The sequence below is a fragment of the Ranitomeya variabilis genome, chromosome 1 (assembly GCF_051348905.1).
Source record: "Ranitomeya variabilis isolate aRanVar5 chromosome 1, aRanVar5.hap1, whole genome shotgun sequence".
Lineage (NCBI taxonomy): Eukaryota > Metazoa > Chordata > Amphibia > Anura > Dendrobatidae > Ranitomeya > Ranitomeya variabilis.
The window spans coordinates 211,527,315-212,680,747 of record NC_135232.1 but is presented as its reverse complement, the minus strand read 5'-3'; the positions used below and the strand labels follow the sequence as shown (position 1 = coordinate 212,680,747).

The 1,153,433-nt window shown below is 44.5% G+C and overlaps 1 protein-coding gene across 2 annotated transcripts; it reads left to right on the top strand.

Moving 5' to 3' along the window:
* The first annotated feature begins 305,532 nt into the window (after nt 1–305,532).
* On the top strand, nt 305,533–1,105,090 carry WSCD2 (WSC domain containing 2). 2 transcript variants are annotated; one of them, XM_077292392.1, is made up of 11 exons: nt 305,533–306,060; nt 474,619–474,705; nt 480,772–480,813; nt 611,991–612,946; nt 796,135–796,249; nt 828,328–828,512; nt 879,980–880,101; nt 952,913–953,087; nt 968,930–969,094; nt 989,902–990,102; nt 1,103,186–1,105,090. In XM_077292392.1, exons 4-11 carry the CDS (start codon nt 612,565–612,567, stop codon nt 1,103,536–1,103,538), a joined length of 1,698 nt encoding a protein of 565 aa, XP_077148507.1. In that variant the 5' UTR covers nt 305,533–306,060; nt 474,619–474,705; nt 480,772–480,813; nt 611,991–612,564; the 3' UTR covers nt 1,103,539–1,105,090. The 2 variants fall into 2 exon arrangements, with proteins under 2 accessions (XP_077148507.1, XP_077148500.1); XM_077292385.1 differs by lacking the exon at nt 480,772–480,813 and having other exon boundaries at nt 305,535–306,060.
* Nucleotides 1,105,091–1,153,433: the final 48,343 nt, after the last annotated feature.

Below are 1,153,433 nucleotides of genomic sequence, written 5' to 3'. Positions count from 1 at the left end.
AAAAAACACTTAATGAGAGCCAGAAGGTTGAAGCTCAGCTTTATTCAGTTGAGGGCAACACCAGGCAGGGGCAGACACCGTTAGTAGGCCGGAACCAGCAATGTGTTTAAAAACAGCAGTTAATCAGAGCCGGAAGGTAGAAGCTCAGCTTTATTCAGTTGAGGGCAACACCAGGGAGGGGCAGAAGCCGTTAGTAGGCCCTAACCACCATTTTGTTTTTTAAAAAACACTTAATGAGAGCCAGAAGGTTGAAGCTCAGCTTTATTCAGTTGAGGGCAACACCAGGCAGGGGCAGACACCGTTAGTAGGCCGGAACCACCATTTTGTTTTTTAAAAAACACTTAATGAGAGCCAGAAGGTTGAAGCTCAGCTTTATTCAGTTGAGGGCAACACCAGGCAGGGGCAGACACCGTTAGTAGGCCGGAACCAGCAATGTGTTTAAAAACAGCAGTTAATCAGAGCCGGAAGGTAGAAGCTCAGCTTTATTCAGTTGAGGGCAACACCAGGGAGGGGCAGAAGCCGTTAGTAGGCCCTAACCACCATTTTGTTTTTTAAAAAACACTTAATGAGAGCCAGAAGGTTGAAGCTCAGCTTTATTCAGTTGAGGGCAACACCAGGCAGGGGCAGACACCGTTAGTAGGCCGGAACCACCATTTTGTTTTTTAAAAAACACTTAATGAGAGCCAGAAGGTAGAAGCTCAGCTTTATTCAGTTGAGGACAACTTGAATTAGGGACTGCATACAGACTTAGCAGGCTGTCCCCTGTGTGGACCATGCATCCAATACATTAACCCATTGAGCCACAAAGGACACGTAACCTTCCGTGGCCATGCCTACAGGTCCATGTGTCTGTTGTCAGGTGTACCTTTGTCAGTGTAGGCCTATTGGAAGGAGGGACCGCAGACAGGCTTCGAAGGCCTAACACAATAAAATGGGCTGGCTGTAGGCACTTTAAAATTATTCCAGGGGTACACGGGCAGCAGTGGTCTGGTCAGTGGAGGCCTAGTGGAAGGAGGGACCGCAGACAGGCTTCGAAGGCCTAACACAATAAAATGGGCTGGCTGTAGGCACTTTAAAATTGGTTCCAGGGGTACACGGGCAGCAGTGGTCTGGTCAGTGGAGGCCTAGTGGAAGGAGGGACCGCAGACAGGCTTTGAAGGCCTAAAATAACAAACAATAGGCTCATGGCAGTTTTACAGCGGTTACATGGATACACGGGCAGGCAGCTTGGTGGTGAGTGGAGGAGTATTTAAAGTAGGGACCGCAGACAGGCTATCAAAGGCCTAAAATAACAAACAATAGGCTCATGGCAGTTTTACAGCGGTTACATGGATACACAGGCAGCTTGGTGGTGAGTGGAGGAGTATTTAAAGTAGGGACCGCAGACAGGCTATCAAAGGCCTAAAATAACAAACAATAGGCTCATGGCAGTTTTACAGCGGTTACATGGATACACGGGCAGGCAGCTTGGTGGTGAGTGGAGGAGTATTTAAAGTAGGGACCGCAGACAGGCTATCAAAGGCCTAAAATAACAAACAATAGGCTCATGGCAGTTTTACAGCGGTTACATGGATACACAGGCAGCTTGGTGGTGAGTGGAGGAGTATTTAAAGTAGGGACCGCAGACAGGCTATCAAAGGCCTAAAATAACAAACAATAGGCTCATGGCAGTTTTACAGCGGTTACATGGATACACGGGCAGGCAGCTGGTGATGAGTGGAGGAGTATTTAAAGTAGGGACCGCAGACAGGCTATCAAAGGCCTAAAATAACAAACAATAGGCTCATGGCAGTTTTACAGCGGTTACATGGATACACGGGCAGGCAGCTGGTGATGAGTGGAGGAGTATTTAAAGTAGGGACCGCAGACAGGCTATCAAAGGCCTAAAATAACAAACAATAGGCTCATGGCAGTTTTACAGCGGTTACATGGATACACGGGCAGGCAGCTGGTGATGAGTGGAGGAGTATTTAAAGTAGGGACCGCAGACAGGCTATCAAAGGCCTAAAATAACAAACAATAGGCTCATGGCAGTTTTACAGCGGTTACATGGATACACGGGCAGGCAGCTGGTGATGAGTGGAGGAGTATTTAAAGTAGGGACCGCAGACAGGCTATCAAAGGCCTAAAATAACAAACAATAGGCTCATGGCAGTTTTACAGCGGTTACATGGATACACGGGCAGGCAGCTGGTGATGAGTGGAGGAGTATCTAAAGTAGGGACCGCAGACAGGCTATCAAAGGCCTAAAATAACAAACAATAGGCTCATGGCAGTTTTACAGCGGTTACATGGATACACGGGCAGGCAGCTGGTGATGAGTGGAGGAGTATTTAAAGTAGGGACCGCAGACAGGCTATCAAAGGCCTAAAATAACAAACAATAGGCTCATGGCAGTTTTACAGCGGTTACATGGATACACGGGCAGGCAGCTGGTGATGAGTGGAGGAGTATTTAAAGTAGGGACCGCAGACAGGCTATCAAAGGCCTAAAATAACAAACAATAGGCTCATGGCAGTTTTACAGCGGTTACATGGATACACGGGCAGGCAGCTGGTGATGAGTGGAGGAGTATTTAAAGTAGGGACCGCAGACAGGCTATCAAAGGCCTAAAATAACAAACAATAGGCTCATGGCAGTTTTACAGCGGTTACATGGATACACGGGCAGGCAGCTGGTGATGAGTGGAGGAGTATTTAAAGTAGGGACCGCAGACAGGCTATCAAAGGCCTAAAATAACAAACAATAGGCTCATGGCAGTTTTACAGCGGTTACATGGATACACGGGCAGGCAGCTTGGTGGTGAGTGGAGGAGTATTTAAAGTAGGGACCGCAGACAGGCTATCAAAGGCCTAAAATAACAAACAATAGGCTCATGGCAGTTTTACAGCGGTTACATGGATACACAGGCAGCTTGGTGGTGAGTGGAGGAGTATTTAAAGTAGGGACCGCAGACAGGCTATCAAAGGCCTAAAATAACAAACAATAGGCTCATGGCAGTTTTACAGCGGTTACATGGATACACGGGCAGGCAGCTGGTGATGAGTGGATGAGTATTTAAAGTAGGGACCGCAGACAGGCTATCAAAGGCCTAAAATAACAAACAATAGGCTCATGGCAGTTTTACAGCGGTTACATGGATACACAGGCAGCTTGGTGGTGAGTGGAGGAGTAGTGCAAGGAGTGTCTGTCCCAGTACTCCCAAAATATAAATAGATGTTAATGTCTCGCAAAACAACCAAAACAAAAAAAAAGGTGGCATACTTAGGTACAGGGGTGGGCTCATCTACTGAGTTTCTGACATAGTAATTTGGCAGTAACTATTTAATGGTGCCAATATAGGACACAGACACAGACTACTTTAAGTTGCATCATAGATGTCTACAAATTTGTATTGTCAGTGCCAGACATTGAATGATGTCAGCGAATAGACTAAAGATTGGTGGAGCTGTGTGACATAATTTTGCACGTGGTAGAGCACATTTTGAGCTGGGGTAGGGGGGAACTCTCTTGAGGCCGGCGGGACCGCCCCAGGGCCCCTCATGTTACAACGGTGTGTCTGACGTTGGGTGCGCACCGCCACCGCCAGAGACACTACATTGTACTATGAGGGACCCAGTAGCAATGCCGTCAACCAAAAGCGAGCACACCCACCTCTTCAGACAAACAGCAGTCTCACGGGTGCTTGCGCCAAGTCGCGATACCACGGCCCCGTGTGGGGAGTTTTGCCATTTAGGGAGGTGTAAACATGTCGTATGCTGTACAATCAGCTGCAGCAAATTAGACATTAGAAAAGTAATTCACAGGCAAGAGCTTTTCATAGGAAAGCTAGGTGTCGGCCGGGCAAGGTGGGGCAAAAGATTTCGAAATCCAGTTGTGGTTCATTTTAATGAATGTTAGATCGTCAACATTTTGGGTAGCCAGACGAGTCCTTTTTTCGGTTAATATTGAACCTGCAGCACTGAATACTCTTTCTGATAGGACACTTGCTGCCGGGCAAGCAAGCTCCTGCAATGCATATTCTGCCAATTCTGGCCAGGTGTCTAATTTGGAGGCCCAGTAATCAAATGGGAATGACGGTTGAGGGAGAACATCGATAAGGGATGAAAAATAGTTAGTAACCATACTGGACAAATGTTGTCTCCTGTCACTTTCAATTGATGCAGCAGTACCTGTCCTGTCTGCGGTCATAGCAAAATCACTCCACAACCTGGTCAGAAAACCCCTCTGTCCAACGCCACTTCTGATGTGTGCACCCCTAACACTCCTAGTCTGCTGCCCCCTGGAGCTCGTGTGAGAACGATCACGTGCGCTGTGTGCTGGGAATGCCTGAAGCAAACGGTCAACAAGAGTTGATTGTTTGGTTGCTAATATTAGTTCCAAGTTCTCATGTGGCATAATATTTTGCAATTTGCCTTTATAGCGTGGATCAAGGAGGCAGGCCAACCAGTAATCGTCATCGTTCATCATTTTCGTAATGCGTGTGTCCCTTTTTAGGATACGTAAGGCATAATCCGCCATGTGGGCCAAAGTTCCAGTTGTCAAATCTCCGGTTGTGATTGGTTGAGGGGCAGTTGCAGGCAAATCTACGTCACTTGTGTCCCTCAAAAAACCAGAACCCGGCCGTGACACGCAACCAATTTCCTGTGCCCCCGGGAAAGGTTCGGCATTAAAAATATACTCATCCCCATCATCCTCCTCGTCCTCCACCTCCTCTTCGCCCGCTACCTCGTCCTGTACACTGCCCTGACCAGACAATGGCTGACTGTCATCAAGGCTTTCCTCTTCCTCTGGTGCAGACGCCTGCTCCTTTATGTGCGTCAAACTTTGCATCAGCAGACGCATTAGGGGGATGCTCATGCTTATTACCTCGGGGTTATCCTTGACGCTGATCTCTCCTTCAAACCACATATCCAAGCCCTTTCCACTTCCTGCCGACTTCAACTCAAAAATATTGCACGAATCCGTTCATTCCTCAACCAAGAATCTGCAAAAACCCTAGTCCATGCCCTCATCATCTCTCGTCTTGACTACTGCAACCTCCTGCTCTGTGGCCTCCCCTCAAACACTCTCGCACCCCTCCAATCTATTCTAAACTCTGCTGCCCGACTAATCCACCTGTCCCCCCGCTATTCTCCGGCCTCTCCCCTCTGTCAATCCCTTCACTGGCTCCCCATTGCCCAGAGACTCCAGTACAAAACCCTAACCATGACGTACAAAGCCATCCACAACCTGTCTCCTCCTTACATCTGTGACCTCATCTCCCGGTACTTTCCTACACGCAACCTCCGATCCTCACAAGATCTCCTTCTCTACTCCCCTCTTATCTCCTCTTCCCACAATCGTATACAAGATTTCTCTCGCGTATCACCCCTACTCTGGAACCCTCTACCACAACACATCAGACTCTCGCCCACCATCGAAACCTTCAAAAAGAATCTGAAGACCCACCTCTTCCGACAAGCCTACAACCTGCAGTAACCACCGATCGACCAAACCGCTGCATGACCAGCTCTATCCTCGCCTACTGTATCCTCACCCATCCCTTGTAGATTGTGAGCCCTCGCGGGCAGGGTCCTCACTCCTCCTGTACCAGTTATGACTTGTATTGTTCAAGATTATTGTACTTGTTTTTATTATGTATACCCCTCCTCACTTGTAAAGCGCCATGGAATAAATGGCGCTATAACAATAAATAATAATAATAATAATATTACGGCGTTGTCTGCACTAACCAGCCATGTGCATTCCTCAAAACACTGAAGGACTTGACACATGTCTTGTATCTTAGACCACTGCACACCTGACAACTCCATGTCTGCCATCCTACTGCCTGCCCGTGTATCCTCCCACAAATAAATAACAGCACGCCTCTGTTCGCACAGTCTCTGAAGCATGTGCAGTGTTGAGTTCCACCTTGTTGCAACGTCTATGATGAGGCGATGCTGGGGAAGGTTCAAAGACCGCTGATAGGTCTGCATACGGCTGGCGTGTACAGGCGAACGTCGGATATGTGAGCAAAGTGCACGCACTTTGAGGAGCAGGTCGGAGAACCCAGGATAAGTTTTCAATAAGCACTGCACCACCAGGTTTAAGGTGTGAGCCAGGCAAGGAATGTGTTTCAGTTGGGAAAGGGAGATGGCAGCCATGAAATTCCTTCTGTTATCACTCACTACCTTGCCTGCCTCAAGATCTACTGTGCCCAGCCACGACTGCGTTTCTTGTTGCAAGAACTCGGACAGAACTTCCACGGTGTGTCTGTTGTCGCCCAAACACTTCATAGCCAATACAGCCTGCTGACGCTTGGCAGTAGCTGGCCCATAATGGGACAACTGGTGTGCAACAGTGTCATCTGCCGATGGAGTGGTTGGCAGACTGCGTTCTGTGGAAGAGCTGTAGCTTCTGCAGGAGGACGAGGAGGAGGAGGAGGAGGGGGTGCGAACGCCTACAGCCAACTGTTTCCTAGACCGTGGGCTAGGCACAACTGTCCCTAAATTGATGTCGCCTGTGGACCCTGCATCCACCACATTCACCCAGTGTGCCGTGATGGACACATAACGTCCCTGGCCATGCCTACTGGTCCATGCATCTGTAGTCAGGTGCACCTTTGTACTCACAGATTGCCTGAGTGCATGGACGATGCGCTGTTTAACATGCTGGTGCAGGGCTGGGATGGCTTTTCTGGAAAAAAAGTGTCGACTGGGTAGCTCGTATCGTGGTTCAGCGTACTCCATCAGGGCTTTGAAAGCTTCGCTTTCAACTAACCGGTAGGGCATCATCTCTAACGAGATTAGTCTAGCTATGTGGGCGTTAAAACCCTGTGTACGCGGATGCGAGGATAAGTACTTCCTTTTTCTAACCAGAGTCTCATGTAGGGTGAGCTGGACTGGAGAGCTGGAGATCGTGGAACTTTCGGGTGTGCGGTGTACATGGCAGACTCAGAGACGGTTGGAGACGGTATTGTTTCCGCCGGTGCCCTAGATGCAATATTTCCTCCTACAAAACTGGTGGTTCCCTGACCCTGACTGCTTTTGGCTGGCAAAGAAACCTGCACAGATACTGCCGGTGGTGCGGAAAATGGTGGCCTTACAGTGACGGAAGGGATGTTGCGTTGCTGACTAGCTTCATTGGCCGAGGGTGCTACAACCTTAAGGGACGTTTGGTAGTTAGTCCAGGCTTGAAAATGCATGGTGGTTAAGTGTCTATGCATGCAACTAGTATTTAGACTTTTCAGATTCTGACCTCTGCTTAAGCTAGTTGAACATTTTTGACAGATGACTTTGCGCTGATCAGTTGGATGTTTGTTGTGAATTTGGATTCTGGGCTCCCCCGGTGGCCGCTTGTGGAATTGGACTTGTCATCCTCTTTCCTGTTTCACCTGATTCCATCAGTAGTGGGTGTCGCTATTTAAGCTCATTTCTCTGGTGGTTTCTTGCCGGTCAACAATGTTATCTGATGCCTCTCAGTGCTTGTTCTTGCTTCTAGACAACTACTGATAAGTTGGACTTTTGTCCATGTTTTGTTTGCCTATTTGTTCCAGTTCGCAGCTGAAGTTTTGTTACTGTGTCTGGAAAGCTCTCGTCGATCAGGGATTGCTACTCTGGCGTTATGAGTTAATGCCAGAGTTTAAGGTAATCTCTGGATGGTGTTTTGTTAGTATTTTTCTGCTGACCATGAAAGTATACTATCTGTCTTCTGCTATCTAGTAAGCGGACCTCAAATTTGCTAAGACTATTTTCCTGCTGCGTTTGTTGTTTCATCTGAACTCACCGTCATTATATGTGGGGGGCTACTGTCTTCTTTGGAATATTTCTCTAGAGGTGAGCCAGGTCTTATATTTCCCTCTGCTAGCTATTTAGGTCTTAGGCCAGAGCTGGGCATCTAGCGATAAATAGGAAATGCTACCTGGCTATTTCTAGTTGCGCGGCAGGCTTAGTTCATGGTCAGTATAGTTCCATCTTCCGAGAGCTTGTCCCTCTATAGGCTTGCTATGATCTCTGCCTGCAGAGATCATGACAGTTTGACCGGCCAATAAAGTGTTAAAGACCCAGGTTGAGAAAGGAGAGTTATAAGAAGTCTGCTGGAATTTTTTTTTTTTTTTTTTTTTTTTCCTCCAGTCTGCCTTGCTGCAGTCTTTTTTCTCTCTCTCCTCCTAATCTCTGTATGCTCTGTGTGCACCTGACAATAATGGATCTCCAGAGTGTAACTGCGGGTTTGAATAATCTCATCACGAAAGTACAAAATTTACAAGATTTTGTGGTACATGCTCCGGTATCTGAGCCGAGAATTCCTTTGCCGGAGTTCTTCACAGGGAATAGAGATAGCTTCCAGAATTTCCGAAATAATTGTAAGCTTTATTTGTCCCTGAAGTCTCGTTCAGCTGGAGACCCTGCTCAGCAGGTTAGGATTGTGATTTCCTTGCTCAGGGGTGACCCTCAAGATTGGGCCTTCTCATTGCCAGCAGGGGATCCTGCGTTACGCGATGTGGATGCGTTTTTTCTGGCCTTGGGCTTGCTTTATGAGGAACCTCATTTGGAACTTCAGGCAGAAAAAACTTTGATGGCACTATCTCAGGGGCAAGACGAAGCTGAAGTTTTCTGCCAAAAATTCCGTAAATGGTCTGTGCTTACTCAGTGGAATGAGTGCGCCTTGGCGGCAACTTTCAGAGAAGGTCTCTCTGATGCCGTTAAGGATGTTATGGTGGGGTTCCCTTTGCCTGCAGGTCTGAATGAGTCCATGACAATGGCTATTCAGATTGATAGGCGTCTGCGGGAGCGCAAACCGATGCACCATCTGGCGGTGTCTATGGAAAAGACGCCAGAAAGTATGCAGTGTGATAGAATTCTGTCCAGGAGCGAGCGACAGAATTTTAGACGGAAGAATGGATTGTGTTTCTATTGTGGGGATTCTACTCATGTTATATCGGCATGCTCTAGGCGTACAAAGAAGCTTGATAAGTCTGTTTCCATTGGCACTATTCAGTCTAAGTTTATTTTGTCTGTAACCCTGATTTGCTCTTTGTCATCCATTGCCACGGACGCCTATGTTGACTCTGGCGCCGCTCTGAGTCTTATGGATTGGTCCTTTGCCAATCGTTGTGGTTTTGATTTAGAGCCTTTGGAGACTCTTATTCCTCTGAAGGGGATTGACTCCACCCCATTGGCTAATAATAAACCACAATACTGGACACAAGTAACCATGCGTATCAATCCGGATCACCAGGAGATTATTCGTTTCCTGGTGCTGTATAATTTACATGACGATTTGGTACTGGGATTGCCATGGTTGCAGTCTCACAACCCAGTCTTGGACTGGAGAGCTATGTCTGTGTTGAGCTGGGGATGTAAGGGTATTCATGGGGACGTACCTTTGGTTTCTATTTCGTCGTCCATTCCCTCTGAAGTCCCTGAGTTCCTCTCTGATTATCAAGACGTCTTTGACGAACCCAAGCTTGGGTCGTTACCTCCGCACCGTGAGTGCGATTGTGCCATAGATTTGATACCGGGTTGTAAATATCCAAAGGGTCGTTTGTTTAATTTGTCTGTGCCGGAACATGCTGCTATGCGGGAATATATAAAGGAGTCTTTGGAAAAGGGACTTATTCGTCCATCTTCTTCTCCCTTGGGAGCTGGGTTTTTCTTTGTCTCAAAAAAAGACGGCTCTTTGAGACCATGTATTGATTATCGGCTTCTGAATAAGATCACTGTTAAGTATCAATACCCATTGCCATTGCTTACTGATTTGTTTGCTCGTATAGAGGGTGCTAAGTGGTTCTCTAAAATTGATCTTCGTGGGGCGTATAATTTGGTGCGGATCAGGCAGGGGGATGAGTGGAAGACCGCATTTAATACGCCCGAGGGCCACTTTGAGTATTTGGTCATGCCTTTTGGTCTTTCTAATGCCCCTTCAGTTTTCCAGTCTTTTATGCATGATATTTTCCGCGATTTTCTGGATAAATTTATGATAATATATCTGGATGATATTCTGATTTTTTCTGATGACTGGGACTCTCATGTCCAGCAGGTCAGGAGAGTTTTTCAGGTTCTGCGGTCTAATTCTTTATGTGTGAAGGGGTCTAAGTGCGTTTTTGGGGTCCAGAAAATTTCCTTTTTGGGGTATATTTTTTCTCCCTCTTCCATTGAGATGGATCCCGTCAAGGTGCAAGCTATTTGTGACTGGACTCAGCCCTCCTCTCTTAAGGGTCTTCAGAGATTTTTGGGCTTTGCCAACTTTTACCGCCGATTTATTGCTGGTTTTTCGGATGTCGTTAAACCACTGACTGATTTGACCAGACAAGGCGCTGATGTTGCTAATTGGTCCCCTCATGCTGTAGAGGCCTTTCAGGAGCTTAAGCGCCGTTTTGCCTCTGCCCCTGTGTTGCGTCAGCCTGATGTGAATCTGCCTTTTCAGGTTGAGGTTGACGCTTCGGAGATCGGAGCTGGGGCAGTGTTGTCGCAGAAAGGTTCCGACTGCTCCGTCATTAGGCCTTGTGCCTTCTTTTCTCGCAAATTTTCGCCCGCAGAGCGGAATTATGATGTTGGGAATCGGGAGCTTTTGGCCATGAAGTGGGCGTTTGAGGAGTGGCGCCATTGGCTCGAGGGGGCTAGGCATCAGGTGGTGGTATTGACTGACCACAAAAATTTGATTTATCTTGAGACTGCCAGACGCCTGAATCCTAGACAGGCGCGCTGGTCTTTATTTTTTTCTCGCTTTAATTTTGTGGTGTCATACCTACCGGGTTCTAAGAATGTTAAGGCAGATGCCCTTTCTAGGAGTTTTGACCCGGACTCTCCTGGTAATTCTGAACCCACAGGTATCCTTAGGGAGGGAGTAATTTTGTCGGCCGTTTCTCCTGATCTGCGGCGGTCCTTGCAAGAGTTTCAGGCGGATAGACCGGATCGTTGTCCGCCTGATAGACTGTTTGTTCCGGATGATTGGACCAGCAGAGTCATCTCTGAGGTACATTCTTCTGCATTGGCAGGTCATCCCGGAATTTTTGGTACCAGGGATTTGGTGGCAAGATCCTTCTGGTGGCCTTCTCTGTCACGAGATGTGCGAGTCTTTGTGCAGTCATGTGACGTTTGTGCTCGGGCCAAGTCTTGTAGTTCTCGGGCTAGCGGACTGCTGTTGCCCTTGCCTATTCCTAAGAGGCCTTGGACACACATCTCGATGGATTTTATTTCAGATCTGCCTGTTTCCCAGAAGATGTCTGTCATCTGGGTGGTCTGTGACCGTTTCTCTAAAATGGTCCATTTGGTTCCTCTGCCCAAGTTGCCTTCTTCTTCTGAGTTGGTTCCTCTGTTTTTTCAGAATGTTGTCCGATTGCACGGTATTCCTGAGAATATTGTTTCTGACAGAGGTACCCAATTTGTGTCTAGATTTTGGCGGGCATTCTGTGCTAGGATGGGCATAGATTTGTCTTTTTCATCTGCTTTTCACCCTCAGACTAATGGCCAGACCGAGCGGACTAATCAGACCCTTGAGACATATCTGAGGTGTTTTGTCTCTGCTGACCAGGATGATTGGGTTGCTTTTTTGCCATTGGCAGAGTTCGCCCTCAATAATCGGGCCAGTTCTTCCACCTTGGTGTCCCCGTTTTTCTGTAATTCGGGGTTTCACCCTCGATTTTCCTCCGGTCAGGTGGAATCCTCGGATTGTCCTGGAGTGGATGCGGTGGTGGAGAGATTGCATCACATCTGGGGGCAGGTTATGGACAATTTGAAGTTGTCCCAGGAGAAGACTCAGCGTTTTGCCAACCGTCATCGTCGTGTTGGTTCTCGGCTTTGTGTTGGAGATTTAGTGTGGTTGTCTTCTCGTTTTGTCCCTATGAGGGTCTCTTCTCCTAAGTTTAAACCTCGGTTCATCGGCCCTTATAGAATATTGGAGATTCTTAATCCTGTTTCTTTCCGTTTGGACCTCCCTGCGTCCTTTTCCATTCATAACGTTTTTCATCGGTCGTTATTGCGCAGGTATGAGGTACCTGTTGTACCTTCTGTTGAGCCTCCTGCTCCGGTGTTGGTTGAGGGTGAGTTGGAGTACGTTGTGGAGAAAATTTTGGACTCTCGTGTTTCCAGACGGAAACTCCAGTATCTGGTCAACTGGAAGGGTTACGGCCAGGAGGATAATTCTTGGGTCAATGCATCTGATGTTCATGCTTCTGATCTTGTTCGTGCCTTCCATAGGGCTCATCCTGGTCGCCCTGGTGGATCTGGTGAGGGTTCGGTGCCCCCTCCTTGAGGGGGGGGTACTGTTGTGAATTTGGATTCTGGGCTCCCCCGGTGGCCGCTTGTGGAATTGGACTTGTCATCCTCTTTCCTGTTTCACCTGATTCCATCAGTAGTGGGTGTCGCTATTTAAGCTCATTTCTCTGGTGGTTTCTTGCCGGTCAACAATGTTATCTGATGCCTCTCAGTGCTTGTTCTTGCTTCTAGACAACTACTGATAAGTTGGACTTTTGTCCATGTTTTGTTTGCCTATTTGTTCCAGTTCGCAGCTGAAGTTTTGTTACTGTGTCTGGAAAGCTCTCGTCGATCAGGGATTGCTACTCTGGCGTTATGAGTTAATGCCAGAGTTTAAGGTAATCTCTGGATGGTGTTTTGTTAGTATTTTTCTGCTGACCATGAAAGTATACTATCTGTCTTCTGCTATCTAGTAAGCGGACCTCAAATTTGCTAAGACTATTTTCCTGCTGCGTTTGTTGTTTCATCTGAACTCACCGTCATTATATGTGGGGGGCTACTGTCTTCTTTGGAATATTTCTCTAGAGGTGAGCCAGGTCTTATATTTCCCTCTGCTAGCTATTTAGGTCTTAGGCCAGAGCTGGGCATCTAGCGATAAATAGGAAATGCTACCTGGCTATTTCTAGTTGCGCGGCAGGCTTAGTTCATGGTCAGTATAGTTCCATCTTCCGAGAGCTTGTCCCTCTATAGGCTTGCTATGATCTCTGCCTGCAGAGATCATGACAGTTGTTGTTTAAAAAAATGCCAGACTGCACTCTTCCTAGACTCGGATCCCTTTTCAGGGATTGCAGACTGAGCTTTAACCGGATGGCCACGCTGTCCTCCAACAGGTTTTGGCTTTGACACGCGTTTTGGGCCAGATACGGGCCCGGCAGATGGAACCTGTTGCGATGTTGATGCCTGCTGCGGCCCCTCCTCCACCTCCGCTTCTGAACTACTGCCGCCTGCACCCTGTTCCCCCAATGGCTGCCAATCAGGGTCAATAACTGGGTCATCTATTACCTCCTCTTCGAGCTCGTGTGCAACTTCGTCTGTGTCACTGTGTCGGTCGGTGGTATAGCGTTCGTGGCGGGGCAACATAGTCTCATCAGGGTCTGATTGTGGATCTGTACCCTGAGAGGGCAATGTGGTGGTCTGAGTCAAAGGAGCAGCATAGTACTCTGGCTGTGGCTGTGCATCAGTGCACTCCATGTCAGAATCTACTTGTAATGGGCATGGCCTGTTAAATGTTTCACTTTCTAAGCCAGGGACGGTATGTGTAAAGAGCTCCATGGAGTGACCCGTTGTGTCGCCTGCTGCATCCTTCTCTCTTGTTGTAGTTTTTGCTGAGGAGGACAAGGAAGCGACTTGTCCCTGACCGTGAACATCCACAAGCGACGCGCTGCTTTTACATTTACCAGTTTCGGAAGAGGAGGCAAAAGAGCTAGAGGCTGAGTCTGCAATGTAAGCCAAAACTTGCTGTTGCTGCTCCGCCTTTAAAAGCGGTTTTCCTACTCCCAGAAAAGAGAGCGTTCGAGGCCTTGTGTAGCCTGACGACGAAATTGGCTCCACAGCTCCAGACTTAGGTGGAATATTTTTATTCCCACGACCACCTGATGCTCCACTACCACTACCATCATTACCAGCTGACAATGAACGCCCACGACGACCTCTTGCACCAGACTTCCTCATTGTTTTAAAATCTTAACCAAAGTAACTTTATTTGTTGCTGTCAAACAACTTACACGGTGAGCTATAACTTCAGTATGATTTCAATATCCCTTAACAGGTTGGTGAGACCACAAGGAAAATCAGGCACAATGTTACACACTCTGTTTTCTGTGGCCCAAAATCACAGAGATGACACACACGCAGGACTGTCACTCAAGCACTAATGTCAATATTAATCTCCCACCTAATTTATTTTTTTTTTTTTCTCAGGGAGACTTTAGAAACCAAATAATATTAAAAAAAAAACAAAAAAAAAAAAGGCTTTCTATGGCCCACAATTAGAGAGAGAGAGGTGGCACACCCAGGAGTCAAGACTGGCACACAAGCTGAAAGGGCAATATTACTCTCCCACTGTTTTTTTATGTATTTTTTGTTTTTTAAGGGAGACTTTAGAAACCAAATAATATAAAAAAAAAAACAAAAAAAAAAAGGCTTTCTATGGCCCACAATTAGAGAGAGAGAGGTGGCACACCCAGGAGTCAAGACTGGCACACAAGCTGAAAGGGCAATATTACTCTCCCACTGTTTTTTTATGTATTTTTTGTTTTTTAAGGGAGACTTTAGAAACCCAATAATATTTAAAAAAACAAAAAAAAAAAAGGCTTTCTATGGCCCACAATTAGAGAGAGAGAGGTGGCACACCCAGGAGTCAAGACTGGCGCACAAGCTGAAAGGGCAATATTACTCTCCCACTGTTTTTTTAAGTTTTTTTTTTTTTATTTTCAGGGAGACTTTAGAAACCAAATAATATTAAAAAAACCAAAAAAATAAATAGCCTTTCTATGGCCCACTGAATGAGAGAGAGAGGTGGCACACCCAGGAGTCAAGACTGGCACACAAGCTGAAAGGGCAATATTACTCTCCCACTGTTTTTTTATGTATTTTTTGTTTTTTAAGGGAGACTTTAGAAACCAAATAATATTAAAAAAAAAACAAAACAAAAAAGGCTTTCTATGGCCCACAATTAGAGAGAGAGAGGTGGCACACCCAGGAGTCAAGACTGGCGCACAAGCTGAATGGGCAATATTACTCTCCCACTGTTTTTTTAAGGTTTTTTTTTTTTTCAGGGAGACTTTAGAAACCAAATAATATTAAAAAAAACAAAAAAATAAATAGCCTTTCTATGGCCCACAATTAGAGAGAGAGAGGTGGCACACCCAGGAGTCAAGACTGGCACACAAGCTGAAAGGGCAATATTACTCTCCCACTGTTTTTTTATGTATTTTTTGTTTTTTAAGGGAGACTTTAGAAACCCAATAATATTTAAAAAAACAAAAAAAAAAAGGCTTTCTATGGCCCACAATTAGAGAGAGAGAGGTGGCACACCCAGGAGTCAAGACTGGCGCACAAGCTGAAAGGGCAATATTACTCTCCCACTGTTTTTTTAAGTTTTTTTTTTTTTTATTTTCAGGGAGACTTTAGAAACCAAATAATATTAAAAAAAACAAAAAAATAAATAGCCTTTCTATGGCCCACTGAATGAGAGAGAGAGGTGGCACACCCAGGAGTCAAGACTGGCACACAAGCTGAAAGGGCAATATTACTCTCCCACTGTTTTTTTATGTATTTTTTGTTTTTTAAGGGAGACTTTAGAAACCAAATAATATTTAAAAAAAAACAAAAAAAAAAAGGCTTTCTATGGCCCACAATTAGAGAGAGAGAGGTGGCACACCCAGGAGTCAAGACTGGCGCACAAGCTGAAAGGGCAATATTACTCTCCCACTGTTTTTTTAAGTTTTTTTTTTATTATTTTCAGGGAGACTTTAGAAACCAAATAATATTGAAAAAAACAAAAAAAAAAAAAGGCTTTCTATGGCCCACTGAATGAGAGAGAGAGGTGGCACACCCAGGAGTCAAGACTGGCACACAAGCTGAAAGGGCAATATTACTCTCCCACTGTTTTTTTATTTTTTTTTATTTTTTTCAGGGAGACTTTAGAAACCAAATAATAAGAAAAAAAATAAATAAATAAATAGGCTTTCTATAGCCCACTGAATAAGAGATAGCACACACAGCAGTGGCACACAAGCCCTGACTGAGGCCAATATTTTTCTACCACTGATTGATGTAGTGTTTTTGTGTTGAGGTAGAATTTAGAACACAAATCACGGAAAAAATAAATAGGCTTTCTATGGCCCACTCAGTGAGAGATGGCACACACAGGGATGGCACTGTAGCAGAAATGCCAATCTTAATCTCCCACAAAAAAAAAAAAAAAAAACAGGGACTGTCCTACAATTACTATCTCCCTGCAGTAATCTAAGCCAGGTATGGCAGGCAGCAATAGGAGTGGACTGATGCACAAATTAAATAAAAAGTGTGGACAAACAAAAAAGATAGCTGTGCAGAAAGGAACAAGAGGATATGTGCTTTGAAAAAAGCAGTTGGTTTCCACAGTGGCGTACACACAGCAATACAGCTATCACGGAGCCTTCTAGGGCAGCCCAATGAGCTACAGCGCTGAGGAAAAAAAAAAAAATAGCTTCCACTGTTCCTGCACACCGAAGGTGGTGTTGGACAGTGGAAATCGCTACAGCACAAGCGGTTTGGTGGTTAGTGGACCCTGCCTAACGCTCTCCCTGCTTCTGACGAAGCGGCAGCAACCTCTCCCTAAGCTCAGATCAGCAGCAGTAAGATGGCGGTCGGCGGGAACGCCCCTTTATAGCCCCTGTGACGCCGCAGACAGCAAGCCAATCACTGCAATGCCCTTCTCTAAGATGGTGGGGACCAGGATCTATGTCATCACGCTGCCCACACTCTGCGTTCACCTTCATTGGCTGAGAAATGGCGCTTTTCGCGTCATTGAAACGCGACTTTGGCGCGAAAGTCGCGTACCGCATGGCCGACAAGCACAGGGGTCGGATCGGGTTTCATGAGACGCCGACTTAGCCAAAAGTCGGCGACTTTTGAAAATGATCGACCCGTTTCGCTCAACCCTAGTTGTCACACACAGAAAGCGTGTGTCTCTAACAGCTATGGATGAAGTAGAGCTCCGCCTGTGACTAGTAACCTGTTAAATACTACTGTCAATCTCTGTCAGTGATGTTAACACTGGGCATAAGGGTGTGTCATTTTATGCACCCGCTCCATGAGATGATAGTGGGGTACATTTGGGTTGTAATGACAGACTGTGGCTGGGCTTCAAAGGAGACTGTGATTTTCACTCTATACAGCGCTACTATAGTATTGATGCATAGTGCACTGTCAATCGGATAATCGCAGGTCCTAGTCCCCTAAGAGGGCTAACAAATACACAAAACAAAATTAAAAAAATATGAATAAAAAACACATTTTTAATCACTTTTCCTTTACCCGATTAAAAATAAAAATGTTTAAAAAATTAAAAATATACATTTATTATCAATGAGTCAATAAAACTCCAGTCTATTAAAATATATAATAAATTAGCCCAATCAGTAAATACCGCAATCAGAAAAAAAAATTTAATGCTAAAATTGCATCTTTCTGGTCACCTCAACAACGCAATAAAATGCGGTAAAGTCACATGAACATGTTAAGCATTTGGTGAGTTTTTTATTTTTACCTCACTGTTTGTTCCACTCTTGGTTTTAGCTTACAGTCAGATGAAAAGTATAATAGAAACATGTGCACCACTTCTGCATTTTGACTTACAAATATTGTGGAAAAAAACTTGCCAAATACTCAATGTGTGCACATTGCCTAAGAAGCGATCAAAATGTCATATCTATCTTGAACGTGGTATCAATAAAACAATGTCTCTTCCTCCAAAAATGAGGTTCTCACACAGCTCCATCAGTTAAAAAGTGAAAATATTACTGACTCTGAAAATTATGACAAATGCCCCTAATTTTTATAAAAAAATCTCCTTTTTTCTTCATTACTAAAATATAAAAAAAAAAAACTGGACCAGTTTTGGTATTGCCGCAGTTGTACTGACAAGGAGAATCATTTTGCCAGGCAAATTATATTGCACAATGTACACCTTAATTTTTTATTTTTTTTACAGTTTAACAGCACTTGGATTTTTTTTTTTGTAAAATGAATAGTGCCATTCAAAAGCAGAAATCGACCCACAGAAAAACAAGCCCTCACATGGGGCAGAAAAATAACAAAGTTATAGCTCTTGGAAAAAGGCCATTTTTGTTTTATTTCAGTGCTGGAGTGGTGCTGCTAATGCAACTTCCCTGAGCCTAGTCCTATGCTTACCAATAGATATGAGCGAACTTGTTCAGAAAATGTTCGCCAATCTCAAATTCGGCATGAACATTGCACATTCAGATTCCCCAAGATTTTCCTCAAATTCAGCAATATTAGGCCAACGTTTGGTAAATGATCGAGTTTCCACTTATGCTTTAATTAAGACTTTGGCTAGGTTGGCTAGGATAGTGGTGCTGTATGATGAGTAGTGGGCAGGGCCGGCGTCAGCACCCGGCATACTCGGGCAAGTGCCGGGGCCCTGAGCAGGCAGGGGACACTGGCGCGCTATAGTGCCAGCCCCAGCGAGTGGACCCCCCGCCTGCTCCGGGCCCCGGCACATGCGATACTTACCTCTCCCGGTTCCAGTGCTGCAGCGTCTTCCTTCCTCTGACTGTGACGTTCAGGTCAGAGGGCGCGATGACGTCACCAGTGCGCGCCCTCTGCCTGAGCAGTTGCAGCAGAGAGAGCAGGAAGATGCCGACGCTGAGGAGTCCAGAGCAGAGCAGCGTCAAGCAACGAGAGGTGAGTATTTCACTTTTTTTTTTCATATATTTGGAGCAATATATGGGGACCATCAGATGGGGCCCATATATGGAGCATTATAAGGAAGTGGAAAAGGGCGACTCATGGTGAGGAGTGGGAGAACAGATTATGATGATGAGGTTACAGATCCCACTTAATATGAATCCAGAAGTATGCATCTGCTTAGCTCAGCAGAGGAAAACGAGGAGGTTACATTGCTGCTTGCTGCACAGACATGGAGTGATGCAACCACAACAAGCTTTGCATCCTCAGCAACAACTCTGGCTGTGGCCAGCAGCAGTTGTAGGTCTGCAGTTTGCAGGGGTGGCAAAGGATGCCTAGCCGGGGCTTTTTGTGAGACCACATAGCATGACCCAATTCACACTATCTGCCAACTTTTTAAAAAAACGACTCAGTAGAGGCAAACATTTCAATAATTTTACTACTAAATGCATGAACCAGCACATGCATTATCAACATGAGTTAGATTGGGAATCTCACTGAAATGCGTCCTAGCGGGCCTCGCCAACAACCGGCTTTCTCATCAACTGAATCTGTTGCTTCTTCCTCCTCAGTTGCTGTGGCAAGTGTTCTGACACAGGTCTTAGGCCATGGAACCTCCATTTGTTTACCCCCTACAGTTGGGGTGAGAGAGAGCCTGTCAGCTGTTATGGAAGTGGAGATGCCTGCTGTTTTTGTTTCACCGAGCACACCACATCTTTCTCAATTAACCATAACATCTCTGCCTGCACCTGACTCACAGCCCAGCAGTTTGTCCTGTTTCCGTACTCTGCCCTTTCTCAGCACAGCAGCCAGCCCTGGTTCTCGCAGTTGAGGTTACATAAAAAGAATGTTCCTTCCTACACGTGCCAAAGCTAGGAGCTTAAACTCCACCATCTTCAATCTGTTGGCCACAGAAATGCTGCCTTTCCACCTAGTGGATACAGACAGTTTCAGAAAACTGATGGCCCTCACAGTCCCCCAGTACCAGTTGCCCAGTCGCATTTACTTCTCTAAGAAAGCTGTGCCTGCATTACACCAGCATATCGCTATGTCTGCAAGGGTGTATTTCACCACTGACACCTGGATAAGCAAACAAGTCCAAGGGCATTACAGCTCACTGACTGGGTACTGGGTGACTCTGGTGGCTGTGGGAGCAGGAAGGCACGGGGCTGCTTCACAAGTCTTGGAATCCTCAAGGCTTGCAGGACAAACCTCTGTATCCAGCACTTCCTCTTCTGCTTTTGCCTCCTTCCCCTCATATAGGGCCTCCACCTGCACCCTCATCCTCTCCCTTAACCTTTACCTCTGTACTGTGCAGCCAGGGCTCACCGCACTCAGGAAGTGTTTAAATTATTATGTCTTGGAGATCCCTGCCACAGAGCTCAAGAGTTATGGACAGCTATCCTGGCAGAGTTAGAGCAATGGCTGTCTTCGCTGAACCTGTAGCCAGGGAATGCCATGCGTGATAACGGTGCAAACCTGGTGGCAGCCCTATGCCAGGGCAGCCTCACACATAGGCCTTGCATGGCTCATATTCTCAACCTGGTGGTACAGCAATTCCTCCACCACTATCCCAGCTTGGATGTGTTACTCCGATTGTACCCCATGGTTCATCGACTTGCATCACTAGAGAGATCTTTCTCCCTACCGGTTACATAGTTACTTAGGTTGAAAAAAGACCTAGGTCCATCAAGTGAAGCCTTTCTCCACTAATTTTATATTTTGTCACTAATTTAACTATAACGCACAATGATATGTGTATTGATGAAATAATCCATCCCTTTTTTAAAAGCTGTTATAGAGTCTTTCATTACTACATTTTGTGGTAGGGATTCCACTGTCTGACTGCTCTAACTGTAAAGAACCCTTTAATATTTAGCTTCTGGAATCGCCTTTCTTTCACCTGTTTTATAAATGCCCCCTGATCCAGTTGATATGTAATGTGAGGACACAATGGAACTACACTTTGCACATGTTGCAGCGACTGTGGCAGCAGCGGCGAGCCCTAGTGCAGTATGTTATTTTGCGTAGCCTGGGCCAACAGAGTACAGACATCAGCATCTCCATTCTAGTCATTTACATGCTGGAGCACACTTGAATAGTCTGCAGGTGGAGGTGGTGGTCCCTGAGGAAGAGGAGGAAGCAGAGGAGGATGCAGAAGGGCTACCAATATCTCAAGGGGGGCTCATGGTACCAAACTGTTAGTGATGGTGCAGAAGCCACAGAAGCAATTTCTGTGAGTCATTTCACAGGTTTTTTTTTTAAAACCATCTCATGCAACTGCCGAACAGAGTACAAGTCTGACAAATAGAGAACGACTGGAGAGGATGGTGCAGGAGTATCTCGAGCTCAATATAAATGCCATCGGGGAGGTTGGACCCTTTTGCATTTTGGTCTTCAAAAATTGAAGAGTGACCTGAGCTCACCAGTCATGGCCTTGGAGGTTTTGTCATGCCCGGCAAACAGCGTTCTCTCAAAACGTGTCTTCAGCGCTGTTGGTGGTGTTGTGATGGATAAGCATTTCCGGCTGTGGCCTGAAAGTGTAGACCACCTATATTTTATCAAGATGAACAAGTCATGGATTTTCAATGACTTTTTAACCCAAGTCGCACACTGGGCAGACTAGGCGATGGTGTAGTTTTCAGTGTGCTGCATTGTTCTTGCTTTATTGCGGTCTGTGACACCTTTTATTGCTTCTGTGACTGCTGATCAGAAGTTGTGTCCACTGCAGTTGCTTTTACAATTTGCCTCTTTTTTAACCCCTTCATGACCTTGCCGTTTTTTGCAATTCTGACCAGTGTCCCTTTATGAGGTAATAACTCAGGAACGCTTCAACGGATCCTAGCGATTCTGAGATTGTTTTTTCGTGACATATTGGGCTTCATGTTAGTGGTAAATTTAGGTCGATAATTTCTGAGTTTATTTGTGAAAAAAACGGAAATTTGGCAAAAATTTTGAAAATTTCGCAATTTTCACATTTTGAATTTTTATTCTGTTAAACCAGAGAGTTATGTGACACAAAATAGTTAATAAATAACATTTCCCACATGTCTACTTTACATCAGCACAATTTTGGAAACAAATTTTTTTTTGCTAGGAAGTTATAAGGGTTAAAATTTGACCAGTGATTTCTCATTTTTACAACAAAATTTACAAAACCATTTTTTTTAGGGACCACCTCACATTTGAAGTCAGTTTGAGGGTTCTATATGGCTGAAAATACCCAAAAGTGACACCATTCTAAAAACTGCACCCCTCAAGGTGCTCAAAACCACATTCAAGAAGTTTATTAACCCTTCAGGTGTTTCACAGCAGCAGAAGCAACATGGAAGTAAAAAATGAACATTTAACTTTTTAGTCACAAAAATGATCTTTTAGCAACAATTTTTTATTTTCCCAAGGGTAAAAGGAGAAACTGGACCACGAACGTTGTTGTCCAATTTGTCCTGAGTACGCTGATACCTCATATGTGGGGGTAAACCACTGTTTGGGCGCACGGCAGGGCTTGGAAGGGAAGGAGCGCCATTTGACTTTTTGAATGAAAAATTGGCTCCAATCTTTAGCGGACACCATGTCGCATTTGGAGAGCCCCCGTGTGCCTAAACATTGGAGCTCCCCCACAAGTGACCCCATTTTGGAAACTAGACCCCCCAAGGAACTTATCTAGAAGCATAGTGAGCACTTTAAACCCCCAGGTGCTTCACAAATTGATCCGTAAAAATGAAAAAGTACTTTTTTTTCACAAAAAAATTATTTTAGCCTCAATTTTTTCATTTTCACATGGGCAACAGGATAAAATGGATCCTAAATTTTGTTGGGCAATTTCTCCTGAGTATGCCGATACCTCATATGTGGGGGTAAACCACTGTTTGGGTGCACGGCAAGGCTCGGAAGGGGAGGCGTGCCATTTGACTTTTTGAATGGAAAATTAGCTCCAATCGTTAGCGGACACCATGTCGCGTTTGGAGAGCCCCTGTGTGCCTAAACATTGGAGCTCCCCTACAATTGACCCCATTTTGGAAACTAGACCCCCCAAGGAACTTATCTAGATGCATAGTGAGCACTTATAACCCCCAGGTGCTTCACAGAAGTTTATAACGCAGAGCCGTGAAAATAAAAAAATAATTTTTCTTTCCTCAAAAATGATTTTTAGCCCAGAATTTTTTATTTTCCCAAGGGTAATAGGAGAAATTGGACCCCAAATGTTGTTGTCCAGTTTGTCCTGAGTACGATGATACCCCATATGTGGGGGTAAACCACTGTTTGGGCGCACGGCAGGGCTCGGAAGGGAAGGCACGCCATTTGGCTTTTTGAATGGAAAATTAGCTCCAATCATTAGCGGACACCATGTCGCGTTTGGAGAGCCCCTGTGTGCCTAAACATTGGAGCTCCCGCACAAGTGACCCCATTTTGGAAACTAGACCTCCCAAGGAACTAATCTAGATGTGTGGTGAGCACTTTGAACCCCCAAGTGCTTCACAGAAGTTTATAACGGAGAGCCATGAAAATAAAAAATAATTTTTCTTTTCTCAAAAATGATTTTTTAGCCCACAATTTTTTATTTTCCCAAAAGTAACAGGAGAAATTGGACCCCAAAAGTTGTTGTCCAGTTTCTCCTGAGTACGCTGATACCCCATATGTGGGGGTAAACCACTGTTTGGGCACATGCCGGGGCTCGGAAGGGAAGTAGTGACGTTTTGGAATGCAGACTTTGATGGAATGGTCTGCGGGCATCATGTTACGTTTGCAGAGCCCCTGATATGCCTAAACAGTAGAAACCCCCCACAAGTGACCCCATTTTGGAAACTAGACCCCCCAAGGAACTTATCTAGATGTGTGGTGAGCACGTTCAACCCCCAAGTGCTTCACAGAAGTTTACAACGCAGAGCCGTGAAAATAAAAAATCATTTTTCTTTCCTCAAAAAAGATGTTTTAGCAAGCAATTTTTTATTTTCACAAGGGTAACAGGAGAATTTGGACCCCAATATTTGTTGCCCAGTTTGTTGTGAGTATGCTGATACCCCATATGTGGGGGTAAACCACTGTTTGGGCACACGTCAGGGCTCGGAAGGGAAGTAGTGACATTTGAAATGCAGACTTTGATGGAATGGTCTGCGGGCGTCACATTGCATTTGCAGAGCCCCTGATGTGCCTAAACAGTAGAAACACCCCACAAGTGACCCCATTTTGGAAACTAGACCCCCGAAGGAACTTATCTAGATGTGTGGTGAGCACTTTCAACCCCCAAGTGCTTCACAGAAGTTTATAACGAAGAGCCGTGAAAATAAAAAATAATTGTTCTTTCCTCAAAAATTATGTTTTAGCAAGTAATTTTTTATTTTTGCAAGGGTAACAGGAGAAATTGGACCCCAACAGTTGTTGCCCAGTTTGTCCTGAGTACGCTGGTACCCCAAATGTGGGGGTAAACCACTGTTTGGGCGCACGTCGGGGCTTGGAAGGGCGGGAGCACCATTTGACTTTTTGAACGCAAGATTGGCTGGAATCAATGGTGGCGCCATGTTGCGTTTGGAGACCCCTGATGTGCCTAAACAGTGGAAACCCCTCAATTCTAACTTCAACACTAACCCCAACACACCCCTAATCCTAATCCCAACTGTAGCCATAACCCTAATCACAACCCTAACCCCAACACACCCCTAACCACAACCCTAACCGCAACACAACCGTAACCCTAATTCCAACCCTAATCCTAACCCTAATCCCAACCGTAACCCTAATCCCAACCCTAACCACAACTGTAACCCCAACACACCCCTAACCCTATCCGTAACCCTAACCACAAGCCTAATCTTAACCCTATTTCAAACCCTAGCCCTAATTCCAACCCTAACTCTAATTCCAACCCTAACCCTAAGGCTATGTGCCCACGTTGCGGATTCGTGTGAGATTTTTCCGCACGATTTTTGAAAAATCTGCAGGTAAAAGGCACTGCGTTTTGCCTGCGGATTTACAGCAGATTTCCAGTGTTTTTTTGTGCGGATTTCACCTGCGGATTCCTATTGAGGAACAGGTGTAAAACGCTGCGGAATCCGCACAAAGAATTGACATGCTGCGGAAAATACAATGCAGCGTTTCTGCACGGAATTTTCCGCACCATGGGCACAGCGGATTTGGTTTTCCTTAGGTGTACATGGTACTGTAAACCTGATGGAAAACTGCTTCGAATTCGCAGCGGCCAATCCGCTGCGGATCCGCGGCCAATCCGCTGCCGATCCGCTGCAGATCCGCGGCCAATCCGCTGCGGATACGCTGCCGATCCGCTGCGGATCCGCGGCCGATCTGCTGCGGATCCGCGGCCGATCCGCTGCGGATCCGCGGCCGATCCGCTGCCGATCCGCGGCCGATCCGCTGCGGATCCGCTGCGGATCCGCGGCCGATCCGCGGCCGATCCGCGGCCGATCCGCTGCGGATCCGCTGCGGATCCGCGGCCGATCCGCTGCGGATCCGCGGCCGATCCGCGGCCGATCCGCGGCCGATCCGCTGCCGATCCGCTGCGGATCCGCTGCGGATCCGCGACCGATCCGCTGCGGATCCGCGGCCGATCCGCTGCGGATCCGCGGCCGATCCGCTCTGTGTGCACATGCCATAACCCTACCCCTAACCCTAACCCTACCCGTAACCCTAACCCTACCCCTAACCCTACCCCTAGTTCTAACCCTAGTTCTAACCCTAACCCTAGTGGAAAAAGAAAAAAAATATATTTTCTTTATTTTATTATTGTCCCTACCTATGGGGGTGATAAAGGGGGGGGGTTTATTTATTATTTTTTTATTTTGATCGCTGTGGTAGAACCTACCACAGCGATCAAAATGTACTTGTAACGAATCTGCCAGCCGGCAGATTCTTTGGGCGCACTGAGCATGCGCCCGCCATCTTGGAAGATGGCGGCGCCCAGGGAGAAGACGGACCGACTTCAGGAGGATCGGTAAGTATGAGGGGATGGTGGTGGGGTGGATCGGAGCACAGGGGGGGGGGATCGGAGGACGGGGGGAGCGGACAGGAGCACGGGGGAGCGAACAGGGGGATGGAGGGGGGTACCGGACAGAACGGAGGACTGGGGAGGAGATCGGGGGCGGTGGGGGGGGCCAGAACATGATTTCCAGCCATGGCAGATGCTATTGCAGCATCGGCCATGGCTGGATTGCAATATTTCACCATTTTCATAGGTGAAATATTGCAAATTGCTCTGATTGGCTGTTGCACTTTCAACAGCCAATCAGAGCGATCGTAGCCACGTGGGGGCAAAGCCACCCCCCCTAGGCTGAAGTACAACTCCCCCTCTCCCTGCAGATCGGGTAAAATAGGAATGAACCCTTTCACCCGATCTGCAGGGATGCGATCATTCCATGACGCCACATAGGCGTCATGGGTCGGGAAGGGGTTTTAAAGCACCTAATATTCATCCTCCTTTAGCTTGCTCTTGAGCTGCGACAAGCCAAATTTTTGTTAAATGGAGACTTTTATTCAGATCTCCGTATTGAGTGTTGCCTGTAGTGGCAAGGGTCTCTGAGCACCATTACACCATTTCTACTCTGGGGAAATTGATGAAACTTTAGTGGTGTGTGCAAATAATCTTTTGAAATGTGGAGACTCCAAGGAGGGTGTGTGTAGCGGAAGGGGGCTCAGAGCACAAAGTCTACACCTGTCACTCATTCAACTCTTTCTAATCAATTTGTAAGCTAGAAATGCCTTTCTCAGACCTTGTCCTATGCATCCATTATGCACAAGTATACTATTTGTACTATGAGTCAATTGATGCCACTTTTTCTGGTGTCTGCAACTAATTTGAGTTGTTTTGGCAGCTATTGGGCTCTCCTGAAGGTGTGGTTTATGTGTTTGGTTTTGGCTTCCATTGAATTCAATGGGGTTTGGTTAAGTTCAGAAAACATCGGTAAGTTCATCTCTACTTACCAGCAGCTATTTTCAGCTCTACCTGGCATTGCTCCGCTCCAGCACCGTCATTTTGCAACTGCAACTTCTGACTGACCAAAAGGCAGAGGTACCGGTTGAAAGCTCTCAATGTTGGTCTGAAATCCTCACTCTCACCTCATTCTGGCCCTCATAGACTTACTTTGAGTTGTGACTTCCGAATCGCTCCTGCAAGCACCTCCCCTTATGTTGATTGTCAGCTTTTGCTTTGCAGCGCTGTCTCAATTGAATCCTATGCCCTGCATACACAGACACTGGAGGAGCAGAGAGCACACACTGTACAGGAGCATTCTCATCCCACTCCTCTCTGCAGCTGGTGCTCATTGCACACAGCACTTAGTAGTGGGTGGCCAAAGTTGACAACACTGGGGGATGAGAACCCTCCTGCACTTTCTCTACAGGAGCTGTGCACACATGCACAGTGTCAGTGCAGGTGCATGGTCATCCCCCTCACTTGTCAGCATCAAGCCCCTTCTACTACATGATCCTGTGTCCCCACCGTCTCACACTGGGAGGAGCATTATCGTTCCTGCAGTGTGTAAGCACTAGTCTGCTGTGAGAAAATTTACCAGGGTTCAAAGCTGATGAACCCCAGTGACTTCACAGGTGAGCTGGCTGGTGGGGATACCGGTTGCATCACTGACATGACTGCTATCCAAATCATCTGGATCATCGTGGGACATCATGGATTAACTTTACACCGGCCAGGTGGGATATGGTTGTTTATCATTTTTCTTCTTTTTCAGGGGACATGGGCATCGGTGCATTAGGCGTAAGGTGAGTATAACTGTGCTTTTTTATTTTTATTTCAAATAAAGGAGTCAGCAATATAATATGATGCTAGTCACTACTCACGGACAGGCTGTGAGGCAGTAGAGTCAGACGTTCCAGGGAAAAAAAATAAGTTGGATCCAAAATGGCCAACTTCAAAATGGTCACCATGGTCACCACCCATCTCGGAAAGGTTTCCTCCTCCCATATACTAATGTTTCACAAACAGGAAGTGATATCACCAACCATTCCCATTTTATTTAACCCCTTCCTGACCTTTGATGCCACGTAGGCTTCATGACAGTCGGTGCCAATCCGACCTGTGATGCCTATGTGGCGTCATGGAATGATCGCGTCCCTGCAGATCGGGTGAAAGGGTTAACTCCAATTTCACCCGATCTGCAGGGACAGGGGGAGTGGTACTTCAGCCCAGGGGGGGTGGCTTCACCCCCCCGTGGCTACGATCGCTCTGATTGGCTGTTGAAAGTGAAACTGCCAATCAGAGCGATTTGTAATATTTCACCTATGAAAATGGTGAAATATTACAATCCAGCCATGGCCGATGCTGCAATATCATCGGCCATGGCTGGAAAACCTAATCTGCCCCCCCCCACCGCCACCGATCGCCTCCCCAGTCCTCCTTTCTGCCCCGTACTGTGGTCCGCTCCACTCCGTCCTCCTGTCCACTACCCCGTCCTCCTGTCTGCTCCCCCGTGCTTCGATCCACCCCCCCGTGCTCCGATCCCCCCCATGCTCCGATCTCCCCCCCTCATACTTACCGAGCCTTGCGGTGTCCGTCCGTCTTCTTCATGGGCGCCGCCATCTTCCAAAATGGCTGGTGCATGCGCAGTGCACCCGCCAAATCTGCCGGCCGGCAGATTCGTTCCAAGTACATTTTGATCACTGATAAAACCTATGACAGTGATCAAAATAAAAAAAATAGTAAATGAACCCCCCTTTATCACCCCCATAGGTAGGGACAATAATAAAAATAAAGAAAATATATATTTTTTTTCTTCCACCACTAGGGTTAGGGTTAGGGTTAGAATTAGGGTTAGAACTAGAGTAAGGGTTAGATTAGACTATGTGCACACATGGTGTGGATTTGGCTGTGGATCCGCAGCGGATTGGCCGCTGCGGATTCGTAGCAGTTTTCCATCAGGTTTACAGTACCATGTAAACCTACTGAAAACCAAATCCTCTGTGACCATGGTGCGTAAAATGCGAAAACGCTGTGTTGTATTTTCCGCAGCATGTCAATTCTTTGTGCAGATTCCGTTTTACACCTGCTCCTCAATAGGAATCCGTAGGTGAAATCCGCACAAAAAACACTGGAAATCCGCAGTAAATGCGCAGGTAAAACGCAGTGCCTTTTATCTGCGGATTTTTCAAAAATCTCACTCGAATCCGCAGTGTGGGCACATAGCCTTAGGGTTAGGGTTGGAATTAGAGTTAGGGTTGGAATTAGGGCTAGGGTTGGAAATAGGGTTAAGATTAGGCTTGTGGTTAGGGTTATGGTTAGGGTTAGGGGTGTGTTGGGGTTAGGGTTGTGGTTAGGGTTGGGATTAGGGTTGGGATTAGGGTTAGGGGTGTGTTGGGTTAGGGTTGTGGTTAGGGGTGTGTTGGGATTAGGGTTATATCTAGAGTTGGGATTAGGGTTTGGGGTGTGTTGGGGTTAGTGTTGGAGTTAGAATTGAGGGGTTTCCACTGTTTAGGCACATCAGGGGTCTCCAAACGCAACATGGCGCCACCATTGATTCCAGCAAATCTTGCGTTCAAAAAGTCAAATGGTGCTCCCTCCCTGCCGAGCCCCGACGTGCACCCAAACAGTGGTTTACCCCCACATATGGGGTACCAGCATACTCAGAACAAACTGGGCAACAATTATTGGGGTCCAATTTCTCCTGTTACCCTTGTGAAAATAAAAAATTGCTTGCTAAAACATAATTTTAGAGGAATAAAAAATTATTTTTTATTTTCACGGCTCTGCGTTATAAACTTCTGTGAAGCACTTGGGGGTTCAAAGTGCGCACCACACATCTAGATAAGTTCCTTGGGGGGGGTCTAGTTTCCAAAATGGGGTCACTTGTGGGGGTTTCTACTCTTTAGGCACATCAGGGGCTCTGCAAATGCAACGTGACACCCGCAGACCATTCCATCAAAATATGCATTTCAAAACGTCACTGCTTCCCTTCCGAGCCCCGACATGTGCCCAAACAGTGGTTTACCCCCACATATGGGGTACCAGTATACTCAGGACAAACTGGATAACAAATATTGGGGTCCGATTTCTCCTGTTACTCTTGCAAAAATAAAAAATTGCTTGCTAAAACATAATTTTTGAGGAATGAAAAATTATTTTTTTATTTTCACGGCTCTGCATTGTAAACTTCTATGAAGCACTTGGGGGTTCTAAGTGCTCACTACACATCTAGATAAGTTCCTTGGGGGTCTAGTTTCCAAAATGGGGTCACTTGTGGGGGGTTTCTACTGTTTAGGCACATCAGGGGCTCTGCAAATGGAATGTGAAGCCCGCAGACTGCTCCATCAAAGTCTGCATTTCAAAACGTCACTACTTCCCTTCCGAGCCCTGACTTGTGCCCAAACAGTGGTTTACCCCGACTTATGGGGTATCAGTGTACTCAGAAAAACTGGGCAACAACTTTTGGCATCCAATTTCTCCTGTTACCCTTGGGAAAATAAAAAATTGTGGGCTAAAAAATCATTTTTGAGAAAAGAAAAATTATTTTTTATTTTCATGGCTCTGCGTTATAAACTTCTGTGAAGCACTTGGGGGTTCAAAGTGCTCACCACACATCTAGACAAGTTCCCTTGGGGGTCTAGTTTCCAAAATGGGGTCACTTGTGGGGAGTTTTTACTGTTTAGGCACATCAGGGGCTGTGCAAACGCAACGTGACGCCCGCAGAGCATTCCATCAAAGTCTGCATTTCAAAACATCACTACTTCCCTTCCGAACCCCGACGTGTGCCCAAACAGTGGTTTATCCCCACATTTGGGGTATCAGCGTACTCAGGAGAAACTGGACAACAACTTTTGGCATCCAATTTCTCCTGTTACCCTTGGGAAAATAAAAAATTGTGGGCTAAAAAATCATTTTTAAGAAAAGAAAAATTATTTTTTATTTTCATGGCTCTGTGTTATAAACTTCTGTGAAGCACTTGGGGGTTCAAAGTGCTCACCACACATCTAGATTAGTTCCTTGGGAGGTCTAGTTTCCAAAATGGGGTCACTTGTGGGGGAGCTCCAATGTTTAGGCACACAGGGGCTCTACAAACGCAACTTGGTGTCCGCTAATGATTGGGGCTAATTTTCCATTCAAAAAGCCAAATGGCGTGCCCTCCCTTCCGAGCCCTGCCGTGTGCCCAAACAGTGGTTTACCCCCACATATGAGGTATCATCGTACTCAGGACAAACTGTACAACAACACTTGTGGTCTAATTTCTCCTGATACCCTTGGGAAAATAAAAAATTCCGGGCTAAAAATCATTTTTGAGGAAAGAAAAATTATTTTTTATTTTCACGGCTCTGCGTTATAAACTTCTGTGAAGCACCTGGGGGTTTAAAGTGCTCACTATGCATCTAGATAAGTTCCTTGGGGGGTCTAGTTTCCAAAATGGGGTCACTTGTAGGGGAGCTCCAATGTTTAGGGACACAGGGGCTCTCCAAATTCGACATGGTGTCCGCTAACGATTGGAGCTAATTTTCCATTGAAAAAGTCAAATGGCGCGCCTTCCCTTCCGAGCCTTGCCGTGCACCCAAACAGTGGTTTACCCCCACATATAAGGTATCAGTGTACTCAGGAGAAATTGCCCAACAAATTTTAGGATCCATTTTATCCTGTTGCCCATGAGAAAATGAAAAAATTGAGGCTAAAAAAAATTTTGTGTGAAAAAAAGTACTTTTTCATTTTTACGGATCAATTTGTGAAGCATCTGAGGGTTTAAAGTGCTCACTATGCTTCTAGATAAGTTCCATGGGGGATCTAGTTTCCAAAATGGGGTCACTTGTGGGGGAGCTCCAATGTTTAGGCACACAGGGACTTTCCAAACGCGACATGGTGTCCGCTAACGGAGATAATTTTTCATTCAAAAAGTCAAATGGCGCTCCTTCCCTTCCGAGCCTTACCATGTGCCCAAACAGTGGTTTACCCCCACATGTGAGGTATCGGTGTACTCAGGAGAAATTGCCCAACAAATTTTAGGATCCATTTTATCCTGTTGTTCATGTGAAAATGAAAAAATGTAAGCTAAAAGAATTTTTTTGTGAAAAAAAGTACTTTTTCATTTTTACGGATCAATTTGTGAAGCACCTGGGGGTTTAAAGTGCTCACTATGCTTCTAGATAAGTTCCTTGGGGGGTCTAGTTTCCAAAATGGGGTCAGTTGTGGGGGAGCTCCAATGTTTAGGCACACGGGGGCTCTCCAAACGCAACATGGTGTCCGCTAAAGATTGGAGCCAATTTTTCATTCAAAAAGTCAAATGGCGCTCCTTCCCTTCCGAGCCCTGCCGTGTGCCCAAACAGTAGTTTATACCCACATATGAGGTATCACCGTACTCAGGACAAATTGAACAACAACTTTCGTGGTCCAGTTTCTCCTTTTACCCTTGGGAAAATAAAAAAATTGTTGCTAAAAGATCATTTTTGTGACTAAAAAGTTAAATGTTCATTTTTTCCTTCCATGTTACTTCTGCTGCTGTGAAACACCTGAAGGGTTAATAAACTTCTTGAATGTGGTTTTGAGCAACTTGAGGGATACAGTTTTTAGAATGGTGTCACTTTTGGGTATTTTCAGCCATATAGAACCCTCAAACTGACTTCAAATGTGAGGTGGTCCCTAAAAAAAATGGTTTTGTAAATTTTGTTGTAAAAATGAGAAATCACTGGTCAAATTTTAACCCTTATAAATTCCTAGCAAAAAAAAAATTTTGTTTCAAAAATTGTGCTGATGTAAAATAGACATGTGGGAAATGTTATTTTTTAAATATTTTGTGTCACATAACTCTGGTTTAACAGAATAAAAATTAAAAATGTGAAAATTGCAAAATTTTCAAAATGTTCGCCAAATTTCCGTTTTTTTCACAAATAAACTCAGAAATTATCAACCTAAATTTACCACTAACATGAAGCCCAATATGTCACGAAAAAAACAATCTCAGAACCGCTAGGATCCGTTGAAGCGTTCCTGAGTTATTACCTCATAAAGGGACACTGGTCAGAATTGCAAAAAACGGCCAGGTCATTAAGGTCAAAATAGGCTGGGTCATGAAGGGGTTAAGTGTATCATAAATGGCCCACCCTGTACTTCATGTAATTTTCCACTAAAACGTTTTAACGTAAAACAAAATAAATAAAATCGACTGTCGTGTTTCCTGGCTGCAATCTGGGGGATACTGTGGATAACTTTAGGGGCCAAGTCCTTTAATTGAAAGGATAATTGGCTTAATTTTAGTTTGGAGGCAGACATGAGGAGGTGGTATAGACTTGCGCACAAACTACATTCAAAGATGCACCAAATTTATTATCTGGCTTACGTTACCTAATAAATTTGTCACAGACTCCAATGCAAATGTTTCAGAAGCCAATCTTAAGGAGTATCCCTCATTGATATGACGGTCATATACTGTAGGTCAAGTATGGAATAAAATTGGGGGATTTATTTTTATTTCTGCTTTTTTTTCCTTTTTATTTGAAACTTCATTATTCTTTCATCTCTGGCGAAGCCTTCCTGTCTCTGTATATCTGTTTCGGCATGTAGGTAGCTAAATGAATCTATGTTGTCAGGGTTAATCAATGTAAGCAAAACACGTGATGAGATATTTGTGTAGTTTTTTGTTACTTGATCCAGCAGGAAACAAGAAATGAAAATTGTAGGTTTCCAAAATAAGATTTGAAGAAACAGTTATTATATTTCATGCAGTGCTATCTGTATTATCCTCACTGTACGAGATAAGACATATAACAGTTATTATTAGACTCTCGGCTAAGTGTTCCACTGCTAATGCTTTCCACTGGGACATAAGGTAAGGGGTGACCATCATTTTGCTGGTTACTTGCACGCTCCTGCTGTGCTAGGCAACAGTAAAATGTAAGACTTAAGAGCTTTGGAGCATGACTATGAAACTGAACAAGGAAAAAGTCAAGACAGATAACCACCTGAGACTATAATGAAACAAAGGTGATCAATTTCTCCAGCAGTGCATACTTCGAGGGCCGATGAAGCAGGAAGGCCATTTATGTTAACAAAAAGAACAAAAGCAAAAGAAAATGAAAATGTTACATTAACCGCATTAACATTAACTAGTTGGTCTGAATAATAAAAATGCTGCATTTAATATAGCATTTCCCTCTGAATTGGGGTATTGAAGAGTTGGAAGATTGGACAGTCATATAAATACTGGAGTCTTAAAAAGGGAAGAAGACAGTAAAATAGCTAATTAACCCTAGAACGCGTACCTGGGGCCTCGCAGGCCTGCTAGGTTACTTGTTTTCTATTATCTGTAAAACTACATTAGTTAGAATTTTGAAACTCAAGGTAATCCTCAGGTATATAGTTGTTAGTAATATCCAGTTGTTCATATATTTTTATGTTATAGGCATCTCGTATAGCAACGCTTTTTTTGTGACTACCCCAGATTCACGTACCTGGGGCCTTTGAGGCCTGCTTTGGTTTACATGTACTCCTCAGTCTTTTTGTCTGTACTGTTGTTGGGGAAGAACTTATGACTCAGTCTTTATGACTATTGGTCGATGGCTGTTGCTGGGAAGAGTGTGGATTCTGCCTGACATGGTAATGTGATCCTGGAAGGGAGTTTCCCCTCACAAAGTAACGTGATTATGATGTCAGTACAGGTCCTTTAGTCCTAAATCCTAGTTGCTGGAGAGACTTTGGAGGAAGAAGTCAGCTTTCTTTGGTCTGTAACAAAGAACCTTTCTGAGCTCCAAAACCAGAGGCTTCTACTGCACTTACAAGAAAGTGATCTGTTGAAGGTAAGAGTAGGGGGGCTGTACTTTACCCTAAGCACACAAACACTAACAAAGTCTTAGCACACACAGTGTATAGTGCACAAGCCTGATTGTAATCTTTATTTTTTACTTTTCATTTTAGTTTACTCACATCTAAGATTACAATGGCACAGTCTACATCAAGGGGATTGACTGTCCAAGAAATTGAGGCGATTATTTTCAATAGTGATGAAGACAGTGACATTTCTTTGTCGGATGAAGAGTATATTCCACCAGCTAATGTATTAACTTCATCGTCCAGCGATTCCTCAGATGATGAAGAAGTAATGGATCCAGCAGAATGTGCAAGTAGAACATCTAAAACAAATGTTTTTTGGAACAGTACTGCTGTGGCTCATGCACGCACCCCATCACATAACATTATTAGAGTTCCTCAAGGAGCTGTCGGAATTTCCCAATTCATGTCCAAAAAAGATGTTTTCAGTAAATTTGTTTCAGATGATATTGCAGTTACATTTTTGTTGTTTTATGTACATAATTTGTTTTTGGAATTATACACATCTTAGGCTATGTTCCAATTAGCGCTGGGGTTCACGAGAATGTGATCCATAATGGATCTGACCTCCTGGTAACTCCAGCTAAGGCTGATGGAATGCCGGGATTCCACCAGCCTTAGCTGAGGTCACCAGGAGGTCAGATCCATTACGGATCCCCTCCTGGTGGACCCCAGCGCTAGTGTGGGAATGCATCCTTACTTTGCAAATTTAAAATAAACTTTGAAAAGTATTTTTATTTGAGTTATTCCATGTTATTTGCACACAGGCCTAAAAGGCCCCAGGTACGTGAATATGGGGTAGTCACAAAAAAAGCGTTGCTATACGAGATGCCTATAACATAAAAATATACGAACAACTGGAAATTACTAACAACTATATAGCTGAGGAATACCTAGAGTTTCAAAATTGTAACTAAAGTAGTTTTACAGAAAATAATAAAAAAGTAACCTGACAGGCCTGCGAGGCCCCAGGTACGCATTCTACCAGCCTTAGCCGGGGTCACCAGGAGGTCAGATCAATTACGAAATCCCGTCCAGGCGGACCCCAGAGCTAGTGGGAATGCATGCTTACTTTCAAATAACTTTTAAAAAAAAATTTTTTTGAGTTATTCCATGTTATTTGAAAACAGGCCTCAAAGGCCCCAGGTACGTAATAGTGTAGATTTCTATGGTCACGCATTCTAGGGTTAAAACCTTGTTAGTGCAAGACTTGACTTCCCATTAGAGAATCTGCTGACTTGGTATCGGAGATTGCGGTGCATCGGTTAGCAAGAAACAAGGACACATTCAGATACTGCAGTAAGCACTGCTGCTTGCGGGAAGGATGATGTGCTTCATTACTTGACAGGAGCAGAAATGATTAGGGACTCTTAACATGTTCGCATCCATTCTAGCTATACAATGTGCACACAATTATTAAGCAATTTGTATTTTTAATGACTAATTTTATTATCTAGAAACAACTACAGTACTGTCTGTCAATCCAAAAGATTAATAAATCTGAATATTTAAAGGAAGTAAAAGTGAGGTTCTCTTTTTTAGGAGAATATCTAGGTGTGCATAATTATTGGCATGCAGAATTAAATGACTAAACTAATTGAAAAATGTACATTTTTCCATCACAATTGTTTATTTTCATTTGATAAAATGAGAATAATAACAGAACAAGTCAAAGTGTACAAAAATACATTTTTGACATTTCAAAAATAAATATCAGTGACCGATATAGCCGCTCTTCTTTTCGAGAACAGTCATAAGCTCCATCCATGGAGTCTGTCAGTTTTTTAACCTGTTGATGATAAACTTTTTTGGTCAGAGAGGTAGATTGTTTTTCTTCTCCACAAATCTCCCATTTAAGAAGCGCCAACATACATGCACATAAAACAGATTGCACTTCCTCCAGATGTATGCAGTTTGTCAGAAGGAGGGGAGAGGGAAGCCAGCGCTGATTGGCTGCAGCGATCGTGTGAACAACCCCTTTAAGTGCTCCATGTGTGTCAAAGCACTTCTCAAGCCTCTGAATCCTCAACTCTACTGCCCATTCAGCCCCACTTCTCTATGCTTGACTAGCAGCCAACCTGCTGAGTAGTTCAGTGCTTTGACACATCCAGAGCACTTATTCCTCACTTGCATATCCATTTTAAAAATTTTTATTATTATTACAATCAGGGAAGAATAAATTATGTCACCCACACCTTTACTGATGCAGAGAGCAACATGACCATATGGACAGTTTGGTGTGGATCAATCACTCTGACAGATTAACTTTAATCACAGTTTTTTAAACATCCACTATAATTCTGGTGTTCTCCATACAAATGTATATATGAGTGTGTTTCTGACCTTATGGATATGAATAACCATGACATCACAATTTAAAGGGAACCTGACAACTGATACTGCAGCCATAGTTAAGGCCGGTTGCACACGTCAGTTCCTCCGGTACGTGTGGTGACAGTTTTTTCATGTACCGGAGACACTGACACACGTAGACCCATTCAAATGAATGGGTCTATGCAGAAGTCAGCGTGTTTTCAAGGACCGTGTGTGCGTGTGCAAATCACGCTGACATGTCCGTTTTTGTGCAGCTGTTCGGATCACACAGACCCATACAAGCCACTGGGTCAATGTAAACATGTATCGCACACGGATACTGTACGTGTGCCGTCCGTGTGCTTTTTTTTAAAGTCATAGGGTTAAAATTGAAACAAATTGTTTCAATACACAGATACACGGACAGCACATGTATGCCACACGGATGGTGCACACGGATAGCACACGGATGCCACATGGATGTGACAAACGGACACACGGACACGGATATCCCCGGTACCGTTTTTTCCGGTAATGGAAATATCAGGACGTGGGAAACCGGCCTTACTCTGAAATGCTGCAATGTTTCAGAGAAAACAAACTTTTGCAAGCCAGGTGAAGACAATGTGTCTCTGATGGTTACTCCAAGCAGCAGATCCCTGTACTTTTCCCTGCTTTCCTTTCATTGTTTGACTGGTCTCATAGTGAATGCTGTCAGTCTTTTGGTGCGGGACAGGAGAAGCTGCAAGGGACATGCCTCTCTAACTAGATGTCCTATTCACTTGTTCGCCATATGACGTTGAGTCTTTGTACACTAGTATAAAACACACTGATGGGTTGGAGGCCGTCGAGGTTTTCCTGAGTATGAGTAATGTGGGCTCCCCAATGTGCACCCTGATCCTGGAGCTACTACAATTTGTATTGACACATAATTTCTTCACGTTTAAAGATCAATATTATTTACAGAACCGCGGCACTGCCATGGGCGCGGCGTGTGCGCCCTCGTATGCTAACCTCTTTCTCGGGTTTTGGGAGAGGGAGGTTTTCGGTGAGGGCGCATGCGCTGCTTCCCATGTGCAGTGCTGGTATCGGTATATCGACGACGTGTTGTTAATCTGGCAGGGCCCTGAGCGTGGCCTCTTGGACTTCATCCGTGGACTAAATCAGAACAACCGTAACATCTGCCTTACGCACAGGGTAGCTGTAGACAATATAGATTTTCTAGATATTAAGATCTGTGGATGTGAGGATGGGGAGATACAGACTGACGTATTCAGAAAAGAAACATCAGTCAATGCCTTGTTACACTCCACCTCAGCACATACAAGATCCACAATACGTGCCATACCGATAGGCCAGTTTCTGAGAATTAAACGGATTTGCTCCACGGATGGAGTCTTTGAGTGCCAGGCTCGGGACCTCTCCGGCCACTTCCGGGATCGGGGGTACAGTGGGAGGGCCATTAAAAGGGGATATCTCCGTGCCAGGAGTACTCCTAGAGATCAGTTACTCTGCGGACCTCCCGTGTCCGTCCCTAATAAGAGGGATCAACCCTTGAGATTTATTTCTACATTTAATAACAAATGGGACGACATTAGGGAGGTCCTGCAGAGGCACTGGTCAGTGTTAAAAACGGAACCCACCTTAAATAAAATTCTGCCTGACCGTCCCCTCATGACGGCAAGAAGGGGTAGGAGTATTAAAGACCAACTGGTGAGGAGCCATTACAGCCCAATTCCCCCGATAATTTTTGGAGCAGGACCACCGAGGTGGGGCTGTTATCCATGTGGCTCCTGCAAAGCATGTAGGAATATTGTGCGGGCCACTACCTTTTCGGCGGCGGGTGGAGGTAGGGAGTACCGGATTACCAGCTACATTTCATGTAGCACCACCTATGTAGTATATTACACTACCTGTACATGTAATCTGATCTATGTGGGCCTCACCTCCCGTGAACTCCGTGTCAGGGTCCGGGAGCATGTCAGGGACATTGTGGCAGCCAGGGGTGCTGCTGATATCTCGGAACTGAAAACGATACCGAGGCACTTCAGGGCACATCACGACTGCAATCCAGGTGCACTTACAGTGCGAGGCATCGATAGGGTCCATTCTGGCATCAGGGGTGGTGACCTCAAAAGAACACTGGCACAAATCGAGTGTCGGTGGATAGTGTCGTTGGGGACAATGGCCCCAAATGGCCTTAATGAGAAATTGTCCTTTGTTCCATTTTTATAAGGCGTGTTTTACAGCAACCCTCTTTCTCTATATGTGTTTTTTATCTCAGTGTATGTTGTATTGATTTTGTTGTTTTTCTTTTCAGTGGTTTTTTATTGTTTATTTATTTTTTCTGATGTATCTACATCTACACTACTGTGCTCGGATGCATCAGCTCAAGTGATGTCTAAGGACTAAGTGATTATGCATGGGAGGAAACAACAGTGACATTTGGAGCAGTGATTATATGGAGATCCTTACATCGTGCCTGTTATATAGGAATAATCAGACTCCATCTCAACTGCCGTTATGTATTTATGTCATCTCCCATGTATTCTTATGTATATTCTTTTGATCTACTAGCATGGCATTACATGAGCAGGTTAGGTAGTTCATATCCTTGTTATGCACCGCGCACGGCTTACCGTCCGGTTTCAGGTCCATAGTGTATGTTACCTGCTTTCTTCTATTTGCCAGAACATTTTCCCTTATCCATAATGGCCACTGCGATGGTACGCATGCAAGGTAGGCTCTCAGGCAGACCGTGCCTCCTAAGGCATCAACAAACAGCGACGCCCAGACTTCTGATCTCACGGGAGGTTTTCCCCCTCTCTGTGCGTCGCTGTGATGGCCGGAAGAGGCGCGTGAATGGCGTGAGGACCCCCCCACATGCGCCGTGTATGTCGCCTGGCAATCAGCTGTGTAAGCAGCTTGGACCTATATAACCCCGGCATTACTAGTATCCACACAGCCCCCCGAGGAAGCACAACATGCAAAACGCGCGTCGGGGCTCTTTGCTGGATACTGACTGCACGGGAACGCACACATGGGTAAGCCCAATAGATGGCATGTCATTTAGGCGCCTCTTTAGTCACTTTGCACTTTATGGGCATTGCTGCAGTATGAAGGGATACAAATTAGGGATAGGGGTAGGCATTTTATGAGCCACTGGCTGCTATACTTTAGACATCTATGCCTCTTTTCTGTCCCTCCCCCATAAGTACTCAGTATTATGCCTTGCTGCTTTGGAGACATGTATTGTCTGGGCTGCTGATTGTTTAAATCCCTACTATTTAATGTGTATGTTCTCATGCGGTTGGTTTTGCTTTGTAGTCATTCACCCTGTTTCTATCATCCTTTTAAAATAATGTATCAGTAACTTTTGTATGTGATTTACTTAAATAAAAAAATTTCACTTGTTTATTCAATAAGTGTTATGAATATTTATGGGGCATCAGGCTCTTGGTAGTTGATAGGATTCTTTTATAATAATAGTAATAATTTTTCTATGGATAGCTCCAGCATATTTTGCAACACTTTACATTACAGAGCGCACTTGTGCATGTAATTAAGATGTAACAGACTAAACACATAATTCAACAGATCCCAAGAGGAATGAGGGTCCTGCTCGCAAGCTTACAATCTATGAGGAAACAGGGGAGACACAAAAGTTGAATGGCAAAAAGTGCTTATCATGTATGGTCCAGCCTTCAATATAATAAATAGGGTATTCAAATAACGCAGCATGAGTCGGTCACCAGTCGGTATGTGTATGAGTACAGATATAAAGTGCTATTAAGTGCATGGAGTGTGTGTGAAAAGATGCTACGAGGAGCCAGATTTGGAACAAAATTTTGGAAGGACAAAACTGGAATAGTTACATAAGTGAGATGAGACGAATGGACAGTCTAAGGTTATCCGTGTCCATGTGTCTGTGTGCTCATGTGGCACATCCTTGTGGCACACGTGTGGCAGCCATGTGCCACCCATGTGCAGCATCAGGACCACATGGACGACCGCCAGGAAGCAGCGCTGCAGTAAGCACTGTCCCCTGCTTGTGGTGCTGAATCTGGCTGTCATCCGTTCTCCCCTGCTCATCTGGCAATTAGCATGAGCCGGGGAGAATGAAAAAAAGAAAACCCGACGTGGGTGCCCCCTATGTTTTACAACCAACCTGACAAAACTGACAGGTGCGGGCTGCTATTGTCAGGCTGATAAGGGGCCATGGCTATGGGCCCCCAAGCCTAAAAACAGGAGCTTGCAGCTGCCCAGAAAAGGTGCATCTATTAGATGCACCAATTCTGGAGCTTTGCCCGGTTCTTCCCACTGCCCTGTAGCATTGGCATATGGGGTAATGAGGGGTTAATGTCACCTTCCTATTGTAAGGTGACATTAAGCTGGCTTAGTAATGGAGAGGTGTCAATAAGACATCTATCCATTACTAATCACACAGTTGTTAAAGGGTTAATAAAACACACATAGTAAGAAAAAGTATTTTAATGAAATAAAACAATCCACACAGTTTTTCCATCTTTATTCTTCTGCCATTCCAAGTGAAGCCCTAGATCCCCTGGAAAAAAGTCAAAATAAAAAACCAACAATATACCCATACCTGTCAGCAGTACAGTCAAGTCCCACGCAGTAATCCATATCTGAGGGCATTTACATTTTACAACCGAGAGCGCTGCTAATGCAACCGCTCCCGACTGTAAACAACTGGGGAATTAATGAAATGCAGGGAACGGAGCTTCAGTGACTAGCGGGGATGTCACCGAAGCTGCGCCCCCTGGCGGCATGAACTCAAATGAACTCTTCAGAGTGGGAAAATTAGCTGGCAGTATTATATGCATATAGCATATTATAAATAGTATACACATAAAAACAATATATCATTAAAAAAACATATACATCAGGATAAGCAAGAAACGTTACATTGATTATTGCCAGTCACATAGTGTAAACACTATACCTTAACAAATGTATGTAGAAAGAGACTATTCAGAGAACATTAGTTATATTGTAGGATGAGATACTGCCTATTGTTCAGACCTAATGGGAACCTTGAGCACAATTTAAAGATCCAGAACGACTCTCGGTTTAACAATTTGCGTTGGAAATTACCACCCCGTGCTGATTTTTTTACCTTTTCCATACCCAAAAAATTGAAATGTTTTGTATCCCGGTGTGACAAGTCATGAAATGTTTAGAAACAGAAGAGACATTTAATGCCTCCTGGTTCACAGCATCAGATAAATGTCTCCTTATGCATTTTTTCCATGGACCTATGGTACAGCCTACATATTGAATACTGCAAGCCAAGCACTCTATTAAATAAATAACACCTGGGTTATTGCAATTGATTAAACCCTTAATTGAAAAACGTTTTTTCGTCACTGCCAAGGCAAAAGTTTTACTTTTGATTGCATGCCTGCAAGAAACACACTATGTGTGGGATTGCTCATATCTGTGCTTTTTAATATTATGATAAATAAACGTCAAGTTTTAAGAATCATATCTCCTGTGGTCGCTGGATACAACTTTTCTTGCATATTATATTTCTATACTGCTGGAACCAGGGTGGCTCCATGCGCCGATGACCAGCCAAGGAACCTGGACATAAGTGGGTGAGCTGAACATTTTTCTTTTTATATACTTTAGAGGTGAGGCTCAACAGGGAGTGTGTTTTCATTGGTAGATTTGGAATCATTAATTGCTTGCATGCCATTAACACAATACCAGGGGAGAAAAAAGCAATATTCATCCCTGACATCCTATATTTTAAATGTCAATCCCAAGGACAGTCATGGGAAGTAATATTGCTTAAATCTCATTGGTTTCAATTAAGGTGTGCAGCATTTGGCGGATACCCCAATAGAAGCTAAACAGGTTGATGGTTTTTATATCCGTCATGCAACAACTACAGTTTGCAACAAATCTGATGTTAGTTCTGATGCCATATTCCTGTATGGAAAATGGTTCTAGTGACGCATTCCCACACATTATGATATTCACTACAGCCCTCTAATATACATAGAATCATAGAATCATAGAATGATAGAGTTGGAAGGTTCCTCCTGGGTCATCTGGTCCAACCTTCTGCTCAAAGCAGGATTCACTAAATCATCCCAGACAGATGTCTGTCCAGCCTCTGTTTGAAGACTTCCATGGCAGGAGAACTCACCACCTCTCGTGGCAGCCTGTTCCACTCATTGATCACCCTAACAAAAAGTTTTTCTAATATCTAATCTGTGTCTACTCCCATTCAGTTTCATCCCATTGCTTCTAGTCTTTCCTTGTGCAAATGAGAATATAGATGATCCTTCTACAATGTGACAGCCCTTGAGATATTTGTAGACAGCTATTAAGTCTCCTCTCAGTCTTCTTTTCTGCAAGCTAAAGATTCCCAAATCCTGCAACAATTCCTCATGGGACTTGGTTTGCAGACCGGTCACCATTCTGGTCACTCTTCTCTGAACTTGCTCCAGTTTGTTGATGTCTTTTTTAAAATGTGGTGCCCAAAACTGGACTTGGTATTCCAGGTGAGGTCTAACCAAAGAGGAGTAGAGGGAAATAATGACTTTGCGTGATCTAAACTGTATGCTTCTGGTAATACATCCCAGAACTGCATTTGCCTATTTTAGCTGCTGCATCACACTGTTGACTCATGTTTAGTTTATGATCTATTAGTATACCCAAGTCTTTTTCACATGTGCTGTTGCTTAGCCCTAGCCTCCCATCCTGTAAATGCTTCTTTCATTTTTATTGCCCAGATGTAGTACTGTGCATTTTTACTTGTTCATTCTGTTAGTTGCTGCCCACGGCTCCAGTTTATTTATATATTTTTGAATCCTCTCTCTCTCTTCTCTAGTATTAGCTATCCCTCCTAGCTTTGTGTCATCAGCAAATTTAATTAGTGTACCCTCAATTTCTTCATCTAAATCATTGATAAAGATGTTGAACAATACAGGGCCCAGGACAGAACCCTGTGGTACCCCACTTGAGACATTCTTCCAACTGGATGTGTAGCCATTTACGACTCTTTGGGTCCGATCACTAAGCCAGTAATAAATCCTCCTAACAGTTGCCTTGTCCATTCTATACATACCTATCAATGCCACACTTAGAATAAAGTCGTCATCTGTTTGGGAACCTGTGAGTCCTCTCTTTGACTAAAAATCTACATCTCTGAGGAGGGGTAGGGTCGTGTCTTGATTATAAATGCTTGAAGCCAAGAGGCTGAGTGCTCAGTCAGAAGGTTAATGAATACAAATATAAAAAAACTGACCATCACATCCAAACATAGACTAAATGTGAAAAAATGCTAACCTAGAGTCACCAATTCATGTACAATGAAATAAATAAGGCAGCACTCTGTAGCTCCCAAACTTTCAAACATGAAATATGAATATTGAATTGCATTATTGCACTAGAAATATGAAAAATTGAGAAAGTTTAGGGCCTAAATTGGCCAATTCATGTGTACCTAGTAGCCAGTAGGCATTTCTCTTTTACCGGTTTTTCATACAGTATAGTGTCTCCCACAGCTCCTTATACAGTATGATCACCACAGCCCCCCAATATAAGGTCCCTAACAGCAACCAATACAATGTGATAACTTACTCGTTATGTGCCCACAGCCCCTCTTGTAACGTCCCCACAGCCAGTCCCTCTTATCTCCTCATAGCCAATGCTTTATGCCCCCATAGCCAGTTCATCATGTCCCCATACCTATCCCCTCTTGGAATGTCCCCATAGGCCGTAGGTATAATAGCCTCCTTTCAAATAGATTTTTAAAAAAGTGCAGCTCAGTCTCCTTTTTCATCTAATCTTAAAGATGTGAATACAGTTAAGTGAGGGGAAGGAGCAATGGCCGGGGCACAGGTAGAGAGAGAGGGGAGTGGTGACACTGCTCCCCTGTGTGCCCACACCCCAGCACTAAATTTGCTGAATGCCTGCAGCTGAAGGAGGAGGATGAGCAGCCTCAGCAATTCAGCAATGTCAGGTTTTTTTCTCCAAAATGCACCCCACTCAGATAGGCAGGAGGTAGCACCTTTGGCAGGTGCCTACTCCTCCACCTGGCCATGAATATGGCATTGTTCACTATCTATTAAAAGATGAATGTGGCACCCCAGGAGCTCAGGTACCACAGTGGTATTGCCTTCCTTTCAGGGAGGGTAATGCCATGCCTGGAGGCAGGAGTAATCCATTTGGCAGGTAACCTTACATGAAACACATTCTGACTCCAAACCAGAAGGGGGAGCTCTACACCTGACTTGAGGGGAGCTGCTCTTTCTGGTCAGGAGGAGGAGTCAGTTGCTAGGCAGTTGCTAGGCAGTGACAGTTGACAGTTGGCAGCAGACAGTGATGGAGTACAGAAGGACTTAGGAGCTAGAGAAAGGCTGTGACTGGGCCTCTCTAAGCTGAGCGCAGAGACCGAGCACCGGGAGTCCGAGGTCGTGAGGAACTACAGGTCCCACGACAGACCCAGAAGGCAGGAAACTAAGAGGGACTTGCCCACATAATACCTGAGGTACAGCAGCAATCAGAGTCCGGAGTCACCATGGACAGAGACCCTAATGAGATGGCTCAAGTTGCCTACCGTGCAGGTACTGTCCCTGGACAGGGGAAGAAAGAGGACCTTGTTAGACAACTAAAGGTAGCAAGGGACTGCAGAACAGCGCATATTGGAAGGCTCCCAAACTTGTCTTCAGGCAGCCTGGACTCCTTCTATACGTGTTGCTGGTACCCTGGACTGAGGCTGCTTAACACCAGTAAACCAGGTAAACCCGCAAGCCTCTGTCCTCCATTTATTTGTCAAATTTAAAAAAACTGACCATCACATCCAAATATAGATTAAGTGTGAACAGGTGCTGAACCTAGAGTCACCAACTCGTATACAGTCAAATAAATAAAGCAGCACACTGCGGCCCTAAAGCATGCAAACATGAAACATGAAAATTGAACTGCATTACTGCACTAGAAATATGAAAAATGAGAGCGTTTAGCGCATAAATTGGCCAATTCATGTGTACCTGGTAGCCACATTAGGGCATCTCTCGCATACCAGGAGTTAGGGCTAGCGGAACGCACCGAGTAAATATAGATGTTATTATTGGTGCGTTCGCAGCCCGGGGTCCACCGTGCAGGATGAACCTGCTGCTACCAAATGACGGCACTATATGGCGGTTTAAGCGAATTCTGTTACTTCACAGAGTCGCACGGAAACAAGACGCTGTGCCCTGTTAACCCCACAGGAGTACACAGCTAACTGCCGAGCTGAAGGCAGTCTGTGGACACGCACACATACAATCTCCTCACCAGAGAAGCCGGTATTCTAGGGGCTTATTTCAGCTGGGGCCCTAGATCCACACACACAATCTCCTCACCGGAGGTGCCGGCATTCTAGGGGCTTATTTCAGCCGACTCCCTGAACACACATAAATGTGACCACACTGGCGCATGCACAAAACTGATTCAATACTAGCGCATGGCCGTGCAGTCATGAGAACCTTAAATAGCTGTAGCAAGAACAGGACCTTCCTAGAACGACCAATGAGAGGCTGCTACAGAGCCTGAGCACCTTCAGGACCTTCCTGGAGGACCAATGGATTTAGCTGCAGTATCTGAACATGTGACCCTCGATCTCCACTGAGAGATCTTACCCTGGGCATGCTCAGAACGAGAAAAGCAGGACTTAGTCCCAGAAGTGTCTGCTCGCCACTGCCCAGTACTGGCTTTAATGGCAGAAGCTGGAAAAGAAGCAGTAACCCTTTGGACAGAGTCAGACTGAGCAAGACGCTGGAACTGACGTCTCTGCTGAGCAGGCTCCACTGCGGCTGGAGAAGGATGGGAGACCGCAGCAGAGATGGCTCGAGATTCCCCCTGTGCAGAGGCGGGATCTCGACCCCCAACACCAGGTCCTAAACTTTCCTTTCCTCACTGAGAATAATGGGTACCTGTGAAACCTCTTCTTAGACTAAATTTCTCTCTCTCTGTGGAGGGGTAATGGACCTGCTGCAATTAAAACACCTGTGGCTAAGAGGCAGAGTGCTCAGTCAGAAGGCTAATGAATACAAATTTAAAAAAACTGGCCGTCACATCCAAACATAGACTAAGTGTGAACAGGTGCTGAACCTAGAGTCACCAACTCGTATACAGTCAAATAAATAAGGCAGCACACTGCGGCGCTAAAGCATGGAAACATAAAACATGAAAATTGAAAATTGAACTGCATACAAGTTGGTGATATTTGTTGAAATTTAGTCTAAGAAGAGGTTTCACGGGTACCCATTCAGATGAAGACGTTTATTCTCAGTGAGGAAAGGAAAATTTAGTACCTGGTATATGAGAGATGCCCTAATGTTAGCATTCACCATCCCTGCCAAATAGACCGAGAGCCCTGGGGACCCCACTTCACCTGTGGGAAGCAACACCACCTCTGCTGCAACATCGCCCCCAGAGAACCCCTTTAAGCAGCGTCGGTCACCTCCGACCGAGAACCACAGGTGGCGTCACAAACTTTCCTTATTACCAGAACCCCTTTAAAGACCGTCCCTTTTACTTGGGTGCCCAGGAACACGGACCGGGTCGCTACCACTGTTACCACCCCTTTAACCCCTTCCCGACCTTTGACGCATACGCTGCGTCATGAAAGTCTGTGCCTTCCCGACCTATGACGCAGCGTATGCGTCATGGAGGGATCGCGTCCCTGCAGATCGGGTGAAAGGGTTAACTCCCATTTTACCCGATCTGCAGAGACAGGGGGAGGGGTGCTTCAGCCCAGGGGGGGTGGCTTCACCCCCCCGTGGCTACGATCGCTCTGATTGGCTGTTGAAAGTGAAACTGCCAATCAGAGCGATTTGTAATATTTCACCTAAAAAACAGGTGAAATATTACAATCCAGCCATGGCCGATGCTGCAATATCATCGGCCATGGCTGGAAAACCTGAAGTGACCACCCCCCACCCCACCGATCGCCCCCCCAGTGCTCCGGTGCGTGGTCCGGTCCCCTCCGTCCTGTGCTCCGCTGCCCCGTGCTCCTGCCCGCTCCCCCGTCCTGCTGTCCGCTCCCCCCGTCCTCCGATCACCCCCCCTGTGCTCAGATCCACCCCCCCACCACCCCTTCATACTTACCGATCCTCCCGGTGTCCGGCCGTCTCCTCGCTGGGCGCCGCCATCTTCCAAAATGGCGGGCGCATGCTCAGTACGCCCGCCGGCCGGCAGATTCCTTACAGGTACATTTTGATCGCTGTGGTAGGTTCTACCACAGCGATCAAAATAAAAAAAATAATAAATAAACCCCCCCCCTTTATCACCCCCATAGATAGGGACAATAATAAAATAAAGAAAATATATATATATTTTTTTTCCACTAGGGTTAGGGTTAGAACTAGGGTTAGGGTTAGAACTAGGGTTAGGGTTACGGGTAGGGTTAGGGTTATGGCATGTGCGGATTTGGCAGCGGATCCGCAGCGGATCGGCCGCGGATCCGCAGCGGATCGGCCGCGGATCCGCAGCGGATCGGCCGCGGATCCGCAGCGGATCGGCCGCGGATCGGCAGCGGATCGGCCGCGGATCCGCAGCGGATCGGCCGCGGATCCGCAGCGGATTGGCCGCGGATCCGCAGCGGATTGGCCGCTGCGAATTCGTAGCAGTTTTCCATCAGGTTTACAGTACCGTGTACACCTATGGAAAACCAAATCCGCTGTGCCCATAATGCGGAAAATTCCGTGCAGAAACGCTGCGTTGTATTTTCCACAGCATGTCAATTCTTTGTGCGGATTCCGCAGCGTTTTACACCTGTTCCTCAATAGGAATCCGCAGGTGAAATCCGCACAAAAAAACACTGGAAATCTGCTGTAAATCCGCAGGTAAAACGCAGTGCCTTTTACTTGCAGATTTTTCAAAAGTCGTGCGGAAAAATCTCACACGAATCCGCTACGTGGGCACATACCCTTAGGGTTAGGGTTGGAATTAGGGCTAGGGTTGGAATTAGGGTTACGGGTGTGTTGGGGTTAGGGTTGTGGTTAGGGGTGTGTTGGGGTTAGGGTTGGGATTAGGGTTATGGCTACAGTTGGGATTAGGGTTAGGGGTGTGTTGGGGTTAGTGTTGAAGTTAGAAATGAGGGGTTTCCACTGTTTAGGCACATCAGGGGTCTCCAAACGCAACATGGCGCCACCATTGATTCCAGCCAATCTTGCATTCAAAAAGTCAAATGGTGCTCCCTCCCTTCCAAGCCCCGACGTGTGCCCAAACAGTGGTTTACCCCCACATTTGGGGTACCAGCGTACTCAGGACAAACTGGGCAACGACTGTTGGGGTCCAATTTCTCCTGTTACCCTTGCAAAAATAAAAAATTACTTGCTAAGACATAATTTTTGAGGAAGGAAGAATGATTTTTTATTTTCACGGCTCTGCGTTGTAAACTTCTGTGAAGCACTTGGGGGTTGAACGTGCTCACCACACATCTAGATAAGTTCCTTGGGGGGTCTAGTTTCCAAAATGGGGTCACTTGTGGGGTGTTTCTACTGTTTAGGCACATCAGGGGCTCTGCAAATGCAACGTGACGCCCGCAGACCATTCCATCAAAGTCTGCATTTCAAATGTCACTACTTCCCTTCCGAGCCCTGACGTGCGCCCAAACAGTGGTTTACCCCCACATATGGGGTATCACTGTACTCACAACAAACTGGGCAACAAACATTGGGGCCCAATTTCTCCTGTTACCCTTGTGAAAATAAAAAATTGCTTGCTAAAACATCTTTTTTGAGGAAAGAAAAATGATTTTTTATTTTCACGGCTCTGCGTTGTAAACTTCTGTGAAGCACTTGGGGGTTGAATGTGCTCATCACACATCTAGATAAGTTCCTTGGGGGGTCTAGTTTCCAAAATGGGGTCACTTGTGGGGGGTTTCTACTGTTTAGGCATATCAGGGGCTCTGCAAACGTAACATGATGCCCGCAGACCATTCCATCAAAGTCTGCATTCCAAAACGTCACTACTTCCCTTCCGAGCCCCGGCATGTGCCCAAACAGTGGTTTACCCCCACATATGGGGTATCAGCGTACTCAGGAGAAACTGGACAACAACTTTTGGGGTCCAATTTCTCCTGTTACTCTTGCAAAAATAAAAAATTCTGGGCTAAAAAAATATTTTTGAGGAAAGGAAACACGTTTATTATTTTCACGGCTCTGCGTTATAAACTTCTGTGAAGCACTTGGGGGTTCAAAGTGCTCACCACACATCTAGATAAGTTCCCTTGGGGGTCTAGTTTCCAAAATGGAGTCACTTGTGGGAGTTCCTACTGTTTAGGCACATCAGGGGCTCTGCAAACGCAACCTGACGCCCGCAGAGCATTCCATCAAAGTCTGCATTTCAAAACGTCACTACTTCCCTTCCGAACCCCGACGTGTGCCAAAACAATGGTTTACCCCCACATATGGGGTATCAGCGTACTCACAACAAACTGGGCAACAAATATTGGGGTCCAAATTCTCCTGTTACCCTTGTGAAAATAAAAAATTGCTTGCTAAAACATCTTTTTTGAGGAAAGAAAAATGATTTTTTATTTTCACGGCTCTGCGTTGTAAACTTCTGTGAAGCACTTGGGGATTGAAAGTGCTCACCACACATCTAGATTAGTTCCTTGGGGGGTCTAGTTTTCAAAATGGTGTCACTTGTGGGGGGTTTCTACTGTTTAGGCATATCAGGGGCTCTGCAAACGTAACATGATGCCCGCAGACCATTCCATCAAAGTCTGCATTCCAAAACGTCACTACTTCCCTTCCGAGCCCCGGCATGTGCCCAAACAGTGGTTTACCCCCACATATGGGGTATCAGCGTACTCAGGAGAAACTGGACAACAACTTTTGGGGTCCAATTTCTCCTGTTACCCTTGGGAAAATAAAAAATTGTGGGCTAAAAAATCATTTTTGAGAAAAGAAAAATTATTTTATATTTTCATGGCTCTGCGTTATAAACTTCTGTGAAGCACTTGGGGGTTCAAAGTGCTCACCACACATCTAGATTAGTTCCTTTGGAGGTCTAGTTTCCAAAATGGGGTCACTTGTGCTGGAGCTCCAATGTTTAGGCACACAGGGGCTCTCCAAACGCGACATGGTGTCCGCTAATGATTGGAGCTAATTTTCCATTCAAAAAGCCAAATGGCATGCCTTCCCTTCCGAGCCCTGCCGTGCGCCCAAACAGTGGTTTACCCCCACATATGGGGTATCATCGTACTCAGGACAAACTGTACAACAACATTTGGGGTCCAATTTCTCCTATTATCCTTGGGAAAATAAAAAATTCTGGGCTAAAAATAATTTTTGAGGAAAGAAAAATTATTTTTTTATTTTCACGGCTCTGCGTTATAAACTTCTGTGAAGCACCTTGGGGTTGTAAGTGCTCACTATGCATCTAGATAAGTTCCTTGGGGGGTCTAGTTTCCAAAATGGGGTCACTTGTAGGGGAGCTCCAATGTTTAGGCACACAGGGGCTCTCCAAACGCGACATGGTGTCCGCTAACGATTGGAGCTAATTTTCCATTCAAAAAGTCAAATGGCACGCCTCCCCTTCCGAGCCTTGCCGTGCACCCAAACAGTGGTTTACCCCCACATATGAGGTATCGGCATACTCAGGAGAAATTGCCCAACAAATTTTAGGATCCATTTTATCCTGTTGCCCATGTGAAAATGAAAGAATTGGGGCTAAAAGAAATTTTGTGTGAAAAAAAAGTACTTTTTCATTTTTGCGGATCAATTTGTGAAGCACCTGGGGGTTTAAAGTGCTCACTATGCCTCTAGATGAGTTCCTTGGGGGGTCTAGTTTCCAAAATGGGGTCACTTGTGGAGGAGCTCCAATGTTTAGGCACACAGGGGCTTTCCAAACGTGACATGGTGTCCGCTAACGATGGAGATAATTTTTCATTCAAAAAGTCAAATGGCGCTCCTTCCCTTCCGAGCCTTACCATGTGCCCAAACAGTGGTTTACCCCCACATGTGAGGTATTGGTGTACTCAGGAGAAATTGCCCAACAAAATTTAGGATCCATTTTATCCTGTTGCCCATGTGAAAATGAAAAAACTGAGGCTAAAATAATTTTTTTGTGAAAAAAAAGTACTTTTTCATTTTTACGGATCAATTTGTGAAGCACCTGGGGGTTTAAAGTGCTCACTATGCTTCTAGATAAGTTCCTTGGGGGGTCTAGTTTCCAAAATGGGGTCACTTGTGGGGGAGCTCCAATGTTTAGGCACACGGGGGCTCTCCAAACGTGACATGGTGTCCGCTAAAGATTGGAGCCAATTTTTCATTCAAAAAGTCAAATGGCGCTCCTTCCCTTCCGAGCCCTGCCGTGCGCCCAAACAGTGGTTTACCCCCACATATGAGGTATCAGCGTACTCAGGACAAATTGGACAACAACGTCCGTGGTCCAGTTTCTCCTGTTACCGCTGGGAAAATAAAAAAATTGTTGCTAAAAGATCATTTTTGTGACTAAAAAGTTAAATGTTCATTTTTTACTTCCATGTTGCTTCTGCTGCTGTGAAACACCTGAAGGGTTAATAAACTTCTTGAATGTGGTTTTGAGCACCTTGAGGGGTGCAGTTTTTAGAATGGTGTCACTTTTGGGTATTTTCAGCCATATAGAACCCTCAAAATGACTTCAAATGTGAGGTGGTCCCTAAAAAAAATGGTTTTGTAAATTTTGTTGTAAAAATGAGAAATCACTGGTCAAATTTTAACCCTTATAACTTCCTAGCAAAAAAAAAAATTGTTTCCAAAATTGTGCTGATGTAAAGTAGACATGTGGGAAACATTATTTATTAACTATTTTGTGTCACATAACTCTCTGGTTTAACAGAATAAAAATTCAAAATGTGAAAATTGCGAAATTTTCAAATTTTTTGCCAAATTTCCATTTTTTTTCACAAATAAACTCAAAAATTATCGACCTAAATTTACCACTAACATGAAGCCCAATATGTCACGAAAAAACAATCTCAGAATCGCTAGGATCCGTTGAAGCGTTCCGGAGTTATTACCTCATAAAGGGACACTGGTCAGAATTGCAAAAAACGGCAAGGTCATTAAGGCCAAAATAGGCTGGGTCATGAAGGGGTTAATTGTGACCGGACCCAGTACCGAGTACCCCACTGCCCTATCGGGCAACTCATGAGCTGAAGGAGTGATATAAATTAATATACATAACTGTATTCCGTTCTGTAGATTTTCAAAACTGATTGGATGCCCTGGACTGCTCTGTTCCCAATTTTCAATTAATCAAGGTCTATGGAAAGGGAGATTAAGTTTCTCTATTTCTGATTACTGCTCCAACCACTAGTCAGACATCAAACAATGCAAAATGTAAATCAAACTGAGTCCTGCCAAAGTAAACTCATTAGCTTTCCACTTCTGTTGTCTTTCCTTTCCAATTTTCATAATATCTTAACAAGACTCTGAGGACAAGAGGTTACAGCAGTATGAGATAGTAGATAATGTAGATCCATCTAAACTGTGAAATTATTTCAGCCAAATAAATGTAGTGTCTGGCTATTAAAGAAATATACTTTTGTAATCTTTTTGCATGTCAAAATCACACATTCGCCTATTTTAGAAGACAGCACATGGTTGATGCAATATGGACGACATCCATGTTCTAACCATTACAGTATCATTCATTGACATGGGAGAGTTAGGTCCCTGAGTTGGAACAAACTTTGCGTATCTCCACTAGTGATGATCGTATAGTGAAATATCCGGATTAGGGAAAATTGGCACAAATAATTTCTAATATCCCTGTATTCGTACTGAATAACAAATGTAATGCAAATCAATGGGAAAGCCGAATATTTTTCTGCTGGACCCAATAAACAGGTCTGGGGGCATGGGAAAAAAGCTGAAATTCATGAGAAAGAGCTAAAACTAAATGGGAACAGCATAGAGAAGATGCCTGCATGCCTTTCTGACTCACATATGGTATCTGGGAATAATGTTGACAGACTATTGCGCCAGTTTTACGCATTTTTAAAAAGACCTACCAAACAAATTTTTTTTTAAAGGGGAAAATGCTAAGAAACATTATTTCCTTCATAGTTACATGTATATAATGCAAAATAAAAATAATATATATATTATATATATATATATATATATATATATACATATATACACCTCCCCTTTTGCATATGTTCACGTGGAGCATTTTGGCTTTATTTTTAACATTAACATTTGTGAGGGCTCTCACTCCTACATTTGGGAGGACCGTCCCTCATGACAAGTTGTTAGCAAGTTAGAGGAATACATATTCCCGATCCCTTTATAGAAAACATTTGCCAACAAAGGATATATAACAAAATATTAAGACGAACTTTTGTTAATGACCAAATACTTATTTTCCACCATAATTTGCTAAATAAATCTTGCCAAATCAGACAAGGTGATTTTCTGGATATGTTTTCTCATTTTGACTCTCATAGTTGTGGTCTAACTATGATGTCATTTACAGGCCTCTCTCATCTTGTTAAGTGGGAGAACTTGCACAATTGGTGGCTGACTTAATACCTTTTTTCCCCACTGTAATACAGGAGTTGGGGGATCTGTATGAACAATGTAAGTAAATTGGATTCTAGCAGACACCAAAAGCATTAGAATTCAATTCCGAGTACACTGTATGCAAGCGAGGGCCTGTATTGTGGTCAGGCCTGAAACCCATTTCAGGAACACGTACAAGCCTCATTTTACTTGGAATCAGCATCCTCAAGGGAAAGAGACAGGAGTGCCATTGACCAATCTGCACAAGCCTAAGCATTTTCTATTTGTTTAATAAGTAGCGTATCTTTATCTAGCAGATGTGCGACTGGCGCAAAGACTGCAGAGATTCACAAACTTGATTATTTATCTCCAATTGGGAGTTGCTGTTGCAGTGTGAAATAAAGCTAATATCTTTAAAAAAAAACTTGCCACACATTACTAGATATATTGAATTTGTACATAACACGTCTGTGAGAGTTCTAGTCAAAAAAAAAGCCAGGAAGTTTTTTTGTCAGAAGCATAAAACATTCAATATTAGAGAGTGTGACATTAAGGAATGTGGATGTGGTGGTGCAGACAAGGCAGGATCGTGAGGAGGAGGAGTAAAGTGATGCCCAAACATTTGAGCACCCACGGCCAGGAGAAAGCCATGTTGGGGAAGGTCAATTCATGTCTGAAGAGGTGGAAGATAATCATGACGCACAGTTGCCGTGAGGTCAGCCTAAAATCGCAACTCAGAAGGAGGATCAATTTGAGGAATTGGAAGATGACTGTCATGGGGGTACTGGGTAGACTAAGGCTGGTTACCCGGGCCCCTGCGATATCCCTCAGACTAGGGAAAACCCTGTCTGTCCCTGTCCCAGAATTTACACTAATGGTGTGCTTGTCTGGGCCACCAGGCCTGACCCTGACTCCTGTTTCAGCCCTATGCTGAAACCTCCAGCTGCCACCCAGTGATTAGACCACACACCAACCTCAACAGAAAGCACGGTCAGGGAAAACTAAAAACGCACCATGCCGCAGACACACAGGAAAACACTATAACGTGCACAGGGCAAAACAAATACAAATATAGGAAGGAGAAATATGACAAAGGATAATACACCACCAGATACGATATTTCTACTCCAAGATCACCACTCCAGACAGGAATCACTAGGCACGAGGCACAAGCTATAATCGGCGATGCCGAAAGTCCAGCAGAACTATTTAAAGGCAGTGGGCGTGACCCAGCCTCCAACCCGAGTACCAGCTAAATTAACCCCGTACAACCTAGATAAATTCTAGTAGTCGCTACTGAGCGTATAGTAGATGAATGTGGAATTATTGCTGTCTGTCGGATGCCCTAGTGTGAATAGCGTCTGACATGACAGTACCCCGCCTTCTACGAGAGACCCCAGGGCCCTCACGACTTATAGGACCCGGCTTGTCCAGATGGCGGCGGTGAAACATACTGACCAGCCGGCCCGCATGAATGTCCGAGGCAGGCTACCGGGTTAATGATGGCGGCGACCCTAAATGGACCAATAAACCTTGGACCTAATTTCAGGGATGGTATTGTGAGTTTTATGTTTTTTGTGGACAACCACACCCAGTCACCCACACTCAGGTCCGGACCTGGCACCCGTCTACTGTCAGCCACACCTTTGTACCTAGCACCCACATTCAGCAAGCGCTGTTTCACTCTCCTCCAGACAGATGACAGTTGTGCTCCTAACTGGTCCTCCTCCGGGACGCCAGCAGAGCCCCCCTGACGCAGAGTACAAAATTGAGGATGATGCCTGTAAACACAAAAGAATGGGGACTCCCCAGACGATTCCTGGTGGTGATTATTTATGGCAAACTCCGCCAAAGGAAGGAACGTCGACCACTCCTCCTGATTGTCAGAATCAAAGCAGCGTAAGTATTGCTCCAAATTCTGGTTCATACGCTCGGTCTGACCATTTGACTGAGGATGACACGCAGAAGAATGCGATAACTTGATCCCCAGCCATGAGCAAAATGCTTTCCAAAATTTTGCCACAAACTGAGTACCTCTATCAGACACGATGTCAGACGGAACCCCGTGAAGTCTGACCACCTCCTGCACAAATACCTGAGCCAGAGTCTTCGCATTAGGCAACAAAGGCAAGGACACAAAGTGCAACATCTTTGAGAACCGATCAACAACCACCAAGATGGCCATGTTCCCAGCTGAGGAGGGCAGGTCTGTAATAAAATCCATGGAGATCTCCATCCATGGCCTACTTGGTACCCCTAGAGGATGTAATGTGCCAGCAGGACAGGAGCGAGGCGTCTTATCCCTAGCACACGTGGTACATGCTGATACGTACGAGACCACGTCCTGTCAGATTTTGGGCCACCAAAACCGACGCAACACCAACTCCAAGGTACCCCTAACCCCTGGATGGCCAGCCAGAACAGTATCATGATGCTCACCCAACACCTTTAGGCAAAGATGGAGAGGTACAAACGATTTGTTAATAAGAAGCTCTGGTGGTACCTCCTCCTGAGCCTCAGCAATCTCAGCCTCAACCTCCGTCGTGAGAGCCGAGACCACTACACCCTTTTGGAGGATGGGTACTGGATCTTCCCGAGGTTCTCCCCCCGGAAAACACCTGGATAAAGCATCTGCCTTAGTGTTCTTAGACCCCGGTCGGTAAGTAACAAAAAAGTTGAATTGCGTGAAAAACAACGCCCAGCGAGCCTGCCTGAGGGACAGACGCTTGGCTGACTCTAAATAAAGCAGATTTTTATGGTCAGTGATAACTGTAACCTGGTGGACCGACCCCTCCAAGAAGTTTTGCCATTCCTCAAAAGCCAACTTGATAGCCAACAACTCTCTGTTGCCGATATCGTAGTTACGTTTGGCGGGCGACAGCTTCTTGGAAAAGTAGGCGCACGGATGCAACTCGCCCAAGGATGAGCCTTGTGACAGCACCGCCCCCACTCCAACCTCAGACGCATCCATGGTAAATGGTTTTGATACGTCCGGTTGCACCAGAATGGGGGCCGAAGCAAAACTGTTCTTCAGAAATTCGAATGCGCGCACAGCAGCCTCAGACCAGGCGGAGAAATTGGTACCCTTTTTCGTCATGTCAGTAAGAGGTTTAGCAATGGTAGAAAAATCTTTGATAAACTTTCTATGATAGTTAGAAAACCCAAGGAACCGCTGAAGCACTTTTAGGTTATCAGGCTGTTCCCAAAGCAGCACCTCTTACACCTTAGCGGCGTCCATTTTAAACCCTGAAGCAGACACAATATAACCAAGAAAGGCAACTCCTGAACCGAAAATACACATTTCTCAAGTTTTGCATAGAGCTTATTCTCTCTGAGTAGCTGTAACACCTGCCTCACATGCTCTAAATGAGTATCACGGTCGCATGAATAAATGAGAATGTCATCTAGGTACACAATAACGAATTTCCCCAGGACATGTGAGAACACATCATTTATGAAATGTTGAAATACTGCAGGTGCGTTTGTCAATCCAAATGGCATCACCAAATTTTCAAAATGACCCTCAGGAGTATTAAAAGCCGTCTTCCACTCATCACCTTGACGGACTCTTATGAGGTTGTACGCCCCCCCGAGGTCAAGCTTGGAGAACAACTTAGCACCAGCCACCTGGTTGAACAAGTCAGGTATCAGTGGCATAGGGTATGGATCACGAACCGTAATCTGGTTTAACTCCCTGAAATCCAGACACAGGCGTAGTCCGCCATCTTTCTTCTTAACGAAGAAGAACCCCGCTGCCACAGGCGAGGACGAAGGCCTGATGTGCCCTTTGCTCAAACTCTCAGCAATGTAGTCTTTTAAAGCTTGCCTCTCAGGACCAGAGATGTTAACCCCTTTACCCCCAAGGGTGGTTTGCACGTTAATGACCAGGCCAATTTTCACAATTCTGACCACTGTCTTTTATGAGGTTATAACTCTGGAACGCTTCAACGGATCCTGATGATTCTGACAATGTTTTCTTGGGACATATTGTACTTCATGATAGTGGTAAAATTTCTTTGATATTACCTGTGTTTATTTGTGAAAAAAATGGAAATTTGGCAAAAATTTTGAAAATTTTGCAATTTTCCAAATTTGAATTTTTATGCAATTAAATCACAGAGATATGTCACACAGAATACTTAATATGTAACATTTCCACATGTCTACTTTACATCAGCACAATTTTGGAACCAACATTTTTTTTTGTTAGGGAGTTATAAGGGTTAAAAGTTGACCAGCAATTTCTCATTTTTACAACACCATTTTTTTTTAGGGACCACATCTCATTTGAAGTCATTTTGAGGGGTCTATATGATAGAAAATAACCAAGTGTGACACCATTCTAAAAACTGCACCCATCAAGGTTCTCAAAACCACATTCAAGAAGTTTATTAACTTGTCAGGTGTTTCACAGGAATTTTTGGAATGTTTAAATAAAAATAAACATTTAACTTTTTTTCACAAAAAATTTACTTCAGCTCCAATTTGTTTTATTTTACCAAGGGTAACAGGAGAAATTGGACCCCAAAAGTTGTTGTACAATTTGTTCTGAGTACGCCGATACCCCATATGTGGGGGTAAACCACTGTTTGGGCGCATGGCAGAGCTCGGAAGCGAAGGAGCGCCATTTGACTTTTCAATGCAAAATTGACTGGAATTGAGGTGGGTCGCCATGTTGCGTTTGGAGAGCCCCTGATGTGCCTAAACATTGAACCCCCCCACAAGTGACACCATTTTGGAAAGAAGACCCCCTAAGGAACTTATCTAGATTTGTGGTGAGCACTTTGACCCATTAAGTGATTCACAGAAGTTTATAATGCAGAGCCGTTAAAAATAAAAAATCATATTTTTTCCCAAAAATGATTTTTTTGCCCCAAATTTTTTATTTTTCCAAGGGTAAGAGAAGAAATTGGACACCAAAAGTTGTTGTAAAATTTGTCCTGAGTATGCCGATACCACATATGTTGGGGTAAACCACTGTTTGGGCGCATGGGAGAGCTCAGAAGAGAAGGAGTGCCGTTTGACTTTTCAATGCAAAATTGACAGGAATTGAGATGGGACGCCATGTTGCGTTTGGAGAGCCACTGATGTGCCTAAACATTGAAACCCCCCACAAGTGACACCATTTTGGAAAGTAGACCCCCTAAGGAACTCATCTAGATGTGTTGTGAGAGCTTTGAACCCCCAAGTGTTTCACTACAGTTTATAACGCAGAGCCGTGAAAATAAAAAATCTTTTTTTTCCACAAAAATTATTTTTTAGCCCCCAGTTTTGTATTTTCCCAAGGGTAACAGAAGAAATTGGACCTCAAAAGCTGTTGTCCAATTTGTCCTAAGTACGCTGATACCCCATATGTTGGGGTGGAACAACCGATTGAGCACATGGCAGAGCTCGGAAGGGAAGGAGCGTCATTTGGAATGCAGACTTAGATGGATTGGTCTGCAGGCGTCACATTGCGTTTGCAGAGCCCCTAAACAGTAGAAACCCCCCACAAGTGACCTCATATTGGAAACTAGACCCCCCAAGGAACTTCTATAGATATGTTGTGAGAACTTTGAACCCCCAAGTGTTTCACTACAGTTTATAACGCAGAGCTGTGAAAATAAAAAATCTTTTTTTCCACAAAAATTATTTTTTAGCCCCCAGTTTTGTATTTTCCCAAGGGTAACAGAAGAAATTGGACCTCAAAAGCTGTTGTCCAATGTGTCCTGAGTACATTGATACCCCATATGTTGGGGTAAACCCCTGTTTGGGTGCACGGGAGAGCTCTGAATGGAAGGAACACTGTTTTACTTTTTCAAAGCAGAATTGGCAGGAATTGAGATCGGATGCCATGTCGCATTTGGAGAGCCCCTGATGTGCCTAAACAGTGGAAACCCCCCAATTATAACTGAATCCCTAATCCAAACACATCCCTAACCCTAATCCCAACGGTAGCCCTAACCACACCCCTAACCCAGAAACACCCCTAACCCTAATCCCAACCCTATTCCCAACCGTAAATGTAATCCAAACCCTAACTTTAGCCCCAACCCTAACCCTAACCCTGACCCTAGCCCTAACCCTAGCCCTAACCCTAACCCTAGCCTTAACCCTAGCCCTAACTCTAACCCTAACCCTAGCCCTAACCCTTACCCTAACCCTAGCCCTAACCCTAACCCTAACCCTAGCCCTAACCCTAGCCCTAACCCTAGCCCTAACCCTAACCCTAATGGGTAAATGGAAATAAATACTTTTTTTAATTTTTTAATTTTTCGCTAACTAAGGGGGTGATGAAGGGGGAGTTGATTTACTTTTATAGCGGGTTTTTTAGCGGATTTTTATGATTGCCAGCCGTCACACACTGAAAGACGCTTTTTATTGCAAAAAATATTTTTTGCATTTCCACATTTTGAGAGCTATAATTTTTCCATATTTTGGTCCACAGAGTCATGTGAGGTCTTGTTTTTTGCTGGACGAGTTGACGTTTTTATTGGTAACATTTTCGGGCACGTGACTTTTTTTATCGCTTTTTATTCTGATTTTTGTGAGGCAGAATGACCAAAAACCAGCTATTCATGAATTTCTTTCGGGGGAGGCGATTATACCGTTCCATGTTTGGTAAAATTGATAAAGCAGTTTTATTCTTCGGGTCAGTATGAATACAGTGATACCTCATTTATATCTTGTTTTATGTTTTGGCGCTTTTATACGATAAAAACTATTTTATAGAAAAAGTAATTATTTTTGCATCACTTTATTCTGAGGACTATAACTTTTTTATTTTTTCTTTGATGATGCTGTATGGCAGCTCGTTTTTGTGGGACAAGATGACGTTTTCAGCGGTACCATGGTTATTTATATCCATCTTTTTGATCGTGTGTTATTCCACTTTTTGTTTGGCGGTATGATAATAAAGCGTTGTTTTTTGCCTCGTTTTTTTTTTTTTTGCGGTGTTCACTGAAGGGGTTAATTAGTGGGACAGTTTTATAGGTCAGGTCGTTACGGACGCAGCGATACTAAATATGTGTACTTTTATTGTTTTTTTTTATTTAGATAAAGAAATGTATTTATAGGAACAATATTTTTTTTTACACTATAACATTGCCTCAGGGGAAGGCATCATGTTATAGTGTAAGATCGATGATCTGACACTTTGCTGTGCACTGTGTCAGATCGGCGATTTGACATGCACAGCTCCTGGAGGCTTCCCGGCGCCTGCTCTGAGCAGGTGCTGTGAAGCCACCTCCCTGCAGGACCCGGATGCTGTGGCCATCTTGGATCCGGGCCTGCTGCAGGGAGGAGGAGGTAAGAGACCCTCGGAGCAATGCGATCACATCGCGTTGCTCCGGGGGTCTCAGGGAAGCACACAGGGAGCCCCCTCCCTGCACGATGCTTCCCTGTACCGCCGGTACACTGTGATCATGTTTGATCGCAGTGTGCCGGGGGTTAATGTGCCGGGGGTGGTCTGTGACTGCTCCTGGCACATAGTGCCAGATGTCAGCTGAGATAGTCAGCTGACACCTGGCTGCTATCAGCCGCACTCCCCCCGTGAGCGCGGCCGATCGCGCTGGATGTACTATCCCGTCGGTGGTCATACGGGCCCACCCCACCTCGACGGGATAGTACGTCCAATGTCAGAAAGGGGTTAAACATCCTTGCTTTCGGCAATTTGGCCCCTGGTTTAAACCTAATAGTACAGTCATAGGGGTGATGTGGTGGCAATTCTGAGCAACCCTTCTCTGAGAACACATCCGCGAAATCCAGCAGTGACTCAGGAATGCTAGGAGTCACAGCGGACACACATGTGGCCAGGCAATTCTCCTGGCAGAATCCGCTCCACTGGATTATGTCCTGAGTTTTCCAGTCAATCACCGGGTTGTGCACAGATAACCATGGAAAACCCAAAACCATTTGTGCAGGAAGATTACTGAGTACCCTACATGTAACCTGCTCGAAATGTAGGACCCCAATATGGAGTTTCACCTTAGCCACAAACTCAGTATTATCCCCCTGTGGGAGAGGGGCAGAATTGATGGTGACAACCTGGATAGGATGAGGCAGTTTTTCGACCGTGAACCCGGCCGTGCGCTCAAACTCCTCATCAATGAGATTAGTGGCCGAACCACTATCCACAAAAACAGTGATTGGCAGCTCTCTGCCAGTGACCATAACTTTGGCAGGAAGTATACATTGAGAGACCACAATGGAAGATATGCATAAGCTCAGATTAGCCTCTTCCACACCCTCTGAGCTTAGTAGTTTTCCGCCGTTGCGCTTTTCTTAAATAACAGAGGACAAGCATTTACATAATGCCCATTTTTACCACAGCAAAAACAGGCTCCCTGCTTCCTGAGCGAGGGGGCTCGATGATGTGACACCCCTGCGATTTGCATAGGCTTTCGTGGGCTCACCTGCAGCAACCTCACGTGCACCTACGTCCTCCCCCATAGGCGGCGTCTCTTGCACCCCCTGACGCAAACGGCGATCAATGCGGACAACAAGACTCATAGCAGACTCTAGAGAAGCAGGAGTCTCATACATCAGGAGGGCTTGTTTAACCCTTCTCGAAACCCCATGAACAAACTGACTCCACAGCGCGGGGTCATTACATTGTGTGTCCAACGCCCAGCGGCGAAATTCAGAACTGTAATCCTCCGCCATTCGCTCCCCTTGGTGGAGAGCGCAAATTTTAGATTCTGCTAGAGCCATTCTGTCAGGATCATCATAAATGAGCCCAAGAGCAGAAAAAAAACTCTCCACTGAGTTAAATGTAGCTGAATCAGATGGTAAAGAAAATGCCCAAGCTTGGGGGTCTCCGTTCAGTAAGGACAATACCAGGCCCACACGCTGAGCCTCATTACCTGAGGAATCGGGCGCAAACGAAAAAATAATTTGCAAGCTTCATGAAAAACAACAAATTTACTGCGCTCCCCAGCAAACCTCTCAGGTAAAAGGATCTTTGGCTCTGCAACTCTACCTGCAGTTTCAGCTTGCACATTAGATACTACTAGACCCTGTTGCTGAACCGCCCCCTTCAACTCAGTGACCTGTAAGGACAGCGCCTCCAACTGGTGGGTTATGGAAGTCATGGGATCCATGGAATACAAAATTTTGGGGCCGATTATAATGTCACGGGGGTACTGGGTAAACTAAGGCTGGTTACCCGGGCCCCTGCGATATCCCTCAGACTAGGGAAAACCCTGTCTGTCTCTCTCCAAGAATTTACACTAATGGTGTGCTTGTCTGGGCCACCAGGCCTGACCCTGACTCCTGTTTCAGCCCTATGCTGAAACCTCCAGCCACCACCCAGTGATTAGACCACACACCAACCTCAACAGAAAGCACAGACAGGGAAAACTAAAAATGCACCACGCCGCAGACACACAGGAAAACACTATAAAGTGCACAGGGCAAAACAAATACAAATATAGGAAGGAGAAATATGTGAAAGGATAATACACCACCAGATACGATATTTCTACTCCAAGATTACCACTCCAGACCGGAATCACTAGGCACGAGGCACAAGCTATAATCGGCGACGCCCAAAGTCCAGCAGAACTATTTAAAGGCAGTGGGCGTGACCCAGCCTCCAACCCGAGTACCAGCTAAATTAACCCCGTACAACCTAGATAAAATCTAGTAGGTGCCACTGAGCGTATAGTGGACGAATGCGGAATTACCGCTGTCTGTCGGACGCCCTAGTGAGAATAGCGTCTGACATGACAATGACGTGGTCGATGATAAGAATACTGATCCAACCTGGCACAATTGCAGGCCTAGCGAGCACAGCAGTGCAGACAAGGATTGGTATGTAGCAAAAAAACAGGCAAGAAGAGGTAGTGGATTGACCACAGGGAGAACTCGGTCAACTGTTCCACAGAGCCCCCTGCACTCGGCCAGATAACAGCCCAAGGGTGCATTGTTCCTCTGTATGGCAGTTTTATTTTGAAATTCCTTCAGACAAAACAACTGTAATTTGCATCATCTGCAAAAGCAAGCTAAGAAGATGCAAGAACTCTGCCAACCTGAACACCACCAGCATGCAAAAGCACATGGCAGCCAAGCACCCCAAAAGGTGGGTGGAACGCCTGGGTACCAATTCTTTGTCTCATGGTGAAACCACTGCCCCTTACCCTGTGTTATGGCCTTCCCAATCTGCTGTCCATGAAGCAAGCACTGATGCCTCCTGTCTACAACCTGTAGTTGCACAGACACAACAGTCAGCAACCAGGTACAGTTCATTGTTCGAGCACAGTGTTCACTTGTCCTTGCCCCAGACGTCTAACAGAAAGCATAAATATCGACCTACCCACCCACAGGCCAAAACGATAAAAACACCCACATAGCCAGATTGGTAGCCCTGGAAATAGTGTTGTTTCAATTTTTGGAAAGTCTTCCTGCTGCATCCCATGGTACTCGATTAACATCCAACACTATTTTTCCCTGTGTGCCGTCAACGCATTACATAAGCACGTTACACAATGTCAGCCATGCTCTGGCTAACGCAGTCACAGGAAAGGTCTATTTTACCACAGACACTTGAACAAGTTCTTGTGGATAGAGATGCTATTGAAACGGCCCCCAGGACCATGGGGTACTTGGTACCGGGTCTGATACTTAAAGGGGCTGAGGATGGTGGGTGGTGCAGTAAAAAACGGAGGACGCTGGTTTGCAGTCTCTTTACCTGGTATACTGAAGGCTTCAGGCAACCGCAGTCAAGGGCACCAGATCAAAGGTACAGGCAGGGTCTGGTCGGCTTGGAAGCGAGTTCAGAGTCCCCTTTACCAGGTGGAGTTAAAAGCCTTCCTACTAGCGTGGTGGTGTAGTCCCTTGCTGCCTGTGGCTTCTGTCAAGGTCTTCACAGTTCTCTCTGTCCTCTTCTAGGTGGGACACAAACCCATATGACAGGTGGCTCGAGCCTTTTTATAGGGTTTGTATCACGACCTGGGCTCTATGTGCCACTGTGTCTACTGGGTATTAGGGTGGACAGGTTACGTGTAGTCCAGCTGTCCTGACGGTTTCTGTTGTAAGTCTTGGAGTCCCTCACAACCTCGGTCTTCCAGCTACTGGGATCTGTGCTCTACAGGGAGGTAGCCCAATCGCAGCTGTCCTCCCCAGGTGTCACTCTCCTGTGCTTCACTCTCCTGCACGTTCACTACAAATCTGTTCATCTTTCTGTTATTTCTGTCCAGAGCTGCAGCTCTTTCTCATGGCTGCGCGGCCCCTCAGTCCTTTATCTCTCTTTCTGCCGGGAGCTGCAGACTTCCACGTCTGCTCAGCTATACTCTTTTCTTACCAGCTCCGCCTAAGCTGATGTTCCCTGACAAGCTCCTCTCTGGAATTCCCTGACAGGAACTAACTCTCTCAATAAATCACAGTCTCTGAGGGGCACAAGACCAACTTCAATGGGTCGGTCCATCCTGTTCGTGACGCCAACAATGAAACTCCCGCCAGGGTACTTAAAGGGGGATGGCCCGGTGGCGGTGACCCAGTCTGTGGCCCTGGGCACCCAAGTTATAGGGAATGTCCTTAAAGGGATTTGAATAAAGTTTGTGCTCGTGACACGTCCTGTGGTATTCTGTCAGTGGGGACTGACGCTCTTAAAGGGGTCCTCTGGGATGATGTTATGACAGCTGAGATGGTATAACTTCCCACAGGTGAAGTTTGGTCCCCAGGGCTCCCGGTGTATAGGTGAAGATGGTGGGCGGTGCGGTAAGAAACAGCATGTTTGCAGTCTCTTTACCTGGTTTACTGAAGGCTTCAGGCAACTGCAGTCCAGGGCACCAGAAGAGCAGGGGTCCTAGAACTGAACTTTGAAGGACACCAACAGGGGGCAAGATTAGGAGGTGATGTGGGTGTTGGAGACACTGAATATCCTGCATGTTAGGTATGAGGAGATCCAAGATAGAGCCCAAGTCTGTGATGCCAAAAGATGAGAGAGTTTGTAGTATGAGGGAATGGTCCAGTGTGTCACAGGCAGATGACAGGTCCTCCAGGACAAAGACAAAGTGTCGCTTGGATGGCCATTGGTGACTTTAGTTAGGGCAGATTTAGTGGAATAGTGCTATTGAAAGCCAGACTGTAAGCAGTCAAAGAGGGAGCTGGAGGAGAGGTGGGAAGACAGTTCAAAATGGATGTGCTGTTCCAGCATTTTTGAGGCATAGTGAAAAAGTGATTTGGTGGCAATAGCTATACATAAAGGATGGGTCAAGAGGGTATTTTGGAGGATGGGTGTGATCGAGGTATGTTTGAAGCATGATGGGAAGACAACAGTTTTTTTGGCAGGTTAAATAAGTGGGTCAGGGTTGGGATGAAGACTGTGGTAAGGTTTAGAATGAGGTGGGATGGGATTGGGTCAAGCTCACAGGTGCTGAGATGTGATTTTATGCAAAAGTTTGGCCTTATGTTGTCAATATTCTGCTTGATGAAAGAGACCAAGTCTTCAGCTGAGATGAGTGGAGAGTGAAGAGAAGCTGGGGAAGGAGAAGAGAATTGAAAGTACTGAATAGCTGTTTAGGGTTGGGAGACAGGGATGAGTGGGTAGGTTTGTTTTGCTGCAGTGAGTAATAGCATAGCATTTTGACAAATTCTGTTACTGGAGGGGCTACTTGACTCTCTTTCCTTGGTAGCCGCACAATGGTACGCCTTGTAGATGAGGGCCAGAAAGAGCATGTGCTCCAGTGGATGGTTAGCTCTAATTCAAGTGACCTATCCTCCTCTTCCTCCACCTTAACATAACATACAGTACAGTCTTTAAAAGTGGCACTCCAATTACTCTTGTCTCACCCTACGTCACAACTCTCCAACTGCCCAACTGAATGTGGGGAACCACAGATGAGCCAGTCTTCAGAGCTGTTTGCACATTCTATTCCATGGATATCAGAAGTCTGCTCCAATGTTTCATAGATTCAAGAGGAGGAAAGCATCTGCACCGATGGGCAAATTTTTTAAAATTTTATCTGAGGCCGAACTAAGCAGGGTCTGAGCAGAGTAGAAGCCAGACCCTTGCCACCAGAAGTTAACCCCTGGGGGTGGAGAGGATCCTGATGAGACTCAGATACCTGAGGCACACACAAACTACTGTACCGTGCTGTCAGGGCCTGCATTGCGACTTCCCGCACGGACACTGTGCCATGACAAGCACTGCATCCTCAGCTGCAATTCTGGCTGGGGCAAGCAGCAGTTGCAGGTCTGTAGTTCGCAGGGGTGCTAAGGATTGGCTAGCCTTGCTTTTTTTTGTATACCAAAAAGGATGACCCAACTCACATTATCTGACAACTTTGTATAAAATGACAACATTCCAATAATTTGACTATTATATGTACAAACGGTCACATACACGATCAACATGTATCAGTCTGGGAACCTCACTCCCCTAAAATGCAGAGTAGAGGGCCTAACCAACCACCAGCGGCCCCATCAACCACATCTGCTGCTACTTTCTCTTCTGTCACTGTGGCAAGTGCTCTAGTGCAGGTCTCAGTCCACAGAACTTCCACTTGTTTGGCCACTACAGTCGAGGTGAGTGAGAGCCCATCAGCTATTACAGAAGTAGACATGCCTGTAGTTTTTGATTGATCTTAGACACCGAGCACATCACATCTTTCTCAATCAACCATAACATCCCCACCTGTACCTCATTCACAATACAGCAATTTGTCATGTGCACCCTACTCCACCCCATGTCAGCACAGCAGCAAGCCCTTTTCCTGTCATGACGTAAAATATTGTTTCCTCCTACACATGGCAAAGCTAAGAGCTTGAACTTCTCCATCTTCAATCTACTAATGATAATGTTTATTTACAGGTGCATCTCACAAAATTAGAATATCATCAAAAAGTTAATTTATTTCAGTTCTTCAATACAAAAAGTGAAACTTATATATTATGTAGAGTCATCACAAATAGAGTGATCTATTTCAAGTGTTTATTTCTGTTAATGTTGATGTTTATGGCTTACAGCCAATGAAAATCAAAAAGTCATTATCTCAGTAACCTTAAAATACTTTATAACACCAGTTTGAAAAAATGATTTTAAAATCCAACATGTTGGCCTACTTAAATGTATGTTCAGTAAATGCACTTAATACTTGGTCGGGGATCCTTTTGCATCAGTTACTGCATCAATGCCATGTGGCATGGAGGCAATCAGCCTGTGGCACTGCTGAGGTGTTATGGAAGCCCAGGTTGCTTTGATAGCAGCCTTCAGCTCGTCTGCATTGTTGAGTCTATTGTTTCTCATTTTCCTCTTGACAGTACCCCATAGATTCTCTATGGGGCTAAGGTCAGGCGAGTTTGCTGGCCAAACAAGCACAGTAATAATGTTGTTTTTAAAACAGGTATTGGTACTTTTCACAGTGTGGACAGGTGCCAAGTCCTGGCGGAGAATGAAATTTCCATCTCCAAAAAGCTTATGGGTAGAGGGAAGAATGAAGTGCTCCAAAATTTCCGGGCAGACGGCTGCGCTAACATTAGTCTTGATAAAACACAGTGGACCTACACTAGCAGATGACATGGCTCCCCAAACTATCACTGGTTGTGGAAACTTCACACTAGACGCCAAGCAGCTTGGATTGTGTGCCTACCCACTCTTCCTCCAGACTCTGGGACATTGATTTCTAAATGAAATGCTAAAATTACTTTCATTTGAAAACAACCCCTTGGACTACTGACCAATAGTCCAGTTCTTTTTCTCCTTGGCCCAGGTAAGATGTTTCTGGCATTGTCTATTGGTCATGAGTATCTTGACACAAGGAATGCAACACTTATAGCCCATGTCCTGGATACATCTGTGTGTGGTGGCTCTTGAAGCAATGACAGTAGTCCACTCCTTGTGAATCTCCCACAAATTCTTGAATGGCTTTTTCTTAACAATCATTTCAAGGCTGCGGTTATCTCGGTTGCTTGTGCACTTTTTTCTACCACATATTTTCCTTCCACTTAACTTTCCATTAATATGCTTGTAGCACTCTGAACAGTCAGCTTCTTTAACAATGACCTTTTGTGGCTTACCGTCCTTGCGGAGTGTGTTAATAACTGCCTTCTGGACATCTGTCAAGCCAGCAGTCTTCCCCATGATTGTGGAACCTACTGAAACAGATTAAGTGACCTTTTAAAATGCTTAGGAAGCCTTTGCAGATGTTTTTTGTTAATTATCTAATTTACTGAAATAATGACTTTTGGGTTTTCATTGGCTGTAAGCCATAATCATCAACATTAACAGATGTAAACACTTCAAATTGATCACTTTGTTTGTAATGACTCTTTATAATATATGATATTCACTTTTTGTAGTGAAGAACTGAAATAAATTAACTTTTTGATGATATTATTTTGTGAGAAGCACTTATATGTTGACCATTTAATCTTTTGGCGACAGCCACCCTACATGAACTGAGCCCGTTTTATGTACAGTGCCTTGTGAAAGTATTCGGCCCCTTTGAACTTTTCAACCTTTTTCCACATATCATGCTTCAAACATAAAGATACCAAGTGTAAATTTTTGATGAAGAATCAACAACAAGTGGAACACAATTTTGAAGTTGAACAAAATTTATTGGTTATTTTAAATTGTTGTGGAAATTCAAAAACTGAAAAGTGGGGTGTGCAATCTTATTCGGCCCATTTAACTTAATACTTTGTTGTGCCACCTTTGCTGCGATTACAGCTGCAAGTCGCTTGGGGTATGTTTCTATCAGTTTTGTACATCGAGACAATGAAATTCTTGCCCATTCATCCTTGCCAAACAGCTCGAGCTCAGTGAGGTTTGATGGAGATCGTTTGTGAACAGCAGTTTTCAGCTCTTTCCACAGATTCTCGATTGGAGGTCTGGACTTTTTGAGCCCATTAGAACCCTGTGAAATCTGATTGCGGGATGCCCACGGGTCGGCATTGCAGCCAGGAGCCTTATGAAAGTCTCTTTGTCTACCATAATATTTTTTCTGTGAAGCCTAGTCTGTGTCTGAGCATCATAGGATACTAGTAATGTTACAATAGACGTCAATACAACAGTATTACAGCATATTGTATAGGCAATCAAATGATTTAAAATTCAAGTTCTTTTTAGGGGACATTTAAAAAGTGCAAAAAACGTAAAAAAAATAAATATATAAAATAACAATAGAAACCATCTCCCTCTCCATATAAAGCGTGGACATGTTGTTTTGGCGCCATTTTGTCAGTGTTGCAGTGCAGAAAGGCAGCTCCTAGCACGACCACTGGATAATGAGAAATTTATTTTGGCGATTGATGGTCAGTCAGCTAGTTCAGATACATAGGGTCCTGTGTGGCTGTGTAATCAACTTTCCAACAGATCAATCGTTTTTGCCAATTGTATGGTCCAGAGACACCAGGGCACATTTCAGCATATAAGGCTAGGTTCGCATTACATTTTTGGCATCCATTAGAAGGACTACGTTACACCGCGGCATAACACGGTGTAACATAGTCCGTTAACGCCGCCACTTAGTCCAATGTTGGACGCATCGCTAGTGCATGCTAGTGATGTGCCGTCACTGAGTGACGGACCCTGGGACGCGGGCTGCAGCATTTCCGGGTCCGTCACTGCTAGCGCAGAGAGAGCATCTGCTAGCTCTATCTGCGCTAGCATGATGACATATCGGCACTTGCGTTAACAGCAGCCCGTTAACGCATGTGTTGAACGGGCTGCTGTTAATGCAATGTGAACCTGGCGTAACTCTTGTGCTGCTAATATCGTGCTTGAGCCAGGAGTCCATATTTGAGAATCTAAATTGTTTGTGCTAATAGCATGCTCCAGAAAGCTAGCTACATTTCAGTAAATAAATCCTTTGTGCTAATTGTGTGGTCGAGCCAGCAGGCCACATTTCACCATGCAACAGAGCCTAGGACCAGGATTTCGTCCAGCATTTCTAGCTTAACCATTTAACCCCTGGGTCATTTTCCGTTTTTGCGTTTTCATTTTTTGCTCCCCTACTTCCCAGAGCCATAACTTTTTTTTTGGTCATGCGAGGGCTTGATTTTTGCTGGACAAGTTGTACTTTTGAATGACACCATCGGTTTTAACATATCGTGTACTGGAACATGGGGGAAAAAAATCCAAGTGCCAAGAAATTGCAAAAAAAAAGAGCAATTTCACAGGGTTTTTTTTTTTACCATGTTCACTAAATGCTAAATCTGACCTGCCATTGTGATTCTCCATTTTATTATGAGTTCACAGACATGTATAGGGTCTTTTTAATTTGAGTGGTGAAAAAAAAAATCAAAAAACTGTAGGGTCTCCATTTTTTGTGATCTGTACCTGGGTGATAGCTTATTTTTTACGCACTGAGCTGATGTTTTAATTGCTACAATTTTGGGATAGATGTGATGTTTTAATTGCCCGTTATTGCATTTGATTGCAATGTAGCGGATACCAAAAAAAATGTAATTCTGGCGTTTTTGAATTTTTTTCTCGTTATGAAGCTTATCGATCGGGTTAATTTTTTTTTAAATTGATCGCTTGAATATGAATGCGGTGATTCCAAATATGTGTATATTTTTTTTTGTTTGTATTATTTTGAATGGGGCGAAAGGGGGGTGATTTGAATTTTTTTTTTTTTAAATAATACTTTAATACATTTTTTACTTTTTTCATGCTTTAATGGTCACCATGGGAGAATAGAAGCTGCAGTACTTTGATCGCCTCTGCCACACACAGGCAATGACTAGATCATCGTGTGATCAGATCATCATGTGTGTAGCAGAAATGCTCATTTCTTTTTGGAAGTGCATTGAACAGCAAGGTAGATTGCTGCTGAGGGGAAAGAGAAAAAAAATCTTCAGCTTAGGGCTGTCCCACACGTCCAGATAATTCCGGTACCGGAATAAATCGGTACCGGAGTTATCCGTGTCCGTGTGCCTGGGAACTCACGGAGGCCATACGTGCGGCACACGTGTGCCGCCCGTATGGCGAGTGGGTACCACACGGAGCGTGTGGTACCCACTCTGCATGGTGCTGAAGCTGCGATTCATATCTTCCCTGCAGCAGCGTTTGCTGCAGAGAAAATATGAAGAATAGTGTTTAAAATAAAGATCCATGTGTCCGCCGCCCCCCCACCCCCTGTGCGCCCCCCCGCTGGTCAGAAAATACTTACCCGCTCCCTCGCTGCTTCCTGGTCTGGCCGCGGCTTCTCCTGCATGTGGTCACGTGGGGCCGATCATTTACAGTCATGAATATGTGGCTCCACCTCCCATAGGGGCGGAGCCGACTATTCATGATTGTAAATGATCGGCCCCACGTGACCGCATACAGTAGGAGGCGCGGCCAGACCAGGAAGGAGCGAGGGAGCGGGTAAGTATTTTCTGAACAGCGGGGGGGGGGGGCGCACAGGGGGTGGGGGGGCGGCGGACACATGGATCTTTATTTTTAACACTATTCTTCATATTTTCTCTACAGCAAACGCTGCTGCAGGGAAGATATGAATACCGGCTTCAGCACCATGTGGGGGGGACAGCGCTTACTGTAGCGCTGTCTCCTGCACGCACACGGACCCCAGACGGAGAATGTCCGTGTGAGGTCCGTGTTTTACGCGGACCCATTGACTCTATTGGGTCCGTGTAAAACGTGCGCTCCCACGAACACTGACATGTCTCCGTGTTTGGCACACGGAGACACGGTCCGCAAAAAATCAATGACATCTGAACAGATGCATTGATTTTTATGGGTCTACGTGTGTCAGTGTCTCCGGTACGTGAGGAAACTGTCACCTCACGTACCGGAATCACTGACGTGTGAAACCGGCCTCAGTGAGTGTGAACGAGCTGAGTGTGACCTGAGCGTAAGTGTGAACGGCGGTAAGGGCTTGTTTCCACTTGTGAGAAACACGTCCGTGTCTCGCATGTGGAAACCAAGCTCTGGTGCCAGGACTCCAGAGTGGAGCATACGGCCGCATAGGAACACATGGAGCCGCACACTCCACTCCAAAGTGCCGGCACCAGAGCTTGGTTTCCACATGCGAGACATGGACGTGTTTCTCGCAAGTGGAAACAAGCCCTTAATGTGTGACTTGAGATTCAGTGACTTTGGATTCAGGGAGTTTCCAAGGGAGGAATTGCAGTCTGTATTTAATTAATACTTTGCATTTATTTTTTATTTAACGTTTCTGTCTGGTGCAATCCCCATTAGGAAATGTGCTCCACTATTGTTAATGCCATGCAGTGTACATCTTGCCACATGTATGCAATCCCTGAGCAGCCGGTCGAGGGTGCATACTGCTGTGTGAGATGTGAGCGCACGTTGTGCATTTGGATACCCAGATTCTGAATCTAAATGTGCAGCTGGCAACACTGAGATCCATAGACAATATAGAGAGGAGTCTTCTGCTCACTGAGCAGATGCTCAATGGGATAGATGAGGGGGGGGATGGTAGGAGGGAGCTGCAGGACAGTGAAGCAGCAAGTTGGGTGACAGTTAGAAGGCCGGGTAGAGGGAAGAGTGCCAGGGAGGCTAGTCCTGATCTGGCACACCCCAATAAGTTTGCTAAGTTGGCAGATGAGGGGGGTGTCAGTGCAGGGGTAGCACTGCTGCAGCCAGGCATGTCCTCTGAAAGCCGGAGGAGTGACTGCTCCAGTAAGGAGGGAAATAGGAGAGCAGGGCAGGCCAGACAGGTGCTGGTAATGGGGGAAACAATTATTAGGGGAACAGATAGGGCAATCTGTCACAAAGACAGGGATTGTCGTATATGGTTTGCTGCCTACCTGGCACTCGAGTCCGACACATCGCTGATCGGGTGGGCAGATTACTGGGAGGGGCTGGTGAGGACCCAGCGGTCATGGTGCACATTGGCACAAATGACAAAGATAGAGGTAGGTGGAAGGTCCTTAAAAACGATTTCAGGGAATTAGGCTGCAAGCTGAAAGCAAGGACCTCCAACGTGGTATTTTCCAAAATACTGCCTGTACCACGTGCCACGCCAGAGAGGCAACGGGAGATTAGGGAGGTTAATAAGTGGCTCAAGAATTGGTGTAGGAAGGAGGGGTTTGGGTTCCTGCAGAACTGGGCCGACTTCTCAGTTGGCTACAGGTTCTACGCTAGGGACGGGCTGCACCTCAATGGGGAAGGTGCAGCTGTGCTGGGGAGAAAATGACTAGAAGGTTGGAGGAGTGTTTAAACTAGGGATTGGGGGGGGAGGGTATTCATTTTATAGGAGGGGAAGATAGTGTAGATAGAGACCTGGGCACAAATAAAGAAGTTGGTGGTGGTGGTGGCATGGGGGGTGGGGTTAGAACAGTTAATAATTTAAGAAAGAATAGAGGTACAGAGAGATACATAAAGTGTATATATACTAATGCCAGAAGCTTTGCCAACAAAATGGACGAATTAGAAATAATGGTGTTGGAGCATAATTATGACATGGTGGAGATATCTGAAACCTGGCTAGATGAGAACCATGACTGGGCTGTTAACCTGCAGGGTTATAGTCTGTTCAGAAATGACCGAACGGATAAGCGAGGGGGAGGGGTGTGTCTGTATGTAAAATCATCCTTAAAACCCATCCTGCGTGATAATATAGGTGAATCTAATGAAAATGTAGAGTCCCTGTGGGTGGAAATAAGGGGAGGGGGAAAAATAATAAATTACTGATAGGGGTTTGTTATAAATCTCCAAAAATAATGGAAGCAATGGAGAATATCCTCGTAAAGCAAATAGATGAAGCTGCGACTCAAGGAGAAGTCATTATTATGGGGGAATTCAACTACCCTGAAATAGACTGGGGAACAGAAACCTGCAGTTCCAGCAAAGGTAATCAGTTTTTGACAACTATGAGAGACAATTACCTTTCACAACTGGTTCAGGACCCAACAAGAAGGGGAGCACTGCTAGACCTAATATTAACCAACAGGCCAGACCGTGTATCAAATATAAGGGTTGAGGGTCACTTGGGGAATAGTGATCACAAAATAATAAGTTTTCATGTATCCTTTAAAAAGATGTGTAGTACAGAGGTTACAAGGACACTAAACTTCAGGAGGGCAAATTTCCAACAGATGAGAGATGATCTTAGTGCTATTAACTGGGACGATATCCTGAGACATAAAAATACACAAAGAAAATGGGAGACGTTTATTAGCATCCTGGATAGGAACTGTACACAGTATATTCTGTATGGGAATAAACATACTAGAAATAGGAGGAAACCAATATGGCTAAATAGAGCTGTAAGGGGTGCAATAAGTGACAAAAAGAAAGCATTTAGAGAATTAAAGGAAGTAGGTAGTGATAAGGCATTAAATAAATACAGAAAATTAAATACATTCTGTATAAAGCAAATCAAGGCAGCTAAGATTGAGACAGAGAGACTCATTGCCAGGCAGAGTAAAAATAATCCCAGAATATTCTTTAACTACGTAAATAGTAAGAGACTAAAAAAGTGATGGCCCTCTTAAAAATAGTCTGGGTGAAATGGTGGATGAGGATGAGGATGAGGAAAAAGCCAATATGCTAAATGACTTATTTTAATCAGTATTTACACAAGAAAATCCCATGGCAGACAATATGATCAGTGATAACAAAAATTCCCCATTAAGTGTCACCTGCTTAACCCAGCAGGAAGTACGTTGGTGTCTAAAAATCACTAAAATTGACAAATCTCTGGGCCCGGATGGGATACACCCCCGAGTACTGCATGAATTAAGTACAGTCATTGATAGACCATTATTTTTAATCTTTAAAGAGTCCATAATAACAGGGTCTGTACCACCGGACTGGCGTATAGCAAATGTGGTGCCAATATTCAAAAAGGGGACAAAAACTGAACTCGGAAATTATAGGCCAGTAAGCTTAATCTCTACTGTGGGTAAAATGCTGGAGGGCATTCTAAGGGATGCTATGCTGGAGTATCTGAAGAGGAGTAACCTCATGACCCAATACCAACATGGGTTTACTAGGGACCGTTCCTGTCAGACTAATCTGATCAATTTCTATGAAGAGGTAAGTTCCGGACTGGACCAAGGGAACCCAGTGGACATAGTGTATATGGACTTTTCAAAAGCTTTTGATACGGTGCCACACAAAAGGTTGATACATAAAATTAGAATAATGGGGATAGGGGAAAATATGTGTAAGTGGATTGAGAGCTGGCTCATGGATAGGAAACAAAGGGTGGTTATTAATGGAGCACACTCAGACTGGATCGCGGTTAGCAGTGGGGTACCACAAGGGTCAGTATTGGGCCCTCTTCTTTTTAACATATTTATTAATGATCTTGTAGGGGGCACACAGAGCAGAATTTCAATATTTGCAGATGACACTAAACTCTGAAGGGTAATCAATACAGAGGAGGACAATTTTATATTACAGGATGATTTATGTAAACTAGAAGCTTGGGCTGATAAATGGCAAATGAGCTTTAATGGGGATAAATGTAAGGTCATGCACTTGGGTAGAAGTAATAAGATGTATAACTATGTGCTTAATTCTAAAACTCTGGGCAAAACCGTCAATGAAAAAGACCTGGGTGTATGGGTGGATGACAAACTCATATTCAGCGGCCAGTGTCAGGCAGCTGCTACAAAGGCAAATAAAATAATGGGATGCATTAAAAGAGGCATAGATGCTCATGAGGAGAACATAATTTTACCTCTATACAAGTCACTAGTTTTACCACAGTTAGAATACTGTGCACAGTTCTGGTCTCCGGTGAACAAGAAAGACATAGCTGAACTGGAGCGGGTGCAGAGAAGAGCGACCAAGGTTATTAGAGGACTGGGGGTTCTGCAATACCAAGATAGGTTATTACACTTGGGGCTATTTAGTTATAAATATATGGGGGACAGTACAAAGACCTTTCTGATGATGTTTTTAATCATAGATCTGAGACAGGGACGAGTGGCAATCCTCTACGTTTGGAGGAAAGAAGGTTTAAGCATAATAACAGACGCGGATTCTTTACTGTAAGAGCAGTGAGACTATGGAACTCTCTGCCGTATGAGTGATTCATTAATTAAATTTAAGAGGGGACTGGATGCCTTTCTTGAAAAGTGTAATGTTACAGGGTATATATACTAGATTACTTGTTAGGGTGTTGATCCAGGGAACTAGTCTGATTGCCGTATGTGGAGTCGGGAAGGAATTTTTTTCCCCAGTGTGGAGCTTACTCTTTGCCACATGGGGTGTTTTTGCCTTCCTCTTGATCAACATGTTAGGGCATGTTAGGTTAGGCTATGGGTTGAACTAGATGGACTTAAAGTCTTCTTTCAACCTTAATAACTATGTTACTATATTACTATATATTTGCTATGAGCACCAACTGCAAGGCGGTGATCATAGCAATCTGGCAATGACAACCACAAAGGTCTGCTGCAGATCTCTGGTTGTCATGCCAACCCATCGGTGACCAGTAGTGATGAGCGAGTATACTCGTTGTTCGGGTGGTCTCCGAGTATTTGTGACTGCACGGAGATTTAGTTTTTGTTGACACAGCTGCATGATTTACAGCTACCAGCCAGCCTGAGTACTTGTGGGGGTTGCCTGGTTGCTAGGGAATCCCCACATGTAATCAAGCTGTCTAGTAGCTGTAAATTATGCAGCTGCAGCAAGGAAAAATAAAATTCCGAGCAGTCACAAATATTCTGAGACCACCCGAGCGTGCTCGGGAAAACCCAAGCAGCGAGTTTATTAGCTCATCACTAGTGACCAGCAATCATGCGATGGTGCCATCGATGGGTGGGATTAGTAACGCGCTTCCTGTAAGTTCAAATTAAATGCCGCTGTCAGAACCTGACAGCAGCATTTAACTAGTTAATAGCCATGGGTGAATTGCAATTCCACCCTCAGCTGTTGCTGGCAAATGTCGGTTGTATACATCAGCTGTCATGTGCCTGCAAAGGTGCGAGCTCAGCACCAGAGCCCGCACCAAACAGGGGGAATCCAACATGTGCGTACTTATACACCACAGGTTGGAAAGGGGGTAAACATTGATCAGTAAAAGGTGGATGAGTGACAGATTCAGGCAACAGAAAAAGGAGACCCAACTTGGAGTCTAAACATTTCCAAAAATTAGGGTCAGACACCACAAAAGTGATGTCAATTTAATGTATTTATTTATTTTACTCATTTATATAAGCGCCATTAATTACACAGCACTACACAGACATTATCCATTTACCCAGAGTATAAATGGTATAATGGGAATCTGACACCCCTTCCACTAGAGGCAGAAAACCAGATGGAGACCCAACTTGGAGTCTCCATATTTCATAAAATTGTTAGCAACATCAGCAGCAGTTGCAACTGCAAACACAGAAGTCACACCAAAGTTGTCACACACTGCAATAAGGCGAGATCAATCCAGCACGCTAAAAATGACACCATCGCCTAGTAAGCCTCGTCTGCCACTGGGGTGTAAAAGTCATTGATGATTCATGACTTGTTCATCTTGTTAAAAGTTAGGTGGTCTACACTTTCAGGGGATATCCGGATGCGCTTATCTGTCAGGACACCACCAGCAGCGCTGAAGACACGTTCTGAGAGAATGCTGCCTGCCAGGCATGACAAAACCTCCAAGGCATGACAGGCGTGCTCAGGCCACTCTTCCATTTTTGAAGACCAAAATGCAAAAGTGTCCAGCCCTCTCTGATGGCATTGATATTCAGCTTGAGAGACTCCTGCACCATCTTCCCCAGTCGTTCACTACGTGTCAGACATGTACTTTGATCAGCTGGTGCAAGAGCTGGTCTAAAAAACTGTGAAATGACTCACAGAAATAGCTTTTTTTTAATTTCTTTTACTCATTTATACAGCACCACAATAACACAGCGTAGCGCTTCACAGACATTTTTGGCATTGTCCCCTTTGGGGCTCACAATCTAAACTTCCCATCAGTATGTCTTTTGAGTGTCCGTAGAAACCGGAGTACCTGCCGGAAAACCACAAGAGAAGAAAATACAAGCTCCTTGTTGATGTTGTCCTTGGTGGGGTTTGAACCCAGGACCTCAGTGCTGCAAGGTAGCAGTGCTAACCACTAAGATCCCATGCTCCCTCTGCCACTTACAACTGCTGCTTCTAATGTTTTTGCATTGATTACTCAACATTCCCGGGGTTGGAAGTCTATAACTGTGATTCACACTGTGTGCCTCACTGCAGTCTTGGGAAAAAACACTCTTAAGATTGTCTCCTACTGTGTTTCGATACTCCAGCATATGCGTGTCTCTTTCGATGAGGTGAAGCATCTGGTAACATTTACAGCAATCCAGTGACAACCCAGTAGTAAGCAATATTTCTAATCCTAACAATAAGGCCAACAATCATGTTGCAGCTAGTGTAGCAAGAAGACGTTCATATGTCGGGAAACTGCTGGAACACCAGGTTGAGGTTGCCCCAGGGATGATCCGCCACCAAGTTCGCACCGTTATCACACATGGCCTTCCCTGACTCCAGGTTTAATTGAGACTCAGCCTGTGTAGCTGTTTACAACTCTTGAGCTGTGTGACTGCGCTATTCAAGGCATATTCATTTTAACACTACCTGATTGCAGGTTTCCTTGGCTGTGTAGTGTGGAGGTGGGTGATATTCTCTCTGCATTATTGGAAAGTGTGTCTCTTTGAGAGAGGTTGAGGGCACAGATGGGTCCTTACATTAGGCAGAGGAGGGAGAAGCAGTGGAGGAAGGGTTACATACAGAGGTTTGTCCCACAAGCCTGAGGGATTCCAAGATTTGCTGTCTAGTGACACCTTTGTGTTTATGGTTTTAGTTCTCCCTCCTCTGTTGTGTAGTGGTTTAGTTTTCCATCCGCAAGCACCCTGCAAGATTTGGGGATTCCAAGCGTTGTGGAGCAGCCCCTTCCCCCACAGCTACCAGAGTCACCCAGTGCTCAGTCAGCGAGATGCAACGCCTCTGTCCATGCTTGCTCGTTCAGGTGTCCGTGTTGAAATGCACCCTATCAGACATAGATTTTTCAAGGAATCAGTGAAGTTTTCAGCAACATGCTGGTGTAGCACAAGTACATCTTTCTTAGAGAAGCAATGGCAACTTAGAAACTGGTACTGAAGGACTGGGATGGCCATCAGCTTTCGGAAACCATCTGTATACAGCAGGAAGAAAGGCTGCATTTCCGTGGCCAACAGATTTGATTAGCCAATTTGTCAAGGATTTCACCCAATTTATCACAGAGATCACAGGCCGTGAGTCACGCAGAACTGTTATGATCTGGTGGCTTAGGAGCAGCATCAGACGTGCTCTGGAGGAGGTGGTACCTGTACTGACCGCAGACCCTGAACTTAACACCGCAACTAGCAGTAGCCGTGGGATGTACCTACCAGTCCTAGACACCTCGACACAGCCGGAGAACTAATTACCACTATAGATAGAAACGGGAAACTATCTTGCCTCAGAGAAAATCCCCAAAGGATAGACAGCCCCCCACATATATTGACTGTGAGAGAAGAGGGAAAAAACATACGCAGACTGAAAACAGAAGTTAGCAAAGGAGGCCAATCTAGCTAAGTAGAAAGAATAGGACAGAGTACTATGCGGTCAGTATTAAAAAACACTAGAAAAATCCACCACAGATAATACAAAAATCTCCACACCTAACTAAAGGCATGGAGGGAAAATCTGCTTCTTCAGAGCTTCCAGCTTGACTGAATAAATCCACACTGACAAAGCTGGACAAGAAAAACATAGAAATGCACTGAACAATAAAGTCCACAGTATGTGGATTGCAAAAACCAAGCCAGGACTTATCTTTGATGATTTGAACTGATAAGCAGGAGAATCCAGGAAGAGATGTGAATCCACCCAGGAACAATGGACAACTGGCACTAACCAAAGGATCTGGCCAGACTAAATAGCCCAGTCAGAATTGGTAATAAGTGGAAGCACCTGATGACTGCTGAAATCCAAAGGAGCAGCAGTACCACTTATAACCACCGGAGGTAGCCCAAGAGCAGAACTCATAACATTACCACTTATAACCACCGGAGGGAGCCCAAGAGCAGAATTCACAACACAGAACCACCTGATGTGATCTTTAGAGCTCAAAATCTCTGTTACCCCCTATTGTGCAGACAATTACATGATTGGCTGTTTCCAATAATTAGATATCGGAAAACTAGCAGTGAGCATATGGCATATACACCTCCGGATTACAATGCATGGAATATGTGTAACTCCACAATAACTCCACATTAGTCGTTGCCACTGACAATCTTCTTTTCAGGTCCACACCAGCAGGCTCTTCCAACCTCTCTCCCTCAGAGTAGCGGTCATTTACTGTCCCCCAGGCTCACCGACCCACTTCCTTGACCACTTTTCTGTCTGGCTTCTGGGCTTTATTTCATCATAACTGCCAATCCTTATCCTGGGAGACTTCAAGATCCCCATAAATGGACCCACCTCTGCATCTGACTCCCAGCTTCTATATCTAACCATTTCTCTTCGCCTCTCCCAGATTTCAACCTCTAAGACACACAAAGATGGAAACATCCTTGATCTTGTCTTTGTCCGGCTCTGTTCAATCTCCTACCTAGATAGCTCACCTACTACCCTTTCTACCCCCAAAAAATTAAAAATTAGGACTAACCACAACTTACACATTTTTAGGCACTTGCATCTGTTTAGGGCAGTCTATCAGATTCCCTAATCAAAGTCCTTTTTATATATAGCCCAATTTTCTATTTCTCTGAACATAATTTGCCATCAAACTCCAACACTCCCAAAAGCACTACAAATTTTGGCTGGTGACTAGCTCATGCAGCCTTTGCTCCCCCCCCCCCCCCCCCCCAATTTCCTCAAGACATCTGGACTATCATTTAAAATAAACATTTGTACCGTGCGTAACCACTACCTTAGTGTATACTGTAAGCTCTTACAAGCAGGGTCATCATTATTTTTGCTTTAATTATTGGATTATTGTTAACTTTGTTACTTATGACTGTTTTATATGAACTGCTGAATTGTAAAGTGCTGGAGAATATGTTTGCACTATTAATCAATAAAGGTTATTATCATTAGTAGATTGAAGATGGTGAAGTTCAAGCTCTTAGTTTTGTCATGTGTAGGAGGAAACAGAGGCGTAGCTAGGGTTTCAGCTTAGGGGGGGCAAAAATCTGAGTGGGCCCCTAACCAGGTAATCCTGACTACAGCTACGTGGCACACGCTAATTGTGCGTATAGGGGAACATCACCAGATGACCGCGCTGTGATTGAAAATAAATCTATATACAAAAACGAATACTGATATTACTATAAGGAGACCACATAGTGGTAGATACCAGTCCTGCAGACCATATAAGAGATCGTAGTACAGTTATAGATGATGACTTACAGCTGACATTCTTTCTGATGGAATCGTTCACTTTTCTCATCTTTTCCATTTGGCCCAGACCAACATGACAACTTCTCCAGCCAGGACTCGTCTGCAGAAATTACAACAATGACACAACTGATTTCTCACATTTCCAGCCCCGTCCCCATCTATTCCCAAACTGAGCAAACTCCTCATCCTGCTGATACCCCAATATTCAGCTGCTGCTGCCATAAGCGTCCTACAGCACATGCTGTGTGTACAATAACAGCTCCTCTTACCGCCCCACCTAATACTCCTCCACTGTGCCCCTTACATAGTAATAATGACTTCTTTGTGCTCTCTAGCTAATAAAATTCACCCCTAGAAAACATTTTGCCCCTAGAAAGTAATAATACCACATATGTAATTTTGATGTTCACAATACTCTGAGTGCCCCTATAACAATAATGCTCAAGTGCCCACTTAACTTTTAATGATGCCCCCTAAGTAGCCCCTATGTACAGCACGACTATGCACAGTATGGTGGGCCCACGGCTTCCCTGTACACAGTATAATGCCCCCACAGCTCCCCTATACACAATTTGATGATCCCACAGCTCCCCAAACACAGTATGATGAGCCCACAGCTCCCCTATAAACAGTCGTATGCTGACAGAGCTTCACTATAGAAAGTATAATGCCCCCAGAGCTCCCCTATATACAGTATAATGGGCCAACAGCTCCCTTATGCACAGTATAATGCCTTCATAGCTCCCCAATACACAGCATGGTGGGCCCACAGCTTCCATGTATACAGTATGATGTCCCCCACAGTTCCCCTGTACACAGCATAATGAGCTAACCGCTCCCTTATACACAGTATAATGCCCCCACAGCTCCCCTATACACAGTATGGTAGGCTCACAGCTACTTTATGCACAGTATGATGGGCCCACAGCTCCTGTACATACAGTATGATGTCTACCAGAGTTCCCCTATACATAGAATGATGTTCCCACTGCTCCTCCAAAACACAGTATAATAGCTAATATTGTTCTGACACCGTGCGTCGCCTGCACTGAGAGTCACACTGCCAGGAGGATATTAACTTTATTCCTCACTGCAGCCTCGTGTGCGGCACCAGCATGGTTTCAGTCACCGCTCTGTGTATAGAGAGCAGCAGCTGTAACTGCACCTCTTACCCTCACTGACAGCCAGCTCAGCAGCCTCTACACCCAGTAGCAGTGCACTGGTGCCCCTATAAATAATAATGCTTCCTAAGTGCCCACTTAACATTTAATAATGTCCCCTCATGTACAGTAATAATGGCCTCAGCATCACTGATATCAGCAGGCGGTCAAGTGAAGACTTTTACGGCTTCTCTCAATTATCTTCTATTATCTTCTATTGAAAGAAGCCAAACCTCTGTAGTCGACACAAGCACATAGCAACCATGGGGTCGCATGACCACCTGATAACGCCAGTGATATTGGGGGCTCATGCAGCAGCTCCCTGTTATGATTTAGCAGTCTGCTTATTAAATTATTAAAGCACCACTCTATCAGGGTTTTTTTTTCACTGCTGGAGTGGTGCTTAAAGCCCAAGTCACCTGCCCCAGTCATATACTCATCCTCTGCCGTATTCACCGCTTTTTGGCACAACTCCAGTCCCGTGGCTCCATTTTGTGAGTGTAGCTTCTGATTGGCTATGTCACAAGTGCTGAATGTAAGTCTATGAGGGCCAGAACGAGGCAAGAAAGAGGTCAGAATGAGGATCTTAGAGACTCAAATTGATTAGTGACCTCCATATGCTCGCCAGAGGTAGCCTGACTGCCATTAGGTACCGAGATGAGATCCTCAGACCCCTTGTGAGACCATATGCTGGTGCAGTTGGCCCTGGGTTCCTCCTAATGCAGGACAATGCCAGACCTCATGTAGCTGGAGTGTGTCAGCAGTTCCTGCAAGATAAATATAAAATATGTATACTGGCGCCTAATCACCTGAAAGGGTAGAATAGGATGCTGCGGGAGCTGCGAGTGGTTGCAACAGGCTCTGCGCCAATCCTGTTAAGAAAAACAACCAAGTAGTAAAAGATAATAGAAACCACTGCGCTTCCCAAAAAAGCAACAGAACAAAACTTGACTTACTTGATAAGAGATTAGTTATTGGATATGGGAGCCGAGGTTCCCTTAGGAGCGGAGTAGAACCTAATTATGATATATAGCTGAAAAAAAATGTAGCACAGTCAGTGGGGTATTAATAGATTAGTGCAAAATATAATAGTAGAGGGTATTATATGCACATTTACTTACTTATAAGAGGCTTTTGTATGCTGTACTGAAAAAAGTGTTCCTTATGTAGGGACCGCTGATTCTCCTTCCTTAAAGAATGTTTCAAAGGAGAAATACTGTGTAACGTATTAAGAAGTATAAACGTACACTTTTAACCAATTATTGATATTGACTCACTGCTTATATGGGGGCCTGGTGGCTGCACCGGTGGTGCTAGCTAGCCGCAGTGTAGTTAAGTCAGTACTAGTATAAAGAAGGATAGAATGATATTAGAAGCAATCCATCATAACATGCATAAGCTGTCCTGGAACCTGTGACACTAGCGATAGGCAAAGGGATAAAGTTTTCCTTTCACTCACCCGATGCTGCTAGGGTCAATGCTTCTGAGTGTGATCGCGCTGGTTAGGTCCGGCAATAGGTGATGCAGGGGGATACCATTTTAAAATTAACCCCCCCCCCTCCCCCCCCCTTATAACCCCATCACACAGAGTAACGGAGTCATACAGGGGAATTGTGTGATTGGAGTTTGTTATTATTCCCAGCTATATATCATAGTATATATATTTTAGAATATTTTTCACAGCGTTTGTACTAGTTACCTATATGATTAATGCTGGGACTACCAAATAATAATTTTTAACCCCATCTAGCCTTGCTAATACCCTTAGGCTCTAATAAATATTGGGGATGGCTAGATGTGAAGTTTGGTTTCTCTTTTATTTCATTTTCTTTTATCTTCTTCTATCGTATATTTTTTAATGTCTACCATATATATTATTTTAAATTTATATTTATATACACTTTTATAGACCATTTGTTTGTTCTTCTTTTTTAATAATAATAATAAAAAGAATATATTTTTAACGTTTGTACTATCTCCCTCCAAGCATAATAAATCTTCCAAGTATAAACCAATTAAGGTTCCCATTCATCTATGTAAATACCCAATGGTATTTGTAGGAGTATTTAATGTGTATGACTGTATAGAGCTTAGGGTCCCCCTCTTACTACTCTATCGCATGGTGATCAATAAACGGCATTTTTTAATGTACTATCCGGCATTTCAGTTCAAACTCCAGGGCTAATTGACAATCAGGGATCACTCAATGCAGCCAATTAACTTGTATTAAGGTGCCTTTTACCAATCAAAGGGGCCCCAGGGGAGCTCATTCAGCATTCAGGCAACTATTTAAGGATGGATACCTACAGTGGAGACATAGCCCTGACGAAGAGGGAAGTTCACCCTCGAAACGCGTAGGAAGCTTGTCTCCACCACGCTCCCGTCCTTATTCTGTGTGACGTCACTACAGCTCCGCCCCCTAGTCACCGCCGCGTCCTCAGCGTTGCTTCTGGCCGGGGCACGCGAGGCGCTGGTGATCTCCCGCGCTCCTGCGCTCGCGCTAGAACGCGCATCTGCAAACAAACCCTGGTATCCCCCTGCATCACCTATTGCCGGACCTAACCAGCGCGATCACACTCAGAAGCATTGACCCTAGCAGCATCGGGTGAGTGAAAGGAAAACTTTATCCCTTTGCCTATCGCTAGTGTCACAGGTTCCAGGACAGCTTATGCATGTTATGATGGATTGCTTCTAATATCATTCTATCCTTCTTTATACTAGTACTGACTTAACTACACTGCGGCTAGCTAGCACCACCGGTGCAGCCACCAGGCCCCCATATAAGCAGTGAGTCAATATCAATAATTGGTTAAAAGTGTACGTTTATACTTCTTAATACGTTACACAGTATTTCTCCTTTGAAACATTCTTTAAGGAAGGAGAATCAGCGGTCCCTACATAAGGAACACTTTTTTCAGTACAGCATACAAAAGCCTCTTATAAGTAAGTAAATGTGCATATAATACCCTCTACTATTATATTTTGCACTAATCTATTAATACCCCACTGACTGTGCTACATTTTTTTTCAGCTATGTATCATAATTAGGTTCTACTCCGCTCCTAAGGGAACCTCGGCTCCCATATCCAATAACTAATCTCTTATCAAGTAAGTCAAGTTTTGTTCTGTTGCTTTTTTGGGAAGCGCAGTGGTTTCTATTATCTTTTACTACTTAGTTCCTGCAAGATGAAGGCATTGAAGCTATGGACTGGCCCGCCCATTCCCCAAACCTGAATCCGATTGAACACATCTATTCACCTATGTCACGTTGCACAACAGACTGTCCAGGAGTTGGCAGATACTTTAGTCCGGGTCTGGGAAAAAATCCCTCAGGAGACCATTCGCCGCCTCATCAGGAGCATGCCCAGGCATTGTAGGGAGGTCCTACAGGCACGTGGAGGTCACACACACTACTGAGCATCATTTCCTTGTCTTGTACTGAAGTTGGATCAGCTTGTAACTTCAGTTTCCGCTTTGATTTTGAGCATCATTCCAACGCAGATTACTTTTTCTACTGCCTACAGCAGTCAATATAATAAAATCAGACAGATCATTCTTAAATATCTTCCTGTAGTTAATCAAGACAAATCCTTGTGTACAATTCTTCAAAATGGATGCAGAGTAGTGGCTAGGAGAGGTTGCACACTGGGAAATATTCTATCTCCCAGTATGGTGCGCCAGAAAAAAACTCCCACATCATGGTTATCAATAAAAGGATTTTTCAAATGTTCTGGAAATAGATGTAATGTCTGTCAATTTGCAGATAACAAAAGAACTACTTTTTCCTCAAATCACAATGTCACTTATAATATAAAATCATTTATTAATTGTGATTCAGACCACGTTGTATACTGCATAAAATGTACGGCTTGTAATATATGCTATATAGGCTACACTACAAGGAAAATAAAAAAAAGAATTTCAGAACATATAGCGAATATAAATAATAATAATTCAGGTTATTCTGGGGCTACGAAACATTTCATTTCTGCACATAATGGAGACCTATCAGATTTTTCATTCTTTGGCATTGAAAGGGTTAGTCAGTCACCTAGAGGTGGGGATTGGAAAAAACAATTGGCACTGAGGGAAGCCTTTTGGATTCTGACTTTAGACACCAAACATCCACATGGTATGAATCACAGGAATTATCTTTTTTATATATATTGAACTGACAGATAGACTTTGCGGCAATTTAAAGTATATATCCATGCAATTTCAATATGTTTGCGATATGTCATATGTGTTTAGCTGCAGCTTTCCTCAATGTAATTGATTGCCATGTCTGTGATTGGTTCCTTGTTATATATAAACCTGTTCATCTGTATGGTATTAGTTCCTATGACTATGGGCGCCGTGGTGCACCAGAAACGCGTCAGGCAGAGAGGGCCTCTCTCTCTCTCTTCTTTTAATCCCTTTTAAAATGTTCTAATAAATTTTGGATATTTTACTTACACTGGATGGATGTGCTGGATATTCCCTTCCTTTCTTTCTTCATTCCAACTCCAGACCTCCGGTGGGATATTAGTTGTTATTTATGTTGATCATTTTTAGGTTCTATTGTTCTATTGTTCTCAACACATTCCTCTATGTAAAGAATAAAGATTTACAACTGGAATATTTCATTCAGTGATATCTAGGATGTGGGATTTTAGTGTTCCCTTTATTTTTTTGAGCAGTGTATAATAATTTATCACTGACTGGGTAGATCAGGGAAATGCTGTAGATATAGTATCTCTTGACTTCAGCAAAGCATTTGACAAAGTATCTCACACCATCCTTATTCTGTTAGGTGGATTCATAACTGGCTTAGTGATCAGACCCAAAGAGTGGTCGTAAATGGCTGCACATCCAGTTGGAAGAATGTCTCAAGTGGGGTATCACAGGGTTCTGTCCTGGGCCCTGTATTGTTCAACATCTTTATCAATGATTTAGATTAAGAAATTGAGGGTACACTAATTAAACTTGCTGATGACACAAAGCTAGGAGGGATAGCTAATACTAGAGAAGAGAGAGAGAGGATTCAAAAAGATATAAATAAACTGGAGTAAAAATGTAAAGTACTACATCTGGGCAAAAAAAATGAAAGAAGCATTTACAGAATGGGAGGCATAGGGCTAAGAAACAGCACATGTGAAAAAGACTTGGGTATACTAATAGATAGTGTTGAGCGATACCTTCCGATATCGGAAAGTATCGGTATCGGAAAGTATCGGCCGATACCGTCAAAGTATCAGATCTAATCCGATACCGATACCCGATCACAATGCAAGTCAATGGGACGAAAATATCGGAATTAAAATAAACCCTTTATACACTTGTAGGTTCATTGTACATGAAGGAAAACAACTAAGAATAATGTAGGATGTATTGGGGGACGTGGCGGAGATATTAAAGGCACAGAGGTTTAGCCCAATGTAATAGAATAGCAGGATTTTGCGTTTTTTTTTATGACGTTCGGCGTTAGAAAGAATTTGACTATGTTAATTTTTTTTTTAATGTCAGATATTGATGTTTCACTGCTTCCACGCCCTTCACCTTTTTTTTTACTTCTCCCACGCTTTCTTCTTAATTATCCTCATCATCAGCTTCTTTGACATCAACTTCTTCACCTTATTCATCTTCTTCTTCATCTTCTACCTATTATTTTTTGGGTTACATTGTTCATATTGTTTTTAGTTTACTATTATCTTCATCATATTCTACTTCTTCATCATATTCTTATTTGTGACAGGCATTCCCGTAGTTGTTATCTATAAAAGTTTGAAGATTACACCTTCCGTTCTGCCTGTCACAAAACAGTTACATTTGTCCGCGTTCAGTTTGGCCTGCAGCATCAGGCTTTATCCAGGGGCACCACGAGGAGGAACGGACTCACCCCCATACACTGCTTAGTCTTCTTCTGCTTATAATTTACATAATATTTTTTGCTCTGATATTTTGTGTTATGCTTAATGTCCTTCTGCTCTTTGTTCTGCAGCCTCTTGTTCTTCTGCTTCTCGGTCTTCCAGGTCGTCGTCGTCTCCAGGGTCGTCGTCTCCGGGGTCGTCGTCATCGGGGTGGTCTCCGGGGTCGTCGTCATCGGGGTGGTCTTCAGGGTCATCGTCTCCAGGGTCGTCGTCATCACGGTGGTTGTCGTCTCTGGTGTCGTCGTCATCTTAGGGGTGGTCTTCCGGGTCATCGTGTTTAGTCTCTTGAACTTGGAAATGTAGCAGAAGGTACAAGAAGGCTGAGAAAATGCCGAGAACCAGCTGATGGAACTGGAACTCGGATGGCTACCCGAAGGTCCAAGAGCCAATGGAACGACCGAGGACCAGCTGACGTTACTGGAACCCGGTTACTAAGCAGGAGGTACCTGTGCTGAAAGCACTACCAAGGACCACCTGACGTTGGTGGAACTCAGATACCCAGAGGGAGGCACCTAAGCCAAAGGCTCTGCCCGGAACCAGCTGACGGTACTGGAACCAGGATGGGGAGCAGAAGGTACAAGAGCAAAAGACACTGCCGAGAACCAGCTGACGGTGCTGGAACCCGGATGGGTAGCCGAAGGTCCAAGAGCCAATGGAACTACCGAGGACCAGCTGACGTTACTGGAACCCGGTTACTAAGCAGGAGGTACCCGTGCCTGAAAGCACTACCAAGGACCACCTGACGTTGGTGGAACTCGGATACCAAAGGGAGGCACCTAAGCCAAAGGCTCTGCCCGGAACCAGCTGACGGTACTGGAACCAGGATGGGGAGCAGAAGGTCCAAGAGCAAGTGTCTGCGTGGCTTTTGCAGGACACGTTGCCGGCTGCACAGCAGGGGAACAGCTGGCGGTGCTGGACCCCACTGACACATTGGCGAGGTGTTTGGCTCTGTGCAGCCAGCACTTCCGGACAGCAACTAGCGGTGTTGGAGCCCGGGCTCTGCAGGGGGAGCAGAGTGTAGGCCGAAGCCTACTTGAACCAATTTCAAAGGTAACCTTTAACCCCCCCTCAGGGGTTAGAAAGTAGAAGAGCCACAGCTTATGCAGCAGTAGTGCTGCACAAGTCAAAGGTTGCTCTTTTAATTTCGCTCCTTGCACACGCTGAATGAAACACGTATAACATTTAGCCCTTTATACAGTCAAACTGTGTTGGAGGCGCGAGTTCCCTTTGTAATGAGACGCAGCACAGATGTCAAGAATCCCACCTTGGTGCTGGGTGCAGCCTCCTGAGCGTTGTTATTTGCTGTACAGGAGTCTGCGCTGTCGTGTTATCCCCTGGCCTAGCGCTGTTAGCGCTGCCCATCTTCTGACCTCATTTAATGTTGGCTGGTGCGGTTCGCGATGCCCATGAATCACAGCCCCGCAGTGTATTGACATAGTTAAAACACTGCGGGGCTGGGATTCATGGCCTGGCGCAGTACATATGTTCGCCTCTCGCTTGGGTTCTTACACCTGCTTCAGACTATGTGGCGTCAGCTGATCCCTTATCGCATGCCACGGCCATGAAGCCGCACAGTCTGAAGAAGGCGGAAGGAGATGAGGGACAGGCGAACTGATGCACTGCTCATGCCCATCAAACACACCCTCGCAGTCCCAATAAATAAGACACCGAGGGGCGTTGTGTGGGTCAGGGCGGCCGCAGAGGCGCAGGCAGCCAAACAATGATGCCAGAAGACGGGCAGCGCTACCAAGGGGGTTGCAGCGTGTCATTACAAAGGAAAGTCACACCACCGGGACGGTTAAATGGTCACACAGAGGACACATTGCAGACGTGTTTTCAGTTCCACATGTGCGAGGAGAATACGTTTCTGAGCCACCTTGCACACATGCAGCATTACCGCTGTACAAGGTGGCTGGATAACGTAAAAACGCCTGGGGGAGGGGGGACAGGTTCCCTTCAATTTCAGTTCTTGTGTCTGCGTGGCTTTTGCAGGACACGTTGCCGGCTGCACAGCAGGGGAACAGCTGGCGGTGCTGGACCCCACTGACACATTGGCTGGTGTTTTTCTCTGTGCAGCTAGCACATCTGGGCCCCAACTGGCGGTTTGTTAGAGCCCAGGGTCAGCAGGAGGAGGAGGAGCAGGAGCAGGGGGAGGGGAGTGTAGGCCGAAGCCTGCACTGGCGGCAGCTTTGGGTCTGTTGTGTCTGCGTGGCGGTCGCAGGACACGATGCCGGCTGCACAGCAGGGGAACAGCTGGCGGTGCTGAACCCCACTGACACATTGGCGAGGTGTTTTTCTCTGTGCAGCTAGCAGTACCGGGCCCCAACTGGCGGTGTTGGAGCCCAGGGCTCTGCAGGGGGAGCAGAGTGTAGGCCGAAGCCTAATTGAACCAATTTCAAAGGTAACCTTTAACCCCCCCTCAGGGGTTACAAAGTAGAAGAGCCACAGCTTATGCAGCAGTAGTGCTGCACAAGTCAAAGGTTGCTCTTTTAATTTCGCTCCTTGCACACGCTGAATGAAACACGTATAACATTTAGCCCTTTAAACAGTCAAACTGTGTTGGAGGCGCGAGTTCCCTTTGTAATGAGACGCAGCACAGATGTCAAGAATCCCACCTTGGTGCTGGGTGCAGCCTCCTGAGCGTTGTTATTTGCTGTACAGGAGTCTGCGCTGTCGTGTTATCCCCTGGCCTAGCGCTGTTAGCGCTGCCCATCTTCTGACCTCATTTAATGTTGGCTGGTGCGGTTCGCGATGCCCATGAATCACAGCCCCGCAGTGTATTGACATAGTTAAAACACTGCGGGGCTGGGATTCATGGCCTGGCGCAGTACATATGTTCGCCTCTCGCTTGGGTTCTTACACCTGCTTCAGACTATGTGGCGTCAGCTGATCCCTTATCGCATGCCACGGCCATGAAGCCGCACAGTCTGAAGAAGGCGGAAGGAGATGAGGGACAGGCGAACTGATGCACTGCTCATGCCCATCAAACACACCCTCGCAGTCCCAATAAATAAGACACCGAGGGGCGTTGTGTGGGTCAGGGCGGCCGCAGAGGCGCAGGCAGCCAAACAATGATGCCAGAAGACGGGCAGCGCTACCAAGGGGGTTGCAGCGTGTCATTACAAAGGAAAGTCACACCACCGGGACGGTTAAATGGTCACACAGAGGACACATTGCAGACGTGTTTTCAGTTCCACATGTGCGAGGAGAATACGTTTCTGAGCCACCTTGCACACATGCAGCATTACCGCTGTACAAGGTGGCTGGATAACGTAAAAACGCCTGGGGGAGGGGGGACAGGTTCCCTTCAATTTCAGTTCTTGTGTCTGCGTGGCTTTTGCAGGACACGTTGCCGGCTGCACAGCAGGGGAACAGCTGGCGGTGCTGGACCCCACTGACACATTGGCTGGTGTTTTTCTCTGTGCAGCTAGCACATCTGGGCCCCAACTGGCGGTTTGTTAGAGCCCAGGGTCAGCAGGAGGAGGAGGAGCAGGAGCAGGGGGAGGGGAGTGTAGGCCGAAGCCTGCACTGGCGGCAGCTTTGGGTCTGTTGTGTCTGCGTGGCGGTCGCAGGACACGATGCCGGCTGCACAGCAGGGGAACAGCTGGTGGTGCTGAACCCCACTGACACATTGGCGAGGTGTTTTTCTCTGTGCAGCTAGCAGTACCGGGCCCCAACTGGCGGTGTTGGAGCCCAGGGCTCTGCAGGGGGAGCAGAGTGTAGGCCGAAGCCTAATTGAACCAATTTCAAAGGTAACCTTTAACCCCCCCTCAGGGGTTACAAAGTAGAAGAGCCACAGCTTATGCAGCAGTAGTGCTGCACAAGTCAAAGGTTGCTCTTTTAATTTCGCTCCTTGCACACGCTGAATGAAACACGTATAACATTTAGCCCTTTAAACAGTCAAACTGTGTTGGAGGCGCGAGTTCCCTTTGTAATGAGACGCAGCACAGATGTCAAGAATCCCACCTTGGTGCTGGGTGCAGCCTCCTGAGCGTTGTTATTTGCTGTACAGGAGTCTGCGCTGTCGTGTTATCCCCTGGCCTAGCGCTGTTAGCGCTGCCCATCTTCTGACCTCATTTAATGTTGGCTGGTGCGGTTCGCGATGCCCATGAATCACAGCCCCGCAGTGTATTGACATAGTTAAAACACTGCGGGGCTGGGATTCATGGCCTGGCGCAGTACATATGTTCGCCTCTCGCTTGGGTTCTTACACCTGCTTCAGACTATGTGGCGTCAGCTGATCCCTTATCGCATGCCACGGCCATGAAGCCGCACAGTCTGAAGAAGGCGGAAGGAGATGAGGGACAGGCGAACTGATGCACTGCTCATGCCCATCAAACACACCCTCGCAGTCCCAATAAATAAGACACCGAGGGGCGTTGTGTGGGTCAGGGCGGCCGCAGAGGCGCAGGCAGCCAAACAATGATGCCAGAAGACGGGCAGCGCTACCAAGGGGGTTGCAGCGTGTCATTACAAAGGAAAGTCACACCACCGGGACGGTTAAATGGTCACACAGAGGACACATTGCAGACGTGTTTTCAGTTCCACATGTGCGAGGAGAATACGTTTCTGAGCCACCTTGCACACATGCAGCATTACCGCTGTACAAGGTGGCTGGATAACGTAAAAACGCCTGGGGGAGGGGGGACAGGTTCCCTTCAATTTCAGTTCTTGTGTCTGCGTGGCTTTTGCAGGACACGTTGCCGGCTGCACAGCAGGGGAACAGCTGGCGGTGCTGGACCCCACTGACACATTGGCTGGTGTTTTTCTCTGTGCAGCTAGCACATCTGGGCCCCAACTGGCGGTTTGTTAGAGCCCAGGGTCAGCAGGAGGAGGAGGAGCAGGAGCAGGGGGAGGGGAGTGTAGGCCGAAGCCTGCACTGGCGGCAGCTTTGGGTCTGTTGTGTCTGCGTGGCGGTCGCAGGACACGATGCCGGCTGCACAGCAGGGGAACAGCTGGCGGTTCTGAACCCCACTGACACATTGGCGAGGTGTTTTTCTCTGTGCAGCTAGCAGTACCGGGCCCCAACTGGCGGTGTTGGAGCCCAGGGCTCTGCAGGGGGAGCAGAGTGTAGGCCGAAGCCTAATTGAACCAATTTCAAAGGTAACCTTTAACCCCCCCTCAGGGGTTACAAAGTAGAAGAGCCACAGCTTATGCAGCAGTAGTGCTGCACAAGTCAAAGGTTGCTCTTTTAATTTCGCTCCTTGCACACGCTGAATGAAACACGTATAACATTTAGCCCTTTAAACAGTCAAACTGTGTTGGAGGCGCGAGTTCCCTTTGTAATGAGACGCAGCACAGATGTCAAGAATCCCACCTTGGTGCTGGGTGCAGCCTCCTGAGCGTTGTTATTTGCTGTACAGGAGTCTGCGCTGTCGTGTTATCCCCTGGCCTAGCGCTGTTAGCGCTGCCCATCTTCTGACCTCATTTAATGTTGGCTGGTGCGGTTCGCGATGCCCATGAATCACAGCCCCGCAGTGTATTGACATAGTTAAAACACTGCGGGTCTGGGATTCATGGCCTGGCGCAGTACATATGTTCGCCTCTCGCTTGCGTTCTTACACCTGCTTCAGACTATGTGGCGTCAGCTGATCCCTTATCGCATGCCACGGCCATGAAGCCGCACAGTCTGAAGAAGGCGGAAGGAGATGAGGGACAGGCGAACTGATGCACTGCTCATGCCCATCAAACACACCCTCGCAGTCCCAATAAATAAGACACCGAGGGGCGTTGTGTGGGTCAGGGCGGCCGCAGAGGCGCAGGCAGCCAAACAATGATGCCAGAAGACGGGCAGCGCTACCAAGGGGGTTGCAGCGTGTCATTACAAAGGAAAGTCACACCACCGGGACGGTTAAATGGTCACACAGAGGACACATTGCAGACGTGTTTTCAGTTCCACATGTGCGAGGAGAATACGTTTCTGAGCCACCTTGCACACATGCAGCATTACCGCTGTACAAGGTGGCTGGATAACGTAAAAACGCCTGGGGGAGGGGGGACAGGTTCCCTTCAATTTCAGTTCTTGTGTCTGCGTGGCTTTTGCAGGACACGTTGCCGGCTGCACAGCAGGGGAACAGCTGGCGGTGCTGGACCCCACTGACACATTGGCTGGTGTTTTTCTCTGTGCAGCTAGCACATCTGGGCCCCAACTGGCGGTTTGTTAGAGCCCAGGGTCAGCAGGAGGAGGAGGAGCAGGAGCAGGGGGAGGGGAGTGTAGGCCGAAGCCTGCACTGGCGGCAGCTTTGGGTCTGTTGTGTCTGCGTGGCGGTCGCAGGACACGATGCCGGCTGCACAGCAGGGGAACAGCTGGCGGTGCTGAACCCCACTGACACATTGGCGAGGTGTTTTTCTCTGTGCAGCTAGCAGTACTGGGCCCCAACTGGCGGTGTTGGAGCCCAGGGCTCTGCAGGGGGAGCAGAGTGTAGGCCGAAGCCTAATTGAACCAATTTCAAAGGTAACCTTTAACCCCCCCTCAGGGGTTACAAAGTAGAAGAGCCACAGCTTATGCAGCAGTAGTGCTGCACAAGTCAAAGGTTGCTCTTTTAATTTCGCTCCTTGCACACGCTGAATGAAACACGTATAACATTTAGCCCTTTAAACAGTCAAACTGTGTTGGAGGCGCGAGTTCCCTTTGTAATGAGACGCAGCACAGATGTCAAGAATCCCACCTTGGTGCTGGGTGCAGCCTCCTGAGCGTTGTTATTTGCTGTACAGGAGTCTGCGCTGTCGTGTTATCCCCTGGCCTAGCGCTGTTAGCGCTGCCCATCTTCTGACCTCATTTAATGTTGGCTGGTGCGGTTCGCGATGCCCATGAATCACAGCCCCGCAGTGTATTGACATAGTTAAAACACTGCGGGGCTGGGATTCATGGCCTGGCGCAGTACATATGTTCGCCTCTCGCTTGGGTTCTTACACCTGCTTCAGACTATGTGGCGTCAGCTGATCCCTTATCGCATGCCACGGCCATGAAGCCGCACAGTCTGAAGAAGGCGGAAGGAGATGAGGGACAGGCGAACTGATGCACTGCTCATGCCCATCAAACACACCCTCGCAGTCCCAATAAATAAGACACCGAGGGGCGTTGTGTGGGTCAGGGCGGCCGCAGAGGCGCAGGCAGCCAAACAATGATGCCAGAAGACGGGCAGCGCTACCAAGGGGGTTGCAGCGTGTCATTACAAAGGAAAGTCACACCACCGGGACGGTTAAATGGTCACACAGAGGACACATTGCAGACGTGTTTTCAGTTCCACATGTGCGAGGAGAATACGTTTCTGAGCCACCTTGCACACATGCAGCATTACCGCTGTACAAGGTGGCTGGATAACGTAAAAACGCCTGGGGGAGGGGGGACAGGTTCCCTTCAATTTCAGTTCTTGTGTCTGCGTGGCTTTTGCAGGACACGTTGCCGGCTGCACAGCAGGGGAACAGCTGGCGGTGCTGGACCCCACTGACACATTGGCTGGTGTTTTTCTCTGTGCAGCTAGCACATCTGGGCCCCAACTGGCGGTTTGTTAGAGCCCAGGGTCAGCAGGAGGAGGAGGAGCAGGAGCAGGGGGAGGGGAGTGTAGGCCGAAGCCTGCACTGGCGGCAGCTTTGGGTCTGTTGTGTCTGCGTGGCGGTCGCAGGACACGATGCCGGCTGCACAGCAGGGGAACAGCTGGCGGTGCTGAACCCCACTGACACATTGGCTGGTGTTTTTCTCTGTGCAGCTAGCAGTACCGGGCCCCAACTGGCGGTGTTAGAGCCCAGGGTCAGCAGGATTAGCAGGGGGAGCGGAGTGTAGGCCGAAGCCTGCACTCGAGCAAGTTGAAAGGAAACCTTTAAACCCCCCCCCCCCCCAGGCGTTTGTAGCTGAAAGAGCCATTGTGTACAGCACTAATGCTGGAAAAGGTAAACTTAGCTCTTTTAATTATGGTCCTTGCACATGCGGAACCTAACAGTTATGAAATGTGTCCCCTCACAGCGTTAAACCGTCCGGTAGGTGGAACTTTCCTTTGTCGTGTGACGCAGCACAGCCATCATTTTTACCCCCTTGGCGCCGTGCGCCGCCTCCTCAGCGTTGTTTGAATCTGTCCCGGAGCCTGCGCTGTTAGGTTAGCCCTTGGCCATGCACACATTTTGCGCTGCCCGTCTTCTGACATCATTTGGTGTCAGGCTGGCTGCGCCTGTGCGGGTGCGCTGGCCGAGATCCCGCCTCGCAGTGTCGTCTAATGTAATCCCACCGCGGGCCTGTGATCCGTGCCCGTGCGCAGTGCATATCCTCGCCTCTCACTCCCCTCCCTACGGCTTTTTCAGACTGTGCGGTGTCACGGCCGTGGCATGCTATTAGGGACCAGCTGACATCGCACAGTCTGAAGAAGCCGTAGGGAGGGGAGTGAGAGGCGAGGATATGCACTGCGCACGGGCACGGATCACAGGCCCGCGGTGGGATTACATTAGACGACACTGCGAGGCGGGATCTCGGCCAGCGCACCCGCACAGGCGCAGCCAGCCTGACACCAAATGATGTCAGAAGACGGGCAGCGCAAAATGTGTGCATGGCCAAGGGCTAACCTAACAGCGCAGGCTCCGGGACAGATTCAAACAACGCTGAGGAGGCGGCGCACGGCGCCAAGGGGGTAAAAATGATGGCTGTGCTGCGTCACACGACAAAGGAAAGTTCCACCTACCGGACGGTTTAACGCTGTGATGGGACACATTTCATAACTGTTAGGTTCCGCATGTGCAAGGAGCACCACGAAAAGAGGCACTTTTTCCCTTTGCATCATTACTGCTGCACAAGGTGGCTCCTTCAGTAACAAACGCCTGGGGGGGGGGGGGGGACAGGTTCCCTTAAAGTAAACTTGTTGTGACTGCGTGGCGGTCGCAGTACACGTTGCCGTATACACAGCAGGGGAACAGCTGGCGGTGCTGAACCCCACTAACACATTGGCGAGTTGTTTGGCTCTGTGCGTACAGCACTTCTGGACGGCAACTGGCGGTGTTGGAGCCCAGGGACAGGTGGAGGAGGAGGAGGTTGGAGGAGGTTGGAGGAGGTAGGAGGGATTGCCACACACACAGCAGGGGAACAGCTGACGTTACTGAACCCCAATAACAGAGGAGGGACTGTTGACTGTGCGTACAGCACTTCTGGACGGCAACTGGCGGTGTTGGAGCCCAGGGACAGGTGGAGGAGGAGGAGGTTGGAGGAGGTAGGAGGGATTGCCACACACACAGCAGGGGAACAGCTGACGTTACTGAACCCCAATAACAGAGGAGGGACTGTTGACTGTGCGTACAGCACTTCTGGACGGCAACTGGCGGTGTTGGAGCCCAGGGACAGGTGGAGGAGGAGGAGGTTGGAGGAGGTAGGAGGGATTGCCACACACACAGCAGGGGAACAGCTGATGTTACTGAACCCCAATAACAGAGGAGCGACTGTTGACTGTGCGTACAGCACTTCTGGACGGCAACTGGCGGTGTTGGAGCCCAGGGACAGGTGGAGGAGGAGGAGGTAGGAGGGATTGCCACACACACAGCAGGGGAACAGCTGACGTTACTGAACCCCAATAACAGAGGAGGGACTGTTGACTGTGCGTACAGCACTTCTGGACGGCAACTGGCGGTGTTGGAGCCCAGGGACAGGTGGAGGAGGAGGAGGTTGGAGGAGGTAGGAGGGATTGCCACACACACAGCAGGGGAACAGCTGACGTTACTGAACCCCAATAACAGAGGAGGGACTGTTGACTGTGCGTACAGCACTTCTGGACGGCAACTGGCGGTGTTGGAGCCCAGGGACAGGTGGAGGAGGAGGAGGAGGAGGTTGGAGGAGGTTGGAGGAGGTAGGAGGGATTGCCACACACACAGCAGGGGAACAGCTGACGTTACTGAACCCCAATAACAGAGGAGGGACTGTTGACTGTGCGTACAGCACTTCTGGACGGCAACTGGCGGTGTTGGAGCCCAGGGACAGGTGGAGGAGGAGGAGGTTGGAGGAGGTTGGAGGAGGTAGGAGGGATTGCCACACACACAGCAGGGGAACAGCTGACGTTACTGAACCCCAATAACAGAGGAGGGACTGTTGACTGTGCGTACAGCACTTCTGGACGGCAACTGGCGGTGTTGGAGCCCAGGGACAGGTGGAGGAGGAGGAGGAGGTTGGAGGAGGTTGGAGGAGGTAGGAGGGATTGCCACACACACAGCAGGGGAACAGCTGACGTTACTGAACCCCAATAACAGAGGAGGGACTGTTGACTGTGCGTACAGCACTTCTGGACGGCAACTGGCGGTGTTGGAGCCCAGGGACAGGTGGAGGAGGAGGAGGAGGTTGGAGGAGGTTGGAGGAGGTAGGAGGGATTGCCACACACACAGCAGGGGAACAGCTGACGTTACTGAACCCCAATAACAGAGGAGGGACTGTTGACTGTGCGTACAGCACTTCTGGACGGCAACTGGCGGTGTTGGAGCCCAGGGACAGGTGGAGGAGGAGGAGGTTGGAGGAGGTAGGAGGGATTGCCACACACACAGCAGGGGAACAGCTGACGTTACTGAACCCCAATAACAGAGGAGGGACTGTTGACTGTGCGTACAGCACTTCTGGACGGCAACTGGCGGTGTTGGAGCCCAGGGACAGGTGGAAAAGCAGAGGAACACAATGTAGGCCGAAGCCTGAGAAAGTCGAAAGGGAACCTTTAACCCCCCCCCAAGGCGTTTGTAGCTGAAAGAGCCAGCTTGTGCAGCACAAAAGATGCAAAAGGAAAAGGTGGCTCTTTTCATCATGCTCCTTGCACACGCAGAACTAAACACTTATAAAATGTGTCCCCTGAAACCGTGAAACCGTCCCGGAGGTGGGACTTTCCTTCGTAATATGACGCAGCACAACCGTCATTCCTACCCCCCCGGCGCCGCGCCCCGGCTCCTCAGCGTTGTTTGATTCCGTCCCGGAGCCTGCGCTGTTATGTTATCCCGTGGCCAGGCACACTTAGCGCTGCCCATCTTCTGACATCATTTGGTGTCAGGCTGGCTGCGCCTGTGCGGCCGCGCTGGCAGAGAGCCCGCCTCGCAGTGTCTTCTGATTTAATCCCACTGGGGGCCTGGGATCCATGGACATGCGCAGTGCATATCCTCGCCTCTCACTCCCCTCCCTACGGCTTCTTAAGACTGTGCGGTGTCACGGCCGTGGCATGCTATTAGGGACCAGCTGACACCGAACAGTCTGAAGAAGCCATAGGGAAATGAGTGAGAGGTGGAGGTTCAGATATGCACTGCGCATGTCCATGGATCCCAGGCCCCCAGTGGGATTAAATCAGAAGACACTGCGAGGCGGGCTCTCTGCCAGCGCGGCCGCACAGGCGCAGCCATCCTGACACCAAATGATGCCAGAAGACGGGCAGCGCTAAGTGTGCCTGGCCACGGGATAACATAACAGCGCAGGCTCCGGGACGGAATAAAACAACGCTGAGGAGCCGGTGCGCGGCGCCGGGGGGGTAGGAATGACGGCTGTGCTGCGTCACATTACGAAGGAAAGTCCCACCTCCGGGACGGTTTTACGGTTGCAGGGGACACATTTTATAAGTGTTAAGTTCTGCGTGTGCAAGGAGCTAAACAAAAATAGCTACCTTTTCCTTGTGCAGCATTACTGCTGCACAAGGTGGCTCTTTCAGTAACAAACGCCTTGGGGGGGGGGGACAGATTCCCTTACATTTCAGTTGTTGTGTCAGCGTGGCGGTCGCATGACACATTGCCGGCTACACAGCTGGGGATCAGCTGACGTTACTGAAACCCAATAACACTGGGTCGTATGTTTTGACTGTGCAGACGGCACTTCTGAGCCTCAACTGGCGGTGTTGGAGCCCAGGAATTAAAGTTCAGGTGGTAGAAAGATGAACACAACAGGAGACCTGGATAACGTATACAGTGACCTAATTATTTAATCAGGAGGAGGAGTGGCAAATTCCTGCGAGATCCAGGCCTTGTTCATTTTCAGGAAAGTAAGCCGGTCAACGTTATCGGAGGATAGTCGCATGTGACGGTCAGTTAGTACACCACCTGCAGCACTAAAGACACGTTCCGATAATACACTGGCCGCAGGGCAAGACAGCACCTCCAATGCATACTGGCTTAGCTCTGGCCATGTATCCAGCTTTGAGACCCAAAACTTGAAAGGGGAAGAGCCGTCTGGGAGTACAGCAAGAGGGCAAGACATGTAGTCTGTCACCATCTGACGGAACCGTTGCCTCCTGCTGACTGGAGCCGTCTGTGATGGTGTAGACTTTTGTGGGGGGCACAGAAAACTGTGCCACAGTTGGGCCATACTGGTCTTGCCTTGGGCAGAGGCACTGCTTCTGCTCCCTCTTTGTGCAGAGCCTCCACCACTGCCTGGACGCACTGAGCTGCTTTGGAATGCACTAGCAGCACTTCTCTCAGTTGGAATGGAGAAGATGATGGAATTGACCAGTGTGTCTTGGTACTCCCGCATTTTTCGCTCACGGTTCAACGGTGTGATGAGGCTTTCTACGTTGTCCCGGTAGCGAGGATCGAGGAGGGTGAACACCCAATAATCAGACATGTTGAGAATGTGGGCGATGCGGCGGTCGTTTCTCAGGCACTGCAGCATGTAATCCACCATGTGCTGCAGACTGCCAACTGCCCAAGAAACGCTGTCCCCTGCTGGAGGCGTGATCTCTGCCCGCTCGTCATCACCCCACCCTCGCTGTACACACTGAGTACTGGACAATTCGGTAACTCCCTCCTCTGGACGGACGTCTTCCTCCTCCATTGACTCCTCCTCATCCTCCTCACAAACTGTCCCCTGCCTAAGCGTTTGTGAGGAACCACGTGGCGCTGACTGTCCAGAAGATGATGGAAATGGTGAATCCTCATCCTCCACCTCTTCCACAACATCATCCCTTAGCGCTTGCAGTGATTTTTCAAGCAGGCAGATAAGGGGGACAGTCATGCTGACTAGTGCATCATCTGCACTCACCATCCGCGTGGAATAATCAAAGGGACGCAAAACCTGGCAGACGTCATTCATAGTGGCCCACTCTGTGGTTGTGAAGTCTGTACGGCGCTGAGTGCGACTTCTTTGCGCCTGAAGCAGCTGGTACTCCATTACAGCTTGCTGCTGCTCACACAACCGCTCCAACATATGTAACGTGGAATTCCACCTGGTAGGTAGGTCACATATGATGCGATGTTCCGGCAGGCGGTGTCGGCGCTGCAGAGCCGCAATGCGCGCTTTTGCCGTGCTGGAACGCCGCAAGTGAGCACACTCTAGGCGGACCTTGTGCAGCAGTGCATCAAGATCCGGATAGTCCCTCAAAAAGCTCTGCACGACCAAATTGAGCACATGTGCCAGACATGGGATGTGAGTGAGGTTGCCGAGGCCCAGAGCTGCCACCAGATTTCGGCCATTATCACACACTACCATGCCTGGCTGGAGATTCGCTGGCACAAACCACACATCGCTCTCCTGCTTGATGGCATTCCAGAGCTCCTGCGCTGTGTGGCTACGATTCCCCAAAAAAATTAATTTCAACACGGCCTGTTGACGTTTGGCCACGGCTGTGCTCATGTCGGTCGTAACAGGTACACGTTCATCACGGGTCCATGTGGAGGTGGACTGTGACGGCTCCTGCAGCGATGATTCTGAGGAACTGGTGTAAGAGGAGGAGTCAATGCGTACAGAATGGATTCCTGCAATCCTTGGAGTGGGCAGGACACGTCCTGCGCCACTCGCACGGTCTGTACCCGGCTCAATGACATTAACCCAATGGGCAGTGAGGGAAAGGTATCGCCCCTGTCCATGTTGACTGGTCCACGCATCGGTGGTGAGGTGGACCTTGCTACTGATGGCGTTCAGTAGCGCGTGTTTTATGTGTCCCTCCACATGCTTGTGCAGGGCAGGGACGGCTTGCCTGCTGAAGTAAAAGCGGCTGGGCACATTGTACTGTGGGACTGCCAATGACATCAAGTCACGGAAGCTGTCAGTCTCCACCAGCCTGAATGACAGCATTTCCAGTGACAGAAGTTTGGCAATGCCTGCAGTCAGAGCCTGTGCTCGTGGGTGGTTTGACGAGAAAGGCCGCCTTTTCTCCCATGCCTGTACTACCGATGGCTGTAGACTGGGCTGGGAGTGTGTGGATGACTGGGAAAGTGGTGCTGCGGGTGGAATTACAGCGGGTCTCTGGACAACAGGGCCAGAGGTTCTTCCACAGCGATCCTGGGAGGAAGCCGAACCAGCTGCGTGTGAGCTAGAGGAAGAGGCAACACGAGCTGAAGAGGTGGTAGCTGCCGCTGTTGGTTGGCCTACCTCTTCAGTGTGTTTTTCTAACAACGCCGGGTGCCTGGTGCGCACATGTTTCCACATGTTGGAGGTATTGAGGCTGCTGACATTTCGACCTCTTTTGACTTTGTGATGACACACGTTGCATCTGACATAGCAAATGTCATCTGCAACTGTGTCAAAAAAGGACCAGGCACTGCAAGTCTTGGGAGCGCCCTTTTTGGCTTTTGGAAGAGACATGCTCCTAACGGGTGCCAAAGCGGAGGCTGCAGGATCCGCAGTCTTCCCCCTCCCTCTCCCTCTTTGGGCCGTACGGGGAATCTCTTCCTCAGAGCTGCTCCCACCACCTTCCTGTCCCTCACGCCAAGATGGGTCGAGGACCTCATCATCTACACTACCCTCTGCCCCCAACTGCTCCTCCTGGGTAGTCTCAGCAGCAGAGCACGCACCAGTAAGTGGCACCTGAGTGTCATCATCAGCTGATGCGGCCTGCGATGTGGTGACCGGAGCCACTGGCCCACCCGCCTCTTCAGAGGAAGACAGAAAAAGCTGTTGGGCATCACTGCACCCTGCCTCTTCTTCCATTTCTCCAATGCTGCTTGGCTGGCCCCCTGTTTCCAAGCCAAGAGATTCAGAGAACAGTAGAGACGGCTCCTGTCCTGGGCTCTCTGTCTGCCTGGGCAATTTGGCAGGTGGTGAAGAGACAGATGGCTGCTCTCCAGTGCTCTGTGTCTGAGAGGATGTGGCACTAATGGAAGTTGATGCATTAGCTGCCATCCATCCGACAACGGCTTCAATTTGGTCTTCACGCAGCAGTGGTGTACGGCGCTCTGACACAAAGCTGCGCATGAACGACTGTTGCCTGGTGAAAGTGGGTGCTGATGAGTCACCGGTGCCCGCAGCAGGCACAGAATCCCCACGTCCCCTCCCTGCTCCGCGCCCACGCCCACGTGCCTTACTCACTGCCTTCTTCATCTTGGTTGACTGATAAAGATAAGCAGAAAAGTACTAACGGATTTGTGTGCTTATTCCTGAGCAACTCCTCCTAACAGGTATAAGAAACACTAATTTTCTAAAGTGTGGACTAGACTTTAATATGAGCTAATGTGGCCTACACAAATGTAAAGTGGTGTAACTGGTGTGTTTGGTGAACTTTATTATTCATTTCTTTTTTGGGGGCTGAACTGACAACAGATAGAGCTGCAGTCACACAGAGACCGTGCAGACAGACGTAAACGGCGCTGCAAGGCCCAAAAACCCTCCTCTACTTTATCCTATGTAGTGTTTTTCCACAAATTAGCTGGAGACGGGTGGAAAGACACTAATAGGATTTTTTTAAATTAATTAGCAGCAGACTACACTACTTGAAAAAAAATTAAAATTGATTTGGCGGTATGACGCAGTGAACAACCCTGAGCTGGAGACAACCAGGCTACGGCTGCTCACAGACTACAGGGCGAGCTGCAGTCACACGGAGACCGTGCAGACAGCCGTAAACGGCGCTGCAAGGCCCAAAAACCCTCCTCTACTTTATCCTATGTAGTGTTTTTCCACAAATTAGCTGGAGACGGGTGGAAAGACACTAATAGGATTTTTTTAAATTAATTAGCAGCAGACTACACTACTTGAAAAAAAATAAAAATTGATTTGGCGGTATGACGCAGTGAACAACCCTGAGCTGCAGACAACCAGGCTACGGCTGCTCACAGACTACAGGGCGAGCTGCAGTCACACGGAGACCGTGCAGACAGCCGTAAACGGCGCTGCAAGGCCCAAAAACCCTCCTCTACTTTATCCTATGTAGTGTTTTTCCACAAATTAGCTGGAGACGGGTGGAAAGACACTATTTTTTGAATAAATTAGCAGCAGACTACACTACTTGAAAAAAAAAAAAAAAAAAAAGAACAGTATGAGGCAATGAACCACCCTCCCTGAACTGAATACAACCAGCTATGGATGGCCTATGTGGCTGCACTCAGACTAGAGAGTGGGCTGCACTCACACACACACACACACACACACACAGACCTTGCAGATCGCTGTGAAAACAGCGCTACAAGGCAAAAGCAAGGTGAATAGTAGGTGAACACAGCGGTTGCTAAATTAGCCTTTGGAAAGCACAAAGAAGCAAATCGCTATCTCTAAACTGTCCCTCAGTCAGCAAACAGCGTCCTGTCACTAACTGAATTCACAGCAGAGTGATCGGAAAATGGCGCCAGCGACTTTTAAACTGCATCATGACATCATTTCAGCAGCCAATCACAGCCTTGCCAGTAGTTTCATGCCCTCCATGCTAAACAGGATGTGCCCACACTTGGAATCATTCTCATTGGCTGAATTTCTGAATTTTGAATCTTGGAACTTCCGATTCCGGTATCCGCTACGCGGCAAGTATCGGAATACCGGTATCGGAATTCCGATACCGCAAGTATCGGCCGATACCCGATACTTGCGGTATCGGAATGCTCAACACTACTAATAGATCATAAACTGAACATGAGTCAACAGTGTGATGCAGCAGCAAAAAAAGCAAATGCAATTCTGGGATGTATTAACAGAAGCATACAGTCTAGATCACGCAAAGTCATTATTGCCCTCTACTCCTCTTTGGTCAGACCTCACTTGGAATACTGTGTCCAGTTTTTGGCACCACATTTTAAAAAAGACATCAATAAACTGGAGCAAGTTCAGAGTAGAGCGACAAGAATGGTGACTGGTCTGCAAACCATGTCCTATGAAGGAAGGATGCAGGATTTGGGAATGTTTAGCTTGCAAAAAAGAAGACTGATAGGAGACATAATAGTTGTCTACAAATATCTCAAAGGCTGTCACATTGTAGAAGGATCATCTTTATTCTCATTTGTACAAGGAAAGACTAGAAGTAATGGGATGAATCTGAATGGGAGGAGACACAGATTAGATATTAGAAAAAACTTTTTGACAGCTAGGGTGATCAACGAGTGGAACAGGCTGCCACGAGAGGTGTTGAGTTCTCCTTCCATGGAAGTTTTCAAACAGAGGCTGGACAGACTGTCTGGGATGATTTAGTGAATCGTGCTTTGAGCAGGGGGCTTGACCAGATGATCCAGGAGGTCCCTTCCAACTCTATCATTCTATGATTCTATGATTGTAATTTAAAAAAATGGCATGGCGTCCCACTTATTTTTAATAACCAGATGAAGGAAAGCAGAATGATGTGAGCTGGTGTTTTTATTCTGGGAAGGGGCCAATATCCATGCATCTTCCCAGCCTATTAATATCAGTTCAAAGCTGTCTTCATAGCCTTTATTGGCTATTAAAAAGGGGGGCAGGAAAAATTGTGACTTCGGGTCCCCCCATTTTTAATAACCAGCAAAGGCTAAACAGACAGCTGTGGGCAGATCTTAATAGGCTTGGATGGGGCAATGGACATTTACCCCCTCCCAGAGTGACAAAACCAGCCCCCAGCGACTCTTGAAATGGCACATCCTTTTCTCAAGCTGCGAGAGGTGTCATCAGTAAGGTTGCCACAGTTCACAGCTTGCAGCTCACACAGAGGTTACCATGGCTACCAAAAATAATGGAAGCAATGGAGAATATCCTCGTAAAGCAAATAGATGAAGCTGCGACTCAAGGAGAAGTCATTATTATGGGGGACTTCAACTACCCTGAAATAGATTGGGAAACAGAAACCTGCAGTTCCAGCAAAGGTAATCGGTTTTTGACAACTATGAGAGACAATTACCTTTCACAACTGGTTCAGGACCGAACAAGAAGGGGGGCACTGCTAGACCTAATATTAACCAACAGGCCAGACCGCATATCAAATATAAGGGTTGAGGGTCACTTGGGGAATAGTGATCACAAAATAATAAGTTTTCGTGTATCCTTTAATAAGATGTGTAGTAGAGGGGTGACAAGGACACTAAACTTCAGGAAAGAAGCAGGGCACGTCCGAGGGTGAGTATATTCCTATTAGGTATATACTCACCCTCGGACGCGCCCTGTTGTGAACTCTGTTTCCCAGGCTCCCTCCTGTGGTCATGAGTGGTACTGTGTGAGTTCTCTCTTTGGGCTCCTCCTGGTGGCTCTTTTTGTTATTTTTCAGGTTTCTGGCAGGATCAGCTGTCTCGTCATCTGCTAGTTAGGTTTCCTATTTAATCCACCTGGTCCTTCATTCCTTGCCTGTTGCCGTTGTATTCAGTGCTATTCTGATTGCTCCTGTCTACATCCGTTATCAGTCTCTCCAAGAGAAGCTAAGTTCTGTTTGCTTATTTTTGCTCATCTGTGTTCAAGATGTTTTCTAGTATATGATGAGTTTTTGTCCAGCTTGCTAATATGTGATTTCCCTGCTTGCTGGTGCTCTGGGGTGCTGAGTTGCTCCCCCCACATCGTTAGTTGGTGTGGGGGTTCTCGCATTCTCTGCGTGGATATTTTTGCATAGGGTTTTTTACTGACCGCACAGATCCCTTGCTATTTTCTGCTATCCAGCGTTAGCGGGCCTCATTTGCTTAACCTGTTTCATCTCTGCGTTTGTCTTTTCCTCTTAACTCATCGTTATTATTTGTGGGGGGCATCTATATCTCTGGGGGATTTCTCTGAGGCAAGTGAGGTCTTTACTTTCTCTTTAGGGGTAGTCAGTTTCTCAAGCCGTGAAGAGACGTCTAGGATTTCAGGAAACGTTCCACGGCTGCCTATAGTGTGTGCGGTTAGGATCAGGTTTGCGGTTAGTCCAGTTACCACATCCCCAGAGCTCGTCCTATTATTTTCTACTTAGCTGGTTAGATTTGTGATCCTAAGCCACTAGGATCATAACAGCGCCCTGCTTCTTTCCGGCAGCCTTCCTTCCTAAGAATGAGCGCGTGAAGGACCTTAGATGACGTCGCGGCTTGTCCATGTGACCGCTCGTGACCAATCACAAGCCGCGACGTCACCGCAGGTCATTCACGCGCTCATTCTTAGGAAGGAAGCCTGCCAGTTAGTACCAGGGCGCGTCCGAGGGTGAGTATATCAATATTTTTTATTTTGATGCTTTATTTAACACTTAAATATGGATTCCGATACCGATTCCCGATATCGCAAACATATCGGAACTCGGTATCGGAATTCCGGTACCAGATTCAGAAGATCGCCGACCTCATGGCCGACCCCACACAGGGGTCGGGTCGGGTTTCATGAAACCCGACTTTGCCAAAAGTCGGCGACTTCTGAAAATGGCCGACCCGATTCGCTCAAACCTACCCCCGAGTACTGCAGGAATTAAGTACAGTCATTGATAGACCATTATTTTTAATCTTTAAAGTCTCCATAATAACAGGGTCTGTACCACAGGACTGGCGTATAGCAAATGTGGTGCCAATATTCAAAAAGGGGACAAAAACTGAACTCGGTAATTATAGGCCAGTAAGCTTAACCTCTACTGTGGGTAAAATCCTGGAGGGCTTTCTAAGGGATGCTATACTGGAGTATCTGAAGAGGAATAACCTCATGACCCAGTATCAGCACGGGTTTACTAGGGACCGTTCATGTCAGACTAATTTGATCAGCTTCTATGAAGAGGTAAGTTCTGGACTGGACCAAGGGAGCCCAGTGGATATAGTGTATATAGACTTTTCAAAAGCTTTTGATACGGTGCCACACAAAAGGTTGTTACATAAAATGAGAATAATGGGGATAGGGGAAAATATGTGTAAGTGGATTGAGAGCTGGCTCAGGGATAGGAAACAAAGGGTGGTTATTAATGGAGCACACTCGGACTGGGTCGCGGTTAGCAATGGGATACCACAGGGGTCAGTATTGGGCCCTCTTCTTTTTAACATATTTACTAACCCCTTCATGACCCAGCCTATTTTGGCCTTAATGACCTTGCCGTTTTTTGCAATTCTGACCAGTGTCCCTTTATGGGGTAATAATTCAGGAACGCTTCAACGGATCCTAGCGATTCTGAGATTGTTTTTTCGTGACATATTGGGCTTCATGTTAGTGGTAAATTTAGGTCGATAATTTCTGAATTTATTTGTGAAAAAAACGGAAATTTGGCGAAAATTTTGAAAATTTTGCAATTTTCACATTTTGAATTTTTATTCTGTTAAACCAGAGAGTTATGTGACACAAAATAGTTAATAAATAACATTTCCCACATGTCTACTTTACATCAGCACAATTTTGGAAACAATTTATTTTTTTGCAAGGAAGTTATAAGGGTTAAAATTTGACCAGTGATTTCTAATTTTTACAACAAAATTTACAAAACCATTTTTTTAGGGACCACCTCACATTTGAAGTCATTTTGAGGGTTCTATATGGCTGAAAATACCCAAAAGTGACACCATTCTAAAAACTGCACCCCTCAAGGTGCTCAAAACCACATTCAAGAAGTTTATTAAGCCTTCAGGTGTTTCACAGCAGCAGAAGCAACATGGAAGTAAAAAATGAACATTTAACTTTTTAGTCACAAAAATGATCTTTTAGCAACAATTTTTTTATTTTCCCAAGGGTAAAAGTAGAAACTGGACCAGGGAAGTTGTTGTCCAATTTGTCGTGAGTACGCTGATACCTCATATGTGGGGGTAAACCACTGTTTGGGCGCACGGCAGGGCTCGGAAGGGAAGGAGCGCCATTTGACTTTTTGAATGAAAAATTGGCTCCAATCTTTAGCGGACATCATGTCGTGTTTGGAGAGCCCCCGTGTGCCTAAACATTGGAGCTCCCCCACAAGTGACCCCATTTTGGAAACTAGACCCCCCAAGGAACTTATCTAGAAGCATAGTGAGCACTTTAAACCCCCAGGTGCTTCATAAATTGATCCGTAAAAATGAAAAAGTACTTTTTTTTCACAAAAAAATTATTTTAGCCTCAATTTTTTCATTTTCACATGGGCAACAGGATAAAATGGATCCTAAATTTTGTTGGGCAATTTCTCCTGAGTACACCGATACATCACATGTGGGGGTAAACCACTGTTTGGGCACATGGTAAGGCTCGGAAGGGAAGGAGCGCCATTTGACTTTTTGAATGAAAAATTATCTCCATATTTGGCGGACACCATGTCACGTTTGGAGAGCCCCTGTGTGCCTAAACATTGGAGCTCCTCCACAAGTGACCCCATTTTGGAAACTAAACCCCCCAAGGAACTTATCTAGAGGCATAGTGAGCACTTTAAACCCTCAGGTGCTTCACAAATTGATCCGCAAAAATGAAAAAGTACTTTTTTTTCACACAAAATTTCTTTTAGCCTCATTTCTTTCATTTTCACATGGGCAACAGGATAAAATGGATCCTAAAATTTGTTGGGCAATTTCTCCTGAGTATGCCAATGCCTCATATGTGGGGGTAAACCACTGTTTGGGTGCACGGCAAGGCTCGGAAGGGAAGGAGCGCCATTTGACTTTTTGAATGGAAAATTAGCTCCAATCGTTAGCGGACACCATGTCGCGTTTGGAGAGCCCCTGTGTGCCTAAACATTGGAGCTCCCCCACAAGTGACCCCATTTTGGAAACTAGACCTCCCAAGGAACTAATCTAGATGTGTGGTGAGCACTTTGAACCCCCAAGTGCTTCACAGAAGTTTATACCGCAGAGCCGTGAAAATAAAAAATAATTTTTCTTTCCTCAAAAATGATTTTTAGCCCAGAATTTTTTATTTTCCCAAGGGTAACAGGAGAAATTGGACCCCAAATGTTGTTGTCCAGTTTGTCCTGAGTATGATGATACCCAATATGTGGGGATAAACCACTGTTTGTGTGCACGGCAGGGCTCGGAAGGGAAGGCACCCCATTTGGCTTTTTGAATGGAAGATTAGCTCCAATCATTAACGGACACCATGTCGCGTTTGGAGAGCCCCTGTGTGCCTAAACATTGGAGCTCCCCCACAAGTGACCCCATTTTGGAAACTAGACCTCCCAAGGAACTAATCTAGATGTGTGGTGAGCACTTTGAACCCCCAAGTGCTTCACAGAAGTTTATAACGCAGAGCCATGAAAATAAAAAATAATTTTTCTTTTCTCAAAAATGATTTTTTAGCCCACAATTTTTTTATTTTCCCAAGGGTAACAGGAGAAATTGGACCCCAAAAGTTGTTGTCCAGTTTCTCCGGAGTACACTGATACCCCATATGTGGGGGTAAACCACTGTTTGGGCACAAGTCGGGGCTCGGAAGTGAGGTAGTGACGTTTTGAAATGCAGGCTTTTAATGGAGTGGTCTGCGTGCGTCACATTCCATTTGCAGAGCCCCTGATGTGCCTAAACAGTAGAAACCCCCCACAAGTGACCCCATTTTGGAAACTAGACCCCCCAAGAAACTTATCTAGATATGTGGTGAACACTTTGAACCCCCAAGTGCTTCACAGAAGTTTACAACGCAGAGCCGTGAAAATAAAAAATCATTTTTCTTTCCTTAAAAATGATGTTTTAGCAAGCAATTTTTTATTTTCACAAGGGTAACAGGAGAAATTGGACCCCAGTAGTTGTTGCCCAGTTTGTCCTGAGTACACTGATACCCCATATGTGGGGGTAAACCACTGTTTGGGCACAAGTCGGTGCTCGGAAGGGAGGTAGTGACGTTTTGAAATGCAGGCTTTGATGGAGTGTTCTGCGTGCGTCACATTCCATTTGCAGAGCCCCTGATGTGCCGAAACAGTAGAAACCCCCCACAAGTGACCCCATTTTGGAAACTAGACCCCCCAAGAAACTTATCTAGATATGTGGTGAGCACTTTGAACCCCCAAGTGATTCACAGAAGTTTACAACGCAGAGCCATGAAAATAAAAAATAATTTTTCTTTCCTTAAAAATGATGTTTTAGCAAGCAATTTTTTATTTTCACAGGGGTAACAGGAGAAATTGGACCCCAATAGTTGTTGCCGAGTTTGTCCTGAGTACACTGATACCCCATATGTGGGGGTAAACCACTGTTTGGGCACAAGTCGGTGCTCGGAAGGGAGGTAGTGACGTTTTGAAATGCAGGCTTTGATGGAGTGGTCTGCGTTCGTCACATTCCATTTGCAGAGCCCCCAAGGAACTTATCTAGATGTATAATGAGCACTTTGAACCCCCAAGTGCTTCACAGACGTTTATAACGCAGAGGCTATTTATATACTAAAAAGACATGCCCTTTACATGGTGGATTTTAGAAAAGGTCTGTACTAGACATTCAAAAAATATACTTTACCGGAGTTTCTAATTGTCATACTACAGTAAAAGGGATTTTATTACCTAGATTTCCGTTAACTAATTGAAACTTGATAGTGATATTTCACTCTGCTCTGGCTAATCAGTCATAAAACTGAAAACCCGCTTATTTTACCAAAATTCCTAATTAGATATTTGAAAAGGTGATCATAAGAAGTTAAGAATTCGCCATGTGTCATTTGAGCCTGTTCAGTATTTTTTGGGGCAAAATTACAATTATACATAATAAACATGGAGAAGGGGAAGACACTAGGTACAAAGGACCTCTGTGGGGAAATTATGACTGGGCCCCATTTTTAAAGAGGGTTTCTATTTTCATTTCCGCTACCTCTCTGGTCTACAGTGACATGTAAAAGTTTTGGCATCCCTGGTCAAAATGACTGTTATTGTGAACAGAAAAGCAAGTTGAAGATGAAATGATCTCTAAAAGGCCTAAACTTAAAGATGACACATTACCTTTGTGTTTTAGGCAAACTAAATTATACATTTTAAAAATTACAAAAAGGAAAATGGGTCGATGCAAAAGTTTAAGCACCTTTGCAGATTTGTGTGCTCAGATAACTTTGACCAAAGTTTTAGACATTAGCCTGTTAGGGTTATGGCTTGTTCACTATCACTGTTACACAAGGCCAGGTAATGCAAGTTTCCCAGCTTTATAAAAACCCAGCCTCCTCTAACCTTGTGCCAAAAAAAAGCAGCCATGGGTTCTTCTAAGCAGCTACCTAGCATTCTGAAAATGAAAATGTTGGAGGCCTGCAAAGAAGGAGAAGGCTGTAAGAAAATAATAAATCGGTTTCAAGTTCCCTTTCTTCAGTTGAAAGAAATGGCAGTTAATAGGAACAAAATAAAGGTCAAGATAAAGCCTGGAAGACGAGGCAAAATTTTAGAGCAAACTGATCATAGGACTGCTAGAGGCAAATCAGATCTCCAGCTTGACCACAAAAGATCTTCAGAAAGATTTAGCAGACTGTGGAGTTGTAGTACATTGTTTTACTGTTCAGAGACCCTTGCACAAATATGACTTTCATGGAAGAGCCATCAGAAGAATACCTCTCCTGCGTCCTAACCATACAATTCAGCATCTAAAATATGCAAAAGAACATGTAAACACGCATGATGCATTTTGGAAACAAGTCTTGTGAACTAATGAGGTTAAAAATAAAACTATTTCTACATTGATCAAGAGTTGTGTGTGGAGAAAAAAGGGCACATAATTTCAGGGAAAGAACATCTCACCAACCATTAAGGATGGGGGTGGATCAATCATGCTTTGGGGTTGTGTTGCAGCCAATGGCAAGGGGAACATTTCACGGGTAGAACACCATATGTAAAAAAGCTAAAGTTGAAAAGAGGATAACTTCTACAAATGGATAATGATGATCCTAAAAACACACATCAAAATCCACAATAGATTACCTCAAAAGGCACAAGCTGAAGGTTCTACAATAGCCTTTAGAGTCCCAGAGTCTAAACTTCATTGAAAATCGCTGGCTAGATCTCAAAATATCAGTGCAAGCAAGATGACCCAGGATTCTTCTACAAAAGAATTTTCCAAGGAAGAATGGAGGAAAAGCCCTCAAACAAGAATTGAAAAACTCTTGAGTGGCTACAAAAAGCATTTACAAGCTGTGATACTGTAAGATAACAAGCAGGAACTCAGCATGCAGTGACAGATGGGAGGCAGAGCAAGGGTTAACAGGTTTATTTACAGGGGAATATTCCAAGCAGGGAGGAAAAGAGTTAAACAGTATTAAAGGCACAGTACAATACAATGGTTCAAATATTAGCAACTGTATAAGGAAGTCAATACTGCAGCTCCTGCTGCGAACTCAATGGTGCCAGCAACGGCCGATGCAGTGTCCTCTTTACTGAGGTCAAGCAGACAATAATACCCCATCTTCTGGTGACAGTGGTCGGTCTCCGGTACCATCCACTGCCGCTAGTCCATATACTGTAGATGCCTCCAAGGTTACGTGCCACGGTACTGTCTAAGCCCTACATGTCTCCTATACTACTCTCCTGACAGTCTAATTCAAACAGGCCCAAAGTGGCTGACGGTAATTCGGGTCACAGTCTTGTACGAGCCCAGTGTGGTTTGGTAGGTGTTTAATGGCCCAGTCAGGGTGCGCAGGTCTATACTGTCCCCGGTCACTCTTATGGGGCACAGGTGTAGTACTCATGGACACAGAGGTCGGACTCACACTGCACATTTCTTTCTCTCTGGTCCCCGCTGTTGGTGGCAGGCGATGGCAGGCACTGGTTTGCATGCTGCTGGTGCTCTCAGGGCAGGGCACTTCTCTCTCTGGCAGCTGCTCAACTCTACTTGGTGTGCACGGCTCAGCTCTGTGTACTCAGCTCGGCTCGGTTCTCCTCTGCTCTGCACGGCTCTGCAGCGGTCCCTCTCTCCAAATTTCTGCTGGGCACGCTGGGCTTTGCAGGCGATGAGGCCCTGTCTATGTGGCCTTCTACAGTGCCAATACTCTCTGAGGGCAAGGGAGACCGAGCACGCCACTCACTGCTCTGCACTGCTCTGGCCTGCAACTCTCCTCTTGCGCGCGCTTTCTCTTCTCTAGCTGCCTGCCCTTTTCTGGCTCTCCCCACCTCTCTGGGTCTGCAGGAAGGTCCCTCCCACTCAGGCTTCCCTCAGGCTACAGGAGAAGGTCCGCCTCCTCAAAACTGTCCCCCGGGAACAGAGGATGCAGCCTTTCTAGTTCCGGACCCGGCATGCAGGTACCCATGGTCTGGTCTATCTCCCTACAATACTTTCAAAAGGGGGTGCTACAAGTTACTAACCATACATGGTGCTCAAACATTTGTATTGGCCCATTTTTCTTTTTGTAATCTTTAAACTGTAAAAGCTGAAAAAAAAAATGTTTTGACTAAAATACAAAGGAAATGTGTCATCTATAACTTTAGGCCTTTCAAAGATCATTTCATTTTCAACTTACTTAATTGTTCACAATAACAGTAATTTTCACAAGGGGTGTCCAAGCTTGTACATGTCACTGTATGTTTACAAATTGCAGTGGTGACACAGTGACTATAACTCACGTGAGTACTGACCACTTTAGCCAATCGCTTGGTTCACCAGCTTGTGCTGTTTACTTCAGTGAGATTGCTGAGCTTATTGAATTGCTGCAGCATTGAACACAACAGATGAACCAAGCGGCAGGACAAATAATTCTGATTATATTTTTTTTTTCACTTGCACATGCCTGGTGGGTGGTGGCATTTCAAAAATAAAATGGAAGATCTTTTAACAGAATACAATTCAGACAAAATACTTCTAATTGTACTTCAGTAACCATAAAAACATTTAGCTATGGCTGGTTTCACACTTGCGTTGGGCAGAGCTGTGGAGGGCTGAGTAGTTCCTCCGTTAAGCCCCGCCCACTGCCGCACCTCTTCCATTCAGCTCCGCCTACGTCGGCATGCGTCCTGCGTACCTATCCTTAGCATTGAGTATGCCTGCGCATGCATCGTTTTGACGTTGCACCAAACTGCGCCGAACGCAACATGTTTCATTTTGTTGCGGTCGGTGTAGCGTCAAAACAACGCATGCGGAGGCATCTGCATACATTAGAATGGCCTGCACACCCAATGTTAAATATAACTGCGCAGAAAGCATGCCGACATAGGTGGAGCTGAATGGAAGAGGTGCAGCAGCCCTCTGAAGCTCTGCAAAATGCAAGTGTGAAGTGAAACCAGCCTAATAGAACTATCAAAGACTTGTGAAAAGCCAAAATTTGTGGCAGAATGTACTATTCATTTGCACCAAGTTTGAAATGATGATGACCAATTAACTATGGCTTGAAGAACAGACATACTGTTATTGGCAGAAATAAGCAAGCAATAAAATGCTCTGATGCTCATTACTCGAACTGAGCAATTTCTAATGCTCGAGTGCTCAATTTGAGTGACGAGTATAATGGGAGTCAATGGGGAATATAAGCATTTTTTCATCAGACCCTACAAAAAGTTTTGGGGCAGTGAAAATGTTGCAATGGATTTGAAAAAAAAAAGTGCTAAATAGAAGGAAAACAGCATGGAGAAAACGCCTGGAAGCATCTCAGACTCCCAGATCACTGCTGTGAGCAATGGTGTCACACTTTTACTCCACTTTAAGGACTCACAATAAAAATATTCATAATCAACAAGAAGTTGGAGTTTACAGGAAAAAAGTTAAGAAACATTTTTTCCTGTATAATGACATGTATATAAGGCTAAAAAACATTTTTTAAATGTATAATTTAAAAGTAAACCAAAATTGAATTTATAAAAAAACTGGAACTTTCAATGTACTCAATAAGGAATCAAGAAGTGCTAAAAATTAGGGACTCAGATACATCCTGTATTAGAGATAAAATAATGCCTCATACACATTCGGTTCATACTGTCATTTAGTAATCCTAGACTGATAAAGGCTATGCACTAAATGCAAATTCTGCCCAAAATTAAAAGCAGGGTCATCCATAGACCCTTGAAGGCACCAACTGTACTGCCTCAATCAAATATTGTGAACAAAGTTTAGTTGTGGTACTCCTACACTCATAGATGTTCTGCACACAGTGCAAAGCATGCCAATAATTAAGAGCAGGGTCATCCATACACCACTAAAGGCACCAACAAGTGCCTCATAAAAAAAGAAAGTGTAGTTTTGGTACATCTACATCAGTATTTACCAAACTCCAGTCCTCCCGTACCCCAACAGGTCAGGATTTCCTTAGTATTGCACAGGTGATGGAAGTATCAGGAGTTCTCTCACTTGTGCAGCACTATGGAAATCCTGAAAACATGACCTGTTGGGTTCCGTGAGGACAGGAGTTTGGGAAATACTGATCTACACTAATAAAAGGCTTTCCACAAAGTGTAAAGCAAGGAAAAATAATTATAAGCAGGGTCATACATAGACCCTAGAAGGTAACAACTGACTGGACTCATTCAAATATTGAACAATAACATCACTTTATGTGCTGTTGTCATCTGGTGGTGTGGAAAGTCAGGTCTAATCCAGGCTACGTTCATTGTTAGCAGAGGGAGTCTGTTAGCACTTTCTGTTGACAGGCGAAAGTGCCTGTCTGTTATGAACCCCCAGTGGAAATAAAAACCAGCTCAGACAAGAGGGCAGCACATCACCTCCAAGGCATAGAGGGAGAGCTCATGCCAAATGTCCAGCTTTGAGACCCAATATTAGGGAGCACGCTGGTTTTGTCAGCCAGGTATTGCTTGACAATCTTTAAAAACGTTCCCTACTTTTTAAAAATACCTGGCTAGCAGGGTCTGGATGCCTGGACAGTGTTATGAAATTGTCCCTGGCCTTTAACAGTGTACCACAGCCTCTACTCCTTGGTTGGACAAGGAAGCTTGCCCCCTGTCACAAGCATAATGTCATGGAAATTTTTTCAACATATTTTCCACAATGGCCTTCCAGTATAGCATCATTTTAGAAGACCTCTCCACCTAAAGAAGATATGCAAAGTTCTCCTTGTAGTATGGGTCTAGAGGGGTGAACAAATAGTACTTTTTGTGGCCAAGATGAGTGTAATGCGAGGGTCATGAGAAAGGCCAAGGTCCCTACAGTCAGCACATCCCTGTCTCTACCATGACAACTACTCTACATCTCCTCCTCCTCATTCCCCTTCTCAGTATATTCATGTAAGAGACACAGACGAAACTTGTGTGGGTACAAGCCTCTGTTGCCCTAGCAACCAGCTCATGTCACTATTCCTCTTCATCAACCTCCACCTCCTCATTGTTACCCAAACTGTGCTGAGCAGATGAGATGAGGCATGCAAAGCTTCATGTTTAACATATTTTTCAGGCTATAAGATGCACTGGACCATAAGACGCACCTAGGTTTTAGAGGAGAAAATTAGGAAAAAAATTGAAGTAAAAAATGTGGCCAATTCTGTACTTAATATTCCCTTTCCTGGTGCATATGTTCCGCTCATCCCCATCCTGGTATGCATGGCACCTTTCATCACAATTCTAGCATGCATGGCCTCCTCATCCATATCCTGGTATGCATGGCGCCCTTATCCCTATCCTGGTGTGCATGGCCCCCTCATCCCCATCCTGGTAGGCATGTCCCACTCATCCCTATCTTTCTAGGAATTGTCCCACTCATCCCTATCCTGGTAGGAATGGTCCCCCTCATCCCTATCTTGGTATGTATGGCCCCATCCGTATCCTAGTATGCATGTCCCCATAAGAAAAACAATAAAAAAATTATTTAAAAAAAAGCATTACACTTACTTTCCTCCGCTCCCTCGCAGCATCTTCTTACAGTGCCAGCAGCAGCTTTATGCTTGTAAGTAGCGCATGGCAGGGACATCATGCACTGATTTCAAGCCAAAGGACAGCTGCCAGAAAACTCACTGCTCTGCACGCCGGGACTATGTGTGTGGAGGGCAGTAAGTATTCAATGCTCGCTCTTTAGTAGCTAGTACACTGTCAGACGCCAGCTTCCTGCAGCTGCCAGGAGGTCACGTGTGCTGCTGCTAAAGGGAATAAATATTCACCACATTCCATGCCCATGGGAGTGGAGAGCAGTGAATATTCATTACTTTAGTAGAGGCATACGTGACCGCCTGGCAGCTGCAGTAAGCCGGCGGCTGACACGGTTCTCGCTACTAAGAAGCGACCAATGAATACTCACCAAGTAGTAAAATATCCAGCACCAAGAGGTTGCACTCCAATAAGCTTTATTCAAAAATTTTCATTTAACCCTTTTCTGACCTCGGACGGGATAGTACGTCCGAGGTCAGAAGCCCCGCTTTGATAGGGCTCCGGCAGTGAGCCTGCATCAAATCCGGGACATGTCAGCTGTTTTGAACAGCTGACATGTGCCCGTAATAGGCGCGGGCAGAATCGCGATCTGCCCGTGCCTATTAACTAGTTAAATGCTGCTGTCAAATGCAGACAGCGGCATTTAACTACCGCATCCGGCCGGGCGGCCAGAAATTATGGCATCGCCGACCCCCGTCACATGATCGGAGGTCGGCGATGCTTCAGAATACTAACCATAGAGGTTCTTGAGATCTCTCTGGTTACTGATCCCCGGTAGCTGTGAGCGCCACCCTGTAGTCGGCGCTCACAGCACACCTGATTTTCTGCTACATAGCAGCGAACAGCAGATCGCTGCTATGTAGCAGAGGCGATGGCGCTGTGCCTGCTTCTAGCCTCCCATGGAGGCTATTGAACCATGGCAAAAGTAAAAAAAAAAGTTAAAAAAAATGTGAAAAAAAAATAAAAAAAATATAAAAGTTTAAATCACCCCCCTTTCGCCCCAATCAAAATAAATCAATAAAAAAAATCAAACCTACACATATTTGGTATTGCCGCATTCAGAATCGCCCGATCTATCAATAAAAAAAGCATTAACCTGATCGCTAAACGGCATAGCGAGAAAAAAATTTGAAACGCCAGAATTACGTTTTTTTGGTCGCCGAGACATTGCATTAAAATGCAATAACGGGTGATCAAAAGAACATATCTGCACCAAAATGCTATCATTAAAAACGTCAGCTCGGCACACAAAAAATAAGCCCTCAACCGACCCCAGATCATGGAAAATGGAGACGCTATGAGTATCGGAAAATGGCACAATTTTTTTTTTTTTTAGCAAAGTTTGGAATTTTTTTTCACCACTTAGGTAAAAAATAACCTAGTCATGTTAGGTGTCTATGAACTCGTAGTGATCTGGAGAATCATAATGGCTGGTTAGTTTTAGCATTTGGTCAACCTAGCAAAAAAGCCAAACGAAAAACCAGTGTGGGATTGCACTTTTTTTGCAATTTCATCACACTTGGAATTTTTTTTCCTGTTTTCTGTTACACGGCATGATAAAACCAATGATGTCGTTCAAAAGTACAATTCGTCCCGCAAAAAATAAGCCCTAACATGGCCAAATTGACGGAAATATACAAAAGTTATGGCTCTGGGAAGGAGGGGAGTGAAAAACGAACACGGAAAAACGGAAAATCCCAAGGTCACGAAGGGGTTAAAAGCATTGACAACTGACAATAGAAAAAAATGGCACAAATAGCAGGGGTCCCAGACACCGGTTTACTCGTTTCAGGGCCAAATATGCCGCTTAGTCATAATCTAGTGTTACACCTGTGAGTCAGGGTTTTATAACAATATTAAAAAAAAAACGCCCACATCATATGGTTCAGTTTTTTCACACCCACAAAATTAAAACTCTTTTACCAGTACAAAAATACAAACTTAAAGACCAACAATATGATGCTGTCATTAAACACAGTCAAAAGTTCAGTGAACAATATTAATAAAACAATATTATATCTGTGCGCTTATTTAAACCGGTGGGATGGGTGGTCTCCATCATCAGGATCCAATGGGTTTCTCGGCTAAGAAGTTTTTGTCACCAAGCTCCGCCCTTTCTGGGCTTACTGACCCTTTCCATTACAAAAAACTGGAAACTGGAAACCGCTCAGATCACCACCGGTGGTGATTTAAGCAGTTTCCATTTTTCCAGATGACAGCATCATATTGCTGGTTTTAAGTTTGTATTTTTGTACTGATGAAAGAGTTTTAATGTTGTGGATGTGAAAAAAAACTGAACCATGTGATGTGGGCGAGGTTTTTTTTTGTATCCTTATAAAATCCTGACTCACTGGTGTAACACTAGGTTATGACTAAAGGCCCCGTCTCACACAGCGACGCTGCAGCGATACAGACAACGATGCTGATCGCTGCAGCGTCGCTGTTTTGTCGCTGTGTGGTCGCTGGGGAGCTGTCACACAGACAGCTCTCTCCAGCGACCAACGATCAGGGGAACAACTTCGGCATCGTTGAAACTGTCTTCAACGATGCCGAAGTCCCCCTGCAGCACCCGGGTAACCAGGGTAAACATCGGGTTACTAAGCGCAGGGCCGCGCTTAGTAACCCGATGTTTACCCTGGTTACCAAAAAAAACAAACAGTACATACTCGCCATCTGATGTCCGTCAGGTCCTTTGCCGTCTGCTTCCTGCTCTGACTGAGTGCCGCCGTACAGTGAGAGCAGAGCACAGCAGTGACGTCACTGCTGTGCTCTCACTTTACGGCGGCAGACGCCAAGGGACCTGACGGACATCAGATGGTGAGTATGTAGTGTTTGTTTTTTTTTACATTTACGCTGGTAACCAGGGTGTAAACATTGGGTTACTAAGCGCGGCCCTGCGCTTAGTAACCCGATGTTTACCCTGGTTACCAGTGAAGACATCGCTGGATCGGTGTCACACACACCGATTCAGCGATGTCAGCGGGACCTCAACGACCAAAAAAAGGTCCAGGCCATTCCGACATGACCAGTGATCTCGCAGCAGGGGCCTGATCGCTGGTACGTGTCACACATAGCGAGATCGCTACTGAGATCGCTGTTGCGTCACAAAACTTGTGACTCAGCAGCGATCTCACTATGTGAGACGGGGCCTTAAGGGGCATATTTGGCCCTGAAATGCGTAAACCGGTGTCTGGGACCCCTGCTATTTATGCCAATTTTTTTATTTGTCGGTTGTCAATGCTTTTATATGAAGATTTTGGAATAAAGCTTATTGGAGTGCAACCTCTTGGTGCTGTATTAGTTACTACTTGTTGGATTTTCCTGGGATGGCAACCATGCACAGAGTGGACAAGTGAGCTGAAAAAATACTTTTTTATCTACTTAATTACTCACTGCCCTCCATGCACATAGTCCCGGCGTGCAGAGCAGTGAATATTTCAGCAGCTGTCCTTCGGCTTGTAATCATTGCATGTCGTACCTACCATGCGTTGCTTACAAGCATAAAGCAGCTGCTGGTTCTGGAACAAGATGCTGCAAGGGAGCGTAAGGATAATGGTTTGTTTTTATTAATGTTTTTCTGATGGGCCATGCATACCAGGATGGTGATGGGGGCCAATCATACCAGTAAAATGATGCGGCCATGCATACCACGATGCTATGAAAGAGAAATGAATATCCATTGCTCTCCATGTCAATTATCACACACGTCTTGCATTGCTGTAGTTTAAGCGGCGAGTGCCTCAGATCCGTCTTGTCTGTTATTTCTTTCAATAATTCTGCCACGGTGTGTGGTTTGTCTTCTAGACAAAATTAGCTTCAGCAGATCCTGTTGCCACTTCACTGACGCAGTGCTTCAGAGCTTCCGGCTGATGTGGACAACATGATCTGAGATAGCACATCAGAGATGAAGGATGAGGACGAGCAGGAGGGGTGCAGGGACTGGTGTAGGAGGTGGAGGAAACCCTGATAGAATTAGAGCCAACAATCCTTGGCATCGGTAGCACATTTCCCGTGCCAGGGTAGGTATCGGCGACAGCCTCCACAATGTTCACCCAGTGTGCAGTCAGAGAAATGTAGTGTCCCTGGCCGCAAGCATTTCTACAATTATTGATCATTAAGTGGACAATCCCAATAACCATGTTGGTAAGGACAAGGGTGATATTCCTAGACTCGTGCTGGTACAAGGCGGAGACGCCACAATGGGAGAAATAGGGGTGGCTGGGGACTGAGTACCAAGGGACCAAATTTGTGACCTGTAGCAGGAAAAAAATTTTTTATCAGAAACCAACAAAATCTTACACAAACCAAGTTCTAGAGTATATGTGACATAGTGAATTTTTAAACCATGCAGGGCATATTTTCTAATTATCGAACTAACAAAATTTCACACAAAGCAGGTTCCACAGTATATATGACAATCATCAATTTGCAGAACAAAAACATTTCGTGAACTGTGCCAGGCAGATTTTTAAAATTTTAACCCTCTGTACTTTTACACAATGCAAGTTTAACTGTTTGGATGACTAATTGAATCCAGAAAAAGTTTTGGAACGTAAATATTTTGAAAGTGTACTTCACGTACTCCTGCACTCATCATTTCTTTGCAGAAAGTACAAAGCCAGAAAGAAAAAAAATTATAAAAGGAGGGCAGTACAGTAAACCTTTTCAGGTGTCCGCATCTTCTTCTTCTACCTCGGGACCATTGTGGGGCTGCCTTCAGCTGCTTCCTGGAGCCTGTTTCCCAGATACTTGGGCTCTAAGTGACCCAGCTTTGAGTAGTGCCAGAGCCCCCAACATATAGAAATAGCAACAGCTTCCTGTGTCACCATGCTCTTGTATAAGAAGCTGGGAACCTCACAGTACGATCTCTCGGGGGTGGTAGTCCCTTCTCAAGCCGTGTTGAGGAGTCTCTCCCAGGCTCGTTTCATTCCTCAAGAAGTGTTAATCCTGCTCCCTTTCTTCTGGGACCAAACCACCACATACCAGCCATGCTTACACTTGATTTAGATGAACATGATGGTCCAGCAGTCAACTCTTGCAGCCTTTGAGGCAAGGGTTTCATCTCTACTGCCTGTTGGTTGAATGAGATGCGATGATGGGTCCCAAACTCTTTGATGGACCCCCCTTCTCCACTGCCGTTCATATGTAACAACCTACCTTTGGGATGACAACTGTTGGTACCTTGCAGCTAGCGGACCCACTAGCACTTCTCCTGCCCTGGCTTGCCTCCTTGTCTATTCCGACCAGCCTAGTCCCCACAACTCGCTGACTAGTTGCTGGTTGTAGGCTTTCCTGTCTGCAGTCCGCAGGAACCCCAGCGGTGAAGGATGCGGCCAGGTTTTGGTTCTTGGTAGTTCTTGGAAAGTAGCTAGTTCCATAGCACAAGCTACTGCCACCTTCACTGTCACGCCAGCTTGGTCTGTATCCAGTCACTCCCTCGGGAGTCTCACGTGATTTCACCATCTAAGCACGTTGCAGTATATGGATTCTAATTCAATTCCCAAAAAGTGTTATAAACCACAGAAATGTACCTGTATATATATATACACTGTGTGCAAAATTATTATGCAAATTGTATTTTGATCACATGATACTTTTTATACATGTTGTCCTACTCCAAGCTGTTCAGGCTTGAGAGCCAACTACCAATTAAGTAAATCAGGTGATGTGCATCTCTGTAATGAGGAGGCGTGTTGTCTAATGACATCAAAACCCTATGTAAGGTGTGCTTAATTATTAGGTAACTTCCTTTCCTTTGGCAAAATGGGAGAAGAGAGATTTGACGGGCTCTGAAAAGTCCAAAATTGTGATATGTCTTGCAGAGTGATGCAGCAGTCTTGAAATTGCCAAATTTTTGAAGCGTGATCACTGAACAATCAAGCGTTTCATGGCAAATAGCCAACAGGGTCGGCAGAAGCATGTTGGGCAAAAAAGGCGCAAAATAACTGCCCATGAATTGAGGAAAATCAAGCGTGAAGATGCCAAAATGCCATTTGCCACCAGTTTTGCCATATTTCAGGGCTGCAACGTTACTGGAGTAACAAAAAGCACAAGACATGCGATACTCAGGGACATGTCCAAGGTAAGGAAGGCTGAAAAACGACCACCTTTGAACAAGAAACATAAGAAAAAACGTCAAGACTGGGCTAAGAAATATCTTAAGACTGACTTTTCAAAGGTTTTATGGACTGATAAAATGAGAGTGAGTCTTGATGGGCCAGATGGATGGGCCAGAGGCTGGATCAGTAAAGGGCAGAGAGCTCCACTCCGACTCAGACGCCAGCAAGGTGGAGGTGGGGTACTGGTATGGGCTGGTATCATCAAAGATGAACATGTGGGACCTTTTCAGGTTGAGGATGGAGTGAAGCTCAACTCACAGACCTACTGCCAGTTTCTGGAAGACAACTTCTTCAAGCAGTGATACAGAAAGAAGCCGGTTTCCATCACATGCCTCCAACTACTCCACAGTGTGGCTGGCCAGTAAAGGTCTCAAAGAAGAAAAAATAATGACATGGCCCCCTTGTTCACCTGATCTGAACCCCTTAGAGAACCTGTGGTCACTCATAAAATGTGAGATCTACAGATCAAACAACAGATCAAGCAACTGACAGAATCTATGGATGGAAGGCTGTTGAGTGTCATCATAAAGAATGGTGGCTATATTGGTCACTTATTTTTTGGGGTTTTGTTTTTGCATGTCAGAAATGTTTATTTCTAAATTTTGTGCAGTCATATTTGTTTACCTGGTGAAAATAAACAAGTGAGATGGGAATATATTTGGTTTTTATTAAGTTTCCTAATAATTTTGCACAGTAATAGTTACCTGCACAAACAGATATCCTCCTAAGATAGCCAAATCTAAAAAAAACCCACTCCAACTTCCAAAAATATCAAGCTTTGATATTTATGAGTCTTTTGGGTTGATTGAGAACATAGCTGTTGATCAATAATAAAAATAATCCTCTAAAATACAACTTGCCTAATAATTCTGCACACAGTGTATATTATTATTATTATTATTTATTATTATAGCGCCATTTATTCCATGGCGCTTACATAATAAAAACAAGTACAATAATCTTGAACAATACAAGTCACAACTGGAACAGGAGGAGAGAGGACCCTGCCCGCGAGGGCTCACAATCTACAAGGGATGGTTGAGGATACAGTAGGTGAGGATAGAGCTGGTCGTGCAGCGGTTTGGTCGATTGGTGGTTACTGCAGGTTGTAGGCTTGTCGGAAGAGGTGGGTCTTAAGGTTCTTTTTGAAGGTTTTGATGGTAGGCGAGAGTCTGATATGTTGTGGTAGAGAGTTCCAGAGTAGGGGGGATGCACGAGAGAAATCTTGTATGCGATTGTGTGAAGAGGAGATAAGAGGGGAGTAGAGAAGGAGGTCTTGTGAGGATCGGAGGTTGCGTGCAGGAAAGTACCGGGAGACGAGGTCACAGATGTATGGAGGAGACAGGGTGTGGATGGCTTTGTATGTCATGGTTAGGCTTTTGTACTGGAGTCTCTGGGTAATGGGGAGCCAGTGAAGGGATTGACAGAGGGGAGAGGCCGGGGAATAGCGGGGGGACAGGTGGATTAGTCGGGCAGCAGAGTTTAGAATAGATTGGAGGGGTGCGAGAGTGTTAGAGGGGAGGCCACAGAGCACGAGGTTACAGTAGTCGAGGCGGGAGATGATGAGGGCATGGACTAGGGTTTTTGCAGATTCTTGGTTTAGGAATGTACGGATCCGTGAAATATTTTTGAGTTGGAGGCGGCAGGAAGTGGAAAGGGTTTGGATATGTGGTTTGAAGGAGAGATCAGTGTCAAGGATTACCCCAAGACAGCGGGCTTGTGGGACTGGGGAGAGTGGGCAGCCGTTTACTGTAATGGATAGGTTCGTTGGGGAGGTCGCGTGAGATGGGGAAAGACGATGAATTCTGTTTTGTCCATGTTAAGTTTTAGAAATCTAGCAGAGAAGAAGGATGAAATAGCGGATAGACATTGAGGGATTCTGGCTAGAAGGGTGGTGATATCTGGTCCAGAGATGTAGATCTGTGTGTCATCAACATAGAGGTGATACTGAAAGCCGTGAGATTCTATGAGCTGTCCCAGGCCAAAGGTGTAAATGGAGAAGTGCAGGGGCCCTAGAACTGAACCTTGCGGGTTGTGAGTTGTGAGTTTTTACCTGAAGCGACCTGACTGCGAGTGCAAATGCACTGGGATAGATGGAAACTCCCCTAGCCTGTTGCCTGCAATGCTTTGAACAACTGTAAGTGTTATTTCTCATGTTATTTCCTGTTTTTTTATAATTACCTTGTACATATTTGCAATTGTCTCATTTGTAACATCTTTGTAAAATATTTTGATAAAGCACTGCCTAACCTTTCTGGAGTATAATATTTAATACTAGTTCGTTCTTTATGCTCTAAAAATGTACCCTGTCTCTTGAAGGGAAATTACGCTACTGTTTGGGGTTAGCTTCGAACCCGTTTAATCGGAGCTGGTGGCAGTGACCGTGTGCAGGCTTTTGGGTGTTGTTTCAGCGACTGCGGCTTGATAATTATTGTTCCTGCCTGAGTGGGAGTAGTTATCGCGTCGCTGCAGCGCGCCCAATAGCCAGTACATAGCAGGCAGCGTTTCTGGCGACTAATCACCCTAGGTGCAGTACCTAATCTGACCTGGCAGAAAGGGGGGCGCCAGAGAGCTGCAAGGTTTAAGTGGAACTGTAAGCGGGATATACACAAATCCCTGCAGTTCATGGTATATTGAAGAGCAGTGGGATACCTAAAATAAGCCCCTGCTGTAAACTAAGAGGTCAATAGCCTCGTGTGTGTTTTTTCATCACATTGTGGCAGTGGAGGGATAACTAGGATAAGCCCCCTGCACATGTGATAGCCATCTGTTGGTCTAAAGTCACCCCAATCCGTGACCTAATGGTGGCAGTGGTCAGGAATCCCTGTGGATTTTGTGACAAACTGCTGGCCGCGGCTAAGGGATCTTGACAGTCACGGTGTGAATCGTGACAATTCATTGACACACATATATATATTTATATTTAATACAGAGCTAGATAGCATAATAGCCGGTAATTCAATTGCCGGCTTTTGCTATCTCCTTATTAAACCCGACAGGATATGAGACATGGTTTACATACAGTAAACCATTTCATATCTGTTATATTTTTACATATTCCTCACAAATAATGTTAGTAGTGTGTGTGCAAAATTTGGGAGCTCTAGGTGTTAAAATAAAGGGTTAAATCATGGAAAAATTGTCGTGGGCTCCAGCGCAATTTTCTCCTCCAGAGTGGTAAAGCCAGTGACTGAGGGCAGATATTAATAGCCTAGAGAGGGACCATGGTTATTGCCCCCCTGGCTAAAAACATCTTCCATCAGCCACCCCAGAAAAGGTACATCCATAAGATGCGCCTATTCTGGCATATAGCCACTCTCTTCCCACTCCTGAGTAGCGGTGGGATATGGGGTAATAAGGTCTTAATGTCACCATGCTAATGTAAGGTCACATTAAGCCTGGTTAATAATGGAGAGATGTCAATAAGACACCTATCCATTATTAATCCAATAGTAGTAAAGGGTTAAAAACACACACACACACACATTATGAATAAAGTATTTTAATGAAATAAGCACATGGGGTTTTAATATCTTTATTGTACGCTCAATCCAAGTGACGACCGTTGTTCTTCTGAAAAAAAAGGAAATATAAAAAACAACAGTATCCAATATCTGTCCACCGTACAGTCATGTCCCACGATGTAAATCTATCTGAAGGGGTTAAATAAATTTACAACCAGGAGCCTGCTAATGCAGCCAACCCTGGCTGTAAAAACTTGGGAATGAATGGAATGCAGCTTCGTTGGCTGGCGGCGCTGCGCCTCCTGGTGGCATAAACTCATATGAACTCTAGGGTGAGAAAATATTAATAAAAATACCCACGCTAGTGTTCATATGAGTTTATGCCACCAGGTGGCGCAGCTCCGCAAGTCAACGAAGCTGCATTCCATTCATTTCCCAGTTTTTTATAGCCAGGGGCGGCTGCATTAGCAGGCTCCTGGTTGTAAATTTATTTAACCCTGTCAGATGGGTTTACATCGTGGGACATGACTGTGCAGGTATGGGATATTGTTGTTTTTTTATTTTTCCTTTTTTTCAGAAGAACAAGGGTCGTCAGTTGGATTGAGCGTAAAAAATAAACATATTAAAACCCCATGTATTTGTTTATTTCATTAAAATACTTTATTCATAATATATTAGGGCTAGCAGAACGCACCGAGTATGGGAAAGAAACAACAAGGTGCATTTGCAGCCCGGGGTCCACCGTGCAGAGATATCTGCTGCAAAGTAATTGGCGGCACTATTTGGCGGTATAAGCGAACTCTGTTAACTTCACAGAATCGCAAAGATATGAAAATGCTGTGCCCTTTTAACCTCAAAGAGGATCACAGCTATCTAACTGAGCAAAGCAAAGAGTGGTCATGCAGTCAGCATAGCACACAAACAACTCCTCACAGGAGGTACCGGCATTCTAGGGGCTTGTTTCAGCCGGGAACTGAATTGAAGCATACAAAACTCCTCACCGGAGGTGCTGGTATTCTAGGGGCTTATTTCAGCCAACCCTGACCACATGCAAACAAGACCACCAAGTAGCAAAGCTCATAACATAGGTTGATACTAGCGCATGGCCGTGTGGCCATGTAAACCTTTTATAGCTACAGGAGACAAGGACCTTCCTAGTGGTCCAATGGGAGCTGCTACAGGGCCTGAGCATGTGACCCCTGACCTCCAATGAGAGATCCTCCCGTGGGCATGCTCAGTGTGTGCAAAGCAGGACTTAGTCCCAGAAAAGCCTGCTCGCCGCTGACCAGTGCAGGCTACAAAAGCAGAGCCTGGAAAGGCAGCAGTAACTCTATGCACAGTATCAGACTGAGTGAGATGCTGGGACCAACTTCTCCACTGAGCAGGCTCCACTGTGGCTGATGTAGAATGAGAGACCGCAGCAGACATGGCTCAAGATTCCCCCTTGTGCAGCGGCGGGAACTTGACTCCTAACATAATGTGTGTGGTTTTTTAACCCTTTTTTAATATTGGATTAATAATGGATAGGTGTCTTATTGACATCTTTCCATTATTAACCAGGCTTAATGTCACCTTACATTACCAAGGTGACATTAATCCCTTATTACCCCATATCCCACCAATATTCAGGAGTGGGAAGAGAGTGGCTAAGTCACAGAATAGGTGCATATTACAGATGTGCCTTTTCTGAGGTGGCTGTGGGCAGAAGTTTTTAGCCAGGGGGGGGGGCAATTACTAGGCTATAAATATCTGCCCTCAGTCACTGGCTTTACCACTCTGGGGGAGAAAATTGTGCAGGAGCCCACGCCAGTTTTTTCCATGATTTAACCCTTTATCTTAACACCTAGAGCTCCCAAATTTTGCACACACACACTAGTAACATCATTAGTGAGGAATATGTAAAAATATAATGGATATGAAATGGTTTACTGTATGTAAACTGTTGTGAATTAGACTTTTTTGGCTCCCTCTTGTGGTCACTAGTGATATGACTCTGGGATTGTCTTTCTTCAGTTTTGGCACCCACCTGGGTCGTTAGTCCAGGGGTGTTGCTATATAAACTTCTTGAATTCTCAGTCTGGTGCCTGGCATCGTTGTAATCAGTTCCTTTCTGTTTGCTCCTGTCTGCTGGTCCTGGATCTTGCAAAATTAAGCTAAGTCCTGCTTCTTTGTTTTTTGGTTTTTTTGCATTGCTCTTATTTTTTTGTCCAGCTTGTGCTAAATGTGATTCCTGATTTTGCTGGAAGCTCTAGGGGGCTGGTATTCTCCCCCCGGGCCGTTAGACGGTTCGGGGGTTCTTGAATATCCAGCGTGGGAATTTTGATAGGGTTTTTGCTGACCGTATAAGTCATCTTACTATATTCTGCTATTAGTCAGTGGGCCTCTCTTTGCTAAATATCTAGTTCATTCTTACGTTTGTCTTTTCTCCTTACCTCACCGTTATTATTTGTTGGGGGCTTGTATCCAACTTTTGGGGTCTTTTCTCTGGAGGCAAGAAAGGTCTATCTTTTCCCTTCTAGGGTTAGTTAGTTCTCCGGCTGGCGCGTGACGTCTAGAACCAACGTAGGCACGTTCCCCGGCTGCTGCTATTTGTGGTGCTAGGGTTAGATATACGGTCAGCCCAGTTACCACTGCTCTATGAGCTGGTTTTTTGTGTTTGCAGACTTGGTAATTACTTCTGAGACCCTCTGCCATTGGGGTCATAACAGTATGCCAGGCCGAAGTTGAATGTTTAATGCATTGCAGAAGTGGGATAATAAGAAAGGAAATTCTGAGTTTTTTTTTTTTTTTTTCCTCTCTTTCTTTCTCCCCTTTACCTCTGAGTGGCTTGAGCTTGCTGCAGACATGAATGTCCAGACCTTGATTACAAGTGTAGATCAGCTTGCTGTTCGTGTGCAGGGCATACAAGATTTTGTTACCAGTAGTCCAATGTCTGAACCTAAAATACCTATTCCTGAACTGTTCACTGGAGACCGATTTAAGTTTAGGAATTTCAGGAATAATTGTAAATTGTTTCTATCTCTGAGACCCCGTTCATCTGGAGACTCAGCTCAGCAAGTTAAAATTGTTATCTCTTTCTTACGGGGCGACCCTCAGGATTGGGCCTTCTCGCTAGCGCCAGGAGATCCGGCATTGGCAAATATTGATGCGTTTTTTCTGGCGCTCGGATTGCTTTACGAGGAACCCAATCTTGAAATTCAGGCAGAAAAAGCCTTGCTGGCTATTTCTCAGGGCCAGGATGAAGCTGAAGTGTATTGCCAAAAATTTCGGAAATGGTCCGTGCTTACTCAGTGGAATGAGTGTGCTCTGGCCGCAAATTTCAGAAATGGCCTTTCTGAAGCCATTAAGAATGTGATGGTGGGTTTCCCCATTCCTACAAGTCTGAATGATTCAATGGCGCTGGCTATTCAAAACGTGTTCCATAGGTCTTTGTTGCAGCGGTACGTTGTACCTGTGGTTCCTTCTGTTGAGCCTCCTGCTCCGGTGTTGGTTGAGGGCGAGTTGGAGTACGTAGTGGAGAAGATCTTGGATTCTCGTCTCTCCAGGCGGAGGCTTCAGTATCTGGTCAAGTGGAAGGGCTATGGTCAGGAGGATAATTCCTGGGTGGTTGCCTCTGATGTGCATGCGGCCGATTTAGTTCGTGCCTTTCACGCTGCTCATCCTGATCGCCCTGGTGGTCTTGGTGAGGGTTCGGTGACCCCTCCTTAAAGGGGGGGTACTGTTGTGAATTAGACTTTTTTGGCTCCCTCTTCCCCTCTTGGTGCGGGATTCTTTTTTGTGGCCAAGAAGGACGGATCTTTGAGACCTTGCATTGACTATCGGCTTCTGAATAAAATCACTGTTAAATTTCAGTATCCTTTGCCTCTGTTGTCGGACTTGTTTGCCCGGATTAAAGGTGCCAAGTGGTTCACCAAGATAGATCTTCGTGGTGCGTACAACCTTGTGCGCATTAAGCAAGGAGATGAATAGAAAACTGCATTTAATACGCCCGAAGGTCATTTTGAGTACTTAGTGATGCCTTTTGGCCTCTCTAATGCTCCTTCAGTGTTTCAGTCCTTTATGCATGATATTTTCCGGAAGTATCTGGATAAATTTATGATTGTTTATCTGGATGATATTCTGGTTTTTTCTGATGATTGGGACTCGCATGTAGAGCAGGTCAGGATGGTGTTTCAGGTTTTGCGTGAGAATGCTTTGTTTGTTAAGGGCTCAAAGTGTCTCTTTGGAGTACAGAAGGTTCCCTTTTTGGGTTTTATTTTTTCCCCTTCTGCGGTGGAGATGGACCCAGTCAAGGTCCGAGCTATTCATGATTGGACTCAACCCACGTCAGTTAAGAGTCTTCAGAAGTTCTTGGGTTTTGCTAACTTCTACCGTCGTTTTATCGCTAATTTTTCTAGCATTGTTAAACCTTTGACGGATATGACCAAGAAAGGTTCTGATGTTGCTAACTGGGCTCCTGCAGCCGTGGAGGCTTTCCAGGAGTTGAAGCGCCGGTTTACTTCGGCGCCTGTTTTGTGCCAGCCTGATGTCTCACTTCCCATTCAGGTTGAAGTGGATGCTTCTGAGATTGGGGCAGGGGCCGTTTTGTCGCAGAGAGGCCCTGGTTGCTCTGTAATGAGACCATGTGCTTTTTTCTCTAGGAAGTTTTCGCCTGCTGAGCGGAATTATGATGTTGGCAATCGGGAGTTGTTGGCCATGAAGTGGGCATTTGAGGAGTGGCGTCATTGGCTCGAGGGTGCTAAGCATCGTGTGGTGGTCTTGACTGATCACAAAAATCTGATGTATCTCGAGTCTGCTAAACGCCTGAATCCTAGACAGGCCCGTTGGTCATTGTTTTTCTCCCGTTTTGACTTTGTGGTCTCGTATTTACCAGGTTCAAAGAATGTGAAGGCTGATGCTCTTTCAAGGAGCTTTGTGCCGGACTCTCCTGGAGTCGCAGAACCAGTTGGTATTCTTAAAGAGGGAGTTATCTTGTCAGCCATTTCTCCGGATTTGCGATGTGTGTTGCAGAGATTTCAGGCTGGTAGACCTGACTCTTGTCCACCTGACAGACTGTTTGTTCCTGATAAGTGGACCAGCAGAGTCATTTCCGAGGTTCATTCCTCGGTGTTGGCAGGGCATCCGGGAATTTTTGGCACCAGAGATTTGGTGGCTAGGTCCTTTTGGTGGCCTTCCTTGTCACGGGATGTGCGGTCATTTGTGCAGTCCTGTGGGACTTGTGCTCGAGCTAAGCCTTGCTGTTCTCGTGCCAGCGGGTTGCTCTTGCCCTTGCCTGTCCCGAAGAGGCCTTGGACACACATTTCCATGGATTTCATTTCAGATCTTCCGGTGTCTCAGGGCATGTCTGTCATCTGGGTGGTATGTGATCGCTTTTCCAAGATGGTCCATTTGGTATCTTTGCCTAAGCTGCCTTCCTCTTCCGATCTGGTTCCTTTGTTCTTTCAGAATGTGGTTCGTTTACACGGCATTCCTGAGAATATTGTGTCTGACAGAGGATCCCAGTTTGTTTCCAGGTTCTGGCGATCCTTTTGTGCAAAGATGGGCATTGATTTGTCGTTTTCGTCTGCCTTTCATCCTCAGTCTAATGGACAAACGGAGCGAACTAATCAGACTCTGGAGGCTTATTTGAGGTGTTTTGTTTCTGCAGATCAGGATGATTGGGTGACCTTCTTGCCTTTGGCTGAGTTTGCCCTTAATAATCGGGCTAGTTCCGCTACTTTGGTTTCGCCATTTTTTTGCAACTCTGGTTTCCATCCTCGTTTTTCCTCGGGACATGTGGAGCCTTCTGACTGTCCTGGGGTGGATTCTGTGGTGGATAGGTGTCACGATATGGTATGAAATATCATAAGTTAGTTTTCCTGCTAGCATGCAGGGGCTAAACCCCCCTTCTCTCTGGTTCTCTTTCTTTCCCTGTGTTTCTAGCTGTCTGTGTAGAAGAGCTTGCCTTGTGGGGGAGTTTTATTGACGAAAGGTATTTACGACGGGCATAGCTGCAAGAGAAATTTGTGTTAGCAGGAACTGTTAGAGAAACTTCTAGAATGCATGGGATTTCTTTGTTCTGTTTTTGGAAGATATTATGCAAACCGTTTAAGTTACGAACACCAAAATATATCGTCATAATCACACTCGGAGGATCTACGCATCACTCTAAATACGGGCGTCTAACTCCATCTGGTGAAGAAGTAGGGATTTCTCTGTAAATATGTATCCCAGACAGGGCATATTTGATCTCATCGGAATGCCCACGATACTATGAGATGAACGATGGGTATGGTGCGATTATTTTATGTTCTGTAGCGAAGATACGGGCATCAGATATATTTAATGCCCAGTTAGTGAAACCGAAGAGGTAGGAGGAGTTGGAAAACCAAGCCCTTTCTGTGAGGTCACAGACTGTAGGTTTTAAGTGCTGGCAGGCATCCAAGAGAGGGGAGTTGTGAGTTTTTACCTGAAGCGACCAGACTGCGAGTGCCCAATGCACTGGGATAGATGGAAAGCTCCTAGCCTGTTGCCTGCAATGCAATGATCTAAGAACATGTGAGTTATCTTTTCTTCCTTTAATCCTTTTATTTTTATAATTACCTTGTACATATTTGCAATTGTCTCATTTGTAACATCTTTGTAAAATATTTTATAAACACTGCCTAAAATCATTTATGGGGTATCCTATTTAATACTAGTTCGTTCTTCCTGCCCTAAACCGTACCCTGTCTCTGAAGGGAATTACGCTACTGTTTTTTGGGGTTTGCTCCAGACCCGTTCAATTGGAGCTGGTGGCAGCGACCGTGTGCCGGCTTTTGGGGGGTCACTGTAGCGACTGCGGCTTGATAATTATTGTTCCTGCCTGAGTGGGAGTAGTTATCGCATCGCTGCAGTGTTCCCAATAGCCAGTACATAGCAGGCAGCGTTTCTGGCGACTAATTACCCCAGGTGCAGTACCTAATCTGACCTGAGAGTAAGGGGGGCGCCAGAGAGCTGCAAGTGTTAAGTGGAACTGTAAGCGGGATAGACACAAATCCCTGCAGTTCATGGTATATTGAAGAGCAGTGGGATACCTAGAATAAGCCCCTGCTGTAAACTAAGAGGTCAATAGCCTCGTGTGTGTTTTTTTCATCACATTGTGGCAGTGGAGGGATAACTAGGATAAGCCCCTGCACATGTGATAGCCGTCTGTTGGTTTAAAGTCACCCCAATCCGTGACTTATTGTGGGCAGCGGCTAAGGGATCTTGACAGTCACGGTGTGAATCGTGACATATTGGTGGCAAGGCGGTGGGATATTAGAGCATTAGTGATTTGGTTTGAGCAATCATTCCTCTCACTAAAAACTTGCAGAAAGTTCTTGCGAGAACTCTGCGCAAATAAGTTTGGAGAACGAACTCAGTGTTTATTAGTTGTGAGACAATTGTGTACTGGTAATTATCCCTTCCCTTTCTTTTCGTTTTTCTATTCTATCTTTTATTTGGCAACCATGGCTGCGAAAGGAGAAGCCTGGTACACCCAGCAGAAGAAAGACACTCTTGCTGGGATATGCATGTACCATGGCCTGAAACCCCAGGACAAGTCCAAGGCTCAAATGGTCGCTGAACTGGTGCAATTTGAAGCAGACCAAGCCAGGCCACAGAGCCCAGAGGCCGCAGAAGCCGGCACAAGCGAGCATGGTGCTGCAGCAGAGGTCCAACCGCAGAATATGGGCCCTACTGGCAACCAGGGGGGTGCAGACCACCTCCTGCAGCTGGCTCTGCAACAATGCTCCGCAGATGACCTGGACCGACGTCTGCAGCTGATCCAGCAATACCAGGAGCAGGCCGAGGCCCGAGCCGAGCGAGAGGCCCAGCGAGCCGAGCGAGAGGCCCAAGCGCAGCGGGAGCACCAGCTGCAGATGGCCCAACTGCAAATGCAGGGGTCGTCCCAGTCCAGCCGTGAGCCCAGCAGCGCTCAGATACCGAAGCCCCGGCCTGACCACTTCCCTGTTATGGAAAAGGATGGGGACTTGGACACTTTTCTGCGGGCCTTTGAGAAAGCCTGCAGACAGTACCAGCTGCCTACACAAGAATGGGCACGGTACCTGACACCAGGGCTGAGAGGAAAAGCTCTGGAGGCGTTTGCTGCACTCCCTCAAGAACAAGATGGTGACTATGAGGCCATCAAGCAGGCTCTGATAGCCAAGTACCAGCTTACACCCGAGGTGTACCGTAAAAAGTTTCGGACCCTCCAACGTGGCCCACACGACAGTTACAGTGATGTGGTGCATGGACTGGGGACCCACTTTGACCAGTGGACCCAAGGACTGTCAGTGACCACCTTTGTACAGCTGCGAGACCTGATGATCAAAGACCAGTTCTTCCGTCTTTGCCCAACTGAGGTGCGACAGTTCGTGATGGACAGAGAACCCAACGATGTGACGAAAGCAGCGCAGATTGCCGATGCCTATGAGGCCAACCGTAGATCGGAAGTGCGAAAGCCAGTCACCTCCAGCTGGAGAGGGGGTAAGCCTGCAGCCAACGCCAGTACCCCTGCCAGCCAACACACCAGAGGTCCTGTCCCCGTGGCCAACAGCACCAGACCTACCACCGAACTTCGCCAGTGTTACCACTGCAGGCAGACTGGACACCTCAGTCACCGATGTCCAGCCAAGCAGAATAACCCCTCATCTCAGGCCCCAGGGCCTAATGCAGCAGTTCTTTTGGTGGGTGGTGTGGCTGGGAGGGGGTGTGACAACGTACAGCCTGTCACTGTGGGAGGTCGTGTTGCTACAGGCCTCAAGGACACCGGGGCTGAACGAACCCTCATCCGACCTGAACTGGCGGCCCCTGAAGAAATCATTCCGGGGAAAACCCTAACGGTCACTGGGATTGGGGGCATCAGCTGTCCCTTACCGATGGCCCGGGTTTTTATTGATTGGGGTGCTGGGAGCGGGGTGAAGGAAGTGGGGCTGTCTGATAATTTGCCCACTGATGTTTTGTTGGGGACTGATTTGGGGAGGTTGGTTGCATACTTCGTGGATGACCCTCCTCCCCAATCTACTAATGAGGGTAAAGTTAACCCTGGGGATGATGATGATGATGATGATGATGGGAAATTGCATGTGTTACCTGACCATGCTTTATCTTGTAGTGATGCATCTGCTAACCATTTTTTCCCTAGGATTGATGGTGAAAATGTTGTACCTGTGCCAACTGTATCTGATAATGATGTTTCTGTAAAAGTTGATGTGTCCATAGGTACAGGAGTGCTCAGCCACGTTGCTCTGCGGAGTGAGACGGCTGAGGAACCCCTAGCAGGGGCAAGTGTCGGTGCTACAAGAAATGGGGAGATACATGGGAACCGTGAGACAGGTGACGCCATGAAATTGACCAGTGCCACCGAGGAAGGTAACTGGCCCATAAGTAGCAATGCTCCTGAGGTAACGGGGGTGGATGGGGAGGTAGAGCCCATAGCAGCGTCGGCTGTTGGGTCTGTAGAAATCCCCGGGGAGACAGCCTACGTAGCTGCTGTCACCCGCAGTCAGAGTGCCCGGAACGCAGATACCTGTCTGCCTTCCGGACCCTCCTCAGTCATCAGTGTGACTGAACCAGAGGTGGACCCAGTGCAGGTCCCAGAGGGCTCCCGTGGGGAAGGGACCCTGACGTCACTTCTGGCTTCCCCTAGCCAGGAGTTTCAGGCCGCTCTGCACACAGATGCGAGCCTAGAGAGTTTGAGACAACTCGCCGAGACGCGCTTCTCCGAGACTGATAAGGAGAAGGTGTTCTGGGAAGGAGGAAGGTTGTACCGGGAGACAGTACCCGGAGAATCACAAAAGGAGTGGTTGAGGGAAAGACAGCTGGTTGTCCCGCAGCAATTCCGGGGTGAGTTGTTGCGGATTGCCCATGAGATCCCGCTAGCTGGACACTTGGGGATCAGCAAAACTAAGGCCCGGCTGTCTCAACACTTCTATTGGCCTAAGATGGGGACAGATGTGTCAAACTACTGCCGCTCCTGTGTCACCTGTCAAAGAGTGGGGAAGGTGGGGCCTGCTCTTAAGGCTCCCCTGATCCCTTTGCCAGTGATAGAGGAGCCTTTCCAGAGGATTGCGGTGGACATTGTGGGCCTGCTGGCCGTCACCAGCAGCTCTGGAAAGCAATATATTCTTACTGTGGTAGACTACGCTACCCGGTACCCAGAGGCAGTAGCTCTGTCGTCAATTAGGGCAGATAAGGTGGCGGATGCCCTGTTGGCCATCTTTTCACGTGTAGGATTTCCCAGGGAAATGCTTACTGATCGAGGGACCCAATTTATGTCTCACCTAATGGAGGCTCTCTGTAAGAAAATGCAGGTGAAGCACCTGGTATCGAGTGCGTATCACCCACAGACCAATGGCTTGTGTGAACGCTTCAATGGTACCCTCAAACAGATGCTACGCATGCTGGTTGAGACACAAGGGCGCGACTGGGAGCGGTACCTCCCACACCTGCTATTTGCTTACCGAGAGGTTCCGCAGGCCTCGACGGGGTTCTCCCCCTTCGAGCTCCTGTACGGCAGGCGAGTCCGGGGACCCCTTGGGTTGGTAAGAGAATCCTGGGAAGAGGAGCCGAACCCTTCTGAAGTGTCCATAGTGGAGTATGTCATGCGCTTCCGTGACAAGATGCAGACCTTGACGCAGTTGGTGCATGACAACATGACGCAGGCTCAGGCTGATCAGAAGCACTGGTACGACCAGAACGCCCGGGAGCGGACCTACCACGTGGGTCAAAAGGTGTGGGTGCTGGTTCCTGTACCAACGGATAAGCTTCAGGCAGCCTGGGAGGGCCCGTACGTCGTCCACCAACAGCTCAACCCGGTCACCTATGTGGTCACGCTTGACCACACTCGGGGTAGGCGAAAGGCCTTTCACGTCAACATGATGAAGGCTCATCACGAACGCGAACCTTTCGTCCTACCGGTCTGCAGCGCACCCGAAGAAGGGGAGGAAGACACCCTCCTGGACATGCTGGCCCAAGCCAAGGCCCATGGGTCCATTGAGGACGTGGAGGTAAGCGCCTTGCTAGATGAACCACAGCGGTTGCAGTTGCAAACCACACTGGAACCCTTCCGGGTCGTGTTCTCCAACCGGCCTGGAAGGACTGAGTTAGCGGTCCACGAGGTGGACACGGGGAATCACGCCCCACTACGGCGAACACCCTATCGAATCTCTGACCAGGTGCAGCAGATTATGCGCCAGGAGATCGATGAGATGTTACAGCTGGGGGTGATTCGACGGTCAAAGAGCGCGTGGGCCTCACCTGTAGTTCTCGTGCCAAAGAAGGACCGGACCACCCGGTTCTGCGTGGACTACAGGGGGCTCAACGCCATTACAGCCTCTGACGCGCACCCAATGCCGCGCATCGAGGAGCTGCTTGAGAAGTTAGCTGGCGCAGAATACCTGACAATAATGGATCTGAGTCGCGGATACTGGCAGATTCCCCTGAGCCCCGAGGCGCAGGAGAAGTCCGCCTTTATCACACCCGTTGGACTGTACGAGTCCACGGTCATGCCCTTCGGCATGAAGAATGCCCCTGCCACTTTTCAGCGGATGGTCAATCTCCTGCTTCAGGGACTGGAGAAGTACGCCGTGGCGTACTTAGATGACATTGCCATCTTCAGTCCCTCCTGGGATGAACACCTGCAGCATCTCGAGGAGGTGCTCGGGCGAATTCACCGAGCAGGACTGACTATCAAGCCGGGAAAGTGCCAGATGGGCATGAGGGAGGTTCACTACCTGGGGCACCGGGTAGGTGGAAACACCCTGAAACCGGAGCCTGACAAAGTGGGCGTGATCGTGAACTGGCCCACTCCCAGGAACAAGAAACAGGTGATGTCCTTCCTGGGCACTGCAGGGTACTATAGGCGCTTCGTGCAGCACTATAGTAGCCTGGCAAAACCTTTGACGGACCTCACCAGGAAGAAGCTACCCCACATCGTCAACTGGACAGATGGCTGTGAGGGGGCCTTCCAGGCGTTGAAAACAGCACTGTGCAACGCCCCTGTGTTGAAAGCAGTCGACAGCAGTCGACCGTTCTTGGTACAGACCGACGCCAGCGAGTTTGGCCTTGGTGCTGTGCTCAGCCAGGTTGACTCGGAGGACCAAGAGCACCCCGTGTTGTACCTGAGCCGGAAACTTTTGCCGAGGGAAGTGGCCTACTCCACCATCGAGAAGGAGTGCCTGGCCATAGTCTGGGCTCTGCAGCGCTTGCAGCCCTACTTGTACGGTCGCACCTTCACGGTGGTGACCGACCACAACCCTCTGCGCTGGCTAAGCACCATGTGTGGAACCAATGGCAGGTTGCTACGCTGGAGCCTTGCCCTTCAGCAATTTGACTTCACCATTAAGCACAGAGCGGGCAAAGAGCATGGTAATGCAGATGGACTTTCCCGTCAGGGTGAACCCACGGACGTGCGCATGGAGGCATACCGAGAGGTCCTGCCGCCGTAGCGCACGCTAAAAGGGGGAGGTGTCACGATATGGTATGAAATATCATAAGTTAGTTTTCCTGCTAGCATGCGGGGGCTAAACCCCCCTTCTCTCTGGTTCTCTTTCTTTCCCTGTGTTTCTAGCTGTCTGTGTAGAAGAGCTTGCCTTGTGGGGGAGTTTTATTGACGAAAGGTATTTACGACGGGCATAGCTGCAAGAGAAATTTGTGTTAGCAGGAACTGTTAGAGAAACTTCTAGAATGCATGGGATTTCTTTGTTCTGTTTTTGGAAGATATTATGCAAACCGTTTAAGTTACGAACACCAAAATATATCGTCATAATCACACTCGGAGGATCTACGCATCACTCTAAATACGGGCGTCTAACTCCATCTGGTGAAGAAGTAGGGATTTCTCTGTAAATATGTATCCCAGACAGGGCATATTTGATCTCATCGGAATGCCCACGATACTATGAGATGAACGATGGGTATGGTGCGATTATTTTATGTTCTGTAGCGAAGATACGGGCATCAGATATATTTAATGCCCAGTTAGTGAAACCGAAGAGGTAGGAGGAGTTGGAAAACCAAGCCCTTTCTGTGAGGTCACAGACTGTAGGTTTTAAGTGCTGGCAGGCATCCAAGAGAGGGGAGTTGTGAGTTTTTACCTGAAGCGACCAGACTGCGAGTGCCCAATGCACTGGGATAGATGGAAAGCTCCTAGCCTGTTGCCTGCAATGCAATGATCTAAGAACATGTGAGTTATCTTTTCTTCCTTTAATCCTTTTATTTTTATAATTACCTTGTACATATTTGCAATTGTCTCATTTGTAACATCTTTGTAAAATATTTTATAAACACTGCCTAAAATCATTTATGGGGTATCCTATTTAATACTAGTTCGTTCTTCCTGCCCTAAACCGTACCCTGTCTCTGAAGGGAATTACGCTACTGTTTTTTGGGGTTTGCTCCAGACCCGTTCAATTGGAGCTGGTGGCAGCGACCGTGTGCCGGCTTTTGGGGGGTCACTGTAGCGACTGCGGCTTGATAATTATTGTTCCTGCCTGAGTGGGAGTAGTTATCGCATCGCTGCAGTGTTCCCAATAGCCAGTACATAGCAGGCAGCGTTTCTGGCGACTAATTACCCCAGGTGCAGTACCTAATCTGACCTGAGAGTAAGGGGGGCGCCAGAGAGCTGCAAGTGTTAAGTGGAACTGTAAGCGGGATAGACACAAATCCCTGCAGTTCATGGTATATTGAAGAGCAGTGGGATACCTAGAATAAGCCCCTGCTGTAAACTAAGAGGTCAATAGCCTCGTGTGTGTTTTTTTCATCACATTGTGGCAGTGGAGGGATAACTAGGATAAGCCCCTGCACATGTGATAGCCGTCTGTTGGTTTAAAGTCACCCCAATCCGTGACTTATTGTGGGCAGCGGCTAAGGGATCTTGACAGTCACGGTGTGAATCGTGACAATAGGTTGCAGCAGATTTGGAATCATGTGGTGGACAACTTAAAGTTGTCACAGGAGAAGGCTCAGCGTTTTGCCAACCGCCGCCGCGGTGTGGGTCCCTGACTTCGTGTTGGGGATTTGGTATGGCTGTCTTCTCGATTTGTTCCTATGAAGGTCTCCTCTCTTAAATTTAAGCCTCACTACATCGGTCCTTACAAGATATTGGAAATCCTTAATCCTGTGTCCTTTCGCTTGGATCTTCCGGTGTCGTTTGCCATTCACAACGTGTTCCATAGGTCTTTGTTGCGGCGGTACGTTGTACCTGTGGTTCCTTCTGTTGAGCCTCCTGCTCCGGTGTTGGTTGAGGGCGAGTTGGAGTACGTAGTGGAGAAGATCTTGGATTCTCATCTCTCCAGGTGGAGGCTTCAGTATCTGGTCAAGTGGAAGGGCTATGGTCAGGAGGATAATTCCTGGGTGGTTGCCTCTGATGTGCATGCGGCCGATTTAGTTTGTGCCTTTCACGCTGCTCATCCTGATCGCCCTGGTGGTCTTGGTGAGGGTTCGGTGACCCCTCCTTAAAGGGGGGATACTGTTGTGAATTAGACTTTTTTGGCTCCCTCTTGTGGTCACTAGTGATATGACTCTGGGATTGTCTTTCTTCAGTTTTGGCACCCACCTGGGTCGTTAGTCCAGGGGTGTTGCTATATAAACTTCTTGAATTCTCAGTCTGGTGCCTGGCATCGTTGTAATCAGTTCCTTTATGTTTGCTCCTGTCTGCTGGTCCTGGATCTTGCAAAATTAAGCTAAGTCCTGCTTCTTTGTTTTTTGGTTTTTTTGCATTGCTCTTATTTTTTTGTCCAGCTTGTACTAAATGTGATTCCTGATTTTGCTGGAAGCTCTAGGGGGCTGGTATTCTCCTCCCGGGCCGTTAGACGGTTCGGGGGTTCTTGAATATCCAGCGTGGGAATTTTGATAGGGTTATTGCTGACCGTATAAGTCATCTTACTATATTCTGCTATTAGTCAGTGGGCCTCTCTTTGCTAAATATCTAGTTCATTCTTACGTTTGTCTTTTCTCCTTACCTCACCGTTATTATTTGTTGGGGGCTTGTATCCAACTTTTGGGGTCTTTTTTCTGGAGGCAAGAAAGGTCTATCTTTTCCCTTCTAGGGTTAGTTAGTTCTCCGGCTGGCGCGAGACATCTAGAACCAACGTAGGCACGTTCCCCGGCTGCTGCTATTTGTGGTGCTAGGTTTAGATATACGGTCAGCCCAGTTACCACTGCCCTATGAGCTGTTTTTTTGTGTTTGCAGACTTGGTAATTACTTCTGAGACCCTCTGCCATTGGGGTCATAACAGTAAACCATGTCTCATAGTCAGGTTTGGTAAGGAGTTAGCAAAAGCCGGCAATTGAATTACCGGCTATTATGCTATCTAGCTCTGTATGAAATATGTATATAGACTGTATATATGTTTTCACAAATATTTGATAATATATTTTTATGTGTGTCTCACTGAAATATATATAAACATACTGTATATATATATATATAGAGAGAGACTGTATATATGTTTTCACAAATATTTGAGCCCATGTGTTAGGGGTCGATTTCCCGCCTCTGCACAGGAGGAATCTGGAACCATCTCTGCTGCGGCCTCCCATTCTTCTCCAGCCACAGTGGAGCCTTCTCAGTGGAGACATTGGTCCCAGCGTCTGGCTCAGCCTGATACTGTGTGGATGGTTACCGCTGCCTTTCCAGGCCCAGCCATTGTAGCCAGTACTGGTCAGTGGTGCGCAGATGTCTCTGTGACTAAGTCCTGCTTTTCCCCTTCTGAGCATGCCCGGGGTAAGACCTCTCATTGGAGGTCGGGGTCACATGCTCAGGTACTCTGGCAGCTCCCATTGGTCCTCTAGGAAAGTCCTGAAGTTGCTCAGGTACTGTAGCAGCTTCCATTGGTCCTATAGGAAGGTCCTGAAGTTGCTGCAGCTATAAAAGGTTCGCATGGCCGCACGGCCATGCACTAGTATCAGCTTATGTTATGAGCTGTAGCTACTCAGTGGTCTTGTCTGCTTGTGGTCAGGGTCCGGCTGAAATAAGCCACTAGAATACCGACACTTCCGGTGAGGAGTTTGTATGGTGAATTCAGGGCTGGCGTAAAGCCATTAGAATTCCGGCTCCACCAGAGAGGAGGTGTTTGTGTGCTTGCTATTCCCTGACCACTGATTGCTTTTGCTCTGTTACGCAGCTGTGTTCCCCTGTGACGCTAACAGGGCACAGCGTTTTCCCTTTTGTTCGACTCTGTGAAGTAACAGAGTTCGCTTCTACCGCCATTTTGTGCCACCATTTGCTAGCAGCAGGTTGGTCTCCTGCACGGTGGACCTCAGGCTGTGAACGCACCAATAATAATATCTAAATATACTCGGTGCGTTCCGCCAGCCCTAACATAGTACCAGCGCCAGGGTCTGGCTAGCAATAGCGGACACACAGCAATCCATGTGGTACATCCAGCAGCTGGAGGGTAGGTTGGCAGCTCTCGAGCACACAACCTCAGCTGTGGATGTAACCGCAGTTGCTGTTAAGGCTGCTAGCATGGCTGCAGCAACCTTGTCCACTGCCACCCCTGTTCAGACTCTGTCTCGCCTCCCGCTGCCAGAAAAAATTTCTGGTGATAGTAAATCTTGTAGTGGTTTTGTGAGCCAGTGCTCTATACATCTTGAGCTTCTGGACGCATGTTTCCCCACAGAGTGGGCTAAGGTGGGATTTATTGTGTCTCTCCTGTCGGACAGGGCATTTGAGTGGGCTTCGCCGCTGTGGGAGCATGGCAATCATGTGGTGTAGAGTGCCCATTGTTCCATCCTGAGCACTCAGAAACAGGTCTTTTTAGGACCTCGTGTCACCCATGATACAGCACTCCAACTGATGGCATTGACTCAGGGCTCGTCCTTGGTCAGCCATTTTGCCGTCCACTTTCGCAACCTAGCATCTGAGCTGGAGTGGTCAGATAAAGCCCTGATTCCGATATTTTGGAGGGGGTTGGCTGACCACGTGAAGGATGCTCTGGCCACTAGGGAGATTCCCACCACACTGGAGGAGTTAATAGCTGTGCCCACTCGTATTGACCTCCGTTTTCACGAGCGGAGGTTAGAGCGAGCCCAGTGTAGGCAAAGGTTTCGGCTGGCTTCCACCTTCACCTAACCTTTGGAATCTCCAGTCCAGGCCCGTGAGCCACATAAGGTCATGGTAGTGTCATGAGCGGGATCCAAGTCCCGGACCGCTCGTGCACTCCAGGTTTGTAATGTTTGCCAGCAGTCAGGACATCTTGGCACCAGGTGTCCCCAGCGGTCGAGGAAACATCAGCGTCTAGTGGTAGTAGGTGGAGGTACACTAGACACGGCGACGTTTGTCTCCAAATTGTTCTTTAAGGGATCAATTACGATAGGCTCATTTACCCACTCGGTAGAGCTCTGCGTGGATTCTGGGGCGGAGGGCAATTTTATGTCTTCTGCCTTCGCCCAACGTCACGCAATTCCCCTGGTAATGTTAGCTCAACCAGTAACCGTACGAGTGGTAAATGGGTCGACACTGCCCTCACAGATAGCACACCAGACCATCCCGTTTTCTCTGTCCATGTCGCCATCTCATCAGGAAATTATATCTCTGCTCGTCATTCCTGAGGGAATTGATGAGGTCCTGTTAGGGATACCTTGGCTACGGTACCACTCTCCTCATATTGAGTGGTCCACAGGCAGAATTTTGGAACGGGGTGAATCTTGTGGGGGTAGATGTCAGAGGGAATGTGTTCAGGTTGCTACTACTGAGGTACCCACAGATCTATCCTCTCTCCCTAAGCAATATTGGCCCTATGCGGACGTGTTCTCCAAAAGAGCTACGGAGACCCTTCCGCTTCACTGCCCCTATGACTCTCCTATTGATCTCTTGCCTGGTGCTGAGCCTCCCCAGGGTCGAGCCTATCCTTTTTCTCTCCCGGAGACAGAGGCAATGTCACAGTACATCCAGAATAATCTGGCAAGAGGATTCATTAGGAAGTCAGTGTCACCTGCAGGGGCTGGGCTCTTCTTCGTGCAGAAGAAGAATGCGGAATTACATCCATGCATATATTACTGGGGTCTTAACGCCATCACCGTTAAGAATAAGTATCCTCTGCCCCTGATATCTGAGCTCTTTGATAGGCTTCGGGGAGCAAAGGTATTTACAAAATTAGATCTGCGGGGTGCTTACAACCTGATTCGCATCCGTGAGGGGGACGAATGGAAGATGGCTTTTAACATCAGGGATGGGCAATATGAATATCTGGTGATGCCCTTTGGGCTCTGTAATTCCCCAGCTGTTTTCCAAGACTTTGTGAATGGCATCTTCCGGGATATGCTCTCCACCTCGGTCGTAGTCTATCTGGATGATATTCTCATCTACTCTCCAAATATTAACTCCCACCGGAGAGATGTTTGTAGAGTCTTCAACCTCTTACAGGCAAATTCCCTCTACACAAAGTTGGAGAAATGTGTGTTTGATCAGGAGTCCTTACCTTTCCTGGGCTATATCATCTCCGCCCAGGGATTGGCTATGGATCCTGTCAAACTACAGGCTGTGATGGACTGGCAGGAACCCCACTCTCTTAAAGCGGTGCAGTGCTTTTATGGGGTTCATTAATTACTATCGCCAGTTCATTCCACACTTCTCAACTTTGGTAGCTCCCTTGGTTGCCCTCACCAAGAAGGGAGCAAATCCCAAATTGTGGTCTGAGGAGGTCTCCAAGGCCTTTCACTCCATTAAGTCACACTTCGCTAGTGCTCCCATCCTACATCACCTCAATGTAGAAAAGCCATTTATGATGGAGGTGGATGCCTCATTCGTTGGTGCTGGAGCAGTCCTTTTCCAAAAGGATGCTCAAGATCGGAAGCATCCTTGCTTCTTCTTTTCCAAGACCTTCTCACCAGCAGAGAGGAATTATTCCATCGGGGACAGGGAGTTGCTAGCCATGAAGTTGGCCTTCTCAGAGTGGGGACATCTCTTGGGGCTCGTTTTCCCTTCCAAGTCTTCACAGACCACAAGAATTTGGTGTACTTGCAGACAGGCCAGCGGTTAAATTCTCGCCAGGCCAGATGGTCCTTGTTCTTCTCTCGGTTTCATTTCACCCTCCATTTTCTTTCTGGGGAGAAGAACATTCGTGCTGACGCTCTCTCTTGCTCTGTTGTATCATCTGAGGAGGAGGAAAAGGAGCCTCGGCATATTGTCCCCACCAAGAGCCTGAGAACTGTGGCCCCAGTTTCGCTAGAGTCTGTGCCCCTGGGCAAGACTTTTGTACCATCCAGTCTGCATACATAGGTTCTCTCTTGGGCTCACTCATCCAGGGTGGGTGGACATTTTGGTTCCAAAAGCTACTGGCGAGGACATACTGGTGGCCGCATATGGCTCGTGACGTCGCAGACTATGTTCAGGCGTGTGTCTCTTGCACCAAGAACAAGTCTCTTTGGCAATGGCCAGCTGGGTTGCTTTACCCCCTGCCGGTGGTGGACAGGCCCTGGGAGATGGTCAGGATGGATTTTGTGGTGGGCTTACCCAAGTCTCGTAGCTGCACCATTATCTGGGTGATCACCGACCATTTTTCCAAAATGGTGCACTTGGTGCCTCTTCCGTGGCTACCTTCTGCACTGGCTCTGGCAGCATTGTTCATCAAGCATATCTTTTGCCTACAAGGTATGCCGGACAAAACAGTCAGTGATCGGGGTCCCCAGTTTGCGTCTCGATTCTGGAGAGAGCTTTGTCGTCTACTCAGTGTTGAGTTGAATCTCTCCTCGGCATATCATCCCAAGACGAATGGGTTGGTTGAGAGGGCCAACCAGACCCTGGTAACATATTTATGACATTATGTTTCTGCCAGGCAGGATGACTGGGCATCCTTGCTACCGTGGGCGGAGTTTGCGCTTAACAACGCCTTGCGCAGGCGTGTACTACGGAGGACACAGGATGAACTTCAATCCAATATTGCGGCCAGCATGCAGCCAGCGGGTAAGGAAAGGGTGAATCAAGCACCCGAAAACCCCGCCCATATGACCGCAAACCTGTCCCGCCAAATTCAGGTGACAGGTTCCCTTTATCCCCGTGGTCTACCGTCTGGCCCTTCCTCCATGCCTAGGTATCATCGACACCTTTCATGTGTCCCTCTTGAAGCCCGTATACATGTCTGGGTTCTCAGAGTCATCTGCCGGGACATCGGAATAATCTACGGATGATTACAAAGTGAACGCTATTTTGGGGTGTAAGGTGGTATGTGGCAAAAATTTTATTTGGTGGACTGAAAGGGTTATGGCCCAGAGGACAGGTCCTGGGAGCCTGCTGAACACATTTAAGCTCCGCAGCTCATTGCTGCTTTTGAGTGTAGCAAGGCCCAAGGGGGGAGCCAAGTTAGGTGTCGAGTTCCCACCTCTGCACAGTAGGAATCTCGAACCATCTCCGCTGCGGTCTCCCATTCTTCTTCAGCCGCAGTGGAGCCTGCCCAGTGGAGATGTCGGTCCCAGCATCTGGCTCAGCCTGATACTATGCAGATGGTTACTGCTGTCTTTCCAGGCTCTGCCATTGTAGCCAGTACTGGCCAGCGGCGAGCAGACGTCTCTGGGACTAAGTCCTGCTTTTCCCCTTCTGAGCATGCCTGGGGTAAGACCTCTAATTGAAGGCCGGGAGTCACATGCTCAGGTACTCTGACTGCTCCCATTGGTCCTCTAGGAAGGTCCTGAAGTTGCTCAGGTACTGTAGCAGCTTCCATTGGTCCTATAGGAAGGTCCTGAAGTTGCTGCAGCTATAAAAGGTTCGCATGGCTGCACGGCCATGCGCTAGTATCAGCTTATTTTATGAGCTTTAGCTACTCAGTGGTCTTGTCTGCTTGTGGTCAGGGTCCGGCTGAAATAAGCCACTAGAATACCGACACCTCCGGTGAGGAGTTTGTATGGTGAATTCAGGGCTGGCGTAAAGCCATTAGAATTCCGGCTCCACCAGAGAGGAGGTGATTGTGTTCTTGCTACTCCCTGACCACTGATTGCTTTTGCTCTATTAGGCAGCTGTGTTCCCCTGTGACGCTATCAGGGCACAGCGTTTTCCCTTTTGTTCGACTCTGTGAAGTAACAGAGTTCACTTCTACCGCCATATTGTGCCACCATTTGCTAGCAGCAGGTTGGTCTCCTACACGTGGACCCCGGGCTGTGAACGCACCAATAATGATATCTGAATATACTCGTTGTGTCCCGCCAGCCCTAACACCCTGGATCCATTCTGTCTATTTTGCAAGCCAGCGAGAAAATCTCTCATATGGATGCCATACGGATGACACATGGATAATTTTTGGAGAAAAAATCGCATCCTCACATTGAATACGGATCACTGTTCAGGAACTTTTCTGCGTATTTCGGCAGTAAAAAATGGACCATATTTTGATATGTTAGGTGTGACGCCGGCCTAACTTTGCATTATATTCACCACTGTGAAAAAATTATCCAGACTGCGGTATGAGCCTGAGCAAGCTTCTGATTTGCAGACAGATCCTGGGTGTGGTTGATTCCTGTGCAGACATGCATTTCCATAGATTGAGCAGGAGGGCAGAGACACTGACCGATGATAAGGGAAGCACATTTGCGGGGGACCTCTAAGGGTATGTGTCCACGTTCAGGTTTGCTTCAGGCTTTGGTCAGGATTTTATGCAAGTAAAATCCTGACCAAAACTGCACCTGAGGTCACTGGCAGGTCACCTGCGGTGTGCCTGCGTGTTTTGCTCATTGTAGCAACATGCTGCGTTCTTAAAAAACGCACCGCATGTGCGTTTTCGCGGGAAAAACGCATGCGTTTTTTCCTGCACAGTGGAGACGGGATTTCATGAAATCCCCTCCACTATGCTGTAACATCTGGACGCTGCGTTTTTGACGCTGTGGAAAAACGCAGCGTCAAAAATGCAGCAGTTCCTGAACGTGGACACATACCCTTACTCTCTCAAGCCTCCACATACAGGATCTGTCTGCAAATCAGAAGCTTGTTAAAGCCTGTACTGCAATCTGGATAATTTATTCACAGTGGTGAATACACTGTTACGTTATTTCTATTATTTGTATATATACAATAGATTAAATAATTTTATAGGTGTGGGACTTTAGTATTAAATAAGCCACTTTTTTAACTTTTGGATTGTATTCAAAAAGTTACACCAGCGACATCGGAAGGTAAGGTATTTGCAGGTCCAGTCACCCACTAGCTCATGTTTTCCCTGTTTTTTTTTTTGGCATGCTAGATTTGCCTGTTGTGCATGCTGATAAAACTTTAGTGTTGGGAAAAAAAAAACCTGATACCTGCGTTTTTTGGTGTGTGTTTTTTTTCAGCATTTTTTCACCACCCATGAATTTCAATAGTTGAAAAAATGCTGAAAGAAATGTAAAATATACAACATGATCTGCTGTAGGAGATCAGTACTATTCAGCTGTGTGATAATACTTCTAGATAGCTCCTTAAGGGCTGTCCCACACGTCCAGATAATTCCGGTACCGGAATAAATCGGTACCGGAGTTATCCGTGTCCGTGTGCCTGGGAACTCACGGAGGCCATACGTGCGGCACACGTGTGCCGCCCGTATGGCGAGTGGGTACCACACGGAGCGTGTGGTACCCACTCTGCATGGTGCTGAAGCTGCGATTCATATCCTCTCTGCAGTAGCGTTTGCTGCAGAGAAAATATGAAGAATAGTGTTAAAAATAAAGATTTAGGTGTCCGCCGCCCCCCCACCCCCTGTGCGCCCCCCCACCCCCTGTGCGCCCCCCCGCTGGTCAGAAAATACTTACCCGCCTCCCTCGCTGCTTCCTGGTCTGGCCGCGGCTTCTCCTGCATGCGGTCACGTGGGCCCGATCATTTACAGTCATGAATATGTGGCTCCACCTCCCATAGGGGCGGAGCCGACTATTCATGATTGTAAATGATCGGCCCCACGTGACCGCATACAGTAGGAGGCGCGGCCAGACCAGGAAGGAGCGAGTAAGTATTTTCTGACCAGCGGGGGGGCGCACAGGGGGTGAGGGGGCGGCGGACACATGGATCTTTATTTTTAACACTATTCTTCATATTTTCTCTATAGCAAACGCTGCTACAGGGAAGATATGAATACCGGCTTCAGCACCATGTGGGGGGGACAGCGCTTACTGTAGCGCTGTCTCCTGCACGCACACGGACCCCAGACGGAGAATGTCTGAACAGATGCATTGATTTTTATGGGTCTACGTGTGTCAGTGTCTCCGGTACGTGAGGAAACTGTCACCTCACGTACCGGAGCCACTGACGTGTGAAACCGGCCTAAATCGTCTCTTTGTTCAGGACACTCCTAGAAGGACCCACAGACTTTATTCTCAGCATCCATGATTGTGAACCCAGCTGGAGAACTCATTGTACCAAGAGCAGTGAAAACAAAAAATATCTATTCCAAACACATGATGTAATAAATGTCTTCATTGTGGGATGAGTGTGTTGAAAGCTCCTATTTTTCATTCTAGTTTTACAACCCAATTATTCCAGAGTAAAATAAATAAATGATAATGTTGCCTTTTATCGTAAATTAATTAAATTAGCATAACTTGAGTATGCACCTTGTGTTTTGACATATAAAAATTCTACTAATGGAAATTCAGGAAGAAAATTAGAAAAAATGTGCACAACAGAATTTATTTCATCAGATACAATTTTTTTTTCTACTGGATAAAGAGTTCAAGTTTAATGTTTTTTTTTTCACTTCTCTTTTTCTTCTCAAAGAATCACCTTACTGTTCATAGCTGATTCTCTTCTACCTCTGCCCAGGTGTCTTCATGTCTCCCTGCTTTCTCTGTTGGGATAGGCATATGAATAATGTAGCCAATCAATACCATATCCATCACCAAGGCATCCAGTGATTTTTTGCAGAGGTAATAAGTCTGTATGACTGGAACAGGATGCACACGTTGGTCACCACTTTGTGTGGCCACATATCCATCCCATTAGAAAGAAGAAGCATAGAGAATGTTTGGGCACCCTAGCAGTGAAAGAAGGAGAAAAGTATGGTAAGTATAGCTTGAAAAATTTCAGGGAAAACTTCTTTAAGTCAAGCCCTTTGTCAAGTAGGAGGCAGATTCATCATTAGTTGATATGTATAGCTATATAGCATTAGTAGATAAATAAGTCTGCATTTGTTGCCCCTATACTAAAGGGAAGCAGTCACGTGAAAAAACATTATTAACCTGCAGATATGGGGTTAATCTTCAGGTTAATAGCCTTCTGAAACTGCCCGGCACTGACACCGAGAGCATCACTGCTGGGAGGAAATGAACATTTTGCTCTTGATGCCAGCACCAGGCAGCTTCAGAACGCTATTAATCTGCAGATTAACCCCATATCTTAGGTTAACAGTCGTTTTTCATGTGATAGGTTGCCTTTAAGGGTTGTTCACATTATCATTACAGAGCCTTAGTACATGGCTATATTATGGCTCAGTTTAGTGTGGAGTTTTAGTGTGGCATCAATTTATGTACATGGTGCCTTACAGGGATCCTCATAGATGTTTGGTGAAGTTATCAAATACAGTACAAAATATGGATTTATCCATTCCTAGTACTTAACTTTAAGATATATAAATTCATATAAAAGAAAAATTTCCCATTTAATGGTAATTGGTATGACATTGTAATGCTATTTCCCCTTCCACAAGAGATGCCAAAGTATTTGCATGTGTAAGCTGCCCAAGCGAGGTAGTAGTTGGCGAGTTTTGGTCCCCACTCGCTCTGGTATCCTATGAACAAGGTGTGTACCAGTCCTTATGTGCAGCTGTGTATGTGGTGCTCCCCACTTACTTCTGGCCTTCAGGTCTCTTCTGACTCCAGTAATCCTTCTTCTGGAACCAGAACAGCAATTAATCCAGGGGACACAAGGTTTATAAAAAACAAACGTTTACTTTGTGAATGGCAGTATGTACAGTATTTACAGGCAGATGCAAAGGATAGGGCCCAACGGGTTGTCATATCTCCCACAGGAACAGTACACAACTTCAGCCCTGGTTCTCAGTATAGGTGGCATGTCCCTCTTGCAGGCTTTCCTAGGGAATCTTCCTCACTTCTAGCAGTATATCCAGATTGCAGTACCTTCAACTCCAAGTAGTCTGAGTCTATCTTTTCCACAAGCTGAGTGTGCCTCTGGCCCCTGACAGCCATCTTGAGGTTGCCACAGGCCATTTAGACAGAATCACATGGAAGGGTATTTGTGGAAATCCACTGTCCCGAGTATTGGGCTCATGCTGTCCCTGGCAGCCTGCTAGTATATTCTCTGCTGTCCACATACTGCCTGTCACTTCCTGGACCTGCTACCAACTTTCATTTTCCCCTCCCAAACTGGGCTGGCCAATACAGTTAACCCTGTCACAGCTAACTGCAGCCCCAGTGGGTATCATGCCTCAATCACATATATGGGCATCAAATACATTTAACCCTTGAGCGTCAGCTCCCACCACCATTACACATGCCTTACCATTATGGTGGGTATTCCACTGAGAAGTGGATTTAAAAAAAGTAGATGGCTTAATTTACACCCAAATAAATTTACACTTTCCATATGGGGCTTTGTCATGGCTGCGTCCAATTGATTTAAAGCACATAGTTGGATTACGGGTTGGTGCCTGAGCTCTATATTTAAAACCAAATATTCAATTGAAATACAGAACCATTTACATGGAATATGAGATCCCAGTTTAACATCCTTCATAAACCTTTTAAGTGGGAAAGTTCATCATGCGTCATAGGTGATAGTAGATGAAATAGGCAATTAGATACACCCATGAGGCTTAAAGGGTTTTTCCAGTACTGGATAAGAGCAGTTTAATCAATTCAGGGCCATGTATAAAATTAAAAATAGTTTATATTCACCTCCTTCAGCAGCACCATTGCAGCAGTGCTGCTGTTTCCTGCGATGACATGATGTGTACCAGTTGCAGCCAATGATCGTCTCCTTGTCAGCTTCAGCCTTTAGGGTAGGTTTCCACGGTCAGGAATCGATGCGGATTGGATGCTGCGTACAGTCACAGCGTCCAATCCACAGAGGTCAGAAGTTACAGCATAGTGGAGGGGATTTTATGAAATCCATCTCTACTATGTGTTCAAAGATGCAGGTGGCAGACCTGCGCATACGCACATGCGGCGCATCTTTATAGACCACAGCATGTCTATTTATCTCAGTCTCTCCCCAAGATAAATTACACAGTCTATTTATAGGATGCGGTGATTCCACATGGTTCAATGAACACATGCGGAATCACTGCGCGTACAAAAGCCGCAGCGCTTTGGGCCGGAGCTGCGTCCAGAGCGCTACATATACAGAACGTGGAAACATACCCTTACTCATTCATTAGGGAGGACGTCTGCCCTGACAGAATATTGATGGACTGTATCGCCAGAACAGCACTGCTGGAGGAGGTGAGTATACATTGTTTTTATTCTATATAGTATCCTGAATTGATTAAACTGGGGTTGTACTGGACAACCCTTGTAAACAAGGCACAAAAATGTGGATATATAAAAAATCGATCTTTCAAATATGACTCATTTTCTGTGAAAATACAAAAGGAGAATTTTTAGCAATAAAGGGAAGCTCCATTTTAAAAAGAGTGGTGCACTGTCTTTATATTCCTAAAATCTGTTTCTGCAACAATTTAAAACTTGGTGAATGTCGTTATGTTGCATTCTTGGCATAAGAAGAGCAGCCCTTGCATAGGCTTGTGTTACTGTCATCCATCAGGAGTTAGCAGCAGTCGCTGAAAGATAAGTCAGCAGTGAGATTATTCACCAGACTCAGGGAAAAATAAATGGTTTATTTTCGTCGTACTCTTTACTCACTCTTTCCTAATAATGGTAGAATTTCATCTTGATAAAAATATTGTAAATAAGCTCCTTTAGGACGATTGCTAGATAAGTTCTGTTTTTTTTCTATAACACAGTTTGGAGGGGATTCTGGTTTTGACATTTAGAAAGCAGAGGTCGTCTTCAAAATTTATTTTTACAAAAATCCGATTAATATTCCACAAGAGATAGGCAAACATGTGATTTGATACCTGCCAAGATTCATACTCCTGTGTCCTGAATTCTGAGGCTCTAAAAGCTTGGCAATGGAGATTAGTAATCAGTAGCAGACTAGGTGCCTGGACAAACTGCTTGACACCCCCTTATAGAAAGCTGACACTATCAAACAATGTTGTATCAAGAAGTGTGAATGATGTATCTTTATTTCGCTATTAAAAAGAATTTACAGCATGAAACAATATTTCCTGACTTTGGAGAAATGTGAAGGCTGAAACTGATCAGATGTCGCTGACTGGCTGCAGTTATCAGGAGTGGTGCAGTGGAACAGCGTGGTTTGGGAGGTGAATTTATATATATACTGTATATATATATTTTTTTATTTTTAACAGCCCCTATAGGCCAATTTTTAATATTAAAATGCACTACACAACACAACCTTTTAAAAAAATATATGCATAATGCACTAAAGTAAAAATTATGCTCACCGTAACAATCTCTCACTCTTTAAACACTGCCCTGGACCCCTGCTGGTCACCATACTTTCTCCTCGAGTTGGACAGGCAGATAATTTTCTAGGGGTATCAGACCCCATGTACAGTGGGGGAAATAAGTATTTGATCCCCTGCTGATGTTGTAAGTTTGCCCACTGACAACAACATGAACAGTCTATAATTTTAAGGGTAGGTTAATTTTAACATTGAGAGAAAGAATATCAAAAATAAAATCCAGAAAATCACATTGTATGAATTATATAAATTTATTTGCATTTTGCAGTGAGAAATAAGTGTTTGATCCCCTACCAACCATTAAGAGGTCTGGCTCTTACAGACCAGTATGACGCTCCTAATCAACTCATTACCTGCATTAAAGACAGATATATTACACTGTCACCTTTATAAAAGACGCCTGTCCACAGACCCAATCAGTCAGACTCTATCATCTACAACATGTTCAAAACCAAAGAGCTTTCTAAGGATGTCAGGGACAAGACCATAGACCTGCACAAAGCTGGAATGGGCTACAAAACCATAAGTAAGACACTGGGTGAGAAAGAGACAACTGTTGGTGCAATAGTAAGAAAATAGAAGAAATACAAAATCACTATTGATCAACATCGATCTGGGCCACTATGCAAAAACTCACCTCGTGGGGTATCCTTGATCATGAGAAAGGTGAGAGATCAGCCTAAAACTACATGGGGGGACTTGTTAATGATCTCAAGGCAGCTGGGACCACAGTCACCAAGAAAACCATTGGTAACACATTATGCCATAAAGGTTTAAAATCCTGCAGTGCCCGCAAGGTCCTTTTCCTCAAGAACGCACATGTGCAAGCCAGTCTGAAGTTTTCCAATGAACACCTGGATGATTCTGTGAGTGATAGGGAGAAGGTGCTGTGGACAGATGAGACAAAAATTGGAGTCTTTGGCATTAACTCAACTCGCCACATTTGGAGGAAGAGAAATGCTGCCTATGACCCAAAGAACACCATCCCCACTGTCAAGCATGGAGGTTGAAATATTATGTTTAGGGGGTGTTTCTCTGCTAAGGCCACAGGACTACTTCACCGCATCAATGGGAGAATAAATGGATCCTTGTACCGTAAAATCTTGAGTGACAACCTCCTTCCCTCCCCAGGTTGTTAAAAATGGGTCGTGGCTGGGTCTTCCAGCAAGACTATGACCCAAAATTTACAGCCAAGGCAACAAAGGAGTGGCACAAAAAGAAGCACATTAAGGTCATGGGGTAGCCTAGCCAGGCTCCAGACCTTAATCCCATAGAAAACGAATGCAGGGAACTGAAACTCAAAGTTGCGCAAACCTCATCATCAACTACAAAAAACGTCTGACTGCTGTGCTTTCCAACAAGGGTTATGCCGCCAAGCATTAAGCCTTGTCTGCCAGAAGGATCAAATACTTATTTCTCACTGCAAAATGCAAGTAATTTTATATAATTTATACAATGTGATTTTCGGGTTTTTATTTTTGATATTCTATCTCTCAATGTTAAAATTAACCTACCCTTAAAATTATAGACTGTGTTCATGTCTTTATCAGTGAGAAAACTTACAAAATCAGCAAGTGGCTCAAATACTTATTTCCCCCACTTTATATTGTCTGCTGAAAAAAAAGCTTTAAGCTTTGAAATGTATTGTTATTTCAGACAATAAGATTTATTTAATATCTCTGAACTTTATGTGCAATTGCAAAGCTTCAGCCTGACATTTTTCTCTTCATAGCCTTCTACTCTCAACAGATAGTGCTCCTATTGGCTGGAATACTGCGTAGGGACATCTGGGCCTACCAAGGGCTGCAATACTCACAGCAGGAATTTACTGGGGTCCTCTCCTCTTCTTTCACATAAAATAATGTACATAAGTTGAATAAACATGCTCTAATACTTGGTGTACTTTCTGAATGCCAAATGGTGCCCAACGGTAACATATGCTTTAGTGACCTTGCACACAATGTTATGTTGTACTTAATATGTCATTAGTAAAATATTCCTTGGTAACTGCTATACCTGAGACATTATTAAAAAAATTTTAAAGTGAAAGGCTAGAAATGAGCATTTCGATCTGCGGGAGATTAAGTTCTAGTTGAATTTCCTGACATTCACAGCTTTATGTGAATTTAAATGCTTTGAGATTAATTTGCAAAAAAATAGCTTTCAGAGAGCCGACCAACGACATTTTGCAAATTTTAAACCTTGTGCAGTTGTAGTCAGCACCTGGACCATCACAGATTAGCTGTAAGGGGGTGTGCAGGTGGCTTGTTTGAGCCCTGCATTTCTGTGCATGCCTACCTAATGAAACTGAGTATGTTTTGTGTTTGCTGTGTGCCCTGTAGTTTATGATAGTTGACACTGTGTAATATGATAATGGCTGACACTGTTCTGATATCTGTGTTTTAGGGACAGGAATAGGGACAGTCAGTGGCAGTGGTAGGTCAGCACTGGTAAGAGTTATGGCAGTGTAGTTGAGGGTTAGTGTTAAGCGGGGCACTGTAGAGTAGGAGATTAGATTGTGTTGAGAACTGGTTTCAGTCAGAGTAGTAACAGTTGAGAAAGGGGGCAAAGCCAGTGTAGTGGCAGAGAGAGTGCCTTTCTGAGGTAATTTTCAGGTAGTGAGAGGAGCTAGAGCAGTGTGAGAGGAATTGTTCTAGAAGGAGTGGTAGTAGTTGTGTGGTGAGTTACAGTTGATAGAGACAGAAGAAGTACTGAGGGAAGCAGTTCTGGAGATTTTAGATCTTACAGCACGTGAAAAGTGAGGGAGTCTGGAAGGGTCGGTGGCTTGCCGGTGGGTTACCTCCCATGACGTCCAGGACTTACGGTCCAAACAGGAATTGCTGGGGCAACCAGATTTTTTGCCCAGGATGGGGAAAGTAAAAGGGGAGCACCTAGTATCAGAAAGCTGGAAGCCCAGGGGACTGCGGGTCTGGAAGCCACGGTGCTAGAAGATAAGCTGAAGGAAAAGACCAGGGAAAGTGCAGGAGGAGAAGTTCTTATGTCTTTTGAAGATTGTTGTATTAAGTCTGCTATGTTGATGCACAAATTGAGTGAAGTTTTATTGAAAATGAATCGGGACTTTGATAACATTTGTGTGTCTCTGCGACTGATTGGATCCCTGTATGCTGTGAAGGATTCTGACTCACAGGTGGGTGAACTACTTGGCACACACAGTACGCCACAAAATGGTCATAATAATTCTGTAGCGGAGCGTCGGGGTGTGATAAGGAAGCAGCAGCATTCCTCGGTACGGCTACCACCCTGGCCCGTTACATAGCTGTGGAGCACAATTTGTATAGCAGAGTCATTTTCCATCTCTAGAGTCATTGGGAAAATCTCTCTATTCTGTAGAGTGTAAGCTATTATGGTCAGTGGAGTCCTCTCATGCTCTCTTTCTTGTAGAGTGTAAGCTTTATGGTCAGCAAGGTCCTCCGACGGACCCTGGACCTTAGCGGTGCAACCGGCAGCCTCCGTTCCTAAGAATGCAGTGAGTGAAGGACCTTCGATGACGTCGCGGTCACGTGAGCGGTCACATGAGCGGTCACGCGACCAATCACGAGACCGCGACGTCATCGCAGGTCCTGTACACTCACTGCATTCTTAGGAACGTAGGCTGCCGGTTTCACCGCTAAGGTCCAGGGTCCGTCGGACGGGTGAGTATATCCATATTTTTTATTTTTATTCTTTATTTTTTACATGAATATGGATCCCAGGGCCTGAAGGAGAGTCTCCTCTCCTCCAGACCCTGGGAACCATACACTGGGAACTTCCGATTCCGATTTCCGATATCACAAAAATATCGGAACTCGGTTTCGGAATTCCAATACAGCAAATATCGGCCGATACCCGATACTTGCGGTATCGGAATGCTCAACACTAGTGGCCGCGATTTGAGCATTGAAACCAAGCACCTGTCCATGCTCAATGAGTGCCGAGCATATCCAAGTATCACCGAGCACATTCGCTCATCACTAGTTTTCAGGGATTTAGAGATGTTTGACAAGTTCCTTTTAAAGAGGTTAAGATATCATTAAAACACAATATACAGTGTGCGGTAGCGCTTTCACATCATAGACATGTTTTTTTTTTGTTAGAGCAAAAATCGTTCTGCCGCAGGAAGGTGGAATCGGCTGCGGATTCTCCGTACAGTGGGCACAACGGAGGAACGAAGCATTATATTTAACTATGGTAATGAATGGCTCTCCATGTAGTGCATAAATGGACTCACTCTAAGGCCGGAGTCACACTACAGTGAGATATGGCTGAGTCTCGCATGTTAAAAACAAGCTCTGGCAATGGCACTCCGGAGCGGAGCGTGCAGCTCCATGTATTGCTGTCCGGCTACACGCTCCGGTCTGGAGTGCTGGTGCCAGAGCTTGGTTTTAACCTGCGAGACTGGGCCATATCTCGCTGTGTGTGATCCCAGCCTAACAGAGCCAAAGCAACTGCCCATTCGCAGCTCTTCACTTGAGCCCAGAAGAAGGTTCCGCATAACAGAACTTCCTCCCTCAGTGATGCCCATTTTCCATCATGAAAAGGGTTCATTCGGATTAGAAAATATGTTTTTTCAGTTTGTTACTGTGATTTTATGCTAATATAGCAGGTAATAGAAAAGAAAGTGAGATCCTAATTTACCTTCCTAGTGTTTGTCTATTTAGTTCTTTTGTTGTACCTTTTATATGATGACATACATTGCTGCACGAAAAGTGTTTTTTTTTTTATAAAACATCTAACATTTTGTCACTTTTTAAGTAAAAAAATACTATATTTTAAATTTGATAGCGGAATAACCATGTGTTCTGTACTTCTGCATATCCTTAACCCACAGATACTGTACACCTGTGAATTTCACTTTAATGGGGATTTGTCATCAGATTTTACAAAACAAACTGCATATATTATTAAATAGATTTCTTAGACCTGACATACTTAAGGTACCTTCACACTAAACAACTTTCCAACGAGAACAACAACGATCCGTGATGTTGCAGCATCCTGGATAGTGATCTCGTTGTGTTTGACACGCAGCAGCGATCTGGATCCCGCTGTGATATCGCTGGTCGGAGCTAGAAGTCCAAAACTTTATTTGGTCATCAGATCGGCGTATATCGTCGTGTTTGACAGCAAAAGCAACGATGCCTGCAATGTTTCTTCATGGAGCGAACTGGAGCGAACAACCAGCGAGAACCATAAGTACGTCACTGGATCGCTCCTGCATCGTTCTGCTGTTGCCGGTGTCTGGCGTCTCCTAGCGACCTAAACAGCGACGCTGCAGCGATCGGCTCGTTGTCTATATCGCTGCAGCGTCGCTTAATGTGACGGTACCTTTACTTTGTAAATCCAAGTCTCTCTGAAGTTAAAATGAGTATTTAAGGTGTCTGGCTAAAGAGTATCGGATACCCCCGGTCTACTGCTGTTGAGTGAAACAGTTGTCATGTGGCAGTAGATTTGTTCCAGTGGGCCAGAACTACTTTGGACACTTTGAGTTAAGAGATGCATGATATTGCATGTGCTTAGGCTACTTTCACACATCAGTTTTTTGCTGTCAGGAAGGATCCATTGAATTTTGCAAAAAACGGATCCGTTGCAAAATGTGAAAAAGAGAGAGAAAGAGAGACTCCAGAATGGAAAATGCAGCAACAGGGCATGCTCAGTGAGAAAAAAAAACGGATTCGGTAGCCGGATTCATCCATTTTGCCTCCCGTTTCATCCGTTTATCGCCAGAACCATCGCTGAAGCAGTCAGTCTTGGCAGGAACAAGCAGCGTGCAGCACAGAGAGAGAAGTGCTCCAGCCCTTGAGCACTGGGGCTGCGACGGCCCATGTCCGGTTGCTCCCGCCATGACCAGTGGGGATTGCAGAGAGAGAAGTGCAGTGTGCCCAGTAACTGTAAGTGAGCGAGGTGCCATGCGCTTAATGACCATGAGTACAGTGCACGTGCCACAAAGAGAGAACCGGTTACTGGACTGACGTTTGTGGCCCATCTTACCAGCATATACCTTCCTGCCCACGGGGGGCCCTGTTTGTGCTGCGGCCTTGTTTGCTCCAGCCACATATGTTCATGGACTAGTGGCTCAGCAGAAGGTATCAGAGACCGACCACTGCCGCCAGAAGACGGAGCGCCATTACCAGCTGAATCTCCTTGGACAAACACTGCACCAGCGGTTGACGGTGTTACCAACCCCCAAGTGGTACCTGCATTCTGAAGAACTCTTGACACGATAAGTGCATCACAGAACTACTGTGACTTTGTTTATTTACCCTGCATATTCTCTGCAATTGGACTGCTATTCCCCTGTTTAACCCTTCATCTCCATGTGAGGAGTTAACCCCCTGTTAAATTAAAACTGTTAAATTTGTTAACCCTTTCTCTGCCTTCTGTTTGTCACTGCATCCTGCAACCTGCTTATACACTGACAGGAGGTATCATCCTGCAGTGTATCACTGCGCCGTCATCAGAGTTAACCGGAGATCGTGCTGTCACTTGCGGCACCTCTGCGTGAAAAACTCTCACACAGCGGTAGAGCCGTAAGTGAGAGTACGAACTCTGGTGAACTCTCAGTGTATCACCGGAGGCCGTGTAGAGCAGTCACATCTCCCGATGTGTCTGTTCTACACTTGAGATCGTTGTAGGACAGTCGGTAAATGGACTATGTCGGACAGGGAGTATTTGTGTTTACTTATTATTTTTGTTGCAAGAGATCGAGGGATTCAGGGATTAGGCGATGCAGTAAGTACGGTTTAATTAAGATTCATTAAAGGAATCTGTGTGACTATTTCAAATAAAGGACTTTTTTCTGGCCTTGTTTTTATTTACCATGTAACTATGGGGTTATTAATTTTTACAGACTCCTCTCCATTACTAACCTGTGGGCTTGATGTCACCTGACAATACAAAGGTGACATCAACCCCACAAATATGAAAAATAGATGATGTATCCAGCAGGAACAATAGATAAAATTCCAATTTTCATTTGTCCATGTTAAAAAAGGGTTATTCTTACGGTAAACCACATGAAAAATATATCATGATTAAGACGTTTGTCGAAACGCGTTGGTAAAACGCTAATATATGTGCACAATGCTGTGATTAACTTATATTTTTCATGTGGTTTACCATAAGAATAATCCTTTTTTAACATGGACAAATAAAAATTGGAATTGTATCTATTGGTTCTGCTGGATACATTATCTATTTTTCCTGTTTGAACTGGTTGCTCAACCCTTTTCCGTGCAGGAACACATGAAGAAAAGCCTATACTCAGGTGAGCTGACTATTCTTTTATCTATTTTGTATTCCACAAACATGAACCTTATTTTTGGGGGTAAACTATCCGAGTTGTCTAAGTCAAGAATAAACAGGTGGATCTGGTTGCTTAATTCCCTACTTCAATCATTAAGCTAGATATTACTCTTGTGAATAAAAAACATAATGCCTGGTGTGCTAAAGAATTACAATGAGCCACCCCTTAATGTGCTGCAAATGACATAGGTGTAAGTGGTGTTAGCGCTTACCCTAATTGCGGTTAATGTCCGTCCATGTCACAAGATCCACGGAGTTTCGTCCGGCTGTGCGGTAGTGGATATGCTGAGGGTTGGATATAGGTTGCTTCTTGCTAGCAGTAGGAAGCAGGGAGCACCTCAGCTGTGCAACACCAGAAGAGCCTTAGCCGAAGGTGTCCTTGCATACAGCTGAAAAAATGGCTGCCAGTACCTAATTGCGTGTGCTCAGATGTGACGTCACAAAGCTATGGAGCGGCATTATGGCCAAAAAGGGTAACCAACGCGTTTCGAAGGTGGAACAACCTTCTTCATCAGGGTTAATGCCCGAAATCTGGTCTTCTCTATATATACTTCATGGCAGTGCTTGTGTCCCCGCCCCTGAATCGCTCTGCTCTGCCCTGGCCTTAATTCTATATATGTTTGTATGTTTTGGAGTAAAACCGGCCCTCGGATATGCCGGGCTCACAGGTGCCAACTTCCTGGGATATATGATTCCCGTTACAAGGACAAATGTTTACCGTTAATAGTTCTATCAAAAAATACATATATGCATGTATGCTCCATATCAGAAAGCAATCTATCTATCAAAAACGAAACTTTATAAAATTTTACGTAGTTAAGAATTGTATGCTTTAAAAGAACGGACATATACTGTCATTAAGATAGTCCCATACGTAAGATTACTGCATAAAAAGAAGCCAAAGACTCCTTTAAGAGGGATATCTAAAAATCTTACATACAAGGGGCCCTCCATAAAAACCTATGGGTCGTAAAATGTAAAAAAGAAAATAAAGAGAAACAAATGAGAAAATTATGACAAAAATTGAAAAATTTTAAAAAAAAATTTCTAGAACTTTTCTAAACTAATTTCTTAAAAAAATTCTGTGGTCATATACTACAAATATAGATGTAGTGGATTCACCATAATAATAATAATAATAATAATAATAATAATTTTATTTATATAGCGCCAACATATTCCGCAGCGCTTTACAACTTATAGAGGGGACTTATACAGACAACAGACATTACAGCATAACAGAAATCACAGTTCAAAACAGATACCAGGAGGAATGAGGGCCCTGCTCGCAAGCTTACAATCTATGAGGAAAAGGGGAGACACAAGAGGTGGAATGAATTAAAAAGCATGTAGTTCTAGTTTGTGGCTTGTAACCTTGGGGTTTATACAGTCCAAAAGGAGTATCCACTGTGATTCAATTTTGGACATTTGTTTTAAGAAGCCCCCCCCCACCCTTGGATTTGGTTGGACCTTCTGAATGCCACAGAAAAATATGCCTTTAATTGTTCTATCATGCCTCTCCTTAAAATGGTGCGATAAAGGATGTCCCATATATCCTTTTTGGATGTTGGCTAAATGTTCTTTGATCTGTACCATAAGTCTCCTCTTAGTCCGACCCATGTATATTTTCTTGCATGGGCATTGGATAAGATAAATGTCTCCTGTAGAGAAACAGGAGTGTTATGATCCCTAGTGGCTGAGGATCACAAATAGATCAGCAAGTGATCAAACTAAGGACGAGCTCTAGGGAGATGGTAACTGGACTGATCGCAAATCTGAACCTATCCAACACAACTAGAGGTAGCCGGGGAACGTGCCTAAAAAAATCCTAGATGTCTCGAGCCAGCCTGAGGAACTAGCTACCCCTAAAGAGAAAGAAAGACCTCATTTGCCTCCAGAGAAATAATCCCCAAAGATATAGAAGCCCCCAACAAATATTAACGGTGAAGTAAGAAGAAGGCACATACATAGGGATGAAATCAGATTCAGCAAAAGAGGCCCACTAGTACTAGAAAGCAGAAAATAGAGCAGGGGTCTATGTGATCAATAAAAACCCTTACAAAATATCCATCCTGAGATTTCAAGAACCCACACACCAACTCACGGTGTGTGGGGAGAAACTCAGCCCACTAGAGCAACCAGCAAGCGAGGGAATTACATTTTAGCAAGCTGGAACAGAAAACATGATAAACACTGCTGATCAAAAAATGAGCAAACAAAACTTAGCTTATCCTGGATGGACTGGAAGCAAGGTAGTCAGAAGGAATCTGAGTAGCACTGATTACATCGACAGCCGGCAACAAGTGGAAGTAAAACAGAGCTATATAGGAACCTCCCAGAGGATAACGAACCAGCTGATAGCCAGAGACCAGCAGGATAACAGACAAAGCCACCAGGGGGAGCCCAAAGCAAAAGTCACACCATACCACCAGTGACCACAAGAGGGAGCCTGAACACAGAGTTCACAACAGTACCCCCCCCTTGAGGAGGGGTCACCGAACCCTCATGAAAACCACCAGGGCGATCAGGATGAGCCACATGGAAGGCACGAACCAAATCGGCCGCATGAACATCAGAGGCGACAACCCAAGAATTATCCTCCTGACCATAGCCCTTCCATTTAACCAAATACTGGAGCCTCCGTCTAGAAATACGAGAATCCAAGATCTTCTCCACCACGTATTCCAATTCTCCCTCAACCAGCACCGGGGCAGGAGGCTCAACTGGAGGAACCACAGGCACCACATACCTCCGCAACAACGAGCGATGGAACACATTATGAATAGCAAATGATGCTGGGAGGTCCAGACGAAATGACACAGGGCCAAGGACTTCCAGAATCTTATAAGGACCGATAAACCAAGGCTTGAACTTAGGAGAGGAGACCTTCATAGGAACGAAGCGAGAAGACAACCACACCAAGTCCCCAACGCGAAGTCAGGGACCCACACAGCGACGGCGGTTGGCAAAGAGCTGAGCCTTCTCTTGAGATAGCTTCAAATTGTCCACCACATGATTCCAAATCTGATACAACCTATCAACCACAACATCCACTCCAGGACAGTCAGAAGGCTCCACCTGACCCGAGGAAAAACGAGGATGAAACCCCGAATTACAAAAGAAAGGAGAAACCAAAGTAGCAGAACTAGCCCGATTATTAAGGGCAAACTCGGCCAACGGCAAAAAAGTAACCCAGTCATCCTGATCAGCAGAAACAAAACATCTTAAATAGGTCTCCAAGGTCTGATTAGTTCGCTCGGTTTGGCCATTCGTCTGAGGATGGAAGGCCGACGAAAAAGACAAATCAATGCCCAATTTAGCACAAAAGGTCCGCCAAAATCTAGACACAAACTGGGATCTTCTGTCAGAAACAATGTTCTCAGGAATCCCGTGCAAACGAACCACATTTTGGAAAAACAGTGGAACCAACTCGGAGGAGGAAGGCAACTTAGGCAAGGGCACCAAATGGACCATCTTAGAAAAACGATCACACACCACCCAGATGACAGACATTCTCTGAGAGACAGGGAGATCTGAAATAAAATCCATGGAAATGTGCGTCCAAGGCCTCTTCGGGACAGGCAAAGGTAACAGCAAACCACTGGCTCGAGAACAGCAAGGCTTAGCCCGAGCACAAATTCCACAAGACTGCACAAAGGAACGCACATCCCGCGACAAGGAAGGCCACCAAAAAGACCTGGCCACCAAGTCTCTGGTACCAAATATTCCAGGATGGCCCGTCAACACCGAAGAATGAACCTCAGAGATTACTCTGTTGGTCCATCTATCTGGGACAAACAGTCTTTCCGGTGGACAGCGATCAGGTCTATCCGCCTGAAACTCTTGCAGCACACGTCGCAGATCTGGGGAGATGGCAGACAAAATCACCCCTTCTCTAAGAATACCAGCCGGCTCTGAATCTCCAGGAGAGTCAGGCACAAAACTCCTAGAAAGAGCATCAGCCTTCACATTCTTCGAACCGGGCAGGTACGAAACCACGAAATCAAAACGAGAGAAAAACAATGACCAATGAGCCTGTCTGGGATTCAGCCGCTTGGCCGACTCGAGATAAATCAAATTCTTGTGATCAGTCAAGACCACCACACGATGCTTAGCTCCCTCGAGCCAATGTCGCCATTCCTCAAATGCCCACTTCATAGCCAACAACTCCCGATTACCGACATCATAATTCCGCTCGGCAGGCGAAAACTTTCTTGAAAAGAAAGCACATGGCTTCATCACAGAGTCATCGGAGCTTCTCTGCGACAAAACAGCCCCTGCTCCAATCTTGGAAGCATCAACCTCCACCTGGAAGGGAAGTGAGACATCTGGCTGACATAAGACCGGAGCCGAAGAAAACCGGCGCTTCAGCTCCCGAAAGGCCTCCACAGCCGCAGAGGACCAATTAGTCACATCAGAACCTTTCTTGGTCAAATCCGTCAAAGGCTTAACAACACCAGAAAAATTAGCTATGAAGCGACGGTAAAAATTAGCAAAACCCAAGAACTTCTGAAGACTCTTAACCGATGTAGGCTGCGTCCAGTCATGAATAGCCTGAACCTTGACTGGGTCCATCTCAATAGTAGAAGGAGAAAAAATGAAACCCAAAAAAGAAATCTTCTGGACTCCAAAAAGACATTTAGAGCCCTTCACAAATAAAGCATTGTCACGCAGGACCTGAAAGACCATCCTGACCTGCTTAACATGAGACTCCCAATCATCCGAAAAAAACAGAATATCATCCAGATACACAATCATAAACTTATCAAGATATTCACGGAAGATGTCGTGCATAAAGGACTGAAAGACTGAAGGAGCATTAGAAAGTCCAAAAGGCATCACCAGGTATTTAAAATGGCTTTCAGGCGTATTAAATGCAGTTTTCCATTCATCACCCTGTTTATACGCACAAGGTTATACGCACCACGAAGATCTATCTTGGTGAACCAACTAGACCCCCTAATGCGAGCAAACAAATCAGTTAACAATGGCAAAGGATACTGAAATTTGACCGTGATTTTATTCAAAAGGTGATAATCAATACAAGGTCTCAGGGAACCATCCTTCTTAGCCACAAAAAAGAATCCCGCACCAAGAGGGGAAGAGGACAGGCGAATATGTCCCTTCTCCAAAGACTCCTTTATATAACTCCGCCTGGCAGCATGCTCCAGCACAGATAAATTGAAAAGTCGTCCCTTAGGAAACTTACTACCAGGAATCAAATTTATAGCACAATCACAGTCCCTATGAGGAGGTAGAGAATTGAGTTTGGGCTCCTCAAATACATCCTGGTAGTCTGACAAAAACGTAGGGACTTCAGAAGGAGTGGACGAAGCAATTGACAACACAGGAGCGTCACCATGAATTCCCTGACAACCCCAACTTGACACAGACATAGCTTTCCAATCCAGGACTGGATTATGAGTCTGCAACCATGGTAGACCCAACACGACAACATCATGCAAATTATGCAATACAAGAAAGCGAATCACCTCCTGATGAACAGGAGTCATGCACATGGTCACTTGTGTCCAGTACTGAGGTCTATTCGTAGCCAATGGCGTAGAGTCAATTCCCCTTAGTGGAATAGGGAATTTTAAAGGCTCCAAATCAAAACCACAGTGCCTGGCAAATGACCAATCCATCAGACTCAGGGCAGCACCTGAATCTACAAAGGCATTAACCGGGTAAGATGACAGGGAACAAATCAGGGTAACAGACAAAATGAACTTAGGCTGTAAAGTACCAATGGTGACAGATTTATCAACCTTTTTTTTGCCCTTAGAGCATGCTGAGATAACATGAGCTGAGTCACCACAGTAAAAGCACAACCCATTTTGCCGTCTATAACTTTGCCGTTCACTTCTGGTCAGAATTCTGTCACATTGCATAGATTCAGGTGTCTGTTCAGAAGACACCGCCAAATGGTGCACAGGTTTGCGCTCCCACAACCGCCGATCAATCTGAATGGCCAGAGTCATTGACTCATTCAGACCTGCAGGCGTAGGGAACCCCACCATGACATTCTTAATGGCTTCAGAAAGACCTTCTCTGAAATTTGCAGCCAGGGCACACTCATTCCACTGAGTAAGCACCGACCATTTCCGAAATTTCTGGCAGTACACCTCTGCTTCATCTTGCCCCTGCGAGAGGGCCAATAACGCTTTTTCAGCCTGGTTCTCAAGATTAGGTTCCTCATAGAGCAATCCAAGGGCCAGAAAAAACGCATCCACACTGAGCAATGCAGGATCCCCTGGCGCCAATGCGAAGGCCCAATCTTGAGGGTCACCACGCAAAAAGGAAATAATAATCTTAACTTGCTGAACGGCATCACCAGAGGAACGAGGTTTCAAAGAAAGAAACAACTTACAATTGTTCTTAAAATTCAGGAACCTAGATCTATCTCCAGAAAACAACTCCGGAATAGGTATCCTAGGCTCAGACATAGGACTGTGAACAACAAAATCCTGAATACTTTGAACTCTAGCAGCAAGATGATCCAGACTGGAAGCCAAGCTCTGGACATCCATGTCAGCAGCTGAACTCAGAGCCACACCAAGATTAAGAGGAGGAGAGAAGCTAGCACAGCAGCTAGACACACGGCAACAACAAGAAAAAAAAAAATTCTCAAGGCTTCTTTTCTCCTGCTTCTGCCATGCAATTAACACTTTGCGGGCCGGCTGTACTGTTATGATCCCTAGTGGCTGAGGATCACAAATAGATCAGCAAGTGATTAAACTAAGGACGAGCTCTAGGGAGATGGTAACTGGACTGATCGCAAATCTGAACCTATCCAACACAACTAGAGGTAGCCGGTGAACGTGCCTAAAAAATTCCTAGACGTCTCGAGCCAGCCTGAGGAACTAGCTACCCCTAAAGAGAAAGAAAGACCTCGCTTGCCTCCAGAGAAATAATCCCCAAAGATATAGAAGCCCCCAACAAATATTAACGGTGAAGTAAGAAGAAGGCACATACATAGGGATGAAATCAGATTCAGCAAAAGAGGCCCACTAGTACTAGAAAGCAGAAAATAGAGCAGGGGTCTATGCGATCAATAAAAACCCTTACAAAATATCCATCCTGAGATTTCAAGAACCCACACACCAACTCACGGTGTGTGGGGAGAAACTCAGCCCACTAGAGCAACCAGCAAGCGAGGGAATTACATTTTAGCAAGCTGGAACAGAAAACATGATAAACACTGCTGATCAAAAAATGAGCAAACAAAACTTAGCTTATCCTGGATGGACTGGGAGCAAGGTAGTCAGAAGGAATCTGAGTAGCACTGATTACATGGACAGCCGGCAACAAGTGGAAGTAAAACAGAGCTATTTAGGAACCTCCCAGAGGATAACGAACCAGCTGATAGCCAGAGACCAGCAGGATAATAGACAAAGCCACCAGGGGGAGCCCAAAGCAAAAGTCACACCATACCACCAGTGACCACAAGAGGGAGCCTGAACACAGAGTTCACAACACAGGAGATCTTATCCCTAATGGCGAATTGCTTCGTGTCACTGGAGTCTTTGAACATTAATTGGCAAGTTTTCTTGAATGATGTATTTGTACAGCAGAAGCATTCCCCACATGGTGTGAATCCCATATTCGAACAGGAAGGTGCTCTGGGGGTGGATTTTGGGCTATTAATGGCCAATTTGGTTGTGGGAGCTAAAAGATTACCCAGTGTTTGGGGCTTTCTGAAAACAAACTTGGGGTGAAAAGGTAAATGTTCCCCTATCAGTTTATCCCTTTGTAGGGTTGCCCAGTGCCTGTGGATAATAACCTGAAATTGCCTGTAGCCTGCATGAAATTTTGTTATAATTGGTAATTGGTTGATTTGTTCCAGGATATTTGGGGTCTTAATGGACATTTACTTTTGTCCTATGTACTAGGGCACTTCTTGGCACCCCCCTCACTTCACTTTTGGCTTGTTCCAGCATTGGTTGTGCATATCCTTTTTCGAGAAATTGCTGTGCTAAGTATTCAGATTAATTCTCAAAATCATTCATGTTAGTACAATTGTGTTGGATTCTAGTGAATTGGCTTTTCGGAATGTTGATGAGCCACACAGGTAAATGGCAACTTGTTATATGAATACACTACCATTCAAAAGTTTAGGGTCACCCAGCCAATTTTGTGTTTTCCATGAAAACTCATACTTTTATTAATCAAATGAGTTGGCAAATCAATTGAAAATCTAGTCCAGACATTGACAAGGTTCTAAAAAAAGATTTTTATTTGAAATAATAATTTTCTCCTTCAAACTTTGCTTTTGTCAAAGAATGCTCCCTTTGCAGCAATTACAGCATTACAGACCTTTGGCATTCTAGCAGTTAATTTGCTGAGGTAATCTGGAGAAATTTCACCCCATGCTTCTAGAAGCCCGTCCCGCAAGTTGGCTTGACTTGATGGGCACTTTTTGCGTACCATATGGTCAAGCTTCTCCCACAACAGCTCAATGGGGTTGAGATCTGGTGACTGCACTAGCCACTCCATTACAGATAGAATGCCAGTTGCCTGTTTCTTCCCTTAATATTTCTTGCATAATTTGGAGGTGTGCTTTGGGTGATTGTCCTGTTGTAGAATGAAATTGGCTCCAATCAAGAGCTGTCCACAGTGTATGGCGTGGCATCTCAAATGGAGTGATAGCCTTCTTTATTCAAAATCCCTTGTACCTTGTACAAATCTCCCACTTTACCAGCACCAAAGCAACCCCAGACCATCACATTACCTCTACCATGCTTGACAGATGGTGTCAGACACTCTTCCAGCATCTTTTCAGTTGTTCTGCATCTCACAAATGTCCTTCTGTGTGATGTAAACACTAGGGTTGAGCGAAACGGGTCGTGCATTTTCATAAGTCGCCGACTTTTGGCAAAGTCGGCGTCTCATGAAACCCGACCCGATCCCTGTGTGGGGTCGGCCATGCGGTACGCGATCTTGGCAGGAAAGTCGCGTTTCGTATGACGCGTTTAGCGCCATTTTTTTCAGCCAATGAATGAGCGCGGGCAGAGTGATGACATAGGTCTTAGGGGAGTGAACGCCTATCGTCATGTTATCGCCTGTGCGCAGTAGGGATTTGGAATGTGCAATACAAAATTTTCTGTGCTGGGAGAGAGAGGGAGAGAGAGAGAGAGAGAGAGAGAGAGAGAGAGAGAAAAATTTACATTCCTTCATTGGGTTTCGTGTTTCGGCCGAAACCCGACTTTTCACGGTGGTCGGCCGATTTCACTCGACTCGACTTTTAAGACAGTCGGGTTTCACAAAACCCGACTCGACCCTAAAAAACTAAAGGTCGCTCAACCCTAGTAAACACCTCAAATTTGGATTTGTCTGTCCATAACACTTTTCTCCAATCTTCCTCTGTCCAATGTCTGTTCTTTGGCCCATATTAATCTTTTCCTTTTAGTAGCCAGTTTCAGATATGGCTTTTTCTTTGCCACTCTGCTCTGAAGGCCAGCATCCCGGAGTCACCTTTTCACTGTAGATGTTGACGCTGGCGTTTTGCGTGTACTATTTAATGAAGCTGCCAGTTGAGGACCTGTGATGCATAGATTTCTCAAACTACAGATTATAATGTACTTGTCTTGTTGCTCAGTTGTGCAGCGGAGCCTCCCACTTCTCTTTCTACTCTGGTTAGAGCCTGTTTGTGCTCTAACCTGAAGGGAGTAGTACACACCGTTGTAGGAAATCTTCAGTTTCTTGGCAATTTCTCGCATGGAATAGCCTTCATTTCTAAGAACAAGAATAGACTGTCGAGTTTCACATGAAAGTTCTTGTTTTCTGGCCATTTTCTGAGTTTATTGGAACCAACAAATGTAATGCTTCAGATTCTCAACTAGCTCAAAGGAAGGTCATGTTTATAGGTTTTCTAATCAGCCAAACTGTTTTCAGCTGTGCTAACATACTTGCAAAAGGGTTTTCAATGGTATTCTAACCATCCATTAGTCTTCTTACACAGTTAGCAAATACAAAGTACCATAAGAACACTGGAGTGATGGTTGTTGGAAATGGGCCTCTATACACCTATGAACATACTGCATTACAAACCAGATGTTTGCAGCTAAAATAGTCATTTACCACATTAATAATGTATAGAGTATATTTCTGAATCATTTAATGTTAGCTTCATTGGAAACAAATGTGCTTTTCTTTCAAAAATAAGGACATTTCTAAGTGACCCTAAACTTTTGACCCTAAATGGTAGTGTATAACTGTTGTTCCACTTCTTTGTGATAGCACTTCATGTGCAACTGGCCCCTCTCCACATAAATGTTGACATCCCAAAAAATTATGTTATTGGCACTGATGGTAGGTGTAAATTCAAAGCCAAATTCATTGATGTTTAGGCCACAAATGAATACATCCAATTCAATTTGTGAACCTTCCCAGATGAACACTATGTCATCAACAAACCGTCACCATAAAACTAGGCCTGTGAGTAAATGCCTGTTTTTATAAATATGGGACTCCTCCAACTTGTTCACATATACAGTAGGTTAGCAAAACTGGGGCAAAGCGTGTCCCCATCGCAGTTCCCCATGTCTTCAGAAATAATTTTCCCTCGTTCATAAAATAGTTGTGTTGTGTAATGAATGTAATACATTCCTGGATAAACTGGATTTGGTTATCAGCGTACACTCCCAGCTTATGGAGGAAATAACCTGCCGCCTGGCATCCTTTTTCTTCATTGATGACAGTGTATAGGGACTTGATGTCCAAAGTGACCAGAAAGTAGTTGGAATTCCAGTCTATTGTTTCGAGGACTTGTAGGACATGGCCTGTATCCTTAAGGTATGCTGGTAGTAGGGGCATACACTTTTGTAAATGGGTATCCATGTACTGGGATAGGTTGTCCGTGAGCCTATTGATGCCGATCAATCAACACTTACCATCAGTACCAATAACATCAATTTTTTGGATCTCAACATTTATGTGGAGAGGGTCCAGTTGCACATGAAGTGCTATCACAAAAAAGTGGACTCCAACAGTTATATTCATATAACAAGTGGCTCATCAACATTCCGATAGCCCAATTCACTAGAATCTGACGCAATTGTACTAACCATGAATGATTTTGAGAATGAATCTGAATACTTAACACAGCAATTTCTCGAAAAAGGATATGCACAACCAATGCTGGAACAAGCCAAAAGTGAAGTAAGTTCGGTACCAAGAAGTGCCGTAGTACAAAGAACAAAAGTAAATGTCCATAAGACCCCAAATATCCTGGAACACATCATCCGATTACCAACTATAGCACATTTTCATGCAGGCTACAGGCAATTTCAGGGTATTATGCGCAGGCACTGGGCAACTCTGCAAAGAGATAAACTGATAGGGGAACATTTACCATTTCACCCCAAGTTTGTGTTTAGAAAGGCCCAAACACTTGGTAATCTTTTAGTTCCCACAACAAAATTGGCCCTTAATAGGCCAAAATAAACCCCCAGAGCACATTTCTGTTAAAATATGGGATTCACACCATGTGGAGGATGCTTCTGCTGTACAAATGCATCATTCAAGAAAACTCGCCAATTAATGTTCAAAGACTCCAGTGAGACAAAGACTCCAGTGAGACACCATTAGAGATAAGATCTCCTGTTTCTCTACAGGAGTCATTTATCTTATCCAATGTCTATGCAAGAAAATATACAATACAGACCAAAAGTTTGGACACACCTACTCATTTAAAGATTTTTCTGTATTGTCATGACTATGACAAATGCACATTCACACTGAAGGCATCAAAACTATGAATTAACACATGTGGAATTATATACTTAGCAAAAAAGTGTGAAACAACTGAAATTATGTCTTATATTCTAGGTTCTTCAAAGTAGCCACATTTTGCTTTGATAACTGCTTTGCACACTCTTGGCATTCTCTTGATGAGCTTCAAGAGGTAGTCACCGGAAATGGTTTTCTCTTTACAGTGTGTGCCCTGTCAGGTTTAATAAGTGGGATTTCTTGCCTTATATATGGTGTTGGGACCATCAGTTGCGTTGAGCAGAAGTCTGGTGGATACACAGCTGATAGTCCTACTGAATACACTGTTAGAATTTGTATTATGGCAAGAAAAAAGCAGCTAAGTAAAGAAAAACGAGTGGCCATCATTACTTTAAGAAATGAAGGTCAGTCAGTCCGAAAAATTGGGCAAAATTTGAGAGTGTCCCCAAGTGCAGTGGCAAAAACCATCAAGCGCTAGAAAGAAACTGGCTCACATGAGGACCACCCCAGGAAAGGAAGACCAAGAGTCACCTCTGCTTCTGAGGATAAGTTTATCCGAGTCACCAACCTCAGAAATCGCAGGTTAACAGCAGCTCAGATTAGAGACTAGGTCAATGCCACACAGAGTTCTAGCAGCAGACACATCTCTGCAACAACTGTTAAGAGGAGACTTTGTGCAGCAGGCCTTCATAGTAAAATAGCTGCTAGGAAACCACTGCTAAGGACAGGCAAGAAGCAGAAGAGACTTGTTTGGGCTAAAGAACACAAGGAATGGATATTGGATGAGTGGAAATCTGTGCTTTGGTCTGATGAGTCCAAATTTGAGATCTTTGGTTCCAACCACCGTGTCTTTGTGCGACGCAGAAAAGGTGAACGGATGGACTCTACATGCCTGGTTCCCACCATAAAGCATGGAGGAGGAGATGTGATGGTGTGGGGGTGCTTTGCTGGTGACACTGTTGGGGATTTATTCAAAATTGAAGGCATACTGAACCAGCATGGCTACCACAGCATCTTGCAGCGGCATGCTATTCCATCCGGTTTGCGTTTAGTTGGACCATTATTTATTTTTCAACAGGACAATGACCCCAAACACACCTCCAGGCTGTATAAGGGCTATTTGACCAAGAAGGAGAGTGATGAGGTGCTACGCCAGATGATCTGTCCACCCCAATCACCAGACCTGAACCCAATCGACATGGTTTGGGGTGAGCTGGACAGCAGAGTGAAGGCAAAAGGGCCAACAAGTGCTAAGCATCTCTGGGAACTCCTTCAAGATTGTTGGAAGACCATTCCTGGTGACCTCTTGAAGCTCATCAAGAGACTGCCAAGAGTGTGCAAAGCAGTCATCAAGGCAAAAGGTGGCTACTTTGAAGAACCTAGAATATAAGACATATTTTCAGTTGTTTCACACTTTTTTGTTAAGTATATGATTCCACATGTTTTAATTCATAGTTTTGATGCCTTCAGTGTGAATGTACAATTTTCATAGTAATGAAAATACAGAAAAATCTTTAAATGAGAACGTGTGTCCAAACTTTTGGTCTGTACCGTACGTGGGTGGGACTAAGAGGAGACTTAGGATAAGGATCAAAGAACATTTAACCAACATCTGAAAAGAATATATGGGACATCCTTTATCATGCCATTTTAAGGAGAATCATGATAGAACAATTAAAGTCATATTTTTCTGTGGCATTTTGAAGGTCCAACCAAACCCAAGGGGGGAGGACCTTCTTGAAACAAATGTCCAAAATTGAATCACAGTGGATATTCCTTTTGGACTGTCTAACCCCCAAGGGTTTAAACCACGAACTAGAATGCTTTTTAATTCAATGTGGTGAATCCACTACATCTATATTTGTAGTATATGACCACAGAATGTTGTTAAAGAAATTATTTTAGAAAAATTATAGAAAAATTTTTTTCTATTTTTTTTCTATTTTTCTCATTTGTTTCTCTTTATTTTCTTTTTTGCATTTTACGACCCATAGTTTTTATGAGGGCCCCTTGTATGTAAGATTTTTAGATATCCCTCGTAGGGAGTCTTTTTATCAAATAATCCTATGTATGGGACTATCTTAATGACAGTATATGTGTTAGGGCTAACGGAACGCATAGTATAGGTGGGTAGCAACAAGGTGCGTTCGCAACCCGGGGTCCACCGTGCAGAGATATCTGCTGCAAAGTAATGGCGGACAAACTCTGAGCTCACACGTGGGTTAAGCTTCACCCCGTGTGAACTGAAAGTGATCTCTGTTGCCGCACAGAGTCGTGCTGTACACAAAAACTATTGCCTTAACTAGGGTTGTGCTTGCAAGCAAGGCAATGGCTAATTGCCCCCACTGACTCTAACTGCCTGCCTGAGTGTACAGTCCCAGCGTTACAGTCCCACACCACATATATATAAAAAGTGGTAAAGAATCCACTGACATAAGCCAAATACATTTGATACTAGTGCATGGCCGTGCAGCCATGCAAACCTTTTATAGTTGCAGCTCTTTCAGGACCTTCCTGGAGGACCAATAGGAGCTGCTACAGGGCCTGAGCATGTGACCCCCGACCTCCAATGAGAGGTCCTCCCGTGGGCATGCTCAGTGTGTGTAAAGCAGGACTTAGTCCCAGAAAAGCCTGCTCGCCGGTGACCAGTGCTGGCTACAAAGAGAGAGCCTGGAAAGGCAGCAGTAACTCTTCGCACAGTATCAGGCTGAGCCAGATGCTGGGACCGAAGTCTCCGCTGAGCAGGCACCACTGCGGCTGGTGTAGAATTGGAGACCGCAACAGACGTGGTTTGAGATTCCCCCTGTGCACCCGCGGGAACTCGACACCTAACAATATGTCCTCTCTTTTAAAGCATATATTTTTTAACTATATAATATTTAATAAAGTTTGTTTTTTAATAGATAGATTGCTTTCTGATATGCAGCAAACATGTATATGTGTATTTTTTTATAAAACTATTAACAGTAAACATTTGTCCTTGGAACGGGAATCATATATCCCAAAAATTGGCACCAACTATGAGCCCGGCATATCCAAGGGCCATTTTTTGCTGCACCAAAGCATACAAACATACATAGAATTAAGGCCAAGGCAGAGCAAAACGATTCAGGGGCGGGGACACAAGCACTGCCATGAAGTGTATATAGAGGAGACCAGATTACAGGCATTAACCCTGATGAAGAAGGTTTTTTCACCTTCAAAATGCATTGGTTACCCCTTTTTGGTCCTAATGCCACTCCATAACTTTGTGACGTCATATCCGAGCACAAGCGAGCAGGTACTGACAGACATTTTTTCAGCTGTATCCAAGGATGCCTCTGGGGTTGCACAGCTGAAGTGCTCCCCGCTTCCTACTGCTAGCAAGAAGCAACCTATATCCAGCCCTCTGCATATCCAATACCACACAGCCAGACGAAACTCCATGGATCTTGGGACACTGACGGACATTCATCGCAATTAGGGTAAGCGCTAACACCGCATACACCTATGTCATTTGCAGAACATTAAGGGGTGGCTTTAATCATTGTAATTCTTTAGCACACCAGGCATTATGTTTTTTATTCACAAGAGTAATATCTAGCTTAATGATTGAAGTAGGGAATTAAGCAACCAGATCCACCTGTTTATTCTTGACTTAGACACCTCGGATAGTTTACACCCAAGCACAGCATCATATACTGTGGTATTTAATCTTCACTTGTTTGCAGGATTGGCACATATTCTGTTTAGATTCCAGCAGCTGGGGTCTGTCCCTTCTCCACAAACTCCTTTCCCGTGTTAGTCAACTCACCTAGTGGTGAGTGCCAGTGTGATTTAGTATCTGCTATGAACCCCACTTGCCACTTGTCACCACCAGGGGTCGGTATTGGGGCCTGTTCTCTTCAACATATTCATTAATGATCTGGTAGAAGGTTTACTCAGTAAAATATTGATATTTGCAGATTATACAAAACTATGTAAAGCAGTTAATACAAGAGAAGATAGTATTCTGCTACAGATGGATCTGGATAAGTTGGAAACTTGGGCTGAAAGGTGGCAGATGAGGTTTAACAATGATAAATGTAAGGTTATACACATGGGAAGAAGGAATCAATATCACCATTACACACTGAACGGGAAACCACTGGGTAAATCTGACAGCGAGAAGGACTTGGGGATCCTAGTTAATGATAAACTTACCTGGAGCAGCCAGTGCCAGGCAGCAGCTGCCAAGGGAAACAGGATCATGGGGTGCATTAAAAGAGGTCTGGATACACATGATGAGAGCATTATACTGCCTCTGTACAAATCCCTAGTTAGACCGCACATTGAGTACTGTGTCCAGTTTTGGGCACCGGTGCTCAGGAAGGATATAATGGAACTAGAGAGAGTAAAAAAGGAGGGCAACAAAATTAATAAAGGGGATGGGAGAACTACAATACCCAGATAGATTAGCAAAATTAGGATTATTTAGTCTAGAAAAAAGACGACTGAGGGGCGATCTAATAACCATGTATAAGTATATAAGGGGACAATACAAATATCTCGCTGAGGATCTGTTTATACCAAGGAAGGTGACGGGCACAAGGGGGCATTCTTTGCGTCTGGAGGAGAGAAGGTTTTTCCACCAACATAGAAGAGGATTCTTTACTGTTAGGGCAGTGAGAATCTAGAATTGCTTGCCTGAGGAGGTGGTGATGGCGAACTCAGTCGAGGGGTTCAAGAGAGGCCTGGATGTCTTCCTGGAGCAGAACAATATTGTATCATACAATTATTAGGTTCTGTAGAAGGACGTAGATCTGGGGATTTATTATGATGGAATATAGGCTGAACTGGATGGACAAATGTCTTTTTTCAGCCTTACTAACTATGTTACTATGTTACTATGTTACCACTATATGGCAAGTGTGAAGAGCAAGGCTAAGTGCCAGAATTGGCGCATCTATAAGATGTGTCATTTCTGGGGCAGCTGAGAGCTGATGATTTTAGCCTGCGGGGTTGCCAACATACATAGCCCCTTCCCAGGCTATTAATATCAGCACGTAGCTGTCTGCCTAGTCTTTGCTGGTTCGATTTTATAGGGGGACCCAATGTCAAATTTTTCTGGGGATCCCCTCTAAACTAGCCATTAAAGGCTAAGCTAACATCTGTGAGCTGATTTTAATAGCCTGGGAACCTTTATGGCTATTGGCTCCCTCCCACAATATTAACATCAGCCCTCAGCTGTCAGCTTTCCCTCCGCTGGTTAACAAAATTATGCGGGAGCCCACGCAATTATGTTTTTGAGTATGTTCCCACGGTCAGTAACCAGCAGTGCTTGGGAAGCAGCACATGTCCACTAAAGCACTTCTGGATTTTGAATGCAGGTGATTCCGCATGTGTTCATTGAACCATGCGGACTCACCGTGCTCAATACATTGTACAGAGATGTTTATCTTGTGGAGACTGAGTGTCTCCGCAAGATAAATTGACATGCTGTGGTCTGGAAAGACGGACCGCATGTCTGTCTCCACAGGGAAGCTGCGGGTGCCGGTGCACGCATAGTGGAGATGGGATTTCTTCAAATCCGATCCACTATGCTGTAATATCTGTCCGCTGTGGGTTGGACGCTGTGGATGAACGCAGCGTCCAACCCGCAGCATTTACTGACAGTGGGGACATACCCTTATAAAGTTGTTTTTTTAAATTAAACAGATATTGTGCTTCATGCAGATTTTGTGTGTCTTTATTTAACTCTATATTTACCATTTTATTAATTAGGGTATCTGGCTGACACCTCTTCATTACCAAACCTCAGGCTTGGAAATATATATATATATGTATATATATATATATATATATATATATATATATATATATATATATATATATATATATATATATACATATATAAATACATGTATATATACTGTATATATATTATATTCACTTATGTTTGTTCACTTGTATTTGTGTAAACATATTTGAACATGGTATGTAATGATATTTTGGCCTTCAATGGAGAATGTAAAAGAAGAGGTAGGACTAGGAAATGACATCACAATTCTTTTTTTGTTTGTTAAATAATATATCTTTATTTAGCTTACAAAAATGCATACAAATCCGCATGAATAATCCGCTTGAAAATCCACATCAAATCCACACAAAAAAACGCATAAAAAATGCATCAAATCCGCGTGGATTTTCCACTGCATTTGCTGCAAAAAGAGGAAAAATTTGTGCAGATATTTACAACAAATCTGCAACGTGCGCAGATATGGTAAAAGATACGGCACCAGAGATGACTAGCAGTGGCTCTCTCCAATAGAAAGCACAGGAGTGTTTGGCATTGAGACCAATTCTGTGTATATGAGAATCCGGCAAAAAAGCTGCCAGACAAATAAAAGACCAAAGGATTGTTTTATCGACTGGTATTTAAAGTGTAAGCAGTCTAAGGGATCTGTTTAATAGTGTATGCACTCTACATTGCGAAATCTAATGACAAATCCACTTTAAATATAAGGCAACAAACAAAATGGCTAGTTAACTGTAAAGCCCCCTTATAATGGCTTGGCCAGCAGTCATATCGGCGTTCTCTCCCATACACGAGTGCTTACTCTGTCGTGTGCTTTATGAGTGAGCAACTGTCAAATATGGTGGCAGCTTATTTTGGGGAAACAAAAGGATCAGCAGTCAGAAAGTGGATATGCTGGATTCTTATCTACCCAACAATCATCTGCTTGGGGTCCTATACACAATAGATTATCAGTCGAAAACATTGATATCATATATTTTTATGCCCCAATACATTGGCCTATGAGTTAATAGTAAACAAGCAGCTGTACGTACCCTGTCCTAACAGCAGACAATTTTGATAGACATCCCTGGGGGCCCTTGAATGACCTCAAAGCTACCTGACAATAAATGGTGTTGGCACTGACCATATCACTTGGATTACATTTCACATGATAGACGTAAAGTCCTTCATTTGTTTCTACCTTTTATATACAAAAAATTAATTAATAAACGTCTGAGGTTCTTGTGGCCATGTAAAATAATGCGGCTACAGCATGTCAAGATTTACAAATCGAAAGTCTAGTGCCCCACTTCTTCAAGCGTTTAACAGTGTTCTGGTGTAAAACTACTTGAAATATCACAACATTTTTGTACATCTCATAAGTGTACAAAAATGTTCCGGTTTTTGGCATTTTTACAACTGTCCCATCCATACTCTCCAACTTTTTGGAAAGTGAGGAGGGCTTAGCACAAAAGGGGGCATGCCGTAAAAAATGTATCCAACTGGAATACATTTTTTGTGGCACCACACTGCAGCTGAAAGATGCACTAAATTGATTAGGAGGTACAGTCCTGCTCACCATTATTGGCACCCCTTCATTTTTTTTCTTAGACTGTACGATATCTTCAGAAATAAACGGAAATGTACCGAAGTTATATCCTCAGGATTTTGTAATTAGTGGTCCAAAGTAATACCACAGTAAAACATTGTTTTTCAATGAAGAAACAGAATATACAGCATGTGCAGCAATAAAGGCACCCCTAATTAATACTTGGATGCACACCCTTTGGCAATGGTAAGAGCCTCTAAACATTTCTTGTAGTCAACTATAAGCTTCTTGCACTTCTCAGCTGGTATTTTCTCCCACTCTTCTTTTGCAGTTTGTTCAAGATCTTGAATGTTTGCAGGGTTCTTTTTCCTAATGGCAGATTTCAGCTGACCCCAAAGATTTTCAATGGGATTGAGGTCACAACTGATGGCTGTCAATTTTAAAAAAGTCCATTTTTTTCTTTTTCAACCATTCCAGTGTACATTTGGATGTGTGTTTTGCGTTACTGTCTTGATGGAGGACCCATGATATTTGACTAAAATCAAGTAGTTTTCTTATACTGGGTAGCACATTTTGCTCTAAAATCTTTGATAATTCTCTGATTTTATGATTCCTGTGATATTGTCAAGGCCTCCAGTACCAAACGCAGCAAAGCAACCCCACAGCATTATGGATCCTCCACCATGCCTAACTGTTGGTAGGGTGTTCTTTTGCATCTAAGCTTCATTGCATCCTGTGTAAACAAACTGTTGCTTTGCATTGCCAAAAAGATCTATTTTTGTTTCATCTTTCCAATGAACATTTTCCCAGCCAGATTGTGGTTTGTCAAGGTACTCTTTGGTAAAGATCAGTCATTCCTTTTTATGTATTTTCTTCAGCTATGGTTTCTTCCTTGGCCTTTGCCCATAAAGCTCTGCTTGGTTTAGTGCGCGGTATATAGTACTTGTTGAAACACTGTTCCAGATTAGAATTCAAGTCTTTGGATGTTTGAAGTAGAGATTTTTCCACCATTTGCACCAACCTTTGAAGACATCTTTTCTCAATTTTCCTCTTTTCCCCATGTCCAGGGAGGTTCATGATGGTTATGTCACGGGGAGACTAGGTGAGAGAGAGCTAATAATCCGGGCCCCTGCAGTTTCCCTCAGACTAGGGAAATCCTGACTGACCCTCTACCTGGAGTTTACACTGATGGTGTGCATGTCCAGGCTTCGAACCTCACCCTGTCTCCTGTTTTAACCCTAGGCTGATACCTCCGCACTCCACCCAGTGAAGAGGTAATATTCCAATACCCACAGTTAGCACAGACAAGGATAAAGGAAAATATACACCACGCCGCAGTCACTCAGGAATACACTATAAATGTGCAGGGCAAAATAAATACAAATATAGGAAGGAGTAAATAAGACAGAGGAAAATACACCACCAGCAACGAATCTCCAACAACCAGCTCTCCACTCCAGACCGAGATAACAACGCACAAGACAGAAGCTATAATCGGCGACGCCCAATGATCAGGAGAACTATTTAAAGGCAATGGGAATGGCCCAGCTTCCAATCCGAGGATTAGGTAAATTAACCCCGGAACAGCTAGATAAAATCTAGCAGACACCAATGAGCAAATAGTGGTCAAAAGCGGAATTACCGCTGTCTGTTGGACGACCTGGTCTGAACAGCATCCGACATGACAGTGCCCCGCCTTCTACGAGGGACCCCAGGGCCCTCACGGCTTATAGGACCCGGCTTGTCTGGATGGCGACGATGAAAAAACCTAACCAGCCGATCCGAATGAATGTCCGAGGCTGGTACCCAGGACCTTTCCTCAGGCCCATAACCACGCCAGTGTACCAAGTACTGTAAAGTGCGACGCACTACACGAGAGTCAACCACCTTGGAGACTTCAAACTCCAAATTACCATCCACCAAGACTTGAGGTGGCATAGGAGCCGCATCCACAGATCCCACCACCTTCTTTAGAAGAGACCTGTGGAACATGTTGTGCATTTTATACACCGTAGGGAGCTCCAATCGGTACGCTACTGGGTTAATGACGGCGGTGACTGTTGTGAATTTACTTTTTGGCTCCCTCTAGTGGCTACTAGGGATTTGACTCTGGGTATGTCTGTCATTCCTTTTATGCTCACCTGGGTCGTTAGGTCAGGGGTGTTGCTATATAAGCTCCCTGGACCTTCAGTTCAATGCCTGGCAACATTGATATCAGAGCTAATCTGTAGTGCTCTTGTCCACTGATCCTGGTTCCTGCTTCATTAAGCTAAGTCTGTTTTTTTGCTTTTTGCAATTTGTTTTTGTTTGCTATTTTTGTCCAGCTTGTATATAATCTGTATCCTGACCTTGCTGGAAGCTCTAGGGCAGCTGGTGTTCTCCCCCGGGCCGTTAGACGGTTCGGGGGTTCTTGAATCTCCAGCGTGGATTTTTTGATAGGGTTTTTGTTGACCATATAAGTTATCTTACTATATTCTGCTATTAGTAAGTGGGCCTTTCTGTGCTAAACCTAGTTCATCTCTGTGTTTGTCATTTCCTCTTACCTCACCGTTATTATTTGTGGGGGGCTCGTATCCTACTTTTGGGGTCCTTTCTCTGGAGGCAAGATAGGTCTTTGTTTTCCTCTTCTAGGGGTAGTTAGCTCTCCGGCTGGCACGAGACATCTAGCGACCAACGTAGGCATGTTCCCCGGCTACTTCTAGGGTTGGCGTTAGGAGTAGATATATGGTCAACCCAGTTACCACTGCCCCTATGAGCTGGATTTTTGTACTTCGCAGACTTGCTGATATCTCTGAGACCCTCGCCATTGGGGTCATAACAGTTTGCCAGGCCAGTATTAAATGTTAAATGCATTGCAGAAGTGGGATTATAAGAAAGAAAGCTCTGAGTTTTTTTTCTCTCTCTCATTTTTTTTTTCTTTTCCCCTTTACCTCTGAGTGGCTTGTGATTGCTGCAGACATGAATGTCCAGACTTTGATTACAAGTGTGGACCAGCTTGCTGCTCGTGTGCAGGGCATACAAGATTACGTTACCAGAAATCCTATGTTAGAACCTAAGATACCGATTCCTGAACTGTTTTCCGGAGATCGATTTAAGTTTAGAAATTTCAGGAATAATTGTAAATTGTTTTTGTCCCTGAGACCCTGTTCCTCTGGAGACTCCGCTCAGCAAGTGAAAATTGTTATTTCTTTTTTACGGGGCGACCCTCAGGATTGGGCTTTCTCGCTGGCGCCAGGAGATCCGGCATTGGCTGATATTGATGCGTTTTTTCTGGCGCTCGGTTTGCTTTATGAGGAGCCCAATCTTGAGATTCAGGCAGAAAAAGCCTTGCTGGCTATGTCTCAGGGCCAGGACGAGGCTGAGGTGTATTGCCAAAAATTTCGGAAATGGTCCGTGCTGACCCAGTGGAACGAGTGTGCATTGGCTGCAAATTTTAGAAATGGCCTTTCTGAAGCCATTAAGAATGTGATGGTGGGTTTTCCCATTCCCACAGGTCTGAATGATTCCATGGCCCTGGCAATTCAAATTGACCGGCGGTTGCGGGAGCGCAAAACCGCAAATTCCCTCATGGTGTTATCTGAACAGGCACCTGATTTAATGCAATGTGATAGAATCCTGACTAGAAATGAGCGGAAAATTCATAGACGCCAGAATGGCTTGTGTTACTACTGTGGTGATTCTGCACATGTTATCTCAGCATGCTCTAAGCGTCTTACTAAGGTTGTTAGTCCTGTCGCTATTGGTAATTTGCAACCTAAGTTCATTCTATCTGTAACTTTGATTTGCTCACTGTCATCGTATCCTGTCATGGCGTTTGTAGATTCAGGTGCTGCCCTGAGTCTTATGGATCTGTCATTTGCCAAGCGCTGCGGTTTTGTTCTTGAGCCATTAGAAAATCCTATCCCTCTTAGGGGTATTAACGCTACGCCATTGGCAGAAAATAAACCGCAGTTTTGGACACAGGTTACCATGTGCATGACTCCTGAACATCGGGAGGTGATACGTTTTCTTGTTCTGCATAAAATGCATGATTTGGTTGTTTTGGGTTTGCCATGGTTACAGACCCATAATCCAGTCTTGGACTGGAAGGCAATGTCAGTGTCAAGTTGGGGCTGTCATGGAATTCATGGAGATTCCCTGCCCGTGTCTATTGCTACTTCTACGCCTTCGGAAGTTCCGGCGTATTTGTCTGATTATCAGGATGTCTTCAGCGAGTCTAGGTCAAGTGCATTGCCTCCTCATAGGGAATGTGACTGTGCAATAGATTTGATTCCAGGCAGTAAGTTTCCTAAGGGAAGACTGTTTAATCTGTCGGTACCTGAACATACCGCGATGCGTTCATATATCAAGGAGTCTCTGGAGAAGGGGCATATCCGTCCTTCTTCTTCCCCTCTTGGTGCGGGATTCTTTTTTGTGGCTAAAAAAGACGGATCTTTGAGGCCTTGTATTGACTATCGGCTTTTAAATAAGATCACTGTCAAATTTCAGTATCCTTTGCCGTTGTTGTCAGACTTGTTTGCCCGGATTAAAGGTGCCAAGTGGTTCACCAAGATAGACCTTCGCGGTGCGTACAACCTTGTGCGCATTAAGCAAGGAGATGAATGGAAAACCGCATTCAATACGCCCGAAGGTCATTTTGAGTACTTGGTGATGCCATTTGGGCTCTCTAATGCACCTTCAGTTTTTCAGTCCTTTATGCATGACATTTTCCAGAAGTATCTGGATAAATTTTTGATCGTTTATCTGGATGATATTCTGGTTTTTTCTGATGATTGGGACTCGCATGTGGAGCAGGTCAGGATGGTTTTCAAGATTTTGCGTGAAAATTCTTTGTTTGTTAAAGGCTCAAAGTGTCTCTTTGGTGTACAGAAGGTTCCCTTTTTAGGGTTCATTTTTTCCCCTTCTGCTGTGGAGATGGACCCAGTCAAGGTTCGAGCTATTCATGATTGGACTCAACCCTCGTCAGTTAAGAGTCTTCAGAAGTTCTTGGGTTTTGCTAACTTCTACCGTCGTTTTATCGCTAATTTTTCTAGCGTTGTTAAACCGTTGACGGATATGACCAAGAAAGGCTCTGATGTGGCTAACTGGGCTCCTGCTGCCGTGGAGGCTTTCCAGGAGTTGAAGCGCCGGTTTACTTCAGCGCCTGTTTTGTGCCAGCCTGATGTCTCACTTCCCTTTCAGGTTGAAGTGGATGCTTCGGAGATTGGGGCAGGGGCCGTTTTGTCGCAGAGAAGCCCTGGTTGTGCTACTATGAGACCTTGTGCCTTTTTCTCTAGGAAGTTTTCGCCGGCTGAGCGAAATTATGATGTGGGCAATCGGGAGTTGTTGGCCATGAAGTGGGCATTTTAGGAGTGGCGTCATTGGCTCGAGGGTGCTAAGCATCGTGTGGTGGTCTTGACTGATCACAAAAATCTGATGTACCTCGAGTCTGCTAAACGCCTGAATCCTAGACAGGCCCGCTGGTCATTGTTTTTCTCCCGTTTTGACTTTGTGGTTTCATATTTACCAGGTTCTAAGAATGTGAAGGCCGATGCTCTGTCTAGGAGCTTTGTGCCTGATGCTCCTGGAGTCGCTGAACCTGTGGGTATTCTTAAGGAAGGAGTTATCCTGTCAGCTATTTCTCCAGATCTGCGACGTGTGTTGCAGAGATTTTAGGCTGGTAGGCCTGACTCTTGTCCACCTGACAGATTGTTTGTGCCTGTTAAATGGACCAGCAGAGTCATTTCCGAGGTTCATTCCTCTGTGTTAGCAGGGCACCCGGGAATTTTTGGCACTAGAGATCTGGTGGCCAGGTCCTTTTGGTGGCCTTCCTTGTCAAGAGATGTGCGGTCATTTGTGCAGTCCTGTGGTACTTGTGCTCGAGCTAAGCCTTGCTGTTCTCGTGCCAGCGGGTTGCTCTTGCCCTTGCCTGTCCCGAAGAGACCTTGGACACACATCTCTATGGATTTCATTTCGGATCTTCCGGTGTCTCAGGGCATGTCTGTCATCTGGGTGATATGTGATCGTTTCTCCAAGATGGTCCATCTGGTTCCTTTGCCCAAACTGCCTTCCTCTTCTGATCTGGTTCCTGTATTCTTCCAGAACGTGGTTCGTTTGCACGGCATTCCTGAGAATATTGTGTCGGACAGAGGATCCCAGTTTGTTTCCAGGTTCTGGCGATCCTTTTGTGGTAGGATGGGCATAGATTTGTCGTTTTCGTCCGCTTTTCATCCACAGTCAAACGGAACGAACTAATCAGACTCTGGAGGCGTATTTGAGGTGTTTTGTCTCTTCTGATCAGGATGATTGGGTGACCTTCTTGCCGTTGGCTGAATTTGCCCTTAATAATCGGGCTAGTTCTGCCACCTTGGTTTCGCCATTTTTCTGCAACTCTGGTTTCCACCCTCGTTTTTCCTCGGGACATGTGGAGCCTTCTGACTGTCCTGGGGTGGATTCTGTGGTGGATAGGTTGCAGCGGATATGGAATCATGTGGTTGACAACTTGAAGTTGTCACAGGAGAAGGCTCAGCGTTTTGCCAACCGCCGCCGCGGTGTGGGTCCCCGACTTCGCGTTGGGGATTTGGTATGGCTGTCTTCTTGATTCGTTCCTATGAAGGTCTCCTCTCCCAAATTTAAGCCTCGATTTATTGGTCCTTACAAGATATTGGAGATCCTTAATCCTGTATCTTTTCGCCTGGATCTTCCGGTGTCGTTTGCCATTCACAACGTATTTCATAGGTCCTTGTTGCGGCGGTACGTTGTGCCTGTGGTTCCTTCTGCTGAGCCTCCTGCTCCGGTGTTGGTTGAGGGCGAGTTGGAGTACGTGGTGGAGAAGATCTTGGACTCTCGTCTCTCCAGGCGGAGGCTTCAGTACCTGGTCAAGTGGAAGGGCTATGGTCAGGAGGATAATTCCTGGCTGGTCGCCTCTGATGTGCATGCGGCCGATTTAGTTCGTGCCTTTCACGCCGCTCATCCTGATCGCCCTGGTGGTCTTGGTGAGGGTTCGGTGACCCCTCACTAAGGGGGGGGTACTGTTGTGAATTTACTTTTTGGCTCCCTCTAGTGGCTACTAGGGATTTGACTCTGGGTATGTCTGTCATTCCTTTTATGCTCACCTGGGTCGTTAGGGTAGGGGTGTTGCTATATAAGCTCCCTGGACCTTCAGTTCAATGCCTGGCAACGTTGATATCAGAGCTAATCTGTAGTGCTCTTGTCCACTGATCCTGGTTCCTGCTTCATTAAGCTAAGTCTGTTTTTTTGCTTTTTGCAATTTGTTTTTGTTTGCTATTTTTGTCCAGCTTGTATATAATCTGTATCCTGACCTTGCTGGAAGCTCTAGGGCGGCTGGTGTTCTCCCCCCGGGCCGTTAGACGGTTCGGGGGTTCTTGAATCTCCAGCGTGGATTTTTTGATATCGTTTTTGTTGACCATATAAGTTATCTTACTATATTCTGCTATTAGTAAGTGGGCCTCTCTGTGCTAAACCTAGTTCATCTCTGTGTTTGTCATTTCCTCTTACCTCACCGTTATTATTTGTGGGGGGCTCGTATCCTACTTTTGGGGTCCTTTCTCTGGAGGCAAGAGAGGTCTTTGTTTTCCTCTTCTAGGGGTAGTTAGCTCTCCGGCTGGCGCGAGACATCTAGCGACCAACGTAGGCATGTTCCCCGGCTACTTCTAGGGTTGGCGTTAGGAGTAGATATATGGTCAACCCAGTTACCACTGCCCTATGAGCTGGATTTTTGTACTTCGCAGACTTGCTGATATCTCTGAGACCCTCGCCATTGGGGTCATAACAGGTGACCCTAAATGGACCAATAAACCATGGACCCAATTTAAGGGACGGTATTTTGAGTCTTATGTTTTTGAGGATAACCACACCCAGTCATCCACACTCAGGTCCGGACCTGGCACACGCCTACTGTCAGCCACACGTTTGTACCTAGCACCAACACTCAACAGGCGCTGTTTAACTCTCCTCCAGACTGATGACAATTGTGTTCCTAACTGGTCCTCCTCCGGAATGCCGGAAGAGCCCCTCTGACTCAAGGTACAAAATTGAGGATGTAGCCCGTAAACACAAAAAAACGGAGACTCTCCAGACGACTCCTGGCGGTGATTATTGATAGCAAACTCAGCCAAAGGAAGAAAGGTAGACCACTCCTCCTGGTTATCAGAGACAAAGCAGCGTAAGTACTGTTCCAAATTTTGGTTCATACGCTCAGTCTGACCATTTGACTGAGGATGAAACGCCGAAGAATGAGATAACTTGATCCCCAGCCGTGAGCAAAATGCTCTCCAAAATTTTGCCACAAACTGAGACCCCCTATCAGACACGATGTCAGACGGAACCCCATGAAGTCTGACCACCTCCTGCACAAATACCTGAGCCAGAGTCTTAGCGTTAGGCAACGAAGGCAAAGACACAAAGTGCGACATTTTAGAAAACCGAACAACAATCACCAAGATGACCGTGTTCCCAGCTGATGAGGGCAAATCAGTGATGAAATCCATGGAGATTTCCGTTAAAGGTTTACTAGGTACCTCAAGAGGAAGTAGTGTGCCAACAGGACGGGAGCGAGGCGTCTTAGCCCTAGCGCACGTGGTACAAGCTGACACGTATGAGACCACGTCCTGTCGGATCTTGGGCCACCAAAACCGACGTGACACCAACTCCAAGGTACCTCTAACCCCTGGGTGGCCAGCCAGGACAGGATCATGATGCTCCGCCAAAACATTTAGGCGGAGATGAAGCGGTACAAAAGATTTGTTGATGGGAAGCTCAGATGGTACCTCCTCCTGAGCCTCGGCATTCTCAGCCTCAACCTCGGTAGTGAAAGCCGAAACCACAACACCCTTTTGGAGGATGGGTACTGGATCCTCCCAAGGTTCTCCCCCCGGAAAACACCTGGACAGAGCATCCGCCTTAGTGTTTTTCGACCCCGGTCTGTAAGTGACCACAAAACTGAACCGCGTGAAAAACAATGCCCAGCGAGCCTGCCTGGGGGACAGACGCTTGGCTGACTCCAAATACAGCAGATTCTTATGATCGGTAATAACAGTTACCTGATGTACCGACCCCTCCAAGAAGTGTCGCCATTCCTCAAAAGCCAACTTAATTGCCAACAACTCCCTGTTGCCGATATCGTAGTTACGTTCGGCGGACGACAGTTTCTTGGAGAAATAGGCGCACGGACATAAACCACTCAAAGATGAGCCTTGAGATAGTACCGCCCCCACACCAACATTAGACGCATCGACTTCCACAACAAAGGGTTTAGATACGTCTGGCTGCACAAGAATGGGGGCTGAAACAAAACTGTTCTTAAGAAATTCAAATGCGCGCACAGCAGCCTCAGGCCAAAATGAGAAATTGGTACCCTTTTTAGTCATGTCAGTTAGCGGTTTAGCAATGATGGAAAAATCCTTGATAAATTTCCTATAGTAGTTAGAAAACCAAAGGAACCGCAGAAGTGCTTTCAGGTTATCAGGACGTTCCCAATGCAGCACCGCCTGCACCTTAGCGGCGTCCATTTTAAACCCAGAAGCTGACACAATATAACCCAAGAAAGGCAACTCTTGAACAGAAAATACACATTTCTCAAGTTTAGCATACAGCTTATTCTCTCTGAGAAGCTGTAACACCTGCCTGACATGATCTAAATGAGCATCACGGTCGCAAGACTATATGAGAATGTCATCTAGGTACACGATAACGAATTTCCCCAAAACATGCGAGAACACATCATTGATGAAATGTTGGAACACTGCAGGTGCGTTAGTCAACCCAAACGGCATCACCAAATTTTCAAAATGACCCTCAGGGGTATTAAAAGCCGTCTTCCACTCATCACCTTGACGGACTCTTATGAGGTTGTACGCCCCCCTGAGGTCAAGCTTGGTAAACCACTTAGCACCTGCCACCTGGTTGATCAAATCTGGTATCAGTGGCATAGGGTATGGATCACGAACCGTAATCTGGTTCAACTCCCTGAAATCCAAACACAGGCGTAATCCGCCATCTTTCTTCTTCACGAAGAAGAACCCTGCTGCCACCGGCGAGGATGACGGCCTGATTTGCCCTTTGCTCAAGCTTTCAGCAATGTAATCTTTTAACGCTTGTCTCTCCGGACCGGAGATGTTAAACATCCTTGCTTTAGGCAATTTGGCCCCTGGTTTAAACCTGATAGAACAGTCATAGGGACGATGTGGCGGCAACTCTGAACAACCCTTCTCAGAGAACACATCCACAAAATCCAGAAGTGACTCCGGAACGCTTGAAGTCACCGCAGCCACACATGTGGCCAGGCAATTCTCCTGGCAGAACTCACTCCACCGAATTATGTCCTGAGTTTTCCAGTCAATTACCGGGTGCATAGACAACCAAGGAAAACCCAAAACCACCTGAGCAGGAAGATTCCTGAGCACCTTACATGTAACCCGCTCGGAATGTAGAACTCCTATGTGGAGTTTCACTTTAGCCACAAATTCAGTAATCTCCCCCTGAGAGAGAGGAGCAGCATTGATGGTGACCACACGGATAGGATGAGACAGTTTTTCAATCCTAAAACCTGCTGTGCACGCAAACTTCTCATCAATGAGATTTGTGGCTGAACCACTATCCACAAAAACAGTAATTGGCAGCTCACTGCCAGCAATAAAAACCTTAGCAGGGAGCATGCATTGAGAAACCACCATGGAGGATATACATAAGCTCAGATTGGTCTCCTCCACACCCTCTGAGCTTAGAAGTTTTCCGCCGTTGCGTTTTTCTTAGACAGCAGAGGACAGATGTTAATAAAATGACCAGTTTTACCACAGTAAAAACAGGATCCCTGCTTCCTGAGCTCAGGGGCTTGACGCTTGACATGTGACACCCCTGCGATTTGCATAGGCTCCGTGGGCTCACCTGCAGCAACTTCACGTGAACCTAAACCCTCTCCCATAGGCGGTGTCTCATGCTCCCCCTGACGCAAACGGCGATCAATGCGGACAACCAGACTCATAGCGGAATCTAGAGAAACTGGAGTCTCGTACATCAGAAGGGCTTTTTTAACCCTTCCAGAAATCCCATGTATAAACTGACTCCGCAATGCTGGATCATTCCATTGTGTATCGATCGCCCAGCGACGAAATTCAGAACAGTAATCCTCTGCCACTCGCTCCCCCTGGCGAATAGTGCATATCTTAGATTCTGCTAGAGCCATTCTGTCAGGTTCATCGTAGATTTTCCCAAGAGAGGAAAAAAACTCTCCACAGAGTCAAATGCAACAGAATCAGATGGCAAAGAAAACGCCCATGCTTGGGGATCCCCGCTTAACAATGACAACACCAGGCCCACACGCTTAGCCTCATTACCCGAGGAGATCGGGCGCATACGGAAATATAGTTTGCAAGCTTCACAAAAAGAAACAAATTTACTGCGTTCCCCAGTAAATCTTTCAGGCAAAGGAAATTTAGGCTCAGCAACTCTTCCTGTCGCTCCAGCCTGCACATTAGATACTGCTAGTCCCTGTTGCTGCACTGCCCCCCTCAACTCAGTGACCTGTAGGGACAGCGCCCTCAACTGGCAGGTTATGGAAGTCATGGGATCCATGACAAAACACAAAAAGAAAAAAAAAAACCTTTTTTTTTTTTTTTTTTTTCTTGGGCCGATTATAATGTCACGGGGAGACTAGGTGAGCGAAAGCTAATAACCCGGGCCCCTGCAGTTTCCCTCAGACTAGGGAAATCCTGACTGACCCTCTATCTGGAGTTTACACTGATGGTGTGCATGTCAAGGCCTCGAACCTCACCCTGTCTCCTGTTTTAACCCTAGGCTGATACCTCCGCCCTCCACCCAGTGAAGAGGTAATATTCCAATACCCACAGTTAGCACAGACAAGGATAAAGGAAAATATACACCACGCCGCAGTCACTCAGGAATACACTATAAATGTGCAGGACAAAATAAATACAAATATAGGAAGGAGTAAATAAGACAGAGGAAAATACACCACCAGCAACGAATCTCCAACAACCAGCTCTCCACTCCAGACCGAGATAACAACGCACAAGACAGAAGCTATAATCGGCAACGCCCAATGATCAGGAGAACTATTTAAAGGCAATGGGAATGGCCCAGCTTCCAATCCGAGGATTAGGTAAATTAACCCTGGAACAGCTAGATAAAATCTAGCAGACACCAATGAGCAAATAGTGCTCAAAAGCGGAATTACCGCTGTCTGTTGGACGACCTGGTCTGAACAGCGTCCGACATGACAGGTAACATGCTTACAAACTTCTTAATAACTTTGCTTACTTTTGAAACTGTGATAACAAACTCTTTTGAGATGGCCTTATACCCTTTGGAAGTATTGTGTTTGTTAATAATAGCAGTTCTGATGTCCTCAGACAGCTCCTTTTGTCTTCACCATTGTGACAAAGGAATAGAGCCTACCATGTGGATTTTTAAAATGCTGAAGTCATCATTCATTGGCTAATTCATGTCACATGGGCACCGCCAATTAATCACAGCTGATGTTCATTTGTGATTTACCACAGGCAAGTCAAAATGTGTTTCCATACTAATTTAATGTAAAGGGTGCCAATACCAATGTCACAGCAAGCTTTAGGTTTTTCTCTTTTTCCCTCCAACTGTTTTTCTTTTACATTATTGTTTATAATTTGCTCTTTTGTATTTAACATGAGTGCACTATACAAAAAAACTGTTTCACTTTATTTTTTCAGGAGATATTTCACATTATGTACTTAGACTTCATGGATGCCAATAACAATGAACAGGACTGTACATAATTCCTCACCAAGACTGTTTTGCAAAACACCAGGCTTGATTAACCCCTTAACGACCGCCGATACGCCTTTTAACGGCGGCCGCTAAGGGTACTTAAACCACAGCGCCGTTAATTAACGGCGCTGTGGAAAAAGTGAATAGCGCCCCCCAGAGTCGGATTTTCTCTGGGGTCTCGGTTGCCGAGGGTAGCTGAGACCCCAGAGAACATGATTCGGGGGTTTTTTACCGACCCCCGAGTTGCGATCGCCGGTAATTAACCGTTTACCGGCGGTCGCAACAAAAAAAAACAAAACGCGATGTGCCGTTTAATTTCTCTGTCCTCCGATGTGATCGCACATTGGAGGACAGAGAAATAGGGTCCCCGATGGCCCCCAATAGCCCCCCGATACTTACCTACCTCCCCCGGTGCTCCTCGTGGGTCCCCATGGGCGCCGCCATCTTTTTTCCGGGAAAAAATGGCGGGCGCACGCGCAGTACGCCCGCTGCCCGGCACCCGGAAGATCTTTGGGGTCTCGGCTGCCGGGGGTAGCCGAGACCCCAAAGAACATGATCGGGGTCGGTTTGCACCGACCCCTGTTTTGCGATCGCCGGTAATTAACAGTTTACCGGCGACCGCAAAAAAAAAAAAAAAAAAAAAAAGCGATCTGTAATTCTCTGTCCTCTGATGTGATCACACATCAGAGGACAGAGAAATAGGGGGATTCGGGTACCCTAACATACTCATCCGGTGTCCCTGGGTCCTCTTCTGTCTTCTCCTGCCAGCCGGCTTTTTCCTTATGGCGGGCGCATGCGCAGTGCGCCCGCCATCTGCTGCCATCTGCCGGCCGGCAGGAGAAGACGAGTTGGGGCTAAAATTAGGGTTAGGGTTAGGGTTAGAGTTAGGGTTAGGGTTAGAGTTAGGGTTAGGGTTAGGGTTAGGGCTAGGGTTAGGGTTGGGGCTAAATTTATGGTTAGGGTTAGGGCTAGGGTTAGGGTTAGGCTACTTTCACACTAGCGTTTTTTGGCTTCCATCGCAATGCGTCGGAGAAAAAACGCATCCTGCAAAAGTGCTTGCAGGATGCGTTTTTTCTCCATTGGCTTGCATTAGCGACGCATTGCGATGGATTGCCACATGTCGCATCCGTCGTGCTTTGGCGGACCGTCGGCACAAAAAAAGCTACATGTAACTTTTTTGTGCGACGTGTCCGCCATTTCCGACCGCGCATGCGCGGCCGGAACTCTGCCCCCGCCTCCCCTCACAATGGGGCAGCGGATGCGTTGAAAAAACAGCATCCGCTGCACCCGTTGTGCGGCGCTTACAACGCTAGCATCGGTACGTCGGCCCGGCACACTGCGATGGGCCGAGTACGACGCTAGTGTGAAAGTAGCCTTAGGCTTCTATCACACTTGCGTCGGTACGGGGCGGTCGCAATGCGTCGGCCCGACGTACCGACGCACGTTGTGAAAATTGTGCACAATGTGGGCAGCGGATGCAGTTTTTCAACGCATCCGCTGCCCAGTCTATGTCCTGGGGAGGAGGGGGCAGAGTTACGGCCACGCATGCACGGAAATGGCGGACGCGACGTACAAAAAAAAGGTTACATTGAACTTTTTTTGTGATGACGGGGCTAAAGTTATGGTTAGGGTTGGGATTAGGGTTTGGATTAGGGTTGGGATTAGGGTTACGTTTGGGATTAGGGTTAGGGGTGTGTTGGATTTAGGGTTTTGATTAGGGTTATGGTTGAGATTAGGGCTGTTTTGGGGTTAGGGTTGTGATTATCGTTAGGGTTGTGATTAGGATTATGGATCGGGTTAAGATTAGGGTTAGGGGTGTGTTGGAGTTAGGGTTGGAGTTATAATTTGGGGGTTTCCACTGTTTAGGTACATCAGGGGGGTCTCCAAACACGACAGCCAATTTTGCGCTAAAAAAGTCAAATGGTGCTCCCTCCCTTCTGAGCTCTGCCGTGCGCCCAAACAGTGGTTTACCCCCACATATGGGGCATCAGCGTACTCGGGATAAATTGGACAACAACTTTTGGGGTCCAATTTCTCCTGTTACCCTTGTGAAAATAAAAACTTGGGGGCTAAAAATCTTTTTTGTGGGAAAAAAAATATTTTTTTATTTTCACTACTCTGCATTATAAACTTCTGTGAAGCACTTGAGCAATCAAAGTTCTCACCACATATCTAGATAAGTTCCTTAGGGGGTCTAGTTTCCAAAATTTGGTCACTTGTGGGGGGTTTCTACTGTTTAGGTACATCAGGGGCTCTGCAAACGCAACATAACACCCACAGACAATTCTATCAAAGTCTGAATTCCAAAATGGCGCTCCTTCTCTTCCGAGCTCTGCCGTGCGCCCAAGCAGTGGTTTACCCCCACATATGGGGTACCAGCATACTCAGGACAAATTGGACAACAACTTTTGGGGTCCAATTTCTCTTGTTACCCTTGTGAAAATAAAAACTTGGGGGCTAAAAAATCTTTATTGTTAAAAAAAATATATTTTTTATTTTCACAACTCTGCATTATAAACTTCTGTGATGCACTTGGGCATTCAAAGTTCTCACTACACATCTAGATAAGTTCCATGGGGGGTCTAGTTTCCAAAATGGGGTCACTTTTGGGGGGTTTCTACTGTTTAGGCACATCAGGGGCTCTCCAAACGCGACATGGCGTCCGATCTCAATTCCAGTCAATTTTGCATTGAAAAGTCAAATGGCGCTCCTTTGCTTCCGAGCTCAGCCATGCACCCAAACAGTGGTTTACCCCCACATACGGGGTGTCGGCGTACTCAAGACAAATTGTACAACAACTTCTGGTGTCCATTTTCTCCTGTTACCCTTGGTAAAATAAAAATTTGGAGGCAAAAAGATCATTTTTGTAGAAAAAATGCGATTTTTTTATTTTCACGGCTCTACGTTATAAACTTCTGTGAAGCACCTGGGGGTTTAAAGTGCTCACCACACATCTAGATAAGTTCCTTAAGGGGTCTAGTTTCCAAAATGGTGTCATTTGTGGGGGGTCTCCACTGTTTAGGCACATCAGCGGCTCTCCAAACGTGACATGGCGTCCGATCTCAATTCCAGCCAATTCTACATTGAAAAAGTAAAACGACACTCCTTCTCTTCCAAGCTCTGTGGTGCGCCCAAACAGTGGTTTACCCCCACATATGGGGTATTGACGTACTCAGGAGACATTGCACAACAACTTTTGTGGTCTAATTTCTCCTGTTACCCTTGTGAAAACAAAAATTTGGGGGCAAAAAGATCATTTTTGTAGAAAAAATGTGATTTTTTATTTTCACGGCTTTACGTTATAAACTTCTGTGAAGCACTTGGGGGTTCAAAGTGCTCACCGAATATCTAGATAAGTTCCTTAAGGGGTCTAGTTTCCAAAATGGTATCACTTGTGGGGGGTTTCCACTGTTTAGGCACATCAGGGGCTCTCCAAATGCGACATGGCATCCGATCTCAATTCCAGCCAATTCTGCATTGAAAAAGTCAAACGGTGCTCCTTCACTTCCAAGCTCTGCGGTGCGCCCAAACAGTGGTTTACCCCCACATATGGGGTATTGACGTACTCAGGCGAAATTGCACAACAACTTTTGTGGTCTAATTTCTCCTGTTACCCTTGTGAAAATAAGAATTTGTGGGCGAAAAAATCATTTTTGTGAAAACGAATGCGATTTTTTATTTTCACGGCTCTACGTTATAAACTTCTGTGAAGCACTTGGGGGTTCAAAGTGCTCACCACACATCTAGATAAGTTCCTTAAGGGGTCTAGTTTCCAAAATGGTATCATTTGTGGGGGGTTTCCACTGTTTAGGCACATTAGGGGCTCCCGAAACGCGACATGGCGTCTGATCTCAATTCCAGCCAATTCTGCATTGAAACAGTCAAACGGTGCTCCTTCACTTCCAAGCTCTGCGGTGCGCCCAAACAGTGGTTTACCTCCACATATGGGGTATCGGCGTACTCAGGAAAAATTGCACAACAAAATTTGTGGTTAAATTTCTGTTTTTACACTTGTGAAAATTTAAAAAAATGGTTCTGAAGTAAAATGTTTGCAAAAAAAAGTTAAATGTTCATTTTTTTCTTCCACATTGTTTCAGTTCCTGTGAAGTACGTAAAGGGTTAATAAACTTCTTGAATGTGGTTTTGAGCAGCTTGAGGGGTGCAGTTTTTAGAATGGTGTCACACTTGGTTATTTTCTATCATATAGACCCCTCAAAATGACTTCAAATGAGATGTGGTCCCTAAAAAAAAATGGTGTTGTAAAAATGAGAAATTGCTGGTCAACTTTTAACCCTTATAACTCCCTAACAAAAAAAAAATTGTTTCCAAAATTGAGCTAATGTAAATTAGACATGTGGGAAATGTTATTTATTAACTATTTTTTGTGACATATCTCTCTGATTTAAGGGCATAAAAATACAAAGTTTGAAAATTGCAAAATTTTAAAAATTTTCGCCATATTTCCATTTTTTTCATAAATAATCGCAAGTAATATCGAAGAAATGTTACAACTAACTTGAAGTACAATATGTCACGAAAAAACAATCTCAGAATCAGTGGGATCCGATAAAGCGTTCCAGAGTTATAACCTCTTAAAGTGACACTGGTCAGAATTGTAAAAATTGGCTCGGTCATTAAGTACCAAATTGGCTCTGTCACTAAGGGGTTAATGGAAAAAAAATCTGTGTTTATTTATCAAAATCTGGTCAAGATCTTTGACCAGTATGGGAATAAATGTATCTAACGCAAAGAAAAAAAATATTTGGGTTAGTACATTTAAATATGGACTCAGAACATAGAAAATTGCATTCAGTCAATGATTCCTCAATATTTATTACTTTATTACTGGTTTAATAATTCTCTCCCGTAATGACAGCGGTAGGCTAGCAATCCAGAGAAGCTGGCTAATATATTTTTTATTGGTTTATTTATACCTACTGTCAAATAAACATTGTAAAATGTAAGCTTTGCAAATATTATTTGCTACTGCTTAGGTTTAATTACTTTTAACAGTTTACACAAAGCTAATGATATGAACAGGGAAACATGAAGTTCACATGAAGTTAATGGAATTAACTTTGGTCTTGTCTAAGATGTTAGGAAGACCTTTCACAAAATTCTAAAATATATATTCATGCACATAGTAGCAGCAATGCTGATTGAAATTTTTTTTTGCATTTATGTTCTCCACTCTGCTGTGTAGATACAGAACATCAAAATTACTGGCAACAGATATGCTATTGTTCTTATCATTCGGTAGAGGATTTTCTTTTGTTCAGCTTTTTGGGAGTATACTTTCAACCCTGCAGTTTAATCATAAAATGGTAACGTCATAAGGAAGAAAAAGTAGACACCAAGAGTTCTAACCAAAATTAAATGCCCACAGAACTGTGCCAACATAATCATTCAAGATTTTATCTATGTATGACCACTTGCTGCACATCCAAGAAAATTGGTCTGATTATGACAGACTGATCAGACTCTGATAAAAGTTTGATCGGGAGTAAGATCCGATTACACCCACTCAACTCTGGCCACTCACCAGACAGATAACCTTGAAAAAGACCTTATCTGTCAAAATTTGAAAGTGTCCCCAAGTGCAGTGGCAAAAACCATCAAGCGCTAGAAAGAAACTGGCTCACATGAGGACCACCCCAAGAAAGGAAGACCAAGAGTCACCTCTGCTTGTGAGGATAAGTTTATCCGAGTTACCAACCTCAGAAATCGCAGGTTAACAGCAGCTCAGATTAGAGACTAGGTCAATGCCACACAGAGTTCTAGCAGCAGACACATCTCTACAACAACTGTTAAGAGGAGACTTTGTGCAGCAGGCCTTCATGGTAAAATAGCTGCTAGGAAACCACTGCTAAGGACAGGCAAGAAGCAGAAGAGACTTGTTTGGGCTAAAGAACACAAGGAATGGATATTGGATGAGTGGAAATCTGTGCTTTGGTCTGATGAGTCCAAATTTGAGATCTTTGGTTCCAACCACCGTGTCTTTGTGCGACGCTGAAAAGGTGAACGGATGGACTCTACATGCCTGGTTCCCACCATAAAGCACGGAGGAGGAGATGTGATGGTGTGGGGGTGCTTTGCTGGTGACACTGTTGGGGATTTATTAAAAATTGAAGGCATACTCAACCAGCATGGCTACCACAGCATCTTGCAGCGGCATGCTATTTCATCCGGTTTGCGTTTAGTTGGACCATCATTTATTTTTCAACAGGACAATGACCCCAAACACACCTCCAGGCTGTATAAGAGCTATTTGACCAAGGAAGAGAGTGATGGGGTGCTACGCCAGATGATCTGGCCTCCACAATCACCAGACCTGAACCCAATCGACATGGTTTGGGGTGATCTGGACTGCAGAGTGAAGGCAAAAGGGCCAACAAGTGCTAAGCATCTCTGGGAACTCCTTCAAGATTGTTGGAAGACCATTCCTGGTGACTACCTCTTGAAGCTCATCAAGAGACTGCCAAGAGTGTGCAAAGCAGTCATCAAAGCAAAAGGTGGCTACTTTGAAGAACCTAGAATATAAGACATATTTTCAGTTGTTTCACTCTTTTTTGTTAAGTATATGATTCCACATGTGTTAATTCATATTTTTGATGCCTTCAGTGTGAATGTACAATTTTCATAGTCATGAAAACACAGAAAAATCTTTAAATGAGAACGTGTGTCCAAACTTTTGGTCTGTACCGTACGTGGGTGAGACTAAGAGGAAACTTATGGTATGGATCAAAGAACATTTAACCATCATCTGAAAAGGATATATGGGACATCCTTTATCATGCCATTTTAAGGAGAATCATGATACAACAATTAAAGTCGTATTTTTCTGTGGCATTTTGAAGGTCCAACCAAACCCAAGGGTGGAGGACCTTCTTGAAACAAATGTCCAAAATTGAATCACAGTGGATATTCCTTTTGGACTGTCTAACCCCCAAGGGTTTAAACCACGATCTAGAACTGCATGCTTTTTAATTTAATATGGTGAATCCACTACATCTATATTTGTAGTATATGACCACAGAATGTTGTTAAAGAAATTATTTTAGAAAAATTATAGAAAAATTTTTTTCTATTTTTTTTATATTTTTCTCATTTGTTTCTCTTTATTTTCTTTTTTGCATTTTACGACCCATAGGTTTTTATGAGGGCCCCTTGTATGTAAGATTTTTAGATATCCCTCGTAGGGAGTCTTTTTATCAAATAATCCTATGTATGGGACTATCTTAATGACAGTATATGTGTTAGGGATAGCGGAACGCACCGAGTATGGGTGGGAAGCAACAAGGTGCGTTCGCAACCCGGGGTCTACCGTGCAGAGATATTTGCTGCAAAGTAATGGCGGATAAATTCTGAGCTCACACGTGGGTTAAGCTTCACCCCATGTGAACTGAAAGCGATCTCTGTTGCCGCACAGAGTCGTGCTGTACACAAAAACTATTGCCCTAACTAGGGTTGTGCCACGTACCACCTTGCACCCCAAGATAGAGTTCACCTCGTACTCATCCGTGAACAAGCCCGATGTCCCGGCAGATGACTCAGAAAACCGTGACATATAGACGGGCTTTAAGAGGGATACATGGAAAGTGTCGGTGATACCTAGGTGCGGAAGAATAGCCAAACAGTAGACCACAGGGTTAACCTGTTCCAGAACTTTGAAAGGGCCTATGTAGCGAGGCACAAACTTATTGGACTCAACTCGCAGCCTGATGTTACGGGAGGAGAGCCACACTAAGTCGCCAGGAACAAAGGTTGGAGCGGGGCGCCGGTATGCATCGGCAGAAACCCTCATTCTCTCCTTGGAGGCCCAGATGGCATCCTATGTGCGGTCCCAAATGTCACATGCCTCCTCCGCCCAGTCTGCCACCCTAGAATCGATGGATGACATGGACATGGGCACAGGGACACGTGGATGCTGGCCGTACTTAAGGAGAAATGGAGTCTGCCCGGTGGAGTCGGCTGCGGCATTGTTCAAAGCAAACTCTGCCCAAGGTAGCAAAGATGCCCAATCATCCTACCTAGCAGAGACAAAATGTCGCAAATATGTCACCAGAATCTGGTTGGCCCTCTCTACCAACCCATTCGTCTCAGGATGATATGCAGAAGAGAGATTCAGTTCTATGCTGAGAAAACGACAGAGCTCTCTCCAAAACCGAGACGCGAACTGGGGACCCCGGTCACTGACAATTGTGTCAGGCATGCCATGTAGACGGAAAATATGTTTTATGAACAATGCCGCTAAGGCCCGTGCAGAAGGTAACCGTTGAAGTGGCACCAAGTGTACCATTTTAGAGAAATGATCGGTGACTACCCAGATAACAGTGCAGCTATGAGACTTGGGTAAGCCCACTACGAAGTCCATCCCGACCATCTCCCAAGGCCTGTCTGCCACTAGCAGGGGGTAAAGTAGCCCAGCAGGCCATTGCCGAGGAGACCGGTTATTGGCCCAGGAGACACACGCCCGAATATAGTCCCCGACATCACAGACCATATGCGGCCACCAGTATGTCCTCGCCAAAAGCTCAGATGTCCTCTTCATCCCAAAATGTCCACCCACCCTGGACAAGTGAGCCCAAGAGAGAACCTCCAGTCACAAATTAGATGGAACAAAAGTCTTGCCTGGGGGCACAGACTCTAGCGAAACTGGAGCCACAGTTCTCAGGCTCTCAGAAGGGACAATAAGCTGAGGCTCTTCCTCCTCCTCAGATGACAGTGGGAGAGAGCGTCGGCACGAATGTTCTTCTCCCCGGAGAGAAAATGGAGGGTAAAAGGAACCAGGAGAAGAACAGGGACCATCTGGCATGGTGAGAATTCAGCTGCTGGGCTGTCTGTAAGTACACCAAATTTTTGTGGTCAGTAAAAACTTGGAAGGGAAAACGAGCCCCCTCCAGGAGGTGTCTCCATTCTGAGAAAGCCAACATCATAGCTAGCAACTCCCTGTCCCCAATGGAATAATTCCTCTCCGCAGGTGAAAACGTCTTGGAAAAGAAGAAGCAAGGATGCTTCCGACCTTGAGCATCCTTTTGGAAGAGGACTGCTCCAGCACCAACTGATGAGGCACCCACCTCCATTATAAACAGCTTATCTACATCGGGGCAATGTAGAATGGGAGCGCTAGTGAAGTGTGACTTAATACAGAGAAAGGCCTTGGAGACCTCCGACCACAATTTGGGATTTGTTCTTTTCTTGGAGAGGGCAACCAAGGGAGCTACCAAAATTGAGAAGTGGGGAATGAACTGGTGATAGTAATTAATGAACCCCATAAAGCGCTGCACTGCTTTAAGAGAATGGGGTTCCTGCCAGTCCATCACAGCCTGTAGCTTGGCAGGACCAATAGCCAATCCCTGGGCAGAGATGACAAAACCAAGGAAAGGCAAGGACTCCTGCTCAAACACACACTTCTCTAACTTGGCGTAGAGGGAGTTTGCCCGTAAGAGGTCGGAGACTTTGCAAACATCTCTCTGGTGGGAGTCAATATCTGGAGAGTAGATGAGAATATCATCCAGATAGACTACGACCGAGGTGGTGAGCATATCCCGGAAGATGTCATTCACAAAGTCTTGGAAAACGGCTGGGGCATTACAGAGCCCGAAGGGCATCACCAGATATTCATAGTGCCCATCCCTGGTGTTAAAAGCCGTCTTCCATTCGTCCCCCTCATGGATGCGAATCAGGTTGTAAGCACCCCGCAGATTTAATTTAGCAAATACTCTTGCTTCCCGTAGCCTATCAAAGAGCTCAGATATCAGGGGTAGTGGGTACTTATTCTTAACGGTGATGGCGTTAAGACCCCTGTAGTCTATGCATGGACGTAGTTCCCCACTCTTCTTCTGCACGAAGAAGAACCCAGCCCCTGCAGGTGACACTGACTTCCTACTGAATCCTCTTGCCAGATTCTCTCGGATGTACTGGGACATTGCCTCCATCTTCGGAAGAGATAACGCAAAGACTCGACCCCGGGGAGGCTCAGCACCAGGCAAGAGGTCAATAGGACAGTCATAGGGATGGTGAGGCGGAAGGGTCTCTGCAGCCCTTTTGGAGAACATGTCGGCATAGGGCCAATAATGCTTGGGGAGAGAGGAGAGATCTGCGGGTACCTCAGTTGTAGCAACCTGAACGCACTCCCTCTGACATCTACCCTCACAGGATTTACTCCATCCCAGAATTCTCCCAGAGGACCACTCTATATGAGGAGAGTGGTAGCGTAGCCATGGTATCCCCAACAGGACCTCATCAATTCCCTCGGGAATGACTAATAGGGAAATAATCTCCTGATGAGATGGAGACATGGAAATAGTAAATGGAATGGTTTGGTGAGTAATCTGTGAGGGTAGTGTCGACCCATTTATTACTCAAAAGGTCACTAGTTTGGTGAGCATCACCAGGGGTATTGCGTGTCGATGGGCGAAAGCAGATGACATAAAATTGCCCTCCGTCCCAGAGTCCACGCAATGCTTTACCATAAGAGTGGATGGGCCTATGGTAATTGTCCCCTTGAAGGACAATTTGGAGGAAAACATCGCCTTGTCTAGTGTACCTCCTCCAACTGCTACTAGACGCTGACGTTTTCCCAACTGCAGAGAACACCTGGAGGCAAGGTGTCCTGACAGCCGGCAAACATGACAGACCTTAAGTGCACGAGCAGTCCAAGACTTAGACCCCACTCGTGACACCTCTATGGCCTCATGTGACTCGGACACCTGGACTGGAGATTCCTGAGGTTTAGCAAAGGTGGGAGCCAGCCGAAACCTCTGCCTACACTGGGCTCACTCCAACCTTTGCTGGTTAAAACGAAGGTCGATGCGAGTTGATACAGCTATGAACTCCTCCAGTGTGGTGGGAATCTCCCTAGTGGCCAAAGCGACCTTCACATGGTCAGCCAGCCCCCTCCAAAATACTGGGATGAGGGCTTTATCCGGCCACTCCAGCTCAGACGCCAAAGTCCAGAAGTGGACGGCAAAATGGCTGACCATGGACTTACCCTGAGTCAATGCCAGCAGTTGGAGTGCCGTATCATGGGTGACTTGAGGTCCTAAAAAGACCTGTTTCAGAGTGCTCAAAAACCGAGGAGCACTCTGCACCACATGATCATCGCGCTCCCACAGTGGCATAGCCCACTCCAACGCCCTGTCCGACAGAAGAGAAATAATGAATCCCACCTTTGCCCGCTCTGTGGAAAAACGTGCAGCCAGGAGCTCGAGTTGAAAACTGCACTGGCTCACGAAACCCTTACTTACTGTCACCACAGTATTTCTCTGGCAGCGGGAGGTGGGATAAGGTCGGAACAGGGGTGGCAGTGATTAAAGTTGCTGCAGCCACGCTAGCAGCCTGAACAGCTATTGCGGTAACATCCACCACTGAGGTTGCACGCTCGAGAGCCGCCAACCTGCCCTCCAGCAGCTGGATGTACCCCTGCAATCGCTGTTCATCTGCCTTACTTAGCCAGACCCTGGCGCTAGTATACTGTTAGGGCTAGCGGAACACACCGAGTATAGGTAGGAAGCAACAAGGTGCGTTCACAGCCCGGGGTCCACCGTGCAGAGATATCTGCTGCAAAGTAATGGCAGATAAACTCTGAGCTCACACGTGGGTTAAGCTTCACCCCGTGTGAACTGAAAGCGATCTCTGTTGCCACACAGAGTCGTGCTGTACACAAAAACTATTGCCTTAACTAGGGTTGTGCTTGCAAGCAAGGCAACGGCTAATTGCCCCCACTGACGCTAACTGCCTGCCTGAGTGTACAGTCCCAGCATTACAGTCTCACACCACATATATATAAAAAGTGGTAAAGAATCCACTGACATAAGCCAAATACATTTGATACTAGTGCATGGCTGTGCAGCCATGCAAACCTTTTTTAGTTGCAGCTCTTTCAGGACCTTCCTGGAGAACCAATAGGAGCTGCTACAGGGCCTGAGTGTGTGACCCCCGACCTCCAATGAGAGGTCCTCCCATGGGCATGCTCAGTGTGTGTAAAGCAGGCCTTAAGGCCCCGTCTCACTAAGCGATTTACCAACGATCACGACCAGCGATACGACCTGGCCGTGATCGTTGGTAAGTCGCTGTGTGGTCGCTGGGGAGCTGTCACACAGACCGCTCTCCCCAGCGACCAACGATCAGGGGAACGACTTCGGCATCGTTGAAACTGTCTTCAACGATGCCGAAGTCCCCCTGCAGCACCCGGGTAACCAGGGTAAACATCGGGTTACTAAGCGCAGGGCCGCGCTTAGTAACCCGATGTTTACCCTGGTTACCAAAAAAAACAAACAGTACATACTCGCCTTTCGGTGTCCAGGTCCCTTGCCGTCTGCTTCCTGCTCTGACTGAGCCGCCGTACACTGAGAGCAGAGCGCAGCGGTGACGTCACTGCTGTGCTCTCACTTCTCACTGTACGGCCGGCAGTCAGTGAGAGCAGGAAGCAGACGGCAAGGGACCTGGACACCGAAAGGCGAGTATGTACTGTTTGTTTTTTTTGGTAACCAGGGTAAACATCGGGTTACTAAGCGCGGCCCTGCGCTTAGTAACCCGATGTTTACCCTGGTTACCAGTGAAGACATCGCTGGATCGGTGTCACACACACCGATTCAGCAATGTCAGCGGGGCCTCAACGACCAAAAAAAGGTCCAGGCCATTCCGACACGACCAGCGATCTCGCAGCAGGGGCCTGATCGCTGGTACGTGTCACACATAGCGAGATCGCTATGGAGGTCGCTGTTGCGTCACAAAACTTGTGACTCAGCAGCGATCTCGCTAGCGATCTCGCTATGTGAGACGGGGCCTATAGTCCCAGAAAAGACTGCTCACCGGTAGTGTTGAGCGATACCGTCCGATACTTGAAAGTATCGGTATCGGAAAGTATCGGCCGATACCGGCAAAATATCGGATCCAATCCGATACCGATACCCGATACCAATACAAGTCAATGGGACTCAGGTATCGGACGGTATTCCTGATGGTTCCCAGGGTCTGAAGGAGAGGAAACTCTCCTTCAGGCCCTGGGAACCATATAAATGTGTAAAAGAAAGAATTAAAATAAAAAATATCGCTATACTCACCTGTCCGACGCAGCCGGGACTTCAGCGAGGGAACCGGCAGCGTTGTTTGTTTAAAAATCGCGCTATTACTTGGTTACGTGAATTCCCGGCTTGTGATTGGTCAGGTCGGCCATGTTGCCGGGACGCGGACCAATCACAGCAAGCCGTGACGAAATTACGTCACGGCTTGCTGTGATTGGTCCGCGTCCCGGCAATATGGCCGCCCTGACCAATCACAAGCCGGGACGTCACGGGAGGCTGGACACGCGCTCATTTTGAAATGGGCGCGTGTCCAGCCTCCCGTGACGTCACGGCTTGTGATTGGTTGCGCCGCGATCAACCAATCACAAGCCGGGAGGCTGGACGCGCTCATTTTGAAATGGGCGCGTGTCCAGCCTCCCGTGACGTCACGGCTTGTGATTGGTTGCGCCGCGATCAACCAATCACAAGCCGGGAGGCTGGACGCGCTCATTTTGAAATGGGCGCGTGTCCAGCCTCCCGGCTTGTGATTGGTTGACCGAGACGCAACCAATCACAAGCCGTGACGTCACGGGAGGCTGGACACGCGCCCTTTTTAAAATGAGCGCGTTTCCAGCCTCCCGTGACGTCACGGCTTGTGATTGGTTAATGGCGGCCATGTTGCCGGGACGCGGACCAATCACAGCAAGCCGTGACGTATTTTCGTCACGGCTTGCTGTGATTGGTCCGCGGCCCGGCAACATGGCCGCCCTGACCAATCACAAGCCGGGACTTCGCGTAACCATGTAAAAGCGGGAATTTTAAACAAACAACGCTGCCGGTTCCTGCGCTGAGGTCCCGGCTGCGTCGGACAGGTGAGTATAGCGATATTTTTTATTTTAATTCTCTATTTTACACATTTTAACATTAATGTTGTTCCGATACCCGATACCCGATACCACAAGAGTATCGGAATCCCGGTATCGGAATTCCGATACAGCAAGTATCGGCCGATACCCGATACTTGCAGCATCGGAATGCTCAACACTACTCACCGGTGACCAGTGCTGGCTACAAAGAGAGAGCCTGGAAAGGCAGCAGTAACCCTTCACACAGTATCAGGCTGAGCCAGACGCTGGGACCGATGTCTCCGCTGAGCAGGCACCACTGCGGCTGGTGTAGAATTGGAGACCGCAACAGACATGGTTTGAGATTCCCCCTGTACACCGGCAGGAACTCGACACCTAACAATATGTCCTCTCTTTTAAAGCATATATTTTTTAACTATGTAATACTTAATAAAGTTTGTTTTTTAATAGATTGCTTTCTGATATGCAGCAAACATGTATATGTGTATTTTTTGATAAAACTATTAACGGTAAACATTTGTCCTTGGAACGGGAATCATATATCCCAAAAATTGGCGCGAACTATGAGCCCGGCATATCCAAGGGCCATTTTTTGCTGCACCAAAACATACAAACATACATAGAATTAAGGCCAAGACAGAGCAAAGCGATTCAGGGGCGGGGACACAAGCACTGCCATGAAGTGTATATAGAGGAGACCAGATTACAGGCATTAACCCTGATGAAGAAGGTTTTTTCACCTTCGAAACGGGTTGATTACCCCTTTTTGGTCCTAACGCCACTCCATAACTTTGTGACGTCATATCCGAGCACAAGCGAGCAGGTACTGGCAGCCATTTTTACAGCTGTATCCAAGGATGCCTTTGGCTGGTGCTCCTCTGGGGTTGCACAGCTGAAGTGCTCCCCGCTTCCTACTGCTAGCAAGAAGCAACCTATATTCAACCCTCTGAATATCCATTACCACACAGCGAGACGAAACTCCATGGATCTTGGGACACTGACGGACATTCACCGCAATTAGGGTAAGCGCTAACACCGCATACACCTATGTCATTTGCAGAACATTAAGGGGTGGCTTTAATCATTGTAATTATTTAGCACACCAGGCATTATGTTTTTTATTCACAAGAGTAATATTTAGCTTAACGATTGAAGTAGGGAATTAAGCAACCAGATCCACCTGTTTATTCTTGACTTAGACACGTCGGATAGTTTACACCCAAGCACAGCATCATATACTGTGGTATTTAATCTTCACTTGTTTGCAGGATTGGCACATATTCTGTTTAGATTCCAGCATCTGGGGTCTGTCCCTTCTCCACAAACTCCTTTCCCGTGTTAGTCAACTCACCTAGTGGTGAGTGCTGGTGTGATTTAGTATATGCTATGAACCCCACTTGCCACTTGTCACCACTATATGGCAAGTGTGAAGAGCGAGGCTAAGTGCCAGAATTGGCGCATCTATAAGATGTGTCATTTCTGGGGCAGCTGAGAGCTGATGTTTTTAGCCTGCAGGGTTGCCAATATACATGGCCCCTTCCAGGCTATTAATATCAGCCCGCAGCTGTCTGCCTAGTCTTTGCTGGTTCAATTTTATATGGGGACCCAATGTCAACATTTCTGGGGATCCACTCTAAACTAGCCATTGAAGGCTAAGCTAACATCTGTGAGCTGATTTTAATAGCCTGGGAACCTTTATGGCTATTGGCTCCCTCCCACAATATTAACATCAGGGTGGATGAACGCAGCGTCCAACCCGCAGCATTTACTGACAGTGGGGACATACCCTCATAAAGTTTTTTTACAATTAAACAGATATTGTGTTTCATGCAGATTTTGTGTCTCTTTATTTAACTCTTTATTTACCATCTTATTAATTAGGGTATCTGGCTGACACCTGTTCATTACCAAACCTCAGGCTTGGAAATATATATATATATATATATATATATATACATTCACTTATGTTTGTTCACTTGTATTTGTGTAAACATATTTGAACATGGTATGTAATGATATTTTGGCCTTCAATGGAGAATGTAAAAGAAGAGGTAGGACTAGGAAATGACATCACAATTCTTTTTTTGTTTGTTAAATAATATATCTTTATTTAGCTTACAAAAATGCATACAAATCCGCATGAATAATCCGCTTGAAAATCCACAACAAATCTAAAAAAAAAAAAACGCATAAAAAATGCATCAAATCCGTGTGGATTTTCAACTGCGTTTGCTGCAAAAAGAGGAAGAATCTGTGCAGATATTTACAACAAATCTGCAACGTGCGCAGATATGGTAAAAGATACGGCACCAGAGATGACTAGCAGTGGCTCTCTCCAATAGAAAGCACAGGAGTGTTTGGCATTGAGACCAATTCTGTGTATATGAGAATCCGGCAAAAAAGCTGCCAGACAAATTATAGACCAAAGGATTGTTTTATCGACTGGTATTTAAAGTGTAAGCAGTCTAAGGGATCTGTTTAATAGTGTATGCACTCTACATTGCGAAATCTAATGACAAATCCACTTTAAATATAAGGCAACAAACAAAATGGCTGGTTAACTGTAAAGCCCTCTTATAATGGCTTGGCCAGCAGTCATATCGGCCTTCTCTCCCATACACGAGTGCTTACTCTGTCGAGTGCTTTATGAGTGAGCAACTGTCAAATATGGTGGCAGCTTATTTTGGGGAAACAAAAGGATCAGCAGTCAGAAAGTGGATATGCTGGATTCTTATCTACCCAACAATCATCTGCTTGGGGTCCTATACACATTAGATTATCAGTCGAAAACATTGATATCATATATTTTTATGCCCCAATACATTGGCCTATGAGTTAATAGTAAACAAGCAGCTGTACGTACCCTGTCCTAACAGCAGACAATTTTGATAGACATCCCTGGGGGCCCTTGAATGACCTCAAAGCTACCTGACATTAAATGGTGTTGGCACTGACCATATCACTTGGATTACATTTGACATGATAGATGTAAAGTTCTTCATTTGTTTTATATACAAAAAATTAATTTTATAAACTTCTGAGGTTCTTGTGGCCATGTAAAATAATGCGGCTACAGCCTGTCAAGATTTACAAATCGAAAGTCTAGTGCCCCACTTCTTCAAGCGTTTAACAGTGTTCTGGTGTAAAACTACTTGAAATATCACAACATTTTTGTACATCTCATAAGTGTACAAAAATGTTGCTGCTTTTGGCATTTTTACAACTGTCCCATCCATACTCTCCAACTTTTTGGAAATTGAGGAGGGCTTAGCACAAAAGGGGGCATGCCGTAAAAAATGTATCCAACTGGAGTGCATTTTTTGTGGCACCACACTGCAGCTGAAAGATGCACTAAATTGATTAGGAGGTACAGTCCTGCTCACCATTATTGGCACCCCTTCATTTTTTTTCATAGACTGTACAATATCTTCAGAAATAAACGGAAATGTACCGAAGTTATATCATCAGGATTTTGTAATTAGTGGTCCAAAGTAATACCACAGTAAAACATTGTTTTCCAATGTAGAAACAGAATATACAGCATGTGCAGCAATAAAGGCACCCCTAATTAATACTTGGATGCACACCCTTTGGCAATGATAAGAGCCTCTAAACATTTCTTGTAGCCAACTATAAGCTTCTTGCACTTCTCAGCTGGTATTTTCTCCCACTCTTCTTTTGCAGTTTGTTCAAGATCTTGAATGCTTGCAGGGTTCTTTTTCCTAAAGGCAGATTTCAGCTCACCCCAAAGATTTTCAATGGGATTGAGGTCACAACTGATGGCTGTCAATTTTAAAACAGTCCATTTTTTTCTTTTTCAACCATTCCAGTGTACATTTGGATGTGTGCTTTGCGTTACTGTCTTGCTGTAGGACCCATGATATTTGACTAAAATCAAGTTTTCTTATACTGGGTAGCACATTTTGCTCTAAAATCTTTGATAATTCTCTGATTTTATGATTCCTGTGATATTGTCAAGGCCTCCAGTACCAAACGCAGCAAAGCAACCCCACAGCATTATGGATCCTCCACCATGCTTAACTCTTGGTAGGGTGTTCTTTTCCATCTAAGCTTCATTGCATCCTGTGTAAACAAACTGTTGCTTTGCATTGCCAAAAAGCTCTATTTTTGTTTCATCTTTCCAAGGAACATTTTCCCAGCCAGATTGTGGTTTGGTAAAGATCAGTCATTCCTTTTTATGTATTTTCTTCAGCTATGGTTTCTTCCTTGGCCTTTGCCCATAAAGCTCTGCTTGGTTTAGTGCGCGGCATATGGTACTTGTTGAAACACTGTTCCAGATTAGAATTCAAGTCTTTGGATGTTTGAAGTAGAGATTTTTCCACCATTTGCACTAACCTTTGAAGACATCTTTTGTCAATTTTCCTCTTTCCCCCATGTCCAGGGAGTTTCATGATGGTTACATGCTTACAAACTTCTTAATAACTGCTTACTTTTGAAACTGTGATAACAAACTCTTTTGAGATGGCCTTATACCCTTTGGAAGTATTGTGTTTGTTAATAATAGCAGTTCTGATGTCCTCAGACAGCTCCTTTTGTCTTCACCATTGTGACAAAGGAATAGAGCCTACCATGTGGATTTTTAAAATGCTGAAGTCATCATTCATTGGCTAACTCATGTCACATGGGCACCGCCAATTAATCACAGCTGATGTTCATTTGTGATTTACCACAGGCAAGTCAAAATGTGTTTCCATACTAATTTAATGTAAAGGGTGCCAATACCAATGTCACAGCAAGCTTTAGGTTTTTCTCTTTTTCCCTCCAACTGTTTTTCTTTTACATTATTGTTTATAATTTGCTCTTTTGTATTTAACATGAGTGCACTATACAAAAAAAAACTGTTTCACTTTATTTTTTCAGGAGATATTTCACATTATGTACTTAGACTTCATGGATGCCAATAACAATGAGCAGGACTGTACATAATTCCTTACCAAGACTGTTTTGCAAAACACCAGGCTTGATTAATGGAAAATAAATCTGTGTTTATTTATCAAAATCTGGTCAAGATCTTTGACCAGTATGGAAATAAATGTATCTAATGCAAAGAAAAAAAATATTTAGGTTAGTACATTTAAATATGGACTCAGAACATAGAAAATTGCATTCAGTCAATGATTCCTCAATATTTATTACTTTATTACTGGTTTAATAATTCTCTCCCGTAATGACAGCGGTAGGCTAGCAATCCAGAGAAGCTGGCTAATATATTTTCTATTGGTTTATTTATACCTACTGTCAAATAAACATTGTAAAATGTAAGCTTTGCAAATATTATTTGCTAATGCTTAGGTTTAATTACTTTTAACAGTTTACACAAAGCTAATGATATGAACAGGGAAACATGAAGTTTACATGAATGTAATGGAATTAACTTTGGTCTTGTCTAAGATGTTAGGAAGACCTTTCACAAAATTATAAAATATATATTCATGCACATAGTAGCAGCAATGCTGATTACATTTTTTTTTTGCATTTAAGTTCTCCACTCTGTTGTGTAGATACCGAACATCAAAATTACTGGCAACAGATATGCTATTGTTCTTATCATTCGGTAGAGGATTTTCTTTCGTTCAGCTTTTTGGGAGTATACTTTCAACCCTGCAGTTTAATCATAAAATGGTAACGTCATAAGGAAGAAAAAGTAGACACCAAGAGTTCTAACCAAAATTAAATGCCCACAGAACTGTGCCAGCGTAATCATTCAAGATTTTATCTATGTATGACCACTTGCTGCACATCCAAGAAAATTGGTCTGATTATGACAGACTGATTAGACTGATAAAAGTTTGATCGGGAGTAAGATCCGATTACACCCACTCAACTCTGACCACTCACCAGACGGATAACCTTGAAAAAGACCTTATCTGTCAAAATTTCAGCTTTGTGCCTGTACTCTTTGTCGAAACAGGAGTAATAAAGCATCATTTAATGCAAAAAATGATCCTGAATAAACAATTGTGCCAAAGTCAAACCTTTAATTATATGACTTTGGTCATTTCTTCTGAGCACAGCACATACATTAGCAGACAGCACAAGCTTTTTTTACTGTTTATACAATTACTTCATATTCACCACCCCTACATAATCTCCCCATGTTCAGTAATAATGTCATCAAATGATACCCCACAAAAAAGTAGGGTCTCGCACACATTCGTATGTTGATGTTTGATGCATTGTTCAATGTGTAATTAATGCCCCTCTATGTACTTGTGTTGAGAAAGCTAAACTAACACCAAAGATGAAAGCACATAGAGAGTTAAAGGGATATCTATCAGCAGGTTTTCGACATATAATCTGAGAGCACTATGATGTGGGAGCGGAGACCATGATTACAGTAATGTTTCACATACTAAGCTGTGTTTTGCTGTTTTAATAGAATCAGTCTTCTATCAGCAGGAGATCATCAATAGAGGACTAGGAGTGTGGTGCTTCTTGGTCCAACCATGCCTCCACCACTGATAAACAGCTTTCTGTCAATATAAAGTGCACACAGAAAGTTGCCAATCAGTGATGTGAGTGGAGTTAGACAGAGCTCAGTATTCTGAGCTCTGCTAGATGTCCAGCAGTAAAGACTGCTGGAATTAAGTTCTCGGTTTCTACATCATGCTGCTGTTAGATTACATAACAAAAGCCTGCTGACAGATTCTCTTTAATAGTTAGCCAGGTCCTGTAACTATTAGGGGTTTTCAGGAAGCAAAATAAGTTGCTAGAAGTTCCTGGAGTTAGTGTGTAGTGTATCAGAGAGAGGGAGAGGAGAGTTTTCACCATAGAGTGTAACATTAACAGACCGTCATACGGGTGTGTTTTGTGAGGAGATTCAGACACTAAGGTTATGGGATTAATGAGCCCTGGTTTGCTATATTATCGAGCATTACGTGAACTGTAAGTGTGGTCTGTATAAAGGACATTACAACACACCCACAAGGACTCCCTTCCGTGGTGCCTAGGTTTACTAGATTGTCTAAAGGTACCTTCACACTAAGCGACTTTGCAGCGAGAATGACGACGATCCGTGACGTTGCAGCGTCCTGGATAGCGATCTCGTTGTGTTTGACATGCATCAGCGATCTGGATCCCGCTGTGATATCGCTGGTCGGAGCTAGAAGTCCAGAACTTTATTTCGTCACTGATCACCCTGTTGTGAATTAGACTTTTTGGCTCACTCTTGTGGTTACTTGTGATATGACTCTGGGATTGTCTTTCCTCAGTTTGGCACCCACCTGGCTCGTTAGTCCAGGGGTGTTGCTATATAAACTTCCTGGATCCTTAGTCCAGTGCCTGGCATCGTTGTAATCAGATCCTTTCTGTTTGCTCCTGTCTGCTGGTCCGGTTCGTGCAAAATTAAGCTAAGTCCTGCTTCTTTGTTTTTTGGTTATTTGCTTTGCTCTTATTTTTGTCCAGCTTGTACTAAATGTGATTCCTGACCTTGCTGGAAGCTCTAGGGGGCTGGTGTTCTCCCCCCGGGCCGTTAGACGGTTCGGGGGTTCTTGAATATCCAGCGTGGATATTTTGATAGGGTTTTTGCTGACCATATAAGTCATCTTACTATATTCTGCTATTAGCTAGTGGGCCTCTCTTTGCTAAATACCTAGCTCATTCTTACGTTTGTCTTTTCCTCTTACCTCACCGTTATTATTTGTTGGGGGCTTGTATCCAACTTTTGGGGTCTTTTCTCTGGAGGCAAGAAAGGTCTTTCTTTTCCCTTCTAGGGTTAGTTAGTTCTCCGGCTGGCGCGAGACGTCTAGAACCAACGTATATCAAATTTTATTTGTACACACAAAAAATACACACACAATTTAAAAACATCTAAAAAGTTACTCTGCAAGATAGAGAACTCCAATCTTCCATACTATAATATATATGTAAACTGGCCATGAATTATCGTTTACACCAAATACAAAAATACAAATGCTGCATATACTGATAGCTAAGGAAAATTCACAAATGAACAGAACCCTTTTAGGGAGGCGCTGTTTTGGATTTAGAAGTGAACCACTCTATGTGAATACATATTGGGTAAAGAAAGCCTGAATGAATTGAAAGAAAGCCTTCTAAATGTGCTCGCACCCTGTCAATGATGGATATGGTCAGGATACATGGTGATCTGAATATATTGCTCAGATCAACCGATAATTTACCCAAAGAGATGCTCATACATAAATCAAATCACCTGACAGATACAGCACACCATTGGCACAAATAGACGATCAGCAATGGCTGAATACTTTACCCTAACCGGTCCACTACAGTCACCCCCTGGTCCTTTTAGCAGCGGTGCAGCCAGTGTATGGAAGAGCACAAGACCCACGCGTTCCGACACGCACACAGTGTCTTTCTCAAGGTGAGTGCATTTCATGTATGCAATAGTGGCTATTTAAACTATCTAGATTTGCTTTACCTGAGCGGCAGGTGTGAGAGCACATTGTATTGTTGTAGCGTCCATGCTGGCGGCCGCGGCCCGGAAATACGTCATTGGGGATCATGCTATTTGTGCCAATGGTGTGCTGTATCTGTCAGGTGATTTGATTTATGTATGAGCATCTCTTTGGGTAAATTATCGGTTGATCTGAGCAATATATTCAGATCACCATGTATCCTGACCATATCCATCATTGACAGGGTGCGAGCACATTTAGAAGGCTTTCTTTCAATTCATTCAGGCTTTCTTTACCCAATATGTATTCACATAGAGTGGTTCACTTCTAAATCCAAAACAGCGCCTCCCTAAAAGGGTTCTGTTCATTTGTGAATTTTCCTTAGCTATCAGTATATGCAGCATTTGTATTTTTGTATTTGGTGTAAACGATAATTCATGGCCAGTTTACATATATATTATAGTATGGAAGATTGGAGTTCTCTATCTTGCAGAGTAACTTTTTAGATGTTTTTAAATTGTGTGTGTATTTTTTGTGTGTACAAATAAAATTTGATATATTTTGAAAAGAATCAATTTGTGGAGTTCCAACCTTTTGTTCTGCATGTACTTTTTTCTTATCTTATAAATAGTATATATATTACATGCATGGTAGTGAACCCAGAATATTCAATAGTATTTGTGGATGGTGCCCACTTAAAGCTTTTTCCTTAGTCTAGAACCAACGTAGGCACGTTCCCCGGCTGCTGCTACTTGTGGTGCTAGGATTAGATATATGGTCAGCTCAGTTACCACTGCCCTATGAGCTGGTTTTTAGAGTTTGCAGACTTAGTAATTATTTCTGAGACCCTCTGCCATTGGGGTCATAACATCACCCGCTGTCATCACTGGATCGGCGTGTGTGAAGCCGATCCAGCGATGTGTTCACTTGTATCCAGGGTAAATATCGGGTTACTAAGCGCAGGGCCACGCTTAGTAACTAGTGTTGAGCGATACTTTCCGATATCGGAAAGTATCGGTATCGGAAAGTATCGGCCGATACCGTCAAAATATCGGATCCAATCCGATACCGATACCCGATCCCAATGCAAGTCAATGGGACGAAAATATCGGAATTAAAATAAACCCTTTATACACTTGTAGGTTCATTCTACATGAAGGAAAACAACTAAGAATAATGTAGGATGTATTGGGGGACGTGGCGGAGACATTAAAGGCACAGAGGTTTAGCCCAATGTAATAGAATAGCAGGATTTTTTTTTTTTTGGATGACGTTCGGCGCTAGAAAGAATTTGACTATGTTAATTTTTTTTTTTTTTTATGCCACATATTGATGTTTCACTACTTCAACGCCCTTCACCTTCTTTTTTTCTTCTCCCACGCTTTCTTCTTCATTATCCTCATCATCAGCTTCTTTGACATCAACTTCTTCACCTTATTCATCTTCTTCTTCATCTTCTACCTATTATTTTTTGGGTTACATTGTTCATATTCTTTTTATTTTACTATTATCTTCATCATATTCTACTTCTTCATCATATTCTTATTTGTGACAGGCATTCCTGTAGTTGTTATCTATAAAAGTTTGAAGATTACACCTTCCGTTCTGCCTGTCACAAAACAGTTACATTTGTCCGCGTTCAGTTTGGCCTGCAGCATCAGGCTTTATCCAGGGGCACCACGAGGAGGAACGGACTCACCCCCATACACTGCTTAGTCTTCTTCTGCTTATAATTTAGATAATATTTTTTGCTCTGATATTTAGTGTTATGCTTAATGTTCTTCTGCTCTTTGTTCTGCAGCCTCTTGTTCTTCTGCTTCTCGGTCTTCCAGGTCGTCGTCGTCTCCAGGGTCGTCGTCTCCAGGGTCTTCGTCTCCCGGGTCGTCGTCATCGGGGTGGTCTTCAGGGTCGTCGTCTCCGGGGTCGTCGTCATCACGGTGGTCTTCAGGGTCATCATCTCCAGGGTCGTCGTCATCACGGTGGTTGTCGTCTCTGGTGTCGTCGTCATCTTAGGGGTGTTCTTCCGGGTCATCGTGTTTAGTCTCTTGAACTTGGAAATGTAGCAGAAGGTACAAGAAGGCTGAGAAAATGCCGAGAACCAGCTGATGGAACTGGAACTCGGATGGCTACCCAAAGGTCCAAGAGCCAATGGAACTACCGAGGACCAGCTGACGTTACTGGAACCCGGTTACTAAGCAGGAGGTACCCGTGCCTGAAAGCACTACCAAGGACCACCTGACGTTGGTGGAACTCGGATACCCAGAGGGAGGCACCTAAGCCAAAGGCTCTGCCCGGAACCAGCTGACGGTACTGGAACCAGGATGGGGAGCAGAAGGTACAAGAGCAAAAGACAGTGCCGAGAACCAGCTGACGGTGCTGGAACCCGGATGGGTAGCCGAAGGTCCAAGAGCCAATGGAACTACCGAGGACCAGCTGACGTTACTGGAACCCGGTTACTAAGCAGGAGGTACCCGTGCCTGAAAGCACTACCAAGGACCACCTGACGTTGGTGGAACTCGGATACCCAGAGGGAGGCACCTAAGCCAAAGGCTCTGCCCGGAACCAGCTGACGGTACTGGAACCAGGATGGGGAGCAGAAGGTACAAGAGCAAGTGTCTGCGTGGCTTTTGCAGGACACGATGCCGGCTGCACAGCAGGGGAACAGCTGGCGGTGCTGAACCCCACTGACACATTGGCGAGGTGTTTTTCTCTGTGCAGCTAGCAGTACCGGGCCCCAACTGGCGGTGTTGGAGCCCGGGGTCAGCAGGAGGAGGAGAGGGAGCAGAGTGTAGGCCGAAGCCTGCACTGGCGGCAGCTTTGGGTCTGTTGTGCCTGCGTGGCTGTTGCAGGACACGTTGCCGGCTGCACAGCAGGGGAACAGCTGGCGGTGCTGAACCCCACTGACACATTGGCGAGGTGTTTTTCTCTGTGCAGCTAGCAGTACCGGGCCCCAACTGGCGGTGTTGGAGCCCGGGCTCTGCAGGGGGAGCAGAGTGTAGGCCGAAGCCTAATCGAACCAATTTCAAAGGTAACCTTTAACCCCCCCTCAGGGGTTACAAAGTAGAAGAGCCACAGCTTATGCAGCAGTAGTGGTGCACAAGTCAAAGGTTGCTCTTTTAATTTGGCTCCTTGCACACGCTGAATGGAACACGTATAACATTTAGCCCTTTATACAGTCAAACTGTGTTGGAGGCGCGAGTTCCCTTTGTAATGAGACGCAGCACAGATGTCAAGAATCCCACCTTGGTGCTGGGTGCAGCCTCCTGAGCGTTGTTATTTGCTGTACAGGAGTCTGCGCTGTCGTGTTATCCCCTGGCCTAGCGCTGTTAGCGCTGCCCATCTTCTGACCTCATTTAATGTTGGCTGGTGCGGTTCGCGATGCCCATGAATCACAGCCCCGCAGTGTATTGACATAGTTAAAACACTGCGGGGCTGGGATTCATGGCCTGGCGCAGTACATATGTTCGCCTCTCGCTTGGGTTCTTACACCTGCTTCAGACTATGTGGCGTCAGCTGATCCCTTATCGCATGCCACGGCCATGAAGCCGCACAGTCTGAAGAAGGCAGAAGGAGATGAGGGACAGGCGAACTGATGCACTGCTCATGCCCATCAAACACACCCACGCAGTCCCAAGAAATAAGACACCGAGGGGCGTTGTGTGGGTCAGGGCGGCCGCAGAGGCGCAGGCAGCCAAACAATGATGCCAGAAGACGGGCAGCGCTACCAAGGGGGTTGCAGCGTGTCATTACAAAGGAAAGTCACACCACCGGGACGGTTAAATGGTCACACAGAGGACACATTTTAGACGTGTTTTCCGTTCCACATGTGCGAGGAGAATACGTTTATGAGCCACCTTGCACACATGCAGCATTACCGCTGTACAAGGTGGCCTTAAAAACGTACAAACGCCTGGGGGAGGGGGGACAGGTTCCCTTCAATTTCAGTTCTGGTGTCTGCGTGGCTTTTGCAGGACACGATGCCGGCTGCACAGCAGGGGAACAGCTGGCGGTGCTGAACCCCACTGACACATTGGCGAGGTGTTTTTCTCTGTGCAGCTAGCAGTACCGGGCCCCAACTGGCGGTGTTGGAGCCCGGGGTCAGCAGGAGGAGGAGAGGGAACAGAGTGTAGGCCGAAGCCTGCACTGGCGGCAGCTTTGGGTCTGTTGTGCCTGCGTGGCTGTTGCAGGACACGTTGCCGGCTGCACAGCAGGGGAACAGCTGGCGGTGCTGAACCCCACTGACACATTGGCGAGGTGTTTTTCTCTGTGCAGCTAGCACATCTGGGCCCCAACTGGCGGTGTTAGAGCCCAGGGTCAGCAGGAGGAGCAGGGGGAGCGGAGTGTAGGCCGAAGCCTGCACTGGAGCAAGTTGAAAGGAAACCTTTAACCCCCCCCCCAGGCGTTTGTAGCTGGAAGAGCCATCGTGTACAGCACTAATGCTGGAAAAGGTAAACTTAGCTCTTTTAATTATGGTCCTTGCAGATGCTGAACCTAACACTTATGAAATGTGTCCCCTCACAGCGTTCAACCGTCCGGTAGGTGGAACTTTCCTTTGTCATGTGACGCAGCACAGCCGTCATTTTTACCCCCTTGTCGCCGTGCGCCGCCTCCTCAGCGTTGTTTGAATCTGTCCCGGAGCCTGCGCTGTTAGGTTACCCCTTGACCATGCACACATTTTGCGCTGCCCGTCTTCTGACATCATTTGCTGTCAGGCTGGCTGCGCCTGTGCGGGTGCGCTGTCCGAGATTCAGCCTCGCGGTGTCGTCTAATGTAATCCCACCGCGGGCCTGGGATCCGTGTCCATGCGCAGTGCATATCCTCGCCTCTCACTCCCCTCCCTACGGCTTCTTAAGACTGTGCGGTGTCACGGCCGTGGCATGCTATTAGGGATCAGCTGACACCGAACAGTCTTTAGAAGCCGTAGGGAGGGGAGTGAGAGGCGAGGATATGCACTGCGCATGGACACGGATCCCAGGCCCGCGGTGGGATTACATTAGACGACACCGCGAGGCTGAATCTCGGACAGCGCACCCGCACAGGCGCAGCCAGCCTGACAGCAAATGATGTCAGAAGACGGGCAGCGCAAAATGTGTGCATGGCCAAGGGGTAACCTAACAGCGCAGGCTCCGGGACAGATTCAAACAACGCTGAGGAGGCGGCGCACGGCGACAAGGGGGTAAAAATGACGGCTGTGCTGCGTCACATGACAAAGGAAAGTTCCACCTACCGGACGGTTGAACGCTGTGAGGGGACACATTTCATAAGTGTTAGGTTCAGCATCTGCAAGGAGCACCACGAAAAGAGGCACTTTTTCCCTTTGCATCATTACTGCTGCACAAGGTGGCTCCTTCAGTAACAAACGCCTGGGGGGGGGGGGACAGGTTCCCTTAAATTTAACTTGTTGTGCCTGCGTGGCGGTCACAGTACACGTTGCCGTATACACAGCAGGGGAACAGCTGGCGGTGCTGAACCCCACTAACACATTGGCGAGGTGTTTGGCTCTGTGCGTACAGCACTTCTGGACGGCAACTGGCGGTGTTGGAGCCCAGGGACAGGTGGAGGAGGAGGAGGTTGGAGGAGGTAGGAGGGATTGCCACACACACAGCAGGGGAACAGCTGACGTTACTGAACTCCAATAACAGAGGAGGGACTGTTGACTGTGCGTACAGCACTTCTGGACGGCAACTGGCGGTGTTGGAGCCCAGGGACAGGTGGAGGAGGAGGAGGTTGGAGGAGGTAGGAGGGATTGCCACACACACAGCAGGGGAACAGCTGACGTTACTGAACCCCAATAACAGAGGAGGGACTGTTGACTGTGCGTACAGCACTTCTGGACGGCAACTGGCGGTGTTGGAGCCCAGGGGCAGGTGGAGGAGGAGGAGGTTGGAGGAGGTAGGAGGGATTGCCACACACACAGCAGGGGAACAGCTGACGTTACTGAACCCCAATAACAGAGGAGGGACTGTTGACTGTGCGTACAGCACTTCTGGACGGCAACTGGCGGTGTTGGAGCCCAGGGACAGGTGGAGGAGGAGGAGGTTGGAGGAGGTAGGAGGGATTGCCACACACACAGCAGGGGAACAGCTGACGTTACTGAACCCCAATAACAGAGGAGGGACTGTTGACTGTGCGTACAGCACTTCTGGACGGCAACTGGCGGTGTTGGAGCCCAGGGGCAGGTGGAGGAGGAGGAGGTTGGAGGAGGTAGGAGGGATTGCCACACACACAGCAGGGGAACAGCTGACGTTACTGAACCCCAATAACAGAGGAGGGACTGTTGACTGTGCGTACAGCACTTCTGGACGGCAACTGGCGGTGTTGGAGCCCAGGGGCAGGTGGAGGAGGAGGAGGTTGGAGGAGGTAGGAGGGATTGCCACACACACAGCAGGGGAACAGCTGACGTTACTGAACCCCAATAACAGAGGAGGGACTGTTGACTGTGCGTACAGCACTTCTGGACGGCAACTGGCGGTGTTGGAGCCCAGGGACAGGTGGAGGAGGAGGAGGTTGGAGGAGGTAGGAGGGATTGCCACACACACAGCAGGGGAACAGCTGACGTTACTGAACCCCAATAACAGAGGAGGGACTGTTGACTGTGCGTACAGCACTTCTGGACGGCAACTGGCGGTGTTGGAGCCCAGGGGCAGGTGGAGGAGGAGGAGGTTGGAGGAGGTAGGAGGGATTGCCACACACACAGCAGGGGAACAGCTGACGTTACTGAACCCCAATAACAGAGGAGGGACTGTTGACTGTGCGTACAGCACTTCTGGACGGCAACTGGCGGTGTTGGAGCCCAGGGGCAGGTGGAGGAGGAGGAGGTTGGAAGAGGTAGGAGGGATTGCCACACACACAGCAGGGGAACAGCTGACGTTACTGAACCCCAATAACAGAGGAGGGACTGTTGACTGTGCGTACAGCACTTCTGGACGGCAACTGGCGGTGTTGGAGCCCAGGGGCAGGTGGAGGAGGAGGAGGTTGGAGGAGGTAGGAGGGATTGCCACACACACAGCAGGGGAACAGCTGACGTTACTGAACCCCAATAACAGAGGAGGGACTGTTGACTGTGCGTACAGCACTTCTGGATGGCAACTGGCGGTGTTGGAGCCCAGGGGCAGGTGGAGGAGGAGGAGGTTGGAGGAGGTAGGAGGGATTGCCACACACACAGCAGGGGAACAGCTGACGTTACTGAACCCCAATAACAGAGGAGGGACTGTTGACTGTGCGTACAGCACTTCTGGACGGCAACTGGCGGTGTTGGAGCCCAGGGACAGGTGGAGGAGGAGGAGGTTGGAGGAGGTAGGAGGGATTGCCACACACACAGCAGGGGAACAGCTGACGTTACTGAACCCCAATAACAGAGGAGGGACTGTTGACTGTGCGTACAGCACTTCTGGACGGCAACTGGCGGTGTTGGAGCCCAGGGACAGGTGGAGGAGGAGGAGGTTGGAGGAGGTAGGAGGGATTGCCACACACACAGCAGGGGAACAGCTGACGTTACTGAACCCCAATAACAGAGGAGGGACTGTTGACTGTGCGTACAGCACTTCTGGACGGCAACTGGCGGTGTTGAAGCCCAGGGGCAGGTGGAGGAGGAGGAGGTTGGAGGAGGTAGGAGGGATTGCCACACACACAGCAGGGGAACAGCTGACGTTACTGAACCCCAATAACAGAGGAGGGACTGTTGACTGTGCGTACAGCACTTCTGGACGGCAACTGGCGGTGTTGGAGCCCAGGGACAGGTGGAGGAGGAGGAGGTTGGAGGAGGTAGGAGGGATTGCCACACACACAGCAGGGGAACAGCTGACGTTACTGAACCCCAATAACAGAGGAGGGACTGTTGACTGTGCGTACAGCACTTCTGGACGGCAACTGGCGGTGTTGGAGCCCAGGGACAGGTGGAAAAGCAGAGGAACACAATGTAGGCCGAAGCCTGAGAAAGTCGAAAGGGAACCTTTAACCCCCCCCCAAGGCGTTTGTAGCTGAAAGAGCCAGCTTGTGCAGCACAAAAGATGCAAAAGGAAAAGGTGGCTCTTTTCATCATGCTCCTTGCAAACACAGAACTAAACACTTATAAAATGTGTCCCCTGCAACCGTAAAACCGTCCCGGAGGTGGGACTTTCCTTCGTAATGTGACGCAGCACAGCCGTCATTCCTACCCCCCCGGCGCCGCGCACCGGCTCCTCAGCGTTGTTTTATTCCGTCCCGGAGCCTGCGCTGTTATGTTATCCCGTGGCCAGGCACACTTAGCGTTGCCCGTCTTCTGGCATCATTTGGTGTCAGGATGGCTGCGCCTGTGCGGCCGCGCTGGCAGAGAGCCCGCCTCGCAGTGTCTTCTGATTTAATCCCACTGGGGGCCTGGGATCCATGGACATGCGCAGTGCATATCCTCGCCTCTCACTCCCCTCCCTACGGCTTCTTAAGACTGTGCGGTGTCACGGCCGTGGCATGCTATTAGGGACCAGCTGACACCGAACAGTCTGAAGAAGCCATAGGGAAATGAGTGAGAGGTGGAGGTTCAGATATGCACTGCGCATGTCCATGGATCCCAGGCCCCCAGTGGGATTAAATCAGAAGACACTGCGAGGCGGGCTCTCTGCCAGCACGGCCGCACAGGCGCAGCCATCCTGACACCAAATGATGCCAGAAGACGGGCAGCGCTAAGTGTGCCTGGCCACGGGATAACATAACAGCGCAGGCTCCGGGACGGAATAAAACAACGCTGAGGAGCCGGTGCGCGGCGCCGGGGGGGTAGGAATGACGGCTGTGCTGCGTCACATTATGAAGGAAAGTCCCACCTCCGGGACGGTTTTACGGTATCAGTGGACACATTTTATAAGTGTTAAGTTCTGCGTGTGCAAGGAGCTAAACAAAAATAGCTACCTTTTCCTTGTGCAGCATTACTGCTGCACAAGGTGGCTCTTTCAGTAACAAACGCCTTGGGGGGGGGGACAGATTCCCTTACATTTCAGTTGTTGTGTCAGCGTGGCGGTCGCATGACACATTGCCGGCTACACAGCTGGGGATCAGCTGGCGTTACTGAAACCCAATAACACTGGGTCGTATGTTTTGACTGTGCAGACGGCACTTCTGAGCCTCAACTGGCGGTGTTGGAGCACAGGAATTTAAGTTCAGGTGGTAGAAAGATGAACACAACAGGAGACCTGGATAACGTATACAGTGACCTAATTATTTAATCAGGAGGAGGAGTGGCAAATTCCTGCGAGATCCAGGCCTTGTTCATTTTCAGGAAAGTAAGCCGGTCAACGTTATCGGAGGATAGTCGCATGCGACGGTCAGTTAGTACACCACCTGCAGCACTAAAGACACGTTCCGATAATACACTGGCCGCAGGGCAAGACAGCACCTCCAATGCATACTGGCTTAGCTCTGGCCATGTATCCAGCTTTGAGACCCAAAACTTGAAAGGGGAAGAGCCGTCTGGGAGTACAGCAAGAGGGCAAGACATGTAGTCTGTCACCATCTGACGGAACCGTTGCCTCCTGCTGACTGGAGCCGTCTGTGATGGTGTAGACTTTTGTGGGGGGCACAGAAAACTGTGCCACAGTTGGGCCATACTGGTCTTGCCTTGGGCAGAGGCACTGCTTCTGCTCCCTCTTTGTGCAGAGCCTCCTCCACTGCCTGGACGCACTGAGCTGCTTTGTAATGCACTAGCAGCACTTCTCTCAGTTGGAATGGAGAAGATGATGGAATTGACCAGTGTGTCTTGGTACTCCCGCATTTTTCGCTCCCGGTTCAACGGTGTGATGATGCTTTCTACGTTGTCACGGTAGCGAGGATCGAGGAGGGTGAACACCCAATAATCAGACATGTTGAGAATGTGGGCGATGCGGCGGTCGTTTCTCAGGCACTGCAGCATGTAATCCACCATGTGCTGCAGACTGCCAACTGCCCAAGAAACGCTGTCCCCTGCTGGAGGCGTGATTTCTGCCTGCTCGTCATCACCCCACCCTCGCTGTACACACTGAGTACTGGACAATTCGGTAACTCCCTCCTCTGGACGGACGTCTTCCTCCTCCATTGACTCCTCCTCATCCTCCTCACAAACTGTCCCCTGCCTACGCGTTTGTGAGGAACCACGTGGCGCTGACTGTCCAGAAGATGATGGAAATGGTGAATCCTCATCCTCCACCTCTTCCACAACATCATCCCTTAGCGCTTGCAGTGATTTTTCAAGCAGGCAGATAAGGGGGACAGTCATGCTGACTAGTGCATCATCTGCACTCGCCATCCGCGTGGAATAATCAAAGGGACGCAAAACCTGGCAGACGTCATTCATAGTGGCCCACTCTGTGGTTGTGAAGTCTGTACGGCGCTGACTGCGACTTTTTTGCGCCTGAAGCAGCTGGTACTCCATTACAGCTTGCTGCTGCTCACACAACCGCTCCAACATATGTAACGTGGAATTCCACCTGGTAGGTAGGTCACATATGATGCGATGTTCCGGCAGGCGGTGTCGGCGCTGCAGAGCCGCAATGCGCGCTTTTGCCGTGCTGGAACGCCGCAAGTGAGCACACTCTAGGCGGACCTTGTGCAGCAGTGCATCAAGATCCGGATAGTCCCTCAAAAAGCTCTGCACGACCAAATTGAGCACATGTGCCAGACATGGGATGTGAGTGAGGTTGCCGAGGCCCAGAGCTGCCACCAGATTTCGGCCATTATCACACACTACCATGCCTGGCTGGAGATTCGCTGGCACAAACCACACATCGCTCTCCTGCTTGATGGCATTCCAGAGCTCCTGCGCTGTGTGGCTACGATTCCCCAAAAAAATTAATTTCAAGACGGCCTGTTGACGTTTGGCCACGGCTGTGCTCATGTCGGTCGTAACAGGTACACGTTCATCACGGGTCCATGTGGAGGTGGACTGTGACGGCTCCTGCAGCGACGATTCTGAGGAACTGGTGTAAGAGGAGGAGTCAATGCGTACAGAATGGATTCCTGCAATCCTTGGAGTGGGCAGGACACGTCCTGCGCCACTCGCACGGTCTGTACCTGGCTCAACGACATTAACCCAATGGGCAGTGAGGGAAAGGTATCGCCCCTGTCCATGTTGACTGGTCCACGCATCGGTGGTGAGGTGGACCTTGCTACTGACGGCGTTCAGAAGTGCGTGTTTTATGTGTCCCTCCACATGCTTGTGCAGGGCAGGGACGGCTTGCCTGCTGAAGTAAAAGCGGCTGGGCACATTGTACTGTGGGACTGCCAATGACATCAAGTCACGGAAGCTGTCAGTCTCCACCAGCCTGAATGACAGCATTTCCAGTGACAGCAGTTTGGCAATGCCTGCAGTCAGAGCCTGTGCTCGTGGGTGGTTTGACGAGAAAGGCCGCCTTTTCTCCCATGCCTGTACTACCGATGGCTGTAGACTGGGCTGGGAGTGTGTGGATGACTGGGAAAGTGGTGCTGCGGGTGGAATTACAGCGGGTCTCTGGACAACAGGGCCAGAGGTTCTTCCACGGCGATCCTGGGAGGAAGCCGAACCAGCTGCGTGTGAGCTAGAGGAAGAGGCAACACGAGCTGAAGAGGTGGTAGCTGCCGCTGTTGGTTGGCCTACCTCTTCAGTGTGTTTTTCTAACTCCGCCGGGTGCCTGTTGCGCACATGTTTCCACATGTTGGAGGTATTGAGGTTGCTGACATTTCGACCTCTTTTGACTTTTTGATGACACACGTTGCATCTGACATAGCAAATGTCATCTGCAACTGTGTCAAAAAAGGACCAGGCACTGCAAGTCTTGGGAGCGCCCTTTTTGGCTTTTGGAAGAGACATGCTCCTAACGGGTGCCAAAGCGGAGGCTGCAGGATCCGCAGTCTTCCCCCTCCCTCTCCCTCTTTGGGCCGTACGGGGAATCTCTTCCTCAGAGCTGCTCCCACCACCTTCCTGTCCCTCACGCCAAGATGGGTCGAGGACCTCATCATCTACACTACCCTCTGCCCCCAACTGCTCCTCCTGGGTAGTCTCAGCAGCAGAGCACGCACCAGTAAGTGGCACCTGAGTGTCATCATCAGCTGATGCGGCCTGCGATGTGGTGACCGGAGCCACTGGCCCACCCGCCTCTTCAGAGGAAGACAGAAAAAGCTGTTGGGCATCACTGCACCCTGCCTCTTCTTCCATTTCTCCAATGCTGCTTGGCTGGCCCCCTGTTTCCAAGCCAAGAGATTCAGAGAACAGAAGTAGAGACGGCTCCTGTCCTGGGCTCTCTGTCTGCCTGGGCAATTTGGCAGGTGGTGAAGAGACAGATGGCTGCTCTCCAGTGCTCTGTGTCTGAGAGGATGTGGCACTAATGGAAGTTGATGCATTAGCTGCCATCCATCCGACAACAGCTTCAATTTGGTCTTGACGCAGCAGCGGTGTACGGCGCTCTGACACAAAGCTGCGCATGAACGACTGTTGCCTGGTGAAAGTGGGTGCTGATGAGTCACCGGTGCCCGCAGCAGGCACAGAATCCCCACGTCCCCTCCCTGCTCCGCGCCCACGCCCACGCCCACGTGCCTTACTCACTGCCTTCTTCATCTTGGTTGACTGATAAAGATAAGCAGAAAAGTACTAACGGATTTGTGTGCTTATTCCTGAGCAACTCCTCCTAACAGGTATAAGAAACACTAATTTTCTAAAGTGTGGACTAGACTTTAATATGAGCTAATGTGGCCTACAGAAATGTAAAGTGGTGTAACTGGTGTGTTTGGTGAACTTTATTATTTATTTCTTTTTTGGGGGCTGAACTGACAACAGATAGAGCTGCAGTCACACAGAGACCGTGCAGACAGACGTAAACGGCGCTGCAAGGCCCAAAAACCCTCCTCTACTTTATCCTATGTAGTGTTTTTCCACAAATTAGCTGGAGACGGGTGGAAAGACACTAATAGGATTTTTTTAAATTAATTAGCAGCAGACTACACTACTTGAAAAAAAATTAAAATTGATTTGGCGGTATGACGCAGTGAACAACCCTGAGCTGGAGACAACCAGGCTACGGCTGCTCACAGACTACAGGGCGAGCTGCAGTCACACGGAGACCGTGCAGACAGCCGTAAACGGCGCTGCAAGGCCCAAAAACCCTCCTCTACTTTATCCTATGTAGTGTTTTTCCACAAATTAGCTGGAGACGGGTGGAAAGACACTAATAGGATTTTTTTAAATTAATTAGCAGCAGACTACACTACTTGAAAAAAAATTAAAATTGATTTGGCGGTATGACGCAGTGAACAACCCTGAGCTGGAGACAACCAGGCTACGGCTGCTCACAGACTACAGGGCGAGCTGCAGTCACACGGAGACCATGCAGACAGCCGTAAACGGCGCTGCAAGGCCCAAAAACCCTCCTCTACTTTATCCTATGTAGTGTTTTTCCACAAATTAGCTGGAGACGGGTGGAAAGACACTAATAGGATTTTTTTAAATTAATTAGTAGCAGACTACACTACTTGAAAAAAAATTAAAATTGATTTGGCGGTATGACGCAGTGAACAACCCTGAGCTGGAGACAACCAGGCTACGGCTGCTCACAGACTACAGGGCGAGCTGCAGTCACACGGAGACCGTGCAGACAGCCGTAAACGGCGCTGCAAGGCCCAAAAACCCTCCTCTACTTTATCCTATGTAGTGTTTTTCCACAAATTAGCTGGAGACGGGTGGAAAGACACTAATAGGATTTTTTTAAATTAATTAGCAGCAGACTACACTACTTGAAAAAAAATTAAAATTGATTTGGCGGTATGACGCAGTGAACAACCCTGAGCTGGAGACAACCAGGCTACGGCTGCTCACAGACTACAGGGCGAGCTGCAGTCACACGGAGACCGTGCAGACAGCCGTAAACGGTGCTGCAAGGCCCAAAAACCCTCCTCTACTTTATCCTATGTAGTGTTTTTCCACAAATTAGCTGGAGACGGGTGGAAAGACACTAATAGGATTTTTTTGAATAAATTAGCAGCAGACTACACTACTTGAAAAAAAAAAAAAAAAAAAGAACAGTATGAGGCAATGAACCACCCTCCCTGAACTGAATACAACCAGCTATGGATGGCCTATGTGGCTGCACTCAGACTAGAGAGTGGGCTGCACTCACACACACACACACAGACCTTGCAGATCGCTGTGAAAACAGCGCTACAAGGCAAAAGCAAGGTGAATAGTAGGTGAACACAGCGGTTGCTAAATTAGCCTTTGGAAAGCACAAAGAAGCAAATCGCTATCTCTAAACTGTCCCTCAGTCAGCAAACAGCGTCCTGTCACTAACTGAATTCACAGCAGAGTGATCGCAAAATGGCGCCAGCGACTTTTAAACTGCATCATGACATCATTTCAGCAGCCAATCACAGCCTTGCCAGTAGTTTCATGCCCTCCATGCTAAACAGGATGTGCCCACACTTGGAATCATTCTCATTGGCTGAATTTCGGAATTTTGAATCTGGGAACTTCCGATTCCGGTATCCGATACGCGGCAAGTATCGGAATCCCGGTATCGGAATTCCGATACCGCAAGTATCGGCCGATACCCGATACTTGCGGTATCGGAATGCTCAACACTATTAGTAACCCAATATTTACCCTGGTTACCATTGTAAAAGTAAAAAAAAAAACAGTACATACTCACATTCTGATGTCTGTCACGTCCCCCGGCGTCCACAGTGTTATGCGCTGCTGCTCAGAGCTTCCTGCACTAACTGTGTCAGCGCCGGCCGTAAAGCTGGCCTCAGGTCTTATAACCTAAACATGACAGTCTCATAAGCATATATATGGCTGTTGAGTTTAGGTTGGGAGACCCACAGCTAGTTAGTGCATTATAGTCCGAACATGGAGGGTGTTTCATGTATGGCTGATTTGGCCCTAAAGGTCTCTATGCAATTGCATATTTGTCATTTCCTCTACTAATACTACTCCAATGTGTATTTCCCTTTTGCTCATTTTGAGATAGAGAGCTCTATGAAAATTTTTAGCACATCACTTCTGTATGAAATTGAGCTTATTAATAACAGACCCACTTTACTTTATAAATGTAGTCAGTTCCACACTTGCAAGTTGCAAACTGCAAATCTGAGTTAAATTAAAATCTTCAGAACAATAAAATCAAAGATTTCTTAGCCAATGTTTCCCTGAAACTACCTTAGCGTTCACACAGTTCATGGGTTGATTTATGTTGCACACACTGATTCAAACCATTGTTGCTGCTATCTTCTCTAGATTACATTCCTCATGGATATTTGTCGAAACAATCTGTTCTTTTTGTAAGAACAAAAATAAAATGCTAGTGTTAAATTCCCATTCTAGATTTTACAATAAACTCAAATTGGTTTCATGTAGGGTTTTTTTGGTAATTGTACTCAAGAGAAACATACATTGAGAACTGCAACTAAGTTTTAGAGGTAATATTGCAGAGCAGTATAAGATTTTAGAGCTGGTGGATCAGGCACATGGGCACATTTATAGATTCTGGCATGGACATCGTACAGAAGAATTGTGGGGAAATAAAATAATAAAATGGCTGTTGTGTTTCAGAAGCCCATAGACTTTACAGTTGTCATGAATTACATTGTGTTAAACAGTGTTACGTTGGCATCCATAGTGAATATGGGTTTAGAATTACTTTCTTCTGACTCTCCCATATCCAATGTCATTTTCAAAGGTTGACCAGCAAACTGTCATTGAAAAAGATTTTATGTTTGTTGCTAGTCACATTTACACATTTACAAAATCTAGTTTGACTATAGTATTTAACTGTATAAAGTTCTCCATACGTGTTAGATTTTGGTCAGCCAAAGCTGCCAATTGTTTTGGGACAGGGGGGCTGTTATGATCCTTAGTGGCTGAGGATCACAGAACTGACGAGCTAAGTAACTGAACATAGAACGAGCTCTAGGGAGGTGGTAACTGGACTGACCGCAATCCTGATTCTAACCAAACACACTAAAGGTAGCCGGTGAACGTGCCTGAATTCCTAGATGTCACGACGCAGCCTGAGAAACTAGCTACCCCTAGAGATAGAAAGTAAGACCTCACTTGCCTCAGAGAAATAACCCCAAAGATATAGAAAGCCCCCAACAAATAATAACGGTGAGGTAAGGGGAAAATACAAACGAAGAAATGAAAACAGATTCAGCAAATGAGGCCCGCTAGTACTAGATAGCGGAAGACAGATAGGAAACTGTGCGGTCAGTAGAAAACCCTATACAAAATATCCACGCTGAGAATTCAAGAACCCCCACACCAACTAACGGTGTGGGGGGAGAAACTCAGCCCTCTAGAGCTACCAGCAAGCAAGGAAATCACACATTAGCAAGCTGGACAAGAACAGATAATAAACCAAGAAACATATTGAACACTGATGATCAAAAAATGAACAAACAGAAACTTAGCTTCTCTTGGAGAGACTGATAACGAAGGTAGTCAGCAGAGATCAAAATAGCACTGAATACATCGACAGCAGGCAACAACTGAAAGTCCAGGTGAGCTAAATAGGAAACCAACCAGCAGATAACAAGACAGCTGATCCCAGCCACAGACCTGCAGAATGACAAGAAGAGCCACCAGAGGGAGCCCAAAGATAGCACTCACACAGTACCACTTGTGACCACAAGAGGGAGCCCAAAAACAGAGTTCACAACAGTACCCCCCCCTTGAGGAGGGGTCACCGAACCCTCATCAAAACCCCCAGGGCGATCAGGATGAGCAACATGGAAGGCATGAACCAAAATCGGCCGCATGAACATCAGAGGCGACAACCCAGGAATTATCCTCCTGACCATAGCCCTTCCACTTAACCAAATACTGAAGCCTCCGTCTAGAAATACGAGAATCCAAGATCTTCTCCACTACGTACTCCAATTCTCCCTCAACCAGAACCGGAGCAGGGGGCTCAACAGAAGGAACCACAGGCACCACATACCTCCGCAACAAAGACCTATGGAACACATTATGAATGGCAAACGACGCTGGGAGGTCCAAACGAAATGACACAGGGTTAAGGATTTCCAAAATCTTATAAGGACCGATGAAGCGAGGCTTGAACTTAGGAGAGGAGACCTTCATAGGAACATACCGAGAAGACAGCCATACCAAATCCCCAACACGAAGTCGGGGACCCACACCGCGACGGCGGTTGGCAAAGCGCTGAGCCTTCTCCTGTGACAACTTCAAATTGTCCACCACATGGTTCCAAATCTGCTGCAACCTATCCACCACAGAATCCACCCCAGGACAGTCAGACGGCTCCACCTTACCCGAGGAAAAACGAGGATGAAAGCCAGAATTACAAAAAAAAGGCGAAACCAAAGTAGCAGAACTAGCCCGATTATTAAGGGCAAACTCGGCCAATGGCAAAAAAGTAACCCAATCATCCTGATCAGCAGAAACAAAACATCTTAAATAAGTTTCCAAGGTCTGATTAGTTCGCTCGGTTTGGCCATTCGTCTGAGGATGGAAGGCAGACGAAAAAGACAAATCAATGCCCATCTTAGCACAAAAGATCCGCCAAAATCTGGACACAAACTGGGATCCTCTGTCAGACACAATATTTTCAGGGATGCCGTGCAAGCGAACCACATTCTGAAAAAATAGAGGAACCAAATCGGAGGAGGAAGGCAACTTAGGCAAGGGCACCAAATGGACCATTTTAGAAAAACGATCACACACCACCCAGATGACAGACATTCTCTGAGAGACTGGAAGATCCGAAATAAAATCCATGGAAATGTGAGTCCAAGGCCTCTTCGGGACAGGCAAAGGCAAAAGCAAACCGCTGGCACGAGAACAGCAAGGCTTAGCCCGAGCACAAATCCCACAGGACTGCACAAAGGAATGCACATCCCGCGACAAGGAAGGCCACCAGAAGGATCTAGCCACCAAATCTCTGGTACCAAAAATCCCAGGATGACCTGCCAACACCGAAGAATGAACCTCGGAAATAACTCTGCTGGTCCATCTATCTGGGACAAACAGTCTCTTTGGTGGACAACGGTCAGGTCTATCCGCCTGAAATTCCTGCAGCACTCGTCGCAAATCTGGGGAAATGGCAGACAAAATCACTCCCTCTCTGAGGATACCAGCCGGCTCTGAAACTCCCGGAGAGTCAGGCACAAAACTCCTAGAAAGAGCATCAGCCTTCACGTTCTTCGAACCAGGCAGGTACGAGACCACGAAATCGAAACGGGAGAAAAACAACGACCAACGAGCCTGTCTAGGATTCAGCCGCTTGGCAGACTCGAGATAGATCAGATTTTTGTGATCAGTCAAGACCACCACACGATGCTTAGCTCCCTCGAGCCAATGTCGCCACTCCTCAAATGCCCACTTCATAGCCAACAACTCCCGATTACCAACATCATAATTCCGCTCGGCAGGCGAAAACTTTCTTGAAAAGAAGGCACAAGGCTTCATCACAGAGCAATCAGAGCTTCTCTGTGACAAAACAGCCCCTGCTCCAATCTCAGAAGCATCAACCTCGACCTCAAAAGGAAGAGAGATATCAGGCTGACATAAAACTGGAGCCGAAGAAAACCGGCGCTTCAGCTCCTGAAAGGCTTCCACGGCCGCAGAAGACCAATTAGTCACATCAGAACCCTTCTTGGTCAAATCCGTCAAGGGTTTAACCATGCCAGAAAAATTAGCAATGAAGCGACGGTAAAAATTAGCAAAACCCAAGAACTTCTGAAGACTCTTAACAGATGTAGGCCGAGTCCAGTCATGAATAGCCTGGACCTTGACTGGGTCCATCTCAATAGTAGAAGGAGAAAAAATAAAACCCAAAAAGGAAACCTTCTGTACTCCGAAGAGACATTTTGAGCCCTTCACAAATAAGGCATTAGCACGCAGGACCTGAAATACCATCCTGACCTGCTTCACATGGGACTCCCAATCCTCAGAAAAGACCAAAATGTCATCCAGATACACAATCATAAATTTATCCAGATATTCTCGGAAGATATCATGCATGAAGGACTGAAACACAGAAGGAGCATTAGAGAGTCCAAAAGGCATCACCAAGTACTCAAAATGGCCTTTGGGCGTATTAAATGCTGTTTTCCATTCACCCCCCTGCTTAATACGCTCAAGGTTATACGCACCACGAAGATCTATCTTGGTGAACCAACTGGACCCCTTAATCCGAGCAAACAGATCAGACAATAATGGCAAAGGATACTGAAATTTGACCTTGATTTTATTTAGAAGACGATAATCTATACAAGGTCTCAGAGAACCATCCTTCTTGGCCACAAAAAAGAATCCTGCACCAAGAGGGGATGAGGACGGCCGAATATGTCCCTTCTCCAAAGACTCCTTTATATAACTCCGCATAGCGGCATGTTCTGGTACAGACAAATTAAAAAGTCGTCCCTTAGGGAACTTACTACCAGGAATCAAATTTATAGCACAATCACAATCCCTATGAGGAGGCAGGGCACCAGATCTGGGCTCATCAAATACATCCTGGTAGTCCGGCAAAAACTCAGGGACCTCAGAAGGAGTGGAAGAAGCAATTGACTCCAAAGGAGCATCGCCATGAATCCCCTGGCAACCCCAACTTGACACAGACATAGCTTTCCAATCCAGAACTGGATTATGGGCCTGCAACCATGGCAGACCCAAAACGACAACATCATGCAAATTATGCAGCACAAGAAAGCGAATCACCTCCTGATGTACAGGAGTCATGCACATGGTCACTTGAGTCCAATACTGAGGCTTATTCTCAGCCAATGGTGTAGCATCAATTCCCCTCAGTGGAATAGGGAATTTTAAAGGCTTCAGGACTAGTGTTGAGCGATACCTTCCGATATCGGAAAGTATCGGTATCGGAAAGTATCGGCCGATACCGTCAAAGTATCGGATCTAATCGGATACCGATACCCGATCCCAATGCAAGTCAATGGGACGAAAATATCAGAATTAAAATAAACCCTTTATAAACTTGTAGGTTCATTCTACATGAAGGAAAACAACTAAGAATAATGTAGGATGTATTGGGGGAGGTGGCGGAGACATTAAAGGCACAGAGGTTTAGCCCAATCAAATAGAATAGCAGGATTTTTATTTTTTTTATGACGTTCGGCGTTAGAAAGATTTTGACTGTTATTTTTTTTTATTTTATTTTGTCAGATATTGATGTTTCACTACTTCCACGCCCTTCACCTTCTTTTTTACTTCTCCCACACTTTCTTCTTCATTATCCTCATCATCAGCTTCTTTGACATCAACTTCTTCACCTTATTCATCTTCTTCTTCATCTTCTACCTATTATTTTTTTTGTTACATTGTTCATATTCTTTTTATTTTACTATTATCTTCTTCATATTCTACTTCTTCATCATATTCTTATTTGTGACAGGCATTCCCGTAGTTGTTATCAATAAAAGTTTGAAGATTACACCTTCCGTTCTGCCTGTCACAAAACAGTTACATTTGTCCGCGTTCAGTTTGGCGTGCAGCATCAGGCTTTATCCAGGGGCACCACGAGGAGGAACGGACTCACCCCCATACACTGCTTAGTCTTCTTCTGCTTATAATTTAGATAATATCTTTTGCTCTGATATTTAGTCTTATGCTTAATGTTCTTCTGCTCTTTGTTCTGCAGCCTCTTGTTCTTCTGCTTCTCGGTCTTCCAGGTCGTCGTCGTCTCCAGGGTCGTCGTCTCCGGGGTCGTCGTCATTGGAGTGGTCTTCAGGGTCATCGTCTCCAGGGTCGTCGTCATCACGGTGGTTGTCGTCTCCGGGGTCGTCGTCATCGGGGTGGTCTTCAGGGTCATCGTCTCCAGGGTCGTCGTCATCACGGTGGTTGTCGTCTCTGGTGTCGTCGTCATCTTAGGGGTGGTCTTCCGGGTCATCGTGTTTAGTCTCTTGAACTTGGAAATGTAGCAGAAGGTACAAGAAGGCTGAGAAAATGCCGAGAAACAGCTGATGGAACTGGAACTCGGATGGCTACCCGAAGGTCCAAGAGCCAATGGGAACTACCGAGGACCAGCTGACGTTACTGGAACCCGGTTACTAAGCAGGAGGTACCCGTGCCTGAAAGCACTACCAAGGACCACCTGACGTTGGTGGAACTCGGATACCCAGAGGGAGGCACCTAAGCCAAAGGCTCTGCCCGGAACCAGCTGACGGTACTGGAACCAGGATGGGGAGCAGAAGGTACAAGAGCAAAAGACACTGCCGAGAACCAGCTGACGGTGCTGGAACCCGGATGGGTAGCCGAAGGTCCAAGAGCCAATGGAACGACCGAGGACCAGCTGACGTTACTGGAACCCGGTTACTAAGCAGGAGGTACCCGTGCCTGAAAGCACTACCAAGGACCACCTGACGTTGGTGGAACTCGGATACCCAGAGGGAGGCACCTAAGCCAAAGGCTCTGCCCAGAACCAGCTGACGGTGCTGGAACCAGGATGGGGACCTATTCAAGCTTGTCTTCCTAGAGCCCCAACTAGCAGTGTTGGAGCAAAGGGTCAGCAGGAGGAGGAGAGGGAGCAGAGTGTAGGCCGAAGCCTGCACTGGCGGCAGCTTTGGGTCTGTTGTGTCTGCGTGGCAGTTGCAGGACACGTTGCCGGCTACACAGCAGGGGAACAGCTGGCGGTGCTGAACCACACTGACACATTGGTGAGGTGTTTGGCTCTGTGCAGCCAGCACATCTGGGCCCCAACTGGCGGTGTTAGAGCCCAGGGTCAGCAGGAGGAGGAGAGGGAGCGGAGTGTAGGCCGAAGCCTAATTGAACCAATTTCAAAGGTAACCTTAAACCCCCCCTCAGGTGTTCCAAACTAGAAGAGCCACAGCTTATGCAGCAGTAGTGCTGCACAAGTCAAAGGTTGCTCTTTTAATTTTTCTCCTTGCACACGCTGAATGAAACACGTATAACATTTAGCCCTTTATACAGTCAAACTGTGTTGGAGGCGCGAGTTCCCTTCGTAATGAGACGCAGCACAGATGTCAAGAATCCCACCTTGGTGCTGGGTGCAGCCTCCTGAGCGTTGTTATTTGCTGTACAGGAGTCTGCGCTGTCGTGTTATCCCCTGGCCTAGCGCTGTTAGCGCTGCCCATCTTCTGACATAATTTAATGTCGGCCGGTGCGGTTCGCGATGACCATGAATCCCAGCCCCGCAGTGTCTTAACATTGTTAAAACACTGCGGGGCTGGGATTCATGGCCTGGCGCAGCACATATGTTCGCCTCTCACACTCGGGTCCTTACACCCGCTTCAGACTGTGCGGCGTCAGCTGATCCCTTATCGCATGCCACGGCCATGAAGCCGCACAGTCTGAAGAAGGCGGAAGGAGATGAGGGACAGGCGAACTGATGCACTGCTCATGCCCATCAATCACACCCTCGCAGTCCCAATAAATAAGACACCGAGGGGCGTTGTGTGGGTCAGGGCGGCCGCAGAGGCACAGGCAGCCAAACAATGATGCCAGAAGACGGGCAGCGCTACCAAGGGGGTTGCAGCGTGTCATTACAAAGGAAAGTCACACCTCCGGGACGGTTAAATGGTCACACAGAGGACACATTTTAGACGTGTTTTCAGTTCCACATGTGCGAGGAGAATACGTTTATGAGCCACCTTGCACACATGCAGCATTACCGCTGTACAAGGTGGCTGTAAAATGTACAAACGCCTGGGGGAGGGGGGACAGGTTCCCTTCAATTTCAGTTCTTGTGTCTGCGTGGCTTTTGCAGGACACGATGCCGGCTACACAGCAGGGGAACAGCTGGCGGTGCTGAACCCCACTGACACATTGGCTGGTGTTTTTCTTTGTGCAGCTAGCAGTACCGGGCCCCAACTGGCGGTGTTAGAGCCCAGGGTCAGCAGGAGGAGGAGATGGAGCAGAGTGTAGGCCGAAGCCTGCACTGGCGGCAGCTTTGGGTCTGTTGTGCCTGCGTGGCAGTTGCAGGACACGTTGCCGGCTGCACAGCAGGGGAACAGCTGGCGGTGCTGAACCCCACTGACACATTGGCTGGTGTTTGGCTCTGTCCAGCTAGCAGTACCGGGCCCCAACTGGCGGTGTTGGAGCCCGGGCTCTGCAGGGGGAGCAGAGTGTAGGCCGAAGCCTAATTGAACCAATTTCAAAGGTAACCTTTAACCCCCCCTCAGGGGTTACAAAGTAGAAGAGCCACAGCTTATGCAGCAGTAGTGCTGCACAAGTCAAAGGTTGCTCTTTTAATTTTTCTCCTTGCACACGCTGAATGAAACACGTATAACATTTAGCCCTTTATACAGTCAAACTGTGTTGGAGGCGCGAGTTCCCTTCGTAATGAGACGCAGCACAGATGTCAAGAATCCCACCTTGGTGCTGGGTGCAGCCTCCTGAGTGTTGTTATTTGCTGTACAGGAGTCTGCGCTGTCGTGTTATCCCCTGGCCTAGCGCTGTTAGCGCTGCCCATCTTCTGACATCATTTAATGTCGGCCGGTGCGGTTCGCGATGACCATGAATCCCAGCCTCGCAGTGTCTTAACATTGTTAAAACACTGCGGGGCTGGGATTCATGGCCTGGCGCAGCACATATGTTCGCCTCTCACACTCGGGTCCTTACACCCGCTTCAGACTGTGCGGCGTCAGCTGATCCCTTATCGCATGCCACGGCCATGAAGCCGCACAGTCTGAAGAAGGCGGAAGGAGATGAGGGACAGGCGAACTGATGCACTGCTCATGCCCATCAATCACACCCTCGCAGTCCCAATAAATAAGACACCGAGGGGCGTTGTGTGGGTCAGGGCGGCCGCAGAGGCGCAGGCAGCCAAACAATGATGCCAGAAGACGGGCAGCGCTACCAAGGGGGTTGCAGCGTGTCATTACAAAGGAAAGTCACACCTCCGGGACGGTTAAATGGTCACACAGAGGACACATTTTAGACGTGTTTTCAGTTCCACATGTGCGAGGAGAATACGTTTATGAGCCACCTTGCACACATGCAGCATTACCGCTGTACAAGGTGGCTGTAAAACGTACAAACGCCTGGGGGAGGGGGGACAGGTTCCCTTCAATTTCAGTTCTTGTGTCTGCGTGGCTTTTGCAGGACACGATGCCGGCTACACAGCAGGGGAACAGCTGGCGGTGCTGAACCCCACTGACACATTGGCTGGTGTTTTTCTCTGTGCAGCTAGCAGTACCGGGCCCCAACTGGCGGTGTTAGAGCCCAGGGTCAGCAGGAGGAGGAGATGGAGCAGAGTGTAGGCCGAAGCCTGCACTGGCGGCAGCTTTGGGTCTGTTGTGCCTGCGTGGCAGTTGCAGGACACGTTGCCGGCTGCACAGCAGGGGAACAGCTGGCGGTGCTGAACCCCACTGACACATTGGCTGGTGTTTGGCTCTGTGCAGCTAGCAGTACCGGGCCCCAACTGGCGGTGTTGGAGCCCGGGCTCTGCAGGGGGAGCAGAGTGTAGGCCGAAGCCTAATTGAACCAATTTCAAAGGTAACCTTTAACCCCCCCTCAGGGGTTACAAAGTAGAAGAGCCACAGCTTATGCAGCAGTAATGCTGCACAAGTCAAAGGTTGCTCTTTTAATTTTGCTCCTTGCACACGCTGAAAGGAACACGTATAACATTTAGGCCCTTACACAGTCAAACTGATTTTGAGGCGTGAGTTCCCTTCGTAAAGAGACGCAGTACAGCTGGCAAAAATGCCACCTTGGTGCTTTGCACGGCCTCCTGAGCATCGTTATTTGTTGCACAGGAGTCTGCGCTTTTGTGTTATCCCTTGGCCTTGCGCTGTTAGCGCTGCCCATCCTCTGACATCATGTTATGTCGGCCGTTGCGGTTTGCGATGACCATGAATCCCAGCCCCCCAGTGTCTTAACATTGTTAAAACACTACGGGGCTGGGATTCATGGCCTGGCGCAGTACATATGTTCGCCTCTCGCTTGGGTTCTTACACCCGCTTCAGACTATGCGGCGTCAGCTGATCCCTTATCACATGCCACGGCCATGAAGACGCACAGTCCGAAGAAGGTGGAAGGAGATGAGGGACAGGTGAAGAAATGCACCGTTCATGCCCATCAATCACACCCTCGCAGTCCCAATAAATAAGACACCGAGGGGCGTTGTGTGGGGCAAGGCGGCCGCAGAGGTGCAGGCAGCCAAACAATGATGCCAGAAGACGGGCAGCGCTACCAAGGAGCTTGTTGCGTGTCAATACAAAGGAAAATCACACCTGAGGGACGTTTTAATGGTCGCAGAGGACTCATTTTTAGACGTGTTCACTTCAACATGGGCAAGGAGAATAAGTTTCTGAGCCACCTTGCACACATGCAGCATTACTGTCGTACAAGGTGGCTGTAAAACGTAAAAACGCCTGGTGGAGGGGGGACAGGTTTCCTTCAATTTCAGTTCTTGTGTCTGCGTGGCTGTTGCAGGACACGTTGCCGGCTACACAGCAGGGGAACAGCTGGCGGTGCTGAACCCCACTGACACATTGGCTGGTGTTTGGCTCTGTGCAGCTAGCACATCTGGGCCCCAACTGGCGGTGTTAGAGCCCAGGGTCAGCAGGAGGAGGAGAGGGAGCAGAGTGTAGGCCGAAGCCTGCACTGGAGCAAGTTGAAAGGGAAACTTTAACCCCCCCCCAGGCGTTTGTAGCTGAAAGAGCCATCGTGTACAGCACTAATGCTGGAAAAGGTAAACTTAGCTCTTTTAATTATGGTCCTTGCACATGCTGAACCTAACACTTATGAAAAGTGTCCCCTCCTACCGTGATACCGTCCGGTAGGTGGAACTTTCCTTTGTGATGTGACGCAGCACAGCCGTCATTCTTACCCCCTTGGCGCCGTGCGCTGCCTCTTCAGCGTTGTTTAAATCAGTCCCGGAGCCTGCACTGTTAGGTTAGCCCTTGGCCATGCACACATTTTGCGCTGCCCGTCTTCTGACATCATTTGGTGTCAGGCTGGCTGTGCCTGTGCGGCCGCGCTGGCCGAGATCCCGCCTCGTACTGTCTTCTGATTTAATCCCACTGGGGGCCTGAGATCCGTGGCCATGCGCAGTGCATATCCTCGCCTCTCACTCCCCTCCCTACGGCTTCTTCAGACTGTGCGGTGTCACGGCCGTGGCATGCTATTAGGGACCAGCTGACACCGCACAGTTTGAAGAAGCCGTAGGTAGATGAGTGAGAGGTGGAGGTTCAGATATGCACTGCGCATGTCCATGTATCTCAGGCCCCCAGTGGGATTAAATCAGAAGACAGTACGAGGCGGGATCTCGGCCAGCGCGGCCGCACAGGCGCAGCCAGCCTGACACCAAATGATGTCAGAAGACGGGCAGCGCAAAATGTGTGCATGGCCAAGGGCTAACCTAACAGCGCAGGCTCCGGGACTGATTCAAACAACGCTGAGGAGGCGGCGCACGGCGCAAAGGGGGTAAGAATGACGGCTGTGCTGCGTCACATCACAAAGGAAAGTTCCACCAACCGGACGGTATCACGGTAGGAGGGGACACTTTTCATAAGTGTTAGGTTCAGCATGTGCAAGGAGCACCATGAAAAGAGGCACTTTTTCCCTTTGCATCATTACTGCTGCACAAGGTGGCTCCTTCAGTAACAAACGCCTGGGGGGGGGGACAGGTTCCCTTAAATTTAACTTGTTGTGCCTGCGTGGCGGTCGCAGTACACGTTGCCGTATACACAGCAGGGGAACAGCTGGCGGTGCTGAACCCCACTAACACATTGGCGAGGTGTTTGGCTCTGTGCGGACAGCACTTCTGGACGGCAACTAGCGGTGTTGGAGCCCAGGGACAGGTGGAGGAGGAGGAGGTGGAGGAGGTAGGAGGAGGTAGGAGGGATTGCCACACACACAGCAGGGGAACAGCTGATGTTACTGTACCCCAATAACAGAGGAGGGACTGTTGGGACTGTGCGGACAGCACTTCTGGACGGCAACTAGCGGTGTTGGAGCCCAGGGACAGGTGGAGGAGGAGGAGGTGGAGGAGGTAGGAGGAGGTAGGAGGGATTGCCACACACACAGCAGGGGAACAGCTGACGTTACTGAACCCCAATAACAGAGGAGGGACTGTTGACTGTGCGTACAGCACTACTGGACGGCAACTAGCGGTGTTGGAGCCCAGGGACAGGAGGGGGAGGTGGAGGTGGAGGAGATAGGAGGGATTGCCACACACACAGCAGGGGAACAGCTGACGTTACTGAACCCCAATAACAGAGGAGGGACTGTTGACTGTGCATACAGCACTACTGGACGGCAACTAGCGGTGTTGGAGCCCAGGGACAGGAGGGGGAGGTGGAGGTGGAGGAGATAGGAGGGATTGCCACAGACACAGCAGGGGAACAGCTGACGTTACTGAACCCCAATAACAGAGGAGGGACTGTTGACTGTGCGTACAGCACTACTGGACGGCAACTAGCGGTGTTGGAGCCAAGGAACAGGAGAGGGAGGTGGAGGTGGAGGAGGTAGGAGGGATTGCCACACACACAGCAGGGGAACAGCTGACGTTACTGAACCCCAATAACAGAGGAGGGACTGTTGACTGTGCGTACAGCACTACTGGACGGCAACTAGCGGTGTTGGAGCCCAGGGACAGGAGGGGGAGGTGGAGGTGGAGGAGATAGGAGGGATTGCCACACACACAGCAGGGGAACAGCTGACGTTACTGAACCCCAATAACAGAGGAGGGACTGTTGACTGTGCGTACAGCACTACCAGGCAACAACTAGCGGTGTTGGAGCCCAGGGACAGGAGGGGGAGGTGGAGATGGAGGAGATAGGAGGGATTGCCACACACACAGCAGGGGAACAGCTGACGTTACTGAACCCCAATAACAGAGGAGGGACTGTTGACTGTGAGTACAGCACTACTGGACGGCAACTAGCGGTGTTGGAGACAAGGGACAGGAGGGGGAGGTGGAGGTGGAGGAGATAGGAGGGATTGCCACACACACAGCAGGGGAACAGCTGACGTTACTGAACCCCAATAACAGAGGAGGGACTGTTGACTGTGCGTACAGCACTACTGGACGGCAACTAGCGGTGTTGGAGCCCAGGGACAGGAGGGGGAGGGGGAGGTGGAGGAGGTAGGAGGGATTGCCACACACACAGCAGGGGAACAGCTGACGTTACTGAACCCCAATAACAGAGGAGGGACTGTTGACTGTGCGTACAGCACTACTGGACGGCAACTAGCGGTGTTGGAGCCCAGGGACAGGAGGGGGAGGTGGAGGTGGAGGAGATAGGAGGGATTGCCACACACACAGCAGGGGAACAGCTGACGTTACTGAACCCCAATAACAGAGGAGGGACTGTTGACTGTGCGTACAGCACTACCAGGCAACAACTAGCGGTGTTGGAGCCCAGGGACAGGAGGGGGAGGTGGAGGTGGAGGAGATAGGAGGGATTGCCACACACACAGCAGGGGAACAGCTGACGTTACTGAACCCCAATAACAGAGGAGGGACTGTTGACTGTGCGTACAGCACTACTGGACGGCAACTAGCGGTGTTGGAGCCCAGGGACAGGAGGGGGAGGTGGAGGTGGAGGAGGTAGGAGGGATTGCCACACACACAGCAGGGGAACAGCTGACGTTACTGAACCCCAATAACAGAGGAGGGACTGTTGACTGTGCGTACAGCACTACTGGACGGCAACTAGCGGTGTTGGAGCCCAGGGACAGGAGGGGGAGGTGGAGGTGGAGGAGATAGGAGGGATTGCCACACACACAGCAGGGGAACAGCTGATGTTACTGAACCCCAATAACAGAGGAGGGACTGTTGACTGTGCGTACAGCACTACCAGGCAACAACTAGCGGTGTTGGAGCCCAGGGACAGGAGGGGGAGGTGGAGGTGGAGGAGATAGGAGGGATTGCCACACACACAGCAGGGGAACAGCTGACGTTACTGAACCCCAATAACAGAGGAGGGACTGTTGAATGTGCGTACAGCACTACTGGACGGCAACTAGCGGTGTTGGAGCCCAGGGACAGGAGGGGGAGGTGGAGGTGGAGGAGATAGGAGGGATTGCCACACACACAGCAGGGGAACAGCTGACGTTACTGAACCCCAATAACAGAGGAGGGACTGTTGACTGTGCGTACAGCACTACTGGACGGCAACTAGCGGTGTTGGAGCCTAGGGACAGGAGGGGGAGGTGGAGGTGGAGGAGATAGGAGGGATTGCCACACACACAGCAGGGGAACAGCTGACGTTACTGAACCCCAATAACAGAGGAGGGACTGTTGACTGTGCGTACAGCACTACCAGGCAACAACTAGCGGTGTTGGAGCCCAGGGACAGGAGGGGGAGGTGGAGGAGATAGGAGGGATTGCCACACACACAGCAGGGGAACAGCTGACGTTACTGAACCCCAATTACAGAGGAGGGACTGTTGACTGTGCGTACAGCACTACTGGACGGCAACTAGCGGTGTTGGAGCCCAGGGACAGGAGGGGGAGGTGGAGGTGGAGGAGATAGGAGGGATTGCCACACACACAGCAGGGGAACAGCTGACATTACTGAACCCCAATAACAGAGGAGGGACTGTTGACTGTGCGTACAGCACTACTGGACGGCAACTAGCGGTGTTGGAGCCCAGGGACAGGAGGGGGAGGTGGAGGTGGAGGAGGTAGGAGGGATTGCCACACACACAGCAGGGGAACAGCTGACGTTACTGAACCCCAATAACAGAGGAGGGACTGTTGACTGTGCGTACAGCACTACTGGACGGCAACTAGCGGTGTTGGAGCCCAGGGACAGGAGGGGGAGGGGGAGGTGGAGGAGATAGGAGGGATTGCCACACACACAGCAGGGGAACAGCTGACGTTACTGAACCCCAATAACAGAGGAGGGACTGTTGACTGTGCGTACAGCACTACCAGGCAACAACTAGCGGTGTTGGAGCCCAGGGACAGGAGGAGAAGCAGAGGAACACAATGTAGGCCGAAGCCTGATTGGAGAAAGTCGAAAGGGAACCTTTAACCCCTACCCAAGGCGTTTGTAGCTGAAAGAGCCAGCTTGTGCAGCAAAAAAGATGCAAAAGGAAAAGGTGGCTCTTTTCATGATGCTCCTTGCAAACACAGAACTAAACACTTATAAAATGTGTCCCCTGATACCGTGTGACCGTCCCGGAGGTGGGACTTTCCTTCGTAATATGACGCAGCACAGCCGTCATTCCTACCTCCTTGGCGCCATTACCCGGCTCCTCAGCGTTGTTTGATTCCGTCCCGGAGCCTGCGCTGTTATGTTATCCTTTGGCCAGGCACACTTAGCGCTGCCCATCTTCTGACATCATTTGGTGTCAGGCTGGCTGCGCCTGTGCGGCCGCGCTGGCCGAGAGCCCGCCTCGCAGTGTCGTCTAATGTAATCCCACCGCGGGCCTGGGATCCGTGGCCATGCGCAGTGCATATCCTCGTCTCTCACTCCCCTCCCTACGGCTTCTTAAGACTGTGCGGTGTCACGGCCGTGGCATGCTATTAGGGACCACCTGACACCGCACAGTCTGAAGAAGCCGTAGGGAGATGAGTGAGAGGTGGAGGTTCAGATATGCACTGCGCATGTCCATGGATCTCAGGCCCCCAGTGGGATTAAATCAGAAGACACTGCGAGGCGGGCTCTCGGCCAGCGCGGCTGCACAGGCGCAGCCATCCTGACACCAAATGATGTCAGAAGACGGGCAGCGCTAAGTGTGCCTGGCCAAGGGATAACATAACAGCGCAGGCTCCGGGACGGAATCAAACAACGCTGAGGAGCCGGGGCACGGCGCCAAGGGGGTAGGAATGACGGCTGTGCTGCGTCATATTACGAAGGAAAGTCCCACCTCCGGGACGGTTTTACGGTATCAGTGGACACATTTTATAAGTGTTAAGTTCTGCGTGTGCAAGGAGCTAAACAAAAATAGCTACCTTTTCCTTGTGCAGCATTACTGCTGTACAAGGTGGCTCTTTCAGTAACAAACGCCTTGGGGGGGGGGACAGGTTCCCTTACATTTCAGTTGTTGTGTCAGCGTGGCGGTCGCAGGGCACATTGCCGGCTACACAGCTGGGGATCAGCTGACGTTACTGAAACCCAATAACACTGGGTCGTATGTTTTGCCTGTGCAGACGGCACTTCTGAGCCTCAACTGGCGGTGTTGGAGCCCAGGAATTTAAGTTCAGGTGGTAGAAAGATGAACACAACAGGAGACCTGGATACTGTAGACAGTCACCTAATTATTTAATCAGGAAGAGGAGTGGCAAATTCCTGCGAGATCCAGGCCTTGTTCATTTTCAGGAAAGTAAGCCGGTCAACGTTATCGGAGGATAGTCTCATGCGATGGTCAGTTAGTACACCACCTGCAGCACTAAAGACACGTTCCGATAATACACTGGCTGCAGGGCAAGACAGCACCTCCAATGCATACTGGCTTAGCACTGGCCATGTATCCAGCTTTGAGACCCAAAACTTGAAAGGGGAAGAGCCGTCTGGGAGTACAGCAAGAGGGCAAGACATGTAGTCTGTCACCATCTGACGGAACCATTGCCTCCTGCTGACTGGAGCCGTCTGTGATGGTGTAGACTTTTGTGGCGGGCACAGAAAACTGTGCCACAGTTGGGCCATACTGGTCTTGCCTTGGGCAGAGGCACTGCTTCTGCTCCCTCTTTGTGCAGAGCCTCCACCACTGCCTGGACGCACTGAGCTGCTTTGGAATGCACTAGCAGCACTTCTCTCAGTTGGAATGGAGAAGATGATGGAATTCACCAGTGTGTCTTGGTACTCCCGCATTTTTCGCTCCCGGTTCAACGGTGTGATGAGGCTTTCTACGTTGTCCCGGTAGCGAGGATCGAGGAGGGTGAACACCCAATAATCAGACATGTTGAGAATGTGGGCGATGCGGCGGTCGTTTCTCAGGCACTGCAGCATGTAATCCACCATGTGCTGCAGACTGCCAACTGCCCAAGAAACGCTGTCCCCTGCTGGAGGCGTGATCTCTGCCCGCTCGTCATCACCCCACCCTCGCTGTACACACTGAGTACTGGACAATTGTGTAACTCCCTCCTCTGGACGGATGTCTTCCTCCTCCACTGACTCCTCCTCATCCTCCTCACAAACTGTCCCCTGCCTACGCGTTTGTGAGGAACCACGTGGCGCTGACTGTCCAGAAGATGATGGAAATGCTGAATCCTCATCCTCCACCTCTTCCACAACATCATCCCTTAGCGCTTGCAGTGATTTTTCAAGCAGGCAGATAAGGGGGACAGTCATGCTGACTAGTGCATCATCTGCACTCGCCATCCGCGTGGAATAATCAAAGGGATGCAAAACCTGGCAGACGTCATTCATAGTGGCCCACTCTGTGGTTGTGAAGTCTGTACGGCGCTGACTGCGACTTCTTTGCGCCTGAAGCAGCTGGTACTCCATTACAGCTTGCTGCTGCTCACACAACCACTCCAACATATGTAACGTGGAATTCCACCGGGTAGGTAGGTCACATATGATGCGATGTTCCGGCAGGCGGTGTCGGCGCTGCAGAGCCGCAATGCGCGCTTTTGCCGTGCTGGAACGCCGCAAGTGAGCACACTCTAGGCGGACCTTGTGCAGCAGTGCATCAAGATCCGGATAGTCCCTCAGAAAACTCTGCATGACCAAATTGAGCACATGTGCCAGACATGGGATGTGAGTGAGGTTGCCGAGGCCCAGAGCTGCCACCAGATTTCGGCCATTATCACACACTACCATGCCTGGATGGAGATTCGCTGGCACAAACCACACATCGCTCTCCTGCTTGATGGCATTCCAGAGCTCCTGCGCTGTGTGGCTTCGATTCCCCAAATAAATTAATTTCAAGACGGCCTGTTGACGTTTGGCCACGGCTGTGCTCATGTCGGTCGTAACAGGTACACGTTCATCACAGGTCCATGTGGAGGTGGACTGTGACGGCTCCTGCAGCGATGAATCTGAGGAACTGGTGTAGGAGGAGGAGTCAATGCGTACAGAATGGATTCCTGCAATCCTTGGAGTGGGCAGGACACGTCCTGCGCCACTCGCACGGTCTGTACCCGGCTCAACGACATTAACCCAATGGGCAGTGAGGGAAAGGTATCGCCCCTGTCCATGTTGACTGGTCCACGCATCGGTGGTGAGGTGGACCTTGCTACTGACGGCGTTCAGTAGCACGTGTTTTATGTGTCCCTCCACATGCTTGTGCAGGGCAGGGACGGCTTGCCTGCTGAAGTAAAAGCGGCTGGGCACATTGTACTGTGGGACTGCCAATGACATCAAGTCACGGAAGCTGTCAGTCTCCACCAGCCTGAATGACAGCATTTCCAGTGACAGCAGTTTGGCAATGCCTGCAGTCAGAGCCTGTGCTCGTGGGTGGTTTGACGAGAAAGGCCGCCTTTTCTCCCATGCCTGTACTACCGATGGCTGTAGACTGGGCTGGGAGTGTGTGGATGACTGGGAAAGTGGTGCTGCGGGTGGAATTACAGCGGGTCTCTGGACAACAGGGCCAGAGGTTCTTCCACGGCGATCCTGGGAGGAAGCCGAACCAGCTGCGTGTGAGCTGGAGGAAGAGGCAACACGAGCTGAAGAGGTGGTAGCTGCCGCTGTTGGTTGGCCTAGCTCTTCAGTGTGTTTTTCTAACTCCGCCGGGTGCCTGGTGCGCACATGTTTCCACATGTTGGAGGTATTGAGGTTGCTGACATTTCGACCTCTTTTGACTTTGTGATGACACACCTTGCATTTGACATAGCAAATGTCAGCTGCAACTGTGTCAAAAAAGGACCAGGCACTGCAAGTCTTGGGAGCGCCCTTTTTGGCTTTTGGAAGAGACATGCTCCTAATGGCTGCCAAAGCGGAGGCTGCAGGATCCGCAGTCTTCCCCCTCCCTCTCCCTCTTTGGGCCGTACGGGGAATCTCTTCCTCAGAGCTGCTCCCACCACCTTCCTGTCCCTCACGCCAAGATGGGTCAAGGACCTCATCATCTACACTACCCTCTGCCCCCAACTGCTCCTCCTGGGTAGTCTCAGCAGCAGAGCACGCACCAGTAAGTGGCACCTGAGTGTCATCATCAGCTGATGCGGCCTGCGATGTGGTGACCGGAGCCACTGGCCCACCCGCCTCTTCAGAGGAAGAGAGAAAAAGCTGTTGGGCATCACTGCACCCTGCCTCTTCTTCCATTTCTCCAATGCTGCTTGGCTGGCCCCCTGTTTCCAAGCCCAGAGATTCAGAGAACAGAAGTAGAGACGGCTCCTGTCCTGGGCTCTCTGTCTGCCTGGGCAATTTGGCAGGTGGTGAAGAGATAGATGGCTGCTCTCCAGTGCTCTGTGTCTGAGAGGATGTGGCACTAATTGAAGTTGATGCATTAGCTGCCATCCATCCGACAACGGCTTCAATTTGTTCTTCATGCAGCAGCGGTGTACGGCGCTCTGCCACAAAGCTGCGCATGAATGACTGTTCCCTGGTGAAAGTGGGTGCTGATGAGTCACCGGTGCCCGCAGCAGGCACAGAATCCCCATGTCCCCTCCCTGCTCCGCGCCCACGCCCACGCCCACGTGCCTTACTCACTGCCTTCTTCATCTTGGTTGACTGATAAAGATAAGCAGAAAAGTACTAACGGCTTTGTGTGCTTATTCCTGAACAACTCCTCCTAACAGGTATAAGAAACACTAATTTTCTAAAGTGTGGACTAGACTTTAATATGAGCTAATGTGGCCTACACAAATGTAAAGTGGTGTCACTGGTGTGTTTGGTGAACTTTATTATTTATTTATTTTTTGGGGGCTGAACTGACAACAGATAGAGCTGCAGTCACACGGAGACCGTGCAGACAGCCGTAAACGGCGCTGCAAGGCCCAAAAACCCTCCTCTACGTTATCCTATGTAGTGTTTTTCCACAAGTTAGCTGGAGACGGGTGGAAAGACACTAATAGGAATTTTTTGAAAAAATGTGCAGCAGCCTGCACTACTTAAAACAAAATGAAAATTGATTTTGCGGTATGACGCAGTGAAGAACCCTGAGCTGGAGACAACCAGGCTATGGCTGCTCACAGACTACAGGGCGAGCTGCAGTCACACGGAGACCGTGCAGACAGCCGTAAACGGCGCTGCAAGGCCCAAAAACGTTCCTCTACGTTATCCTATGTAGTGTTTTTCCACAAATTAGCTGGAGACGGGTGGAAAGACACTAATAGGAATTTTTTGAAAAAATGTGCAGCAGCCTGCACTACTTAAAACAAAATGAAAATTGATTTTGCGGTATGACGCAGTGAACAACCCTGAGCTGGAGACAACCAGGCTATGGCTGCTCACAGACTACAGGGCGAGCTGCAGTCACACGGAGACCGTGCAGACAGCCGTAAACGGCGCTGCAAGGCCCAAAAACCCTCCTCTACGTTATCCTATGTAGTGTTTTTCCACAAATTAGCTGGAGACGGGTGGAAAGACACTAATAGGATTTTTTGTTAAAAATTAGCAGCAGACTACACTACTTGGAAAAAAAAAAAAAAAAGAACAGTATGAGGCAATGAACCACCCTCCCTGAACTGAATACAACCAGCTATGGATGGCCTATGTGGCTGCACTCAGACTAGAGAGTGGGCTGCACTCACACACACACACACAGAGACCTTGCAGATCGCTGTGAAAACAGCGCTACAAGGCAAAAGCAAGGTGAATAGTAGGTGAACACAGCGGTTGCTAAATTAGCCTTTGGAAAGCACAAAGAAGCAAATCGCTATCTCTAAACTGGCCCTCAGTCAGCAAACAGTGTCCTGTCACTAACTGAATTCACAGCAGAGTGATCGCAAAATGGCGCCAGCGACTTTTAAACTGCATCATGACATCATTTCAGCAGCCAATCACAGCCATGCCAGCAGTTTCATGCCCTCCATGCTGAACAGGATGTGCCCACACTTGAAATCATTCTCATTGGCTGAATTTGTGCATTTTGAATCTGGGAACTTCCGATTCCGGTATCCGATACGCGGCAAGTATCGGAATCCCGGTATCGGAATTCCGATACCGCAAGTATCGGCCGATACCCGATACTTGCGGTATCGGAATGCTCAACACTATTCAGGACCAAACCACAGCGCCTGGCAAACAACAAATCCATCAGATTCAGGGCAGCACCTGAATCCACAAAAGCCATAACCGAGTAGGATGACAAAGAACAAATTAAAGTAACAGACAAATTGAATTTAGGCTGTATAGTACCAACGGTGACAGATTTAGCGATTTTTTTAAAGCGCTTAGAGCATGCTGAGATAACATGAGTAGAATCACCACAGTAAAAGCACAACCCATTTTGACGTCTATGACTTTGCTGCTCAATTCTGGTCAGAATTCTGTCACATTGCATAGACTCAGGTCTCTGTTCAGAAAACACCGCCAGATGGTGCGCAGATTTGCGCTCCCGCAAACGCCGATCAATCTGAATGGCCAAAGCCATTGAGTCATTCAGACTTGCAGGCGTGGGGAACCCCACCATAACATTCTTAATGGCTTCAGAAAGACCTTCTCTGAAATTTGCAGCCAGGGCACACTCAATCCATTGAGTAAGCACTGACCATTTCCTAAATTTTTGACAATACACCTCTGCTTCATCCTGTCCCTGAGATAGGGCCAGCAAAGCCTTTTCTGTCTGGTTCTCAAGATTAGGTTCCTCATAAAGCAGTCCAAGCGCCAGAAAAAACGCATCCACATTCAGCAATGCAGGATCTCCTGGCGCCAGGGAGAAAGCCCAATCTTGAGGGTCGCCACGTAACAAGGAGATAACAATTTTAACTTGCTGAGCGGAATCACCAGAGGAACGAGGTCTCAAGGAAAGAAATAATTTACAATTATTCTTAAAATTCAGAAACCTTGATCTATCTCCAGAAAACAACTCAGAAATAGGTATTTTTGTCTCTGACATAGGACTGTGAACAACAAAATCCTGAATGCTTTGCACCCTTGCAGCAAGATGATCCACACTAGAAGTCAGACTCTGAATATCCATGTCTGCAGCTGAACTCAAAGCCACCCAGAGATTAAGGGGATGAGAGAAGCTGGACAGACTGCAGCAAAGGGAAAAAAAAAAAAATTGCACTCAGGACTTCTCTTATCCCACTTCTGCGATGCATTAAACACTCTTTGGCCTGCTGTACTGTTATGATCCTTAGTGGCTGAGGATCACAGAACTGACGAGCTAAGTAACTGAACATAGAACGAGCTCTAGGGAGGTGGTAACTGGACTGACCGCAATCCTGATTCTAACCAAACACACTAAAGGTAGCCGGTGAACGTGCCTGAATTCCTAGACGTCACGACGCAGCCTGAGAAACTAGCTACCCCTAGAGATAGAAAGTAAGACCTCACTTGCCTCAGAGAAATAACCCCAAAGATATAGAAAGCCCCCAACAAATAATAACGGTGAGGTAAGGGGAAAATACAAACGAAGAAATGAAAACAGATTCAGCAAATGAGGCCCGCTAGTACTAGATAGCGGAAGACAGATAGGAAACTGTGCGGTCAGTAGAAAACCCTATACAAAATATCCACGCTGAGAATTCAAGAACCCCCACACCAACTAACGGTGTGGGGGGAGAAATTCAGCCCTCTAGAGCTACCAGCAAGCAAGGAAATCACATATTAGCAAGCTGGACAAGAACAGATAATAAACCAAGAAACATATTGAACACTGATGATCAAAAAATGAACAAACAGAAACTTAGCTTCTCTTGGAGAGACTGATAATGAAGGTAGTCAGGAGAGATCAAAATAGCACTGAATACATCGACAGCAGGCAACAACTGAAAGTCCAGGTGAGCTAAATAGGAAACCAACCAGCAGATAACGAGACAGCTGATCCCAGCCACAGACCTGCAGAATGACAAAAAGAGCCACCAGAGGGAGCCCAAAGATAGCACTCACACAGTACCAAAAGAGGGAGCCCAAAAACAGAGTTCACAACAGGGGGCCTACTGACTAATGATTCATACGATGCTTGGGAAGTGAAGGGACAAACATTTTAAATTTACGTGACTGATCTTTTTTTATTTTCAGGGGGAATAATCTGTCACATTACGACATCTGTTTTTGACTTTCTCACTTTGTAACCTTATTGAAACCATATGAATGCTTGGCTGAGCTGATCATTCATTAATATAGAGGTGTCATTAGAGATAGTGTTTAATGAAATTAACCTTCTTATATGTATCGACAATAGAAATTAGCAAATATTCCAATGTTCAGTTCGGACTACGATAGCCAAATTTGCAATATTCGCTGAAAAGAGGGCGGCAAAAAAAACCACATACACAACACCTTCAAATGGGCCCAAAAGCTGCCAAAACATATCAAATGAGGGACAGACACCAGGAAGGTGGCCTCAATTCACCCACAGTACAAATTGTAGCATGGCACAGCAGCAATCAGCCATGCATGAAATATTGGGGTCTGGGCCAGCATTTACAGCTCTGAATTGAACTTCAAATTAAGATGAGGAGGGTGAGAGATCGGTGTAGGTGTGCTCTGCTGGGAGCCCTGATACCACATGCAACAGCTCAACCTGCTTTCATGCTCAGCCACACTCAGGTGGCACAAATATCAGTTTCGTAAACTACTATTGTCAGAAAAATCTAAGGATAGTAATACGGGTAGTTGACGGTCTCGGATGCCTACTGCTACAAGCAATATGCATGAAGGAGACCCAACCAAGAGTCTACATATTTCCAAAAATTATTGGCAGACATCACCAAAGTGGCACCAAATTCACAAAAGTAGAAACAGTATAATAGGGACCGACACCTCTTATGGTAGGCTCAAGCTGCCTACCATACAGGTACCTGTCCCAGGACAGGGGAAAGAACTGAAACAACTAGGACCTTGTTTGCAGCACTTAATGGCAGCAGGGACCTCAGACACAGCAAGCTCAGAGTAGAAGGCCCCCAACCTGACTTGCCAAGGGGATTCCACTTGTCTCTGGACTGCCTGGACTCCTAATGTACCTGTTGCCGGTGCCCTGGACTGTGGCCTACCATCTGCAGTAAACCAGGTAAAGACTTACAACTTGTCTCCTCCATTTATTCATCAGCACATATCATCATCTTGGCCACACACCATAGGACCCCTGGGGACCCCGCTTCGCCTGTGGGAAGTGTAACACTCATGCTGCCGCAGCATCCCCCAGGGGACCCCTTCAATGCAGCACAGGTCGAACACCACAGGTTGCGTCACAACAGACTTTGAACATTTTCCCCTTTAAAGACCATTCCCCTTTAATGTTGAGCCACTGGGCCACGGACCGGGTCGCAGCCACCGTGACATCCCCTTTAATAGTCCACCGGACCTGGTACCAAGTACCCCACTGCCCTGGCTGGGCAACTCAACCTTGGTGTCATGAACAGGATTTCATGCCCTGGCATCGCCAGGAACTGTGTGCCAGAGACTGTGACAGTTTACCGCCAAAAAACCTCCATTGCAGCGCCACGTGGAGCACGAGGGGGAGAAGACCTACCTTCGTGGGCGGAGCCAGCCAAAAAGAGCGCGAAGCAGGAGAAATGGGTGCCGCGCTGCCTGGAACGCCGGAAGTGAAGACGCCGTACAGAGGAGCCAGAAGTGAAGATGCTGCAAAGTGCCGAGCGAAGCACTGGAGGAACCACTGCAGACTCTGGAGAGGAGATCCGGCCTCTACCAGGTTAGCGAGGGGAAGAGCCATGTCTCACACGGGAGGAGGATTGGTGGCGGTCACAGCCACAGGCCCCATAGTACCCTCAGGTCCAGCAGCGGATGCACCTGCAGGCCCAGTGATGCCCCCAGGCCCCGCTGTGAATGCAGCCACAGGCCCTGTACAGCTACCATGCCCCACAGAGTCCGCAGCTCCAGCAAGCCAGCCGGACACTGCCATGGCTACAGTGCCCATCATGCCCCTCTCCATGCCGTATATACCTGGAGCAGCATGGCTCCACAGTATTCCGGAGATGACTTTAAAGAAAGCTGATGGCCATCGCAGTCCCCCAGTAACAGTTGCCCAGTCGCCATTACTTTTCTAAGAAAACTGTATCTGCGCTAGATCAGCATGCCGCAGACAACATCACCCCTTCCTTGACTAAATTTATGTTTGCCAGGGTGCGTTTCACCACAAACTCTTGGATGAGTAAGCATGGCCAAGAGCATTATATCTCGCTGACTGGGCACTGGGTGGCTGTGGGGATAGGCGTGGAAGGTGCTGCTCCACAAACTTCTATATTTCACGCTTTCTCCACTGCTTCTGCCTCCTCTACCAACTCTAGAGCCTCCACCTGCACCCTCAACCTCTGCCTTAAAGGGCACCTATCACCCCGTTTTTTCCATATGAGATAAAAATACTGTTAAATAGGGCCTGAGCTGTGCATTACAACAGTGTATTTTGTGGACCCCGATTCCCCACCTATGCTGCCAAAATACGTTACCAAAGTAGCCGTTTTCGCCTGTCAATCAGGCTGGTCTGGTCAGATGGGCGTGGTTTCTTCCCCCAGATCTTGCTTAGTTTTCCGTTGGTGGCATAGTGGTTTGCGCATGCCCAAGGTCCCGAATCCACTGCACAGGGGAGTGAAAAGAGCGCGATGTGCGTTATTTCCCTGTTGATCAGTGGGGGCGGCCATCTTCCTTTGGCCGCGCGTGCACAGATGGAGTGCTCTGCTGCCCGCGGCTTCAGGAAAATGGCCGCGGGATGCCGCGCGTGCGCAGATGGAGATCGCGGCGGCCATTTTCCTGAAGCAGAATTCACATCTCGGCTTCAGGAAAATGGCCCGCCGCGATCTCCATCTGCGCTCGCGTGGCATCCCGCGGCCATTTTCCTGAAGCCGCGGGCAGCAGAGCGCTCCATCTGCGCACGCGCGGCCAAAGGAAGATGGCCGCCCCCACCGATCACCAGGGAAATAGAACACATCGCGCTGTTTTCACTCCCCTGTGCAGTGGATTCGGGACCTTGGGCATGCGCAAACCACTACGCCACCAACGGAAAACTAAGCAAGATCTGGGGGAAGACACCACGCCCTTTTGACCAGACCAGCCTGATTGACAGGCGAAAACAGCTACTTTGGTGACGTATTTTGGCAGCATAGGTGGGGAATCGGGGTCCACAAAATAAACTGTTGTAATGCACAGCTCAGGCCCTATTTAACTATTTAACAGTATTTTTATCTCATACGGAAAAAACGGGGTGACAGGTGCCCTTTAAATGAGATACATGCTCCAACAGTGTAGAGCGAATACCTACCACCTTTCGTACTGTGCAGCCAGGGGTCACCGCATCCATGCAGTGTTAAAAATTGATATAGCATTTTAGCAATCTTGTCTCCTGAGATCTTGGGATGAGATCTCTGTGCCAAGATTTGAATTTGAGCATGCGCCGCCCCTGGCAGCCATTTTCCAGGAGGCCCCTGCATCGCAGCAATGGATCTGCAGGGAGCGTCCGGGCTTTCAGAAAATGCCAGCAGAGCCCCGCCACACCACAAAGCACCACCCCTGCACCACAGAGCACCACCGCTGTACCAGGCTGAGAAGAGAGGCTGCATCACCCTGCAGCGTTGGACTGAGACCAGCGCCACAGTATTTTGTAAGTATATTCTGACTATAAGATGCACCCCCCATTTTCCCCAAAAAATTTTTGGGAAAAAAGTGAGTCTTATAGTCCAAAAACTATGGTAACTATTGCTATAACTCAGTACCTCACTTTTTTTGCATTTACACCAATAGGAAAGTTCATATATTCATTAACTGGAGTGTGCAGATGCATGGTGTGTGTGTGTTTGTGTGTGTGTATGTGTATGTGTTTTGAGGCAAATTGATGACAAATCAAAGAGACAGATAATATGAATGGTAGCAAAAGAGCACAGAAAAACTTCTAAACAGATTAAAGGTGATCTTCAAGCTCAAGGAACATCAGTGTCAGATTGCACCATCCGTCATTGTATGAGCCAAAGTGGACTTCATGGAAGACCACCAAGGAGGACACCATTGCTGAAAAATAATCATAATAAAGTGAGACTGGAATTTGCCAAACTACATGTTGACAAGCCACAAAGCCTCTTGAAGAATTTCCTATGGACAGATGAGACAAAAATGGAACTTTTTGGCAAGGTAAATAAGCTCTATGTTCACAGACAGAAAAAAGAAGCATATCAAAAAAAGAACACTGTCCTTACTGTGAAACATGGAGGAGGCTCTGTTATATTCTGGGTCTGCTTTGCTTCAGCTGGCACAGGGTGTCTTGAATCTGTGCAGGGTTCAATGAAATCTCAAGACTAGCAAGGGATTCTAGAGAGAAATGTGCTGCCCATTGTCAGAAAGCTTGGTCTCAGTCGCAGGTTTTGCAACAGTATAACGACCCAAAACACACAGCTAAAAACACCCAAGAATGGCTAAGAGGAAAAAATTGGACTATTCTGAAGCGGCGTTCTATGAGCCCTGACCTAAATCCTATTGGGCATCTTTGGAAAGAGCCGAAACATGCCATCTGGAAAAGGCAACTTTTAAAAGCGAGACAACTGGAGCAGTTTGCTCTTGAGGAGTGAGCCAAAATACCTATCGAGGGGTGTAGAAGTCTCATTGACAGTTACAGGAATCGTTTCATTGCAGTGATTACCTCAAAAGGTTGTGCAGAAAAATATTAAGTTAAGGGTACCATCATTTCTGCCCAGGCATATTTCATGAGTTTTATTTATTTATTTTTAATTCTGTGGAAGCATGGTTGAAAAGCAATGTCTGACTTTCATTTGTCTATTTTCATAGATCTTTTATTTATTATTACTTTTGTCAGATTCAAGTTATTTCTGTGACCATTGTTGGTTTTTCTGTCATTAAACAAGGGGTACCAACAATTTTGACCACGTGTGTATATCCCCCAGGATCTTTTAGACCCGCTGGAGTGCCTTGTATTTAGTGAGTTACAAGGCAAAGTAAAAGTAGGTGTGGACCGGGTAAAGCTATTTGACCAATGAAATGTTCAGGAAAACCCCGTAAGGGCTATTATTTTTGAAGCAGACTACAGGTTGGTAGTAGTGCGGTCCGCTCTCTCCAAGCCGGGTCTTGCAAGTGGCCCATAGCCACAGATTCCAGTTAAAATCTTGCAGTGTAGAGTTTGGGTGCATCATTGTTTGTTTGCAAGTAGCAGAGCAGGTGGCTCTGCAGCGTCCAGCCAGTGTGAGTTAACACAGAGCCAAGAGCAGTGAATGCCTGGCACCCCGCAGCATGATACGGTGGTGAAGTCACCCTCGGCAACCGGTGTCACGTACGAACTGTTGTGAGGCCCCGGCTGCGATCCAGAATATACCATGTGCTGTGCACTGTGTGAGTTGTTTTGGATATTAAACATGTCTGCTGTGAACTTTCCTTTGGTCCCTGCCTATCTGTCACACTGCACCAACCCCGCTGTATTACAGTATATGTATATATATATATATATATATATATATATATATATACACTCACCGGCCACTTTATTAGGTACACCATGCTAGTAACGGGTTGGACCCCCTTTTGCCTTCAGAACTGCCTCAATTCTTCGTGGCATAGATTCAACAAGGTGCTGGAAGCATTCCTCAGAGATTTTGGTCCATATTGACATGATGGCATCACACAGTTGCCGCAGATTTGTCGGCTGCACATCCCAAAGATGCTCCATACAAGGCAGGATGGATCCATGCTTTCATGTTGTTTACGCCAAATTCTGACCCTACCATCCGAATGTCGCAGCAGAAATCGAGACTCATCAGACCAAGCAACGTTTTTCCAATCTTCTACTGTCCAATTTCGATGAGCTTGTACAAATTGTAGCCTCAGTTTCCTGTTCTTAGCTGAAAGGAGTGGTACCCGGTGTGGTCTTCTGCTGCTGTAGCCCATCTGCCTCAAAGTTCGACGCACTGTGCGTTCAGAGATGCTCTTAGGCCTACCTTGGTTGTAACGGGTGGCGATTTGAGTCACTGTTGCCTTTCTATCAGCTCCAACCAGTCTGCCCATTCTCCTCTGACCTCTGGCATCAACAAGGCATTTCCGCCCACAGAACTGCCGCTCACTGGATTTTTTTTCTTTTTCGGACCATTCTCTGTAAACCCTAGAGATGATTGTGCGTGAAAATCCCAGTAGATCAGCAGTTTCTGAAATACTCAGACCAGCCCTTCTGGCACCAACAACCATGCCACGTTCAAAGGCACTCAAATCACCTTTCTTCCCCATACTGATGCTCGGTTTGAACTGCAGGAGATTGTCTTGACCATGTCTACATGCCTAAATGCACTGAGTTGCCGCCATGTGATTGGCTGATTAGAAATTAAGTGTTAACAAGAAGTTGGACAGGTGTACCTAATAAAGTGGCCAGTGAGTGTATATATATATATATATATATATATATATATATATATATATATATACATACTGTATATATATACAGTACAGACCAAAAGTTTGGACACACCTTCTCATTTAAAGATTTTTTTGTATTTTCATGACTATGAAAATTGTAAATTCACACTGAAGGCATCAAAACTATGAATTAACACACATGGAATTATATACTTAACAAAAAAGTGTGAAACAACTGAAAATATGTCTTATATTCTAGTTTCTTCAAAGTAGCCACCTTTTACTATCATGACTGCTTTGCACACTCTTGGAATTCTCTTGATGAGCTTCAAGAGATAGTCACCGGAAATGGTTTTCACTTCACAGGTGTGCCCTGTCAGGTTTAATAAGTAGGATTTCTTGCCTTATAAATGGGGTTGGGGCCATCAGTTGTGTTGTGCAGAAGTCTGGTGTATACACAGCTGATAGTCCTACTGAATAGACTGTTAGAATTTGTATTATGGCAAGAAAAAAGCAGCTAAGTAAAGAAAAACGAGTGGTCATCATTACTTTAAGAAATGAAGGTCAGTCAGTCCGAAAAATTGGGCAAACTTTGAAAGTGTCCCCAAGTCCCCAAAAACCATCAAGCGCTACAAAGAAACTGGCTCACATGAGGACTGCCCCAGGAAAGGAAGACCAAGAGTCACCTCTGCTTCTGAGGATAAGTTTATCTGAGTCACCAGCCTCAGAAATCGCAGGTTAACAGCAGCTCAGATTAGAGACCAGGTCAATGCCACAGAGTTCTAGCAGCAGACAAATCTCTACAACAACTGTTAAGAGGAGACTTTGTGCAGCAGGCCTACATGGTAAAATAGCTGCTAGGAAACCACTGCTAATGACTGGCAACAAGCAGAAGAGACTTGTTTGTGCTAAAGAACACAAGGAATGAACATCAGACCAGTGAAAATCTGTGCTTTGGCCTGATGAGTCCAAATTTGAGATCTTTGGTTCCAACCATTGTGTCTTTGTGCGACGCAGAAAAGGTGAACGGATGGACTCTACATGCCTGGTTCGCACCGTGAAGCATGAAGGAGGAGGTGTGATGGTGTGGGGGTGCTTTGCTGGTGACACTGTTGGGGATTTTGTTGTGAAATTGGATTCTGGGCTCCCCCGGTGGCCACTTGTGGAATTGTACTTGTGTGCATCATCCCCTCTGTTCACCTGCTCCTATCAGGATGTGGGAGTCGCTATATAACCTTGCTCCTCTGTCAGTTTCATGCCGGTCAACAATGTAATCAGAAGCCTTCTGTGCATGTTCCTGCTACTAGACAACTCCTAGCTAAGTTGGACTTTTGTCCTTGTGTGTTTTTGCATTTTGTTCCTGTTCACAGCTGCTGTTTCGTTACTGTGTCTGGAAAGCTCTTGTGAGCGGAAATTGCCACTCTGGTGTTATGAGTTAATGCTAGAGTCTTAAAGTAATTTCTGGATGGTGTTTTGATAGGGTTTTCTGCTGACCATGAAAGTGCCCTTTCTGTCTTCATGCTATCTAGTAAGCGGACCTCGATTTTGCTAAACCTATTTTCATACTACGTTTGTCATTTCATCTAAAATCACCGCCAATATATGTGGGGGCCTCTGTCTGCCTTTTGGGAAAATTTCTCTAGAGGTGAGCCAGGACTGTCTTTTCCTCTGCTAGGATTAGGTAGTTCTCCGGCTGGCGCTGGGCATCTAGGGATAAAAAACGTAGGCATGCTACCCGGCCACTTCTAGTTGTGCGGCAGGTTTAGTTCATGGTCAGTATAGTTTCCATCTTCCAAGAGCTAGTTCTCATATATGCTGGGCTATGTTCTCTCGCCATTGAGAATCATGACAGTTTGACCGGCCATAAAAAGGGTTAAATTTCTGGCTGAGAAAGGAGAGAAAAAAGAAGTCTGCTACAATTTTTTTTTTTTTTTTTCCTCTAGTTCTGAGTGTGCTCTTAATTGAATCACTTGCTAGTTTGCCTATGCTGCAGCCTTCCTCTCTTTCTCTCCTTCTAATCCTTGAATGGCTCTGTGTTCACCTGTTTCAAATGGATCTTCAGAGTGTAGCTACAGGTTTGAATAATCTCGCCACAAAGGTACAAAATTTGCAAGATTTTGTTGTTCATGCACCTATGTCTGAGCCTAGAATTCCTTTGCCTGAATTCTTCTCGGGGAATAGATCTCACTTTCAAAATTTTAAAAATAATTGCAAATTGTTTTTGTCCCTGAAGTCTCGCTCTGCCGGAGACCCTGCACAGCAGGTCAGGATTGTAATTTCCTTGCTCCGGGGCGACCCTCAGGACTGGGCTTTTGCATTGGCACCAGGGGATCCTGCGTTGCTCAATGTGGATGCGTTTTTTCTGGCCTTGGGGTTGCTTTATGAGGAACCTCATTTAGAGCTTCAGGCGGAAAAGGCCTTGATGTCCTTGTCTCAGGGGCAAGATGAAGCTGAAATATACTGCCAAAAATTCCGCAAATGGTCTGTGCTTACTCAGTGGAATGAGTGCGCCCTGGCGGCGATTTTCAGAGAAGGTCTCTCTGATGCCATTAAGGATGTTATGGTGGGGTTCCCTGTGCCTGCGAGTCTGAATGAGTCCATGACGATGGCTATTCAGATCGATAGGCGTCTGCGGGAGCGCAAACCTGTGCACCATTTGGCGGTGTCTACTGAGAAAACGCCAGAAAATATGCAATGTGATAGAATTCTGTCCAGAAGCGAGCGGCAGAATTTTAGACGAAAAAATGGGTTGTGCTTCTATTGTGGTGATTCAACTCATGTTATATCAGCATGCTTTAAGCGTACTAAGAAGCCTGACAAGTCTGTTTCAATTAGCACTTTACAGTCTAAGTTTATTCTATCTGTGACCCTGATTTGTTCTTTGTCATCTATTACCGCGGACGCCTATGTCGACTCTGGCGCTGCTTTGAGTCTTATGGATTGGTCCTTTGCCAAACGCTGTGGGTATGATTTGGAGCCATTGGAGGCTCCGATACCTCTGAAAGGGATTGACTACACCCCATTGGCTAGTAATAAACCACAATACTGGACACAAGTGACTATGCGGGTTAATCCGGATCACCAGGAGGTTATTCGCTTTCTGGTGCTGTATAATCTACATGATGTTTTGGTGCTGGGATTGCCATGGCTGCAATCTCATAACCCAGTCCTCGACTGGAGAGCTATGTCTGTGTTAAGCTGGGGATGTAAAGGAACTCATGGGGACGTACCTTTGGTTTCCATTTCATCATCTATTCCCTCTGAGATTCCTGAATTCTTGTCTGACTTTCGTGACGTTTTTGAAGAACCCAAGGTTGGTTCACTACCTCCGCACCGGGAGTGCGATTGTGCCATAGATTTGATCCCGGGTAGTAAATACCCTAAGGGTCGTTTATTTAATCTGTCTGTGCCTGAACACGCGGCTATGCGAGAATATATAAAGGAGTCCTTGGAAAAGGGACATATTCGTCCTTCGTCATCTCCCTTAGGAGCCGGTTTTTTCTTTGTGTCTAAGAAAGACGGCTCTTTGAGGCCGTGTATTGATTATCGACTTTTGAATAAAATCACGGTTAAATATCAATATCCGTTACCACTGCTTACTGATTTGTTTGCTCGTATAAAGGGGGCCAAGTGGTTCTCTAAGATTGATCTCCGTGGGGCGTATAATTTGGTGCGAATCAAGCAGGGGGATGAGTGGAAAACCGCATTTAATACGCCCGAGGGCCATTTTGAGTATTTGGTGATGCCTTTTGGTCTTTCAAATGCCCCTTCAGTCTTCCAGTCCTTTATGCATGACATTTTCCGCGATTATTTGGATAAATTTATGATTGTGTATCTGGATGATATTCTGATTTTTTCGGATGACTGGGACTCTCATGTCCAGCAGGTCAGGAGGGTTTTTCAGGTTTTGCGGTCTAATTCCTTGTGTGTGAAGGGTTCTAAGTGTGTTTTTGGGGTTCAAAAGATTTCCTTCTTGGGATACATTTTTTCCCCCTCTTCCATCGAGATGGATCCTGTCAAGGTTCAGGCTATTGGTGATTGGACGCAACCCTCTTCTCTTAAGAGTCTTCAGAAATTTTTGGGCTTTGCTAACTTTTATCGTCGATTTATTGCTGGTTTTTCTGATGTTGTAAAACCATTGACTGATTTGACTAAGAAGGGTGCTGATGTTGCTGATTGGTCCCCTGATGCTGTGGAGGCCTTTCGGGAGCTCAAGCACCGCTTTTCTTCCGCCCCAGTGTTGCGTCAGCCTGATGTTGCTCTTCCTTTTCAGGTTGAGGTCGACGCTTCTGAAATCGGAGCTGGGGCGGTGTTGTCGCAGAGAAGTTCCGACTGCTCCGTGATGAGACCTTGTGCCTTTTTTTCCCGTAAATTTTCGCCCGCCGAGCGGAATTATGATATTGGGAATCGGGAGCTTTTGGCCATGAAGTGGGCTTTTGAGGAGTGGCGTCACTGGCTTGAGGGGGCCAGACATCAGGTGGTGGTATTGACTGACCACAAAAATTTAATTTACCTTGAGTCTGCCAGGCGCCTGAATCCTAGACAGGCGCGCTGGTCGTTGTTTTTCTCTCGGTTTAATTTTGTGGTGTCTTACCTACCGGGTTCTAAGAATGTTAAGGCGGATGCCCTTTCTAGGAGTTTTGAGCCTGACTCCCCTGGTGATTCTGAGCCCACGGGTATCCTTAAAGATGGAGTGATATTGTCTGCCGTTTCTCCAGACCTGCGGCGGGCCTTGCAGGAGTTTCAGGCGGATAGACCTGATCGTTGCCCACCTGGTAGACTGTTTGTTCCTGATGATTGGACCAGTAGAGTCATCTCTGAGGTTCATTCTTCTGCGTTGGCAGGTCATCCTGGAATCTTTGGTACCAGGGATTTGGTGGCAAGGTCCTTCTGGTGGCCTTCCCTGTCACGAGATGTGCGAGGCTTTGTGCAGTCTTGTGACGTTTGTGCTCGGGCCAAGCCTTGTTGTTCTCGGGCTAGTGGATTGTTGTTACCCTTGCCTATCCCGAAGAGGCCTTGGACGCACATCTCGATGGATTTTATTTCGGATCTGCCTGTTTCTCAGAAGATGTCTGTCATCTGGGTGGTGTGTGACCGTTTCTCTAAGATGGTCCATCTGGTTCCCTTGCCTAAGTTGCCTTCTTCTTCCGAGTTGGTTCCTCTGTTTTTTCAAAATGTTGTTCGTTTGCATGGTATTCCGGAGAATATCGTTTCTGACAGAGGGACCCAATTCGTGTCTAGATTTTGGCGGGCATTCTGTGCTAGGATGGGCATAGATTTGTCTTTTTCGTCTGCTTTCCATCCTCAGACTAATGGCCAGACCGAGCGGACTAATCAGACCTTGGAGACATATTTGAGGTGTTTTGTGTCTGCGGATCAGGATGATTGGGTTGCTTTTTTGCCTTTGGCGGAGTTCGCCCTCAATAATCGGGCCAGCTCTGCCACCTTGGTGTCCCCGTTTTTCTGTAATTCGGGGTTTCATCCTCGATTTTCCTCCGGTCAAGTGGAATCTTCGGATTGTCCTGGAGTGGATGCTGTGGTGGAGAGGTTGCATCAGATTTGGGGGCAGGTGGTGGACAATTTGAAGTTGTCCCAGGAAAAGACTCAGCTTTTTGCCAACCGCCGTCGTCGTGTTGGTCCTCGGCTTTGTGTTGGGGACTTGGTGTGGTTGTCTTCTCGTTTTGTCCCTATGAGGGTTTCTTCTCCTAAGTTTAAGCCTCGGTTCATCGGCCCGTACAAGATATTGGAGATTCTTAACCCTGTGTCCTTCCGTTTGGACCTCCCTGCATCCTTTTCGATTCATAATGTTTTTCATCGGTCATTGTTGCGCAGGTATGAGGTACCGGCTGTGCCTTCCGTTGAGCCTCCTGCTCCGGTGTTGGTTGAGGGTGAGTTGGAGTACGTTGTGGAAAAGATCTTAGACTCTCGTGTTTCCAGACGGAAACTCCAGTATCTGGTCAAATGGAAGGGATACGGTCAGGAGGATAATTCTTGGGTCACTGCCTCTGATGTTCATGCCTCCGATCTTGTCCGTGCCTTTCATAGGGCTCATCCTGATCGCCCTGGTGGTTCTGGTGAGGGTTCGGTGCCCCCTCCTTGAGGGGGGGGTACTGTTGTGAAATTGGATTCTGGGCTCCCCCGGTGGCCACTTGTGGAATTGTACTTGTGTGCATCATCCCCTCTGTTCACCTGCTCCTATCAGGATGTGGGAGTCGCTATATAACCTTGCTCCTCTGTCAGTTTCATGCCGGTCAACAATGTAATCAGAAGCCTTCTGTGCATGTTCCTGCTACTAGACAACTCCTAGCTAAGTTGGACTTTTGTCCTTGTGTGTTTTTGCATTTTGTTCCTGTTCACAGCTGCTGTTTTGTTACTGTGTCTGGAAAGCTCTTGTGAGCGGAAATTGCCACTCTGGTGTTATGAGTTAATGCTAGAGTCTTAAAGTAATTTCTGGATGGTGTTTTGATAGGGTTTTCTGCTGACCATGAAAGTGCCCTTTCTGTCTTCATGCTATCTAGTAAGCGGACCTCGATTTTGCTAAACCTATTTTCATACTACGTTTGTCATTTCATCTAAAATCACCGCCAATATATGTGGGGGCCTCTGTCTGCCTTTTGGGAAAATTTCTCTAGAGGTGAGCCAGGACTGTCTTTTCCTCTGCTAGGATTAGGTAGTTCTCCGGCTGGCGCTGGGCATCTAGGGATAAAAAACGTAGGCATGCTACCCGGCCACTTCTAGTTGTGCGGCAGGTTTAGTTCATGGTCAGTATAGTTTCCATCTTCCAAGAGCTAGTTCTCATATATGCTGGGCTATGTTCTCTCGCCATTGAGAATCATGACAGGATTTATTCAAAATTGAAGACATACTGAACCAGCATGGCTACCACAGCATCTTGCAGCGACATGCTATTCCCTCCGGTTTGCGTTTAGTTGGACCATCATTTATTTTTCAACAGGACAATGACCTCAAACAAACCTCCAGGTTGTGTAAGGGCTATTTGACCAAGAAGGAGAGTGATGGGGTGCTACGCCAGATAACCTGGCCTCCACAGTCACCAGACCTGAACCCAATCGAGATGGTTTGGGGTGAGCTGGACCATAGAGTGAAGGAAAAAGGGCCAACAAGTGCTATGCATCTTTGGGAACTCCTTCAAGATTGTTGGAAGACCATTTCCAGTGACTACCTCTTGAGGCTCATCAAGAGAATGCCAAGAGTGTCCAAAGCATATATATATATATATACACTCACCGGCCACTTTATTAGGTACACCATGCTAGTAACGGGTTGGACCCCCTTTTGCCTTCAGAACTGCCTCAATTCTTCGTGGCATAGATTCAACAAGGTGCTGGAAGCATTCCTCAGAGATTTTGGTCCATATTGACATGATGGCATCACACAGTTGCCGCAGATTTGTCGGCTGCACATCCCAAAGATGCTCCATACAAGGCAGGATGGATCCATGCTTTCATGCTGTTTACGCCAAATTCTGACCCTACCATCCGAATGTCGCAGCAGAAATCGAGACTCATCAGACCAAGCAACGTTTTTCCAATCTTCTACTGTCCAATTTCGATGAGCTTGTACAAATTGTAGCCTCAGTTTCCTGTTCTTAGCTGAAAGGAGTGGTACCCGGTGTGGTCTTCTGCTGCTGTAGCCCATCTGCCTCAAAGTTCGACGCACTGTGCGTTCAGAGATGCTCTTAGGCCTACCTTGGTTGTAACGGGTGGCGATTTGAGTCACTGTTGCCTTTCTATCAGCTCGAACCAGTCTGCCCATTCTCCTCTGACCTCTGGCATCAACAAGGCATTTCCACCCACAGAACTGCCGCTCACTGGATTTTTTTTCTTTTTCGGACCATTCTCTGTAAACCCTAGAGATGGTTGTGCGTGAAAATCCCAGTAGATCAGCAGTTTCTGAAATACTCAGACCAGCCCTTCTGGCACCAACAACCATGCCATGTTCAAAGGCACTCAAATCACCTTTCTTCCCCATACTGATGCTCGGTTTGAACTGCAGGAGATTGTCTTGACCATGTCTACATGCCTAAATGCACTGAGCTGCCGCCATGTGATTGGCTGATTAGAAATTAAGTGTTAACAAGAAGTTGGACAGGTGTACCTAATAAAGTGGCCAGTGAGTGTATATTACATGTTTGCATAGTTGTCACAGTGCATTTGTGCACTTATGTGTTAATTTAATACTTAAGGTATGGGGGACCTCTTTTATTTCATTATAGTTTGCATTGGGGGGGGTGGCCCTGTTCCAAGCTGTGCATACATTCATCATACCCAAAAATGTTTGTATATGTGCTAAGCCTAGTTCCTATCTCTTCCTAATTTAATTTGAGGCCTTGCTGAGCACATTGAGAATTAGGATCAATCCAAATTTTATTAATTATGGCATGTTTTGAAGTCTTTTACCCTTTTTGATTAAAAATTCTAATTAACCCCATCACCCTAATGTCTGTTTTCCAGTAGCGTAGCTACCGGGAGGGCAGCGGGGGCTGTCGCCCCAGGCCCGGTGCTAAGAGGGGGCTCACCCGGAGCTATGCTGCTGTAACTATATCAGTTACATTCTGCTGCAGAGCAGGGAGAATCGATCTCCCTGCTCTGCTGTCGACCACTATGGGGCCCCTGAGCAGGCAGGGGGGCCCAGTGCCAGCAGTTGGCCCCCCGCCCCTCACCGCAAGGTCAGCTGTTTTGGCAATTAGCCGATACAGATGACCGCAATGATGAGGGAAGCAGTGCTATGCTATTTCTCCCATCATCCCCCTATCACCATCTGATGTCACCGACGCCGACATTGACAGTGGGTGCAATGACATCACCACCCGGTGCCCGCTGTCAGGAAATGAGCGGGAGCTCGGAGCACCGCTGGAACAAGGAGTAAGAGAGGGGAGTATTTATTTATTGTTTCTTTTATGGGGGCTGCCTTATACTGCAGGGCCTGCCTAGGGGGTGTGCTGCCTTATACTACAGAGTCTGCCTATGGGATGCTGTCTTATACTACAGAGTCAACCTATGGGGGTACTGCCTTATACTACAGGATCTGCCTATGGGGTGCTGCCTTATACTACAGGGTCTGCCTATGGGGTGCTGCCTTATACTACAGGGTCTGCCTATGGGGGTGCTTCCTTGTACTACAGGGTCTGCCTATGGGGGTGATGCATTATACTACAGGATCTTCCTATGGGGTGCTGCCTTATACTACAGGATCTGCCTATGAGGGTGCTGCCTTACAGTACAGGATCTGCCTATGGGGGTGATGCCTTATACTACAGGGTCTGCCTATGGGGTAATGTCTTATACTACAGGGTGCTGTCTTATACTACAGGGTCTGCATGTACTACAGGGTCTACCTATGGGGTGCTGCCTTATACTACAGGGTCTGCCTATGGGGGTGCTTCCTTATACTACAGGGTCTGCCTATGGGGGTGATGCATTATACTACAGGATCTTCCTATGGGGTGCTGCCTTATACTACAGGATCTGCCTATGAGGGTGCTGCCTTACAGTACAGGATTTGCCTATGGGGGTGATGCCTTATACTACAGGGTCTGCCTATGGGGTAATGTCTTATACTACAGGGTGCTGTCTTATACTACAGGGTCTGCATGTGGGGGTGCTGCCTTATACTACAGGGTCTACCTATGGGGTGCTGCCTTCCACTACAGGGTCTGCCTATGGGGTGCTGCCTTATACTACAGTGTCTGCCTATGGGGAGCTATCTTATACTACAGGGTGCTGTCTTATACTACAGGGTCTGCGTATGAGGGTGCTACCTTATAGTACAGGATCTGCCTATGGGGGTGATGCCTTATACTACAGGGTCTGCCTATGGGGTAATGTCTTATACTACAGGGTGCTGTCTTATACTACAGGGTCTGCATGTGGGGGTGCTGCCTTATACTGCAGGGTTTGCCTATGGGGTGCTGCCTTATACTACAGGGTCTGCCTATGGGGGTGCTGCCTTATACTACAGGGTCTGCCTATGGGGGTGCTGCCTTATACTACAGGGTCTGCCTCTGGGGTGCTATCTTATACTACAGGGTGCTGTCTTATACTACAAGGTCTGCCATTGGGGGTGCTGCCTTATACTACAGGGTCTGCCTATGGGGGTGATGCATTATACTACAGGATCTTCCTATGGGGTGCTGCCTTATACTACAGGATCTGCCTATGTGGGTGCTGCCTTATAGTACAAGATCTGCCTATGGGGGTGATGCCTTATACTACAGGGTCTGCCTATGGGGTAATGTCTTATACTGCAGGGTGCTGTCTTATAATACAGGGTCTGCATGTGGGGATGCTGCCTTATTCTACAGGGTCAGCCTATGGGGTGCTGCCTTATACTACAGGATCTGCCTATGGGGGTACTGCCTTATAGTACAGGATCTGCCTATGGGGGTGATGTCTTATACTACAGGGTCTGCCTATGGGGTAATGTCTTATACTACAGGGTGCTGTCTTATACTGCAGGGTCTGCATGTGGGGGTGCTGCCTTATACTACAGGGTCTGCCTATGGGGTGCTGCTTTATACTACAGAGTCTGTCTATGGGGTGCTATCTTATACTACAGGGTGCTGTGTTATACTAGTGTCTGCCTATGGGGGTGCTGTCTTATACTACAGGATCTGCCTATGAGGTTGATGCCTTATACTACAGGGTATGCCTATGGGGTAATGTCTTATACTACAGGGTGCTGTCTTATACTACAGGGTCTGCATGTGGGGGTGCTGCCTTATACTACAGGGTCTGCCTATGGGGCACTGCCTTATACTACAGGGTCTGCCTGTGGGTGCTATTTTATATCACAGGGTGCTGTCTTTTACTACAGTGTCTGCCTATGGGGGTGCTGCCTTATAGAACAGGATCTGCCTATGAGGGTGATGACTTATACTACAGTGTCAGCCTATGGGGTAATGTCTTACACTACAGGGTGCTGTCTTATACTACAGTGTCTGCATGTGGGGGTGCTGCCTCATACTACAGGGTCTGCCTATTGGGTGCTGCCTTATACTACAGGGTCTGCCTATGGGGTTCTGCCTAATACTACAGGGTCTGCCTGTGGGGTGCTGCCTTATACTACAGGGTCTGCCTATTGGGTGCTATCTTATAATACAGGGTGCTGTCTTATACTACAGGGTCTGCCTATGGGGGTGCTGACTTATAGTACAGGATCTGCCTATGAGGGTGATGCCTTATACTACAGGGTCTGCCTATGGGGTAATGTCTTATACTACATGGTGCTGTCTTATACTACCAGGTCTGCATGTGGGGGTGCTGCCTTATACTACAGGGTCTGCCTATGGATTGCTGCCTTATACTACAGGGTCTGCCTATGGGGTGCTGCCTTATACTACAGGGACTGCCTATGGGGTTGATGCATTATACTACAGGATCTTCCTATAGGTTGCTGCCTTACACTACAGGATCTGCATATGGGGGTGCTACCTTATACTACAGGATCTGCCTATGTGGTGATGCCTTATACTACAGGGTCTGCCTATGGGGTAATGTCTTATACTACAGGGTGCTGTCTTATACTGCAGTGTCTGCATGTGGGGGTGCTGCCTTATACTACAGGGTCTGCCTATGGGGTGCTGCCTTATACTACAGGGTCTGCCTATGGGGTGCTGCCTTATACTACAGGGTCTGCCTATGGGGTGATATCTTATACTATAGGGTGCTGTCTTATACTACAGGGTCTACCTATGGGGATGATGCCTTATTCTACAGGGTCTGCCTATGGGGTAATGTCTTATACTAGAGGGTGCTGTCTTATACTACAGGGTCTGCATGTGGGGTGCTGCCTTATACTACAGGATCTGCCTATGGGGTGCTGCCTTATACTACAGGGTCTGCCTATGGGGTGTGTTGTGTATCCGCTTTTTGGGCTCCCCTGGTGGTTGCTGGTGGTACTGGTGACTTGTTTGCACTTTGCTGCTTCTGTTCACCTGCTTCCATCAGTGTTTGGGAGTTTCCTATTTAGCCTTGCTCTCCAGTCATTTCCTTGCCGGTCATCATTGTAACCAGAGCCTTCGGTTGCATGTTCCTGCTACTAGTCTGCTGATCAGCTAAGTGGACTTTGTCCTTTTGTTTTGTACCTTTTGTCCAGTTTGCAGTTTTTGTAATTCTCTGTAGCTGGAAGCTCTTGCGGGCTGAAATTGCCACTCCTGTGTCATGAGTTGACACAGGAGTCTTAAAGTAATTTCAGGATGGTTTTTGAAAGGGTTTTCAGTTGACCGTGAAGTCCTCTTTTGTATCCTTCTGCTATCTAGTAAGTGGACCTCTCTTTGCTAAATCTACTTTCATACTGTGTATGTCTTTTCCTCTTAATTCACCGTTATTACATGTGGGGGGCTGCTATCATCTTTTGGGGTATTTCCCTAGAGGTAAGCCAGGTCTGTTTCTTCCTCTACCAGGCGTAGTTAGTCCTCCGGCTGGCGCGTGGCATATAGGAAGCCGTAGGTATGCTCCCTGGCTACTGTTAGTTGTGTGGTAGATTTAGCTCACGGTCAACTCGAGTTTCCATCACCCGAGAGCTCGTTCGTTATTTATGTGTTTTTTACGTTCCCTTGCCATTGGGAACCATGACAGTATGACCGGCCTACAAAGTGTTAATTGTTTGGGCTGAAGCAGGAGAAAAAGAAGTGTTGAAGGGAAATTTTTTTTTTTTTCTTCCCCTCAGAGTTTTGCTGCCTAGCCCTTAATTGCTGTCTAGCTGCTTCTTACCTCCTCTTAACCCTTGAATGGCTCTGACCTTAGCTGTTTAACATGGATGTCCAGAGTTTGGCTGCAGGTTTAAATAATCTTGCTACGAAGGTTCAAAATTTACAAGATTTTGTTATACATGCTCCTATTTCTGAACCTAAAATCCCTACACCAGAGGTGTTTTCCGGAGATAGATCTCGGTTTTTGAATTTCAAATATAATTGTAAATTATTCCTTTCTCTCAGACCTCACTCCTCAGGAGATCCTGTCCAGCAGGTTAAGATTGTAATCTCTTTGCTGCGAGGTGACCCTCAAAATTGGGCATTTTCATTGGCACCAGGGGATCCTGCGTTGCTCAATGTGGATGCGTTTTTCCTGGCTTTAGGGTTGCTTTATGAGGAACCTAATTTGGAGATTCAAGCTGAACAAGCTTTGATAGCCCTATCTCAAGGGCAAGATGAAGCGGAGATATACTGCCAAAAATTTCGTAGGTGGTCTGTGCTTACTCAGTGGAATGAGTGCGCCTTAGCGGCAAATTTCAGAGAGGGCCTTTCTGATGCCGTTAAAGATGTTATGGTCGGGTTCCCTGCGCCTACAGGTCTGAATGAGTCCATGACAATGGCAATTCAGATTGATCGGCGTTTGCGGGAGCGCAAACCCGTGCACCATTTGGCGGTATCTTCTGAAGAGACGCCAGAGAAAATGCAATGTGACAGAGTTATGTCCAGAAGCGAGCGGCAGAATTATAGGCGTAAAAATGGGTTATGCTTCTATTGTGGTGATTCTGCTCATGTTATATCGGCATGCTCTAAGCGTACTAGGAAGGTTGACAAGTCCATTTCAATTGGCACTTTACAGTCCAAATTTATTTTGTCTGTAACCTTGATTTGTTCATTATCAGTTATTACCGTGGATGCCTATGTGGACTCGGGCGCCGCTCTGAGTCTTATGGACTGGTCCTTTGCCAGGCGCTGTGGGTTTGATTTAGAGCCTCTGGAAGTCCCTATACCTCTGAAGGGTATTGATTCTACACCTTTGGCTTGTAATAAACCACAGTTCTGGACGCAAGTGACTATGCGTATGACTCCAGACCATCAGGAGGTGATTCGCTTCCTTGTGTTGTACAATTTACATGATGTTTTGGTGCTTGGATTACCATGGTTACAGTCTCATAACCCAGTCCTTGACTGGAAGGCTATGTCTGTGTTAAGCTGGGGATGTCGGGGGGCTCATGGGGACACTCCTATGGTGTCCATTTCGTCATCTATTCCATCTGAGATTCCGGCATTTTTGTCTGATTATCGTGATATTTTTGAAGAGCCTAAGATTGGTTCACTCCCTCCTCACAGGGATTGTGATTGCGCCATAGATCTGATTCCTGGCAGTAAATTTCCAAAGGGTCGTTTGTTTAACCTATCTGTACCTGAACATGCTGCTATGCGCGAGTATATTAAGGAGTCCCTGGAAAAGGGACATATTCGTCCTTCTTCATCACCTTTAGGAGCCGGTTTTTTCTTTGTCTCTAAAAAGGATGGCTCTCTGAGGCCTTGTATTGATTATCGTCTCCTGAATAAAATTACAGTCAAATATCAGTATCCGTTGCCTTTGCTGACTGATTTGTTTGCTCACATAAGGGGGGCTAAGTGGTTCTCTAAGATTGATCTTCGTGGGGCGTATAATTTGGTGCGAATTAAGCAGGGGGATGAGTGGAAAACCGCATTTAATACGCCTGAGGGCCATTTTGAGTATTTGGTAATGCCTTTCGGCCTTTCTAATGCACCTTCTGTCTTTCAGTCCTTAATGCATGATATTTTCCGGGAATATTTGGATAAATTTATGATTGTGTACTTGGATGATATTTTGAATTTTTCTGATGACTGGGAGTCTCATGTTCAGCAGGTCAGGAGGGTTTTTCAGGTTTTGCGGGAGAATTCTTTGTGTGTAAAGGGTTCAAAGTGTGTTTTTGGGGTTCAAAAAATTTCATTTTTGGGGTATATTTTTTCCCCTTCTTCTATTGAGATGGACCCTGTCAAGGTTCGGGCTATTTACGACTGGACGCAGCCTACTTCTCTGAAGAGTCTCCAGAAATTCTTGGGCTTTGCTAATTTTTATCGTCGATTTATAGCTGGTTTTTCTGGCGTTGCTAAACCTCTGACGGATTTGACTAAAAAGGGTGCTGATGTTGCCAATTGGTCCCCTGCTGCCGTGGAGGCCTTTCGGGAGCTTAAGCGCCGCTTTTTGTCTGCCCCTGTGTTGCGCCAGCCTGATGTTTCTCTTCCCTTTCAGGTTGAGGTTGATGCTTCCGAGATCGGAGCGGGGGCGGTTTTGTCGCAGAAAAGTTCCGACTGCTCAGTGATGAGACCTTGTGCGTTCTTTTCGCGAAAATTATCGGCCGCCGAGCGAAACTATGATGTTGGTAATCGGGAGCTTTTGGCCATGAAGTGGGCATTTGAGGAGTGGCGTCATTGGCTTGAGGGTGCCAGACATCAGGTGGTAGTTTTGACTGATCACAAGAATTTAATTTATTTGGAGTCTGCCAGGCGCCTGAATCCTAGACAGGCACGTTGGTCGTTGTTCTTTTCCCGGTTTAATTTTGTGGTCTCGTACTTACCGGGTTCTAGGAATGTGAAGGCAGATGCTCTTTCTAGGAGTTTTGAGCCTGACTCTCCTGGGAATTCTGAAACTGCTGGTGTCCTTAAGGATGGAGTCGTTTTGTCTGCTGTCTCTCCAGATTTGCGACGTGCTTTGCAAGAATTTCAGGCGGATAGACCTGATCGTTGTCCGTCTGGTAGACTGTTTGTTCCTGACGAGTGGACCACTAGAGTCATCTCGGAAGTTCATTCTTCTACTCTGGCAGGTCATCCGGGAATTTTTGGCACCATAGATTTGGTGGCTAGATCCTTCTGGTGGCCTTCCCTGTCTCGAGATGTGCGTGTTTTTGTGCAGTCTTGCGATGTGTGTGCTCGGGCCAAGCCTTGTTGTTCTAGGGCTAGTGGGTTGTTGTTGCCCTTGCCTATTCCGAAGAGGCCTTGGACGCACATCTCTATGGACTTTATCTCGGATCTCCCTGTTTCTCAGAAGATGTCTGTCATATGGGTGGTGTGTGACCGTTTTTCTAAAATGGTTCATTTGGTACCATTGCCTAAGTTGCCTTCCTCATCTGAGTTGGTCCCTCTGTTTTTTCAAAATGTGGTTCGCTTGCATGGTATTCCGGAAAACATCGTTTCTGACAGGGGTACCCAGTTCGTGTCTAGATTTTGGCGGGCAGTCTGTGCCAGGTTGGGCATTGATTTGTCCTTTTCGTCTGCATTCCATCCTCAGACCAATGGCCAGACGGAGCGAACTAATCAAACTTTGGAGACTTATTTGAGGTGTTTTGTGTCTGCGGATCAGGATGATTGGGTTGCCTTTCTGCCGTTGGCGGAGTTTGCTCTTAATAATCGGGCTAGTTCTGCCACTTTGGTTTCTCCTTTCTTTTGCAATTCAGGGTTTCATCCGCGTTTTTCATCTGGTCAGGTTGAATCTTCGGATTGTCCTGGAGTGGATGCGGTGGTGGATCGGTTGCATCGGATTTGGGGACAAGTGGTGGATAATTTGGAATTGTCCCAGGAGAGGACTCAGCAGTTTGCTAACCGTCGTCGTCGTGTTGGTCCCCACCTTCGCGTTGGGGACTTGGTGTGGTTGTCTTCCCGTTTTGTCCCTATGAGGGTTTCTTCTCCCAAATTTAAGCCTCGGTTCATCGGTCCTTATAGGATTTTGGAGATTCTTAACCCTGTTTCCTTTCGTTTGGACCTCCCGGCATCTTTCGCTATCCATAATGTGTTCCATCGGTCGTTGTTGCGGAGATATGAGGTACCGGTGGTTCCTTCTACTGAACCTCCTGCTCCTGTGCTGGTGGAGGGTGAATTGGAGTACGTCATGGAGAAGATCTTGGACTCCCGTATTTCCAGACAGAGACTTCAATATCTGGTTAAATGGAAGGGCTATGGTCAGGAAGATAATTCTTGGGTAACTGCCTCTGATGTTCATGCCTCGGATTTGGTTCGTGCCTTTCATAGGGCTCATCCAGATCGCCCTGGCGGTTCTTGTGAGGGTTCGGTGCCCCCTCCTTAAGGGGAGGGTACTGTTGTGTATCCGCTTTTTGGGCTCCCCTGGTGGTTGCTGGTGGTACTGGTGACTTCTTTGCACTTTGCTTCTTCTGTTCACCTGCTTCCATCAGTGTTTGGGAGTTTCCTATTTAGCCTTGCTCTCCAGTCATTTCCTTGCCGGTCATCATTGTAACCAGAGCCTTCGGTTGCATGTTCCTGCTACTAGTCTGCTGATCAGCTAAGTGGACTTTGTCCTTTTGTTTTGTACCTTTTGTCCAGTTTGCAGTTTTTGTAATTCTCTGTAGCTGGAAGCTCTTGCGGGCTGAAATTGCCACTCCTGTGTCATGAGTTGACACAGGAGTCTTAAAGTAATTTCAGGATGGTTTTTGAAAGGGTTTTCAGTTGACCGTGAAGTCCTCTTTTGTATCCTTCTGTTATCTAGTAAGTGGACCTCTCTTTGCTAAATCTACTTTCATACTGTGTATGTCTTTTCCTCTTAATTCACCGTTATTACATGTGGGGGGCTGCTATCATCTTTTGGGGTATTTCCCTAGAGGTAAGCCAGGTCTGTTTCTTCCTCTACCAGGCGTAGTTAGTCCTCCGGCTGGCGCGTGGCATATAGGAAGCCGTAGGTATGCTCCCTGGCTACTGTTAGTTGTGTGGTAGATTTAGCTCACGGTCAACTCGAGTTTCCATCACCCGAGAGCTCGTTCGTTACTTATGTGTTTTTTACGTTCCCTTGCCATTGGGAACCATGACAGGGGTGCTATCTTATGCTACAGGGTGCTGTCTTATACTACAGCGTCTGCCTATGGGGGTGCTGCCTTATAGTACCAGGTCTGCCTATGGGGGTGCTACCTTATAGTACAGGATCTTCCTATGGGGTGATGCCTTATACTACAGGGTCTGCCTATGGGGTAATGTCTTATACTACAGGGTGCTGTCTTATACTGCAGTGTCTGCATGTGGGGGTGCTGCCTTAAACTACAGGGTCTGCCTATGGGGTGCTGGCTTATACTACAGGGTCTGCCTATGGGGTGATATCTTATACTACAGGGTGCTGTCTTATACTACAGGGTCTACCTTTGGGGGTGCTGCCTTATACTTCAGGATCTGCCTATGGGGGTGATGCCTTATTCTACAGGGTCTGCCTATGGGGTAATGTCTTATACTAGAGGGTGCTGTCTTATACTACAGGGTCTGCATGTGGGGTGCTGCCTTATACTACAGGATCTGCCTATGGGGTGCTGCCTTATACTACAGGGTCTGCCTATGGGGTGCTATCTTATACAACAGGGTGCTGTCTTATACTACAGGGTCTGTATGGGGGTGCTGCCTTATAGTACCAGATCTGCCTATGGGGGTGATGCCTTATACTACAGGGTCTGCCTATGGGGTAATGGATTATACTACAAGGTGCTGTCTTATACTACAGAGTCTGCATGTTGTGGTGCTGCCTTATACTACAGGGTCTGCCTATGGGGTGCTATCTTATACTACTGGGTGCTGTCTTTTACTACAGGGTCTGCCTTTGGGCATGCTGTCTTATAGTACCGGATCTGCCTATGGGGGTGATGCCTTATACTACAGGGTCTGCCTATGTGGTAATTTATTATACTACAGGGTGCTGTCTTATACTACAGGGTCTGCCTATGGGGTGCTGCCTTATACTACAGGGTCTGCCTATGGGGGTGCTGCCTTATACTACAGGGTCTGCCTATGGGATGCTATTTTATACTAAAGGGTGCTGTCTTATACTACAGGGTCTGCCTATGGGTTGCTGCCTTATAGTACAGGATCTGCCTATGGGGGTGATGCCTTATACTACAGGGTCTGCCTATGGGGTAATGTCTTATACTACAGGGTGCTGTCTTATACTACAGGGTCTACCTATGGGGGTGCTGCCTTATACTACAGGATCTGCCTATGGGGGTGATGCCTTATTCTACAGGGTCTGCCTATGGGGTAATGTCTTATACTAGAGGGTGCTGTCTTATACTACAGGGTCTGCATGTGAGGTGCTGCCTTATACTAAAGCATCTGCCTATGGGGTGCTGCCTTATACTACAGGGTCTGCCTACGGGGTGCTATCTTATACTACAGGGTGCTGTGTTATCTTACAGGGTCTGCCAATAGGGGTGCTGCCTTATACTACAGGATCTGCCTATGGGGGTGATGTCTTATACTACAGGTCTGCCTATGAGGTGCTGCCATATACTACAGGGTCTGCCCATTGGGTGCTGGCTTACACTACAGTGTCTGCCTATGGGGGCGCTGCCTTATACTACAGGGTCTGCCTATGGCGTGCTATCTTATACTACAGGGTGCTGTCTTATACTACAGGGTGTGCCTATGGGTTGCTGCCTTATAGTACAAGATCTGCCTATGGGCGTGATGCCTTATACTACAGGGTCTGCCTATGGGTTGCTGGCTTATACTACAGAGTCTGCCTATGGGGGCGCTGCCTTATACTACAGGGTCTGCCTATGGGGTGCTATCTTATACTACAGGGTGCTGTCTTATACTACAGGGTCTGCCTATGGGTTGCTGCCTTATAGTAAAGGATCTGCCTTTGAGGGTGATGCCTTATACTACAGGGTCTGCCTATTGAGTAATGTCTTATACTACAGGGTGCTGTCTTATACTATAGGGTCTGCATGTGGGGGTGCTGCCTTCTACTACAGGGTCTGCCTATGGGGTGCTGCCTTATACTGCAGGGTCTGCCTATGGGGTGCTGCCCTATACTACAGGGTCTGCCTACGGGGTGCTATCTTATACTACAGAGTGCTGTCTTATCTTACAGGGTCTGCCAATAGGGGTGCTGCCTTATACTACAGGATCTGCCTATGGGGATGATGCCTTATACTACAGGGTCTGCCTATGGGGTAAATTCTTATACTACAGGGTGCTGTCTTATACTACAGGGTCTGCCTATGGGAGTGCTGCCTTATAATACAGGGTCTGCCTATGGGGTGCTGTCTTTTACTACAGGGTGCTGTCTTATACTACAGGGTCTGTCTTTGGGGGTGCTGCCTTATACTACATGGTCTGCATATGGGGTGCTGCCTTATACTACAGGGTCTGCCTATGGGGGTTCTGCCTTATACTACAGGGTCTGCCTATGGGGTGCTGTTTTATACTACAGTGTCTGCCTATGGGGTGCTGTCTTATACTACAGGGTATGCCTATATGGGTGCTGTCTTGTGCTACAGAGTCTGCCTATGGGTGCTGCCTTGTGCTTCAGAGTCTGCCTATGGGGGTGCATTATACAATACAGAGTAGGCCTTTGGGGAGTGCATTATACTATATTTAGGACGATCTGGTGCATTATACAAAATGGACGCCATCTAGTGGGCCATCGTACAGCATGGGTTTAACAGTGAAAGGGCCATCATACAGTGTTGGAGCCATTAAACAGTTTGGGGGCTACTAAGGGGTCAGTATACTGTGTGGGTGGTACTATACAGTGAGGGGGCATTATACTCTGTATAAGAGAGCATCATTCTCTGTATAGGGGAGCTGTATAGGGGGAAAGACTCTGGACTTTATTAAATGTAAAGTGGGCACTTATTGTTATAGGGGAACTCAGGTTACTGTGACTGTCAAAGGGGCACACAGAGCACTATTACTTTCTAGGAAGCAAAATGTGGGCACTGTTTTTTAGGACACTTGCACCCTGCATTACTATATTATAGAGGGATGCTTTAGAATTTAGAGGGCACAGAGAACCACACAGCAGGTGCAGTAATAGGGACACATACGGCAGCAGCAGCTCAGTATTTGGGGTATCAGCAGGATGAGGAGTTTGTGCAGGTTTAGGACAGATGTGACGGAGGCTGGAATGAGAAGTGAAATGTGTCTTTTGTTGTATTCTCTGCAGTCGAATCATTGCTGGAAGAAGTTGTCATTTGGGTTTTGACCAGATAGAAAAGACGGGTAAAGTGAACAATTCCATCTGAAAGAACGTCAGCGGTAAGTCACTATCTGTAGCTGTGCTGTGATCTCTTATATGTTCTGTAGGGCTGGTATTTACCACTGACCATATGGTGGTAATATCTATGTTGGTCTTGAAATAGAGATTATCTTCAGTAATAGGTCTGTCATCTGCTGAGGTTATTCTCCACTCTTAGGGTGCGTCACCGAGTTGTAATCAAGGTTACCTGGTTAGGGGCCCACTCAGAAGTTTTGCCCCCCTGAACCAAACCCTTATCTACGCCTTTGGGTTTTCATCTTCCTGACCACATCAAATTTTACAATTCTGAAGTGCACTTTATGGGTAAATAACTCTGGAACACTTCAATATATCCCAGTGACACAAGGTACTTTATGTTAGTGGTAAAATTAGGTCAATTTGGGTGAAAATTGTGAACATTTTTCAATATTTATATCCTTAAACCGAATCTGTCACCACAACTCTATTGCAATCACATTGTGCTGATTGGAGCAGAGAGGGAGCTCCCTGTCTCTGCAATTTGATCTATGTCGCTATTGACAGTGGCATCATAGGGGTTAAAGGCCCACATTTAGTGATGGGTGAACACTTGGATGTTCATGTCCAGTTTGGTTCGGGTTCCAGAACCCGGATTCAGATGAATGGGGGGTCCAAACATCCGTTGTTTGCCACTCTGTCATCTGCATGATAGCACGGAAATCATTGCCTTTGACCGGTGGTAAAATCATTAGAGTCGGTCAAAGAGCTGGTTTCCATGCTGTCCATTCACAGTGTGAGCTAACAGCTGTGACCAGGGCTAAAAAGCTTACCGTCGGTCACCAAGGCATCGACTCATGTGAGTACTACTCCCATCAGCCTACGCCTGCTGTCACTGAAAACAGTGAGAGCAGGTGCCGCTGATGGGAGTATTCATCAGCTGGCACCTGCACTATAAATTTAAAAAAATGATGTGCGGTCTGTTTTACTTTTGATAACCAGCATGGCAAATCTGACAGTTGAGGGCTTCAACCCTCACTTGTCTTCCTTATCATGGCTGGTTATTAAGAATAGAGGTGTCCCCATGCCGTTTTTTTTAATTATTTTAATAAATAATTTTAAAAAATGGCATGGGGTCCCCCAATTTTTGGCAGCCAGCCAGGCTAAAGCAGAGAGCTGGGGCTTGTGTTCTCAAGCTGACAGGTTAGTAATGGATAAGCGTCTATAAGACGTCTATCCATTACTAACCCCATAGTCACATTGTAAATGAAAAACACCCAGAATAAAGTCCTCTATTTGAAATAAAAATCCACACCCTGTTTTACAAATTTATTTAAAAAACAATGTTATACTCCACTTACACCCAATGCATTGAAGCCCTTGTTTCCTGTAAAAAAAAAACCAGAAAATAATAAAAAACAAAAATACTCACCATGCCCATGTCCTCTGTAAAAAAAAAAAAAAGAAAAATCATAAACAACCATATCCCTCACCTGTCTGATGTGAAGATGTTCCACGTGGTAATCCACATCTGTGATATGTCGTTAAATAATAATAATAATTATTTATTTATATAGCGCCAACATATTCCACAGCGCTTTACAGTTTAACAGTTTCAAACACAACAGTCATAAGTAACAACGTTAACAATAATAATAATAATATTTTTTTAATTTATATAGCGCCAACATAATCCGCAGCACTTTACATCATACAATATAATAATATAATAATTAAAGCAAAATAAGATGACCCTGCTCGTGAGAGCTTACAATCTACAATAAGGTGGGGAGATACAAAGTACAGGTATGTATTTACAATGATGTATTTACAATGATGGTCCAGCCATCTTCAGGGGATGGGGGAAAGATGGAAGTAGTGAATGGGCTACACACACAAACCTAAAATGACTTTGATTTGGGAACGTGATAGCCTGCTCTGCACAAATGTGTTTTGAGGGAGCGCCTAAAACTATGCAAATTGTGGATGGCCCTAATATCTTGGGGTAGAGCACTCCAGAGGATTGGTGCAGCACGGGAGAAGTCTTGGAGTCAGGAGTGGGAGGTCTGGATTAGTACAGAGGTTAGTCAAAAGTCATTTGCAGAGCGCAGTGGTCGGTTAGGCTGATAGACAAAAATGAGGGAGGAGATGTAAGGGGGTGCTGCACTGTGAAGAGCTTTGTGGGTGAGAACAAATACTTTGAATTGGATTCTATAATGAATGGGCAGCCAGTGTAATGACTGGCGAAGAGCGGACACATCTTAATGCCGATTAGCTAGATGGACGACCCTGGCTGCTGCATTAACCTCTTCACAACATGCGCCATGCTAGTACTGCGCATGTTGTGTCTCCCCCTTTGATGTGGGCTCCGGCGGTGAGCCCACATCAAAGTCGCGACATGTCAACTGTTTTGTACAGCTGACATGTGCGCGCAATAGTGGCGGGTGAAATCGCCATTCACCCGCCGCTATTAACCTGTTAAATGCCGCTGTCAAACGCTGACAGTGGCATTTAATTACCGCTTCCTGCCGCGCGGCCGGAAATGAGCGCATCGCCGACCCCGTCACATGATCGGGGTCGGCGATGCATCAGGATGGTAACCATAGAGGACCTTGAGACCGCTATGGTTACTGATGCAGGCCTGCTGTGAGCACCACCCTGTGGTCGGCGCTCATAGCAAGCCTGCATTTCAGCTACATAGCAGTGATCTGATGATCGCTGCTATGTAGCTGAGCCAATCGAGGGGTGCCAACTTCTAGCCTCCCATGGAGGCTATTGAAGCATGGCAAAAGCAAAAAAAAAATGTTTTTAAAAATATGAAAAAAATAAAAAAAATATAAAAGTTTAAATCACCCCCATTTCGCCCCATCCAAAATAAAACAATAAAAAAAAATCAAACCTACACATATTTGGTATCACCCGATCTATCAATAAAAAAAGCATTAACCTGATCGCTAAACGGCGTAGCGAGAAAAATATTTGAAATGCCAGAATTGCGTTTTTTTGGTCGCCGCAACATTGCATTAAAATTCAATAACGGGCGATCAACAGAACGTATCTGCACAAACGTGGTATTATTAAAAACATCAGCTCAGCACACAAAAAATAAGCCCTCACCCGACCCCAGATCACAAAAAATGGAGACGCTAAGGGTATTTTTTTCTTTAGCAAAGTTTTGAATTTTTCTCACCCCTTAGATAAAAGATAACCTAGACATGTTAGGTGTCTTTGAAGTTGAAATGACCTGGAGAATCATAATATCAGGTCAGTTTTAGCATTAAGTGAAGCTAGCAAAAAAGCCAAACAAAAAACAAGTGTGGGATGGCACTTTTTTTGCAATTTCACCGCACTTGGAATTTTTTTCCTGTTTTCTAGTACAAGAAAAGGTAAAACCAATGGTTTTGTTCAAAAGTACAACTTGTCCCACAAAAAATAAGCACTCACATGACCATATTGATGGAAAAATAAAAAAGTTATGGCTCTGGGAAGGAGGGGAGCGAAAAACGAAATCACAAAAACGAAAAAGGACCGCGGTGGGAAGGGGTTAAGGATAGACTGGAGAGGGTCAAATTGAGTAAGGGGAGGCCAAATAATAGAGCATTGCAGTAGTCCAGGCGGGAGTGAATCATTGTGACAGTGAGGGTTTTTGCTGTTTCCATGGTGAGAAAAGGGCGAATTCTAGAAATGTTCTTTAGGTGTAAGCGGCAAGAGCGGGAAAGAGATTGTATATAGGATGTGAAGGAGAGATCAGAGTCAAACATAACACCCAGACAGCACGCCTGCTGCTGGGGTGTTATTATGGTGCCACCCACGGAGAGGGAAATGTCAGATTTAGGGAGGTTGGTAGACGGCGGGAGCAGAAGTTCAGTTTTGGAGAGGTTGAGTTTCAGATAGAGCATACAACATGGATGGTGCAGGATGAGGCTGTGTTTCCACACTTGACTGTGAGCCAGGACGATGAACTGCGGTGATCTCATCTAATAGTTGCACCTTTTTCTGGGGCAGCTGCAAGCTACTTTTAGGTTGGGGAGCCCAATATCCCTGGTCCCTTAGGAGCCTTAGAATACCTGACCACAAGTGTCTGATTTGGCTAGGCTGGTTGTCAAAATGTTTTAAAATAATAAAAAAACAGCATGTGGACCCTTCTATTCTTGATAACCAGCCATGATAAAGCTGACAGCTGGGGGTTGCAGCTTGCAGCTGTCAGCTTTGCCATGTATGGCGGTTTACAGGAACGCACCTCCTGCAGCACCATACATCTAAGGTGGATGTCAGGAATGTTAAAAGCACCACTTAAACAACTTTTTTTTTAATTTCAATGCTGGATTGGTATCACTATTATAAGTTCCCTGCCCCTAGTAATATACTTACCAGCCACCATCTTCATCTGTTCTCTGCACCGCTCCAGTTGGTCTCCAGCAGTTTGTGACCTGCCGGATTGCTCCATTGTTTGCTGATTGAACCGGTGGTCACTTCTCAATGTAAGTTTATAAGAACCAGAACAAGGCCAGAAGAAGGTTCTCATAGACTTAGATTCAGAGCTTGTGACTGTTACCTCTGACTCCCTGTCAGTTAAGAGCTGCGGTGGCAAGATGGTGGCCAGAGTAGCGCAAAGAAATGCAGTGGATGGTAAGTATATTACTAATAAAATAAATGAAAAAGCTGGAGTGGTGCTATAAGTATCTCATGTCTTTTACATATATAGCAATAGGGGAATTTATGTATTCATTAATTGCACTGTATTGACACATAGGGTATGTATACAGCTCAGGCAAAAATTAAGAGACCACTGCAAAATGTTCAGTTTTTTTCTGATATTACTCTTTCTAGGTATATTTTTGAGTAAAATGTAAATTGTTATTTTATTCTATAAACTTCTGACAACATGTCTCCGAATTTCCAAGCAATATATTTTGTATTTTTTTTTCTGGCAAAGAAAAATGGTCAAAATTAAAAAAAAAACACCTCAGTGCTTTCAGACCTCAAATAATGCAAAGAAAACAAGTTCATAATCATTTAGAAATACTAATGTTTTAAATCAGGAAGAGTTCAGAAATCAATATTTTGTGAAAAAAAACATGATTTTTAATCACAGCTTTCATGTGTATTGGCATGCTTTCCACCAGTCTTTCACACTGCTTCTAGCACAAAAATTTAAGAAGTTCTTCTTTGTTTGATGGCTTGTGACTATCCATCATCCTCTTGATTACATTCCAGAGGTTTTCAATGGGGTTCTGGTCTGGAGATTGGGCTGCCCATGACAGGGTTTTGATGTGGTGGTCTCTTAATTTTTGCCAGAGCTGTATATGTTTGTATGTTGGCCACAGCATATTTGTGTACCTTTATATTTAATGCTAAAGGTGTGAAAGTTTTTTTTTGTGTGTAGAAACATCATAGTTTGTGGGGCAATATTAAAGTATAGGTGCTGGGGGGGGGCATAATACTGTGTGGGAGCTTGTGGGGGCCATCATCCTGTATTTGGATCAAATACTGTGTAGTGTAATCATACTCTTCGGAGGTTTTGGGATGAATAATACTGTCTGGTGGATTGAAGGGGCCACCATATAGTGTGGGGGGATATCATATTGTGTGACAGGCTGTGGGGACCATCATACTTTTTAAAAGGCTGTGGGAACCATTATACTGTGTGGGGCCATCATTATGTGTGACATCATATTTTGCAAAAGCTGTGTGGGTGCATCATACTGTGTGGTGAGATGTGGGAGCAATCATACTGTGTGAAGGATATTATACTGTGTGGGGTGCTTTAAGTGGCAACATACTGTGTGGCTCATCATACTGTGTGGTGACTGGGGGGCCATCATACTTTGGGGAGAACATTCTGTGTGGGGGGATCATTCTGGGTTAGGGGGTCACTAAAAACCTTATAATGTTTGTGGGAAAACTGTGGGGGAATTATACTGTGGTGCAGGAGTCATGGGGAGGCTAATAAAGTATGTGGTGGAACTGGGTATCATAATATGTTGCAGAATGCTGTGTGAAAATCATACTGGTTTGGCACACTGTGGAGGGATCATGCTGTGTTGGGAGCACTCTTGCAACATCATACAGTGTTAGGGGCACTCTGGGGTCATCAAATTTTGCTGGGAGAACTGTTTAGTCATTATACTGTGCATGTGGGGGGTACTGTGGTGGAATTGTATAGTGTGTTGAATGCATTTTTGGGGGTATGATACTCTATGGGGGTTAAAAAAGGGCTATTGTTCTGGGTTCAAACACTATGGGTAGTGGCGTACCTCCACTGGTGGCAGGCAATGTGCCAGGCCCCTACCCCACACACTGACTGACATGGCACTGGATGCTGATTCTGTTGAAAAAAATGATGGAGGAGGGAGTGTCAGCTGACCTCACTAGTCCATCATTCTCCTTCTGCATCTGATGTCTCAATGCAGCAGGCGTGATGACATCGCTACAACGCATTAGCTGTGCCAAGCTGTACAGAGATACAGAAGACACACTGAAAAGACCAGAGCAGAGAGGACTTGTCAGTTGTCATTCCTCAGTTTGGGGATTCAACCTGCTGACCTGTTGCTGCATGATCATTTTCCTTGTCTGCTGAGCTATGGGTATTTTCTTTCCTGCCCAAATGCTGATGGTTCCAATTGTCTTTGTTCCCCCTTCTTGGTTTCCTCCTCTAGAGGTTTTTTCCATTTTCTTATTTTTGTCTGACCTACCAAATTCTGGGTGGGGTTTTATATGTTCACCCTTCACTGTTGGCTATAACTCTAGGTGGATTGCAGTTTTGGAGCCCTTGAGTTAAGGGGTTTACCTTGCATGGTAAACACCAGTTGAATTCCTGCAGTAATTCTGTTTGTTTTCCTTCCCAGTTCTTCTTCCTTTCACCTCTTTAGGTTTCTGGGATTTTATACTTCTTTTGTTTACTTTCGGCTCTTCTCTCTCTACTCTATATGAACATGTTTTAATTTTCTCACCTTAGGTTTTCGTATCTTTCTGCATACTTTCCTCTCCACTTTATGGCAGTTTGTTGCAGCCTCCCCTCTGGTTCCTCAGGAGGTATGAGAAACCCATTGATGGCCTCTTAGGGAGCAAGGTCCAAGATGGTATTTTCGAGTAGTGTGTCTAGGGTCTTTCTAGTCTGTATGTGTAAAAGCTGGCCGGCATGCCCTATTATGATGAATATTTTGGAAAGAGGGTGATAGGGGACCAATTAGGACTTCTCCTATGGATTCCCATAATTTTCCTGAATCTGAAGTCCAGTCACATGATCATATTTCTTATCAAGTGTTCCTAAGTCAGGAATTGCATGATACAATACTCTGGGGGAATATTAATGGCTGTTTGACCTCATGCATGGTCCACAATGGTTCTAAGCTACTTTTATCTACTATATAATTGTCTAAGGGTCACTTCCGTCTGTCCTTCTGTCTGTAACGGTTATTCGTTCGCTGATTGGTCTCGCCAGCTGCCTGTCATGGCTGCCACAACCAATCAGCGACGCGCACAGTCCGGAAGAAAATGGCCGCTCCTTACTCCCCGCACTCACTGCCCGGCGCCCGCATACTCCCCTCCGCTCACCGCTCACACAGGGTTAATGCCGGCGGTAACGGACCGCGTTATGTCGCGGGTAACGCACTCCGTTACCACTGCTATTAACCCTGTGTGACCAAGTTTTTTACTATTGACGCAGCCTATGCAGCGCCAATAGTAAAAACATCTAATGTTAAATATAATTTAAAAAAACGATTATATACTCACCTATGCCGCCTTTCTCGCTCCTCGTGATGCAACCGCCACGTTCCAGTGGCACAGATGGTCTGGCAGAAGGACCTGCCATGATGTCATGGACATGTGACCGCGACGTCATCACAAGTCCTGCGCGCCTGCGCGGAAAGGACCTGCCGTGACGTCACGGTCATGTGACCGCTACACGGTCATGTGACCGCGACGTCATGACAGGTCCTGCACGAAAAGGACCTGCCGTGACGTCACGGTCATGTGACCCATGTGACCACGTCACGGTCACATGACCGCGACGTCATCACACCCTGGGACCGGAAGATGCACCCCACACAGGCAAGAGCTACAACGCGCCTGCGGAAGGTGAGTATATGTTTTTTTTTTTTTTTTTAACCTGTGTCATACGTGGATGGGCAATATGCTACATAGCGGGCAATATACTACCTGTGTCATACGTGGCTGGGCAATATACTACATAGCTGGGCAATATACTACATGGGCTGTGCAATATACTACGTGGCTCTGTGCTGTATACTACGTCACTGGGCAATATACTACGTCACTGGGCAATATACTATGTCACTGGGCAATATACTACGTCACTGGGCAATATGCTACCTAACTGGGCAATATGCTATGTGCCTTTGCTTTATACTACGTCACTGGGCAATATACAATGTAACTGGGCAATATACAATGTAACTAGGCAATATACTACGTGGCTGGGCAATATACTATGTCGCTGGGCAATATACAATGTCACTGGGCAATATACTACGTCACTGGGCAATATACTACGTCACTGGGCAATATACTACGTCACTGGGCAATATACTACGTGGCTGTGCAATATACTATGTCACTGGGCAATATACTACGTCACTGGGCAATATACTATGTGGCTGGCCAATATACTACGTGGCTGGGCAATATACTACGTAGCTGAGCAATATACTACGTGGCTGGGCAATATACTACGTGGCTGGGCAATATACTACGTCGCTGGGCAATATAATACGTCACTGGGCAATATACTATGTGGCTGGCCAATATACTACGTGGCTGGGCAATATACTACGTAGCTGGGCAATATACTACGTGGCTGGGCAATATACTACGTGGCTGGGCAATATACTACGTCGCTGGGCAATATACTACATCACTGGGCAATATACTACATCACTGGGCAATATACTACGTGGCTGTGCAATATACTATGTCACTGGGCAATATACTACGTCACTGGGCAATATACTATGTGGCTGGCCAATATACTACGTGGCTGGGCAATATACTACGTAGCTGGGCAATATACTACATGGCTGGGCAATATACTACGTGGACATACATATTCTAGAATACCCGATGCGTTAGAATCGGGCAACCATCTAGTAGTACATAATTGGGTGGTCACCTAATTGGCTATGGGGTATACAGGTTCTTCTCACAAAATTAGAATATCATCAAAAAGTTAATTTACTTCAGTTCTTCAATACAAAAAGTGAAACTCATATATTATATAGAGTCATTATAAACAGAGTGATCTATTTCAAGTGTTTATTTCTGTTAATGTTGATGATCATCGCTTACAGCCAATGAAAACCCAAAAGTCATTATCTGAGTAAATTAGAGTAGTTAAGAAAAAAACACCTGTTTCAGTAGGCTCCACAATCAAGACTGCTGACTTGATAGATGTCCAGAAGGCAGTCATTGACACTCTCCTCAAGGAGGGAAAGCCACAAAAGGTCATTGCTAAAGAAGCTGGCTGTTCACAGAATTCTGTATCCAAGCATATTAATGGAAAGTAGAGTGGAAGGAAAAAGTGTGGTAGAAAAAGGTGCACAAGCAACCGGGATAACCGCAGCCTTGAAAGGATTGTTAAGAAAAGGCCATTCATAAATTTGGGGGAGATTCACAAGGAGTGGACCGCTGCTGGAGTCATTGCTTTAAGAGCCACACCACACACACTCACTCTGTTTGTAATGGCTCTGTATAATATATGAGTTTCACATGTTGTATTGAAGAACTAAAATTCACGTTTTCATGATATTCTAATTTTGTGAGAAGCACCTGTATATACAGGTGTTTTATCACCCTCCCCCATATAGGGCTTTTACCAAAACATGCATTGCAGGGGTTGCTAATCCAGCAGTAGAGGACATAATGGGTCATGTCTTAGGCTTTATTACCACTCTGTCACACATAATTTCACTGCTCTATATTAACCCCTTCCCGACATTTGACGTACTATCCCGTCGAGGTGGGGTGGGCCCGTATGACCGCCGACGGGATAGTACGTCATCACCGATCAGCGGCGCTCACGGGGGGAGCGCGGCCGATCGCGGCCGGGTGTCAGCTGCATATCGCAGCTGACATCCGGCACTATGTGCCAGGAGCGGTCACGGACCGCCCCCGGCACATTAACCCCCGGCACACCGCGATCAAACATGATCGCAGTGTACCGGCGGTATAGGGAAGCATCGCGCAGGGAGGGGGCTCCCTGCGGGCTTCCCTGAGACCCCCGGAGCAACGCGATGTGATCGCGTTGCTCTGAGGGTCTCCTACCTCCCTCCTCGCCGCAGGTCCCGGATCCAAGATGGCCGCGGCATCCGGGTCCTGCAGGGAAGGAGGTGGCTTACCGAGTGTCTGCTCAGAGCAGACGCTTGGTAAGCCTGCAGCCCTGCACAGCAGATCGTCGATCTGGCAGAGTGCTGTGCACACTGCCAGATCAATGATCTGTGATGTCCCCCCCTGGGACAAAGTAAAAAAGTAAAAAAAAAAATTTTCCACATGTGTAAAAAAAAAAAAAAAAAAATTCCTAAATAAATAATAAAAAAAAAATATATATTATTCCCATAAATACATTTCTTTATCTAAATAAAAAAAACAAAACAATAAAAGTACACATATTTAGTATTGCCGCGTCCGTAACGACCCAACCTATAAAACTGCCCCACTAGTTAACCCCTTCAGTAAACACCGTAAGAAAAAAAAAAAAAAAACGAGGCAAAAAACAACGCTTTATTACCATACCGCCGAACAAAAAGTGGAATAACACGCGATCAAAAAGACTGATATAAATATCCATGGTACCGCTGAAAACGTCATCTTGTCCCGCAAAAAACAAGCCGCCATACAGCATCATCAGCAAAAAAATAAAAAAGTTATAGTCCTGAGAATAAAGCGATACCAAAATAATTATTTTTTCTATATTTTAGTTTTTATCGTATAAAAGCGCCAAAACATAAAAAAATGATATAAATGAGATATCGCTGTAATCGTACTGACCCGAAGAATAAAACTGCTTTATCAATTTTACCAAACGCGGAACGGTATAAACGCCTCCCCCAAAAGAAATTCATGAATAGCTGGTTTTTGGTCATTCTGCCTCACAAAAATCGGAATAAAAAGCGATCAAAAACGGTCACGTGTCCGAAAATGTTACCAATAAAAACGTCAACTCGTCCTGCAAAAAACAAGACCTCACATGACTCTGTGGAGCAAAATGTGGAAAAATTATAGGTCTCAAAATGTGGAGACGCAAAAACTTTTTTGCTATAAAAAGCGTCGCTGGTTTCACACTTGCGTTTTTGTCTGCATGCGTTTTTTGCACAAAAAAACGCATGCGTTTTTTCCCTATATTTAACATTGAAAACTCATGCGGTTTTTTTGTACGCGTTTGGTCGCGTTTTCAAACGCATGCGTTTTTTTTCTGCATGCGTTCATTTTCAGAAATACAACCTGCAGTATTTTCTTGCGTTTTTAAGCACATGCGTTTGTTTGCGTTAAAAACGCATGCATTTTTTCGAAAAAAAAACAGAAAACACACTGAAAAGCCACCCACCACCATCAAGGTGATAAAGAGATCCAAACCCTAACCCTAACTCTACCCCTAACCTCACCCCTAACCGTTTAATGAACATTTTCTGACAGTCATAGTGCCACGTATTTCAGTGCCACGTATTTCAGTGCCACGTATTTCAGTGCCACGTATTTCAGTGCCACGTGTTTCAGTGCCACGTATTTCAGTGCCACGTATCACATATTTCAGTGCCACGTATCACGTATTTCAGTGCCACGTATCACGTATTTCAGTGCCACATATTTTAGTACCACGTATTTCAGTTGCACGTATTTCAGTGCCACGTATTTCAGTGCCACGTATTTCAGTGCCACGTATTTCAGTGCCACGTATCACGTATTTCAGTGCCACGTGTTTCAGTGCCACGTATTTAAGTGCCACGTATCACGTATTTCAGTGCCACGTATTTCAGTGCCACGTGTTGTGAATTTGGATTCTGGGCTCCCCCGGTGGCCGCTTGTGGAATTGGACTTGTCATCCTCTTTCCTGTTTCACCTGATTCCATCAGTAGTGGGTGTCGCTATTTAAGCTCATTTCTCTGGTGGTTTCTTGCCGGTCAACAATGTTATCTGATGCCTCTCAGTGCTTGTTCCTGCTTCTAGACAACTACTGATAAGTTGGACTTTTGTCCATGTTTTGTTTTGCCTATTTGTTCCAGTTCGCAGCTGAAGTTTTGTTACTGTGTCTGGAAAGCTCTCGTCGATCAGGGATTGCTACTCTGGCGTTATGAGTTAATGCCAGAGTTTAAGGTAATCTCTGGATGGTGTTTTGTTAGTATTTTTCTGCTGACCATGAAAGTATACTATCTGTCTTCTGCTATCTAGTAAGCGGACCTCAAATTTGCTAAGACTATTTTCCTGCTGCGTTTGTTGTTTCATCTGAACTCACCGTCATTATATGTGGGGGGCTACTGTCTTCTTTGGAATATTTCTCTAGAGGTGAGCCAGGTCTTATATTTCCCTCTGCTAGCTATTTAGGTCTTAGGCCAGAGCTGGGCATCTAGCTATAAATAGGAAATGCTACCTGGCTATTTCTAGTTGCGCGGCAGGCTTAGTTCATGGTCAGTATAGTTCCATCTTCCGAGAGCTTGTCCCTCTATAGGCTTGCTTTGATCTCTGCCTGCAGAGATCATGACAGTTTGACCGGCCACGTTAAAGTGTTAAAGACCCAGGTTGAGAAAGGAGAGTTATAAGAAGTCTGCTGGAATTTTTTTTTTTTTTTTTTCCTCCAGTCTGCCTTGCTGCAGTCTTTTTTCTCTCTCTCCTCCTAATCTCTGTATGCTCTGTGTGCACCTGACAATAATGGATCTCCAGAGTGTAACTGCGGGTTTGAATAATCTCATCACGAAAGTACAAAATTTACAAGATTTTGTAGTACATGCTCCGGTATCTGAGCCGAGAATTCCTTTGCCGGAGTTCTTCACAGGGAATAGAGCTAGCTTCCAGAATTTCCGAAATAATTGTAAGCTTTATTTGTCCCTGAAGTCTCGTTCAGCTGGAGACCCTGCTCAGCAGGTTAGGATTGTGATTTCCTTGCTCAGGGGTGACCCTCAAGATTGGGCCTTCTCATTGCCAGCAGGGGATCCTGCGTTACGCGATGTGGATGCGTTTTTTCTGGCCTTGGGCTTGCTTTATGAGGAACCTCATTTGGAACTTCAGGCAGAAAAAACTTTGATGGCACTATCTCAGGGGCAAGACGAAGCTGAAGTTTTCTGCCAAAAATTCCGAAAATGGTCTGTGCTTACTCAGTGGAATGAGTGCGCCTTGGCGGCAACTTTCAGAGAAGGTCTCTCTGATGCCGTTAAGGATGTTATGGTGGGGTTCCCTTTGCCTGCAGGTCTGAATGAGTCCATGACAATGGCTATTCAGATTGATAGGCGTCTGCGGGAGCGCAAACCGATGCACCATCTGGCGGTGTCTATGGAAAAGACGCCAGAAAGTATGCAGTGTGATAGAATTCTGTCCAGGAGTGAGCGACAGAATTTTAGACGGAAGAATGGATTGTGTTTCTATTGTGGGGATTCTACTCATGTTATATCGGCATGCTCTAGGCGTACAAAGAAGCTTGATAAGTCTGTTTCCATTGGCACCATTCAGTCTAAGTTTATTTTGTCTGTAACCCTGATTTGCTCTTTGTCATCCATTGCCACGGACGCCTATGTTGACTCTGGCGCCGCTCTGAGTCTTATGGATTGGTCCTTTGCCAATCGTTGTGGTTTTGATTTAGAGCCTTTGGAGACTCTTATTCCTCTGAAGGGGATTGACTCCACCCCATTGGCTAATAATAAACCACAATACTGGACACAAGTAACCATGCGTATCAATCCGGATCACCAGGAGATTATTCGTTTCCTGGTGCTGTATAATTTACATGACGATTTGGTACTGGGATTGCCATGGTTGCAGTCTCACAATCCAGTCTTGGACTGGAGAGCTATGTCTGTGTTGAGCTGGGGATGTAAGGGTATTCATGGGGATGTACCTTTGGTTTCTATTTCGTCGTCCATTCCCTCTGAAGTCCCTGAGTTCCTCTCTGATTATCAAGACGTCTTTGACGAACCCAAGCTTGGGTCGTTACCTCCGCACCGTGAGTGCGATTGTGCCATAGATTTGATACCGGGTTGTAAATATCCAAAGGGTCGTTTGTTTAATTTGTCTGTGCCGGAACATGCTGCTATGCGGGAATATATAAAGGAGTCTTTGGAAAAGGGACATATTCGTCCATCTTCTTCTCCCTTGGGAGCTGGGTTTTTCTTTGTCTCAAAAAAAGACGGCTCTTTGAGACCATGTATTGATTATCGGCTTCTGAATAAGATCACTGTTAAGTATCAATACCCATTGCCATTGCTTACTGATTTGTTTGCTCGTATAGAGGGTGCTAAGTGGTTCTCTAAAATTGATCTTCGTGGGGCGTATAATTTGGTGCGGATCAGGCAGGGGGATGAGTGGAAGACCGCATTTAATACGCCCGAGGGCCACTTTGAGTATTTGGTCATGCCTTTTGGTCTTTCTAATGCCCCTTCAGTTTTCCAGTCTTTTATGCATGATATTTTCCGCGATTTTCTGGATAAATTTATGATAATATATCTGGATGATATTCTGATTTTTTCTGATGACTGGGACTCTCACGTCCAGCAGGTCAGGAGAGTTTTTCAGGTTCTGCGGTCTAATTCTTTATGTGTGAAGGGGTCTAAGTGCGTTTTTGGGGTCCAGAAAATTTCCTTTTTGGGGTATATTTTTTCTCCCTCTTCCATTGAGATGGATCCCGTCAAGGTGCAAGCTATTTGTGACTGGACTCAGCCCTCCTCTCTTAAGGGTCTTCAGAGATTTTTGGGCTTTGCCAACTTTTACCGCCGATTTATTGCTGGTTTTTCGGATGTCGTTAAACCACTGACTGATTTGACCAGACAAGGCGCTGATGTTGCTAATTGGTCCCCTCATGCTGTAGAGGCCTTTCAGGAGCTTAAGCGCCGTTTTGCCTCTGCCCCTGTGTTGCGTCAGCCTGATGTGAATCTGCCTTTTCAGGTTGAGGTTGACGCTTCGGAGATCGGAGCTGGGGCAGTGTTGTCGCAGAAAGGTTCCGACTGCTCCGTCATTAGGCCTTGTGCCTTCTTTTCTCGCAAATTTTCGCCCGCAGAGCGGAATTATGATGTTGGGAATCGGGAGCTTTTGGCCATGAAGTGGGCGTTTGAGGAGTGGCGCCATTGGCTCGAGGGGGCTAGGCATCAGGTGGTGGTATTGACTGACCACAAAAATTTGATTTATCTTGAGACTGCCAGACGCCTGAATCCTAGACAGGCGCGCTGGTCTTTATTTTTTTCTCGCTTTAATTTTGTGGTGTCATACCTACCGGGTTCTAAGAATGTTAAGGCAGATGCCCTTTCTAGGAGTTTTGACCCGGACTCTCCTGGTAATTCTGAACCCACAGGTATCCTTAGGGAGGGAGTAATTTTGTCGGCCGTTTCTCCTGATCTGCGGCGGTCCTTGCAAGAGTTTCAGGCGGATAGACCGGATCGTTGTCCGCCTGATAGACTGTTTGTTCCGGATGATTGGACCAGCAGAGTCATCTCTGAGGTACATTCTTCTGCATTGGCAGGTCATCCCGGAATTTTTGGTACCAGGGATTTGGTGGCAAGATCCTTCTGGTGGCCTTCTCTGTCACGAGATGTGCGAGTCTTTGTGCAGTCATGTGACGTTTGTGCTCGGGCCAAGTCTTGTAGTTCTCGGGCTAGCGGACTGCTGTTGCCCTTGCCTATTCCTAAGAGGCCTTGGACACACATCTCGATGGATTTTATTTCAGATCTGCCTGTTTCCCAGAAGATGTCTGTCATCTGGGTGGTCTGTGACCGTTTCTCTAAAATGGTCCATTTGGTTCCTCTGCCCAAGTTGCCTTCTTCTTCTGAGTTGGTTCCTCTGTTTTTTCAGAATGTTGTCCGATTGCACGGTATTCCTGAGAATATTGTTTCTGACAGAGGTACCCAATTTGTGTCTAGATTTTGGCGGGCATTCTGTGCTAGGATGGGCATAGATTTGTCTTTTTCATCTGCTTTTCACCCTCAGACTAATGGCCAGACCGAGCGGACTAATCAGACCCTTGAGACATATCTGAGGTGTTTTGTCTCTGCTGACCAGGATGATTGGGTTGCTTTTTTGCCATTGGCAGAGTTCGCCCTCAATAATCGGGCCAGTTCTTCCACCTTGGTGTCCCCGTTTTTCTGTAATTCGGGGTTTCACCCTCGATTTTCCTCCGGTCAGGTGGAATCCTCGGATTGTCCTGGAGTGGATGCGGTGGTGGAGAGATTGCATCACATCTGGGGGCAGGTTATGGACAATTTGAAGTTGTCACAGGAGAAGACTCAGCGTTTTGCCAACCGTCATCGTCGTGTTGGTTCTCGGCTTTGTGTTGGAGATTTAGTGTGGTTGTCTTCTCGTTTTGTCCCTATGAGGGTCTCTTCTCCTAAGTTTAAACCTCGGTTCATCGGCCCTTATAGAATATTGGAGATTCTTAATCCTGTTTCTTTCCGTTTGGACCTCCCTGCGTCCTTTTCCATTCATAACGTTTTTCATCGGTCGTTATTGCGCAGGTATGAGGTACCTGTTGTACCTTCTCTTGAGCCTCCTGCTCCGGTGTTGGTTGAGGGTGAGTTGGAGTACGTTGTGGAGAAAATTTTGGACTCTCGTGTTTCCAGACGGAAACTCCAGTATCTGGTCAACTGGAAGGGTTACGGCCAGGAGGATAATTCTTGGGTCAATGCATCTGATGTTCATGCTTCTGATCTTGTTCGTGCCTTCCATAGGGCTCATCCTGGTCGCCCTGGTGGATCTGGTGAGGGTTCGGTGCCCCCTCCTTGAGGGGGGGGTACTGTTGTGAATTTGGATTCTGGGCTCCCCCGGTGGCCGCTTGTGGAATTGGACTTGTCATCCTCTTTCCTGTTTCACCTGATTCCATCAGTAGTGGGTGTCGCTATTTAAGCTCATTTCTCTGGTGGTTTCTTGCCGGTCAACAATGTTATCTGATGCCTCTCAGTGCTTGTTCCTGCTTCTAGACAACTACTGATAAGTTGGACTTTTGTCCATGTTTTGTTTTGCCTATTTGTTCCAGTTCGCAGCTGAAGTTTTGTTACTGTGTCTGGAAAGCTCTCGTCGATCAGGGATTGCTACTCTGGCGTTATGAGTTAATGCCAGAGTTTAAGGTAATCTCTGGATGGTGTTTTGTTAGTATTTTTCTGCTGACCATGAAAGTATACTATCTGTCTTCTGCTATCTAGTAAGCGGACCTCAAATTTGCTAAGACTATTTTCCTGCTGCGTTTGTTGTTTCATCTGAACTCACCGTCATTATATGTGGGGGGCTACTGTCTTCTTTGGAATATTTCTCTAGAGGTGAGCCAGGTCTTATATTTCCCTCTGCTAGCTATTTAGGTCTTAGGCCAGAGCTGGGCATCTAGCTATAAATAGGAAATGCTACCTGGCTATTTCTAGTTGCGCGGCAGGCTTAGTTCATGGTCAGTATAGTTCCATCTTCCGAGAGCTTGTCCCTCTATAGGCTTGCTTTGATCTCTGCCTGCAGAGATCATGACAGCCACGTATTTCAGTGCCACGTATTTCAGTGCCACGTATTTCAGTGCCACGTATCACGTATTTCAGTGCCACGTATTTCAGTGCCACGTATTTCAGTGCCACGTATTTCAGTGCCACGTATTTCAGTGCCACGTATTTCAGTGCCACGTATCACATATTTCAGTGCCACGTATTTCAGTGCCACGTATTTCAGTGCCACGTATTTCAGTGCCACGTATCACGTATTTCAGTGCCACGTGTTTCAGTGCCACGTATTTAAGTGCCACGTATCACGTATTTCAGTGCCACGTATTTCAGTGCCACGTATTTCAGTGCCACGTATTTCAGTGCCACGTATTTCAGTGCCACGTATTTCAGTCACGTTTAGGGTTAGGGTTAGGGGTAGGGTTAGGGCTAGGGTTGGAGGTAAAGTTAGGGTTGGGGCTAAAGTTAGGGTTGGGGCTAAAGTTAGGGTTAGGGTTTGGATTACATTTACGTTTGGATTAGGGTTGGGATTAGAATTATGGGTGTGTCAGGGCTAGGGGTGTGGTTAGGGTTACCGTTGGGATTAGGGTTAGGGGTGTGTTTGGGTTAGGGTTTCAGGTAGAATTGGGGAGTTTCCACTGTCCAGGCACATCAGGGGCTCTCCAAGCGCGACATGGCGTCCAATCTCAATTCCAGCCAATTCTGCGTTGAAAAAGTAAAACAGTGCTCCTTCCCTTCCGAGCTCTCCCGTGCGCCCAAAAAGGGGTTTACCCCAACATATGTGTTATCAGCGTACTCGGGACAAATTGAACAACAACTTCTGTGGTCCAAGTTCTCTTGTTATCCTTAGGAAAATAAAAATTTGGGGGGCTAAAAATCATTTTTGTGGGAAAAAAAAGATGTTTTATTTTCACGGCTCTGCGTTATAAACTGTAGTGAAACACTTGGGGGTTCAAAGTTCTCACAACACATCTAGATAAGTTCCTTGGGAGGTCTAGTTTCCAATATGGGGTCACTTGTGGGGGGTTTGTACTGTTTGGGTACATCAGGGGCTCTGCAAATGCAACGTGACGCCTGCAGACCAATCCATTTAAGGCTGCATTCCAAATGGCGCTCCTTCCCTTCCGAGCTCTGTCATGCACCCAAACAGAGGTTCCCCCCCACATATGGGGTATCAGCGTACTCAGGACAAATTGGACAACAACTTTTGGGGTCTAATTTATCCTGTTACCCTTGTGAAAATACAAAACTGGGGGCTAAAAAATCATTTTTGTGAAAAAAAAAAAGAATTTTTATTTTCACGGCTTTGCGCTATAAACTTTAGTGAAACACTTGGGGGTTCAAAGTTCTCAAAACACATCTAGATAACTTCCTTGGGAGGTCTAGTTTCCAATATGGGGTCACTTGTGGGGGGTTTGTACTGTTTGGGTACATTAGGGGCTCTGCAAATGCAACGTGGCGGCTGCTGACCAATCCATTTAAGTCTGCATTCCAAATGGCGCTCCTTCCCTTCCGAGCTCTGTCATGCGCCCAAACAGTGGTTCCCCCCCACATATGGGGTATCAGCGTACTCAGGACAAATTGGAAAACAAATTTTGGGGTCCAATTTATTCTGTTACCCTTGTAAAAATACAAAGCTGGGTGCTAAAAAATCATTTTTGAGAAAAAAAATAAAAATTATTTTCACGGCTCTGCGTTATAATCTGTAGTGAAACACTTGGGGGTTCAAAGCTCTCAAAACACATCTAGATAAGTTCCTTAGGGGGTCTACTTTCCAAAATAGTGTCACTTGTAGGGAGTTTCAATGTTTAGGCACATCAGGGGCTCTCCAAACGCAACATGGCGTCCCATCTCAATTCCAGTCAATTTTGCATTGAAAAGTCAAATGGCGCTCCTTCCCTTCCAAGCTCTGCCATGCGCCCAAACAATGGTTTACACCCACATATGGGGTATCATCGTACTCAGGACAAATTGCACAACATTTTTTGGGGTCCAATTTCTTCTTTTACCCTTGGGAAAATAAAAAATTGGGGGCAAAAAGATCATTTTTGTGAAAAAATATGATTTTTTATTTTTACGGCTCTGCATCATAAACTTCTGTGAAGCACTTGGTGGGTCAAAGTGCTCACCACACATCTAGATAAGTTCCTTAGGGGGTCTACTTTCCAAAATGGTGTCACTTGTAGGGAGTTTCAATGTTTAGGCACATCAGGGGCTCTCCAAACGCAACATGGCGTCCCATCTCAATTCCAGTCAATTTTGCATTGAAAAGTCAAATGGCGCTCCTTCCCTTCCAAGCTCTGCCATGCGCCCAAACAATGGTTTACACCCACATATGGGGTATCATCGTACTCAGGACAAATTGCACAACATTTTTTGGGGTCCAATTTCTTCTCTTACCCTTGGGAAAATAAAAAATTGGGGGCAAAAAGATCATTTTTGTGAAAAAATATGATTTTTTATTTTTACGGCTCTGCATTATAAACTTCTGTGAAGCACTTGGTGGGTCAAAGTGCTCACCACACATCTAGATAAGTTCCTTAGGGGGTCTACTTTCCAAAATGGTGTCACTTGTAGGGAGTTTCAATGTTTAGGCACATCAGGGGCTCTCCAAACGCAACATGGCGTCCCATCTCAATTCCAGTCAATTTTGCATTGAAAAGTCAAATGGCGCTCCTTCCCTTCCAAGCTCTGCCATGCGCCCAAACAATGGTTTACACCCACATATGGGGTATCATCGTACTCAGGACAAATTGCACAACATTTTTTGGGGTCCAATTTCTTCTCTTACCCTTGGGAAAATAAAAAATTGGGGGCAAAAAGATCATTTTTGTGAAAAAATATGATTTTTTATTTTTACGGCTCTGCATTATAAACTTCTGTGAAGCACTTGGTGGGTCAAAGTGCTCACCACACATCTAGATAAGTTCCTTAGGGGGTCTACTTTCCAAAATGGTGTCACTTGTAGGGAGTTTCAATGTTTAGGCACATCAGGGGCTCTCCAAACGCAACATGGCGTCCCATCTCAATTCCAGTCAATTTTGCATTGAAAAGTCAAATGGCGCTCCTTCCCTTCCAAGCTCTGCCATGCGCCCAAACAATGGTTTACACCCACATATGGGGTATCAGCGTACTCAGGACAAATTGCACAACATTTTTGGGGGTCCAATTTCTTCTCTTACCCTTGGGAAAATAAAAAATTGGGGGCAAAAAGATCATTTTTGTGAAAAAATATGATTTTTTATTTTTACGGCTCTGCATTATAAACTTCTGTGAAGCACTTGGTGGGTCAAAGTGCTCACCACACATCTAGATAAGTTCCTTAGGGGGTCTACTTTCCAAAATGGTGTCACTTGTAGGGAGTTTCAATGTTTAGGCACATCAGGGGCTCTCCAAACGCAACATGGCGTCCCATCTCAATTCCAGTCAATTTTGCATTGAAAAGTCAAATGGCGCTCCTTCCCTTCCAAGCTCTGCCATGCGCCCAAACAATGGTTTACACCCACATATGGGGTATCAGCGTACTCAGGACAAATTGTACAACAACTTTGGGGGTCCATTTTCTCCTGTTACCCTTGGTAAAATAAAACAAATTGGAGCTGAAATAAATTGTGTGTGAAAAAAAGTTAAATGCTCATTTTTATTTAAACATTCAAAAAATTCCTGTGAAACACCTGAAGGGTTAATAAACTTCTTGAATGTGGTTTTGAGCACCTTGAGGGGTGCAGTTTTTAGAATGGTGTCACACTTGAGTATTTTCTATCATATAGACCCCTCAAAATGACTTCAAATGAGATGTGGTCCCTAAAAAAAAATGGTGTTGTAAAAATGAGAAATTGCTGGTCAACTTTTAACCCTTATAACTCCGTCACAAAAAAAAATTTTGGTTCCAAAATTGTACTGATGTAAAGTAGACATGTGGGAAATGTTACTTATTAAGTATTTTGCGTGACATATGTCTGTGATTTAAGGGCATAAAAATTCAAAGTTGGAAAATTGCGAAATTTTCAAAATTTTCGCCAAATATTCGTTTTTTTCACAAATAAATGCAAGTTATATCGAATAAATTTTACCACTAACATGAAGTACAATATGTCACGAGAAAACAATGTCAGAATCGCCAAGATCCGTCAAAGCGTTCCAGAGTTATAGCCTCATAAAGGGACAGTGGTCAGAATTGTAAAAATTGGCTCGGTCATTAACGTGCAAACCACCCTTGGGGGTGAAGGGGTTAATATGCATGCATTAGGTTGGCAGTGGTTCTACTTTGGCATTTCATCTATTTGGTTATTTTGCTGTCTATCTGGTTTGTCTTGGTTAATTATTATATTGACCTGCAGTCAGCATTTTTGTCCGAAATTCCATAGTGTGTCCTATGCTTTACATATTTTTGTTTTAATAGTGCACTATTGTAATCAGGATATTATGTCTTCTCTTGCCTTGTGTGTCTCTTGTGACACTATGAGAGATTGTGATTACATTCTACATTGACTACAGAAACTACCTTGAAATCTCTTAATACAATTTTTTTTTATATTTTGTGATATGTATATTTGCATTTTTTCTTTTTTTTGTGATATGTATTTGTATGTTAAGGTCTGATGTCCAATTGGAACAATACCATGTCTAGTAGTAATTATTTACTATACGTATAAACATACTGTAAATGTTATTTACAAGTAAAATATAAAATTAAGACACATTAAGAAAACAGACAAAATCCTCCTGCAAACAAAACAAATGGGATTGGCTGTTGCGGTGATAGGGACTTAGTGTGTGCTTGCATTAGTGTCTCATATGAAGCGCGGAGGTGCAGTAGTCAATAGTTATAGCACTTGGAGCTCGGCACCAAATTCCATCAGCGGCAGAACCTATTGGAGGCAGTTGCACAGCCAAGATCTGCCAACAACTTAATGGATCTGTAACTGCAGTAATTTTGTAAGATTTTTTTTTTTATTCAGGTCCAAAGCGGGAGACTAACACAAGCAAAAAATGTAATATAAACCGAGCTAATGCGTAAAAAATTCTGGTTAAAAAATCGATCACATTTTCATGATTGTTTTCTTTTATTTACATGTTGTGCAATGTACATCAGAGTATGTGTTTTTGCAGCATATTATCTGTAGCCAGCATTTAAACAGTTACTGTTGGAACGATAATGTGCAATATATGCAGAGAAAGAAGCGGAGGCACTGATTCCACACTCACCAGCACCAATGGCAGTTAATGAGTTAAGCAGTAGGCAGTGCTGTGGGCCTTTGAATATAGTGCAGCTGAGTGGAGCTGCAGCAAGGAGAGATCTGGATAGAGATGTTAACTAAGGGAGATCAGAGAGTCTTACAGTCCTGCTAGAGCACATCACTGGCTACTATATTTAGAGTCTGGGACAGACCTCCAGCCTCTGCTTCCTGGGGGCTGCCAGGAGAGGTGGGATCCCCTTTTCAGCACTGCAAGGATGGACAGCTATTTTCTGGAAGCCAAACCTGGGGATTTCTAGGAGAGGTTTCTGCAGACTTGCTGCTTTCACATCCTCTGTGACTCGAGCTAAGACTTTCTCTGAAGCACAAACTGCTGAAGCTGCTGTATATTCCTGCTCTCACCCAGAACAAGACATGAAGAAGCCAGGCTGTGGGCAGCTTATACCATTCACCTCTAATATCATGCAGCAGTTGACAGGCTAAAGGTCGGGGATGCCTCTGGAGAAGGGAGCTGAGCTAGAAACTGCTAGCTGAGTAGTAAGGAGCCTGTTTGGAGGAGAAGTGCAGCAAAACCTGGCAGGTAAGGAGCACAGATAACCTTACTATGCATGCTTTCCTAATTAACCCTGGTTAATGATTCATTAACATACAATAGACATTACTTAGCTGAGAACCTGATGTTCACATGAGGAGGCTAAGCATAAAAATACAAGAGAAGTCCTCTGCCTGGGCAAACTTTACAACCCCTCTGATATATAGCTGGGTAATTCTTTATAGAGGGATATCTTGGAAATCCTTGTTCTTGTAGGTATAGATGTCAGTGGAGAATTCCTGAATATATGCTCATGTCTGTTGTTTCCCAGGTGTGCGGTTCGTAGCAAATTTGGGAAGATTTGATCAACTCTGGTCTATTATGTGCAGAAGGGTAAAATGCTTCTCCATTCTGAGAGATAAAGCTATGTTTTATTAATACCCAGTGGCTCTGTAGAGGGACAGCATGGACGTCACACCAAACCTGTGTTCTTCAGGTTTATAACTTCCATTACACATAATACGGGGCTTATATCACATAGACCCAGAGAAGTGGAACTGGTTATTCCATTATTCATGCTGGAAAGGTCATTGCACAAATACAGCAGCAATTTGGTAAATTCTTGTCTAGCGGTTTGACGTCAGTTACAGTAGGGAATGAAATGAAAACCAATGGAAATGGTTTTAGATTGAGGCAGGCAAGTTTCAGGCTAGTTAGCTTCATGGCAAGTACAGCAGTGTCACAGAGTGAGGCAGATGGGTGAACGACAGGTGAGCAGGGCAAGGACTGCGACCAGCGAAATCCTTACAGCCAAGAGTTTGTCTTGTACACTCCAGCACACATCAATGTGCAGATTGCTGCTTAATGCACCACTGCTTTTCATAAATCTGTTCTCTCGGCTTCTAGCTGATCCTTGCAGAAAAATGGAGTTTAAGCAAGACTAGTTTTATGTATTCCTGCAGCCTGACAATTTCCCAAACCTACTGCATCCAGCAATCTGATTTACTTTGCCCACATATGAAAGGAGTGATGAGCCAAAGGGCAGCATTTCATCAGACTATTACATAGCATACAGTGCTCTTATTGTGAAATAGTTTATAACATTTCATAAATATTTCATTCATCGAATACAAGCGTTTCCCCATTACTTTACATTAATGTGACTTTATTCGCAGCCCTCTACGCTGCTAAATATAGTTTCATTAATATATAACTGAGGTCTAGATATAAGGTTCTAATTTAGAAACTGCAATTGGTCAAGTCATAGTGACTCTGTGCCAACAACTTGACACTGTGTTGCCTTCTGGTATAAAAGTCTTCCTCCTTGGATTATTCATTGAAAAACACAGTGCACTACCTACATACAGAAGATGGTTTTGAAGAGTTATTTTTTTTCTCTTTTTTTTCGTAAGTGGCCATAATGGCTACAGTGTTGTGTATTGCAAACTTTGCCTCATTCAAATCAAAGCGTTTTCTAAGTGCATATCCCCTGCAAAAGTTAAGTAGGAGTACAAGTGGCAATGAAAGGGTGGCATTGCCAAATTCCACAAATTTTAGCTGTAGCAGTGGTCAGAAACTAAGTGGATTATTGGCATAATATGACAAGGATTACATGTGATATACCATAATATGACGGGATTTAGCTTGTGGTGCATGCTCATCAATAATGCCTGTCAATTGCAGAGTTTGCCTCCCTAATTACATAGGAAGGTAAGTCTATGATAAGTCTAGTCCTTATCTGCTGCTATATAAAACTATCTATCTGTCTATCTATCTATCTATCTATCTATCTATCTATCTATCTATCTATCTCATAACTATCTATCATCGATCTGTGTTTGATTATTTCATTTGACCAGAAACAAGAATTTGCTAAAAACAAAAACTTCTAGTTATCAATAATTATTTCAACAGTTTTCAATCAAACTCTCAAAATTCTTCCACTAAAGGGTTACTTTACCAACATTTTTGATATTTCTTTCATGAAATAATGAACTGAATGGATGAGAACAATACCATCACATATCAAACCCAAATCGTTAAAAGAGTGTGGTAACTGACAGCTGTCACAATGTCTTATTGATAGAGCTTTTGTCTTCAGTCATTACCATTCATCATTATTTTATCCCATGAGGATACAACAGAGGATCCTACACAATATAGAAGCTATAACTAGATATTTCTGCCTAGTTTCAATCTGAACTGACTCTAAAAGCAGCATGTTGACTCAGCGGGTGGATGTACAGAAAGGTGTTAGTGCATATTAATTATTGAATAGACTGACCAATAGCTCTTCACACACGTAGAGATGTCACACATGCCTGGCACTGTGGCTGAGGAGCTGTACATGGGTTGTCAGAAATGCAGATTTTTGGATAGAATCACAACAAATATTTCATTCTACCATCAAAGTCAAGCCACCAGCTACTGGCTCATTTGTTATCATTGGCAGTTGAGGCATGCTAACATGTTATAATATGAATCCAAAGAAATTGCTAGCTTTGATTGTGAGACACCTTTTGTGAAATGCATTGATTGGAAAGTACTTGGAGAAAACCGCCATTGTGTATAACTTCTTTTAGAACTGCAGATTAGCGACTGTTTGTTTTTTTTGTCCTTGATTTTCTGAGACCTTCTCATTTTAAAGATTAGTTCATCAGCTTTTAGTTTCCTACAGTAATGCTAATGTGCACTACCTTTTCCTTCACCTAATCTATTTTTTGTTCAAAATCCTGAAGTTTTTTATTTTAACGTAAATTCTTTACTAATTAGGGTAGAAATCATATACAACACAAAGTAAGAAAATCTGCAACAGAACTATGATTTTTGCAGACAGTGAGCAAGAAGCCAATTCTTCAGGTATGGCTTAAAAGGAATCTCTCTCCAGGTTCTTGGTACCTCATCTGAGAGCAGCATAACGTAGGAAAAGAGACCCCAAATTCAACAATGTATCACTTAGTTTACTGGGTACAACAGATTTGACCCACTCAGAGTTCTTAGATGGAGAATGCAGCAGAGCTGAGAAAGCTAACCCCGCCCACACCAGTCTCTCTCTGTACACTGTCTATTGACAGTGAGCTTCTTATCATAGGAGGGGGTGGAGTCTGATGCCTTGGCATAGGTCATGTAGTCACAGCAATTATAATGTCCTTGTGATAAAACTTTCCTTCATTTTCATGAATTCAGCTTTTTTATCCCTACCCCAGATATCATTTAAAAACAAAGAATGGCCAAGTCAAAGTTTAAACTTGGATTGTAATAAAAACTCCTGTCTGCACGTAAATATAATATTTCACTCCTAGGTTCAATATGACTTAGAGGTTGCCAATACTTATTTTTATTTTAAAAGTATGCCATGGTGGTCTTATAATAAAAGAAACATGACTTCACCCACCATACCCCTTTCAATCTACTACCCATGTCGGTTCTAGTCTTCAGGGACCATTGGCTGCAGCTATGAAGTTCTACCTGAACTGGAAGAGTGCTAGCAGACTGTCTCTGCTGATTCAGATGTATAGTCACAGTGGAAGCCAGTTAATGAACACAGTAATAAATATTAAAACGGGGAAAGGCCTTTAAATTTTAGAAAATTGAGATACTATCCTGTATTTCTGTATTTTACCATTTTGATTTTAGAATAGATTTTAGAAGGCTCATTCATTATTCATGCTCTGGACACTTGTCGGTTGCGCTGTATACTGAGATGTTTCATTTATTGTTTTTTATTACTTGCTTGCAGGTTAAACTGAGGGCAGTTTAAAAGTTGAAATTTTTTTTTTGGATTACATTATTTTCTGCAATTTATGTTTAAGAGTGAAAAAGTCAAACTCCTAGTTCTTTAGATGTAATATATGTACTTTTGCTACATATAAATATTTATATCACTAAAGTGGGGCTATTCACTTCTCTGTTTTAAGAAAAGGTTGTCAAAAATGGAAAACAAAAATGACTAGTATATACAATCTGTACAGATCTATATATGAGTACGTCCTATGCAAAGCTGGCATCAGCACCCACATACCCAGGCAAGTGCCGGGGCCCTGAGCAGGTGGGGGCGCCCACTTGGGCTCGATGCCTCTGTCGGTGCCCGTGAATGGCCCCCACTATCCTGCTCAGGGCCCCAGTACTTTCAATACTTACCTCTCCCCGCCCCAATGCCAATAGTGTGCTCCCTCTGCCTGAACAGCCACAGAGCAGAGAGCCGGAAGATGCAGATGCTGAGGAGTCTGGAGCAGAGTACTGGCCTGCGAGGAGAGGTGAGCTTTGTTTTTTTTTGTTTGGAGCAATATATGGGGCCAATTATATATGGGACATTATATGGGGTCCATTAACTATTGAGCATTATATGGGGCCCATCATACACTGGAGCATCATATGGGGCCCTTTTATATATGGAGTATATGGGGCCCATCATACCCTCTGCCATCATAAGGGGCCCAATATATATGGATCATTATATGGGGACCATCATACACTGTAGCATCATATATGGGGCCCATCATATACTGATGCAACATATGGGGCCCATTATATATGGACCATTATATGGGGCCCATTATATATGGAGCATCTTATAGGGCCCTATATATGGAGCATTATATTGGTCCCATTATATATGAAGCATTTTATGGGGCCCATTCTGTTTGGAGAAATATATGGGGCCCATCATATACTGGAACATTATATGGAGCTCATTCTATTTTTAGCATTATATGGGGCCCATCATCTACTGTATGGAACATTATATGGGGCACATTTTGTATGAAGCATTATATGGGGCCCATTATTATACTGTATGGAGCAATATATTTGGCTCATTAAACTGTATGGAGCAATATGTGTGGCTCATTATTCTGTATAGAGCATTATATGGGATCCACTATTCTGTATGGAGCACTATGTGGTGCCAAAAATACTGTATGTAGCAATATATGGGCTCATAATACTGTATGGAGGACTATACTGGCTGATTTCTGAGCTATTGTAGAATTTACAATAGATATCGCTCATTTAATGTAAAAAGTAAATGAAATATTTGGCGTTGTATTATACCTATAATTCTGTGCCATATATGTGTATCATAAATTGTAGTGCGTGTTAAAGGGGCCCACTGAGACTGTTTTGTCCGGGGCCCATGAAAACCTGGAGCCAGCCCTGGTCCTATGTACTGATGGCACTGAATAAAAACATACCATTGAAGATGAAATATTTCAGCTAAAGCAGCCTCTAAATTTAGCCCCACTGCAGCCAATCACAGGCCTTATGGATCATTTGCTTTATAAGCTAGCATCATAGTTTAGACCAGAGATTAGCTGCAATAGTCATCTGCTGCTGCCAGTGCACCTCATTCCACAGGAACATATACATTTCCAGCAGGGAAGTCCAAAGCATACTCACTAGGGTAGTAGGGGATTTCACGGTTGGTATTTTGTTATTTGGTTTATTACATATTTTGTACTAGTTTTATTTATAAAACACTTTGATTACCCTTGTAAAACCAAACTTTCAAACTTGAGGTTTCTGTATAAAGAAGAGATAAACTCATTATAGAGTTTTGAAAAACATACTGTCACAACTCTGTTGTCGGGTGTCTGGGGACTAGGGGCTCCGTCCCTGTCCCTAACGCTAAGGGGCACCGTAGCTTGTCCTGTTCCCCAGGTTACTTTTGATGGTGAAGATGCCGGGGCCACGTACCTTGCCTTAGCTCCAGAATATGCCCTCAGTCGGTACCTTTCCGCCACCCAGGCAAGAGGGGAGTAGTAGTGTACCGTAATACACCAACCAGACTAACAAGGTAATATGAACAGGGGTAATGAAAAATGACAAACATACAAATATACAGACATAAACAACAAAGGTAAACAATGGGAAGTGGAGGATGGGATTAAACCAAAGTTTTAGAAGAAAGGGAATTATCACACTCAAAACCTAGCAATAGTTACAGATACCTACCAAATGCCTTTCTACAGTAACCACCAACAACAACCTCCAGCCATGCAACAAAAGCTAACTCTGACACTGAGTGCTAGCCAGGACTTAGTTTATATAGGAGATGGGAGTGGCTAACAGTGCACAGCTGAGAACCTTAGCTCCAAGAGCTTTGAACCGAGCAGATTAACCCTGCACTGGAAGGTGAAGTGCTTCTAATCCATGCAGGAGTAGAAGAAATCAGATGCTGCGGTCTTCCGGCTCCTGTCCGTCGCTATAAACCCGTGACACATACCTTTCTAATCTTCTGCGACATATTAAAAAAGCGCAAACAAAAAAAATGAGTAAGATTTGCTGAGGTTTCAAACGTGTCAACTGGTGTAACGTTTCACTTGAGACTTGTAGTTTTTTCAGACGTAATACATGCAATGATGTGCACTTCATGGAGCTTTTAATGGAAATTTAGTTAGACTTTTCAATATGTGCTGTGCTGGTTATTATTTTGGGGGGTAATCTTAGTAATTCAAAAAGAACATCACTGGTAGGGCAATTAATTGCATGGTCATTTTCCAGATAGTCATAGTAAACAGACTAAGTGATACATTTTAATCAGGAAGTCTTCCTTAAGTGAATCAAGAACATGGAGAGGACCTTATGGATTATTGATGAAACTGAACATTCACATCCCATGCAGGATTGTATGACTTTTTAATGCATGATCTTTCTGGCCAGAATTATCTAAATTGTCTGTTCCCTTATGCTAACACGCCCCATTGAAGATAAAATAAAAATAAAATAAATTAAATATACACGTATTTGGTATCACCGTATTCATCATCACCCGATCCATCAATATAAAAAAAGAATTAACTGATTCTCTAAAAGGTGTAACGAGAAAAAAAATCAAAACACCAGAATTACGTTTTTTTGGTCACCAAAACATTGCAATAAAATACAATAATGGGCGATCAAAACATTGTATCTCCACCAACATTATATCAATAAAAATGTCAGATTGGTGCGCAAAAAAAAGGCCTCACCCAGCCCCAGATCATAAAAAATGAAGATGCTATAGGCCATTTATTTAAACAAATTTTGCATTTTTTTTTCCACCACTTAAATGAAAAAGAACCTATACATATTTGGTATTTATGATCTCATAATGACGTGGAAAATCATAGTGACAGGTCAGTTTTGCATTTAGTGAACATAGTAAAAAAAAAAAAACTGTGGAAATTTTTTTTGCTAATTGAACGCACAGTTTTTTTCCCCATTTTCCAGCACACGATATGTTAAAACTAATAGTGTTGTTCACAACTCAACTGCAAAAACAAGCCTTCACATGGCCATATTGACAGAAAAATAAAAAAAAACATGGTTCTGGGAAGAAGGGGAGTAAAAAAGGAAAAAACAGAAAATGGCCCAGAGGTTAAGGGATTAATATCAGTCTTATTTTTCAACCTCTAAACGCATCAAAACGATGCAAGGGGACGCATGCGCATACAACGCATGTCCCTGTTAAATATAGGTAGGCAAGACGCATGCAAATCTTAAGGAAAGAAGTGCGCAGGCCTACGCTGCACACAGAAGCGCTAGGGTAAAACCGGCCTAACAGCAACGCTTGGAGCTGAGTTCCGATCATGAATTATTAACTGTTAAGCTGTTAACTATTCATATGCTGCTGCCAATCTCTGACCGTGACATTTAACTTAAAAGCGTGATCCCATTGATCCATGAACACAGAACAGTAGAACTGAACGTTGTCTCATAATAAACACGTTGGCAGCTCTCACAGCTCTGCTGTATTGAAACCCTGTCTGCCCTATCAGTTTTACGAGTAGTCACACAAAGCTCTGCGGTGAGATCAGTAGAGCAGAGTGCGTCCACTGCATATCACACTGGTAACTCCCCCATTTTATGTAAAACAAGCTCTCTAGGCAGATTTTCATGCAGATGTATGTCCGGTCCATAGTAATGAACATCTCATTTACATATAATAACAACATGGATCTCTCTGTAATAAGACATCATATTGCAGATTGATCAATGTATCATTTTATTCAGCTTTCATTGACCTACATCTCCATATAGATGTCTTAGGAGGGTTGATCCTACTGACAGATTCTCTTTGAGGACTAATGTGTTCATAGAGTCAGGACAGGAGCATTCATTCCCAAGACATTGTCAAAGGGGGAATAGGTGTGAAAGGAACTCTGTCAGCCCAAACTGGCAATATAAACTAAGCAAATATCCTTACAGGCTATAACTGTCAGGGTGTCAGTTTTTACCATGTGTGTTTCAATTCTAATTTTTCACTAATGGAAAAAAAATGGATACCATCTCTTATACATTTAGAATATTAATAGCGGACAGTGCATGGTCTGCACACTGAGGCCATCAGTGTTCTTTCTGTGATTTATACAGACTCATACACTTGTATGGGTAATTATGATCCATCGCTTGGATAAAAAATGAGACATCTCTGATTTTTTCTTTTTTTTTTTGTCAACCAATCAGTCATCAAAAACACACCGCACAGACCACCCCATAGACCATAATGGGTACATTGCTTACAGAGATGTAACTGAGGCTTTCATGTACTAGTCATTGTCTCCATTCTGAAGAAATTGAAGTTTAATTGAGTACACTTATTGCATTTCTCGGTCAACCCTTGGTGTGGCCAAAGGGCTGAGTGCACCATTCCGCCAACTAGTTTTTTATGTCCTTTTCTTCTCTGTTGATAGGCAAGCCAGAGCTGTCAACCTGCAGAAAAAATTCAGTTGGCATATTTGATTAAACTTCAGTTTATTCAGAGTGGACACCTCTAAAAACTCTAATGGTATGATTTTTTTCTTATAGAGGCTATATATCTAGGGACAGATTGGTTATCTAGCAACTCTTGCAAATGCGAAATGGGCCAGTATGCAAAACCTTTAACAATATTCATTTACTTTAGATGCAGTCACTGTTAACAACTCTAATGGAGCAGAGAGCTATTGGCTCCCTACTCTACTATTTACTCAGGCAGGCCGCAGAATGCTTCCAGACTGCAAAAGATGCTTTAGTTAGACTGCTCTATGTACTTCCCACCATTCTCACAGCTTCTACGACAATAGGTTTATCAGAGATTATCGCTGCTGGTTATCGCATAGAAAGGTTTCTAGCCTACACATTTAAAGAGGAGATTTGGATCCATTCCTCGCAAACAACTCTGCATCAGGATAGTCTGCTGGACTGAGCAGCCTACTCTGTCTGTCCTACTGCTGCTGTGCCAGGAGAGAATACTAGGTAAAACCAGTAATGGTCAGCCAGTGGCCTCTCTCAGTGTTCAGCAGAGCTTTCTGTGTGGTACACAACCTATACAATTATACAGATACTTTGAGATACCAATATACTGTGGCCAAATAATACCTTCACTCAACGATTGCCCATCATTACAACAGTGACTCAATAATGCAACCACACTGTAAATTAATAAAAACCACAATACAACAACCAAAATTACAAGTATACAGTGATCATATAATGGTCAAAAACTGTTTTCTGCATTTCTGCAAACAAGTCATTAGAGTTAATTTCTATCCATTGACTGACATTAGACATTTTCTTTGATAAGCGTTCATGTTTGCAGTAAATCATATCCGCCTTGACCTCTATGACGTCTAACAGTCAGTGCTCCCTTTGTTCCCACCCCCACCCCAATTACAACCACGGTGTTCCCCTTGTTGAGCAGGGCAGCCCAGGGTATAGGCCTCTTAGTTCACATGCCCAGCTGTGTCAGTTGCAAGTCCAAGGAAAACACCATGACATCACTCAAGTGCAGACCGCAATCTGTTTGGGTGGGTCAGGAGGCTTTTTGCATATTATTCCTGATGCAGATCCTGTTAAAAGGGATACAAGGTGTTGTTTTATCCATAAACCATTAATTATTCTTCCTGTATTCAGTACTGTAGAAGTCACATTATAATCTCTTTAATGCCGTTTATTTGGAATCTCTCTAAAGTTTGAAGATGGGAAATATACATACCATTATTTTCTTTTGTTCAACCTAAAGATGCTTTTGAAAAAAGCCCACATACCAAAAATGAATTTTTTGTCATGCATTATTTTGTGCACTATTTATGATTAGTTTACTCATTTTTATATCTGCACTTAACAGAGAATGTGTCATCAGCCAAAACAAGGGTCTGTGCAAATTGATATTCAGGACCAGAACCAACAGCCATTTCTTACATTCCGACATCGGAGACTCTTCTTTTGATTAGCCGACCTGATACAAGTCTGAATTGCAGCCTGATGCACATGTGACCTTGCACTAGAACAGCTAATCAAAAGAAGAACTGTGGAAGCCGGGAGGTAGGAGGCGGTGTTCAGGTTTACCATCCAACGGCCACAGATCACTGATGCGGTCAATGAACTGGGTACTGCAAATTGATTTTCATCATTTGTTGTAGGAGACCTATCCACACAAAGGGAGAACACACAAACCCAAAACATGTGCTATCCTTGGTTGGACGCAAGACTACACTGCTAACCATAGTGTGGCCGTGCTGCATTGGAGCACAAGACACAATATCACTTTGGCTCAGAATGTTCCTCTGGGAATTTTTATACCTATACCTTCATTTGTTTTTTAAAGCAGATCAGAATCCGGATATACATTTAGGAAGAGATGTGTCCCTATTCCACTTCCTATCTTAAACAATTCTCCCGCTAGCTATCGAGATGAAAATATATTAAACTGTGTATCACAGGCATGTTCACAGGACAATATATCATTACCAACATCTCATTTTCGTAAAGCCATTAGAATATAAATATTCTTGTTCTACATCAGCAACAATGAGGAAATGTATCTATGGAAAACATCTTTCTGCAGACAATTTGTGGCAGGAACAGATATATCACACATTGTGGAGAAAAATCAATTCAAGAAATGAAAATCTGCACGGTGGAAATAGAAAGGCAGAATATGTACAGATAATTTGAGCTGTCCACACAGAGAATATATTCAGCAAGTAAAAATACAGCTGGAAGACAGCAGACAGCATATGGTCATGTATTCTGAAACCAATCTGAAAGCTCAATAATATTCCATTGGTGAAGAAAGTTATAGAATAGCGCTCAAAAACATAAGAATATAATCAGTATTTTAGGTTTGAAGAGATATATAAACCCAGCATGAATATCACCGCCATTCTACAGATAAAAAAGAATGCAATTGATTTTGAATAACTTGAATGTGTCTTTTCCTCTGAACACAAAATATCTTCATATTTCAACATTTTTTTCCTGTGTTTGCCAAGGGAAATAATTTTTAATTAAAAAATAAGATATGTAAGTTTGAAGTTTTTATATAGTACAGTTTAAAGGGAGTCTATCAGCACAAAATGACTGTTCAAACCAAGTACAGTCACTCAGTGACCCCTGACATGGTGATTAGTTCAGTAAATCTACCCACCTATTTATTTTTCATCCTGCTTAACAATGGAGTTAAGGGGTTGGGGAGGTATAGATGAAAAACATGTAGGTGGGAAGGTGCACTAAATTTTTTGTCCATGCATCGGTTCTTGGTTTGAACATTTATTTTCAGCTGACAAACTCTTGTTATTAACATGGTGTGCTTGTACTGTAGTTTGTTGTCTCTTTATTCCAGGAATGTTAGTGCTAGGCAAGGCTACTGTACCACATGACCAGAAGGGCAGGTCATGTGAAATGGGAAAAATCGGGAGAGATAAAAAAATGAATCTGTAAAACTGAATGGCATTATAAAGGAAGTCCTACCAAAATGATCCTCTGAGGTTGTCAAAGATATCCAACAACTCATTTGTGACATCTCTGGTCTTGGTTCACTCTTCATTTCATGATGTTCAATATCTTACAAAAATGTAATAGAATCATCTGAGCAGTACCAAAGGAGTTTTCATAATGCCAATTCATTTAGAAAATTATTGTTGGTCTTATAGTAGACTTAATGAATGTGATCTCCTGTATTGCCTATTAAATACTGGAAAATCATTTTGTCTAGCTTTTCATTTGTTTGTTATGCAACGTATTAAAAATATTTTTTGTAGAGATCCAAATTACACTGTTTTGAGTCATCAATATAACATTACATACCTTTTATTTAATGTAGTGGCTTCAAGAGGATATTTTGTAACTAATTTAATATTGTAGAGATATTCTTCCATTGAAATATTGTTTAATTTTTAGAGTAAACACCCTCAAGAGTTAAAAACTGCACTAAAACTGGCTAATGCTGGAGCTCCTCATGACAAAATACCACTGTATTCAAACCATATTATAACACACATGAAGCCTGAGTGTTTGGTCCAGCCAACATGTTTTGGACTGCCTTCGTTTCTACTCATGGTTTCCATGCATGACCGGGACTCTACCATCAAAAGTGGTGTGATGACAATTTTTGTTTTGTTTGTTCCATAAGTTTATCCTATTTTTAGACTGTTTTGTTTGCTTTTTCTAAAATTAGACAGGATTTGTAAATCGTACACATGGGTGGGCATTATCAATGGGCCATAGCTATGTTTAGAGATGAGCAAACTCAAAGTTAAAAGAAGTCCATTGCAATGTTTGGAGTTCTGAGGACAGAGAGAGAAATTTTCCAGCTGAAATGTTCTGGTCCTCATGGTTTTCAATTGGGTTCAGGTTGTGGTTCAAGTTCGGGTAAAGTAATTAATTTTAACAGAACCGAACATTTTAGAAAAAGTGTGGGTAGGGTATCAGAACTCCATGGGTCTGCTCATCCCTAGTTATGTGTTTTTGTAGATTTCCTGTGCGTTTTATGACAAAAGGGCCTGGCTATACTGAAGGGCATGAGCTAGAATGCAACATCAAAATTGTGGAGCACAAAATAAGCAAACTAATAGCTGGTATAAACTTGGCAGTCTAAAGATACACCAGATTTATCGAACAGCAAGAACCCTGCCTTAGAATTAGGTAATACTGATAAATTTACCTCAATGTTTTGTTGGAAAAATAACCTGAAAAAATGAAATGCATCACATCATACCACCACATAGAATTTCAAGCACGCTGAATGGTCAGTAGACAACTTTTTATATCATTTTTTGGATGACTTACTTGGCTTCAATAATATGGGACCAAATCTTTTAATCTTTTTGTTTGTTGCTTACTGTCACAATTCAAGCTGTGCCTCTTCCGGGTAAGCCTCATCCATTCTGTCTAGGTCATGCCCCATTGTTGAAATGTGTCTAAAACACTCAATAAATGTGATGCAAGCAATGTGAGCCATGTAGCTTGTAGAGCAGAATGTTATTTCTGTTGGCTCTTCTGTAGTGAACAGAAAATTAATGTGCAGAGAACTGGCTATGGGGAGAGTTACTGAGCTTAGGGTGACTGAGCATCGGTGACAAGCATTAATGACAAGCTAATAAGCTGCATGTGTACATTGCTATTCACTTTGAGCATGAGGTGGAACCATAATGTATAAGAAAATGTCATAACTCTTCTTTACAACTATTTTATAATTTATAAAGTGGATATGATATATAATGGTGAGTCAGCCCCTTTAAATGAAAACTATCAGCAGGATTTCACCCTCATGAACTGTATGTGCATGTAGTTTTTTCAATGACAAGTCCTGCAATACCTTTACATGGCCAGTCCATTTTTCCTTTACTGAGAAATCAGAGTTTGAATTCATATGTAAATGAGGATCAAGAGCTATTTGTAGATCTGAAGCTGCTGTCACTCATGCTCTATTACCTGCCCAGTGCTACCTCCTCTTGCTTGACTGACTTTTCCTTTGTCTGAAGTCACACATCATAGAAGCTGTCAGTTAAGCAGGTGGAGGTGGCACTGGTCCAGGAATAGAGCTGGAGTGAAAGAGGCTCTAGATCTTCATTAGCTCTTAAGCATCATTTGCATATAATTTCAAATGCTGATTTCTCAGTAAAAGAGGAATGAACTGGCCATGCAAATGTATTGCTGAACTTGGGTTTGAAAGAAATATGTTGTGGAGATCGTATTCTTTCAGGTGCGGCAGGAGGAAAACAGGAGGCGTATTTCTTCAAAAACTCTATGCGGGTTTATTTGCTTCATAAACCCCTTAGCAACAACAAAAGGTAAACAGCCTTTAGAGCCAGCAAAACAACACAACACAAAATGTCATTAGCAGGGCTCTGCTCTCTCAGGCCTGTGGGCACACAGACTGGGCAATGTCCAGCATGCAGGCTCGCTCTGGAGCCACACACGCAGGAGGGCATTTCCCTCCCAGACACAGACCATGTGCCAAACAACGGCCTTCATTATGTAGGCTGTAACCACACCCACAGGTAAGGTATGTGGGTAGCCAGACCCGCCCATCTCTGTTAGGACTGGCGGAACGCACCAAATAATAATATTAGAGAATATGAGGTGCTTTTGCAGTCCAGGGTCCACCGTGCAGAGATGACACCTGCAGCTGAGTAATGGCGGATGAACGCTTGCTCACACGTTCATTTTACCTCACCCAGTGTGAATGGAAGCGAACTCTGTTGCTTCACAGAGTCGCCGTAAATACGTTGCACCCTGTTAGCAGTCACAGGGTGCAGCTGAAAGATAGTAGTGGGATCCCTATGAATCACCCTTACTAAACTGGTGATTGGACTCGCTCAGACCCTCGGTGGCTTTTGAGCTTGCGCCTGAGGATGCCCTGAGTCAGATGTCGAGTCCAAGCGGGAATTCCTGCCATAATCTGATCAGCTGTCAGGAAAGCGCACTGATTGCGCACGGTGCCGTAAAGTCGGGCACTGCAAATAGATACTGAAATGTGTGCTTAGTGTGCAGATAGCACTGTTGGGAACTAGGTAGCTTCCACCATTCACAAGCAGTCATCATCACTAGGAATGGGAATGATTAATGAGCTTTCATCCATCGACAGACATTCATCTACACACACACGTTATCGTTTATACTAGCGCATGGCCGTGTGGCCATGCAAACCTTTTATACCTGTAGCTCTCAAGGACCTTCCTAATGGTCCAATAGGAGCTGCTACAGGACCTGAGCATGTGACCCCTGACCTCCAATGGGAGGTCATCCTGTGGGCATGCTCAGTATGGGAAAAGCAGGACTTAGTCCCTGAAACACCTGCTCGCTGCTGATCAGCACTGGCTACAAAGGCAGAGCCTGGAACGGCAGCAATAACCAAGCACACAGTATCAGCTTGGGCCAGATGCAGGGACCGATGTCTCCACTGAGCAGGCTCCACTGCGGCTGGAGGAGAATGGGAGACCGCAGCGGACATGGTTTGAGATTCCCCCTGTGCAGCGGTGGAAACTCAACTCCTAACAATCTCTCATAGCTATCCGTGACCCAGACCCAGGTACACCAAACAACATCTTAGTGCCTACGTGCACTAGAGAAAAATATTCCGGGTTATATCACAGGGAGCAGCCATTCTTGTGACACATACCTCCCATTGATTACGCAGTCATTAGCCTCCTTACATACCACCCCTCTGCCTAAAGCCATGGGGCTTGGCACCTTCTCTTACCCAACCAGAGACCTTTCTCAGTTGCCTTTGGAAATAAACCCATCTGTCAAAATTGGGCCCTATCACTGAGCCCTTTTGGAGTAGTATGCTATCCGAATTCGTCAGCTCCTCTGATGGGGCTGCCCCTTTGTCAGACCACCCCCATCTCCAGTGGTCAGTACGGTGTTGTGATTTCCTAGGCCACATACCTTCTGTCTGGTCTGACTCTCTGTCACCACATCTGCTATAGGGTCTCCCGCCTAGACCACTCAGCACTGACCTAACAGGGGAGTCACTTCTTCTAACTCTTCCATCCTTCAGGGAACCCCTTCGTCTCTACAGACCTCAAGTTGAAAGTGGCCGCCATCTTTGCATTTCTTGCAGCTGTTTATTGATCGACCGCCTGTCCAGTCTTAGCTGTTCTACATCTCTTAAGTACTCCACACAATATTCAAGGAGTACTCGGATGTTTTTAAGGCTCTTCACTGATCCGACAATGAAGAATGGAACCATCCCATCTTCACCAGCTACCTGGGCTTCCTCATCAACCAGAATCCTCACACTCGCCACACCAGACTTATCTAAGAGCTCCAGCATTGCTTTTCCAAGTCTCCCAATGATCTTTCTCACCAGATTCCTGGGCACTTGAACAATGTCCTGCACCAGTTCCAAACGACCTTGAGCTTTCTTTGCATGCACCAGACATTGAGCGGCTTCCTCATTCCCCAACAAGATCCTCCATTTTGCGCGAAGACTGTAGGTGCATGTCACTCAGGATAGCCACCCACTTCATCATGACTTCCCTAATCGACAGTATCACTTAACTGCTTAGACTCGGTGCCCAGTTCACACTACACGCTTCCACCGCCTTTCTAAATGCCTCATGCACAGCCTCACTGGCACAAGCTTCCCGCACATCCTTGGGTACCTTTACCACGCACTGGAAGAGTGAAGTTTCACATCCTTGGATATAGCATTTGATCTCATCCTGAGAGTCAGAGCATTTTTTTAATATGTCAACCTCCCTTGTGAGGCCATCTGCGTGGCACTTCCCCTGCTGGAGATCTTCCTCCCTGGAGGCCACTTCTTTGGTCAGTCTCTCCAGCTCACTCTCCTTCATTGCGATCAGATCAAGAGAGCACAACAGTTCTGTAGAGCAGGAAACTCGGTTTTTCAGCCATCCATGTATTTCTGGAGCTGGACCTTAGCCTACTGCTTAGCCTCCTGCTCAATCTTGAACTCCTGGAGAATTTTATCCCACACCTCTGCCAAGCAGAGCCACTCGTCCTCTCTCCGGAGAAGCTCCTGCTGATGCTTTTCATGGGCCTCTTTGATTCATGCGTTCTTCTCCTCCAAGTCTGCGGACAGTTCCCGGAGGGCTTGTTCACTTTGCTCTTTAGACACTTTCATTCAGCCTGTAAATCTGCCATTTTTTTCTTCTCATGAGAAATCTCTTTGGCGAGGTCCTGGCACTCCTGCGCTTTGTTACAGCAGGTTATTTCCAGCTGAGACACGTGTTCTGCATCCTTCTGCCAAGCAGAATGCAGCTTTTCCTCGGTGGAGGGGATGGTATGAAGCAGCTTCTTCTCCTGCGCTTCCTTCTCTCAAAGCTGAGCCTTTGCTGTCGAGAGCTCAGACTCCAGGTGACACACCTGATCCAGCTACGCGGAGTTGGCAGCTCCTATTCTCAATACCTTCAACCTCTCGTTTGCTAGTTGTTGACAGACCTCATCATACTCTTTCTTCAATCTTTGGACGTGCGTTTCCAGCTGTCAGAAACTGTTGGCTCGCTCTTTCCATGAGCACATTCTCTTTATCAGTTTGTTGATTTGATCCTCTCATTGTCTGGTGGCAGCAGTCGATTCAAACAGCTTCTCCTACAGGCTATCCATTTTTTTTCTCAGAGATGTTTTCCAACTGCGATTTTAGCTGTTGGATCCCTACCACCACCCTGGGTCAATTTTGTTTTCCCCACGTCATCGACTACCTCTGTACTGGGGTTTGTCAGTGGTAAAGTGACCTCCTTATCAAGGAAATTAACCTTGTTTGCCAATGATCCTGTCTCTTCTTCCTACCTCTTAGAGGTTGTAGCCTGTCTTGCCTTTCTGCCACCGCCGTGTCCCCGGTGACGAGAGAAAGACTTGCCATCTGTACCCATTTCTGTACCCAGGTCCACCTTACCACATTCTTTTTCCCTTATGTCACAGTCTGAAGGGGAGTCACCACTACTCTCCCTGTCACCCTGGAACAACAAGTCCCCACTTAAACAGGTGTTGGTCCCCTTTCCTGGAGCTACCCCATTTTTAACAGTCACCCTGTTGGTCACCTCTACTAAGTCTTCGAGTTGGTCAGACCCACACTTTTCCCCGGTCACCCCTAACTCTGGTACATCGACCTTAGTGGGTGCTACTTCCACATTATTACCTCTCCTACACATTACCTCTACAGACACATCTCCATTTATCCACCAGTCCCACAGTACTTCCAAATCCCGACATATTACTATAGGACACCGCAAGTCCAGGACTACACCGACCTCGTGGTACGTGGAAACCTCAGTCACGACAATTTAAAGGGAGGCTATCAGAAGTCCTTTACTGTCCTCACATTTGCCACTTTTGCCTTTGTCCCAGGTGACATAGAGCATTCAGGAGAGGCTCTTAGTAAGGACACTCCACTAACCGGGTCTATCAGTCCCATCACACATTCCCATCCAGCCAGATGGGATACAGTCATGACGCCTCATTGGCCGAGCCATCCACACTATAAAGTGGACCTGCGTAGCATGAATCTCGCTGTTCCAGGGCTACAGTCCAATGGCACAACTGTCGCCCCTTCTTCCTTGGGACCCTCCACCTCTCTGCATGGCTCTGCACGTCTCTACATGGCTCTGCAAGGCTCCACTCTGCAGATTTCATGAACCTGCCGATCCATAGAAAGCCGCCCGGATTTCGTGGACCTGCCCATCCAAAGCAAGCCACCTGGAGTTCGTGGACCCACCAATCCACAGCAAGCCGCCCAGAGTTCGTGGACCCGCTGATCCACAGCAAACAGCTGCTGCTGTCCTCCTATCCTCCTAGTTACCTCCTGGACCAATGCCTGCAGTCTAGCACCAAATGTAGAGATCGTACTCACTCAGGTGTGGTAGGAGGACGATAGGAGGCGTATTTCTTCAAAAAGTCCATGTGGGTGTATTTGCTTCATAAACCCCTAAGCAACAATAAAAGGTAAACTGCCTTTAGAGTTGGCAAAACAACACAAAATGTCCTCAGCAGGGCTCTGCTCCCTCTGACCTGTGGGTACACAGGCTGGACAATGTCCATCTTGCAGGCTCGCTCTGGAGCAACAGACACAGGAGGACTTTTCCCTCCGCAGACACAGACCATGTGCCAAACAGCCTCCATTTTGTAGGCCATAACCACACCCACAGGTGAGGTATATGGGTATCCAGACCCGCCCATCTCTCATAGCTACCTGCAATCCAGACCCATGTGCACTAGACAACGTCCTAGTGCTTACATGTACTAGAGAAAAATATTCAAGGTTACATCACAGGGAGCAGCCATCCCTGTGACACATACCTCCCATTGATTATGCGGCCATTAGCCTCCCTACAACATGCACATATATATATTTTTTATTGATGAGGGGACCAGGTAAGTCCTGCCAACAGATTTAATTTAATAAACTTCATGGTTAACACTTGCTTACAGACATTGCTAGGGCCTTGCACACTCAAACACCCAGAAATGATCAAAACAATGAACTGAAAGACATACAGTATGGACGACATGAAAAGTCTTCTGTGAATGTTAAAGTGTATGTGCTCACGATCAGTAAGCGCTGCGCGTCCAACCATGGAGACGAACATATGGCACGTCTCTCCAGACCGCAGCATGTCCATTTATCTTGCAGAGATGCAAGCCTCTGCAAGATAAATCTCACCCATACAATGTATTGGACGCAGTGATTCAGCACAGTTCAATGAACACATGCGGATTCACCTGAGTTCAATAGCCAGCAGCTCTTTGGACACAGTGGACATGTGTTGCGTCCAAAGCACTGCCAATTCCTGATCGTGTGTACATACCCTAAAGAATGAGTAGGAAATTATATAATGATCTAGCCATTATCAAAATCTACTTGGATCTGGAGTTTGTCTCACTCCGTTTCACAGTCGATCCTAGTTTTCAGATATAAAACTTCTGAATTTCATCAGCAAAATGACATGTTAATTATGGCTTAGATGAAAAAGTCACAATAAGCAAATTGCCATCAGTTGTTAGTCAGTTGAGATATTTCCTTCAATTGTTAAAGAAGTACTCACATCAAAGTTTTCATCCTCTTAATATATTGCATTTATCATATTATATAGCACTGTGAACTTACTGTTAGTTCTTGACATTATGCTCAATACTGCTATGGAAGTCTTATGTGGACTGATATAGATCTTACCTTATGGTAGCTCTTTACATCTGTACAGAGTGTCCTTCGCGCAGTCAGCAGGTATACTTTGCTATTTATGTTACATCTCCATGGAAATATTTTTCCAGATCTTTGCCATGAGCTATGTCGAGATTGTGTTGACGAATACACTTGTACTTGGACCCCATGGGTTTTTATTGAGCAATATATTCTGCGAAATCTGATGTACATACAGAGAAGAATGTTTATAATTTATGTTCTTCTGTGCTAATGTATTGTTGTCAATAATGCTTACATTTCGGTGAATAAAGGAAAATGCAACAATTTTTTCATATTTGACTTATGACATATCTGCCCTCTGCTATTTTGAAAAAGCCTTGTGATAGCTGAAGGGAGGAGTACTTGTTCTTATGAAAAAAAATATACTTATATTGCAACATATTTTAGAGACATTACTTGTATTTTCAGCCTAATGTTCCCAACCTTTTCGGCATATGATGTAGAAAACAATAAAATGAAAAGTAGAGCGGAGCTGGTAAGAGTAACAGCAATACATAAACAGCCTAGAGGAATGTTATGATGAAGAGCTCCTTTACGGTGTGATCCATTTCCATTCCTGCATATGGTATGCTATGCCTGTGTAGAATGCCATTTACAACCATTACCTGGGCACAGGACGAGGGATAGAATAGCACAAATGTAAGCACACACTGAGTAATTCTCTCTTGATTGACAGTTCTGTTAAGGTTCTCCTTATTACAGGGCTATTCTTAAGGGGTCACAAGTGACAGAAATGCACTCCAAAATGCTTTGGTTTCCTATTATTTGATTGAAGGTAATAATTATGAAGCTAGGAAGCAGTTGGCTGGCCAGATGAAGAAACGTTTGTATTTTTCAATAATGTGTACTTAGAATAAAAAAAGGCAATGGTAATTCCTCATAGCTTATAGTACTATGTTTGTACTAATGATTGGAAGTGTTTTTTTTTGTTGTTTTAGAAGGAAAATACAGTGCTTCACATATACATTACACATCTACTAATTATTTTTTAGCTTAATGATGCTACTTTATAACATATAAGGACCACAATGCTAAATATTGCATACCATTAGAATCTTTTGTTGCCTTCATTTAACCGTGGTAACACAAAGGCACCTTATAACCTGTTAATTCAAATAATCCATGCTAAATGAATTGCTAACATCTTTTTTTCAGTTGAGAACTTTGTCAGAAATTAGGAAAAAGTTCTCTAAAGCTGATTTATACGGCAACATGCATACAGGATACCTATATACACCTAAACATTTATCCAAAAAAGGAAAATTGTCTCTTCAGAGAGGAAGAGGACTAGAACTCTAGTGCCACCTATTGGAAGTAGCAATCCTAACAGTCAGTGTCGACCCTTTAACGAGCCTTGTCACATGACTTAGGATAAAAGCCAAACCAGACGCCAGACTCCTCTGGCTCAGCCAAACCAGATCTCCACTTTGCACTGACGAGGGGCAGTACCCCGAAACACGGTGTCTGCAAATTGATATTCTGGTTTGGCTGTTATCCTAAGTCTTGTGACAAGGCTCGTTAAAGGGTCGACATTGTAGGATTGCTACTTCCAATAGGTTGCACTAGATTTCTAGTGCTCCTCCTCTCTGAAGAGACAATTTGCCTATTTCCCAGAGGAGCATTGTGGCTTTAAGTCTCCTCATCTTGACATGCTTAACATGTCACTCTCCACAAGGAGAAACAATACTTCTTGGATCCAAAAAAAGGAGAAATTCATAAAACATAGCAATATGAATACACTGTGAAGAAGTGCTTTGAACAAAGACTATATATAAAAATATTTTTATTTGGCATACAGAATGTTAAAAACATATATGAATACATTGTAAAAACAGTGAGAAACCACAGAAAAAAAACAATTGGTGAGTATACCTGGGTAATAGTATATACAAAATGGTAAAGATGTATATAGGGTAATAGCAAGAGTGACCAATCAAAAAATGTAGAAGCACAGGATGAATACACACTTAGTACGTAAAAAACTTTTTATTTCAAACAGTAGAAAAAATGGTGTGCACTCACCTTCCCGATAAAAAGTTCCTTTATTGAGACCTTAGCAGTTCAGACAGGGAGAACGTGTAGTGAAATAGGATGACAGCTGTTTCGCACGAGCAGCACTTCCACAGATCCTGATAGCCAAAGGAAGTGGGAGGGCCGGTTTATATAGAGTAATTCAAAACCTCCCACCACCTGGCTTCATGGGTATAATTAATACCATCTTCAGAAGGTGAATAAAGACATACAAATAAACATCATTAAAAACATGAGAAAAACAAGAAAAAAGAGAAACAAAATACATCTGAAACATAGAAGGGAGATTCACAAAAAAACGGACATATCAATTTTTTCATTTAGACCCATTGGTTTGTACGCATTATCCATATTGCTTCTCTCCTCAAAAGCAATCTATTTAGATTGCCACCATATTTGGGTAAAGTCACTCTTTCCAGACCTATAAAGCGGAGTATCCTTGCAGTACCCTCATGGCATTGTCTTACATGGTTTATAAGCCGAGAGACTCCTCTACCTGTACGGATTGAATTGAAGTGCTCTCTGACTCGTATAAAAAGGGGACGGATAGTTTTACCTATATAGTAAAAGCTGCATGGGCATATCAGCGCATAGACCAAGTATGTAGTCCTGCATGAAATAAAATCCCGCACCTGATGATCAATGGCACCCAGTTTAATGGTGTTATCTGTTGTATGAAATATGCAAAAATTGCAATGGCCGCATTTATGGTTTCCTTTCGGTATACCTGCTTCCAGCCAATTTGTGCGATCATTCTGAAAACGGTTGTGTACTATCAGATCTTTAATATTTTTACTGCGGCGACTGGTGAAAAGGTCTCAATAAAGGAACTTTTTATCGGGAAGGTGAGTGCACACCATTTTTTCTACTGTTTGAACTTTGCATGTCACTACAGGTGTTGCACCCTATATCCCGCATTTTTGGAAGCATATAAGCACTAGCATGAGTGGATGGTAATAGAGACAGAGGTACAACAGGGTCAGCACAGCAGCGGTGCGGATTTTTTTTTTTCTCTTTCTTTGAACTTTGTTTGCAACTTTTTTTATTTGTCTACATAAAATGCATATATTTCAATTGTTCAACTGCAGAAAAAATCAAGTATAAGTCCACAGGCATGCTGAGAACTTAAAAATGCAAGTACATTCTTGTGTGTCCAAATAAAGTGCATATAGATCAGTTGTACAGCAGCAGAAAAAAATAAATGGTACTGTAAGTCCACATAAGTGCTAAGAAATTGCATCTACAGTATACATACACTTGTCAAAAATATGCATATAGTGTATGGTCACAACTGTGAATTTAACTCAGTTTACTAAACTGGATGAGTACATGTTATTCAGCACCTTAAATTATGCTTAAGCGTAGCTATGAATGCATTAAAGAATCGCTCTCAATAAAGTTTGTATCCTCATAATATATTAACAGTCATCATATTATGTATCACCATGTACTTACAATTGCTAATTTTGTCCTTTGACCCTAATTCTTTTTTCTCTGCTGTATGTACAAACAGGAAGACTCTTGTCCCTGCATTTATCATTCCCCTCTTCAACTCCTGACCAAGCTGCTCCCTCTGCCACCATGTCAAGGACTTTTGCAGTGACTCATGACTCATGCAGTGAAAATGTACCTCCTGTTTATACATAGAACTTAGAAGGCTTCAGCTATTCAGTTTTTAATCATGCAATGTCATAGACCTAATGGAAAACAAAAGAATTATCTGGGTAGAAAGGCATAATGAGCAATTGTAAGTATATAGTGCCATATAATATGATGACTGCAATATGTTAAGAGGATACCAATTTTAATGAGACATGTTGTGTGCATGGTAGGAAAGAAAGGGCATCAATGTGTGAAGTATATCTTAAGTGATTTTTTATTACACTTTGTAACTAGTCACCCAATATACAGTGGGGCAAAAAAGTATTTAGTCAGTCAGCAATAGTGCAAGTTCCACCACTTAAAAAGATGAGAGGCGTCTGTAATTTACATCATAGGTAGACCTCAACTATGGGAGACAAACTGAGAAAAAAAAATCCAGAAAATCACATTTTCGTTTTTTTTATCATTTTATTTGCATATTATGGTGGAAAATAAGTATTTGGTCAGAAACAAAATTTCATCTCAATACTTTGTAATATATCCTTTGTTGGCAATGACAGAGGTCAAACGTTTTCTGTAAGTCTTCACAAGGTTGCCACACACTGTTGTTGGTATGTTGGCCCATTCCTCCATGCAGATCTCCTCTAGAGCAGTGATGTTTTGGGCTTTTCGCTTGGCAACACGGACTTTCAACTCCCTCCAAAGGTTTTCTATAGGGTTGAGATCTGGAGACTGGCTAGGCCACTCCAGGACCTTGAAATGCTTCTTACGAAGCCACTCCTTCATTGCCCTGGCGGTGTGCTTTGGATCATTGTCATGTTGAAAGACCCAGCCACGTTTCAACTTCAATGCCCTTGCTGATGGAAGGAGGTTTGCACTCAAAATCTCACGATACATGGCCCCATTCATTCTTTCATGTACCCGGATCAGTCATCCTGGCCCCTTTGCAGAGAAACAGCCCCAAAGCATGATGTTTCCACCACCATGCTTTACAGTAGGTATGGTGTTGGATGGATGCAATTCAGTATTCTTTTTCCTCCAAACACGACAAGTTGTGTTTCTACCAAACAGTTCCAGTTTGGTTTCATCAGACCATAGGACATTCTCCCAAAACTCCTCTGGATCATCCAAATGCTCTCTAGCAAACTTCAGACGGGCCCGGACATGTACTGGCTTAAGCAGTGGGACATGCCTGGCACTGCAGGATCTGAGTCCATGGTGGCGTAGTGTGTTACTTATGGTAGGCCTTGTTACATTGGTCCCAGCTCTCTGCAGTTCATTCACTAGGTCCCCCCGCTTGGTTCTGGGATTTTTGCTCACTGTTCTTGTGATCATTCTGACCCCACGGGGTAGCATTTTGCGTGGAGCCCCAGATCGAGGGAGATTATCAGTGGTCTAGAATGTCTTCCATTTTCTAATTATTGCTCCCACTGTTGATTTCTTCACTCCAAGCTGGTTGGCTATTGCAGATTCAGTCTTCCCAGCCTGGTGCAGGGCTACAATTTTGTTTCTGGTGTCCTTTGACAGCTCTTTGGTCTTCACCATAGTGGAGTTTGGAGTCAGACTGTTTGAGGGTGTGCACAGGTGTCTTTTTATACTGATAACAAGTTTAAACAGGTGCCATTACTACAGGTAATGAGTGGAGGAAAGAGGAGACTCTTAAAGAAGAAGTTACAGGTCTGTGAGAGCCAGAAATCTTGATTGTTTTTTTCTGACCAAATACTTATTTTCCACCATAATATGCAAATAAAATGATAAAAAAACAGAAAATGTGATTTTCTGGATTTTTTTTTTCTCAGTTTGTCTTCCATAGTTGAGATCTATATATGATGTAAATTACAGACGCCTCTCATCTTTTTAAGTGGTGGAACTTGCACTATTGCTGACTGACTAAATACTTTTTTTGCCCCACTGTATGTAATTTGGCTTGTATTAATATTTTTTAGTTGTTCCTTTTATCTAAAACTTTATGGTGTCATTTGGGTTGAGTTATCTCTTGGTGACCCCTTGGAACTAGATGCTTTCATGTCCTCTAAAGAAGGGGGTCACCATTTAAGTCACCACTCATTCCTATACGATGAAACCGCAGGGACTTTACCACAAGTTCCCTACTGGGTTAAGTGAGTATCTGAGTGTGGATGGGTTGGGGGATGACAGAAAATGATTATACAGCTTCTGTCACATTTATAATGAAGGGTTTTATTATTCATGAGAACATAGAGGTAGACATAACCGCAGTGTCCTCCCATTAGCCAGAGATGGTACAGCTCTAGCTGCCTATGTGGGCCTTTACTGATGCATCATGACATTTATCGTATAATAACATGCAGAGGGAACGTTAAAAATATATAAAATAAGTGCATATTATAATAGACAACATGGGAAAGGTGTATTGACATAAAACATTCTGGAATACACTGGCATGTAAAACTTTAGGTACTCCTGGTCAAAATTACTCTTATAGCAAACAGTTTAGCAAGTTGAAAAGTAAATTATCTCTGCAAGGCGTAAAGTTAAAGATGACACGTTTCCTTTTTATTTTAGCCAAAAAAATATATATCTTTTCATCTTTTACATTTTAAAAATTGCAAAAAGGAAAATGGACCGATGTAAAAGTTTGGGCACCCTACATGGTTAGTACCTAGTAGCACCCCCTTTTGAAAGTATTACAGCTTTCTGCAGCCAGCCAAGAATTTTTTAGTTATTGTTTGAGGGATTTTCTTCCATTCTTCCTTGAAAAATTCTTCCAGTTCTGTGAAATTCCTGAATCGTCTTGCATGCACAAATATTTTGAGGTCTTGCCATGGATTTTCAATGATGTTCAGATCAGGGGACTGTGAGGGCCAATGTAAAACCTTCAGCTTGTGCATTTTGAGGTAGTCTATTGTGGATTTTGATCTGTTTTAAGGATCATTATTCATTTGTAGAAGCTATCTTCTTTTCAACTCCAGATTTTTTTTACAGATGGTGTTATGTTTGCATCAAGAATTTGTTGAAATTTCATTGAATCAATTCTTCCCTCTACCAGGGAAATGTACCCCATGCCATTGGTTGTAACACAAAGCATTATTGATCCACCCCGTACTTAACCGGAGACATATCCATACTTTCCTGTGACCTGAGTCTAATTGACCTGGGAGATATGGATACGTCCCAGCGATTTTACATGCAATCACCACCAGGTGTCTGCTGATTCTGACAGCTGACATGAGGCACTAAGTGCCAAGAGCGGTCTCGCACCGCTCCTGGCACTTTAACCCCTTAAATGCTGTGATCGAACGTGATCTTGGTATTTTGGGAGCAGGCAGAGGTAAGAAAGCCCCTCTGCGTTTGGTCCAGAGACCCCATGACATCATTGTTGCCATGGTGACCCGACATCCGGGTCACCAGAGCTAGGAAAGTTGCTGATCATGCACAGTGCATGATCAGCAACTTTATCTGTCAGTGCAAAGCTAATCAAAGAAAAAAAAAGGGTTGTTTTTCCAGCATCCGGTGAAATTAGTTCTTTCTTTATTTTAAATCCATTAAAACTTGCAAAAAATACAATGGTTGCATAGACAAGGCGGGGGAGCAAGACGCATTTCAAACGCCCACTTGCATTCTTTATCACAGCTTAGATGCATAATAAAAAAAAATTACTAAAATACTATACTGTAGATGTGCCAATGAAAACAGGTGGAACAAGTCCATGACAATTATATCAATGAATACATTCATTAAGCAACAGGTGTATGAAAACAGTCAATAGTGATACATCAGCCTGCATAAAATTAACCCCTTCATGACCCAGCCTATTTTGACCTTAATGACCTGGCCATTTTTTGCAATTCTGACCAGTGTCCCTTTATGAGGTAATAACTCAGGAATGCTTCAACGGATCTTAGCGGTTCTGAGATTTTTTTTGTGACATATTGGGCTTTACGATAGTGGTAAATATAGGTCGATAATTTTTGAATTTATTTGTGAAAAAAATGGAAATTTGGCTAAAATTTTGAAAATTTCTCAATTTTCAACTTTAGAATTTTTATTCTGTTAAGAGAGAGTAATGTGACACAAAATAGTTAATAAATAACATTACCCACATGTCTACTTTACATCAGCACAATTTTGGAACCCCAATTTTTTTTTTGCTAGGAAATATAAGGGTTAAAATTTGACCAGCGATTTCTCATTTTTACAACGAAATTTACAAAACCATTTTTTTTAGGGACCAACTCACATTTGAAGTCAGTTTGAGGGGTCTATATGGCTGAAAATACCCAAAAGTTACACCATTCTAAAAACTGCACCCCTCCAGTGCTCAAAACCACATTCAAGAAGTTTATTAACCCTTCAGGTGCTTCACAGCAGCAGAAGCAACATGGAAGGAAAAAATGAACATTTAACTTTTTAGTCACAAAAATGATTTTTTAGCAACAATTTTTTTATTTTCCCAAGGGTAAAAAGAGAAACTGGACCACAAAAGTTATTGTACAATTTATCCTGAGTACGCCGATACCCTATATATGGGGGAACCACTGTTTGGGCACACGACAGGGCTCAGAAGGGAAGGAGCGCCATTTGACTTTTTCAATGAAAAATTGACTCCAATCTTTATCTGACACCATGTCGCGTTTGGAGAGCCCCTGTGTGCCTAAACATTGGAGCTTCCCCACACATGACCCCATTTTGGAAACTAGACCCTCCAAGGAACTTATCTAGATGCATAGTGAGCACTTTGAACCCCCAGGTGCTTCACAAATTGATCCGTAAAAATTTCTTTTAGCCTCAATTTGTTCATTTCCACATGGGCAACAGGATAAAATGGATCCTAAAATGTGTTGGGAAATTTCTCCTGAGTACAATGATACCTCACATGTGGGGGTAAACCACTGTTTGTGCACACGGCAGGGCTCGGAAGGGAAGGAGCGTCATTTGACTTTTGAATGAAAAATTAGCTACAATCGTTAGCGGACACCATGTCATGTTTGGAGAGCCCCTGTGTGCCTAAACATTGGAGCTCCCCCACATGCGACCCCATTTTGGAAACTAGACCCCCAAGGAACTTATCTAGATGCATAGTGAGCACTTTGAACCCCCAGGTGCTTCACAAATTGATCTGTAAAAATGAAAAAGTACTTTTTTTTTACAAAAAAATTATTTTAGCCTCAATTTGTTCATTTCCACATGAGCAACAGGATAAATTGGATCCTAAAATTTATTGGGCAATTTCTCCTGAGTACACTGATACCTCACATGTGGGGGTAAACCACTGTTTGGGCACATGGCAGGGCTCGGAAGGGAAGGAGCGCCATTTGACTTTTTGAATGAAAAATTAGCTCCAATCGATAGCGGACACCATGAAGAGTTTGGAGAGCCCCTGTGTGCCTAAACATTAGAGCTCCCCCACATGTGACCCCATTTTGGAAACTAGATCTCCTGTGGAACTAATCTAGATGTGTGGTGACCACTTTAAGCCCCCCAAGTGCTTCACAGAAGTTTATAACGCAGAGCCGTGAAAATAAAAAAATAATTTTTCTTTCCTCAAAAATTATTTTTTAGCCCGCAATTTTTTTTCCCACAAGAGTAACAGAAGAAATTGGACCCCAAACGTTGTTGTGCAGTTTGTCCTGAGTACGCTGATACCCCATATGTGGGGGGAACCACTGTTTGGGCACACGTCGGGGCTCGGAAGGGAAGTAGTGACATTTTGGAATACAGACTTTGATGGAATGGTCTGCGGGCATCATGTTACGTTTGCAGAGCCCTTGATGTGCTTAAACAGTAAAAAAAACACAAGTGACCTTATTTTGGAAACTAGACCCCCCCAAGGAACTTATATAGATATGTGGTGAGCACTTTGAACCCCCAAGTGCTTCACAGAAGTTTACAATGCAGAGCCGTGAAAATAATAAATAATTTTTCTTTCCTCAAAAATGATGTTTTAGCAAGCAATTTTTTATTTTTGCAAGGGTAACAGGAGAAATTGGACCCCAATAGTTGTTGCCCACTTTGTCCTGAGTATGCTGGTGCCCCATATGTGGGGGTAAACCACTGTTTGGGCACACGTCGGGGCTCGGAAGGGAAGTAGTGACGTTTTAAAATGCAGACTTTGATGGAATGGTCTGCAGGCATCAAGTTGCATTTGCAAAGCCCCTGATGTGCTTAAACAGTAGAAACCCCCCACAAGTGACCCCATTTTGGAAACTAGACCCCCCAAGGAACTTATCTAGATATGTGGTGAGCACTTTGAACCCCCAAGTGCTTCACAGAAGTTTACAACGCAGAGCCGTGAAAATAAAAACTCATTTTTCTTTCCTCAAATATGTTTTAGCAAGCAATTTTTTATTTTCGCAAAGGTAACAGGAGAAATTGGACCCCAATAGTTGTTGCCCAGTTTGTTCTGAGTATGCTGGTACCCCATATGTGGGGGTAAACCACATCAGGGCTTGGAAGGGAGGGAGCATCATTTGACTTTTTGAACGCAAGATTGGCTGGAATCAATGGTGGCGCCATGTTGCGTTTGGAGACCCCTGATGTGCCTAAACAGTGGAAACCCCTCAATTCTAATACTAACCCCAACACACTCCTTACCCTAATCCCAACTCTAGCCATAACCCTAATCACAACCCTAACCCCAAGACACCCCTAACCACAACCCTAACCCCAACACACCCTTAACCCTAATCCCAACCCTAACCCAACCCTAACCACAACCCTAACCCCAGCACACCCTAACCATAACCCTAACCACAAGCCTAATCTTAACCCTATTTCCAACCGTAGCCCTAATTCCAACCCTAACTCTAATTCCAACCTTAACCCTAAGGCTATGTGCCCATGTTGCGGATTCATGTGAGATTTCTCCGCACCATTTTTGAAAAATCCACAGGGAAAAGGCACTGCGTTTTACCTGCGGATTCACCGTTGATTTCCAGTGTTTTTTGTGCAAATTTCACCTGTGGATTCCTATTGAGGAACAGGTGTAAAACGCTGCGGAATCCGCACAAAGAATTTACATGCTTCGGAAAATACAACGCAGCGTTTCCGCGTGGTATTTTTTGCACCATGGGCACAGCAGATTTGGTTTTCCATATGTTTACATGGTACTGTAAACCTGATGGAAAACTGCTACGAATCCGCAGCGACCAATCCGCTGCGGATCCGCAGCCATATCTGCACCGTGTGCACATAGCCTAATTCTAAGGGTATGTGCACACGCTGCGGAAAATGCTGTGAATCCGCAGCTGTGGGTCCGTAGCAGTTTCCATGAGTTTACAGTTCAATGTAAACCTATGGGAAACAAAAAACACTGTGCACATGCTGCGGAAAAAACTGCGCAGAAATGCAGCGGTTTACATTCCACAGCATGTCACTTCTATCTGCGGATTCCGCAGCGGTTTTACAGCTGCTCCTATAGAAAACTGCAGTTATAAAACCGCAGTGAAATCCGCAGAAAAAACGCAGAAAAACTGTGATAAATCCGCAGCGGTTTTGCACTGCGGATTTATCAAATCCACTGCGGAAAAATCTGCAGAGGACAAGAATACGTGTGCACATAGCCTTACCCTAACCCTAACCCTAATTCTAACCCTAGCCCTAGCCCTAACCCTAGCCCTAACCCCAGCCCTAACCCTAACCCTAGTTCTAACCCTAACCCTAGTTCTAACCCTAACCCTAGTTCTAACCCTAACCCTAGTGGAAAAATAAAAGTATATATATTTTCTTTATTTTATTATTGTCCCTACCTATGGGGTGTGATAAAGGGGGGGGGGGTTCATTTACTATTTTTTATTTTGATCACTGTGATAGGTTTTATCACAGTGATTAAAATGTATATGGAACGAATCTGCCAGCCGGCAGATTTGGCAGGCGTACTGCGCATGCGCCCGCCATTTTGGAAGATGGCGGTGCCCATGGAACAGACGGATGGACACCGGGAGGCTCGGTAAGTATGAGGAGTGGGGGATCGGAGCACAGAGGGGGTATCAGAGCATGGGGGGGTGGGATCGGAGCACGGGGGAGCGGACAGGAGGACGGGGAGCGGACAGGAGGACAGAGGGGAGCGGACCACAGAACGGAGGACTGGGGAGGAGATCGGTGGTGGGGGGCAGATTAGGGTTTCCAGCCATTGCCGATGATATTGCAGCATCGGCCATGGCTGGATTGTAATATTTCACCACTTTTCATAGGTGAAATATTACAAATTGCTCTGATTGGCTGTTGCTCTTTCAACAGCAAATCAGAGCGATTGTAGCCACGTGGGGGCAAAGCCACCCCCCTGGGCTAAAGTACCACTCCCCCTGTCACTGCAGATTGGGTGAAATTGGAGTTAACCATTTCACCAGATCTGCAGGGACGCGATCCCTCCATGACGCCACATAGGCGTCACAGGTCGGATTGGCACCGACTTTCATGGCGCCTACGTGGCGTCACAGGTCGGGAAGGGGTTAAAGATGATATAGAAAATGTTCAGCACAGCCTAAAAGAGGAGGTGCATAGATATAGGTTACCAAACCTTAATTCGTGGAATAGTTACAACTAGCACACTCCAATGTGATGCAAAAAGAGGGCTGTTTAATATACATACAGTAGTCACAAACATTTCGGTCTGCAATGGACCTTCATCAGAGTGCTAAATATAGCGTGAATGGTATATATAGTAGAACCCCGGTAGGAATTAATTGATTGGCATCAAAATGTAAGGTCCATTGCAGACCGAAACGTTTGTGACTACTGTATGTATATTAAACACACCCCTTTTTGCATCACATTGGAGTGTGCTAGTTGTAACTATTCCATGCATAAAATTAAAGTCCCATAGTGGAGTGGAACAAAATAAAAAAAGTTTTAAAAAGTTAGAAAAAAGTAAAACAAATTGTAAAAACATAAAAAAAAATAAAATAAAAATAATAATAATAATAATAATAATAATAATAATAAATATATAAATATATTGTACCCATGAATTAATATTTGGTATTTTTATGAAAAAAACAAACAAAAAAACACAATAGAAGTACACATTTGGTGTCAACACATCTGGAACGACCCCTCGTATGAAACTGTTCCAATTGTTAACCCCTTTAGTGAACACCATAAAAAAAATAAAAACAAGGCAAAAGACAATGCTTTCTCATCATTATACGAAACAAAAAGTGGAATAAAACGAGACCAAAAAGACGAATATAAATAATTTTGCTACTGATGAAAACGTGATCTTGTTCTGCAAAAAACAAGCCATCACACAGCTCCATAAGCGGAGACAAAAAAAGTTATAGCTCTCAGATTAAAGCAATGCAGAGATAATTATTTTTTCTATAAAATAGTATTTGTGTAAAAGCGCCGAATATTTTTACAAAATTTAACTGTGTTATTGCTGCAATCCTACTGGCCTGAAGAATAAAACTGCCTTATCAATTTTACCACCAGCAGAACGCTGTAAAAAAAAAATTCCTGAATTGCTGTTTTTTGTTCATTGTGTCTCACAAAAAATCAAAAAAGGAAGCGATCAAAAAAAAAATCATGTGTCTGAAAATAGTATTAATAAAAATGTCAACTCGTTCTGCAAATAACAAGCCTTCATATAACTCTGTCAGCCAAAATATAAATAATTATAGCTCTCAATAGATGGGGATGCAAAAACTAGTTTTTGTAAAACAAAGCATCTTTTAGTGTGTGACAGCAGCCAAAGATAAAAACTCAATATAAATCTGGTATCCCTGTAATCGCATCGACCCAGAGAATAAAGTTGCCTAATCACACCACACAAGGAACAGTGTAAAAAATAAATGAAACCAATTCTTCACCTGTTTTGTTCATTCTGCCTCAAAAGATTGCAGTAAGGCTCGGCGCGAATTTATCCTGTGCTCTGCGCTGAGCACTTACACCATGGTGATTCAGAAGGATCCCCCGGCAGAAGATTCCTTATAATGAGGCAGATGGAGGCACTGTGGATACCTTAGGACTTGAGATCTGGTGTTGTCCCTCTTTTTAGGATTGCATAAAAGTGCAGTCAGCCACAGTTTTGTGCACTTCTGAAAAGAAGGACACCACTGAACAAAGGCCAGACGGAGTCCAGTGTAACTGTTAGGGGTCGAGTTCCCACCTCTGCACAGGGGGAATCTCGGGCCATCTCCACTGCGGTCTCCCATTCTTCTCCTGCCACAGTGGAGCCTGCTCAGCGGAGACGTCAGTCCCAGCGTCTCGCTCAGTCTGACGCTGTACAAAGAGTTACTGCTGCTTTTCCTGCTTCTGCCATTGGAGTCAGTGCTGGGCAGCGGCGAGCAGATGCTTCTGGGACTAAGTCCTGCTTTTCTCATTCTGAGCATGCCCAGAGTAAGATCTCTCAGTGGAGAACAAGGGTCACATGATCAGATACTGCAGCTAAGGCCATTGGTCCTTCAGGAAGGTCCTGTACGTGCTCACGCTCTGTGGCAGCCTCTCAGTGGTCCTTCTAGGAAGGTCCTGTACGTGCTGCAACTATTTAAGGCTTGCATGACCGCACGGCCATGCGCTAGTATTGTTCTATGTTATGTGCTTTGCGCCAGTGTGGTCATGCGCATTTGTGTTCAGGGACCCGGCTGAAATAAGCCCCTAGAATGCTGGCACCTCCGGCGAGGAGATTTTGTGTGAATGTATTCAGGGACCTGGCTGAAATAAGCCCCTAGAATGCTGGCACCTCCGGCAAGGAGTTTGCGTGCATGCATGACCACTGACTGCTCTCAGTTGGGTAGTTAGCCTGTGCCACTGTGAAGTCAAACAGGGCGCAGTGGTTTCAGTTCACGGCTACTCTGTGAAGTAACAGAGTTAGCTCATACCGCCATATAGTTCCGCCGTTTGCTAGCAGCAGGTTTTCCTGCACGGTGAACCCCGGGCTGCGAACGCATCAATTATAATAAAACCTATATTTACTCAATGCGTTCCGCTAGCCCTAACAGTAACTCTGCTGCTTCATTATAGTGATTGGATCCCTCTGGGGTTTCATGTGTTGCGCCACTTGGAGATTTAGATGGAAAAACCAAAGTAAGTGCTCAGCTTTGAGCTCCGGATAAATGATATCCCAAACATATGTAAAATGTTCAAAGTAAGAGCTTCAAATCAATCCACAAAAAAGTAAGCCTTACTCAGGTCTGTCATCTGTTAATGCAAAACTATTTGAAAATGGAAGCAATACCAATAAAACTTAACATTTAATTCATTTAGATAAAACACTCAATAACATTCACGATCTAAAACTTATATGGCTACTGAAAGTTACAGGGTGCACAATCTCCCTACCAAAAACTCTATCTGTGCCCTACCTGGCAGCAGAGGTTGGCACCCTATTCAACCTGCGCAGTGGCGCCCCTGCTCCACGTAGTCTGATCCCAACTGACCCTAATGGGCCCTATAGTGTAGAAGATAGATACTTAACCATCCAGCAGACCATACATAACAGACAGACATAAAAAACTGTCACTAAAAAAAGTGCTTAACAACAAATATTGCACTTTACCAGGCCTAAACAGAAGGGGAAAAAAATGATGATGATAATATACAGGCTAGTGCGTTAGTGTGTTTAGTAGGTCAGACACACTAAAAAAATGCGAATGCACTATTACTCAAGACCTCTAATAGGTAAGCCTGTACCCCTATCTATAACCTATCTCTTCCCTACCTGTCTGCGGAGGTAGGCACCCTAGATTCCTGCGCAATTGGCGCCCCCGCTCTAGTCGACTGTCCCAAACTCTCCCTAGTAAAGGCAGGCGGTAGTGGAAGAAAAACAGCAATAAAGTGCAAAAATAGTGCAACAAAGTGAAAATCCACCAAAATAAAGTGACATAATTAAACTGATATTATTCTGTTCATATATACAAGTATGTTATATTCTCGACGCGTTTCCCCTGTATAGGTTCATCAGGAGACATACTTTTATATAGAGAAGCTCATTTGTAAGAACAAAATACACTTATCTGGCTGTAACAAGGGAAATGATACGGGCCGTGCCCTCTATTGCAGTGGAGAAACAATGTCCATCCTGTCCCTGCCGGACTAAATCAGTCTCAGGAGACTGATTTAGTCCGGCAGGGACAGGATGGACATTGTTTCTCCACTGCAATAGAGGGCACGGCCCGTATCATTTCCCTTGTTACAGCCAGATAAGTGTATTTTGTTCTTACAAATGAGCTTCTCTATATAAAAGTATGTCTCCTGATGAACCTATACAGGGGAAACGCGTCGAGAATATAACATGCTTGTATATATGAACAGAATAATATCAGTTTAATTATGTCACTTTATTTTGGTGGATTTTCACTTTGTTGCACTATTTTTGCACTTTATTGCTGTTTTTCTTCCACTACCGCCTGCCTTTACTAGGGAGAGTTTGGGACAGTCGACTAGAGCGGGGGCGCCAATTGCGCAGGAATCTAGGGTGCCTACCTCCGCAGACAGGTAGGGAAGAGATAGGTTATAGATAGGGGTACAGGCTTACCTATTAGAGGTCTTGAGTAATAGTGCATTCGCATTTTTTTAGTGTGTCTGACCTACTAAACACACTAACGCACTAGCCTGTATATTATCATCATCATTTTTTTCCCCTTCTGTTTAGGCCTGGTAAAGTGCAATATTTGTTGTTAAGCACTTTTTTTAGTGACAGTTTTTTATGTCTGTCTGTTATGTATGGTCTGCTGGATGGTTAAGTATCTATCTTCTACACTATAGGGCCCATTAGGGTCAGTTGGGATCAGACTACGTGGAGCAGGGGCGCCACTGCGCAGGTTGAATAGGGTGCCAACCTCTGCTGCCAGGTAGGGCACAGATAGAGTTTTTGGTAGGGAGATTGTGCACCCTGTAACTTTCAGTAGCCATATAAGTTTTAGATCGTGAATGTTATTGAGTGTTTTATCTAAATGAATTAAATGTTAAGTTTTATTGGTATTGCTTCCATTTTCAAATAGTGTCTGTGTTTCGGTGAGAAAATAATTGAAGTAGGACGCTTTCTATAAGATTGATTCTGTGAAAAAAACTGTCATCTGTTAATGGAAATACAGGGGGCTTCCACTTTACTGGTAGTACAAAGGCTCTGGAAAAGCAAAATGGCTCCTTGCCCCTCAAAAGAAATTCAGCAAATTTTGTGCTCTCAAATCCAAATGCCCCACTCCCTTCTGAGCCTCACAGTGTTGGCAGTGTTCAAAAGCGATGAAAGCCCTCCTACCTTATGGGTGCATGTCTCCAGAAGCATGAGCTGGGCATAATGTACTGGTCTTTAGAACGTACTGGTCACTACAGCGTATTGGTCACTACAACGGCAGTTGGCAAATTTCACTCAGCAACATTCATTGCTGCTTGTTTCTGTAAAACACCCATGGACTCAAAATCATCACTATACCTGTAGATAAATTCCCAAAGGAGTATAATTTCCAAAATTTTACCTCTTGTTTTTCTAGCAATTAGGGACTCTGTGTATGGAGTCCACAAACTATTCTAGGAAAATCTGCGCTTCAGGAGGCAAATAGATAATCATCCCTCCTGAGTGTCTCCTATGGCCAAGCAGTGCTGTACAGCCACATATCAGGTATTGCCACATTCAGTAGAAATTTTAGGACAAATTATGGTGCCATTTTTACCCACTTGTGTGAAAATGTAAAATCTGGGGCTAAAACTAAATTGTTGTGGAAAAAAATGTAGTTATTTTTTCTTCAATGCCCAATGGTATAAATTCTGTGACACACCTGTTGTGTCGATATGATCACCGCACCCCTAGATAAATTCGTTGAGAGGTGTAGTTTGTAAAATGGGGTCACTTATGGGAGGTTCTGCTGAACTGGCACCTCGGGGGATATTCTAGTGAGTCATGGCACCCACAAACCATAATAGTAAATTATGCACTATAGTATGGCACTCCTTCCCTTGTGAACTTTGCACTGTGCCTGAAAAATATTTCCCAATTTTACGTAGGGTATTGGCGCACTCAGGAAAAAATGGACTTCAGTTTGTTGTAAAATGTCCTATTAGTCCATAGAAAATTGAAAACTTGGGGCTAAAACAACATTTTAGTGGTAAAAATGTGATTTATTCTTTCTTCACCGCTCAATAGTATAAAATTCTGTGAGGCACATGTGGTGTCAATATGATCACTGCACCCCTAGATTAGTTCATTGGAGAGTGTAGTTTGTAAAATGAGTTCACATATTGGGGGTTTCTGTTGTTCTGGTACCTCAAGGGCTCTGTCAATGTGACAGGCACCCTCAATCCATTTCAGCAAAATCTGTACTCCAATATTGCACTTCTTCCTTTCTGAGCTTTGCACTGTGCCTCAAAAGTAGTATTCCTTCACATATGGGGTATTAAAGTACTCAGGAGAAATTTCACAACAAATTGTATGGTATAATTTCTCCTGTTACATTTGTGAAAATATAAAAATGGAGCTAAAATAACTTTTATGGGGAAAATATGATTATTTTATTTTCACAGCTCATTGTTATAAACTTCTGTGAAGCGCCTGGGGGTTCAAGGTGCTCACAACACATCTAAATATATTCCTTGATGGGTCTAGTTTCCAAAACGATGTCTCTTGTTGGAGATTTTCATTGTTTAGGCACATCAGGGGCTCTCCAAATGCGACATGGTGTCCGCTAATTGTTACAGCAAATTTTGTATTCAAAAAGTTAAATGAGTCTCCTTCCCTTTAGAGCTCTGCCCACATATTGTGTATTGGCATACTCAGGAGAAATTGCACAACACATTTTCTGGTTCATTTTTCCTGTAACCCTTGTAAAAATTAAAACAAAATTGGGTCTAAAATCAATTTTTTGTGAAAAAGTTAAATGTTCTTATTTTTCCACATTCCAAAAATTCTTATGAAGCACCTAAAGGGTTAATAAACTTCTTGAATGTGGTTTTGAGGACCATGAGTGGTACAGTTTTTAGAATGGTGTCACTTTTGGGTACTTTCTGTCATATAGACCGCTCAAAGTCACTTCAAATATGACGTAATTCCTAAAAAATAGTGATTTTGCAAATTTTGTTGGAAAAATTAGAAATTGCTGGTCAAATTTTAACCCTTATAACGTTCTAACAAAAACAAATTTTGTTTCAAAAATTGTGCTGATGTAAAGTAGACATATGGGAAATGTCATTTATTCACTATTTTGTTTGACACATCTTTCTGATTTAAGGGTATAAAAAATAAAAGTTTGAAAATTGCTAAATTTTCAAAATGTTTGCCAAATTTCATTTTTTTCACAAAAACAAGTACAAAATATAATGAAAAAGCAATCTCTGAATCGGTGGGATCTGTTGCAAAAGTGACAGTGGCCATAATTGTAATAATTGGCCTGGTCATTAACGTGCAAACCACCTTGGGTGCAAAGGGATTAATGGTTGTCGAGATGTTCTTTTCTTGAAACTTTGTGCCTTTTTTTTCCTCCACACATACCTTTGATCATTGTGGCCAAAGAGTTCTATTTAAACTCATTGGTACATAGGGATTGTTTACAAAACACATCAGGCTTGTTTAGATGTTCTTTTGCATACTTTTGTCTCCAAATTTTATAGTGGGGACGCAGGAGTGGTTTTCTTCTCATGACTCTTCCATTATGGCCATATTTGTGCAGGTGCCTCTGAACAGTAGCACAATGTATCACAACTCCAGAGTCTGCTAATTATTTCTGAAGGTCTTTTGCATTCAAGCGGGAGGTTCTGATTTACTTGTCTAGCAATCCTACTAGCAGCTCTCACAAAATTTTTACTTGTTCTTTCAGACCTTATCTTGACTTCCACTGCTCCTGTTAACTGCCATTTCTTAATTACATTTAGAAATGAGGATAGGGCAACTTGAAAATGCTTTGCAATCTTCTTGTAGCCTTCTCATGCTTTGTAGGCCTCCACCATTTTCATTTTCTGACTGCTAGGCAGCTGCTTAGGAGAACCCATGGCTGCTGTTTTTGGTACAAGATTAGAGGAAGCTGTTTTTTTTTATAAAGCTGGGAAATTTGCATCACCTGGCCTTTCCTAACGATGATTATGAACCCTAACAGGCTAATTAAGGTCTGGAAGCTTGCTCAAAGTTATCTGAGCACACAAATCTCCAAGGGTGCCAAAACCTTTGTATTAGTCATTTATCTTTTTGTAATTTTTAAATGGAAAAAAAAATGACTATATTTTCTTGGGGTCAAGAAATACAAAGGAAATGTGTCATTTTTAACTTTGGGGCTTTTAGAGATCATTTTATCTTCATCTTGCTTAACTGTTCACAATAACAGTCATTTTGACCAGGGGTGCTCAAACGTTTACATGCCACTGTATGTCTTTAGTAGCAGTTTTCACGTAAAAATAATAACAGGAATATATTATATTTTGGAAACAATTTGGTGGAAGAAGATTGTTAGCACCATTTTATGGAAACTCTACTGAGAGGGAAGCTATGGACACTTCAATGTGATGTGATTAGTGAACTATTATCAATACTGCGTTTGGGTTTGATAATTGTACAGTTCTGAACAGCTCTTTTGTCCAGAATCTGGCATGTAGAAAGCTTAGCTTTACACCTAAAATATTTATTGAAGATAAAAAATGCATAACATTCATAAATAACAAAATATGTTTTCAAGGCTTCTAGAAAATAATAGGAAAAGGTCTTTGCCCTGATACAGTCAAGGCCGAAATTGTTGACACCCTTGAAATTGTTCCAGAAAATGAAGTATTTCTCAAAGAAAATTATTGCAATTACACATGTTCTGCACATTTATTTCCTTTATGTGTATTGGAACAACACAAAAAAGCTGAAAAAATGAAAAACTTGGACAGAATTTCACACAAAACCCCTTAAATGGCCAGACAAAATTGTTAGCACCCTCAACTTAATGTGTGGTTGCACACCCTTTGCAATAATTGACTAGAATCAATTGCTTTCTATAATCATCAACAAGCTTCTTACACCTCTCAAAAGGAATTTTGGACCTCTCTTCTTTTGTAAACTGCTCCAGGTCTCTCATATTTGAAGGATGCCTTCTCCCAACAGTAATTTTAAGATCTCTCTACAGGTGTTCAATAGGATTTAGATCTGGACTCATTTCTTGTCACTTCAGAACTGTCCAGTGCTTTGTTTTCATGCTTTTCTGGGTGCTTCTTGAAGTATATTTGAAGTCATTGTCCTTCAGGAAGATCCCATGACCTAGAACACAAGCCAAGCTTTCTGACACTGAACACCACATTGCAACCCAAAATCCTTTGGTAATCTTCAGATTCCATGACGCCTTGCACATAGTCAAGCAACCCCAAAACATCTTTGAACCTCCATATTTGACTGTAGGTACTGTGTTCTTTGTAAGCCTCATTACACTTAAAGTAAACAGAATGATGTATTTTATCAAAAAGCTCTATATTGCTCTCATGTGTCCACAAGACACTTTCCCAGAAGGATTTGGCTTACTCCCAATCATTTTGGCAAACTGCAGTCTAGCTTTTTTATGTCTCTGTGTCAGCAGTGGGGTCCTCCTGGTTCTCCTGTCACAGCTTTTCATTTCATTCAAATGTTGGTGTATAATTCTCACTGACAATGATGCACCCTCAGCCTGCAGGCCAGCTTGAATTTCTTTGCAACCTGATTGGGGCTACTTATTTACCATCTGGACTCTCCTGCGTTGCAACCATTCATCAATTTTTTCTCTGCAGTCCACATCCATGGAGATTATCTACAGTGCCATGGGTTGTAAACATCTTAGATTATCTTGCGCACTGTGGACAAAAGAACATCAAGATCTCTGGAGATGGACTTGTAACCTTGAGATTGTTGATAGTTTTAAACAATTTTGGTTCTCAAGTTCTCAGACAGTTCTCTTTCTGTTCTCCATGCTAAGTGTGGCACATACAGACACCTAATACAAAGATTGAGTCAATTTCTACTCTGTGATTTTCACATTGCCCACACCTGTTATTTGCCACAGGTGAGGTTGTACGAGCATCACATTATTGAAACAAAGTTGATTACCCACAATTTTGGGACGGTGCCAACAATTTTGTCCAGCCCATTTTTGGGTTTTAGTGTGAAATTATGTCCATTTTACCTCTTTTTTTTGTGTTATTCTAATACAAACAAAATAAATGTGTATAACAATACACATGTAATTGAAATAATTTGGGGAGAAAATGCTTCATTTTCTGGAACAATTTTAAGGGTGCCAACTAGTGATGGGCGAGTAGCATTGTTGATTGGGTCTGCCCGAGCATGCTCGAGTGATCTCCGAGTATTTTGGCATGCTCAGAGATTTAGTTTTCGTCGTCTCAGGTGCATGATTTGTGACTTGTAGACAGGCTGAATACATGTGGGAATTCCCTAACAAACAGGCATTCCACACATGTATTCAAGCTGTCTAGCAGTCGCAAATCATGCAGCTGAGGTGACAAAAACTAAATCTCTGAGCACGCCAAAACAGTCGAAGACCACCAGAGCATGCTCGGGGAGACCCGAGCAATGAGTATACTGGCTCATTGCTAGTGCCAACACTTTTGGCCATGACTGTATGTGGAAATGTAGTTACCTGTAGGTTCCTATACAGACTCTAAATTTTTAAATCTTTATAGCGTATTGACCAAACTGTTTTATTTTACAAACATACAGGAGATATAAAAAGTCTACACACCACTGTGAAAATTAAAGGTTGTTGTCATGTAAAAAAATAATACCTTTAAAATAATTTCAGAACTTTTTTCTTTATTGTCACTCATAATTAGTGTTGAGCGATACCTTCCGATATGCAAAGGTATCGGTATCGGATTGGATCGGCCGATATCCAAAAAATATCGGATATCGCCGATACCGATACCCGATACCAATGCATATCAATGGGAAACAAAATATCGGAATGGTTCCCTGGGTCTGAAGGAGAGGAAACTCTCCTTCAGGCCCTGGGATCCATATTCATGTATAAAATAAAGAATAAAAATAAAAAATATTGATATACTCACCCCTCTGGCGGCCCCTGCTCTTAGCGGTGCCTCCGTTCCTAAGCTCTCTTCCTAACTGCTCATGTGACCGCTCACGCGACCAATCACAAGCCGCGACGTCATCGCAGGTCCTAAACTCGGCATTCTTAGGAACGGAGGCACCGCTAAGAGCAGGGGCCGCCGGAGGGGTGAGTATATCAATATTTTTTATTTTTATTCTTTATTTTATACATGAAGATGGATCCTAGGGCCTGAAGGAGAGTCTCCTCTCCTCCAGACCCTGGGAACCATACGCACCGCACACTTCCGATTCCGATTTCCGATACCGCAAAAATATCGGAACTCGGTATCGGAATTCCGATACAGCAAATATCGGCCGATACCCGATATTTGCAGTATCGGAATGCTCAACACTACTCATAATCTATACAACTCCATTGAAAAATCAACTGGAATCTTTTTGGCTGGCAAAAAAAATAAAAAACTAATATGTATAATATAAGGAATATGCACACCTTTAAACAAATACTTTCTTGAAATGTCCATTGAATTTATCAGCATTCAGTCTTTTTGAATAGAAGTCAATCAGTGTGTCACATCTACAGTATAATCGGCAATCTTTTCCTACTCTTTCTTGCACTAGCATTCCACATCTGTCAGATTATAAGGGCATCTCCTGTGTGCAGCTCTCTCTTCAGTTCATTCTACAGATTTACAATTGGATTCAGGTGTGGACTCTGACTGGTTCATTCCAAAACTCTCATCTTCTTCTGGCAAAGCCATTTTTTTGTTGATATTGAAGTATTCCTAGGGTCGTTGTCTACTGAAAGTTGTAATTCTTCATATCCAACTTTTTAGCAGAGGCCTGAAAGTTTTCATGCAAAAGTAACAGTTCATAATTCTCTCCACCCAGACTATGGTCCCAGTTTCAGCTGCCGAAAATCAAGCCTAGAGCTTAATGCTGACCATCATGCTTCACTGTGGGTATGGTGTTCATTTAGTGATCATTTTCTTTGCAAGGAAAAGTTTCTTTCTTGACACCCTACCCCTCCAGCTAGACATATGAAGAATATGGGTGATTGTTATCAGATGCACTACACAACCAGTACCTGAGAAATTCCTGCAGTTGCTTTAACGATGTCATATACCTCTTGCCAGCCTCCCACACTAATCTTCTTCTTGTCTTTTCATCAATGTTTGATTAAAGTCCAGTTCTAGGTAATATCACTGTTGTGCCAAAATAAAGCCACTTCTTGATGACTATCTTTACAGTGTTACATTGTATATGAATTGCCTTGGACATTTTTGTACCCTTTTTCTAAGCTTACAGACCATTGATTTTGCTGTAAAATGCAGCTAAAAACTCAGTAAAATCCTACGAGAACTAAACTTTTTATAAGGCAAACAGAATCACTTTAAAATATGGCAGCTGTGTGCTGACTACTATTTAACATGAGTTTAAATGTGATTAGCTAATTATGAACACAGCCATATCTTCAATTATAAGAGTGTCATGATTTCAACTCTCAATGTGTCAGGGATGCAGTTACTAACAGCTTAGTTATCCATTCTGATGCAGGGCCATGCTAAAGCTGTCAGTACTTTGACATACATCTTGGTCATCCAGTCTGGTGCAGGTGCATGCTAAGCAGTGTTTTCATTGATGGCTTGGCTGGCCAACCAGAGCCTGGGAGGTTGTAGGCTACCTTGAGGTGTTCCTTGTCTCAGGTGATTGCTGTCATGATTTCTTAAGGGATTCATGACAGCTCTGGGTCTGCTGAAATTTGAATGTTGTTTTTTTTCTGTTTGTCCAGCAAGTGTTAATGTCTCAGGCTCTCAGTTTCTTTTAGGCTGGCAAGCTGATGTAGGTAACCACTCTCACCTCACATGTACCATCAGCTGATTGTTGGTTACAGAGTTTTCTTCTATGCTGACCAGCTAGGTGTGTGTAGCTTGCCTGTGACTGTGGTATTGCCGCTGTTGGAGTTCTGTTATCCTGGTGCCGTTTACTCTGTTGCTTTGGAGCATAGCAGCAAATTCTGAGCTGAGTGTTATCCTTTTTGTCTGTCCCTTGTTCATCTCATTCCCTGTGGAATATCATCTGCAGTGGTGAGGCTAGCATCCTTGCATGCCAGTGCACTAGCCGGGGTTAGTAGAGGTGACAGGGACTAGGCACATGACAGTGGTGGGGATAAGGACCCGCATAGAGCTTTAGCAAAGCTTAGACACTGGTACAGGTTGGTGTCAGGAGGTGTCCCATCCCCCGGTGAGGGCCTTCCTCTCCTGTTTTCCATCCCATTGTACTTACATGCTGTATCATTCGCCCGAGCATGACAATTGCCCAGCTTCTTAGCTACTTATACGACAACATTATTTTAGTGTTATTTTTTTTTCTCCTTCAAATAGATTTCAGTTTGTTTCTCAATTGATTTGTACAGATTATGGGTGACAGTATAGGTGGATAAAGTTTTTAAATTATTCTTCTTGGTCTGATTTTCTTACATTACAAAATTCTGGAATTCAGGGGTATTTAGACTTTTCATATCCACTGTATGTATTGTATAGGTAGGCAACATAACTAACATACAAATACGCAACTTGATAAACAAACTCGGATATACAGCCTGTGACAAACCGTATAAGAAAAAATTCATGTGATCATTGGAACAATAGTTTAAAAATACTATGGTCAATAAAGAAACAAAAAGTTGTCTCCATTGGTATGTTCTACTGTTTTCACACACACACACACACACACACACACACACACACACACACACACACACATATACAGTGCCTTGCGAAAGTATTCGAAACTTTTCGACCTTTTCCCACATATCATGCTTCAAACATAAAGATACCAAATGTAAATTTTTGGTGAAGATTCAACAATAAGTGGAACCCTATTGTGAAGTTGAATGAAATTTATTGGCTATTTTAAATTTTTGTGGAAATTCAAAAACTGAAAAGTGGGGCGTGCAATATTATTCGGCCCCTTTAACTTAATACATTGTTGCGCCACCTTTTGCTGTGATTACAGCTGCAAGTTACTTGGGGTAAGTCTCTATAAGTTTTGTACATCAAGAGCCTGAAATTCTTGCCCATTCTTCCTTGGCAAACAGCTCGAGCTCAGTGAGGTTTGATGGAGATCGTTTGTGAACAGCAGTTTTCAGCTCTTTCCACAGATTCTCGATTGGATTGAGATCTGGACTTTGACTTGGCCATGCTAACACCTGGATACATTTATTTGTGAACCATTCCATTGTAGATTTTGCTTTATGTTTGGGATCAGTGTCTTGTTGGAAGACAAATCTCCATCCCAGTCTCAGGTCTTTTGCAGACTCCAACAGGTTTTCTTCAAGAATGGTCCTGTATTTGGCTCCATCCATCTTCCCATCCATTTTAACCATCTTCCCTGTCCCTGCTGAAGAAAAGCAGACCCAAACCATGATGCTGCCACCACCATGTTTGACAGTGGGGATGGTGTGTTCAGGGTGATGAGATGTGTAGCCTTTACGCCAAACATATCGTTTGGCATTGTTGCCAAAAAGTTTGACTTTGGTTTCATCTGACCAGAGCACCTTCTTCCACATGTTTGGTGTGTCTCCCAGGTGGCTTGTTGCAAACTTTAAACTACACTTTTTATGGATATCTTTGAGAAATGGCTTTCTTCTTGACACTCTTCCATCCATAAAGGCCAGATTTGTGCAGTGTACGACTGATTGTTGTCCTATGGACAAACTGTCCCTCCTCAGCTGTAGATCTCTGCAGTTCATCCAGAGTGATCATAAGCCAGTTGGCTGCATCTCTGCTCAGTCTTCTCCTTGTTTGAGATGAAAGTTTAGAGGGACGGCCGGGTCTTGGTAGATTTGCAGTGGTATGAAACTCCTTCCATTTCAATATGATCGCTTGCACAATGCTCCTTGGGATGTTTAAAGTTTTGGAAATCATTTTGTATCCAAATCCATCTTTAAACTGCTCCACAACAGTATCATGGACCTGCCTGTTGTGTTCCTTGGTCTTCATGATGCTCTCTGTGCTTCAAACAGAACCCTGAGACTATCACAGAGCAGATGCATTTATACGGAGACTTGATTACACACAGTTGGATTATATTTATCATCATTAGGCATTTAGGACAACATTGGATCATTCAGAGATCCAAAATAAACGTCTGGAGTGAGTTTGCTGCACTGAAAGTAAAGGGGCCGAATAATATTGCACGCCCCACTTTTCAGTTTTTGATTTTCCACAAAAAATTTTTGTCAGAAAAAAAATACAAAATGTATTGCTTGGAAATTTGGAGACATGTCAGAAGTTTATAGAATAGAAGAACAATTTACATTTTACTCAAAAATATACCTATAAAGAGAAAAATCAGACAAACTAAATATTTTGCAGTGGTCCCTTAATTTTTGGCAAAGCTATATATATATATATATATATATATATATATATATATATATATACTGCTCAAAAAATATAGGGAACACTAAAATCCCACATCCTAGATATCACTGCATGAAATGTTCCAGTTGAAAATCTTTATTCATTACATAGTGGAATGTGCTGAGAACTATAAAGCCTAAAAATGATCAACGTAAATTACAACTAATTTCCCACGGAGTCTGGAGTTTGAATGATTCTCAAAATCAAAGTGGAAACTGAAGTTACAGGCTGATCCAACTTCAGTGGAAATGCCTCAAGACAAGGAAGTGATGCTCAGTAGTTTGTGTGGCCTCCACGTGCCTGTATGATCTACCTACAATGCCTAACCATGCTCCTAACGTGGCAGCAGATGGTCTCCTGAGGGATCTCCTCACAGACCTGGACTAAAGCGTCGGCCAACTCCTGGACAGTCTGTGGTGCAATTTGACATTGGTGGACAGTGCGAGACATGATGTCCCAGATGTGTTCAATCGGATTCAGGTCTGGGGAACGAGCGGGCCAGTCCATAGCTTCAAGACCTTCATCTTGCAGGAACTGCTGACACACTCCAGCCACATGAGGTTTGGCATTGTCCTGCATTAGGAGGAACCCAGGACCAACCGCACCAGCATATGGTCTCACAAGGGGTCTGAGTATCTCATTTCGGTACCAAATGGCAGTCAGGCTACCTCTGGTGAGCACATGGAGGGCTGTGCGGCCCTCTAAAGAAATGTCACCCCACACAATTACTGACACACTGCCAAACCAGTCATGCTGAAGGATGTTGCAGGCAGCAGATCGCTCTCCAAGGCATCTCCAGACTCACTCACGTCTGTCACATGTGCTTAGTGTGAAACTTCTTTCATCTGTGATGAGCACAGGGCACCAGTGGCAAATTTGCCAATCCTGGTATTCTGTGGCAAATGCCAAGCATCCTTCACGATGTTGGGCTGTGAGCACAACCCCCATCTGTGGACGTCGGGTACTCATTGTTGTGAATTTACCTTTTGGCTCCCTCTAGTGGCTACTAGTGATTTGACTCTGGGTATGTCATTCATCCCTTGTATGCTCACCTGGGTCGTTAGGTCAGGGGTGTTGCTATATAAGCTCCCTGGACCTTCAGTTCAATGCCTGGCAACGTTGATATCAGAGCTAATCTGTAGTGCTCTTGTCTACTGATCCTGGTTCCTGCTTGATTAAGCTAAGTCTGCTTTCTTGCTTTTTGCTATTTGTTTTTGTTTGCATTTTTGTCCAGCTTGTATATAATCTGTTTCCTGACCTTGCTGGAAGCTCTAGGGTGGCTGGTGTTCTCCCCCCGGGCCGTTAGACGGTTCGGGGGTTCTTGAATCTCCAGCGTGGATTTTTGATAGGGTTTTATTGACCATATAAGTTATCTTACTACATTCTGCTATTAGTAAGTGGGCCTCTCTTTGCTAAACCTAGTTCATCTCTGTGTTTGTCATTTCCTCTTACCTCACCGTTATTATTTGTGGGGGGCTTGTATCCTACTTTTGGGGTCTTTTCTCTGGAGGCAAGAGAGGTCTTTGTTTTCCTCTTCTAGGGGTAGTTAGCTCTCCAGCTGGCGCGAGACTTCTAGCGACCAACGTAGGCATGTTCCCCGGCTACTTCTAGTGTTGGCGTTAGGAGTAGATATATGGTCAACCCAGTTACCACTGCCCTATGAGCTGGATTTTTGTGCTTCGCAGAGTTGCTGATATCTCTGAGACTCTCGCCATTGGGGTCATAACACTCATACCATCCTCATGGAGTCAGTTTCTAACCGTTTGAGCAGACACATGCACATTTGTATTTGTGGCCTGCTGGAGGTCATTTTGCAGGGCTCTGGCAGTGCTCCTCCTGTTCCTCGTTGCACAAAGGCTGAGGTAGCAGTCCTGCTGCTGGGTTGCCCTCCTATGGCCTCCTCAACATCTACTGGTGTGCTGGCCTGTCTCCTGGTAGCGTCTCCAGTCTCTGAACACTAAGCTGACAGACACAGCAAACCTTCTTGCCACAGCTCGCATTGATGTAACATCCTGAGTGAGCTGCACTACCTGAGCCACTTGTGTGGATTGTAGAGTCCGTCTCATGCTACCACGAGTGTGTAAGCACAAACAACATTCAAAAGTGACCAAAACATCAGCCAGAAAGCATTGGTACTGAGATGTGGTCTGTGGTCCCCACCTGCAGAACCACTCCTTTATTGAGTGTGTCTTGATAATTGCCAATAATTTCCATCTGTTGTCTATTCCATTTGCACAACAGCATGTGAAATTGATTGTCAAACAGTATTGCTTCCTAAGTGGACAGATTACTTGGAATTATATTCTGTTTAAGTGTTCCCTTTATTTTTGGAGCAGTGTATATACTGTATATATAGTGTATAGGCAGTAATATTTTATTGCTTTTTCACAAGGTATATATATGCCTTATATATTTATACTTTATATATATATATATATATATGTATATATATATATATATATATATATATATATATATATATAGTGAAAAAGCAATAAAATATTACTGCATCAATAATTCCAATAGTTTTGTTCTATTAATTGGCTATTTACATAGTTCATCTCCCCATCAAAACAGATCCTTGCACTAACACAGTAGAACTAGTGTGATATTTTAAACCATGCCTGTCTTTTCATCCAAAACCTGAGTAAAAGCAAGGTCCTACCATTCCTATCCCCCAAAACTGTCATAGCTGTTTGCGTTCTGACCCAATGTCAGACACAGATCACCAGTGAGGCCAAATCAGGTGGTTATGCCCGTCATTTTACAAGCGCGCTTGGAGACAAAAAGACACCTCACACATATACTGTGAACAAGTCACTTTTATCTGATATAATGCAGGAAGAGGCAATATTTTATACCATTTACAACAAATGCATTTCAATGTAAGTCATGTAGTCCCCACCATCACCCAGGGTCATACTTTATTTACCATAACCCAGAACATGTTGTTGCTGACTATTAAGAACATACATTGATAAGAAGTATAGTCTCCTTGAAAGGAGACCATCAGACTACTGCGTCAACAGATTCTAGTAATTCTAGCAATTAAAGGCAAGAGGCACTTAAAGGCAACCTATTAACCCTTCTATATCAATTTCCCCCTTTTGTAAATGGTATAACCTTTGCTACAGAGTCAGCTGATGTCCACAAAGGAGCTACTGTCTCATGCGTCTAGTACCCACAAGGGGGCTTTCTACCTGCTTTGCCCATCCACCCTCAGTGTGGACACTCACCTCCCCCATCAGCAGTGGCTATACGGGGCCTATGATATACTACAGAAGGTTCAGCCTTAGGTAATACATATATTAGCGCTTTTACGGCTACATAAAACAATAAGCAAAGCAACAAGATTTGCATACAAGTCTGAAAAATACCAAAAATAATCCATCCCGCTAGGCCGCTAAGCCAATTGGCTGGATTTAAAAAGGAGTCTCTATATTGTATTAGTCTTATTAAGAACCTTAAGGAACCAAGAAAATCTGAGTCCAAGTCTCATTGTGTATGCTATGTGGTGGTAATACCTTCCTTGGCTCCAGGGGTAAAGGCTAAGTACAGCATAGTCCTTGCAGATACTGGGCTGTGTATACAGATCCAACAGTCCAGCAGTTTCTGTCCTTCCATGTCTTTTATAAGAAAAGCAAGATGTTGAATAAGTTGCTGTCCTTGTCAACTTTTAAAAGTGTATCCAGTGTCTCTGTAAGTTGCAAACATCCTACCACTGCCAGCAAGGTGATTAGGAGAACCGTCATTCTACTGGTGAAAAGATCTTTTTGCAGTGACTGGCATGGATCCAGATGGGCTTTCCCTCAAGTTTCCCTGAGGTGAATATGGTCAGCTGGACTTTAAAATAGGCCGTCAAACCGTGGGTCTAGGCTCCTTCTCACGTGTCTGTGTATGATCACCCAATCACCTGGATCCATGCCAGTCACTGCAAAAAGATCTTTTGTGCAGATACTGTACCAGTCTCATGTGTCAAAGAAGACCTGATTCTTATGCCCATGTAATTTGAAATTCACTGTTTTTAAGTTGGCAGTTACTGTTTATCAGCATTCTGCCTGCATTAATAGTGCAGGAACTTTCTTTTACTTTCAAGTTTGCATTGTGCCTGCCATTATCTAATGACTTTTTTGCACAGAACTGAAAGCCCATGTCTCTGCTATGTCTGTATAGAATTTGACAGACAGGAGAGTAGAAGCAGTGAGACATCTTAAGGAATCTGAAATGAAATGAAAAGGTAAAAACTAGAGAAGATGGTTGAATGCAAGCCCCAGATGTATGTGTGTGCTGCTGCTTCCTCAGCAGTATAATATCCATCTAGCTTACAATTCTTAAACGGTAACACCTATGAGGTACTCTATAAATTTGAAACAGTCAATTATGGTTACAAACTGGGAGGGGAAAAGTGCTCCAATTAGAGATCACGGTTGTTATGTGTCTGTATGGTTGTGAGTTCTCAATAAAGAATACATTATTGAAGAGAGACAGAAGAGTCTGGGAATATAAACTGATGATGACCTTGTAATAATTATAGGGGATAACTCAGGAGATTCTTTGCGTGGAACAAGACAACTACAGGACACAGTTTTATAAGTGGTAAAGTCTATATTATCACATGGTGATTCAAACAGGTGCAGAGAGAAACTCAAGTCCACAACACTTGGTGTAAATATTAAACGCAGCTTAGCAGTCTATAGGAAACTTCAGAGGAAAATGCAATCAAGCAGAAAGTCTATGAAGCACAGTTATTCTTGAGGATACTTGACACGAATAAATCCTTGTTTTAGTCCAAACACAGATAAATAAGCTTATAAGGCAGTTCCAATAATATCTTAGCTCAACCAAGGAGGCCTGGTTAATAGTCTCAGGTTTTTGCAGAGCAGCAAATGCTTACAGGTCCAGCAAATGCAGATGGAAGTAAACACGAGCAGCAGATGAAGGAGGATTACTGGAAACTGGTGTATGCAGCAGGAACTCAGAGCAGAGTAGCAGGATCACCACACAGGTTCAAAGGAGCAGGTATATAGCCAGGGAGTAATCAGAGGTCAGGAGCTGGATGCAAGGCAGAATACTCTAGCACAGACTGAAGGCTGGGGTGGAGTTTTATAGCAGGAAGACACAGTGCACATGAGACCAAAGACACCATCTTGGAAAAGGGCAGTAATGCACAAAAGGTAAAAAAAATTTCAGAGTCCTGACAGACCTTTGACAGTCTCACTGCAGGAATGAATGTCGCATGGATTTATGTCTTTTTACATCAACTAAGGAACTTGCCCCTCAGACCATGTGGGGTCATCACAACAGAACCAGACCCCAATCAGAGGACAATAAAACATTCCTTATCTAAGAATTGGCCCAATATTTATGAACATAACTGTTTATCACTCATGGTAATTCTGCTTCATGTCACCTGTCTTATCCATGTTTGTTTTGGTTTTTTTCTGTGCTGTGTTGTGCATAAATATGTGATTCTTCAGAATTTCTTTTAGTCTTTGCCTGATGAAGAGACCTGTGTAGTCTCGAAAGCTTGCAATTTGCTACCATCTGTTCAGTTAGCCATTAAAATGTATCAACCACTGAGGACTCTCAATTCTAAATATTTTTCTATCTACTGGCTAACATGGTACCAAGATATATACACTCACCGGCCACTTTATTAGGTACACCATGCTAGTAACGGGTTGGACCCCCTTTTGCCTTCAGAACTGCCTCAATTCTTCGTGGCATAGATTCAACAAGGTGCTGGAAGCATTCCTCAGAGATTTTGGTCCATATTGACATGATGGCATCACACAGTTGCCGCAGATTTGTCGGCTGCACATCCCAAAGATGCTCCATACAAGGCAGGATGGATCCATGCTTTCATGTTGTTTACGCCAAATTCTGACCCTACTATCCGAATGTCGCAGCAGAAATCGAGACTCATCAGACCAAGCAACGTTTTTCCAATCTTCTACTGTCCAATTTCGATGAGCTTGTACAAATTGTAGCCTCAGTTTCCTGTTCTTAGCTGAAAGGAGTGGTACCCGGTGTGGTCTTCTGCTGCTGTAGCCCATCTGCCTCAAAGTTCGACGCACTGTGTGTTCAGAGATGCTCTTAGGCCTACCTTGGTTGTAACGGGTGGCGATTTGAGTCACTGTTGCCTTTCTATCAGCTCGAACCAGTCTGCCCATTCTCCTCTGACCTCTGGCATCAACAAGGCATTTCCGCCCACAGAACTGCCGCTCACTGGATTTTTTTTCTCTTTCGGACCATTCTCTGTAAACCCTAGAGATGGTTGTGCGTGAAAATCCCAGTAGATCAGCAGTTTCTGAAATACTCAGACCAGCCCTTCTGGCACCAACAACCATGCCACGTTCAAAGGCACTCAAATCACCTTTCTTCCCCATACTGATGCTCGGTTTGAACTGCAGGAGATTGTCTTGACCATGTCTACATGCCTAAATGCACTGAGTTGCCGCCATGTGATTGGCTGATTAGAAATTAAGTGTTAACAAGAAGTTGGACAGGTGTACCTAATAAAGTGGCCGGTGAGTGTATCTTTCCTGTATACATTTTTGAAGAGAAGATTGATTCGTGTAGGATCAGGATTTTGTTGAATTTTCTAAAATTCGCAGTTTCACGCAAATTCAAATATTTTGAGATTTAATTTGCAGTTCGGAAAAAAATCTATAGACATTACCTGGTTCTATTTCCCACACTGGAGAAGCATCATAAAGAGGAAAAACATCAATTTGGATGGCTACACAGTCATCCTCATAATGCCCTGCAGCTATGATAACTTAGGGATTACCTTGTACGATGATGTTCAGAACCTCACAGATCAGCAATTCCCAGTGGAGAGTTGTTTATATGGGAGAGTCTTTTTCCATCACCATTTTCACTCGGTAAGTCTCTCTTCTGTATTGTGTCAACTCTTTCAGTCAGCAGGGTCCTTTCTCTCATGTAAAGTGTAAGCTCTTCTGACCAGTAGGGTCCTCTCTCTGTCTCCACTGTAAAGTCTAAGCTCTTATGGTCAACAAGATCCTCAATTTCCCATCCATGAAGTTTAAGCTCTTATGACATGCGAGGTGCTCTCTACCTCTCCTCTCCACCACATGTATTTTATGAGCCGTGACAAGCTTTCCAGTATTGAAATTGGGCAGACCTATTCACCGCATTTCAAATTTACATCTATTAAATGGTATAGCAATGGCAAATATTTAATCCTTTATTAAACATTGGCATGGATTTATATAACTGTTAACTGAGACTGATTTGTTGGTGACAGCCTCTCCGCCCCATTTTGTTAAATGACATTAAATTCACACTTGTTTTACTCTCTGTGGAAGATTAGCCACTTAACGGTTGGCAAAATGGAAACAATGCAGTCAGAGACATCACAGAAGATGGGTCCTCTTGGGCTTCTCCTGTATTTCATTGTTCTGTAAGACAAATGGCAATCTCACATCCAGGCACAAAATGCAAATTAACACCTGCTTGGCTAAACTCTAACCAGACATCTGCTTCCCTGACTGTACAGGTGGCCTTTACCAAGCACCCCAAAAAAGATTCTATCTTACCTCACGTAAATAGTATCAACTTGAGACTAGCAGCCTTTGAACAGAAGCCTTATGTCTGTTGAGACAATTTTCTTACAATATAAGTGCAGTGATGAATCAGCTAAACACCTAGACTGACTGAGGATTACAGATAAAACCAAGGCAGGAAGGGAATGACAGGCCGGCTACCCAAACCTGTCTATAATTCCATAAAAAGCCAGGCCTGAAAATAGGAATTACTGAAGCCCTTAGCAAACTATAGCTAGAGTTATCCAGCTTTCCCACATTCGGAATACCTCACACATCTTTTCCTGGATGACATATCCACTTTCTGAAGATTAGTAAACATATAAGAGGAATCTTAGGGAAATGTACTATTCCTCAAATATTTGTCCAGTCGTTATCTCAAATCTCAAAATCTTAGTCCAGGTACTGAAATGTTTTAGTTTTCTGCTGTAATCTAGCAATGTTAACCTTTTCACAACATGTGACTTACATGTACGTTATATCATATCCCTGCCTTTGATGTAGGCTCTAACACTGAGCCCGCATCTATCCTGGCAAATGATGGCTGATTTAATCAGCCATCAAGTGCCTTTAACAGCCATCACTGGAGCAGAGCTCCGCCCACTGCTGTTAACCTATGAAATCCTACTGTCAATCTCTGACCACTGCATTTAACATGCTCCATCAGGGGATATGTCTTTCCATACTCCCATTGGCATGCCTGTGATGTCATTGCGAGACGCTGATGGGTTGTCATTACAGCCAGGGGTCTGCTGATGATCCCCGTGCCTGTCATTATGATCCTCCTGTGAAAGTCAGCCCGTGGCTGTGTTCATTGGAATTTATGATTTTCACTATTTTAATAAACAAAAATACATCACTATACAGTGGGTCCAGTGTTGTGAAATTGGTTTTTGGGCTCCCCCGGTGGCCACTGGTGGAATTGAACTGGTGTGCATCATCCTCTCTGTTCACCTGTTTCCATCAGGATGTGGGAGTCGCTATTTAGCCTTGCTCCTCTGTCACTTCCATGCCGGTCAACATTGTAATCAGAAGCCTTTCTGTGCATGTTCCTGCTGCTAGACAACTCCCAGCTAAGTTGGACTTTAGTCCTTGTTTGTTTTTGCATTTTGTTCCAGTTCACAGCTGTAGTTTCGTTTCTGTGTCTGGAAAGCTCTTGTGATCTGAAATTGCCACTCTGATGTTATGAGTTAATACTAGAGTCTTAAAGTAATTTCAGGATGGTGTTTTGATAGGGTTTTCAGCTGACCATGAAAGTGTCCTTTCTGTCTTCCTGCTATCTAGTAAGCGGACCTCAATTTTGCTAAACCTATTTTCATACTACGTTTGTCATTTCATCTAAAATCACCGCCAATATTTGTGGGGGCCTCTGTCTGCCTTTCGGGGAAATTTCTCTAGAGGTGAGCCAGGACTATATTTTCCTCTGCCAGGATTAGTTAGTCCTCCGGCCGGCGCTGGGCGTCTAGGGATATAACGCAGGCTACGCTACCCGGCTACTGTTAGTTGTGCGGCAGGTTTAGTTCATGGTCAGTTTAGTTTCCATCCTTCCAAGAGCTAGTTCTTATGTTTGCTGGGCTATGTTCTCTTGCCATTGAGAACCATAACAGTTTGACCGGCCAAAAAGGGTTAAATTAATTGACAGAGAAAGGAGAGAAAAGAGAAGTCTGCTGAAGTTTTTTTTTTTTTTTTTTTCCTTCAGTTCTGAGTGTGCTTGTAATTGAATCTCTTGCAAGTCTGCCTATATTGCAGCCTTTCTCTCTCTCTCTCCTTCTAATCCTGGAATGGCTCTGTGTTCACCTGTTTAAAATGGATATTCAGAGTTTAGCTGCAGGTTTGAATAATCTCACCACGAAAGTTCAAAATTTACAAGATTTTGTTGTTCATGTTCCTATATCTGAACCTAGAATTCCTTTGCCTGAATTTTTCTCGGGGAATAGATCTTGCTTTCAAAATTTCAAAAATAATTGCAAGTTGTTTTTGTCCCTGAAATCTCGCTCTGCTGGAGATCCTGCTCAGCAGGTCAGGATTGTGATTTCCTTGCTCCGGGGCGACCCTCAGGATTGGGCTTTTGCATTGGCTCCAGGGGATCCTGCGTTGCTCAATGTGGATGCGTTTTTTCTGGCCTTGGGGTTGCTTTATGAGGAACCTCAGTTAGAACTTCAGGCGGAAAAGGCCTTGATGTCCCTATCTCAGGGGCAAGACGAAGCTGAAATATACTGCCAGAAATTCCGTAAATGGGCTGTGCTTACTCAGTGGAATGAGTGCGCCCTGGCGGCGAATTTCAGAGAGGGTCTCTCTGATGCCATTAAGGATGTTATGGTGGGGTTCCCTGTGCCTGCGGGTCTGAATGAGTCCATGACAATGGCTATCCAGATCGATAGGCGTCTGCGGGAGCGCAAACCTGTGCACCATTTGGCGGTGTCTACTGAGAAGACGCCAGAGAATATGCAATGTGATAGAATTCTGTCCAGAAGTGAACGGCAGAATTTTAGACGAAAAAATGGGTTGTGCTTCTATTGCGGTGATTCAACTCATGTTATATCAGCATGCTCTAAGCGTACTAAGAAGCTTGATAAGTCTGTTTCAATTGGCACTTTACAGTCTAAGTTTATTCTATCTGTGACCCTGATTTGTTCTTTATCATCTATTACCGCGGATGCCTATGTCGACTCTGGCGCCGCTTTGAGTCTTATGGATTGGTCCTTTGCCAAACGCTGTGGGTATGATTTGGAGCCTCTTGAAACTCCTATACCCCTGAAGGGGATTGACTCCACCCCATTGGCTAGCAATAAACCACAATACTGGACACAAGTAACTATGCGGATTAATCCGGATCACCAGGAGATTATTCGCTTTCTTGTGCTGTATAACCTACATGATGTGTTGGTGCTTGGATTGCCATGGCTGCAATCTCATAACCCAGTCCTTGACTGGAAAGCTATGTCTGTGTTAAGCTGGGGATGTAAGGGGACGCATGGGGACGTACCTGTGGTTTCCATTTCATCATCTATTCCCTCTGAGATTCCTGAATTCTTGACTGAATATCGTGACGTTTTTGAAGAACCTAAGCTTGGTTCATTACCTCCGCACCGGGAGTGTGATTGTGCCATAGATTTGATTCCGGGTAGTAAATACCCTAAGGGTCGTTTATTTAATCTGTCTGTGCCTGAACATGCGGCTATGCGAGAATATATAAAGGAGTCCTTGGAAAAGGGACATATTCGTCCTTCGTCATCTCCCTTAGGAGCCGGTTTTTTCTTTGTGGCTAAGAAAGATGGCTCTTTGAGGCCGTGCATTGATTATCGGCTTTTGAATAAAATCACGGTTAAATATCAATATCCGTTGCCACTGCTGACTGCTTTGTTTGCTCGCATAAAGGGGGCCAAGTGGTTCTCTAAGATAGATCTCCGTGGGGCGTATAATTTGGTGCGAATTAAGCAGGGGGATGAGTGGAAAACCGCATTTAATACGCCCGAGGGCCACTTTGAGTATTTGGTGATGCCTTTTGGTCTTTCAAATGCCCCTTCAGTCTTTCAGTCCTTTATGCATGACATTTTCCGTGATTATTTGGATAAATTTATGATTGTGTATCTGGATGATATTTTGATTTTTTCGGATGACTGGGACTCTCATGTCCAGCAGGTCAGGAGGGTTTTTCAGGTTTTGCGGTCTAATTCCTTGTGTGTGAAGGGTTCTAAGTGCGTTTTTGGGGTTCAAAAGATTTCCTTTTTGGGATATATTTTTTCCCCCTCTTCCATCGAGATGGATCCTGTCAAGGTTCAGGCTATTTGTGATTGGACGCAACCCTCTTCTCTTAAGAGTCTTCAGAAATTTTTGGGCTTTGCTAACTTTTATCGTCGATTTATTGCTGGTTTTTCTGATGTTGTTAAACCATTGACTGATTTGACTAAGAAGGGTGCTGATGTTGCTGATTGGTCCCCTGCTGCTGTGGAGGCCTTTCGGGAGCTTAAGCGCCGCTTTTCTTCCGCCCCTGTGTTGCGTCAGCCTGATGTTGCTCTTCCTTTTCAGGTTGAGGTCGACGCTTCTGAAATCGGAGCTGGGGCGGTTTTGTCGCAGAGAAGTTCCGATTGCTCCGTGATGAGACCTTGTGCTTTTTTCTCGCGTAAATTTTCGCCCGCCGAGCGGAATTATGATGTTGGGAATCGGGAGCTTTTGGCCATGAAGTGGGCTTTTGAGGAGTGGCGTCATTGGCTTGAGGGGGCTAGACATCAGGTGGTGGTATTGACTGACCACAAAAATCTAATTTATCTTGAGTCCGCCAGACGCCTGAATCCTAGACAGGCGCGCTGGTCGTTGTTTTTCTCTCGGTTTAATTTTGTGGTGTCCTACCTGCCGGGTTCTAAGAATGTTAAGGCGGATGCCCTTTCTAGGAGTTTTGAGCCTGACTCCCCTGGTAATTCTGAACCTACAGGTATCCTTAAGGATGGAGTGATATTGTCTGCCGTTTCTCCAGACCTGCGGCGGGCCTTGCAGGAGTTTCAGGCGGATAGACCTGATCGTTGCCCACCTGGTAGACTGTTTGTTCCTGATGATTGGACCAGTAAAGTCATTTCTGAGGTTCATTCTTCTGCGTTGGCAGGTCATCCTGGAATCTTTGGTACCAGGGATTTGGTGGCAAGGTCCTTCTGGTGGCCTTCCCTGTCTCGAGATGTGCGAGGCTTCGTGCAGTCTTGTGACGTTTGTGCTCGGGCCAAGCCTTGTTGTTCTCGGGCTAGTGGATTGTTGTTGCCCTTGCCTATCCCGAAGAGGCCCTGGACGCACATCTCGATGGATTTTATTTCAGATCTTCCTGTTTCTCAGAAGATGTCTGTCATCTGGGTGGTGTGTGATCGTTTCTCTAAGATGGTCCATTTGGTTCCCCTGCCTAAGTTGCCTTCTTCTTCCGAGTTGGTTCCTCTGTTTTTTCAAAATGTGGTCCGTTTGCATGGTATTCCGGAGAATATCGTTTCTGACAGAGGGACCCAATTCGTGTCTAGATTTTGGCGAGCATTCTGTGCTAGGATGGGCATAGATTTGTCTTTCTCGTCTGCTTTCCATCCTCAGACTAATGGCCAGACCGAGCGGACGAATCAGACCTTGGAGACATATTTGAGGTGTTTTGTGTCTGCAGATCAGGATGATTGGGTTGCTTTTTTGCCTTTAGCGGAGTTTGCCCTCAATAATCGGGCCAGCTCTGCCACCTTGGTGTCTCCCTTTTTCTGTAATTCGGGGTTTCATCCTCGATTTTCTTCTGGTCAGGTGGAATCTTCGGATTGTCCTGGAGTGGATGCTGTGGTGGAGAGGTTGCATCAGATTTGGGGGCAGGTAGTGGACAATTTGAAGTTGTCCCAGGAGAAGACTCAGCTTTTTGCCAACCGCCGGCGTCGGGTTGGTCCTCGGCTTTGTGTTGGGGACTTGGTGTGGTTGTCTTCTCGTTTTGTCCCTATGAGGGTTTCTTCTCCCAAGTTTAAGCCTCGGTTCATCGGCCCGTACAAGATATTGGAGATTCTTAACCCTGTGTCCTTCCGTTTGGACCTCCCTGCATCTTTTTCTATTCATAATGTTTTTCATCGGTCATTATTGCGCAGGTATGAGGTACCGGTTGTGCCTTCCGTTGAGCCTCCTGCTCCGGTGTTGGTTGAGGGCGAGTTGGAGTACGTTGTGGAAAAAATCTTGGACTCCCGTGTTTCCAGACGGAAACTCCAGTATCTGGTCAAATGGAAGGGATACGGTCAGGAGGATAATTCTTGGGTGACTGCCTCTGATGTTCATGCCTCTGATTTGGTCCGTGCCTTTCATAGGGCTCATCCTGATCGCCCTGGTGGTTCTGGTGAGGGTTCGGTGCCCCCTCCTTGAGGGGGGGGTACTGTTGTGAAATTGGTTTTTGGGCTCCCCCGGTGGCCACTGGTGGAATTGAACTGGTGTGCATCATCCTCTCTGTTCACCTGTTTCCATCAGGATGTGGGAGTCGCTATTTAGCCTTGCTCCTCTGTCACTTCCATGCCGGTCAACATTGTAATCAGAAGCCTTTCTGTGCATGTTCCTGCTGCTAGACAACTCCCAGCTAAGTTGGACTTTAGTCCTTGTTTGTTTTTGCATTTTGTTCCAGTTCACAGCTGTAGTTTCGTTTCTGTATCTGGAAAGCTCTTGTGATCTGAAATTGCCACTCTGATGTTATGAGTTAATACTAGAGTCTTAAAGTAATTTCAGGATGGTGTTTTGATAGGGTTTTCAGCTGACCATGAAAGTGTCCTTTCTGTCTTCCTGCTATCTAGTAAGCGGACCTCAATTTTGCTAAACCTATTTTCATACTACGTTTGTCATTTCATCTAAAATCACCGCCAATATTTGTGGGGGCCTCTGCCTGCCTTTCGGGGAAATTTCTCTAGAGGTGAGCCAGGACTATATTTTCCTCTGCCAGGATTAGTTAGTCCTCCGGCCGGCGCTGGGCGTCTAGGGATATAACGCAGGCTACGCTACCCGGCTACTGTTAGTTGTGCGGCAGGTTTAGTTCATGGTCAGTTTAGTTTCTGTCATGATCTCTGCAGGCAGAGATCATAGCAAGCCTATAGAGGGACAAGCTCTCGGAAGATGGAACTATACTGACCATGAACTAAGCCTGCCGCGCAACTAGAAATAGCCAGGTAGCATTTCCTATTTATAGCTAGATGCCCAGCTCTGGCCTAAGACCTAAATAGCTAGCAGAGGGAAATATAAGACCTGGCTCACCTCTAGAGAAATATTCCAAAGAAGACAGTAGCCCCCCACATATAATGACGGTGAGTTCAGATGAAACAACAAACGCAGCAGGAAAATAGTCTTAGCAAATTTGAGGTCCGCTTACTAGATAGCAGAAGACAGATAGTATACTTTCATGGTCAGCAGAAAAATACTAACAAAACACCATCCAGAGATTACCTTAAACTCTGGCATTAACTCATAACGCCAGAGTAGCAATCCCTGATCGACGAGAGCTTTCCAGACACAGTAACAAAACTTCAGCTGCGAACTGGAACAAATAGGCAAAACAAAACATGGACAAAAGTCCAACTTATCAGTAGTTGTCTAGAAGCAGGAACAAGCACTGAGAGGCATCAGATAACATTGTTGACCGGCAAGAAACCACCAGAGAAATGAGCTTAAATAGCGACACCCACTACTGATGGAATCAGGTGAAACAGGAAAGAGGATGACAAGTCCAATTCCACAAGCGGCCACCGGGGGAGCCCAGAATCCAAATTCACAACAGTACCCCCCCCTCAAGGAGGGGGCACCGAACCCTCACCAGATCCACCAGGGCGACCAGGATGAGCCCTATGGAAGGCACGAACAAGATCAGAAGCATGAACATCAGATGCATTGACCCAAGAATTATCCTCCTGGCCGTAACCCTTCCAGTTGACCAGATACTGGAGTTTCCGTCTGGAAACACGAGAGTCCAAAATTTTCTCCACAACGTACTCCAACTCACCCTCAACCAACACCGGAGCAGGAGGCTCAAGAGAAGGTACAACAGGTACCTCATACCTGCGCAATAACGACCGATGAAAAACGTTATGAATGGAAAAGGACGCAGGGAGGTCCAAACGGAAAGAAACAGGATTAAGAATCTCCAATATTCTATAAGGGCCGATGAACCGAGGTTTAAACTTAGGAGAAGAGACCCTCATAGGGACAAAACGAGAAGACAACCACACTAAATCTCCAACACAAAGCCGAGAACCAACACGACGATGACGGTTGGCAAAACGCTGAGTCTTCTCCTGTGACAACTTCAAATTGTCCATAACCTGCCCCCAGATGTGATGCAATCTCTCCACCACCGCATCCACTCCAGGACAATCCGAGGATTCCACCTGACCGGAGGAAAATCGAGGGTGAAACCCCGAATTACAGAAAAACGGGGACACCAAGGTGGAAGAACTGGCCCGATTATTGAGGGCGAACTCTGCCAATGGCAAAAAAGCAACCCAATCATCCTGGTCAGCAGAGACAAAACACCTCAGATATGTCTCAAGGGTCTGATTAGTCCGCTCGGTCTGGCCATTAGTCTGAGGGTGAAAAGCAGATGAAAAAGACAAATCTATGCCCATCCTAGCACAGAATGCCCGCCAAAATCTAGACACAAATTGGGTACCTCTGTCAGAAACAATATTCTCAGGAATACCGTGCAATCGGACAACATTCTGAAAAAACAGAGGAACCAACTCAGAAGAAGAAGGCAACTTGGGCAGAGGAACCAAATGGACCATTTTAGAGAAACGGTCACAGACCACCCAGATGACAGACATCTTCTGGGAAACAGGCAGATCTGAAATAAAATCCATCGAGATGTGTGTCCAAGGCCTCTTAGGAATAGGCAAGGGCAACAGCAGTCCGCTAGCCCGAGAACTACAAGACTTGGCCCGAGCACAAACGTCACATGACTGCACAAAGACTCGCACATCTCGTGACAGAGAAGGCCACCAGAAGGATCTTGCCACCAAATCCCTGGTACCAAAAATTCCGGGATGACCTGCCAATGCAGAAGAATGTACCTCAGAGATGACTCTGCTGGTCCAATCATCCGGAACAAACAGTCTATCAGGCGGACAACGATCCGGTCTATCCGCCTGAAACTCTTGCAAGGACCGCCGCAGATCAGGAGAAACGGCCGACAAAATTACTCCCTCCCTAAGGATACCTGTGGGTTCAGAATTACCAGGAGAGTCCGGGTCAAAACTCCTAGAAAGGGCATCTGCCTTAACATTCTTAGAACCCGGTAGGTATGACACCACAAAATTAAAGCGAGAAAAAAATAAAGACCAGCGCGCCTGTCTAGGATTCAGGCGTCTGGCAGTCTCAAGATAAATCAAATTTTTGTGGTCAGTCAATACCACCACCTGATGCCTAGCCCCCTCGAGCCAATGGCGCCACTCCTCAAACGCCCACTTCATGGCCAAAAGCTCCCGATTCCCAACATCATAATTCCGCTCTGCGGGCGAAAATTTGCGAGAAAAGAAGGCACAAGGCCTAATGACGGAGCAGTCGGAACCTTTCTGCGACAACACTGCCCCAGCTCCGATCTCCGAAGCGTCAACCTCAACCTGAAAAGGCAGATTCACATCAGGCTGACGCAACACAGGGGCAGAGGCAAAACGGCGCTTAAGCTCCTGAAAGGCCTCTACAGCATGAGGGGACCAATTAGCAACATCAGCGCCTTGTCTGGTCAAATCAGTCAGTGGTTTAACGACATCCGAAAAACCAGCAATAAATCGGCGGTAAAAGTTGGCAAAGCCCAAAAATCTCTGAAGACCCTTAAGAGAGGAGGGCTGAGTCCAGTCACAAATAGCTTGCACCTTGACGGGATCCATCTCAATGGAAGAGGGAGAAAAAATATACCCCAAAAAGGAAATTTTCTGGACCCCAAAAACGCACTTAGACCCCTTCACACATAAAGAATTAGACCGCAGAACCTGAAAAACTCTCCTGACCTGCTGGACATGAGAGTCCCAGTCATCAGAAAAAATCAGAATATCATCCAGATATATTATCATAAATTTATCCAGAAAATCGCGGAAAATATCATGCATAAAAGACTGGAAAACTGAAGGGGCATTAGAAAGACCAAAAGGCATGACCAAATACTCAAAGTGGCCCTCGGGCGTATTAAATGCGGTCTTCCACTCATCCCCCTGCCTGATCCGCACCAAATTATACGCCCCACGAAGATCAATTTTAGAGAACCACTTAGCACCCTCTATACGAGCAAACAAATCAGTAAGCAATGGCAATGGGTATTGATACTTAACAGTGATCTTATTCAGAAGCCGATAATCAATACATGGTCTCAAAGAGCCGTCTTTTTTTGAGACAAAGAAAAACCCAGCTCCCAAGGGAGAAGAAGATGGACGAATATGTCCCTTTTCCAAAGACTCCTTTATATATTCCCGCATAGCAGCATGTTCCGGCACAGACAAATTAAACAAACGACCCTTTGGATATTTACAACCCGGTATCAAATCTATGGCACAATCGCACTCACGGTGCGGAGGTAACGACCCAAGCTTGGGTTCGTCAAAGACGTCTTGATAATCAGAGAGGAACTCAGGGACTTCAGAGGGAATGGACGACGAAATAGAAACCAAAGGTACGTCCCCATGAATACCCTTACATCCCCAGCTCAACACAGACATAGCTCTCCAGTCCAAGACTGGGTTGTGAGACTGCAACCATGGCAATCCCAGTACCAAATCGTCATGTAAATTATACAGCACCAGGAAACGAATAATCTCCTGGTGATCCGGATTGATACGCATGGTTACTTGTGTCCAGTATTGTGGTTTATTATTAGCCAATGGGGTGGAGTCAATCCCCTTCAGAGGAATAAGAGTCTCCAAAGGCTCTAAATCAAAACCACAACGATTGGCAAAGGACCAATCCATAAGACTCAGAGCGGCGCCAGAGTCAACATAGGCGTCCGTGGCAATGGATGACAAAGAGCAAATCAGGGTTACAGACAAAATAAACTTAGACTGAATGGTGCCAATGGAAACAGACTTATCAAGCTTCTTTGTACGCCTAGAGCATGCCGATATAACATGAGTAGAATCCCCACAATAGAAACACAATCCATTCTTCCGTCTAAAATTCTGTCGCTCACTCCTGGACAGAATTCTATCACACTGCATACTTTCTGGCGTCTTCTCCATAGACACCGCCAGATGGTGCATCGGTTTGCGCTCCCGCAGACGCCTATCAATCTGAATAGCCATTGTCATGGACTCATTCAGACCTGCAGGCAAAGGGAACCCCACCATAACATCCTTAACGGCATCAGAGAGACCTTCTCTGAAAGTTGCCGCCAAGGCGCACTCATTCCACTGAGTAAGCACAGACCATTTACGGAATTTTTGGCAGAAAACTTCAGCTTCGTCTTGCCCCTGAGATAGTGCCATCAAAGTTTTTTCTGCCTGAAGTTCCAAATGAGGTTCCTCATAAAGCAAGCCCAAGGCCAGAAAAAACGCATCCACATCGCGTAACGCAGGATCCCCTGCTGGCAATGAGAAGGCCCAATCTTGAGGGTCACCCCTGAGCAAGGAAATCACAATCCTAACCTGCTGAGCAGGGTCTCCAGCTGAACGAGACTTCAGGGACAAATAAAGCTTACAATTATTTCGGAAATTCTGGAAGCTAGCTCTATTCCCTGTGAAGAACTCCGGCAAAGGAATTCTCGGCTCAGATACCGGAGCATGTACTACAAAATCTTGTAAATTTTGTACTTTCGTGATGAGATTATTCAAACCCGCAGTTACACTCTGGAGATCCATTATTGTCAGGTGCACACAGAGCATACAGAGATTAGGAGGAGAGAGAGAAAAAAGACTGCAGCAAGGCAGACTGGAGGAAAAAAAAAAAAAAAAAAAAAAAAAAAAAATCCCAGCAGACTTCTTATAACTCTCCTTTCTCAACCTGGGTCTTTAACACTTTAGTGGCCGGTCAAACTGTCATGATCTCTGCAGGCAGAGATCATAGCAAGCCTATAGAGGGACAAGCTCTCGGAAGATGGAACTATACTGACCATGAACTAAGCCTGCCGCGCAACTAGAAATAGCCAGGTAGCATTTCCTATTTATAGCTAGATGCCCAGCTCTGGCCTAAGACCTAAATAGCTAGCAGAGGGAAATATAAGACCTGGCTCACCTCTAGAGAAATATTCCAAAGAAGACAGTAGCCCCCCACATATAATGACGGTGAGTTCAGATGAAACAACAAACGCAGCAGGAAAATAGTCTTAGCAAATTTGAGGTCCGCTTACTAGATAGCAGAAGACAGATAGTATACTTTCATGGTCAGCAGAAAAATACTAACAAAACACCATCCAGAGATTACCTTAAACTCTGGCATTAACTCATAACGCCAGAGTAGCAATCCCTGATCGACGAGAGCTTTCCAGACACAGTAACAAAACTTCAGCTGCGAACTGGAACAAATAGGCAAAACAAAACATGGACAAAAGTCCAACTTATCAGTAGTTGTCTAGAAGCAGGAACAAGCACTGAGAGGCATCAGATAACATTGTTGACCGGCAAGAAACCACCAGAGAAATGAGCTTAAATAGCGACACCCACTACTGATGGAATCAGGTGAAACAGGAAAGAGGATGACAAGTCCAATTCCACAAGCGGCCACCGGGGGAGCCCAGAATCCAAATTCACAACAAGTTTCCATCCTTCCAAGAGCTAGTTCTTATGTTTGCTGGGCTATGTTCTCTTGCCATTGAGAACCATAACAGTCCAGGCAACCTAGCTATCCAATTGAACAAATTGAACAAATGCTATTGCCCCAGGTGTATTTCAAGGTCATATATGCAAAGCTGTTATAGGTTATTCTCAATAAACGCTGGGAAAACCAATAGAGTTATTGCTAGCTCCAATCTCTGTCACGGATACACATAAAGATCAGTACTGGTGGACATGTACACACCTTCCTAGCTTTCACTTACCAAACTAGAAGATTCAACATGATTATCCTCTGTGATTCCTAAGGTATGTGAATTACCGTATTTTTCTGACCATAAGACGCACTTTTTTTCCTCCAAATTTGGGAGGAAAGTGTGGGTGCGTCTTATGGTAGGGATGTAGCATGTGGGGAGGGGGGCAGCAGCGAGTGGGATCGCAATGTTATCCCACTTCAGGAGGCAGAAAACTGTCCCCATTGCCGGGAATTAGCTGCTGGGGAAACCATGTGGTCCCGATGATTAAGTGCAGTGAATATTCATTAGCTACTCCCCGCCCACCTATCAGCTGAGCTGTGAGCCTGGAGCAGCAAATGAATACTGCACTTAAGCAGGGACATACATGGTTTCCTCAGCGCTGATTCCTGCAGCAGCTGGGGAGATCCCTGTGTCCGGGGGAGGTGGAGGCAGCAGCAGCAGGGTCCGGGGGAGAGGAGATTGCTGCCTACCTTCCTGGGCTGGAGCTGAGTGCTGTGCAGTGTGCACAAGGAGGACCTGTGATGATGTCAGAAGTGGGCGGGCTGGAGCATCACATGGCAGCACAGAGCTCTCCCTCTTGACATCATCACAGGTCCAACACTAGAATCTGCTGGCTTTCATTACCTGTGCTGTGGAAAGGCAACAAGAGGGAGGGCTCTGTGTGTGCAGCCATGGGATGCTTTTACCTCACTACAAGCTGGCTGCCACAATTAAGAGGTTAGTCTTTCCAAAACACAATAAAGCACTCTGCCACTCCTTTAGTGAACTATAACTCCCAGCATGTCATAGGATCTGCAGGACATGCTGGAAGTTATAGTTCTCCCATGGGATTTTAAAGCAGCACTCCAGTGTTATTTTGCAGTGCTGGAGTGGTGCTTTCAATATAAGCCCTGTGCCCCCATTCTTATACTCACCCTCCAGCATATTTATATAGTACTTCACAGACACCACACTGGTCCCGCAGCTTCCAACATAATAACATACTATTATATATAATAACACCACATATAATAGTATGTTATTAAATATTTTACCACATTTTTTTGCTTCAAATATTTTTTTCCCTATTTTCCACCTCTAAAACCTGGGTGCGCCTTATAGTCCGGTGCGTCTTATAGTCCAAAAAATACGGTAAGTTAGTGTGCACTTTGAATGGAACCTATTGTCAAGGGCCTTTGGGCCGATCTTTATGTGTATCCATGGCAGAGATTGGAGCTAGCAATAACTATTGGTTTTCCTAGCGACTATTGAGAATAACCTATAACAGCTTTGCATATATGACCTTGAATTACACCTAGGGGCAATAGCATTTGTTCAATTGGATAGCCAGGTCCGCCTGGACCCACTTTATAGTGCTGTATTTTTGTTTATTATTATTGTTTTGATTTTACTGATGGAAATTGGCACAGTGTCTGTCTAATACCAGCAGCTTTTTCCTCTTCTTTTGAGTGTAGCACCAGTGTGTGTTTTTGTGTTATTGTATTTATAATTGATTTTCACTATATATAGCATCGCAAATGCATTGCTATGTACAGCACAAGCAACCAGACGATCACAAATTTAAGTCACTTAAAGAGATTAGCAAATATAGGTAAAAAGTGATTTTTTTTAAATATGAAAAAAATAAAAAAAAACTCAAATCACTCCTCGTTTTCCCCATTAAGAATGAAATAAGTAAAAAATGTTTTAAAATTCACATTTGCTAGCTCTGAGTTCATAAAAGTCCAATCTATCAAAATAAGTAAATTAATCCAATCAGTAAATGGTATAACGAGAAAAATATAAAAATGCTAAAAACATTGCATCTACCTCAAAATTCAAACAGCTCAGGTTGAAAAAAATAATTACACAAGTCCATATCCCGAAAAATGAAAACATTACGGGTCTTGGAAAATGGAAACACAAGCACACATTTTGTTTTTTAATACATTTCCAATTTTTTTTCTCCACTTAACACTCGCTTATAATTTTTCTTTTCTTTTATTTGCATACTCATACTGACTTGGAGAATCATAATGTCAGGTCTGTTTTACTGTAAAGTGAACATGTAAAATAAAAAAAAAATTATGGAATTGCACTTTTTTTGCAATTTCAATGCACGTGAATTTTTTTTCTTATTTTCCAGTACACTAACGTGGTAGAATGAATGATGTAATTCAAAAGTACAACGCATCCCGCAAAAAAAGCAAGCCCCTCATACTGAAAATCACCATGTCAGGAAGGGGTTAAACTCAAACAGGCTGTAATTGGTTTACTTCATCTTATCCAGTGCAACATCCACATTCCACTGTAACAGTTTTAATCAGCAAATGCAATACTATAATTTAGAATTTTTGGATGATGTCACTGTGCTGTATAATTGGGAATGACGCTGTTAACTCTACACGTTGTTCTCCAGTCAGTTGTGTTTTCCAAGTCATCTTGACATTTTTATCCCAAACAAGAAAAATTCAGAATGAGTCTAATTGTTTGAATGAATCACTTTTATTGCATTGATTATATTTTATAAAGACTGGCCACACTACCAACATTAATTATTTTTACATCAAATGTACTAGAAACAGAAATCATCCTGGACACAACTGTAAATATACACATGGCTTGTAACTGGATGACCAAAGACAGTTACCATAGGCTTCAAAATGGCTGGCAATGAATGCTAGCAGCTAGAGATCAGCAGATGGATCAATGGAGGTTCAAGTTTGAGTCAAATTTCCTAAAATACTCGGTTTCATGCAAATTAGAATATTTTGAGATTTAATTCACGGTTTTATGTCATTTTATGTTGCTGCACAGGCTTCCCTAAAATACCCTGCAGCTATGACATCTTATCTAGTCATACCTTGTACAGTGGTGGTCAGTACCTGGACCATCAGAAATCAGTGGTTCCCAGTGGCACAGTTTGTACAGAAGGTTCATTTTCCATCTTCAGAGTCACTGGATAAGTGTTTCTCTCCTTTAAAGGGACTCTGTCACCCCCTCCAGCCATTAGAAACTAAAAGAGCCACCTTGTGCAGCAGTAATGCTGCATTCTGACAAGGTTTTCTTTTAGTTATTGGTGCAGTCAAAGCAGAAATAAAGCATTTTATAATTTCGCAAAAATACCTGTCTTTAGTCCTGGAGGCAGGTTTTAACCCCCCTGCTGCAAACGCCACCCTGCCGTCACTCAAGGCTTCTTCGGTGCCGGGCGCCACACCTCCGAGCTGTTTTCAAATCAAATCTGGTGCCTGCGCTGTTTTGTTCTGCCTGGGGCAGGCGCAGTGAGCGCTGCCCGTCTGATCTCAGATGCAGTCTCGCAGACTGCGCCTGTGCGGCCACCCAGCTTGTGAATCCCAGCCCCGCAGTGTGTTATGCATTATGCAGAGTGCGGGGCTGGGATTCCTGGGCATGCGCATTGCGTGTGTCAGCCACTCACCCAGGTCCCCCGCCTTACAGCGTGTGTATCTTCAGCTAATCGATCACCCTTGCAATCGCCGGGAACGAACCTTGCAAATTCCTGCTAGCTGGTGTGTGTGTTTTGTCTGGGTGTGTTTGTTAGGTGTATGGCTAAGGCACTGAATGGGGGTGATCTTTTGAAAATGCGGAGGGGGCGGCGCCCAGTGCCAAAGAAGCCTTGAGTGACGGCAGTGTGGCGTGTGCAGCAGGGGAGTAAAGACCTGCCTCCAGGACTAAAGACAGGTATTTTTGCGAAATTATAAAATGCTTTATTTCTGCTTTGACTGCACCAATAACTAAAAAAGCCACCTTGTCAGACCATTACAAAAGCATCTCTAAAGTACAATTGCAGCATGCAAATTTTTACATAGGTAACAAGAAGTTTTTAAGATCATGCATAAGTATTTTATTCTATTTTGGAAAATATTATTTTCTTCATAAAAGTGCTCATTTTCAAATTTGCATTGATGGGTAACAGGTGTATATCATAACTGCACCGCCATAATCTTTTTCCCTCTGTCCTTTGCTCTGCCAGTTGAACAAATAGCTACAAATCTTTTACAAATTGTAACCCAAGAAACAAAAACATTGTTTAAAAAGTTTGGCACTTTGTGATATTATAGCTAAAAATGTAGTAAATTATGTCTGATTCATGGGGAGTGAAGTATATAGCTCATTTATGTTTGTCGAGATGACATATTTTGATCCATTACAAAAACTATAATGTCCATGACAACTTTTTCAATTATGAGTTATGGGTATATTTTAAGAATGGATGACAACATTACTTGGTAAAAACATTTAAGAAACTACCCACAGAGTTACAGTTATCGAGAAAGATTGATGGAACTGTCTGCAGTAAAACTACAGATTTAGATTTTTCATATGCTCTAGGCATCAGATAGTAAAGAAAAGATGTTCATCAATGAAGTACAATACAACAAAGATTATGCATCATTCAGACATTACTACATTGGAAAGGACAAAATGTCGAACATAAAAGGAAGGCGAAAAATGATCATTACAGAAAGAATATCTATTACAGGAGAAAAATCCATATTCTACCAGAGCTAATGAAAGGAGGACTTTTAAGCGGATTTACTAATATGTCTGCTCAATACTAAGAAGAAAGCATTGATCGAACAGTATTTCATATTGTTACCTATTGTATATCATTAACTTAGTTTGGCTACTTTCACACTAGCGTCGTGCACTGCACGTCGCTATGCGTTGTTTTGTAGAAAAACGCATCCTGCAAAAGTGCTTTCAGGATGCGTTTTTTCTCCATAGACTTGCATTAGCGATGCAGTGCAATGCATTGCCACACGTCGCAACCGTCGTGCGACGGTTGCATCGTGTTTCGTCGGACCGTCGCCACCAAAAATGTTGCATGTAACGTTTTTTGGTGCATCGTGTCCGCCATTTCCGACCGCGCATGCGCGGCCGGAACTCCGCCCCCTCCTCCCCGCACCTCACAATGGGGCAGCGAATGCGTTGAAAAACAGCATCCGCTGCCCCCGTTGTGTGGCGCTTTCACTGCTTGCATCGGTACGTCGCAACTACGCAATTTGTCGTGTGTCGTACGACGCTAGTGTGAAAGTAGCCTTTGTCTTAGTGCTTTGGTCAGTATTGAATATGTATATTCTAATAGTGATAAAATATCGCCTGCAAGGATTTTATTTCTATAGAATCACTTTTCATGCAGGCCCCAGTTTCTTATAGAAATCAAATGGTCCAACTTCTTACATGATGAAAAATTAACTGGTTTGACTCCCTAAGGCTATGTGCACATGTTGCAGATTTACCTGCGGATTTTTCTGCACTGAAAACTGCAGCTCTTGGCAGAAAACGCAGGTGCGGTTTTTGGTGCGTTTTTGGTGCATTTTTTGGTGCGGTTTTCAGTGCGGTTTTTAATGCGTTTTTCCCTGCAGTTTGTGTTTTTGACACAAATAAAGCTTACAACTTCAGTGGGAAAAAAAAATGATGTCATTTCCTTGTCCAACCCCTTCTTCCATCCTCCATTTTGGGAAAAACACACCATAATGAGCAGACATATTTTGAACCGTGACAGCGCTCCGCAGAGCCTTTCTGGCTCTCAAATTAGGGGGACCCCCAAAAAAATGATGTAGGGTCCCCCTATATTTTTAGGCCAGAAAGGCTAGGCAGACAGCTGTGGTCTAATATTTGTGGCCTGGGAAGGGGTTAAAATACCCATGGCTGTTCCCAGGCTAGGAATATTAGCCCACAGCTGTCTGCATAGCCTTTCTGGCTCTCAAATATAGGGGGACCCCCAAAAAAATGACGTAGAGTCCCCCTATATTTTTAGGCCAGAAAGGCTAAGCAGACAGCTGTGAGCCAATATTTGTGGCCTGGGAAGGGTTTAAAATACTCATGGCTGTTCCCAGACTAGGAATATTAGCCCACAGCTGTCTGTGTAGCCTTTCTGGCTCTCAAATATAGGGGACCCCCCAAAAAAATGACGTAGGGTCCCCCTATATTTTTAGGCCCAAAAGGCTAGGCAGACAGCTGTGGGCCAATATTTGTGGTCTGGGAAGGGGTTAAAATACCCATGGCTGTTCCCAGGCTAGGAATATTAGCCCACAGCTAATAGGGTCCCCCTATATTTTTAGGCCAGAAAGGCAAGGCAGACAGCTGTGGGCTTATATTCATAGCCTAGAAAAAGAGCCATGGATATTGCCCCCCCCCCCCCGGCTACAAATATAAGCCCGCAGCCGCCCCAGAAAAGGTGCATCTAAAAGATGTGCCAATTCCAGCACTTAGCCGCTCTCTTCCCACTCCCATGTAGCGGTGGGATATGGGGTAATAAGGGGTTAATGCCACCTTGCTATTGTAAGGTGGCATTAAGCCCGGTTAATAATGGAGAGGTGTCAATAAGACGCCTATCCATTATTAATCCTAGTAAAGTTTACAAAAAAAAACAGACAGTAGAAAAAATTATTTTAATGAAATAATGACACACACTTTTTGACAATTCCTTTATTCTACGCTCAATCCTCCTGAAAACCCTCATCCTGCAAAAAAAATAAAAAAACAAACCAAATTCATACTCCCTGTTCCTGTCCGCAGAAATCCAACGAGTGTCCCATGACGATCTGCCATGGAGAACAGACACATCCGGAGAGGTGTCTGCTCTCCACAGCTGCAGCAACACACTGACAGGAGCTCCGGCTCCTGTCGGTGTGTAACTGCGCATGCGCAAGAGTTTACCAGCGTTTATTGACCCCGGTACTCTCGCTTTACGGCACTACTGCGTGGGAAAGTTCACACGCAGCTCTAGGGTCGTAAATAGTGTTGAGCGATACCGTCCGATACTTGAAAGTATCGGTATCGGAAAGTATCGGCCGATACCGGCAAAGTATCGGATCCAATCTGATACCGATAGCAATACAAGTCAATGGGACTCAAGTATCGGACGGTATTCCTGATGGTTCCCAGGGTCTGAAGGAGAGGAAACTCTCCTTCAGGCCCTGGGAACCATATTAATGTGTAAAAGAAAGAATTAAAATAAAAAATATTGCTATACTCACCTCTCCGACGCAGCCTGGACCTCACCGAGGGAACCGGCAGCGTTGTTTGCTTAAAATTCGCGCTTTTCCTTCCTTACGTGAAGTCCCGGCTTGTGATTGGTCGCGTGCCGCCCATGTGGCCACGACGCGACCAATCACAGCAAGCCGTGACGTAATTTTAGGTCCTTCAGGATTTTAAAATTACGTTCTGGCTTGTGATTGGTCGCGTCGCGGCCACATGGGCGACGCGACCAATCACAAGCCGGGACGTCACGGGAGGCAGGACACGCGCGCAAAAATGCGCGCGTGTCCTGCCTCCCGTGACGTCCCGGCTTGTGATTGGTCGCGTCGCCCATGTGGCCGCGACGCGACCAATCACAAGCCAGAACGTAATTTTAAAATCCTGAAGGACCTAAAATTACGTCACGGCTTGACGTGACGCAAGCCGTGACGTAATTTTAGGTCCTTCAGGATTTTAAAATTACGTTCTGGCTTGTGATTGGTCGCGTCGCGGTCACATGGGCAACGCGACCAATCACAAGCCGTGACGTCACTGGAGGCTGGACACGCGCGCATTTTAAAATTACGTCACGGCTTGCTGTGATTGGTCGCGTCACGGCCACATGGGCGGCACGCGACCAATCACAAGCCGGGACTTCACGTAAGGAAGGAAAAGCGCAAATTTTAAGCAAACAACGCTGCCGGTTCCCTCGCTGAGGTCCAGGCTGCGTCGGAGAGGTGAGTATAGCAATATTTTTTTATTTTAATTCTCTCTTTTACACATTTTTACATTAATGTTGTTTCGATACCGATACCCGATACCACAAAAGTATCGGATCTCGGTATCGGAATTCCGATACCCGCAAGTATCGGCCGATACCCGATACTTGCGGTATCGGAATGCTCAACACTAGTCATAAATTAAGATGCCGGAGCCGCTGAACTCCGGTAAAGTACGTGATACACTGCTAGGAGCTTCGCTCCTATGGGAGTAGTAATCCCATACGGCGACTTAGCACAATTGAGTGGCACTATCGTCGCATGGGGACACATGCACACAGACAGACGCACACAGACAGACTTCACACACATAAACAGACACACAGACAGACACACACACATACATACCAGATCGATCAGACGCCCGACATCAATCCCCATACGACGATATGCCTCCATGACGATGGTCACTTCCGACTTGTACACGACCACACTCCACCCACGTACTTCCTCCCACCTGACATCACTTCCTGCTGCTGCGGTTTCTGACACCCAACCCGCAGCAAACCTGCAGATAGTTTTTCATCTGCGGGTTTTACTGCGGGTTTGACCCTCACAATGGAGGTCTATGGGTGCAGAACTGCTGCAGTTCCGCACAAAGACTTGACATGCTGCTAAAAAAACAACGCTACATTTCTGCGCTGATTTTCCCGCAGCATGTGCACAGTGGTTTGCGGTTTCCATAGGTTTACATGTTACTGTAAACGCAATGGAAACTGCAGCGGACCCGCAGCATCAAAATCGTGGTGGTTCCGCGGTAAAAACCGCAACGTGTGAACATGGCCTAATACCTTTCACTACTTTGTAATGTAGAATCTTTGTTATGGAGCACAAATTGCAATATATGACAGTTGATAACTATTATACAAACACACTACATCTTAAAAGTCAAAGTATATGTCCTTAGAATTTTTTATATAACAGTCAGGGCGCATAATCAGTTCCCGAATTATGAACATCTGACTTACACACTACCAGTACTGACAAACGTAAGATGTAAAAACAACAAAAATAATACCTAATCGCTCACCTCTCCATCCGCACTGCTTCTCGCTGCCTGCCATCTGGTCATCTTCTTTCTGCCATCATGCGCTGCTTCTCTGAACTGTTCACTATAGGCCATAACATCTGGCTGCTTCCAGGCTTTGGAGGTCACTGTCATAGTGTTCTGACATACTCTGCAAACTGACCTCTAGTGGAAGTGAGCAGTGGGGGTGCAGAAGTGAACAATGAACTATTTTTTTTCTTTTTAACATTTTCCATTCCTTTATGTTTCAGCGAAATTGCGGCCAGCTGTCCACCAGTTTGCTGAATATGCATGGAGTGAATTGCAAAATATTCTGTATTTTGGAGAATTCAGATTTTTGTAAGGTCTGAGAAGAATTTAATTTCACTGAAGCAAATTTGCCCATCTCTAGTGTTAACCATTCCCTATGCCATTTAAAACAAAAAAAAGGCTGAAAGTACACTTAACCCCTTCATCACACATGCCTGTTTTCACCTTCATTACCGTGCCAAATTTTAAAATTCTGACCAGTGTCACTCTCTGAACTCCTGCCTAGCAGCTCTTGTGCACTAGGCGGCAGCATTTTCCTCTGAGGTATTCAGCTTGATAAACAGTTCCTTGCTAACCCAGATACTAGTTCCTGTGTTGTTCCTGATGGTCTCCACCCTGAGTTCCTGATTGGCTACACCCTGCCATCTCATATTTGAACACCGTACTTAAACCTGGCATTGCACTTCCTTCCTTGCAAGATTATTCTATTATGAACTGACCTGAGTTGGAGTAGTGGCATTGCAACCACTAGTAGCAGCATCATCAGACTGTGTAGTCAGGAATCAGTCAGACGTTGGTAAACGGGAACGGCAGTATAGCTTGAAGGATAAGCATGTTATGTAGTCAGGAAGCAGAATAATCTCGCACACAAGATGGAGTCTGTTGCAGCCACCCTGAGGCAAGAAGTTGCTGAACTTCAAAATTTTGGTGCCACATTCCAAGAAAAGCTTTCTAAACACAGGTGTTGGATCAGCCCAAAAAAAATTATTGAGTTGCAGAGGCAACTTCTGGATTTGGACAACTCAGGCCCGGAATAAAACGCACGCATGGCGCTGCCGGTAAAGTTCTGTGGTGATCGTCATCATTATTGTGGATTCCTTACTGAATGTCATATCTATTTCCAGATGCAACCTTCTCCTTTTACCAGTGACAGGAAAAAGGTTCTTTTTATCAATAATCTACTGACTGATGAGAATCTTGCATGGGCCTCACCTTATGTGGAAAAGAATTGTGACCTCCTTAATGATTTAGTTTCCTTCATCACAGCTATGGTCAACTGTTTAATGATCCAAATCGTTGTGCTACAACTGAAAACAAGTTGCATAACCTACGTCAAGGGCGGCACTCTGTAGCTGAATATGCCTAAGAATTCTGCTGCTGGGTGGCAGATACCACAAGAAATTTAGCTGCCCAGAGGAGTCAAATTCGATGAGTATTATCAGCGATCATAGAAGATGAACTTGCAAGGGTCGAAACCCTGATAATTTAGAGGACTTCATTGAATTGTGTAGCTGAATTGATGAGTTAAGGTACCTTCACACTAAACGATATCGCTAGCGATCCGTGACGTTGCAGCGTCCTGGCTAGCGATATCGTTTAGTTTGACACGCAGCAGCGATCAGGATCCTGCTGTGATATCGCTGGTCGTTGAACAAAGTTCAGAACTTTATTTGGTCGTCAGACCGGCGTGTATCGTCGTGTTTGACACCAAAAGCAACGATACCAGTGATGTTTTACACTGGTAACCAGGGTAAACATCGGGTTACTAAGCGCAGGGCCGCGCTTAGTAACCTGATGTTTACCCTGGTTACCAGTGTAAAATGTAAAAAAAACAAACTACATACTCACCTTCGCGTCCCCCGGCGTCCGCTTCCCACACTGACTGAGCGCCGTAAAGTGAAAGTGAAAGTACAGCACAGCGGTGACATCACCGCTCTGCTGTTAGGGCCGGCGCTCAGTCAGTGCAGGAACCGGACGCCGGGGGACGCGAATGTAAGTATGTACTGTTTGTTTTTTTTACATTTTACGCTGGTAACCAGGGTAAACATCGGGTTACTAAGCGCGGCCCTGCGCTTAGTAACCCGATGTTTACCCTGGTTACCCGGGGACCTCGGCATCGTCGGTCGCTGGAGAGCAGTCTGTGTGACAGCTCTCCAGTGATCAAACAGCGACGCTGCAGCGATCGGCATCGTTGTCGCTATCGCTGCAGCGTCGCTTAATGTGAAGGTACCTTTACTCACTGAACAAAGAAAGTAAACACAGGGAGTATTTGGAAAAAAAACCTACTCCTTAAGTCAATCAGCATTAAAAAACAAAAATAATTTAAACGTGTGCCTGTACCTATGCAAATTGATGTAAACCAAAAACCTCTCTCTGCAGTAGAGGAGAAGTGACATACAGAGCATTTATGCCTCTATTGTGGGGGCTCTGGACATTTTGCCATTACAGGGCTCTGTAGGTTTGGATTTCTTTTTCCCTTAATAATTAAGGTCTTAATTTAAATACTGCATCAGTTTTTGCATCACCATATTTTGAGAGCTATAAGGGCTTTTTTTGTTGAACAAGTTGACGTTTTTATTGGTACCATTTTTTATCTCCTTTCTAGTCCAAACTTTGGGAGGCCGAATGAACAAAAAACGTCAATTTAGGAATTGCTTTTTGGGATTTTTCCACGTGTAGTAAAATTGATAATGCAGTTTATGTTTTGGTGCTTTTACACAATAAAAGCTTTTCTTGAAAAAATAATTATTTTTAATTGTTTTTTTCTGAGAGCTATAACTTTTTTATTTTTTCACTGATGGAGTTGTATCACGGCTTGTGGCTTTTTTATTACGGAACAAATTGACGATTTCATCAATACCATTTTTTTACCATTTTTTATAGCGATTTTTTACTATTTTTGTTCGATGGTATGATGAAAAAGCACAGTTTTTTTCCTAATTTTTTATTTATTTTTTTACGGTTTTGACTGAAGGGGCTAACTAGTGAGACAGTTTCATAGGTGCGGTCATTCTGGATACGACGATACCAAATATGAGTCCTTTTTGATCTTTTTTTCAAAAGTATTTTTTCCATTTATTTCAACCTTTAGTTTTTTTACTTTGCCCCTCTATGGGACTTTGACAGTTCTGATTGTATATAAGTTATAGCAATGCAGGAGATTTGCTATGTTTTATAACCTGTCAGTGTTGCACTGACACAAGTTAGTTAATAGAACCTGGTATTCTGGATGTCATCATGACAACAATCAGCCCCTCGTGATTAAGTCATGAGGGCACAGACCACAGGGCAGAGGGAGCTCTCTCCCACTGCCTTCTTTCTAAATGCTTCGATCAATATCAATCTAATTATTTTGGAGTGTTAAACTGCTGGGAGCGGTGCGGGCAACATTCCTGTCAGTGAGTGCCAGGTGTAAATTGTCATGTCAGCTGAACACCCGGTGGTGATCACATTTTCACAGCCCCTGTGTGCGCAAAGTCACCTGGACCTATCCCTGTGCCCAAGGGCGATAAGTACTTACCAACCTGGATGTATGGATGCGTCCAAGGTCGTAAAGTGGTTAAAAATGTATCTGTTCCAGTTTGTATATAAATTCAACTTAAGCAGAAATCTACAGAGTCAATCTTCATGCTAACCCAGAGACTGTGCAACTGTAAGGGATATAGAGATAGTAGTTACACAAGTGCAGTTGTGAACCTCAATAGTACTTCTGCTACATAAAAAACTATATTATAAATGACATATGGTAGAAAGGAGCAGACCTGTTACAGATTTTGCATTGGGGCCCTGGAACTTAATTAGACCACTGATAGTAGTTCACTTGTGGTCAATCTACTGTTCATAGATTGACATGTGGCATCGTCAGATCCAGAAAAGTCTGCTCTATCAAGATCTAAAAATAATTAACCTAATTGATGAACACCGTAAATAGAAAATAATAATAATTCTTCTTAGAGCAATAAATGCTGTAAGAATCAATCGAAATGTCATATTGATCCAAAAATGGTATAAATAAAAACATTGTCTTTCACCGCAAAAAAAGTAAGACCTTACACAGCTCTATTGACCCAAAAATGAAAGCATTACGGTCTTGGAAAATGGCGACTCAACCAGCAATTTTTTTTAAAATTTCTGTTTTTCTTTCATCACTAAAATAGTGGAAAAACTGAGCAAGTTTGGTATCACCGTAATTATACTGATCAAGAGAATCACATTCCCAGGTCATTTTTTTACCACGTCATGTACGCTGTAAAAACCATTCCCAAAAAACAATGTCAGAATTGTGTTTTTAAACACCGCATTTGGAAATGTTGTCCCATTTTTCAGTATATTGTGGCAAAATGAATGGTGTCTTTTAAAAGTACAAATCATGCTACAAAAAGGAAGCCCTCATGTGTCTACGTGGACAGAAAAATAAAAAGGCTATGGCTCTTCGAATAAGGAGAATAACCAGTGAAAATGCAAAAATGAAAATTGACCATGTCGGGAAGGGGTTAAGAGATTGAATCCTCTAGAAGCTATAACTACCTGCGATTATTATGAACCTTTTTGGGGAAGTATCCTCATAGTTGACAATTCTGATTTTCTAGTCGACAGCAGCAGCAGCAGCAGCAGCCAGACAATAGAAGGTAGCGATTTGTAGACTTAACTAAATTGAACATTTTTAGATGAAATCTAAACACTGCTGGACTATATACTTGGTTTGGATGTGGGTTCTCCAGTAAGTCATGCATTTTCTTCTGGAAATGTTTTTCCAGGGCAGAAAAGTTTAAATACAGTATAATCTAACCTACGAGAGTATGAATAATTACATGAATTAATCATTTGCTTTTATGGTGATCAGTATAATTTTTATCTGTAGAATCCAAGCCACATTTTTTATTGTCTTTACGTCAGATTCAGGCTTTATTTGTTGTTTGAATTTGTTCCAGATCATAAGTCATCACTTGTATTGATTTCAGCATTGCAGCTTCATAAATTATCGCTCGTGTTGATAGTTCGCCTTGTGCAGCTTCCAGAAATGTGCAGAGATGTTGCTTTAGCATATAGTCCTTTTTTCATTACAATTTAGGGTTACGTTTCTTATAAGATTCCATTTCTGTGAGTTTAGAAGTTTAATGAGTCCATATATGCATTGTCTTTAATAAGTTAATTTTACTTTATAATTCCCTAAACTATTCCTAAGCCATTTCTGCAGTGCGTCATGGTGACATTAGTCTGCTGAAAGTGGCTTTTGCCATTAGGAAGTCTATTGCCAAGAAGGATTTTCCCACAAAATTGTTTAGGAACAGAACGAATGGTAGAAATACAATTGATGGTCACACAGGGACCCTATTTTCATAGCAGCAAGCAGCTTTTGTCACAAACACAAAGGGCCATCAAAACTTCACTCCAGAATTCTGTTATAAAAGCTTTGAAAGTTGCAAAATTAGCTGCAACTCGGTCTTGCACCTACATTTTGCCATTTTTGACTTCTTCATGCCAGTTTATTCCAGCTCTACTGAAATGGTAATAGCTTGGATAGGCCTGGGATGTAGAGTGAGCATGATGCTTGTCTGAATCATGAAGTACAGTGGCATTGCCTACACCAGAAATCTCACTCCTGTACCTGACTGGAGTGAAATTTCTGGTGTAACCCACATAGATGCATGCCACTTTTCAGACGCTTGACAAAGAGGCTTGCACCTCTTCATGAATTAGTAGCATCTGACTCAAGCATGCCACATTATCAAGACCAGCAAGAGCAAAACCAGTCTTGATGCACTGGGCTGAAAGAGCGGAACATTTACTGCTCTTGTTTAAGGGCCATTTTCTGTGTCTGTGTCCACCACTGAATAATACTGTAGTATGTAGTAAATTTACATCCACAAGATTGCAAGGAGTCAAGGTGTCCTAATTGAACATTGTCTTGCGCATCCCACTGCCTCTTACAGTTTGCCTTTTTATATTTTGCACCCTGGTGGTATCCAGTATGTTCCTCAGATAGACAACACATGCATATTGTCATCTACATAAAGTAAAACACAAATTGATTCATTGGACCTGACCAACTTTTTCCATTGTTCTACAATTCAATTTGAATACTCATGTGCACATTGTATTTTACTTGTATTTTATCTACAGTACTATGAGAGATAAAGGGTGTAGGGTCCCAATTAGTATATAAACTCCTGTGCACTCATTTCTGAATGCAATGATCCTTTTATTTTTAGCAAGGTCCAGGCAGCACAGATTATTCCGGAAAAACTTTTTTTTTCAGTCTTACAGACCATCATCCATGGGGCATACAGTACAGAAAACAATAAAAAAATAAAACGTTTGCACTAAAGATGAACAAATCAACTCCATGTATATTGAATTAGTGCAAAACTTTGGCAAATTTACTGAACCTAGCAAATGTGAACAATTTTGTAATTTATTTTGTGAGAGTTGCCTAAAATAGCTGCCAACATCTTGCACATTGCAGAATATTACATTAACCATAGAAGGCTCACATGACCTTGAGAGCAGCCTTCCAGCTATTACATCACAGCCAGTGTCAGTCAGGGCCAAGGTCACGGATACAAATGACGTTCTGTATTCTCAAAGCAGTGACTGAACTCATGCCGGTGCCGCCCCCATGACTGAAAAGAGAACGCTGGGGAGAATAAAGTTAATTTTCTCCATGCAGCATTCAGCTATGTGTAGGCATCAGGCAGGTTAGTAACACTATTAACCTGCAGATTAACACAATATCTGCAAGATAATAGCGTTTTTTCTAGTGACAGTTTCCCTATAAGTGCCAGTGACCCATTTGGCAGTTACTTTTGGTACTTTGGCACCAGCCACTACATACTGGAAACATTCTCTCAGGTTCTTCCATTTGTTCATTTTTGCTGCTTCCAAAACATCAACTTCAAAAACTGAACTGTCACTTGCTGCCTTTTACAGCTTACACCTTAGACAGGTGCCATATATGCCATCAACACAAGAAAATAATACAAAGTTAAATTAAAGGCTAGAGTTATTCACTTAACCTGATTTTAACCCCTTTCTGCAAGCTGACGGAATAGTACGTCAGCTGGCAGATCCCCTGCTTTGAGGTGGGCTCCGGCGGTGTGCCCACGTCAAAGCCGCGACATGTCAGCTGTTTTGTACAGCTGATATGTGTGCACAATGAGCGCGAGCGGAATCGCGATCTGCCCGCGCCCATTATCTAGTTAAATGCCGCCGTCAAGCGCTGACAGCAGCATTTAACTAGCGCTCCCGGCAGCACGGCAGGAAGTGCTCGCACCGCTGACCCCGTCACATGATCGGGGGTCATCGGTGTATTGCCATAACAACCAGAGGTCTCCGTGAGACCTATATGGATGTTGATGGCCGATTGCTTTGAGTGCCACCCTGTGGTCGGCGTTCAAAGTACACCTGCATTTCTGCTACATAGAGGTGATCTGTACTTCACCGCTATGTAGCAGAGGCGATCGAGTTATGCATGCTTCTAGCTTCTAAAATTTTTTTTTAAAAAAGTGTTTAAAAATATAAAAAATATATAAAAGTTCAAATCACCCCCCTTTCGCCCCAATCAAAATAAAACAATTTAAAAAAAATCAAACATACACATATTTGGTATCGATGCCTTCAGAATTGCCCGATCTATCAATAAAAACAAAGGATTAACCTGACTGCTAAATGGCATAGCGAGAAAAAAAATCAAAACGCCAAAACTACGTTTTTTTGGTCGCCGTGACATTGCATTAATATGCAATAACGGGCGATCAAAAGAACGTATCTACACAAAAATTGAATCATTAAAAGGGCCAGCTTGGCACGCAAAAAATTAAGCCCTCACCCGACCCCAGATCACGAAAATTGGAGACGCTACGTGTATCGGAAAATCACGCAATTTTTTTTTTTTTTTAGAAAATTTTGGAATTTTTTTTCACCACTTAGATAAAAAATAACCTAGACATGTTATGTGTCTATGAACTTGTAATGACCTGGAGAATCATGTTTATAGGCTAGTTTTAGCATTTCGTGAACCTAGCAAAAAAGCCAAACAAAAAACAAGTGTGAGATTGCACTTTTTTTGCAATTTCATCACACTTGGAATTTTTTTCCTGTTTTCTGTTACACGGCATGGTAAAACCAATGGTATCATTAAAAAGTACATCTCGTCCCGCAAAAAATAAGCCCTCACATGGCCATATTGATGGATACATAAAAAAGTTATGGCTCTGGGAAGGAGGGGAGCGAAAGACGAAAATGAAAAAAACGGAAAAAGCTCCGGGGGGTGAAGGGGTTAATGTTATGGCTGCTTGGTGAATATATAGGACAAGTTCCATCATGCACATTAAGCTTGTGGCTCCTGGGACAAATAACTTTAGAACAGCTCGGGGTATGCCTTAGGTAGAGAGCATGGTCATGTCCTAATTATAAGGTTACCGTATTTTCCGGCATATAAGACGACTTTTTAACCCCTAAAAATTGTCCCAAAAGTCGGGGGTCGTCTTATACGCCAAGTACGGCATGTGCAGGGAGCGATCCTGGATGTTCCCAGGGTCTGAAGGAGAGGAAACTCTCCTTCAGGCCCTGGGATCCATATTCATGTAAAAAATAAAGAATAAAAATAAAAAATATGTATATACTCACCCCTCCAAGAAGCCTGGCTGTCACCGCTGCAAGCGTCTGCCTCCGTTCCTAAGAATTGCAGAGCATGAAGGACCTTCAATGACGTCACGGTCAGGTGACCGGTCACATGAGCGGTCACGGACCAATCACAGGACTGCGACGTCATTGAGGGTCCTTCATGCTCTGCAATTCTTAGGAACGGAGGCAGACGCTTGCAGCAGTGACAGCCAGGCTTCTCGGAGGGGTGAGTATATCCATATTTTTTATTTTTATTCTTTATTTTTAACATGAATATGGATCCCAGGGCCTGAAGGAGAGTCTCCTCTCCTTCAGACCCTGGGAACCACACGCCGTATAAGGTGACTGGGTGTATAAGATGACCCCCGTCTTATACAGCGGGCATATCCCAAATTCCATATTTTATATGGAAAAGTTGGGGGTTGTCTTATACGCCCAGTCGTCTTATACACCAGAAAATACGGTATATAAAAAAATGAAAAATTATGGTTTTATTGGATTCTTGGTATGCAGATGGTCAATGTTTAGATCAGAATAATTAAAAATACAGAGAAGGAAATCTACAAAACATTTGGCTTTTGTCTTGACAAAATCAGTTTTCTAATTTCTATCAATAATCTTCTGCTTTAGTTTTTGCCTTGGGCAGCCATCACAGCTTGCCTCATTACACGGAGCCTAAATATTCCACTTACATTCAGAGAACAGAGGAAATAGTATCAATTTGTACATTACTCAAATGTCTAACCAGTTTACAACCGGGAATTCATTTATTACAAAGTTAATTGAATTGTAATTGTGCCGCTAACCCACCTTAACTTGCCATCTATACTTTACTATGTGGAATGATAAATTTTCCTGGTGCTACTACCTTGAGACAGAAGTGATCTTTCTTTGCCTCTCATGGCATGCAAATAAGCCAGTTTGGTATGCCAGGGAAGTAAGTGCCCTTAGCACATCTACTTTCCTATACTTGATTTACCGTCTTAATCACATCCTTCTACATCTCCAAATCAATGTCTCCATATATTTTTGTCACAGTAGTATCTATCTACTTGCAGCTGTTCCTTATTTGCCACATCAGTCTTTGTATCTGTTCTACAAATTAAACTATGCCTCTCTAATTGAATTATTTATATGCTTAGCTTCGTGCAGCGGCTCGTATATATGATCATACATCATGCCGACATTTGTGTACACCGAGAGAAAAAAATATGTCACAGTAATTTTCACATATATGACAAATATACATTGATGTTTTTTGTAAAAAAAAAGTTTCTGTATATTTATTTAAAAGGAAACAGAAAAATCAGAGCAGAATACATCACTATAACATTCTATATATGATCCCTTGTCTGAAAAAAGGGAACTACGGTAATACCCATATGGACACTCCTAAATGGTATGCAAACAGAAACACCTGGAGTAAAAAGGTCCACGAAAAGGAAGTACTAAAAAGGTATTGAATTTTATTAAATAACATAAAGGCATAGATTAGGTAATATTATATCATAACAACAATTGATGTTACAGCGAGGGATTAGCAACAAAAGAGAATGTGGGTCCTAGAGAACCAATATATGTAACAAGGTGGGTATCGCATATATTTATATTTATTTAAAAGACCTACAAATACATGTATGTGAGCATTTCATTAAAACTATTCTGATAATCTTCTAACTACATAGTTATTCCCAAATATAATTGATCATGTAATCTCTGAGTCTAGGAAGTTAGCAGGCGCTGCTACATCATAGGAGAACCAGTCAGCTTTCGTATGTAGCCAAGAGTCTACATTTCTTATATACCAGCCCCAGTTACAGAGAAAATCTGAATTTAAAAAAAGTAATGCACCGGCCAAAGGTCTTTCATTAAATGCTCTTCAAATGTCAATATGTGAAATAAAAAAACAACCAAAAATAGCAAGAAAAGAAAAAGGAATAAGACCCGCTTCCAATCCAAATGGCTGTTACAAGCTCCACCTTCATCAGAAAAAACATATGATATATAAAAATAATTCTTCAAGAAAGGAGAACAATTTTTAAAATGTATTTGTGTTTTTTGTGGTCCTATAAAATTGGCAAAATAATAATTATTTTAAAAAAATACAGAATTGCAATGTCAAAAAAATGAAGCTTAATGTTTCACTAAAAGTAAATGCAAAAATTATTTGAATGTCCAAAGGAGAAAAAATGTTGCAGCGCTTTAAACTGCATCTGCAAAAAATGTGCCTGGTCATGAAGAGGGGGTAAATGGACTTGTTAAAAATAGGCTAAAGAAACAAAACAAAAACGAAACATTCAATATTAGACTATATAGAGGGTGCCCAGGTTTGGAAAAAAATGACAATTTTTTTTTCCAGAAACAGTGATACATTTATGTCATTTGAGCTCCTCTTTAATGGAATGTACCTATGGTCATTGATATCAAACAATATTCTTAGCATATTATGAGCTAATTGGTCTAATGCAAATACATTGGTGCTCTACATTTTGGCCACGAGATTCGACTCACCTTGTATTCATTTGATACAAAGCGAACGTGCCTTTATTATTCTCTTCATTCTTACCAAACCCCAATGCATAATAAACATAGGGCCTAAAAAAGTGAAAATAAAATCTCTCCTATCCCTTTGCCACATCTCGTTATCCTCTGCGCAGCTCCCTGTGACCTCTTGTCTACTTCTCCATAGCTTGTGACTGCATCTTTCTTCATCTTCATTCTGCACTGAAGCTTTTTAGCACGAAGTAGCCCTTTGACATCACAAGACATGTCATGATGTTACAAAAGGTGATTTCAGAGACAAAATCTATGTTGGATACCCAGCATAGAGTGAAAATGGAGGAAGGGGATGTTTCTTGCCATGGAAAAGTTAAGAAAGGGTAGAATGAGCTGCTCAGAAGGCCTGACATGGCACTGTGAGGTGTGTATTCCATTTTTATGTTTTGCACCCCTTCCTGGCCATCTTCAAATCAGAAATATTAGGGTTGACCGTCCATCATTTTGCTGAATTCGCAAAAAGCCAATCACAGAAAACTTAAATTCAGAGGAGTCAACATTTTTTGCAAAATTCAAAGCAAATTACAAATTTTCTAATTTCTATTTATGTTTAAAGCTTGGCAAAATGATAATTTTGGAATATAAATGTTAGCTTAGCTATATTTTTCTTTATGGTAAATATAAAAAAAAATTTATGGCTGCAAAAAATCCATAAATGTTAATATATCACTTATAAAATATTAATGCATTACGTCTTGTGTCCTGTAAATATATTGCTCTTGTTTTCCTCTCCGCTATTAAAATAGATTACCTTGGTCTCTCAATGAAATTCGCAGCCCACAAAGTGTGACAGATTGTATGTTATATGCCAGTTTTGAATACAGATATTCAACCTTGGTCAGTCACTATTGTTCAAGGACCACAACTGAACGTCTTTCAATATGTCATTTAAATTATGCTCTTGACACATCATCCTCTTAAGACGTTTAGTTTACAGGCTCAAAATTCTATTTTTAAAACTCAAATGTGGAGGAATCAGCTAGAAATGTGTGAAATCGGCTCTTGGATTTCCTCTGCGTCTTCTAAAACACAAGCTCCCCAGGGGAATTCTTCATCTTGCAGTCTTGATTCAATTTGTAATGCATACTCATGTCACAAGTATATATTCCTAGCTGGACTGAAGTCTCCTTCTGGGGGATTATGAGGCACTGTTTTATGAGATTTAGTGCAGATGGATAGTGCAGGTAATGGAGGACATTGTAGTTTAATATACATTTACAGTGGAAGCCATTTGGGCAGATATATTCTCAATGTCAAGACCAAGGTCCATTTCGCTCTGATAACTTGCAGAAATCTTCATAGCTATGCATAATTCAAAGTGAACAATATTCGCTGCATTTTGTAGAGAAATGAAAGATTCCCCTAGAATAAATTATTCTTGATGTTAATGTAAAAACATGAAGATTAGTGATTTAAATTACAATATGACAGTGTTTTGAAATGTTGCCAAAAAGCTTATTTGAAGAAATAAAACCGTAACCAATGTTTGTCCACTATCTTATCCCTTACAGATATTGACATTCAACTTTTATTATGTCTGCCATTATACATGTGACGACAGGAAGTGCGGACATATTGGTTATAATCTTTTAATTAGTTCTTTAGAAGATACCGATCAACCGTCAATTTGTCTGCCAATAGCAAAGTGATATCAGTGACATTAATTGCTGAGGTGCTAAGAAGGGCAATCAATATGGCTGCATTTCCTGCTGCAGTTCACATCACAAAATTTTCCGCCATAGCAAATCCTTACATCTTGATAAATAAAATATATATATATATTTATAAAGTTTGTCTATTGCTCTAAATTTGTATTAATATTGGACAAATGTTACATTTTGCATGTAAAGTTGGGATGGGCAATTTAACCCCTTCATGAACAGAGCTTTTTTCGGTTTTTGTTTTTCGCTCCCCTCCTTCCCAGGGCCATAACTTTTTTATTTTTCCGTCAATATGGCCATGTGAGGGCTTATTTTTTGCAAGACAAGTTGTACTTTTGAATAACACCTTTGGTTTTACCATGTTGTGTACTAGAAAACGGGAAAAAAATTCCAAGTGCGGTGAAATTGCAAACAAAACTGCAATCCCACACTTGTTTTTTGTTTGGCTTTTTTGCTAGGTTCACTAAATGTTAAAACTGACCCGCAATTATGATTCTCCAGGTTATTACGAGTTCATATACACCAAACACGTCTAGGTTATTTTTTATCTAAGTGGAGAAAAAAAAATTCCAAACTTTGCTTAAAAAAATAAATAAAAAATTGCGCAATTTTCCAATACCTGTAGTGTCTCCATTTTTCGTGATCTGGGGTCAGGTGAGGGCTTATTTTTTGTGTGCTGAGCTGATGTTTTTAGTGATACCATTTTGGTGCAGATACGTTCTTTTGATCGCCCGTTATTGCATTTTAATGCAATGTTGCGACAACCAAAAAAACTGTAATTCTGGCATTTTGACTTTATCGGTACGCAGTTTAGTGATCAGGTTAATCTTTTTTATTCATAGATTGGGCAATTCTGAACCGGGCGATATCAAATATGTGTTGGTTTGATTTTTTTATTGCTTTATTTTGAATGGGGCAAAAGGGAGGTGATTTAAACTTTGCTTTAATAGTCTTTATAGGAGACTAGAAGCTGTCACAACCAGATCGGCTCCGTTAAATAGAGGCAATGTTCAGATCGCCTCTATGTAGCTGAAATGCTGAGCTGCCATGAGTGCCGAGTCGACCACTAGGTGGTGCTCATAGCAATCCAGCAAAGACAACCATAGAGGTTTCAAGGAGACCTCTGGTGGTCTTGCCAATGCACCGATGACCCCCGATCATGTGACCTGTCACCAATGCGCGTATTTCCGACCCGATGGCCGGAAACGTGATTTAGATGCCGCTGTCAGAGTTTGACAGTGGCATTTAACTAGTTAATAGCCGTGGGCGGATTGCGGGCACAAAACAGTTGACATGTCCCGGCTTTGAGGTGGGCTCACCGACAGAGCCCACATCAAAGCGGGGGATACTGACATTGGCATATTAGCATTTCTGATGTCAGTAAGGGGTTAAAGAGAGATATCTTTATGAAGCAGCCCCACAGTAAAGCATGAACATTTTTGCTTTAAACTTCACATCAAGTGATCAGTTTAATTTGAGATTCTGGAAAAACCGGCACTTTGAGGTGTAAATCCAAAAATGGAAGTCATAAATTTTCACTAAAGATGAGCAGATCAATTTGTGGAGGATCGAGATTGAGTCGAATTACCTGAAATTTGTGGTTTCAGGCAAATTAAAACATTTTGAGATTTGATTTGCCGTTTGCAAAAAATAAACTTGCCTGCCACCGTTTCCCACACCAAACATCACAGATCCGGTAAATGTCATTTGGAATTGCCATGTGGATTTCCCCATAATGCCCTGCAGCTCTGACATCTTACAGATTATCATACCTTGTACAGTGGTGGTCAGTACCTCACAGATCAGACATTCCCAGTGGAACAGTGTATATGGCAAAGACATTTTCTATCTCCAGAGTCACTGGGGAAATCTTTATTTTCTGTAGAATGTAACCTCTTATGGTCAGTAGAGTCCTCTCTCACCTGTAGAGTGTTAACTCCTGTGGCCAGCAGGGATATAGTTCTCTCTGTCTTGCCTTTAAAATGTAAGCTCTTGTAATGAGCAGGGTCCTCTTTACAAGCATGTAGAGTGTAAACTTTTATAAACGGCAGGGTCCTCTCTTTGACGGCTATAGCGCATGTAGAGTGTAAACTCTTATGGACAGCGGGTCATCTCTTTCGCGCCCATAGAGCATGCAGAATGTAAACTCTTATGGACGGTGGGGTCCTCTCTTTCACACCTGTAGAACATGTAGAGTGTAAACTCTTATAATGAGCAGGATTATCTTTTTCTCACCTGTAAAGCATGTAGAGTGTAAACTCTTATGGATGGCAGGATCCTCTCTTTCGTGCCTGTAGAGCATGTAGAGTGTAAAATCTTATGGTCAGCGCGATCCTCTCTCTCTGTCTTTCTCTGTTTTTCACCTGCAAAGTGTAAGCTCTTGTGGTCAGCATGGTCCCATCTTTCTCGTCTGCAAAGTGCAAGTTAGTATGGACAGCGAAGTTCTCTCTTTCTCGCCCCTGCCTAATGTGTATTTTTCAAGCAATTGCAAGCTTTCCATTATTGAAACTCTTGCTAATTTATTTGCCACAAATCTAGTGTTAGGGTTAGAGGAACTCACTGAGTAAATATAGATGTTTATTATTATTGATGCATTTGCAGCCCGGGGTCCACCGTGCAGGGGAACCTGCTGCTAGTAAATGGTGGCACTATTTGGTGGTGTAGACTAGCTCTGTTACTTCACAGAGTAGCCAGGAAAGGAAAGCACTGTGCCCTGTTAGACTTCACAGGAGCACAGGCTAACTGCCCAACAGAGAGCCATCAGTGGTCATGCATGCACACAATCTCCTCACTGGAGGTGCCGGTATTCTAGGGGCTTCTTTCAGCCGGGTCCCTGAATACAATCTCACATGACCACACTGGCGCAAAGCTCATAACTCAGAAAGATACTAGCACATAGCCGTGCGGACATGTGCACCTTTTATAGCTGCAGCAACTACAGGACCTTCCAAAAAAGGACCAATGGGAAGCTGCCACAGAACTTGAGCAACTTCAGGACCTTCCTAGAGTACCAATGGGAATAGCTGCAGTGCCTGAGCATGTGACCCTTGATCTCCAATGAGAGATCGTACCCTGGGCATGCTCAGAAGGGGAAAAGTAGGACTTAGTCCCAAAGACTTCTGCTTGCTGCTGACCAGTACTGGCTATAATGGCAGAAGCTGGAAAGGCAGCAGTAACCCTTCACACAGTGTCAGACTGAGCATGACGCTGAGACCGACACCTCCGCTGAGCAGGGACTTAGTTCATAAGAGGTTGAAGACTCTGCAAACATCTCTCCGGTGGGAGTCAATATCTGGAGAGTAGGTGAGAATATCATCCAGATAGACTACGACTAGTGTTGAGTAGGGTTGAGCGAAACGGGTCGATCATTTTCAAAAGTCGCCGACTTTTGGCTAAGTCGGCGTCTCATGAAACCCGATCCGACCCCTGTGCTTGTCGGCCATGCGGTACGCGACTTTCGCGCCAAAGTCGCGTTTCAATGACGCGAAAAGCGCCATTTCTCAGCCAATGAAGGTGAACGCAGAGTGTGGGCAGCGTGATGACATAGATCCTGGTCCCCACCATCTTAGAGAAGGGCATTGCAGTGATTGGCTTGCTGTCTGCGGCGTCACAGGGGCTATAAAGGGGCGTTCCCGCCGACCGCCATCTTACTGCTGCTGATCTGAGCTTAGGGACAGGTTGCTGCCGCTTCATCAGAAGCAGGGAGAGCGTTAGGCAGGGTCCACTAACCACCAAACCGCTTGTGCTGCAGCGATTTCCACTGTCCAACACCACCTTCGGTGTGCAGGAACAGTGGAAGCTATTTTTTTTTTTTTTTCCCCTCAGCGCTGTAGCTCATTGGGCTGCCCTAGAAGGCTCCGTGATAGCTGTATTGCTGTGTGTACGCCACTGTGGAAACCAACTGCTTTTTTCAAAGCACATATCCTCTTGTTCCTTCCTTTCTGCACAGCTATCTTTTTTGTTTGTCCACACTTTTTATTTAATTTGTGCATCAGTCCACTCCTATTGCTGCCTGCCATACCTGGCTTACATTACTGCAGGGAGATAGTAATTGTAGGACAGTTTTTTTTTTTTTTTGTTTTTTTTTTGTGGGAGATTAAGATTGGCATTTCTGCTACAGTGCCATCCCTGTGTGTGCCATCTCTCACTGAGTGGGCCATAGAAAGCCTATTTATTTTTTCCGTGATTTGTGTTCTAAAATCTACCTCAACACAGAAACACTACATCAATCAGTGGGAGAAAAATATTGGCCTCAGTCAGGGCTTGTGTGCCACTGCTGTGTGTGCGCTATCTCTCATTCAGTGGGCTATAGCAAGCCTATATTTTTTTTTTTTTTTTTTAATATTATTTGGTTTCAAAAGTCTCCCTGAAAAAAAAAAAAAACCTAAAAAAACAGTGGGAGAGTAATATTGCCCTTTCAGCTTGTGTGCCAGTCTTGACTCCTGGGTGTGCCACCTCTCTCCCTCTCATTCAGTGGGCCATAGAAAGCCTATTTATTTTTTTTTTTAAATATTATTGGGTTTCTAAAGTCTCCCTGAAAAAACAAAAAATACATAAAAAAACAGTGGGAGAGTAATATTGCCCTTTCAGCTTGTGTGCCAGTCTTGACTCCTGGGTGTGCCACCTCTCTCCCTTTCATTCAGTGGGCCATAGAAAGCCTATTTTTTTTTTTTTTAATATTATTTGGTTTCTAATTCTCCCTGAAAAAAAAAAAAAAACCTAAAAAAACAGTGGGAGAGTAATATTGCCCTTTCAGCTTGTGTGCCAGTCTTGACTCCTGGGTGTGCCACCTCTCTCCCTCTCATTCAGTGGGCCATAGAAAGCCTATTTATTTTTTTTTTAAAATATTATTGGGTTTCTAAAGTCTCCCTGAAAAAAACAAAAAATACATAAAAAAACAGTGGGAGAGTAATATTGCCCTTTCAGCTTGTGTGCCAGTCTTGACTCCTGGGTGTGCCACCTCTCTCCCTTTCATTCAGTGGGCCATAGAAAGCCTATTTATTTTTTTTTTTAAATATTATTGGGTTTCTAAAGTCTCCCTGAAAAAACAAAAAAAACCTAAAAAAACAGTGGGAGAGTAATATTGCCCTTTCAGCTTGTGTGCCAGTCTTGACTCCTGGGTGTGCCACCTCTCTCCCTCTCATTCAGTGGGCCATAGAAAGCCTATTTATTTTTTTTTTTAAATATTATTGGGTTTCTAAAGTCTCCCTGAAAAAACAAAAAATACATAAAAAAACAGTGGGAGAGTAATATTGCCCTTTCAGCTTGTGTGCCAGTCTTGACTCCTGGGTGTGCCACCTCTCTCCCTTTCATTCAGTGGGCCATAGAAAGCCTATTTTTTTTTTTTTAATATTATTTGGTTTCTAATTCTCCCTGAAAAAAAAAAAAAAACCTAAAAAAACAGTGGGAGAGTAATATTGCCCTTTCAGCTTGTGTGCCAGTCTTGACTCCTGGGTGTGCCACCTCTCTCCCTCTCATTCAGTGGGCCATAGAAAGCCTATTTATTTTTTTTTTAAAATATTATTGGGTTTCTAAAGTCTCCCTGAAAAAAAAAAAAAAACCTAAAAAAACAGTGGGAGAGTAATATTGCCCTTTCAGCTTGTGTGCCAGTCTTGACTCCTGGGTGTGCCACCTCTCTCCCTCTCATTCAGTGGGCCATAGAAAGCCTATTTATTTTTTTTTTAAAATATTATTGGGTTTCTAAAGTCTCCCTGAAAAAAACAAAAAATACATAAAAAAACAGTGGGAGAGTAATATTGCCCTTTCAGCTTGTGTGCCAGTCTTGACTCCTGGGTGTGCCACCTCTCTCCCTTTCATTCAGTGGGCCATAGAAAGCCTATTTATTTTTTTTTTTAAATATTATTGGGTTTCTAAAGTCTCCCTGAAAAAACAAAAAAAACCTAAAAAAACAGTGGGAGAGTAATATTGCCCTTTCAGCTTGTGTGCCAGTCTTGACTCCTGGGTGTGCCACCTCTCTCCCTCTCATTCAGTGGGCCATAGAAAGCCTATTTATTTTTTTTTTTAAATATTATTGGGTTTCTAAAGTCTCCCTGAAAAAAACAAAAAATACATAAAAAAACAGTGGGAGAGTAATATTGCCCTTTCAGCTTGTGTGCCAGTCTTGACTCCTGGGTGTGCCACCTCTCTCCCTCTCATTCAGTGGGCCATAGAAAGCCTTTTTTTTTTTTGGTTTTTTTAATATTATTTGGTTTCTAAAGTCTCCCTGAAAAAAACAAAAAAAACATAAAAAACAGTGGGAGAGTAATATTGCCCTTTCAGCTTGTGCGCCAGTCTTGACTCCTGGTTGTGCCACCTCTCTCTCTCTAATTGTGGGCCATAGAAAGCCTTTTTTTTTTTTTAAAATATTATTGGGTTTCTAAAGTCTCCCTGAAAAAACAAAAAATACATAAAAAAACAGTGGGAGAGTAATATTGCCCTTTCAGCTTGTGTGCCAGTCTTGACTCCTGGGTGTGCCACCTCTCTCCCTCTCATTCAGTGGGCCATAGAAAGCCTTTTTTTTTTTTGGTTTTTTTAATATTATTTGGTTTCTAAAGTCTCCCTGAAAAAAACAAAAAAAACATAAAAAACAGTGGGAGAGTAATATTGCCCTTTCAGCTTGTGCGCCAGTCTTGACTCCTGGTTGTGCCACCTCTCTCTCTCTAATTGTGGGCCATAGAAAGCCTTTTTTTTTTTTTTTTTAATATTATTTGGTTTCTAAAGTCTCCCTGAGAAAAAAAAATAAATAAATTAGGTGGGAGATTAATATTGACATTAGTGCTTGAGTGACAGTCCTGCGTGTGTGTCATCTCTGTGATTTTGTGCCACAGAAAACAGAGTGTGTAACATTGTGCCTGATTTTCCTTGTGGTCTCACCAACCTGTTAAGGGATATTGAAATCATACTGAAGTTATAGCTCACCGTGTAAGTTGTTTGATAGCAACAAATAAAGTTACTTTGGTTAAGATTTTAAAACAATGAGGAAGTCTGGTGCAAGAGGTCGTCGTGGGCGTTCATTGTCAGCTGGTAATGATGGTAGTGGTAGTGGAGCATCAGGTGGTCGTGGGGATAAAAATATTCCACCTAAGTCTGGAGCTGTGGAGCCAGTTTCGTCGTCAGGCTACACAAGGCCTCGAACGCTCTCTTTTCTGGGAGTAGGAAAACCGCTTTTAAAGGCGGAGCAGCAACAGCAAGTTTTGGCTTACATTGCAGACTCAGCCTCTAGCTCTTTTGCCTCCTCTTCCGAAACTGGTAAATGTAAAAGCAGCGCGTCGCTTGTGGATGTTCACGGTCAGGGACAAGTCGCTTCCTTGTCCTCCTCAGCAAAAACTACAACAAGAGAGAAGGATGCAGCAGGCGACACAACGGGTCACTCCATGGAGCTCTTTACACATACCGTCCCTGGCTTAGAAAGTGAAACATTTAACAGGCCATGCCCATTACAAGTATATTCTGACATGGAGTGCACTGATGCACAGCCACAGCCAGAGTACTATGCTGCTCCTTTGACTCAGACCACCACATTGCCCTCTCAGGGTACAGATCCACAATCAGACCCTGATGAGACTATGTTGCCCCGCCACGAACGCTATACCACCGACCGACACAGTGACACAGACGAAGTTGCACACGAGCTCGAAGAGGAGGTAATAGATGACCCAGTTATTGACCCCGATTGGCAGCCATTGGGGGAACAGGGTGCAGGCGGCAGTAGTTCAGAAGCGGAGGTGGAGGAGGGGCCGCAGCAGGCATCAACATCGCAACAGGTTCCATCTGCCGGGCCCGTATCTGGACCAAAACGCGTGTCAAAGCCAAAACCTGTTGGAGCACAGCGTTGCCATCCGGTTAAAGCTCAGTCTGCAATCCCTGAAAAGGGATCAGAGTCTAGGAAGAGTGCAGTCTGGCATTTTTTTAAACAACATCCAACTGATCAGCGCAAAGTCATCTGTCAAAAATGTTCAACTAGCTTAAGCAGAGGTCAGAATCTGAAAAGTCTAAATACTAGTTGCATGCATAGACACTTAACCACCATGCATTCTCAAGCCTGGACTAACTACCAAACGTCCCTCAAGGTTGTAGCACCCTCGGCCAATGAAGCTAGTCAGCAACGCAACATCCCTTCCGTCACTGTAAGGCCACCATTTTCCGCACCACCGGCAGTATCTGTGCAGGTTTCTTTGCCAGCCAAAAGCAGTCAGGGTCAGGGAATCACCAGTTTTGTAGGAGGAAATATTGCATGTAGGGCACCGGCGGAAACAATACCGTCTCCAACCGTCTCTCAGTCTGCCATGTCCACCGGCACACCCGAAAGTTCCACGATCTACAGCTCTCCAGTCCAGCTCACCCTACATGAGACTCTGGTTAGAAAAAGGAAGTACTTATCCTCGCATCCGCGTACACAGGGTTTTAACGCCCACATAGCTAGACTAATCTCGTTAGAGATGATGCCCTACCGGTTAGTTGAAAGCGAAGCTTTCAAAGCCCTGATGGAGTACGCTGAACCACGATACGAGCTACCCAGTCGACACTTTTTTTCCAGAAAAGCCATCCCAGCCCTGCACCAGCATGTTAAACAGCGCATCGTCCATGCACTCAGGCAATCTGTGAGTACAAAGGTGCACCTGACTACAGATGCATGGACCAGTAGGCATGGCCAGGGACGTTATGTGTCCATCACGGCACACTGGGTGAATGTGGTGGATGCAGGGTCCACAGGCGACATCAATTTAGGGACAGTTGTGCCTAGCCCACGGTCTAGGAAACAGTTGGCTGTAGGCGTTCGCACCCCCTCCTCCTCCTCCTCGTCCTCCTGCAGAAGCTACAGCTCTTCCACAGAACGCAGTCGGCCAACCACTCCATCGGCAGATGACACTGTTGCACACCAGTTGTCCCATTATGGGCCAGCTACTGCCAAGCGTCAGCAGGCTGTATTGGCTATGAAGTGTTTGGGCGACAACAGACACACCGCGGAAGTTCTGTCCGAGTTCTTGCAACAAGAAACGCAGTCGTGGCTGGGCACAGTAGATCTTGAGGCAGGCAAGGTAGTGAGTGATAACGGAAGGAATTTCATGGCTGCCATCTCCCTTTCCCAACTGAAACACATTCCTTGCCTGGCTCACACCTTAAACCTGGTGGTGCAGTGCTTATTGAAAACTTATCCTGGGTTCTCCGACCTGCTCCTCAAAGTGCGTGCACTTTGCTCACATATCCGACGTTCGCCTGTACACGCCAGCCGTATGCAGACCTATCAGCGGTCTTTGAACCTTCCCCAGCATCGCCTAATCATAGACGTTGCAACAAGGTGGAACTCAACACTGCACATGCTTCAGAGACTGTGCGAACAGAGGCGTGCTGTTATTTATTTGTGGGAGGATACACGGGCAGGCAGTAGGATGGCAGACATGGAGTTGTCAGGTGTGCAGTGGTCGAAGATACAAGACATGTGTCAAGTCCTTCAGTGTTTTGAGGAATGCACACGGCTGGTTAGTGCAGACAACGCCGTAATAAGCATGAGCATCCCCCTAATGCGTCTGCTGATGCAAAGTTTGACGCACATAAAGGAGCAGGCGTCTGCACCAGAGGAAGAGGGAAGCCTTGATGACAGTCAGCCATTGTCTGGTCAGGGCAGTGTACAGGACGAGGTAGCGGGCGAAGAGGAGGTGGAGGACGAGGAGGATGATGGGGATGAGTATATTTTTAATGCGGAAACTTTCACGGGGGCACAGGAAATTGGTTGCGTGTCACGGCCGGGTTCTGGTTTTTTGAGGGACACAAGTGACGTAGATTTGCCTGCAACTGCCCCTCAACCAATCACAACCGGAGATTTGACAAGTGGAACTTTGGCCCACATGGCGGATTATGCCTTACGTATCCTACAAAGGGACACACGCATTACGAAAATGATGAACGATGACGATTACTGGTTGGCCTGCCTCCTTGATCCACGCTATAAAGGCAAATTGCAAAATATTATGCCACATGAGAACTTGGAACTAATATTAGCAACCAAACAATCAACTCTTGTTGACCGTTTGCTTCAGGCATTCCCAGCACACAGCGCACGTGATCGTTCTCACACGAGCTCCAGGGGGCAGCAGACTAGGAGTGTTAGGGGTGCACACATCAGAAGTGGCGTTGGACAGAGGGGTTTTCTGACCAGGTTGTGGAGTGATTTTGCTATGACCGCAGACAGGACAGGTACTGCTGCATCAATTGAAAGTGACAGGAGACAACATTTGTCCAGTATGGTTACTAACTATTTTTCATCCCTTATCGATGTTCTCCCTCAACCGTCATTCCCATTTGATTACTGGGCCTCCAAATTAGACACCTGGCCAGAATTGGCAGAACATGCATTGCAGGAGCTTGCTTGCCCGGCAGCAAGTGTCCTATCAGAAAGAGTATTCAGTGCTGCAGGGTCAATATTAACCGAAAAAAGGACTCGTCTGGCTACCCAAAATGTTGACGATCTAACATTCATTAAAATGAACCACAACTGGATTTCAAAATCTTTTGCCCCACCTTGCCCGGCCGACACCTAGCTTTCCTATGAAAAGCTCTTGCCTGTGAATTACTTTTCTAATGTCTAATTTGCTGCTGCAGATTGTACAGCATACGACATGTTTACACCTCCCTAAATGGCCAAACTCCCCACACGGGGCCGTGGTATCGCGACTTGGCGCAAGCACCCGTGAGACTGCTGTTTGTCTGAAGAGGTGGGTGTGCTCGCTTTTGGTTGACGGCATTGCTACTGGGTCCCTCATAGTACAATGTAGTGTCTCTGGCGGTGGTGGTGCGCACCCAACGTCAGACACACCGTTGTAACATGAGTGGCCCTGGGGCGGTCCCGCCGGCCTCAAGAGAGTTCCCCCCTACCCCAGCTCAAACTGGGCTCTACTACGTGCAAAATTATGTCGCACAGCTCCACCAATCTTTAGTCTATTCGCTGACATCATTCAATGTCTGGCACTGACAATACAAATTTGTAGACATCTATGATGCAACTTAAAGTAGTCTGTGTCTGTGTCCTATATTGGCACCATTAAATAGTTACTGCCAAATTACTATGTCAGAAACACAGCAGATGAGCCCACCCCTGTACCTAAGTATGCCATCTTTTTTTTTGTTTTGGTTGTTTTGCGAGACATTAACATCTATTTATATTTTGGGAGTACTGGGACAGACACTCCTTGCACTACTCCTCCACTCAGCACCAAGCTGCCTGCCCGTGTATCCATGTAACCGCTGTAAAACTGCCATGAGCCTATTGTTTGTTATTTTAGGCCTTTGATAGCCTGTCTGCGGTCCCTACTCCTCCACTGACCACCAAGCTGCCTGCCCGTGTATCCATGTAACCGCTGTAAAACTGCCATGAGCCTATTGTTTGTTATTTTAGGCCTTTGAAGCCTTTCTGCGCTCCCTCCTTCCACTAGTCCTCCACTGACCAGACCACTGCTGCCCGTGTACCCCTGGAACCAATTTTAAAGTGCCTACAGCCAGCCCATTTTATTGTGTTAGGCCTTCGAAGCCTGTCTGCGGTCCATACTTCCACTAGGCCTCCACTGACCAGACCACTGCTGCCCGTGTACCCCTGGAACCAATTTTAAAGTGCCTACAGCCAGCCCATTTTATTGTGTTAGGCCTTCGAAGCCTGTCTGCGGTCCATACTTCCACTAGTCCTCCACTGACCAGACCACTGCTGCCCGTGTACCCCTGGAACCAATTTTAAAGTGCCTACAGCCAGCCCATTTTATTGTGTTAGGCCTTCGAAGCCTGTCTGCGGTCCATACTTCCACTAGGCCTCCACTGACCAGACCACTGCTGCCCGTGTACCCCTGGAACCAATTTTAAAGTGCCTACAGCCAGCCCATTTTATTGTGTTAGGCCTTCGAAGCCTGTCTGCGGTCCATACTTCCACTAGGCCTCCACTGACCAGACCACTGCTGCCCGTGTACCCCTGGAACCAATTTTAAAGTGCCTACAGCCAGCCCATTTTATTGTGTTAGGCCTTCGAAGCCTGTCTGCGGTCCATACTTTAAATACTCCTCCACTCACCACCAAGCTGCCTGCCCGTGTATCCATGTAACCGCTGTAAAACTGCCATGAGCCTATTGTTTGTTATGTTAGGCCTTTGATAGCCTGTCTGCGGTCCTTACTTTAAATACTCCTCCACTCACCACCTAGCTGCCTGTGTATCCATGTAACCGATGTAAAACTGCCATGACTGCCTACTGTTTGTTATTTTAGGCCTTTGATAGCCTGTCTGCGGCCCCTACTTGCAATACTCCTCCACTGACCACAATGCTGCCTGGAGTGCCTGCCTGTGTATCCATGTAACCGATGTAAAACTGCCATGACTGCCTACTGTTTGTTATTTTAGGCCTTTGATAGCCTGTCTGCGGCCCCTACTTGCAATACTCCTCCACTGAGCACAATGCTGCCTGGAGTGCCTGCCTGTGTATCCATGTAACCGATGTAAAACTGCCATGACTGCCTACTGTTTGTTATTTTAGGCCTTTGATAGCCTGTCTGCAGCCCCTACTTGCAATACTCCTCCACTGACCACACCAATGCTGCCCGTGTACCCCTGGAACCTATTTAAAAGTTCATAGAGCCTAGTTATATATTTTATTTACTATTAATAAGGCCATGATGGACTACGCTGTACCACGCTACAAGCTAACCAGTCGACACTTCTTTTGCGAGAAAAGCCATCCCAACCCTCCACCAGCATGTGGAAGACCGCATTGTCCATGCACTCTGGCAATCTGTGAGTACAAAGGTGCACCTGACAACAGACGCATGGACCTGTAGGCATGGCCACGGAAGATTACGTGTCCATTACGGCGCAATGGGTTAATGTGGTGGATGCATGGTCCACAGGGGACAGCCTACTAAGTCTGTCTGCAGTCCCTAATTCAAATTGTCCTCCACTGTCTAAATCGGAACTTCCACCTTCTGGCTTTCGGCCTATAGTATCAGAAATTAAACTGCATTTGGCCTTCAACTTTGGTTAGGGCCTACTAACGGCTTCTGCCCCTCCCTGGTGTTGTCCTCAACTAAATAAAGCTGAGCTTCAACCTTCCGGCTCTCATTATGTGGTTTTAAAAAAAAAAATGGTGGTTAGGGCCTACTAACGGCTTCTGCCCCTCCCTGGTGTTGTCCTCAACTAAATAAAGCTGAGCTTCAACCTTCCGGCTCTCATTAAGTGGTTTTTAAAAAAAAATGGTGGTTAGGGCCTACTAACGGCTTCTGCCCCTCCCTGGTGTTGTCCTCAACTAAATAAAGCTGAGCTTCAACCTTCCGGCTCTCATTAAGTGGTTTTAAAAAAAAAAAAAATGGTGGTTAGGGCCTACTAACGGCTTCTGCCCCTCCCTGGTGTTGTCCTCAACTAAATAAAGCTGAGCTTCAACCTTCCGGCTCTCATTATGTGGTTTAAAAAAAAAAAATGGTGGTTAGGGCCTACTAACGGCTTCTGCCCCTCCCTGGTGTTGTCCTCAACTAAATAAAGCTGAGCTTCAACCTTCCGGCTCTCATTAAGTGGTTTTAAAAAAAAAATGGTGGTTAGGGCCTACTAACGGCTTCTGCCCCTCCCTGGTGTTGTCCTCAACTAAATAAAGCTGAGCTTCAACCTTCCGGCTCTCATTAAGTGGTTTTAAAAAAAAAATGGTGGTTAGGGCCTACTAACGGCTTCTGCCCCTCCCTGGTGTTGTCCTCAACTAAATAAAGCTGAGCTTCAACCTTCCGGCTCTCATTAAGTGGTTTTAAAAAAAAAAAAAATGGTGGTTAGGGCCTACTAACGGCTTCTGCCCCTCCCTGGTGTTGTCCTCAACTAAATAAAGCTGAGCTTCAACCTTCCGGCTCTCATTAAGTGGTTTTAAAAAAAAAATGGTGGTTAGGGCCTACTAACGGCTTCTGCCCCTCCCTGGTGTTGTCCTCAACTAAATAAAGCTGAGCTTCAACCTTCCGGCTCTCATTATGTGGTTTTAAAAAAAAAAATGGTGGTTAGGGCCTACTAACGGCTTCTGCCCCTCCCTGGTGTTGTCCTCAACTAAATAAAGCTGAGCTTCAACCTTCCGGCTCTCATTAAGTGGTTTTAAAAAAAAAAAAAATGGTGGTTAGGGCCTACTAACGGCTTCTGCCCCTCCCTGGTGTTGTCCTCAACTAAATAAAGCTGAGCTTCAACCTTCCGGCTCTCATTAAGTGGTTTTAAAAAAAAAATGGTGGTTAGGGCCTACTAACGGCTTCTGCCCCTCCCTGGTGTTGTCCTCAACTAAATAAAGCTGAGCTTCAACCTTCCGGCTCTCATTATGTGGTTTTAAAAAAAAAAATGGTGGTTAGGGCCTACTAACGGCTTCTGCCCCTCCCTGGTGTTGCCCTCAACTAAATAAAGCTGAGCTTCAACCTTCTGCTCCAAATTACCATTTTAAAAAATGCAATAGGCTTTTCCGGCCTACTAAAGGTGTCTGCCCCTCCCTGGTGTTGTCCTCAACTGAACAAAGCTGAGCTTCCACATTCTGGCTTTCGCCCTATACTATCAGATATTAAACTGCATTTGGCCTACTAGTGTGGTTAGGCCCTTGAAACAGTGTCTGCTGCTCTTGGGTTTGCTACTCCACTGAACAAAGCAATGCCGCCTGTTTAGTCCTGTTACCAATTTTGAACTGCATGTAGCCTACTTTATTCTTTGGCCCTATATCTGTTTCCTCCTCATCCTGCCCATTGCCCAGCCACTGCTAAATGAGTCTGCTGGTACATTGACCTAGACCACTACATTCCCCTTGTACTCTACACAGCCAGAATCTGTCCCTGCTGAAAGTAAGGTTCCCCTTCCCGCATGTTATACCACCTTACACAGGGACAAAGAGGAAGGTGCAGATGAAAGTGCAGGTTCCTTCATCAGGTGGGGGGGCATACTCGTTGGCGACGTCACTGGCACAGGGCCCCTCAGAGTACGCAAAAGTGTCGCTGCTGGTGGGAGGCGCCCCCGCCATGCAAACACACCGCCGTACTTTGAGGAGCCCTGTGCCAGTGGCAATGCGAACGAGTGGGCCCCCCCTGCTTGCTCAGGATCACAGCACTTGCAACTTTTAAATACTTACCTTTCCCTGCAACACCGCCGTGACGTAGTCCGCATTTCCTGGGCCCACGAAAAACTTGAGCCAGCCCTACTCCCCCCACAACTTTCCCCCAATTCCCTATGCCCAACTATTATTATACAGTTAATTAAGATTGGCAAGCTTCAGAAACAAGAATGGATGTTTTTGGCATTAAAATGGGCACTGTAGGTGTTTTCCTGGCCTCCACTCACTGCCGACTATGCTTCCCCATTGACTTGCATTGGGTTTCGTGTTTCGGTCGATCCCCGACTTTTAGCGATAATCGGCCGACTGCACTCGACTCGACTCTGGACAAAATCGGGTTTCCCAAAACCCTACTCGATCTTAAAAAAATGAAAGTCGCTCAACCCTAGTGTTGAGCATTCCGATACCACAAGTATCGGGTATCGGCCGATACTTGCGGTATCGGAATTCTGATACCGAGATCCGATACTTTTGTGGTATCGGGAATCGGAATCGGAAGTTCCCAGTGTATGGTTCCCAGGGTCTGAAGGAGAGGAAACTCTCCCTCAGGCCCTGGGATCCATATCCATGTAAAAAATAAAGAATTAAAATAAAAAATATTGATATACTCACCTCTCCGGAGGCCCCTGGACATCACCGCTGGTAACCGGCAGCCTGCTTTGCTTAAAATGAGCGCGTTCAGCACCTTCCATGACGTCACAGCTTCTGATTGGTCGCGTGCCGCTTATGTGACCGCCATGCGACCAATCACAAGCCGTGACGTAATTCTCAGGTCCTAAATTCCTAGAATTCGGAATTTAGGACCTGAGAATGACGTCACGGCTTGTGATTGGTCGCGTGGCGGTCACATGAGCGGCACGCAACCAATCAGAAGCCGTGACGTCATGGAAGGCCCTAAACGCGCTCATTTTAAGCAAAGAAGGCTGCCGGTTACCAGCGGTGATGTCCAGGGGCCTCCGGAGAGGTGAGTATATCAATATTTTTTATTTTAATTCTTTATTTTACACAGTAATATGGATCCCAGGGCCTGAAGGAGAGTTCCCTCTCCTTCAGACCCTGGGAACCATCAGGATACCTTCCGATACTTGGTGTCCCATTGACTTGTATTGGTATCGGGTATCGGTATCGGCGATATCCGATACTTTTCGGGTATCGGCCGATACTATCCGATACCGATACTTTCAAGTATCGGACGGTATCGCTCAACACTAACTACGACCGAGGTGGAGAGCATATCCCGGAAAATATCATTTACAAAGTCTTGGAAAATGGCTGGGGCATTACAGAGCCCAAAGGGCATCACTAGATATTCATATTGCCCATCCCTGGTGTTAAAAGCCATCTTCCATTAGTCCCCCTCATGGATGTGAATCAGGTTGTAAGCACCCCGCAGATCTAGTTTAGTAAACACCTTTGCTCCCTGAAGCCTATCAAAAAGCTCAGATATCAGGGGCAGAGGATATTTATTCTTAACGGTGATGGCGTTAAGACCCCTATAGTCTATGCATGGACGTAGTTCTCCACTCTTCTTCTGCACGAAGAAGAACCCAGCCCCTGCAGGTGACACTGACTTTCTAATGAATCCTCTTGCCAGATTTTCCTGGATGTACTGAGACATTGCCTCCATCTCTGGGAGAGATAACGGATAGACTTGACCCAGGGAGGCTCAGCACCAGGCAAGAGGTCAATAGGACAGTCATAGGGGCGGTGAGGCGGAAGGGTCTCCGCAGCCTTTTTGGAGAACACGTCAGCATGAGGCCAATACTGCTTGGGCAGAGAGGAAAGATCTGCAGGTACCTCTGTTATAGCAACCTGAGCGCTTTCCCTCTGATATCTACCCCCACAAGATTCACCCCATCCCAAAATTCTGCCTGTGGATTACTCGATATGAGGAGAGTGGTACCGTAGCCAAGGCATCCCTAACAGGACCTCATCAATTCCTTCAGGAATTACGAGCAGAGATATAATCTCCTGATGAGATGGCGACAAGGACAGAGTGAAAGGGATGGTCTGGTGTGTAATCTGTGAGGGCAGTGTCGACCCATTCACCACTCGTACAGTTACTGGTTGAGCTAGCATTACCAGGGGTATTGCATGTCGTTGGGCGAAGGCAGAAGACATAAAATTGCCCTCCGCCCCAGAATCCACACAGAGCTCTACCGAGTGAGTGAATGAGCCTATTGTAATTGTCCCCTTAAAGGACAATTTGGAGGCAAACGTCGCCATGTCTAGTGTACCTCCACCTACTACCGCTAGACGCTGATGTTTCCTCAACCGCTGTGAACATCTGGTGGCAAGATGTCCTGACTGCTGGCAAACAGAGTGCCTGAGCGGTCTGGGACTTAGATCCCGCTCGTGACACTTCCTTGGCCTCATGTGACTCAGGAACCAGGACCGGAGATTCCAAAGGTTTGGCGAAGGTGGGAGCCACCCGAAACCTCTGCCTACACTGGGCCCGCTCTAACCTCCGCTCGTGAAAACGGAGGTCAATATGGGAAGACACAGCTATTACCTCCTCCAGTGTGGCGGGAAGTTCCCTTGTGGCCAGAGCGTCCTTCACGTGGTCAGCCAGCCCCCTCCAAAATATAGGGATAAGGGCTTTATCCGACCACTCCAGCTCAAATGCTAGGGTGCGGAAGTAGATGGCAAAATGGCTGACCAAGGACGAGCCCTGAGTCAATGCCAACAGTTGGAGTGCCGTATCATGGGTGACTCGAGGCCCTAAAAAGACCTGTTTCAGAGTGCCCAAGAACACCGGAGCACTTTGCACCACATGATCGCCACGCTCCCACAGCGGCATAGCCCAATCCAACGCCCTGTCCGACAGGAGAGACACAATAAATCCCACCCTTGCCCGCTCTGTGGGGAAACGTGCAGCCAGAAGCTCAAGATGTATAGAGCACTGGCTCATGAAACCCTTACAAGATTTACTATCTCCAGAAAATTTCTCTGGCAGCGGTAGGCAAGATAGAGTTGGAGCAGGGGTGGCAGTGGGCAAGGTAGCTGCAGCCACGCTAGCAGCCTGAACAGCAACTGCGGTAACATCCACAGCTGAGGTTGAGCGCTCGAAAGCTGCCAACCTACCCTCCAGCTGCTGAATGTACCTCAAGGATTGCTGTTTATCTGCCATTTACTAGCCAGACCCTGGCGCTAGTATTCTGTTAGGGCTAGCGGAACTCACCAAGTAAATAGTAAATAGATGTTTATTATTATTGATGCGTTTGCAGCCTGGGGTTCACCGTGCATGGGAACCTGCTACTAGTAAATGGTGGCACTATTTAGCGGTATAGACTAGCTCTGTTACTTCACAGAGTAGCCATGAAAGGAAAGCACTGTGCCCTGTTAGACTTCACAGGAGCGCAGGCTAACTGCCCAACAGAGAGCCGTCAGTGGCCATGCATGCACATAATCTCCTCACCGGAGGTGCCGGTATTCTAAGGGCTGGTTTCAGCCAGGTCCCTGAATACACTCAAACACACAATCTCCTCACCGGAGGTGCCGGTATTCTAGGGGCTTATTTCAGCCAAAGCTCATAACTCAGAAAGATACTAGCGCATGGCCATGCGGACTTGCGCACCTTTTATAGCTGCAGCAACTACAGGACCTTCCAAAAAAGGACCAATGGGAAGCTGCCACAGAACTTGAGCAACTTCAGGACCTTCCTAGAGTACCAATGGGAATAGCTGCAATACCTGAGCATGTGACCCTTGATCTCCAATGAGAGATCGTACCCTGGGCATGCTCAGAAGGGGAAAAGTAGGACTTAGTCCCAAAGACGTCTGCTCGCTGCTGACCAGTACTGGCTATAATGGCAGAAGCTGGAAAGGCAGCAGTAACCCTTCACACAGTGTCAGACTGAGCATGACGCTGGGACCGACGCCTCCACTGAGCAGGCTCCACTGCGGCAGGAGAAGAATGGGAGACTGCAGCGGAGATGGCTCAAGATTCCCCCTGTGCAGAGGCAGGAACTCGACCCCTAACATCTAGTTTTTTAGAAAAATTTGATGGTCAGCACATTCAAATTTCGAAACATTCACTGGTCTCTAATTTTCTTCCAAATTTGACAGAATCATAAAAATATGGCTTAATAGAATGAGAAAAAAAAGAACCACAGTAATTAAATGTTTCTAAAGGTCCATTATAAAATAATCGGCATCTTAACAAATTTTTTACAGGACATTGAGTTAGAGACTACAAAGTGTGATGAATAGTCATTGAAAGTGTTCTTTTTAGATGTTTCTTTTATATAATTTTGGCTAAAGGTATAATATTAATTTCTTGGTGTCTGCAATCTAAAAGCTGTTAGAGGGTCCCTCAATAAAATCACATTATTTATATTTCCAGGTCACCACCTGACAGCACCATGGAGGACGTCCTTCTTATCCATAGTGGGACAGGAAACCACGAGAGTTTAACAGGACCCTCCCCCTTCCACCCTTCAGTGTTTTTCCTGTCCCACTGTGGATGGGAACGACGAGAGTTCCGTCTGTCCCGTGCAGAGAGTGAGGATCGGGGGGGCTCGGCCTCTTCCTTCCCACTATCCGGTCTCTGCGTTGCTGACACCCGAGTAATAGGGTCCCTCAGCAGCACCAGTGCAGCGCTGCTCCTGGTGGAAGGGTCGCTACCCCCTGGGGGGGGCTCTCGACCTGGGATGAAGCCCCTGATGTACCTGCATATTCGTCCTGCAAGGATGCTCCCTTCGCAGATGGATCCGATGGGGGCAGGCATCTTGGAACGCTAGAAACGCCGGGCGGAGACTCACTTCCGGTTCACCGCTGCTGTGCGCGTCACTTCCGGGTCGCGGCCAGTAGCATGGGGCGGCATCCGGGACAGGGACCAACAGATCAGGAGAAAGCAAGATATGTGGGGTCTATGGGGTGTGCCCAGTGCCGATTGCAGCAGCTGCAGCGGCGGCAGTATGGAGGAAACAAAATCTGACACACTGCAGGACACCCAGACACATGTGAGTCCCCGCTTAGAGGTATGCTCCCACAGCCCCAATAAAGATACCATCAGCGATCTTTGTTATGTATTCTAGGGGCTTCCCTCATCAGGGGGTAAAAAAACGGCAGGACTAAGAAGTGCCCTATATGTGCAGTTAAACTTAAGGACTCTTGGCAAAAATCGCTCTGCGAGTCTTGCACTAATCGTATTGTGGGAGAGGAACAGGCCTCCCTAATGACCAGCATGAGAGCTATCGTTAGAAAAGAAGTGCAGGCTTCAATTTCTAACCTATCATTTCCCCAACCTATCCAGTCTGACTCCCAGGATCCTCCCAGGTCCAGGAAAGGGCAGAGAGAGTCGGACCTGTCATCTGAGGACAGCTCCTTTAAATCTGATATGGAAGAGGATTTCAGTAGAAACCCTCCTCAAAAAGAAAAAAAAAAGAAAAAAAAATCTCTTTTCGTCTAATGATATAGAAGAACTTCTGGGAGCAGTTAGATAGACCATGCAGGTTGAGGAGCCCTCAACCACTAAATCAATTCAGGATGGGATGTTTGGGGGACTGCGGTCGCAGACATCACAGATCTTTCCTGTAAATGCCACATCCGCTCAATGATTTTAGAGGAGTGGGAGAAAGCAGAGAAGAGGATTTCCATTCCTAAGATCGACATCCCACTCGCTAAGGTGTCTGAGAGAACTGCCATACCATTTGAGGACTCCTCAAGCTTAAAGGAACCTATGGACAAAGGCGGATGGACTCCTTAAGAGGGCATGGAAAAGTTCTGCTGCAGCGATCCGCACAAATATAGCGGCAACATCTGTGGCAAGGGCAATGCATTTATGGGTTGATGACTTAAAAGATCAGTTGTCGGCCCGAACCGCTAGAGAGTCTATCTTAAAAGCGGTCCCTCTACTCAAACTAGCAACCGGATTTCTTGCAGATGCTACTGCAGAATCGGTTAGATTCACTGCTAGGGGCCAATCTTTATCAAACGCAGCCCGAAGGGCTATATGGTTAAAAAGCTGGTCTGGGGACGTTCATTCGAAAAATAAATTATTTCTATTCCCTTTTTGGGGGGCAGGGTCTTCGGTCCCATATTAGATGATATTCTGGAGAAGGCCTCTGATGAAAAGAAGGGGGTTCCAGAGGAAAAGCAAAAAAAAAAAAACTCCAGCCCTTTCGCAGACCCTTTTATGGTCAGAGATCAGACTATAGGGGCAAGGGGAAACAGGGCAGATGGAGCTACCCGAAAGGGGGAGAAAATAGGAACCGTAATAGAGAGTCGGATCCCTCAGGCTCTAGATCAGAGTTTTGGAGAAAATGACGCCACCAGGATAAGGGGGCGGTTCCTGAACTACCTGGGCGAATGGGAAAAAATTACCGCAAGTCCTTGGGTTCTCCAGATTATCTCCCAGGGGTACAGGATAGAATTCAACTCCCTTCGCCCAGAAAGATACTTGGACTCCAACACCCGTCTCTCTTCAACCTCTCCAATGTGGTCAGACATACTCGATCTCCTCCGAATGGAGGCAATATCTCCAGTCCCTCCACACCAGATAGGGAAGGGCCATTATTCAGGTCTCTTCTCTATAATGAAACCTTCAGGAGAGTCCCGAACCATTATAAATCTCAAACCCCTAAACAGGTGGCTGCAGTACAAAAGTTCAAGATGGAGTTTATTCGTTCCACAATTCCCCTATTGGGAAAAGACGTGGTAATGTGTACTTTGGACTTAAAAAGTGCATATTACCACGTACCAATTTTTCCAGATCATCAAAAGTATCTGAGATTTGCGGTAGAGAAAGGGTCAATCTTCCATTACCAATTTCATTGCCTTCCATTTGGACTGGCATCGGCACCCAGAGTGTTCACAAAGCTCATCATAGAGATCGTGTCTTACCTAAGGAAACGAGACGTCACAATAATACCCTATCTGGACGACTTCCTGTTAGTGGCAGACTCAGTGGGGCAGCTCAAAATCGATTGTCGGTTGGTGATCTCCACACTGCAGAAATTAGGTTGGGTGTTGAACTGCCTAAGTCACACCTAACTCCAAAATCAAAGATACAGTTTCTAGGTGTCATACTAGATTCAAAGGTCAGAAAGTCAATTCTTCCGGACAAGAGGCGATCCGACCTGATAGGAAGTATTCGTTAGTTTTCAAGAGGTCGAGTATCATTCAGGGATGCAATGAAGATCCTGGGTTCAATGACGGCCTGCATCCCATGTGTCAGCTGGAGCCAATTTCATTCCAGGCAGTTACAAAGAGCGGTTCTCACAGCATGGGACAAAAGACGATCTTCGCTGGACAAGGAATTCCGCCTATCCCATCGGGTCAGACAATCCCTACACTGGTGGACGGTGCCAGGGAATCTCCAGGTCGGTGTCCCATGGATCCAGGCTCCAGCAGTCACGGTAACCACAGACGCAAGCCAACAGGGTTGGGGCGGCCACATCCTCGGAAGATACTACCAGGGACCATGGAGTTTGGAAGACAGCAACAATTCCTCAAATTACAGGGAGCTGCTTGCAGTATGGAAAGTCTTGTGTTCAGCCCGAATTCTATTGGAAAACAAGCATCTAAAGATCCTATCGGACAGCACGACGGCTGTGGCATTTTTTCACCATCAAGGAGGACCAAGACATCCGAAACTACAGTGTCTGGCAAATTGAGTTTTCGCATGCTCAAGAAACCAGGCTGCGGATTTTCTGAGCAGAGAGAAGCTATCACCCACAGAGTGGGGGCTGAACAGCAAGGTCTTCAACGACTTATGTCAACACTGGGGAACCCCGACGGTGGACCTATTTGCGACCAGACGAAACGCAAAGGTCGGAACATTTTTTTCTCTGAACCCTCAGGAGGATCCGGCCGGGATAGATGCCCTCTCTGTCATGGAGCAGCGGTCTGTTATATGCATTCCCCCCTCTAGCATTGATACCAAGAGTCCTCAGAAAGATATGCGAGGACAGAGCTCGAGTTATTCTGGTGGTCCCTTTCTGGCCCAAGAGGAGCTGGTTCCCTCTGCTGAAGAAGCTGTCAGTAGACAATCCTTACCATCTTCCAGAAAGGAAGGACTTGCTCTCCCAAGGTCCAATTCTTCATCAAAACCCAGCAAATCTGCAAATAACAGCTTGGATCCTGAACGGCAGATCCTGAAGGCAAGAGGCCTATCGGAAGGGATCATTTCCATCCTACAAGCAAGTAGAAAGCCGGTGACTTCGGCAATCTATCTTAAAATTTGGAAAAAGTTCTGCAGTTTTTTGTGGAGACACAGCAATCGATGTTGATCACCCTAACATACCTAGAATCCTTGAATTCTTGCAGCAGGGATTCAAGAAGGGGCTTAAACCAAGTACCTTGAGGGTCCAAATAGCAGCCCTCAGCGTATTTTATGATTCTTCATTTACTGCCTACCCTTGGATTGCTCGGTTTTCTAGGGCAGTTCTGAGGCTGAGACCCCTAATCAGAAAAACTGTCCCACCTTGGGACCTTAACCTAGTCCTTAACGAATTATGTAAGGAGCCGTTTGATATAGGGAAGGATATAAACATTACTAATCTCTCCCTTAAAACAGTTTTTTGTTAGCGGCCATTACGTCAGCCAAAAGATTTGGGGAACTTCAGGCCCTGTCCATCCAAAACCCTTATCTGCAAGTATTTGATGATAGGTTGGTCCTGAGACTTGATCCAAGTTTTCTTCCTAAAGTGGTCTTGGTTTTAAACATAAATCAGGAAGTGGTACTCCCATCATTCTGCCAATTCCCTAGAAACCAGAAAGAATTGTTCTTCCATAGCTTAGTCGTCAGGGAGACGGTTCTTAAATACTTAGACATGACTAGTGCCTGGAGACAAGATAATAATCTCTTTGTCCTTTATGGGGGTCCTAATAAGGGGAAGAAAGCGTCAAAATCCACCTTTGCGTGGTGGATTAGATCCACTAATAGCCTAGCCTATCAGGCGCAGGGAAAGGATCCCCCAAATAGCCTTAAAGCCCATTCGTCTACGGCTATGGCCGCCTCATGGGCAGAAAAAGGGGGGCCTTGGTAGATCAAATTTGCAGGGCTGCATCTTGGTCTAATATTAGCACCTTTTCTAAGCATTATAAATTAGATGTAGTCTCTTCTCAGCTAGCATTCGGCAGGAAGGTGCTTCAGGCGGTAGTCCCACCCTAGGACCAAAAATCTCCTTTGGTACTTCTCCATGGTGCTGTCAGGTGGTGACCTGGAAAACGGTAATTAGTCTTACCGATAATTGTATTTCCAGGAATCCATCCTGACAGCACGGTTAGTTCCCTCCCTAGTTTGAAGATATAATATACTTATGTGAAGTAACATTTGTATTAAAATTGTTATGTTCAAAATAAAATTCTCTTTTTTGCATCCATCCAGATGTGTTACTTTGGAAAATCACTGAAGGGTGGAAGGGGGAGGGTCCTTTTAAACTCTCGTGGTTTCCTGTACCACTATGGATAAGAAAGACGTCCTCCATGGTGCTGTCAGGATGGATTCCTGGAAATACAATTATCGGTAAGACTAATTACCGTTTTTTGGTTTCTTCATTTGTGGCAAAGGGATTTTTGTGTCGACACAGTCTCCAGAGCCTAAATGCTACTGCAAACTCTGCACCCCTGTTATCTACTCAGTTGATCTTAAAGAGAACCTGTCACCCCCCAGGGCGTTTCTAAGTAAAGGTACCTTCACACTAAGCGACGCTGCAGCGATATCGACAACGATGCCGATCGCTGCAGCATCGCTGTGTGGTCGCTGGAGAGCTGTCACACAGACAGCTCTCCAGCGACCAACGATGCCGAGGTCCCCGGGTAACCAGGGTAAACATCGGGTTACTAAGCGCAGGGCCGCGCTTAGTAACCCGATGTTTACCCTGGTTACCATTGTAAAAGTAAAAAAAAACAAACAGTACATACTCACCTTCTGCTGTCTGTCACACGTCCCTTTCCATCTGCTTCCTGCACTGACTGTGATTGCCGGCCATAAAGTACAGCACAGCGGTGATGTCACTGCTGTGCTCTGCTTTCACTTTACGGCCGGCGCTCACAGTCAGTGCGGGAAGCAGACGGCAAGGGACGTGTGACAGACAGCAGAAGGTGAGTATGTACTGTTTGTTTTTTTTTTACTTTTACAATGGTAACCAGGGTAAACATCGGGTTACTAATCGCGGCCCTGCGCTTAGTAACCCGATATTTACCCTGGTTACCACGGTAAAACATCGCTGGCATCGTTGCTTTAGCTGTCAAACACGACGATACACGCCGATCTGACGACCAAATAAAGTTCTGAACTTTCAGCAATGACCAGCGATATCACAGCAGGATCCTGATCGCTGCTGCCTGTCAAACACAAAGATATCGCTATCCAGGACGCTGCAACGTCACGGATCGCTAGCGATATCGTTTAGTGTGAAGGTACCTTAAAAGAGCCACCTTCAGCAGCACTAAGGCTGCATTCTGTGAAGGTGGCTCTTATGTTTAGCAGCCCTAGGAATGCAGAAATAATCACTTTTATAAATTTGGCGCCATACCTCTATTGAGTCAGGGAGGTATGATTTCTTCCTGACTCAATTGCCTCGCAGCCGTCCATCATCCCACCGGGCGCCTCCTCCTCTCTGTCGTGATGTCACTGGCGCCTTCGTGTAGCCGAGGCCCCAGATCCCGCCCTGCAGTGTGTTATGATGTATTCACACTGCGGGGCAGGGAATCTGGCACCTGTGCAGTGGAGCGGGTCACCGTGCTCCATTGAAGATAGTGCCAAAGTCTCGCGATGTGAATTTTTTTTTTTTCGTTGTTTTGTTTTTCCCTCCCCCTTTTTACAAGAGCTATAACTTTATTTTTTACATAGACCATTCCATATGAGAACTTGATTTTTTTGCAAGACAAGTTGTAGTTTTGAAGCATCTCATCCATTTTGCCATAAAATGTACTGAAAAAAATTCCAAGTGCGGTAAAATCACAAAACACTCTCCCTGCTCTGCAAATTCAACATTATTCTTTGGATTTTGTTTTTACAGCATTCACTGGGTAGTAAAAATGACCTGTTAATATGATTCTCCAGGTGTTCCAAATCCCATACCATTTTCATTTTTGGTCAGTGGACCTGTGTGATGGCTCATTTTGCTCCCTGAGCATAAGTATCTGTTGATTCCACTTGGTATAGATGTAATGTTTTTCTAGCTTCTTCTTGCAGTTTTTGGCTGAGTTATGGCAATCAAAATATAGCTAGTGTTTTTAATTTTTTTCCCCTTTGCAGTGTTTACTCACATTAATGATATTTTTTGACACATACGACGATATAGCACATTTGTTTTTTTATATTTTTTTAATGTTTATTTTTTTATTGTGGAAAATGACGACAATTCCATCCTGTTGGCGATACTATGTACTGCAATAACAGTGTTGTAGTATATAGTAAAAGTCACAGTCTTCTATGAACGCCAGCTGTCGTTGCAGCCGATCATGTCATTCAGCAAACCCCACTTGCTCCATAAACCCACTCCCAATAAATGCCATATGTCACGGCCACTCCTTCCGCTCATTCTTACCTGCTGCGGCGCGCTCCTCCTGCAGGTGCGTGTCCTCTCCTTCATTCTCTGCTCTCTGGTTCTCGTCGGGTGCGCGTGCGCACCGCCCACTCCAGCACTTCCTCTTTCTGATTTGCAGGCGCTCTGTATCTCCTCTCTGTGATCCTGGAGGACCGTGACCCGGAAGTCCTCCAGCACTCCATGTATATAATGTGATTCCTTCCTCTGCTCCTTGCCTGTCTGTCATTTGTGCTTCTGTGACTCAGAGGTCCACCATTGTCTTTGCACTGCCTGTTCTGAGTCTCCGCTCTGTCCAGCCAGTTCAGCTTCTCTGCCTTTCCCAGGCTTCCTTGTCTCCTCGTCCAGTCCAGTCCTCCCAGTGTCCTCTCCGTACTCTGTAGTCTGATGTCTCTGTCCTGTCCTGCTTCCTTTGTGTCTTCCCCTTCACAGTTCTCCTTTTGGTCTCGCCGGTTACCAGCTCTTACCTAACTGTACTTCATCTTGCCTCACTCTGTCCGTCCTGCGCCTAACTTCTTTATCTTGTACTTCCTACTACCTGTCTCCGGGTTCCAGCTTCTGCGGCAATAGTCTCCCTTGGGTCTGCCCCTAACGCTCCCTGTATAGGGGGTGGTCTACCTGGTCAGCTCACCCGTGGGAGGTTCGTTGTCGTGGATCTGCGGGTCCACCCCAGGTATTCCAATAGGACTGCACTCGGATGACATCTGAGTGCAGTCTGATTCTCACAGTACAGACAGGCCATGGACCCCACTGGTACCCCGACTCCTACCCAGAAGGAATTATTATTCCTCCGGGAGAATCAGTCCAGGATTATGTTCTTTTTGAAGTCCATGGAGTCCCGACTCTCGTCCCTGCAGGCCTCCGACCCTGGGAGCGCCTCTCTGTTAGCAAGTGTCCAACAGGAGCTGGCCCAACAGCGTGACACTCAAGCTCATATTCTTAATTTTATGGCTTCTGTGGATGATCGCCTTCATGCCCTCCAATCTTCCGCTCCCATTCCCTCTCAGGCTTCAGCTCCTCATCCGTCTCCCCGTCTTGCTAAACCTCCTCGCTATAGTGGGGATCCTAAATTGTGCAGAGGGTTTTTAAACCAATGCCAGATTAATTTTGAGTTACTTCCCATGCAGTATCCCACTGACTGTTCTAAAGTGGTATTTGTAATCTCTCATTTAGAGGGCGAGGCTTTGGTGTGGGTTAATCCCCTTTGGGAGTGGGATGATCCCCTTGTTTCCCAACTCTCCACCTTTGTTGAAACATTTCGTAAAGTATTTGATGAACCGGGTCGTTTGGCCTCTACCACCGAGTCTCTGTTTAACCTTCATCAAGGTACGCTTTCGGTGGGTCAATACGCCATCCGGTTTCGCACCCTTTCATCCGAATTAGGATGGAATAATGAGGCTTTAGTGGGAGCCTTCTGGCGGGGGCTTTCTTCTCGAATCAAGGATGAGTTGGCGGGTCATGATACTCCGACGTCTTTGGAGGATCTTATCGCTTTGGCAACCCGCATTGATTTACGTTTCCAGGAACGTTCTCGAGAATCTGCTAGAGAGAGGAGATTTCCTCGACTTCCTCCGGTTACTCCTAATTTTTCCCCTTCTCGGTCTGAGTCGACTCCTTCCCCGGAACCCATGCAGGTGGACCATCTTAAACCTGTGGAGCAGTGTCGGAAAGAGAGGCTTGCTCAAGGTCTCTGTTTCTATTGTGGTAGTGCGTCTCATCTCTTGCATTCCTGTCCTTTGAGGCCGGGAAACGCCTCCACCTAGAGCAGGTAAGAGAGGTCTCCCTAGGTATCCCTGAACCCTCTCAACCCCTCACTCTTTCTGTTCTTTTACATCTGGGAAATAAACATTTCTCTGACTCTGCTTATATAGATTCCGGGGCAGCCGGGAACTTTATTCAACTCGAGGCAGTTAGGAGATTGCGGATTCCGGTCAGATCCCTGGAGACTCCTCAACAGATTGTGTCAGTCGATGGCCAACCTCTGCGGGAGTCCGTTACATTGGTTACTGAAGAATTGGAACTCCAAATTGGAATCCTGCATCGTGAGAAGATTGTCTTCTATGTTCTGCCTTCTTTATCCCATACGTTTCTTCTTGGACTTCCTTGGTTAAGGACTCACGAGCCTTGTATTGACTGGCGGTCTGGCGAAATCCTGCGTTGGGGACTCTTCTGCCAGAGTAACTGTTTGCTTCCCGTGTTGCCAAGAGAATCTTCTCATCCTATCTTGGCGTCTTCCAATTTACCCTCTGCATATTTGTCTTTCCTGGATGTCTTCGATAAGAAAGAGGCTGAGACCTTACCTCCGCATCGACCCTACGACTGCCCAATTGATTTAGTTCCGGGCTCTACTCCTCGAGGTCGATTCTACCCGTTGTCTCCAGCTGAGACTCAAGCCATGACTGAATACATCCTGGAGAATTTAACCAAAGGTTTTATTCGCAAATCCTCCTCCCCTGCAGGTGCGGGTTTTTTCTTCATTAAGAAGAAGGATGGGACTCTTCGTCCTTGTATAGACTACCGTGGCCTCAACAATCTCACAATCAAGAACAAGCACCCGCTACCACTCATACCTGAGTTGTTTGATCGCCTGAGAGGAGCCCGAATTTTCACAAAATTGGATCTTCGTGGAGCTTACAACTTAATCCGTATTCGTTCAGGAGACGAATGGAAAACTGCTTTCAACACCCGGGATGGTCACTATGAGTATTTGGTCATGCCTTCCGGCTTGTGTAACGCTCCAGCAGTATTCCAGGAGTTTGTGAATTATGTTTTCCGAGATCTACTTTACTCCTGTGTGGTGGTGTACTTAGACGACATTCTGGTGTTCTCCGCTGTTCTTGCTTCTCACAGAAGAGATGTCCGTCAAGTGCTCTCCCGTCTTAGAGAGAATCGTCTTTACGCCAAACTCGAGAAATGTGTTTTTGAGCAGTGTTCGCTACCGTTTCTTGGCTATATTATTTCTGACTCTGGCTTGCAAATGGACCTGGAGAAAGTGTCTGCTGTGCTTGACTGGCCACGCCCCCAAGGAGTGAAAGCAATTCAACGTTTTCTTGGGTTCACCAATTACTACCGTCAGTTTATTCCACATTTCTCCACTCTGGTTGCCTCAATTTCTGCTTTGACGCGCAAGGGATCCAATACCCACATCTGGTCTTCTGAAGCTGAAGATGCTTTTTGGTCTCTGAAACATGCATTTGCCTCGGCTCCTGTACTCCGTCAGCCTGAGATCAACAAACCCTTTATTCTTGAGGTAGACACTTCTGCCATTGGAGCTGGTGCAGTACTCTGCCAGAGATCTTCTTCTGGACGACTGGCTACTTGTGGTTTCTTTTCCAAAATCTTCTTCACCTCGGAGAGGAACTATGCCATTGGTGACAAGGAACTATTGGCCATAAAATTGGCGCTGGAGGAATGGCGTTATCTCTTAGAGGGAGCTGTTCACCCTTTCAAGATCTTTACAGACCACAAGAACCTGGAATATATCCGCTCTGTGCAAATATTGATTCCCCGACAAGCCAGATGGTCGTTATTCTTTGCCCGTTATGACTTTGAACTACATTTCCGTCCTGGCGACAAGAACTTTAAGGCTGATGCTTTGTCCAGGTCATTTCTTGCTTCCGATGTTGTAGAGGAACCAGCACACATCGTGGACCCCAGCAAAATTATTCTTGTGGCTCCGGTCAGCTTGTCTTCCTTACCACCAGGTAAAACCCTTGTCCGGGTGAGCGAGAGGTCTCGAGTCCTACGTTGGGGTCATGCCTCAAGACTGGCAGGCCATGTCGGGTACAAGAAAACGCTCGCTCTCATCTCACGCCATTATTGGTGGCCATCCCTTCTTTCGGATGTTCGAAGTTTTGTCGCTTCATGTCTGTCTTGTGCTAGGAACAAGGTTCCCAGACATCTGCCTTCCGGTCTCCTACATCCTCTTCCAGTTCCTTCAGCTCCATGGCAGCATATCGCTATGGACTTTATTACTGATCTGCCTAAGTCCTCTGGTCGTACAGTCATTTTTGTTGTTGTGGATCGATTCTCCAAGATGGCTCACTTCATCCCTTTGCCTGGATTGCCCTCCTCTCCAGAATTAGCGAGAATCTTCATTCCTCATATCTTCCAGATTCATGGCTTTCCGTTGCACATAGTCTCTTATAGAGGAGTACAGTTCACTTCTCATTTCTGGTGGGCTCTATGTAAACTAATGAATGTTACCCTGGATTTTTCTACAGCTTATCATCCTCAGACCAACGGACAAGCAGAGCTTACAAACCAAATACTGATGACTTATCTCCACCATTTTTCCAACGCTCATCAAGATAACTGGTCTGATTTGCTTCAGTGGGCTGAGTTCACTTACAATAACCACATCAATGAGTCTTCTTCCAAGTCTCCATTCTTCATCGTCTATGGGCAACATCCTGGTATCCCTCTGCCGGTACTCCCTGTCTTGGGTGTACCAGTGGCTGATCTTCTGTCTGAGGAGTTCTCCAAGGTCTGGCAGGAGACCAAAATCACCCTGGAACAGGCTCAGGCCAGGATTAAGAGACATGCTGATAAACGACGTCTGGATTCTCCTGTATATCGGTCAGGCGATAAAGTGTGGTTGTCCTCTAGGTTTATTCGTCTTAAGATTTCCTCGTATAAATTGGGTCCACGGTACATAGGTCCTTTCGAGGTTGTGTCTCGTATCAATGACGTTACCTACAAATTGAAATTGCCCACCTCACTTCGCATCCCCAACTCTTTTCATGTCTCCCTTCTAAAACCTGTAGTTTTAAATCAGTTCCATGTTTCTCCTGCTCAAACTCCTTTATCTGTCTCTGACCCAGATGTCTTTGAGGTTAAGGACATTCTTGCCATGAAAAAGTCTCGAGGTAAAACTCTTTTTTTGGTTGATTGGAAGGGTTTTGGTCCCAAAGAGAGGTCTTGGGAGCCCCGTGAGAACATACAAGCTCCTCAGATTTTATCCAGGTTTCTGTCTGGTCTTAGAAAGGAGGGGAGTAAGGGGAGGTGTACTGTCACGGCCAATCCTTCCGCTCCTCCTGCAGGCGCGCGTCCTATCCTTCATTCTCTGCTCTCTGGTTCTCGTCAGGTGCGCGTGCGCACCGCCCACTCCAGCACTTCCTCTTTCTGATTTGCAGGCGCTCTGTATCTCCTCTCTGTGATCCTGGAGGACCGTGACCCGGAAGTCCTCCAGCACTCCATGTATATAATGTGATTCCTTCCTCTACTCCTTGCCTGTCTGTCATTTGTGCTTCTGTGACTCAGGTCCACAATTGTCTTTGCACTGCCTGTTCTGAGTCTCCGCTCTGTCCAGCCAGTTCAGCTTCTCTGCCTTTCCCAGGCTTCCTTGTCTCCTCGTCCAGTCCAGTCCTCCCAGTGTCCTCTCCGTACTCTGTAGTCTGGTGTCTCTGTCCTGTCCTGCTTCCTTTGTGTCTTCCCCTTCGCAGTTCTCCTTTTGGTCTCGCCGGTTCCCAGCTCTTACCTAACTGTACTTCATCTTGCCTCACTCTGTCCGTCCTGCGCCTAGCTTCTTTATCTTCCTACTACCTGTCTCCGGGTTCCAGCTTATGCGGCAATAGTCTCCCTTGGGTCTACCCCTAATGCTCCCTGTATAGGGGGTGGTCTACCTGGTCAGCTCACCCTTGGGAGGTTCGTTGTCGTGGATCTGCGGGTCCACCCCAGGTATTCCAATAGGACTGCACTCAGATGACATCTGAGTGCAGTCTGATTCTCACACCATATATGGACTCATCACCAAAGGGGCTATCTCATTTATATTTCTGATACAGTATCTAACAAAATTTGCTTTTAAATAGTATAAGACATCTTTCATACATGATTAAAAACAAATTATTAATCAGCAAAGTTCTTTAAAATGCCATTAAAGATTATTGTTTTTTGCCATTTCAACAGAAAATAACACCAGTACAGTAGCAAAACTTTTTTTTTCTATAATTAACATTTAATATGCCCTTATCAAGAACTAACATCAAAGGATCCTGATTCCTGACATATCTAGTTTCTTGCTTACTGATTTGGCTTTCTGAGTTTGTTTCTATTTCCAGTTCTAATTGATTTGGCATGGTAAGAAATCTTCAGAACTACACAAACCAATATATTGCAAGTTTAACATGAATTACCATTTTTTTTACAAACAAATTCATGATTATTATAAAGATAAAACTAAAAGTAAAACTATTGTACAGTTCCTTTAATATGTTAAAAAAATCAATTTACAAAATGTCCTTTGGACATGCTACATGATAGCAATATTTGGGAATTCAAAATCTCATTATAAACCAATTAATAAATGGAAGCCTCTTGCACAACCTTGAAAAAAATGCATCTAAAATGCATTGGCCCTCTACAAGCACATTAATATACCGTGGCATGTAAAAGGGGGCCATATACAATGAGGAAAAAAAGTATTTAGTCAGCCACCAATTGTGCAAGTTCTCCCACTTAAAAAGATGAGAGAGGCCTTTAATCGACATCATAGGTAGACCACAAACTATGAGAGTCAAAATGAGGAAACAAATCCTGAAAATCATCTGGTCTGATTTGGCAAGATTTATTTTGCAAATTATGCTGGAAAATAAGTATTTGGTCATTAACAAAAGTTCATCTCAATATTTTGTTATATATCCTTTGTTGGCAATGACAGAGGTCAAACGTTTCTGTAAGTCTTCACAAGGTTGCCACACACTGTTGGTGTTATGTTGGCCCATTCCTCCATGCAAATCTCCTCTAGAGCAGTGATGTTTTGGGCCTGTCGCTGGTCAACATGGACTTTCAACTCCCTCCAAAGTTTTTCTATGGGGTTGAGATCTGGAGACTGGCTAGGCCGCTCCAGGACCTTCATATGCTTCTTATGAAACCACTCCTTCATTGCCCTGGCGGTGTACTTGGGATCATTATCATGCTGAAAGACCCATCCACGTTTCATCTTCAATGCCCTTGTTGATGGAAGGAGGTTTGCACTCAAAATCTCACGATACATGGCCCCATTCATTCTTTCTTGTACACAGATCAATCATCCAGGTCCATTTGCAGAGAAACAGCCCCAAAGCATGATGTTGCCACCCCCATGCTTCACAGTAGGTATGGTTTTCTTTGGATGTAACTCAGCATTCTGTCTCCTGCAAACACAAGTTGTTTCTACCGAACAGTTCTACTTGGATTTAATCAGACCATATGCCATTCTCCCAATACTCTTCAAGATAATTCAAATGTTCTCAGACAGGCCCGGACATGCACTGGCTTAAGCAGGGGGACATGTCTGGCACTACAGGATCTGACTCCCTGGTGGCATAGTGTGTTACTGATGGTAGCCTATGTTACTTTGGTCCCAGCTCTATGCAGGTCATTCACTAGGTCCCCCCGTGTGGTTCTGGGATTTTTGCTCATCGTTCTTGTGATCATTTTGACTCCAATGGGGTGAGATCTTGCGTGGAGCCCCAGATCGAGGGAGATTATCAGTGGTCTTGTATGTCTTCCACTTTCTTATTATTACTCCTACAGTTAAGTAATTCACACCAAGCTTGTCTATTTTGATTCAGTATTCCCAGCCTGGTGCAGCACCACAATTTTGTTTCTGGTGGCCTTCGACAGCTCTTTGGTCTTTACCATATTGGAGTTTGGAGTGTGACTATTTGAGGTTGTGGACAGGTCTCTTTTTTATACTGCTAACAAGTTCAAACAGGTGCCATTACTCTAGGTAATGAGTGGAGGACAGAGGAGCCTCTTAAAGAAGAAGTTACAGGTCTGTGAGAGCCAGAAATCTTGCATGTTTTAGGTGACCAAATACTTATTTTCCACTATCATTTGCAAAATAAATCTTGCCAAATCAGACAAGGTGATTTTCTGGATTTGTTTTCTCATTTTGACTCTCATAGTTGTGGTCTACCTATGATGTCAATTACAGGTCTCTCTCATCTTTTTATGTGGGAGAACTTGCACAATTGGTGGCTGACTAATACGTTTTTCCCCACTGTATAGCAGGATGGTGATAAAGGGGCCATGTTTACCAGGATGGGGATGAGGGGGCATGTATACCAGGATGGGGATGAGGGGGCCATGTATACCAGGATGGGGATGAGGGGGCCATGTATACCAGGATGGTGATGAGAGGGCCATGTTTACCAGGATGGTGATGAGGGGGCCATGTTTACCAGGGTGGGGATGAAGGGACCATGTATACCAGGATGGTGATGAGGAGGCCATGTATACCAGGATGGTGATGAGGGTGTCATGTATACCAGGATGGTGATGAGGGGGCCATGTATACCAGGATGGTGATGAGGGGGCCATGTATACCAGGATGGTGATGAGGGGGCCATGTAATACAGGATGGGGATAAGGGGGCCATGTATACCAGGATGGTATGGACGAAGCATTTCCGTGCGAAACGCGCGTCGGGTGTGGTAGGTCCCCGGGTTCATACTCTTGGTAACTATACCCAGACATTGCATTATATCTATTTGTGTCAAATATACATTTATTATATGACTCTTTTCATGTTATTTATCTCAGCCTAGGTTGTTATGTTTTAGAGTGGCTTATGTTACATCTTCTGTACCAGTGCACATTGGCACAATACAGCGGTACTCATTGCATACTAGCACCTTATTGTATTTAACTGCACGTTCTACATGTAGCTCCTATATGATATAAGTATACCACCTGAGGTTGTACATTGTGTTTGTACTTTATATTTGCACTGGTCTGTTATGCCCTAGAGTGGCTCATATGATATTCTCTGTACCGGTACACATTGGCACAATATAGAGGTACTTATTGCACTATTGCACATTAGCACTTTATAGTACTATACTCTACATGTATATAACTACACGTTTTACATGTAGCTCCTATATGATATATGTATATCACCTGAGGCTGTACATTATGTTTGTACTCTATTGATGTTATACTTGCACTGAGGTTAGACCCATGTGTGACCCACCGTTTCTGTACTGGTGGTCACTACCATGTTTTTATTTATGTGTATGTTTGTCTTCAATAAATATTAATATATTTTTCAATTATACTGTGCATAGCCAAAAAAGCTGCCGATCAGAGGTGGGGGTTGGGGTTATACAGAGGTCATAAATATAGCAGACTACTAGGTTTACTAGTCCTATTGTGATAATCTCCTCATGATTGAGAGTTTGTCAATACTACAGCATGTAGCAAAGTAAATGATGCATTTTTGGAGTTAAGGTCTTTGTCTTTACTTCATACTGCTCTCAAATTAGGTTGCCAAAAGCTAGCGATAGATTCTCTTTTAAAGTAGCAGTCAATTTTTTTAAATACATGTCTTTTTGTCTTCTACCACAGTTACAGATGATGACTGGCCAAAGCACATTACACATTATGAAGGCGAATACAGCTCAGACTCCCAGTGCATGTATGCTTAGGTAATGTTTTCTTAGTTATCTAGTAGAATATAATGAGAAGGGTAATCTCATTCTTCTCATAGGAAGTAGATATGGTACTAAAGGTACCGTCACACTCAGCGACGCCGCAGCGATATAGACAACGAGCCGATCGCTGCAGCGTCGCTGTTTAGGTCGCTGTAGAGATGTCAAACACAGCAGCTCCACAACGATGCAGGAGCGATCCTGTGATGTAACGGTGACTCACTTATCGTTCTCACAGGTCGTTAGCTCCATGTAAAACATTGGTGACATCATTGCTTTAGCTGTCAAACATGACGATACACGCCGACCTGACGACCAAAGTTCTGGACTTCTAGCTCTGACCAGCGATATCACAGCGGGATCCAGATCGCTGCTGCGTGTCAAACTCAACGAGATCGCTATCCAGGACGCTGCAACGTCACGGATTGTTGTCGTTCTCATTGTAAAGTTGCTGAGTGTGAAGGTACCTTTACTCTAGCTGTGCATGTGCTGCTGTACTGATGTATGATGAAACTGATAGCAAAGGATAGAGAAATAAAAGGCGAGTTGAAATATGGGACTCAAGAGGTAGGCTGAGTACAAAGGTACGGTATGCTTCATGGATGGAAGTGCGCCATGTGTAAGTGAAATGCAGAGTGTGATAAACAATTAGGTGCCCGATGTGTGGATAAAAAAATATTGCAACTGTTCTTTTCATCAGACTTTATAAACCAAAGATATTCAGAAGAGATTTCAACCCTTGAATTTTATAGCTGTTTGGATCCCTAAATCACGAGAACTCAGTATGGTGGAGATTCGGCTATTAACTCCGAATATGTTATAAAAAATGCAATACTCCAACTTTCTGTTTCTTATCCAATTTTGCATAGCTATTAGCATGTCCCTTTCAATGTTCCGCTGGTGGTACTGCCCAAGAGGCTGCGTACGGTGTATACAGTGTGTGTGTGTGTGTGTGGTGCGTACGGCATATGCAGTGTGTGTTTTTGTGTGTGTGGTGCATACAGTGTATACAGTGTGTGTGTGTGTGTGTGTGTGTGTGTGTGTGTGTGTGGTGCGACGTGTTCCACTGGTGGTACCACGCAAGAGGCTGGTACCAACAGCAGTTTCCATATTGAGACACCCATCACTTGGGTGTCCCAATATGGAGGTCGGTGAACTTCCACCGCTTGGAATTCTGGGATCCAGACACATCTGGATGGAACAGGATGTGAAGACATTACAAGGTAAGTATATGTATATCTTAATGGTAATCACTAAGCATATCGCAGATAATTTTGGTGCTTACATTTGGACCACAAAACCATATTGGTATGAGTGAATCCTGACTTAAATTAACAAGATTTTAAAGGTTGCTATGCTAGAAGTTTTAATTTATTTTTTATCACATATACTGTTCTTATTGATCCAACCACTTCAGGATTTTTTTTTTCAATCATCCAACTACTAATGTCCTTTGCCCACTTTATTTTGTATTCTTTGTCGGTTTTAAAGAGGATTTTTTTGTTACAGCATCGCCTTGTAAGGCTAGCATACAAGCCATATTACTTTTACAGTTGATACTGGTATTTGGCATTTCTTACAATGCAGACTATTGTTCTTATCCTCTCGTGACTAGGCTTTTCACATACACTTACTGTATATTCTGGTAAATACAATTTGCCCTCTTCTTTCAGACAATTGTAGACACTAATATACAAAATCTTAAGTTTCTTACCAATCTGATACATGGTACTCGTAATTGCCTATTTTCACACAAGAACAATAAACTAATGTATTACTTGAGAAATTGATTTAATTTTTCCCACTTTGTAAAAACTGAATTAAACTTTAGAAGTGATAGTACTATATGAATTGTTTTTAAAGATAGTTTTTAAAGTGTGTTTTCACAGCTTAAAAGGTAGAAATTATTACTTAAACATGATTAGTTAAGGATAAGTTAAGAGAGTGTTTGCCATTAGGACCAGGGCCGTTTTTGCCACTAGGCACTTGAGGGCATGTGCCTAGGGTGGTAGAATGTGGGGGGCGGCACCTGAGCAAGGCAAGATTTTTTTTATAGTCCGGGTCCGTACTATACAGTATGGAGCAATTGTTTGGCCATTATACAGTATTGAGCATCATGTGTGGCCATTATACAGTATGGAGCATCATGTGTGGCCATTATACAGTACAGAGCACTGTGTGGCCATTATACTGTATGGAGTATCATGTGTGGTCATTATACAGTATAGAGCACTGTGTGGCCATTATACAGTATTCAGCATCATGTGTGGCCATTATACAGTATTGAGCACTGTGTGGTATATGTATATGTGTATACTGTGCCCCCCTGTGCAGTGTATGTGTGATACATATACATGTCCCCGCCCTGTAATAACATTCCCCGCCTTGTAATAACGTCCCCCGTCTTGTAAAAACGTCCCCATCTTGTAATAAAGTCCCCTGTCCTGTATTAATGTTTCCAGTCCAGCAATAACGTCGTAACATACCTTGTCCTGTAGAAATGGTCTCCTGTCTTGTAAGCAGGATCACAGGAGGCAGAGTCCCTTCCTCTGGAAGTCTGCTGTGGCAGAATGCAGCGGACCCTGAATGGGAGGAGGAGGTGTCCCAGCGGTGCAATGCTGGGTGCTGGCGGTGAGCTAAGTGGAGTGTATTTCTTTCCTGGCGGCCATATTTCTGAAGCTGTGGGCCACCGAAGGAGATTGGGATCTTGGTCCAGATGCGATCTCAGTCTGCGCATGCGCCGTATATGGCGGCCGTCTTCCTGAAGCCCTCCGCAGGGAAAACAATGCACTTACGCCATAGCCTGGAGCCCTCATTATCATAGGAATAGGTCAGTTAATTGTTTTTCTAAATCTTTATAGTGTAGTTTTAGGTCAGGGAGGGATGGTTAGGGATGAGCTAGCAAGGTGCAGGGACAGGTAGTGATGGACACTTGCGGACACATTCAGCACTTGCGGTTTTGCACTTGTGGTGAGACAAAAATCCACTGCTAGCAGCGTTTTTTTTCCGCTGCTGCAAGTACCACATTTGCCAGATTGTGGCAAAACCGCAAGTGCTGCACATGTCTGCAAGTCCGATAGGGAATGAATGAGGCTGAACGCAGTGTTGGCGTAAGTGATCCGTTACGCGGCAGATGCGGAAAAACTGCCGGATCTGCCGTGAATGGCAAAAATCACTGATGTGTAAGTAGTCTAAATCACTGCCGACAGTGTTTGCATTAATAATACTCACCAATGGGGGAGGCAGCACGAAAAGTGCCTAGGGCAGTATAAACTCTAAATATGGTATGTGAGTAATAAATTCTAATTAGGATTATTTTAGATTATTAATTTAAGGGCTCCTTCCCTGTCCCTAATTCTAGGGGCGACCTACCTCACCCTGTTCCCTGGGTTACTTCTGATGGTGAAGTTGCCAGGGCCCAGATTGCTAGCCAAAGCCCAGATTAAATATGAGATGGTAGTGGCTTCTAATCACTGCAGGAGAAGGAGAAATCAGATGCTGCAGTCTTCTGGCTCCTCTCTGTCGCAGTAAAAATGTGATGATAATTTTCAGCTTGAAAAAAAAAATGTGATGTTGCTCCTACTGACATAATTCACAATACTACTGGAAAGTAAAGGTGCATTTACACTGAAAGATTATCATGAACGACCATTTGTTGGATTGCTTGTTTCACATACTCATGAAGTGTAAACATGCTGCTGATCAATGAATGAAGAAGCAAAATGCTTGGGTGCACAAAAGATCATCATTCTCAACATTGGTGTAAACAGGATTTATGCTGCCGAGAATAATAGTGGCCTATGTGCAGTTAGAGATCTATTAAAGATCATTCAGTGCACACTGATAAGTATCTGAACAGACTAATAAACAATGACCAATTGTAAAATATTTATCAATTGAAAGTTGTTTAGGCTACTTTCACACTAGCATCGGATGACGCACGACGAATTGCATCGTTGCGACGTACCGACGCTAGCAGTGAATGCGCCGCACAACGGGGGCAGCGGATGCTGTTTTTCAACGCATCCGCTGCCCCATTGTGAGGTGCGGGGAGGCAGGGGCAGAGTTCCGGCCGCACATGCGCGGTCGGAAAAGATGGGAACGACGCACCAAAAAACGTTACAAGCAACGTTTTTTGGTGGCGACGGTCCGACGCAACACGACGCAACCGTCGCACGACGGTTGCGACATGTGGCAATGCGTCGCACTGCATCGCTAATGCAAGTCAATGGAGAAAAAACGCATCCTGCAAGCACTTTTGCAGGATGCATTTTTTCTGCAAAACGATGCGTAGCGACATGCAGTGCACGACGCTAGTGTGAAAGTAGCCTTAGTGCTGCAAATCAGCTAATGTATGCGCACCTTTAGTTCAAGTAAGGCATGCCATCCCTCAGTTTATTAAATTATTTGCTGGGAAATCTCTTGTCTACTAAATCAAGTCCCCCCAATCATCATCGGTACTAAATGTATTTTGGACAAACATTACTCATAACCTAATATTCATAACCCAGAAAATAAATATATGGTAAAAACAACTATAATCTATAGTGACCTGCAAAGCAGCGTGATTGTTGGTTTAAGTGTAAAAATCATTCTGTAAAAGTTTAAGATAAATAATAAAATATCTCATACTTTGTACACAGGGTCAGACTGTCCAACAAGGGAGGAGGAGAGTCTCCTGGTGGGCTCCAGTGGAGGAGTGGCCCCTAGATTAGAAGTAATTGGCACAATACACTTGATTTACTATGTACTCATAAAGGCAACATCTCATCATTTATTTAACAAAGAACTCAGTTTAGTATTAGGTAAATTTGTGAATGAGGAACTAGCAATATTTGCATGTAGTTATACAGTGGGACCCTAGTGTCAATGTTATTAGTTGGCCCTTGCAACTCAATCATACTCTGGTTGTACCGTGTTTCCCCAAAACAAAAAATAAGACAGGGTCTTATAATATTTTTTGCTTCAAAAGATGGGTTAAAGCTTATTTTCAGAGGATGTCTTATTTTATTCCACGAGTAACAATTCACATTTATTATTGAACAAAAAAATCAACATTTATTCAAATATGTCATCACACACACACACTGTACATGTGTATATACACACACTGCACATACATAGTTACATAGTTATTAAGGTTGAAGGAAGACTTAAAGTCCATCTAGTTCAACCCATAGCCTAATCTAACATGCCCTAACATGTTGATCCAGAGGAGGGCAAAAAAAACCCATGTGGCAAAGAGTAAGCTCCACATTGGGGAAAAAAATTCCTTCCCGACTCCACACACGGCAATCAGACTAGTTCCCTGGATCAACGCCCTATCAAGGAATCTAGTGTATATACCCTGTAACATTATACTTTTCCAGAAAGGCATCCAGTCCCCTCCTAAATTTAAGTAATGAATCACTCATTACAACATCATACGGCAGAGAGTTCCATAGTCTCACTGCTCTTACAGTAAAGAACCCGCGTCTGTTATTATGCTTAAACCTTCTTTCCTCCAGTCGTAGTGGATGCCCCCTTGTCCCTGTCTCAGGTCTATGATTAAAAAGATCATCAGAAAGGTCTTTGTACTGTCCCCTCATATATTTATACATTAAAATAAGATCACCCCTTAGTATTCGTTTTTCCAAACTAAATAGCCCCAAGTGTAATAACCTATCTTGATATTGCAGACCCCCAGTCCTCTAATAACCTTGGTCGCTCTTCTCTGCACCCGCTCTAGTTCAGCTATGTCTTTCTTATACACCGGAGACCAGAACTGTGCACAGTATTCTAAGGTGGTCGAACTAGTGACTTGTATAGAGGTAAAATTATGTTCTCCTCATGAGCATCTATGCCTCTTTTAATGCATCCCATTATTTTATTTGCCTTTGTAGCAGCTGCCTGACACTGGCCACTGAATATGAGTTTGTCATCCACCCATACACCCAGGTCTTTTTCATTGATGGTTTTGCCCAGAATTTTAGAATTAAGCACATAGTTATACATCTTATTACTTCTACCCAAGTGCATGACCTTACATTTATCCCCATTAAAGCTCATTTGCCATTTATCAGCCCAAGCTTCTAGTTTACATAAATCATCCTGTAATATAAAATTGTCCTCCCCTGTATTGATTACCCTGCAGAGTTTAGTGTCATCTGCAAATATTGAAAATCTGCTCTGAATGCCCCCTACAAGGTCATTAATAAATATGTTAAAAAGAAGAGGGCCTAATACTGACCCCTGTGGTACCCCACTGCTAACCGCGACCCAGTCCGAGTGTGCTCCATTAATAACCACCCTTTGTTTCCTATCCCTGAGCCAGCTCTAAACCCACTTACACATATTTTCCCCTATCCCCATTATTCTCATTTTATGTATCAACCTTTTGTGTGGCACCATATCAAAAGCTTTTGAAAAGTCCATATACACTACATCTACTGGGTTCCCTTGGTCCAGTCCAGAACTTGCCTCTTCATAGAAGCTGATCAAATTAGTCTGACATAGCAGCTTGTCTCCTTTTCTGTTCCCCTAGACTCCTCCAATTAAAAGACCTTTGGTGACCAAATGACCATATAGTCACCAAAGCTTTTAGCAGCCTTAACATTGGAATAAAATCGCTTGGGGCCTCTAAGACAGTAGGGGCCCTGGGAATATGCCCAGTGTGCTCCCCTTACCCTCTAACACCAGCTCTGCTTGCCATCCTGTCTCCTCTTTAGTTCCTCTAGATTCCTCCAGTTAAAGGAACTCTGGTGACAAAATGACCGGTCACATGACCGTGATGTCACTAAAGGTCCTACAGCGGCACTAATTTTGGAATAAGAGTGCTAGAAGTGCCCCTAAGAGAGTAAAGGCCTTGAGAAATTGCCCAGTCCCCCCCCTCCCCATGCTAGGTCTGACTTTAGCTAGGGCTTATTTTTAAAGTAGGACTTATATTTTAAGCATGCTTACAAAACCCTATGAACTTATAGCAGGGCTTATTTTCAGGGTAGTTCTTTTTTGGGGGGAAACACGGTACATATTTACTATTGTTTCTTCATTTATATTACAAGACAATAGGGATATTATTACCCTAAGCTGACCATTTTATCAGTATATAAAAAAGAGGCCACCATTTGTTAGCTCATTCATATGTTTGAGAGTTTACAAAAGACAGGATTACTCTGTTGAGTTGAATTAGATCTATATTTGACAATTACCTTACCTCTGCTGATTACAATCTTTTAAAACTTTCAAATGTCAAACCTCCCTGTTCCTAACATTTATGATTTATTAATGTCTGGAAATGGCCTTATGATTCCAATAAATGTTTTGCGAGGACAAGTGCATCTATATAACAATAAAATTGTTTAGACAGAAACTCACTATTATTAGACTCATTTATTGAACCCTATATATTCAAGCATTACCATCATATTCACAATTGTCAAAATGCATTGCTGAATATGGCTTCTTCCTAAAGATTTATTCACTGGTTAATGATTTTATTTTAATTTATGCACACTGGGGAAAGGCTATGGAACCTTGAAATGAAATACTAATTCTAAATCTTCAACTCTGGAAAGAGATTAAAATACACTACGTCTCTTTGTTGTGGTATTTCATGAAGCAATTATCCCAATCAGTTTCTATGAAAAATAGAATCAGCATTTGACCTTCACTAGGTAAGAGGCCAGGACTGAATCCTGAATTTCAAACATTTCAATTACACACTGTTTCTAAGGGATGCTTTGCACCCTCTGGTTTATTGTATGAGGTCAAGAGGTTTCACCATAGCAGGACCCGGTTACCTTAGTTAGCACATCTATAGCTTACAGTCATGGCATTTTGGGTTTCCTTGGCGGTTCATAATGCTCATCCAAGAAACTATTGACATTTGTTCTGGAGCTCATTTCTCTGGCCATTGACATAATGAGATTGAAGACATTTCATGCATGAATTGTTTGCTGAATAGATGAAAACGATGGATGGTGTAGATGCAAACAGAACTGTCTAGCAATGTGCTGCTCCTCAAGTAGCTCAAGATTTGAAAAAGAATGACCCATTGCAGTCTATCTTTGTGGTTCTGTATTTTACATTTTATGTAACGATGATAAAGTCAGCTTCTTTCATGTAAAAATAAAATGCCTCTGTTTATATATCAAATGTCTGACTGAAACGACTCCGATTATATCCCACAACAGGCCACTAATCAATAAATCTCAATAGCAACATAGAAAGAATGTGAAACCTCATTGTGCTTAAGTTGTATTTACACTGTAAGATAATCGTAAATGAGCATTTCACAATTATCATGCCGCGTAAACAGGTTGCCGATCACCCGGTGTAAAAGCAAAAAACTTGTTCATTGGGTGAAATGATTTTGTATGCAGCACAAAAGATCATTGTTCTCAGTGGTGCATTGTCCTGTGATAAACAGCACTCTTATGTAGAGAGCTATAGCAGTCTACGTGTACTGATTGACCTAGTATAGATCGCTCAGTGCACACCGTCAAATTTGGTCTGCCTGTGTAAAAAGGCATTCAAAAGATCGCAGAGCAGGTTTACTAATTCAAGGTCTTATCGTGCCACTGGTTGGTCTGTGTAAATAGATCCTTAGTTATGCTCTAACACATAAACAACTTATTATCTAAGATTTACTTTACATTCGATGAATGCTAGTTGTTCAATTGTGTAAATTATATATATATATCAATTATAAATTTAGCAAGCCTAAATATCCTCTACTTTCTGTATTGCTGATCGACCTATAATGTTATATTGTGTTAACTATGGACTTAGGTAATTACATTATTTTCACACAAAGACTTATTATCTGAAGGATATTCCTTTAAAGAGAACCTGTCACCCCCTCAGGTGTTTGTAACTAAAAGAGCCACCTTGTGCAGCACCAATGCTGCATTCTGACAAGGTGGCTCTTTTAGTTATGCTCCCTGCACACGCTGAAATAAATGCTTATAAAATGTGCCCCCTCATACCGCGAAATTGTCCCAGGTCTTTCCCCCCTAATCAGACGCAGCACAGCCGTCACTCCGGGCCTGTGCGCGCCGGGCGCCGCCTCCTCTTGCTTCATTAGCGTCCCTGGCGCCTGCGCTGTAAGTTCAAAGGGCAGCGCAACTGCGCATGCCCGGAAAAAAATACTTACAGCGCAGGTGCCGGGAACGCTAATGAAGCAAGAGGAGGCGGCGCCCGGCACGCACAGGCCTGGAGTGACGGCTGTGCTGCGTCTGACTAGGGGGGAAAAACCCGCCCCGGGACGATTTCACGGTATGAGGGGGCACATTTTATAAGTGTTTATTTCAGCATGTGCAGGGAGCATAACTAAAAGAGCCACCTTGTCAGAATGCAGCATTAGTGCTGCACAAGGTGGCTCTTTTAGTTACAAACACCTGAGGGGGTGACAGGTTCCCTTTAAACCTCCAATACACATCATACCAGCATAGCCCATATAACCTCAATAGAGAGTGGAATAAGATGCTGCCAAACAACTCTGCCAGTTGCTTAACTCTATTGAAAACAAATTATTGGACATGTTAATGTCCAGCTTGCATGACATTTCTGTATTCTGGTATACAGATTTAGTAAAGGTTATCTTGACTAAGGTAACATACCACTGCTTTATCACAGCACAAAAAAGTGTAATTTGTGCACAATGTTAAAGGGAACCGGTCAGGTCCCCCGTGCCCCCAGGACCACCAGCATTTGCATATATGTAAACACCCTGCCTAACAGTCCTTTCATTACATTACATAAAAAGTTGATGGGTCATTATTGTCCCCAGACTAGTCGGTCCACTTAGATGTTATCACACCCTATGGTCATGATAACATAATTTACAAGCACCGGTGTCATCACAAGCATTATACTTACCTTGCGCACATGCTCGGCATCTTCCCCTCTCATCATTGATCATCTGAAGCTGAGAGGCGCACTACGCATGATTGGAAGCGTAGAAGACTGCACTGCTGTTGTATGTGTCCCTATTACTGCACCTACTGTGTGCCCTCTAATTTTCCTCCTACTGGAGCTTTGGATCTCGCTTTCCTTGCACTCATTAAGTATAATATCAACATAAGTGCCCCAAAACACTTTAAGATAACACCACAGTGTATTCCTCCACAGTACCCTCCACATGCACAGCATGATGAACCTAGAAAAAAACTAATGTAGTTTCCGGCACAACCAACTGGATAAAAACTGTAAGTTTATTAAATCAAGTTAAGAGTCCATAAAAGTTAAAAACCTCAACACCCATACTATCAGCGTGAATAGCTCCAACTTTTCCCCTCTCCCCTACCTCTTTCTATGATGAACCTACTGTACCTCACCCCTCTACTCCCTACTCCCCCAGAAAAGTATGGTGACCCCAACACAGTTTATCTTGGCTGGTTATCAAAGATAGAAGGGCCCCCATGTCTTCTTTTGTATTATTATTTATTAATAATTTTAAAAAAATGTCGTGGGGTTCCATCTATTTTGGATAACTAGACAAAATAATGCAGACAGCTGGGGGCTGGCATTCTCAGGCTGGGAAGGTCCATGGGTATTTGGCACACCCCAGCCTAAAGATAGCAGCCAGCAGCCACTCTAGAAAAGGTGCATCCATTAGATGCGGCAGTCCTTGCGCTTTGCCTGGCTCTTCCCGCTTGCCCTTGTGCATTGGCATGCAGGGTAATATTTTTTGAGCTAATGTCAGCTGTGTAGTTTCTGTTGACATCAAGCCCAAAGGTTAGTAATGGAGAGGCATCTATCAGACACCACCATTACTAACCCCTTAGGCAAAAGTAATAAACACACACAGAGGAAAGTTCTCTAATTGTACAAAACACTCCCAGACTATCTTTTAAAAACATCCCATGTCAATCCCCAACTCTGCTACATCCAGGTGCAGTGCTGAGCTCTGACATCAGTAATGTGACCCCTCAGCATGACAGCTGGAACACACTAGCTGTAGTATGTTAATCCATGTGCTGAAAAGAGCGCTGATGTCAATAAGGTTATCACAGTTCATAACCGAAATTTATCACGCTATGAGTGGCAACATCATTAAGGTTACTGCAGTTCATTGGCTGTGAACTGAGACAACCTTTCTGACATCATTGCTCGCAGCATGAGAAATTTCTCACTCTGCAAGTGGTGACGTCAGTAAGGTTGTTGCAGTTCATTGGCTGTGAAATAGATGGCAGGAACCATCAGTGTCTAATGCCACCCACTGCCATAATCAAGTCTGGTTTCTGTCCTCTGATTCTGATATGAACAGAACACATGATCTGTACATTCAGGCAGGATAAAACCTGAGAGCTAACTGAAAATCAGTAACTACCAAGCAATTTTTTTCAACATAAATTCAACATAAATTATATTGAGGTATGTAAATTGTGAACTTAGATTCATAGATCAATCTTGCATATTGCAATTAGCACAAATAATACTGAATTAATATTAGTGATCAGTAGTGCTTTGTATGTAGATATAAGGTAGTATTCTACAAACCACTAAAATGGCGGATTAATAGGATATTAATGAATGCCTTTGTCTATGCAAAGTAATCAATGCAGACTATTTTGTGCTCTGACACTGGTGCCATAGCAAAGGAATAAGCGGAGAATAGGAGCGCTATTTTAATGTTGTGTTTAAGCTATCAGATTCAGAATAATGGGTTGGTTGTGTGTCAAAAAACGAAACTCTCTATCTGCTTGATTACTACCCTGCCATCTCTTACCCACACAGTGTAGTATTCTCTGTAAAATCAAGCAATTATGCTTGATGCAAAATTATACTGCATATTGACAGAATAACCACGTGGAAAGATAATTCCAGATATAGAGCTTGTTCAAACTGTTTTTACGGCCATTATGAATATTATTTTTATAGACAAAATATCCTAAAACTAATCTTGTATTGTCTTTTTTTACAATATTTTAATACATATGTGACAAACAATATCACATGGCTAATATTTATGTATTAGGTGTCAGTATCAGGTAATGAGAGTAAACAGTGATGGTGTTTTCTATATTAAAGGGAAGCTTGCATTTCCAGAAATGCTATTAACCTTCAGATATAGGGATTGCATCAGTACAGTGGCGGTATCAGTCAGTTCCGGGTGAGATTATAGCCATGGATCACTGTACTGTACTGTACTGAGCTGTGACAGAAGCCGGATCCCTATGACGAAAATCTTGAGGCTGCCGGGAGGAATAAAGTTAAATTCCTGCCAGTAGCCGGGCTATAATTGCGACAGCCGCACAGCTTTAGAATACTTTCTAAGCATACAGATCACTTGATTTAAAGCTACTCATTGCACTTTAACGTAACCTTGGCCACTGTATTCTGGAACCTAGTGTACTTTTTGTATTTCATATTTTAGTACATGATTTAATAAAGTTTGATATTCTTTGGATTATACTCTGGTTGTGGTGGTCCAATTTTCTCCTCCACGTTTTGTGTCACTTCATTTTCTCCTTGTAGCCCCTGCTCCAGTAGGTTGGCAACATAGGATTTAAATGCTATTTATCTACAGAATAACCCTGCAGGTAAAAAGCTATTTTCTGAAAATGTCAGTTTAAAAAAAACAAACACCTAAATCGAATGAGCTTATGTAGAATGTGGCGTAAGATCAGAGTCAATAATTAAGGGAAGTTCATTAACAAACAGAGGCTATTTCTTTCAGGTCATCAGAAATAAAAAGTTGAAGGCTATCAATCATTTCATTAAGGGGGTTGTCCACTACTCAGACAACCTCTTCTGACTCTCAATGTTTCCTCCGTGTAAAATAACACCTACACTCACTTCTGGTGCCTGTGCCACTATAGCAGTGTCAGCACTGGCTCTCCAGGGGATCGCGTCACATTATGTCACACGATCCCTGAGACCAATCAGCATCGCTTCACTCTCCTCGCCTATGGACAACCTACCGGTATTTAAATATTTATTTTTCTCTTCTAGAATTAAGTATTGTGTTTAAAAAGCAACATCATCCAACTTTGTACATGGCAGTACAGATTGTATGAAGAGACACGCTAAAATTCAGCACAAGTTTGGCATCTATTTTACATAGCAGGAGAGTTCTCTAAGGGCTTCCTCCTACTAGAGATGAGCCAATCTATTTGAGGAAAATTAACTTTGCCTGGTATGTTACAAAAATTCTAACTCTCTAGAATTAGATTATTTTTGTTTCGCTTTGCAAATTGAGCAATATGGTGGCCAGGTGAATGCCATTTTGCTGAAATTGAACAAAGAGAAAAATGTTTAAAAAAATGATGTCATAATGCATGTTGTGACTATACAGCATGGATAATGACATAGAACCAAGACAAGCCATCAGATGTCACAAAGTCACAGTGCAGAGTGAAGATTGCTGAAGAAGCTGTGTTGCTATGCTAGTGAAACAGGTTAGTATCATAAAAAATGTTTATTTTTCACCCCATGTATTCTATGATGTGGGCTCTGGAGAGCGAACCCAGTGTATAATAAGGAATATTGATTTGTATTGAAAACTTAATAGCAAAATGAATTTTGCCGCAAAATTTGAGTGATCTGCTGAATCTGCTTACCATTATATTAATGTTATTTTAAGCTTCCTTGTAGAATAACAAGTAAAGAAATAGTGTGGTGAGATAAACAGTACTTTACAGAAAGTCTGTGAAATTAAGTACAGCCTTCTTTAAATGGTTTTCCATCTTTAACCACTTCAAGGCCTTGCAGTTTTCATTTTTATTGCATTAGTTTTTTGCCCTCTTTCTTCCCAGAGCCATAACTTTCTTATTTTTCCATCAATATAGCTGCATAATGGCTTGTTTTTTTATGGGATGAGTTGTTCTTTTGATTTGCATCATTGATTTTACCATATAGCATGATGGAAGATGTTAAAGTTCCAAGTGCAGTGAAATTGCAAAAAAAGTGCAATTCCACAATTGTTTTTTGTGTTTTTTATTTACCATGTTCACTAAATGCTAAAAGTGAGGAGCCCCACTCTCGATGAGAGGAAAATGCTTTATCTTGGGGGGAGGTTGGGGGGGTGGGAGTTTAAAAGGTGGGAGAGAGGGGTTAGACAGCTCAGGTTAAGGAGTAGGATTTTCTTGATGACTGTTCTGCATCATGATGGGGGACCGTATTAAAATACTGAGTTGGAATGTTTGAGGCCTGGCGGACAAAACTAGACGAGCGGCGGTGCTAAAATATGCATGAGACCAGAGGGCCTCACTGATATGTCTGCTGGAGACACACTTGGTTCATGAGAGGGTGGACGTCTTACATAGGCGGTGGCTGCAAAAAATGTATCACTCCACCTTCTCTACATACTCAAGGGGGGTATCGGTATTGGTCCCAGCAGGGGTGCGCTATGAAGAGCTGAAGGTGTATGCTGTTGTGAATGGACAGTATGTGGTAGTGAAATGCTGAATGCTTGGTATTTTGATGTGTGTGGTGGCTATGTACATTCCTCCCCCTTATTCGAGTAAAAAACTTAAGAGAAGTGTTGGTATTGATTGGACAGGGAGATCTGATGCCGCTTTTAATTATTGGAGACCTTAACAATATATGTGATGATTTCTGGGATAAAAACAAAAATACACAAAACAGGTTGGAAAGCTATATTACGCCGTCCGGAACATGTATTCGGGAGATCGATATGATTGATTTGTGGAGAGTGTGACACGTGGGGGAGAGGGGATACTCTTGCTATTCACTGGCTCATGATACTTTATCCACAATAGATATGGCACTCAGAAACAATATGTTTGATTCTATGGTGGGAGAAGTGAGATACTTGCCACGGGTGATGTCCGATCATAATCGGTGGAGTTATGGCCAATGGGGACACAAGCACGCCATAGGGGAGAGTGGAAATTTCACCCTAACCGGCTGAATAGTGTGAGTTTGGAGTGAATACAGCGGGACGTGGAGGATTTTTTTTAGATTAACAAGGGCAGCTCGGACATACCCACTATATGGGAAGAGATTAAGGCATATTTGAGAGGCTTGCTGTTCAGGGACATCAGTAGGTGTAAGTGGCGATCAAAACAGGTGGAGAAGGCCGCAAGGAAAAGGCTGAGAATTGCTGATGAGATAGCCACACTGGGTACCCTTGAGGCTGGGAAATAGTTAAGAGAAGCCCAGAATAATATGGATAAAATTCTTTTGGAAAGGGCAGGGAGGAAGAGAGAGTTCCAATGACTAGCCTTTTACCAGGAGGGGGAGTGTTATGATCCGGTGGTAGGATCACCAAACTGACCTGATAGGTAAACCTGAATAGTTGCACAAGCTCCGGGGATGTGGGAACTATACCGACCGCAATCCTGATCCTATCCACACACACTAAAGGCAGCTGTGGAGCGTTACCTAAAAACCTAGACGCCTCTTCACAGCCTGAGAAACTGGCTACCCCTAGAGAGAAAGCAAAGCCTCACTTGCCTCAGAGAAATAACCCCCAAAGTTTAGACAGCCCCCCACAAATAATAACGGTGAGTTAAGGGGAAAATACAAACGTAGGAATGAAAAACAGGTTTAAGCAAATGAGGCCTGCTAACACTAAATAGACAGAAAATAGCAAGGGATCTGTGCGGTCAGTACAAAAACTATCAAAAACTATCCACGCAGAAAGTACAAGAACCCCCACACCGACTCACGATGTGAGGGGCGCACTCTGCACCCCAGAGCTACCAGTAAGCGAAAAATCACATATAAGCAAGCTGGACTGAACAAATCATATTGTCATGATCTCTGCAGGCAGAGATCATAGCAAGCCTATAGAGGGACAAGCTCTCGGAAGATGGAACTATACTGACCATGAACTAAGCCTGCCGCGCAACTAGAAATAGCCAGGTAGCATTTCCTATTAATCGCTAGATGCCCAGCTCTGGCCTAAGACCTAAATAGCTAGCAGAGGGAAATATAAGACCTGGCTCACCTCTAGAGAAATATTCCAAAGAAGACAGTAGCCCCCCACATATAATGACGGTGAGTTCAGATGAAACAACAAACGCAGCAGGAAAATAGTCTTAGCAAATTTGAGGTCCGCTTACTAGATAGCAGAAGACAGATAGTATACTTTCATGGTCAGCAGAAAAATACTAACAAAACACCATCCAGAGATTACCTTAAACTCTGGCATTAACTCATAACGCCAGAGTAGCAATCCCTGATCGACGAGAGCTTTCCAGACACAGTAACAAAACTTCAGCTGCGAACTGGAACAAATAGGCAAAACAAAACATGGACAAAAGTCCAACTTATCAGTAGTTGTCTAGAAGCAGGAACAAGCACTGAGAGGCATCAGATAACATTGTTGACCGGCAAGAAACCACCAGAGAAATGAGCTTAAATAGCGACACCCACTACTGATGGAATCAGGTGAAACAGGAAAGAGGATGACAAGTCCAATTCCACAAGCGGCCACCGGGGGAGCCCAGAATCCAAATTCACAACAGTACCCCCCCCTCAAGGAGGGGGCACCGAACCCTCACCAGATCCACCAGGGCGACCAGGATGAGCCCTATGGAAGGCACGAACAAGATCAGAAGCATGAACATCAGATGCATTGACCCAAGAATTATCCTCCTGGCCGTAACCCTTCCAGTTGACCAGATACTGGAGTTTCCGTCTGGAAACACGAGAGTCCAAAATTTTCTCCACAACGTACTCCAACTCACCCTCAACCAACACCGGAGCAGGAGGCTCAACAGAAGGTACAACAGGTACCTCATACCTGCGCAATAACGACCGATGAAAAACGTTATGAATGGAAAAGGACGCAGGGAGGTCCAAACGGAAAGAAACAGGATTAAGAATCTCCAATATTCTATAAGGGCCGATGAACCGAGGTTTAAACTTAGGAGAAGAGACCCTCATAGGGACAAAACGAGAAGACAGCCACACTAAATCTCCAACACAAAGCCGAGAACCAACACGACGATGACGGTTGGCAAAACGCTGAGTCTTCTCCTGTGACAACTTCAAATTGTCCATAACCTGCCCCCAGATGTGATGCAATCTCTCCACCACCGCATCCACTCCAGGACAATCCGAGGATTCCACCTGACCGGAGGAAAATCGAGGGTGAAACCCCGAATTACAGAAAAACGGGGACACCAAGGTGGAAGAACTGGCCCGATTATTGAGGGCGAACTCTGCCAATGGCAAAAAAGCAACCCAATCATCCTGGTCAGCAGAGACAAAACACCTCAGATATGTCTCAAGGGTCTGATTAGTCCGCTCGGTCTGGCCATTAGTCTGAGGGTGAAAAGCAGATGAAAAAGACAAATCTATGCCCATCCTAGCACAGAATGCCCGCCAAAATCTAGACACAAATTGGGTACCTCTGTCAGAAACAATATTCTCAGGAATACCGTGCAATCGGACAACATTCCGAAAAAACAGAGGAACCAACTCAGAAGAAGAAGGCAACTTGGGCAGAGGAACCAAATGGACCATTTTAGAGAAACGGTCACAGACCACCCAGATGACAGACATCTTCTGGGAAACAGGCAGATCTGAAATAAAATCCATCGAGATGTGTGTCCAAGGCCTCTTAGGAATAGGCAAGGGCAACAGCAGTCCGCTAGCCCGAGAACTACAAGACTTGGCCCGAGCACAAACGTTACATGACTGCACAAAGACTCGCACATCTCGTGACAGAGAAGGCCACCAGAAGGATCTTGCCACCAAATCCCTGGTACCAAAAATTCCGGGATGACCTGCCAATGCAGAAGAATGTACCTCAGAGATGACTCTGTTGGTCCAATCATCCGGAACAAACAGTCTATCAGGCGGACAACGATCCGGTCTATCCGCCTGAAACTCTTGCAAGGAACGCCGCAGATCAGGAGAAACGGCCGACAAAATTACTCCCTCCCTAAGGATACCTGTGGGTTCAGAATTACCAGGAGAGTCCGGGTCAAAACTCCTAGAAAGGGCATCTGCCTTAACATTCTTAGAACCCGGTAGGTATGACACCACAAAATTAAAGCGAGAAAAAAATAAAGACCAGCGCGCCTGTCTAGGATTCAGGCGTCTGGCAGTCTCAAGATAAATCAAATTTTTGTGGTCAGTCAATACCACCACCTGATGCCTAGCCCCCTCGAGCCAATGGCGCCACTCCTCAAACGCCCACTTCATGGCCAAAAGCTCCCGATTCCCAACATCATAATTCCGCTCTGCGGGCGAAAATTTGCGAGAAAAGAAGGCACAAGGCCTAATGACGGAGCAGTCAGAACCTTTCTGCGACAACACTGCCCCAGCTCCGATCTCCGAAGCGTCAACCTCAACCTGAAAAGGCAGATTCACATCAGGCTGACGCAACACAGGGGCAGAGGCAAAACGGCGCTTAAGCTCCTGAAAGGCCTCTACAGCATGAGGGGACCAATTAGCAACATCAGCGCCTTGTCTGGTCAAATCAGTCAGTGGTTTAACGACATCCGAAAAACCAGCAATAAATCGGCGGTAAAAGTTGGCAAAGCCCAAAAATCTCTGAAGACCCTTAAGAGAGGAGGGCTGAGTCCAGTCACAAATAGCTTGCACCTTGACGGGATCCATCTCAATGGAAGAGGGAGAAAAAATATACCCCAAAAAGGAAATTTTCTGGACCCCAAAAACGCACTTAGACCCCTTCACACATAAAGAATTAGACCGCAGAACCTGAAAAACTCTCCTGACCTGCTGGACATGAGAGTCCCAGTCATCAGAAAAAATCAGAATATCATCCAGATATATTATCATAAATTTATCCAGAAAATCGCGGAAAATATCATGCATAAAAGACTGGAAAACTGAAGGGGCATTAGAAAGACCAAAAGGCATGACCAAATACTCAAAGTGGCCCTCGGGCGTATTAAATGCGGTCTTCCACTCATCCCCCTGCCTGATCCGCACCAAATTATACGCCCCACGAAGATCAATTTTAGAGAACCACTTAGCACCCTCTATACGAGCAAACAAATCAGTAAGCAATGGCAATGGGTATTGATACTTAACAGTGATCTTATTCAGAAGCCGATAATCAATACATGGTCTCAAAGAGCCGTCTTTTTTTGAGACAAAGAAAAACCCAGCTCCCAAGGGAGAAGAAGATGGACGAATATGTCCCTTTTCCAAAGACTCCTTTATATATTCCCGCATAGCAGCATGTTCCGGCACAGACAAATTAAACAAACGACCCTTTGGATATTTACAACCCGGTATCAAATCTATGGCACAATCGCACTCACGGTGCGGAGGTAACGACCCAAGCTTGGGTTCGTCAAAGACGTCTTGATAATCAGAGAGGAACTCAGGGACTTCAGAGGGAATGGACGACGAAATAGAAACCAAAGGTACGTCCCCATGAATACCCTTACATCCCCAGCTCAACACAGACATAGCTCTCCAGTCCAAGACTGGGTTGTGAGACTGCAACCATGGCAATCCCAGTACCAAATCGTCATGTAAATTATACAGCACCAGGAAACGAATAATCTCCTGGTGATCCGGATTGATACGCATGGTTACTTGTGTCCAGTATTGTGGTTTATTATTAGCCAATGGGGTGGAGTCAATCCCCTTCAGAGGAATAAGAGTCTCCAAAGGCTCTAAATCAAAACCACAACGATTGGCAAAGGACCAATCCATAAGACTCAGAGCGGCGCCAGAGTCAACATAGGCGTCCGTGGCAATGGATGACAAAGAGCAAATCAGGGTTACAGACAAAATAAACTTAGACTGAATGGTGCCAATGGAAACAGACTTATCAAGCTTCTTTGTACGCCTAGAGCATGCCGATATAACATGAGTAGAATCCCCACAATAGAAACACAATCCATTCTTCCGTCTAAAATTCTGTCGCTCGCTCCTGGACAGAATTCTATCACACTGCATACTTTCTGGCGTCTTTTCCATAGACACCGCCAGATGGTGCATCGGTTTGCGCTCCCGCAGACGCCTATCAATCTGAATAGCCATTGTCATGGACTCATTCAGACCTGCAGGCAAAGGGAACCCCACCATAACATCCTTAACGGCATCAGAGAGACCTTCTCTGAAAATTGCCGCCAAGGCGCACTCATTCCACTGAGTAAGCACAGACCATTTACGGAATTTTTGGCAGAAAACTTCAGCTTCGTCTTGCCCCTGAGATAGTGCCATCAAAGTTTTTTCTGCCTGAAGTTCCAAATGAGGTTCCTCATAAAGCAAGCCCAAGGCCAGAAAAAACGCATCCACATCGCGTAACGCAGGATCCCCTGCTGGCAATGAGAAGGCCCAATCTTGAGGGTCACCCCTGAGCAAGGAAATCACAATCCTAACCTGCTGAGCAGGGTCTCCAGCTGAACGAGACTTCAGGGACAAATAAAGCTTACAATTATTTCGGAAATTCTGGAAGCTAGCTCTATTCCCTGTGAAGAACTCCGGCAAAGGAATTCTCGGCTCAGATACCGGAGCATGTACTACAAAATCTTGTAAATTTTGTACTTTCGTGATGAGATTATTCAAACCCGCAGTTACACTCTGGAGATCCATTATTGTCAGGTGCACACAGAGCATACAGAGATTAGGAGGAGAGAGAGAAAAAAGACTGCAGCAAGGCAGACTGGAGGAAAAAAAAAAAAAAAAAAAAAAATTCCAGCAGACTTCTTATAACTCTCCTTTCTCAACCTGGGTCTTTAACACTTTATTGGCCGGTCAAACTGTCATGATCTTTGCAGGCAGAGATCATAGCAAGCCTATAGAGGGACAAGCTCTCGGAAGATGGAACTATACTGACCATGAACTAAGCCTGCCGCGCAACTAGAAATAGCCAGGTAGCATTTCCTATTAATCGCTAGATGCCCAGCTCTGGCCTAAGACCTAAATAGCTAGCAGAGGGAAATATAAGACCTGGCTCACCTCTAGAGAAATATTCCAAAGAAGACAGTAGCCCCCCACATATAATGACGGTGAGTTCAGATGAAACAACAAACGCAGCAGGAAAATAGTCTTAGCAAATTTGAGGTCCGCTTACTAGATAGCAGAAGACAGATAGTATACTTTCATGGTCAGCAGAAAAATACTAACAAAACACCATCCAGAGATTACCTTAAACTCTGGCATTAACTCATAACGCCAGAGTAGCAATCCCTGATCGACGAGAGCTTTCCAGACACAGTAACAAAACTTCAGCTGCGAACTGGAACAAATAGGCAAAACAAAACATGGACAAAAGTCCAACTTATCAGTAGTTGTCTAGAAGCAGGAACAAGCACTGAGAGGCATCAGATAACATTGTTGACCGGCAAGAAACCACCAGAGAAATGAGCTTAAATAGCGACACCCACTACTGATGGAATCAGGTGAAACAGGAAAGAGGATGACAAGTCCAATTCCACAAGCGGCCACCGGGGGAGCCCAGAATCCAAATTCACAACATCATATACTGAGAAACATTTTCAAGGAAACAATGAGCAAAAAGAACTAGCAAGACTTAGCTTCTCAGAAAGAGACAGGTCACCAGGGAAATCCAGGAGAGGTCAGAACCAGTACTGAATACAACGACAGCAGGCAACAAGTAAAGGTCCAGGTGGAGTTAAATAGGAACCTGCATAGCAGGAAATGAGGCAGCTGAGCCCAGCTCCAGACCTGCAGTATCGCTAAAGGCCACCAGAGGGAGCCCAGACGGAATTCACAACAGTACCCCCCCTTGAGGAGGGGTCACCGAACCCTCACCAGAGCCCCCAGGCTGATCAGGACGAGCCGAATGAAAGGCACGAACCAAATCGGCCGCATGGACATCAGAGGCGACAACCCAGGAATTATCCTCCTGACCATAGCCCTTCCATTTAACTAAGTACTGAAGCCTTCGTCTCGAAACACGAGAATCCAAGATCTTCTCCACCACATACTCCAATTCTCCCTCGACCAAGACCGGAGCAGGAGGATCAACAGAAGGAACCACAGGCACCACATATCTCCGCAGCAATGACCTATGGAACACATTGTGAATGGCAAATGATGCTGGGAGGTCCAAACGAAATGACAAAGGGTTGAGGATTTCCAAAATCTTATAAGAACCGATGAAACGAGGCTTGAACTTAGGAGAGGAAACCTTCATCGGAACATAACGAGAAGACAACCATACCAAATCCCCCACACGAAGTCGGGGACCCACACAGCGACGGCGGTTAGCAAAGCGCTGAGCCTTCTCTTGTGACAACGTCAAATTGTCCACCACGTGGTTCCAAATCTGCTGCAACCTATCCACCACAGAATCCAACCCAGGACAGTCAGAAGGCTCAACCTGACCTGAGGAAAAACGAGGATGAAAACCAGAATTGCAAAAAAAAGGCGAAACCAAAGTAGCAGAACTAGCCCGATTATTGAGGGCGAACTCAGCCAATGGCAAAAAAGTCACCCAATCATCCTGATCAGCAGAAACAAAACATCTCAGATAAGTCTCCAAGGTCTGATTAGTACGTTCGGTTTGGCCATTCGTCTGAGGATGGAAGGCCGATGAAAAAGATAATTCAATGCCCATCTTAGCACAAAAGGACCGCCAAAATCTGGACACAAACTGGGATCCTCTGTCAGACACAATATTCTCAGGAATACCATGCAAACAAACCACATTCTGAAAAAACAGTGGAACCAAATCGGAGGAGGAAGGCAGCTTAGGCAAGGGCACCAAATGGACCATTTTAGAAAAACGATCACAAACCACCCAGATAACAGACATTTTCTGAAAGACTGGAAGATATGAAATAAAATCCATGGAAATATGCGTCCAGGGCCTCTTTGGGACAGGCAAAGGCAAAAGCAAACCACTGGCACGAGAACAGCAAGGCTTGGCCCGAGCACAAATCCCACAGGACTGCACAAAGGAACGCACATCCCGCGACAAGGAAGGCCACCAAAAGGACCTAGCCACCAAATCCCTGGTACCAAAAATCCTAGGGTGACCCGCCAACACCGAAGAATGAACCTCGGAAATGACTCTACTGGTCCATCTATCCGGGACAAACAGTCTCTCCGGTGGACAACGATCAGGTCTATTGGCCTGAAATTCCTGCAGTACCAGTCTAAATCAGAGGAGATGGCAGACAAAATCACCCCTTCTCTGAGGACACCAGCCAGTTCAGAAACTCCCGGAGAGTCAGGCACAAAGCTCCTAGAAAGAGCATCAGCCTTCACGTTCTTCAAACCCGGAAGTTATGAAACCACGAAATCGAAACGTGAGAAAAACAGCGACCATCGAGCCTGTCTAGGATTTAGCCGTTTAGCAGATTCGAGATAAGTCAAATTCTTGTGATCCGTCAAGACCACCACACGATGTTTGGCTCCCTCAAGCCAATGTCGCCACTCCTCAAATGCCCACTTCATTGCCAACAACTCCCGATTACCAACATCATAATTCCACTCGGCAGGCGAAAACTTTCTTGAAAAGAAAGCACATGGCCTCATCACAGAGCCATCGGAGCTTCTCTGTGACAAGACAGCCCCTGCTCCAATCTCAGAAGCATCAACCTCGACCTGGAAGGGCAGAGAGACATCCGGCTGACGCAAGACAGGAGCCGAAGAGAACCGACGTTTGAGCTCCTGAAAGGCCTCCACGGCCACAGGAGACCAATTCGTCACATCAGAACCCTTCTTGGTCAAATCCGTCAAAGGCTTAACCACACTGGAAAAATTAGTGATGAAGCGACGGTAAAAATTAGCAAAACCCAAGAACTTCTGAAGACTTTTTACCGATGTAGGTTGAGTCCAGTCATGAATAGCCTGGACCTTGACTGGATCCATCTCAATGGTAGAAGGAGAAAAAATAAAGCCCAAAAAGGAAACCTTCTGGACTCCGAAGAGACATTTAGAGCCCTTCACAAACAAGGCATTGGCTCGCAGGACCTGAAATACCATCCTGACCTGCTTCACATGAGATTCCCAATCATCAGAAAAGACCAAAATATCATCCAGGTACACAATCATAAACCTATCCAGATACTCTCGGAAGATGTCGTGCATGAAGGACTGGAACACAGAAGGGGCATTAGAAAGCCCAAAAGGCATCACCAAGTACTCAAAATGGCCTTCGGGCGTATTAAATGCTGTTTTCCATTCATCGCCCTGCTTTATACGCACAAGATTATACGCTCCACGAAGATCTATCTTGGTGAACCAGCTTGACCCCCTAATCCGAGCAAACAGATCGGACAACAGTGGCAAAGGATACTGAAATTTGACCGTGATGTTATTTAGAAGGCGATAATCTATACAGGGTCTCAGAGAACCATCCTTCTTGGCCACAAAAAAGAACCCCGCACCCAAAGGGGACAAGGACGGGCAAATATGCCCCTTCTCCAAAGACTCCTTGATATAACTCCACATAGCGGCATGTTCTGGTACAGACAAATTAAAAAGTCGTCCCTTAGGGAACTTACTGCCAGGAATCAAATTTATGGCGCAATCACAATCCCTATGAGGAGGTAGGGCACTGGACTTGGGCTCATCAAATACATCCTGGTAGTCCGACAAAAATTCAGGGACTTCAGAAGGAGTAGAAGAAGCAATTGACACCAAAGGAGCATCGCCATGAATCCCCTGGCAACCCCAACTTGACACAGACATTGCTTTCCAATCCAGGACTGGATTATGAGCCTGCAGCCATGGCAGACCTAACACGACAACATCATGCAAATTATGTAACACAAGAAAGCGAATCACCTCCTGATGTGCAGGAGTCATGCACATGGTCATTTGAGCCCAGTACTGAGGTTTATTCTTGGCCAATGGCGTGGCAGCAATTCCCTTTAGTGTAATAGGGAATTGCAAAGGCTCCAAGATAAAACCACAGCGCCTGGCAAAGGACAAATCCATCAAATTCAGGGCGGCACCTGAATCCACAAAAGCCATAACTGAATAGGATGACAGAGAGCAAATTAAAGTAACAGACAAAATGAATTTAGGTCGTACAGTACCAATGGTGACAGACTTAGCGAAGTTTTTTGTGCGCTTAGAACAATCTGAGATAACATGAGGAGAATCACCACAGTAAAAGCACAACCCATTCTGACGTCTGTGATTTTGCCGTTCAATTCTGGTCAGAATCCTGTCACATTGCATAGACTCAGGCTTCTGCTCAGAATATACCGCCAGATGGTGCACTGGTTTGCGCTCCCGCAAACGCCGATCAATCTGAATGGCCAAAGACATTGACTTATTCAGACCCGCAGGCGTGGGGAACCCCACCATAACATCCTTAATGGCTTCAGAAAGACCCTTTCTGAAAATCGCTGCCAGGGCACACTCATTCCATTGAGTGAGCACAGACCATTTCCTAAACTTCTGACAGTAAACCTCTGCTTCATCCTGACCCTGGGAGAGAGCCAGCAAAACCTTTTCTGCTTGGTCTACCAGATTAGGTTCCTCATAAAGCACTCCAAGCGCCAGAAAAAACGCATCCACATTTTGCAATGCAGGATCTCCTGGCGCCAGAGAGAATGCCCAATCTTGAGGTTCACCACACAACAAAGAAATAATAATTTTAACTTGTTGAACCGGATCACCAGAGGAACGAGGTCTCAGAGAAAGGAATAATTTACAATTATTTTTAAAGTTCAAAAACGTAGATCTGTCTCCGGAGAACAGCTCAGGAATAGGTATCTTAGGCTCTGACATAGGAATGTGAACTACATAATCCTGAATGCCTTGTACTCTAGCAGTGAGATGATCCACACTAGAAGACAGACTCTGAAGGTCCATAGCTGCAGCTGAATTCTGAAACACCCAGAGATTAAGGGGAGGAGAGAGGCTAGACACACTGCAGAGAAAAAAAAAATGAGCTCAGGATTTCTCTTATCCCTCTTTTGTGATGCATTAACTCTTTACAGGCCTGCTGTACAGTTATGATCCGGTGGTAGGATCACCAAACTGACCTGATAGGTAAACCTGAATAGTTGGACAAGCTCCGGGGATGTGGGAACTATACCGACCACAATCCTGATCCTATCCACACACACTAAAGGCAGCCGTGGAGCGTTACCTAAAAACCTAGACGCCTCTTCACAGCCTGAGAAACTAGCTACCCCTAGAGAGAAAGCAAAGCCTCACTTGCCTCAGAGAAATAACCCCCAAAGTTTAGACAGCCCCCCCACAAATAATAACGGTGAGTTAAGGGGAAAATACAAACATAGGAATGAAAAACAGGTTTAAGCAAATGAGGCCCGCTAACACTAAATAGACAGAAAATAGCAAGGGATCTGTGCGGTCGGTACAAAAACTATCAAAAACTATCCACGCAGAAAGTACAAGAACCCCCACACCGACTCACGATGTGAGGGGCGCACTCTGCACCCCAGAGCTACCAGCAAGCGAAAAATCACATATAAGCAAGCTGGACTGAACAAATCATATACTGAGAAACATTTTCAAGGAAACAATGAGCAAAAAGAACTAGCAAGACTTAGCTTCTCAGAAAGAGACAGGTCACCAGGGAAATCCAGGAGAGGTCAGAACCAGTACTGAATACAACGACAGCAGGCAACAAGTAAAGGTCCAGGTGGAGTTAAATAGGAACCTGCATAGCAGGAAATGAGGCAGCTGAGCCCAGCTCCAGACCCGCAGTATCGCTAAAGGCCACCAGAGGGAGCCCAGATGGAATTCACAACAGGGGAGGTAGTGGGGCATATGCTCTCACTGGTGGCGTCGGCCCAGAGGGTACACCATTCGTACATTCACTAAAGCCTGTTAACGGTATAAAAGTGTCGGAGACCTCTGAGATCTTTAGGGTCTTTACAGACTTCTATGCGGATCTGTACTCCTCTGGTGTGGACCCATCGGGACTGACAACGTGGCATTTCTGGAAGGTATTGTCTTACTTTGACTGAGTGAGGAGGATAGAGAAAGTTTGGAGGGACCTATCATGATAAAGAACTAAGCCGTGCTTTAAGAGCCATGGCAAGAGGTAAGGCCCCAGGAGCAGATGGATTGCCAGCTGAAATTTATAAGGAGATGGAGGAGGTGTTGCTACCCAGATTACGAGTAGTTTTGGAGGAGGCTGGGAATGGGGGATTCTTCCAGCCTCCATGAGGGAGGCCATAATAGTTGTAATCCTGAAGGAAGATAAAGATCTACGACTGCCTAAATCATATTGCCTGATTTCTTTGCTCAGAACGGATGTTAAACTTCTGGCTGGGGTGTTGGTGGCCCGATTTTCGGGTGTTATTTCTAAGTAGATTCATCCAGATCAGTCTGGCTTTATGCCCGACAGGTCCACGGCAGTCAATCGTAGAGGGCTTTTTTTTTTAATTTACAATTGAGGGTTGATAACGGTGGGCATAGAGTTTATTGCTTCTTTAGATGCCCATAAGGCATTCCATAGTGTGGAATGGGGATAATTGTGGCAGGTATTGCAATGCTTTGGCCCACAATTTGTGTCCTGGGTTCAGCTATTGTACGCGCAACCATCAGCTAGGGTGAGAGTGAATGGGGAGCTTTCTCATACAATAAGGCTACATAGAGGGACGAGACAGGGGTGTCCGTTCTCCCCTCTTTTGTTTGCTTTAGCCGTGGAGCTGCTGGATCCGGATCGATAAATATGGATCGATAGAGGAAAAGATAGCGCTTTATGCAGATGATATACTGCTGTTCTTTAGTGATCCACATGATTCATTGAGTAATGCAATTCGGCTCATCGAGGGATTTGGTGCTTTGTTGGGGCCTAAAATAAATTGGAATAAGTCAACTCTGTTTATGATGGATAATGCAGGGGGTGAGATGGGATATTCTATGGAAGGGGGTAGACTTAAAGTAGCAGATCAATTCAAATATTTGGGGATACTAATCTGTTTGCCGATCACGAATTACTTGCATACAAATCTTACACCGTTGCTGGGAACTCTTAAGGCAAAGGTAGGGGCTTGGTCTAAAGGTACCTTCACACTAAACAACTTTCCAACGAGAACGACAACGATCCGTGACGTTGCAGCATCCTGGATAGCGATCTCGTTGTGTTTGCCACGCAGCAGCGATCTGGATCCCGCTGTGATATCGCTGGTCGGAGCTAGAAGTCCAGAACTTTATTTGGTCGTCAGATCGGCGTGTATCGTCGTGTTTGACAGCAAAAGCAATGATGCCTGCAATGTTTCTTCATGAAGCGAACTGGAGCGAACAACCAGCGAGAACGATAAGTACGTCACTGGATCACTCCTGCATCGTTCTGCTGTTGCCGGTGTCTGACGTCTCCTAGCGACCTAAACAGCGACGCTGCAGCGATCGGCTCGTTGTCTATATCGCTGCAGTGTTGCTTAATGTGACGGTACCTTAAGTTGCATTTTTCTGTTGTAGGCCGAATTAATCTCATTAAGATGATTCTGATGCCTAAAATACTGTATGTTCTCCATAACTCACCTATCTGGATACCACGTGTAAAATTCTAACTGATTAACTCTTTATTTAGAGGCCTGGTGTGGGGGAGGCAAAACCCGCGATTTAGATTGGAGAAGCTTCAACACCCTAAGGACACAGGAGGCTTGGCTTTACCTAACCCTGAAATATATTTCTTGGTGGCCCAATGTCAGCATTTAAAGGGCTGGGAACATGAGTCATCTTCCAATGTAGCACAACTTTTGATTGAAAGGGTGGTGAAGAGAAATCCAGCGGTACAGTGTCTGGAAGATGGATCCCTAGGGATACTGGGGAAGAAATACCCAACATTATTTCTGATATATAAAGTATGGGGGAGAGTTAAGCAAATTTGCGGGGTTACTTGTCTGACCAGGTTTTCTCCTCTGTGGTTTAATAATAATCTACCAGAGTTTTTGGCGATGGGACATATACCAGAATGGCAAGCCAGGGTATGCCTGTCAGATTTTAGAGCGACGGGAGTTGAAATCCTTTTCCCAGCTACAATCAGGATATGGTCTTAGGATATCTGAGGGGTTCCAATATGCACAAGTACGGCATGCGTTTGTGGCCCAGAATGAGGGGGATTGTTTCCAAATTTAAAACGACTTAGTATTAGACCAGAGGTGTCAAACTGCATTCCTCGAGGGCCGCCAACAGGTCATGTTTTCAGGATTTCCTTGTATTGCACAGGTGATAATTTAATCACCTGCACAGAATGATTCCAGCACCTTGTGGAATGCTAAGGAAATCCTGAAAACATGACCTGTTGGCGGCCCTCGAGGAATGCAGTTTGACACCTCTGTATTAGACTACATCTGTGGAGTGGGGACAATGAGGGGAACTATTTCATCTCTATATAAGGATCTACTTCACACTCACCTATTGGGATATCTGATTGGCGCAACGGCTAAATGGGAAAGAGAGCTGAGTCTTTTAGAGGATGAAACGTGGGAATCTGTATTAGAATAGATACCGAAACTATCACTGAATGAGCCATATAGACTTTCCCAGCTTTATATTGTACACAGAGTGTATAGATCCCCGGATGTCCTGTATAGAGCTGGGCTGAGATCTGACTCAGAATGCCCTAGATGTAGGAATGATAGAGCTGAAATGTTTCATATGTTATGGTCTTGTCCGAGATTGACTGCTTTTTGGTTGGTGGTTGTAAGCCGGTTGTAAGCTGGATAGAAGGGGCATACTGATGTGTAATTCCAAGAGAACCTTTGGTGTGCGTGCTGGGGCATGTGGAAGAGATAGCTGTGAATAACAAGCTGAAAATAGCAATCGCCAGACTACTATACATGGCTCGGAAGGTCATAGCCAGAAATTGGATCAAAGAGGAACCTCCCTTGAGGGTAGAATATCTTAAATATGTGAAGCAGGTCACTACCCTGGAAAAGGGTGTATATCAGAAAAGAGGGAAGATGGCCCTGTTCGAAAAATTGTGGACGCCTTGGTTGGAACTAGGCTAGGGGAGGCTAAGAGAAGTTAGGCCTGAGGAGGGTTCGCCTATATATTTACAGTGTATTCATTTACAAATAAAAGTTATTGTATATGGTTAATGTATATAATACCACAGGATATGTTAAGAGGAAAGCGTGAGGCTGGGTTAAAAGTGGGGAGAATGGAAATTTATGTCTTAATGTGAAATGTTTTATTGGACTCTTATATTTAATAAAAAACATTTGAGTAAAAAAAAAAATGCTAAAAGTGACCAGGTAATATGATTCCTCAGGTCAATATGAGTATGCAAGCACCAAACATATATATGTTGTTTTTATTTAAGTGATGAAAAAAAAATCTGAAATGTGTAAGGAAAAAAAAATTGCTTTTGTCGCCATTTTCCAAAATCCGTAGAGTCTCCATTCTGGGGCTGAATGAGGGCTTCTTTTTTGCAAAGGAAATGAAAAAATGATCCAAAAAAATTAACTTTTATTCCATAGTTATCTGCAGATCATGAGGAAGACTAACGTCGATACGTGTTGATCTGTTCCAGTGGTGTATAGTGCCTGACATAATGTTTCTGCAATTCTTTTAATAACTATGGAATAAAAGTTATTTTTTAGCCCACACACGCCTAACGCTGGATCCTTTTTACCTTTCCTTTGGATTTTATGGCTGCTCTACCATATCCATGTGAGGCATTGGTTGGCATCAGGGAGTCAGAACACAGGCTATGGTTAGCTGACTACACCCTTTTTCTACTTTTTTTTTGCATTTTGAGAAGACTTTTTTATTGATACAATTTTGGGTTAGATATGATGTTTTCATTTCCCGTTATGGCATTTTAGTGGAATGTTGTGGAGGCTGGGGGTGGGGCAACGTTTGTAACTTGGAACCACTGCCTAGCAGTCCCTTTGAACTTCGTTACATGGCTCCCCACCACATCTCCACATATCCCGTGATCTTTCAAGCACCCTCACCCAGGATCCACTCACCCCGGCACCCTTTGAAGTCATCCTTATGCTCTACATTTCTACATACAGATTGCAACTGCCTTCTACCTTCGGCGCAAGGCTCCAGCAGGACTCACAAAATTTGCACAGACCTTGGACATACTCACCTATACCACGTGCATCAATTGCTGCTTCAGCTGCTTCACGCTAGGATCCATACTAAAAAAACTCATCTTTCATTTCTGTGCCGATCGCTACAACTGCTTCCTGCTCTCCCACTCTCTAGTAATCAAACAGAATCGCTGCATGGGCATTACCATTACCACATGCTGATCTGAAGCTACCATAAGAGGAAGTTGCATTTATGAAACACATCCTATCTCTCACCATTCGGCAGCAGTACATGTAATACCTTTGCATATTACTTGTGACACAGCACAATACTGTTACACCTCTCTGCACCCTATCAGATACCAGGTATCTTGTAAGATTATAACCCCCTCCTACTGTAGAACTGTTACATGATCAATACTACTGCCACACGTTGATCTGTTATACGGGAGCCATTGTATTGACAATTCTTTGGCTCTAAGCACCGTTTGGTCTCAATATACATTTTTACAGTGTTAGGGTACCGTCACACAGTACCATTTTGATCGCTACGACGGTACGATTCGTGACGTTCTAGCGATATCGTTACGATATCGCAGTGTCTGACACGCAGCAGCGATCAGGGATCCTGCTGAGAATCGTACGTCGTAGCAGATCGTATGGAACTTTCTTTCGTCGCTTGATCACCCGCTGACATCGCTGGATCGTTGTGTGTGACAGCGATCCAGCGATGTGTTCGCTTGTAACCAGGGTAAACATCGGGTAACTAAGCGCAGGGCCGCGCTTAGTAACCCGATGTTTACCGTGGTTACCAGCGTAAACGTAAAAAAAACAAACAGTACATGCTCACCTGCGGGTCCCCCAGCGTCTGCTTCCTGACACTGACTGAGCTCCGGCCCTAACAGCACAGCGGTGACGTCACCGCTGTGCTTTCACTTTCACTTTAGGGCCGGGCTCAGTCAGTGTCAGGAAGCAGACGCTGGGGGACCCGCAGGTGAGCATGTACTGTTTGTTTTTTTTACGTTTACGCTGGTAACCACGGTAAACATCGGGTTACTAAGCGCGGCCCTGCGCTTAGTTACCCGATGTTTACCCTGGTTACGTGGACTTCGGCATCGCTCCAGCGCCGTGATTGCAACGTGTGACCGCAGTCTACGACGCTGGAGCGATAATCATACGATCGCTGCGATAGTCTATAAAAGCTTTAGGCCTCATTTCTTTTATCACTATCTCTCTTAAATAGCAAAAAGGGATAAAAGATACATGATATTATTTTCCTATACAAAGATTATATTTATTGAGTATTATATAGGTGTTCTTATCACTTTTCCAGACACCTGTTCCCTGGTGTTTTTCTGTTGCTGGTACTGTGCTTTCTTAGATTTCTTCCATAAACTACAAGACAGGTCTTTGTACTGCTGTCATTGTAATGATCAGTAGAACAAATTGTACTCAAGTTCTTCAGTTACACTAAAGCCAAGAAGAATGTGTGATACCTTCTGTCAAAGTTCAGCCTCTTTACAAGTATATTAAACAGGGAAAGCGGGAAAGTGACAATAAGTTTAATGGCTAATTTAGGCAAAATAGCTTATTTTCTAAACCTAAAGTATTCAAAAGCTGATTTAAGACTTCAAACTATTAATTTCTAATGTACATTTTGTTTGCTGGGACAGTAATTGAACATTTTCTGATGTGGGTCAAATACATCATAATGTATTATGCATGAGCAGATGCACATTATGACTCAGCTAATGCTTGGCATACTCACATTGTTGCAGCGGGCATGGTATCCCACCAAAATGCACCTGCTCCTTTTAAAATTTGCTTACATGTGTAGTACCACCAAATTTAGAATTTAGTTTGATTTAAAATTCAGCTCAAAATCCCTTCCACTATGTTGCTGACTGATCTATGGACTGATTTAATACATATGAAAGTAGTTTAACTCAAACAACTTAATTTATAGTGCATCACATAAAAAATATATATTTTGAGAGGTAGACATCCTCCATGAGGCCAATGAAATGTGTTCTATGGCCTAAAATAACTCCATAATTATGAATGCAAATTATGTCACTATCACTCTGGGGAATCTTTTAGGCTAGCAATTTCTAATCCTAGCTCACTCACTGTTAGTACATTGAAATTTGACTGAATATACAATTATTGTATGTTAACTGATTGCAAGCTGCTTTAATAATTATTCAGAATATTCAGAACTGGCAGAATGAGTATCAAGGTCAAAATTAATAGGATAGCTGACTATATAGCTTCCTATGGGCAGGAGGCTGAACAATCTGGCCCGAGTCTTGCTCTGCCACTCTTATATTGAGGTCTGCTAACATAAAGAGAGGTTTAAGGGAAAGCTCGCACAGGACATTTTTGCTGCTTTTTTATGCTAATTTTCAGCTGCTTTTTCAGTACCAGCAAAGCTTATGAGATTTCAAAAATCTCATGCACTCACCTTGATTTTTTGTCAATCAGGATTTTGTGCTTTGCAGCATTTTATTGACATAGAGCATGTCACTTCTTTCAGCATTTTTCAGCATTTTTACAGCTTTCTTCACCCATTGACTGGAATGGATGGTGAAAAAACACTGCAAATAGGCTGGTTTTACTTTTTTTTGCAGTATATTTGCTGCAGAGAAGTCAAGGACAGCAAGATGTGACATCACAGATAGTTCTGCTACATGTAGGTGGCAGGCTACATAATGCGTCCATACAGCCTGTCATCCAGCAGAGCAGACCCAAACCCCATTCACTTGAATGGAGGCCTGACAATACAGTGTTTAACACACTGTCTTATGCATAACAGCGTGGCAAACAGCGCTTTTGAAACCATCCCGCCAGTCCGAGAGCCATGCTTCACACGCTGTCAAAAGACAGCATGAGCACTCAGCTGTGATTGGAGGTATACAGTTTACCTCCAATCACTGGTGTCAGCTGATGGGACTACAGCTCCCATCATCTGACACCTGCTGCCGCTAAAAACAGTAAGGGAAGGAGTGGATGATGGGAGTATTTATTAGACGCTCCTGCGCTATAAATAAATAATAATTTAAAAAAAAAATCTGCTTGGATTCCACCCTATTTTTGATAAAAAGCCAGGCAAAACTCACAGCTGGGGGCTGCAACCCTGGTTATCACGATTATAAAGAATAGAGAGGTCTCCAAGCTGTTTTTTTAATTATTTAAATAAATAATTTTAAAAAAACATCATGGCGTCCCTACCCCCATTTTTGATAACCAGCCTTGCTAAAGCATACAGCTGGTGGCTGGTATTCTCAGGCTGGTAAGGGGCCATGGACATAGGCCCCCCCAGCCTAAAAACAGCAGCCCTCAGCTGCCCAGAAAAGGCACATCTATTAGATGCGCCAATTCTGGAACTTTGCCCGGCTCTTCCCACTTGCCCTGTAGCAGTGGCAAGAGGAGTTCATATTTGTGGAGTAGATGTCACCTTTGTATTGTCAGGTGACATCAAGCCCATGGCTTAGTAATGATGAGGCATCTATAAGACACCTATCCATTACTAATCCTACAGTTGTATTGTAAATAAAGACTCAGCCAGAATAAAGTCTTTCCTTAGAAATTAAACAAAACACACTTTTCCATTTTTATTTATTGATGCCTCTCCATTACTAACCTCGGGGCTTGATGTCACCTGACAATACAAATATGACATCAACCCCCCACACTATCACCCCACTTGCCACCACTACAGGGCAAGTGGAAAGAGCAAGGCTAAGTGCCAGAATTGGCACATCTTATAGATGCACCTTTTTTGGGGTGGCTGAGAGCTGATGTTTTGAGCCTGGGGAGGCCAGTATCCAGGGCCCCTTCATAGGCTATTAGTATCAGCCCACAGTTAGCCCACAGCCCACAGCATAGTTTTTGCTGGTTATTAATTACAGGGTGACCCTACATATTTTTTGTTAGGTCCCCTGTTTAAATAGCCAGTAAAGGCTAAGTATACAGCTGTGAGCTGATATTAATAGCCTGGGAAGCTCCGTGGGTATTACCCCCTTTCCAGGCTATGAATATCGCCCCCCAGCCGTCGGCTTTCCCTCTGCTCGTTACGAAAATTACATCGGAGCCCACACCATTTTTTTTAGAAAAATAATCTTTTAGTAATTAAATACATGTACAGTAAGCTGCACACACACTGTACTAATTGTATTTGTCACAGACATCTGTATCAACCTATTTTATTTGTATTTACTGTATGTAATCTATCTCTTCTATCCTGTAGGCTCCTGCTGTGATTTTGCGCTATGCAGCTGCTGAATTGCTGGCTTTTCTTCTTTCTATGTAATATACAGCTCTGGCAAAAATTAAGAGACCTCTGCACAGTTTTTATAAAAATCAGCTTCTCTAAATGTCTGACAGCCATTCCATTCTAGTGTCAGTTGAATTCCAACCAGAGTACACCTCATTCTACTTAATGTGCTTCTGATTAGGTGATCACCTGAACCAAATCTTATTTAACAAAGGAAAGTATAAAAAAAAACTGCTGTGGTGTTCACAATCCTCTTGCAATAGGACAAGTTGGATGGCAAATCAAGTGCTATTAATATCCCAAAAGTAATAGGAATGAAAAAAATAACTTAACCATGCCAAAGGAGTTGAAAAGAAAAGTCTCGAGTGAAGAAAAGAAGGGCTCAATTCTGGCTTTACTAGCAGAGGGACATAGTGAACGTCATGTTGCATCCATCCTTAAAATGTCTAAGATGGCACTCCATTACAACAAGGTCAAGCAGCAGACATTGGGGACAACAAAGCTACAGACCCTGCAGAGGGCGAACACGACTCTCCACTGACCAGGATGACCGTCATCTCATTCGAATGTCAATCAGCAACCACAGGATTACATCAATTGACCTTCAAAAGGCATGGCAAATGGGAGCTGGGGTGAAGAGCACAACAAGGCTCCTAGAGGCAGGGCTCAAGTCATGTAAAGCTAAAAAAAAGACTTTCATCAGTGAGAAGCAAAGGAGAGCCAGGCTGAAGTTTGCCAAAGACCATAAGGATTGGACGATAGAGGATTGGAGTAAGGTAATCTTCTCTGATGAGTCTAATTTTCAGCTTTTCCCAACACCTGGTCCTCTCTAATGGTCAGATGGAGACCTGGAGAGGCATACAAGCCACAGTGTCTTGAACCCACTGTGAAATTTGGTGGAGAATCGGTGACGATCTTGGGATGCTTCAGCAAGGCTGGAATTGGGCAGGTTAATCTTTACAAAGGATGTATAAATCAAGTTGCATACAAGGTTATCCTGGAAAAACAGTTGATTCCTTCTGCTCAGGCAATGTTCCCCAACTCTGAGGACTGTTTTTTTTTCCAGCAGGACAATGCATCATGCCACACAGCTAGGTCAATGAAGATGTGTTGATGAAGGACCACCACATTAAATCCCTGTCATGGCAGCCCAATCTCCAGACCTGAACCCCATTGAAAACCTATGGAATGTAATCAAGAGGAAGATGGATAGTCACAAGCCTTCAAACAAAGAAGAACTGCTTACATTTTGCTCAAAAATATACTTATAAAGAGAAATATCAGACAAACTGAAAATTTTGCAGTGGTCTCCTAATTATTGCCAGAGCTGTATATACATTTATATATGTGTGTCACTGTCATCTATATATCTATGTATTCTATGTATATATATATATTCTATATTTTCTATTCTAAACTGTCAGTGTTATTTTACTGTACGCGGCACATGAATTACCGGCTTTTCAAAGGATCTAGAGGTATGGTTCTACAAGAAGTAGTTTTTTTTTCCTCTGGCGGCACTCAACTTTATTAGCATGCACAAAGAAACACAAGATAGCACCAAAACCGTAACAAAAATGCACTAAAGCATACGTTTTTGCCACAGCTTCTTTCCTGCCAAGAAATCAGATTTTGATGCAGAAAAAAATGCAGCAAAAACACCCAGTGTGAACTTACCCTAATACTACAAATAGGACTGTCCTGATTGGGTACGCTTTGTCACGGTGGGATGACTTTTAGTGCTTGTGCACACGTTTCAGATTTGGTGCATTTTTGGTGCATTTTTGCCATGTAGATTTGCTAGCAAAACCTGAAACAATCCTGATGCCAGCAAAGAAAATGAGAAACCTGTAGTGTCGTGCACACATTGAGTATTTTTGACATGCACATTTGGTGCAGAAAAAATTCTGCTGCATGTCAATTCTCTGTGTTTTTGCCAGCGTTTTTCACCATTGACCTCACTCAAATCAGTCAAAAAATGCATAAAAAATGTGTGTCTTTGCAGCTGTGTTTTTCCTGTCAAGAGATGCAGAAATGGTGCAGAAAATTCTGCATCCATTTACTCAACGTGTGCATATAGCCTTATGCTTTCAAGATCAAAATAGTGTCAAATAAGTACCCAATGTTATTTACATGTATCATTACTATTTACTTAATACAGGGTGTTAAATTTTTCTTTTTTTAATACAGTACATACCGTATATACTCGAGTATAAGCCGAGATTTTCAGCCCAAATTTTTGGGCTGAAAGTGCCCCTCTCGGCTTATACTCGAGTCACGGTCGGCGGGTGAGGGGAAGAGGGCGCTGAGGCATACTTACCTGCTTCCGGGGCTCCTGGCGCTGTCCCTGCAGTCCCACGGTCTCCGGGTGCCGCAGCTCTTCCCCTGTTCAGCGGTCACGTGGGACTGCTCATTAGAGAAATGAATATGGACTCCACTCCCATAGGGGTGGAGCCGCATATTCATTTCTCTAATGAGCGGTAACGGTGACCGCTGATAGAGGAAGAGGCTGCGGCACCGAAGACCAGCTGTCCGGGGGAAGGAGCGGGACGCCGGGAGCAGGTAAGTATTACATATTCACCTGTCTGCGTTCCACACGCCGGGCGCCGCTCCATCTTCCCGGCGTCTCTCCGCACTGACTGTGCAGGTCAGAGGGCGCGATAACGCATATAGTGTGCGCGCCGCCCTCTGCCTGATCAGTCAGTGCAGAGAGACGCCGGGACGGGACGCTGAGGAGCTTCAAGCAAGAGAGGTGAGTATGTCATTTTTTTTTTATTGCAGCAGCAGCAATGGCACAGCTTTCTATGGTACATCTATGGGGCAATGATGAACGGTGCAGAGCACTATATGGCACAGCTATGGGGAAATAATGAACGGTGCAGAGCACTATATGGCACAGTTATGGGGCAATAATGAACGGTGCAGAGCACTATATGGCACAGCTATGGGGCAATAATGAACGGTGCAGAGCACTATATGGCACAGCTATGGGGCAATAATGAACGGTGCAGAGCACTATATGGCACAGCTATGGGGCAATAATGAACGGTGCAGAGCACTATATGGCACAGCTTTCTATGGTACAGCTATGGGGCAATAATGATCGGTGCAGAGCACTATATGGCACAGCATTCTATGGTACAGCCATGGGGCAATAATGAACGGTGCAGAGCACTATATGGCACAGCTTTCTATGGTACAGCTATGGGGCAATAATGAACGGTGCAGAGCACTATATGGCACAGCTATGGGGCAATAATGAACGGTGCAGAGCACTATATGGCACAGCTTTCTATGGTACAGCTATGGGGCAATAATGAACGGTGCAGAGCACTATATGGCACAGCTTTCTATGGTACAGCTATGGGGCAATAATAAATGGTGCAGAGCACTATATGGCACAGCTATGGGGCCATAATGAACGGTATGGAGCATCTATTTTTATTTTTGAAATTCACCGGTAGCTGCTGCATTTTCCACCCTAGGCTTATACTCGAGTCAATAAGTTTTCCCAGTTTTTTGTGGCAAAATTAGGGGGGTCGGCTTATACTCGGGTCGGCTTATACTCGAGTATATACGGTATATATATTAATAATCCATCAAGTTGCAATGGTCTCAATGTATTTAACTTACAACAGCCTTTCCTGGATCACTATAACCTGATGGCTGTATGATCCAACCTATAACTAGTAAAATAACAATAAATCAGTACATCTTGTTGGGGGCAAAAAGAGGACTACAGCTCCTTGTGAAGCAATATAGTTCTACATGTATATCATGTAACTCCAATAAAAAACTGTACACAGTGCACCCACCGCCATCACCTCCCATTTATAATGCCAGTTTCTTCTTACATTGCAGACATGATTTTTGGCAGGGCCGTAAGGTTACTCAATATTTTGATATTTTGCTACTGTTTAGTTCAGTACCCTGGCCTTATATCTAAAATGCAATAGCGCATACCTTAGTTGCCCCATTCCAAGCTACACCCATACCTTGGACCTTTTTCAAGAACACAGCCTGAGACCAACTTTTATTTCTGCACCCCTTCAATGTCACTGATATTTCTGTTTATTTGTATTACACTATTATCTTATTGTTCCATGTTTACTGTTCTCTATATATTATAAATCATAAAAGGTTGCCCATAAATAGAAACATCTCTATAAAAGGGAATACTATACCACTAAAAAAGATTATATTTCACGGTTTTGGTGATCAAAATAAGATTAATCCCAAACAGAGTGGTAATTTAATGTAAAATAGTTTTTTTATTATGAACAAAAGATTAAAATTACATGCAATAAGAAAAAGGTGCTAGATCCAATTTGTAGAGGGACTGAAATGCCATAGGAAACTCCAACCAATTGGCCATGCATAAGGTAAACACCTATCAAAAGGTATGACAATGATTCACACGCAAAGGCTCTTAGTGCAAGTTGGACAGCATGGGGAATGTCAACAAATTGCTCCTAACCATTAAACTAAGTTCAAGCTACAATAGTATGCTCCATTATAGTAAGGGAAACAAGGCATAAACATAAGACCCCTAAGATCGGGACGCCTCCCGAAGAAGCATTGCGAAACGCGCGTCAGGGCAGAGGGACACCAAGGATCTCCACTCAGCTGACGCTAGGTAATGTTATACCATTTCATTGCGGCATAATATTCACATTCACTTCATATGATCTTAGGGGTCTTATGTTCATGTCTTGTTTCCCTTGTGTGCGTATATATTTTGCATATTTCATTACGGGTTACAGCAATTAATCAAGCTGGTTTCTAAAGTATTTATGAAAAGGCTTCATAACTGTGCTTCCCATCAGATGTCCCGACCAATGCATTTTAGGTTGAATAACAATAGACAAGAGTTGTGGGTTTTTTAACCAGTTTCAATTGTTCTTTATGATACTCCAAAAGCTGAGCTGTCTGCAGTTTTATATTGCATGTTCCGGTAATCCATGCGTGGATGCTTATAGAAAAATCTTTTGGACAGAAGGTCTTTAAAAGGACAGAACTTTCTACTACTCTCTTCTAAAGTTAATTTCCTCTAATTACATTTTTTTCTAACTAAAAATTATGTTTTACAAATACTTGATCCATCCATGCTTGTGTAGATATTCGTTCTCTGCATACATCTTAATCAGCTGTAAATGCTGTAAATTGAAATTCTTAGTATAGATTATGGTCTTCTGTCTAAGATAAACCACATCCAGTTCCATTTACTTTGCATTAACCACATGACAAATGGTGATTGAAAGCTTCTCAATTGTGCTACTTAATAAGGGCAGAGTAGTTTGAAGATAAGATTCCAATATGATTTATTATTATTAGCAGTTCAGGTGCTAAAGTCACACAGTCTGTTCCTGTTACAGAGAAGAATGAAATATGTAACTTAACCATTAGCACAAGAATAATTAAGGGAGTAATACATCAATGAAACATGTTCCATGTATATAATTAAATTTAGATACATAGATGCATAGATAGGTAGACTATGCAATGTTCTTTAAAGAGGACCTTATAAAAACCCATATGGTCCCCTGAGTGTGAATCTCTTTTCCATTTTGTTCTGTATCTCTCCATTGCAGAGATATTCACAGTTGTTGCTTTTCCAGGGCAGTATGTGAAATCTCTACTTGTAATTAAACTGGGAATCTTCAAACTTCACAGCCTTCTTTATGGGGGAGTGGGATAAGCTTTTAGTCCTACCTCCTAGGCGCTACTCTTCACAGCTTGGAAACATCTGAGACCAGTAGATCTTCTCTTGAACTGTGATTGGCAGCATATGGAAGGGTGCCATGAAAGCGCACACTCCCATGGAAGACTCTAAAGAAATGCCCAGATGGCCTGCAAGCAGAAATTTTACATAGTATGCTCCAAAAGCAACATATGTGATTATCTGTGCAATGGAGTGATGTAAGGCAAAACGGAAAAGAGCGACAGGGATATTTAGAAGGTATGTGACTCAATTTTTTGGGGGGAGCAAACGACAGGTCCTCTTTAAGGCCGGCCTCACACTAGCGAGTTTCACGGACGTATGAGCGCATAAACTACATCTGTAAAATACGCATTACACACGGCCCAATGATTCTCTATGGCCCAGCTCCTATCTGCCGTATATTACGCATCAGTAATATACGGTCTTGTACGGCCGTAGAAAATCGCAGCATGCTGCGTTTGTCACCGTATTGCGCAAAAAAAATCACCAATGAAAGTCTATGTGGGCGAGAAAAATACGGATTACACACAGACCAGCAGTGTGACTTGCGAGAAATACGCAGCGGTGTTAGTGAAAAGCCGGTAATTCAATTGCTGGCTTTTCATTTCTCCTTCCCAAACCCGACATGATATGAGACATGGTATACATACAGTAAACCATCTCATATCCCTTTTTTTTTTGCATATTCCACACTACTAATGTTAGTAGTGTGTATGTGCAAAATTTGGGCGCTGTAGCCGCTAAAATAAAGGGTTAAATGGCGGAAAAAATTGCCGTGGGCTCCCGCGCAATTTTCTCCGCCAGAGTGGTAAAGCCAGTGACTGAGGGCAGATATTAATAGCCTAGAGAGGGTCCATGGTTATTGGCCCCCCCTGGCTACAAACATCTGCCCCCAGCCACCCCAGAAAAGGCACATCTGGAAGATGCGCCTATTCTGGCACTTGGCCACTCTCTAGGTAGTCCATTGTGGATTTTGATGTGTTTAGGATCATTATCCATTTGTATAAGCCATCCTCTTTTCAACTATAGCTTTTTTACAGATGGTGTTATGTTTGCATCAAGAAATTGTTGAAATTTCATTGAATCCATTCGTCCCTCTATCTGTGAAATGTTCTCCTTACCATTGGCTGCAACACAACCCCAAAACATGATTGATCCACCCCCATGCTTAATGGTTGGCGAGATGTTCTTTTCATGAAATTCTGAGCCCTTTTTTTCCCACACATGCCTTTGATCATTGTGGACAAACAGTTCATTTTTAGCCTCATCAGTCCACAGGACTTGTTTCCAAAATGCATCAGGCTTATTTAGATGTTCTTTTGCTTACTTCTGATGCTTAATTTTATGGTGAGGATGCCTGAGAGGTTATCTTATGATGACTCTACCATAAAGGCCATATTTGTTCGGGCTTCTCTGAACAGTAGAACAATGTACCATAACTTCAGAGTATGCTAAATCTTTCTGAATATCTTTTGCAATCAAGCGGGGGTTCTGATTTGCCTCTCTACCAATCCTACAAGCAACTGTCACTGAAATTTTGTTTTGTCTTCCAGACCTTATCTTGATTATCTGGACCTCCAGTATTCCTCTTAACTGCCATTTCATAATTGCATTTCAAAATGAGGAAAACGAAACTTAAAAAGGGTTTGCTATGTTTTTATAGCTTTCTCCTCGCTTGTGGACCTCCACCATTTTCATTTTCAGAGCGCTAGTCAGCTGCTTAGAAGAACCCATGACTGCTGTTTTTTGGCACAAGGTTAGAAGAGGCTGGGTTTTTATAAAGCTGGGAAATTTGCCTCACCTGACCTTTCCTAACTATGATAGTGAACAAGCTATAACCCTAACAGGCTAATTAAGACATGAAAGCTTAGGGTACCGTCACACAGTGAAATTTCCATCGCTGCGACGGCACGATTCGTGACGTCGCAGCGTCGTATGAATATCGCTCCAGCGTCGTAGACTGCGGTCACACTTTGCAATCACGGCGCTGGAGCGATGCCGAAGTCCCCGGGTAACCAGGGTAAACATCGGGTTACTAAGCGCAGAGCCGCGCTTAGTAACCCGATGTTTACCCTGGTTACCAGCGTTAACGTAAAAAAAACAAACAGTACATACTTACATTCCGGTGTCTGTCCCCGGCGTTCTGCTTCTCTCCACTGTGTAAGCGCCATAGCCGGAAAGCAGAGCGGTGACGTCACCGCGTCACCGCTGTGCTCGCTTACCGGCCGGCAGGCGCTCACACAGTGGAGAGAAGCTGAGACGCCGGAGGACTGACACCGGAATGTAAGTATGTACTGTTTGTTTTTTTTACGTTTACGCTTGTAACCAGGGTAAACATCGGGTTACTAAGCGCGGCCCTGCGCTTAGTTACCCGATAATTACCCTGGTTACAAGTGAACACATCGCTGGATCGCTGTCACACACAACGATCCAGCGATGACAGCGGGAGCGACAAAAGAAAGTTCCAAACGATCTGCTACGACGTACGATTCTCAGCGTGGTGTCTGATCGCTGCTGCGTGTCAGACACTGCGATATCGTAACGATATCGCTAGGACGTCACGAATCGTACCGTCGTAGCGATGGAAATTTCAGTGTGTGACGGTACCCTTAGTCAAAGTTATCTGAGTACATAAATCTCCAAGGGAGCCAAACCTTTAGCAAAGGCACATTTTCCTTTTTGTAATTGTTAAAATGAAAAAAATGGCAATATATCTTTTTTGCCTAAAACACAAAGAAAATGTGTCATTTTTAACTTCAGGCTTTATAGGTATCATTTCATCTTTAACTTGCTTAACTGCTCACAATAATTTTGTCCAAACTTTTACATGCCACTGTATACAATTGTTGGCGCTTTACAATTTTTCCCCATGCCAGATAAATATACATGACAATTGTATGATTTCTGTGAAACACAATAATTAGTGATTATCAGCTGGTGCAATTGAAATTAGTCATAGTTTGCCAAATGTGTAACCTCACCGTAACTATATATTTAGTGTAGCACAGCCAAGTTGTAGTGATATATGTTGTGAATAATTTGATGAGGAAGAGAACTATCAGTCATAAATTCACAACATTCGTCAATAATGTAGTCTGGCTTTATCTTAGGAACTGTCTAAAGGGATGACACTTTCGATTAACGAAGGTCAATTTCTAATTATTATAACTTGCCAAAATTTTTTTTTAACAGGATTTCATAGATGGGTGCACGAATAGAAAATTAATGAAATCCAAGTGGAAATATCGATACAGTGAGTAAAGCAGTTGATCCTAAAAGGTAATTATGTTTTTATTCTTTTATACTAGAACCTACATTAGCACATATCTAAGTATAGTGATTTAGATGCCATACCGTCTTTAATATTTATGTGTCAATTAGAATGCAATCCATTCAATACAGATTCTCTGTTACACAACCTGTTTCAAGTTACTTGTGCTTCATCTTAGAAGTGACAGATGGCTGCATCATTCAATCAAATGACTAGTTTAATCTTACTCTGTCTTGACCTCTCAGAGTGACTGGAAAGTCATGACACTGAAGGTAGCAATGTATTTTTTGCTCGTTTTAGGTTGATTTTGCTATGTTTAATGATTAGTTAAGGATTTAAGCCCCTTTACCATTACATGACTGTCGGACGAACAAAGCTATGGCTGAACATTCGTCCGACAACCATCATGGCCATCTCCCCCCCACACAGTAGCACTCATATCCGTGTGCTCCTGTGCTTTCTACGTGAAAGTCATCTCCAGACATCTCTGATGGCAGCTTATCTATGGATGAGCTAAGCAATTAGCAATCCAAAATCAAACATGCCCAATTGACATCTTCCTCAACAATCAGTTGGTCGGCGGCAACAAACACAGTAGATTGTTGTTTAACCGATTGATATCTGTGGGTTCAACAGACAATAGTCTAATGAGTATAATGGGCTTTAGTTATGTGTCACCTGATGTTAGAAAATGTACAGGTTGCTAGTGATTGTTCTTTATGAATATTGTTAGAAATGTTTACCAAAGACAATGTGATTCTTTCCGAATCTAAATTTACATAATACTGTATGTAGTAACATCAAGCATATTTAAATTTCCCCATGATTCAGTATAATAAACCCATACTTTTACATTCATTTTCATAAAACTTCATGCATATATCATAACAGGATCAGACACCACAAAATGAGGTGAGGAGTATATCACTCTGACCATTATTAATAAAACATTTATAGCATAGCTAATTCTCAGGCACAGACATGTGGGTCTGATTAAATCCTGCACATTTATTAAGAAAAATGGAGTGCTGCCTTCTTTTTTGAACTTTATAGCTAATTCTCAGGGAAAAAAATCAGCTAGATGACACAATTCAATGACATTATACGAAATTGATGGTTAGGGTACGGACAGCTGTAGTAGAAGGTCAATACTAGTCTGTTCTAGTGTGGTATATAGAAGAGCAGAGAATAATAGAGTATAATCAAGCAGGTCAAATGGTCATTTATTTTCTAATACAGTGCCATCAAATTCCACAGAGCTTTACAGACATTACCAGCACAGTTCCCATTGGGGCTCACAATCTAAATTTCTTATCAATATGTCTTTAGAGTATGGAAGGAAACAGGAGTACCAGGAGGAAACCCAGATAAACATGGGGAGAACATGCAAACTCTTTGTGAATGTTGTCCTTGCTTGGATTTTAACTCAGGACCTCAGTGCTTCAAAGAAACAGTGCTAACCACTGAGCCACTGGGCTTCCCATGTACCAGAGTATGCAGTAATAATATATAAGAATAAAGAAAGTGGCACTCACCATTTTGATGAAAATTAAATTCTTTTATTCCATATTTCAGGACATGGACAGGGTATGCAGGGAGTTCCGGGGTGGTGCAGGGAGGAAAATGTGGACAACGTCCGTTTCGCGTTGTTCTGAAAAGAGGCAAAAAGACCAAACACATAGATTGGTGTGCACACCTGATTCAATAATATAAATAGATAGTAAAAAATGTATGACTTTATTGGAACACTGTAACATACAAAACCACAAACAACATTTGCATTGTTCTAACGTTTCTACGGGTCCAGGTGAGTAATTAATACAAGTAACACCCTTTTATTGGGGATGCAAATACATGTGAAGTGATCCTGTGATATGCAGTATAATATAAATACACATATATTATTAAAAGAAAAAACAATTACAGAGAATCACAAATAAAAAGAGAAGAATATTCTATAGAAGCACAGAAAAATTCAGTCAAACCTAGCGGTCTTTGTGCATTTGTCTTTAGGATCCATTTTGCTTCATGTCTTAGTGAAAGCCTATTGTTACCACCTTGGTGTGGAGCATTAACCACTTCAAGACCTATAAATATTAGGGATTCAGGATTAGAGATGTGCTTTTCTTCACATGTTTAACCTCAAGGAACCTTTGCCAGGAATTATAGAACGATAATGTTCCTGGAGTCATCGTCTTTAATGGACTGATTGTCTTCCCTATATAATAAAAAAGGACATGGTCAAAATATGATGTACACTACAAATTTTATTTTGCCAGAAATGAAATCAGTGACGTAATGAGAGATCAATCCTATGTGTAATGGGTTCATAGTAGCCTGCAAATGACAGCTAGGGCAATTATCACATTTATTATTTCCAATAGGAATATGCTTTTTTTAACCAGTTATCAGGTGTGGACAGTGTAACCTATTGTGGACCAAAATATCTCTCAAATTTTGACACCTCTTATTTTAAAAAATAGGCTTTAATAAACCCATGTCATGTAGGGCTTTATCTTTATATCTTTATAGTACCAGGATAATGAGCTGGTAAGCCGATCAGTCAATTAAAGATGAGATTCTGGGAACATTATTGTTCTATTCGTTATGGCAAAGGTTCCTTGAGGTTATTTAAACATATGCAGAAAAGCACAACTCTAATCCTAAATATTTACAGGTCTTGAAGTAGTTAATGTTCCACCCCAAGGTGGTAACCACAACAGACATGAAGCAAAATGGATTCTAAAGACAAATGCACAAGGACCACTAGGTTTAAATGATAGATTGGATTTTTCTGTGTTTCTGTGTGCAGAATATTTTCCTCTGTTTATTTGTGATTTTCTGTAATTGTTTTTTCTTTTAATAATATATGTGTATTTATATTATACTACATATCACATGAACACTTCACATCTATCTGCATCCCCTATAAAAGGGTGTTTCCTGTGTTAATTACTCACCTGGACCCATAGAAGTGTTAGAAAAGCGCAAAACGGCCATCGTCAACATCTTCCTCCCTGCACCCCTGAACTCCCTGAATACCCTGTCCATATCCTGAAATATGGAATAAAAGGACTTAATTTTCATTTAAATGGTGAGTGCCACTTTCTTTGTTCTTCTGCCCGCAGTGCATGTGATTGTTTATAGCTGAGCACTACACCTATCCATAAGCATGCTTTAGTTTTCAGATCTGGCTGCTTTACTAACGCAAAGCACTGAAAACACTGGTGCTGTTTTACCTTTTTACTTCAATAATATATCAGACTTTTTCCTGGCCGTTTTTACTGCCCCAATAGATTTCTATGGGCCGCAAAATCGGCCATCAAAAATTCCACGGTGTACCGTGTTCCGTATGGCCGTGAGGGCCGTATTTGCAGCCGTGAAAAAAGATCGAGCCTGCTCGATCCTTTTTCACGGCGTACGGACACGGCCCACATTGAAAATCAATGGGTTCCGCAAAAACAACGGAAGTGCACCGTGACTTAAGTTTTTTCTTTATTCTTTAAGGCTACTTTTATACTTGCCGAGTTTTTTGCGGTCTGTTATTGCGACAGACCGCCTTTTTTGCAGTGATATGGCCCGCAAAAAAGCCCGCAATAATGGGCCGCAAAAAAACATGGCAAGTGTAAATGTAGCCTTAAAAAGTAATCGTCGTTTTAATTTTTATTTCATGAATCAATAAAACACATGAAAAAGGCAACTTTGTAATATATCTTATTTGAGAAATAAGACTTTGTCACTACTGAGATAGACGATTGCAGTTGCTACGGATACACTTCTACGTAGACAGTAGGAGGGAGGAGCTAGAGGCAGAGCTCCTCCCTCCTCTTCCTTCTATCTAGAAGAATCTTATCTGTAGCAGTCGCCATTTCCTGTCTCAGTAATGGGGAAAGTCTGTCTGCCACATATGCACACCACAGATTCAGCTACGAATCAAGGGACGGTAAATTGATTTATGTATTAAATTGATCTTAGAAATGCAAAAAATCTGGTAGATGGAATTAGGTGACGTTACACAGTATATGATAGATAAGATAGCTTTGCCAGAAGTCATGTGAATAGTTTATTAACGTTCAGTAGATATGTCCTATTATCCAGAAGAACAAAAAGTGTTAACATTTGCATCATTTGTAACACCACAAGTACAAATCCCATTTACAAATAAAAATATATTGTTAGATTTCTACAGGCCTAGGCAAAACTAATTTCGGAAATACCAATTTTCTCCTGTAACTAATCACAATTATTGCCCTGAACAGTAGTTTTGTTAATTAAATATTGACCTTTTAGGTTAATTGTTGGCAGCTTCTCTAATGAAGATGCTGGGACTTCCTGGCAATGTCTTTTTTTTTGCCAGAAATATTATAGGTAAAATAAAAAGTATGATATTGTAGGAGAAAATTGTTAGATGGGAAAGTCTTAAAAAGAGATTGTTCTGGATTCATTTAAAGCAGCTAAATCACCATGGTTACCAGAAAGTGTGTTAGGCAGTAAGCACTCGGTTAAAACTCAATATATGCTCCTAATGACACTGTTTACTGTTCACAGACACGCTCAGGTATTGTAAAAGATTTCAGGATATATACTGTGACCCATTAGTTAACCTCCCAGGCTTCTTCATTAGTAATGAGTCCTATTTGTCTTAGTTATTACCGTTTTTTATCATCTAAAATCAACTGGGAACTCCTTTTTGTAGTTTTTATAGCATAAAATGAAAGTTATTTGGTTAGCTTTTTTGCAAGGATTATATTTGAAAATAAATTAATCTAACAGGAGAAAATGTAGTAAAATTAAAGATTAAATTAAATATAACATAAATATAGCTCAAATCACGCCATTCTGGTGGTCCCCACCTGACTTTGTTGATTTTCCTGAAGACAATACTTGATAAACAGCCACACAATTGCTGCAACCAATCAATGGCATCTGAGGCCTTGTGATGTACTGTACATTCCAAAATCACTGCTGAGGCTAGTGACTAGCTGCAGTGGTCACATTAATTTATTTATTTTACTCACTTTTATAGCACCATTAATACTATTGTGCTTTACAGAAATTATAACTTTCTCCATTGGGGCTCACAATCTAGATTCCCTACCACTTTGCCTTTGGAGTGTGGGAGGAAACCAGAGAACCCAGAGAAAGCCCACACAAACATGAGAACACACAAACTCCTTGCAGATGCTGCCCTTGGTGGGATTTCAACCCAGGACCCCAGTGCTGAAAGGCTGCAGTGCTAACCGCTGAGCCACCATGTTAAATTATGGCATGTCTTCACTTAAAGAAAATCATCAAATACTAGCAGGTACTGTTTTGCGGCGAGATTTTCTTTGCTGTCCCTTAGCACCCGGTTGCTGTACCTCTGAGTGTGTTTAAGCGATCTGGGGGTTTGTTGATGACCCCTATTCAGTCCACAAGTGGTTTGGATTATGAGGACCTTGAAAACATGCTAGAAGTCAGGGACACCAAAGTCCGATGTGAAAAAATAAAAACATCTTTACTGGAAATCCTTCAGTTGAACTTTAACATTCAATAACAGGCACAATGCTTTGAGAAGGATTCTAGTACATCATACAGAGGCCGCCTTCTTATACATAGCAGACATAGCATTTAGATGGCACAACTGATATTATGGAGAAGTGACAGAATACTTCTAACTCTGCCCTTCACTTCTTTTATCCTCCACTACCAGGTGTACATTCGTGTTCCCTCCTGGTCAGAATAGAAAGTCGAGATCTTCCACACAGTGCCCTTTGTAACCTACCTTCAGTTCTATTATGTTTTGGCTGTACTTGCTCTAGCTGGAAAGAAACCTTTTATTCTTCCTTCAATCTCTGCACACCAGCCATATAGAAATCAGTAGACTTTTCTATCTTTACAATCTGTCTCTCTGCAACTGCTCCTCACTAACAGGAACACAAGTCCTAACACGCCCATTGAACTCCTCCCACCATGGGTTGGTCCCTAATAGTTAACGCTGTCTACAGGCTAACTAAAAGTTGCAACACAGAATATATAAAACCACACCTAAACCAGGTGAATACATTACATTCATACAAATTTTTTTTTTTCAGGAGTGCCGACAGCTCTTCCTCTCCTTTACACTACCACCTAAGGTACCACTTAACCTACTAATTTAATGTTATCAAATCTCAAACAACCAATACTGGGAACGCAGATGCTCCTGTTTCTGCTTATACTCATGACAATTTAGTGGAGGCATTATGGTTTTGCCATATGCCTTGTGATCAACTTAGAGTTGCACTGCACAGGCATGTATTTTTGTAGTTAAATACTCAGTTATGTATCATCCAGGTGGAAATGTTGATGAATTGAGACAAGCATAATACTATTTCTAAAGACAACATAGCAAATGGAGTCGCCTGATACAGGTCTCTATAGCAAGAGTGTATTAATAAATTGTATAACATTTAGCAACTGTATTCTTATACTTGTGTTATTTTTTAAAATGAACTTGTCAGTAACACTATTCTTGCAAAATTTGAGTTAGTGCAGGATAGAGCGGATTAGCTGTGGACCCTTCATAATGCTATTGGGGTCTGATTTTTCAGAATCTAATATATAATTGCCTAGAATACTACTTCCTGCAATTTGTGCCAACTTCCGTGGCTTTGTCCGGAGCTAATGTCCGGAGGTATTGTCCGGAGCTATTGTCCGGAGCTATTGTCCGGAGCTAATGTCCGGAGCTATTGTCCGGAGCTAATGTCCGGAGCTAATGTCCGGAGATAAGTGACGTCACCAGTGTCCTACACCCAGGCAGAGCACAGTGGCCCCAGGCAGAGCACAGGGGCCCCAGGCAGAACATGGGGCCCCAGGCAGAGCACAGGGGCCCCAGGCAGCATATGGGGCCCCAGGCAGAGCACAGGGGCCCCAGGCAGCATATGGGGCCCCAGGCAGAACACAGTGGCCCCAGGCAGAGCACACACCAAATCGGAGGCCGAGGGGCCCCGCCAACCAAATCGGAGGCCGAGGAGCCCCGCCCACCGAATCGAAGGCCGAGCGGCCCCGCCCACCAAAGCGGAGGCCGAGGGGCCCGGCCCCGCCCACCAAAGCGGAGGCCGAGGGGCCCCGACCACCACATCGGAGGCCGAGGGGCCCCGCCCACCAAATCGGAGGCCAAGGGTCCCCGCCCACCAAATCAGATGCCGAGGGTCCCCGCCCACCAAATCGGAGGCCGAGGGTCCCCGCCCACCAAATCGGAGGCCGAGGGTCCCCGCCCACCAAATCGGAGGCCGAGGAGCCCCGCCCACCAAATCGGAGGCCAAGGGTCCCCGCCCACCAAATCGGAGGCCGAGGGTCACCGCCCACCAAATCGGAGGCCGAGAGTCCCCGCCCACCAAATCGGAGGCCGAGGGGCCCCGCCAACCAAATCGGAGGCCGAGGGGCTTCGCCAACCAAATCGGAGGCCGAGGAGCCCCGCCCACCAAATCGAAGGCCGAGCGGCCCCGCCCACCAAAGCGGAGGCCGAGGGGCCCGGCCCCGCCCACCAAAGCGGAGGCCGAGGGGCCCCGCCCACCACATCAGAGGCCGAGGGGCCCCGCCCACCAAATCGGAGGCCGAGGGTCCCCGCCCACCAAATCGGAGGCCGAGGGTCCCCGCCCACCAAATCGGAGGCCGAGGGTCCCCGCCCACCAAATCGGAGGCCGAGGGTCCCCGCCCACCAAATCGGAGGCCGAGGGTCCCCGCCCACCAAATCGGAGGCCGAGGGTCCCCGCCCACCAAATCGGAGGCCGAGGGGCCCCTCCAACCAAATCGGAGGCCGAGGGTCCCCGCCCACCAAATCGGAGGCCGAGGGGCCCCGCCCACCAAATCGGAGGCCAAGGGTCCCCGCCCACCAAATCGGATGCCGAGGGTCCCCGCCCACCAAATCGGAGGCCGAGGGTCCCCGCCCACCAAATTGGAGGCCGAGAGTCCCCGCCCACCAAATCGGAGGCCGAGGAGCCCCGCCCACCAAATCGGAGGCCAAGGGTCCCCGCCCACCAAATCGGAGGCCGAGGGTCACCGCCCACCAAATCGGAGGCCGAGAGTCCCCGCCCACCAAATCGGAGGCCGAGGGGCCCCGCCAACCAAATCGGAGGCCGAGGGGCTTCGCCAACCAAATCGGAGGCCGAGGAGCCCCGCCCACCAAATCGAAGGCCGAGCGGCCCCGCCCACCAAAGCGGAGGCCGAGGGGCCCGGCCCCACCCACCAAAGCGGAGGCCGAGGGGCCCCGCCCACCACATCAGAGGCCGAGGGGCCCCGCCCACCAAATCGGAGGCCGAGGGTCCCCGCCCACCAAATCGGAGGCCGAGGGTCCCCGCCCACCAAATCGGAGGCCGAAGGTCCCCGCCCACCAAATCGGAGGCCGAGGGTCCCCGCCCACCAAATCGGAGGCCGAGGGTCCCCGCCCACCAAATCGGAGGCCGAGGGGCCCCCCAACCAAATCGGAGGCCGAGGGGCCCCGCCCACCAAATCGGAGGCCGAGGGTCCCCGCCCACCAAATCGGAGGCCGAGGGGCCCCGCCAACCAAATCGGAGGCCGAGGGGCCCCACCCACCAAATCGGAGGCCGAGGGTCCCCGCCCACCAAATCGAAGGCCGAGAGTCCCCGCCCACCAAATCGGAGGATAAGGGGCCCCACCAACCAAATCGGAGGCCGAGGGGCCCCGCCAAACAAATCGAAGGCCGAGCGGCCCCGCCCACCAAAGCGGAGGCCGAGGGGCCCGGCCCCACCCACCAAAGCGGAGGCCGAGGGGCCCCGACCACCACATCGGAGGCCGAGGGTCCCCGCCCACCAAATCGGAGGCCGAGGGTCCCCGCCCACCAAATCGGAGGCCGAGGGGCCCCGCCCACCAAATCGGAGGCCGACGGGCCCCGCCCACCAAATTGGAGGCCGAGGGACCCTGCCCACCAAATCGGAGGCCGAGGGTCCCCACCCACCAAATCGGAGGCCGAGGGTCCCCGCCCACCAAATCGGAGGCCGAGGGTCCCCGCCCACCAAATCGGAGGCCGAGGGTCCCCGCCCACCAAATCGGAGGCCGAGGGTCCCCGCCCACCAAATCGGAGGCCGAGGGTCCCCGCCCACCAAATCGGAGGCCGAGGGTCCCCGCCCACCAAATCGGAGGCCAGGGGTCCCCGCCCACCAAATCGGAGGCCGAGGGGCCACGCCCACCACATCGGAGGCCGATGGGCCCCGCCCACCAAATCGGAGACCGAGGGTCCCCGCCAACCAAATCGGAGGCCGAGGGTCCACACCAACCAAATCGGAGGCCGAGGGTCCCCGCCCACCAAATCGGAGGCCGAGGGTCCCCGCCCACCACATCGGAGGCCGATGGGCCCCGCCCACCAAATCGGAGACCGAGGGTCCCCGCCCACCAAATCGGAGGCCGAGGGTCCACACCAACCAAATCGGAGGCCGAGGGGCCCCGCCCACCAAATCGGAGGCCGAGGGTCCCCGCCCACCAAATCGGAGGCCGAGGGTCCCCGCCCACCAAATCGGAGGCCGAGGGTCCCCGCCCACGAAATCGGAGGCCGAGGGTCCACACCAACCAAATCGGAGGCCGAGGGGCCCCGCCCACCAAATCGAAGGCCGAGGGTCCCTGCCCACCAAATCGGAGGCCGAGGGTCCCCGCCCACCAAATCGGAAGCCGAGAGTCCCCGCCCACCAAATCGGAGGCCGAGGGGCCCCGCCAACCAAATCGGAGGCCGAGGGGCCCCGCCAACCAAATCGGAGGCCGAGGAACCCCGCCCACCAAATCGAAGGCCGAGCGGCCCCGCCCACCAAGGCGGAGGCCGAGGGGCCCGGCCCCGCCCACCAAAGCGGAGGCCGAGGGGCCCCGCCCACCAAATCGGAGGCCGAGGGGCCCCGCCCACCAAATCGGAGGCCGAGGGGCCCCGCCCACCAAATCGGAGGCCGAGGGTCCCCGCCCACCAAATCGGAGGCCGAGGGTCCCCGCCCACCAAATTGGAGGCCGAGGGTCCCCGCCCACCAAATCGGAGGCCGAGGGTCCCCGCCCACCAAATCGGAGGCCGAGGGTCCCCGCCCACCAAATCGGAGGTCGAGGGTCCCCGCCCACCAAATCGGAGGCCGAGGGTCCCCGCCCACCAAATCGGAGGCCGGTCCCCGGCCACCAAATCGGAGGCCGAGGGTCCCCACCCACCAAATCGGAGGACGAGGGGCCCCACCAACCAAATCGGAGTCCGAGGAGCCCCGCCCACCAAAAGTAAGAGCGCCCCCAAAAGTAAGTGCGCCCCCGGGTGCAAAAGTAAGTGCGCCCCCGGGTGCAAAAGTAAGTGCGCCCCCGGGTGCAAAAGTAAGTGCGCCCCCGGGTGCAAAAGTAAGTGCGCCCCCGGGTGCAAAAGTAAGTGCGCCCCCGGGTGCAAAAGTAAGTGCGCCCCCGGGTGCAAAAGTAAGCGCGCCCCCGGCCCCGGGTGCAAAAGTAAGCGCGCCCCCCAGTCCCGTGTGTGAAAAGTGCTGCTGTAAAGCTGGTAGCGCTGTTCAAGCACCATGTATTTCCTTCAGGAAATGCCCATCTAATATATAATTGCCTAGAATACTACTTCCTGCAATTTGTGCCAACTTCCGTGGCTTTGTCCGGAGCTAATGTCCGGAGCTAATGTCCGGAGCTAATGTCTGGAGATAAGTGACGTCACCAGTGTCCTACACCCAGGCAGAGCACAGGGGCCCCAGGCAGCATATGGGGCCCCAGGCAGAGCACAGTGGCCCCAGGCAGAGCACAGGGGCCCCAGGCAGCATATGGGGCCCCAGGCAGAGCACAGTGGTCCCAGGCAGAGCACAGGGGCCCCAGGCAGCCTATGGGGCCCCAGGCAGAGCACAGGGGCCCCAGGCAGCATATGGGGCCCCAGGCAGAGCACAGTGGCCCCAGGCAGAGCACAGGGGCCCCAGGCAGCATATGGGGCCCCAGGCAGAGCACAGGGGCCCTAGGCAGCATATGGGGCCCCAGGCAGAGCACAGTGGCCCCAGGCAGAGCACAGGGGCCCCAGGCAGAACACGGGGCCCCAGGCAGAGCACAGGGGCCCCAGGCAGAGCACAGGGGCCCCAGGCAGCATATGGGGCCCCAGGCAGAGCACAGGGGCCTCAGGCAGAGCACAGGGGCCCCAGGCAGCATATGGGGCCCCAGGCAGAGCACAGGGGCCCCAGGCAGCATATGGGGCCCCAGGCAGAGCACAGTGGCCCCAGGCAGAGCACAGGGGCCCCAGGCAGAACATGGGGCCCCAGGCAGAGCACAGGGGCCCCAGGCAGCATATGGGGCCCCAGGCAGAGCACAGGGGCCCCAGGCAGCATATGGGGCCCCAGGCAGAGCACAGTGGCCCCAGGCAGCATATGGGGCCCCAGGCAGAGCACAGTGGCCCCAGGCAGAGCACAGGGGCCCCAGGCAGCATATGGGGCCCCAGGCAGAGCACAGTGGTCCCAGGCAGAGCACAGGGGCCCAAGGCAGAACATCGGGCCCCAGGCAGAGCACAGTGGCCCCAGGCAGAGCACAGGTGCCCCAGGCAGAACATGGGGCCCCAGGCAGAGCACAGGGGACCCAGGCAGAACATGGGGCCCCAGGCAGAGCACAGGGGCCCCAGGCAGAGCACAGGGGCTCCAGGCAGCATATGGGGCCCCAGGCACAGCACAGGGGCCCCAGGCAGCATATGGGGCCCCAGGCAGAGCACAGTGGCCCCAGGCAGAGCACAGGGGCCCCAGGCAGAGCACAGGGGCCCCAGGCAGCATATGGGGCCCCAGGCAGAGCACAGGGGCCCCAGGCAGCATATGGGGTCCCAGGCAGAGCACAGTGGCCCCAGGCAGAGCACAGGGGCCCCAGGCAGCATATGGGGCCCCAGGCAGAGCACAGTGGCCCCAGGCAGAACATGGGGCCCCAGGCAGAGCACAGGGGCCCCAGGCAGAGCACAGGGGCCCCAGGCAGCATATGGGGCCCCAGGCAGAGCACAGTGGTCCCAAGTAGAGCACATGGGCCCCAGGCAGCCTATGGGGCCCCAGGCAGAGCACAGGGGCCCCAGGCAGCATATGGGGCCCCAGGCAGAGCACAGGGGCCCCAGGCAGCATATGGGGCCCCAGGCAGAGCACAGTGGCCCCAGGCAGAGCACAGGGGCCCCAGGCAGAACATGGGGCCCCAGGCAGAGCACATGGGCCCCAGGCAGAGCACAGGGGCCCCAGGCAGCATATGGGGCCCCAGGCAGAGCACAGGGGCCCCAGGCAGAGCACAGCGATATTTTGGACCACTGTGCGGTGTTTCAGACCCCCTGTGTGATGTCTGGGGCCCTGTTCTTAAGTATATTAAAGATTAAAGTAACGTATATTAAAGTATATTATAGATCAAATTTGACACGTTTATGAGCACCATTGAGTGATATACTCAAGAATGACATAATTTTTCAACATTTTATGGTTTCAAACTGTAAACACTCAGAGTTTTTTTTTACTTCAACCAGAAAACCTTAACGGTTCATAAAAAACTTGACTGTTCAGGATATGATAAAAGTCATAGTATTCTGAATCTTTAACTTATAAAGATACCTTTACATGGGGTGATTATTGGTTCCAGAGAGGCTTTCGGCCGATAATCGTACACATGGCTGGTGACAGGACAATACAATATAAACGTTCAAAGGTAAACACTGGTAACATTAAAATCTAATATATAATTGCCTAGAATACTACTTCCGGCAATTTGTGCCAACTTCCGTGGCTTTGTCCGGAGATAAGTGACGTCACCAGCGTCCTACACCCGCTCAGGGTGGACAAAGATATATGCCTTCGTGGTGCGCGGCACTTTTCTGATTGGTTGCCGCCTGCCGCGAGCGACCAATCAGAAATGTGCCGTACTGTCAAGAATTGTCAAGAGCTGGTGAGTGCAGCCATTTTTTGTTCTTTCTTACTATTATTTATTAATTGTATTATTCTTACATTTGAATAAATAAAGTATATATGGATTCTAGACTCCCGATTCTTTAGAATCGGGCTGCCATCTAGTTATATATAAACAGCATAGAAAAATTCTATAAAAACATAACTTATAATTTCTCTCTAATAAAACACTAGGGGACATGTTGTGAATTCTGTTGTGGGTTCTGCTCTTAGGCTCCCTCCGGTGGTTATAAGTGGTAGTGCTGCTGTTTGTCCTTCACAACAGTCATCAGCTGCTTCCACTTTGGACGGGGCTATTTAGTCTGGCTCCTTCCTTTATTGAGTGCCAGTTGTCCATTGTTTTCTAGGGATCCACATCTCTGCTTGGTTTCTCCTTCTGGATTGTCGAAATCATCAAAGATAAGTCCTGGCTCTGTTTTGCAGTCCACATGCGGTGGACTCAATAGTTCTGTGAATTGCTATGTTTTTTCTTTTCCAGCTTTGTCTGTGTTAAGATTTACTCAGCCAAGTTGGAAGCTCTGGAGTCACAGAGTTACCCTCCATGCCGTTTGTTAGGTGTGGAGATTTTTGTATTCGCTGTGGTGGATTTTGTAGTATTTTTTTATACTGACCGCACAGTACTCTTTCCTGTCTTTTCTTTCTAGGTAGCGTGGCCTCCTTTGCTAAATTCTGTTTTCAGTCTGCGTTTGTAATTTCCCTCTCCTCTCACAGTCAATATTTGTGGGGGGCTGCCTTTCCTTTGGGAATTTTCTCTGAGGCAAGATAGTATTCCTGTTTCTTTCTTTAGGTGTAATTAGTCCTCCGGCCGTGACGAGGTGTCTAGGGAGTGACAGGAACATCCCACGGCTACTTCTAGTTGATGTGTTAAGTTCAGGGTCTGCGGTCAGTATAGAGGCCACCTACTCCAGAGCTCGTCCATGCTGCTCCTAGGCCACCAGTTCATAACAGGGACAGTTGACAACCAACAATAGTGAGTACACTTACATCAACTACAAAATGACCATAGTTAATGGTGCCTTAAATACATGTAAGACAAACTAAATGGTGGTCTCCAATTCTTTGAAGGTTCCAGGGGTAGCTGGATCCAGTGTTTAACCTTAGTCTACCCTGTCATGCGCCATGTATTTACTCCCACCCTAACAAAGGTACTACTCAAGTATGGCTATAATAGTCACCCCAAAAAAAGAATCCCTCCCAATGTGTTTCTTTCTCAGTAGTGAGATGTCATCTGGGGAGTGTAAGGCTGCCGTCACACTAGCAGTATTTGGTCAGTATTTTGCATCAGTATTTGTAAGCCAAAACCAGGAGTGGAACAATTAGAGGTAAAGTATAATAGAAACATATGCACAACTTCTGCATTTATCACCCACTCCTGGTTTTGGCTTACAAATACTGATGTAAAATACTGACCAAATACTGCTAGTGTGACGGCAGCCTTACTTGTATAAGAGAAGAAAAAAGAAAAATGTATTATTACAACATGAATTGCCTCTATTCAAATAAAATGCAGAGTGACCGAAAAATATATTCAAATCAATAAAGGAGTATCCTACAGTGGTAGGTGTCTCCTAGAAAGTGCATAGTGCTTAGCTTCATTTTCAGAAAAAACTCTCCCCATTTTGCAACCATTTATTCCCACACTTTGAGTTTGATCACTGAGCCAGTTATGAATCCACCTAACTGTAGCCTTTTCAATCCCATATTTGGTCATTTTTTCAATAATAATAGTGTGATATATCAAATATTTTGCTGAAGTCAAGATATACTGTATCTACCACATTTCCCTTATCCACCATGTCAGTGATTCCATCATAGAAGGATATTAGATTAGTCTGGCATTTTTTTGATTGGTCACCCTAAGATGACAGTATACTGAAGGAGTCAACAGACTAAATAGATGATGTAATGGACTGGCTACTAACAATGCAATAATAAAGATGCAATGTTTCTATAAGCCTGCATGAAAAGTGTCATTAGTGATTATAACATCCTCTGGATCATCAAAATTAGAGCAAGTCAGCAAATTTAAGAGTCTATGAACCTATTTGGCTGTAGAACATTGTGACATATACTTGAGTTCAGCAATGTCTTGTTATATTATTATGAAATATAAACCCTGCAGCCAATCATTAGCAACAGATCACATGTGCCATAACAATGTCAAGTGAGCCCCATTTGATCCGGAGCCACATCGCTGGGATGACGCCAGTGTGGGAGGTGAGTATATGTTATTTTTATTTCACAAGGAGAGTGTTTGATTTAAAAAGTGAATGTCTAAACAGAATAAGAAACCAAACGGTGCTTGAAAACCAATCACAGTGTGAGACAATTGCAAAAATTCTCACCATGAATACATTAATGTGTAAATGAGCACTACAATGGTGCCGCTGGGGAGATAGAGTAAATTGCGGCAACAATTTTCTTGTATTATCAGCAAAGAAATAGTGTCACCTCAGTTGAGCGCTGTAGGAGCATATAGTTGCCTAATTCCAGCAGTACATAAATATATGAATGGCCACAAGGAGAATGTTTGTTAATAAAATCGTATAGTCAAAAAAATCTGTGGCATTAGTGGGATCCTTTTATGGCTAAAAATGGATAGAAATGTTACCCCCACCGCTTGAGTGTCATATAGATATACACCATCTATGTGCCGCTACGTTTTCGTAACTAACGTAGTGATATAGCAATGATTTGTTACCTTATTTGTTGACTTGATAGTGGATTACTGGCTGCCTCAGAAAGCTGAGTTGCAGTTACTATTAGAAAAGCTGGGTACAATGACTATTGGGAGAGGTACTGCGTGATCACCACCAGGAGAGCTGGTGCCATGACTTTGCCACCAGGAAAGCTGGGTATGGCAATGGCAATCCGATCCTGTGACTGGTGGTACAGTCTGGATGGTGCACATGGAAGGAATGCACGTGGCACAGGTAAGCATGTCTCGTGTGTCAGCGCTTGGGCACAGGCCGCCGGACATGGAGGTGACAGGTGACAGAGGTCGGCAGAGTTACGCACTGAAGACAGAGAGCAGGCGTGGTTAATAAGAGGGAATGTCCGAACACCTAGGGGTATGTGTTGTGAACTCTGTTTTCGGGCTCCCTCTTGTGGTCACTGGTGGTATGGTGTGACTTTTGCTTTGGGCTCCCCCTGGTGGCTTTGTTTGTTATCCTGCTGTCTCTGGCTATCAGCTGGTTCGTTATCCTCTGGGAGGTTCCTATATAGCTCTGTTTTACTTCCACTTGTGGCCGGCTGTCGATGTAATCAGTGCTACTCAGATTCCTTCTGACTACCTTGCTCCCAGTCCATCCAGGATAAGCTAAGTTTTGTTTGCTCATTTTTTGATCAGCAGTGTTTATCATGTTTTCTGTTCCAGCTTGCTAAAATGTAATTTCCTCGCTTGCTGGTTGCTCTAGTGGGCTGAGTTTCTCCCCACACACCGTTAGTTGGTGTGTGGGTTCTTGAAATCTCAGGATGGATATTTTGTAAGGGTTTTTTATTGATCGCATAGACCCCTGCTCTATTTTCTGCTTTCTAGTACTAGTGGGCCTCTTTTGCTGAATCTGATTTCATCCCTATGTATGTGCCTTCTTCTTACTTCACCGTTAATATTTGTTGGGGGCTTCTATATCTTTGGGGATTATTTCTCTGGAGGCAAGCGAGGTCTTTCTTTCTCTTTAGGGGTAGCTAGTTCCTCAGGCTGGCTCGAGATGTCTAAGAATTTTTTAGGCACGTTCACCGGCTACCTCTAGTTGTTTTGGATAGGTTCAGATTTGTGATCAGTCCAGTTACCATCTCCCTAGAGCTCGTCCTTAGTTTAATCAGCTTTCTGATCTATTTGTGATCCTCCGCCACTTGGGATCATAACAGTACAGCCGGCCAGTAAATTGTTAATTGCATGGCAGAAGCAGGAGAAAAGAAGCCTTGAGACATTTTTTTTTTTTGTTGCCGTGTGTCTAGCTGCTGTTGCTGCTTCTCTCCTCCTCTTAATCTTGGTGTGGCTCTGAGTTCAGCTGCTGACATGGATGTCCAGAGCTTGGCTTCCAGTCTGGATCATCTTGCTGCTAGGGTTCAAAGTATTCAGGATTTTGTTGTTCACAGTCCTATGTCAGAGCCTAGAATACCTATTCCGGAGTTGTTTTCTGGAGATAGATCTAGGTTCCTGAATTTTAGGAACAATTGTAAGTTGTTTCTTTCTTTGAAACCTCGTTCCTCTGGTGATGCCGTTCAGCAAGTTAAGATTATCATTTCCTTTTTGCGTGGTAACCCCCAAGATTGCGCCTTCGCATTGGCGCCAGGGGATCCTGCATTGCTTAGTGTAGATGCATTTTTTCTAGCCCTTGGATTGCTCTATGAGGAACCTAATCTTGAGAACCAGGCTGAAAGAACGTTATTGGCCCTCTCGCAGGGGCAAGATGAAGCAGAGGTGTACTGCCAGAAATTTCGGAAATGGTCGGTGCTTACTCAGTGGAATGAGTGAGCCCTGGCTGCAAATTTCAGAGAAGGTCTTTCTGAAGCCATTAAGAATGTCATGGTGGGGTTCCCTACGCCTGCAGGTCTGAATGAGTCAATGACTCTGGCCATTCAGATTGATCGGCGTTTGCGGGAGCGCAAACCTGTGCACCATTTGGCGGTGTCTTCTGAACAGACACCTGAATCTATGCAATGTGACAGAATTCTGACCAGAAGTGAACGGCAAAATTATAGACGGCAAAATGGGTTGTGCTTTTACTGTGGTGACTCAGCTCATGTTATCTCAGCATGCTCTAAGCGCAAAAAAAAGGTTGATGAATCTGTCACCATTGGTACTTTACAGCCTACGTTCATTTTGTCTGTTACCCTGATTTGTTCCCTGTCATCTTACCCAGTTAATGCTTTTGTAGATTCAGGTGCCGCCCTGAGTCTGATGGATTGGTCATTTGCCAGGCGCTGTGGTTTTGATTTGGAGCCTTTAAAATTCCCTATTCCACTAAGGGGAATTGATTCTACACCATTGGCTACGAATAGACCTCAGTACTGGACACAAGTGACCATGTGCATGACTCCTGTTCATCGGGAGGTGATTCACTTTCTTGTACTGCATAATTTGCATGATGTCGTCGTGTTGGGTCTACCATGGTTGCAGACTCATAATCCAGTCCTGGATTGGAAAGCTATGTCGGTGTCAAGTTGGGGTTGTCAGGGAATTCATGGTGACGCTCCTGTGGTGTCAATTGCTTCGTCCACTCCTTCTGAAGTCCCTACGTTTTTGTCTGACTACCAGGATGTATTTGAGGAGCCCAAACTCAATTCTCTACCTCCTCATAGGGACTGTGATTGTGCTATAAATTTGATTCCTGGTAGTAAGTTTCCTAAGGGACGACTTTTCAATTTATCTGTGCCGGAGCATGCTGCCATGCGGAGTTATATAAAGGAGTCTTTAGAGAAGGGACATATTCGCCTGTCCTCATCCCCTCTTGGTGCAGGATTCTTTTTTGTGGCTAAAAAGGATGGTTCCCTGAGACCCTGTATTGATTATCACCTTTTGAATAAAATCACGGTCAAATTTCAGTATCCTTTGCCATTGTTAACTGATTTGTTTGCTCGCATTAGGGGGTCTAGTTGGTTCACCAAGCTAGATCTTCGTGGTGCGTATAACTTTGTGCGTATAAAACAGGGTGATGAATGGAAAACTGCATTTAATACGCCTGAAGGCCATTTTGAGTACTTGGTGATGCCTTTTGGACTTTCCAATGCTCCTTCAGTCTTTCAGTCCTTTATGTATGACATCTTCCGTGAATATCTGGATAAGTTTATGATTGTGTATCTGGATGATATTCTGTTTTTTTCGGATGATTGGGAGTCTCACGTTAAGCAGGTCAGGATGGTCTTTCAGGTCCTACGTGACAATGCTTTATTTGTGAATGGCTCAAAATATATTTTTGGAGTCCAGAAGATTTCTTTTTTGGGTTTCATTTTTTCTCCTTCTACTATTGAGATGGACCCAGTCAAGGTTCAGGCTATTCATGACTGGACGCAGCCTACATCTGTTAAGAGTCTTAAGAAGTTCTTGGGTTTTGCTAATTTTTACCGTCGCTTCATAGCTAATTTTTCTGGCGTTGTTAAGCCTTTGACGGATTTGACCAAGAAGGGTTCTGATGTGACTAATTGGTCTTCTGCGGCTGTGGAGGCCTTTCGGGAGCTGAAGCGTCGGTTTTCTTCGGCTCCGGTCTTATGTCAGCCAGATGTCTCACTTCCCTTCCAGGTGGAGGTTGATGCTTCCGAGATTGGAGCGGGGGCTGTTTTGTCGCAGAGAAGCCCTGATGGCTCTGTGATGAAGCCATGTGCTTTCTTTTCAAGAAAGTTTTCGCCTGCCGAGCGGAATTATGATGTCGGTAATCGGGAGCTGTTGGCTATGAAGTGGGCATTTGAGGAGTGGCGACATTGGCTCGAGGGAGCTAAACATCGTGTGGTGGTCTTGACTGACCACAAGAATTTGATTTATCTCGAGTCGGCCAAGCGGCTGAATCCCAGACAGGTTCATTGGTCGTTGTTTTTCTCTCGTTTTGATTTCATGGTCTCGTACCTGCCGGGTTCGAAGAATGTGAAAGCTGATGCTCTTTCTAGGAGTTTTGTGCCTGACTCTCCTGGAGATTCAGAGCCGGCTGGTATCCTTAGAGAAGGGGTGATTTTGCCTGCCATCTCCCCAGATTTGCGACGTGTGCTGCAAGAGTTTCAGGCGGATAGACCTGACCGCTGTCCACCGGAGAGACTGTTTGTCCCGGATAGATGGACCAACAGAGTAATCTCCGAGGTTCATTCTTCGGTGTTGGTGGGCCATCCTGGAATATTTGGTACCAGAAACTTGGTGGCCAGGTCTTTTTGGTGGCCTTCCTTGTCACGGGATGTGCGTTCCTTTGTGCAGTCTTGTGGAATTTGTGCTCGGGCGAAGCCTTGCTGTTCTCGTGCCAGTGGTTTGCTGTTACCTTTGCCTGTCCCGAAGAGGCCTTGGACGCACATTTCCATGGATTTTATTTCAGATCTCCCTGTCTCTCAGAGAATGTCTGTCATCTGGGTGGTGTGTGATCGTTTTTCTAAGATGGTCCATTTGGTGCCCTTGCCTAAGTTGCCTTCCTCCTCCGAGTTGGTTCCACTGTTTTTTCAAAATGTGGTTCGTTTGCACGGGATTCCTGAGAGCATTGTTTCTGACAGAGGATCCCAGTTTGTGTCTAGATTTTGGCGGACCTTTTGTGCTAAGTTGGGCATTGAATTGTCTTTTTCGTTGGCCTTCCATCCTCAGACGAATGGCCAAACCGAGCGAACTAATCAGACCTTGGAGACTTATTTAAGATGTTTTGTTTCTGCTGACCAGGACGACTGGGTTACTTTTTTACCGTTGGCCGAGTTTGCCCTTAATAATCGGGCTAGTTCTGCTACTTTGGTTTCTCCTTTTTTTTGTAATTCGGGGTTTCATCCTCGTTTTTCCTCGGGTCAGGTGGAGCCTTCTGACTGTCCTGGAGTGGATGTTGTGGTGGATAGGTTGCATCAGATTTGGAATCATGTGGTGGACAATTTGAAGTTGTCACAAGAGAAGGCTCAGCTCTTTGCCAACCGCCGTCGCTGTGTGAGTCCCCGACTTCGCGTTGGGGACTTGGTGTGGTTGTCTTCTCGCTTCGTTCCTATGAAGGTCTCCTCTCCTAAGTTCAAGCCTCGGTTTATCGGTCCTTATAAGATTCTGGAAGTCCTTGGCCCTGTGTCATTCCGTCTGGACCTCCCGGCATCATTTGCTATTCATAATGTGTTCCATCGCTCGTTGTTGCGGAGGTATGTGGTACCTGTGGTTCCTCCGGTTGAGCCTCCTGCCCCGGTGCTGGTTGAGGGAGAATTGGAATACGTGGTGGAGAAGATCTTGGATTCTCGTGTTTCTAGACGGAGGCTCCAGTATTTGGTCAAGTGGAAGGGCTATGGTCAGGAGGATAATTCTTGGGTTGTCGCCTCTGATGTTCATGCGGCCGATTTGGTTCGTGCCTTCCATGTGGCTCATCCTGATCGCCCTGGGGGTTTTCATGAGGGTTCGGTGACCCCTCCTTAAGGGGGGGTACTGTTGTGAACTCTGTTTTCGGGCTCCCTCTTGTGGTCACTGGTGGTATGGTGTGACTTTTGCTTTGGGCTCCCCCTGGTGGCTTTGTTTGTTATCCTGCTGGTCTCTGGCTATCAGCTGGTTCGTTATCCTCTGGGAGGTTCCTATATAGCTCTGTTTTACTTCCACTTGTGGCCGGCTGTCGATGTAATCAGTGCTACTCAGATTCCTTCTGACTACCTTGCTCCCAGTCCATCCAGGATAAGCTAAGTTTTGTTTGCTCATTTTTTGATCAGCAGTGTTTATCATGTTTTCTGTTCCAGCTTGCTAAAATGTAATTCCCTTGCTTGCTGGTTGCTCTAGTGGGCTGAGTTTCTCCCCACACACCGTTAGTTGGTGTGTGGGTTCTTGAAATCTCAGGATGGATATTTTGTAAGGGTTTTTTATTGATCGCATAGACCCCTGCTCTATTTTCTGCTTTCTAGTACTAGTGGGCCTCTTTTTGCTGAATCTGATTTCATCCCTATGTATGTGCCTTCTTCTTACTTCACCGTTAATATTTGTTGGGGGCTTCTATATCTTTGGGGATTATTTCTCTGGAGGCAAGCGAGGTCTTTCTTTCTCTTTAGGGGTAGCTAGTTCCTCAGGCTGGCTCGAGACGTCTAAGAATTTTTTAGGCACGTTCACCGGCTACCTCTAGTTGTTTTGGATAGGTTGAGATTTGCGATCAGTCCAGTTACCATCTCCCTAGAGCTCGTCCTTAGTTTAATCAGCTTGCTGATCTATTTGTGATCCTCCGCCACTTGGGATCATAACAGGTATGCTGCAATAGTTGTAGAGATGGGAGACACTTGCCACTAACCTGCTTCTATCTGTCCGTGATGACAAGCATGATATAAAGAGTTCAGAGATGCTGCACAGGGCTGTGATGGGCAGTGATAGTGAGAATGGGAAAAATCCAACGCTTCTCCAGCCAGAGGCAAGCGTAGAAAAGGTCCATGCCAATAAACCTAAGCGGTAATGTCTCTTCTAGTTTGGGTAGCGACGTCATTCCAGTACCAGTGGTCGGGTCTATGAGAGGGATAGTAGGGTCCTAATCCTAAGTGTTTTGGGAGCTTAACAGCCTCCTTCATCAGGGAGAGTGCAACTCTACTAAGGTGAACCCTTAAATACCGCACCCCCACAAAAGAAAATTTTAAAGGCACAATAATTTAAACATAGAAAATAAAATGCTGTTGAATGTAAATACAAAAAAATGAAATACTAAACATGAAAATCATAGATTTTCTTATGTTTTGTTAGAATCACTTTGTGAATTATTCCCGTTTCACTAAGTAAATTTCTTGCTTCTGCATTAGATTGTTGTTATAGCTTCTCTTGTGTTGCAGCCACTGTATGTGTTACTTTTGACAGCTGATAGAGCAGATTTGCAAATCAAGAAGTCGCATAATACATTTCCAGCTGGGAAATGTACTTAATTGCTTTAAGAGCTAATGCTTAAGTCTGATTCATCACAGTTTCTCATTGTTAGATTGTGTTATATGTTGGAGACTGTTTAGCAGCAGGAGACAAAGTTGAAAGGTCCCATTGATATGTTTACAACCGCAAATAGCACATCTGATGGAGCTAAAAGATATCATTTCATTCAACTTGGAGTCTGGACATTCTGTTCTAATGCTTTATTAGGAGTAGAAAAGTGCCGTTCAGCTAAGCTGAGCTGAAATTTTCTTTGCAAACATTTGGTAGCTGGGAGCAATATGGGAAACAAATGATCTATTTGAGGCTACGTTGAGGCATATTAATGAAGGATGTATGCAAATACTCTGTAATGGACCTAACATGCATTAAGTTCATAGTAAAGAAGAATGGTCTCCAGATGGCAGAATGATAGTAATTCAAGTCACTTCTATATAAAGTATGTCACATTTGCAAAGGAAAAAAGCACAAACAAGTAAGTTCACTAGTTTAATTTTGCCCTTGACAAAGATATGTTAAAGGAGCAGCTTCCTATCATCCAGAATAAACCCATATAGGAGTAGATATGGCTCTCTAGTGTTCTACAAATTATAGATAAAACTGAGAATAAGGAAATTAAGACCAACATTTTTACAAATTGTTTTCAGATAAAGATTGAAGTAAACCTTAATTATTTAGAAAATGCACAACACAAAACAAGGGAGAGCTAAGGGCAGAAAAGGAAGTCTACCAGGAGTAAGGTGCAAGATGCAAAATATTTTATAGAGTGTTTTCTAGTACGAAAAAAAGGTTTAATACAGTTGTGCTCAAAAGTTTACATACCCCGGCAGAATTTTTGCTTTCTTGGCTTTTTTTTCAGAGAATATGGGATTCAAGAAGTATCGTTTCTCCTTGTGGAGAGTGACATGTTAAGCATGTAGAGGTGAGGAAACTTAAAGCCGCAATGCTCCTCTGGGAAATATGCAAATTGTCTCTTCAGAGAGGAAGAGGACTAGAACTCTAGTGCCACCTATTGGAAGTAGCAATCCTAACAGTCAATGTCGACCCTTTAACAAGCCTTGTCACACATGTCACTCTCCGCAAGGAGAAACGATACTTTTTGGATCCCGGTCTGACACCTCTCAATCAGCCAAACCAGATCTCCAATTTGCACTGACGAGGGGCAGTACCCTGAAACATAGTGTCTGCAAATTGAGATTCTTGTTTGGCTGTGATCCTAAGTCATGTGACAAGGCTCGTTAAAGGGTCAACATTGACTGTTAGGATTGCTACTTCCAATAGGTGGCACTACAGTTCTGGTCCTCTTCCTCTCTAAAGAGACAGTTTTCAGAGAATATAAATGATAACACCAAAACTTTTTCTCCACTCATGATTAGTGCTTGAGTGAAGCCATTTATTGTCAAACTACTGTGTTTTCTCTATCTAAAAATCATAATGACTATCCAAAGCATTCAAATGACCCTGATCACAATTCACATACCCCATTTCTTAATACCGTGTATTGCCCCCTCTAACATCAATGATAGCTTGAAGTCTTCTTGGTAGTTGTGGATGAGGTTCTTTATTTTCTCAGATGGTAAAGCTGCCCACTGTTCTTGGCAAAAAACCTCCAGTTCCTGTAAATTCCTGGACTGTCTAGCATGAACTGCGTGCTTGAGATCTTCTCAGAGTGGATCAATGATATTGAGGTCAGGAGACTGAGATGACCACTCTACAACCTTTGCTTTGTTCTGCTGTAGCCAATGGCAGGTCGACTTGGCCTTGTGTTTGGATCGTTGTCATGTTAGAATGTCCAAATACGTGCCATGCACAGCTTCTGGGCAGATGATTGCAAATTTGCCTCCAGTATTTGCTGATAATGTGCTGCATTCATCTTTGCTTTAAGTTTGACCAAGTTTTCTGTGCCTTTGTAGCTCATACATCCCCAAAACATCAGCAATCCACCAGTGTGCATTACAATAGGAATGGTGTACCTTTCATTATAGGCCTTGTTGACTTCTCTCCAATTGTAACATTTATGGTTGTGGACAAAAATTTCAATTTTGGTCTCATCACTCCAAATTACCTTGTTCCAGAACTTTTGAGGCTTGTCTCTGTGCTGTTTTGTGTATTGTAGGAAAGATACTTTGTGGCACTTGCATAGTAATGGCTTTCTTCTGGTGACTCGACCATGCGGTCCATTTTTCTTGAAGTGCTGTTGTGAATTCCGTTCTTGAACTCCCTCCTGTGGTCATGAATGATACTTCGGCGAGTTCTGTCTGTGGACTCCCTCTGGTGGCTGTGAGTGGAGCTGCTGGTTCTGAGGTCGCTTCCTCAGCTGCCCTCGTTTGCGGCTAGGCTGGCTTCTCTATTTAACTCCACTCAGATCATTACTCCATGCCAGCTGTCAATGTACTAGCACTGGTTCAGATCTCTCTCTGATCTTTCTGATGACCTGTTTACTCCAGCAGAAGCTAAGTCCCTGCTAGTTCATTTGTTGTTCATTTTGCACTGAATATATTTCTTAGTACTTGCTAAGTTCTTGTCCAGCTTGCTAACATGATATTGCCTTGATAGCTGGAAGCTCTGGGTTGCAGAGTGGCACCTCCGCACCGTGAGTCGGTGCGGGGGTCTTTTTGCACACTCTGCGTGGCTTTTTGTAGTTTTTTGTGCTGACCGCATAGATTCCTTTCCTATCCTCAGTCTATCTAGTAAGTCTGGCCTCCTTTGCTGAAACCTGTTTCATCCCTGTGTTTGTGATTTTCCTCTTAACTCACAGTTAATATATGTGGGGGGCTGCCTTTACCTTTGGGGAATTTTCTCTGAGGCAAGGTAAGGCTTTTTTTCCTATCTTTAGGGGTAGTTAGCTCTTAGGCTGTGAAGAGGCGTCTAGGGAGAGTTAGGTACGCTCCACAGCTATTTCTAGTGTGTGTGTTATGGTATTAGGATTTGCGGTCAGCAGAGTTCCCACTTCCCAGAGCTCGTCCTGTCTTCTAGTTTAACCATCAGGTCATTCCAGGTGCACCTAACCACCAGGTCCATAACATTAAAGCTGGCCCGCAAAGTGTTAATGCATCTCAATAGAGGGATAAGAGAAGTTCTGAGACCATTTTTTTTTCTCTGCAGTGTGTTTTGTCTTTCTTTTCCCCTTAACCTCTGGGTGGTTCAGGACTCAGGTGTAGATATGGACATTCAAGGTCTGTCCTCTTGTGTTGATCACCTCACTGCGAGGGTACAAAGCATTCAAGATTATGTAGTTCAGAATCCTGTGTTAGAGCCTAGAATTCCAATTCCTGATTTGTTTTTTAGAGATAGATCTAAATTTCTGAATTTCAAAAATAATTGTAAACTGTTTCTTGCTTTGAAACCCCGCTCCTCTGGTGATCCCATTCAGCAAGTAAAAATCATTATTTCTTTGTTACGTGGTGACCCACAAGACTGGGCATTCTCCCTTGCGCCAGGAGATCCTGCATTACTTAATGTAGATGCGTTTTTTCTGGCGCTTGGATTGCTTTATGACGAACCTAACTCTGTGGATCAGGCAGAGAAAATCTTGCTGGCTTTGTGTCAAGGTCAGGATGAAGCGGAGGTATATTGCCAGAAGTTTAGAAAGTGGTCTGTGCTTACTCAATGGAATGAGTGTGCCCTTGCAGCAATTTTCAGAAAAGGTCTTTCTGAAGCCCTTAAGGATGTTATGGTTATGGTTTCCCACGCCTGCTGGTCTGAATGAATCAATGTCCTTGGCCATTCAGATCGATCGGCGCTTGCGTGAACGCAAGGTTGTGCGCCATTTGGCGGTGTCCTCTGAGCAGAGGCCTGAGCCTATGCAATGTGATAGGACTTTGACCAGAGCTGAACGGCAAGAACACAGACGTCAGAATGGGCTGTGTTTTTACTGTGGTGACCCCACTCATGCTATCTCTGATTGTCCTAAGCGCACTAAGCGGTCCGCTAGGTCCGTCACCATTGGTACTGTACAGCCAAAATTTCTTTTGTCCGTTACTCTGATTTGCTCTTTGTCGTCCTACTCTGTTATGGCATTTGTGGACTCAGGCGCTGCCCTGAATTTGATGGACTTAGAGTTTGCCAGGCGCTGTGGTTTTTTCTTGGAGCCCTTGCAGTATCCTATTCCATTAAGGGGAATTGATGCTACGCCTTTGGCCAAGAATAAGCCTCAGTACTGGACTCAGTTGACCATGTGCATGGCTCCTGCACATCAGGAAGATGTTCGCTTTTTGGTGTTGCATAATTTGCATGATGTGGTCGTGTTGGGTTTGCCATGGCTACAGGTCCATAATCCAGTATTGGATTGGAAATCAATGTCTGTGTCCAGTTGGGGTTGTCAAGGGGTAAATGGTTACGTTCCTTTGTTGTCAATTTCTCCTTCTACTCCTTCTGAAGTCCCTGAGTTTTTGTCGGATTACCGAGATGTATTCGATGAGCCCAAATCCAGTGCCCTACCTCCTCATAGGGATTGTGATTGTGCTATTAATTTGATTCCTGGTAGTAAATTTCCTAAGGGACGACTTTTCAATTTATCTGTGCCGGAACACGCCGCTATGCGGAGTTATATAAAGGAGTCCTTGGAGAAAGGGCATATTCGCCCGTCGTCGTCACCGTTGGGAGCAGGGTTCTTTTTTGTGGCCAAGAAGGATGGTTCTCTGAGACCTTGTATAGATTACCGCCTTCTCAATAAAATCACGGTCAAATTTCAGTATCCTTTGCCTCTACTGTCTGATTTGTTTGCTCGGATTAAGGGGGCTAGTTGGTTCACCAAGATAGATCTTCGAGGGGCGTATAATCTGGTGCGTATTAAACAGGGCGATGAATGGAAAACAGCATTTAATACGCGCGAGGGCCATTTTGAGTACCTGGTGATGCCATTCGGGCTTTTTAATGCTCCATCTGTGTTTCAGTCCTTTATGCATGACATCTTCCGAAAGTATTTGGATAGATTCATTATTGTATATTTGGATGATATTTTGGTCTTTTCGGATGATTGGGAGTCTCATGTGAAGCAGGTCAGAATGGTGTTCCAGGTTCTTCGTGCTAATTCTTTGTTTGTGAAGGGGTCTAAATGTCTCTTCGGAGTTCAGAAGGTTTCCTTTTTGGGTTTCATTTTTTCCCCTTCTACTATCGAGATGGATCCTGTTAAAGTTCAGGCCATTTATGATTGGACTCAGCCTACATCTGTGAAGAGCCTTCAGAAATTCTTGGGCTTTGCTAATTTTTACCGTCGCTTCATCGCTAATTTTTCTAGCGTGGTTAAACCTTTGACGGATTTGACCAAGAAAGGTGCTGATGTGGTGAATTGGTCCTCTGCGGCCGTTGAGGCTTTTCGGGAGTTGAAACGTCGTTTCTCTTCGGCCCCTGTGTTGTGTCAGCCAGATGTTTCGCTCCCTTTTCAGGTCGAGGTTGATGCTTCTGAGATGGGAGCAGGGGCTGTTTTGTCTCAAAGATGTTCTGATGGCTCTGTGATGAAGCCATGTGCTTTGTTTTCTAGAAAGTTCTCGCCTGCTGAGCGTAATTATGATGTTGGCAATCGGGAGTTGTTGGCTATGAAGTGGGCGTTCGAGGAGTGGCGACATTGGCTTGAGGGAGCCAAGCATCACGTAGTGGTCTTAACTGATCACAAAAATCTGACTTATCTCGAGTCTGCTAAACGGTTCAATCCTAGACAGGCTCGATGGTCGCTGTTTTTCTCCCGTTTCAATTTTGTGGTTTCATACCTTCCGGGTTCTAAGAATGTGAAGGCCGATGCCCTTTCAAGGAGTTTTGTGCCTGATTCCCCGGGAGTTCCTGAGCCGGCTGGTATTCTCCAAGAGGGGGTAATTCTGTCTGCCATCTCACCTGATTTGCGGCGGGCGCTGCAGGAGTTTCAGGCTGATAGACCTGACCGTTGTCCAGCAGAAAAACTGTTTGTCCCTGATAGATGGACTAGTAGAGTTATCTCTGAGGTTCATTGTTCGGTGTTGGCTGGTCATCCTGGGATTTTTGGTACCAGAGATTTGGTGGCTAGGTCCTTTTGGTGGCCTTCCTTGTCACGGGATGTGCGTTCTTTTGTGCAGTCTTGTGGGACTTGTGCTCGGGCCAAGCCCTGCTGTTCTCGTGCCAGTGGGTTACTTTTGCCCTTGCCAGTCCCTAAAAGGCCTTGGACGCATGTTTCCATGGATTTTATTTCAGATCTCCCTGTCTCTCAAAGGATGTCGGTCATCTGGGTGGTTTGTGATCGCTTCTCTAAGATGGTCCATTTGGTACCCTTGCCTAAATTACCTTCCTCTTCTTATTTGGTTCCGCTATTTTTCCAGCATGTGGTTTGTTTGCATGGCATTCCGGAGAACATCGTGTCGGACAGAGGTTCCCAGTTTGTTTCAAGGTTTTGGCAGTCCTTTTGTGCTAAGATGGGCATTGATTTGTCTTTCTCTTCGGCTTTCCATCCTCAGACAAATGGCCAAACCGAACGAACTAATCAGACTTTGGAGACCTATCTGAGATGCTTTGTTTCTGCTGATCAGGATGATTGGGTGACCTTCTTGCCATTGGCTGAGTTCGCCCTTAATAATCGGGCCAGTTCGGCTACCTTGGTTTCACCTTTTTTTTGTAATTCTGGTTTTCATCCTCGTTTTTCTTCAGGGCAGGTTGAGCCTTCGGACTGTCCTGGTGTGGATTCTGTGGTGGACAGGTTGCAGCAAATTTGGACTCATGTAGTGGACAATTTGACATTGTCCCAGGAGAAGGCTCAACGTTTCGCCAACCGCCGTCACTGTGTTGGTCCCCGACTTCGTGTTGGGGATTTGGTTTGGTTGTCGTCTCGTCATGTCCCTCTGAAGGTTTCTTCTCCTAAGTTTAAGCCTCGTTTCATTGGTCCTTATAAGATTTCTGAAATTCTCAATCCTGTGTCGTTTTGTTTGGCCCTTCCAGCTTCTTTTGCCATCCATAATGTGTTCCATAGGTCGTTGTTGCGGAGATATGTGGCGCCTATGGTTCCCTCCGTTGACCCTCCTGCTCCGGTGTTGGTCGAGGGGGAGTTGGAGTATGTGGTGGAGAAGATTTTGGATTCTCGTATTTCGAGACGGAAACTTCAGTACCTGGTCAAATGGAAGGGCTATGGTCAGGAGGATAATTCCTGGGTTTTTGCCTCCGATGTCCATGCGGCCGAGTTGGTTCGTGCCTTTCATTTGGCTCGTCCTGATCGGCCTGGGGGCTCTGGTGAGGGTTCGGTGACCCCTCCTCAAGGGGGGGGTACTGTTGTGAATTCCGTTCTTGAACTCCCTCCTGTGGTCATGAATGATACTTCGGCGAGTTCTGTCTGTGGACTCCCTCTGGTGGCTGTGAGTGGAGCTGCTGGTTCTGAGGTCGCTTCCTCAGCTGCCCTCGTTTGCGGCTAGGCTGGCTTCTCTATTTAACTCCACTCAGATTGTTACTCCATGCCAGCTGTCAATGTATTAGCACTGGTTCAGATCTCTCTCTGATCTTTCTGATGACCTGTTTACTCCAGCAGAAGCTAAGTCCCTGCTAGTTCATTTGTTGTTCATTTTGCACTGAATATATTTCTTAGTACTTGCTAAGTTCTTGTCCAGCTTGCTAACATGATATTGCCTTGCTAGCTGGAAGCTCTGGGTTGCAGAATTGCACCTCCGCACCGTGAGTCGGTGCGGGGGTCTTTTTGCACACTCTGCGTGGCTTTTTGTAGTTTTTTGTGCTGACCGCATAGATTCCTTTCCTATCCTCAGTCTATCTAGTAAGTCTGGCCTCCTTTGCTGAAACCTGTTTCATCCCTGTGTTTGTGACTTTCCTCTTAACTCACAGTTAATATATGTGGGGGGCTGCCTTTACCTTTGGGGAATTTTCTCTGAGGCAAGGTAAGGCTTATTTTCCTATCTTTAGGGGTAGTTAGCTCTTAGGCTGTGAAGAGGCGTCTAGGGAGAGTTAGGTACGCTCCACAGCTATTTCTAGTGTGTGTGTTATAGGATTAGGATTTGCGGTCAGCAGAGTTCCCACTTCCCAGAGCTCGTCCTGTCTTCTAGTTTAACCATCAGGTCATTCCAGGTGCACCTAACCACCGGGTCCATAACAAAGTGCCTCCTTATTGTGCATCTTGAAGCAGCTGCACTGCTAGTTTTCAGAGAGTCCAGTATTTCAGCTGATGTTATTTGTGGGGTTTTCTTTGCATCCTGAACTATTTTCCTGGCAGTTGTGGACAACATATTTGTTGGTCTACCTGACCGTGGCTTTGTTTTTACAGAGCCCCTGATTTTACATTTGTTAATCACAGTTTGAATGCTGCTGACTGGCATTATCAATTCCTTGGATATCTTTTTGTATCTCTTTCCAGTTTTATACAGTTCAAATACCTTTTCCCGCAGATCCATTGACAATTCTTTTACTTTCCCCATAACTTACAATCCAGAAATGTCAGTGGCTGGATGAAAGATGCAAGAGTCTGTCTGGATCTCAGAAACTCGCTCAGCTTTTATGCACACACACTGATTACAAGAAAATAGGTCATAGGTGAGGATGTTACCTTTAGTAGCAATTCAAACTCATTTGTGTCAACTTCTGTGCATGTTATCAGGCCAAAATCACCAGGGTATGTGAGATTTTTATCAGGGTCATTTAGATGTTTTGGGTTGTCTTTATGATTTAAAAAAAGAAAATACAGTAGTTTGACAATAAATGGCTTCACGTAACCACTAAACATGAGTGGAGAACAGGTTTTGGTGTTATCATTCATATTCTCTAAAAAAAAAAAAAAATGGCCAAAAAAGCAAAAATTCTGCCGGGGTATGTGAAGTTTTGAACGTAACTGTATATTGAACACCAGATGCATGGGCAACTGAAATGTAAAGGGGTTTTTCCCACAAACTACCATTTTAATTAATAGATCTTTGAATAATAATAAGTTTCACAATTAGTTGATTTAAAAAAAAAAGGTTCCCGTCATGAGATAATCTTAAAAATGTGCCCTGTGTAATGGCTGTGTCTGACCATGCAGACGCTGCCACTACACAGTACATAGCAGGGGCACATATATAAGATTATCTCAGCACAGGAACATTTTTGTTTTTAAACACCTCGAATTGTGGAAATTATTATTTAAAGATCTAATAATTAAAATATTCATTAAAATTAACTTTGTTCGTGTTAAACCCCTTTAATAAGGGCAAATGCAGGGAAACAGCAGGGTCAGTATCCAGAGGCAGGATGCAGATTTAAAGCATGACCTGCATGACAAAACCGACACAAAAGGGCGAGGGCAAGGAGAATAGGGGCCGCCAATGGTACCTTATTTTGTATAATCAGCTCCTCCATTTGTTCTGCCACTGCTATTTTTATAACCCAATCCAAGTTCTCCAGTGGCAAGGAATGGCTGGTGTTTGGTATAATTCAGGTATAAAACCCTTCAAAGAGAGTTTAAAGTGACTTGTAACTCCAGTGTATTAGGGATTGTAACACCCATTACCTCGTACAGTAGATAATTTAGAGGACAATGGACTAAGCTGTTCCTAGTTTTTGTTTTCAATAAAATACCTTTTGAAGTAGATACTGTATGTGTTGGGCATTGTGAATTGTTTATATTTATAACAAGATCTGAACAGTGGGAGAGTTGTTCAATGTGTTAATAAATTAGGATTTCATAAATGTAAATATTTTAATTTAGGACCATTTTTAACCTGATTGAAATGTAATCTCAGTCATCAATTGATACCAGAATCACAATGTGCTTTTAAAGCTAAGTGGTTGAAGGATCTTAAATTATTTCATGATCATAGTGAAAAATAAGAAATGATTTCTATTATACACAGCACTTGAAGTTTGTCATTTGATTTAATTAAAGGTTTAAGAAATGAGTCTAACTGAAAAATATGTGATTTTAGAATCCAGAGACACTGTACTGTATGTATGTTGGCTTAAAGGGAACCTGTTATGTTCCCACCCACTAGATACAATACTTTATGTTCTATCAATCACAACCTATCATATTTGATAGGCTATGAATTCTATAAAAATGAATGCCATGACACCAGTGTAAACAAAGCCTTAATCTGCATTTGTACTGCAAAATAATCATAAATGAGTGTTGTTAACCCCTTCACGACATGTGCTGTACATGTAAGGCGCATGTTGGGTGTCTCCCTTTGATGTGTAAACCCACATCTATTCCTGCACATGTCAGCTAATTTGAACAGCTGACATGTGTGTTGTGAATTTGGATTCTGGGCTCCCCCGGTGGCCGCTTGTGGAATTGGACTTGTCATCCTCTTTCCTGTTTCACCTGATTCCATCAGTAGTGGGTGTCGCTATTTAAGCTCATTTCTCTGGTGGTTTCTTGCCGGTCAACAATGTTATCTGATGCCTCTCAGTGCTTGTTCCTGCTTCTAGACAACTACTGATAAGTTGGACTTTTGTCCATGTTTTGTTTTGCCTATTTGTTCCAGTTCGCAGCTGAAGTTTTGTTACTGTGTCTGGAAAGCTCTCGTCGATCAGGGATTGCTACTCTGGCGTTATGAGTTAATGCCAGAGTTTAAGGTAATCTCTGGATGGTGTTTTGTTAGTATTTTTCTGCTGACCATGAAAGTATACTATCTGTCTTCTGCTATCTAGTAAGCGGACCTCAAATTTGCTAAGACTATTTTCCTGCTGCGTTTGTTGTTTCATCTGAACTCACCGTCATTATATGTGGGGGGCTACTGTCTTCTTTGGAATATTTCTCTAGAGGTGAGCCAGGTCTTATATTTCCCTCTGCTAGCTATTTAGGTCTTAGGCCAGAGCTGGGCATCTAGCGATAAATAGGAAATGCTACCTGGCTATTTCTAGTTGCGCGGCAGGCTTAGTTCATGGTCAGTATAGTTCCATCTTCCGAGAGCTTGTCCCTCTATAGGCTTGCTATGATCTCTGCCTGCAGAGATCATGACAGTTTGACCGGCCACTAAAGTGTTAAAGACCCAGGTTGAGAAAGGAGAGTTATAAGAAGTCTGCTGGAATTTTTTTTTTTTTTTTTTTTCCTCCAGTCTGCCTTGCTGCAGTCTTTTTTCTCTCTCTCCTCCTAATCTCTGTATGCTCTGTGTGCACCTGACAATAATGGATCTCCAGAGTGTAACTGCGGGTTTGAATAATCTCATCACGAAAGTACAAAATTTACAAGATTTTGTAGTACATGCTCCGGTATCTGAGCCGAGAATTCCTTTGCCGGAGTTCTTCACAGGGAATAGAGCTAGCTTCCAGAATTTCCGAAATAATTGTAAGCTTTATTTGTCCCTGAAGTCTCGTTCAGCTGGAGACCCTGCTCAGCAGGTTAGGATTGTGATTTCCTTGCTCAGGGGTGACCCTCAAGATTGGGCCTTCTCATTGCCAGCAGGGGATCCTGCGTTACGCGATGTGGATGCGTTTTTTCTGGCCTTGGGCTTGCTTTATGAGGAACCTCATTTGGAACTTCAGGCAGAAAAAACTTTGATGGCACTATCTCAGGGGCAAGACGAAGCTGAAGTTTTCTGCCAAAAATTCCGTAAATGGTCTGTGCTTACTCAGTGGAATGAGTGCGCCTTGGCGGCAACTTTCAGAGAAGGTCTCTCTGATGCCGTTAAGGATGTTATGGTGGGGTTCCCTTTGCCTGCAGGTCTGAATGAGTCCATGACAATGGCTATTCAGATTGATAGGCGTCTGCGGGAGCGCAAACCGATGCACCATCTGGCGGTGTCTATGGAAAAGACGCCAGAAAGTATGCAGTGTGATAGAATTCTGTCCAGGAGCGAGCGACAGAATTTTAGACGGAAGAATGGATTGTGTTTCTATTGTGGGGATTCTACTCATGTTATATCGGCATGCTCTAGGCGTACAAAGAAGCTTGATAAGTCTGTTTCCATTGGCACCATTCAGTCTAAGTTTATTTTGTCTGTAACCCTGATTTGCTCTTTGTCATCCATTGCCACGGACGCCTATGTTGACTCTGGCGCCGCTCTGAGTCTTATGGATTGGTCCTTTGCCAATCGTTGTGGTTTTGATTTAGAGCCTTTGGAGACTCTTATTCCTCTGAAGGGGATTGACTCCACCCCATTGGCTAATAATAAACCACAATACTGGACACAAGTAACCATGCGTATCAATCCGGATCACCAGGAGATTATTCGTTTCCTGGTGCTGTATAATTTACATGACGATTTGGTACTGGGATTGCCATGGTTGCAGTCTCACAACCCAGTCTTGGACTGGAGAGCTATGTCTGTGTTGAGCTGGGGATGTAAGGGTATTCATGGGGACGTACCTTTGGTTTCTATTTCGTCGTCCATTCCCTCTGAAGTCCCTGAGTTCCTCTCTGATTATCAAGACGTCTTTGACGAACCCAAGCTTGGGTCGTTACCTCCGCACCGTGAGTGCGATTGTGCCATAGATTTGATACCGGGTTGTAAATATCCAAAGGGTCGTTTGTTTAATTTGTCTGTGCCGGAACATGCTGCTATGCGGGAATATATAAAGGAGTCTTTGGAAAAGGGACATATTCGTCCATCTTCTTCTCCCTTGGGAGCTGGGTTTTTCTTTGTCTCAAAAAGAGACGGCTCTTTGAGACCATGTATTGATTATCGGCTTCTGAATAAGATCACTGTTAAGTATCAATACCCATTGCCATTGCTTACTGATTTGTTTGCTCGTATAGAGGGTGCTAAGTGGTTCTCTAAAATTGATCTTCGTGGGGCGTATAATTTGGTGCGGATCAGGCAGGGGGATGAGTGGAAGACCGCATTTAATACGCCCGAGGGCCACTTTGAGTATTTGGTCATGCCTTTTGGTCTTTCTAATGCCCCTTCAGTTTTCCAGTCTTTTATGCATGATATTTTCCGCGATTTTCTGGATGGATTTGTGATAATATATCTGGATGATATTCTGATTTTTTCTGATGACTGGGACTCTCATGTCCAGCAGGTCAGGAGAGTTTTTCAGGTTCTGCGGTCTAATTCTTTATGTGTGAAGGGGTCTAAGTGCGTTTTTGGGGTCCAGAAAATTTCCTTTTTGGGGTATATTTTTTCTCCCTCTTCCATTGAGATGGATCCCGTCAAGGTGCAAGCTATTTGTGACTGGACTCAGCCCTCCTCTCTTAAGGGTCTTCAGAGATTTTTGGGCTTTGCCAACTTTTACCGCCGATTTATTGCTGGTTTTTCGGATGTCGTTAAACCACTGACTGATTTGACCAGACAAGGCGCTGATGTTGCTAATTGGTCCCCTCATGCTGTAGAGGCCTTTCAGGAGCTTAAGCGCCGTTTTGCCTCTGCCCCTGTGTTGCGTCAGCCTGATGTGAATCTGCCTTTTCAGGTTGAGGTTGACGCTTCGGAGATCGGAGCTGGGGCAGTGTTGTCGCAGAAAGGTTCCGACTGCTCCGTCATTAGGCCTTGTGCCTTCTTTTCTCGCAAATTTTCGCCCGCAGAGCGGAATTATGATGTTGGGAATCGGGAGCTTTTGGCCATGAAGTGGGCGTTTGAGGAGTGGCGCCATTGGCTCGAGGGGGCTAGGCATCAGGTGGTGGTATGGACTGACCACAAAAATTTGATTTATCTTGAGACTGCCAGACGCCTGAATCCTAGACAGGCGCGCTGGTCTTTATTTTTTTCTCGCTTTAATTTTGTGGTGTCATACCTACCGGGTTCTAAGAATGTTAAGGCAGATGCCCTTTCTAGGAGTTTTGACCCGGACTCTCCTGGTAATTCTGAACCCACAGGTATCCTTAGGGAGGGAGTAATTTTGTCGGCCGTTTCTCCTGATCTGCGGCGGTCCTTGCAAGAGTTTCAGGCGGATAGACCGGATCGTTGTCCGCCTGATAGACTGTTTGTTCCGGATGATTGGACCAGCAGAGTCATCTCTGAGGTACATTCTTCTGCATTGGCAGGTCATCCCGGAATTTTTGGTACCAGGGATTTGGTGGCAAGATCCTTCTGGTGGCCTTCTCTGTCACGAGATGTGCGAGTCTTTGTGCAGTCATGTGACGTTTGTGCTCGGGCCAAGTCTTGTAGTTCTCGGGCTAGCGGACTGCTGTTGCCCTTGCCTATTCCTAAGAGGCCTTGGACACACATCTCGATGGATTTTATTTCAGATCTGCCTGTTTCCCAGAAGATGTCTGTCATCTGGGTGGTCTGTGACCGTTTCTCTAAAATGGTCCATTTGGTTCCTCTGCCCAAGTTGCCTTCTTCTTCTGAGTTGGTTCCTCTGTTTTTTCAGAATGTTGTCCGATTGCACGGTATTCCTGAGAATATTGTTTCTGACAGAGGTACCCAATTTGTGTCTAGATTTTGGCGGGCATTCTGTGCTAGGATGGGCATAGATTTGTCTTTTTCATCTGCTTTTCACCCTCAGACTAATGGCCAGACCGAGCGGACTAATCAGACCCTTGAGACATATCTGAGGTGTTTTGTCTCTGCTGACCAGGATGATTGGGTTGCTTTTTTGCCATTGGCAGAGTTCGCCCTCAATAATCGGGCCAGTTCTTCCACCTTGGTGTCCCCGTTTTTCTGTAATTCGGGGTTTCACCCTCGATTTTCCTCCGGTCAGGTGGAATCCTCGGATTGTCCTGGAGTAGATGCGGTGGTGGAGAGATTGCATCACATCTGGGGGCAGGTTATGGACAATTTGAAGTTGTCACAGGAGAAGACTCAGCGTTTTGCCAACCGTCATCGTCGTGTTGGTTCTCGGCTTTGTGTTGGAGATTTAGTGTGGCTGTCTTCTCGTTTTGTCCCTATGAGGGTCTCTTCTCCTAAGTTTAAACCTCGGTTCATCGGCCCTTATAGAATATTGGAGATTCTTAATCCTGTTTCTTTCCGTTTGGACCTCCCTGCGTCCTTTTCCATTCATAACGTTTTTCATCGGTCGTTATTGCGCAGGTATGAGGTACCTGTTGTACCTTCTGTTGAGCCTCCTGCTCCGGTGTTGGTTGAGGGTGAGTTGGAGTACGTTGTGGAGAAAATTTTGGACTCTCGTGTTTCCAGACGGAAACTCCAGTATCTGGTCAACTGGAAGGGTTACGGCCAGGAGGATAATTCTTGGGTCAATGCATCTGATGTTCATGCTTCTGATCTTGTTCGTGCCTTCCATAGGGCTCATCCTGGTCGCCCTGGTGGATCTGGTGAGGGTTCGGTGCCCCCTCCTTGAGGGGGGGGTACTGTTGTGAATTTGGATTCTGGGCTCCCCCGGTGGCCGCTTGTGGAATTGGACTTGTCATCCTCTTTCCTGTTTCACCTGATTCCATCAGTAGTGGGTGTCGCTATTTAAGCTCATTTCTCTGGTGGTTTCTTGCCGGTCAACAATGTTATCTGATGCCTCTCAGTGCTTGTTCCTGCTTCTAGACAACTACTGATAAGTTGGACTTTTGTCCATGTTTTGTTTTGCCTATTTGTTCCAGTTCGCAGCTGAAGTTTTGTTACTGTGTCTGGAAAGCTCTCGTCGATCAGGGATTGCTACTCTGGCGTTATGAGTTAATGCCAGAGTTTAAGGTAATCTCTGGATGGTGTTTTGTTAGTATTTTTCTGCTGACCATGAAAGTATACTATCTGTCTTCTGCTATCTAGTAAGCGGACCTCAAATTTGCTAAGACTATTTTCCTGCTGCGTTTGTTGTTTCATCTGAACTCACCGTCATTATATGTGGGGGGCTACTGTCTTCTTTGGAATATTTCTCTAGAGGTGAGCCAGGTCTTATATTTCCCTCTGCTAGCTATTTAGGTCTTAGGCCAGAGCTGGGCATCTAGCGATAAATAGGAAATGCTACCTGGCTATTTCTAGTTGCGCGGCAGGCTTAGTTCATGGTCAGTATAGTTCCATCTTCCGAGAGCTTGTCCCTCTATAGGCTTGCTATGATCTCTGCCTGCAGAGATCATGACACATGTGCCCCTAACAGATGCCAGTGAAATCAGGTTCCACCCGTGGCTGTTAACCTGTTAAATGCTGCTATTAATCTCTGACAGCGGCATTTAACATGATCGCCCTAGAAGCGCATCACTAATCCCGCCCACCAGCACCCGTGTCACATGACCGCCGGTCACCGATGGGTCAGCATGACATCCTGGGGGTCTGCAGCAGACCAAAAATAAGCCCTCACCCAGCCCCAGATCCGGAAAAATGGAGACGCTACAGGTTTTGGAAAATGATACAATTGTTTTTTTATTTTTAACAAACTTTTGATTTTTTTTTCACCACTTAAATAAAAAAGAACCTATACATGTTTGATATCTATGAGCTCGTAATGACCTGGAAAATCATAATTGCAGATCTATTGTAGCATTTGGTGAACATAGTAAAAAAAAAACAGTTGTGGAATTGCACTTTTTTTTTTTTGCAATTTCCCCACACTTGGAATTTTTTTCCTGTTTTCCAGTGCCCCATATGGTAAAACCAATGGTGTTGTTCAAAACTACAACTCATCCCACATAAAACAAGCTCTCACATGGCCATACTGATGGAAAAATAAAAAATTATTTCTCTGGAAAGAAGGGGAGAAAAAATGAGAAACACAAAAACAAAAATGGGCTGTGGCATGAAGGGGTTAAAGATGCTTATTTTCAGGATTTTCTTCCCGTGTAAACAGGCTACTGATCATCCAATCAATGAGCATGTTGTTCATCCATTGGCTAAAATGACATTGGATGAAATAAGAGTGCATTGTCCAGTGTAAACAGGACTAGTACTGCTGAAAAATATCAGCCTATGTGCAATGAGTGATCTAGTGTAGATAGCTCAGTCAACATTGTTTTTTGGTCTACCTGTATAAACATAAAGGTATTCAAATGACTGACAATCAGTAAAAGTTTACTGATCAGCGGTTGTATCACACTGCCAGTCGGTCCATGCAAACAGACCCTTAGACTGCTACTTCTGCCCTTCACCACTTGGTGAAACCAAAAGTTACAATATTTTGTTTCGCCATGACTGGCACTCTAATTGTTGGACAGGTATTAGCTTTTATCATTGGTATCATATATATTTTTTTAGAATATTTAGAATCCTTTTTTTCTGTAGCTTTGCTTTAATTTTTTTCTTTTAGAATTTGTGTTTAAGCACAAACTTAATGTTTCCTTCTACAGTTTTCTGTAAAATGATTATTATATGCCAATGATTATAATATGCTGTCATGCCAGTGTAGCATAAAGGAGTGTAAGTCCACGTAATACATGGAATTGCTAACTAAGACCATACAACAAAGGGTGTCCTGAGTTGAGGGTATATATAGGGCATATACTGTAGACAATCATTGTCCCAGTGATACAACCACTTTACTCAAAATCTGGAATTTTCTTAACAGTTGTCCCTCCTGAGAAATGTGTTTTATCTAAAAAAAGAAATATTTGTTTTTTGCTGAGTGAAATAAACATTTGAATTTCGAAAAGTGTTTTTGTTTGTGAGAATTTTGAAGCTCACCTTGCACAAATTTCCCTCAGGCAGCTAAAATAAGTACAACCTATTATCCCTCATAGAGGACACTCGGTTGCTATGTCTCACCACATATGGCAAAGAGCTTTCAAGGAATGTGTGCTGAACGTTTGTTGCAGGATTCATGAAATAACAAGGGAAAATGACTCTAAATCTTTAATCTGCCTAGAGATATTTATATTTAGAACAGTGAAAATGTCAGGCCCTAAGGAACAAAGTGAGCGTAGTAAAGGAAGACTGTAATGATAGCTGTTCTGATTTATGAAGGAGTTAGAAGGTCCAAGAAATGTTTGGCAGTCACATGGGCCTCAGATATTTGCCCTTCATTAGATGCTGGCAGAAAAATGAAGAGCAGAATATCTCTGTGTGGAGATGTCTTGCATAAAAGTAAATATTCAGTACATTGGCATCTAAGCTGTTGATATTTGAAAGTGACCTTCAGCACTGGAGTTACTGCTTAACAACTATGGATATGTAAGGAGGTTTGGTCTACAAATTCAATTGATGTTGGAATAAGAGACCATCAGTTTAATTCAGTATCATGATATCAGAAAAATAAAATATATCCATAAAAAAATAACATATCTTCAGAGCCAATGATAGGTTGATTGAGGGCAATATTTTGCTAATATATCTACAGAGTTAATGAAAGGTTAGTAAAGGGCAACCATTTGTAAGGGTACTTTCCAATGTAAATCCCACCATACATATGAGATGGTTGTCAACTGAATAACACTTCAGTCAAATGTTTGGCCTGAAGCCATTTCCAGCATTCTCTATGAGAGACATGTCAATTGGCAGATTATCTCTGAGAGAACAAATGAATTGGTAGTTTAAAATCGTATATGCCAACTCAATATCTATGAAATGTCCGGGTCTCCTATAAATGTTAGAGTGCTGACCAAACCTGTCAAGATCAGCAGGTTCAGACTACGTTAGTCTAATGTGTATGGGGGTCTTAACATAAATATAATGTGTTGCTAACTTACTTGAGGCAAGGCTCGTTAAAAAGAAATATCGACTTTTCTTATTGATATTTCCAATAGGTGGCATTAGAGTTTTAGTACTTTTCCTCTCTGAAGAGGCAGTTTGCACATTAATTTCCCAGAGGAGCATTGCATGGCTTAAACGTCTCCTCACATTGGCATGTCACTCTCCACAAGGTGAAACGTTTGCCATTGGATGTCGGTCAGACGCTCTTCTCCAAGCTAAACCAGATCTCACACTTTACACTTAGAGGCAGCACCCCAAAACACCATGTCTGCAAACTGAGATTCTGGTTTCGCGTTTATCCTAAGTTATATGACGAAGGCTCACTAAAGGGTCGATATTGACTTTAAGGATTGATACTTCCAATAGGTGGCACTAGAGCTCTAGTCCTCTTCCTCTCTGAAGAGACAATTTGTGTAGCTAAATTAATATTGTTTGCAACAGGAAAGATATAGATCTTTGTACCGTGATAGTCAGTAGGTAGAAAAATATTTAGAATTGGGAGTCCTCAGTGGTTGATACCTTTTAATGGCTAGACTTAGGTGTATGCCTGATGAAGAGACCTGAGTAGTCTTGAAAGCTTGCAATTTGTTACCATCTTTTCAGTTAACCATTAAAAGGTATCAACCACTGAGGACTCTCAATTCTAAATATGTTTCTATTGTTTTCAAGGGTTCATAAAAGGGTACCTGCTGGTCACAGTTTAGAACATTTAGACTTATTTGATTATGATAAATTTGGTCATCCAGGAAAATAAATAGTTAGCAGTGTGGATGTCAGAACAAGGTGAATAGAACTTAACCCCTTCGTGCCATGCGCCGTACTAGTACGGCGCTGCCGGCACTGCATTAGTGCCAGCCAAAGAACTAGTATGGCGCATCGATCACCGCGGTCTCGCGCTAAGCGCCGCGGTGATCGGGTGCGGGTGTCAGCTGTATATGACAGCTGACACCCGGCAGCAATGCCCACGGGCATTTAACCCCTCTGATGCCGCTGTCAATAGTGACAGCGGCATAGAGGGGGATCGCGCAGGGACGGGGGATCCCTGCGCTCTCCCACCGGAGCAGCGCGATGAGATCGCGCTGCTCCGGTGACCTGGAAGGAGTCCCCGGATCCAAGATGGCCGCGGGACTCCTTCCGGGTCATGAGATGACCCTGCTTGCCGGCGCCTGCTGAAAATTCCTCATAGCAGGCGCCGGCAAGCCTCTGTAACGTGCCTCTAAGATCGGTGATCTGTGATGTCCCCCCCTGGGACAAAGTAAAAAAGTAAATAAAAAAAATGTCCACATGTGTAAAAAAAAAGAAAAAAAAAATCCTAAATAAAAAAAAAATATATATATTCCCATAAATACATTTCTTTATCTAAATAAAAAAAATCACAATAAAAGTACACATATTTAGTATCGCCGCGTCCGAAACGACCCCACCTATAAAACTATATCACTAGTTAACCCCTTCAGTGAACAACGTAAAAAAAAAAAAAAAAAAAAACGAGGCAAAAAACAACGCTTTATTCTCATACCGCCAAACCAAAAGTGGAATAACACGCGATCAAAAAGACGGATATAAATAACCATGGTACCGCTGAAAACGTCATCTTGGCCCGCAAAAAAAAAGCCGCCATACAGCATCATCAGCAGAAAAATAAAAAAGTTATAGCTCTCAGAATAAAGCGATGCAAAAACAATTATTTTTTTATATAAAATAGTTTTTATTGTGTAAAAGCGCCAAAACATAAAAAAATTACATAAATGAGGTATCGCTGTAATCGTACTGACCTGAAGAATAAAACTGCTTTGTCAATTTTACCACACGTGGAATGGTATAAACGCCCCCCCTAAAAGAATTTCAGGAATTGCTGGTTTTTGTTCATTCTGCCTCCCAAAAATTGGAATAAAAAGCGATCAAAAAATGTCATGTGCCCGAAAATGGTACCAATACAAACATCAACTCGTCCCACAAAAAACAAGATCTCATATGACTCTGTGGGCCAAAATATGGATAAATTATAGCTCTCAAAATGTGGTGATGCAGAAACTATTTTTTGCAATAAAAAGCGTCTTTTAGTGTGTAATGGCTGCCAACCATAAAAATCCGCCCAAAAAACGCTATAAAAGTAAATCAAATCCCCCTTCATCACCCCCTTAGTTAGGGAAAAATAATAAAATTTTAAAAAATATATTTATTTCCATTTTCCCGTTAGGCTACTTTCACACTAGCGTCAGTACGGGGCCGTCGCGCTGCGTCGGCCCGACGTACCGACGCATACTGTGCAAGCGCCGCACAACGGGGGCAGCGGATGCTGTTTTTCCACGCATCCGCTGCCCCATTGTGAGGTGCGGGGAGGTGGGGGCGGAGTTCCAGCCGCGCATGCGCGGTCGGAAATGGTGGACCGTCGGTACAAAAAAAGTTACATGTAACGTTTTTTGCTGCCGGCGGTCCGCCACATCACGACGCAACCGTCGCACGACGGTTGCGACGTGTGTCAATACGTCACAATGCGTTGCTAATGTTAGTCTATGGGGAAAAAATGCATCCTGCAGATGACTTTGCAGGATGCGTTTTTTCGCCAAAACTACGCACTGCGACGTATGCAAAAAAACGCTAGTGTGAAAGTAGCGCTAGGGTTAGGACTACGGTTAGGGCTAGGGTTAGGGTTGGGGTTAGGGCTAGGGTTAGGGCTGGGGTTAGGGTTGGGGTTAGGGTTTCAGTTAGAATTGGGGAGTTTTCACTGTTTAGGCACATCAGGGGCTCTCCAAACGCGACTTGGAGTCCGATCTCAATTCCAGCCAATTCTGCTTTGAAAAACTAAAACAGTGCTCCTTCCCTTCCGAGTTCTCCTGTGCGCCCAAACAGTGGTTTCCCCCAACATATGGGGTATCAGCGTTCTCAGGACAAGTTGGACAACAACTTTTGCGGTCCAATTTGTCCTGTTACCCTTGGGAAAATAAAAACGTGGGGGCTAAAATATCAGCTTAGTGGAAAAAAAATACTTTTTATTTTCACGGCTCTGCGTGATAAACTGTAATGAAACACTTGTTGGTTCAAAGTTCTCACAACACATCTAGATAAGTTCCCTGGGGGGTCTAGTTTCCAATATGGGGTCACTTGTGGGGGGTTTCTACTGTTTAGGTACATCAGGGGCTCTGCAAATGCAACATGACACCTGCAGTCCAATCCATCTAAGTCTGCAATTCAAACGGCGCTCCATCCCTTCCGAGCTCTGCCGTGCGCCCAAACAGTGGTTCCCCCAATGTATGAGGTATCAGCGTACTCAGGACAAATTGGACAATAACTTTTGTGGTCCAATTTCTCTTGTTACCCTTGGAAAAAAAAAATTGCGGGCTAAAACATCATTTTGTGGAAAGAAAAAATGATTTTTTAATTTTCACAGCGCTACATTCTAAACTTTAGTGAAACAATCGGGGGTTAAAAGTGCTCACCACACATCTAGATAAGTTCCTTAGGTGGTCTTCTTTCCAAAATGGTGTCACTTGTGGGGGTTTCCACTGTTTAGGCACGTCAGGGGCTCTCCAAACACGACATGGGTTCCGATCTCAATTCCAGCCAATTTTGCATTGAAAAGTCAAATGGCGCTCCTTCCCTTCCGCGCTCTGCCATCCGCTCAAACAGTGGTTTATCCCCATATATGAAGTATCAGCGTCCTCAGGACAAATTGCACAACAACTATTGGGGTCCAATTTATCCTGTTACCCTTGGGAAAATAAAAAAATTTGGGGCAAAAAGATCATTTTTTGTGAAAATTAATATGAATTTTTTTTTACGGCTCTACATTATAAACTTCTGTGAAGCACTTGGAGGTTCAAAGTGCTCACCACACATCTAGATTAGTTCCTTAGAGGGTCTACTTTCCAATATGGTGTCACTTGTGGGGGTTTCCACTGTTTAGGCACATCAGGGGCTCTCCAAACACGACATGGGTTCCGATCTCAATTCCAGCAAATCTTGCATTGAAAAGTCAAATGGCGCTCCTTCCCTTCCGAGCTCTGCCATGTGCCCAATCAATGGTTTACCCCAACATGTGGGGTATCAGCGTACTCAGGACAAATTGTACAACGACTTTTTTGGTCCAATTTCTCCTGTTACTCTTGGTAAAATAAAACAAATTGGATCTGAAGTAAAAATTTTGTGAAAAAAAAGTTAAATGTTCAATTTTTTTTAAACATTCCAAAAATTCCTGTGAAGCACCTGAAGGGTTAATAAACTTTTTGAATGTGGTTTTGAGTACCTTGAGGGGTGCAGTTTTTAGAATGGTGTCAATTTTGGGCATTTTCTGTCATATAGACCCCTCAAAGTCACTTCAAGTGTGAGGTGGTCCGTAAAAAAAATGGTTTTGCAAATTTTGTTGCAAAAATGAGAAATCGCTGGTCAACTTTTAACCCTTATAACTCCCTAACAAAAATAAATTATGTTTCCAAAACTGTGCTGATGTAAAGCAGACATGTGGGAAATGTTGTTTATTAACTATATTATGAGATATAACTCTCTAATTTAAGGGCATAAAAACTAAAAGTTTGAAAATTGCAAAATTTTCATAATTTTCGACAAATTTTTGTTTTTTTCACAAATAAATGCAAGTCATATCGAAGAAGTTTTACCACTATCATGAAGTACAATATGTGACGAGAAAACAGTGTCAGAATCACCAGGATCCATTGAAGCGTTTTAGAGTTATGACCTCATAAAGTGACAGTGGTCAGAATTCTCAAAATTGGCCCTGTCACTTAGGTGAAAACAGGCTTCGGGGTGAAGGGGTTAAACAAATCCCTATTGACATGCACTAGGAAAAGCTGAACAATTTTCTTCCTCTGCCCCATAGTTTTGAGGTACACAACTACACTATTTATACTCTTGTGTCTTATCTAGGTATTACTGGATTGGCTAAAGACAGGAAGGATGCTGGTCAATTGCAGTTTTGGTTCTATGTGCATTAGACCTCGCATGCTCTTTTGTTGTCTAAAGCATTATTTTTATCAACTAGCCGTGTGATGAAAAATATGTAAAGAATTTTGGAACTGTATAGGATTATATAACTACAGTATGTGCAATTTACCAATGAATGATTACAGAATTGACAATTTATTATTATTATTATTATTATTATTATTATTATTATATGGTGAGCTGCTCATAATCAATTTGTCATGGCTGATTAACCCCTTTTAGTCATAAATGTACTCAAGCATTACTCCAAGCCTATCAGTCTCCTTATAATATATACAGTATAATCATAGCCAAAAGTGTCGGTATCCTTGAAATAGTTCCAGACAATGAAATATTTCTCCCAGAAAGTTATTGCAAGTACGCATGTTATGTTATACACATGTTTATTTCCTTTGTGTGTATTGGAACCACACAAGAAAACAGAGAAAAAAGTCAAATTGGACATAATTTCACACCAAACCTGAAAAATGGTCTGGACAAAATTGTAGGCATCCTCAACATAATATTTGGTTGCACACCCTTTGAAATAAATAATTGAAATAAATTGCTTCCTATAACCATTGTAGCACCCGCATCGCTGCCTGCAGTCCCTCTCTCCCTGCATAGACACCAGCGTACTCTCTGCCGAGGCTCCTGTGCCCTGCTCCTTTTGGGTCTGCTGCTGCCTGGGGTGCATGCACTCCTAGCAGGTCTCCAGGCACTGTGCTAAGGGCACACGCGCACACACTTCCTCTTTCTTAAAGGGGCCGCAGCATTCCTCTAAAGTGTCCCCTGCCAATAGCTGGAGGTCTCTTACTATTTAAACCGCCTCCTCCAACATGAAGGTGCCTGTGCAATGTTGTAAGTATGTTCCTAACATGCTTGTCAGTTCACAGGTCCTAGTACTTGCATTTCAGCCTGCTGCACCCACCAGTGCTAACTTTAACGGCAGCCGAGTCTGCTGCACCACCAGTGCTTCCCTCAACACTAGCCGAGCCAGCTGCTTCCGCCAGTGCTCACCTCAACGGCAGCCAGGCGAGCTGCACCCGCCAGCGCTCACCTTAACAGCAGCCAAGCCAGCTGTGCCCACTACTGCTCACCTCAACGGCAGCTGAGTCAGCTGCACCTGCCAATGCTAACCTCAATGGCAGCCGAGTCAGCTGCACCTGCCAATGCTCATCTCTCCATCATACTGTCTAGTCTGCACGTTCAGTTACTGTCATCTCTGCCTGCCTGGATCTGTTGGACATTCCCCTGGGCCATCCCATCTACTCTCTCTCCATCATACTGTCTTGTCTGCATGTTCAGTTACTGTCATCTTCTCTGCCTGCCTGGACCCGTTGGACATTCCCCTGGGCATCCCATCTATGCAATCCTAGGGTTCAGCTGTCTTCCTTGTCTCTCCAAGTACCTCGGTGTCGTTAGCTGCTGCCTGTCCATGGTAAGATTGGGTGAGGCTCCTAGGCATGCCCCTCCAGTTCTTCCTTGGACTTTGGCACAGTGGTTCCACCACCCAGCCCATTACAACCATCAACAAGCTTCTTACACCTCTCAACTGGAAATTTGGGCCACTCTCCTTTTGCAAACTGCTCCAGGGCTCTCATATTTGAAGGGTGCCTTCTCCCAACAGCAATTTTAAGATCTCTCCTCAGGTATGCAATGGGATTTAGATCCAAACTCCTTCCTGGCCACTCCAGAAGTCTGCAAAGCTTGGTTTACATCTATTTCTGGGTGCTTCATGAAGTATGTTTTGTGTAATTATCCTGCTGGAAGACCCATGCCAACCTAGCTTTCTGACACTGGCAATGTATTGCGACACAAAATCCATTAGTGATCTTCAGGTTTCATGATGCATTGCACACAGTCAAGGCACCTAGTGCCAGAGGTAACAAAATAACCCCAAAACATTTGACTGTAGGTAATGTGTTATTTTCATTGTAGGCATCATACCATTTTTGGTAAACAGTAGAATGATGTGCTTTAACAAAAAGCACTATCTTACTTTTCACTTAAGAGCTCTTTTTTTGGTCTCATCTGTCCATAAGATGCTTTCCCAGAACGATTTTGGCTTACTCACATACATTTTGGTAAACTGCAGTTTAGCTTTTTTATGTCTGTGTCAGCAGTGGGGTCTTTCTGGGTCTCATTCCACAGCACTTCTTTCATTCAAATACACCCTGAGCTGGCAGGAAAGCTTGAATTTCTTCAGAACTTGATTGGATGCTGCTTATCCACCATCTGGACTTACCTGCGTTGCAAGCTTTCATCAATTTTCTCTGCTATCCACGCCCATGAAGATTTAAGGTACCTTCACACTAAACGACTTTGCAACGATAACGATAGCGATCCGTGACGTTGCAGCATCCTGGATAGCGATATCGTTGTGTTTGACACGCAGCAGCGATCTGGATCCTGCTGTGATATCGCTGGTCGTTGCTGAAAGTCCAGAACTTTATTTGGTCGTCAGATCGGCGTGTATCGTCGTGTTTGACAGCAAAAGCAACGATGCCAGCAATGTTCTACAATGGTAACCAGGGTAAATATCGGGTTACTAAGCGCAGGGCCGCGCTTAGTAACCCGATATTTACCCTGGTTACCATTGTAAATGTAAAAAAAACAGTACATACTCACCTTCTGATGTCCGTCAGGTCCCTGGCCGTCTGCTTCCCGCACTGACTGTGAGCGCCGGCCGGCCGTAAAGCACAGCACAGCGGTGACGTCACTGCTGTGCTCTGCTTTTACTTTACGGCCGGCTGGCGCTCACAGTCAGTGCGGGAAGCAGACGGCCATGGACCTGACGGACATCAGAAGGTGAGTATGTACTGTTTTTTTTTACATTTACAATGATAACCAGGGTAAATATTGGGTTACTAAGCGTGGCCCTGCGCTTAGTAACCCGATGTTTACCCTGGTTACCCGGGGACTTCAGCATCATTGGTCGCTGGAGAGCTGTCTGTGTGACAGCTCTCCAGCGACCACACAGCGACGCTGCAGGGATCGACATCGTTGTCGATATCGCTGCAGCGTCGCTTAATGTGACGGTACCTTAACAACAGTGCCATGATTATGTTATACAAATTAACATGAACATCTCTGGAGATTAACTTTTAACCTTGATATTCTTGATATTTTTCAACAATTTTGGTTCTCCAGTCCTCAGACAATTTTCTTCTCTTTTTTTCTGTTATCCATGCTTAGTGTGGCACACACAATGAAAAGATTGAGTCAGCTTCTCCCTTTTTTCTGGTTTCAGGTGTGATTTAAATATTGCCCACACCGGATACTTGCCACAGGTGAGTTTGAACAAGCATCATGTACCTAAAACAAAGTTGTTTACCCACATTTTTGGAAAGGTGCCAACAATTTTCTCCTCACCATTTTTGATGTTTTGTGTGAAATTATGTTCAACTTGCCTTTTTTTTCTGTTTCTCTTATATTGTTCCAATACACACAAGGGAAATAAACATGTATATAACAAAATATATGTCATTGAAATCACTTTCTGGATGAATTGCCATATTATGCAGATTATAAGAAGTCTTGAAAACTAAGTAATCATGATAAATAATGAGCCTTTCCATAAACTTCATGAAATTGACAATAACAGCTTAAAAACTTATAGAATGCTTATAATTGCACTTCAGTAACCAAAGAAACATCTAACTAAAAGATCTAAAAATACTAAAGCACAGAAAAGGTGAAGGCCAAAAGAATTTTTGAGAATTGCACAAATTTTGGTTATGACTAGTTAATTCTCCAATCTTCTCATCATACCTTCTTGATCAAGATTGACAGTCTGCATAGTCTTTCCATTATTGTAGGACCAGTCTGTCATTCACACCCAGGAATAGGAGATTAGAGCATCCAAAGGAACACTAGTCTGTGGGAAGACATGCCCCACAAGACTACTTCTACCACAGTAGCATATCTGAGACTGCAGGATTAATGTTCTCTTTTACAAACATTGCATCGTTAGTAAGCTCCATGAAGCACCATATCGGATGGAGAAAATCCCAATGCATACTGCTTTATTAGCGCTTGCGAATGAACAATTTTAGGGGTTTGGATCATTTCTCCAGCTGTGTTTTGATAAAATAGTATGAGGATAGAAGCAATGAGCAAGAAGGAATTTTTGGCTCAAAGTACACTGTAAAGCTCTGGCATAACCAAGAAGAGCCTGGACACTCAGCAGTTTTCTTAGATATGCTTTTACAAAATATTTAATATTGTCCAGTTGGAACTGTGTTTTTCAACCCATTGTGTAAATGCCATTCCAGCTGTTAAATTACATTGTATACAGAACACATGACCTTAAATGGGAAAAAAATAATAAAAATATCTTTTTATTCATCAATGCAGTTATTATGTGCTCCAGAAAATACTGTCAACAATGGATAGAGAAAGAAAAATAAATGATTTTCAGATTTGTTTATGCCATTAAGTAATTTTGACCTCTGTACAAGATTCTGTTTGTAGCTAAAATAAGAAAAAAATGGAATCAAAGGTCTTTATTTCAAAGTTACCCTTTCTCTTTAATGAGAAAAACAATTGCTATTGCTAAGAACAAAATACTCCCTGTTCTACTTGGAGAGGAACTTTTTTTGTTTGTTTTTTGGTTAATCTTCTCTGCATAATTAATTTTTTAGCTTGTGTGGTGAACCATTTTAACCTATCCAGTTTAAAAGCTGTGCCTGAATTTAGCTTTATAAACTCAAGTTTCCTAGCTTTATTTGAATTACAAGTTTTCAAAAGTAATAATTACTCTTTACCCTTTAAGGGTAAATAGAATTGCTGCCTTAAGATGTATTTCCAAGCTTAACAAAACTTTTGTTATTATTTTTATGTTGTTGCTCTACTAATTGCAAGGAAATTCATGGGGGACTGGTTTTTGGAACCCCCATAGATCACTCAAAAACGCCCCAAGAGATGTGCAGCTTAGGAGACAGAAGCACACAGCATAGTGAAGAAAAAAGGATCCAGCTCCAGAAATCCCATAAAACGAATATTTATTAAAAATTCTAAAAATCCATTATAACAGCATAGTAGCCACTAACGCTATAGGGGGGAGTTCACAAAAACGTGGCAAAACGTCATGGTCAAAACATTGTTTATTGCTATCATGTGACGTTATTGGCCTCCATCCCTGTATCCGTCATAATTTAGGAATTAGATTTTTGGGATATTTTTTGAAATTTTTTAGTAATTATACTCCTGCCGTTAAGGAATTTATCCTAATGACAACTGAATTCTTGTTGTCCCATAACTATTTTTCTTTTAATGGTGTCTTTTATATTCATAGGCAAGTAGCCCCAGTGGTGGCAGGTTTCTCACAATCTATAGCTAGCATTTGCATGGCAGTATGGGAGGAACATTACATATTCTCAGCTGTAATTAACCAATTTTCCAGAAACATCATTGTGACCCCCATATGTCACAAAAAACCATAAACATCCTCCTTATAGATCATAATTAATAGAAGAGAACAAAGGAAGCTTTCTCAAATATATAAAAGCGATAAATTTATTAGTTACAAAAAACACTCATACAAAAAAGACCAATAAAATAGACATGATACAAAAACACATGAACACGTTATCTGTAAATACCCGTGTACAGAACACAAGAGTGTAAAGAAAGACACCAGGATTAATAGAGGAGCGTACCACATAAACCATTAGCTGTACATGTACAGCTAATGGTTTATGTGGTACGCTCCTCTATTAATCCTGGTGTCTTTCTTTACACTCTTGTGTTCTGTACACGGGTATTTACAGATAACGTGTTCATGTGTTTTTGTATCATGTCTATTTTATTGGTCTTTTTTGTATGAGTGTTTTTTGTAACTAATAAATTTATCGCTTTTATATATTTGAGAAAGCTTCCTTTGTTCTCTTCTATATTCTCAGCTGTGTCTGACCTTTGCTCCCATATCAGGTGGTATGGCCGCTATTTTGACGACCTCCTCCTGATATGGGAGGGGACTGAGGAGACAGCTGGGGACTTAGTTCGTCATCTGAATCGAATGACATGAATCTCAATTTACATATAACATACAAGCTGATAAAATGGATTTTTGGGATATTTCCCTCAAATTTACATCAGAGGGAATACAAATTACTCCCTTTAGAAAAAAAATTAGCAAAAGATTCAGCACCATGCTACTTTGTGTCATCGCAAACAAACTATTAAGAGCACCCCTTTGGGGAAATTAATTAGAATTAGAAGAAATACTACTTCAGGAACAGCTTATTTAAAAGAAGCCTCTGTAGTCAATAACAGATAAAAAGAACGTAGGTACCCACAGTGGATGGTGAATAGAGCTATGAATAAGATTGCGAACAGCAATAGACAGGACACGTTACAGGAGAAGAAAGAGGATATATCTAAGGGCTCAAACCAATCACTCTTGTGACACAATTTAGTCCACAATTTTCAGACATTTAGAAAATCATGCAAAAACATATTCCAATACTGTATCAGGATAAAAAAAACTTTAAAAAGTCTTAGATAATATTTGGCTCCATACAATAGGATTCTTTAAATGTGGACACCAAATATGCATTTGCTGCAAGCATGTTGCTAACACAGCTCAATTTACTTCTACTACAACCAAAAAATCATATAAAATTCACTATTTTATCAATTCCAACACTACATATGTTAGTTTTCTCCTTACTTGTCAGTCCTGCAACATTCAGTATATAGGTTATACCACCAACTCCCTGAAAGTTAGAATCAGATGTAATTTGTCAGATACCACAAATAAGATAGTGCTTAAATTTTCAGCGTCGAGAAAAAACACTTTTCACAATATCATATTGGGGATACCGCGAACTGCAGAGTCACGGGTATAGAGAGGGTTTCTAAACCCTCGAGGAGCAGAGAGAAATTGGCAGACGGGCATTGATGACTTGGAGCTCATTGTAATCTCAGGAGCAGTAGGACAGATAAAGTGGAACCCAGAAGGGATGAATGGAGGCATAAACACTAAAAGCTCACATAGGACTAGAGTCTCAATCGTAAGACACAGGTGTTTCTCTTAATGGGCCTTAAATAGGTCTAGGGAGATGATGTCCATTCCAGGTAACTTGCAAAGCTTGACTTGGAGCACAACAGAGGGCAGTGGACTCAGGTGAAGAAAGCGGAGCATTAGATACCTGGGATAGGGATTCTACTGCATCCATTACCTGCTGTGTGTGCTTGCTAAGGCAGGAGTTGTGTTCTCCTGTCTCCTGATTTGCACAGGAGCTGACATATGTACTTGACTTATGTATGTAGTATGTCAGAACCATATATCTTTGCATAACAATACACAGGCAGTGATGTACTGGATTATCTCTGGCTGATAGTGCTGAATTAACACTGGCAGAAGTGACATACAGTCATAGACAAAAGTTTTTGCACCCTTTAAATTGTTCCATAAAATGAAGTATTTCTCCCAGAAAATGATTGCAATTACACATATTTTGTTACATACATGTTTATTTCCTTTGTGTGCATTGGAACAACACAAAAAAACAGAGAAAGAAAGGCAAATTGGACACAATTTCACACAAAACCCTAAAATGGTCCTGACAAAATTCTTGGTGCCTTTCCAAAGTTGTGGGTAACCAACTTTGCATCAATCATGTGATGCTTGTTGAAACTCACCTGTGCCAAGTAAGTGGTGTGGGCAGTGTGAATATCACACCTGAAACCAGTTAAAAAGGGGAGAAGCTGACTGATTAATTGGATTGTATGTCTGTATGTGCCACACTAAGCTTGGAGAACAGAAGATGGGGATAAGGCCAATAGAAATGATCTGTGTCCATCAATCACTTCACAGAGGGGTGAGGGGTACGTGCAAATACCAACAAGTGCTCCATTTGAACACAGCTATCAGAGATAGACAATGGCATTTAAATGAAGTGAAGTGATCTCCAGCATCTGCTGTTAGAGACAGATGCCATATATTTAATGTAGATGGCTTCAGACAAATATGGAGGGAGCTCTGTTGTGGATTCTGTTTGTGGGCTCCCTCTGGTGGTTACTGCTGGTACTGGGTGACTTTGGTGGGTTGCGGCCTTTGGTTTCCACCTGTCCATCAGAGGCTGGGTGGTTCCTATTTTACCTGGCCTTTCTGTCATTCCCTTGCCGGCTATACTGTCATGAATCCCAATGGCTAGGGATAGCAAGGGACAAGCAAAGTAATACAAAATATCGGACGAGCTCTAGGGTGATGGAACCTGGGCTGACCGCTGCCCTACGCCTGACAAACGCAACTAGAGATAGCCAGGGAGCGTGCCTACGTTGGTTCTAGACGCCACGCACCAGCCTAAGAGCTAACTAGTACTGCAGAGAAAATAAGACCTCACTTGCCTCCAGAGGAATGAACCCCAAAAGGTATAGTTGCCCCCCACATGTATTGACGGTGAAATGAGAGGAAGGCACACACATAGAGATGATATATATAGGTTCAGCAAATAGAGGCCCGCTGTAAACTAGAAAGCAGAACGATACAAAAGGGGTCTGAGCGGTCAGCAAAAAACCCTAATCAAAAAAACCATCCTGAGATTACAAGAACCCATGTGCCAACTCATGGCACATGGGGAGAACCTCAGTCCACTAGAGCTACCAGCTAGCATAGAGACATAATAAGCAAGCTGGACAAAAAAACCAACAACTGAAAATCAGCACTTAGCTTATCCTGAAAGATCTGGGAGCAGGTAGGCAGGAACCAAACAGAGCACATCTGAATACATTGATAGCCGGCAAGGGAATGACAGAAATGCCAGGTAAAATAGGAACCACCCAGCCTCTGATGGACAGGTGGAAACCAAAGGCCGCAACCCACCAAAGTCACCCAGTACCAGCAGTAACCACCAGAGGGAGCCCACAAACAGAATCCACAACAGAGCTCCCAGCAATGACACACCTATATGTAATTTTGCATTGAGGGGTTAATATCAGTGACCTCTTTTATCAGGATAATGTGTCATGACACATTATATAAATTGTTCCAGAATGGTTTGAGAAACAAGACAAAATTGATAGTTAACTAGGGCTGATCATGCACACGTGAGATGTGTCCAAGCCATGAAGCCCCACATCCCAACTTATAGAACTTAATTAATCAGCTCATTAAAGGGAACCTGTCACCAGGAATAAGGCTGGTAACTCGCAGATATGGGGTTAATCTGCAGGTTAACAGCGTCATGATGCTGTCCAGCACCTGCATATAGCCTAATGCAGTGGGGAGAAAATTATCTTTATTCTCCCTGCTTGCATTTGGTATTCAGTCATAAGGGCCGTGCCGGTGCTAGTTCAGGACCACTGAGTATACAGAGCAGCAGCTGTATCCACGCCACCCAGGCTCTACATTACAGCCAACTGTCAGTCAGGGCCAGGGGCGTGGTTACAGCAGCCGCTCTGTATACTCAGAGCATGACTGAACCAGCACCGGCTCCGCCCCATGACTGAAACTGAATGCTTGCTGGGTACAAAAAAGACTATTTCCTCCCCACTACATTCGGCTACATGCAGGCGCCGGACAGTATCATAACGCTGTTAACCTGCAGATTAACCCCATATGTGCGGTTAACAATGTTATTCCTGGTGACAGGTTCCCTTTAAGTGTTTGCTCCAGAGACCTCAAGACACCTTTTGTGGAGTTCCTGCCTCTGGGTCAAAACTGGTTTTGCAGCAAAAAGGGGATTTAAAAAATGTTAGCAGGTGACTTTCATATTATTATCAGCATTTAAGATATTGTGATTATTGACTTCCAGATGCTCAGAACCCCAAAGATCGCTAGCATAAAATAAAACAAGAACAAGAAGATTTCTTTTAACTTTTAGCTATGAAGAGTCCCAATACCTGGTCTCCACATTTGACAACTTCTCTATGAAAGAAGCTGTAGTTCCACAGATTTTGATGACAACCTGTTATTAGCTACTGTATGTGTGTGACTGGAACTCTAGAATGAGTAATTAGATGTACTGACTCCTTACAGTAAAGCTCTTCACTTGATATCTTTGAGTGATTAGTGCACGATCTACTGTAAGGGTACCGTTACACTAAATGATTTACCAACGATCACGACCAGCGATATGACCTGGCCGTGATCGTTGGTAAGTCGTTGTGTGGTCGCTGGAGAGCTGTCACACAGACAGCTCTCCAGCGACCAACGATGCCGAAGTCCCCGGGTAACCAGGGTAAACATCGGGTTACTAAGCGCAGGGCCGCGCTTAGTAACCCAATGTTTACCCTGGTTACCATTGTAAATGTAAAAAACCCCAAAACACTACATACTCACATTCCGGTGTCTGCCACGTCCCTCGCCGTCAGCTTCCCGCACTGACTGTGTCAGTGCCGGCCGGCCGTAAAGCACAACACAGCAGTGACGTCACCGCTGTGCTCTGCTTTTACTTTACGGCTGGCGCTCACAGTCAGTGCGGGAAGCTGACGGTGGGGGACGTGACAGACATCAGAAGGTGAGTATGTAGTGGTTTTTTTTCACATTTACAATGGTAATCAGGGTAAACATCGGGTTACTAAGCGCGGCCCTGCGCTTAGTAACCCGATGTTTACCCTGGTTACAAGCGAACACATTGCTGGATCGGTGTCACACACACCGATCCAGCAATGACAGCGGGTGATCCAGCGATGAAAGAAAGTTTCAGACGATCTGCTATGACGTACGATTCTCAGCGGGGTCCCTGATCGCAGTAGCGTGTCAGACACAGCGAGATCTTATGTATATCGCTGGAACATCACGGATCGTGCCGTCGTAGCGACCAAAGTGCCACTGTGAGACGGTACCCTTAGACTACCATCACTTTAGTCTTATATTTTGTTTTTATAAGATGGAAGATTCCATTATTAGTTGAGAACAGTCCTACTAAACTATATACATTAGTGTGTAAAGAAATTCATGTCAGAAGAGAGGCACTAACAGAACCAAAGTACTAAAAGGGAAAAACTTTATTGGAGCAACAATAAAACACACAATGTAAAAACATTGAAAAAGTGACAGGGAGATGACAATGGTAAACCAAAACAAGGATAGAACCATGGTAGTGAATCAGGCAAACAGAACCACAGGCAAACAATTGTAAACATGTAGGTCTGCTCAAAAATGCAAATGCATTGTGCAGCAGAGTAAAACATTAAAGATAATGTAGATAAAGAGTATATCCCAAAATAAAGGTACACTAAAAAACACAAGAAAAATTCATGGAGGATAGCAGCCACAATTAGGGAAAGAGTACAGAGCAAATACCATAATCATAGTGTACATGTAAGCAGGGTCGGCTCCAGGTTTTTAAGGGCCTTGGGTGAAATAGTCTCAATGGACCCCCCTTTAACACATACCACGATTCATGATGCACTGATACAGCAGAGAAATATAGGAATAGTACAATGTCAGATTTTGCTTCTTACATGAGTGATAGCTATTGTAAATACTACAATACCATACAGCAGAGGGGCTTTATATAAGTCAGCCCCTTATATGCCAATTTTTGTGACCTACTCCCTCTTGCTTACCAGTAGGCATTTTATTGTTAGCTGAACTTGCTGCAAAGAAAAAACTGCATATATTGAATATGACAATTTTTTTAATGGAAAACTTTTTATAGCAAACATTAAAAAGTATTACCATAGAACATTTGTAAAAGTGCAAAATGAATAGCATTTAGCACAGCCACGTATAATATAGCACAGCCACGTAGTATATAGCACAGCCATGTAGTATATAACACAGCCCACGTAGTATATAGCACAGCCACGTAGTATATAGCACAGCCACGTAGTATATAATACATCCATGTAGCATATAACACAGCCATGTAGCATATAACACAGCCCAGGTAGTATATAGCATAGCCATGTAGTATATAGCACAGCCATGTAGTATATAACACAGCCACATAGTATATAACACAGCCACATAGTATATAACACAGCCCACATAGTATATAACACAGCCATGTAATATATAGCACAGCCACGTAGAATATAACACAGCCCACATGGTATATAGCACAGCCACGTAGTATATAACACAGCCACATAGTATATATCACAACCACATAGTATATAATACAGCCCACATAGTATATAACACAGCCCCATAGTATATAACACAGCCTACATAGTATATAACACAGTCTACATAGTATATAACACAGCCCACGTAGTGTATAACACAGTCCACGTAGTATATAACACAGCCACATAGTATATAACACAGCCCACATAGTATGTAACACAGCCATGTAGTATATAACACAGCCCACATAGTATATAACACAGCCACGTAGCATGTAACACAGCCACGTAGTACAGTATATAACAGAGTCACATAGTATATAACACCGCCCACCTAGTATAAAACACAGCCACATAGTATATAACACAGCCCACGTAGTATATAGCACAGCCACATAGTATATAACACAGCTGACGTAGTATATAACAGCCCACATAGCATTTAGCACAGCCATGTAGTATATAGCACAGCCCGTATCTCCCCCAGGCCGAGAATGGCCCCACAGTCCAGTATTCACTGTTATAGTAAAAAAAACACACTCCTCACCTCTCCTTGTGCCCGCGCTGCTCCTTGCTCCTGTCTCAGTGGCTGCACTGCCTGGCACACAGTGAGTGCACAATTATGTCATCACGCACAAGCAGTGTCAGAGGCAGAGTGGGGAATGATGGGAGAGGGAGCGTCAGCTGACACTGTCTCCTCCATCATTGCTTTGACCTGTACCGGTAGATGCTGGTTTAGTTCACAGCGGCGGTGGCGGGGAGTAGGCACTGGCGGCAGGTGGGTCACCCTGTCTCACAGGGGCCCCTGTTATGATCTGGTGGCGTAAGAGCAGCATGAGACGTACTCTGGAGAAGGTGGTACCTGTACTGACCGCAGACCCTGAACTTAACACCGCAACTAGAAGTAGCCGTGGAATGTACCTAACACTCCCTGGACATCTCGACACAGCTGGAGGACTAATTACCCCTAGAGATAGAAAAGGGAAAACTATCTTGCCTCAGAGAAAATCCCCAAAGGATAGACAGCCTCCCACAAATATTGACTGTGAGAGGAGAGGGAAAAACATACACAGACTGAAATCAGAATTTAGCAAAGGAGGCCACTTCTAGCTAAATAGAAAGGATAGGACAGAGTACTATGTGGTCAGTATTAAAACACTAGAAAATATCCACCACAGAAAATACAAAATCTCCACAGCTAACTAAAGATATGGAGGGTATATCTGAATCTCCAGAGATACCAGCTTGGCTATACAAATCCTTATACAGACCAAGCTGGACAGGACAAAAACATGAAAAAGAACTGAACAATAAGGCCACAGCATGTGGACAGCAAAAATCAAGGCCAGAACTTATCTTTGTTGAACAGCAAAGCAGGAGAGGTCAGGAAAGGATGTGAATCCTCCAGGAACAATGGACAACTGGCACTGACTAAAGGGTCAAGCAAGACTAAATAGCCCAGTCAGAATTGCAACAAGTGAACACACCTGACAAGTGCTGCGACTCAGAGACAGCAGCGCTACCACTTACAACCACCGGAGGGAGCCCAAGAGCAGAATTCACAACAGGCCCCATAGTGGCTACGTGATGTGCTGCTAGCTGAGGGCCCCTGGGGGAGCGGGGGCCCTAGGTAGCTGCCTGCCCCTAATGCTGGCCCTGCCTACAGTGGCCCCCCAGTGCCTCAGTGTACCATACCATGAATGGGCCCCCCATCTCGCCAGGGCCCCGGCACTTGCCTGGGTGCGCCGGGTGCTGACGCAGGCCCTGCATGTAAGCCTGAGGAATTACCTGAAGGACCATGGCGCCACCCACCCCTACATTAGTGTGTGTACAACTTCAGATTTTTTGCTTTTCACCTTTTTAGTTGTTTTTGTACACTAGACTAGCGATTGTACATTTTTTCAAAGTGGTCTAACTAGAAATCGACAGGATCAGCAGTTCTGAGCCTGTTCATGAGTCAATCTTTTAACAATAGGGCCGGGTGCACACAGTCAGTAATTGGCAGCGCTTTGGAAGCAGCACATGTCCGCTGCATCCAAAGCGCTGCCAGCTTTTGAACCCAGGTGATTCCGCATGTGTTCATTAAACCATGTGGAATCACCGCATCCAATACATTGTATGGGTAAGATTTATCTTGCGGAGACTTGCATCTCTGCAAGATAAATAGACATGCTGCAGTCTGGAAAGACGTGTCACATGTCCGTCTCCACAGGTGAACCGGGGGCGTTGGTTCACGCATAGTGGACCTAGGATTTTTTGAAATCCCTTCCACTATGCTGTAACATCTGCACGCTGTGAGTTGGACACTGCAGATGTACACAGCGTCCAACCTGCAGCGTTTACTGACCGTGTGCACCTACCCTAGCTGCCCTCATAATGGTTATGAATCCATTATAATTGCTGTGCCCACATGTTCAGTGCTGCCTAATAATGCTGGAAACTGGTGCTGAGGACAATTATATAGAGACCCCAATGCAGGAATGGAGTAATAAATTAATGTATTATGTTGACTGAATAAAGAAAGTCTAAAAGAAGTCCAAACACTTCATATCGAGTTAATATGGCCGATTAACATAATATTTGGAATGATTAATAAAGTATTGTAGACAGAGCCGTCTACTTTTGACTATATAAACTTTGTACATAATAACCCTTTCCAAGGACAAGTTAAAGCATAAGTGACTTGAGTTACCCGTAACCTCTATTCAATAAGGGAAATTGCAATATATTAAAAACAAAGGAAATAAAAGTAGGTGAGAGCTAGCAGCTTGTATTTCTTATTTCCCTTAAGGAAGCTTCATCAGCATGCCATCTTGGTTTACAAACCACTTAGATGTGTTTTTCCTGACTATGCTCCCTCAGGATTAATATAACTGCTTAAGAAATATGCAATTAATAGCCTTGTGGTGTTTGATTTGGATTCGTCTCAAGAAACCCCTGACAGCAATTGGGAGAGAAAACATAGAGAACAATAACAATCACTGTGCTTGTATGTAAATCGTCTTATCTTTTAAAGCGCAACTTCTTGGGAATGGCAAAAATAAATAAATATGTGTAACAGTCAGTTACGTTTGTTTAAAATATTGTATTTTGCACAGGTGAAGCTTTACTACTTTTTGACGACTTTAACATGTTAAAGCACCACTCCAGAGTTTTGTTTTTACCATTGGAGTGATATCACTAATCTAAGTTTTCTGCCCTTAGTATTACACTCACCAGTGTCACGATTCCTCCTCTCAGTGTGGTGAGTGTCAGCTCAGTTGTCCAATTTGGGGCAGGGGCATGTTGGGTTGTCAGTATTGTGCTAGACAGCTCACTGTCCTATCTGAGGTTTGGGCATGCTTAGCTGTCAGTTGGTGACAATCAGGGCCGGGTCGTGAAAAGTTTTCTACAGGTGTCTTCTCTTCAGAATTATTTAGCTGGCTGTCTACCTCTTGTCTCTGTCAACTGTAGCTTTGTTCTGTAAGGTATGTGCTCAGTGCTCTGTGTCTGATTCCCTGATCTTGTTGCTAGACCTAGAATTTATTGCTACTACTCGTGTGTGTTATCCCTTTTGCTCTTGATGCTCACTGACCTTAGGTACCTGACCCCATACTTGGCCTCCTACAATCCATTGACTTATCCCCTTAGTTTGTCGTACCACCCTAGCATTTGGACCTCTAGCATTACTTGACCACACTTTTGTACCTCAGTACTAGGAGCCCTCCTGGTATTTGACCTCGGACCTCCTGACTACCCTGGCTCATGGCTTGTCCGTGAGTAGTGACTTAGCATCAAAACCATCTGATGTCTTCATCTGTTGGCGGATTTCTCCAGTGTTTGTTAGGTGATCTGGAAGTTACTAGTTTGCCAGAACATGGATCCCATAAACATTCATTGAGAGCTTGTGACCATTACCTCTGATTTCTGGTCAGTCAGAAGTTGTGGTCACAAGATGGCAGCACGGGACAGGATGGGTGCCAGGAACACTTGAAGACAGCAGCTGGTGAATATAAAATTAGGGTCATGGAACTTAGTGGCACCACCCCCGGGCTGAAATAAAATAAACACTGGAGTGATACTTTAAGCAGTCACTGTGGTCACTGAATCTGGGACAATGGCCAGTACAAATAATTAGGTTCTCTGTGCTATGCTGTCATTCTGGCACTTTAGATACTGCTATGAATTATGGCTGCATTTTCCTTCATTTGCAAGGATTTACAAAAGGTTGACCAGAACAATCTAGGGAATGGTCGCTCTGTGTAAAAATTTGTGACGGCTTTCTGTTCGAACCACATGTGCTTATTCCACTTTGTCATCTCCTTTTTGAGCATGCAATACATTACATTTTGTTTGAGGTAAATAATATATTTATATATATGGCCATATGTTTCATATTCAAACTGAATTTTTTCTTTAGAATATACAGCTCATTTTTAACAACCAAGATGTTTTACAAGCCACAATGTTTGGGCTGAGGCACATGAGCACTGAGCCTGTACAGCATTGTAGAGAGGTCATAAAACTCATTTATGTAAAATCACAAGTTTTCTGTATTAGAAGAGCTTCTAGGAAACACAACATGCTAATTTCAAGCAATTTTCATGTAAAATGGTTTTATCAAAGAAAATTATTATTTATAATCTCTCTATTTTTATTGCAGTGCACAAGCTTGCATAAATTATTTCTTGGGTCAGGGTTAGTTTTACATCCAATAATTTCATCATTTGATACCATCACCTTCACAATTTAACAGTTGACTCATGGTCTACTTAACTTAAGTGTAATATTACAGCTATTAAAATATGTAGCAAAATAAAGCAAAAGATTTCCAACTATAAAAAGTGGAGCTACCGTTTTCAAGTCTATGAAAAAAGTGATGAAAGAATTGCATAGTTTATTCCTTGGTAGATTTGATTTTCAGTATTCAGGAATAGTCACATATATATTTTTTCTGTTAGGCTACTTTCACACTAGCGTCGTGCACTGCACGTCGCTATGCGTCGTTTTGCAGAAAAACGCATCCTGCAAAAGTGCTTGCAGGATGCGTTTTTTCTCCATTGACTTGCATTAGCGACGCAGTGCGACGCATTGCCACACATCGCAACCATCGTGCGACGGTTGCGTCGTGTTGCGTCAGACCGTAACCACCAAAAAACGTTGCTTGTAACGTATTTTGGTGAGTCATTCCTGTCTTTTCTGACCCCGCATGCGCAATTCGTCGTGCATCGCCCGACGCTAGTGTGAAAGTAGCCTTACAGACAACTTTCACTTAATTCACTATTATACTGCAAGTAAGAGTTTTAACAAGTTCAGGGCTAAACTATTTTTCTCCATTACTGAACAGACATATTTTCAGGTTTTATCATGCTTGCACTTTTACTGGCTCTAAAATTTGGATATTCAAATAATTTTTGTCTCTTTTTCTATAGGAATTAATTTTGATATGTCATTTTTATATACTTTATTTTACTATCTGGGGAAAATATAACTACATATGTATTTTTTTATTATTATTATTATTATTATTACTATTATTGGTAAAAAAAAACATAATAAATGTATTTCCCTTTCTGTAGATATTATTTTTCTGCATTGGACATTTTTTTTTTCTAGGGGTCAAAACTTTAAATAGCGACTTGAACTGGTGGTGATTTCCCTGGGAACTAGTGGTGCTTCTTCTGGTGTACTAACCCCAATTACAGTTAAAATTCAACCTCCTGACTGCATAGCAGAGCTGACTAGGTCTCCTAGGACCCAATAGCTCCTGGTACCTGCCTAAACCCAGTGATCACATAATCACTGGATCCAGAACAGGAAGCTCTGTTAGTGCTTCTAAAGGTACCTTCACACGAAGCGACGCTGCAGCGATAGCGACAACGATGCCGATCGCTGCAGCGTCGCTGTTTGATCGCTGGAGAGCTGTCACACAGACCGCTCTCCAGTGACCAACGATGCCGAGGTCCCCGGGTAACCAGGGTAAACATCGGGTTACTAAGCGCAGGGCCGCGCTTAGTAACCCGATGTTTACCCTGGTTACCAGCATAAAAGTAAAAAAAACAAACAGTACATGCTCACCTGCGCGTCCCCCAGCGTCTGCTTCCTGACACTGACTGAGCGCCGGCCCTAACAGCAGAGCGGTGACGTCACCGCTGTGCTTTCACTTTCACTTTAGGGCCGGCGCTCAGTAAGTGTCAGGAAGCAGGCGCTGGGGGACGCGCAGGTGAGCATGTACTGTTTGTTTTTTTTTACTTTTACGCTGGTAACCAGGGTAAACATCGGGTTACTAAGCGCGGCCCTGCGCTTGGTAACCCGATGTTTACCCTGGTTACCAGTGTAAAACATCGCTGGTATCGTTGCTTTTGCTTTCAAACACAACGATACACAGCGATCGGACGACCAAATAAAGTTCTGGACTTTATTCAGCGACCAGCGACATCACAGCAGGATCCTGATCGCTGCTGCGTGTCAAACTAAACGATATCGCTAGCGAGGACGCTGCAACGTCACGGATCGCTAGCGATGTCGTTACAAAGTCGTTTCGTGTGAAGGTACCTTTAGTCTTTATACTCAATGCTTGTTTAGCGCTGTGTACAGAGCAACCAGGAAGGCAAACATAATAATAAATTATATCCGTCTTCTCTGTGGATTGTCTGGCTGTGTCTGACAGCCAACTGCCCCCGGCACAATCTTCTGCAAGCTTCTTATTCTGTGTTGACATTTTAGAACGTCAGTGCAGAGTAAAGTGTGGTTATTTATACTCCATGAGTGGCAAAATTTTAATGACTAGTGTATCTATATAGTTCTTTCCATGTTTCATGTATAATGTTCTTACATAATGTTAAAGAGAAATTTTATCTAAAACAAAAGTAAGTCGTAGGAAAAAACCTTTGGCACAATGTGTAATCTTGCTGAAGAATGATATATTTATTGATGAGGTCAACTCGAGACAGAATTTGAAACCAAACGTTTCGGCCCCCTGGCCTTTATCAAGGTTATCTATACAAAATATAAATGGTAATCCAATTTTTATGTAACAATATTGTAACATTAAGCTGTGTCTCATTAGAGCACTAGACCTTTTCAGTTCATGTGAACAAACACTGTCAGAGGTAATTGACTGAAGCAGTCATCTATTGGAGCATTCATTGACCTGAAATACAAAAGAGAGTAATATGTTAAATCAAAAATAAGACCAGAATACCTAAATGTAAAAGAAGGGGAGTATATTACTGGTAGAAAACCTCATATTCTCTGTTAAGCCCATATGGTTCAAGTGTTTGAAGCCTATGTATCCAAAAGGCATCTTTTTCTTTTAATTTAAGGATTCTATTACTTATTCTTGTTACTGCAGGGATGGTTTCTTATTTCTTTAAATCATAATTGTGCAACATTATGACCCACAGTGACAAATTGTGATGGAATTGGCAACATTGTTCTTTTGCACCAAATAGTAGATATGTGCAGGTAAATGAGGTCTCGGATATACTGGGTGGTCTCCTCAACATACCCAAGACAACATGGGCATTTGATCAAATATCACATGAATGGAGTTGCAAGTGAAATAGCTTTTTATGGGAAATCTCCTTGCCTGGCCTGGGGTGAGTAAAAGATTTGCCTTTGGTAATGTTGGAACATTGCAGAAAGTGGAGGCAGGATTCGTTGTGTTGCCAAGATATTGAAACCAATATCCTCTATGACCAGGAGGTTCCTGAGATTCCGCGTTTTTTGTGGCAGACCAGGGGCAGAGTGGGAAATTCTAGTATCTTGGGGTAAGAGTTGCCCAATAGCAGCCAATACTTGAAAATGGCTTGCTGGATGAATCACATAAAGGGATGATATGTATTAGCAAATGCTATTCTGGGGGTATCAGTATTTTATGTAGACCTAAATGTGGGAAGAAGGATAATAGAGAATCTGGGTATCCTCTATTCCTGAACTTCTGTCTGATTTCCTTCAATCGGATTTCTCAAGTGGAGCCATCTGAGACTATGTGACTCTCTCTGCAAAACTGAGACCAAGGAAGTGACTTCTTAACATGGAGAGAGTGACAGCTCGTGTAATGGAGAAGGCTATTCCTATCACTAGGTTTTGTGTATAAATCCGTGAATAGGAGGCCTTCTTCATTTATGAGGATATTCGTATCCAAAAAGTTAATCTGCCGATGATGTGAGTACATGGTAAAGGTTATGTTGGGTGCCCGATAGTTAATGGCGGTGAAGAAACTGTTCAATGATGTGGAGTCCCCTTGACAAATTAGGTATACATCATCAATGTATCTCTTCCAGATAACTGCATGCTTCTGGAAGAGTATATTGGTATATATGAAATCAGATTCGAATTGTGCCATGAAAATATTGGCATAAGGAGGTATGACATTGAAACCCATGGTGCTTCTAGTCCTCTGTATAAAAAAATTGATCTTAAAACATGAAGACATTTTTAGTCAAAATGAGAGTCAGTAGAGAAATACAGAAAAGACTGTTGATCCTGGGAAAAGGATGTTTTTTGGTTAAGGAATGTTTCAACCGCCTGAATACCCCTCTTATGTTGCATACTTATATACAGGCTATTAACATCTAGGGTCACCAAGATGCTATTGGGGAAGATACGTCCAGGGTATGTATATGAGATAGTAAAAGGGCAGTGTCCCGAAGATATAAGGTTATCAACTGTGATAATGGGGTCAAGATTTTTTCTAATACCGTGGCCAGTGGAGACAAAAGGGAGTTAGTCGATGCCACTATAGGTCTTCCTGGTGGATGATGGTTTTTATGTATCTTCTGTAGACTATAGCACACAGGTGTCATTGGATATAGATTAATAAGGAATTCACTTAATTTTGTGTCTATAACCTGCACCAATTTAAAATGATTGACCAGACGATGTATATCCTTAGCTATGTCAAATATGGGATTGCGAGGAATCGGAGAATACTTGTGGGTGTCATTAAGTTGAGAAAGGATTTCAGAAACATAGTAGGTTGTGTCCATAATCACAATGGAGTCGCCTTTATCAGCGGGTTTGATGATAATTTGTTTGTCACATAAATCTTTAACAGCTCTTTGTTCAGTCCTTGAAAAATTATGTTGGATACGCAAATGAACTTGATGGATCATTTGTAATTTCTCGTTTATGTCTTTTTGAACTAAAGAGATATAAGTTTCGACAGGATGGTATGATGAAGATGGATTGAAATTGCTGGGTACATGTAACTGAAGTTGCTTAAGTATGGAAGTCTCAGCTGGTTACATATTGTGTCAAAGGTTTTTTTCTACGATTTTGATCTCATATTTGCCATGCAGCACCTACTTTTGGACTATGGATCCCTTGATCTACTATATAAAACAAAATAAGATCACATATAAATATGTGATTGGGATGTCCTATCCTAGTCTAAAACTGTCCTTGCAAAGTAGATTAATGTTGTCTGAGCCCCAAAAATCTTCAGAACTACCACACAAACTAATATGTGTGGAGATGTTAAAGGCAACATGTCACCAGTTTTGGCCGATACGAGGAAAGACCACCACATTTCAAGCCTGATAGACAGCATTTTATAATGCTATATACTGTATCTGCCCCAAACCTGACCTGAAATAAAAAAAATACCTTTTATTATTCTTTCCTTGGGGGCAGTCCAGACTGAGGGGTGTCGCTCTTCTTGGTCTGGCACCTCCCTTCTTCTTGCAATGCCATCCTCCTTTCTTCATGTGAATGGCGCGTCCCTACATCACCTACAGTCTCCCCAGCATCACACTCCTGCTCAGGCGTACCTCTCTGCCCTTACTAGGGCAAAGTACAATACTGCAGTGTGCATGCGTCAGGGCTCTTTAACCTTTAAACAGGGCAGAAAAGTATGCCTGCACAAAAGCAAGATGCCTCCACAAAAGGCTATGTGGATGACGTAGGGATGCAACATCCACGCAAAGCAAAAAGGAGGACAGTATCACAAGAACAAGGAAGGTGCCGGACCAAGAAGAGCGACACCCCTCGGACCGTACCGTCCCCCAGGTCAGTATAATAAAAGCTCTTTTTCTTCTCTTTCTGATCGGGTTAGGAGCATATTTACAGCATTTTAGAATGGTGACAGGTCTGCTTTAAAGTTCAACACCCAATCCTTTATTCCCAGACAAAAGATGCTACCAAGGGTGTCTGTCACTGGCTTGCTCCTTTTTCTCTTTCAAAACACATACATGTTTACTTGAGCAAGTATTTGTATGTTTATGGGAATATATGGTGAGGTGGATTCTCTAAACCATAGTTCAGGGTGACCAACATGGGCCAAAGGCGATGGCACAGCTGACAGGACTAGTCAGATGGCACATGGATCGGCAAAGACTAGGACAGCAGAACATGCATGAAGGCAGGTAGACAAGTAAAGCAGGAAACACCAAAAGACACAGAGCACAGATCTATAGATGTGTAGTCACTCCAGTACTTGCAGCAATAAAATAGTTGATGGCAAAGTTGTATGCTATTAGCAGACTGATGACAGAAGTGGATGTATTTAGATAAGTGGTTAGCTGCAGTCGGTAGTAACGAATGGGCAAACTGAATACCAAAGCTTATATACAAAAGCAACAATGAAGTAGTGATAACATCATCAATTTTAAAAGGATTTTGCTGGGTACTTGAAAAATTCTGCGTGGACTACAGCAAATGAACAAGGCACTGATCTTAGGTGGTTGTGTAACCATGTATAGAGAGAGAATCAGGAGAGATATATAGCTTTGATGGACTCCAGAAATGTAATATTGCATACAGTTACATTCAGGTAATTCTCTCCAAATGGAACTGTCTTTTGGATCTTTGGGAGTGTGTTCACAAGAGATTTCTGTGTTACAGTATGTTGATGGTCTAATCAAATCATATTAATGTAGTTTGGTTTCCTGTTGACAAGCATTTGTTATTTTCAGCACAGAGATATTAACTGCTAGTGTATCAGACACTTGTTCTATTAATTTTCAGAGGTGTATTTTTGCTTTAAAAAAAAAGTAAGCGTAAAAATCTGCAAAAATAATCTGATGCATTACTAACTTCTATCATGATTAGTGTTGAGCATTCCGATACTGCAAATATCGGGTATCGGCCGATATTCGCTGTATCGGAATTCCGATACCGAGTTCCGATATTTTTGTGATATCCGAAATCGGAATCGGAAGTTCCTATAAGTTCCCAGGCGCGTGCGGTGCGTATGGTTCCCAGGGTCTGGAGGAGAGGAGACTCTCCTTCAGGCCCTGGGATCCATATTCATGTAAAAAATAAAGAATAAGAATAAAAAATATTGATATACTCACCCCTCCGACGGACCCGGACCTCAGCGGTGCAACCGGCAGCCTCCGTTCCTAAGAATGCAGTGAGTGTAGGACCTGCGATGATGTCGCGGCTTGTGATTAATCGCGTTAGCGGTCACATGAGCGGTCAGCGACCAATCACAAGCCGCGACGTCATCGAAGGTCCTTCACTCTGCATTCTTAGGAATGGAGGCAGACGCTTGCAGCGGTGACAGCCAGGGGCCATCCGAGGGTGAGTATATCCATATTTTTTATTTTTATTCTTTATTTTTTACATGAATATGGATCCCAGGGCCTGAAGGAGAGTTTCCTCTCCTTCAGACCCTGGGAACCATCCAGGATCACTTCCGATATTTGTGTCCCATTGACTGGTATTGGTATCGGGTATCGGTATCGACGATATCCGATATTTTTTGGATATCGGCCGATCCAATCCGATACCGATACTTTCAAATATCGGAAGCTATCGCTCAACACTAATCATGATTGGCCCTTGTAAGTATTTCTAAGCTAACTGAAGGGTTTAAGAATACTTGATGAAGGGTTTCATACTTGATGTTTGTATATGGAGTTCCAAAGTGTTTAATCCCTTCCATTAACCTCTGATCACACATTTTTCTCATTGTAACATGTTTAAAATGACTATTTTATACAGTCACATATGATAGACAGCAGAAAGAAACAAATTTGTACATGGTTATAAATAAATCTTACTTTACTGTGTGTTGGAACCCTTTCAAGTGACCTATTCTCTGAAGTTTCCATGTCTCTGTCTTCTGCATCTTTCTCAAGTGTTGATACTTTGCATTTCTTTCAGTTGTACATAATCCAACATTGTTATCCATAACCTAATCAAAGCATTATTGCCATCTCAACATTTCCAAGTTTGTGGTATATGAAAAAGGAAAATATGAAAAGATTGCTCTTCTTTCAAAGACAAAATAAAAGCAGATTTATTCACATAATAAAACAAGGTGTATATGATCAAATGCAAAATGCATTCAATAAAAGCTTTGTGCTTTTTTATTGTTTTCTCCGTGAAAAGATGCTGAATATATTGTCAGATATACCCAGACAAGCTATCAAAAGTTTGATGAAAACATAAAAAATACCAAAAGTATAGTAAGTCAGAAAAAAACATCTTGTTTTATTGAGGTCATGGAATTTGTCTTGTTTGCTCATTGCCTGCATGCCATTCATATGGATAAAGATGAGGTAAAGCATCCTGCAAAAAAAAAAAATATATATATCCAACATTTATTACACAACAGTAAGGTAATTCAATAAGATATAATATGAATACATTATATTTACATTGTTATTATACTTTTGTTGCCTTAAAAAAACCTATAATATATGTCATATTGAGACCCATAAATCCACGCCATCAGAATTAAACTACTGCTCAAGATTCACTCTCGCATAACGTACCTAAATGCTGAGACTTTCCTTCTTCAACCACTTGAGGGGCTTTTGTACGTATACAGTATGTGTTATCTTGCCACCAAAACAACCATCTAGATTACTTTTTAGTTTTGGTTATAATTCTATTAAGTCTTAATTTTCGTTGGTTAGCTTTAGGCTTTAAGGTATAAGAACTGGAGATGAGCTGATCTTTTGAAATTCAAATTTTTCAACTTCGATGAATGTTCCCCAGAAATTGGTTTGCTCAAATAAATTGGGACAAAACTCAATACTGGAAAGCTTGTAATTTCTTGGTAGTACATGTGTGGGAAAGGAGAGTGAGAACCATAAGAGCTTACACTCTATAAGAGAGCAAGAGAGAGAAAGGACCCCACTGATAAGAGCTTGCACGCTATAAGAGAGAGGACCCTGCTGACCATAAGAGCTTACAATGTATAGGAGAGAGCGAGAGGACAACGATAACCATAAGAGCTTGCGCTATGCAGGTAAGATAGAGACTTACCCAGTTACTTTGGAGATGCAAAACTGGTCTGCCCCACTGGCCATAAGAGCTTACACTCTAAGGGTACTGTCACACTAAACGATTTACCAACGATCACGACCAGCGATACGACCTGGCCGTGATCGTTGGTAAGTGGTTGTGTGGTCGCTGGGGAGCTGTCACACAGTCAGCTCTCCAGCGACCAACGATGCCGAAGTCCCCGGGTAACCAGGGTAAACATCGGGTTACTAAGCGCAGGGCCGCGCTTAGTAACCCGATGTTTACCGTGGTTACCAGCGTAAAAGTAAAAAAAAACAAACAGTACATACTCACATGTCAGTGTCTGTCCCCCGGCGTTCTGCTTCTCTGCACTGTGTCTGCCAGCCGGAAAGCACAGCGGTGATGTCACCGCTGTGCTCGCTTTCCGGCCGGCGCTCACAGTGCAGAGAAGCAGAACGCCGGGGGACGGACACCGGAATGTGAGTATGTACTGTTTGTTTTTTTTTTACTTTTACGCTGGTAACCACGGTAAACATCGGGTTACTAAGCGCGGCCCTGCGCTTAGTAACCCGATGTTTACCCTGGTTACAAGCGAACGCATCGCTGGATCGCTGTCACACACAACGATCCAGCGATGACAGCGGGAGATCCAGCGACGAAAGAAAGTTCCAAACGATCTGCTACGACGTACGATTCTCAGCAGGATCTCTGATCGCTGCTGCGTGTCAGACACAGCGATATCGTATGGATATCGCTGGAACGTCACGGATCGTACCGTCGTAGCGATCAAAGTGCCAATGTGTGACAGTACCCTAAGACAGAGAGAGAGAGAAATGACCTGGCTGATAAGATCTTACACTCTATAGGAGAAAAGAGAGCATCCTACTGACGTACAAACTGATCTACTGGGGACTGCTGAACTGTGATGACCCAAGTACTGACCATTAGTGTACAAAGTGTGATAATTGACTAGATGACATAGCTACAGGGCATTATGGAGAAGCCGGCAAGGCCACACAAAATTACATTTTCCCTGCTCTCTGATACTTCAGCAGTGTGTGATATGAGTTGGGAATTTTTTTTTTGTAAACTGTGAGCTCAAACTCGATCCTTTGCAGATAGATACGCTCATCTTTATTAAACCATATTACTACTTTGAATGACTTAACTAAAGGCAATACAAGAATTGTGGTAGGATGATGATACAGTATCTGGATTTTCTTTGGACTGTTTTCTACTTGACAGAAGAGGAATTCTGGATCTCTTCTGGACTTTTATTCCAAATGAATGATATTTTTAATTTAAGAAGTAAATATGGGTCAGAGTCAGGGTACTATGACCTCAAATAATCACTAGAACTAGATTGCACATTTCTTTTGAGCACTGTGCACCACTTTGACTCCGTAGACTCTTTTGACTTTGTTTTTAAGATATTTTTTTTCGGCCGTACATCTCATCTGCATCTGATATATCAGAGTCATTTAAGAATTAAATATAAGTGAAGGTGAAAGTGATGTAACTACCATCAAGCACTATAAATAGACTGCTCTTTTGAGTAACGTGCTATGTGACTTCCATTGGCTCTCTTGACTTCATTTATAAGAAATTCTGTCTGCCATACATTATATTGGCACCAGAGTATTCTTTCAAAATGACACCAAAAAAAGTAATTGTAAGGACCAGATTGTGAGCTTAGTGCTTGATTCCGAACTGACACTCTTGACTTATCTATTAGTTGTCTGTAGAGCCTTCAAAAGCAAGGTACATTCTGAAAATGTTGCTCATTTTACCAATGCAAGTACAATATTTATCAATAACTAGGTTTACAAATAAGTTTAAAAACAAATTGTATGGTTATTTGTTATTCATTCTTTGTGTGAATCTACAGATGTAGTCAAATTTAACTATACAAATAATGCAACATCTTGATAATTGATCTTAATCTTGAGACAATATAACATTGCTAAAGCCATTGACTGATCTCAAGTCAGATGTTAGATTACACTCTTCTGCACCTTGATAGCACATTGCTGTTTGCTGCATTATTTTAAAGGGTTTGTCCAGGCATGGGGCTCAAATCTGCAGTCATTCTTTGTGACTGGGGACTCATAAATTCTCACTGCGTAACCACCTGTATTCAAATCGCCAACTTGTGGTCACTCGCCTACCTGCTCCCGGCTCTGGCACTGGAGAATCTTCATAGCATGCACTTTGAGCTCTGTGAGGATTAACAAGTTTGCAGTGACTTACACTGTCTACAGACTTTATCCCCAAGCCTGAACAACACATTTAACCAGTGCTACATCTGTATTCATCTCCATAGTTACAGCATACTACAAACAATCCACATAGGAAGTTTACAGACATGTATTAGGTCATACATGTAGGTGGCGCTGTCATGTCGGACGCTGTTCATACTAGGGCGTTCGACAGACAGCGGTAATTCCGCTTTTGTCCACTATGCGCTCAGTGGCGTCGGCTAGATTTTGTCTAGCTGGTCCGGGGTTAATTTAGCTGGTGCTCGGATTGGAAGCTGGGTCACGCCTACTGCCTTTAAATTGTTCTTCTGAACATTGGGTGTCGCTGATTATAGCTTCTGTCTAGTGCTTGGTTATCTCGGTCTGGAGTGGTGGACTAGGAAAAGGAGTATCGTATCTGGTGGTGTATATTTCCCTTCGTCATATTTTCCTCCTTCCTATATTTGTATTTTGTTTTGCCCTGTGCACTTATTGTGTATTCCTGAGTGACTGCGGCGTGGTGTATATTTTCCTTTATCCTTGTCTGTGCTAACTGTGGGTATTGGTTAGTGGTCTCTTCACTGGGTGGTGGGTGGAGGTTTCAGCCTAGGGTTGAAACAGGAGACAGGGTGAGGGTGGAGGCCCAGACATGCACACCATCAGTGTAAACTCTGGGAGAGGGTCAGTTAGGGTTTCCCAGAGTTGAGGGAAATCGCAGGGGCCCGGGTTATTAGCTCTTGCCTACCTAGGCTTCCCGTGACATTATAATCGGCCCACTTTATTTGAATTCCATGGATCCCATGACTTCCGTAACCCGCCAGTTGAGGGCACTGTTCCTACAGGTCACTGAGTTGAGGGGGGCAGTGCAGCAACAGGGACTAGCAGTATCTAATGTGCAAGCTGGAACAGCAGGTAGAGTTGCTGAGCCTGTTTCCTTTGCCTGAAAGGTTTGCTGTAGAACGCAGTAAATTTGTTACTTTTCGTGAAGCTTGCAAACTTTATTTTCGTATGCGCCCGATCTCCTCAGGTAATGAGGCTCAGCGTGTGGGTCTGGTGTTGTCATTACTAAACGGGGATCCTCAAGCATGGGCGTTTTCTTTGCCTTCTGATTCTGCAGCATTTAACTCAGTGGAGATTTTTTTTTTCTGCTCTTGGAAACATTTACGATGAGCCTGACAGAATGTCTCTAGCAGAATCTAAGATACGCTCTATTTGACAGGGGGAGCGTGTTGCAGAGGATTCTGAATTTCGCCGCTGGGAAGTCGACACTCAGTGGAATGATCCCGCGCTACGGAGTCAGTTTATTCATGGGGTTTCCGGAAGGGTTAAAGAAGCCCTCCTGATGTACGAGGCTCCTGTTTCTCTGGATTCCGCTATGAGTCTTGTTGTCCGCATTGATCGCCGTTTGCGTCAGGGGGAGCCTGAGACGCCGCCTATAGGGGAAGGTGTAGGTTCACTTGAGGTTGCTGCAGGTGAGCCCACGGAACTTGTGCAAATGGCAGGGGTGTCACATGTTAAGCATCGAGCCCCTGTGCTCAAGAAGCAGGGAGCCTGTTTTTACTGTGGTAAAACTGGTCATTTTGTTAACATTTCTCCTCTGCGGTCTAAGGAAAAACGCAACAGCGGAAAACTTCTAAGCTCAGAGGGTGTGGAGGAGACCAATCTGAGCTTATGCATATCCTCCATGGTGGTTTCTCAATGCATGCTCCCTGCCAAAGTTATCATCACTGGCAGAGAGCTGCCAATCACTGTTTTTGTGGATAGTGGTTCTGCCACAAATCTCATTGATGAGGAGTACAGCAGGTTTTAGGATCGAAAAACTGCCTCATCCTATCCGTGTGGTCACCATCAATGCAGCTCCTCTCTCACAGGGGGAGATTACTGAGTTTGTGGCTGAGGTTAAACTCCACATTGGGGTTCTACATTTCGAGCAGGTTACGTGTAAGGTGCTCAGGAATCTTCCTGCACAGGTGGTTTTGGGTTTCCCATGGTTGTCTATGCACAACTCGGTTATGGATTGGAAAACTCAGGACATAATTCAGTGGAGCGAATTCTGCCAGGAGAATTGCCTGGCCACATGTGTGTCTGCTGTGACTTCAAGAGTTCCTGAGTCACTTCTGGATTTTGCGGATGTGTTCTCTGAAAAGGGTTGTTCAGAGTTTCCACCACATCGCTCCTATGACTGTACTATCAGGTGTAAACCAGGGGCCAAATTGCCTAAAGCTAGGATGTTTAACATCTCCGGTCCGGAGAGACAAGCGTTAAAGGATTACATTGCTGACAGTTTGATCAAAGGGCACATCAGGCCTTCGTCCTCACCTGTGGCAGCAGGGTTCTTCTGCGTTAAGAAGAAAGATGGTGGACTACGCCCGTGTCTGGATTTCAGGGAGTTGAACCAGATTACGGTTCGTGATCCATACCCCATGCCATTGATACTGGATTTGTTCAACCAGGTGGCAGGTGCTAAGTGGTTTACCAAGCTTGACCTCAGGGGGGCGTATAACCTCATAAGAGTCCGTCAAGGTGATGAGTGGAAGACGGCTTTTAATACCCCTGAGGGTCATTTTGAAAATTTGGTGATGCCATTTGGGTTGAATAACGCACCTGCAGTGTTGCAACATTTCATTAATGATGTGTTCTCGCATGTTTTGGGGAAATTCGTTATTGTATACCTGGATGACATTCTCATATATTCTTGCGACCGTGATACTCATTTAGATCATGTCAGGCAGGTGTTACAGCTTCACTGTGAGAATAAGCTCTATGCAAAACTTGAGAAATGTGTATTTTCGGTTCAGGAGTACCCTTTCTTGGGTTATATTGTGTCAGCTTCTGGGTTTAAAATGGACGCTGCTAAGGTGCAAGCGGTGTTGCGTTGGGAATGACCTGATAACCTAAAAGCACTTCAGCGGTTCCTTGGGTTTTCTAACTACTATAGGAAGTTTATCAAGGATTTTTCTATCATTGCTAAACCGCTAACAGACATGACTAAAAAGGGTACCAATTTCTCTGTTTGGCCTGAGGCCGCTGTACGCGCATTTAAATTTCTTAAGAACAGTTTAGTTTCGGCCCCCATTCTGGTGCAGCCAGACATATCGAAACCTTTTGTTGTGGAAGTCGATGCGTCTGAGGTTGGTGTGGGGGCGGTGTTGTCACAAGGCTCATACTTGAGCGATTTGCGTCCTTGCGCCTATTTCTCCAAGAAACTGTCGTCTGCCGAACGTAACTACGATATCGGCAACAGGGAGTTGTTGGCAATCAAGTTGGCCTATGAGGAATGGCGACACTTCTTGGAGGAGTCGGTTCATCAGGTTACTGTAATTACCGACCATAAGAATTTGCTTTATTTGGAGTCTGCCAAGCGTCTATCTCCCAGGCAGGCTCGCTGGGCATTGTTTTTCACGCGGTTCAACTTTGTTGTTACTTACAGACCTGGGTCTAAAAACACTAAGGCAGATGCTCTGTCCAGGTGTTTTCCGGGGGGAGAACCTCGGGAAGATCCGGTACCCATCCTCCAAAAGGGTGTTGTGGTTTCGGCTCTCACTACCGAGGTTGAGGCTAAGATTGCCGAGGCTCAGGAGGATTTACCATCTGAGCTTCCCATCAACAAATCGTTTGTACCACTTCATCTCCGCTTAAAGGTTTTGGCGGAGCATCATGATGCTCTCCTGGCTGGCCATCCAGGGGTTAGGGGTACCTTGGAGTTGGTGTCACGTCGGTTTTGGTGGCCCAAAATCCATCAGGACGTGGTCTCTTACGTGTCAGCTTCCAGATCTCCATGGATTTTATCACTGACTTACCTTCCTCAGCTGGGAACACGGTCATTTTGGTGATTGTTGATCGGTTTTCAAAAATGTCGCACTTTGTGTCTTTGCCTTCGTTGCCTAACGCTAAAACTTTGGCTCAGGTATTTGTGCAGGAGGTGGTCAGACTTCATGGGGTTCCGTCTGACATCATTTCCGATAGAGGTATTCAGTTTGTGGCAAAATTTTGGAAAGCGTTTTGCTCATGGCTGGGGATCAAGTTGTCTCATTCTTCGGCGTTTCATCCTCAGTCGAATGGTCAGACCGAGCGTATGAACCAAAATTTGGAGCAGTACTTACGCTGCTTTGTTTCTGATAACCAGGAGGAGTGGTCGACGTTCCTTCCTTTGGCTGAGTTTGCCATCAATAACCACCGCCAGGAGTCTTCTGGGGCGTCTCCGTTTTTTTGTGTTTATGGGCTACATCCTCAATTTTGTACTTTGAGTTAGGGGGGCTCTTCCAGCGTCCCGGAGGAAGACCAGTTAGGAGCACAACTGTCTTCAGTCTGGAGGAGAGTTAAGCAGTGCTTGTTGAGCGTGGGTGCTAGGTACAAACGTGTGGCTGACAGTAGGCGTGTGCCAGGTCCGGACCTGAGTGTGGATGACTGGGTGTGGTTATCCACAAGAAACATAAGACTCAAAATACCATCCCTTTAATTGGGTCCTAGGTTTATTGGTCCATTTAAGGTCACCGCTGTCATTAACCCAGTAGCTTACCGATTGGAGCTTCCTACGGTGTATAAGATACACAACGTGTTCCACAGATCGTTGCTAAAAAAAGATGGTGGGTCCTGTGGATGTGACACCGATGCCTCCTCCAGTCTTGGTGGATGGTAATTTGGAATTTGAAGTCTCCAAGGTGGTTGACTCTCGTGTAGTGCACCGCACCTTACAGTACTTGGTACACTGGCGTGGTTATGGGCCGGAGGAGAGGTCTTGGGTACCAGCCTCGGACATTCATGCGGATCGGCTGGTCAGTATGTTTCATTGCCGCCATCTGGACAAGCCAGGTCCTATAAGTCGTGAGGGCCCTGGGGTCCCTCGTAGAAGGCGGGGTACTGTCATGTCGGATGCTGTTCATACTAGGGCATTCGACAGACAGCGGTAATTCCGCTTTTGTCCACTATGCGCTCAGTGGCGTTGGCTAGATTTTGTCTAGCTGGTCCAGGGTTAATTTAGCTGGTGCTCGGATTGGAAGCTGGGTCACGCCTACTGCCTTTAAATTGTTCTTCTGAACATTGGGCGTCGCCGATTATAGCTTCTGTCTAGTGCTTGGTTATCTCGGTCTGGAGTGGTGGACTAGGAGAAGGAGTATCGTATCTGGTGGTGTATATTTCCATTTGTCATATTTTCCTCCTTCCTAGATTTGTATTTTGTTTTGCCCTGTGCACTTATTGTGTATTCCTGAGTGACTGCGGCGTGGTGTATATTTTCCGTTATCCTTGTCTGTGCTAACTGTGGGTATTGGTTAGTGGTCTCTTCACTGGGTGGTGAATGGAGGTTTCAGCCTAGGGTTGAAACAGGAGACAGGGTGAGGGTGGAGGCCCAGACATGCACACCATCAGTGTAAACTCTGGGAGAGGGTCAGTCAGGGTTTCCCAGAGTTGAGGGAAATCGCAGGGGCCCAGGTTATTAGCTCTTGCCTACCTAGGCTTTCCGTGACAGGCGCACATGGTTTGTGAACATACTGTGCCACGGGGCCTGGCTTACCTAGGAGGGGCATTTCTGAGCGGCTACCTGGTTTTCACTGGTGGAGTCAGGCTTGAACTGCAGGTAGTTGCTAGATACCAATATGTCATGATCCATTTTTGGATTAGTGGCAGCTCTGGTTCTACTCTGTTTTAAATGTAGCTTTTTTCCTTTCAGGATCAGCGAGGGATTTCCCCAGCTGGCAATCTGCTGTAACTGCAGAGTTGCTGGGTCAGCTGGTGTGGGTGGTGACCACTCCCACGATCCTTTAAATGGTCACCTGATGCATCATCTGACTGTTGGTGATAGAGTTTCTCTATGGAGACCAGCCGTGCAGTTGCAGCTTTCTGGTGTCAGCTACTTCTGGTGTTTGGAGTCCTGATTCTTTGTCACCTGCAGTGTGGAGCTTGGCAGCGGTGTCTGGAAGCTAAGTGTTGTGTTTATTCCTTTTCCCTTTCATGTTTGTCACTGTCCCCTGTATGGTACTATCTGCAGTGGTGAGGATAGCACCCCTTTGCTGGCCAGTGCACTAGCCATGGCAGTGCTAGGTGATAGCGAGAGATGAGGTTCTTGATGGTGATGGGGGAATGGCCCACTTAGGGCAATAGGGGAATGCAGGGACAGGCTCCGGTTTTAGCTTAGGTGGTGACCATCCCCCAATTCCCTATCAGTAGGGCCTTCCTCTCACCAGTTCCCATACTGTTGTGTGTGTTGTGCTGTCCGCTGACCTATCCCCCGTTGGGTCGTGTCACATCGTGACACAATCCTATGTAGTCCCCGATACTGCAGCTGCTGACCCAATAGGTCAGGAATGCTGTCACACCCTGGGCTCAGAGTTACTGGAAGGACTCTGTTCAGACTACACAGGTTCTGGATCCTCAGTCATAAGAGATACTGACACAGATTTGAATACTGGCACAGGCTCTGACAGTAGAGACTCTGGTACACTAACCAGGACTGGCATAGTGGCAGGTTCTAGTACTGACGGAATAGTTACAGGGTTCAGTGTGGCTTCAGTGTGTGGCTTCTGCCTGTGTGACTTCAGTGTTCAGGTACCGCCGCTGTGGCTTCAGGGTTTTGTGACCGCCAGATGTGGTTTCAGATTCAGGACCTGGCCACACAAGGACCAGGGGTTCAGGTGCAGGTACTACTACACTGGATACTAAAATGGGGGACCTGGCAACATACAGCTGCACACACACAACATGAAGGGAACTACATTGGTTGCTCAGGCATTTCCATACCGGGGAGGGTCCAATTTATACAAGGACCTAGATTTTGGCTGGGGGCATTTTCAGCGTACCAGTGCTGCCACTTTAAGAACATGACAGTGCCCGCTCTAGGTGCACCTTTTCTTTACTTAGCTGCTTTTTTCTTGCCATAATACAAATTCTAACAGTCTATTCAGAAGGACTATCAGCTGTGTATCCACCAGACTTCTGCACAACACAACTGATGGTCCCAACCCCATTTATAAGGCACAAAATCCCACTTATTAAACCTGACAGGGCACACCTGTGAAGTGAAAACCATTCCTGGTGACTACCTCTTGAAGCTCATCAAGAGAATGCCAAGAGTGTGCAAAGCAGTCATCAAAGCAAAAGGTGGCTACTTTGAAGAACCTAGAAAATAAGACACAATTTCAGTTGTTTCACACTTTTTCGTTAAGTATATAATTCCACATGTGTTAATTCATAGTTTTGATGCCTTCAGTGTCAATGTACAATTTTCATAGTCATGAAAATACAGAAAAATCTTTAAATGAGAAGGTGTGTCCAAACTTTTGGTCTGTAATATATATATATATATATATATATATATATATATATATATATATATATATATATATATATATATATATATATATATATATATGTGTATATATATATATATATATATATATATATATATATATATATATATACAGTATATGTTTAACTAATATATATGCGTTCATTATAATTATATTTGCCCTATTCACTTTGAGATAATTTGTTCAGGTACTTACCCTTACTGTTTGCCAGTATATATTCTCTTTTTGGTATGTATATTTAGATCTATTGGGAGACCATTTTCTTTGGGGGATACAATGTCTCTTCTTATCATGAATTTATTGATCCCCTTGTGGATCACATTCCATGATTATCTTGATATAGGTTTGTTTTTTGCAGACCTCTCCCCACTTATATGTAATTTTTTTTAGTAATTACAGGTGCTTCTTACAAAACTAGAATATCATCAAAAAGTTAATTTATTTCAGTTCTTCAATACAAAAAGTGAAACTCATATATAGAGTCATTACAAACAGAGTGATCTATTTCAAGTGTTTATTTCAGTTAATATTGATGATTATGACTTGCAGACAATGAAAGCCCAAAAGTCATTATCTCAGTAAATTAGAATACTTTATAACACCAGCTGAAATGTATGTTCAGTAAATGCACTCAATACTTGGCCGGGTCTACTTTTGTATCAATTACTGCATCAATGTGGCGTGGCATGGAGTCGATCAGCCTGTGGCACTGCTGAGGGGTTATGGAAGACCAGGTTGCTTTGATAGCAGCCTTCAGCTCGCCTCTATTGTTGGGTCTGGTGTCTCTCATCTTCCTCTTGACAATACCTCATAGATTCTTCATGGTGCTAAGGCCAGGCGAGTTTGCTGGCCAATCAAACACAGGAATATTGTTGTTTTTAAACCAGGTATTGGTACTTTTGCCAGTGTGGACAGGTGCCAAGTCCTGCTGGAGAATGAAATTTCTATCTCCAAAAAGCTTGTCGGCAGAGGGAAGCATGAAGTGCTCTAACATTTCCTGGTAGATGGCTGCACTGACCTTGGTCTTGATAAAACATAGTGGACCTAAACCAGCAGATGACATGGCTCCCCAAACCATTACTGATTGTGGAATCTTCACACTAGACCTCAAGCAGCTTGGATTGTGTGCCTCTCCACTCTTCCTCCAGACTCTGGGACCTTGATTTCCAAATGAAATGCAAAATTTACATTCATATGAAAACAACACCTTGGACCACTGAGCAACAGTCCAATACTTTTTTCTCCTTTGCCCAGGTAAGACACTTCTGGCGTTGTCTATTGAGTCATGAGTGGCTTGACACAAGGAATGTGACACTTGTAGCCCATGTCCTGGATACGTCTGTGTGTGGTGGCTCTTGAAGCAATGACTCCAGCAGCAGCCCACTCTTTGTGAATCTCCCTCAAATTTTTGAATTACCTCTTTTTTAATAATCCTTTCAAGGCTGCAGTTTCTTGTGCACCTTTTTATACCACACTTTTTCTTTCCACTCAATGTTCCATTAATATGCTTGGATACAGCACTCTGTGAACAGCCAGCTTCTTTAGCAATGACCTTTTGTGGCTTACCCTCCTTGTGGAGTATGTCAATGACTGTCTTCTGGTCATCTGTTAAGTCAGTAGTCTTCCTCATGATTGTGGAACCTACTGAAACAGACTAAGGGACCTTTTTAAACGCTTAGGAAGCCTTTGCAGGTGTTTTTGGTTAATTATTCTAATTTACTGAGATAATGACTTTTCAGTTTTCATTGGCTGTAAGCCATAATCATCAATATTAACAGTAATAAACATTTGAAATAGATCACTTTGTTAGTAAAGAAGACTCTAATATATGAGTTTCACGTTTTGTATTGAAGAACTGAAATACATTAACTTTTTGATGATATTCTAATTTTGTAAGAAGCACCTGTATTTATTAAACTTTATATTATTGCATTACTAGAATTGGTTGACCCTATGTGTTGCTTTCTATTGGTTTTATTACCTATCTTTATCCATGGGATTATCCCCATTAGATCGATATCTTCTTAGGTGTTCACAAGGAAAATGTTTATTCGACATGTGCAGTGATTTTTAAGCTGGCTTAAAAGTCATTGATATTGGCAGCACATTGTCATATGTAAAGAGGAGATGTCCTCATGATATTTCATGTGCATAGAATGATCATTTTCATGATCATTTTGTGCACAGTGAATCATTAAACAACATGTGATCAGCCTGCATGCTGCGGTCATTGAGATCATTTAACTGCCACGGTTGGCACATCTAGACCCAAAATAAGTCTGACCAAATACTTTCATTTGTTTTTTTTTTCTGTGTAATTCTATTTTAGTCTAAAGGGTATTATTCTATATTCAAACAGAAATTTTGTTTTTATGCACATTTTCCAGAAAGAAATGTGTGAAAATGCTTGCTAAATGTCGACACCAAAGGCTAAGCTCTTGAAAATCATTCTGCTTCACTTGTTCTCTTGTGTTGCACTTCAGAACTGCCATGAGGACAGTAATGAATGTAAAATTAACTCTACCTTTATTTCAATGGAAGCTGAAAAAGGCGAAACATGGAAGGCATAGCCACCATTAGTTTACTGGCCTTTAATCTTAAACCAGCTGTATTTGATGAAATAAAGTATCACAGAAGCATATGGAGCAAATTCTAAATAAATATTTAAATTCTAATGTCTATTTTAGTTAATAGAGAAGAGTTTTAGTGCTATCAACCTAGCCTTTGTAATACAAAAGTCTGTATTTAATATTTTTATAATGTATTAAAAGGGTTATCCAACGATATTCACCAACTATCACAGGTCCAAAGCCCCCCCATTAGCAGTCATCTAATTAATTTCTACAGACTTTGAATGCAACAGTATAAAGTATGTAGGTGCGGTGGGGAGGGATTTAGAAGGGGTGTCCAAGTGCTGGAGCTTCCTACAACCAAATATTTATTACCAACCTTATGGATTCATCATACCACAGATAAAGCCTTCGAACCAAACCTTTTGTTGTATCAGATGCATTAAAATTTTAAACGCATATATATAACATATTGCCCTGATTCATCAAAATTGGGGTGAAAGAATTAAAAATGTCAAGGGGCTTTTAGGATGTGGGTCCATGAGGCTCCTGATTCAACAATTGTGCCACCAAGTTACATGACTAGAATTCCTTGGTTAGGGTTAAGTTACCGAGGGATGTCATGTGGCAAATTAAGTGACAAAAAGAGAGATGCACTAGTGCTTTTCTGTGAGTTATCACATTGCCTTATGCATTGCATAACTTTTGAAAATTGAGCTCAACACAAATACAAACCACACGCAGAGGCATCAGTCACTGTATAAAAACCGCATGTCATACTGTATTTAATATTAGAGACAGCACTATGTTAAGTGAGGACAATGTATATAAAGGATGATGCTACATAAAATAAGTGAGGACAGAATGTAATAAGAGATAACTATATATGTTGTATTTGTCCTTGTGAACTGCAGTGAACTCACCATTGCACCGTCACACTTTTTCTCACTGTGCAATGGGTGATCTCACTAAGGTCCCCGCAGTTCAGGGGCCTGGCTGGGAACGCTATCTCAGTGACCGGCCATAACCTCGATGGTACCGCTAGTCACTGAGACTGACCTCGCAGCAGCTCATTCTCCCAGTGGTTCTCAGCCTGGATGGTCACATGTTGGCCCCGTCAAGGTTGATAACTATTTATTCCCAGACATAGATTATGGCATGGGACAGAATGATGGACAGGTGAGGGAAGTTGTTGTTTTTTATTTTTTGTTTATTACAGGAGACAAAGGCTTCATTGGAATGAGTGTTAGGTGAGTATAACGGTGTTTGTTGTTTTTAAATAAAAATGTAAATGTGTATTTTGTTTTTGTTTCAAATAAAGGACTTTATAATTGCTGTCTGTTTATTCACAAAGCAACTATAGAATTTGTAATGGATAGGTGTCTTATAGATGACTCTCCATTACTATGCCATGTGCTTGATGTCACCAGACAATACAAAGGTGACATCAACCCCACAAATATGAACCCCACTTGCCACTGCTACAGGGCAAGTGGGAAGAGCCAGGCAATGTGCCAGAATGGGCACATATAATAGATGCACCTTTTCTGGGCAGCTGCGGTCTGCCGTTTTTAGGCTGGATAGGGGGAACTTATATGGCTCCTTACCAGCCTGAAAATGCCAGCTCCCAGCTGTTTGCTTTAGCAAGGATGGTTGTCAAAAATTGGAGGACCCTACGCCATTTTTTAAAATGACTTATTTAAATAATTAAAAAAACAACATGGGGACCCTTCTATTCTTGATAACTAACCTCACTAAAGCCGGCAACTTAGGGTTGCAGCCTGCAGCTGTCAGTTTTGCATGGCTGCTTATCAAAAATACATGGAACCCATAATGTTTTTTTTTTAATTATTTATTTAGAGCGCAGGTGCCGGCTGATTAATACTCCCATCAGCCGCCGCCTGCTCTCACTGTTATTAGTGGCAGTAGATGTAGGATGATGGGAGCAGTAGTCTCATCAGCCAAGCTAGTGACCAGAGGTAATCTTTTCACCTCTCACAGTAGCTGTCTAATGATTTTACCGCCAATCAGAGGACTATTTTGCCACTCTGTCATATGCATGAGAGCACGAGAAACTCCTAAAACTCGAGGGGCCGAACCTGAAAAGGTACATGGACTTCATGGTGAAGTCTGTATTTGGTGTCCATGCATGAACAGTAGGTGTTCGGTATGGAATGGGGGGACCCCATGCCATATTTTTAAATTATTTAAAATAATTTTTAAAAAATGGCGTGGGGACCCCTCTGCTCTTGATAACCAGCCTTGTTAAAGCTGACAGTTGAAGGTTGCAGGCTGCAGCTGTCAGTTCTCCCTGGCTCTTATAAAAAAATACAGGGGAAGCCACGCCGTTTATTTTAATTATTTATTTAGAGTGTGGGTGCAGACTGATGAATACTCGCATCAGCCTCTGCCTGCTCTCACTGTTATTATCGGCACCAGGCATTGGCTGATGGGTATCACTGGAGCATAGCTAGGGGGATACAAAGGACTCAGACCATATGCCTCCCACACTGAGGACAGATGTTATTGCCTCTGGGCAGCCTGACACACATGAACAAATACATGCTGCTCTGCCTGGACAATGACCACTGAGTTGTCCAGATATTTACCAGTATTGATTACTGTGTGGCCACCCTGCTGGATCCCTGCTATAAGGAAAATTTAACATACTATTGTCACTGGAGCGAGATTGGAAAATGCAGCAATCTAAGCGCATGCTGGTAGTTGCACTATTGATGGCATTCCCAACTGACAGCAGAGGCTCAGTGGAAAAACAAGGTAGAGGAGGAGGAAAAAGTCATCAACACAGCTGGTGCCCTTGCTCCACCTCAGATAGGAGGGACAGCATGGCCATAATGTGCACAGCCTTCCTCAGCACGCACCAACATCTGGCACCACCATCTGATACGGTCCATATTGGAAGGAGGCATTTTAACAATGTGCTGGAAGAGTGTGTGTCCACATATCTTCACATTTAATTTCTGGGTCTCCAAATTGAACACTTAACCTGAGCTTGCCCTTTATGCATTGGAGGTGCTGGTCTGCCCTGTGGTAAGTGTACTGTCGAAACATGTGTTTAACACAGCAGGAGGGTGTGATCACAGAAAGGCATATCCACTGTCCACATCCTGCGTGGGCAAGCTAACATTCATTAAAATGATCTAGGCATGGATCCCAGAGTAGAGAAGTAAACGAGCTGCACCCAGCCATTGTTATACTCCACCATGGTTTGTTGTTCTATTTACCATTCCCAATGTCTTGGGGCCTCCCAAATAAAAAAACAAACAAAAAAAAAAACAGGGTTGGCTATTCCTTCATTCGCCTCTTCCACCTACAACACTACATCCATCTTCACCTCCTTCTCAACCTCCTCCACCATTTGAACCTCCGCATCTTGGTTCAAGATTGTTATCTTTCTTCTTTTAAGGCCCCGTCTCACATAGCGAGATCGCTGCTGAGTCACAAGTTTTGTGACGCAACAGCGACCTCAGTAGCGATCTCGCTATGTGTGACACGTACCAGCGATCAGGCCCCTGCTGCGAGATCGCTGGTCGTGTCGGAATGGCCTGGACCTTTTTTTGGTCGTTGAGGCCCCGCTGACATCGCTGAATCGGTGTGTGTGACACCGATCCAGCGATGTCTTCACTGGTAACCAGGGTAAACATCGGGTTACTAAGCGCAGGGCCGCGCTTAGTAACCCGATGTTTACCCTGGTTACCAGCGTAAATGTAAAAAAAAAAAACAATACATACTCGCCTTCTGATGTCCGTCAGGTCCCTTGCCGTCTGCTTCCTGCTCTCACTGACTCCCGGCCGTACAGTGAGAAGTGAGAGCACAGCAGTGACGTCACTGCTGCGCTCTGCTCTCAGTGTACGGCCGGATCTCAGTCAGAGCAGGAAGCAGACGGCAAGGGACCTGGACACCGAAAGGCGAGTATGTACTGTTTGTTTTTTTTGGTAACCAGGGTAAACATCGGGTTACTAAGCGCGGCCCTGCGCTTAGTAACCCGATGTTTACCCTGGTTACCCGGGTGCTGCAGGGGGACTTCGGCATCGTTGAAGACAGTTTCAACGATGCCGAAGTCGTTCCCCTGATCGTTGGTCGCTGGAGAGAGCGGTCTGTGTGACAGCTCCCCAGCGACCACACAACGACTTACCAACGATCACGGCCAGGTCGTATCGCTGGTCGTGATCGTTGGTAAATCGCTTAGTGAGACGGGGCCTTTACTCTATTTTAAATCATTTACCTAAAAGATTACAAAAAACCTGAAAAACAGTGTTGGCTTCCTCCTCTGCCTCTACCTACAATGTCATATCCTTCTTCACATCCTCCTCAACCTCCTCAACTTGGACCTCTGCATCCTGGCTCAAGATTGTCTTTTTTTGTTTTTTATACTTATATTATCTTTAGTCAGTTCCCTAACAAATACACAAAAAAACACAAAAACAGTGTCGGTTACCACCTCATCTGACTCTTCCTTCTACAAAGCCTTCTCCATCTCCACCTCCTTCAATTGGAGCTCCGCCTCCTGGTTCAAAATTATTATTTTTTATTCTAAGTTATTTTAAGTCATTTTCCAATACACATTTGTTAGCAGTGCAAATGTCCTTCTGTTGCCCCATTTTGTTTCCTATTACAGCCCCTTAACGATGACTACCATCATTTTACAGCACCAAGTTTTGGGTTCCCATTGACTTCTATTGGATTTGAGGTCAAGTTCGGGTCAAAGTCTGATGCCTGAATCGGACCTTGGATTATACTGTAGTTTGACCAAACCCGATGAACCCAAACATCTATGTGTCCGCTTATCCCTAGTTGTTATGCTGTGTGAGGGCTTATTTTTTGTACTCGGAGCTGACATTTTTACTGATATCAATTTGACGTGGATACAATGTTTTGTTCTCCTCTTATTACATGTTAAAGGGGTTGTCCACTACTAGGACATCCCCTTCTTGAGCTAAATGTTTGACCCTGATAAAATAAAAAAACCTATACTCAGTCGTTCAATCAGAGCCTACATACGGATTGAACATGAAGACGAAGTCCAGGCTGCAGATGATCTCTGACTGTCTCTTCATGTGCAATCCATACATTGCCAAGGACAGTGATGCTAGCGCTGTTGGGTGCTGGGGTCACATGTCACAACACCGCACAAGAGCCTTGGGGAGAGCGAGTGCCGACACCGCGGGTATGCAACTAGAATGGGTAGGGAGTATAGGTTTTTGAATTTTATTGGGGACAGACATTTACTTCAGTGCTGTCCTTGTAGTGGACAACCCCTTTAATGTAATGTTGCTACCTCCAAAAAACATAATTCTGGCATTTTGATCTTTTTTTGTTACGCCATTTTTTAAGTTTTTACTGTACTTAATAGTCCCCTTAGTGTATTGAAGCTATGATAATCTGATCACTTGTGGTATACTTAGCTGTATATCAGCACTGCTATGTATAGCGATAATCTTGATGGCTTTCACAGAAGAATCATCATTCAAGTGCAGAGGTCTTCGGTAGATCTCTGACTGTCATGACAACCCTTCAGCTCCCTACGATCATGTCACGGGCACGCCCATGGGCACATGGAATGACACCTCCCCCTTCCGTCACATGTTACATGCTGCTGTCAAAGATTTACTCATACTGTGCAGGAGCCAGCTAGAAGTAGCCTGGCATGCCTATGATTGACAGCCGGTGGTTTCTCTCAAGTGCTGTACTATTAAATATGGTGATTGAACAAGCCTTATGTTAACAAACATCACAATAGTAAGAGATGTAACAATCTTGTGATGTTAAAGGACATAAAGTAGAATGTCGCACATAACATGAGCAACAAAGGAAAAAACAGCGACAAAAAATTCCCATACAATAAATGATAATAAATTACTCTTTTTATTAAAGTGACCAAGTACAAGGGACAAGGGGAGGGGGAAAGAAGAGAGGAAGATGTACCCTCTCACACATGTCCGAGTAAGACAACCCACAGAAACCAAAGTGTATATATCTCACAAGAGGCCATACAGATATAAATTATAAAGTAACCTGACAGTTATTCACACATAAAACTCATATGGCCATACAAGGAGAGCAATTCCGGCACCCTTCATCTATCAAATAAAGTCATGGCCACAAGGGCTAATATAATTACCAGTGGGACCGGAGGTATAGCTGTGGGCGTCCTTCCCGACGCGCGTTTCGGCGGTGCAGCCTTTCCCTTGAGAAAGTACACCAGTACCCCATATGTGTGGAAAATCCACTGTTTGAGCGCATGGCAGGGCCCAGAAAGGAGGGAGCATAGTTTGACTTTTTGAATGCAAAATTGGCTGGAATTGATGGCGGGCACCATGTCGCATTCGGAGATCCCTTGATGTGTCTGAACAGTGGAAATCCCCCAATTCTAACTCCAACCCTAACACAGCCCTAAACCCAACCCTAACCCCAACAAACCCCTAATCAAAACCCTAACCACAACCCTAACCCCACCAAAAACCTAACCCCAACACAACCCTAACCACAACCCTAACCCCAAGACAACCCTAACCCCAAGATAACCCCAATACAACCCTAACCCTAACCACAAACCCAACCGTATCTACAACCCCAACCCTACCATAACCCCAACCTCAGCTCTAACCCCAACCCTAACACAGCCCTAACCCCAGCTCCACCTCCAACCCCATTTATCTCTCCCCTGGTATGCTAGATCATATCAGAGGAGAGAGAAATGAATGGAAAATCAAACTTTTTTTTTGTGATCGCCGTTATTCAGTGAATAACGGTGATCACGTGACAGGGGACGGTAAAAACTGACCCGAATCATGTTCTCCGGGGTCTCAGCTACCCCCGGTAGCTGAGACTTCAGGTATTTTTCCAATGCTGGGGGTGCTATACACTTATTTCTCAGCACCGTTAAAATGTGGCACTGAGGAATAAGGGCTCTTAACTGCCACCATTAAAAGGCATATTGGCGGTCGTTAAGTTGCATTCTCTATCACTTTGATCATTTCCTATAACAGCTATTTATAAAATATCAATGAGATAATATCAATGAGATATGCCATCAATTTCTAACTGGTAGAAAGTTAACCAATAGGATTCCCATATACTCCGATAACTCAGAGGTGTCTGTACAAGTGTGGTTCACCAGCCACGAAAATTTTGATAATCCAGAAGTGACATTACATGTGTTATCAGTTCCTATTAGCAATGTTGACACAATTTTTGATCAAAGTAATAGCCATAAAAAACCTGACAGTACTTAGGCCAATATTATTTAATAGGGTTGTTTAGATGAGAGGTTTTACTTACAGAACGATTGTACATTGGAAAAAGAAATTGCTCAAAGCTTTGTTCTCTATACATATTTGGGATATGACTCGTCTGTTGGGATAATCCATATAATCCATATATCATCCATTTTTTCAGAAATTGCAAATCTTTAATATAAGAAACTGTATTTGGTCTTGTAAATTTTAATACCTTCTCTTGTATAAAAACCGATCATATGGGTAACATTACAGATAAAAATCCATCTTTTTTTGTGCATGAAAATCAGGCAATTTTTGTATACGTTCTTATGAAATTAGCAGGGTAACATGGTGGCTCAGTGGTTAGCACTGTTGCTTTGCAGCGCTGGGGTCCTGGATTCAAATCCCACCAAGGACAACATTTGCAAGGAGTTTGTATGTTTTCCCCTTATTTGCTTGGGTTTCTGTTGTGAATTCTGCTCTTGGGCTCCCTCCGGTGGTTGTTGGTGGTAGTGCAGTTGTCTTGGGGTTGTAATTCGGGCAGGTGTTTCTTCTGATTGCAGCTAGTGTTGAGCGATACCGTCCGATACTTGAAAGTATCGGTATCGGAAAGTATCGGCCGATACCGGCAAAGTATCGGATCTGATCCGATACCGATACAAGTCAATGGGACTCAAGTATCGGAAGGTATCCCTGATGGTTCCCAGGGTCTGAAGGAGAGGAAACTCTCCTTCAGGCCCTGGGATCCATATTAATGTGTAAAATAAAGAATTAAAATAAAAAATATTGATATACTCACCTCTCCGACGCAGCCTGGACCTTACCGCTGATAACCGGCAGCCTTCTTTGCTTAAAATGAGCACGTTCAGGGCCTTCCATGACGTCACGGCTTCTGATTGGTCGTGGCTGCCCATGTGACCGCCATGCGACCAATCACAAGCCGTGACGTAATTCTCAGGTCCTAAATTCCTAATTCTAGGAATTTAGGACCTGAGAATTACGTCACGGCTTGTGATTGGTCGCGTGGCGGTCACATGGGCGGCCTCGACCAATCACAAGCCGTGACGTCATCTTACATAGTTACATAGTTACATAGTTATTAAGGTTGAAAGAAGACTGTAAGTCCATCTAGTTCAACCCATAGCCTAACCTAACATGCCCTAACATGTTGATCCAGGGGAAGGCAAAAAAACCCCATGTGGCAAAGAGTAACTCCACCATGGGGAAAAAAATTCCTTCCCGACTCCACATACGGCAATCAGACTAGTTCCCTGGATCAACGCCTTATCAAGGAATCTAGTGTATATACCCTGTAACATTATACTTTTCCAGAAAGGTATCCAGTCCCCTCTTAAATTTAATTAATGAATCACTCATTACAACATCATACGGCAGAGAGTTCCATAGTCTCACTGCTCTTACAGTAAAGAATCCACGTCTGTTATTATGCTTAAACCTTCTTTCCTCCAGACGTAGAGGATGCCCCCTTGTCCCTGTCTCAGGTCTATGATTAAAAAGATCATCAGAAAGGTCTTTGTACTGTCCCCTCATATATTTATACATTAACATAAGATCACCCCTTAGTCTTCGTTTTTCCAAACTAAATAGCCCCAAGTGTAATAACCTATCTTGGTATTGCAGACCCCTCAGTCCTCTAATAACCTTGGTCGCTCTTCTCTGCACCCGCTCTAGTTCAGCTATGTCTTTCTTATACACCGGAGACCAGAACTGTGCACAGTATTCTAAGTGTGGTCGAACTAGTGACTTGTATAGAGGTAAAATTATGTTCTCCTCATGAGCATCTATGCCTCTTTTAATACATCCCATTATTTTATTTGCCTTTGTAGCAGCTGCCTGACACTGACCACTGAATATGAGTTTGTCATCCACCCATACACCCAGGTCTTTTTCATTGACGGTTTTGCCCAGAGTTTTAGAATTAAGCACATAGTTATACATCTTATTACTTCTACCCAAGTGCATGACCTTACATTTATCCCCATTAAAGCTCATTTGCCATTTATCAGCCCAAGCTTCTAGTTTACATAAATCATCCTGTAATATAAAATTGTCCTCCCCTGTATTGATTACCCTGCAGAGTTTAGTGTCATCTGCAAATATTGAAATTCTACTCTGAATGCCCCCTACAAGGTCATTAATAAATATGTTAAAAAGAAGAGGGCCCAATACTGACCCCTGTGGTACCCCACTGCTAACCGCGACCCAGTCCGAGTGTGCTCCATTAATAACCACCCTTTGTTTCCTATCCCTGAGCCAGCTCTCAACCCACTTACACATATTTTCCCCTATCCCCATTACTCTCATTTTATGTAACAACCTTTTGTGTGGCACCGTATCAAAAGCTTTGGAAAAGTCCATATATACTACGTCCACTGGGTTCCCTTGGTCCAGTCCTGAACTTACCTCTTCATAGAAGCTGATCAAATTAGTCTGACATGAACGGTCCCTAGTAAACCCGTGCTGATACTGGGTCATGAGGTTATTCCTCTTCAGATACTCCAGCATAGCATCCCTTAGAATGCCCTCCAGGATTTTACCCACAGTAGAGTTTAAACTTACTGGCCTATAATTACCGAGTTCAGTTTTTGCCCCTTTTTTGAATATTGGCACCACATTTGCTATACGCCAGTCCTGTGGTACAGACCCTGTTATTATGGAGTCTTTAAAGATTAAAAATAATGGTCTATCAATGACTGTACTTAGTTCCTGCAGTACTCGGGGGTGTATCCCATCCGGGCCCGGAGATTTGTCAATTTTAGTTATTTTTAGACGCCGCTGTACTTCCTGCTGGGTTAAGCAGGTGACATTTAATGGGGAATTTTTATCACTAGTCATTTTGTCTGCCATGGGATTTTCTTTTGTAAATACTGATGAAAAAAAGTCATTTAGCATATTGGCTTTTTCCTCATCCTCATCCACCATTTTACCCAGACTATTTTTAAGGGGGCCAACACTGTCATTTTTTAGTTTCTTACTATTTATATAGTTAAAGAATATTTTGGGATTATTTTTACTCTCTCTGGCAATGAGTCTCTCTGTCTCAATCTTTGCTGCCTTGATTTGCTTTTTACAGAATGTATTTAATTTTCTGTATTTATTTAATGCCTCCTCACTACCTACTTCCTTTAATTCTCTAAATGCTTTCTTTTTGTCCCTTATTGCGCCCCTTACAGCTCTATTTAGCCATATTGGTTTCCTCCTATTTCTAGTATGTTTATTCCCATACGGTATATACTGTGCACAGGTCCTATCCAGGATGCTAATAAATGTCTCCCATTTTCTTTGTGTATTTTTGTGTCTCAGGATATCGTCCCAGTTAATTGCACCAAGATCCTCTCTCATCCGTTGGAAATTTGCCCTCCTGAAGTTTAGTGTCCTTGTCACCCCCCTACTACCCATCTTATTAAAGGTTACATGAAAACTTATTATTTTGTGATCACTATTCCCCAAGTGACCCCCAACACTTATATTTGATATGCGGTCTGGCCTGTTGGTTAATATTAGGTCTAGCAGTGCCCCCCTCCTTGTTGGGTCCTGAACCAGTTGTGAAAGGTAATTGTCTCTCATAGTTGTCAAAAACCGATTACCTTTGCTGGAACTGCAGGTTTCTGTTCCCCAATCTATTTCAGGGTAGTTGAAGTCCCCCATAATAATGACTTCTCCTTGAGTCGCAGCTTCATCTATTTGCTTTACGAGGATATTCTCCATTGCTTCCATTAGTTTTGGAGATTTATAACAAACCCCTATCAGTAATTTATTATTTTTTCCCCCTCCCCTTATCTCCACCCACAGAGACTCTACATTTTCATTAGATTCACCTATATTATCACGCAGGATGGGTTTTAAGGTCGATTTTACATACAGACACACCCCACCCCCTCGCTTATCTGTACGGTCATTTCTGAAAAGGCTATAGCCCTGCAAGTTAACAGCCCAGTCATGGCTCTCATCCAGCCACGTCTCAGATATCCCCACCATGTCATAATTATGCTCCAACAACATTAGTTCTAATTCATCCATTTTGTTGGCGAGGCTTCTGGCATTAGTATACATGCACTTGATGTTACTCTCTGTACCTCTATTCTTTCTTAAATTACTAACTGTTCTAACCCCACCCCCCATGCCACCGCCACCCCCAACTTCCTTATTTGTGCCCAGGTCTCTATCTGCACTATCTTCCCCTCCTATAAAATGAATACCCTCCCCCCCAATCCCTAGTTTAAACACTCCTCCAACCTTCTAACCATTTTCTCCCCCAGCACAGCTGCACCTTCCCCATTGAGGTGCAGCCCGTCCCTAGCGTAGAGCCTGTAGCCAACTGAGAAGTCGGCCCAGTTCTGCAGGAACCCAAACCCCTCCTTCCTACACCAATTCTTGAGCCACTTATTAACCTCCCTAATCTCCCGTTGTCTCTCTGGCGTGGCACGTGGTACAGGCAGTATTTCGGAAAATACCACGTTGGAGGTCCTTGCTTTCAGCTTGCAGCCTAATTCCCTGAAATCATCTTTAAGGACCTTCCACCTACCTCTAACTTTGTCATTTGTGCCAATGTGCACCATGACCGCTGGGTCCTCACCAGCCCCTCCCAGTAATCTGTCCACCCGATCAGCGATGTGTCGGACTCGAGCGCCAGGTAGGCAGCACACCGTCCGACGATCCCTGTCTTTGTGACAGATTGCCCTATCTGTTCCCCTAATAATTGAGTCCCCCACTACCAGCACCTGTCTGGCCTGCCCTGCTCTCCTTTTTCCCTCCTTACTGGAGCAGTCACTCCTCCGGCTTTCAGAGGACATGCCTGGCTGCAGCAGTGCTACCCCTGTACTGGCACCCCCCTCATCTGCCAACTTAGCAAACTTATTGGGGTGTGCCAGATCAGGACTAGCCTCCCTGGCACTCTTCCCTCTACCCCGCCTTCTATCTGTCACCCAGCTAACTGGCACACTGTCCTGCAGCTCCATCCTACCATCCGCCTCCTCATCTATCCCATTGAGCGTCTGCTCTGTGAGCAGAAGACTCCTCTCCATGTTGTCTATGGATCTCAGTGTTGCCAGCTGCACATTTAGATCCAGTATCTGGGTTTCCAAATGCACAATGTGCTCACATCTCGCACAGCAGTATGCACCCTCGACCGGCTGGTCAAGGACTGCATACATGTGGCAAGATGTACACTGGATGGCATTAACAATTGTGGAGCACATTTCCTAATGGGGATTGCACCACACAGAAACGTTAATTAAAAATAAATACAAAGTATTAATTAAACCAAAAAAAAAAAAAAAAAACAGAAGCAATTCCTCCCTTGGAAACTCCCTGATTCCAAAGTCACTGAATCACAAGTCACACACTTACCGCCGTTCACACTTACGCTCAGGTCACACTCAGCTCGCTCACACTCGCTGTGCTGAAGATTTATAGATTTTTTTTTTTTTTTCTCTATCTCCCCTCAACAGCAATCCACCTTGCTGTTCAGATGCACTTCCAAAAAGGACTTGAGCCCCAAACAGCTGCCCCTTATATCCCCTTAATTATGAGCCCCCACCCTAAGTTAACTCCTTATGAATATAGCTACTCCCAATTCAGCAACTCACTCCAATTCACACAGGTATTTGTTAAAGGCCTTCCAAATACCTCTTCACTGAATCACAAGTCACACACTTACCGCCGTTCACACTTACGCTCAGGTCACACTCAGCTCGCTCACACTCGCTGTGCTGAAGATTTATAGATTTTTTTTTTTTTTCTCTATCTCCCCTCAACAGCAATCCACCTTGCTGTTCAGATGCACTTCCAAAAAAAAAAAAAAAAAGGCCCTGAACGCGCTCATTCTTAGGAAGGAAGGCTGCCGGAAAGAAGCCGAGGGTGAGTATATTCCTATTAGGTATATACTCACCCTCGGACGCGCCCTGCTTCTTTTCGGCACCCTTCCTTCTTAAGAATGAGCGCGTTCAGGGCCTTAGATGATGTCACGGCTTGTGATTGGTCGCGGCCGCCCATGTGACCGCTCACGCGACCAATCACAAGCCGTGACGTCATCCCTCAGGTCCTAAATTCCTAGAAGGGAATTTAGGACCTGAGGGATGACGTCGCGGCTTGTGATTGGTCGCGTGGCGGTCACATGAGCGGCACACGACCAATCAGAAGCCGTGACGTCATGGAAGGTGCTGAACGCGCTCATTTTAAACAAAGAAGGCTGCCGGTTAACAGCGGTGATGTCCAGGGGCCTCTGGACAGGTGGGTATATCAATATTTTTTATTTTAATTCTTTATTTTACACATTCATATGGATCCCAGGGCCTGAAGGAGAGTTTCCTCTCCTTCAGACCCTGGGAGCCATACACTGGAAACTTCCGATTCCGATTCCCGATACCACAAAAGTATCGGATCTCGGTATCGGAATTCCGATACCGCAAGTATTGGCCGATACCCGATACTTGCGGTATCGGAATGCTCAACACTAATTGCAGCTCTATTAGGTATTTAGGTGTGCAGGATCCATGAGTCCATGCCAGTTGTCCATTGTACTTGGAGGGATTGCATCTCTCTCTGGCTCCTCATGCCCTGCTGCCAATTCAGCTAAGATAAGTGTCTGGTTTTTTGTCTCTGTGCACACTGGCAGTGTGCTTTGCAATTCAGTGCAATTCATTGTGTTTTTGTCCAGCTTAGACTTTGTTTGGATTTTTCAGTCATGCTGGATTCTCAGGAGATGCAGATATACTTTCTATGTCTTTAGTTAGATGTAGAATATTTGTATTATCTGCTGTGGATATTTTTAGGATTTTAATACTGACTGCTTAGAATTCTGTCCTATCCTTTTCTATTTAGCTAGAAGTGCCTCTTTTGCTAAATCCTGTTTTTCTGCCTGCATGTGTTTTTCCTCTTATACTCACAGTCAATATTTGTGGGGGGCTGCCTATCCTTTGGGGTTCTGCTCTGAGGCAAGATAGAATTCCCATTTCCATCTATAGGGGTATTTAGTCCTCCGGCTGTGTCGAGGTGTCTAGGACGTGTTAGGTACATCCCACGGCTACTTCTAGTTGCGGTGTTAGTTTAGGGTTTGCGGTCAGTACAGGTACCACCTACTCCTGAGAAAGTCTCTCATGCGGCTCCAAGGTCACTGGATCATAACAGTACAACTGGCCAACAATGAGTTAAATGCATCTCAGAAGAAGAGAAGAAAGAGACATTTTTTTTTCTGTAGCCTGCTTTGTCTTTTCTTCCCTCTATTCCTCTGGGTGACTGAGGAGTCTTGTGCTAGCATGGATGTTCAGGGATTGGTTTCTCGTATAGACCAGCTTGCTGCTAAGGTACAGGGTATTTCTGATTATATTGTTCAGACTCCGCTTTTAGAACCTAGGATTCCTACTCCTGATTTGTTTTTTGGGGACAGGTCCAAATTTTTGAGTTTTAAAAACAATTGTAAACTGTTATTTGCTCTGAAGCCTCGTTCCTCTGGTGATCCCATTCAGCAGGTTAAAATTGTCATCTCCCTGCTGCGTGGCGACCCTCAGGATTGGGCATTTTCCCTGGAATCTGGGAATTCGGCCTTGCTTAATGTAGATGCCTTTTTTCAGGCTCTAGGATTATTATATGATGAACCAAATTCTGTGGATCAAGCGGAGAAGACCTTGTTGGCCCTGTCTCAGGGTCAAGAAGCGGCAGAATTGTATTGTCAGAAATTTAGAAAATGGTCTGTGCTGACTAAATGGAATGAGGATGCTTTGGCGGCAATTTTCAGAAAGGGTCTTTCTGAATCTGTTAAAGATGTTATGGTGGGGTTTCCCACGCCTGTTGGTCTGAGTGATTCTATGTCTCTGGCCAGTCAGATTGATCGGTGCTTGCGGGAGCGCAGAACTGTGCGCGCTGTGGCGTTGTCCTCAGAGCAGATGCCTGAGCCTATGCAGTGTGATAGGATTCTGTCTAGAACGGAACAACAAGGATTCAGACGTCAGAATAGGTTGTGTTTTTATTGTGGCGATGCTTCTCATGTCATTTCAGTCTGCCCAAAGCGTACAAAGAGAATCGCTAGTTCAGTTACCATCGGAACTGTACAACCTAAATTTCTGTTATCTGTGACCATGATCTGCTCATTGTCGTCATTTTCTGTCATGGCGTTTGTGGATTCAGGCGCCGCTTTGAACTTAATGGACTTTGAATTTGCCAGGCGTTGTGGTTTCCCCTTGCAGTCTTTGCAGAACCCTATTCCTTTAAGGGGGATTGATGCTACACCTTTGGCTAAAAATAAACCCCAGTTTTGGACACAGGTGACCATGTGCATGGCGCCAGCCCATCAGGAAGATTGTCGTTTTCTGGTGTTGCATAATTTACATGATGCTATTGTGCTGGGTTTTCCATGGTTGCAGATATACATAATCCTGTGTTGGATTGGAAGTCTATGTCTGTGACTAGTTGGGGTTGTCAGGGGGTTCATAATGACGTTCCTGTGATGTCAATCTCCTCTTCCTCCTCTTCTGAAGTTCCAGAGTTTTTGTCTGATTTTCAGGATGTATTCGATGAGCCCAAGTCCAGTTCCCTTCCACCGCATAGGGACTGTGATTGTGCTATTGACTTGATTCCAGGCTGTAAGTTTCCTAAGGGCCGACTTTTCAACCTGTCTGTGCCGGAACATACCGCCATGCGGACTTATGTTAAGGAGTCTTTGGAGAAAGGGCATATTCGGCCATCTTCTTCACCGTTGGGAGCGGGATTTTTTTTTGTTGCTAAGAAGGATGGCTCCTTGAGACCCTGTATTGATTATCGCCTCTTGAATAAGATCACGGTCGAGTTTCAATACCCTTTACCTTTGCTTTCCGATTTGTTTGCCAGGATTAAGGGGGCTAGTTGGTTTACTAAAATTGACCTTCGGGGGGCATATAATCTTGTTCGTATTAAGCAGGGTGACGAATGGAGAACTGCGTTTAATACGCCCGAAGGCCATATTGAATACATTGTGATGCCATTCGGGCTCTCTAATGCTCCGTCTGTTTTTCAGTCCTTCATGCATGATATCTTCCGGAATTACCTTGATAAATTTATGATTGTATATTTGGATAACATCTTAATTTTTTCCGATGTTTGGGAGTCTCATGTGAAACAGGTCAGGATGGTATTTCAGATCCTTCGTGATAATGCTTTGTTTGTGAAGGGGTCTAAGTGTCTCTTTGGAGTGCAGAAGGTTTCTTTTTTGGGCTTTATTTTTTCTCCCTCATCTATAGAGATGGATCCGGTTAAGGTTCAGGCCATTCATGATTGGATTCAACCCACATCTGTGAAGAGCCTTCAGAAATTTTTGGGCTTTGCTAATTTTTATCGCTGTTTCATTGCTAACTTCTCCAGTGTGGTTAAACCTCTGACTGATTTGACGAAGAAAGGCGCTGATGTAACGAATTGGTCCCCTGTGGCTGTCTCTGCCTTTCAGGAGCTTAAACGCTGATTTACTTCTGCCCCGGTGTTGCGTCATCCAGATGTTTCTCTTCCATTTCAGTTTGAGGTTGACGCTTCTGAGATTGGGGCAGGGGCCGTTTTGTCTCAGAGGAATTCTGATGGTTCCTTGATGAAACCGTGTGCCTTCTTTTCCCGTAAGTTTTCACCTGCTGAACGCAATTATGATGTCGGCAATCGGGAGTTGTTGGCTATGAAGTGGGCGTTTGAGGAATGGCGACATTGGCTTCAGGGAGCCAAGCACCGTATTGTGGTCTTGACCGATCATAAAAATCTGATTTACCTCGAATCTGCCAAGCGGCTGAATCCTAGACAGGCTCAATGGTCCCTGTTTTTCTCCCGTTTTGATTTTGTGGTCTCGTATCTTCCGTGTTCTAAGAATGTTAAGGCTGATGCCCTCTCTAGGAGTTTTTTGCCTGATTCTCCTGAGGTATTTGAGCCGGTCGGCATTCTGAAGGAAGGGGTGGTCCTTTCTGTCATTTCCCCTGATTTGCGACAGGTTCTGCAGGAATTTCAGGCTGACAAACCTGACCGCTGTCCTGTGGGGAAACTGTTTGTTCCTGATAGATGGACTAGTAGAGTGATTTCTGAGGTTCACTGTTCTGTGTTGGCTGGTCATCCTGGTATTTTTGGTACCAGAGATTTGGTTGGTAGGTCCTTTTGGTGGCCTTCTTTGTCGCGTGATGTGCGTTCTTTTGTGCAGTCCTGTGGGACTTGTGCGCGGGCCAAGCCTTGTTGTTCCCATGCTAGTGGGTTGCTTTTGCCTTTGCCAGTCCCTGAGAGGCCCTGGACGCATATTTCTATGGATTTTATTTCAGATCTTCCGGTTTCCCAGAGGATGTCGGTTATCTGGGTGGTTTGTGACCGGTTTTCTAAGATGGTTCATTTGGTGCCTTTGCCTAAATTGCCTTCCTCTTCTGATTTGGTTCCGTTGTTTTTTCAGCATGTGGTTCGTTTGCATGGTATTCCAGAGAATATTGTGTCCGACAGAGGTTCCCAGTTTGTTTCTAGGTTTTGGCGGGCCTTTTATGCTAGGCTGGGCATTGATTTGTCTTTTTCTTCCGCATTTCATCCTCAGACAAATGGCCAGACCGAGCGAACTATTCAGACTTTGGAAACTTATTTGAGATGCTTTTTGTTTGCTGATCAGGATGATTGGGTGGCTTTCTTGCCATTGGCCGAGTTTGCCCTTAATAATCGGGCTAGTTCGGCTACCTTGGTTTCGCCCTTCTTTTGTAATTTTGGTTTTCATCCTCGTTTTTCTTCGGGGCAAGTTGAACCTTCTGATTGTCCTGGTGTGGATTCTGTGGTTGACAGGTTGCAGCAGATTTGGGCTCATGTGGTGGACAATTTGGTGTTGTGTCCGGAAGAGGCTCAGCGTTTTGCTAACCGTCGTCGGTGTGTTGGTTCCCGGCTTCGAGTTGCGGATTTGGTCTGGTTGTCTTCCCGTCATGTTCCTATGAAGGTTTCTTCCCCTAAGTTTAAGCCTCGGTTTATTGGTCCTTATAGGATTTCTGAGATTATCAATCCGGTGTCTTTTCGTTTGGCCTTTCCGGCCTCTTTTGCCATCCATAATGTTTTCCATAGATCTTTATTGCGGAAATATGTGGTGCCCGTTGTTCCCTCGGTTGATCCTCCTGCTCCTGTGTTGGTTGATGGAGAGTTGGAGTATGTGGTTGAGAAGATTTTGGATTCTCGCTTTTCGAGGCGGAGGCTTCAGTACCTTGTCAAATGGAAGGGTTATGGCCAGGCGTCCTGATCGGCCTGGGGGCTCTGGTGAGGGTTCGGTGACCCCTCTTCAAGGGGGGGTACTGTTGTGAATTCTGCTCTTGGGCTCCCTCCGGTGGTTGTTGGTGGTAGTGCAATTGTCTTGGGGTTGTAATCCGGGCAGGTGTTTCTTCTGATTGCAGCCCTATTAGGTATTTATGTGTGCAGGATCCATGAGTCCATGCCAGTTGTCCATTGTACTTGGAGGGATTGCATCTCTCTCTGGCTCCTCATGCCCTACTGCCAATTCAGCTAAGATAAGTGTCTTTTTTTTGTCTCTGTGCACACTGGCAGTGTGCTTTGCAATTCAGTGCAATTCATTGTGTTTTTGTCCAGCTTAGATTTTGTTTGGATTTTTCAGTCATGCTGGATTCTCAGGAGATGCAGATATACTTTCTATGTCTTTAGTTAGATGTAGAATATTTGTAATATCTGCTGTGGATATTTTTATGATTTTAATACTGACCGCTTAGAATTCTGTCCTATCCTTTTCTATTTAGCTAGAAGTGCCTCTTTTGCTAAATCCTGTTTTTCTGCCTGCGTGTGTTTTTCCTCTTATACTCACATTCAATATTTGTGGGGGGCTGCCTATCCTTTGGGGTTCTGCTCTGAGGCAAGATAGAATTCCCATTTCCATCTATAGGGGTATTTAGTCCTCCGGCTGTGTCGAGGTGTCTAGGACGTGTTAGGTACATCCCACGGCTACTTCTAGTTGCGATGTTAGTTTAGGGTTTGTGGTCAGTACAGGTACCACCTACTCCTGAGAAAGTCTCTCATGCGGCTCCAAGGTCACCGGATCATAACAGGTTTCCTCTAGAATACTCCAGTTTTCTCCCACGCTCCAAAGACATACTGATAGGAAATTTAGATTGTGAGCTCCAATGTGGGCAGTGATGATGATGTCTGTAAAGCTCTGTAGAATATTATAGCACTATATAAGCAAAGAATAATAGTAAGAATAAACCTTTTAGTCATAGTATTATTGAACTAAACTAAACTGTACTTACATAAATGCTTTTCTTTTACCCCAAAAGTCTCTAGTGCAAAAAAGTATCAATTCATTTAGGCAGGAAGAAAGAATAAATTTGTCTAAAAATCCCTCCTGTTAATTATTATTTACAATATGAAGTAATTTGAACCAATCTTATAATTGAGTCTGTGCTTTAAATGTCTGACAATGCCATTAGACTGTGAAGAAAATTATTCATGTAATATATTAATATATTTTGCATGTAAGCAGCGACCTGCCTAAAATTGTGAAACATAATGACTAAACAGTACAAGAAAGCGGACGTAATGCATTTCTCAGCCAAACCCCCCTGGGCAGTTCCTTCACAATTTTCTAATAAAGTAGTTTTATGCAGGATGGAGACGTGTATCCAGAGGGCCTTTGTTCATCAAAGAAAAAAAAAAGTTTGATGCTTGAAATTCTGTCCTGCAAGCTTTAAGAGTCTTTATTATTCTTTATCACCAGCAAAGTAATATTATAACATTACATTTTTCTTTTGGGAGAACTTCATCTTGACATGCCGAAAAAAAAAGCAAGAGGTTTCACACAGCAAGGCGGTTACTCGGAAGGGAAGAATTATATATCACAAGAGGACCTATTAATCAAATGAGTGATCATACTATGCTATTCTATAAGTATGACTCATGAAAATGTCTGAACTGAACTCTGCATGATGAATGGGCACTTAATATACTATCGATAGTGAAACACACTGTGGCTATTGAGCATCTGGGGAACTAATAATCCCAGCCATGCTTCAAGTTGTGCTGTCAGATGTTAGGGTTTCAGCTGTTATTGTTTTAATTACTGTCTTATTTGTAGGGTAATGACCAGGCCTTAATTTTGAAATCTGACCACTGTCAATTTATGTGGTTATAATTTTGGAACGCTTCAACGGACCCCATTGATTCTGAGACTGTTTTTTCATGATATATTGTACTTTATGACAATGGTAAAATTTCTTCAAAATTGCTTGCGTTTATTTGTGAAAAAATTTACAGTTGGAAAAAATGTTGAAAATTTCACAATTTTCAAAATTTTAATTCTTATGCCCCTAAATCCAAGCTTTATGTCACACAAGATAGTTAATAAATACCATTTCCCACATGTCTAATTTACATCAGCACAATTTTTGAAATGTAATTTTTTTTTCTAGGAAGCTATAAGGGTTAAAAGTTGACCAGCGATTTCTCATTTTTCTAATAAAATTGACAACATCATTTTTTAGGGACCACCTCATATTTCAAATGACTTTTAGGAGTCGAGTTCCCACCGCTGCACAGAGCCATGTCCGCTGTGGTCTCCCATTCTCTTCCAGCCGCAGTGGAGTCTGCTCAGCGGAGACGTCGGTCCCAGCGTCTGGCTCAGGCTGATGCTGTGCGCTTAGTTACTGCTACCTTTCCAGGCTTTGCCTTTGTAGCCAGTGCTTATCAGTGGCGAGCAGGCATTTCAGGGACTAAGTCCTGCTTTTCCCATAATAAGCATGCCCACGGGACGACCTCCCATTGTCTCTTACTTTAATTGTCTCATATTGTAAAGCCTTTATATACTTTTTGTAAACACTGCCTAAGTTTTTATGGAGTAAAATATATAATTTACTAGCTGTCTCTCCCTGCTCTATTCGACTGTGCATCCTCTGAAGTTAATTACGCTACTAATTTTGGTTGGCTTTGGCCCCCTCTATTGAGGAATCAGAGCTGGTGGCGGCGAAGTGTGTTCTGGGCTAGGTGGGTAAAGCTGGCAGCGACAAAACAGGTTTTATAAGCTTTTGTCTGGCTGCAACCTGAGCATTTATAATTCCCTCACAACAGCATGCCTGCTAGCCTGTCCACAGTGAAGCTGCCCATCCGGCGACTAAATATCCTAGGTGTAGTTCCCTGACTGACTTGATGGCAAGGGGGGCGCCAGAGAGCTGCAAGTTCCAAAGTGGAACTGGAAAGTGGGATATACATAAATCCCTGCAGTTTGTGACATATTGTTGCAGCAGTGGGATAACTAAAAAAAAGCCCCTGCGGTAAATTGATAGGTCAATTGCCTAGTTTGTGTTTTCATCACATGTTAGCAGTGGTGGGATAACTAAGATAAGCCCCCTGCACATGTGATAGCCATGTGCTGGCCAAAGGTCACCCTCTTTTCGTGACAGTGGTAAAATTAGCTGCCTCAGCTCATTCTTGGGTCAGCTTATAAGCAAGTATATAGAGTAGATATTTTTATTATCTGGAATACACTACTATAAACATTAGAAAGTCACAGGATGAGTCAATTTGCCTTTTCTTGAAGTCAAAGTACAATCTACAGGTCCTGCGCATTTATTAAATGGAGGCTAGATTGCCAAAGACTGATTTTGAGGCAACACATTAGATAGCTTTATCATTTATATAACCAGGTTTGCTATTTATTTAATGTGACTAAATTATGTGACTAGATTTTTAAAAAAAGCAGGACACCCATGCTTTGGCCGTGCTCAAAAGTGGCTCCAAATAATACAGGTGCATCTCACAAAATTAGTATATCATCAAAAAGTTAATTTATTTCAGTTCTTCAATGCAAAAAGTGAAACACATATATTAGAGTCATTACAAACAAAGTAATTAATTTCAATTGTTTATTTCTGTTAATGTTGGTGATTATGGCTTGCAGCCAATGAATACCCAAGTGTGATTATCTCAATAAACTAGAATACTTTATAACACCAGCTTGAAAATATGATTTTAAAATCCGAAATGTTGGCCTACTGAAATGTATGTTCAGTAAATTCACTCAATACTTGGTCGGGACTCCTTTGGCATCAATTACTGCATCAATGCTATGTGGCATGGAAACCATCAGCCTGTGGCACTGCTGAGGTGTTATGAAAGCCCAGGTTGTTTTGATAGCAGCCTTCAGGTCGTCTGCATTGTTGGGTCTGAAAAATATTTAGAATTGAGAGTCCTCAATTGAGATACCTTTTAATGGTTAACTGAAAAGATGGAAACAAATTGAAAGCTTTCGAAACTACTCAGGTCTCTTCATCAGGCATAGACTAAAAGAAATTCTGGAGAATCACATATTTATTTTTCTATCTACTGGCTAACATGGTACCAAGATATATATTGTTCCTGCATCAAAATTGTTGGGTCTGGTGTCTCTATGTTCCCCTTGACAATACCTCATAGATTCTCTTTGGGGTTAAGGTCAGATGAGTTTGCTCGCCAATCAAGCACAGTGATACTGTTGTTTTTAAACCAGTAATTGGTACTTTTGGCAGTGTGGAGAGGTGCCAATTCCTGCTGGAGAATGAAATTTCCATCTCCAATAAGTTTTTCAGCAGAGGGAAGCATGAAGTGCTCTAACATTTCCTGGTAGACGGCTGCGCTGACTTTGGTCTTGATAAAACACAGTGGACCTACACCAGCAGATGACATGGCTACCCAAACCATCATTGATTGTAGATGCTTCACACTAGACCTCAAGCAGCTTGGATTGTGGCATCTCCACTCTTCCTCCAGATTCTGGGACATTGATTTCCAAATGAAATGCAAAATGTACTTTCATCTGAAAACAACATCTTGGACCACTGAGCAACAGTCCAGTTATTTTTCTCCTTGGCCCAGGTAAGACGCTTCTGATGTTGTCTATTGGTCATGAGTGGCTTGACACAACAAATGTGACACTGGTAGCCCACGTCCTAGATATATCTGTGTGTGGTGACTCTTGAAGCAATGACTCCAGCAGCAGTCCACTCCTTGTGAATCTCCTCCAAATTTTTGAATGGCCTTTTTTTTACAAACCTTTCAAGGCTGCGGTTATCCCATTTGCTTGTGCACCTTGTTCTACCACACTTTTTCCCTCCACTCAACTTTCCATTAATATGCTTTATATTTAATAATAATTTAATATTCATGAACAGCCTGCTTCTTTAGCAATGACCTTTTGTGGCTTACCCTCCTTGTGGAGTGCGTCAATGACTGCCTTCTGGACATCTGTCAAGTCAGCAGTCTTCTCCATGATTGCGTAAACTACTGAAACTGACTTGTGCGAAGAACCTGGCTTTGGAAATCAAGGTCCCAGAGTCTGGAGGAAGACTGGAGACACAGGCAATCCAAGCTGCTTAAGGTCTAGTGTAAAGTTTTCACAGTCAGTGATGGTTTGGGGAGCCATGTCATCTGCTGGTATACGTACACTGTGTTTTATCAAGACCAAAGTCAGCACAGCCATCTCTGAAATTTAAGAGCACTTCATGCTTCTCTCTGCCAACAAGCTTTTTGGAGATGGAAATTTAATTATCCAGGATTTCTTGGCACCTCTCCACACTGCCAAAAGTACCAATACCTGGTTTAAAAACAACAGTATCACTGTGCTTGATTGGCCAGCTTACTCGCCTGACCTTCATCCCATAGAGAATCTATGAGGTATTGTAAAGAGGAACATGAGAGACACCAGACCCCACAATGCAGACGAGCTGAATGCTGCTATCAAAGCAACCTGGGCTTCCATAACACCTCAGCAGTGCAACAGACTAATCGCCTCCATGCCATGCCGCATTGATGCAGTAATTGATGCCAAAGGAGCCCCGACCAAGTATTGAGTCCATTTTCTGAACATACATTTCAGTAGGACATCATTTTGGATTTTAGAATCATATTTTCAAGCTGGTGTTATAAAGTATTCTAATTTACTGAGATAATGACATTTGAGTTTTCATTGGCTGTGAATCATAATCATCAACATTAACAGAAATAAACACGTGAAATACACCACTCTGTTTGTAATGACTCTATCTAATATATGAGTTTCACTTTTTGCATTGAAGAACTGAAATAAATTAACTTTTTGATGATATTCTAATTTTGTGAGGTGCACCTGTAGCTCTCTCCTTCTCTTTCTGGGGAATCCAGTACATCTATGGTTACACAAACAGAACATTGATCATAGTTGTTATAATATAATACATTTTTCTTGTTATTGCTGCAGTTGAACTGAATACTTACCAACAGATTAGTTTACAGCTCGTAGGGGTTGCTGCAGATGGGCACCCAGTGGTCACCTTATTTTAGAGCTGTGAAGCTAAACAGAAAGCGACAAGTCAGATTTTAAAAAAATGGCCTGGTCACTAAAAGGCTAGTCAAATTAAGCATGCGTGTGTATAAGGAAGAAAGAATAGCTGTTGGCTGAAGGAGTGTTCGACCAACAGCTATCTAAGGTTTATGGCCACCTTATTTCTGATACTTTTAAGACCTGAGATTGTGCTGTCACCACAAAACCAGTAACATTCCTCACTAGGGTTGAGCGAGTTTTATTTTTATAGGATCGGGTCGGGTTTCACGAAACCCGACTTTCTCAAAAGTCGGGTCGAGTGAAATCGGCCGATCCTATAAAAAAGTCGGGGTCGGCCGAAACACGAAACCCAATGCAGTGCAATGGGATACTATGGTTCCCAGGGTCTGAAGGAGAGGAAACTCTCCTTCAGGCCCTGGGATCCATATTAATGTGTAAAATAAAGAATCAAAATAAAAAATATTGATATACTCACCCTCGGACACGCCCTGGTACTAACCAGCAGCCTTCCTTCCTAAGAATGAGCGCGTGAATGACCTGCAGTGACGTCGCGGCTTGTGATTGGTCGCGTGAGCGGTCACATGGGCGGTCACACGACCAATCACAAGCCGCAACGTCATCTAAGGTCCTTCACGCGCTCATTCTTAGGAAGGAAGGCTGCCGGAAAGAAGCAGGGCGCGTCCGAGGGTGAGTATATTCCTATTAGGTATATACTCACCCTCGGACGCGCCCTGCATCTTTCCGGCAGCCTTCCTTCCTAAGAATGAGCGCGTGAAGTACCTTAGATGACGTCGCGGCTTGTGATTGGTCGCGTGACCGCCCATGTGACCGCTCACGCGACCAATCACAAGCTGCGACGTCACCGCAGGTCATTCACGCGCTCATTCTTAGGAAGGAAGGCTGCCGGTCAGTACCAGGGCACGTCCGAGGGTGAGTATATCAATATTTTTTATTCTGATTCTTTATTTTACACTTAAATATGGATTCCGATACCGATTCCCGATATCGCAAACATATCGGAATTCGGTATCGGAATTCCGATACCAGATTCAGAAGATCGCCGAACTCATGGCCGACCCCACACAGGGGTCGGGTCGGGTTTCATGAAACCTGACTTTGCCAAAAGTCGGCGACTTCTGAAAATGTCCGACCCGTTTCGCTCAACCCTATTCCTCACCATTGGGGTTTATCATGCTTATTTCAATAGTGAGTTCAGTGTAGAGTGCAGATGTTTTTGCTTGATCCCAAGGTATAATAGGTCAGACATTCAAAACAACCTTTTCCTTAAGGCCAGGGTCACACTTGCTAGTGCAATGCGAGAAAATCGCATCAATACCTGGCACTGCCGCCAGCAGTTCGGACCGGAGCGATCAGCTGCATAGAAATACATGCAGCTGCACACTCCGGTCCCAAGTGCCAGTGGCAGTGCCAAGTATTGATGCGAGAGACTCACGTGAGTTTCTCACATTGCACTGCCAATTGTGACCCCGGCCTTACAGTTTATTTCTCCTGTTTCTGCTCAGAGTCATCGCCCTACTACATTTTTCATTTCTGAAATTGAAGATTGTAAATCTCAAACTGTCATCCTATGAATTGGACATCATTCAATATTGCACCAAAACAAATGAAGCTAAAGTTGCATAATTCTTCTTAGCCTTGTAAGACAAGACCTCAAAGCTCTGATTATGCAATTTGCATGAACAGATAATATACATTCAATTTGAGTGGATTGCCCCATAATTACCATTCACCAATGACAAGGAAATGAAGGAATTTTTCTTGAAAGTGTTTTCTGCTTTGGACAATCCTTTATCTATATATACATATATATATATATATATATATATATATATATATATATATATATATATATATATATTATATATATATATATATATATATATATATATATATATATATATATATATAATCGTCTAAGGTCCACTTCCTTCTGTTTGTCTGTTTGTCACGGAAATCTCGATTCGCTGATTGGTCGCAGTCGGCTGGGCGCGACCAATAAGCGACAGGCACAGTTCGGCCACGAATTGGCCCCTCCCTACCTCCCTCCAGTCAGTGCCCCCTCCATATTCCCCTCCAGTCAGCGCCCACATAGCATTTTAGCAGTCCGTTAAATGATTTGCGCTACACCGCGGCATAACGCGATGTAACGCAGTCCGTTAACGCTGCCATTAACCCTGTAAGTGTGACCAACTTTAAACTATTGATGTTGCTTATGCAGCATCAATAGTAAAAACATATAATGTTAAAAATAATAATAATAAAAAAATTATATTCTCACCTTCCAGCGTCCGCAGTAGCCTTTCCCTCTCCTCGTGACGCTACGGTCCCAAGAATGCATGGCGGCAATGACCGCAGTTGACATAGCGGTCTCGCGAGACCGCTACATCATCACAGATTATTACTGCAAGGCATTACTGGGAACGGAGCGTCGTGAGGAGCATTGATAAAGGCCTGGGCTGGATCCGGGGGCCGCCGGAAGGTGAGTATATAACTATTTTTTATTTTAATTCTTTTTTTAACAGGGATATGGTGCCCACACTGCTATATACTATGTGGGCTGTGTTATATACTATGTGTGTTGTGTTATATACTCTGTGGGCTGTGTTATATACTGCGTGGGCTGTGTTATATACTACGTCACTGTGTTATATACTACGTGGGATGTGTTATATACTGCATGGGCTGTGCTATATACTACGTGGAATGTGCTATATATTATGTGGCTGTGCAATATACTACGTCGCTGTGCTATATACTACGTGGGCTGTGCTATATACTACGTGGGTGTGCAATATACTACGTTGTTGTGCTATACTATGTGGCTGTGTTATATACTACGTGAGCTGTGTTATATACTGCATGAGCTGTGCTATGTACTACATGGGTTGTGCTATATACTACGTGGGCTGTGTTATATACTGCGTGGGCTGTGTTATATACTGCATGGGCTGTGCTATATACTATGTGGGCTGTGCTATATACTACAAGGGCAGTGTTATATACTGCGTGGGCTGTGCTATATACTACGTGGGCTGTGCTTTATACTATGTGGGCTGTGCTATATACTACGTGGGCTGTGTTATATACTACGTGGGCTGTGGTATATACTACGTGGCTGTGCAATATACTACGTGGCTGTGCTATATACTATGTGGCTGTGTTATATACTACGTAGGCTGTGTTATATACTGCATGGGCTGTGCTTTATACTACGTGGGCTGTGCTATATACTGCGTGAGCCGTGCTCTATACTACATGGGCTGTGTTATATTCTGCATGGGCTGTGCTATATACTACGTGGGCTGTGCTCTATACTATGTGGGCTGTGTTATATACTGCATGGGCTGTACTATATACTACGTGACTGTGCTATATACTATGTGGCTGTGCAATATACTACGTGGGTGTGCAATATATTACGTGGCTGTGCTATATACTATGTGGCTGTGTTATATACTATGTAGCTGTGCTATATACTATGTGGCTGTGCTATATACTACGTCATTGTGCTATATACTACGTGGGCTTTGTTATATGCTACGTGGGCTGTGAGACTCTTTCGCTAGGGGCCCTCAAAAACCTGGAGCTCACCCTGGCCTCACTGATTGGTCGCTCCCGGCCGGCCGCGAACAATCAGCGACAGACGAAGTCGGGCCGCGAATTGGCGCAGGATTTGAACCATGCTTCGCTAATTGGTCACGCCCGGCCAGCCGAATCCTGTGTATTCGTTGCATTATTCTGAAATCTTCATAAATAAACTACATACATATTCTAGAATACCCGATGCGTTAGAATCGGGCCACCATCTGGTGTAGTAATAATTCTGGAAGGCTTCAACATATCCCATTGATTTAGAGATTGTTTTTTCTGACACATCATACTTTTTTGATAATGGTAGAATTAGGTTGATACATTTTGTATTTATTTAAAAAAGACATCAGAAATTTGACACAAATAAAAAAAATGCTATTTTCAAACTTTGAATGATTATCTCTACTGCACAAAAACATTAAAAATTACATTTCCCTCATGTCTGCTTTACATCAGCACTATTTGTTAAATGTTGTTTTATTTTGCTTGCATTTTAGAAGGTTTAATGTAGCAGTAATTTTTTAGTTTTTCAAGGAAATGTACAAAACATCATTTTTAGGGAACTGTTCAGTTTTGAAGTGACACTGGGGATACTATATATTGGAAACCCCCAAAAGTGATACCATTTTAAAAAACACACCCCTCAATGTATTCAGAATTATTTTCAAGTAGTTCATTAACCCTTCAGGTGCTTTTCAGGAATTAATGCAAAGTGGCATGACAGAAATTAAAAAGTTTCTTTTTAACACTTAAAATTTTGATAACTTCTGAACAGGCCGCTATATCTGCAGACTTTAAGGCCATTATTATGCAATATTAAATAGGCAAAGGCACCGCGCCAACTAGATGAAGTAATACGTGGGTGTAGAGAATGAGCGTCTACCTGGGCACAACGTGAAGCACAATGAAGGTATAAGCAGTATCGGCAACCAATAGCCGTCCTTTGTCTTTTGTTTTGGTGACGTCACCTTTACCACACCCCCTTTTTTCACCGCTCCGTGCACCAGCTTCCTCTGGTCCACGTGTGCCGGCAAGCGGTGTTCCTGACGTGCGCGGCGGGCACACACTCACCAGGGAGGACGCTCCCTTCACTTTCGGGTGTTTGTGCCGCCCCACGATGTTGCCTTGGACATTGCTACCCTGGACACTGTACTCTCACTTCTCTGGGCCGCTGGCGATCCTGTCTCTACAACCTATTAGGACGACTGCAGCCCTACTGAGAACGCGCTATCACCCTTACAAGCAGCTACATCATTAGTCAGTAAGTGTGCTTTTCCTTTTAACATTAGCCACGCATTTTATGTGGAACTCTGGACAAAACAGGCATTCATTCTGTTATTGGCTACTGGTTGCCGATACTGCTTATACCTTCATTGTGCTTCACGTTGTGCCCAGGTAGACGCTCATTCTCTACACCCACGTATTACTTCATCTAGTTGGCGCAGTGCCTTTGCCTATTTAATACTCTCCTTTGTTATTTGACAGAATTAGCACAGTTACTGTCTAGGGACCTGCAGCCTTCTTTTTCACTCCCCTGGGAGCGCCGGTGTGTGTTTATTTCATTATTATGCAATAAACTGCCATGGCAAACATGAGGACCACATGATCAAGATCTCAGGGTGCCAATGGGGCTAAAGAGGAAGCCCCCCACACTCTGTTAACCATCTAGTTGTCGTAGTCACTATTGACAGCAGTATTTAAGGGGTTAAACGCCCCTAATTGGTGCCAACGCGGATTGTGGCTGATGCAGCAAGTTGCCCGCTATAATGTACAGCTGACAACTGCAGGATTGTCACCCCTCTGGGGATGCTAGTCTCTGATATCACAGATCAGTAAAAAGATGTATTGCTGGTCACTAAAGGACACATACTATGTGGGCTGTGTTATACACTACGTGGCCTGTGTTATACACTACGTGGCCTGTGTTATACACTACGTGGGCTGTGTTATACACTATGTGGCCTGTGTTATACACAACGTGGCCTGTGTTATACACTACCTGGCCTGTGTTATACACTACGTGGGCTGTGTTATACACTACGCGGGCTGTGTTATATACTGCATGCGTGGGCTGTTATATACTACGTGAGCTGTGTTATATGCTACGTGGGCCGTTATAAACTATGTGGCTGTGTTATATGCTATGTGGGCTGTTATATACTCCGTGGGCTGTGCTATGTACTATGTAGCTGTGCTATATACTCCGTGGGCTGTGTTATATACTACGTGGCTGTGCTATATACTCCGTGGGCTGTGCTATATACTCCATGGGCTGTGCTATATACTACATGGCTGTGCTATATACTACGTGGCTGTGCAATTTACTACATGGCTGTGCTATTTACTACGTGGGCTGTTATATACTACATGGCCAGCCGCGAACAATCAGTGACAGGCGCAGTCTGCCGAATCCTGTGTATTCAATGTATTATTCTAAAATCTTCATAAATAAACTACATACACATTCTAGAAAACCCGATGCATTAGAATCGGGCTACCATCTAGTAGCATATTAAATACCAAGGTGAGCTAAAGCAACAATCTGTTTTGCTGTTTGCTGTATGGTGACCTTTATGGCATAGACATCTGAGCTCTCTTCCATAAGTAGAAGAGTATCTGAGTGATCATTACGATACTTTAATACCCAGGATGAATAAAAAAGTGTTACTACTCAAAGACAGCAAACAGGAATTTTTAAATCTGTAGTGAAATAACACAAGTGTTTAAAAAACTTGCAGAGCTTACCTGTCACCTTCAGAAACTCTATTTCCTACAGATATAATAGTAATCTGCAGGTAAATAACATGTCTGGCAGGCTTACTGGAAGAGCAGCTACAGGGCGAATGTAAAATTAAAATCCTCCTGCAACCATTCGCTTCCAGTCATCTGGGCAGTGCAGAGAGCTGTTACAGTAACCCCTCCCAGAAACATTGATTGACAGCCTGCACTGCAATGTGTTTGTCAGCATATGTGTGTGTAAGAAGAGGCACCGGAGCAGGGGTACATTTCTTGCTTTCTTGTCACCTTTGTTGTCTAGAGGAAAGCTTAGAGACCCGGACCGACCTTTGCACTGGACAGCAGGAGGCGTAGCTAGGATAAAAGGGGGAGAGCGCGCAAAAAGGGAGAGGGACTTAGCAGAAGCACACAGCGTGCAGCAGGGGAAGTTTGGTGCTCTGTCCTCTGAGCACCGTGGCAGCGCAGGCCCATGCTTTATCATCCCTGCTGCCAGTTACAGAGACTGTGACCGGAGAATTGTATTTTTCCCATCGGCTCCCACTACCCCAGGTACCCGATGCTATGGGACAGTAAATAAAGTGCGCCTAAGGTACCCTTGGTGACTTACCTGAGAACTGTTCCCTTTTTCACCCGCCTATTTCTGACAAGCATCGTTAAGTCCCGGCAGTGTTGGAGACCGCTCTTTACTCTCAACCCACATCCTGGACCCATGCCCCTGTGCAACACGTCAAGGACCCATCGCCAGGAATCGGATCATCAACACCTGCAGGACGACTCTGTATACATCACATGCCAACCGCATTGGCACCACTCTTAGAACCGAAGACTCTGCAGTCAGGAAGCGGTCAGACTGATAAGTTTACTTTTAATGAATAGCTGTTATATTTTTGCCCTCATTATCTTCCCTAGCACACCTATTGTGCTCCTATCACCTGCCATACCCCTTGCCTCTACTTTCCCCTCCCTGCATGGAGTATACCCCTGTATCAGTAAAGTTAACTTTAACCCTTGCTCTGCCTCCTGCCCATTACTGCATCCCTCAACCTGCTCATATATGCACAGCAGACTGTCAATGTGCCAGGGAATGATTACAGTGCGCTTACTGTACAGTTTACTGAGACTTTTGGGCTATACACCCCCCTGCATTGACCCCATGAATAAAAATGAGTGGCTACAGAGAGACTATAACTTTATTTTCTCTCAGTTGCCGCTGTTTCAGTAAGGCAGCCAGACATATTTTAAACCAGGGGCAGACAGAGAATTGGTGCAACCTGTACAGCCACACAGGGTGGTAAGGGTACTCACTACCATCTCCAAAACTGGTGAAACTGTGCATGATCATGAGCTATTGGCAGCAAACAGCCCATATACTGTTCTGCCACAGGGGCCCTCTGCTGTCTGTGGGCAGCCCTGATAGATCAACAAAGGTTTTTCATGGTGACAGGTTCTTTTTAGGTTTATTGTAGTTTACTGCACAAAAGCATTTTCTATCAACATGAAAACCTATCACAGTGATGTAATATTTAATAGGGTTAAGGGTTATGAAGCAGAGCTTAGGAGATATGACCTTGTCTCACCTTATCAGTGCTATCAATAGCGCTTAGGATAATCAAAGCAGACAAAACACATTTGAGAGAAAATAAAAAAAACACTTGTGATTAATTGGATTGTCTGCAATAAATTGCTTTGTAATTGCAGTAGTCTATTTTGTCTGTGGCAAAAATGCTGGTTCAATATAGGAAGTATACAATGTAAGAAAAGAGAGCCATGGAAATTCTTATAAAATGTAATCCTATTTATTTCTCATAAGAAAAAGGACTTCTTATTCCATCCGAGTCAGCAATAGTTACATTTTTTGATGCTGTGGTACCAAAGCCACTTGTTAAATATAAGATGAATACAATAGATCTGTTATGTCCATCCAAAAAATATATTGATAAAATATATGTGGAAGAGCAATCCTGATCAAACTACATTACAAACATCATACAATTGAAGCCTTTGATATCGTGAATAACCCCAGAAGCGCAATTTTACTTTTAAAGCACCATACTTAATTAAAATAGCAGCTGAATGTTCCATTGAATCAATTATTAAACTACAACATAAAATAAATCACCCAGCCTCCCTATGAGATGAAATCCGCTACAGTTTGCAGGAAGTTTGTCTGCCTTTTCACAGATCAATCTGCAAGGTCTTAACAAAGATTACACATGATGGACGAGTGTCTTTTTTGATTAACTATAGGTGGCTATTAGAGATGAGTGGATCGATTTGCGGAGGATCAAGTCTGAGTTGAATTTTGAGTTGACATTTGCTGTTCTGTTCGAATTTGAATATTTTGAGATCCAGTTTGCAAAATAAAACCTTTCCCAGCACTATTTCCCATACTGTTGAAACATCAGACAGCAGACAAACGTAATTTTGCATTGCCCCATTTTCACACTGGTGAATGTGTTAAAATGACAGCAAAATGTGTCCCACAATTTCTGCTGAACGTGACAATACCCCATATGTGGCTGTACTGTGCTGCTTAGGCTACTTTCACACTAGCGTCGTGCACTGCACGTCGCTATGCGACGTTATGGAGCACCGACGCTAGCTTGTATATTGCATTGCATATTTTCATTCTTTTTAATGCTTGCTGAGCACTTTTTAGGTTGGGTTCCAGGGCATACCAACATGACAAAGGCATTCTGTGCACATCGGTACTTAGAGCCCAGCGGCATCATGCTAGCAGAGAATCTTTGATTATGTGATCACCAGGTCCTACAGAAGAATTGACAAATTACAGCACTTGACCATTATGTGGTCAAAATAATAAACAATCTGTTGGTCTACAGTGCCTATGCAGATCCAAGTATCTCTATGGTAAGAGAACAACCACAAACTGTGTAGTGTGAGCCTGCAGTAATATTCCTTTCTATCAGGCCGGCCTCACACTTGGCGTAAGACAATATGCCACGTATTATACGTCCGTACTACGGCCGTAATACGGAGAAATGGTCCCAAAATAGTGATCCGTAGTCAGGGTGTGTCAGCGTATTTTGCGCATGGCATCCTCCGTATGTAAACCGTATGGCATCCGTACTGCGAGATTTTTGCGCAGGCTTGCAAAACCGACATCTAATGGATTTATGTGCTCAAATGTTCGGGAAAACATATATACAGTATATATACATATATGTCATTGAGACACATATATATATATATATATTCTGTATTTAGATTTCATTCAGCGCGATATCTGTGAACAGCCGGTAATTCAATTGCCGGCTTTTCATTTCTCCTGCACAAACCCGACAGGATATGAGACATGGTTTACATACAGTAAACCATCTCATATCCCCATTTTTTTTGCATATTCCACACTACTAATGTTAGTAGTGTGTATGTGCAAAATTTCAGCGCTGTAGCTGCTGAAATAAAGGGTTAAATGGCGGAAAAAATTGGCGTGGGCTCCTGCGCAATTTTCTCCGCCAGAATGGTAAAGCCAGTGACTGAGGGCAGATATTAATAGCCAGGAGAGGGTCCATGGTTATTGGCCCCCCGTGGCTAAAAACATCTGCCCCCAGCCACCCCAGAAAAGGCACATCTGGAAGATGCGCCTATTCTGGCACTTGGCCACTCTCTTCCCACTCCCTGTAGCGGTGGGATATGGGGTAATGAAGGGTTAATGCCACCTTGCTATTGGAAGGTGACATTAAGCCAGATTAATAATGGAGAGGCGTCAATTATGACACCTATCCATTATTAATCCAATTGTTGGAAAGGGTTAAAACACACACACACACACATGATTTAAAAGTAGTTTAATGAAATAAACACAGCGGTTGTTGTAATAATTTATTGTTCTCTCAATCCATCAGGAACACCCTCGCTTGGAAAAATAATAAACGCACAAGATACATACCTTCTGGTGAACCGTCTCGTCCCATGAAGTAATCCATCTGAAGGGGTTAACTAATATTACAGGCAGGAGCCCTGCTAATGCAGCTGTGCTCCATGCCTGTAATTCCCCGGCGAATGAATGAAATGTAGGTCATTGACCTACATTTCCTTCAGTCGCGGTGATGCGCCCCCTGGTGGATGTCCTCATATGACCTGGAGCGTGGGAAAAAGTTCCCAGGCTGCAGTTCATGAGAACATCCACCAGAGGGCGCCTCACCGCGACTCAATGTAAGTACAGATCCTGCTTTCCTTTCAGCACCCGGGGATTACAGACACGAGCTAGTGGTTTATCGCAGCTCGTGCCTGTAATATTAGTTAACCCCTTCAGATGGATTACTTCGTGGGACGAGACGGTTCACCAGAAGGTATGTATCTTGTGCGTTTATTATTTTTCCAAGCGAGGGTGTTCCTGATGGATTGAGAGAACAATAAATTATTACAACAACCGCTGTGTTTATTTCATTAAACTACTTTTAAATCATGTGTGTGTGTGTGTGTGTGTGTGTGTTTTTTAACCCTTTCCAACAATTGGATTAATAATGGATAGGTGTCATAATTGACGCCTCTCCATTATTAATCTGGCTTAATATCACCTTCCAATAGCAAGGTGGCATTAACCCTTCATTACCCCATATCCCACCGCTACACGGAAGTGGGAAGAGAGTGGCCAAGTGCCAGAATAGGCGCATCTTCCAGATGTGCCTTTTCTGGGGTGGCTGGGGGCAGATGTTTGTAGCCAGGGGGGGGGCAATAACCATGGACCCTCTCCTGGCTATTAATATCTGCCCTCAGTCACTGGCTTTACCATTCTGGCGGAGAAAATTGCGCAGGAGCCCACGCCAATTTTTTTCCGCCATTTAACCCTTTATTTCAGCAGCTACAGCGCTGAAATTTTGCACATACACACTACTAACATTAGTAGTGTGGAATATGCAAAAAAAAAAGGGGATATGAGATGGTTTACTGTATGTAAACCATGTCTCATATCCTGTCGGGTTTGTGCAGGAGAAATGAAAAGCCGGCAATTGAATTACCGACTTTTCACTAACACCGCTGCGTATTTCTCGCAAGTCACACTGCAGGTCCGTGTGGAATCCGTATTTTTCTCGCCCCCATAGACTTTCATTAGCGATTTTTTTGCGCAATACGCTGACAAACGCAGCATGCTGCGATTTTGTACGGCCGTAGAAAGCCGTATAATACTGAACCGTAATATACGGCTAATAGGAGCAGCCCCATTGAGAATAATTGTGCCGTTTATTTTGCGAGTTTTACGGATGTAATTTCTGCGCTCTTACGTCCGTAAAACTCGCTAGTGTGAGGCCGGCCTTAGTCTTCTACTTTTTTTAACTTACCACAAGCAATTTATCAAAAAGTAGGAGATAAATGGGTGGGAGTATAGGATTAATATTGTATTCTGTAGCCTTTTGCCATGGTAACACATTGATTTGCATAAGGGCTCGTGCAGATCGTGCAGACATCGATATTTTCGGTCAGAGTGCAAAATGACAAAACATCAGACCGCATTCTGACCAATGTTGTTCAATAGGACCTGCACATCCCATTTTTTCTCAGAACTGGTTTGAGGAAAAGACTGCGGATGGCATTTGGCCATTCGAGCCAATGAGTCTATGGAAAACATCGGATTGCACTCAGATGATATCTGAGTGCAGTGTGATTTCCACAGACAGGATGGAGAAGATGAATAATTTTTCTTTCGTCATCTTCTCATCCAAGAGATTCGGATCAAGGTATGATCACACTCTGATCATAGTGTGATTACCATAATTTACCTTATTCTCTCGGCTGTGCTCGTGTAAACCTTGTCAAAGAGCGATAGAAGCAAAGCAATAGGACATTTTTAGTTAAAAAGTATTGCACAATAATCAGTTTTTTTTATCCTAGTTGAGTCTTATAAAACTCATGATTGTCATAAATTTCTGCTCTTGGATATCAGATTTTATTGTTTTGTTATAGCTATGAATATTACTTTTTAGGTTCACCAACAGATAACGTTTTGTTTGTTTTATTTTTCATTCTGAAAATCTAAATTTTCTAGTAAGATTAACTTGGATGGGATTGTTGGTTGAAGTGTTTAGTGTCTGGAAGCCGATATAATAAGCTTTGGTGCTTTTTAATAGATTGCTGGGTGTTGATAATACTGACAGGATTAAATGAGCTATTCTTGGGTGTTGCATGCTGCTCTCCGGTGCACTGTTCTCAGGATGATCACCTTTCATTGCAGTAATTGTAAGAGCTGCATTGGCGCAAAATACAGTCATATATTCTACTCACTGTTCATCAATCCGGGATCAGAGAACATATGCAATGTTGAGAAGGCACATTCATGAAATAAAATGAGTCACTGGTCTTCATTACTGCTTATATTCATACTATTTAGTATGTATAATAGGCATTGTGGAAAGGCCCCAAATCCCTCTGTCAAATAAGAGATAATTTTTTTCAAATGGCACATAGCAGGTGTTTTTTTTCTCAGCTCGAATCGGACTGAGGAAAAAATTAAAGGAAGCTGCGATTGGATGCAAGAATGCAGGTCAATGAGTGCGAAAAAAATATCTCCTCATTGCCCAAAAGAAATCCAGCGAATTCTGCACTCCCAAACCCAAATGCCCCCCCTCCCTTCGCCCCCTTACCCCAGTGTGCCTAAACCACATTTAGCATCCACATGTTCGGCTTGTCTGTAGCAATAAGAGCCCATTATTTATGGGTGCATGTCTCCAGAAGCAAAAGCTGGGAATGACATTCTGGGCACTACAACATACCGGGCACTACAATGTATGGGCATCACAACAGCAGATTTGCAATTTTCACTCAGCAATATCCACTGCTGCCTGTTTCTAGAAAACATGTGGAATCAAATCATCACTAGTGTTGAGCATTCCGATACTGCAAGTATCGGGTATCGGCCGATACTTGCTGTATCGGAATTCCGATACCGAGATCCGATATTTTTGTGATATCGGGTATCGGTATCGAAACAACATTAATGTAAAAATGTGTAAAAGAGAGAATTAAAATAAAAAATATTGCTATACTCACCTCTCCGACGCAGCCTGCACCTTACCGAGGGAAGCGGCAGCGTTCTTTGTTTAAAATTCGCGCTTTTCTTTCCTTTACGTGAGTCCCGGCTTGTGATTGGTTGCGTGCCGCCCATGTGACCGGGACGCAACCAATCACAGCAAGCCGTGACGTAATTTCAGGTCCTTCAGGATTTTAAAATTACGTTCCGGCGTTGTGATTGGTTGCGTCGCAGTCACATGGGCGAGGCAACCAATCACAGCAAGCCGTGACGTAATTTCAGGTCCTTAAGGATTTTAAAATTACGTCCCGGCTTTGTGATTGGTTGCGTCGCAGTCACATGGGAGACGCAACCAATCACAAGCCGTGACGTCACGGGAGGCTGGACACGCGCGCATTTTAAAATGGGCGCGTGTCCAGCCTCCCGTGACGTCCCGGCTTGTGATTGGTTGCGCCGCGATCAACCAATCACAAGCCGGGAGGCTGGACACGCGCGCATTTTAAAATTTTAAAATGCGCGCGTGTCCAGCCTCCCGGCTTGTGATTGGTTGACCGCGGCGCAACCAATCACAAGCCGGGACGTCACGGGAGGCTGGACACGCGCCCATTTTAAAAAGCGCGCATGTCCAGCCTCCCGTGACGTCACGGCTTGTGATTGGTTAATGGCGGCCATGTTGCCGGGACGCGGACCAATCACAGCAAGCCGTGACGTAATTTCGTCACGGCTTGCTGTGATTGGTCCGCGTCCCGGCAACATGGCACCGTGACCAATCATAAGCCGGGACGTCACTGGAGGCTGGACACGCGCGCTTTTTAAAAAGCGCGCGTGTCCAGCCTCCCGTGACGTCACGGCTTGTGATTGGTTAATGGCGGCCATGTTGCCGGGACGCGGACCAATCACAGCAAGCCGTGACGTAATTTCGTCACGGCTTGCTGTGATTGGTCCGCGTCCCGGCAACATGGCCGCCCTGACCAATCACAAGCCGGGACTTCACGTAACCAAGTAAAAGCGCGAATTTTAAACAAACAACGCTGCCGGTTCCCTCGCTGAGGTCCAGGCTGCGTCGGACAGGTGAGTATAGCGATATTTTTTATTTTAATTCTTTCTTTTACACATTTATATGGATCCCAGGGCCTGAAGGAGAGTTTCCTCTCCTTCAGACCCTGGGAACCATCAGGAATACCGTCCGATACTTGAGTCCCATTGACTTGTATTGGTATCGGGTATCAGTATCGGATTGGATCCGATACTTTGCCGGTATCGGCCGATACTTTCCGATACCGATACTTTCAAGTATCGGACGGTATCGCTCAACACTAATCATCACTACAACTGTAGATAAATTCTCAAAGGGGTATAATTTCCAAAATGGGGTCCCTTGAGGGGGCTATTTTGCTCTTCTAGCTCTTAGGGGCTCTGTATATGGAGTCTGCAAACTGTTCTAGGAAAACCTCTATTCCAGGAGACAAATATAGCTACTAGAGGCAAATAACGCTCTTTCCATCCCAAGTCTCTCCGCGTGGCTAAGCAGTACTGTACATGCACACATGGGGCATTTCCATGTTCAGCAGAAATTGTGTGACAAGTTTTGGTGCTATTTATCTAGAGCTAAAAAAAAATTTGTGGTAAAAATGTCATTATTTTTTCTTCACTGCCCAACAGTATAAAATTCTGTGACACACCCATGGTGTCAATATGATCACTGCACCTTTAGTTGAATTAAATTAGAGGTGTAGTTTTTAAAAATAGAGTCAGTTATGAGGGGTTCTGCTGTTTTGGAACATCAGGGACTCTCCCAGTGGGTCATGGCACCCACAATCTATAACAGTAAAATTGGCAATAAACTATGGTGTTCCGACCCTTCTGAGTTTTTCATTGTGCCTCAAAAGTAGTTGCCAATTACATGTAGAGTATTGGTGTGCTCAGGAGAAATAGCACAACAAACTGAGAGGTTCACTTTTTCCTAATAGCACTTATTAAATAAAATAAAAAATTTGGGGCTAAAACAAAATTTTAGCAGCAAAAAATTTAATTATTCTTTCTTGAACGCCCAATGGTATAAATTTCTGTGAGGAACATGTAGTGTCAACATGTTCCCAGCACTCCTAGATTAATTAATTGAGAGGTGTAGTTTGTAAAATTACATCACTTATGGGGGATTTCTTTTGTTCTGGTACCTCAGCGGCTTTGCCAATGTGACATGGCACCCTGAAACCATTCTAGCAAAATCTTAATTCCAATATGGCACTTCTTCCATTCTGAGCTTTGTACAGTGTCTCAAAAGTAGTTTTTGACCACATACGGGGTATCGGTGTACTCAGAAGTTGCACAACAAATTGTATTGTCGATTTTGCTCCGATTACCCTTGTGAAAATGAAAAATTTGGGGTAAAACCAACATTTTTGCGGGAAAATTTTATTTTTTTCAATTTCACAGTTTAACGTTGTAAACTTTTGTGAAGCACACAGGGGTTCAAAGTGCTGACCAGAAATCTTGATAAATTCTTTGAGGGGTCTAGTTTTCAAAATGGCAATAATTTTGGGGGTTTCCACTGTTTAGGCACATTAGGGGCTCTCCAAACCTGACATGGTGTCTGCTAGCAATTCCAGCCAATTTTGTGTTCAAAAAGTCAAATGGCGCTCCTTCCCTTCTGAGCCCTGCCTTGCACTCAAACAGTAGTTTTCCCCAACATATGGGGTCTCGGCGTACTCAAGAGAAATTGCACAGCAAATTTTATGGTGCTATTTCTCATGTTACCCTTGTGAAAATAAAAACAAATTGGGGCTAAAAGAACATTTTTGTAGGAGAAATGTAATTTTTTATTTTCACAGCTCAACATTATAATATATATACATTTTGCATTCAAAAAGGCAAATGGCACTTCTTCCCTTCCAAGTCCTGCCGTGCACCCAAACAGTAGTTTAGATTTCCTCCACATGTTGTGTATCGGCATACTCAGGAGAAATTACACAACAAATTTTATGGTGCACTTTCTCCTGTTACCATTGTGAAATTGCAAAATTTGGGTCTAAAAACTGTTTTATGGGAAACATTTTTTTTTTAATTTTCACTGCTCTATGTTATAAACTTCTTAAAGATCTTGGGTGATCAAGGTGCTAACCACACATTTATCCTTTCCTTGGCAAGTCTAGTTCCAATATGGAGGTTACTTCTGGGGGGTTTCCACTGTTAAGCCTATCAGTAGTTTTACAAATGCGACATGGCGTCCACTCTCTATTAAAGTCATTTTTGCATTCAAAAAGTCAAGCCGTGATCCTTCCTTTCCAAGCCCTGCCTTGGACCCAAACTTTGGGGTCCATTTTCTCCTGATACCCTTGTGAAAAGAGAAAAAATTGCAGCTACAATAAAATTTTTGTTAAAAAAATTTAAATGTTCATTTTTTGCTTCCGCATTGCATTCATTTACATGAAGCATCTGAAGGGTTAGTATGTTTCTTGAATGTGGTTTTGAGGTCTTTGAGGGGTGCAGTTTTTAGAATGGTGTCACTTTTGAATAATTTCTGTCATATAGGCCCTCCAAAGTCACTTGAAATGTGATGAGGTCCTTGACCCATTATCTACCAATGTCCTTTTTTTGGGATGCCTAATCTTTAGCTTCTAGCAGCTAAGATTTTATAATTTTTATAATTAGGTCCAATTTTTTGTGTTGTGTTTGTAAAATGAATGTTTTCAAAATAAGAAATCATGTCATTGTCATTTTTAATTGAATATTGGAACGCACTTTTCTGAAAAATCCATACTTGTAAAAATTTAAATTAGGCAAGTAATGGGTTAAGAAAATGCTTTTGCAAATTTGGTGTGAAAAATTAGAAATTGCTGGTCAAATTTCAACCCTTTTAACTTCCTAACAAAAAAAATGTTTAAAAAATGATGCAGATGTAAAGTAAACATGTGGTAAATGTTATTTAGTAACTATTTTGTGTGACATACCATATTTTTGGGACTATAAGACGCACCGGACCATAAGACACACCCCAAATTTTCAGAAGGAAAATAGGGAAAAAATAATGTGTCAAATGGGGGACCGTCTTATAGTCTGGATTCAGCTTATCAGAGGGGGTTGGCACAGGTGGAGGAGTGGTCGTAGGGCAGCGTGGTCACAGCGGTTGTTCGGTGGTCCATGCTGGTGTGGTGGCCTCTGGTAAATCCCATCCCAGGCTAGTGCAGCGGTGGTGCTCTGGGGTTCCCGGTGGTTCCATCGGTATTTTGCGACAGGCGCATTGGTGGTGCTCTGTGGTGCGGCAGTGATGCTTTGTGTTGCGGCGGGGCTCCGCCAGCATTTTGTGAAAGCCCAGAGACCCCCGCAGATCCATTGCTGCTATGCGGTGGCCTCCAGGAAAATGTCCGAAGGGGGAAGCGCATGCTCAGATTGAGATCTCGGCAACTAGTCCTCAATCTGCTGCAATGCGTTGGCCTTTGAGAAAATGGCCGCCGGGGCTGGTGCATGCTCAGATTCAGATCTCAGCAATGAGATCTCATTCTGAGATCTCAATCTGATCATGCGCCTCCCCGGCGACCATTTTTCCGGAGGCCACCGCATTGCAGCAATGGATCTCCGGGAGCCTCTGGGCTTTCAGAAAATGCCAGCGTAGCCACCACAAAACCGCCGCACCACAGAGCATCACTGCCACACCAACCTGGGAAAGGAGGCTGCATGGTCCTGCAGCATCGGACCGGAACCGCTGCCACAGTTCTTTGTACGTATATTCCAACTATAAGACCCCCCCCCATTTTCCCCAAAAAAAATTGTGAAAAAATTTCATCTTGTAGTCTGAAAAATATGGTAACTCTCTGTTTTAATAGCAAAATTTTTGAAATTTTCACCACATGTCCAATATTTTCACAAATAAATGCAAGTCATATCAAACAAATTTTACCATCATGAAGTACAATATGTCATCAGAATTCGTTCTCAGAATCAATGGGATCTGTTGAAATGATCCAGAGTTATTACCACATAAAGTGACACTGGTCAGAATTGTAATATTTGGCCTGGTAATGGAGGTGAAAACAGCTTTAGGGGCGAAGGAGTTAATGAAGCCTCCTGATCTGGTATCAGAAATATTTTTTTCTTTTTTTTTAATTAGTTTTTACCTGTCTCTCAACACAATGAAAACCTTCAAAATTAATGCATTTGAATGTGCATAATTTTTTCAATTAATTTCCTACCATCAAGACTTAGGCTGGGGTCACACTAGCGTAAAACACGGCTGCCTGCTAGCTTATGTTTTAGCACTCGGCCCAATGTTATACTATGTGCTCTTGCGAGAAACTCGAATGTGTCTCACATGTTAATACCCGGCACTGCTGCCGGCACTCAGATTGGTGCGTGTGGCCTCATAGCAATACATACAGCCGCACGCTCCGCTCCTGAGTGCCGGGTGCAGTGCCGAGTATTGACGTGCGAGACTCATCCAAGTTTCTCGCAGGTGAGTATGAGCCCTAAGGCCGGTTTCACACGTCAGTGTCTCCAGTACGTGAGGTGACAGTTTCCTCACGTACTGGAGACACTGACACACGTAGACCCATAAAAATCAATGCATCTGTTCAGATGTCATTGATTTTTTGCGGACCGTGTCTCCGTGTGCCAAACACGGAGACATGTCAGTGTTCGTGGGAGCGCACGTTTTACACGGACCCATTAAAGTCAATGGGTCCGTGTAAAACACTGACCTCACACGGAAGTTCTTCGTCTGGGGTCCGTGTGCGTGCAGGAGACAGCGCTTAAGTAAGCGCTGTCCCCCCCACATGGTGCTGAAGCCGCGATTCATATGTTCCCTGCAGCAGCGTTTGCTGCAGAGAAAATATGAATAATAGTGTTTAAAATAAAGATCTATGTGTCCGCCGCCCCCCCACCCCCTGTGCGCCCCCCCGCTGTCCTGAAAATACTCACCCGCTCCCACGTTGGCTGTCACTCCTTCCTCTCTGCCCCGTGCCTCCTACTGTATGCGGTCACGTGGGGCCGCTCATTTACAATCATGAATAGTCGGCTCCGCCCCTATGGGAGGTGGAGCCACATATTCATGACTGTAAATGATCGGCCCCACGTGACCGCATACACTAGAAGCCGCAGCCAGACCAGGAAGCAGCGAGGGAGCGGGTAAGTATTTTCAGAACAGCGGGGGGGGCGCACAGGGGGTGGGAGGGCGGCGGACACATAGATCTTTATTTTAAACACTGTTATTCATATTTTCTCTGCAGCAAACGCTGCTGCAGGGAACATATGAATCGCGGCTTCAGCACGATGCAGGGTACCACACGCGTGGGTACCACACGCTCCGTGTGGTACCCACTCGCCATACGGGCGGCACACGTGTGCCGCACGTATGGCCTACGTGAGTTCCCAGGCACACGGACACGGATAACTCCGGTACCGATTTATTCCGGTACCGGAATTATCTGGACATGTGGGACAGCCCTAAGGAGTAGTGCAGCTCAGCGATTATTTTCTCATGCAGATTTGGCAATGGAGGAGATGGAGAAATTACTTTCTCTGTCTCCTTCGCACCTGTGCTGTGATTCTCTCACAGAGCACAATAGTATGACACTCGGCTCCTGCTCGCAGCAGAGCGGGAGCCGAGTGTCCTTAGCATATCGCAGTGATAGGATTCGAAGATAGATACGACTTAGCCCAATGTCTTTCTGAGACCCTATTATATCACTTGGTCTTAATTTGATGGTGTACAAGTTTATTTTAACTGTTATTTGTTATTGCTTGTATAAATATTTGTATAATTCTTTCTATGCAATCTTGTAAATGATCAAAGTGTTTAAAGGAGCACTTCCACAATTTTTTTGTTGCCTCCTTTTTTATCAGTTAGTAATTTTTGTACTTGGTCAGTATTTTACATCAATATTAGGCCGGGGTTGCATTACAGCGTAATATGGATGAGTGCAAAGCGATAAAAAAATCGCATAGCACTCGGACCAATGTTAATCTATAGGGCAGCTCCCATCATCCGTTTTTTTCTCGTCCGTATTATACTTGGGAGTGAAATCGCAGCATGCTGCAATTGTCCGCGTATCTCAGCTGAGAAACCCCAATGCAAGTCTATGGGTGCGAGAAAAAAATCGCACAGCACACGGACCATGTGACTTGCGATAAATTCTCAGGCATTGGGCTGGTGATAGGAAATTGGCTCAGCCATTATTTGCTCATTTTGCAAGTGTGTAAGAAATCTCACCATATGGATGACATACGGATGACACACGGATACTTTTTTGAGAAAAAAACGCATCCTGGCATTGCACACGGATAACATACGGATCACCATATGGAAAACATTTGTGCGATTCTCGGCAGACAAAATCGGACAGATTTTTTTATACATTGTGTGTGACTCCCGCCTTAGTAAGACAAAACCAGGAGTGGGTGAAAAATTCAAAAGTGGTGACCTGTTTCTATTTTACTTCTTCTTTGATTGGTCCACTTCTGGTTTCGGCTTACAAATATTGATGTAAGCTACTAAGTAGAGATGAGCAAACTCGATCTTCAAAGTTTGAGGGTCGTACCTGACAATTAGCTGCTAAACGCTGAAAACACACTTCTCCCAGAGGCCCGCTGCAATGTCTGGATTTCTGGGGAGGGAGTATAGTTTTTTTTTTTAAATCAAAATATAAAGTAAATTTATCAGATCAATCGGTAGTTGACGTAATGATGAAAAAATCGAAACACCAGAATTACGTTATTTTTGCTGCCGCAACATTACAAGAAAATGCAATAACAGGCAGTCAAGGCATCTTATCTATCCTAAAATGGTATCAATAAAAGCGCAAAAAATAAGTCAAAACCCAGCCCAAGATCACTGGGTATTGAGTGCATTTACTGAACATACATTTCAGTAAGCCAACATTTCGGATTTTAAAATCCGTTTTCAAGCTGGTGTTACAGTATAAAGCATTATACCGTAATTTACTGAGATAATGACTTTTGGGTTTTCATTGGCTGTAAGTCATAATCATCAACATTAACAGAAATAAACACTTGAAATAGATCACTCTGTTTGTAATGACTCTATATAATATATGAGTTTCCCTTTTTGTATTGAAGAACTGAAATAAATTAACTTTTTGATGATATTCTAATTTTGTGCGAAGCACCTGTATATAAAAATTAACTTATACATGTTTGGTATCTGCAATCTCGATCTGGGGAATCATATTGCCAGATCAGTTTTAGCATTTAGTGAACATGATAAATAGCCCAACAAAAAAAGAATAAAAAATTGTAAAATTTAACTTTTTTGGCAAATTTTATTGCACTAGCAATTTTTTCCCATTTTCCAGTATGCTATATGGTAAAATCAGTCATGTCATTCAAAGTACAACTCATCTCGCAAAAAGCAAACCCTCATATGGCTATATTGATGGAAAGATAAGAGTTTTTGCTCTGGGAAGAAATGGAGAAAAAAATGAAAACGCAAAAAAAGGAAAATCGCAAGATTATGAAGGGGTTAATGTAAGTCTATGACAGCATTTTTCTGAGTCTCATACACTTACATTGGGAAAGTGACTTCTGGTCCACACACAAGATGTTGTGTGAGCCAGATGGTCACATGATGCTGGAGAGGAAGTGGACCAGCGCTTTAAAAAGCAAAAGTCAGCAACCGGTAAGTGTTTTAATGCACTCATTGCAAACGTATTACTAATTGGTAGCAGGCTGGGCAATAAAAAAGTCACCAAAGTGCTCCTTTAAATGTTGTAAGAGCATCAAAACCACACGTACACAGTATGTATGCTCTTGGGCCCTATGGGTTTACTTGATGTATATTCTGAAAGCTTCACTGGCATACATGGCAAACATAGAGCTCAAACACAATCTGTCTCCGCCAGACTTGATTCCAACCTTTTTCTTTGCCCAAACCAATTCTCTGCTGGAAAAAGAAGCATTTACAAGGAGCAAAGTCACTAATTAAAGTTGAGGCAAGATGTGTGACTGTCCTATAAAATGTAATTGAAAATCAAAGGGAATCTGCGGAATTACTGCTGAGCATGCAATTATCAATGTTAATGGCTCAGTGAAAATCAATTATAGATAAATACAATGTATATTCATAAAACCGGACTGAATTATCACCCTCTCTCCTTCAATGTAGTCAAGAACCTTTCCTTTCAGGCTTTTTAGATAAAACATTTTTTTTCATCTTTTTATTTAAGTAGATTTTGTGTTTCTTTGTTTTTACATTCTTAATTTTGGGGGTTTAAAAATCATTGCAGCAATAATGCATGGACTTTATTATTGTAACATTATAATATACAATAATTCACAAACACAATAACACAAAGACCTAGACAGTCAGATTCCACATGCCATTTCTCCAGTGCAGTTTCGGCATCTGCTGAATATCCCTGACAACCACCACCCCTCTGAGAACTCCGCCTGCTATGGTAGAAAGAATTGTAACTGGGCATGTATTGGGGTATGGCCAGAGGCAATACAAAGTAACACAGAGGCTATACAGTAGAAGGCAAAGAATGTACATTTTTCAAGAAAATCACCACATTTCCCTAAAAATGTATGTATGTAACCCAGAATGTTGTGAACATTAAGTAATCTTAAACAATAAAAGTCACAGCTGGTACAAGAGGAGAGAGCACCCTGCCCACGAGGGCTCACAATCTACAAAGTACGGATGAGGATACAGTAGGTGAAGTTAGAGCTGGTCGCGTAGCAGTTTGGTGGAATGAGGGTTACTGCAGGTTGTAGGCTTGGCGGAAGAGGTACTGTATGTCTTCATATTCCTTTTGAAGGATTCTATGGTAGGCTAGAGTCTGATATGTTTGGATAGAGAGTTCCAGAGTAGGGGGGATGCACGAGAGAAATGTTATATGTGATTGTGGGAAGAGGAGATAAGAAGGGAGCAAAGAAGGAGATCTTGTGGGGATCGGAGGTTTCATGCAGGTAAGTACCAGGAGATGAGGTCACAGATATATGGAGGAGACAGGTTGTGGATGGCTTTGTATGCCATGGTTAGGGTTTTGAATAAAACAAAACCCCTTCAACTTTCCAAGCAAAAAAAACCCTCACACAGCTACATTGATGGAAAAATAAAATAATAATAATAATAACAATAATAATAATAATAATAATCTCACGGAAAATAGTGACACAAATATTTCCTTTTTTTTAATTTTACAATTTAAAGAAAACCTGTCACAAAGTCATGAGTTTTTGTTGTCCTTTTGTTACTCACTTCTCCAGTGAGTGAATATTCTGCTTTTCTTTTTTCTTAAATTCACCATACAGTTCCAGAGATATGAGCTTTTTTATTTTGTGCTAGTTTTTATGGTCTTTGTCTGGGGAGAACAGGGATCTAAGGGTAATAATACAGAGCAGTCTAAAGATACGGTAACGCTCATGCCCAGACTGGTTGGCGCGGGCATGCGGGGGTGTGGCCCCACTGGACCACAGACCAGACTTCCCTGGAAGGGGCATAGCTAAGTAGCTTCCTAGGTGTTCCCTGGAGCCTCTGATGGTGGTGAGGTCAGACTTGTGCGGCATGTAGCTACCAGGTACCACTCCAGGGTGGAGTCAGACTGTGGATGCTGATCCCACTGGGGGACAGGACGCAGGCAGGCACAGCAGTGACACTGGCTGATGGACGGGTATGGCAGAGGCCCTGATGGGCAGACTGGCTTGACGGAGATACAGGCAGGCAGACAGTCACGGCTGGCACTCTGGCAGACAGGCAGGCACGGCTGGCACTCTGGCAGACAGGCGGGTGTATGGTGACAGGTAACAACCTGTTCAGACTGGAAGGTATATGGAAACAGGTAGGGACCTGTACGGCAAGTTGCAGAACAGAGATAGAGAAAGGCCACAAGAGCGGATGCAAAGCAGAACCACAGGGGGTGGAGTAAGAGCAGGAGGCGGGGACAAGAACAGAAACGCAGGAAAGAGCAGAGAAGGAGAAGACAGAGCTTAAAGCAGAGAAGAGGAAGGCAGAGCTAACAGTAAAGAAGGAGAAGGCAGAGAAGGAGAGGGAGGAGCTAAGGATGGAGCCGCTGGAGGCAGAGCCAAGAGCAAAGACACAGGAGGCAGAGCCAAGAGCAGAGACACTTGAGGCAGAGTCAAGAGCAGAGACACTGGAGGCGGAGCCAAGAGCAGAGACACTGGAGGCGGAGCCAAGAGCCAGAAGGCACAGAGCCACAGGTTGTGGTGAGCAAAGCAAAGAGGCACAGAGCCACAGGTAGCAGAGAAGTGCAGAACCACAGATAGTGGCAAGCAGAGCAGAGAGATAGCACAGAGATACACACAGCAGAGTGGGAATGGCAACAACCAAAGCAGGATCATGAACAGACATAAACCAGAGTTCAGACAGGAACTGACATAGACCAGAGTTCAGACACAGAAAGAACAGAACACAGATTCAGACCAGGGTATGATGCCCCACTGGGTGGCAAACACAGACCAGGGTACTACGCCCCACTGGGTGGCGGACACAGAAACTGAACCAGACACCTCAGCAGCAAAGTACTGACTGAGGAAGTAAGTTTGCTCCGGCATCCTCCAATGGGTGAGGACGCCTTAAGAATCAGAGGCCTCTAGGCTATTGGCCAGAGACACCTTAGGGAGGTGCACACAGATTGAATAAGAAACAGGAGTTGCTGGTGCTGCCCCCCTATGCACACAGACAGAAAGTGTACACAGAGCCAGCGGCCATGAAGCACACGGCATGGAGCTGGCAGCAGACAGATCTCACAGCATGGCGCTGGGTGAGTGAGTTGATGTAACAGGCACGTGGGGGATGGAAGGCCATGCAGTGATGCCGGCAGGGTTGTTACAGATAAGCTAACACTAAATAAAAAGGCTCATATCTCTGTAACCATATGGAGGCTTGAAAAGAATAAAACCTGGATTACTTGGAAGCATAGGGAATAACGTAAGAACAAAAAGTCACCTGGTTACATTTCCACTATAAATATTACAAAAAAACCTATACAACTTTGGTCTCTACATAATTATACTGATCTGAAAAATCATATTGACATGTCAATTTTTTTATACACAACAGCATAAAAAATATAAAAAAAAATACATAAAATTGCATTTCATTTTTTTACTTTCACTGCACTTTTCTTTCCAGTACATTTCCCATACAACTCGTCCTGCAACTAACAAACTTTTATACAGCTATATCGATGGAAAAATAAAAAAGTGATTGCTCTAGGAAAATGAAAATTGTCATTGGTGCTAATTTAAAAAAAAATTGCCTACAAAGGCATCGATATCAGTGAATTCACATGCCAATAACCAGAGTAAAACTTCTTCTGAAGAGGATCATGGTGAAAAACTTGATCACCTTCTAATTTTGCCATAAAGCCAATGGTTGCTTTACAAACATTTAAAGAAGCCCTTCCATTTATATATATCTTTAATTAAATGTGCATGTAGTGTAGTGTCAGTGTATTAATAAACTCACCTACCGCTGTCTTCTCCAGGATCCAGGGCCGTTCTTCTCTTCTTCTCAGTGCCTTCTTCGCTCTGCAGACTACCCAGATCACACTGTGCTATGCTTGACCCGGAACTGACTTTTACAATGTAAGCCTATGAAGCTTTAAAACGAGACTCCATAGACTTACATTGTAAGGCTGGAGTCACACTAGCGTATTACATCCGATGCGAGAGCATCGGATGCGATATGCTAATGACCCTCGGCTCCTGCTCTGCTGCAAGCGGGAGCCGAGTGTCATGCGTCTGTGCTCCAAGCTTCTCGCAGAGAGCGGATCGGAGCACAGCTGCGTAGGAGGCAGAGAAACTAATTTCTCCATCTCCTCCATTGCGGTGATCAGCGTTTAATGCACATCACCCGGATGATATCCGAGTGGTGTGCGCTGTCTCACTCGCACCTATAGTCTTATATGGGTGCGAGTGAGCCGTCAGTCGGCCGAGTGTCCGTGACAATCGCAGCATGCGACCAAGGAAAACTGCTGACAAAAAATCGTCTGCTGGGAGCTGCCCCATACTTTAACATTGGTCCGAGTGCAATGCGATTTTTTATCACATTGCACTCGTCTGTTTAAGTCGCTAGTGTGAACCCGGCCTAAAAGAGACTTCCGGCTCACAAATAAAGCATAGAGTGAGCCAGGTATTAGGAATTGCGCTGACGTCACTGAGAAGAGGAGAAGAACGGCATTGGACATCGGAGAACAAGATGGTAGGTGAGTACTTTAACACAATCACACTACACTACATGCCCTTATACACAGATTTAATTAAAAAATATATTCTTTAACTTCTTCACTACCTTTGATGTATATATTCATATGACGTTCTGATAATGGATTTTTATTTTTAAAGGTAATAAATGGGTAACAGAGGGTCGGGGAGTGCTTTTTACAATTACCGTATATTCTCGAGTATAAGCCGAGATTTTCAGCCCATTTTTTAAGGCTAAAAGTGCCCCTCTCGGCTTATACTCGAGTCATTGTCCCAGGGGGTCGGCGGGGAGAGGGAGCGGCAGCTGTCACATCATACTCACCTGCTCCCGGTGCAGTCTCTGCACTTCCCTGCTTCTCCGATGGTCTCTGGCGCCCGCAGCTCTTCCTATGTTCAGCGGTTACAATGTACCGCTCATTAAAGTAATGAATATGGACGCAATTCCACTCCCATAGGCTTGGAGCACATATTCATTACTTTAATGAGTGGTACCATGTGACCACTGAGCACAGGAACAAGCTGCCAGCGCCAGAGACCGGAGAAGCAGGGACCGCTCCAGGATGGGGTGAGTAGGACTGGGAGAGGGTGAGCCATGCAATATTCACCTGTCCCTGTTCCACCACCTGGCTCTGTCTTCCGCATCCTTTAGCTGTGACAATCAGGTCAGAGGGCGCGATTACATGGTTAGTGCGCGCCCTGTGCCTGAACAGTCACTGCAGAGACCCGGAAGACACAGCAGCACGCTGCGGTGGAACGGGGACAGGTGAATAATGCAAGTTCCAGGGGCCTGAGCCAACAGCGACTCCGGCACCTGGCCCCCATAGCGCACCATGTCCTCGCCTGCTCAGGACCCTGGCACCTGACTCCCAGCGACGAGAGGTGAGTATGCCATTTTTATTTTAATCGCAGCAGCAGCAAATGGGGCACAATATTCTATGGAGCATCTTATGGGGCCATCAACCTTTGTGCAGCGTTATATGAGCATAATATTCTATGGAGCATATTATGGGGCCCATCATGAACTTTATGGAGCATTATATGGGGCGTATTTTGTATGGAGCATCTTATGGGGCCCATCATGAACTGTATGGAGCATTATATGTGGCTCCTTATTTAATATGGATATTCAAAAACACTTAAAGGGAACCTGTCACCCCAAAATCAAAGGTGAGCTAAGCCCATTAGCATCAGGGGCTTATCTACAGCATTCTGGAATGCTGTAGATAAGCCCCCGATGTATCCTGAAAGATGAGAAAAAAAGGTTAGATTATACTCACCCAGAGGCGTTCCCGCTGTGGTCCGGTCCGATTCGGGGCCCCCCATCTTCTTAAGATGACGTCCTCTTTTTGTAGTCACGCTGCAGCTGCGGCTCCGGCGCAGGTGTACTTTGTCTGCCCTGTTGAGGGCAGAGCAAAGTACTGCAGTGCGCAGGCATCGGGAAAGGTCAGAGAGGCCCGTCGCCTGCGTACTGCAGTACTTTGCTCTGCCCTCAACAGGGCAGACAAATTACACCTGCACCAGAGCCGCAGCATGAATACAAGAAGAGGACGTCATCGTAAGAAGATGGGAGGCCCCGGACCGGACCACGACGCCCATCGTACCGGGACCGCCCCTGGGTGAGTATAATATAACCTCTTTTCCTCATCTTTCAGGATACATCGGGGGCTTATCTACAGCATTCCAGAATGCTGTAGATAAGCCCCTGATGCTGGTGGGCTTAGCTCGCCTTCGATTTTGGGGGTGACAGGTTCCCTTTAACCTATTGATGTCTCAATCAATTTTACTTTTATTTGGTATCGATTTTTATTTTTGAAATTTACCAGTCGCTGCTGCATTTCCCACCCTAGGCTTATACTCGAATCAATAAGTTTTCCCAGTTATTTTTTTAGCAAAATTAGGGGTCTCGGCTTATACTCGGGTCGGCTTATACCCGAGTATATACGGTAAATGAATTTTCTCTGTGTGTGTTTATTTCTTTTGAATGCTGCGTTAGTATTGGGGGTGTCTGATAGACATCTCTCAATCAGTAACCCCTGGGATTGATGTCAGCTTACATTACACAGCTGACATGAACCCCAAAACTTTTGCCAACACACTTTTTAGCCAACACACCAGGGCCAAGGCTAAATGTCACATTTGACCCATCTAATGTATGCGCCATTCTGGGGTGGCAGAGGGCTATTTTTGTAAGTTGGGGGGGCAATATCCATGGATCTTTCCCAGCCTATTAATATCAGCCCACAACTGTCTGCTTAGCCATTTGCTTGTTATTAAAATTAGGGGTACCACAAATCATTTTATGGGGGTTCCCCCTATTTAATAGCCAGTAATGGCTCCACAGAGAGCTGTGAGCTGTTATTAATAGGCTGGGAAGCTTTATGGATATTGGCCCCTTCCAAAAATAACAACACGAGCCCCCAACTGTCTGCTTTCCCTCAGCTGGTTATTAAAAATAAACTGGGACCCCACACCATTTTTTTCTTTAATTTCTTTATTTAATTGCTAAATACATGTATAGTAAGCTACACACATAATGCACTAATAATATATCTCAGTTACATCTTTCTATCTATCAATTCTGATGGGTCACGCTGTGAATTTACTGTACTTTGCTGATGAAATGTTGGGTTTCCCTTGAGTTGAGTGCACAGAAATCAGAGGGCACAAGCATAGTCTGCGTGCCGTGTGATTTTTATTCTCGCACCCATTGACTTGTATTGGTCAGTCCTGCAGAAGAACACTGCCTCATTGAATAATATTGTTCTTTCTCACATTGCACTTGCCAATTTTGTATGCAGTTGTGAGCCAACTCTTACTTTAGTCCCCAGCAGACTCTTCAAACTATGCTTTATCTGAAACGCTGAGACTTATCTGGCTGCATGAATTAAATTACAGGTTCTCTTTAAGCCCTTAATGGCCTGATATTTAATTCACTATACCACGGTTATGCTAATTTATTTCTCACAAAACTACAGTAAATATCGATTTGATCATCTCATCTTGCGCTGATCAGTGAGACAGATCTGTATCACTGATTTGTAATAACAGCTAATAATAAAAATGTATTTCTATTGTTCCATTTCTGCATATTCTTGTATTTAGATTTCACTCTTTTATATGTTAAAAGTGTTATTTTTTTCTGTTTTTAAGCTGAAATGTCCCATACGGTTAATGAGGTTATTTTCCATTTGACTTGCAGGTGCAGCATTTTCATCTTGGACCAAAGTGAATGACGGTTTATTTAACAAAAGGTTCCTCTGAGTGTTTTGTACCTGGGGACCTTTCTTCTTTACAGAAAAAGAAGTGGTGTCATTTCCATTAAAGCGATGCTTCCAAGATTCTGTGCTCAGGAACAGAAAGCAGAAAGAATGAGAGAGCGCTATGTCAGCTGATCGGCTTTCAAACCACCTTCATACTCTCAATTTTCTTAAAATGATCTGTCCATCAATGACATCTCTAGAGTCCTTCTTTGGAACCTTTATTGGCTAGGAGTACACTGAGCAGAAATGGAATACACAGTACAGTCACTTGTAAAGAAATCTGTTCTTATTTTTACAGCACACTGATTTTTAATGCGAAGAAATGTTTTCTCCTCCAGATAATTTTAAAATTGCAGTATATTTTCTTAAACAGACCACTTCTTTCTAACTATTCTGGCTGTGTCTGTTATTGAAGATGTTGTGAACGAAATGTGGCAGATATGGAAGCTGAATATTGTGATTAATTAAACTTGTGAAAAGGCTTTTAAAATAAACTCAGATAATGTACAAGATATGGCCAAGATAATTGCAAAATTTCAGAGGTATTTTCGACGGAAGCCTATTCGCTTTTTCACATTTATTATCTTATATCTAACTGCTGGAAGTGTTGTATTTTTGCACGCAAGTTTTGAAGGGGAACATATTGTGTCGGAAAGTGGCAAGACCTTGGTTGATGGCATCAGTGATCGAGGAGACATTCCAGAACCTGGAACAGCCCAATTAGGTAGGGTTTTTAAGGAAGCACCAGAATCACCAAGCACACCACGGAGATATGGACCATGGTTCAAAACTTCAGGCAAAGAGTCTCTGGACAGGACTAAGCAAGGAGATTTCGGAGGTACATGGAATAGAGCTCTTAAAGGGAGAACTATGAGAGAACAAGAGGAAGGGAGAGGTAAGGAAAAAATTAGACCTGTGTTACAAATGTTCTGTGTCTTGTACAAAAAGTTATATTGTATGTGCTGCACTATTTTTAAAGGGTATTTCCATCTCCAAGATCCTATCCCAATATGTAGTAGGTGTAGCAATAATAATAATATTGGCAGATACCTCCTATTAGCAATGTAGCATAGTTCTTTTGCTTCACTATGTCACTTACCACATTTGCAGGGTATTGCAGTACATTAGGTATCCATAGTTACGACTACTCATACAGCAACAGTTAGTCAGCCGTTAGTGGTCGTAGCCATGGATACCTAAACTACTGCAATACCCTGTAAATGGGTTAAGCAACACAACTAGTCAGATTAACTATACTATATTTCTGATTGGAGGTATTTGCTAATATTATTGTTATTCCACTTACTACATATTGGGACATGATCTTGGAAATGGGAATACCCCTTTAAGTCAATCCCAAAGAAACTGAATTTACAGTAACTAATACATTTAGAACCTTAACGCTTTAATGAGTTGTGACGCACATTTTCATCACAAGCTGCTGTGAATTTCATTGAGCAGGCTCAGGAGCTGAGCCCACTTCATATCTAGCAAATGTCAGCTGTGTTACATAGCCGGCATCTGACTGTAACACCAGAGGCCACAGCTAATTCCAATCATTAAATACAGATGTCAATCACTGATATCAGAATTTAAATGGCTTGCTTGCTGGTTTGCATTAGCTCTCATTTTCCCCCTCTGGATCTCGGGGAACTGATAGGTAAAGAAGGCAGCCAGGGTCCCACTGAAATCTCCTCTGGCTGCCATGTTAGTCACCCTGTGAAGCTCAGCCAGAGGCTGGGCTTCATAGGAGAATCACAATTACACGATGTACTACAATACAATTGTGTTTCTGAATATAAGAGATCAAAGGATCATAGGTTCAGAGTTGAAGTGTAAAAAAAAAAATGTTTTAAATATATATTTTTTAAATTACCACCCTTTTTTCACTATTCAAAAATAGAAAAATTAAATAAATGAAATAAAAACATATTTGGCATCATTGTGTCCAGAAAAAAAAATAATTTGTTGAAATATACAATTATTAAAACCATATGTTTAACCCCGAAAAAGATAAAAATGTCAGAATTGCAGTTTTTAAGTCACTGTACTTCTCTAAAAAAAATACAATATTAAGCAATCTAAATGTCGTATGTTCTCTAAAATGGTACTAATAGAAAATAAAGCTAAAATCTAAAAAAACAGGACCTCCCAGAGAAACTCTCTGTGTATCTAAATGTTTTCCTATATACAGCTATAAAATTCACAGTAATACCACAACTCCAGAAATGTTTTCTTTTTTGCAAGTGAGGAATTGCTGGCGCATGAAACCCTACACAAGCAATTTCAGGCAAAATTTCAAAGCATTTTCAGAGAAAAAAAAAACTGAATCTACTCAAAGAAAAACAAATATGCTTTGTATTTCTTCTGAGGACCTTAGAGTGAAACATGAATTATTACAACTGGAAGATGGAAACAAACAGAGCAGCTCACCTGAGATTGAATTGTTCTTGTGTAGCATATGTTTGACCACCACAATGATTTCATTACCAAGGTTTTTTCTTTATAGATTGAAACTTAGCAAAGCACTTGATGTTTTTATCTAATGTAAATAGAGGTGGAATGAGTGTGTGAACTCTATGCCATTTAACTGTTTGCATTTGAGCTTGTTATTATCATTTATATATGCAGGACATACAAGAAATAATTAATACTAATGCAGTTTACATCAGCAATGCAAAATAATTCATATCAATACCCAGAATTTTGACTTGGGGAAAGGGGATCTAGGAGTCTTTTGCATCGTGATTTCTTACACACACAATGTAGTATATTAGGCGATGTTCACATGTCCAGTAGTGATCTGTTAGAACAGATCCTTCAGAAATCCATTGGCAAAAAACTTGCGCAGGCACCACTTTTTTGTCCTTTTTTAAAAAACTGATTTCGGCTGGATCCGTGTTTTTTTTTTAAGTCTATTGACAATGGATCCCTTAGGCCGGTTTCACACGTCAGTGATTCCGGTACGTGAGGTGACAGTTTCCTCACGTACCGGAGACACTGACACACGTAGACCCATAAAAATCAATGCATCTGTGCAGATGTCATTGATTTTTTGCGGACCGTGTCTCCGTGTGCCAAACACGGAGACATGTCAGTGTTCGTGGGAGCGCACGATTTACACGGACCCAATAGAGTCAATGGGTCCGCGTAAAACACGGACTCACACGGACATTCTCCGTCTGGGGTCCGTGTGCGTGCAGGAGACAGCGCTACAGTAAGCGCTGTCCCCCCCACATGGTGCTGAAGCCGGTATTCATATCTTCCCTGTAGCAGCGTTTGCTATAGAGAAAATATGAAGAATAGTGTTAAAAATAAAGATCCATGTGTCCGCCGCACCCCCACCCCCTGTGCGCCCCCCCGCTGGTCAGAAAATACTTACCCGCTCCCTCGCTCCTTCCTGGTCTGGCCGCGCCTCCTACTGTATGCGGTCACGTGGGGCCGATCATTTACAATCATGAATAGTCGGCTCCGCCCCTATGGGAGGTGGAGCCACATATTCATGACTGTAAATGATCGGGCCCACGTGACCGCATGCAGGAGAAGCCGCGGCCAGACCAGGAAGGAGCGACAGCCGACGGGGGACCCGGGTAAGTATTTTCTGACCAGCGGGGGGGCGCACAGGGGGTGGGGGGGCGCACAGGGGGTGGGGGGGCGGCGGACACATAGATCTTTATTTTAAACACTATTCTTCATATTTTCTCTACAGCAAACGTTGCTGCAGGGAAGATATGAATCGCAGCTTCAGCACCATGCAGAGTGGGTACCACACGCTCCGTGTGGTACCCACTCGCCATACGGGCGGCACACATGTGCCGCACGTATGGCCTCCGTGAGTTCCCAGGCACACGGACACGGATAACTCCGGTACCGATTTATTCCGGTACCGGAATTATCTGGACGTGTGGGACAGCCCTCAAATAGTCATCCATTTTCTTCCATTTGAAATTGATCCAGTCAGTGAAAAACAGATCCTTTGTCAATGAAAAAAAAAATGGAGGGCTAATTAACAGATGCGTTGTCCATAGACTTCAATGTTAAAATAAACGGATCCAGCTGAAATCAGTTTTTTAAAGATTGACAAAAATGTTGTGTCTGCACAACTTTTTTGCCAACAGATTTCTGCTGGATCTGTTCTAACGAAGGATTACGGGACAAGTAAACAAAGCCGTAGACTGCTTAGGTGTGTATATTTGAGCAAATGGATCACAGTCCTTGCATAGCTTTTATTTGCACACCGAGCCAGCATGTAATGATTGAGGGCATATTTTCATGGTGATTTGGCATGTATCTGTCCTGGAGAATTTAGTAGAGAGATAGAGAGATATCTAGTAAGAGCCATGCGCAACGCACCCAACACACTATTTTTTTCTTACATATCGCTTATTTATGCTCTGCCCAACCTATGACATTTTACTCACAAATAGTAAAAATGACGCTATGACTATAAAATAAACATAGACCACACCTCAGACCCACTAAATAACCACCCAAGGAGGCATCAGTCACTTATTATTATGTATTTTAATAAGGGATTACACTCTATATATAATAAAGTACAACACAGTATACATTATTAATTGAGGACATTCTTTAATAAAATATTACACATACTAAGACCTCAGCCAGATGTTCGTTTCTCTTGTACATGTTCTATCTGTGATTTTCATTTATAAAACACACAATGGGATGTCTATAGGGCTGTTCATATATCCACCGTGCGTCGGTATGCCTGCAAAAAAGTCACAGACACATGTCCAATTTTTATGAGCGTCACACATAAGAATTATCCATAGAATTCTATAGGTACATGAAAATCATGGGCTGCACACGGATTAGATCAGTCTGTGTTCTGTCCATGATTAACATCATGATAAAGAAGGTATGCAATTTATTCATTTATTATCCAATGCTTGCAAATTACTGATGAAACACTGACACACTGACCACACACTAATGAAATTTGTATCCAAAACTCTAATGACACTTGTACCATTTTTTTTTGGCATACGTGAAAGATAACAGACTTCACATAACAGGACATTATACAGTACATAATACAGGAGGACACTGTATGGAGACTTGCATCTAGAAGTCCAGCCTAGTGGGTGTGTGGCACATATCTTGGTTTTAAAGAAATTTCTATATATGCCTGCTTTGCATATCTGTGATATGTGTAACTACACCTCCCAATTAACCTTAAAGGGATTGTCCAGGTTTGGAGCAAAAGTCAGCAGTAACTGAATGTGGCTGGAAACTGCGAAATCGTGACAGTGTGTGGTGCATACACTGCCACAATTCACTGGTATTCCGAGTATGAGCATGTATGTGATTTGCCTCTAAAACAATGTATATGATCCTGTGCCCCACTTTGCTCCCTTATATACCACTTTGCCTTCCAGAAAAGGCAACAAAAAACCCCATTTACCTCCCATCCTATACTCTTGCGCCATCTTCTAGGTGCTCTTCTACTGAACGATGCCAGCTATGCAATAACATCATTGTGCCTGGCATCATCATAGAAAAGACACTGAGCAATCAAGCAGAGATCTATCTTTTGACTTTGTGAATAGCTGCTCCTATATTTAATCTGCACTTTAAAAATATACTAGGGCTCTAGTGCCAGTATCCTGACGGTGGATAAGGCAGTATATAGACTGTTGTCCATAGTGCAGCTATCTCCCCTGATGATCCTGATAGGTTGAAACTTGTTTGTGGGCAAGCAGGGCAAGTGTATGGCAATAACCACATAGAGCCAGATGTGGACTGCCCTTTTTAGGGTGGGAGCTCTTTGGGACGACCATGGCCAGTATAGGATTACCAGGGACCATAACTGTTTGATCCAAGTCTTGCTGATCAGATACTGGTTTTTGAAGGACTGACTGTTTATATAAGAACTTCATCCCTTGGATACAGATATATGGGTGAGACCAGGACTGACATCACCACCCGGCGCACCCGGGCAAGTGCCGGAGCCTTGAGCAAGCGTGGGGGCCCACTCACCGTCGGGGACACCGGCACGCTATGGGAACAGCGAGTCAGAGGGGCACAGTGTCAGCGCGGGCACTTTCAGCATTATATGTGGCCCATTATTCTGTATTGAGCAATATATGAGGTCCATTGTATACTATGTGGAGCAGTATATGGGGCCCATAATACTGTGTGGAGCAATATATGGGGCCCATTCTGTATGTAGCATTATATGGGGTCCATTATTTTGTATGGAGCATGATTTAGGGTCCATTATTCTGTGTGGAGCATTATATGAGACCCATTATTCTGCACGGAACATTATATAGGGCCCTTTCTGATTGGAGCATTATATAGGGCTCACTATACTGTATGGATCATTATATGGAGTCCATTATTCTGTTTGGAGCATCATATGGGACCCATTATTCTGAATGGAGCAATATATTGAGTCAAATATTCTGTATGAAGCATTATAAGGGGTCCATTGTTCTATGTGGAGTGCTATACGGGGCCTAATATACAGGTGCTCACAAAATTAGAATATCATCAAAAAGTTAATTTATTTCAGTTCTTCAATACGAAAAGTGAGACTCATATATTATATAAAGTCCTTACAAACAGAGTGATCTATTTCATGTGTTTATTTCTGTTAATGTTGATGGTTATGGTTTACAGCTAATGAAAATCAAAAAGTCATTATCAGTAAATTAGAATACTTTATAACACCAGCTTGAAAATTTATTTTAAAATCCGAAATGTTGGCCTCCTGAAATGTACATTTAGTAAATGCACTCAATATTTGGTCGGTGCTTCTTTTGCATCAATTACTGCATCAATGCGGCATGGAAGCGATCAACGTGTGGCACTGCTGAGGTGTTATGGAAGCCCAGGTTGCTTTGATAGCAGCCTTCAGCTTATCTGCATTGTTGTGTCTGGTGTTTCTACTCTTCCTCTTGACAATACCCCATAGATTCTCTATGGGGTTAAGGTCAGGCGAGTTTGCTGGCCAATCAAGCACAGTGATACTGTTTTTAAACCAGGTATTGGTACTTTTGTCAGTGTGGACAGGTGCCAAGTCCTGCTAGAGAATGACATTTCCATCTCCAAAAAGGTTGTCACAGAGGGAAGCATGAAGTGCTCTAAAATTTCCTGGTAGATGGCTGTGCTGACTTTGGTCTTGATAAAACACAGTGGACCTACACCAGCAGATGACATGGCTCCCCAAACCATCACTGGTTGTGGAAACTTCACACTAGACCTCAAGCAGCTTGGATTGTGGCCTCGCCACTATTCCTCCAGACTCTGGGACATTGATTTCCAAATGAAATGCAAAATTGACTTTCATCTGAAAACAACACCTTGGACCACTGAGCATCAGTCCAGTTATTTTTCTCCTTGGCCCAGGTAAGACGCTTCTGGCATTGTCTATTGGTCATGAGTGGCTTGACACAAGAAATGTGACACTGGTAGCCCATGTCCTGGATATATCTGTGTGTGGTGGGTCTTGAAGCAATGACTCCAGCAGCAGTCCAATCCTTGTGAATCTCCTCCAAATTTTTGAATGCCCTTTTCTTAACAAACCTTTCAAGGCTGCGGTTATCCCATTTGCTTGTGCACCTTTTTCTACCACACTTTTTCCCTCCACTCAACTTTCCATTATGCTTGGATACAGCACTCATGAGCAGCCTGCTTCTTTAGCAATGACCTTTTGTGGCTTACCCTCCTTGTGGAGTGTGTCAATGACTGCCTTCTGGACATCTGTCAAGACAGCAGTCTTCTCCATCATTCTGTGAACTACTGAAACTGACTTGTGCGAAGAACCTGTATGTTTACAGTGACTGTAAATAATCTGATGAGAATTTATCGCTGCATTTCCATTGAGGTGTGCAGATATTTGACCACTGTCAGGTTCTTACATAGTCCTTATATGAAATTATAGCAATGAATTGTATCTAAAGCTATGTTTTTTCACCTATTTAATGTGGCAGACAATAATAAATGTGTTTTTGAGCATTTTCATGAATATTAAAAGTTAAATTTAATTTCTTACATTTTGCTTCTATACTTTCTGACTACTTTAAGATAGATTCAAGAAATATTCGATATTTTCTTGATAATCCTATATGCTTGCATATACTTAATCATAGCTGCATTTTAAGAAAACAGATTCAATTGAATATAGCTGCGGTAATGCAGCAAGCCACGATTGTCAGAATTCCCCCCTTGGGTGCACCTCTGACCAGTATAAAGCAATTTTTATACCATTAATAGAAATAACAGGCAGCACTTCAGGAATAGGGAACAATGCATCCAGCTCATTTAACCATGTTGTACATCCATCGTTGCAGCATCCCTTTCAGTCATTTCTCAATATGGGTGAAAAAGAAAAACGCATTGTTCATTGTTTTTCGGCTGCTGCCATTTTTCTCTGTTATTGGATTCATTTTGATGGTGTCCATTATGTTCCAGGAGGATTTTTTTCAACCTTGAATAGGGTCTGTTCCGTTTTCAGATTTATAGTGTGATTTATTATTGTTGTAGAGAGATACATGTATTGTTGAAATCTTTTTCTGGATTTTATTTAATTACCATATTTCTTTCACTTTATAACCTGTAGTATGATAATCTTATGAGTCTGGTGAAAGCTATTCATTATATGTATATCGAGAGATAGGTGTGTAAATGAGTCTGTACGTGTATGTGTGTATATACAGTGTATATATATATATTCGCTATATAAAAAGACACATATGCATGTTTTTCTCAATATCTGACATGAAATCAGAATAAACCTTTCCCGTTTTAGGTCAGTTAGGATTACCAGAATTATTAATATTTGCAAGTGCCAAAATCAGGGCCGGTTTTAGGCAAAGTGGAGCCCTAGGCAAAAGTTTAAACTGGGGTCCCAAATGCTAACATTGTAAAATCACACAAAAATGTAGGTTACATTACATGAGCAGGATGCGAATACAGTTGCTGGAGGGGCCTGGAGCCAGTGCTCGCACTGTGGCCCCCGTATTTAGGGCCTTATATCGGCCAATGGGTCTGCCACTATTAGCTGTACGCAGGGGCGTTGCTAGGTTCAGAAAAGATTGGGGGCCCAAGCCCCAAGACATAGAGTTGCCCCCCAACCCCCTCTTAATTTTTTTTTAAGACTGCAGATAACAGTCAGAACTCTCTGAGTACAGATAATGTAATAGATGTCACCTGCAGTCCTATGTAACACCAGAGATAGCAGTGATAACTCTGAGAACAGATAATGTAGTAGATGTCACCTGCAGTCCAATGTAACACCACAGATATCACAGTGATAACTCTGAGTACAGATAATGTATTAGATGTCACCTGCAGTCCTATGTAACACCAGAGATAGCAGTGATAACTCTGAGCACAGATAATGTAGTAGTCACCTGCAGTCCTATGTAACACCGCAGATAGCAGTAGCATTTCAGAGTAAGACTATGTTCACATGCAGCTTTTTTTCAGTAGCCAAAACCTTTTCTATTGGCAGTAAAATGTTGCATTCAAAACACCTGTTTTTCAGCTTGATTTGTGGTGTTCTTCACACTTTTTCAGCTTTTTTTGGAGTGAGGATGTTTGTCTACAGTTGTTTAAGGCCACGTTCACACATTGAGTATTTGGTCAGTATTTTGCATCAGTATGTGTAAGCCAAAACCAGGAGGGTGAGAAATACAGAGGTGGTGACGTGCTTCTCATTGTTCCACTGCTGTTTCTGCATTACAAATACTGACCAAATACTGAACATGTGAATGACACCTAATAGTTTAATTCACCAAAACCACTTAAAAAATTGCAGCGAAAAATACCGTTGCAATATCTGCAGCTTTTTTTTATTCTTTCATTGCTTTCTAAGGGTGACAACACACTGAAAGAAGTGACACGCTACAGATTTAAAAAGCGCTAAAGTTCTGAAATTCAGTCAGAAAAAAACAAGCACATGCAGGAGATTTCGGAAATCTTCTATGTTTTGCTGGCACTTTAAAAAGCAGCTTTTGGCCATGTTCATATGCAGAATTTTTGCAGCTTTTTCTTCTGCAAATAAGAAGTTTATAGCATTTTACAGCACAAGCAAAAACTGAGATTTTCAGAAATTTCCAGCACATCCTTTTATTTTTTCCTGACTGAATTTCACAACTGTAGTGTTTTTTAAATCAGCAGCGTGTCACTTATTTCAGCAATTTTTTTCACCCATAGAAAGCAATGAAAAAGTTAAAAAATGCTGCAAATGTCGCAACGTTGTTTTTCGCTGCATTTTTGGGGAATAAAACTAGCTTTATTAAACATGTACTGTGGAAAAAATGCATACTGTAAAAAAAAACAGCAAAAGCTCTAACGGTATGTTCGCTGCTGTATGTGACTGTGAAACCTGATCCTACAGCAATCAGCACAGCGCTCTTGGACCACAGTGAGTAAATCACTGCACTGAGGGGGTCTCAAGGGGGTTTGGGAGAAACAATCAGGAGCAACAGAGCAATGCACAGCATTATTCACTGTTGTACACCCTTTGGGCACTTCATAAAGGGGCTGCAGACGCAAAGGGCCCCAGGCATCTGGCTGGTCTGCCTGCCCCAAACACCGGCCCTGGCCAGAATAATGAGAGAGAGGGAATGTTTTAAGGCATTTTTATTACTTACTACATAGTTAAGTTTACAAATTCTAAGGTTACTATCCCTTTAAACAATTCTCGACTGCCCATATAATGTCATGTGTTTGGAAGCTTCTGCTTTTTGGCAACATCTGAGTTAATTAGAGACACACCTGTGGATGTATTTTAATGCACACGTGAAACACACTGCTTCTTTGTTTAGCATGATGGGAAATTCTAAAGAAATCTATCAAGATATCAGGAAAAGAATTGTGGACTTGCACAAGTCTGGCTCATCCTTGGGTACAATTTCAAGAAACCTAAAGTTGCCTTGTTCATCTGTGCAAAAAATTATACGCAAGTACAAACAAGATGGGAATTTCTAGCCATTATACCGATCAGGAAGGAGACTGATTCTGTGTCCCAGAGATTAACGTGCTTTGTTCCGACATATGCATATCAATCCAAGGGCAAAAGCAAAAGACCTTGTGAAGATGATGGTGGAAGCTGGTAAGATTTTGTCAATATCCACAGTGAAACATGTACTGTATCAACATAGACTGAAAAGCCATTCAGCCAGGAAGAAGCCATTACTCCTAAAGAAACATAAAAAAGCCAGAATAATGTTTGCAAATGCACACAGGAATAAATACCTTAATTTTTGGAGACATGTTGTCACGATACGTATCGCGACATGTTGTCACAATATGTATCGCGACCCAACGGGTGGTCGGTCAGCAGATGGCGCAACACGCCCACACAATGGAATGGTATTGGAGAGCAGGAGTCCCCACAAATAGGGAAATGGGAGATGGTCACCACCTGAGCTCAAACCGGAGCCTATCCCTGCACATCCCTAACGCCATAAGCTGGTCCTTCACCACACCGCCGTCACGAACCTAAGTCCCACGCAGTCACCTAATGCTGCCCTGGCTAGTGAACTGGCCGGCAAGGGGCACTAGCCTCACCACTGCAGATAATACCACACAGGGGACAGTGATAAACACCAAAGGGAGAAAAAGTTGAAAAAAGTTGAAAATACAGCACTTAGCTTCCAGACACCACTGCCAAGTTCCACACTGCAGATAGCACAGCAATAGGACTCCAAACACCAGAAGTGGCTGACACCAAAGAGCTGCTCCTGCTAGACTGGTCGCCAAAGATAAACTCTATCACCAACAGTCAGCTGATGCATCAGGTGACCATTTAAAGGATGGTGGGAGTGGTCACCACCACACCAGCTGACCCAGCAACACTGCAGTTCCACCAGATTGCCAGCCGGGGGAAAGGAAAAAAGCTTCATTTAAACAAAGTGGAACCAGAGCTGCCACAAATCCAAAAATAGAACTTGACACATGTCCTGTAGTCTGATGAAGCTAACATTGAACTTTTTTGGCATAATGACCATCGTTACATTTGGAGTAAAAAGGGAGAAGCTTGGAAGCCTAAGAACACCATCCCAATTGTGAAACATAAGGGTTGCAGCATCATGTTGCGGGGTTGTTTTGATGCAAGAGGGACTGGTACATTTCACAAAATAGATAGCATCATGAGAAAAGTAGAATATGTGGCAATACTGATGCAACATCTCAAGATATCAGCCAGGAAGTTAAAGCTTGGGCGGTAATGGGTCTTCCAAATGGACAGTGACCCGAACATGCTGCCAAAATGGTAACAAAGTGGCTTAACCCCTTAACGTCCAATGACGGACAGAGTCTGTCATTGGACACCTCCCCCTTTTTTGGTGCGGGCTCCGGCGATGAGCCCGCACCTTTTCCGGCACATGACAGCTGATCTGATCAGCTGACCTGTGCCAGGAACAGCCACAGGGGGGATCACAATTCACCTGTGGCTGTTAACATGTTAAATGCTGCTTTCAGACTCTGACAGCGGCATTTAACATGCAATCGCAGGAAGCACATCATTACCCCCTCCCATCGGCGCCCGTGTCACACGACCGTGGGTCGCCGATGGGTTGGCATAACAACTCGGGGTCAGCAGGAGACCCCTGTGGTTGTCATTGCTGGATCACTATGAGCGCCGCCCGGCGGTCGACGCTCATAGCGACTGAGCATATCTGCTACATAGAGCAGGGCTGCAGCACAATGTATGTAGCACAAGCAAGCAGATGATCACAGCTTCTAGTCTCCCATGGAGACTATTGAAGCAAGTAAAACATAAAAAAAAAATTTTATAAAATTTTAAATCACCCCTCTTTCGCCCCATTAAAAAAAACAATAAAAAAAGTAAAATATACACATATTTGGTTCAGAATAGCCCGATCTATCAATATATAAAAAGAATCCAGTCGGTAAACTGCGTAGCGAGAAAAAATTGAAACGCCAGAATTACATTTTTTGGTCACTGCAACATTGCAAGAAAATGAAATTACAGGTGATCAAAAGATCAGATCTCCACCAAAAAGGTATCAATAAAAAAGGCAGATAGGTATGCATAAAATAAGCCCTCACCCAGCCCCAGTTCATGAAAAATGGAGTGCTATGAGTCTCGGAAAATGGCAACATTTTTTTTTTCAAACTTTGGAATTTTTTTCACCACTTAAATAAAAAAGAACCTAGACATGTGTTGTGTCTGTGAACTCGCTATGACCTGGAGAATCATGCTGGCAGGTCAGTTTTAGCATTTAGTGAACATGGTAAAACAAAATCCCCAAAACAATTGTGGAATTGCACTTTTTTTGCAATTTCACTGCATCTGGAATTTTTTTCCCATTTTCCTGTACGTGATATGGTAACAAATGATGTCATTCAAAATTACAACTCGTCTCACAAAAACCAAGCCCTCACATGTACATATTGACGGAAAAATAAAAAAGTTGTGGCCGTGTGAAGAATGGGAGCAAAAAATGGAAACGCAAAAACAGAAATACCCCTGGATCTTTAGGGGGGTTAAGGATAACAAAGTCAATGTTTTGGAGTTGCCATCCCAAAGCCCTGATCTCAATCCTATTGAAAATTTATGGGCAAAGATGAAAAGGCAGGACCGAGCAAGGCGACTTACAAACCTGGATCAGTTACACCAGTTTTGTCTGGAGAAATGGGCCCAAATTCTGACCAACTATTGTGAGAAGCTTGTGGAAGGATATTTCAAACGTTAGCCAGTGTTCCCCAACTCCGGTCCTCAAGAGCCACCAACAGGTCATGTTTTCAGGATTTCCTTAGTATTGCACAGGTGATAGAATTATTGCCTGCGCAGGTGATGCAATTATCACCTGTGCAATACTAAGGAAATACTGAAAACATGACCTGTTGGTGGCTCTTGAGGACCGGAGTTGGGGAACACTGCGTTAGACCCAAGTCATTCAGTTTAAGGGCAACGGTACCAAATACTATTGAATTGTATGTAACTTTTAACTTTGCAATAAATAATTAAAATGCCTTAAAACATTCTCTCTCTCATTATTCTGGCATTTGGCAAATAATAATTATGGTAATCCTAATTAACCTAAAATGGGAAAGGTTTATTCTGATTTCATTTCAGATATTGAGAAAAACATGCATATGTATCTATTTATATAGTGTATGTAAACTTATGGAATAAACTGTATATACATCTACAGTTGTGGCCAAAAGTATTGACACCCCTGCAATTCTGTCAGATAATACTCAGTTTCTTCCTGAAAATGATTGCAATCACAAATTCTTGGTATTATTATCTTCATTTAATTTGTCTTAAATGAAAAAACACAAAAGAGAATGAAGCAAAAGGCCAAACATTGATCATTTCACACAAAACTCCAAAAATTGGCCAGACAAAAGTATTGGCACCCTCAGCCTAATACTTGGTTGCACAACCTTTAGCCAAAATACCTGCGACCAACTGCTTCCGGTAACCATCAATGAGTTTCTTACAATGCTCTGCTGGAATTTTAGACCATTCTTCTTTGGCAAACTGCTCCAGGTCCCTGATATTTGAAGGGTGCCTTCTCCAAACTGCCATTTTTAGATCTCTCCACAGGTTTTCTATGTGATTCAGGTCTGGAATCATTGCTGGCCACCTTAGAAGTCTCCAGTGCTTTTCTCTCAAACCATTTTCTAGTGCTTTTTGAAGTGTGTTTTGGGCCATTGTCCTGCTGGAAGTGAAGTATATCGTGGCACAGCTGTGTCGGTGCACAAGACAGGTTTCCCACACCAGTAAGCATATAATAAATAAATAGCTTGGCACTCAACTTGTAAACAGTTATGATTTTTGAGATGGTTTATTGTTATAACTCGGGTAGCAGTCCAAATTAACTGTTTCGGTCACACATTAGACCTTCTTCAGTAAACCGACTGCATAAGATGGGGTCCTAGGGTATAACTACAAATGGACCTCTGGGAAAGTAGTTTCCCAGTTTAGAACATAAAGGGGATGAATGTCACATCCGGGCCTAAGGTTTCCAGGTTAGGAGTGAGACGTAGCTAGAACAGGTAGCACAACGTGTGCAAAAGATGAGGCTGTATATCAACTCCTTAATTTCAAGAGATGGATAAATAACCAATGTAGTAGCATATAAAGTGAAGCTGTATCACATGTACAGCGGTATTAAAGGCACTGGAGTACTCAGTAATGGTAGTATAAGAGTCTATTAGACAGAGTGCTTTAAAATGCCCCATATAGTGGGCGCACTCGTTAGGTCCGCTGCCGGTGTACAGTGAGCGGGTGGTGTAGTTGAAAAAGCGGCGGACACCGCGTTGAGGCACACCACCCGCTCACTGTACACCGGCAGCGAACCTAATGAGTGCGCCCACTATATGGGGCATTTTAAAGCACTCTGTCTAATAGACTCTTATACTACCATTACTGAGTACTCCAGCGCCTTTAATACCGCTGTACATGTGATACAGCTTCACTTTATATGCTACTACATTGGTTATTTATCCATCTCTTGAAATTAAGGAGTTGATATACAGCCTCATCTTTTGCACACGTTGTGCTACCTGTTCTAGCTACGTCTCACTCCTAACCTGGAAACCTTAGGCCCGGATGTGACATTCATCCCCTTTACGTTCTAAACCGGGAAACTACTTTCCCAGAGGTCCATTTGTAATTATACCCTAGGACCCCATCTTATGCAGTCGGTTTACTGAAGAAGGTCTAATGTTTGACCGAAACGTTTAATTTGGACTGCTACCCGAGTTATAACAATAAACCATCTAAAAAATCATCACTGTTTACAAGTTGAGTGCCAAGCTATTTATTTATTATTGTCCTGCTGGAAGACCCATGACCTCTGAGGGAGACCCAGCTTTCTCACACTGGGCCCTACATTATGCTGCAAAATTTGTTGGTAGTCTTCAGACTTCATAATGCCATGCACACGGTCAAGCAGTCCAGTGCCAGAGGCAGCAAAGCAACCCCAAAACATCAGGGAACCTCCGCCATGTTTGACTGTAGGGACCGTGTTCTTTTCTTTGAATGCCTCTTTTTTTCTCCTGTAAACTCTGTGTTAATACCTTTGCCCAAAAAGCTCTACCTTTGTCACATCTGACCAGAGAACATTCTTCCAAAATGTTTTAGGCTTTTTCAGGTAAGTTTTGGCAAACTCCAGCCTGGCTTTTTTATCTCTCGGGGTAAGAAGTGGGGTCTTCCTGGGTCTCCTACCATACAGTCCCTTTTCATTCAGACACCGACAGATAGTACAGGTTGACACTGTTGTACCCTCGGACTGCAGGGCAGCTTGAACTTGTTTGGATGTAAGGCTGGTTTCACACTTGCGTTTTTGTCTGCAGCGTTTTTTGCACAAAAAACGCATGCGTTTTTTTTCTCCTATATTTAACATTGAAAACGCATGCGTTTTTTTGCACATGCGTTTGGTCGCGTTTTCAAACGCATGCGTTTTTTGTCTGCATGCGTTCATTTTCAAAAATGCTACCTGCAGTATTTTCTTGCGCGTTTTTTTGCCGCGAAAAAACGCATGCGTTTTTTCGCGGCAAAAAAATGCATTGCTGTCTATGTAAACGCATGCGTTTTTAAGCACATGCGTTTGTTTGCGCTAAAAACGCATGCGTTTTTATAGAAAAAAACCAGAAAACACACTGAAAAGCCACCCACCACCATCAAGGTGATAAAGGGATCCAAGCCCTAACCCTAACTCTACCCCTAACCTCACCCCTAACCGTTTAATGAACATTTTCTGACAGTCATATTGCCACGTATTTAAGTGCCACGTATCACGTATTTCAGTGCCACGTATGCCACGTGCCACGTATTTAAGTGCCACGTGCCACATATTTAAGTGCCACGTGCCACATATTTAAGTGCCACATGCCACGTATTTAAGTGCCACGTGCCACGTATTTAAGTGCCACGTGCCACGTATTTAAGTGCCACGTATTTAAGTGCCACGTGCCACGTATTTAAGTGCCACGTGCCACGTATTTAAGTGCCACGTGCCACGTATTTAAGTGCCACGTGCCACGTATATAAGTGCCACGTGCCACGTATTTAAGTGCCACGTGCCACGTATTTAAGTGCCACGTATTTAAGTACCACGTATTTCAGTTGCACGTATTTCAGTGCCACGTATTTCAGTCACGTTTAGGGTTAGGGTTAGGGGTAGGGTTAGGGTTAGGGTTTTCTTGTTTTTTCTTGTGTTTTCTTGTGTTTTCTTGTGTTTTTCTATAAAAACGCATGCGTCTAAAAAATGCATGCGTTTTACCGCGTTTACATGCGTTTTTCACACATGCGTTTTTTAAAAAAACGCATGCAGATAAAAACGCAAGTGTGAAACCAGCCTTAGTCGAGGTTCTTTATCCAACATTTGCACAATCTTGCGTTGAAATCTCTTGTCAATTTTTTCTTTTCCGCCCACATCCAGGGAGGTTAGCCACAGTGCCATGGGCTTTAAACTTCTTGATGACACTGCGCACGGTAGACACAGGAACATTCAGGTCTTTGGAGATGGACTTGTAGCCTTGAGATTGCTCATGCTTCCTCACAATTTGGTTTCTCAAGTCTTCAGACAGTTCTTTGGTCTTCTTTCTTTTCTCCATGCTCAATGTGGTACACACAAGGACACAGGACAGAGGTTGAGTCAACTTTAATCCATGTCAACTGGCTGCAAGTGTGATTTAGTTATTGCCAACATCTGTTAGGTGCCACAGGTAAGTTACAGGTGCTGTTAATTACACCAATTAGAGAAGCATCACATGATTTTTCGAACAGTGCCAATACTTTTGTCCAACTCCTTTTTTATGTTTGGTGTGGAATTTGGCATTAGGACAATTCTTTTTGTGTTTTTTTCATTTAAGACAAATTAAATGAAGATAATAATAACAAAGAATTTGTGTTTGCAATCATTTTCAGAAAGAAACTGAGTATTATCTGACAGAATTGCAGGGGTGTCAATACTTTTGGCCACAACTGTATCTATCTATCTATCTATCTATCTATCTATCTATCTATCTATCTATCTATCTATACATGTGGCGCCCCAGGGTCCTGGTCATCACAGTAGCATTGCTTTCCTCATGGGGAGAATGATGTTACGCTTGGAAGCGATGAAGGATAACTCTCATCAGGTAATCACCATGCACACATGTTCACAGGCCACAAGGGGGAGCTTTTGATCCTATTCCTAGGTGACTCCCCTGCATATGGATATATATTGTGGTTTGGAGGGAAAGAGAGGTCAGATTGTCAGAGAGACAGGAGAGAGCAGACCGACATGGAGTGTCAGAAGGTCTGAAGTACTACAGCCCTTGGAGAAAGAGGCATACAGAAGGAAAGAAAATTGTTCAGTGAGAGTGAAGGAGAGGGAGGCACAGGCAAGGACACCAGGGGGAGGACAGCAGCAAGCAGTCTGTCTCCCTGGCAAAGCACAGATTACCGATAGCCGGTACTCCGAGGTTGTAAGGGACTCTAAGACTTACATCAGAGACCGGCAAGACAGCTGAATTGCAAGTTACCTGTCCGCCACACACACCTGAAGGCACAGTAACACATAGAGCCCGGGGCGTGATAGAGTCCCTGTAAAAAGGCTCGAGTTACCTGTCATACAGGTATTGTCCTAACCTATATTGGGACAGAGAGAAGAACTGTGAGGACCTTATCTGAAGCCATAGGCAGTAAGGGACTGCAACGCCACCGCGCTTGAGGAAGGCTTTTAACTCCACCTGGTAAAGGGGAACTCTGGATTCGCTTCCAAGCCGGCCGGACCCTGCCTGCCCTGTGATCTGGTACCCTGGACTGTGGCTGCCTGAAGCCTTCAGTAAACCAGGTAAAGAGACTGCAAACCTGTGTCCTCGTTCTTTACTCCACCATTCACCATCTTCCATCTACACACCAGGAGCCCTGGGATTATATTTCACTTGTGGGAAGTTATAACATCTAGCTGCCATAACATCACCCCAGAGGACCCCTTAAAGCAGCATCGGTCCCTACTGACCGAGTACCATAGGTGGCATCACAAACATAAACTTTATTCAATTTCCCCTTTTACATGGACGCCCAGGGCCACGGACCGGGTCGCCACCATGACATCCCCCTGTGAACACCAGAAAAGGTACCAGGTACCCCACGGCCCTCGCGGGCAACTCATACACACACATAAGTACACCAATATACAGGGACTGACATATTATTGGTGTAACTTGTGCAGTCCAGTTGTACAGGGGCCTAAAAGATAAGGAGATAAGGGGGCCACTACCACCTCCAAATCAGAAGGAATTGTGCATTATGATGAGCTACTGGACAGTAAAGGACCCATATAGGACCCATATATTGTTCCTGCACAGGGGACTCTTCTGTCTGTGTCTATCAGTGCATATCTATCTATTTATCTCTCTCTCTCTGTCTAAATATATATATATATAATCGTCTAAGGGGCACTTCCGTCTGTTTGTCTGTCTGTCTGTTACGGAAATCCCGCATCGTGACCAATCAGCGACGGGCACAGTTCAGCCGCGAATTTGCCCCTTCCCACTCTCTGTCAGTGCCCCCTCCAGTCAGCGCTCACACAGGGTTAATGGCTGCGTTACACCGCATTATGCCGCAGTGTAACGCAGTCTGTTAATGCTGCTATTAACCCTGTGTGTCCAACTTTTTACTATTGATGCTGCCTATGTTAAAAATAATAAAAAAAATAAAAAATCATTATATACTCACCTTCCGGCACCTTTCCCACTCCTCGCGACGCTCCAGGCCATGCATTACGGTCTGGCGAGATGATGACGTAGCGGTCTCACGAGACCGCTACGTCATCATCTCGCCAGACCGCAATGCATTCTTGGGACCGGAGCATCGCAAGGAGCATCACTAAATGCCTCGCCTGGATCCGGGGGCTGCCGGAAGGTGAGTATATAACTATTTTTTATTTTAATTCTTTTTTTAACAGGGATATGGTTCCCATATTGCTATATACTACGTGGGCTGTGTTATATACTACATGGGCTGTGTTATATACTGCATGGGTTGTGTTATATACTACATCTATGTGCTATATACTATGTGGGCTGTGCTATATACTACATCGCTATGGTATATACTACGTGGGCTGTGTTATATACTGCGTGAGCTGTGTTATATACTGCGTCTCAGTGCTATATCCTAAATGGGCTATGCAATATATTACGTGGCTGGGCAATATACTACGTGGCTGTGTTATATACTGCATGAGCTGTGCTATATACTACGTGAGCTGTGCTATATGCTACGTGAGCTGTGCTATATACTACAAAGCTGTGAAATATATTAAGTGGCTGGGCAATATACTACGTGGCTGTGTTATATACTACATGGCCTGTGTTATATACTACGTGGCCTGTGTTATATACTACGTGGGCTGTGTTATATACTACGTGGGCTGTGCTATATACTGCATGGGCTGTGTTATACACTGCATGGGCTGTGCTATATACTACTTGGGATGTGATATATACTGCATGGGCTGTGCTATATACTATGTGGGCTGTGCTATATACTATGTGGGCTGTGCTATATCTACATGGGCTGTGTTATACACTGCATGGGCTGTACTATATACTACTTGGGCTGTGCCATATACTGCATGTGCTGTGCTATATACTATGTGGGCTGTGCTATATAGTATGTGGGCTGTGCTATATACTACGTGGCAGTGCTATATACTACGTGGCTGCGCTATATGCTATGTGGCTGTGTTATATGCTATGTGGCTGTGCTATATGCTACATGGGCTGTGTTATATACTACGTGGCCTGTGCTATATGCTACATGGCTGTGCTATATGCTACGTGGGCTGTGTTATATGCTACTCGGCTGTGGTATATTTCTCTGCTGTATCTGTGCAACATAAATTGCGGTATGTGTTAAAGAGGGGCCCACTGAGACTCTTTCGCCTGGGGCCCTCAAAAACCTGTAGCCGGCCCTGGCTTCACTGATTGGTCACGCCTGGCCGGCCACGAACAATCATCGACAGGCGCAGTCCGGCCGCGAATTGGCGCGGAATTTGATCCACGCTTCACTAATTGGTTGCACTCGGCCGACCGAATCCTGTGTTTAAATTGCATTATTCTGAAATCTTCATAAATAAACTACATACATATTCTAGAATACCCGATGCGTTAGAATCGGGCCACCATCTAGTATATATATATATATATATATATATATATATATATATATATATATATATATATATATATATATATATATATATATATATATATATATAGCATTGTATAAAATTACCAGAGATTGATTTTACTTCTTTCTCCTGGCTTGTATTGCTGGATGTGTGTTGGCAGTGATGAAGTGAGCTGGTGGAAAGAATGCAGTATAACATATTGCTACAGAACAATGCTCCCATGACAGTTGAATAATGAATGACTCTGGTATTTAGGGAAATAGTGGTTACTGTACCTACAGCATGAACACACAATTAGTAGCAGCAATGACCACTGAAGGCATACAGTGCTTCTATTTATATGAAAATAATTCTTCTGCCTAGTATTACCTATATTTTGCCTGGGGAAACATGGCATGACATTCAGGTCTATGGGAATACACTTGAATAGCGTATGTGTGTATTGGGATAGCTATATATCTCATTACATTATGCATTTGCTTGTTTTCAACATACCAAAATAAAATATTAATTTTCTTTCACAATTCTGTTAGTCATGTACATTTTTATGAAACTGGTAAATAAAATAACAGTTATACTTTGCTTAACAACTTCATGACTGGACTATTTTCAATTTTTAATTTTCATTTGTTTCCTCCCCTTCTTCCAAGAGCAATACATTTTTTATTTTTCCTTCAACATAATCGGATGAGGGCTTTCTTTTTGTGGGGCAAGTTGTACTTTTGAATTACACCATTTATTTTATCATGTGATATACTGTACAGCGGGAAAAAAATTGCAAGTGCTTTGAAATTGCGAAAGAGTGCCATACCACAATTGTTTGTATTTATTTTTTTTAAACCATGTTTTCTATATGGTAAAACTGACAGCAATATGATTCTCCTTGTCACTATGATTATGAAGATAGTAATCATGTATAGTTTTCTTCTTATTTAAATGGTGAAAAAAATGTGGAAATTTATAGAAAACAAAAAAAAACAAACAAACATTGTGCTCACCATTTTCCGAGATCTGTAACGTTTTCAATTTTCGGAATATGAGGGTGTATGAGGGCCAATTACTGACATTTTTACTTATACCATTTTGGAGTAGAAATAATGTTTTGAATGACTCTTATTGTATTTTATTGCAGTGTTGCAGTCCAAAAAAATTTAATTCTGGCATTTCGATTTTCTTATCTTGTTATTCTGTTTACCGATCAGATTTATTTATTTTAAATTTTGATCGATTGGACATTTATGAACGCAGAGATACCAAGTATGTGTATTTTAAACATTTTTAAATTGCGAAAAGTGGGTGATTTGCACTTTTGTACATTTTTAAATTTTTCTCAAATTTTTAAAACCCTTTTTTTACACTTTTTACTGTATTTGTTAGTCACCTTAGGGGCCTTGAACTTGAGAACATCTGATTGCTTGTGCTATACATAGCGGTGCATCGGTACTGTGAAGTATAGCAAAAATCACATTCTCAAATGAACACTATTTAAATGCTGACTTTCACAGGCCATCATGGCAACCCATTAAATCCCCATAATAACATCGAGGGTGCGCCGACTTGTTCAATACTTATTTCACCTGCTGTATGAACCAAAAATATATTCTTACTGAACTATCAAAAATGGCACATACAACCTAAAAATTCACTATGTGAACAAAAGTTGAATAATTGTATGTTTCAGATTTTATTGGAAGAGTTTGGAAATGGCCCTTTTCTGTTCCCCATGACTGGACAGTAATGCACAAAGCAACGTCCATAAAAGCATAGTTATTCGAGTATGGTGTTAAACAACATGACTGTCCTGAACAGAGACTTGACCTCAATTCATTTTTGAAAGAATTAGAACAGAGATTGTGAGCTAGGCCCTCTCATCCAACATCACTGCCTGACAACACAAAAGCTTTTCTGGATGAATGTTCGAAAATTCCCATAGACAATCTTGTAGAAAGCCTTCTCAGAGGAGTGGAAGCCCGTATAGGGGACCAACTCTGTATTCATCTCTAGTGATTTAGAATAGAATATTATGAAAGCACCTGTTGTAAAGTGTAGGTGTCAATACTTTAGTCTAAATAGTGTAGATGTAGATAATTAGATTGGTATGAGGTAGACAATAGATAAAAGGAAGGTAATAGATACATATGGGGTAGATAATAGATTGTTCATGCACCTTAGATACTGTAGCTGTGCTATAGTACTGTTTACAACCCCCCCCCCCCCCCCCCGTACAATTGAACACTCAACTCAGTTGATCATTCATGTGCTTTCATTTATAGGAATCTGTGAGTAGGTCTTTGCTTTGTAGTCTAAAGACAGCATGAGGTCGGAATTAAATTACAGATTTCAATTATGCCTCCATTATCAAGTTCCAAGGGTTTGTTTGCTTAGAATGATTGTTTTAGCACCAGGAGCTTATCATTGCTGTGACTAGCTGGTCTGTGAGCCCTGGTCTGTCACACCTACTCCTGTGATGGGCAGCTCACTGTCTATGGACATTGTATATACTAAGGTGTGGGAAGGAGCAGCTTTTCAGCTCTGCTTCATTTCTAAATCTAGAAACTGTGATTGTGTCAGAATGGCTGCAACCAGTAAACTAAATGATACATTGTTGGATTCCACTTCTATTTACCTACATCAGGCTGCTCTCGTATAAGGTAGCAAAAACCTGCTGATAGATTCCCTTCAAGGAGCATGGAAAAAAATCCATTGCCATAGTTCTATGGCAGTGTCTTATTTACTGGAGAACGAAATGACCAGTGGTTTAATTCAAACTGTTTGATACTTGTGCCTGAAATCATCAGTCAGGGGACAGTCGGGAGGACCCCAAACAGATAGGATGATGAAATGTCATTCAATTGGATTAATAAACCAAATACCCTCAGGAGAACCCAAAGTACTCTCATACAGTATGACTACAGAAATCCAAGTTATTTACTTGTTGCTTATTTCCTGAAAAAGCAGGAAATATAGTGTAAATGAGAAAAGGAATATTTTAAGTGCTAAGAACTAACTTTTATTTCTTTTACAATTACATTTTGGAGATGATAAATTAACCCATGAAGGGAATATTCCCCTAATATGGGGCGCTTAACATCTGTGTTTGGGTGTTTACCTTCCTTTGGATCAACATGTTGGGCTAGAGGTGAAACTGGATTGAATTGTCTCCTTTCAACCTTAAAACTATGATGCAAACATACTTTGAAACAATGTACACCACTTTACTGGTTGTATAACAGTATTTCTAATTTAGATGATTTAGCCCAAACACAGGATGCAAGTGATAGTAATGTTGTAAATTGCATAGGCAGTGACAATATGCCTGTTACAGGCATTCAAGGGGTTGTCTACCTTCAGGAAAGTGTGTCCAAAATGGTGTAAAATACATAAAATAACAAACTCAGCAGGTGCTCACCCTCCTTGGGTCTAGCGCCAGCATCACTCGAGGTGTTTTGTCAGCAAAATCTATTCACTAGTTTTACTCTAGCCAATCACTGAGCCTAGCAGGTCATGCACCGAGCTCAGCAGCTTGGCCAAGATTGGTGACACACGTAGCTTAATGCTCATGGACTGAGCACAGCAAAGTGACTGGATGGAGTCATGACGCAGGTAGGACTGGAGCAGCAGTGAGGAGGGGGCGTTGGACCAGAGAGAATAAATACCTGCCTAGTTTTTTATTTTATTTAGTTTATACAGTTTGGTGCCCACTTTCCTGAATGTGGACAACAGCTATAGTTTGAGCCTTGAGGACCTCTTTGTTCTCTTTTCTTTTGTTGCTTTCTTAGAGAAATAGATTTTTAATTATTGTTGACATAGCAAGTAATGATGTGTTTGTTTTTTTGCAAGACAAGTTATATTTATCAATGTCATTATATTTGGTATACAATATATTATGTGTTGAAAAGCTTGTATTACTTTTCGGGGAGGGAGTTAGAAAAACAAATGACTATCTTTTGCTTTTCAAATTTCTTTATGATGCCATTCATTACGCTTTATGAGTGACATTTTAACTTCATTCTGCTGGTCAGTATCAAATTTATATTTTTTTATGCTTTACCACATTTGTACAATAAAACCCTTAAATTATTTTTGTTTTTTTTGTTATTGCCATATTCAACAGTTTATATGGCACTCTAAATAACATGATATTTCTATTGGATGTGGTGGAACCAATGAAGTGTGTTATTTTTTATATTTTTGTTTATTTCTCTTTATAAAAAGAAAGGAGAAAAAACAGATTTTCTTTTGAGGGCCTTGGCTAATGGCACTATGCAATCACATCACAGAACGTTCACAATGAGCAGACAGAGGGTGCCCTATACTTCTATGTAACCAGATAGATGCCGGGCCATTACTGACCATGACATTTAGTAAACTGTGGCTCATTTATCCACACGCAGTTTCAGCAAGAGCTCATCTATGTATCAGCCAGGGTCCTGCTGCTGATCTTGTGAGCACTGTCATCAATTGGCATGGCAAATATATCCATCATGAATCAGGAATTCAATCCCTTTCTTATGAGATATAACCATAATCGTACACAAAATATATGGAAAATTATATAACTGAACTTCCTGTGAGAGCTGATTGCAAACGTTGTCAATAGTGTAAGAATTGTTTTACACTGAAAGACCTGCAGTGTTAAGAGACTATCAGTCAGCGACATGTTTGCCGATTGGCAGTCATTTAATAGCAAGTTTAGAAAGCTGGACCATATTTACGATGCATGCAGAACATTCAGCAATAGATTGTTCTCTACACATAGTTTTCCTCTGCACCACCTGTCTTGCCTAGAACAATGATTTTTTGAAACTAGCTAAAAGAAAACTTCACCGAACAGTTTTTTTTGTTTGTTCATTTAGTGATCGCCTGATTGCTTTCCTAACCACACTCATTCCCAAAATCATGCACTGTGAGTGCACCCTAAAGGTCCCCATACACATTATACCAATATTGACTAAACCTGCTATTATCTGCAATCTTGGCCAACAGTCTAATACTTATGGGCCCCTCTCGACAGATGATATCGGGGGGAGATTAGAAATTACCATTGCAAATTTTGGATGGACAATCATTTCTGCAGTGGTTCTCTCATACAGTAAGATATACAGCTCTGGCAAAAATTAATAGACCACTGCAAAATGTTCAGTTTGATTTTTCGCTTTATAGGTATATTTTTGAGTAAAATGTAAATTGTTCATTTATTTTATAAACTTCTGACAACATGTCTCCAAATTCCCAAGCAACACATTTTGTATTTTTTTTCTGACAAAGAAAAATGGTCAAAATATAAATAAAACCCAGTGCTTTCAGACCTCAAATAATGCAAAGAAAACAAGTTCATAATAATTTAGAAACAACAATACTAATGTTTTAACTCAGGAAGAGTTCTGAAATCAATATTTTGTGGAATAACCATGATTTTTAATCACAGCTTTCATGCGTCTTGGCATGCTTTCCACCAGTCTTTCACACTGCTTCTGGAACAAAAATTGAAGCAGTACTTCTTTGTTTGATGGCTTGTGACTATCCATCATCCTCTTGATTACATTCCAGATGTTTTCAATGGGGTTCAGGTCTGGAGATTGGGCTGCTAATGACAGGGTTTTGATGTGACGGTCTCTTCATTTTTGCCAGAGCTGTATATAGGAGCACACGGCTCATCCTGTGCATAAAGGAGTATGGAGGGCTAGTTGTCGTCAGCTGAACAATTGGCTGGCAGCCATATTGTGGCTTAACATTGCAATAGTCTGCAAATCTTTTCAGGAATATCTGAAACATTACGCAGTTGTAAGATGGCTCCAGATGTCATAAGCAACTGCGCTGTGAGACTTATCAAAATAGTGTCTCTTCTTGGTACCTACTTTGATACATGACTTGTTACTTGCAAAGGTTATGATGTTGTATCTCATTTAAACAATATACTAGGGCCCCCATACACATTAGACTTAAGTCGGTTTAACCTGCTGATATTAAAGGATTTGGCCCATGATCTAATGTGCATAGTGGCGCCTACCGACTAATGGTCAAATTAGCTGTCGATTGCTCATATCCGATTGCATTGTTCTCTCTGAGACCTACGTGTCAGTCAGCAGCTTTCTCATCGAGAACACAGGAGCACTTGGCAGTACTGACTGAGATAGCTTTTAGCAGGATGATCGGCCAAAGCATTGTTTACCCAGCAGCCATTTAGTGTACAGTATACGTCCAGCTTTACTTTGGTGCCTTATCTTGATAATGTATCTATTATAGTGAAGGCATCTTCTTGTCCATTGTTACCCATATCATCTATCCTCACATGCTGTAAAATCTGTTTGATCTGTTGCCTTTTTGCTGCTTCTTTATACTTTTGAAACATTTACATGTAGTAAAATATTTTACGCAGTTGGAGGAAGAGGAAGTAAAATGTCCATCAATCATAAAATTACTCTGATAAACTGTGCAATTAAAATGTTTTCCACAACGTTGAGGCTGTGTGCAACAAAAATCACACAAAAAACACAATACAACTTATACAGTACTTGTATTTTGATTAAATATGTTACATTTTTCATTTATCTGAAAATGAAGTGTAAGTATATAACACAAATTATTACAAAATAAGATTTATCATCATTACATTTTGTACCGTAGATCATAATTTTTAGGTTGTATGCAGAGACCCTGAGAATTGGCTCCCTAAGAATCCTTATAATAAACCAATAGTGAGTTTTTATGGGCCTCCATATCTCATGTAAAATCAATTAACCCAGTGGAGAATTCTCCCATAATACAATATATGCAAGAACATCAGTTCAAGAGCAACAGATTTAGAATGAATCTTTGAGAAAGGACAGTTTACATCTAAAGGAGGCTTTGGTCACTGTATCATTGATCTCTAGATCAATATCATGTATGTATGCGTGCATGAGGTCTCAACAGCTCACATTCTCCCAGGACCATAAAATCATTAACATTTTAAGCAACTTTTTTTGCTGTTTTCTTTATCATATATTTTCTCTTACGGTCATTTCCATAATTTATAAATATTGATAATTTGACAGATTCTAGTCTTATGGACACTAGATGAATGGACATGTACTTTACAATGAATACTATATTACCCAAGGTGTTTAACGTTCACCATTGTAATCAGGTACAAAGACAAGTGATTGGGAGAATAGAAAAAATCCGAGGTTTCACGGCTGAGCATAGACGAGTCTGGTCCCTTCTTGTCAGCCTGATTGTGCCACATGTTTTTGTACTCTAAATGCTTGAGCTGTGCTTTGATTCTGCTGTAATTCAGCTCCACTTCAGATCCTTAATTAAGCTTTTGTAGCAAATGAGAGAGAGCTAGAATAAGGGGGAGGGTACGAGATTTGTCATCAACTAGTATAATCTCTGGCTAATTTTAATGAGAATCCAGAAAATAAGGTTATAGTTTTCCCAGTATGTATATATATATATTTATATACAGTGGGGAAAATAAGCATTTGATACACTGATGATTTTGTAAATTCTCCCATTTACAAAGAATGGAGAGATCTGTAATTTTTTTCGTAGGTACACTTCAGCTGTGAGAGACAGAATCTAAAAATAAAAAACAGAAAATCTCATTGTATTATTTTTACATAATGAATTAGCAATTTATTGCATGATATAAGAATTTAATAAAATAGATAAAAAAAACTTAATATTTGGTAGAGAAACTTTTGTTTGCAATTACAGAGGTCAGACGTTTCCTGTCGGTCTTGACCATGTTTGCACACACTGCAGAGGGGATTTTGGCCCACTCCTCCATACAGATCTTTTCCAGATCTTTCAGGTTTCGAGGCTGTCACTGGGCAATAGTGTTGAGCATTCCGATACCGCAAGTATCGGGTATCGGCCGATACTTGCGGTATCGGAATTCCGATACCGGGATTCCGATACTTGCCGCGTATCGGATACCGGAATCGGAAGTTCCAAGATTCAAAATGCAGAAATTCAGCCAATGAGAATGATTCCAAGTGTGGGCACATCCTGTTTAGCATGGAGGGCATGAAACTACTGGCAAGGCTGTGATTGGCTGCTGAAATGATGTCATGATGCAGTTTAAAAGTCGCTGGCGCCATTTTGCGATCACTCTGCTGTGAATTCAGTTAGTGACAGGACGCTGTTTGCTGACTGAGGGACAGTTTAGAGATAGCGATTTGCTTCTTTGTGCTTTCCAAAGGCTAATTTAGCAACCGCTGTGTTCACCTATTATTCACCTAGCTTTTGCCTTGTAGCGCTGTTTTCACAGCGATCTGCAAGGTCTGTGTGTGTGTGTGTGTGAGTGCAGCCCACTCTCTAGTCTGAGTGCAGCCACATAGGCCATCCATAGCTGGTTGTATTCAGTTCAGGGAGGGTGGTTCATTGCCTCATACTGTTCTTTTTTTTTTTTTTTTCAAGTAGTGTAGTCTGCTGCTAATTTATTCAAAAAAATCCTATTAGTGTCTTTCCACCCGTCTCCAGCTAATTTGTGGAAAAACACTACATAGGATAACGTAGAGGAGGGTTTTTGGGCCTTGCAGCGCCGTTTACGGCTGTCTGCACGGTCTCCGTGTGACTGCAGCTCGCCCTGTAGTCTGTGAGCAGCCATAGCCTGGTTGTCTCCAGCTCAGGGTTCTTCACTGCGTCATACCGCCAAATCAATTTTCATTTTGTTTTAAGTAGTGCAGGCTGCTGCACATTTTTTCAAAAAATTCCTATTAGTGTCTTTCCACCCGTCTCCAGCTAACTTGTGGAAAAACACTACATAGGATAACGTAGAGGAGGGTTTTTGGGCCTTGCAGCGCCGTTTACGTCTGTCTGCACGGTCTCCGTGTGACTGCAGCTCTATCCGTTGTCAGTTCAGCCCCCAAAAAATAAATAAATAATAAAGTTCACCAAACACACCAGTTACACCACTTTACATTTGTGTAGGCCACATTAGCTCATATTAAAGTCTAGTCCACACTTTAGAAAATTAGTGTTTCTTATACCTGTTAGGAGGAGTTGCTCAGGAATAAGCACACAAAGCCGTTAGTACTTTTCTGCTTATCTTTATCAGTCAACCAAGATGAAGAAGGCAGTGAGTAAGGCACGTGGGCGTGGGCGCGGAGCAGGGAGGGGACGTGGGGATTCTGTGCCTGCTGCGGGCACCGGTGACTCATCAGCACCCACATTCACCAGGCAACAGTCGTTCATGCGCAGCTTTGTGTCAGAGCGCCCTACACCGCTGCTGCGTGAAGACCAAATTGAAGCCGTTGTCGGATGGATGGCAGCTAATGCATCAACTTCAATTAGTGCCACATCCTCTCAGACACAGAGCACTGGAGAGCAGCCATCTGTCTCTTCACCACCTGCCAAATTGCCCAGGCAGACAGAGAGCCCAGGACAGGAGCCGTCTCTACTTCTGTTCTCTGAATCTCTTGGCTTGGAAACAGGGGGCCAGCCAAGCAGCATTGGAGAAATGGAAGAAGAGGCAGGGTGCAGTGATGCCCAACAGCTTTTTCTCTCTTCCTCTGAAGAGGCGGGTGGGCCAGTGGCTCCGGTCACCACATCGCAGGCCGCATCAGCTGATGATGACACTCAGGTGCCACTTACTGGTGCGTGCTCTGCTGCTGAGACTACCCAGGAGGAGCAGTTGGGGGCAGAGGGTAGTGTAGATGATGAGGTCCTTGACCCATCTTGGCGTGAGGGACAGGAAGGTGGTGGGAGCAGCTCTGAGGAAGAGATTCCCCGTACGGCCCAAAGAGGAAGAGGGAGGGGGAAGACTGCGGATCCTGCAGCCTCCGCTTTGGCACCCGTTAGGAGCATGTCTCTTCCAAAAGCCAAAAAGGGCGCTCCCAAGACTTGCAGTGCCTGGGCCTTTTTTGACACAGTTGCAGATGACATTTGCTATGTCAAATGCAAAGGTGTGTCATCACAAAGTAAAAAGAGGTCGAAATGTCAGCAGCCTCAATACCTCCAACATGTGGAAACATGTGCGCACCAGGCACCCGGCGTTGTTAGAAAAACACACTGAAGAGCTAGGCCAACCAACAGCGGCAGCTACCACCTCTTCAGCTCGTGTTGCCTCTTCCTCCAGCTCACACGCAGCTGGTTTGGCTTCCTCCCAGGATCGCCATGGAAGAACCTCTGGCCCTGTTGTCCAGAGACCCGCTGTAATTCCACCCGCAGCACCACTTTCCCAGTCATCCACACACTCCCAGCCCAGTCTACAGCCATCGGTAGTACAGGCATGGGAGAAAAGGCGGCCTTTCTCGTCAAACCACCCACGAGCACAGGCTCTGACTGCAGGCATTGCCAAACTTCTGTCACTGGAAATGCTGTCATTCAGGCTGGTGGAGACTGACAGCTTCCGTGACTTGATGTCATTGGCAGTCCCACAGTACAATGTGCCCAGCCGCTTTTACTTCAGCAGGCAAGCCGTCCCTGCCCTGCACAAGCATGTGGAGGGACACATAAAACACGCGCTACTGAACGCCGTCAGTAGCAAGGTCCACCTCACCACCGATGCGTGGACCAGTCAACATGGACAGGGGCGATACCTTTCCCTCACTGCCCATTGGGTTAATGTCGTTGAGCCGGGTACAGACCGTGCGAGTGGCGCAGGACATGTCCTGCCCACTCCAAGGATTGCAGGAATCCATTCTGTACGCATTGACTCCTCCTCTTACACCAGTTCCTCAGAATCATCGCTGCAGGAGCCGTCACAGTCCACCTCCACATGGACCCGTGATGAACGTGTACCTGTTACGACCGACATGAGCACAGCCGTGGCCAAACGTCAACAGGCCGTCTTGAAATTAATTTTTTTGGGGAATCGTAGCCACACAGCGCAGGAGCTCTGGAATGCCATCAAGCAGGAGAGCGATGTGTGGTTTGTGCCAGCGAATCTCCAGCCAGGCATGGTAGTGTGTGATAATGGCCGAAATCTGGTGGCAGCTCTGGGCCTCGGCAACCTCACTCACATCCCATCTCTGGCACATGTGCTCAATTTGGTCGTGCAGAGCTTTTTGAGGGACTATCCGGATCTTGATGCACTGCTGCACAAGGTCCGCCTAGAGTGTGCTCACTTGCGGCGTTCCAGCACGGCAAAAGCGCGCATTGCGGCTCTGCAGCGCCGACACCGCCTGCCGGAACATCGCATCATATGTGACCTACCTACCAGGTGGAATTCCACGTTACATATGTTGGAGCGGTTGTGTGAGCAGCAGCAAGCTGTAATGGAGTACCAGCTGCTTCAGGCGCAAAGAAGTCGCAGTCAGCGCCGTACAGACTTCACAACCACAGAGTGGGCCACTATGAATGACGTCTGCCAGGTTTTGCGTCCCTTTGATTATTCCACGCGGATGGCGAGTGCAGATGATGCACTAGTCAGCATGACTGTCCCCCTTATCTGCCTGCTTGAAAAATCACTGCAAGCGCTAAGGGATGATGTTGTGGAAGAGGTGGAGGATGAGGATTCACCATTTCCATCATCTTCTGGACAGTCAGCGCCACGTGGTTCCTCACAAACGCGTAGGCAGGGGACAGTTTGTGAGGAGGATGAGGAGGAGTCAATGGAGGAGGAAGACATCCGTCCAGAGGAGGGAGTTACCGAATTGTCCAGTACTCAGTGTGTACAGCGAGGGTGGGGTGATGACGAGCGGGCAGAGATCACGCCTCCAGCAGGGGACAGCGTTTCTTGGGCAGTTGGCAGTCTGCAGCACATGGTGGATTACATGCTGCAGTGCCTGAGAAACGACCGCCGCATCGCCCACATTCTCAACATGTCTGATTATTGGGTGTTCACCCTCCTCGATCCTCGCTACCGGGACAACGTAGAAAGCCTCATCACACCGTTGAACCGGGAGCGAAAAATGCGGGAGTACCAAGACACACTGGTCAATTCCATCATCTTCTCCATTCCAACTGAGAGAAGTGCTGCTAGTGCATTCCAAAGCAGCTCAGTGCGTCCAGGCAGTGGTGGAGGCTCTGCACAAAGAGGGAGCAGAAGCAGTGCCTCTGCCCAAGGCAAGACCAGTATGGCCCAACTGTGGCACAGTTTTCTGTGCCCCCCACAAAAGTCTACACCATCACAGACGGCTCCAGTCAGCAGGAGGCAACGGTTCCGTCAGATGGTGACAGACTACATGTCTTGCCCTCTTGCTGTACTCCCAGACGGCTCTTCCCCTTTCAAGTTTTGGGTCTCAAAGCTGGATACATGGCCAGAGCTAAGCCAGTATGCATTGGAGGTGCTGTCTTGCCCTGCGGCCAGTGTATTATCGGAACGCGTCTTTAGTGCTGCAGGTGGTGTACTAACTGACCGTCGCATGCGACTATCCTCCGATAACGTTGAACGGCTTACTTTCCTGAAAATGAACAAGGCCTGGATCTCGCAGGAATTTGCCACTCCTCCTCCTGATTAAATAATTAGGTCACTGTATACGTTATCCAGGTCTCCTGTTGTGTTCATCTTTCTACCACCTGAACTTAAATTCCTGGGCTCCAACACCGCCAGTTGAGGCTCAGAAGTGCCGTCTGCACAGTCAAAACATACGACCCAGTGTTATTGGGTTTCAGTAACGTCAGCTGATCCCCAGCTGTGTAGCCGGCAATGTGTCATGCGACCGCCATGCTGACACAACAACTGAAATGTAAGGGAATCTGTCCCCCCCCCCCAAGGCGTTTGTTACTGAAAGAGCCACCTTGTGCAGCAGTAATGCTGCACAAGGAAAAGGTAGCTATTTTGTTTTAGCTCCTTGCACACGCAGAACTTAACACTTATAAAATGTGTCCACTGATACCGTAAAACCGTCCCGGAGGTGGGACTTTCCTTCGTAATATGACGCAGCACAGCCGTTATTCCTACCCCCCCGGCGCCGCGCCCCGGCTCCTCAGCGTTGTTTGATTCCGTCCCGGAGCCTGCGCTGTTATGTTATCCCGTGGCCAGGCACACTTAGCGCTGCCCGTCTTCTGGCATCATTTGGTGTCAGGATGGCTGCGCCTGTGCGGCCGCGCTGGCCGAGAGCCCGCCTCGCAGTGTCTTCTGATTTAATCCCACTGGGGGCCTGGGATCCATGGACATGCGCAGTGCATATCTGAACCTCCACCTCTCACTCATCTCCCTATGGCTTCTTCAGACTGTTCGGTGTCAGCTGGTCCCTAATAGCATGCCACGGCCGTGACACCGCACAGTCTTAAGAAGCCGTAGGGAGGGGAGTGAGAGGCGAGGATATGCACTGCGCATGGCCATGGATCCCAGGCCCCCAGTGGGATTAAATCAGAAGACACTGCGAGGCGGGCTCTCGGCCAGCGCGGCCGCACAGGCGCAGCCAGCCTGACACTAAATGATGTCAGAAGATGGGCAGCGCTAAGTGTGCCTGGCCACGGGATAACATAACAGCGCAGGCTCCGGGACAGAATCAAACGACGCTGAGGAGCCGGGGCGCGGCGCCGGGGGGGTAGGAATGACGGCTGTGCTGCGTCATATTACGAAGGAAAGTCCCACCTCCGGGACGGTTTCACGGTTTCAGGGGACACATTTTATAAGTGTTTAGTTCTGTGTTTGCAAGGAGCGTGATGAAAAGAGCCACCTTTTCCTTTTGCATCTTTTATGCTGCACAAGCTGGCTCTTTCAGCTACAAACGCCTTGGGGGGGGGGGTTAAAGGTTCCCTTTCGACTTTCTCAGGCTTCGGCCTACATTGTGTTCCTCTGCTTTTCCACCTGTCCCTGGGCTCCAACACCGCTAGTTGCCGTCCAGAAGTGCTGTCCGCACAGTCCCAACAGTCGCTCCTCTGTTATTGGGGTTCAGTAACGTCAGCTGTTCCCCTGCTGTGTGTGTGGCAATCCCTCCTACCTCCTCCTCCTCCACCTGTCCCTGGGCTCCAACACCGCCAGTTGCCATCCAGAAGTGCTGTACGCACAGTCAACAGTCGCTCCTCTGTTATTGGGGTTCAGTAACGTCAGCTGTTCCCCTGCTGTGTGTGTGGCAATCCCTCCTACCTCCTCCTACCTCCTCCTCCTCCACCTGTCCCTGGGCTCCAACACCGCCAGTTGCCGTCCAGAAGTGCTGTATGCACAGTCAACAGTCGCTCCTCTGTTATTGGGGTTCAGTAACGTCAGCTGTTCCCCTGCTGTGTGTGTGGCAATCCCTCCTGTTGTGAATTTGGATTCTGGGCTCCCCCGGTGGCTACTGGTGGAATTGAACTGGTGTCTTCATCTTCTCTGTTCACCTGTTCCCATCAAGATGTGGGAGTCGCTATATAACCTTGCTGCTCTGTTAGTTGCTTGCCGGTCAACAATGTTATCAGAAGCCTCTCTGTGCTTGTTCCTGCTCCTAGACAACTACTAGATAAGTTGGACTCTTGTCCATGTTTGTTTTTGCATTTTTGTTCCAGTTCACAGCTGTAGTTTCGTTACTGTGTCTGGAAAGCTCTTGTGAACAGGAATTGCCACTCTGGTGTTATGAGTTAATGCCAGAGTTTTAAAGTAATTTCTGGATGGTGTTTTGATAGGGTTTTCAGCTGACCATGAAAGTGTCCTTTCTGTCTTCTGCTATGTAGTAAGTGGACCTCAAATTTGCTAAACCTATTTTCATACTACGTTTGTTATTTCATCTTAATTCACCGCCAATACATGTGGGGGGCCTCTGTCTCCTTTCGGGGTATTTCTCTAGAGGTGAGCTAGGACTAATATTTTCCTCTGCTAGCATTATTTAGTCCTCCGGCTGGTGCTGGGCATCTAGAATCAACGTAGGCATGCTACCCGGCCACTGCTAGTTGTGCGTTAGGTTTAGTTCATGGTCAGCTCAGTTCCCATCTTCCAAGAGCTAGTTCCTTTATATGCTGATGCTATGATCTCTTGCCATTGAGATCATGACAGTTTGACCGGCCCACTAAAGGGTTAAAATCCTTGGCTGAGAAAGGAGAGAAATAAGTAGTCTGCTGAAATTTTTTTTTTTTTTCTCTCCTTCTAATCTTTGAATGGTTCTGTGTCCACCTGTTTGTAATGGATCTTCAGAGTGTAACTGCAGGTTTGAATAATCTCGCCACGAAGGTACAAAATTTGCAAGATTTTGTTTGTCATGCACCTGTATCTGAGCCGAGAATTCCTTTGCCGGAATTTTTCTCGGGGAATAGATCTGGGTTTCAGAATTTTCGAAATAATTGCAAATTATTTTTGTCCCTGAAATCTCGCTCTGCCGGAGACCCTGCACAGCAGGTCAGGATTGTGATTTCCTTGCTCCGGGGCGACCCTCAAGACTGGGCTTTTTCATTGACACCAGGGGATCCTGCGTTGCTCAATGTGGATGCGTTTTTTCTGGCCTTGGGGTTGCTTTATGACGAACCTCATTTGGAACTTCAGGCAGAAAAAACTTTGATGTCCCTATCTCAGGGGCAAGATGAAGCGGAAATTTACTGCCAAAGATTCCGTAAATGGTCTGTGCTTACTCAGTGGAATGAGTGCGCCCTGGCGGCGACTTTCAGAGAGGGTCTCTCTGATGCCATTAAGGATGTTATGGTGGGGTTCCCTGTGCCTGCGGGTCTGAATGAGTCCATGACAATGGCTATTCAGATCGATAGGCGTTTGCGGGAGCGCAAACCAGTGCACCATCTGGCGGTGTCCACTGAGAAATCGCCAGAGAGTATGCAGTGTGATAGAATTCTGTCCCGAAGCGAGCGGCAGAATTTTAGACGGAAAAATGGGTTGTGTTTCTATTGTGGTGATTCTACTCATGTTATATCAGCATGCTCTAAGCGCACTAAAAAGCTTGGTAAATCTGTTTCCATTTTCACCTTACCGTCTAAGTTTATTCTATCTGTGACCCTGATTTGCTCTTTGTCATCTATTACCACGGACGCCTATGTCGACTCTGGCGCCGCGTTGAGTCTTATGGATTGGTCCTTTGCCAAACGCTGTGGGTATGATTTAGAGCCTTTGGAGACTCCTATTCCTCTGAAGGGGATTGACTTCACCCCATTGGCTAATAATAAACCACAATACTGGACACAAGTAACTATGCGTATTAATCCGGATCACCAGGAGATTATTCGCTTTCTGGTGCTGTGTAATCTACATGATGATTTGGTGCTAGGATTGCCTTGGCTGCAATCTCACAACCCAGTCCTCGACTGGAGAGCTATGTCTGTGTTGAGTTGGGGATGTAAGGGGGCTCATGGGGATGTACCTGTGGTTTCCATTTCATCATCTATTCCCTCTGAAATTCCTGAGTTCCTGTCTGACTATCGTGACGTCTTTGAAGAATCCAAGCTTGGTTCGTTACCTCCGCACCGAGAGTGCGATTGTGCCATAGATTTAATCCCGGGTAGTAAATACCCAAAGGGTCGTTTATTTAATCTGTCTGTGCCTGAACATGCTGCTATGCGAGAATATATAAAGGAGTCCTTGGAAAAGGGACATATTCGTCCATCGTCATCTCCCTTAGGAGCCGGTTTTTTCTTTGTGTCAAAAAAAGACGGCTCTTTGAGACCATGTATTGATTATCGGCTTTTGAATAAAATCACTGTTAAATATCAATACCCATTGCCGTTGCTGACTGATTTGTTTGCTCGCATAAAGGGGGCCAAGTGGTTCTCTAAGATTGACCTTCGTGGGGCGTATAATTTGGTGCGAATCAGGCAGGGGGATGAGTGGAAAACCGCATTTAATACGCCCGAGGGCCATTTTGAGTATTTAGTGATGCCTTTTGGTCTTTCAAATGCTCCGTCAGTTTTCCAGTCCTTTATGCATGATATTTTTCGCGATTATTTGGATAAATTTATGATTGTGTATCTGGATGATATTCTGATTTTTTCGGATGACTGGGACTCTCATGTCCAGCAAGTCAAGAGGGTTTTTCAGGTTTTGCGGTCTAATTCTTTGTGTGTGAAGGGTTCTAAGTGTGTTTTTGGGGTACAGAGGATTTCCTTTTTGGGATATATTTTTTCCCCCTCTTCCATTGAAATGGATCCTGTCAAGGTACAAGCTATTTGTGATTGGACGCAGCCCTCTTCTCTTAAGAGTCTTCAGAAATTTTTGGGCTTTGCTAACTTTTATCGTCGATTTATTGCTGGTTTTTCGGATATTGCTAAGCCATTGACCGATTTGACTAAGAAGGGTGCTGATGTTGCCGATTGGTCCCCTGATGCTGTGGAGGCCTTTCGGGAGCTCAGGCGCCGTTTTTCCTCTGCCCCTGTGTTGCGTCAGCCTGATGTTGCTCTACCTTTTCAGGTTGAGGTCGACGCTTCTGAGATCGGAGCTGGGGCAGTGTTGTCGCAGAAAAGTTCTGACTGCTCCGTGATGAGGCCTTGTGCCTTCTTTTCCCGTAAATTTTCGCCCGCTGAGCGGAATTATGATGTTGGGAATCGGGAGCTTTTGGCCATGAAGTGGGCTTTTGAGGAGTGGCGCCATTGGCTTGAGGGGGCCAGACATCAGGTGGTGGTATTGACTGACCACAAAAATTTGATTTATCTTGAGACCGCCAGGCGCCTGAATCCTAGACAGGCGCGCTGGTCATTATTTTTCTCTCGGTTTAATTTTGTGGTGTCATACCTACCGGGTTCTAAGAATGTTAAGGCGGATGCCCTTTCTAGGAGTTTTGAGCCTGACTCGCCTGGTAACTCTGAGCCCACAGGTATCCTTAAGGATGGAGTGGTATTGTCAGCCGTTTCTCCAGACCTGCGGCGGGCCTTGCAGGAGTTTCAGGCGGATAGACCTGATCGTTGCCCACCTGATAAACTATTTGTTCCTGATGATTGGACCAGTAGAGTCATCTCTGAGGTTCATTCTTCTGCGTTGGCAGGTCATCCTGGCATTTTTGGTACCAGGGATTTGGTGGCAAGGTCCTTCTGGTGGCCTTCCCTGTCACGAGATGTGCGAGGCTTTGTGCAGTCTTGTGACGTTTGTGCTCGGGCCAAGCCTTGTTGTTCTCGGGCTAGTGGATTGTTATTGCCCTTGCCTATTCCTAAGAGGCCTTGGACGCACATCTCGATGGATTTTATTTCAGATCTGCCTGTTTCTCAGAAGATGTCTGTCATCTGGGTGGTGTGTGACCGTTTCTCTAAGATGGTCCATTTGGTTCCTCTGCCCAAGTTGCCTTCTTCTTCTGAGTTGGTTCCTCTGTTTTTTCAAAATGTTGTTCGTTTGCATGGTATTCCTGAGAATATCGTTTCTGGCAGAGGGACCCAATTCGTGTCTAGATTTTGGCGGGCATTCTGTGCTAGGATGGGCATAGATTTATCTTTTTCGTCCGCTTTCCATCCTCAGACGAATGGCCAGACCGAGCGGATTAATCAGACCCTGGAGACATATCTGAGGTGTTTTGTGTCTGCTGACCAGGATGATTGGGTTGCTTTTTTGCCATTGGCGGAGTTCGCTCTCAATAATCGGGCCAGCTCTGCCACTTTGGTGTCCCCGTTTTTCTGTAATTCGGGGTTTCATCCTCGATTTTCCTCTGGTCAGGTGGAATCTTCGGATTGTCCTGGAGTGGATGCTGTGGTGGAGAGATTGCATCAGATCTGGGGGCAGGTGGTGGACAATTTGAGGTTGTCCCAGGAGAAGACTCAGCTTTTTGCCAACCGCCACCGTCGTGTTGGTCCTCGGCTTTGTGTTGGGGATTTGGTGTGGTTGTCTTCTCGTTTTGTCCCTATGAGGGTCTCTTCTCCTAAGTTTAAGCCTCGGTTCATCGGCCCGTATAAGATATTGGAGATTCTTAACCCTGTTTCCTTCCGTTTGGACCTCCCTGCATCCTTTTCTATTCATAACGTTTTTCATCGGTCATTATTGCGCAGGTATGAGGTACCGGTTGTGCCTTCCGTTGAGCCTCCTGCTCCGGTGTTGGTTGAGGGTGAGTTGGAGTACGTTGTGGAGAAAATCTTAGACTCTCGTGTTTCCAGACGGAGACTCCAGTATCTGGTCAAGTGGAAGGGATACGGCCAGGAGGATAATTCTTGGGTGAATGCATCTGATGTTCATGCCTCTGATCTGGTTCGTGCCTTTCATAGGGCCCATCCTGATCGCCCTGGTGGTTCTGGTGAGGGTTCGGTGCCCCCTCCTTGAGGGGGGGGTACTGTTGTGAATTTGGATTCTGGGCTCCCCCGGTGGCTACTGGTGGAATTGAACTGGTGTCTTCATCTTCTCTGTTCACCTGTTCCCATCAAGATGTGGGAGTCGCTATATAACCTTGCTGCTCTGTTAGTTGCTTGCCGGTCAACAATGTTATCAGAAGCCTCTCTGTGCTTGTTCCTGCTCCTAGACAACTACTAGATAAGTTGGACTCTTGTCCATGTTTGTTTTTGCATTTTTGTTCCAGTTCACAGCTGTAGTTTCGTTACTGTGTCTGGAAAGCTCTTGTGAACAGGAATTGCCACTCTGGTGTTATGAGTTAATGCCAGAGTTTTAAAGTAATTTCTGGATGGTGTTTTGATAGGGTTTTCAGCTGACCATGAAAGTGTCCTTTCTGTCTTCTGCTATGTAGTAAGTGGACCTCAAATTTGCTAAACCTATTTTCATACTACGTTTGTTATTTCATCTTAATTCACCGCCAATACATGTGGGGGGCCTCTGTCTCCTTTCGGGGTATTTCTCTAGAGGTGAGCTAGGACTAATATTTTCCTCTGCTAGCATTATTTAGTCCTCCGGCTGGTGCTGGGCATCTAGAATCAACGTAGGCATGCTACCCGGCCACTGCTAGTTGTGCGTTAGGTTTAGTTCATGGTCAGCTCAGTTCCCATCTTCCAAGAGCTAGTTCCTTTATATGCTGATGCTATGATCTCTTGCCATTGAGATCATGACACCCTCCTACCTCCTCCTACCTCCTCCTACCTCCTCCTCCTCCACCTGTCCCTGGGCTCCAACACCGCCAGTTGCCGTCCAGAAGTGCTGTACGCACAGTCAACAGTCCCTCCTCTGTTATTGGGGTTCAGTAACGTCAGCTGTTCCCCTGCTGTGTGTATGGCAATCCCTCCTACCTCCTCCTACCTCCTCCTCCTCCACCTGTCCCTGGGCTCCAACACCGCCAGTTGCCGTCCAGAAGTGCTGTACGCACAGTCAACAGTCCCTCCTCTGTTATTGGGGTTCATTAACGTCAGCTGTTCCCCTGCTGTGTGTGTGGCAATCCCTCCTACCTCCTCCTACCTCCTCCTCCTCCACCTGTCCCTGGGCTCCAACACCGCCAGTTGCCGTCCAGAAGTGCTGTACGCACAGTCATCAGTCCCTCCTCTGTTATTGGGGTTCAGTAACGTCAGCTGTTCCCCTGCTGTGTGTGTGGCAATCCCTCCTACCTCCTCCTCCTCCACCTGTCCCTGGGCTCCAACACCGCCAGTTGCCATCCAGAAGTGCTGTACGCACAGTCAACAGTCCCTCCTCTGTTATTGGGGTTCAGTAACGTCAGCTGTTCCCCTGCTGTGTGTGTGGCAATCCCTCCTACCTCCTACCTCCTCCTCCTCCACCTGTCCCTGGGCTCCAACACCGCCAGTTGCCGTCCAGAAGTGCTGTACGCACAGTCAACAGTCCCTCCTCTGTTATTGGGGTTCAGTAACGTCAGCTGTTCCCCTGCTGTGTGTGTGGCAATCCCTCCTACCTCCTCCTCCTCCACCTGTCCCTGGGCTCCAACACCGCCAGTTGCCGTCCAGAAGTGCTGTACGCACAGTCAACAGTCCCTCCTCTGTTATTGGGGTTCAGTAACGTCAGCTGTTCCCCTGCTGTGTGTGTGGCAATCCCTCCTACCTCCTCCTCCTCCACCTGTCCCTGGGCTCCAACACCGCCAGTTGCCGTCCAGAAGTGCTGTACGCACAGTCAACAGTCCCTCCTCTGTTATTGGGGTTCAGTAACGTCAGCTGTTCCCCTGCTGTGTGTGTGGCAATCCCTCCTACCTCCTCCTACCTCCTCCTCCTCCACCTGTCCCTGGGCTCCAACACCGCCAGTTGCCGTCCAGAAGTGCTGTACGCACAGTCAACAGTCCCTCCTCTGTTATTGGGGTTCAGTAACGTCAGCTGTTCCCCTGCTGTGTGTGTGGCAATCCCTCCTACCTCCTCCTACCTCCTCCTCCTCCACCTGTCCCTGGGCTCCAACACCGCCAGTTGCCGTCTAGAAGTGCTGTACGCACAGTCAACAGTCCCTCCTCTGTTATTGGGGTTCAGTAACGTCAGCTGTTCCCCTGCTGTGTGTGTGGCAATCCCTCCTACCTCCTCCTACCTCCTCCTCCTCCTCCACCTGTCCCTGGGCTCCAACACCGCCAGTTGCCGTCCAGAAGTGCTGTACGCACAGTCAACAGTCCCTCCTCTGTTATTGGGGTTCAGTAACGTCAGCTGTTCCCCTGCTGTGTGTGTGGCAATCCCTCCTACCTCCTCCTCCTCCACCTGTTCCTGGGCTCCAACACCGCCAGTTGCCGTCCAGAAGTGCTGTACGCACAGTCAACAGTCCCTCCTCTGTTATTGGGGTTCAGTAACGTCAGCTGTTCCCCTGCTGTATGTGTGGCAATCCCTCCTACCTCCTCCTCCTCCACCTGTCCCTGGGCTCCAACACCGCCAGTTGCCGTCCAGAAGTGCTGTACGCACAGTCAACAGTCCCTCCTCTGTTATTGGGGTTCAGTAACGTCAGCTGTTCCCCTGCTGTGTGTGTGGCAATCCCTCCTACCTCCTCCTCCTCCACCTGTCCCTGGGCTCCAACACCGCCAGTTGCCGTCCAGAAGTGCTGTACGCACAGTCAACAGTCCCTCCTCTGTTATTGGGGTTCAGTAACGTCAGCTGTTCCCCTGCTGTGTGTGTGGCAATCCCTCCTACCTCCTCCTCCTCCACCTGTCCCTGGGCTCCAACACCGCCAGTTGCCGTCCAGAAGTGCTGTCCGCACAGAGCCAAACACCTCGCCAATGTGTTAGTGGGGTTCAGCACCGCCAGCTGTTCCCCTGCTGTGCAGCCGGCAACGTGTACTGCGACCGCCACGCAGGCACAACAAGTTAAATTTAAGGGAACCTGTCCCCCCCCAGGCGTTTGTTACTGAAGGAGCCACCTTGTGCAGCAGTAATGATGCAAAGGTAAAAAGTGCCTCTTTTCGTGGTGCTCCTTGCACATGCTGATCCTAACACTTATGAAAAGTGTCCCCTCCTACCGTGATACCGTCCGGTAGGTGGAACTTTCCTTTGTGATGTGACGCAGCACAGCCGTCATTCTTACCCCCTTGGCGCCGTGCGCCGCCTCCTCAGCGTTGTTTGAATCAGTCCCGGAGCCTGCGCTGTTAGGTTAGCCCTTGGCCATGCACACATTTTGCGCTGCCCGTCTTCTGACATCATTTGGTGTCAGGCTGGCTGCGCCTGTGCGGCCGCGCTGGCCGAGAGCCCGCCTCGTACTGTCTTCTGATTTAATCCCACTGGGGGCCTGAGATCCATGGACATGCGCAGTGCATATCTGAACCTCCACCTCTCACTCATCTCCCTACGGCTTCTTCAAACTGTGCGGTGTCAGCTGGTCCCTAATAGCATGCCACGGCCGTGACACCGCACAGTCAGAAGAAGCCGTAGGGAGATGATTGAGAGGTGGAGGTTCAGATATGCACTGCGCATGTCCATGGATCTCAGGCCCCCAGTGGGATTAAATCAGAAGACAGTACGAGGCGGGCTCTCGGCCAGCGCGGCCGCACAGGTGCAGCCAGCCTGACACCAAATGATGTCAGAAGACGGGCAGCGCAAAATGTGTGCATGGCCAAGGGCTAACCTAACAGCGCAGGCTCCGGGACTGATTCAAACAACGCTGAGGAGGCGGCGCACGGCGCCAAGGGGGTAAGAATGACGGCTGTGCTGCGTCACATCACAAAGGAAAGTTCCACCTACCGGACGGTATCACGGTAGGAGGGGACACTTTTTATAAGTGTTAGGTTCAGCATGTGCAAGGACCATAATTAAAAGAGCTAAGTTTACCTTTTCCAGCATTAGTGCTGTACACGATGGCTCTTTCAGCTACAAACGCCTGGGGGGGGGTTAAAGTTTCCCTTTCAACTTGCTCCAGTGCAGGCTTCGGCCTACACTCTGCTCCCTCTCCTCCTCCTGCTGACCCTGGGCTCTAACACCGCCAGTTGGGGCCCGGTACTGCTAGCTGCACAGAGCCAAACACCAGCCAATGTGTCAGTGGGGTTCAGCACCGCCAGCTGTTCCCCTGCTGTGCAGCCGGCAACGTGTCCTGCAACAGCCACGCAGGCACAACAGACCCAAAGCTGCCGCCAGTGCAGGCTTCGGCCTACACTCTGCTCCATCTCCTCCTCCTGCTTACCCCGGGCTCTAACACCGCCAGTTGGGGCCCGGTACTGCTAGCTGCACAGAGAAAAACACCAGCCAATGTGTCAGTGGGGTTCAGCACCGCCAGCTGTTCCCCTGCTGTGCAGCCGGCATCGTGTCCTGCAAAAGCCACGCAGACACAAGAACTGAAATTGAAGGGAACCTGTCCCCCCTCCCCCAGGCGTTTGTACGTTTTTAAGGCCACCTTGTACAGCGGTAATGCTGCATGTGTGCAAGGTGGCTCATAAACGTATTCTCCTCGCACATGTGGAACTGAAAACACGTCTAAAATGTGTCCTCTGCGTGACCATTTAACCGTCCCGGAGGTGTGACTTTCCTTTGTAATGACACGCTGCAACCCCCTTGGTAGCGCTGCCCGTCTTCTGGCATCATTGTTTGGCTGCCTGCGCCTCTGCGGCCGCCCTGACCCACACAACGCCCCTCGGTGTCTTATTTATTGGGACTGCGAGGGTGTGATTGACGGGCATGAACGGTGCATTTCTTCGCCTGTCCCTCATCTCCTTCTGCCTTCTTCGGACTGTGCGGCTTCATGGCCGTGGCATGCGATAAGGGATCAGCTGACGCCGCACAGTCTGCAGCGGGTGTAAGGACCCGAGTGCGAGAGGCGAACATATGTGCTGCGCCAGGCCATGAATCACAGCCCCGCAGTGTTTTAACAATGTTAAGACACCGCGGGGCTGGGATTCATGGTCATCGCGAACCACAGCGGCCGACATTAAATGAGGTCAGAAGATGGGCAGCGCTAACAGCGCTAGGCCAGGGGATAACACGACAGCGCAGACTCCTGTACAGCAAATAACAACGCTCAGGAGGCTGCACCCAGCACCAAGGTGGGATTCTTGACATCTGTGCTGCGTCTCATTACAAAGGGAACTCGCGCCTCCAACACAGTTTGACTGTATAAAGGGCTAAATGTTATACGTGTTTCATTCAGCGTGTGCAAGGAGCAAAATTAAAAGAGCAACCTTTGACTTGTGCAGCACTACTGCTGCATAAGCTGTGGCTCTTCTACTTTGTAACCCCTGAGGGGGGGTTAAAGGTTACCTTTGAAATTGGTTCAAGTAGGCTTCGGCCTACACTCTGCTCCCCCTGCAGAGCCCGGGCTCCAACACCGCCAGTTGGGGCCCGGTACTGCTAGCTGCACAGAGCCAAACACCAGCCAATGTGTCAGTGGGGTTCAGCACCGCCAGCTGTTCCCCTGCTGTGCAGCCGGCAACGTGTCCTGCAACAGCCACGCAGGCACAACAGACCCAAAGCTGCCGCCAGTGCAGGCTTCGGCCTACACTCTGCTCCATCTCCTCCTCCTGCTGACCCCGGGCTCTAACACCGCTAGTTGGGGCCCGGTACTGCTAGCTGCACAGAGAAAAACACCAGCCAATGTGTCAGTGGGGTTCAGCACCGCCAGCTGTTCCCCTGCTGTGCAGCCGGCATCGTGTCCTGCAAAAGCCACGCAGACACAAGAACTGAAATTGAAGGGAACCTGTCCCCCCTCCCCCAGGCGTTTGTACGTTTTTAAGGCCACCTTGTACAGCGGTAATGCTGCATGTGTGCAAGGTGGCTCATAAACGTATTCTCCTCGCACATGTGGAACTGAAAACACGTCTAAAATGTGTCCTCTGCGTGACCATTTAACCGTCCCGGAGGTGTGACTTTCCTTTGTAATGACACGCTGCAACCCCCTTGGTAGCGCTGCCCGTCTTCTGGCATCATTGTTTGGCTGCCTGCGCCTCTGCGGCCGCCCTGACCCACACAACGCCCCTCGGTGTCTTATATATTGGGACTGCGAGGGTGTGATTGACGGGCATGAACAGTGCATTTCTTCGCCTGTCCGTCATCTCCTTCCGCCTTCTTCGGACTGTGCGGCTTCATGGCCGTGGCATGCGATAAGGGATCAGCTGACGCCGCACAGTCTGCAGCGGGTGTAAGGACCCGAGTGCGAGAGGTGAACATATGTGCTGCGCCAGGCCATGAATCACAGCCCCGCAGTGTTTTAACAATGTTAAGACACCGCGGGGCTGGGATTCATGGTCATCGCGAACCGCAGCGGCCGACATTAAATGGGGTCAGAAGATGGGCAGCGCTAACAGCGCTAGGCCAGGGGATAACACGACAGCGCAGACTCCTGTACAGCAAATAACAACGCTCAGGAGGCTGCACCCAGCACCAAGGTGGGATTCTTGACATCTGTGCTGCGTCTCATTACAAAGGGAACTCGCGCCTCCAACACAGTTTGACTGTATAAAGGGCTAAATGTTATACGTGTTTCATTCAGCGTGTGCAAGGAGCAAAATTAAAAGAGCGACCTTTGACTTGTGCAGCACTACTGCTGCATAAGCTGTGGCTCTTCTACTTTGTAACCCCTGAGGGGGGGTTAAAGGTTACCTTTGAAATTGGTTCAAGTAGGCTTCGGCCTACACTCTGCTCCCCCTGCAGAGCCCGGGCTCCAACACCGCCAGTTGGGGCCCGGTACTGCTAGCTGCACAGAGCCAAACACCAGCCAATGTGTCAGTGGGGTTCAGCACCGCCAGCTGTTCCCCTGCTGTGCAGCCGGCAACGTGTCCTGCAACAGCCACGCAGGCACAACAGACCCAAAGCTGCCGCCAGTGCAGGCTTCGGCCTACACTCTGCTCCATCTCCTCCTCCTGCTGACCCCGGGCTCTAACACCGCCAGTTGGGGCCCGGTACTGCTAGCTGCACAGAGAAAAACACCAGCCAATGTGTCAGTGGGGTTCAGCACCGCCAGCTGTTCCCCTGCTGTGCAGCCGGCATCGTGTCCTGCAAAAGCCACGCAGACACAAGAACTGAAATTGAAGGGAACCTGTCCCCCCTCCCCCAGGCGTTTGTACGTTTTTAAGGCCACCTTGTACAGCGGTAATGCTGCATGTGTGCAAGGTGGCTCATAAACGTATTCTCCTCGCACATGTGGAACTGAAAACACGTCTAAAATGTGTCCTCTGCGTGACCATTTAACCGTCCCGGAGGTGTGACTTTCCTTTGTAATGACACGCTGCAACCCCCTTGGTAGCGCTGCCCGTCTTCTGGCATCATTGTTTGGCTGCCTGCGCCTCTGCGGCCGCCCTGACCCACACAACGCCCCTCGGTGTCTTATTTATTGGGACTGCGAGGGTGTGATTGACGGGCATGAACGGTGCATTTCTTCGCCTGTCCCTCATCTCCTTCCGCCTTCTTCGGACTGTGCGGCTTCATGGCCGTGGCATGCGATAAGGGATCAGCTGACGCCGCACAGTCTGCAGCAGGTGTAAGGACCCGAGTGCGAGAGGCGAACATATGTGCTGCGCCAGGCCATGAATCACAGCCCCGCAGTGTTTTAACAATGTTAAGACACCGCGGGGCTGGGATTCATGGTCATCGCGAACCGCAGCGGCCGACATTAAATGAGGTCAGAAGATGGGCAGCGCTAACAGCGCTAGGCCAGGGGATAACACGACAGCGCAGACTCCTGTACAGCAAATAACAACGCTCAGGAGGCTGCACCCAGCACCAAGGTGGGATTCTTGACATCTGTGCTGCGTCTCATTACAAAGGGAACTCGCGCCTCCAACACAGTTTGACTGTATAAAGGGCTAAATGTTATACGTGTTTCATTCAGCGTGTGCAAGGAGCAAAATTAAAAGAGCAACCTTTGACTTGTGCAGCACTACTGCTGCATAAGCTGTGGCTCTTCTACTTTGTAACCCCTGAGGGGGGGTTAAAGGTTAGCTTTGAAATTGGTTCAAGTAGGCTTCGGCCTACACTCTGCTCCCCCTGCAGAGCCCGGGCTCCAACACCGCCAGTTGGGGCCCGGTACTGCTAGCTGCACAGAGCCAAACACCAGCCAATGTGTCAGTGGGGTTCAGCACCGCCAGCTGTTCCCCTGCTGTGCAGCCGGCAACGTGTCCTGCAACAGCCACGCAGGCACAACAGACCCAAAGCTGCCGCCAGTGCAGGCTTCGGCCTACACTCTGCTCCATCTCCTCCTCCTGCTGACCCCGGGCTCTAACACCGCCAGTTGGGGCCCGGTACTGCTAGCTGCACAGAGAAAAACACCAGCCAATGTGTCAGTGGGGTTCAGCACCGCCAGCTGTTCCCCTGCTGTGCAGCCGGCATCGTGTCCTGCAAAAGCCACGCAGACACAAGAACTGAAATTGAAGGGAACCTGTCCCCCCTCCCCCAGGCGTTTGTACATTTTTAAGGCCACCTTGTACAGCGGTAATGCTGCATGTGTGCAAGGTGGCTCATAAACGTATTCTCCTCGCACATGTGGAACTGAAAACACGTCTAAAATGTGTCCTCTGCGTGACCATTTAACCGTCCCGGAGGTGTGACTTTCCTTTGTAATGACACGCTGCAACCCCCTTGGTAGCGCTGCCCGTCTTTTGGCATCATTGTTTGGCTGCCTGTGCCTCTGCGGCCGCCCTGACCCACACAACGCCCCTCGGTGTCTTATTTATTGGGACTGCGAGGGTGTGATTGACGGGCATGAACGGTGCATTTCTTCGCCTGTCCCTCATCTCCTTCCGCCTTCTTCGGACTGTGCGGCTTCATGGCCGTGGCATGCGATAAGGGATCAGCTGACGCCGCACAGTCTGCAGCGGGTGTAAGGACCCGAGTGCGAGAGGCGAACATATGTGCTGCGCCAGGCCATGAATCACAGCCCCGCAGTGTTTTAACAATGTTAAGACACCGCGGGGCTGGGATTCATGGTCATCGCGAACCGCAGCGGCCGACATTAAATGAGGTCAGAAGATGGGCAGCGCTAACAGCGCTAGGCCAGGGGATAACACGACAGCGCAGACTCCTGTACAGCAAATAACAACGCTCAGGAGGCTGCACCCAGCACCAAGGTGGGATTCTTGACATCTGTGCTGCGTCTCATTACAAAGGGAACTCGCGCCTCCAACACAGTTTGACTGTATAAAGGGCTAAATGTTATACGTGTTTCATTCAGCGTGTGCAAGGAGCAAAATTAAAAGAGCGACCTTTGACTTGTGCAGCACTACTGCTGCATAAGCTGTGGCTCTTCTACTTTGTAACCCCTGAGGGGGGGTTAAAGGTTACCTTTGAAATTGGTTCAAGTAGGCTTCGGCCTACACTCTGCTCCCCCTGCAGAGCCCGGGCTCCAACACCGCCAGTTGGGGCCCGGTACTGCTAGCTGCACAGAGCCAAACACCAGCCAATGTGTCAGTGGGGTTCAGCACCGCCAGCTGTTCCCCTGCTGTGCAGCCGGCAACGTGTCCTGCAACAGCCACGCAGGCACAACAGACCCAAAGCTGCCGCCAGTGCAGGCTTCGGCCTACACTCTGCTCCATCTCCTCCTCCTGCTGACCCCGGGCTCTAACACCGCCAGTTGGGGCCCGGTACTGCTAGCTGCACAGAGAAAAACACCAGCCAATGTGTCAGTGGGGTTCAGCACCGCCAGCTGTTCCCCTGCTGTGCAGCCGGCATCGTGTCCTGCAAAAGCCACGCAGACACAAGAACTGAAATTGAAGGGAACCTGTCCCCCCTCCCCCAGGCGTTTGTACGTTTTTAAGGCCACCTTGTACAGCGGTAATGCTGCATGTGTGCAAGGTGGCTCATAAACGTATTCTCCTCGCACATGTGGAACTGAAAACACGTCTAAAATGTGTCCTCTGCGTGACCATTTAACCGTCCCGGAGGTGTGACTTTCCTTTGTAATGACACGCTGCAACCCCCTTGGTAGCGCTGCCCGTCTTCTGGCATCATTGTTTGGCTGCCTGCGCCTCTGCGGCCGCCCTGACCCACACAACGCCCCTCGGTGTCTTATTTATTGGGACTGCGAGGGTGTGATTGACGGGCATGAACGGTGCATTTCTTCGCCTGTCCCTCATCTCCTTCCGCCTTCTTCGGACTGTGCGGCTTCATGGCCGTGGCATGCGATAAGGGATCAGCTGACGCCGCACAGTCTGCAGCGGGTGTAAGGACCCGAGTGCGAGAGGCGAACATATGTGCTGCGCCAGGCCATGAATCACAGCCCCGCAGTGTTTTAACAATGTTAAGACACCGCGGGGCTGGGATTCATGGTCATCGCGAACCGCAGCGGCCGACATTAAATGAGGTCAGAAGATGGGCAGCGCTAACAGCGCTAGGCCAGGGGATAACACGACAGCGCAGACTCCTGTACAGCAAATAACAACGCTCAGGAGGCTGCACCCAGCACCAAGGTGGGATTCTTGACATCTGTGCTGCGTCTCATTACAAAGGGAACTCGCGCCTCCAACACAGTTTGACTGTATAAAGGGCTAAATGTTATACGTGTTTCATTCAGCATGTGCAAGGAGCAAAATTAAAAGAGCAACCTTTGACTTGTGCAGCACTACTGCTGCATAAGCTGTGGCTCTTCTACTTTGTAACCCCTGAGGGGGGGTTAAAGGTTACCTTTGAAATTGGTTCAAGTAGGCTTCGGCCTACACTCTGCTCCCCCTGCAGAGCCCGGGCTCCAACACCGCCAGTTGGGGCCCGGTACTGCTAGCTGCACAGAGCCAAACACCAGCCAATGTGTCAGTGGGGTTCAGCACCGCCAGCTGTTCCCCTGCTGTGCAGCCGGCAACGTGTCCTGCAACAGCCACACAGGCACAACAGACCCAAAGCTGCCGCCAGTGCAGGCTTCGGCCTACACTCTGCTCCATCTCCTCCTCCTGCTGACCCCGGGCTCTAACACCGCCAGTTGGGGCCCGGTACTGCTAGCTGCACAGAGAAAAACACCAGCCAATGTGTCAGTGGGGTTCAGCACCGCCAGCTGTTCCCCTGCTGTGCAGCCGGCATCGTGTCCTGCAAAAGCCACGCAGACACTTGCTCTTGTACCTTCTGCTCCCCATCCTGGTTCCAGTACCGTCAGCTGGTTCCGGGCAGAGCCTTTGGCTTAGGTGCCTCCCTCTGGGTATCCGAGTTCCACCAACGTCAGGTGGTCCTTGGTAGTGCTTTCAGGCACGGGTACCTCCTGCTTAGTACCCAGGTTCCAGTAACGTCAGCTGGTCCTCAGTAGTTCCATTGGCTCTTGGACCTTCGGCTACCCATCCGGGTTCCAGCACCGTCAGCTGGTTCTCGGCACTGTCTTTTGCTCTTGTACCTTCTGCTCCCCATCCTGGTTCCAGTACCATCAGCTGGTTCCGGGCAGAGCCTTTGGCTTAGGTGCCTCCCTCTGGGTATCCGAGTTCCACCAACGTCAGGTGGTCCTTGGTAGTGCTTTCAAGCACGGGTACCTCCTGCTTAGTAACCGGGTTCCAGTAACGTCAGCTGGTCCTCGGTAGTTCCATTGGCTCTTGGACCTTCGGGTAGCCATCCGAGTTCCAGTTCCATCAGCTGGTTCTCGGCATTTTCTCAGCCTTCTTGTACCTTCTGCTACATTTCCAAGTTCAAGAGACTAATCACGATGACCCGGAAGACCACCCCTAAGATGACGACGACACCAGAGACGACAACCACCGTGATGACGACGACCCTGGAGACGATGACCCTGAAGACCACCCCGATGACGACGACCCCGGAGACGACGACCCTGAAGACCACCCCGATGACGACGACCCTGGAGACGACGACGACCTGGAAGACCGAGAAGCAGAAGAACAAGAGGCTGCAGAACAAAGAGCAGAAGAACATTAAGCATAACACTAAATATCAGAGCAAAAAATATTATCTAAATTATAAGCAGAAGAAGACTAAGCAGTGTATGGGGGTGAGTCCGTTCCTCCTCGTGGTGCCCCTGGATAAAGCCTGATGCTGCAGGCCAAACTGAACGCGGACAAATGTAACTGTTTTGTGACAGGCAGAACGGAAGGTGTAATCTTCAAACTTTTATAGATAACAACTACGGGAATGCCTGTCACAAATAAGAATATGATGAAGAAGTTGAATATGAAGAAGATAATAGTAAAATAAAAAGAATATGAACAATGTATGTAACAAAAAAAATAATAGGTAGAAGATGAAGAAGAAGATGAATAAGGTGAAGAAGTTGATGTCAAAGAAGCTGATGATGAGGATAATGAAGAAGAAAGTGTGGGAGAAGTAAAAAAGAAGGTGAAGGGCGTGGAAGTAGTGAAACATCAATATCTGACAAAATAAAAAAAAAATTAACATAGTCAAAATCTTTCTAACGCCGAACGTCATAAAAAAAACCAAAATCCTGCTATTCTATTACATTGGGCTAAACCTCTGTGCCTTTAATGTCTCCACCACGTCCCCCAATACATCCTACATTATTCTTAGTTGTTTTCCTTCATGTAGAATGAACCTACAAGTTTATAAAGGGTTTATTTTGATTCCGATATTTTCGTCCCATTGACTTGCATTGGGATCGGGTATCGGTATCGGATTAGATCCGATATTTTGACGGTATCGGCCGATACTTTCCGATACCGATACTTTCCGATATCGGAAAGTATCGCTCAACACTACTGGGCAACATTGTTTCAGCTCCCTCCAAAGATTTTCTTTTGGGTTCAGGTCTGGAGACTGTCTAGGCCACTCCAGGACCTTGAAATGCTTCTTACGGAGAAACTCCTTAGTAGGGATGACTGAACCTGTTTGGAAAGTGTTTGCCAATCTCAAATGTGGCACGAGCGTTGCTTATTTGGATTTGTTTGGATTCCGTAGCATTTTTCTCAGATTGGCAAAATTCAGCCAAATTTTGGTAAATGATTGCATTTCCACTAATGCTTTTGCTAGGACTTTGGCTAGGATAGTAGTATTGTATAATGAGTGGGGGGGACATGTTTGATGATGGGAGGGGATGGAGAGAGGTCATAGTAGCCACAGACTGTATTTTTTTTATTAACTTAATGTGTGGAGATTCCAGCAGCCAATCAGGGTGCAGAAACCATCCACAACATCCAGACACAAGGGCTTCTGTCATTGGCTTCCAAAATCACATGTCCCTCTTCATATAAAAAGCGGACATGTTGTTTTTGCGCCATTTTGTTAGTGTAGCAGCGCAGAGAGGCTGTTCCAGATTATTCAGATATATGGGATCCTGTGTGAAATCGATCTTCCAGCATCTAAATTGTTTGTGCTAATGGTGTGGTACAGCCAGGAATCTACACTTCCTGGACCAATGCAGTATGGACGCGATGCAAATCACGCTTGCTGAGTGGACGCAGATGAACGACCTCTGCACCCTTCTGCACAATTTTGAAATGGCTACTAAGATGGGTAGCGCTGATGATGCCGTCATCAGCATCAATATTCTGGTCACCTACATGCTGGATTACACTTTGAATGGTCTACGTGAGGAGGTGGTGGTCCCAGAGGAAGAAGTGGATGCAGAAGACAATGCGGGAGGGATATCAATATCTGTAAGTTCTGGACTGTCGTTGCACATGCGTATGCCATGGGAGGATTGATTGCAGTGATTGAGAAGGGCTCATGGTACCAGATAAACTGTTAGTAAAAGTTCAGGAAGTCCAGAAGTCGAGTAACAAATGGAGGAGGATGAGGAGGAAGAGGTGATGGGCGTGCTACAGTCAGGAGATGAAGAAGATAATGCATGTTTGTGGTTGACGGGAGGGATTAGGGGAAGCAAGCTTGAGTGTTACCTTCCCACCAACACTCAATGGATTTGGACCACATGGAAGCGCCTGACACTTGAACGCCTTCTTTCTGCACTATCTGAAACATGATGCCCATATTCTAAGGGTTTGAAAGAGTGCTAACTACTAGTTGCTACTTTGTTATATCCCCTGTGCAAGAGTGTATTTTGGCAGATGCTTCTCGCCCCCCCGGAAAGGGACGCGCACATGCTGTAGTGTCGAAACACGCATGTAGACAATCTTAAGAGTGTTTTTTCCCCAAGACAGCAGTGAGGCACATCATGTGCATCGCAATTTTAGACTTCCAACCCTGGGAACGTTTTTTCTACTAATAGTAGTCTACAAAACTTATGTTTGTGGCACCTCAGTTTGACTGTGCAAAAAAGCATTTTGAGGTGTTGCTTGAGATATCAGGGCTCCCAGCACAGCAGATCTACACCAGTCCCTCACCAAAGTTTTCATAATTTAAACTTAAAATCAAATCTATAACTGCTGACCCAGACCCTGATTTACCATGCATGGCAAATGGCTGACGGCTGCTGTGCCATTATCAAATTTCTACTGTGGGTCAATTGATGCCACTTTTCCTGCTGTCTGCCCCTAATTTTTGGAAATGCTTGGGCTCCAAGTTAAGTCTCCTTCATGTGTTTTGCCTGAATTGGGCAGGGCTCTCACAGCACCAGGCCTACACCTGTCACTCATCCACATGTTACTAATCAATGTTTAAGCTAGAAATACTGGTCCAAGCCCAGTTCACATCCCTGTCTAATGCATCCATGCTGCGCAATTCTACTATTTGGACTCTAGGTCAATTGATGCCACTTTTCATGGAGTCTGCCCATAATTTGAGCTGCCTTTGGCAGCTTTTTGCCCCCCCTGAAGTTGCTGTCTCTGCATTTGAATTTGCCTCCCATTGAATTCAATGTGGTTCATATATGTTCGTCAGACTGTTCAGCTATTATCGGAACGTTTGCCAAGCCGAATAAAACCTTCAAAGGTTCGCTCATCTCTACTCGTTAGTTGCCCTGGCTGTATGCTTTGGGTCAGTGTCATCTTCAATGATCTTACTGAGGGATGGAGGTTGTTGGTCAAAGTCTTGCAATAGATGACTCCATCCATCCTCCATTTAATATGGTGCAGTCATCCTATCCCCTTTTCAGAAAATCACCCCCAAAGTATGATGTTTCTCCCACCATGCTTCATGGTTGGAACTGTGTTCTTGGGGTTGTATTCATTCTTCTTCCAAACATGTCAAGTTGAGTTAGTATCAAAAAGTTCTATTTTTGTCTTATTTGACCACATGACCTTCTTCCATGAATCCTCTGGATCATCCATATTGTTATTGGCGAACTTAAAACTGAACATCTGCTGGCATGAGCTGGGGGACCTTGTGTGCCCTGCAGGTTTTTAATCCTTTACTGCATAGTGTGTTACTAATGGTAATAAAAACAATATAGTAAAAGGAGTGGAGTAATCAATAGTATTGTGCCTAAGTAGTCCTCTTGTATAACATACCAAACACTTATTTAGAACAAATAACAGATCCCATGACGGGTACCCAGGAGATTCCAATGACACAAGCTCAATTTATCAGTATTGTTTTTAATATTTAGAGCAAAATTTACAGCTCCAATAGGTTATAGTGTATTAATAGAGATTAAAGAACCATTTAAAATTCAAGTTCAATTTGTTTGTTTTTTTGCAGGACGAGTTGTAGTTTTGAATGGCACCATTCATTTTACCATATAATTTGCTGAAACACACACATTCCAAATGTAATAAAATGGTGAAAACAATGCAGTTCCGCCATTGTTTTATTTTTGTCTTGTTTTTACATAACAATCATTGTGTGATAAAAATTACTTGAAAACATGATTTATCAGATCAGTCTGATTATGGCATCACTAAACTTGCACAGAATTTTTTTTTATATTTACATAATTCTGAATATTGTAAAAAAAATATTTATATTTCTTGCTTTGTGTTGCCATTTTCTGAGACCTGGAACATTTTGTTTATTCTGTTGATGGGCTGAGTGATAGATTATTTTTGGAAGATTAGCTTATATTTTTATTGATTTTATTTGTTGATCAGTATTATGTACATACAACACTTTGATTGCTTATCATTACATTGAGAAATCTAATTTCTCAAAGTTTATTCTTCTGGGTAATTTTATAATTTGATTGGATGTTTATGAAAACAGCGATATTAAATATGTTTATTTTTTCCTTTATTTTTAATGAGGGAATGAGGGTGATTTGAATTTTTACATTCTGTTTTTTTAACATTTTATAATGTTCAAAACTTTTTTATTTCATTTTTTACATTATTTTTTAGTTCCCTTAGAGGACTTCAACCTGCGATGGTTTGATCAATTATACTGTATATTCAGTACTATAGTATTGCAGTATGTAGTGAAAAATTATAAAACTCTCTTATAAAACTCAGCCTACAGCTGATGGTCACAGGTGCATAAAGATGACAGTGACGGGCATCTTCAGCAGACCTCCGGCTGTTATTGTAACCCATCAATCCCTTAGTGATTACTTCATGGGGGGCTGATGGGGCGCGGTGGGTATGGGCACGGTGCGCATTCCATTTAAATACAGCTGCCAGAGATTAACAGTGGCATTTAAATGTTTATGAGTCACTGCTGCAACTCACTGTCAATTGCTGTTGTTAGAGACAGACAGCGGCTATAATAGCTGCATGTGGACAGAGCTCAGCTCCTGATCCGTCTCCTCACCTAAGGGCCCCTTCTCAGGACATGAATACAGCATCCTTTTGCAAGAAGAGGTTAACATTGCAGTGGGTCAAAGAGGCTTTGCAATTTCTACTTTTTGGCACATGAGAAATCGCTGCTGGTAAAAAGCACACTGCTTAAAGTGAACCTGTCAGCAGGATTTTGTTAAACAAACTAAAGGCATTGTCAGCTTGGTGCTGTTACAATGATTAAAATGATACCTGGGGTGATGAAATCCATCTTCTGGTTCTTATGTAATCAGTGTTAGATGTTTTCAGTTAATTAGTTGCTCATTCTCCGGGGTGAGACTGTAGGCAAAGTCTTATCTTGGTGCCCTAGTCCAGAGAAATCAAGAGGAGACCTGCCCACAGGCCGCTCGAAGCACAAACATGTTCCTCATCATAGAGACAGTGAGAGAGATAAAATGTTTGTGCTTTGGGTCAGCCTGTGGGCAGTAGAGATGGGCGGACCTGGGGAGCTGAGCAATGCGGACCGGGGGAGCCATTCGCATACAACAGGGGGAGCCACATACCACGACAGGATGAGGGGAGCCACATACCAGGACAGGACAGGGGAGCCACATACCAGGACAGGACAGGGGAGCCACATATCAGGACAGGACAGGGGAGCCACATATCAGGACAGGACAGGGGAGCCACATACCAGAACAGGACAGGGGGAGCCACATACCAGGACAGGACAGGGGAGCCACATACCAGGACAGGACAGGGGAGCCACATACCAGGACAGGACAGGGGGAGCCACATATCAGGACAGGACAGGGGGAGCCACATATCAGGACAGGACAGGGGAGCCACATACCAGGACAGGACAGGGGAGCCACATACCAGGACAGGACAGGGGGAGCCACATATCAGGACAGGACAGGGGAGCCACATATCAGGACAGGACAGGGGGAGCCACATATCAGGACAGGACAGGGGAGCCACATATCAGGACAGGACAGGGGAGCCACATATCAGGACAGGACAGGGGAGCCACATACCAGGACAGGACAGGGGGAGCCATGCATAGCAGGACAGGGACGAGGGGTACAATGCATACCCGGCTTATACTCGAGTCAATAAGCATACCCAGTTTTCTGTGGCAAAAGTAGGTGCCTCTGCTTATACTCGGGTCAGCTTATGATCGAGTATATACGGTACCTGTTCTATCCTTTATATATGGAGGTAGCTGCTCCTAGCTGGCACCTGTTCATTAGCTTAGAAGTGCCAGTCAGTCTTTTTGTCAGTGTTCTATCTTTTAGCCTGGCGCTGAGTAACATATATCAATTCACTGCTCTTCATCTTCAAAGTGGCTTGATATGACATTATGGTGTTCTGATGTTAAACCAGCTAAAGAGAAAATCCCTTAATGTACTTGAAAGATTCATGTGCAAATTGTTTTTGCAAAGCTACACACATTCAGAATGACTTAAATATGCAGTGAACACATTAATAATGCCTGTTGCCTGAAGAGATTGAAGTATTTGGAAGGCTTCTCTTGCACTAGAGTGAATTAGCATGTCTAATATCACCTACAAAATGAAGCTAATGACAGCAATTAGAGTGTGATTATGAGATGCCCAGGTTTTTCGTTCCTGGGGGAATATAGGCTTAAGTGGATTTCTGCATGTGACTGGAAAATAAAAATGTGGTAGGATTGAGCATTATGGTAAAAAAGGTGTTCTGGTAGATAAGGCCTGCCAGTATTTATCAATTCAATATTAGTATTGTATTTAAATGGAACAATATTTAACAATATTTTGTGCCTAAGCATTAGAGCAGGTTCATTGTACTGAAAGTTGTCCAACCATTGTTTTTGTTAGTACATGTGTGTCTAATTGATCAGTACTGTAGTTTTTATCTTTTTTTGCATTAATTTATAGATTTTCCTCTTAGCTGGTATAAAGGGTAGTCAGAGTATGATACTTTGTACACAATCCATAGGTAAAAAAAAATGTTTTGCCTTCCAATATTTTTTTCTGGTCTGAACAATTTAAATGGAAAAAGGGATTTTTGGGTTTTGGAAAACCCCTGTCATATAGCTGCAGTTTGTTTGAAAAACAAACACATTTTTTTTACTCAACCTCCCCAGGTCCGGGGCACTGAGCCTCCACTGATGTCATGTAGACACCACTACAGCCAATCAGTGAGCTCAGTGGCGATATTAGCAGGCTCATGCCATCAACTGAAGTAGAGCTGCACAGCTCATGTATTGGCTGCAGCACTGTGGATGTGACGTCAGCGCTGCAGACAATAACTGACAAAGGGAGCAATGGTGGGGACTCTGCACTGGACTTGGGGATGGTGATTAAAGAACAGTGGGTTTTTAAAACAAATTGCAGCTGGGAGATGGCCAAAAATGGAAAACACTTTTAATGTATGTGAAATGTATTGATGAAAGTAATAGTTTAGCCATCTATATTCATACATTTTGAAAAAAATGTGTTTACTAACAGGAGATTAGCAAGGTTGGTGTTGTCTATGTGTTTGGTTTTGCCTCTCATTGAAGTCAATGGGGTTTGGGTATGTTCGTTTAACCATTCAGCGAACATGTTCAGCGAACATTGGGACAATCGCCGATTCGAAACGAACCTTGAAAGGTTCGCCTATCTCTAATTCTGGTGTGTAAATCAGCTCTAAAATAGTGTTATGTTCAGTTACATGTCTATACTGTCTGAAAATATCTGATATACTTAAATTTTGGGCTGTATTGTATAAAATACACTGCTCAAAAAATAAAACACTCAAATAACACATCCTAGATCTGAATGAATTAAATACTCTCATTGAATACTTTGTTCTGTACAAAGTTGAATGCACTGACAACAACATCACACAAAAATCATCAATGGAAATCAAATTTATTAACCAATGGAGGCCTGGATTTGGAGTCACATACAAAATTAAAGTGGAATGTAATGTCCTTAAAACAAGTCAAAATGATGCTCAGTATTGTGTGTGGCCTCCATGTGCCTGTATGGCCTCCTTAAAATGCCTGGGAATGCTCCTGATGAGGCAGCAGATGGTCTCCAGAGGGATCTCCTCCCAGACCTGGACTTAAGCATCTGCCAACTCCTGGACAGTCTGTGGTGTAACATGACATTGGTGGATGGTGCGAGACATGATGTCCCAGATGTGTTCAATTGGATTCAGGTCTGGGGAACAGGCAGGCCAGTCCATAGCTTCAATGCCTTCATCTTTTAGGAACTGCTGACACACTCCAGCCACATGAGGTTTGGCATTGTCCTGCATTAGGAGGAACTCAGGGCCAACTGCACCAGCATATTGTCTCACAAGGGGTCTAATGGCAGTCAGGCTACCTCTGGCAAGCACATAGGGGGCTGTGCGGCCCTCCAAAGAAATGCCACCCCACACCATTACTGACTGACTGCCAAATCAGTCATGCTGAAGGATGTTGCAGGCAGCAGATCTGTTGTGAATTTGGATTCTGGGCTCCCCCGGTGGCCGCTTGTGGAATTGGACTTGTCATCCTCTTTCCTGTTTCACCTGATTCCATCAGTAGTGGGTGTCGCTATTTAAGCTCATTTCTCTGGTGGTTTCTTGCCGGTCAACAATGTTATCTGATGCCTCTCAGTGCTTGTTCCTGCTTCTAGACAACTACTGATAAGTTGGACTTTTGTCCATGTTTTGTTTTGCCTATTTGTTCCAGTTCGCAGCTGAAGTTTTGTTACTGTGTCTGGAAAGCTCTCGTCGATCAGGGATTGCTACTCTGGCGTTATGAGTTAATGCCAGAGTTTAAGGTAATCTCTGGATGGTGTTTTGTTAGTATTTTTCTGCTGACCATGAAAGTATACTATCTGTCTTCTGCTATTTAGTAAGCGGACCTCAAATTTGCTAAGACTATTTTCCTGCTGCGTTTGTTGTTTCATCTGAACTCACCGTCATTATATGTGGGGGGCTACTGTCTTCTTTGGAATATTTCTCTAGAGGTGAGCCAGGTCTTATATTTCCCTCTGCTAGCTATTTAGGTCTTAGGCCAGAGCTGGGCATCTAGCGATAAATAGGAAATGCTACCTGGCTATTTCTAGTTGCGCGGCAGGCTTAGTTCCTGGTCAGTATAGTTCCATCTTCCGAGAGCTTGTCCCTCTATAGGCTTGCTATGATCTCTGCCTGCAGAGATCATGACAGTTTGACCGGCCAATAAAGTGTTAAAGACCCAGGTTGCGAAAGGAGAGTTATAAGAAGTCTGCTGGAATTTTTTTTTTTTTTTTTTTTTTTTTCCTCTAGTTTGCCTTGCTGCAGTCTTTTTTCTCTCTCTCCTCCTAATCTCTGTATGCTCTGTGTGCACCTGACAATAATGGATCTCCAGAGTGTAACTGCGGGTTTGAATAATCTCATCACGAAAGTACAAAATTTACAAGATTTTGTGGTACATGCTCCGGTATCTGAGCCGAGAATTCCTTTGCCGGAGTTCTTCACAGGGAATAGAGCTAGCTTCCAGAATTTCCGAAATAATTGTAAGCTTTATTTGTCCCTGAAGTCTCGTTCAGCTGGAGACCCTGCTCAGCAGGTTAGGATTGTGATTTCCTTGCTCAGGGGTGACCCTCAAGATTGGGCCTTCTCATTGCCAGCAGGGGATCCTGCGTTACGCGATGTGGATGCGTTTTTTCTGGCCTTGGGCTTGCTTTATGAGGAACCTCATTTGGAACTTCAGGCAGAAAAAACTTTGATGGCACTATCTCAGGGGCAAGACGAAGCTGAAGTTTTCTGCCAAAAATTCCGTAAATGGTCTGTGCTTACTCAGTGGAATGAGTGCGCCTTGGCGGCAACTTTCAGAGAAGGTCTCTCTGATGCCGTTAAGGATGTTATGGTGGGGTTCCCTTTGCCTGCAGGTCTGAATGAGTCCATGACAATGGCTATTCAGATTGATAGGCGTCTGCGGGAGCGCAAACCGATGCACCATCTGGCGGTGTCTATGGAAAAGACGCCAGAAAGTATGCAGTGTGATAGAATTCTGTCCAGGAGCGAGCGACAGAATTTTAGACGGAAGAATGGATTGTGTTTCTATTGTGGGGATTCTACTCATGTTATATCGGCATGCTCTAGGCGTACAAAGAAGCTTGATAAGTCTGTTTCCATTGGCACCATTCAGTCTAAGTTTATTTTGTCTGTAACCCTGATTTGCTCTTTGTCATCCATTGCCACGGACGCCTATGTTGACTCTGGCGCCGCTCTGAGTCTTATGGATTGGTCCTTTGCCAATCGTTGTGGTTTTGATTTAGAGCCTTTGGAGACTCTTATTCCTCTGAAGGGGATTGACTCCACCCCATTGGCTAATAATAAACCACAATACTGGACACAAGTAACCATGCGTATCAATCCGGATCACCAGGAGATTATTCGTTTCCTGGTGCTGTATAATTTACATGACGATTTGGTACTGGGATTGCCATGGTTGCAGTCTCACAACCCAGTCTTGGACTGGAGAGCTATGTCTGTGTTGAGCTGGGGATGTAAGGGTATTCATGGGGACGTACCTTTGGTTTCTATTTCGTCGTCCATTCCCTCTGAAGTCCCTGAGTTCCTCTCTGATTATCAAGACGTCTTTGACGAACCCAAGCTTGGGTCGTTACCTCCGCACCGTGAGTGCGATTGTGCCATAGATTTGATACCGGGTTGTAAATATCCTAAGGGTCGTTTGTTTAATTTGTCTGTGCCGGAACATGCTGCTATGCGGGAATATATAAAGGAGTCTTTGGAAAAGGGACTTATTCGTCCATCTTCTTCTCCCTTGGGAGCTGGGTTTTTCTTTGTCTCAAAAAAAGACGGCTCTTTGAGACCATGTATTGATTATCGGCTTCTGAATAAGATCACTGTTAAGTATCAATACCCATTGCCATTGCTTACTGATTTGTTTGCTCGTATAGAGGGTGCTAAGTGGTTCTCTAAAATTGATCTTCGTGGGGCGTATAATTTGGTGCGGATCAGGCAGGGGGATGAGTGGAAGACCGCATTTAATACGCCCGAGGGCCACTTTGAGTATTTGGTCATGCCTTTTGGTCTTTCTAATGCCCCTTCAGTTTTCCAGTCTTTTATGCATGATATTTTCCGCGATTTTCTGGATAAATTTATGATAATATATCTGGATGATATTCTGATTTTTTCTGATGACTGGGACTCTCATGTCCAGCAGGTCAGGAGAGTTTTTCAGGTTCTGCGGTCTAATTCTTTATGTGTGAAGGGGTCTAAGTGCGTTTTTGGGGTCCAGAAAATTTCCTTTTTGGGGTATATTTTTTCTCCCTCTTCCATTGAGATGGATCCCGTCAAGGTGCAAGCTATTTGTGACTGGACTCAGCCCTCCTCTCTTAAGGGTCTTCAGAGATTTTTGGGCTTTGCCAACTTTTACCGCCGATTTATTGCTGGTTTTTCGGATGTCGTTAAACCACTGACTGATTTGACCAGACAAGGCGCTGATGTTGCTAATTGGTCCCCTCATGCTGTAGAGGCCTTTCAGGAGCTTAAGCGCCGTTTTGCCTCTGCCCCTGTGTTGCGTCAGCCTGATGTGAATCTGCCTTTTCAGGTTGAGGTTGACGCTTCGGAGATCGGAGCTGGGGCAGTGTTGTCGCAGAAAGGTTCCGACTGCTCCGTCATTAGGCCTTGTGCCTTCTTTTCTCGCAAATTTTCGCCCGCAGAGCGGAATTATGATGTTGGGAATCGGGAGCTTTTGGCCATGAAGTGGGCGTTTGAGGAGTGGCGCCATTGGCTCGAGGGGGCTAGGCATCAGGTGGTGGTATTGACTGACCACAAAAATTTGATTTATCTTGAGACTGCCAGACGCCTGAATCCTAGACAGGCGCGCTGGTCTTTATTTTTTTCTCGCTTTAATTTTGTGGTGTCATACCTACCGGGTTCTAAGAATGTTAAGGCAGATGCCCTTTCTAGGAGTTTTGACCCGGACTCTCCTGGTAATTCTGAACCCACAGGTATCCTTAGGGAGGGAGTAATTTTGTCGGCCGTTTCTCCTGATCTGCGGCGGTCCTTGCAAGAGTTTCAGGCGGATAGACCGGATCGTTGTCCGCCTGATAGACTGTTTGTTCCGGATGATTGGACCAGCAGAGTCATCTCTGAGGTACATTCTTCTGCATTGGCAGGTCATCCCGGAATTTTTGGTACCAGGGATTTGGTGGCAAGATCCTTCTGGTGGCCTTCTCTGTCACGAGATGTGCGAGTCTTTGTGCAGTCATGTGACGTTTGTGCTCGGGCCAAGTCTTGTAGTTCTCGGGCTAGCGGACTGCTGTTGCCCTTGCCTATTCCTAAGAGGCCTTGGACACACATCTCGATGGATTTTATTTCAGATCTGCCTGTTTCCCAGAAGATGTCTGTCATCTGGGTGGTCTGTGACCGTTTCTCTAAAATGGTCCATTTGGTTCCTCTGCCCAAGTTGCCTTCTTCTTCTGAGTTGGTTCCTCTGTTTTTTCAGAATGTTGTCCGATTGCACGGTATTCCTGAGAATATTGTTTCTGACAGAGGTACCCAATTTGTGTCTAGATTTTGGCGGGCATTCTGTGCTAGGATGGGCATAGATTTGTCTTTTTCATCTGCTTTTCACCCTCAGACTAATGGCCAGACCGAGCGGACTAATCAGACCCTTGAGACATATCTGAGGTGTTTTGTCTCTGCTGACCAGGATGATTGGGTTGCTTTTTTGCCATTGGCAGAGTTCGCCCTCAATAATCGGGCCAGTTCTTCCACCTTGGTGTCCCCGTTTTTCTGTAATTCGGGGTTTCACCCTCGATTTTCCTCCGGTCAGGTGGAATCCTCGGATTGTCCTGGAGTGGATGCGGTGGTGGAGAGATTGCATCACATCTGGGGGCAGGTTATGGACAATTTGAAGTTGTCCCAGGAGAAGACTCAGCGTTTTGCCAACCGTCATCGTCGTGTTGGTTCTCGGCTTTGTGTTGGAGATTTGGTGTGGTTGTCTTCTCGTTTTGTCCCTATGAGGGTCTCTTCTCCTAAGTTTAAACCTCGGTTCATCGGCCCTTATAGAATATTGGAGATTCTTAATCCTGTTTCTTTCCGTTTGGACCTCCCTGCGTCCTTTTCCATTCATAACGTTTTTCATCGGTCGTTATTGCGCAGGTATGAGGTACCTGTTGTACCTTCTGTTGAGCCTCCTGCTCCGGTGTTGGTTGAGGGTGAGTTGGAGTACGTTGTGGAGAAAATTTTGGACTCTCGTGTTTCCAGACGGAAACTCCAGTATCTGGTCAACTGGAAGGGTTACGGCCAGGAGGATAATTCTTGGGTCAATGCATCTGATGTTCATGCTTCTGATCTTGTTCGTGCCTTCCATAGGGCTCATCCTGGTCGCCCTGGTGGATCTGGTGAGGGTTCGGTGCCCCCTCCTTGAGGGGGGGGTACTGTTGTGAATTTGGATTCTGGGCTCCCCCGGTGGCCGCTTGTGGAATTGGACTTGTCATCCTCTTTCCTGTTTCACCTGATTCCATCAGTAGTGGGTGTCGCTATTTAAGCTCATTTCTCTGGTGGTTTCTTGCCGGTCAACAATGTTATCTGATGCCTCTCAGTGCTTGTTCCTGCTTCTAGACAACTACTGATAAGTTGGACTTTTGTCCATGTTTTGTTTTGCCTATTTGTTCCAGTTCGCAGCTGAAGTTTTGTTACTGTGTCTGGAAAGCTCTCGTCGATCAGGGATTGCTACTCTGGCGTTATGAGTTAATGCCAGAGTTTAAGGTAATCTCTGGATGGTGTTTTGTTAGTATTTTTCTGCTGACCATGAAAGTATACTATCTGTCTTCTGCTATTTAGTAAGCGGACCTCAAATTTGCTAAGACTATTTTCCTGCTGCGTTTGTTGTTTCATCTGAACTCACCGTCATTATATGTGGGGGGCTACTGTCTTCTTTGGAATATTTCTCTAGAGGTGAGCCAGGTCTTATATTTCCCTCTGCTAGCTATTTAGGTCTTAGGCCAGAGCTGGGCATCTAGCGATAAATAGGAAATGCTACCTGGCTATTTCTAGTTGCGCGGCAGGCTTAGTTCCTGGTCAGTATAGTTCCATCTTCCGAGAGCTTGTCCCTCTATAGGCTTGCTATGATCTCTGCCTGCAGAGATCATGACACAGATCACTCTCCACAGCATCTCCAGACTCTATCACGTCTGTCACATGTGTTCAGTGTGAACCTGCTTTTATCTGTGAAGAGCACAGGGCACCAGTGGCAAATTTGCCAATCCTGGTGTTTTGTGGCAAATGCCAAACGTCTTGCACGTTGTTGGGCTGTGAGCACAACCCTCATCTGTGGACGTCCAACACTCAGACCATCCTCATGGAGTCGGTTTCTAACTATTTGTGCAGACACATGCACATTTGTGGCCTGCTGAAGGTCATTTTGCAGGGCTCTGGCAGTGCTCCTCCTGTTCCTCCTTGCACAAAGGCTGAGTTAGCGGTCCTGCTGCTGTGTTGTTGCCCTCCTATGGCCCCCTCCACATCTCCTGGTGTACTGGCCTGTCTCCTGGTAGCGCCTCCAGCCTCTGGACCCTACACTGACAGACACAGCAAATCTTCTTGCCACAAGTCGCATCAATGTGCCATCCTGGATGGGCTGCTCTACCTGAGCCACTGCGTGGGTTGTAGAGGCCGTCTCATGCTACCACGAGTGTGAAAGCACAACCAACATTCAAAAGTGACCAAAATATCAGCCAGAAAGCATTGGTACTGAGATGTGGTCCCCACCTGCAGAACCACTCCTTTATTGAGTGAGTCTTCATAATTGCCAATAATTTCCATCTGTTGTCTATTCCATTTGCACAACAGCATGTGAAATTGATTGTCAATCAGTTTTGCTTCCTAAGTGGACAGTTTGATTTCACAGAAGTTTGATTTACTTGGAGTTATATTCTGTTGTTCAAGTGTTCCCTTTATTTTTTTGAGCAGTGTATATAGGCCCCGATTCATCAAGATCTTGATGAAGGGGCTTTTTGGAGTCAGAAGTGTCTGATTTATTAAGAGGCATAGGCTTCTTATGAATTAGGAGCATCTTAAAAATGGCATGTGCTTCTGTGCACCTCACCATAAGTCTTCTCAGAAACTGGAGTAAGATTTGTAGAGTAAGCAAGTCACAGTTTGTCATGATTTAGATTGGTGGGCATCGCCACTCCCTGTCTGTCTTTGTCCAATGAAAGACCTTCCCATTTTGGTGGAGCTGGATGGAACTGGCATGACTCCACCAAAAGTGACAAAATATTTGCAAAACCTCGTGTTGCACAAACATTTTAACTAGCTTATACGCCTTGAGAAATGGGGCCATAGATTATCAATAGAGAACATATTTTCAAAGAAAATTACATAACTGAAATTGGCTGAAGAATTGTCACAGGATCATTATTGACACCGCACCTGAAGGTATACATAATACAATCCACTGGGAAAAACCAGTGTTAAAACACATATCATAACTCTTTCAAAGGGTTTACTAAATCGATAGTGTAAGAAAACACAGATATCAAGTAGTAACAATAAAAATAGAAAATACTTTAATCGTAAATATACCAGTACGCCTAGAGTGAAATAGAAGATGCATGTGTTATTACTGCCAAACATACCAAGAACAGAAGACATGTTAGCCAGCTAGATAAAAGGACTAACTTTTCTACACATGTGCAGATGTAGCATTTGTAGATGTAGTAAAAACACCAGAAGTTCAGTTTTGACAGATTGAGTTTTAGATCGAGAGAGGACTCAATGTTAGAGACAGCAGGCAGACCATCCCTGGTATTTTGCAGTAATGCAGGGGTGATGTCAGGAAAAGATGTGTATGAGTGGTGTCATCAGCATAAAGATGGTACTGAAAACCAAATATACTGATGTTTTGTCCAATAGGGCGGTATACAGAGAAAAGGGAGGGACCTAAGGCTTAACCTTGAAGATCCTCAACAGTAAGAGGAGAACCAAGAGAACATTAGAGCATTGTTCTTGAGGCTGATAGAGCTGAGCACAATGAAGGAGGAGTGTCATTTGCTGCAGAAGATCCCAGAGAATCAGAAGAGAGTAGTGACCATTAGATTTCGCTGTTAGGAGATTGTTAGAGACTTTTGTAAGGCAAATTTCTGTAGATTGGAAACAACAGAAACCAGATGGTAAAATGTAAAAAAATAGAGAAATCTGAAAGATAGCAGACTCAAGGAAAGTAGGCTGAGTATTCCAGAAGTTTACAGATAAAAGGGGGGTTAGAGACAGGACTGTAGTTAGCAGATCACTTCTTCTCGAGTAATGATTTTTTTATTAATAGGTTTATGACGTCGTGTTTGAAAGATGAAGGAAAGATACCGTATGAAAGAGAGAGGCTAAATATTTTAGTTAAGTACCAAACCTCTTTGCAATTTACAAATTCAATATATAATGTGCCCATCAAAACTTACAGCCAGTGAAGTTATCTGCAGCATAATTCTTAGATCACCTACGTAATACATATACCACAATTTATTTTTATGTAAGAAGCAATATACAGATATGTGAATGAAAAAGCCATCTTCGTAATGAACGAATTAGGAGCTGTCTGTTTCAAGGTCAGGACGCTTTATACTTACTGTTGTGCATTCTATCAGAAGCTAATGCTAAGGAATCAAAGAGAAATGGTATTTCAGAGATTGTTATGCATCTTCCTTTCTTCCCATTTTTGTAGAACAATTAAAACTTTAAAGAAGCAGTTAAGAAATGATTACTGTGGTGGCTAATTACGAAGCAATTTCTGTCTACATATTTCTGCAACTCCAGTACAATATATAATTTGGAGTACTCTGAAATGCAATCTTTAAATGTCAATTTCCTGAGGTGCTAAAGGTCTGTCGGCAGATTTGTATTAGAGGTATTACAGTGCTTCCAACCTGTACAGAAATATCATCTATGTTCCTGGGCTATTTAGAGACCTGTATTAATGTTTGCAGGAAGCAAACTATAACTGTGAGTGTGTGTGTATGTGTGTACATATGTATACGTGTATATGTATGTACAGTATGTTTTTACATATGTGTATTTTTGTATATGTGTATATGTGTGTATATGTGTGTAAATGTTTGTATATATATGTATATATGCATATGCATATGTGCATGAATGTGTGTATGTTTGTGTGTATATGTGTTTTTATGTATATGTGTTTAAGTGTGTTTTGCATTTAAAAAATCAAAGTGTTTTATACAACATTAAGTTTTCTTTACTTTCCATACCATCATGTTTTCATTGTTCAATTTTTAGAACAGTTATAGCAAAGCTGTTGCCTAACATGTGGTACCTTGAGAAAGGTTAATTCTGAGTGGCTGAGGAGGTGTTTTTAATCTCTTCTTATATTTGAGAGTGTTATGTAGAGGTTGCCATCACTAGTTGTCTTCCTTCAGAAATTGGTTTGACCTAGACCAGAAGATAGTCATTATTATCCCAATGTTTCTTAAAAAAAATAATCATATATTTTATATGGAAACATTCATAGTCCATTAGGAAATGTTCATTAACCTGTATTGAGTTCCATACCACTGACATGTTTATTAAGGAGATAACTACATAAATATAATCTCCAATTTATTCTACTAGTCCATGCTCCGTGAGAAATGCAAATCTCCTAGTGGACTTTAATACTACCACTGTGACCATTCTGTTTTAATGATTCCAATGTCAGACTTTTCCTTTACTGTTCTTACCATCCAGTATCTAGAACGCTTATCCTTCCTCACATATTTATTTGACTATTCAATGTAGTTCATACATTTCAATTTTTATATTAACATGTTTGACTTTTTCATATTACTCCACCATAATTATTTAAATTTTTAATCGATGGCCTCTGAGGTATCACATCATGAATTGTTCAGAACTTTGTACATATAAGCAATCTGATTCTATACCACACCAAAAATTGATTGTTTTTTACATGTAGAGTATAATTAAGCAGTTTATGGTTTCAGGTATTGTCACCTTTATCACTTCTACCTTTCTTGTATTAGGAGCTCCTTAACTTCCCCCATGTTATACTGCATAAATGTTACACATCTGCCATTCTGGTTGCCAATAGAGCTACGAAGAATGATAGTCACTAAGGGTGTAAATAAAGATGGCCACTAGGATTGCAAAGACAGATGGCCACTAGGGCTACAAAGAAAGATGGCCACTAGGGCTACAAAGAAACATGGGCACTAGGGGTACAAAGAAACAATATGATTGTCTCCAAATCTTGCCTTGACTTTTATTTCCAAACCCTTTGCCTAACTAAATGTGTAGTTACCTCTAGTTTTACATCCACATATGACTAACTTTCTTTAAAAGTTGATGTCATGCCTGGACTGCTTCCATTTCTATCTCAATGTTTTCACTTTACTGGTACATTTATAGTATTGGCCATAGCAGCAATAACTGATATCATTGATATTTTTGATCTTTTTCGCTAATTGCTAACATAAACTGAAGAATTTATAAGAGCCTAGTTGGAAGTACCATGCTAACTCCTGGGGCAAATTTGTTATCCTAACCAAAGTTTGTGAGACAACAAGGAGCAATAAGAGAAACTTGTTCCCTCCAGTCATGTGCGAAAACCAAATGTTGCATATTGATGAATAATCAGGCTCTCTAAAGGATGGAAATCTGTGACAAAAATACATAGTAAACAATAACGTAAGCTTTAAGCTATGAAGACAATATCATGAGCCTCTTTTGGTGAAGAAGGTTAATTAGACTCAACACAGTGTGAGCATTTATCCATTAGATTGATTTGAATTAACATGTAAAGATTTGTTAGCAGATGGTTAGTTAAAATAAGTTGTCAATCAGTGACAAAGCATGTAGTATTTCTTTATGGACAGATGTGAAGTGTCCACAGTAATTAGCCTCCGATAAAATGTGTTCTAATTCCTTATGGATATCCAAGTTGACTCGGTAGGGTTGTCTTATCAATAATAATTATTAATGTAAGAAAGCAGTTCAGGCTTCATTTTGCTTATACTCTAAACAGTAAATAAATCTAAAGATTTAATTCTCTTCATAGGAAAATAATACATTCATTTCCAGTTTGGAAAGTGCCAACACAGCTCTGGCAAAAATTAAGAGACCACTACATCAAAACCCTGTCATGGGAATGTAATCAAGAGGATGATGGATAGTCACAAGCCATCAAATAAAGAAGAACTGCTTACATTTTTGCGCCAGGGGCAGTGTGAAAAACTGGTGAAAAGCATACCATGACACATGAAAGCTGTGATTAAAAATCATGGTTATTCCACAAAATATTGATTTCTGAACTCTTCCTGAGTTAAAACATTAGTATTCTTGTTTCTAAATGATTATGAACTTGTTTTGTTAGCATTTTTTAATGTCTGAAAGCACTGGGTTTTTTTACATTTTGACCATTTCTCCTTTTTGGAAAAAAAATACAAAATTTTTTGCTTGGAAATTCGGAGATATGTTGTCAGACGTTTATAGAATAAAAGAAAATTTTACATTTTACTTAAAAATATACCTATGAAGATAAAAATCAGACTAGCTCAAAATTTTGCAGTGGTCTCTTAATTTTTGCCAGAGTTGTATATTCTACAGCAGAAATTCTCATCCTTCATATAGGTCCCAAAACCCAATGTTGCCCAGAAGATAATGCTCCTCTAACATATACTCACACTATGAACAATTTCACAGGAAACTCTTTTTTTCTGTATTTATTTTTACTCGTGGGATGCAGCCAGAGGAAACCAACATGTGCATGGAGAGAACATACAAATTCCATGTACATATGATGTTTAATCTTATTTTGGCTCAATACCTCAGTAATACAATGCAGGAGTGCTAACAAAATGGAAAACGTAAGCATTAAATCTAAATAAATTTTTCACAGTCCAAGTCATGCTTTTAACTGAATAGTAACCCATAAATTCAATATTCAAATCTCTGACATATCAGCAAACATGATAAGAAGGTGACAATAGTGGAAATCTATTATTGTCACTTATGAAGATCTTTGAAAAAGAACTTATTGTTCGAAACGCGTAGCCTGCTGCTACTCTCTCTCCTGTGAACCATGTCTTTGGATTTTGGATTTTATCTTCAATAAATTTTGATATTTTTGGAAGCTGGATTCTTTTTTCTATTTGTTCTACTGTTTCACGTGAAGACTGCACGCTATCCGGGCTTCCCCACAACAAATGCCTAGTAGGTGAGCTGGTTTTTCATTATTTTTTCTTCTATGATAAGAAGGTGACAATAGTGGAAATCTATTATTGTCACTTATGAAGATCTTTTGAAATTTGAATTCACTGGCTTTGCTGAAATTTCTCAAGAAATTTGATATGCAGAGAATTTGTGCTAATATCATTATTGGAAAGCTTTCAATTTATTGGAAAGTACACATGGGCGAGAGGAGAGAGGGAAACACACTGACCATAAGAGTTTACACTCTACAAGAGAGACAGAAGACCCCGCTAACCTTAAGAGCTTACATTTCACAGGAGAGAAACAGGACCCTCTACAGGAGGGAGATGGCTCAGCTGATCATAAGAGCTTACACTCTACAGGAGAGATAGGGGAAGGGGATCCTGCTAACCATAAGACCTTACATTTCACAAGAGAGAGAAAAACAGGACCTGGATTGATCCACCCAACTCTAGTCACTTAAGGGGGTTGTCCACTACAAGGACAACCCCTTCTTAAACTAAATATCTAGCCCTGATAAAATAATAAAGCCTATACTCTCCTCCCGTGCTGACATTGTTCCCGCGGTGTCAGCACTCGCATTCCACTGGGCTATGATGTGATGTGACATCGGCGCACAATCGGCGCTGGTCTCCAGCTTCTTACAAACTGAGCATGAAGAGGAAGTTCAGGCTGCAGCTCATCTTGGACTTCCTCTTCATGTTCAGTTTGTCTGAAGGCGAAGACAATGATGTGTCACAACACTGCAGCCCCAGACAGAGCGAGTGCTGACACTGCGGGAAGTCACTGACATGGGAGGGGAGTATAACCTTCATTATTTTGTCAGGGCTGAACATTTAGTTTAAGAAGGGGTTGTCTAGTAGTGGACAACCCCTTTAAATTGAGCCAACTATGGTTGACAAAGAGAACAATAAAGTTAGAATACGAAGAAGATTTAAAAAAAAATGTCTAGAATTATAGACTAAGGGTATGTGCACACATTGCAGAATTGCCTGTGGAATTTTTTACACAGATTCTGCATCTCTTGGCAGAAAACGCAGGTAAAAATCCACGTGGATTTGATGCATTTTTGATGCGGATTTTCATGCGGAATTGTGTGCTTTTTTAAGCTAAATAAATATCTATTATGTAACAAAATAAAAGAATTGTGATGTCATTTCTTGTCCAACCCCTTCATTTACATATTCCATTGAAGAATAATGTTTACACACACAGAAAGATAGATGGATAGATAGATCCAAAGATTGATAGATAGATGATAGATCTATAGATAGATAGATGATAGATCTATAGATAGATAGATCTATAGATAGATAGATAATACCAAGCCCGATGTTTAGTAATAAACATAATAAAATGGTACATAAAGAGTTAAATAAAGGCACACACACACCAAATCTGCGTTAGGCTGGGGTCACACTTGCAAGAAACTCGCACCTCAATACCCGGCACTGCCACCGGCACTCAGAGTGGAGCGTTCAGCTGCATAGAAATACATGCTGCCGCACACTCTGGTTCCGAGTGCCAGCGTCAGTGCCTGGTATTAAGGTGTGAGACTCATGCGACTTTCTCGCAAGTGTGACCCCGGCCTTAAACGCAATATCTGTTTAATTTAAAAATAAATAAATTTAAAAAAATTGCTGGCCAGCGACCGGGGGCCGATGTTTATAGCCTGGGAAGGGGGAAATACCCATGGATCTTCCCAGGCTATGAATAATAGCTCGCAGCTGTATATTTAGCCTTTACTATCTATTAAAATAGGGGGACCCCACCTAAAGAAATGATGAGGGGTCCCCCTATAATTAATAGCCAGAAAAGGCTATGCAGACAGCTGTGGGCTGATATTCATAGCCTAGGAAGGGGTCATGGATATTTGCCCCCCCCCAAGCTACAAACACAGCCACCCCAGAAATGATGCATCTGTGAGATGCGCCAATTCTGGCACTTAGCCTCTCTCTTCCCACTGGCCTGTAGTGGTGGCATATGGGGTAATAGTTGGGGATTGATGCCACCTTTGAATTGTAAGGTGACATCAAGCTGGCTTAGTAATGGAGAGGTGTCAATGAGATACCTATCCATTACTAATCCTATAGTTGTGAAAGGGTTAAATAAAGACACAGCTAGAATAAAGTATTTTAATGAAATAAAACACAACACAGTTTTGCCATCTTTATTGTTCTGCCAATCCATGTGATGCCCTCGATCTCCTGCAAAAAAAAGAAAAAAATAATAAACAGTATGAACTCTGTACCCACAGAGGCAGAGTGAAACAGTGTGGCAAGATACCTGCCGTCATTGTATCACTGGAGCCCCTCGAGAGCGGTCGCATCTGCCGATGTGACAGCTCTCCATGGGTGATCATTGTGGGACACTCGTTATTAAATGGATGACATCGGATCAGGGAGTATACTGTTGGTTTATTATTTTTATTTTTTTACAGGTGATCGAGGGCTTTGGGGCTAGGTGATTGGTGAGTATGTACTGTATGTCTATATGTGTCTACTGTATGTGGGGTTTTTTTACACTTGAACACAGTAGCTGGATGATGGGATTACTTACTACTGTCCCATTATCCGGCTAGCTGTCACAGTAGCAGGCATAGCCGGATGGGACTAGTAGTCCCATTGGATGATGCCTGCCTACATACAGACCCGCATACACACAGCCCCGCACACACACACAGCCCCACACACACCTGCAGACCCCCACACAGTCCTGCAGACCCCCACACACACAGACACAGACAGCCCCACAGACCCCCACACATCCTCGCAGACTCCCACACAGCCCCCTAGACCCCTGCACACACACAGCCCCGCAGACCCCAGCACACACACACAGACACACACAAACTTTTATGCATGTTATCAGGCCCAAATTACCAGGGTACGTGAAATTTTAATCAGGGTCATTTGGATGTTTTGGGTTGTATTATGACATTTGATCTTGCTTGACCGTGTGGCAAACACCGCTTTTGAAAGGTGGTGAAACCATCCCCTCCAGTCAGAGAGCTGCGCTTCCCATGCTGTCAAAAGAGAGCATGAGAGCTCAGCTGTGATCAGAGGTATAAGGTTTACCTCCGGTCACTGGTGGCAGCTGAAGGGACAACCGCTCCCATCATCCGACACCTGCTGCCGCTAATAACAGTGACATCAGAAGCAGCTAATGAGGGTATTCATTAGCCACTCCTGCGCTATAAATAAATAATTTAAAAAAATCCTGCTTGGGTTCCACCCTATTTTTGATAACCAGCCTGGAAAAACTCATAGCTGGGGGCTGCAACCCTCAGTTGTCAACATTAGCAAGGTTGGTTATCAAGAATAGAGGGGTCCCCATGTTACATAGTTACATAGTTACATAGTTATTAAGGTTGAAGGAAGACTGTAAGTCCATCTAGTTCAACCCATAGCCTAACCTAACATGCCCTAACATGTTGATCCAGGGGAAGGCAAAAAAAACCCATGTGGCAAAGAGTAACTCCACCATGGGGAAAAAAATTCCTTCCCGACTCCACATACGGCAATCAGACTAGTTCCCTGGATCAACGCCTTATCAAGGAATCTAGTGTATATACCCTGTAACATTATACTTTTCCAGAAAGGTATCCAGTCCCCTCTTAAATTTAATTAATGAATCACTCATTACAACATCATATGGCAGAGAGTTCCATAGTCTCACTGCTCTTACAGTAAAGAATCCGCGTCTGTTATTATGCTTAAACCTTCTTTCCTCCAGACGTAGAGGATGCCCCCTTGTCCCTGTCTCAGGTCTATGATTAAAAAGATCATCAGAAAGGTCTTTGTACTGTCCCCTCATATATTTATACATTAACATAAGATCACCCCTTAGCCTTCGTTTTTCCAAACTAAATAGCCCCAAGTGTAATAACCTATCTTGGTATTGCAGACCCCTCAGTCCTCTAATAACCTTGGTCGCTCTTCTCTGCACCCGCTCCAGTTCAGCTATGTCTTTCTTATACACCGGAGACCAGAACTGTGCACAGTATTCTAAGTGTGGTCGAACTAGTGACTTGTATAGAGGTAAAATTATGTTCTCCTCATGAGCATCTATGCCTCTTTTAATACATCCCATTATTTTATTTGCCTTTGTAGCAGCTGCCTGACACTGGCCACTGAATATGAGTTTGTCATCCACCCATACACCCAGGTCTTTTTCATTGACGGTTTTGCCCAGAGTTTTAGAATTAAGCACATAGTTATACATCTTATTATGTTGTATTTTTCATTATTTAAATAAATAATTAAGAAAAACAGCGTAGGGTCTCCCCCATTTTTAACAGCCAGCCTTGCTAAAGCTGACAGCTGGCTGCAGGTATTTTCAGGCTGGTAAGGGGCCATGGATATTGCCCCCCAACCTAAAAATAGCTGTCTGCAGCTGCCCAGAAAAGGCACATCTATTAGATGTGCCAATTCTGGTGCTTTACCTGGCTCTTTCCACTTGTTCTGTAGTGGTGGACAATGAGGTTCATATTTGCGGGGTTGATGTCACCTTTGTATTGTCATGTGACATCAAGCCCCGAGGTCAATAATGGAGTGGTGTCAATAAGACCCCCCATTACTAACCCCATAGTCACATTGTAAAAACACACTCACCAAGAATAAAGTCCTTTAATTGAAAAAATGACACAGGCTCCTTTAATAATCTTAATTAAACCATACTTACAACCTCACCTAATTCCACCGAAGCCCTCGTTCTCCTGCAATAAAACTAAAATTAAAAAACAACAATATACCACACCTGTCTGTCGTTCTGTCCCACGCCGTAATCCATGTCTGGGGGAAAAATAGTTTTCAACCTGGAAGGTGCCAAGATGCAACCGTCCAGGCTGAGAACCACTGGTGACTGAACTGCTGCGAGTGCAGCCTCAGGGACTAGCTGTGTCATCACTAAGGTTGCATTCCCAGCCAGGTTGAACTGCGTTGACCTCTGTGAGATCCCCACTAGCAACGTGAGAAAGTCCCACAATGCAGAGGCGAGTTCACCACAGTTGAAATTCACCTCAGTGAAATTATCCCGGTGAAGTCGCCTCTGTACCATGGGACTTTCTCACGGTGCTATTGGGGATTTCACTGAGGTAACCGCAGTTCAGCCTGGCTGAGAACAGCCTCAGTGATGTTACCGCTAGTCACTGAGGCTGCGCTCGCAGCAGTTCAGTCACCAGTGGTTATCAGCCTGGACGGTCGCACCTTGGCACCGTCCAGGTTGAAAACTATTTCTCCTCCAGACGTGGATTACGGCGTGGGACAGATTGACAGACAGGTATGGTATATTGTTTGTTTTTTTATTTCAGTTTTACAGGAGAATAAGGGCGTTGATGGAATTAGGCAAGGTTGTAAGTATTATTTAATTAAGATTACTGAGCAAAGGGTCTGAATACTTATGACCATGAGATATTTCAGTTTTTCTTTTTTAAACATTTGCAAAAATACTACATTTCTGTTTTTTTTCAGACAAGATGGAGCGCAGAGTGTACATTAATGAGAAAAAAAATAACTTTTTGAATTTACCAACCGGTTGCTATGAAACAAAGAGTGAAAAATTTAAAGGAGTATGAATACTTTCCGCAGCCACTGTATATATATATGTATTCTATGTGTATATATCTATTCTATTCTAAACTGTCACGCTGTGATTTTGCTGTACTTGGCACATGAATTGCTGGCTTTTATTCTATATTTTACCGAATGTTACTGACTTTTTCTGATTTTAAGAAAAATGCTCGTGGTACCGATCACGAATCCAAATGTACCATATTCACTCATCTCTGTAATAATTATAGGGGATAACTCAGGAGACTCTTTGCGTGGAACAAGACAACTACAGGACACAGTTTTATAAGTGGTAAAGTCTATATTATAACACGGTGATTCAAACAGGTGCAGAGAGAAACTCAAGTCCACAACACTTGGTGCAAATATCAAATGCAGCTCAGCAGTCTATAGGAAACTTCAGAGGAAAATGCAATCATGCAGAAAGTCTATGAAGCACAATCATTCTTGAGGATACTTGACATGAATAAGTCCTTGCTTAGTCCACAACACAGATAGATATGTTTATAAGGCAGTTCAAATAATATCTTAGCTCAACCAGGGAGGTCTGGGTAACAGTCTCAGGTTCTTGCAGAGCAGAAACAGCTTACACGTCCAGCAAATGCAGATGGAAGCAAACACGAGCAGCAGATGAAGGAGGATTACTGGAACTGGTGTATGCAGCAGGAACTCAGAGCAGAGTAGCAGGATAACCCCACAGGTTCACAGGAGCAAGTATATAGCCAGGGAGTCACCAGAGGTCAGGAGCTGGATGCAAGGCAGAATACTCTAGCACAGACTGAAAGCTGGGGTGGAGTTTTATAGCAGGAAGATACAGTGCACTTGAGACCAAAAACGCCATCTTGGAAAAGGGCAGTAATGCACAAAAAGGTAATAAAAAATGTTCAGAGTCCTGACATTACTCCCTCCTTAGAAGCGGCCTCAGGACGATCCTGGACCTGGTTTCTCACAGAATCTCTGATGAAAACGAGAAATCTTCTGTTGGGCATTGATGTTTTCCACAGGTTCCCAAGAGTCTTCCTCAGGGGGATATCCCTGCCATCTTATCAGATATTGGAGCCGATTCCTGCGAATCCGGGAATCAACAATTTCCTCCACCACAAATTGTTCTTGCCCATCAATCACCACAGGCTGCAGAGGTGGCACAACATGTCCCTGGAAGGTATTAAAAGATACAGGCTTTAGTAAAGATACATTAAAAACTGGGTGTAACTTCATAGTCCTAGGCAGCTTCAGCCGGCAGGCCACAGAGCTCACAATACCGTTGATCTTGAAAGGGACAATGAATTTCTGTCCAAGTTTTTGTGAAGGAATGTTTAACTTCAGATTCTTAGTTGCTAACCACATGGAATCTCCTACCTTGAACATGGGTGTAGGTTTACGGAATCTATCAGCCGATCTCTTATAACGTTCTTGAGCTGTGGTCAGGGATTCCTTCAGAACCTCCAGATTTTGCCTCATCGCAGTCAGCCTTTCCTCCACTGCCGGAACCGGAGAATTAATTGGAGACCTAGGTAAGATACACTGATGATAACCCAGATTGGCAAAGAAAGGTGTAAATTTAGTGGAGGCGCTTTGAGAATTGTTATATGAAAATTCGGCTAACGGCAGCCACTCCAACCAATCATCCTGGAGATGGCTGACATAGCATCTTAGATATTGTTCCAGCGTCTGGTTGGTACGCTCAGTCTGACCATTTGTCTGGGGATGGTAAGCAGAAGAGAAACAGACATTAATATTGAGTGCAGAGCAAAACCCCTTCCAGAATCTTGAAGTGAACTGCACTCCACGGTCAGAGATGATTTCATCTGGAACCCCATGCAACCAAAAGACATTCTGTATAACCAAGTTCACTGTATCTTTAGCTGAGGGGAGGCCGGTGCATGGAACAAAATGAGCAGCTTTAGTCAGGCGATCAACTACCACCATGATGTATTCATGCCCCCCGATGTAGGCAGCTCCACAATAAAGTCCATTGATATAGACCCCCAAGGGTGGGACGGAATAGGTAATGGTTGTAGAAGACCCGTAGGTGCCATATGAGGAGTCTTGTAATGAGCACATACCTCGCAAGAGAGAACATAGTCCTTGGTATCCTTCAGGCAAGTTGGCCACCAGAAGAATCGGCTCAGGAACTCTTGTGTCTTCTGTACCCCACTGTGACCAGCCTTTTTGGAGTCATGTACCAACTTGAGGATCTGCAGATGGATGACCTCAGGGACATAGATACGTCGATCTCTGAACCACATGCCACCCTTAAAGACAAGATTAATATCCACAGGTGGGTTGGCCAGAAATACATCACCGTCATAGGCCTCCCTGCACTCCTTACACAAGTTCGGATCGTGGATAACTCCAATGAAATTGGCATCAGATAGAATGGTCTTGGACAGGGCTTCAGGTACGGAATCCGCAGCATGGATTCGGGATAAAGCATCAGCCTTCCCATTACGAGAACCTGGATGGTACGAGATAACAAAGTTAAATTGATTTAAAAATACGTTCCTGACGAACGTGCCTGACGAGGAGAAAGACATCTAGCGGATCTAAGGAACTCTAAATTGTGATGGTCAGTTAGCACTATGATCTGTTGTGCAGCTCCTTGCAGATGATGCCTCCATTCTTTGAAAGCCCCAATAATAGCCAGCAATTCCTTGTCTCCCACATCGTAATTCTTCTCTGCTGAGGTTAGTCTATGGGAAAAGAAAGCACAAGGATGTATGTTGTGAATTTGGATTCTGGGCTCCCCCGGTGGCCGCTTGTGGAATTGGACTTGTCATCCTCTTTCCTGTTTCACCTGATTCCATCAGTAGTGGGTGTCGCTATTTAAGCTCATTTCTCTGGTGGTTTCTTGCCGGTCAACAATGTTATCTGATGCCTCTCAGTGCTTGTTCCTGCTTCTAGACAACTACTGATAAGTTGGACTTTTGTCCATGTTTTGTTTGCCTATTTGTTCCAGTTCGCAGCTGAAGTTTTGTTACTGTGTCTGGAAAGCTCTCGTCGATCAGGGATTGCTACTCTGGCGTTATGAGTTAATGCCAGAGTTTAAGGTAATCTCTGGATGGTGTTTTGTTAGTATTTTTCTGCTGACCATGAAAGTATACTATCTGTCTTCTGCTATCTAGTAAGCGGACCTCAAATTTGCTAAGACTATTTTCCTGCTGCGTTTGTTGTTTCATCTGAACTCACCGTCATTATATGTGGGGGGCTACTGTCTTCTTTGGAATATTTCTCTAGAGGTGAGCCAGGTCTTATATTTCCCTCTGCTAGCTATTTAGGTCTTAGGCCAGAGCTGGGCATCTAGCGATAAATAGGAAATGCTACCTGGCTATTTCTAGTTGCGCGGCAGGCTTAGTTCATGGTCAGTATAGTTCCATCTTCCGAGAGCTTGTCCCTCTATAGGCTTGCTATGATCTCTGCCTGCAGAGATCATGACAGTTTGACCGGCCAATAAAGTGTTAAAGACCCAGGTTGAGAAAGGAGAGTTATAAGAAGTCTGCTGGAATTTTTTTTTTTTTTTTTTTTCCTCCAGTCTGCCTTGCTGCAGTCTTTTTTCTCTCTCTCCTCCTAATCTCTGTATGCTCTGTGTGCACCTGACAATAATGGATCTCCAGAGTGTAACTGCGGGTTTGAATAATCTCATCACGAAAGTACAAAATTTACAAGATTTTGTGGTACATGCTCCGGTATCTGAGCCGAGAATTCCTTTGCCGGAGTTCTTCACAGGGAATAGAGATAGCTTCCAGAATTTCCGAAATAATTGTAAGCTTTATTTGTCCCTGAAGTCTCGTTCAGCTGGAGACCCTGCTCAGCAGGTTAGGATTGTGATTTCCTTGCTCAGGGGTGACCCTCAAGATTGGGCCTTCTCATTGCCAGCAGGGGATCCTGCGTTACGCGATGTGGATGCGTTTTTTCTGGCCTTGGGCTTGCTTTATGAGGAACCTCATTTGGAACTTCAGGCAGAAAAAACTTTGATGGCACTATCTCAGGGGCAAGACGAAGCTGAAGTTTTCTGCCAAAAATTCCGTAAATGGTCTGTGCTTACTCAGTGGAATGAGTGCGCCTTGGCGGCAACTTTCAGAGAAGGTCTCTCTGATGCCGTTAAGGATGTTATGGTGGGGTTCCCTTTGCCTGCAGGTCTGAATGAGTCCATGACAATGGCTATTCAGATTGATAGGCGTCTGCGGGAGCGCAAACCGATGCACCATCTGGCGGTGTCTATGGAAAAGACGCCAGAAAGTATGCAGTGTGATAGAATTCTGTCCAGGAGCGAGCGACAGAATTTTAGACGGAAGAATGGATTGTGTTTCTATTGTGGGGATTCTACTCATGTTATATCGGCATGCTCTAGGCGTACAAAGAAGCTTGATAAGTCTGTTTCCATTGGCACTATTCAGTCTAAGTTTATTTTGTCTGTAACCCTGATTTGCTCTTTGTCATCCATTGCCACGGACGCCTATGTTGACTCTGGCGCCGCTCTGAGTCTTATGGATTGGTCCTTTGCCAATCGTTGTGGTTTTGATTTGGAGCCTTTGGAGACTCTTATTCCTCTGAAGGGGATTGACTCCACCCCATTGGCTAATAATAAACCACAATACTGGACACAAGTAACCATGCGTATCAATCCGGATCACCAGGAGATTATTCGTTTCCTGGTGCTGTATAATTTACATGACGATTTGGTACTGGGATTGCCATGGTTGCAGTCTCACAACCCAGTCTTGGACTGGAGAGCTATGTCTGTGTTGAGCTGGGGATGTAAGGGTATTCATGGGGACGTACCTTTGGTTTCTATTTCGTCGTCCATTCCCTCTGAAGTCCCTGAGTTCCTCTCTGATTATCAAGACGTCTTTGACGAACCCAAGCTTGGGTCGTTACCTCCGCACCGTGAGTGCGATTGTGCCATAGATTTGATACCGGGTTGTAAATATCCAAAGGGTCGTTTGTTTAATTTGTCTGTGCCGGAACATGCTGCTATGCGGGAATATATAAAGGAGTCTTTGGAAAAGGGACTAATTCGTCCATCTTCTTCTCCCTTGGGAGCTGGGTTTTTCTTTGTCTCAAAAAAAGACGGCTCTTTGAGACCATGTATTGATTATCGGCTTCTGAATAAGATCACTGTTAAGTATCAATACCCATTGCCATTGCTTACTGATTTGTTTGCTCGTATAGAGGGTGCTAAGTGGTTCTCTAAAATTGATCTTCGTGGGGCGTATAATTTGGTGCGGATCAGGCAGGGGGATGAGTGGAAGACCGCATTTAATACGCCCGAGGGCCACTTTGAGTATTTGGTCATGCCTTTTGGTCTTTCTAATGCCCCTTCAGTTTTCCAGTCTTTTATGCATGATATTTTCCGCGATTTTCTGGATAAATTTATGATAATATATCTGGATGATATTCTGATTTTTTCTGATGACTGGGACTCTCATGTCCAGCAGGTCAGGAGAGTTTTTCAGGTTCTGCGGTCTAATTCTTTATGTGTGAAGGGGTCTAAGTGCGTTTTTGGGGTCCAGAAAATTTCCTTTTTGGGGTATATTTTTTCTCCCTCTTCCATTGAGATGGATCCCGTCAAGGTACAAGCTATTTGTGACTGGACTCAGCCCTCCTCTCTTAAGGGTCTTCAGAGATTTTTGGGCTTTGCCAACTTTTACCGCCGATTTATTGCTGGTTTTTCGGATGTCGTTAAACCACTGACTGATTTGACCAGACAAGGCGCTGATGTTGCTAATTGGTCCCCTCATGCTGTAGAGGCCTTTCAGGAGCTTAAGCGCCGTTTTGCCTCTGCCCCTGTGTTGCGTCAGCCTGATGTGAATCTGCCTTTTCAGGTTGAGGTTGACGCTTCGGAGATCGGAGCTGGGGCAGTGTTGTCGCAGAAAGGTTCCGACTGCTCCGTCATTAGGCCTTGTGCCTTCTTTTCTCGCAAATTTTCGCCCGCAGAGCGGAATTATGATGTTGGGAATCGGGAGCTTTTGGCCATGAAGTGGGCGTTTGAGGAGTGGCGCCATTGGCTCGAGGGGGCTAGGCATCAGGTGGTGGTATTGACTGACCACAAAAATTTGATTTATCTTGAGACTGCCAGACGCCTGAATCCTAGACAGGCGCGCTGGTCTTTATTTTTTTCTCGCTTTAATTTTGTGGTGTCATACCTACCGGGTTCTAAGAATGTTAAGGCAGATGCCCTTTCTAGGAGTTTTGACCCGGACTCTCCTGGTAATTCTGAACCCACAGGTATCCTTAGGGAGGGAGTAATTTTGTCGGCCGTTTCTCCTGATCTGCGGCGGTCCTTGCAAGAGTTTCAGGCGGATAGACCGGATCGTTGTCCGCCTGATAGACTGTTTGTTCCGGATGATTGGACCAGCAGAGTCATCTCTGAGGTACATTCTTCTGCATTGGCAGGTCATCCCGGAATTTTTGGTACCAGGGATTTGGTGGCAAGATCCTTCTGGTGGCCTTCTCTGTCACGAGATGTGCGAGTCTTTGTGCAGTCATGTGACGTTTGTGCTCGGGCCAAGTCTTGTAGTTCTCGGGCTAGCGGACTGCTGTTGCCCTTGCCTATTCCTAAGAGGCCTTGGACACACATCTCGATGGATTTTATTTCAGATCTGCCTGTTTCCCAGAAGATGTCTGTCATCTGGGTGGTCTGTGACCGTTTCTCTAAAATGGTCCATTTGGTTCCTCTGCCCAAGTTGCCTTCTTCTTCTGAGTTGGTTCCTCTGTTTTTTCAGAATGTTGTCCGATTGCACGGTATTCCTGAGAATATTGTTTCTGACAGAGGTACCCAATTTGTGTCTAGATTTTGGCGGGCATTCTGTGCTAGGATGGGCATAGATTTGTCTTTTTCATCTGCTTTTCACCCTCAGACTAATGGCCAGACCGAGCGGACTAATCAGACCCTTGAGACATATCTGAGGTGTTTTGTCTCTGCTGACCAGGATGATTGGGTTGCTTTTTTGCCATTGGCAGAGTTCGCCCTCAATAATCGGGCCAGTTCTTCCACCTTGGTGTCCCCGTTTTTCTGTAATTCGGGGTTTCACCCTCGATTTTCCTCCGGTCAGGTGGAATCCTCGGATTGTCCTGGAGTGGATGCGGTGGTGGAGAGATTGCATCACATCTGGGGGCAGGTTATGGACAATTTGAAGTTGTCCCAGGAGAAGACTCAGCGTTTTGCCAACCGTCATCGTCGTGTTGGTTCTCGGCTTTGTGTTGGAGATTTAGTGTGGTTGTCTTCTCGTTTTGTCCCTATGAGGGTCTCTTCTCCTAAGTTTAAACCTCGGTTCATCGGCCCTTATAGAATATTGGAGATTCTTAATCCTGTTTCTTTCCGTTTGGACCTCCCTGCGTCCTTTTCCATTCATAACGTTTTTCATCGGTCGTTATTGCGCAGGTATGAGGTACCTGTTGTACCTTCTGTTGAGCCTCCTGCTCCGGTGTTGGTTGAGGGTGAGTTGGAGTACGTTGTGGAGAAAATTTTGGACTCTCGTGTTTCCAGACGGAAACTCCAGTATCTGGTCAACTGGAAGGGTTACGGCCAGGAGGATAATTCTTGGGTCAATGCATCTGATGTTCATGCTTCTGATCTTGTTCGTGCCTTCCATAGGGCTCATCCTGGTCGCCCTGGTGGATCTGGTGAGGGTTCGGTGCCCCCTCCTTGAGGGGGGGGTACTGTTGTGAATTTGGATTCTGGGCTCCCCCGGTGGCCGCTTGTGGAATTGGACTTGTCATCCTCTTTCCTGTTTCACCTGATTCCATCAGTAGTGGGTGTCGCTATTTAAGCTCATTTCTCTGGTGGTTTCTTGCCGGTCAACAATGTTATCTGATGCCTCTCAGTGCTTGTTCCTGCTTCTAGACAACTACTGATAAGTTGGACTTTTGTCCATGTTTTGTTTGCCTATTTGTTCCAGTTCGCAGCTGAAGTTTTGTTACTGTGTCTGGAAAGCTCTCGTCGATCAGGGATTGCTACTCTGGCGTTATGAGTTAATGCCAGAGTTTAAGGTAATCTCTGGATGGTGTTTTGTTAGTATTTTTCTGCTGACCATGAAAGTATACTATCTGTCTTCTGCTATCTAGTAAGCGGACCTCAAATTTGCTAAGACTATTTTCCTGCTGCGTTTGTTGTTTCATCTGAACTCACCGTCATTATATGTGGGGGGCTACTGTCTTCTTTGGAATATTTCTCTAGAGGTGAGCCAGGTCTTATATTTCCCTCTGCTAGCTATTTAGGTCTTAGGCCAGAGCTGGGCATCTAGCGATAAATAGGAAATGCTACCTGGCTATTTCTAGTTGCGCGGCAGGCTTAGTTCATGGTCAGTATAGTTCCATCTTCCGAGAGCTTGTCCCTCTATAGGCTTGCTATGATCTCTGCCTGCAGAGATCATGACAGATGTAGACTCAGGGACAACTTCTGTTAAAGCTGAGTTGCTCCTTGTTGGAAAGATAATCTCCTTGGTCTCCCAGTTGATAATTGGGTTCTGAGAACGCAACCAAGGAATGCCTAAAATCACAGGAAAATGAGGAGAAGAAATTAGCAAGAAAGAAAGTTGCTCCTGATGATTAGGCTCCAAGAAAATTTCAAGGGGTACCGTCTCCTGATCCACAGGCCCAGAGATTAAAGGTGACCCATCCACTGTTTCCATGGTAATTGGAGATGCTCTTTGCTGAATTTCAATACCATGTTCCTTGGCATATGTGATATCCATGAAATTGCCACCTGCACCAGAGTCAATCATAGCTGCACTGGAAATCCACTGTCCTGAACACAGGATCTTAATAGGGAGAAAACAGTGAGAGTTCTTTTCCTTAAGCTCCTTGGGGGGTGAAGTCATAGAAAGTGAATGGAATACAGAGTTTAAAGGCAGGCTACATTCAGAGATGTCAGATTCATCATCACAGTTGTCATACTCCCCTACTGCTGCTAGCACCTTGTTAGGCCGTCTAGGACACTTAGGACAATTGATCAAGAAGTGGTCAGACTGGCCGCAGTAGAAACATAGACTTTCACGAAGGCGATGCTCCCGGCGCTCATTGATCTCACGCCTCTGAACGGAATCAATTTGCATGGGCACCTCCTCCACCTCCCGAGATGTTTTACCTGCAGGCTCTTTGGAAGGAAGGGAAAAGTTAGAAATACTGTTATATGCAGCAAACTTCTCCTGCCTACGCTCAGTAAGGCGAATGTCAATGCGCACACAATGCTGTATAAATATCTCTAGCTCTTGTGGTGACTCAGAGCGAGCTAGTTCATCTTTTACAATACTAGACAGACCCCTTTTAAAAATAGGCAATTGTGCATAACTGTCCCAATTGGTATCTACCGCTAATCTCCTGAATTCAGTAGCATACTCAATAACAGAGCGTTTTGCCTGGCGTAAAGACAATAAAGCAGATTCAGCGGTTGCACAGCGATTAGGATCATCAAACATTAATGCCATAGCGGCCAAGAAATCATCCAAGTTATTTAACCGTGGGTCACGAGACTCAATCATCGGATTCGCCCAGGCGAGCACTCGTGCAGTCAGCAGCATTATTACACACAATACTTTGGATCTATCATTAGGAAAACGGTCAGCATGCACATCAAAATATAGCATACATTTATTCACAAAGCCAAGAAATTTGTCGCGATCACCATTAAATCTGAATGGGGGCAACTTAGGTGGGCTAGCTGGTGGCGGTTGCCCAGAGGGAAAAGTCGCTTGTGCAGCTATTTGCATGCTTATGTCCTGAAAGGCCCGTCCATACTGGAACTCTATGCCAGCAAGTTTGTTTTCCTGGGCTGCCATGCGGGTGCTTAAGTCCTGCAAAGTCTGTCCAAACACTTGTTGATTGAGTTCAAAGCTTCCAAACTTCTTTTGCAGACCTTCCACATCTTTCTGCAGTGATCTAATTATGGAAAACACCTGCTCTAGTCTGCTTTCTGCAGTCATTGTTCCAGCAGTCTCCTTTTTTTTTTTAGGCTAGAGTATCCTGTAATAATTATAGGGGATAACTCAGGAGACTCTTTGCGTGGAACAAGACAACTACAGGACACAGTTTTATAAGTGGTAAAATCTATATTATAACACGGTGATTCAAACAGGTGCAGAGAGAAACTCAAGTCCACAACACTTGGTGCAAATATCAAATGCAGCTCAGCAGTCTATAGGAAACTTCAGAGGAAAATGCAATTACGCAGAAAGTCTATGAAGCACAATCATTCTTGAGGATACTTGACATGAATAAGTCCTTGCTTAGTCCACAACACAGATAGATATGCTTATAAGGCAGTTCAAATAATATCTTAGCTCAACCAGGGAGGTCTGGGTAATAGTCTCAGGTTCTTGCAGAGCAGAAACAGCTTACACGTCCAGCAAATGCAGATGGAAGCAAACACGAGCAGCAGATGAAGGATTACTATAACTGGTGTATGCAGCAGGAACTCAGAGCAGAGTAGCAGGATAACCCCACAGGTTCACAGGAGCAGGTATATAGCCAGGGAGTCACCAGAGGTCAGGAGCTGGATGCAAGGCAGAATACTCTAGCACAGACTGAAGGCTGGGGTGGAGTTTTATAGCAGGAAGACACAGTGCACATGAGACCAAAGACGCCATCTTGGAAAAGGGCAGTAATGCACAAAAAGGTAATAAAAAATGTTCAGAGTCCTGACAATCTCTATCCGTGAATACTGTACAGATCTATAGAGTAGTCCTCACGTAAAGTAGCCTTGATGCTAAGGAACTATGGTTACAGTTATTCTTAATATACAATACTGTATACATCCTCCCTTATGAACTATTTAGTTAAAAAGGGGCGATGTCTAGATAAATAATTTTTCATCACTAAAAGAGAGTAAATGCTATTTCCCGACTTTAATAGGGAGAGATTTTGAACATCATTGCAGCTCCTTACTTTTCACTTCTTACAGATTACAAGAGCTATGGCAGATTTGGTTGCCTGTTGTTCCCTACTAACTATTTTTTCCCACTTTTGATGCTGTTAATTATGAAATTCTACATCTGAGTTTTACAGATTACATTAAATATCAGATTTTGTGTAAATGATCTGTATCTGCCATGTTGTACTTAGAGAGAAAATGTCACAATACATGGGCAAATATTATTCAAGGCTCATGGTTGCTATGGAAACAGAAATATTAATGCATGTGTTTTGTTTGAATGTATTTCTTCAGCTGTTGATTTAATATATTTACCGACATCACATTGAAGCCTTTGGCCGCTCTGTATGTTCCGAATATGAATAGTGTATCCACACTGAGACCATACCATTATCATTATTTTTATTAGTGACATGGCACTCTCCACTTCACTCCCCACCAGTTACTCCTTAAAACTCCTTCCCAATAGGGCATGTTTGTCAGAGCTTAGATAAAAAGCACTTTCTGAGTTCTCACTCTTCTAGTACAATTCAAGTTTCTTTAGCTGAATTAAGGTCCTCTAAACTCCTATAAGAAAAAATAGGTTCCTGATATTTTGTGTGGGGTGGCACTGCCCCTAACCCAATGCTACTCAAGTACTGCGACTGCTATTTATGTTTAGCTAATGCAAAATGGTCATAGTCACCTGTAGTTCACCATGTTTGTTCTAAAAATAAACCTTACAATATTCTGAATCTATGAAAATTAAATAATCACTATCACCAACGGAAACAATAAATTATTCTGGAAACAGATTGAAAAAAAAAAAACATTTTTAAGGTTTATGGAAGTTAGAAATCCAATGATACAGATTTCCAAAGTGTAAATATGGTGATTTGCCTGCCTAAATATACTTCAAGAGTACAGCAAAACTCTCAAATATGCCAGATATGAATACAAAAACTTTCAATCCTCTTGTTGAAGAAGTTTGGGAAGTTTGAAAAGCGTAGACAATAAAACCACAATTCTCTGTATTTCGCCTTCTGGATTCTTATATCAAAATCTGTGAAATCCACTATTGTCATCTTCGATGGCACAAAAACATTACATTTTTCTGATTTATCCTCTTCCTAGAATTAACATTGTGGTTTTGCAGCAGCCATTGTTTCAGGTTTTTTTGGTGTTGTGGTCTCACCAGGTTAGCATATCCCTGCACCTCCTGTTTATCAATTGTCCACCAGGTGAGATCATATATTGCTCTACTGTTTTCCAGCTCTCCCATTGGATCTCATAGGAAATGAAATAGTCATACAGTGGCATATAAAACTTTGGGCACCTCTTGTCAAAAATAAATTACTGTTGTTGTGAAAGTTAAGCAATTTGAAGACAAAATGATCTCTAAAAGGGTTAAAGTTAAAGATGACACATATCCTTTGTTTTTTAGTTGAAACAATTTTTTCATCTTTTATATTTTAAAAATTACAAAAAGAAAAATAGCAAAAGCAAAAGTTTGGTCAGCCTGCATGTTTAGTACCTAGTAGCACCACCTTTTGAAATTATCACAGCTTGTAAATGTTTTTTTTTTGTTGCCAGACAAGAGTCTTTCAATTCTTGTTTGAAGGATTTTCATCCATTCTTCCTAGGAAAATTCTTCCAGTTCTGTGAGATTCCTGGATTGTCTTGCATGCATTGCTATTTTGAGGTCTATACAAAGATTTTCAATGATGTTCAGATCAGGGAACTGTGAGGGCCATTGCAAAAATTTCAGTGGATCATTATCCATTTGTAGAAGCCATCATCATTTCAAATTCAGCTTATTTAACAGATGGTGTTACGCTTGCATCAAAATTTAGTTGAAATTTCATTGAATTCTTTAATCTAGCTGTGAAATGTTCTCAGTGCCATTGGCTGCAACACACAACCCCAAAGCATTATTGATACCTCACCATTCTTAATGGTTGGCGAGATATTCTTTTCCTGAAATTCTGTACCTGTCATGGTTCAACATCTCTGTGTGCCTGGGATGCAGTTACTGACAGTTAGGCCACTCAAACTGGTATAGGGGTGTGCTGAAGTTGTTAGTACTTTGGCAGCTCGACTATCCAATCTGAGACTATGAGGCATCAACTGTCTCTAAGTGTTCATTTTTCAAGGTAATTGCCATGCTACTTAGCTGAGCTGATTCACCCAGAACTCTGCCAGACGTACATTTAGCTTGTGAGGTTTGTTCTCCTGTGCCTTGATGTTGTGGATTCTGTTTTTGGGCTCCCTCTGGTGGTTACAACTGGTACTGGGTGACTTTGGTTGGTTGCGGTCTCTGGTTTCCACCTGTCCATCAGTGGCTGGGTGTTTCCTATTTAACCTGGCTTTCCTGTCATTCCCTTGCCGGCTATCAATGTATCAGTGTGTGTCTCTGTTACCTGCTCCTAGGCCTTCAAGACAAGCTAAGTCTGTATTTCCCTGTTTCATGATTGCTTTCATGTTTTTTTTAGTCCAGCTTGCAGATATGTAATTCTCTGCTGCTGGTTGCTCTAGTGGGCTGAAATTACCACTCATGTACCATGAGTTGGCACATGAGTTTAAGTAATTTCAGGATGGTATTTTGAAGGGTTTTTCAGCTGACCGCGCAGTTCACCTTTTGTATCCTCTGCTATCTAGCTTAAGCGGGCCTCATTTTGCTGAATCTGTTTTCATAACTAAGTTTGTGCCTTCCTCTCATTTCACCGTCATTATATGTGGGAGGCTGCTATCTCTGTGGGAAAATTTCTCTGGAGGCAAGTGAGGTCTGTTATTCTTCTGATAGGGGAAGCTAGATCTCCGGCTGGCGCGAGACGTCTAGGGGCCCCCCAGGAACGTCCCCCGGCTACTGTTAGTTGAGTGTTGAGGTTCAGGATCGCGGTCAGCTCAGGTTCCATCACCCTAGAGCTCGTCCTGTTTTTGCTCGTGTTATGTTGACAAATTCCCTGCCATTGGGAATCATGGCACCTTGAGTTCTGTATGCTTGATCTGTTGCCTGACCTTTGACTTTGTTCTGACTATCCGCCTGTTTAACCCCTTCAGCTCTGATCCATTATCCTCCCGGTACTGACCTTGGAACGCTACCCCAACTTGTGCATGCCACTGGTCACTGTATCCAAGTTAATAGTTCTCAAAGCTATTTTCTTCTATTAATCATCAGTAGTTAAACTGCTTGGATAATACAGGCTCTATTATATCTAGTTTAAAGAAAAGACATACCAGCATACAAACAACTGAAAGTGGTACTGGGGTGATATCATTTGCATTTAGCATAAGATCTGGACAACGTGGTAATATTGAGGGGTGGTTGATCACTCATCTCATCAGTCTTATGGTATGTACATACAATATATTTAAAGTTTTTGCAAACTCACCAATTTTTCAGGAAACGCTGACTTTTTTGCATCGTTTCCTAACAAAAGAGCAGGTGTCTTTTGTCTGTCTCTTTAAGATCCAATAGACCTCTTTATTTAGTTTGTCAAGTTTGACTGTCAGGGCGGTCACTTCTTTTAACAGCTTTGCATCTTTTGAAACATGGAGATGTTAAAAGACAATTAAAGGACTGAACAGTTGAACAGCATAAAAACAATCTTTTGAGCATTTTTAGGGAGAATTTTCATGTAAGTTTCAGAGCAGACTCATCTGAAAAAGATAAATATAGAAATATATTCAGCACACTCCGAAAGATGTCTGATAGTGTTGAGCATTCCGATACTGCAAATATCGGGTATCGGCCGATATTCGCTGTATCGGACTTCCAATACCGAGTTCCGATATTTTTGTGATATCGGAAATCGGAATCGGAAGTTCCTATAAGCTCCCAGGCGTGTGCGGTGCGTATGGTTCCCAGGGTCTGGAGGAGAGGAGGCTCTCCTTCAGGCTCTGGGATCCATATTCTTGTAAAAAATAAAGAATAAAATAAAAAATATGGATATACTCACCCTCGGACGGCCCCTGGACCTCAGCGGTGCAACCGACAGCCTCCGTTCCTAAGACTGCAGTGAGTGTAGGACCTGCGATGACATCGCGGCTTGTGATTGGTCGCGTGAGCGGTCACATGAGCGGTCACGCGACCAATAACAAGCTGCAACGTCATCGAAGGTCCTTCACTCTGCATTCTTAGGAACGGAGGCAGACGCTTGCAGTGGTGACAGCCAGGGCACGTCCGAGGGTGAGTATATCCATATTTTTTATTTTTATTCTTTATTTTTTACATGAATATGGATCCCAGGTCCTGAAGGAGAATTTCCTCTCCTTCAGACCCTGGGAACCATCCAGGATCACTTCCGATATTTGTGTCCCGTTGACTTGTATTGGTATCGGTATCGGTATCGGCGATATCCGATATTTTTTGGATATCGGCCAATCCAATCCGATACCGATACTTTCAAATATCGGAAGGTATCGCTCAACACTAATGTCTGATGCAAAAGAGGGTGTTTTAATACATACAGTATTCACAGTTACAAACGTTTCAGTCAACAAAAGACCTTCATCAGTGTGCTCTATTGTTCACAAGGCGTAAAATTGTATACCCGTAAAAATTATAGAGTTTTGCATCAAAATGTTAATTGTAGCAAGGAATGCAGTTTATACATGGAGGGCTGACACTAGCCGGTCCAACACAGGAGATATCTCAGGCTCCTGAAGAGAGGGCTAAAGATAGCCGGTCATAAACACTCAGAATCCAGGGGTAGAGGACGCGGCATCCACCGCAGGTCCACGGTGGATGAAGGTCTTTTCTTGACCGAAATGTTTGTAACTGTGAATACTGTATGTATTAAAACACCCTCTTTTGCATCAGACATCTTTCGGAGTGTGCTGAATATATTTCTATATTACGTCTTAAGGTCTGGGCACCTACTTTCATGCACCTCCACCTTGGGCTGTGCTGATCATCTACGCTACTCTACTCATCTGAAAAAGATGTCATGTGAACATACCTTTAGGTTTTTTATAAAAAAATTGCAATGAAATATGTTTAGGATTTGTTACAAAGGAAAAAGAATGAGTAGCAGAACTATTATCCAAATATACAACAAGCCTTCAAGATACTGAGGAAAAACTATTGTTTTAGTTACTAATGAAAATGCAGCAAAAACTGAAATGCAGCAATTAATTCATAAAAAATAGTAGCACATTTTGAATTAAAGCAATTAAAGTTAAAAGAGGTTGTCATAGTTTGGACAATTGCTGATCTATCCATGGGATAAGACATCAACATGAGATTAGTGAAGTCTGACACCTTTAGGGTATGTGTCCACGTGCCGTTTTACATCCGGAATAGCAGCGGATTGAACGCCCCCCCAAAAGAAATTCACGAATAGCTGATTTTTGTTCATTCTACCTCACAAAAATCGGAATAAAAAGCGATCATTAAATGTCACGAGCCCGAAAATGGTACCAATAAAAACGTCAACTCATCCTGCAAAAAACAAGACCTCACAAGACTCTGTGGACCAAAATATGGAAAATTATAGCTCTGAAAATGTGGAGACGCAAAACTATTTTTTGCAATACAAAGCGTCTTTTAGTGTGTGAAGGCTGCCAATCATAAACATCCGCTAAAAAAACCACTATAAAAGTAAATCAAACCTCCAATCATCACCCCCTTAGTTAGAGAAAAATAGTAAAATTTTTAAAAATGTATTTATTTCCATTTTCCCATTAGGGTTAGGGTTGGGGCTAAAGTTAGGGATAGGGTTGGGGCTAAAGTTAGGGTTAGGGTTGGGGATAAAGTTAGACTTAGGGTTGGGGCTAAACTTAGGGTTAGGGTTGGGGCTAAATTTAGGGTTAGGGCTACAGTTAGGGTTGGGGCTAAAGTTAGGGTTAGGGTTGGGGCTAAAGTTAGGGTTAAGGTTGGGGCTAAAGTTAGGGTCGGGGCTAAAGTTAAGGTTAGGGTTGGGGTAAGTTAGGGTTTAGATTACATTTACGGTTAGGGTTATGGTTGGGATTAGGATTAGGGGTGTGTTTGGGTTAGGGTTTCAGTTAGAATTGGGGTTTTTCCACTGTTTACGCACATCAAGGGCTCTCCAAACGTGACATGGCATCCGATCTTAATTCCAGCCAATTCTGCGTTGAAAAGGTAAAACAGTGCTACTTCCCTTCCGAGCTCTCCTGTGCGTCCAAACAGGAGATTACCCCAACATATGGGGTATCAGCGTACTCAGGACAAATTGGACAACAACTTTTGGGGTCCAATTTGTCCTGTTACCCTTTCGGAAAATAAAAAATTGAGGGCGAAAAGATCATTTTTGTGAAAAAATATGATTTTTTATTTTTATGGCTCTACACATTATAAACTTCTATGAACATGATAGAACAAACACGGCAGCACTCACCAATCCTGCAGTTCAAGTGTCCTTTATTGAAACACACAGAAATACATATTCACGGCTCGGGGGAGTGAAATGAACCAGGAGTGCGACGGACGAGACGACAGCCGTTTCGCGCTGTAAGAAAGCGCTTCTACGGGTCCCGCTGCTGTGTTTGTTCTATCATGTTCATATGATTTTTTCTTTATATCACGCGAGCACCTCCTCTTATTATCGGATGACCTCTTGCCTTGTGAGTTACACATTGTTGGCAATCTCTGGACTTTTAGGCTGTGCTGCTCTCCTTTTTTCCTTTTTTTGAATAGACATTATAAACTTCTGTGAAGCACTTGGTGGGTCAAAGTGCTCACTATACAACTAATGGTGTCACTTGTGGGGAGTTTCAATGTTTAGGCACATCGGGGGCTCTCCAAATGCGACATGGCGTCCCATCTCAATTCCAGTCAATTTTGCATTGAAAAGTCAAATGGCGCTCCTTCCCTTCCGACCTCTGCCATGCGCCCAAACAGTATCTTGCCCCCACATATGCAGTATCAGCGTACCTAAGACAAATTTTACAACAACTTTTGGGGTTCAATTTCTCATGTTACCTTTGGTAAAAAAAAAAAAACGAATTGGAGCTGAAGTAAATTTTTTGTGAAAAAAAGTTAAATGTTCATTTTTTAAAAAAACATTCCAAAAATTCATGTGAAACACCTGAAGGGTTAATAAACTTCTTGGATGTGGTTTTGAGCACCTTGAGATGTGCAGTTTTTAGAATGGTGTCACACTTGGGTATTTTCTATCATATAGACCCCTCAAAGTGACTTCAAATGTGATGTGGTCCCTAAAAAAAATGGTGTTGTAAAAATGAGAAATTGCTGGTCAACTTTTAACCGTTATAACTCCCTAACAAAAAAAATTTGGTTCCAAAATTGTGTTGATGTAAAGTAGACATGTGGGAAATGTTACTTATTAAGTATTTTGTGTGACATATCTCTGTGATTTTAGGGCATAAAAATTCAAATTTGGAAAATTGCAAATTTTTCTACATTTTTGCCAAATTTCCGTTTTTTTCACAAATAACCACAGGTAATATAAAAGAAATGTTACCACTATCATGAAGTACAATATGTCACTAGAAAAAATTGTCAGAATTATCAGGATCCGTTGAAGCTTTCCAGAGTTATAACCTCATAAATGGATAGTGGTCAGAATTGTAAAAATTGGCCCGATCATTAACGTGCAAACTATCGTTGGGGGTTAAGGGGTTAATCCTTCGGGTGATTTTCAGGAATTAACGCAAAGTAGCATGACAGAAATGAAAATGTGTATTTTTACCACCTAAATGCTGCTATCTTCTAAATAGGTTACAACAGTTGTCAGACTCTAAGGCCAGAATTTGGTCATGAATTGTCATGGCAAACATCAGGACCACACAATCATGATCTGAGGGCACCGATAGGGATAAAGAGGAAGCCCCCACACTCTGTTAATCACTTATGTGATGTAGTCACTATTGACAACATCATCAAAGGGGTTAAACAGACTTGGACGGTGCAAACACTGATCGTGGCTGATGCAGCAAGTTGTCAGCTATAGTGTACAGTCGACAGCTGCTGGATTGTAACCTGTATGGGGAAGCAATTCTCTTATATCTCATGTCAGTTAAAAGATGTATTGGTGGTCATTAAGGGGTTAAATCTTGCTCACCTGGTGTGGTTGTACAAAGAGGCACAACACTGAGAAAAATTTTGGAAACAAGGATGATCCTTCCACTGGTGTGCTGCCCGTCACATCAGTTCCAGAGGCGAGAGGCAGCACTCAAGACAACTCCGGTCAGAATCCAGGAGCACACAGAAGATGGATGGAAGCTGAATGTGGCAAGGAGAACCACTGAGTAAAGTGCAGCAGAAGCAGGGAGTTCACCTGCAAACATGCAGAAGCACAAAATAGTCAGGCACAGGAGAGCACATGACCCATGACAGGGCAAGATCAAAGTCAGGAATCCTTACAACCCTAGTCAAGGTATTATGCTCTGAGCATCTGTTTCATTTCTGTGTGCGAGTGATACAGCTCTGTTTTAGAGCATCAGTTTTGTTTTTGTGTTCGAGTGACACGGCCCAGTTGCAGAGCATCTGCTTCGTTTCTGTGTGCGAGTTCAGTTCATGTGCTTGGCCTGTGCCATTTAACAGGAAAGAGCACTTTGTACCCATTGCACTGTTCCTTCATGTGGAGTAACATAGCTTGCAACTCAGTGTCCTGTTCACACCGATTGGTGTTTTACCCAGTGTGTACAGGTCATCACTCGCCGTATGTTCCGTCATTGTACCCTAGCAGCAGTTTTCCATCTCTGCACGGTGGACCCCGGGGTTGCGATTGCGCTTCGTTGTTTATTTTATTTAGCACAATCCGCCAACCCTAACAGTACACTAGCACCAGGGTCTGGCTAGTAATGGAGGAGCAGCAGATTCTGCAAAATATCCAGCAGCTGGTGGGCAGGTTGTTCACGCTTGAGTGGGTGACTTCAGCTGTAGATCCATCTACAATAGGTACAGGCAACCAGAGAAGCCACTATTAAGGTTTCTGCTGTACCGTTTCTCACGCACTTCCCACTTCCCAATAATTTCTCAGGGGACAGCAAGGCCTGCAGGGGATTCGTGATACAGTGCTTGATTCAGCTGGAGTTACTGGCATCACGGTTCTCATCTGAAAAGGCCAAGGTGGGAATTGTGGTGTCTCTGTTGACAGAGCATTGGAGTGGGCTACGGCGCTATGGGAGCGCAAGGACCTGGTGGTCTGGAGTGTCTCTCACTTTCTGGGTGCACTGAAGCAGATCTTTTTAGGACCCCAGGTTACCCATGTCGCTGCACTCCAACTCTTGGTGTTAACCCAGGGCTCTTCCACGGCCAGCCAGTTCGCTATCTGATTTCAGACTTTAGCTTCCAAGGTTTAGTGGCCAGATCAGGTCCTCATTCGTGTTTTCTGGAGGGGCCTTGCAGACTATATAAAGGATGCGTTGGCCACTAGAAAAATCCCAACTACACTGGGGGATTTAATTTCCGTGTCCACTTGCATTGATCTTCGTCATGCTGAATGAAGTTTGGAGCAAGCCCAGTGTAGACAAAGGATTCAGTTAGCCTCAAAGTTTACCAATCCTTTTGGATCTCCTGCTCGGACTGGCGATCTTGTGGAGTCCATGGGGCTCTCTTGGGCGGAATCTAAATCCTGTCCTGTATGTTCACATCCCATCTGCTTTCTTTGTGGGCAGGGTGGACATTACGCCAATAGGTGTCCCAGGTGTCAGGGAAGACAACCAATCCTAATGGCTGTCGGGGCAGGTTCACTAGACACGGCACTTGTGTCTCCCAAGTTGACCTTTAAGGTATCCCTGACTTATGGGTCGACTACCCTTGCCACGGAGGCTTGTGTGGATTCTGGGGCCAAAGATATTTTTTTGTATTTTATCTTCATCCTGCAGAACGCAGTTCCCTTGGCCAGGCTCTACACTATGTTCCAAATTATTATGCAAATGACATTTTTATCAGATTTTCCTAAATGGTCAGTGCAAATGACAGTCAGTCTAATAAAAGTCATCACCTGTTAGAGTATACATCGAATTTTATTGAATAAACCTCCCAATGATAACAGTATAATCTCCAAAATGAATAAAAACTTAAAATGCACTGTTCCAAATTATTAGGCACAGTAGAATTTCTAAACATTTGATATGTTTTAAAGAACTGAAAATGCTTATTTGTGGAATTTGCAGCATTAGGAGGTCACATTCACTGAACAAAAAAGCTATTTAACTCCAAAACATCCTAACAGGCCAAGTTACATATTAACATAGGAACCCTTCTTAGATATCACCTTCACAATTCTTGCATCCATTGAACTTATAAGTTTTTAGAGAGTTTCTGCTTGTATTTCTTTGCATGAAGTCAGAACAGCCTCCCAGAGCTGCTGTTTTGATGTGAACGGCCTCCCACCCGCATAGATCTTTTGCTTGATGATACTCCAAAGGTTCTCTATAGGGTTGAGGTCAGGGGAAGATGGTGGCGACACCATGAGTTTATCTCCTTTTACACCAATAGCAGCCAATGACTCAGAGGTATTCTTTACAGCATGAGATGGTGCATTGTCATGCATGAAGATGATTTTGCTCCTGAAGGCACATTTCTGCTTTTTATACCATGGAGGAAAGTTGTCAGTCAGAAACTCTATATACTTTGCAGAGGTTATTTTCGCACCTTTAGGAACCTCAAAGGGTCCTACCAGCTGTTTCTCCATGATTCCGGCCCAAAACATGACCCCTCCACCTCCTTACTGACGTTGCAGCCTTGTTGGGACCTGGTGGCCATCCACCAACCACCCACTACTCCATCCATTTGGACCATACAGGGTTGCTCAACACTTATCAGTAAACAACTGTTTGGAAATTAGTCTTCATGTATGTGTGGGCCCAATGCAACCATTTCTGCTTGTGAACACTGTTTAAGGGTGGCAGAATAATGAGTTTATGAACCACAGCAAGCCTTTGAAGGAGCCTACACCTTGAGGTTCGAGGGACTCCAGAGGCACCAGCAGCTTCAAATATCTGTTTGCTGCTTTGTAATGGCTTTTTAGCAGCTGTTCTCTTAATCCGATGAACTTGCCTGGCAGAAATCTTCCTCATTATGCCTTTTTCAGCACAAACACATCTGTGCTCAGATACAGCCACACATCTCTTAACAGTACAATGATCACCCTTAAATTTTGAGAAATTTCTAATGTTTTCATCCCTTCACCTAGGCATTGCACTATTTGATGCTTTTCAGCAGCAGAGAGATCCTTTTTCTTTCCCATGTTAATTGAAAACTGTGGCCTGCTTAATAATGTGGAACATCATTTTTAAGTAGTTTTCCTTTAATTAGAATCACCTGGAAAGCCAATTATCACATGTGTTTAAGATTGATTTTCAGTGATCCATTGAGCCCTGAGACACAATACCATCCACGAGTTTATTTGAAAAACAAAACAATTAAATATTTATGACACTTAAATCCAATTTGCATAATAATTTGGAACACAGTGTATAGCCCAGTCACCATTCGGGCGGTTAACGGGTCCGCTCTTCCTAAACAAATTACACATCAGACCATACCCCTTGCCATCATGGTGTCCCCCAAACATCAGGAGACTATCTCTTTTTTAGTACTCTCAGAGGGCATAAATGAGGCACTTCTGGGTTTACCTTGGTTGCGTCGCCATTCACCTGTATTGACTGGGCAACAGAGAGCATACTGGGTTAGAGTAATTCTTGCGATCTGGTACAGGGTTGTGCTGAAGTTGTCAGTACTTTGATTGAGAGCATGACTATTCAGTCTGGTTCAGGGGCATGCTGAGCTGTTGGTGTGTTTATTGCAGCTTGACTAGTCAATCTGTGACTGGGAGGCATCGGCTGTCTCAGGTGTTCACTATCCCGGGTATTGCATGCCTACTTAACTGAGCAGCTTCTCCGAGACCACTGCCAGATGTACATTCATCTTGTGAGGTTTGTGTTTTGTGCTTCCTGTGCCTTGAGTTCTGTTTGCTTGATCTGTTGCCTGACTTTGGACTTCATTCTGACCATCTGCTTGTTTAACCCCTTCAGTTCTGATCCCATACTCTCCTGGCTTCTGACGTTGGAACATTACCTGACTATACTTTTGTCTCTTTTTACTGTTTATGACGTACCCTCCTGGATTCTGACCTTGGAACGTTACCTGACTACGCATTTGTCTCTTCCTTCTGTTTATGACGTACCATCCTGGCTTCTGACCTTGGAATGTTACCTGACTATGCTTTTGTTTCTTCCTTCTGTTTATGAGGTACCCTCCTGACTTCTAACCTTGAACTGCCTGACCACTGTGACTCACAGCTTAGCCATGAAAAGTGATTAGCGTCACACTAGATTGTCCCTATTCTTCTCCTGGTTTAATTTTACCATTCATTTGTTGTCGGGGAGAAGAATTCTCATGCCAATGCCCTGTCCCTTTCGATAGTCTCTTCTGAGGATGGGGATGAGCCACATTTGATAGTCCCTTCAGAGAGTCTTGAAACAGTGGCCCCGGTGTCCTTAGAGCAGGTGCCTCCATGCAAGAGTTTCATGCCACCTAATTTGCAGCTAGAGGTTCTCTCGTGGGCACACACCTCCAATTTGGGTGGTCATTTTGGCATTAAAAGAACCACTGAGCTCTTAAGCGGTCTTATTGGTGGCCTTGGATGGCGCAAGACATCAGAGAGCATGTCCAAGCCTGTATCTCGTGTCAGGAATCGGCCTTCCAGGCAGAGACCCCCAGGTCTGCTCTATACTTTGCCTGTGGCTGACAGGCCATGGGAGATGGTCAGGATGGACTTTATTGTGGGTTTGCCTAAGTCTCAAAACAACCAGGTCATTTGGGTTGTTACTGACCATTTCTCCAAAATGGTGCACTTGGTTCCTCTGCCCCATATAACTTCTGCACGGGTGCTGGCAGTCTTATTTATTAAACATATATTCCATCTTCATGGGATGCCGGATAAGATTGTCAGTGACCGGGGTCCCCAGTTCATGTCTCGTTTTTGGAGGGAGCTTTGTAACCTACTTAGTATAGAGCTCAATTTGTCATCTGCATATCATCCTGAGACGAGTGGGCTGGTGGAGAGGACCAATCAGTCATTGTTCTCCTATTTATGGTACTTTATGTCTGTCAGGCATGACAACTGGTCTTCCTTGTTGCCTTGGGCAGAGTTTGCCTTGAACAATGCTGTTGCTGATTCCACGGGGCAAACTCCTTTTCTCTTGAATTACGGTCAGCATCCACGTGTCCCTGTGCCTATGCCAGTGTCGTATTCCAACCCGAGGGTGGATGATTGGTCAGTGGAGGCCTGTGATATCTGGGATCGTATGCAGGATTCAATTAGATTGTCTAAGGAGAGAATGAGGGCTACTGCTGAAGTGCAATGTTGTCCAGCTCCAGTCTTTGCCCCAGGAGATTTAGTGTGGCTGTCTGCTCATAATATCAAGGTGCGTGTGGAGTCCACAAAATTTAGGTCCTTTCAAGGTCCTTGAGCAGGATAATCGTGTAGTGCACCGCCTCAGTTTACCATCTCACTTAAACATCACCGATACTTTCCATGTGTCATTTCTAAAACCTGTGCATATGACTCGGTTGTCTGAGACTTCCATTGGGGGTTCAGATAAGTCTTTGGACAATTTTGAGGTCAATGTGATTGTCGGTTCCAAGGTGGCACGTGTCAAAAAATTTTTTGGATTGACTGGAGGGGTCATGAACCAGAGGATAGGACTTAGGAGACTAGTGAGCACATTTGTGACCCCAGCTTATTGCGGCTTTTGAGCGTGGCGAAGGTCCTTGGGGGGACGTTAGCACTGGTGTAATGTTAGGCGTCGGGATTCTCCTGCTGCTCAGGATAGATCCCAAGCCTTGTTTGCCTCTGCAGTCTCCCATTTGGACTCGGCCGCTGTGGGTGCTGCTCAGCATAGATGTCGGTCCCAGTGTCTTGCTCAGGCTCACAGTGTTCGTCCAGTTACTACTGGCCTTCCAGCCAAGTTTATGGCAATCAGTGATAGGCAGCTGAATCCTTTCCCTCTGGAGACTAAGCCCAGAAATCCTCTTACTGAGCATGTCCAAGGTGTGGCATCTTCCTATTGGTGATCGGACGCTTCCTGTTCTGGTGATGTGGCAGCTTCGGATTAGCCCACGGGTTGTTTGGGGTTGAGCCTTTGGTATAAAAGATCCCCAATGGTGCCTGCGGGTACAATAGTATCTTTTGTGTGTGGCCATGTGACTAAAGACCCAACCACTCTGTCTGCAAGTGTCATGTGTCTGTCTATCTTCGGGACTTTACACGTAGGCAGGCAGCTAGCATCAGTGGGGCAATTAGTTGCTTGGCTTAGCATCTGTTACCTACTTGTGTGCAGTTATCACAGTAGAGTTTCAGAGCAATCTCTCAACCCTTCTAACAATTATGTAGGTACTAAGGAATCTGATAGCTTGGTATAAACCAGTCTGAGAGCAAAACTGCAGCAAATGATGTATTTTAACAAAACAGAAATGCAAAGAGAACTAACACAGATATTCCTGCAATTGTAACAAGATGCTCAGCACAATATAGTAAATCACAGCACACTGAATAGCGGGACACGACCGCTAATACAAACAAGTGTGTGCGGTTAGCACAGTAGATGTTCAGAGAAAGCTCAACCCTAGTCAGGGTATTATGTTCTGAGCATCTGTTTCGTTTCTGTGTGTGAGTGACACAGCTCAGTTGCAGAGCATCAGTTTTGTTTCTGTGGGCAAGTGACACAGCTCAGTTGCAGAGCATCTGCTTCATTTCTGTGTGCAAGTTCTGTTCACATGCTTGGTCTGTGCCATTTAACAGGACAGAGCACTTTGTACCCATTGCACTGTTCCTTCCTGTGGAGTAACAGAGTTTGGAACTCAGCGTCCTGTTCGATTTACCCAGTGTGTACAAGTAATCGCTCACTGTGTGTTCCGTCATTGTACCCTAGCAGCAGTTTTCCATCTCTGCACGGTGGACCCCGGGTTGTGATTGCTCTTCATTGTTTATTTTATTTAGCGCAATCCGCCAACCCTAACAATAATGTTAAATAACAGAGGTCTGCAAGGCTAAAATTGTTTGAAAGCTAAAAAGTGATTTTTATATTTTTGTTCGCTGAATTCAGTAAAAATATTGAAAAATTCCATCATGTACGCTTTTGCACAAGCATTGACTCCATAGTCTTTTTCTTTTACCATACTTTGGCCCCTTTGTGTGACCTTTTGTGGAAAATGTTGCTGTTATTAGATATTAGAGTGGTTAGAAATAGTTTTTCATGGTATAGAAGCAGAGAAAAGTGATGTTCCTTGGCTGATGGAAAAAAATTGACATTCAGTAAAATGTGAGTGAGTGGAGACTCTATTGATTAATCCAAAAAAGACTGAAAGCTGTGCTACTACACAATGGCAGCAAGTATGCTTCAGCGCCTGTAGGGCATTCTGTGCACATGAATGAAAACTATGAGAATTTAGACTTTGCTCTCTAGAAACTTAACTACGAGGATCAAGGGTTGTCAATATGTTGCTCATTGGGCAGCAAGAAGGATGAATGAAGTTCCCATGCTTTTTGTGTGACTGGGACAGCCAGGATAGGACTCATCACTATATCCAAATAAGTTTGCCAACGAGAATATCTTTGCAACATGGACTCAAGAACATAGTTGCTGAAAGTTTAATTGATCTTGCTAAAGTTCTCCTGCCACCACCCCACATTAAGCTTGGCCTGATAAAGTAGTTTGTGAGAGCGCTACTGAAAGGAGAGATTTTTAAGTACCTGTGTACCATATTTCAGGGACTATCTGAACCAAAACTGAATCAAGTCATTTTTTGTCGGTCGTATTCAGAATCTCATGTAGGATGATATATTCGAAACAATAATAAAAGCTGTTGAGAAAAGGGCTTGGGATTCTTTTAAAAAAGGCTTGAGGAAATTTTTAGGTAACGACAAAGATCGAAAATGTATGTCTATTGTGGAGAACATTCTGAAACATTTCAATGACTTGGGCTCCCTGATGAATTTGAAGTTACATTTTTTACATTCCCATTTGGACTACTTTCCTGAAAACGTTAGTGCTGTTAGCGAAGAGCAAGGAGAAGGATTTCATCAGGACATCAAGAGATGGAATATGAACGTGGTTGAGGACTACTGCTAGAAGCTTCACAGAGAAGATTCGCAAGCCTTCTATAAGAGAAAATATATCAAGAAAAGCTGTGAAGAAAAATGGAAAAGGAGCAAGAATTAGTTTCCAATAAAGAGGCAGAATGAATGTCCAATAAATTTGAATATATAATATGGTGTACACTTTTGGCTACAATAAAGATGTTTCTTCTTAATCTTGCTTGTTTCAGGCACATTTTATGCAAAATCCATAACTGATAGTTAAAAATAGAAGTATTTTTTAAATCAGGGCATAAGAAAACATAAGAATCAGTCATTGAATGTGAAACAATCTTCATAAACCCAAATTTTGCATACATGTGTAATCATATTGCTGCTTTCTAGTAAACTCTTTTATGTGCCACACAAAAGTATTTGTCTTTTACAAATTAACTTTTAATGTGAAGCTTTTGCATGCAATAAGCCTGACTCAGATCATTTAACATTGTCATGGTAGGAGCACAGGCAGTGTGCGCATAAACGTGTAGTTTCCCTCAGTTTTACCAAGACATTGATTATCTGGAAGATGTGAATCATGCTGAATGTATCTGAATGAATGTGAAACTCTTTGCATGCAAATAAGCCAAGACTAGGCCAAGAAGTCACTTTGTCCAGACTAGTCCTGCTTTGGATCCTCTAACCACGTCATGGTAAAACCACTTGCAGGCAAGAGGTTGTGCATAAACATGTAATTTCCTGCAGATTTTCCATGACATGGATTGTCTGAAAGACATCAGTCATATTGAACATGTGAGAGTAGAGGATCCTAGGCAAGATTAGTTTGTGTTTAGTGACGCCCTCCCCCACTAGATGAGACCCACTTTCATACAATGAGCTGCACTTTAAAAATTCATCTCTGGTCAAATCCCTTTGGGCATCACAAGTTCAGCAATATGCATATTTAAGGGTAAGGTGGCTGTTTGTGACGTTGAGGAAACCTGGAAATAATTTGTGAAAAGGAAAAGAGAAAAGGCGTTCCAAGTGTCTTACCCCAATATAAGACAGCAAGCTAGGGATTGTATATGCTCACCTGCCTAGGTTGTAAGAATGAAACGCTGCTGCTCCAATCGCTGACCCACATGCTGGTGGGAAGAATCATATTCAAACCAAACCGGAAAAAGAGCTGTGATTCCCTGCCACTGAGTGAAGACAAGGGTGTATGTTCTCTTGAACTTTATTCATAAAATGCGTTTAGAAGTTGACTCCATCACATATAAATAATTATCTAACTAAGGTTTCCACTGTAGTGTACTTATTCTAACACTTATAAACTTCCTTACTCATTATTCAATTATGTTTATTGGATTTGTTATTTATATAATGTTATGGCATTTTCACCTATCTGCCTTTAGATTTGCTATTTTTATGACCAGCAAGCACAATCTGGATTGCCATTTGCCTTCGTCTTCTGTGTAATATTGCTGAATGAATGCTAGCAGTTATTTGTTGAATATACTTCCATTGCTTTTCTTGTCCTTGTCTTTGCTCCCTTGGCTTTGTTTGAAACATTAGCAATATAGCGCTTGAATTGTGTAAAGGCTACTGGTGGGAGGAAGTTGGCTGCACATTTATGAATGTGAATATACCGGAATCCACATTTTATTTTCCCTGTTTCTTTTCATAAAATCAATTGCTTTGTGCTTAGATTGTATGGCATTTTCAGCATATAATATATTTATCTGGTATAAATAACGTAACTGCACAGCATTTGCAGACAAGTGTGTCTGACGGAAAATCAGTAACCCAGCAAAATATTATGTTGACAATGCCTAAGGAGCTTGGACACTTTGTATAGTAAATTAATTATAAATCTAAATGTTGCAGCAGTTTTTCACACAGATTACAATTGAGCCATTTAATGAACCGGAATGGGAGTAGCCATTGTTTCATTAAAACTGTTGATCCCACACAAATACTTTCCATAGATGTAATTGTACCACAAGAGGTGTTTGCTCTGGAGGGTTAGACAATTGGCTAAAAGTGTTCAGACGGAAGGCTCCTCTGTAATTTTCTTTTTGACTAAAGTGTCATTGTAATTCGCTAGTAGGAAATGATGGACTCATAAAGACTTTATAGAGCTAGCGATGCAAAGCCTATTTTGTGATTGTAGAAATTTTTATTTTTTATTTTTTTTATTCAAAAAAATCGCCGGCACTTTGCAATCAGGGAAAATTAAGTGCAATCCATAACAGAGAAGCAGATCGAAATGAAATACATTTTATATAATTAATTGCCAGCTTCTCTATAATGATTTGTTCAATAGAGCACACATTTTTATTAATACAGCAGCCAGTAAATTTTAAGCAATTCTTGAATAAGTATCAGTATGGATTGCCTTTGTTTGAATTTTACCCACCCATGATTAGGAGATACTTTTAGGAAATTTCCTAGAAAACTCACTCTTTTTTAGGAGTAATTGGCTTTCCATCTAAGAACAACTTAAATGGGTTTTCTAAAGTCATAAAATTTATGGCCGATCTTTATTTTTTATGTATATTTTCATCAGATAGTCGATAATCCAGAAAAAAAATTGCTGAAAGATAATGGCTTACAATATTTTAAGAATCTTTGCAAAAAGATCACTTGTTCATCTTCTCGGTGTTATTATACATGCTACTAGTTTAAATTGCTGAACTGGTCAATATGGAGCTAAATATGTATGGCTGCATCTACATAATGATGATTTACCAATTAACTGCTTGCTCAACACTTGATCAGCATTTCTGTCTATTAGGTATTGGCAGGTTGACGACAGTTGGATCTCCAAAGATTTGATATTGAGGGCTTATCGTAAGGACAGCCCATACATTTTTTTTAGAACTAGAAAAGCTATTTAACAGGCAACAGCTTACAAAACTCAATTTGATCACTGTCAAGTAGTTTTTATTGCTATTTTAACATACATTTCAGGTGACTGTAGATGTAAACTTAATTTTGTGCTGTTTTCTGGCTTTCATATTAATATCTCTTTGTGACAGCACAGCATTTCTTCTTAATTATGCCAGGCGTAAATTGTGTAGGCTCAGAATCTTAAACTGTTGTCTGAAGTATTGACTCTTCTTATAGGATGAATATTTACCTCTAATATTATCTCCTACAATTTATTTTCTGTTATCTTTGCAAAACCGTAATGCATGGCCATTGAACAATGATTTTTGCTGATATGTTGATTACACACAATGTCCATTCTAGACAGTTTGTTGGCATTCCCAACCAAGGAGGAAAAAAATGCTAATAGATTACATAATCAAACAATGCAGGTTGGCCTCAGTCACATCTCTCTCTGACCTTAGGATGTTGGTCGAAGGCCAGTTGTGAACTACATAAAGTGACTTTTTCTTATAGTCCATGAGACTCTTCAGGATCTCAGCTTAGGGGGACTAAGGCCCCAGCTGGAAGATCACAGGACTGCTTCATTGACATCACTAAAACCCCAAAGACGTCTTAATGAATACATGTTGGGACAATCGGGTCACCTGGCCACATACCTCACTCCTCTCGGTTAGCTTCCTAAGCTTGTCATTACCTCCTTGCTTTGGGGGCCAGCCTAAAGCGGGGAACCACTGGTGGGGGTTTGCGGCACTGGCAGCAGCTCTAATCCCTGCAAGTCAGTGGAATGTGATAGACTCTGTAATTTGCACCATCTTGGGTATTTGCTGGGACAGTTCTGTATGCTATTGTGCGTTGGAGGTTCAATAAATTATTGCCACACTGTTTTACCCTCACTCGATGTTGTCTGAGTAGTGTTCTGCCCAAGGGGAAAGAGAGCGGGTGTTCAGTGGTGAGCCCTGGTCCATGCAGCCTTCCTAAAGACAGCCGGGTCAGTGGACGAGAGCACCCACTGACCCCCGTGTCTCCACATTCTGTCTAAAACATGAAGGTAAATGCAGAAAGTGGAAATATTTGAATGCCACAATTTGCAACTATTTTAAGTGCAGTTTATGTCAAACTGGTGTAAACTGTCTAATATGAGCCTGTTTCCATTTAGGAGATTTGCAGCTCAGCACCTGTTCTTGAGAAAATATTAATCAGCACAGACAGAGTTTTAGACTATGTAGTTATAAAAAAAAACAACCAAATGAACATTGTTACTTTGGTTTCAAACTTTGAATACATTTATAGCACATGAATTGCCAGCTCTCTATATAATTAGATTACAGCTGCATATTCAAAAAATAAGTCTATGGAGAATAGAAGGTTAAGAAGAGGTACTAGCAGTGAGAGATAAAAGCAGACAGAAACACCCAAACTGTGCTGCTGCTTTATAGTGTTTATCTCACTCCAGAGATAGATTCACAGCTACACTGCTCAGTAATGCTATAAATTGTGCTACTGCATTTGAACATGTACCACATACAGGTGCTTCTCACAAAATTAGAATATCATGAAAAGATAATTTTTAGTTCTTCAATACAAAAAGTGAAACTCATGTATTATATAGAGTCATTACAAACAGAGTGGTCTATTGCAAGTGTTTATTTCTGTTAATGTTGATGATTATGGCTTACAGCCAACGAAAACCCAAAAGCCATTTTCTCAGTAAATTAGAGTAACAAAAAACAGTCGCAAAGGCTTCCTAAGTGCTTAAAACGGTCCCTTAGTCTGTTTCAGTAGGCTCCACAATCATGGGGAAGACTGCTGACTTGACAGATGTCCAGAAGGCAGTCATTGACACACTCTACAAGGAGGGTAAGCCACAAAAGGTCATTGCTAAAGAATCTAGCTGTTCAGAGTGTTGTATCCACGCATATTAATGGTAAGTTGAGTGGAAGGAAAAAGTTTGGTAGAAATAGGTGCACAAGCAGCCAGGATAACCTCAGCCTTCAAAGGATTAAGAAAAGGCCATTTAAAAGTTTGGGGAGATTCACAAGGAGTGGACTGCTGCTGGAGTCATTGCTTCATGAACCACCACACACAGACGTATCCAGGACATGGGCTACAAGTGTCGCATTCCTTGTGTCAAGCCACTAATGACCAATAGACAATGCCAGAAGCGCCTTACCTGGGCCAAGGAAAAAAAGAACTGGACTGTCGCTCAGAGGTTCAAGGTGTTGTTTTCAGATGAAAGTAAATTTGGCATTTCATTAGGAAATCAAGGTTCCAGAGTCTGGAGGAAGAGTGGAGAGGCACACAATCCAAACTGCTAGTGTGAAGTTACCACAATTAGTGATGGTATGGGTAGCCATGTCATCTGCTGGTGTAGGTCCACTGCGTTTTATCAAGACCAAAGACAGTGCAGCCATCTACCAGAAAATTGTAGAGCACTTCATGCTTCCCTCTGCCGACAAGCTTTTTGGTGATGGAAATTTCATTCTCCAGAAGGTCTTGGCACCTGTCCACACTGCCAAAAAGTACCAATACCTGGTTCAAAAACAACAATATCACTGTACTTCATTGGCCACCAAACTGACCTTAACCCCACAGAGAATCTATGGGGTATTGTCAAGAGGAAAATGAGAGAAACAAGACCCAACAATGCAGACAAACTGAAGTCTGCTTTCATAGGGCTTCCATGACACCTCAGCAGTTCCACAGGCTGATCACCTCCATGCCACGTCACATTGATGCAGTAATTGATGCAAAAGGAGCTCCGACCAAGTATTGAGTATATTTACTGAACATACATTTCAGTAGGCCAACATTCCGATTTTTAAAATAATTGTTCAAGCTGGTGTTATAAAGTATTCTAATTTACTGAAATAATGACTTTGGGTTTTCATTCATTGGTGGCAAGCCATAATCATCAACATTAACAGAACAAAACACTTGAAATAGATCACTCTGTTTGCTATGACTCTAAATAATATACGAGTTTCACTTTTTGTATTGAATAACTGAAATACATTTTTGATGATATTCTCATTTTGTGAGAAGCACCTGTAGAAATAGTAGAGCAACAATCCCTCATCTCTGTGCTTTCCATGTACACCATATATCATTTCAGTTAGTCCTAAACCGCTAGATGCTTTAAGATTGGGCACTAATTTTCAAAGTTTCTGACATCTATTTTGGTTAGAGAAAGAGTCTTGAAAAAAGATCTTTTTAAAATGTTTTACAAAATACTTTGTAAACTGAACCCCTGTGGCAAATGCAGTTACTACCTCAAACTTAGTCCTTAGAAGTGCCAAAAAATTGTGCATCAGCTAAAGGATTTTATGTGAACAAGGTCTAATGTAGATCAGTAAGTATACTGATTTAAGGCCACCATTCTCAAAACACAACCTACTATACTTGGTATGCAAGATGTATATACTATTAAACTGTCACATTGTTAAGTATAAACTAAGTAATAAAACTGCTTATTCAGATGTGTAAGTTTCAGAGCATGAAAAGTTAATACGTTTTGATCCCATACAAGATAAGGTTGACCTTGCACAATGAGGCAAATGAAGCAATAAAATGATTTTTTACCAACAAAGCACATTCTTTGATCATTAGGAGATAATCTAGAATAATTATACACTATAATTCCAAGTAACATTGATTAGTTATGCATTAAAATACATCTCCAGTCTCTCTTATATAACTTTCAAATTATAATTAAACTGTAAGCTCGCTGACTCCACTGTTTTCCTGAAAAACAGAATAGAGAATTGTAGGCATATGACTGTTTAACTTCTGCTTGATTGAAATTGACAGTGTCCTTTATTGTTATGTTATTGTCTCCATTATCTTAAATGGGTTGTCCACTATCAGGCCTACCTCTTCTTATTCCCTATGTTTGCCCCTGTGAAATTAAAAACAACTTATACTCACCTCCCGTGTGCCGCAGCTCTCACTTCCTCTTGATTACTTATACATCTGAAGGTGGGGACAGTGATGCCAGGAGTGACTGAGTACAGTACTCACGTATCATAAGAACCACATATGAGCCTCAAGAACGCGAGTACCAACACTCCTGGAATGGTGTCAGCACAGGAGTATAAGTGTTCTTGTATGGAAAAGAATTCTAGATTGCTGCAAAAGTGGATACAATCTTCAATCCTTTATTTCATGTTGTACAAATTAGTTAAACCTGCATAGTGGTAAGTAAAAAGGGTGCCTTACTTATCGCCATGGACTTTTATCTAATGAAATAAACATGAAATAAAGGATTGAAGATTTTAATCACTTTTGCCGCAATCTGAAATCCTTTAGCGTATAATCATATTTACTGTTTGTCAGTGGATTTTCTGTATAGGCAGCATCGTGATGTGAACGATCATTCAGTATATTCACACGGTGAAGCTAATTTTTTTTCTTTATAAGTTTTCTTATTTTCATGCGCGCAAACATGAGAAATGAGAAGGGGTTGTCCTAGTAGTGGACAACGCCTTTAAGTCTGTGAAATCTATATAAGTAAGAGTAGGGCTAATCATAAAATGTTTATAAAAGAAACATTTTACCCCATTGATTTTGCAGTTTGGGGCAAATATATATTTTTTGCAATTGAATAAGGTAAGCTTTATTATAAAGAACCTATGTCTACAGTACAGTATGACAGATTGGGGTTGCAGAGGGTTTCCATATGCTGTTTTGCTGTTTGGATGTGTTAGGTCTCAACTTCATATGGGTAGTAGTCTTTGTTCCAGTGCTTACAAAGAGTCTAAAGTAGACTGAGACACACCTCCCGTCTCATCATTGGTTCAGACTGCTGCTGTTTCCCTCCTTCCTGAAAGTCTGCTTTCTTTGATTGGCTGCTGTGCATAAATTCAAATCTATCAAAGATTCAACAGAAATGCAGTGCAAGGAGCATAGAGATTCATTACAAGGGTAAAATGAATACAAAGTACAGATACTAAATCACATAAGCTGCAAGGCTTTTATTACAATGGATTATTTTTTCTTATCATTTTATCCTGTTGAATTGAAGTTGAAAGGGTCTTGATTAATTAAATTAAGGGATCCCAGATAGAGTTGAGCGACTTTTACTTTCTTAGGATCGAGTTGGGTTTCGTGAAACCTGACTTTCTCAAAAGTCGGGTCGGGTGAAATCGGCCGATTATTGCGAAAAGTCGGGGGCCGACTGAAACATGAAACCCTATGCAAGTCAATGGGGAATCAAAGTCGGCAGAGAGTGGAGGACAGGAAAACACCTACAGTGCCCATTTTAATGCCAAAAACATCAATTCTTATTACTGAAGCTTGTCAATCTTAATTTACTTTATAATAATAGTTAGGCATTGAAAACTGGGGGTCATTTGGCTAAATTTGTGGGGGTGTAGGGCTGGCTCAAGTTTTTTGTTGGCCCAGGAAATGTGGAATACGTCACGGCGGTGGAGCAGGGAGAGGTAAGCATTTAAACTTTGCAAGTGCTGTGATCCTGAGCAAGAAGGGGGGGCTCACTCGTTCGCAATGGCACTGGCACAGGGCCCCTCAAAGTACGGCGGTGTGTATGACGGCGTGGGCACCTCCCACCGGCAGAGACACTTTTGCGTAATATGAGGGGCCCTGCACCAGTGACTAGTGTTGAGCATTCCGATACCGCAAGTATCGGGTATCGGCCGATATTTGCTGTATCAGAATTCCGATACCGAGATCCGATACTTTTATGATATCGGGAATCGGTATCTGGATCGATATTAATGTGTAAAATAAAGAATAAAAATAAAAAATATTGATATACTCACCTCTCCGACGCAGCCTGGACCTTACCGATGTAACCGGCAGCTTCCGTTCCTAAGAATGAGCGCTTGAAAGACCTTAGATGACGTCGCGGCTTGTGATTGGTCGCGTGGTGGTCACGTGACCGCTCACGCGACCAATCAGGCCGGGACGTCATCTAAGGTCTTTCAAGCGCTCATTCTTAGGATCGGAAGCTGCCGGTTACATCGGTAAGGTCCAGGCTGCGTCGGAGAGGTGAGTATATCAATATTTTTTATTTTTATTCTTTATTTTACACATTAATATGGATCCCAGGGCCTGAAGGAGAGTTTCCTCTCCTTCAGACCCTGGGAACCATACAGGATACCTTCCGATACTTAGTGTCCCATTGACTTGTATTGGTATCAGGTATCGGTATCGGCGATATCCGATACTTTTCGGGTATCGGCCGATACTATCCGATACCGATACTTTCAAGTATCAGACGGTATCGCTCAACACTACCAGTGACGTTGCCAACGAGTATGCCCCCCCACCTGATGAAGGAACTTGCACTTTCATCTGCACCTTCCTCTTTGTCCCCGTGTAAGGTGGTATAGTATGTGGGAAGGGGAACCTGACTTTCAGCAGGGTCAGATTCTGGCTGTGTAGTGCAAGGGGAATGTAGTGGTCTGGGTCAATGTACCAGCAGAGTCATCTAGCAGTGGCTGGGCAATGGGCAGGATGATGAGGAAACACAGATATATGCCCAAATAATAAAGTAGGCTAAATGCGGTTCAAAACTGGGAACAGGACTAAACAGGCGGCATAGCTTTGTTCAGCGTAGGACAACTGTAATGAGAGGCTGACAATTAGTAGGCCCAATAAAGTAAGTAGGCTAAATGCAGTTCAAAATCGGTAACAGGACTAAACTGGCAGCATAGGTTTGTTCAGCGGAGGACAACTGTAATGAGAGGCTGACAATTAGTAGGCCCAAAAAAGTAAGTAGGTTAAATGCAGTTCAAAATAGGTAACAGGAGTAAATTGGCAGCATAGCTTTGTTCAGCAGAGGACTACTGTAAGGAGTGGCGCAGACAGACTTAGTAGGCCTAAAATAAAAAAGTAGGCTAAATGCAGTTCAAAATTGGTAACAGGAGTACACAGGCGGCATAGGTTTGTTCAGCGGAGGACAACTGTAATGAGAGGCTGACAATTAGTAGGCCCAAAAAAGTAAGTAGGCTAAATGCAGTTCAAAACTGGTAACAGGAGTGAACTGGCGGCATAGCTTCGTTCAGCGGAGGACAATTGTAAGGAGTGGTGCAGACAGACTTAGTAGGCCTAAAATAAAAAAGTAGGCTCAATGCAGTTCAAATTTGGTTACAGGAGTACACAAGCGGCATAGCTTTGTTCAGCGGAGGACCGCAGTAATGAGTGGTGCAGACACAATTTTTAGATCCACATTAAAAAATTAGGCTCGAAGCAGTTAAAAAATGGTAACAGGAGTAAACAGGCGGCATAGCTTTGTTCAATGGAGGACAGCTGTAATGAGTGGTGCAGACAGAATTAGTAGGCCTAAAATAAAAAAGAAGGGTAAATGCAGTTCAAAATTGGTAACTGGAGTACACAGGCGGCATAGCTTTGTTCAGTGGAGGACAGCTGTAATGAGGGTCAGACACTGTTAGTAGGCCCAACCAAACAAGTAGGCCAAATGCAGTTTAATATTCGAAACAGGAGTAAAGTGGCAGCTCAGCTTTGTTCAGTGGAGGAGAACAACAAGCAGCAGTAGACACCGTTAGTAGCCCCAACCAAACAAGTAGGCCAAATGCAGTTTAATATTTGAAACAGGAGTAAAGTGGCAGCTCAGCTTTGTTCAGTGGAGGAGAAAAGCAAGAAGCGGCAGACACCGTTAGTAGGCCCAACCAAACAAGTTGGCCAAATGCAGTTTAATATTCGAAACAGGAGGAGTAAAGTGGTGGCTCAGCTTTGTTCTGTGGAGGAGAACAACAAGCAGCGGCAGACACTGTTAGTAGGCCCAACCAAACAAGTAGGCCAAATGCAGTTTAGAATTCGAAAGAGGAGTAAACTGGCGGCTCAGCTTTGTTCAGTGGAGGACAACTGTAAGGAGTGGCGCAGACAGACTTAGTAGGCCTAAAATAAAAAAGTAGGCTACATGCAGTTCAAAATTGGTTACAGGAGTACACAGGCAGCATAGCTTTGTTCAGTGGAGGACAACTGTAAGGAGTGGCGCAGACAGACTTAGTAGGCCTAAAATAAAAAAGTAGGCTACATGCAGTTCAAAATTGGTTACAGGAGTACACAGGCGGCATAGCTTTGTTCAGTGGAGGACAACTGTAAGGAGTGGCGCAGACAGACTTAGTAGGCCTAAAATAAAAAAAGTAGGCTACATGCAGTTCAAAATTGGTTACAGGAGTACACAGGCAGCATAGCTTTGTTCAGTGGAGGACAACTGTAAGGAGTGGCTAACACAGTTAGTAGGTCAAAATAATAAAATGAGGTAAATGTCTGCCCAAAAAATGTTCATAAATAAACAGGTGGCATAGCTAGGTACAGGGGTGGGCTCTTCTGCTGAGTAGCAGACAGTGGTAGTTGGCTCAAAGTTTTAACTGGTCTAAATGGAGGCCAGGGCCCCTGTATATTTTTGCTATCATCTATCATTTCAAAAAATTTGTATTGGCAGTGACATTGAAGGATTTAACAGCACAGACTACACAGTGGTGGAGCAGGAAGAGGTAAGTTTGGCAAATGGTAGAGCCCTGTTCGACCTGGGGGGGAACACTCTCTCGTGGGCGGCGGTACTGGCACAGGGCCCCTCATTACGACAGTGTGTCTGACGTTGGTTGTGCACCACCACCATCAGAGACACTTCATTGTACTATGAGGGACCCTGTGCCAGTGCCGTCACCAAAGAGTGGGCACACCAACCTGTCCAGGCAAACGGCACTCGCATGGGTGCTTGTGCTAGGTGGTGACGACGGCCCTGTGGGGGGAGTCAGTCCATTTAGGGAGGTAAAAAATGGCCTATGGTGGACATTCAGCAGCTGCAAATGAAGGAATTGGAGCAGTCAGTAAGAGGAGGCCAAAAGCAAGACATTTTTCAGGCAAGCTACGTGTCAGCAGGGGAAGGTGGGGCAAAATAATTTGAAATCCATGATTGGTTCATTTTAATGAAGGTTAGATCATCAACATTTTGGGTAGCCAGACGAGTCCTTTTTTCGGTCAGTATTGAACCAGCAGCACTGAAGACTCTTTCTGATAGCACACTAGCAGCAGGGCAAGTGAGCTCCTGTAATGCATATTCTGCCAATTCAGGCCAGGTGTCTATTTTAGATGCCCAGTAATCAAAGGGGAATGACCTGTGAGGGAGAACATCGATAAGGGAGGAAAAATAGTTCATAACCATACTGGACAAATGCAGTCTCCTGTCACTTTGAATCGATGCAGCAATACCTGTCGTGTCTGTGGTCATTGCGAAATCACTCCACAACCTGGTCATAAAACCCCTCTGTCCAATGCCACTTCTGATTTGTGCACCTCTAACAACTCTGCCATGTTTCCCCCTACAGCTCGTGTGAGAACCATCACCGCCGCTGTGTGCTGGGAATGCCTGAACCAAACGGTCTACAAGAGTTGCTTGTTTGGTAGCCAATATTTGCTCAAGGTTCTCATGTGCCATGATATTTTGTAATTTTCCTTTATATCGTGGATCCAGGAGGCAGGCCAACCAGTAATCGTCATCGGTCATCATTTTGATAATGTGGGGGTCCCTTTTTAGGATACGCAAGGCATACTCAGCCATGTGGGCCAATGTTCCATGTGTCAATTCACTGCTTGTGCTGGGTTGAGGAGCACTTTCTTGCAAATCAACATCACTTGTCTCCCGCAAAAACCCAGTACCTGACCTTGCAACGCCACCAGTTTCTATTGCCCCCTGAGAAGCATCCTCCCATAAATAATCATCCCCATCATCCTCCTCCTCTTCGTCCACCACCTCGTCCAGGAGAGTTCCCTGAGCAGGCAATGGCTGACTGTCATCAAGGCTTCCCTCCTCCTTGGCTGCAGATGCCTGCTCCTTAATGTGCGTCAAACTTTGCATCAGCAGATGCATTAGTGGGTGCTCATGCTTATGATGGCGTCGTCTGCACTTACCAGCCATGTGCATTCCTCAAAACACTGAAGGACTTGACACAGGTCTTGTAGCTTCAACCACTGCACACCTGACAACTCCATGTCTGCCATCCAACTGCCTGCCCGTGAATGTGTTACCTCCCACAAATACATTACAGCATGCCTCTGTTTGCACAGCCTCTGAAGCATGTGCAGTGTGGAGTTCCACCTTGTTGCAACGTCGATTATTAGGCGGTGCTGGGGAAGCCTCAGCGATCGCTGATGGTTCAGCATATGGCTGGAGTGTACGGGTGACCGGTGGATGTGCGAGCAAAGTCTTCGCACCTTCAGGAGCAGGGCTGGTAACCCCGGATAATTTTCCAGGAAGCACTGCACCACCAGGTTCAAGGTGTGAGCCAGGCAAGGTATGTGTTTCAGTTCTGAAAGGGCTATGGCAGCCATAAAATTCCTTCTGTTATCACTGACTACCTTGCCAGCCTCAAGATGTACACTGCCCAGCCATGACTGCGTTTCTTGCTGCAAGTACTCGGCCAGAACTTCCGTTGTGTGTCTGTTGTCGCCCAAACACTTCATTTCCAACACAGCCTGCTGACGCTTACCACTAGCTGTTCCCTAATGGGACACCTCGTGTGCAACACTGGCAGCTGCGGATGGAGTGGTTGTGCGACTGCACTCTGTGGACAAGCTCTTGCTTCTGGAGGAGGAAGGGTGAACGCCTACAGCCAACGGTTTCCTAGACCATGGGCTAGGCAGAACTGTCCCACTTTGGCTGTCCCCTGTGGACTCTGCATCCACCACATTAACCCAGTGTGCCGTGATGGACACGTAACGTCCCTGGCCATGCCTACTGGTCCATGCATCTGTTGTGAGGTGCACCTTTCTACTGACTAATTGCCTCAGTGCATGGACAATGCAGTCTTTGACATGCTGGTGGAGGGCTGGGATGGCTTTTCTTGCAAAGAAGTGTCGACTGGGTAGGTCATAGCGTGGTACTGCGTAGGCCATCAGGGCTTTGAAAGCTTCACTTTCAACCAACCGGTAGGGCATCATCTCTAACGAGATTAGTCTAGCAATGTGGGCGTTGAAACCCTGTGTATGCAGATGTGAGGATGAGTACTTCCTTTTCCTAACGAGAGTCTCTCGTAGGGTGAGCTGGACTGGAGAGGTGCATATGGTGGAACTAGCGGTGGTGGTGGTGGTGGACATGGCCGATTGAGAGAGGGTTGGTGATTGTATTCTTGATGTTGACCTACATACAGTGTTTCCTACCAAAAACCTTGTGATTCCCTGACTGCTTTGGCCTTGCGATGATACCTCCACATTTGCTGCTGGTGGTGTCCTAACTGGTGGGCTTACAGTGAGGGAAGCAATGTAGCGTTGCTGACTACCTTAATTCTGAGCATGTGCACCAACGGTACAGGACGTTTGGTAGTTAGTCCAGGCTTGCAAGTGCATGCTGGTTAAATGTTTACGCATGCACGTTGTATTTAAATTTAGGGGATTCTTCCCTCTGTTAAAGGTCTTTGAGCATTTCTTGCAGATAACTTTGCACTGATCATTTGGATCTTGGTTAAAAAATTGCCACACTCCACTCTTCCTACTATGCAATACCTTTTCAGGCATTCCACAATGTGCTACTTTCACCGGATGGCCACGCTGTCCTTAAACTGTTTTTTTTGGTTGACAAACTTTTTTGGCCTGAGACGGGCCTGCCAGATGAAAGCTGTTGTGATGTCAATGGCTGCTGCGGATCATCATCCTCCGCTTCTGAGCTACTGTCAGCGGCACCCTCTTTCCCCAATGGCTGCCAATCTGGGTCAACAACTGGGTCATCTATCACCTCCTCTTCAATGTCATGTGCACCTTTCTCTGTGTCACCGTGTAAGGTGCTATAGCGTTCGGGACGTGGCACCATAGTCTCATCAGGGTCAGTTTCTGGCTCAGTACACTGCGAGGGCAATGTAGTGATCTGAGTCAATGGAACAGCATAATAATCTAGCTGCGGCTTTGCATCAGTGCACTCCATGTCCGATTCATCTTGTAATGGGCTGTTAACAATTTCCCTTTCTAACCCAGGCACGGTATGTGTAAAGAGCTCCATGGAGTAAACTGTAGTGTCGCCTGCCGCATCCTTCACTTTAGGTTTGGGTGAAGGACACAAGGAAGCGACTTGTTCCTGACCGGGAGCATCCACTGACGACTCGCTGCTTTTATATTTCGAACTGTCGGAAGAGGAGGCGAAAGAGCTAGAGGCTGAGTCAGCAAGGAAAGCCAAAACTTTTTCCTGCTGCTCCGGCTTTAAAAGCGGTTTTCCTACTCCCAGATAAAGGAGCCGTCGAGGCCTTGTGTAGGCAGACGATGATGCTGGCCCAACACCTCCAGCCTTAGCTGCTATTTTGCTTTTCCCACTACCACCAGATGCTCCACCACCACCATCAGTACCAGCTGGCAACGACCGCCCACGGCCCCTTCCTCCAGACTTCCTCATTTTTGGGAAAATCTAACCAAAATAACAACCGTTATATGGTACTGTAAAACAAAGTAGAAGGTGTATATAAACTTGTTGAGAATTTAATTCTCCCTTTTTTGGGGGGGAGACTGCACCACAACTCAGGCCCAGTGTATAACACAACACAATGTAAGTGGCAGCAAGTGGCTGGCTGATACACCACAAACTAAGAGGACTGAGGTATATCCACTTTGTGAGAATTTCAATCTCACTTTTTTTTGGGGGAGACTGGACTCAAACTCAGGCCCAGTGTATTTTACAACGCAATGTGAGTGGCAGCAAGTGGCTGGCTGATACACCACAAACTAAGAGGACTGAGGTATATCCACTTTGTGAGAATTTCAATCTCACTTTTTTTGGGGGGAGACAGTACCACAACTCAGGCCCAGTGTGTAACACAACACAATGTAAGTGGCAGAAAGTGGCTGGAAGATATCTGAAAAAAATCCAAGGACTGTAGTACAATTTCAATCTCCCTACAATGATCTCAGGACAACTATGGCAGCAGCAAAAAGGACTGCTGCACACAAAAGTGTGGACAAATAAACAAGATAACTGCAGAAAGGAGCAACAGGATTTTTGCTTTTATAAAAGCAGTTGGTTTGCACAGCAGCGGTGCAAACAGCAATGCAGCTATCAGGGAGCCTTATAAGGCAGCCTAATAAGCTACAGAGCTGATGCACAAAGATATAGCCTCCACTGTCCCTGCAAAACAAAGGTGGTGTTGGACAGTGGAAATCGCTACAGCACAAGCAGTTTGGGGGTTAATCTTCCCTCCCTAACTATAGCCCTTCTGACGAAGCTGCAGCAATCTCTCCCTATGCTAAGATCGGCAGAAGTAAGATGGCGGTCGGCATGCACGCCCCTTTATACCCCCTGTGACGCTGCAGAAAGCAAGCCAATCACTGTCATGCCCTTCTCTAAGATGGTGGGGACCGAGACCTATGTCATCACGCTGCCCACACTCTGCGTCCTCCTTCATTGACTGAGAAATGGCGCTGAAAGCGTCATACGAAACGTGACTTTGGCGCAAAGATCGCCGACCGCATGGCCGATCCCACACTGGGATCGGGTCGGGTTTCACGAAACCCGACTTTGCCGAAAGTTTTTTAATTTGTCTGATCCCTTTCGCTCAACCCTAATCCCAGATTTCATATTAAAAAAAAACATTTAAAATAAAAATTTTTAAAAGATACTTTAACCAATCCCTACATGTGATGTACATGAAAGTTGCATAGAGGGTATGAGTTTATGGAGCAGGCTCAGGAGCTGAACCTGTTTTAAACACAGTGGATGCTGTCTTCTACATTGGTTCAAGCTAGGAACACACTGAAAAGTAAAATCTAACAATAATACACATGCAAATAATATATGAGGTAACTTAATACCAAATCAAATATGGGGAGAAGTCTCCTACTATAAGAGCAAACTGAATGGTGACCCATCAGAGAAATCACAGGGAATCAAAAAGAGAAGAGAAACTGACAACCAGATGAATAGTGCCGATGGAAAAATATATACAAACTTTATTGATTAAGGATTTGGTATTACAGGTTGGGAAAACAACCAGATGGATAGTATAATAGTTCTGGACAAGCATTATATTGTGAAAATAAAGTGCAAATAGTGCATAGATGCCTTTAAACACAAATAGTTGCCAAAGATTATAAAAGGATGGTAACAATTGATCATGTCGATGACTCAATGTGTGTAATGTATAGTATGTGTGGAGGTCAGTGAGGATTTGCCATGTTGAAGCGCCCACCCTGACCATGATTCGGCTTTTGCCTATGTCAGGGAATGGCGTCATCCACAGGGAGGCAAGTTTAAAAAGGGAATGTAAACCAATAGGAAAAGGCATGTGGCATGATGCAGGCTCACAAAGGAGGTTATAATTGCAGTATATCCAAAAGACAAGATTAACAAGCTAGACACTCCAAATATAGAAAGATTCACTATCCATAATGGCAGTAATTTACTGCCAAAGGATACAAAGTGATTCCAATGAAAGTAATAAAATCATGATTTATTAGTATAAAATTAAAAACAGCATAAAAGGAAAAAACAGAGTGGAAATAAACCTCCAAAAGGGGATGCGTGAAGTAAGGGGGAGCTGGGTCTGGAGTGCAGGTCACAATATTACTGTCATATACAAGATGCAATTTATGTCATGTCGGACGCTGTTCAGATCAGGTCGTTCGACAGACAGCAGTAATTCCGCTTTTGACCACTATTTGCTCATTGGCATTGGCTAGGTTTTGTCCAGCTGTTCCAGGGTTAATTTACCTGATCCTCGGATAGGAAGCTGGGCCATGCCCATGGCCTTTAAATAGTTCTCCAGGATCATTGGGCGTCGCCGATTATAGCTTCTGTCTTGCGTTGTTATCTCGGTCTGGAGTGGAGAGCTGGTTGTTGGAGAATCGTTGCTGGTGGTGTATTTTCCCTTGTCTTATTTACTCCTTCCTATATTTGTGTTTATTTTGCCCTGCACATTTATAGTGTATTCCTGAGTGACTGCGGCGTGGTGTGTATTTTCCTCAGTCAGTCAGTCAGCATTTCCCTAGTCTGAGGGAAATTGCAGGGGCCCGGGTTATTAGCTCTCACCCACCTAGTCTCCCTATGACATTATAATCGGCCCAACAACAACAAAAAAAACAAAAAAAGGAGGTTCTTTTTTTTGTGTGTTTTGTCATGGATCCCATGACTTCCATAACACGCCAGTTGGAGGCGCTGTCCCTACAGGTCACGGAGTTGAGGGGGGCAGTACAGCAACAGGGACTAGCAGAATTAATGTGCAAGCTAGAGCGACAGAAAGAGTTGCTGAGCCTAAATTTCCTTTGCCTGAAAAATTTGCTTGGGAACGCAGTCAATTTGTTTCTTTTCGTGAAGCTTGCAAACTATATTTCCGTATGCGCCCGATCTCCTCGGGTAATGAGGCTCAGCGTGTGGGCCTGGTGTTGTAATTGTTAAGCGGGGATCCCCAAGCATGGGCGTTTTCTTTGCCATCTCATTCTGCTGCATTTGACTCTGTGGAGAGTTTTTTTTCTTCTCTTGGGAAAATCTATGATGAACCTGACAGAATGGCTCTGGCAGAATCTAAGATACGCTTCATTCGCCAGGGGGAGCGAGTAGCAGAGGATTACTGTTCTGAATTCCGCCGCTGGGTGATCGATACCCAATGGAGTTATCCAGCATTGCGGAGTCAGTTTATTCATGGGGTTTCTGGAAGGATTAAAAAAGCCCTTCTGATGTACGAGACTCCTGCTTCTCTAGATTCCGCTATGAGTCTGGTTGTCTGCATTGATCACCGTCTGCGTCAGGGGGAGCATGAGACACCACCTGTGGGTGAAGGTTTAGGTTCACGTGAGGTTGCTGTAGGTGAGCCCACGGAGCCTATGCAAATCGCAGGGGTGTCACATGTAAAGTGTCGAGCCCTAGAGATCAGGAAGCAGGGAGCCTGTTTTTACTGTGGTAAAATTGGTCATTTTATTAACGTCTGTCTAAGAAAAATGCAACGGCGGAAAACTTCTAAGCTCAGATGGTGTGGAGGAGACCAATCTGAGCTTATGTATATCCTCCATGGTGGTTTCTCAATGCATGCTCCCTGCTAAGGTTTTTATCGCTGGCAGTGAGCTGCCAATTACTGTTTTTGTGGATAGTGGTTCAGCCACAAATCTCATTGATGAGGAGTTTGCGCGCACAGCAGGTTTTAGGATTGAAAAACTGTCTCATCCTATCCGTGTGGTCACCATCAATGCTGCTCCTCTCTCTCAGGGGGAGATTACTGAATTTGTGGCTGAGGTGAAACTCCACATTGGGGTTCTACATTCCGAGCGGGTTACATGTAAGGTGCTCAGGAATCTTCCTGCTCAGGTGGTTTGGGGTTTTCCTTGGTTGTCTATGCACAACCCGGTAATTGACTGGAAAACTCAGGACATAATTCAGTGGAGCGAGTTCTGCCAGGAGAATTGCCTGGCTACATGTATGGCTGCGGTGACTTCAAGCGTTCCGGAGTCACTTCTGGATTTTGTGGATGTGTTCTCTGAAAAGGGTTGCTCAGAGTTGCCGCCACATCGTCCCTATGACTGTTCTATCAGGTTTAAACCAGAGGCCAAGCTGCCTAAAGCAAGGATGTTTAACATCTCCAGTCCGGAGAGACAAGCGTTAAAAGATTATATTGCTGAAAGCTTGAGCAAAGGGCACATCAGGCCGTCATCCTCGCCGGTGGCAGCAGGGTTCTTCTTCGTGAAGAAGAAAGATGGCGGATTACGCCCGTGTTTGGATTTCAGGGAGTTGAACCAGATTACGGTTCGTGATCCATACCCGATGCCACTGATACCAGATTTGTTTAACCAGGTGGCGGGTGCTAAGTGGTTTACCAAGCTTGACCTCAGGGGGGCGTACAACCTCATAAGAGTCCGTCAAGGTGATGAGTGGAAGACGGCTTTTAATACCCCTGAGGGTCATTTTGAAAATTTGGTGATGCCTTTTGGGTTGACTAACGCACCTTCAGTGTTCCAACATTTCATCAAGGATGTGTTCTCGCATGTTTTGGGGAAATTCATTAACGTGTACCTAGATGACATCCTCATATATTCTTGCGACCGTGATGCTCATTTAGATCATGTCAGGCAGGTGTTACAGCTTCTCAGAGAGAATAAGCTGTATGCTAAACTTGAGAAATGTGTATTTTCTATTCAAGAGTTGCCTTTCTTGGGTTATATTGTGTCTGCTTCTGGTTTTAAAATGGACGCCGCTAAGGTGCAAGCGGTGCTGCATTGGGAACGTCCTGATAACCTGAAAGCACTTCAGCAGTTCCTTGGGTTTTCTAACTACTATAGGAAATTTATCAAGGATTTTTCCATCATTGCTAAACCGCTAACTGACATGACTAAAAAGGGTACCAATTTCTCCGTTTGGCCTGAGGCTGCTGTGCGCGCATTTGAATTTCTTAAGAACAGTTTTGTTTCAGCCCCCATTCTTGTGCAGCCAGATGTATCAAAACCCTTTGTTGTGGAAGTCGATGCGTCTGAGGTTGGTGTGGGGGCGGTGCTATCTCAAGGCTCATCTTTGAGTGGTTTGCATCCGTGCACCTATTTCTCCAAGAAACTGTTGTCCGCCGAACATAACTATGATATCGGCAACAGGGAGTTGTTGGCAATCAAGTTGGCCTTTGAGGAATGGCAACACTTCTTGGAGGGGTCGGTACATCAGGTTACTGTTATTACCGATCATAAGAATCTGCTGTATTTGGAGTCAGCCAAGCATCTGTCCCCCAGGCAGGCTCGCTGGGCATTGTTTTTCACGCGGTTCAATTTTGTTGTCACTTACAGACCGGGGTCTAAAAACACTAAGGCGGATGCTCTGTCCAGGTGTTTTCCGGGGGGTGAACCTCGGGAGGATCCAGTACCCATCCTCCGAAAGGGTGTTGTGGTTTCAGCTCTCACTTCCGAGGTTGAGGCTGAGATTGCCGAGGCTCAGGAGGAGGTACCATCTGAGCTTCCCATCAACAAATCTTTTGTACCGCTTCATCTCCGCCTAAAGGTTTTGGCGGAGCATCATGATGCTGTCCTGGCTGGCCACCCAGGGGTTAGAGGTACCTTGGAGTTGGTGTCACGTCGGTTTTGGTGGCCCAAGATCCGACAGGATGTGGTCTCATACGTGTCAGCTTGTACCACGTGCGCTAGGGCTAAGACGCCCCGCTCCCGTCCTGTTGGCACTCTACTTCCTCTTGAAGTACCTAGTAAGCCATGGACGGAAATCTCCATGGATTTCATCACTGATTTGCCCTCATCAGCTGGGAACACGGTCATCTTTGTGATTGTTGATCGGTTTTCAAAAATGTCGCACTTTGTGCCTTTGCCTTCGTTGCCTAACGCTAAGGGTATGTGCACACATCCGGATTTCTTGCAGAAATTTCCTGAAGAAAACCGGAAATTTTCTGCAAGAAATCCGCATTTTTTTTTTGCGTTTTTTTCCCGTTTTTTTTGCGTTTTTTTAGCATTCTGCAAGCGTAATTAGCTTGCAGAATGCTACAGTTTTCCAAGCGATCTGTAACATCAGTTGGAAAATTGACTGACAAGTTGGTCACACTTGTCAAACATACTGTTTGACAAGTGTGACCAACTTGTTACTATAGATGCTGCTTATGCAGCATCTATAGTAAAAGATAGAATAAAAATAATAAAAAAAAAAAAAAAATGGTTATACTCACCCAGACGATCTCCTCAGCGGCGTCCGTTCCTATAGATGCCGGTGTGGTTCAGGACCTGTGATGACGTCGCGGCTTGTGATTGGTCGCGTGAGTCACATGAGCGGTCACGCGACCAATCACAAGACAGTGACGTCATCACAGGTCCTGAACCACACCATCTATAGGAACCGAAGAGAGAGCATGCACCGGAGAGGCGGGAACACTTCAGGGTCCATCAAAGGGTGAGTATAGGACTATTTTTAATTTTAATTCTTTTTTTGACCAATTATATGGTGCCCAGTCTGTGGAGGAGAGTCTCCTCTCCTCCACCCTGGGTACCAACCGCACATAATCTGCTTACTTCCCGCATGGTGTGCACAGCCCCGTCCGGGAAGTAAGCAGATCAATGCACTCCTAGGTGTGCGGAATCCCCGCAATTCCGCATTTTTAATGAACATGTTGCTTTTTTTTCCGCTATGTGATTTTTTTCGCAGAAAAAATCGCAACATTTGCACAAAAAATGCGGAATACCCTGTAAATAATAGGAGGCATATGTAAGCGTTTTTTCGCGTTTCTATCACGTTTTTATAGCGAAAAAACGCGAAAAAAACGCGAATAATCCTGAATGTGTGCACATGGCCTAAGACTCTGGCTCAGGTATTTGTGCAGGAGGTGGTCAGACTTTATGGGGTTCCATCTGACATCGTGTCTGATAGGGGGTCTCAGTTTGTGGCAAAATTTTGGAGAGCATTTTGCTTATGGCTGGGGATCAAGTTGTCTCATTCTTCGGCGTTCCATCCTCAGTCAAATGGTCAGACTGAGCATATGAACCAAAATTTGGAACAGTACTTACGCTGCTTTGTCTCTGATAACCAGGAGGAGTGGTCTACCTTTCTTCCTTTGGCTGAGTTTGCCATCAATAATCACCGCCAGGAGTTGTCTGGGGAGTCTCTGTTTTTTTGTGTTTATGGGCTACATCCTCAATTTTGTACCTTGAGTCAGAGGGGCTCTTCCGGCGTTCCGAAAGAGAATCAGTTAGGAGCACAATTATCATCAGTCTGGAGGAGAGTTAAACAGTGCCTTTTGAGTGTGGGTGATAGGTACAAACGTGTGGCTGACAGTAGGCGTGTGCCAGGTCCGGACCTGAGTGTGGATGACTGGGTGTGGTTATCCACAAAAAACATAAGACTCAAAATACCATCCCTTAAATTGGGTCCACGGTTTATTGGTCCATTTAGGGTCACCACCGTCATTAACCCAGTAGCGTACCGATTGGAGCTCCCTACAGTGTATAAGATACACAACGTGTTCCACAGGTCTCTTCTAAAGAAGGTGGTGGGTTCTGTGGACGTGGCGCCTATGCCACCTCCAGTCTTGGTGGATGGTAATTTGGAGTTTGAAGTCTCCAAGGTGGTTGACTCTCGTGTAGTGCATCGTACTTTACAGTACTTGGTACACTGGCGTGGTTATGGGCCTGAGGAGAGGTCCTGGGTACCAGCCTCGGATATTCATGTGGATCGGCTGGTCAGGTTTTTTCATCGTCGCCATCCAGACAAGCCGGGTCCTATAAGCCGTGAGGGCCCTGGGGTCCCTCGTAGAAGGCGGGGTACTGTCATGTTGGACGCTGTTCAGATCAGGTCGTTCGACAGACAGCGGTAATTCCGCTTTTGACCACTATTTGCTCATTGGCGTCGGCTAGGTTTTGTCCAGCTGTTCCAGGGTTAATTTACCTGATCCTCGGATAGGAAGCTGGGCTATGCCCATGGCCTTTAAATAGTTCTCCAGGATCATTGGGCGTCGCCAATTATAGCTTCTGTCTTGCATTGTTATCTCGGTCTGGAGTGGAGAGCTGGTTGTTGGAGAATCGTTGCTGGTGGTGTATTTTCCTTTGTCTTTACTCCTTCCTATATTTGTGTTTATTTTGCCCTGCACATTTATAGTGTATTCCTGAGTGACTGCGGCGTGGTGTATATTTTCCTTTATCCTTGTCTGTACTAACTGTGGGTATTGGTGTATTACATTCACTGGGTGGAGGGCGGAGGTGTTCAGCTTAGGGCTGTAACAGGAGGTAGGGTGAGGTTCGAGGCCTGGACATGCACACCATCAGTGTAAACTTCAGGTAGAGGGTGAGTCAGCATTTCCCTAGTCTGAGGGAAATTGCAGGGGCCCGGGTTATTAGCTCTCACCCACCTAGTCTCCCCGTGACAATTTATTTGAGAAAAAATAGTGTAGCCGTATATACCAATATGTCAGATTCTGTCCCAAGTGGTATCAAGACCAGGGGTTCCAAGTATAAAGTGCTTAATGCAATATAGGAATTCACTTGGACAGATAGCAATAATTTGTAAAACTACCATACAGGTATATGAGACGGCATATGCTGGAATTAACCAATGGTGATTTCACACATAAATAGATTACATTGCATCATTAAAGTACCATAGAAAAAGTAAAGAGGAGTACATCACCTGAGTTGGTTAGGAATGACAGGACCTTGTGAGAGACCAGAACAGCAGCACATCCCCAACCCCTATGCCATTTTGCTATAGCTTCACCCCCGGAAGTAAATATTTTGAAACTGTACTTGATGTACTTCTACACTCATAAATGCTTTGCAGAAAGTGCAAAGCCAGGAAAATATTATAAGGAAGGTAATACAGCAATTTTCTTCAGGTGTTCGCTTCTTTTACTCTTTCCTCAGGGGCTGGAGGTACTGCCTCCACCTGCTTTCTGGAGCTGATTCCAAGGTGCCTGGGCTGGAAGTAACCTAGCTTGTGTAGTGCTGGAGCCCTCAACATATAGAAATTGGCGACCACCACCTGTGTCACCTGCAATATCGCCTGCTCCCGTATAGAAGGTGGGGAACCCCAAGGACAGTCCAATCTCTTGGGGGTCGTTACTCGTCTCGAGCCACCTCGAGGAGCCTTTTCAGGGCCCATTCATTTCTCAAGAAGTGTTCATTCAGTCACTTCCTTATCGGATCACACCCACCGCATACTATCAGTGTTGACCCTCGTTCCAGACATCATGTCCTGCAGCCTTCGAGGAAAGTTTTCAGTCTCTAGTTCCCGTTGGTGGAACGAGATGTGATGACGGATCCCAAACTGTTCTATGGACCCCCATCCCCACTGACAGTCATCCGTACTGACTTTCTTGGGATGCCAACTGTCAGTACCTTTCGACTAGCGGGCCCATTACCATATCTCAAGCCCTGTTCCGGCTTGCCCTCTTCTCTCTTACAATCAGCCTATGCCCACAGTCCACTCACTAGTTGCTGGATCTTGGCTCCTTCTGCAGTCCGCATGAATCGCAGTGGTGAAAGCTGCGGCCTGGGTTTGGGCCTTGGTGGTTCCAGGAAAGCAGTTAGTTCTGGACCATGGGCTCCTGCCACCTCTGCTGTCACACCAGCTTGCTCTGGCTCCAATATTCCCCTGGTCTTTTCCTCGGGAGTCTTGTGGGATTCTGCCATCTTTGTCACCCACTAAGTAAGTAATATTCTAAGGATGACTAATTGAATCCAGAAAAAAATTTCAACCCTTTTTTTGAGTGTTATATACCACCGAAATGTAACAGTAAGGACGTAATACTATATAGATGACTAATTGAATCCAAAAATATTTTTCAATGCTTTTTGGAGTGTTGTATAGCACTGAAATGTACTAGAAAGCATGTAATATTCTATGTTTTTTTCAACCCCCCCCCAAAAAAAAAATATATTGTCAACTGGCATAGTTATATGTTTTGCAATGGACTGCAATGTCTTAAGCCCTGCCTAAAGACTTTATTCAGCCACTCTCTCTGCTCCTGCAACTATCTTTTCGCCTTAGTCTAGATGCAGAATTTATCTGATACAAACCGCAAAGCACAAGATTAACCCTTAGAGCAGTGTTCCCCAACTCCGGTCCTCAAGAGCTACCAACAGGTCATGTTTTCAGGATTTCCTTGGTATTGCACAAGTGATTGAATGCTTGCCTGTCCAGGTGATGCAGTTATCACCTGTGCAATACTAAGGAAATCCTGAAAACATGACCTGTTGGTGGCTCTTGAGGACCGGAGTTGGGGAACACTGCCTTAGAAGGACTGTTAGTATGATAGTTCAGCATAAGCACTAGTATCAACTTTAGTGGACTCAGACTCATTAAACTGTGCCCACACAGATCTGGAAAAGCAATCTCTTCCTCCAATAAGAACCATCCCTGAGCTGTGCAATGGCGTCACGGTGCTTAATGATGTTATACAGCAAGCAAATCACAGTAATGCCACTACCAAGATGGCTACGGCATTACAGTATCTCGCAGGCAATCCTCTCATGGTTTATTAGCTGTATAACAAATGCCAAACATACGAGGCGGGGAATCGATTTTCAAATTCGAGCACCGGCTAATGGTCACAAAGTGCCGAGCACCCAGATACTAAAGTGATATATCCAAGTATCACTGAGCACGTCCTCTCATACCTACCAATAATTAAACATCGCTTTACAGACATCTTCATTACTGTCTCCACAGGTGATCACAAGCTAAATGCAATGTATTTCTTTGGAGCGTGGGAGGAAACCTACCTACAGACAGTGAAAACATACTGTACAAACACCTTGCTTGCCACACAAGAAACTAATCCTCATACGGGTCCATTAAAGTAAAAATAAAAATGTCAGTGACATATGATTTTTTTCCTGATACTCCTGATAGTCCGTAATCAGAGTAAGTCTCCATTTGAATTTGTGTTGGTCTTGGTGACTTTGATATACACTCACCGGCCACTTTATTAGGTACACCATGCTAGTAACGGGTTGGACCCCCTTTTGCCTTCAGAACTGCCTCAATTCTTCGTGGCATAGATTCAACAAGGTGCTGGAAGCATTCCTCAGAGATTTTGGTCCATATTGACATGATGGCATCACACAGTTGCCGCAGATTTGTCGGCTGCACATCCCAAAGATGCTCCATACAAGGCAGGATGGATCCATGCTTTCATGTTGTTTACGCCAAATTCTGACCCTACCATCCGAATGTCGCAGCAGAAATCGAGACTCATCAGACCAAGCAACGTTTTTCCAATCTTCTACTGTCCAATTTCGATGAGCTTGTACAAATTGTAGCCTCAGTTTCCTGTTCTTAGCTGAAAGGAGTGGTACCCGGTGTGGTCTTCTGCTGCTGTAGCCCATCTGCCTCAAAGTTCGATGCACTGTGCGTTCAGAGATGCTCTTAGGCGTACCTTGGTTGTAACGGGTGGCGATTTGAGTCACTGTTGCCTTTCTATCAGCTCGAACCAGTCTGCCCATTCTCCTCTGACCTCTGGCATCAACAAGGCATTTCCGCCCACAGAACTGCCGCTCACTGGATTTTTTTTCTTTTTCGGACCATTCTCTGTAAACCCTAGAGATGGTTGTGCGTGAAAATCCCAGTAGATCAGCAGTTTCTGAAATACTCAGACCAGCCCTTCTGGCACCAACAACCATGCCACGTTCAAAGGCACTCAAATCACCTTTCTTCCCCATACTGATGCTCGGTTTGAACTGCAGGAGATTGTCTTGACCATGTCTACATGCCTAAATGCACTGAGTTGCCGCCATGTGATTGGCTGATTAGAAATTAAGTGTTAACAAGAAGTTGGACAGGTGTACCTAATAAAGTGGCCGGTGAGTGTATATAAGCTACTTTAAATGGTGGCTGAAAAACCTTGCTTTATACTAATTTTGTGATGGTTTCACTGACAAGTATTTTTTTAATAAAGAACTATTAAAGGTTAACTTTTAAGGTATGTTTCTGCTGGATTTATATTCAGTTTACTGGTCAGTTTGAAACTTGAAATTTATTTTCTCTGTCCCATATATCAATCTAATAAAGTATCTATTAAATTGATTTATGGGACAGAGCAAATAAGTTTGTCTAATTGCTGTAAGAGTGGCAGCTCTTATGTGTTGGGTCCCTATTCAGTTGCACATTTGGCATTGCAGTACCAGTATTTGTTGTTTTTGCTCATACTCTTGAATATAATGAAATCAGTAAATGGGTTACTTACTTCCATAAGATCACCTTACTAGAAAAGGGTGCATTCTTAGTGTCATGTAGCTAAGCTACAGATTCCAATAATGAAAATAGAAAATACTTAGGGTACACATGGATGTGGGGGTATTTGAAGTCTCATTTCAATAAGTGCTCATACCATAGTCAAATGCACCTGAAAAATTGTATATAAACAGTCTCAGGCATATCATTTGCTTTCTTGAGATTTTATCAGTGTGCTACCTCAGCTGCATTATAGCTTATGAATACAAATGTACTCTTTTCGTGCTTCTATGATAGAAAAATTACTTTCAAGAGACTAGTACAGTCAAGAATAATAAATAACCTCAGCGAGCCTTCCCTGCCTTACCATAGATTTACTGACTCATTCTAAATCGTACAAATGCTGACATAATTATATTTATATCCTTGTGATATTCCTACATACATAAATGCCACACCGGCTCCTAGTCTCCTAGAATTTGCCATTTTTCTACTTGAACCATTAATAATGAAGATTAAAGCTTTGTATTAAGACACAATTATATTTTTTATAAACTATATTTTGCTTGTTAAATAATATAAAAAAGTTGAGTTGTGCAATATAATCTTAAACTTTACATTGACTACACAGTTTCTAAGGGATGGTAGAGGGTGTAAAAGCAAGATACGATTAGGCATAGAAGCCCAGGAAATTGGTCACAGAATTAATTTAGTAATTTAAAGAGGATCTGATGCAAAATTGTGTAATACAAACTGAATACATTATTAAATACATTTCTTAGACATGATGAGGCTGCTGTACCTACTTTATAGATGCATATCTGAGTAACGGTATAATATTTTTGAAAGTTTAAACTCAATCTCCATTCATCTAATTTGATAACACATCAATGTCCATCCTTCCTTCTGCAGAGATCTCACATTGCTCAGTACAAGCTGCTGGTTGGGTGGAGATTGTATACACTTGTAATCCTGGGCTATTTCATTCTATAGCGGTACGTCTAGAATTCTTATCTTAGTATCGGTTATGGGTCTAATAATGTATGCAGTTTGAATTGTGAAATCTGGCAATAGTTCTAGTTTAAAAATGCTTTCTAGTTAAAGTATGTAGTTGTCTCATGAAGACAACCCCTGTCCATATTAAGGTATTTGGACATCAAAGAACAGAATCTCCCATTTGAGCAAGAACAAAGAGATTCTCTATAAGAGGCTTCAGTAATGCAGTCTCAAGCCAAGGTCACTGGTGGGTGGGTAGCGGTTTCCCTTGTACAGTATCAACTGTTAGTTGGGTAAGCCTGGAGTGCAATCTAGATTGACCAGTTGATCCCTTTGGGGGTTGCATTCTCTAAGAGGTAGTCTGATTACTTTTACAAAAGCATAATGAAAAGGGGTTTGACACGCTAAATATTAATAGGATATCAAAAATGTATGTTATCTATATTACATCTGGGAGAAAGGCTGCTGTTCCCCGCAAATAACTACTAAAAAGACAAAACTGTGCTTCACCCCCCAAAAAAAATACCACTTCCAACCCAGTGCATAGATGCTTGCTCCACAGAATTGAATAAGAATGGAGCTGTCTCACAAATTCACAAACAATGCAACAAAGTTATAATTCACATGAACCATAAGTACCGTAAATGTCTACTATTGGATATTGCCTTTTTACAGTACATTGTCAAACTGTTTATACCCTTTTCTGCTGTCAGGACCAGTCCAATTTGTCTAAATAAGTTGTGCAGTACTTCTATATTGATGACCTATCAATAGAGGTGGGACCCCTGGATGTTCGGGTTTGGCCGAACAGTTAAAAAGTTCACGTTGGGGTACCAGAACAGTACACGGATCCCATTCACTTGAATGCAGGGTCCGCACATCCACTGTTTGCCAAGCTGTCATGTGCATGACAGCGTGGCAAACACTGCTTCTGATTGGCAGTAAAATCATTACCACTGGTCAGAGAGCCGCAGTTCCCATGCTGTCAAATGACAGTTAAGCCCACAGCTCTGATCAGAGGTATATAGTTTACCTTCGGTCACTAGCATGAGCTTATGCCCAGTCAGAGTCGGCATCACTGTCCTGACCTTCAGACAAATCGAAGATGAAGAGGAAGTCCGGGCTGCAGCTGCTCTCTCACTTCCTCTTCATATTCATTTCAACAGTAGCTGGGGACAGTGACACCACAATAGCATGGGAGCCCATGGTAGAGCGAGTGCTGACACTGCAGGAGGTGAGTATAAGCTTTTTTATTTTATTGGGGCCAAGCATGGGGAGTTAGAAGAAGCTGTCCAAGTAGTGGACAACTTCTTTAATAAAAATTGTTGAAAAGCTGCAGTACAAGCAATCAACAAGCTGTTACGCTGTTGGTGGCACTTCCATATTGGCATGGTGGTGATTAGCCAGTACCACCCATGACCCTGCTTGTATAACCGCCGGATCACTGGTGTCGACGCTACTTGGTGAGGGACAGAATACAATAAATAAATAATTTAAAAAAACAACCTGGGGGCCTTTGTTTTTATAATAACCAGCTGATGCAAAGCACACAGCTGGTAACCTGATATTAATAAGCTGGGCATGGCCCCTTCCCAGCCTAATAAGACCAGATTTCAGCCACCCCAGAAATGGCTCATCCATTAGATGCACCAATTTTGGCGCTTAGCCTTTGCTCTTCCAGATTGCCCTGGTGTGTTGGCAGTTAGGGTAATAGGATTGTGGGGTTGATGTCAGCAGCTGATGTTGCCATAAAGCCCATCGGTTAGTAATGGAGAGGAGTCCATCAGGCACCCCCATTACTAATCCAGTAGTCCAAAGAAATAAACACAAAACAAATCTTTATTTGAAAACAAACTCCCCAAACAATTTCTCTTGTTAACCTATTTTGTTAAAAAGACAACTACACCAGTACACCATAGTCCACATGGAGGTCCCACAACAATCTCAGTCTCCGTCTCCCAGAGTATGGAGCAGCAGCCATTATTGGGTCTCATGCTGTACTCCACCAGGTCTCAGTACAGCGTGAGAGCTGGGATGATGAGCAGTGACATGACCCCAAGTGACCTGTGGAGCCTCGTTCTCATTGTGGGACCTCCATGTGGACCGCCGTGAGACTTCCATGTGGACTCTCCATTACTAACCCATGGGCTTGATGTCAGTGCCAACTGCTGACATCAATCCCATCACCCCGATTGATACCACACCAGGGCAATCGGTAAGAGGCGAGGCTAAGCGCCAGAATTGGGGGAACTCCATGTGACTTTTTTGGAGTCTCCTCATTTCTATTAATCTGTTTAGGTAAAGCAGATAGCTGGGGGCTGATTGTAAAAGGCTGGGAAGGTCCATGGATATTGACCCCTTCCCAGCATAAGACCAGCTCACAGCTGTCTGCGTTCTCTTAGCTGGTTGTTAAAATAGTGGGACCGTGCTTAGTTTTTTAATTTATTTACTGGACTTCTGCCTCCTGGTTCAAGATTATTTTATTTATTTTTTTATTCTGTTATTTTAAGTCATTTTCCTATCCACATTTGTCTGCAAGGCAATAGTCCTGCTATTAGCCCTATTTTGTTCCTTTTTTTCAGCCTCCTAGGCCTTACTATGCCCATTTTGCATCCATTATACAGCAACAAAGTTCGGGTCCCCTTGACTTTTGTGGGGTTTGGTTCTGGGGTAAAGTTCTGGTATCCGAATCGAACTTCATAGTTCGTCCAAACCCGCCAAACCTGAACTTCCACGAGTTCGCTCATCCCTAGCTATAAGTATAAAAGTACTGTACAATCCTTTTAAGAAAGACTAGCTATTAATGATACAACACAAACAGCTACATCCATTCTAATGACATCATCAAATGCTTCCCCAGAACCAAGGGCTCATGCAGAGGCCAAGTTCCTTCAATTTAAAAAATCCTTTGCTTGTTTCAATTTAATCCAAAAGGAACATTGTCTCCAATTCATCAAGACTGGTATTTCATATGTGAATCTTAATGAGATCCATGCAGGAATAAGACGCGTTGAATTCATTAAGAGACACACACCAAGGAGGGGCATGGTTTGCAAGGGAATAGGAGCAGACCTATTTTATAGGAGCTCCTGCAATTTTCCTGATTCCAGTTGCTAAAAGCTTACAAAAAGTGGAAATTTCTGACCGAAAGCATTTATAAGTATGCCCGGTACCAGTTATTAGAAGAGGGGACCCATCTTTGTGGAGAAGAATCCTTCCCCAGGACGAAAAAGCGGAGGGGAATCTGGAGGAGCCTTTCCCGCACCTGGAAGTAAACATGCCGGACCTGCTGCTCAGAAGCCGACCCCCTGCCGGGCCCCGATGAAACTGGGGATTTCTAAGAAGCAGCAGATCAGTGGGACACCGACCGGACTGAAAACCCCTATTACAGTGACTGCAGCAGCAATGAGAGGTGGTGGTGTGAAGAAGCAGAGAGCCGCAGTGGACCCGGGCGCCGGGAGGAAGTGCACAGCGGCTGAGGATGACTCAGCAATTTCTCCACAGCAGGCACCCGACAAGTCGCAGCTAGCCTTCCAGATCCAGAGGAGCAGCCTGAGTCATGAAGCACAGGAGTTTGTGCCGAAGACCTGGGCAGCGGCCGGACCCAAGACACTGAGAGCTGCACCGCCGACACAAACAGGTGCGCCGCCGCAAGCAGAAGGAACTCACATAACAGCATGCTGGGGTAGCTTCGACATGGAGGAGGAAAGCACAGCTCTAGCAGCAGACGACATGAGATCGAGACCTGAGCAGGAGACAGGAGGGGGCCAATGGACATCAGCGCTGGTAAGCAGACCGCAATATCTCCCCACTCCACATATACAACCAATCCCCTATGAGCATAATACAGGGGATTTAACTGGGATGACCTGTGCTAATGGGAGACATGATTTCCCTAAGGTTCTACCAAACGGCCATAACTTTATTGAAATAAGCCCTTCCTGCCATACCATCACAGACACTCAGAATGAGAGCCTTAAAGGGACACTATCAGGGGAGATCTCTGAAAACCCTAGGATTTCAATGGACAGTCGCAGGATCACACCAGCATTCTATAGGGCTCTGGACACTTCCTTTAAGAGATTTGAGGCTTCACTAAGGGCGCATGGGGGTGGAGGAGACGAGGACGCACTAACAGATCAATCTAACAGCTTTACTGGCTCTTTGGAGAGCCTGGAGGGATTACATTCAAAAGAGCTTTTTGAGAATATTGACACTTCTGATCATAACTCAAGTGACTTCTCTGACAGTTCCTCAATAAATGAGATTCCATGTGAGATCTCTAAACTTGTTGAAAATCATAACTCTGAAAGCCTTTCTCCTAATCTACTATGGATGGAAGGGATTCCTGCTTCTAACAAATACCCGACAGAGGGCTTCATAGTTAATTTGCTTAAATCCTTTCTAATCTCAACGAATCTTTTGGGGAAAGGGGCCAATTTCGATTCTAAACAAATAAATAATACCAAAGCTTCCGAAGCTTTCATAAAAAGACTTTTTAAAGAGGCACTAGTGTCAGTAACTAAAGACGCAGAATTAACTCCCTCTATCACCTCTGTTGGCTCTCTGCCCGCTCCAGAACCAACGGAACTTAACAATAAGATCGAAAATAGCATTTCTCAAACCATACCCAAGCCCTCCAAATCATTGGATGAGATCCAAAAAAATATGGACCTCTTCAAAACCAAACTAGATAATTATGAGGACTTCAGAAGAAAAAACAACATTAAGATCAGAGGAATACCAGAGACAATTCAGTCTTTCCAGCTGAAAGGCTATGTTTCCTCAATGATCTCACACTTGTTTCCTAATACGAATGAAAGTTTTTTGGTTGAAAAAGCCATTAGAATACGTAGACGCCCTCACTTCCGCAGGATCTGTCAAGTGACGTTATTGTTTTGTTCTATCCAAACTGGGTGAGGAACGCACTTCTTGGTGCGTCGAGTGAGCAGAGATTTCTTTCATCCCCTTACAACCATTTGTCTTTTACAAAGACTTGTCAAAAGTCACTCTGCAAAAAAGAAAGGCCTTCTCACATATCACGCGCGAACTTCTACGGGCCGGACTTCCTTATGTCTGGACTAGATCTTCAACCCTCCAGGTGAAACATTCATCAGGATTAACCCATATTTCTTTTCCAGTATTGAATTCCTCAAATGTGCTGGAATTAAATTCTCTAAGGCATCCTTCGGATCACCCTCCACAGTGAAGTTGGATATTTGCCCAGGCTTACCAAACTCCAACGTGGGTAATTTATGACTAGACATTTGAGAAACTGAAATAATTCTTTCCACTTTTAAAGCTTTTTTTAAATTTTTTTCTGGATTGAACCGAACTTTCCTCCACACGGTCTTAGGATCGCCACAGGGCGTTCCCGGACGCGGCAGGCCTTATATTACACAACATAATCTACTCTACCTTTGCTTTACAGGCTTTTAGGTTCACTATTCTAGCATAATATATTGCTGTATAGCTTGCAATACTGAGTGGTCAACGATACTTCTCAGTACTCAACTTTCAGGACTAACATTAAGCATCAATTATATTGTGTTATTCTACGCTTAAGCTACATATAGTTTGTTATACTACTGACTGTTCTACTTCTAGGTTTAACTCTTAAGCAACATTTAATATTGTTAAGATTTCATATTGTTTTACTACACCGAAAGGATGCTTTTCTTTTAGGTGCTATTACGAAGCGACAGACTATTGGGTAAATGTATGCTACTACATACAGTCATATGAAAAAGTTTGGGCACCCCTATTTATCTTAAGCTTAATGTTTTATATAAATGGTTTATTTTGCAACAGCTATTTCAGTTTCATATATCTAATAACTGTTGGACACAGTAATGTTTCTGCCTTGAAATGAGGTTTATTGTACTAACAGAAAATGTGCAATCTGCATTCAAACAAAATTTGACAGGTGCATAAGTATGGGCACCCTTGTCATTTTCTTGTTTTAAATACTCCTACCTACTTTTTACTGACTTACTAAAGCACTTTTTTTGGTTTTGTAACCTCATTGAGTTTTGAACTTCATAGCTAGGTGTATGCAATCATGAGAAAAGCTACTTAAAGTGGCCACTTGCAAGTTGTTCTCCTGTTTGAATCTCCTCTGAAGAGTGGCATCATGTGCTCCTCAAAACAACTGTCAAATGATCTGAAATCAAAGATTATTCAACATAGTTGTTCAGGGGAAGGATACAAAAAGCTGTCTCAGAGATTTAACCTGTCAATTTCCACTGTGAGGAACATAGTAAGGAAATGGAAGAACACAGGTACAGTTCTTGTTAAGGCCAGAAGTGGCAGGCCAAGAAAAACATCAGAAAGGCAGAGAAGAAGAATGGTGAGATCAGTCAAGGACAATCCTCAGACCATCTCCAGAGAGCTGAGCATCAACTTGCTGCAGATGGTGTCACTGTGCATCGGTCAACTATACAACGCACTGTGTTTTTTTGCCGCCATGCATAACGCCTTTTTGTATGACCAAACAACTCAATCTTGGTTTCTTCAGTCCACAGGACCTTCTTCCAAAAAGAAATTGGCTTCTCCAAATGTGCTTTTGCATACCTCAGCCGACTCTGTTTGTGGCGTGCTTGCAGAAATGGCTTCTTTCGCATCACTCTCCCATACAGCTTCTCCTTGTGCAAAGTGCTTTGTATAGTTGACCGATGCACAGTGACACCATCTGCAGCAAGTTGATGCTGCAGATCTCTGGAGGTGGCCTGAGGATTGTCCTTGACTGATCTCACCATTCTTCTTCTCTGCCTTTCTGATGTTTTTCTTGGCCTGCCACTTCTGGCCTTAACAAGAACTGTACCTGTGTTCTTCCATTTCCTCCAGTAAAAAGTGGGTAGGAGTATTTAAAACAAGAAAATGATAAGGGTGCCCATACTTATGCACCTGTCAAATTTTGTTTGAATGCAGATTGCACATTTTCTGTTAGTACAATAAACCTCATTTCAAGGCAGAAACATTACTGTGTCCAACAGTTATTAGATATATGAAACTGAAATAGCTGTTGCATAAAAAACTATTTTTATAAAACATTAAGCTTAAGATTAATAGGGGTGCCCAAACTTTTTCATATGACTGTATTTGTATATATGCTTGCCTTTTCTTCTTCCCTTCTTCCCCATTACTTGGGGATTTCTTTCCCTTCCCTGCCCCTTTTTTCCCCTACCCCCTTATCAATACCCTATATATATAATGAAAAACCAATAAAAATACTTGGAAAAAGAGACGCACACCACTTAATGAATTAGGTGTATCTTATCAGTGACATGCGCCTTTATGTACCTCACCAGAAATGTTCCTAAATCCATAGAAGAGTAACATTTCTGGTGTAAGAATCACAACATTAAACTCCATGTTGCACTAAAATTTGGCAACTATTCAAAGTTTTCTTTTGTAAACAATTTGATATATTAACGCGACAGAATCTCAGTATTGGTCAATATCATGCTGCGGGAACTGTATTATGGATCAGTACAGCTCAATTCTGTAATACTGTGATGTACACTAGACCCTGTTTGAGCAGAGTTACAAAAAAGAATATGTCAGTACTTTTGATTTTTTCTCGACCCGTCTTATTTTTTAAATAATACCTTTAAGTGGAAAACGTATTTGCCGCTTAACAAACGCATTAAAACGGTACCCGCTAAGGGTACTTATTCCCTCATTGCCATTTTAAAATGAAGATCAGGAAAAAGGCTGCAGCGCCCTTCAGAGTAGGAAAATCTCTGGGATCCCAGCCACCAGGGGTAGCTTAGACCACGGAGAACATGATCAGGGCCAGATTTTCCGGTTCCTGATAATGTGAACGCTGTTATTTAATGAATAATGGCGATCACAAAAAATTGTGCCCGCTGTTACAATGATTTCTCTTTTCTTCTGACATGATACACATGTTAGATGAGAAAAAGAAATGAAGCTCCACAAAACTGCCTGATACCTCCACCATTCCTGGGCCCTCCTTATCCGTCCCCCGACCCGGCGTCATGTTCCTGGAAAAAAAATGGTATGCACAGTGCGCCAGCGGAGATCTGCCGGCCTGTAACCGGCAACAATAGGTAGTTTTGGGGTTAGGGTTGTGTTAAGGTTGGGGCTACAGTTGGGGTTAGGATTAGAATTTTTTTTCTAAAGTAAATAAAAAATGACTATATGATGGCTAGTGTTGCGCTCAAGTTATTATTATTATTATTTATTTATATAGCACTATTGATTCCATGGTGCTGTACATGAGAATGGGTTACATACAAGTTAGAGATATCACTTATAGTAAACAAACTAACAATGACAGACTGATACAGAGGGGTGACGACCCTGCCTATGCGGGCTTACATTCTACAGGATGGTGGGGATGGAGACAATAGGTTGAGAGTTGTAGGAGCTCCGGTGTTGGTGAGGCGGTATCTTCGGTAGTGATGAGGAGGCAGCGGGGTCAGTGCAGGCTGTAGGCTTTCCTGAAGAGATGGGTTTTCAGGTTCCATCTGACGGATCCGAATGTGGTTGATAGTCGGACGTGTTGGGGCAAAGAATTCCAGAGGATGGGGGATATTCTGGAGAAGTCTTGGAGGCGGTTGGATGAGGAGAGAATAAGTGTGGTGGAGAGAAGGAGGTCTTGGGAGGACTGGAGATTACGTGAGGGAAGATATCAGGTGATTAGTTCAGAGATATATGGAGGAGACAGGTTATGGATGGCTTTGTAGGTCAGTATTAGTAATTTGAACTGGATACGCTGAGGGAATGGGAGCCAGTGAAGAGATTTGCAGAGGGGAGAAGCAGAGGAGTATCGAGGAGAGAGATGAATTAGTCGAGCAGCAGAGTTAAGGATGGACTGGAAAGGTGCAAGGATGTTAGCAGGGAAGCTGCAGAAAAGGATGTTGCAGTAGTCAAGGCGGGAGATGATGAGGGCATGCACAAGTATTTTAGTAGTTTGACGGTTGATGAAAGGATGGATTCTGAAGATATTTTTGAGCTGGAGGCGACAGGAGGTGGACACAGCTTGGATGTGAGGTTTGAAGGACAGGGCAGAGTCAAAGGTTACTCCGAGGCAGCTGACTTCAGGTACGGGGGAAAGCATGATGTCGTTAATTGCGATAGATAGGTCAGGTAAGGAAGATCTATGGGATGGAGGAAAGATGATGAGTTCAGATTTGTCCACATTGAGTTTGAGAAAGCGAGAGGAGAAGAAGGAGGATATGGCTGATAGACACTCCGGGATTCCGGACAGCAGAGCGGTGACGTCTGGGCCAGAGAGGTAGATCTGAGTGTCATCAGCATAGAGGTGGTACTGGAATCCATGGGACTTTATGAGTTATCCCAGGCCAAGTGTATAGATTGAAAAGAGTAGGGGTCCTAGAACAGAGCCTTGGGGGATTCCAACAGAGAGAGGGTGGGATGAGGAGGTAGTGTAGAAGTGGGAGATGCTGAATGTGTGGTTGGAAAGGTATGAGGAGATCCAGGATAGGGTGAGGTCTTTGATGCCGAAGGAGGAGAGGATCTGTAGTAGGAGGCAGTGGTCAACTGTGTCGAAAGCAGAGGACAGGTCTAGAAGGAGGAGTACAGTGTATTGTCAGTTAGCTTTGGCTGTAAGTAGGTCGTTAGTGATTTTAGTCAGGGCTGTCTCAGTTGAGTGATGGGGGCGGAAACCAGATTGTAGATTCTCAAAGAGCAAATTAGATGAGAGGTGGGAGGAAAGTTCAGAGTGGACGTGCTGCTCCAGGAGTTTGGAAGCGAATGGGAGCAGCAATATTGGGCAATAGCTGGACATAGCAGTTGGATCGAGGGTTGGCTTTTTAAGGATAGGCGTGATTGTGGCATGTTTGAAAGCAGAAGCGAAGGTGCCATAAGTTAGTGATAGGTGGGTTAGGGATGGGATAAGTGTGGTGGTGAAGTTGGGGAGGAGGTGGGATGGTTTGGGATGGGGTCAAGCGCACAGTTAGTGAGGTGCAATTTGGAGAGGAGACAATTAAGCCGCCCTTCAGTGATGTTGGATAGGGAGTAGTGTTGAGCGATACCTTCCGATATCGGAAAGTATCGGTATTGGAAAGTATCGGCCGATACCGTCAAAATATCGGATCTAATCCGATACCGATACCCGATCCCAATGCAAGTCAATGGGACGAAAATATCGGAATTAAAATAAACCCTTTATAAACTTGTAGGTTCATTCTACATGAAGGAAAACAACTAAGAATAATGTAGGATGTATTGGGGGACGTGGCGGAGACATTAAAGGCACAGAGGTTTAGCCCAATGTAATAGAATAGCAGGATTTTGGGGGTTTTTTTTATGACGTTCGGCGTTAGAAAGATTTTGACTATGTTAATTTTTTTTTTATTTTGTCAGATATTGATGTTTCACTACTTCCACGCCCTTCACCTTCTTTTTTACTTCTCCCACACTTTCTTCTTCATTATCCTCATCATCAGCTTCTTTGACATCAACTTCTTCACCTTATTCATCTTCTTCATCTTCTACCTATTATTTTTTTGGTTACATTGTTCATATTCTTTTTATTTTACTATTATCTTCATCATATTCTACTTCTTCATCATATTCTTATTTGTGACAGGCATTCCCGTAGTTGTTATCTATAAAAGTTTGAAGATTACACCTTCCGTTCTGCCTGTCACAAAACAGTTACATTTGTCCGCGTTCAGTTTGGCCTGCAGCATCAGGCTTTATCCAGGGGCACCACGAGGAGGAACGGACTCACCCCCATACACTGCTTAGTCTTCTTCTGCTTATAATTTAGATAATATTTTTTGCTCTGATATTTAGTGTTATGCTTAATGTTCTTCTGCTCTTTGCTCTGCAGCCTCTTGTTCTTCTGCTTCTCGGTCTTCCAGGTCGTCGTCGTCTCCAGGGTTGTCGTTTCCGTGGTCGTCGTCATCGGGGTGGTCTTCAGGGTCGTCGTCTCCGGGGTCATCGTCATCGGGGTGGTCTTCAGGGTCATCGTCTCCAGGGTCGTCGTCATCACGGTGGTTGTCGTTGGTGGAACTCGGATACCCAGAGGGAGGCACCTAAGCCAAAGGCTCTGCCCGGAACCAGCTGACGGTACTGGAACCAGGATGGGGAGCAGAAGGTACAAGAGCAAGTGTCTGCGTGGCTTTTGCAGGACACGATGCCGGCTGCACAGCAGGGGAACAGCTGGCGGTGCTGAACCCCACTGACACATTGGCTGGTGTTTTTCTCTGTGCAGCTAGCAGTACCGGGCCCCAACTGGCGGTGTTAGAGCCCGGGGTCAGCAGGAGGAGGAGAGGGAGCAGAGTGTAGGCCGAAGCCTGCACTGGCGGCAGCTTTGGGTCTGTTGTGCCTGCGTGGCAGTTGCAGGACACGTTGCCGGCTGCACAGCAGGGGAACAGCTGGCGGTGCTGAACCCCACTGACACATTGGCTGGTGTTTTTTTCTGTGCAGCTAGCAGTACCGGGCCCCAACTGGCGGTGTTGGAGCCCGGGCTCTGCAGGGGGAGCAGAGTGTAGGCCGAAGCCTAATTGAACCAATTTCAAAGGTAACCTTTAACCCCCCCCTCAGGGGTTACAAAGTAGAAGAGCCACAGCTTATGCAGCAGTAGTGCTGCACAAGTCAAAGGTTGCTCTTTTAATTTTGCTCCTTGCACACGCTGAATGAAACACGTATAACATTTAGCCCTTTATACAGTCAAACTGTGTTGGAGGCGCGAGTTCCCTTTGTAATGAGACGCAGCACAGATGTCAAGAATCCCACCTTGGTGCTGGGTGCAGCCTCCTGAGCGTAGTTATTTGCTGTACAGGAGTCTGCGCTGTCGTGTTATCCCCTGGCCTAGCGCTGTTAGCGCTGCCCATCTTCTGACATCATTTAATGTCGGCCGGTGCGGTTCGCGATGACCATGAATCCCAGCCCCGCAGTGTCTTAACATTGTTAAAACACTGCGGGGCTGGGATTCATGGCCTGGCGCAGCACATATGTTCGCCTCTCACACTCGGGTCCTTACACCCGCTTCAGACTGTGCGGCGTCAGCTGATCCCTTATCGCATGCCACGGCCATGAAGCCGCACAGTCTGAAGAAGGCGGAAGGAGATGAGGGACAGGCGAACTGATGCACTGATCATGCCCATCAATCACACCCTCGCAGTCCCAATAAATAAGACACCGAGGGGCGTTGTGTGGGTCAGGGCGGCCGCAGAGGCGCAGGCAGCCAGACAATGATGCCAGAAGACAGGCAGCGCTACCAAGGGGGTTGCAGCGTGTCATTACAAAGGAAAGTCACACCACCGGGACGGTTAAATGGTCACACAGAGGACACATTTTAGATGTGTTTTCAGTTCCACATGTGCGAGGAGAATACGTTTATGAGCCACCTTGCACACATGCAGCATTACCGCTGTACAAGGTGGCTGTAAAACGTACAAACGCCTGGGGGAGGGGGGACAGGTTCCATTCAATTTCAGTTCTGGTGTCTGCGTGGCTTTTGCAGGACACGATGTCGGCTGCACAGCAGGGGAACAGCTGGCGGTGCTGAACCCCACTGACACATTGGCTGGTGTTTTTCTCTGTGCAGCTAGCAGTACCGGGCCCCAACTGGCGGTGTTAGAGCCCGGGGTCAGCAGGAGGAGGAGAGGGAGCAGAGTGTAGGCCGAAGCCTGCACTGGCGGCAGCTTTGGGTCTGTTGTGCCTGCGTGGCAGTTGCAGGACACGTTGCCGGCTGCACAGCAGGGGAACAGCTGGCGGTGCTGAACCCCACTGACACATTGGCTGGTGTTTTTCTCTGTGCAGCTAGCAGTACCGGGCCCCAACTGGCGGTGTTGGAGCCCGGGCTCTGCAGGGGGAGCAGAGTGTAGGCCGAAGCCTAATTGAACCAATTTCAAAGGTAACCTTTAACCCCCCCTCAGGGGTTACAAAGTAGAAGAGCCACAGCTTATACAGCAGTAATGCTGCACAAGTGAAAGGTTGCTCTTTTAATTTTGCTCCTTGCACACGCTGAAAGGAACACGTACAACATTTAGGCCCTTACACAGTCAAACTGTTTTGGAGGCGTGAGTTCCCCTCGTAAGGAGACGCAGCACAGCTTGCAAAAATGCCACCTTGGTGCTTTGCGCGGCCTCCTGAGCATCGTTATTTGTTGCACAGGAGTCTGCGCTGTCGTGTTATCCCTTGGCCTTGCGCTGTTAGTGCTGCCCGTCCTCTGACATCATTTGATGTCGGCCGGTGCGGTTCGCGATGCCCATGAATCCCAGCCCCACAGTGTCTTGACATAGTTAAAACACTGCGGGGCTGGGATTAATGGCCTGGCGCAGCACATATGTTCGCCTCTCACACTCGGGTCCTTACACCTGCTTCAGACTATGCGGCGTCAGCTGATCCCTTATCGCATGCCACGGCCATGAAGCCGCACAGTCCGAAGAAGGCGGAAGGAGATGAGGGACAGGCGAAGAAATGCACCGTTCATGCCCGTCAATCACACCCTCGCAGTCAAAATAAATAAGACACCGAGGGGCGTTGTGTGGGGCAAGGCGGCCGCAGAGGCGCACCCAGCCAAACAATGATGCCAGAAGACGGGCAGCATTACCAAGGAGCTTGTTGCATGTCAATACAAAGGAAAATCACACCTGAGGGACGTTTTAATGGTCACAGAGGACACATTTTAGACGTGTTCAGTTCCACGAGTGCAAGGAGAATAAGTTTCTGAGCCACCTTGCACACATGCAGCATTACTGCTGTACAAGGTGGCTGTAAAACATAGAAACACCTGGGGGAGGGGGGACAGGTTCCCTTCAATTTCAGTTCTTGTGTCTGCGTGGCGGTCGCAGGACACGTTGCCAGCTACACAGCAGGGAAACAGCTGGCGGTGCTTAACCCCACTGACACATTGGCTGGTGTTTTTCTCTGTGCAGCTAGCACATCTGGGCCAAAACTGGCGGTGTTAGAGCCCAGGGTCAGCAGGAGGAGCAGGGGGAGCGGAGTGTAGGCCGAAGCCTGCACTGGAGCAAGTTGAAAGGAAACCTTTAACCCCCCCCCCAGGCGTTTGTAGCTGAAAGAGCCATTGTGTACAGCACTAATGCTGGAAAAGGTAAACTTAGCTCTTTTAATTATGGTCCTTGCACATGCTGAACCTAACACTTATGAAATGTGTCCCCACACACCGTTAAACCGTCCGGTAGGAGGAACTTTCCTTTGTCGTGTGACGCAGCACAGCCATCATTTTTACCCCCTTGGCGCCGTGCGCTGCCTCCTCAGCGTTGTTTGAATCTGTCCCGGAGCCTGCGCTGTTAGGTTAGCCCTTGGCCATGCACACATGTTGCGCTGCCCGTCTTCTGACATCATTTGGTGTCAGGCTGGCTGCGCCTGTGCGGGTGCGCTGGCCGAGATCCCGCCTCGCAGTGTCGTCTAATGTAATCCCACCGCGGGCCTGGGATCCGTGGCCATGCGCAGTGCATATCCTCGCCTCTCACTCCCCTCCCTACGGCTTCTTCAGACTGTGCGGTGTCACAGCCGTGGCATGATATTAGGGATCAGCTGACACCGCACAGTCTGAAGAAGCCGTAGGGAGGGGAGTGAGAGGCGAGGATATGCACTGCGCATGGCCACGGATCCCAGGCCCGCGGTGGGATTACATTAGACGACACTGCGAGGCGGGATCTCGGCCAGCGCACCCACACAGGCGCAGCCAGCCTGACACCAAATGATGTCAGAAGACGGGCAGCGCAAAATGTGTGCATGGCCAAGGGCTAACCTAACAGCGCAGGCTCCGGGACAGATTCAAACAACGCTGAGGAGGCGGCGCACGGCGCCAAGGGGGTAAAAATGATGGCTGTGCTGCGTCACACGACAAAGGAAAGTTCCACCTACCGGACGGTTTAACGGTGTGTGGGGACACATTTCATAAGTGTTAGGTTCAGCATGTGCAAGGAGCACCACGAAAAGAGGCACTTTTTCCCTTTGCATCATTACTGCTGCACAAGGTGGCTCCTTCAGTAACAAACGCCTGGGGGGGGGACAGGTTCCCTTAAATTTAACTTGTTGTGCCTGCGTGGCGGTCGCAGTACACGTTGCCGTATACACAGCAGGGGAACAGCCGGCGGTGCTGAACCCCACTAACACATTGGCGAGGTGTTTGGCTCTGTGCGTACAGCACTTCTGGATGGCAACTAGCGGTGTTGTAGCCCAGGGACAGGTGGAGGAGGAGGAGGTGGAGGAGGTAGGAGGAATTGCCACACACACAGCTGGGGAACAGCTGACGTTACTGAACCCCAATAACAGAGGAGGGACTGTTGACTGTGCGTACAGCACTACTGGATGGCAACTAGCGGTGTTGGAGCCCAGGGACAGGTGGAGGAGGAGGAGGTGGAGGAGGTAGGAGGGATTGCCACACACACAGCTGGGGAACAGCTGACGTTACTGAACCCCAATAACAGAGGAGGGACTGTTGACTGTGCGTACAGCACTTCTGGACGGCAACTGGCGGTGTTGGAGCCCAGGGACAGGTGGAACAGCAGAGGAACACAATGTAGGCCGAAGCCTGAGAAAGTCGAAAGGGAACCTTTAACCCCCCCCCCAAGGCGTTTGTAGCTGAAAGAGCCAGCTTGTGCAGCACAAAAGATGCAAAAGGAAAAGGTGGCTCTTTTCATCATGCTCCTTGCAAACACAGAACTAAACACTTATAAAATGTGTCCCCTGAAACCGTGAAACCGTCCCGGAGGTGGGACTTTCCTTCGTAATATGACGCAGCACAGCCGTCATTCCTACCCCCCCGGCGCCGTGCCCCAGCTCCTCAGCGTTGTTTGATTCCGTCCCGGAGCCTGCGCTGTTATGTTATCCCGTGGCCAGGCACACTTAGCGCTGCCCATCTTCTGACATCATTTGGTGTCAGGCTGGCTGCGCCTGTGCGGCCGCGCTGGCCGAGAGCCCGCCTCGCAGTGTCTTCTGATTTAATCCCACTGGGGGCCTGGGATCCATGGCCATGCGCAGTGCATATCCTCGCCTCTCACTCCCCTCCCTACGGCTTCTTAAGACTGTGCGGTGTCACGGCCGTGGCATGCTATTAGGGACCAGCTGACACCGAACAGTCTGAAGAAGCCATAGGGAGATGAGTGAGAGGTGGAGGTTCAGATATGCACTGCGCATGTCCATGGATCCCAGGCCCCCAGTGGGATTAAATCAGAAGACACTGCGAGGCGGGCTCTCGGCCAGCGCGGCCGCACAGGCGCAGCCAGCCTGACACCAAATAATGCCAGAAGACGGGCAGCGCTAAGTGTGCCTGGCCACGGAATAACATAACAGCGCAGGCTCCGGGACGGAATCAAACAACGCTGAGGAGCCGGGGCACGGCGCCGGGGGGGTAGGAATGACGGCTGTGCTGCGTCATATTACGAAGGAAAGTACCACCTCCGGGAAGGTTTTACGGTATCAGTGGACACATTTTATAAGTGTTAAGTTCTGCGTGTGCAAGGAGCTAAACAAAAATAGCTACCTTTTCCTTGTGCAGCATTACTGCTGCACAAGGTGGCTCTTTCAGTAACAAACGCCTTGGGGGGGGGGGACAGATTCCCTTACATTTCAGTTGTTGTGTCAGCGTGGCGGTCGCAGGACACATTGCCGGCTACACAGCTGGGGATCAGCTGACGTTACTGAAATCCAATAACACTGAGTCGTATGTTTTGACTGTGCAGACGGCACTACTGAGCCTCAACTGGCGGTGTTGGAGCTCAGGAATTTAAGTTCAGGTGGTAGAAAGATGAACACAACAGGAGACCTGGATAACGTATACAGTGACCTAATTATTTAATCAGGAAGAGGAGTGGCAAATTCCTGCGAGATCCAGGCCTTGTTCATTTTCAGGAAAGTAAGCCGGTCAACGTTATCGGAGGATAGTCGCATGCGACGGTCAGTTAGTACACCACCTGCAGCACTAAAGACGCGTTCCGATAATACACTGGCCGCAGGGCAAGACAGCACCTCCAATGCATACTGGCTTAGCTCTGGCCATGTATCCAGCTTTGAGACCCAAAACTTGAAAGGGGAAGAGCCGTCTGGGAGTACAGCAAGAGGGCAAGACATGTAGTCTGTCACCATCTGACGGAACCGTTGCCTCCTGCTGACTGGAGCCGTCTGTGATGGTGTAGACTTTTGTGGGGGGCACAGAAAACTGTGCCACAGTTGGGCCATACTGCTCTTGCCTTGGGCAGAGGCACTGCTTCTGCTCCCTCTTTGTGCAGAGCCTCCACCACTGCCTGGACGCACTGAGCTGCTTTGGAATGCACTAGCAGCACTTCTCTCAGTTGGAATGGAGAAGATGATGGAATTGACCAGTGTGTCTTGGTACTCCCGCATTTTTCGCTCCCGGTTCAACGGTGTGATGAGGCTTTCTACGTTGTCCCGGTAGCGAGGATCGAGGAGGGTGAACACCCAATAATCAGACATGTTGAGAATGTGGGCGATGCGGCGGTCGTTTCTCAGGCACTGCAGCATGTAATCCACCATGTGCTGCAGACTGCCAACTGCCCAAGAAACGCTGTCCCCTGCTGGAGGCGTGATCTCTGCCCGCTCGTCATCACCCCACCCTCGCTGTACACACTGAGTACTGGACAATTGTGTAACTCCCTCCTCTGGACGGATGTCTTCCTCCTCCATTGACTCCTCCTCATCCTCATCACAAACTGTCCCCTGCCTACGCGTTTGTGAGGAACCACGTGGCGCTGACTGTCCAGAAGATGATGGAAATGGTGAATCCTCATCCTCCACCTCTTCCACAACATCATCCCTTAGCGCTTGCAGTGATTTTTCAAGCAGGCAGATAAGGGGGACAGTCATGCTGACTAGTGCATCATCTGCACTCGCCATCCGCGTGGAATAATCAAAGGGACGCAAAACCTGGCAGACGTCATTCATAGTGGCCCACTCTGTGGTTGTGAAGTCTGTACGGCGCTGACTGTGACTTCTTTGCGCCTGAAGCAGCTGGTACTCCATTACAGCTTGCTGCTGCTCACACAACCGCTCCAACATATGTAACGTGGAATTCCACCTGGTAGGTAGGTCACATATAATGCGATGTTCCGGCAGGCGGTGTCGGCGCTGCAGAGCCGCAATGCGCGCTTTTGCCGTGCTGGAACGCCGCAAGTGAGCACACTCTAGGCGGACCTTGTGCAGCAGTGCATCAAGATCCGGATAGTCCCTCAAAAAGCTCTGCACGACCAAATTGAGCACATGTGCCAGACATGGGATGTGAGTGAGGTTGCCGAGGCCCAGAGCTGCCACCAGATTTCGGCCATTATCACACACTACCATGCCTGGCTGGAGATTCGCTGGCACAAACCACACATCGCTCTCCTGCTTGATGGCATTCCAGAGCTCCTGCGCTGTGTGGCTACGATTCCCCAAAAAAATTAATTTCAAGACGGCCTGTTGACGTTTGGCCACGGCTGTGCTCATGTCGGTCGTAACAGGTACACGTTCATCACGGGTCCATGTGGAGGTGGACTGTGACGGCTCCTGCAGCGATGATTCTGAGGAACTGGTGTAAGAGGAGGAGTCAATGCGTACAGAATGGATTCCTGCAATCCTTGGAGTGGGCAGGACACGTCCTGCTCCACTCGCACGGTCTGTACCCGGCTCAACGACATTAACCCAATGGGCAGTGAGGGAAAGGTATTGCCCCTGTCCATGTTGACTGGTCCACGCATCGGTGGTGAGGTGGACCTTGCTACTGACGGCGTTCAGTAGCGCGTGTTTTATGTGTCCCTCCACATGCTTGTGCAGGGCAGGGACAGCTTGCCTGCTGAAGTAAAAGCGGCTGGGCACATTGTACTGTGGGACTGCCAATGACATCAAGTCACGGAAGCTGTCAGTCTCCACCAGCCTGAATGACAGCATTTCCAGTGACAGAAGTTTGGCAATGCCTGCAGTCAGAGCCTGTGCTCGTGGGTGGTTTGACAAGAAAGGCCGCCTTTTCTCCCATGCCTGTACTACCGATGGCTGTAGACTGGGCTGGGAGTGTGTGGATGACTGGGAAAGTGGTGCTGCGGGTGGAATTACAGCGGGTCTCTGGACAACAGGGCCAGAGGTTCTTCCACGGCGATCCTGGGAGGAAGCCGAACCAGCTGCGTGTGAGCTGGAGGAAGAGGCAACACGAGCTGAAGAGGTGGTAGCTGCCGCTGTTGGTTGGCCTAGCTCTTCAGTGTGTTTTTCTAACTCCGCCGGGTGCCTGGTGCGCACATGTTTCCACATGTTGGAGGTATTGAGGTTGCTGACATTTTTCCCTCTTTTGACTTTTTGATGACACACCTTGCATCTGACATAGCAAATGTCATCTGCAACTGTGTCAAAAAAGGCCCAGGCACTGCAAGTCTTGGGAGCGCCCTTTTTGGCTTTTGGAAGAGACATGCTCCTAACGGGTGCCAAAGCGGAGGCTGCAGGATCTGCAGTCTTCCCCCTCCCTCTCCCTCTTTGGGCCGTACGGGGAATCTCTTCCTCAGAGCTGCTCCCACCACCTTCCTGTCCCTCACGCCAAGATGGGTCAAGGACCTCATCATCTACACTACCCTCTGCCCCCAACTGCTCCTCCTGGGTAGTCTCAGCAGCAGAGCACGCACCAGCAAGTGGCACCTGAGTGTCATCATCAGCTGATGCGGCCTGCGATGTGGTGACCGGAGCCACTGGCCCACCCGCCTCTTCAGAGGAAGAGAGAAAAAGCTGTTGGGCACCACTGCACCCTGCCTCTTCTTCCATTTCTCCAATGCTGCTTGGCTGGCCCCCTGTTTCCAAGCCAAGAGATTCAGAGAACAGAAGTAGAGACGGCTCCTGTCCTGGGCTCTCTGTCTGCCTGGGCAATTTGGCAGGTGGTGAAGAGACAGATGGCTGCTCTCCAGTGCTCTGTGTCTGAGAGGATGTGGCACTAATTGAAGTTGATGCATTAGCTGCCATCCATCCGACAACGGCTTCAATTTGTTCTTCACGCAGCAGCGGTGTACGGCGCTCTGACACAAAGCTGCGCATGAATGACTGTTGCCTGGTGAAAGTGGGTGCTGATGATTCACCGGTGCCCGCAGCAGGCACAGAATCCCCATGTCCCCTCCCTGCTCCGTGCCCACGCCCACGCCCACGTGCCTTACTCACTGCCTTCTTCATCTTGGTTGACTGATAAAGATAAGCAGAAAAGTACTAACGGCTATGTGTGCTTATTCCTGAACAACTCCTCCTAACAGGTATAAGAAACACTAATTTTCTAAAGTGTGGACTAGACTTTAATATGAGCTAATGTGGCCTACACAAATGTAAAGTGGTGTAACTGGTGTGTTTGGTGAACTTTATTATTTATTTATTTTTTGGGGGCTGAACTGACAACAGATAGAGCTGCAGTCACACGGAGACCGTGCAGACAGCCGTAAACGGCGCTGCAAGGCCCAAAAACCCTCCTCTACGTTATCCTATGTAGTGTTTTTCCACAAGTTAGCTGGAGACGGGTGGAAAGACACTAATAGGAATTTTTTGAAAAAATGTGCAGCAGCCTGCACTACTTAAAACAAAATGAAAATTGATTTGGCGGTATGACGCAGTGAAGAACCCTGAGCTGGAGACAACCAGGCTATGGCTGCTCACAGACTACAGGGCGAGCTGCAGTCACACGGAGACCGTGCAGACAGCCGTAAACGGCGCTGCAAGGCCCAAAATCCCTCCTCTACGTTATCCTATGTAGTGTTTTTTCCACAAATTAGCTGGAGACGGGTGGAAAGACACTAATAGGATTTTTTTGAATAAATTAGCAGCAGACTACACTACTTGGAAAAAAAAAAAAAAAGAACAGTATGAGGCAATGAACCACCCTCCCTGAACTGAATACAACCAGCTATGGATGGCCTATGTGGCTGCACTCAGACTAGAGAGTGGGCTGCACTCACACACACACACACACACAGACCTTGCATATCGCTGTGAAAACAGCGCTACAAGGCAAAAGCAAGGTGAATAGTAGGTGAACACAGCGGTTGCTAAATTAGCCTTTGGAAAGCACAAAGAAGCAAATCGCTATCTCTAAACTGGCCCTCAGTCAGCAAACAGTGTCCTGTCACTAACTGAATTCACAGCAGAGTGATCGCAAAATGGCGCCAGCGACTTTTAAACTGCATCATGACATCATTTCAGCAGCCAATCACAGCCTTGCCAGTAGTTTCATGCCCTCCATGCTAAACAGGATGTGCCCACACTTGGAATCATTCTCATTGGCTGAATTTGTGCATTTTGAATCTGGGAACTTCCGATTCCGGTATCCGATACGCGGCAAGTATCGGAATCCCGGTATCGGAATTCCGATACCGCAAGTATCGGCCGATACCCGATACTTGCGGTATCGGAATGCTCAACACTAATAGGGAGGTTATGGGGTTTGGGCATTGGTCTGGTATACAAAGGAGTTGTGGTGGTTGAGCAAAGAAGACTTGCCTTGTCTGGTCGATCTTATTTTTAAAGTGTGTGGCAAAGTCCTCAGCAAAGATGAGAGAGGTTGGAGGGGGCAGTGGGGGGTGGAGGAGGGAGTTAAAGGTTTTGAATAACTGATTGGGGTTGTAGGATAGGGAAGATACGAGGGTTGTGAAGTAGGCCTGTTTAGCAGAGGTGAGAGCAGATTTAAAAGCGACTGTTGCCTGTGTGAATGCAGTGAAGTCATCTTGCGAGTGTGTTTTCTTCCAACGCCACTCTGCAACCCTGGACACTTGCCGGAGCTTTTTAGTGGTGTTATTGTGCCAAGGTTGTCTATTGATACGTCACACTCTCCCATGGACGAGAGGGGTGACCGTGTCAATAGCTGATGCGAAAGTGGCATTGTAGAAAGCAGTGGCACTGTGTCGTGGAGTGAGGATATGGATGCCATTGGTAGGATGGAGTCAGAGAGTGTGTGGGTGTCTAGGTGTGTAAGGTTTCTGCAGGGGTGCGCATGTTGCTGGACAAGGGTGACCGGTGAGGAGGACAGGGTTGAGAAGGTGAGCAGATGGTGGTTGGATAGAGGGAGAGGGGAGGTGATGAAGTTAGAGAGCAGAGATGGGTGAAGACGAGGTCTAGTGTATGTCCGTCTGTGTGGGTGGCTGAGGAGGACCACTGAGTAAGTCCAAAAGATGAAGTAAGGGACAAGTTTGGAGGCTGTTGAATGAGGGGTATCAGTGGGGATGTTGAAGTCACCCATGATGATGGTGGGAATGTCAGCAGAGAGAAAGTGAAGAAGCCAGGTGGAGTATTGGTCAATAAAGGCAGTGGCCACTTGGAGGTTGGAGAGAGAGTAGATGCGGACAGAGTGGACTTCAAAAGAGGGGAGGATAAGGGAGGGAAGAGGTGGGATTGTGTTAAAGGTGCAGTTTGATGAAAGGAGAAGACCCACTCCTCCACCATGTCTGTTGCCGGGGCGAGGGGTGTTGGTGAAGTGGAGGCTTCCATAACACAGCGCAGCAGGGGAGGCGGTGTCAGAGGGTGTTAGCCATGTTTCTGTGAGGCCGAGGAAGGCAAGATTGCGAGAGAGAAAAAGGTTGTGAATCACATGAAGCTTATTGCAGATTGAGCGGGCATTCCAGAGTGCTCCAGAGAGAGGGAGCAGAGGTGTAGGTGTCAGGGGCACAGGTTTTGTGTTGGAAGGATTGCGATAATTCATATTAGATAGGGAGCGATAGGAGGGGGTACTAATGGGAGGTATGAGCTGTGGTGGGGGTCCAGGGTTGGGAGATATGCCTCCAGCAGTGAGGAGAAGCAGAGAAAGGGAGAGCAGATAAGAGAAGGAGAGTGGCTGACTTGTTTCATGTTTTATTAGGACAGATTTGAGGTTGACGAGCAGGTCAGCAGAGGAGGACAGGTGGGGATGTAAGAGGGAAGGGGAGATGATTATTGGGTTAGAGAGTGCCGGGGTTTGTGATAGCGAAGGAGAGAGAGGATTAGTGGAGAAAACACAGTAAGGGCATATGTAAACATGATGAAGGAGTAAGATGGGTTAATCGAAAAGATCCAAGTAATAAGAAGTGCTTATTCAGCAGACATACCCAAAAGAGACAGATACATACAGTACATACATAGAGCAAGATAGCGCCGCCTGCGCAGTAGCAGCTATCACATTGCTGATAGCTGCTACTGCGCAAGTGCGGCCAGCACCATTTTCAAACTCTTTTTTTTTCTATGAATTTGTGGATACTATCAAAGAAAATAATTAAATACACATTATATATGCGATCATGGTGCAACTTAGGCGCAGCCGCCTGCCTGCAGAAGGGGATTTTTTTTCAATATATATATATATAATATTCATTATGTAAAATAGGGGGCTGGTCACTAAAGGATCAGTGACCTGTCAGAAGCCATACTGTTGAATACCTAATCAGAACACCACATAAAGACCCCTTCACAGGCCGCCCTAAAGCACGAGCATGTCATTAACTCAAAATTGAAGATAAAGATTAAGCAACAACCACAAGACAGATTTCATCAATCAAGGTATCATTTTAATCAGTATAACAGCACCAACCTGACACTGTCTATAGGTTACTGAGCACAATCCTGACGACAGGTTCCCTTTAAAGGGAACCTGTCACCCCCTAAATCAAAGATGAGCTAAGCCCACCAGCATCAGTGGCTTATCTACAGCATTCTGTAATGCTGTAGATAAGCCCCCGATGTATCCTGAAAGATGAGAAAAGGAGGTTAGATTATACTCACCTGGGGGGTGGTCCGGTCCGATAGGCTTCGCGGTCCGGGGCCTCCTATCTTCTTACGATGACATCCTCTTCTTGCCTTCACGCTGCGGCTCTGGCACAGGCGTACTTTGTCTGCCCTGTTGAGGGCAGAGCAAAGTACTGCAGTGCACAGGCACCAGGCCTCTCTGACCTTTCCCGGAGACGCAGCGTGAATACAAGAAGAGGACGTCATCGTAAGAAGATAGGAGGCCCCGGACCGGACCGCGAAGCCTATCGGACCGGACCGCAGCTTGACCGCTCCTGGGTGATTATAACCTAACCTCTTTTTCTCATCTTTCGGGATACATCGGGGGCTTACCTACAGCATTACAGAATGCTGTAGATAAGCTCCTGATGCTGGTGGGCTTAGCTCATCTTCGATTTAGGGGGTGACAGGTTCCCTTTAAGAGCATATAAATTAAAAGTTTGAAAATTGCTACATTTTCCAAATTTTTGCCAAATTCCCATTTTTTCTACAAATAAATGCAAGTCATATCGAAGAAATTCTACCACTATCATGTAGTACAATATGTCATGAAAAAGCATTCTCAGAATCAATGGGATCCATTGAAGTGTTCCAGAATCATAACCATATAAAGTGACAATGGTCAGAAGTGTAAAATTTGGCTAGGTCATTAAGGTCAAAATTGGCTCAGTCATTAAGGGCTTAAATAACTGTGAATTGTTTTAACATGTGAAATGTAATCTACAATCTCTGTAGATCTCATATATCTGCATAATAAAATGGTAAAACTATTATATAAAACTATGGTGTCACTGAAATGTTGAGAAAACATTATATAAAGATTCTATATTTGATAAATAAAATGTTAGTTATGGAAGGAATTGGAAAAGGAAACCACTTCTAGACATAAAAAATTAAAAATATCTTTAGTTACAAGAGTTTTCTTTACAGATAGTAGAATATACTGCTTGGTACATTTTCCTGTTTTTTCTTTTTCCTTGCTGTAAATAGCAGATTTCAGAGCTGTTTCATCCTGACCTCTTGCCATCATTGTTCAATTATCTTTTTCAAGCAAATCACAGTACTAACCGATGAGACATAGACTCAGGAAAAGTATTAGGCATTTTTTCCAGTGTTTCTCACCACTATCATACTACATCTAACATAAAATAGACTTTTAATAACTATTCTACATCCTCTCATTTTTTTAAATGATGTTATTCTACATTCAAAAATAACATGCGGTGAAATAATGAAAATAATGCACATGATCATGGTATCAGATGTTATAGATGCTGATTCTTTCCAAGAATTAGAAATGCCCAGCACATCATGACAAATGCCATGAACCATGTAATGTTAAAACAAATACCCATTGCACTTTTCATTTTACTGAATGTAATAAGTAGATACTGCTAATTAGGGACACTTTGGTGATTTATTATCTAGACAATAAAACACAATTGAACTTGCCTTTCATTAAACACAGTTCTTTCTAATGTGGCATTACTGCGGCAGGGCTCTTCTTTCTGTCCAACAATTACACTGATGACGCCACTCTGTACCAATCCTTACACTGGTTGCCCTACTGCTATACAATATAATACAAACTAAACTCACACTCAACCCAAAAAGTTCTTCATAGTGCTGCAGCACCCTATACCTTGTTCTCATCCCTGTCTCTTACGCTGCTCATGTTTTACATTCGGCCAGTCATCTTAGACACAGGCACAGCTCCATACATTTGGTAGCAGCTGTGACTGGTCTTAGAACGTTAATCCATTCAAGCTAATTGATATGGAAATATAGAAGAACACGGCACTCTTAGTTGTGGTGCTGTTGGTGCTCAAGTCAGGTGTCCAAGTTCAACCCGTCAATATATAATAACAAACCTGGCACTCAGTATATAAAAAAATAGAAGTTCCTTTTATTGTGCATCCAGACACAAATATTGAATGTTTTCAGTCCATCATAGGACCTTCATCAGAACGTTCTTTAACATGAGCTGGAAGTGGAGGAACGCTTTGCAAAAAAGCAAGAGTGCATCCGGATTGTAGGAAGCCTGCTGCAAAAGTTATGTGCTGAGGGACTGCTGGATACCACAAGGCGAGGAAAGCGCATCTGACAGGGGCAAATTAGTTGCAAACGAGCAGCACTGTAAGTCCAGGTCCATGGTGCAGCGATACCGTCAAACAGGAGAAATGGAATAGCTAGTGGAGTTGCTACTTAAAATGGTTTTGCACTACATTATTAAAAATCCTCCATGGGCCCAGGGGTTGTAATAAAAATGAAATAATCACCTGAAGTATAGGCGCTGCTCCTACAGTCTTGATGCTGTACCATCCAATAACATCAGCATCTGGAAGGAAGAGGGAAGCAGTATCATGTAATGGCTGTAGCCAATAAGTGGGAAATCTCCAAAGCAAACATAAAGGGGTTGTCAAGTCTAAAATGAAAAGTCTGCAGTCTCTCTATGTGACTGTAGACTTGTGATTCCTCACATAGCACGCACTGCACGCTGTGAGGATTCCCCAGTGTCAGAGCCAGGAACGACAGTCACATTAACCCAAGAATGCGATTTGCTTTGCATACTTGCCTTGCCTCACTTACATTGAGTGCGCTGAAACGCTATAGTTGAATTCTGGCTGGGAGTACACTTATCGCATACTTGCAGTCATGTGATCACCGTTCTTGGAGCTGACCCAAACAAATCTCACACAATGCAGTGTGTGCTCTGTGAGGATTTACAAGTTTGCAGTCGCAGAGTGACTTCTTCTTCTCAAATATCCAAATACTCAATACATTTCTGTGATTCTGCAATCATTTGAGTATTATTCAGCCTAATTAGAAAGCTGGTGATAGAAAGATAACTTTTGTGGCATACTCATTGTTAGGTATTTGGAAATGCTGGGAATAAATAAGATTGTGCACCATGGCTGTTTTAATGACATTCCAAAAATTTAGAGAAAATTAAACAAATTCGTCTTAAAAGCTGGTTTCCTTTTTCATATCTTTAGCTCCTGAAACAGAGGGGGAAATAAGTATTTGATCCCTTGCTGATTTTGTACATTTGCCCACTGAAAAAGTCATGAACAGTCTATAATTTTAAGGGTAGGTTAATTTTAACATTGAGAGATGGAATATTAAAAATAAAATCCAGAAAATCACATTGTATAAATTACCGTATTTTCCGGTGTATAAGACAACCTTTTAACCCCTGAAAATCTTCTTAAAAGTCAGGGGTCATCTTGTACGCCGGGTCTCATTTTATAGGGCGGGTGCATATGGTGGGTGGGGGGTGGTCCCGATGACGAAGAGAGGGGGCATCTCACAGGGAAGGTGTAAGTGGAGTATCCCCCATTACCTCATTGTAGCAAAGCAGCGATGCTCTCTGTGCTGGGGGGGGCATTGGCATATCTCTGTGCAGCATCGGGGCTCCCCCAGCATTTCCTCAAAGCCCGGAGGCACCGGCAGCTCCATTGCTGCAATGCGGTGGCCTCTGGGAAAATGGCCGCTGGGGAGATGAGATCTGAATCTGAGCGTGCGCTGCCCCAGCGGCCATTTTCCTGGTGGCCACCGTATTGCAGCAATGGAGCTGCTGGTGCCTCCGGGCTTTGAGGAAATGCCGAAGGAGCCCTGATGCTGCACAGAGATATACCGCCACCCCCCCAGCACAGAGCCCCCACACTGCACAAAAAGGAGCCGCCCGCGCCGCCCCTGCCCCAGCACAGAGACCCCATGCTGCACACAGAGGAGCTGCCGACGCCGCCCCCCCAGCACAGAGAGCATCACTGCTACAATGAGGTAATGGGGGATACTCCACTTACACCTTCCCTGTGAGACACCCCCTCTCTTCATCATCGGGACCACTCCACCCCACCATATGCACATTGGTCACCCACCCTATAAGACGACACACAGAGTATAAGAATACCCCTGACTTTTAAGAAGATTTTATATTTTAACTAGAAAAGTTGGGGTGTTGTCTTATACGCCGGAAAATACGGTATATAAATTTATTTGCATTTTGCAGTGAGAAATAAGTATTTGATCCCTTTGGCAAACAAGACTTAATACTTGGTGGCAAAACCCTTGTTGGCAAGCACAGCAGTCAGATGCTTTTTGTAGTTGATGATGTGGTTTGCTCACAGGTCAGGAGGAACTTTGGGCCACTCCTCTTTGCAGATCATCTCTAAATCATTAAGATTTTGGGGCTGTCACCTGGCAACTCAGAGCTTGAACTTCATCCATAAGTTTTTATGGGATTAAGGTCTGGAGACTGGATAGGCCAGTCCATGACCTTCATGTGCTTCTTTTTGAGCCACTCCTTTGCTGCCTTAGCTGTATGTTTTGGGTCATTGTCTTGTTGGAAGCCCCAGCCATGACCCATTTTTAATGTCCCATTATATGGTACATGGCTCCATCCATTCTCCCATTGATGCTGTGAAGTAGTCCTGTGCCCTTAGCAGAGAAACACCCCCAAAACATAAAGTTTCCACCTCCATGCTTGACAGTGGGAATGGTGTTCTTTGGATCATAGACAGCATTTCTCTTCATTTTAACACAGTGAGTTGAGTTAATGCCGAAGAGCTCAATTTTTGTCTCATCTGACCACAGCTCCTCCCTATTACTCACAGAATCATCCAGGTGTTCATTGGCAACCTTCAGACTGGCCTGCACATGTGCCTTATTGAGCAGATCAATATCGATTGACAGTCATTTTGTATTTCTTCCATTTTCTTACTATTGCACCAACAGTTGTCACTTTCTCACCCAGCATCTTACTTATGGTTTTGTAGCCCATTTGTAGCCCATTCCAGCTTTGTGCCGGTCTATGATCTTGTCCCTGACATCCTTATAAAGCTCTTTGGTCTTACCCATGTTGTAGAGGTTAGAGTCTGACTGATTAATTGAGTCTGTGGACACGAGTCTTTTATAAAGGTGACTATGTAAGACAGCTGTCTTTAATGTAGGTAATGAGTTGATTAGGAGCGTCTAACTGGTCTGTAGGAGCCAGAAGTCTTAATGGTCGGTAAGGGATCAAATACTTATTTATCACAGCAAAATGCAAATAAATGTATATAATTTATGCAATATGATTTTCTGGATTTTATTTTTTATATTCTATCTCTGAATGTTAAAACTAACTTACCATTAAAATTATAGACTGTTCATGTCTTTGTCAGTGGGCAAAGTTACAAAATCAGCAAGGGATCAAATACTTATTTCCCCCACTGTATATTCTATGTATATATGATGATAAATGAGTTGAGACATGGATGAAAGACTGTAATCATACCTGGAAAAGGGCTGTTGAGGGTGCTAAAAATGTCAGTGGAACAACCTTTCTCAATACCTTACACAGATGAATGAACATTTTTGATCTGAAAAGCAGAATTCTAGACAGCTGTAATCCCCATACAAGCTTTCTTGTGCATTTTATGTTTGTCAAAAATATTTAATTTCAAAAGCAGATTATTGTCTTTCTCTCTTTTCATTACTTGAAAAAGGAAATTAGTAACAAGCCATCTAAACACTCTACCATCTAAAGTATAGTTGTGCCTATTTTATGAAGGTGTAGAACAAAGCTTGAGTACGCAATATGCAATATTATTACGCAATTTGTCAGAAATCCATCTGCTATCCAATCTGTGCCGATATGTTAACATTTAGGGCACGATATTATTACATTTTTGTCTAGTTTTTGGTGTTTTTAGCCTGTTTTTGATTTGTGAAATATCCTTTTAATAAGTGTCTTTTTTTAAGTCTATTTTATGAGTTTTCTTATTCTATTTTTATGTTTACCAATGTGGGCATGTTTCTTACTTTCTAGATGTTTATTGTCGAATCATCAATTGTGATATTTTGAAAAGTTTCCCAGGAGTAACTTTACATATACCTGAAATTTTTTAGTAAAATTTGTGACAAAATTTTAGGTAAACGTGACTTTTCAATCTAAAAAGATGCGAAAAGGTTAAAGATGAAAAAAATAGGATTTTTTAATTTTGCACAAAATGTGCCATTTTCAATAATTTAAAGCAAAAATGTTCATGAATTCCATGAGAAAAATGTGCATGTACTGGTTTGGTAGAGAGTATAGGGAAATAAATATGGTAAGCTAGAGATAGGATGATAATGCCAGTTAGAGTGGTGCTTGAATCTGAATATGAGAGTGTCGTAGAAGTGCTTAATCTGGGAATACCAAATTAGGTTGAGGTGGAAACCCTAGGGTCTAAGTAGGCTTCCTATTAGGGAGGGCAGCGCAAAGGCTCAGTTTGTTTTCTGTGCTTAAGCTTTGGCTGTTAATTTACTGTTAATGCTGTAATGAGGAGCTCTAGTTGTCACTATTGTGAGGGTAGGTGGAGGAGGGGGTATTGGATGTCACTCTTAAGGGGGCTCTGGACATGGCTCGTGACCACATCTGGGATCTTAATATGTCTCTTAATGTAAGAACGTTTGGGGACCACTAATTTAGGTACCGTAATATCATACATGAGCTTCTTTGGCAATATCCATAGCTTGTTGAGTGTAGTAGTTAGGTTTCTTTCTTGTTCAATATCTTGCTTTGTAACATACATTTTAATCATTTCTGAGTAATTAATATAGTTTATGATATTTTTACTTTCTTTAGGGATGTCAATTCTCTTTTGATAGATATTTTTCATAGGTTGAGGTTACCTGGTTTTGGTCATACAATTTGGCAGCCAGGGTATTGTTATATTGTGTATATTGTGTGTGGTATAGGTAAGTTTAATGACTCAAATGACACAAATTACACAATTTGCAAAATACAGATGAAAATATATATACTGTATATATTGTGAACCTATCTATATAGATTTTTTTTAAATCTATATATGATGGTATACTATATAACCCTGAGCTACATGAGGTATGAAAAAAACTGAAAATGAACAAAACAATGAAGTATAATTGAAGATATGGATTTCACTGGGGTGTCTCAGTAGTTGGGGATCTGTAAAAAGTAAAAACACTCTGTGTCACTGTGAAGAAACAAGAGAACATAAATGTAAAATCAATGTGGAATAACATAGGGAGGCTTATAAAATAAATAGAAAATAAAAGAAAAAAAGAAATAGAGGAAGGTCAAAGGGACAAAAGGACCAAAAGTAGTACTGTTACCTGTGTATGTAATTCAACAGACAAAAAAGGAACATGAGTATCTTAGTGAAGGCACATTTGATGACCCTTGGAGCAGTAAGCTGGAAATATATAAGGGAGCATGCTAACCGCTACCCTATATATTAGGATATCAAATTCCACATACCATACTCTTTTCCCCATATTTGTTACTATCATAGAAAAAGGTCCCATTCTTAAGACCATCCTCTGTAAGTCATAGTGTTTGTCCACTACCAATGAGGGACTGCATCACTGGTGTCCTTAGCTGTATTGTGTGTCACATTTGAGTAACCAGCACTCAATACTACAGGGTAAATGTGTGGCCCCCCATAGAATTGATGGCAGCTAAGCTAAGGTTACTAAAGTCAGACCAATTCTAAAAATATAGGTCGAAAATAAAAGTCCATGACATGCAATTTACAATTAAACGTTTAAGTATCAGATGTGATACAGTATATTGCATCTGATATATAGCCAACAATTGATTAGATAAATCAGATAAATGTCTACATTTACTAAATGTACATTGATAAAGCATGTAAGATATAGTGAGTAAGGTGGAAACTTTACTAGTCTACCATCCACCATTTACCATGAGTCTAAGGACCATATTTTCCTATAATAACACCATATTATCTACAGTTCTCCACTGTAATATTAGAGGAGGTCTGCTATCCATTCACCTCTGCAATTTTCCTCCCAGGAAGACTTTAGCATAGTGGGACCAATTTATCTCTCAAAGATGTTCTCAGCATTTTAAGGTTCTTTAGTTCATGTATTTAAAAGGAACCTATTAGAAAATGTAAGCCCCCATCCATTAATATGACTGTGTAGCCCATTAAAATAAAAGCTGTTCGATCTCTTTATGACACAAAAGTGCTGCTTCAGATGTGAGAAATTGTGTTTTGAAGTTCAGTCCCAAAGTTCATTGGGACATGATGATGCACTTACAGCTCCGTAGCCTCTGTAGTTTTCATAAAACTAGCATCACCCTACCTGGCTGATTGACAGGTCAGTAACCAGTGTACCAGAGCAATCAACATTTAAATCAGCATGAAGGTGCTGTTAGAAGAGATGAGCAAACCATTTAAGGTTCGGTTCGCCAAATGTCCTAATGTTCGCCGACCAAGTTCGCCAAAAGATTCTTTGAACATATTCAAAACCCATTGAATTCAATGGGAGGCAAAACCAAACTCATTGACAACACCTTCGGGGGGGGACAAAACTCTGCCAAAACAACTCAAATTAGCGGCAGACACCAGGAAAAGTGTAAATTGAACCACAAAACAAATAGTATAATTGCACAGCATAGATGCATTGGACAGGGCTTGGGACAGAGCTTGCAACAGGTGGATGAGTGACTGGTGTAGTCTGGTGCTCTGAGAACCCTGACACATTCAGGCAACACACATGAAGGACACCCAGCTTGGAGACAAAACATTACCAAAAATTAGAGGCAGACACCAGGAAAAGTGTCGTCAATTGACCCACAGGAGAAATTTGATAATGCACAGCAGCAGTCAGCCATGGGCCATGCATAAAGTATCAGGGTCTGGGCCAGCATTTTGAGCTTTAAATATAGGTTTAAATTAGGATGAGGTGGATGATGAACCGGTATAAGCCTGCTGTGCTGGGAACCCTGATTGTTCATCTTGATGAAAGTTAGGCTGTCTACACTTTCAGGGGACAGCCAAATGTGCTTGTGTTTTGATACTCCAGCATGTGCGTATCCATTTCCGGGGGGAAGCATTTACTCTTGTACATTGGATCTAACAGAGTGGCAACAAAGTAGTCAGCACTATTTCTAATCCTAAGGATATGAGTATCATGTTGAACATAGTGCAGCAAGAAGACTCTCATGTGTCAGGCGCTTCCATGAGGTCCAAGCCCATGTTGTGTTGGTGGCAAGGTAACACCTAAGCTTGCTTTCTCCGCTTCCTCCTGCTAACTACGAACAGAGAGGGGATCATTATCCTCTTCATCTACTGACTGTTGCACACCAATCACCTCTTCTTGATCGTCCTCCATTTGTTCATTGAGGAGAGACCACTTAATCAACTGAAGCACATGCTCTTTTTGACCCTCATCTACAAGGTGTACCGCTGAGCATCTACCAAAGAAAGGGAGTCAAGTAGTCCGTCCAGTAATACATGTTATCAGTTGTCTTTGGAAAGGACGAGATGGTGTTTGTTCAGTAGATCTTTCAGTAACATTACCACCTAACCCACGTACACCAAGCCTTCCACCATACCTGACTTTTTCCCACTCATGTTGGATGTACCCTTCCCCTTTTTTAACCAGATGTTTCACATCCCTAAGCCATTTTGAAGTTGGACATTTTTTAATGCAACTTAATAAATCGCCCACCCAGGTGTATATATGGTGTATAATGGCTCATCCTGTACTTTTCAACTGTTATGTGATTTAGATACTTGTCACTCCTTATTCAACTAGGGACTATGGCTTATAGGAAAAGTTAAGTATCTGAGAACTGGTTAAGTACCAAGGCATGTTAGAAATGTACACAAAGTTGTTGTGTGCAACATTCTTACCTTTTTCATAAAAATAATTGTACATCCATTCATACTTCATTATTACTGATGATCGAGAATTGAGGTGCTTGGTTACCTCGTTACTTGATCGAGTATCTCGAGTGCTTGAGCACCATTCTTGAGTCCCCACCACACGTTTCATGGCTTTTAGACAGCCAATAAACAAGCAGGAATTGCCATTCATATACAGTAATAGTGTAGCCATGTTGGCTATTGGCATTAGGCTGCATGGCCATGATCAGTAATTCTAGCATTCTGGACACAGCGTTTTCTTTGCTGCATCCAAAATGCTGCCTTTTATAACACTAGCGATGGGCAAACCCGAACAGTAAAGTTCAGAGTCTGTACCAAATACCTACTGTTTGGGCACACCAAACAGGAAGTCAGCTTTACTGTTCGAGTTTGGCTGCCCGAACACCGGGTGCTTGTTGCCCTGTCACGTGCAAACACTGCTTCTGATCGGTGGTGAAATCATCCCCGGTCAGAGTGCCATGGTTCCCACGCTGTCAAATGACAGCTTGAGCATGCAGCTGTGATCGGAGGTATAAAGTTTATCTCCGGTCACTACTTTCAGCTGATCGGACTAAAGCTCCCATCATCTGACACCTGCTGCCTGTAAGGATTCCGGACTTTCCTGGTGTCTGTTCACCCTGATCCAAGATGGAGTCTTGGATCTCCCCCCATCATGGAACTTCCTGTCTGTCCTGATTATTTAAGTCCGGATGTTGTGTTCACCTGTGCCTGAGGATTTTGTGCTGCTGGCTCCTGAGCATCTGCCTGTTTGCTGGTTAACTCCTTGCTTCTGCTGCTCACTACTCGGTGGTCTGCCTCACCCCATTCAGCTACCTCTCGCCTCTGGAACTGCTGCGACGGGCAGCACACCAGTGGAAGGATCTCCTTTGTTTGCAAAACTTTTCCAAGTGTTGTGCCTCCTTGCACAACCACACCAGGTGAGCAAGATTCAAGCTGTGTTTTTCTCTCTAAGAAAGATCTACTCATCTACTATGCTTAGATAGCGCTCTCCCTCTTTTTCCCCTCGTCCTCTCTTTTCCAGGACGTCATTCACATAACGCACCATCTGTGAACTATTGGACTCCTACTAACAAGTACTGTGCACATGTGTGAGCAAGTTTTGCTGGACTTCATCATTTAAGTACTGTGTGCATTCGCACTAATAACCTTATTGGACTTCCTCGTTTAAGTGTCTTGTTTGCTTCCACATCATTTCCTTGCTGGACTGGTTCACATTAGCGGTCGCGCCCCGCTACTCAGTTTGCTGTGATTTTCTATATAGAGCTGAGGACCTCGTTACTATTGCAGGAATATCTGTACTATGTTTTGTTCGCTATCCTGTTGGCTATTTTCTATATAGAGCTGAGGACCTCGTTACAATTGCAGAAATATCTGTGTAAGTTCTGTTTACATTTCTGTTTTTGAGTAAATACATCTTTTGCTGCAACTTTGCTCTCAGACTGGCTTTATCCCATGCTATCAGATTCCGTAGTACCAATATAATTATTACACTGCCATTAATAAGAGCGAGAGCAGGAGTGGTTGATGGGTGTATTCATTTTCCCGGCTCCTGTGCTGTAATAAATGATTTAAAAAAATGGCATGGGTTTCCCTATATTGTTGATAACCAGCCAGACAAAACTCACAGCTGGGGGCTGCAACCCTCAGCTGTCAGCTTCAACACGGCTGGTTATCATGCTGTTTTTTAAAATGATTTAAATAAATAATTTAAAAAACGGCCTTGCTAAAGCAGACTGTTTGGGGATGGTATTCTCAGGCTGATAAGGGGCCATGGATATTGGCCCCCAGCCTCAAAAAAGTAGCCCACAGCTGCCCAGAAAAGGCACATCTGTTAGATGCACCAATTCTGGCGCTTTGTTCAGCTCTTCCCACTTGACCTGTAGTGGAGGCAAGTTGGGTTAGTATTTGTGGGGTTGATGTCACCATGTATTGTCAGGTGATATCAAGCCCACGGATTACTAATGGAGAGGCTTTTATGAAACACCTATCCATTACTAATCCTATAGTTATATGGTAAATAAAGACACAGCAAGAATAAAACCATTGTCTTCTGTAAGAAAACAAAAATAAAAAACAACAATATCCCTCACCTATCCATCATTCTGTCCCATGCTGTAATCCATGGTCTGGGGAAAAAAGCATAAAACACTTTATTTGAATATAGACTCCCCCACACTAACTTTCTCTCACCAATTTATAAAAAGAAAAAAAAAAACAAAAAAAACAAATATCATTACCTTGATTGCCACCGCACCAGGGCAATTGGGAAGACCACAGGCAAAACGCCAGAATTTTCACATCTCTAGTAATGCGTAAACACATTTACTACAAGTGCTTTTTTTATCTGTCGATTTATCACGTCAAATGTCATCATATCACGTCATTATACAAGAAAGAATGTTTCCTAAGATTTGTTTCTGAAAAATCATTTTATCTTCAGTTTTGTATGTTTTATTGTCAGTCTGCAAAAGTGGAGTAGTATTCTGACATCATTGTTCCCAGCAGCAGCCTGGGAGTTAGAGATCAGTCTAAGCGTCTTCCCCTTGCTTTTCCAATTCCATTTGAGTGCAGTTTCCCTCCATTTCAGCAATTTTCCTGCCTCCCCATTAAGGTCTTCCGGAAAAATGCTCGAGTTTCCTATTAACTTCCATTATACTTGGTACTGAAATCTTGCCCGACCAAGTGTCCAACCTGTTCAATTTGAGCATTGAGCACTCAAGCTTGGTTTTAGCACTTGATCATCGCTATTCATTATCCTATTACATACAAATGTTCAAAAACTGCAATAATACTTACAAAGTATATAGAGTTGAATGTGCTATTAGTGCACTTCAATATGTAGGATATACAATCCCAGAAATTGAAAGTGCAGATTTTTGAGCATATAACAGGTGCTAATCTCAGTGTCACTCAGAGCAATAGTACTAAGAAAAAGGAAATGTGTCAATTGTCTCCAAACATATTATTTCTTAAATGTAGGGCATGTGACAGGATTATGTATGTATAGAATTGAGAAGGTTGAAAAAACCCATGGAGGAGGCAACTGGCTAGGTAAACTCCAATCATGTGAAACATACTGAGTTCTAAACCTTGACACATGTGTACCAAATGGTCTAAAACTATAGGACATACCCTATGTATCATTACTGAGTGTTCATGCTCGAAGGTAAACTCATTCATATATACTCATACAGATATACACATATACGATATACTGCAGGTTGCATTGTATACAGTACATATTAAATTATATATTTAACAGTGTCCTTTACACTTTCATGAAATATGTGTGTGGATTGGTAATTTTCATCATCATTTTAATCAACATGATTAGGTCTCTACTTAAGGTCTGTTTTGGTCATTTGTGTTTTATCTTTGAGTAATTGTCTACAAAGGGCCCGAAATACGTAAACCCTTGGAATGTTTTTAGCTATTATTATTATTATTTATTATTATAGCGCCATTTAGTCCATGGCGCTTTACATGTGAGGATGGGTATACATAATAAAAACAGGTACAATAATCTTGAACAATACAAGTCATAACTGGTACAGGTTGAGAGAGGACCCTGCCCGCGAGGGCTCACAATCTACAAGGGAATACAGTAGGTGAGGATATAGCTATGCCTATAATTTGGAAGATGTCTTGAGTTAATCACTAAAAGCTATGTATTATCTTATTTCATTGCTGGTGCTGGAGAGTCCTATCCAATGTATGGTATTTGGACTTTTACGGCTTTATTTGCACTGTCTTGTCTTGCACAGGATTAATAAATCTGTCACAACTATCTAGGGGGCATTTGCATATGTCTGACTGGGTATCATTCAAATAAGAGGCAGGCTTCATGGCACTCTAGGTTTCTAATTTTACACAGAATGGCTATGGTAATAATAATAGTTAATATTAATGTGTTTGGGAGGGTAACCACAAATTCTGCTACCAGCTGCTACAGAGTGCTTGCGTTAGTGTGCATCAGCCTGGAGTGAACCAGCCTTTAATACACGAAGCAGCAGTCAGATATCCTTTTAGGTTTTCTCCCAGCTGTTTGTGTGGTCTGTGAGTGTATGTCAATCTGTTCACCTTCCAGATCAATGATATCAGATTCGGAGCACTTCCAACGCCGCACGGCTTTCTGCCTGTGATGTCACCTTGTCCCTTGCTCGGTTTAATTACCTGGAAATTATAGAACTGCTGCACTGTGTGTTTTTCCTCTTGAACTACAGAATATGTTATCAGGTTCCGTGATGCACAAACTGAATTGACTTTGCGCCCTTGATATCCTAAAATATTATAATTGTTTGTTCCACTTCTATATTGAACATGAAATCTATATAATTTCCTCTTTTACCTTGTACTAAGTAAGGGTTTAATAGGTGTGCACATTGTTTATCCCCTATTGTAAATGTAATGAGTCATACAGTACATGTCTTGGAGATTTGTCTTCATGAATTTATGCATCACTTTGATGAATACTGTTCGAACTGAGCTATATTTGCTCAAGGCATCTACTTTAAAAGGATGTTTGTTTTACAGAGCTGACAGCGGGTTTTTAAGCCTTTGATGATTGCAGCATACCTTAAATGCCATATTTTTTTGAAAATATATACCGGTATATCTTCGGAATTTCATCTAAGTAGTCTTTTGTAACGTTTTGCAATTAGTTTAGAGATAAAATGGATATTTACAGTGCCAGCTGCTTATTTTTATTTTACTGTAGGCACAGGGGGCTCTGAAGACAACTGGTGCCCACAAGTGCTTATGGCAGATGGGTTTAAAGGGACGAAAGGTGTGGTGTGAATATTAATTCTGGCCCTGATACAGACAGAATCTACTCCAACTGGGAATTGTGTTTTGGCAGAATATGCTGTAGTATAATTCTACTAGAATGTCTGCCACAGAACTAATGACCCACAAAGGTGGATAAAAAAGTCAACGTTATATTTCTTGCTAAGAAATTATATAACTGAAAAAGAAGACTAATGTGTGTATAAAGTATTGTGCAAAAGTTGCAGGCATGCAGGCAAAAGTTTTAAGCAGGTACTGTATGCAAAAAAAGCTGGAAAAAGAGTGCTTTCAAAAATAAAAATGTTAAAATTTTATAATTAGCAATTAAAATTAAGAAAAACCAAAGTGAGTGTACAAAAGAGAAATTTAATCAAATCAATATTTGTTGTAACCCCCCTTTGCATTCAAAGCAACACAAAAGCATCAAATCTACTAGGTACACTTGCGCACAGTTTTGAAGGAATTTGGGAAAGAGGTTGCTTTAAACATCTTGGAGAACTAACCACAGATCTTTCGGTAATGTATGCTTAAATCTTCTGTCTCTTCATGAAACCCCACAAAGGCTTGATGTTCAGATCAGGGCACTGCGGGGCCCTAACTTCAATTTTAGGACTTCTTTGCTGTTCTTTATGCTGAAGTTCTAACTTATATTGATTCATTCTTGATATTTTCCTCCTGCAGAATAAATTTGGAGCCAATTAAATGCCATCATGTATTGCATGATATATAAGTATCTGCTTATATTTCTCAGCATTGAGGACAACATTAATCCTGACCATATCCCTGACTCCATTTGATGAAATACAGCCCAAGGAATCTCCATTATGCTTCACAATTGACAGCAGATACTTATTGTTATTATTATTATTATTATTATTATTATTATTGTTATTTCCAGCCCTTTGGCAGACAAAATTCCTTCTGGTACAGCTAAATATTTCAAAATTTTGTCCATCAGTCTAGAGCACTTGCTGCCATTTTCTGCACCTTCGTTCCTATGTTTTTGCATATAGTTAAGTCACTTAGCCTTGTTTTTATGTTGAAGGTATGGTTTATGACTGCAATTCTTCCATGAAGACTTCTGACTTCTGGCAAGACTTCTTTGAACAGTAGATTAGTGTATTGATTTGCTTTAGATTTCTGCTTTTGTTCTTTGACTTTGCATTTTGGTAACTGATAAAATTAAACTATTGAGGGTTCGTGCCCTCGATCATGAACTACTGCTGGTTTGATGCTGCATATTTATGCAGCATCAAACCCGCAGCTGCCAGCTGTTACAGCATAGTGGATCGGATTTCTAGAAATCCCATGTCCACTATCCGTGCATATTCGCCTGCGGATCACCCGTGGACACTGACATCTTTCAAAACCGCAGCATGTCTCCGCAACAAAAATTAGATCAATAGAATGTATTGAATGCAGTAAATCTGCACGGTTCAGTGAACACAAATGCGGATTTACCCGTGTTCAATAGAAGGTATCGCTTTGGACATATTGAACATGCACTGCGTTCAAAGCGCTGCTACTTCCGGATCGTGGGAACTTACCCTGACATCTCTATTTTTCAAAGCATTCTTACTTTGCATTCTTTTTCCACACATAACTAAAACAGCAAAAAGGAAAAGTATAGAAATTATGGAAATGAACAGAACTAATTAACAGAATTAACAGAACTGATAGACATGTTAATGACATTGAAATGATGAAAAAATGAAAGTAAAATATTCCAAACATCTCCACTAATTTAGTATTGTGTATAAGTGCCGCACACAGAAAAACTTACACTTACACACTTTGCCCACTATCAATGAGATTGCTGATGGTTTTCTGAGGGTTATCTGTTCTGCCATAGAGAATGCACATGGGCATGCAAATCATCAATGATGTCCCAGATGTGCTTGTTTGGAGATAAGTCTGGTGATACTGCAAACCACGGTAGCACATTTAGGCCATGCAGGCTGCTCACAGTGGCATGAGTAACATGAGGTCTGGCGTTGTGATGTTGAAAAACATTGGACAGTTTGGAGAAATGTCCGTACCACTAGTTCCACTACCAAATCAATGTAATGCTGAGGTGTTATAATGTGTGTAATGAAGACCAGAGGGATTCAGCATTATGACACTTCACACTATAATCCCGGAAATAGGACCCATGTGATGTTCCTTCATGAAGGTCTCTTCATGGTGTTGACCACATTGTTTCCAGACCAATTCTTCAACTATCATTCCATCCAAGACAAAAGCAGAGACTCTGCACTGAAGATGATAGACCTTGATTCCAGCCTACTTTGCCATATTGCTATGCACCAAGATAACCTTTGAGAGCAGTGGTGTGAGGTCAATAGAACACCTGTAGCTGAACATCTGGCTCATTGTTTGATATCATGCAACTGCCTTCTGGTTTGTATATATACTGTTTGACTCCTTAAACTTGGTAGGTGATATCAAATGGTACATCCATTTCTCCAAAATGATCCTTGGAGCTGTTTCTCAACACGAGAACACCAGCCCATATGTGTTGTGGATTCTGTTTGCAGGCTCCCTCTGGTGGTTACTGCTGGTACTGGGTGACTTTGGTGGGTTGTGGCCTTTGGTTTCCATCTGTCCATCAGAGGCTGGGTGTTTCCTATTTTACCTGGCCTCTCTGTCATTTCCCTTGCCGGCTATCAATGTGTTCAGATGTGCTCTGTTTGGTTCCTGCCTACCTGCTCCCAGATCTTTCAGGATAAGCTAAGTGCTGATTTTCAGTTGTTTGGTTTTTTGTCCAGCTTGCTTAGAATGTCTCTTTGTTAGCTGGTTGCTCTAGTGGACTGAGGTTCTCCCCATGTGCCATGAGTTGGCACATGGGTTCTTGTAATCTCAGGATGGTTTTTTTGATTAGGGTTTTTTGCTGACCGCTCAGTCCCCTTTTGTGTCATTCTGCTTTCTAGTTTTCAGCGGGCCTCTATTTGCTAAAGCTATATACATCATCTCTATGTGTGTGCCTTCCTCTCATTTCACCGTCAATACATGTGGGGGGCAACTATATCTTTGGGGTTAATTCCTCTGGAGGCAAGTGAGGTCTTTGTTTTCTCTGCAGTACTAGTTAGCTCTTAGGCTGGTGCGTGGCGTCTAGAACCAACGTAGGCACGCTCCCTGGCTATCTCTAGTTGCGTTTGTCAGGCGTAGGGCAGCGGTCAGCCCAGGTTCCATCACCCTAGAGCTCGTCCGATATTTATTATACTTTGCTCATCCTGTGCTATCCCTAGCCATTGGGGATTCATGACAGTATAGCCGGCCCACAAAGTGTTAATTGTTTGGGCTGAAGTAGGAGAAAGAGAAGTGTTCAAGGAAATTTTTATTTTTTTTTTTTCCTTCAGAGTTTTGCTGCCTAGCCCTTAATTGCTGTCTAGCTGCTTCTTACCTCCTCTTAACCCTTGAATGGCTCTGATCTTAGCTGTTAATCATGGATGTCCAGAGTTTGGCTTCCAGCCTGAGTAATCTCGCGGCAAAGGTTCAAAACATACAGGATTTCGTTGTTCACACTCCCATGTCTGAACCTAGAATTCCTATTCCAGAGTTTTTTTCTGGAGATAGATCTACCTTCCTGAATTTCAGGAACAATTGTAAATTGTTTCTCTCTTTGAAATCTCGCTCCTCTGGAGACCCTGCTCAACAGGTCAAGATTGTTATATCGTTCCTACGGGGCGACCCTCAGAATTGGGCATTTGCATTGGCACCAGGGGATCCTGCATTGCTCAGTGTGGATGCGTTTTTTCTGGCATTGGGATTGCTCTATGAGGAACCTAACCTAGAGATTCAGGCTGAAAAGGCTTTATTAGCCCTCTCTCAGGGGCATGATGAAGCGGAAATATATTGTCAGAAATTTCGGAAATGGTCGGTGCTTACTCAGTGGAATGAGTGCGCCCTGGCTGCAAACTTCAGAAATGGTCTTTCTGAGGCCATTAAGGATATTATGGTGGGGTTCCCTGCGCCTACAGGTCTGAATGAGTCTATGGCTATGGCCATTCAGATTGATCGGCGTTTACGGGAGCGCAAACCCGTGCACCAGTTGGCGGTGTCTTCTGAACAGGCACCTGAGACTATGCAATGTGATAGAATTCAGTCCAGAAGTGAACGGCAAAATTATAGGCGGAAAAATGGTTTGTGTTTTTATTGTGGTGATTCGGCTCATGTTATATCAGCATGCTCTAAACGCACAAAAAGGGTTGATAAATCTTTTGCCATTGATACTCTGCAGCCTAAGTTCATTTTGTCTGTGACTCTGATTTTTTCACTGTCTTCCATTTCCGTCGATGCCTATGTGGATTCAGGTGCTGCCCTGAGTCTTATGGATTGGTCATTTGCTAAACGCTGCGGTTTTAGTCTAGAGCCTCTGGAAGTTCCTATTCCTCTGAAAGCAATTGATTCTACACCATTGGCTATGAATAAACTGCAGTATTGGACACAAGGGACCATGCGCATGACTCCCGTTCATCAGGAGGTGATTCGCTTCCTTGTACTGTATAATTTACATGATGTACTAGTGCTTGGTCTGCCATGGTTACAAACTCATAATCCTGTCCTGGACTGGAAAACAATGTCTGTGCTAAGCTGGGGATGTCACGGGGTTCATGATGATGCACCTCCGATTTCTATAGCTTCATCTACTCCTTCGGAGATCCCTGCGTTTTTGTCGGATTATAGGGATGTTTTTGAGGAGCCTAAGCTCAATTTGCTCCCTCCCCATAGAGAGTGTGACTGTGCTATAGAATTGATTCCTGGCAGTAAGTTCCCTAAGGGTCGTTTATTTAATCTGTCACTGCCAGAGCATACTGCTATGCGGAATTATATTAAGGAGTCCTTGGAAAAGGGACATATTCGTCCATCTTCGTCCCCTCTGGGAGCAGGTTTTTTTTTCGTGGCAAAAAAAGATGGTTCCCTGAGGCCTTGTATAGATTATTGCCTTCTGAATAAGATTACAGTCAAATACCAGTATCCATTGCCATTATTTACTGATTTGTTTGCTCGCATTAAGGGGGCTAGGTGGTTCACTAAAATAGATCTTCGTGGTGCGTATAATCTGGTGCGGATAAAACAGGGTGATGAGTGGAAAACCGCATTTAATACGCCTGAGGGCCATTTTGAGTATTTGGTAATGCCTTTTGGACTCTACAATGCTCCGTCAGTCTTTCAGTCCTTTATGCACAATATTTTCCGTGAATATCTGGATAAGTTTATGATTGTGTATTTGGATGATATTTTGGTGTTTTCTGATGACTGGGAGTCTCATGTTCTACAGGTCAGGAAGGTGTTTCAAGTTTTGCGGGCCAATTCTCTGTTTGTGAAGGGCTCAAAGTGTCTCTTCGGAGTCCAGAAGATTTCTTTTTTGGGGTACATTTTTTCTCCTTCTACTATTGAGATGGATCCCGTTAAGGTTCAGGCTATTTGTGACTGGACACAACCTACATCTGTTAAGAGCCTTCAGAAGTTCTTGGGGTTTGCTAATTTTTATCGTCGGTTCATTGCTAATTTTTCCAGTATTGTTAAACCTTTGACTGATTTGACTAAAAAGGGTGCTGATGTTGCTGATTGGTCTCCTGCGGCTGTGGAGGCCTTTCGGGAACTTAAGCGCCGGTTTTCTTCTGCTCCTGTGTTGTGTCAACCAGATGTTTCACTTCCTTTCCAGGTGGAGGTTGATGCTTCCGAGATTGGAGCGGGGGCGGTTTTGTCACAGAGAAGTTCTAATGGCTCGGTGATGAAGCCATGTGCTTTCTTCTCTAGAAAATTCTCGCCCGCCGAGCGCAATTATGATGTGGGTAATCGGGAGCTTTTGGCCATGAAGTGGGCATTTGAGGAGTGGCGTCATTGGCTTGAGGGTGCTAAACATCGCGTGGTGGTCTTGACTGATCACAAGAATCTCACTTACCTTGAGTCTGCCAGGCGTTTGAATCCTAGACAGGCTCGTTGGTCATTATTTTTTTCTCGTTTCAATTTCGTGGTTTCATACCTGCCAGGTTCCAAGAATGTGAAGGCAGATGCTCTTTCCAGGAGTTTTGTGCCTGACTCCCCTGGAGACACTGGGCCTGCTGGTATCCTTAGGGATGGGGTAATATTGTCTGCCGTATCCCCAGACTTGCGACGCGCATTGCAGGAGTTTCAGGTGGATAAACCGGATCGATGTCCACCAGAAAGACTGTTTGTTCCGGATGATTGGACCAGTAGAGTCATCTCCGAGGTCCATTCTTCTGTGTTGGCTGGTCATCCTGGAATATTTGGTACAAGAGACTTGGTGGCCAGGTCTTTTTGATGGCCTTCCTTGTCTAGGGATGTGCGTACCTTTGTGCAGTCTTGTGAAGTGTGTGCTCGAGCTAAGCCTTGCTGTTCATGGGCTAGTGGGTTGTTGTTATCCTTGCCCATCCCGAAGAGGCCTTGGACACACATTTCCATGGATTTTATTTCTGATCTCCCGGTTTCACAGAAAACGTCCGTTATCTGGGTTGTGTGTGACCGCTTTTCTAATATGGTTCATTTGGTGCCCTTGCCTAAGTTGCCCTCCTCCTCTGAGTTGGTTCCTTTGTTTTTTCAGAACGTGGTTCGTTTGCATGGGATTCCGGAGAATATCGTTTCTGACAGGGGATCCCAGTTTGTGTCTAGATTTTGGCGGACGTTTTGTGCCAAGATGGGCATTGATTTGTCTTTCTCGTCTGCATTCCATCCTCAGACGAATGGCCAGACGGAGCGAACTAATCAGACCTTGGAAACTTATTTGAGGTGTTTTGTTTCTGCTGATCAGGATGACTGGGTTGCTTTTTTGCCACTGGCCGAATTTGCTCTTAATAATCGGGCTAGTTCGGCCACGTTGGTCTCTCCTTTTTTTTGTAATTCGGGGTTTCAACCTCGTTTTTCCTCTGGTCAGGTGGAGTCTTCGGATTGTCCTGGAGTGGACGTGGTGGTGGACAGGCTACATCACATTTGGAATCAGGTGGTGGACAATTTGAAGTTATCTCAGGAGAAGACTCAGCAGTTTGCTAATCGCCGTCGCCGCGTGGGTCCCCGACTTCTTGTTGGGGACTTGGTGTGGTTGTCTTCTCGTTTTGTCCCTATGAAGGTCTCTTCTCCTAAGTTCAAGCCTCGGTTCATCGGTCCTTATAGGATCTCGGAGATTCTTAACCCTGTATCTTTCCGTTTGGATCTTCCAGCATCGTTCGCTATTCATAATGTGTTCCATCGGTCGTTGTTGCGGAGGTATGAGGTGCCTGTTGTTCCTTCGGTCGAGCCTCCTGCTCCGGTGCTGGTGGAGGGAGAATTGGAGTATGTTGTTGAAAAGATCTTGGATTCTCGTGTTTCCAGATGCAAACTCCAGTATTTGGTTAAGTGGAAGGGTTATGGTCAGGAGGACAATTCCTGGGTGGTCGCCTCCGATGTTCATGCGACTGATTTGGTCCGCGCCTTCCATAGAGCTCACCCTGATCGCCCTGGGGGTTCTCGTGAGGGTTCGGTGACCCCTCCTCAAGGGGGGGGGTACTGTTGTGGATTCTGTTTGCAGGCTCCCTCTGGTGGTTACTGCTGGTACTGGGTGACTTTGGTGGGTTGCGGCCTTTGGTTTCCATCTGTCCATCAGAGGCTGGGTGTTTCCTATTTTACCTGGCCTCTCTGTCATTTCCCTTGCCGGCTATCAATGTGTTCAGATGTGCTCTGTTTGGTTCCTGCCTACCTGCTCCCAGATCTTTCAGGATAAGCTAAGTGCTGATTTTCAGTTGTTTGGTTTTTTGTCCAGCTTGCTTAGAATGTCTCTTTGTTAGCTGGTTGCTCTAGTGGACTGAGGTTCTCCCCATGTGCCATGAGTTGGCACATGGGTTCTTGTAATCTCAGGATGGTTTTTTTGATTAGGGTTTTTTGCTGACCGCTCAGTCCCCTTTTGTGTCATTCTGCTTTCTAGTTTTCAGCGGGCCTCTATTTGCTAAAGCTATATACATCATCTCTATGTGTGTGCCTTCCTCTCATTTCACCGTCAATACATGTGGGGGGCAACTATATCTTTGGGGTTAATTCCTCTGGAGGCAAGTGAGGTCTTTGTTTTCTCTGCAGTACTAGTTAGCTCTTAGGCTGGTGCGTGGCGTCTAGAACCAACGTAGGCACGCTCCCTGGCTATCTCTAGTTGCGTTTGTCAGGCGTAGGGCAGCGGTCAGCCCAGGTTCCATCACCCTAGAGCTCGTCCGATATTTATTATACTTTGCTCATCCTGTGCTATCCCTAGCCATTGGGGATTCATGACACATATGTCGCTTGTGCCACTCATGCTAAACAGTCTACATAACCAAGACATGCTACTATAGCCTGCAGGATCTCAAAACTACCCTCAAGCACATTTGAAACATCAAATTGGCAGAGCTTTGAGCAGAATCAAATGTAAAGTGGCCAGGAACCCATTATTGTCCAGAACTGTTATATTTCAGAACTGCAACGTCTCCAGAGTATCCAGAAGTAAAAGCTGTTCCGTGCTCAGAGAAACAGCCAAAGTAAGGAAAGCTGAAACTCGACCACTAGTGATGAGCAAACGTGCTCGGATAATGTGTTATCCAAGCATTCTCCAGTGTTATCTGAGTATCTTGGGCGTGGTTGGATAATATATTCGAGTATATATCTGTCGAGTGCAGCTGCATGTTTTCCGAAAGGCAGCCACAACACATCCGAGAATTGTCAAACAAACATGGAGAGTGGAGTTGATACCAAAAAGTTCTATTTTGCTCTCATCTAACCACATGAGATCTTCCATATAATCAGTGGCGAACATCAAACGGGCCAGGACATGTGATGGCATGAGCAGGGGACCTTGCGTGCCCTGACTGATTTTAATCCATGATGGCGTAGTGTGTTATTAACGATAATGAGATAATGAGACTGTGGTCCCAGCTCTCTTTTGGTCATAGACCAGATTCTCCCTTGTAGCTCTGGGCTGATTCGTTACCTTTCTCAGAATACCCTTAACCCACGAGGTGAGATCTTGCTTAGAGCCTCGGATCGAGGAAGACTGACAGTCATCTTGTGTTTCTTCCATTTTCTAATAAATGTGCCTAACAGTTGTTACTTTCTCACCAAGCTGCTTGCCTATTGTGCTGTAGCGCATCCCATCCTTGTGTAGATCTACAATTTTATCCTTGGTGTCCTTAGACATCTCTTTCATCTTGGCCATGGTGGAGAGGTTTGAGGGTGATTGATTGAGTGTGTAGACATGTGTTTTTTATACAGATACTGTAACTAGGTCAAATCGGTTCAATTAATACAGGTAATGAGTGCAGAGTAGGAGGATTTCTTAAAGAAAAGTAACAGGTCAATGAGAGCCAGAATTCTTGTTGGTTGGTAGGTGAAATACTTATTTAATGCAATAAAATGCAAATTAGTTATGTGAAACTCCTACAATGTGATTTTCTGGTTTTAATTTTCAGATTCTGAATCTCACAGTTGAACTAACAATTACAGGCCTCTCCTTTCTTTGTAGGCGGGAAAACTTGCAAAATCGACAGTGTATTAAATTATTAAATACTGATTTTCCCCACTGTGTATATGTGTATATATATATATATAGAGAGAGAGAGAGTATATACCGTATTTTTCGGACTACAAGACACACCAGACCATAAGACTCACCTAGGTTTTAGAGGAAATTAGAAAAAAAAGAAGAATTGAAGCAAAAAATGTTGTCAATTCTGTACTTAATATCCCGTCCTGGTATATTTGGTCCCCTCATCCCCATCCTGGTATGTATGGCCCCCTCATCCCTATCTTGGTAAGAATGGTCCCTCTCATCCCTATCTTGTTATGCAGGGCCCCCATCTCATCCTAGTATGCATAGCCTCTTCCTTATCCTGATATGATTGGCCCCCATCTCTGTCCTGGTGTGCATGGCCCCATCCTTATCCTGGTGTGATTGTCCCCATCCCCATCCTGGTATGCAGGGCCCCATCCCCATCCTGGTATGATTGGCCCACCCATCTGTCCTGGTATGCATGGCCTCATCCTTATCTTGGTACGATTGGCCCACATCCCCATCCTGGTATGCATGGTTCCATCAGAAAACATTATAAAAACAAACCATTACACTTACCTTCCTGCACTCCCTCGCAGCGTCATATTCTGCAGGGCAGGGATGTCATGTGCTGGTTACAAGCCTAAGAACAGCTGCAAGAATACTCACTGCTCTGCATGCTGGGACTATGTGCGTGGAGGTCAGTGGGTATTCATTGCTCTTTAGTAGCGAGCACAGTGTCAGCTGGAGCCACCGGCTTACTGCAGCTGCTGGTGGTCACGTGTCCCCGCTTTCTCTTTAGCAGTGGGTACAGGAGTTAGCTGCAGCCGCCTGCTCCTGCCTCCTGTGACCCGCTGCTCTGCTGCTGCTGCTCCCCAACCTCCCCCACCAGAACCGGTACATCTGGACTATAAGACTTATAGTCCAAAAAATATGGTAAATTATACTGTATATAAATTAAGAAGAAGATGTTTCTACCACTTTTTTTCTACTCTTTAATATAGTGAAGTGGAAGCAGTGCATGCTTGGTGTCAGCATACACCAGGGTTTGACAGAAGTATTGCATTAAGGCAAATAAGCATAATTAAATATAAAACTATGCTTTGCATTTAAAAGGGAATGTGTCACCTACTTTTTAGTTTATAAGCTGCAGCCACCGCCATCAGGGGCTTATCTACAGCATTCTGTAATGCTGTAGGTAAGCCCCCGATGTAACCTGAAAGATGAGAAAAACAAGTTAGATTATACTCACCTGGGGGGGTGGTCCAGTGTGGTGTGGTCCGGTCTGATGGGCGTCGCAGTCCGGGTCTGGCGCCTCCCATCTTTTTGCAATGACGTCCTCTTCCTTGCTTCCTGTCTTGGCTCCTGCGCAGGCATACGTTATCTGCCCTGTTGAGGGCAGAGCAAAATACTGCAGTGCGCAGGTGCTGGGCTTCTCTGACCTGTCCCGGTGAATGCCGGAAGCAAGGAAGAGGACGTCATCGCATGAAGATGGGAGGACCCACACCACGATGCCCATTGGACCGCACCGGACCGCCCCCCCCCCCCCCAGGTGAGTATAATATTTTTATCATCTTTCAGCTTACATCGGGGGTTTATATACAGCATTACAGCATGATGTAGATAAGCCTCTGGCCGCAGCTTATATACGAAAAAGTAGGTGACAGATTCTCTTTAATAATTACGTGTAGATGACAATGTATGGACATCACGATATACTGGGTCTTCTCTTTAAGATGCTTTGCCAGGAATTTGCTGCAGATATTTTCAGTTGTTGCTTGTTTTTCCTTCAGTAAGTAAAGATTATTCTCAGTCAGGTTTACTCGGCCATAAATATATTTTTCCATTAAATTACTTTAAGAAGCTTTTGAGTTCTTCATCTACTATATTTGTATTGGAAGAATCTTCGCTATTAGGTTTGCGGAATATGACTGAATCCGTGCAGAATCTATAGTTCTATATATTTCAGAATGATACTTCTTTCTGCAGTCACATTAGAAGGTTGAAGAGGTCTCTGTTTGGCTACAAGGCTCACGTGACATAACAAGCGTGATTCCCAGAAGAGCCAGCGCTGACAACCACTGGAATGGTGCCCACACCAGAGTTGACTATAGCTGTTGGTATTTTATAAAGGGCAAACTCGGTGATTGAGAAGGGGTTGGCCGCACAGTGGACAACCCCTTTAAAGGGAATCTGTAGTCCATTTTAGTCCCCGTGAGCATAATGGATAGCAGTGAAAGCCGTGAAATACAAGAGGTTGAAAGTGCATTGGATGTGATCATGAATCTCCTTCTCCACTAACTGCCTGGTGCAATCCCTATCTCCTTGCCTGACTGCTCTCTTCTCCACTGGCCGGGCAGCTAAGATAGCAGAGGTGGTGGGTGATGTTGAAGAAACTTGCTGTGGACTGGTCTATCGCAATTCCCTTTCAGCCTCATTAGCATGCATGCTTAGATCACGATTTCTCCATGATGGATCATACTTTAGGGTTTCAATTAACTGTATTGTCAACCTACATTGCCTTGTATTCTGGTAGGGGGGGGGTTCTAAAGTTGATGACAGATCCTATTAATGAATGTCATGCACAGACACCTCTTGGGTTCACATTTAAAATTTCCAATTTCCAAATGCAAATTCAATACTCGGAATCAACTCCAGACTAACTTTTTAATTTGTCGATAAATAGTGAGGTAATAAGTCAAACTGAACCATGAATTAGCTTATAATCTGAGAAGAACATAATTTAGAGACAGAGACCCTGATTCCAGCGATGTGTCAGTTACTGGGCTATTAAGTGTAGTTATTATAAAATCACAGTTTTTTTCCACACAGATTATCATTAGAAAACTAGTAAGCCTGCTGACATGTAGACAAGCATATTCATGAGATTTGTATAACTGCGCCCCACCGCTGATTGGCAGCTTACTGTGCATAGGCAAAAAGCTGCCAATCGGTGATGTGGGTTATAAAGAACTGTGCATTCAGAGAACTGGAAGATCTGCATTATATAAAACTGTGATTTTATTAAAATGATAACAAGCAGCCCAGTAACACATCGCTGGACTCAGGGTCTCAGTGCCTACATCATACTGCTTTTAGATCAGGTAGAAAAAGCCTGCTAACAAATTCCCTTTAATAGGCAATTCTACAATTACTTTTGAACCTGAAAAATGTAAAGAAATTGTCTCTAATGGACAGGTAACTAAGAGAGTAAGAGCGTGCCATCAGAGAAACATATAATGACACACTATTCTAGTCACCTGACCACTGCAGTCAGTCATAGGCTGCAGCGGTCCTGGTAACTTCTGAACAGAGCCGACATCACTTCTGGATTTGCCACAGATTTGCTGGGGTGCTGAAAGGTGACTAGGCCTCTGTTTATTATTTTACAAACATTTATATATATATAAAAAATGTACAGAAGTGTTGGGCAGCTGTTTGTTCAAGTAGTTACTGCTTCTCATGTCTCTGCTGGAAATGTCAGTCGTAAAGTGGCATGAATGAACCGAGACAATTCAAGCAATAATATAAAAACATTTTTTCGAAGCAAGCTAAGATCAAAATCCCCCAAAAGAATTTCCAAGAATGTTTTGCATGAGGCCCTCTCACGGACTGCCTGTAATATGTCGCGTTTCTATTGTTTTGCAGCAAAGTATATTGGGTGCTATATGGATGACACGCGGCAGAGAGCGCTCCGTGGAGTGTCCTTTTTCGACTACAAAAAGATGACAGTGTTCCGTTGCCAGGACAACTGTGCTGAACGGTAAGGTGGCGATTGCTGAATGAATAGAGCTTTATTAGTTTGTGCACATCAACAAATTCTTTTCCCCTGCCAAATCCTTATTTTTTTAATTTAATTTCCAATGTTGAACTGTGAGATTTATTCAGCATTTATACTTAACAGTATCCTCCATAAGCCTTAATCAAATACCGGAGAACACACTGTATACTGTATCTTAAAGTGTTGAAAAAGAAGTAATAAAAATGTTTCAACAATAATAGGTCCATTTCTGACAGGATACTGGCAAACAGCAGCAGAACTTGGCAGGTTAATAGTCAGGGTTTTTTCCCATTAGAACATGAATATATAGCTGTCCCTTGAAAACACTGGTCCATTTATACAGATAACTCAGCTGTGCCAGGGTCTCGTGGGGAATTTCTTTGTAGCTATAGTAAACATAGCAACTGGCCATTCTGACTCCCATATGGTAACATCAGTCATAGATTTAATGAATGCACTTAATTATTGCTGAAATCCAATTACACTAATTCCCCCCAGTATATAGAGTAGTTACCGTGAGGTGTTGTTGCAAGAGATGTGTGGCTTCCAAACACATATTTGCGTGCCTGGCGTACAAAATGCTAATATTGGAAATTACTATTATAGTATTATCCCATTTTTCAGCCTGTGTATTACACTAGGATATCAACTGTATAACCTTGAGTTCCAAAAAGTCCACAGCATTCATGAGCACATTATTCTACTACATCCACCCATTATTCTGTATTCCAATACCACATTATTCCATGGCAATTAAGTTCCTTACTGATGCATCCACTACTGATTCCATGGAAGACAAACTGGGCATGACCAAGACAGAAAAAAATAAAAGACCTAAATAGGACAATTGTTCAAGACAGTGTACAAGTAAGAGTAGGCTCACACAAGCATTTAAACAATTGGTTAGTTTCATCCAGAAAATTCCCATTATCATGATGTATAATAATAAAAATGTATGGTACCGTGTTATAGCACGAAAAATCGAATAATTTTATGCCAAAAGTATTCTCAGAGTGATACATTTATTGGCTATCTAGAAAAAAATATAATTGTAAGCTTTAAGAGCACAGGGTATCCTTCTTAGGCCAGGGTCACACTTGCGAGTGCAATGCGTGACCCTGGTAATGTCGAGCCGTTGGGGTATAAAACGATACATCGCTTACCTTTAGCTAACACCTCCCACGTAACCCATACCCTCCTACCCATAAATAAAAACTCCAACTACGTATTCTTTTGGAATAATGTCGGCCACAGCAGCCTTTTTATTTAAATACAAACAACATCATAAATAATAACATCCAATAACTATTTTTGAGCTAGGAGGGGTCCTTGGAGCTCCCCATGGATCTGGTGATCAAAACACAACACAACGTGAACGTTACCAAAAACCAAATTACTCCCAGCCGATACCGCCTGGCTCGGGAGCACCAAAACCCCAGAGGGTTCCCTGTTCACGTTACAATTCCCGGGGAACCGACTACCCCCGCCGGAACCCCCAAGTCACCAGATCCAAAACCAGTTTACACAAAATACCGGGGAGCCATAAGCCAATGACTCCCCCCAACCCAATTTCCAACAACTCCAAGGATTCCCCCCAGCCACCACAGCCACAATGACTGTTGTGAATTTGCTTTTTGCTCCCTCTAGTGGTTACTAGTTTTTTGACTCTGGTTTTTCTGTCATTCCTTTTATCCGCACCTGGGTCGTTAGTTAGGGGTGTTGCTATATAAGCTCCCTGGACCTTCAGTTCAATGCCTGGCAACGTAGTTATCAGAGCTAGTCTGCTGTGCTCTTGTCTACTGATCCTGGTTCCAGTTATATCAGCTAAGTCTGCCTTTTGCTTTTTGCTATTTGTTTTGGTTTTGTATTTTTGTCCAGCTTGTTCCTTATCTATATCCTGACCTTTGCTGGAAGCTCTAGGGGGCTGGTGTTCTCCCCCCGGACCGTTAGACGGTTCGGGGGTTCTTGAATTTCCAGTGTGGATTTTGATAGGGTTTTTGTTGACCATATAAGTTACCTTTCTTTATTCTGCTATCAGTAAGCGGGCCTCTCTGTGCTAAACCTGGTTCATTTCTGTGTTTGTCATTTCCTCTTACCTCACCGTCATTATTTGTGGGGGGCTTCTATCCAGCTTTGGGGTCCCCTTCTCTGGAGGCAAGAAAGGTCTTTGTTTTCCTCTACTAGGGGTAGCTAGATTCTCCGGCTGGCGCGTGTCATCTAGAATCAACGTAGGAATGATCCCCGGCTACTTCTAGTGTTGGCGTTAGGAGTAGATATATGGTCAACCCAGTTACCACTGCCCTATGAGCTGGATTTTTGTATTCTGCAGACTTCCACGTTCCTCTGAGACCCTCGCCATTGGGGTCATAACAGTTTGCCAGGCCAGTATTAAATGTTTAATGCATTGCAGAAGAGGGATTATAAGAAAGAAGATTCTGAGTTTTTTTTTTCTCCTTCCCCTTTACCTCAGAGTGGCTATGCTTGCTGCAGACATGAATGTCCAGACCTTGATTACAAGTGTGGACCAGCTGGCTACTCGTGTGCAGGGCATACAAGACTATGTTATCAGAAATCCTAGGTCAGAACCTAAAATACCGATTCCTGAACTGTTTTCCGGAGACAGGTTTAAGTTTAGGAATTTCGTGAATAATTGTAAATTGTTTTTGTCCCTGAGACCCTGTTCATCAGGAGATTCTGCTCAGCAAGTAAAAATTGTTATTTCGTTCTTACGGGGCGACCCTCAGGATTGGGCTTTTTCGCTGGCGCCAGGAGATCCGGCATTGGCTGATCTTGATGCGTTTTTTCTGGCGCTCGGTTTACTTTATGAGGAACCCAATCTTGAGATTCAGGCAGAAAAGGCCTTGCTGTCTATGTCTCAGGGGCAGGACGAGGCTGAAGTGTATTGCCAAAAATTTCGGAAATGGTCCGTGCTGACACATTGGAACGAGTGTGCACTGGCCGCTAATTTTAGAAATGGCCTTTCTGAAGCCATTAAGAATGTTATGGTGGGTTTTCCCATTCCCACAGGTCTGAATGATACTATGGCACTGGCTATTCAAATTGACCGGCGGTTGCGGGAGCGCAAAACCGCAAATTCCCTCATGGTGTTGTCTGAACAGACACCTAATTCGGTGCAATGTGATAGAAAAACCGCAAATTCCCGCATGGTGTTGTCTGAACAGACACCTGATTTATTGCAATGTGATAGAATCCTGACTAGAAATGAGCGGAAAATTCATAGACACCGGAATGGCTTGTGCTACTACTGTGGTGATTCTACACATGTTATCTCAGCATGCTCTAAACGTATAGCTAAGGTTGTTAGTCCTGTCACCGTTGGTAATTTGCAACCTAAATTTATTCTGTCTGTAACTTTGATTTGCTCACTGTCATCTTATCCTGTCATGGCGTTTGTAGATTCAGGTGCTGCCCTGAGTCTCATGGATCTCTCATTTGCTAAGCGCTGTGGATTTACTCTTGAACCATTAGAAAATCCTATTCCTCTTAGGGGTATTGATGCTACACCATTGGCAGCAAATAAACCGCAGTATTGGACTCAGGTTACCATGTGCATGACTCCTGAACACCGCGAGGTGATACGTTTCCTGGTTTTACATAAAATGCATGATTTGGTTGTTTTAGGGCTGCCATGGTTACAGACCCATAATCCAGTCCTGGACTGGAAGGCTATGTCAGTCTCAAGTTGGGGCTGTCGTGGTATTCATGAGGATTCCCTGCCTGTGTCTATTGCTTCTTCTACGCCTTCGGAAGTTCCGGAGTATTTGTCTGATTATCAGGATGTCTTCAGTGAGTCTGAGTCCAGTGCACTGCCTCCTCATAGGGACTGTGACTGTGCTATAGATTTGATCCCAGGCAGTAAATTTCCTAAGGGAAGACTGTTTAATCTGTCGGTACCTGAACATACCGCTATGCGTTCATATATCAAGGAGTCTCTGGAAAAAGGACATATTCGTCCGTCTTCTTCCCCTCTTGGTGCGGGATTCTTTTTTGTGGCAAAAAAGGACGGATCTTTGAGACCTTGTATTGATTATCGGCTTTTAAATAAGATCACTGTCAAATTTCAGTATCCTTTACCGCTGTTGTCTGACTTGTTTGCCCGGATTAAGGGTGCCAAGTGGTTCACTAAGATAGACCTTCGTGGTGCGTACAACCTTGTGTGCATTAAGCAAGGTGATGAATGGAAAACCGCATTCAATACGCCCGAAGGTCATTTTGAGTACTTGGTGATGCCTTTTGGGCTCTCCAATGCGCCTTCAGTTTTTCAGTCTTTTATGCATGACATTTTCCGGAAGTATCTGGATAAATTTTTGATTGTTTATCTGGATGATATTTTGGTTTTTTCTGATAATTGGGATTCGCATGTGGAGCAGGTCAGGTTGGTCTTTAAAATTTTGCGTGAAAATTCTTTGTTTGTCAAGGGCTCAAAGTGTCTCTTTGGTGTACAGAAGGTTCCCTTTTTGGGGTTCATTTTTTCCCCTTCTGCTGTGGAGATGGACCCAGTCAAGGTCCGAGCTATTCTTGATTGGACTCAGCCCTCATCAGTTAAGAGTCTTCAGAAGTTCTTGGGCTTCGCTAACTTCTACCGTCGTTTTATCGCTAATTTTTCTAGCATTGTGAAACCTTTGACGGATATGACCAAGAAGGGCTCCGATGTAGCTAACTGGGCTCCTGCTGCCGTGGAGGCTTTCCAGGAGTTGAAACGCCGGTTTACTTCGGCGCCTGTTTTGTGCCAGCCTGACGTCTCACTTCTAGTGTTGAGCATTCCGATGCTGCAAGTATCGGGTATCGGCCGATACTTGCTGTATCGGAATTCCGATACCGGGATTCCGATACTCTTGTGGTATCGGGTATCGGGTATCGGAACAACATTAATGTTAAAATGTGTAAAATAGAGAATTAAAATAAAAAATATCGCTATACTCACCTGTCCGACGCAGCCGGGACCTCAGCGCAGGAACCGGCAGCGTTGTTTGTTTAAAATTCCCGCTTTTACATGGTTACGCGAAGTCCCGGCTTGTGATTGGTCAGGGCGGCCATGTTGCCGGGCCGCGGACCAATCACAGCAAGCCGTGACGAAAATACGTCACGGCTTGCTGTGATTGGTCCGCGTCCCGGCAACATGGCCGCCATTAACCAATCACAAGCCGTGACGTCACGGGAGGCTGGAAACGCGCTCATTTTAAAAAGGGCGCGTGTCCAGCCTCCCGTGACGTCACGGCTTGTGATTGGTTGCGTCGCGGTCAACCAATCACAAGCCGGGAGGCTGGACACGCGCCCATTTCAAAATGAGCGCGTCCAGCCTCCCGGCTTGTGATTGGTTGATCGCGGCGCAACCAATCACAAGCCGTGACGTCACGGGAGGCTGGACACGCGCCCATTTCAAAATGAGCGCGTCCAGCCTCCCGGCTTGTGATTGGTTGATCGCGGCGCAACCAATCACAAGCCGTGACGTCACGGGAGGCTGGACACGCGCCCATTTTAAAATGAGCGCGTGTCCAGCCTCCCGTGACGTCCCGGCTTGTGATTGGTCAGGGCGGCCATATTGCCGGGACGCGGACCAATCACAGCAAGCCGTGACGTAATTTCGTCACGGCTTGCTGTGATTGGTCCGCGTCCCGGCAACATGGCCGACCTGACCAATCACAAGCCGGGAATTCACGTAACCAAGTAATAGCGCGATTTTTAAACAAACAACGCTGCCGGTTCCCTCGCTGAAGTCCCGGCTGCGTCGGACAGGTGAGTATAGCGATATTTTTTATTTTAATTCTTTCTTTTACACATTTATATGGTTCCCAGGGCCTGAAGGAGAGTTTCCTCTCCTTCAGACCCTGGGAACCATCAGGGATACCGTCCGATACATGAGTCCCATTGACTTGTATTGGTATCGGGTATCGGTATCGGATTGGATTCCGATACTGTGACGGTATCGGCCGATACTTTCCGATACCGATACTTTCAAGTATCGGACGGTATCGCTCAACACTACTCACTTCCCTTTCAGGTTGAGGTGGATGCTTCGGAGATTGGGGCAGGGGCCGTTTTGTCGCAGAGAGGCCCTGGTTGCTCTGTTATGAAACCTTGTGCCTTTTTCTCTAGGAAGTTTTCGCCTGCCGAGCGAAATTATGATGTGGGCAATCGGGAGTTGTTGGCCATGAAATGGGCATTTGAGGAGTGGCGTCATTGGCTCGAGGGTGCTAAGCATCGTGTGGTGGTCTTGACTGATCACAAAAATCTGATGTATCTCGAGTCTGCTAAACGCCTTAATCCGAGACAGGCCCGCTGGTCATTGTTTTTCTCCCGCTTTGATTTTGTTGTCTCGTATTTACCAGGTTCAAAGAATGTGAAGGCCGATGCTCTTTCTAGGAGCTTTGTGCCTGATGCTCCTGGAGTCGCTGATCCTGTTGGTATTCTTAAAGATGGAGTTATCTTGTCAGCTATTTCTCCGGATCTGCGACGTGTGTTGCAGAGATTTCAGGCTGATAGGCCTGAGTCTTGTCCACCTGACAGACTGTTTGTCCCGGATAAGTGGACCAGCAGAGTCATTTCCGAGGTTCATTCCTCGGTGTTGGCAGGTCACCCGGGAATTTTTGGCACCAGAGATCTGGTGGCCAGGTCCTTTTGGTGGCCTTCCTTGTCAAGGGATGTGCGGTCATTTGTGCAGTCCTGTGGGACTTGTGCTCGAGCTAAGCCTTGCTGTTCTCGTGCCAGCGGTTTGCTCTTGCCCTTGCCTGTCCCGAAGAGACCTTGGACACATATCTCCATGGATTTCATTTCTGATCTTCCGCTATCTCAGGGCATGTCCGTTATCTGGGTGATATGTGATCGCTTCTCCAAGATGGTCCATTTGGTTCCTTTGCCTAAGCTGCCTTCCTCTTCCGATCTGGTTCCTGTGTTTTTCCAGAACGTGGTTCGTTTGCACGGCATCCCTGAGAATATTGTGTCAGACAGAGGATCCCAGTTCGTTTCCAGGTTCTGGCGATCCTTTTGTAGTAGGATGGGCATTGATTTGTCGTTTTCGTCTGCTTTCCATCCTCAGACTAATGGACAGACGGAGCGAACCAATCAGACTTTGGAGGCTTATTTGAGGTGTTTTGTCTCTGCTGATCAGGACGATTGGGTGACATTCTTGCCGTTGGCTGAGTTTGCCCTTAATAATCGGGCTAGTTCCGCCACCTTGGTTTCGCCTTTTTTCTGCAACTCTGGTTTCCATCCTCGCTTTTCTTCGGGTCATGTGGAGCCTTCTGACTGTCCTGGGGTGGATTCTGTGGTGGATAGGTTGCAGCAGATCTGGAATCATGTGGTGGACAACTTGAAGTTGTCACAGGAGAAGGCTCAGCGCTTTGCCAACCGCCGCCGCGGTGTGGGTCCCCGACTACGCGTTGGGGATTTGGTGTGGCTTTCTTCCCGCTTTGTTCCTATGAAGGTCTCCTCTCCCAAATTTAAACCTCGTTTTATTGGGCCTTACAAGATATTGGAAATCCTTAATCCTGTATCTTTTCGTCTGGATCTTCCTGTGTCGTTTGCTATTCACAATGTATTTCATAGGTCCTTGTTGCGGCGGTACATTGTGCCTGTAGTTCCTTCTGCTGAGCCTCCTGCTCCGGTGTTGGTTGAGGGCGAGTTGGAGTACGTGGTGGAGAAGATCTTGGATTCTCGCCTCTCCAGGCGGAGGCTTCAGTACCTGGTCAAGTGGAAGGGCTATGGTCAGGAGGATAATTCCTGGGTGGTCGCCTCTGATGTTCATGCGGCCGATTTAGTTCGTGCCTTTCATGCCGCTCATCCTGATCGCCCTGGTGGTCGTGGTGAGGGTTCGGTGACCCCTCACTAAGGGGGGGGTACTGTTGTGAATTTGCTTTTTGCTCCCTCTAGTGGTTACTAGTTTTTTGACTCTGGTTTTTCTGTCATTCCTTTTATCCGCACCTGGGTCGTTAGTTAGGGGTGTTGCTATATAAGCTCCCTGGACCTTCAGTTCAATGCCTGGCAACGTAGTTATCAGAGCTAGTCTGCTGTGCTCTTGTCTACTGATCCTGGTTCCAGTTATATCAGCTAAGTCTGCCTTTTGCTTTTTGCTATTTGTTTTGGTTTTGTATTTTTGTCCAGCTTGTTCCTTATCTATATCCTGACCTTTGCTGGAAGCTCTAGGGGGCTGGTGTTCTCCCCCCGGACCGTTAGACGGTTCGGGGGTTCTTGAATTTCCAGTGTGGATTTTGATAGGGTTTTTGTTGACCATATAAGTTACCTTTCTTTATTCTGCTATCAGTAAGCGGGCCTCTCTGTGCTAAACCTGGTTCATTTCTGTGTTTGTCATTTCCTCTTACCTCACCGTCATTATTTGTGGGGGGCTTCTATCCAGCTTTGGGGTCCCCTTCTCTGGAGGCAAGAAAGGTCTTTGTTTTCCTCTACTAGGGGTAGCTAGATTCTCCGGCTGGCGCGTGTCATCTAGAATCAACGTAGGAATGATCCCCGGCTACTTCTAGTGTTGGCGTTAGGAGTAGATATATGGTCAACCCAGTTACCACTGCCCTATGAGCTGGATTTTTGTATTCTGCAGACTTCCACGTTCCTCTGAGACCCTCGCCATTGGGGTCATAACAAATGACCCATAGTACATAACACACCACCCCCAAAAATTAAAACAAAAAACCCACCTAAACCCAACTATTAGGGCGGGAGGGCGGGACACTTGCTGTCTGGAGAGCGGGAACTAACAGGTCCCACCCCTCTACAGCTTAATTAAACTAACCGACCCCACTATCCCCACCCCTTACTCATTAACGCCTCCCTCCATCCCATGGTCATGATGTGCCTCCCCTTACGCCGCGGGGGGAGGGGCGGCTCCAGCTCCGGCCATTACTTGACCCTGGTAATGTCGAGCCGTTGGGGTATAAAACGATGCATCGCTTACCTTTAGCTAACACCTCCCACGTAACCCATACCCTCCTACCCATAAATAAAAACTCCAACTACGTATTCTTTTGGAATAATGTCGGCCACAGCAGCCTTTTTATTTAAATACAAACAACATCATAAATAATAACATCCAATAACTATTTTTGAGCTAGGAGGGGTCCTTGGAGCTCCCCATGGATCTGGTGATCAAAACACAACACAACGTGAACGTTACCAAAAACCAAATTACTCCCAGCCGATACCGCCTGGCTCGGGAGCACCAAAACCCCAGAGGGTTCCCTGTTCACGTTACAATTCCCAGGGAACCGACTACCCCCGCCGGAACCCCCAAGTCACCAGATCCAAAACCAGTTTACACAAAATACCGGGGAGCCATAAGCCAATGACTCCCCCCAACCCAATTTCCAACAACTCCAAGGATTCCCCCCAGCCACCACAACGAGGGACTTTGAAACCTTAAAGACCCGAGACCCCACCACTCCGAAAAGCTATGGCCTTCTCCACACCTTCTTGCAGTCCAAGTGCCCAAAAATCAATTCCAACAGCATTCAGATGCACACTGTCTGCAAGCCAAAATGCCCCGTCACCCTTCTCCAACTCAAAATGCCTTACGGCTACTCCACCATTCCTGGCCACAAACGCGGACACCGCTCTGTTAACCTTAATTCTGGCCTTATTAAGTTTATCCAATGACCGCATGTTCCTCCACCGTTTTCGCGGTACAATCTCCGACCAAACTACTGATATCCCTGGATATAACCGCCACAAGCGCAACAAGTCCTGCTTGATATCTTTGATTAGTTCTCTAAATGGGCGCGAACCCAAGTCATTTCCTCCAGCATGCAGCACCAAGATATCCGGAGATCTGTCTAAAAGTACCGCAGCATTGATCTCCTTCAGCACCCTGTTCCAGGCCAAACCTCTAAAACCGATCCACCGGACCACCGCTACCGACCGATCGAAACCGAGCTGTCTACCCTCCGACCGTACATCAGCGCGTCGTGCTCCCCAATGAATATAGGAATGGCCGAAAATCCATACCAAAAACGGTAAGGAACCTAAAAATACAAAAAACAAAAGTCAATCAACCAACGAAGAAAAAACCACCAACTTCCAAAACGCACCCCTTCAGAATGAGAAACGCACACCATCCCTAACATCTAACATAGCTGCGATATCTATTCGACTGCCATCTCCCAATACGCTTGATAGCATCCACATCCAAACCTCCAGCGGCCGCATCAGTAGCTGCCCCAATCCGAAACGAATGAGAAGTAAAACGCGAATCATCCAACCCCAACAAAACAACCGCTCTCCGGAAAATCGTCTGAAACTGATACCTGGACAAAGCCGAACCGTCCTCATGACACAGTAAAGATCCCTCCCTGCGAGGCCCAAGCCCCCAAAAACCTCTTAAACAACTAACTGGGCACATCAGAGAACCAGCTACTCCACCAAGCTCAATTTTCTTACCGCGCCCCACTTGATCCGTCTTGGATCGACGCAACCAGAACTCCACACGTCCTTCGGCCAAGAGAACCGCTGTACTCTTATTAGGAGACACCAATTCACTAATTCTCATTGCAACAAAATACGCCCACGAGAAAGCCAAGCTGAAAAGACGTTGTTCAAACAGCGACCCACAACAGTCACCCAAAATCTCACCTAATCGCTCCAACATCGCGAAAGAAACAGGACGCCTAGAATCCAACCTACCATATTGTCTCCGGAAACCTTTTACAGCTTGCCTCACTAGGAAGGCTTTAGTCAAATCACACTGCCCCCTCAGCTTGAAACCAAAAGCCAAAGCAGCCAGAAGACGCAACACCTTTGCCCCCGACCAACCTTCATCAAAACCACGGCTAACCCAGGACAACAGAAGCCCAACCTGATCATCGGCATTATCTCCACCAGGGCAGGATGCCAAGACCCCTTCCCAAGAAGACCAAACCAACTGATAAGTCTCCCAAGTTTTTGGAGCCAACGACGATCTTATGAGATCTCCAGCGTCCCTGATGCCACGAGCCAAAGGTCCGCTGGGCAATCCAAACCGATGGTTTCTACTTCCGGAGCCAACGACCGAAAACGCTCGAACTGGAAACGAGAAAGGGAATCAGCTATTAAATTCATCGCCCCGGGCACATGCATCGCAGTGACCTGCAAATTCAATTCCAAACAAGATAGGACCAATCGCCTGAGAACCCGGACCACAGGCGGTGATGAAGCAGTAAGTCCGTTGACCGCACACACCACTCCCATGTTGTCACAGTTAAAGCGAATCCGCCTGTTGCGAAATTCGTGCTTCCACAAATGAACCGCCACCAGGATCGGAAAAATTTCCAATAGCGCTATATTACGAACCAGCCCTGATGAAACCCACTCCACCGGCCAGGGTGCAGCACACCATTGCCCCTTGAAGTAAGCCCCAAAACCACTGCTACCCGCCGCGTCCGTAAACAAATCCAAAGAATCATTGTCCACCGCTTTTTCCATAAACAAAGAACGACAATTGTAAGAACCCAAAAAGGAACTCCAAACCGCCAAATCTTCCTTCAACTCTGCTGACAAACGAATGAAATGATGTGGCGCACAGACTCCGGCCGTAGCACTCGCCAACCTTCTGGAAAAAACTCTCCCCATTGGCATCACCCGACACGCGAAGTTGAGTTTTCCCAACAGCGACTGTAATTCTCTCAAAGTCAATTTCTTTACACGCCTTGCTCGAGCCAAATCTTCTTTCAATCCTTCAATCTTGTCAACAGGAAGCCGAAACTCCCACTCGACCGTATCAATAACAATCCCCAGAAAACTCAAACACGTACACGGCCCTTCCGTCTTCCCGGGTGCCAATGGAACTCCGAAACGCTCACACACCCATTCAACAGCCCGGAGAAGGCGCAAACAACGATCTGACCCAGCCGGGCCCACACATAGGAAATCATCCAAATAATGTAACACCGAATCACAATCAGAAACATCCTTAACCGCCCACTCCAAAAACGAGCTAAACATCTCAAACAAAGCGCAAGAAAGGGAACAACCCATAGGTAAACACCTATCCACGAAAAACCCCCCCTCCCAAAAACAACCCAAAAGCTTAACACTATCAGGATGAACCGGCAACAGCCTAAATGCAGCTTCAATATCCGTCTTGGCCAACAAGGCCCCACGACCAAACTTGCCAACCCACGCAACGGCTTCATCAAAAGACGCGTACACCACCGAACAAAGCTCGGGTGCAATACCGTCGTTAACGGACAACCCCCGCGGGTAAGACAAGTGGTGAATCAGACGGAATTTTCCAGTTTCTTTCTTAGGAACCACACCTAGCGGTGATACAACCAAATCCTCAAACGGAGGAGACAAAAAGGGGCCCGCCATCCTTCCCAACGCAACTTCCTTCTTCAACTTCTCTGAAACCACATCCCCCTGTAACACCGCCGACCTCAAATTCTTAAGCGTCCGAGGAACCACAAACGAAGGGGCCGGAATAACAAAACCGTCCCGAAAACCTCGATGTAGCACCCCCGCCGCCTCCCTCAAGGGGTATCTATTTAGAAAGGGGGCCATCCTTTCCAGACTCACTGGCGTCACCCCCTTGAGAATTCCCTGACCCTGACTTGGACTTAGATTTTTTAAAACACTTCGAGGCCCCATGGGAAGAGCCGCTACAGTGTGAACACAAGTGCTTGAACTTGCAGTTAACCCCGAACTTACATTGCCCGTCGTTAAACTGCCAGCACAAGCCCGCTTTACGACCCCCCGCCTGACTGGACTGTCCGGCCGATCCCGCCGAACTGGATTGACTACTCTGACCGGAACTACCGCCCCCCCCCTGAAAGGAATGGCCAAATTTGTACTGCGCCATCACCCGCAGCCAAAGCCCGATATCCTTCTGATCCCAACGAAGTGTAGGTCGTATAGCCTTCCTCTGCCAGAATTGCTCATCATACCTCAACCAAGCCTGACCGCCATAAACCCTATGCGCCTCTCCAATGGAATCCATGTAGCAAAAAAGGCCTGAACACTTCTCAGGCGCCTTCTCCTCAATCACACTTGCCAAAATAGCAAACGCCTGTAGCCAATTTGTGAAGGTCTGAGGAATCAAACGCCACCTACGTTTTTCCTCCTCCTCCTTTTTACTATCCTCCTTCTTCCCTTTGTCCAAGTTAAATTTTTCTAACGGGAGCAGCGAAAAAATTTCAACATACTCATCCTTCATGATCTTTTCTTTTACCTCCTTTTTAAGATGCGCCCCCAAAGGGCCCTCAAAACAAACATACACCTCCCCATGAGCCCTATCATCTAAATGGACCCGACACTCCTTCTCTTTCTCCGTTTGTACCGAAACCGACACCGGCGCCCAAGAGCCCGACGCCACTTGAGTCAAACCTGTAACCCTCTGCGACCCAATCCACGCCGCCAAATGCCGTTGATCACTCATTCCTCTCTCCAATCGCACCAACAAATCCCTCACATTTTCCAACACCGCCCCGACCCCCACCACATCAGCCCCGACAACGCGACTAACCCCAAAACTCGTCGCCAAACCCCCTTGTGCCTCCACACGCACTGGAGACGCCAAATACTGCACAGGTAGCAAAGACATGGACAAACACTCACCAGGCTGCGGGGGAGCTGTGATCCCCCCAGCCGGAGTCCCAGGATCCAACCGCCGCTGTCCGTGGAGATCTAGTGCCCCAGGAGGCAACTGTCGCGTGGGAGTCTGCGTTGCGTCTTGCTGTGAAAATCCAGCCTGAGGTGAAAGTAGCGCAGCCTGTACTGTCGCAGCTTGCTGGTGCTGGTCTGTCCTCCAAACGGCCGGGCCCCCATCACCACTGTGTGAGGCCGCTGCTGTGTCCATCAATCCAGCTGCAGGGACAAACCCTGCCGATGCTGCCGGGGCCACACCCGTAACCGCAGGGGTACCCTCCACCGCTCCTCTCCCACGTCCTGCTGCAAGTAGGCCAGAGGCAGGCCGCGCGGAAGGAGCATCCCCGCCGTGGCCCCCCGATGTGCTAGGCCTCAGACGCTGCCTGGCTCACGCTGGCCCCGCCCCCGCAATGCCGCGAGGTGAAGGCCTTGCAGCCGCCGCCGGACCCCGCCCGGCAGTAGGATTCCTCCCAGGCTGGGACCTACTGGCGCTGCTATTTAAGGGTGCCCGGCCTGGAGGGTCCCTGGAGGGGCTCCTGCGCCGACGGGGGGCCCGAGGAGCTGAGTCGGGCGACAGCCGGTCCGGAGGCCTTGACCGACACGCGCGCCTCACCGGAGACACCGCCGTCGCCGCTGCTGTTCCCGAACCTCCGCTCCCGATGATTCCAGCTACCTGCCGCTCCAACCAGCCTGGAGGGTGCACTGCTGCCGCAGCCCTCAGGCTCTCCAGAACGCTGTCCACAGTGGCCATAATAGGTGCTCACTTGCTGTCTGGAGAGCGGGAACTAACAGGTCCCACCCCTCTACAGCTTAATTAAACTAACCGACCCCACTATCCCCACCCCTTACTCATTAACCCCTCCCTCCATCCCATGGTCATGATGTGCCTCCCATTACGCCGCGGGGGGAGGGGCGGCTCCAGCTCCGGCCATTACTAGAACTCGCGCATCAATACCCAGCACTGATGCCGGCGCTCTGGACAGAGCATTCAGCTGCGTAGAAATACATGCAGCCGCACACTTCGGTCCCGAGTGCCGGTGACAGTGCCGGGTATTGATTCGAGAGACTCGCGCTGCACTTGCAAGTGTGACACCGGCCTTAGGCATGTTTACAAATCAATCATTTGCATGAAAAATGTTGCAGTACAATTAAAGCACCACGGCCATCTATGAATAGTATCAAAGCCAGGCACTACATTAAAAAACAAGAATCAAAGTATATTCACACTGTGAAGAAAAACTGACTGCACATGGTCAGCACTAGGAATTAATGTTTTCTCATGGGGCTGTTCAGGGGACAGTTTTTTCACGCAAACTGTTTGCTTGAAAAAAATTACAGCATGCACTAGATTTTCCATATTTTGAATGAGACTCACATATGAAAATGTTTGGGTGTGCAAAAAAAAGGATCCCATATGGATCATCGCTTAACATCCAAGTTTTACAAATACAGTGCCCCTGGAACTTTTCAACCTTTTCCCACATAGTATACTTCAAACATAAAGACACCAAATGTAAATTTTTGGTGAAGAATCAACAAGTGGAACACAATTGTGAAGTTGAACGAAATTTATTGGTTATTTATTCGGCCCCTTTACTTTCAGTGCAGCAAACTCACTCCAGAAGTTCATTGTGGATCTCTGAATGATCCAATGTTCTCCTAAATGCCTAATGATGGTAAATATAATCCACCTGTGTGTAATCAAGTCTCCTTATAAATGCACCTGCTCTGTGATAGTCTCAGGGTTCTGTTTGAAGCACAGAGAGCATCATGAAGACCAAGGAACACAACAGGCAGGTCCGTGATACTGTGGTGGAGAAGTTTAAAGCCAGATTATGATAGAAAATGATTTCCAAAACTTTAAACATCCCAAGGAGCACTGTGCAAGGGATCATATTGAAATGGAAGGAGTGTCATACCACTGCAAATCTACCAAGACCCGGCTGTCCCTCTAAACTTTCATCTCAAACAAGGAGAAGACTGATCAGAGATCAGAGATGCAGCCAAGAGGCCCATGATCACTCTGGATCAACTGCAGAGATCTACAGCTGAGGTGGGACAGTCTGTCCATAGGACAACAATCAGTCATACACTGCACAAATCTGGCCTTTATGGAATAGTGGCAAGAAGAAAGCCATTTCTCAAAGATATCCATAAAAAGTGTTGTTTAAAGTTTGCAACAAGCCACCTGGGAGACACACCAAGCAGGTGGAAGAAGGTGCTTTGGTCAGATGAAACCAAAATCAAACTTTTTGGCAACAATGCCAAACAATATGTTTGGCATAAGTGCAACACAGCTCATCACCCTAAACACACCACCCCACTGTCAAACATGGTGGTGGGAGCATCATGGTTTGGGCCTGCTTTTCTTCAGCAGGGACAGGGAAGAAGGTTAACATTTATAGGAAGATGGATGGAGCCAAATACAGGACCATTCTTGAAGAAAACCTATTGGAGTCTGCAAAAGACCAGATACTGGGATGGAGATTTGTCTTCCAACAAGACAATGATCCCAAACATAAAGCAAAATCTACAATGGAATGGTTCACAAATAAACGTATTCAGGAGTTAGAATGGCCAAGTCAAAGCCCAGACCTCAATCCAATCGAGAATCTGTGGAAAGAGCTGAAAACTGCTGTTCACAAACGATCTCCATCAAACCTCACTGAGCTTGAGCTGTTTGCCAAGGAAGAATGGGCAAAAATTTCAGTCTCTTGATGTACAAAACTGATAGAGACATACCCCAAGCGACTTACAGCTGTAATCACAGCAAAAGGTGGCGCTACAAAGTATTAAGTTAAAGGGGCCGAATAATATTGCACGCCCCACTTTTCAGTTTTTGAGTTTCCATAAAAATTTAAAATAACCAATACATGTCGTTCAACTTCACAATTGTGTTCCTCTTGTTGTTGATTCTTCACCAAAAATTTACATTTGGTATCTCTATGTTTGAAGCATGATATGTGGGAAAAGGTTGAAAAGTTTTAGGGGGCCGAATACTTTCACAAGGCACTGTACATTGCTTTTTTATTTTAGGAAGCTGCTCTTAATCTGGAATAGTGATGATTGAGCACTAAAATGTTTGAGTGCTCAGTGCTCAAATTTAACAGTTTTCCATTTCAGTCAGGAAAATAAGGAATCATGTGCATGAGATTTATGACATTTTCTCCCATTTGTAAGGACTCCTAGACTGGTAAAGGCTATGCACCAAGTACTGCTTCTGCAACCTAAAAACAAAAGTCATTTTCAGGGTTTCAAATTTTGTTTTTACTTTTAAGAACTGCCAAAAATTAGAAAGAAGAGGGACTCCAATACACCCCGCATTAGACATAAATACATATTATGTTAAAATTGTTAGGTACTGGGATGCCTAGACTCATAAAGCCCATGCACAAATTGCAAGGTCTGCCAAAAATTAGAAGGAGGGAGGTAGAGGAGGGCCTCAGAAAACATCTTTTTCCCATTTTTAAGCAACTCCTAGACCGGTAAAGCCCATGCACTAAGTGCAAGGGCTTAAAGACAATCATCACCGGGGTGTGTATATCTATTTTTCAGGATGTGTATGATACCCTCCTTAATAATTTTTCCAGGACGTGTATGAGGCCTACTTCTACAATTTTCTTACATATATGTATGTATATATATATATATATATATATATATATATATATATATATATGTGTATATATATATATATATATATATATATATATATATATATATATATATATATATATATATATGAGAATTGTAGAGGTAGGCCTCATACACATCCTGGAAAAATTATTAAGGAGGGCATCATACATATCCTGGAAAAACAGAAAGCAAAATCCCCATGATGACCCTCTAAAAATTTGGAGCAAGGGCCAGATGATGACCCTCAAAGAATTTGGAGAGAGGACCACATGATGACTGTGCCATGGTAAAGTTGGTAGGATAAAGTCTTTCCGTAGGAAGATCTGAATGATGCAGGAAAGGCATTGGCTACATTACAGATGTCAACTGTTGCGTGGTTAGAAACTATCAGCGAATATCTGTGAGTCGGACATTTTGCCCTCATCTGAGCCCAGCTGGACCATGGAATCAACTTAGGGAGGGAGCAGTAGCTATGGCATGTGAGCCTCAGATTTGGCTCATCTCCATGGACAATCCAACTAAAACTTCATTTTTCAAATGGATAAAAGACCCGAGTGGCCTCGAATCAGGGACTCGTTGTTGGCCACAGAATGTGGTTTGCCCCTTCCGGTTGTTTATTAACCTATTGGATTTAGGGACTTTGAGCCATGAGAGGGTTCTACACCCTTTGCCATGGACTTTGCGAAATCAGCTGTGGACTTTGCCGCTCATGGATTGTGTCCTTGCCAGAGGACTATTGGGGGGATGGGGGATCAAGAGCTGATATCCCAACCAGGTTGAAACATTGTTTAAAAGAACTCAGACTTTTCCTTCTGGTGTCCCAACCCAGAGGGACCAGAGTTGTGCTGATTCAAGAGGGAAAAGGACACTATTCTCTCCGGACAAGACACTTTTATTATTTATGTTTGATGTCTTCTCATGCAGCTCTTGTTGATGCTTTTCTATCTTTTGCAACATAATTTTTTTTTAGATTGTATCGATCTGCAGTACTACCTTTTTAGCTATCACAGTGATGATTTTCAGATATATAGGATTTGGTTTGCCTCATCTCATCTTTTCAGCATGGATTGGGTGAAAATGAGGAGGAGAAGGCTGAGGAGGAGGAGGCACAGGAGATGGTTTCCAGTGCTACAGAGGGTACTACCCACACCAGATTTTTCCGGTCTGTTCATTGTGCATGGGCTAAAGAGGAAGAGGAGAGGGAGGAGGAAGAGATGAAGAGTGGTCCTTCTGGTGGGGACAAGGAAGTCTTACCTGTTGGGAGTCTGGCACATAAGGCTGACTTTATGTTCCTCTGCCTTTTCCACAATTCTCACATTATATGCATTTCGACCAACATGAGTTACTGGTTGTTCACCCTTTTGAACCAATGCTACAAGGAGAACTTTCCAGCTCTCCTTCCTGCGGTGGAGAGGGCTAGCAAAATGATGCAATAGCAGAATACCTGGATGGCAACAGCAATACATAAATCCAAATCAAATGTTGTGGGTTTTTTTATATATTCCCATGCACCCTTTATACCCCCAAACTGTGTATAGTCTTCATGATTTCTTCTTTTTCTTGTCCTCCTGCTCCTCTAATCCAAAACTATCCCTCCTCCTGTAGCTATCCCTAAACTGAATGCAGCTAACAGCGATATTAATAAGAATAATAGATGTAACAATGATAAGGCATTATGGTTTTAGGTTGCAGCTGCTAGGACTCTAAGGCTTTACACCCTGCTTATATGACTAATGCAAAACATGCCCTTCTTCAGAAACTATCCCTACAATAAATGCAGCTAAGAACAGTATTAATAGGTAGAACTGATATAATAGAATAGATGTAGCCCTGATAAGGACTGTTGGTTTAATGTTTCTGCAACAAAGACTGTAAAGGTACCGTCACATTAAGGGACGCTGCAGCGATATAGACAACTATGCCGATCGCTGCAGCGTCGCTGTGTGGTCGCTGGAGAGCTGTCACACAGACAGCTCTCCAGCGACCAACGATGCCGAAGTCCCCGGGTAACCAGGGTAAACATCGGGTTACTAAGCGCAGGGCCGCGCTTAGTAACCCGATGTTTACCCTGGTTACCATTGTAAATGTAAAAAAAAAACAACACATACTCACATTCCGGTGCCTGTCACGTCCCCCGGCGTCCGCTTCCCTGCACTCCTCCTGCATCCTGTGTAAGCACCGCCGGAAAGCAGAGCGGTGACATCACCGCTGTGCCCTGCTTTATGGCCGGCGCTGACATAGATGCAGGAGGAGCGCAGGGAAGTGGACGCCGGGGGACGTGACAGGCACCGGAATGTGAGTATGTAGTGGTTTTTGTTTTTTACATTTACAATGGTAACCAGGGTAAACATCGGGTTACTAAGCGCGGCCCTGCGCTTAGCAACCCGATATTTACCCTGGTTACCATTGTAAAACATTGCTGGCATCGTTGCTTTTGCTGTCAAACACAACGATACACGCCGATCTGACGACCAAATAAAGTTCTGGCCTTCTAGCTCCGACCAATGATATCACAGCAGGATCCTGATCGCCGCTGCGTGTCAAACACAACGATATCACTATCCAGGACGCTGCAACGTCATGGATCGCTATCGTTATTGTTCTAAAGTCGCTCAGTGTGAAGGTACCTTAAGGCTATAAACCCTGGCTTTAGGCCTCTAATGCACTATCTCTTCATTAGATACCCCTACACTAAATAAAGTGAACAGTGGTTTTAATAGGGACTAAAATAGAATAGATATAGACCTGATAAGGAGTTTTGTTTTAAGGTTGCAGCAGTAAGGATTGTAAGGCAATAACCCCTGCCTAGATGGCTCTAATGCAAAACTAGCTCTTCTCCATCAACTATCCCTACACTAAACGGTGCTAAGAGCAGTATTAATAGGTAATAGAATAGAGCAGATGTAGCCCTGATCAGGACTGGTGGTTTTAGGTTTCTGCAGCTAGGACCCTGACTATAGGCATATAATGTATTACTATCCCTTCTCCAAAAGTTATCCCTACACTAAATACAGCTAACAGTGCTATTTACATTGAATATAATAGATTTAGCCATGAAAATGGCTTTTAATTATAGGTTTCTGCAGCAATGACTGGAAGGCAATATAAACCCTGCCTAGATGCCTCTAATGTAAACTTTCCCTTTTCCAGCAACTGTCCCTACTCTGTTTCCAAGGTACAGTGTTGTAAGCATCATGTTACCAGATCTTATACATACCCAATGACGTGATTCGGCAGGCAAATCACAGAAATGCCAGTAGCCAATATGACTATGGCATTACCGTGAATGCAGGCAATCCCCTCATGTTTAGTGGCTGAAAAAGAGCTGCAAATCGTGGGGCGAGGACTCGAGCATGTTCTTGAGCACCATGATATACTCATCCGAGTAGCAAGCTTGCCCAAGCACCCCCATGCTCGATCAAATATCAAGCAGTGGTGAGCATGCTCACTCATCACTACTGCAGATGTATAGAAACTGATGCTATACAGATACCGTATGGATATCAAATGGATTGCATATAGATGACAATACAGTAAAATCTCAATCAAAGTAGACAACTGGACCTGACCAAGACTGAAAAAATAGAAGGTCTGACAATTGTTTAAGCTGTTGTAAGAATAATAACATGAGTTAACAGTCTAAAAATCAGTCACCTTTCTGGACTGAGAAGACAGATTTCTTAAATAATATATGCCAATTACATACAGTTGGGATGGAAGAAACTTGAGGTCTTTAATAATCAATATAATCAAAGAGGAGAGCAGACGTGATGATTTATGCAAAGCATAGTAGATAAATAAAGTGGGACAGATACAGTCCAGAGATGAAGAGGAAAAAAAAGAGGGCAAGGAAAAAAAGACCCAAAAAGGTCACTGTTCCCCTGTTTGACTTGTTGCCCATCAAGTGCTTGATTGATGCAGATTTCAACATGTAGTAGGCTAAGATGCAAGTTATGCTTTTTAGTTACACTGAGCATTTTTCTGACTTAATATGTACCTGGAGTGCAGTTTCTAATGGACGGACTGATAGAATTGATAGATTTTCAGGTTAGTGATCAATCATGTTACAGGTCTCACCATAAGGAAGAAAATAATGGACCAAGCAAGCATACAATCCAGTCATATTTCTTTGGGAAGCTAAAGAAGGTTTTTTTTGAAGAGGCTGGCCACTTTATCATTATTTGACAAATGTGGGGACATGATTTTGTGGCACTTACTACTGTATAAGTATGACAGGTTCTCCAGCACGTGTTAGTGCTGACTTTCAAACAGACAGTAATGGCCGGAGCTGAGCCGCCCCTCCCCCCTGCGGCGTAAGTGTAGGACAGCATGACCGTGGGATGGAGGGAGGGGTTAGGGTTAACTGTGCAAGGGGTTATGGGTAGAAATTGAAAGGTTAAATAGTGGTGGGGGGGAGTGGCCTGGTCAGTTCCTGCTCTCTGGGCAACTGGTGTGTACTGTACTTACTATGTCCACCGTGGATCGACTCCTGGAGAGCCTGAGGGCTGCAGCGGCTGTGCACCCTCCAGGCTGGCTCGAACAGCAAGTTGCTGGCATCGTGGGGAGCGGAGGGTCAGTGGCGGGGCCGGCGTCCCCGGTGAGGCGTTCGCGTCGGACTAGGCCTCCGGAACGCCTGTCGCCCGACTTAGCTCCGCGGGCCCCCCGGCGGCGCAGGAGCCCCTCAAGGGACCCTCCAGGCCGGGCGCCTCCGAGTCGCCGTGCCAGCGTGCCCCGGCCTGGGAGGAATCCTACTGCCCGGCGGGGTCCGTCGGCGGCTGCTAGGCCTTCGCCTCGCGCTGGTGTGGGGGCGGAGCCTAGACGAGCTGGTCAGCGTGCGAGGCCTAATGCAGCGGGGGGCCGCGGCAGTGATGTCCCTGCCGCGCGGCCTGCCTCTTCACCGCCTGTGAACAGGAGAGGGAGCAGCGGTGGATCGGGCGGCCCAGCAGGATCCGGGGCTGGGTCGGCCATGTTTACTACGGCGGGGTCTGATCCCGCAACTGGAGTTATGGATGTGGCGGCGGTGTCCCCAGGCGGGGATGTGAGCCCGGGCGCTTGGACAGCAGCACCACAGTTGCAGCAGCCGTATGGAGTTCAGCAGTCAGCGGTGTCCCCTTCCCCGGCTTCTACAGCGCAGCAGGATCCTTCTCAGGCCTCCCGGTGGCAGTTTTCGCAGAATGGCATGGACTTACGTGGACAGCGGCGTCAGGACCCTGGGAATCCGGCTGGAGGGATCACAGCTCCCTCGCAGCCTGGTGAGTGTATGTCTTTGTTATCTTCTCAGATTTTCTCTTCTCCTGTAGTTTCTGGGATACAGGATGATTCGGGGCCCGTGGTTGGGATGAGTGTGCCGGGTGCGGCTGATGTGGGGGGGGTTGGTGCTGTGTTAGCTAGTGTGAAGGATTTATTGGCTAGGTTAGAGAGGGGTATGAGTGATCAACGGCATTTGGCGGCGTGGGTTGGGTCACAAAGGGGGATTGGGGGTGTTACGGATGTGGCGGTAGGCCCCTGGGCTCCAGTTTCGGTTTCGGTTCAGACGGAGAAAGAGAAGGAGTGTCGTATACATTTGGATGATAGGGCTCACGGGGAGGTGTATGTCTGTTTTGAGGGACCTTTGGGGGCGCATCTTAAGAAGGAAGTGAGGGAGAAGATTGTTAAAGATGAGTATGTGGAAATATTTTCACTACTTCCGTTGGAAAAGTTTAACCTCGATAAGGGGAAGAGAGAGGACAGTAAGAAGGAGGAGGAGGAAAAACGCAGGTGGCGTTTGATTCCTCAAACTTTCATAAATTGGTTGCAGGCGTTCGCCATTCTAGCAAGTGTAATTGGCGAAAAGGCGCCGGAGAATTGTTCGGGCTTGTTTTGCTATATGGACTCTATTGGGGAGGCTCATAGGGTTTATGGTGGGCAGGCTTGGCTGAGGTACGACGAGCAATTCCGGCAGCGGAAGGCTATACGTCCGACTCTTCGGTGGGACCAAAAGGATATTGGGCTTTGGCTTCGGGTGATGGCGCAGTATAAGTTTGGTCATTCCTTTCAGGGGGGGACCGGTGGTTCCGGTCAGAGCGGTCGGTCCATTTCGGCAGGAATGTCGGGACAGTCCAGTCAGTCAGGGGGTCAAAAAGCGGGATTGTGTTGGCAGTTCAACGATGGGCAATGCAAGTTTGGGGTTAACTGCAAATTTAAACATTTGTGTTCCCATTGCAGCGGGTCCTCTCACGGGGCTTCAAAATGCTTTAAAAAAGCCAAGTCGAAGTCTGGGGACGGGAATTCTCATGGGGGTGACGCCGGTGAGGCTGGAAAAGATGGTCCCCTATCTAGATAGGTATCCCAAGGCAGAGGCGTCGGTTTTGTTGTATCATGGTTTTCGGGATGGTTTTGTGATTCCTGCCCCTCCGTTTGTGGTTCCTCGGGTGTTGAAGAATTTGCAGTCAGCAGTATTACATGGGGGGGTGGTGTCAGAGAAATTGAAGAAGGAAGTGGCGTTGGGGCGGATGTCTGGCCCCTTTGAGTCTCCTCCAGTTGAGGACTTGGTTGTTTCCCCACTTGGTGTGGTTCCCAAGAAGGAAGCGGGAAAATTTCGTTTGATACACCATTTGTCTTATCCACGTGGGTTGTCTATTAACGACGGTATCGCGCCGGAGCTTTGCTCGGTGGTTTACGCGTCTTTTGACGAAGCTGTTGCGTGGGTATGTAAGTTCGGACGAGGGGCCTTGTTGGCCAAAACGGATATTGAGGCGGCGTTTCGGTTGCTACCGGTGCATCCTGATAGTGTTCGTCTGTTGGGTTGTTTTTGGGAGGGGGGTTTCTATGTTGATAGGTGTTTGCCTATGGGTTGTTCCTTATCGTGCGCGTTGTTTGAGACGTTCAGTTCATTTTTAGAGTGGGTTGTTAAGGATGTTTCGGATTGCGATTCAATTATGCACTATTTGGATGATTTCCTGTGTGTAGGCCCGGCTGGGTCTGATCGTTGTTATCGGCTTTTGCGGGCTGTTGAATGGGTTTGTGAGCGTTTTGGGGTTCCCCTGGCGCCTGGAAAGACGGAAGGCCCGAGTACGTGTTTGAGTTTTTTGGGTATTGTCATCGATACGGTTGAGTGGGAGTTTCGGCTGCCGGTGGACAAGATTGAGGGATTGCGTGAAGATTTGGCGTGTGCGCAGTGATTGAAGAAGTTGACTTTGCGTGAGTTGCAATCGTTGCTTGGTAAACTCAATTTTGCTTGTCGGGTGATGCCGATGGGGAGAGTGTTCTCCAGGAGATTAGCGAGTGCTACGGCCGGAGTTCGGGCACCGCACCATTTTATTCGCTTGTCATCTGAGCTGAAAGAGGACTTGGCAGTTTGGAGCTCCTTTTTGGGTTCGTATAATTGTCGGTCGTTGTTGATGGAAGAGGCGATTGACAATGATTCGCTTGATTTGTTTACGGATGCAGCTGGTGGTAGTGGTTTTGGAGCTTATTTCAAGGGGCAGTGGTGTGCGGCACCTTGGCCTGCTGAGTGGATCGCGGCGGGGCTAGTTCGTAACATTGCGTTGTTGGAAATTTTTCCGATTCTGGTCGCGGTTCATTTGTGGAAGGATGAATTCCGTAACAGGCGCATTCGTTTTAACTGTGACAATATGGGGGTCGTGTGTGCTGTGAATGGACTCACGGCGTCGTCACCTCCCGTGGTGCGAGTTCTTCGCCGACTGGTGTTAGCTTGTTTGGAGTTGAATTCACAGGTTACGGCAACTCATGTGCCTGGGGTGCGTAATTCAATAGCGGATTCTCTTTCTCGTTTTCAGTTCGAGCGTTTTCGGGTATTGGCTCCAGAAGCAGAGACCGTCGGCTTGGATTGCCCTGCGGACCTTTGGATTGTGGCATCTGGGACGCTGAAGATTTGATACGGTCATCGTTGGCTCCCAAAACATGGGAGGCGTATCAAGCGGTTTGGTTGTCTTGGGAGGGGATGTTAACAGCTTGCCCGGGTGTAGTTAGTTCGGATGATCAAGTGGGTGTTCTGCTGTCTTGGTTAAGTCGAGGTTTTTCGGAAGGTTGGTCGTGGACGAAGGTATCGCGCTTGCTGGCTGCTCTGGCTTTCGGTTTTAAGTTAAGAGGGCAACGGGATTTGTCCAAAGTGTTTTTGGTGAGGCAAGCAGTTAAAGGTTTCCGTAGGCGATGCGGGGGGTTGGACTCGCGGCGTCCTGTGTCTTTTGCTATGTTGGAACGGTTGGGTGAGGCGTTGGGGAAGTGCTGTGTGTCGGCTTTTGAGCATTGTTTATTCCGTTTGGCATTTTCCTTCGCCTTTTTCGGTGCGCTGAGGATTGGTGAGTTGGTGTCTCCTACCAAAAAAGTGGTGGGAGGAATTTTGGCGCGTGATGTGTTATTGTCGGAGGATAGGGTGGAGTTCTGGTTACGTCGCTCAAAGACTGACCAGGTGGGCCGCGGTAAGAAGGTGGTGCTAGGTGTAGTCGCCGGCTCGCGTATGTGCCCAGTTACTTGTTTAACAGTTTTTTGGGGGCTCATGCCTCTCAGGGCTGGATCGTTGCTCTGTCACGAGGATGGTTCCTCTTTGTCAAGGTATCAGTTTTGCATGATTTTCAAAAAGGCGATTAATGAATTGGGGTTGGATGGGTCGCGCTTTACTCCTCATTCGTTTCAGATTGGGGCGGCAACTGACGTGGCTGCGGGTGGTTTGGATGCGGAAGTGATTAAACGTATTGGCAGATGGAAGTCAAATAGATACCGTAGTTATGTGAGGTGTTAGTGGGGTATGATTACGTCATTTGGTACGGTCCGGTGTTATGGTTATTTGTTTTGTGATACGGTGGGGATTTGATTACTTGTGTTTGTATTTTTCAGGTTTTCCACCTTTACTGGTGTGGATTTTCGGTCATTCCTATGTGCATTGGGGAGCCCTGCGAGCTGACGTACGGTCGGAGGGTAGGCAACTGGGTTTCGATCGGTCAGTGGCGGTGGTTCGGTGGCTTGGCTTTCGGGGCATGGCCTGGAACAGGGTCCTGAAGGAAATTCATGCTGCGGTAATTTTAGACAAGTCGCCTGATGTTTTGGTATTGCACGTGGGAGGTAATGACTTGGGGATACGCCCCTTTCGAGAATTAATTAAGGATATAAAGCAAGACATGTTGCGGTTGTGGGTTTTTATATCCTGGATTGTCGGTAGTTTGGTCAGAGATAGTACCGCGTAAACGCTGGAGGCATATGCGGTCACTGGATAAAATTAACAAGGCGAGGATTAAGGTTAATAGGGCCGTGTCGGCTTTTGTGACCAGGAATGGTGGAGTTGCCGTGAGGCATTTCGAGTTGGAAAAAGGGGTTGGGGCGTTCTGGTTGGCAGACGGAGTGCATTTGAATGCTGTTGGAATGGATTTTTGGGCGCTTGGTCTGCAGGAAGGCGTGGAGAAGGCCATAGCGTTTCGTTTTGGTGGGGTCTCGGGTCTTTGAGGTATTCAAAGTCCCTCATTGTGGTGGCTGGGTGGAGTCCTTGGAGTTGGTGGAAATTGGGTTGGGGGATCCATTGGCTTATGGCTCCTCTGGATTTAGTGGTAAACTGGTTTTGGATCTGGTGAATTGGTGGGGGGTTCCGGCAGAGGTGGTCGGTTCCCCGGAAAGTGTGGCGTGAACAGTGAACCCTCTGGGGTTTTTGGTGCTCCCGAGCCAGGTGGTATCGGCTGGGAGTAATGTTGGTTTTGTTAACGTTCACGCTATGCAGGGTTTTGATCACCAGATTCTTGGGAGCTCCAAGGACTCCTCCTAGTTTAAAGTTATGGGATGTTTATTTCATATATGTTTTGTTTGTATTAAATAAAAAGGCTGCTGTGGCCGATATTATTCCAAATAATTATTGTATGCTGTTTTTATTTCAGGTCAAGGGTATGGGACATTGGGAAAGTCATTCGGTGGGTGGGGGTGGGTTTTTATTCTCTACCCCAACGGCTCGACATTACCAGGGTCAAGTAATGGCCGGAGCTGAGCCGCCCCTCCCCCCCGCGGCGTAAGTGTAGGACAGCATGACCGTGGGATGGAGGGAGGGGTTAGGGTTAACTGTGCAAGGGGTTATGGGTAGAAATTGAAAGGTTAAATAGTGGTGGGGGGGAGTGGCCTGGTCAGTTCCCGCTCTCTGGGCAACTGGTGTCCCGCCCTCCCGCCCTATTTGTTTACGGTTTTTCTGTTGGGATTGTGGGGTTTTGGGTTGACGGTATTTTAAGTGTTCAGGGGTCATTGTGGCCGTGGTGGCTGGGTGGAGTCCTTGGAGTTGGTGGAAATTGGGTTGGGGGATCCATTGGCTTATGGCTCCTCTGGATTTAGTGGTAAACTGGTTTTGGATCTGGTGAATTGGTGGGGGGTTCCGGCAGAGGTGGTCGGTTCCCCGGAAAGTGTGGCGTGAACAGTGAACCCTCTGGGGTTTTTGGTGCTCCCGAGCCAGGTGGTATCGGCTGGGAGTAATGTTGGTTTTGTTAACGTTCATGCTATGCAGGGTTTTGATCACCAGATTCTTGGGAGCTCCAAGGACTCCTCCTAGTTTAAAGTTATGGGATGTTTATTTCATATATGTTTTGTTTGTATTAAATAAAAAGGCTGCTGTGGCCGATATTATTCCAAATAATTATTGTATGCTGTTTTTATTTCAGGTCAAGGGTATGGGACATTGGGAAAGTCATTCGGTGGGTGGGGGTGGGTTTTTATTCTCTACCCCAACGGCTCGACATTACCAGGGTCATGCACAGCTCTACTGTTCTCTAGATGAAAATTGATAGAGGGTCATGCAGTAAGACCTGTCTATTAGCCTCCTCCCTTTGAAAATCACCTTTGCTATGTGCAAAGAATTTTAACTCCTTTCCTCTGCAGCAAATTTTCATCGTTGCCCTTTTTTACTCTACTTCTTCCAAGTGCCATAACTTTTTTTATTTTTCAGTCAACATAGCGATATGAGAGCTTGTTTTTTTTGGAATGACTTGTAGTGTAGAATTATATCATCTATTTTATCAAGTAATGTACTGAAAAAATGGCATAAAAATTCAAATTGGATGAAATGGTGAAAAAAATGCAATTTTGCCATTATTTTGGAGGTTTTATTTTTATGGCATTCATTGTATGATAAAACATGATTTTCCTGCAAGTACAGTTACAACAGTAACAAGATTGCTTCATTTTTTTTAAGAGGTGAAAAAATTGGAAATTTTATAATAAAAAAATTGATTTGTGTTGTCATTTTCTGAGACCCATAACAATTTTTATTTTTCTATCGATTGAGCTGTTTGAAGTTTGTTATTTACATGGCAAGCTGACCATTTTATTGTTGCCAATTTTTGTACATAGGATATTTCTATTGCTTTTTAATGCATTTTTTAGGGAGGTGTAGTGATTGAAAAACTGAAATGCTGTCATTTTCATTTTTTTCTCGTTTTGGAGTCTATTGTTTGGTTAATTAATTTTATAATTTAATATATCAGACTTTTATGGACAACACAATACCAAATTTATTTATTTATTTATTTATTTAGTTTCTTTATTTTCCATGGGGGAGATTTTAATTTTATGTTTAAAAAAAACAACACTTTTTTTTTTTTTTTAATTTTACTATAGTTTTATTCCCCTTAGGTGATTTGAACCTTATGTCAATCAATCGCTTATATTATATATTGCAATATAATAGTTTTGCAGTATATAATAAAAATCACAATATCCTATGAAACCCAGCCTTTAGTTAAGTTTCACAGGAGTACCAAGATGGCAACAACGGGGGCTCTCAACAGGCCCCTGGAAGTTATGGTAACCCATCAGTTGTCTGAAATCACGTGGCTAAGGGGAAAATTTATGCCAGGAACCACGAACAATGAAGCCGAGATTGACAGCAGCATTTAAATGTTATATAGCAGCTCTGGCTGCTGCTGATAGACACATGTACTGGCTACTTTATTAGTTATAGCTGGCATCAGATACATGTGGAGAGAGCTGAGATTATGAACTCCCTCATTGTCACCCTCACAATGATGTACCTCTATGTCGGTTTGCTTTCAGGTGTTGATTGGAGGAGGAGATGGACAGTAGAGCTGTGTATTCTGTGGGGAAGGCTGTGCTAAAAAATGCAGGAAACAAATTTATTATGTTTGTTATGCTTACATACAGAGTGATTACTAAAGAATGGTGCACAATTCTAGTCTTGGTATTCATGTTTGCGAGAACATAGCACAAATTTATTAACAAGAAAGAAACACTATCCATCAACAGTCCAGTCACGTACTAGAATATATTGGATATGGACTCCACTGTTTCAGTGTTGAATTATCTCAGGTCGATTCGCCAATGTAGTGTTGGCCTCCACAATCGCCAGAACATCATTCTGTGGTGTTACATCAAGGACACTGTGTATCTGCCCCCCCAGTCTCAGGATCTGAATGCACTGAGGCAACGCATCACTGGAACGGTGGAGTCCATATCTGAGGATATATTGGCAGAAGTCTGGACAGAACTGGACTACCGCCTAGACATCTACTATGTACCCATGGAAATCACTTTGACCATTTTTAGTGTGTAGATAAAGCTTGGACAGATAGTGTGTCTTTTCATGTTAACAAATTTGTGTTCTCTCGGTTATGAATACCCAGGTTTTAATTTTGCACCATCATTTTTGAATCACCCTTTAAAATTAAAATCCACAAAATCAAATTCCCTACACACTTGTTAAGATTAAGTGACCAACCCCTTTAAACATTTCAGAGGCTTGTGCCCCAGGTAAGGTGGCCAGAAGGACCAGTGCAAAAAACTTCAACTGAACATTTTGCCCCAGGTAAAGGAAAGTCCAGCAGGATAGCGCAGCTGGGTGTTCTCAAGAAGCAGAGTATCAATATCTATAATGTCAATATGAATAGACTAATATGTAAAAAACCGTATGACATTCACCATAAATTGATGTGTTTTATTTCTAATATAAACTACCGTATATACTCGAGTATAAGCCGACCCGAGTATAAGCCGACCCCCCTAATTTTGCCACAAAAAACTGGGAAAACTTATTGACTCGAGTATAAGCCTAGGGTGGAAAATGCAGCAGGTACCGGTGAATTTCAAAATTAGAAATAGATACTCCATACCGTTCATTATGGCCCCATAGATGCTCCACATAAAGCTGTGCCACATATAATGCTCTGCACCGTTCATTATGGCCCCATAGATGCTCCACATAAAGCTGTGCCATATATAATGCTCTGCACCGTTGCCCCATAGATAGCTGTGCCATATATATAATGCTCTGCACCGTTGCCCCATAGCTGTGCCATATATATAGTGCTCTGCACCGTTGCCCCATAGCTGTGCCATATATATAATGCTCTGCACCGTTGCCCCATAGCTGTGCCATATAGTGCTCTGCACCGTTGCCCCATAGCTGTGCCATATAGTGCTCTGCACCATTGCCCCATAGCTGTGCCATATAGTGCTCTGCACCGTTGCCCCATAGCTCTGCCATATAGTGCTCTGCACCGTTGCCCCATAGATGCTCCACATAAATCTGTGCTGCTGCTGCTGCAATAAAAAAAAACAAAAAAACACATTCTCACCTGTCTTGCTTGCAGCTCCTCGGCGCCATCTTCCCGGCGTCTCCCTGCACTGACTGATCAGGCAGAGGGCGGCGCGCACACTATATGCGTCATCGCGCCCTCTGCCTGAACAGTCAGTGCGGAGAGACGCCGGGAAGATGGCGCGACTCCCGGCGTGTGGAACGAGGACAGGTGAATATGTAATACTTACCTGCTCCCGGCGTCCCGCTCCTTCCCCCGGACAGCTGGTCTTCGGTGCCGCAGCCTCTTCCTCTATCAGCGGTCACCGGCACCGCTTCATTAGAGAAATGAATAGGCGGCTCCGCCCCTATGGGAGGTGGAGCAGCCTATTCATTTCTCTAATGAGCGGTCCCACGTGACCGCTCAGGGGAAGAGGCTGCGGCACCGAAGACCGTGGGACGTGCAGGGGGGGCGACAGGAGCCCCGGAAGCAGGTAAGTATATGATAGTGCTCACCCGCCGACCCCACCACCGATCATGACTCGAGTATAAGCCGAGGGGGCACTTTCAGCCCAAAAATTTGGGCTGAAAATCTCGGCTTATACTCGAGTATATACGGTACTTTCTTTTCATTCCATAGGTAAAATAGACATACATTTCGCATTAGTATACTCTGAATGGTAGTTTATGTGCTCAGTGTTTTATTATATATACATACGAGTAATATAAAAAACCCTAAGGAATAAAACTCCCTCCATTCATGATAATGTTCATCTGTCAAATGGTTAATTTAGACATAGGAAAAATGACACTATTTCTAAGTCCCAATGCATCAGGCTACCTGATTAAAACACAGTGTCGGAGCAGAATGATTTCTTTCAATCATTGCTCAGGGAATTGTCCCAAGTGAATCTCTACTATAGTAACAAACACATGAGCTATAAATGAATTGGCCACAAGCATCAGGGACCATAAATCTGACCCAGAAGAGAGAATTAAGTATACAGAAATAGAAGCGTATACATGGCCAGCGAGAATTGCCATTTCCATATTTCAGACTGTATCACGATGATGGATGTTCACTGTAGCACATTCTGTGTAATTGTCTTATTTCTAAAGACCTGCACAAACATCTTCATTCTTAGTCGTGTGCCTTCATAAAGAGAGACAGAGGTTAGTATAAAGCTGGAGTCCAAAATATTCTATGACTTATTAATCTAGGAAAACTATTCCATTTTAAATAACCTATAAAGCAGTCCGGTAGATTGACCATAGTATGAAAAACTTGATTCGTTCAATCAATGATACGTCATTATTGTTTATACATATGTACATTGTTTTATTGCAGGGGTTATATGTATGCTGGCCTTGAATTTGGTGCTGAATGTTACTGTGGTCACAAAATTAAAGCCTTAAATGTTAGTGAATCGGAATGTAACATGGAGTGCAAAGGAGAAAAAAGCAACATGTGTGGTGGAGTAAATCGCTTGTCTATTTACAGACTGGAGCTCACGCAGGAGTCTGCAAGGAGGTGTGAGTACTGATTTCCGTTCTTAACTTGTGTAGATGCATCTCAACTTCATAACAAAAGTTATGGCTTAACTATTTGGCCAGGAGGTCAAACTATCTCTCCTTCCATGCTAACTGAGTGCATAAATTTCTTAGGCTACATTGAGATATCCGGGATTTTTCAGGTTCGCAAGAAACAGTCCGAGTGTTATCTGTGTTTTGGATCGGAGTTTCATTATTGTTTCAGTTTTTACCATCAGAGTTTCATCAGTGATTTTGAAGAATCAATAACACTGGTCAACAGTATTTTTGGTGCCAAAGATATTTCATCGAATTTAGGGTATTTTTGGGGTGCTGATTCTGAATATGTCATCAGTTTTGCCAGACTGGCTCAAGTTTTTGAGATTTTTGGTATCTTATTTATAGCACTTGTTGGTAAATGCGACGCATCATCTCATTAATTTCTTTGGATTAGTACTTGAACTGAGCAGTTCTCAATATAGTTTTGTGTTAATTAGTGTTCTAAAAGTTTGTTCATAGCTTGATTTTTGCACTAACTTTATGTTGTTGTCTGTTTTCCAGTGAAAAGCATGAACTCATCAAGAAGTTGTCTTAACGATCCAGACTCATTCTGTTACATTTGTGGTGAATACACACTGCCAAAACATAGAAGAAACATAACAGACTTCGTAAAAAAAGTGTATTTTGCCTATTTTGGGGTTATGCTTGGGGACCAAGACAAGTTTTGGGCACCACACATAGTGTGCAAAGCATGTATCGAATTATTACGAAAATGGAGCAAAGGACAAAGAAAAAGCTTCAAATTTGGTGTTCCAATGGTGTGGAGAGAGCCAAAAAATCATCATGATGACTGTTATTTCTGTGCAGTGCAAGTGCAAGGATTCAATAAGCATAAGAAACGAAAATGGGAGTAACATGGAATCTGCAAGAAGGCCTGTCCCTCATTGTGAAGATGTGCCTGTACCTGTGTTTACCATAAATAACAGTCATCATGATGATTTTTTGGCTCTCTCCACACCATTGGAACACCAAATTTGAAGCTTTTTCTTTGTCCTTTGCTCCATTTTCGTAATAATTTGATACATGCTTTGCACACTATGTGTGGTGCCCAAAACTTGTCTTGGTCCCCAAGCATAACCCCAAAATAGGCAAAATACACTTTTTTTACGAAGTCTGTTATGTTTCTTCTATGTTTTGGCAGTGTGTATTCACCACAAATGTAACAGAATGAGTCTGGATCGTTAAGACAACTTCTTCTTGATGAGTTCATGCTTTTCACTGGAAAACAGACAACAACATAAAGTTAGTGCAAAAATCAAGCTATGAACAAACTTTTAGAACACTAATTAACACAAAACTATATTGAGAACTGCTCAGTTCAAGTACTAATCCAAAGAAATTAATGAGATGATGCGTCGCATTTACCAACAAGTGCTATAAATAAGATACCAAAAATCTCAAAAACTTGAGCCAATCTGGCAAAACTGATAGCATATTCAGAATCAGCACCCCAAAAATACCCCAAATTCATTAAAATATTTTGGACACCAGAAAAAAAAATTTTTTTTGTTGACCTGTGTAATAGGTAAATACATTACAAAGCCTCTGCTATTTATTGCAATGCTACTCACGGGATGCACACGGACTGTACACTAAGGCTATCCTTGTGCGGTCTGTGATTTTCATAGACCCATAGACTTGCACAGGTGATTTTGACTCATGATGACTCCAATCAAAAATGGATGTGTCTCTGTGATTATTTTGTGCGCCAAAAAGCACACACATGGGAATAACACCATAGACTTTAATGAGTACTTGTTCAATGACCTCAGGTACAGTATATTTCGGAAACACATAATTTGTTTACATTGGCACACTTATATCTCTAGACAGTGTGTCCATGGATCGTAAGTGGATGAATAATACCAAGATGTGCACTGCTTCCTCCATCATTATATAGTTTCTTTAACATCTTGCCCTATGTACTGAATATTTGCAGGCTATCGCTCCCTCCACTGCATTCATTAAACACTCACTGATACTTTCCAATGATCCCATGTTTATTAGCCTGCAGCTTCCCTATTACAGGTCAGTGGGATTCTCTTCTACCCCTCTGCGTCAAGACATCAATAATTTGTTGCAAAGTACTCACAGAGCACCATTGCCATGGCTCCTGATTCTGGTAAAAATTAATAAAATAAGCACTTATAAGTATAAAATGAGTGCAAAATTACCATGAGAAAAGTGTTCGGTAAGGCAAAATCAATACAAGGAACCTCTTGTCAGTTTTCCCTGTTCTAAATGCTCCCCATAACTGTTTTCCTACTTTATTGAACTTTCTAAATGTTTAGTGAAAATTTTGATTGTCTAAACCTATGTGAATGTATGTGTAGTGTACTGTAGATGCTTTTATTTACTCATCGATTACAGTCTTCCCCAGTTTCCAGTGCCATTCTGGTCCTCTTCTGGCTCACATAACGCCTTTTTCGAATTGCCAGCTCATACTGGGTCTTAATGTGAACTGGAAGTCTCCTTTACAATGTAAGCCTATGGAGCTTTTTTGTGAGACACCATAGACCTATAGTATAAAAGCGACTTCCAGTTCACACAGAGAGCCCAGTATGTGCCTACAAGTCAGAATAGAAGTCAAGTGACCAGGAAGAGGAAAGGAGATATGCTGGAAACTGTGGAAGACGGCAATTGGTGAGTACATTAATTTGCCTTATACTACCCATGTACATTTACACAAGTTTAGCCATTAAAAAGTTTAATGGAAGTGCTCCATTAATTAGTCCAACACTGAACGTTAGATAACTACAAAATAGTTTTTGTTTCCGTTTGGCGCATGCAAATTCCCACAAAGTGGTCTGATGGTGTGACCTGGACTATTTTCAGACAATACTGCCTTGGAAATATTCATGTTACCTAGTGTTGATTTACATAAATAACATCCCATATGTCATCCATATCTAGCAATAAATATTGTTTTCTTCACCCAAAGTCTGGTGCATATGCATAGGCGAGCTTATTTACTGCCCTGAACAAAGGGTAAGGACCATGTGCTATTCTGTGATAAGCAGAGCAAGCTTTACTGCTAAATACAATGATGTAGGGAAAATCACCTATGTCAAACATTATCTATACTTTAAGAGGCTCTGAGGACAGTCCAGGTCCGCCCATCAGACCACAAAGTAAGGATTTATAAATGATCTGGGACAGAAATAAAGGCTACTTTTACAGGTATCCACTTTGGTGTTGTACAGTTATACATTTAGAAAGGTCATTTCATTCTGCGGTGAGGACAGTTTAGAACTTAAGAGCCTACTGAGTCATAGGTTTCTGAAGTCTGACCATAATGTAAGTGTCTACAATGGGTTATGAGAGTGAACCAGTATGAATATATTTATTGTGCACAAGGAGGGGGAGTTCTAACTACAGTCACAAAATTCTACACCAGTAACTCTTACAGAAACCTGTAAGTTTCATTGAGCAATACATTCCAGTTATTATTGTAGACTGTGTATCTAAAAGTGTTATGACTGGTCCAGGCCAAGTGAACAGCACATTAGTCATCTTGCCCTTTTAGAGTTTCAGTTCATAATGGTGAATGTATTTCTTTGAATGAGAACTGAGTCAGGAGTTTTGTGTTAATTTTTGAGCTGATTTACTTAGTATACCATGTCTTCCCTTAATTTTCACTCACCTAGTGTCATCCGCACATATCTAACTATATTTATGATAAATCTAATTTATTAAACCCTATCCATAGAACAGGACATATTTTTTCTAGTACACCGTGATAATGAGTACAGCTCATCAATGGTGACGGTAGAAGGGCTATCTGTAGAGAAGAACCTAACATAGCAGTGTAGTTCATGTTAAAGGGAAGTAGTCAACAGCATTTCACACCCTAAACTATTTTTATGTGCAAGTCCAGCAATATCTTCACATTACCATTTTGTTTCTCTGTTACAGAGAAATCAGTGTTTGAATTAATATCAAAATTGGGCTGCAGATCTGGAGTCTCCATCGCTTCAGATCTTTTTCCCACCCAGCTCTGCCTTCTCCTGCTTGACTGATGGCTCATTTAAATGCCTGCTGTCACACAACATAAAGACTGTCAGTCAAACAGGAGAGGCGGCGCCCAAAGCGGAGCTTATCTGGAGTGACAGAGGCTTCAGATCTATAGCCTCATTTGCATATCAATTAAAACACTGATTTCTTAGTAAAGGAGAAAGGGACTGGCTATGTAAAGGTATTGCTGGACTTGTCTTTGAGAGCGCTGCACGTGTATGTAAATAGTTTAGAGGGTGAAATTATGCTTACAGCTTCCCTTTAAGGAGTTCTCTTTAAATGCAGCACTTTATGCAACATATCTTACCTAATATCAGTCAGTCAATAATATCTAATATATAATTGCCTAGAATACTACTTCCTGCAATTTGTGCCAACTTCCGTGGCTTTGTCCGGAGCTATTGTCCGGAGCTATTGTCCGGAGCTAATGTCCGGAGCTAATGTCCGGAGATAAGTGACGTCACCAGTGTCCTACACCCAGGCAGAGCACAGTGGCCCCAGGCACAGCACAGGGGCCCCAGGCAGAACATGGGGCCCCAGGCAGAGCACAGGGGCCCCAGGCAGAGCACAGGGGCCCCAGGCAGCATATGGGGCCCCAGGCAGAGCACAGTGGCCCCAGGCAGAGCACACACCAAATCGGAGGCCGAGGGGCCCCGCCAACCAAATCGGAGGCCGAGGAGCCCCGCCCACCAAATCGAAGGCCGAGCGGCCCCGCCCACCAAAGCGGAGGCCGAGGGGCCCAGCCCCGCCCACCAAAGCGGAGGCCGAGGGGCCCCGACCACCACATCGGAGGCCGAGGGGCCCCGCCCACCAAATCGGAGGCCGAGGGTCCCCGCCCACCAAATCGGAGGCCGAGGGTCCCCGCCCACCAAATCGGAGGCCGAGGGTCCCCGCCCACCAAATCGGAGGCCGAGGGTCCCCGCCCACCAAATCGGAGGCCGAGGGTCCCCGCCCACCAAATCGGAGGCCGAGGGTCCCCGCCCACCAAATCGGAGGCCGGGGGTCCCCGCCCTCCAAATCGGAGGCCGAGGGGCCCCGCCCACCACATCGGAGGCCGAGGGACCCCGCCCACCAAATCGGAGGCCGAGAGTCCCCGCCCACCAAATCGGAGGCCGAGGGTCCACACCATCCAAATCGGAGGCCGAGGGGCCCCGCCCACCAAATCGGAGGCCGGGGGTCCCCGCCCTCCAAATCGGAGGACGAGGGGCCCCGCCCACCACATCGGAGGCCAAGGGGCCCCGCCCACCAAATCGGAGGCCGAGGGGCCCCGCCCACCAAATCGGAGGCCGAGGGTCCACACCATCCAAATCGGAGGCCGAGGGGCCCCGCCCACCAAATCGGAGGCCGACGGGCCCCACCCACCAAAGCGGAGGCCGAGAGTCCCTGCCCACCAAATCGGAGGCCGAGGGTCCCCGCCCACCAAATCGGAGGCCGAGGGGCCCCACCAACCAAATTGGAGGCCGAGGGGCCCCACCAACCAAATCGGAGGCCGAGGAGCCCCGCCCACCAAATCGAAGGTCGAGGGGCCCCGCCCACGAAAGCGGAGGCCGAGGGTCCCCGCACACCAAATCGGAGGCAGAGGGACCCCGCCCACCAAATCGGAGGCCGAGGGGCCCCGCCCACCAAAGCGGAGGCCGAGGGTCCCCGACCACCAAATCGGAGGCCGAGGGTCCCCGCACACCAAATCGGAGGCCGAGGGTCCCCGCCCACCAAATCGGAGGCCGAGGGTCCCCGCCCACCAAATCGGAGGCCGAGAGTCCCCGCCCACCAAATCGGAGGCCGAGAGTCCCCGCCCACCAAATCGGAGGCCGAGGGGCCCCGCCAACCAAATCGGAGGCCGAGGGGCTTCGCCAACCAAATCGGAGGCCGAGGAGCCCCGCCCACCAAATCGAAGGCCGAGCAGCCCCGCCAACCAAATCGGAGGCCGAGGGGCTTCGCCAACCAAATCGGAGGCCGAGGAGCCCCGCCCACCAAATCGAAGGCCGAGCAGCCCCGCCCACCAAAGCGGAGGCCGAGGGGCCTGGCCCCGCCCACCAAAGTGGAGGCTGAGGGGCCCCGCCCACCACATCGGAGGCCGAGGGGCCCCGCCCACCAAATCGGAGGCCGAGGGGCCCCGCCCACCAAATCGGAGGCCGAGGCTCCCCGCCCACCAAATCAGAGGCCGAGGCTCCCCGCCCACCAAATCGGAGGCCGAGGGTCCCCGCCCACCAAATCGGAGGCCGAGAGTCCCCGCCCACCAAATCGGAGGCCGAGGGGCCCCGCCCACCAAATCGGAGGCCGTGGGGCTTCGCCAACCAAATTGGAGGCCGAGGAGCCCCGCCCACCAAATCGAAGGCCGAGCGGCCCTGCCCACCAAAGCGGAGGCGGAGGGGCCTGGCCCCACCCACCAAAGCGGAGGCCGAGGGGCCCCGCCCACCAAATCGGAGGCCGAGGGTCCCCGCCCACCAAATCAGAGGCCGAGGCTCCCCGCCCACCAAATCGGAGGCCGAGGGGCCCCGCCCACCAAATCGGAGGCCGAGGCTCCCCGCCCACTAAATTGGAGGCCGAGGGTCCCCGCCCACCAAATTGGAGGCCGAGGGTCCCCGCCCACCAAATTGGAGGCCGAGGGTCCCCGCCCACCAAATCGGAGGCAGAGGGTCCCCGCCCACCAAATCGGAGGCCGAGAGTCCCCGCCCACCAAATCGGAGGTTAAGGGGCCCCGCCAACCAAATCGGAGGCCGAGGGGCCCTGACCACCACATCGGAGGCCGAGGGGCCCCGCCCACCAAATCGGAGGCCGAGGGGCCCCGCCCACCAAATCGGAGGCCGAGGGTCCCCGCCCACCAAATCGGAGGCTGAGAGTCCCCGCCCACCAAATCAGAGGCCGAGAGTCCCTGCCCACCAAATCGGAGGCCGAGGGGCCCCGCCAACCAAATCGGAGGCCGAGGGGCTTCGCCAACCAAATCGGAGGACGAGGAGCCCCGCCCACCAAATCGAAGGCCGAGCGGCCCCGCCCACCAAAGCGGAGGCCGAGGGGCCTGGCCCCGCCCACCAAAGCGGAAGCCGAGGGGCCCTGCCCACCACATCGGAGGCCGAGGGGCCCCGCCCACCAAATCGGAGGACGAGGGTCCCCGCCCACCAAATCGGAGGCCGAGGCTCCCTGCCCACCAAATCGGAGGCCGAGGGTCCCCGCCCACCAAATTGGAGGCCGAGGGTCCCCGCCCACCAAATCGGAGGCCGAGGGTCCCCGCCCACCAAATCGGAGGCCGAGGGGCCCCTCCAACCAAATCGGAGGCCGAGGGGCCCCGCCCACCAAATCGGAGGCCGAGGGTCCCCGCCCACCAAATCGGAGGCCGAGGGGCCCCGCCAACCAAATCGGAGGCCGAGGGGCCCCGCCCACAAAATCAGAGGCCGAGGGTCCCCGCCCACCAAATCGGAGGCCGAGAGGCCCCGCCCACCAAATCGGAGGATAAAGGGCCCCGCCAACCAAATCGGAGGCCGAGGGGCCCCGCCAAACAAATCGAAGGCCGAGCGGCCCCGCCCACCAAAGCGGAGGCCGAGGGGCCCCACCAACCAAGTCGGAGGCCGAGGAGCCCCGCCCACCAAAAGTAAGTGCGGCCCCAAAAGTAAGTGCGCCCCCGGGTGCAAAAGTAAGTGCGCCCCCGGGTGCAAAAGTAAGTGCGCCCCCGGGTGCAAAAGTAAGTGCGCCCCCGGGTGCAAAAGTAAGTGCGCCCCCGGGTGCAAAAGTAAGTGCGCCCCCATGTGCAAAAGTAAGTGCGCCCCCAGGTGCAAAAGTAAGTGCGCCCCCGGGTGCAAAAGTAAGTGCGCCTCCGGGTGCAAAAGTAAGTGCGCCCCCGGGTGCAAAAGTAAGCACGCCCATGGCCCCGGGTGCAAAAGTAAGCGCGCCCCCCAGTCCCGTGTGTGAAAAGTGCTGCTGTAAAGCTGGTAGCGCTGTTCAAGCACCATGTATTTCCTTCAGGAAATGCCTATCTAATATATAATTGCCTAGAATACTACTTCCTGCAATTTGTGCCAACTTCCGTGGCTTTGTCCGGAGCTAATGTCCGGAGATAATGTCCGGAGCTAATGTCCGGAGATAATGTCCAGAGCTAATGTCCGGAGCTAATGTCCGGAGATAAGTGACGTCACCAGTGTCCTACACCCAGGCAGAGCACAGGGGCCCCAGGCAGCATATGGGGCCCCAGGCAGAGCACAGTGGCCCCAGGCAGAGCACAGGGGCCCCAGGCAGCATATGGGGCCCCAGGCAGAGCACAGTGGTCCCAGGCAGAGCACAGGGGCCCCAGGCAGCCTATGGGGCCCCAGGCAGAGCACAGTGGCCCCAGGCAGAGCACAGGGGCCCCAGGCAGCATATGGGGCCCCAGGCAGAGCACAGGGGCCCCAGGCAGCATATGGGGCCACAGGCAGAGCACAGTGGCCCCAGGCAGAGCACAGGGGCCCCAGGCAGAACATGGGGCCCCAGGCAGAGCACAGGGGCCCCAGGCAGAGCACAGGGGCCCCAGGCAGCATATGGGGCCCCAGGCAGAGCACAGGGGCCTCAGGCAGAGCACAGGGGCCCCAGGCAGCATATGGGGCCCCAGGCAGAGCACAGGGGCCCCAGGCAGCATATGGGGCCCCAGGCAGAGCACAGTGGCCCCAGGCAGAGCACAGGGGCCCCAGGCAGAACATGGGGCCCCAGGCAGAGCACAGGGGCCCCAGGCAGAGCACAGGGGCCCCAGGCAGCATATGGGGCCCCAGGCAGAGCACAGGGGCCCCAGGCAGCATATGGGGCCCCAGGCAGAGCACAGTGGCCCCAGGCAGCATATGGGGCCCCAGGCAGAGCACAGTGGCCCCAGGCAGAGCACAGGGGCCCCAGGCAGCATATGGGGCCCCAGGCAGAGCACAGTGGTCCCAGGCAGAGCACAGGGGCCCCAGGCAGCTTATTTGGCCCCAGGCAGAGCACAGTGGCCCCAGGCAGAACATGGGGCCCCAGGCAGAGCACAATGGCCCTAGGCAGAGCACAGGGGCCCCAGGCAGAACATGGGGCCCCAGGCAGAGCACAGGGGCCCCAGGCAGAGCACAGGGGCCCCAGGCAGCATATGGGGCCCCAAGCAGAGCACAGGGGCCCCAGGCAGCATATGGGGCCCCAGGCAGAGCACAGTGGCCCCAGGCAGAGCACAGGGGCCCCAGGCAGCATATGGGGCCCCAGGCAGAGCACAGTGGTCCCAGGCAGAGCACAGGGGCCCCAGGCAGCCTATGGGGCCCCAGGCAGAGCACAGTGGCCCCAGGCAGAACATAAGGGCCCCAGGCAGAGCACAGGGGCCCCAGGCAGAGCACAGGGGCCCCAGGCAGCATATGGGGCCCCAGGCGGAGCACAGTGGTCCCAGGTAGAGCACAGGGGTCCCAGGCAGCCTATGGGGCCCCAGGCAGAGCACAGGGGCCCCAGGCAGCATATGGGGCCCCAGGCAGAGCACAGGGGCCCCATGCAGCATATGGGGCCCCAGGCAGAGCACAGTGGCCCCAGGCAGAGCACAGGGGCCCCAGGCAGAACATGGGGCCCCAGGCAGAGCACAGGGGCCCCAGGCAGAGCACAGGGGCCCCAGGCAGAGCACAGGGGCCCCAGGCAGCATATGGGGCCCCAGGCAGAGCACAGCGATATTTTGGACCACTGTGCGGTGTTTCAGACCCCCTGTGTGATGTCTGGGGCCCTGTTCTTAAGTATATTAAAGATTAAAGTAACGTATATTAAAGTATATTATAGATCAAATTTGACACGTTTATGAGCACCATTGAGTGATATACTCAAGAATGACATAATTTTTCAACATTTTATGGTTTCAAACTGTAAACACTCAGAGTTTTTTTTACTTCAACCAGAAAACCTTAACGGTTCATAAAAAACTTGACTGTTCAGGATATGATAAAAGTCATAGTATTCTGAATCTTTAACTTATAAAGATACCTTTACATGGGGTGATTATTGGTTCCAGAGAGGCTTTCGGCTGATAATCGTACACATGGCTGGTGACAGGACAATACAATATAAACGTTCAAAGGTAAACACTGATAACATTAAAATCTAATATATAATTGCCTAGAATACTACTTCCGGCAATTTGTGCCAACTTCCGTGGCTTTGTCCGGAGATAATGTCCGGAGATAAGTGACGTCACCAGCGTCCTACACCCGCTCAGGGTGGACAAAGATATATGCCTTCGTGGTGCGCGGCACTTTTCTGATTGGTTGCCGCCTGCCGCGAGCGACCAATCAGAAATGTGCCGTACTGTCAAGAATTGTCAAGAGCTGGTGAGTGCAGCCATTTTTTGTTCTTTCTTACTATTATTTATTAATTGTATTATTCTTACATTTGAATAAATAAAGTATATATGGATTCTAGACTCCCGATTCTTTAGAATCGGGCTGCCATCTAGTCAGTCATAATATTAGTCAAGGTATATGATAAAAATGGGATAACTACCTAAAAATATAACATTTAAAGCATTGGTCATGCATAAAATATTATTAATAAAGCACTTATCAGATGGCAACTTTCAGATAGGAGCAGTGCCTCAAAAATCCCAGTAACTTTCTATTCTGTTTGCTCCAGGATTGCGAGCATGAGATCTGTCTAACCCATCCCCTTTCATGTCAGCTTGTGATGCAAGTACCAACTTATTGTTTAAGCATAATTGCGAGGAGCACTTAATGGTATTGCGAAACTCAGTAAAATGAACATTAAAATATGATAGTGCTGTAATGAACCACCTAGTAGTTTGCAAAGGAAATAGGATGGCAGGTATGGGGAAATTCGACAGGCTTCTTCCATGAAAAAGTATAATATTATGTTGTAAAAGATGTAAAAGAAAATACATTTTTATTGCATGACAAAATGTAGTGTGAATGAACCAATGAGAAATTTAAAAATGAATATTTGGTGAGGCCATCCTTTGCCTTCAAAACAGCATCATCAAGGTATCAATTACTTATGTACACTTTCATGGGTTTTATTTTTTTAGGATATTGGCAGAGAGGTTTTTCCAAACATCTTGGAGAACTAACTAGAGAAGTTCTGTGAATGTAAGCTTCAGCAAATCCTTCGGTCTCTTCATGTAATCTCAGACAGACTGGATGATATTGAGATCAGGGCTCCGTGGGAGTCATATCATCACTTCCAGAGTCCTTCTTCTTTTTAATGCTCAAGATAGTTCTCAATGGGTTTGGCTGTAGGTGTCATTCATTGTCCTGCTGCAGAAGATATTTGAAGTAAGATATAATCAGATAAATAATCATCATGCAATACCACAGGGAGGCATGTAATTTGCTCCAAATTTATTCTGCAGCAGGACAACAACCCTAAACAAATAGTTTCATAATGACATTGGCTGTCTTCAGCATAAAGAATAATCCCATCATCATCCAGTCTGTCCAGGATTACCATATATACTCGAGTATAAGCCGAGATTTTCAGCCCATTTTTGGGGGCTGAAAGTCCCCCTCTCGGCTTATACTCGAGTCATACCTAGGGGGTCGGCAGGGGAGGGGGGGCGGTGGCTATCTAATTATACTCACCTACTGCTGGCACGGTCCCTGCTTCTTCCAGCGCTGCCTATTCTTCCTGTACTGAGCGGTCACATGGTCCCGCTCATTACAGTAATGAATATGCGGCTCCACCTCCCATAGAGGTGGAGCCGCATATTCATTTCGGTAATGAGCGGTAACTGTGACTGCTCAATACAGGAAGAAGATGCAGCGCTGGAAGAAGCAGGGACAGCACAGCGCCAGCAGTAGGTGAGTATAGAGCGCTGCGCAGCGCTTCGCGATATTTACCGCTCCTCGTTCCGGTGCGGCTCCGTCATCAGCGTCCTCTGGCTGTGACGCTCAGGTCAGAGGGCGCGGTGATGTAGTCAGTGTGTGCCCTCTGCTGAACGTCAGTGCTGAAGATGGAGCCGCACGAGGAGCAGGTAAATATTGACAGTGCCGGGGGTCCTGAGCGAAGAGAGGTGAGTATGTGATTTTTTTTTTATCGCAGCAAAAGCATTTGGGGCAGTGACTGTACGGATCATCTGTATGGGGACATAACGATTGTGCAGCACTATAAGGGGCAGTGACTGTATGGATCATCTGTATGGGGCCATAACGATTGTGCAGCACTATAAGCGGCAGTGACTGTACGAAGCATCTGTATGGGGCCATAACGATTGTGCAGCACTATATGGGGCAAGTGACTGTACGGAGCATCTTATGGGGCCATAACGCTTGTGCAGCACTATATGGGGCAAGTGACTGTATGGATGATCTTATGGGGCCATAACGTTTGTGCAGCATTATATGGGGCAAGTGTCTGTATGGAGCATCTTATGGGGCCATAACATTTGTGCAGCACTATATAGGGCAAATATCTCTATGGAGCATCTTATGGGGCCCTTATTACCTTTTATGCAGGATTATATGGGGCATATTTTAATATGGAGCATCTAATGGGGCCCATCAAACTTTATGGATCATTATATGGAGCTCCTGATTCAATATGGATTCAAAAACACTTACCCTACTGATGTCTCAATTAATTTTACTTTTATTGGTATCTATTTTTATTTTTGACATTTACCGGTAGCTGCTGCATTTTCCACCCTAGGCTTATACTCGAGTCATTAAGTTTTCCCAGTTTTTTGTGGCAAAATTAGGGGGGTCGGCTTATACTCGGGTCGGCTTATACTCGAGTATATACAGTACATGAAGAGACCGAAGCATTTGTGCACGCTTACATCCACAGAAGATCTGTGGTTATTTCTGAAAGGTTTTTTGGAGCAACCTCCCTGCTGAATTCCTTCAAAAACTACGTGCAAACGTCTCTAAAAGAATTGTTAGTTTGATGCTGTTTTGAAGGTAAAGGGCGGTCTCGCCAAATATTGAATACATTTTGATTTCTCTTTTGCTCATTAACTTTGCATTTTGCTAATTGATAAGAATAAACTATTATATTTTTTTTAAAACAGTCTTGTCTTGCAGCATTATTTCCATACCGGCCTAAAATGTTTCCACAGTATTGTGTGAATCTGTACGGTATATATTATAATATGTATATACTGTATGTATATATATATATATATATATATATATATATATATATATATATATATATATATATGATGTTGTGACATCTTAACCTGACAATATAGAGTTACAAATGCAGCAAAATTCTAATACTCTCATAATGAATCCAGCATTCATTGCTCCCATGTCAACGGATGAAAAAAAGGCGATGCATTATTCTGTCCCAGCATGAAATGTAGTTAGGAAAAAATGACATTTATTAACACAATTTCCAGTTATCTTCATGGTCATGGGATTGCTGTGATATTGGCAGAGAGGTTTTTCCAAACATCTTGGAGAACTAACTAGAGAAGTTCTGTGAATGTAAGCTTCAGCAAATCCTTCGGTCTCTTCATGTAATCTCAGACAGACTGGATGATATTGAGATCAGGGCTCCGTGGGAGTCATATCATCACTTCCAGAGTCCTTCTTCTTTTTAATGCTCAAGATAGTTCTCAATGGGTTTGGCTGTAGGTGTCATTCATTGTCCTGCTGCAGAAGATATTTGAAGTAAGATATAATCAGATAAATAATCATCATGCAATACCACAGGGAGGCATGTAATTTGCTCCAAATTTATTCTGCAGCAGGACAACAACCCTAAACAAATAGTTTCATAATGACATTGGCTGTCTTCAGCATAAAGAATAATCCCATCATCATCCAGTCTGTCCAGGATTACCATATATACTCGAGTATAAGCCGAGATTTTCAGCCCATTTTTGGGGGCTGAAAGTCCCCCTCTCGGCTTATACTCGAGTCATACCTAGGGGGTCGGCAGGGGAGGGGGGGCGGTGGCTATCTAATTATACTCACCTACTGCTGGCACGGTCCCTGCTTCTTCCAGCGCTGCCTATTCTTCCTGTACTGAGCGGTCACATGGTCCCGCTCATTACAGTAATGAATATGCGGCTCCACCTCCCATAGAGGTGGAGCCGCATATTCATTTCGGTAATGAGCGGTAACTGTGACTGCTCAATACAGGAAGAAGATGCAGCGCTGGAAGAAGCAGGGACAGCACAGCGCCAGCAGTAGGTGAGTATAGAGCGCTGCGCAGCGCTTCGCGATATTTACCGCTCCTCGTTCCGGTGCGGCTCCGTCATCAGCGTCCTCTGGCTGTGACGCTCAGGTCAGAGGGCGCGGTGATGTAGTCAGTGTGTGCCCTCTGCTGAACGTCAGTGCTGAAGATGGAGCCGCACGAGGAGCAGGTAAATATTGACAGTGCCGGGGGTCCTGAGCGAAGAGAGGTGAGTATGTGATTTTTTTTTTATCGCAGCAAAAGCATTTGGGGCAGTGACTGTACGGATCATCTGTATGGGGACATAACGATTGTGCAGCACTATAAGGGGCAGTGACTGTATGGATCATCTGTATGGGGCCATAACGATTGTGCAGCACTATAAGCGGCAGTGACTGTACGAAGCATCTGTATGGGGCCATAACGATTGTGCAGCACTATATGGGGCAAGTGACTGTACGGAGCATCTTATGGGGCCATAACGCTTGTGCAGCACTATATGGGGCAAGTGACTGTATGGATGATCTTATGGGGCCATAACGTTTGTGCAGCATTATATGGGGCAAGTGTCTGTATGGAGCATCTTATGGGGCCATAACATTTGTGCAGCACTATATAGGGCAAATATCTCTATGGAGCATCTTATGGGGCCCTTATTACCTTTTATGCAGGATTATATGGGGCATATTTTAATATGGAGCATCTAATGGGGCCCATCAAACTTTATGGATCATTATATGGAGCTCCTGATTCAATATGGATTCAAAAACACTTACCCTACTGATGTCTCAATTAATTTTACTTTTATTGGTATCTATTTTTATTTTTGACATTTACCGGTAGCTGCTGCATTTTCCACCCTAGGCTTATACTCGAGTCATTAAGTTTTCCCAGTTTTTTGTGGCAAAATTAGGGGGGTCGGCTTATACTCGGGTCGGCTTATACTCGAGTATATACAGTACATGAAGAGACCGAAGCATTTGTGCACGCTTACATCCACAGAAGATCTGTGGTTATTTCTGAAAGGTTTTTTGGAGCAACCTCCCTGCTGAATTCCTTCAAAAACTACGTGCAAACGTCTCTAAAAGAATTGTTAGTTTGATGCTGTTTTGAAGGTAAAGGGCGGTCTCGCCAAATATTGAATACATTTTGATTTCTCTTTTGCTCATTAACTTTGCATTTTGCTAATTGATAAGAATAAACTATTATATTTTTTTTAAAACAGTCTTGTCTTGCAGCATTATTTCCATACCGGCCTAAAATGTTTCCACAGTATTGTGTGAATCTGTACGGTATATATTATAATATGTATATACTGTATGTATATATATATATATATATATATATATATATATATATATATATATATATATATATATATATATATATATATATGATGTTGTGACATCTTAACCTGACAATATAGAGTTACAAATGCAGCAAAATTCTAATACTCTCATAATGAATCCAGCATTCATTGCTCCCATGTCAACGGATGAAAAAAAGGCGATGCATTATTCTGTCCCAGCATGAAATGTAGTTAGGAAAAAATGACATTTATTAACACAATTTCCAGTTATCTTCATGGTCATGGGATTGCTGTGAAATTGGTGCAAGTCTTCTACACGACCTGTCAGTTATATGACTTATGACTGAGGCGTCTTTGTGGGGATGATGTTTTATTCAAGTACACTAGGACGTCCAGAGCAAAATGTAATATAAACTTCTAGTCTTCAGCCAGATATCATATCTCACAAACGCTTTTTACTTCTCAGATACTGTGACTTTCTGCTGATAACTCAACTACCTTGACTTGTGCAGATAAAATTGCTCTACAGATTAACAGATCTATAACATGCTGGCTAATCATCTTCACGGAACAATTGTTCATCAAGACTTGCTGTCATCACTAGGGTTGAGCGAAACGGGTCGATCATTTTCAAAAGTCGCCGACTTTTGGCTAAGTCGGCGTCTCATGAAACCCGATCCGACCCCTGTGCTTGTCGGCCATGCGGTACGCGACTTTCGCGCCAAAGTCGCGTTTCAATGACGCGAAAAGCGCCATTTCTCAGCCAATGAAGGTGAACGCAGAGTGTGGGCAGCGTGATGACATAGATCCTGGTCCCCACCATCTTAGAGAAGGGCATTGCAGTGATTGGCTTGCTGTCTGCGGCGTCACAGGGGCTATAAAGGGGCGTTCCCGCCGACCGCCATCTTACTGCTGCTGATCTGAGCTTAGGGAGAGGTTGCTGCCGCTTCATCAGAAGCAGGGAGAGCGTTAGGCAGGGTCCACTAACCACCAAACCGCTTGTGCTGCAGCGATTTCCACTGTCCAACACCACCTTCGGTGTGCAGGAACAGTGGAAGCTATTTTTTTTTTTTTTTCCCTCAGCGCTGTAGCTCATTGGGCTGCCCTAGAAGGCTCCGTGATAGCTGTATTGCTGTGTGTACGCCACTGTGGAAACCAACTGCTTTTTTCAAAGCACATATCCTCTTGTTCCTTCCTTTCTGCACAGCTATCTTTTTTGTTTGTCCACACTTTTTATTTAATTTGTGCATCAGTCCACTCCTATTGCTGCCTGCCATACCTGGCTTACATTACTGCAGGGAGATAGTAATTGTAGGACAGTTTTTTTTTTTTTTTGTTTTTTTTTTGTGGGAGATTAAGATTGGCATTTCTGCTACAGTGCCATCCCTGTGTGTGCCATCTCTCACTGAGTGGGCCATAGAAAGCCTATTTATTTTTTCCGTGATTTGTGTTCTAAAATCTACCTCAACACAGAAACACTACATCAATCAGTGGGAGAAAAATATTGGCCTCAGTCAGGGCTTGTGTGCCACTGCTGTGTGTGCGCTATCATTCAGTGGGCTATAGCAAGCCTATATTTTTTTTTTTTTTTTTTTTTTAATATTATTTGGTTTCAAAAGTCTCCCTGAAAAAAAAAAAAAACCTAAAAAAACAGTGGGAGAGTAATATTGCCCTTTCAGCTTGTGTGCCAGTCTTGACTCCTGGGTGTGCCACCTCTCTCCCTCTCATTCAGTGGGCCATAGAAAGCCTATTTATTTTTTTTTTTAAATATTATTGGGTTTCTAAAGTCTCCCTGAAAAAAACAAAAAATACATAAAAAAACAGTGGGAGAGTAATATTGCCCTTTCAGCTTGTGTGCCAGTCTTGACTCCTGGGTGTGCCACCTCTCTCCCTTTCATTCAGTGGGCCATAGAAAGCCTATTTTTTTTTTTTTAATATTATTTGGTTTCTAATTCTCCCTGAAAAAAAAAAAAAAACCTAAAAAAACAGTGGGAGAGTAATATTGCCCTTTCAGCTTGTGTGCCAGTCTTGACTCCTGGGTGTGCCACCTCTCTCCCTCTCATTCAGTGGGCCATAGAAAGCCTATTTATTTTTTTTTTTAAATATTATTGGGTTTCTAAAGTCTCCCTGAAAAAACAAAAAATACATAAAAAAACAGTGGGAGAGTAATATTGCCCTTTCAGCTTGTGTGCCAGTCTTGACTCCTGGGTGTGCCACCTCTCTCCCTTTCATTCAGTGGGCCATAGAAAGCCTATTTATTTTTTCCGTGATTTGTGTTCTAAATTCTACCTCAACACAAAAACACTACATCAATCAGTGGGAGAAAAATATTGGCCTCAGTAAGGGCTTGTGTGCCACTGCTGTGTGTGCTATCTCTCATTCAGTGGGCTATAGCAAGCCTATTTTTTTTTTTTTTTTTTTTTTTTTTAATATTATTTGGTTTCTAAAGTCTCCCTGAAAAAAAAAAAAAACCTAAAAAAACAGTGGGAGAGTAATATTGCCCTTTCAGCTTGTGTGCCAGTCTTGACTCCTGGGTGTGCCACCTCTCTCCCTCTCATTCAGTGGGCCATAGAAAGCCTATTTATTTTTTTTTTTAAATATTATTGGGTTTCTAAAGTCTCCCTGAAAAAAACAAAAAATACATAAAAAAACAGTGGGAGAGTAATATTGCCCTTTCAGCTTGTGTGCCAGTCTTGACTCCTGGGTGTGCCACCTCTCTCCCTCTCATTCAGTGGGCCATAGAAAGCCTATTTATTTTTTTTTTTAAATATTATTGGGTTTCTAAAGTCTCCCTGAAAAAAACAAAAAATACATAAAAAAAACAGTGGGAGAGTAATATTGCCCTTTCAGCTTGTGTGCCAGTCTTGACTCCTGGGTGTGCCACCTCTCTCCCTTTCATTCAGTGGGCCATAGAAAGCCTATTTTTTTTTTTTTAATATTATTTGGTTTCTAATTCTCCCTGAAAAAAAAAAAAAAACCTAAAAAAACAGTGGGAGAGTAATATTGCCCTTTCAGCTTGTGTGCCAGTCTTGACTCCTGGGTGTGCCACCTCTCTCCCTCTCATTCAGTGGGCCATAGAAAGCCTATTTATTTTTTTTTTTAAATATTATTGGGTTTCTAAAGTCTCCCTGAAAAAACAAAAAATACATAAAAAAACAGTGGGAGAGTAATATTGCCCTTTCAGCTTGTGTGCCAGTCTTGACTCCTGGGTGTGCCACCTCTCTCCCTTTCATTCAGTGGGCCATAGAAAGCCTATTTTTTTTTTTTTTAATATTATTTGGTTTCTAATTCTCCCTGAAAAAAAAAAAAAACCTAAAAAAACAGTGGGAGAGTAATATTGCCCTTTCAGCTTGTGTGCCAGTCTTGACTCCTGGGTGTGCCACCTCTCTCCCTCTCATTCAGTGGGCCATAGAAAGCCTATTTATTTTTTTTTTTAAATATTATTGGGTTTCTAAAGTCTCCCTGAAAAAACAAAAAATACATAAAAAAACAGTGGGAGAGTAATATTGCCCTTTCAGCTTGTGTGCCAGTCTTGACTCCTGGGTGTGCCACCTCTCTCCCTTTCATTCAGTGGGCCATAGAAAGCCTTTTTTTTTTTTGGTTTTTTTAATATTATTTGGTTTCTAAAGTCTCCCTGAAAAAAACAAAAAAAACATAAAAAACAGTGGGAGAGTAATATTGCCCTTTCAGCTTGTGCGCCAGTCTTGACTCCTGGTTGTGCCACCTCTCTCTCTCTAATTGTGGGCCATAGAAAGCCTTTTTTTTTTTTTTTTTAATATTATTTGGTTTCTAAAGTCTCCCTGAGAAAAAAAAATAAATAAATTAGGTGGGAGATTAATATTGACATTAGTGCTTGAGTGACAGTCCTGCGTGTGTGTCATCTCTGTGATTTTGTGCCACAGAAAACAGAGTGTGTAACATTGTGCCTGATTTTCCTTGTGGTCTCACCAACCTGTTAAGGGATATTGAAATCATACTGAAGTTATAGCTCACCGTGTAAGTTGTTTGATAGCAACAAATAAAGTTACTTTGGTTAAGATTTTAAAACAATGAGGAAGTCTGGTGCAAGAGGTCGTCGTGGGCGTTCATTGTCAGCTGGTAATGATGGTAGTGGTAGTGGAGCATCAGGTGGTCGTGGGGATAAAAATATTCCACCTAAGTCTGGAGCTGTGGAGCCAGTTTCGTCGTCAGGCTACACAAGGCCTCGAACGCTCTCTTTTCTGGGAGTAGGAAAACCGCTTTTAAAGGCGGAGCAGCAACAGCAAGTTTTGGCTTACATTGCAGACTCAGCCTCTAGCTCTTTTGCCTCCTCTTCCGAAACTGGTAAATGTAAAAGCAGCGCGTCGCTTGTGGATGTTCACGGTCAGGGACAAGTCGCTTCCTTGTCCTCCTCAGCAAAAACTACAACAAGAGAGAAGGATGCAGCAGGCGACACAACGGGTCACTCCATGGAGCTCTTTACACATACCGTCCCTGGCTTAGAAAGTGAAACATTTAACAGGCCATGCCCATTACAAGTATATTCTGACATGGAGTGCACTGATGCACAGCCACAGCCAGAGTACTATGCTGCTCCTTTGACTCAGACCACCACATTGCCCTCTCAGGGTACAGATCCACAATCAGACCCTGATGAGACTATGTTGCCCCGCCACGAACGCTATACCACCGACCGACACAGTGACACAGACGAAGTTGCACACGAGCTCGAAGAGGAGGTAATAGATGACCCAGTTATTGACCCCGATTGGCAGCCATTGGGGGAACAGGGTGCAGGCGGCAGTAGTTCAGAAGCGGAGGTGGAGGAGGGGCCGCAGCAGGCATCAACATCGCAACAGGTTCCATCTGCCGGGCCCGTATCTGGACCAAAACGCGTGTCAAAGCCAAAACCTGTTGGAGCACAGCGTTGCCATCCGGTTAAAGCTCAGTCTGCAATCCCTGAAAAGGGATCAGAGTCTAGGAAGAGTGCAGTCTGGCATTTTTTTAAACAACATCCAACTGATCAGCGCAAAGTCATCTGTCAAAAATGTTCAACTAGCTTAAGCAGAGGTCAGAATCTGAAAAGTCTAAATACTAGTTGCATGCATAGACACTTAACCACCATGCATTCTCAAGCCTGGACTAACTACCAAACGTCCCTCAAGGTTGTAGCACCCTCGGCCAATGAAGCTAGTCAGCAACGCAACATCCCTTCCGTCACTGTAAGGCCACCATTTTCCGCACCACCGGCAGTATCTGTGCAGGTTTCTTTGCCAGCCAAAAGCAGTCAGGGTCAGGGAATCACCAGTTTTGTAGGAGGAAATATTGCATGTAGGGCACCGGCGGAAACAATACCGTCTCCAACCGTCTCTCAGTCTGCCATGTCCACCGGCACACCCGAAAGTTCCACGATCTACAGCTCTCCAGTCCAGCTCACCCTACATGAGACTCTGGTTAGAAAAAGGAAGTACTTATCCTCGCATCCGCGTACACAGGGTTTTAACGCCCACATAGCTAGACTAATCTCGTTAGAGATGATGCCCTACCGGTTAGTTGAAAGCGAAGCTTTCAAAGCCCTGATGGAGTACGCTGAACCACGATACGAGCTACCCAGTCGACACTTTTTTTCCAGAAAAGCCATCCCAGCCCTGCACCAGCATGTTAAACAGCGCATCGTCCATGCACTCAGGCAATCTGTGAGTACAAAGGTGCACCTGACTACAGATGCATGGACCAGTAGGCATGGCCAGGGACGTTATGTGTCCATCACGGCACACTGGGTGAATGTGGTGGATGCAGGGTCCACAGGCGACATCAATTTAGGGACAGTTGTGCCTAGCCCACGGTCTAGGAAACAGTTGGCTGTAGGCGTTCGCACCCCCTCCTCCTCCTCCTCGTCCTCCTGCAGAAGCTACAGCTCTTCCACAGAACGCAGTCGGCCAACCACTCCATCGGCAGATGACACTGTTGCACACCAGTTGTCCCATTATGGGCCAGCTACTGCCAAGCGTCAGCAGGCTGTATTGGCTATGAAGTGTTTGGGCGACAACAGACACACCGCGGAAGTTCTGTCCGAGTTCTTGCAACAAGAAACGCAGTCGTGGCTGGGCACAGTAGATCTTGAGGCAGGCAAGGTAGTGAGTGATAACGGAAGGAATTTCATGGCTGCCATCTCCCTTTCCCAACTGAAACACATTCCTTGCCTGGCTCACACCTTAAACCTGGTGGTGCAGTGCTTATTGAAAACTTATCCTGGGTTCTCCGACCTGCTCCTCAAAGTGCGTGCACTTTGCTCACATATCCGACGTTCGCCTGTACACGCCAGCCGTATGCAGACCTATCAGCGGTCTTTGAACCTTCCCCAGCATCGCCTAATCATAGACGTTGCAACAAGGTGGAACTCAACACTGCACATGCTTCAGAGACTGTGCGAACAGAGGCGTGCTGTTATTTATTTGTGGGAGGATACACGGGCAGGCAGTAGGATGGCAGACATGGAGTTGTCAGGTGTGCAGTGGTCGAAGATACAAGACATGTGTCAAGTCCTTCAGTGTTTTGAGGAATGCACACGGCTGGTTAGTGCAGACAACGCCGTAATAAGCATGAGCATCCCCCTAATGCGTCTGCTGATGCAAAGTTTGACGCACATAAAGGAGCAGGCGTCTGCACCAGAGGAAGAGGGAAGCCTTGATGACAGTCAGCCATTGTCTGGTCAGGGCAGTGTACAGGACGAGGTAGCGGGCGAAGAGGAGGTGGAGGACGAGGAGGATGATGGGGATGAGTATATTTTTAATGCGGAAACTTTCACGGGGGCACAGGAAATTGGTTGCGTGTCACGGCCGGGTTCTGGTTTTTTGAGGGACACAAGTGACGTAGATTTGCCTGCAACTGCCCCTCAACCAATCACAACCGGAGATTTGACAAGTGGAACTTTGGCCCACATGGCGGATTATGCCTTACGTATCCTACAAAGGGACACACGCATTACGAAAATGATGAACGATGACGATTACTGGTTGGCCTGCCTCCTTGATCCACGCTATAAAGGCAAATTGCAAAATGTTATGCCACATGAGAACTTGGAACTAATATTAGCAACCAAACAATCAACTCTTGTTGACCGTTTGCTTCAGGCATTCCCAGCACACAGCGCACGTGATCGTTCTCACACGAGCTCCAGGGGGCAGCAGACTAGGAGTGTTAGGGGTGCACACATCAGAAGTGGCGTTGGACAGAGGGGTTTTCTGACCAGGTTGTGGAGTGATTTTGCTATGACCGCAGACAGGACAGGTACTGCTGCATCAATTGAAAGTGACAGGAGACAACATTTGTCCAGTATGGTTACTAACTATTTTTCATCCCTTATCGATGTTCTCCCTCAACCGTCATTCCCATTTGATTACTGGGCCTCCAAATTAGACACCTGGCCAGAATTGGCAGAATATGCATTGCAGGAGCTTGCTTGCCCGGCAGCAAGTGTCCTATCAGAAAGAGTATTCAGTGCTGCAGGGTCAATATTAACCGAAAAAAGGACTCGTCTGGCTACCCAAAATGTTGACGATCTAACATTCATTAAAATGAACCACAACTGGATTTCAAAATCTTTTGCCCCACCTTGCCCGGCCGACACCTAGCTTTCCTATGAAAAGCTCTTGCCTGTGAATTACTTTTCTAATGTCTAATTTGCTGCTGCAGATTGTACAGCATACGACATGTTTACACCTCCCTAAATGGCCAAACTCCCCACACGGGGCCGTGGTATCGCGACTTGGCGCAAGCACCCGTGAGACTGCTGTTTGTCTGAAGAGGTGGGTGTGCTCGCTTTTGGTTGACGGCATTGCTACTGGGTCCCTCATAGTACAATGTAGTGTCTCTGGCGGTGGTGGTGCGCACCCAACGTCAGACACACCGTTGTAACATGAGTGGCCCTGGGGCGGTCCCGCCGGCCTCAAGAGAGTTCCCCCCTACCCCAGCTCAAACTGGGCTGTACTACGTGCAAAATTATGTCGCACAGCTCCACCAATCTTTAGTCTATTCGCTGACATCATTCAATGTCTGGCACTGACAATACAAATTTGTAGACATCTATGATGCAACTTAAAGTAGTCTGTGTCTGTGTCCTATATTGGCACCATTAAATAGTTACTGCCAAATTACTATGTCAGAAACACAGCAGATGAGCCCACCCCTGTACCTAAGTATGCCATCTTTTTTTTTGTTTTGGTTGTTTTGCGAGACATTAACATCTATTTATATTTTGGGAGTACTGGGACAGACACTCCTTGCACTACTCCTCCACTCAGCACCAAGCTGCCTGCCCGTGTATCCATGTAACCGCTGTAAAACTGCCATGAGCCTATTGTTTGTTATTTTAGGCCTTTGATAGCCTGTCTGCGGTCCCTACTCCTCCACTGACCACCAAGCTGCCTGCCCGTGTATCCATGTAACCGCTGTAAAACTGCCATGAGCCTATTGTTTGTTATTTTAGGCCTTTGAAGCCTTTCTGCGCTCCCTCCTTCCACTAGTCCTCCACTGACCAGACCACTGCTGCCCGTGTACCCCTGGAACCAATTTTAAAGTGCCTACAGCCAGCCCATTTTATTGTGTTAGGCCTTCGAAGCCTGTCTGCGGTCCCTCCTTCCACTAGGCCTCCACTGACCAGACCACTGCTGCCCGTGTACCCCTGGAACCAATTTTAAAGTGCCTACAGCCAGCCCATTTTATTGTGTTAGGCCTTCGAAGCCTGTCTGCGGTCCATACTTCCACTAGGCCTCCACTGACCAGACCACTGCTGCCCGTGTACCCCTGGAACCAATTTTAAAGTGCCTACAGCCAGCCCATTTTATTGTGTTAGGCCTTCGAAGCCTGTCTGCGGTCCATACTTCCACTAGTCCTCCACTGACCAGACCACTGCTGCCCGTGTACCCCTGGAACCAATTTTAAAGTGCCTACAGCCAGCCCATTTTATTGTGTTAGGCCTTCGAAGCCTGTCTGCGGTCCATACTTCCACTAGGCCTCCACTGACCAGACCACTGCTGCCCGTGTACCCCTGGAACCAATTTTAAAGTGCCTACAGCCAGCCCATTTTATTGTGTTAGGCCTTCGAAGCCTGTCTGCGGTCCCTCCTTCCACTAGGCCTCCACTGACCAGACCACTGCTGCCCGTGTACCCCTGGAACCAATTTTAAAGTGCCTACAGCCAGCCCATTTTATTGTGTTAGGCCTTCGAAGCCTGTCTGCGGTCCCTCCTTCCACTAGGCCTCCACTGACCAGACCACTGCTGCCCGTGTACCCCTGGAACCAATTTTAAAGTGCCTACAGCCAGCCCATTTTATTGTGTTAGGCCTTCGAAGCCTGTCTGCGGTCCATACTTTAAATACTCCTCCACTCACCACCAAGCTGCCTGCCCGTGTATCCATGTAACCGCTGTAAAACTGCCATGAGCCTATTGTTTGTTATGTTAGGCCTTTGATAGCCTGTCTGCGGTCCTTACTTTAAATACTCCTCCACTCACCACCTAGCTGCCTGTGTATCCATGTAACCGATGTAAAACTGCCATGACTGCCTACTGTTTGTTATTTTAGGCCTTTGATAGCCTGTCTGCGGCCCCTACTTGCAATACTCCTCCACTGACCACAATGCTGCCTGGAGTGCCTGCCTGTGTATCCATGTAACCGATGTAAAACTGCCATGACTGCCTACTGTTTGTTATTTTAGGCCTTTGATAGCCTGTCTGCGGCCCCTACTTGCAATACTCCTCCACTGAGCACAATGCTGCCTGGAGTGCCTGCCTGTGTATCCATGTAACCGATGTAAAACTGCCATGACTGCCTACTGTTTGTTATTTTAGGCCTTTGATAGCCTGTCTGCAGCCCCTACTTGCAATACTCCTCCACTGACCACACCAATGCTGCCCGTGTACCCCTGGAACCTATTTAAAAGTTCATAGAGCCTAGTTATATATTTTATTTACTATTAATAAGGCCATGATGGACTACGCTGTACCACGCTACAAGCTAACCAGTCGACACTTCTTTTGCGAGAAAAGCCATCCCAACCCTCCACCAGCATGTAGAAGACCGCATTGTCCATGCACTCTGGCAATCTGTGAGTACAAAGGTGCACCTGACAACAGACGCATGGACCTGTAGGCATGGCCACGGAAGATTACGTGTCCATTACGGCGCAATGGGTTAATGTGGTGGATGCATGGTCCACAGGGGACAGCCTACTAAGTCTGTCTGCAGTCCCTAATTCAAATTGTCCTCCACTGTCTAAATCGGAACTTCCACCTTCTGGCTTTCGGCCTATAGTATCAGAAATTAAACTGCATTTGGCCTTCAACTTTGGTTAGGGCCTACTAACGGCTTCTGCCCCTCCCTGGTGTTGTCCTCAACTAAATAAAGCTGAGCTTCAACCTTCCGGCTCTCATTAAGTGGTTTTTAAAAAAAAATGGTGGTTAGGGCCTACTAACGGCTTCTGCCCCTCCCTGGTGTTGTCCTCAACTAAATAAAGCTGAGCTTCAACCTTCCGGCTCTCATTAAGTGGTTTTAAAAAAAAAATGGTGGTTAGGGCCTACTAACGGCTTCTGCCCCTCCCTGGTGTTGTCCTCAACTAAATAAAGCTGAGCTTCAACCTTCCGGCTCTCATTATGTGGTTTTAAAAAAAAAAAAAATGGTGGTTAGGGCCTACTAACGGCTTCTGCCCCTCCCTGGTGTTGTCCTCAACTAAATAAAGCTGAGCTTCAACCTTCCGGCTCTCATTAAGTGGTTTTAAAAAAAAAATGGTGGTTAGGGCCTACTAACGGCTTCTGCCCCTCCCTGGTGTTGTCCTCAACTAAATAAAGCTGAGCTTCAACCTTCCGGCTCTCATTATGTGGTTTTAAAAAAAAAATGGTGGTTAGGGCCTACTAACGGCTTCTGCCCCTCCCTGGTGTTGTCCTCAACTAAATAAAGCTGAGCTTCAACCTTCCGGCTCTCATTAAGTGGTTTTAAAAAAAAAAAAAATGGTGGTTAGGGCCTACTAACGGCTTCTGCCCCTCCCTGGTGTTGCCCTCAACTAAATAAAGCTGAGCTTCAACCTTCTGCTCCAAATTACCATTTTAAAAAATGCAATAGGCTTTTCCGGCCTACTAAAGGTGTCTGCCCCTCCCTGGTGTTGTCCTCAACTGAACAAAGCTGAGCTTCCACATTCTGGCTTTCGCCCTATACTATCAGATATTAAACTGCATTTGGCCTACTAGTGTGGTTAGGCCCTTGAAACAGTGTCTGCTGCTCTTGGGTTTGCTACTCCACTGAACAAAGCAATGCCGCCTGTTTAGTCCTGTTACCAATTTTGAACTGCATGTAGCCTACTTTATTCTTTGGCCCTATATCTGTTTCCTCCTCATCCTGCCCATTGCCCAGCCACTGCTAAATGAGTCTGCTGGTACATTGACCTAGACCACTACATTCCCCTTGTACTCTACACAGCCAGAATCTGACCCTGCTGAAAGTAAGGTTCCCCTTCCCGCATGTTATACCACCTTACACAGGGACAAAGAGGAAGGTGCAGATGAAAGTGCAGGTTCCTTCATCAGGTGGGGGGGCATACTCGTTGGCGACGTCACTGGCACAGGGCCCCTCAGAGTACGCAAAAGTGTCGCTGCTGGTGGGAGGCGCCCCCGCCATGCAAACACACCGCCGTACTTTGAGGGGCCCTGTGCCAGTGGCAATGCGAACGAGTGGGCCCCCCCTGCTTGCTCAGGATCACAGCACTTGCAACTTTTAAATACTTACCTTTCCCTGCAACACCGCCGTGACGTAGTCCGCATTTCCTGGGCCCACGAAAAACTTGAGCCAGCCCTACTCCCCCCACAACTTTCCCCCAATTCCTTATGCCCAACTATTATTATACAGTTAATTAAGATTGGCAAGCTTCAGAAACAAGAATGGATGTTTTTGGCATTAAAATGGGCACTGTAGGTGTTTTCCTGGCCTCCACTCACTGCCGACTATGCTTCCCCATTGACTTGCATTGGGTTTCGTGTTTCGGTCGATCCCCGACTTTTAGCGATAATCGGCCGACTGCACTCGACTCGACTCTGGACAAAATCGGGTTTCCCAAAACCCTACTCGATCTTAAAAAAATGAAAGTCGCTCAACCCTAGTCATCACGAATTTGATTTTTTTTTTCTGGGTGCAGCCAAGTAGCAACTGTCTATTTGAAAGATTATTCTTTTCCATTATGACCATCTCAGCATAATACGACACAAAAAAATACCTAGGACAAAGACAATTTTCTCTTGATTCAATATAATTTGTATGGACTCAGGAGAAAATCAAAAGTTAAGAGCATGAAGTTTATAAGGCAAATAAACCCTTACTTATTTGTTTTATTATTTAAATACTGTTACTATATATTATAATTATATTGAGGAATCTGTTTTTTTATCACAATTATTTATATAATGAGAGTATGTTAAGATCAGTGGACCCATGTTCTAGTTCGTTGGGATTCGACCAAACTTTAGTCCAAAGTTTGGTTATGGTACCAAAACTGTACCCGAACTTGAACCTGAACCAAAACTTTGGAGCCATACAATCTTTCTCTTTCTCTCCTCCCCGAACTGCAAAAAGGAATTCCAGGGAAAATCTGCTTTCGGAGTTCAGCACCGGACACTAGGTGTCAGGTACGAACCCCAAACTTTACAGTTCGGGTTCGCTCATCTCTTCTAGTTTGTAGTGCAAATGAATATAGTCACATCAAATTTTATTGCAAATTGCATTCTAATATCGAGATCCTAAGTTAGCAATGTCAGTGGTAGTAACCAATTAAGAATGGCTGCGACCTCTAGACTACCGTTACTCTGAAAGAGAATCTGCCAAGCATGAGCTTCGAAGAAGCTGTGAACCGCCACTGTAGGAGAAATGTGTGAGAAATGTGTATGACATGATGGGCAATATTTAAACATATGCCCCAAACCCATTCCCACACACTAGGGATGGGTAAACACTCTATTTAACCCCTTAATCCCGTATGACGTACTATCCCGTCAAGGTGACCTGGGACTTAATTCCCGGTGACGGGATAGTACGTCATACGCGATCGGCCGCGCTCACGGGGGGAGCGCGGCCGATCGCGGCCGGGTGTCAGCTGCCTATCACAGCTGACATCCGGCACTATGTGCCAGGAGCGGTCACGGACCGCCCCCGGCACACTAACCCCCGGCACACCACGATCAAACATGATCGCAGTGTACCGGCGGTATAGGGAAGCATCGCGCAGGGAGGGGGCTCCCTGCGGGCTTCCCTGAGACCCCCGGAGCAACGCGATGTGATCGCGTTGCTCCGAGGGTCTCCTACCTCCTTCCACCCTGCAGGTCCCAGATGGCCGCGGCATCCGGGTCCTGCAGGGAAGGAGGTGGCTTACCGAGTGTCTGCTCAGAGCAGACGCTGGTAAGCCTGCACCGATGTAAGTGAGATCGGTGATCTGACAGAGTGCTGTGCACACTATCAGATCATCGATCTGTGATGTCCCCCCCTGGGACAAAGTAAAAAAGTTTAAAAAAATTTTTTCCACATGTGTAAAAAAAAATAAATAAATTCCTAAATAAATAATAAAAAAATATATATATATTATTCCCATAAATACATTTCTTTATCTAAATAAAAAAAACAAAACAATAAAAGTACACATATTTAGTATCGCCACGTCCGTAACGACCCAACCTATAAAACTGCCCCACTAGTTAACCCCTTCAGTAAACACCGTAAAGAAAAAAAAAACCGAGGCAAAAAACAACGCTTTATTACCATACCGCCGAACAAAAAGTGGAATAACACGCGATCAAAAAGACTGATATAAATAATCATGGTACCGATGAAAACGTCATCTTGTCCCGCAAAAAACAAGCCACCAAACAGCATCATCAGCAAAAAAATAAAAAAGTTATAGTCCTGAGAATAAAGCCATACCAAAATAATTATTTTTTCTATAAAATAGCTTTTATCGTATAAAAGCGCCAAAACATAAAAAAATGATATAAATGAGGTATTACTGTAATCGTACTGACCCGAAGAATAAAACTGCTTTATCAATTTTACCAAACGTGGAACGGTATAAACGCCTCTCCCAAAAGAAATTCATGAATAGCAGGTTTTTGGTCATTCTGCCTCACAAAAATCGGAATAAAAAGTTATCAAAAATGGTCACGTGTCCGAAAATGTTACCAATAAAAACGTCAACTCGTCCCGCAAAAAACAAGACCTCACATGACTCTGTGGAGCAAAATGTGGAAAAATTATAGGTCTCAAAATGTGGAGACGCAAAAACTTTTTTGCTATAAAAAGCGTCCTTTAGTGTGTGACAGCTGCCAATCATAAAAATCCGATATAAAAAACGCTATAAAAGTAAATCAAACCCTCCTTCATCACCCGCTTAGTTAGGGAAAAATAATAAAATAAAAAAAATGTATTTATTTCCATTTTCCCATTAGGGCTAGGGTTAGGGTTAGGGTTAGGGCTAGAGTTAGGGTTAGGGCTAGGGTTCGGGTTGGGGCTAAAGTTAGGGTTAGGGTTAGGGTTAGGGCTAGGGTTGGAGGTAAAGTTAGGGTTAGGGTTGGGGCTAAAGTTAGGGTTAGGGTTGGGGCTAAAGTTAGGGTTAGGGTTTGAATTACATTTACGGTTTGGATTAGGGTTGGGATTAGAATTATGGGTGTGTCAGGGCTAGGGGTGTGGTTAGGGTTACCGTTGGGATTAGGGTTAGGGGTGTGTTTGGGTTAGGGTTTCAGGTAGAATTGGGGAGTTTCCACTGTCCAGGCACATCAGGGGCTCTCCAAACGCGACATGGCGTCCAATCTCAATTCCAGCCAATTCTGCGTTGAAAAAGTAAAACAGTGCTCCTTCCCTTCCGAGCTCTCCCGTGCGCCCAAAAAGGGGTTTACCCCAACATATGGGTTATCAGCGTACTCGGGACAAATTGAACAACAACTTCTGGGGTCCAAGTTCTCTTGTTATCCTTGGAAAAATTAAAAATTTGGGGGGCTAAAAATCATTTTTGTGAGAAAAAAAAAGATGTTTTATTTTCACGGCTCTGCGTTATAAACTGTAGTGAAACACTTGGGGGTTCAAAGTTCTCACAACACATCTAGATAAGTTCCTTGGGAGGTCTAGTTTCCAATATGGGGTCACTTGTGGGGGGTTTGTACTGTTTGGGTACATCAGGGGCTCTGCAAATGCAACGTGACGCCTGCAGACCAATCCATTTAAGTCTGCATTCCAAATGGCGCTCCTTCCCTTCCGAGCTCTGTCATGCGCCCAAACAGTGGTTCCCCCCCACATATGGGGTATCAGCGTACTCAGGACAAACTGGACAACAACTTTTGGGGTCTAATTTATCCTGTTACCCTTGTGAAAATACTAAACTGGGGGCTAAAAAATCATTTTTGTGAAAAAAAAAAAAGAATTTTTATTTTCACGGCTTTGCGTTATAAAGTGTAGTGAAACACTTGGGGGTTCAAAGTTCTCACAACACATCTAGATAAGTTCCTTGGGAGGACTAGTGGGGGGTTTGTACTGTTTGGGTACATCAGGGGCATCAGCGTACTCAGGACAAATTGGACAACAAATTTTGGGGTCCAATTTATTCTGTTACCCTTGTAAAAATACAAAGCTTGGCTCCCCCAAGAGGAAGCTAACGCGAAACGTGCGTCGGGGTCTCAGGCAGTGAGTGGCGTGTTACGAGTGGCTGGAAGCAGTGAACACCATACTGCCAGGTAATACGTATATTATAGGTTTCTTTATGTCATTTGGGAATCGCCGTTGCATGATGCATGGTATAGTCCAGAGAATTGCAAACTCTTCATTTAACTTATGCCCGTAGCTGTAGGAGCCTCATTTGGCTAGCGCTCGTAGATGTAGCGTTGCAGGTGCATTCTTAAGCCGCTTCAGCTTATACTATGTCCATAGCTTTGAACACCATTTTGGACTTTAGTCCTGTTTATTAGTTTTGTTTGTATCCATCATATACGGGTTATACAAAGTGGATATGCTCAAACAGTGGGATTAATTAGCCCACTGAATGATTTTTTGTTAGCTATTTAGCTTTTTCCCTTATATGATGGTGCCGTGTGAGGTGGCTACGGTTGAGGGCAGCACTTAAGAAGCAGCTGAATAATTATTCAGGTGCTCACTTTATGCGCATATCAATAGCGGGCTCATTGAGCACAATATATGGTCAGCTAAATTTGTGACTGCTTTGTACTATGGGTTCTAATTGTGTTTTCCTAAGTCTAGCACTAGAATAATATGATAATTTTGTTTCACTATTTGTGACTTTAAATATTTTTATATGATGAATTTAAATAAGTAACATTGATATCAAGTGATTAATCTAAATTAAGATATTTTCTTAGCATGCTCTGCTTGGCGTATATAATTAAGAAACATTAAATTATCTGTATTGCTAGGTGTTCCCTGCCACCAATAGAATTGTCCTCACGTCTACCTGCCTTTGTATAATTTTCCTATGTGGTTTTGAGGCATTGTTTTATTGTTTTGTTTTGTGTGTCTTAATAAAATTATATCTTTCTATTAAAAAATCAGTATAACACTTCTTGATTCAGTGCGCAGTTTAATAACTGTTGGTTGGATCAGTATGTTTAATGATGGCCAATATGCCTGAGTCTTCAAAAGCATTACTCACTTTTTGTACTCTTTGTAGTTCTGATCTCTTCATGAAGTCTATATTCCTAAATAGGACAAAGGGATAGGGGTTGTCCTAATTGGACCGCCACTTTAACTTTAATTAATATTTGTTTGTTTTTACAGTGAAGACAGTTGTAAACAAAAAAGAAATCAATGCAAATACAGACAAAACAAGCGGACAAGGCATATAGGCTAAACTAGAATCACAGAATGATAGAGTTGGAAGGGACCTCCTGGGTCCCTAGTTGGACAGGGGTTGCTTCCATGAGAATGCCTAATGTCAATATTGCCCTTGTTGGATAGGGGTTGTCCTTATGGGACAAATTCTTTAACGCAAATTTTTATATGGCTGTTCTTAGAGTTTGTTTAGATATATTTTGTGCTGTCAAAGATCTACCCAAACAGAAAGAACATACAAATCTGTCACAGATACTACCCTTATTGGGTTGAGCTTGCTAGCCACAGAGCTGCAGGACAGATATGCTAGTCACTCATACACTCTTCTGTCCTGGCATACAATGACATCTTTATCAGCCTTAAATTAAATGTTGTTTTTTCCCAATAAATTGCAATAACCTAAGAAAGACTACAAAGGTTATTTGGCAAAAATGTGCTGCCTTTTATGTCTCGCATAGCTACTATACTTCTCTATGCAATCGGTCTAATTGAAAGCTATAGCAATTATTTAGGCTTATAAATAAATGGCCAACATTTTTATTGCTGTGAAATTCAAGTAATCCTGAGAGAATTAAAATATTTATTATAAGATTCTAAAAAATTATAGTCTGCCTTGGAATATGAACCCGTCTTCATCTTTGAAGTACAATAAATAACAAATAAATTATAAAGCACCTTCTTTCATTTGGATTAAAGTAATAGACTTAACCCCTTAAGCCCCGAGGGTGGTTTGCACGTTAATGACCGGGCCAATTTTTACAATTCTGACCACTGTCCCTTTATGAGGTTATAACTCTGGAACGCTTCAACGGATCTTGGCGATTCTGACATTGTTTTCTCGTGACATATTGTACTTCATGTTAGTGGTAAAATTTCTTCGATATAACTTGCGTTTATTTGTGAAAAAAACGAATATTTGGCGAAAATTTTGAAAATTTCGCAATTTTCCAACTTTGAATTTTTATGCCCTTAAATCACAGACATATGTCACACAAAATACTTAATAAATAACATTTCCCACATGTCTACTTTACATCAGCACAATATTGGAACCCAAATTTTTTTTTGTGACGGAGTTATAAGGGTTAAAAGTTGACCAGCAATTTCTCATTTTTACAACACCATTTTTTTTTAGGGACCACATCTCATTTGAAGTCATTTTGACGGGTCTATATGATAGAAAATACCCAAGTGTGACACCATTCTAAAAACTGCACCCCTCAAGGTACTCAAAACCACTTTCAAGAAGTTTATTAACCCTTCAGGTATTTCACAGGAATTTTTGGAATGTTTAAATAAAAATGAACATTTAACTTTTTTTCACACAAAATTTATTTCAGCTCCAATTTGTTTTATTTTACCAAGGGTAACAGGAGAAAATAGACCCCAAAAGTTGTTGTACAATTTGTCCTGAGTACGCTGATACCCCATATGTGGGGGTAAACCACAGTTTGGGCGCATGGCAGAGCTTGGAAGCAAAGGAGCGCCATTTGACTTTTCAATGCAAAATTGACTGGAATTGAGATGGGACGCCATGTTGCATTTGGAGAGCCCCTGATGTGCCTAAACATTGAAACCCCCCACAAGTGACACCATTTTGGAAAGTAGACCCCATAAGAAACTTATCTAGATGTGTGGTGAGCACTTTGACCCAACAAGTGCTTTACAGAAGTTTATAATGCAGAGCCGTAAAAATAAAAAATCATATTTTTTCACAAAAATTATCTTTTCACCCCCAATTTTTTATTTTCCCAAGGGTGAGAGAAGAAATTGGACCACAAAAATTGTTGTGCAATTTGTCCTGAGTACGCTGATACCCCATATGTGGGTGTAAACCATTGTTTGGGCGCAGGGCAGAGCTCGGAAGGGAAGGAGCGCCATTTGACTTTTCAATGCAAAATTGACTGGAATTGAGATGGGACGCCATGTTGCATTTAGAGAGCCCTTGATGTGCCTAAACATTGAAACCCCTAACAAGTGACACCATTTTGGAAAGTAGACCCCCTAAGGAACTTATCTAGATGTGTGGTGAGCACTTTGACCCAACAAGTGCTTTACAGAAGTTTATAATGCAGAGCCGTAAAAATAAAAAATCATATTTTTTCACAAAAATGATCTTTTCACCCCCAATTTTTTATTTTCCCAAGGGTAAGAGAAGAAATTGGACCCCAAAAATTGTTGTGCAATTTGTCCTGAGTACACTGATACCCCATATGTGGGTGTAAACCATTGTTTGGGCGCAGGGCAGAGCTCAGAAGGGAAGGAGCGCCATTTGACTTTTCAATGCAAAATTGACTGGAATTGAGATGGGACGCCATGTTGTGTTTGGAGAGCCCCTAATGTGCCTAAACATTGAAACCCCCCACGAGTGACACCATTTTGGAAAGTAGACCCCTTAAGGAACTTATCTAGATGTGTGTTGAGTAGTGTTGAGCATTCCGATACTGCAAGTATCGGGTATCGGCCGATACTTGCTGTATCGGAATTCCGATACCGAGATCCGATATTTTTGTGATATCGGGTATCGGTATCGAAACAACATTAATGTAAAAATGTGTAAAAGAGAGAATTAAAATAAAAAATATTGCTATACTCACCTCTCCGACGCAGCCTGCACCTTACCGAGGGAAGCGGCAGCGTTCTTTGTTTAAAATTCGCGCTTTTCTTTTCTTTACGTGAGTCCCGGCTTGTGATTGGTTGCGTGCCGCCCATGTGACCGGGACGCAACCAATCACAGCAAGCCGTGACGTAATTTCAGGTCCTTCAGGATTTTAAAATTACGTTCCGGCGTTGTGATTGGTTGCGTCGCAGTCACATGGGAGACGCAACCAATCACAGCAAGCCGTGACGTAATTTCAGGTCCTTAAGGATTTTAAAATTACGTCCCGGCTTTGTGATTGGTCCGCGTCCCGGCAACATGGCCGCCATTAACCAATCACAAGCCGTGACGTCACGGGAGGCTGGACACGCGCGCTTTTTAAAATGGGCGCGTGTCCAGCCTCCCGTGACGTCCCGGCTTGTGATTGGTTGCGCCGCGGTCAACCAATCACAAGCCGGGAGGCTGGACACGCGCCCATTTTAAAATTTTAAAATGCGCGCGTGTCCAGCCTCCCGGCTTGTGATTGGTTGACCGCGGCGCAACCAATCACAAGCCGGGACGTCACGGGAGGCTGGACACGCGCCCATTTTAAAAAGCGCGCGTGTCCAGCCTCCCGTGACGTCACGGCTTGTGATTGGTTAATGGCGGCCATGTTGCCGGGACGCGGACCAATCACAGCAAGCCGTGACGTAATTTCGTCACGGCTTGCTGTGATTGGTCCGCGTCCCGGCAACATGGCGCCGTGACCAATCATAAGCCGGGACGTCACTGGAGGCTGGACACGCGCGCTTTTTAAAATGGGCGCGTGTCCAGCCTCCCGTGACGTCCCGGCTTGTGATTGGTTAATGGCGGCCATGTTGCCGGGACGCGGACCAATCACAGCAGGCCGTGACGTAATTTCGTCATGGCTTGCTGTGATTGGTCCGCGTCCCGGCAACATGGCCGCCCTGACCAATCACAAGCCGGGACTTCACGTAACCAAGTAAAAGCGCGAATTTTAAACAAACAACGCTGCCGGTTCCCTCGCTGAGGTCCAGGCTGCGTCGGAGAGGTGAGTATAGCGATATTTTTTATTTTAATTCTTTCTTTTACACATTTATATGGATCCCAGGGCCTGAAGGAGAGTTTCCTCTCCTTCAGACCCTGGGAACCATCAGGAATACCGTCCGATACTTGAGTCCCATTGACTTGTATTGGTATCGGTATCGGATTGGATCCGATACTTTGCCGGTATCGGCCGATACTTTCCGATACCGATACTTTCAAGTATCGGACGGTATCGCTCAACACTAGTGTTGAGCACTTTGACCCAACAAGTGCTTCACAGAAGTTTATAATGCAGAGCCGTAAAAATAAAAAATCATATTTTTTCACAAAAATGATCTTTTCACCCCCATTTTTTATTTCCCCAAGGGTAAGAGAAGAAATTAGACCACAAAAGTTGTTGTGCAATTTGTCCTGAGTACGACGATACCCCATATGTGGGTGTAAACCATTGTTTGGGCGCATAGCAGAGCTCAGAAGGGAAGAAGCGCTATTTTACTTTTCAATGCAAAATTGACTGGAATTAAGATGGGATGCCATGTTGCGTTTGGAGAGCCCCTGATGTGCCTAAACATTAAACCCCCCCACAAGTGACACCATTTTGGAAAGTAGACCCCCTAAGGAACTTATCTAGATTTGTTTTGAGAGCTTTGAACCCCCAAGTGTTTCACTACAGTTTATAACGCAGAGCCGTGAAAATAAAAATTATTTTTTTTTTCACAAAAATGATTTTTTAGCCCCCAGTTTTGTATTTTCACAAGGGTATCAGGATAAATTGGACCCCAAAAGTTGTTGTCCAATTTGTCTGGAGTACGCTGATACCCCATTTGTGGGGAGGGACCACTGTTTGGGCGCATGACAGAGCTCGGAAGGGAAGGAGCGCCATTTGGAATGCAGACTTAAATGGATTGGTCTGCAGGCGTCACGTTGCATTTGCAGAGCCCCTGATGTACCCAAACAGTACAAACCCCCCACAAGTGACCCCATATTGGAAACTAGACCCCCCAAGGAACTTATCTAGATGTGTTGTGAGAACTTTGAACCCCCAAGTGTTTCACTACAGTTTATAACGCAGAGCCGTGAAAATAACAATTATTTTTCTTTTTCACAAAAATGATTTTTTAGCCCCCAGTTTTGTATTTTCACAAGGGTATCAGGATAAATTGGACCCTAAAAGTTGTTGTCCAATTTGTCCTGAGTACGCTGATACCCCCTATGTGGGGGGGAACCACTGTTTGGGCGCATGACAGAGCTCGGAAGGGAAGGAGCGCCATTTGGAATGCAGACTTAAATGGATTGGTCTGCAGGCGTCACGTTGCATTTGCAGAGCCCCTGATGTACCCAAATAGTACAAACCCCCCACAAGTGACCCCATATTGGAAACTAGACCTCCCAAGGAACTTATCTAGATGTGTTGTGAGAACTTTGAACCCCCAAGTGTTTCACTACAGTTTACAACGCAGAGCCATGAAAATAAAACATATTTTTTTTCCCACAAAAATGATTTTTAGCCCCCCAAATTTTTATTTTCCCAAGGATAACAAGAGAACTTGGACCCCAGAAGTTGTTGTTCAATTTGTCCCTAGTACGCTGATACCCCATATGTTGGGGTAAACCCCTTTTTGGACGCACGGGAGAGCTCGGAAGGGAAGGAGCACTGTTTTACTTTTTCAACGCAGAATTGGCTGGAATTGAGATTGGACGCCATGTCGCGTTTGGAGAGCCCCTGATGTGCCTGAACAGTGGAAACTCCCCAATTCTACCTGAAACCCTACCCCTAACCGTTTACTGAACATTTTCTGACAGTCATAAGTGCCACGTATATAAGTGCCACGTATATAAGTGCCACGTATATAAGTGCCACGTATATACACTCACTGGCCACTTTATTAGGTACACCATGCTAGTAACGGGTTGGACCCCTTTTGCCTTCAGAACTGCCTCAATTCTTCGTGGCATAGATTCAACAAGGTGCTGGAAGCATTCCTCAGAGATTTTGGTCCATATTGACATGATGGCATCACACAGTTGCCGCAGATTTGTCGGCTGCACATCCCAAAGATGCTCCATACAAGGCAGGATGGATCCATGCTTTCATGTTGTTTACGCCAAATTCTGACCCTACCATCCGAATGTCGCAGCAGAAATCGAGACTCATCAGACCAAGCAACGTTTTTCCAATCTTCTACTGTCCAATTTCGATGAGCTTGTGCAAATTGTAGCCTCAGTTTCCTGTTCTTAGCTGAAAGGAGTGGTACCCGGTGTGGTCTTCTGCTGCTGTAGCCCATCTGCCTCAAAGTTCGACGCACTGTGCGTTCAGAGATGCTCTTAGGCCTACCTTGGTTGTAACGGGTGGCGATTTGAGTCACTGTTGCCTTTCTGTCAGCTCGAACCAGTCTGCCCATTCTCCTCTGACCTCTGGCATCAACAAGGCATTTCCGCCCACAGAACTGCCGCTCACTGGATTTTTTTTTCTTTTTCGGACCATTCTCTGTAAACCCTAGAGATGGTTGTGCGTGAAAATCCCAGTAGATCAGCAGTTTCTGAAATACTCAGACCAGCCCTTCTGGCACCAACAACCATGCCACGTTCAAAGGCACTCAAATCACCTTTCTTCCCCATACTGATGCTCGGTTTGAACTGCAGGAGATTGTCTTGACCATGTCTACATGCCTAAATGCACTGAGTTGCCGCCATGTGATTGGCTGATTAGAAATTAAGTGTTAACAAGAAGTTGGACAGGTGTACCTAATAAAGTGGCCAGTGAGTGTAAGTGCCACGTATTTAAGTGCCACGTATTTAAGTGCCACGTATTTAAGTGCCACGATATTTCAGTGCCACAATATTTCAGTGCCACGTATTTCAGTGCCACGTATTTCAGTGCCACGTATTTCAGGCACTGAAAAATACGTGGCACGTAAATACTTCAGTGCCACGATATTTCAGTGCCACGATATTTCAGTGCCACGTATTTCAGTGCCACGTATTTCAGGCACTGAAAAATACGTGGCACGTAAATACGTGGCACGTAAATACGTGGCACGTAAATACGTGGCACTTAAATACGTGGCACTTAAATACGTGGCACTTATATATGTGGCCACTGAAATATCGTGGCACTTATATACGTATATACGTATATAAACGTATATTTCAGTGCCACGTATTTCAGTGCCACGTATTTCAGGTTAGGGGTAGGGTTAGGGGTAGGGTTAGGGGTTTTTGTTTTTTTCTTGTTTTCTTGTGTTTTTCTATAAAAACGCATGCGTTTTACCGCGTTTACATGCATTTTTTCACACATGCGGTTTTTTAAAAAAACGCATGCAGATAAAAACGCAAGTGTGAAACCAGACTAAAAGACGCTTTTTATAGCAAAAAAGTTTTTGCGTCTCCACATTTTGAGACCTATAATTTTTCCACATTTTGGTCCACAGAGTCATGTGAGGTCTTGTTTTTTGCGGGACGAGTTGACGTTTTTATTGGTAACATTTTCGGACACGTGACCATTTTTTATCACTTTTTATTCCGATTTTTGTGAGGCAGAATAACCAAAAACCAGCTATTCATGAATTTCTTTTGGGAGAGGCGTTTATACCGTTCTGCGCTTGGTAAAATTGATAAAGCAGTTTTATTCGTCGGGTCAGTACGATTACAGCGATACCTCATTTATATCATTTTTTTATGTTTTGACGCTTTTATACGATAAAAACTATTTTATAGAAAAAATAATTATTTTGGCATCGCTTTATTCTGAGGACTATAACTTTTTTATTTTTTTGCTGATGATGCTGTATGGCGGCTCGTTTTTTGCGGGACAAGATGACGTTTTCAGCGGTAACATGGTTATTTATATCCGTCTTTTTGATCGCGTGTTATTCCACTTTTTGTTCGGCAGTATGGTAATAAAGCGTTGTTTTTTGCCTCGTTTTTTTTTTTTTTTTTTCTTACGGTGTTTACTGAAGGGGTTAACTAGTGGGCCAGTTTTATAGGTTGGGTCGTTACGGACGCGGCGATACTAAATATGTGTACTTTTATTGTTTTTGTTTGTTTTTTTTAGATAAAGAAATGTATTTATGGGAATAATATTTTTTTTTTTTATTATTATTTATTTAGGAATTATTATTTTTTTTTTTTACACATGTGGAAATTTTTTTTTTTACTTTTTTACTTTGTCCCAGGGGGGGACATCACAGATCGCAGATCTGATAGTGTGCACAGCACTCTATCAGATCTGCGATCATACTTTCATCGGAGCAGGCTGCAGCTTTCATCTGCAGCCTGCTCCGACCCGGAAGTGCTCCCTGCAGGACCCGGATACAGCCCCTCGGCCATTTTGGATCCGGGGCCTGCAGGGAGAAGACGTTCGGTACGAGGTGAGTACATCACCTTGTACCGATCGTCTCAGGGAAGCCCGCAGGGAGCCCCCTCCCTGCGCGATGCTTCCCTGTACCGCCGGTACACCGCGATCATGTTTGATCGCGGTGTGCCGGGGGTTAATGTGCCGGGGGCGGTCCGTGACCGCTCCTGGCACATAGTGCCGGATGTCAGCTGCGATATGCAGCCGACACCCGGCCGCGATCGGCCGCGCTCCCCCCGTGAGCGTGGCCGATCGCGTATGACGTACTATCCCGTCACCGGGAATTAAGGCCCACCCCACCTCGACGGTATAGTACGTCATATGGGATTAAGGGGTTAACTAAGTTCTGTAACTTGTTTGACCATTTAATACTCTTGACAGCCACACACACACACACACACACACATACATGTATATGTATATTGCATAGTTTCCTTTATTATGTATATTGCCATCCCTTATTACCTTATTACACAGTGCCCTCTCTTGTTATGTACAGCACCGTCCCTTACATATCGGATTATATAGAGCATTGTCTTTATTGCATACCATCCTTTCTTGTTAAATGTATAATGCAGTGATGGTTGATGGAGCATTGGAAAGCTTATTTTTTAATGGAGGAGCTGATGTACTGGTCGTCTGGTCACTGGCTCTTCCATCAGCAGTCATTTTATATCTAACAAGAGAGGGCACTATGTAATAAAAGAGGGCATTGTGAATAACAAAAATAACAAGTGTCACACGAATTCATGGCCGGAGTCAATGGAGCCGAAGCTCATGTGAGCAGGGGAGATTGCAGATGACGGCCGTTTCGTGCTGTGCCTGCGCTTCTACGGGACCCGTAGAAGCGCAGGCACAACACGAAACGGCCGTCGTCTGCAATCTCCCCTGCTCACATGAGCTTCGGCTCCATTGACTCCGGCCATGAATTCGTGTGACACATTTTATTAATAAAGGACTTAATCTAGTGAAGACCGGTGAGTGCCCTCAATTTTCTTACACACAGACATTGCATATATACATCTTTTTTCAGAGGAGCACCTGAAGTCTAGATTAGAGAGTTGTTTTACCCGCTGGGATATGTCAAAGGCACCAATATTACAGTCTGGACAGTTCCTCATATAGTCAGTGCCGCCCCATTTCTATTTTGTTTTTGACAAAAATAACAAGAATGCACTATGTAAGAGACAGGAGTGTGCATAACAGCAGAGAAAACTATATGATAAGGGATGGCACCATATATAACTAAAGAGGATGGTTTGTAATATGGGAAGGTGTTATTCATAATAAAAGAGGAAACTGTGTAATGACGGTGTTATGAATAATAAGTGAGTACACTATATGCTAAGGAACTGTGCTATACATAATAAGTGAGTACACTATATACCAAGGGACTGTGCTATACATAATAAGTTAGTACACTATATATTAAGGGACTGTGCTATACATAATAAGGCTACATCCCTGTATCTGTGTGCAGTGTCTGTGTGCTGCCCGCTTTTGCAGACGCATTGAGCATGTCCTATTCTGAGCCTCAAAATCGGATCAGAACAGAAAATTCTCTGACTTCCACAGATCTCATGATTTTCATGTATGTGTGAATGGACCTATAAAACTCTACGAGTCTTATTCTGTGTAAGGCTGAAATCTGATGAAGTGTGTGGAGCATATTAATGCATTAATGTTCCACAATGTCCAAGTGCAGACCCAAAAATCAACCATAAGAAGGGCAACACAATAAAAACAAATTTAATAACAGAATATATAGCGAGATAGGGAGTACAAGTTTCACCATTACACAATGTACAAAGTTTTCAAAAAATTAGACAAGAGGTCTGTTTCATACATGCTGAGAGAGACCGTGATGGGGGCCTCCAAATGCATTTTGCAGTTATTAGAATAGGTAGATATAGACAGTACAAGTGTCACTATTGCACAGTGTGCAGAGGTTTTAAAAAATTTAAAAACATTATCCACGTGCGGTAAATAGGGTTGAGCGAAACGGGTCGTTCATTTTCATAAGTCGCCGACTTTTGGCAAAGTCGGCGTCTCATGAAACCCGACCCGATCCCTGTGCGGGGTCGGCCATGCGGTACGCGATCTTGGCGCTAAAGTCGCATTTCGTATGACGCGTTTAGCGCCATTTTTTCAGCCAATGAATGAGCGTGGGCAGAGTGATGACATAGGTCTTAGGGGAGTGAACGCCTATCGTCATGTTATCGCTTGTGCGCAGTAGGGATTTGGAATGTGCAATACGAAATTTTCTGTGCTGGGACGGAGGAGGAGGAGGAGGAGGAGGAGGAAAAAAAAAAATTCTTCATTGGGTTTCGTGTTTCGGCCGAAACCCGACTTTTCACGGTGGTCGGCCGATTTCACTCGACTCGACTTTTAAGACAGTCGGGTTTCACAAAACCCGACTCGACCCTAAAAAACTAAAGGTCGCTCAACCCTAGCGGTAAACATATATGACCACTAAATACTTTTTGCGGAAGCAAGAGGAGTAGAACGTGATTTCTTGAGCAAAATGGGTTTGGATGGTAAGGCATGGACATTAAGACAACTTCCAAAAAATAACATTTGGGCTGCATTTATGTTAGGTTGCTGTCATCCGTAGGACTTACAAAGTCGTAGGAAATCCAGCTCTTGTTCAATTTTAGAAGAGTCAGCCTGTCTGCATTTTCCATTAACAGGTGTGTGCACCTATCCGTTATAATTGCACCTGCCAAACTAAAAACCCACTCACACAACACACTTGCGGCATGGGATGGAATTACCTTCGAGGCATATAAGGAGAGGTTCGGCTACGTGTGCAGCTTGGACAACCAATAGTTAAAGGCCACTGAAGAATCAGGAAGGATGCTGGTATGATGACTTAAGTACTCCTTCAGCATCTTGGTCAACATCTCCTTTCTCATCATAGTTACACCCACAGATATCCCTTGATGATGTGATGGTTTGTGAAAAGTGTGTGCATCTATCTGTTATGATTGCAACAGCCAAACTAAAAACCCACTCACACAACACACTTGCAGCATGGGATGGCATTACCTTTAAAGCATATAAGGAGAGGTTCGGCTAAGTGTGCAGCTTGGACAACCATTAGTTAAAGGGCACTGAAGAATAAGGAAGGACGCTGGTAAGGTCACTTTACTCCTTCACCATATTGGTCAATTTCTCCCTCCTCATCATAGTTACACCTACAGATATCACTCGCTGATGTAACGGTCTCATGAAAATGGCCCAGTTGGTGGACATTTCACCCCACTGAGTTGCACCTGGTGTATGTGTCTCTTCCTTGTAATCCTTGTGGGTGAAAAGAGCCAATACCTCTGCCAGCAGTGTTGTCTAAGGGTAATCTTTTCAGTAAGTCTTCCACAACGGCCCTCTCGGTAGCATGCACTGAAAATGGCACATCTGCCTCTGACATGAGAGAAGGAACAGCCAGTATTTCATGGTACACAAAATATCTTTCACGCGAGAGTGTTGGGAAAGGCATCTGGACATGAACTGTGCCATGTGTGGCAGACTAGAAAGAGTCAAACGTACAGTGTCCCACCAGGATAAACATTAACCATCCTCTCCTCCTCGCAACGTATCACCCCCTCCTCTTCAGGCCATCCATGCTGTACAGGCATGAAGCTGGGATTGGGAGTCCCCTCTGTACAGCCAAGTTCATCACGTGGGCCGTGCATTAAACATGTACCAGCTTGACAAGCTTTAAAGCCACCACCAAGTTACGCCCCATTATCGCACACAACAGAACTGGTTGGAGGTTCAGTGGGGAGAGTCACTGATTGGTCTGATCTTTTATGCCTTTCAATAGCTCTGCTGCATTGTGAGTTTTATTACCTAAAACAGATGTTCTTCAGCAGAGCGTACTGCTGCTTCACCAAGGCAGTGATGCAGACCTCCCAGCTGGGGATTCATGGAGAGGCTTGTTCCACTGCGGATGAAGAGAAGGAGGAGGAGGATAGACAGGAACTGGAATACGAGGAGACTGAAACCCTGATGGAAGTTGGGCCCACAATTTTGGTGTTGGTTAGGTGTGTGATGTCCCATCCTCTGACTCTGTCCCAGACTCCCCCAGCTTCACCCAGTGTGCTGTCATGGAAATATAGTGTAGCTGTCCACAAGAAGATATCCACGTGTCTCTGCTTAGGTGGGCGTTCCTTGTGACTACATTGGCCAGAGCATGGCTGATATTGTATAACATGTGCTTATGTAATGCAGGGATGGCACATCTTGAAAAATAGTGGCTGTCAGGAATCGAGTACTGTGGGGGTGCCACCGCTGGAAAGACTCTGTTTCCACAATCTGAAAAGGCAACATTTCAATGGCTAGCAATCTGGAAATGTGGGTGTTTAGCATTTGAGCCTGAGGATGGATAGATATTTCTGCTTCCTGTGAAATGTCTGGGGCAGGGACAACTGAACATTGTGCTGGGACAATGAACAGGACGTGGCTGCTGACTTTTGTGTCTGTGCAACCACAGATTGTGGGCAGGAGGCATCAGCGCCTGATTCATGGACAGAAGATTGGGAAGGCTGTAATGCTCAGACACAGATTTTGTACCCAGGCATTCCATCCACCTACATGGGGTGCTTGGCTGTCATGTGATTTAGCTTGCTGGTGGTGCTCAGGTTGGCAGTGATCTTGCCCCTTCTCAGCTTGGTATAGCATATGCTGCACATTACAGTTGTTTTGTCTGAATGACAATCAGAAAAAACTGCCATACAGGGGAACAGTGTACCCTTGGCCTGTTGTCTAGCCAAGTGGGGAGGAACTCTGTGGAACAGTTGACCGAGTTCTTCATCTGGTCAAACTACTACCGCTTCTTGCCTGTTTTCATGCTACGGATTCATCCTTCTCTGCACTGCTGTGATCACTAGGCATGCCACCATGCCAGGTTGGATCAGTGGCCTCATCATCGACAATGTCGTCTTCCATTTCATCAATATGATTCTCCTTCTGATTTGCGATTTTAGGCTGACCTGATGGCAACTGTGCATCATGATTATCCTCCACCTTTTCAGACATGAATTTACCTTCCCCAACATTGCTTTCTCCTGCCCATGGGTGCTAAAATGTTTGTTCATCAGTGCACTCCATGACCTCATGACCCTCTTTAACGGTGCGGTGAACATTGACAGGCCAGAAGAATTGCAAGGAACTGTAAACAGTTCCTCGGAGTGGCCAGTGGGGTCATATGTCTCCTGCGACTCTTGATGGGGTGAGGAAAGAGGACCAGGTTGAGGATTTTCAGGCCCATACTCTTGGCTAATGAAGCTCGATCATGTGGAAGACTTGGTGGTGGTGCTTGTCAACACACTGGAGCCTTTGTCTGCCATCCAAACCACAACATCCTCACACTTGTCTTGGTTCGACAGTGGTGTAGCGAGCTGACTGAATTCTTTTTAATAACCAGCCATGGGACAGCAGACAGCTTTCATCTGGTCTTATTATGCTGGGAAGGGCCATGGATATTGGCCTCTTATCAGCCTAATAAGACCAGTTCGCAGACGCCCCAGAAATGGCATATCCATTAATGTCTTTCTGATGTCACCTCAGTTCACAGCAGCCGGGTGTGGCAGTGGCTGCTGCTCCAGTTTATGGAGCTGTGTTCTCTGAATGGAACTCCATAGACTGGATGAAGAAGACAGGGATAGTCATGGGATCTCAATTTGGACTATGTTAGACTGGTGTGTATTTATTTTTAAAAAAATAAAGGAAAGAAGAAAATTGTTGAGGATTTTTTTTTCAAATAATTTTGTGTGTGTTTTTTTTCTTCTCTTTTTGGGGTTATTAACCCCTTCACCCCCAAGGGTGGTTTGCACGTTAATGACCGGGCCAATTTTTACAATTCTGACCACTGTCCCATTATGAGGTTGTAACTCTGGAACGCTTCAATGGATCTTGGCGATTCTGACATTGTTTTCTCGAGACATATTGTACTTCATGTTAGTTGTAAAATTTATTCAATATAACTTGCGTTTATTTGAGAAAAAAACGGAAATTTGGCGAAAATTTTGAAAATTTAGCAATTTTCCAACTTTTAATTTTTATGCCCTTAAATCACAGAAATATGTCATGCAAAATACTTAATAAGTAACATTTCCCACATGTCTACTTTACATCAGCATGATTTTGGAACCAAATTTTTTTTTTGTTAGGGAGTTATAAGGGTTAAAAGTTGACCAGCAATTTCTCATTTTTACAACAACATTTTTTTTAGGGACCACATATCATTTGAAGTCATTTTGAGGGGACTATATGATAGAAAATACCCAAGTGTGACACCATTCTAAAAACTGCACCCCTCAAGGTGCTAAAAACCACATTCAAGAAGTTTATTAACCCTTCAGGTGCTTCACATGAATTTTTGGAATGTTTAAATAAAAATGAACATTTAACTTTTTTTCACACAAAATTTAATTCAGCTCCAATTTGTTTTATTTTACCAAGGGTAAAAGGAGAAAATGGACCCCGAAAGTTGTTGTACAATTTGTCCTGAGTACTCTGATAACCCATATGTGGGGGTAAACCACTGTTTAGGCGCATGGCAGAGCTCGGAAGGGAAGGAGCGCCATTTGACTTTTCAATGCAAAATTGACTGGAATTGAGATGGGACGCCATGTTGCGTTTGGAGAGCCCCTGATGTGCCTAAACATTGAAGCCCCCCACAAGTGACACCATTTTGGAAAGTGAACCCCTTAAGGAACTTATCTAGATGTGTGGTGAGCACTCTGACCCAACAAATGCTTCACAGAAGTTTATAGTGCAGAGCCGTAAAAATAAAAAATCATATTTTTTCACAAAAATGATCTTTTCACCCCCAATTTTTTATTTTCCCAAGGGTAAGAGAAGAAATTAGACCACAAAATTTGTTGTGCAATTTGTCCTGAGCACAACGATACCTCATATGTGGGGGTAAACCACTGTTTGGGCGCATAGCAGAGCTCAGAAGTGAAGGAGCGCCATTTTACTTTTCAATGCAAAATTGACTGGAATTAAGATGGGACGTCATGTTGCGTTTGGAGAGCCCCTGATGTGCCTAAACATTAAAACCCCCCACAAGTGACACCATTTTGGAAAGTAGACCCCCTAAGGAACTTATCTAGATGTGTTTTGAGAGCTTTGAACCCCCAAGTGTTTCACTACAGTTTATAACGCAGAGCCGTGAAAATAAAAATTCCTTTTTTTTTCACAAAAATGATATTTTAGCCCCCAGTTTTGTAATTTCACAAGGGTAACAGGATAAATTGGACCCAAAAAGTTGTTGTCCAATTTATCCTGAGTACACTGATGCCCCACATGTGGGGGGTAACCACTGTTTGGGCGCATGGCAGAGCTCGGAAGGGAAGGAGCGCCATTTGGAATACAGACTTAGATGGATTGGTCTGCAGGCGTCACGTTGCATTTGCAGAGCCCCTGATGTACCCAAACAGTACAAACCCCCCACAAGTGAACCCATATTGGAAACTAGACCTCCCAAGGAACTTATCTAGATGTGTTGTGAGAACGTTGAACCCCAAGTGTTTCACTACAGTTTATAACACAGAGCCATGAAAATAAAAATTCTTTTTTTTTCACAAAAATTATTTTTTAGCCCCCAGTTTTGTATTTTCACAAGGGTAACAGGACAAATTGGACAATAACTTTTGGGGTCCAATTTATCCTGAGTATGCTGATACCCTATATGTGGGGGGGAACCACTGTTTGGGCGCATGGCAGAGCTCGGAAGGGAAGGAGCGCCATTTGGAAAGCAGACTTAGATGGATTGGTCTGCAGGGGTCACATTGCATTTGCAGAGCCCCTGATGTACCCAAACAGTAGAAACCCCAATAAGTGACCCCATATTGGAAACTAGACCTCCCAAGGAACTTATCTAGATGTGTTTGAGAACTTTGAACCCCCAAGTTTTTCACTACAGTTAACAACGCAGAGCCGTGAAAATAAAAAAATCTTATTTTTCCCGCAAAAATTATATTTAGCCCCCCAAATTTTTATTTTCCCAAGGATAAAAGGAGAACTTGGACCCCAATAGTTGTTGTCCAATTTGTCCCGAGTACGCTGATACCCCATATGTTGGGATAAACCCCTGTTTGGGAGCACGGGAGAGCTCCGAAGGGAAGGAGCACTGTTTTACTTTTTCAACGCAGAATTGGCTGGAATTGAGATCGGACGCCATGTCACGTTTGGAGAGCCCCTGATGTGCCTGAACAGTGGAAACTCCCCAATTCTACCTGAAACCCTAATCCAACAACACCCCTAACCCTAATCCCAATGGTAACCCTAACCACACCCCTAACCCTGACACACCCCTAATTCTAATCCCAACCCTAATCCCATCCGTAAATGTAATCCAAACCCTAACCCTAACTTTAGCCCCAACCCTAACCCTAACTTTAGCCCCAACCCTAACCCTAACTTTAGCCCCAACCCTAACCCTAACTTTAGCCCCAACCATAGCCCCAACCCTAACCCTAGCCCTAGCCCTAACCCTAGCCCCAACCCTAACCCTAGCCCTAACCCTGGCCCTAACCCTAACCCTAACCCTAACCCTAACCCCAGCCCCAACCCTAACCCTAACCCTAGCCCTAACCCTAGCCCTAACCCTAACCCCAGCCCCAACCCTAACCCTAGCCCTAACCCTAGCCCTAACCCTAGCCCTAACCCTAACCCTAGCCCTAATGGGAAAATGGAAATAAATGCATTTTTTTAATTTTATTATTTTTTCCTAACTATGGGGGTGATGGAGGGGGGTTTGATTTACTTTTATAGCATTTTTTATATCGGATTTTTATGATTGGTAGCTGTCACACACTCAAAGACGCTTTTTTATAGCAAAAAAGTTTTTGCATCTCCACATTTTGAGACCTATAATTTTTCCATATTTTGGTCCACAGAGTCATGTGAGGTCTTGTTTTTTGCGGGACGAGTTGACGTTTTTATTGGTAACTTTTTCGGACACGTGACAGTTTTTGATCACTTTTTATTCCGATTTTTGTGAGGCAGAATGACCAAAAACCAGCTATTCATGAATTTCTTTTGGGGGAGGCGTTTATACCGTTCCGCGTTTGGTAAAATTGATAAAGCAGTTTTATTCGTCGGGTCAGTACGATTACAGCGATATCTCATTTATATCATTTTTTATGTTTTGGCGCTTTTATACGATAAAAGCTATTTTATAGAAAAAATAATTATTTTGGCATCGCTTTATTCTGAGGACTATAACTTTTTAATTTTTTTGCTTTTGATGCTGTGTGGTGGCTCGTTTTTTGCGGGACAAGATTACATTTTCAGCGGTACCATGATTATTTATATCTGTCTTTTTGATCGTGTGTTATTCCACTTTATGTTTGGCGGTATGATAATAAAACGTTTTTTTTGGCTCGTTTTTTTTTTTTTCTTACGATGTTCACTGAAGGGGTTAACTAGTGGGACAGTTTTATAGGTTGGGTCATTACGGACGTGGCGATACTACATATGTGTACTTTTATTGTTTTTTTTTTTTTTTAGATAAAGAAATGTATTTATGGGAATAATATTTTTTTTTTCTTTATTTATGAATTTATTTTTTTATTTTTTTTTTTACACATGTGGAAATTTTTTTTTTTACTTTGTCCCGGGGGGGCATCACAGATCGCCGATCTTACAGTTTGCATAGCACTCTGTGAGATCGGCGATCTCACTCATCGCTGCAGGCCTACAGAGCTGCAGCTGCAGCCTGCTCCTGACCCGGAAGTACTCCCTGCAGGCCCTGGATGCAGCCCCGTGGCCATTTTGGATCCGGGGCCTGCAGGGAGGAGACGCTCGGTACAAGGTGAGTACATTCCCTTGTACCGATCGTCTCAGGGAAGCCCGCAGGGAGCCCCCTCCCTGCGCGATGCTTCCCTGTACCGCCGGCACACTGTGATCATGTTTGATCGCAGTGTGCCGGGGTTAATGTGCCGGGGGCGGTCCGAGACCGCTCCTGGCACATAGTGCCGAATGTCAGCTGCGATAGGCAGCTGACACCCAGCCGCGATTGGCCGTGCTCCCCCCGTGAGCGTGGCCGATTGCTATGACGTACTATCCCATCGGTGGTCATACGGGCCCACCCCACCTCGACAGGATAGTACGTCCAATGTCAGAAAGGGGTTAATAAGGTGTCTGATAGATGTGGCCCCATTACTAGCATGTGCTTGATGTCAGCGGACATTACAAAGCTGACATTAATCCCAAACTATTATCCCGCTTGTCAATGCATCAAGGCAAGCAGGAAGAGTCTGGCAAAGCGTCAGGATTAGAACATTTACTGGACTCACCCTTTTCTGGGGAGGCTGTGGGCTGTTATTAGTAGGTTTGAAGGGCCAAATATCCATGTGCTTTCCCAGCCTGAGAATACCTGCAGCTAACTGTCTGCTTTAGCTTGGCTGGTTATCAAAAATAGGGTGTTTTTTATACTATTTATTTAAATAATTAAAAAAAATTAATGAGGCCACTCTATTTATGATAATCAGCCAAGATAGCCCAGACCACTCAGCAGATATGTTTTACATGTGCTTTATTATGAAAAATAGAGGGGCCCCAAAATGTTTTTTTTTTACATGGTTTGCTTTCCTGTCACAGCCATGTCAATGCATGACATGTCTGTGTTGGGGTGGTAAGTGCCCACAAAGGAAAAGCATGTTGATTAGCTGTGCTGCAGCCTTTCAACAAGCTTTGTTTAGGCTGCTGAACTTGAGCAGTAACACAGACTTCCATGAGGAGTCCTTGTTCGGGGTCTGTGCATGGACACTAGGTGTCTGGTACAGAACCCGAACTTTACTGTTTGGTAGAGTTGAGCAAATATATTTCAGCCCCCCAGTCCAGAAAACTTAAAAGCCAATGATGACCAAGTCAGAAGACTAGTCGGAAAAGCATTTCCCCAGTGGCTTCTCCCCACCTGCTGGCAATCATTGACTGAGCTTTCTCCCTGTGTGCATGAGTAGGGGAAAACATTATTGCAAAAACACATACAGCTCAATAAGCATTATTCTGAGTTAACTAAATTTTGGTCAGTTTTACCCATCACTAAGACACTTTACCTATCACTAAGCTCCTAAGAACAATAAAACAAATCTTTGCATTAGTGCTGATTCTGATTTTTTTTCTTTTTATTCTGCATTGTTGATTACAGATGGCAGTGCCATATTTCGTGGATGCTTCCGACGGCCAGACAACATATCTCTTGCTATCCCAGTGAGCAACATTATGTTAAATATGTCTGTGGACAAATGTGTTGATTTCTGCACTGAAAAGGTTAGTGTACTTTTTATTTTACATTTATTTCAAATTCACCTTCAGTTTGGATGTCCTATAAATAATACTATAATAATATAACTAATTCACTATTCTTTTATTTAACAAACATACAGAAGACCAAATAGTCGATAATCTGTATATTCTACACAGGCAGTCCACAGTTCCTGCAGGCTCTCTACTTTAGATTTACATTACCATTCTGTAAGTTAATATTATTTAATTTTTAATACTTATTAAAGAGAATCTATCACCTCCAAATATACTATGTAATTGAAGATATAGTGTAAATAGTGTTTAAATCATGTCTTTCTAGCTTACTAAAGCAGTCCCACTACGAGGAGATAATGAAGTTATACAGTATGCTCCGTGCATCCATTCACTTCTAGGCATCGTGGCGGTTCAAGGAGTTGTTACAGATATCGCTAACTTTACGGAGCATGCACTATGACCACTGAACAATATTTGGTAGATTGCTGTTCAGCTTGTCTGTGTAGAGCAGAAAGTTAATGTTCCAGGGAGTGATTACAGTCCTCTGTATAGCGAGCAGTGACTGCATCACTCTGATGACTGAAAGTTAGCAGCTGCAGGAAGTATATAACTTCATTTTCTCCTTTTAGCTGCACTTTCATTAAGCCTGGTAGATATGTCAAACACTAGATCTGCAAATAAATAACATTCCTGGAGATGGCAGGTTCATTTTACAGCTTGAAATGGTTGTGTTCATTTAAAGGGAAACTGTCACCTCCAAAATCGAAGGTGAGCTAAGCCCACCATTCTGTAATGCTGTAGATAAGCCCCCGATGTATCCTGAAAGATGAGAAAAAGAGGTTAGATTATACTCACCCAGGGGCGGTCCCGGTCCGGTTCTGATCCGATGGGCGTCGTGGTCTGGTCCGGGGCCTCCCATCTTCTTACGATGACGTCCTCTTCTTATATTCATGCTGCGGCTCTTGCTCAAGCGTACTTTGTCTGCCCTGTTGAGGGCAGAGCAAAGTACTGGAGTGTGCAGGTGCCAGGCCTTGAATACATGAAAGTCGACACACCATAACCCCGGATCACGTGATGGGGGTCACCGGTGCGCGCATTTCCGGCCAGATGGCCCAAAGCGCTTGTTAAATGCCGCTGTCTAGAGTTTGACAGCAGCAGTTAACTAGTTAATAGGTGCGGGTGGATCGCGATTCCACCTTCACCTATTGCGGGCACATGTCAGCTGTTCAAAACAGCTGACATATTCCGGCTTTGATGCGGGCTCACCGCCAGAGCCCATATCAAAACAGGGGGTACTGCCATCGGATGTACTATCCCATCCAATGGCAATAAGGATTTAATACTTGGCAATACCCTGCAGCTAGTTGACATGACATACTATTTATACCCTGATTCTTCTCTACAAAGTGAGCCAGTTTTACTCTCATTCAGAAATATGGTACATATGGATCCTTTATAACTAGATGCATAATCTTACACCTATGTATATTGAAAATCATTGGGGTAGTGGATACCTCTAAATGTCCCAGTCATCTTATAACTTATTAATATCTTCCATAGACTAACATCTTGAACTCCAATTGTCATTACGGCAGAAAATACCCTTGTTTCTCGCACACGTCTTCTGTTAAAACATGATTAGCAGAGATAAGCAGTTCAATCTGTGGCGGGATGAGTTTGAGTCAAATTCATTGAAATTTGTGGTTTCAGGCAAATTCAAACATGTTGAAATTCGATTCATGATTCGCAAAAGCAAAGCTTGCCTGGAATAATTTTCCATGCTGTTGATGCATCAGAGAGCAGGCTAACGTCATTTTGCTTTGCTGTGCAGGGCTCCCCATAATGCTCTTCAGCTATTACCTAGTACAGATTATCGTACCTTGTACAGTGGTGGTCAGTACCTGGATCAACAGAGATCTGAGAATCTCAGTGAAGCACAGTTTGTTTGGTCAAGTCGTTTTTCATCTTCAGAGTCACTAGGTCTCTCTCTGCTGTAGAGTGTAAGAGTCACAGGTGTGTGACGTCCTGATGTGACTCTTGGAGGATCTGTGATCAGATAGTTACAACCTTTATTAGATCACGGGTCCTCTTTAGTAACCATTTGTCGTTTACCTTGAATTGGAGTGGATTTATTTTCATTCGGTGCTGAAATAGTTAAAGACCCTTTCTCTTCTGTCTGTGAACTTGGAGATGGAGTACTCACTGCAGCATCTTGTGACCACTCCTTTCCACTATATAAACTCACTGCTAGCTTCATTGCTTACCGGTTATAGTTCATGTACACTGACCTTTTTAAGGATCCTGTCTCTGGATAAGCTGAGGTGTTTATTCCTGTTGCAGCAGTGAAGTTTCCTGTTGGAGAAGCTGAGGAGTGTTATTTGTTGTGTCTTTTCCCACAGTTCATTGTACCTTCCTTGTGTTACCTTATTGTAGCTTAAGGTACCGTTACACTAAATGACTTACCAACGATCACGACCAGCGATGCGATCGTTGGTAAGTCGTTGTGTGGTCGCTGGGTAGCTGTCACACAGACAGCTCTCTCCAGTGACCAACGATCAGGGGAACGACTTTGGCATCGTTGAAACTGTCTTCAACGATGCCGAAGTCCCCCTGCAGCACCCGGGTAACCAGGGTAAACATCGGGTTACTAAGTGCAGGGCCGCGCATTGTAACCCGATATTTACCCTGGTTACCATTGTAAAAGTAAAAAAAAAACACTACATACTCACCTTCTGATGTCTGTCACGTCCCCCGGCATCCACAGGGTTACGCGCTGCTGCCGAGAGCTTCCTGCACTGACTGAATGTGTCAGCACAGGCAGCAGCGGTGACGTCACCGCTGTGCTCTGCTTTACGGCCGGCCGGCGCTGACACATTCAGTGCAGGGAAGCCGCCGGCGGGGGACGTGACAGACATCAGAAGGTGAGTATGTAGTGGTTTTTTTTACTTTTACAATGGTAACCAGGGTAAATATCGGGTTACTAAGCGCGGCCCTGCGCTTAGTAACGCGATATTTACCCTGGTTACAAGTGAACACATCGCTGGATCGGTGTCACACACACCGATCCAGCGATGACAGCGGGTGATCAGCGACAAAATAAAGTTCTGGACTTCTAGCTCTAACCAGCGATATCACAGCAGGATCCAGATCACTGCTGCGTGTCAATCTCAACGAGATCGCTATCCAGGACGCTGCAACATCACGGATCGTCGTCGTTCTCGCTGCAAAGTCGCTTAGTGTGAAGGTACCTTTAGGCACGTTATCGCGCAAGGGGAAAAGACCAGTCAAGGGATGATAGGGAGTGCAGGGATCAGACTCAGGTTTATGTTAGGAGGTGACCCTTCTATATTTTCCCTGGTGTTGAACTGCATGCTGGGTCTCCTCTCAGCCCCAGCATGAGAGTAAGCTCTTATGTTTTTAGGGTCCTCTCTCTCTTGGCTGTAGAGTATAAGCTCTTATTGCTAGTAGGATCCTATTTCTCACTTTTCTGTAGAGTGTAGGTTCTTATGATCAATGGTGTTTTCTCTCTCTCTCCCTCTCTCACTCCCCTATATGTATTTTCTGAGCAATTATAACATTTCCATTTTGGGGAAGTAGGCAAAGTTGAATTGCAAAACATTCGTTCATCTCTATTGATTATGCTCAAAGCAAATCAAGAGTATATTTTGCCATTCAATACTCTGTGCGATGACAATTGTTACTTAGGTAAACTAGCTTGCATCTTCACCAGCACAGGAATCATTAACTGCAAGTGATGGTCGAGGACTAAAGTGCTCAGTAATCGAATCAAGCAGGTCAGACGCTCAGACAGACTCAACTCAAGTATTGAGTATAATGGAGGTCAGAGCAAAACTAAAAAAAATTTCTGGAAGACCTTACAGGAGGTCTGTGGAGGCTAGAAACTCGCTGAAATGTATGGAAACAACTGTTGGGGTTGACAGATTTCACCACATAAAAATAAATAATAAATAAGGTGCAATCGCAACCCGGGGTCCACCGTGCAGTAAACTGCTGCTAGTGTGAATAAAGACGGATAAAAAACTACTGAACGTTCCTCCTTAAACACACTGAGTTAACTCCACTCAGTTTAAATGGAACGCAGAAAACCAAACCCAGATAACACTCAGATGCACAGGGAGAGGAGTACCAACTCAGCTAACCACTGAGGGGTACAGGGACAGTGAGTACCAGCTCAGCTAACCGCCGAGGGGCACAGGGAAAATAGGAAGTGGGCAATACCCCATTTAAACAACTGCGAAAGAACACATGGGTTAAACTTGCTCTGTGGCGCAATACCCTGTTAACCCCACAGGGAAGTATTGCATACACATGGGACAGAAACAGATAAAAATAAAAAATGTTTATTTTTATGTAGCGATAACATATTCCGCAGGGCTTTACAGTTTGCACACATTATCATCGCTGTCCCGATGGGGCTCACAATCTAAATTAGATAGCAAATAGTCAGCGAGAACATGCAGCAAACCTCCTCTCCGATGGAGCTGGAATTTTAATGGCTTGATGCCAGCCCTGAACTCGCACAGACAATCTCCTCTCCGGAGGTGCTGGAATTCTAATGGCTCAGGGCCAGCCCTGAACACATACTGACACAGAACACTGACGTCCCACTGGTAGCTGATATGGTGCTAAACACACCAAACGCACAGACAGAATGGTAGCAAATCCACCTACCCACACATACACCAAAAACAAGTGACGCTAGCATGTCCATGTGCTTTTCTGAAAGCCCTTTATGCACCAGGCTCCACCCCAAACATGCACTCCCAGTTGGACGGGGCGTTGCTAGTGGGCCAATCCGGAGCTGACACATCACAGACATGCTCAGAAAGGTGATTTCTGGACTTAGACTCCAGAGAGTGGGGCTGTCTCTGTATACCGCTGGTTACCATAGACGTTAGCTGGAGAGCCAGCAGTAACCACACGTATAACGGGAGCCTGAGCAAGACCAATGTCGGCGCTAAACAACAGACCCAGTGGCTAGGCCTGAATGGGAGACTAGAGCACAAAACAGTGCCTGCGATACATCCCACATGGCAGGGAAGTCCCGTCCTCTAGCAACAGCTCTAAAATGGATTGGGGATAGCATGAGGATGATGCCTGGATGTATCTCTGACTCCCTGGTCACCGCCGGGAACAATATTGTCAAAGAATTGCTCCACTTTTATGCATTGACAATAAAACATACAAAACTGAAGGCAAAATGGATTTTACAGGAAAAAGTGTTAGGAAATATTTTTTCCTGTATATTGACTTATATATAAGGTAAAATTAAAAAGATTTAAAAATGCCTCCTCCACCCCTTAACCCTCGAAGGTAGTTTTGTTTTTGCGTTTTCATTTTTTTGCTCCCCTTCATCCCAGAGCCATAACTTTTTTATTTTTCCATCAATATGGCCATGTGAGGGCTTGTTTTTTGCAGGACGAGTTGTACTTTTGAACATCACCATTGATTTTAACATATCATGGACAGGAAAATAGGAAAAAAAATTCCAAGTGTGATGAAATTGCAAAAAAAGTGCAATCCCACAATTGTTTTTTGTTGTTGTTTTTTACCATGTTCACTAAATGCTAACACTGACCTGCCATTATGATTCTCCAGGTCATTACTAGTTCATAGACACCAAACATGTCTAGTTTCTTTTTTATCTAAGTGGTAAAAAAAAATTCCAACCTTTGTTAAAAAAAAAACGCCATTTTCCAATACCCACAGCATCTCCATTTTTGTGTGATCTCGGGTTGGATGAGGGTTTATTTTTTGTGCGCCAAGCTGATGTTTTTAATGATACCATTTTGGTGCAGATATGATCGCGATCGCCCGTTCTTGCATTTATATGCAATGCTGAGATGACCAAAACAATGTAATTATGGCATTTTGAACTTTTTTCTCATTACGACGTTAAGGCTGGGTTCACACTGCATTGAACCCGTCCGTTAAATGGACTACATTACACCGCGGCATAACGCAGTGTAACGTAGTCCGCTAGCACCGCCATTGACTCCAATGTCGGACGCATCACTAGCGCACGCTCACAATGGGGCTGCAGCGTTTTCGGGTCCGTCACAGCTAGCAGATGCTCTATCTGCGCTAGCGTGCTGCCATACTGGCACTTGCATTTACAGCAGCCCATTACCGTATGTGTTGAACGGGCTGCTGTAAACGCAGTGTGAACCCAGCCTTAGCTATCTGGTTAATTCTTTTTTTATATTGATAGATCAGGCGATTCTGAATGTGGCTATACCAAATATGTGTATGTTTGATTTTTTTTTATTTTATTTTGAATGTACGAAAGGGGGGTTATTTAGAATTTTATTTTTTATATGTGCTTTAATATTTTTAAAAACATTTTTTTAACTTTTGGCATGCTTTAATAGTCTCCATGGGAGACTAGAAGCTGCCATAACCCGATCAGCTCTGGTACATACAGACAATCATCAGATCGCCTGTATGTAGCATAATTGCTCACTAAGTATGAGTGCCGACCACCGGGCAGCGCTCATAGTAATCAGACAATGACAACCAAAGAGGTCTGCTGGAGACGCGTTTGCCAGAAGCGCGTCTTAAGTGCCGGTGTCAGAGATTGAAAGAGGCACTTACCTAGTTAACAGCCCTGGGTGGATCGCGATTCCACCCACCGCTGTTAGAGGCACATGTCAGCTGTTCAAAACAGCTGACATGTGCTGGACAAGATATGGGCTTGGCATTACGCCCGTTGTTGGAAACGGATTAATAGGTGGGCCACCTCTCACCATATTTCCCTGTGACCTAGAACTGCAGTGCATGACAGAGTAGAGGGGAAAGTAAAACTACACCCACTGGTAGTCACCAGTAAATGTAATTTTAACATTTTACTACATTATCTGGGAATGTGGTGTGTGTGACATTGTCAGACACATCCTGTTTAATTTATGAAGGAGGGACTCTGAAACTTGCAAAGCCTATGTGGACTATGCAAGAACTGCCAAAAATTAGAAGGAAGAGGAAATCCAATACACCCCTGTTTTAGACATAAAGGGGGCTGCATACACATTCTGTTAAATTTGTTATGTAGTGGGACTCCTTGCCTCATAAAGCCTATGTGTTAGGTGTCGAGTTCCCGCCACTGCACAGGGGTAATCTCAAACTATGTCTGCTGCGGTCTCCCATTCCCCTCCCGCTGCAGTGGAACCTGCTTAGTGGAGACATCGGTCCCAGTGTCTGGCTCAGCCTAATACTGTGTGAATGGTTACTGTTGCCTTTCCAGGCTCTGCCCTTGTAGCCAGCACTGGTCAGCGGCGAGCCGGCTTTTCTGGGACTAAGTCCTGCTTTTAATGCACTGAGCATGCCCACGGGAGGTCCTGTCATTGGAGGTCGGGGGTCACATGCTCAGGCCCTGTTGCAGCTCCTATTGGTCCACTAGGAAGGTCCTGTAGAGCTGCAACTATAAAAGGTTTGCATGGCCACAAGGCCATGCGCTAGTATCAAATGTGTTTGGCTTATACCAGTGGATACTATACCACTCTATACATATGTGGTTTGAGGCTGTAGCTTTGGGACTGTACACTCAGGCAGGCAGCTAGCGTCAGTGGGGGCAATTAGCTTTGGCTTAGCATCTGGATCCTTCATGTGTGCGGTTAGCACAGAAGAGTTCCAGAGCAAGCACAACCCGTAGTTAGGGTAATTGTTTTGTGTACAGCGCGACTCTGTGAGTCAACAGAGATTGCTTCCAGTTCACACGGGGTGAAGCTTAACCCACGTGTGAGCTCAGAGGTTATCCGCTGTTACTTTGCAGCAGATATCTCTGCACGGTGGACCCCGGGCTGCGAACGCACCTTGTAGCTACCTATCTATAATCAGTGCGTTCCGCTAGCCCTAACACTATGTACATCCTTGAGGAAGTAAAGGTGGCCAGGAATTTCAGTGGCAGAAATCATGCTATCCTCAAATTTTGGATTACAAGAGGAGAAAGATCAGAGAGTTCTCAGGCTTTAAGGTTGCACTTCAGATTTTAATAGACTCAGAAAGAGGGTAGGAAAGGTCCAATGGCTGGATGTTCTAAAGGACAGAAATGTCCAGAAAGGATGGGTTTTGCTAAATGAAATTCTCACTGCACAATCAGTAACAATTCCAAAAGCAAGGAAGCATTGGAATAATTTAAAGAGACCAGGATGGATTAATACAGAACTTAAACACTTGTTATAAAGGAAAAAGGAAATGTATATTAATAGGAAAGAGGGGGGGCATATCTAAAGAAGAGTATAATGCTGTCTGCAGGGAATGCAGGGCAGGCATTAGAAGAGCTAAAGCTAGTAAATAAGTTAGGCTTGCAAGGGGGACAAAAAGCAATAAAAATGACTTTGGGGTATTTCAAAAGCAAAAGAAAAGTCAAAGATGCAATAGGATTTTTAGAGGATGAAAAAGGTGAAGTGGTCAAAAATTATGTTGAGAAGGCCAAACTTTTAAATTCCTATTTTGCATCTGTGTTCTCTAATACAGCAATTGTAACATTAATTGGTCTTCATGGTGCTATTTAAGGAACAAAAAATTCACACCATCTATAAACAGAGAGATGGTGAGGGAAAACTTAACTAATTTAAATTAATTTAAATATCCTGGTCCAGATGAATTACATCCTAGGTTACTGAAAGAGTAAGCAGAGGAAATTGCAGAACCACTAGCCAGAATCGTTGAACAATGCTGTAGAACAGGAAAAGTCCCAGAAGATTGGAGAAGAACAAATGTCTCTATCTTCAAAAAAGAAAGAAGGTGGAGCCAGGAAATTACTGACCAGTGAGCCTTACTTCTATACCAAAAAGATCTTTGAAAAAATTATTAAACAGCATGTATATAAGTACTTGGATAAGAATACAGTAATTAACCCAAGCCAGCATGGGTTTGTAGCAAATAAGTAATACCAGACAAATCTATTTTCCTTCTATGATGGAATCACTGACTGTGTGGATCAGAGAAATGTGGTAGAAATAGTATATCTCGACTTCAGCAAACCATTTGATAAAGTATCTCATACTATTCTTATTGAAAAAAAAAATTAAAGACGGGATTAACAAGGCTATGGTTAGGTAGATTCAAAACTGACTTAGTGATCATTCTCAAAAAGTGGTAATAAATGGTTGCACATCCAATTGAAAGAGTATTTTTATCCTGGCCCCAGTGTTGTTCAACAATTTTATAAATGATCTAGATAAGTGAACTGAAGGTAAACTAATCAAAATTGCAGACAATGCAAAGCTAAGAGGGATAGACAGATGAAAGGATTCAGACAGAGAAAGGATTCAGAAGGATCTAGATAAGCTTAAACTATGGACAGTGGCTAATAGAATTGTATTTAACACGCAGAAATGCAAGAGTCTACATCTTGGCAAGGAAAACAAAAATGACATCTACAGAATGGGAGGAATATAACTTAGCAAGAGCACATGTGAAAAAGACTTGGGTATGCTAATAGAACACAGAATGCACATGAGTCAACAGTGTGATGCAGCAGGCAAACACAGTTCTAGGATGTATTAAGAGAAGCATAGAGTCTAGAGCACATGAAGTAGTTATACCCATCTACTACTCCTTGATCAGGCCTCATCTGGAATACTGTGTCCAGTATGTTTCAAAGACATTGAAAAACTGGAGTTAGTTCAGAGAAGAGCTCCCAGGATGGTGAGTGGTGTGCAAAGTGTGCCCTATGAGGAAAGGTTAAAGGATCTGGGAGTGTTCAGCTTGCAAAAAAGACTGAGAGGAGACTTAATGTCTGTCTTCAAACATTGGAATGGATGTCACAGTGTAGAGGGATCATTCTTATTCTCATTTGCACATGGAAACATGAAAAGTAATGGAATGAAACTGAAAGGGAGAAGAAACAGAAACATTTTGACAGTGAAGGTGATCAATGAGTGGAACAGGCTGCCACGAGAGGTGATGAGTTCTCTTTCAATTGAAGTCTTCAAACAGAGACTGGATAGACATCTATCTGAGATGTTTTACTGAATCCTACATTGAGCAGGGGGTTGGACTTGATGACCCCGGAGGTCCCTTCCAATTCTTATATTCTATGATTCTACAAAGTGCTAAGGTTGCCAAAATTAGAAGCAGTGACAGCAATACAACCTGGAAGACACATACAGGTGGGCCTCAGAAAACATTTTTTCCCATTTTTAAGGAGTGAGACTTCTACACTGGTAAAATATATGCACTTAATGCAAGGGCTGCCAAAAACTAGAAGTAGGGCCTGCTAAAGAGAGAGAATTGTAGAGGTAGGCCTCATAGACTTCCTGTAATAATTAAGAGGAAGGGCATCATACATCATACCCTGGAAAAATTAAGAGCAGGATCGCCTTTTGATGCTCTTAATATTATCAGCAAAGGCAGCCTGTTTACCCTTTGAAAATTCTGAGTGAGGCCTGCATGATGACTGTGGAGAAACGGGGTCAGTGGGTGCTTTCGTCCGCTGGCCTGGCTGTTGTGAATCTGCTTTTTGGGCTCCCCTGGTGGTTGCTGGTGGTACTGGTGACTTGTGTGTGCTTTGCTGTCTGTTATGACCCCAATGGCGAGGGTCTCAGAGGTACGTGGAAGTCTGCAGAATACAAAAATCCAGCTCATAGGGCAGTGGTAACTGGGTTGACCATATATCTACTCCTAACGCCAACACTAGAAGTAGCCGGGGATCATTCCTACGTTGATTCTAGATGACACGCTCCAGCCGGAGAATCTAGCTACCCCTAGTAGAGGAAAACAAAAGACCTTTCTTGCCTCCAGAGAAGGGGACCCCAAAGCTGGATAGAAGCCCCCCACAAATAATAACGGTGAGGTAAGAGGAAATGACAAACACAGAAATGAACCAGGTTTAGCACAGAGAGGCCCGCTTACTGATAGCAGAATAAAGAAAGGTAACTTATATGGTCAACAAAAACCCTATCAAAATCCACACTGGAAATTCAAGAACCCCCGAACCGTCTAACGGTCCGGGGGGAGAACACCAGCCCCCTAGAGCTTCCAGCAAAGGTCAGGATATAGATTTGGAACAAGCTGGACAAAAATACAAAACCAAAACAAATAGCAAAAAGCAAAAGGCAGACTTAGCTGATATAACTGGAACCAGGATCAGTAGACAAGAGCACAGCAGACTAGCTCTGATAACTACGTTGCCAGGCATTGAACTGAAGGTCTAGGGAGCTTATATAGCAACACCCCTAACTAACGACCCAGGTGCGGATAAAAGGAATGACAGAAAAACCAGAGTCAAAAAACTAGTAACCACTAGAGGGAGCAAAAAGCAAATTCACAACAGTACCCCCCCCTTAGTGAGGGGTCACCGAACCCTCACAACGACCACCAGGGCGATCAGGATGAGCGGCATGAAAGGCACGAACTAAATCGGCCGCATGAACATCAGAGGCGACCACCCAGGAATTATCCTCCTGACCATAGCCCTTCCACTTGACCAGGTACTGAAGCCTCCGCCTGGAGAGGCGAGAATCCAAGATCTTCTCCACCACGTACTCCAACTCGCCCTCAACCAACACCGGAGCAGGAGGCTCAGCAGAAGGAACTACAGGCACAATGTACCGCCGCAACAAGGACCTATGAAATACATTGTGAATAGCAAACGACACAGGAAGATCCAGACGAAAAGATACAGGATTAAGGATTTCCAATATCTTGTAAGGCCCAATAAAACGAGGTTTAAATTTGGGAGAGGAGACCTTCATAGGAACAAAGCGGGAAGAAAGCCATACCAAATCCCCAACGCGTAGTCGGGGACCCACACCGCGGCGGCGGTTGGCAAAGCGCTGAGCCCTCTCCTGTGACAACTTCAAGTTGTCCACCACATGATTCCAGATCCGCTGCAACCTATCTACCACAGAATCCACCCCAGGACAGTCAGAAGGCTCCACATGACCCGAAGAAAAGCGAGGATGGAAACCAGAGTTGCAGAAAAAAGGCGAAACCAAGGTGGCGGAACTAGCCCGATTATTAAGGGCAAACTCAGCCAACGGCAAGAATGTCACCCAATCGTCCTGATCAGCAGAGACAAAACACCTCAAATAAGCCTCCAAAGTCTGATTGGTTCGCTCCGTCTGACCATTAGTCTGAGGATGGAAAGCAGACGAAAACGACAAATCAATGCCCATCCTACTACAAAAGGATCGCCAGAACCTAGAAACGAACTGGGATCCTCTGTCTGACACAATATTCTCAGGGATGCCGTGCAAACGAACCACGTTCTGGAAAAACACAGGAACCAGATCGGAAGAGGAAGGCAGCTTAGGCAAAGGAACCAAATGGACCATCTTGGAGAAGCGATCACATATCACCCAGATAACGGACATGCCCTGAGATAGCGGAAGATCAGAAATGAAATCCATGGAGATATGTGTCCAAGGTCTCTTCGGGACAGGCAAGGGCAAGAGCAAACCGCTGGCACGAGAACAGCAAGGCTTAGCTCGAGCACAAGTCCCACAGGACTGCACAAATGACCGCACATCCCTTGACAAGGAAGGCCACCAAAAGGACCTGGCCACCAGATCTCTGGTGCCAAAAATTCCCGGGTGACCTGCCAACACCGAGGAATGAACCTCGGAAATGACTCTGCTGGTCCATTTATCCGGGAAAAACAGTCTGTCAGGTGGACAAGACTCAGGCCTATCAGCCCTGAAATCTCTGCAACACACGTCGCAGATCCGGAGAAATAGCTGACAAGATAACTCCATCTTTAAGAATACCAACAGGATCAGCGACTCCAGGAGCATCAGGCACAAAGCTCCTAGAAAGAGCATCGGCCTTCACATTCTTTGAACCTGGTAAATACGAGACAACAAAATCAAAGCGGGAGAAAAACAATGACCAGCGGGCCTGTCTCGGATTAAGGCGTTTAGCAGACTCGAGATACATCAGATTTTTGTGATCAGTCAAGACCACCACACGATGCTTAGCACCCTCGAGCCAATGACACCACTCCTCAAATGCCCATTTCATGGCCAACAACTCCCGATTGCCCACATCATAATTTCGCTCGGCAGGCGAAAACTTCCTGGAGAAAAAGGCACAAGGTTTCATAACAGAACAACCAGGGCCTCTCTGCGACAAAACGGCCCCTGCTCCAATCTCTGAAGCATCCACCTCAACCTGAAAGGGAAGTGAGACATCGGGCTGGCACAAAACAGGCGCCGAAGTAAACCGGCGCTTCAACTCCTGGAAAGCCTCCACGGCAGCAGGAGCCCAGTTAGCTACATCGGAGCCCTTCTTGGTCATATCCGTCAACGGTTTCACAATGCTAGAAAAATTAGCGATAAAACGACGGTAGAAGTTAGCGAAACCCAAGAACTTCTGAAGACTCTTAACCGACGAGGGCTGAGTCCAATCAAGAATAGCTCGGACCTTGACTGGGTCCATCTCCACAGCAGAAGGGGAAAAAATGAACCCCAAAAAGGGAACCTTCTGTACACCAAAGAGACACTTTGAGCCCTTGACAAACAAAGAATTTTCACGCAAAATTTTAAAGACCAACCTGACCTGCTCCACATGCGAATCCCAATCATCAGAAAAAACCAAAATATCATCCAGATAAACAATCAAAAATTTATCCAGATACTTCCGGAAAATGTCATGCATAAAGGACTGAAAAACTGAAGGCGCATTGGAGAGCCCAAAAGGCATCACCAAGTACTCAAAATGACCTTCGGGCGTATTGAATGCGGTTTTCCATTCATCACCTTGCTTAATGCGCACAAGGTTGTACGCACCACGAAGGTCTATCTTGGTGAACCACTTGGCACCTTTAATCCGGGCAAACAAGTCAGACAACAGCGGTAAAGGATACTGAAATTTGACAGTGATCTTATTTAAAAGCCGATAATCAATACAAGGTCTCAAAGATCCGTCCTTTTTTGCCACAAAAAAGAATCCCGCACCAAGGGGGGAAGAAGACGGACGAATATGTCCTTTCTCCAGAGACTCCCTGATATATGAACGCATAGCGGTATGTTCAGGTACCGACAGATTAAACAGTCTTCCCTTAGGAAACTTACTGCCTGGGATCAAATCTATAGCACAGTCACAGTCCCTATGAGGAGGCAGTGCACTGGACTCAGACTCACTGAAGACATCCTGATAATCAGACAAATACTCCGGAACTTCCGAAGGCGTAGAAGAAGCAATAGACACAGGCAGGGAATCCCCATGAATACCACGACAGCCCCAACTTGAGACTGACATAGCCTTCCAGTCCAGGACTGGATTATGGGTCTGTAACCATGGCAGCCCTAAAACAACCAAATCATGCATTTTATGTAAAACCAGGAAACGTATCACCTCGCGGTGTTCAGGAGTCATGCACATGATAACCTGTGTCCAATACTGCGGTTTATTTGCTGCCAATGGCGTAGCATCAATACCCCTAAGAGGAATAGGATTTTCTAATGGTTCAAGAGTAAAACCACAGTGCTTAGCAAATGACAGATCCATAAGACTCAGGGCAGCACCTGAATCTACAAACGCCATGACAGGATAAGACGACAGTGAGCAAATCAAAGTTACAGACAGAATAAATTTAGGTTGCAAATTACCAACGGTGACAGGACTAACAACCTTAGCTATACGTTTAGAGCATGCTGAGATAACATGTGTAGAATCACCACAGTAGTAGCACAAGCCATTCCGGCGTCTATGAATTTTCCGCTCATTTCTAGTCAGGATTCTATCACATTGCATTAAATCAGGTGTCTGTTCAGACAACACCATGAGGGAATTTGCGGTTTTTCTATCACATTGCACCGAATTAGGTGTCTGTTCAGACAACACCATGAGGGAATTTGCGGTTTTGCGCTCCCGCAACCGCCGGTCAATTTGAATAGCCAGTGCCATAGTATCATTGAGACCTGTGGGAATGGGAAAACCCACCATAACATTCTTAATGGCTTCAGATAGGCCATTTCTAAAATTAGCGGCCAGTGCACACTCGTTCCAATGTGTCAGCACGGACCATTTCCGAAATTTTTGGCAATACACTTCAGCCTCGTCCTGCCCCTGAGACATAGCCAGCAAGGCCTTTTCTGCCTGAATCTCAAGATTGGGTTCCTCATAAAGTAAACCGAGCGCCAGAAAAAACGCATCAATATCAGCCAATGCCGGATCTCCTGGCGCCAGCGAAAAAGCCCAATCCTGAGGGTCGCCCCGTAAGAACGAAATAACTATTTTTACTTGCTGAGCAGAGTCTCCAGATGAACAGGGTCTCAGGGACAAAAACAATTTACAATTATTCACAAAATTCCTAAACTTAAACCTGTCTCCAGAAAACAGTTCAGGAATCGGTATTTTAGGTTCTGACCTAGGATTTCTGATAACATAGTCTTGTATGCCCTGCACACGAGTAGCCAGCTGGTCCACACTTGTAATCAAGGTCTGGACATTCATGTCTGCAGCAAGCATAGCCACTCTGAGGTAAAGGGGAAGAAGAAAGAAAAAAAAAAAACTCAGAATCTTCTTTCTTATAATCCCTCTTCTGCAACGCATTAAACATTTAATACGGGCCTGGCAAACTGTTATGACCCCAATGGCGAGGGTCTCAGAGGTACGTGGAAGTCTGCAGAATACAAAAATCCAGCTCATAGGGCAGTGGTAACTGGGTTGACCATATATCTACTCCTAACGCCAACACTAGAAGTAGCCGGGGATCATTCCTACGTTGATTCTAGATGACACGCTCCAGCCGGAGAATCTAGCTACCCCTAGTAGAGGAAAACAAAAGACCTTTCTTGCCTCCAGAGAAGGGGACCCCAAAGCTGGATAGAAGCCCCCCACAAATAATAACGGTGAGGTAAGAGGAAATGACAAACACAGAAATGAACCAGGTTTAGCACAGAGAGGCCCGCTTACTGATAGCAGAATAAAGAAAGGTAACTTATATGGTCAACAAAAACCCTATCAAAATCCACACTGGAAATTCAAGAACCCCCGAACCGTCTAACGGTCCGGGGGGAGAACACCAGCCCCCTAGAGCTTCCAGCAAAGGTCAGGATATAGATTTGGAACAAGCTGGACAAAAATACAAAACCAAAACAAATAGCAAAAAGCAAAAGGCAGACTTAGCTGATATAACTGGAACCAGGATCAGTAGACAAGAGCACAGCAGACTAGCTCTGATAACTACGTTGCCAGGCATTGAACTGAAGGTCTAGGGAGCTTATATAGCAACACCCCTAACTAACGACCCAGGTGCGGATAAAAGGAATGACAGAAAAACCAGAGTCAAAAAACTAGTAACCACTAGAGGGAGCAAAAAGCAAATTCACAACAGCTGTCTCAGTTCACCTGCTCCCATCAGTGTTTGGGAGTTTCCTATTTAGCCTTGCTCTCCAGTCATTTCCTTGCCGGTCATCATTGTAACCAGAGCCTTCGGTTGCATGTTCCTGCTACTAGTCTGCTGATCAGCTAAGTGGACTTTGTCCTTTTGTTTTGTATCTTTTGTCCAGTTTGCAGTTTTTGTTATTCTCTGTAGCTGGAAGCTCTTGCGGGCTGAAATTGCCACTCCTGTGTCATGAGTTGACACAGGAGTCTTAAAGTAATTTCAGGATGGTTTTTTGAAAGGGTTTTCAGTTGACCGTGAAGTCCTCTTTTGTATCCTTCTGCTATCTAGTAAGTGGACCTCTCTTTGCTAAATCTACTTTCATACTGTGTATGTCTTTTCCTCTTAAACTCACCGTTATTACATGTGGGGGGCTGCTATCATCTTTTGGGGTATTTCCCTAGAGGTAAGCCAGGTCTGTTCCTTCCTCTACCAGGCGTAGTTAGTCCTCCGGCTGGCGCGTGGCATCTAGGAAGTCGTAGGTATGCTCCCTGGCTACTATTAGTTGTGTGGTAGATTTAGCTCACGGTCAGCTCGAGATTCCATCACCCAGAGCTCGTCCATTATTTTTGTGTTTTGATGTTTCCCTGCCATTGGGAATCATGACTGTATGACCGGCCCATGTTAAAGTTATTGGCAGAAGAAAGGAGAGAAAAAAGAAGTCTGTAGAATTTTTTTTTTTTTCTTTTTTTCCCCCTATGCTTGCTCCATAGTTGGATCAGTTGCATTTCAGCTCTAATTACAGCCTTTGCCTTTCTCTCCTTCTAATCCTTGAATGGCTCTGATCTCACCTGTTTAAAGATGGACCCTCAGAGTTTGGCTGTAGGTTTAGATAATCTTGCTACCAAGGTTCAAAATTTACAAGATTTTGTTATACATACTCCGATGTCTGAACCTAAAATTCCTACACCAGAGGTGTTTTCCGGAGATAGATCTCGGTTCCTGAATTTCAAATATAATTGTAAATTGTTCCTTTCTCTCAGACCTCACTCCTCTGGAGATCCTGTCCAGCAGGTTAAGATTGTAATCTCTTTGCTGCGAGGTGACCCTCAAAATTGGGCATTTTCATTGACACCAGGGGATCCTGCGTTGCTCAATGTGGATGCGTTTTTTCTGGCTTTAGGGTTGCTTTATGAGGAACCTAATTTGGAGATTCAAGCTGAAAAAGCTTTGATAGCCCTATCTCAAGGGCAAGATGAAGCTGAGATATACTGCCAAAAATTTCGTAGATGGTCTGTGCTTACTCAGTGGAATGAGTGCGCCCTAGCGGCAAATTTCAGAGAGGGCCTTTCTGATGCCGTTAAAGATGTTATGGTCGGGTTCCCTGCGCCCACAGGTCTGAATGAGTCCATGACAATGGCTATTCAGATTGATCGGCGTTTGCGGGAGCGCAAACCCGTGCACCATTTGGCGGTATCTTCTGAAGAGACGCCAGAGAAAATGCAATGTGACAGAATTCTGTCCAGAAGCGAGCGGCAGAATTATAGGCGTAAAAATGGGTTATGCTTCTATTGTGGTGATTCTGCTCATGTTATATCAGCATGCTCTAAACGTACAAGGAAGGTTGACAAGTCTATTTCAATTGGCACTTTACAGTCTAAATTTATTCTGTCTGTAACCTTGATTTGTTCATTATCAGTTATTACCGTGGATGCCTATGTGGACTCTGGCGCCGCTCTGAGTTTTATGGATTGGTCCTTTGCCATGCGCTGTGGGTTTGATTTAGAGCCTCTGGAAGTCCCTATACCTCTGAAGGGTATTGATTCTACGCCTTTGGCTTGTAATAAACCACAATTCTGGACGCAAGTGACTATGCGTATGACTCCAGACCATCAGGAGGTGATTCGCTTCCTTGTGTTGTACAATTTGCATGATCTTTTGGTGCTTGGATTACCATGGTTACAATCTCATAACCCAGTCCTTGACTGGAAAACAATGTCTGTGTTAAGCTTGGGATGTCGGGGGGCTCATGGGGACATACCTTTGGTTTCCATTTCGTCATCTATTCCCTCTGAGATTCCGGCATTTTTGTCTGATTATCGTGATATTTTTGAGGAGCCAAAAATTGGTTCACTCCCTCCCCACAGAGATTGTGATTGCGCCATAGATCTGATTCCTGGCAGTAAATTTCCAAAGGGTCGTTTGTTTAACTTATCTGTACCTGAACATGCTGCTATGCGAGAGTATATTAAGGAGTCCCTGGAAAAGGGACATATTCGTCCTTCTTCATCTCCTTTAGGAGCTGGTTTTTTCTTTGTATCTAAAAAGGATGGCTCTCTGAGGCCTTGTATTGATTATCGACTCCTGAATAAAATTACAGTCAAATATCAGTATCCGTTGCCTTTGCTGACTGATTTGTTTGCTCGCATAAGGGGGGCTAAGTGGTTCTCTAAGATTGATCTTCGTGGGGCGTATAATTTGGTGCCAATTAAGCAAGGGGATGAGTGGAAAACCGCATTTAATACGCCTGAGGGCCATTTTGAGTATTTAGTAATGCCTTTCGGCCTTTCTAATGCACCTTCAGTCTTTTAGTCCTTAATGCATGATATTTTCCGTGAATATTTGGATAAATTTATGATTGTGTATTTGGATGATATTTTGATTTTTTCTGATGACTGGGAGTCTCATGTTCAACAGGTCAGGAGGGTTTTTCAGGTTTTGTGGGAGAATTCTTTGTGTGTAAAGGGTTCAAAGTGTGTTTTTGGGGTTCAAAAGATTTCCTTTTTGGGGTACATTTTTTCCCCTTCTTCTATTGAGATGGACCCTGTCAAGGTTCGGGCTATTTGTGACTGGACGCAGCCTACTTCTCTTAAGAGTCTTCAGAAATTCTTGGGCTTTGCTAATTTTTATCGTCGATTTATAACTGGTTTTTCTGGCGTTGCTAAACCTCTGACGGATTTGACCAAAAAGGGTGCTGATGTTGCCAATTGGTCCCCTGCTGCTGTGGAGGCCTTTCGGGAGCTTAAGCGCCGCTTTTTGTCTGCCCATGTGTTGCGCCAGCCTGATGTTTCTCTTCCCTTTGAGGTTGAGGTTGATGCTTCCGAGATCGGAGCGGGGGCGGTTTTGTCGCAGAAAAGTTCCGACTGCTCAGTGATGAGACCTTGTGCGTTCTTTTCTCGAAAAGTTTCGGCCGCCGAGCGAAACTATGATGTTGGTAATCGGGAGCTTTTGGCCATGAAGTGGGCATTTGAGGAGTGGTGTCATTGGCTTGAGGGTGCCAGACATCAGGTGGTAGTTTTGACTGATCACAAGAATCTGATTTATCTAGAGTCTGCCAGGCGCCTGAATCCTAGACAGGCACGATGGTCGTTGTTTTTTTCTCGGTTTAATTTTGTGGTTTCATACTTACCGGGTTCTAAAAATGTTAAGGCAGATGCTCTTTCTTGGAGTTTTGAGCCTGACTCTCCTGGGGATTCTGAACCTGCTGGTGTCCTTAGGGATGGGGTTGTTTTGTCTCCTGTCTCCCCAGATCTGCGACGTGCTTTGCAAGAATTTCAGGCGGATAGACCTGATCGTTGTCCGCCTGGTAGACTGTTTGTTCCTGATGATTGAACCAGTAGAGTCATCTCGGAAGTTCATTCTTCTTCGCTGGCAGGTCATCCTGGAATTTTTGGTACCAGAGATTTGGTGGCTAGATCCTTCTGGTGGCCTTCCCTGTTTCGGGATGTGCGTGTTTTTGTGCAGTCTTGTGATGTGTGTGCTCGGGCCAAGCCTTGTTGTTCTAGGGCTAGTGGGTTATTGTTGCCCTTGCCTGTTCCGAAGAGGCCTTGGACGCACATCTCTATGGACTTTATTTCTGATCTCCCTGTTTCTCAGAAGATGTCTGTCATCTGGGTGGTGTGTGACCGTTTTTCTAAAATGGTTCATTTGGTACCATTGCCTAAGTTGCCTTCCTCATCTGAGTTGGTTCCTCTATTTTTTCAAAATGTGGTTCGCTTGCATGGTATTCCGGAAAACATCGTTTCTGACAGGGGAACTGTTATGGTTCTCAATGGCAAGAGAACATAGCCCAGCAAACATAAGTACTAGCTCTTGGAAGGATGGAAACTAAACTGACCATGAACTAAACCTGCCGCACAACTAACAGTAGCCGGGTAGCGTTGCCTACGTTTTTTATCCCTAGACGCCCAGCGCCGGCCGGAGGACTAACTAATCCTGGCAGAGGAAAATATAGTCCTGGCTCACCTCTAGAGAAATTTCCCCGATAGGCAGACAGAGGCCCCCACATATATTGGTGGTGATTTTAGATGAAATGACAAACGTAGTATGAAAATAGGTTTAGCAAAATTGAGGTCCGCTTACTAGATAGCAGGAAGACAGAAAGGGCACTTTCATGGTCAGCTGAAAACCCTATCAAAATACCATCCTGAAATTACTTTAAGACTCTAGTATTAACTCATAACATCAGAGTGGCAATTTCAGATCACAAGAGCTTTCCAGACACAGAAACGAAACTACAGCTGTGAACTGGAACAAAATGCAAAAACAAACGAGGACTAAAGTCCAACTTAGCTGGGAGTTGTCTAGCAGCAGGAACATGCACAGAAAGGCTTCTGATTACAATGTTGACCGGCATGGAAGTGACAGAGGAGCAAGGTTAAATAGCGACTCCCACATCCTGATGGAAACAGGTGAACAGAGGGGATGATGCACACCAGTTCAATTCCACCAGTGGCCACCGGGGGAGCCCAAAATCCAATTTCACAACAGTACCCCCCCCCTCAAGGAGGGGGCACCGAACCCTCACCAGAACCACCAGGGCGATCAGGATGAGCCCTATGAAAGGCACGGACCAGATCGGAGGCATGAACATCAGAGGCAGTCACCCAAGAATTATCCTCCTGACCGTATCCCTTCCATTTGACCAGATACTGGAGTTTCCGTCTGGAAACACGGGAGTCCAAGATTTTTTCCACAACGTACTCCAACTCGCCCTCAACCAACACCAGAGCAGGAGGCTCAACGGAAGGCACAACCGGTACCTCATACCTGCGCAACAATGACCGATGAAAAACATTATGAATAGAAAAAGATGCAGGGAGGTCCAAACGGAAGGACACAGGGTTAAGAATCTCCAATATCTTGTACGGGCCGATGAACCGAGGCTTAAACTTAGGAGAAGAAACCCTCATAGGGACAAAACGAGAAGACAACCACACCAAGTCCCCAACACAAAGCCGAGGACCAACCCGACGCCGGCGGTTGGCAAAAAGCTGAGTCTTCTCCTGGGACAACTTCAAATTGTCCACTACCTGCCCCCAAATCTGATGCAACCTCTCCACCACAGCATCCACTCCAGGACAATCCGAAGATTCCACCTGACCAGAAGAAAATCGAGGATGAAACCCCGAATTACAGAAAAAAGGAGACACCAAGGTGGCAGAGCTGGCCCGATTATTGAGGGCAAACTCCGCTAAAGGCAAAAAAGCAACCCAATCATCCTGATCTGCAGACACAAAACACCTCAAATATGTCTCCAAGGTCTGATTCATCCGCTCGGTCTGGCCATTAGTCTGAGGATGGAAAGCAGATGAGAAAGACAAATCTATGCCCATCCTAGCACAGAATGCTCGCCAAAATCTAGACACGAATTGGGTTCCTCTGTCAGAAACGATATTCTCCGGAATACCATGCAAACGGACCACATTTTGAAAAAACAGAGGAACCAACTCGGAAGAAGAAGGCAACTTAGGCAGGGGAACCAAATGGACCATCTTAGAGAAACGGTCACACACCACCCAGATGACAGACATCTTCTGAGAAACAGGAAGATCCGAAATAAAATCCATCGAGATATGCGTCCAGGGCCTCTTCGGGATAGGCAAGGGCAACAACAATCCACTAGCCCGAGAACAACAAGGCTTGGCCCGAGCACAAACGTCACAAGACTGCACAAAGCCTCGCACATCTCGAGACAGGGAAGGCCACCAGAAGGACCTTGCCACCAAATCCCTGGTACCAAAGATTCCAGGATGACCTGTCAACGCAGAAGAATGAACCTCAGAAATGACTTTACTGGTCCAATCATCAGGAACAAACAGTCTACCAGGTGGGCAACGATCAGGTCTATCCGCCTGAAACTCCTGCAAGGCCCGCCGCAGGTCTGGAGAAACGGCAGACAATATCACTCCATCCTTAAGGATACCTGTAGGTTCAGAGTTACCAGGGGAGTCAGGCTCAAAACTCCTAGAAAGGGCATCCGCCTTAACATTCTTAGAACCCGGCAGGTAGGACACCACAAAATTAAACCGAGAGAAAAACAATGACCAGCGCGCCTGTCTAGGATTCAGGCGTCTGGCGGACTCAAGATAAATTAGATTTTTGTGGTCAGTCAATACCACCACCTGATGTCTAGCCCCCTCAAGCCAATGACGCCACTCCTCAAAAGCCCACTTCATGGCCAAAAGCTCCCGATTCCCAACATCATAATTCCGCTCGGCGGGCAAAAATTTACGCGAGAAAAAGGCACAAGGTCTCATCACGGAACAATCGGAACTTCTCTGCGACAAAACTGCCCCAGCTCCGATTTCAGAAGCGTCGACCTCAACCTGAAAAGGAAGAGCAACATCAGGCTGACGCAACACAGGGGCGGAAGAAAAGCGGCGCTTAAGCTCCCGAAAGGCCTCCACAGCAGCAGGGGACCAATCAGCAACATCAGCACCCTTCTTAGTCAGATCAGTCAATGCTTTAACAACATCAGAAAAACCAGCAATAAATCGACGATAAAAGTTAGCAAAGCCCAAAAATTTCTGAAGACTCTTAAGAGAAGAGGGTTGCGTCCAATCACAAATAGCCTGAACCTTGACAGGATCCATCTCGATGGAAGAGGGGGAAAAAATATATCCCAAAAAGGAAATCTTTTGAACCCCAAAAACGCACTTAGAACCCTTCACACACAAGGAATTAGACCACAAAACCTGAAAAACCCTCCTGACCTGCTGGACATGAGAGTCCCAGTCATCCGAAAAAATCAAAATATCATCCAGATACACAATCAAAAATTTATCCAAATAATCACGGAAAATGTCATGCATAAAGGACTGAAAGACTGAAGGGGCATTTGAAAGACCAAAAGGCATCACCAAATACTCAAAGTGGCCCTCGGGCGTATTAAATGCGGTCTTCCACTCATCCCCCTGCTTAATTCGCACCAAATTATACGCCCCACAGAGATCTATCTTAGAGAACCACTTGGCCCCCTCTATGCGAGCAAACAAATCAGTCAGCAGTGGCAACGGATATTGATATTTAACCGTGATTTTATTCAAAAGCCGATAATCAATACACGGTCTCAAAGAGCCATCTTTCTTAGCCACAAAGAAAAAACCGGCTCCTAAGGGAGATGACGAAGGACGAATATGTCCCTTTTCCAAGGACTCCTTTATATATTCTTGCATAGCAGCATGTTCAGGCACAGACAGATTAAATAAACGACCCTTAGGGTATTTACTACCCGGAATCAAATCTATGGCACAATCGCACTCCCGGTGCGGAGGTAATGAACCAAGCTTAGGTTCTTCAAAAACGTCACGATATTCAGTCAAGAATTCAGGAATCTCAGAGGGAATAGATGATGAAATGGAAACCACAGGTACGTCCCCATGCGTCCCCTTACAACCCCAGCTTAACACAGACATAGCTTTCCAGTCAAGGACTGGGTTATGAGATTGCAGCCATGGCAATCCAAGCACCAACACATCATGTAGGTTATACAGCACAAGAAAGCGAATAATCTCCTGATGATCCGGATTTATCCGCATAGTTACTTGTGTCCAGTATTGTGGTTTATTACTAGCCAATGGGGTGGAGTCAATCCCCTTCAGGGGTATAGGAGTTTCAAGAGGCTCCAAATCATACCCACAGCGTTTGGCAAAGGACCAATCCATAAGACTCAAAGCGGCGCCAGAGTCGACATAGGCATCCGCGGTAATAGATGATAAAGAACAAATCAGGGTTACAGATAGAATAAACTTAGACTGTAAAGTGCCAATTGAAACAGACCTATCAAGCTTCTTAGTACGCTTAGAGCATGCTGATATAACATGAGTTGAATCACCGCAATAGAAGCACAACCCATTTTTTTGTCTTAAATTCTGCCGTTCACTTCTGGACAGAATTCTATCACATTGCATATTCTCTGGCGTCTTCTCAGTAGACACCGCCAAATGGTGCACAGGTTTGCGCTCCCGCAGACGCCTATCGATCTGGATAGCCATTGTCATGGACTCATTCAGACCCACAGGCACAGGGAACCCCACCATAACATCCTTAATGGCATCAGAGAGACCCTCTCTGAAATTCGCCGCCAGGGCGCACTCATTCCACTGAGTAAGCACAGCCCATTTACGGAATTTCTGGCAGTATATTTCAGCTTCGTCTTGCCCCTGAGATAGGGACATCAAGGCCTTTTCCGCCTGAAGCTCTAACTGAGGTTCCTCATAAAGCAACCCCAAGGCCAGAAAAAACGCATCCACATTGAGCAACGCAGGATCCCCTGGAGCCAATGCAAAAGCCCAATCCTGAGGGTCGCCCCGGAGCAAGGAAATCACAATCCTGACCTGCTGAGCAGGATCTCCAGCAGAGCGAGATTTCAGGGACAAAAACAACTTGCAATTATTTTTGAAATTTTGAAAGCAAGATCTATTCCCCGAGAAAAATTCAGGCAAAGGAATTCTAGGTTCAGATATAGGAACATGAACAACAAAATCTTGTAAATCTTGAACTTTCGTGGTGAGATTATTCAAACCTGCAGCTAAACTCTGAATATCCATTTTAAACAGGTGAACACAGAGCCATTCCAGGATTAGAAGGAGAGAGAGAGAGAGAAAGGCTGCAATATAGGCAGACTTGCAAGAGATTCAATTACAAGCACACTCAGAACTGAAGGGAAGGGAAAAAAAAAAAAATCTTCAGCAGACTTCTCTTTTCTCTCCTTTCTCTGTCAATTAATTTAACCCTTTTTTGTCCGGTCAAACTGTTATGGTTCTCAATGGCAAGAGAACATAGCCCAGCAAACATAAGTACTAGCTCTTGGAAGGATGGAAACTAAACTGACCATGAACTAAACCTGCCGCACAACTAACAGTAGCCGGGTAGCGTTGCCTACGTTTTTTATCCCTAGACGCCCAGCGCCGGCCGGAGGACTAACTAATCCTGGCAGAGGAAAATATAGTCCTGGCTCACCTCTAGAGAAATTTCCCCGATAGGCAGACAGAGGCCCCCACATATATTGGCGGTGATTTTAGATGAAATGACAAACGTAGTATGAAAATAGGTTTAGCAAAATTGAGGTCCGCTTACTAGATAGCAGGAAGACAGAAAGGGCACTTTCATGGTCAGCTGAAAACCCTATCAAAATACCATCCTGAAATTACTTTAAGACTCTAGTATTAACTCATAACATCAGAGTGGCAATTTCAGATCACAAGAGCTTTCCAGACACAGAAACGAAACTACAGCTGTGAACTGGAACAAAATGCAAAAACAAACGAGGACTAAAGTCCAACTTAGCTGGGAGTTGTCTAGCAGCAGGAACATGCACAGAAAGGCTTCTGATTACAATGTTGACCGGCATGGAAGTGACAGAGGAGCAAGGTTAAATAGCGACTCCAACATCCTGATGGAAACAGGTGAACAGAGGGGATGATGCACACCAGTTCAATTCCACCAGTGGCCACCGGGGGAGCCCAAAATCCAATTTCACAACAGTACCCCCCCCCTCAAGGAGGGGGCACCGAACCCTCACCAGAACCACCAGGGCGATCAGGATGAGCCCTATGAAAGGCACGGACCAGATCGGAGGCATGAACATCAGAGGCAGTCACCCAAGAATTATCCTCCTGACCGTATCCCTTCCATTTGACCAGATACTGGAGTTTCCGTCTGGAAACACGGGAGTCCAAGATTTTTTCCACAACGTACTCCAACTCGCCCTCAACCAACACCGGAGCAGGAGGCTCAACGGAAGGCACAACCGGTACCTCATACCTGCGCAACAATGACCGATGAAAAACATTATGAATAGAAAAAGATGCAGGGAGGTCCAAACGGAAGGACACAGGGTTAAGAATCTCCAATATCTTGTACGGGCCGATGAACCGAGGCTTAAACTTAGGAGAAGAAACCCTCATAGGGACAAAACGAGAAGACAACCACACCAAGTCCCCAACACAAAGCCGAGGACCAACCCGACGCCGGCGGTTGGCAAAAAGCTGAGTCTTCTCCTGGGACAACTTCAAATTGTCCACTACCTGCCCCCAAATCTGATGCAACCTCTCCACCACAGCATCCACTCCAGGACAATCCGAAGATTCCACCTGACCAGAAGAAAATCGAGGATGAAACCCCGAATTACAGAAAAAAGGAGACACCAAGGTGGCAGAGCTGGCCCGATTATTGAGGGCAAACTCCGCTAAAGGCAAAAAAGCAACCCAATCATCCTGATCTGCAGACACAAAACACCTCAAATATGTCTCCAAGGTCTGATTCATCCGCTCGGTCTGGCCATTAGTCTGAGGATGGAAAGCAGATGAGAAAGACAAATCTATGCCCATCCTAGCACAGAATGCTCGCCAAAATCTAGACACGAATTGGGTTCCTCTGTCAGAAACGATATTCTCCGGAATACCATGCAAACGGACCACATTTTGAAAAAACAGAGGAACCAACTCGGAAGAAGAAGGCAACTTAGGCAGGGGAACCAAATGGACCATCTTAGAGAAACGGTCACACACCACCCAGATGACAGACATCTTCTGAGAAACAGGAAGATCCGAAATAAAATCCATCGAGATGTGCGTCCAGGGCCTCTTCGGGATAGGCAAGGGCAACAACAATCCACTAGCCCGAGAACAACAAGGCTTGGCCCGAGCACAAACGTCACAAGACTGCACAAAGCCTCGCACATCTCGAGACAGGGAAGGCCACCAGAAGGACCTTGCCACCAAATCCCTGGTACCAAAGATTCCAGGATGACCTGTCAACGCAGAAGAATGAACCTCAGAAATGACTTTACTGGTCCAATCATCAGGAACAAACAGTCTACCAGGTGGGCAACGATCAGGTCTATCCACCTGAAACTCCTGCAAGGCCCGCCGCAGGTCTGGAGAAACGGCAGACAATATCACTCCATCCTTAAGGATACCTGTAGGTTCAGAGTTACCAGGGGAGTCAGGCTCAAAACTCCTAGAAAGGGCATCCGCCTTAACATTCTTAGAACCCGGCAGGTAGGACACCACAAAATTAAACCGAGAGAAAAACAATGACCAGCGCGCCTGTCTAGGATTCAGGCGTCTGGCGGACTCAAGATAAATTAGATTTTTGTGGTCAGTCAATACCACCACCTGATGTCTAGCCCCCTCAAGCCAATGACGCCACTCCTCAAAAGCCCACTTCATGGCCAAAAGCTCCCGATTCCCAACATCATAATTCCGCTCGGCGGGCGAAAATTTACGCGAGAAAAAGGCACAAGGTCTCATCACGGAACAATCGGAACTTCTCTGCGACAAAACTGCCCCAGCTCCGATTTCAGAAGCGTCGACCTCAACCTGAAAAGGAAGAGCAACATCAGGCTGACGCAACACAGGGGCGGAAGAAAAGCGGCGCTTAAGCTCCCGAAAGGCCTCCACAGCAGCAGGGGACCAATCAGCAACATCAGCACCCTTCTTAGTCAGATCAGTCAATGCTTTAACAACATCAGAAAAACCAGCAATAAATCGACGATAAAAGTTAGCAAAGCCCAAAAATTTCTGAAGACTCTTAAGAGAAGAGGGTTGCGTCCAATCACAAATAGCCTGAACCTTGACAGGATCCATCTCGATGGAAGAGGGGGAAAAAATATATCCCAAAAAGGAAATCTTTTGAACCCCAAAAACGCACTTAGAACCCTTCACACACAAGGAATTAGACCACAAAACCTGAAAAACCCTCCTGACCTGCTGGACATGAGAGTCCCAGTCATCCGAAAAAATCAAAATATCATCCAGATACACAATCAAAAATTTATCCAAATAATCACGGAAAATGTCATGCATAAAGGACTGAAAGACTGAAGGGGCATTTGAAAGACCAAAAGGCATCACCAAATACTCAAAGTGGCCCTCGGGCGTATTAAATGCGGTCTTCCACTCATCCCCCTGCTTAATTCGCACCAAATTATACGCCCCACAGAGATCTATCTTAGAGAACCACTTGGCCCCCTCTATGCGAGCAAACAAATCAGTCAGCAGTGGCAACGGATATTGATATTTAACCGTGATTTTATTCAAAAGCCGATAATCAATACACGGTCTCAAAGAGCCATCTTTCTTAGCCACAAAGAAAAAACCGGCTCCTAAGGGAGATGACGAAGGACGAATATGTCCCTTTTCCAAGGACTCCTTTATATATTCTTGCATAGCAGCATGTTCAGGCACAGACAGATTAAATAAACGACCCTTAGGGTATTTACTACCCGGAATCAAATCTATGGCACAATCGCACTCCCGGTGCGGAGGTAATGAACCAAGCTTAGGTTCTTCAAAAACGTCACGATATTCAGTCAAGAATTCAGGAATCTCAGAGGGAATAGATGATGAAATGGAAACCACAGGTACGTCCCCATGCGTCCCCTTACAACCCCAGCTTAACACAGACATAGCTTTCCAGTCAAGGACTGGGTTATGAGATTGCAGCCATGGCAATCCAAGCACCAACACATCATGTAGGTTATACAGCACAAGAAAGCGAATAATCTCCTGATGATCCGGATTTATCCGCATAGTTACTTGTGTCCAGTATTGTGGTTTATTACTAGCCAATGGGGTGGAGTCAATCCCCTTCAGGGGTATAGGAGTTTCAAGAGGCTCCAAATCATACCCACAGCGTTTGGCAAAGGACCAATCCATAAGACTCAAAGCGGCGCCAGAGTCGACATAGGCATCCGCGGTAATAGATGATAAAGAACAAATCAGGGTTACAGATAGAATAAACTTAGACTGTAAAGTGCCAATTGAAACAGACCTATCAAGCTTCTTAGTACGCTTAGAGCATGCTGATATAACATGAGTTGAATCACCGCAATAGAAGCACAACCCATTTTTTCGTCTTAAATTCTGCCGTTCACTTCTGGACAGAATTCTATCACATTGCATATTCTCTGGCGTCTTCTCAGTAGACACCGCCAAATGGTGCACAGGTTTGCGCTCCCGCAGACGCCTATCGATCTGGATAGCCATTGTCATGGACTCATTCAGACCCGCAGGCACAGGGAACCCCACCATAACATCCTTAATGGCATCAGAGAGACCCTCTCTGAAATTCGCCGCCAGGGCGCACTCATTCCACTGAGTAAGCACAGCCCATTTACGGAATTTCTGGCAGTATATTTCAGCTTCGTCTTGCCCCTGAGATAGGGACATCAAGGCCTTTTCCGCCTGAAGCTCTAACTGAGGTTCCTCATAAAGCAACCCCAAGGCCAGAAAAAACGCATCCACATTGAGCAACGCAGGATCCCCTGGAGCCAATGCAAAAGCCCAATCCTGAGGGTCGCCCCGGAGCAAGGAAATCACAATCCTGACCTGCTGAGCAGGATCTCCAGCAGAGCGAGATTTCAGGGACAAAAACAACTTGCAATTATTTTTGAAATTTTGAAAGCAAGATCTATTCCCCGAGAAAAATTCAGGCAAAGGAATTCTAGGTTCAGATATAGGAACATGAACAACAAAATCTTGTAAATTTTGAACTTTCGTGGTGAGATTATTCAAACCTGCAGCTAAACTCTGAATATCCATTTTAAACAGGTGAACACAGAGCCATTCCAGGATTAGAAGGAGAGAGAGAGAGAGAGAGAGAGGCTGCAATATAGGCAGACTTGCAAGAGATTCAATTACAAGCACACTCAGAACTGAAGGGAAGGGAAAAAAAAATAAAAATCTTCAGCAGACTTCTCTTTTCTCTCCTTTCTCTGTCAATTAATTTAACCCTTTTTTGTCCGGTCAAACTGTTATGGTTCTCAATGGCAAGAGAACATAGCCCAGCAAACATAAGTACTAGCTCTTGGAAGGATGGAAACTAAACTGACCATGAACTAAACCTGCCGCACAACTAACAGTAGCCGGGTAGCGTTGCCTACGTTTTTTATCCCTAGACGCCCAGCGCCGGCCGGAGGACTAACTAATCCTGGCAGAGGAAAATATAGTCCTGGCTCACCTCTAGAGAAATTTCCCTGATAGGCAGACAGAGGCCCCCACATATATTGGCGGTGATTTTAGATGAAATGACAAACATAGTATGAAAATAGGTTTAGCAAAATTGAGGTCCGCTTACTAGATAGCAGGAAGACAGAAAGGGCACTTTCATGGTCAGCTGAAAACCCTATCAAAATACCATCCTGAAATTACTTTAAGACTCTAGTATTAACTCATAACATCAGAGTGGCAATTTCAGATCACAAGAGCTTTCCAGACACAGAAACGAAACTACAGCTGTGAACTGGAACAAAATGCAAAAACAAACGAGGACTAAAGTCCAACTTAGCTGGGAGTTGTCTAGCAGCAGGAACATGCACAGAAAGGCTTCTGATTACAATGTTGACCGGCATGGAAGTGACAGAGGAGCAAGGTTAAATAGCGACTCCCACATCCTGATGGAAACAGGTGAACAGAGGGGATGATGCACACCAGTTCAATTCCACCAGTGGCCACCGGGGGAGCCCAAAATCCAATTTCACAACAGGGAACCCAGTTCGTGTCTAGATTTTGGCGGGCATTCTGTGCCAGGTTGGGCATTGATTTGTCTTTTTCGTCTGCATTCCATCCTCAGACTAATGGCCAGACGGAGCGAACTAATCAAACTTTGGAGACTTATTTGAGGTGTTTTGTGTCTGCGGATCAGGATGACTGGGTTGCCTTTTTGCCGTTGGCAGAATTTGCTCTTAATAATCGGGCTAGTTCTGCCACTTTGGTTTCTCCTTTCTTTTGCAATTCAGGGTTTCATCCTCGTTTTTCATCTGGTCAGGTGGAATCTTCGGATTGTCCTGGAGTGGATGCGGTGGTGGATCGGTTGCATCAGATTTGGGGACAAGTGGTGGACAATTTGAAGTTGTCCCAGGAGAGGACTCAGCAGTTTGCTAACCGCCGTCGTCGTGTTGGTCCTCGCCTTCGTGTTGGGGACTTGGTGTGGTTGTCTTCCCGTTTTGTCCCTATGAGGGTTTCTTCTCCTAAGTTTAAGCCTCGGTTCATCGGTCCTTATAGGATTTTGGAGATACTTAACCCTGTGTCCTTTCGTTTGGACCTCCCGGCATCTTTCGCTATCCATAATGTATTCCATCGGTCGTTGTTGCGGAGATATGAGGTACCGGTGGTTCCTTCTACTGAACCTCCTGCTCCTGTGCTGGTGGAGGGTGAATTGGAGTACGTTGTAGAGAAGATCTTGGATTCCCGTATTTCCAGACGGAGACTTCAATATCTGGTTAAATGGAAGGGCTATGGTCAGGAAGATAATTCTTGGGTAACTGCCTCTGATGTTCATGCCTCGGATTTGGTTTGTGCCTTTCATAGGGCTCATCCAGATCGCCCTGGCGGTTCTCGTGAGGGTTTGGTGCCCCCTCCTTAAGGGGGGGTACTGTTGTGAATCCGCTTTTTGGGCTCCCCTGGTGGTTGCTGGTGGTACTGGTGACTTGTGTGTGCTTTGCTGTCTCAGTTCACCTGCTCCCATCAGTGTTTGGGAGTTTCCTATTTAGCCTTGCTCTCCAGTCATTTCCTTGCCGGTCATCATTGTAACCAGAGCCTTCGGTTGCATGTTCCTGCTACTAGTCTGCTGATCAGCTAAGTGGACTTTGTCCTTTTGTTTTGTATCTTTTGTCCAGTTTGCAGTTTTTGTTATTCTCTGTAGCTGGAAGCTCTTGCGGGCTGAAATTGCCACTCCTGTGTCATGAGTTGACACAGGAGTCTTAAAGTAATTTCAGGATGGTTTTTTGAAAGGGTTTTCAGTTGACCGTGAAGTCCTCTTTTGTATCCTTCTGCTATCTAGTAAGTGGACCTCTCTTTGCTAAATCTACTTTCATACTGTGTATGTCTTTTCCTCTTAAACTCACCGTTATTACATGTGGGGGGCTGCTATCATCTTTTGGGGTATTTCCCTAGAGGTAAGCCAGGTCTGTTCCTTCCTCTACCAGCCGTAGTTAGTCCTCCGGCTGGCGCGTGGCATCTAGGAAGTCGTAGGTATGCTCCCTGGCTACTATTAGTTGTGTGGTAGATTTAGCTCACGGTCAGCTCGAGATTCCATCACCCAGAGCTCGTCCGTTATTTTTGTGTTTTGATGTTTCCCTGCCATTGGGAATCATGACACCTGGCTGTCTTTAGCAAGACTGCATGGACCACAGCATATACCACTGAACACCCACTCCATCTCCCCGTGGGCAATACACTACACAGACAACACAGGGTTAAGGTAAAACAGTGTGGCAATACTTTATTGAACCACAACACACAATAGCAAACAGAACAATCTCACCATGGCTGGAATTGTTTGGTTACATGGGCGCATATAAAATATCACTGCATCTTCACGTATTTCCAGTATGACACGATGTCAGAGCTCCCAGGGTCACATGGGCGCATATAAAAGATCACTGCGTCTCCATGTATTTCCAGTATGACATGATGTCAGAGCTCCCAGGGTCGCTACTCCATTTGTGGATGAACGCACAGAGAAGGGGTAACGACAAGCATAGGGAGATGACCAAAAACTGTCCATAGAGTCTATACAAGGTCCAAAGCCAGTTGACATGATGTCAGAGATCCCAGGGTCGCTACTCCATCTGTGGATGAATGCACAGAGAAGGGGTAATGACAAGCATAGGGAGATGACCAAGAACTGTCCATAGAGTCCATACAAGGTCCAAAGCCAGTTGACACGAGAGTCACCACCTAGCTTATCTGACCATCTCCATGGAACCAGGCAACCAGCGGGTCCCATACCTGGCTTTCTCCAAACATATCCATGGTTCAGAGATGGTCACTGGATCAGACCTGTGTCCTTCCAACCGGGGCCAAAAACCCCTAGGTTGTTTCCTATAGAATCATAGATCAGTGTCCTTCGTGATGGTGCCATGATGAATTGGCTGCAGTCCTTTCTCCTGTCTGTAGTGTGGTTGGCAGAATGTCCGGCTGGTAGCTCTGTATTACTTCAGACTCTCAGGATGTGATCTCTGAATCTCTTTATACCCAAGGCATGTAAGCTATTCTTAGAATTACCCAGGGTCTTTCAGTCCAACATCAAGATAAGGTAAACAATGGTGATGGGATTAAGTAGCACTATTAGCATATAAGCACACATCAATAAACAAAACTTAACACACTCAATGTACAGTCACTATTACAGACTTACACAGTATGTTAGATAGTATATCAGTGGGCAAGTCTGTCTTCTTGACCCACCAGACATAAACACTTAAATTCACAAGCCAATATACAGATAAAAAGCCAGTTCTTTTGTTTTTGCAAAACATGGTTGTCTGGGAAATTAAGATACAATCTGGTTTCTTCACAATAACCCTCTAAAAATTATAAGTGAGGGCCACCTGATGAACCTCTAAAATTTAGAGCACATACCCTATGATGACCCTCTAAAAATTTGGAATGGGGGCCACATGTTGTCCCTCTAAAAATTATGAGTGAGTGTTGCCTGATGACCTTTAAAAATAATTAGTAAGGGACAACTTATGACCCTCTAAAAATTTGGAGAGAGTGCAGCATGATGACCACAAAAAAATTGTAGCAAGTACCGCAGGATGACCCTATAAAAATTATGAATGAAGGTCACCTGAGGACCCTCTAAAAATTTGGAGGGAGGGCCTCATGATGACCCTGTTGATATCGTGGGGAAGGAGGGGGACAAGAAAAAGAAGAAACCATGAACCGTATACACTCTTTTGGGTGGGAAGGGGTGAATGGGAATATACCCGAAAAAAAGGAACATTTGAATAGGCTTTATGTTCCGTTGCTGTCATATAGTGGGGTTGAGAAGTCTGGGCCCACGACCTCAGCTTCTGTGTGCACAATCAGCAGCACATCCACTTCCTTGTCCCCTTTGTAATATTAAAAAATATGGTACTACATCCACACCCATCCCTCTGTCTAAGCTTCTGCTCACCACTTCATTAATCAAACTCAATTAGCTTGACAATTTCTGTCCTATATAACATTTAAGATTGCAAGGTCACTTCTAATACTATTTTCTGTTACATATACCCACATAAGTGTTTTTACTTCAATAGATAAAGCATATTGGTTTATACTTAGATGGCCAACCTATACTATATAAAATAGACTAGCCATATAGAATAGATTAAATTCTAAATATCAGGACAGTATGATATTATAGATATACTGTAGTTACAATAACTATGTCTGCTTATCACTGTACCTTCTTATACTAAAAGTCTGCTTGTAAAAACAAGTTGGGTAAGAAAAATAGTCCTTTTCTACAAGTTCCAAGAAATGTACAAGTGCATCTCAATAAATTAGAATTTCGTCAAAAAGTTAATTTATTTAAGTTCTTCAATACAAAAAGTGAAACTCATATACTATATAAAGTCATTACAAACAGAGGGATCTATTTAAAATGTTTATTTCTGTTAATGTTGATGATTACAGCCAATGAAAACAGCCGATTACAGCCAATGAAAACTCAAAAGTCATTATCTCAGTAAATTACAATAATTTCACTTTTTGTATTGAAGAAGTGCAATAAATTAACTTTTTGATGATATTTTAATTTATTGAGATGGACTTGTACAGTCAGCTTGACTACTCTTAGCTTTTAGGCTTTAAATTTGGGAATCTTATATAACATATTGCTTTACTTACAAACTACACTTTCCTTGATATTGAAATCAATTACATTTTTCTCATCACTCCTTAGATTGAGAGAGCTGTGATCTTCGTAGACGGTCATATTAACACTTAAGCTTATTAATTTGCAAGAAATAGCTGTTCAATTGTAGTTTATTGAGTGTTGATATACTGGTATGGATAGTAATTGAGATGCATCATTATGGATTTCCCATCAGATAAACTTGATGGAACAGTGTACTCAAAGAACACATTGAAACTCGGTAAAGCTCTTCAGCAGTATTCATATGTCCTCTATCACCACCAGAATTACTACTATCATGTGCAAAAAGTTACCTGGAAATATCATTAGACTAGGAAAAAATGAGCATTTGTATTGACAGGAAAGTGGAGGATCTGAAAGGGTTTCTTGATTGAGTTATATTAATCAAATATCAGCTTGGAGAAGATTTAGCAAAAAAAAAACCAGAAGCAGAAATTCACGTGTGAAGAAATTGATTTTGCTGGACTAGCTGTAAGGACTGCCGACATTGTAAATCTAATGCAATCACCCATTCTACATAAACATTTTAGCTATAAATGATAATGAACTGGGAATTTACATAATTAATTTTTTAAAATGTGTTGTTTTGTTTTTTATTTGTCATTACAATTGTGAAGATATCAGAAATCTACTTTCTTTAATGGTGTACAAATTTTTAATAGCAAATTATTTTAAATGAAAACAAAATAGTATGTATACAGTCATGGCTGAAAGTGTTGGCACCCTTGAAATTGTTCCAGAAAATTAAGTTTTTCTCCCAGAAAACTATTGCAATTACACATTTTGTTACACACATTTATTTTCTTTGTATGTATGTATTGGAACAAAACAAAAAAACAAAACATAATTTTACACAAAATCTCAAAAATGGACCTAGCAAAATTGTTTTGCTTTCCAAAATTGTATGTAAACAACTTTAATTTGAGCATGCAATGCTCGTTCAAACTCACCTATGGCAAGTAACAGGTATGGCCAACATGAAAATCACACCAATATCACATAGAAAGGGGAGACGTTAACTCAATCTTTGCATTCTTTTTCTGTGTGTGCCACACTAAGCATAAAGATCAGAGAGAGAAGAAAACTGTCTGAGGACTTGAGAACCAAAATTGTTGAAAAATAATAATCTCATGGATACAATCCATCTCTAGGTATCTTGATGTTCCTTTATCCATGGTGTGCAACATAAATTTACAACCCATGGCACTGTAGCTAACCTACCTGGATGTGGACGGCAGAGAAAAAGTGCTGAAAGGCTACAATACAGGTTGTCCGGATGGTGGATAAGCAGCCCCAATCAAGTTCCAAAGAGATTCACGCTGTCCTGCACTCTCATGATGCATCAGTATCAGTGCAAATGATCCATCAACATTTAAATGAAATTAAACACTATGGCAGGAGGCCCAGGAGGACCCCACTGCTGAGACAGAGACATAAAAAGCTAGACTGCAGTTTGCCAAATTGTGTGTCAGTAAGGTAAAATCCTTCTGGGAAAGCATCTTGTGGACAGATGAGACCAAGTTATAGCTTTTTGGTAAAGCACATCATCTTACTGTTTATCAAAAACTGAATAATACCTGTTGTGAATTCCGTTCTCGAACTCCCTCCTGTGGTCATGAATGGTACTTCTGTGAGTTCTGTCCGTGGACTCCCTCTGGTGGCTGTGAGTGGAGCTGCTGGTTCTGAGATTCCTTCTCCAGCTGCCCTCGCTTAGGGCTAGGCTGGATTCTCTATTTCACTCCACTCAGATCAGTATTCCTTGCCAGCTGTCAATATTCTAGTACTGGTTCAGATCTCTCCTGGATCTTTCTGAGGACCTGTCTACTCCAGCACAAGCTAAGTTCCTGCTTGTTCATTTGTTACATATGGTTTTTCTTGCTAAGTTCTAGTCCAGCTTGCTATCATGAAACTACCTGGTTAGCTGGAAGCTCTGGGGGTGCAGAGTGGCACCACTGCATCGTGAGTCGGTGCGGGGGTATTTTTTGCACACTCTGCGTGGTTTTTGTAGCTTTTTGCGTTGACCGCAAAGATCCCTTTTCTATCCTCAATCTGTTTAGTTAGACTGGCCTCTCTTTGCTAAAACCTATTTCATCCTGTGTTTGTGATTTCCTCTTATCTCACAGTCAATACTTGTGGGGGGCTGCTTTTACCTTTGGGGAAATTTCTCTGAGGCAAGTAAGGCTTTGTTTCCTTTCTTTAGGGGTAGTTAGCTCTTAGGCTGTGAAGAGGCGTCTAGGCAGAGTCAGGCACGCTCCACGGCTGTTTCTAGTTGTGTTGATAGGAGTAGGGTTTGCGGTCAGCAGAGTTCCCATTTCCCCAGAGCTCGTCCTGATTCCGTGTTTAACTATCAGGTCATTCCTGGTGCACCTAACCACCAGGTCCATAACAGTACAGCTGGCCAACAAAGTGTTAATGCATCTCAATAGAGGGAAAAGAGAAGTTCTGAGACCATTTTTTTTTTTTTTTGCAGTGTGTTTTGCCTTTCTTTTCCCCTTAAACTCTGGGTGGTTCAGAACTTAGGTGTGGATATGGCCATTCAAGGTCTGTCCTCTAGTGTAGATCAACTCGCTGCAAGGGTACAAAACATTCAAGATTATGTAGTTCAGAATCCTATGTTGGAGCCTAGAATTCCAATTCCTGATTTGTTTTCTGGGGATAGATCTAAATTTCAGAATTTCAAAAACAATTGTAAACTGTTTCTTGCTGTGAAACCCCGCTCTTCTGGTGACCCTATTCAGCAAGTAAGAATCATTATTTTTTTGTTGCGTGGCGACCCTCAAGACTGGGCATTCGCCCTGGTGACAGGAGATCCTGCATTGCGTAATGTAGATGCGTTTTTTCTAGCGCTGGGTTTGCTTTATGATGAACCGAATTCTGTGGATCATGCAGAGAAAATTTTGCTGGCTTTGTGTCAGGGTCAGGATGAAGCGGAGGTATATTGCCAGAAGTTCAGAAAGTGGTCTGTGCTTACTCAGTGGAATGAGTGTGCCCTGGCAGCAATTTTCAGAAAGGGTCTTTCTGAAGCCCTTAAGGATGTTATGGTGGGGTTCCCCACGCCTGCTGGTCTGAATGAATCAATGTCCTTGGCCATACAGATCGATCGGCGCTTACATGAGCGCAAAACTGTGCACCATTTGGCGGTATCCTCTGAGCAGAGGCCTGAGCCTATGCAATGTGATAGGACTTTGACCAGGGCTGAACGGCAAGAACATAGACGTCAGAATGGGATGTGTTTTTTCTGTGGTGACTCCACTCATGCTATCTCTGATTGTCCTAAGCGCACTAAGCGGTTCGCTAGGTCCGTCACCATTGGTACTGTACAGCCTAAATTTCTTCTGTCCGTTACTCTGATTTGCTCTTTGTCATCCTATTCTGTTATGGCATTTGTGGATTCAGGCGCTGTCCTGAATTTGATGGACTTGGAGTTTGCCAGGCGCTGTGGTTTTTTCTTGGAGCCCTTGCAGCATCCCATTCCTTTGAGGGGAATTGATGCTACGCCGTTGGCCAAGAATAAGTCTCAGTACTGGACCCAGTTGACCATGTGCATGGCTCCTGCGCATCAGGAGGATATTCGCTTTTTGATGTTGCATAATCTGCATGATGTGGTCGTGTTGGGTTTGCCATGGCTGCAGGTCCATAATCCAGTATTGGATTGGAAATCAATGTCGGTGTCCAGTTGGGGGTGTCAAGGGGTACATGGGGATGTTTCATTATTGTCAATTTCTTCCTCCACTCCTTCTGAAGTCCCTGAGTTTTTGTCGGATTACCGGGATGTATTTGATGAGCCCAAGTCTAGTGCCCTACCTCCTCATAGGGATTGTGACTTTTCAATTTGTCCATGCCAGAACACGCCGCTATGCGGAGTTATATAAAGGAGTCCTTGGAGAAAGGGCATATTCGCCCGTCGTCGTCACCATTGGGAGCAGGGTTCTTTTTTGTGGCCAAGAAGGATGGTTCTCTGAGACCTTGTATAGATTACCGCCTTCTTAATAAAATCACGGTCAAATTTCAGTACCCTTTGCCTCTACTGTCTGATTTATTTGCTCGGATTAAGGGGGCTAGTTGGTTCACCAAGATAGACCTTCGAGGGGCGTATAATCTCGTGTGTATTAAACAGGGCGATGAATGGAAAACAGCATTTAATACGCCCGAGGGCCATTTTGAGTACCTGGTGATGCCATTCGGCCTTTCTAATGCCCCCTCTGTGTTTCAGTCCTTTATGCATGACATCTTCCGAAAGTATCTGGATAGATTCATGATCGTATATTTGGATGATATTTTGGTCTTTTCGGATGATTGGGAGTCCCATGTGAAGCAGGTCAGAATGGTGTTCCAGGTCCTTCATGCTAATTCTTTGTTTGTAAAGGGATCTAAGTGTCTCTTTGGAGTTCAGAAGGTTTCCTTTTTGGGCTTCATTTTTTCTCCTTCTACTATCGAGATGGATCCTGTTAAAGTCCAGGCTATTTATGATTGGACTCGGCCTACATCTGTGAAGAGCCTTCAGAAATTTTTGGGCTTTGCCAATTTTTCCCGTCGCTTCATCGCTAATTTTTCTAGTGTTGTTAAACCATTGACTGATTTGACCAAGAAGGGTGCTGATGTGGTGAATTGGTCCTCTGCGGCTGTTGAGGCGTTTCAGGAGTTGAAACGTCCTTTCTCTTCGGCTCCTGTGTTGTCTCAGCCAGATGTTTCGCTCCCTTTTCAGGTCGAGGTTGATGCTTCTGAAATTGGAGCAGGGGCTGTTTTATCTCAGAGAAGTTCTGATTGCTCTGTAATGAAGCCATGCGCTTTCTTTTCGAGAAAGTTTTCGCCTGCTGAGCGTAATTATGATGTTGGCAATCGGGAGTTGTTGGCTATGAAGTGGGCATTCGAGGAGTGGCGACATTGGCTTGAAGGAGCCAAGCATCGCGTGGTGGTCTTGACAGATCACAAGAATCTGACTTATCTCAAGTCTGCCAAAAGGTTGAATCCTAGACAGGCTCGTTGGTCGCTGTTTTTCTCCCGTTTCAATTTTGTGGTTTCGTACCTTCCGGGTTCTAAGAATGTGAAGGCTGATGCCCTTTCATGGAGTTTTGTGCCTGATTCTCCTGGGGTTCCTGAGCCGGCTGGTATTCTCAGAGAGGGGGTAGTTCTGTCTGCCATCTCCCCTGATTTGCGGCAGGTGCTGCAGGAGTTCCAGGCTGATAGACCTGACCGTTGTCCAGCGGAGAAACTGTTTGTCCCTGATAGATGGACTAATAGAGTTATCTCTGAGGTTCATTGTTCGGTGTTGGCTGGTCATCCTGGGATTTTTGGTACCAGAGATTTGGTGGCTAGGTCCTTTTGGTGGCCTTCCTTGTTGATGTGCGTTCTTTTGTGCAGTCTTGTGGGACTTGTGCTCGGGCTAAGCCCTGCTGTTCTCGTGCCAGTGGGTTACTTTTGCCCTTGCAGGTCCCGAAAAGGCCTTGGACGCATGTTTCCATGGATTTTATTTCAGATCTTCCGGTTTCTCAAAGGATGTCGGCCATCTGAGTGGTTTGCGATCGCTTCTCTAAAATGGTCCATTTGGTACCCTTGCCTAAATTGCCTTCTTCCTCTGATTTGGTTCCATTATTTTTCCAACATGTGGTTCGTTTGCATGGCATTCCGGAGAACATCGTGTCTGACAGAGGTTCCCAGTTTGTTTCAAGGTTTTGGCGGTCCTTTTGTGCTAAGATGGGCATTGATTTGTCTTTTTCTTCGGCTTTCCATCCTCAGACAAATGGCCAAACCGAACGAACCAATCAGACTTTGGAAACTTATCTGAGATGCTTTGGTTCTGCGGATCAGGATGATTGGGTGACCTTCTTGCCATTAGCTGAGTTCGCCCTTAATAATCGGGCCAGTTCGGCTACTTTGGTTTCGACTTTTTTTTGTAATTCTGGTTTTCATCCTCGTTTTTCTTCAGGGCAGGTTGAGCCTTCGGACTCTCCTGGTGTGGATTCTGTGGTGGACAGGTTGCAACAAATTTGGACTCAGGTGGTGGACAATTTGACCTTGTCCCAAGAGAAGGCTCAACGTTTTGCTAACCGCCGTTGCCGTGTTGGTCCTCGACTTCGTGTTGGCGATTTGGTTTGGTTATCATCTCGTTATGTTCCTATGAAGGTTTCTTCTCCTAAGTTTAAGCCTCGTTTCATTGGTCCTTATAAGATTTCTGAAATTCTTAATCCTGTATCATTTCGTTTGGCCCTTCTTGCTTCTTTTGCCATCCATAATGTGTTCCATAGGTCGTTGCTGCAGAGATATGTGGCGCCTATGGTTCCCTCCGTTGATCCTCCTGCTCCGGTGTTGGTCGAGGGGGAGTTGGAGTATGTGGTGGAGAAGATTTTGGATTCTCATATTTCGAGACGAAAACTTCAGTAGTTGGTCAAACGGAAGGGCTATGGTCAGGAGGATAATTCCTGGGTTGTTGCCTCTGATGTCCATGCTGCCGATTTAGTTCGTGCATTTCATTTGGCTCGTCCTGATCGGCCTTGGGGCTCTGGTGAGGGTTCGGTGACCCCTCCTCAAGGGGGGGATACTGTTGTGAATTCCGTTCTCGAACTCCCTCCTCTGGTCATGAATGGTACTTCTGTGAGTTCTGTCCGTGGATTCCCTCTGGTGGCTGTGAGTGGAGCTGCTGGTTCTGAGATTCCTTCTCCAGCTGCCCTCGCTTAGGGCTAGGCTGGATTCTCTATTTAACTCCACTCAGATCGTTATTTCTTGCCAGCTGTCAATGTTCTAGTACTGGTTCAGATCTCTCCTGGATCTTTCTGAGGACCTGTCTACTCCAGCACAAGCTAAGTTCCTGCTTGTTCATTTGTTACATATGGTTTTTCTTGCTAAGTTCTAGTCCAGCTTGCTATCATGAAACTACCTGGTTAGCTGGAAGCTCTGGGGGTGCAGAGTGGCACCACCGCATCGTGAGTCGGTGCGGGGGTATTTTTTGCACACTCTGCATGGTTTTTGTAGCTTTTTGTGTTGACCGCAAAGATCCCTTTTCTATCCTCAATCTGTTTAGTTAGACTGGCCTCTCTTTGCTAAAACCTATTTCATCCTGTGTTTGTGATTTCCTCTTATCTCACAGTCAATACTTGTGGGGGGCTGCTTTTACCTTTGGGGAAATTTCTCTGAGGCAAGTAAGGCTTAGTTTCCTTTATTTAGGGGTAGTTAGCTCTTAGGCTGTGAAGAGGCATCTAGGCAGAGTCAGGCACGCTCCACGGCTGTTTCTAGTTGTGTTGATAGGAGTAGGGTTTGCGGTCAGCAGAGTTCCCATTTCCCCAGAGCTTGTCCTGATTCCGTGTTTAACTATCAGGTCATTCCTGGTGCACCTAACCACCAGGTCCATAACAAATACCTACAAAGAAAAGAACACCGTACCTACAGTCAAATATGATTTGTATGACACTGTATGTATATATACATATATACAGTATATATATATATATATATATATATATATATATATATATATATATACACGTTGAATAAAATAAACAAAAGCTGTTCCTTGGAAAAAGTAAGGAATAAATGAAAAAATATTATACAGGTGCTTCTCACAAAATTTAATTTATTTCAGTTTTTCAATACAAAAAGTGAAAATCATTATACAGAGTCATTAGAAACAGAGTGATATATTTCAGTTTTTTATTTCTGTTAACATTGATGATTATGGCTTACAGCCAATGAAAACCAAAAGTCTTTATCTCAGTAAATTAGAATAATTAACAAAAACTTGCAAAGACTTCCTAAGCATTTAAAAAGGTCCCTTAGTCTCTTTCAGTAGGTTCCACAATAATGGGGAAGACTGCTGACTTGACAGATGTCCAGAAGGCATTCATTGACATACTCCACAAGGAGGGTAAGCCACAAATGGTCATTGCTAAAGAGGCTGGCTGTTCCCAAACTGCTGCATCCAAGCATATTAATGGAAAGTTGCATGGAAGGAAAAAGTGTAGAAAACGGTGCACAAGCAACCGGAATAGCCACAGCCTTGAAGGAATTGTAAGTAAAGGCCATTCAAAAATTTGGTTGAGATTCACAATGAGTGGACTGCTGCTGGAGTTATTGCTTCAAGAACCACCACACACAGACATATCCAGAGCATGGGCTACAAGTGTCGCATTCCTTGTGTCACGCCACTCATGACCAACAGACAACGTCAGAAGCATCTTACCTGGTTCAAGGAGAAAAAGAACTGGTGTTGTTTTCAGATGAAAATAATTTGGCATTTCATTTGGAAATCAAGGTCCCAGAGTCTGGAGGAAGAGTGGAGAGGCACACATTCCAAGCTGCTTGAAATCTAGTGTGAAGTTTCTACAATCAGCGATGGTTTGGAGAGCCATGTCATCTGCTGGTGTAAGACCACTGTGTTTTATCAAGACCGAAGTCAACGCAGCTGTCTACCAGGAAAAGAAACAATATACACTTTTTGTTGTGCCTGTACGTTTCTTGATCTGGAATTGGAGGGTGAGTGCGGTAAATCTGTCCATAGTAAAACGCATATTAAACCCATGAGTGGAAATACGGTTCTACACGCCAAGAGTAGTAACCCCTCCCACACAATTAAATCCATACCGGTGGGAGAATTCACCAGACTCAAGAGAAACTGCAGCAAAGCAATAGATAGAGAAAGAGTGTTTGACAATTTGGAAATACGACTTGATAAGCGCAGTTATCCTAAATGGTGTCTAAAAAGAGCCCGAAATATAGTAGATAAAAAAAGATAGGGAGAATTTATTAAAATCTAATCTTAAATCTAAAAAAAAAAAAATAGGGCAGCTAAGCAAAATAAACCATATGTTTGCCTTCAGTATAGTTCCCATTTTAATGAGATCAAATCCATTATACAGAAGTGGCTACTAATTTTAGAACAGGATGACATTTTGTCAAATATACTAAATGACGGTATAAATATAGTAGCCAGAAGAGCTCCAACCATAGGGGATATAATTTCTCCAAGTCAATATACATCCAAATCCAGATCCAATACATGGTTGCAATGCAAAGGCTTCTCTAAATGCGGCACAACCGCATGTAGCACATGTGCATCTAGTCAATCAGGCAATATATTTACTAATTATGACAACTCTAAAAGCTATAAAATTAGAGATTTCATAAATTGCCACTCTAAAAACGTGGCATATAAGATCAATTGTACACAGTGTAAAATTTCATATGTGGGATGTACCACCAGAAAGCTCAAATCGAGAATCTCTGAACACATAAGAGATACAAGTAATTTTTATGGTGGTAATAGAAATGTATCTAAGGTTGCCAAACATTTTGCTACTTGCCACGGAGGTAACATTGCAGCTATGGCTGTTCAGGGCATAGAATTGGTTAAATGCTCAAATCATGGTGGGGATATCAAAAGACGCCTCCTAACCAGGGAGGCGTATTGGATATAACACTTTACAAACAAGATCACCGTTAGGTTTAAATAAGAAAAACAAAATATTATATCATTATTGTTTAATGGTTTTTATATTTATACTTAGTTTTATTGTTAGATGGTTATATAGTAGGACCTGCGACTTCTCAGTCATGTGATTGTGAAATCCACAGTGATTGGTTTCTTAGTACTATGAATACTGGCAATGTTCATATGCTGTTAGACATGATTAAGATCGCATAGATCGCAACGCGTTGTCTATCCTCATGACTGCATCCACCTTTGTGCAAGGATTTTAATCACGCTATATTTATATGCACCAATAAAGAATTTCAAGATTTTAGGAGCCGGAGTACACATCTTTTCCTCATCTTCCATTGCTGCACGTCTTGGTCTGGCCGAAATCTCCATGCTCCTTCGGTCTGTCGGTGAGCTGGCTGTGACTTTTAGCCTTATTTTTCTATATATTTAAACACATTTGACGTTAAATGAGTTTTCTAATGTTCTCTATTCACGAGCGCACTATCCTGTTTGCTGGTAGAGATACACTCCTAATTGACAATTTAGACCAGAGGCATGGTTGCACCACTTGCTAGAACTGTGTGTTTTTCCATGCTGCTACCAATGCCAGGCAATGCCAAAGCTGATTTGCCAGTTCTGGATCCTCTTTCATAGCAGCAATTGCAAGATGTACAGCCAGGAGCTTGACAGCTCTGCACTCATAACCTTGGAGACCTACAACCTCTGAGAGACTACTGGTAAACTAGTGAACAAGAAATAAACTATAAAATTAAAATCACTCCATTTTTGAGAATGGTGAGCAATTGTAAAATGAGTAAAATTGCAAAGTTGTATGTTTTAACAAGCACTTTGTAATTTTACCCATTTAACAAAAGTAGACAACCAACCCCTTACATTTCTCATAGGTATCTTTTACTGTTTGGAATGGGTAACTCCAGAACCACAGGGCAAGAACAGAATAATAAAAGTGTGTGAACATACATATACAGCATATATTTATTTTATTACTTTTATCTAGATTTTAAGGTTTTATCATCATCACAGAGATCTAGCTGAGATTTGGTAAAGTTTCCAAAATGAAAAGATAAAAAAAGAATAGAAAGTTTTACGACCATTGTAAAAATTGACATTTATGTGATGCATCAAATCCTGCGCTGTGTTCCTTTCACCATCTAAGCATTACATTTTTCAGGTCATTTAAGCCTCAAAGTTTAACAGATTTTTAGTTCATATTTTCTTTGTGTACTTAGCTGAAATTACATTAAGATGTTATTACATTTATTAAATGTGTCAGTTGTACAATATCTGTGTGTAGATTTTGTGATAAAGATTGCTAGATTGGTTTAAGAATTCATCAACTATCTAATAGCCACTTACCATAGCCTACAATGGTTTTGCTTTGACGTCAAAAATTAATAATATGTGAAGAAGTTTGCATATGTCCCATTGCTCATTTGGATTTACAATGTTATACCATACTAATATACATGCTGGCGCTGAATTATGAAAATATTCTTTTGAAGCAAAGTTCTAGATGAGAACCTTTGTAATACAACATGACCTGTGTAATACAAGACCCGACTGAAAATGACATGACTTTTTATGACAAACTCTGCATGCCATATGGAGACATTTAGTGGTCCAGTAGGGCCTTACACACGTCTATAGATGTCATGTTATGGTTCTGTAGAACTGGTACTGTAGGTTGTACAGAACAGTAATGAGGTTGTGTGCATTAGTGTTAATATTTTGCTTCAACAGACAAACCATGAAAATCTTATTCCAAGATATAATATGTTCCTCTTGGGGAAAGAAATGACTTGTGGCATTATGTCAGAATTATATAAAGAACACTAATACACAGAGAGAGCAAAAAAACTGAAAAAATAGATGTATAAAATTATATTATACAATATTTTATGTAAGTTTCAGATATTTTGATCAGATCCACAATTTTATTAGAGAAAGGACCTTATGAATAAAATCTATGATCATGTCATTGCATTAAATTATCTGTCAGCTTTATAAACTATTCCTCATAATTCTGCACTTTTTCCATCGAGATAAGGTTGTGGAAGATTCCGTCTAGTAATCACTCTGTAGGTGATAAGTTAAAAGTTTGACATGAAAGGGGATGATTTCATTGATGTCTGTTTGCTTTTTTAAGTGGTTAGTGCGCAGAAATATTTTTTTTTTTATAATGAGCCACCGTTCTATTAATAATATGAACACAGCATTTAGATAAGTGTTTCATGCTGCCGATGATCTAGTAAGCTCTCAGTACTTGAATTAAATATTTTTCAAGTTTCCCCCAAAAATCTTGCAAAAATTGCAAATTATTTTTCAACTTCACAGTGGGAGACTTAATTAGATCGGGTATGCAAAAATCTTCACTATTCTCTTTAACCCCTTTCTGACCTCAGACGGGATAGTACGTCCGAGGTCAGATCCCCCTCTTTGATGCAGGGCTCCGGCGGTGAGCCTGCATCAAAGCCGGAACATGTCAGCTGTTTTCAACAGCTGACATGTGCCCGCAATAGCGGGGGGTGAAATCGCAATTAACTAGTTAAATGCCGCTGTCAAACGCAGACAGCGGCATTTAACCAGCGCTTCCAGCCGGGCGGCCGGAAATGAGGGCATCTCTGATCCCCGTCACATGATCGGGGGTCAGCGATGCTTCTGCAGAGTAACCATAGAGGACCTTGAGAACTCTATGGTTACTGATTCCCGGTAGCTGTGAGCGCCACCCTGTGGTTGGCGCTCATAGCACACCTGCATTTCTGCTGCATAGCAGCGATCTGATGATCGCTGCTATGTAGCAGAGCTGATTGCGTTGTGCCAGCTTCTAGCCTCCCATGGAGGCTATTGAAGCATGGCAAAAGTAAAAAAAAAGGAAAAAAAATGTGAAAAAAATAAAAAAAATATAAACGTTTAAATCACCCCCCTTTCGCCCCATTCAAAATAAATCAATAAAAAAAAATCAAACCTACACATATTTGGTATCTCCGCATTCAGAATTGCACGATCTATCAAGAAAAAAAAAGGATTAACCTGATCGCTAAACGACGTAGCGAGAAAAAAAATTTGAAATGCCAGAATTATGGTTTTTTGGTTGCAGCGACATTGCATTAAAATGCAATAACGGGCAAACAAAAGAACGTATCTGCACCAATATGATATCTTTAAAAACGCCAGCTCTGCACGCAAAAAATAAGCCCTCCCCTGACCCCAGATCATGAAAAATGGAGACGCTACGGGTATCGGAAAATGGCGCAATTTTTTTTTTTTTTAGCAAAGTTTGGAATTTTTTTTTACTAGTTAGATAAAAAATAACCTAGACATGTTAGGTGTCTATGAACTTGTAATGATCTGGAGAATCAGAATAGCAGGTCAGTATTAGCATTTAGTGAACCTAGCAAAAAAGCCAAACAAAAAACAAGTGTGGGATTGCACTTTTTTTGCAATTTCACGGCACTTGGAATTTTTTTCCTGTTTTCTAGTACACGACATGCTAAAACCAATGATGTCTTTCAAAAGTACAACTTGTTTCACAAAAAATAAGCCCTCACATGGCCATGTTGTCGGAAAAATAAAAAAGTTTTGGCTCTGGGAAGGAGGAGAGCGAAAAACGAACACGGAAAAACGGAAAATCCCAAGGTCATGAAGGGGTTAAAGAGTAAGCTGAGAAGAAGTGGCAAATAAGTTGACGCTGTTAAGGGTCGAGTTCCCACCTCTGCACAGGGGGAATCTCGGGCCATCTCTACTGCGGTCTCCCATTCTTCTCCTGCCGCAGTGGAGCCTGCTCAGCGGAGACGTCGGTCCCAGCGTCTCGCTCAGTCTGACTCTGTGCAAAGGGTTACTGCTGCTTTTCCTGCTTCTGCCATTGAAGCCAGTGCTGGGCAGCAGCGAGCAGATGCTTTTGGGACTAAGTCCTGCTTTTCTCCTTCTGAGCATGCCCAGGGTAAGATCTCTCATTGGAGATCAAGGGTCACATGCTTGGATACTGCAGCAAAGCCCATTAGTTCTCCAGGAAGGTCCTGAAGGTGCTCAGGCTCTGTGGCAGCCTCTCATTGGTCCTTCTAGGAAGGTCTTGTACTTGCTGCAGCTATATAAGGTTCGCATGGCCTCACTACCATGCGCTAGTATCAATGCATGTTATGAGTTTTGCGCCAATGTGGGTCACCCTTGTGTGGATTCAGGGCCCCGGCTGAAATAAGCCACCTAGAATACCGGCTCCTCCGGTGAGGAGATTGTATGTTTGCCTCCTTGACTGCGTGACCACAAGCTGCTATCTGCTCAGCAGTTACTGTGTATTCCTGTGGAGTTTAACAGGACACAGTCCTTTCTTTATAGCGACTCTGTGAAGCAACAGAGATCGCTTCTACCGCCATATAGTGCCGCTGTTTGCCAGCAGCAGGTTCTTTTCCTGCATGGTGGACCCCGGGCTGCGAACGCACCAAATAACATCTCTATATTTACTCGGTGCGTTCCGCCAGCCCTAACAGATGCTTTCCTCTTTTCATGACCCAGGGATGAGTCCTTCCCTTGTAAAAATTACCATATATACTCAAATATAAGCCGACCCGAGTATAAGCCGAGACCCCTAATTTTGCCACAAAAAACTGGGAAAACTTAATGACTCGAGTATAAGCCTAGGGTGGAAAATGCAGCAGCTACTGGTAAATGTCAAAAATAAAAATAGATACCAATAAAAGTTAAATTAATTGAGACATCAGTGGGTTAAGTGTTTTTGAATATCCATATTGAATCAGGAGCCCCATATAATGCTCCATACAGTTCATGATGGGCCCCATAAGATGCTCCATACAAAATACGCCCCATATAATGCTCCATACAGTTTATGAAGGGGCCCCATAATATGCTCCATATTAAAATATGCCCCATATAATGCTGCACAAATGCTGATTATGGCCCCAACAGATGCTCCATAAAGATATTTGCCCCATAGAGCACTGCACATGGCCCCATAAGATGCTCCATAGAGATATTTTCCCCATATAGCACTGCACATGGCCCCATAAGATGCTCCATAGAGATATTTGCCCCATATTTTGCAGCACAAATGCTGATTATGGCCCCATAAGATGCTCCATAGAAATATATGCCCCATATAACACTGCACATGACCCCATAAGATGCTCCATAGAAATATTTGCCCCATATGCTGTTGCTGCAATTTAAAAAAAAAATCACATACTTACCTCTCATCGCTCAGGCCCCCAGCACTTGCTATACTCACCTTTCCTGTTCCACCACCGAGTGTCGCTGTGTCTTCCCTGTCCTCCGCACTGACGCTCAGGCAGAGGGCGGCGCGCACTAATCGCGTCATTGCGCCCTCTGACCTGAGCGTCAGTGCAGAGGACACAGAAGACACAGCGGCACCAATGGTGGAACGGGGGACAGGTGAATATAGCGCACTGCCCCTGCCATACTCACCTGCTCCCGGCATGGTCCCTGGACGTCCCTGGTTCTCTCGGTGCTTACAGCTTCTTCCTGTATTGAGCGGTCACATGGTACCGCCCATTACAGTAATGAATATGCGGCTCCACACCTATGGGAGTGGAGTGGGGTCCATATTCATTACTGTAATGAGCAGTACCATGTGACCGCTCACTACAGGAAGAAGCTGTCAGCGCCCGGAGAACCAGGGACATCCAGGGACCGCGCCGGGAGCAGGTGAGTATTATTAGACAGCTGCCGCTCCCCCTCCCCTGCCAACCCCTGGGAACAACTCGAGTATAAAGCCGAGAGGGGCAATTTCAGCCTAAAAAAATGGGCTGAAATTCTTTGCTTATACTCGAATATACGGTACTCATTTTTGCTCTCCATAATTGTTTAATCTTGCAGAATGCTAGCAACAGTTTTTTTAAAGGCTCTATAACATCCGGATTATGTGATAAAGGTCTCATACAATATATAGACATGTGTTGGCAGTCATCTTGTAACCCTATTACACACAATTCATTACTAATCTTTTTATTTGGGAAAAATATTTATTCCATATTGCATCCCTTGGAGAATTGTAACAAGATTGCTAATTCCGTGGTTTGAAAATATCCCTGGTGGTTTAGTGATTGAATAAAGTACATTTTAGCAATCTAACATTTAATTCAGGACCAGGCCATTTTCCCCCATTCCTAACCAGACACATTTTTTTATTTTATCATACATTACTATTAAATGGCTCTAAAAAAAATTATCTCTTTGGTATTCTAATGTTGCCTTTTTTGCTATACATAGGGCTTAATTTTTGTCATTTTATACTCTTTTTTGTTGTTGTTGCTAATATAGGGGGGAATTAAATCAAGACAGTACATCCAAAATGCCATATCACATGTAACTTTGAAGCGTACAATATATTTAAATGTCTGGACCAATGTATATATTAATAGTCAGGCATACAAAGTGAGGGTTCAGGATTTGTTCAAAATAGCAAAGTTTATTAATAACACAAATTAGACAAAATACATAAATGTATCCCCTACAAGGTGTCCCCTACAAGTTCCCAGTACACACACACATATACAGTATAACCAGCCATGACCATGCTTACTACCATGAATCCAAGGGAGTGCTATCTGTATAATCTGGCATATATACAAACATATGTTGTCAAGTGAACTAATACTATCCTATCTCTACAGGCTCTGATTACACTATGTGACATGATTTTTAGTTCCCTTCATAGGGAATAAATATAATTTCGTATTTAGTTATATCCTTAAAACATAGAAAAAACTTTGATTTTGTGGTCAGGACAGCGAAAAATTGAAATGGGAATACTTTCTTTTAGGAAAATTACAAATGTTTGGGTTGAAGTTCATAATAAAAACAAAATGCAATATATTTCAAACCAATAGTATATTTTATTGAAAATTCTACAAATTGATGAAAAGGAATCTAGAAATGTTTACTTTTGTGAGATTTGTGAGAGTATGTGAGATCCCTTTCACACATTTTTTCATTGCAGTTTCCCTGGTAGCAACATTCAAAATGTAGGATATCTTGATGAAAGTGTATGGAGATAGACCGGACCTTGTGTACATGTATGCCGGGTCCGGAACTAGAAAGGCTGCATCCTCTGTTCCTGGGGGGAAGCCTGAGTGGGGCAGACCTTCCCCTGCTGCATGAGGGAATCATGAGAGAGACGGAGCTTCCTGGTGAAAGAGCGACAGCAATAGGGAGATAAAAAGAGAAAGTGCGCAAAGCAGAGCAGTTTGGCACCAGAACACAGCAGCGCGCAGAGCGGTGAGTGGTGCGCTCTGCTTCAATTGTCCCCTGCATAGAGTACCAACGCTGGGAGGGGTCACATAGATAGGGCCCTGTCCCCTGCAATGCCAAGTGTGCCCAGCAGCAATCTGGAGAGAGGGACCGCTGCAGAGCTGTGCAGAGCAGAGGAGAACCAGGCAGAGCCGAGCCGAATACACAGAGCTGAGCCGTGCACACCGAGTAGAGTTGAGGCAGCTGTGCAGCCTCCAGAGAGAGAAGTGCCCTGCACTGAGAGCACCAGCAGTGTACAAACCAGTGCCTGCTGTCGCCCACCGTCAACAGAGGGGACCAGAGAAAAAGAGACGTGCGGTGTGAGTCCCATCTCCGAGTCCGTGAGAACTACACATGTGCCCCATAAAAGTGACCTTTGGGGACAGTGCAGACCTTTGCATCCTGACTGTGCCAGTAAACACCTGCTGAGCCACGCTGGGCTCGTATAAGACCATGACCCGTATTACCGTCAGCCACTTTGGGCCTGTTTGACCGAGACTGTCAGGAGAGTTGTGCAGGAGACACGTCTGGTTTAGATAGTACTGTGGCCCGTAACCTTGTAGGCATCTACAGTACATGAACTAGGGGCAGTGGAAGGTACCGGAGACCGACCTGGGACATGACTCTTTCCCTAATAACTAGTGTTGAGCATTCCGATACCACAAGTATCGGGTATCGGCCGATATTTGCGGTATCGGAATTCCGATACCGAGTTCCGATATTTTTGCGATATGGGGAATCGGGATCGGAATGCATATTCTTGTGTAAAATAAAGAATAAAAATAAAAAATAGGGATATACTCACCCTCTGACGCGCCCTCGTTGTAGCCGCTGCAACCGGCAGCCTCTGTTCCTAAGAATGAGCGAGTGAAGGACCTGCGATGACGTCGCGGTCTTGTGATTGGTCGCGTAACCGCTCACGTGACAACTCACGTGACCGCGACGTCATCGAAGGTCCTTCACTCGCTCATTCTTAGGAACGGAGGCTGCCGGTTGCAGCGGTTACAACCAGGGCGCGTCAGAGGGTGAGTATATCCCTATTTTTTATTTTTATTCTTTATTTTACACATGAATATGGATCCCAGGGCCTGAAGGAGAGTTTCCTCTCCTTCAGACCCTGGGAACCATCCAGGACCACTTCCGATATTAGTGTCCCATTGACTTGTATTGGTATCGGGTATCGGTATCGGCGATATCCCATATTTTTCGGATATCGGCCGATACAATCCGATACCGATACTTTCAAATATCAGAAGGTATCGCTCAACACTACTAATAACTATATCTGTGCAAATGTGTAAAACATGTAAACAATCAAATATACAGAGCAATACACATGAGGTGTAGCAGTACTCTTATACACGGTGGAAATATACTTTATGTGTAGCAGTACCACCATGTATAAACAGATCAAACATATGCAATATTTACATTCTTAAAGGGGTTGGGGAGAAGAAGGGAACAAAAACATATTTACATCCCCCTACAAAAGCACTCTCCTTGCTCCTCTGAATAGGTACCCATGTTTTGTTTGAATTTATCAAGATGGGCATCAAGGATATGTACTTTTAGAGACATCTTGCTGTCCATTTTGCTATAGCTTTTCACCAGAGTCTCATCCAGTGCAACATAGTTTTCAGCTTTACGATTTCCAAAAAAGCCTTTAACTACTTTAAAGCGAACCTGTCATCAGGATTTTGCTAATTAAACTGCAGGCATTGTCAGGTTGGCAGTGTTAAACTGAGTAAAATGATACCTAGGGTGAAGAAATCCATCTTGTTTTTGTTGTGTAATCAGTGTTAGAAATTTTCAGTTAATGATATGCCTGTACTCTGGGGTGGGACTGTAAGCAGAGAGTCATCTTCTTGCTCTAAGACAGAGAAACCAAAAAAAGTCCTGCCCAAAGTCTGCCCCTAAGCACAAACAGTCTGTCTCTCTCTCTGTCTCCATGATGAGGACCATGTTTCTGCTTCAGGACCAGCCTGTGGGCAGGTCTTTCCTTGGTTTCTTTGGCTTAGAGCAGGAAGATAAGATTCTGCCTACAGTCCCGCCACAGATCACGGGCATATAATTAAGTGAAAACTTCTAACACTGATTACATAAGAACTACAAAACAAATTTCTTCACCAGTTCGGTAACTGTTTGAAAGTTGATGTCTTCACTTCATTGGACTTGTTGACCAGGTATTAATATTATTAACAAGTTGGTTATTTTTTTTACACATCCCATCTCTAAGACAAGCTTTTATTTTGCCCAAAAAATCCTTTTACCAAAATTTGTGAAAAGATAAGTGAGGAAAACCTATATATCTTTACTATTATTTATATATAATAATATGTTACATTCAACATAACAAAACCAACAGCTCATCACACCTTCATCCAGCATGCTCGGCAGCTTGAGCAGAACGAGTCAACATAATCAAGTAAGAAAAAAGTCGGCACTCCGTCCTTCTTGAGAAAACTTTGTGTTTATTATAAATATCTTCCATGCATGCTAAAACCAAACATCTATGAGCTATTCATAGCTCATGTGTTAGTGTTTGAGGTTCTGTGTTCAGTGGCTTTAGCATATGTGTATTAAAGTTATAATAACCACAGTTTTCTCAAGAAGGATCGAGTTCAGACTTTTCTCTTACTTAACAATCTTGTAGTGCTGTACACAGAATATAGCCATTCACTCTGATTACTGACACCAGAAGGGCTCCACATCTATTAAATCTAACATATGTAGACATACATCACTATGGCTAATCACTAGGCATGAGCGAAAGTGCTTGGTGAGACTCGGATAACACTCAAGTATCAGAGTGCTCGGATGTGCTTGGCACTCGACGAGCTTTGTCTGGTGCCTGATGTAATGCTCAAATACCCTCCTCGCATGTTTGACTGTTACACAGCCACTAAACATGCAGGGAGTGATTTCCAGTCACTGTAATGCCATAACCCACCTTGGTAATGGTATTACTGTGAATGGCTAGCCGCATTATATCATCAGAGGTTATAAAAGGACTGGCGCCGCCATGCTCTGCACATTGACGCCACTTGGGGGTTCAGTGTGCTCACCATATATCTAGATAAGTGCCCTGGGGGGTCTAGTTTACAAAATGGTGTCACTTGTGAGGGATTTTTACTGTTTAGAAACATAAGAGGCTCTCCAGACACGACATGATGGTCGCTAATTCTTCTAGCAAATTTTTTATTCAAAAATTCAAATTACTCTCCTCCCCTTCTGATCTCTGACGTACGCCCAAACAGTGGTTTTCCCCACATATGGGGTATTGGCATGCTAAATTAAATGTTCTTTTTTCCCACATTCCAAAAATTCCTGTGAGGCACCTGAAGTGTTAATAAACTTCTTGAATGTGGTTTTGAGCACATTACACTGTGTTCCAAATTATTATGCAAATTGGATTTAAGTGTCATAAAGATTTAATTGTTTAGTTTTTCAAATAAATTCATGGATGGTATTGTGTCTCAGGGCTCAATGGATCACTGAAATCAATCTTAAACACATGTGATAATTGGCTTTCCAGGTGATTCAAATTAAAGGAAAACTACTTAAAAATGATGTTCCACATTATTAAACAGGTCACAGTTTTCAAGTAACATGGGAAAGAAAAAGGATCTCTCTGCTGCTGAAAAGCATCAAATAGTGCAATGCCTTGGTGAAGAGATGAAAACATTAGAAATTTCCCGAAAACTTAAGGGTGATCATCGTACTGTTAAGAGATTTGTGGCTGTATCTGAGCACAGATGTGTTTGTGCTGATAAAGGCATAATGATGAAGATTTCTGCCAGGCAAGTTCATCGGATTAAGAGAGAAGCTGCTAAAAAGCCATTACAAAGCAGCAAACAGATATTTGAAGCTGATGGTGCCTCTGGAGTCCCTCGAACCTCAAGGTGTAGGCTCCTTCAAAGGCTTGCTGTGGTTCATACACCTACTATTTGGCCACTCTTAAACAGTGTTCACAAGCAGAAATGGTTGCATTGGGCCCACACATACATGAAGACTAATTTCCAAACAGTCTTGTTTACTGATAAGTGTTGAGCAACCCTGGATGGTCCAAATGGATGGAGTAGTGGACGTGTATGGCCACCATGTCCCAACAAAGCTGCAACGTCAGCAAGGAGGTGGAGGAGTCATGTTTTGGGCCGGAATCATGGAGAAACAGCTGGTAGGACCCTTTAAGGTTCCTGAAGGTGTGAAAATGACCTCTGCAAAGTATATAGAGTTTCTGACTGACAACTTTCCTCCATGGTATAAAAAGCAGAAATGTGCCTTCAGGAGCAAAATCATCTTGATGCATGACAATGCACCATCTCATGCTGTAAAGAATACCTCATTGGCTGCTATGGGCATAAAAGGAGATAAACTCATGGTGTGACCACCATCTTCCCCTGACCACAACCCTATAGAGAACCTTTGGAGTATCATCAAGCAAAAGATCTATGAGGGTGGGAGGCAGTTCACATCAAAACAGCAGCTCTGGGAGGCTATTCCGACTTCATGTAAAGAAATACAAGCAGAAACTCTCCAAAAACTCACAAGATCAATGGATGTAAGAATTGTGAAGATGATATCAAAGAAGGGGTCCTATGTTAACATGTAACTTGGCCTGTTAGGATGTTTTGGAGTTAAATAGCTTTTTTGTTCAGTGAATGTGACCTCCTAATGCTGCAAATTCCACAAATGAGCATTTTCAGTTCTTTAAAACATATCAAATGTTTAGAAATTCTACTGTGCCTAATAATTTGGAACAGTGCATTTTAAGTTTATATTCATTTTGGAGATTATACTGTTATCATTGGGAGGTTTATTCAATAAAATTTGATGTATACTCTAACGGGTGATGACTTTTATTAGACTGACTGTCATTTGCACCAACAATTTAGGAAAATCCGACAAAAATGTCATTTGCATAATAATTTGGAACATAGTGTAAGGGGTGCAGTTTTTAGACTGGTGTCAATTGTGGGTATATTCTGTCATATAGACCCCTCAAAGTCACTTAAAATGTAATGTGGTCCCTAAAAAAAATGGTTTTGTAAATTTTGCTAGAAAAATGAGAAATTGCTGTTCAACGTTTAACACTTACAACTTCCTAACAAAAAAAAATATTTTAAAAAAATTCTGATATAAAGTAGACATGTGGTAAATGATATTTATTAACTATTTTGTGTGGCATATCTCTCTGATTTAAGAGTATTAGAATCTGAAGTTTGAAAATTGAAAAACATTCCACATTTTTGCCACATTTCCATTTTTTTCACAAATAAACAGAAGTCATATGGAAGATATTTTACCGCTATCATGAAGTGCAATGTCACGAAAAACATTCTTGATATCAATGGGATGTGTTGAAGCGTTTCAGAGTTATTGCCACATAAAGTGATACTGGTCAGAATTGTAAAAATTGGCCTGGTCATTAACGTGCAAACCACATTGGGGCGTGAAAGGATCAAGCTACAAAAAAAACTTTAAATAAATTTGCTGTATTGTCATCTATACAGATTAACTTGCTTTGTATTACGTTACGGTAGCATTAAACAAAAAAATACTCTGCATGTTGAAAGAGGGAACGAAGGACATGCTGTTTAGTGATGCACAAAACTTAGAGCAGCCAGTCACAAGAAGATGAAGGTGGAGAATGGCAATTTTTGTCTATGGAGGAAGATGATGATGAGACACAGTTGCCGATAAGTCATGTTGTTAAGTCATCAAGTCAGGAGGACCAGGGTGCAGCGGTGGAAGACGAGGTGATGGATGATGAAGTCACTGACCCAACATGAGAAGCTGGCATGCAGAGTGAGGAAAGCAGTGCAGGGATTGGCAGCACCAAAACAGGCAGGAAGAAGCAGTGAGGTGACCAGTGGGAGAAGTCGGGCAACTGTTCTGCAGAGTACCGACCCTCATGAATTTATCTGTCAAAGAGTTAGGTTTTCCCCAGTCTGGGACTTTTAAAATGTTATACTATAGTTCATTTTAGTTATAGTTACAGTTAGTTATAGTTGTTATAGTAGTAGTAGTAGTTGTTATAGTTAGTTAAGCTCAAATTTGTAATTTCTGTGCAGAATTCAATAAGCCCTTGTAACCTTTAGAAACACACAATAAATAAAATTTAGTTTTTTACGTATTTTTTTTTTTATAATGACCAACCATATTCACATACAGTATGATAATGCAACAGGTATTAATTTTTTTTTTTTAAGTAGCTAAAACAGCATTTTAATAGGTCCGGTCAAAAATGACCGGAGCAGTACAAGTGTATAGTGGAAACGAATAGAACAGCAGGGTTAAAGAGAGTCATGAGACAAAAAAATGGTAATTTGAAACATGTGCCATGCAAAGAATAGCAGAGGCCTGACCACTAAGAGCCTAACCTCCACCAGCATGATCAGGCACATGTCATCTAAGCACCCAACTCGGCGGGTCGAATGTGTGGGTCCACAATTGGTGCCAGCGGGTGACACCACTGCCTCTTCCCCTGTGCTAGGTGCTTGCCAACTCCCTGTCCATGATACTGGCGCAGATTCCTCCCATCCTTCATCTGTCCTTGGACATTCTGAGGCACCGTCATCCGGCACTTCCAAATTCTTGTCCAATCAGAGCATTCAACTGTTCCTACCCCAGACCTTGGAACAAAAAAGAAAGTCACAAGCCACTTAATCACAAGCTCAAGTGGTAGACAAGCACATTTTCAGGCTGCTTGCTATTGAAATGTTGCCATTTAGGCTAGTGGACACAGGATTTCTGCCAACTCATGGAGGCAACTATCCCTTGGCACTAGGTCCCCAGCTGCCACTATTCTCCTGTTGAGGCATCCCCGCCTTGTACCAGCACAAGTCCAGGAACATCACCTGTGCCCTTACCAACGCAGTTACTGGGATGGTCCATTTAATGACCAATATGAGGAAAAGCGCTGTGGCCAGGGATATGATATTACCTTGACAGCATACTCAGGGAACCTTGTGGAGTCTGGGGCTGAGTCTTACCCTGGCACGGCACATGTGCTCCCAATGTTGAGGATTGCTGGTCCCACTTCTATTAGGGTTTCCTCTATCTCCTACACCAGCTCCTGCACCCCCTCCTTTTCATCTTCATCCTCCATATCTGATTTATCATCTCAAAGCACATAAACCACATCGTCGGAAGCTGGAAGCTCTGCAGCACTGCATCAGCAAAGCTACAACTGGCTCTGCTGAAGCTAGTTTATCTAGGAGATAAACAGCACATCGCTTCAGAGTTGTTAAACTTAGTAGTCCAGAGGTTTCTGAAAATCTAACCAGATTTGCCAGAGCTACTTGCCAAAGTATGCCATGTGAGCGCCCATTTCTGCAAATCAGCTGCAGCTGCTCTGACAGTACTGCAGCAGCATATGCACGTCCCATTTTGCTGACTGGTGTGTGACTTGGCCTAACTCTGGAACTCCACAATGCACATGCTGGCAAGACTTTGTGAGCAGAAGAGACCAGTTGATGGATACTAGCTCCAACACGCCTGTCTGACATTTGTGCAGTTCTCCAAGACTTTGAGGGCTGCACAAAGATGATGCGCAGTGATGACACCATAATAAGCATGACAATCCCACTTCTGTGCCTACTTAAACAGTTGCTGACCACAATAAAAGTTGAAGCTTTGCATGCGGACCAGGTAGAGATGGCGGAAGACATGAGACAGAGAGATAATACTTAGTCCAGCCTTATTTCATTTGCTCAGCATTTTTTGGGTAACAATGAGGAGGAGAAGAAACATGAGCTTCGTCCGGTATCTCCTATGTGGATGGGTTGAGGAGGGGAATGAAGAGAAAGAGAAGGAGGAGGAGATGTAAAGTCATCATCATGGTGGAGAAAGGGAAGTGTTTGCTGTAGGGAGCTTGACACATATTGCCAACTTTATGTACTACTGCTGTCATGATCCATTTTTGGATGCGTGACATCTCTGGTTCCACTATAATTTAAATGTAGCTTTATTCCTTGCAGGCCAGCCGGGGTTAATTTCAGTTTCCCTTGCTGGCAGCTTTCTGTAACCACAGAGTTTCTAGATCAGCTAATGTGGGTGGTGTCCTCTCCCACCATCCTTTAACCCCTTTCTGCCATCTGACGTACCATCCCATCGAGGTGACCTGGGAATTAATCCCCAGGAACAGGATAGTATGTCATAGGTGATCAGCCGCGTTCACGGGGGAAGCACGGCCGATCGTGGCAGGGTTTCAGCTGATTATTACAGCTGACATCCGGCACTATGCGACAAGAGTGGTCATGGACCACTCCCGGCACATTAGCCCCGGAACACTGTGATCAAACATGATCGCAGCGTTCTGGTGGCATAGGGAAGCATCGTGCAGGGAGGGGGCTCCCTGCATGCGTCCCTGAGGCCCTCGAAACAACCCGATGTGATCGCGTTCCGAGCATCTCCTCTGTCCTCCCTGCAGACCCCAGATCCAAGTTGGCCATGGGGTCCTTCTGGGTCCTGCAGGGAGTTGGCTTGCAAGTGCCTGCTGAGAGCAGGCAATGGCAAGCCTTCTGCACTACCCGTCAGATTGCTGATTTGACACAGTGCTTTGCAAAGTAAAAAAAAAAAAAATTAACATGGGAAAAAAAAATTCCTAAATAAAAAAATATATATTGTTCCAATAAATACATTTCTTTTTGTAAATAAAAAAAAACAATAAAAGTACACATATTTAGTATTGCCGCATCCATAATGACCCGACCTATAAAACTGCCCCACTAGTTAACACCTTCAGTGAACACCGTAAAGAAATAAAATAAAAAATAACTTAAAAAAAAAAACGAGGCAAAAACAATGCTTTACCATCATACCGCCGAAAAAAAAAATGGAAAAACGCGCAATCAAAAAGACGGATATAAATAAACATTATACTGCTGAAAACATCATTTTGTCCTGCAAAAAACGCGCCACCATACAGCGTCATCAATGAAAAAATAAAAAAGTTATAGCCCTCAGAATAAAGCGATGCAAAAATAATTATTTTTTCTATAAAATAGATTTTATTGTATAAAAGTGCCAAAACATAAACAAATATATAAATGAGGCATCGCTGTAATCATTCTGACACGAAGAATAAAACTGCTTTATCAATTTTACCAAACGTGGAAAGGTATAAACGCCCCCCCCCAAAAGAAATTCATGAATTGCTGGTTTTTGTTCATTCTGCCTAACAAAAATCGGAATAAAAAGCAATCAAAAAATGTCATGTGTCCAAAAATGGTACCAATTAAAACGTCAACTCGTCCCACAAAAAAACTAGACCTCATTTGACTCTGTGGACCAAAATATGGAAAACTTATAGCTCTCAAAATGTGGTAATGCAAAAACTATTTTTCAGAATAAAAAGCGTCTTTTAGTGTGTGACAGCAGCCAAACATAAAAACCCGCTATAAATAGTAAATCAAACCACCCTTTATCACCGCCTTAGTTAGGGAAAAATAATGAAATAATAAAAGTATTTATTTCTATTTTCCCATTAGGGCTAGGGTTAGGGTTAGGGCTAAAGTCAGGATTAGGGCTACAGTTAGGGATAGGGCTAAAGTAAGGGTTAGGGTTGGGGCTAAAGTTAGGGTTAAGGTTTGGATTACATTTCTGGTTGGGATTATGGTGAGGGGTGTGTCAGGGTTAGGGGTGTCATTAGGGTTATGATTGGGATTAGGGTTAGGGGTGTGTTGGAGTTAGGGATGTGGTTAGGGTTGGGATTATGGTTAGGGGTGTGTTGAGGTTAGGGATGTGGTTAGGGTTGGGATTAGGGATAGGGGCGTGTTCGGGTTAGGGGTGTGGTTAGGGTTATGGTTAGGGTTGGCATTAGGGTTAGCGGTGTATTGGGGTTAGGGTTGGAGTAAGAATTGGGGGGTTTCCACTGTTTAGGCACATCAGGGGCTCTCCAAATGTGACATGGCGTCCGATCTCAATTCCAGCCAATTCTGCGTTGGAAAAGTAAAACAGTGCACCTTCCTTTCCGAGCTCTCCCGTACACCCAAACTGGGGTTTACCCCATGATATGGGGTATCAGCATACTCAGCACAAATTGGACAACAACTTTTGAGGTCCAATTTCTCTTGTAACCCTTGGGAAAATAAAAATTTGGGGGCTAAAAATCATTTTTGTTGGAAAAAAAGATTTTTTATTTTCACGGCTCTGCGTTATAAACTGTAGTGAAACACTTGGGAGGTCAAAGTTCTCACAACACATCTAGTTAAGCTCATTGGGGGGTATAGTTGGCAATATAGGTCACTTGTGGGGGGTTTCTACTGTTTAGGTGCATCAGGGGCTATGCAATCGCAACGTGACGCCCGCAGACCATTCCATCTAGGTCTGCATTCCAAACAGCGCTCCTTCCCTTCTGAGCTCTGCCATGTGCCCAAACGGTGGTCCCTCTCCACTTATTGTGTATCAGCATACTCAGGACAAATTGCACAACAGCTTTTGGAGTTTAAGTTCTCCTGTTACTCTTGGGAAAATACAAAACTGGGGGCTTAAAATCATTTTTGTGGAAAAAACAGATTTTTTATTTTCATGGCTGTGCGTTATAAACTGTAGTGAAACACTTGGGGGTTCAAAGTTCTCACAACACACCTAGATAAGTTCCTTATAGGGTCTACTTTCCAAAATTGTGTCACTTGTGGGAGGTTTCCACTGTTTAGGCATATGAGGGGCTCTCCAAACCCGACATGCCTATCTCAATTCCAGTCAATTTTGCATTGAAAAGTCAAACGGCGCTCCTTCCCTTCCGAGCTCTGCCATGTGCCCAAACAGTGGTTTACCCCCATATATAGGGTATCAGCGTACTCAGGACTAATTGCACAACAAGGTTTTGTGTCCAATTTCTCCTGTTACCCTTGGGAAAATAAAACTTTGGGGGCGAAAAATCATTTTTGTAAAAAAATATGATTTTTTATTTTTACGGCTCTATATCATAAACTTCTGTGAAACACTTGGGGGTTTAAAGTGATCACCACACATCTAGATAAGTTCCTTAGGGAGTCTACTTTCCAAAATTTTGTCACTTTTGGGGGGTTTCACTGTTTAGGCACATCAGGCGCTCTCCAAACGCGACATGGCTACTTATCTCAATTCCAGTAAATTTTGCATTGAAAAGTCAAACGGCGCGTCTTCCCTTCTGAGCTCTGCCATGCGTACAAACAGTGGTTTACCCCCACATATGGGGTATAAATGTACTCAGGACAAATTGGTCATCAACTTTTGTGTTCCAATTTCTCATGTTACCCTTGGTAAAATAAAACAAATTGGATATGAAGTAATTTTTTTGTGAAAAAAGTTAAATGTTCATTTTTTTTAAACATTCCAAAAATTCCTGTGAAACACCTGAAGGGTTAATTAACTTCTTAAATGTTATTTTGAGCACCTTGAGGGGTGCAGTTTTAGAATGGTGTCACACTTGGGTATTTTCTATCATATAGACCCCTCAAAGTGACTTCAAATGTGATGTGGTCTCTAAAAAAATAGTGTTGTAAAAATGAGAAATTACTGGTCAACTTTTAACCCTTATAACTCCCTAACAAAGTTGTGCTGATGTAAATTAGACATGTGGGAAATGTTAATTATTAAGAATTTTGTGTGACATATCTGTGATTTAAGGCCATGAAAATTCAAATTTGGAAAATTGCAAAATTTTCGCCAAATTTCCATTTTTTTCACAAATAAACGCAAGTAATGTCAAGGAACTTTTTCCACTAACATGAAGTACAATATGTCACGAGAAAACAGTGTCAGAGTCATCAGGATCCATGCAAGTGTTCCAGAGTTATCTATATATATGAGGCATCGTGATTACTCGCTAATCCTGCCCCCTGCACAGTAGCTCCGCCCCACCACATCACCACACATAATCCTGCCCCCCACGTCATTACCACACACAATCCCGCCCCCCACAAATCCCGCCCCCCCACCACATCACCACACATAATCCCGCCCCCCCACCACATCACCACACATAATCCCGCCCCCACCACATCACCACACATAATCCCGCCCCTTCAACATCACCACACATAATCCCGCCCCTTCAACACATCACCACACATAATCCCACCCCCAACACATCACCACACAATCCTGACCCCCCACCCCATTACCACACATCCCGCCACCCCATTAATACACATAATCCCGCCACCCCACCACATCACCACACATAATCCCGCCCACCACCACATTACTACACATAATCCCATCCCCCCACCACATTACCACAGATAATCCCGCCCCCCACCACAATACCACACATAATACCATCCCCCACCACATTACCACACATAATCCCGCCCCCCACCACATTACTACAGATAATCCCGCCCTCCCACCACATTACCACACATAATCCCGCGCCCCACCACATTACCACACATAATCCCGCACCCCACCCCATCATCACACATAATCCCGCTCCCCACCCCATCACCACACATAATCCCGCCCCCCACCCCATCACCACACATATTCCCGCCCCCCCACCCCATCACCACACATAATCCTGCCCCCACCACATCACCACACAATCCTGCTCCCCCACCACACATAATCCCGCCCCCACCACATTACTAAACATAATCCCACCCCCACCACATTACTACATATAATCCCGCCTCCCACAACATTACTACACATAATCCCGCCCCCTCCACATCACCACACATATTCCTGCCCCCCATCACATTTCCACACACAATCCCGCCCCCACCACATCACCACACATAATCCCACCCCCCACCACATCACCACACATAATCCCGCCCCCCACCACATCACCACACATAATCCCGCCCCCCCACCACATCACCACACATAATCCCGCCCCCCCACCACATCACAACACATAATCCCGCCCCCACCACATCACCACACATAATCCCGCCCCTTCAACATCACCACACATAATCCCGCCCCTTCAACACATCACCACACATAATCCCACCCCCAACACATCACCACACAATCCTGACCCCCCACCCCATTACCACACATCCCGCCACCCCATTACTACACATAATCCCGCCACCCCACCACATCACCACACATAATCCCGCCCACCACCACATTACTACACATAATCCCATCCCCCACCACATTACCACAGATAATCCTGCCCCCCACCACATTACCACACATAATACCACCCCCCACCACATTACCACACATAATCCCGCCCCCCACCACATTACTACAGATAATCCCGCCCTCCCACCACATTACCACACATAATCCCGCCCCCCACCACATTACCACACATAATCCCGCCCCCCACCCCATCATCACACATAATCCCGCCCCCCACCCCATCATCACACATAATCCCGCTCCCCACCCCATCACCACACATAATCCCGCCCCCCCACCCCATCACCACACATAATCCCGCCCCCACCACATCACCACACAATCCTGCTCCCCCACCACACATAATCCCGCCCCCACCACATTACTAAACATAATCCCACCCCCCACCACATTACTACATATAATCCCACCTCCCACAACATTACTACACATAATCCCGCCCCCCACCACATCACCACACATATTCCTGCCCCCCATCACATTACCACACACAAGCCCGCCCCCCACCCCATCACCACACATAATCCCGCCCCCACCACATCACCACACAATCCTGCTCCCCCACCACACATAATCCCGCCCCCACCACATTACTAAACATAATCCCACCCCCCACCACATTACTACATATAATCCCGCCTCCCACAACATTACTACACATAATTCCGCCCCCCACCACATCACCACACATATTCCTGCCCCCATCACATTACCACACACAATCCCGCCCCCCACCACATCATCACACATAATCCCGCCCCCCACCACATCACCACACATAATCCCACCCCCCACCACATCACCACACATAATCCCGCCCCCCACCACATCACCACACATAATCCCGCCCCCCCACCCCATTACCACACATAATCCCGCCCCCCCACCCCATTACCACACAATCCCGCCCCCCCACCCCATTACCACACATAATCCTGCCCCCACCCCATTATCACACATAATCCCGCCCCCAACACATCACCACACATAATCCCGCCCCCCCACATTGTCACACATTATCCGCCCCACCACATTACCACACATAATCTCGCCCCCCACCACATCACCACACATAATCCCACCCCCCACCCCATCATCACACATAATCCCGCTCCCCACCCCATCACCACACATAATCCCGCTCCCCACCCCATCACCACAAATAATCCCGCCCCCCCACCCCATCACCACACATATTCCCGCCCCCCCACCCCATCACCACACATAATACTGCCCCCCACCACATCACCACACATAATCCTGCTCCTTCACCACACATAATCCTGCCCCCACCACATTACTAAACATAATCCCGCCCCCCACCACATTACTACATATAATCCCGCCTCCCACAACATTACTACACATAATCCCGCCCCCCACCACATCACCACACATAATCCTGCCCCCCATCACATTACCACACATAATCCCGCCCCCCACCACATCACCACACATAATCCTGCCCCCCACCACATCACCACACATCCCGCCCCCAACACATAACCACACATAATCCCACCCCCCCACCCCATTACCACACATAATCCCGCCCCCCACCCCATTACCACACATAATCCCGCCCCCACCCCATTACCACACATAATCCAGCCCCCAACACATCACCACACATAATCCCGCCCCCCCCACATTGCCACACATTATCCGGCCCCCACCACATTACCACACATAATCTCGCCCCCCACCACATCACCACACATAATCCCACCCCCCACCACATCACCACACACAATCCCACCCCCCAACACATCACACATAACCCCGCCCCCCACCACATCACCACACATAATCCCGCCCCCCTCCCAATTACCACACACAATCCCGCCCCACCACATCACCACACATAATCCCGCCCCCCCTCCCAATTACCACACATAATCCCGCCCCTCACCACATCACCACACATAATCCCGCCCCCCAGCACATCACCACACTATTGTTATTAACTTCATTTTAAGTTAATTTACCACCTGCGTAAGCGCTATTGAATTTTGTCATTATTTACTTTAGTTTAATCACCAGCAGCGTTAATCAGATAGCAATGAGCGTGCCGAGCGTTAGCTGGCTGGAAACATCTAGTAACCTCATAAAGGGACATTAGTCAGAATTGTAAAAATTGGCCCGTTCATTAACATGCAAACCACCCTTGGGGGTTAAGGGGTTAAATGGTCACCTGATGCATCAGCTAACTGTTGGTGATAGAGTTATTTTATGGAGACCAGCCTTGCAGTTGCGGCTCTCTGGTGTCAGCTTCTTCTGGAGTTTGGAGTCCTTTGTCTGTGTCCTCTGCAGTGTGGAACTGGGCAATGGGGTCTGGAAGCTAAGTGTTAGGGCTGGCAGAACGCACCGAGTAAATTGAGAGATGTTATTTGGTGCGTTCGCAGCCCAGGGTCCACCGTGCCGGAGAGGACCTGCTGCTGGCTAATGGCGGCCCTTTATGGCGATAGAAGCGAACTCTGTTACTTCACAGAGACGCTGTGCCAGATCTCACTCTGACCCTCGGTGGCTTTTGAGCCCGTGCCTGAGGACGCCCCGAGTCAGCAGCTGAGACTTTGGCAACTACAAAACGCGGAACCCTGTTGACTTCACAGGAGTATCCAGCAACTGCCAAGCTGATGGCAGTGTGTGGCAACACAAACATACAATCTCCTCACCGGAGGAGCCGGTATTCTAGGGGCTTATTTCAGCCGGGGCCCTAAATCCACGCACACAATCTCCTCGCCAGAGGTGCCGGCATTCTAGGGGCTTATTTCAGAGTCCCTGAACACACATAAATGTGACCACACTGGCGCATGCACATAACTGATTCAATACTAGTGCATGGTCGTGCGGTCATGAGAGCCTTAAATAGCTGCAGCAAGTACAGGACCTTCCTAGAAGGACCAATGAGAGGCTGCTACAGAGCCTGAGCACCTTCAGGATCTTCCTGGAGGACCAATGGATTTAGCTGCAGTATCTGAACATGTGACCCTCAATCTCCACTGAGAGATCTTACTCTGGGCATGCTCAGAACGAGAAAAGCAGGACTTAGTCCCAGAAGCATCTGCTCGCTGCTGCCCAGCACTGGCTTCAATGGCAGAAGCTGGAAAAGCTGCAGTAACCCTTTGTACAGAGTCAGACTAAGCGAGACGCTGGGTCTGATGTCTCTGCTGAGCAGGCTCCACTGCGGCAGGAGAAGAATGGGAGACCGCAGTGGAGATGGCCCGAGATTCCCACTGTGCAGAGGTGGAAACTCGACCCCTAACACTAAGTGTGGTGTTTTTACCTTGTCTGTCTCATGTTTGTCACTGTTCCCTGTGTTGTACCACCTGAAGTAGTGAGGCTAGCGCCCTTGCCAGCTAGTGCACTAGCCAGGGCAGTGCGAGGTGACAGCGAGGGACAAGTTTTGTGACGGTGGTTGGGGGAAGAACCCGCTCAGGGCATTAGGGGAGTAAAGGGACAAGCTCAAGTTGGAGCTTAGGAAGTGTCCATTCCTCATTCCCTATCGGTAGGGCCTTCCCCTCCCCTATTCCATCCTTTTGAGTGTGGTGCGGCGTCCACTGACCGACCTCCTGTTGGGTCATTACATATCGTGACAACTGCTTTTTCCATGACCCTCGTGTTATATTCATCTTGCCCCAAAAAGTATTGGATGTTCACCCTGCTAGACCCACACTACAAGGAGAAACTTCCATCTCTCCTTCAAGAAGAGAAGTCTACTAAAATGGTGCTATACCAGAGGGTCATTGTGGAAAACATGTTGAAAAAATTTTCATCAGACCATGCTAGCAGCAGGGCGCAAGATTTCTTGCCCAACAAAAGAGGAGAAGCATGGGAGACACTTACCAGGCACAACAAACAAAAAAGAAGGGTAGGACAAAAAAACTACCAAGTATATACACCCATAAAATAGACTTACTTAATTAAAACACAATTAAATACAAAAATTATATAATAAATCAGAGGCTGCTAGGTACATATGCAGACTGACCCTTACAAATACAGGTGGTGACTATAGATACATGTTATTGTAGAGCATAGTCCCTTGTATATAGCCGAACAATCTACTATATAATTGTCTAAGGGTCACTTCCGTCTGTCCTTCTGTCTGTAACGGTTATTCGTTTGCTGATTGGTCTCGCCAGCTGCCTGTCATGGCTGCCGCAACCAATCAGCGACGCACACAGTCTGGAAGAAAATGGCCTCTCCTTACTCCCCACACTCACTGCCCAGCGCCCGCATACACCCCTCCGCTCACCGCTCACACAGGGTTAATGCTGGTGGTAACGGACTGCGTTATGCCGCGGGTAACGCACTCCGTTTCCACTGCTATTAACCCTGTGTGACCAAGTTTTTTACTATTGACGCAGCCTATGCAGCGCCAATAGTAAAAACATCTAATGTTAAAAATAATTTAAAAAAATAAAAAATGATTATATACTCACCTACGCCGCCTTTCCCGCTCCTCGTGATGCAACCGGCACGTTCCGGTCGCACGGATTGTCTGGCAGAAGGACCTGCCATGACGTCACGGTCATGTGACCGTGACATCATCACAAGTCCTGCGCGCCTGCGTGGAAAGGACCTGCCGTGACGTCATGGTCATGTGACCACTACACGGTCATGTGACCGCGACGTCATGACAGGTCCTGCACGACAAGGACCTGCCGTGACGTCACGGTCATGTGACCACGACACGGTCACGTGACCATGACGTCATCACACCCTGGGACCGGAAGATGCCACCTGCACCCCACACAGGCGACAGTGCTACAACGCCCCTGCGGAAGGTGAGTATATGTTTATTTTTGTTTTTTTAACCTGTGTCATACGTGGCTGGGCAATATACTACATAGCTGGGCAATATACTATCTGGCTCTGCTGTATACTATGTCACTGGGCAATATACAATGTAACTGGGCAATATACTACGTCACTGGGCAATATACAATGTAACTGGGCAATCTACTATGTGGCTGGACAATATACTACGTGGCTGGACAATATACTACGTGGCTGTGCAATATACTACGTGGCTCTGTGCTGTATACTACGTCACTGGGCAATATACTACGTAACTGGGCAATATACTATCTGGCTCTGCTGTATACTATGTCACTGGGCAATATACAATGTAACTGGGCAATATACTACGTCACTGGGCAATATACAATGTAACTGGGCAATCTACTATGTGGCTGGACAATATACTACGTGGCTGGACAATATACTACGTGGCTGGGCAATATACTACGTGGCTGGCCAATAAACTACGTGGCTGGGCAATATACTACATGGCTGGCCAATATACTACGTGGCTGGGCAATATACTACGTGGACATACATATTCTAGAATACCCGATGCGTTAGAATCGGGCAACCATCTAGTTGGGTATAACCCTCCTAAACATATATCAAGCAGAAAACAGGCTAAAATAAAATATAACACTTACATGTAAATCACACCATCTGCTTGAAGTTTTTAAAGATGGTCAAGCAATACATGCCCAACAAAACCAGCATTCTCCATAATTCCTTTGCGACCTTCAGCTATTGGATCTCAAAGCTGGACACCTGACATAAGCTGTCGCTCTCTGCCTTGGAGGTGTTGTGCTGCCTAGCCACTAGTGTCTTGTCTGAGTGGGTTTGTCCGGTGGTCATAACAGACATGTGCTTTTGTCTGTCAACAGAAAATACTGACAAGCTCACTCTGATAACAGTGAATAAAGCCTGGATTATCCTTGACTTTTCCACACCACCAAATGACAGCAGCACATAAAGTGTTTTTAATCTTCAGTATTTGAATGAGGCCCTCCAGTCAAGGGTCTATGGTTAACCCTGCTTGTAATTTTTGTGTGGCGTTGCAGAGCCTTTATGAGTGTAAAAGTTCCACAACTACACTTTCTTCTCAATATTTGAATGAGGTACTACAGTTGGTTCCCTCAAGGCTGTATGGATGACCCTGCTTGTAATTTTTGGCAGGCTTTGCACTTAGTGCATAGTCTTTATGAGACTAGGCATACCACTACATGACAATTTGAACAAAATATGTATGAATCCCTCCTTAATGTATAATACAGGGTGTATCTGAGTCCCTCTTTCATCTAAATTTTGGCACCTCTTGCTTCCTTCATAAATTACCATATTTTTCGGACCATAAGACACATCAGACCATAAGACGCACCCCAAATTTTCAGAAGGAAAATTGGGAAAAAAAATGTGTCAAATGGGGGTCCATCTTACAGTCTGAATTCAGCTTACATGGGGGAATCGGCAGCACTGGTGGAGTATGGTCACTGAGGGTGTTCGGTGGTCCAGTGATATGACTCCCATCCCAGACTGCTGCGGCAGGCTTGGCGGTGCTCTGTCGTGCGGGAGCTGCACCGGCATTTTTTGAAAGCCCGGAGGCCCCTGCATATCCATTGCTGCGTTGCAGTGGCCTCCGGAAAATCCCATCCCAGGTTGGTTCGGTGGTCTGTGGTGTTGGGTGATTCTGCCGGCATTTTGTGAAATCCCGGAGGCACCTGCACATCCATTGCTGCGATGCAGTGGCCTCTGAGAAAATGGCTGCCCTGGGCAGTGCATGCTCAGATTGAGATCTTGGCTGCCATTTCCCAGATGGCACTGCATCGCATCAGATTGAGATCTCGACAACGAGATGTCGGTGCCAAAATCTCAGGACGAGATCTCGTTGCCAAGATCTCAATCTGAGCATACACTGCCCCAGAAGGCTATTTTCCCCAGAGGCCACCACATCACAAATGTCGGTGGAGCCCCCTGCACCACAGAGCACCGCCGAACCTGCCGCATCAGCCTGGGAAGGGAGTGTGATCATCGCCCTGCAGCATTGGACTGGGACCACAGCAGAATTGCCCAACTCCTGCTGCCACCACATTACTTGTAACTATATTTTCCGACTATTAGATGTACCCCCATTTTCCCCAAAAACCTTTTGGGAAAAAAGTGCTTCTTATAGTCCAAAAAATATGGTACACTGAAATTTCTAATTTTTTTAATAAAAAAATTGAATTTTGGTTTAGTTTAATTATTTTTTTAAAATCCTTTTTACATTTTGCCTTATATAATAGTCATTATACAAATAAAAATGTGTCATTTTTATCTCTATATCCTCCAATTTCTCTTTGATTTTGAAAGTTTAATACTATGATACTATTGTTCTCAGCTGGGATCTGGGAGTCAGAGATGCTTCCAGAAGTCTTCCTCATACTGTTCTCCTCCCATTCAGCACTTTTTCTGTCTATTTCAACATTTTCACTACCCCCAAGACCTCCTTGTCTGGTCTGCAGAAAAAATGCATGGATTTACAATTGACTTCCATTATACTTGTTACTTAAAACGGGCATCCGTGCATTAGGAATTGCTTGGTTTGAGTAACGAGCAACCGAGCATTTAAGCGCTCTGTCATCACTACTAATGACATAGGAATCAGAAAAATAATTAGTGAATCGGTATACATCTTTGCAAAATCTATTTGAGATGCCTTTTATTGATAAGTAAAATTGCTGCCATTCTAAATTGTGTAAAAAATATTAAAAAAAAATAGAATAAATGAATGAACTTGTGTGGATATTGATTGGCTTTGGGGTTCTGCTAAAAATGAGTTTAAAAACTTTAAAGCTAAAATAATATAATTCATGTGGAATCTGACTGTTTTTCTCGCATTTAATTAAATGTTTCTGTTTGAAGAGAGAATGTGAAAGATTGAGTCACATCAGTGGAAATATATGACATTCTGTGTTCCTCTTCCATTACACTAACTTACTGTTCTCATTGACTTCCCACAGGAATATCCATTGGCAGTACTTGCAGGAACAACCTGTCACTGTGCTTTCCCCACAACTTATTTCACACTTCATGAGCGAGAAGATGAGCAGCTGTGTGCTCAGAAATGTTCAGGAGAGGAGTTTGAGAGCTGTGGCACACCAGATTACTTCATAGTGTATCAAACACAAGTGCAAGGTAGGACTGCAGATGCATCCCAGTAAATCTTTCTTAATATAATGGGTCATTATGGTGCCTGGAGTGCTTAGGTCTAGCACTTTGGTGTTTTTTTAACACTTTTGAGAAAATATTTCTGTACTGCCTTTAAGGGCATTGCAACAAAGAAATAACTTTTTTATTACTATTTTATTAAAGATATTGGTTACTTTATACGTATTTTAAAAATTATGTTAGTGATGTTTTTAATACTTGCTAATACATAAATATTACAGGTTTTCTTCAGTTTTGAAATGCCGTCTCTTTGTAAGTAAAGCCTTCCTAACATATTGCACAGTGCTCCTGTTAGCAAAACCTTCACTAATCCTAAATAAGTGCCACAAAATCATGTCCCTTACACTGTTGTTAAGATACAGATGAAGATGGGAAACTCATATAAAATGTACAGCAACATGAATCCTATGACTCAAATGTGGTTTTAGGAGTTGTCCAGTGAAAGCAAGTTATGCAACCACAGGGCCTCGCACCAATCAGCAGATTGGACTATCTTCAACCTCGATGGGAAACTTTCATCCCCATTATACAATGGTGCAGCAGGTTGGATTCCCAACTGCTTGTCCATTCATTTTCTACAGGGCTACCGGAAAAAGCCTATCACGGCACTCTAAACTTCGATAAGGAATGAATGGAGTCATATTCAAACATGCAAACTGCTGCTTCATTCTATCTGGGATTCTGACAATCAATAGGAGTCACAGCGGTCAGACCCTTCTGTTAAAGAAGCTATCACTTAGTCTGTGCATTGGTGAAAACTTGTATTAACTAGAAAACCACTTTTAGCTCTGAAAGTTGTAGGTATAAACATTCAAACATTAAATCATATTGGAGGACAATCTAAACTGCATATGAGACAATAATATCTATGTAAGAGCACTAAGCAGGGATGTTACAAAGCCTCAGAGCCTAATTGGCCAAAAAGTCCATGTGAAAAGATTAATACTATTAAAGACCTTTGGAGAATTTGCATCAGGGTCCATGATCTTCAAGTTATTCCACTGTGCATGTGATAGTAAATGTATGTTTGAGGAAAAGATTTATGAGAGGGAGAAGTGTGTGAGAAAAAGGTAGAAGTAAATGTTGAACTAGTATATTAAGTGCTTGGTTGGACGGTGGAGATGCTTTCCTGTTATGGTTCTCAATGGCAAGAGAACATAGCCCAGCATACATAGGAACTAGCTCTTGGAAGGATGGAAACTTAAACTGACCATGAACTAAACCTGCCGCACAACTAACAGTAGCCGGGTAGCGTAGCCTGCGTTTTATCCCTAGACGCCCAGCGCCGGCCGGAGGACTAACTAATCCTGGCAGAGGAAAATATAGGCCTGGCTCACCTCTAGAGAAATTTCCCCGAAAGGCAGACAGAGGCCCCCACATATATTGGCGGTGATTTAAGATGAAAATGACAAACGTAGTATGAAAATAGGTTTAGCAAAATCGAGGTCCGCTTACTAGATAGCTGGAAGACAGAAAGGGTACTTTCATGGTCAGCTGAAAACCCTATCAATACACCATCCTGAAATTACTTTAAGACTCTAGTATTAACTCATAACATCAGAGTGGCAATTTCAGATCACAAGAGCTTTCCAGACACAGAAACGAAACTGCAGCTGTGAACTGGAACAAAATGCAAAAAACAAACAAGGACAAAAGTCCGACTTAGCTGGAAGTTGTCTGGTAGCAGGAACATGCACAGAAAGGCTTCTGATTACAATGTTGACCGGCATGGAAGTGACAGAGGAGCAAGGTTAAATAGCGACTCCCACATCCTGATGGGAACAGGTGAACAGAGGGGATGATGCACACAAGTTCAATTCCACCAGTGGCCACCGGGGGAGCCCAAAATCCAATTTCACAACAGTACCCCCCCCCTCAAGGAGGGGGCACCGAACCCTCACCAGAACCACCAGGGCGATCAGGATGAGCCCTATGAAAGGCACGGACCAGATCGGAGGCATGAACATCAGAGGCAGTCACCCAAGAATTATCCTCCTGACCGTATCCCTTCCATTTGACCAGATACTGGAGTTTCCGTCTGGAAACACGGGAGTCCAAGATTTTTTCCACAACGTACTCCAACTCGCCCTCAACCAACACCGGAGCAGGAGGCTCAACGGAAGGCACAACCGGTACCTCATACCTGCGCAACAATGACCGATGAAAAACATTATGAATAGAAAAAGATGCAGGGAGGTCCAAACGGAAGGACACAGGGTTAAGAATCTCCAATATCTTGTACGGGCCGATGAACCGAGGCTTAAACTTAGGAGAAGAAACCCTCATAGGGACAAAACGAGAAGACAACCACACCAAGTCCCCGACACAAAGCCGAGGACCAACCCGACGCCGGCGGTTGGCAAAAAGCTGAGTCTTCTCCTGGGACAACTTCAAATTGTCCACCACCTGCCCCCAAATCTGATGCAACCTCTCCACCACAGCATCCACTCCAGGACAATCCGAAGATTCCACCTGACCGGAGGAAAATCGAGGATGAAACCCCGAATTACAGAAAAAAGGAGACACCAAGGTCGCAGAGCTGGCCCGATTATTGAGGGCAAACTCCGCTAAAGGCAAAAAAGCAACCCAATCATCCTGATCTGCAGACACAAAACACCTCAAATATGTCTCCAAAGTCTGATTCGTCCGCTCGGTCTGGCCATTAGTCTGAGGATGGAAAGCAGACGAGAAAGACAAATCTATGCCCATCCTAGCACAGAATGCCCGCCAAAATCTAGACACGAATTGGGTTCCTCTGTCAGAAACGATATTCTCCGGAATACCATGCAAACGAACCACATTTTGAAAAAACAGAGGAACCAACTCGGAAGAAGAAGGCAACTTAGGCAGGGGAACCAAATGGACCATCTTAGAGAAACGGTCACACACCACCCAGATGACAGACATCTTCTGAGAAACAGGAAGATCCGAAATAAAATCCATCGAGATGTGCGTCCAAGGCCTCTTCGGGATAGGCAAGGGCAACAACAATCCACTAGCCCGAGAACAACAAGGCTTGGCCCGAGCACAAACGTCACAAGACTGCACAAAGCCTCGTACATCTCGTGACAGGGAAGGCCACCAGAAGGACCTTGCCACCAAATCCCTGGTACCAAAGATTCCAGGATGACCTGCCAACGCAGAAGAATGAACCTCAGAAATGACTTTACTGGTCCAATCATCAGGAACAAACAGTCTACCAGGTGGGCAACGATCAGGTCTATCCGCCTGAAAATCCTGCAAGGCCCGCCGCAGGTCTGGAGAAACGGCAGACAATATCACTCCATCCTTAAGGATACCTGTAGGTTCAGAATTACCAGGGGAGTCAGGCTCAAAACTCCTAGAAAGGGCATCCGCCTTAACATTCTTAGAACCCGGTAGGTATGACACCACAAAATTAAACCGAGAGAAAAACAACGACCAGCGCGCCTGTCTAGGATTCAGGCGTCTGGCGGACTCAAGATAAATTAAATTTTTGTGGTCGGTCAATACCACCACCTGATGTCTAGCCCCCTCAAGCCAATGACGCCACTCCTCAAAAGCCCACTTCATGGCCAAAAGCTCCCGATTCCCAATATCATAATTCCGCTCGGCGGGCGAAAATTTACGAGAAAAAAAAGCACAAGGTTTCATCACGGAGCAGTCGGAACTTCTTTGCGACAAAACCGCCCCAGCTCCGATTTCAGAAGCGTCGACCTCAACCTGAAAAGGAAGAGCAACATCAGGCTGACGCAACACAGGGGCGGAAGAAAAGCGGCGCTTAAGCTCCCGAAAGGCCTCCACAGCAGCAGGGGACCAATCAGCAACATCAGCACCCTTCTTAGTCAAATCAGTCAATGGTTTAACAACATCAGAAAAACCAGCAATAAATCGACGATAAAAGTTAGCAAAGCCCAAAAATTTCTGAAGACTCTTAAGAGAAGAGGGTTGCGTCCAATCACAAATAGCCCGAACCTTGACAGGATCCATCTCGATGGAAGAGGGGGAAAAAATGTATCCCAAGAAGGAAATCTTTTGAACCCCAAAAACGCACTTAGAACCCTTCACACACAAGGAATTAGACCGCAAAACCTGAAAAACCCTCCTGACCTGCTGGACATGAGAGTCCCAGTCATCCGAAAAAATCAGAATATCATCCAGATACACGATCATAAATTTATCCAAATAATCACAGAAAATGTCATGCATAAAGGACTGAAAGACTGAAGGGGCATTTGAAAGGCCAAAAGGCATCACCAAATACTCAAAGTGGCCCTCGGGCGTATTAAATGCGGTTTTCCACTCATCCCCCTGCTTAATTCGCACAAAATTATACGCCCCACGGAGATCTATCTTAGAGAACCACTTGGCCCCCTTTATGCGAGCAAACAAATCAGTCAGCAGTGGCAACGGATATTGATATTTAACCGTGATTTTATTCAAAAGCCGATAATCAATACACGGCCTCAAAGAGCCATCTTTCTTAGACACAAAGAAAAAACCGGCTCCTAAGGGAGATGACGAAGGACGAATATGTCCCTTTTCCAAGGACTCCTTTATATATTCTCGCATAGCAGCATGTTCAGGCACAGACAGATTAAATAAACGACCCTTAGGGTATTTACTACCCGGAATCAAATCTATGGCACAATCGCACTCCCGGTGCGGAGGTAATGAACCAAGCTTAGGTTCTTCAAAAACGTCACGATAGTCAGACAAGAATTCAGGAATCTCAGAGGGAATAGATGACGAAATGGAAACCAAAGGTACGTCCCCATGCATCCCCTTACATCCCCAGCTTAACACAGACATAGCGTTCCAGTCGAGGACTGGGTTATGAGATTGCAGCCATGGCAATCCAAGCACCAACACATCATGTAGATTATACAGCACAAGAAAGCGAATAATCTCCTGATGATCCGGATTAATTCGCATAGTTACTTGTGTCCAGTATTGTGGTTTATTACTAGCTAATGGGGTGGAGTCAATCCCCTTCAGAGGTATAGGAGTTTCAAGAGGCTCTAAATCATACCCACAGCGTTTGGCAAAGGACCAATCCATAAGACTCAAAGCGGCGCCAGAGTCGACATAGGCATCCGCGGTAATAGATGATAAAGAACAAATCAGGGTCACAGATAGAATAAACTTAGACTGAAAAGTGCCAATTGAAACTGACTTATCAAGCTTCTTAGTACGCTTAGAGCATGCTGATATAACATGAGTTGAATCACCACAATAAAAGCACAACCCATTTTTTCGTCTAAAATTCTGCCGTTCGCTTCTGGACAGAATTCTATCACATTGCATATTCTCTGGCGTCTTCTCAGTAGACACCGCCAAATGGTGCACAGGTTTGCGCTCCCGCAGACGTCTATCGATCTGGATAGCCATTGTCATGGACTCATTCAGACCCGCAGGCACAGGGAACCCCACCATAACATCCTTAACGGCATCAGAGAGACCCTCTCTGAAATTCGCCGCCAGGGCGCACTCATTCCACTGAGTAAGCACAGACCATTTACGGAATTTTTGGCAGTATATTTCAACTTCATCTTGCCCCTGAGATAGGGACATCAAGGCTTTTTCCGCCTGAAGCTCTAAATGAGGTTCCTCATAAAGCAACCCCAAGGCCAGAAAAAACGCATCCACATTGAGCAACGCAGGATCCCCTGGAGCCAATGCAAAAGCCCAATCTTGAGGGTCGCCCCGGAGCAAGGAAATCACAATCCTGACCTGCTGAGCAGGATCTCCAGCAGAGCGAGATTTCAGGGACAAAAACAACTTGCAATTATTTTTGAAATTTTGAAAGCAAGATCTATTCCCCGAGAAAAATTCAGGCAAAGGAATTCTAGGTTCAGATATAGGAACATGAACAACAAAATCTTGTAAATTTTGAACTTTCGTGGTGAGATTATTCAAACCTGCAGCTAAACTCTGAATATCCATTTTAAACAGGTGAACACAGAGCCATTCCAGGATTAGAAGGAGAGAGAGAGAGGAAGGCTGCAATATAGGCAGACTTGCAAGTGATTCAATTGAAAGCACACTCAGAACTGAAGGAAAAAAAAAAAAAAAAAAAAAAATTTTTTCAGCAGACTTCTTTTTTCTCTCCTTTCTCTGCCAATTAATTTAACCCTTTGTGGGCCGGTCAAACTGTTATGGTTCTCAATGGCAAGAGAACATAGCCCAGCATACATAGGAACTAGCTCTTGGAAGGATGGAAACTTAAACTGACCATGAACTAAACCTGCCGCACAACTAACAGTAGCCGGGTAGCGTAGCCTGCGTTTTATCCCTAGACGCCCAGCGCCGGCCGGAGGACTAACTAATCCTGGCAGAGGAAAATATAGGCCTGGCTCACCTCTAGAGAAATTTCCCCGAAAGGCAGACAGAGGCCCCCACATATATTGGCGGTGATTTAAGATGAAAATGACAAACGTAGTATGAAAATAGGTTTAGCAAAATCGAGGTCCGCTTACTAGATAGCTGGAAGACAGAAAGGGTACTTTCATGGTCAGCTGAAAACCCTATCAATACACCATCCTGAAATTACTTTAAGACTCTAGTATTAACTCATAACATCAGAGTGGCAATTTCAGATCACAAGAGCTTTCCAGACACAGAAACGAAACTGCAGCTGTGAACTGGAACAAAATGCAAAAAACAAACAAGGACAAAAGTCCGACTTAGCTGGAAGTTGTCTGGTAGCAGGAACATGCACAGAAAGGCTTCTGATTACAATGTTGACCGGCATGGAAGTGACAGAGGAGCAAGGTTAAATAGCGACTCCCACATCCTGATGGGAACAGGTGAACAGAGGGGATGATGCACACAAGTTCAATTCCACCAGTGGCCACCGGGGGAGCCCAAAATCCAATTTCACAACACTTTCCACTGTGATTAGTTCTTTGGAGGTTTTGGAATCCTTGTGACACTTTTTTAGGCCCTACTCTTGATGCAATATGGCTTGTAAGTTACTGCCAATGGGGTCTTTTCAAATTTTGAGCTAAATATGTTTTCTGCCTACAAATAATTGGTGTTTATCTCAATATATGATATTAAATTCATGCCCCATGTCTAGATGCTGGGAGCATCAAGGCATGGGAGGGGGTGGCTCTGAAGCTAAGACAAATAAGGTGGGTATAAAAGTATAATAATAATAATAATGCATAAAAACATTCAAACTAGAGTTAAGCTGATTGATTTGCAGGTTTCCAGTCCAGCATCCAAGTCAGTGGTACCTGGCAGTTAGGCAGGAGGCTAGCAAATCTTTTAACTTCCAGCATCACCGGCGTGACATTTAATTTGAAAGGGCAGACATGATGTCATTGTGCAAACCTTTACAAATCAAAAGACATGCTGGAGACACTGGATGGTAAGAGATTTGTGGGCCTCCCATCTAGCAGCCAGGTACCACTGACCGACAAGCTGAATCGGAGTCCAATGAATCAATCTGCTCATCTCTAATTCAGACAGATATAAACATGTAAGCACTATATTTACTAATAAGACATTATATACCGTATTTTTTAGACCATAAGACGCACTTTTTTCCTCCAAATTTGGGAGGAAATGTGGAGTGCGTCTTATGGTATGCATGTAATACTTGGGGAGGGTGCAGCGGTGAGTGGGATTGCACTGGGATCCCACTGGTAAGAGGCAGGAAAATGTCCCCACTGCAGGAATGCAGCAGTGGAGAAACTACGTGGTCCCGATGCTTAAAGTCAGGTGAATATTCATTAGCCGCACCCCGCCCACCTGTCAGCGCCGAGCAGTGAGTGGGCAGCAGCAAATGAATATTCCTTCACTTAAACAGCGGACACACATGGTTTCCTCAGCACCGGATTCATGCAGCGGCTGGGGAGATCATGTGTCCGGTGGAGGAGGTGGTAGCAGCAGGGATCACCACATACCTGACAGCACAGCCCCTGCCCGGGCTGTGCTGGATGCTGAGTGCTGCAGCATAAGGACCTGTGTGAGGTCATGAAGAGGGCAGGCTGGAGCATCACATGAGAACATAGAGCCCTCCCTCTTCGTGTCGTCATCACAGGTCCTTCAGACATGGCACTAGAATCTGCAAGCTTCCTCTTGACCTGTGTAGAGGCAACAAGAGGGAGGGCTCTGTGTGGTCATGGGATGCTCCAGCTCTTTACCTCACCACAGTGTGGCTGGCTGGCTGCAGGACCTGCACAGCCTGAACAACTAAGAATTAATTAAAATGTTAGTCACTACAACACACAAAAAAGCACTCTGCCAATCATGTGGTGAACTATAACTCCCAACATGCCATAGCATCTGCAGGACATGCTGGGAGTTATAGTTCTCACATTGGATCTTAACCCCATGGATGGGATAATATGTCATACGCAATCAGCCGCACTCATGGGGCAAGCACGGAGAATCGCGGCCAGGTATCAGCTGATTTTCACAGCTGACACCCGGCTCTATGTGCAAAGAGTGGTCACAGACCTCTCCCGGTACTTTAACCCCTGGAACACTGTGATCAAACAAGGTCACAGCATTCCAGTGGCATAGGGAAGCATCGCACAGGGAGGGGGCTCCCTGCATGCTTCCCTGAGACCCTCAGAACAACGCAATGTGATCGTGTTGTTCTGAGGGTCTCCTCTCTGCAGGCCCACGGATCCAAGATGGATGTCACATGTTCGAAAATGGTACCAATAAAAACATCAACTCGTTCCGCAAAAAACAAGACCTCACATGACTCTGTGGACCAAAATATGGGAAAATTATAGCTCTCAAAATGTGGAGACGCAAAAACTATTTTTTGCAATAAAAAGCGTATTTTAGTGTGTGACAGCTGCCAATCATAAAAATCCGCTAAAAAACCCGCTATAAAAGTAAATCAAACCCCTCTTCATCACCTCCTTAGTTATGGAAAAATAATAAAATTAAAAAAATGTATTTATTTCCATTTTCCCATTAGGGTTAGGGTTAGGGTTGGGGCTAAAGTTAGGGTTAGGGTTATGGCTACAGTTAGGGTTGTGGCTACAGTTAGGGTTGTGGCTACAGTTAGGGTTGTGGCTGCAGTTAGTGTTAGGGTTGGGGATAAAGTTAGGGTTGGGGCTACATTTAGGTTTAGGGTTGGGGCTACAGTTAGGGTTAGGCTTGGGCTAAAGTTAGGATTAGGGTTTGGATTACATTTACGGTTGCATTTAGGGTTGGGATTAGGGTTAGGTGTTATGACCCCAATGGCAGAGGGTCTCAAAAGTACATACCAAGTCTGCAAACACAAAAAACCAGCTCATAGGGCAGTGGTAACTGGGCTGACCATATATCTAATCCTAGCACCACAAATAGCAGCAGCCGGGGAACATGCCTACGTTGGTTCTAGACGTCTCGCGCCAGCCGGAGAACTAACTAACCCTAGAAGGGAAAAGATAGACCTTTCTTGCCTCCAGAGAAAAGACCCCAAAAGTTGGATACAAGCCCCCAACAAATAATAACGGTGAGGTAAGGAGAAAAGACAAACGTAAGAATGAACTAGATATTTAGCAAAGAGAGGCCCACTGACTAATAGCAGAATATAGTAAGATGACTTATATGGTCAGCAAAAACCCTATCAAAATTTCCACGCTGGATATTCAAGAACCCCCGAACCGTCTAACGGCCCGGAGGGAGAACACCAGCCCCCTAGAGCTTCCAGCAAAATCAGGAATCACATTTAGTACAAGCTGGACAAAAAATAAGAGCAAAGCAAATAACCAAAAAACAAGGAAGCAGGACTTAGCTTAATTTTGCAAGATCCAAGACCAGCAGACAGGAGCAAACAGAAAGGAACTGATTACAACGATGCCAGGCACTGGACTGAGAAACCAGGAAGTTTATATAGCAACACCCCTGGACTAACGACCCAGGTGGGTGCCAAACTGAGCAAAGACAATCCCAGAGTCATATCACTAGTGACCACAAGAGGGAGCCAAAAAAGTCTAATTCACAACAGTTAGGGGTGTGTCAGGGTTAGGGGTGTGGTTAGGATTATGGTTGGGATTAGGGTTAGGGGTGTGTTGGAGTTAGGGGTGTGATTAGGGTTGGGATTACAGTTAGGGATGTGTTTGGGTTAGGAGTGTGGTTGGGATTAGGGTTAGGGGCATGTTTGGGTTAGGGGTGTGGTTAGGGTTATGGGTAGAGTTGGGATTAGGGTTAGGGGTGTGTTTGGGTTAGGGTTTCAGTTAGAATTGGGGGGTTTCCACTTGGGGGTTCAAAGTGCTTACCAGACATCGAGATAAGTTCCTTAGGGGGTCTCTGGGGGTTTCAATGTTTAGGCACATCAGGGGCTCTCCAAATATGACACGGCGTCCCATCTCAATTCCAGTCAATTTTCCAGTCAAACGGCGCTCTTTCCCTTCCGAGCTCTGCCATGCGCCCAGTGGTTTACACCAACATATGGGGTATCAGCCTACTCAGGACAAATTGCACAACAACTTTTGAGGTCCAATTTCTTCTGTTACCCTTGGCAAAATAAAAAATTGGGGGCGAAAAGATCATTTTTGTGAAAAAATATGATTTTTTATTTTTACAGCTCTACATTATATACTTCTGTGAAGCACTTGGTGGGTCAAAGTGCTCACCACACATCTAGGTAAGTTCCTTAGGGGGTCTACTTTCCAAAATGGTGTCACTTGTGGGGGGTTTCAATGTTTAAGCACATCAGGGGCTCTCCAAACGCGACATGGCGTCCTATCTCAATTCCAGTCAATTTTGCATTGAAAAGTCAAATGGCGATCCTTCCCTTCTGAGCTCTGCTATGCACCCAAACAGTGGTTTACCCCAATATATGGGGTATCAGCATACTCAGAACAAATTATACAACAACTTTTGGGGTCCAATTTCTTTTGTTACCCTTGGTAAAATAAAACAAATTAGAGCTGAAGTAAATTTTTTGTGAAAAAAAGTTAAATGTTCATATTTTTTAAACATTCCAAAAATTTCTGAAGGGTTAATAAAGTTCTTGAATGTGGTTTTGAGCAACTTGAGGGGTGCAGTTTTTAGAATGGTGTCACACTTGGGTATTTTCTATCATATATACCCCTCAAAGTGACTTCAAATGTGATGTAGTCCGTAAAAAAATGGTGTTGTAAAAATGAGAAATTGCTAGTCAACTTTTAACCCTTATAACTCCCTAACAAAAAAGTATTTTGTGTGACACATCTCTGTGATTTAAAGGCATAAAAATTCAAAGTTGGAAAATTGCGAAATTTTCAAAATTTCTGCCAAATTTCCATTTTTTTCACAATTAAAAACAATATCAAATAAATTTTACCACTATCATGAAGTACAATATGTCACGAGAAAACAGTCTCAGAATCATCAGGATCAGAAGGATCCAGCGTTGAAGCGTTCCAGAGTTATAACCTCATAAAGGGACAGTGGTCAGAATTGCACAAATTGGCCCGGTCATTAACGTGCAAACCACCCTTGGTAGTTAAGGTGTTAACCCTTGTAGCTTCCTAACAAAAAAAAACTTTGGTTCCAAAATTGTGCTTATGTAAAGTAGACATGTGGGAAATGTTAATTTTTAAGTATTTTGTGTGACATATCTCTGTGATTTAAGGGCATGAAAACTCAAATTTGAAAATTGCGAAATTTTCAACATTTTCACCAAATTTCCATTTTTCACAAATAAACGCAAGTAATATCGAGGAAATTTTACCACTAATGTGAATTACAATGTCACGAGATAACAATGTCAGAATCACTGAGTTCCATGCAAGCGAATTGTAAAAATTGTCCCAGTCATTTACATGCAAGCCACTCTTGGGGGTTCAGGGGTTAAAGCAGCACTCTAGTGTTATTATTCAGTGCTGGAGTGGTGCTTTAAATATAAGCCCTGTGCACGCATTCTTATATTCACCCTTCCTTCATATAGTATTTTACAGACACCACACTGGTCCTGCAGCACCATCTTCTACCCGTAGCTTCCAACATAATAACGTACTATTATATATAATAACACCACATATAATAGTATGTTATTTATGTTATTAAATATGTTACCACATTTTTTTGCTTCAAATATTTTTTTCCCTATTTTCCACCTCTAAACCTGGCTGGTTCTTATAGTCCAGTGCGTCTTATAGTCCGAACAATACGGTAACTGATAATATTATTTGATTAGTAGTAGTATAGGGTTTTGTTATTTTAACAACAGGGGTTAACTTTACCCAGATTTTTAGTTAATGGTACTGTAGGAGTTGAAAATCATGAACCATATAGTGACATGAAAATTAAATATGCCTCCTTTAACCCTTTCACCCCTTGCCTGTTCTAATCTTCCTGATCAGGCCAATTTGTTTTAATTCTGACCAGTGTCACTTTATGTGAGGTTATAACTCTGGGACTCTGCCATGGATCCCAGTGATTCTGAGACTAGTTCTTCATGATACATTGTAATTCATGTTAGTGGTAAATTTTGGTCCATATGCATTGCATTTATTTATGAAAACACTGAAAATTTGCCAAAACATAAAAAAATGTGGAATTTTCAAACTTTTAATTTTTAGTTCCTTAAAGCAGATAGTTGCATCACACAAAATAGATAATTCATAACATTTAACACATGTCTTCTTCAAATCAGCATAATTTTTGAAACATAATTTCTTTGTTAGGAAATTAGAAGGGTTAAAATTTTATCAGCAATTTCTAAATTTTCCAACAAAATTTACAAAACCAATTTGTTATAGACCACATCACACACTCCTCAAAGTGTTCAAAACCACATTCAACATGTGGGGGATTCACAGGGTTTAAACCAATGTGGAAGGACAACATTAAAATTTTACTTTTTCACATAAAATTTTTGCCTTAGCACCAAATTTAGCATTTTCAAAAGGGTAACAGGACAAAATAGACCTTTTGCAGAGGCCCTGATGTGTCTAAACAGTGGAAGCCCAACCAATCAATGACCAAATTTTGGAAACCACACCCCGCAAGGAATATGTTTAGTGGTCTGGTAAGCATCTTGAATTGTGAAAATAAAAAATCCCTTTTTCTCATAAAAATGTTGCTCTGGCTCCAAATAATTTTCATAAGGGTAACTGGAGAAAATGAATTATTCAATTTGTTGTACAATTTGTCTAGAGTACCACTGTTTTTGGGGTGCACAAAAGATAATTTTTCTCAGCAGCGCATTATTTTGTGTAAACATGATTCATGCTGCCGAAAACAGTGGCAGCCTATGCGCACTGAGTGATCTATTACAGATCATTCAGTGCACATTGTTAAGCACATTCTGCCTATCTAAACAGGCTATTAACCCTAGAACGCATACCCATAGAAATCTACACATTCACGCACCTGGGGCCTTTTAGGCCTGTTTACAATTATCATGGAATAACGCATATAAAAATACTTTTCAAAGTTTATTGCAAAGTAAGGATGCATTCCCACTAGCGCAGGGGTCCTCCAGGACGGGATTCCGTAATGGATCTGACCTCCTGGTGACCCCAGCTAAGGCTGGCGGACGCATACCTGGGGCCTCGCAGGCCTGCCAGATTACTTGTTTTCTATTTTCTGTAAAATTACTTTAGTAAGAATTTTGAAACTCTAGGTATTCCTCAGGTATATAGTTGTTAGTAATTTCCAGTTGTTCATATATTTTTATGTTATAGGCATTTCGGTATAACAACCTTTTTTTGGGACTACCCCATATTCACACACCTGGGGCCTTTTAGGCCTGGGTGCAAATAACACGGAATAACTCAAATAAAAATACTTTTCAAAATTTATTTTACAACTGCAAGGTAAGGATGCATTCCAATTAGTGCTGGGGTCCGCCAGGAGGGGATCCGTAATGGATCTGACCTCCTGGTGACCCCAGCTAAGGCTGGCAGAATCCCACCATTCCGGCAGCCTTAGCTGGAGTTACCAGGAGGTCAGATCCATTATGGATCCCCTTCTGGCGAACCCCAGCGCTACTGGGAACACAGCCTAAGATGTGTATATTTCAAAACATAATTATGTGCATAAAACAACAAAAAAGTAAGTAGACGGGTACGCCAAATATAGGCATTCTATATGCAATTTTTTTATGAAAACATTTTTTGGTTGTAGCAAACTTGGTGCAGGAATATTTATTTGTAACTTTACATATTCCCCCGACAATACTCGCATATTATTTTTTCGGCTAAATGTTCCTTGCATACATTTTGTCTGCAAGTAGAACAGAAACGCTCCGATTTTCTTTCCTTCTTTGCTGGACAAATATAGCAGCACATTCTTTTTTTTCTCTTTGCTCTGGATGTTCCAGAAAGCGTATTCCACATCGGATCATTGCCTCCGTAATTTGCCTTGATAAGCATATCATGCTGCTTCTCTCCATCATAGTAGGCATCAAAAGTTCATAACAAAGTTCTGTCAAAAATAGACGTCTCTTGTCTTTCCTGTTGGCATGGAATTCTGGATTAGTTTGACAATAAACAATGTAGCTATTGAGGGCTGACACATCAAGGATATTGGAAAAAAGGGCAACAGGCCAACGTTTAGTCTGCCTTTTGCACGAATACTCTCCAATCATTTCGTCCATCTTGTCGACACCTCCTTTTGTCTTATTATAATGCAGTATGATTTCAGGTTTTTTTTTCCTATCATTGGTGTCAATACTTCCATCATGATGCATTGTACTCAGTAATATCACGGATTTTTCTTTCTTGGCTTTATAAGACACCATTGTTGCTTGATTGCAGAAACCGAATACACTCTCGTAGATTGTTCGCTGTGCATTGTGCTTCATGATTGGAGGAATTTCGCGGTGGTTTGGCCTCATAGTACCAACAAGTGTAATTTGCTTTTGAAGCAAAAAGTTGGCCATTTCAAAATTGGTAAAGTAATTATCCATTGTAATATTTTTTCCTAAATTGAAAATTGGTAGAGCAAGTGTTTTTACTATGTCGGAACATAGGTCTTTCTGGACTGGAGCATCAGCTTCTTTGCCACAGTAAATCAGACCATTCATCCCATAATAGCTTGCTGAATCGCACATCCAGAAAATTTTTATGCCATACTTAGCTGGCTTACTGGGCATATACTGAATGAATTTGCAACGTCCCCTGAAGGCAAGAAGTTGCCAACTTCACAGGGCGAGTTCTCTTTTCATCAAAATGAAGGCATCTCCGAATACCCTTAAATCTATTGATGGACATAGTAGCTTTGTAGTGTGGATCTGCAAATGGGTTCTGAAATAACTCTTCCCAGCAACAGCAGAGTCATAAAAGTTCTTCCCCAGCAACAATACAGACAAAAAGACTGAGTATCACATGTAAACCTAGTACAGGCCTAAAAGGCCCCAGGTGCGTGAATATGGGGTAGTCCCAAAAAAAGGTTGTTATACCGAAATGTCTGTAACATAAAAATATATGAATAACTGGAAATTACTAACAACTATATACCTGAGGATTACCTAGATTTTCAAAATTCCAACTAAAGTACTTTTACAGAAAATATAAAAACAAGTAACCTGGCAGGCCTGCGAGGCCCCAGGTATGCGTTCTAGGGTCAAGTGACCGCCTATTTGTAAATAGTTACCAATTGGGGGTTGTTTAGTGTCATTAATTAGTTCACGTAATCTTTAGTCTATATTGCATTTACATTGTATGCATTAATTATGTATAAGATCACTTGATCTACCGTATTCTTGTAACATTCATAATAAGTATATACAGGTGTAACAGAATGAAGATTTTGCTTTACTTATTTGTAATAAGAAGTTTTTCTATGAAAATTTGTATAACGGCTGAATTTTTTTATTGATACAATGTTTATTTTAAAAAGATGCAATCAGCTAGAGCGTATTGTCTTTTAATTATGTTTTTTAGATAACCGTTGCATGGACAGGAGGTTTTTACCGAATCGTGCTAAACAACTTATTGCCTTGGCAAGCTTTCCTGGTGCAGGAAACACCTGGGCTCGACATCTAATAGAACTGGCTACTGGATTCTATACTGGAAGCTATTACTTTGATGGATCATTGTATAATAAAGGTGGGTTGGAGCATAAAGTTTAAGCACCTAAACAGATTGTAGGATTGCAATGAGAACTTCCTGCCTTTCCAGCTGTGTTGTTAAGTGTAAGTGCTCAGGAAAGGTCAACATCTGCGCATTGTAAAGCTACCCAGACAATAAATAATGCATCAGCGGAGTTTTATGGAGCAGAGAAAATAATCAACTACTTTTATTATAATGAAATGAAAAATAAAAGGTAATTTTTTTTGCTTTGTAAAAATACCTAAATTGCTAGCAACAAACTGAGGGTGAAATTAAACTTAATTCTGTGCCATACAGTAATATCCATACAAATCTAATATAAAGTTATATTTTCAGATATTTTTATATGGCCATTATATTTTACTAAACAAATACATATTTGTGTTACATTTTTATATTTAGTTCAGAAGTATAAGAAAAATTAAAAATGAAACTAATAATCTTGATAAAGGTACTAATGCATAATAAATAAAAGAATGATAGCTGCACATATGAAGTAATAACATACTTGTTCTAAATAGGCCAATAGTGTGCAGTAAGTAATATTTACATTGTATACACCTGGAGATAGGTCAGATGCCTCCTGAGTGATTGACAGCTTTGGTCAGAGGTTTTGCCATTGTCTTATCTACACAGAAGAAGAAGAAGAAGAAATGGAATAAGAAGAATATCTGAAAAGATGTATACATGTTTTTTTTATTTGGGTTATGCCCCATCCATTTCTCTGAAAAACATTTTTTTACTATTTTTTATTACCTCAATACAAATTTATAATCAATTTATAATATTCTTTAATTATGATTACAATTGTCCCCATTTATAAATATACAATTCTCACCAAATCTAACCGTGGCCTGACCACTTCATTTTTGCTAAGAGATACCGGTATGATTTCAAGGAGCAAATGACTGCTATCTAGTCATATTATAAAATTATTTTAAAACCTTTTTCACTTTTAGCCAACCTGTGAAGAAATATTTTTCAATTTTAAAGTCTCAAACAAGTAAAATGACAAATAGGAATAAGGTACCCTTACAATGGGTGCAGTGGCACAGTAGTTATAGGGTTCTAATTTTGTCCTGGGGCAGACCCCTGAATTAGCAAAGGATTTATAAATAAAAGGTGCATGAACCAGATATTCCTCCAAAAACAATACACCTTAACATTTTTCCCTGAGATAATAAACTTACAATTTTCATGGAAATTTGAAACATTACTGGGAAATGTTGACATGATAATTACATTTTTATATTTGAACTGTAAAATGGTCTTCAATTATAATACTTTGACAAAAAAGTTTATGTCCAAATATAATTTATGAATGTAGCATATCAATGATCAGTTTTCTTTACTGATCCTGTAAGATCTCTACTAATACAGGCAATTTTTTATAAAACTAATTTGATTGTAGATGATCAGCCAGAGAAAACTGTATTTATGACTAATAACCCATGTTTGAAGAAGATAGATTTTAGAATTTGTTTACTTCATGTAAAAGGACAAACTGGGTCAGTCAGTACTGAACTCATATGATCTCATTTGTAATCAAGCAGAAGACTACGCAGAACTTGTTCTACTTAAAGATATTTACCTGCAATCTTCCAAAGAATCTTCAGCCTTGATTAGACCTATTCATTGAAAGTACTTTCGTCATTCTCCCTATCTTACAAAGAGATCGTGATTAGAAATATTTCTCGTAATTTACAAATGTCAAGCAGCATTCAATGTGTATTCTGGGCAGTTTTTTGCTCATTTGACGAAGCAACAATGTATCCAGGCAACTATTAGATTAGCCACCATGCTACTCTGCTGCCTAGCATAACTCAGAAAAACAAATTACACATCCATAATTGATGTAATACTGCTACTTACATCTTATGTTTCCCCTAGCTAGAATCATTTGCTTAAAGATTGTTTGTTTATTTGTTCATAGTTCTCCTGTCCCTGTCTCAGTAAGGACTCTGGGTCATTGATAGAGAATTGGAATCTGTCAGTACAAACAATTTCATTTCTAGCTTAAATGGATATGTAGAAAATGAGCTTTAATTGTAAATACAATAAGTGCAATTGCTCCCCTTGCAAACAACGATAGAAGGCTTATCAAACAAAAGTCAAGCACTTCCAGGACAAAGAAGAACATTTTTACTGCACAAATGTAAAAGTTTAATGATTGGAAAGGCAGAACTACACTTAAAGAAGCAATCCTCCTCCCATCAAAGTTTTTATCCTCTCAATATATTGCAATCATCATATTACAGTGGGGAAAAAAGTATTTAGTCAGCCACCAATTGTGCAAGTTCTCCCACTTAAAAAGATGAGAGAGCCTGTAATTCACATCATAGATAGACCACAACTATGAGAGTCAAAATGAGGAAGCAAATTTATTTTGCTAACTATGGTGGAAAATACGTACCATATTTTCCGGCATATAAGATGACTTTTTAACCCCTGAAAATCATCTCAAAAGTTGGGGGTCGTCTTATACGCCGGGTACAGCGTGTGCAGGGAGCTGTCCTGTATGGTTTCCAGGGTCTGAAGGAGAAGAGACTCTCCTTCAGGCCCTGGGATCCATATTCATGTAAAAAAAAGAATAAAAATATTAAATATGGATATACTTACCCTCCGATGGGCCCCGGCTCTAAGCGGTGCAAGCGGCGGCCTCCGTTCCTAAGTATGCATTGAGCAAAGGACCTTCAATGACGTTGCGGTCGCATGACCAGTCACATGACTGCGACATCATCAAAGGTCCTTCGCTCAATGCATCCTTAGGAACGGAGGCCACTGTGACGGGGTGTGCGACAGAGCGAGGAGGGACAGCAGACCGATGAATAATCCAAGAGACCTTTATTGCAACTGAGAGAATATTCTGGCAAACAGTGATCAGGTTCTTCAACTTACAATAAGGCCGCAACAAAATAACAAATCTAAGGCGACACCCGATAATCCGTCTCCAGGGAAAACAAAACACTAGTTCATAGACAGGCACCAGGGTCTGGCCACAGCAGCAGATCCTAGCTCCTCACACCACACAGGTCCCAGAAGAATGATAGTATATCAATGGGCTTATTGTTCCACCCTCTAGTGATCAGCCCTTTGGATGGGTGGAGGGGCTCACACCCACCCTCAAACATTTGTTACCTGGAGCTGAAATTACAAAAGAGGCTCCAAATGTCCAGTCCCACTGTCCCAGCCAGTCTGAGAAGCCCCCTGCAGAGAGCAACAAATAAACACAATGCCCCCCACCAGAAGCAGGATAGGAAATGTTAATGAAGTATGGTCTATGAAATCAGGGCGGGGGTGGTTCTCCGTTACAACCCCTTCCCCTCTCAGATTGTGTACAGACTAGTGACCTCAACAGGTCGCTTGTCAAGTACACTTAGACATGGCCAACATGACTTATGACTCCCCCTGCCTGGACAATCCATCAGCGCAGTAAACGTCCATTGTCCCCAGAAACACTATTCAGCCAAGTGAGAGGATTGTGGTCAGTAACAACAGTAAATTCTCAACCATACAGATATGGCCTCAGTTTTCTAAGGGCCCATACTACAGCCAGGCATTCCTTTTCTACAGTTGCATAGGCCACTTCTCTGTCCAGCAGTTTCCTGCTAAGGTAGTTGCACACCCCGTCACAAACTGGTGCCAGCAATGGGATGAATAATCCAAGAGACCTTTATTGCAACTGAGAGAATATTCCGGCAAACAGTGATCAGGTTCTTCAACTTACAATAAGGCCGCAACAAAATAGCAAATCCAGGGCGACACCCGATAATCCGACTCCAGGGAAAACAAAACACTAGTTCATAGACAGGCACCAGGATCTGGCCGCAGCAGCGGATCCTAGTTCCTCACACCACACAGGTCCCAGAAGAATGATAGTATATCAATGGGCTTATTGTTCCACCCTCTAGTGATCAGCCCCTTGGATGGGTGGAGGGGCTCACACCCACCCTCAAACATTTGTTACCTGGAGCTGAAAGTACAGAAGAGGCTCCAAATGTCCAGTCCCACTGTCCCAGCCAGTCTGAGAAGCCCCCTGCAGAGAGCAACAAATGAACACAATGCCCGCCACCAGAAGCAGGGTAGGAAATGTTAATGAAGTATGATCTATGAAATCAGGGCGGGGGTGGTACTCCGTTACAGCCACCGCTTGCACCGCTGAGAGCCGGGGGCCATCGGAGGGTAAGTATATCCATATTTTTTTATTTTTATTCTTTTTTTACATGAATATGGATCCCAGGGCCTGAAGGAGAGTCTCCTCTCCTCCAGACCCTGGGAACCATCCGCACCACACTTGCCGTATAAGATGACTGGGCATATAAGATGACCCCCGTCTTATACGGCGAGTATATCCCAAACTCCATATTTTATATGGAAAAGTTGGGGGTCGTCTTATACGCCCAGTCATCTTATACAACAGAAAATATGGTATTTGATCTCCAAAAAACATGCAAGATTTCTGGCTCTCACAGACCTGTATCATCTTCTTTAAGAGGCTCTTCTGTCCTCCACTCATTACCTGTAGTAATGGTACCTGTGTGAACTTGTTATCAGTATAAAAGACACCTATCCACAACCTCAAACAGTCACACTGCAAACTCCAATATGGTGAAGACCAAAGAGCTATCAGAGGACACCAAAAGCCCTGCACCAGGCTGGGAAGACTGAATCTGCAATAGGCAAGCAGCTTGGTAAGATGAAATCAAATGAGGGAGCAATAATAAGAAAATGGAAGACATAAAACACCACTGATATTCTCCCTTGATCTGGGGCTCCACAGAAGATCTCACCCCGTGAGGTCGAAATTATCACAAGAAATAAGCAAAAATCCCAGAACCACACAGGGGGACCTAGCGAATGACCTGCATTGAGCTGGGACCTCCGTAACAAAGGCTACCATCAGTAACACTCTATGCCACCAGGGACTCAACTCCTGCAGTACCAGACATGTCCCCCTGCTTAAGCCAGTACATGTCCGAGCCTGTCTGAAGTTTGCTAGAGAGCATTTGAATTATTCAGAAGAGTATTGGGAGAATGCCATATAGTCTGATGAAACCAAAGTAGAACTGTTTGCTAGAAACAAAACTCGTCGTGTTTGGAGGAGACAAAGTGCTGAGTTGCATCCAAAGAACACCATACCTATAGGGTCAGCAACATCATGCTTTGAGGCTGTTTCTCTGCTAAGGGACAAGGATGACTGATCCGTGCACATGAAAGAATGAGGGTATGTGCACACGTTCAGGTTTTTTTCGTGTTTTTTCGCGATAAAAACGCTATAAAACTCATTAAAATGCATACATTATGCATCCTATCATTTAGAATGCATTCTGCATGTTTTGCGCACATGGGGAAAAACGCATCGCGGTAAAAAAAGCAGCATGTTCATTAATTTTGTGGATTTTCTGCGTTTTTCCCGCTGTTCTATGCATTGGGAAAAACTGCAAAAAAAGCACAAAAAACGCGTCAAAAACGCAAAAAAACCGCATGCGGATTTCTGGCAGAAATGTCCGTTTTTCTGTCAGGAAAATTTCTGCAAGAAATCCTGACGTGTGCACATACCCTGAATGGGGCTATGTATCATGAGATTTTGAGTGCAAACCTCCTTCCATCAGAAAGGGCATTGAAGATGAAATGTGGATGGGTCTTTCAGCATTACAATGAACCCAAGCACACCACCAGCGCAACGAAGGAGTGGCTTTGTAAGAAGCATATAAAGGTCCTGGAGTGGCCTAGCCAGTCTTCAGATCGCAACACCATAGAAAACATTTGGAGGGAGTTGATAGTCCGTGTTGACATGTGACATGCCCAGCGACAGGCCCAAAACATCACTGCTCTAGAGGAGATTTGCATGGAGGAATGGGCCAACATACCACCAACAGTGTGTGCCATCTTGTGAAGACTTACAGAAAACGTTTGGCCTTTGTCATTGCCAACAAAGGCTATATAACAAAATATTGAGATTAACTTTTGGTAATGACCAAATACTTATTTTCCACCATAATTTTCTAAATAAATCTTGCCAAATCAGACAATGTGATTTTCTGGATTTGTATTCTCATTTTGACTGTCATAGTTGTGGTCTACCTATGATGTCAATTACAGGCCTCTCTCATCTTTTTAAGTGGGATAACTTGCACAATTGGTGGCTGACTAAATACTTTTTTCCCCACTGTATATAGCACTGTGTACTTACAATTGCTTACTTTGCCTTTCTACCCAGCTAATTATTTTCCTTTCTAGAAGACATCATATGATTAAAAAAAGATTAGCTGATTCCTTCTAAACTCTATGTATACAAATTGCCTCTTCAGAAAGGAAGAGAACTAGAACTCTAGTGCCACCTAAAAGTCAATTTCGAGACCCTTTAAAGAGCCTACATGACACGCTAAAAGCCAAACCAGAATCTCTGTGTAGAAATAGGAAATCTCTTTTCTCTACATGAGTCATCATTAGAACTACAATTCTACATTAATACAAAGTCTCTGGCAGCCCAGCTTCACTACCTCTCCAACACTCATCCCCCCTGCCACGAACTGTGCAAGATTCAGATAGTCAGTTTTTAACCCCTTCCCGACATTTGACGTACTATCCCGTCGAGGTGGGGTGGGCCCGTATGACCGCCGACGGGATAGTACGTCATCATCGATCAGCGGCGCTCACGGGGGGAGCGCGGCCGATCGCGGCCGGGTGTCAGCTGCATATCGCAGCTGACATCCGGCACTATGTGCCAGGAGCGGTCACGGACCGCCCCCGGCACATTAACCCCCGGCACACCGCGATCAAACATGATCGCAGTGTACCGGCGGTATAGGGAAGCATCGCGCAGGGAGGGGGCTCCCTGCGGGCTTCCCTGAGACCCCCGGAGCAACGCGATGTGATCGCGTTGCTATGAGGGTCTCCTACCTCCCTCCTCGCCGCAGGTCCCGGATCCAAGATGGCCGCGGCATCCGGGTCCTGCAGGGAGGGAGGTGGCTTACCGAGTGTCTGCTCAGAGCAGACACTTGGAAAGCCTGCAGCCCTGCACAGCAGATCGTCGATCTGGCAGAGTGCTGTGCGCACTGCCAGATCAATGATCTGTGATGTCCCCCCCTGGGACAAAGTAAAAAAGTAAAAAAAAAAATTTTCCACATGTGTAAAAAAAAATAAAAAAAAAATTCCTAAATAAATAATAATAAAAAAAATATATTATTCCCATAAATACATTTCTTTATCTAAATAAAAAAAACAAAACAATAAAAGTACACATATTTAGTATCGCCGCGTCCGTAACGACCCAACCTATAAAACTGCCCCACTAGTTAACCCCTTCAGTAAACACCGTAAGAAAAAAAAAAAAAAAAACGAGGCAAAAAACAACGCTTTATTACCATACCGCCGAACAAAAAGTGGAATAACACACGATCAAAAAGACTGATATAAATATCCATGGTACCGCTGAAAACGTCATCTTGTCCCGCAAAAAAAAAGCCGCCATACAGCATCATCAGCAAAAAAATAAAAAAGTTATAGTCCTCAGAATAAAGCGATGCCAAAATAATTATTTTTTCTATATTTTAGTTTTTATCGTATAAAAGCGCCAAAACATAAAAAAATGATATAAATGAGATATCGCTGTAATCGTACTGACCCGACGAATAAAACTGCTTTATCAATTTTACCAAACGCGGAACGGTATAAACGCCTCTCCCAAAAGAAATTCATGAATAGCAGGTTTTTGGTCATTCTGCCTCACAAAAATCGGAATAAAAAGCGATCAAAAATGGTCACGTGTCCGAAAATGTTACCAATAAAAACGTCAACTCGTCCCGCAAAAAACAAGACCTCACATGACTCTGTGGAGCAAAATGTGGAAAAATTATAGGTCTCAAAATGTGGAGACGCAAAAACTTTTTTGCTATAAAAAGCGTCGCTGGTTTCACACTTGCGTTTTTGTCTGCAGCGTTTTTTGCACAAAAAAACGCATGCGTTTTTTCCCTATATTTGACATTGAAAACGCATGCGGTTTTTTTGTACGCGTTTGGTCGCGTTTTCAAACGCATGCGGTTTTTTTCTGCATGCGTTCATTTTCAGAAATACAACCTGCAGTATTTTCTTGCGTTTTTAAGCACATGCGTTTGTTTGCGTTAAAAACGCATGCATTTTTATCGAAAAAAAACAGAAAACACACTGAAAAGCCACCCACCACCATCAAGGTGATAAAGGGATCCAAACCCTAACCCTAACTCTACCCCTAACCTCACCCCTAACCGTTTAATGAACATTTTCTGACAGTCATAGTGCCACGTATTTCAGTGCCACGTATTTCAGTGCCACGTATTTCAGTGCCACGTATTTCAGTGCCACGTATTTCAGTGCCACGTATTTCTGTGCCACGTATCACGTATTTCAGTGCCACGTGTTTCAGTGCCACGTATTTCAGTGCCACGTATCACGTATTTCAGTGCCACATATTTTAGTACCACGTATTTCAGTGCCACGTATTTCAGTGCCACGTATTTCAGTGCCACGTATTTCAGTGCCACGTATTTCAGTGCCACGTATTTCAGTGCCACGTGTTTCAGTGCCACGTGTTTCAGTGCCACGTATTTAAGTGCCACGTATCACATATTTCAGTGCCACGTATTTCAGTGCCACGTATTTCAGTGCCACGTATTTCAGTGCCACGTATTTCAGTGCCACGTATTTCAGTGCCACGTATTTCAGTGCCACGTATCACATATTTCAGTGCCACGTATTTAAGTGCCACGTATTTCAGTGCCACATATTTCAGTGCCACGTATTTCAGTGCCACGTATTTCAGTGCCACGTATTTCAGTGCCACGTATCACGTATTTCAGTGCCACGTGTTTCAGTGCCACGTATTTAAGTGCCACGTATCACGTATTTCAGTGCCACGTATTTCAGTGCCACGTATTTCAGTGCCACGTATTTCAGTGCCACGTATTTTAGTGACACGTATTTTAGTGACACGTATTTCAGTCACGTTTAGGGTTAGGGTGAGGGGTAGGGTTAGGGTTAGGGCTAGGGTTGGAGGTAAAGTTAGGGTTAGGGTTTGGATTACATTTACGTTTGGATTAGGGTTGGGATTAGAATTATGGGTGTGTCAGGGCTAGGGGTGTGGTTAGGGTTACCGTTGGGATTAGGGTTAGGGGTGTGTTTGGGTTAGGGTTTCAGGTAGAATTGGGGAGTTTCCACTGTCCAGGCACATCAGGGGCTCTCCAAGCGCGACATGGCGTCCAATCTCAATTCCAGCCAATTCTGCGTTGAAAAAGTAAAACAGTGCTCCTTCCCTTCCGAGCTCTCCCGTGCGCCCAAAAAGGGGTTTACCCCAACATATGTGTTATCAGCGTACTCGGGACAAATTGAACAACAACTTCTGGGGTCCAAGTTCTCTTGTTATCCTTAGGAAAATAAAAATTTGGGGGGCTAAAAATCATTTTTGTGGGAAAAAAAAGATGTTTTATTTTCACGGCTCTGCGTTATAAACTGTAGTGAAACACTTGGGGGTTCAAAGTTCTCACAACACATCTAGATAAGTTCCTTGGGAGGTCTAGTTTCCAATATGGGGTCACTTGTGGGGGGTTTGTACTGTTTGGGTACATCAGGGGCTCTGCAAATGCAACGTGACGCCTGCAGACCAATCCATTTAAGGCTGCATTCCAAATGGCGCTCCTTCCCTTCCGAGCTCTGTCATGCACCCAAACAGTGGTTCCCCCCCACATATGGGGTATCAGCGTACTCAGGACAAATTGGACAACAACTTTTGGGGTCTAATTTATCCTGTTACCCTTGTAAAAATACAAAACTGGGGGCTAAAAAATCATTTTTGTGAAAAAAAAAAAAGAATTTTTATTTTCACGGCTTTGCGCTATAAACTTTAGTGAAACACTTGGGGGTTCAAAGTTCTCAAAACACATCTAGATAAGTTCCTTGGGAGGTCTAGTTTCCAATATGGGGTCACTTGTGGGGGGTTTGTACTGTTTGGGTACATCAGGGGCTCTGCAAATGCAACGTGACGGCTGCTGACCAATCCATTTAAGTCTGCATTCCAAATGGCGCTCCTTCCCTTCCGAGCTCTGTCATGCGCCCAAACAGTGGTTCCCCCCCACATATGGGGTATCAGCGTACTCAGGACAAATTGGAAAACAAATTTTGGGGTCCAATTTATTCTGTTACCCTTGTAAAAATACAAAGCTGGGTGCTAAAAAATCATTTTTGAGAAAAAAAATAAAAATTATTTTCACGGCTCTGCGTTATAATCTGTAGTGAAACACTTGGGGGTTCAAAGCTCTCAAAACACATCTAGATAAGATCCTTAGGGGGTCTACTTTCCAAAATGGTGTCACTTGTAGGGAGTTTCAATGTTTAGGCACATCAGGGGCTCTCCAAACGCAACATGGCGTCCCATCTCAATTCCAGTCAATTTTGCATTGAAAAGTCAAATGGCGCTCCTTCCCTTCCAAGCTCTGCCATGCGCCCAAACAATGGTTTACACCCACATATGGGGTATCATCGTACTCAGGACAAATTGGCCAACATTTTTTGGGGTCCAATTTCTTCTCTTACACTTGGGAAAATAAAAAATTGGGGGCGAAAAGATCATTTTTGTGAAAAAATATGATTTTTTATTTTTACGGCTCTGCATTATAAACTTCTGTGAAGCACTTGGTGGGTCAAAGTGCTCACCACACATCTAGATAAGTTCCTTAGGGGGTCTACTTTCCAAAATGGTGTCACTTGTAGGGAGTTTCAATGTTTAGGCACATCAGGGGTTCTCCAAACGCAACATGGCGTCCCATCTCAATTCCAGTCAATTTTGCATTGAAAAGTCAAATGGCGCTCCTTCCCTTCCAAGCTCTGCCATGCGCCCAAACAATGGTTTACACCCACATATGGGGTATCATCGTACTCAGGACAAATTGGCCAACATTTTTTGGGGTCCAATTTCTTCTCTTACCCTTGGGAAAATAAAAAATTGGGGGCGAAAAGATCATTTTTGTGAAAAAATATGATTTTTTATTTTTACGGCTCTGCATTATAAACTTCTGTGAAGCACTTGGTGGGTCAAAGTGCTCACCACACATCTAGATAAGTTCCTTAGGGGGTCTACTTTCCAAAATGGTGTCACTTGTAGGGAGTTTCAATGTTTAGGCACATCAGGGGCTCTCCAAACGCAACATGGCGTCCCATCTCAATTCCAGTCAATTTTGCATTGAAAAGTCAAATGGCGCTCCTTCCCTTCCAAGCTCTGCCATGCGCCCAAACAATGGTTTACACCCACATATGGGGTATCATCGTACTCAGGACAAATTGGCCAACATTTTTTGGGGTCCAATTTCTTCTCTTACCCTTGGGAAAATAAAAAATTGGGGGCGAAAAGATCATTTTTGTGAAAAAATATGATTTTTTATTTTTACGGCTCTGCATTATAAACTTCTGTGAAGCACTTGGTGGGTCAAAGTGCTCACCACACATCTAGATAAGTTCCTTAGGGGGTCTACTTTCCAAAATGGTGTCACTTGTAGGGAGTTTCAATGTTTAGGCACATCAGGGGCTCTCCAAACGCAACATGGCGTCCCATCTCAATTCCAGTCAATTTTGCATTGAAAAGTCAAATGGCGCTCCTTCCCTTCCAAGCTCTGCCATGCGCCCAAACAATGGTTTACACCCACATATGGGGTATCATCGTACTCAGGACAAATTGCACAACATTTTTTGGGGTCCAATTTCTTCTCTTACCCTTGGGAAAATAAAAAATTGGGGGCGAAAAGATCATTTTTGTGAAACAATATGATTTTTTATTTTTACGGCTCTGCATTATAAACTTCTGTGAAGCACTTGGTGGGTCAAAGTGCTCACCACACATCAAGATAAGTTCCTTAGGGGGTCTACTTTCCAAAATGGTGTCACTTGTAGGGGGTTTCAGTGTTTAGGCACATCAGGGGCTCTCCAAACGCAACATGGCGTCCCATCTCAATTCCAGTCAATTTTGCATTGAAAAGTCAAATGGCGCTCCTTTCCTTCCGAGCTCTGCCATACGCCCAAACAGTGGTTTACCCCCACATATGGGGTATCAGCGTACTCAGGACAAATTGTACAACAACTTTGGGGGTCCATTTTCTCCTGTTACCCTTGGTAAAATAAAACAAATTGGAGCTGAAATAAATTTTGTGTGAAAAAAAGTTAAATGTTCATTTTTATTTAAACATTCCAAAAATTCCTGTGAAACACCTGAAGGGTTAATAAACTTCTTGAATGTGGTTTTGAGCACCTTGAGGGGTGCAGTTTTTAGAATGGTGTCACACTTGGGTATTTTCTATCATATAGACCCCTCAAAATGACTTCAAATGAGATGTGGTCCCTAAAAAAAAATGGTGTTGTAAAAATGAGAAATTGCTGGTCAACTTTTAACCCTTATAACTCCGTCACAAAAAAAAATTTTGGTTCCAAAATTGTACTGATGTAAAGTAGACATGTGGGAAATGTTACTTATTAAGTATTTTGCGTGACATATGTCTGTGATTTAAGGGCATAAAAATTCAAAGTTGGAAAATTGCAAAATTTTCAAAATTTTCGCCAAATTTCCATTTTTTTCACAAATAAACGCAAGTTATATCGAATAAATTTTACCACTAACATGAAGTACAATATGTCACGAGAAAACAATGTCAGAATCGCCAAGATCCGTCAAAGCGTTCCAGAGTTATAGCCTCATAAAGGGACAGTGGTCAGAATTGTAAAAATTGGCCCGGTCATTAACGTGCAAACCACCCTTGGGGGTGAAGGGGTTAATCAGGTGGTGTCATGGACCTAATGTAAAAGAGAAGAATTAACTGGGTAGAAAGGCAAAATGAGCAATTGTAAGTGCACAATGCAATATAATAGTATGACTGCAATATATTAAGAGGATAAAAACTTTGATGGGAGTGCTCCTTTAATTAAAATACTAGGTGAATATGCAAAGCATATATAAAGTACAGTGCAACTCCTCTGATAATTGAGCTTCAAAACTTAGTTAGAGTTATCCATGTCCTTGGTTCTGAAAAAAGTTCTCCTCATTATCTTCATTGCCTTATTATGTGTTAAAGGAGTGTATGCATCTCAAAATTGTGCAGTACTGTATATCACCAAGATACATCACAGCAAGATGAATTGTGGGGGCCAATAAACAAATTCTTTTTGATGTGGAGCGCCCCCACGTCAGGGCAATGGGGTACTCAGTACCGGGTCCTTCTCAGTTCAGGGGAAGTCATGGTGGCCTGACCCGGTCCGTGGCCCCTTGAGGGGCGTCAATAATAAAGGGAAAGTTTGTATAAGGTTCGTGACGCAACCTGTGGTATTCTGTTATGGTTCTCAATGGCAAGAGAACATAGCCCAGCAAACATACGAACTAGCTCTTGGAAGGATGGAAACTAAACTGACCATGAACTAAACCTGCCGCACAACTAACAGTAGCCGGGTAGCGTAGCCTGCGTTTTATCCCTAGACGCCCAGCGCCGGCCGGAGGACTAACTAATCCTGGCAGAGGAAAATATAGTCCTGGCTCACCTCTAGAGAAATTTCCCCGAAAGGCAGACAGAGGCCCCCACAAATATTGGCGGTGATTTTAGATGAAATGACAAACGTAGTATGAAAATAGGTTTAGCAAAATTGAGGTCCGCTTACTAGATAGCAGGAAGACAGAAAGGGCACTTTCATGGTCAGCTGAAAACCCTATCAAAATACCATCCTGAAATTACTTTAAGACTCTAGTATTAACTCATAACATCAGAGTGGCAATTTCAGATCACAAGAGCTTTCCAGACACAGAAACGAAACTACAGCTGTGAACTGGAACAAAATGCAAAAACAAACAAGGACTAAGTCCAACTTAGCTGGGAGTTGTCTAGCAGCAGGAACATGCACAGAAAGGCTTCTGATTACAATGTTGACCGGCATGGAAGTGACAGAGGAGCAAGGCTAAATAGCGACTCCCACATCCTGATGGAAACAGGTGAACAGAGAGGATGATGCACACCAGTTCAATTCCACCAGTGGCCACCGGGGGAGCCCAAAATCCAATTTCACAACAGTACCCCCCCCTCAAGGAGGGGGCACCGAACCCTCACCAGAACCACCAGGGCGATCAGGATGAGCCCTATGAAAGGCACGGACCAAATCGGAGGCATGAACATCAGAGGCAGTCACCCAAGAATTATCCTCCTGACCGTATCCCTTCCATTTGACCAGATACTGGAGTTTCCGTCTGGAAACACGGGAGTCCAAGATTTTTTCCACAACGTACTCCAACTCGCCCTCAACCAACACCGGAGCAGGAGGCTCAACGGAAGGCACAACCGGTACCTCATACCTGCGCAATAATGACCGATGAAAAACATTATGAATAGAAAAAGATGCAGGGAGGTCCAAACGGAAGGACACAGGGTTAAGAATCTCCAATATCTTGTACGGGCCGATGAACCGAGGCTTAAACTTGGGAGAAGAAACCCTCATAGGGACAAAACGAGAAGACAACCACACCAAGTCCCCAACACAAAGCCGAGGACCAACCCGACGCCGGCGGTTGGCAAAAAGCTGAGTCTTCCCCTGGGATAACTTCAAATTGTCCACTACCTGCCCCCAAATCTGATGCAACCTCTCCACCACAGCATCCACTCCAGGACAATCCGAAGATTCCACCTGACCAGAAGAAAATCGAGGATGAAACCCCGAATTACAGAAAAAGGGAGACACCAAGGTGGCAGAACTGGCCCGATTATTGAGGGCAAACTCCGCTAAAGGCAAAAAAGCAACCCAATCATCCTGATCTGCAGACACAAAACACCTCAAATATGTCTCCAAGGTCTGATTCGTCCGCTCGGTCTGGCCATTAGTCTGAGGATGGAAAGCAGACGAGAAAGACAAATCTATGCCCATCCTAGCACAGAATGCTCGCCAAAATCTAGACACGAATTGGGTACCTCTGTCAGAAACGATATTCTCCGGAATACCATGCAAACGGACCACATTTTGAAAAAACAGAGGAACCAACTCGGAAGAAGAAGGCAACTTAGGCAGGGGAACCAAATGGACCATCTTAGAGAAACGATCACACACCACCCAGATGACAGACATCCTCTGAGAAACAGGAAGATCCGAAATAAAATCCATCGAGATGTGTGTCCAGGGCCTCTTCGGGATAGGCAAGGGCAACAACAATCCACTAGCCCGAGAACAACAAGGCTTGGCCCGAGCACAAACGTCACAAGACTGCACGAAGCCTCGCACATCTCGAGACAGGGAAGGCCACCAGAAGGACCTTGCCACCAAATCCCTGGTACCAAAGATTCCAGGATGACCTGCCAACGCAGAAGAATGAACCTCAGAAATGACTTTACTGGTCCAATCATCAGGAACAAACAGTCTACCAGGTGGGCAACGATCAGGTCTATCCGCCTGAAACTCCTGCAAGACCCGCCGCAGGTCTGGAGAAACGGCAGACAATATCACTCCATCCTTAAGGATACCTGTAGGTTCAGAATTACCAGGGGAGTCAGGCTCAAAACTCCTAGAAAGGGCATCCGCCTTAACATTCTTAGAACCCGGCAGGTAGGACACCACAAAATTAAACCGAGAGAAAAACAACGACCAGCGCGCCTGTCTAGGATTCAGGCGTCTGGCGGACTCAAGATAAATTAGATTTTTGTGGTCAGTCAATACCACCACCTGATGTCTAGCCCCCTCAAGCCAATGACGCCACTCCTCAAAAGCCCACTTCATGGCCAAAAGCTCCCGATTCCCAACATCATAATTCCGCTCGGCGGGCGAAAATTTACGCGAGAAAAAAGCACAAGGTCTCATCACGGAGCAATCGGAACTTCTCTGCGACAAAACCGCCCCAGCTCCGATTTCAGAAGCGTCGACCTCAACCTGAAAAGGAAGAGCAACATCAGGCTGACGCAACACAGGGGCGGAAGAAAAGCGGCGCTTAAGCTCCCGAAAGGCCTCCACAGCAGCAGGGGACCAATCAGCAACATCAGCACCCTTCTTAGTCAAATCAGTCAATGGTTTAACAACATCAGAAAAACCAGCAATAAATCGACGATAAAAGTTAGCAAAGCCCAAAAATTTCTGAAGACTCTTAAGAGAAGAGGGTTGCGTCCAATCACAAATAGCCTGAACCTTGACAGGATCCATCTCGATGGAAGAGGGGGAAAAAATATATCCCAAAAAGGAAATCTTTTGAACCCCAAAAACGCACTTAGAACCCTTCACACACAAGGAATTAGACCGCAAAACCTGAAAAACCCTCCTGACCTGCTGGACATGAGAGTCCCAGTCATCCGAAAAAATCAAAATATCATCCAGATACACAATCATAAATTTATCCAAATAATCACGGAAAATGTCATGCATAAAGGACTGAAAGACTGAAGGGGCATTTGAAAGACCAAAAGGCATCACCAAATACTCAAAGTGGCCCTCGGGCGTATTAAATGCGGTTTTCCACTCATCCCCCTGCTTAATTCGCACCAAATTATACGCCCCACGAAGATCTATCTTAGAGAACCACTTGGCCCCCTTTATGCGAGCAAACAAATCAGTCAGCAGTGGCAACGGATATTGATATTTAACCGTGATTTTATTCAAAAGCCGATAATCAATGCACGGCCTCAAAGAGCCATCTTTCTTAGCCACAAAGAAAAAACCGGCTCCTAAGGGAGATGACGAAGGACGAATATGTCCCTTTTCCAAGGACTCCTTTATATATTCTCGCATAGCAGCATGTTCAGGCACAGACAGATTAAATAAACGACCCTTAGGGTATTTACTACCCGGAATCAAATCTATGGCACAATCGCACTCCCGGTGCGGAGGTAATGAACCAAGCTTAGGTTCTTCAAAAACGTCACGATATTCAGTCAAGAATTCAGGAATCTCAGAGGGAATAGATGATGAAATGGAAACCACAGGTACGTCCCCATGCGTCCCCTTACATCCCCAGCTTAACACAGACATAGCTTTCCAGTCAAGGACTGGGTTATGAGATTGCAGCCATGGCAATCCAAGCACCAACACATCATGTAGGTTATACAGCACAAGAAAGCGAATAATCTCCTGGTGATCCGGATTAATCCGCATAGTTACTTGTGTCCAGTATTGTGGTTTATTGCTAGCCAATGGGGTGGAGTCAATCCCCTTCAGGGGTATAGGAGTTTCAAGAGGCTCCAAATCATACCCACAGCGTTTGGCAAAGGACCAATCCATAAGACTCAAAGCGGCGCCAGAGTCGACATAGGCATCCGCGGTAATAGATGATAAAGAACAAATCAGGGTCACAGATAGAATAAACTTAGACTGTAAAGTGCCAATTGAAACAGACTTATCAAGCTTCTTAGTACGCTTAGAGCATGCTGATATAACATGAGTTGAATCACCGCAATAGAAGCACAACCCATTTTTTCGTCTAAAATTCTGCCGTTCACTTCTGGACAGAATTCTATCACATTGCATATTCTCTGGCGTCTTCTCAGTAGACACCGCCAAATGGTGCACAGGTTTGCGCTCCCGCAGACGCCTATCGATCTGGATAGCCATTGTCATGGACTCATTCAGACCCGCAGGCACAGGGAACCCCACCATAACATCCTTAATGGCATCAGAGAGACCCTCTCTGAAATTCGCCGCCAGGGCGCACTCATTCCACTGAGTAAGCACAGCCCATTTACGGAATTTCTGGCAGTATATTTCAGCTTCGTCTTGCCCCTGAGATAGGGACATCAAGGCCTTTTCCGCCTGAAGTTCTAACTGAGGTTCCTCATAAAGCAACCCCAAGGCCAGAAAAAACGCATCCACATTGAGCAACACAGGATCCCCTGGAGCCAATGCAAAAGCCCAATCCTGAGGGTCGCCCCGGAGCAAAGAAATCACAATCCTGACCTGCTGAGCAGGATCTCCAGCAGAGCGAGATTTCAGGGACAAAAACAACTTGCAATTATTTTTGAAATTTTGAAAGCAAGATCTATTCCCCGAGAAAAATTCAGGCAAAGGAATTCTAGGTTCAGATATAGGAACATGAACAACAAAATCTTGTAAGTTTTGAACTTTCGTGGTGAGATTATTCAAACCTGCAGCTAAACTCTGAATATCCATTTTAAACAGGTGAACACAGAGCCATTCCAGGATTAGAAGGAGAGAGAGAGAGAGAAAGGCTGCAATATAGGCAGACTTGCAAGAGATTCAATTACAAGCACACTCAGAACTGAGAAAAAAAAAAAAAATCTTCAGCAGACTTCTCTTTTCTCTCCTTTCTCTGTCAATTAATTTAACCCTTTTAGGCCGGTCAAACTGTTATGGTTCTCAATGGCAAGAGAACATAGCCCAGCAAACATACGAACTAGCTCTTGGAAGGATGGAAACTAAACTGACCATGAACTAAACCTGCCGCACAACTAACAGTAGCCGGGTAGCGTAGCCTGCGTTTTATCCCTAGACGCCCAGCGCCGGCCGGAGGACTAACTAATCCTGGCAGAGGAAAATATAGTCCTGGCTCACCTCTAGAGAAATTTCCCCGAAAGGCAGACAGAGGCCCCCACAAATATTGGCGGTGATTTTAGATGAAATGACAAACGTAGTATGAAAATAGGTTTAGCAAAATTGAGGTCCGCTTACTAGATAGCAGGAAGACAGAAAGGGCACTTTCATGGTCAGCTGAAAACCCTATCAAAATACCATCCTGAAATTACTTTAAGACTCTAGTATTAACTCATAACATCAGAGTGGCAATTTCAGATCACAAGAGCTTTCCAGACACAGAAACGAAACTACAGCTGTGAACTGGAACAAAATGCAAAAACAAACAAGGACTAAGTCCAACTTAGCTGGGAGTTGTCTAGCAGCAGGAACATGCACAGAAAGGCTTCTGATTACAATGTTGACCGGCATGGAAGTGACAGAGGAGCAAGGCTAAATAGCGACTCCCACATCCTGATGGAAACAGGTGAACAGAGAGGATGATGCACACCAGTTCAATTCCACCAGTGGCCACCGGGGGAGCCCAAAATCCAATTTCACAACAGTATTCGGTCAGGATGACCGACGCTGCTTAGGGGTCCACTGGGGTGATGTTATGGCAGCTAGATGGTATACCTTCCCACAGGTGAAGTGTATCCCTAGGGCTTCCCACAGGTGTAGGTGGTGATAGTGGACGATGTAAGGCACGGTGAATAACGAAGACACAAGGTTGCAGCCTCTTTACCTTTTACTGGAAGCTTCAGCATCCACAGTCCAGGGTGCGGACCACAGGGTAGGTAGAGTCCGGCCAGTCCGAAGTCAAATCCAGAGTTCCCTTATCCAGGTGGAAATCAGTAGCCTTCCTACTAGCGCCTGTGTGTTGTAGTACCTCCCTGCTGAGCAACTCGGTAAGGTCCTCACAACTTTTGTTGATGTTCTAGATGTTATTTCTTCCTCTCTGTCCCCCAGATGGTATGGATAGGACAAACCCGTTTGACTGATGGCCTGAGGCTTGCTTATAGGGACCCTAGAGACGCCCCGACCCCCACAATGTGCCACTGTGTCTTCATAGGTATTTAGGTCGGGCAGCCAACTTGGAATTGACTGTCCTGCCGGTCTCTGAAGTAAAGCGTAGAGTCAATTACTCCCTCGGTGTTCCGGCTACCGGCTACGCGCCTCAGAAGGAGGCAGCCTTTACAGGGCAGAACTCCTCCCGGTGTTTTCTTCTTGTGCTGTGACTTCATTTCTCACTCTTTACAACACAGTTCTCTTCGTGTCCTTTCTAGGATGCTGCCGCACGCGGGGCAGGCGCAACTCCATAGCTTTCTATCCCGCTAGGCCTCTGTCAGGATCCCACCCCTGACAGGGACCCTCTGTCTGCAGCTCAGATGTTCCTCCTTTTCCCCCTGTTTGCCTGACAGGTGTTGTCTGGGCAAAGCCCAGCCAGCGTCTCTCTAACTTTCTATCCAAACCACCAGTTTTACCCTTATGTGAGGAGTGCCCTACTGGTGGATTGGAGTGTGAAGTGTGGTGTTTGGTTTGTGATACCTGGAAAGATGAACTCCTTTATTACCTTCAGACGTAATATCACTCCCCCTGGTGGAAGAATGACATTACTGCAGCAACCAGGACTCTGGGGTGCTGCAGATGCAAACATATAAAGTAGGGATTATCCACAAACAGATTATTAATAATACAAATACAAACTCCTAACCAGACCAAATGTATGTAGGCTCTGCTAAATGGCACAATAAACTACATCAGTTGTAAAGAACTACATGGAGCATGATGTTGTCAATGGATTATTTTTATATAAAGACGTTGCGGCTAAACAAATAACTGCATACTTAGATATGATTGGGTGCTTTCATTAGGCTTCATTTGGAAGATTTATTCATTTTGATCTGTTAAAAATTAATTGTTTTGAAAGCTTTTATATAGATGTGAATTAAGTTTAAAGCGTAATTTTAATTTTGTTATGTACTCAATGACTATTTTGTTATTTCTCACTAATACAAAATAATCGAAATTTTTTTAACTGAAAAATTATGAACTATATATCAATTCTAAAATAGTTATAACACTCATTATGTTGTGGCCTAATGTTTATTTGGGTAACACATATCATTGTATTCTAAATTTGAAAGGCAAACTAACATTTAATCATGTACTTGACTGCCATAAAATGTCAAGTAAGTGATTACCGTAATAAGTTATTGTCTTCTTTTGATACCTGTGCCTTTTATAAGGCATACATTTTGCAATTTGTCAACATTTTTGGCAATATCTTATATGGAATGTATGTTGTGCAGGCTTTAAAGGGGAGAGAGACCACTGGAGAAATGGGCGCACAGTTTGCATAAAGACTCATGAAAGTGGAAGGAAGGAGATTGAAGCTTTTGATGCTGCTGTTTTGCTTATTCGGAATCCATACAAAGCGTTAATGGCAGAATTCAACAGGAAATATGGTGGACATATTGGATTTGCATCACAGGCTCATTGGAAAGGAAAAGGTAATGAGTTATTCCTTCTATGAAGGCTCAAAGTTGCTTTCAAGATACAAAATTAGTATTATAATCTCATTACTTGTGGGGAAAGTAAAGCTGCATGCAGAATTTTCAGATCAGATATTAAGAAATGTATTCCTCTGAAAGGGAACCTGTTGTAAAAATATGCTACTAACTTGCAGATATGGGGTTAATCGTGTTCTGAAGCTGCCCAGCGCCCACACTGAGAGCTCTGCTGCTGCGAGGCAATGAACTTTATACCTCCCAACAGCCTTGGACTTTCAGTCATAGGGGTGGGCTGGCGCTGCTTCAGTAACCACTCAGTTCATAGTGATCTGCAGCTGAAACCACCCCCTGGCATTGACTGACAGCCGGGTTCTCAGAGTGCTGTAAACATGCAGATTAATCCCATATCTACAGGTTAATAGTATTATTTTTTGCATTACAGGTTGCCTTTAATGACTTTGGTGCATTGTTTGCTGTGTGTGTTGCAGAAAATGACATCTGGACTACTACTGGTGGAGATTTTCACTATAATATAAACTGATTTCTGGTGCTAATTATGGCAAATTTGATTGAACACTTTTTGGCTACTCTCCACCCACTGTTTTGAAAAATTGGTTGAGAGGGGAAAGGAAGAAAATTAAATTAAATGGTAAATTAGGTGATGGCTTTGTGATTCCTCTATACTCTAATATATCTTAATAATTCGTAATATTTCAATCACTAAAAGAGATTTTTGCTTTTTTTTAATCTTTTTTTGGTAGTAGGGAGGCCTCCCACAAAAACATTGGCCACAGGTTTTACCGCTACCAGGGCTCCTAACAATCAGTTATGCATGTCAGTCTCATGTAATCTGACAGCAAGCATCCAATCCAAAGTCATGGTCTATCCATGCAATATACCATTACATAGTATATTATTATACTATGGTATTATGGTAATATACCATTACATGGTATATGTAATATACAGACACGTTGGATGCTTTTAAAAGAGAGTAGATTTGGTAGCCACTCTCTTTGCTTATGGATAGAAAACCAGTGACATGGGCAGCTTGGTGGGTAGATGTTCATTCCTCCCTATGTATTCATTATGCTAATAGTCACTAATATACAGTATTATGCTGTAGACCTAAAAGAAATATGTGCAATGCCCACAGTTATTTACAATCCAACAATCAAAACTTCATACAGTAGTTATAAATGCAGCACATTAGATAAATGTAGATGTGGCATTGTTTGCTAGACATCAATGGATCCTTTCTTCTGACTGGCATTAATAGCTCTCAACTAAATGAAGACAATAGATCATAATGGAAAAGCAAAAAACTGTTATTATAAGGCTGGAGTCACACACAAAGTATAAATCGGTCCGTTTTACACGGACTAGAATCGCACAAATGTTTCATGAACAGTGATCCGTGTGCAATGCGAGGATGCGATTTTTTCTCAAAAAAATATCCGATTGTCATCCGTATGGCATCCGTACGGCGAGATTCTCTCGCTGGCTTGCAAAATGGATGTATAATGGATCCATGGGCTCAAATATTTGTGAGAACATTTATACAGTCTATATATATATATATATATATATATATATATATATATATATATATATATATATATATATATATATACATATATATATATATATATATATATATATATGTGTGTCAGTGAGACACACATATATGGCATGAACTCACATGAACTGTGGCATGGGAATGTTTCTGAATATTTTCTCATGCTACAGTTCATATGAGTTCATGCCACCAGGGGGCGCAGCTTTGGTGACGGCACCGCTAGTTACCGAAGCTCCGTTCCCTGGATTTCATTCATTCCCCAGTCTTTTACAGCCAGGATCGGCAGCATTAGCAGTGCTCCTGGTTGTAAATGTATTTAACCCCTTGAGATGGATTTACATCGTGGGACTTGACTGTACGGCGGACAAGTATAGGATATTGTTGCTTTTTATTTTGGAATTTTTTACAGGAGAACAAGCGTCTTCAGTTGGATTGAGCATACAATAAAGATAATAAAACCTGTGTGTTTCTTTCTTTCATTAAAATACTTTATTCTTAACCCCTTAATCCCATATGACATACTATCCTGTCGAGGTGACCAGGGACTTAATTCTCAGTGACGAGATAGTACACCATATGTGATCGGCCGCGCTCACGGGGGGAGCGTGGCCGATCGCGGCTGGGTGTCAGACCGCTGCTGGCGCATTAACCCCCGGCACACTGCGATCAAAGATGATCGCAGTGTTCCGGCGGTATAGGGAAGCATCACGCAGGGAGAGGGTTCCCTGCATGCTTCCCTGAGACCCTCAGAGCAACAGGATGTGATTGCGTTGCTCCGAGGGTCTCATACCTCCTCCTCCCTGCAGGCCTGGTACAATATGGCTGCAGGGCTGCTTCCGGGTCCTGCAGGGAGGTGGCTTGCAAGCACCTGCTCAGAACAAGTGCTTGCAAGCGTCCCTGCAGTGCCTGTGTGATCGCTGATCTGGCACAGTGCTCAGCGATCTGACCCTATAACATGATCCTCCCCCCTGGGGCAATGTTATAAAGCAAAAAAAAAAATATTCACACATGTGGAAAAAAAAATTCCTAAATCAAGAAAAATATATATAGATTGTTGCCATAAATACATTTCTTTAACTAAAAAAAAACAAACAATAAAAGTACACATGTTTAGTATCGCCGCGTCCGTAACGACCCAACCTATAAAACTGTCCCACTATTTAGCCCCTTCAGTGATCATCATAAAAAAACGAGGCTAAAAACAAAGTTTTATTATCATACCTTCGAACAAAAAGTGGAATAACACGCGATCAAAAAGACGGATATAAATCACCATGGTACCGCTGAAAACATCATCTTCTCCCGCAAAAAACAACCTGCCATACAACATCATCAGTGAAAAAATAAAAAAGTTATAGTCCTCAGAATAAAGCGATGCAAAAATAATTATTTTTTCTATAAAATCGTTTTTATCGTATAAAAGTGCCAAAACATAAAAAATGATATAAGTGAGGTATCGCTGTAATCGTACTGACCCGAAGAATAAAACTGCTTTATCAATTTTACCAAATGTGAAATGGTATAAACACACCCCCCAAAAAGAAATTCATGAATAGCTGGTTTTTGGTCATTCTGCCTCACAAAAATCGGAATAAAAAGCGATCAAAAAATGTCACATGCCCGAAAATGGTAACAATAAAAACGTCAACTAGTCCCGCAAAAAACAAGACCTCACATGACTGTTGACCAAAATATTGAAAAATTATAGCTCTCAAAATGTGGAGATGCAAAAACTATTTTTTGCAATAAAAAGCGTGTTTTAGTGTGTGACGGCTGCCAATCACAAAAATCCGCTAAAAACCCGCTATAAAAGTAAATCAAACTTCCCTTCATGACCCCCTTTAATTAGGGAAAAATAATAAAATAAAAAAATGTATTTATTTCCATTTTCCCATTAGGGTTAGGGTTGGGGCTACGGTTAGGGTTAGGGTTGGGGATAGTGTTGGGGCTAAGGTTAGGGTTAGGGCTTGGGTTGGGGATAGGGTTGGGGCTAGGGTTGGGGATAGGGTTGGGGCTAGGGTTAGGGCTAGGGTTAGGGTTGGAGCTAGGGTTAGGGTTGGGGCTAGGGTTAGGGTCGGGGCTAGGGTTAGGGTCGTGGTTAGGGCTAGGGTTAGGGTTGGGGCTAGGGTTAGAGTTAAGGTTGGGGCTAGGGTTGCGGTTAGTGCTACAGTTAGGGTTGGGGCTAAAGTTAAGGTTAGGGTTGGGGCTAAAGTTAGGGTTAAGTTTGGGGCTAAAGTTAGGGTTAGGGTTGGGGCTAAAGTTAGGGTTAGGGTTTGGTTACATTTACAATTGGGATTAGGGTTAGGGGTGTGTCAGGGTTAGGGGTGTGGTTAGGGTTATGGTTGGGATTAAGGTTAGGGGTGTGTTGGATTTAAGGGTGTGGTTAGGGTTGGGATTAGGGTTAGGGGTCTGTTGGGGTTAGGGGTGTGTTGGGGTTAGGGTTGTGGTTGGGGTTAGGATTAGGGGCATGTTCGGGTTAGGGGTGTGGTTAGGGTTATGGGTAGAGTTGGGAATAGGGTTAAGGGTGTGTTTGGGTTAGGGTTTCAGTTAGAATTGGGGGGCTTAAACTGTTTAGGCACATCAAGGGCTCTCTAAATGCGACATGACGTTCAATCTCAATTCCAGCCAATTCTGCGTTGAAAAAGTAAAACAGTGCTCCTTCCTTTCCGAGCTCTCCTGTGCACCCAAACAGGGGTTTAACCTAACATATGGGGTATCAGCGTACTCAGGACAAATTGGACAACAACATTTGTGGTCCAATTTCTCTTGTTACCCTTGGTAAAATAAAAATTTGGGGGGCTAAAAAACATTTTTGTAGGAAAAAAATTATTTTTTATTTTCATGGCTCTGCATTTCTAACTGTAGTGAAACACTTGGGGGTTCAAAGTTCTCACAACACATCTAGATAAGTTCCTTGGGTGGTCTAGTTTCCAATATCGGGCCACTTGTGGGGGGTTTCTACAGTTTAGGTGCATCAGAGGCTCTGCAAATGCAACGTGACGCCTGCAGACCAATCCATTTAAGCCTGCATTCCAAAAGGCACTCCTTCCCTTCCGAGCTCTGCCATGCACCCAAACGGTGGTTCCCCCCACATATGGGGTATCAGTGTACAATGGACAAATTGCACAACAACTTTTTGGGTCCAATTTCTTCTCTTACCCTTGGGAAAATAAAAAATTGGGGGCAAAAAATCATTTTTGTGAAAAAATATGATTTTTAATTTTTACGGCTCTACATTATAAACTTCTGTGAAGCACTTGGTGGGTCAAAGTACGCACCACACATCTAGATAAGTTCCTTAGTTGGTCTACTTTCCAAAATGGTGTCATTTGTGGGGGGTATCAATGTTTAGGTACATTAGGGGCTCTCCAAACGCAACATGGCTTCCCATCTCAATTCCAGTCAATTTTGCATTGAAAAGTCAATTGGCATTCCTTCCCTTGCGAGCTCTGCCATGCGCCCAAACAGTGGTTTACCCCCACATATGGGGTATCAGCGTACTCAGGACAAATTGTACAACACCTTTTGCCATCCAATTTCTTCTTTTACCCTTGGGAAAATAAAAATTGGAGGCGAAAAGATAATTTTTGTGAAAAAATATGATTTTTTATTTTTGTGGCTCTGCATTATAAACTTCTGTGACGCACTTGGTGGGTCAAACTGCTCTCCACACATCTAGATAAGTTCCTTAGGGGGTCTAATTTCCCAAATGTTGTCACTTGTGGGGAGTTTCAATGTTTAGGCACATCAAGGACTCTCCAAATGCAACATGGCGTCCCTTCTCAATTCCAGTCAATTTTGCATTGAAAAACACCTACAGCTCCCAAATTTTACACACACACTTCTAACATTATTAGTGAGGGATATGTAAAAATCTAACGGATATGAAATTGTTTACTGTATGTCCTGTCAGGTGCAGTAAAAATGTAGCAAAAGCCGACAATTGAATTACCTGCTTTTATGCTATCTAGCTCTGTATTAAATATATATATATGTGTGTCTCACTGATATATATATATATATATATATATATATATATATATATATATATATATATATATATACACCTATTCTATGTGTAGATATTTATTCTATCTATTCTATTCTAACCTGTCAGTGTGATTTTACTGTACACCGCACTGAATTACCGGCTTTTCTAAAGGACACAGGTGCATATTTCTCGCAAGTCAAACGTGGGGTCTGCGTGTAATCCGCATTTTTCTCACCCCCATAGACTTGTATTGGCGATTCTCAGCCAAGAAATGCTGACAATCGCATGCTAATACGGCTGAGAAAATATTGGATAATGGGAGCTGCCCCATAGATTAACATTGGTCCGAATGCTATGGGATTTTTTATCGCATAGCACTTGTCCTTATTACGCTCTGGTGTGACTCCAGCCTAAAGGAAACACAGCAAAAAATTAGTAAACGTCATTAGCTATAAATGTAGGGAAAAAAAGTTAAAACTCTTGCCTGCACATTTATTCAGTGCTGTAAGAGCTGTGAAGTTTTGGATAAATCTTTATTTGGATTTGGCTTTAACAGCGGATAGTTTCAAGAAAAGATCAGGCACTTTCAGGCAAGTCATAAACTTTAACCAAAAACCAAGGAGAAAATTGAGACCCAATATTTTAGCATTCCAAGTAGAAACAGAAACATATAACCAAAAACCACTACCTGAAAAAATACTGATTGACAACTTAGTAAAACCAGAATATTTTATTATAACACATAAGACACCAACCAAAACAATACACAGAAAATCTCAGAGAGGCACAAGGCACTATTTAACCCCTTAACGACCGCCGATACGCCTTTTAACGGCGGCCGCTAAGGGTACTTAATCCACAGCGCCGTTAATTAACGGCGATGTGGAAAAAGTGAATAGCGCCCCCCAGAGTCGGATTTTCTCTGGGGTCTCGGTTGCCGAGGGTAGCCGAGACCCCAGAGAACATGATTCGGGGGGTTTTTACCGACCCCCGAGTTGCGTTCGCCGGTAATTAACCGTTTACCGGCGGTCGCAACAAAAAAAAAACAAAACGCGATTTGCCGTTTAATTTCTCTGTCCTCCGATGTGATCGCACATCGGAGGACAGAGAAATGTGGTCCCCGATGGCCCCCAATAGCCCCCCAATACTTACCTACCTCCCCCGGTGCTCCTCGTGTCTCCCCATGGGCGCCGCCATCTTTTTTCTGGGAAAAAATGGCGGGTGCACGCGCAGTGCGCCCGCCGCCCGGCACCCGGATGTTCTTTGGGGTCTCGGCTGCCGGGGGTAGCCGAGACCCCAAAGAACATGATCAGGGTCGGTTTGCACCGACCCCTGCTTTGCGATCGCCGGTAATTAACAGTTTACCGGCGACCGCAAAAAAAAAAAAAAAAAAAAAGCGATCAGTTATTTCTCTGTCCTCTGATGTGATCGCACATCAGAGGACAGAGAAATAGGGGGATTCGGGGACCCTATCATACTCACCCGGGGTCCCTGGGTCCTCTTCTGTCTTCTCCTGCCAGCCGGCTTTTTCAACATGGCGGGCGCATGCGCAGTGCGCCCGCCATCTGCTGCCATCTGCCGGCCGGCAGGAGAAGACAAGTTGGGGCTAAAATTAGGGTTAGGGTTAGGGTTAGGGTTAGGGTTAGAGTTAGGGTTAGGGTTAGGGTTAGGGTTAGAGTTAGGGTTAGGGTTAGGGTTAGAGTTAGGGTTAGAGTTAGGGTTAGGGTTAGGGTTAGGGTTGGGGCTAAATTTAGGGTTAGGGCTAGGGTTAGGGTTAGGCTACTTTCACACTAGCGTTTTTTGGCTTCCGTCGCAATGCGTCGTTGGAGAAAAAACGCATCCTGCAAAAGTGCTTGCAGGATGCGTTTTTTCTCCATTGGCTTGCATTAGCGACGCATTGCGACGGATTGCCACATGTCGCATCCGTCGTGCGACGGATGCGTCGTGCTTCGGCGGACCGTCGACACAAAAAAAACTACATGTAACTTTTTTGTGCGACGTGTCCGCCATTTCCGACCGCGCATGCGTGGCCGGAACTCCGCCCCCGCCTCCCCGCACCTCACAATGGGGCAGCGGATGCGTTGAAAAAACAGCATCCGCTGCACCCGTTGTGCGGCGCTTACAACGCTAGCGTCGGTACGTCGGCCCGACACACTGCGATGGGCCGAGTACGACGCTAGTGTGAAAGTAGCCTTAGGCTTCTTTCACACTTGCGTCGGTACGGGGCGGTCGCAATGCGTTGGCCCGATGTACCGACGCACGTTGTGAAAATTGTGCACAACGTGGGCAGCGGATGCAGTTTTTCAACGCATCCGCTGCCCAGTCTATGTCCTGGGGAGGAGGGGGCAGAGTTACGGCCACGCATCCGCGGAAATGGCGGACGCGACGTACAAAAAAAAGGTTACATTGAACTTTTTTTGTGACGACGGGGGCTAAAGTTATGGTTAGGGTTGGGGCTAAAGTTAGGGTTAGAGTTGGGATTAGGGTTAGGGTTTGGATTAGGGTTGGGATTAGTGTTACGTTTGGGATTAGGGTTGGGATTAGGGTTAGGGTTGGGATTAGGGTTAGGGGTGTGTTGGATTTAGGGTTTTGATTAGGGTTATGGTTAGGGTTGAGATTAGGGCTGTTTTGGGGTTAGGGTTGTGATTATCGTTAGGGTTGTGATGAGGATTATGGATCGGGTTGAGATTAGGGTTAGGGCTGTGTTGGGGTTAGGGTTGGAGTTAGAATTGGGGGGTTTCCACTGTTTAGGTACATCAGGGGGTCTCCAAACACGACAGCCAATTTTGCGCTAAAAAAGTCAAATGGTACTCCCTCCCTTCTGAGCTCTGCCGTGCGCCCAAACAGTGGTTTACCCCCACATATTGGGCATCAGCGTACTCGGGATAAATTGGACAACAACTTTTGCGGTCCAATTTCTCCTGTTACCCTTGTGAAAATAAAAACTTGGGGGCTAAAAATCTTTTTTGTTGGAAAAAAATATATTTTTTTATTTTCACTACTCTGCATTATAAATTTCTGTGAAGCACTTGAGCTTTCAAAGTTCTCACCACATATCTAGATAAGTTCCTTAGGGGGTCAAGTTTCCAAAATTTGGTCACTGGTGGGGGTTTCTACTGTTTAGGTACATTAGGGGTCTGCAAACGCAACATAACGCCCGCAGACAATTCTATCAAAGTCTGCATTCCAAAATGGCGCTCCTTCCCTTCCGAGCTCTGCCGTGCGCCCAAACAGTGGTTTACCCCCACATATGGGGTACCAGCATACTCAGGACAAATTGGACAACAACAAATTGGACAAAGACCTGTCTCAGAGAGTCCAGGAAGTGAGGAGCACTCTGTACCACACGATCATCACGCTACAACAGCGGCATTGCCCACTCCAACGCCCTGCCTGGCAGAAGGGATATGATAAATCCCACTTTAGCCCATTCCGTAGGAAAACATGCAGCCAGATGCTCAAGATGTATGGTGCACTGGCTCACGAATCCCCAACAAAGCTTACTGCCACCAGCAAATTTGTCTGGAAATGGAAGTCGGGATAAAGTCGGAACAGGGGTGGCAGAGGACAAACTGGCTGCAGCTACGCTAGCAGCCTGTACAGCGACTGCGGTGACATCCACAGCCGAGGTTTTGCGCTCAAGAGCCGCCAATCTACCCTCCAGCTGCTGGATGTACTGGTGTAGACACTGATCGTCCACCATTTTCGACCCTGGCGCTAGTATTATGATAGGGTTGGCGGAACGCACCGAGTATATATATTAGTAATAATAGGTGCGTTCGCAACCCAGGGTTCACCGTGCAGGAGAGTAACCTGTGCCGGTATTCTAGGGGCTTATTTCAGCCAACCCTGACCTCATGCAGACATGACCACTAAAGCAGCAAAGCTCAAGACATAGGTTGATACTAGCGCATGGCCGTGCGGCCATGCAAACCTTTTATAGCTGCAGCAGACAAGGACCTTCCTAGTGGTCCAATAGGAACCACAACAGGACCTAAGCATGTGACCCCCCGACTTCCAATGGGAGGTAGTCCCGTGGGCATGCTAAGTATGGGAAAAGCAGGACTTAGGCTAGTTTCACATTTGCGTTTAAAAACGCAGCGTTGAAAACACAAACGCAGGTGGTGAAAAAATGCATGTAAACGCGTGCAAACGCTGCGTTTATTAGACGCATGCGTTTTCTCATGCGGTGTCATTGAGGCACACATATATATATATATATATATATATATATATATATATATATTTATATTTAAGCGATATAGCAGAAAAGCCGATTGCCGGCTTTTCATTTCACCTGCCTAAACCCGACACGATATGAGACATGGTTTACATACAGTAAACCATGTCATATCCCCCTTTTTTTTGCATATTCCACACTACTAATGTTAGTAGTGTGTATGTGCAAAATTTCAGCGCTGTAGCTATTAAATTTAAGGGTTAAATCGCGGAAAAAATTGGCGTGGGCTCCCGCGCAATTTTCTCCGCCAGAGTGGTAAAGCCAGTGACTGAGGGCAGATATTAATAGCCTGGAGAGGGTCCACGGTTATTGCCCCCCCCGGCTAAAAACATCTGCCCCCAGCCACCCCAGAAAAGGCACATCTGGAAGATGCGCCTATTCTGGCACTTGGCCACTCTCTTCCCATTCCCGTGTAGCGGTGGGATATGGGGTAATGAAGGGTTAATGTCACCTTGCTATTGTAAGGTGACATGTCTGTAACTGGCAGTTTCTATATCCTCTCACATAGAGGTAATGTGACTGACATCAGCCTTTCCACCAACACACCCTAACAACATGCTATTACCTCACACAAGCTTTGTTATACTGAGAATGTCCTGCCTATATTAACCAATCAGAGCTCAGATTAATTAACTGTAGCAAAGTAGAAGCTGAGCTGTGATTGGTTGCTATTGGCAGACTGATAAATGCCAGCCAACAGGAAGCCCTTCCCCCTGGCAGTATATATTAGCTCACACATACACATAATTGTGGTAAAAATAGTCTGTAACTGGCAGTTTCTATATCCTCTCACATAGAGGTAATGTGACTGACATCAGCCTTTCCACCAACACATCCTAACAACATGCTATTACCTCACACAAGCTTTGTTATACTGAGAATGTCCTGCCTATATTAACCAATCAGAGCTCAGATTAATTAACTATAGCAAAGTAGAAGCTGAGCTGTGATTCGTTGCTATTAGCAGCCTGATAACTCCCCAGCCAACAGGAAGCCCTTTCCCCTGGCAGTATATATTAGCTCACACATGTACATAATAGACAGGTCATGTGACTGACAGCTGCTGTATTTCCTATATGGTACATTTGTTGCTCTTGTAGTTTTTCTGCTTATTAATCAGATTTATATTTTTGAAGGATAATACCAGACTTATGTGTGTTTTAGGGCGAGTTTCATGTGTCAATTTGTTTGTGTTGATTTGCGTGTGGTGACATGCATGTAGCGACTTTTGTGAGATGAGTTTTGTGTGGCGACATGCGTGTAGCAACTTTTTGTGTGTCAAGTTGCATGTGACAGGTTAGTGTGTTTTGTGCGTCAAGTTTTATGTGTGGTGCGTTTTGAGTATGTGCAAGTTTTGTGTGAGGCAACTTTTGCATGTGTTGCAACTTTTGTGCATGTGGCAATTTTTCTGCGTGTGCAAGTTTTGCGTGTGGCGAGTTTTCCATGAGGTGAGTTTTGCACGTGTGGCGAGTTTTGCGTGAGCCTAGTTTTGCATGTGGCGAATTTGGTGAGTGGCGAGTTTTGAGCGGCGACTTTTGCGTTTCGACTTTTATGTGGCGAGGTTGGTGTATGTGTGGTGAAATGTGTGCTGAGGGTGGTATATGTGTTCAAGCACGTGGTAGTGTGTGGCGCATTTTGTGTGTGTGTTCATATCCCACAGTTATTTTTACCACAATAATGCCTCATAAGAAAAGGAATTCCATGGCACGAATGTCAGCTGATGCGAAAAGAAAAGCTGCATTACGGGCCAATGAAAAATGTGAAGACCGAGAAACAAGGCTGACACACATGAGAACAGCAGCTGCTTTCTCAAGAGCCAATGAACTTTCTGAGCAGAGGGAAGCAAGGCTTGCAGACAAGAGAATAAGAGCTGCTTCCTCAAGAGCCAATGAACTTTTTGAGGAGAGGGAAGCAAGGCTTGCAGACAAGAGAATAAGAGCTGCTTCCTCAACAGCCAATGAACTTTCTGAGGAGAGGGAAGCAAGGCTTGCAGACATGAAAACAAGAGCTGCTTACTCAAGAGCCAATGAACTTTCTGAGGAGAGGGAAGCAAGGCTTGCAGACATGAAAACAAGAGCTGCTTCCTCAAGAGCCAATGAACTTTCTGAGGAGAGGGAAGCAAGGCTTGCAGACAAGAGAACAAGAACTGCTTCCTCAAGAGCCAATGAATTTTATGAGGAGAGGGATGCGAGGCTTGCAGTCATGAAAACAAGAGCTGCTTCCTCAAGGGCCAATGAGTCATCTCAGCAGAGAGAAGGCCGACTTGCCACTAAGAGAATTGCTATTTCTTCCGCCAGGACACAGGAAATGGTTGGAGATTTGAAACATGCTGCCTTTTGTTACCAGTCAGAAATCAGGATAATCCTAAAGTTCAGATAGGAAAAATGGATGTGGTCTGCATGTACTGCAGTGCCCTAAAATAGAAAGATGAACCGCCAGGTTTATGCTGTGCAAATGGCAAGATAAAACTTCCACCTCTCCTGTCACCACCAGATCCCCTAAAGTCTCTGATGACGGGTACCAGTACAATATCAAAGCATTTCTTGGACAACATCAAGAAGTACAACTCCTGCTTCCAAATGACATCATTTGGTGCAACAAAAGAAATGTTTACAACAGGATTTATGCCGACATTTAAAGTTCAAGGACAGGTTTACCACTCAATTGGCTCACTGCTTCCATTACAAGGAGAAGAACCTCAATTTCTTCAACTCTTCTTCATGGGAAATGCAGAAGCAGAGGCTCAGCGGAGATGCTCTTTAATTACTAACACTCGCCTTGATATTGTCACTAATTTGCAGCAGTTCCTTCACTCCAACAATCCATATGTTCAACTTTTCAAGACTGCACTTGAATGCATGCCAAATGACGATTACAAGGTTGTCATTCGAGCTGACAAAACACCACAAGGTGAGCATCAGCGACGTTTCAATGCTCCCACATTTGATGATGTAGCAATCTTGATTGTAGGCAATGATTTTCAAAGCCGAGACATTGTGCTTCAGAAAAGGAACAATAGTTTGCAACGAGTAGCAGAAACTCACAGGTCCTATGATGCACTGCAATATCCAATCATCTTTTGGCAGGGACAGGATGGCTATCACTTTGGAATACCTCAGACAGATCCTACAACAGGCAACCCTTCAGGAAAAAAAGTGTCTGCCATGGACTTCTATGCATATAGGATCATGACAAGATTTGCAGAGGAAAATCACATCTTGAAATGCAAACACCTCTTCCACCAATTGATTGTTGACATGTATGCAAAGATTGAGAGTGAACGTCTGTTATATATCTGACTAAATCAAAAGAAGCTCAGGGCAGAGGAATATATTCACCTTAGAGATGCTGTTGCAAATGATGCCGATCCAAAAGAGTTGGGGAAAATGGTTATTCTTCCATCAACTGTCACTGGAAGCCCACGACACATGCATGAATACACACAGGATGCAATGACTTATGTGAGAAAGTATGGCCGTCCAGATCTTTTCATCACCTTTACTTGCAATCCTGCCTGGGAGGAAATTGGAGGGCACCTGTTGCCGGGCCAAAAAACAGTGAATTGACATGACCTTATTGCTCGGGTTTTCAAACAGAAACTTTCAAAAATGATTAGTCTCATCACAAAATCACATATTTATGGTGAGACGCAGTGCTGGATGTATTCAGTTGAATGGCAAAAAAGAGGCCTTCCTCACGCCCACATCTTGATCTGGCTGAAGCAAAAAATACAGCCTATCGAAATTGACAATATCATCAGTGCCGAATTGCCAGACCTTCAGATTGACACATTGCTGTTTGACACCATCACAAAAAACATGATCCATGGTCCGTGTGGGAGTCTCAACTAAAATTCTCCCTGTATGATTGATGGCAGGTGTTCAAAGCATTACCCACGATCCCTGGTCCAAGAAACCCAAACAGGACAAGATGGATATCCAGTCTACCGAAGAAGAAAGCCAGGGGATGGTGGTTTCACAGCAAAGCTCAAAATGCGTGTTGGATCATCACTCCAAGAGATAGAAATTGACAACAGGTGGGTAGTGCCTTACAACCCTTTGCTCTCAAAAATTTTCCAGGCCCACATAAATGTCGAATCTTGCCACTCTGTGAAATCAATCAAGTATATCTGCAAATATGTCCACAAAGGAAGTGATCAAGCAGTTTTTGAACTCCAGAAAAATGGACCTATTATTGATGAAGTGGAGGCATTCCAGATGGGCAGGTACATAAGCAGCAATGAAGCTGTTTGGAGAATACTAGGATTCTCCATTCATGAGCGCTACCCACCAGTTGTGCATCTGAGTGTGCACTTGGAAAATGGACAGAGAATTTATTTTATCCCAGCAAACTTGCAGCAGCAGCTCCTAACACCACCTAAGACCACCCTCTTGGCGTTTTTTGAGCTGTGTCAACAAGACCCTTTTGCAAAAACAATTCTCTACTGTGATTTACCAAAGTACTACACTTGGAATGCCTCCAGAAAAACACTGGAATGGAGGAAATGGGGGCTTGATATTGAAGGCTATCCAGGGGTGAAAGCAACTGATACGCTTTGTCGCGTCTACACTGTTCATCCGTCAAATGCAGAGTGCTTCTACCTGCGCATGTTACTTCATGTTGTCAAAGGCCCTACATCATTTTCTGACTTGAAGACTGTCGGAGGTCATGTGTATGAAACATTCAGGGAAGCTTGCCAAAGAAAAGGACTTTTGGAAAATGATGGACACTGGGACATGACCCTCAGTGAAGCAGCAGCCACACAAACCCCAAAGCGACTAAGACACCTCTTTGCTATTATTCTAACAACCTGTAGCATTTCAAATCCTCTTGAGATTTGGACAAAGTACAAAACTGATCTCAGTGAGGACATCCTCATGCAGATTAGAAGGGAAAATCCTCAGCAACTCATCAACTTCACTGAGGAAATGTTCAATGAAACTTTAATGCTCCTTGATGATCAGTGCATAGCGATGTCAGGAAAAGCCTTACAGTTGCTTGGTTTGCCTGCTCCAAAAAGAAATCCTGAAGGCATCCAAACGTGTAGGGAGATTTTCATAGAAACAAACTACAATATTGATGAACTGACAGCATGTGTGTCTCAGAACGAGCCTATATTGGTACTAGATCAAAGGGACGCCTATAATTATATTTTAAGTTTCAGTGAAACCAACAAAGGTGGGATTGTCTTCCTTGATGCTCCAGGTGGAACAGGAAAGACATTTGTAATCAACTTGCTCCTGGCAAAATTTCGACAACAAAAAAAGATTGCACTTGCAGTGGCATCTTCTGGAATTGCAGCTATGCTTTTAAACGGTGGCAGGACAGCACATTCGACATTCAAACTACCACTTAACCTGTCTCATAGTGACAGCCCTGTGTGTAATATTGCCAAGGGATCAGGACTGGCCAAATTGCTTCAAAAATGCAGTGCCATCATTTGGGATGAATGCACCATGTCACACAAAAGGGCTCTGGAAGCAGTGGACAGACTGCTGCAAGACCTGCGTAGCAACAAATATATCATGGGAGGAGTAGTTGTTTTGGCAGGTGACTTCCGCCAAACACTACCTGTTATTCCAAGATCAACCCCTGCAGACGAACTCAATGCCTGTCTCAAAGCATCGTACCTTTGGAGAAATGTAAAGAAAATTTCACTGAACACAAACATTGGAGATGGCAAGGCACCAGTAAACTCAACCACTGGACAGATCACCTTCCCAAGCAACTTTTGTTGCATTGTGACTTCCATTGAGGAGTTGAAAGCAAAGGTTTTTCCAAACATTCAACTCCACTTCAAAAATTCTGGCTGGCTGTGTGAAAGGGCTATTCTAGCTCCCAAAAATGACAGCGTCAACAAGATCAATCTTCAAATTCTAAATCTCCTTCCAGGTGTGTGCACAACTTACAAGTCAGTAGATACAGTAATAGACCCTGCTCAAGCATTATTTTATCCAACTGAGTTCCTCAATTCCTTGGAGCCACAAGGACTTCCTCCTCACAACCTCTTTCTAAAACCTGGAGTACCTATTCTGCTATTGAGAAATTTGGATCCGCCAAAGCTGTATAATGGAACAAGACTCTTGATTAAGAACCTGTTTCCACATGTAATTGAGGCAACCATTTTGACAGGATGTGCCACAGGAGAAGATGTTTTCATTCCAACAATTCCTCTCATTCCATCTGATTTGCCTTTTGATTTTAAACGCCTCCAGTTTCCTGTTCGACTGGCATTTGCTATGTCCATCAACAAGGCTCAGGGACAGTCCTTGAAAGTAGTTGGAATCGATTTACAATCTCCATGCTTTTCTCATGGTCAACTTTATGTGGCCTGTTCAAGAGTTGGAACAGCCAAAAATCTGTTTGTCTTTGCACCTGAAGGAAAAACTAAGAATGTCGTTTATCAAAAGGCTCTCGAATAAGTAGTAGAAGATTACTTCACATTACTTGGCCAATTTAGTTAAATCTGTGTGGAATAGCTCTGGTGTTGAAATATACACTCACTGGCCACTTTATTAGGTACACCTGTCCAACTTCTTGTTAACACTTAATTTCTAATCAGCCAATCACATGGCGGCAACTCAGTGCATTTAGGCATGTAGACATGGTCAAGACAATCTCCTGCAGTTCAAACCGAGCATCAGTATGGGGAAGAAAGGTGATTTGAGTGCCTTTGAACGTGGCATGGTTGTTGGTGCCAGAAGGGCTGGTCTGAGTATTTCAGAAACTGCTGATCTACTGGGATTTTCACGCACAACCATCTCTAGGGTTTACAGAGAATGGTCCGAAAAAGAAAAAAAATCCAGTGAGCGGCAGTTCTGTGGGCGGAAATGCCTTGTTGATGCCAGAGGTCAGAGGAGAATGGGCAGACTGGTTCGAGCTGATAGAAAGGCAACAGTGACTCAAATCGCCACCCGTTACAACCAAGGTAGGCCTAAGAGCATCTCTGAACGCACAGTGCGTCGAACTTTGAGGCAGATGGGCTACAGCAGCAGAAGATCACACCGGGTACCACTCCTTTCAGCTAAGAACAGGAAACTGAGGCTACAATTTGTACAAGCTCATCGAAATTGGACAGTAGAAGATTGGAAAAACGTTGCTTGGTCTGATGAGTCTCGATTTCTGCTGCGACATTCAGATGGTAGGGTCAGAATTTGGCGTAAACAACATGAAAGCATGGATCCATCCTGCCTTGTATGGAGCATCTTTGGGATGTGCAGCCGACAAATCTGCGGCAACTGTGTGATGCCATCATGTCAATATGGACCAAAATCTCTGAGGAATGCTTCCAGCACCTTGTTGAATCTATGCCACGAAGAATTGAGGCAGTTCTGAAGGCAAAAGGGGGTCCAACCCGTTACTAGCATGGTGTACCTAATAAAGTGGCCGGTGAGTGTATGTTGTAAAATGCTTCTATTAGCTTAGTTTTTGCCTTTTAACCCCTTAACGACCGCCGATACGCCTTTTAACGGCGGCCGCTAAGGGTACTTAATCCACAGCGCCGTTAATTAACGGCGCTGTGGAAAAAGTGTATAGCGCCCCCCAGAGTCGGATTTTCTCTGGGGTCTCGGTTGCCTAGGGTAGCCGAGACCCCAGAGAACATGATTCGGGGGGTTTTTACCGACCCCCGAGTTGCGATCGCCGGTAATTAACCGTTTACCGGCGGTCGCAAGAAAAAAAAAAAACGCGATTTGCCGTTTAATTTCTCTGTCCTCCGATGTGATCGCACATCGGAGGACAGAGAAATGTGGTCCCCGATGGCCCCCAATAGCCCCCCAATACTCACCTACCTCCCCCGGTGCTCCTCGTGTCTCCCCATGGGCGCCGCCATCTTTTTTCCGGGAAAAAATGGCGGGCGCACGCGCAGTGCGCCCGCCGCCCGGCACCCGGAAGATCTTTGGGGTTTCGGCTGCCGGGGGTAGCCGAGACCCCAAAGAACATGATCAGGGTCGGTTTGCACCGACCCCTGCTTTGCGATCGCCGGTAATTAACAGTTTACCGGCGACCGCAAAAAAAAAAAAAAAGCGATCAGTTATTTCTCTGTCCTCTGATGTGATCGCACATCAGAGGACAGAGAAATAGGGGGATTCGGGGACCCTATCATACTCACCCGGGGTCCCTGGGTCCTCTTCTGTCTTCTCCTGCCAGCCGGCTTTTTCATCATGGCGGGCGCATGCGCAGTGCGCCCGCCATCTGCTGCCATCTGCCGGCCGGCAGGAGAAGACAAGTTGGGGCTAAAATTAGGGTTAGGGTTAGGGTTAGAGTTAGGGTTAGAGTTAGGGTTAGGGTTAGGGTTAGAGTTAGGGTTAGGGTTAGGGTTAGGGTTAGAGTTAGGGTTAGGGTTAGGGTTAGGGTTAGAGTTAGGGTTAGGGTTGGGGCTAAATTTAGGGTTGGGGTTAGGGCTAGGGTTAGGCTACTTTCACACTAGCGTTTTTTGGCTTCCGTCGCAATGCGTCGTTGGAGAAAAAACGCATCCTGCAAAAGTGCTTGCAGGATGCGTTTTTTCTCCATTGGCTTGCATTAGCGACGCATTGCGACGGATTGCCACATGTCGCATCCGTCGTGCGACGGATGCGTCGTGCTTTGGCGGACCGTCGACACAAAAAAAACTACATGTAACTTTTTTGTGCGACGTGTCCGCCATTTCCGACCGCGCATGCGTGGCCGGAACTCCGCCTCCCCGCACCTCACAATGGGGCAGCGGATGCGTTGAAAAAACAGCATCCGCTGCACCCGTTGTGCGGCGCTTACAACGCTAGCGTCGGTACGTCGGCCCGACACACTGCGATGGGCCGAGTACGACGCTAGTGTGAAAGTAGCCTTAGGCTTCTTTCACACTTGCGTCGGTACGGGGCGGTCGCAATGCGTCGGCCCGATGTACCGACGCACGTTGTGAAAATTGTGCACAATGTGGGCAGCGGATGCAGTTTTTCAACGCATCCGCTGCCCAGTCTATGTCCTGGGGAGGAGGGGGCAGAGTTACGGCCACGCATGCGCGGAAATGGCGGACGCGATGTACAAAAAAAAGGTTACATTGAACTTTTTTTGTGACGACGGGGGCTAAAGTTAAGGTTAGGGTTGGGGCTAAAGTTAGGGTTGGGGCTAAAGTTAGGGTTAGAGTTGGGATTAGGATTAGGGTTTGGATTAGGGTTGGGATTAGTGTTACGTTTGGGATTAGGGTTGGGATTAGGGTTAGGGTTGGGATTAGGGTTAGGGGTGTGTTGGATTTAGGGTTTTGATTAGGGTTATGGTTAGGGTTGAGATTAGGGCTGTTTTGGGGTTAGGGTTGTGATTATCGTTAGGGTTATGATTAGGATTATGGATCGGGTTGAGATTAGGGTTAGGGCTGTGTTGGGGTTAGGGTTGGAGTTAGAATTGGGGGGTTTCCACTGTTTAGGTACATCAGGGGGTCTCCAAACACGACAGCCAATTTTGCGCTAAAAAAGTCAAATGGTACTCCCTCCCTTCTGAGCTCTGCCGTGTGCCCAAACAGTGGTTTACCCCCACATATGGGGCATCAGCGTACTCGGGATAAATTGGACAACAACTTTTGGGGTCCAATTTCTCCTGTTACCCTTGTGAAAATAAAAACTTGGGGGCTAAAAATCTTTTTTGTTGGAAAAAAAAATATTTTGTTATTTTCACTACTCTGCATTATAAACTTCTGTGAAGCACTTGAGCTTTCAAAGTTCTCACCACATATCTAGATAAGTTCCTTAGGGGGTCTAGTTTCCAAAATTTGGTCACTTGTGGGGGTTTCTACTGTTTAGGTACATTAGGGGTCTGCAAACGCAACATAACGCCCGCAGACAATTCTATCAAAGTCTGCATTCCAAAATGGCGCTCCTTCCCTTCCGAGCTCTGCCGTGCGCCCAAACAGTGGTTTACCCCCACATATGGGGTACCAGCATACTCAGGACAAATTGGACAACATCTTTCGGGGTCCAATTTCTCTTGTTACCCTTGTAAAAATAAAAACTTGGGGGCTAAAAAATCTTTATTGTTAAAAAATATATATTTTTTATTTTCACGACTCTGCATTATAAACTTCTGTGATGCACTTGGGCATTCAAAGTTCTCACTACACATCTAGATAAGTTCCATGGGGGGTCTAGTTTCCAAAATGGGGTCACTTTTGGGGGGTTTCTACTGTTTAGGCACATCAGGGGCTCTCCAAACGCGACATGGCGTCCGATCTCAATTCCAGTCAATTTTGCATTGAAAAGTCAAATGGCGCTCCTTTGCTTCCGAGCTCAGCCATGCGCCCAAACAGTGGTTTACCCCCACATATGGGGTGTCGGCGTACTCAAGACAAATTGTACAACAGCTTCTGAGGTCCATTTTCTCCTGTTACCCTTGGTAAAATAAAAATTTGGAGGCAAAAAGATCATTTTTGTAGAAAAAATGCGATTTTTTTATTTTCACGGCTCTACGTTATAAACTTCTGTGAAGCACCTGGGGGTTTAAAGTGCTCACCACACATCTAGATAAGTTCCTTAAGGGGTCTAGTTTCCAAAATGGTGTCATATGTGGGGGGTCTCTACTGTTTAGGCACATCAGCGGCTCTCCAAACGTGACATGAATTCTACATTGAAAAAGTAAAACGACACTCCTTCTCTTCCAAGCTCTGCGGTGCGCCCAAACAGTGGTTTACCCCCATATATGGGGTATCGACGTACTCAGAAGAAATTGCACAACAACTTTTGTGGTCTAATTTCTCCTGTTACCCTTGTGAAAATAAAAATTTGGGGGCAAAAAGATCATTTTTGTAGAAAAAATGAGATTTTTTATTTTCACGGCTCTACGTTATAAACTTCTGTGAAGCACTTGGGGGTTCAAAGTGCTCACCACACATCTAGATAAGTTCCTTAAGGGGTATAGTTTCCAAAATGGTATCACTTGTGGGGGGTTTCCACTGTTTAGGCACATCAGGGACTCTCCAAACGCGACATGGCATCCGATCTCAATTCCAGCCAATTCTGCATTGAAAAAGTCAAACGGTGCTCCTTCACTTCCAAGCTCTGCGGTGCGCCCAAACAGTGGTTTACCTCCACATATGGGGTATCGACGTACTCAGGAGAAATTGCTCAACAAGTTTTGTGGTCTAATTTCTCCTGTTACCCTTGTGAAAATAAGAATTTGTGGGCGAAAAAATCATTTTTGTGAAAACAAATGCGATTTTTTATTTTCACGGCTCTACGTTATAAACTTCTGTGAAGCACTTGGGGGTTCAAAGTGCTCACCACACATCTAGATAAGTTCCTTGGGGGGTCTAGTTTCCAAAATGGTGTCACTTGTGGGGGGTTTCCACTGTTTAGGCACATTAGGGGCTCTCCAAACGCGACATGGCGTCCGATCTCAATTCCAGCCAATTCTGCATTGAAACAGTCAAACGGTGCTCCTTCACTTCCAAGCTCTGCGGTGCGCCCAAACAGTGGTTTACCTCCACATATGGGGTATCGGCGTACTCAGGAAAAATTGCACAACAAAATTTGTGGTTAAATTTCTGTTTTTACACTTGTGAAAATTAAAAAAAATGGTTCTGAAGTAAAATGTTTGCAAAAAAAAGTTAAATGTTCATTTTTTTCTTCCACATTGTTTTAGTTCCTGTGAAGTACGTAAAGGGTTAATAAACTTCTTGAATGTGGTTTTGAGCAGCTTGAGGGGTGCAGTTTTTAGAATGGTGTCACACTTGGTTATTTTCTATCATATAGACCCCTCAAAATCACTTCAAAGGTGATGTGGTCCCTAAAAAAAACATGGTGTTGTAAAAATGAGAAATTGCTGGTCAACTTTTAACCCTTATAACTCCCTAACAAAAAAAAAAATTGTTTCCAAAATTGTGCTGATGTAAAGTAGACATGTGAGAAATGTTATTTATTAACTATTTTTTGTGACATATCTCTCTGATTTAAGGGCATAAAAATACAAAGTTTGAAAATTGCAAAATTTTAAAAATTTTCGCCATATTTCCATTTTTTTCATAAATAATCGCAAGTAATATCGAAGAAATGTTACCACTAACTTGAAGTACAACATGTCACAAAAAAACAGTCTCAGAATCAGCGGGATCCGATAAAGCGTTCCAGAGTTATAACCTCATAAAGTGACACTGGTCAGAATTGTAAAAATTGGCTCGGTCATTAAGTACCAAATTGGCTCTGTCACTAAGGGGTTAATAATTACATTTCTATCTATTTGTTTTGTGTTTTTTTTGTGCAGAATACATTTTTGTTAACACATTCTATTTTGCTAACAGCAGTTATTAACCCGGGCGAAGCCGGGTAGTACAGCTAGTATATATATATACTGTATATAAATATATAAAAATAAACACAATACTCACCTCTGCTCATTGCTCCCACGCTGATTCCGACTCTGTTCCAGTATCAGCAGCTGCACTGCCGTCTGCACGGCACACAGCGGGTAGGCGATGAAGTGACGTCATCCCGCACACGCAGTGTCAGAGGCAGAGGGGACTGATGGGAGAGGGATCATCATCTGGGGGCATGAAGAAGGGTGAATATTCATTTTTCTTTAGCAGCGGGGACAGGCTTTAGCTGCAGCAGCCAGCTTCTGCCTCCTGTCACCCGCTGCTGCTCCGCTGTCACCAGGGGCCCCCATAGCAGCTGCATGGTGTGCAGCTATTAGCGACACACCACTGGCTGGTGGTCCCTGGAGCAGCCCTGTATGCCAGCAGGTGTCAGTACCTGGGCCCACCGGAGAATCCTCTGGTTCTCCGGTGAGCCAGTCTGACCCTGGTCGCTACTAACTTGTTTTTATAGAAAAGCATTGTCCAGCAATTACACCCTAATTATAAAATGACTATATGTAGCCAATAGCTCAGAATATTATATAGCTATTTCCAAATTTTAAGCGGGATTCTATAAAGCACAGATGCTGACGTAACTTACTGGAATGATTAAAAACTGTGATCTGTGCAGAAGCATGCCGGCTCTAAAGAAACATCTATGAGAGGAGCAGTAATGACTGAGGACAAAACAGGAGGTCATATGACAGGATTGTAGAACAAATTATATCCTGCAAGTATATTGTTGTCATCAAGAGCATTCTTGTGTTGATGATATGAAACAGTAAATTTTGCTTTAAATGTTATTATTTGGAAAAAATTGCAGAAACAGCAGTGAAGACATCAAACACAATAAAGTATTATTTACCATTTCAAACTGGTTTTCATTGGAAATTTATGAATATTCAGGCTAAATACTTAGCTCATCAAACCTTTAGAAAATGCAAAGGTAACAATATTTCTGATTAAAGCTATTGGACATTTTTATGTTTTCCAACCAAACTATAACTGATTCATCTGGCAGCACAGAGGGCGCATTACTGGCGGATATGAACCTGTCTCTTTTCCTACAGAAAGGGCTCTATATTAAATACGGAGCATTATCTGTGAATGCAACTGATTAGCATTGTGTGGAGAGCCCAGGAGTTGTCTTTTCAATGTGGGAATTACAGCAGCAGACATGGAGGAGCTCTATTGAGGCATACTGTTTTTGCAGTGAATTGCACTTTCATACAGTTTTAGTCTGTCATTGCTTAGTTCACAAATCTCACCTGACAACGGAATCCTGATTTATTATTATTTGTGCTTGAAAAAAATGAATAACATCAATACTGAATTAGAGTATTTTGATATAATTTAATATAACTCAGAATTAGTGACATTAACTGGAAAATTAGTTGTTTTGCATTCAAAATTAATTGTAAACTCCATTGTGTTTTACACCTGTCATTAAAACTCAGTCTTCACTTGTCATTCACCATAGCCCATAATCTAGATTCATTTATTTGGTGTAATTTGTGTTCCCTTAATTGGCCCGATATTAATTTTCAATTCTAAACAGATTACCTTGCAATTGTTACATCCTGATCACAACTATAGGGTAATACAGAATGAGCATAGAGAAGACTTACTGGTAATAGGCAAATGACCTAGATAAATATGTGACACCACTAAACCGGTTTAGGGGGCTTTTACTATGTTTTGTTTTTTTTGTTTTTTTTTCATTTCTGAAGTTCTATGTATCTATTTGGTTTGTGTAGCCTAAAGAATAAATAAAACACTAGTTAAAAATATTTTTAAAAAGTGCCTAAAATGTCCGTATCCTCTTCAGGGCCTTGTTCAGACAAGCATATTGCACAGACATGTTCTGTCCAAGTAAAAATCAGACAGCCCACTGAACAATGTGCTTCAAGTGGACAGCTCAGATGATAATTTTTCACACTAATCTCTTTTGTATTTTGGATGAGACTCATTTATACAACTCTATGGGTGTGCAAAAGAAAATTGGAACCCAAACGGATCATATAGCATCCAATTTTTATGGTTATAGTGCCATTATTAACCTACGAAACTTTATTTGATCACGTACATTTTAAAACGTTGATTTAGGCCGGCGTCACACTAGCGAGTTTTACGGACGTATGAGCGCATAAAATACGTCCGGAAAATATGCATTGCACACGGCCCAATGATACTCTATGGGGCAGCTCCTATCTGCCGTATATTACGCATTCGTAATATACGGTATGTTACGGCCGTAGAAAATCGCAGCATGCTGCGTTTGTCAGCGTATTGTGCAAAAAACCCACCAATGAAAGTCTATGAGGGCAAAAAAATTACGGATTACACACGGACTATGCGTGTGACTTGTGAGAAATACGCAGCGGTGTTCTATAGAAAAGCGGGTAATTCAGTGCAGTGTACAGTAAAATCACACTGACAGAATAGAATAGAATAGGTAGAATAAATGTGTACACATAGAATGTGTATATATATATATATATATATATATATATATATATGTCAGTGAGTCACAAATATATATATATGTATATACAGTGGGGCAAAAAAGTATTTAGTCAGTCAGCAATAGTGCAAGTTCCACCACTTAAAAAGATGAGAGGCGTCTGTAATTTACATCATAGGTAGACCTCAACTATGGGAGACAAACTGAGAAAAAAAAATCCAGAAAATCACATTGTCTGTTTTTTTGTCATTTTATTTGCATATTATGGTGGAAAATAAGTATTTGGTCAGAAACAAACAATCAAGATTTCTGGCTCTCACAGACCTGTAACTTCTTCTTTAAGAGTCTCCTCTTTCCTCCACTCATTACCTGTAGTAATGGCACCTGTTTAAACTTGTTATCAGTATAAAAAGACGCCTGTGCACACCCTCAAACAGTCTGACTCCAAACTCCACTATGGTAAAGACCAAAGAGCTGTCAAAGGACACCAGAAACAAAATTGTAGCCCTGCACCAGGCTGGGAAGACTGAATCTGCAATAGCCAACCAGCTTGGAGTGAAGAAATCAACAGTGGGAGCAATAATTAGAAAATGGAAGACATACAAGACCACTGATAATCTCCCTCGATCTGGGGCTCCACGCAAAATCCCACCCCGTGGGGTCAGAATGATCACAAGAACGGTGAGCAAAAATCCCAGAACCACGCGGGGGGACCTAGTGAATGAACTGCAGAGAGCTGGGACCAATGTAACAAGGCCTACCATAAGTAACACACTACGCCACCATGGACTCAGATCCTGCAGTGCCAGACGTGTCCCACTGCTTAAGCCAGTACATGTCCGGGTCCGTCTGAAGTTTGCTAGAGAGCATTTGGATGATCCAGAGGAGTTTTGGGAGAATGTCCTATGGTCTGATGAAACCAAACTGGAACTGTTTGGTAGAAACACAACTTGTCGTGTTTGGAGGAAAAAGAATACTGAGTTGCATCCATCAAACACCATACCTACTGTAAAGCATGGTGGTGGAAACATCATGCTTTGGGGCTGTTTCTCTGTAAAGGGGCCAGGACGACTGATCCGGGTACATGAAAGAATGAATGGGGCCATGTATCGTGAGATTTTGAGTGCAAACCTCCTTCCATCAGCAAGGGCATTGAAGATGAAACGTGGCTGGGTCTTTCAACATGACAATGATCCAAAGCACACCGCCAGGGCAACAAAGGAGTGGCTTCGTAAGAAGCATTTCAAGGTCCTGGAGTGGCCTAGCCAGTCTCCAGATCTCAACCCTATAGAAAACCTTTGGAGGGAGTTGAAAGTCCATGTTGCCAAGCGAAAAGCCAAAAACATCACTGCTCTAAAGGAGATCTGCATGGAGGAATGGGCCAACATACCAACAACAGTGTGTGGCAACCTTGTGAAGACTTACATAAAACGTTTGACCTCTGTCATTGCCAACAAAGGATATATTACAAAGTATTGAGATGAAATTTTGTTTCTGACCAAATACTTATTTTCCACCATAATATGCAAATAAAATGACAAAAAAACAGACAATGTGATTTTCTGGATTTTTTTTTCTCAGTTTGTCTCCCATAGTTGAGGTCTACCTATGATGTAAATTACAGACGCCTCTCATCGTTTTAAGTGGTGGAACTTGCACTATTGCTGACTGACTAAATACTTTTTTGCCCCACTGTATGTATATATATATATATATATATATATATATATATATATATATATACAGGTCCTTCTCAAAAAATTAGCATATAGTGTTAAATTTCATTATTTACCATAATGTAATGATTACAATTAAACTTTCATATATTATAGATTCATTATCCACCAACTGAAATTTGTCAGGTCTTTTATTGTTTTAATACTGATGATTTTGGCATACAACTCCTGATAACCCAAAAAACCTGTCTCAATAAATTAGCATATCAAAAAAAGGTTCTCTAAATGACCTATTACCCTAATCTTCTGAATCAACTAATTAACTCTAAACACATGCAAAAGATACCTGAGGCTTTTAAAAACTCCCTGCCTGGTTCATTACTCAAAACCCCCATCATGGGTAAGACTAGCGACCTGACAGATGTCAAGAAGGCCATCATTGACACCCTCAAGCAAGAGGGTAAGACCCAGAAAGAAATTTCTCAACAAATAGGCTGTTCCCAGAGTGCTGTATCAAGGCACCTCAATGGTAAGTCTGTTGGAAGGAAACAATGTGGCAGAAAACGCTGTACAACGAGAAGAGGTGACCGGACCCTGAGGAAGATTGTGGAGAAGGACCGATTCCAGACCTTGGGGAACCTGAGGAAGCAGTGGACTGAGTCTGGTGTGGAAACATCCAGAACCACCGTGCACAGGCGTGTGCAGGAAATGGGCTACAGGTGCCGCATTCCCCAGGTAAAGCCACTTTTGAACCATAAACAGCGGCAGAAGCGCCTGACCTGGGCTACAGAGAAGCAGCACTGGACTGTTGCTAAGTGGTCCCAAGTACTTTTTTCTGATGAAAGCAAATTTTGCATGTCATTCGGAAATCAAGGTGCCAGAGTCTGGAGGAAGACTGGGGAGAAGGAAATGCCAAAATGCCTGAAGTCCAGTGTCAAGTACCCACAGTCAGTGATGGTGTGGGGTGCCATGTCAGCTGCTGGTGTTGGTCCACTGTGTTTCATCAAGGGCAGGGTCAATGCAGCTAGCTATCAGGAGATTTTGGAGCACTTCATGCTTCCATCGGCTGAAATGCTTTATGGAGATGAAGATTTCATTTTTCAGCACGACCTGGCACCTGCTCACAGTGCCAAAACCACTGGTAAATGGTTTACTGACCATGGTATTACTGTGCTCAATTGGCCTGCCAACTCTCCTGACCTGAACCCCATAGAGAATCTGTGGGATATTGTGAAGAGAAAGTTGAGAGACGCAAGACCCAACACTCTGGATGAGCTTAAGTCCGCTATTCAAGCATCCTGGGCCTCCATAACATCTCAGCAGTGTCACAGGCTGATTGCCTCCATGCCACGCCGCATTGAAGCAGTCATTTCTGCCAAAGGATTCCCGACCAAGTATTGAGTGCATAACTGAACATTATTATTTGATGGGTTTTTTTTTGTTTGTTATTAAAAAACACTTTTATTTGATTGGCCGGGTGAAATATGCTAATTTATTGAGACAGGTTTTTTGGGTTATCAGGAGTTGTATGCCAAAATCATCAGTATTAAAACAATAAAAGACCTGACAAATTTCAGTTGGTGGATAATGAATCTATAATATATGAAAGTTTAATTGTAATGATTATATTATGGTAAATAATGAAATTTAACACTATATGCTAATTTTTTGAGAAGGACCTGTATATATATATATATATGTATATATATATATATATGTATATATATATATATATATATATATATATATATATATATATATATATATATATAATATATATATATTGTGATATAGTGACCCCTGTAACAGGTAGGGGGCTCTGCATGGTCTCCCCGCTATGTGCACGGAGTCGTATTGAGGCCGTGAGAATTGACCTGCAGTAATGTCAGGATCACGTGACCAGCCCAGGTGATCCATTACTGTGGGTGTGGTTACAGGTACATAACATGAACAGGGTGTGGGTCACGTGGTCTTCTGTGTGGTTCCTGTGTGGAACAGTGTTCAGACCTGATTGGTCCAAGTGCAAGGTCCTGGAAGCCTGTGCATGAGCTGTGTGCTCCCGTGTTGGAAGCCCTGGGAGGAGGCTTCCTGTGTATGCACATGGTTTGGACCTGGTGGCCTGGGTGTTGGACTAAGTCCTGAATAGCACCCAGACAGGCCACGGCCTCGGTGTTGAACGGTCCCAGGTGGGATGGACGTTCTGAAGAACACAGTGTGATCATGGTCCGGCACAGTCTGTGTTAGAAGCTCCTGCGAGTGGAGTCTTCTTGGAGCACCTGAGAGACTGTGGACCCGGATGATCGGCGTTGGGGAAGCTACCGGCTTCAGTGGCTCTGGACTGACTGTTGTGTGCCGGCCAGGCAAGTTGGTGAACCCCGTTAGGCAGTTTCCCCAGGAGAGCGGACTGACAAGGAGTCAGCAGATGGAGCAGGAGCTCCCATAAGGTATCATTGTCTGATGGTGCCTGTTATGTTCTATGAACTGTGTGGTAACCCACTGCAACTGGTCAGGAGAGGACCAGCATGTTTAGTTGCTACAGACTGAGGATATGAAACGTGATGTGATGTCCTGGTACAGTGTGTAAATGGACTGTTCACGATGTGGTTTATGATACCCTAATAAACCAGATAGACTGTTTTGTTTTAAAAACCCATGCCCGTGTGCTGAATGTCGCGGCAAAGCGAGTGTCCCCCAACACACTCAGTAAGAATAGTCTTACATTTCTTACAATATATTTATATTTAATTCAGAGATTTAGAGAGAAGAAAAGCCGGTAATTCAATTGCCAGCTTTTCCTATCTCCTTCCCAAACCCGACAGGATATGAGACATGGTTTACATACAGTAAACCATACTCAGTTAAACAGACGACTAATACCTAAAAATACTTTATTTGAAAAATTAGTTAAAATAGTAGTAGACAAAAAACCCGCAACCTACATATAATATAACCAATTGGGCTCCTAGTTTTCCCTATGTTACCCTATTGCACCCTTCCTAGCAGCGGAGGTTGGCACCCTAGCTTGTTCGCAAAATGGCGCCCCCACTCAACGTCGGCTGGTCCTGGTATACTCTATAATGCCCTATTAATTAGCAGGACAGAAAGAAGGAGGCCCGTGTCAACACAATAAGTGCCGCTCGGAAGTGGAAACGGGACGTGATGACCAGTAGGGTAATATAACGGCCACAGCAAAAAATTAGAATGTGTCAGCCTGTACAACCAAAAACTGGAATAACCCTTATAATAAATCTTGATAAGTAACCACAGTTGAGATTTGGAATAGGGGTATAATTTGCTGTGGAAAGTCTAAATAAATAACCCTCACAGACCCTAAATATACTGTCCCTGCCTGGCTGCGGAGGTTGGCACCCCTATATAAACACGCCAGTGGCGCCCCCGCTCTCGTCGGCTGATCCTCAATAACCCTACCTACTTACCCTATCTTGACTAACAGTCAAGGGGAAGGGGAGGGGAGGAGGGGGGGGGGTTTAAAGGACAGAGGAAATATGACCAAAGTGGGTAGGGCGAGTAGATAGCTCCGTATATGATAGGGTTAATATTCAAGTGCTGCTTTATAGATACTGTATACTCGTAGCATATTAGGATAATATTAAGTCACGCTAATTATTATATAAAATATTGCACAGATATCTTACAGCTACCTATTACCAGTTGCTAGAATAGCAATATATACCGCAAGTCCAGATAGTTATCAACCTTAAACAGATGTTATATACGGCGATATAAAGGATATTGCACAAATGCCCAACAGCCAACTAATTCCAGTCACTGGGATAGTGATGTATACCATAGGTACAGATAATTATCAACCTATCATAACGGTTTATAGATAGTAAATTATTGCACGATTTTATTAAGCAAAATATTGCACAAATTCCTTCCAGCCACCTATTGGCAGTCACTGGAGTAGCAGTATATACCGCAAGTTCAGATAGTTATGCACCTAAAAGATGTTCTATACGGTAATATAAAGAATATTGCACAAATGCCCAATAGCAAACTAATTCCACTCACTGGAATAGTGTAGTGATGTATACCGCAGATGCAGACAATTTTTAACCTATCATGACAATTTATTTATTGCACGATTTTATTGCACAAATGCCCTCTAACACATGCTTCCAGTTACCCAGGTAGTGGTGTTCTATAGAAGCTAGTTGTTATACATTTTATCCTCTATACCAGAATGATATAACACACAATATTGGATGTTAGAAAGTCTGCCGATGAAACTATCTTTAATAACTCAAAATAGATCCCCTATCACGCTTTACCCCACATAAAGTCAGCACCCCCATATAGACCAAATCCACTATAGGTACCTACAGCAGTATTTTATGATGGCCGTATGCTGCATCTAAGGACAACGGTCTCTCCATTAGCCTCCTGATGAACTGATATCATGGCAGGGAAACGCGTTGAGGCGCAAATGAAACATATGAACACGAGATAAGTGAATTGGGTTTATCTATGGTTTTTTGGCTATAGTGGATTTGGTCTTTATATTACCGTATAGAACATCTTTTAGGTGCATAACTATCTGAACTTGCGGTATATACTGCTACTCCAGTGACTGCCAATAGGGGGCTGGAAGGAATTTGTGCAATATTTTGCTTAATAAAATCGTGCAATAATTTACTATCTATAAACCGTTATGATAGGTTGATAATTATCTGTACCTATGGTATACATCACTATCCCAGTGACTGGAATTAGTTGGCTGTTGGGCATTTGTGCAATATCCTTTATATCGCCGTATATAACATCTGTTTAAGGTTGATAACTATCTGGACTTGCGGTATATATTGCTATTCTAGCAACTGGTAATAGGTAGCTGTAAGATATCTGTGCAATATTTTATATAATAATTAGCGTGACTTAATATTATCCTAATATGCTACGAGTATACAGTATCTATAAAGCAGCACTTGAATATTAACCCTATCATATACGGAGCTATCTACTCGCCCTACCCACTTTGGTCATATTTCCTCTGTCCTTTAACCCCCCCCCCCCCTCCTCCCCTCCCCTTCCCCTTGACTGTTAGTCAAGATAGGGTAAGTAGGTAGGGTTATTGAGGATCAGCCGACGAGAGCGGGGGCGCCACTGGCGTGTTTATATAGGGGTGCCAACCTCCGCAGCCAGGCAGGGACAGTATATTTAGGGTCTGTGAGGGTTATTTATTTAGACTTTCCAGAGCAAATTATACCCCTATTCCAAATCTCAACTGTGGTTACTTATCAAGATTTATTATAAGGGTTATTCCAGTTTTTGGTTGTACAGGCTGACACATTCTAATTTTTTGCTGTGGCCGTTATATTACCCTACTGGTCATCACGTCCCGTTTCCACTTCCGAGTGGCACTTATTGTGTTGACACGGGCCTCCTTCTTTCTGTCCTGCTAATTAGTAGGGCATTATAGAGTATACCAGGACCAGCCGACGTTGAGTGGGGGCGCCATTTTGCGAACAAGCTAGGGTGCCAACCTCCGCTGCTAGGAAGGGTGCAATAGGGTAACATAGGGAAAACTAGGAGCCCAATTGGTTATATTATATGTAGGTTGCGGGTTTTTTGTCTACTACTATTTTAACTAATTTTTCAAATAAAGTATTTTTAGGTATTAGTCGTCTGTTTAACTGAGTACTTTGAACACTATACCGACATATTAATAAATTTGATTTTTTTGACATACAGTAAACCATCTCATATCCCTTCTTGTATTACATATTCCTCTTTACTAATGTAAGAAGTGTATGTGTGTTAAATTTGGGGCCTCTAGCTATTAAATTAAAGGGTTAAATCCTGGAAAAAATTGGCGTGGGCTCCCGCACAATTTTCTCCGCCAGAGTGGGAAAGCCAGTGACTGAGGGCAGATATTAATAGCCTAGAGAGGGACCATGGTTACAGGACCCCCCCGGCTAAAAACATCTGCCCCCAGCCACCCCAGAAAAGGCACATCTGGAAGATGCGCCTATTCTGGCACTTAGCCTCTCTCTTCCCACTCCCCTGTAGCGGTGGGATATGGGGTAATGAAGGGTTAATGTCACCTTGCTATTGTAAGGTGACATTAAGCCAGGTTAATAATGGAGAGGCGTCAATTATGACACCTATCCATTATTAATCCAATAGTACGAAATGGTTAATAAAACACACACATATTAATAAAAACTAGAACTCATATGAACTTGAGCATGGGAAAATATTCTGAAAAGTTCCAACTTCCCAGGCTCGAGTTCATATGAGTTCATCCAGCAGGGGGCGCATCACTGCGACTCAAGGTAACTACAGTACATTCCCCTGCATTCCATTCATTCACCAAGTTTTACAGGCAGGAGCACAGCTGCATTAGCAGAGCTCCTGGGTGTAAAATGATTTAACCCCTTCAGATGGATTTACAGCGTGGGACAAGACTGAACAACGGAAGGTATGGAATATTGTTGTTTGGTTTTTTTAACTTTATTTCAGGTGACAAGGATCTTCAGGTGGATTAAGAGTATAGTAAAATATTAAAACACCATGTGTCTTTATTTCATTAAAATACTTTTTAATAATGTGTGTGTTTTATTAACCATTTCGTACTATTGGATTAATGATGGATAGGTGTCAAAATTGACGCCTCTCCATTATTTACCTGGCTTAATGTCACCTTACAATAGCAAGGTGACATTAACCCTTCATTACCCCATATCCCACCGCTACAGGGGAGTGGGAAGAGAGAGGCTAAGTGCCAGAATAGGCGCATCTTCCAGATGTGCCTTCTCTAGGGTGGCTGGGGGCAGATGTTTTTAGCCAGGGGGGGTCCTGTAACCATGGTCCCTCTCTAGGCTATTAATATCTGCCCTCAGTCACTGGCTTTCCCACTCTGGTGGAGAAAATTGCGCGGGAGCCCACGTCAATTTTTTTCCGGGATTTAGCTCTTTAATAGCTAGAGCCCCAAAATTTTACACAAAGAAACTTCTCACATTAGTAAAGAGGAATATGCAAAAAAAGAAGGGATATGGGATGGTTTACTGTATGTAAACCATGTCTCATATCCTGTCGGGATTGTGAAGGAGATAGCAAAAGCCGGCAATTGAATTACCGGCTTTTCTGCTATCTAGCGCTGAATTAAATATAAATATATATATATATATATATATATATATATATATATATATATATAGACTGTATATATGTTTTTAAGAATATTTGAGCCTATGGATCCATGATATGTCCATTTTGCAAGCCTGCGAGAAAAAATCGCTGTACGGAAACCATACGGATGCCATACAGATGACACACGGATAAATTTGTGCGTAAAAATCGCATCCTTGCATTGAATACAGAACAGTGTTTTGGGACAATTGCTGCATATTACGGCCGTAAAAAATGGACCGTATTTTCATACGTCTAGTGTGACGCTGGCCTTATGTAAAATACTGACCAAATTCTAAACGTGTGAATGTGGCTTTATACCAATTTGTGACAAATAAATAGAGAGGAGCAATAGATTTAGATTATCCTCCTCTGGTGTCCACTTTGGTACTCTGTTGTAGCTGGGCCAGGGCAGTGTGATCTTCCTCTGTTGGCACTTGAATGTTGGCATCCTGTGCACCTCTTGCAATTACTAGGCTCCTGCAATGTTATGATGTTGTTGCTCGATGCATATCATGATGTTGCGTGAGGCCTAAAGACTAAGTCTCATGCAGCTATATGACTTCATGTAGGCCCAGTGATCACAAGAGGTTCCCAAGATGTAGGACATTTGAGTGCATGCCCCCTAAAGTGGACTCTGGAAGAGAGCAGTGAGAGTCTTTACTAATAATCCATATGCCACCACACCATTAAAAATCATCCACTCTTTTAAAAGCAGGAAAATGGAGAGCAATACTTTTTTTTAATAATTTTGACACAACATGCATCAAAATTCATCATAGCCACCAGTGATTCTCTACTGAATTATTTGCACATCCCTTTTTTAATACAAAGTGTATTAGTGCTGCTCTATGGAAATAACATTTATGTGCTATTCTACCTCCTTAGCATGATGCATATGTTATTTTGGCAATTGCTATATCTGAAGTTTAAAAGAGTGCTTACACAATGGCTTTTCTGTGATGAACTCTGCTTCCCATTAACCAAATGAAACCATAGCTGCCACCAACTTGTAACATTAATACAGTCTGTCTATCTATCTATCTATCTATCTATCTATCTATCTATCTATCTATCTATCTATCTATCTATCTCTCCCATTGACCAGCAGGTGACGTATATCTGCTCTACTTACCCATTGAATTGTAGGGTCATGGCCTGGGAGAGACATGTTTTGTCCATTTAACTGTAGGCTAATAGCTCAAGAGAGGTATGTATAGTAGAACAGGGACCTATCAAAGGGAGGTTACATTGCCACTGTTAATGGGCACACATGGATTGGCCAGTTTATGCCTAAAAACCTGAATTTTTGTAAGTTCATCTTACTGAATAATAACACAGTTTAGACTCAACGTTTTCAGTGTTTGCATATATCTTGGCTCCTGTAGAGTGCTGCTGTGTTTTCTTTTTCTATGTAATGCAGACCTCTGTTACTTCACGGAGTTACGCTATACACAGAAACTAATACCCTAACTAGGGTTGTGCTTGCTCTGGAACTCTTCTGTGCTAACCGCACACATGAAGGAACCAGGTGCTAAGCCAAGGCTAATTGCCCCCACTGACACTAGCTGCCTGCCTGAGTGTACAGCCCCAAAGCTAAACAGACTCACACCACATATATACAGAGTGGTAGAGTATCCACTGGCAACAGCCAAACACAAATGATACTAGCGCCATGCGGCCATGTGAACCTTTCAAAGTTGTAGCTCTCCAGGACCTTCGTAGTGGACCAATAGGAGCTGCTACAGGACCTGAGCGTGTGACCCCCGACCTCCAATGAGAGGTCTTCCCTTGGCATGCCCAGAAGGAGAAAAGCAGGACTTAGTCCCAGGAGCACCTGCTCGCTGCCGAACAGTACTGGTTATAATGGCTGAAACTGGAAGGGCAGCAGTAACCAAACGTGCAGTATCTGTCCGAGCCAGGTGCTGGGACCGACGTCTCCGCTTAGCGGGTTCCACTGCGGCTGGAGAAGAAAGGGAGACCACAGTGGACATGGTTTGAGATTCCCCCTTAGCAGCGGCAGGAACTCGACATCTAACATTACCCCCCTCCTAGGGCCCCCCTCCTTGGGCCTCACTACGTTCAAAGGCTGCAATGAGCAGGGAGCCCGAATGTGCTCCACAGCCCTTCCAGTCCACCAGATAGTATTTTTTGCCACGTACCACCTTGCACCCCTCGTACTCATCTGTGGACGAACCCGATGTCCCGGCAGATGACTCGGAAAACCGGGACATATAGACGGGCATTAAGAGGGATACATGAAAAGTGTCGGTGATACCTAAGCACGGAGGAATAGAGAAACGGTAGACCACAGGGTTAACCTGTTCCAGAACCTTGAATGGGCCTATGTAGTGAGGCACAAACTTAGTGGACTCAACTTGCAGCCTGATGTTAAAGGCAGAAAGCCACACTAAGTCACCAGGAGCAATGGTCGGAGCTGGGCGCCGGTGTGCATCGGCAGAAACCCTCATTCTCTCCTTGGTAGCCCGGATGGCATCCTGTGTGCGGTCCCAAATGTCACATGCCTCCACTGCCCAGTCTGCCACCCTGGAATCGGTGGATGACACGGGCATGGGCCCAGGGACACGCGGATGCTGGTCGTAATTAAGGAGAAATGGAGTCTACCTGGTGGAGTCGGCTACGGCGTTGTTCGAAGCAAATTCCACCCAAGGTAACAAAGATACCCAGTCATCCTGCCTGGCGGAGACAAAATGTCGCAGGTATGTGACCAGAGTCTTGTTGGCCCTCTCTACCAACCCATTCATCTCGGGATGGTACGCAGAAGAGAGTTTCAGCTCAATGCTGAGTAAACGACAGAGCACTCTCCAAAATTGAGACGAAAACTGGGGACCCCGGTTACCGACAATTTTGTCAGGCATGCCATGTAGTCAGAAAACATGTTTAATGCACAACGCCACCAAGGAAGGTAACCGTGGAAGCGGCACCAAGTGCACCATTTTAGAAAAATGGTCGGTGACTACCCAGATAATGGTGCAGCTATGAGACTTGGGTAAGCCCACCACGAAGTCCATCCCGACCATCTTCCAGGGCCTGTCTGTCACCGGCAGGGGTAACATAGCCCAGAAGGCCGTTGCCGAGGAGACTGATTCTTGACACAGGAGACGCAAGCCTGAATATAGTCTCTAATGTTACAGGCCATATGCGGCCACCAGTACGTCCTCGCCAGAAGCTCAGATGTCCTTTTAATCCCAAAATGTCCATCTACCCTGGACGAGCCCAAGAGAGAACCTCCGGTCGCAAATTGGATGGCACGAAAGTCTTGCCCGGAGGGACAGACTCTAGCAACACCGTAGCTACAGTTTTCAGACTCCCAGAGGGAACAATTAGCCGAGGCTCATCCTCCTTCTCCTCTGTTGATACCACGGAGCGTGAGAAAGCATCGGCGCGAATGTTCTTCTCCCCAGATAGGAAATGAAGGGTGAAGTGGAACCGAGAGAAGAACAGGGACCATCTGGCCTGGCAAGAATTCAGCCGCTGGGCTGTCTGCAAATATATCAAATTCTTGTGGTCGGTGTAGACTTGGAAGGGAAAGCGAGCCCCTTCCAGAAGGTGTCTCCATTTTGAAAAAGCCAACTTCATAGCTAGCAACTCCCTGTCCCTGATTGAGTAATTCCTCTCCGCAGGTGTAAAGGTCTTGGAGAAAAAGAAGCAAGGATGCTTCCGACCTTGAGCATCCTTTTGGAAGAGGACTGCTTCTGCACCGACAGATGAGGCATCCACTTCCATTATAAATGGCTTATCTACATTGGGGCAATGTAGAATGGGAGTGCTAGCAAAATGGGACTTAATAGAGAGGAAGGCCTTGGAAACCTCCTCTGACCACAATTTGGGATTTGCTCCCTTCTTGGTGAGGGCAACCAGAGGAGCTACCAAAGTTGAGAAGTGAGGTATGAACTGTCGATAATAGTTGATGAACCCCATAAAGTGCTGCACCGCTTTGAGAGAATGGGGTTCCTGCCAGTCCATAACAGCCTGTAGCTTGGCGGGATCCGTAGCCAATCCTTGGGCCGAGATGATATAGCCCAGGAAAAGCAAAGACTCCTGCTCAAACACACACTTCTCCAACTTGGCATAGAGGGAGTTTGCCCGTAGGAGGTTGAAGACTTTGCAAACATCTCTCCGGTGGGAGTCTATATCTGGAGAATCAGGTTGTAAGCACCCCACAGATCTAGTTTAGTAAATACCCTTGCTCCCCGAAGCCTATCAAAGAGCTCAGATATCAGGGGCAGTGGGTACTTGTTCTTAACGGTGATGGCGTTAAGACCCCTGTAATCTATGCATGGATGTAATTCTCCATTCTTCTGCACGAAGAAGAACCCAGCCCCTGCAGGTGACACTGACTTCCTAATGAATCCTCTTGCCAGATCCTCCTGGATGTACTGAGACATTGTCTCCATCACCGGGAGAAATAATGGGTAGACTCGACCCCGGGGAGGCTCAACACCAGGCAAGAGGTTAATAGGACAGTCATAGGGGCGGTGAGGCGGAAGGGTCTCCACAGCCCTTTTGGAGAACACTTCCGCATAGGGCCAATATTGCTTGGGGAGAGAGGAAAGATCTGCGGGTACCTCAGTAGTAGCAACCTGAATACACTCCCTCTGACATCTGCCCTCACAAGATTCACTCCATCCCAAAATTCTTCCTGTGGACCACTCTATATGAGGGGAGTGGTACCGTAGCCCAGGTATCCGTACCATAACCGTAGCTAACAGGACCTCATCAATTCCCTCAGGAATGAGGAGTAAAGAAATAATCTCCTTTTGAGATGGCAAAATAGAGTAAATGGGATGGTCTGGTGTGTTTTCTGTGTGGGCAGTGTCGACCCATTCACCACTTGTACGGTCACTGGTTTTGGCGAGCATCACCAGGGGAATTGCGTGTCATTGGGCGAAGGCAGATGACATAAAATTGTCCTCCGCCCCGGAATCCACGCAAAGCTCTACCAAAAGAGTGGATGAGCCTATAGTAGTTGTCTCCTTAAATGACAGTTTAGAGGAAAACATCGCCGTGTCTAGTGTACCTCCTCCTACAACCACTAGACAATGACGTTTTCCTGACCGCTGGGAACATCTGGAGTCAAAATGTCCTGACTGCCAGCAGACATGACAGACCTTAAGTGCACGAGCGGTCCGGGACACCTCCATGGCCTCATGTGACTCGGGCACCTTGACCGGAGAACCCAAAGGTATGGCGAAGGTGGGAGCCAGCCGAAACCTCTGCCTACATTGGGCTCGCTCCAACCTTCATTCAATAAAGTGAAGATCTATGCGAGTACTGTAGATACAGCTATTAGCTCCTCCAGTGTGGTGGGAATCTCCCTAGTGGCCAAAGCGTCCTTCACATGGTCAGCCATCCCCCTCCAAATATTTATCCGACCACTTCAGCTCAGATGCTAAAGTCCGGAAGTGGACGGCAAAATGACTGACCATGGACGAGGCCTGAGTCAATGCCAACAGTTGGAGCACCGTATCATAGGTGACTCGAGGTCCTAAAAAGACCTGTTTCAGAGTGCTCAAGAACAGCGGAGCACTCTGCACCACATGATCACCATGCTCCCACAGTGGCATAGCCCTTTCAGACAGGAGAGATATAATGAATCCCACCTTTGCCCGCTCTGTGGGAAAATGTGCAGCCAGGAACTCGAGGTGTATGGCGCACTGGCTCACGAAACCCCTACAAGATGTACTATTTCCAGAGTGTAACAGGGTCTACCATGTTAGAGTACCTCTTTCAGTACCACCCCGTGGGTCAGGAGGTCCACTCTGCTTTGGCTGGAGTCTGAATGAAGGACGCTGGCTGGAATTCCTTGGTACATGGGCGCATATAAAAGATCACTGCTTCTCCATGTATTTCCAGTGAGACAACACTTTACTCACAGGACACAGAATATATCACACAGATTCAGAGGGCAGGCCCATTGAAACGCGGCAGGCCAGACATACATTACAATAGCCGCAGGTGGCCGGAGCCTGCCGATATTTACTGTGGGAATTACAAAGGTGGGGGAGGTCAGAAGGGGGATATCTTGTCCCCTCTGCCCAGGGACATGCATCTCACATGGAACCTATTATACATACATATAACTGCACAACATATTCTGGGTGCTGAGGGGTTCAGTAACACAGACTATTTATCTATGAACCTATTATACATACATATAACTTATACATACATATAACTGCACAACATATTCTGCGTGCTGGGGGGTTTCGTAACACGGCTCCCCTTTTCAGCTACGCGATCGGCATGCACAGTCTGATCCTTAACGGATCGGTTTGGGGATGACCGAAGTTTATGGGGTTGGTACAAGTTCCATTTGTTGACTTCGTCCATCGGCGTTATCGTTTTGTTTGCCGGGTCTGTAGTGGATGGTGAAGTCCAGAGGTTGAAGGGCTAAACTCCACCGCAGTAATCTGGCATTGTCTCTGGAGACCCGATTAAGCCAGACTAGGGGATTATGGTCCATTAGGAGGGAAAACTGTTGTCCATACAAATATGGTTGCAACTTTTTGAGTGCCCATACTACCGCCAGGCACTCCTTCTCGATGGCCGCATAGCTTACTTCACGGGGCAGTAGTTTCCAACTCAGGTAAGCTACCGGGTGTTCTTGGCTGTCTGCCCGACGTGGCTCAGTACTGGCCCCCAATCCAAACATAGAAGCGTCTGTGTGAACCAGGAAACGTTTAGTTGGATTGGGTGCGGCCAATACAGGGGTATTGGTGAGGGCATCCTTTAGCTGGCGGAAGGCTTCTTCACACTCTGGGGTCCAGGTTACCTGGCGGGGTTGGTTCTTACGGGTCAAATCAGTGAGGGGCTTGGCTACGCTGCTGTAATTGGGAGCGAATTTTCTGTAATACCCCGCTGTCCCTAGAAACGCCATGACCTGGGTTTTAGTGCGTGGGGTGGGCCATTTGGCTATGGCCTCAATCTTGGCTGGTTCTGGTTGCTGTTTCCCACTACCCACCCAATGCCCTAAATACTGAACCTCTGCTTTGCCCACGTGACACTTGTTTGGGTTCAGGGTGATTCCGGCCTTGTGGATCCTGTCCAATACTGTCTCTAGGTGATTTAGATGCTCTTCCCTTGTCACGCTGTAGATGGCGATGTCATCCAGGTAGGCACAAGCATAGTCCTGGAGACCATCCAGAAGCTGGTCAGCCAGCCTCTGGAAGGTCACCGGGGCATTCTTCATCCCGAATGGCATAACTCGAAACTGGAATAAGCCGAACGGGGTGACAAATGCCGACTTGGGAATAGCGTCAGGACTAAGGGGAATCTGCCATTAGCCTTTGCACAGATCACTGGTGGTCAAATACTTTTCCCCCGCCAGTCGGTCTAACAACTCGTCCACACGCGGCATGGAATACGCATCCATCACTGTTTTCTCATTGAGCTTACGATAGTCTACACAAAACCGTGTAGTCCCATCCTTCTTGGGCACTAACACTACGGGGGATGCCCAGGGACTATCTGACTCTTCAATGACCCCTAAACGCAACATCTCTTGTATCTCTTGTCGCATCCCTTCTCGTACAGACTCAGGGACGCGGAAGGGGGGTTGTTGCAGGGGGGTCTGATCCTGGGTCTCAACCTTGTGTTGTGCCAGGCGAGTGTACCCTGGTCTCCCCGAAAACATCTTCTGTCACTGCCTCAACAACGCCTCCACCTGCTGTCTCTCCCGGGGACCTAGGTCTTCACCCAAGTGTACCTAGTCCCATGTTTTAGACTGAGTCCTTTTCCCCTAAGACATCAGGCAAGGGAAGTCCAGCTAAATCCTCTGCTTCAGGTGCACAGATGGCCACTACCTCTTCAGGGCGCTCCCGGTAGGGCTTCAGCATATTCACGTGGAACATGCGGATAACCCTGGGGTCATCACAATTTGCGACATTATAGGTGGTGTCGGCTATATTCCCCACTACTTGGTAGGGCCCCTGCCATGCAGCTTGGAACTTGTTCTGCCTGGTGGGCTCTAACACCAGGACCTTCTGTCCTATTTCCAAGGTGGGTTCTCTGGCCCTCCGATCGTACCATACGCACTGGCACCGCTGGGCCACCTGCATGTTCCCATGTACAGCCTGGGTCAGGTCCTGTAGGTGGTCCCGGAATTCCAGCACATAGGGTACAATAGGTACCCCTTCTATGATGCCCTCCCCTTCCCAGTGTTCTAGCACTAAGTCTAGGGGTCCCCTTACCCGCCTCCCTTATACCAGTTCGAATGGGGAGAACCCCGTGGATTCTTGGGGCACCTCCCGATAGGCAAACAGGAGGTGTGGCAAGAATTTCTCCCAGTCCCTGTAGGTCCTGGTAAAAGTCCCAATGAGTTGTTTTAACGTCCAGTTAAAGCGTTCACACAACCCATTGGTTTGCGGGTGGTACGGTGCGCTTCTAATGGACTTTACGCTGCACAGCTTCCACAGTTGGTTGGTCACCTCTGCTGTAAACTGGGTACCCTGGTCCAAGATAATCTCCTGGGGAAATCCAACCCGTGAGAAAACCTGGAGCAGGGCAGCCGCCACCATCTCTGCCAGTATGTTAGGTAACGCAACTGCCTCTGGATACCGTGTGGCATAATCTACCACTGTCAATATATACCATTTCCCTGACAGACTGGGTTTGGCTAATGGCCCTATCAGATCGACCGTTACTCGGCTAAATGGTTCCTCCACAATGGGGAGGGGGCGTAATTTGGCCTTGCATCGATCTCCCCTCTTGCCAATGCCCTGGCAACTGTTACCCCCGGCCAAAAGAAGTTTTGTGTCAGACGATGCCTAGTGCGACTGACGCCGAAGTGCCCGGCCAAGGGTATGTCATGAGAGATTTGCAGTAACTCCTGCCTATACTTCTTGGGAACTACCAGCTGTCATTTTATAGTGGGGCTCGTCCCTGTGTGGTGCTGCTCTGTGATCCGGTAGAAGAGTCCCTGCTTCCATACAAACTGTTCCCCTTCCAGTACCCCTCTCCCCTTCTTTGCCTTCCCACAATATCCCTCCAATGAAGGATCCTCAAGTATCTCCCTCTTAAATTCAGCTGGGGTGGCCCAATAAATGTGTCTGGCTATGGCAATACGTGTAGGGCTGGGATGTCTTACCTGGGCCTCCTCTGAGTGTGATTCCGCCTCCACAGCTCGAGATTGTCTCCGGGTGGTTGCAGGATATGTCTCAGCCAGAGGGGCAACTGAGAAGGCAGACAACATGGGCCCCAAGTCATTTCCCAGCAAGACGTCTGCAGGCAAATCCTCCATCAAGCCGACCTCAACAAGGTCATCCCTGACTCCCCAGTTCAGGTGAATCCTGGCAGTGGGCAGTTGATGTATGGCTCCCCCTGCAACACGGACTGCCACTGTCTGGCCCATCTTCTCTTGGTCCTGGACGAGATGATGCTTCACAAGGGTCAAAGTTGCCCTGGAATCTCTTAGTCCCTGCATACATTTCCCATTAACCCACATGACCTGTCGATGCTGTTGTCGATTATCTGCCCGAGCTGCCTGCATGGGGTCTACTTCATGCAGCACTTCCTCCATCTCTTCCACCCCCTGGTTAGTCGTAGCCCCCAATGCCGGGTCAGCTTCGCTTTGGTAGCAGTGTACAGCGGCCCGGCTGAAGGTAGCTGTTCCCGCCTTTGGCCACTGGGTATGCTGAGTCCGGTTGGGACATTGTCTTTGCAGGTGGCCCAGCTGATGGCAGGTGTGGCATCGCGCCCCAGGGGGACTGTGGTAGGCCGGGTTTTTAGCTGGTCCCCCTACAATCTTCAGTGGTTTGGGGGTCTCCAGGTCCATGAGTGGACCCTTAGTGACCATCTTTGATCTGGACAACTGAGGCCTCCTGGCATCATGATGTTCATCGGCTAGACGAGCGGCCTCCTCAAGAGTCGTTGGCCGCCTGTCCCGAAGCCATTCCTGTGTCTCGGGGGTTAGTCCATTAAAAAATCGTTCTAGCAAGAAGAGCTGGATGAAGTCCTCCTTAATGGTTGCTTGGCTCCCTTGTACCCACTGTAGCAGTGACCACCGTAATTTACAAGCCCATTCAGCGTGGGTATCGGTTACTCGTTTTATAAGTCCGCGGAACTTTTGGCGGTATGCCTCTGTTGTCAGCGCATACCGGGCCAAGATCACTTTTTTGATCCGCTCATAGTCCATACAGTCCTCATCAGGTACCATGCGATAGGCATCCGCTGCCCGGCCTGTCAGCTTGCTGGCCAGAATCTGAACCCGATCCTACGGCTTCACTTGATGAAGGGCACACTGTTGTGAATTTGGATTCTGGGCTCCCCCGGTGGCTACTGGTGGAATTGAACTGGTGTCTTCATCTTCTCTGTTCACCTGTTCCCATCAAGATGTGGGAGTCGCTATATAACCTTGCTGCTCTGTTAGTTGCTTGCCGGTCAACAATGCTATCAGAAGCCTCTCTGTGCTTGTTCCTGCTCCTAGACAACTACTAGATAAGTTGGACTCTTGTCCATGTTTGTTTTTGCATTTTTGTTCCAGTTCACAGCTGTAGTTTCGTTACTGTGTCTGGAAAGCTCTTGTGAACAGGAATTGCCACTCTGGTGTTATGAGTTAATGCCAGAGTTTTAAAGTAATTTCTGGATGGTGTTTTGATAGGGTTTTTAGCTGACCATGAAAGTGTCCTTTCTGTCTTCTGCTATGTAGTAAGTGGACCTCAAATTTGCTAAACCTATTTTCATACTACGTTTGTTATTTCATCTTGATTCACCGCCAATACATGTGGGGGGCCTCTGTCTCCTTTCGGGGTATTTCTCTAGAGGTGAGCTAGGACTAATATTTTCCTCTGCTAGCTTTATTTAGTCCTCCGGCTGGTGCTGGGCATCTAGAATCAACGTAGGCATGCTACCCGGCCACTGCTAGTTGTGCGTTAGGTTTAGTTCATGGTCAGCTCAGTTTCCATCTTCCAAGAGCTAGTTCCTATATATGCTGATGCTATGATCTCTTGCCATTGAGATCATGACAGTTTGACCGGCCCACTAAAGGGTTAAAATCCTTGGCTGAGAAAGGAGAGAAATAAGTAGTCTGCTGAAATTTTTTTTTTTTTTTTTTTTTTTTTTTTCTCTCTCCTTTGAATGGCTCTGTGTTCACCTGTTTGCAATGGATCTTCAGAGTGTAACTGCAGGTTTGAATAATCTCGCCACGAAGGTACAAAATTTGCAAGATTTTGTTTGTCATGCACCTGTATCTGAGCCGAGAATTCCTTTGCCGGAATTTTTCTCGGGGAATAGATCTGGGTTTCAGAATTTTCGAAATAATTGCAAATTATTTTTGTCCCTGAAATCTCGCTCTGCCGGAGATCCTGCACAGCAGGTCAGGATTGTGATTTCCTTGCTCCGGGGCGACCCTCAAGACTGGGCTTTTTCATTGACACCAGGGGATCCTGCGTTGCTCAATGTGGATGCGTTTTTTCTGGCCTTGGGGTTGCTTTATGACGAACCTCATTTGGAGCTTCAGGCAGAAAAAACTTTGATGTCCCTATCTCAGGGGCAAGATGAAGCGGAAATTTACTGCCAAAGATTCCGTAAATGGTCTGTGCTTACTCAGTGGAATGAGTGCGCCCTGGCGGCGACTTTCAGAGAGGGTCTCTCTGATGCCATTAAGGATGTTATGGTGGGGTTCCCTGTGCCTGCGGGTCTGAATGAGTCCATGACAATGGCTACTCAGATCGATAGGCGTTTGCGGGAGCGCAAACCAGTGCACCATCTGGCGTTGTCCACTGAGAAATCGCCAGAGAGTATGCAGTGTGATAGAATTCTGTCCCGAAGCGAGCGGCAGAATTTTAGACGGAAAAATGGGTTGTGTTTCTATTGTGGTGATTCTACTCATGTTATATCAGCATGCTCTAAGCGCACTAAAAAGCTTGGCAAATCTGTTTCCATTTGCACCTTACCGTCTAAGTTTATTCTATCTGTGACCCTGATTTGCTCTTTGTCATCTATTACCACGGACGCCTATGTCGACTCTGGCGCCGCTTTGAGTCTTATGGATTGGTCCTTTGCCAAACGCTGTGGGTATGATTTAGAGCCTTTGGAGACTCCTATTCCTCTGAAGGGGATTGACTCCACCCCATTGGCTAATAATAAACCACAATACTGGACACAAGTAACTATGCGTATTAATCCGGATCACCAGGAGATTATTCGCTTTCTGGTGCTGTATAATCTACATGATGATTTGGTGCTAGGATTGCCTTGGCTGCAATCTCACAACCCAGTCCTCGACTGGAAAGCTATGTCTGTGTTGAGCTGGGGATGTAAGGGGGCTCATGGGGATGTACCTGTGGTTTCCATTTCATCATCTATTCCCTCTGAAATTCCTGAGTTCCTGTCTGACTATCGTGACGTCTTTGAAGAATCCAAGCTTGATTCGTTACCTCCGCACCGAGAGTGCGATTGTGCCATAGATTTGATCCCGGGTAGTAAATACCCAAAGGGTCGTTTATTTAATCTGTCTGTGCCTGAACATGCTGCTATGCGTGAATATATAAAGGAGTCCTTGGAAAAGGGACATATTCGTCCATCGTCATCTCCCTTAGGAGCCGGTTTTTTCTTCGTGTCAAAAAAAGACGGCTCTTTGAGACCATGTATTGATTATCGGCTTTTGAATAAAATCACTGTTAAATATCAATACCCATTGCCGTTGCTGACTGATTTGTTTGCTCGCATAAAGGGGGCCAAGTGGTTCTCTAAGATTGACCTTCGTGGGGCGTATAATTTGGTGCGAATCAGGCAGGGGGATGAGTGGAAAACCGCATTTAATACGCCCGAGGGCCACTTTGAGTATTTAGTGATGCCTTTTGGTCTTTCAAATGCTCCGTCAGTTTTCCAGTCCTTTATGCATGATATTTTTCGCGATTATTTGGATAAATTTATGATTGTGTATCTGGATGATATTCTGATTTTTTCGGATGACTGGGACTCTCATGTCCAGCAAGTCAGGAGGGTTTTTCAGGTTTTGCGGTCTAATTCTTTGTGTGTGAAGGGTTCTAAGTGTGTTTTTGGGGTACAGAGGATTTCCTTTTTGGGATATATTTTTTCCCCCTCTTCCATTGAAATGGATCCTGTCAAGGTTCAAGCTATTTGTGATTGGACGCAGCCCTCTTCTCTTAAGAGTCTTCAGAAATTTTTGGGCTTTGCTAACTTTTATCGTCGATTTATTGCTGGTTTTTCGGATATTGCTAAGCCATTGACCGATTTGACTAAGAAGGGTGCTGATGTTGCTGATTGGTCCCCTGATGCTGTGGAGGCCTTTCGGGAGCTTAAGCGCCGTTTTTCCTCTGCCCCTGTGTTGCGTCAGCCTGATGTTGCTCTACCTTTTCAGGTTGAGGTCGACGCTTCTGAGATCGGAGCTGGGGCAGTGTTGTCGCAGAAAAGTTCTGACTGCTCCGTGATGAGGCCTTGTGCCTTCTTTTCCCGTAAATTTTCGCCCGCTGAGCGGAATTATGATGTTGGGAATCGGGAGCTTTTGGCCATGAAGTGGGCTTTTGAGGAGTGGCGCCATTGGCTTGAGGGGGCCAGACATCAGGTGGTGGTATTGACTGACCACAAAAATTTGGTTTATCTTGAGACTGCCAGGCGCCTGAATCCTAGACAGGCGCGCTGGTCATTATTTTTCTCTCGGTTTAATTTTGTGGTGTCATACCTACCGGGTTCTAAGAATGTTAAGGCGGATGCCCTTTCTAGGAGTTTTGAGCCTGACTCGCCTGGTAACTCTGAGCCCACAGGTATCCTTAAGGATGGAGTGGTATTGTCAGCCGTTTCTCCAGACCTGCGGCGGGCCTTGCAGGAGTTTCAGGCGGATAGACCTGATCGTTGCCCACCTGATAAACTGTTTGTTCCTGATGATTGGACCAGTAGAGTCATCTCTGAGGTTCATTCTTCTGCGTTGGCAGGTCATCCTGGCATTTTTGGTACCAGGGATTTGGTGGCAAGGTCCTTCTGGTGGCCTTCCCTGTCACGAGATGTGCGAGGCTTTGTGCAGTCTTGTGACGTTTGTGCTCGGGCCAAGCCTTGTTGTTCTCGGGCTAGTGGATTGTTGTTGCCCTTGTCTATTCCTAAGAGGCCTTGGACGCACATCTCGATGGATTTTATTTCAGATCTGCCTGTTTCTCAGAAGATGTCTGTCATCTGGGTGGTGTGTGACCGTTTCTCTAAGATGGTCCATTTGGTTCCTCTGCCCAAGTTGCCTTCTTCTTCCGAGTTGGTTCCTCTGTTTTTTCAAAATGTTGTTCGTTTGCATGGTATTCCTGAGAATATCGTTTCTGACAGAGGGACCCAATTCGTGTCTAGATTTTGGCGGGCATTCTGTGCTAGGATGGGCATAGATTTATCTTTTTCGTCCGCTTTCCATCCTCAGACGAATGGCCAGACTGAGCGGATTAATCAGACCCTGGAGACATATCTGAGGTGTTTTGTGTCTGCTGACCAGGATGATTGGGTTGCTTTTTTGCCATTGGCGGAGTTCGCTCTCAATAATCGGGCCAGCTCTGCCACTTTGGTGTCCCCGTTTTTCTGTAATTCGGGGTTTCATCCTCGATTTTCCTCTGGTCATGTGGAATCTTCGGATTGTCCTGGAGTGGATGCTGTGGTGGAGAGATTGCATCAGATCTGGGGGCAGGTGGTGGACAATTTGAGGTTGTCCCAGGAGAAGACTCAGCTTTTTGCTAACCGCCGTCGTCGTGTTGGTCCTCGTCTTCATGTTGGGGACTTGGTGTGGTTGTCTTCTCGTTTTGTCCCTATGAGGGTCTCTTCTCCTAAGTTTAAGCCTCGGTTCATCGGCCCGTATAAGATATTGGAGATTCTTAACCCTGTTTCCTTCCGTTTGGACCTCCCTGCATCCTTTTCTATTCATAACGTTTTTCATCGGTCATTATTGCGCAGGTATGAGGTACCGGTTGTGCCTTCCGTTGAGCCTCCTGCTCCGGTGTTGGTTGAGGGTGAGTTGGAGTACGTTGTGGAGAAAATCTTAGACTCTCGTGTTTCCAGACGGAGACTCCAGTATCTGGTCAAGTGGAAGGGATACGGCCAGGAGGATAATTCTTGGGTGAATGCATCTGATGTTCATGCCTCTGATCTGGTTCGTGCCTTTCATAGGGCCCATCCTGATCGCCCTGGTGGTTCGGGTGAGGGTTCGGTGCCCCCTCCTTGAGGGGGGGGTACTGTTGTGAATTTGGATTCTGGGCTCCCCCGGTGGCTACTGGTGGAATTGAACTGGTGTCTTCATCTTCTCTGTTCACCTGTTCCCATCAAGATGTGGGAGTCGCTATATAACCTTGCTGCTCTGTTAGTTGCTTGCCGGTCAACAATGTTATCAGAAGCCTCTCTGTGCTTGTTCCTGCTCCTAGACAACTACTAGATAAGTTGGACTCTTGTCCATGTTTGTTTTTGCATTTTTGTTCCAGTTCACAGCTGTAGTTTCGTTACTGTGTCTGGAAAGCTCTTGTGAACAGGAATTGCCACTCTGGTGTTATGAGTTAATGCCAGAGTTTTAAAGTAATTTCTGGATGGTGTTTTGATAGGGTTTTTAGCTGACCATGAAAGTGTCCTTTCTGTCTTCTGCTATGTAGTAAGTGGACCTCAAATTTGCTAAACCTATTTTCATACTACGTTTGTTATTTCATCTTGATTCACCGCCAATACATGTGGGGGGCCTCTGTCTCCTTTCGGGGTATTTCTCTAGAGGTGAGCTAGGACTAATATTTTCCTCTGCTAGCTTTATTTAGTCCTCCGGCTGGTGCTGGGCATCTAGAATCAACGTAGGCATGCTACCCGGCCACTGCTAGTTGTGCGTTAGGTTTAGTTCATGGTCAGCTCAGTTTCCATCTTCCAAGAGCTAGTTCCTATATATGCTGATGCTATGATCTCTTGCCATTGAGATCATGACAGCACACTGCCACTCAAAGTCCTGCAGAAAGCCATCAATGTCTTCCTCTGCCTCCCCCAACTGTCGGAAGGCATTATACTGGATCTTTTTGTGGCTTACTGTTGAAGGTACCTGGTTGGAGGCCAGAGCTCCCCCTGCTCACTGACTCTCCTCTCTCCGCTCTGCCATCTCCATCTTGGCCAGCTCCACTTTGGTCCGCTCTGCCATCTCCATCTTGGCTAGCTCTATCCTGGTCCGCTTGGCCATCTTTTCCTTCAGATCAGTACGCACATCAGTCATCACCTCTCGTATGATCTCTACTGCAGGGTTTGGGCCATAGAATGCCAGTCTGTTCTTTACCTCCCTCTGGAATTCAGTCTCCTCCACATTCACATTGGGGGGCACTGCACTGTCGTGTTCCACAATGGCTGCTATCAAATCTGCTTTTGTTTTGTTGCTGGCGATTAACCCTCGGGCTTCCACCAGATCTTTTAATGTAGTCCTCTTTAACTTCAGGTAGTTGTTTTCCATTCATTCCTTTCCTACTGTAGACGAGGTATCACATCCCGCTGTCTGCCACCAGTGTAACTGGGTCTCCCGTGTTAGAGTACCTCTTTCAGTACCACCCCGTTGGTCAGGAGGTCCACTCTGCTTTGGCTGGAGTCTGAATGAAGGATGCTGGCTGGAATTCCTTGGTACATGGGTGCATATAAAAGATCACTGCTTCTCCACGTATTTCCAGTGTGACAACACTTTATTCACAGGACACAGAATATATCACAGATGCAGAGGGCAGGCCCATTGAAACGCGGCAGGCCAGACATACATTACAATAGCCGCAGGTGGCCGGTGCCTGATGATATTTACTGTGGGAATTACAAAGGTGGGGGAGGTCAGAAGGGGGATATCTTGTCCCCTCTGTCCAGGTGCGCAACCTGTGAGCTGATGCATTAGGGACATACATCTCACATGGAACCTGTTATACATACATATAACTGCACAACATATTCTGGGTGCTGAGGGGTTCCGTAACACAGAGTATTTATCTGGCAGCAGGAGGCGAGATAAGGTCTGAACAAGGGTGGCAGTGGACAAACTTGCTGCAGCCACGCTAGCAGCCTGAACAGCTATGGCGGTAACATCCACAGCTGAGGTTGTGCGCTTGAGAGCCGCCAACCTGCCCTTCAGCTGCTGAATGTACCGCAGCAGTTGCTGTTTGTCCGCCATTACTAGCCAGACCCTGGCGCTAGTATACTGTTACGGCTAGTGGAATGCACCCAGTAATAGAGGGATTGATATGATGTGCGTTCGCAGCCCCGGGGTCCATCGTGCAGAGATACCTGCTGCAAAGTAATGGCGGATGGACACTGAGCTTACACGTGGGTTAAACTTCACCCCGTGTGAAATGTAAGCGACCTCTGTTACTTCACAGAGTCACGCTATTCACAGAAACTAATACTCTAACTAGGGTTGTGCTTGCTCTGGAACTTTTCTGTGCTAACCGCAAACATGAAGGAATCAGATGCTAAGCCAAGGCTAATTGCCCCCACTGACGCTAGCTACCTGCCTGAGTGTACAGCCCCAAAGCTAAACAGACTCACACCACATATATACAGAGTGGTAGAGTATCCACTGGCAACAGCCAAACACAAATGATACTAGCGCATGGCCGTGCGGTCATGCAAATCTTTTATAGTTGTAGCTCTCCAGGACCTTCCTAGTGGACCAATAGGAGCTGTTACAGGACCTGAGCGTGTGAACCCCGACCACCAATGAGAGGTCTTCCCTTGGCATGCTCAGAAGGAGAAAAGCAGGACTTAGTCCCAGGAGCGCCTGCTCACCGCCGAACAGTACTGGTTATAATGGCTGAACCTGGAAGGGCAGCAGTAACCAAACGTGCAGTATCAGTCCGAGCCAGGCACTGGGACCAATGTCTCCGCTGAGCGGGTTCCAATTTGGCTGGAGAAGAATGGGAGACCACAGCGGACATGGTTCGAGATTCCCCCTGTGCAGCGGCAGGAACTCGACACCTAACACATATGTCTTGCATTGAGGAGAGGCTTCCGTCGGGCCTCTCTGTCATTAAGGACCGACTGGTGGAGGGCTGCAGTGATAGTTGACTTTGTGGAGCTTTCTCCCATCCATCTCCCTACTGCATTTCTGAAGCTCAGCCACAGTGATCTTGGGGTTTTTCTTTACCTCTCTCACCAAGACTCTTTTCCCACGATTGTACAGTTTTGCTCAACTGCCAGGTCTAGGAAAACTTTTGGTGGTCCTAAACTTCTTCCGTTTAAGGATTATGGAGGCCACTGTGCTCTTAGGAACATTGAGTACTATCTATCTATCTATCTATCTATCTATCTATCTATCTATCTATCTAGCTATATTTCTATCTATGTATCTATCCATCTATCTATTATCTATGTATATATCCTTCATTTGTCTATTTATTCCAGTGTATCATCTATAATGGCTATACATACAGACGGCTTCTGATAATTACTGCTGTTTGCGACTTAATGTTGTGAATTGAACTCCTTTTAAGAGATGTCAGATATTGCAGCTGATAGCACAGCTGATGTCTTTTATATATTGTACAATTAGTAGATTATGTTCTGGCAGCGATTATATCACTAGCTGATAATCGACTTAAGGCTCCCTATAAAATCGTCTACATATTTTCAGTGTAACACTCTACAGAGTAAAAGTAACATATACCTGTAATAGGTTTCCTGCGTCAAGGCACACTTTTTGTTGAGCAGACATGTTTTCTCCTGTAACATGATAAAATATTCTATTTCTTGCATCCAATAAATATTTCAGAAACATACTCATTGTATACGTTGAGTTTCAATGCTTACATTCTTTGTGATTTAGCCTTCATCTGGCAGATTCCAGGAAAGTTCCAAATCATATGAGTGGGTCTTTACAAACAGCAAATTTCCTTTGTATTGACTCTTATAATCAGTTTTAAAGTAACAGTCATCCTTTTTTATCAGCATTTTCTCAATATAATTGAAAGGCATGTCCAGCCTTAAAAGGAGCCTGTTAGATAATTCATATTGCCCAACCCACAGGCTACATGAATCAGGGACAGACCCCCCATTGCAGATATTTATGTTTGACTCTGTATAAAGATGTTTAAATTAAGACTCAGGAACAAGTAGACTATTCATCCTTGTGGCTCCTCGCAGGCTTCTCCCTGTCTGGCTTTACTTCATTGACTGGTCTCTCCCTATACTCCAAGATTTTTAATTTATTCCAATAGACAAAAACCCCTATGGCATTATAGACTCTGTCACTGCTAAGTATCAAGAACCCTAGTAATACAGTCATTAGAGTTTCTCTTAGGTCACTTTTACATGCCAGTATTTTCATCAGTATTTAGCATTACTATTAGTGATGAGTAGTGTTGAGCGTTCCGATACTGCAAATATCGGGTATCGGCCGATATTCCCTGTATCGGAATTCCGATACCGAGTTCCGATATTTTTGTGATATCGGAAATCGGAATCGGAAGTTCCCAGTGTATGGTTCCCAGGGTCTGGAGGAGAGGAGACTCTCCTTCAGGCCCTGGGATCCATATTCATGTAAAAAATAAAGAATAAAAATAAAAAATATGGATATACTCACCCCTCCGGCAGACCCTGGACCTTAGCGGTGTAACCGGCAGCCTCCGTTCCTAAGAATGCAGTGAGTGTACAGGACCTGCGATGACGTCGCGGTCTTGTGATTGGTCGCGTGACCGCTCATGTGACTGCTCACATGACCGCGACATCATCGAAGGTCCTTTACTCACTGCATTCTTAGGAACGGAGGCTGCCGGTTACACCGCTAAGGTCCAGGGCCTGCTGGAGGGGTGAGTATATCCATATTTTTTATTTTAATTCTTTATTTTTTACATGAATATGGATCCCAGGGCCTGAAGGAGAGCTTCCTCTCCTTCAGACCCTGGGAACCATCCAGGATACCTTCCGATATTTGTGTCCCATTGACTTGTATTGGTATCGGGTATCGGTATCGGCGATATCCGATATTTTTTGGATATCGGCCGATCCAATCCGATACCGATACTTTCAAATATCGGACAGTATCACTCAAAACTAGTGATGAGCGAATATACTCGTTACTCGAGATTTCTCGAGCATGCTCGGGGGTCCTCTGAGTATTTTTTAGTGCTCGGTGATTTAGTTTTTTTTGCCGCAGCTGAATGATTTACATCTGTTAGCCAGCATAAGTACATGTGGGGATTCCCTAGCAACCAGGCAACCCCCACATGTACTTATGCTGGCTAACAGATGTAAATCATTCAGCTGCGGCAATAAAAACTAAATCTCCGAGCTCTAAAAAATACTCAGAAGACCCCAGAACATGCTCGAAAAATCTCGAGTAACGAGTATATTCGCTCATCACTAGTTACTATTTAAAAGCCAAAAATACATAAAAATGATAATTGACTCACTCCTGGATATGGCTTTGAAATACTGATGCAGAATGCTGACTAAAATACTGCTGTATGAAAATGACCTAGAAGGGAGTGTGTCAGCACAAAATAACTCTTTAAACCAAGCACAGCCAGTTATAGGAGATATAACCAAGGGCATAACTATAATAGGTAAAGGGGTTGCAATGGCATCTGTGCCCTGGAGAATAGGATGGCCCAAAAGGTCCCTTTGCCCAATATGAAAAGAACATTACTATTAAAGTCCTGTGATAGTTGTTAGCACTGTTGGAGATTTTGCATTGGGGCTCACATGGTTCAAGTTACGCCACTGGAAATAACCCTAATATAATTCATACCTATAGTGCCCAAATCTGTTTCTGCATTTGCTAGAAATCTTTTTCTATTCAATTATGTTACTTAGGCACTCGGTGCACACTTGGTGTGGTCGAACAGTTCAGTGCACCTTTTCACCTACCGTATTTTTCGGCGTATAAGACGACTGGGCATATAAGACGACCCCCAACTTTTCGGGGGTCATCTTATACACCGGGTGTCGTCTTATACGGTGTGTGCAGGGAGCGGTCCGGGATGGTTCCCAGGGTCTGGAGGAGAGGAGACTCTCATTCAGGCCCTGGGATCTATATTCGTGTAAAAAAAGAATAAAAAAAAAAAATGTATATATTTACCTTCCGACGGCCCCCAGAGTTCTCCTGGTTCTCATCGGTGCATGTGGCGGTTTCCATTCCCAGGAATGCATTGCGCGCCATGAAGGACCTTTGTGACGTCGTGGTTGCGTGACATCACAAAGGTCCTTCATGGCACGCAATGCATCCCTGGGAACAGAAACTGCCACATGCACCGCTTAGAAGTGGGAGAACTCAGGGGGCCGTCGGAAGGTAACTATATCCATATTTTTTATTTTTATTCTTTTTTTCTACACAAATATGGATCCCAGGGCCTGAAGGAGAGTCTCCTCTCCTCCAGACCCTGGGAACCATCTGGGACCGTTCCCTGCACCATATGCGGTGACCTCAGAGCTTATACTCGAGTTATACCCAGGGGTCGGCAGGGGAGGGGGAGCGGGGGCTGTCTAATTATACTCACCTGCTCCTGGCGCAGTCCCTGCAGGTCCCTGGCTCCCCGGCGCCCCAGCTTCTTCCTGTACTGAGCGGTCACATGGTACCGCTCATTACAGTAATGAATATGCTGCTCCACCTCCCATAGGGGTGGAGCCTCATACTCATTACTGTAATGAGCGGTAACGATGACCACTCAGTGCAGGAAGAAGCTGCGACTCCTGAGAGCCAAGGACTGCACAGCACCAGGAGCAAGTGTTTATAACGGGGAGGGGGAGCGCTGCGCGATATTCACCTGCTCCCCGTTCCGGGCACCGCTCCATTTTCAGAGTCTTCTGCAGTGACGCTCAGGTCAGAGGGCGCGATGACGTGGTTAGTGCGCGCCCTCTGCCTGAACGTCAGTGCAGAAGACGCTGAAGATGGAGCGGCGCCGGAACGAAGTCAGGTGAATATTGAAAGTGCCGGGGGCCTGAGCGGAGAGGTGAATATGTGATTTTTTTTATCTCAGCAACAGCAAATGGGGCAAGTGTCTGTATGGAGCATCTTAAGGGGCCATAACGTTTGTGCAGCACTATATGGGGCAAGTGTCTGTATGGGGCCATAATCAACGTTTGTGCAGCACTATATGGGGCAAGTGTCTGTTTGGAGCATCTAATGGGGCCATAATCAACGTTTGTGCAGTACTATATGTGGCAAGTGTCTGTATGGAGCATCTTATGGGGCCATAATCAACATTTGTGCAGCACTATATGGGGCAAATATCTTTATGGAGCATCTTATGGGGCCATAATTAACGTTTGTGCAGCATTATATGGGGCAAATGTCTGTATGAAGTATCTTATGGGGCCATAACGTTTGTGGAGCATTATATGGGGCAAGTATCTGTATGGAGCATCTTATAGGGCCATAATCAAGGTTTGTGCAGCACTATATGGGGCAAGTATCTGTATGGAGCATCTTATGGGGCCATAATCAAGGTTTGTGCAGCACTATATGGGGCAAATATCTTTATGGAGCATCTTATGGGGCCATAATCAACATTTGTGCAGCATTATATTGGGCAAATGTGTCTATGGAGCATCTTATGGAGCCGTTATGCAGGATTATATGGGGCATATTTTAATATGGAGCATTATATGGGGCTCCTGATTCAATATGGATATTCAGAAACACTTAACCTACTGATGTCTCAATTAATTTTACTTTTATTGGTATCTATTTTTACTTTTGACATTTACCGGTAGCTGCTGCATTTCCCACCCTAGGCTTATACTCGAGTCATTAAGTTTTCCCAGTTTTTTTGTGGCAAAATTAGGGGGTCGGCTTATACTCCGGTCGGCTTATACTCGAGTATATACGGTACTTGTTTTCTATCTATCTCCTCCCATAATTGTCTCTTGGAAAGCCATAGCTGTGAATCAACGAAAATAGCATCAAAATATATATTTTTTTTTTTACAAATTTCCAACTTTTCATCACTAAAACAATTAAAAAAAAAGGAAAAGTTTGATATCTACATAATCTCCCTGATCTGGAAAATATTCATGCCAGATCATTTTTACCATTAATTGAAGGCAATAAATAAACAAAACACTGTCATAATTTTGCAGTTTGAAAGTGCTTGAAATTTGTTCCATTTTCCAGTACATTGTGTTGTGTTATGCAAAAGTACAACTTGTCTCTCAAAAAAAGCACTTATACATCTATGTTGACAGAAAAAACTAAAAAAATTATGGCTTTTGGAAGAAGGGGAGAAAACAACAAAAATACAAGAATTAAAAATTAGCTGGGTCTGTAAGGGTCTAAGAAGAAATAGGCTAATAGACACCAGTGTTAAGCCTTTTAAGATGTATTTTAGGCTCTGTACATATTACTATGAGGAGACTAATATTATTAACTGAAAACTTCAGTGTGAATAAGTATTCACCCCATAATTTGTGGCAATTACAACTGCAAGTCATTTTGGATAAGTCTATGAACTTTTCACATTTTGCTACTTGGATTTGTGCTTATTCCTCAAGGTAAAACTGCTCCAGCTCCTTCAAGTTAGATGGTTTCCTATGATGAACAGCAATCTCCCAGTCTGACCACAGATTCTCAGTTAGATTAATGTCTGGACTTTGACTGGGCCACTCCAAAACATTTACACATTTCCCCTTAAACCACTCGAGCGTTGCTTTAGCAGTATGCTTTGGGTCATTGTTTTGGTGGAAGATAAATCTCTGTCCAAGTCTGAAATCAACAACAGACTGAAACAGGTTGTTAGGGTTGGTGGATTGCACTGAATAAAAATATAAAATAAAATGAAATCGCAACCCGGGGTCCACCGTGCAGAAATTAACCTGCTGCTAGTAGTGAAACAATGACGGAACAAAATGGCAAGAGTACCTTAATACGCCACACAGTGTGAATGAAACACTGAGTACCAAGCTCAGTTACTTCACAGAGAGGTACTGCACTAAGAATTGTAAGCACTATACCCTGTTATCGTCACACGGATGTAGGATATGGGTTGAGCTTGCTCTGTAACTGAACTGTGCTAACCACATACATGAACGAAACAGATGCTACGCCAAGCGGCTAGTTACTCCAGTCCTGAAGCTACTGAACTTGTGCCTGACCAGCACCCTAAGTATGTAGAATGCTAGAGACTCAGGTGTTGAGCTATGAGTATAAAACCGCATAAGTGTGCTATCAGACTACCAACGTGTACAGTTTTTGAGCATAGACAGACACACACAAACATGCAGACAGAGTGGTAGAGTAACCACCCACACACACCAAAACATAAATGACACTAGCGTGCCTGCGTGCGCCACTGAGTGCCTTTTATATGCTAGGTTCCACCCCAAACACTCATGCCCAATCAGCTGAGACATCGCCCACGGGCCAATCTGGAACTGCCACATCACCAGAGCAGCTAACATCTGACCACCAATAAGAAGGCGCTACATCATGGACATGCTCAGTAAGGTGATCTCTGGACTTAGACTCCAGAGCGCAGGGCTGCACCTGCATATCACTGGTTATCATAGACTTGGCTGAAGAGCCATCAGTAACCAAATGTGTCACGAGCCTGATCAAGACGCTGGGACCGACGTCTGTGCTGAGCAGCAATCACAGCGGCCAGGCCTAATGGGAGGCCACAGTAGCAGATAGTGCTTGGGATCTATCCCACACAGCGGGAGAATCCAGATGCCTAACACAGGTTTTGTTCAAAAATATCTCTGTATTTCGCACCATCCATCTTCCCCTTGACTCTTAACATTTTCCCAGTCCCTTCTGCCGAAAAGCATCCCCACAGATTGTATGGCTTATTGTCATTGTATGGGCAGATACTCCAGTCTTTGCTTGAGAACTCTGCAGCTCCTTTAGGATTACCTTTGATTTATGTGCTGCCTCTCCTTGCCTTGCACGGGCTGAGAGTTTTGGTGGGCAGTACCATTTCCTGTCCTTTTGATGATAAAGGATTTGATGGTGCTCCTGGGGATCAGCAGAGATTGGGATATTTTTTTATGACCCAACCCTGACTTGTACTTTGTCAGCAACTTTGTGGCTGATTTGTTTGGAGATCTGCTTGCTCTTGATGGTGGTGTTAGGTTAAGGTACCGTCACACTAGGCGATATCGCCAGCAATCCGTGACGTTGCAGCGACCTGGATGGCGATATCGCTGTATTTGACACGCAGCAGCGATCTGGATCCCGCTGTGAAATTGCTGGTCGCTGCTAGAAGGTCTGCACATTATTTGGTCGCTAGGTCGCCGTGTATCGCCGTGTTTGACAGCAAAAGCGACGATACCAGCGATATTTTACACTGGTAACCAGGGTAAACATCGGGTTACTAAGCGCAGGGCCGCGCTTAGTAACCCGATGTTTACCCTGGTTACCAGCGTAAAAGTTAAAAAAACAAACAGTACATGCTCACCTGCGCGTCCCCCAGCCTCTGCTTCCTGACACTAAAGCGCCGGCCCTAAACTGAAAGTGAAAGCAACAGCGGTGACGTCACCGCTGTGCTGTTAGGGCCGGAGCTCAGTCAGCGTCAGGAAGCAGAGGCTGGGGGACGCGCAGGTGAGCATGTACTGTTTGTTTTTTTAACTTTTACGCTGGTAACCAGGGTAAACATCGGGTTACTAAGCGCGGCCCTGCGCTTAGCAACCCGATGTTTACCCTGGTTACCCAGGGACCTCGGCATCGCTGGTCGCTGGAGAGCGGTCTGTGTGACAGCTCTCCAGCGACCACACAGCGACGCTGCAGCGATCGGCATTGCTGTCGCTATCGCTGCAGCGTCGCTTAGTGTGACGGTACCCTTAGTGATGCCTTAATAGTAGTGGTTAGTTTGCTTAATGATGTTGCAACCTCTGTTGCTTTTCAGAAAGGGTGTGTATATAGTGACAGACTATGTGACACTCAGATTGCACACAGGTGGACTTTCTTTCAGTAAGCATGTAACTTATGAAGGTAATTGCTTGCACCAGAAATTTTTAGTGGCTTCATAGCTAAAGAGGTGAATACATATGAACCTGCCAATTCATATTCATTTTATCCCATAAATTTATTTTTTTGCATATATTTTTCTCACTTCACTTCACTTCATCAATTTTGACTATTTAGTGCTGATTAATCCTACATAGAAAAATGGAGCAACTATGCTCTCAATAAGTGTGGTGAGACCTATGTTTTAATCAAAAGTATAAATTTTATTTGTCACTCACTCACAAACATATATTATAATAGCACATATTAGTATATGGACAGGGAAAAGACAGGGGAAGAATTCTAGATACAAAACATCTACATCTATTTCCCTCAATGTATTAAGTGCGGGCACATACTATCAATGCTTCATTGTCATAGTGCTCCCATGAGGGTCAGCATAAATGTAGATATTGGAGGTTTGGCATGGTAACCATCTACATACAAGTGTTGCTGCCATCCCTACATATAAAGTGCCAATCATAGTGCAAAGTGCAAATAGTTCTTACCCATGTGGGGTGCAAAGGTAGTGACTCGATGGTCAAAGACACATGTATCGGTAGCCCCGACGTGCATTTCGCGTGATGTATACAGCATACAATTGGATTACAAAAATATTTAAATGCAGGTTGAAATGTAAAAAAAAATTGGTAAAAAACCAAGGGTGGGGGTGATTACTTTTTCAATGCAACTGTTGAATGTATAGCCTATAAAACAGGGTAATTCGGTGCATAGCAGAAAATTGTATACCATTATTTAACACTTTATGGTTTATTTGTAATATATTACATATCTGCCCAACTCAAAGGGCCAGGTGATTCTTACACTTTATATACATGGCGAATGATGTAGATTCAGGAAAAGATTTCCCAAATACTTTCAAACCAGAGACACCATGAGATTGAACATAACATCACAAGTTTGATGTTGCTGCAAAATTGGAAAATGTACTTTATAGCCCCAGAAGGCTGAGATATATAGAACCTAATATTATAGAGTTATTGCTCTGTCAATAGCTATGAAACTGTACTGTGAAGAAAGACTGCTTTCATAGCAATTGGCATTCAGGTGTGGTCTATTAATCTTTTTTTCATGATTACTGCAGTACAGAAAATGAATAAGAAGAGTAGGAAGGGAAATATTAGAATATACAGTGGTTTTCAGAGTTCTCCTTCAAATAATAAGTATATTTTTATGGATAGCACAAGTTCTGTAAGTACATAGAGCCAGCATACCTAAAGAGTAACCATCTATTTAATTTTTATTTCATAAATCAATAGTACAAGCAAATTTGTAATATATCTAGGGATGGGCAGAACCGAACGGTGAAGTTTGAGGTTCGTGCCGAACACTTTGTGTCCGTGGACCCCTAACACAGACTTCTCCCTGAAGTCCGTGTTACTGTTACTGGAGTTTCTCATGCTGTTATCTGTGTAACAGAGTGAGAAATACTGGCTGTGATTTGCAGTAAGTTTGTTACTGCCGGTCAGAGTACTGCTGTACCCACACTGTAATACGGACGACAGTGTGTGAGCTAGCAGCTGTGACCAGCAGTAAAAAGGTTTCCACCAGTCAGAGCACTGATTTTCCCATACTGTCATATAGATGACAGGGTGTAAACCAGCAGCTGTGAGCTGCGGTAAAAAGTTTACCGCCGGTCACAAGCGTCGGCTGATGAGAGTACTACTCTCATCTTCGTACACCTGGTCTCACTGATAGTAGCGAAAGCAGATGTACAATGATGAGAGTATTCATAAGCTGGAGCCTGTGCAATAAATAAAATAAAAAAATGGGGTGAGACTTCTATATTTTTGCTAACCAGCACAGGTAAAGCTGGCTGAAGCATTTATAAGACATTCCCATTACTAACCCGATAGGGCAAGTTAAACAAGGGCACAGAAAAAAGTCCTTTAATTGAAATAAACACACAAAATAACTCATTTATTTGAAATAAACACTACCCACCCTCTTTTACCCATTTATTAATGTAAAATTAAAAATAATGAAACACTATATTCCTTACCTGTCTGATGACAATCCATTCGTACCAAAAAAAGGCCAACTCTCTTCATCTGAATTGCATGGCTGAGCACAATGCGACAACTCAGCCATGAATCCAGGATATTCATATGGTAACAATATCATGTAATCATTGATGGAAAGTAGAATAGGAAAGGGGTGGACGTCTGTTAACCAAGAGTGGAGCACATGCCGAAAAAACAGCAAGAGGTTTCCACCGACCAGACTTGATGTTGGTGCATGTGGAGTGCACACCACCCTGAAATGACAGGGCGCTCCACTTACATAACTTATACAGTCATACTAACCCAACAGCAAAGTATCATGAAAGCAACAAAGTCCTGGCTTCTTTGAATCTTAACTACAGTTGTGCTTATTGTGGTTGTTGCCATTGTAGATAGCTGAATTCCTATTGCAAGATTTTGGGGTGGCCTACCACAGTTTTCCCTTTCCAACGGTTTTGAATTGAATAAGGAATTCATAACATTATTATTTAGAGATGAGTAGATGTGCCGAGATACTAATTTGGCATATGACACAGATTATTCAATGCAAATTATATGCTCCTTCCTGCTGTGGGGTGTCTCAATAATATGAATGCACAGGTGTCCACTCAATGTCCACTGTCTGGTCCTCCGTACCACTAATTTTCCCATTTCCCTGTCACACTTGTTCGCTTTGGCTACTTTACATCAGGACCTGGTTTTGAGCACCTCTTGGCCCTCTGACATCACTGTGCGCTGTGCCATCACTTGAGCAATGTACATAGTAACGCAGTGTTACAACATGTGCCCGCAGTGGCAAGGCGCACAGAGATGTCAGAGGCCCAGACGTGCCATAATTCCTGGACTGGAGTGAAGCAGCTGAAGAAAATGCACATTCGTATTATTTAAAGTAAGCATCATAGTGAGTGAACAGCTCTTAGTTTTAAATTCCAAGCCCCCTAAACCCTTTTTTAAGTAGTACTTAGCCAATAATGCTACATGTTTTGGTCTTGGTTCTAGCTGCCAATATTTGCTTGTTTCTGTATAGAATTTCCATGATTTTAACTGTTATAATTGCACGACAATTGTTAGAAATGTATACAACAGTTAGTACTGTTTTTGCCCATTAAAATCTAGGATTGAAACCTATTTTACATAATTTTTTTTGTATTTTCAAATTATTTTGAAATAGAAAAGGCTGTAAATTTGCTATTTCTTTCTTTTTCCTGTTGCCTGATTTCCCAGTAACACCTTGTACTAGTTTTCCATAAATGTGATTTACAAAGCAACTCTAAGCTATACCATTGCCTCCACTCCTCTATATAAAAAGGAGTAAAGAATATGCTTAGTTCCATTCTTATGTTGTTTTCCCTTTCATCTTAATGAGTTTGTTCACCCACTGATTTTAGAGTTGTATTAAAGGGGTCTTCTGGTCTAGGAGGAAATGTCTACAGTCTCTCTATGTGACTTCAGACTGCCAGATTGTGACAATGTGTTATATGCACACTGTCACTATTCCCCTGTATTTTTTGTGCAAGTGGACGGTCATGTGACCACATGTATTATGATTTGAAATTTGCAGTCATGTGCCGACTCGACTCATCCGTCATTGTTTTATTTTTTCATTAAAATATAGTAAACACCAAAATTATTTATATGAAGTCTACAGGGAACTTAAGAATAAACTATTGTAAGTAGCTGACTGTGCTGAAAATTTGATGTTTAATCACTGAAGGTTAAATTCGAGATCCAAGAGAGCATAGACTATGGAGGAATAAGATGTTTGTTTCTAAAATTTTAGTTTATTTAATTTTTTTTTTAGCTTTTGTATTATGAGCTGCCAAAATTATTTATCCTTTCTTTGAAGTGAAACAGGATTTTCATGCAAAGAGATTCCCAGGGTCTCTCTGGAGCCAAAATATTGCGAAAATACATTCCTCAAATTCCGCAAAATAGAAATGGAAAAATACCTTTGTGACCTTTAAGAGAGGTCTAATAGGTAAGCGAGTTAACTTGACAAGTGGCTGGTGGTCTAGAGCCTGTAAAGTGCCAAAGTGCTCAGTATCCCCTGGGAAAGTCCTGCCCTCTGGTTTCCTCTTGTAGTTCATTGACTGTTTCAACATCCTACGATGTCACTCTCTTTAGCACAGAAAGATTGTGCAGCATTATATGATACTGGTACAACACTGAGACCACAGTTATAGCAGTCACTTGTGATGGACACACCATGTCATCAATGCAGTCCAGTAAACAGTGTACTGTCAGAAGGACCAGAGTGGCAACTCTAGAACAACAGGGGAATTTAGATGGGCAATAACATTTAAATGAAACCACATGTGTTTGTGTTACTCCAATCATTTGGTTAATGCACTAAAAGAATCAAGAAAGCTATTAATTGGAAGACAAAATCCTATTTGAGCATACAGTATGTGACATAGACTTTTGATCAGGAATAATGTAGCAAAATACTTCATGGTCCAAAAAATGTACATATGCAGTTGGTGTACATGAAGTCTAACTGCTAGCAACCAGGGCCGAGCTGGGACTAAAATTCAGCCCTGGCATTTGAAGTTACACAGGCCCACTTGTCACATGGTGACTGTATAATATCTTTGTACACTTGTAGGCAGGGCTGGTTTTAGGCAAAGTGGGGCCCTAGGCAAAGTTTATAATTGGGCCCCAAATGCTAACATATTGCACATCACACAGAAGCATTTCAGTTGTATTTACAAGCGCTGAGTGCAGACCGCTAAATGAGTTTGATCAACGATACTGAAGTTGTTCAACACTTGTTTCCTGGCCTCTTTCCACCGGCTGAGGAATAATGATGGGACAGAACGATCACTAATAGATCACTAACAGATCACCATACAGTATCATGTTATCAGCAGCACATCTACAGTTTACACCAGCAATGTGCTGCTGAGAACAATGATTTTTGTTCTGACAAAAACAATCTGAATATGCAGCATTTTACTTGTTTAGTAAAATAAACCCCATAGTCCTCCATATATTATAATGTGCGCCACAGTCCTCCACATAGTATAATACACTCCCTATAGTCCTCCATATATTAAAATACACTGCTCAGTCCTCCATATAGCATAATACACTCCTCATAGTCCTCCATAGAGCATAATACACTCCTCATAGTGCTCCGTATAGTATAATGCACTACCATAGTCATCTATGTAGTACAATTCACTTTCCATAGTATAATGCACCCCATAGTTCTTCATATAGTATGATGTATTCCCCATAGTCCTCGATACAGTATAATGAAGCCCACATATAGCATAATGCAGCCACCACCCTACAGAATATAATGCAGCCACCCCAGAGTATAATGCAGCCACCCCATAGAATATAATACAGCCCACCTCCCCATAATATATAATGTAGCCCCCATAGAATATAATGCAGCCCCCCGTAGTATAACACAGCCTCCCCATAGAATATAATATACCCCCACAATAGTATATAACAGCCACATAGTATATAACACGGCCTCCCCCATAGAATATAATATACCCCCATAGTATATAGCACAACCCGCATAGCAGATAATAGAGCCCACGTAGCAGTATACAGCACAGCCCATGTAGCAGTATACAGCACAGCCCACATAGTAGTATACAGCAGAGCCCACACAGTAGTATATAACACAGTCCACATAGTAGTATACAGCAGAGCCCACACAGTAGTATATAGCACAGCCCACATAGTAGTATACAGCACTGACCACATAGTAGTATACAGCACTGCCCACATGGTAGTATATAGCATAGCCCACATAATAGTATACAGCAGAGCCCACACAGTAGTATATAGCACAGCCCACATAGTAGTATACGGCACACTCCACACAGTAGTATATAGCACAGCCCACATAGTAGTATACAGCACAGCCCACACAGTAGTGTACAGAAGAGTCCACACAGTAGTATATAACACAGCCCAAATAGCAGTATACAGCACAGCCCACACAGTAGTATACAGCAGAGCCCACACAGTAGTATACAGCACAGCCCACATAGCAGTATACAGTACAGCCCACACAGTACTATACAGCACAGCCCACATAGTAGTACACAGCACTGCCCACATAGTAGTATACAGCAGAGTCCACATAGTAGTGTATAGCACAGCCCACATAGTAGTATACAGCAGAGCCCACATAGTAGTGTATAACACTGCCCACATAGTAGTGTATAGCACAGCCCACGTAGTAGTATACAGCACTGCCCACAGAGTAGTATACAGCACTGCCCTCATAGTAGTATACAGCAGAGCCCACATAGTAGTGTATAGCACAGCCCGCATAGTGGTATACAGCAGAGCCCCCATAGTAGTGTATAGCAGAGCCCACATAGCAGTATACAGCACAGCCCACACAGTAGTATACAGCACAGCGCACATGGTAGTATACAGCAGAGCCCACATAGTAATGTATAGCACAGCCCACATAGCAGTATACAGCACAGCCCACACAGTAATATACAGCATTGCCCACATAGTAGTATACAGCACTGCCCACATAGTAGTATACAGAAGAGCCCACATAGTAGTGTATAGAACAGCCCACATAGTAGTATACAGCAGAACCCACACAGTAGTATATAGCACAGCCCATGTAGTAGTATACAGCACAGCCCACATAGTAGTATACAGCACTGACCACATAGTAGTATACAGCACTGCCCACATAGTAGTATTCAGCAGAGCCCACACAGTAGTATATTGCACAGCCCACATAGTAGTATACAGCAGAGCCAACACAGTAGTATATAGCACAGTCCACATAGTAGTATACAGCACAGCCCACACAGTAGTATACAGCAGAGCCCACACAGTAGTATATAGCACAGCCCACATAGTAGTATACAGCACAGCCCACACAGTAGTATACAGCAGAGCCCACACAATAGTATATAGCACAGCCCACATAGTAGTATACAGCACAGCCCACACAGTAGTATACAGCAGAGCCCACACAGTAGTATACAGCACAGCCCACATAGTAGTATACAGCACAGCCCACACAGTACTATACAGCACAGCCCACATAGTAGTATACAGCACTGCCCACATAGTAGTATACAGCAGAGCCCACACAGTAGTATACAGCAGAGCCCACACAGTAGTATACAGCAGAGCACACACAGTAATATATAGCACAGCCCACATAGTAGTATACCGCACTGCCCACATAGTAGTATACAGCAGAGCCCACATAGTAGTGTACAGCACAGCCCACATAGTAGTGTATAGCACAGCCCACATAGTAGTGTATAGCACAGCCCACATAGTAGTGTATAACACTGCCCACATAGTAGTATATAGCACAGCCCACGTAGTAGTATACAGCACTGCCCACACAGTAGTATACAGCACTGCCCACATAGTAGTATACAGCACTGCTCACATAGTAGTATACAGCAGAGCCCACATAGTAGTGTACAGCACAGCCCACATAGTGGTATACAGCAGAGCCCACATAGTAGTGTATAGCACAGCCCACATAGTAGTAAACAGCAGAGCCCACATAGTAGTGTATAGCACAGCCCTTGTAGTAGTATACAGCACAGCCCACATAGTAGTATACAGCACAGCCCACACAGTAGTATACAGCACTGCCCACATAGTAGTATACAGCACAGCCCACACAGTAGTATATAGCACAGCCCACATAGTTGTATACAGCACAGCCCACACAGTAGTATATAGCACAGCCCACACAGTAGTATACAGCACAGCCCACATAGTAGTATACAGCAGAGCCCACATCTCTCCTTCCCCCTAGAATGGCCCCACAGTCCAGTAAAAAAAACAACACACTCCTCACCTCCCCTTGTGCCTGAAGTGCTCCCTACTCCTGTCTCGGCAGCTGCCGCTGCACTGCCTGGGACACAGTGAGTGCGCGCGCACCCGCAGTGTCAGAGGCAGAGCGGGGAATGATGAGAGAGGGAGCGACAGGTGACGCTCTCTCCTCCATCATTGCATGCAACTGTTGAATGCGGCAGCGGTGGCGCTGGGGGGAAGGGTGAGTCGGCGTGCAGTGGCCCACTACTGGCACTGGCCCTTCTGGCATTTGCTAGAACTGCCCGATGGCCAGTTCGGCCCTGCTAGCAACTAATGAAGAACCATATAGAACCAATAAACAGTTTTGGATAGGTATTTAGTGAGACATTCTGACTTTAAGTCATGGGCAGATATAACATTGGTGCAACCTGTGCATTTACACAAGGGCCCAAAAGTAGGGATGAGCGGACCTCTCTCTCTATCTATATCTATATCTCTATCTCTCAGACGCCAGACTCCTGAACTGTAAAATGAACTTCCAGGAGAAGTCTGTGTTTGAAGTTCAGCTAGTGTCCAGTACGAACCCCCCAACTTTACAGTTTGGGTTCGCTCATCTCTACCCAAGGGGAAAGGGGGCCCATTTCAACTTGCAGATGGAATGGTGCATTATGATGAGCTATTGGATTAGAAAGGGCTAATATACTGTTCTTGCACAGGGCCCTCTTTTGTCGGTGTTCGTCACTGCTTTAAGTAATACTCTTCTAATACTCTTCTTGGCCTTTGTGAAGGAATTGTTGACATTAAACTCTGGTTAAAGCGATTACTTATAGTTTTGGTTAAATTAGGATTCCCTTATTCTCATGCAAACTGAAATTTATAGTCCTCTTACTGAATCTGAGGTGCGCCAGCATGTAGTGTCCTCCACAGTCTCTGAGCATTCCAGACTACAGTTCTGGATGTAGCAGTGTGTGACGTCATAGTACTATATCGATGAAATTTAGTCCACAATTGATCTTACTCATTTCAGAGAAGCGTATTTGTTTTTTCATTCTGTGGAAGCAATGTCTGACTTTCATTTTTTCATTTTCATAGATTTTTTATTTATTATTACTTTTGTCAAATTCAAGTTATTTCTGTGACCATTGTGGGTTTTTCTGTCATTAAACGAGGGGTACCAACAATTTTGACCACGTGTGTATTCTTTTATAATTGTATCACCTTTCACCCATTTGGACAAATTTGTCAAAACTTGGAAACACCCTTTAATTTGAGCAATTCTTAAATAGAGTAGCTGTTTGTGAACAGTCCCTTATATCAAAATTAGGGCAGTAAAGCAGGCCTGCTAAATATAGGGAATGTGTGTACTTATCTAATACAGTATAAGAGATGATAGTGAGGGGGACAGTAAGTGAATCAGGGCAATGAAATAATTATTTAAATCTCTTTATTGAAATCTGTAAAATTATTGCCTGTGCTCAGCAGGCCTCAAACATCCATAGGGTTTCTAGCACTGAGTAGCCGTCAGAGGTCACAACACGCAGTAGGATGTTATGATACACGTCTTGACATTATGGCGTATGTCATGGTATCTAAGGTTTACTTGGTGCCAGAAGACCTGACATTTGATGAAGATCATCAGAGAAAACATGAGGACGTTTGAAGTCTGTTTGGCACTGGGAGCTCTAGTGCGGCATGATAATCATGGAAGAAGAAACAAGCATTCACAGAGCACTAGACTGCAAGCTTCAGCAGTGGGAAAGATGAGCATAACATGCATACTTTTTTTTACCACATATTTATTGTGAGCTGGGTTCTGGAGGAAGAAGTATTTCTTTTGACTCAAATAACTTTGATTTCAGTCACATTTTCTGGCCAAATTTGAGAAAAATGTTGATTTTGAATTTCGATAGATTTGATCTTTACTACATGTGTCGGGGCCGTAATACGACAATTAATCCTCATTCACCAGTCATTCCAAATTGTAATGTGAGCGCAGAGCTTCTGGTACCGAAAAAGAAATGATTCAGACACGTAGCTGATTCAATCTTTGCTGATGCTCTGGCGTTCAGCTCAGTGAGTAGCCGAGCAACAACTGTGCTTTATTCTTCAATACATAGTACTAAAAAGGGAATGCAATAGGTGGGGTTTAAGCAGCATACATCTAGTGCTCAGTCTCTGATTCGTCGAACGTCTCCTGGTGAATTCCTCCTCTTCTTATCATTCCTTTAGTTTCGTTTCCAAAGAAATAATTCATCCCTCCAGACACAAACCAGAAACGAAACTGCCTGGCAGCCATTTTAAATCATTAACTAACAGATAGGAAAAAAACTTATTGTTTCACAGTATAAAAGTATAGCAGTACAAAAAGAGTATAAAGATTTATATAAAAATACAAAGGTATATAAGAAAATACATTTTCACCTTGACAATCCCCCCTAAACACTAAGTTTTTCCCTTAAAGAAGGATCCTTCGAGACTGTCCATGTGATGGGAAAAGGGGAGGTGGATTTCTTCATCCAGACACCTCAGAAACTCTCCCCTAGCGAGAGGCCTCCAGGCAGCTGAACCCTTCACTAACCTCACATGGAGTTCTCCCACTGTCCCTAAACTAGATCTCCTAGCATCATCTGAAAATGGGGGATTTTGTCTATTCTCTTAAGAGGAATATACTTCGGGATCTTCCCTGGATCAGTACCATTGTACTCTGGTGGGTCTACTTCTTGATTGAGGAAGGTGCCAGTCGGGATTGCTTTGGCAATAACCTTTTTATACAAGGGAATAACACAACAGAGGATTATCGATTCAATTATAAGGAGAGCAATCAGTACTAAACAAACTTATTGAAGGAATCCCTTGATCCCACCTAACCAACTGGAGAAGAAAGATGTGTCTGCTCCAGCATACATGACACGTTGTCTTATTGTCCTAATTTGTTCAACTTCTTTAGAAACCTTCAGGTCTTTCGGATCTACATTTCGCCATTCAGGTCTGGCTGTCTATATTTCGTCTCGTAAGTCTTTGGTCATACCGTCAATGAATGTATTTACCAATACTCTAACATCAAGTGGGTTTATGGGACTGTACTCCATGTCTTCCTATTTCAGCTGTAACCGTCCAACGTATAGCTCTACACTCTCTCCTTTGTCACATCTGTAGAAGATCTTAATTTGCGTCCTAGCACGTCACCTGTTTTTGTGCTCACTAACTACCTAGGCCTGCCCAGGTGGATTTATATATCTATCATATGGTTATTATTTGTCTGTAGAATGAGAAAGGTTGGTTCCCAGGGTCAGCCAAATGTTTTTTGCGTAGCTAGCTAGTCAGAGGGCCTCCAGGGATAATACTCCTGTATCTGTCTTACCCTACCTGATGTGGTTGGTTCTCTGGTGGTGGGGGCGACATGACATGCTGGTCTACAGCTCCTTCCCAAAAGGATTACTGTCAGCCTACTTCCAAAAGTTAATGTCCCCACTATCCGCCAACCACAATCCTGTGTCAGCTTCTTATATCACTGCATGTGATCTTGTCTGGACAGGATTCAGTGTAATTCTCTTAGGTCGGGTTGCAGCACGGGTCATACAAGTGTTAGGGCCCAAATCCTCAACTATACCCTGAAAGGCATCTTGGCTAAAATTGACAAATCTTTGTTCACTGTAATATATATAATTGATCCATTCAACATTTTTATTAATCTGCACCTGTGGGATTATAGAAGCAATGCCGGCATAAATCTGATTCTGGGCTTCAAAACTGGTCAGGCACCCCCCTTGGCACCCCAATGGCATCAATATATACTAGTGGATCTTCTTCATAACTCATGTGGAGCTGATCAAAACTTCTCCTCTTTCTGGTAGGTTCATCATCAGGTATCTTTGGTGTACATATATTGTGTATGTTTGATTAGCAAATCAGTATCTAGAGAACTGTTCTCCCTACAGAAACCTGTCTCGAAGATCCCTACTGGTGTACCTGTAGTGTTATAGGAATTATAGCAGGTGTAATTGTCAGCTAATACGATTACTTCTCCTGGGACCTTTAGTTTAGGTTCCTTATGAATCAGTGGAACGTAATCTGGACAATCAGTGGGCTTCAAATCTTTCAGCAAATTCATGACACAGGCAGTGGTGTTGTCATCAGGGAAAAGCAACACATGTGTGTATAGATATGTATTCGCAGCAGCACAAGCAATACATCCTACAGAGATATTCTGGACTCTTACATTGTATCTCACCCATTCTAACCATAGGTTTTTCCTTGGGGCTGTTTGTGTTTCTATGGAGAAAACCTCTTGCCAACTAAGACCTGGAATGGGGATTACTTCATTAACTATATTTTGCAAACGCTCACCTGGGCCTGTTTTAGGTGTACTGGTAACAGGGGCCTTGGTTGGTCTAGAGCTAATATCCTGGAGCTGTATATGGCCTAAATTCCCATGGTATCCACTATTAAATACATAATTAAAATGCCTTCCCAGTACGAACGTCTGCAGATCAGCAGATTGGGGGCTTTCAAGATTTAGGAGGAGGGGGTGACAACTTTTACCCCATTTACAGCCCCTAAGTGGTTGCAGAAGGGCTGTTAGATGCATTCTCTCACGAAGACTCCTACCCGTCCCATCCTTGGGAACATGGCTTCACTAGGTTTATATCCCCAATCATCTCCCGTGTTCCAGGCAGCATCTGTCCAATAATAACAATTATTGTTGTCATTTCTGGTAACACATATAAAACTGGATAGTTCCCTCTACCGCCCATTCAGTCTCGGGGCACTTGACTACATCACAGAAATCAAATCGCCAGATATTCACCGGGGCTGTCAGGTTTATCCAGAGAATAGTGGAGCCAGAATTCTTATCTACAATAGGGGCCGAAGAGGTAGGGGCGAGGATGGCCCCCAGTCCCAAGGTCAAAAACAGCAACATTTCCCTTCAGTCACTTCTGTGACTAAACACTGGTTCGGTCTCTTTTACAGTATGAAGCGTGAATCCAGGTGCTCTTTCCTTCAAGTTTTACTGCGGTGGGGGGGTGACCAGGATCACTGTGTGGGGTCCTTCAAATCTCGGCTGGAGACAATCTCTGCACACAAACTTTTTCACATACACCAAGTCTCCTGGCACAAAGGGATGGTGTCCAGGAACCTTGTCTGGGTCTGGAAGAGAACTGAAGACATTTAAATGCACTTTGGCAAGGTGTCCATGTGAGGCCTGCACATAGCTAGTCAAGTCCTGGTACTTGAGCTGCAACTGTTGTGGAAAGAAACATTCAAGATTGGGGCCCCTGCCAAACAGAATCTCATACGGTGACTGTCCTGTCTTCCTGTTTGGGGTATATCTTACTGAAAACAAAGCTAGAGGAAGGCATTCTGTCCATGGTTTACCAGTCTCTGCCATTGCCTTCTGGATTTTAAGCTTAAGAGTTCCATTTAGTCTCTCCACTTTTCCACTACTCTGTGCATGGAGTATGCAATGCTTGACTTACCCCCAGTGCTGCCATTACCTCTGACATGATCTCTCCAGTAAAATGGGAACCCCAATCGCTTTCAATGACTTCAGGAACTCCATACCTGCATATGATCTCAGCCATCAGTTTCTTCGCCGTTGTCTTAGCCGTAGCTTTGGCAACTGGGTAGGCTTCTGGCCAACCTGAAAATAAATCAATGCAGACCAACACATACTCATATGTCCCTACCCTGGGTAACTGAATATAATCATTCTGCAGTCTCTGGAATTGGTTAAAGGGCCGGGGAGTGTGTTTGGATGGGGTTTTCACTGTCCTACTCTGATTATGTGTGGCACATATCATGCAGCTCTGTACCTGCCTTTCTGCGCAGGTGGAAAACCCGGGGGGCAATCCATTGTTTCTGTAGGGTGTCACACATGGCCGTCTTCGAGTGGTGCACATTCCCGTGCAGAACCTGTGCCATCATTGGGTACAGTACCTGTGGTAGGCAGACCTTTTCACCCCTCCCCCATAGTCCAGTGACGGTATCAGAGCAAGCCCCTATCTTTTGCCACCTATTTTTCTCCTCCTTACTTGCCTGTTCTTGTAACCGGGCTAAGATGTCTTTCAACACAAGTGGAGATGGTGGGGTGTCTAGGTGATGTACTTGAGAGGCCACAGGAGTGCTCGCTGCTTTCTTCGCAGCCTGGTCTGCCAGTGCGTTACCCTTTTGTCCGTCCATCAGTGCCTTTGCTATGTGCCTTTACCTTTATGATGCCTGATTGGGTGGGAAACTGTAGTGCATTCATAAGTTGCTGGACTGCCTCAGCATGTTTAAAGGGGTGGCCATTTGCTGTCAGGAAAGCCCTGGCTCTCCAGATAGGCCCATAATCGTGTGTAATGCCAAAAGCATACCTGGAATCAGTGTAGATATTTACAGTCTTACCTTCTGCTAGTTTGCTCTGCTTCTTTTGCAGACATATGAGCTGGCATTAACTCTGCCTTGATTACCTCATGTTCTGAGACCATAGCATATCTGGTACAGTAGCGTCCTCGGTCATCTTGGTGACGGGATCCATCTACAAAAAGCTCAAAATCAGCATTAGAATGGGCACACTAGAGACCAGCCGTTTCCTGAGAGATCAATTCTAGACAATCATGTGGTTTGGAAACCTAATCTTGTTCCTCTGGATCCATTCTAGAAAGAAAAAGAGTGTCCTTTTTCATGTCACCTTCATGTCACCTACTCCTCCCCCCTTTGGATCCAGGGGAACTAGGAGAAGAGTAGCGGGGTTTAGGACAGTGCACCTTTTCAAAGTCACATCAGTAGGCATGAGAATAGCACACCGAAGTCGCAGCTGTCCAGCCATGGACATGTGGCTAGATTATACTTGGTTAGGGATACTATATACATCATGTGGGGTGTGGACCATCAGTGGGTAATTGAAAACAATCTCTGAAGACTTGTGTAGCAACAGCTGGACAGACAACACAGTCCAAATACAGGAGGGACTTCCTCTTGCCACCCTATCCAGGCGGCCGCTGTAATAAGCAACAGGTCTCTATTTGTCTCCATGAAGCTGAATCAGCAAACCTGTAACATGTCCTGCATAGGTGAGCTCTGTCTGCAAGGCAGTCTGCAATACTGTACGGCAGTGCCCGGGTGTCTTGTAATCATATATAGGGCCTGCAATGTGTAACACTGTATCACAGGGCAAATTCCCTCTTTGGGTGGACATAGCGTCTCCTGGATACAAGGGGCCATAAGTGGCAAGGTAGGCCTGACACTCTTGGGCTATAACTGGCCCCCCCTTTCGTTTCTTAACGGGAAACACGGGTGTGTTACATGGGGAAACACAGGGTATCAGGGCACCAGGTTTGAGAAACACTTTTACTGGTTCTACAGGCATTATTGGGGGAGAATCTGGGTCTATCAGGACCATCATAACTGTGGGAAGGGCAAGTAGGATACACATCTCTTTATATTCATCTGCATAGGAGTTATATAACGCAAGGACCATCTGACCATCATCTTGGAATTATATCCTGGAGCAGAACTGTAATAATAAATCTGCCCCCAGTAAATTTACCGAACATATAGAAGAGATTACGAACTGAGCAGTAACTTCAGGGAAAGGTCCCACAGGGATAGGTTTTATAAGAGTATATTCATTGGGTCTGTCATCTACTCTAATTAAAACAAGCTCTTGATCTGAGAATTTGCATGTCGGGGCTGGGGAGAGAGATTCCCAGACAGGGTTAAAAGGGATATCGGAGTGTGAAGCTGGACTTGCATGTACAATAGGAGGGGGCAGTGGTGTTTGCCCATGGAGATAAGAAACACTGATCTCGCAGCTGCAAAGGTGGGGGCTAGTGATTTAACCCCTTGTCTTTACTAAACCAAGGACAGAGTAAACTTTGGAATGCAATAAATAGCCCCCCTTTCTGTAGCCCGCAGCGCCGAGGGGAAAAATTGCGAACAAGTCGCGCAGGGATTCACTCAGCCCCTCCCATCTAGTACACAGGGAGATAAGAACCTTCACTGCAATCCACAGCGCAAGAGGGAGAAACGAAACCCAGCACCTTGCCCCCCTCTCTCCGGCTTGTAGCGTAGATAAGTAGAAAAGAGAGGAGAACTGACAAAGAAATCTCGCAGCGGTCTGCTGCTGCCCCTCCCCCATACTACACAACACTGACACAAAGCTCCGTATCTTCTACAGTCACAAACGGCAGCAGTTTTCAGACTTAATTTCTACAAAACTTTCCTATAATCCTCCGTGGGCTGGGCGGAGCCCCAAGGACAGTCCGTACACACACACAAGGCAGGTCTCCACCCAGGTTGGATTCTGCACAACACAAACAGGACACACCTACACATCTGGAAAGCTCTTTCCGCCGCCATTACAGGGCGCTGGCTGAGACTGCATTTTCATCATCAGTGGCACGGCGGCCATTTTACAATCTGTAAGATCACAGTTCACAGGCATTTTATAACCAAATACGGGTTCTGTATTATCTGATCCTTCCTCTCCATCAACCTATTTTCATCCTTTGTTCTTTAAGCCTCGCGCAACTCGCAGATAAGCTTCTTGACTGTCTCTTGCCCTCCCGTGACCATTGTCTTGACTTCCACGGCATCCTCATCTAACTTGTGGGGCACAGACTTCTTTTGCTGTAAGATACGCAGCTTGGCTCCCAGGATACTATGGTTTTCTGCAGTAAAACCACTGGCAGCGATACCAACACGGTGTTCCACAGTACGGAGCCTCACGTTCGACGTACTAGGAAAAGAGCCTCGCGCTCAATATTTCCTGTCCCTAACCTGAACACAGTGATTACAGACTATCCTGCCACGATATCCCAAACAGTCGGGAGGCAGCCTCCTAATGAGACCCCTCCACAAAAATATAGGTGGTCCCCTCACGGAACGTCTTAAGTTACCTAACTAGACAGGTGGTCCCCTCACGGAACGCCTTATTTACCTGCCTGGACAGGTGGTCCCCTCACGGAACGTCTTATTTACCTGTCAGCACAATATCACAGAGGCTGCGTCTCCTATCCCTTTCTCTAAGCTGCCCCACAATCTACAATCTGGCTCAATTTTTCAGTCCACTTCACTACTAGACAATAGTCACAGGTAGGATGGTTGAATGGAGTACAATGACCGGTGGAGAAGGTGTGGTGTACAGAGATCGCACAGAATGCGACATTCTCTCAGTTGCTGGTTCAGAGCGTGGCACAGGATCACATTCGATCTCACCACTCGATCATTCACCTCCCGGACCCAAGGAGACTACAGACAAACCAATAACGGCTGAGACACTAGCAAGTGTGACATATACAGTGTATATGATCGCCACTTACCGTGTACGGAGGGTGATCAGTCCTCGAGGTCAGCCACTACGGGTATCATCCACAGACATCCAGGCATGGGTCCAGGGGGTCTCGGATCGCTGGCCACGCCCCCCGTTGGGCTGCCAAAATTGTCGGGGCCGTAATACGACAATTAATCCTCATTCACCAGTCATTCCAAATTGTAATGTGAGCGCAGAGCTTCTGGTACCGAAAAAGAAATGATTCAGACACGTAGCTGATTCAATCTTTGCTGATGCTCTGGCGTTCAGCTCAGTGAGTAGCCGAGCAACAACTGTGCTTTATTCTTCAATACATAGTACTAAAAAGGGAATGCAATAGGTGGGGTTTAAGCAGCATACATCTAGTGCTCAGTCTCTGATTCGTCGAACGTCTCCTGGTGAATTCCTCCTCTTCTTATCATTCCTTTAGTTTCGTTTCCAAAGAAATAATTCATCCCTCCAGACACAAACCAGAAACGAAACTGCCTGGCAGCCATTTTAAATCATTAACTAACAGATAGGAAAAAAACTTATTGTTTCACAGTATAAAAGTATAGCAGTACAAAAAGAGTATAAAGATTTATATAAAAATACAAAGGTATATAAGAAAATACATTTTCACCTTGACACATGCAGTGCTTCAACATACATGCAATACTGAGCTTGAGCTCTGCTGCCCTTTTTTCTTCTTGGTTATCTTTGCTGAAAATCTATATTTTGTTCCATGGCATTAATTTTATGATTTGCCTGGAGAAGTTCCAAAGCAAAGCTTTAGATGATACGATTAGGCAAGGTGAATCTTATAATATCTGTTAAATGAAATAGATAGTTTGTTTAATGGTTCTTCTGAGAATTCAGTGGATTTAGACTATTAATTAAGCTTTGGTCCTTTAAGTAAAAGAAGTTCACATTGCAAGGCTTCCTCATCTCTTAATGGGATGTTGAAATGTCATAGTGTCTTCAGATCACTGCTAATTATTTATGTTCCATTCTTATTTTATTGCATGATTATTATTGAGGAGAACAATTAGCTGTAAATCAGTGGTATAATTAACTCATTCCCTGTTAAAAAAAAGCAGCAAACTACTGTTATTGTAGCATACAAGGGCATAACCCAGGCACAGTGGTCTGATATTAAATTAATCTATCATACACCACCATACAATTACATTTCCAAAATGACCTAAATATGAAAGGCGGCTCTGTAAAGATGTTGAGTTATGGACTTCTGTGATCTAAAACCTGTAATTTATCTAAAATTCCCATCAAAAGTATTTTAAAATTCAGATCTCATTATTATACTGTCATGTACAAAAGATATTCCTAATTTATATCTGGAATGAAGATCAGACATACGCCATACATGCTCTCTGCTATTGTACTTGAATAGTGAATCCAGTGAATTTCTGTGTCACCACATTCACTGTAAATTTGCACTGTCAGCATGATATTTATGATCTTAAGTTGCCTGGTAGCTGTAGCATTAAGGCTTCTTTCACACTAGCGTCATACTCGGCCCATCGCAGTGCGTCGGGCCGACGTACCGACGCTAGCGTTGTTTGCGCTGCACAACGGGCAGACCATCGGCACAAAAAAACGTTACATGTAACGTTTTGCTGCCGGCGGTCCGCCAAAACACGACGCGACCATCGCACGACGGTTGCGATGTGTGTGCATATGTCGCAATGCGTCGCCAATGTAAATCTATGGGGAAAAAACGCATCCTGCAGACAACTTTGCAGGATGCGTTTTTTTTGCCAAAATGACGCATTGCGACGTATGCAAAAAAAACGCTAGTGTGAAAGTAGCCTAAGATAGCCATCCACATGAGATAGCTGTTGGCCAAATGTTTGACCTCTCCTGAAACCTTATACAAACAAGTTATCAACTTGGATTAATGTTCATGTGTTTTCAACAAGGATAAAGGAGAAAGCAATTCACCCTTGATAGCAAAAGGATAGGGTAATGGAATTTCAACTGCCCATATATGCAGCAGATGGTAAGCTAGTTCCAGGAGAGTAATCAAGTATGGATTTCACGCTCTTTTGCTGCCATTAGGGTTCACACAGGCAATGTGGTTGGGTCCAAACAATTGAATTTTTACTGCTTTCATAAGACTATAGTGAGCACAAAAACATAACAGTCTCTTCTGAGCAAAAAGGTATAACAGAAAAAAAAAAATAGTTCATGCACCAACAGACAGCAAATACTAGAGCTGGCTCACCAGTTCAGACTATAGTCCTCTCCCTCTCAGCTTCTGGCTGAGACTGCCAACACTAGAGATCTTTTCTTCCTTTCACATACAGACAGCCATTAGACTGCTCAGCTTTCTCATAGGAAAGCCTAAACTGGAGATATGGGAGCGACCATTCCTACCCAAACTCTTCTGGTCGTTCCAAAAAAAAACAAAATCCAAAATCCAATCTTAATTTAGAAAAAAACTCTCAACCTTCAACACCAGGATTTTCATTACCAAGGCCATGCACCTCGGTGACACATACCCCCCATCCATGACTTTAACTCCTGATTTTCTACACCCTTTCAAGACATTCTGTATTTTTAAAAATTAGTATTCAATTAGAAATATAATTCCCTTACCAATTTATTTCTTCTTAAAAATCTCATGACATGAAGTCATGATATTAAATATTAGGACACTTATCAACATGTCATAATATCAGAACACATTGCGAAAATTGATAAAATGCTTAGTTACTACATTGAAAAAGCCAACTTTCACTTTTGCTTGCTCTCTACTGAACAATGTCCTAGACAGTGTTATGATGAAATAAATATACATACTCTAAATGAACACCCACATACTATCTTTGCTATCTAAGAAACTACATTTTACATTTTTAGGAACTTTATCTAAGAAGTGTTTGTTTTAAAGTTCTTTTCATGACTTTGCGCACATGGTTCTTCAATAATTTAGAATGCATTTCTTAAATTATGTTCAATGAAAAGAAACATTCATTTGATCAACATGTTGGCAGACAGTACAGTTAGTAAACATGGACTTTATCTTCAAATCCAAACATATCATACATCATGTATTATGTGTGCCTGTGGTGCCAAAGACAGTATCTGTCATGCAGGATATGTTTCAAGCCTTGGCAGAGGAACATTTTGAAATGGCAGCAAGTGCAAAATAATTGTTTTGTCTCTACAGACGTAACTCATCCTGCTATTTTTGAGAGATGACTTGCTGTAGAGATGCTTGGTTGATTGAAAGTTGTTAAGAGTGTTCTAAAACATATTTTGTAATTTCTGAACTGCAAAGAACACAACTGACTTCAGTTTCTAAAATTGTTGAATTTACTATATAAGGTAGCAACCATTTAAGTTGGAAATATTTAATGTAATCTAACAATATTAAAGTCGTTGGAAAGGAACTGATACTTTAATGCAGAGCTTGTAGCTGGGTCTATCCAGGTACACTTGAAGCACGTCCAGGGACAGGTGATTAAAAACAATGTTTATCAGTTCATCTTAAAAAATGCAAAAATTTTAAAAGAAATGAAGATGGAATTCATAGGAATCCACTTCTTTCCATGTTTCGAAGAATTAAGCTCTTATTCATAGTATACATGTATATTCAGAGCTGTATCTACATTTATTCACCTAGGCAAATACTCAGTGTGGCGCCAACCCCTATAAAGTGTAATGTTTGGATGCATTTACACTGGCTAATAATCAAAACAAGTAATTCTAGGAAATTTAATTCTATCTGTCCTTCTAGACACATCATAAATCACCAAATTAACGAGCAAAATACTAATTTATTGGGTGAGTTTATTTTTAAACAAATGTAAAAATAATTGTTTTCAACGACACCTTGTCACATGTAAGGGACATTTACTGCCTATCACATTATGTTCTATTCACACAGAACAATTGTTTTAAAAGTTCTGTTATCATGAAAGTGCAGTTGTTTTGTCTAAACAATCCATTAAACTACCACCGATCAGCTTGCATATTGCCGACTGGTTGTCATTTGTCTAAATGTGCCCTAAGTTTGCCAATTGCCCAACAAATGAGCAAAATATTCTTTTGCCTGGTGAAATGATTTTTAAGTTTGCTTAAAAATCATTATTCATTGTTCTTGGCAGCACATTATCATGCACAAACATAACAAAACATATGCTGTTGAGAACTATGATATTCCAAGTAATACTCTAAGCAGCCTGTTTAACGACTCCCGATCAACTTGCATTTAGATGGCCAATGTAAATGCCCCCTTTCACTGAAACCATATGATTGCCTTCCCATTTCTAAAGCCTTGACTACAGCTACAATACGGATTGCCAAAAATACATACATATTATTGTCAAATTACAAGATTAAATAGTACTACTATACTACAAATACACACATGCACCTGTGAACATGAGCACCTGTGGAAAGATTTTAAAATTGCTGTTGGGGGAAGGCACCCTTCAAATGTGAGAGACCTGGAGCAGTTTCCAAAAGAAGAGTAGTTGAAAAATGCAGTTAAAGGGACTCTGTCACCTGAATTTGGAGGGAACAATTTTCAGCCATAGGGGCGTGGTTTTCGGGTGTTTGATTCACCCTTTCCTTACCCGCTGGCTGCATGCTGGCTGCAATATTGGATTGAAGTTCATTCTCTGTCCTCCATAGTACACGCCTGCATAAGGCAAGATTGCCTTGTGCAGGCATGTACTACGGAGGACAGAGAATGAACTTCAATCCAATATTGCAGCCAGCATGCAGCCAGCGGGTAAGGAAAGGGTGAATCAAACACCCGAAAACCCCACCCCTATGGCTGAAAATTGTTCCCTCCAAATTCAGGAGACAGAGTCCCTTTAAGAGGTGTAAAAAGCTTGTTGATAGTTATAGGAAGCGATTGCAGTTATTTATTCCATAAGATGTGCTACCAAATATTAAATTGAGGGTGTAAACAATTTTGTCTGGCCCATATATAGAGTGTGAGAAATTATGTCCAATTTGCTTTTTTTCTCATTTATTTGTGTTGTTCCAATACACACAAAGGAAATAAACCTGTGTGCAACAAAACATGTGTTATTGCAACAATTTTATGTGAGAAATACTTCATTTTCTGGAACAATTTCAAAGGTGCCAACATTTTTGGCCATGACTATATTGTGTATGAAATTTTTATTGGTCTACTTGACCATGGTTTTGTTTTTGTAGAGCTCCTGATTTTCCATTTGTTAATCACAGTTAAAATGCTGGTTGCTGGTATTATCAATTTCTAGGATATCTTTTTTGTATCCCTTTCGTGTTTTTATACAGTTCAAATACCCTTCCCCGTAGATCCGTTGACAATTGTTTTGCTTTACCCATGACTCAAAATCCAGAAATGTCAGTGGCTGGATGATAGATGTAAGAGTCTGTCTGGATCCCAGAAACTCAATTTACCTTTAGTAGCCATTCAAACCTGTTTGTGCCAACTTCTGTGCATGTTATCAGGCCAAAATCACCAGGGCATGTGAACTTTTGATCAGGGTCATTTAGATGTTTTGCATTGTCATTATGAATTAAAAAGAGAAAACACAGTAGTTTGACAATAAATAGCTTCACCCAACCACTAATCATGAGTGGAGAAAAAGTTTTGGTGTTATCATTCATATTCTCTGAAAAAAAGGCCAAGAAAGCAAAAAATTGTGCCGGGGTATGCAAACTTTTAAGCACAACTGTATATACACTACTCAAATAAATAAAGGTAACACTAAAATCCCACATCCTAGATATCACTGAATGAAATATTTCAGTTGTAAATCTTTATTCATTACATAGTGGAATGTGGTGAGAACAATAAAACCTAAAAATGCTCAACGTAAATCACAACTAATATCCCACGAAAAGTGTTGGCTACCTCCTACTTGGACTGTTATACCTAAATCACAACCTGTTTGGTCATATATTTTATTCTCTGTTATTTTCATTAATTCCTCTTAACAATTTAAAAATACCAAAACATGATCAAAATAACAAAAAAAAATCCTGTGTTGGCTACCTCCTACTTTGTCTCTTACACTAACATCACCACATCCACATCCAACTTCACTTGGACCTCGTCCTTCTGGTTGAAAATTATACTTTTTTCTTGTTTTATTTTAAGTCTGTGCCCTATCCCCATTTTTAGAGGGACGCAAGAACCTATGTCCACCCCCTCACATCAGAACCTGTTTAAGTAATTTCCCTGTCCACATTTGTTTCCAGTGCAATTGTCCTGATCATTCCCAAATTTGCTTCCTTTTGCAGCACCCTACCCCTTATTATGACCATTTTATAGCTATTTTATAACTCTGATGTTCGGGACCCCATTGACATATATATGTGGTCCGGGGTCAAGTTCACGTCCCAAACCTAACTTTTAAAAAGTCCACCCTAACCAGCCAAATGCAGATATTCACTGGTTTGCTCATCCCTAATCTTAAGTGTAAAAGAGAACAAGGAGTCCTGAAAGGGATGATAGGCTACCAAGGAGCCCTGATCTCAACATCATCAAGTCTGTCTGGGATTACATAAAAAGATAGAAGGATGTGTGCAAGCCTACATCCCTAGCAGATCTGTGGTTATTTCTCCAAGATGCTTCATGCAACCTCCCTGCTGAGTTCCATCATATACTGTGTGTAAGTTTGTGCCTAGAAGAATTGATGGTGTTTTAAAGGCAAAGGGCTGTCACACCAAATATTGATTTGATTTAGATGTCTTTTTTATTCATTTATGGTACATTTAGTTAATTAATAAAAAATAAACCATTAACACCTGTTTTTTTTTTAAACCATTCACACTTTACAGCATTTTTTCCCACCTTTCTAAAACTTTATACACACACACTTACATAAACATTGCACAGATACATGCACTATACAAATGTACAGTAATTCTGCTGTAGAGTTGCCTAATCAAAGCATTAAACTGGAACTGTGAAGAGCAAAGCCTGTTTTCTTTATGAGCTGCACTCCTTTAGTGACTGCCTCCATCTGTCCCTACAGACCACAGAGCATGTAAAACATAAGATATAAAATAAAGTGTAAAAGCACTTATACGCACCTTAACTCTCTAGCCCCTTTGGTCTCCACTGTCATCTGTCAAGTCCTTGTCGCATCGTCTGATCGCGACCTCAAGTTCTGCATCCCTGGGCTTCTACATGCTAGGTCGGGACTTATGGCTCTAATGAAGAGGAGCACTGTTCTGTACAAGGGCATGTAAGGTCATAACGCCATGATGGTGAGCTGTGACCTTGAAGTAAGGTGAGTAGAAGTATGTTTTTTTTATTTCTTAACCATTTGTGATTTGCGGTTTGGCAAATTAGTGGCCAGCAGCCCCAATTTTGCTAAATTTGCATGGGAGCGATTTATAAAAAATACCCTTTTCGGCAAAAACAGATTTTTGTAATTTTATTTTTCTCATCTCTAGTCGAGCAGATATAATAGGTTAAGTGCATGATTTTTCAACACATAAGTAGGTCTCTCAAAAGGGTACTAAATGTATGCAGTTTAATCTTGCATGTTGAAGCTGACCAACAATATGAAATAAAGCAGCTGTGCAAAAATTGGTTTATGCTGATGTCACCTACTAATCATTTTTTCTTTTTTGATACATCAGTTTTGTCTTTTATTGAGATAAAGTGGTCTAATGCTATGTTCACACTGGCCATTTTTGCGTTTTTAATGCAAATTTTCCTCTGCGTTTTACAGTACCAGCTATGTCTATGAGATTTCAGAAATCTCATGCACACAGCCTTTTTTTTGTCATCAGTGTTTTGTGCTTTGCGTGGTTTTTTGCACAATAGAGCATGTCACTTCTTTTAATGTTTTTTCACCAATTGAAAGTAATGGGTGGTGAAAAAACACTGAAAATCTGCACCAAAAACACAGGTATCGGGATTTGCAGCATTTTTTGTGCCAAAACTTTATTAAATAGAATGAAATTTTTTTTCACTAATCTTCATGACCATGCACAAGAGACAAATGTAGCATGACAAAACCACAAGAAAAAAAGGCACAAATGCATCAGCAAGAAAGCATGAAAATGCCGCAATACTTGCATTTTTGCCACAGCTTCTTTCCTGCCAAGAGACCAGGTTTTGCTTCAGGAAAAAAATGTTGTAAAAACACCTGGTCTGATCATAGACTTTTTTAGGTTTTGCGAAAAAAAGCAAGACACCTACAAGTGCAGTCTCTGGAATGACAGCGGTGAGTTATCAATGACTTTGAAGGACAGTCATCGCGATGGGAGTATCTAAAGATAATAACATGGCTTGGCATCATTAAAATTGAAAATATATCGATCCTTCCAAGTGATGATATTGGGGGTTAATTGTCAGTATAGTTCATAATAACATGCAATATACAGTAATTTATCACTACTTCTAAATAGTTCATAGTTATTCTAATAAAGTACACAATTACAGCCAAGTAGTAAGACTAAACAAAAGAATGTTCAATTAAAAATGATAGGATAAATTTAAGACCATATCCTCCAAAATAAAGTTATTGTTGAAATGTATCAATGTGAAAATGGCTTATGGTGCTGAAACTCCGACACCATATGTGCCCTTGAGAGAAATTGATTCTCTTAACAAGCTGCTAAAGAAAGCAAAGGGATTATGTATATGAGAACTATGGAAAGGCGAAGACACCCACAATATTGATTGATGAATACCTGCATGGAATAGAACAGGCAGAGATTAATAGCAGTTGAAAGCCAAAAAGATTTGTGTGAAAGACCATCTCCTTTCAACAATGTTGCCAAATAGGATACAAATGACCGTCTGTTTTCCATTTTATCTCAGACTTTAATGTGAAATTTCTTTATAAAATGTTTTCACATTTATCAACTCTAACTCCTTAAAGACCAGGGGTATTTCCGTTTTTGCATTTCTAATTTTTTTCTCCCCTTCTTCCCACAGCCATAACTTTTTTATTTTTTTGTCAATATGGCCATGTGAGGGCTTGCATTTTGTGGGACGAGCTGTACTTTTTATTGGCACCATTGATTTTACTGGAAAATGGTAAAAAATTCCAAATGCGGTGACATTGCAAAAAAAAGTGCAATTCCACAATGGTTTCTTGGATTTTTTTACCATGTTCACTAAATGCTAAAACTGACCTATCATTATGATTTTCCAGGTCATTATGAGTTCATAAACACCAAACATGTCTAGGTTCTTTTTTAAGTGGTGAAAAAAAATTCCAAATTTTGCAAAACAATAAAATACAAAAATGTAGCCATTTTACGATACCTGTAGCGTCTTCATTTTTCTGGGATCTGGGGCCGGGTGAGGGCTTATTTTTTTGTGCGCAGATCTGACATTTTTATTGATACAATTTTGGTGTGTATACAATCTTTTTATTGCCTGTTCTTCCATTTTATTGCAATGTTGCAGCGACCAAAAAAACTTAATTCTGGCTTTTCGATTTTTTTTCTGGCTACAGATTGGATTAATAATTTTTTTTATATTGATAGATCGGGTGATTGTGAATGCAACGATACTAAATATGTGTATATTTGATTTTTTTCTTATTGTTTTATTTTGAACGGGGTGAAAGGAGGGTGATTTGAACTTTTATTTTTTAAATATTTTTAACATTATTATTTTTTTAAATTTTACTTGCTTAAATAGTCTCCATGGGAGACTAGAAGCTGCGGTCATCCGATCAGCTCTGTTACATAGAGCAGGGCTGCCGGTGCTCTATGTACCTTATCGTACAGGTTGTTATGATTATGTTAATATCAAATTTATAATTTAAACCTTTCTCATTTTAGGTAATTTAGGATTACCATAATTATTAATAGTTGACAAATGCTAGAATAATGAGAGAGAGAATATTTAGAGGCATATTTATTACTAACTGCAAAGTCAAAGGTTTACATACACTAAGATTACTATGTGTTTAAACAATTCTGGACTGCCCGTATGATGATGTCATGTGTTTGGAAGTTTCTGAGTTAATTAGAGACACACCTGTGGATGTATTTCAATGCACACCTGAAACACACTGCTTCTTTGTATAGCATGGGAAAGTCTGCAGAAATCAACCAAGATATCGGGAAGAGAAATGTGGACTTGCTCAAATCTGGCTCATCCTAGGGGTACAATTTGAAGATACCTGAAGGTGCCCCATTCATCTGTACAAACAATTATATGCAAATGCAAACAAGATGGGACTGTCCAGCCATCATACCACTGTGGAAGGAGCCTGGTTCTGTGTCCCAGAGATGAATGTGCTTTGCTCCAACATGTGCATATCAACCCAAGGACAAAAGCAAAAGACGTTGTGAAAATGATGGTGGAAGCTGGTAAGATTGTGTCAATATCCACAGTGAAACAACTACTGTATCAACATGGGCTGAAAGGCCGCTCTGCCAGGAAGAAGCCATTACTCCAAAAGAAACATAAAAAGCCAGATTAATGTTTGCAAATGCACACAGGAACATAGACCTTAATTTTTGGAGACATGTCCTGTGGTCTGATGAAACTAAAATTGAACTTTTTAGGAATAATGACCATCATTACGTTTGGAGGAAAAAGCTGAAGCTTGGAAGCCTAAGAACACCATCCCAACTGTGAAACACAGGGTTGGCAGCATTATGTTGTGGGGTTGTTTTGCTGCAGGAGGGACTGGTGCACTTCACAAAATAGATGGCATCATGAGAAAAGAAGATTATGCGGCAATACTGAAGCAACATCTCAAGACATCAGCCAGGAAGTTAAAGCTTGGGTGGAAAAGGGTCTTTCAAATTGACAATGATCCGAAGCATACTGCCAAAATGGTAACAAAGTGGCTTAAGGATAACAAATGATAACCCAATGTTTTTGGGTGGCCATTACAAAGCCCTGGCCTTATGGGCAAAGCAGAAAATGCAGGTGCAAGCAAGGCGACCTACAAACCTGGATCAGTTACACCAGTTTTGTCAGGAGGAATGGGCCCAAATTCTGACCAACTATAAACTAGAAGCTTGTGGAAGGATATTCCAAACATTTGACTCAAATCATTCAGTTTAAGGGCAATGGTACCAAATACTAATGAAATGTATGTAAACGTTTGATTTTGCAGTAAGTAATAAAAATGCCTGAAAACATTCTCTCTCATTATTCTGGCATTTGGCAAAATAATAATTATGGTAACCCTAATTGACCTATGTGGAGACACAGCATTGTAATTAACCAGATGCCTATTTTTAGTAAGGCAGAAAGAATAGACTTATCTATATGTTGACTTTTGAATGTATGTGTTTCTTTCTGGTTGGTCAAGAAAACAGACTTTTGCTTGTGCAAGCCTGCAATATTGACTTGTAAGTTGACATTTAATATAACATACTGTTCTCTAATCCGTGATGACTAGTGATGTTTACTGATATGCTAATTAATTATGCATTGTCTAGGATGGATAGTTTGTTGACTTTGAAAACAGAGGAGGAAAAGCTATGCAAATAGATTAAATAATCAAGTAATGCAACTTGATGTCATCTACATTCTTACCCTTTGTGTAAATACTTGTTAATAATGGAAAGAGGTTACATTCCTCTATAGAGAGAGAATGAGACTGCCAGAGATTCAGTCAAGGCATCAAAACATCCAAGGACTCTACAGGACTGCAGTCAAGACATCATGGCTCCATAACGATGGACACAGATTTATCATTTTATAGGATGCCAACCTAGGGCACTTCGGCCCATTGGAAGAATAGAGATCTGCTCCATTGACCATTGCTGAACCATGGATACATTTGGAGAAAGCAAGGATTGGGACTTGTTGATCGCCGGGCTCCATGGAGATGTTCAGAGAATCCAGGTTGTGACCCTCCAGTCAACTGGCCTTGTACCTCAATGGACTGTCATCTTCCTATGCTTGTCATGTCATGTCTGTGTGCATGCCAAAAGTGGGGTAGTGGACCCTGGAAGCTCTGAAGTAACAGTTGCTTTTATCCCAGTGAGTCAGCAGAACAGTGAGACTCTGCAATGTGCAAAATCTTGAGGTATTTATCTGTGACTGTTCTACATGTTATCTGCCTGTTTTGTGGTTCAATAAAGTATGGCCACACTGTTTTACCCTCACTGTGTTGTCTCAGTAGTGTTATGTCCTCATTAAAGGGAGAGTGGGCATTCGGTGGGACGATCCCTGGTCCATGTGGTTTCGGCTAGTGGACCAAGGGTACCCGCCGACTCCCCATGTCTCCGCAGCCTAAAACAGGAAAGGTGTATCCTAATTTCATGTCAGATATTGAGAAAAACATACATATGTGTCTTTTTATATAGAGTAAGTAAACTTCTAGTTTCAACTGCATATACGTCTAATGTTAGAATATTATAGCATGGGAAGTGGGATAAAAAAAATTATTTAAAACAGTGTGCAGCTCACTTTACATAGTAACATAGTAACATAGTTAGTAAGGCCGAAAAAAGACATTTGTCCATCCAGTTCAGCCTATATTCCATCATAATAAATCCCCAGATCTACGTCCTTCTACAGAACCTAATAATTGTATGATACAATATTGTTCTGCTCCAGGAAGACATCCAGGCCTCTCTTGAACCCCTCGACTGAGTTTGCCATCACCACCTCCTCAGGCAAGCAATTCCAGATTCTCACTGCCCTAACAGAAAAGAATCGTCTTCTATGTTGGTGGAAAAACCTTCTCTCCTCCAGACGCAAAGAATGCCCCCTTGTGCCCGTCACCTTCCTTGGTATAAACAGATCCTCAGCGAGATATTTGTATTGTCCCCTTATATACTTATACATGGTTATTAGATCGCCCCTCAGTCATCTTTTTTCTAGACTAAATAATCCTAATTTCGCTAATCTATCTGGGTATTGTAGTTCTCCCATCCCCTTTATTAACTTTGTTGCCCTCCTTTGTACTCTCTCTAGTTCCATTATATCCTTCCTGAGCACCGGTGCCCAAAACTGGACACAGTACTCCATGTGCGGTCTAATTAGGGATTTGTACAGAGGCAGTATAATGCTCTCATCATGTGTATCCAGACCTCTTTTAATGCACCCCATGATCCTGTTTGCCTTGGCAGATGCTGCCTGGCACTGGCTGCTCCAGGTAAGTTTATCATTAACTAGGATCCCCAAGTCCTTCTCCTTGTCAGATTTACCCAGTGGTTTCCCGTTCAGTGTGTAATGGTGATATTGATTCCTTCTTCCCATGTGTATAACCTTACATTTATCATTGTTAAACCTCATCTGCCACCTTTCAGCCCAAGTTTCCAACTTATCCAGATCCATCTGTAGCAGAATACTATCTTCTCTTGTATTAACTGCTTTACATAGTTTTGTATCATCTGCAAATATCAATATTTTACTGTGTAAACCTTCTACCAGATCATTAATGAATATGTTGAAGAGAACAGGTCCCAATACAGACCCCTGCGGTACCCCACTGGTCACAGCGACCCAGTTAGAGACTATACCATTTATAACCACCCTCTGCTTTCTATCACTAAGCCAGTTACTAACCCATTTACACACATTTTCCCCCAGACCAAGCATTCTCATTTTGTGTACCAACCTCTTGTGCGGCACGGTATCAAACGCTTTGGAAAAATCGAGATATACCACGTCCAATGACTCACCGTGGTCCAGCCTATAGCTTACCTCTTCATAAAAACTGATTAGATTGGTTTGACAGGAGCAATTTCTCATAAACCCATGCTGATATGGAGTTAAACAGTTATTCTCATTGAGATAATCCAGAATAACATCCTTCAGAAACCCTTCAAATATTTTACCAACAGTAGAGGTTAGACTTACTGGCCTATAATTTCCAGGTTCACTTTTAGAGCCCTTTTTGAGTATTGGCACCACATTTGCTATGCGCCAGTCCTGTGGAACAGACCCCGTCGCTATAGAGTCCCTAAAAATAAGAAATAATGGTTTATCTATTACATTACTTAGTTCTCTTAGTACTCGTGGGTGTATGCCATCCGGACCCTTTGGTAAATAAGCATTTAATTAGGAAGATTTATCTTAATAAAAATTAAAACGTCGCCTCCCAAAATATAGGGATCTCACTTTCACTTTTATATCCCTATACTGTGTGGTCTGAATATTCCTATGTCTACACAGTACATTAAATGGTGTTCCTTGGCTGGCTCCTATTTTTTATACTGCATGTGATAGTCCCCCTGATTGGCTGTGCTGTGATCAGATTTCTGCAGGGCATTTTGCTGAAGCCCCTGCTGTAACCCCTGATGCCATTAGCCCCCTTACTAAAAATGCAGCAGGTGTAAAATGGTGCAGGGCATTTTTTTTGCCAATTCTTGCAAATTGAATCTCATGTTTGAATTCATGTGAAATGGTGGATTTTAGAAATTGAGTCATTCACGTTCCTCTGAGGGATGATCCGCTCATCTCTGTAATGTGACAATGTGAAGAAGGTACAGACATCAAGTGACATTAAAGCATTCCACATCTGTGATGGTGCATTGTCCTGCATGAAAATCATGTTTTTCTTCAACGATACCGACTTCTTCCTGTATCACTGCTTGAAGAAGTTGTCTTCCAGAAACTGGCAGTAGGTATGGGAGTTGATCTTCACTCCATCCTCAACCCAAAAAGGTCCCACAAGTTCATCTTTGATGATACCAGCCCATACCAGTACCCCACCTCCACCTTGCTGGCATCTGAGTCAGAGTGGAGCTCTCTGCCCTTTACTGATCCAGCCTCTGGCTCTTCCATCTGGCCCATCAAGAGTCACTCTCATTTCATCAGTCCATAAAACCTTTGAAAAGTCAGTCTTAAGATATTTCTTGGCCCAGTCTTGATGTTTTATCTTATGTTTCCTGATCAAAGGTGGTCGTTTTTCAGCCTTCCATACCTTGGCCATGTCCCTGAGTATTGCACACCTTGTGCTTTTTGTTACTCCAGTAACATTGCAGCTCTGAAATATGGCAAAACTGGTGGCAAATGGCATCTTGGCAGCTTCACGCTTGATTTTCCTCAATTCATGGGCAGTTATTTTGCGCCTTTTTTGCCCATCACGCTTCTTGCGACCCTGTTGGCTATTTTCCATGAAACGCTTGATTGTTCAGTGATCACGCTTCAAAAGTTTGGCAATTTCAAGACTGTTGCATCCCTCTGCAAGACATCTCACAATTTTGGACTTTTCAGAGCCCGTCAAATCTCTTTTCTAACCCATTTTGCCAAAGGAATGGAAGTTGCCAAATAATTAAACACCTTGTATAGGGTTTTGGTGTCATTAGAAAACACCCATCCTCATTACAGAGATGCACATCACCTGATTTACTTAATTGGTAGTTGGATCTCAAGCCTGAACAGCTTGGAGTAGGACAACATGTATAAAAAGTATCATGTGATCAAAATACAACTTGCCTAATAATTCTGCACACAGTGTAGTGAGGGCCCCAAGTGTAAATCATAATGACTAGGAGTCTTCAGAAAAGTGATTCTAGTTAAGCAAATCTACTGTTCAAACAAAAATCAGCACAAGCCACACTTCATGCCAAATTATGAGACATTTGCAAGTCGGGATAGTTCTTCCACAATATACTCTGTTAACAATTTTTTATGGACTTCATTTTTTGAAAGGTGTAGTGTTATTATGCATTCTGAAATGTGAAACAAATTTCTAAAAACTATTACTGAACATTTAGAAACTGACAATTGGCTACAATTTTGCTCATTAGAACTTAGAGAGCTCCAATTATGAAAGCCCATTATTTCTTCTGCACTTTTAAATTTCGCACTATGCGTTAGATCAGGAAATACTTTCTTGGCAGTAAACTCAATTTAAGCTGTTAGATTTCCAGAAGCAAAAAAAATCATGAAATCAATACAGGGAAAGTGTTTCTGTTGCTTACTAGTACAATGCTAGAATGTTTTTTTGCCTTTCCAGCCAATGTTTTGCATTGCATATGATGACCACAAGCTTCTGTCCAGCTCTTTGCTCAAGGAACCCTTATCTATGAATCCACAGATAAACAGTTCTTGTGATGGCAGTGCACAAAACAGCTTGTCACTTAAGGTACCGTCACATTTAGCGACGCTGCAGCGATCCAGACAACGATCCCGATTGCTGCAGCGTCGCTGTTTGGTCGCTGGAGAGCTGTCACACAGACAGCTCTCCAGCGACCAACAATGCCGAGGTCCCCGGGTAACCAGGGTAAACATCGGGTTACTAAGCGCAGGGCTGCGCTTAGTAACCCGATGTTTACCCTGGTTACCAGCGTAAAAGTAAAAAAAAAAAAACACTACATACTTACCTTCCGCTGTCTGTCCCCCGGCGTTCTGCTTCTCTGCACTGTGTAAGCACACAGCGGCCGGAAAGCAGAGCGGTGACATCACCGCTGTGCCCTGCTTTCCGGCTGGCACTTACACAGTGCAGAGAAGCAGCACGCCGGGGGACAGACAGCGGAAGGTAAGTATGTAGTGTTTTTTTTTTTTTACTTTTACGTTGGTAACCAAGGTAAATATCGGGTTACTAAGCGCCGCCCTGCGCTTAGTAACCCGATGTTTACCCTGGTTACCAGTGAAGACATCGCTGGATCGGTGTCACACACACCGATCCAGCGATGTCTGCGGGAGATCCAGCAACGAAATAAGGTGCTGGCCTCCTAGCTCCGACCAACGACATCACAGCAGGATCCAGATCGCTGCTGCGTGTCAAACACAATGATATCGCTATCCAGGACGCTGCAACGTCACGGATCGCTAGCGATATCGTTGTTAAGTTGTTCAGTGTGAAGGTACCTTTAGACCATTAATTGCAGTATTCAACTACCACTTGCTGGTCCTGTTCTGTGAGCATTTGTTGATGACTGCTTAGCTGATGAGTTATTGGTACTCTGAAGTTATGTTCACATGACGGTTTTTAGACATCAATAACCATCAATTCCACTTGGCACTGAAAGTCTGTGATGCTCGTGTCTAGGGTTGGTGTCCCATTTCAAATAACATAAGGAGACCGGCGCTCACATGGAAGTTTACGGAATTTAAGGATTTGTATTCCATGCTCTTCAGAAAACAGTTGTGACATCTGACAGTTGTTTTCTGAAGAGCATGGAATAAACATCTACACATTCTGAAAACTTACAAGTGCCCCTCTTTAATTTCTTATGTCTTTTAGACCGATGTACCCACATCGTTTTTGAAGCAAAAGACGCTTCAGGGTAACGCTGGCAGTGTTTCCAATGAAGCATCTTTTCTGACATTTTCCTGGCTGTCTTTAGCAGCACTTTTTTTTCAAAAACTTATAACATCTTGGCAGCTTCCGAGCCTCTACAAGCAGGGAGTGGTTAAAAGAAGTTACAAAAGATGGAACATATGCACAGCAAGCCATTTTGACATTGCTGTTCATATGATCATTATTTTTGGGATTTTTTTAAGACAATATCATAAATGTTGATACATGTATTTACATTGATACTTGTGGTTTAAATCCTTCTGGTGTTTAGGGTTAATTTTTTTTTCCACCACAGAAAAGAATCTTTACCTTGTCCCACCTAATAGCCCTAATAAATGGGCAGGTTTCAAACTTCCATTTGGCGAAATCTCCCAATTGACTTATTCTCTGTAGAGAACAGAAACATTAATCAGGCATTTCACAAATTACAGACGCTGACTCACATTGTCTGCTGCTAATGTCCTCTAACTTTTTCAGATATAAAAGCCTTTACATCTAGTACTGAGTTTCACAGCTCTAAGAGTTTTCCATGTCATTCTGTTTTTATGTACGATACATCTTGACTACTGAAAGTGAATAAATTCTCATATAGTGCACAAAAAGTATTACATTTAATAGATCCCAATTATACGAAAAATGGAAAAAAAGCCAGAATGTTCCTGTTTTATAAACCTTTTCTAAGGATTATATGCTTAAAGGGATGATCTAAACTTTGAACGTTATCTCCCATCCAGAAGATAGATGATAACTTTACTATAGTTGGAGGTTCTGACTTCTGTGGCTCCCACATATTCCAAGAACCGTGGCTCTGAAGAGTTGTGGCAGAATGAAGTAAAGGTTATTCATGTGCACTATGTAATGTGCTGCTGCACTGCAGTATAGTGCAACCTCCACCAGGGGATGCTGGTGAGGGAAGAGAGGTTGCACACACAGTGTAGCAACACTGAGCAGCAGCACAGGTGCCACAGGTAAGGAAAGAGTAGTCAGACAAGCTGAATCCAAAACTGTCAGGAGCCGAGGTACCAAAGATAGCAGCTAAACATGTAGTCAGGGACAAGCAAGAAGTCAGAGCCTACCAGGAACGTAGTAACCAAAATGTGAGACGTAAGACAAAGTCGGGGTACAAGCCAGAGTTGAAGTCAGTCAGGGAGCGTGGTATCAGAGACAGAAAGCAAAGGCCGAAGTCCAGAGATCAGGTTGAGTCATAAACGAGTATAGTCAGTCAGCAGCACAAGGATCACTAATACAGGTATACAGGTCAGGGGCTCAAGCCAGGAAGCATGAACTATAGCTGACACCAGCTCGCAGGCTGCAGAGGACTGAAATAGCCCAGCCAACTTCAAAATGAGGCAGAGGGGATTAACTCCCACATGACCAGTCCAGAGACAACACAGCTGAAAACAAACTCAGGACTGGATTATGAAACACTACTGCTTATTGAATTTGGAGAGGCGGAGATGGTCAAATGCATCTCTCAGCTGATCTTCAGTGCTTCTATTAGAATGAATGGAGAATTTACACAGCATGAAACATAGCCTTTATTAGTTTATCATTAAAAAAACTGACAAATATATAAGTAAAATTAAAATATACTCATTTGCTACCTATCCCCAAACCAGCATCCAATCAAAATAGAAGCGCTTATTGCAATAGTTTAACCCCTTTCTGACATCGGACGTACTATCCCGTCGAGGTGGGGTGGGCCCCCATGACCACGGACGGGATAGTACGTCCAGCGCGATCGGCGGCGCTCACGGGGGGAGCGCGGCCGATCGCGGCCGGGTGTCAGCTGCCTATCGCAGCTGACATCCGGCACTATGTGCCAGGAGCGGTCACGGACCGCTCCCGGCACATTGACCCCCGGCACACCACGATCAAACATGATCGCGATGTGCCGGCGGTGCAGGGAAGCATCGCGCAGGGAGGGGGCTCCCTGCAGGCTTCCCTGAGCCCCCCACAGCAACGCGATGCGATTGCGTTGCTGTGAGGGTCTTACCTCCCTGCCTGCTCCAGACCCGGATCCAAGATGGCCGCGGATCCGGGTCCTGCAGGGAGGGAGGTGGCTTCACAGAAGCCTGCTCAGAGCAGGCACTGTGAAGCAGCCTGCACTTCTCTCAGATCGGTGATCTGTCAGAGTGCTATGCAAACTGGCAGATCACCGATCTGTATTGTCCCCCCCGGGGCAAAGTAAAAAAGTTAAAAAAAATTTTTCCAAATGTGTAAAAAAAAAAAAAAAATATTCCAAAATAATGAAAAAAATATATATATATTATTCCCATAAATACATTTCTTTATCTAAATAATAAAAAAAAACAATAAAAGTACACATATTTAGTATCGCCGCATCCGTAACGACCCGACCTATAAAACTGGCCCACTAGTTAACCCCTTCAGTAAACACCGTAAGAAAAAAAAAAAAAACGAGGCAAAAAACAACGCTTTATTATCATACTGCCGAACAAAAAGTGGAATAACACGCGATAAAAAAGACAGATATAAATAACCATGGTACCGTTGAAAGCGTCATCTTGTCCCGCAAATAACGAGCTGCCACACAGCATGATCAGCAAAAAAATAAAAAAGTTATAGTCCTGAGAATAAAGCGATGCAAAAATAATTATTTTTTCCATAAAATAGTTTTTATCGTATAAAAGCGCCAAAACATAAAAAATAATATAAATGAGGTATCGCTGTAATCGTACTGACCCGACGAATAAAACTGCTTTATCAATTTTACCAAACGCGGAACGGTATAAACGCCTCCCCCAAAAGAAATTCATGAATAGCTGGTTTTTGGTCATTCTGCCTCACAAAAATCGGAATAAAAAGCGATCAAAAAATGTGACGTGCCCAAAAATGTTACCAATAAAAACGTCAACTCGTCCCGCAAAAAACAAGACCTCACATGACTCTGTGGACCAAAATATGGAAAATTTATAGCTCTCAAAATGTGGTAACGCAAAAAATATTTTTTGCAATAAAAAGCGTCTTTCAGTGTGTGACGGCTGCCAATCATAAAAATCCGCTAAAAAACTCACTATAAAAGTAAATCAAACCCCCCATCATCACCCCCTTAGTTAGGGAAAAATAAAAAAAATGTATTTATTTCCATTTTCCCATTAGGGCTAGGGTTAGGGTTAGGGTTGGGGCTAGGGTTAGGGCTAGGGTTAGGGCTAGGTCTAGGGTTAGGGCTAGGGTTAGGGCTAGGGCTAGGGTTGGGGCTAGGGTTAGGGCTAGGGTTAGGGCTAGGGTTAGGGCTAAGGTTAGGGCTAGGTCTAGGGTTAGGGCTAGGGTTAGGGTTAGGGTTGGGGCTAGGGTTAGGGCTAGGGTTAGGGCTAGGGTTAGGGCAAGGGTTGGGGCTAGGGTTAAGGCTACAGTTAGGGTTGGGGCTAAAGTTAGGGTTAGGGTTGGGGCTAAAGTTACGGTTAGGGTTTAGATTACATTTACGGTTGGGAATAGGGTTGGGATTAGGGTTAGGGGTGTGTCAGGGTTAGAGGTGTGGTTAGGGTTACTGTTGGGATTAGGGTTAGGGGTGTGTTTGGATTAGGGTTTCAGTTATAATTGGGGGTTTTCCACTGTTTCGGCACATCAGGGGCTCTCCAAACGCGACATGGCGTTCGATCTCAATTCCAGCCAATTCTGCGTTGAAAAAGTAAAACAGTGCTCCTTCCCTTCCGAGCTCTCCCGTGTGCCCAAACAGGGATTTACCCCAACATATGGGGTATCATCGTACTCAGGACAAATAGGACAACAACCTTTGGGGTCCAATTTCTCCTGTTACCCCTGGGAAAATACAAAACTGGGGGCTAAAAAATAATTTTTGTGGGGAAAAAAAAAAGATTTTTTATTTTCACGGCTCTGCGTTATAAACTGTAGTGAAACACTTGGGGGTTCAAAGTTCTTACAACACATCTAGATAAGTTCCTTGGGGGGTCTAGTTTCCAAAATGGGGTCACTTGTGCGGGGCTTCTACTGTTTAGGTACATTAGGGGCTCTGCAAACGCAATGTGACGCCTGCAGACCATTCCATCTAAGTCTGCATTCCAAATGGCGCTCCTTCCCTTCCGAGCCCTTCCATGCGTCCAAACGGTGGTTCCCCCCCACATATGGGGTATCAGCACACTCAGGACAAATTGGACAACAACGTTTGGGGTCCAATTTCTCCTGTTACCCTCGGGAAAATACAAAACTGGGGGCTAAAAAATAATTTTGGTGGGAAAAAATTTTTGTTTTATTTTTACGGCTCTGCATTATAAACTTCTGTGAAGCCCTTGGTGGGTCAAAGCGCTCACCACACATCTAGGTAAGTTCCTTAGGGGGTCTACTTTCCAACATGGTGTCACTTGTGGGGGGTTTCTACTGTTTAGGTACATTAGGGGCTCTGCAAACGCAATGTGACGCCTGCAGACCATTCCATCTAAGTCTGCATTCCAAATGGCGCTCCTTCCCTTCCGAGCCCTTCCATGCGTCCAAACGGTGGTTCCCCCCCACATATGGGGTATCAGCGCACTCAGGACAAATTGGACAACAACTTTTCGGGTCCAATTTCTCCTGCTACCCTCGGGAAAATACAAAACTGGGGGCTAAAAAAATAATTTTTGTGGGAAAAAATTTTTGTTTTATTTTTACGGCTCTGCATTATAAACTTCTGTGAAGCCCTTGGTGGGTCAAAGCGCTCACCACACATCTATATAGGTTCCTTAGGGGGTCTACTTTCCAAAATGGTGTCACTTGTGGGGGGTTTCAATGTTTAGGCACATCAGTGGCTCTCCAAACGCAACATGGCGTCCCATCTCAATTCCTGTCAATTTTGGATTGAAAAGTCAAACGGCGCTCCTTCCCTTCCGAGGTCTCCCATGCGCCCAAACAGTGGTTTACCCCCACATATGGGGTATCAGCGTACTCAGGACAAATTGTACAACAACATTTGGGGTCCAATTTCTTCTCTTACCCTTGGGAAAATAAAAAATTGGGGGTGAAAAATAATTTTTGTGAAAAAATATGATTTTTTATTTTTACGGTTCTGCATTATAAACTTCTGTGAAGCACTTGGTGGGTCAAAGTACTCACCACACCTCTAGATAAGTTCCTTAGGGGGTCTACTTTCCAAAATGGTGTCAATTGTGGGGGGTTTCAATGTTTAGGCACATCAGGGGCTCCCCAAACGCAACATGGCGTCCCATCTCAATTCCAGTCAATTTTGCATTGAAAAGTCAAATGGCGCTCCTTCGCTTCCGAGCTCTGTCATGCGCCCAAACAGTGGTTTACCCCCACATATGGGGTATCAGCGTACTCAGGACAAATTGTACAACAACTTTTGGGGTCCATTTTCTCCTGTTACCCTTGGTAAAATAAAACAAATTGGAGCTGAAGTAAATTTTTTGTGAAAAAAAGTTAAATGTTCATTTTTATTTAAACATTCCAAAAATTCCTGTGAAGCACCAGAAGGGTTAATAAACTTCTTGAATATGGTTTTGAGCACCTTGAGGGGTGCAGTTTTTAGAATGGTGTCACACTTGGGTATTTTCTATCATATAGACCCCTCAAAATGTCTTCAAATGAGATGTGGTCCCTAAAAAAAATGGTGTTGTAAAAATGAGAAATTGCTGGTCAACTTTTAACCCTTATAACTCCCTAACAAAAAAAAATTTTGGTTCCAAAATTGTGCTGATGTAAAGTAGACATGTGGGAAATGTTACTTATTAAGTATTTTGTGTGACATATCTCTGTGATTTAATTGCATAAAAATTCAAAGTTGGAAAATTGCGAAATTTTCAAAATTTTCACCAAATTTCCATTTTTTTCACAAATAAATGCAGGTACTATCACAGAATTTTTACCACTATCATGAAGTACAATATGTCACGAGAAAACATTGTCAGAATCACTGGGATCCGTTGAAGCGTTCCAGAGTTATAACCTCATAAAGGGACAGTGGTCAGAATTGTAAAAATTGGCCCGGTCATTAACGTGCAAACCACCCTTGGGGGTGAAGGGGTTAAACAAAACAGAGAGGTATCAGATAAGACACCAAATAGAGGGCGGTTTTACTCCAAAGTGGCCAAGTGGTGTAAAGGGAATGAATTACCCTATTTCTAGATTAATGTCTAATGTCATCCCTACCTAGCTGTGGAAGTTGGCATCCTGAATTGTGCAAATGGCACCCCTGCTCAACTTCGATTCCACTAGTGTCCCCTATTACACCCTATATGTATAGAGGCAATCCAAGCCACATGGCTAATGCAAAAACATGTAGTAATACTGTTAGGGCTAGCGGAACGCACTGAATAAATAGAGATGTTTTTATTGATATTCGTGCGTTCGCAGCCCGGGGTCCACCGTGCAGGAGTACCTGCTGCTAGCAAACTGCGGCACTATATGGCGGTATGGACTAACTCAGTTAATTCACCGAGTAGCCGTGAAAGCAAAGCACTGTGCCCTGTTAGACTTCACAGAGGCACAGGCTAACTGCCCAAACAGAGAGCAGTCAGTGGTCACGCATGCACACAAAACTCCTCGCCGGAGGTGCCAGCATTCTAGGGGCTTATTTCAGCCTGGTCCCTGAATACATACAAACACAAACTCCTCGCCGGAGGTGCCAGCATTCTAGGGGCTTATTTCAGCTGGGTCCCTGAACACACACTCACGTGACCACACTGGCGCAAAGCACATAACAAAGAACAATACTAGCGCATGGCCGTGTGGCCAATGGAGCCTTAAATAGTTGCAACACGTACAGGACCTTCCTAGAAGGACCAATGAGAGGCTGCCACAGAGCGTGAGCACCTACAGGACCTTCCTGAAGGACCAATGGCCTTAGCTGCAGTATCTGATCATGTGACCCTCGATCTCCACAGAGAGATCTTACTCTGGGCATACTCAGAATGAGAAAAGCAGGACTTAGTCCCAGAAGCATCTGCTCACCGCTGCCCAGCACTGACTTCAATGGCAGAAGCAGGAAAGGCAGCAGTAACTCTTTGTACAGAGTCAGACTAAGCGAGACGCCGGGACCGACATCTCCGCTGAGCAGGCTCCACTGCGGCAGGAGAAGAATGGGAGACTGCAGCGGAGATGGCCCAAGATTCCCCCTGTGCAGAGGAGGGAACTCGACCCCTAACATTACCCCCCTCCTAGGGCTCCCCTCCTTGGGCCTCGCTACGTTTGAAGGCAGCAATGAGCTGCGGAGCCCGAATGTGCTCAGCAGTCACCCAGGACCTATCCTCAGGACCGTAACCCTTCCAGTCCACCAAATAAAATTTTTTGCCACGAACCACCTTGCACCCCAAAATAGCGTTCACCTCGTAATCGTCCGTAGACGAACCTGATGTCCCGGCAGATGACTCAGAAAACCGGGACATGTATACGGGCTTAAGGAGGGACACATGAAAAGTGTCAGTGATACCTAGGCGTGGAGGAAGGGCTAGACGGTAGACCACAGGATTAACCTGTTCGAGGAACTTGAAGGGACCCAAGTAGCGAGGAGCAAACTTAGTGGACTCAACATGCAGCCTGATGTTACGAGCGGAGAGCCACACTAAGTCGCCAGGAGCAAAGGTCAGGGCAGGGCACCGATGTGCATCGGCGGAGGACCTCATTCTCTCCTTGGAGGCCCGGATGGCATCCTGAGTGTGGTCCCAAATGTCTCGTGCCTCCACTGCCCAGTCTGCCACCCTGGAGTCAGCAGAGGACACGGGCATAGGCACAGGAACCTGCGGATGCTGGCCGTAATTAAGGAGGAAAGGAGTCTGACTGGTGGAGTCGGCTACAGCGTTGTTAAGGGCAGACTCTGCCCATGGTAACAAGGATGCCCAGTCATCCTGCCTGGCAGAAACAAAATGTCGTAAATAAGTGACAAGAGTTTGATTGGCTCTCTCAACCAACCCATTCGTCTCGGGATGAAAAGCCGAGGAGAGATTTAACTCAATACTGAGTAGACGACAAAGCTCCCTCCAGAATCGAGACGCAAACTGGGGACCCTGGTCACTGACAATCTTTTCCGGCATACCGTGTAAGCGAAAGATATGCTTGATGAACAAGGCTGCCAGAGCCCGTGCAGAAGGTAGCCGTGGAAGAGGCACCAAAGTAACCATTTTGAAAAAATGATCGGTGATCACCCAGATGATGGTGCAACTACGAGACTTGGGTAAGCCCACCAAAAAGTCCATCCCAACCATCTCCCAGGGCCTGTCCGCCACCGGCAGTGGGTAAAGCAACCCAGCTGGCCGTTGCCAAGGGGACTTGTTCTTGGCGCAAGAGACACACGCCCGAACATAGTCTGCGACATCACGAGCCATATGCGGCCACCAGTACGTCCTCGCCAGTAACTCAGATGTCCTTTTGGAACCAAAATGTCCACCCACCCTGGACGAGTGTGCCCAAGAGAGAACCTCCGGTCGCAAACTGGATGGTACAAAACTCTTGCCCGGAGGCACAGACTCTAGCGAACCTGGGGCCACAGTTCTCAGACTCTCATGGGGACAATAAGCCGAGGCTCCTCTTCCTCCTCCACAGATGACACAACAGAGCGAGAGAGAGAGCGTCGGCACGAATGTCCTTCTCCCCAGAAAGAAAATGGAGTTCGAAATGAAACCGGGAGAAGAACAAGGACCATCTGGCCTGGCGAGAATTTAACCGCTGGGCTGTCTGCAGGTACACAAAATTTTTATGATCTGTGAAGACTTGGAAGGGAAAACGAGCTCCTTCCAAGAGATGTCTCCACTCCGAGAAAGCCAACTTCATGGCTAGCAACTCCCTGTCCCCGATGGAATAATTCCTCTCTGCTGGTGAGAAGGTCTTAGAAAAGAAGAAGCAAGGATGCTTCCGACCTTGAGCATCCTTTTGGAAGAGGACTGCTCCAGCACCAACAGATGAGGCATCCACCTCCATGATAAATGGCTTATCTACATCGGGGCGATGTAGGATGGGAGCGCTAGCGAACTGTGACTTTATGGAGTTAAAGGCCTTGGAGACCTCATCAGACCACAATTTGGGATTTGCCCCCTTCTTGGTGAGGGCAACCAAGGGAGCTACCAAAGGTGAGAAGTGCGGAATGAACTAGCGATAATAATTAATGAACCCCATAAAGCGCTGCACCGCTTTAAGAGAATGGGGTTCCTGCCAGTCCATCACAGCCTGTAGTTTGGCAGGATCCATAGCCAATCCCTGGGCGGAGATGATATAGCCTAGGAAAGGTAAGGACTCCTGCTCAAACATACACTTCTCCAACTTGGCATAGAGGGAGTTTGCCTGTAGGAGGTCGAAGACTTTGCAAACATCTCTCCGGTGGGAGTCAATATCTGGAGAGTAGATGAGAATATCATCCAGATAGACTATGACCGAGGTGGTGAGCATATCCCGGAAGATGTCGTTCACAAAGTCTTGGAAAACGGCTGGGGCATTACAGAGCCCAAAGGGCATCACCAGATATTCATAGTGCCCATCCCTGGTGTTAAAAGCCGTCTTCCATTCATCCCCCTCACGGATGCGAATCAGGTTGTAAGCACCCCGCAGATCTAGTTTAGTAAACACCCTTGCTCCCCGAAGCCTATCGAAGAGCTCAGATATCAAGGGCAAAGGATACTTATTCTTAACGGTGATGGCGTTAAGACCCCTGTAGTCTATGCATGGACGCAGTTCCCCATTCTTCTTCTGCACAAAGAAGAACCCAGCCCCAGCAGGTGACACTGACTTCCTGATGAACCCTCTTGCCAGATTCTCTTGAATGTACTGAAACATTGCCTCCATCTCCGGGAGAGATAACGGATAAACTCGACCCTGGGGAGTCTCAGCACCAGGCAAGAGATCAATAGGACAGTCATAGGGGCGATGGGGCGGAAGGGTCTCCACAGCCTTTTTGGAGAACACATCTGCATAAGACCAATATTGCTTGGGGAGAGAGGTTAGATCTGCGGGTACCTCAGTAGTCGCAACCTGAACGCACTCCCTCTGACACCTACCCCCACAAGATTCACCCCATCCAAGAATTCTGCCTGAGGACCACTCGATATGAGGAGTGTGGAACCGTAGCCAAGGTATCCCCAACAGGACCTCATCAATTCCCTCAGGAATGACGAGCAGAGATATAATCTCCTGATGGGATGGCGACATGGACAGAGTAAGAGGGATGGTCTGGTGTGTTATCTGTGAGGGCAGTGTCGACCCATTCACCACTCGTACCGTTACTGGTTGAGCTAGCATAACCAGGGGTATTGCGTGACTTTGGGCAAAGGCAGAAGACTTAAAATTGCCCTCCACCCCAGAATCCACACAGAGCTCTACCGAGTGGGTGGATGAGCCTATAATAATTGTCTCCTTAAAGGACAATTTGGAAGCAAACGTCGCCGTGTCTAGTGTACCTCCACCTACTACCACTAGACGCTGACATTTTCTCGACTGCTGGGGACATCTAGTGGCAAGATGTCCTGACTGCTGGCAAACATGACAGACCTTGAGTGCACAAGCGGTCCGGGACTTAGATCCCGCTCTTGACACTTCCATGGCCTCATGTGACTCAGGAATCAGGACCGGAGATTCCAGAGGTTTGGCGAAGGTGGGAGCCATCCGAAACCTCTGCCTACACTGGGCTCGCTCTAACCTCCGCTCGTTAAAACGGAGGTCAATTCGAGTAGAGACAGTTATTAACTCCTCCAGTATGGCAGGAATCTCCGTAGTGGCCTGAGCGTCCTAAACGTGATCAGCCAGGCCCCTCCAAAATATGGGGATAAGGGCTATATCCAACTACTCCAACTCAGAAGCTAAAGTACGAAAGCGGATGGCAAAATGGCTGACCAAGGACTCACCCTGAGTTAATGCCAGCAGTTGGAGCGCCGTGTCATGGGTGACTTGAGGTCCTAAAAAGACCTGTTTCAGAGTGCTCAGGAATAGCAGAGCACTCTGCACCACATGATCGCCATGCTCCCACAGCGGCGTAGCCCATTCCAACGCCCTGTCCGACAAGAGAGACACGATAAATCCCACCTTAGCCCGCTCTGTGGGAAAACGTGCAGCCAGGAGCTCGAGGTAAATAGAGCACTGACTCATGAATCCCCTACAAGATTTGCTATTTCCAGAAAATTTTTCTGGCAGCGGGAGGCGAGATAATGTCGGAACAGGGGTGGCAGTGGACAAGGTTGTTGCAGCCACGCTAGCAGCCTGTACAGCAACTGCGGTAACATCCACAGCTGAGGTTGAGCTCTCGAGAGCCGCCAACCTACCCTCCAGCTGCTGGATATACCGCAAGGATTGCTGAATATCCGCCATTTACTAGCCAGACCCTGGCTCTAGTATTCTGTTAGGGCTAGCGGAATGCACTGAGTAAATAGAGATGTTTTTATTGATATTGGTGCGTTCGCAGCGGTATGGACTAACTCAGTTAATTCACCGAGTAGCCATGAAAGCAAAGCACTGTGCCCTGTTAGACTTCACAGAGGCACAGGCTAACTGCCCAAACAGAGAGCAGTCAGTGGTCATGCATGCACACAAAACTCGCCGGAGGTACCAGCATTCTAGGGGCTTATTTCAGCCAGGTCCCTGATTACATACAAACACAAACTCCTCGCCGGAAGTGCCAGCATTCTAGGGGCTTATTATAGCCAGGTCCCTGAATACATACAAACACAAACTCCTCGCCGGAGGTGCCAGCATTCTAGGGGCTTATTTCAGCTGGTTCCCTGAACACACACTCACGTGACCACACTGGCGCAAAGCACATAACAAAGAACAATACTAGCGTATGGCCGTGCGGCCATGCGAGCCTTAAATAGTTGCAGCACATACAGGACCTTCCTAGAAGGACCAATGAGAGGCTGCTACAGAGCGTGAGCACCTACAGGACCTTCCTGAAGGACCATTGGCCTTAGCTGCAGTATCTGATCATGTGACCCTCGATCTCCACAGAGAGATCTTACTCTGGGCATACTCAGAACGAGAAAAGCAGGACTTAGTCCCAGAAGTGTCTGCTCGCCACTGCCCAGCACTGACTTCAATGGCAGAAGCAGGAAAGGCAGCAGTAACTCTTTGTACAGAGTCAGACTGAGCGAGACGCCGGGACCGATGTCTCCACTGAGCAGGCTCCACTGTGGCAGGAGAAGAATGAGAGACCGCAGCAGAGATGGCCCGAGATTCCCCCTGTGCAGAGGAGGGAACTTGACCCCTAACAAAATACCGGCCTAGACAGTTGTCCAAAATCACATGTAAAGGCCCAAAAAAAGAGATGTCAGAGAGACCCTATGGGGTATGCCAGTCCTTATCCACAATGTGCAAAAAACACAAAGTCTCTTGTCCCTGCATTTACCATTCCCCTCTTCAACTCCTGACTCAGCTGCTTCCTCCTCCCCCTGACAGAGACATTTGCAGTCACTCTTGAGTCGTGCGCTGAAAATTGAATTCCTGTTTCTACATAGAGCTGAGAAGGATTCACCTAGTCAGATTTTAATCACATGATATCATAGACCTAAAGAAAAACAAAATAGTTAACTGGGTAGAAAGGCAAAATGATCAATTGTAAGTACATAATGCTATATAATATGATGATTTAAATATATTAAAAGGATAAAAACTTTGATGTGAGTCCTTCTTTAACCCCTTAATGACCACCGATATGCATTAAAATGGCAGCCGCTAAGGGGCCTTATTAACTAATTTTAAACGGCGGCCGGGAATAAGACTGTACCACCTCCAGAGTTGGAAAATATCCTGGGTCTCGGCTACTGGGGGTACTTGAGACCCTGGAGAACATTATCAGGGCCTGTCCCCGATCACAAAAAAGAAAAGTGTGCCCATTGCTACAATGATTTCACTCTCTTCTGATATGATATGCATTTCTGAGGAGAGAGAAATGATGCCCCATCCCCAGTCCCTCCTGACCCATCCCCTGGCCTTCCGCATCATCTTCCTGAAAAAAAGGAAGTTTCTCTCATGCAATGCGCCGCTGAGATCTGACAGCCAATAGCCGGCAACAATAGGAAATTTTTCTTATTTGTTCCTTTATACCCTATCATAGTGATCAAAATAAAAAAAATAATAAATCAAATCCCCCTTTGTCACCCCCTTAGTTAGATAAATATTATAAAATCTTTTTCTTTTTACATTCTTTGCAGTTGGAGTCAGGATTAAGGTTAGGCCGGGGTCACACTTGCGAGTGCAATGTGAGAAACTCACGTGAGTCTCTCGCTTCAATACCCAGCACTGCCACCAACACTCTGGACCACAGCGTTCAGCTGCATAGAAATACATGCAGCCACACACTCCGGTCCTGAGTGCTGTGGCAGTGCCGGGTATTGAGGCAAGACACTCACGCGAGTTTGCATTGGTTGCTTGGGTATGCACAGAGTAACGCTGATCCCCACCTTTTTTGGGCTGTCTAACACACATGAAACATGGAGGGCAGAGACTTGAGCATGTTAATAATGCATCCACGATACTCTGTGCATAACCGTGTACCCGATGCAAACTGGAGTAACGAGCACTTGCCTCAACACTAATGAGGACATTTTCAAAATGACTAGCTAATGTTATCAAATTCTGTGTCATACCTGTGGGTTGAAAATGCTCATTATACCCTTGTATAAAATCCTTGAGGGGTCTAGTTTCCAAAATAATGTCACTTGTGGGGGTTTCCACAGGCAATCTAATCATCGAGTTATGGCAGTGTCTAGTCTCGAATAAAGACTATTGAAGCATGCCAAAAGTTAAAAAAAGTTTTAAAAATATAAAAAAATAAAATATAAAAGTTCAAATCACCCCCTATTCACCCCATTAAAAATAAAACAATAAAAAAAGTCAAACATACATATTTGTTATCGCCGCATTCAGAATCACCCAATCTATCAATTGAAAAAAAGGATTAACCTGATTGCTACACGGCATAGCAAGAAAAAATATCAAAATGCCAGAATTATGTTTTTTTGGTCAACTCAGCATTACATTAATATGCAATAAAAAGATCAAAAGATCGTGTCTGCACCAAAATGGTATTATTAAAAATATCAGCTCGGCACACAAAAAATAAGCCCTCACCCAACCCAAGATCACGAAAAATGGAGATGCTACGAGTATTGGAAAATGGTGCAATTTTTTTTTAACAAAGTTTGGAATTTTTTTTCACCACTTAGATACAAAAGAACCTATACATGTCTCTGAACTCATAATGACCTTGAGAATCATAATGGCAGGTCAATTTTAGAATTTAGTAAACATAGTAAAAAGTGAAAACAAGAAACAACTGTGGGATTGCACTATTTTTGCAATTTCACCGCACTTGGAATATTTTTTACTGTTTTTTCCAGTATATAATATGTTAAAACCAATGGTGTCGTTCAAAAGTACAACTCATCCCACAAGAAACAGCCCTCACATGGCCATATTGACCAAAAACTAAAAAAGATATGGCTCTGGAAACTAGGGGAGCAAAAAACAAAAAAGCAAAAAACAAAAATACCTCTGGTCATGAAGGGATTAAGGTCAAAATTGGCTAAGGGGTTACATTTTAAAAGGGCAGTTTCTCTGTCAGTAACTCAGACTGCATTTACAGCTGTTTGCAAAAGTCATCCCCCTGAAAATTTCTGGTGCAACCAATTATCTTCATAAGTCACATGCTTAATGAAAGGAAGTCCAACTTTTTGCAATCTATGTGTCCTATGGACTGTTAGTATGTTCGCACCTTTTCTGAAAGGCCACAGAGGCTGCAACACCATTAAGCAAGATGCATCACTAACTAAACAACACCATGAAGACAAAGATCTTCAAACAAGTCAGGGACTCTGATAATACCCTGGAGCATCATCAAATCCATTATCATCTAGAGGAAAGAACATGGTACTACAACATGCCAAGAGGGCCCCCCACCAAAACTCTCAGCCTGAACGAGGAGGGCATTAATCACAGAGGCAGAAAGGCAACACAGAGACCAAAGGTAACCTTGAACAAGCTGCAGAGTTCCCAAGAAGAGCCTGGAGTATCTGTCCGTACAACCACAATAAGCCATGCACTCCATATAGGTGGCTTTTATGGAAAAATGGGCAGAAAAAAGCTTTTACTTACACTAAAATAATTAAGACTCATTTTGAGTTTGCCAAAAGACATGTGGGAGACTCACCAAATGTTATGTCTGGCACCAAAACCAGTAGAGCTCATCATTCCAAAAACATCATCCCCACATTGAAACATGGTGTTGGCAGCATAATGCAGTGAGGATGTTTTTCGGCAGCAGGAACAGAGACAATGGTCCGAGTCAAGGGGAAGATGGATCATGCAAAATACAGGGATATTCTTAAACAAAACCTACACTCACCGGCCACTTTATTAGGTACACCATGCTAGTAACGGGTTGGACCCCTTTTGCCTTCAGAACTGCCTCAATTCTTTGTGGCATAGATTCAACAAGGTGCTGGAAGCATTCCTCAGAGATTTTGGTCCATATTGACATGATGGCATCACACAGTTGCCGCAGATTTGTCGGCTGCACATCCCAAAGATGCTCCATACAAGGCAGGATGGATCCATGCTTTCATGTTGTTTACGCCAAATTCTGACCCTACCATCCGAATGTCGCAGCAGAAATCGAGACTCATCAGACCAAGCAACGTTTTTCCAATCTTCTACTGTCCAATTTCGATGAGCTTGTGCAAATTGTAGCCTCAGTTTCCTGTTCTTAGCTGAAAGGAGTGGTACCCAGTGTGGTCTTCTGCTGCTGTAGCCCATCTGCCTCAAAGTTCGATGCACTGTGCGTTCAGAGATGCTCTTAGGCCTACCTTGGTTGTAACGGGTGGCGATTTGAGTCACTGTTGCCTTTCTATCAGCTCGAACCAGTCTGCCCATTCTCCTCTGACCTCTGGCATCAACAAGGCATTTCCGCCCACAGAACTGCCGCTCACTGGATTTTTTTTCTTTTTCGGGCCATTCTCTGTAAACCCTAGAGATGGTTGTGCGTGAAAATCCCAGTAGATCAGCAGTTTCTGAAATACTCAGACCAGCCCTTCTGGCACCAACAACCATGCCACGTTCAAAGGCACTCAAATCACCTTTCTTCCCCATACTGATGCTCGGTTTGAACTGCAGGAGATTGTCTTGACCATGTCTACATGCCTAAATGCACTGAGTTGCCGCCATGTGATTGGCTGATTAGAAATTAAGTGTTAACAAGAAGTTGGACAGGTGTACCTAATAAAGTGGCCAGTGAGTGTATTTCAGTCTGTTACTGATTTGAGACTGGGGTGGAGATACACCTTCCAACACGTCAATGACCAAAAGCATACTGCTAAAGCCAGACTCGAGTGGTTTAATTGGAATTGTTTAAATGTTTTAGAGTGGCCTAATTAAATCCAAGACCTTAATCTGATTGAGAATCTGTGCTCAGACTTGAGGATTGCTTTCACCAGAGAAAACTATCTAACTTGAAGGAGCTGGAACAGTTTTGCCTTGAGGAATGGTCAAAAATCTCAGTGGCAAAATGTGGAAAGCTCATAGAAACTTATCCAAAGTGATTTGCAGCAGTACTAACTTTAGGGAGATGATTAGTTATGCACACTGTAGTTTTCAGTTATTTTGATGTTTTTTGCTTAACCTCCCCCCCCCCCACACACAATTTTCACAGCTGTAGGCATACTCTATACATGAACTGAAGCAAACTCTTAAAAAAAACAGTGAAATTCCAGGTTGTGAGGTAGCAAAACAAGAAAAATGCCAAGAAGGATGATTACTTCAACAAGCCACTGTACATAAGCATGCTGTGTCAATAAATATCATCATGTAGGAAACAGCAGAAACACACCAAAATATTTGTGTCCATTGTATTATTCAAGGGGTTGTCCGGTCCAAATCAATAAGTCTGCAGTCACTCTGTGTACCTTCAGTTCAATGCGGAGTCAAAATCTCTGCTCCCAGTATATATTAATGTCTGCAGTGCTGACTTCATGTTGATATCAACAGCAAAGACTACAGGCTGAACCTAGTGAGGGAGAGTAAAGCGTAATTTTTTTTAAACAAAATGCAGCTATGAGGAAGAAAACAAAAACACTTTAGGCTATGAAATAAACCTCTTCGTAGAGACAATGGGTCAATAATTTTTTGCTCTTCATGTATATATGGGGTTTCAGAAACTGGAAAACCATTTTTACAAGAATGCCAGTGTATAAAGAATGGGGAGATAGAACTACAATATGTGTACACTACTTTAATAAAGGAACCTTAAGTGGAATGTGTCACCTTTTTTCACTAATGATGTAAGTATATGAAAAAGTGTACTTTTATTTAAAAAAAACCCAAATATTTGTTATAATTTTTTTCTAAATTTAACTATGTATATAATAGTTGTGTGAACAGTAGCGTTCCGGTGAGAAGCACTATTTCACAATTATCCTGGCCACACATACCTATATGCCATTTATATTACAATGCAGTCACAAATTAAAGACTATATTCTCCCAATCCTTTTGCACACAGTCAGAAGGGTCAGTATAATGCTAAAGGGAGCAGTGCAGAAAATTAAAAGAAGCCAAAGCACCAGAACCAAAGGTTTTTCATAAAAATATTGAACTTTATTCCATATTAGTTAAAACAGGAAGACAAAGCAGGCGATATTTTTGGCATTTTTTTGTCCAGCCTAAAAAAAATTGTTGTTGGCTCTTGGGCAGAGTGTATAGTAGTCTTCAGATGGAAACTATCATATTGTAATAATTAGCGACGGGTGAGAGTGCTCGGCACTGCTCGATATTAGATTGAGTATCGAGCAGTACCAAGTATCGCGCAGTCGCGCAGTGCTCAAGTGCTTGGGTTCCTGCAAGAAGCTTATTTGAACTATCTGAGCCATGCTCCACACTGAAGCTGGGAAGTCCCCTGCTGAGAGCGCAGAGACTCCTCTGTCAGCCAGATTCTTTGTGAGTTGAAGAACTGCAGGGATGTGTTCACTTTCTTGTACCATGAGAATATAATTTGAATCTTCTGTGATTTTTTTCTGGGGTCCCCATAAATTCACCAAGATAGGCTAAGCAAACAGCTGTGAGCTGTTATTAATAGCCTGGCAACCTTATAAGATATTGTCCCTTGTCCAAGATTATTAACATCAGCCATCAGCTGTCTGCTTTCCCTCTACTGGTTATGAAAATTGCAGCAAAGCACACACCCTTTTTTTATTCTTTATTAGTGTTGAGCGATACCTTCCGATATTCGAAAGTATCAGTATCGGATTGGATCGGCCGATACCGGCAAAATATCGGATCTCGCCGATACCGATACCCGATACCAATACAAGTCAATGGGACACAAATATCGGAAGGTATCCTGGATGGTTCCCAGGGTCTGAAGGAGAGGAAACTCTCCTCCAGGCCCTGGGATCCATATTCATGTAAAAAATAAAGAATAAAAATAAAAAATATGGATATACTCACCCCTCTGGCGGACCCTGAAACTTAGCGATGTAACCGGCAGCCTCCGTTCCTAAGAATGCAGAGTGAAGGACCTTCGATGACGTCGCGGCTTGTGATTGGTTGCGTGACCGCTCACGCGACCAATCACAAGCCGCAACATCATCTCAGGTCCTACACTCACTGCATTCTTAGGAACGGAGGCTCCCGGTTACACCGCTAAGGTCCAGGGTCCGCCGGAGGGGTGAGTATATCCATATTTTTTATTTTTGTTCTTTATTTTTTACATGAATATGGATCCCAGGGCCTGAAGGAGAGTCTCCTCTCCTCCAGACCCTGGGAACCATACACTGGGAATTTCCGATTCCGATTTCCGATATCACAAAAATATCGGAACTCGGTATCGGAATTCCGATACAGCAAATATCGGACGATACCCGATACTTGCGGTATCGGAATGCTCAACACTATTCTTTATTTTACACAAGAGTGACACAGCTGCTGCTGAATACATCTTCCATCATTGTTGCCTGGTCGCGCTGATCTCAGGGAGACAAAGTGACAATGATGAGACCTGCATTCAGCTGCCGGTGCCTGGGATCATCGCAAACCGAACTGCTGGTACTTTTGTCCTTGTGTCTGGTACTTGTCACAAGGACACACTGACACTGATGTGAAACAGGGACAGCAAACGGACGCAGGGTTCTCACATATGTACATATGAATGCTACATGAAAACGGACCATGGATCTCACCAATACTGTTTTTTCCTATACAGGAATCAACAGAACATGTGAAGGAGGCTTAAAACCCAGTATAACAGAAATAGAACATGTTAACTCACACAGAAGTCTTTTTCAAGCATGTTGTTTGACTATTATTATGGATTAACAAAAAGCTTTAGTTGACCATTGTACAACAGGTTGGATGCAGTTGCCTCTTATTTGCTCCATGCTTTATTGCATATACTATAAGATTTGGTTGAAATTATTGCAATTACAAGTTGGTTCGATATTAAATATAAGGGACGTATTACATTTTCCCATCGGTTGTATGAAAGCTGCGTAGCATTCTATTTAAATATGTACAAACAATATTTTATTACAATGCATGTTTAACTTTGCCATACATATACCTAAATTATTTTTATTAGCAACTAATATGTTTTTCTTTTCTATTTCAGAGTGGCCTGAATTTGTAAGTAACTATGCACCTTGGTGGGCAACACATACACTAGACTGGCTAAAGTATGGGAAAAATGTGCTGGTTGTAAATTTTGAAGACCTTAAAGAAGATTTATTCTTTCAACTCAAAAGAATGATTAACCTTCTTGGACTCCCAGTCTTAGCGGACAGACTCCTGTGTGTTGAAGGACAAAAGGATGGAAACTTCAAGCGCTCTGGCCTCAGAAAGTTGGAGTATGACCCATACACTGCAGACATGAGAAAAATGATTAGTAATTACATTAGGACAGTAGATTCTGCTCTGAAGCTAAGAAATCTCAGTGGTGTTCCAGAAGACTACTACCCAAGATGATGACACTGACCGATCAAGAAAATATCTGGGATAAAGGATCCCAGCTGATGGCTACTTCCACCCAGTGGGTGGCTTGAAGACTTTTGCTGCTAATTATTGTTAACATTTCTTATTTGCATGAAATATGAACATCAAACAGTGCTTCAAATATTAGCAAGAAGGTTAGACATGTCCGATTAGACTATATTCAGTTATTTTCTCTCAATGCAGATTTTCTTTATGAATTTAAGTACATATTGATTAAAAAAGTTGGCAATTTCATAACATACAACTAGAAAGTCATCAAATATTTTTTCTTAGCATCTGGCAATTTCTGCTGTTATTAAAAGTAGCTTGAGAAGTCCATTGTCCTAAAGAATGACTGCCCAGTTGAGCCTAGTTTTGATTAATTAGTGCCTATGAATCACAGACCAAACCCAACAGATTGTTACACATACAGTATACATAACTAAGGGTGGGGAAATCCACACCTTTGTCTTGCTGAATGACTAATATGTGCACAATCCTGATCATTATCCCTAACAAGCTTTATATATGTTTGGGGATTTTGGAGATAGATAAAAAAAATGAAAATGATGGTACCCTGCTGCATGGGCCATTTCCTGCACAGCCGGGTGGTCTAAAGCACTGCTGTGCATTGGAAAAACATTAAAGGGGATGCAGTTCCAGCTCTGTATTCCCTTTCATTCCTGGATCAGTGAGTGTCTAAGTTGGTAGATGGGCACTGATTATGAAGAGAGGATCCATTCTACAAATATGCCATCACTGTATGAAATAGAAAATACTTTTAGCTCCAGTTTACATAGCAGTATAAGATATAATATTCCCCAAACATGAGACAATGCAAAATCTATAGTTTAATAAGAAAATACACGTTATACTATGATCAGTTTAATCTGTTCCTCTTTTCCGCTATAAAACACATACATCACCCAATTCTGCTATTTTAGAGAGGCGCTGTCAGCTCTTGTGGCATGTCTGTCTAGAAAAATAATTGTACTCATGAAATATCAGTAATTTCGTATGTTTTCTGGCAGAGTCATACCATGTGGAGACAAATGGAGCTGTAGCTACTAGTGGTTAAATTATTAATACATTTCCAGGAGGAATAACAGATGAGTAGTCCAATATTGTGTCCCTAGGTAATGCAATTATTTACTAAAACAGATATGTCAGAAAAGCTGACAGTTTTTTATATCATTACAATCAGACTATACTGGTTATTCCAGCCCTAAAAATACCAAAGGAAAAAAGAAGTAATTGATATAAATTATTTAAGTACCAAACTGAAATTTCCAGCTTAGATTATAGTGGGAAACTGTAGTGAGAAATGGTTAGACTGGTTTTGTGGCACAATGGCTATGATTCATTCTTTTACGATGATAGATTTCTTGCAACGTGTAGGGATTACTATGATGTCATGATTGGCTACTAATTACACACATTTTACATAGATAAATGGCATTAGAAAGGTTTAAAGCATTTTGCAAGGTTTGAAAAAAATTATGAATTAAGGCTAAAAATTGCAAACTAATAAACTTTCTAGTATACATGTACCATTCCTGTTGCTCCTATGTGCTGATGTGACATCCATAGCAATGACACCCCAAAGATGTGTGATGAATCACTCTTTATAGCGATGATTTTCTATTCTGGCTTGTGCTCAAAGACTGGAGATGCAAACATCCATCAGTTGGGAATAATGTACATTCAGTAAGGTAAGTACTATATATTGTTATTCTCAATTTAAAGCCACAATGTATTGATTTTTAATCCCTACATACCTTTTAATCTACAAGCCACACATTATAGATCACTTTTAAAACAATATTGGGAAAAATTGTTATTTTCCCATTGTCTTTTCTCGCTTAGAAATTATTCACTAATTAGAGATATTAGCTAAATAACAGCTCAGATGTGTCCAGGTCTCTTTTTAACTGTGCTAGGTACGACCAGTGGGGGACTTATCCTTTTATGGAGCTCTGAAATAAAGGTTTCCGCTACTTTCCGTTGAACCTAGCCCTGGTTATAAGGATAATTTGGTAACATATATCCGGCACTTCTTTATTTCCATCTGGCAATTAAAGAAACCTGGCTGGAAGTTGAAGGAGGAACTAATCTCATTGTGTACAGTGGGATCATTCTGACCAGTGAGGTGTCTTACTTTGAATCAGAAGGGGCAGGCACAGTGGCCTGATCAGTTTGCAACAGCTTGAAGCAGGTGTGGTGGTCTGATCACGTTTCATGTAACGTTGGGATCCAGCCAACAACCAGTGCCTCGGGGTCAATGGTAAAAAAAAGCCTTATGGCAAAATATGCATTTTTGCATCAGTTTTACCATAAGTTTTGATCCGTTATGTTGCATCAGTATGAAAAAACTGAGTCTGATTTTTGTGAATGTATGTGAACCCAGCCCAAGGTTTTACCTTTAGCTTCTTTTTCAGCACATCATTTAAAAGTGTCTGGGAGAGAGAAGAGCAATATGGACTAAGTAAGTTGTATATATTCAATTATATACAAGTATATACAAGTATATAATAATTATTATTCTCATGTCTGTTCATAAGAGTTTGAAAGCCAGGGCTCACATTTGTATTGCATTGCCCCAAAATTCTATTTAAATAAGCTTGACCCCAAGCCAATGAGAATTATTGAGAAACCTTATAATGAACATAAAATAAAATTCCCACATAGCTGTATTAATCAACAAAAGGTTTAAAAGATAAAGGGGTATGAGACGAGCTAGAAGCAAAACATATCTGCTCTCTTCTGAGTTCTGCTGCTTTAGGCTTGGCTAAGCTTACGGCTACTCACTGTCCTCCCTCCAGATCCAATTAACTTCTGAAACTTTTACTTCTCTGTTGGGAAAGAGAACACCCAAATGTGCTGTTGAGCTCCAAATGAGAAGTTCAACAAAATCCCAGCTTTCTCTTCATTTTAGAGATTTTACATGGAAGCCAGTATTGTTAGCTCCTTATAACAAGTCAGGCTTGCGATGGAATATTTTATTTTACAGTTGTTTTTAGTAAATAAAAAAATGCTATGAAATATTACACTGTTGGAAAAGACATTTATTTTGAGAATATATATATGAAGGAAAATATTCAAGATTTTATGTGCAAATCAAAAGTGTTGAGGTTAGTCATAACACATTTTTTATTTAATTTAAAAAAATATTCTTAGAATATTAGATCTACAATCTGAATGATCATTTTGGGAGACTGAATCGTTTTATTACACCAGTTTTGATCAATCTACCACAATGTGTTTTTTTGTGCAGATTTGGGCATGCCCATGGCATTTTCCATTACACAGCAGGTGTAGGTGTCAGGTTTTATCACCAATAAAACACATTTAAACAAAAATTGCACCTAAATCTGCCCCTGACTTTTATTCACTTTTATGTCAGAATTTAACAGGAGAGATCATTCTAATTGCAATGCTTATCTGTTGACCAGAATAACATAAATAAGTGAATGTCATTAGTCAGTGGGGTCTGTCTGGTGGTATTAAAAGCCATCATATGACTAAGCTGGCAAAGTGTTTTGGCTACTATTACAAGTGTATTGTATGTGGATGGTTCTGCTTTATGTGGAATAGTTTTGCACTAGTAAACAAAATCAATATTAACAATACTATGTTTTCAACATTTGTACAGGTGAAAAAAGCGTGTACATTTGTTATATCTGTTGAGAATGATGCTATATATCAAGAATATGAACAATGCTTCTATTTGAGTCAGATGGCCACTTACTATTCATGACATTTTTTGAAATGACACTTCAATTGTTATAAGAAGACCATCACTAAATATATTAAGGGATAGGACATTCAATATTCACACATCCTTTCCTGTTGACAATATTCTAATGATTTTATGGCATCAGAATAGATAGAGGTCACCAGATAGCAAAGCTGGAGCTCTCCCTGGTCCTGACATTGAGCTGACGTATAGGAACTCCCAGCTAGACAGAACCATCGTGCATAACATATAGATTCTAATGGAGAGATTCCAGCTATTCACTGTTACATAGTTACATAGATTGAAAAAGACCTAGGTCTATGAAGGTCGACCTTTCTCCACCAATTATACGTTTTGTATCACTAGATTATTTATAGCCCACAATGTCATTTGTTGTGAGAAAAGCATCCAGTCCTTTTTTACATGCTGTAATAGTGTCTTCCATTGCTACATCTTGTGTTAGGGAATTTCACATTCTGACTGCTCTAAGAATCCTTTTCTATACAACTGCTGGAATCTCCTTTCCTCCACACATGTTGAATGATCACTTATCCTTTGTTAGGTCTTTAGTAGGAAAAATTCCTGTGCCAATCCTATGTATTGACCACCCATGTATATATAAATTAGATGGCCTATGAGGCACCTTTTTTTTAAGCGAAAGAAACCCAACTTTTAGACCCTCTCACCATATGAGAAGCATTCCATCACTTGTAATAATCTTGTTGCCAACCTTTATACTGACTCTAACTTCGGAAATATCCTTTTTAAAATATGGAGTCCAAAACTGGATCCCTTATTCTAGATGTGGCCTTATGTGTGACTTATATAGGTTTAACAATGCTTTGGGATAGCAAAATTGTATTTCTTTTCATACACCCTAAAATCATTATAAACATTAAACCTCCTCTGCCAAGTGTTTGTCCATTCAGACATCTTATTCAGATAGTTCTGTAATATTATACTGGAAAGATCAGTTTATTACTCTACTTCATTTTGCATCATCAGAAAAGACTGACACTTTACTCTCAATCCCATCCAAAAGGTTATTAATAAAGAGATTAAAAAGAATTGGTCCTATAGTTAAATAATTTACTGGCACAAAAAAAACAACTTAGAGCTTGGATCAACTGCTGTCAAATAGACCACGTGTATTTTCATGGGTTTTCTTTACATACAATACGAAACTCTGTTTTGCTAGTAATAATTGTTCTTTCTAACACATGTAGTAATTCGGACTTACAATTCTTTCTCTTAACATAATGTAAAACACAGACCTTTGTGAAAAATTAATTCTGACATATACTGAAGTTCTTAATATCTATAAACATCTAATGGGACCCTTAATGGTGACTCAATTTGTCCTAGTCAGCAGTATGTTTAGGGTGTAGAGACTTCAGGGCACCAAATAAGCAGGATAAAACGTTGACCTACTGTTATCCTTAGTAATGAATTGGTAAAAGGCTTTTGATTATTTCACCTATGACTTAATTGTTACTATTGTCACATAGTTTCAGTAGAAATCTGTAATCTTGACTTGATGGTCATTCTACTTTGAAAACAAGGACAAAATATTGTACTGTATAAAAATATGTAGGGCAATTAAGGAAGATTTACTCATAAAAATGTGGTAGAACTACATCATAATTTGCTCCTAAAATGGAGGGCATGGCACGTCCAAAATTTATTGTGCATTTTAGGTAGTTTCGGCAAAATTTATCAGGCAGTTTAGGACAGCCTGTTCCAAATATTTTGCTCAGCTCATAGTTGCACAAAAATTTTACGACTGTTAACATTTTTACACCACTCTTGGCCAACTCCTCCAGCTTTTTGAAAAGAGAGCGGAGCTCGGCTGTGAAGGCATGGCCAAGCAAGATCATTGAATTCATCATAATTTATGCCCCAAAAGTAACATAAATTATGACAGAAATCTACTCCATTCATTGACTGGAGTACATTTCCTGCAATGAAACACGACAGATAAAAGATACGCCAAAGAAATTTGTTGCATCTTACTCAAGCAAAATCTTCAATGAGGGCCTTTCTGTATCTACTGCAACTAAGTGTTTAAAAACATGGCACCACATGCCAGGTGAAGCACATGCGGTATGTGAAACCAACATCAAGTGCAGTGAGCATCTTGTTGCTTTATTCTCATTACTGTAGGTTTGCTGTTTATTTTTCAACCATCCTATAACTTTGTTTCATCATTTATTTATATTTCTGATTTATGAATTATTTTCATGCAAAATATGATTATGTATTGCACTATACATGCCCTTTTCAAGCATGCTTTATTTTGTATTATAATCAGAATTTTTTTTGTGTACCTTGTGTTTCATTATTTTTGATGAAGCTAACTTTGTCCGGTTACCTCTGCGACCCCTTATCTTTTCTGTGGAGTTTCATGTTTGTGACCGATTTCCAATATATGCTTTTATTTCCCTGTTTTAGTGTATTTCAATAAATAATTTATTTTTTTATATGTCAACACTTTGGTTTTATCCAAGTCTTACATTACACTAAACAAAACATGAATGAATATTTGCAGTCGATCCAAATTTGAACTGTACTATTTGGAGAATTTCATAAGGCAGAATAGCAAATATCACATACTGTATTGATATTGATATTACCGTATTTTTTTGTATTATAAGACGCACTTTTTTCCCTTAAAATTTTTTTGGGAAAATGGGGGTGCGTCTTATAATTCAAATATACCTTACTGGCCTCAGTGGAGCAGGATCTCAGGGTTGTTGCTAGAATAGGTGCAAGAGAGGCATGTTGCTGCAGATCGCAGGCTGGGTTGAGGGGATGTTTGGAGGTGCGACACTGCGGGTGTTCGGTGGTGCGGGGGCCCCGCCATCATTTTGTGAAAGCCCGGGACCCCCACACTTCCATGATTTACATTGCGGTGGGCTTAGGGAAAATGGCTGCCAGGGGTAACACATGCACAGATGAAGATCTCAGCACCAAGATCTTGGGAGATGAGGTCTCAGCGCCAAGATCTCCATCTGCGCATGCGCCTCCCCTGGCATCCACCGCAAAGTAATCCATTGAAGTAAGGGGACTCCAGGCTTTCACAAAATGTCACCAAACACCAGCAGCATCGCACATCCAAACACCCCTTTCTCCCAGTCTGGGGTACTCAGCATCGCCCCACTCCTGCCTCCACCAGCAGCGACCCTGAGACCCCACTTCACATCAGCCACCATCCCTGGTAAGCAATAAGACACATGGATTGTAAGAAGCACCACCATTTTATTAAGAAAAGGTTTTTTCCTATTTTTCTCCTCAAAATTTGGGATGTGTCTTATAATTCGGTGCATCTTATAAACCACGAAATACGGTATTAAGAGCATAAGTTATGTTAATTTCATTAGGTCATGCTACCAATACCAGAGGAGACAATGAGGAGATTGGTCTGTTTTATTCTCTAAGGTTCAAATAAAAAGAAAATATATAAGCAATGATTCTTAAAATAGACTATTTCACAGACTGTCATGGTGGCACGGTTGGGCTATTTAAATACTTAACTGAAACTCAGAATTATTGAATTCCAAAATTATCTAGTGAATTCAGTTTTCAGAATTAATATTTTCCATTTATGGACACAAACATGAATCAAACATCTACTTTCTGGTAGGGGCTAAATCAATTCTTCTACTGCATGCACTTCAACAAGAGAAGACACTTAAACAGGACCTTTCACAGAACTTTTTTGTATTTAAACCGAATACTTTTCCAATTACTTCTGTTCCTCTGTTGCCCCCTGGTAATAAATATGCTAATTTTTCCTTCAATCAACTGGACGCATATCACAGAACTTCTCTGTGAATATCTGCTTTTCCTCTTTATGGCAGAAGTTCTGTGATATATGTCCATTTGGTTGAAGAAAAAATGTGCTCCTTTATTACAGGAGGACATAACTTTGGAACTGAGGGGCACAGATAAAAAAGAATAACTATTTCAGGGTCTGTGATACGGCAGCAATTGGAAGAGGTACTAAGTTTAAATTAAAAAATCCAGTGAAAGGACATCTTAAAAGGCTTATTTTCTTCTTCATTGTAGGATACTGTCGGATAGTGATTGTAAAAACAAATGCTTTTCAATTTACTGCTTACTGCAATCTCCAAGCACTGTACATATTCAGCTTCTTAGCCATGGTGGTTAATCACCAAGGCAACAAACTGTAAACAAATGAGACAAGTGTTAACTTCTGAAGAATGGTTAAAATTTTTAATAAGCATTAAATTGAAAAATTGCTTTACAAGCATTATCCATCAATAATTATTTATAAAGATGGGAGTAACCATTTAATACATAATGTTCATTTTTGGTCCTTGAAGGTTCAAATTTAAGTTCCAATGGGTAAAATGATAACAGTAAAATTGTTTGCCTACCTAGACTTAAGCATCAAAAGCATTGTGTAATTGCTTATGTAAAATAACTTACAATGTATTCATTGCAGAAACATTGCATTTATAATGATTACATGGTTGAGTTATCCAATTGCTGAGGTCCTCAGTGATAGTCTGATAATCATATTATGTAACATCACTATTGGTATATAATCTTTCACAGGCAACTTTAAGGATCAAGAATTTTTACCAAACTATCTATTCACTCTTACTAATCAAATTAGTCAAAGTTGTCCTCCATTTGTTTTCAATTCATATCCAATGTTCATAGAACTGTGGAATCACTGTTGTGCTGCTGCCCCACAACAACGTTTTGGGGGCACACACTCCCTTCCTTACTATGGATGCAACATCAGACAGTTGAGCAGGATTTAGGCCAAATTTTTACAGTAACAATATTGAAAAAAAATGTTGGGATCCTTAATAGAATTTGCTTGAATCTCAGACAGTCTTTTTAAAAACCCAGGTTTCTCAAGTATTGTCTTGTGAGAAGTTGCAAAGATTTTTATAGCACTTTTCAGAGCTTGAATTATTATATTGATTCATTTCCATTTGATCAGTCCTTGGCTACACTCAGTGCAATCAACAAAAAGCTGCAAATTCTCTAGACATAGAAGCTAAAGCCATAAATTGTGAGCAGTCTATTTTATATGGCAATTTCTCGTAGGCTTTTAAAGCTTGATGGGAAGAGTACTTGCAACTAGAATATATATTCAACACAAAGCTAAGGAAAGTCAAACACGATTAATACAAAATAAAAATAAAGAAAATGGTATATTTTTCTAAGGTCTGATAAATATTGTTATTAAATGAGATGAGAATGGGCAATGAAGAAGATGTTTCATTATGATTGTTATAATTTTTATAGCTTTTAATTCTGTACTTAGAATGGAGCACTAAAATATTTATGAGAGCGGATTGAAGTATTTTGGGTTTTTTTAAGGAACACTGGAGATGCTTGTTGGCTATTTATTTTAGTGGTTTTCTAAAAAAAAAAAAAAATTTCCGTTCCAAGTTTACTGTTCAAAACTCAAAATAAAGTTGAATTTAAATCTGCATCATTGTGTGATCTTTGAAAACCAGGTGAATTAAGTTTGATACACGTGGCATATTTATCATAAAAAATGTATTACGCAAATTACCATACTGTATATGTTGATATGTTACTATTGACAGTTGTTGCAACAGCACTCTATATTTCATTGTACAAGAAAATCATTAATATAAAACAATGTTCTCATTTGTCCTGATATACTTGAATCTTATTATAACACTTATATGATTCTGCCCTGTTTTTTGGATTAAGGCATCATTATCATAGTTGTGGTTACAAAAAGTTTTAATGTTACTGTTTCCTTCATAGCTCCCATATTCATTCAGGCAGAGCTAAAGTGGGTGTGACCCATTCTGCATAGAAGTTTGTATGCATATGTACAAAACGTAATCTGGTGGAGTGCGTATCCTACAAATAAAACAGTCATGTAAGTATTACTATTATAATATATTGGATGTAGAATTTACTTGTGCCACCACCTTCTCCACATCAGTACCTGCAGTTTATGGCAACAGGAGAAAGTTATATTTAGCATTTAATAAAAATAAGTGGAATTGTATTCTCCTCAAATTTTACAAAATCTGCATTCTACAGAATATGGATTTTTTTTAAATTCACTTCCCATGAAATCAGCAAAATGGAAGCCAGCGCAACACCATTTTGCTTAAGAATGAACCATCGCTGAAAAAAGAACCTAATACCTCGCCACTTACGTGTCCCTTCTGTTCTATGCACACCATATGAATTGAATTTCCCCTTTTTTGAATTCATTGTGACTACTCACCTTGATCCATGTGAGGCATTGGTCAGCACCGGTGAGCAAGCACACACATTCTGGTATGCTGACTCTCCAACATTTTCCATAGGTCCACCATATGGTCCTCAGAGACTCTTTCCACTGTCACATTCAGCATCTCTGACTTCTTCACTCAAGGTCGGGACTTGTGGCCATGACTAGGCCTCAAAGAAAACATAATATCACAGCTAGGGATGAGTGGAACCTTTGAACTTCAGTTTCGTCGGGTTCGACCGAATGTTAGTCCAAAGTTCGGTTCAGGCATCAGAACTTTATCCAAACTTTAACCAGAACCCTAACTCCATAAAAGGCAGTGGCAACCAGTCAATGTGCAGAGTTGAGCAATTTTACAATTCAGTTTCATTCATCTCTAGTCATGACATGCAGCGTATACAAATGAGTGCATGAACATCAATGACTAAAGAGTAGAGAGGACAGAGATGTAGTGAACGAAAGCGGAAAGTTGGAATATTAAATCAGACATGTGCATGTCTTCAAATATATATATATATATATTTATATATATATATAATATATATATATATATATATATATATATATATATATATATATATATATATCTATTGAACACTATTACCTCCCCATGCAAAAAACCTGGAAGACTGTGAAATAGAATGCAAAGTTGGTGTCACGGGGGCAGTAGTGGGAAAACAGAGCTGAACTGCCCCTCAGGCTAAGGGGGAGCCCTGTCTTTCCTTAACTTGGGGGTACCCTTGATGGTAGGGTGGCCCAAGTCACCGACCTGTCCCTATGTCCTGCTTAGCCCTGAGCTAAACCCCCAACCCCCACTCCAGGAGGTAAGCAGCAGTGGAATCCACCAGAAAAGAATGACAGGGAATAAAGTAAACTAATGTGCAAGCAACAAAGAGACAGGTAGGAAAACTCAGCACTTAGCTTTCTGCTGTAAAGCACTGCACAGCAGGATAAAGACACCAGATCAATGTATTCAGATGAAGCACCACTGCACCCAGGAATCTCCTTACTCCAGCTTTGTCACTGTAGATTGCGCTAACACTGACAGTCAGCTGATGCATCAGGTGACCCTTTAAAGGATGATGGGAGTGGTCACCACCCACCTCAGCTGACCAAGCAACAATGCAATTACACCAGCAGGCTAATGGGGAGAAACTGACATTAACTCCCGATGGCCTTAAAGGAAAAAAGTTTTAAATTAAAGAAACCAGATCTGCCACAAATCCAAAAATGGATCGTGACAGTTGGTCAGTATGTACACACATGAAAAGAGGCTTGCAGCAACAAACAGCAGTGATGTTACAAGATTCCATGATTAAAACCATTATTTTGAAAATTATAATAAAGCATAACTTTACTTAATAAGTCAATGAAAAACTTGGTACAATAATCTTTAAAAAACAAGTGATCATAAACCCATAAAATACATGAGATTAATCTGACATAGATGGAAAAAGATTTCAACATCCACTAAAACAGTATTGATGTACACCCTAACAATGACAGACAAAGACAGATACTACAATATTGTCAGGACTCTGAACATTTTTTACCTTTTGTGCATTACTGCCCTTTTTCAAGATGGTGTCTTTGGTCTCATGTGCACTGTGTCTCCTGCTATAAAACTCCACCCATGCCTTCAGTCTGTGCTAGAGTATTCTGCCTTGCATCCAGCTCCTGACCTCTGATTACTCCCTGGCTATGCACCTGCTCCTGTGAACCTGTGTGGTGATCCTGCTACTCTGCTCTGAGTTCCTGCTGCATACACAAGTTTCCAGTAATCCTCCTTCATCTGCTGTTCGTGTTTACTTCCATCTGCATTTGCTGGACATGTAAGCTGTTGCTGCTTTGCAATAACCTGAGACTATTAACCAGGCCTCCCTGGTTGAGCTAAGATATGACTTGAACTGCCTATAAGCATATCTATCTGTGCCTGGACTAAGACAAGGATTTATTCGTGTCAAATATCCTCAATAATAACTCTGCTTCATAGACTTTCTGCTTGATTGCATTTTCCTCTGAAGTTTCCCATAGACTGCTAAGCTGCGTTTATTATTTGCACCAAGTGTTGTGGACTTGAGTTTCTCTCTGCACCTGTTTGAATCACTGTGTGATAATATAGACTTTACCACTTATAAAACTGTGTCCTGTAGTTGTCTTGCTCCACGCAAAGAGTCTCCTGAGTTATCCCCTATAATTATTACAGCCATAATTAGCGTCACCATCCAGTTTCTCTGCATTCTGAAAAGCTTTCTGCTCATAATGAAAGAAGAGGCATTGCAGGCGGAGCATGAGGACATGGAGCGAGGAACCATACAGGGTGGTTACACACAGCCTAGCCTCATGTCGTCCCAACGTGGATTGGTAGACAATGAGTAAGAGAAGGCGGAGGAAGAACAGGAGCTACTTTCATGCGCTATAGATGGTACTACAAGCATAACTTTCATACCGCCTGTTCAGTGTAGATGGCCTGAGGACAGGGAGGAGGAGAAAGATAGCATGGTCAGTCGTCCCATTGGTGAGGACACAGAAGTCTTACCTGTTAGCAGTCTGGCACGCATGGCTGAGTTTATGCTGTGCTGCCTTTCCTGTGACCCTCACATTATCAACATTTTTGGCGACACTCATTACTGGTTGGTGATACTTCTACACCCATGCTATGAGGAGAAATTTCAATCTCTTCTTCCAGAGGCAGACAGGTCTACTAAAACGGTGCGGTACCAGAATGCCCTTGTTGAGGAATTATTTAAAAAATTCCCATCTGAAAACGCTGGCAGCAAACGTCACAGTTCGTTGGACAACCAAGGAGTACAGGCGAGAGAAACAACTCCATTCCAGCAGAGGCAGGGGAACACTGGCAAAGTTCTGGGAGAGTTTTCTCAGACCCTCCCATAGCCTGGGTCCAGAGGTGTGGGATACTCTCACAAGTAGTGCAATGTTTGGGAAGACGCTGAGGGAGTAGCTTGCTTACCGTACCAACGTCCTCCGTGATTCCTCTATGCCTTTTGATTATTGGGTATCCATGCTGGACATGTGGCATGAACTGGCTCTCTAAGCCTTAGATGTCCTGGCCTGCCCTGCCGCTATCTTTTTGTCAGAGTGGGTTTTTAGTGCCACTGGTGGAATTATAACAGATAAGCGCATCCGCCTGTCAACTGAAAATGCTGACAGGCTGACTCTTATAAAAATGAACAAGGGCTGGATTGGGCCAGACTTCTCTACACCACCGAATGATAAGGCCGAAACATAACCTCCAATATAGTGTCTTTTTGGGAGGTGTATTCCCATGCACCTCTTCACACCCACATATGGGTATACGCTTCCTGATTTTGGCTATTTGGTGCTATCCTCCTCCTTCTCCTCATCCTCATCATCCAACACCACTAGAACACCAGGGTGAATGTATTCCGTGATGCTACAGCCACTCTTGTTTTTAGCAAGGGTGTTTATGATGCCCATAAAACATTTTTCAAACATATGTACCCCCCCAGAGGAAAATGTTTGTCAGCCCATACACTTAGTGTATGGGCATTCCAAGTACAGGAGACCCGCTCATTTAAATTGGGAAAAGATTCATACTAGGACATCCTCCACGCCTTTTCAGACACCACCTCCTGAACACCAGGGTGAATGTATTCCATGATGCAACAGCCACTCTAGTTTTCGGCAAGGGTGTTTATGATGCTACTAAAAAAGATTTTTTTAAAAAAAGCTGATGTGTACCCCCCAGGCGGAAATGTTTGTCAGCCCATACACTTAGTGTATGGGCATTACAAGTATAGGAGACCCGTTCCTTTAAATTGGGAAAAGATTCATAATAGGACATCCTCCTTGTCTCTTCAGACACCACCATTAGAACACGAGGGTGAACGTATTCCGTGATGCAACAGCCACTCTAATTTTTGGCAGAGGTGTTTATGATGCTCGTATTTTTTTTTTTTTTTTTTTTTAAAGCTGATGTGTACCCCCAGGGGGAAATGTTTGTGTCAAGGCTCCCGGGTGTAACTACTGCCGGGAGGCTAGCCGCTGCAGTAAGGGAGCACAGAGCAGAATGGTGGAGAACTCACCGCGCAACAAGCAGGACCTGAACCATGTAACAGAGGGAGAGTGGCCACAGGCAGAGCCAGGTGCCAGGGTGCAAAGGAGGCAAACGGTGCCGGAGAGTAGTAAACCGTGCCGAGGTCAATAACCAGGGGACAAGCGAGGTACTGGAGGGTGAGACAGAAGGATAGTCAAGTGGAAGCAAGAGGTCAGGAAGCCAAGTAAGCGAATGAATAGAAACACAAAGCAGAGAAGCCGAGAGGATCAAACAGACCAGATCAAGCACCGAGAGCAAAATGAACAACACAGTATGCTCACGCACACCAGGGGGGTCAGGCACACTGACCAAACAAAGTATAACTGACAGAGAATCCTAGTCCAACGTGGGCATAAATATCCCTCCCAGATCCAAAAGGAGGCCACAACAATTAACCCTGAAAGGGCAGAGCACTTACCTTGTCCAAGCCATGACAGTACCCCCCTCTTAATGGTGGGTTCACTGGACCCCCAGGCTTCTCTGGATATCAGGCATGGAAGACGATTGGCGTGCACTGAATTGGCCAGGACCCACGACCAATCCTCAAGAGAATCCTTTTCCAATGTTTCAGATACTGGAGCTTCCGGCGCACCCACCGAGAGTTAATGATGCGCCCCACCTCCTCCGTACTCCAGCTGTCCCTCCACCAATACTGGCAGAGTATCGGATGAGGAATCTTCCCTAACCCCCCTCACTGGCTTTAACAGGGTCATGTGGAAGACATCAGATATTTTGAAGAAGGTGGGCAACTGTAGTCTGTAGGCCACCGGATTGACTACCTCCACAATTTTGTATGGACCAAAAAACTTGGGGCCCAGCTTCATAGAGGGTATCTTAAGCTTGATATTACAGGTGAATAACCACACCTTCTCCCCTACTACAAGCGCCAGACCTGGCCCCCTCCTCCTGTCTGCAAATCATTTGTACCTTTTCTGGGCCTTAGAGATGTTCGTCTTAACCTCCCTCCAAAGAGTTCTCAAACGTTGTACCATGCAGTCAGCTCCAGGACAACCTGAATCCATGTGGGAATTTCCCCAAAATGTGGCTCAAACCCATAGTTGACCTGAAAGGGAGATTTTCCAGTGGACAGACTCACATGAGAGTTGAACGCAAATTCTGCCATGGGCAATACCTCACACCAGTTCTTCTGTCTGGAATAGGCCAGGCATCTCAGAATTTGCTCCAAAAATTGGTTTGTGTGTTCAGTTTGTCCATTAGACTCTGGGTGATAGGCAGAGGAAAAAGACAGTGTAATCCCCAGCTTCTTACAAAAAGCCCTCCAAAACCTGGCCACAAACTGCACACCTCTGTCTGACACCATATTCACAGGCACTCCATGCAACCAAACAACATGCTGTATAAATAAGCGGGTCAAGGTTTCGGCAGATGGTAATGCATGCAGAGGTACAAAGTGGGCTTGTTTGAAGAACCTATCCACCACCATCCATACCACTGAGTTGCCCCTGGAAGAAGGGAGATTTGTGATAAAGTCCATGGACAAATGTGTCCATGGCCTATCCGGAATTGGCAAAGGTACCAATTCCCTGGCCGGATGGGTATGAGAATTCTTGCAATGAGGGCACACCCCACATGCAGTCACAAACTTTTTTATATCTGTTATCGTAGAGGGCCACCAGAAACCCCTAGCTACTGCCTCCGCGAAGCTGCAATCCCAGGATGAGCACTTAACACAGAATCATGAAACTCCTGCAGGAGTCTGAGACGGAACCGTTCCGGTACAAACAATTTACCTGGAGTTTTACTACCAGGAGCCCGGATTTGGGTCTCCAAAATCTTTCTCTGCAAATCGGATGAGATTTAAGCCACCATTACTCCTGGCTGAAGAATGGAGGAAGGGGGTTCTGGAGGGGACACAAAATCAAAGGTTCGGGATAAAGTTTCAGCCTTAATATTTTTAGATCCCGGGTGGAATGTGATGGTAAATTGAAATTGAGAAAAAAAAGCACCCACCGACCCTATCTGGGGGTCAATTTCTTGGCAGACTCGATACAGGCCAAATTTTTATGATCAGTGGTAACTGAGGATGGCCCCCTCCAGGGAACGCCTCCATTCTTCAAAAGCCAACGTAACTGCCAACAATTCCCAATTGCCGACATCAGAATTTCTCTCGGCCAGAGATAATTTTTTTTAGAAAAGAAGGTGCACGGCTTCAGATTAGTGAGTGTGGAAGGACAGAACTGCTCCCACCTCAGAAGCGGCAACCTCCACAATAAAGGGTCTTGACGGATTGGATTGTTCCAACTCAGGAGCTAAATTAAAAAAAAAATTTAGTGTCAGAAAATAATTTTTTGCAGCCACGGACCAATTTTTCACATCAGCCCCCTTGAGGGTGAGGTCCGTCAAAGGCTTTACCACCTGCGAAAAACCCTTAATGAACTTCCTATAGAAGTTAGCAAACCTCAAAAAATGCTGAAATCCCTTCAAGTCATGAGGCTGCACCCAATCTGTAATGGCCCGGACCTTTTCAGGATCAATGCGGCATCCCTGCACTGACACAATTAAACCAAGAAAAGACAGTTCTTGTACAAAAAATGAACATTTTTCCAGTTTAGCAAATAAATGATTCTCTATGAGTCTCCTAAGACCCATACGCAGATGGTGCAAATAGGGTTTGACTGCCACTGAGTACACTAAAATGTTGTCCAGGTAGATGACCACATAACACCCAATTAACTCAGAGAGAATCACATTGATGAAATTTTGAAAAACGGCAGGAGTGTTAGTGAGACCAAAGGGCATAACTAAGTTTTCAAACAGCCCCTCAGTCATCAGGAACGCTGTTTTCCATTCATCCCTTTCCCGGACTCTTATAAGGTTATAAGCCCCTTGTAAATTGAGCTTAGAGAACCATTTGGCCCCCATGAGTTGGTTACTTAAATCGGGGATCAGGGGAAGAGGGTACATGTTTTTTACCGTAATTTTATTTAGTTCCTTAAAGTCGAGGCACGGCCGCAAACCACCATCTTTCTTTTATACGAAAAAGAACCCCACTGTCACGGGTGAAATAGAAGGCCGAATATGCCCCTTGCAGAGACTCTCTGCTATGTACTCCTTCATGGCTTGATGCTCAGGCCTTGACAAATTAAACAGGCAAGCCTTGGGTAACTTGGTGTTAGGGCTAGCGGAATGCACCAAATAATTAGGAAGATGGTATAAGGTGCGCTCGCAGCCCGGGGTCCACCGTGCAGAGATGGAACCTGCTGCTGAGTAATGACGGACTATATGGCGGTATAATGTGGCTACACACACGATTAGCTTCACCCTGTATGAAGGAAGTGAACCCTGTTGCGTCACAGGGCCATGGTACCCCACAAAGAGCGCAAGCAAGGAGTCACAGAACTCTATCCCAAGACACAGGGAAAGAGTTCCTCTAGACCTCTTGCGCTCAACACCACTACTTGGGTGTCAGAGTTTAACAGAAATAATAATTTAATGCACAAGAATGCATGCAGTGCCGCTCTGGCAGACGCCACTAACCACTCAGACTTGGGTCAGGAAAGCGCTCTAATAGCACACGGCACCGCACTGGCGGTCACAGTAATAAGATGCTGTATCATGTATTAGGTACAGATAGCACTGTCGGGCGCTAGATAGCAAGCATCCACCATACTCCAGCAGTCTACAACACTAGGAAGGTGGATGATTAATGAGCGACTTTCACACATCTGCACACACACGTTTTCAAGTATATACTAGCACATGGCTGAGCGGCCATGCAAACCTTTTATAGTGGCAGTGCTACGGGACCTTCCAGATGGTCCAATAGGAGCCGCAACAGGACCTGAGCATGTGACCCCCGATCCCCAATGGGGGGTCATCCCGTGGGCATGCTCAGTATGGGAAAATCAGGACTTCGTCCCAGAAAGACCTGCTTGCTGCTGATCAGTGCTGGCTACAAAGGCAGAGCCTGGAAGGGCAGCAGTAACCAGTCACACAGTATCAGCTTGAGCCAGATGCTGGGACCGATGTCTCCGCTGAGCAGGCTCCACTGCAGCTGGAGAAGAATGGGAGACCGCAGTGGAGATGGTTTGAGATTCCCCCTGTGCAGAGGCGGGAACTCAACACTTGGCTCCTGGAACTAAATCAATGGCACAATCAAAAGATCTATGTGGAGAAAGCATCTCAGCCTCGCTTTCGGAAAACACATCTTCAAAGTCCTTTAGGTATTCTGGAATACCCTGCAGATGACACAGATTTTACAGGGGTGACAAGAGTTACCAGGTTACAACATACCCTATTATCCTTACATCCCCACTGAGTGATCTCCCCCGTCACCCAATCAAAGATAGGATTATGGAGTTGAAGCCAAGGCATCCCTAGTACCAGTCCAGCAGGCAAATTATATAGAACAAACCAACTTAATTTTTCCACATGAGTAGAACCCACTTTCAGAGAAAAAACTTCAGACATGAAACAAATTCCGTCCCGAGTGAGAGGAGACGAGTGAATAGCCACAATTTTAACAGGATCCTTAAGCCTGACTGTCCATTTTCCAATGTCCAGAGGCTCCACAGTAAAAGCATAGTTGGTTGTCTTTGTTGTGTTTTGTCTCTCTTTCCATCATCGAGATAGCCCCAACCTCCATGGGCTCAGGGACAGACGCAGTGTAACACAGATTGGAGTATAATGGAGACTCCTGCCGCATCACTTCCTTAGCACTGAGTCTCCGGTCCATGCGGACCGCCTGCATCATGGCATCCTCCAGGATATCGGGGGACCGATGTAATGCCAGCATTTTCTAAATGGTCATACAGGCCCCTGCAGAACAACCCCCTCAGGGCAGCATCATTCCAGGATATTTCAGTGGCCCAGCATCTAAATTCTGAGCAAAACCATTCGGCTGAGTGCCTCCCCTGTGTCACACTAATCACCTTATCCTCTGCCAGACACACTCTATCAGGCTCATCATAAATGTGCCCTAAAGCCTCAAAGAACAAGTTCACTGGCATACGTTTAGGAGCAGAAGGAGAGAGAGAGAGAGAAAGCCCATGCCTGTGGAGCCCCCCTTAACAAGGACATAACGATCCCCACCCTCTGCCTTTCATTACCAGAAGCTCAGGGACGTAACTCGAAAAACAACTTGCATCCCTCTTTAAAAACCCTAAACAATTTTTTATCCCCGGAAAAATTGTCAGGTAACTTTACCAGTGGTTCAGGGTCCACTAGGGATACATCAGTGGGGTCCCCAACCCGAGTCCCCAATGGAACAGGACCCTGTAGAGTGCCCGTCACATCTCTCTGCAGCTGCTGGTGTGAGTGAACCAGGGCTTACTGCTCCATGTACAGATTCTGCATAAGTTGGGAGAGTTCATTAACCTGCTCTGTGAGAGCCCGTAGCGGATCTATAATAAACTCTCACCTAACCACCTGGAAGAGACTGTAGGGTCAGTTATAATGTCAAGGCTTATAGGTAGTGTTGAGCGATACCGTCCGATACTTGAAAGTATCGGTATCGGAAAGTATCGGCCAATACCGGCAAAGTATCGGATCTGATCCGATACCGATACCCGATACCAATACAAGTCAATGAGACTCACGTATCGGAAGGTATCCCTGATGGTTCCCAGGGTCTGAAGGAGAGGAAACTCTCCTTCAGGCCCTGGGATCCATATTAATGTGTAAAATAAAGAATTAAAATAAAAAATATTGATACACTCACCTCTCCGACGCAGCCTGGACCTAACCGCTGTGAACCAGCAGCCTTCTTTGCTTAAAATGAGCGCATTCAGCACCTTCCATGACGTCACGGCTTCTGATTGGTGGTGTGCCGCTCATGTGACCGCCACGCGACCAATCAGAAGCCGTGACGTCATCCCTCAGGTCCTAAATTCCTAGAAGGGAATTTAGGACCTTAGGGATGACGTCGCGGCTTGTGATTGGTCGCGTGGCGGTCACATGAGCAGCACGCGACCAATCAGAAGCCGTGACGTCATGGAAGGTGCTGAACACGCTCATTTTAAACAAAGAAGGCTGCCGGTTACCAGCGGTGATGTCCAGGGGCCTCCGGACAGGTGAGTATATCAATATTTTTTATTTTAATTCTTTATTTTACACATTCATATGGATCCCAGGGCCTGAAGGAGAGTTTCCTCTCCTTCAGACCCTGGGAACCATACACTGGAAACTTCCGATTCCGATTCCCGATACCACAAAAGTATCGGATCTCGGTATCGGAATTCCGATACCGCAAGTATCGGCCGATACCCGATACTTGCGGTATCAGAATGCTCAACACTACTCATAGGTGTAACTACTGCCGGGAGGCTAGTCGCTGCAGTAAGGGAGCCCAGAGTAGAACAGCGGAGAACTCACTGGGTAGCAAGCAGGACCTGAACCATGTGACAGAGGGGGAGTGGCCAGTGGCGGAGTTAGGCGCCGGGGTGCAAAGGAGTTGAACGGCATCAGAGAGTAGTCAAACATGCCGAGGATAATAACCAGGGGACAAGCGAGGTACTGGAGGGTGAGACTGAAGGATAGTCAGGTGGAAGCCAGAGGCCTGAAAGCCGAGTAAGCAAATGAATAGAAACACAAAGCAGAGAAGCCGAGAGGATCAAAACAGACCAGGTCAAGCACGGAGAGCAAAACGAACAACAGTATGCTCACGCACATCAGGGGGTCAGGCACACAGACCAAACGAAAGTATGACTGACAGAGAATCCTAGTCCAGCATGGGTATAAATATCCCTCCCAGATCCAGAAGAGGCCACAACAATTAAACCTGAGAGGGTAGGGCGTTAACCCTGTCCAAACCATGACAGTTTGTTCGCCCATACACTTAGTGTATGGGCATTAGAAGTATAGGAGAGCCGCACCTTTATAATGCGAACATTTTTTTTATGAAGCTATCCCCCACATCTCTTTGAGGGGCATTGAAGTGCCTCGTAATTTTTTGCAGGCCTTGCATTCACTGCATAGGCAAACACTATGGGAGACCCACTTCCTAATAATGGGAACATTGTTTTCAGGAGGCCCACCTCTACATCTCTTCCAAGGGTTATTGGGGTGCGTATAACTTTGTGGCAGGGCAGACCTTGCATTCAATGCATAGGCTAACAGTATGACAGTACCAAATGAAAAAAAAGGGAACTTTGGTTTCATGTGGCCATCCAGGACATCTGTGTTATATGTTATTGTGATGCATCTAAATTTGGAGCAAGCCTTGCATTCACTTCATGGGCAAACTGTATGGGAGTACAAAAATAATAATAATGGGAACTTTGGTTTCATGTAGCCATCCCGGATGTCGGTTCAAAGGCTTATTGGCATGCATGTTACTTTGGTGTAGGGCAGGCCTTGCATTAAATGCAAAAGAAAACAGTATGGGAGTACCAAATTAGTAATGTGAACTTGGTTTTCATGTGGCCATCCAGTACATGGGTTCAAAGGCTTATTGGGGTGTGTGTAACTTTGGTGCAGGCAGGCCTTATATTCAATGCATAAGCAAACAGTATGGCAGTACCAAATAAATAATGTGAACTTGTTTTTTCCTGTGGCCATCCAGTACGTGGGTTCAAAGGCTTATTGGGGTTGGTTTAACTTTGCTGCAAGGCAGGCCTTGCATTCAATGCATAAGCAAACAGTATGGGAGCACCAAATGAATAATGTGAACTTGGTTTTCCTGTGGGCATCCAGTATGTGGCTTCAAAGGCTTATTGGGGTGTGTATAACTTTGGGGCAGGGCAGGCCTTGCATTCAATGCATATGCAAACACTAAGGGAGACCCACTTTCTTATAATGGGAACATTTTTTTAGGAGGCCCTCCTGTACAACTTCAACAAAGGGGTATTGGAGTGCATCCTTATTTTTAGCAGCCCAGCTACTCACCGTATAGGAAATAACAATATAGGAGACCCACTGTTTAATAATTGCCCTTTAACCCCTTCCCGACCTTTGACGCATATGCTGTGTAATGAAAGTCGGTGCCAATCCGACCTGTGACGCAGCGTATGCGTCATGGAGGGATCGCGTCCCTGCAGATCGGGTGAAAGGGTTAACTCCAATTTCACCCGATCTTCAGGGACAGGGGGAGTGGTGCTTCAGCCCAGGGGGGTGGCTTCACCCCCTCGTGGCTACGATCGCTCTGATTGGCTGTTGAAAGTGAAACTGCCAATCAGAGCGATTTGTAATATTTCACCCAAAAAAACGGTGAAATATTACAATCCAGCCATGGCCGATGCTGCAATATCATCGGCCATGGCTGGAAAACCTAATCTGTACCCTCCCACACCCACCGATCTCCTCCCCAGTCCTCCGTTATGTGGTCCGCCCCCCTAAGTCATCCTGTCCGCTCCCCCCGTCGTCCTGTCCGCTCCCCCTGTGCTCCGGTCCCCCCCGTGATCCGATCATCCCCCTCATACTTACCGGGCCTCCCGGCGTCGGTCCGTCTTCTCCATGGGCGCCGTCATCTTCCAAAATGGCGGGCGCTGGCAGATTCGTTTCAGATATATTTTGATCGCTGCGATATAGCCTATCACAGTGATCAAAATAAAAAAAATAGTAAATGACCCCCCCCTTTATCACCCCCATAGGTAGGGACAATAATAAAAATAAATAAAATATTTTTTTTTTCTTTTTCTACTAGGGTTAGGGTAAGAACTAGGGTTAGAACTAGGGTTAGGGGTAGGGTTATGGCATGTGCACACAGTGCGGATTGGGCTGCGGATCCACAGCGGATTGGCCGCGGATCCGCAGCGGATTGGCCGCGGATCCGCAACGGATTGGCCGCTGCAAATTTGTAGCAGTTTTCCATCAGGTTTACAGTACCATGTACACCTATGGACAACGAAATCCGCTGTGCCCATGGTGCGGAAAATACCGTGTGGAAACGCTGTATTGTATTTTCCGCAGCATGTTAATTTTGTGTGGATTCCGCAGCGTTTTACACCTGTTCCTCAATAGGAATCCGCAGGTGAAATCCGCACAAAAAAACACTGGAAATCCGCTGTAAATCCGCAGGTAAAACGCAGTGCCTTTTACCTGCGGATTTTTCAAAAATGGTGCGGAAAATCTCACACGAATCCGCTAAGTGGGCACATAGCCTTAGGGTTAGGGTTGGAATTAGAGTTAGGGTTGGAATTAGGGCTAGGGTTGGAAATAGGGTTAAGATTAGGCTTGTGGTTAGGGTTAAGGATAGGGTTAGGGGTGTTTTGGGGTTACAGTTGTGGTTAGGGTTGGGATTAGGGTTAGGGTTGGGATTAGGGTTAGGATTAGGGTTAGGGTTGGGATTAGGGTTACGGGTGTGTTGGGGTTAGGGTTGTGGTTAGGGGTGTGTTGGGGTTAGGGTTGTGATTAGGGTTCTGGCTACAGTTGGGATTAGGGTTAGGGGTGTGTTGGGGTTAGTGTTGAAGTTAGAATTGAGGGGTTTCCACTGTTTAGGCACATCAGGGGTCTCCAAACGCAACATGGCGCCACCATTGATTCCAGCCAATCTTGCGTTCAAAAAGTCAAATGGTGCTCCCTCCCTTCCAAGCCCCGACGTGCACCCAAACAGTAGTTTACCCCCACATATGGGGTACCAGCGCACTCAGGACAAACTGCGCAACAACCATTGGGGTCCAATTTCTCCTGTTACCCTTGCGAAAATAAAAAATTACTTGCTAAAACATAATTTTTGAGGAAAGAACAATTATTTTTTATTTTCACGGCTCTGCGTTATAAACTTATGTGAAGCACTTGGGGGTTGAAAGTGCTCACCACACATCTAGATAAGTTCCTTGGGGGTTATAGTTTCCAAAATTGGGTCACTTGTGGGGTGTTTCTACTGTTTAGGCACATCACGGGCTCTGCAAATGCAACGTGACGCCCGCAGACCATTCCATCAAAGTCTGCATTTCAAATGTCACTACTTCCCTTCCGAGCCCTGACGTGCACCCAAACAGTGGTTTACCCCCACATATGGGGTATCAGTGTACTCACAACAAACTGGGCAACAAATATTGGGGTCCAATTTCTCCTGTTACCCTTGTGAAAATAAAAAATTGCTTGCTAAAACATCTTTTTTGAGGACAGAAAAATGATTTTTTATTTTCATGGCTCTGCATTGTAAACTTCTGTGAAGCACTTGAGGGTTGAACGTGCTCACCACACATCTAGATAAGTTCCGTGGGGGGTCTAGTTTCCAAAATCGGGGCACTTGTGGGGGGTTTCTACTGTTTAGGCACATCAGGGGCTCTGCAAACGTAACATGATGCCCGCAGACCATTCCATCAAAGTCTGCATTCCAAATCGTCACTACTTCCCTTCCGAGCCCCGGCATGTGCCCAAACAGTGGTTTACCCCCCACATATGGGGTATCAGTGTACTCAGGAGAAACTGGACAACAACTTTTGGGGTCAAATTTCTCCTGTTACCCTTGGGAAAATTAAAAAATTCTGGGCTAAAAAAATATTTTTGAGGAAAGAAAACACATTTATTATTTTCACGGCTCTGCATTATAAATGTCTGTGAAGCACTTGGGGGTTCAAAGTGCTCACCACACATCTAGATAAGTTCCCTTGGGGGTCTAGTTTCCAAACTGGGGTGAATTGTGGGGAGTTCCTACTGTTTAGGCACATCAGGGGATCTGCAAACGCAACGTGACGCCCGCAGAGCATTCCATCAAAGTCTGCATTTCAAAACGTCACTACTTCGCTTCCGAACCCCGACGTGTGCCAAAACAGTGGTTTACCCCCACATATGGGGTATCAGCGTACTCAGGAGAAACTGGACAACAACTTTTGGGGTCCAATTTCTCCTGTTACCATTGGGAAAATAAAAAATTGTGGGCTAAAAATCATTTTTGAGAAAAGAAAAATTATTTTTTATTTTCATAGCTCTGCGTTATAAACTTCTGTGAAGCACTTGGCAGTTCAAAGTGCTCACCACACATCTAGATTAGTTCCTTGGGAGGTCTAGTTTCCAAAATGGGGTCAATTGTGCGGGAGCTCCAATGTTTAGGCACACAGGGGCTCTCCAAACGCGACATGGTGTCCACTAATGATTGAAGCTAATTTTCCATTCAAAAAGCCAAATGGCATGCCTTCCCCTCCGAGCCCTGCCGTGCGCCCAAACAGTGGTTTACCCCCACATATGGGGTATCATCATACTCAGGACAAACTGGACAACAACATTTGGGGTCCAATTTCTCATATTACCCTTGGGAAAATAAAAAATTCCGGGCTAAAAATCATTTTTGAGGAACGAAAAATATTTTTTTATTTTCATGGCTCTGCGTTATAAACTTCTGTGAAGCACCTGGGGGTTTTAAGTGCTCACTATGCATCTAGATAAGTTCCTTAGGGGGTCTAGTTTCCAAAATGGGGTTACTTGTAGGGGAGCTCTAATGTTTAGGCACACAGGGGCTCTCCAAACGCGACATGGTGTCCGCTAACGATTGGAGCTAATTTTCCATTCAAAAAGTCAAATAGCGCGCCTTCCCTTCCGAGCCTTGCCGTGCACCCAAACAGTGGTTTACCCCCACATATGAGGTATCGGCGTACTCAGGAGAAATTGCCCAACAAACTTTAGGATTCATTTTATCCTGTTGCCCATGTGAAAATGAAAAAATTGAGGCTAAAATAAATTTTGTGTGAAAAAAAAGTACTTTTTCATTTTTACGGATCAATTTGTGAAGCACCTGAGGGTTTAAAGTGCTCACTATGCTTCTAGATAAGTTCCCTGGGGGGTCTAGTTTCCAAAATGGGGTCACTTGTGGGGGAGCTCCAATGTTTAGGCACACAGGGGCTCTCCAAACGTGACATGGTGTCCGCTAGCGATGGAGATAATTTTTCATTCAAAAAGTCAAATGGCGCTCCTTCCCTTCCGAGCCTTACCATGTGCCCAAACAGTGGTTTACCCCCACATGTGAGGTATCGGTGTACTCAGGAGAAATTATCCAACAAATTTTTTGATCCATTTTATCCTGTTGCCCATGTGAAAATGAAAAAATTGAGGCTAAAATAATTTTTTTGTGAAAAAAAAGTACTTTTTCATTTTTACGGATCAATTTGTGAAGCACCTGGGGGTTTAAAGTGCTCACTCTGCTTCTAGATAAGTTCCTTGGGGGGTCTAGTTTCCAAAATGAGGTCACTTGTGGGGGAGCTCCAATGTTTAGGCACACGGGGGCTCTCCAAACGCGACATGGTGTCTGCTAAAGATTGGAGCCAATTTTTCATTCAAAAAGTCAAATGGCGCTCCTTCCTTTCCGAGCCCTGCCGTGCGCCCAAACAGTGGTTTACCCCCACATATGAGGTATCAGCATACTCAGGACAAATTGGACAACAACGTTCGTGGTCCAGTTTCTCCTTTTACCCTTGGGAAAATAAAAAAATTGTTGCGAAAAGATCATTTTTGTGACTAAAAAGTTAAATGTTAATTTTTTTCCTTCCATGTTTCTTCTGCTGCTGTGAAACACCTGAAGGGTTAATAAACTTCTTGAATGTGGTTTTGAGCACCTTGAGGGGTGCAGTTTTTAGAATGGTGTCACTTTTGGGTATTTTCAGCCATATAGAACCCTCAAACTGACTTCAAATGTGAGGTGGTCCCTAAAAAAAATGGTTTTGTAAATTTTGTTGTAAAAATGAAAAATCACTGGTCAAATTTTAACCCTTATAACTTCCTAGCAAAAAAAAATGTGTTTCCAAAATTGTGCTGATGTAAAGTAGACATGTGGGAAATGTTATTTATTAACTATTTTGTGTCACATAACTCTGTTTTAACAGAATAAAAATTCAAAATGTGAAAATTGCAAAATTTTCTAAATTTTCGCCAAATTTCCGTTTTTTTCACAAATAAACTCAGAAATTATCGACCTAAATTTACCACTAAAATGAAGCCCAATATGTCACGAAAAAACAATCTCAGAATCGCTAGGATCCGTTGAAGCGTTCCTGAGTTATTACCTCATAAAGGGACACTGGTCAGAATTACAAAAAATGGCCAGGTCATTAAGGTCAAAATAGGCTGGGTCATGAAGGGGTTAAGAATATTAATGCTTTCTGATGCCCCTATAAAAATAGGCTTTGTGACTTTAAGAGTCCATCCTTCATAAAGGATACAAGATGTGTCTGATGATGTGTCACACATCACATTGCGAGCTAAGGTTGTTAAATGTTAAAATGACATTTCCCAGTGAATGCATTTGTATTGGTTGAAAGTTGAAAAACGCATCAAAAACGCTACGTGTAAACATAGCCCAAGTGGGGAAGGTACATTTTTCTGGGGGTTCTTTATTTTGCCTTACATACAAATTATTACCCTGGAAAGGATGTTCCCTAACATATTTCCCAGGAAAATCCATTTTGGTTTCATTTTTGTATGTTTTAGTGTGCGCCTGTAAAAGTGGCGTCCCACTCTGACAACATTGGTCACAGCAGTGACCTAGGAGTCAGAAATGCTTCCAGGGGTCTTCCCGATTATGTTCCGGTGTCATTATGTTCCCATTGATTTCCGACTTTTTTAGACCCTAAAAGGACCACCGGGGGAAATTGTGGCAAAAATGCTCGGGTTTCCCATAGACTTACATTGGGCTCTTTTTGGGTCGAGTTACCTGAGTATTCCAATTTGCTCGATGTGAGCAATGAGCACCCAAGCATTTTAGTGCTCGCCCATCACTAATTAGCAGTGCTCACTGGTCACATACCATCAAATCAATTGGTATCACAAACAATATATGTTAAATAGCAACCATAATACAGTACATTCCACCTGAAAAATATTTTTTGTGATCCTCAAGAATTGAATTGAAAATTGTTTGAATACACTGGGAGCTGCAAGTTTCACTAAATTCAATTTGCAAAGGATCGATCCACTCATCTCTCTCCTACCATTATTTTTATATGTTTGATAGATAAAAGTCTTTTGGGAAAGCAACCCCTTTAACAGGTTAGCAATGTTTTTAATTGCACATTGCGCTAATTTGTCCTAGCTTAAGCATGTCACTCCGCCAGACCAAGAGTCACTTTTCCAGTGCTGCTCTATGTTTTGGCTCATAGAACGGTTCTAATAGGGGTCCTAACAAGACACATGAATATGGGTTATGTGAATAAATCATATTTCTTTTTCTGTTATAATATTATGATGATTGAATCCAGGAACTCCTGGGCTGCATTGCAAGATGATTATGACTGTGCCTTCATGATCAATTAACATTTTTAGTTTTTTTAGACTTAGGGTACCGTCTCACAGTGGCACTTTGGTCACTACGACAGCACGATCCGTGACGTTACAGCGATATACTTACGATCTCGCTGTGTCTGACACGCTACTGCGATCAGGGACCCCGCTGAGAATCGTACGTCGTAGCAGATTGTTTGAAACTTTCTTTCGTCGTCAAGTGTCCCGCTGTGGCAGCATGATCGCATCGTGTAACAAAGGTGTGCACGATATTGTATATGATGTAATGGGTGGAGGAGCTTGATACGTAGGAGCGCCAAATTCTCCACCTCCTGTGTGCTGATTGGGCGGTACAATACTGTGCGCTCATTCGACAGGTACTATTGTTCCCGGCCGATAAAACCGCGGCTCTCGAGCGCTGTATTCTTTTCTCTCCAACCAATGCGCGCACAGTAACCAATGGCCAATCAGCACATTACAGGTGTAGTTAGCTAGCAGCACAGCACACCCCTCATGAACAACGTCACGCATAGATTATGCAAAATGTGCTCTGAATTGTGAGAGCACCTCCTGTGTGACATGCCCGTACGACTGTCCCGTATGACTTCTACATCGCAAATACGTCATGAAATTATCTCTCCAGCGCTGTGCATTGTGAAGTGTGACCGCAGTCTACGACGCTGGAGCGATAATGGAGCGACGCTGGAGCGTCACGGATCGTGCCGTCGTAGCGACCAAAGTGCCACTGTGAGACGGTACCTTAAGCAAGTAAGTAAATGCAATTTACTTTGGCCCTTGAAAGGTCACTGAGATGTTAATCATCTTGTTCCATTCATCATTTGTTTCCCAAGTTTACTTTTCATTTTATATATCAGGTAAGAAAATCTTAAGTCAGTTTTATTAAACCATCATGGCCATAAGGGATCTACAATACTCTATAGAGCAATATGCTACTGGTCTCCCTGCTCTGATTGGATTAACCTCTTTGTTATTAGAGACACCACAGACTTTAAACTACTTCAAACACTCAGATTTTTATTATTCTTTTGTTGAGACATTTAACCTTCAGTAAAACTGTAGGTTACATAAGGTGTAGGAAGAATTTCTATAAATAAACCACAGCAGTCTTTCAACTTTCTACCTACTGTGTCGCAGAAAGGAAAAAGCTTGCTAGAAAATTAGGGCAGTGTCTCTGCTTGTCAAATTATATGTTTATTGGTTAAAAACACATTTGGAAAAAAATGTGTTTTGTTAAACAAGTATTTCTATGTATGTTTTTTAGAACAAGTTTATGGGGATGTTATACCTATTAAAATATAGAAATGTAATTTTTTGTTTAAATTCACTATTGAATATCTATCTATCTATCTATATCTATCTATCTATCGACCTATCTATCTATCGACCTATCTATCGACCTATCTATCTATCTATCGACCTATCTATCTCTATACATCCATCTCTGTATATACCTATCTGTTTTACAATGGAATCAGTGATCAAAGAATACGTTTACAGAAATGCCTTCTATAATACTAGTTAAAAACATGCATCATACATTTTAAAGTTGAAATCAACAAAATATATTTAGATATATATTTAGGATGTGCAAATAGCACTGTATTATCAGCCAAATAAAGAAAACATAGCCACCATAATTTAATTTTGGAGAGTCCCATTGTACTAAAAAGTACCAGATTTATCCAACAAGGGTAGACTTAATCATATTCTGAACAACCTTCTTACTGATGGTATGTGCTCTTTTGCCTTATGTTTAACCCTTGGTCTGGTCTGTATTGCACTGACAAATTCTCATTACTGTAAATCATCCTGAAATGACTGCAGAATTCCCTGCCTAGAATTCTATACAAGCTTTGATAATCCTTCATGATTGGTTGTGCTAGACTATATGATGTGATAGCTGTAGGGCACTATGGAGAAGCTTGTGTGGCCATGTCTAAATTTATTGGCCAGCTCTGTGAGTATTCAGCAGAGTGTGAATTTTTAAATAATGATGTGCGGTCCCTCCTATTTTTATAACCAGCTTAGGGAAATCAGACAGCTGGTGAAAGATATTAATAGGTTGGGAAGGGCTGTGAATAATGGCCCCTTCCCAGCCTAAAAAGACCAGCCCTTGGATGCTCCAGAAATAGCACATCCATTAGATGTGACAATTCTGGAGCTTATCCTTGGCTCTTCCCATTTGCCCTAGTGCATTGGCAATTGGGGTAATGGTATTGTTGGGTTCTTAGTATTCTATGGTGCTGTACATGAGAAGAGGTTACATACCAATTACAGATATCACTTACAGTAAGCAAACTAACAATGAGAGACTGATGCAGAACAGAGAGGACCCTTCTCTTGCGGGCTTACAATAAACAAAGCCCTCACACTCAGCTAGATAACAGCACAAGCGTGCATTGTTCCCCTGTATGGCAGTTTTTTTCTGAAATTCATTCAGATAAAACAACTGTAATTTGCATCATCTGCCAAATCAAGCTTGGAATAGGCAAGAACACTGCCGACCTGAGCAACACCAGCATGCAAAAGCATATGGCAGGCAAGCACTCTAGTAGGTGGCCGGAACACCTGGGTACAAAATCTGTGTCTGATGGTGAAACCACTGCCCCTTCCCCATTTTACAGCCTTCCCAATCTGCTGACCATGAAGTAGGCACTGATGCCTCCTGCCCACAACCTGCAGTTGCACAGACTCAACATTCAGCAACCACGTCCAGTTCATTGCCCCAGTGCAGCGTTCACTTGTCCCTGCCCCAGACGTTTAGCAGAAAGCAGAAATATCGACTCACCTACCCACAGGCCAAAATGCTAAACTCCCACATAGCCAGATTGGTAGCCCTGGAAATGTTGCCGTTTTGACTTGTGGGAACTGAGCCTTTCTGTGAACTCTTGGTGATGGCAGCCTCACGGTACTTGATTACCATCTGATACTATTTTTCCTGGTGTGCCATACCACGTTACATAAGCACGTGTTAAGCAATATCAGCCGTGCTCTGGCCAATGCAGTAACAGGGAAGGTCTATTTTACCACTGACACGTGGACAAGTTCTAGTGGACAGGGATGCTACATTTGCCTTATGGCACACTGGCTGCACCTGGTGGAGTCTGTGACAGTGTCAGAGGCTGGGACTTCACATATCTTAACCACACCAAGAATAGCAGTCCCAACTTCCATAAGGGTTTCAGTCTCCTCATATTGCAGTTCCTGTCTCTCCTCCTCCTCACCAAAAGTCGCTTCCCCATCACTTCCCAGCTGGGAGGTCTGCAGCACTGCCTTCCAAAGCGATAGCACATTCTGCTGAAGCTCATCTGTTTAGGTGATAATGCTCACAACACAGTCGAGCTGTTGAAGGTGATAAAAGAACAGACTAATCAGTGGCTCTCCATGCTGAACCTCCGACCAGGTCTGGTTGTGTGTGATAATGGGTATAACTTGGTGGTGGATAGAGTTGAGCGACTTTCATTTTTTTAAGATCGAGTCGGGTTTTGTGAAACCCAACTTTGTCCAGAGTCGAGTCGAGTGCAGTCGGCTGATTATCGCTAAAAGTCGGGGATCGACCGAAACGCGAAACCCAATGCAAGTCAATGGGGAAGCATAGTCGGCAGTGAGTGGAGGCCAGGAAAACACCTACAGTGCCCATTTTAATGCCAAAAACATCCATTCTTGTTTCTGAAGCTTGTCAATCTTAATTAACTTTATAATAATAGTTGGGCATAGGAAATTGGGGGTCATTTGGCAAAAGTTGTGGGGGGAGTAGGGCTGGCTCAAGTTTTTCGTGGGCCCAGGAAATGCGGACTACGTCACGGCGGTGTTGCAGGGAGAGGTAAGTATTTCAACGTTGCAAGTGCTGTGATCCTGAGCAAGCAGGGGGGGCCCACTCGTTCGCATTGGCACTGGCACAGGGCCCCTCAAAGTACGGCGGTCTGTTTGCATGGCGGGGGCGCCTCCCACCAGCAGCGACACTTTTGCGTACTCTGAGGGGCCCTGTGCCAGTGACGTCGCCAACGAGTATGCCCCCCCACCTGATGAAGGAACCTGCACTTTCATCTGCACCTTCCTCTTTATCCCTGTGTAAGGTGGTATAACATGCGGGAAGGGGAACCTTACTTTCAGCAGGGTCAGATTCTGGCTGTGTAGAGTATAAGGGGAATGTAGTGGTCTAGGTCAATGTACCAGCAGACTCATCTAGCAGTGGCTGGGCAATGGGCAGGATGAGGAGGAAACAGATATAGGGCCAAAGAATAAAGTAGGCTAAATGCAGTTCAAAATTGGTAACAGGACTAAACAGGCGGCATTGCTTTGTTCAGTGGAGTAGCAAACCCAAGATCAGCAGACACTGTTTCAAGGGCCTAACCACACTAGTAGGCCAAATGCAGTTTAAAATCTGATAGTATAGGCCGAAAGCCAGAATGTGGAAGCTCAGCTTTGTTCAGTTGAGGACAACACCAGGCAGGGGCAGACACCTTTAGTAGGCCAGAACAGCCAATTTTTAAAAAAAACAGCAGTTAATAAGAGGCAGAAGGTAGAAGCTCAGCTTTATTCAGTTGAGGACAACACCAGGCAGGGGCAGACACCTTTAGTAGGCCGGAACAGCCAATTTCATTTTTAAAAATCGTAATTTGGAACAGAAGGTTGAAGCTCAGCTTTATTCAGTTGAGGACAACACCAGGCAGGGGCAGACACCTTTAGTAGGCCGGAACAGCCAATTTCATTTTTAAAAATCGTTATTTTGGAACAGAAGGTTGAAGATCAGCTTTATTCAGTTGAGGACAACACCAGGCAGGGGCAGACACCTTTAGTAGGCCGGAACAGCCAATTTTTTAACAAAAAAGCAGTTAATAAGAGGCCGAAGGTAGAAGCTCAGCTTTATTCAGTTGAGGACAACACCAGGCAGGGGCAGACACCTTTAGTAGGCCAGAACAGCCAATTTTTTAACAAAAAAGCAGTTAATAAGAGGCCGAAGGTAGAAGCTCAGCTTTATTCAGTTGAGGACAACACCAGGCAGGGGCAGACACCTTTAGTAGGCCGGAACAGCCAATTTCATTTTTAAAAATCGTTATTTTGGAACAGAAGGTTGAAGCTCAGCTTTATTCAGTTGAGGACAACACCAGGCAGGGGCAGACACCTTTAGTAGGCCGGAACAGCCAATTTCATTTTTAAAAATCGTTATTTTGGAACAGAAGGTAGAAGCTCAGCTTTATTCAGTTGAGGACAACACCAGGCAGGGGCAGACACCTTTAGTAGGCCGGAACAGCCAATTTTTTAACAAAAAAGCAGTTAATAAGAGGCCGAAGGTAGAAGCTCAGCTTTATTCAGTTGAGGACAACACCAGGCAGGGGCAGACACCTTTAGTAGGCCAGAACAGCCAATTTCATTTTTAAAAATCGTAATTTGGAACAGAAGGTTGAAGCACAGCTTTATTCAGTTGAGGACAACACCAGGCAGGGGCAGACACCTTTAGTAGGCCGGAACAGCCAATTTTTTAACAAAAAAGCAGTTAATAAGAGGCCGAAGGTAGAAGCTCAGCTTTATTCAGTTGAGGACAACACCAGGCAGGGGCAGACACCTTTAGTAGGCCGGAACAGCCAATTTCATTTTTAAAAATCGTAATTTGGAACAGAAGGTTGAAGCACAGCTTTATTCAGTTGAGGACAACACCAGGCAGGGGCAGACACCTTTAGAAGGCCGGAACAGCCAATTTTTTAACAAAAAAGCAGTTAATAAGAGGCCGAAGGTAGAAGCTCAGCTTTATTCAGTTGAGGACAACACCAGGCAGGGGCAGACACCTTTAGTAGGCCGGAACAGCCAATTTTTTAACAAAAAAGCAGTTAATAAGAGGCCGAAGGTAGAAGCTCAGCTTTATTCAGTTGAGGACAACACCAGGCAGGGGCAGACACCTTTAGTAGGCCGGAACAACCAATTTTTTAAAAAAACAGCAGTTAATAAGAGGCCGAAGGTAGAAGCTCAGCTTTATTCAGTTGATGACAACACCAGGCAGGGGCAGACACCTTTAGTAGGCCGGAACAGCCAATTTCATTTTTAAAAATCGTAATTTGGAACAGAAGGTTGAAGCACAGCTTTATTCAGTTGAGGACAACACCAGGCAGGGGCAGACACCTTTAGTAGGCCGGAACAGCCAATTTTTTAACAAAAAAGCAGTTAATAAGAGGCCGAAGGTAGAAGCTCAGCTTTATTCAGTTGAGGACAACACCAGGCAGGGGCAGACACCTTTAGTAGGCCGGAACAGCCAATTTTTTAACAAAAAAGCAGTTAATAAGAGGCCGAAGGTAGAAGCTCAGCTTTATTCAGTTGAGGACAACACCAGGCAGGGGCAGACACCTTTATTATCCCGGAACAGCCAATTTTTTAAAAAAACAGCAGTTAATAAGAGGCCGAAGGTTGAAGCTCAGCTTTATTCAGTTGAGGACAACACCAGGCAGGGGCAGACACCTTTAGTAGGCCGGAACAGCCAATTTCATTTTTAAAAATCAATATTTTGGAACAGAAGGTTGAAGCTCAGCTTTATTCAGTTGAGGACAACACCAGGCAGGGGCAGACACCTTTAGTAGGCCGGAACAGCCAATTTCATTTTTAAAAATCGTTATTTTGGAACAGAAGGTAGAAGCTCAGCTTTATTCAGTTGAGGACAACACCAGGCAGGGGCAGACACCTTTAGTAGGCCGGAACAGCCAATTTTTTAAAAAAACAGCAGTTAATAAGAGGCCGAAGGTTGAAGCTCAGCTTTATTCAGTTGAGGACAACACCAGGCAGGGGCAGACACCTTTAGTAGGCCAGAACAGCCAACTTCATTTTTAAAAATCGTAATTTGGAACAGAAGGTTGAAGCACAGCTTTATTCAGTTGAGGACAACACCAGGCAGGGGCAGACACCTTTAGTAGGCCGGAACAGCCAATTTTTTAACAAAAAAGCAGTTAATAAGAGGCCGAAGGTAGAAGCTCAGCTTTATTCAGTTGAGGACAACACCAGGCAGGGGCAGACACCTTAAGTAGGCCGGAACAGCCATGTTTAAAAAAAAACAGCAGTTAATAAGAGGCCGAAGGTTGAAGCTCAGCTTTATTCAGTTGAGGACAACACCAGGCAGGGGCAGACACCTTTAGTAGGCCGGAACAGCCAATTTCATTTTTAAAAATCGTTATTTTGGAACAGAAGGTTGAAGCTCAGCTTTATTCAGTTGAGGACAACACCAGGCAGGGGCAGACACCTTTAGTAGGCCGGAACAGCCAATTTTTTAACAAAAAAGCAGTTAATAAGAGGCCGAAGGTAGAAGCTCAGCTTTATTCAGTTGAGGACAACACCAGGCAGGGGCAGACACCTTTAGTAGGCCGGAACAGCCAATTTAAAAAAAAAACAGCAGTTAATAAGAGGCCGAAGGTTGAAGCTCAGCTTTTTTCAGTTGAGGACAACACCAGCCAGGGGCAGACACCTTTAGTAGGCCGGAACAGCCAATTTCATTTTTAAAAATCGTTATTTTGGAACAGAAGGTGAAAGCTCAGCTTTATTCAGTTGAGGACAACACCAGGCAGGGGCAGACACCTTTAGTAGGCCGGAACAGCCAATTTTTTAAAAAAACAGCAGTTAATAAGAGGCCGAAGGTTGAAGCTCAGCTTTATTCAGTTGAGGACAACACCAGGCAGGGGCAGACACCTTTAGTAGGCCGGAACAGCCAATTTCATTTTTAAAAATCGTAATTTGGAACAGAAGGTTGAAGCACAGCTTTATTCAGTTGAGGACAACACCAGGCAGGGGCAGACACCTTTAGTAGGCCGGAACAGCCAATTTTTTAACAAAAAAGCAGTTAATAAGAGGCCGAAGGTAGAAGCTCAGCTTTATTCAGTTGAGGACAACACCAGGCAGGGGCAGACACCTTTAGTAGGCCGGAACAGCCAATTTAAAAAAAAAACAGCAGTTAATAAGAGGCCGAAGGTTGAAGCTCAGCTTTATTCAGTTGAGGACAACACCAGGCAGGGGCAGACACCTTTAGTAGGCCGGAACAGCCAATTTTTTAACAAAAAAGCAGTTAATAAGAGGCCGAAGGTAGAAGCTCAGCTTTATTCAGTTGAGGACAACACCAGGCAGGGGCAGACACCTTTAGTAGGCCGGAACAGCCAATTTTTTAACAAAAAAGCAGTTAATAAGAGGCCGAAGGTAGAAGCTCAGCTTTATTCAGTTGAGGACAACACCAGGCAGGGGCAGACACCTTTAGTAGGCCAGAACAGCCAATTTTTTAACAAAAAAGCAGTTAATAAGAGGCCGAAGGTAGAAGCTCAGCTTTATTCAGTTGAGGACAACACCAGGCAGGGGCAGACACCTTTAGTAGGCCGGAACAGCCAATTTTTAAAAAAAACAGCAGTTAATAAGAGGCCGAAGGTAGAAGCTCAGCTTTATTCAGTTGAGGACAACACCAGGCAGGGGCAGACACCTTTAGTAGGCCGGAACAGCCAATTTCATTTTTAAAAATCGATATTTTGGAACAGAATGTTGAAGCTCAGCTTTATTCAGTTGAGGACAACACCAGGCAGGGGCAGACACCTTTAGTAGGCCGGAACAGCCAATTTTTTAAAAAAACAGCAGTTAATAAGAGGCAGAAGGTAGAAGCTCAGCTTTATTCAGTTGCAGCTTCTTGGCAATAATATAAAGAAGACGCGACAGGACAACACTCGGTGGATGCCATATCTGTGTTTTCAATGGAAAAAAACCTTTCAGTTAACTACTTGCAGGAGAACGTTTTTGTAGCTGGTGGCCAATTTTTGTACTGTACCAGTTTTTTGTTGTATGTGTTTTTGTTTTTAATGTTAAAATGTCTGCATTTGATATCTCTCCAGTATTTTCTTTTTTGTAAGAAAAATACTGCAGTTTTACATCGGTTACATGGATACACAGGCAGCTTGGTGGTCAGTGGAGGAGTATTTAAAGTAGGGACCGCAGACAGGCTATCAAAGGCCTAAAATAACAAACAATAGGCTCATGGCAGTTTTACATCGGTTACATGGATACACGGGCAGGCAGCTTGGTGGTCAGTGGAGGAGTATTGCAATGAGTGACCGCAGACAGGCTATCAAAGGCCTAAAATAACAAACAATAGGCTCATGGCAGTTTTACATCGGTTACATGGATACACGGGCAGGCAGCTTGGTGGTCAGTGGAGGAGTATTTAAAGTAGGGACCGCAGACAGGCTATCAAAGGCCTAAAATAACAAACAATAGGCTCATGGCAGTTTTACATCGGTTACATGGATACACGGGCAGGCAGCTTGGTGGTCAGTGGAGGAGTGTTATGACCCCAGTGGACAGGGTCTCAGAGGAACGTGTAAGTCTGCGAGATACAAAAATCCAGCTCATAGGGCTGTGGTAACTGGGTTGACCAAATAGCTACTCCTAACGCCAACACTAGAAGTAGCCGGGGATCATGCCTACGGTGATCGCTAGATGACTCGCGCCAGCCGGAGAATCTAACTACCCCTAGGAGAAGAAAACAAAGACCTCTCTTGCCTCCAGAGAAAGGGACCCCAAAGCAAGATACAAGCCCCCCACAAATAATAACGGTGAGGTAAGAGGAAATGACAAACACAGAAATGAACCAGGTTCAGCAAAGAGAGGCCAGCTTACTAATAGCAGAATAAAGCAAGATAACTTATCTGGTCAACAAAAACCCTATAAAAATCCACGCTGGAGATTCAAGAACCCCCGAACCGTCTAACGGTCTGGGGGGAGAACACCAGCCCCCTAGAGCTTCCAGCAAAGGTCAGGATACAGATTGGAACAAGCTGGACAAAAATACAAAACAAAACCAAAGCAAAAAGCAAGGAAGCAGACTTAGCTTGAAATACAGGAACCCGGATCAAAGGACAAGAGCACAACAGATTAGCTCTGAATTCAACGATGCCAGGCATAGAACTGAAGGTCCAGAGAGCTTATATAGCAACGCCCCTGAACTAACGGCCCAGGTGAGCATATAGGAGAAGACAGAAGCTCCAGTGTCAAATCACTAATGACCACTAGAGGGAGCAAAACGCAAATTCACAACAGTACCCCCCCCTTAGTGAGGGGTCACCGAACCCTCACCACGACCACCAGGGCGATCAGGATGAGCGGCGTGAAAGGCACGAACTAAATCGGCCGCATGAACATCAGAGGCGACCACCCAGGAATTATCTTCCTGACCATAGCCCTTCCACTTGACCAGGTACTGAAGCCTCCGCCTGGAGAGACGAGAATCCAAGATCTTCTCCACCACGTACTCCAACTCGCCCTCAACCAACACCGGAGCAGGAGGCTCAGCAGAAGGAACTACAGGCACAATGTACCGCCGCAACAAGGACCTATGAAACACGTTGTGGATAGCAAACGACACAGGAAGATCCAGACGAAAGGATACAGGATTATGGATTTCCAATATCTTGTAAGGACCAATAAAACGAGGTTTAAATTTGGGAGAGGAAACCTTCATTGGAACAAAGCGGGAAGAAAGCCACACCAAATCCCCAACACGTAGTCGGGGACCCACACCGCGGCGGCGGTTGGCAAAGCGCTGAGCCCTCTCCTGTGACAACTTCAAGTTGTCCACCACAAGATTCCAGATCTGCTGCAACCTATCCACCACAGAATCCACCCCAGGACAGTCAGAAGGTTCCACATGACCCGAAGAAAAACGAGGGTGGAAACCAGAGTTGCAGAAAAACGGCGAAACCAAAGTGGCAGAACTAGCCCGATTATTAAGGGCAAACTCAGCCAACGGCAAGAAGGTCACCCAATCGTCCTGATCAGCAGAGACAAAACACCTCAAATAAGCCTCCAAAGTCTGATTAGTTCGCTCCGTCTGTCCATTAGTCTGAGGATGGAAAGCAGACGAAAACGACAAATCAATGCCCATCCTACTACAAAAGGATCGCCAGAATCTGGAAACGAACTGGGATCCTCTGTCTGACACAATATTCTCAGGGATGCCGTGCAAACGAACCACGTTCTGGAAAAACACAGGAACCAGATCGGAAGAGGAAGGCAGCTTAGGCAAAGGAACCAAATGGACCATCTTGGAGAAGCGATCACATATCACCCAGATAACAGACATGCCTTGAGACACCGGAAGATCAGAAATGAAATCCATGGAGATATGTGTCCAAGGTCTCTTAGGGACAGGCAAGGGCAAGAGCAACCCGCTGGCACAAGAACAGCAAGGCTTAGCTCGAGCACAAGTCCCACAGGACTGTACAAATGACCGCACATCCCTTGACAAGGAAGGCCACCAAAAGGATCTGGCCACCAGATCTCTGGTGCCAAAAATTCCTGGGTGACCTGCCAACACCGAGGAATGAACCTCGGAAATGACTCTGCTGGTCCACTTATCAGGCACAAACAGTCGGTCAGGTGGACAAGAATCAGGCCTATCAGCCTGAAATCTCTGCAACACACGTCGCAGATCTGGAGAAATAGCTGACAAGATAACTCCATCCCTAAGAATACCAACAGGTTCAGCGACTCCAGGAGCATCAGGCACAAAGCTCCTGGAAAGAGCATCGGCCTTCACATTCTTTGAACCTGGTAAATACGAGACAACGAAGTCAAAACGGGAGAAAAACAATGACCAGCGGGCCTGTCTAGGATTCAGGCGTTTAGCAGACTCGAGATACATCAGATTTTTGTGATCAGTCAAGACCACCACACGATGCTTAGCACCCTCGAGCCAATGACGCCACTCCTCAAATGCCCATTTCATGGCCAACAACTCCCGATTGCCCACATCATAATTTCGCTCAGCAGGCGAAAACTTCCTAGAGAAAAAGGCGCAAGGTCTCATAACAGAGCAACCAGGGCCTCTCTGCGACAAAACGGCCCCTGCTCCAATCTCTGAAGCATCCACCTCAACCTGAAAGGGAAGCGAGACATCAGGCTGGCACAAAACAGGCGCCGAAGTAAACCGACGTTTCAACTCCTGGAAAGCCTCCACGGCAGCAGGAGCCCAATTAGCCACATCGGAGCCCTTCTTGGTCATATCCGTCAAAGGTTTCACAATGCTAGAAAAATTAGCGATAAAACGACGGTAGAAGTTAGCGAAACCTAAGAACTTCTGAAGACTCTTAACTGACGAGGGCTGAGTCCAATCAAGAATAGCTCGGACCTTGACTGGGTCCATCTCCACAGCAGAAGGGGAAAAAATGAACCCCAAAAAGGGAACCTTCTGTACACCAAAAAGACACTTTGAGCCCTTGACAAACAAAGAATTTTCACGCAAAATTTTAAAGACCATCCTGACCTGCTCCACATGCGAGTCCCAATTATCAGAAAAAAACAGAATATCATCCAGATAAATGATCAAAAATTTATCCAGATAGTTCCGAAAAATGTCATGCATAAAGGACTGAAAAACTGAAGGGGCATTAGAGAGCCCAAAAGGCATCACCAAGTACTCAAAATGACCTTCGGGCGTATTGAATGCGGTTTTCCATTCATCACCTTGCTTAATGCGCACAAGGTTGTACGCACCACGAAGGTCTATCTTGGTGAACCACTTGGCACCTTTAATCCGGGCAAACAAGTCAGACAACAGCGGCAAAGGATACTGAAATTTGACAGTGATCTTATTTAAAAGCCGATAGTCAATACAAGGCCTCAAAGATGCGTCCTTTTTAGCCACAAAAAAGAATCCCGCACCAAGAGGGGAAGAAGACGGACGGATGTGTCCTTTCTCCAGAGACTCCTTGATATATGAACGCATAGCGGTATGTTCAGGTATCGACAGATTAAACAGTCTTCCCTTAGGAAACTTACTGCCTGGAATCAAATCTATTGCACAGTCACATTCCCTATGAGGAGGCAATGCACTGGACCTGGACTCGCTAAAGACATCCTGATAATCAGACAAATACTCCGGAACTTCCGAAGGCGTAGAAGAAGCAATAGACACAGGCAGGGAATCCTCATGAATACCACGACAGCCCCAACTTGACACTGACATAGCCTTCCAGTCCAGGACTGGATTATGGGTCTGTAACCATGGCAGCCCCAAAACAACCACATCATGCATTTTATGCAAAACAAGAAAACGTATCACCTCGCGGTGTTCAGGAGTCATGCACATGGTAACCTGTGTCCAATACTGCGGTTTATTTTCTGCTAATGGCGTAGCATCAATACCCCTAAGAGGTATAGGATTTTCTAATGGTTCAAGAATAAAACCACAGCGCTTAGCAAATGAGAGATCCATAAGACTCAGGGCAGCACCTGAATCTACAAACGCCATGACAGGATAAGATGACAGTGAGCAAATCAAAGTTACAGACAGAATAAACTTAGGATGCAAATTACCAACGGTGACAGGACTAACAACCTTAGATATACATTTAGAGCATGCTGAGATAACATGTGTAGAATCACCACAGTAGTAGCACAAGCCATTCTGGCGTCTATGAATTTTCCTCTCATTTCTAGTCAGGATTCTATCACATTGCATCAAATCAGGTGTCCGTTCAGACAACACCATGAGGGAATTTGCGGTTTTTCTATCACATTGCATCAAATCAGGTGTCCGTTCAGACAACACCATGAGGGAATTTGCGGTTTTGCGCTCCCGCAACCGCCGGTCAATTTGAATAGCCAGGGCCATGGTATCATTCAGACCTGTGGGAATAGGAAAACCCACCATAACATTCTTAATGGCTTCAGAAAGGCCATTTCTAAAATTAGCAGCCAGTGCACACTCGTTCCAATGTGTCAGCACGGACCATTTCCGAAATTTTTGGCAATACACTTCAGCCTCGTCCTGGCCCTGAGACATAGCCAGCAAGGCTTTTTCAGCCTGAATCTCAAGATTGGGTTCCTCATAAAGTAAACCGAGCGCCAGAAAAAACGCATCAATATCAGCCAATGCCGGATCTCCTGGCACCAACGAAAAAGCCCAATCTTGAGGGTCACCCCGTAAGAATGAAATAACAATTTTTACTTGTTGAGCAGAGTCTCCAGACGAACAGGGTCTCAGGGACAAAAACAATTTACAATTATCCCTGAAATTCCTAAACTTAAATCGGTCTCCTGAAAACGGTTCAGGAATCGGTATCTTGGGTTCAGACTTAGGATTTCTGATAACATAATCTTGTATACCCTGCACACGAGCAGCAAGCTGGTCCACACTTGTAATCAAGGTCTGGACATTCATGTCTGCAGCAAGCTTAAGCCACTCTGAGGTAAAGGGGAAAAGAAAAAAAAAAATGAGAGAGAAAAAAAAAAACTCAAAATTTTCTTTCTTATAATCCCACTTCTGCAATGCATCAAACATTCAATACTGGCCTGGCATACTGTTATGACCCCAGTGGACAGGGTCTCAGAGGAACGTGTAAGTCTGCGAGATACAAAAATCCAGCTCATAGGGCTGTGGTAACTGGGTTGACCAAATAGCTACTCCTAACGCCAACACTAGAAGTAGCCGGGGATCATGCCTACGGTGATCGCTAGATGACTCGCGCCAGCCGGAGAATCTAACTACCCCTAGGAGAAGAAAACAAAGACCTCTCTTGCCTCCAGAGAAAGGGACCCCAAAGCAAGATACAAGCCCCCCACAAATAATAACGGTGAGGTAAGAGGAAATGACAAACACAGAAATGAACCAGGTTCAGCAAAGAGAGGCCAGCTTACTAATAGCAGAATAAAGCAAGATAACTTATCTGGTCAACAAAAACCCTATAAAAATCCACGCTGGAGATTCAAGAACCCCCGAACCGTCTAACGGTCCGGGGGGAGAACACCAGCCCCCTAGAGCTTCCAGCAAAGGTCAGGATACAGATTGGAACAAGCTGGACAAAAATACAAAACAAAACCAAAGCAAAAAGCAAGGAAGCAGACTTAGCTTGAAATACAGGAACCCGGATCAAAGGACAAGAGCACAACAGATTAGCTCTGAATTCAACGATGCCAGGCATAGAACTGAAGGTCCAGAGAGCTTATATAGCAACGCCCCTGAACTAACGGCCCAGGTGAGCATATAGGAGAAGACAGAAGCTCCAGTGTCAAATCACTAATGACCACTAGAGGGAGCAAAACGCAAATTCACAACAGAGGAGTATTTAAAGTAGGGACCGCAGACAGGCTATCAAAGGCCTAAAATAACAAACAATAGGCTCATGGCAGTTTTACATCGGTTACATGGATACACGGGCAGGCAGCTTGGTGGTCAGTGGAGGAGTATTGCAAGGAGTGACCGCAGACAGGCTATCAAAGGCCTAAAATAACAAACAATAGGCTCATGGCAGTTTTACATCGGTTACATGGATACATGGGCAGGCAGCTTGGTGGTCAGTGGAGGAGTATTTAAAGTAGGGACCGCAGACAGGCTATCAAAGGCCAAAAATAACAAACAATAGGCTCATGGCAGTTTTACATCGGTTACATGGATACACGGGCAGGCAGCTTGGTGGTCAGTGGAGGAGTATTTAAAGTAGGGACCGCAGACAGGCTATCAAAGGCCTAAAATAACAAACAATAGGCGCATGGCAATTGCTGTGATTGGTCCGCGTCCCGGCAACATGGCCGCCATTAACCAATCACAAGCCGTGACGTCACGGGAGGCTGGACACGCGCGCTTTTCAAAATACGCGCATGTCCAGCCTCCCGTGACGTCCCGGCTTGTGATTGGTTAATGGCGGCCATGTTGCCGGGACGTCACTGGAGGCTGGACACGCGCGCTTTTCAAAATACGCGCATGTCCAGCCTCCCGTGACGTCCCGGCTTGTGATTGGTTAATGGCGGCCATGTTGCCGGGACGTCACTGGAGGCTGGACACGCGCGCTTTTCAAAATACGCGCATGTCCAGCCTCCCGTGACGTCACGGCTTGTGATTGGTTAATGGCGGCCATGTTGCCGGGACGCGGACCAATCACAGCAAGCCGTGACGTAATTTCGTCACGGCTTGCTGTGATTGGTCCGCGTCCCGGCAACATGGCCGCCCTGACCAATCACAAGCCGGGACTTCATGTAACCAAGTAAAAGCGCGAAATTTAAACAAACAACGCTGCCGGTTCCCTCGCTGAGGTCCCGGCTGCGTCGGACAGGTGAGTATAGCGATATTTTTTATTTTAATTCTCTTTTTTACACATTATTACATTAATGTTGTTGCGATACCCGATACCACAAAAGTATCGGATCTCGGTATCGGAAATTCCGATACAGCAAGTATCGGCCGATACCCGATACTTGCAGTATCGGAATGCTCAACACTAGTGACGATCCACCTACACTCACGTTGTGCGAGAATTTTCGGCGTATTGCCACCCCTGATCCCACCATGTATCCTCTCAATCCCCCTTATTTTTAGGCCTCTGGGGTCAGATCCATGATATTTATGGAAGTGTCTGGGAAGAGTTTTAAGACTCGCCACATCCACTGCCTTTTTTGCGGCGATAATATCACGTACATGTTCGCGTGTCCGAATTCTTAGTTCCCTAGATGTGAGACCCACGTATATCAAGGAGCAGGGACATGTTGCATAATAAACAACACACTCTGTACTACAAGAGATAAATTCTCTTATTTTAAATTCCCTGCTCTCATCAGACGTACTGAAGGTCCCACATCTAAGGACATTCGGACACGCGACACATGAGCCGCACGGATAACACCCCTGTCTAGGATTCCCACATCCAGGAAGTTTCTACTCTTGCTCTTAGCTACATAATGGCTCCTCACCAGATTATCTTTTAAATTCTTCCCCCTCCGTTGGATCATAAGGGGAGATTCCGTTAAATGTGAGGCCAAAATAGCATCGGTCTGTAACACAGACCAATGCTTAGTCAATACTTCCCGGATGTGGTTCCACTGACAGTTAGAGGTTGATATGAACCTGACTCCAGACCCATCATCTCTCTGAGGCTTCCTCCCCTGTGCCAATAGATCTTCCCTCCGTGTGGATTTTGCCCTTCCATACCCTGCCCTGATGCTCCGGCGGCTATACCCTCTAGCCCGAAAACGCTCCGATAGGATGGCGGACTGCCTCTCAAAGCGGGTCTCTGTAGAGCACACCCGTCTGTTCCTCAAAAATTGCCCAACTGGGATGGCCTTAATCACAGAGTAATTGTGTGCCGAGGAGGCATGTAATAATGAATTGACAGATGTTTCCTTTCGAAAAAGGTCTGTCTCGATGGAACCATCCTCGGCAACACATAAAGTAATATCCAAAAAATCAATAGTGGTTTTATGCCAGGAATAGGTGAATTTCAAATTAAAATCATTGTGATTCAACTCCTGCATAAAGTTGGGTAGGCTGGCTTCGCCACCATTCCAAATCATGAGAACGTCATCAATGTAGCGAAACCAGCCCACCACCGGGTCTGCGGCATGTGCCCCATCACCCTGGAAGATATGTCTCTCCCAGAAGCCCAGAAAAAGATTTGCATAAGACGGGGCACACGCCGCGCCCATTGCAGTACCTTGTAACTGCAAATAAAACCTGTCTTTGAAAACAAAATAGTTGTGGGTTAAAACAAACTCAAGTAATTCCAAAATAAATTCAACCAAATGACCATCCCAGTTGGTACCTTCGAGGAAGAAATGGGCAGCCTTCAGTCCATCCTCATGTCTAATAGATGTGTATAATGACTCAATGTCAATAGTGACAAGAATCATACCCGCCTCAAGAGACAGCCCATTCACCCTCCTCAGTACATCCGTGGTGTCTCTGACATAGGAGGGAAGCGTCTCGGCCAAAGGTTTTAAATAAAAGTCTATAAATTTACAAATTCTGTCACACAACCCCCCTATGCCAGAGACAATCGGTCACCCAGGTGGGTTTACAGCATCCTTATGCACCTTGGGCAGGGCATAGAATGTAGCGATCTTAGGGAACTTAGGCACAAGTCCATCAAGTATCTTCCTGGGAACAGCATCCGACCCATCAGCCAGATCCAAAATGCGCGCCAATTTATTAGTGAAAATCTGAGTGGGATCCTGAAGCAACACACGATACGTGTCCTTATTCCTAAGCTGCCGCATAATTTCCCTCTCATATTTCTCTGTCGGCCAGATCACCACATTCCCCCCCTTATCAGCTGGTTTTATTACTACGGAATCTAATTCCTGCAATTCTTTTAAGGCTTTCCTTTGACCCACCGTCAGATTATCATTGTACCGCCCCCTTGACAACTTGGCTAGATCTTCAGTGACCAATCTACAAAAAATATCAATTTGTGGGCACAGTGATAAGGGGGGAAAGTGGTTGACCTGGGTACGAGTGAGGAGGGGAATTTACCTAGAGAGTTAGGTTGTTGCTCCTCAAGAAGGTCCTCCAATGCCGACAAAGCGTTGGCCTCCGCCTCGTTCAACGAGTTATCCCCAAGATGTTTTTGACCATGCAATTTTTTGAGGAGCAATTTACGGCAGAATAAATGGGTGTCCTTTACAACTGTAAAATAATCAAATTGGTTAGATGGAACAAAATTAAGACCGAGTTTTAGAACCTCAACTTGTGTTTTAGATAAAAGGTGAGTAGATAAATTAATTACCTCTAACCCTGTGTCCTTTGCCTTCCGTTCATAGGATGGCGATGGGGTAAGTTTTCTTTTTTTCCCATTATATTTCGCCTTAACGGCTCTGTTTGGTTGGGTCTTTCTCTCCCTCCCTTCACCGGATGTTTTAGATTTATCAGAGGCTATACTTGATTCATCCACAGATGTTACAGATGACATGGATCCTGATCTCATTTGTGATATGGGACGAGATTTATTCTTATTCATCCTCCAGCGATATACACGATTATCACGATAATCTGCATTATCCCTCTGTAGTTTCTTAGTTTTTACCACGCTAATCTCCTGTTCCCATTTTATAAAGTCACCTTTCTCTCGCATGCAGAATACACACGAGAAAAAAAAACAGTGATGGGAGCTGCCCCATAGATTAACAATAGTCTGAGTGCTATGTGATATTTTCTAGCATAGCACTCGTCCATATTCAATGCTAGTGTGACCCCGGCATAAATCTCTTACTACTAAATCCCCACCTAACAAACAAAAACAAGTAATGATATCAGTCTTCAGCACTTACAAGAACTTTTTGGAATAAATAACACTCACTTTCTATCACTGTCCCTGCGCTCCTCTCACTCTCCCTATGCTCAGATTAGCACTGTTTCCGACTGCAATATACGCAAGATGGTGCCGGCAGCGTTTAAATAGTCCCTATGACTCTTGAAGGCCAGCCAATCACAGTAATGCCACACCAAAGATGACGCAAGCATTACTGTGATTGGCAAGCCAGCCCAGCATGTTCATTGGCTGCAAATAAAGCACCAAACATGCTGCACGGGTCACGAGAATATACCGAGTTCACCTAATTACTCGCCGAGTAACGAGTAGCCCGAGTACTGCACTATTTGTGCAAGTAACAAATAGTGACAAATGTTTTCGCTCAACACTACTTATTAAACATAACTTAATTTATGAACATCCATGGTTTGATTTCTTTACCTGTGTGGATTTGATGGGACGTTACCAACATCTGATGAGAATTTCATGTCACTAGCACTTTAAGAAAATTGGTGACGTGTTTAATACATTTCACCTGCTCTCTCTCTATATATACATATAAAAACGAGTGTATTTGTGTGTGTGTGTGCATCAACAATGATGTCATAATGGTTGCCATGGTGATAATATCATAAAGGTTGCCAAGGCGAAGATGACGTCATAATAGTTGACATGGCGACGATGATGTCATAATAGGTTGCAATGGTGACGGTGATGTCATAATGGTTGCTATAGTGATGATGATGTCATAATAGGTATATGGGCATGAAACTATGGGATGGAGAATGTGTGATGGGTATATGGGCATGGGACTATGGGATGGAGAATATGTATGGTGGGTGTATGGGCACGGGACTATGGGATGAAGGATGTGTATGCTGGATATATGAGCACAGGAATATGGGGTGGAGGATATGTATGATGGATATATGGGCATGGGACTATGAGATTGAGAATAAGTATGATGGGTATATGGGCACAGAACTATGGGATTGAGGATATGTGATGGGCATATGGGCACGGGACTATGGGATGGAGGATATGTGTGAGGGGTATATGGGCACAGGACTATGGGATGGAGGATGTGTATGATGGGTATATGGGCACGGAACTATGGGATGGAGGATATGTATGATGGGTATATGGGTATATGGGCACAGGACTGTGGGATGGAGGATAATCATTATAATTTGTTATAACTAACCAAAGTTAGTTACTATGCCCAGGCAACTTTGGGCTCTTCAGCTAGTATATATATATATATATATATATATATATATATATATATATATATATATATATATATATATATATATATATATATATATATATATATATATATATATATATATATATCTAATATATAAAGCTGAATGTGTGTATGTGTGTATGTATGTATGTATGTCCGGGATTGGCATCTGAACCGTCGCAGCTACAGCCACAAAATTTTGCACAGTCACACGTCTGGATCCCGAGAGCGTCATAGGCTATGTTGTGAGGTGAAATTTTAACCCCACGCTTTCCAATTCACCAAACAATTTTGCCCCTATCTACATAATGGGGAAAAAGTGAAAGGAAAAGTGTTGGAGGCGTCGCAGCTACAGGCACAAAATGTTGCACAGTCACACGTCTGGACCCCGAGAGCGTCAAAGCTATGTTGTGAGGTGAAATTTTAACCCCCCGCTTTCCAATTCACCAAACAATTTTGCCCCTATCTACATAATGGGGAAAAAATGAAAGGAAAAGTGTTGGAGGCAAATTAACAGCTGCCAGATGTGAACAAGGGGGACTTAAAGAATGAGAGCGATGGCGCCAAAGAGTATATACTGTACAGTTGCTAAGGTGGGGCCCCGACATGGGATAATCACCACACCACCACGGGGATATGAACACACACACAAAATGCGCCACACACTGCCATGTGCTCAAACACATATACGACGCTCAGCGCACATTTCACCACACATACACCAACCTCGCCACATAAAAGTTGAAACACAAAAGTCGCCGCTCAAAACTCGCCACGCGCAAAACTCTCCACATGCAAAACTCGCCACACGTGCAAAACTCACCTCATGGAAAACTCGCCACACGCAAAACTTGCACACGCGGAAAAATTGCCACATGCACAAAAGTTGCAACACATGCAAAAGTTGCCTCACACAAAACTTGCACATACTCAAAAGGCACCACACATAAAACTCGCCACGCGCAAAACTCGCCATGCGCAAAACTTGCTGCACACAACTTGCTACACTAACCTGTCACATGCAACTCGACACACAAAAAGTTGCTACACGCATGTCGCCACACAAAACTCATCTCACAAAAGTCGCTACATGCATGTCGCCACACGCAACTCAACACACACAACTTGACACATGAAACTCGCCCTAAAACACACACAAGTCTGGTATTATCCTTCAAAAATAAAAATCTGATTAATAAGCTGACAAACTACAAGAGCAACAAATGTACCATATAGGAATCCGGCAGCTGTCAGTCACATGACCAGTCTATTATGTGTATGTGTGAGCTAATATATACTGCCAGGGGGTGGGCTTACTGTTGGCTGGGGATTTATCAGGCTGCCAATTTAGCTTACAAATACTGAGGTAAAAATACTGACCAAATAACGTGTGAACGAGGTCTAAT

Coding starts and splice junctions, on each gene's coding strand:
- WSCD2 (XM_077292392.1), top strand. CDS start 612,565: ATGGCCAAGATAATTGCAAAATTTCAGAGGTATTTTCGACGGAAGCCT. Junction 796,250..828,327: donor CAGGACAACTGTGCTGAACG/GTAAGGTGGCGA, acceptor GTTTTATTGCAG/GGGTTATATGTATGCTGGCC. Junction 990,103..1,103,185: donor GGCTCATTGGAAAGGAAAAG/GTAATGAGTTAT, acceptor TTTCTATTTCAG/AGTGGCCTGAATTTGTAAGT.